This window comes from Callithrix jacchus, chromosome X (assembly GCF_049354715.1).
Source record: "Callithrix jacchus isolate 240 chromosome X, calJac240_pri, whole genome shotgun sequence".
Classification (NCBI taxonomy): Eukaryota; Metazoa; Chordata; class Mammalia; order Primates; family Cebidae; genus Callithrix; species Callithrix jacchus.
Window position 1 is genome coordinate 61828550 of NC_133524.1, and position 1153433 is coordinate 62981982.

Consider the following 1153433-nt stretch of genomic DNA (forward strand, 5'->3'; position numbering starts at 1 on the left):
CACCTGACAAATATAATGTTTATGATAAGGAATTGTGTATGAATTAGTTTGTAGCTATGTATGTGTGTGTGTGGTGGTGGTGGAGATTTATAAAGACAAGAGCCCAGAACTAACCCTAGCAGAGACAGATAGGTGTTGGGTAGAATCTGTGGGGAGAGGACCTGGCAGAGTGAGTCAGGAAACAGAAGAACAGAAATTAGGGGTTACTGAAAGAACAGGTCAAGACTGTTATTACTGTGCATTCTACTGTGAAATAAATCTCCAAAACATGTAACATTTGAGCTGGAAACAAATCAAGAGGTTATCTTCTGAAACTCCCCGTTTTATAGGTTTTGAAAATGAATTTCAATAAGCATTATAGATCTTATAATATGCTAAAAATATTTTCAGCTTTAATATTAACAATTGGCCGGGCACGGTATTAATCCCAGCACTTTGGGAGGCCGAGGCTGGCAGATCATCTGAGGTCGGGAGTTTGAGACCAGCCTGACCAACATGGAGAAACCCTGTTTATATTAAAAATGCAAAATTATCCAGGCATGGTGGCGTATGCCTGTAATCCCAGCTACTTGGGAGACTGAGGCAGGAGAATCGCTTGAACCCAGGAGGCAGAGGTTACAGTGAGCTGAGAGTGCACCATTGCACTCCAGCCTGGGCAACAACAGTGAAACTCTGTCTCAATAAATAAATAAATAAAATATTAATAATTGAGTACCCAGCTATTCCCATATGAACACATGTACACCCCTCTAGCCTGCACTGGTGGGAGTAAGGGTAGGCAGCCAGCAAACGTACAGAGGGAGAAGGCATGGAAAGTGGGCAGAAACCCAACCTCTCAGCTGTTGGCTAGAGGCAGCAGGTGGCTGGGGCAAAGATGGGGGTGGGGCAGAAGCAGAGAGCAGGATGAGTAGGTCAGGACTCTCATGAAGGAGCCACCTGAGACCTGCCCTGTGCTTCCAAGCAAGACAAGCTGTGGCTAATCGATGGCTGAGCAGTGCTGTGCAATCAGAGCCACATGTGTGGAAAGGTGTCTAGGCCTTGTTATGGGGAAGGCTCAGTGGTCAGATTTGAGGCTGCTATTCCAGGCCAGTGCCCTGTTGCTGGCTATGCCCAGAGATGCCAGGGCTCAAGGTGAGTTCTGTTATTGCTGGATGGCTAGTACACGGCTATGGCATGGAGGCTTCCAGTGCCCAGAGGGATACGATAGGCCCAACGCACTTTCTGCTGTGGGACCCGTTCTCTGTGCTACTGCTCCACACTCCAGGCTAGGCTAGATCAGGGACAGTGCCCAGAGGATGCACCTTGGAACTCTGTCCCTCACAGACCCAATCTTTTCCAGAATGTGCCCTCATTTCTCTTACTCTGCCACCTTTATTCCTTTTGCCTGGAACTGCCATTACCTCTGTCTGTTGTCTCAAGAGTCAATAGAGCACAGCAATTAAGAATGTACTCCGGAAGGTAATCCTGGGGTTGATGTGGATAGCAGAGGGGAGCTAAGACTGGTAGGGGAGGGATATGTCTTCTTTCCACTGGGTTCAAGCATCTGTGCCAGGGGAATTCAAAGTAGATGGCATGGTAGATGGAGGGTCAGATGACCTATGTTGGAACTCCAATTCCACATCATCCTAACTGTGTGAGTTAAGGTCAGGCATTTTGCTTCTCAGAAGCTGGTTCCTCAATAGCCTTCTAATTATATCAGGTTGGGATGGGGCTGTGAGGAATCAGATGATTTCTATGAATTACCAAAGTCCTATTACAACTGAGAAGAAAGTGCTTCAGGATGGTCTTGAACCCAGCAAACTTGGTCTTGGGAATCAGACCCCAAGACCCTTTGCCTCATAATTTTTCTTTCAAATGTAAGTGTTTGTCAGGCAGGGGTTTGGAATTTCCACTGTCCACCTTCACCTGAGCTCTTTGGGAAAGCTGGGACTCCCTGGCTAATGAGAAGCAGTTACTCATCAAATCCCCCTCACCCACTAAGGTGTGTACCTGATTGGTCTCAGCTTGAGATAAAATATTGTGTATTTGCTTATTATTGAGCACCTACCCTGTACCAGACAGCAGAGACCCCATGCTGAAAAGTATTGCCTTTGCTTTCCCCTCCCTTTGAGAATGTGTCAGGGCAGGAAAGTTTGTGAGAATTGTGACAGGAACAGGACTTCGATAAGGCTTGCTTGACTCTTCTCCCTGCAGAGCTCTTTAAAAATCATTTTTCTTGATTGGACAATATTTTCGTGCTCCTGAGCCCACCTTGGGGCTCTCTCCCTGCCCTCCTCATTCCTGTTTGTCTTCCCTGTGCCCAAATAGCCTGGAAGTCCTAGGACTCTAGCAAGCCAGTTCTCCCAGTCTGCAACCCCAAGGCTACCCTAGAAACTCTGCATTCCTTTGAGCCTAGGATGGCCTTAGCCAGAAAAGTTAATGCCAATTGAGACCTCAGGGGGCTTAGTATCAGATTTCCTCCAGCCCAATATGTCCTCTGTATGGTGTCTTCACTACTCAAGTCCCTAGATCTTAGGGCTTAGGGCATCCCAAAGTATTGGAAAGGGCCAGCAGGCCCAGGGAGAACCTGGCCCACAGCCGTGTGTGGCCTTGTGTAAAACAGGTCTAACCCCTGCTTTACAGGATGGCTGAGGACTAAAGGAGATTATACACGTAGCATTGTGCCTGGCACATACATATTTTAAATATATGATAATGTCTACACTGTCTATGGTGTCCCCTGAGGTTCTACTATAAACTGCCTGTCTGGCTGGCTGAGCTCCTTTTCCAGGGTCACTTCTGAATTGAAGAAAGATCCCTCCTGTAACCCACAAAGCAGAGCAGAGGTGCTCATTTAGATGCCTGAAGAGCCTGCCCCATTGCTCCTATGCAGAAGTACCAAGAAGTACTTCCTATTTTCCCTCACAGACCCCATCTCTTCCAGATTGTACAATCATTTCTCTTACTCTGCCACCTTGATCCCTTTTGCCTGAAACTTCCATTAGCTCTGTCTGTTGTTTCAAGAGTCAATAGAGCACAGCAATTAAGAAGTATTAAGAATCAGTTGCCATTGTTCAAGTCTGTAATCCTGGCACTTTGTCAGGCTATCATGGGAGGATCACTTAAACTCAGGAATTCAAGACCAGCCTAGCCAACATAGTGGGACCCTTGTCTCTACAAAAAACATAAAATAACTGCATGTGGTGTTGTGTGCCTGTAGTTCCAGCTCTTTGGGAGGCTGAGGTGGGAGGATCACCAGAGGTCATGGTGGCAGTGAGCCATTATGGCACTACTGAGCTCCAGCCTGGGTAACAGAGTGAGACCCTGTCTTAAAAAATAATAATAATAATTAAATAAAAAAGAAACAATTGAAATCTGAAATCAGAAAGAGGTGGATTTAAATCTGGCCTCCTTCTGTTTAGCAACTGGTTCACCTTGGGTAAATTACTTTATCTTTGAGCCTTAGTTTTCTCATTTGTAAAATAAGGTTGTTGTGAGGATTAAATAAATGCATGCAAAACGCTTAGCATAGAATCTGGCATACAATAAGTGCTAAATAAATGGTACTACATTTCCTTGAAACAGCATCTGGCATACAATAGTGCTTTTTCTTCAAATTCCTGATCCAATTCCAGCTCTTCCAAGAAGCCAGAATAAAATTCTCCCTTCTCACCAACTCCCAAACTTCTGTTACAGTGTTTGTCAGTTAACCTTTCTAGTAGACATACTTCTTGACCTGTCTGTACTAGACTACAGCAGAGATAGTATCTTATTCATGTTTGCATTCCCTACAATGGGGAGGAGCACAGTGCCTGGCACTTACATACTCAGGAAATACTACTGATCAAATTCGTTTTGGCCTCCCATTAAAAGGCATTCCCCTGTTCCATTTCTCCATGGCCTTACTCTAAATTGTCATAACTTTCTATGATGATGTGAGGTATTTCTCTCCAATGTTTAAATATTTACTGGTAGCATTCAGGAACAATGGTAGGGAATATAAATAAGATTGCTTTGGGGAAGGAGGCCTGTTGGTACCACTCAGATAATACTTCATAAATAGCTGCCATTTCTTAAAAATAGTTCTGTCTTGGAGTCCCTTCTACAGACACACTTAGCTCTGCCTTGGCTTCTACAGACACGTTTAGAGATTTGAAGAAGGTATATAGCCATTGTTCTTGAAATTTGGAGCTGAAAAATTCACCTCATATGAAGATGTGCAACTTAGTTTCTATAGAAATTTTATAATACCTAGTTCACATTGTCCTCCCTGTTAGAGACGAGCGGTGCTGCCTCAGAAAACCCCCTCCGCACAGGCTAACCCCACCCTCCTCTGATTGCTCTGCAGCTGCATTCCTGAACCCCTACCTAGACTTCACATCAAGGCTGTCAGACAGCTTCAATTAAGCAAAGCTGAATTACAGCTATCTGGGCAGCAACGGCAACTTGAGAGAGGGCAGGGAAAATATGTGTTGGTTATCCATACTCGTAAATTCCTGTTTGACACATATCTGTAAAAAATCCTGGTTATGGCCTTTTTTTTAAAGACTACCGCCACAAAAGTCACAGGATAATGTATTACAGGTCTGTTGCAACTTAACGAACTACTCTGTGCCTGTTACCTAAAACCCCGTTATGCCTCCTCTGAGCAGCCCAGCAGGTTGATAAACTTTCTTGCCTGACTTTGGGTCTATTCTCCTTTCTCCTGGCTACCCTTACACTCACATTTGTTGGTAACTAGTAGACCTAATATTTTTTTGATAATGAGTATATCTCTTAGTTTGGTAGTGTCTCACTCCCTGACAGCTGCCACAGGGTTCGGGAATTTTTTTACAGAATTAGGATTTTTTTGTTGTTGTTGTTAAGACAGGGTCTCACTGTTACCCAGGGCCTCAATCCTTTTACAGGCTGGAGTACAGTTGCATGATCACTGCTCACTAGAGCCTGTGGGCTCAGGTGATCCTCTCATCTCAGCCTCCCAAGTAGCGGGATACAGGCATCCATTATCACGCCCAGCTAAATATTTTTTTTGTATTTTTTGTAGAGACAGGGTTTTGCCATGTTACCCAGGCTGCTTTTGAACTCCTGGGCTCAAGCAACACATGTGCCTCAGCCTCCCAAAGTGCTGGGATTAGAAGCAGGGCATTTTATTAAAGACATTTTATTTGGCCGGGTGTGGTGGCTCACACCTATAATCCCAGCACTTTGGGAGGCCAAGGCAGGTGGATTACGAGGTCAAGAGATCAAGACCATCCTGTCAACAAGGTGAAACCCCGTCTCTACTAAAAATACAAAAACTTAGCTGGGCATGGTGGTGCACACCTGTAGTCCCAGCTACTCGGGAGGCTGAGGCAGGAGAATTCCTTGAACCCAGGAGGCAGAGGTTGTGGTGAGCCGAGATCTTGCCATTATACTCCAGTCTGGGTAACAGCAAAACTCCATCTCAAAAAAAAAAAAAAGACATTTTATTTGTACTTCTGCTCTGTTCAATATGCTTTGCTGGTTTTATGATCCAGTAAACATATCTAATTCAAAGCTTTCCAATTCGGTCTCCAAACGAACCAGTTTAGGTTTGTTACTACTAATAACAGGTAGGAACCATCAGCATTTCATTTGTTCTCTCTGAATTTCAGATTTTTCACTTATAGTATAGTATAATCATAGTATCTGGGTTGCTGAAGGAATTTGGAGATGATGGGAAAAAATTAGAAATAAACTAAGTGCTATCAGTAGTGTATAGGTTACATTATGGTACAGAAACAATGGCATACTCTAAAGCCAACAAGAAAGATTGAAGAAGTTCTCTATAAACTGATAATGAAAAGATTTCCAGAACATATCATTTGGTAGAAAAAAAAAGCAAGGTGCAAAACAGTATGTGTTTTGCTACCTTTTGTGGAGGGGATCGGGTGCGAGAATACAGATTTGAATTTTCCTGTGTTATCATGCAGGAACACTGGAGGGATACAAAGGACATTAATAAAAGAGGTAACCCTTCAAGGATGGTACTAGTACTATACGAACAGGGATTGAGGTGGGGAAAAGATTTCTCAATTGAATGCAATTGTTTATGATTTTGACTTTTGAACCATGTGAATGCATTTTCTACAAAAATACTTTGAAAATGGTAAACATTGTGCTAGGCATAGCAAGTTATTTGTAGCTGCCTAAAGTAATTATGCTGTTTTATATTGTACTTTATATATTTTGTTCCATTTGTTTTAATGTTCCTCACTTTCTTGTCCACCTTGAAGATTCCTAAATAGTAATTCCTCAAAATTCAGCTCTAGACAGAGGGTTGACATACAATAATTTAGCAATATCCCCCAAATCTCACTTTCTGCACCATCTCTTGGGACAAGATTACTTCAAGTTGACCACATCTCCACAAATGTTTATCAATAACCAATCTTTTAGTGGTTCTAAGTGAATATTTTCTGAGTGTGGGACGTTCCAATGCTCTACATTCTCCAAATGTGCACCAAGCTTGAAGATTTCAATTCCTCTTTATTCTAACCCTCCTTCTCTATTGTTTTGCCCCCTCCTTCTCTATTGGTTGGCAAAATTTCATATGGACCAGACTCTGGCTCACCCATGCCAGGTACACTACTCCAGGATGCCTTATTGTATCCTGAAGCCCATTGTTGAGGGCAGCACCAAGCAAATGGGAAACCAAAGCTCAAACCCAGCCCTGGATCTTAGAGGTGATTTTCCGTTTTCTAAAAATAAATAAATCAATAAATTTCTCTTCAGATGAACAAGAGTCTCTTCTGCCTGGTTTTTATTAACAGTACACTGTGGCTGCTGTCATTGCTTTCTCATAAAGGCGAGAGGCTTCACTTGCAAACAGTATGATTTAGCTGGTGAGTTGGGGAAATTATCTCTATAGTGGGAATATTCTCATCAGTTCCAAGGTGGTCTTAAGGTTTCTTAGCACATTAAAAAGTGCATCCCATGATTATACGCTGAGGGAAACTGATAAGAAGGCAGTATTTCACCTGTGCTGGTAAATATTTAATCCAGCATTAGCCATTTATATATATATATATTTATTTATTTTTATTGCATTTTAGGTTTTGGGGTATGTTTGAAGGACATGCAAGATTGTTGCATAGGTACACACATGGCAGTGTGATTTGCTGCATTCCTCCCCATCACGTATATCTGGCAATTCTCCCCATGCTATCTCTCCCCAACTCCCCACCCCCTGCTGTCCCTCCCCTATTTCCCCCCAACAGACCCCAGTATATGATGCTCCACTCCCTGTGTCCATGTGTTCTCATTGTTCAACACCCATCTATGAGTGAGAACATGTGGTGTGTGGTTTTCTGTTCTTGTGTCAGTTTGCTGAGAATGATGGTTTCCAGGATGATCCATGTCCCTACAAAGGACATGAATTCATTGTTTTTGATGGCCGCATAACATTCTGTGGCGTATATGTGCCACATTTTCCCTGTCCAGTCTATCATCGATGGGCATTTGGGTTGTTTCCAGGTCTTTGCTATTGTAAACAGTGCTGCAATGAACATTCACATGCATGTGTCCTTATAGTAGAATGATTTATAATCTTTTGGATATATACAGAGTAATGAGATTGCTGGGTCAAATGGAATTTCTATTTCTGGGTCGTTGAGGAATCACCACTCTGTCTTCCACAATGGTTGAACTAATTTACCCTCCCACCAACAGTGTAAAAGTGTTCCTATTTCTCCACATCCTCTCCAGCATCTGGTGTCTCCAGATTTTTTAATAATCGCCATTCTAACTGGCGTGAGATGGTATCTCAATGTAGTTTTGATTTGCATTTCTCTAATGACCAGTGATGATGAGCATTTTTTCATGTTTGCTGACCCTCATGTATGCCTTCTTTTGTAAAGTGTCTGTTCACTTTTGAATGGGCTTGTTTGTTTTTTTCTTGTAAATCTGTTTTAGTTCTTTGTAGATTCTGGATATTAGCCCTTTGTCAGATGGGTAGACTGCAAACATTTTTTTCCCATTCTGTTAGTCACCGATTCACTCTAGTGACTGTTTCTTTTGCCGTGCAGAAGCTGTAGAGTTTCATTAGGTCCCATTTGTCTATTTTGTCTTTTGTTGCCAATGCTTTTCGTGTTTTCGTCATGAAGTCCTTCCCTACGCCTATGTCCTGAATGGTTTTGCCTAGGTTTTCTTCTAAGGATTTTATGGTGTTAGGTCTTATGTTTAAGTCCTTAATTCATCTGGAGTTAATTTTAGTGTAAGGTGTCAGGAAGGGGTCCGGTTCCTGCTTTCTGCACATGGCTAGCCAGTTTTCCCAATACCATTTATTAAACAGGGAATCCTTTCCCCATTGCCTGTTTTTGTCAGGTTTGTCAAAGTGTGGATGGTTGCAGATGTGTGTGTTGCCTCCGAGGCCTCTGTTCTGTTTCATTGGTCTATATCTCTGTTTTGGTACCATTACCATGCTGTTTTGATTACTGTAGCCTTGTAGTATAGTTCAAAGTCCGGTAGTGTGATGCCTCCTGCTTTGTTCTTTCTGCTTAGAATCGACTTGGCTATGTGGGCTCTCTTGGTTCCATATGAAGTTTAAGGTGTTTTTTTCCGGTTCTGTGAAGAAGGTCATTGGTAGCTTGATGGGGATAGTGTTGAGTCTGTAAATTACTTTGGGCAGTATGGCCATTTTCCTGATATTGATTCTTCCTAACCATGAACATGGAATGTTTCTCCATCTGTTTGTGTCCTCTCTTATTTCATTGAGCAGTGGTTTGTAGTTCTCCATGAGGAAGTCCTTTACATTCCTTGTTAGTTGTATTCATAGTATTTTATTCTCTTAGTAGCAATTGTGAATGGCAGTTCATTCTTGATTTGGCTCTCTTTCAGTCTGTTATTGGTGTATAGGAATGCTTGTGATTTTTGCACATTGATTTTGTATCCTGAGACTTTGCTAAAGTTGCTTATCAGTTTCAGGAGATTTTGGGCTGAGATGATGGGGTCTTCTAGATATACAATCATGTCGTCTACAAATACAGACAATTTGACTTCCTCCTTTCCTATTTGAATAATCTTTATTTCTTTTTCTTGCCAGATTGCTCTGGCTAGAACTTCCAATACTATATTGAATAGGAGTGGTGAGAGAGGGCATTCTTGTTTAATGCCAGATTTCAAAGGGAATGCTTCCAGTTTTTGCCCATTCAGTATGATATTGGCTGTTGGTTTCTTGTAAATAGCTTTTGTTATTTTGAGATACGTTTCATCAATACCTAGTTTGTTGAGAGTTTTTAGCATAAAGGGCTGTTGAACTTTGTCAAAGGCCTTCTCTGCATCAATTGAGATAATCATGTGGTTTTTGTCTTTGGTTCTGTTTATGTGGTGAATTACATTTATAGACTTGCGTATGTTGAACCAGCCTTGCATCCCCGGGATGAAGCCTACTTGATCATGGTGGATAAGCTTTTTGATGTGCTGTTGCAATCGGCCTGCCAGTATTTTATTGAAGATTTTTGCATCTATGTCCATCATGGATATTGGCCTGAAGTTTTCTTTTCTTGTTGAGTCTCTGCCGCATTTTGGTATCAGGATGATGTTGGTCTCATAAAATGATTTGGGAAGGATTTTCTCTCTTAGGATTGTTTGGAATAGTTTTAGATGGAATGGTACCAGCTCCTTTTGTATGTTTGGTAGAATTTGGCTGTGAACCCATCTGGACCTGGGCTTTTTTTGTGTGGTAGGCTCTTAATTGCTGCCTCAACTTCAGATCTTGTCATTTGTGTATTCAGGGTTTCGACTTCCTCCTGGTTTAGGCTTGAGAGGATGCAAGTGTCCAGGAATTTATCCATTTCTTCCAGGTTTACTAGTTTATATGCATAGAGTTGTTTGTAATAATCTCTGATGATGGTTTGTATTTCTGTGGAATCTGTGGTGACATCTCCTTTATAGTTTTTTATTGCATCTATTTGGTTATTCTCTTTTCTTTTTTATTAATCTGGCTAGTGGTCTATTTTGTTGATCTTTTCGAAAAAGCAGCTCCTGGATTTATTGATTTTTTGAAGGGTTTTTGTGTCTCTACCTCCATCAATTCTGCTCTTATCTTAGTTATTTCTTGTTGTCTGCTAAGTTTTGAGTTTTTTTTATCCTGCTCCTCTAGCTCTTTCAATTTTGATGATATGGTGTCGATTTTAGATCTCTCCTTGTTTCTCATTTGGGCATTTATTTCTATATATTTTCCTCTAGAGACTGCTTTAAATGTGTCCCAGAGATTCTGGTATGTTGTGTGTTCATTCTTGTTTATTTCAAAGAACATTTTTATTTCTGCCTTCATTTCATTGTTTATCCAGTCAACATTCAAGAGCCAGTTGTTCTGTTTCCATGAAGCTGTGCAGTTCTGAGTTAGTTTCTGAATTCTGAGTTCTAACTTGATTACACTGTGGTCTGAGTGACTGTTTGTTATGATTTCCGTTCTTTTGCATTTGCTGAGAAGTGATTTACTTCCAATTATGTGGTCAGTTTTAGAGTAGGTGTGATGTGGTGCTGAGAAGAATGTATATTCTGTGGATTTGGGATGGAGAGTTGTGTAAATGTCTATTAGGTTTGCTTGTTCCAGGTCTGAGTTCAAGTCCTAGATATCCTTGTTAATTTTCTGTCTGGTTGATCTGTCTAATATTGACAATGGGGTGTTAAAGTCTCCCACTATTATTGTGTGGAAGTGTAAGTCTCTTTGTAAGTCATTAAGAACTTGCCTTATATATCTGGGTGCTCCTGTATTGTGTGTGTATATATTTAGGATCATCAGCTCTTCTTGTTGCATTGATTCTTTTACCATTATGTAATGTCCTTCTTTGTCTCTTCTGGTCTTTGTTGCTTTAATGTCTATTTTATCAGAGACAAGAATTGCAACTCCTGCTTTTTTTTGCTCTCCATTTGCTTGGTAAATCTTCCTCCATCCCTTTATTTTGAGCCTCTGTGTATCCTTGCATGTGAGATGGGTTTTCTGGGTACATCACACTGATGGATTTTGGCTTTTTATCCAATTTGCCAGTCTGTGTCTTTTGATTGTCGCATTTAGCCCATTTACATTTAAGGTTAATATTGTTATGTGCGAATTTTATCCTGCCATTTTGATACGAGCTGGCTGTTTTGCCCATTAGTTGATGCAGTTTCTTTATTGTGTTGATGTTCTTTACCATTTGGTATGTTTATAGAGTGGCTGGTACTAGTTGTTACTTTCTTTGTATAGTGCCTTTTTCAGTAGCTCTTGTAAAGCCGGCCTGGTGGTGATGAAATCTCTGAGTACTTGCTTGTTCACCAAGGATTTTAGTTTTTCTTCACTTATGAAGGTTACTTTGGCTGGATATGAAATTCTGGTTTGAAAGTTCTTTTCTTTAAGGATGTTGAATATTGGGCCCCACTCTCTTCTGGCTTGTAGGGTTTCTGCTGAGAGATTTGCTGTGAGTCTGATGGGCTTTCCTTTGTGGGTAACCCGACCTTTCTCTCTGGCTGTCCTTAGCATTTTCTCCTTCATTTCATCCCTGGTGAATATGATAATTATGTGCCTTGAGGTTGCTCTTCTTGAGGAATATCTTTGTGGTGTTCTCTGTATTTCCTGGACTTGAATATTGTCCTGTCTTGCAAGGTTGTAAACTTTTCCTGGAAAATATCCTGAAGAGTATTTTCCAGCGTGGATTCATTCTCTCTATCATGTTCAGGTACACCTATCAAACGTAGATTAGGTCTTTTCACATAGTCCCATATTTCTTAGAGACTTTGTTCATTCCTTTTTAGCCTTTTTTCTCTAATATTGCCTTCTCTTTTTATTTTATTGAGTTGATCTTTGACCTCTGATATCTTTCTTCTGCTTGGTCAATTCGGCTGTTGAAACTTGTGTATGCTTTGCAAAGTTCTCGTGTTGTGTTTTTCAGCTCCATCAATTCATTTATATTTCTCTCTAAGTTGTTTATTCACATTAGCATTTAATCAAATCTTTTTTCAAGGTTCTTAATTCCTTTGCATTGGGTTAGAACATGTTCTTTTAGCTCACAGAAATTTCTTATTACCCACATTCTGAAGCCTGATTCTGTCAATTCATCACACTCACTCTCCATCCAGCCTTGTTCCCTTGCTGGTGAGGAGTTGTGATCCCTTGTAGGAGGATCCTTTTTGGTGTTTTCATCCTTTTTGTGCTGGTTTATTCCCATCTTTGTGTATTTATCCACCTGTCATCTTTGCAGTTGTTGACTTTCAGATTGGGTCTCTGAGTGGATGTCCAGTTTGTTGATGATGAAGTTATTTTTTTCTGTTTCTTAGTTTACCTTCTAACAGTCTGGCCCCTCTGCTCTAGGACTGCTGAGGTCCCCTCCAGGGCCTGCCTGCCTGGGGATCCCCTGCAGTGGCTGCAGAACAGTAAGGGTTGCTGCTAGTTTCTTCTTCTGCTATCTTTGTCTCAGAAGGATACCTGCCAGATATCAGTCTGAGCTCTCCTTTATAAGGTGACTCTGGATATACAGGGGTCAGCGAGCTGCTTGAGGAGACAGTCTGTCCTTTATAGGAACTCAAATGCTGAGCTGTGAGCTCTGTTGTTCATTCAGAGCTGCTGGGCAGGTATGTTTAAGTCTGCTGCAGCAGAATTCATAAACCCCTTTTTAAATTTTTTCCCCAGGTGCTCTGTCCTGGGGAGTTAGGGCTTTATATATGAGTTTCTGTTGTGCTGCTGACTTTTTTCAGGACTGCCCTGCTCAGTGAGGAGGCAGCCTAGTCACTTTCTGCCTGCAGAGGCTTTCCTGAGCTGCTGTGGGCTCCGCCCAGCTGCCCTGTTAACTTCCCTGCAGTCCTGTTTATACCGGTGTAGGTAGAACTGCCTCAGCAATGACAGCCCACCTCTATAATGGTGGACTCTCTGTGTAATGGTGGGCTGCCTCGGCAATGGTGGGCAGCCTCAGCAATGGCAAACTACCTCCATAGTGGTGGACTGTCTCGGTAATGGCAGACACTCCTCCCACACAGGGCTGGACTGTCCCATGTTCAGCTGCGCTTGCTGTGAAACTCTCAATCCAGAGCATTTCCTATTGCTTTTTTTTGTGGGGGTGGGACCAGCTGAGCCTGATCACCTGGTTCCCTGCCTCAGAGACCTTTTTCTGTTTTTGGTTGAACATTCGTCTCTGTCTCCTAGGTGAAAAGGCGCCAGTATCTGTGTGATTTCCCCTGTGGTGACCCACTGCACTGCTTGAAACAGCCACACTGAGACTCGTGGAGCTTTTTTGCCCAGGAATCTCCTGGCCTGGCTCCCTGTTTCACTTCCCTTTTTAATCAGTTAAATGGGTGACTCTGTCTGCCAGGAGCTCCAATCACTGGCTAAAACAGTGCCCGGACCCATGTATTTTGTATGGAGAACCGCTGCTCCTGGGTGCCAGCAAATCAGCCATGACAGCAAAAACAGCTGTGCCCGCCAAACAGCCACACTGGCCAAACCAGCCATGCTGGCTCCTTCACCTGGGAATCTCCTGGTCTGTGGGCAATAAAAATCGATCTGGAAATGCGGCATCCATTCGCCCTCCAGGCTTTCACTGGAAGCTGCAATCCTGAGGTGCTCCTTATCAGCCACCTTGGATCCCTCCCCCCAGGATTAGCCATTTATTCTCCCATTTTGAGTCCGGCTTCCTATAATATAGATGAGGAAGTTTGGGGATTTGGCTCACTCTGATAACTGTGGGACATTTTTCATTTGTGAGATGGAGTCTCTGCACTGAGACTGTAGTGCAATGGCACAATCTCAGCTCACTTCAACCTCTAACACCCAGGTTCAAGTGATTCTCCTGCCTCATCCTCCTGAGTAGCTGGGACTACAGGCGCATGCCATTACACCTGGCTAATTTTTGTATTTTTAGTAGAGATAGGGTTTCACCATTTCGGCCAGACTGATCTCTAACTCCTGACCTCAAATGATCTGCTTGTCTCGGCCATCCAAAATGCTGTGATGAGCCATTGTGCCTGGCCAACAGCAGGACTTCAACTGACAGCATAAAATACACACACCCACACACACACACACGCATGCATATATGTGCATACTTTTTTTTCAGAGCAATATTGAATGGAGAACTTTAAAGGCAACTAGAGATCAATGGAGACTGCACCTGTACTTCACAAGATAAAGTAGGATTTCTAGACAAAGACTGCAAGGTTGTAAATTTTAAAGGAAGTAGATAATGACTTATTGTTCTTTTCTTAATGGCTGAAACGCTGCTGCTAATACATGGCTTGACCTCTGAGATATAACTAATGCAAAATATTTTTCAAAGTGGTAAACATGCAAAACTTCCCCAGAGTAATCTAAATGGTTTAAATTACAAGTGTTTAAGCTTACAGTTGCAAATCAATAACTTTCTCCAGCACCAGACAATTGGGTATGGAGAGTTGTTCATAATTTACTCATGAATAGTTTCTTCTGGACCTGGAGCCAACGAAGCCTGAATTAGAGACCTCAGGGTCGCAGAGGTGATTACTGCTTTAGTGTATATCAGATCTGTAGAAGAATAAGAAGAATAAGAAAGGCCACCACAGATACTGAATTTAAGGGAAAAAAAATACCCATCCCATTCACTTCCCTTCATGTTGATTTACTTGCTTATTACCGGTTTAGTGATTTTGTCAATAATGCTCACACATGCTGATTAGACACTTTCTCGTTGTAGGCTTGGCTGTCAATTTTCAGCGTGATCTTGGGCAAGTCACTTCACCCCTTGGGCCTCAGTTTCTCCTCCTGTCAAAATAAGACAATGAACTAGATAGTTGTCCTACTTTCCAGCTCTATCTATAACAGTGGTTACTTCTGACTGCACATTAGAATCAACTAGGAACTTGGAAAAAGTACAGATGGGTACGTACCCCAGACCAGCTACCTCTGAATGGGCTGGGGTTGGGCACAGATATTAATTTTAAAAAATGATTCTCACACATAGGCAAGTGATGAACAATGAGATTACATGGACACAGTGAGGGGGACATCACATACAGGGGTATGTTTGGGGGGTGGGGGGTAGGAGAGGGACAGCTGGGGAGGGGCAGTTGAGGATGGAGAGGTTGGGGAGGGATAACACTGGAAGAAATCCTTGAGGTAGGTGACGGGGTGATGGAGACAGCAAACCACTATGGCATGTGTGTACCTATGCAACAATCCTGCAAGATCTGCACATGTACCCCAGAATTTAAAGTACAATTTTAAAAAGTTGGAAAAAAATAAATAATTAATTAAAAATTTTTTAAAAATTAAAAAATGATTTCTATGTGATGTATTATGCAGCTAGTACTGAAAACCATGGATTTCTGTTCTGTGCCTTTCTATCTTGGGCTAAATCTGATCCAACTTATAAGCAATTGCAAGGTAAGTGTCTTTGTTTCCTATTGCTGCTGTAACTAATTACTACAAATGTACTGGCTTAAAATAATACAAATTTATTATCTGATATTTCTGGAGGTCAGAAGTCCAAAATTAGTTTCATTGCACTAAAGTCAAGGTGTGTCACGAGGACTGGTCCCTCTGGAGGCTGTGGGGTTGAGGTGGGGGAAAGGAGAATCCATTTTCTTGCCTATTTCAGCTTCTAGTGGCTACCTGTATTCACTGGCTTGTGATCCTTTCCTCCGTCTTCAAGTGCATCACTCTATCATATGCTTCTGTAATCACATAACTTATTCCTTTGGCTCTGAATCCTCCTGACTTCTTTTTATAAGGACCATTGTCATTATATTGGGCCCATCCAGATGGTCCAGGATGGTAGCCCCATCACAAGATCCTTAATTTAATCACATCTGAAAATTATCTTTGCCATATAAGGTAACATTCACAGGTCTCAAAGATTTGAACATGGACTTATATATGGGGGGACATTATTCAGCTTACTACAGTAATCTTTCACTTTTCCTACTGTATACACTGGGTGATTTAAGAGACAGATAAAATGTTTGATTATAGCTGACATTTTCTCAGTAAGAGAAGCAGAAAGTGTCTCAGAATGGAATAAAAATAATACCTTGCATTTGTGCAATGATTCACCTTCACATCCATTACCTTCTTTGATCCTTAGAGTCAGCTTGGGAGGATGCTGGGGTTAGCTGAGGCTGCAGGGAATGAAGTAAGTTGTCCAAAGTAAGTGATTGGGTAGGACTTGGTATAGGGTTGCCAAAATTAGTAAAGAATAATGCAGATATTCAATTAAAATTTAAATTTAGATAAACCACATATTTGTTTTAGTATATACATGACCCATGTAATATTTGGAGCACTCTACAAAAGTATTCATTGTTTCTCTGCATTTTAAATTTAATTTGACATGTTGTATTTTATCTGGCATCTCTACTTTGATATGTTCACTCCATTATACTCCAGTTGTCTCTTGGTATTCCATGGTCCCATGCTCCTGCTCCTACCATTATCAGTAATATTTTAAAACTTTTTATTACATATAATTTTATAGTTTATGAAGCTCTTTGACATATTATTAACTTCCCTCCTCAAAATAAAGCTTCTCTTCCAGAGACAAAGCAGAGCACATATTGTGAATTTTCATTTCACAGATAGAAATCAAACCCAAGAAAGATCACTGACTTGCCTACTATGAACTGAATCCTGGATCCTTTGCTCTTTCATCTTATGCTAGACTTGCTCCCCTGTGATGTTTCACGTTCATCCACAGGACCTCAGTTCTTTCCCTCTTTCCCAGCTCCTTTAATTCATCCCTTCAACACTTTGAACTCATATGGACCTTGCTGCCATGTCTATAAGATGAGCCCTTTTTGGTCTCAACTGCTTCAACCTGGTCTCCCAGGGTGAGGATGTTCTCATCCTATAGTCTTCTTCATGCAATATTCAGGTTCCTGTGTGGTACTCTAGCTTTGCTGATTCCATGAACCACTATCTGCCTCTCACTTATGGAGATGGAAAAGTAGTGTGCCTGAGAAGTGACTTGGTTCATTCATTCCTGCACACAGTGTGACATGAATTTAAGGAGACAAGTGAAGTAAAGTGCTAAAAATTGAAGGAAGATAATTTGGAAGACAGAACCAAACCTCAAAGCTGGGAATCATGCAAGGGTTACCAGAATTTCTACTTTTTCTCCAGAAGATTCTATGCATGGGCTGTGATGGGATTGGCCATAAGCTCTAGGTAGACTGGACAGCAGAGTTACACCTTCCTTTTACAGATAAAGAAGCAGGCCCAGGGAGGAAAGAGTCATAATGTGTGTGCTACAGCACTGGAGCTAGATCTCAGTTTTTTTAAATTTCTTGTGTAGTTTAGTTTCCACCCACAAAGATGGGAAATTATTTAGTATTTTTTAGTAGCAATCCCTTGCTTGAAAAATAGTTCTTGACCCTCTAAAGACACACTCTTCTCATTATCTTAGTCTTCTTTGTAGAAGGATTAGTCTGAGGCCCACTTCTAGTAGAGGTACCAGCAAGCTAGGCTTGTATGCAACTCTGTCTGACTCTTAATTTTTTTTTAGATGGAGTTTTGCTCTTGTGGCCCAGGCTGGAGTTCAGTGGTGTGATCTCAGCTCATTGCAACCTCTACCTTTCAGGTTCAAGCAATTCTCCTGCCTCAGCCTCCTCAGTAGCTGGGACTACAGGCATATGCTACTATGCTTGGCTAATTTTGTATTTTGAGTAGCGATGGGGTTTCACTGTGTTGGCCAGACTAGTATCTAACTCCTGACCTCAGGTGTTCTACCCACCTTGGCCTCCCAAAGTGTTGGGATTACAGGCATTAGCCACCACCCCTGGCCTGCCTCCTACTTTAAACTGAAAATAGTTCAGTGGCTCACTCTCTTCCTTCCCAACTGGCTGCCCCACCAGCCCCTCCTTCTCTACCCAGAAGAAAGCAGAAAAGACTCAGGAAGGCTGGATAGGCCACCAACTTGTTGGCATTAATTGATCCTGGCTTGACACATTTTTATGCTATGATACCTTCCTCCTTTGTGTTTTTCTCTATCCAAATGTAAGGAACAGCACTTAGCCAAGCTGGATGGATCACTGAATTCCTATTGTACTGAGGTGCTTAAGTATGAGGCCTTTTTCTTTTACTCTCTACCCATTTCTACTCTCAGTCAAGAAATAATGAAGGGCCTTTCATTGGCACCTCTGCTAATAATTGAGGCCTCTGAGTCCAGGATTCTAATCTCAGTTAAATAATGAACAAAGCAATGGTTTTGGAATTACATGCAAGAGCCAATCAGGGTATATAAGACAGGGTTTGATAAAGTGCTACATTGTATAGTACAGGCTATGAATGCATTGGAGATAGCCAGAATTGCTAAGGAAAAAATTATTCTGACAGTTAAAACGGTAAGAAAACTTTAGGACCATTATCAATAGATGTCAAGACTATCACAGTATGGGAGAGATCAGGCTTACTCCAAATGCAGCAGGGACAAGTGGGGATTTATAGCCAACAAGCTGAATGAGGTTCTGCTTGTTGGGATGGAACAAGTGGATGGAAAGTTACTAAAAAAACACATCAAGTGTAGGGAGTTTTTTGCTAAACTAATCTAACAGAATTCTTGCTGATGGCAGTCCAGGGTGATCAGATGTCAAGGGTGAGAGATTCTTTCTAAAATGACTTAGAAGGATTCTTTCTACCACTGGACTGGAGGTGCCAAAGAGCTGAAGGACAAAGCCTAGTCAAAAAGAAGGCTCAGAGGAGCCTAAATAAAGTTTTATCAAGAAGATGGTCTTTGTTGGAATCCCACTGGTTCCAGGAGAACAGCAGCGAACTGACTATAGCACTCAATATGGGGTCTGCAGGTGCTTGACGGTAATTGATTGATTAGGTTCACATGACTGCTAGTCTTTACCAAGTTCTAAATCCTGGGGGGTAGAGGTCTTAGTGTTCTGTAAAAATCTGCAAATACCTTGGCAATAGTAATAATGTCCTATGCTGCTCAGTGTATTCTAATGTCCTCTTTCTACAAGTATACAATCTCTTGGACTTAGAAAATTTCAGAAGTGATGTGCCCTTGTGAGGCACATTTAGTGTAATAACTATAATTATGGTACTAGCCGATAAGATTTTTTAAAGGCTTACTCCAACCTGGGCACTGCATTAAGGAGCATTACATGCAGTATCTCATTGAATCCTTACAACAAACCTACAAAATGAGTACTATTATACCATTTCACAGATGAAAAAACAGATTCAAAGAGATTGATCAATTAGCCCAAGATCACAATTAGTAACTGACCAAGCTAGGATTTGAACTCAGATTTGTCTGAAATTAAAGTTTAAGATCTTAGCCATTACTTTTACTTTGCAGGACAGAGGACTTGAGTCCTAGGGATAGGAAGTGACTTTTCAAAATCACAGAGCAAATTGGGTGATTAGGTAAGGACTGTAACCCAGAAATCTTGGTTCATAGTTCAGTGCCTCTATAGTATCTATCCTGTCTCACCAGTTTGCTGACAGCAAGGTAGACTGAAAAGCATGGCAGATTAAATCCTGACTGTCTCACCTACTGGATATGTGTGACCTTGGGTTACTTAACTTGGCTTTACTTCAATTTCCTCTTTTCTAAAACAGAAGCCAGAATTTCTACTCTGACCTTCAAAGCTGTTACAAGAATCAAATGAGATATGGGTATGAAAATGCTTTGTAAATAACAAAAGACTGTATACTTTAGAGGGCAATTTTTCAGTCCAGAGCACCCAGTGAACTCTTGATGTCATCTATTATCAGTAAGTCCTCACTGGAGAACCATTGACCAGCAATAAAAACTGAAACCCGAGTCCTGATTTCAGCCCCAGTAAAGGGAACAACAATTGCTGGCTATCCATAACTTTCCAGGGGTTTAAAAGATTAATTTGAAAGAACATTGCTTTAAAGGAGGATAGACAGAATGAAATGATTTAAGATCTATAAATTGGAAGACATTCCCCCAGAGAGAAGTGGTAGAACCAATGCAAACTACTATTGCTGAGACAACCCCAATGAGAAATTACAGTACCTGCAAGTCTTACTTGGTACATGCAGTTGGGGTGAATCAATTTGCTAAACTGGAAACCAAATCTGAATTGAATTCAGTGACTAGAGATTAAGTTTCTTCAGCTGTTTGCATTCTTAAAGTTTCTACTAGCACGCAGAAAACAGCTTGCATGCTAAATCCCCTTTCCTTCTCAAGAAAGTGAATATTTACGGTCAATACTGGAGAGAGAGAGAGCCCTTAATCTCTATGTGTTCACTTTATCCCAACAAGAGTTTAACAGGAAGAAGAGTAGAAACCGTAGGGAGGTTTGCAAAAACACATTACAATGATTTTCAGATGCAGCCTCTTAAAGATGGTGCCAGTAAAATTTCCCCTTGTTAAGGACAAAAAAGATAGAAAAGACTATCTGTTGCTACAAATAAACACAGTCCTGAAAAACTTCAGGCCCAATTTTTGATTAAGAGACAATAAACCTAGTTTCCTTAACTTTCTGCCTTATTTCCCAAATTGTCTCTGCTTTCCAAACTTGTCTCTGATCAGAGACTGCATTTGCACAACTCCCAGACCACAGTGCTGAAAAAACTGTTAGAATCAGTCAAGTCCCAAGAAATTAGATGTGGGGCTTCTGTCAAAAGAATTCCTCGTGTGCTTTAGGGGCACTTAGTTAACAAACTATTTTCACTTGAACTTTTCTCTTTTGATCCTCCTTAAACTCCAGAGAAGTTGGGCCAGACAGGTATTATACGTATTCCATAAATAAGGATGTAGGTCCAGGAGAGTGATTTGTCTAGCAGCTCAGAGTGATTAAGAGGCAAAGACAGTCTAGGTGTTATGACTCTCAGATAAGGACTTTCCAGGAAATACTCGAGCTTTCTTATCCAACCCTCCTTACTGCCCCAGGATTCTCAGAACTCTCAAGCATTCTCTCTCCCTTTTCCCCTATTAAATAAGGAGAGGAGGTGGTGGTAGTCACTTGCTGTGAAATATATTTTGTTTTTCTGGGGACAATGCCTCACCTCAAAGGAATCAGTTGAATTGCAAATTTCAGATTATTTGTAGCCATGTGAGAGTGGAATCTGAGGAGTAGAGAACTTTTTGGCTCCTGAAAAGGTCCCACCATGTGGGCCCAGGTAAGATCAACCATGTTTATGGTAGGAAATAATAGACTCTGCAACCTCTAGCCTGGCTTTTGTATGCTTAGAAATCACGAGGTCAAGAGATCGATATCATCCTGGCCAACATGGTGAAACCCCGTCTCTACTAAAAATACAAAAAATATTAGCTGGATGTGGTGGCATGCACCTGTAGTCCCAGCTACCCGGGAGGCTGAGGCAGGAGAATTGCCTGAACCTGGGAGGGGGAGTTTGCAGTGAGCTGAGATTGCAACTGCACTCCAGCCTGGTGCCTGGTGACAGAGCAAGACTCTGCCTCAAAAAAAAAAAAAAAGGAAGATTGGAGAGTATTCTGAGCAGGACATCAAGGTTCCATTCTTACTCCCAGTGATGATTCACTTTGGTTTATTCTGTTCTGCAATGGTTTCATCAAGCAGAAGGCCTCAGAGGCCATTTCCCAGGGCCAGTGATCTGGAAAAGTCCTCAGAGATCTTTGGCTCTGTCTCCCTTCATTGTATGGGTGGCAAAAAAGAGAAGCCCACTCAGGGCACAGGCTTAGGGTGCTGAGGTGACAAAAGGAATGTGAAGGTTAGAAATAAGGTTCCCTATATCTGGTAAAAGAGGAATAGGGAGAGTGAGTGCCTGTTATTCAACTTTGTTTGTAATAGCAAAAACAGTGGGTAAGCGCAGAATTGAGTCCCTAAGAGCACTGAAGAATGTTTAAGACATGTATTACTGATGATTTTCTCTATCTATAAAGGGTAGCAATGTTTATTTAATGCTTAATATATGGTTACCAAGTGCATGAATAGGTGCACAGTAGGTGCTCAATACAGATTGGTTGATACAAATAGAGGTGGGGATACCTAGCAACACACTTTAGTTGCTCCTAGACTGTTAAGAGCCAGAAATAGTCCTAGAAATCATCCAATCATCTTTCTATCTTCTGTTTTAAAATGAGGCATAAAAAGAGGTAATGATTTGCCTACAATCATATAACTAGTTTGTGGTAGAGCTAGTACTCCAGTCTTCTGACTACCAAACCAACACTTTCCTCACCATATCACATCATTTTACAAAGTTATGGAGAAGGAAAGTGTCCTGCCCAAAGCCACACAGCTACTCAGTCACACGGCATTACTAAAGCCAGGACTATATAAATATTTCGTGTTCTTTCTTTGTGTGTGGGTTTTTTTTTTTTTTTTTTGAGACAAGGTCTTGCTCTGTTTCTCAGGCGGGAGTGCAATGGTGTGATCACAGCACACTGAAGCCTTCATCTCCTGGGCTCAAATGATCCTCCCACATCAGTCTCCCAAGTATCTGGGACTACAGGTGGACACTACCATGTCTGGCTTTTTTTGTTTTTTTTAGATATACTAAAAGTACATTTTATTTTATTTTATTATTTTTTTAATTGCATTTTAGGTTTTGGGGTACATGTGCAGAGCATGCAATACAGTTGCATAGGTACACACATGGCAGTGTGTTCTGTTTGCTTTCACCCCTTCATCCACATTTGGCGTTTCTCCCCAGGCTATCCCTCCCCACCTCCCCCTCCCTCTGGCCCTCCCCTTTTCCCTCCAATAGACCCCAGTGTTTAGTACTCCCCTTTCTGTGTCAATCTGTTCTCATTTTTCATCACCCGCCTATGAGTGAGAATATGCGGTGTTTCATTTTCTGTTCTTGTGTCAGTTTGCTGAGAATGATGTTCTCCAGATTCATCCATGTCCCTACAAACGACACGATCACATCATTTCTGATTGCTGCATAATATTCCATGGTGTATATGTGCCACATTTTCCCAATCCAGTCTATCATCAATGGGCATTTGGGTTGAATCCAGGTCTTTGCTATTGTAAAAAGTGCTGCAATGAACATTCGTGTACATGTGTCCTTATAGTAGAATGATTTATAGACCTTTGGGTATATACCCAGTAATGGGATTGCTGGGTCAAATGGAATTTCTATTTCTAAGGCCTTGAGGAATCGCCACACCGTCTTCCACAATGGTTGGACTAATTTACACTCCCACCAACAGTGTAAAAGTGTTCCTTTTTCTCCACATCCTCTCCAGCATCTGTTGTTTCCAGATTTTTTAATGATCGCCATTCTACCTGGCGTGAGATGGTATCTCAATGTGGTTTTGATTTGCATCTCTCTGATGACCAGTGACGATGAGCATTTTTTCATATGATTGTTGGCCTCATATATGTCTTCTTTCATAAAGTGTCTGTTCATATCCTTTGCCCAATTTTGAATGGGCTTGTTTGTTTTTTTCCTGTAAATCTGTTTGAGTTCTTTGTAAATTCTGGATATCAGCCCTTTGTCAGATGGGTAAACTGCAAAAATTTTCTCCCATTCTGCTGGTTGCCGATTCACTCTAGTGACTGTTTCTTTTGCCGTGCAGAAGCTGTGGAGTTTCATTAGGTCCCATTTGTCTATTTTGGCTTTTGTTGCCAATGCTTTTGGTGTTTTGTTCATGAAGTCCTTGCCTACTCCTATGTCCTGAATGGATTTGCCTAGATTTCCCTCTAGGGTTTTTATGGTGCCAGGTCTTATGTTTAAGTCTTTAATCCATCTGGAGTTAATTTTAGTGTAAGGTGTCAGGAAGGGGTCCAGTTTCTGCTTTCTGCACTTGGCTAGCCAGTTTTCCCAACACCATTTGTTAAACAGGGAATCCTTTCCCCATTGCTTGTTTTTGTCAGGTTTATCAAAGATTGTATAGTTGTAGATATGTTGTGCTGCCTCCGGTGCCTCTGTTTTGTTCCATTGGTCTATATCTCTGTTTTGGTACCAGTACCATGCTGTTTTGATTACTGTAGCCTTGTAGTATAGTTTGAAATCCGGTAGTGTGATGCCCCCCGCTGTGTTCTTTTTGCTTAGAATTGACTTGGCTATGCGGGCTCTCTTTTGGTTCCATATGACGTTCATGGTGGTTTTTTTCCAGTTCTGTGAAGAAAGTCAATGGTAGCTTGATGGGGATAGCATTGATTCTCTAAATTACTTTGGGCAGTATAGCCATTTTCACGATATTAATTCTTCCTAACCATACACATGGAATGTTTCTCCATCTGTTTGTGTTCTCTCTGATTTCGTTGAGCAGTGGTTTGTAGTTCTCCTTGAAGAGGTCTCTTATGTTCCTTGTGAGTTGTATTCCAAAATATTTTATTCTTTTTGTAGCAATTGTGAATGGCAGTTCGTTCTTGATTTGGATCTCTTTCGGTCTGTTATTGGTGTAGACGAATGCTTGTGATTTTTGCACATTGATTTTATATCCTGAGACTTTGCTGAAGTTGCTTATCAGTTTCTGGAGTTTTTGGGCTGAGGCGATGGGGTCTTCTAGGTATACTATCATGTCGTCTGCAAATAGAGACAATTTGGCTTCCACCTTTCCTATTTGAATACCCTTTATTTCTTTTTCTTGCTTGATTGCTCTGGCTAGAACTTCCAGTACTATATTGAATAGGAGTAATGAGAGAGGGCATCCTTGTTTAGTGCCGGATTTCAAAGGGAATGCTTCCAGTTTTTGCCCATTCAGTATGATATTGGCTGTTGGTTTGTCATAAATAGCTGTTATTACTTTGAGATACGTTCCATCAATACCGAGTTTATTGAGGGTTTTTAGCATAAAGGGCTGTTTGTATTTTGTCAGATGCCTTCTCTGCATGAATTGAGATAATCATGTGGTTTTTGTTTTTAGTTCTGTTTATGTGGTAAATTACGTTTATAGACTTGCTTATGTTGAACCAGCCTTGCATCCCCGGGATGAATCCTACTTGATCGTGATGAATAAGTTTTTTGATTTGCTGTTGCAATCGGCTTGCCAATATTTTATTGAAGATTTTTGCATCTATGTTCATCATGGATATTGGCCTGAAGTTTTCTTTTCTTGTTGGGTCTCTGCCGGATTTTGGTATCAGGATGATGTTGGTCTCATAAAATGATTTGAGAAGGATTCCCTCTTTTTGGATTATTGGGAATAGTTTTAGAAGGAAAGGTACCAGCTCCTCTTTGTGTGTCTCGTAGAATTTGGCTGTGAACCCTTCTGGACCTGGGCTTTTTTTGTGTGGTAGGCTCTTAATTGCTGCCTCTACTTCTGCCCTTGTTATTGGTCTATTCATAGTTTCAGCTTCCTCCTGGTTTAGGCTTGGGAGGACAGAGGAGTCCAGGAATTTATCCATTTCTTCCAGGTTTACTAGTTTATGTGCATAGAGTTCTTTCTAATATTCTCTGATGATGGTTTGAATTTCTGTGGCGTCTGTGGTGATTTTCCCTTTATCATTTTTTATTGCAACTATTTGGTTGTTCTCTCTTTTATTTTCAATCAATCTGGCTAGTGGTCTGTCTATTTTGTTGATCTTTTCAAAAAACCAGCTCTTGGATTTATTGATTTTTTGAAGGGTTTTTTGTGTCTCAATCTCCTTCAGTTCAGCTCTGATCTTAGTTATTTCTTGTCTTCTGCTGGGTTTTGAGTTTTTTTGATCTTTCTCCTCTAGCTCTTTCTATTTTGACGATACGGTGTCAATTTTGGATCTCTCCATTCTCCTCATATGGGCACTTATTGCTATATACTTTCCTCTAGAGACTGCTTTAAATGTGTCCCAGAGATTCTGGCATGTTGTGTCTTCATTCTCATTGGTTTCAAAGAACTTCTTTATTTCTGCCTTCATTTCATTGTTTACCCAGTCAACATTCAAGAGCCAGTTGTTCAGTTTCCATAAAGCTGTGTGGTTCTGGGTTGGTTTCTGAATTCTGAGTTCTAACTTGATTGCACTATGGTCTGACAGGCTGTTTGTTATGATTTCAGTTGTTTTGCATTTGGTGAGCAGTGCTTTACTTCCAATTATATGGTCAATTTTAGAGTAGGTGTGATGTGGTGCTGAGAAGAATGTATATTCTTTGTATTTGGCGTGGAGAGTTCTGTAAATGTCTATCAGGTTTGCTTGCTCCAGGTTTGAGTTCAAGCCCTGGATGTCCGGGTTGATTTTCTGTCTGGTTGATCTGTCTAATATTGACAGTGGAGTGTTAATGTCTCCCACTATTATTGTGTGGGAGTCTAAGTCTCTTTGTAATTCATTAAGAACTTGCCTTATGTATCAGGGTGCTCCTGTATTGGGTCCATATATGTTTAGGATCGTTAGCTCTTCTTGTTGTATTGATCCTTTTACCATTATGTAATGGCCTTCTTTGTCTCTTTTGATCTTTGTTGCTTTAAAGTCTATTTTATCAGAGATGAGAATTGCAACTCCTGCTTTTTTTTGCTCTCCATATGCTTGGTAAATCTTCCTCCATCCCTTTATTTTGAGTCTTTGTGTATCCTTGCATGTGAGATGGGTTTCCTGAATACAGCACACTGATAGGTTTTGGATTTTTATCCAATTTGCCAGTCTGTGTCTTTTGATTGGTGCATTTAGTCCATTTACATTTATGGTTAATATTGTTATGTGTGAATTTGATACTGCCATTTTGATGCTAAGTGGCTGTTTTGCCCATTAGTTGTTGTAGATTCTTTATTATGTTGATGCTCTTTAGCATTTAGTGTGATTTTGGAATGGCTGGTATTGGTTGTTCCTTTCTATATGTAGTGCCTCTTTCAGGAGCTCTTGTAAAGCAGGCCTGGTGGTGACAAAATCTCTGAGTACTTGCTTTTTCGCAAAGGATTTTATTTTTCCTTCACTCATGAAGCTCAGTTTGGCTGGATATGAAATTCTGGGTTGAAAGTTCTTTTCTTTAAGAATGTTGAATATTGGCCCCCACTCTCTTCTGGCTAGTGTTTCTGCCGAGAGATCTGCTGTGGGTCTGATGGGCTTCCCTTTGTGGGTGACCTGACCTTTCTCTCTGGCTGCCCTTAGTATTTTCTCCTTTATTTCAACCTTGTTGAATCTGACGATTATGTGCCTTGGGGTTGCTCTTCTTGCGGAATATCTTTGTGGTGTTCTCTGTATTTCCTGCATTTGAGTGTTGACCTGTCTTGCTAGGTAGGGGAAATTTTCCTGGATGATGTTCTGAAGAGTATTTTCCAGCTTGAATTCTTTCTCTTCGTCCCCTTCTGGTACACATATCAAACGTATGTTAGGTCTTTTCACATAGTCCCACATTTTTTGGAGACTTTGTTCATTCCTTTTTGTGCTTTTTTCTCTGATCTTGGTTTCTCATTTTATTTCATTGAGTTGATCTTCAACTTCAGACATTCTTTCTTCTGCTTGGTCAATTCAGCTATTGAAACTTGTGCATGCTTCGCGTAGTTCTTGTATTGTGTTTTTCAGCTCCTTTAGTTCATTTACATTCCTAAGTTATCCATTGTTGTCATCATTTCATCAAATCTTTTTTCAAGGTTCTTAGTTTCTTTGCATTGATTTAGAACATGTTCTTTTAGCTCATGGAAGTTTCTCATTATCCATATTCTGAAGTCTAAGTCCGTCATTTCATCATGGTCATTCTTTGTCCAGCTTTGTTCCCTTGCTGGTGAGGAGTTTTGGTCCTTTCTAGGAGGTGAGGTGTTCTGGTTTCGGGTGTTTTCCTCCTTTTTTCGCTGGTTTCTTCCCATCTTTGTGGATTTATCTGCTTGTTGTCTGTGTAGTTGCTGACTTTTCGATTGGGTCTCTTAGTGGACACCCAGATTTTTGGTGATGAAGTATTTCTGTTACTTGGTTTTCCTTCTACCAGTCTAGCCCCTTTGCTGTACGACTGCTGAGGTCCACTCCAGGCCCTGCTTGTCTGGGGTACATCTATAGCAGCTGTGGAACAGTGAGGGATGCTACCAGTTTCTTTTTCTGCTATCTTTGTCTCAGGATGATGCCTGCCAAATGTCCGTCTTTTGGATATAGAGTGGTCAGGGAGCTGCTTGAGGAGACAGTCTGTAGTTTATAGGAGCTCAATTGCTGAGCTGTGAGCTCTGTTGTTCATTCAGGGCTGTTAGGCTGCTATGTTTGATTCTGCTGCAACAGAGCTCATTAAAAAAACCCCTTTTTTTCTCAAATGCTCTGTCTTGGGGGGTTGGGGCTTTGTTTTTGGATATCTGTTGAGGTGTCCTGCCCAGCTAGGAGGCGGTCTAATCACTATTTGACTGCTGAGGCTCCACCCTGCTGTTGTGAGGCTCGCCCTGTTGCTGCAGGCTCTTGCTCTTCTGCTGCGTTCTCCACCATGGGCTATGCTCTGCAGCCGAGTCTCTCTGTTGTAGCGGCTTGCCTCGTCAACGGCAGGCTGCATCAGCAGTGGGCGTGTATCTCAGTAGGGGCGGGTTGCCTCGGCAACTGCAGGCTGCGTCAGCAGTGGGCGTGTGTCTCAGTCGGGGCGGGTTGCCTCCTTAATGGGGATGCCCCTCCTCCACGGAGCGCCTCAGGGACGGTCTCCACGTCGAGCATTTCGAATCTCAGTTTTGTCTGTCCCACTACGCTATCCCACACGCTGTGTCCCTGCAATCCCCTGGGCTGGCCCACTGCCCAAGTCCCTTTCAGTCTCGAGTTCAGCCCTCTCAAGTCTCAGGTTGCCGTTTCAACAGGGCACCCAGAGAAGCGTGCCCTGTAGGGATCACTGGGTAGGGCCGGCCACCGCCACCCCAGCTGGCAGCTTCTCCAGGCAGAGCCTCTGCCTGGTGTCCCACGTTTGCTTTATACTTGGGAATTTCCCCGTTCTGTGGGCAACAAAGATCAGTCTGAAAATGCAGCTTTGACTCACCTCTCCGCGGATTAACCGAGAGCTTAAATCCTGGGTTGTTGTCACAGCGCCATCTTGAGTTCCTCCCTCATGTCTGGCTTTTTATTTTATTTTATTTTTAATAGAAGTAAGGTGTTACTTTGTTGCCCAGGCTGGTCTCGAACTCCTGGGCTCAAGTGATAATTCTACCTCACCCTTTTGAAGTGCTGGGAACACAGATATAAGCCACTACTTGTGGCCTTATTATCTATCTAAATCTTTGAAACAACCTGTGAGGTAAACAGTATTATAGCCACAATTTTATAGATTAAAAAAATTGTAATTCTGAGAGGCTAATTTGTCTGAAGCCCAGCTGAGATTCATACTCATATCTGACTCCAAAGCCTGTTTTCAAGCACTGTACTCTCAATAGATATTAGGTAAATCAAGCCAGAGAATTTCGTTCTAATGACCGCAGTGGGGCTCTAAAATAAGTATGTGAATTTGCAGAATTAGGAATGTTAAAATAATTCTTTTGAATGGATATAAAAGTACTTCGTTTGTGGTAGTGGGCGCCTGTACTCCCAGCCCCTTGGGAAGCTGAGGCAGGAAAATCACTTGAATTAGGGAGGTGGAGGTTGTAGTCAGCCAAGATTGCACCACTGCACTCCAGCCTGGGTGATAGATCAAGACTCCATCTCAAAAAAAAAAAAAAATGCCTAATTTTGTGTCATGTAAATTTACCTCGGTTAAACAAAAAAAAATTCAAGTGATGGCTGGGTGCAGTGGCTCATACCTGTAACTTCAGCACTTTAAGAGGCTGAGGAGAGTGGATCACTTGAGCCCAGGAGTTCAAAAAAGAAAAAAAAAACGAAAATTTGGAATATACTAAAAAGTGTAAAAAAATTACCATATTATACCACCCAGACTCAGTATGCTGGTATGTTTTTTTCCCCAGTCTTCTGATAGAATTAAACTTTGGATAACCTTAATTCTATGATTCCAAAGAAATCTGTGGTCAAACTGTACATTCTTTAAACTAGAAGAATCTTCCCCAATACATTTCAAAAGTTGGCCAATCTCCAAATTGCCCATCTATCCAACAAGTTCCCATGGAAGTCCTTATACATTGCTATTTTCAAATCATTAAGCATTTGTTTATCAACTGCAAGCAATCTTACCATGTGTTATCCATGGAATGGAAGTCTTCTAAGATACTCTAGGGGGAAAGAGTCCTGTGGTTGAATAAGATTTGGAAATACTACATACTAGGCTCCTTCCCTGATATTTGTGATGCTCAAAGTTCTTCAGGAAAGAGTCATGTTTAGGCAGAATTTTTCAGGTTTCTTTCATCTTAGAACCCCCTTTTCTACAAAAAAAAATTAGTATTTTGAAAAAGGCTAATCTAGTTAAGATGACCAACCATTCAGTTTGTTAGGGAGTTCCCAGGATGTGGGACTTATGGTTTTAAAACCATGAAAGTCCTGGGTAAACAAGGACAAATTAGCATAGATTTTTATCTAAACTTCCTCTCCTTATCTCCCATTTTTCAGATAAAGAAATTATGATCCAGAGAGGAAAAAGTAATTTTATACACCCATCCAATGTCAAAACTTCAATTCAAACCCAGAATTCATGGATCCCAAGGGCAGTAATCCTTCTATACAAGGATGACATTTATGGAAGAATAACATTAAGGCATCTAAGAATCTAATATGCTAATTCATGACTATCTCTTACAGATAATAATCCTACTAAACTTGAATCAGGCATTAGGACCTAAAAGATGGATATCTTATGCACTAGGCTTTTACTGAGTTCTTGACTGGAGGAAAATAAGGCTCCCCAGGGTCCAAGTATGAGGGTGATATAAAGGTAGGTAGAAGTAGTCTTTCCTTTCTGGTCTTCACTGGAATTTGGTCAAAGAGCCAGGAGTTTTAAGCTTGACTCCTACTTTTGCCTGGCAATTGTAAAATGTTTTTTAGTAGGCTGACCTTTCTCTTTTCTGAGATTACAGAACTTTCCCTTTACTCAAACTTCCTGAAAATTCTTCACCCCCCCTCCCTTTCAGCTGATAATCTTGCTTCATACTTGATTGCGGAAATACAAGTCATGTAAAGCAAACTCTTCTCTCCCTCCCGCCACAGCTTACTACTGCCTGTTTAGCCACACTCTCTGCCTTCCTTTATGTCACAACATGAGAAGTCATTCTGCTCTTAGATAAGACCACTTGTGTTCTGGCTCCTATCTCCTATTAATCACTTTTGTAACCCAAGCACACAATACACAGTGCTAGACACATAGCCATCATGCAATAGATATTTGACAGATAAGTGAATATGTGAATGGATGAGTAAGGCATTTCTCTCTCTGAGTTTCAGTTTCTCTAGCTATAAATGGAGTTCCAGAGAACTTGGGCTGAGTGAGAGGGCTTTCCCTACTGCTTCAGAATAGCTCTGATTTTTATCTGTTTTACACATCAAGTTTCATATAAGGCTTCCTTGTGAAGAAAGGGTTTTGTGGACTCATCTCCTAAAAAGACTTTGAAAACCACTAGTTAGGTTAATTCAAAGGATTCTTCTGGTTTCAAATGATGGATCTTGAAATCTGATCCATCTGATTTCTGATTCTTTCAATCAGTCAAACAACATTTATCAAGCCCCTTTGAGTATAAAATGTTAAGATAAATATATGGCAGAGGCCCTTCAGCCTCGTTTCCAAGCCCTACACTGCCAAACCCAGACTTCTAAAGCATAAATATAAATTAAAACAATATATGCTCATGTTATTTTATTTAAAAGGTTTGTCACTTTACAAAAGGATTGACAGCACTTTTAAATGATAAGGCTACTATTGCACTTCAAATAGAAATTAACATAAAATACTTTTTACCCTATGTTTAGTTACCTGATTATAGCTGACCGAGATCTACTTCTATCCTTTAAGATATTTGATCCCCTTGGCTTTCAAATGTCTCTGCAAATTATGAAATGTTTTTTTATTTCACTATTACTATAAATAGCACTTAGCAAGTTACGATGCACAAGGATATGCCCATTGAAGATGTGATCATTAATTTCCCCATCTTCAATCTTGTGTCACCTCTGGTATGATTGGTATCCATTATATAGATAGTGTAGAAAGTCTTACAAATATGCATTTGTAAGACTGGCTTTGTTAACAAGATAATCTCGTCTTTTTGGAATGATGCTTTCTTGGCTTCTCTTTTTCATTTCTCTTTGTTCCTCCTGTTTTGAAGGGCAATTACCTGCTCTAGAGATTTGTTTCATCAGAAGAGGTATGCATACAAGTTATATTGTATTTCTGTCTATTTAGAGTTTCCTTGGTTTGGCGTTTATGACTGCCTCCCACATCATTTATCAAGAATGAGGACTCTGTCCATTGAGTTACAAAATATGGGAAGGTGTGTGTGTGTGTGTGTGTGTGTGTTATGGAGTAATTGTGTTCTCCCAAAACTCGTATGTTGAAACCCTAACCCCCAATGTGATAGCATTAGGAAATGGGGCCTTTGGTCAGTGATTAGGTCATAAGAACAGAGCCCTCATGAATGGAATTAGTGCCCTTATAAAGCCACCCTGAAGAGCTCCTACAGCCCTTCTCCCTTCTGTTCTGTGAGGACACAGCAAGGAGATGCCCATCTATGAAAAAAGTGGGCCCTCACAAGACACTGAATCTACTGGCACCTTGACCTAGGACTTCTATCCTCCAGAAATGTGAGAAATAAATGTTTGTTGTTTAAGCCACCCTGTCTGTGGTATTTTTGTTATACCAGCCCAAATGCATGAAATGTGTGTATGTGTGGGTGTGCCTGTATGTGTGGGTGTGCATGTATGAAAGAAGCTATGTATGTGAGAGTGGTGAAAATTATGGAGAAGGAAAATTCTCTCTCTCTCTCAACTTAGCTAAGGAAAGGACGTTTTCACCACACCTGATCTGCATTATTTATTCCTCCAACAAACACTTCATAGAGAAATGTACACACACACACACACACACACACACACACACACACACACACAAACATTACACTTTCCCTAACATTAAGTCTTTGATTATACTGTTCTAGGTATCTGGAAGGCCTTTCCTCTTCAACTCCTGTCCACTGGGCAATATCTTACTCATCATTTAAGGTTAGGTTTAAACACCATTTTTCTGAAGTGCTTCGTGAGAAGCTCTTTCTGTTTTTACCCCAAGCAGAATTAATTATTCTCTTATCTAGAGTCTTACAATAATTTAAAAACGCTTCTCCGACGGTACCTACTGCATTGCATTATTTTTTTTTCTTTTTTAAATTTTGTGTTGCATTTTAGGTTGTGGGGTACATGTGCAGAACATGCAAGATAGTTGCATAGGTACACACATGGCAGTGTGTTTTGCTTCTTTTCTCCCCTTCACCCACATTTGGCATTTCTCCCCAGGCTATCCCTCCCCAGCTCCCCCAACCACTGGCCCTCCCCCTTTCCCCCCAATAGACCCCAGCGTTTAGTACTCCCCTCCCTGTGTCTACGTGTTCTCATTTTTCATCACCCGCCTATGAGTAAGAAGATGTAATATTTCATTTTCTGTTCTTGTGTCAGTTTGCTGAGAATGATGTCCTACAGATTCATCCATGTCCCTATAAACACGAACTCATCATTTCTGATTGCTGCATAATATTCCATGGTGTATATGTGCCATATTTTCCCAATCCAGTCTATCATCAATGGGCATTTGCGTTGGTTCCAGGTCTTTGCTATTGTAAACACAGCTTCAATGAACATTCATCTACATGTCTCCTTATACTACAAGGATTTATAGTCCTTTGGATATATACCCAGTAATGGGATTGCTTGGTCAAATGGCATTTTTATTTCTAAAGCCTTGAGGAATTGCCACACTGTCTTCCACAATGGTTGAACTAATTTACACTCCCACCAACAGTGTAAAAGTGTTCCTATTTCTCCACATCCTCTCCACCATCTGTTGTCTCCAGATTTTTTAATGATCGCCATTCTAACTGGCGTGAGATGGTATCTCAATGTGGTTTTGGTTTGCATCTCTCTAATGACCAGTGATGATGAGCATTTTTTCATATGACTGTTGGCCTCATATATGTCTTCTTTCGTAAAGTGTCTGTTCATATCCTTTGCCCATTTTTGATTGGGCTTGTTTTGTTCCTGTAAATCTGTTTGAGTTCTTTGTAAATTCTGGATATCAGCCCTTTGTCAGATGGGTAAACTGCAAAAATTTTCTCCCATTCTGTTGGTTGCCGATTCACACTAGTGACTGTTTCTTTTGCCGTGCAGAAGCTGTGGAGTTTGATTAGGTCCCATTTGTCTATTTTGGCTTTTGTTGCCAATGCTTTTGGTGTTTTGTTCATGAAGTCCTTGCCTACTCCTATGTCCTGGATGGTTTTGCCTAGATTTTCTTCTAGGGTTGTTATGGTGCCACGTCTTATGTTTAAGTCTTTAATCCATCTGGAGTTAATTTTAGTGTACGGTGTCAGGAAGGGGTCCAGTTTCTGCTTTCTGCACATGGCTAGCCAGTTTTCCCAACACCATTTATTAAAAAGGGGATCCTTTCCCCATTGCTTGTTTTCGTCAGGTTTATCAAAGATTTAATGGTTGTGGATGTGTTGTGTTGCCTCCGATACCTCTGTTTTGTTCCATTGGTCTATATCTCTGTTTTGGTACCAGTACCATGCTGTTTTGATTACTGTAGCCTTGTAGTATAGTTTGAAATCCGGTAGTGTGATGCCCCCCGCTGTGTTCTTTTTGCTTAGAATTGACTTGGCTATGCAGGCTCTCTTTTGGTTCCATATGAAGTTCATGGTGGTTTTTTCCAGTTCTGTGAAGAAAGTCAATGGTAGCTTGATGGGGATAGCATTGATTCTGTAAATTACTTTGGGCAGTATAGCCATTTTCACAATACTATTTCTTCCTAACCATGAACATGGAATGTTTCTCCATCTGTTTGTGTCCTCTCTTATTTCTTTTAGCAGTGGTTTGTAGTTCTCCTTGAAGAGGTCCCTTATGTTCCTTGTGAGTTGTATTCCTAGGTATTTTATTCTTTTTGTAGCAATTGTGAATGGCAGTTCGTTCTTGATTTGGCTTTCTTTAAGTCTGTTATTGGTGTAGAGGAATGCTTGAGATTTTTCACATTGATTTTATACCCTGAGACTTTGCTGAAGTTGCTTATCAGTTTCTGGAGTTTTTGGGCTGAGGTGATGGGGTCTTCTAGGTATACTATCATGTCGTCTGCAAATAGAGACAATTTGGCTTCCACCTTTCCTATTTGAATACCCTTTATTTCTTTTTCTTGCCTGATTGCTCTGGCTAGAACTTCCAGTACTATATTGAATAGGAGTGGTGACAGAGGGCATCCTTGTCTAGTGCCAGATTTCAAAGGGAATGCTTCCAGTTTTTGCCCATTCAATATGATATTGGCTGTTGGTTTGTCATAAATAGCTTTTATTACTTTGAGATACGTTCCATCGATACTGAGTTTATTGAGGGTTTTTAGCATAAAGGGCTGTTGAATTTTGTCAAATGCCTTCTCTGCGTCAATTGAGATAATCATGCGTTTTTTTGTTTTTGGTTCTGTTTATGTGGTGAATTGCGTTTATAGACTTGCGTATGTTGAACCAGTCTTGCATCCCCGGGATGAATCCTACTTGATCGTGATGAATAAGTTTTTTGATTTGCTGTTTCAATCGGCTTGCCAATATTTTATTCAAGATTTTTGCATCTATGTTCATCATGGATATTGGCCGGAAGTTCTTTTTTCTTGTTGGATCTCTGCCGGGTTTTGGTATCAGGATGATGTTGGTCTTATAAAATGATTTGGGAAGGATTCCCTCTTTTTGGATTATTTGGAATAGTTTCAGAAGGAATGGTACCAGCTCCTCTTTGTGTGTCTGGTAGAATTCGGCTGTGAACCCATCCGGACCTGGGCTTTTGTTCTGTGGTAGGCTCTTAATTGCTGCCTCGATTTCTGCCCTTGTTATTGGTCTATTCATAGTTTCAGCTTCCTCCTGGTTTAGGCTTCGGAGGACACAGGAGTCCAGGAATTTATCCATTTCTTCCAGGTTTACTAGTTTATGTGCATAGAATTGTTTGTAATATTCTCTGATGATGGTTTGAATTTCTTTGAAATCTGTGGTGATTTCACCTTTATCATTTTTTATTCCATCTATTTGGTTGTTCTCTCTTTTCTTTTTTATCAATCTGGCTAGTGGTCTGTCTATTTTGTTGATCATTTCAAAAAACCAGCTCTTGGATTTATTGATTTTTTGAAGAGTTTTGTGTCTCTATCTCCTTCAGGTGTGCTGTGATCATAGTTATTTCTTGTCTTCTGCTAGGTTTTGAATTTTTTTGATCTTGCTCCTCTAGCTCTTTCAATTTTGATGATAGGGCATCAATTTTGGATCTCTCCATTCTCCTCATATGGGCACTTATTGCTATATATTTTCCTCGAGAGACTGCTTTAAATGTGTCCCAGAGATTCTGGCATGTTGTGTCTTCGTTCTCATTGGTTTCAAAGAACTTCTTTATTTCTGCCTTCATTTCATTGTTTATCCAGTCAACATTCAAGAGCCAGTTGTTCAGTTTCCATGAAGCTGTGCGGTTTATGGTTTGGTTTCTGAATTCCGAGTTCTACCTTGATTGCACCATGGTCTGAGAGACTGTTTGTTATGATTTCAGTTGTTTTGCATTTGCTGAGCAGTGCTTTACTTCGAATTATGTGGTCAATTTTAGAGTAGGTGTGATGTGGTGCTGAGAAGAATGTATATTCTGTGAATTTGGGGTGGAGAGTTCTGTAAATGTCTATCAGATTTGCCTGTTCCAGGTTTGAGTTCAAGCCCTGGATATCCTTGTTGATTTTCTGTCGGGTTGATCTGTCTAATATTGACAGTGGAGTGCTAAAGTCTCCCACTATTATTGTATGGGAGTCTAAGTCTCTTTGTAATTCATTAAGAACTTGCCTTATGTATCTGGGTGCTCCTGTATTGGGTCCACACATGTTTAGGATCGTTAGCTCTTCTTTTTGTATCGATCCTTTTACCATTATGTAATGGCCTTCTTTGTCTCTTTTGATCTTTGTTGCTTTAAAGTCTATTTTATCAGAGATGAGAATTGCAACTCCTGCTTTTTTTTGCTCTTCATTTGCTTGGTAAATCTTCCTCCGTTCCTTTATTTTGAGCCTTTGTGTATCCTTGCATGTGAGATGGGTTTCCTGGAGACAGCACACTGATGGGTTTTGGATTTTTATCCAATTTGCCAGTTTGTGCCTTTTGATTGGTGCATTTAACCCATTTACATTTAGGGTTAATATTGTTATGTGTGAATCTGATACTGCCATTTTGATGCTAGCTGGCCGTTTTGCCCGTTAGTTGTTGTAGATTCTTCATTATGGTGATGCTCTTTAGCATTTAGTGTGATTTTGGAATGGCTGATACTGGTTGTTCCTTTCTATGTGTAGTGCCTCTTTTAGGAGCTCTTGTAAAGCAGGCCTGGTGGTGACACAGTTTCTGAGTACTTGCTTTTTCTCAAAGGATTTTATTTATCCTTCACTCATGAAGCTCAGTTTGGCTGGATATGAAATTCTGGGTTGAAAGTTCTTTTCTTTAAGGATGTTGAATATTGGCCCCCCACTCTCTTCTGGCTTGTAGTGTTTCTGCTGAGAGATCTGCTGTGAGTCTGATGGGCTTCCCTTTGTGGGTGACCCAACCTTTCTTTCTGGCTACCCTTAGTATTTTCCCCTTTATTTCAACCTTGTTGAATCTGATGATTATGTGCCTTGGGGTTGCTCTTCTTGCGGAATATCTTTGTGGTGTTCTCTGTATTTCCTGCATTTGAGTGTTGGCCTGTCTTGCTAGGTGAGTGAAATTTTCTTAAATAATGTCCTGAAGAGTATTTTCCAGCTTGGATTCATTCTCTTTGTCACATTCTGTTACACCTATCAAACGTCGGTTAGGTCTCTTCACATAGTCCCACATTTCTTGGAGACTTTGTTCATTCCTTTTTGCGCTTTTTTGTCTGATCTTGGTTTCTCATTTTCTTTCATTGAGTTGATCTTTGACTTCTGATATCCTTTCTTCTGCTTGGTCAATTCGGCTGTTGAAACTTGTGCATGCTTCGCGAAGTTCTCGTATTGTGTTTTTCAGCTCCTTTAATTCGTTTATATCCTCTCTAAGGTACCCATTCTTTTTATCATTTCCTCGAATCTTTTTTCAAATCTTCTTTAAAGGTTCTTAGTTTCTTTGCATTGATTTAAAACATGTTCTTCTAGCTCACAAAAGTTTCTCATTACCCACCTTCTTAAGTCTAATTTTGTCATTTCGTCACAGTCATTCTTCGTACAGTTTTGTTCCCTTGCTGGTGAGGAGTTTTGTTCCTTTCTAGGAGGCGAGGTGCTCTGGTTTCAGGTGTTTTCCTCCTTTTTGCGCTGGTTTCTTTCCATCTTTGTGGATTTATCCACCTGTCGTCTGTGTAGTTGCTGACTTTTCGATTGGGTCTCTGAGTGGATGCCCAGATTGTTGATGATGAAGTATTTCTGTTACTTGGTTTTCCTTCTAGCAGTCTAGCCCCTCCACTGTATGACTGCTGAGGTCCACTCCAGGCCCTGCTTCTTTGTTGTGCACCTATAGCAGCTGCGGAACAGTGAGGGATGCTACCAGTTTTTTTTCTGCTACCTTTGTCCCAGAATGATGCCCGCCAAATGTCAGTCTTCTGGATATAGAGGGGTCAGGGAGTTGCTTGAGGAGACAGTCTGTACTTTATAGGAGCTCAAGTGCTGAGTTGTGAACTCTGTTGTTCATTCAGCGGTGTTAGGCTGCTACGTTTAATTCTGCTGCAACAGAACACATAACAAAACCCTTTTTTTCTCAGATGCTCTGTCTCGGGGGGTTTGGGCTTTCCTTGTGAGTGTCCATTGTGCTGTCCTGCCCAGCTAGGAGGCAGTCTAGTCACTATTTGCCTGCCAAGGCTCTGCCCTGCTAGTGTGAGGTTTGCCCTGTTGCTGCAGGCTCTGCCCTTCTGCTGTGGTCTCCGCCCTGCTGCCACAGGCTACGCCCTGCAGCGGTGTCTCTCTGTTGTAGTGGGTTGCCTCGGCAACAGCAGGCTGCATCAGCAATGTGCATGTACCTCAGTAGGTGTGGATTGCCTCGGTAATGGTGGACGCCCCTTCCCCACGGAGCTGCATTATACTGGGTTCAGCTGTGCCCTAAGGGAACCTCTCCACTGGGAGCATTTGAAATCTTTGTTTTGTTTGTCCCACTGCGCTACCCCAAATGCTGTTTTCCTGGAATTTCCTGGGCTGGCTCACTGTTCAAGTCCCATTCAGTCTCAAGTTCAGCCCTCTCTAGTCTCAGGGTGCCAGTTCAATGGGGCACCCGGACCAGTGCGCTTTGTGCACAGCACTGTGTAGCACCACTGCACTACAGCACTAGCTGCTGGCCGCACTGGCTGCTGGCTGCACCAGCCAAAACCTCTGCCTGGCGTTTTGCATCTCTTTTATACCTGGGAATTTCCCCGTTCTGTGGGCCACAAAGATCCTTGTGGAGATGCATCCCTGACTCACCCTCTTCACGCATTCACCGAGAGCTTCAATCCTGGGTTGTTCTCACTGCGCCATCTTGAGTCCTCCACAGTAATTTCTTAATATCATCAAATATCCACTTAGTGTTCACATTTCTTTGATTTTCTTATATTTACAGTTAGTTTGTTTGAATTGCGATCCAATCCAAAATCTAGAGATAATATTGGGTTGATTTGTATGTTAACTCTTTTTCAACCTGTAAATTACCAGTGGTGGGCAGAATAATGACCCTCCCTTCAAAAATTCCTACATTCTAATATCTGAAAGCTGTGAATATGTCAGATCACATGGCAAAGAGAAATTAAGGTTAAAGATAGAATTAAGGTTCCTAATCAGCTGGTATTAAGGACATTACCCTGGGTTATCTGAGTAGGCAAGATGTCATCATAAGACTTCTGAAAATTGGAAAAAGGAATCAGAAGAGAATGATATCCTGGAATGGTCACCCAAAAACTGCCTCCAGCACCTTCTGGTTCAGAGTCCAGGATCATAGCTCTTGTGAGAAAAATCACACACACATACACACGTGTGTGCACACATACACACACACACACACACACAAACATATACAAACGTAAGTAATATAGAGTTCATAATAGTTTCCAAAAGCACTTTACTCTGCCCTAAGCCATTGATCCTCCCTGAAACCCTGGGACATGTGATGAGTAAAGACTATTATTTTCATTTTGCACATGAGCATCAGAGAGGCTTAGAGAGGTAAATTGGCTTACCCCAAGTCACAAAGATATCAGATCTGCCTGACCCCAGACTTTTTGCATTTTTTTCGGTATTCCACCCATGTCTTTCCTATGCCTCTTGTGTGCCCAAATACAGGCCCAAGCCCACCCCAATTACTGAGCCAATCTCCATCAGGACAGTAACTCAGTCAGTGGCTTTTGCCCACTGAGAAATCAGACTTGAAATGAAAATATATTGCCAATCAAAGTGCTGCCCAGAGTACTAGAAAATAACAGCCACCACTTATTGAATGCCTGCCAAAATGTTTTTCTAAGAACTTAGATAGATTCCTTACAGCACTACATTTTACAGTTTACAGAAGGAAATGAGGTTTAAAAGATTATTTACTTGCCTAAGGTCACACAACAAATATGTGGAAGATCCAAGTTTCAAACTCAGATCAGCATAACTGCAAACTGTTCTTCACCTATACCTCCTATGCTGCCTTAACACATGTTACTTGTCAAAAAGAGTCACAGCTCTCAGTTTTCTTCACTAGAGGATCAGGGGAGAAAGGTGACTAACAGCTAACTGGAAAATGCTAGACATCTAGATGGGTTTGGGGACCATGAATGCTAAGTGGGGCCAGGCAACATAAGGCTGGGAAGTGATTCTAGCAGCACTGACTTCCCAGGACAACAGCAGCAGTGATCCTCGCCTTGGGTTTCTCTGGGAAGCATAGAGAAAGGATAGGGACAAGGAGGGCTGATGGTATTGCCAAGTGAAATGTTGAAGAAATGGACCAGGGAGTCCAAGCTGTGAAAAAAAGTCAGGATGGGATGGATGGACCAGGAGAGGGTCCCTGACCTGAAGTCTCTGTGAGGTCCAGGAGAAGGTGGGAAGGAGAAACTGACGGAGAGAAGAATAAGACTAGAAAATGGGACAGGGGTCTGTTAGGCAGAGAAGAGACATTAAATTGTAATATTTCAGAGGAAGAACCCTTTTGGGTGTGGACTTATCTGGGTATTAGGGGTTGAAATGGAACAGAGGTGAAGTTTCAACAGGCTTTTATTTGGAACGGAGGCAACCAAAGCTTTATGTTAAGAGATGAGTTTTGGCCAGTGAAGACCATCCTGTCCTTGAGTGATTCAGTCTCAGTCTTCTTAGCTAGCATATGGTGCTGAATCTTTCCCAAAACAAGGTTGACCTGAACTCCTTTATGCCAAACTCTCTACCACAGTAAATTGGCATGTGAGTCCCGTACATGGTATGGCATGCAGCAACAATGGCCAGACGCTCTCTTTGATCATGTTGTGGACAGGATGCCCCCAGAAAAGTAAGGAGCCAATAGGTAGGCCAATAGATTTATCTGTCTATTTAGATGAATCAAAACATAGGTAGTGTAAAGACTTGGAATAAAATGGAACTCAGAAGGAGACCTCAGTTCTAGCCCTGCCTTGGTAATAGATTGATTTGTTACCTTGTGCTAGTCCCTTCTGCCTGGGTTTAATATTCCCATTCATACCAGGATGAATTGATGAAATTACTCTAAGTACCTTTCCAGGTCTAAATTCCTACGTCCTAACAGGGTCAGCTGAGACGTTGGTCACTACTTGCAGAAGTCTGACCTGCAAACCTCGACACAATGATGGATAAATGAATGCACTCTAACACCATTACAGTGATACAAGTGGTCTAGGGATGACCATTGACTGCTTTCAGAGGGTGAAATGCAACCAATAAACCAAGAATCTCTGTCCATCCACATATTTATTCATAACAGAGGTTCTAAGTCAACACACTGTGGATAATTAGCATGGCTGAAAGAGTGGATATACAAATGATAAAAGCTTTAGGTTCCAGGCCCAGAGTAAACACTATTTTTTTTTTAAAGGTCTCACATATTTATTACTGAACCCAGCCAACCAAAGCCTTCTTTTCCTTTATTTTTTAACATGAATAATGGAAGCATTGAGGGTTATACCAACTAAATGCCTTCATAACATATCCAGAGAGGAAACTCTGTTCAAACTTTTCCAGATAGTGGTGATATTTTTCAGCTTGATTTGGTAACATGATTGTGACCTTCAGACAGCACAAATATGTGTGCCATTCTCATGTGTAATTTCTTATACACCCAGCTTGGTTCTTCTCCAATGTCTTATTTTGGAGTTGCACCTGATTTTATTACCAGTTTTCATCTGAATCCACTGGGGAATGGGATCATTTTGCTTTTGTTTCTTGGTCAGAAGTCACTTAATCCTGAAAGTCTTGTGAGAAGACATGGCAAGAAATGGAGTAAAGCACACACCACAGTGGTGGAGAAAAAAAGAGCGGAGAGCAGTAAACACTATTAATATGTAATTCCCCTTCGATCCTCTCCAGAGAGGGCCACCCAACACAAAATTAACATGAGTAAACAGAGTAGATACAAAGGAATATGGGGTAAACAGACTTAAACTGGGAAAAACCTCTTATTGTCCCCTCTCTTCTCCCTAACTTAATGGACCAGCTGGCTGCCTTTGGCCTGCCCCAATAAAACCTTTCAGCCTTCCCAAAGGTTTGAGACTATATAATCTATAACTTTTCCTAGTATATCTTTAATATGTGCCAGCCACCCCAAGTGAATATCAACAGCCAACTGTATAAGAAATGGGTTCTAATCTCTGGCAAGTTATTGAAGAGATTTGAACAGAATCACACAGGGATTATTCACTTTATTTTTGAAGCTGTAGTGTTTATTGTAGCTCATTTCTCTGGTTTGCAGGGAATCGCTGCTGAGTTTCTTCATATATGTTGAACAACCTGGTTGAATAATATATTGGAGACTTCTAAGAGCCCTAGGTTGGTTAAACAGCCATCATATTCTCAGGCTTACAGGAAAAACTGAGACTACTTTTCCTCCCTGCCTCCATCTTCCAACCCTGAACTTCAGCAAAAGAAAGATGAATGTGTGTAAATAGACATTTAGAAGGTGGATTAAATAGATGAATCAGAAAACCTCATCAATCTTCCAGTAATTTACCCTTCATCTAGAATTCCAGCATAGCCTTAGGTCCTCCTATCCCAGTCAATACTGCCCCTATGCTGTGGCTGATCATAACCCATCTTGCATAATGCTTCTGTGGAAATTAAAAAATGAATTTAGAGAATCTCTGGGGCTTCCTACTAGTGTATAGGAGAAAAAATTATCAAAGGCAGGACCTGGAATTAAGCTGAATGCTTGCCAGTTCCTATGGCCCTGCCAGTAACTACTAAAGCATAGAGTAAGAGAAGGGAAAGATTGAGAGCCATAGGAATTTTCAGCCACAGTTGTACCACTATTTGGCTGTTGCAGTGCTTGGCATGGTGTGGTTTGTGAGGTAGGGTAGGAGAAGAGGAAAGGAACTGTGTCTGATTGCATCTCTCCCATGAGGTAGAGTCAGAGCAGTCCTGAACAGTCTAGAAAGCCTAGTAACTGATGTCAACAATGTAATCAGAGAGACTGCAACCAGAACACAAAGCACCAAGGCAGCATGCCGGGGGTAAACCTGGGTCTTAGCTGAGGTTTACCTTAGGTAACCTCAATCACTGTAAACCTTAGGGTCTAAGGAGGATCAGTGGGAGAATGGAGATCAAGATTGCAGAGTCTCATCATCGCTGGTCATTAGAGAAATAAAAATCAAAACCACATTGACATAGAATCTCACTCCAGTTAGAATAGCGATCATTAAAAAATCTGGAGACAACAGATGCTGGAGAGGATGTGGAGAAATAGGAACACTTTTACACTGTTGGGAGTGTAAATTAGTTCAACCATTGTGAAAGACAGTGTGGCACTTCCTCAAGGACCTAGAAATAGAAATTCCATTTGACCCAGTGATGCCATTACTGGGTATATACCCAAAGGATTATAAATCATTCTATTATAAAGACACATGCACATATATGTTCATTGAAGCACTGCTTACAATAGCAAAGACCTGGAGCCAACCCAAATGCCCATCAATGATAGACTGAATAAAGAAAATGTGGCACATATACACCATGGAATACTATGCAGCCATAGAAAAGGATGAGTTTATGTCCTTTGCAGGGACATGGATGAATCTGGAAACCATCATTCTCAGCAAACTGACACAAGAACAGAAAACCAAACACCACATGTTCTCACTCATAGGTGGGTGTTGAACAATGGGAACACATGGACACGGGGAAGGGAACATCACATACTGGGGTGTGTTGGGGGTGGGGGGCTAGGGGAGGGCTAGCGGGGGGTAGGGAGGTTCAGGAGGGATAATGTTGGGAGAAATGCCTCATGTAGGTGACGGGAGGATGGAGGCAGCAAGCCACCATGGCATGTGTGTACCTAAGCAACAATCCTGCAAGATCTGCACATGTACTCCAGAACATAAAGTATAGTAATAATTTTTTTAAAAAGATTGTGGAGCCTATAATGTGCATCCCAAAAGGATACAATTTGAGAAAATGTAAATTAGAAACAAAGATTGGAATGCTCTGAGGACATGTCATAAATAGCCTTGAGATATTTATGAGGCATCAGATGCCTAATGTGTGCATCTCTTAGTTGGTTTAAATGGCCAGAGCAAAAATGGAGTACTTCCTATTACCAACATATGTATGCTTTTCTCTAGTAGTGAATGCCTCTGGACTTCTTTTTTGATTTGTTGGATTTCTTGAATCTAACGTGTCCTTGAGTGTTCTTGAGATGAAAGGTGATATTTCACAAGCTTTCTTCTGGCCCCTATTTTTTTATTGCACCAGATATTGGAGCTGGCTATGGTACTAGTGGAAATCCAGAATTCTTCCATTCTGCTCTCCAATTCTGCATTTCAGTTACCTGGAGCTAATCACAGGGCTAAAAGATGGTCATGGGCTCTAAGTAAACCAGGCAGTGCAGCCCTAAGTGGCAGGTAAGTTAATCTGTATAGACAATGACAGTTGGAAACAAAATGTCATAGGATTTGTTTCAAAAGCTGTTATTCGACTGTAATCCCAGCACTTGGGGAAGCCAAGGTGGGAGGATGACTTGAAACCAGGAGTTTGAGATAAGCCTGAGAACATAGTTAGACTCTTCTCTTTACAAACAACAAAAAAGTTAGCTGGTCATGGTGTCTTGCCTGTCTTCCCAGGTAGGTACTCAGGCAGGAAGGTCATTTGAGCCAGGAGATGAAGGCTGCAGTGAGCCATGATCACTCTACTGCACTCTAGCCTGGGTGACAGACCAAGACCTTGTCTCTAAATACATGAATCACTTTTATATTTTGTCTCTTTCTGATCTTTCTTCATCACACCTTGCCCCACCAACACACCATTTCCCTGTGTATCACAGAGGGAAATATGTTAGAAGGCATTAGTCCAAATGCAGAGCCATCATATATATATATATATATATATATCTTTTTTTGAGATGGAGTCTTACTCTGTTGCCCAGACTGTAGTGCAGTGGTGTGATCTTGGCTCACTGCAACCTCTACCTCCGGGGTTCAAGCAATTCTCCTGCCTCAGCATCCCTAGTAGCTGGGACTACATGTGTGCATCACCATGCCCAGCTAATGTTCTATTTTTTTTTTTTTTAGTAGAAACGGGGTTTCATCATGTTGGCCAGGCTAGTTTTGAATTCCTGACCTCAGATGATCCACCCATCTTGGCCTCCCAAAGTGCTGGCATTACAGACATGAACCAGTGTGCCTGGCCTGGATGTTTTTTCTTTCTTTCTCTTCTCTGATTGCTTTGGCTAGGACCTCAGTGCTATTTTAATAGAGGTCATGAAACTGGGCATTCTTGTCTGGTTCCAGTTCTCAGAGGGAATGATTTCAAGTTTTCCCCATTAAGTATAATGTTGGCTCCGAGTTTGTCATAGATGGTTTTTATTACCTTGAGGTATGTCCTTTCTATGCCAATATTGCTGGGGGTTTTAATCATAAAGGGATGCTGGATTTTGTCAAATGGGCTTTGTCTGCATCTATTGATATGATTATATAATTTTTGTTTATACTTCTGTTTATGTGATGTATCACATTTATTGACTTGCATATGTTAGACCATCACTGCATCACTGGGATAAAACCTACTTGATTGGGGCGTATTATCTTTTTGATATATTGTCGAATTCGGTTACCTAGTATTTTGTTGAGAATTTTTAAATCTTTGTTCATCAGGGATATTGCTTGTAGTTTTCCTAGTTTTGATATTAGAGTGATACTGGTTTCATAGAATAATTTACAGAGACTTTCTTCTTTCTTTATCTTTTGGAATATTGAAAGTGTTCCCCAAAAATGCCCTGGACTTTTTTTGTTGTTGACAATTTTTTAACTACTGTTTTAATCTGGCTATTTGTTATTGGCCTGTTTAGAGTTTCTTTTTGATTTAATCTAGGAGGGTTGTATGTTTTCAGAAATGTGTCCATCTCCTCTAGATTTTCTGGTTTGTATGTGTAAAGGTGTTCATAGTAGCCTTGAATAATTTTTTGTATTTCTGTGATATTAGTTGTAATGTCTTTCATTTCATTTCTAATTGAGCTTACTTGGATCTTCTCTTTTCTTGGTTAATCTCACTGATGGCCTATCAACTTTGTTTATCTTTTCAAAAAAAAAAAAAAAGCAGCTTCTGTTTTATTTATCTTTTGAATTTTTTGCTTATTTCTTCCAATTTCATTGAATCTGCTCCGATCTTTGTTATTTATTTTCGTCTGCTGGGGATGGTTTTGGTTTGTTCTTGTTTTTCTAGTTCCTTGAGGTGTGACATTGGGTTGCCCATTTGTACTCTTCCAAATTTTTTGGTGTAGGCATTTAATGCTATGAACTTCCCTCTTAGCATCACTTTTGCTGAATGCCAGAGATTTTGATAGATTATGTCAATGCTATCATTCAGCTCAAATAATTTTTAAATTTCCATCTTGATTTCATTGTTGACTCAAAGTTCATTCAAGAGCAGATTATTTAATTTCCATGTAATTTTATACTTTTTATAGTTCCTTTTGTAGTTAATTTTCAGTTTTATTTCACTGTAATCCAATAGGATACTTGATAGTTTATACAATTTTTAAAAATTTATTGAGCCTTGTCTTCTGACCCATTATATGGTCTATCTTGGAGAGTCTTCTATGTGTTGAAGAAAATCATGTATATTCCTTAGTTGTTAGATAAAATGTTCCATTAATATCTGCTAAGTCTATTTGTTCTAGGGTTTAGCTTAAGTTCATTGTTTCTTTTTTTATTTTTTTTGGTTTGTTTGTTTGTTTTCTGACTTTCTGTCTTGATAACCTGTCTAGTGCTGTCAGTGGAGTATTGAAGTCCCTGCTCTTATTGTGTTGCCAACTATCTCATTTCTTACTTCTAATAGGAATCGTCTTATAAATTTGGGAGCTCCAGTGTTAGGTGAATATAAATTAGGATTGTGATATTTTCCTGTTGGACTAATCCTTTTATCATTATTTACTGTCATTGTTTGTCTTTTTTTTTCCGGTTGTCACTTCAAAGTCTTTTTTGTCTGGTATGTAAATAGCTACTCCTGCTCACTATTGGTTTCCATTTGCATAGAATATCTTTTTCTACCACTTTACCTTAAGTTTATGAGTCTTTATGTGTTACATGAGTCTCTTGAAGACAGTAGATACTTGGTTGGTGGATTTTTATCCTTTGGCATTCTGTATCTTTTAAGTGGAAAATTTAGGCCATTTACATTCTACATAAGTATAGAGATGTGAGGGTCTGTTCTATTCATCATGCTAGATGTTACCTTAATAATTTGGTTTATCTTGCATTCTGATATTGCTTTGTAGGCCCTGTGGGATTTGTGCTTTAAGAAGGTTCTATTTTGGTGTATATCAAGCTTTTGTTTCAACATTTAGGATTTTTTTTTAGCATTTCTTGTAGTACTGGCTTAGTAATGATGACTCTCTCAGCATTTCTTGGTCTGAAAAAGACTTTATCTCTTCTTCTTGTATGAAGCTTAGTTTTGCTGGATACAAAATTATTGGTTGACAATGATTTTGTTTCAGGAGGCTAAAAGTTAGACCCTAATCTCTTCTGGCTTGTAAGGTTTCTGCTGAGAAATCTGCTGTTAAACTGATAGGTTTTGCTTTATGGGTTATTTGATGCTTTTGTCTCACAGCTCTTAAGATTCTTACCTTTGTCTTGACTTTAGATAATCTGATGACTATGTGCCTAGGTGATAATCTTTTTTGCAATGAATTTCCCAGGAGTTCTTTCCATTTCTTGTATTTGATGTCTAGGTCTCTAGCAAGGCCAAGGAAATTTTCCTCAATTATTCTTGCAAATAAGTTTTCAAAACTTTTAGATTTCTCTTCTTCCTCAGGAATGTCAGTTATTGTTAGGTGTGGCCATTTTACATAATCCCAAATTTCTTAGATAATTTGTTCACTTTTTAATTTGTCTTTGTCTGTTTGTTTGGGTTAATTCAAAAGCCTTGTCTTTGAGCTCTGAGGGTCTTTATTATACTTGTTCTAGTCTATTGTTAAAACTTGCACTGCCTTTTGTTTTTATTTATGTATGTCTTTCATTTCCAGAAGCTCTGATTGTTTTTTCTTCATGATATCTGTTTATCTGGAAACTTGTAAAAATCCATATCCTGTTTTTTAAATTTCTTTAACTTTATTTTCACTTTTCTGTGGTATCACTTTGAGTAGTTTAATAATCAACCTTCTGAATTCTTTATCTGGCAATTCAGAGATTTACTTTTGGTTTGAAGCAATTGTTGGGGAACTGGTGTAGCCTTTTGGGAGTATTACAGAACCCTGTTTTGTCATGTTACCAAAATTACTTTTCTGGTTTATTCTCATTTGGTAAACTATTTCAGTTGAGAGGTCTGAAATTCAAGGTCATTTGCACAGATTCTCCTGTCCTATAAGGTTATTCCTTGATGTGGTGCTCTCCCCCTTCCCCTAGAGATGATCCTTTCTGAGAACCAGACTGCAGTGAATATCATTGCTCTTCTGGGTCTAGCCACCTAGTAGGGATTCCTGGCTCCAGGCTGGTGCTGGGTAATATCTGCAAAGAGTCCTGTGATGTGATCCATCTTCAAGTCTCTCAGCTGTGGATATTAGCACGTGATCTGGTAGAGCTGGCAGAGAAGTGAAGTTAGACCCTGTAAGAGTCCTTGGTTGTAGATATGTCAGTGTGCTGACTATCTCAAATGCTGGTTATGCCAGCAGTGAAGTTGTTCTCTGAACATACCCAGAACCTCTGGTTAGCCAGAATGCTGCAGGTAGTAGAATTACGTATTGTTTTATATTTCCTAGGATCAAGGTTATCCTATCATGAGTTGCTGTAATGACCTGAGTTTGTTTGCCTCCATCCAGGCAGTGGTGCTTTCAAGAGAGCACCAGAGTTTCTATCTTTTGTGTTTGGCTATCAGGGTGGGCAGAGAAATACCAACAGGTGGGGGCAGGGTTAGGTGGGTTTGAGCTCAGACTTTCCTTTGGCAGGGCTTCCCATGGCCACTGTGGAGGATATGGGAGGTGGTTCTTGGGCCCAATGGGTTTATGTTCCAGAGATCTTGGCCACCTCTGCTGTGCCATATAGTTTGCCAGAGAAGTAGGAAACAAACAGTAGGAAGAGGCCTTACCCACCTCCCATGAAGTTGGTAAGACTGGTCTCACTCCCTCAGTACCCTGCTCAGACCTTGCCCCAGGCCATAAGCTTCCCTGCTGGGAAAGCAAGTCTGGACCTAGCCCCTCCTCATCTGCCCACTCTGTTGGCAGAGACTCTGGTGCTCCTGCACTCATATCTGCATCAGCTCCCACTCATCTCCCAGAATTCACTCAAGAAAATGTATGTCTAGTTATAACCACTACCAATTTTAATTTGAAGATTTCTTCACCCTATGACCCTTCCTGAATTCTGCTGGCTGCCTTCCCCAAGGGACCCTGTGAGATATAGTCAGGGATGGCCTCCCTAGACTTGAGCTGGAGACTGTAAGTGCCTCCAAGGCACTTCCCACAGCTACTTCTACTTTTATATTTCATATGACTCCCTAATCCATTTCAACTCTAGGTAAGTTTAAATCCTTCTCCTATAGTCTGGATTTTCAGACTCCCCTGTAGGAATGTGTTTTCAGAGGCAGATTTCTCCCACTGAAACTTTGGAAACTCACAGTTTTCCAGAATTTGCAGTGGTGTGGTGCTTCTTTCAAAGGATTTTTGAATTCTCTGTTTTCCTGGTATGTTCCTGATATGTTTCCTGGTATGTTATAGCAGCAAAAGATTGTGGTATGAGTTTCCACATTCTGTTCTGTCCTTCCAAGTGGGAGCTGCGTGTTAGCCCTATCTCCTATCTGCCATCATGTCTCTGAGTGTCTTATCCATTCTTTTATTGATGGACACCTGAGCTGTTTTTAGATTGGAGCTGCTAAGGATAAAACTTCTATGTACATTCCCATATAAGATTTTAATGGACTTTTTTTAGTTCTCTTAAGTACATATCTAGTAGCGCTATGTACTACTGGGATATATTGCTGGGTTATAATGCTGGTTACTATTCATTTTAAAAGAAACTTTCAGGTCTTTTTCCAAAGTGATTGATTTTGAGATTTTACATTCTCTCCAGCAGGTGTATGAGAGTATTGGTTGCTCCACAACCTCTTCAACATTTGATGTCATCAGTCTTTAATACTATATTAGCCATTCTAATGGGTATGTAGTTGTATGCATGATCTGGTTTCATTAAAATAGTCAAACATACTTATTAAAAAAACAATTCAGAAATACCAAGTATAGTAAAAGTTTCTCAGCTAAATTCTCACCACCTATCACCAACCTCCATCCCACAGCCATATGGGACCCTAGGGAAGTGTTGGGTCCTCATTCCTCCAAGTTTTTCTCTAAAGGTACGTCCCTGTCCTAGCATCAGGGAGCTACCAGAGTTGTGTGGGGAATATATCTCTCTCTCCATGCCTCAGCCAGGCCTGGGCTTCCCTCCCTTACACTGGCCAATTTAACCAACTTCCATGTGAGGTGATTTCTAGGGAGAAAAACTCTAGCTCCTAGCAACTGATTATATTGTGGAAGTTATAGTTTCTGAATTAGACCTTCTCTCTCATAGTGGCAATAGTTTGTCTTTTTTTTTTCTTCCTTCCCCCAGGATCCCTTTTCCTCCCTTCTGAATTTTGACTTAATCTGTTCCTCTCACACAATCTCCAATGTGTTGTCTTAGTTAAGACACTTTTGCCATTAGCCTGAACCATTCCAATAGCCACCTAGATAATCTCTCTGCCTTTGTCTCTCCCTCACATCCACCTTCCATGTTGCTATGTATATTTGGACTCTGAACAAAAGGCCAAACTGTTTTGCCCAGCATGAGAACTGTATGTTTTTCTGCACCTCTGCCTTTGGGTTTTATTGTTCCCTTAGCTTGGAAAACCCTTTCTTCTCTGGTTCCACCCATCCAAATTTTCCCTAGCTTTCACAGTGCTTTCTGCATGAATTTATCTTTAATATCCAAGTTTTTTTGCAAAAGCTGGAATAGAACTCTTTATGTGAAATATTATCTGTACCATTCTCCTGGGAAATCATGGAATTATTTCCTACCTAGTAGTAAAGTGGTTAATAACAAAAACCCTGAGGTTGAACAGATTCAAATTTAAATCCTAATTCTACCACTTATTAGCTGTTGTACTAGGTAAATTAATTAAGAAATTGAGCTTCACTTTCCTTAATAATTAAAATGGGGAGGATAACAAAAGTAATTCCTATCTCCATAAAGTGTTTGTGAAGATTCCGTGGGAAAATATGTGTAAAATACTAAGCACAGTTTCTGGCATGCTGCAAGTGCTCAATAAATGCCCATTGTCATTATTCTCCTATTTGTCTAGAGCTCAGGTGGAAAATCTGCATACAGATATGCAGGTGATTGTTGAAAAAGGGCTGTTGAAATCAAGAGGTGGATGATATCTCTCAAAAAATTTGTTGTAAAATGCAAAAAAAAGAGAGCTGAGTTTGGCACCTCAAAGAAGATCAGCTTCCAGAAAGCAGGCAGAGGTACAAAAATCTACAAAGAATAATACAAAAGAGTCACCATGGTAGGAGAAAGAACCTGTACAGAGCATTATAAGAAGACTGAGAGTGTCATCAGTGGAAGAAGAGTTAACTACACAGCAGACAATGAAAGATCAAGTAGGATCAACTCATGTCCATTGACTTTCACAATGTGAAAGTCGTTTGAGATTTCTCAGAGGTTCTTCATGGATTAAAAACAGTTAACTATAATGATGGAGATGTGTATAAAGAAGTGGAGATACAATAGCAAAGACATGGAACCAACACAAGTGCCCATCAATGATAGACTGGATAAAGAAAATGTGGCACATATACACCATGGAATACTATGCTGCCATAAAGAAGGATGAGTTCATGTCCTTTGCAGGGACATGGATGATGCTGGAAACCATCTTTCTCAGAAAACTAACACAAGAACAGAAAACCAAACACCACATGTTCTCACTCATAATTGGGAGTTAAACAGTGAGAACTCATGGGCACAGGGAGGGAAACATCACACACCAGGGCCTGTACAGAGATGGGGGGATAAGGGAGGGATAGCATTAGGAGAATTACCTAATGTAGGTGACAGGGTGATGGATGCAGTAAAGCACCATGGCATGTGTATAACTATGTAACAAACCTGCATGTTCTGCACATGTAACCCAGAACTTAAATATAAAAAAAAGGTGGAGACAGTCATCACAGACTATCTAGAAGTCTATGTAAAAGTTTGAATAAAATACAGAAGAAGAGAGGATGGGATGTGAGAAACCTAAAGTCTTAAGAGGGGTGCCTTTCTTCTTTCTTTCTTTCTTTCCTTTTTTCTAAAAGATGAGCCTAATTGAGCTTGTTCATAATCCAGGGTAGAGTTTGTTCATAATCCAGGGCAAAGGTGGGGATTAGGGAAACAGGATGAATAAATGATGGAATTAGTAGGGCTTGGGTAAGCAGAAAAGGTGGGTCCACACAAAGATGGGCTTTGGCTTGTTCAGAGATGAGATGTAAGAGTATGTACAGATACAGGAAAATACTTCTCATATGTCTTTGACTCTGCAAAACATAGCAGGGCAGAGTGATATGTACTTGACATGCAGTAGACCTCTAGGAAATGGCAGAGTGACAAAGTACTAAGAAAAGTTGTGGGGAGACAAGCTGCAGGGATAGGAACTTTTTTAATCACATGAATTCCCCAATGCACAGATGATGAAGCCTGATACTGGGGCTGAGGAATGAGGGACATGAAGGGGCAAAAAGCCAGAGGGTGAAGAGAGTTGTGTGTGGTATGCATGTTTATACATGTGTCAGAATTAGCCATGCATTGGAATGCCATTTACTGCAACCTGAAAAACAGTAATTAAATTGAATTAAGGTTAGTCATCCTCTCCTGAAAAGACAACTCTTTCTTGTCATTGCTTAGTACCTAGGCAGCTGGAAGGAAGGAAGTCTGGTATTGAACAATTAATGTCACCCCTTCCTACTGCCCCCTGTGTACTGTCCTGTACACTTGTAACCTAATTTAGGTAAAATCTGCCTGCTGATGTCCTAGGGAAAGCAGTGGTTGGATGACCTGTGCCAGTTCTCACTTTTCTGTCTCCAGCTTCAATTAGAGACCCAAACTGAGAGACAGATGAGAAACTATTTTTTAGGAATAAAGGAGCTTGTCTGTAATATGTGTCTGAAAGACTGTGTTCTCAGTTTCAGCAGCTCAGTACCTGCTGGTAGAGAAGAGTGGTCTAGGCAGTTGGGGATACCGGATCTGTCCTCTCAGAGCTCAGCTTTTAGTGGAGAATGAAGGCGGACAAGCAGGGGAATCACTAAATATGTGCCTGTCAAGAGCACAAAGGCTAGCTTAAACTCAAGCAGGGAGGAATAAGCCCCAGTGGCTTCTTATTGTAATGTGACTTTGTCTCTCTATTGGTTTCCCTCCTCTCCTCATTGGCTGTGAGCTTGGACAAGATCCAACCCTTCAAACTCCAAGTCTAGAGGAAGGAAATGAAATGTTATTGAGGACCTACTTGGTATCAGGTACTCTTCCAGGCACTTTTGGGATACAGTAGGATCAGGCAGCCCCAAATGTAAATACACTTGACTTCTTCCAACCTCAATTTTCTTGTCTCTAAATTGGCAACACTGAGTGTTGGCAGGAATATTTGATTTGTTTAGTTATTTATCAAACACTCAAATAATGCTTTTTATGTTCACTTTATAAATGTTAACTTAGTTATTCTCCATAACAATACAATAAGGTAGATTTTACTATTTGTTAAAACACGTGTTGAATGAAGAAACCCCCCAAACAGGCTTTGTGTGAGCAACATGGCTGTTTATTCACCTGGGTGCAGGTGGGCTGAGGCCAAAAAGGACATCAGTGAAGGGTGGTGGGATAAGCGTTGGTTTTATAGGTTGGGATAAATCTTTTGGGGAGGGGGCAGGGATGTTACAGAGTAAGATCAGTTACAGTGGTGAGGGTAGGGTCAAGGAGTATACATTACCAGAAGTTCAGTTACAATGGCAGGTGGAGTAAGGCATAAGAGTAGTTAATATGGCACGGTGAGGTGAGGAATATTCACATTATTACAATAACAGTTAAGATGGCAGGGTGGGGTGAGGAGTATTCACATTATCCTAAGAACAGTTAAGAAGACAGGGTGGGTTGAGAAATTTGTCAGGGGAAGCTTTGCTGGGTGATCAGGGATAATGGCAAATGCAGGTGGGGGGTGGGAGGTGATCAGCCGAGGCAGGCAGGACTTCAGACTTTCTGAGTCCCGGTACATGGAGGCCTGACATTCCTGTCTTTTTATATATAGAAAGAATTAGAGAAGAGGGGGTGATAAGTTTCGAGGGGTAGGGGATGAAGTTTCTCAAGGCTTCTTTGAGTGGGATTGGGGGCAGTGCAGAAACCTCAAAGTGGGAACGAATTCAGTCTGCTGAGAGATTTCAGGGAAAGGGGTGATAATGTGGGGTTGTTAGAAGGAGCATTCGTTGTATTGACTGATATGATTTTGTAGGAATCGAGAAATTAACTGGAAAAACACAGGGTCCAAATAAGAGGAGAAATATCAGAGGACTAATGATTGGAAGAAGCCATGAGTCCCAGTTAGAGTGACCAGCCACTCCAAGCAGGTCCAGAATAACCATTTGCCTGATTAGTGAGCTTTTGGGCTCTGTCTTTTAATTTACTGATGGCATTATATACGAGACCAGTCTGCATTTACATAAAAGCAACATTTTTCATTTGAGAATAGGCAAAGATCTTTTTTTAGTAGTCAGTAAATTAAGACCTCTGCAGTTTTGGAGGACAACTGCAGCTAGGGAATGTACTTGAGGTTGAAGGAGGGATAATGATTGAGTTAATTCTCCAATGCTAGCAGAGAAATCATTAGAGAGGCTACAAAAGGTGCCAATTGAAGTGGTAAGGCCTGTGCTGAGTGTAGTAGTAATTTCTAACCCTACAAGTAAGGGGATCAATGGAATGACCCGCTTGTGTTGTGTCAGGACTACAAGGGGAACAGGGAGGCTTTCATCCATGTTGGCAAACTGAATTTTGGGAGTAAGGAAAACTAAGGTACAGGTGCCTGTTCAGTTGGTAGGAAGATGTAAAAAGAAGAACCACAGAGGGAAAAATGGTTCTTGGCTTAGACAGAACTGGAAGTGTAAACTGAAAAGGTGAGAAAGTGTTCTGAGGGGGCTGGAGCTTTGGACCCAAATGCCAAAGGAACTAGCAAGGGCTGCGGCTGTTAAAGGTTGTAGTGGGGCTTGGTAGGGTAACTGTGTGGAGGGAGAGCTTTTGTTTTCATGGTGTATGAAGAAACGTGTGGTATTTATAAGCAACCACTTATGTTTATTAACAAGATTGGGTCTGAGCAGAGAATGGGAGCCAGATTAAGAGTGAAATATCAGCTGTAATTGCCTGGAGGAAAAGTGTAAACTGGCAACTTAAACAAAAGCAGGGCGTGTACAAGTAAATGAGTACAGTGAATTTCAGCAGTTAGACAGAAAATCTTAGAAACAGGCTTTTTGAGGTGTGGTTTAAGTAGTAGGGGCAACTACATAAAGCTGGAGAAGAGGTCCTTGAAAAGAAGGCAGCATGGGGTGGATGGCCATTAAGAAGGGGATGGACTTACCCTCCACCGTAAGAGTTACCCAAAGTTTGGCATCCATGATGGTCCAGGGGGCTTCCGAGGTGCTCGGGCAGCAATAGTCTTTAGCCACAAAGCCGAGGATTGGAGCTTCAGGAGCTCTGGGAGCAGCAATGTGAGCCGGGCAGTCAACCTTCTGTGGGGGCCCTTGCACATATGGGGCAGGGCTTAGGAGGAATTCCAGGCTGTGGGCATTCCTTGGCCCAGTGGCCAAGTTTACGACACTTGAAGCAAGGTCTGGGAGAGGTGGCCGAATGAGCTGCAGTGTGGGCACTTGGAAGTTTTTGTGAGCTGGTGGTATGGCTGGGGTTTGTTTTACAGAAGAGGCAAGCATTTCTAGTTCTGAGATGCACTGCCTCCGGGCAAATTTTTCCCTATTATTGAACACCCTGTAGGTGAGGTTGCTTAATTCCTAACAGGAATTCCTAGTAAGGCCAGATTCTAATTTCTGTAACTTTTTGTAATGTTAGGGGCTGATTGGGTAATAAAATGCATATTAAGCATTCTTCAAGGGTTAGATTAGATGTAAGGAGGACATTTAAGTCACTCCAAGTGAGATTATGGGACTGGGTTAAATATTGGAGGATCTGATAAAAAGGAGCCTAATGGGTGGCCAATTTGGGAAAGGTTGGATAAAGGGAAAGGAACGTGCACCCTAACTATGCCTTTGGCTCCAGCCACCTTGTGGAGGGGGAATTGTTGGGTAGGAGCAAAGGAGGTATCTGAGGGAATAAACTGTAAACTGGGCTGCATATGAGGTGGGGAGGTGACAGGAGGGGCATAAGGAGGTGGGTTGTGGGCAGAGGAAGAGGAGGACAGCTCTGGGGTGGAGTTAGGTCCTGGATTAGGGCCTGGTTTGGACAGGCAGGGAGGAGGAAGGTCAGAAGGGTTGATAGACAAGGAGGATTCAGGGTTACCAGCAGAGGAAGGAGGGGTGGACAGAAGGAAAGAGAATGAGTAGAGATTAGTGAGGGATTGTGTGCAAGAAAATGACCATTTGTCCATGTTGTGACAAAAGTTGTCTAAATTTTGTAAAATAGAGGGATCAAAAGCGCCATATTTTGGCCAATTGGAGCTGTATTGTGGCCATGCAGTGTTACAGAAGATAAGACATTTGGGTTTTAGGTTAAGAGGCAGTTGAAGAGGCTTGAGTGTTCTACCTCCTCATTGGTGAGCGGCCAAAGAGAGTTTCCTCTACATTGACCTGCCACCAATATTGGCCATGAGCCTGGTTGAATGACTAGGGTGAATGTCTCCACAATAGTCAAATCCCTGGGGAAAGCTGGGTCCCTGGATCCATGACCTACATAGGAATTTTTCCAGTCCTGAACCACACGGAAGAACCTGGTTTACCTGATTTTCCTTGCCTTTGAGGTGGAAAAAGGATGAAACAGAAAGGGGGAGGAAGTGGAAAGGAAAAGACCAAAGGATGGGAAAGCCAAACAGAGATGGCTTACCAAAATAGCCAGTGGTGTGCTATTTTGGGCCGGTCTGATGACCCCAGGTTGGTAGGTAGATCTCTTCATGGAGGGAGCACAAGAACAGGGACAGGGGTTTGGTCTCCCATAGGAGTTCCCCTGTCCCAGATTTTGGCACCAATATTAAAAACATGTGCGTTGAATGAAGAGACTCCCCAAACAGGCTTTGTGTGAGCAATATGGCTGTTTATTCACCTGGGTGCAGGTGGGCTAAGGCCAAAAAGGGCATTAGTGAAGGGTGGTGGGATAGGAGTTGGTTTTATATGTTGGGACAAATCTTTTGGGGGGGGCATGGGTGTTATGGAGTAAGATCAGTTACAGTGGTGGGGGTAGGGGCAAGGAGTATACATTTCCATAAGTTCAGTTACAGTGGTGGGTGGGGTAAGGAATAAGAGTTGTTAAGATGGTAGGGTGGGGTGGAGGCATATTCACAGAGCAAGAACAGTTAAGACGGCAGGGTGGGGTGAGGAGTATTCACATTATCATAAGAACAGTTAAGATGACAGGGTGGATTGAGAAGCTTAATGTCTGGGGGAAGCTCCACTGGGGGGAGATCAGGGATAATGGCAAATGCAGGTAGGGGGTGAGGTGTGATCAGCCAAGGCAGGCAGGACTTCAGACTTTCTGGGTCTGGGCTTGCACGTGGAGGCCTGACACTATGTCTCCATTGTACAGATTGGGGTACTGAGATTTCAGGAAGTTAGTGAGTTCTCCAAAGCTCACATAGTTAGCATATGGCATTGCTGAGATTTGAATCCAGACTATCTGGCTTTAGTATCCACGCTCTTAGCCATTATACTAAGCTGCCTCCCATATGTAATAAAGTATGTGAAAGCACTTAGCACAAAATCCACCACATAGGTATCCAATGAAAGATGACTCTCTTCATCACTCTTAAAATTTCACTGCAACTCCACACAGCAGGTATTATCTAAATTTTACAGATGAGAAAAACTGGATATCAGAGAAGTTTAATAACTTGCTCAAGACTGCACTGCTACTAAATAGAAGATCCAGGATTTAAACACAGAAACAGTTGGCTCCTGAGTCAGTGCCATTTCCCTGCACTGTGCAATATGGAAACCACTGAAGTACATGAGGGCCTAGACCACTGATGGGGGAGTACTTGTTTAAGGATGGTCTTCCCTTCCTAGCCACAAGCAGAACAGAATGTAGTGAAAAAAGGTAATTTTACTTAGCATTCAGGAAGGGCCTGTGTCCTTTACAACCATTAAACAGGCTAAATGGCTGGGGGCAGCTGAGCCTCAGAGTCTTCTCAATCTTCAGGAAAGGCACCATAACTCCTAGCTGTCTGCTTGCCCTATATGGGAGGCCCTATACAAGGACAACCCCTTACTTATTGAACCCCCTGACCCTTGCACATTTGGAATTCTGAGTAAGTCATCATGATCATCATCATCTTTGGCTTCTCAGGAAGCTAATCACCATTACCAACATCTTCCTCATAACTACCACTAATTGAACGTTTTTCAGGTGCTCTTCTAGGTGCTTAACATGTATTAGCTCACTGAATCTTCATGACAATGCCATAAGAAAAGGACTCCTTGAGGCCTGGATAGGTTAAGTAACTAACCTAACAGTACATGGCCTTGAGTTAATAGCCTTCCCCATGTTCAGCTTGGGATATGCTGATCATCGTAAAGATGCTGTTAGTTGCTTTGGGAAGGCTGAGGGCATAATGATAACAGGCAACTGGACTTTAAGAGCAAGACCGTTAAAATCACCTGACCTCTCCCTGTGGAGTGAGCTCCTACCTTTAGTGTAAAACTCAGCAAACTCTGGCATAAAACATGCATACAATTAATCCCTGCTGTGTGAAGCATATAGAGAATGCTATAGCCTAGGTGATTCTCAGTTTGGAAGGCCTAGGTTCTACTTATGGCTTTGCTCATAACTTGCTACATAATCTTTGTTGGGCAAGTAGGTTCCTTTATCTGGGCCACATCTGTAAAATGTGGATGTTAATAATACATTCTCTACCAACAAAACAAGGTTATTAATGTGAGCATGAAATGGAAATGTTGAAGAAAGTGCTTTAATATAAATATAAATATAAAATATAAAATATAAATATAAAATATAAAGTGCTTTAAATGTAAAGCAAATATAAAGGATACCTTGCCTTACTTTTGTTAATTTCCTCACTCACCCTCCTCTTTCTTATTCTTATTCTCTTTCTATTTCTTATTCTTATTCTATTTCTTATTCTCTTTCTTCCAACCCTCTTGTCTTCTTTTTCACTATATTTTTTGTTCCTTCTCTTTCTTTCTTTCTTTACTCTCCCTTAACCAGGTCTTGAGTTCGCCTACAGCACTGCACTTAAGCAAAAGATTCACAGACTTTCGAGGTAGGCAGACTTGAGTCTGCCTTGACTTTGCCCCTTCCTAGTTGTTTCTTAAGCAACCACTTCACCCTTTCTGAGCCACGGTTTTATCATCTGTAAAAAGGGACACATATTAGGTTGGTATCGAAGTAATTGTTGTGTCTGCCATTGAAACTAATAGCAAAAACCACAACAACTTTTGCACCAATCTAATAACACCTTCCTTAGAACACTGTTGTCAGAAAATGTGGTAGATGGAGTGTAAATATGGCTGGCAACAATTCTTCCCATCTCTGACATCCATGCAGCTCCTCCTATCAAGAGATGGAGTATATTTTCCTCACTCCTTAAATATGAGCTGGCCCTGTGACTCACTCCGACCAATAAAGTGCAGAGGCAGTATTGCTAAATGACTTCTGGTTTTATGCCACAAAAGATCTTGCTGTTTATATGTGTTATATGGGTCCAATTTTACAGATGATAAAAATGAGGCTCAAAAAGGGTAAAGTAATTGCCCAACAAACAGGTAGGAAGGGGCAAAGCCAGGTCAGACTCAAGTCTGTCTACCTCAAAAGTCTTTGTGTTTCTTTTGCCTAAGTGCAGTGCAGCAGGTGAACCCAAGTCTTGCTTAAGTGAGAATAAAGCAAAGAAGAGACCCAAAACAGAGATATAGACCAATGGAACAAAACAGAGGCATCGGAGGCAACACAACATAGCTACAACTATACAATCTTTGATAAACCTGACAAAAACAAGCAATGGGGAAAGGATTCCCTGTTCAATACATGGTGTTGGGAAAACTGGCTAGCCATGTGCAGAAAGCAGAAACTGGACCCCTTCCTGACACCTTACACTAAAATTAACTCCAGATGGATTAAAGACTTAAACATAAGACCTGGCACCATAAAAACCCTAGAAGAAAATCTAGGCAAAACCATCCAGGACGTAGAAGTAGGCAAGGACTTCATGACCAAAACACCAAAAGCATTGGCAACAAAAGCCAAAATAGACAAATGGGACCTAATCAAACTCCACAGCTTCTGCACGGCAAAAGAAACAGTCACTAGAGTGAATTGGCAACCAACAGAATGGGAAAAAATTTTTGCAGTTTACCCATCTGACAAAGGGCTGATATCCAGAATTTACAAAGAACTCAAACAGATTTACAGGAAAAGAACAAACAAGCACATTCAAAAATGGGCAAAGGATATGAACAGACACTTTACAAAAGAAGACATATATGAGGCCAACAATCATATGAAAAAATGCTCATCGTCACTGGTCATGAGAGAGATGCAAATCAAAACCACATTGAGATACCATCTCACGCCAGTTAGAATGGCGATCATTAAAAAATCTGGAGACAACAGATGCTGGAGAGGATGTGGAGAAAAAGGAACACTTTTACACTGTTGGTGGGAGTGTAAATTAGTTCAACCATTGTGGAAGACGGTGTGGCGATTCCTCAAGGCCTTAGAAATAGAAATTCCATTTGACCCAGCAATCCCATTACTGGGTATATATCCAAAGGACTACAAATCATTCTACTATAAGGACACATGCACACGAATGTTCATTGCAGCACTGTTTACAATAGCAAAGACCTGGAACCAACCCAAATGCCCATCGATGATAGATTGGACAGGGAAAATGTGGCACATATACACCATGGAATATTATGCAGCAATCAGAAATGATGAGTTCCTGTCGTTTGTAGGGACATGGATGAATCTGGAGGACATCATTCTCAGCGAAGTGACACAAGAACAGAAAATGAAATACCGCATATTCTCACTCATAGGCGGGTGATGAAAAATGAGAACACATGGACACAGGGAGGGGAGTACTAAACACTGGGGTCTATTGGGAGGAAAAGGGGAGGGCCAGTGGGGGGGAGCTGGGGAGGGATAGCCTGGGGAAAAATGACAAATGTGGGTGAAGGGGAGAAAGGAAGCAAAACACACTGCCATGTGTGTACCTATGCAACTGTCTTGCACATTCTGCACATGTAACCCAAAACCTAAAATGCAATAAAAAATTAAAAAAAAAGAAAACAAAAAGAAGAGAAAGAACAAACATATAGTGAAAAAAAAATAATACAAGGGAGTTAGGAGAGACAGAGAAGAAGGAAGAGAAGGATAAGTCATTCTGCTTTGGTTTTCGCCCTCTTGGATGCCAGCTGCCAGGTATTGAAGAATAATGCCAAATGGAGAGACGCCCTGGAGGATGAAAGTCTACAAAGTTTGGGGTACGGATTGGAACATTCAGCCCACTCTTGTTCCAGCCACCCCAGGTGAGGTGCCAGATGAGAGTGCAGCCATCTTGGAATTTACAGCCTTAGCCAGCTGTCTGAGGCAACACCACATAGAACAGAAATTAGCCATCCCCAGCAAGTTCTGCTCAAACTGCAGTCATGAGCAAATAAATGGTGGTTTTTTTAAGCCATTAAGTTTTGTGTGGTTTGTTTCACTGCAATAGATAAATGAACCAGCAAGACTACATGAGATAGTAGAGCCCTGCCAAATGGCTGGCAGGTGTAGATGCTCAACACATGATTATACTCTTCTACTTCAGAAGTATCCTTAGGAACTGGCTTGCCTGGCTGGTGGTGCTCAGAGTTCAAAATCTGTTATCTTCACTACAACATAATTGATAGACCTGACCTCCATTGTGCCAAGGATGCAGAGCTATGGCCATGCCTCTTGTACTTTAAGGCATATACAGGTTAAGGTGTACTCCAAGGTGCACAGATAAGTGTCCTCCCTTTGCCCAGAGTGAGCCTGAGCCACTTCAAAAGCAGACCTGTAGGTATACAAAACCTGGGGTGGTGGAGTAATGTCAGGAAAGAGGAGTAGTATAATTTTTGACTGGTGTTCCAAGCTACCTAAACACAGAGGTACAGTGGATAAAAGGATGTTAATACTTATGAGTGTTTACTATGTGCCTCACATTGCTCACAACCCCATGAAATAGGTGCTAATATTTTCCCCATTTTCTAGATAAGAACACTGGGGCGCAGGGAGGTTTTATTTAGCTGTTGAATTCCCTGACAAGCACAGAGACAAATTAGTGTACAGGATATTAGTTAGGGAGTACTTGGGATCAACACTTGTCTAAGGGAAGGAGAGGTAAAGAAACAGGATTAGACAAAGCAAGGTGCTGATCTGTGATGCAGTCTTAATGGCAAACTCAGCGGCTGGGATATCCCTTCAAAGTTGTTCCCTATTGTATCCCTATAGGAAACAAGGCCTTTATATCCCTGCGTCAATCATTGGATACCTAGTTCTTGATTTCAGGTCCAAAGTTATTTCAACCACTCTCATCATCAAGCCATTCCAAAAGGGAGAAAGTTTTCTTAAAAATGATTACAGAGAAGAAGTAGAAAAAAATGAGCTCTGTAGTTGGACAAAGCTGGCTTCAAATCCTGAAATTTTCTCTCACTAGCTGTTTAACTCTTAAAAAGTTCTTTAACTTTTTGGAGGTTCAGTATCTTTTTTGTTTGTTTGTTTTGGAAAATGGTGATAAGAATACTTAGCTTGTAAGATGTTTTGCAAATCAAATACAATCATTTATATAAAGCAACTTGCATAGGGACCTGGCATGGAGTAGGTGCTAAATAAATAGAAATTATTTTGATAATTAGGTAAATTATTGCCCTTGGTGCCTGGCTTTCTCATTTGAAAAGTAGAATGAATAAGAGCAAAGAAGAGCTACCCAGAAAGTAAATAACATTACATCTTTTGTATTATCCAATACACAGTAGTCAGAATTTACATCAATGAACACATGTTAAAAGGATTTGTACAGATATAACACTCTCACTTTCAAAGAGCAGAGGAATATTTTATATTATGAACACATACATACTGTGGCAATGTAAGACTACTTAAAGAAGGAAAGAAAAATATCCCCCCTCCCCAGCCAGGGACTGAGATCTGGGGCTAAAATTTTTTGTCAGTCAGCCCTCATCTCCATCCCTTATGTTTGAGTGACATTACCAGAAAACCTGGCTTTGGTGGAAAGGAGAGCTGAGAAAACATTGGGGAGCCTGATGTCTTTTCTTTTGGGTGGAAAGGTCACCTGTATAATCCACAGGACAGGAGTGGCTAGCAGTTGTACTTAGCGGAGGCTACAGAAGAGGTCAGATCCAAGAGAGCAAGGGAAGAATGGAAGGAAAATCCCCACCTACCTTCATGTGTGGAGTGATTGGCATTTACTTGAATCTAAATCTACTTCTGTCCTCCCCTGCAATATACTATTGATTGTGTGCCAGAATAATGGTTTTGAACAAAAGCCAACACAGATGTCAGCCTGGGGGGGCCTTCTCAGCCTAAGGCAGCCCCTATAGCCAAGCCCTCAGCACTAATGACTTAGAGAGTAGGTTAGGCAGGACATGCAGAGTTGGTCTGGCTCCCTGATTTTGCTGTGGAAATCTACTAGAATTTGTGAAGACTTGATATTGGGGAAAGGCCCATTGATCTTAAGATTCCCAGACACACAGCCTGGTACCTAAAAATTTTAGTTTATCCGGGAGACTGAAGTGAAGCAAGCTAAAGAATAACAGCCAGCCCTCCCAAATGTTTATGAAAAGGAGGGCTTGTCCAAGCCACCTCTGGGCCTTAAAGATGAGATGAGGGTGAGAGTAGGGAGATACATGCACCCAGCCTGTTGGAGAATCCAACATGAAGACTATTGTCCCTTCAGAACCTAAGGCAAAAGTACAAGGAGAGGAAACACTGGGTCCTTTACCTGAAACAAGATATGGTCCTCCCCTGCCCCTCAGACCCTACAGCTCCTTAGGCTCCAAGCATCAGGCACAAGAGACACAGAATCATATCTGAGCCTTTTGCCCTTCCATAGCTCCAAACAAGGGCGGGGGTTGAAATGTGAGTGGGAGAGATGGGATCATCAGACACACTGTCATTAGCACCTGAACCACATCTCTTCCTAAACCAAAAATCCCAAGAGCAGAAAGAAATAGGAGCAAAGTGAGAGAGGGGCTGTGCTTCCATCACATTAAATAGGAGACTTCATAGGGTTTGGCAAGGGTTGTTTCACATCAGGACATCAATCACTGTGGTCAAGGTGAGGGGTTATAATTAGCAAAGCTTCATGTGCTCTCCCTTTCTTTATTCATCCTGCTTCCGTTTTGGCTTTTTGGGGTTCCGGGACCGACTCTTGGCTTTGCACAGAGGGCATATAGGTGCATTCCGGTGAATTTGCTGGTGACATGACAAGCAGGCCTAGTGGGGGGCACAGGAAAAAGAAAGTTAGTGGTCAGATTCTCCAGGCCACAGCTTAGATTTCTGATTCCCAGGGTCCTAGAAAGCAAAGTGATTTCCCATCAGAAGGAATCAATAATCAATGAGTAAGACTCAAGTACTCCTGGGAGTCATAGAAGATGGAAACAAAGGATGTAACCAAATTCAGGGAAGGGTGTTGAGAAAAAGTATACAAAACTAGAAAGTAAGGCAAAATGAGAACTACACATCTATTCATCATTATACTGAAGCATTGTCTAAAATGCCCAGTTAAGAACTACTTAATTTTCTAGAATAGGGGTCAACAAACATTTTCTGTAAAGGCCAAGAGAGCAAATACTTTAGACTTTTTACATCATACATTCTTTGCTGCAATTAATCCACTCTGTTTTACATGAAAGAAGTGATAGACAATAGCTTGCATGCATGTTGCTTACAATCGCTTGCAAACACAGACATGCATGTGGGCCAAGAAAACTTTAACAAAAGCAGGGAACAGATAAGATTTGACTTGTAGGCTGTAGTTTGATGATCCCTGCTCCAGAAGAATGTCTCTTTGTTTGACTATTTACTAATTGATTAGGACCCAGACACTGTGATATTACAACGACTTTTGCCCAGTTGAGATGCGAATTACTTCTGTTTGGAAGAAAAAGTAACTATAAAGGTTAAGATTTTATTGCCCTGAAGGATATAAACCAGTTTTGTACCTATCTTTGCAAATTCGTTTTGGCTTTCCTCTCCTTTCTTGACTACATAGATATCTTTTCCTCAAATGCTTCTGGAACCAGCTTTATAATCCTGCTGGCTCCCTCATGTATGATACATGCTCATTACATATTTGTGTAAGAGTCATTTCTAACTTTTAGAATTGTACTTTAGCAGGGCCTGAAAATCTCCCTGCATTCTAACACTTCTGGGAACATGGGGCAACAAACCCTGTGGGTCCAACACAGGACACTCATGTCACCCCTTCCTCTGTGTCACAAGCAAAGGCTATTAAAAGAAGGCCCAACATAAATAAGGCCAAAGATCCTGACCTAGCCTTCCATGGCCCTTCCATGGGAGGATACTTTGCTTTCTCCACAGCCCTTACCCAGCTCACTCACCTTCATAGGTGGGGGCTGCTGTCGGAAGGTGGCCGTCTGCCGAGTGTCCTGCTTCCTAGCCACTTGGAGCTGCTGGGCAGCAGCGGCTGCAGCGGCCAGGGACTCAGGGATGGGGGGCTCCTGAGGTTCCGTCTGCCATTCTGCTTTCTGCTTCTCAAAGTAACTTTGGAGATGAGAGACATTGGCTGGATCATTCTGAAAGCAAGGAGAACCTTTCCCCTCTTCAAGACTCCATGCCATATAACCAAGGGTTGAGCTGTGTGTGGCTCATTCTAGAAGGTCCCCACACCTTCCCAAGCACAAGGCTATTTCCCTTGGTACTAGGCCCAATGTCTGATGAGAAAGATAATTCTCTTTGTCCTTAGCTCTGATAGACCAAGAAGACCAAGAAATCTGAGGACTGGCAAGGTCCTTAAAGGGCATTTAGCCCCATCCACCATCCCGTGCTGTTTTGAGTATTCCTATTAAGTGTCCTAAGGCCTCTGCTGACATGCCTCTAGGAATAGGGAGCTCACCAATTCCGCAGACACCTTGCTCTACCTTTAGGAAAGGGTTTCCTCTATTAAGCCAAATTCTGTCTCTGTAAGGTAAGCCTAGTTCTTAACTCTTTTTCTGGAGATGAAGTCCCAGGCTAGCCCGTGAAGACCGTGAAAGCTCAGTCTTTTGTATTTTTAAATGTTTCTAGGTACCCCCTTCTAGACCCTAACTTGGGAAATGATCTCTTAAGAATTACAGACATAGTCTTGTCAATATCACACAATGAATTTTAAAAGCCATCTAGTAGTTGTTCTAATTCATATAGCAATTCATCTAGTTTAATAATCCTCCTCTGTTTTAACAAGCTGGCACAGAGACTTGCCTGAGGTCACACAATGAGTCAGCCACTGAAAAGCCTGGTACTAAAACTAGGTACTCTGACTTTCAGGCTAGACTTCGTGCATGTATACATGCCTGTGTGTGTAGGTATGTAGGTATGCATGTGTATCAAAGGTTGGGTATATTGTAGGGACTAGGGGCAGGTAGCTTACTCCAAGGAAAGCTTCTCCTCTTCTTCACACAAGTCAGGGAGCCTCTGTAGGCCCAGAGTCATGCGCAGGGCATCCACATGTTCCTTCAGTGGCTTATACTCATCATGCAGCCTCCGTGTAGACTCTAGCAGCTTGTTTAGGTCATTCTCAGACTGTTTGATAGTGTTTTCCATCTGGAACATAGAGTGGGATAGGCATAGAGAAAAGATCCTAAAGTTCTCAGAGAGGTTTTATAGCTGAGTGAATAATATCACAAGCTCAAGCGCTTGTTCAGTCTGTGTTCAAGTCCTTGATCTTCCATGTCCTCTCTATGTAACCCTGCTCAAGCCTCAGTTTCTTCATCTGTATAATGGTGATAATCTAGCGCTTACCTCATGCAATCTTGGTGAAGATTTAAGGATATAATTCACATAAAGCACTCAGTAAAAGTACTAACTTTAGTATTTACTACTAAATAAATAGTAGTTAGGAGTTGTTCAAATATAGTATCTTAGAGCTGGAATGTCCTTCAGAGCTCATTTAGTCCACCTTCGTACCATTTTACAGGTAAGAAAACTGAAGCTCAGAGATAAGGGACTCTCCTGGGGATATACTTCTTAGCAGCAAAGCCTGCATAAAGACTTAGGTCTTCTGCCTCCTATGCCAACACTCTTTCTCCTGGATCAGTGTTTCTCAAAATGTGGCCAAGGGATCAGCAGCATCAGTTTCACCTGGGAACTCAGACATGCATATTCTTAGGCTCCACCTCAGACCTATAGAGTCAGAAAATGAAGGGTGGAGTCCAACAATATGTGTCTTAGGCTCTCAAAGTGACTCTGATGCATGCTCAAGTTTGAGATCCATTGGCCTATATTCTCAGCCCTTCTGTCAAATATCTGCCTCATTTAACTGGCCCTGTATTATTGGTTAGCTGGCAGCAAAACTGTCAACACTTTATGAGATCTAGAATTCTGTGGTCTCTAACACAGAAAATCCCAATTGCCTATTGTCCAAACCTCATTCATATTTCCCTTAAGATTCTACATCTGACAATGTCAGAAAATGAGTATTGCCACAGAAATGAGTTTCCCAGAAATACAAACTTATTTCCTTCAAAGGTAAATTTAACAAATATACTCCTCATTATTATATGAGATAAGGGTTTGAAAGGACCTTACTGGTCAGCACCACCAACCTCTTTCCTGGTGAAGGAATCATCAGTAAAGTAGCTCATACAAGTAACCATTAAGATGCTGCTTGAATAACTCCAAAAGAGGGGAGTTTACCACCTTAGCAGACAGTTCATATTCCATGTTTCAAGGGTTTCCAAATGAGATACCAACGCAGAAGACCCACTTTGATAGGTAGGCAGAAATGATTTGTTTGGCTGATGGAAAGCTTGGAGTGCTTTAAGCTACATTCCAGAGGCAGCTGCCTGCTCTTCTTTTCCCTAAGACTAGCTGTCAACTCGCAGAATCCCAGAATGAGAACACATCAAATCAGTACTCTTGCAGGGTACTGAGTCCCTGTTACCGTGCAGAGGCCCAGAGAGAAGGGACTTGTCCAGTGACATACAGTGAGTAACAGAGCCAGGGCTGGATCTCAGAACTTCTGGATTTTTCCACTCCACAGCCTGCACTGATTCCTGCTCCCCAAGGTTGACCAAGGCCACATCTTAAGGAGAGGCCCTATTATTCATCACTACCTTTTTTCATGGGCTTTAGAGATAGGCTACAGGCAGCCACGTACCACATTGATGTCAGCATGGATCAGTCGGAGTTCCTCCACATGGGCCATCTTCTCCTGTAGCAGAAGGTCCATCTCCTGCTTGTATTCCTTTAGGTGCCTTTCCTCTGACTCAAGTGCCTCAAATTCAGCCTTCAAACGAGCCTTGATCTTCTCCATCTGCAGGGTCTTGTTCCTGCAATTTGCAAAAAGCAGAAAACAGGCCAGCAGAAGAAGGGAGAAAATAGAAATGGAGCTAGAACTTTCTTTCTAAGCCATCTTTCTGAGCTTTCCCCTCTCCAGGCAGAGCCAACCCAAAGCCACCTCAAAAAAGGGGGCCAGGTACAATGGCTCATGCCTGTAATCTCGGCAGTTTGGGAGACAGAGGCAGGAGGATCACTTGAGCCCAGGAGTTTTGAAACCAGCGTGGGCAACATAGTGAGACCTCATCTCCACAAAAAAAAAAAGACCAGGCATGGTGGTACATGCCAGTAGTCTCTGCTACTCAGGAGGCTAAGGCAGGAGGTTTGCTAGAGCTATAATTGAACTACTACACCCTAGCCTAGGTGACAGAGCAAGACCTTATCTCAAGAAAGAATTAGAAGATGTTTTCCTCTAAGATAAAAGCTCAGTAGGTGTCAAATGGGGTTAAATTTGTTCCCTTATGGAGCATTTTTGCAAATATGGAGTGTGTTTTGGTTGTTACATTGACTCAAGGAAAAGTGTTACTGGCATTTAGTGGACATGGTCCAGAGATGCTAAATAGCCTCTCAATGCACAGAAAAGTCCCAAACAAAAAGAACTCCCACCCAAGATACTAAAAATGACCTCTTGAGAAACTCTAGGGAAGCACTGTCTAACAAACTTACCACAGTGATGGAAATGTTTTGTATCTGTGCTGCCCAGTATAGTAGCCACTAGGCACATGTGGCTAATGAGCACTTGTAATGTGGCCAGTGCAATTGAGAAACTGTTTTGAATTTTATGTAATTGTAATTAATCAAACTTAAAATTTAAACAGCCACATGTGGCTAGTGGCTGTCATATTAGACAGCACAACTCTAGAGGGTGTGTTCATCAGTTTCAGAAAGGAAGGGGAAAGGATACTGTGGGTCACTTCTTTCTTAGAAAAACAAAAACCTGGTTTTGGTCATTGAATCTCAATTGAGTCACACCCTGTGGCTCAGGAATCCTATACTTGGGAATTTATTTTAAGGAGGTAATTCAAGGAAGCAAAAAGTTAATTCACAGAGATGCACTTTCTGGGCTTTCCGCAAAATTAGAATATTTGACAGCCACTGATGACTTGTGACATAAAAAATGTTGAAGGTAAGATACTAACTGAAAAAGTGTACACACTAAAATTACAGTTTCAAAGTATACACACATGTGACTAAATGAGAAAAAGATCTGGAAGAAGCACAGTTTCAAGGGTTCTTAATAAGACTATTTAGAGCTCGCCTATGGGAAAGGGCTACAAAGTTTTGAAAGGGGTCCTCTCTATGGTATGTTGTTGTCTGCCCACTGGCTCCCTACCATGGTTCTCAGGATCTGCTTAGCCATTATCCCCTTATTCAGATTTGGAGTCTCCTTTTTCTGCCTCAGTGACCTTCCCCTCTGCCCCAGTCTATCCTATGGGTGCTCTAATTCCACATACTGGACTCTGTCCTCTGACATCAGCCTGCTTGTCTTCAGTCTCCTTTTTCTCAACATTGCCTGTGCCTCTTGCCTCAAGAGGTAGCCTTCAATGGCACAGAACTACAGAAAGAACTATTAGGTGGGCAGTATGGTAGAAGAAGTTTCTCTTTCTATACTAAAAAACATCTTTTCATGTTATTATATATATATTTTTAACCTTAGAAATGGGTTAAACAGTGGGTGTTATCCCATTTGTAGAGAAGGGAACTGAGTGAGGTTCAGGGTGGTAACTTGTCCAGTACCACAGAGCTAGTAAATTGGATGTTGGGATTTAAACCCAGGGCTCTCCAACAGCAAAGCCTACATACCATCCACTACTACATTGCATTTGAACGGTGTTACCAGACTGAAGGGCATAAAAACATCAAGGGTTCTTGTTATAGCTCATCAATTATCTTGCAGAGGAATGATACTGATTTGTATTGGTTAATTACATCTATCTAGACTTCTATTGTCCTTTTCTTTGCTTTCTTTTTTTTTTTTTTTTTTTTTAGAGACAGGGTTTCACTATGTTGGCCAGGCTGGTCATCCTGACCTCAGGTTATCCACCCGCCTTGGCCTCACAAAGTGCTGGGATTACAGGTGTGAGCCACCGCACTCGACCCTCTATTGTCCTTTTCTAGGTTATATGAAGAGAAATCTGAACTTTGCCTACTCCCATGCTCATTTTACGGATGGGAAAACTGAAATTCAGAGTAGTATAATGTCTCATACAACCAGTTAGGGCAGTGCTGGGTCAAGAACCTATTTCTGCAGAGTCATATCATAAAAGAAGCTTGTACTTTAGAGTCAGGCTTGAGTATAAATCCTGGTTCTGCCTCTGATTAACTATTTGCTTTTGGACAATAATAACAACAACTGTATTTTAACTATATTTATTGAGCCCTTACTATGTACCAATTATAGAAGGTTTCAATATACATTCACTCAATAATTATTTATTGAATACTTGTCATGTGCTAGGCAAGGGATAGAGCAGAGAACAGGACAGTAAATAGACAACGTTTCATCTAATGAAGAAAGTAGATCCTGAACACAGGGTTACATGTAAAATCATATTAATGGTAGGGAGGCTATACAGAATATCATAGAGGAATACAACAAAGTGACCTAACATAGTCTGAGGGACGCTATAGAGTATAGGTGGCAGTCAGGGGATATTTCCCTGAGAACTGAGGACATGAAATCTAAGCTGTGACCTGAAGAATGAATAGGAGTTAGCTGGTGACTGCAGGTGGGCACACAGGAAAACAGCCCAGACAAAAAGAATAGCATGAGTAATGGTGCCACAGAAGAAGAATATGGCACATTAAAGGAACTGAGTAAAGAGCAGTGTGGCTGGAATGCCAACTACAAGAGGGAGAGGGGCCTAGATAAAACTGCTGAGGTTGACAGGGGCTAAAACACAACTTGGAGACTAGGATGAGTTAGGATATTATCCTCAGGGGAAGGTAGATTTTTAGAATTTTAAACAGCAGGAGAGTGACATTATCTGATCATCTCACTTCACTTCTCTCATTCCTCATCAGTAACACAAGAATAACAATAGCAACTACTTTATACATCATGTGATGAGGATTAACGAGCTAAGACACGTATAGTCACCAAGCAGAGTATGTGGCACATGGACGGCAGTCAACACATAAATAGTGCCCTTCTTTCTCCACTCTGTCCAACTCTTCCACCATGGTTATCTCTTTCACCTTAGTGGTTTGCACTACAGCAAAAAGCGTTCATGTGTGTGCACATGCATGAGTGGCCAGATATATTGCTGGTTACTGAGATTAAAATATAATCATTAGTGGGAGAATGGGAAAAGAATAAGGGTTGAAAAGTTACCTATTGGGTACAATGTTTGCTATTTGGGTGATGGGTACACTGGAAGCTCAAACCTCACCATTATGCAATATATCCACATAACAAATCTACACATGTAGCCTCTGAATCTAAAATTTAAAAATATATATATTAGCTGAAGCCACATCATAATGTCTACATAAATAACAGTATTTTATGAAACTGACCCAAACCTTCCAATTTGCAATCAATTCAATTAACATGAAAGTAACTACCACTAACTGAAATCAGAGGTGAGAGGGTCTCTCCCACTGCCACTTAATAGAAATAAGCATAGTGCAGCTAGTCCTGCTTGAATGAATGTCTTTTATCTAATCCTCCCTCCTCCCGCCATGCCTACTTCTGTTTACAGAAACCCATGTTGTTGGGCAAGAGATATTAATTCCAGAATAAACCAAAGATTTTTCACTTGATGTGTCCGGGGTCACAGTTAAGTGCTGATGACATGGAAAATCAAAGGCACAAAGCCTTCCTCAGAGCACCAGTGGTATTTCCTCTCTCTGGGGTGGAGGGCTGCCACCAGCAAGATGGCAGTTTAATCTTTGGGTACAAGGTACATAGCCACAATATCTGCCTCCACTCAAGATGGTTGGGAGCCTTTGTCTATCGCCCACTATGGCAAGAAATACCAAGGACCAAGACCCTGACTAAAAGGCAGAAGGGCCAAGCCTCCTGGATAGGGGAGGAAAATACATTTACAAATATAGGTTTCAGAAATATCCTCTATTTGCTATTTGTAAAGTCAGTTTCTCTGCGGGAAGCCTGGCCTATGCTTTAGTGGAGGGACAGCAATGTCACTGCAGGCTTTGATGGTGCCACTAACATCTTTTAGTAGTGGTGCATCAAAGGCAGGGCAGTAAGAACAGTCTACCTTGGGGTGAAGACAATAAGGGGGTGTGCTGTGTGTAGAAAATAAAAACATAAAAATAAAACCAGTTGAAGTTGGTCTACTCTTTATTACCATCTTGCAATGGCAATCTCAAAAAATGTCTATTGAAGGACATCTGGACTGACTCTAATTTTTGGTAATCATGAATAAAGCCAATATGAATATCCATGTATGAGTTTTAGGGTAACCATTTTCATCCAAGATTACAATTGCTGGGTTGTATGGTAATTGGACATTTAGCTTTTCAAATAAACTACCCAAATGTTCCAGAGTGTCTGTAACATTTCACATGCCTATCAGCAAAATGTGAGTGATCTAGTCCCTCCACCTGGTCAGCTATTTTAACTATCATAATAGATATGTAGTATTACTTCAAAGTGATCTTAATTTGCATTTCCCTAATGCCTATTGATGTTGAACACCTTTCCACATACTTACTTGTCATCCGTATATCCTTTTCTATGAAATGTCTGCTCAAGTCTTTGGCTCACTTTCTAATTGGATTACCATTGATCCTTGAACAACATGGGTTTGAACTGCATAGATTCACTTATACATGGATTTTATTCGACAAAATATGGATTAAAAATACAGTATTTGCAGGATGCAAAACCTGCATATATGGAGGGCTGACTTTTTGTATACTAAAGGCTGACTTGCATATGCATATGTGCAAATTTTGGTGCAGGTAGGGGTCTATAACCAATCCCCTATACACACTGAGGGGTAACTGTGTTTGTTTTAACATTGTTGAGTTTTAATAATTCTTTATGTATTCTAGATATACATCCTTTGGCAGACATGTGGTTTGAAAATATTTTCTCCCACTCAGTAGCTTGCCTTTTTGTCTCCTTGAAAGGGTCTTTGGAAAAGTATTAAAAAAACTTTTTTTCAAGTTCAATTTATTGAGTTTTTAAATTATTATTATATTTGTTTTGAAAAAATTTTTTTCTCTCATCTATGAATTGTTTATAAGTTCCAGTATACATGTGCAGAAAGTGCAGGTTTGTTATGTAGGTATACACGTGCCATGGTGGTTTGCTGCATCCATCAACCTGTCATCTCCATTAGGTATTTCTCCTAATATTATCCCTCCCCTAGTCCCCTACCCACAAAAAGGCTGCAGTATGTGATGTTCCCCTCCTTGTGTCTGTGTGTTCTCTTTGTTCAACTTCCACTTATGAGCGAGAACATACAGTGTTTGGTTTTCTGTTCCTGTGTTAGTTTGCTGAGAATGATGGTTTCCAGCTTCATTCGTGTCCCTGCAAAAGACAAGAACTCAATTTTTTTCTGGCTGCATGGGATTCCATGGTATACGTGTGCCAAATTACCTTTATCCAGTCTATCCCTGATGGACATCTAGGTTGATTCTAAGTCTTTCCTTTGTGAACAGTTCTGCATTAAGCATATGTGTGTATGTGTCTTTATAGTAGAATGATTTATAATTCTTTGGTTATATACCTAGTAATGGGACTGCTGAGTCAAATGGTATTTCTGGTTCTAGATCATTGAAGAATTGCCACACTCTCTTCCACGTGAACTAGTTTACACTCCCACCAACAGTGTAAAATAGTTTTTTTTTCCCTTCCACATCCTCTCCAGCATCTGTTGTTTCCTGAGTTTTTAATGATTGCCATTCTAACTGGTGAGAGATGGTATCTCAACGTGGTTTTAATTTGCATTTCTCTAGTGACCACTGATGATGAGCTTTTTTTGTTTTTCACGTTTGTTGGCTGCATAAATGTCTTCTTTTGATAAGTGTCTGTTTTCATATCCTTTGCCCACCTTTTGTTGGGGTTATATTTTTCTTGTAAATTTGTTTAAGTTCCTTGTAGATTCTGGATATTAGTTGTTTGTCAGATGGAGAGATTGCAAATTTTTTCTCCCATTCTGTAGGCTGCCAGTTAACTCTGATGATAGATTCTTCTGCTATGCAGAAGCTCTTTAGTTTAATTAGATCCCATTTGTCAATTTGGCTTTTGTTGCCATCGCTTTTGGTGTTTTAGTCATGAAGTCTTTGCCCATGCCTATGTCCTGAATGGTATTCCTAGGTTTTCTTCTAGGGATTTTATGGTGTTAGGTCTTATGTTTAAATCTTTAATCCACCTTGAGGTAATTATTTTTATTGCATTTTAGGTTTTGGGGTACATGTGAAGAACATGCAAGATCATTGCATAGGTACACACATGGCAGTGTAATTTGCTGCTTTCCTCCCCATCACCTATATCTGGCCTTTCTCCCCATGCTATCTCTCCCCAACTCCCTATCCCTCACTGTACCTCCCCTATTTCCCCCTGACAGACCCCAGTGTGTGATGCTCCCCTCCCTGTGTCCATGTGTTCTCATTGTTCAACACCCACTTATGAGTGAGAACATGCAGTGTTTGGTTTTCTGTTCTTGTGTCAGTTTGCTGAGAATGATGGTTTCCAGCTTCATCCATGTCCCTGCAAAGGACATGAACCCATCCTTTTTTATGGCTGCATAGTATCCCATGGTGTATATGTGCCACTTTTCTTTATCTAGTCTATCATGGATGGGCATTTGGGTTGGTTCCAAGTCTGTCCTATTGTGAACAGTGCTGCAATAAACATACGTATGTATGTGTCTTCATAGTAGAATGATTTATAATCCTTTTGGTATATACCCAGTAATGGGATTGCTGGGTCAAATGGTATTTCTAGTTTTAGATCCTTGAGGAATTGTCACACTGTCTTCCACAATGGTTGAATTAATTTACACTCCCACCAACAGCGTAAAAGCGTTCCTTTTTCTCCACATCCTCTCCAGGATCTGTTGTCTCCAGATTTTTTAATGATTGCCATTCTAACTGGCATGAAATGGTATCTCAATGTAGTTTTGATTTGCATTTCTCTAATAATCAGTGATGATGAGCATTTTTTCATATGTTTGTTGGCCTCATGTATGTCTTCTTTTGTAAAGTGTCTGTTCATATCCTTTGCCCACTTTTGAATGGGCTTTTTTGTTTTTTTCTTGTAAATCTGTTTTAGTTCTTTGTAGATTCTGGATATCAGCCCCTTGTCAGATGGGTAGACTGCAAAAATTTTTTCCCATTCTGTTGGTTGCCAATTCACTCTAATGACTGTTTCTTTTGCTGTGCAGAAGCTGTGGAGTTTGATTAGGTCCCATTTGTCTATTTTGGCTTTTGTTGCCAATGCTTTTGGTGTTTTGGTCATGAAGTCCTTGCCTATGCCTATGTCCTGAATGGTTTTGCCTAGATTTTCTTCTAGGGTTTTTATGGTGTTAGGTCTTATGATTAAGTCTTTAATCCATCTGGAATTAATTTTAATGTAGGTGTCAGGAAGGGGTCCTAGTGTAAGGTGTCAGGAAGGGATCCAGTTTCTGTTTTCTGCACATGGCTGGGCAGTTTTCCCAACACCATTTATTAAATAGGGAATCTTTTCCCCATTGCTTGTTTTTGTCAGGTTTGTCAAAGATCAGATTGTTGTAGATGTTTGGCATTACTTCCAAGGCCTCTGTTCTGTTCCACTGTTCTACATATCTGTTTTGGTACCAGTACCATGCTGTTTTGGTTACTGTAGGCTTGTAGTATAGTTTGAAGTCAGGTAGCATGATGCCTCCAACTTTGTCCTTTCTGCTTAGGATTGTCTTAGCTATACGGGCTCTTTTTTGATTCCATATAAAATTTAAAATAGTTTTTATTTCTAATTCTGTGAAGAAAGTCAATGGTAGCCTGATGGGAATAGCATTGAATCTATAAATTACTTTGGGCAGTATGGCCATTTTCATATCGATTTTTCCTATTCATGGACATGGAATGCTTTTCCATTTGTTTGTGTCCTCTTAGTTTTTTGAGCAGTGGTTCTTAGGTCTCCTTGAAGAGGTCCTTCACATCTCTTTTAAGTTGTATTCCTAGGTATTTTATTCTCTGTAGCAATTGAGAATTGGAGTTGACTCATGATTATTAAATTTTACCTTATGAATCATGCTTTGGTGTCATGACTAGGACTCTACATCAAGGTTTGGATTCTGAAGATTTTCTATGCAGTCTATTAAAAGTGTTATGGTGAAGTTTGCATCTGCCATCCATTCTGAATCAATTTTTATAAAAGGTGTCAAGTTTAGATGGATTTTTTTGTCCCATGCCTATCCAGTTGCTATAGCACCATTTGTTGTGAAGACTATTATTCCTCCACTGAATTACTTCTGCACCTCTGTTAAAAAAATTAGTTGGCCATACTAGTGTGAGTTAATTTATAGATTCCCAATTTTATTCCATGGAATTGTGTGACCCTCCCTTCCCCAATACTGCACAATCTTGATTATTATGGCATATAATAATTTGAAATCAGGAAGCATGATGCCTCCCACTTCATTTCTTTTTTTCAAAATTGTACTACCTATTTAATTCTTGTGCTTCACCATAGAAATTTTAGTGTAATCTTTTGTATATCTGCCAAAAGATTTTGGAGATTTTAATGGAAATTTCATTAAATATATGTATCAATTTGATAGGATTGACATCTTTGTTATACTGAGCCTTCCAAAGCATGAATATGGTGTGCCTTTTTACTTAGATCTTTGATTTCTTTAATTAGCATTTTTTAGTTTTCAGCATAAAACTCCTGTACCTGTTTTATTAAATCTTTGTTACTCCTAAATATTTTACAAATTTAAGTGCTTGTAAATGGTTTTGTATTTTTAATTGTGGTTTCCATATGCCTACTGTTAGTATATAGTTATTTTTATATGTTGAGCTTGTATCCTGAAATCTTGCTAAACTCAATTACTAGATCTAAGAGGAATTTTTTTATTATACTTTAAGTTCTGGGGTACATGTGCAGATCGTGCAGGTTTGTTACATAGGTATATATGTGCCATGGTGGTGGTTTGCTGCATCCATCGCTCCATCATCTACATTAAGTATTCTTCCTATGCTATCCCTCCCCAAACCCCCCACCCCTTGCTATTCCTCCCCTAGCTACCCACCCCCAAGGCCCACGTGTGTGATATTCCCCTCCTGTGTCCATGTGTCCTCATTGTTCAACACCCACTTATGAGTGAGAACATGCAGTGTTTGGTTTTCTGTTCTTGTGTCAGTTTGCTGAGAATGATGGTTTCCAGCTTCATCCATGTCCCTGCAAAGGACATGAACCCATCCTTTTTTATGGCTGCATAGTATCCCATGGTGTATATGTGCCACATTTTCTTTATCTAGTCTATCATGGATGGGCATTTGGGTTGGTTCCAAGTCTTTGCTATTGTGAACAGTGCTGCAATAAACATACATATGTATGTGTCTTCATAGTAGAATGATTTATAATCCTTTTGGTATATACCCAGTAATGGGATTGCTGGGTCAAATGGTATTTCTAGTTTTAGATCCTTGAGGAATTGTCACACTGTCTTCCACAATGGTTGAATTAATTTACACTCCCACCAACAGTGTAAAAGCGTTCCTTTTTCTCCACATCCTCTCCAGGATCTGTTTTCTCCAGATTTTTTAATGATCACCATTCTAACTGGCATGAGGTGGTATCTCAGTGTGTTTTCTATTTGCATTTCTCTAATGACCAGTGATGAAGAGGTTTTGTTCATATGTTTGCTGACTGCATAAATGTCTTCTTTTGAAAAGTGTCTATTCATTTCCCTTATCCACTTTTTGATAGGGTTTTTTTTTTCTTGTAAATTTGTTTAAGTTCTCTGTAAATTCTGGGTATTTGTCCTTTGTCAGATGGGTAGATTGTAAAAAAATTTTCCCATTCTGTTGGTTGCTGCTTCACTGTATTGAAAGACTTTCTTCACAGAACTGGAAAAAACCCACCTTAATCATCATATGGAACCAAAAACGAGCTGGCATAGCCAAAATAATCCTAAGCAAAAAAAAAATCAAAGCTGGAGGCATCAGACTACCTGACTTCAAACTACATTACAAAGCTACTGTAATCAAAACAGCATGATACTGGTACCAAAACAGAGATATAGACCAATGGAACAGAACAGAAGCCTCAGAAAGAATGCCACACAACTACAACCATCTGATCTTTGACAAACCTGACAAAAACAAGCAATGGGGAAAGGATTCCCTATTTAATAAATGGTGTTGGGAAAACTGCCCAACCATATGTAGAAAGCTGAAACTGGATACCTTCCTTATACCTTATGCAAAATTTAACTCTAGGTAGATTAAAGATTTAAACATTATGCCTAATACCATAAAAACTCTAAAAGAAAACCTAGGCAATACCATTCAGGACATAGGTATGGGCAAGGACCTCATGACTAAAACACCAAAAGCAATGGCAACAAAAGCCAAAATAGACAAATGAGATCTAATTAAACTTAAGAGCATCTGCATAGCAAAAGAAACTAAGAGAAATTTTTAAAAATTTGTTTTTGCTTTTTAGATTTCTTGGGATTTCCTACAAAGACAATCATGGCATCTGCAAATGACAGTTTTATTTCTTCAGTTCCATCTGTATGCCATTTTTAAATTTCTTGAACAATTGTCTTGCCTAGAACTTCTAGCATTGCATTTAGTAGCAGTGCTAAAAGTGGACATTCTTGTCTTCTTGTTGACCTTAGGGGAACAGCATTCATTTTTTCACAATTAAGTGTAATATTAGCTGTAGGGTATTTATAGATGCCATTTATCAAGTTGAGGAAGTTCCCCTGCATTCTTGTTTTGCAAAGACATTTTATCATAAATATGAATTTTGTAGTGTTTTACCTACAACAATTAACATGATCATGTTATTTCTCTTTTTAGTCTTAATATAAGTGACATTTGTTTATTTTCACTTTTATTTCAATAGTTTTGGGGTACAGGTGGTTTTAATTACATGGATGAGTTTTTCAGTGGTGATTTCTGAAATTATGGTGTGTCTGTCACCTGAGCAGTGTAAACTGTACTCACTATGTAGTCTTTTATCCTTCTCCTCACTCCTACCCTTCCCACTGAGTCTTCAAAGTCCATTATATCATTCTTATACATTTACATCCTCATAGGATAGCTCCCACTTATAAATGAAAACATACAATATTTGAGTTTCCATTCCTGAGTTACTTCACTTTGAATAATGTCTTCCAACTCTGTCCAAGTTGCTGCAAAGGCCATTATTTTATTCCATTTTATAGCTCAGTAGTATTTAATGTTGTATATATATATACCACATTTGTTTTATCCATTCATTGGTTGATGGGCATTTTTGTTGGTTCTACATTTTTGCAACTGTGAATTGTGCTGCTATAAATATGCATGTACATGTGTGTCTGTTTTATACAATGAGTTCTTTCCCTTTGGGTAGACACCCAGTAGTGGAAGTTTTATTTCAAGAGTTTTTGGGTTACAGGTGGTTTTGTTACATGAATGAGTTCTTTAGATGTGATTTCTGAAACTGTGGTGGACTTGTCACCTGAGCAGTGTACACTGTACCCAATATATAGTCTTTTATCCCTCACTCCAATCCCAAAGTCTATTGTATCATTCTTATGCTCTACATCCTCATAGCTTAGCTCCCACTTATAAGTGAGAACATTCGATATTATGCTGCTATAAACATTTACGTGCCTGTGTCTGTTTTATACAATGACTTCTTTCCCTTTGGGTAAATACCCAGTAGTAAAGTTGCTGGATAGGATGGTATTTCTACTTTCAGTTTTTAAAGGAATCTCCAGACTGTTTTCCACAGTGGATGAACTAGTTTACATTCCCATCAACAATGTAAAAGAATTCTGTTTTAAACAGATCCACACCAACATCTGCTATTTTTTCACTTTTTCTTTATGGTCATTCTTACTAGAGTAAGGTAGTATCTCACTGTGGTTTTAATATGCATTTTCCTGATGATTAGTGATGTTGAGCAAGTTTGTCATATGCTTATTGACCATTTGTATATTTTCTTTTAAGAATTGCCTATTCATGTCTACTGCCTGATTTCTTTTTGGCAGAGTCTCACTCTGTCAGTAGAGTGTCTCAATCTTTGCTCACTGCAACCTCCACCTCTCAGGCTCAAGCAATTCTCTTGCCTCAGCCTCCTGAATAGCTAAGACTACAGGTGTGAGCCACCCCACCCAGCTAATTTTTGTATTTTCTTTTTAATAGAGACAAGGTTTCACCATATTGGTCAGCCTGGTCTAAACCTCCTGGCCCCAAGTGATCTGCCTGCCTTGGTCTCCCAAAGTGGCAGAATTACAGGTGTGAGCCACTGTGCCTGCCCCTTTGCACACTTTTTAATATAATTTTTTTTCTTATTTGAGTTCTTTGTAGATTCTGGATATTAGTCCTTTGTCAGAGGCATAGTTTGCAAATATTTTCTCCCACTTTATGGGCTGTCTGTTTATTCTGCTGATTATTTCACTGTACAGAAGAGTTTTAATTTAAGTAGGTCCCATTTGTTTATTTTTTAGTTGCGTTTGCTTTTGGAGTCTTAGTCATGAATTCTTTGCCTAAGCCAATGTCCAGAAAAGTTTCTCAATGCTGTCTTCTAGTACTTTTTTGCTTTCAGTTCTTAGATTTAAGTCTCTGATCCATCTTGAGTTGATTTTTGTATAAGGTGATCGGTGAGGATCTAGTTTCATTCTTCTACATGTGACATGCCAGTTTCCCCAGCATAATTTACTGAATAGGATGTCATTTCCTCACTTTATGTTTTTGTATGCTTTATTCCCCCACACAAACTCATTTTTATTGACTTTATAAATATAATTTAATCTTCTTTTTTCTTTCTTTTTTTTTTAAGAGAGAATTATAAAAGGTTCTTTTATTTTTTTTTATTTTATTTATTTTTTCTTCTTCTTTTTTTTTATTGCATTTTAGGTTTTGGGTACATGTGCAGAGCATGCAATACAGTTGCATAGGTACACACAGGGCAGTGTGTTTTGTTTGCTTTCTCCCCTTCACCCACATTTGGTATTTCTCCCCTGGCAATCCCTCCCCACCTCCCCCTCCCACTGGCCCTCCCCTTTTCCCCCTATAGACCCCAGTGTTTACTACTCCCCTCTCTGTGTCCATGTGTCCTCATTTTTCATCATCCTTAAAGAAAAGAACTTTCAACCCAGAATTTCATATCCAGCCAAACTGAGCTTCAGAAGTGAAGGAAAAATAAAATCCTTTGCGAACAAGCAAGCACTCAGAGATTTTGTCACCACCAGCCCTGCTTTACTTTTTTTTTTTTTTAACCCAAAATTCAATAAGCACTATCCCTGCAAAACACCACAAGAAGTTTGACTCAAAAAATAAATTAAGGGCTTGTTTTAATGCACCTCTAGTGGGCTTTCAATTCTTTTTTTTTTTTTTTTTTTTTTTTTTTTTAGGGAAAAAGAGAAAAAGAAGGGAAAAAAAAGAAAAAGAGGGAAAAAGGAATATTACTTCATTCCTAAAATGGGTTTCAATAATGGCCGATCAGTATTTTGAGTGTTTAAAGTGGTTAATGCATATTTTATGTGTTTAAAATGGAGACCTCTATTGTGTTTATTTGTTCTGGCTCTGAGTTCAAATCCTGGATATCGTTATCAATTTGTTGTCTCGTTGAATCTAAATCTCACTATGTGTCTTATGTATCTGGGTGTTAAGATCTCTTATTGTTACATTAATCCTTTTACCCTTGTATCCTTATAGCTTTGAAATCTATTTTGTCAAATGTGAAAATTGCAACTCCTGCTTTTTATTTATTTATTTTTGCTCTCCATTTGGTTGGTACATTTTTTTTTTCCCAACCCTTTATTTTGAGTCTATGTATATCTTTGGATATACCGTTGGATTTTGTCTGTATCTTTTGATTGGGAGATTTGGTTGATTTAACTTTAGGGTTGCTGCCATTTGATATTAACTGGCTATTTTGTCCTTTTGTTGATAAAAATTCTTCTTTATGTTAATGCTCTTTACTTTTTGGTGTATTTTTAGAAAGGATCATACTGGTTGTTCCTTTCTGTGTATAATGCTTCTTTTAGAAGTTCTTGTAAAGCAGGCCTGGTGGTAATAAAATCTCTGAGTACTTGCTTGTTCCTAAAAGATTTTATTTTTCCTTCAAATGTAAAGCTTAAATTGGCAGGATATGAAATTCTGGGCTGAAAGTTTTGTTCTTTAAGTATATTGAATATTGGCCCCCACTCTCTTCTAGCTTGTAGGGTTTCCGTTGAGAGATCTGCTGTAAGCCTAATAGGCTTACCTTTATGGGTAACTTGATCTTTCTCTCTGGCTTCCCTTAATATTTTCTCCTTCGTTTCGATCTTGGTGAATCTAACGATTATGTGCCTTGGGGTTGGTCTTCTTGAGGAATATCTTTGTGGTGTTCTCTGTATTGCCTGGGGTTGAATAGTGTTCTGCTTTGCTAAATTAGGAAAATTTTCCTGGATAATGTCCTGGAGAGTATTTTCCAGCTTGACTTCATTCTCTCCGTCACATTCAGGTACACCAATCAAGCGTATATTAGGTCTTTTCACATAGTCCCATATTTCTTGGAGACTTTGCTCATTCCTTTTTATCTTTTTTTCTCTATTCTTGTCTTCTCGTTTTGTTTCATTAAGTTGGTCTTCGACCTCTAATACCCTTTCTTCTGCTTGATCCATTCGGCTGTTTAAGCTTGTACATATTTCCCTAAGTTCTCGTGTTGTATTTTTCAACTCCATAAGTTCATTTGTATTCCTCTCTATATTGTCTATTCTTTTCAACATTTCATCGAACCTTTTTTCCAAGTTCTTAGTTTCTTTACATTGGGTTAGAACAAGTTCCTTTAACTCCCAGAAGTTTCTTATCATCCACCTTTTAAAGCCTACTTCAGATAATGGAACACAGTCCTTTTCCATCAGGGCTTGTTCCATTACTGATGAGTCCTTTTCCATCAGGGCTTGTTCGGTTGCTGATGAGTCCTTTTCCATCAGGGCTTGTTCCGTTGCTGATGGGTTCTGATTTTGAGTATACTCGGCCTTCTTAGGCTGTTTTTTTCCCTTCATTATAGATGAACCGCCTTTCTAATTAGTTTTCTGAGTCAACGTCCGACTTACTGATTCCCAGTGCTGGGATCCGAGCCACCCACTGTGGCAGCCTAAATAGCAGCGATAAAACTGATGGTGCTCTTCTGCCCGGGAATCTCTGGTCTGGCTTCCCTCTCAAGTCCGCAACAAGCGGCTCTGACTTCCCCGAGCTCCAAACTCTGGTCAGTAGGGGAAGAAGTCCCGTTGGCTCTGCGTGAAGAGCTGCTGCGCCGAGACGCTGGCAAAACCGCTGCGGCGGCCACAAGAGTCATGCTGGCGACCCGTGGGGCTCCTCCACTGGGAATCGGCTAATCGGTGAGTGACGAAAATTCCTCTAAAGATGTGGCGTCGTCTCGTTCTCTGAGCTTTCACTGGGAGCTACAATCCTGAGCTGTTAGTGGTCGGCCATCTTGAATCGTGAGCATGTCCAGCCCTGCTTTACAAGAGCTCCTGAAAGAGGCACTACACATAGAAAGGAACAACCAGTACCAGCCATTCCAAAATCACACTAAATGCTAAAGAGCATCAACATAATGAAGAATCTACAACAACTAACGGGCAAAACAGCCAGCTAGCATCAAAATGGCAGTGTCAAACTCACACATAACAATATTAACCCTAAATGTAAATGGACTAAATGCACCAATCAAAAGACACAGACTGGCAAATTGGATAAAAAGCCAAAACCCAGCAGTGTGCTGTATCCAGTAAACCCATCTCACATGCAAGGATACACAAAGGCTCAAAATAAAGGGATGGAGGAAGATTTACCAAGCAAATGGAGAGCAAAAGAAAGCAGGAGTTGCAATCCTCATCTCTGATAAAGTAGACTTTAAAGCAACAAAGATCAAAAGAGACAAAGAAGGTCTTTTTTTTTTTAAATTGTACTTTAGGTTCTGGGGTACATGTACAGATCATGCAGCACTGTTGCATAAGTATATATATGGCAACGCGGTTTTGCTGCCTCCATACACCTTGTCACCTATATCTGGTATTTCTTCCCATGTTATCCCTCCCCAACCTCTCCACATCCCACTGTCCCTCCTCTAGTCTGTGTGCTCTCATTGTTCAACAACTACTTATGAATGAGAACACGTGGTGTTTGACTTTCTGTTCTTGTGTCAGTTTGCTGAGAATGATGGTTTCCAGATTCATCCATATCCCTACAAAGGACACAAACTCATCCTTTTTAATGGCTGCAGAGTATTCCATGGTGTATATGTGCCACATTTTCCTTGTTCAGTCTGTCATCAATGGGCATTTGGGTTGGTTCCATTTTGTCAGTACTTACAGAAGGCTGTAAGCATTTGGCCTTATTTCTGGGTTTCTATTATCTTTCATTGTTCTTTATGCCTATTTTTATACCACCACAATGCTGTTTTGGTAGCTTACAGCCTTGTAGTATAATTTGATGTTGGGAAATGTGATGCCTTTTTTGATTCCATATGAATTTTAGGATTTTTTTTCTAGTTCTGTGAAGAATAATGATAGTATTTTGATGAGAATTGCATTGAATCTGTGGGTTACTTTGGGCAGTATAATCATTTTCATATTACTGATTCTACCTCTCCATGAGCATGGAATATGTTTCCATTTGTTTGTATCATCTATGATTTCTTTTAGCAGTGTTTTGTAGTTTTCCTTGTAGAGATATTTCACCTCCTTGGTTAAGCATATTTCTAAATATTTTATTATTTTTGCAGCTGTTGTAAAATGGGTTGACTTGCTGATTTGATTCTCAGCTTAGTTGTTGTTGGTGTATAGCAGTGCTACTGATTTGTGTACATTGATGTTGCATCCTGAGACTTTACTGAATTTGTTTATCAGGCCAAGGAGTTTTTGGATGAGTCTTTAGGGTATTCTAGGCATATGATCATATCACTGGCAAGCAGTGACAGTCTGACTTCCACTTTTCCAATTTGGATGCTTCTTACTTCTTTCTCTTGTCTGATTATTCTGGTTACGACTTCCAGTACTATGTTGTATAGAAGTGGTGAAAATGGGCATCCTTGTCTTGTTCCAGTTCTCAGGGGGAATGTTTTAAACTTTTCCCCATTTAGTGTGATGTTGCCTGTAGGTTTGTCATAGATGGCTTTTATTACCTTGAGGTATGTCCCTTCTATGCCAGTTTTATTGAGTGTTTTCTTATCAAAAAGAAATGTACAATTTTATCAAATGCCTTTTCTGCATCTATTGAGATAAATGTATTATTTTTGTTTTTAATTCTGTCTATGTGATGTATCACATTTATTGACTTGTGTATGTTAAACCATACCTGCTACCCTAGGATAAAACTGACTTGATCATGGTGTATTATCTTTTTGATAATGCTGTTGGATTTGCTTAGCTAGTATTTTACTGAGAATTTTTAAATCTATGTTCACCAGGGTATTGATGTGTAGTTTTTTGGTTGTGTTCTTTCTTGGTTTTTGGTATTGAGGTAACACTGGATTCATGGAATGATTTAATTAGTATTTCCTCTTTTTTCTGTCTTTTGGAATGGTTTCAGTAGGATTGGTACTAATTCTTATTTGGATGTCTGATAAAATTCAGCTGTGAATCCATCTGGTTCTGAATATTTTTTGTTGGCAGTTTTTAAATTGCAGTTTCAATCTCACTTTTTGATATTGGTCTTTTCAGGGTTTCCATGTCTTTCTGATTTAATCTAGGAGGGTTATTTATTTCCAGGAACTTGTCCATCTCATCTATACTTTCTAGTGTGTGTGTAAAAAGGTGTTCATGGTACACTTGAATAATGTTTTGATTTCTGTGATATCAGTTGTAATATCTGCAGTCTCATTTCTGATTGAGTTCATTTGGATCTTTTCTTGGTTAATCTCCCTAACAGTCTATCAATTTTGTTTATCTTTTCAAAGAATCAGCTTTCTGGTTCATTTCTCTTTTGTATGTTTTTTGTTTGCTCCACTTTCATTGAGTTTTGCTCTTTGTTTTTTTTTTTTTTCTTCTGCTGGGTTTGAGTTTAGTTTGTTCTTGTTTCCCTAGTTTCTTGAGGTGTGACATTGAGTTGTCCATTTGTGCTCTTTTAGACTTTTTGATTTAGGCATTTAACACTGTGAATTTTCCTCTTAGCACCACATTTGCTGTATCCCAGAAGTTTTGGTAAGCTGTGTAACTATTATCATTTATTTCACAAAATTTTTCAATTTCTATCTTTATTTCATTGTTAACCCAAAGCCCATTCAAGAGCAAAGTATTTACTTTCCATTATTTCTATAGTTTTGAGGGTTGTTTTTGAAGTTGATTTCCAATTTTATTCCCCTGTGGTCTGGGAAAATGCTTGATAAGGTTTTGATTTTCTTAAATTTATAGAGACTCGTTTTGTGGCCTATGATATGGTCTATCTTGGAGAATATTCCATATACTGAAGAAAAGAATATATGTTCTGTAGTTGTTGGAAATAATGCTCTATAAATATCTGTTAAATCTATTTGTTCTAGGGTATAGTTAAAGTCCATTGTTTCTTTGATTTTCCATCTCAATGATCTGTCTAGTGCCATAAGTATATTATCGAAGTCCTCCAATATTATTGTGTTGTTGTCCATCTCATTTCTTAGGTCTAGCAGTAATTGTTTTATAAATTTGAGTCCTCCAGTGTTAGGTGCATATATATTTAAAATTGTGATATTTTCCTGTTGGGTTAATCATTTTATCATTATATAATGTCCTTGCTTGTCTTTTTTTAAGAAACCATTGTTGCTTTAAAGTCTGTTTTTTCTGATGTAAGAATAGCTACTCCTGCTTGCTTTTGATTTCCATTTGTATGTAATATCTTTTGCCACCCCTTTATCTTAAGCTTACATGAGTCCTTATGCATTAGGAGTTTTTGAAGACATCTATGTTAGTATTGAGATATGAGGTACTGTTTCATTCTTCATGAAGTTGTTGCCTAAATATTTTGGATCTTTTTCACAGTGTTGTTTTATAGGCCTTGAGAGATTTAAGCTTTAAGGAGGTTCTATTTTGGTGTATATCAAGGTTTTTTCCCCAACATTTCGAACTTCTTTTAGCATTTATTTAGTGCTGATTTGGTGGTGGCAAATTCTATCAGGATTTTTTTTTTTGAAAAAGGCTATCTTTCTTTCTAAAGCTTAGTTTTGCTAGATAGAAAATTCTAGGGTGACCATTATTTTGTTTCAGGAGGCTAAAGATAAGACTCCAATCCCTTTTGGCTTGTAAGATTTCTGTTGAGAAATCTGCTGTTCATTTTATAGGGTTTGCTTTATAGGTTGTCTTTTATTTCACAGCCCTTAAAATTGTTTGTTTTCATCTTGACATTAGGTAACCTGATGACTATGTGCTTTCATGATTTTTTTTGCAATGATTTTCCAAGTTCTTTTGATTTCTTATATTTGAATGTCAAGACCTCCAGCAAGGCCAGGAAGGGTTTCCTCAATTATTCCCTGAACTAAGTTTTCCAAACTTTTAGATTTCTGTTTTCCCTTAGGATCACCAATTATTCTTAGGTTTGGTCATTTTACATAATCCCATATTTCTTGAAGACTTTGTTCATTTATTTTATTTTTTAAATTTGTATTTGTCTGTTTTGGTTATTTTGAAAGCCTTGTCTTCAAGTTCTGAAATTCTTCTACTTGTTCTAGTTTATTGTTAACATTTTCCATGGAATTTTATATTTCCCTAAGTATGTCTCTCATTTCCAGTAGCTCTCATTGTCTTTTCCTTTATAACATCTATTGTTCTAAAATATTTTAATTCATGGAAGACTCTCCAAGATGGCTAAATAGACACAACTCCAGTGCACAACACCCAGTGAGAGATGCAGAAATCCAGAAATCTCCTACCTCCAACCAAGATACCAGGTGCATTTCAACAGTGAGCAAAGCCCATGAATGGCAGATCTAGGTGGGGTGAGGTGCTGCTTAACCCAGAAAGTGCATCTGACCAGCAAGTCAGAGGCTCCCCCTATGACACTCCAGTCCAGATACAGCACTTCCCACAAAGCCTCAGCAATACACAGAACAGGGGATCTTTGCCAGTCAAGCATTGGGAATTAAAAGCACAGAGTTGAATAATAATCCAGGATGGTGTCCTGGTTTGGCACACAGACCGAAACAGACGCATAAGACCAAAAGGCAGCTGGGAGAGTCTGTGGACTGAGCTATCACCCCCTCCCCTCTCCTGGAGAGGGAGCTATAAGTGGGAGCCACTGGGCTGGTCCCTACCCAATGACTGGAGAGAGAGGAAGCTGAAAGGAGAAGATGGCCATGTGCGGATGGACGGGTCCCTACCATCCCCCACAAACCCCAGGGGGCTGAAGCTCTGACTCTAGCAGGTTGCAAAGCCAGTGCCACAGTCTCAGCTGAACCATGAATGATCCAGCCCATTGGAGGAAGGGCACAACCCACCACTAGAGGGGTGGGACTGGGCTACATGTTTTAACAAAAAAAGCACAGGAAGGCTATGTGGCAATGGGACTGCATTCTTGATCACCCAGCAGCATGGCCAGGTCAGTGGAGGAGGTGGGCCTAAACACCCAGTGTAAAAAAATATATATACAGGAAGCTTCCCTAGTAAACTGAAGGAGTCCCTAGAAACCCAGTAGTGCCTTGACAGACAAGCGACCTCATCAAGCAGCTCCTTGAGACCACAGCCAGGTAAATCCACAAAGATGGGAAAAAACAGCACAAAAAAGATGAAACCATCAAATACCAGAACACCTCTTCTCCTTCAAGGGATCACAACTCCTCAACAACATGGGAACATAACATGACTGAGAAGGAGTGTGACAAATTGACAGAAACAGGCTTCAGAAGGTGGATAATAACAAACTTTTCTGAGCTAAAGGAACACGTTCTAACTTGATGCAAAGAAACAAAAAACCTTGAAAAAAGATTAGACGAAATGCTAACTGGAATGACCAGCTTAGAGAAGAACATAAACGACTTGATGGAGTTGAAAAACACAGCACAAGAACTACGTGAAGCAAACACACATTTTAATAGCCAAATTGATCAAGCAGAAGAAAGGATATTAGAGACTGAAGATCAACTCAATGAAATAAAAAGAGAAAGCAAGACAAGAGAAAATAGAGTGAGAAGAAACGAACAAAACCTCCAAGAAATATGGGATTATGTGAAAAGACATAATTGATGTACCTGAATATGATGGGCAGAATGAATCCAAGCTGGAAAATATGCTCCAAGATATTATCCAGTAGAACTTGCCAAGCCTAGCAAGGCAGTTCAACATTCAAATTCAAGAAATACAGAGAATTCCACAAAGATATTCCTCAAGAAGAGCAATCCCAAGGCACATAATCATCAGATTCACCAGGGTTGAAATGAAGGAAAAAATGCTAAGGGCAGTCAGAGAGAAAGGTCAGTTTACCCACAGAGGGAAGCCAGTCAGACTCACAGCCAATCTCTCGGCAGAAATCCTACAAGGCAGAAGAGAGTGGGGGCCAATATTTAACATCTTTGAAGAAAAGAACTTACAACCCAGAATGTCATATCCAGCCAAACTAAGCTTCATAAGTGAAGGAGAAATAAAATCCCTTATGGACGTACAATTACTGAGAGATTTTGTCACCACAAGACCTGCCCTACAAGAGCTCCTGAAAGAAACACTAAGCACAGAAAGGAACAAGTACCAGTCACTGCAAAAGCAAACCAGTTGGCAAAGACCAAAAATGCAATGAAGACAATAAGTCAACTAACCAGAAAGAAAACTAGCCAGTAACAAAATGGCAGGATCAAATTCACACATAACAATATTAACATTGACTGTAAATGGCCTAAACACCCCAATCAGACACAGACTGGAAAACCAGATAAAAAGTCAAGATCCATCAGTGTGCTGTATTCAGGAAACCCATCTCACATACAAAGACACAAACATACTCAATATAAAGGGATGGAAGAAGATTTACCAAGCAAATGGAGAACAAAGAAAAGCAGGGGTTGCAATCCTAATCTCTGTTAAAATTTTTATCAAACCAACAAAGATCAAAAGATACAAAGAAGGACACTACATAATGGTAAAAGGATCAATCCAACAAGAAGAGCTAACTATCCTAAATATATACACACCCAACACAGAGCACCCAGATGCATAAAGCAAGTTCTTAATGACCTAAAATGAGATTTAGACTCCCACACAATAATAGTGGGAAACTTCAATACTCCACTGCCAATATTAGACAGATCAATGAGACAGAAAATTAATGAGGACACCAGGACTTGAATGCAGAGCTGGACCAAGTGGCCCCAATAGACATATACAGAATGCTCCACCCCAAACCCACAGAATACACATTTTTTCTCAGCACCACACTGCACTTACTCTAAAATTGACCACATCATTGGAAGCAAATAACTCCTCAGCAAATGCAAAAGAATGAAATTCATAAGTCTATCAGACCACAGCACAATCAGACTAGAACTCAGTATTAAGAATCACACTCAAACCCACACAACCACTTGAAAACTGAAAACTTGCTTCTGAGTGTCAACTGGATAAACAATGAAATGAAGGCAGAAGTAAATATGTTTTTAGAAACCAATCAGAATGAAGACACAACTTACCAGAATCTCTGGGACACTTTTAAAGCAGTGTCTAGAGGGAAATTTATAGCAATAAATGCCCACATGAGAAACAAGGAAAGATCTAAAATTGACATCCTATCATCAAAATTGAAAGAGCTAGAGGAGGAAGATAAAAACTCAAAAGAGCAGAAGACAAGAAATAACTAAGATCAGAGCAGAACTGAAGGAGATAGAGACACAAAAAACCCTTCAAAAAAATCAATAAATCCAGGAGCTGTGTTTCTGAAAAGATTAACAAAATAAACCACTAGCCAGATTAATAAAAAAAAAATGGGAGAAGAATCAAATAGATGCAATAAAAATGATAAAGGGGATATAACCACTGATCCCACAGAAATACAAACTACCATCAACGATTATGCACATAAACCAGCAAACCAGGAAGAAATGTATAAATTCCTAGACACTTGTACTGTTCCAAGACTAAACCAGCAATGGTCACATGGTATTTCTGGTTCTAGATCCTTGAAGAATCACCACATATCTTCCACAATGGTTGAACTAACTTACACTCCCACAAACAGTGTAAAAGCACTCCTATTTCTCTATATCCCCTCCAGCATCTATTGTTTCCTGACTTTTTAATGATCATCATTCTAACTGGCATGAGATGGTATCTCACTGTGGTTTTGATTTGAATTTCTCTAATGACCTGTGATGATGAGCTTTCTTTCATGTTTGTTGGTGGCATAAATGTTATCTTTTGAGAAGTGTCTATTCATATCCTTTGCCCACTTTTTAATGTTTTTTTTCTTGTAAATTTGTTTAAGTTCTTTGTAGATTCTGGATATTAGACCTTTGTCAGATGGATAGATTGCAAAATTTTTTCCCTGTAGGTTGCCTATTCACTCTGATGATAGTTTCTTTGACTGCACATAATCTGTTTAGTTTAAATAGATTCCATTTGCCAATTTTGGCTTTTGTTGCCATTGCTTTTGGTGTTTCAGTCCTGAAGTCTTTGCCCATGCCTATGTCCCGAATGGTATTGCCTAGATTTTCTTCTAGGGTTTTTATGATTTTAGGTCTTACATTTAAGACTTTAATCCATTTTGAGTTAATTTTTTATAAGGTGTAGGAAAGGGGTCCAGTTTCAGTTTTCTGCATATGACCAGCCAGTTTTCCCAAAACCATTTATTAAATAGAGAATCCTTTCCCCATTGCTTGGATTTGTCAGTTTTGTCAAAGATCAGATAGTTGTAGATGTGTGGTATTATTTCTGAGGTCTCTGTTCTGTTGCATTTTCTATATATCCATTTTGGTACCAGTACCATGCTGTTTCAGTTACTGTAGACTTGTAGTATAGTTTGAAGTCAGGTAGCATGATGTCTCCAGCTTTGTTCTTTTTGCTTAGGTTTGTCTTGGCTATACAAGCTCTTTTTTGGTTCCATATGAAATTTAAATTAGTTGTTCCTAATTCTGTAAAGAAAGTTAATGGTGGTTTGATGAGAATAGCATTGAGTCAATAAATTACTTTGGGCAGCATGGCCATTTTCATGATATTGATTCTTCCTATCAGTGAGTATAAAATGTTTTTCCAATTGTTTGTGTCCTCTCATTTCTTTGAGCAGTGGTTTGTAGTTCTTCTTGAAGAGATCCTTCATGTCCCTTTTATGTTGTATTCCTTGGTATTTTATTCTCTTTGTAGCAATTGTGAATGGGAGTTCACTTATGATCTGGCTCTCTCTTTGTCTGTTACTGGTGTATAGAAATGCTTTTGATTCTAGCACATTGATTTTTGTATTCTGATATTTTGCTGAAGTTGCTTATCAAATTAAGGAGCTTTTGGGATGAGAAAATAGGGGTTTCTAAATATGTAATAATGTCATCTGCAAAAAGAGACAACTTGATTTCCTCTCTTCATGTTTGAATACCCTTTATTTCCTTCTCTTGCCTGATTGCCTTGGTTGGAACTTCCAATACTATGTTGAATAGAGTGGTGACAGAGGGCATTCTTGTCTTGGGCTAGTTTTCAAAGGAAATGCTCTCAGCTTTTGCCCATTCAGTATGATATTGGCTATGGGTTTGTCACAAATAGCTCTTACTATTTTGAGATATATTCCATCAATACCTAGTTTATTGAGTATATTTAGCCTGAAGGGGTTTTGAATTTTATTTAAGGTTTTGCATCTATTGAGATAATAATGAAGTTTTTGTCATTGTTTCTGTTAATGGGATGGATTATGTTTATTGATTTGTGTATGTTGAACCAGCCTTGCATCCCAGGGATCAAGGTAACTTGATTGTGGTGGATAAGCTTTTTGATGTGCTGCTGGATTCAGTTTGCCAATAGTTTATTGAAGATTTTAGCATCAATGGTAATCAGCAATATTGGGCTGAATTTTATTGTTGTTGTTTTTGTATCTCTGTCAGGTTTTGGTATCAGGATTAGCTGGCCTCACAAAATAAGTTAGGGAGAGTCCCTCCTTTTCTGTTGTGGGTATAGTGTCAGAATGTCAGAAGGAATTGTACCAGCTCTTCTTTTTACCTCTGGTAAAATTTGGCCGTGAATCCATCTAGTCTTAGGTTTTTTTTTTTTTTTTTTTTTTTTTTGGTTGGTAGGTTATTAACTACTGCCTCAATTTCAGAACTTATTATTGGTCTATTCAGGGATTTAACTTCTTTCTGGTTCAGTCTGGAAGTGTACATGTCCAGAAATTTATCAATTTCTTCTAGATGTTCTAGTTTATTTGCATAGAGGTGTTTATACTATTATCTGATGCTAGTCTGTATTTCTTGGGAGTCAGTGGTAATATCACTTTATCATTTTTTATTGTGTCTTTTTTATTCTTCTCCCATTTCTTTATTAGTTTGGCAGGCAGTCTATCTATTCTGTTACCCTTTTCAAAAATCCAGCTACTGAATTCATTGATTTTTTAAATTATACTTTAATTTCTGGGATACATGTGCAGAATGTGCAGATTTGTTACATAGGTATACATGTCCCAAGGAGGTTTGCTGCACCCATCAACCCATTAGATATTTCTCCTAATGCAATCCTTCCCCTTAACCCTCACCCCATGACAGGCCTCAGTGTGTGATGTTCCCCTCCCAGTGCCCATGTGTTCTTATTGTTCAACTCCCACTTATAAGTGAGAACACATGGTGTTTGTTTTCTGTTCCTGTGTTAGTTTGCTAAGAATGATGGTTTCCTGCTTCATCCACGTCCCTGCAAAGGACAAGAACTCATACTTCTTTATGGCAGCACAGTATTCCATGATGCATATGTGCCACATTTTTAAATCCAGTCTAAAACTGATAAGCATTTGGGTTGCTTCCAGGTCTTTGCTACTGTGAATAGTGCTGCAATAAGCATATGTGTGCATGTCTCTTTATAGTAGAATGATTTACAATTCTTTGGGTGTATATACATTATGGAATTCCTAGGTCAAATGGTATTTCTAATTCTAGATCCTTGAGGAGTCACCACACTGTCTTCCACAATGGTTGAACTAATTTACACTCCCATCAACGGTGTAAGAGTGTTTCTATTTCTCCACATCCTTTCCAGCATCTGTTGTTTTCTGACTTTTTAATGATCACCATTCTAACTGACATGAGATGGTATCTCATTGTAGTTTTGATTTGCATATCTCTAACAACCAGTGACAATGAGCTTTTAAAAATATGTTGTTGGCTGTATAAATGTCTTCTTTTAAAGTTGTGTGTTTTTGAGTGAGTTTCTTAATCCTGAATTCTATTTTGATTGCACTGTGATCTGAGGGACTCTTTTTTTATGATTTCCATTCCTTTGCATTTACTGAGAAGTGTTTTACTTCCAATTATGTGGCTGATTTTAGAAAAGTGCTGAGAAGAATGTGTGTTCTGTTGATTTAGTGTGGAGAGTTATGTAGATGTCTATTATGTCCACTTGTTCCAGAGCTGATTTCAAGTGCTGAATATCCTTGTTATTCTTCTGTCTCATTGATCTGTCTAACATTGACTGTGGGGTGTTAAAGTCTCCCACTATTACTGTATGGGAGTTTAATTATCTTTGTAGGCCTCTAAGAACTTGCTTTATGAAGCTGGATGCACCTGTATTGGGCGGATATATATTTAGGATAGTTAGCTCTTGTTGCATTCTTCCCTTTAACATCATGTTATACCCTTCTTTATCTTTCTTTTGGTCTTTGTTGGTTTAAAGTCTGTTTTATCGGACACTAGGACACTAGGATTGCAAACTCTACTTTTTTTTGTTTTTTGCTTTCTACTTGCTTAGTAAATATTCCTCCATCCCTTTATTTTGTGCCTCTGTGTGTCTTTACACGAGATGAGTTTCCTGAATACAGCACACCAATGGGTCTTGATGCTTTTTATCTAATTTGCCAGTCTGTGTCTCTTAATTGGGGCATTTAGCCCATTTACATTTAAGGTTAATATTGTTATGTATGAATATGATCCTGTCATCATGATGCTAGCTGGTTATTTCACACATTAGTTTATGAGTTTCTTCATAGTGTCATTGGGTTTTACATTTTGGTATATTTTTGCAGTGGCTGGTACCATTTTTTTTTTCTTTTGCCATATTTAGTGCTTCCACTTTTGTACGGCAGGCCTGGTGGTGACAAAATCCCTCAGCATTTGCTTGTCTGGAAAGGATTTTATTTCTCTTTTGCTTATGAAGCTTATTTTGGCTGAAATGAAATTCTGGATTGAAAATTATTTTCCTTAACAATGTTGAATATTGGTCCTCACTCTTCTGGCTTGTAGGGTTTCTGCAGAGAACCAATGTTAGTCTGATTGGGCTTCTTTTTGTTGGTAACCTAACCTTTTTCTCTGGCTGCCCTTAACATTTTTCCTTTGATTCAACCTTGGTACTCTTCTCGAGTAGTATCTTAGTGGTGTACTCTGTAGTTCCTGAATTTGAATGTTGGCCTGTCTTGCTAGGTTAGGGAAGTTCTCCTGGATAATATCTTGAGGTGTTTTTGTCAACTTGGTTCCATTCTTCCCATCATTTCAGGTACACCAATCAATCATACATTTGGTCTTTTCACATAGTCCCATCTTTCTTGGAGACTTTCTTCTTTCCTTTTTATTTTTTTCTCGAATCTTGTCTTCCCTCTTTATTTCTTTGAGTTCATCTTCAATCTGTGATAGTCTTTCTTCTGCTTGATCGATTCAGCTATTGATTCTTGTGCATGCTTCATGAAGTTCTTGTGCTGTGTTTTAAAGCTCCATGAATTCATTTATGGTCTCTAAACTGGTTATTCTAGTTTAGCAGTTCTTGTAACCTTTTATAAAGGTTCTTAGCTTTTTTTGCATTGGGTTACAACATGCTCCTTTAGCTCAGAGGAGTTTGTGATTACCCACCTTCCGAGGCCTACTTGTGCCAATTCATCAAACTCATTGTCCATCCAGTTTTGTGCTCTTATTGGTAAAGAGATGTGATTTTTTGGAGAAAAGGCATTCTGGTTTTTGAAATTTTCAGCATTTTTGTTCTGTTTTTTCCTAATCTTTGTGGATTTAACTTTGATCTTAGATGCTGATGACCTTTAAATGGGGTTTCTGTGTGGGCATTTTTTTGTTGATGTTGATATTATTGCTTTCTTTTTGTTAGTTATCCTTCTATCAGTCAGACCCCTCAACTGCAGGTCTGCTGGAGTTTGATGGAGATACACTCCAGACCCTGTTAGCTTGGGCATTACCACTGGAGGCTGCAGAACAGCAAAGACTGCTGCCTGCTTCTTCCTCTGGAAGCTTCATCCCAGAGTGGCACCTGCCAGATGCCAGCCTGACCTCTTCTGTATGAGATGTCTGTCAACCCCTGCTGGGAGGTATCTCTCAGTCAAGAGGCATGGGTGGGGGGGGTCAGGGAACCACTTGATGAGGCAGTCAGTCCTTTAGCAGAGCTTGAGCACTGTGCTGGGAGATCCACTGCTGTCTTCAGAGCCAGTGGGCAGGAACGTTTAAGTCTGCTGAAGCTGTGCCCATAGCCACCCCTTCCTGCAGGTGCTCTGTCCCAGGGAGATGGGAGTTTTATCTATAAGCACTTGACTGGGGCTGCTGCCTTTCTTTCAGAGATGTCCTGCCCAGTGAAGAAAAATCTATAGAGGCAGTCTGGCCACAGCCTCTTTGCCATGCTACAGTGTTTTTCACTATATCCGAAATTCCTGGTGGCTTTCATTTACACTGTGAGGGGAAAACTGTCTACTCAACCCTCAATAATGATAGATGCCCCTCCTCCCAGCAAGCTTGAGTATCCCAGGTTGACTTCAGTCTGCTATGCTGGCATTAAGAATTTCAACCCCGTGGATCTTAGCTTGCTGGGCTCTGTTGGGGTGGAACCCACTGAGCGAGACCACTTTGCTTTCTGGCTTCAGCTCCCTTTCCAGAGGAGTGAATGGTTCTGCATTTCTGGGGTTCCAAGCACCACTGGGGTCCAACAACAACAACAAAAACTCCTGCAGCTAGCTCAGTGTCTGCCCAAACAGCTGCCCAGTTTTGTACTTGAAACCCAGAACCCTGGTGGTGTAAGCACACAAAGGAAGCTCCTAGTCTGCAGGTTGCAAAAAACATGAAAAAAGCATAATATCTGGGCTAGATATCCCTCATGTTGGAAAAACCTCCTAGTTGTTTTAAACACACACACACACACACACACACACACACGTGTATATTTAAATTTACATTTCACTCTTGTTAGATTCCTGGTTGTTTTAAATATATTAAATGTGTATGTTTCAGATAGATAGAAACATAGATACATAGATGATAGATAGGTAAAACAAGGAATTTATCCCAGGAGTATAATTTCAGGGACACAGGTAATGTGCATATGTGCATAAAATGTGTATATGTTGTTTTAAATATATAAATGTTTTATTCATTTCTTTGTTGCTTTTCTATTCTCAATTTCATTGATTTCTGCTCTTACCTTTATTAGTGTCTGCTTTTTGCTTGCCTTCATCTTATTTTTTTCTTCTTCTTCAAGTTTCTTGAGGTGGGAGCTTAGATTATTGATTTAAGGCATTTCTTCTGTTATAACATAAGCATTTAGTGCTGTTAATTTTTTTATTACTGCTTTTACTGCATCTCACAATCTTTGATATTTTCCAGTTCACTCAGTTCAGTGTATTTTTATTTCTCTTGAGACTCTCTATGAAATATACATATTTAGATATATGTTGTTTAGTGTTCAAGTGTGTGCAGATTTTTCTTGTACTTTTTTCCGAACTACTGATTTTTTCTTTGATTTTATTAATGTCAGAAAACACACTTCTGTATTTCTATTCTTTTAAATTTGTTGGGGATTATTTTACATCTCAGGAAATGGTCTATCTATTCTGGTATGTGTTCCATGAGCACTTGCAAAGAATGTGTATCATGTGGCTAGGTAAAGTGTTCTATAAATGTCAGCAAGATCCTGCTGCTTGATGATGTTTCTGTATCCTTGCTGATTTCTGGCTGGTTTTATCAAATGTTGAAAGAGGTGTGTTGAAGACTCCAACTATAGTTGGACTGTACACTTAGGCTAAATTTATCTTTAAAATGTCTTTCTTCCATAATAAATTAAACAGGTTATTGTAACATTCTTACTTTACAAAGTTTAAATTTTAAAAAACATTTTGACTCTGTTAAAGTGAACTAAATATGACTGTGAAAGACTCTGTACTTATATATTTGAGTCCTCGTGGATGAACCATAACCTAACTTAATAAGTAGACAAGACTGAAACCTAACTTAAGAGTATGTGCCTGTAACAACAGCTGAGCTTTGGCCAATTCCAGAAGCCATAATTCAACCACTCATACACTGCTGAGTGTTCAAACTGTGAATAATGCAAACATTGAGCTGTGACTGATCCAGTTGTTTCTGTACCTCATTTCCAATTTCTGTACATCACTGCCCTTTTTTTGTCTATAAATATTTTTCCACCAAGTGGCTGTGCTGGTCTCTATGAATCTGCTGTGATTCTGATGGCTACTTAATTCAAGAATTGCTCATTACTAATGAAACTCCTTTAAATTTAATTTGGCTGATTTTTTAAAAAGCAGTGTCAGAAGTGGTATCTGAAATAGAACTTCTAACAACCCCCAGTAGCAATGAGTGAATAAGCAAGGTACCTGCAAGGACCCACTTGTGTCACTTGATCTCTCAGAGGAGCTGGAGATCTTGGTAAGTTCTCTCTCATGTTTCAGAGCTCCATGGATTTGTGTTTTGAGCTCTTTAAGTTTCTGTGGGTGAATTTCTCATCCAATCTTGGCTTTGTAAGTCACTACAGAAATTAGACTGGAATCAGGATTGGATTTATCCAGTAATCAACTGGCTCGGATCCAGTTAGAGGACTCTTAGACCTGACTGGGTCAGAAATAAACTAGCAGTACATGGTAATATTGTAGAAATTAGAAAATTTAGCTTTAGGAAATTCATGGGGTTTTCTTTGTGTTCTACCCCGTTGTTTCTTTTTTTGCACATCTAGGTAGGAAAAATCATTGGCTAAGTTCATCAGGGGAACATGAGAGCAAAGCCAATAGTTTAAGTAAAGAAACGGAATTCTTAATTTCTGAAATTGTTTAGGTATACAATTTGAATAAACCCCATGGTCTAAGTGAAATGACCTATGATAACCCACTAGTTATCAATGCTATGCACCTAATTGGGAAAAATAACTGGTAGTCAAGAAGAAATAGGTCTAATGTTAATAAAACATGGACTAATGGAGAAGCAAGACAGCCACTTTGTCTCTCCTAAGTCCTTAGAGCTCTTGTTATTAAAAGTTTTGTATTCCATGGCTCATCATGCAAAATATAAAATGATCAAAATTAAGTATATATTGATGTGGTGACTTCTAGATTGCTAAAATAGTTTATGACCAATATATGTTTTTTCAAACCCATATTCCTGGAAAAACAATCAAAGCTTCAGGTGCATTTGGTTACCTGATGGGCCATTTAAACATTTTATAAAGAAATTTCATTCAACTGTCATTTCAATGCATTTTTTTCTGGTTGTATAAAAGTTTTCCTGTGCAAGAGGGTTGCTGTTATAACAATAGATTACTATGCTACAGAGTATTTTCACCACGTAAAGAAAGTTTTCTATGGTTCACTAACTGAGGACAATCAACCCCTTCACAATCTAGAACCCAAAGATTGGATCTTCTGAGAACATCAGAGAAAGGCTGTATTTGCCAGCTACACTTCAGGACCTTGAATTTTGGGTTCATAATTTCACAACTGAGAAGGGTACCTCCACACTCTTGGAACTGTACACCCAGTGAAACCCTTAAAGTAAAGATAACCAGGAAAATTTTTCCACAGAAGAAGATGGCATCCTTGATGTGAAAAACTTTTCCCAAGATCACGGATAAAGACGTCTCTACTATCATGAGATTCTTGTCTAAATATTTTTTCCTTGCTTATGCCTCTATGAACAATAGGAGTGAAAAGAGGATCTGTCATGTGCACTTATGAAGTATACTTTTATGTGTGAAGAATTTTGCAGCCAGTCTCATACATGGATAACCTTATACTTTGGAAGATAAAAGATGAAGTCTCAATGTAGATAAGAAACTTTAATGGTACACATGTTGCTTCATGATCAGTCAGAAAGAGAACATTGGTTCACTCCTCTTAACCCACATCATGGGTTAAAGCAAGCATTACGAGGAGGCTTTCAGTCTTCTAGAGGGCATAATTTGTTAGATCCTTTTTCTGTGGTTTGGAGTAAAAGAAGCAATGATTAAAAATGTATCCTTCATAATAGGCTCTAGAGCAGATTCTACTGTAAAGGCTATGGTTAATCAACAGACTTTAATTTATCTTGTGAAAGTTATGCTAAATAATATAATTGGCTAAACAGAAAAGTATCTGTGCAGCTGCTGGTGCTTGTAATCTATGGAGAAATACATCAAATGTAGAGTATAAAAACTCAGTTGTAGGTGACTGAAAGAAAGACTGCTTAGTTAAGTGAGTAGATGCTTTATCTAGCTCATTCTTTAATCTATTTAATTTTAGGTGGTTTGATTTATGGGAACCTGGGTAAGGACAATATTACAAACTCTTGGTATTATCCTCCTAACAGTCATAATAGTAGTCTCCCTTGTGTGCTGTATTCTCTCAAAGGTTTTAAATGTTTGCATACAGCCATCTGTAGAATATCAAATGGTCTCTTTTCAGCTGGAATGATAAGAGCTGAAAAAAATATGTGACCATGAAGACACAGTAACTTATGAATGACATGCTGACACCAGAAACCCAAAACGATTGTAAATGAGAGTGGGACTAAGACCCTAAGTTTTGGTCACACACTCACCTAAGTGAGAACCTGACCCAAAAAGGGGAATTTTAAACAAAATTATGGGAGGTCATTTTTTTGAACTGAGCTCTTGCATTAGGCCCTAACAGACCAAACCAAACGAACATCGAGTCACTCAAACTAAATAGGACATAATCAAACTAAGACTTTAAGGAAACCCATAGATCCTAGAACAGACCAGATTTTGTTTTTCTCCTGCAAACAGGACGTTCCAGCATAAGGAGGTACCTTCTACTTCGTCCTTGTTCTCACCTTGCAAAACCCACTGTTCTATTTTCCAGTGGGTTTCAAGACAAATAAGTACATTTATGATGGTGATAGTGACATCAATGACTAAGATTTTGGTCATCATTTCAAAATTGAGAAAGTAACCAAAAGAGAGGAATTATTAAAGGGAACTAAATATGGACTGGGAAGGACTCTGTACTTCTATATTTGAGTCCTTGAGGACAAACTGTAACCTAATTTAGTAGGTAGACAAGATTGAAAATCTAAACTAGGAGTATGCACTTGTAACAATAGCTGAGTCTTGGCCAGTCCTAGCAGCCCTACTTCAACCACTCATACACTGCTGAGGGTTCCAACTGTGTTCAAATAGTACAAACACTGAGCTGTAACCAATCCAGTTGTTTCTGTACCTCACTTCCAATTTCTGTATGTCACTTCCCTTTTTTTGTCTATAAATCTTCTTCCACTGCATGGCTGTGCTGGAGTCTCTCTGCATCTGCTGTGATTCTAAGGGCTGCCCAATTCATGTATCATTCATTGCTCAGTTAAACTCCTTTAAATTTACTCTGGCTAAAGTTTTTCTTTTAATAACTCTTTTGCAATAACACTTAGCTTGACACAAAGACACACTGAACAGCTATACAAAAATATTTTATTTCTTTATATTCTTATTTCATAAGCTTCTTTTTCCAATGTTTGAATTTATTTACTTATTTTTACTTTTTGGACTTTTTTTTGTTAAAGATACAGGCTGGGCACAGTGGCTCAAGCCTGTAACCCCAGCATTTTGGGAGGCCAAAGCAGGAGGATTGCTTACGGCCAGGAGTTTCAGGCCAGCCTGGGCAACATAGGGAGACCCCATCTCTATAAAATAAAATTAAAATTAGCCAGGTGTGGTGGTGCATGCCTCTGGCCCTAGCTACTTGGGAGGCTGAGGTGCATTGTTTTAGCCTGGGAGGTCAAGGTTGCAGTGAGCCGTGATCGTGCCACTGCACTCCAGCCTGGGTGAGAGAGTAAGACTGGGTCTCAAAAATAAAATAAATAAATAAAAACAGAAACACACATATTAGCCTAGGTCTACACAGGATTAGGATTAGCAATATCACTGTCTCCGAACTCCACATCTCATTCTCACTGGAAAGTCTTCAAGGGCAGTAACAGGCATAGAGCTATTACCTACTATGAAAACAATGCCTTCTTCTGGAATACTTCCTGAAGGTCCTGCCTGAACCTGTTTTACAGTTTTTTTTTTAAGTAAGAGGAGTACATTCTAAAATAACAATAAAAAGTATAGTATAGTAAATGCATAAATCAGTAACGTAGTCATTTGTTATTATCAAATATCACATACTATAGAAAATTGTATGTGCTAGACTTTTATAAGACTGGAAGGGCAGTATCATCACAAACATGTGAGTAATACATTGTACTATTATGTTACAGTGAGTACGTCACTAGGTGATAGGAGTTTTTCAGCTCCACTGTAATCTTATGGGACCACACTATGGTATATGTGGTCCATTGTTGACTGAAACATCATTATACGGCACATGCCTGTATGTATATATACATATACATATATATATATATATATACATATATATATATGTGTGTGTGTGTGACTATGTATATATATATATATATATATATATATATATATGAGTGTGTGTATATATATGTACATATATGTGTATATATAAATTGTTATATTGGCCAATTTACAAAATATGGTTTTTACATAGCATTCTTAAGACCCAGAATTCCTTGCTTCTATATATGGTTATCAACCACATTTTATCTGTTGACTCTTTCAGGGACAGACTTCCACTTTGCTTCCATTTCCCCACCTCCAAAACAACATTTAAATGAATATCCTTCTATCTGTCACAGCAATTTATTTTCGGTGGTGGGAAGAGGGGAATTTATCCCAGGAGTGGGATTTCAGAGGCCCAGGTAATGTGCATTCTTATTTTGACTAAGCAGTGTAAATTTGCTCAGCAGGATGGTTGTAACAGTTCCCATTCTTACCAGCAGTGTATAAGGGCTCTGGTATCTGTGTTTGCATTCAGAAAGCTGGAGAATTAAGAAAGTACTGGGGGTGGCACCCAGTTGGAGACCTGTAGCAGAATATACCCTGAGCTAATCTTATTTCTCTCTTAAACAACACAAATACTTCCTGCTTCCCCAAATTCATTCTCCCCTCTTTCCATAATAACAGACCCTCTGATTTTCAGCTGGGCATGTAGATATCTGGAATAAGAAGTATATTACCCATCACTTTTACAGCTATTTGGGACCATATTTCAACTTTCTGGACAATTTTATGGAAGCAGAAGTGATGTATACAACTTTGAGATTGTGACTATAAATGGAGGAACCATGCCCATTGCTGTTTTCCTATTGGATAAAATGTGTATACAGAAGCAGGCAATCTTGAGTCATATAGATGAGGGCAACACCCTGTATACAGTGAAGCAACAATATGAAAATAGCCTGGGTCCCTAACACCAAACACCACCATAAACCACAGATACCTTGTTCCCAGATCAATAATGTGAAGGAGAATTAAAACTGCCATATTTTAAACACTGTTACTTTAGGACTTTCTTGGATTAGCATTACTAACATCCTGGCTAATCAGTTATTTTATTTAATTGAATCTAGGGTGCCCTTGAATGTAAGGTATACATTATTTTGTAAACTACTTAAAAAATGCTACCAATTACATTATAACAAAGTGTTTTCTTATAATTCAAAATTTACATTTCATACAGATTGAAAGACCTAATGTAGACTTATTTAATAGATTATTTTTATCAGACTTTTCTGTTCTGGGTTCTTCTTCATACAAAATAGCTTTCTACTTCGATGGATAATCATGGTAAAATCTTTTCAAAGACATTTTAAATGACAATTAACCTCAATACATGATGGCAACCATGGACAGTGCATGTTGCCAACCATGGACATAATTCAATTTAAGAGAAGACACTATGAATAGTCATGGCAAATTTCACATATGCTCAGATATTGACACCACCAGCAGAACTGCATCTTGTCCAACAGCAGATACATGTTTAAGCATGATTAAAACATCAATGGATTTTAAGAAACACTCTGACTTTAGATTTTTAAATGTAAAATATGTGTCTTACATGACAACATCTGATCTTTTGAAACCATATTTGAGACTAATCTTGACTTTCACTTCTAGTCAAGATAGGGTAACAGGGACCAGATTTACCCTCCAAGTCATAACTAAAAAAAGAAAAAAACAGACAAAATATATTTAAAAACAGCACTTAACTCACTGTACTTCAGCTAAGTAAGGTCAGTGATCTCTAAAAGATGAAAAGGCCTAGATGAGCCCTAAGACTGCCATATCTTCACGCCTAGAGAAATATTCTAGGCCGCAGGGCAGGGAAGGGAAACTCAGTCAGAGTCTGGTAGTCTCCTTCAATTGAAAAAATGGAGCCATGACTCTGGGGAAGCCAAGGTATCAGAAATTTTTGGAAAAAGAGTTTTGGAGAGTATAGACCTATGTAGAAAGAGAATTATATTGCAATAGCACTGTTCTCATTTTTAAAAAAATGACAAGAAAAAGAGAACTCTCTCAATATTCAGAGGATCCATCCCCACCAATTATTCAGTCAAATATTAATTGACACATGTATATAAGAAAACTAGGAAAATAACCACCCAAAGGGGACCGTGATCAGAGCCCACATGGACCTAGGAAGAGTGACTATTTCCAACAGCTAAGGCAGAAGAACTTCACGATTCATAAAACATTAGTTAAAAGAGGGGTTTGCATTAGTACTGGGGAAAATGAATTCTAGACAAAACACTACTTTGGTTCCACTTTATGCGAAACAGCAAGACTCAGAAGGATAAAACCGATACTAAGTATAGGAATACAAATACTAAGTATAGGAATGCAGCAACCAACAAGATAAAAATCACTATTTCTGGCATCCAATCACACTTTACTATTACCAGATGTGCAAATAAGCAGAAAAAAATATAACCCTTAACATGGGTATTTGTAAATTTTTCAGTTTTCCTTCTACTGTTGAATTTCACTGTGGTCAGAAAAGATACTTAGTAGGATTTTGATCTTCTTACATTTGTTAAGATGTGCTTACTGTCCTAAAGCGATCTATTCTGGAGAATGTTCTGTGTACCGTCAGGAAGACTGTCTATTCTGTTGCTCTTGGGTTTAATGTTTTATATGTCTGTGAGGTCCATTTGGTCTGTAGTGTTACTCAAGCCTGCTGTTTTTTATTTATTTTCTGTCTGACTGTTCCTTCCATTATTAAAAGTGTGGTATTGAAATACCTTACTATTATTGTCCTTCTATCTATTTTTCCCTTCAGTTTGTCATTGTTTCCTTATATATTTCAGTGTTCTGATATTGAGTGTACATATATTTATAATTGTTATATGTTTCTGGTGAATTGACTATTTTATCATTATATACTGTTCTTCTTTGCTTTTAATGACAGTTACCTGTAATTTTGGCCAAATGAAGTTGTCCTACAATTTGCTGACACTGTTTATTTTTAAGAATCTTTAACTCTATGCATTTTGTTTGGGATAATTTCTATTACTACTTCTTGAAGTTCACTAATCTTTGCTCCCTCTTTGTCCAAACCAAGAATTTTTAAATCTTAGATATAGTAGTTTTCATCTGTAGACTTTTTATTTGCATCTTTTTTATCTCTACCATGTCTCTATTTTGTCAGTTTCTCCTCAAGGTTTTTGAACATATGAAATGTATTCATAATAACTTTTAATGTCATTAGCTAATAATTCTATTAATCATGTGATTTCTTGGTCAGTTTTGAAGAAAAGAATGAAGGAGAGCAGAAATAAGCCAAATAAAATTAAAAAATTTTTTAATTAATTAAACTAAGAGTTGTTTTAAAAAAATAAACAAAATTAATGAATCTTTAGCTAGACTAAGAGAAAATAGAAAATAATCAACGAATTGAAATCTGAGATGAAGGAAGACACACTACAAGTGATGTCAAAGAAGTAGAAAGGAACATAAGAGACTACTATGAAGAATCACATATCAACTAATTGGGTAACATACAAAATGGATAAATTCCTGGAAACATACAATCTGGCAAGTCTGAGTCCTGAATAAATAGAAAATCTGAATAGAGCTTTAATTAAAGGAGATTGAATCAGTAATTAAAAACTTCCCAAGAAAGAAAAGACCAGGACCAGATGGCTTTGCTGGTGGCTTCCGACACATTTAAAGAAGAGTTAATGCCAATCCTTTCAAACTTTTTCAAAAAAGTGAAGAGGTGACAATTCCAAATTAATTTTATGAGCCTAGCACTACCCCAATAATAAAGATAGATGAAGGTACCACAAAAAAAAGAAAACTAAGGGACACTATCTCTGATGAATATATATGTAAAAATCTTCAACAAAAGACTAGCAAACAGATTTAACAGCACATTAAAAGTATCATACAACATGACCAGTGAAATTTATCCCTGGAATACGAGGATAGATCAGCATACAAAAATCAATTAATGTACTATATCACATCAACAGAATGAAAGATAACAGCCACATAATCATCTCAATAAATGCAGAAAAAGCCTTTGAAAAAATTCAACACCCTTTCATGATAGAAACTCTCAACAACTAAAAATAGATAGAAATTACCTCAAGATAATAAAAGCCATATAGGAAAAGCCAACAGCTAACTCACACTTAATGGTAAGACACTGAAAGATCAGGAAAAAGACAAGGATGTCCACTCTTGCCATTTCTATTCAACATAGTCCTAAAGACCTAGCCAGAGCAATCAGATGAGAAAACGAAATAAAAGTCACCAAAATTGGGAAGAAAATGGTAAGATGATTGCCGTTTTCAGGTAACATAATCTTATTTGTAGAAAACTCAAAAAATTCCCAAAAATTGTTAGAACTAATAAATGAATTCAGTAAAGTTACAAGATGCTAAATCAACATACAAAATCAGTTGTGTTTTTATACACTATCAACAAACTATCTGAAAAGGAAATTCGGACACAATCCCACTTACAATAGTACCAAAAAGAACAAAATACTTAGCAATAAATGAAACTATAACATAATGATGAAAGAAATTAAAGTAGACACAAACATATGGGGAGAATCCATGTTCATGGATTGGAAGACTTAACCATTCAAGGCAATCTACAGATTCAATACAATCCTTATAAAAATCCCAATGGCATTTTTTTTACAGCAATAGATAAAACAATTCTAACATTCATGTAAACTTCAAATAGCCAGAAAAATTTTATTCCCTGATTTTTTTTTTCCAAGACGGAGTTTCGCTCTTGTTACCCAGGCTGGAGAGCAATGGCATGATCTTGGCTCACCACAACCTCTGCCTTTTGGGTTCAGGCAATTCTCCTGCCTCAGCCTCCTGAATAGCTGGGATTACAGGCATGCACCACCACACCCAGCTAATTTTTTGTATTTTTAGTAGAGACAGGGTTTTACCACGTTGACCAGGGTGGTCTTGATCTCTTGACCTCATGATCCACCTGCCTCGGCCTCCCAAAGTGCTGGGATTACAGGCGTGAGCCACCATGCCTGGCCTATTCCCTGATTTTATAATATATTACAAAGCTATAGTAATTAACACAGTATGGTACTGCCATAAAAACAGACATAGAGGCCATGGGAAAAAAACAGAGAGCTGAGAAATAAATCCACCCACATATGGTCATTTGATCTTTGACAAAGTTTACAAGAATACACAATACAAGAAATGACACTCACTTCAATAAATGCTATTGGAAAAACTATGTCCACATGCAAAAGTATAAAATTGAACCCTTATCTTATATCATGCATAGAAATTAACTAAAAATGTATTAAACACTGACCATAACTTCTGAAAATACAAAACTCCTAAAAGAAGCCATAAGAGAAAAGCTTCAAGACTTTGTTTGTGGCAGTGATTTAATGGATATGACACCAAAAACATAGGCAACTAAAGCAAAAATGACCAAGTAGGATCACATGAAATTAAAATATTTCTACACAGCAAAGGAAACAATCAACAGAGTAAAAGGGAAACCTGCATAAAGAATGAAATATTAGCAAATCATATATCTGATAATGGATAAATTTGTACAAAATATAAGAAAATCCTACAACTCAGTAGTACAAACACTATTAACCCAATTGAACATTGGGCAAAGGAGTTCAATAAACATTGTTCCAAAGACAATAAAAATAGCCAACAATAAAGGGATGCTCAATGTTGCTTATCATCAGGGAAATATAAATCAAAACTATAATGAAATATCACATTGTATTGGCTAGAATAGTTATTTTTTTAAAAAAGGATGTTGCCAAAAATGACAAGAAATTGAAACCTTGTTCATTGTTGGTGGGAATGCAAAATGGTGCAGCCACTATGGAAAATAGTCTGACTGCTACTCAAACAATTAAAATACAACTACCATATGATCCAGCACTCCTACTTCTGGGTATTTCTCTGAAAGAATTGAAATCAGGATCTCAAAGAGATATATGCACTCATTTTTATCACAGAATTATTCACAATAGCCAAGATATGAAAATAACCTAAATGTCCATCAATAGATTAATGGATTAAAAATGTAGCATAGTTATATAATGGAATATTATTAAGCATTAAAAAAGAAGGAATTTCTACAATATGAGATAATATGGACATAATCCTAAGTGAAATAAGCTAATAACAGAAGGAGAAATACTGCATGATTCCACTTATATGAGGTATTTAAAGTAGTCAAATTCATAGAAGCAGAGAGTAGAATGGCAGTGGCCAGGGATTGAAGGAGGGGGAAATGTAGAGCTACTATTCATTATACATGAAGTTTCAGTTGTGCAAGATGATAACTGCAAGAGATCTGCAGTACAACATTGTGCTTCTAGTTAACAATACTGTATTGGAAATATAAAAATTTGTTAAGGATAGATCTCAAGTGTTCTTACCACAGTAAAATTTAATTTAATTTAATTATTAAATTAAAAATAATTTAATTATTAAATTAAAAATAATTTAATTAATTAATCAATTAAATTAAAAATACAGGTAACTGAAGACCAAGAAGAGGAGGATAAAAACAATCTTGCAAGTTCCTCACATGTACCCCAAAACCTAAAATGCAATAAAAAATTTGAATAAATGGCCAAAAGTCTTTCAAATTAGATAAAAGCTATACATCCAATAAATGATCCAGTAAATTCATCAAACTCCAAGCATAGGATCCATAAAGAAAGTGATACCAAGTTATATCATAATCAAATTGCTCAAAACCAGCGACAAAAAGAAAATCTTAGAGCAGTAAGATAAAAAATGACACATTACACAAAGAGGACCAAAGAATGACGGAAGAAAGATGACAGTGGTGTATCACTTTTAAAGTACTGACAAAATCCATGCCAATATAGAATTATTTACCCAGGAAAGATAACTTTGAAAACAAAGGTAAAATGATAATTTTTCACACATAGAAAAGCTAAAACGCTACATTATCAGCAAACTTGAACTACAAGAAGTGTTAAAGGGAGTCCTTCAAGCAGAAGGAAAATGACAGCAGAGGGAAATGTATCAAAATAAAGGAATACAGGGCAGTGAAAATGGTACCTACATAGAAAAAATAACATGATTATTTTCCCCCTTAATTAAGTTACTTAAAAATATAATCAACAGTTTAAACCAAAAAGTACAACAATGCAGTAGTACAGAGGCCAGAAAATGAGAAATGTAGTGTTATAAATTTCTTACCTTATATGTGCAGTATTATGAGCTCAATTGAAGGTAGGTTGTGATAAGTTAAGTATGTATATTATAAACCCTAAAGCAGCCACTGAAATAATAAAACAGCATTCTAGCTAATAAGTCATAAAAGAAGTTCAATGAAATCACAAAAATGCACTGCGGTATCTTGGATTAGATCTTAGAACAGAAATCGTACATTATTTCATTTCACACAAATCTAACAAACTATAGATTCAACAAAATCCTATTAAAATTCCAGCATGGTTTTTGGTAGAAATTGACACGTGGAATCTAAAACTCATAGAAATTCAAAGTACCTACAATAGCTAAAATTATTTCTGAGGAAGAATAATGAAGTTGAAGAATGTATGTGACCTGATTTATAGTAATCAAATCAGCAAACTATTGGCATAAAGATAGACAAAGCAATGAAGCAGATAGGGTAAAAATAAAACCACAGATACAAGGACAAGTGACCTTTCTTTGACAAAGGAACAAAGGGAATGCTATAGAGAAATTAGTCTTTCAAATAAATGACGTAAAACAACCGAACATCCAAATGCAAACAAAAATCTTTAACCCCTACCTTGCCTCATACAAAAAAATTAAGTGAATATGTATCATAGACCTAAACATGACACCTAAAAACAAAATTTCTGGAAGAAAATATAGGAGAAAATCTTTATGAATATGGCTTAAGCAAACATTTTTCCTAAATGGCACAAGAACTCACAATTCATAAAAAATACTGATAAATTGGATTTCTTTATCAATGTTAAAAATTTCTGGCCGGGTGTGGTGTCTCACACCTGTAATCATAATAGTTTGAGAAGCCAGGGTGGGAGGATCACTTGAGCCCAAGAGTTCAAGACCAACCTGGGCAAATTGGCAAGACCCTGTCTCTACCAAAAAATTAAGAAAAATTAGCTGGGCATGGCGGCACATGCCTGTAGTCCCAGTTAATGTGGAAGTCGAGGTGGCAGAACTGCTGGAACCTAGGAAGTCAAGACTTCAGTGAGCTGTGGTAGGACGGCTGAACTCCAGCCTGAGTGACAGAGGGATATCCTGTCTCAAACAAACAAGCAAAAAAAAAAAAAAAAGTGTGTCTGTAATTTAAAAGACATGTTAAGAGAATGAAAAGGTAAGCCCCAGATTGAGAGAACATATTTGTACATCAAGTGTCTGGTAAAATGTGTTTCCAGAAAATTTAAAGAACATTCAAAACTCACAATCAGTAAATGAACAGCCCAATTGAAAAATGAAAAAAAGGTTTGAATAAACACTTCACAGAAGAGGATATATGGGTGGCAAATAAACTCATGAAGAGATACTCAACAAGATTGGTCGTTAGGAAAATGCAAGTTAAAACTACAGCTACCACATCACATCACTAGGATGGCTATAATGTCTTTTTGAGGCAGACACTAACAAGTATTGTTGAGGATGTAGGGAAACTGGGACCCTCATACACTCCCTCTTGGGATGGAAACTGGGGCAACCACTTTCAGAAACACGTGTATCTTAAAAAGTTATACATATACTTACAATATGAAACAGAAATCTCACTCCTGAGGATCTAAGCAGTAGAAATGAAAATACATTTCCACACAAAGACTTGTACACAAATGTGCAGAGCAGCATTATTCATAAGAGCCAAAAGGGTAGAAATAACTGAAATGCTCCTAACTTGTGAGTGAACAACCAAAATGTGGGATATTTATGCAATGGGATATTATTTGTCAACAAAAAGAAATGAAATACTGTTACACATTACAATGTGAATGAATCTCAAAAACGATAAGTTAAATGACTGAAGACAGACCCAAAAGACCGTATTTATATAAATATCTATATGCAGCACCAAGAAAAAGCCACTCTATATAGACAGAAAGTATATTACAGGTTTCCTGGGGCTGTGGATAAGAACGAAGATTGACTGAAACTGAACAAAGAGCTCATTTTGGAATGATGGAAATTTTCTAAAATATTATGGTAATGATTGTATAACTCTAAATTTATTAAAAGTTGTTAAATTGTACACTTGAAATGAATGTTTCCAATGTTATATAAAATGTAACTCAAATTATCCTGTAATGACCTCTTACTGTGCCCAGAATGAAATCTAAACCCACAATTCACACTAAACATAACTTCTAAGCATAAGCGTGTTTTCTCAGAAAAAATAAACGACTTGTCTAAAGGCTTATGTAAAGGAAATGGATTTTTAAAAAAGCTGGTTGATTAAGGCAGCCAGGAGGAATGAGAAGGAGCATAAAGGCTAAATAAATAAATAAGGACTTGTTGCATTTGAGGTATATTGCCTTTACTATGCTCTTCAGGCTTTGCATCTAATTCCCAGCCTTCCATTCTCTGTCCAGCAATTGAGAAGTCTGAGCTAAGATTAAAACTACATAAAAGTCCCTTCAGCTCTCTAATCTACACATAGAGCACCATGCCAGTCACTGCTTAGATGTACTCACAATACCAAATTCCCTCTCTTTACAAACTTCCATTAATCAAGCAGACTTAAAGATTGTATTAAGCAAGTACCATTTATCCAGAAGTGTACTGGTTCCTGTGGATGAATAAGATCCCTTCCTTCAAATAAAATAACTGATTGAGATCCAACATAGAAAACAGAACAAATCACAACTGTTCTGGTTGAAGTCGAAGTGGGACCCCCCTGAGTCATCAATCTGTCCTCAAATTCAACCATCACCTGACTCTATCACAGTGGCCCCTTATAACCCTCCCTGGAATTCCTTCGGCTCATCAGAACATTATTTGAAAGTCACCCATCAAATCTATCCTCTTTATTTCACAGGTGAATAAATAAAGGTCCAGAATGGAAAAGGGAGTAGCCCAAAGCACACAGTCATGGTCCTCTGGGTCCTCTAAAAAGTACAGATTTAGGCATGAAGCAACTTGAAATCAGAATAATCATATACACAAGAGCTTTCTAGACACTGGCACTATACCATATTTCTCTCTTTAACCTCCGTATCACCTATCATTCTGCTTTGGCCATAAGCAGGACTTAATCATTACATTTGGAATGAAAAAATACAGAACGCAAATAGATGGTAAACCTAGTGGAGTGATTACAGCATCAGTAGCCTCAGAGAAGAAAAAACATTACCATGGGTGGCAAGGGTTTCAATCATTCAGTCCACATTTATTAAGAATCTGTAAGTGCCAAGAACTGAAAGTAACCGTCTGTTAAGAAAGGCTTTATTTAATCACAATAGTTATTATTTTTGTGTTGTCTACTCTGCTCCAGAAACTGTATTAGGCACTTTTTATGATATCAAAACTTAATCTTCATCAGAACCATACCAGCAGGTATGTTTAGCTTTATTTTTACATATGAAGAATTTGAGGCCAAAAGAAGTAAAGTGACTTGCCCAAGAAGATAAATTCAGGAAGTGGAAAATCCAGTGTTGTAAATCTGATCGTCTTTGCATCACACCAAGGAATTTTCATCATATGATGGATTTTATAGCATAGAAACCAGGCCAATAGGGTGAATTATTCTCCTGACTCAGTCATCAATTTTCAGGGTGAAATAGTGCACTTCATTGAACCTCTTGGCACCTTGGGAATTCTACCTGGAAAGTAGGACTCAGTGTAGCCTTGCATGGAATTGTTGGATGATTCGATGAGATTAAATCGGTGGAATGTTTGGCCCTACAAGTGAGGAAGGCATCGAGATTATTAAAAATGCAATTATATATATATAATTTCCTAATGAGATTCTTCCAAGAGGCTAAGGCACAGCTAATATGACTTGTGAACTGCAGGAAAACCACAGGGTACTTTAAGGTTTCCACAGTCACCAGGATGACAGTCTTAGGTAACTTTTGGACCAGTATTCCTGAGCACCTGTCTTAGTCAGTTTATGCTTCTGTAACACAATACCATAGATTTGGTAATTTGTAAAGAAGAGAAATTTATTTTTCACAGGTCTGAAGGCTAGGAAGTTTAAGATCAATGTGCCAACAGGTTTGGTGTCTGGTAAGGGGCTTGGTCTCTCCTTTGAAAATGGCACCTTGTTGCTGCATTTTCAGGAGGGAATGAAGGATGTGTCCTCATATAGTGGAATCACAGAAGTAACAAAAGGGTCTAAACTGGTTCCAAGTCCTCTTCTAAGGGACTAATGCATTCATGATGGTGGAGGCTTTATGACTTAATTACTTCCCAAAAGGTCTCTACTCTTAATACCATCAAAATTGTAGGATTATGTTTCAACACATAACATTTTAGGTACATTCAAATCATAGCAGATTGCTAGGCCACAGTTTCTCCAGACAGACTCCTTAGTCAAGACTAAAACATTCAACTGGATACCTTCTTTCCAATGATTTCTTGCTGGCTAATGTGGAAGAGGACAGTTGCAAAGAAGGAGAAGTTCTAGGGCCATGGATCATCCATTCCTAGGACTTATTTGGCAGGCTTATCTGTCACCCAGCTTCAGAGGTGACTCAGCCCCAGTGCTCACTCAAAAAGCAGGGTGGGACAGCTGGGATCTGTAGGCCTCAAAGACAGGAAAATTAAGTGAAAAGATATTGGTTACTGGAGATGGATGGAAAGGTGCTTGTATTTGTTAGTAAGCTGAGGGGTTGATGAGAAGTGGACAATTCCAGATTATATTGTATAGGTATAACTGGCCAGTTCTTACTAATGCAGTTGTTCTCCACATGTAGTCCCTACACCAGCAGCAGCAGCATTGCCTGGGAACTTGTTAGAAATGCTAATTCTCAGGTCCCACTCCAGATCTACTGAATCAGAGACTCTGGAAAATGGGGCTCAGCAATCAATGATTTAACAGCTCTTTAGGTGGAGTCTCCTGCACTGTCAAGTTTAGCAACCATTATGCTAATGGTATGAATGGAGGGGGTCACATAAAAAGAGGAAGAAAGAATGGCTCCAGATTTCAGCATAGTTAGGCATTTACTGAGATGGGGAAGAATGAGAAAAGAAAATGTTTAGGGGTGGGGCTAGAGTTGAGGGTCTGTTTGAGATCTCAGTGATACATGCAAGGGTGTAAGTTAAATGGGCAGTTTAATATGTGAGTCTGCAACTCAAGGGTGAGATCAGAGCTATTGACTTTGATTAGAAGATCCTTCAGATGGGTCTAATTTATCCTAAGTAATGGGCCACCAGAGGATAGCCCACCCCTGATTATGGCCCAGAACAGGTGCTCAGCAAATGTCAGTGAATGAACACAAAGGAGCCAGCTTTTCCTGTTTACTCCAGTCCGGTGAGAATATTGCTTAAGTCTCAAGAGTTCTTCCATGTAATATTTGCTCAACTGGAAACAAAGCTACTGTCAGCAAAGCAGGTTTCTTAAAGCAGTGCATTCTGAAAACTTTCTTACATCTCAATACCAAATCAATCCTTCCTTCTTTCCTTCCTTCCTTCCTTCCTTCCTTCCTTCCTTCCTTCCTTCCTTCCTTCCTTCCCTCCTTCCTTCCTTTCGCTCTTGTTACCCAGGCTGGAGTGCAATGGCCCGATATCAGCTCACCACAACCTCCGCCTCCTGGGTTCAGGCAATTCTCCTGCCTCAGCCTCCTGAGTAGCTGGGATTACAGGCGTGCGCCACCATGCCCAGCTAATTTTTTGTATTTTTAGTAGAGACGGGGTTTCACCATGTTGACCAGGATGGTCTCGATCTCTTGACCTTGTGATCCACCTGCCTTTGCCTCCCAAAGTGCTGGGATTACAGGCTTGAGCCACCGCGCCTGGCCCTTTTCACTCTCTCTCCTGTGGCCAGCATTATTTGGCTTAACTTGCCCATCCACAAGTCCCAGAGGTTCCAGCTCTCCTGTGCCTTGCTCTTGAGTGAGCACTGGTTCTGAGTCAATCCCCAATCCAGGTAACAGAGGAGCAGGCCGAAGAAGGGAGGCAGGGAGGAAGGGAGGAAGAGAGGAAGGGAGGAAGGGAGAGAGGGGGGAGGAAGGAAGGAAAGAAGGAAGGAAGGAAGGAAAGAAGGAAGGAGATACATATCAATTCTAAATTGCCTCATGAGATGGGATAACTTGAGTGCTATAAATAAATCTCCCTGTGGAGTCTAGGGTGGGGGTATTGTAATTCATTTTGACTGGGAAATTGGAGAAGGTTTTGGAGAAGAGGAGGTATTTTATCTGGGTCTTCCTTGAAAAATGAGTAGGTTTTAGATGTTTGGTTAGAGAAAGTGGCATTCTAGAATGAGGAATCTGCAGAGGCAAAGACCTAGAAGAATGGAAATATATAAAACAGTAAGAACTTCTATATGGCTAAAGGATAAGGTCAGAATGGTGGGTATGGGCCAATGATAGGCAAATATGTGTTCAACAGAGACACAGTAAGAAATGACAAGTGAGAAATGAATTTCACCTCATGACACAATATACACATACACATATTTAAAAATAAACAAAAACTTCCCCAAAGTATACCTACTACTTCATATGCAATGTATGTTGATAACTTCCTTTTTAATTTTTAAAAAAGGTTTTTTTTAAAGTGCTGCTAGCAACCAACTAAATTCTTTTTATGAGCTAATAATAGAATGCAGCCTGTATTTTTCAAAAAAATTGCAATACACATTGAAAAGTTAGTGAAGATGTTTGAGGAATAAAATAACACCCATGCTTTAGGAAGGTAGTTCTCATAGCAATATGGATGACATGGCAGATAGAGGAGAGTCTGTCGACAGGGAAGTAATTCTTCAGATGGGCCAGATACCACATTACAAATATCCATGCCAGTCATAATGAGGCCTGGAATGGAGCAGTGAGTTGGGAGGTGGAGAGGAGGGCAGGTATTGAGTAAGATATTCAGGGTAGAAATAGTAGTATTTGCTAAGAGATTGCAGGTAAGTCATAAAAGAGAAAGGGGAGTCAATGTTGACTTTCAGATTGCCACCTGAGGTAACCATGCAGGGAAGGGTGGCATTAAACCAAAGGTTTAGTGGGAGGAGTTTGATTGCTGTAGGAAGAGACAAAGATATAAAGCCGAAATTTATCTGTGAAACTTCCAGGCGGACAAGCCCAGTAGACTGTCATATGTATGGGATAAAGCATAAATGTGGGTGGGATATACAGGTTGGAGATTTGGAAGATAAGATTTGAAGCCATGGGAGTACAGGAATTTATTCCAAAGAATGTGTAGAAAGAAAAAAAGAAAAGAAGGACCAAGTCCAGAAACACTCATTTAAGAGGATTTACTGAACACCACCACATCTCCTTCCAAAATGAGTTTTTCTTTTTTTCAAGTGAGGAAAGCTCTTTGTGTATGGATATGTGTACATTAGGATCTGAGTGTATGCAATATACATGAATGGATGGCATGTGCATTTTAAGGAAATACTGTTATGTACTTGGGGAGCTGGTGAAGGGCTCTGGTTCATATAATGGTGCCTGTACTCACTGTCTCAGTTTCATTACTGCTATCCTCCCTTTCCCTCTTTTCTCTCTCCTTTCTTTTGTTCCATTCTTCTCTCCCTTTTTCCAGATATCCACATGCTCCTTCATCACCATTTAAAAGTCCAAGGAAAACATGGGCAAAATAGATCCATGTGGGATTTGGAGGCTGAGGTCTGGAACATAATGTGGGAGTGTGATTGGGATTGGGAGGAAAGACAGGGGTGGGCATGTGGGAGAGGATGTGGAGAAAAAGGAACACTTTTACACTGTTGGTGGGAGTGTAAATTAGTTCAACCATTGTGGAAGACGGTGTGGCGATTCCTCAAGGCCTTAGAAATAGAAAATTCCATTTGACCCAGCAATCCCATTACTGGGTATATATCCAAAAGTCTGTAAATCGATCTACTATAAGGACACATGTACACGAATGTTCATTGCAGCACTGTTTACAATAGCAAAGACCTGGAATCAACCCAAATGCCCATTGATAATAGACTGGATTGGAAAAATGTGGCACATATACACCATGGAATATTATGCAGCAATCAGAAATGATGAGTTTGTGTCGTTTGTAGGGACATGGATGAATCTGGAGAACATCATCCTCAGCAAACTGACACAAGAACAGAAAATGAAACACCGCATATTCTCACTCATAGGTGGGTGATGAAAAATGAGAACACATGGACACAGAAAGGGGAGTACTAAACACTGGGGTCTATTGGGGGGAAAAGGGGAGGGCCAGTGGGAGGGGGAGGTGGGGAGGGATAGCCTGGGGAGAAAAGCCAAATGTGCGTGAAGGGGAGAAGAAAAGAAAGCACACTGCCATGTGTGTACCTACGCAACTGTCTTGCATGCTCTGCTCATGTACCCCAAAACCTATAATCCAATAAAAAATTAAAAAAAAAAAGAAAATGGTCTGTGGAGGGAGAATCCACTTCTGATGTTATTCCCACTACAAATTTTGCCATTGGTGTGAGTGATGGGTAGGAATGTGTATATTTCTAGGCTTGTGTCTGAATGTGTAAGGCTCTTAGCTTGACTTCATTAGGTCATTACATGATGCTGCCATCATCATTCATGCTTCCACCCAGCAAACATTATTATTTTTTTAACAGAAATATGCTGCTCTGCTTATACTTCAGGAGATTTAGGATTAGAGCAGTTGAAGAATTGTGAATAATGGTTAATCAGGTAATCAGCATTTGTAAGGGTGGTTAATAACATTGAAATGCACATGCCATGTGAATAGGAGGATATGTTATTTCTTTCTTTACTAGCTGTGTAAGCATGGGAAGGTTGCCTAACCTATCTGATCCTCAATGTCCTCATCCATAAAATGGAGGTAATAATTCCTATCCCAGATTTCCTTTGGGAAGACTAAAAAGTAAATGAGCCAAGAGCTTTTAAATTAAAAGGTAATTGACAAATGTTAGCTCCTTTCGTCAGTTCCTTTGACCCTTTGCTTCTTCCTTCTTTCTACCTCCCATACTTTTACCTGTCCATATGTGAACATCAACTATATATTTGTAGTACTTTCCCCCATTTTAAATTCTTAAACTAAGTGGTTTAACCTTTGGGTATTACTGTAAAACTGTCAAAGCAGTTTAGTTTAAGTTACTTTTGGAGCACACATATTTAGAATTGTTATGTCTTCTTGGCAGATTGACAGTTTTTCATTATGTAATATCCATCTCTGTCCCCAGGAATTTTCTTTGCTCTGAAGTCTGTTTTATTTGATATAAGATGGGCATACCTACTTTCTTTTGATTAATGTTTGCATGGTATTTAGAGCATTTCTTGTTAATATAATTATTGATACATTAAGGCTAAATCTGCCTTTTAATTTTTTTGTTTTCTGTTCATTCTCTGTGATTTTAGTTTCTCCATTTTCTTTGCCCTGCCTTCTTGTGGGTGACTTGAGAGTATTTTAGAAATCATTTTGATTTATTTATAATGTTTTGAACACATTTCTTTGTATAGCATTTTCACTGTTTTCTCTCAGTAATATATTACATATACATAATTTATTCAAGTCTTCTGACATCGCCACTTTACATGCTTCAATGAAGTGTAGAAACATGTCTTCTGCTTCACATCTCTTTACATTCCCCAGTTTACAATATAAATGTTTTAAATATTTCCTCTCCATACATTGAGACCACATTAGATAACATTATAAATTTAGCTTCAATTGTCAAACATAAGAAACCTCAAGAAGAAAGAGAAACTCTACTGTATTAACCATGTTTTTGCTTATTGTTTATTGTTTCTTTTCTGTTTTAAGAGCTTACAGTTATCTTTTTTAGTGTATATCTAAATTCTCTTAGTTTTTCTTCATTAGAGAATGTCTTAATTATCCATTCAATACTGAAGGATATTATTACTGGACATAGATTTCTGGGTAGTCACTTCTTTTCCTTCAACATTTAAAAAATGCTAGGGCATCATCAGTTTCTCATGATAAATCTGCCATTGCAATTTTTTTTTCCTTTGTAGAATTGTTTCTCTTTGGATGCTTTGAAGAAGTTTTCTTTTTCTTTCATTTTTAGAAGATTGAGTACAATGAGTCTTGTAGTGTATATCTTTGTGTCGATCCTGTTGGTGTTTGCTCCTCTTATTGAATCTAAAGGTTCATGTCTTTTGCACCATTTTGTAAGTTTTTGGTCATTATTTTTCCAGATACTTTTCCAATCCTATCCTCTTTCTCCTGGGAATCTATTGGCATGAATTTTGAAGCTTTTGTTATAGTTCCACAGTGATTTCTACTGTTTTATGTTTTTAAACATTTTTTTTCCTCTGTCTTCTCCATCTTACTGTCGAACATATCCATTTAGTTTTTAGAAATTTTTATGTTACCGTATTTTTCAGTGCTAAAAATTTCACTTTGTTCTTCTTTATGTTTTATATTTCTTTGTCGAGACTATTTATTTATTGAGATTTTCTACATTATCATTTGTTTCAAGTGTATTGTAAACTGACCATTGAAATATTCTTTATGGCAGGTGCTTTAAAATCCTTATCAGATAATTTGAACATGGTGTCATCTCAGTGTTGGTATCTGTTTATTTTATCTTACCGTTCAAGTTGATATCTTAATATGGCAAGTAATTTTTTATTAAAAGTTGGATACTTGGAGGGAGGACTCAAGATGGCACTGTGAGAACAACCCAGGATTGAAGCTCTCGCTGGATGCGTGGACAGGGTGAGTCGGGGACGCATTTCCAGATGGATCTTAGTTGCCCACAGAACGGGGAAATTCCCAGGTATAAAAGAGATGCGGGACGCCAGGCAGAGGTCTCGGCTGGTGTAGCCGGCAGCCGGTGCGGCTCCAGCCCGTGGCGGAGCGCAGAGGCGCTCCACAGCACTCCATACAAAAGTGCACTGTTACAGGTGCCCCATTGAACCGGCAAACTGAGACCTGGGAGGGCTAAACTTGAGACTGAACGGGACTTGGGCAGTGAGCCAGCCCAGGAAATCCCAGGGACAAAGCGTTTGGGCTAGCGCAGTGTGACAAACAAAATGGCGATTCCAAACCCTCCCTGTGAGGAGGTTTTCTTAAAGCACAGCTCCGTGGGGGAGGGGTGTCCGCCATTACCGAGGCAATCAGCCCCCACTGAGGTACACGCCCATTGCTGACGTAGCCTGCCATTGCTGAAGCAACCCGGTACAACAGAGAGACTCAGCTACAGGGCGTAGCTTGTGGCAACAGGGTGGAGACGGTGGCAACAAGGCAGAGCCCGCAGCAAAAGGGCAGAACCTGCAGCAACAAGGCGAACCTCACACCAGCAGGGCGGAGCCTCGGCAGGCAAATAGTGATTTGACTGCCTCCTAGCTGGGCAGGACAGCGAGGTAGACACTCACAAGGAAAGCCTCAACCCACCCCCAGACAGAGCATCTGAGAAAAAAAGGTTTATTTTCAGCCTATCAGCCCTGAATGAACAACAGAGCTCACAGCTAAGCAATTGAGCTCCTACAAAGTACAGACTGTCTCTTCAAGCAGCTCCCTGACCCCTCTATATCCAAAAGACTGACATTTGGCAGGCATCATTCTGGGACAAAGATAGCAGAAAAAGAAACTGGTAGCATCCCTCGCTTTTCCACAGCTGCTATAGGGGCACCCCAGAAAAGCAGGGCCTGGACTGGACCTCAGCAGTCGTACAGCGAAGGGGCTAGACTGGTAGAAGGAAAACCAAGTAACAGAAATACTTCATCACCAACAATCTGGGTGTCCACTCAGAGACCCAATCAAAAAGTCAGCAACAACGCAGACGACAAGTAGATAAATCCACAAAGATGGGAAGAAACCAGCACAAAAAGGAGGAAAACACCCGAAACCAGAACACCTCGCCTCCTAGAAAGGACCAAAACTCCTCACCAGCAAGGGAACAAAGCTGGACGGAGAATGACTGTGATGAAATGACAGAATTAGACTTCAGAAAATGGATAATGAGAAACTTTTGTGAGCTAAAAGATCATGTATTAAATCAATGCAAAGAAACTAAGAACCTTGAAAAAAGATATAAAAAAAGATTTGAGGAAATGATAACAAGAATGGATAACTTAGAGAAGAATATGAATGAATTAAAGGAGCTGAAAAACGCAATACGAGAACTTCGCGAAGCATGCACAAGTTTCAACAGCCGAATTGACCAAGCAGAAGAAAGAATATCTGAAGTCGAAGATCAACTCAATAAAATAAAACGAGAAACCAAGATCAGAGAAAAAAGTACAAAAAGGAATGAACAAAGTCTCCAGGAAATGTGGGACTATGTGAAAAGACCTAACCTACGTTTGATAGGTGTACCAGAAGGGGACGAAGAGAATGAAACCAAGCTGGAAAATACTCTTCAGGACATCATCCAGGAAAATTTCCCCCACATAGCAAGACAGGCCAACACTCAAATGCAGGAAATACAGAGAACACCACAAAGATATTCCACAAGAAGAGCAACCCCAAGGCACATAATCGTCAGATTCAACAAGGTTGAAATAAAGGAGAAAATACTAAGGGCAGCCAGAGAGAAAGGTCGAGTCACCCACAAAGGGAAGCCCATCAGACTCACAGCAGATCTCTCGGCAGAAACACTACAAGCCAGAAGAGAGTGGGGGCCAATATTCAACATTCTTAAAGAAAAAAACTTTCAACCCAGAATTTCATATCCAGCCAAACTGAGCTTCAGAAGTGAAGGAAAAATAAAATCCTTTGCGAACAAGCAAGTACTCAGAGATTTTGTCACCACCACGCCTGCTTTACAAGAGCTCCTGAAAGAGGCACTACACAAAGAAAGGAACAACAAGCAGTAGCCATTCCAAAATCACACTAAATGCTAAAGAGCATCAACATAATGAAGAATCTACAACAACTAAAGGGCAAAACAGCCACTTAGCATCAAAATGGCAGTATCAAATTCACACATAACAATATTAACCCTAAATGTAAATGGACTAAATGCCCCAATCAAAAGACACAGACTGGCAAATTGGATAAAAATCCAAAACCCATCAGTGTGCTGTATCCAGGAAACCCATCTCACATGCAGGATACACAAAGGCTCAAAATAAAGGGATGGAGGAAGATTTACCAAGCAAATGGAGAGCAAAATAAAGCAGGAATTGCAATTCTCGTCTCTGATAAAATAGACTTTAAAGCAACAAAGATCAAAAGAGACAAAGAAGGCCATTACATAATGCTACAAGGATCGATACCACAAGAAGAGCTAATGATCCTAAACATATATGGGCCCAATGTAGGAGCACCCAGATACATAAGGCAAGTTCTTAATTACTTACAAAGAGACTTAGACTCCCACACAATAATAGTGGGAGACTTTAACACTGTCAATATTAGACAGATCAACCAGACAGAAAATCAACAAGGATATCCAGGGCTTGAACTCAGACCTGGAGAAAGCAAACCTGATAGACATTTACAGAACTCTCCACCCCAAATTCACAGAATATACATTCTTCTCAGCACCACATCACACCTACTCTAAAATTGACCACATAATTGGAAGTAAAGCACTGCTCAGCAAATGCAAAACAACTGAAATCCTAACAAACAGCCTCTCAGACCACAGTGCAATCAAGTTAGAACTCAGAATTCAGAAACCAACCCAGAACCGCACAGCTTCATGGAAACTGCACAACTGGCTCTTGAACGTTGACTGGATAAACAATGAAATGAAGGCAGAAATAAAGAAGTTCTTCGAAACCAATGAGAATGAAGACACAACATGCCAGAATCTCTGGGACACATTTAAAGCAGTCTCTAGAGGAAAGTATATAGCAATAAGTGCCCATATAAGGAGAATGGAGAGATCCAAAATTGACACCCTATCGTCAAAATTGAAAGAGCTGGAGGAGCAAGATCAAAAAAACTCAAAACCCAGCAGAAGACAAGAAATAACTAAGATCAGAGCTGAACTGAAGGAGATTGAGACACGAAAAACCCTTCAAAAAATCAATAAATCCAAGAGCTGGTTTTTTGAAAAGATCAACAAAATAGACAGACCACTAGCCAGACTGATTATAAAGAAAAGAGAGCACAACCAAATAGATGCAATAAAAAATGATAAAGGGGAAATCACCACAGATTCCACAGAAATTCAAACCATCATCAGAGAATATTACAAACAACTCTATGTACATAAACTAGTAAACCTGGAAGAAATGGATAAATTCCTGGACTTCTGTGTCCTCCCAAGCCTAAACCAGGAGGAAGCTGAAACTAGGAATAGACCAATAACAAAGTCAGAAGTCGAGGAAGCAATTAAGAGCCTACCACACACAAAAAAGCCCAAGTCCAGACAAGTTCACAGCCGAATTCTACCAGACATACACAGAGGAGCTGGTACCATTCCTTCTAAAACTATTCCAAATAATACAAAAAGAGGGAATCCTTCCCAAATCATTTTATGAGACCAACATCATCCTGATACCAAAACCCAGCAGAGACCCAACAAGAAAAGAAAACTTCAGGCCAATATCCATGATGAACATAGATGCAAAAATCTTCAATAAAATATTGGCAAGCCGATTGCAACAGCAAATCAAAAAACTTATTCATCAGGTTCAACTAGGATTCATCCCAGGGATGCAAGGCTGGTTCAACATATGCAAGTATATAAACGTAATTCACCGCATAAGCAGAACCAAAAACAAAAACCACATGATTATCTCAATTGATGCAGAGAAGGCATTTGACAAAATTCAACAGCCCTTTATGCTAAAAACCCTCAATAAACTCGGTATTGATGGAACATATCTCAAAGTAATAAAAGCTATTTATGACAAACCAACAGCCAATATCATACTGAATGGGCAAAAACTGGAAGCATTCCCTTTGAAATCCGGCACTAGACAAGGATGCCCTCTTTCACCACTCCTATTCAATATCGTACTGGAAGTTCTAGCCAGAGCAATCAGGCAAGAAAAAGAAATAAAGGGTATTCAAATAGGAAAGGTGGAAGCCAAATTGTCTCTATTTGCAGACGACATAAGAGTATACCTAGAAGACCCCATCGCCTCAGCCCAAAAACTCCAGAAACTGATAAGCAACTTCAGCAAAGTCTCAGGATATAAAATCAACGTGCAAAAATCACAAGCATTCCTCTACACCAATAACAGACTTAAAGAAAGCCAAATCAAGGACGAACTGCCATTCACAATTGCTACAAAAAGAATAAAATACCTTGGAATATAACTCACAAGGAACGTAAGGGACCTCTTCAAGGAGAATTACAAACCACTGCTCAACGAAATCAGAGAGGACATAAACAGATGGAGAAACATTCCATGTTCATGGTTAGGAAGAATCAATATCATGAAAATGGCTATACTGCCCAAAGTAATTTACAGAATCAACGCTATCCCCATCAAGCTACCATTGACTTTCTTCACAGAACTGGAAAAAACCACCATGATCTTCATATGGAACCAAAAGAGAGCCCGCATAGCCAAGTCAATTCTAAGCAAAAAGAACACAGCGGGGGGCATCCCACTACCGGATTTCAAACTATACTACAAGGCTACAGTAATCAAAACAGCATGGTACTGGTACCAAAACAGAGATATAGACCAGTGGAACAAAACAGAGGCACCGGAGGCAACACAACATATCTACAACTATACAATCTTTGATAAACCTGACAAAAACAAGCAATGGGGAAAGGATTCCCTGTTTAACAAATGGTGTTGGTGTTGGGAAAACTGGCTAGCCATGTGCAGAAAGCAGAAACTGGACCCCTTCCTGACACCTTACACTAAAATTAACTCCAGATGGATTAAAGACTTAAACATAAGACCTGGCACGATAAAAACCCTAGAAGGAAATCTAGGCAAAACTATCCAGGACATAGGAGCAGGCAAGGACTTCATGAACAAAACACCAAAAGCATTGGCAACAAAAGCCAAAATAGACAAATGGGACCTAATGAAACTCCACAGCTTCTGCACGGCAAAAGAAACAGTCACTAGAGTGGATCGGCAACCAACAGAATGGGAAAAAATTTTTGCAGTTTACCCATCTGACAAAGGGCTGATATCCAGAATTTACAAAGAACTCAGACAGATTTACAGGAAAAAAACAAACAAGCCCATTCAAAAGTGGGCAAAGGATATGAACAGACACTTTACAAAAGAAGACATATATGAGGCCAACAATCATATGAAAAAATGCTCATCGTCACTGGTCATCAGAGAGATGCAAATCAAAACCACGTTGAGATACCATCTCACGCCAGTTAGAATGGCGATCTTTAAAAAATCTGGAGACAACAGATGCTGGAGAGGATGTGGAGAAAAAGGAACACTTTTACACTGTTGGTGGGAGTGTAAATTAGTCCAACCATTGTGGAAGACTGTGTGGCGATTCCTCAAGGCCTTAGAAATAGAAATCCCATTTGACCCAGCAATACCATTACTGGGTATATATCCAAAGGACTATAAATCATTCTACTATAAGGACACATGTACACGAATGTTCATTGCAGCACTGTTTACAATAGCAAAGACCTGGAATCAACCCAAAAGCCCATTGATGATAGACTGGATTGGGAAAATGTGGCACATATACACCATGGAATATTATGAAGCAATCAGAAATGATGAGTTTGTGTCGTTTGTAGGGACATGGATGAATCTGGAGAACATCATTCTCAGCAAACTGACACAAGAACAGAAAATGAAACACTGCATATTTTGACTCATAGGCGGGTGATGAAAAATGAGAACACATGGACACAGGGAGGGGAGTACTAAACACTGGGGTCTATTGGGGGGAAAAGGGGAGGGCCAGTGGTAGGGGAAGTGGAGAGGGATAGCCTGGGGAGAAATGCCAAATGTGGGTGAAGGGGAGAAAGGAAGCAAAACACACCGCCATGTGTGTACCTACGCAACTGTCTTGCACGTTCTGCTCATGTACCCCAAAACCTAAAATGCAATAAAAAATTAAAAAAAAGAAAAGTTGGATACTTTGGATCTTATTTAAATCTTTTGTTTTAGCAGTCGTCTGACACTATCCTGGATAAAAGAGGGACCGTAGAATTCCAGTTTCTCCACTGTCTCTTAACATCCAGGTTGGAGAGGGACTGTTTGTTACTGCTGGTTAGAGGTGAAAGTTTGGCCTTCTCTCTAGGCCTCTGCTGATTCCGTCCTAGCTGGTTGGCGTAGAAATTCCTAGTTACCACTGGTTAGGGTATATGTCATGGTTCTCCATGTGGTATTCACTGGAAGAGGTCTATTTTCACTGGTGATTAAAGTTGTTGCTCACAACTGATCCTTCTCTGGGCATAGGGTGCTGGTTCCTTTAAAGCTTGGTGAGAGTGGAAATCTAGGCTTTCCAATTGCAGGCCTAAGCTTCTGATTAGCTTCATTGTTATTATGACAGCTATACCAAGGTGTCTCACTTTCTAGCTAGCTCCTAATCTTTTGCAAAAAAAAAATGCAACATATCCCCTCCTCCTTTTCAGACTTTGCCTGGGACATAGTGGGAAAAGAAGGATCTCTGCAGGCAGACCAACAAAATGTGGTACGTTTCCAACAAAATGTGGTATTTTCAAGCTTGTGTGGCTGTGGGAAAATCACTCAAATTCTCTGGGCCTCTATTTTCCCAGTTGTACTGGGAGGAGTAGAAAGCTCACAGGACTCTTGCTGAATGAGTGAAAGTAGGTCTAAGGACCTGGCACAGAGCGGCAGGAGGGGGCTCAATAAATGATAGTTCCCTTCCTTTACTTCCCCTGTAGAAGGAGAGATGCAACCCCTCCACAAGGAAGAAGGAACCAAGGTGCTTTCCTACCACCAGTAATCATAATGTGTAGGTCTCATCCAGCACTCTAGGGGTTAAATCTGATGATCAAAGTCTTATTTCTTAAAGAAACACACTTGACAACGTCCACCTTAGGTTCTCAGAAAACACTACAGGGAGACAGCTTGACTCAGGTCACTCTCAGAGTGAGAGCAAAAGCCAAAGCAGGGGCTTACGCAGAGAAGGTGAGGTGAAGAAATACCTTGTGCCAGCCCATACAGTTAGCCCGCCTGGTGCTATTGTGTTCTGAGCATGGACAATATCATAGCTTTGCCAAAGCTGCTCCAGGAGCAGCCGGGTGGTGAACTCCACTCCCGCAACTCCCACTATGCAAGCCCTCCTGTCACCTCCAGCTCCTCGGAGCAGCTGTCGCGATCCCACCATCAGCGCAGTGATCGCGTCCCCAATCCCCATTGCTCCCATCCCCCTCCCAAACGCGGGATAGGAAGGAAGAAAGTGACGAGTGAGTGAAAGGAAAACGAGCGCCCGCCATTCTCCCAGCTCCGCCCGCTGGGATTCCTCTGCAGCCCCCACTTGGCAGTCCCCGGCAGCCGCCAACAGCCCCGAAGCGCTAGACTTGGCTCTCAAAAGGCTCTCCCGAATTCCTGGTTCTGAAGTTGAACAAGAGACTGGAAAAAAAAAAAAAAAATCTAGACTCCTAAAGAGCAAGGAGCCAAAGACACCTTGGGACACACAAGTACTTTTTAAAAATGTGTCCATGAATTCAGTGCCCCGACCCCCAGCTCGAGAAGAATAAATCTGTCTCGGGACCAACCCCGTATTTCTTCATCTTTGTTTTCTCAGCCACATCTGGCAAGAGCGTTCTCTCGCTCTGGCGCGCTCGCTCTCTCTCTCTCTCTCTCTCTCTCTCTCTCCCTCCCTCTCTCTCTCTCTCTCTCTCTCTCTCTCTCTCTCTCTCTCTCTCCTCTCTCTCTTTCTCTCTCTCTCTCCCTCTCCCTCTCCCTCTCTCTCTCCTCTTTCCTCTCTCTCTCTCTCACAGTCTCGGTTTCAACTCTCCTCAGCACCCCTCCCATCCTCATCTCTCCTTCAAGCCTGTGGTGAATGGGCCCCTTTCCAGCTCCCCTAGGCAGGCAGCCCAACAATAGATAATTAGCTCTCTCCCGCAAGGAGGTATTGGATGGAGAGGGACAGGGGGTGGAGGAGAGCAACGTGCCGCTTACCTGATTTCTTTAATGCTTTCCAATTTGCACATGATTTCTTGCTCATCTGCCATACTTTTCACTGTCAATTTCACGTCCCGAGAGATGTACAAATACACCAGCCAAGATACAATAGACACAATGTAGCCACCTCCTCCGGGCTTGGGGCTACGAGCCTGTGCGGTAGGGGCTTGGAGAGGCCTGGGAGCTGTAGTCCGCAGCTTCAGAGCCAGCCAAGCAGCCTGGGGGCCTGTAAGACTACAACTCCCAGAAGGCCAAGCGACACAAGCCTGTTTCCCTTCCTGCAGTAGCACTTTAAATCAATTTGTCATAGATAATTATGTCAAAGGTTGTTGAGAGTGCAAAGGAATGGGGATATTCGTCTGGCCCGTGTGTAAGAAAATGGGGAAAAATACTCCTGAAGGCGATTGGAAAGATGAGAGACATATTCATTCACCCCTCTTTCGGGGGCCCTCACACCTACCTCATCCGAAAAAGGTTAACGGTAGTCGCTAATTACGCCTTGGGGATGGAAAGAAACCTTGCAGGGAAATTAACTTTGGAGATGTTGAATGTGCTAGCTGCGGTCTGGGGACAAGTAACTTTGGCATTCAAATTAGGGTGTGGCGGGGGTGGGGAAGAGGAGGATGGGAGGAGGGAGACGCTGCAAAAGCTGGCGGAAAAGAGAGTGGGGAGGAGAACGTCGTTAATTACAGCTACTTACTTACCCATTCAACAAACAATTACTAAGCTCGGACTTTGCCAGTCAATGGAAGAAGTACTGTAAGAGTCACTGGGTGAGGTAGATAAATAAAAGCAAATCCTCGCCTTTGAGGAACAGAAGAGGCTGGAAATTTACCTGTTAATTACATCATACTGTGGTGTCAAAATACAGGAATAGATAAGGTGTAACCCTGGGGAGAAGTGGAGGATGTCTATGAGATGTGTGGAAAGCAATTTATGAACAGCCTTTGAGATTTTAAAACTAATGTCTCTCTTTTTCCACTATCCCTCTCACCCTAAGAATCCTCATCACTGACTGTGTTCACATGTCTGGTAAAAGTCTGGATGTGGCTCTGTATCTGTTTCAATTAAATATGTGAATGGGTTTAAAGTCTGATTTGGTAGTAATTGTCTTTCAAGCCTCACTGAAATTCTAGTTTACAGATGAGGAAACTGAGACGAAGAGAGGCAAAGGACTTGTCCAACGTCACCCAACCTGGCTGAAAGAGAACCAGGACTCCTGACTCATGGGCTTGTGCTCTTCCTATGGCCCCACGCGGCCTGTATCAACCTGCTGCTGCTACCATGGGGTCTGAATGCATCTATTACGTTTCAGCTAGATGGTGCACTCCAATATAGGGTGTCTGCAGAGGGCCAAGTATGTCCCATGTTTTCAATCCATGGATAGACATTAAAGGGGAATAGCAGTTAATCTAGGAAAAGAGGCCTTGGGAACACTTGGAGCTTGGAAGAAGGTTTGTCCTATTTATAACAATTAAAATATCCATATAAATAAAGGGTAATATGCCTCTTAGCTTCTGCTGGTTTGCTTTTGGCTCCTTGCCCTCTTTGAGAACAGATGTCACACCTGTTCCTTGCTGAGTTTTAAGAATCTAAGCTAGCAATGAGAGGAAGGAAAATGTTGTAGAGAAAGAGGAGGGAAGAGAAGGAAACCATAGCTTTCTGCCCCTTGTTCCGAAGCAGCACTTAAAACAGTATCTGGAAGCTAAGCTGGTTATTTTTCCATAGTAATTGTTCAGTAGCTCTCACTTAATCAGATTTTGCAATGTCTGAAACAATATTTAGGATATGGGTCAGCAGTGAGTTCGAATGCATGATTTTATTTAAAGAACTGATTGATTTGAGGTGCTAGAAATAAAAAAATTTTTAGTTTTATCAGGGCCAATATCATTTATTTTGCTAAGAAACAGGTAAGGCAGGCAGGGTATGTTGGGGTAAATACCGTTAAAATGCAAGAAATTAGCAAAAGAGAAGCCAGTCACTCTCTTGTTAACGTGATTATGCTTTTAGGGTATAGATCAAGATTTTAAAAATGGAGGCCAGAATATTGAATTCACAAATCTTTCTTTGTATGTCAACAGTGAACTAAACTATGAGGAGGCAGAGATGCAACAACAGCCTTGGTTCTGAATTGCCTTTCAAAAAGTTGTACAAATTACTTATTAAAATTTTTCATCATGTTTTTAAATCAACATTTCTAAGAGAAAAATGAGCCAAAAGTTTTCAGCCCAAAAATATTTATTGTGTAATTATTATGTGTCAGGAACCATTGAGGTTTCAGTGAAGATTTTATACTAGACACGACGGACATGGGCCCTGCCCTCACCGAGCTTACCATTTAGTGAGAGAGGCTAGCTATTACAAAGATCACACATACATATATAGCCATACCTTGCAATCAGGGCTTGAAAGAAGTCTAACTTCTGTGAACACACACATAAGTGGAGAACCAACTTAGTCCTGAAAAGTGAGCAAGGGGTCAGGGAAAAGCTTCCTGGACAAAACTAGGCAGGAAGGGAGAGAAAGGGAGGAAAAAAGCAGAAGGCATTGAGGATTCATTCATGCAAACAGCTAACAAATATTTACTGGACACTTACGACATGCAAGACACTCTTCTACATTCCAGGGATATATAGTACTTTGCATGTATTAAGTTAGTTTAATCCTTACAAAAACTTCACAGGAAGTATATATTTACTATCATCCTTATTTTACAGAATAGGAAGCTGAGGCACTGAGAAGTTAAGTAACTTGCCCAGAGTCACAGAGCTCGTAAGTGGCAGAACTGAGATTCAAATTTAGGTAGTCTGCATCCAGAAGCCATGCTCTCACCTACTATGTTCTATTACTTATCTAAAATCCCAGTTCTCAGAAAGTATATATTCTAGTAGGAGGAGCCAGATAATAATGACAGAAAAGGAAAAAAAAAAAACAAACAAACATAATAATATTAGGGTGAGATAAGTCCATAAGAGACTAATTGAGGATAATAGGATAGAATGGTGGCAGGAGGAAGAATGTTTTAGTTACGATGATCAGGGGAGGCTGCTGTTCAGAGATGATATTGTATTGGAGACCTACGGAGTTGTCCATACAATGATCTGGGGGAAGAGTGCTCCGGGCAGAAAGAATAGCCAGTGCAATGTTCCTGAGTCTGAAAATACTTAGCCTGTGAAAAAAAAATACGTAAGGCTCTGGCTGATTAAGGAAAGCAGAATTAGACTGAGGAGACAGGCAGGAAAAAACAGGGTCTTGTAAACCATGGTGATGAGTTTGGGTTTTATTCTAATAACAACAGGCAGACATTGAAGGTTTTAAGCAGGGGAGCAACATGATCTAGTTTTTGAACATCACTAACTGCTGTGAGAACAGATTTTACTGGGGCAAAAGTGGAAACCAGAAAACCAGTGAGAAAACTATTACAGTTTTCCAGGAAAGAAATGATGGTGGCTTGAATTATAGTAGTAATAGCAGACATGAAGAAAAATGGGCTGATTGGAAATATATTATAGAACACAAAACTGATATGATTAGCTCATGGATGGGATGGAGAGATACAGAGGGAGAGATAGGGCATCTAAAATGACTCCTGGATTTTTGGGTTCCATAAAAAGGTCAGTGCCATTCACTGAGACAGGAAAGACTGGAAGAGAACCAGAGGATGTTAGAACTGGAAGGCACTCACATGTGGTACACAGAAAACAAAAGAACAGAAAGGGTAATTTACCTCCCTGGGTTAGGGAGGTAGGAGCTGAGGTAGGTAATCTTGTTCTTCACACTTCTTCAGAAAATTTTCATGTTTTCTATTGCTTCAGTCCTTCAGCTGGGATGTTGAGGGGTGTGGTTGAAGCCTTAACTTTGAAGATTCTCCCAGGAGATGGGAGTGGTCGGCGATTAGCTAGAATTGTATGTTTCAGCTGAGATTCTTGCTGTTTTTGATGGTTTTATGTTATTGAACTTTCACTCCTCTATTCTTTGTCACCTATCCAATGTCACTGACCTAGATCCCCCAAATGCAAAGTTCAGGGAACAAAGAAGATCTGGCAGTGGGAGTAGGGGAGTTCCACTTTTCCCCTCTCCAAGTTTGTAAACCCTAGTGTAAAAAATCCTATCATACAAGCAGTCTAGTGTACATCTACTGAGTTTTCTAAGTAAACTTTCACCCACTTCCTCCAGCACTCAAGGGAGGTGAAGACATACTGACTGGTGAATCCAAGACCTTGGATTCAAATTCTAGCTCTGATATCACTTCCCTACGTGTCCTTGGGCAAGTCGCTTCCCCTACTAGGCCTCAGTCTTCCCATCTGTAAAATCATAGGATGGAACTCTCTAATGCCCCCTGGAATATAAAAGAAAATAACTAGCAAAGGACCTATGGTTAAAAACCATTTCTGTAAGCCAAACAATATGTGAACCTAGAGTCCTCTCTGTTTTGTTTCCCCATGTTATTCATCCCCCCAACTCCCTAGTAGGTATGGGTCATTCAACCCATTGGCCCTTGTCCTTTTCTATTTATCCTGTTTTGAAGGATGCAGTGATTTTCTAATTTCCTTGAACTTTCTCATTATGTGCTTGTTCCCACAGCACTTGGATTCTGATCAGGGGAGGCAAGAAATTGTTTGAACCACTGTTTTTGTTGCATTTATTCTTTAAATAAATACATACAGGTTTTCTAAATCTGAACGTGCTTTTATGGATCTGCCTCCAAGAATAGGCAGGCTAAGGAAGCAGGAGAGCTGTGTTCAGAGATTTGTTGCAGCCTCGCTGGACCTCAGTTCTCTCATCTACAAACTAATAATACATTGAGTGATGAACTCTTAACCCTGCTCTAGAGTTGAAATTCCATGATTCCATTTTTCACCAGGTATGCTTTTAAAAATTAATCAACTTACTGGGAACATTTGCCACCAATTCTTTCCTCATTCGTTTCTCATTTACTCAGAATCACTCAACTGGAAGGAAGACACAGGAGACTGGGTTCTCTGACTTGCTTTGCCATTAACTCCCTGTGTGACTTTGTGCAGGTCTTTTCACTTCTCTGGGCTTCTGTTATCCCATCTTTAACATGAAGGAGTTGGACTAGCTCTGATATTCTAACTCTGTCATTTGGGGATCCTATGATGTTGCGATTGGGTATCCTTTAGGATTACTGGGCAGCCAAAGGAGCTAAACAACTATGGTTATAATTTCCTTGATTCCTTAGATATTCCCCTCCCCATAAACACAGAAGCTAATAGTGGTCAGAAGGATTTTCCAAGACTTTGTGTGTTCTGCTGTGTGTGAATATGTTCGCTGCCATATCAAATGCTTTCATGTATGTTTCATTTTTGCTGCAACCTCATTGGCATTTATGGTAGCAGAGCAACAACAGGCTGGCTGCCAGCCTCAGTCTGTGCTGCTGTCAAGGGAGACGGTCAGAGCCATGTTCCCAGGGTGACAACACAGAGAGATAGGGTTGTTTCCCTTGGCTTTTACGCCATAGCACTGCCCTCACTGCTTTCTTTTCTAAGTGCCTTTCTCCTTGTTTAGCTCATTTTACTTTCTTTTCTGTCTCCTGACCCCAAAACAGAAGCAATCTCTAAGTCACTGACTTGGAATTTCTTTTCTTTTGCTTTTTCCCTCAGATAACTGACAGCATACCCTCCCCTCTCCTTCAATTCCTACCTCTTTAAGAGTGACCAAAACTGATTGTCTAGCTCCAGTGATCTTCCATTTCTAACGGCCTATTTTATATCACCAGAACTAAGTATGGAATTGGGTTTCCAAAAGGACGTAGTCTTACCAGGTTCCCTGCACATCTTTCCCAGGCTGGGCTACTTTAGAACTACTCATAGGGTCCTTGTCCCCCTCATAGAGCTGTTTAATGATTAAATGACAAGAGATAAGGTATAAAAAAGCACGTAGCACATTGGTTGAAATATAATATTCAACCAAATAATAATTGGTTGAAATGCCTATTATATTGTGGGAACATTTTATTTTATATTGTGGGAAGTATTATAGTGCTGTGGGAACATGCACATAACAAGTACAGGTTAATAACAAGCTTCATCCTTCTCACCACTCCCCCTAATTCTCAGAATCATTTTGAGAACCCCAATTTGGAGATAATTTGGTGAATAGAAACAGGAGTAGAGCATGAAAAGGTATAAATAAGTTGTCTTGATTTAGACTTGAGAAGACAATGACAGAGGCTTCATTTAGAGATCTCAAAATGGACAGGGCAGAATTTGATGTGAAGGTTGTAGCCATTGTTTCCCCTGAGTCTGGGCAAAAATGGCTTCAATTATAGTAAAGGCTTTAGAGGGTTAATAACTTGTAAAGCCACGATGACAGATAAACAACCCCAAAGGAAAAGATGGACAGATTCAACTGTATAAAGATTGAAAATATACGATGAAAAGTGATACCCATAAAATAAAAATGAAACAGACTGGGAAAGAAAAATAACGGATAAATCTTAATACTGCTCCACCCATGGGTTGGTTGCATTGTAAACAATATACCAAACCTTTTACCTATGAATGAAGATGTGGTATCTGCAAGTAAATGGACTGAGAGAGAAGTGGGAAGGCAGATGTCCTTCTGGGCCTTCAAAATCCCCTTGAATAGGTCACATATAATTGCTCAGCTTGACTACCCAGATAGCCCTTCTTTTCCTAGCACAGGTAGCAGTATACATAGTGGTGAGGCACCCAGACTCTTCAGAAAGGCAGCCTGAGTTCACCTCTGGTCTCTACTATTTTTAGCTATCTGACTCAAGGGCAAATAACTTCCCCTCCATGTGTTTTGGTCTTCTCATATGGAAAATGGAAATGATAGTAATTGTAACTAACTCAGGGTTGTGATTAAATCGAGTTAATATATGGAACTGACTAAAATGGCATAATAAATACTATAGAAATGTCTGCTATTGTTAAGATGGATATTCTTCAATAAACTTTCTTGTTATCTTCTTGTTTTCCATCATTGGCAGCCTAGCTCCCTTACCAGACAGGTTCCCATTATCTTCTAAATCATAAGACTTGAAAAGGATTGTGCTTATGTACTTGGGAAGGAAAATCCTAAATAAATGGGTTATAGATATGGCTTATCTGTCATAAAATTGAGAATATAACAAATGTAAACATCTGACATTATTTAAAAATAGGAAAATCATGTTCCCAGTACTGCAAAATGACCATAAAGGATGAGAATGGAGGGGAGATCCAAGATGGCCAAATAGGAACAGCTCTGGAGAGCAGTTCCCGGCGAGAACAATGCAGAGGGTGAGTGATCACTGCATTTCCAAATGAGTTTTTACTGTCCACAGACCAGGAGATCTGGGCCGAAAAGTGCCATGAGTTTCCAGCATGGCTCTTTCAGCAGGCACTGCGGGTTTCCACACAAAAACTCACACAAATCTAGGTGACCATTTCAACTGGTACCTGGAATGCCTGGGAGGCAGAGCCGCCCATTCAACTGAAAAAGAGGGGGCTGAAACAAGGAGCCAGGTGATCTGGCTCAGCAGGTCCCACCCCAACAAAGACCAGCAATCTGAAACACTCTGGAGTCAGAGTTTCACAGCAAGTGCAACTGGACCCAGGATGGTCCAGCTCAGTAGGGGGAAGGGTGTCCGCCATTACTGAAGCAATCTGCCATTACTGAGGAAGTCTGCCATAACAGAGGCAGACTTCCAATACTGAGGCAGACTGCCATTACTGAGTTCTAACTGTACCTCTGTAAACAAAACCACAAGGAAGTTTACACAACAGCTGGGCAGGGCCCGTGGTAGCTCAGCAATGCCTTTGCTGACAGACTGTGACTAGACTATCTCCTTGCTGGGCAGGGCATCTCTGAAAAAAGGCAGTAGTACATCAGGAACTTATAAATAAAGCCCCACCTTCCCAGGACAGAGCACCTGGGAAAAGAGGCAGTTATGAATTTTGCTACACCAGACATAAACGTACCTGCCCAGCAGCTCTAAATGGAACAACAGAGCTCCCAGCACAGTGCTTGAGCTCCTATAAGGGAAAAGACTGTCTCCTTAAGCAGCTCCCCAACCCTCATATATACAAAGAGACACCTCATAAAGGAGAGCTCAGGCTGACATCTGGTGGGTACCCTTCTGAGATGAAGACAAGAGAAGAAGAAACTGGCAGCAACCCTAACTATTCTGCAGCCCCCATGGGTGATCCCAAGGTAAGCAGGACCTGGAGGGGACCTCCAGCAGTCCTGCAGCAGAGGGCCCTGACTGTTAAAAGGAAACAAAAAATAGAAAGAAATAGCTTGAACAACAACAAAAAGGATGTCCACTCAGTGACTCCATCCAAAAATGATGAACTACAAAGACCACAGGTAGATAAAGCCACACAGATGGAAATAAACCAGCACAAAAAAGGATGAAAATACCAAAAACCAGAATGCCACTCCTCCTCCAAGGGATCACAACTCCTCATCAGCTAGGGAACAAAGATAGATGGAGAATGAATCTGATGAATTGACAGAAACAGGCTTCAGAAGGTGGGTAATGACAAACTTCTCTGGGCCAAAACAACGTGTTCTAACCCAATGCAAAGAAACTAAGAACCTTGAAAAAAAGCTAGATGAAACACTAAGTAGAATAAACAGCTTAGGGAAGAATATGAACGACTTGATGGAGCTGAAAAACATAGCATGAGAACTTTGTGAAGCTACATAAGTTTCAATAGCCAAATCGACCAAGCAGAAGAAAGGATGTCAGATTGAAGATCAACTCAATGAAATAAAATGAGAAGGCAAGATGAGAGAAAAAAGAGTAAAAAGAAATGAACAAACCCTCCAAGAAATATGGGATTATGGGAAAAGACCTAATCTACGTTTGATAGGTGTACCTGAATGTGATGGAGAGAATGCATCCAAACTGGAAAGCACTATTGAGGATAGTATCCAGGAGAACTTCCCAACCTAGCAAGGCAGGCCAATGTTCAAGTCCAGGAAATACAGAGAACACCACAAAGATATTCCTCAAGAAGGGCACCCCAAGGCACATAATCATCTGATTCACCAGGGTTGAAATGAAAAAAAATTGCTAAAGGCAGCCAGAGAGAAAGGGGGGGTTACTCACAAAGGGAAGCTCATCAGACTCACAGCATATCTCTTGGCAGAAACCCTACAAGCCAGAAGAGGGTGGGGGCCAATACTCAACATCCTTAAAGAAAGGAACTTTCAACCTAGAATTTCATATCCAGCCAAACTAAGCTTCATAAGCGAAGGACAAATAAAATTCTTTACAGACAAGCAATTGCTGAGACATTTTGTCACCACGAGGCCTGCCTTACAAGAGCTCCTGAAGGAAGCACTAAACATAGAAATGAAAAACCAGTACCAGCCACTCCAAAAACATAGCAAGTGGTAAAGACCATCGACACAATAAATAAACTGCATCAACTAATGAGCAAAACAACCAGCTAGCATCAAAATGGCAGGATCAAATTCACACATGACAATATCGACCTTACATGTAAATGGGCTAAATGCCCCAACCAAAAGACATAGACTGGCAAGTTGGATAAAAAATGAAGACCCATCAGTGTGCTGTATCCAGGAGACCCATCTCACATTCAACGACACACATAGACTCAAAATAAAGGGATGGAGGAAAATTTATAAAGCAAATGGAGAGCAAAAAAAGCAGGGGTTGCAATCCTAGTCTCTGATAAAATGGACATTAAATCAACAAAGATCAAGAGACAAAGAAGGACATAACATAATGGTAAAACGATCAATGCAAAAAGAAGAGTTAACAATCCTAAATATATACACACCCAATACAGGAGCACCCAGATACATAAAACAAGTTCTTAATGACCTACAAAGAGACTTAGACTCCCATACAATAATAGTGGGAACCTTTAACACTCCACTGTCAATATTAGACAAGATCAATGAGACAGAAAATTAACAAGGATATCCAGGACTTGAACTCAGATCTGGACCAAGCAGACATAATAGACATCTACAGAACTCTCCACTGCAAATCCACAGAATATGCATTCTTCTCAGCACGACATTGCACCTACTCTAAAATTGACCACATAATTGGAAGTAAATCACTCCTCAGTGAATGAAAAAGAATAGAAATCATAACAAACAGTCTCTCATACCACAGTGCAATCAAATTAGAACTCAGGATTAAGAAACTAACTCAAAACTGCCCAACTTCAAGGAAACTGAACAACTGGCTCTTGAATGTTGACTGGATAAACAATGAAATGAAGACAGAAGTAAAGATGTTCTTTGAAACCAATGAGAAAGAAGACACAACATACCAGAATCTCTGGGACACATTTTAAGCACTGTCTAGAGGGAAATTTACAGCAATAAATGCCCACATGAGAAGTGAGGAAAGATCTAAAATCAACATCCTGTCATCAAAATGGAAAGAGCTAGAGGAGCAAGATCAAAAAAACTCAAACGCCAACAGAAGACAAGAAATAACTAAGATCAGAGAAGAACTGAACGAGATAGAGAAAAAAAAAAAACAACTTCAAAAATCAATAAATCCAGGAGCTGGTTTTGAAAAGATCAACAAAATAGACCACTAGCCAGATTAATAAAAAAGAAAAGAGAGAAGAGTCAAATAGATGCAATAAAAAATGGTAAATGGAATATCACCATCAATTCCACAGAAATACAAACTACCATCAGAGATTACTATAAACAACTCTATGCACATAAAGAAGTAAACCTGGAAGAAATGGATAAATTCCTGAACAATTGCAACCTCTGAAGCCTAAACCAGGAAGAGTTGAAACCCTGGACAAACCAATAACAAGGGCTGAAGTTAAGGCAGGAATTAATAATGAGATCTAATTAAAGTCCAGAGTTTCTGTACAGCAAAGGAAACAATCATTAGAATGAACCAGCAGCTAACAGAATGGGAAACATGTTTGCAATCTACCCATCTGACAAAGGGCTGATATCCAGAATCTACAAAGAACTAAAACAGATTTACAAGAAACAAACAAACAAACCCATTCAAAAGTGGGCGAAGGATATGAACAAACACTTTACAAAAGAAGACATCAATGAGGCCAACAAAATCATGAAAAAATGCTCATCATCACTGGTCATTAGAGAAATGCAAATCAAAACCCCATTGAGATACAATCTCACGCCAGTTAGAATGGCGATCATTAAAAAATCTGGAGACAACAGATGCTAGAAAGGATTTGGAGAAATAGGAACATTTTTACACTGTTTGTGGGAGTGTAAATTAGTTCAACCATTGTGGAAGACAATGTGGCTATTCCTCAAAGACCTAGAAACCAAAATACCATTTGACCTAGCAATTCCTATACCCAAAGAAATGTAAATTGTCCTATTATAAAGACACATGCACATGTATGTTCATTGTGGCACTGTTTACAATAGCAAAGACCTGGAACCAACCCAAATGTCCATCATCGATAGACTGGAGACAGAAAATGTGGCACATATATACCATGGAATACTACACAGCCATAAAAATGATGTGTTCATGTCTTTCATAGGGACATGGATGAATCTGGAAACCATCATTCTCAGCAAACTGACACAAGAACAGAAAACCAAACACTGTATGTTATCACTCATAGGCAGGTGTTGAACAATTAGAACAGGTGGATGCAGGGAAGGGAGCATCACACACTGCTACAGGAGGGACAGCTGGGTGGGGAGGGATAATGAGGGGAGAAATGCCAGATGTAAGTGATGGGGGGATGAAGGCAGCAAACCACCTCGCCATGTGTGTACCTATGTAACAATTCTACATGATCTGCACATGTACCCCAGAACCTAAATTACAGTAAATATATATATATAGCTTAGACACTTTTAACTCTTTCCAGGTATTTATTTTGGCCTGGCAAGAAATACTCTTCCATTCTCCTTCATGGAGGGCAAAAAAAAAAAACTGGGTCTGCTCACATCCCTGTTTTGAAGACCCCACACTCTTGCTTCTGCAATTAATTTCATAGTTGTCAAGGCTAAACAAATTGTCCTTTTTAATATTTCTCTTTTTTGCTGTCCCAGTTTGCACCCTTCCTCTTTACAACCTGCTGAAAGTGAAATATCTCCAGTTTTCTTTTGATTAATTCCTCAGCAAACCACCAACTATTATGTCTTTTTTTTCCAGAACAACTTATTTTGTAACTATGATGATATGCATTTATGTTCTCTACCTGTATATTTGTTAGATGCACTAAAAACCTCGACTCGTATGGTGCTCTGTACCCTATGGGTGCTAAATAAAGGCTTGCTACTGGCAAATGGAAGAAAAAAACACAACAACCCTATGAATCAGGATCTATTATTATTCTCATTTTAAAGTGGCAGAAACAGAGTCACAGAGAGGTAATGTAACTAGTATAGCTCACCTAGTTAATAAGTCACACAACAAAGGTCAAACCCTGGCAGTCTGAATATAGAGCTCATGTATTGACCATTATGCACTATTTTATATAAATAAGTTAATAAAATGGTATAGGACCTAGAAATAGAAATTCCATTTGACCCAGGAATCCCATTACTGGGTATATATCCAAAGGACTATAAATCATTCTACTATAAGGACACATGCACACGAATGTTCATTGCAGCACTTTTTACAATAGCAAAGACCTGGAACCAACCCAAATGCCCATCGATGATAGACTGGACTGGGAAAATGTGTCACATATACACCATGGAATATTATGCAGCAATCAAAAATGATGAGTTCGTGTCCTTTGTAGAGACATGGATGAATCTGGAGAACATCATTCTCAGCAAACTGACACAAGAACAGAAAATGAAAAACCGCATATTCTCACTCACAGGCGGGTGATGAACAGTGAGAACACAAGGACACAGGTAGGGGAGCACTACACACTGGGCTCTATTGGGGGAATAGGGGAGGGATAGTGGGGGGGAGCTGGGGAGGGATAGCAGGGGGAGAAATGCCAGATGTGGGTGAAGAAGAGGAAGACAGCAAATCACACTACCATGTGTGTACCTATGCAACTATCTTGCATGTCCTGCACAAGTACCCCACAACTTAAAATGCAATAAAAAGGAAAAAAATAAAAAATGGTATTATATCTGTGTTGTTCAAATTAGAATATTCTTATGGATCCATGAAAAGTTTTGCTATATATTATTCAAGTTTCAGAAACTCTGCAGTGTTTTTTTACTTCCAATTTGTTCTACTTATCTTTATCATTTTCAGCCTATGAACTTCATGGTTGAAAGGTAGGTTCAGGAATTCACTTCAAATCATGAATTATTATCTGTGATATGCTTTTTTGCTCTGCTTGGCTTTTTTATTTACTGAAGCAGTGTTGTGTTATTAAAGCAATAGAATTTTAACAGATACTTATGGTAGATTAAAGTTTAAAGGTGGCCCAGGAGTAGGTGAAAATATTAGAATCTTAATCCTGTTCCCTTATTTGTCTCTCACCTTCCTCCACAAAAAGAATTTCAAGCAGTTTACACAGATATACACATTGCAAAACAAACGAACTAAAAACAAAGAAAATGAAAGAGGAAATAGGGACAAATTGGAAATAAAAGCATAAAGTAGGCAAAATACAGAAGTAGAACTAGAAAACAAAATCTTATCTAACTGATAGTAGTAACCAAAAACCTATCTCAGAGCTTCTTAATAACAAAAGGTGGAAGGAAATTACAAAATCAGTCATGATTTTCTAGGATTCATGAGGAAAAAAACGAATCAGTTTCTCAGGATTCCCTTGTCATTTAAAATAAATGGACTTACTAGGTAATATCAGGAAAATGGCAGAGTAACCAGCCCCATTCCCATTCCTCTACAGGAACATTAAAATAACAAGTAGAAACTGTCAGAGTCAACTTTATCAGGCTCTCAAAAACAATGTTTTATAGTAACTGAAAACATGTCAAATCAAGAAAAATGCAACTTTAAAATGGTATGATATCTTGTGGTGTTTTTACCTGCCTTTGCATCATTCCCTCTCAAGCTTAGTAGTGGTGTTTGATTTGTTTGTTTTGTTTTGTTTTGTTTTGTTGAGATGTCATCTCACTCTGTCACCCAGGCTGGAGTGCAGTCTATGCCTCACTGCAGCCTATGCCTCCTGGGCTAAAGTGATCTTCCCACCTCAGCTTCCCAAGTAGCTGGAACCACAGGCACGTGCCACCATGCCTGGCTAATTTTTGTAGAGATGGGGTTTCACCATGTTGCCCAGACTGGTCTCGAACTCCTGAGCTCAAGCCATCCACTTGCCTTGGCCTTGCAAAGTGCTGGGATTATAGGCGTGAGCCACCGTATCAACTATACTTAGCTATACTTAGCTACATCCTGAAGATGGCAGCTACACTCTCAGAGTGGAACACTGGTTCCTGGTTCTGGAAGAATCATAGCAGCTCTCACGTGAAAACTATTGTGTAGGTCTGTTTTAACTGTCTGAGGCTACCTGAAGGAATGATGCAAGGTGCTCTTTTCTGTTTTACCTACCTTGGAGTCCACTAAGGCCAGAAAACTCATGAGCATTGCTTAAAAATATTTTAAAGCAAGGCAAACAACATGAAGATAGATGCTTGGGGCAAAATATTACCAATAGGTCTGGGGGAAAATTCTGGGGGAATTTTCTGGGGAAATCAGGGCATTCAAAGTATCTGTGTACATGAAATAATTTAGAGAGCCACACTTATGCCTAGAACAATATATATATATCAGAAAAGACCTGCTGAGAGCATAGATTTCCACCTTGGGCTGATCCCTAGGCTCAGTGTTTAAAGGCTAACATCAGGCTAAGTGTTGAAGGAGGGGCAAATGGAGAAAATTTGCAAAGACAGAAAAAGGTGAATTTTTTGTTTGTTTATTTTAGCTCCTGGCATTCAAGGAAAAATGTCAAAACAATAGGTGAACACAAACTAAGAAACAGAAACTTCAGTAACCACAAACAAGAAATACAGTATCTGTAAAATAGAAAAAGCCATGAAAAAGACTACAACAATATAAAAAAAACAGCAAACTCTGAGAAAGAGAATCAGATTTCCAGAGTTATCACATTGTAATATTCAAATGTCCAGTTTTCAACAAAAACAAATGAGGCATAAAAATAAACAGAATAAGGGTTATTCAAAAAGAAAATACACAGATCAAAATGCTGGTGACTCATGCCTGTAATCCAGCATTTTGGGAGGCTGAGGTGGGTAGATCATGAGATCAGGAGTTTGAGACCAGCCTGGCCAATATAGTGAAACCTCATTTCTACTAAAAAATACAAAAATTAGCCAGGTGTTGTAATGTGCACCTGCACTCCCAGCTACTCAGAATGCTGAGGCAGAAGAATTGCATGAACCCAGGAGGCAGAGGTTGCAGTAATCCAAGATAGTGCCACTGCACTCCAGCCTGGGTGAGAAAGCGTAACACAGTCTCTGAAAAAAAAAAATCCCTGATGAAGACCAGATATTGAGCTTACCAACAAAGACTTTAACACAGCTGTCATAAATATGCTAAAAGTGCTAAAGGAAACCATAAGCAATGAACTAAAGGAAATCAGTAAACAATGTACAAACAAAATGAAAATATTCATATAGGAATATTAATTTTAAAAAGGAATGAATCAGATTTTTGAGCTGAAAAGTACAATAACTTAAATTAAAAAAAATTCACACAAGCATTCAGTAGCAAATTTCAGAAGGCAGAAGGCAGAATCAGCAAATCTGTAGATAGGACAACTAGAGGTATCCAGAACTAACAACTACAAAGAGAATAGAGTCTAAGGGACCTGTGGTACACCATCAAGTGGACCAACACACAATTTTGGGAATCCCAGAATAAGAGAAGAAAGAGAGAAATGGCAGAAATAAGATTTCAAGAAATAATGACTGAATACTTCCTAAATTTGATGAAAGGCATGATTGTATACATCCCATCAGCTCAACAAATTCCAAGTATGATAAATTCAAAGTGATCCAAACAGACACATACTATAACCAGTTTGTTTAAAGACAAAGGGATAATCTTGAAAGCAATAAGAGAAAAGTAACTCATTCTTTATAGGGGATCTTCAATAAAATTAACACCTGATTCTTATTTTTTGTATGCTATTAAAGTTAAATTACTATCAATTCAAACTAAATTGTTATAAATTTAGGGTAATAAATGTAATCCACATGGTAACCATAAGAAATCTAAGCATATAAACAAGAGAGAATGAGAAAGCAACAGAAACAGGGCACTTGAAAAAGTCAACTAAATACACAGAAAAGGCAGCAATTGAGGAAATGAGGGACAAAAACGATATAAGACATACAGAAAGCAAATAGCAAAATGGCAAAAGTAAAGTCATTACTTATCAGTAATTACAGAAAATATAAATAAATTAAACTCTCAATGAAAAGGCAGAAATTGGTAGTACGTATTTGCAAACATGATTAAATTATATGCTGTCTACAAGAGAATTCTTTTAGATCCAAAGGTGAAATCACACTGAAAATGAAAAAATGAAAAATAGATTCCATTCAAATAATATGTAAAAGAGAGCTGGTGTGGCTATAATGTCAGACAAAATAGGCAAAAATACTTCTATTATAAGAGTAAAACTAGGACATTATGCATTGAGAAAAAGGTCAGAAAGATATTCCACTTATAAACATGTACACACTAAACAATAGGTCCTCAAAATATATGAAGCAAACACTGGCAGACTGGCTTAATTTGTGGCCTAACATATCATCTAGCCTCAAAATGTCTCACATGCACTTGAGAAAAATGTGTATACTATTGATGTGTAGTGTTCTGCATGTGTTAGATATAGTTTATTATGTTGTTTAAGCCCTCTATTTCCTTACTTCTGTCTGGATGTTCTATCAATTATTGAAGGTGGAATGTTAAAATCGCCAACTATTATGATAGAACTATCTGTTTTCTTCCTTCAATTTTATCAGTTTTTACTTCACATATCTTAATGATCCATCACTAAGTGTATAAATTTTATAATTTTATATTAGGTTTATTAAACCATTTGTTAACATATAATATTTTCATTTATCTCTTATAATCATGTTTGATTCAGAATCTATTTTTTTCTAATATTAGTACAACCACCCCTGATCCCTTTGAGTTACTATTGCATTGAATATAGTCTTCTATCCTTTCGTTTTCTATTTGTCTTGGGATTGAAAATTGGTCTCTTATAGACAGCATATAATTGGATTATGTGGGGTTTTTTTTAAATCCATTCTTCCAATCTTTGTCCTTTGATTAAAGAATCTGTTTGCATTTAAAGTAATTACTGGGGTCACTGGTAAGATGGCTGAATAAAAACAGCTTTGGTCTGCAGCTCCCAGTGAGATCAAGGCAGAAGGCAGGTTATTTCTGCATTTCCAGCTGAGGTGCCCAGCTCTTCTCATTGGGAATGGTTAGACAGTGGGTGCAGCCCATTTGGCAAGGCAAAGCAGGGTGGGGCATTGCCTTATCTGGGAAGTGCAAGTTGGAGAACTCCCTCCCCTAGCCAAGGGAAGCTGTGAGGAACTGTGCCAGGAGGAACGGTGCACTGCAGCCCAGATACTATACTTCGCCTATGGTCTTTGCAACCAGCAGACAAGGAGATTCCCTAGTCTGCGTACGCCACCAGGGCCCTGGGTTTCAAGCACATAACTGGGTGGCCATTTGGCCAGACACCAAGCTAGCTGCAGCAGTTTTCTTTTTTTTTTCCATACCCCAGTGACTCCTGGAACTTAAGTGAGACAAAACTGTTCATTCCCCAGGAAAGGGGGCTGAAGCCAGGAAGCCAAGTGGTCTAGTGTGCTGGAAACCACCTCTAAAAAGCCCAGCAAGCTAAGATTCACTGGCTTGAAATTCTTGCTGGCAGCACAGCAGTCTGAAGTTGACCTGGGACTCTCAAGCTTGGTGAGTGGAGGGGCATTTGCATCACTGAAGCTGGAGTAGGCAGTATTCAGCTTACAGTGTAAACAAAGCCACCTAGGAAGTTCAAATTGGGTGGAGCCCACAGCAGCTCCACAAAGCCTCTGTAGCCAGACTGCTTCTCTAGATTCCTCCTCTCTGGGCAGGGAATCTCTGAAAAAAAGGCAACAGCCCCATTGAGGAACTTATAGATAAAACTCCCATCTCCCTGGGACAGAGCACCTGGGGTAAGGGGTGGTTGTGGGAGCAGCTTCAGCAGACTTAAACATTCCTGCCTGCCAGCTCTGAAGAGAGCAGTGGATCTCCGAGCACAACACTTGAGCTCTGCTAAGGGACAGACTGACCGAGCATCCCGACTGGGAGACACCTCCCAGCAGGAGCTGACAGACACCTCATACAGGAGAGCTCCGGCTGGCATCTGGTAGGTGCCCCTCTGCAACAAAACTTCCATAGGAAGGAATAGGCAGCAATCTTTGCTGCTCTGCAGCCTCTACTGGTGATACCCAGACAAACAGTGCCTGGAGTGGACCTCCAGTAAACTCTAGCAGACCTGCAGCAGAGGGGCGGAAAAAACGAACAGAAAGGGATAGCATAAACATCAACAAAAAGGATGTCCACACAGAAACCTCATAAGAAGGTCAGCAACATCAAAGACCAAAGGTAGATAAAGCCACGAGATGAGGAAAAACCAGTGCAAAAGGCTGAAATACCAAAAATCAAAATGCCTCTTCTGTTTCAAAGGATCACAATTCCTTGCAAGAAAGGGAACAAGGATAGATAATGAGTTTGATGAACTGACATAACTAGGCTTCAGAAGGTGAGTAATAATAAATTCCTCCAAGCTAAAGAAGCATGTTCTAACTCAATGCAAGAAAGCTAAGAACCTTGAAAAAAGGTTAGAGGAATTGCTAATTAGAATAACCAGTTTAAAGAATATAAATCACCTGATGGAGCTGAAAAACACAGCATGAGAACTTCATGAAGCAAACACAAGTATCAATAGCTGAATCAATCAAGTAGAAGAAAGGATATCAGAGACTGAAGATCAACTTAATAAAATAAAATGTGAAGATAAAATTAGATAAAAAAGAATGAAAAGGAATGAATAAAGCCTCCAAGAAATATGGAAATATTTGAAAAGACCAAAACTATGTTTGATTAATGTACCTGAAAGTGATGAGGAGAATGGAACCAAGTTGGAAAACAATCTTCAGAATATTATCCAGGAGAACTTCCCCAACCTAGCAAGAAAGGCCAACGTTCAAATTCAGTAAATACAGAGAGCACCACAAAGATAGCGACCCCAGGACACATAATCCTCAGATTCTCCAAGGTTGAAATGAAGGAAAAAACACTAAGATCAGCAAGAGAGAAAGCTCAGGTTACCAAAGAAGGGAAGTTCATCAGACCAATAACAGATCTCTGTGAAGAAACCCTGCAGGCCAGAAAAAAGTGGGGACCAGTATTCAACATTCTTAAAGAAAATAATTTTCAACCCAGAATTTTATATCCAGTCAAACTAAGCTTCATAATTGAAGGAGAAAACCCTTTACAGACAAGCAAATGCTGAGAGATTTTGTCACCACCAGACCTGCCTTACAAGAGCTTCTGAAGGAAGCCCTAAATATGGAAAGGAAAACTGTTACCAATCAATGCAAAAATATATCAAACTATTAAGACCATTAACAGTATGAAGAAACTTAATCAACTAATGGACAAAATAACCAGCTAGCATCATAATGACAGAATCAAATTCACACATAACAATATTAATCTTAAATGTAAACAGGCAAAATGCCTCAATTAAAAGACAAAGACTGGCAAATTGCATAAAAAGTCAAGAACCATCAGTGTGCTGTATTCAGGAGACCCATCTCATGTTGAAAGACACACATAGGCTCAAAACAAAGGGGTGGAGAAATATTTACCAAGCAAATGGAAAGAAAAAAAAAAGCAGGGGTTGCAATCCTAATATCTGATAAAACAGAACTCAAATCCAACAAAGATCAAAAAAGACAAAGAAGGGCATTGCATAATGGTAAATGGATCAATGAATATAGAAGAGCTAACTATACTAAATGTATGTGCACCCAATATAGGAGCACCTAGATTCATGAAGCAAGTTCTTAGACATCTAAAACGAGACTTAGACTCCCACACAATAATAGTGGAAAACTTCAAACACCCACTGTGAATATTAGACAGATTAGTGAGACAGAAAACCAACAATGATATTCAGGACTTGAACTTGACTCTAAATCAAGCAGATGTAATAGACATCTAAGGAACTCTCCACCCCAAATCAACAGAATATACATTCCTCTCAGCACCACATCCCACTTTAAAACTAACCACATAGTTGGAAGTAAAACACTCCTCAGAAAATGCGAAAGAATGGAAATCATAACAAACAGTCTCTCAGACCACAGTGCAATCAAATTAGAACTCAGGATTAAGAACCTCACTCAAAACTACACAACTACATAGAAACTGAACAACCTGCTACTGAATGACTACTGGGTAAATAATAAAATTAAGGCAGAAAAAAATAAGTTATTTGAAACCAATGAGAATAAAGACAGAACATACCAGAATTTCTGGGACACAGCTAAAGTAGTGTTTAGAGAGAAATTTACAGCACCAAATGCCCACATCAGAAAGTGGGAAAGATCTAAAATAAACACCCTAACATCACAATTAAAAGAACTAGGGAAGCAAAAGCAAACAAATTTGAAAGCTAGTAGAAGACAAGAAATAACTAAGAAGAGAGCAGAACTAAAGGAGATAGAGACAAGAAAAACCCTTCAAAAAATCAGTGATTTCAGCAGATGTTTTTTGAAAAGATTAATGAGATTGATAGACCAGTAGGCAGACTAATGAAGAAGAAAAGAGAGGAGAAGCAAATAGACATGATAAAAAAAGAGGATATCATCACTGATCCCACAGAAATACAAACTAACATCAGAGAATACTATAAACACCTCTATGTAAATGAACTAGAAAATCTAGAAGAAATGGATACATTTCTGGACTCATATACCTTCCCAAGGCTAAACCAAGAAGGATTCGAATCCCTGAGTAGACAAATAACAAGTTCTGAAATTGAGGCAGTAATTAATAGACTACCAACCAGAAAATGTCCAGGACCAGGTAGAATCACAGCCAACTTCTACCAGAGGTAAAAAGAGGAGCTGGTACCATTCCTTCTGAAATGATTTCAAACAGTAGAAAGAGAGCGATTCCTCTCTAACTCGTTTTATGAGGCCGGCATCATCCTGATATCAAAACCTGTAAGAGAAACAAAAAAAAAAAGAAAATTTCAGGCCAATATCCCTGATGAACATAGATCAAAATTCCTCAGTAAAATATTGGCTAACCAAATCCAGCAGCAAATCAAAAAGATTATCCTCCACATTCAAGTCAGCTTCATTCCTGGCATGCAAGGCTGGTTCAACACATGCAAATCAATAAACATAATTCATCACATAAACAGAACCAATGACAAAAACAACATAATTATCTCAATAGATAAAGAAAAGGCCTTCAATAAAATTTAACACCCCTTATGCTAAAAACTCTAAATGAACTATGTATTGATGGAAAGTATCTCAAAATAATAAGGGCTATTTATGACAAACCCACAGGCAATATCATACTGAATGGGCAAAAGCTGGAAGCATTCCCTTTGAAAACCAGCATAAGGCAAGGGTGTCCTCTCTCACCACTCCTATACAACATATTATTGGAAGTTCTGTGCAAGGCAATCAGGCAAGAGAAAGCTATAAAGGTATTCAAATAGGAAAAGAAAATGAGCTATGTATTGATGGAAAGTATCTCAAAATAATAAGGGCTATTTATGACAAACCCACAGGCAATATCATACTGAATGGGCAAAAGCTGGAAGCATTCCCTTTGAAAACCAGCATAAGGCAAGGGTGTCCTCTCCCACCACTCCTATACAACATATTATTGGAAGTTCTGTGCAAGGCAATCAGGCAAGAGAAAGCTATAAAGGTATTCAAATAGGAAAAGAAACAGTCAAATTGTCTCTCTTTGCAAATGACATGATCGTATATTTAAAAAACCCCATTGTCGAGTACTAAACACTGGGGTCTATTGGGGGGAAAAGGGGAGGGCCAGTGGGAGGGGGAGGTGGGGAGGGATAGCCTGGGGAGAAATGCCAAATGTGGGTGAAGGGGAGAAGAAAAGCAAAGCACACTGCCATGTGTGTACCTACGCAACTGTCTTGCATGCTCTGCTCATGTACCCCAAAACCTATAATCCAATAAAAAATAAAAAAAAAATAAAAAAAAAAACCCATTGTCTCAGCCCAAAATCTCCTTAAGCTGATAAGCAGCATCAGCAAAATTTCAGGATACAAAATCAATGTGAAAAAATCGCAAGTATTCTTATACAACAATAATAGACAAATAGAGAGCAAAATCATGAGTGAACTTCCATTCACAATTGCTACAAAGGGAATTAAATACCTAGGAATACAACTTACAAGGAATGTAAAGGAACTCTTCAAAGAGAACTACAAACCACAACTCAAGGAAATAAAAAAGGATACAAACAAATGAAAATATATTTCATACTCATTGATAAAAAGAATCAATATTGTGCAAATGGCCATATTGCCCAAAGTAATTTAGAAATTCAGTGCTATCCTCATCAAGCAACCACTGACTTTCTTCATGAAATTAGAAAAGACTACTTTAAATTTCATATGGAACCAAAAAAGTGCCCACATAGCCAAGAGAATCCTGAGGAAAAACAAACAAACAAATCTGGAGGCATCACGCTACCTGACTTCAAACTATACGGTTTCAGTAACTAAAACAGCATGATACTATTACCAAAGCAGATATATAGACCAATGGAACCAAAAAGAAGCCTCAGAAATAATGCCACACATCTACAACCATCTGACCTTTTACAAACCTGACAAAAACAAGCAATGGGGAAAGGATTCCCTATTTAATAAATGGTGAAAACTGGCTAGCCATATGCGGAAAACTAAAACTGACCCCATCCTTATACCTTATAGAAAAATTAACTCAGGATGTATTAAAGACTTAAATGTAAGACTTAAAACCATGAAAATCACTGAAGAAAACCTAGGCAATACCATTAAAGACATAGTCATGGGCAATAACTTCATGACTAAAACACCAAAAGCAATGGAATAAAAACCCAAAAGTGAGAAATGGGATCTAATTAAACTAAAGAGCTTCTGCACTGCAAAGGAAACTATCATCAGAGTGCACAGACAATCTACAGAATGGAACACAATTTTTGCAATCTATCTATCGGACAAAGGGCTAATATCTAGAATCTACAAGGAACTTCAAGAATTTACAAGAAAAAAACATAAAAAACTGGGCAAAGGATATGAACAGACACTACTCAAAAGAAGACATTTATGCAGCCAACAAACATATGAAGAAAAGCTCACCAAGGGGACGGATTCAAGATGGCCAATTAGGAGCAGCTCAGGATTGCAGTTCCCAGTGAAAGCGTGGAGGGAGAGTGGATGCCGCTTTTCCAGATGGATTTTAATTGCCCACAGACTAGGAGATTCCCAGGCAGAGGAGCCCACAGATCACCACTGTGGCTGTTTCGGCCTGCACAGCCGTTTTGGTTGGCATCCTGGTGTGGCTGTTATGGCCGGCATGGCTGTTTTGGCTGCTGCTCTGGTGCAGCGGTTCTCTGTACAAAATACATGGGTCCAAGCACTGTTTTAGCTGGTGATTGGAGCTCCAGGAAGACAGAGTCGCCCATTCAACTGATAGAAAAGGGGACTGAAACAGGGAGCCAGGCCAGGAGATTCCTGGGCAAAAAAGCGCCACAAATCTCAGCATGGCTGTTTCAGCTGGTGCAGGTGCAGTGGGTCACTGCAAGGGAAATGACACAGATCCCGGCGCCTTTTGAACAGGCAACTGGAACACCTGGGAGACAGTCAACTGTTCAATTACAAAAAAAAAAGGCTCTGAGGCAGGGAGCCAGGTGATCAGGCTCGGCTGGTCCCACCCCCATAAAAAAAACAGCAATTGAAAATGCTCTGGATTGAGAGTTTCACAGCAAGCACAGCTGAACCTGGGAAGGTCCAGCTCTGTGGGGGAGGGGCATCTGCCATTTCCGAGGTACTCCACCACTACGAAGGTAGTCTGCCATTGCTGAGGCAGCCCACCATTGCTGAGGCCGCCCACTATTACAGATAGAGTCTGCCACTACAGAGGTGGGCTGCCATTGCCAAGGCAGTTCTAACTATACTGTGTAAACAGGACTGCAGGTAAGTTCACACAGCAGCTGGGCAGAGCCCACAGCAGCTCAGAAAAGCCTCTGCAGGCAGACAGTGACTAGGCTGCTTCCTCACTGGGCAGGGCAGCCCTGAAAAGAAGGCAGCAGTACAACAGAAATTCATAAATAAAGCCCTAACTCCCTGAAACAAAACACCCAGGGAAAAAAAGGAGGCTTATGAGTTCTGCTGCAGCAGACTTAAACTTACTTGCCCAGCAGCTCTGAATGAACAATGGAGCTCACAGCTCAGCACTTGAGTTCCTATAAGGGACAGACTGCCTCCTCAAGCAGCTCCCTGACCCCCATATATACAAAGAGTCACCTCATAAAGGAGAACTCAGACTGACATCAGACGGGTATCCTTCATGGACAAATATAGCAGAAGAAGAAACTGACAGCAACTCTTACTGTTTTGCAGCTGCTGCAGGGGATCCCCAGGCAAACAGGGCCTGGAGGGGACCTCAGCAGTCCTACAGCATAGGGGCCTGACTGTTAGAAGGAAAACTAAGAAACAGAAAGAAATAACTTCATCATCAACAAACTGGACGTCCACTCAGAAGACCCAATCTGGAAGTCAACAACTACAAAGACAACAGGTAGATAAATACACAAAGATGGGAAGAAATCAATGCAAAAAAAATTAAAACACCTGAAACTAGAATGACTCTCCTCCTACGAGGGACCACAGCTCCTCACCAGCAAGGGGACAAGGCTGGACGGAGAACGAGTTTGATAAATTGACAGAATAAGGCTTCAGAAAGCGGGTAATAAGAAACTTCGGTGAGCTAAAAGAACATGTTCTAATGCTATGTAAAGAAACTAAGAACCTTGAAAAAAGATTTGATGAAATGCTAATGAGAATGGACAACTAAGAGAGGAGTATAAGTGAATTGATGGAGCTGAAAAACACAACACGAAAACTTTGTGAAGCATACACGAGTTTCAACAGCCGAATTGACCAAGCAGAAGAAAAGATATCAGAGGTCGAAGATCAACTCAGTGATATAAAACAATAAGACAAGATTAGAGAAAAAAGGATAAAAAGGAATGAATAAAGTCTCCAAGAAATATGGGACTATGTGAAAAGACCAAATCTACATTTGGTAGACCTGAATGTGATGGAGAGAATGAATGCAAACTGGAAAATACTCCTCAGGATATTAACCAGGAAACTTCCCCAACCGAGCAAGGCAGGCCAATATTCAAGTCTAGGAAATACAGACAACACCACAAAGATATTCCTCAAGAAGAGCAACCCCAAGGCACCTAATTGTCAGATTCACCAGGGTTGAAATGAAGGAGAAAATGCTAAGGGCAGCCAGAGAGAAAGGTCGATCACCCACAAAGGGAAGCCCATCAGACTCACAGCAGATCTCTTGGCAGAAACCCCATAACCCAGAAGAGAGTTGGGCCAATATTCAACATCCATAAAGAAAAGAACTTTCAACCCAGAATTTCATATCCAGCCAAAGTAACCTTCAAAAGTGAAGGAAAAACAAAATCCTTTGCGAACAAGCAAGTACTCAGAGATTTTGTCACCACCAGGCCTGCTTCACAAGAGCTCCTGAAAGAGACACTACACATAGAAACGAACAACCAGTACCAGCCATTCCAAAGACATACCAAATGATAAAAAGCATAAACACAATGAGAAACTGCATCAACTAATCGACAAAACAGCCAGCTAGCATCAAAATGGCAGGAATGAATTCACATATAACACTATTAACCCTAAATGTAAATGGGCTAAATGCCCCAATCAAAAGACACAGACTGGCAAATTGGATAAAAAGCCAAAACTCATTGGTGAGCTGTATCCAGGAAACCAATCTGACATGCAAGGATACACAAAGCCTGAAAATAAAGGGATGGAGGAAGATTTACCAAGCAAACGGAGAGCAAAAAAACAAAACAAAACAAACAAACAAAAAAAACCTGAAGTTGCAATTCTCATCTCAGATAAAAAAGGCTTTAAAGCAACAAAGATCAAAAGAGACAAAGAAGGACATAATGCTAAAAGGATCAATGCAACAAGAAGAGCTAACGATCCTAAATATATATACACCCAATACAGGAGCACCCAGATACATAAAGCAAGTTCTTAATGACTTACAAAGAGACTTAGACTCCCACACAATTATTGTGGGAGAATTTAACACCCCATTGTCAATATTAGACAGCTCAATGAGACAGAAAATTAACAAGGATATCCAGGAATTGAACTCAGACCCGGACCAAGCAAACATAATAGACATTTACAGAACTCTCCACCCCAAATCCACAGAACACACATTATTCTCAGCAACACATCACACCTATTCTAAAACTGACCACGTAATTGGAAGTAAATCACTCCTCAGCAAATGCAAAAAAACAGAAATCATAACAAACAGCCTCTCAGACCACAGTGCAATCAAGTTAGAATTCAGAATTCAGAAACTAACTCGGAACCACACAGCTTCATGAAAACTGAACAACTGGCTCTTGAATGTTGACTGGATAAAGAATGAAATGAATACAGAAATAAAGATGTTCTTCAACACCAACAAGAATGAAGACACAACATACCAGAATCTCTGGGACACATTAAAAGCAGTCTGTAGAGGAAAATATATAGCAATAAATGCCCACATGAGAAGCAAGGAAAGATCTAATATTGACACCATATCATCAAAATTGAAAGAGCTAGAGGAGTAAGATCAAAAAAACTCAAAACCTATCAGAAGGCAAGACATAACTAAGATCAGAGCAGAACTGAAGGAGATAGAAACACAAAAAACCCTTCAAAAAATCAATAAATCCAGGAGCTAGTTTTTTGAAGATGAACAAAATAGACAGACCACTAGCCAGATTAATAAAAAAGAAAAGAGAATAATCAAATAGATGCAATATAGAATGATAAAGGGGATTTCATCACAGATTCCACAGACATACAAACCATCACCAGATATTATTACAAACATCTCTGTGCACATAAACTAGTAAACTTGGAGGAAATGGATAAATTTCTGGTCACTTGCATTGCCCAAACCTAAACCAGGACGAAGCTGAATCCCTGAATAGACCAATAACAAGGTATGAAGTTGAGGCAGCAATTAAGAGCCTACCACACAAAAAAAGCTCTGGTTCAGATGGATTCACAGCCGAATTCTACCAGACATAGAATGAGGAGCTGGTACCATTCTTTCCAAAACTATTCCAAACAATCCAAAAAGAGGGAATCCTTCCCAAATCATTTTATGAGACCGACACCAAGCTGATATCAAAACCCGGAAGAGACTCAGCAAAAAAAGAAAACTTCAGGCCAATATCCATGATGAACATACATGCAAAAATCTTCAAAAAATACTGGCAAACCAATTGCAACAGCACATCAAAAAGCTTATCTACCACGATCAAGTAGGCTTCATCCTGGGGATGCAAGGCTGGTTCAACATACACAAGTCTATAAACATAATTCGCCACATAAACAGAACCAAAGACAAAAACCACATGATTATCTCCACTGATGCAGGGAAGGCCTTTGACAAAATTCAACAGCCCTTTATGCTAAAAACCCTCAATAAACTAGGTATTGATGGAACATATCTTGAAATAATAAAAGCTCTTTATGACAAACCAAAAGCCAAAATCATACTGAATGGGCAAAAGCTGGAAGCATTCCCTGTGAAATCTGGCACTAGACAAGGATGACCTCTCTCACCACTCCTATTCAATATATTATTGGAAGTTCTAGCCAAAGCAATCAGGGAAGAAAAAGAAATAAAGTGTATTCAAATAGAAAAGGAGGATGTCAAATTGTCTCTATTTGCAGACGACATGATTGTATATCTAGAAGACACCATCATCTCAGCCCAAAATCTCCTGAAATTGATAAGCAACTTTAGCAAAGTCTCAAAATACAAAATCAATGTGCAAAAATCACAAGCATTCCTATAAACCAATAACAGACTAAAAGAGAGCCAAATCAAGAATGAACTGCCATTCACAATTGCTACAAAGAGAATAAAATACCTAGGAATACAACTGACAAAGGAGGTGAAGGACCTCTTCAAGGAGAACTACAAACTACTGTTCAATGAAATAAGAGAGGACACAAACAGATGGAGAAACATTTCATGTTCATGGTTAGGAAGAATCAATATCGTGAAAATGGCCATACTGCCCAAAGTAAGTTACAAATTCAACATTATCCCCATCAAGCTACCAATGACCTTCTTCACAGAACTGGAAAAAAACCACCTTAAACTTCATACGGAGCCAAAAGAGAGCCTGCATAGCCATCAATTCTAATCAAAAAGAACAAAGCCAGAGACATCACACTACCAGACTTCAAACTATACTACAAGGCTACAGCAATCAAAACAGCATGATACGGGTACAAAATCAAAGATATAGACCAATGGAACAGAACACAGGCCTCGGACGCAACACCACACATCTACAACCATCCGATCTTTGACAAACCTGACAAAAACAAGCAATGGGGAAAGAAGTCCCTGTTTATTAAATGGTATTGGGAAAACTGGCTAGCCATGTGCAGAAAGCAGAAACTGGACCCCTTCCTGACACCTTACACTAAAATTAACTCCAGATGGATTAAAGACTTAAACATAAGACCTAACACCATAAATACCCTAGGAGAAAACCTAGGCAAAACCATTCAGGACACAGGCGTAGGCAAAAACTTCATGACCAAAACACCAAAAGCATTGGCAGCAATGGCCAAAATAGACAAATGGGACAGAATCAAACTCCACAGCTTCTGCATAGCAAAAGAAACAGTCATTAGAGTGAATCGCCAACCAATAGAATGGGAAATAATTTTTGCAATCTACCCACCAGAGAAGGGCTTATATCCAGAATCTACAAAGAACTCAGAGATTTACTGGAAAAAACAAACAAGCCCATTCAAAAGTGGGCAAAGGACATGAACAGACACTTTACAAATGGAGACATACATGAGGCCAACAAACATATGAAAAAATGCTCATCATCACTGGTCATTAGAGAAATGCAAGTCAAAACCACATTGAGATACCATCTCACACCAGTTAGAATGGCGATCATCAAAAATCTGCAGACAGTAGATGCTGGAGAGGATGTGGAGAAATAGGAATACTTTTACACTGTTGGTGGGAGTGTAAATTATTTCAACCATTGTGGAAAACAGAGTGGCAATTCCTCAAGGACCTAGAAATAGAAATTCCATTTGACCCAGCAATCCCACTACTGGGTATATATCCAAAGGAATGTAAATCATTCTAGTATAAGGACACATGCACACGAATGTTCATTGCAGCACTGTTTACAATAGCAAAGACTTGGAAACAACCCAAATGCCCATCGAAGATAGACTGGACAGGGAAAATGTGTCACATATACACCATGGAATACTATACAGCCATCAAAAATGATGAGTTCATGTTCTTTGTAGGGACATGGATGAACCTGGAAACCATCATCCTCAGCAAACTGACACAAGAACAGAAAATCAAACACCACATCTTTTCACTCATAGGCGGGTGTTGAACAATGAGAACACATGGACACAGGGAGGTGAGCATCACACACTGTGGTCTGTCAGTTGGAAATAGAGGAGGGACAGTGGCGGATGGGGAGTTGGGGAGAGATAGCATGGGGAGAAATGTCAGATATAGTTGATGGGGAGGAAGGCAGCAAATCATACTGCCATGTGTGCACCTATGCAACAATCTTGCATGTTTTTCACATATACTCCAAAACCTAAAATGCAATTAAAAAAAGATCTCTGCCCTTGACACAATTAATTCTATAGAATGGCTAATAATACAACCAGTAGACTGCCACATAAGACTTTCCCGCATCCTAATGAGGGCCCAAAAGAAAACACATAAAAAGGATGCCATGGTTGGAATGTGGAGTATTTAGGATTAATCCTAGACATTCCTCCGCTGCTTTAGCACTACAGCAATTGTGTACTCTTGCTTAAATAACGTTGCCTTTTGCTCTACTAGGTTTTCTACTACTGGTTTCCTAAAGTTGTTCACCTCTGGGTAGACATCCCCTCCCTTCCTCCTTTGGATCAGCAACAAGTTTTAACCAATTCTTGTATTAAACACTCCCTGTTTGGAACAAAAAAAAGCTCACCATCACTGGTCATTACAGAAATGCAAATTAAAACCACAATGATGCACATCAGTTAGAATGGTGATTATTTAAGTCAGGAAACAACAGATGCTGGTGAGGATGTGGAGAAATTCGTAAGCTTTTACATGGTTTTGGGAGTGTAAATTAGTTCAACCATTGTAGAAGACAGTGTGGCAATTCATCAAGGATCTAGAACTAGAAATACCATTTGACCCAGGAATCCCATTACTGAGTATATACCCAAAAGATTATAAATCATTCTACTATAGACACATGGACAAGTATGTTTATTGCAGCACTAATCACAATAGCAAAGACTTGGAACGAACCCAAATGCACATCAATGATAGACTGGATAAAGAAAATGTGGCACATATATACCATGAAATAGTATGCAAAAAATAAACTAGTAATACTATTGCATGTATTACTCTTTTAAATTGTGTGGAAAACAAAATGTTGAATTACAAAGCAAAGAATGAAATGCTAGCTTTTAAATTGATAATCATTTTTCTGTTTTATCCATTAAAACATTAGAAAACAAAAGCAGAGTTATAACATGCTACAGTAATATTTGCTTTTAAAATTGCCCATGCATTTACTTTTATTTTTTATATTGCTTCAAGTTCCTGTCTATGGTCATTTCATTCTACTGTGAAGGACTCCATTGAACATCTATTGAAGGGCAGGTCTAGCGGTAATGAACTCCCTCAGCTTTTGTTTATCTGCAAATGTCTCAATTTCTTTCTCACTTTTTAAAGAAAGTTTTGCCAGATATAAGATTTTTGTTTTTTTTTTCTTTTGATCCTTTAAATTTATCAGTTCACTATCTTCTGGACTTCAATATTTCTGATAAGTAATCTGCTGTAATCTCATTGAGGATCCCATGTATGTGACCAGTTGCTTCTCTCTTGCTGCATTCAAGATTCTCTCTTTTTCAAAATTTTTGTTATTATAATATGTATTGCTGTGAATCTCTCTGGGTTCATCTTTCTTGGAATTCACTGACATTTTTGGATGTTTATATTCATGTTTTTCATCAAATTTGGGAAGTTTTCTACCGCTATTTCTATATTCTCTCTGCCCATTTTTCTCTTTTCTCCTTCTTGTATTCCCACAGTGCATATAATGGAGAGCTTGATCGTTGATGTCCCATAGGTCCCTTAGGCTCTGTTCATTTTTTTTCAATCTTTTTGTCTCTGTTAATCAGACTTAATAATTTCTATTGCCTTATTAATGTTTGTCAATTCTTTCCTCTGCCTTTGAATTTCTCTAGTGAATTTTTCATTTCAGTTGTACTTTACAACTTCAGAATTTCTTTGATTTCTGTTTTAGATTTTCTCTCTTTATAGATATTTCTATTTTGTTCAAACATTGTTTTATTGTTTTTCTCCGCATCTTCCTTTATTCTTGGAGTATCATTAAGACCACTGTTTAAGTCTTTCTCTGATATATCTGCAACCAGATCTTTCTGAAGAACAGTTTCTAGTTATTTATTTGTTTCCTTTAAAAGGGCCATACTTTTCTCTTTCTTTGCATGCTTTTTGATTTATCATTTAAAACTGGACATTTGAATCTAGCCATGTGGTGACTCTGAAAACCAGATTCCCTCCTTTACCCAGGGTTTTCTATTTTTTGTTACTGTTTTTATTTATTGCTTTGAATTTGTCATTTTTGTAGACTGTCTCTATGCCCAAGTAACAGCCTGGAGTGTAAATTTAAGGTCTTGGGTAATTTCTGAGCCTTTCCCAGGGCAGGCACAATCACTTTTTAATTTTCCCCATATATGCAGTTATTTTTAAATGCCCCAGTCTTTAACATCTGGCTCTGAAGAGGGGAAAAAGAGAAAAGTAAAAGGGGAAAATAAAAAGGGTGCCAGCCCTTCAAACTTCTTGGAAGACACTTCAGCTAAAGGATAAGGGACTTATAACAACTGAAGAAGTACAACAATAATGTCTTCTGGCTTCTTTCTATGTCTATGATCAGAAAAATCAATCCTTCTTCAAATAAATGGTGCTGGAAAATGGGATATCCACATGCAGAAGAATGAAACTCGACCCCTATCTCTCACCATATACAAAAATCAAAATCAAATTAAACAGAATTAAATATTTAAATGTAAGATGTGAAACTATGAAAATTCTAGAAGCAAACCATGGAGAAACACTCCAGAACATGGGTTTTGGCAACTTTTCTTGAGTAAAGCCCCGAAAGCTCAGGTGACCAAAACAAAAATAGATAAATGGGATCACATCAAGCTAAAAAGCTTCTGCATAGCAATGGAAACAATCAACACAGTGAATAGACAATAGATAGAATGGGAGAAAATATTTGCAGAGTATCCATCTGATAGGGATTAATAACCAGAATATGTGAGGACTTCAAAAAACTTAATAGGAAAACAACAACAAATAATCTGATTAAAAGACAGGCAAAATAAGCAAAAAAAAATTTTCAGAAGACATGAGCAGCCAAGAGATATACAAAAAATGCTCAAATCACTATTTATCAGAGGAAAATGCAAATCAAAACCACAGTGAGATATTGTCTCACCCTGGTTAAAATGGCTTTTATCAAAAAGACAGGCAATAATGGATGCTGATGAGGATGTAAAGAAAGGAGAACCCCTGTACACAATTGGTAGAAATGTAAATTAGTACGACCACTATGGAGAACAACGTGCAAGTTCCTCAACAAACTAAAAATAGAACTACCATATGATCAGGCAATATCCAATACAAAGGAAAGCCATATAGCAAAGAGACAGCTTCACTCCCGTGTTTACAGGAGCACTATTTACAATAGCCGAGCTATGGACTCAACCTAAGTGTCTATCAACAGATGATTGGATAAAGAAAATGCAGTACATACACACAATGAAATATTATTCAACCATAAAAAAGAATAACATCATATCATTTGCAACAACCTGGATGGAACTGGGGGCCATTAGGTTAAGTGAAGTAAGTCAGGCATGGAATGACAAATATCACATTTTCTCACTAATATGTGGGAGGTAAAAAAAATTTGAACTCATGGAGATACAGAGTAGAATGATGGTTACCAGAGGCTTGGAAGTGCCATGGGGAGGTTGAGATAAAGATAAGATTGTTAATGAGTACAAAAACACAGCTAAACAGAAGGAGTAAGATCTAGTGTTTGATAGCACATTAGGGTGACTATTGTTAACAATAATTTCTTGTAAATTTCAATATAACTAAAAAAAGTAGAAATAGACTGTTCCTAAAACAGAGAGATGATAAATGTTTGAGGTGATGGACACTGCAAGTATCCTGATTTGACCATTACACATTTTACAATAGTATTAAAACATCACTTAAAATATTTTATTATTTTTTTAAAAAGTAATTAGCAATACAAGCAAAGTTCTCCAGTATTTGGAAGACATGGTCCTTTTTGTGCCCCACAGATTCCCACAAGCTCTTTGCAAGCTACTTCAGGAATACAGGGCACAGCTGCCTGCCACAGGGATGAGTGCAGGGAGAATGGGTAGCTGCTACTGTGCTAAGAGCTGAAATTTACCCAAACTAACTGCACCTTACTGTCCAAGCCTTCCCTCAGAAGTTGCAAGCCTTCAGTAGACTCTGGAATTTGAAAATAGTTACTATCAGGCCAACTTTGCCAGTGCAATTGCTGTCTAGGTGAGGAGACAGATTCTTGATGCTTTCTACTCCACTATCATCCCCAAATCCTCTATCCTGTGCCAACTATCTTTTCAGGGATGTTTCTATAGCAAACAGTCTTGGAAAATAGCACCTTCATTCAGAGCACAGCAGGTTTGCTTAATCTTCAGTATAATAAAGGTAATGTTTCCCTGCAAAGCAAAAGTCAGGCAGGTTTGTTTACTGTGTATTATGAAAGATTCTGGTTCGCTAAGTTCAGTGTTCCTCAGTATGACACAAATCCACTCCATGTGCAAGCATACACCTTGGCCCTTTTAAATTACTCCTGTGAGACTTGAGTGGTAAGGGGAACCAACATAAATGTGATGTTTATGGTACTTGCTGTATTGTAAGTAATAAAGTCCATTGTCTTTGACCCAGGTGCGTCATGTCTTCAGTCAGCACCTATGAAACTATGTCAGCCTAAATTGTTATCTTGCAAATAGGATAAAATCTATTCTTCAGAGTTCTTGACACCATAAAACCTAGGTAGGAATGCCTGGAGCAGTCACATTTAATGCCAGAATTTGTGAAGACAAAGGAATATATTGAGAATTATTGAACTTACATTCTTGAACAAAGACAATATGACTTTTTACTATCTATTAGCCTAAACTAATGTATAAAACAACCATAAAAAGGATGCATCAACTTCCAAGTACCCATCACTCAAAAATTAAGATAAACCTTTAGTTTTTCTTTTGGTCTTTTCTAAATTTCTTTTTGCTCTGGTTCTGTGGTTTCCACAATGGAATTGCTTGTCTTCTTACTTCAAGGTCCTTATTATCTGTGTCTCTGCTCATCTTATTTTCAATCTGCATGCTCAGATGTGCAAAAATTATAACTTTACTTACAATAAAACTTAGTACTACTTTAAGTCCCCTTCCTGACCAGGGACAGAAAACTTAAACTAGTAATGTCCAGAAATATTAAGTCACATTAGGGCCTTTCTTAGTTATACTCAAATAATTCAGGACTTTCAAATCACTTTTTCTTTAGGATTGACTTAAATTCCCATACGGAATATTTCCAGTCTTTCTTGGGGTTCTACTCCTATGGAAGCTATCCCATAGTAGGGGAAAGTATGGGTTAGGGGATGGGGTACTTTATAAGAGAGTCACAAATTAGTTTGTATTCCTCCCCAAATCTCTCCTCTTACTGGAGCTAAGAGGAGCTTTATCTTTTAGACAGGGTATGTCAGTAAGAATTTTTCCAAATAATTTCATAAGCCACATAAAATACTTTAATTGGGGAAAATATCACATGTTCCTTTATTGACGTATTTTAGAATATGCATTTCTTTGGATATATTCAGCAAAACATAACTTAAAGCCAATACGATGAACTTATTGTTGATAGGACATGGAGAAATTATTTTATATAAATACAGAATTTATTTTCATAGTTGCTATTTTCAAACTATTAATTATTAAAAGTAGTATTTGATTATACCTGTATAAGCTCAGAACAATTAAAAAATTTAGATAACCTTTCTGGTGAATTAGTTTTTTTTAGCTTAAAGTGCTGAGGCTTTCAGAATAAATGAGATTTCAGTTCTGTGAGAGAATTAGCTGGATTTAGAGAGGCCCTGGGTGAAGGAGAAGTCTGGAACCCAATTTAATATATTTGTATAAGGTATGGTGGCAGTGAAGTTCTTCTCCCAGAATTCAATTTACAGTCTTTTTTGACAATCAGATTATGGTGGTAAACCAAAAAACTTACAACCCTATAGATCTGGGACACAAACTGAAATGAATATCAGTGAATATTTTGTGGAGGTGAACGAGTTCCCTATTAAGTCAATCTGCAGTGACTGGGGCCAATAATGGTCAGATGCAGGGGATAAAGTATGCCATCTTTGAATGGCCTACAGTAATGTGGCTCTTTTGTATACTTCGGTCTAGGTAGCTCTACAGCTATGAAAGCCATAAAGAAATTTAGTACATTAGCCTGTAATCCTAGCTACTCGGGAGGCTGAGACAGGAGAATCGCTTGAACCTGGGAGGTGGAGGTTGCAGTGCCAAGATTGTGACACTGCACTCCAGCCTAGGTGACAGAGGAAGACCCCATCTCATAAAAAAAAAGAAAAAAAGAAAGAAATCTAGTACATTAGACTTATTGCAATCTTTAAATCACATGCTTTGAAAAAAATCTCAAATATTAATGCAAGGCATATTTGGTTGTTGTTACAGAAATTAGCTCAAGTAATTGGGGGTTATTGTAACGATACAGTAGAGAATCTTGAGTAATCAATTTAAAATAACTCAGTGATGTCTCAGGAAACTGGAAAACCTTTCCTTCTCTTGCACTCATTCACTCCCTCGTACTACATAATCTTACCTCTTTTTCTCTCAAAACATCTGCACAATAATCATAGTTTTAAATGTATCCTCTGCTACTATCTGAGTGTGCTTAGCTAATCATAGCTGTCCAAACATGCAAGTCCCAGTTCTCCAACTACAGTGGCTCAAAGAAGGGTTTTTCTCATTCAACGAGTATAGATATAGGGGGTTATTAATGCTGATAGAATAACTCAATGATAGCAGGGCCAACATTTCAGACCACTGTGCCTTGGTCCATTGATTTGGGAACTCAAGATGAGATGATTTAAGGCTTTTGCATACTTAGATTCCCTGGAGCTATGGTTCCCATGGTGTCATTGCAAGAACAGCAGGGTCAGCATAACCTAGGCACTTTTAGAATGCAAACTCTCAGCCTTCCCTTAAACCTAGTAAATCAGCAACTATGGGAGTGAGGCCCAGCAATTCATATTTCACCAATCTCTACGGAAAAAACTGGGTTTAAATCTTCATATCTGCATTTTTGGCTGTCATCTGTGGGAAAGTCACTTTGCCTCTCAGTAACTTAGTTATATCATCCATAAAATTGGCTAAATAAACTATCTTTAAAAATTAATGATATAGGGCCAGGTGCAGTGGCTCAAGCCTGTAATCCCAGCACTTTGGGAGGCCGAGGCGGGTGGATCACTAAGTCAAGAGATTGAGATCATCCTGGTCAACATGGTGAAACCCCATCTCTACTAAAAATACAAAAAATTAGCCGGGCATGGTGGCGCGTGCCTGTAGTCCCAGCTACTCGGGAGGCTGAGGCAGGAGAATTGTTTGAACTCAGGAAGTGGAGGTTGCAGTGAGCCGAGATTGCGCCATTGCACTCCAGCCTGGGTAACAAGAGCGAAACTCCGCCTCAAAAAAAAAAAAATTAATGATATATTTATAAAGTGTTTAGTGTAGTGATCAACACATAATAGTTATTCAGTCAATGTTTGTTCTAGTCCTATCAAAAAAAATGAACTGAATTTATTTTAAAGAGCATTTATGAACACATTCAGTAGCTTGAAAATTGTACAAAATGATACAGGAAGCAAAAATCACCTACAATTTCATATAATTTTCAACATTATGTGTCTATCATTCCAGTCTTGTTTCTGTACCCAGCTATACTTAGAATAAATAAACTGCCTAAACAACTTCTAATTGTGAGTAATGGCTGTACACTGCCAATTCTTGATTATTCATTTGAGTGATCATTGGTGGCAAATTAAAATCCCAAACTGGTTTCCCTCTGCCACACAGCATGTATCTGTGCTGCATTCCCCTGCCATCAATTAACATTTGCTTGAGAATAAAAATTCATTTTTATATCAGCTAAGGGAAACAAAATGCCAAGAAATCAGAGCGAGTATTCCAGAGCATGCTAGAAATAGGACTCAGATTACCTGGAACTTTCCATGAAAGCGGGGCTTTGAAAATTGGCCGTTTAAGCACCTACTATCTTTTAGGCATCTCGTTTAATAAATAATAAAAAAAACGGAATCAGACACACTCTTAATTGACAGTCCAATTTACTAGGGGAGTTAAAAAAGGTATAATGAGAATTTCAATACGTCAGGTCTATTAAATTTAATTCAAGAAGTATTTATAGATTATCTAATATGTTCCATGCAATGATAAGTATGATGCCATCTTGCTCTTCAAGGGGATCACCACTTGATAAGGCCAAGAAACACATATAATCCAAATGTTGGCTGGGTTAGCCTTACCTTTCAGAGATCTTGAAATAATTGGTTTAGGCCTCTCTCATTCCATTATATGTGAACTCCTGAATCTCCTCATGATTCTATGATAATGGAGGGCTTATACCCTCTTTCTTTCCTTAAGGTTCTTTTCTCTGCCTCCCGCATCTGCACATGCTATATATATTTTATTCTAATACGACATAGAGATGGACCTCAAGTCTTCACTAGTTTACACAAGAAATCTATCCACAATAATACTTACATGACTTCTAGACTTTGTTAAAGATTTGGAGGTAAAGAGAAAGTTCAGAGCAGGAACCATATGTCTTTCTATCATATTCTTTCCCCTCTTCTCATCTCTTCTCTTAGTCGTCTCCTTCCAAGATTGCTCTCATAGTTCTAAACACATTCCCCTCTATTATGCAGAACACTTTTATCCTCTTCAATTCCTCCCTACTAGCTCACTTACCCCAACCCATAAAAATATATAGCCAAAAAAGTTCATTTTTAAAATGAATTATTCTCCTTGCAAGACAGCTAGGTTTATATTTAGCAAATTTATTTTTACATTATATCTACAAATAAATATACTAGCAAGGCAGACCCTGTTAATTGCCTTCCTAATACCCATTCCCCTTTTATTCCTTGCCAAGAGAGCCTTAAATTTGTTTTGAGCATCAATGTGGCCAGCTTCAGGTGAGAAGCTGAAACTTTTCCAGCTTCCTTCAAGTCAAAGTGGCCATGCACCCAGTTTCAATCAATGATCATAAGGGGGAATCAGCTGGGAAAGGTTATGGAAAAGTTTTTGCTCTTCTGAAAAAAGAGACAGAAGCAGCTGATAGTGCTTCTTTACCCTAGGGAAAGTTCTGATTGGCCTGCCTGAAGTAATGTACTTATCCTCTAGTTTAATTAACTATGGTTAGGAAGTAAGATCATGATGTAACAATATAACAACTCTCATTGCAACCATGTAGGTTGTAGGATGGACAAAAAAAGATGAGAGTGGATTTATAGAGAGAGTTTTAGAGTAGATAATCCCACAAGTACTTGCTAGAACAAAGTTAGAAGATGAATAGTATTGGGAATGTAAAGAGATTTTGTTGGTTTTGGATAGAATAACCAAGAATGTCCAGATTCTGCCTTACTCTTCCTTTTCAACTGTTTCCTGAGAACAGAACAACTAAAAAATTGGAAACAGAGTATCATGTTATTATTAGTTGGACTAGGGCTCAATATGTCTAATACGGAGTTCTGGGAAACCTGATATGAAGTACATACCTAGAGTTCTAAGAGAGTCCAGTATTTCTGTAACTCAGGATGAATAAAAATATTACCTTTCTATCAGGTACACATAGCTAAAAGAAAGAACTTTGATGATCCCAGCAAAATGGAAGAAGGAACGGCTGAGACCAAGGCTTTGCCCAGCTGCCTGGTCTGTGTTCCGGAGTTCCCATTCTTCAGCCTACAAGTAAATGTGATCCAGGCATGTCTCACGTTCTGATTGATTGGTTTGATGTTACCTTTTGTTTAGAAAGAGGGAAAAAATAATAGGAAAATATGTGGGAACCATCTGATAGAGTTATTTCTGATGTGAGAAGAGGCATTGGGACTCCTCTCCCCTTAGATTATTCTGCATTTTTTTCTCTTATCTCTTTGGGCTTAATAGCAAGATGACAGTCAGCCATAACCATCTCCCTTGTGAGGGAAGACCCGTGGACTATCAGAGAAGTTCTGCCCCTCCTTTTCTAACAGTCTCCCTAACAACACTCATTAATTATTTTGGTTATCCTCCCAGGACCAAAGCTGCATAGCAGTTCAAACATTTACCTGTTATTTTAGTTCACATACCAAATTATGCATATCTATAATTGTCCAACCTGGTTCAATGAGTACTGCATGGTAGCATAGTCCAAATAATGCAACATTAGCCCAGCAATATCAGAATGTCTACATTTGAGCAATATGAAACCACTCTAAGTATTATGTTTTTGCAAATCTAAAGTTACATGCTGAAATCTATTTACTATGTAGAAATTCAATTTCCAAAGAAATTAAAGCCCAAAATGACTTTCTCTTCAATTTGTTATTTTGCTTTATCTCAGCAAGAGGAGGTTTCACCCAGATTCCTGGGTGGAGTCTGATTTCCTTAAGCAGATACATGCTTGGCTATATTTCACTAGGGTTGTAACTCTTCTAGCATTTCTGAAGTTGGAATGATACAAATTTAAGTCTCCCTTGGATACCGCTTTTCTCAAGTTTTAGTTCCATACTCATAAAATGCAGGATCAAGTGCTTACAGCAATCTTAAGCAAAAATAACATTATCCTATTGCTGTTACCAGCCCTACTGTTCAGATAACAAAAATAGAGGGTGAAACAGAAAAAAAAATTGGGGTTTTAACTTCATCTGTATGCCTATCAATTTGTGCTAAGTGTGCAGTGTCTACAACCCATAAAATAAAATTCAACTGAGAATTCTACCACTGAACCACCAATGCAAGTATCTAAAGAGCTTCTGCATAGCAAAGGAAAACATCAATAAACAGACAGCTCACAGAATGGGATAAAATATTCAGAAACTATGCATCTGACAAGGGTATAATATCCAGAATCTATAAGGAACTTAAATCAACAAGCAAAAACTAAATAATTCCATTAAAAAGTGGGCAAAAAACATAAACAGACCCTTCTCAAAAGACGACATACGGGCCGCCAACAAACATGAAAAGTTGTTCATCGCCACTAGTCATCAGAGAAATGCAAATCAAAACCATCATGAGATACCATGTCATACCAGTCAGAATGGCTATTATTAAAAAGTCAAGAAACAACAGATGCTGGTGAGGATGCAGAGAAAAGGGAACACTTATACACTGTTGGTGGGAATATAAATTATTAATAGTTCAGCCTCTGTGGAGATGTCTCAAAGAACTTAAAGAAGAGCTACCATTTGACCCAATAATCACGTTACTGGGTATTTACCCAAAAGAATATAGATCACTATACCAAAAAAAAAAAAACCCCACAAACCATATGCACTTGTATGTTAATCACCACACTATTCACAATGGCTACACAGCCATAAAATACAATGATATCATTTCTTCTGCAGCAACATGGATGGAGTTAGAGGCCACAATCCTAAGTGAATTAATGTAGAAACATAAAACCAAATACCACATATTCTCACTTGTAAGTGGGAGCTAAACACTGAGTAGACATAAACATAATCCTGAGAATAACAGACACTGTGACCTGCTGGAAAGGGGAGAAAAGGAGAGGTGCTTGGGTCGAAGAACCACCTATTGAGTATTATGCTCATTACTTGGATCCAATATATCAATATAAAAATCCTACATATGTACCACCTGTATCTAAAACATAAGCTGAAAATAAAGTAAAATAAAATTCAACTGAGATAAATTGTCTGTGAAGAAAGCAGTTGAGCTGCCATATTCATTCTCTAAAAGCTTCATAAAATCCCAAATTCATTTTTTGTTTTTTTTCTTTTTGAGTCAGGATCTCACTCTGTCACCCAAGCTGTAGTGCAGTGGCACAATTACAGCTCATGGCAGCCTCCACCTCCTAGACTCAAGCCATCCTCCCACTGCAGCCTCCCAAGTAGCTGGGACCACAGGTGATCACCACCATGCCTGGTTAGTTTTTAAAAATATTTGGTAGAGATGAGGTCTCAATATGGTGCCCAAGCCCCAAATCTTTACTAGCTCTGTGCTGCTACTATTGGCACTTATCAAACATCCTTCAGATTTTGAATTCCCCAGACTTTGATTATCTAAATGGCAACATAAACATTTCTCCTACTATTTAAATTCCTGCCACAACAAGATGTGATCAGTCTGAAGAAATATACTACTCCTTAGCTGTGAGTGAGAGAGTAGGATTGAAGAAAGCAAGATGCAATCCCTCCAACCAATGCCCCAAAATATGTAAACCAAAATCCTTTTTTTATCCATAGAGGGAGTTTCCTAGATGGCCATAAGGAGAATTTTGCTTTCTCCATGTCGAACTCTGTCTTCCAATCTAGCTTAAGTGCAGCTGCCTCTTCAGTCCACATTCACCCAGGATTTCCTACTTCATGAGAGAATCTCTATTCCTCCAACTACCAGCTGCAACTCTGATTACTAAACATAAGATTCTGCAGAAAATATTTTCTGTGTAGAGCTATGGGAAACTGTGATTAAAAAGTGGCTCACCTGAAGCCTTAATGAGGTTCCCTAATGGAATTCCTGTCCCCAAGCTCAAATCCAAATGTTACTGTTCTCTGAACCAGCCACATATTCTTAGGGGGAGAAAGAGAGAGAGAGAGAGAGAGAGAGAGAGAGAGAGAGAGAGAGAGAGAGAGAGAGAGAGAGAGAGAGAGAGAGAGAAAGAGAGAGAGAGAGGAACATTGCTAAAACTGCCTCTAGGTAGGCCCTGGACCTCTTACAGGGGCAGAGGAGGAATAGGAATGGAAGGACCATGAATGGGCATGAGACCTATTTGCAATATCAATCCCACCCTTTATTAAATCTGACCCAATCAGCATCATGCCAAGTGACCTACAATATAAATATTTCCCTTTTGGGATGATTTAAGGGATGAAATAAGGGCAGAGTAGAAAGATAGGTACCTTCCTGATACAGGTAAAAGTCCATTACAAATAGGAATTAGGCAAAACGGTTGTGGAAAGAACTACTGTTTTTCAGGCAAAGGGAAAAGAATAAGCAAAGATACAAAAGAGCTAACCAAGCAGTTTGATATGGGAGAGAAGAATGTTTGTACAGCTATTCAATTCAAACTAGCTTAAGCAACAAAAGGAATTTAGCACAAGGATAGAGGAATGTCTTATGGAACCCAAAAAGAAGAAGGCAGGTAGGCTTCAAGGAATAAGCTGCAGCTAGGAACTCAACTGCTATCTGGACTCTCTCTCCCTCTCCTATTGCTGCATCTCTCTGTGTTTCTGCTTAATCTTTTATAGCAGGCCAGCATTTTTTTTCCCCCAGACCATATGGTAGAAAAATGGCTGCTGCCAACAGCTATGAAGTTTATACTGCTTATCATAAGAAAGCAACCAGACCAGGATGAAATCTGTTAGTCTAGATTCCAGATTCCCAAGGAAGGACTATGATAATTCCACCAGATTGGTTAACTGTGGCCAACGGGTCACATAACATAAAATCTTCTACAGTAACATTATGATGGAGGTGATGGAAAGAGAAACTCTCAGAAGGGTGATGCTCAGCCCAGGAGAATTAAAAGTTAGATTCCTGGGCATGAAGTGGAATGCAGAGAACAGTAGGGGACACGACTGGAAAAGAGACAGATTATGAAAAGCAACGTGGAGCCTGAAGTGTAATCAATAAGGAATGGGGACTAGATCTGTAATTTTTTTTAAAGAGGGAGAGAATATGGTAAGGTTTGTATTTTTAGATAACTTATTCAACAGGCAGTGCAGAAGATGGTTTGGAAGAGAGGTAAGAGTAAAGGTAAGGAGCTTGATTAGGAAGTTCCTGAAATACTCCTGAAAAAAATCATGAGGGACTAAATAAATTAATGCAAATTGGTGGTGGTACAAATGTAAAGGAAAAATAAATGAATATAGAGGTATTTAGGAGATAGAATCAGCAGGGCTTATTAACTTAATTACATGTAGGTTAGAAGAGAGAGTCTGAGGTGACATTTACGTTTTTGGTTTGGGAGACAGGATAAAATACACCTACCCAGAAAGGGACTATAGGATTGTTGGGGACCTACCAAACTTGGAAGTTCATCCAGTCTTGGGATTAGATCATACTTTGCTTTGTTTGGTCTCAATGAGACAGAAATTTCAGCACACCAAGAGACAGAGCTCAGGCAAAGGGTTTCACCTCACCTTTATTCACTATTGAATGTAATGCCAAAGGAGGTCCAGATCAACCTTCTGTTGGAAGTGGGCATGTTCGGTTGCCTGAATTGTCTTGATTCCAGAAGACAACATTTCTCATACAAAAATTGAAGGCATACTACAGAGGAGTTTTTCCTAAAGCAGAGATCTGAGCATCTGGAAGAGCTGAAGAACTACCAAATGGCTATTACAAGAGGCAGATAAAGTGTTTTTATCCCTCCTTCCCTCTTTTTTCTTTACTTTCAATAGGCAGAAATCTGGGTGAAGTGCAGTTATAATTTCCTTTTGTCCTATTTCAGACACGAAAAGATACATATCTCCCTAATCTGTGGATATATATTTACATCTATCTGTATCTATCTAGCCAACTAGCCCACTAGCTAGCTAGCTGCTACAATCTGGTGGAATTCCCAAAGGGCCTTTAAGAAGAGGATATACAAATTCATCCATTCATTTATTTGACAAAGATTTATTGAGAGCCTACTATGTGGCGGGTACTATTCTAAGCATTAGAGATATGGCAGCGAACAAAGGAGACAAGAATCCCTGTCTTCATGAAGCTTCAATTCTAGTGATTCAACTTATTCTTCCCTGGTGCATATATGCAGCTTATTTTTCAGGAAAAGGTACAGAAGTCTTAGCTTGACTCACATAAAACAATCATAATCTAGTCATTTCATCTGTTTTTCTGAGAAGGTGAAATCATTATTTGACAATACCAGGGTCTCCTATTGGGGATTTTTTTTTCTGGCTGGAGTGCACCCAGGTTGGAGTGCAGTGGCACCATCCTGGCTCACTGCAACCTCTGCCTCCCAGGTTCAAGTGATTCTCATGCCTCAGTCTCCCAAGTAGCTGGGACCACAGATGTGAGCCACTCCTAGCTACTTTTTGTATTTTTAGTAGAGTCAGGGTTTCACCATGTTGGTCAGGCTGGTCTCAAACTCCTGATCCATTCCCCTCATCCTTGCAAAGTGCTGAGATTACAAGTGTAAGCCACTTCACCGGGCCTCCCTTTGGGGAAATTGTTTTAGAAATCTACCCCCAAAAAGAAAAATAACCATTAGCATGGGAAAATACATTCAAGCATGGACAGGTTGAATCTGAACTGCTTGGGTGGCATCCAAGTGAGGATGTCGAGGGGACAGTTGGATCTGTTTAGCTAGATCTCAGGATGGAGAGGTCTGAGCTAGTAATACAGATTTTAAAGTCATCCATGTGCAGGTAATAAGAGCATGGAGAGTAGAACAAAACAAATAGGCCAAGAGTATAACTATGGGTGGGTGGGGAACTAACATTTTAGGGGTAGATTGAAAGAGAAGAGACCATGAAACTTACATAAATAAAAAAGATAGAGGAAGAAAAAGAACAAAGAGAATGTATGTCTGGAATCAAGTGAAGCAGAAAATTTCAAGCAGTCCAAAGTGATCAATGCTATCATATGCAGCAGTGAGGTCCAATAACAAATGTACTGAAAAGTGTCCATTGCATAGGGAAATTTGTCAGTAACTGGTGTTGTTAAAAAAATAGGTTTTAGTGGAGTGGTGGAGGTAAAATACCTATTACAATGGTTCGAAGGTAAACGGAAAGAGAATAAATAGAGGTCGTGAATGTAAGATAATCACTTTGAGACCTTTGAGTGAGAAGAAAATGTGATAGGGTAACAGGAGACACTTCTAGGAAACTGAAGAATGCTCCAGGATCAAAGGAAAATATGTCTTTTAGGAATAGAAGAGTCTTGAATATTCTTACAGGTTAAGGAGAATGATGTAGTTGAGGGAGAGTTTTAAGGTACATGAGATAGAAAGAAAAAGTGGGTAAGACCTCTAAGGGCTAGATGAGACAAAGATCAGGAACTCAAATAGAAGATTTAGTCTATGTTAGACTGGAGGAATAAAGGTATAATATGGGAGCAGATGCAGATTGTGGGTGAGAAAAATTCTTGTTACCTGCAATTTTTTTTTAAGGAACACAGGTAATAAAGTCACCAGTTGGGTATTGGGTTTGCTGAGTGAAGGATGAGGTTTAGAATAGTAGCTGAGGAGAATTGGAGAAGGACTGATGAAGAAAAAGAATTGCCAAGTAGTTCTGAGATGAAAAACTAAATCTGTGGCAATATCAGTTTGCATTAAAAGGTCATAGTGATTTTCTTCAGAGGAGCTTGAATGGAAACAGTTAACAAAGGATGAAGATCTATAGCATATAGACACAAAGGGTTGAAGTATTGAAATTCTAGGAATTACTTCAATTCTGGAGACTCTGTTTTTTTCTTTTTTGAGACAGGGTCTGGCTCTGTTGCCCAGGCTTGAGTGCAGTGGTGTGATCGTAGTTCACTGCAACCTCTGTCTCCTGGGCTTAAGTCATCCTCCCACCTCAGCTTTGCAAGTAGCTGGGACTACAGGCACATGCCACAACACCAAGCCAATTTTTGTAGAGACAGAGTTTCGCCATGTTGCCTAGGCTGGAGCAGCCACTTACAGTGGCTTACAGGAGTGAGCCACTGTGCCCGGCTGACCCTTTATATTATATGTTAAGATGAAATTATCCAAAGAGCTTTCTCGGAAATGTTACTTAAAGTCTATTTCCAATCTTATACCCTCCCCCTCAAATACATCTGTCAGTTTATGATTTCATTTATGTAAATTATGTATTAACTTGTCTTCTTGCATCATTAGATTATACACTCTTTGGGGCTGGGGCACTGTCTAATATTTGTGCTAGACCCCTAAACAAGTAATAGACCACTAAACAAGTAATTTGCCTTTGACAAAGACTCTCTCCTTGAACAAATTTGAGTCCGGCTCTTCTGAGGTTTCTTCTCGACTAAGCCCTGACCACGGGGTTTGTCCTCAGTTTGCTTAGTTCAGTTTTAGCAAGAATCCTGCTGAGTCCGTTTAGTGGAAATCCCCTACCCTTTGTATCTGATCATTCTGGATATATGATTACATTCCTCATCCTGATACATCCACTCCTGATATTGTATTGCCCTGGTCTGCCTTTAGCAAGATTCCCATCATGCTGGTTTAGCAAGAATTCCCCTAGACTTAATGTTTCCTCTTAGTAGTTTTCCATTAACTGATGCCCTCATCCTGCTCCTTGGTTATAAATTCCCACTTAAAAATGTTACTCCCCCACCTTGTTGGAGTCAGAGTTGAGCCTCATCTCTCTCCCCTACGGTAAAACTCCATAACAATAATCCTTCTTGAATTAAGTCTTTCTTACCATCTTTAACAAATATCATGAAAAATTTTTCTTTAACACCATATTTGGCCATCAGATATAGACCTTTCCAAACTTTGGATTGCCATACAAGGCATTTCATAATCTCTGCTCAACCTACTTCTCTATATTCAACTCCATTATACCTTTACACTTCCCAGCTTATAAATACAGATAATATGTGTAAGTCAAACTTGTCTACTTTTGCTGAACACATCATGCATTTTCAAATTTTCTGGGCATTTGAATATACTTTTTTACTTGCATGGAATATTTTTATTCCCTTCTGGCAAATTCCCACTCATCTGTTGACACCTTCTATGACTTTATTTATTTAAGAAAGGTCTACTCTTGGTTTACGAGGTGCATCTACTGTGCCAGCACAGAGTTCTGTTTTTGAAGAACTCACTGATTTGTAATTGTAAAGGTAAATGAAGGTGAATAAGGAAAACAAAATAAAAAGAAAAGAAAGTGAATAAGGTGAAAGAGACTATTTTCTCCCCCTTAGATTCTTAGTGTATCTCTTTGGGGGACAGAGTGAACCTTTATCCTTTCTCTAACTTTCGGAATGTAGATAAATCTCTCCAGAGGTTACAGTCTCAGTCTCCAGTTTTATAATGTACACATATTTCCAAGGTCAAGGTATATTTCTCTTTGAAATGTAAAGACATGTCTTAAAAGTTGTTGTAGGAGCCCATCTCAAGGTGTAACCATTTGTCTTTCAGGAGGACTAGAGGTATCTTTGGGAAGGTAAGAAAAGTTTTACTATTCCATTGGAAGAATTCAATTAACTAAACAAAGAGCTATCTCAATTCTCAAGTGGACTTGTTATCTTTTTAATATATAAGTTGTGTAGAATTTTATTTTGAATTTGCAGTCTGTTGAAGCCTACTTATGTGCATGTACTCTGTTGTGCTTACTCAATAATAAATGAGACTTCTTTTATTACATATTGATATGGAGAAGTCTGTTTGTTGTAGGAGTTTTTACCTTTCCATCATAGTAAAGGTAGATGCACTGATGTGGGCAAAGGAGCTCAGATTTTTATCTTGAAACTCCAAGAAAGATAAAGAAGGAGTTTAAGTACAGCAGTGACACAGTTCTCTATCTAGAAAGAAACACAGAAGAATTAAAGATGACTAGCAGCATTTTATATATGTATCCCTCCATTCACTGTTAAAAAATATATGTGACAGAATGTCATTAGTTCAATAAGTAAACAGAGAATATAACTTTTATGTGGCAAAATACAGGTTTTAGAAGATATAAGCAAGTTTTGTCAAAAGTCTATCCCTGTGAGTTACTGATGGTCATTGGAAAAGGCTGAATACCAGGGAATTGTTTTCCTCTGAACCTGAACAGTATGCCTGTTCCATATGGAAGGAAAGGTATGAGCTGTGTCAGAACTCTATCCAAGCTTATTGCCACATTCACATTTGTAATATGTATTTCCTATGTTATGGTCTTCCACATTGGTTACAGCTTGTTTATGATCTCTACTCTGATATTTCCATTTAATTAGTTCCACAGTGATTCACTCTTTTTTGCCTTTCTAATTTTTCCCCTCTTTCTTCAGTATTTTTTGGCCGGTCCATATAAAATTTCATCTCAGTTTTACAGTTCATTTGAGCTCTCCTCTAATGTTTCTTTTCTTTTCTTTGAGATAGAGTCTCACTCTGTCACCCAGGATAGAGTGCAATGGTGTATCTGGGCTTGCTGCAACCTCCGCCTCCTAGGTTCAAGCGATTCTCCTGCCTCAGCCTCCTGAGTAGCTGTGAATAGAGGCATGTGCCAACGTGCCTGGCTAAGTTTTGTATTTTTAGTAGAGGAGAGGTTTTGCCATGTTGGCCAGGCTGATCTTGAACTCCTGGCCTCAGGTGATCCACCCACCTCATCCTCCCAAAGTGCTAGGATTACAGGTGTGAACCACCACACCTGGCCCTCCGCTAATGTTTCATTGGCACTTATTCTAAGGTTTCTTAGAGTTCTTACACATGGCACAGCTATTATTTTTACACTTTCTAAAATGTTTAAATCTTTTATTAAATAAGCATCCAGCAGAGTACATTTTGTAAATATGTTTATACATTGTATTAAGTTTAATAAAGAAACTCTAAGCCTAATTTCAAAAAGATCAAGTAAATAAGCCCCCTAGAAAATCACACAACTTTGTACATAGTCATTGCCTACATGTCATTCTCAGTTTCAATATTTTAAAATTAAAATGTGTAGTTTTGGAAGAATCACTGGATATTTACATAATCATTAACTGGAGGGTTTATGCAGATATCTTACCCAGGTAAACCTTTTGGAAATATGTCTAAGTACTTTATAGATCTAGATGTATCTCAGAAAAGGTTAAAAACTGGTTTGTGGCTGGGTGTCTAAGGGGGAGTGGAAGGAACTGGGGTTAGAAAAAAATAGAGGCAAGATCTTAGAGTACTTTGAATGTTAAGCTAGGGAATCTCTCTATTACAGATAATGCATCTATTGAAAAATAACTCCCAAGTTTTACTAAGTGCTTAATCTGAGTCACAGTTTAAGTTATATATGTTAAGTGCTTTACATTCACTCTTCCATTTAATCCTAATAGCTACTCTATAGGTACTATAATTATCACCATTTTACTGATAAGGAAATTGATTCAGACAGGTTAAGAATCTTAGCTCAGGCGGGCTTTGTGGCTCACGCCTGTAATCCCAGCACTTTGGGAGGCGGAGGCAGGCAGATCACTTGAGGTCAGGAGTTCCAGACCAGCCTGGCCAACATGGTGAAACCCTGTCTCTACTAAAAATACAAAAAATTAGCTGAGTGTGTGACTCGCGCCTGTAGTCCTAGCTACTCAGGAGGCTGAGGCAGGAGAATCTCTTGAACTCGGGAGGTGGAGGTTGCAGTGAGCGGAGATGGCACCACTGCACTTCAGCCTGGGCGACAGAATGAGACTCTGTCTCAAAAATCAGAGCTTCGTGGTGGAGCAGAAATTCATATTTGCCTGTAATTCCAAAGCCCATTCTATAAACCAGAGGAAAGTGAGATTAGAGTTTCATTTGATCACTGGTAGAGGCATGAGAACAAATTGCAGGAAGACAAGTCTAAAGTCAAGGAAACCAGAGAGGATGCTGTTGCAGTAGTCAAGACTGTTAGGCCCTATTAAGGGAGATGACCCTTAACCACCTGAGTTATGCAGACGAATGACATGGTCAGAGAAGTTATTTAGAAAATTAACCCTGGCAGCCCTTGTGAAGGTTGAATTGGATGAGGCAAGACAATTAGGTAGGCAAATAGAATAAAAGGCAAAAAAAAAACCAAACAAAACAAATAAAAGACAACTAAAAGGCAGTGAGACAAATAAGTAGTGAAGTTGTTGGGACTGTCACTCTTAACTGCAGAAGTGCCTGTTGAGGAGCTGGGAGACGGTCGTATCCCAAGTCCTCGGGCCTTTCGAATTGCAGAGCATCCTGGACCTCTCCTCACCCAATCTTACCTTCACATCGCTCCTTCTAGGCCTTAGGAAGTGGGGTTTTGCGCACTTTCTAGGTCGCAGGCCTGCTGGTTTGAGCTCCGACAGTGGCGCCAGCGGTGGCAGCAGTCGCCGACAGGGGTGGGGCGCATGCGCACGGTTGCTAGGCAACGGCGGTCGGGCGCCGCGGCGGTAACCGAGCCGGGGCTGTGTGTGTAGGCAGCGGCGCCAGAGGAGGAGGAGCAGGAGGATGCAGCTGCGACCGCGGCCCCAAGAGGGAGCCGCCGCTGCTCTGTGGCCAGGGGGGCCGAGGGACGGGAATCAGGCCTGGGGGTCGCGTCGTTGAGGGGACTGGGGACAGCAGTCCCGCCAGAGACTAAGGCCTAGTACCCCAGGAGGGTCCGGGCCGCTGGGCAAGCGCTTGTCCTCCATCGCCTCCCCTTGTCCCTCTACGTCGATGGTGGTGAAGTTGGCGGCGCCACGGAGCGCAAGGCACCAAGCTGCCTCCCTTGCACCCAGCTCCTCTCTGGCCCCGGCTCTTGGACACCTGCGCCGCCGCCTTCTCTCGCCCGCCGAACCCACCCCCGGCGGCGGGCGGGGGAGGGGCTCCCCCCTGCAGGGGCTGCGTCGAGCAGGGCAACGACGGGGACCCTAGAAGAGTAGGGGTGAGTAGTGGCACCGCACTCGCTCGGTGCTAGGGTGCCTTTCCGGCCTCCGGGGCCCTGGGAGGCGAGGGAAGCGTTGCTTTCTCCTGCAAAAGCTTCTGACGCCTCTCCCACATCTGCGCGCGGCTCTCTATTCCCTTCGAGGTAGTTTTCCTTCTCAGAGCCATCACTTTTTGGCCTCAACCCTGGCGTCCAGGAATGCGGGGTGGGTGCCTAAGGCCTGGCTTTGCTTCTTAGATGCCATAGATGCTGATAATTCTACGTACAGTCACGCAGCCTGGTTCCTGATTCGTGGACAGACTCTTCCAGTGCCGTGATCGTCCTTTCCCCTTGCTCTGCTTCTGGCTCTTGCTCTCGCTCTCAGGAGGCTCAGCCTGACAGCGGGCTTTTCAGCAGCCCATTCCCCCAGCTGCTGTCTCTCCATGCCTCAAGGCTTGAACAGATAGCTGGAGTGGCCCCTTACTTTTCAGTGTTGTTGCTCCTTGTTTGCTGAGAGCTCCCGAAAGCCTTGTGCCTGGGTTCTGACTCCTGACATGTAAGTTAGGAAGATAGTACTTATATTAAATAATAAAAATAATACAACAAACACATACTCCACTTTTAAAGTACCATCAAACTTGAGAAGTAGGCAGAATGGCTGATTGATAGTAGGGGAAACTGGTTTTACAAACTACTCTTCATCCAGAATGGCATACTTCTTTTTTATTATAAATATCCCAAATAAAAGCGAGGATGGGTTGTGATTGATATATATATGTATCTGTTTTTCCTGAGGTAGCCTGCAGTTGAAGATAGTCACTTCCAGAAAACATTGGCATGAGGCACCTGAAGTGATATTCTGGACAAGGTGATTAGATGAGGTTCTAAACTTGTGAGGAGCTTTTTTAAAAATTAGCAACATTATCTTTGATGAATGAGGTTGTTTCCTTAAAAGTAAATGGTTGAAAAAAATTACAGTTCAATTGACACCTATCAAAACTGTACTGAATTTAGACTAGTAATTTTGATTGTAAGATAGTTCTGTGAGCAGACAATAAAAGATGGGTTCTTTTCCCTCCCTATTGGTTTTTAAGCCATTTCAGGTTTCTTTTATCTGATGCGACATCACGAGAAAGAAGTGTAATAATGGAAAACCTAAATTTACTTTTTTTGTAAACCTTTTTGAGCTAAAGTTTTTTTAAAAGATATATACATGCCATTTATGATTAGATACATTTATTGGGTGAATCTGTCAAGACTGGAAACTTTGATAGTTTGGGATAAAATGCTTTGCTTTGGCAGCTTTCATGTTGTTTGAGGTTCTTTGGGGTATGGTTTAAGGCACAATATAATTCTAGTACCACTGCAAAAGAATCTTGGACCTCAGAGAGTATTGTTTGTTTTGTGCATTAGCAAGTTGACATGCTTCTAGTCGTTAGATTCCAAAGGTAAATTTTTGTTGTTTTTTAGGAAAAGCTTTTGATGAATTCAAGTCTGAATTATTTGAAATAATAGTGTATCATATGAATACTTGCTCTTTATCTTCACATAGTTTGAGAACCTGGCAGTAATTTGAATCCAATCTAGTGTTCCATTGAAATGAGTATGGCTATGAAGGTGCCACATACTCTAAGAGCATTTACCTAGGGTGTCATAACCATGTTATAAAATAAAATTGATGGCTTATTTTGCAAATGCTATCAAGGCACTTGATCAGTGAACTCTAGAATGAAGTTTTTTTTTAAATTGACTTTAAACAAGTTTTTATTTTGTAGTTTCTAATGAATCCCTACTACTATACTAGGTTTTGTGAAGAATAGAACAGAAACATTAGTTTACTAGTTGGTTAAATTGCTTACTCATTGGTAAATTACCAATGGGTAAATTGCTTACCAGTTGGAAAAAGGAAAATATGTATTGGAACATAGAGTCATATTGAATAAGGACTAAAATAGTTAAGAACAAAGCAAGATTACCATAGGCTGGATTTGTCTGAGAAAGGTTTGTAGAGAAAGTCATATTTGATTTGGCTTTTAATAGAAGTAAAAGCTTTCTTAGAAGGAGGAAGAGTTAAGCATAACATGAGGTAAGGCACTTGATTTTCTAATCTTTATACACTATTCTCCTAGATTAACCTAAAGGAGGAGAGGACTATCAGTGGCAATTAACTTCTTTGTACTGGACATAATTTTCTATGATAAACTATATGCTAAATTAACATATTAAATATAAACAATCTCAAAGATTACGTGCTATAGAAGTCAGGCTTTCAAATAATCATTCCATATTCTGAGGCAAGTGAGACTGTAAGTTCACATGTTTCTGTAACCTGTACATTTTTGTACTGTTTACTAAGAGACAGTTATATTCTGAATGTTTCATACAACACTGGTCTGATTAGTACAACCTTAGATTATTAATATGCCCTAAATTAGGGAAATTTTATAAGCAACATTCACTTCGATTCATTAGCATATGATAAGTTAATTTTTAGTACCACATTTAGTACTACTATTGCTATCATTTTCTGAAAACAAAGGGAGGGGTATGTCAGAGTTCCACAAATTGATATCTGTCAAAGTTCTAATATCATGTTATTAAGAATGTATGTATTAATAATTGGCAACTAACATCAATATTTACACTGCAATTACAAACCTCTGCAAAGCTTATTTTGGTACATTTCTAACAACCTTCTGCTATATTGAAAATTAGTCAGATGACTAATTGTCTCCTAGGTTTTACTCAACTTTGTAAATTGATATTTACACATAGAAAAATAACAAGATATGGAGTTATTACATCCATAGAGAGGTATGTCTCCTAACAGAAATTCACATATTAGAATTCCAAATATACAGAATTCACAGATTTACTCTCAGGAACAATATACTCAAACTTGAAATTTTTGAGGCTTCTATATACTTTCTGTACCTTTTATTTGATACCTTTTGCTGCCAGCAGTAGTCTTTGATTAAAGTTAACTTTAATTCACAGTAGCTAATAGTTTCTAGGATCAACAAATATAATTGTTATTTTGAACATTCTCTACTTAGAACATCAGCTATTAGTTAAATAAACAAGTTATTAGAGAACAGAATGGCCTATACTGATACAGTCAGCAAATAGTTATTATTATTGTTGGAAATTAACCAGTTAACAGATAATAAAATATATGCAGAAGGCATTGTAGTAAATCATTTTTGCTAAGTAAGTATTGTACATTTCGGGTATTAACTGCTTATGCCAGTATCAAAGGGATTATATTTGGAAAGAGGAGGGAAACTGCCAAGAAAATTAAGATTACCTTGTATGTCAAATCATAAGTAGTACGGTGATTTAAGGCAGGTACATATGTTAGTTAAATTGCTAAACCTCAGTGGTGGCAGCATGTAAAAAACGGTAAAGAACTGTCATTTTCTGTTAAGTAAAATAGAGTCATTCTCAATATTTTTACCTAATGACTGATTCTGGAAGTAGAACAATATTGCACTGAGTACCAATGATTCATCTATAAGTTATAATTTTCATTAAATGTGTAGTTTAAAAATAATTATTATATTCTAAAGTATGATCTTTGTTGTATCAATGTACTAAAACTTTTCCCAGCTAAGTACACATCTCTCAATCGTATGATGGAAGTTTATGAGACAAATGACATTTTCCTGGCAATTCTTTTTAAGAGCAAGTTTTCCTGGTACATAATGGTTTTCACTAAGCAAAAGATACCAATAGCCAATTCAGTGTAGGAAAAAAAAAGTGGAGACTAGAATTCTTTCTTAAAGTGTGGTATCCACAAAGAAAATAAAACAAAAACCCTCGTATACAAGCTGTAAACAAATATCCACAGGAACTGTCTCATACACAGTTATTCTCTCAATATCATATCTTATGAATTGTTAATTCCCTTTAGACTATTGGTATTCAAAGTTCCCTTGTAATCTGACTCATTCTTATTTTCCTATTGACAAGTGCACCACTGGGATTTGATAGGGAGATTAACTTTGTTATTAATAGTATTCTACTGTAAGAAGTTTTTTTGTAACAGTTTTTAAAATGCAATAAATATTAACGGAAACCTGATATTGAATTTTAACATGATTAATAATGAGAAAAATGGATATATTTAAAAGAAATATGCACTTAAAGCCATTGTACAGTAAGTGTTAGTATCTCTATAACCTTTCACAGCCTTGAATTACATAGCTCCTCATTATGGTCACTTTCTATACCTCGCTTCTAATTTTCTTAACTACTGTGGTTTGTTCTCACTGTCACTCTTGAGCTACTAACTTTGGTCCTTAAATGGGTTTCACAAAAGATATCTATCTTTTTATAAAGTTATTTAGGAAATATTTTCTGTGATTGTCTAAAAAACCAAACCCATAATGGAAAAACTGCATTTAAAACTGGGTGATTTGACTGGAAGTAGTATTGATAGGAAGAATTCTCCAGGTTCTTTTAAAATACTGTGGCTAAGTCAGATAATTTTTGAATCACTAGGTTTCTATTTCAAAATAATTTATTTTCTTTACCCTGGGAAGTAAAAAATCAGAAGGGGCTGGGTCCTTCTGGCATAAAAGTAGGGATCCTTTCATTTGGATTCTTTCAGGTTTCCTCATTGCGTTTTACCATCTAAACTTTATGTAGTTATACTTAGGATCTTTTTCATTTTAAAATAAAGAGGAATATCTTATATATTCTTCCAGGCTGTCATATTACTACTGCTTTGTATTTATATAGTATCTTTCATCAGATGAATTCAAATAGTTATTTTTATATTATGTGACTTTTTTTTACCATCTATTTGGAACTAATTTTATTTTTCTTTCAAAGTGAGTACTAGTTGACATATGAGGGTGTGACATAAGTAATAAATTTGACTCCACAAGTCCTATATAAACCAGTCTCATTACTTTTAAGTTGCTCTTTGCCCTTTTCAGGGCTGGGTATATATTATGTACTAATACATGTAATACTTATTGCTGAGTTTAATCTCTAAATGTACAAATAGATCCTTATATATGTTTCAAATATTTCTTAATTTGCAACAAGTTAGGGAGAACAAGTCTAAAATGGGTGAAGTTTTGAATTTTAGAATATTTTTAATGAACTGCAGTTTTCATGGTTTTCTTGTACATGTATTAACCAGGATTAGGACAAGATTACCTAAGGTATCTTGTTTGAATAAGATCTTATGTAAGATATATGAGAATGATTTGTTGTTAGTGTATCAATGGATTATATATAAAGACATTTCTAAAGTACTTAAAGGTGCTTAGAAGCATGGTTTAGTTTTTTTTGGGGGGGTGGGGGGAAGAGTTTCAGACAGGGTCTTACTCTGTTGCCCAGGCTGGAGTGCAGTGGCGCAATCTCAGCTCACTGCAACTTTTGCCTCCCAGGCTCAAGCGATCTTACCACTTCAGCTTCGTGAGTAGTTAGAACTACAGGTGTGCACCACTATGCCTGGCTACTTTTTCTATTTTCAGCAGAGACCAGGTTTTACCATGCGGCCTAGGCTGGCCTTGAACTCCTGAGTTCAAGTGATCAGCCCAGCTTGGCCTTCCAAAGTGCTAGGATTACAGGCGTGAGCACCCCGCCCAGTCACATTTGTTCTTTTAAGTAGTTTTAATATCCTTTCTACTATCTTGTTTTAAAATTTGTTTAGCAAACTATTTATGCAAAAATAACCCTAAAGTCATTTTAATTTCAGCTTTTTTCTGATTTATTACAAATTCTGAATCAGTGGGGTCCAAATTACAGTACAACAAAATTTTATTAATTCAGGGCCCACTAATCAAGAACTTGTTATAGGCTAGATATAAATAGTAGTCATGCTAAAAATGAATTACACTGTGCAGGAGAAGCAGCCAGAGTCCTACCAGAGGTTAGGCATTATTGGAGCTTCTTTACTGGGTACCTGCATACTGATACTGAATAAAAATAGGTTCTAAGATGGATGACGGCAGAAACATCTAGGTTTTGTGTATTTAAAAACATCTCTTAAGTGCTCTATTACTGATTATAACCATTAATTATATTGGGCTGTTTACAAGAAAAGGGATTTGAACGTCACCTAATGTAAGCAAAATCGAGGCAGGTTATAGTAAACTGCTTTCATATGTTTTAAAAACTGCAGTAGCAATATTATCTGCATGTAAATTCTGTGCATTTACAAACTCTTCCTATCAATTCATCAGAATAAGAAAGTAAAGTGTGCATTAAAAGTTACACTTAGTAGTCTTTATATGTTGATGATGTTGCTGCAGCTGTAAAAATAGTAAAACTTCAGAACCTTCTTCCCCAATTCTGAAATAATAATCACATAATGAGTGCATGCATATTGGTAATGATTAATTCTATTTATGTTATGATGCAAGAAGCACTAAAATCCAGCATTTCTTATGCTCTGAGATGAAATTCTGACAATAAACTGGAACTTCCAGTCTGGTTAACTTGTTTAAGTTACAGGTTCAACTTGTTAAAAGATTTGACCTAGGGTGAGGCTGTCCATAGAGCACATCTACACCTAATGCTAGGGTTGCTAAAGGCATGTTATTTACTACTCATGATCTTTTAGGAGGGGAAAAAGCTAGTTCTTTACTTCCCGCCTTTCACAGTAATGATAATGTGCCTCTATTGTGTAACTCATTGCTCTTTACTTACAGATTTTAGATCTTAAAAATAAGAGCAAGGGAAGGAATAACACAGAAGTTATTGGATAAACTAGAATAAAAACCTAGCTGTTTGGAAAACTAATTATAATTTTTCTCCATCTCCCACCCCCTTTTCCATTCCTATGACATGTGTGAAAAAACTTGACACTGTGTATTTATGGATGAGAGGAAGAGAGACTGAGTTTTCATGTAACAGTCTTCTCATAGCTGAACACTGAATGCAGAGTAGGAATTACTGAAATCAAATGATTCTTAGTAATCTGTGGTAATGGGACTATGAGCTTAGAAAAAAAATTAAAATCTTTTGATTTTGAAAGATAATTTTGTATTTACATTTGAATATAAATGTTTCTAATCTAGATAGTCTTAGAGACTCGGTTAAATAAAGGCTATGGAATACAGTATCTTGGCTAATGAATTTTCTAATTACTAAGGATTAATTCAAGTCTGTAATGACACTGAGGCAGGGATGCTTTGCATAAGATGCCCAGAGTTTTAGGTTGTACATAATTGTTTGTGGACCACTGACCCAGTTTTGTGTGTCTTGATTAAAGATTTTTAGTTGCAAATAATAAAGGTCTACTTCAAACTAGCTTAAAGAAAAAAAGAGTTTATGTTAAGTATAAGAGCAAAAAGAAAGAGCAGAAAGTATAGTCTAGGTACATGAGAGACTTGAACTAGGTTGAAGAGCTGTCCATAGCTAAGGGCATTTTTCTCCCTCTTTCTCTTTTCCTTCACCACGCCTGGGGCTGTGGGGTCCTCTGTTTATCTCTGTATCTTTCAGTGTGTCTACTTCATTTTTCTCACTCCCTCAGCACACAGCCAAACCTGGTTTTTCTAAGAGATTCCAAGTTTACACATTGTAAATTCAGGCAATCAGAAGAGACTGACTCAGTAGTTCTGAATTTCAGTTCCCAATTCTGATTAACACAGTTTGGGCTATATGTCCAGCCAGGATCTGACTATCCATGGCTAGAGGGGCAAGATCTAAGTGAGGGGACATACAGTTCCCAGAGAAGGGATGATTGTGGGCTAAACAGAATCTCAAATAGTACCTACCGTTAAGTATAAACTGTGGTGCAGGGAGTAAACTATATAAAGACACATGTATGTTTCTTAAAAAACAAAAATCAATCTACAGCTCATTTGCCATCTACTTATCTTCATTCATAGAACAATAAAGAATATTAGAGGTCGTATTATCTACCCTCCTTATTTTAAGGAGAAGCAAATTGAGGCCCAGAGATAATAATAAAAATATAAAAACGTATCCAAGGTTTATGTACATAAATTTGTATAATTTTATCATTTTATTAATTTTATAAATTAACACAAAATATTAATTAAAAAGCTGTGACTACAATCTGAACCTTGTGGTTTCTAGTTTTGACTGGATACTAGCATCCCATTAACCAGAGTATCTGATAAAATATTAACATACTTTAAAAGAAGTCTCATAAAATATGCAATAATGTTCGATAGATATTTTTATCTAAGCAAAGTAAATAAAGAGGAAAAGCAAAACCATTTCCCCATGTCATTATGGTGAAACTGAAATAATATCAGAAGTCCAAAGGTAATATCTGATTTTTTCAAAAACAAAATTTTTAAAGATATATAAAAACAAAAGATTTGAAGAACAAATAATTATTTTGATTATATAGTATAAAGTTGCTACAGTTAAAGAAGCAATGATACAAATATGATATATATGCTACTGGGAAACCTATATTGTAACCAAATCAGCTTCTCCCTTTTGATCTATATATTCATTCAACATTTATTGAGTGTTGCTACGTGCACAGCCCTGTTTTAGGCATTAGGGATATAGTGGTAAACAGAACAAAATCCCTACACTCATGAAGTTAGCAATCTAAAGGATGATACACACAGTGAATACACAAATAATATGTAATATATAACATCAGACAATGATAAGAGCTATAAGACTGATAAAACAAGGTAAGGGGATAAGGAGCAATAGATGATGCTATTTTAGATACAGTGGTCAAGAAAGGATATCTGATGGGGTGACATTAAGCAAAGACCTGAATGAAGCAAGGGGGTAGGACATGCGAATATCTGGAGGAAGAACATTTCAGGCAAAAGGAATAGAATATGCAAAGGCCCTGAGGTTGGAGCCTGCTTGGTATACTCATTGAATAGCAAGGAGGTTAATGTATCCAGAATATAGAGAGTGAGGGAAACAGTGGGAGAAAATAAGGTCAGAGATGTATTTAGAGGCCAAATCTTATAGACTTTTGTAGGACAAAATAGGAATTTGGGATTTTACTCTATGTGATGGAAAGGCATTGAAAAATTGAGAGAGTCATGATTTTATCTGATTTATATGTAAAGAGAGAATCTTAACTTGGTTTGATTTATATGTAAAGAGAATAATCTGGTTTCCATATTGAAAAAGCAAGAGAATAAGCAGGGAGACAAATTAAAAAGGATGTTATGGTAACCCACGGGATAGAAAATAGTTGGACTAGGGTAGCAGTAGTGGGGAAAGTGAAAATTAGTCAGATTATGAAGATATAGACACACACACACAAATACATATACACAGTCACACCTCACAGATATTGCACACTCAGTTCCGGACTATCACAATAAAGGGAATATCACAATAAAGGGAGTCATATACATTTTTGGTTTCCTAGTACATATAAAAGTTATGTTTATGGCCAGGAGTGGTGGCTCGCGCCTGTAATCTCAGCACTTTGGGAGGCCAAGCTGGGGGGATTACTTGAGCTCAGGAGTTTGATACTAGGCTGGGCAACATAGCAAGGTCTCCATCCCTACTAAAAAAAAAAAAGTTATGTTTATACTGTACATCAGTCTCTTAAGTGTGCAACAGCACTATGTCAAAAAAAATCTTAACTCTTTTCATTAAGAAATACATTATTAGTAAATAAAATGCTAAGAATCACTTGAACTGTCAGTGAGTTATAATCCTTTTGCTGGTGGAGGATTGTTCCTTGATGTATATAGCTACTGACTGATAAGGGTGATGGTTTCTGAAGGTGGGAGTGGCAACATCATTTTCTTAAAATGAGACAAAAAAGGAACTTTGTTGCATCAATAGAGTTTTTCTTTAACAAGAGGTTTTTCTGTATCATGTGTTGCTGCTTGACAACATGTTACCCACTGTAGAATTTCTTTCAAATTAGAGTCAGTCCTCTCAAACCCTACTGATACTTTATCAACTAAGTTTATGTAGTATTCTAAATTCTTTGAAGTTGTTTCCACAGTGTTCCTAGGATTTTCTCCAGGAGTAGATTCCATCTCAAGAAATCATGTTCTTTGCTCATTCGTAAGAGGCAACTCCTCATCCATTATCATTTTATCATGAGATTGAAACAATTCAATTACACCTCTGTCTCCACTTCTTATTCTATTTCTTTTGTTGTTACTACCAAATCTAGTTACTTATTCTGGTGAAGTCTTGCACCTGTCAAAATAATCAATGACCATTGGAATCCACTTCTTTCAAATTCCTGTTAATGTTGATATTTTGAACTTTTTCCATGAAGCAAAATGTTCTTAACATTTGCTTCTAAAATGATGGATCATTTCCAGAAGGTTTTCAAGATCCAGCAGAGGAATTGTTATCTCTGGCAGCCATTGATTTATGAAATATATTTCTTAGATAATAAGACTTGAAAGTCCAAATTAGTCCTTGATTCATGGACTGCAGAAGGGATGTCATGTTAGCAAGCATGAAAACAACATTAATCTCTTTGTACACATTCATAGAGCGCTTGGATAACTAGGTGTATTTTCAGTGAGCAATAATATCTTGAGAGGAATTTTTTTCAGAGCAATAGGTCTCAACAGCAGGCTTAAATTATTCAGTGAACCATGCTATAAACCGATGTGCTGTCATCCAGGCTTTATTGTTTCATTTGTAAATCACAGGCAGAGTAGATTTAACATAATTATTATGGGCCTATATCTGAGTTCAAATCCTGGATGTCCTTGTTAATTTTCTGTCTTGTTGATCTGTCTAATATTGATAGTGGGGTGTTAAAGTTTCCCACTATTATTGTGTGGGAGTCCATTCTCTTTGTAGGTCTTTAAGAACTTGCTTTATGTATCTGGGTGCTCCTGTATTGGGTGCATATATATTTAGGATAGTTAGCTGTTGTTGCATTGATTCCTTTACCATTATGTAATGCCCTTCTTTGTCTCTTTTGATCTTTGTTGGTATAAAGTTTGTTTTATCAGAGACTAGGATTGCCACCCTGCTTTTTTTGGTTTTCATTTGCTTGTTGAATCTTCTTCCATCCCTTTATTTTGAGCCTATGTGTGTCTTTGCATGTGAGATGGGTTTCTTGAATATAGCACACCAAAGGATCTTGACTCTTTATCCAATTTGCCAGTCTGTGTCTTCTAATTGGGGCATTTAGCCCATTTACATGTAAGGTTAATATTATGTGTAAATTTGATTCTGGCATTTTGATCCTAGCTGGTTGTTTTGCCCATTAGTTGATGTAGTTTCTTCATAGTGTCAATGGTCATTACAATTTGGTATGTTTTTGCAGTGGCTGGTACTGGTTGTTCCTTTCCATGTTTAGTGCTTCCTTCAGGAGCTCCTGTAAGGCAGGCCTGGTGGTAACAGTCTCTCAGCAGTTGCTTGTTCCTAAAGGATTTTATTTCTCCTTCACTTATGAAGCTTAGTTTGATTGGATATGAAATTCTGGGTTGAAAATTCTTTTATTTAAAGATGTTGAATATTGGCCCCTACTCTCTTCTGGCTTGTAGGGTTTCTGCCGAGAGATGCATTGTGAGACTGGGGACTTCCCTTTGTGAGTAACCTAACCTTTCTCTCTGGCTGCCCTTAATATATTTTCCTTCATTTCAACCCTGGTGAATCTGTTGATTATGTGTCTTGGGGTTGCTCTTCTCTAGGAGTATCTTTGAGGTGGTCTCTGTATCGCCTGAGTTTGAATGTTGGCCTGCTTGCTAGGTTGGAGAAATTCTCCTGGATAATATCCTGAAGAGTGTTTTCCAACTTGGTTTCATTCTTCCTGACTTTCAGATACACAGATCAAATGTAGATTTGGTCTTTTCACATAATCCCATATTTTTTGGAGACTTTGTTCATTTCTTTTCACTCTTTTTTCTCTAATCTTGTCTGCTGACTTTATTTCATTGAGTTGATCTTCAGTCTCTGATATCCTTTCTTCTGCTTAATTGATTCAGCTATTGAAACTTGTGTATGCTTCACGAAGTTCTCATGCTATGTTTTTCAGCTCATCAGGTCATTTATGTTCTTCTCTGTGGTGGTTATTCTAGTTAACATTTTGTCTAACTTTTTTGCAAGGTTCTTAGCATCCTTGCTTTGGGGTAGGACATGCTCCTTTAGCTCAGAGAAGTTTGTTATTACCCACCTTCTGAAGCCTGCTTCTATCAGTTTGTCAAACTCATTTTCTGTCCAGTTTTGTTTCCATGCTGGTGAGAAGTTGTGATCCCTTGGAGAAGAGGCGTTCTAGTTTTTGGAATTTTCAGCCTTCTTTTGCGCTGGTTTATTTCCATCTTCATGGATTTATCTACCTTTGGTCTTTGAAGTTGGTAACCTTTGGATGGGGTCTCTGAGTGAATGTCCTTTCTATTGACGTTGAAACTATTTCTTTCTGTTTTTTGGAATAGTAAATGAACATTAGCTTCAGTTTAAAATCACCATCTACATTAGCCCCTAACAGAAGATTCAGCCTGTCCTTTGAAGCTTTGAAGCCAGACATTGACTTCTCTCTATTAAAGTCCCAGATAGCATCTTCTTCTGATAGAAGGCTCTTTTATCTTCATTGTTAATCTGTTGTTTAATGTAGCTACTTTCATCCATTATCTTAATTAGATCTTCTGGATAACTTGCTGCAACTTCTTTAGCAGCACTTGATGCCTCATCTTGCACTTTTATGTTATGGATACAGCTTGTTTTCCAAAACCTCACGAATCAAATTCTGCTAGCTTCCAACTTTTCTATTACAGCTTCTTCACCTCCCCCAGCCTTCACAGAATTAAAGAGTTAGGGCCTTTCTCCGTATTAAGCTTTGGTTCAAGAAAATGTTGTGGATGGTTTGGTTTTCCATCCAGACCACTAAAACTGTCTTATTAACAACCATAGGCTGTTTTGCTTTTTTATTATTCATGTGTTCACTGGAGTAACACTGTTACTCTTTTTTACATTCACAGTTTGGGTAGCTGTTTGGCAGAAGAGACCTAGTTTTTGGTCTATCCTAGCTTTTGATATGCCTTCTTCACTAAGTGTAATCATTTCTGGCCTTTGATTTAAAGTGAGGGATGTGCTAGTCTTACTTTCACTTGAACACTTAAAAGGCCATTGTAGAGCTATTAATTATCCTAATTTCAATCTTGTTATGTCCAGCAGAATAGGGATACCCAAGAAGAGGGAGAGAGATAAGGGCATGGCCAATCAGTTTAGCATTCAGAACACGTACAAGATTTATTATGTTTGCCATCTTATATGGGCACTGTTCGTAGCACCCCCAAACCATGACAATAGTAACATCAAAGATCACTGATTACAGATCACCACAACAGGTATAATTATAATGAAAAAGTTTGAAATATTGTGGGAATTAACAAAATGTAAGAGAGACATGAAGTGAGCACATGTTTTTGGAAAAATTTGCCAATAAACTTGCTTAATGCAGGGTTGCCATAAAACTTCAATTTGTTAAACACACACACACACACAGTATCTGCAAGTTGCAATAAAATCAGGTGTGCCTGCATATTAGTTTTGAAATGAAGATTCATAGAAAGTTGCAATAAATGTACAGGGAGATCCTGTTCATAGTTCACCCAGCCCACTTCAATGTTATGTTGCATAACTACAGTATAATATAGAAACCAGGAAACTGATGCTTATCTTAATCAGTTTTCCTTACTTTTGTAAGCACTCGGTGAATGTGTGTGTGTACAGCTTTACTCACTTTCTCACATATGTAGTTTCTTTTTTAAATTTTTTATGGTACTTTAGATTCTAGGGTACATGTGTAGATCATGCAGGATTGTTGCATAGGTACACACACACGGCAATGTGGTTTGCTGCCTCCATCCCTCTGTTATCTACATCTGGCATTTCTCCCCATGTTATCCCTCCCTACCCTACCCACTCCCCCTGCTGTTACTCCCTTGCCCCCCCACAACAGACCCCAGTATGTGATGTTCCCCTCCCTGTGTCCATGTGTTCTCATTGTTCAACACCCAGCTATGAGTGAGAACATGTGGTGTTTGATTTTCTGTTCTTGTGTCAGTTTGCTAAGAATGATGGTTTCCAGATTCATCCATGTCCCTACAAAGGACACAAACTCATGATTTTTAAGGCTGCATAATATTCCATGGTGTATATCTGCCGCATTTTCCTTGTCCAGCCTATCATGGATGGGCATTTGGGTTGGTTCCAGGTCTTTGCTATTGTAAACAGTGCTGCAATGAACATATGTGCATGTGTCTTTATAACAGAATGATTTATAATCCCTTGAGTATATACTCAGTAATGGGATTGCTGGGTCAAAGGGAATTTCTCTTTCTAGGTCCTTGAGGAAGTGCCACACAGTCTTCCACAATGGTTGAACTAATTTACACTCCCACCAACAGTGTAAAAGTGTTCCTATTTCTTCACATCCTCTCCATCTTCTGTTGTATCACATGCATAGTTTCATCACTACTCCAAGATGTTTAATTATGCCATCACTATTAGGCTCTTTCATGCTAACAGTTTATAAAGACATGCTCACCACCTTTTCCTCCTTCTCAAATATCTGATCAATAATTTGTTCTGTCTCTCTCTGTAATTATGTTATTTCATGAATATTATATAATGTCCCTCTTTCTCCTTAGCAATTTTCTTAACTCTGAAGTCTTCTTTATCTGATATTAGTATATGCAGTGGTGCCTTTAAAACATCATATTTCAATGATATATCTTTTTCCATCTATTTACTTTCAACTTCTCATTTTGTTATATTTGAAGTGGATTTCTTGTAGACTGCATATAGCTGGACTAAGCTTTTTAAAAAATTTATTCTACCAGTCTCTATCTTCTAATTGGTACATTTAGACAAGTTTATATTAAAATAATTATTGCTATGTTAGGGCTGAGTCTTCAATTTTTAAAATTGTGGTAAAAATAAGATGATATCTACCCTCTTAACAAAATTTTGAGTGTACAGAACTGTATTGTAGATTATATGCATATTAATGTCCAGAAGATATCTAAAACTTTGTATCTTGCTATTTAAAACTCTATGCTCATTGACCAGCATTTCCACATTTTCCCTTATCTTTGCCTTCTATCGATTTGATTAGTTTAAGTACCTCCTATAAATGAAATAATGTAGTATTTGTCCTTCTGTGACTAGTTTATTTCAGTTAGCATAGTGTCTTCAGGGTCCATTCATGTCGTATGCCTGGATTGTGTGACTGGATATGACAGGATTTTCTTCTTTTGAAAAGCTGAGTAATATTATATTATGTGCATATGCCATATTTTCTTCTTATTATTATTATAATACTTTAAGTTCTGAGATACATGTGCAGAATGTGCAGGGTTGTTCATAGGTGTACACATGCCATGGTGGTTTGCTGTACCCATCAACCCGTCATCTACATTAGATATTTTTCCTGATGCTATTCCTCCCCTAGCCTCCCACCCCACACCAGGTCCCAGTGTGTGATGTTCCTTTTCCTGTGTCCATATGTTCTCATTGTTCAACTCCCACTTATTAGTGAGAACATGTGGTGTTTGGTTTTCTGTTCTCTTGTGTTAGTTTGCTGAGAATGATGGTTTCCAGCTTCATTCATGCCACTGGAAAGGACATGAACTCATCCTTTTTTGTGGCTACATAGTATTCCGTGGTGTATATGTACCACATTTTTTTTATATAGTCTGTCATTGATGGGCATTTGGATTGGTTCCAAGTCTCTGCTATTGTGAACAGTGCTATAATAAACATACACATACATGTGCATTTACTGTAGAATGATTTATAATCTTTTGGGTATATACCCCAGTAATGGGATTGCTGGGTCAAATGGTATTTCTGGTTCTAGATCCCCAAGGATTTGCCACACTGTCTTCCACAATAGTTGAACGGATTTACACTCCCACCAACAATGTAAAAGTGTTCTTATTTCTACACATCCTCTCCAGCATCTGTTGTTTCCTAACATTTTAAGGATCACCATTCCAACTGGTATGAAATGGTATCTCATTGTGGTTTTGATTGGTATTTCTCTAATCATCAGTCACGATGAGCTTTTTTCATATGTTTGTTGGCCACATAAATGTCTTCTTTTGAGGAGTGTCTGTTTATATCCTTCACCCAGTTTTTGATGGAGTTGTTTGTTTTTTTCTTGTAAATTTGTTTAAGTTCTTTGTAGAGTCTAGATATTAGCCCTTTGTCAGATGGGAAGATTGCAAAATTTTTCTCCCATTCTGTAGGTTGCCTGTTGAATCTGATGATAGTTTCTTTTGCTATGCATAAGGTCTTTAGTTTAATTAAATCCCATTTGTCAATTTTGGCTTTTGTTGCCATTGCTTTTGGTATTTTAGTCATGAATTCTTTGCCCATGCCTTGTTCTGAATGGTATTGCCTTGGTTTTCTTCAAGGGTTTTTATGGTTTTAAATCTTACATTTAGGTCTTTAATTCATCTTGAGTTAATTTTTGTATAAGGTGTAAGAAAGGGGTCCAGTTAAGTTTTCTGCATATGGCTAGCCAGTTTTCCCAACACTGTTTATTAAATAGGGAATCCTTTCCCCATTGGTTGTTTTTGTCAGGTTTGTCAAAGATCAGATGGATATAGATGTGGGTTGTTATTTCTGCAGCCTCTGTTCTATTCCATTGGTCTCTATATCTGTTTTGGTACCAGTACCATGCTGTTTTGGTTACTGCAGCCTTCTAGTATAGTTTGATGTCAGGTAGTGTGATGCCTCCAGCTTTGTTTTTTTGCTTAGGATTGTCTTGGCTATATGGACTCTTTTTTGGTTTTATATGAATTTAAAATAGTTGTTTTCTAATATCTGTGAAGAAAGTCAATGGTAGGATGGCATTGAATCTATAAATTACTTTGGGCAGTATGGCCATTTTCACAATATTGATTCTACCTATTCATGATCATAGAATGTTTTTCCATTTGTATGTATTGTCTCTTATTTCCTAGAGCAGTGGTTTGTGGTTCTCCTTGAAGAGGTCCTTCATTTCCCTTTTAAGTTGTATTTCTAGGTATTTAATTCTCTTTGCAGCAATTGTGAATGGGAGTTTCCTCATGATTTGTCTCTCTGTTTCTCTCTTATAAGTGTATATGAATGCTTGTGATTTTTGCACATTGATTTTGTATCCTGGGACTTTGCTGAAGTTGCTTATAAGCTTAAGGAGATTTTGGGCTGAGACACCAGGGTTTTGTAAATATACAATTATATCATCTGCAAACAGAGACAATTCGACTTCCTCTCTTTCTATTTGAATGCCTTTTATTTCTTTCTCTTTCCTGATTGCCCTGGCCAGAACTTCCAATACATTGTTGAATAGAAGTGGTGAGAGAGTGCATCCTTCTCTTCTGCTGGTTTTTAGAGGGAATGCTTCCAGCTTTAACCCATTCAGTGTGATATTGCATGTGACACATTTTCTATATTTGTTCCTCCATTGATGGACATTTAGTTTGCTTACATGTCCTGGCTATTGTGAATAATGCTACAATGGAGATAGGAGTGCAAATATCACTTCTGTATACTGTTTTCAATTCTTTTGGATAAATACTCAGCAGTGGGGTTGGTAGATCATATGGTAGTTCCATTTTTAATTTTTTGAGGAACCTTCATATTGTTTTCCAAAGTGGCTACACCATTATGTAGTCCCAGCAACAGTTTTTCAATCATACTTGTTTTCTTTTTAAAGTAAACTTTATTATGCATATTTGAGGTATACATATATAATGATATTGTGAGGTACACATATATAGGAAAAATATTACTATAGTGAAACAAATCATCATATTGGCCATCTCACATAGTTACCTATTTTTCTCCTGTGGCAAGAGCTGCCACAGGATAAATGAGCAGGTATCTGCTCATTTAGCAAATACCATGAATACCATACACTACTATTCACTATAGTTGTCATGTTGTAAGATCTAATGTACAACACTTGTAATTTTCTGGTTTTTGTTTTGTTTTGTTTTAATCATGGTCATTTTAATAGGTATAAGTTGATAACTCGTTGTGGTTTTGTTTTGCATTTCTCTGATGATTAGTGATGTTGAGCATCTTTTCATATACTTATTAGCTATTTTTATGTCTTCTTTGGAGAAATGTCTATTAAAGTCCTTTGCTCATATTACAATCAGTTCTTTTTTCTATCAAGTTTTATGAGTTTCTTCTATAGTTTGCATATTAACTCTTTATCAGTTGTGTAGGTTTTCAAATGTTTTCTCCCATTCTGTGAGTTTCCTTTAACTTTATTGATGTGTTCCTTTGCTGAGCAGCAGCTTTTTAGTTTGATTTGGTCTCACTTGTCTATTTTTTTTTTAATTAAGATGGAGTTTTGTTCTTATTACCCAGGCTGGAGTGCAATGGCGTGATCTCGGCTCACTGTAACCTCTGCCTCCTGGGTTCAGGCAATTCTCCTGCCTCAGCCTCCTGAGCAGCTGGGATTACAGGCACGCGCCACCATGCCCAGCTAATTTTTTGTATTTTTAATAGAGACGGGGTTTCACCATGTTGACCAGGATGGTCTCGATCTCTTGACCTCGTGATCCACCCACCTTGGTCTCCCAAAGTGCTGGGATTACAGGCATGAGCCACCACGCCTGGCCCTCACTTGTCTATTTTTATTTTTGTTGCCTGTGCTTTTAGTGTCCCATCTATCTAAAAAATCACTCCCAAGACTGATGTTATGAAGCTATTTCGTCATGTTTTCTTCTAGAATTTTTACAGTTTCAGGTATTACAGTTAAGTCTTTAATCCATACTGAGTTGGTTTTTGTATATTGTATAAGATAAGGGTCCAAGATCATTTTTTTGCATATTCATATACAGTTTTTTCAGCACTGTCTGTTAAAGAGATTATTATTTTTCTATTATGTAGTTTTGTCACCATTGTTGTATGCCATTTGACTACATGTGCATGTGTTTATTTTCAAGCTCACTATTCTTTTCCAACTTGGTTTATGTTTGCCTTTATGTCAGTTTCATACTGTTTTGATTACTGTAGCTTTGTAATATGTCTTAAAATCTTGGAGTATGAGGTCTTCAGCTTTGTTGCTCTTTCTCAATATTATTTCAACTGTTGGGAGATTTTTGTGGCTCTATGTGAATTTTAGGATTGTTTTTTATTTTTATAAAAAAACGCCATTGGGATTTTGATGGGGGTCACATTGAATCTGTAGATCACTTTGGGTAGTATGAACATTTTCACATTATTAAGTTTTCCAATGCATTAATACAAGATGTCTTCCAACTTATTTGTGTCTTCTTTAATTTCTTCCATCAGCATTTTGTAGTTTTGTAGATGTAAACTTGGGTTGTTAATTCAGATCTTTCTCTTTTTTCATATAGGTTTTTATCTCTATAAAATTCCCTGTTTGTACTGCTTTTGCTGCATTTCATAAGCTTTGGTATGTTGTGTTTTTATTTTTGTTTGTCTGAAGATATTTCAAAATTTTCATTAAGATTTCCTGTTTGATGTATTGGTTATTCAAAAGTGTTTTGTCTAGTGTACATATTTTTAATTTTCCAACTTTCTTTAAGCTATTATAAAAGTCCTTCATCACGTTGGTTAATTTTATTTCTAAGTATTTTTTGATGCCATTGAAAATACAATTGTTTTCTTAATTTTTTGGATTGTTCTTTGCTACTCTGTGGAAGTGCAACTCCTTTTTATTTGTTGATTTTGTATTCTTCAACTTTATTGAATTTATTTATTAATTCTAACAGGTAGTTTTGTGGAGTCTTTAGGATTTTTTATATATGAGATCACTTCATCTGTGAAAAGAGATAATTTTTCTGCTTTTTTATTGGATGATTTTATTTCTTTTTCTTAGTTATTTGTTCTGGAGAGGATTTCCAATGCTACGTTGAATAGAAGTGGTGACAGTGGGCATCCTTGCCTTGTTCCTGATCTTAAAGGAAAGGCTTTCTGTTTTTAACATGAAGTATGATGTTAGGTGTGGACTTTTCATGTATGCTTTTGCTCACCAGATATGATTTGTTGAAAATTGTTGAGACAATTTTCTTTTGCTCTTAACTTGTTGAGAGTTTTTGTCATGCAACAGTATTGAATTTTGTCAAATGATATTTTGTATCTGTTGAAATGGCCATGTAATATTTATTCTTCACTTTCATAATATGATGTATCAAGTGATTTTTCATATTGTCAGCCATCCTGGCATCATGAGGATAAATCTCACTTGGCCATGATTTATATTTTTAAGAGTCTGTTGAATTTGACTTGCTGGTATTTTGTTGAAGATTTTTGCATCTATGCTTATCAAATATATTGGTTTATTGATTTTGATTTCTTTTCTTGTGGTGTCTTTGTCTGGCTTTGTTAATAGGGTAATGCTGTCTTCATAAAAGGAGTTTAGAAGTATGCCTTCCACTTCAATTTTTTGGAAGACTTTAAGAAGGATTGTCATTATTTTTTTAAATTTTTTTTAAAGAGAATTACCAGTAAAGCCATCTGGTCATGAATTTTTTTTGGTCGGGGTTTGGGGGGTGATTAACTGATTTAATCTTCTTACTAATTATAGGTATGTTCAGATTTTCTCTTTCTTCATGATTCAGTGTTGGTAGGTCATAGATTTATAGGAATTTATCTATTTCTTCCAGGTTATTCAATTTATAGGCAAACAGTTGGTCATTTTGTTTCTTTTAAACCTGTTAATTTCTGTGGCATCAATTTTTATGTTTCCTCTTTTATTTCTGATTGATTTGAGTCTTCTCTTTTTTCTTAGTCTATCTAAAGATTGTCAATAACTTTTATCTTTTCAAAAAGCAGCTTTTAATTGTATTGATCTTTTCTATTTTTTTCCTTCTCTATTTATTTCTGCTCTGGTTTATATCATTTCTTTCCTTCTGCTCACTTTAGTCTTAGTTTGCTCTTCTTTTTCTAGTGACTTCAGATGTAAAGTTAAGTTTTTAATTGAGATCTTTCTTTCTTTTTTAGGTTGAAGAAATATGGATATGCTGTATTCTGTTTGAAAGGATTCATCATGAACCAGAAAAAAAAATCAATGAAAAGGGACATTTCACCTAGATTTAAATTTGCAATTTTCAAAAAGCATATAAGAAAAGAAAATATCCTTCAAACATCCAAATAAGGAAGAATATATTACCTAACAACAGGAACTAATACAAAATGATTGAGTCAGCCTCAGATATCTTTTTTTTTTTTCCAGCAAAGAAGTAGTTTAATAATTGCAGGACCAGCCAAGTAAAGAGAAAGGGAAAAAAGCTTCTCAAACCCATCTCTCTGAGAATTTGGAGGCTACGGTTTTTTGAGGACTCTGGCAGGCAGGGGATAGGAAACTTAAAAAAAAATGATTGGGGATGAAATCACAGGGATGCCTAAAGCTGTCTTGGCTTAGCTGCGTCAGTTCCTGGGAGAGGGGTCTCAGGATCAGGTAGCATCTCTTGGTCGGCTCTTGGTTCGCTGCTAAATCTGAAAAATACCTCAAAGACCAGTTTTTTTTTCAAGTATCATAGTAGTGATGTTATCTATAGGAGTAGTTGGAGAAGTGTAAAACTTGTGACCCCCGGTTATATGATTTGGTAGCTATAAGCAACTTATAGAAAAACACATAAAGCAATGGCAGGTAAATATTTAACTGTGTCTATTATTTAGCAAATTTCAAGGCCTCACCATAATTATTTCTCTAATTATTAATATTTTTAAAAAGTTTTGTGGGTACATAGTAGGTGTTTTTATATATGGGGTACATGATGTTTTGATACAGACATCCAATGTGAAAAAAGCGCATCATGGAGAATAGTGTATCTATCTCCTCAAGAATTTATCCTTTGAGTTATAAACAATGCAATTCCACTCTTTAAGTTATTTTAAAATGTACAATTAAGTTATTATCGATTATAGTCACCCTTTTGTGCTATCAAGTAGATTTTCATTCTTTTTTTTTCACACCCGTTAATCATCCCACCTCCCCTCAGCACCGTACTTCCCAGCCTCCAGTAATCATTTCTACTCTCTATGTCCATGAGTTCAATTGTTTTGATTTTCAGGTCTCACAAATAAGTGAGAAAATGTGACGTTTGTCTCTCCATGCCTGGCTTTTTCTCGTAACATAACAATCTCCAGTTTCATCTATGTCATTGCAGATGACTGACTGGATCTTATTTTTTTTTAATGTTTGAATAGTACTCCATTGTGTATATGTGCCACATTTTCTTTATCCATTCATCTGTTGATGGACACATAGGTTGCTTCCAAATCTTAGCTATTGTTAACAGTGCTGCAACCACCATAGAAGTGCAGATATCTTTTTTACATATAATTTCATTTCTTTTGTGTGTATACTTGACAATAGAATTGCTGTTTTATTTGCTATCTCAATTTTTAGTTTTTTGAGGAACCTTCAAATTGTTCTTCATAGTGGTTGTTAATTTACTTTCTTACCAACAGTGTATAAGGGTTCACTTTTTTCTACATCCTCGCCAGCATTTGTTATCACCTTTGTTTTGAATATAAGCCATTTTAACTGGAGTAAGATGATGTTTCTTAATAGATTTGATTTGCACTTCTCTGGTGATCGATGATGTTGAGCACCATTTCACAGTTTAGAAGTATTCCCTCCTGCACTATTTTTCAAATGCTTGTTTGCCATTTGTGTGTCTTATTTTGAGAAATGTCTATTAAAATTTTTGCCCATTTTTTGATCAGATTATTAGATTTTATTCTATAGAGTTGTTTGAGCTCCTTATATATTCTGCTTATTAATCTCTTGTCAGATGCGTGCCTTGCAAATATTTTATCCCATCCTGTGGATTGTCTCTTTTCTTTGTTGTTGTATCCTTTGCTGTACAGAAGCTTTTTTAACTTGATGTTGTGCAGAAACTTTTTAACTTGATGTGATCCCATTTGTTCATTTTTGCTCTGGCTGCCTGCGCTTGTGGGGTATTGCTCAACAAATCTTTGCCCAGACCAATATCCTGCAGATTTTCCTCAATTTTTCTTGTAGTAGTTTAATATTTTATGGTCTTAGATTTAAGTCCTTCATCCATTTCAATTTGATTTTTGAATATGGTGAGAGCAGGAGTCTAGTTTCATTTTTCTGCATATAGATAGCCAGTTTTCCCAACACCGTTTATGGAAGAAACTGTCATTTCCCCAGTGCATGTTCTTAGCACCTCCGTTGAAAATGAGTTTACTGTAGGATTGTGGATTTGATTCTGTGTTCCCTATTCTGTTCCATAGGTATGTGTGTCTGCTTATATGCCAGTACTGTGGTGTTTTGATTACTATTGCTCTGTAGTATGATATCATTTGAAGTCAGGTAATGTGATTCCTCCAGTTTTCTGCTTTTTACATAGAATAACTTCACGTATTCTGGGGTCTTTGTCATGACATAAACTTTAGAATTGGTTTTTTCTATGTATGTGAAGAATGTCACTGGTATTTTGATAGGGATTGCATTGAATATGTAGACTACTGTGAGTAGTATGAACATTTTAACAATATTGATTCTTCCAATCCATGAGCATGGAATATTTTTCCATTTTTTGGTGTCCTCTTCAATTTCTTTCATCAGTATTTTATAGTTTTCATTATAGCGGTCTTTCACTTCTTTGGTTAATTCTAGGCATTTAATTTTTTGTGTGGCTATTGTAAATAGTATTACTTTCTCAATTTCTTGTTCAGAGTTTCACTGTTGGCATATAGAAATGCTACTGAATGTTGTTATGTTGATTTTTTATCCTGCAACTTTACTGAATTTGTTTATTATTTCTAATAGTTTTCTTGTGGAATTTTACAGATTTTCCAAATATAAGATTATATCATCTGCAAACAAGGATGATTTAACTTCTTCCATTCTAATTTGGATGCACTTTAGATCTTTCTCCTGTCTTATTGCTGCAGCTAGGAATTCGAGTATTGTGTTGAATAACAGTGATGACAGTGGGCATTCCTGTTGTGTTTCGGATCTTAGAGAAAAGGCTTTCAGTGTTTCCCCATTCAGTATGACACTAGCTATAGGTCTGCTGTTTCTGCTTTTAATTATGTTGAGGTTTTATGTTCCTTCTATCCCCAGTTTTTTTTAGGGTTTTCAACATGAAGCACTGTTGAATTTTATCACATGCTTTTTCCACATCAATTGAAATGATCATATGATTTTTATACTTCTTTCTGTTGATATGATGTATTGCATTGATTGATTTGCATATGTTGAACCATCCTTGCATCCCAGGGATAAATCCCACTTGGTTATGATGAATATTCTTTCTAATGTATTGTTGATTTCATTTTGCTAGTATTTTGTTGAGGATTATTGCATCAATATTCATCAGGTATATTCACTGTGGTTTTCTTTTTCTGCTCTGGCTTTGTCTGGCTTTGGCATCAGGGTTAATACTGGCCTCATAAAATTAGTTTGGAAGTCTTTGCTCTGCTATTTTTGGAATAGTTTGTGTAGGATTGGTTATTTGTTCTTTTTTAAATGTTTGGTAGAATTTAATAGTGAAGCTATCAGGTCCCAGGTATTTCTTTACTGGTAGACTGGTCGGTTCAGGTTTTAGCTTTCTTCCAGGATCAATCTTGATAGGTTGTATGCATCTAGGAGTTTGTTCATTTATTCCAGATTTTTCAATTTTTCGGCATGTAATTGCTCTTTGTAGCCACTAATGACCCTTTGAATTTTTGCAATATCAGTTGCAATGTCTCCTTTTTCATTTCCGATTTATTTTTATTTTTTATTATACTTTAAATTCTGGGATACAAGTACAGAACATGCACATTTGTTACATAGGTATATACGTGCCATGGTGGTTTGCTGCACTTACCAATCCGTGATCTAGATTTTAAGCACCACATCCATTAGGTATTTCTCCTAGTGCTCTCCCTCCCCTTGTCCCCCATCCCCTGACAGGCCCTGATGTGTATTCTCCTCCCTGTATTTATGTGTTCTCATTGTTCAACTCCCACTTATTAGTGAGAACATGCAATGCGTGGTTTTCTGTTCCTGTGTCAGTTTGCTGAGAATGATGGCTTCCAGCTTCATCCATGTCTCTGCAAAGAGACATGATTTCATGTTCAACATAAAATCATCCTTTTTTTTTTGAGGTGGAGTTTTGCTCTTGTTGCCCAGGCTGGAGTGCAGTGGCACGATCTTGGCTCACTACAAACTCTGCCTCCCAGGTTCAAGTGATTCTCCTGCCCCAGCCTCCCAAGTAGCTGGGATTACAGGCATGCACCACCATGCCTGGCTAATTCTGTATTTTTAGTAGAGATGGGGTTTTGCCATGTTGGACAGGCTGGTTTCAAACTCCTGATCTCAAGTGATCCACCCATCTCGGCCTATCAAAGTGCTGGGATTACAGGCATGAGACACCATGCCCAGCCGACATCATCCTTTTTTATGGTGGCATAGTATTTCATGATGTATATGTGCTGCATTTCTTTATCCAGTCTGTCACTGATGGGCATTTGGGTTGGTTCCAAGTCTTTGCTATTGTAAATAGTGCTGCAATAAACACATATGTGCATGTGTCTTTATAGGAGAATGATTTATCATCCTTTGGGTATATCTACGGTAATGGAATTGCTGGGTCAAATGGTATTTTTGGTTCTAGATCCTTGAGGAATTACCACGCTGTGTTCAACAATGGTTGAAATAATTTACACTCCAAAAACAGTATAAAAGTGTTTCTGTTTCTCCACATTCTCACCAGCATCTGTTGTTTCCTGACATTTTAATGATTTCCATTCTAACTGGCATGAGATGGTATTTTATTGTGGTTTTGATTATATTTCTCTAATGACCAGTGTTGATGATCTTTTGTTCATACGGTTGTCAGTTGCATAAATGTCTTCTTTTAAGAAGTGTCTGTTCATATCTTTTGCCCACTTTTTGATGGGATTATTTTTTTTTCTTGTAAATTTGTTTAAGTTTTTTGGAGATTCTGGATATTAGACCTTTGTCAGATGAATAGGTTACAAAAACTTTCCCCCATTCTTTAGGTTGCCTGTTCACTCTGATGATATTTATTTATTTATTTATTGCTGTGCAGAAGGTCTTTAGTTTAATTAGATCCAATTTGTCAATTTTGGCTTTCTTTGCCATTGCTTTTGGTCTTTTACTCATGAGTTTTTGGCTATGCCTATGTCCTGAATGGTATTACCTAGGTTTTTTTCTAAGTTTTTTATGGTTTTGGTCTTACATTTAGGTCTTTAATTCATCTTGAGTTAATTTTTGTATAAGGTGTAAGGAAGGGGTCCAGTTTCAGTTTTTTGCATATGCCTAGCCAGTTTTCCCAGCACCATTTATTAAATAGGGAATTCTTTCCCCATCACTTGTTTTTGTCAGTTTTATCAATGATCAGTTAGTTGCAGATGTGTGGTGCTGTTTCTGAGGCCTCTGTTCTATACCATTAGTCTATATATCTGTTTTGGTACCAGTATCATGCTGTTTTAGTTACTGCAGCCTTGTAGTATTATTTGAAGTCAAGTAGCATGATACCTCCAGCTTTGGTCTTTTTGCTTAGGATTGTCTTGGCTATACAGGATCTTTTTTTGGGTCCATGTGTAATTTAAAGTAGTTTTTGCCATTCTCTGAAGAAAGTCAATTGTGGCTTGATGGGAACAGTATTAAATCTATAAATTACATTGGGCAGTGTGGCCATTTTCATGATATTGATTCTTCCTATCCATTAGCATGGACTGTTTTTCCATTTGTTTGTGTCCCCTCTTATGTCCTTGAGGGGGACACAAGGTTTGTAGTTCTCCTTGAATAGTTCCTTCACATCTCTTATAAATTGTATTCCTAGGTATTTTATTCTCTTTGTAGCAGTTCTCAATGGGAGTTCACTCATAATTTGGCTCTCTGTTTGTCTATTTGCATATAGGAATGCTTGTGATTTTTGCACATTAATTTTGTATCCTGAAACTTTGCTGAAGTTGCTTATCAGCTTAAACAGTTTTTGGACTGAGTTCAAAGGGTTTTCCTTCTTTTTTCTCTTTTAAACTGAACCAAAGTTTATTTTTCCAGTATAGGAATAGGTCAGCTTTTCATAACTATAATCGCTGACCTATTTTTTTAAATATATATTTTGTTGTGTTTTAGGTTTTGGGGTACATGTGAAGAACATGCAAGATTGTTGCATAAGTACATACATGGCAATGTGATTTGCTGCCTTCCTCCCCATCACCTATATCTGACATTTCTCCCCATGTTATCTCTCCCCACCCCCTGCTGTCCCTCCTCTAGTTCCCCCCAACAGACCCCATTGTGTGATGCTCCCTTCCCTGTGTCCATGTGTTCTCATTGTTCAACACTGGCCTATGAGTGAGAACATGCGGTGTTTGATTTTCTGTTCTTGTGTCAGTTTGCTGAGAATGATGGTTTCCAGGTTTTTCCACGTCCCTACAAAGGACATGAACTCATCATTTTTTATGGCTGCATAGTATTCCATGGTGTATATGTGACACATTCCCTGTCCAGTCTATCATCGGTGGGCATTTGGGTTGGTTCCAGGTCTTTACTACTGTAAACAGTGCTGCAATGAATATTCATGTGCATGTGTCCGTATAGTAAAATGATTTATAATTTTTTGGATATATACCCAGTAGTGAGATTGCTGGGTCAAATGGAATTTCTATTTCTAGGTCCTTGAGGAATTGCTGCACTTTCTTCCACAATGGTTGAACTAATCTACACTCCCACCAACAGCGTAAAAGTGTTCCTATTTCTCCACATCCTCTCCAGCATCTGTTGTCTCTGGATTTTTTAATGATCGCCATTCTAACTGGCATGAGATTGTATCTCAATGTAGTTTTGATGTTGTCTGCAAACAGAGACAATTTGACTTCCTCTTTTCCTAATTGAATACCCTTTATTTCTTTCTCTTCTGTGATTGCCTTGACCAGAACTTCCAATACTATGTTGAATAGGTGTGGTGAGAGAGGGCATCCTTATCTTGTGCCAGTTTTCAAAGGGAATGCTTTCAGCTTTGGCTCATTCAGGATGATATGGGTTTGTCATAAATAGCTCTTATTATTTTGAGATATGTTTCATCAATGCCTAGTATATTGAGTGTTTTGAGCATGAAGGGGTGTTGAATTTTATTGAAGGCTTTTTCTGTATTTATTGAGATAATAATGAGGTTTTTGTCATTGGTTCTGTTTATGTGATAGATTACATTTATTGATTTGTGTATGTTGAACCAGCCTTGCGTCTTAGGGATGAAGCCAACTTGATCATGGTGGATAAACTTTTTGTTTTACTGCTGAATTTGATTTGTCAGTAATTTATTGAAGATTTTCTCATTGATGTTTATCTGAGATATTGGCCTGAACATTTTTTGTTTGTTTGTCTGCCAGGTTTTGGTATCAGGATGATGCTGGCCTCATACAATGAGTTAGGGAGAAGCCTCTCTTTCTCTATTGTTTGGAATAGTTTCAGAAGGAATGGTATCAGCTCCTCTTTGTACCTCTGGTAGAATTTGGCTGTGAATCTACCCGGTCCTGGGCTTTTTTTGATTGGTAGGCTATTAATTACTGCCTCATTTTTATAACTTGTTATTGGTCTATTCACGGATTTAACTTTTTCCTGGTTTAGTCTTGGGAGGGTGTATGTGTTCAGGAATTTATCCATTTTTCTAAATATTTTAGCGTTTTGCATAGAGGTATTTATAGTATTCTCTGATGATAATTAGTATTTCTGTGGGGTCAGTGTTGATATCCTCTTTACCATTTTTATTATGTCTATTTGATTCTTCTTTATTTTCCTCTTTATTAGTCTTACTAGTGTTCTATCTATTTTGTTTATCCATTCCAAAAACTAGGTCCTGAATTCATTGATTTTTTTGAAGGCTCTTCCGTGTCTCTATTTCCTTGAGTTCTGCTCTGATCTTAGTTATTTCTTGTCTTCTGCTGGGTTCTGAATTTGTTTACTCTTTCTTCTCTAGTTCTTTTAATTGTAATGTTAGGGTGTAATTTTTGATTTTTCTGCTTTCTGATGTGGGCATTTAGTGCTGCACATTTCCCTCTAAACACTGCTTTAGGTATGTCTCAGAGATTCTGGTATGTTGTGTTTTTGTTCTCATTGGTTTCAAAGAACTTATTTATTTCCACCATAATTCTGTTATTTCCCCAGTAGTTATTGAGAAGCAGGTTGTTCAGTTCCCATGTAGTTGTGTAGTCTTGACTGAGCTTTTTAATCCTGAGTTCTAATTTGATTGCACTGTGGTCTGAGAGACATTTTGTTATGTTTTCCATTCTTTTGCATTTGCTGAGGAGTGTTTTACTTCTAACAATGTGGTCAGTTTTAGAATAAGTGCTGTGTGGTGCTGAGAATAATGTATATTCTGTTGATTTGAGTTGGAGAGATCTGAAGATGTCTATTAGGTCTGCTTGGTCCAGAGCTGAGTTTAAGTCTGGAGTATCCTTGTTAATTTCCTGAGTTGTTGACCTGTCTAATACTGAAAGTGGTGTGTTAAAGTCTCCCACTGTTGTTGTTTGGGAGTCTAAGTCTCTTTGTAGGTCTCTAATAACTTCCTTTATGAATCTGGGTGCTTTTGTATTGGGTGCATCTATATTTAGGATAGTTAGCTCTTCTTGTTGCATTTATCACTTTTTTATTATGTAGTGCCCTTCTTTGTCTTTCTTGATCTTTGTTGGTTTAAAGTCTGCTTTGTCAGAGACTAGGATTGCAACCTCTGCTTTTTTTTCTTTCCATTTGTTTGGTAAATCATCCTCCATCCCTTTATTTTGAGCCTATATGTGTCTTTGCATGTCAGATGGGTCTCCTGAATACTGCACATTAATGGGTTCTGACTCTTTTTCTAATCCACCCGTCTGTATCTTCTCATTGGGGTATTTAGCTCATTTACATTTAAGATTAATATTGTTATATGTGAATTTCATCTTGTTATTTTGCACATTAGTTGATGCAGTTTTTTCATAGTGCTGTTGGTCCTTATATTTTGGTATGTTTTTGCAGTGCCTGGTACTGGCTTTTCCTTTCTATATTGGGTGCTTCCTTCAGGAACTTCTGTAAGGTAGGCAGGGTGGTGACAGAATCTTTCAGCATTTGCTTGTCTGGAAGGGATTTTATTTCTTTATTTCTTATGAAGCTCAGTTTGGCTGGATATGAAATTCTGAGTTGAAAATTCTTTTCTTAAGGATGTTGAATATTGACCTTCACTCTCTTCTGGCTTGTACGGTTTCTGCAAAGAGATCCACTGTTTAGTCTGATTGGCTTCCCTTAGTAGCTTTCCTGACCTGTCTCTCTGGCTCCCCTTAACATTTTTTCCTTTGTTTTAACCTTGTTGAATCTGAGGATTATGCGTCTTGGGGTTGCTCTTCTTGAGGAGTATCTTAGTGGTGTTCTCTGTATTTCCTGAATTTAATGTTGGCCTGTCTTGCTAGGTTGGGGAAGTTCTCCTTGATAATATCCTGAAGTGTGTTTTCCAACTTGGTCCTATTCTCCTTATCAGTTTCAGGTACACCAATTAATCATAGGTTTGGTGTTTTTACATAATTCCATATATCTAGGAGCCTTTTTTTTCTAATATTTTCTTCACGCTTGATTTCATAAGTTGATTTTCAATCGCTGATACTTTTTCTCCTTGGTCCATTTGGCTATTGATACTTGTGTATGCTTCATGAAGCTCTTGTGCTGTGTTTTTTCTGTCCATCAGGTCATTTATGTTCTCTAAACTGGTTATTCTAGTTAGCAGCTCCTGTAACCTTTTATCAACATTCTGAACGTGTTTGCATTGGGTTGGAACATGCTCCTTAGCTCAGAGGAGTTTGTTATTACCCACCTTCTGAAGCCTACTTCTCTCAATTCTTCAAAGTAATTCTCCATCCAGTTTTGTTCCCTTGCTGACAAGGAGTTGTGATTTTTTGGAGGAGAAGGGGCATTCTGGCTTTTGGAATTTTTAGCATTTTTGTGCTGGTTTTCCACATCTCTGTGGATTTATCTATCTTTGATCTTTGATGCTGATGACCTCTCAATGGGTTATTTTGTGGGTGTCCTTATTATTAATGTTGATGTAATTGCTTTCTATTTGTTAGTTTTTCTTCTAACAGTCGGGCTTCTCTTCTGCAGTTGTGCTGGAGTTTGCTGGAGGGCTGCTCCAGACCCTGTTTGCCTGGGTATCACCAGCAGAGGCATAGAACAGAAAAGATTGCTGCCTACTTCTTTCTCTGGAAACTTCATTCCAGAGAGGTACCCAACAGATGCCAGTCTAATCTCTTCTGTATGAGGTGTCTGTCGACCCCTACTGGTAGGTGTCTCCCAGTCAGGAGGCACAGAGGTCAGGGACCCTCTTGAGGAGGCATTGTGTCCCTTAGGAGAGCTGGAGGGCTGTTTTGGGAGATCTGCTGCTGTCCTCAGAGCCAGCAGGCAGTCTGCTGAAGCTGTGCCCACAGTTATTCCTTTCCCCTGGTGCTCTATCCCAGGGTGATGGGTGTTTTATATATAAGCTCCTGACTTGGGCTGCTGCCTTTGAGAGATGATGTGCCCAGTAAGGAGAAATGTAAAGAGGCATTCTGGCTATAGCAGCTTTGTTGTTCTGTGGTGGGCTCTGCCCAGTCTGAACTTCCTGGTGGCTTTGTTTACACTGTGACGGGAAACCACCTACTCAACACTCAGTAATTGGAGACATCCATCCCCCAATGAAGCTTGATTGTCCCAGGTTGACTTCAGACTTCTGTGCTGGCAGCAAGAATTTCAAGCCAGCGGATCTTTGATTTCTGGGCTCCATGGCAGTGGGATCCACGAGCAATACCACTTGGCTCCCTGGCTTCAGCCCTTTCTGCAGGGGAATGAATGGTTCTGTCAAGCTGGGATTCTAGGTGCCACTGGGGTACAACAAAATAAACCCCTGCAGCTGGCTCAGTGTCTGCCCAAACAGCCATCCAGTCTTGTGCTTGAATTCCAGGGTTCTGGTAATATAGAGACCTGAGGCAATCTCCTGGTCTGCAGGTTGCAAAAACCATGGGAAAAGTGTAGTATCTGGGCCAGATAGCACCATCCATCACATCACAGTGTCTCATGACCTCCCATTCCTAGGGGAGGCAGTTCACTAGCTCCTTGCACTTCTTTGATGTACCAATGCCCTACCTTGCTTCTGCTTGTTTTCTGTGGGCTGCACCAACTGTCTAACCAGTCCCATGAGATGAACTGGATACCTAAGTTGGAAATGCAAAAATTACCCACCTTCTGCATTGGTCTCACTGGGAGGTGCAGACCAGATCTGTTCCTATTCATCCATCTTGCCAGATCCCTATCTGATTTTATTTATTTGTATTTTTCCTTTTTTTTTTCTTAGTCTGCCTAAAGGTTTCTAAAATGTTGTTTAACTTAAAAAAAAATCATTCCCTGTTTAATAAATGGTGTTGGGAAAACTGGCTAGCCATGTGCAGAAAGCAGAAACTGGACCCCTTCCTGACACCTTACAATAAAATTAACTCCAGATGGATTAAAGACTTAGACATAAGACCTAACACCATAAAAACCCTGGAAGAAAATTGAGGCAAAACCATTCAGGACATAGGAGTAGGCAAGGACTTCATGAACAAAACACCAAAAGCATTGGCAACAAAAGCAAAAATAGACAAATGTGACCTAACCAAACTCCACAGCTTCTGCACAGCAAAAGAAACAGTCACTAGAGTGAATCTGCAACCAACAGAATGGGAAAAATTTTTGCAGTTTACCCATCTGACAAAGGGCTGATATCCAGAATCTACAAAGAACTAAAACAGATTTACAAGAAAAAAAAACAAGCCCATTCAAAAGTGGGCGAAGGATATGAACAAACACTTTACAAAAGAAAACATACATGAGGCCAACAAACATATGAAAATATGCTCATCATCACTGGCCATCAGAGAAATGCAAATCAAAACTACATTGAGATACCATCTCACGCCAGTTAGAATGGTGATCATTTAAAAATCTGGAGACAGCAGATGCTGGAGAGGATGTGAAGAAATAGGAATACTTTTACATTGTTGATGGGAGTGTAAATTAGTTCAACCATTGTGGGAGACAGTGTGGCGATTCCTCAAGGACCTAGAAATAGAAATTCCATTTGACCTAGCAATCCCATTACTGGGTATATATCTAAAGGACTATAAATCGTTCTACTATGAGGACACATGCACACGAATGTTCATTGCAGCACTGTTTACAATAGCAAAGACCTGGAAATAACCCAAATGCCCATCAATGATAGACTGGAAAGGAAAAATGTGGCACATATACACCATGGAATATTATGAAGCCATCAAAAATGATGAGTTTGTGTCCTTTGTAGGGACATGGATGAACCTGCAGAACATCATTCTCAGCACACTGACACAAGAAAATGAAATACTGCATGTTCTCAGTCATAGGCGGGTGTTGAACAATGAGAACACATGGACACAGGGAGGGGAGCACTACACACTGGGGTCTGTTGGGGGATTAAGGGAGGGACAGCAGGGGGTATGGAGTTGGGGACAGAGAGCATGGGGAGAAATGCCAGATATAGGTGAAGGTGAGGAAGGCAGCCAATCACACTGCCAAGTGTGTACCTATGCAATTATCTTGCATGTTCTTCACATGTACCCCAAAACCTAAAATGCAATCAAAAAATAAAAAATTTCGTTTTAAATTTTAAAAAATCAATATTTTGTTTCATTGATTTTTTTATTTTTTAATTTCAATTGCATTTATTTCTCTTCTGATCTTATTTCTAATCTTCTAATTTGAGTGTGATTTGCACTTGCTTTTGCAGTTTTTTATGATGCATCAGTGGCGTGTTCATTTGAAGTTTATTCTCTTTTTGATGTAGATACTTGTACTTTGAACTTCCCTCTTGGTATTGCCTTTTTTGTATTGCTTAAATTTTGTATGTTATGTTCCATTATCATTTGCTCCAAGACATTTTGAAATTTTTTTCTTGATTTATTCATTGACCGCTAGTCATTCAGTGGCATTGTTTAATTTCCATCTATTTGTGTAACTTCTAAAATTTCTTTTGTTATTTATTTCTAGTTTTCCATTGTGGTCAGAGAAGATGCTTGATATTACTCTGTGTGTCTGTGTGTGCGCGCGCGCGCGTGTGTGTGTGTGTGTATGTTTTAAGACTTGTTTTGTGACCTAGTGTTTCTTCTTGACAACAGATCAATGTGTCTTGTTTTTCTATGCTTTCAGCTTCGTTATTTCTTTTGATTGGAGAGTTTTGTGCCTTTAGATTCAGTGTTATTACTGATAAGTAAGAACTCCTGCCATTTTGTTTTATTCTGGTTGTTTTATGTTCTTCCCTTCCTTCTTTGCTTCCTTTCTTCCTTTAGTGAAGGTTCTTTTCTCTGGTGATATGATTTACATTGTTGCTTTTTATTTTTTGTGTATCCATTGTATGATTTTTGGTATAAGGTTACCATGAGGCTTGGAAATATTGTCTTTTAACTCAATATTTTAAGCTTATAACTTGTTATCACTCTGCATAAAGAAAAAAGCAAACAGGAAACTAACAAAAACTATGCCTTAACTTTGTCCGCCTGCTTTTTAACTTTATACTATTTCTGTTGGTATCTTATTGTGCTGTCTGTGTCTTAAAAGTTGTTGTAGTTATTATTTTTGATTGGTTCATTGTTCATTCTTCCTACTTAGTATAAGAGCAGTTTACACACCACAGTGTCAGTCTTGCAATGTTCTGTGTTTTTCTGTATACTTACTATTACCAGTGAATTTTTTACCTTATTTGCTTATTGCTCATTAGCATCTTTTTCTTTCTAGTTGAAGTATGCCCTTTAGCATTTCTTGTAGAATGTCTTGTATTGATAAAATCTCTCATCTTTTGTTTTTCTGGGAAAGTCTTTTTTTCTCCTTTATGCTTGAAGGACATTTTTGCCAGATATACTATTTTAGGGTAAAAGTTGTTTTTTTTCCTTAAGCATTTTAAATATATCATACCATTCTCTACTATCCTGTAAGGTTTCCTGTGACAAGTCTGCTGTCGGATATATTGGAGCTCCATTGTATGTTATTTGTTTCTTTTCTCTTGCTGCTTTTAGGGTTTTCTCTTTATCCTTGACCTTTGAGAGTTTGATTATTAAATGCCTTCAGGTAGTCTTCCTTGGGTTACATCTACTTGGTATTGTATGAACTTCTTGTATTTGGATAATGATATTTTCTCTTGGTTTAGGAAGTTCTCTGTTGTTATCCCTATGAATAAATATCTACCCCTGTCTTTTGCTCTACCTCCTCTTTAATGCCAATAACTCTTAGATTTGCCTCTTTGAGGATATTTTCTAAATCTTGTAGGCATGCTTCATCGTTTTTTGTTCTTTTTTCTTTTGTCTCCTCTGAATGTATATTTTCAAATAACCTGTATTCAAGCATACTATTTCTTTCTTCTACTCATTAATCCTTCAGTTCTGCGACTGAAGGACTTTGATGCATTCTTCAGTATGCCAATTGCATTTTACACCTCCAGAATTTCCGCTTGATTATCTTTAACTATTTTAATCTCTGTTAAATATATCTGATAGAATTCTGAATTCTTTCTCTGTTATCTTGAAGTTCTTTGAGTTTCCTCAAGGTCCTGAGGCTCTGAAGTCAACAGGTGACAAAGCAAGCCTAGCCTGTATCCTCCTTTGTTGAGAGTTTTTAACTTGAAGGAATGTTGAATTTTATTAAAAGTCTTTTCATCATCTATTAAGATAATCATGTGATGTTTGTCTTTAGTTCTTTTATGTGATGAATTGCATTAATTTATTTTCATGTGTTGAACCAAACTTGAATCCTAGGAATGAAGTCTAATTGATCATGATGGTTTCACTTTTTGATCTGCTGCTGGATTCAGTTTTCCTGTATGTTGTTGAAGATTTTTGCATCTAAGTTCATCAAGGATATTGGCCTGAAGTTTTATTTTTTGTGTCTGTTCAAGGCTTTGGTATCACGACGATGCTGGCCTCATATAAGCAATTGGGGATGAGTCTTGCTTCCTTAATTTTTGGAACAGCTTTTTTTGGAGTAGTACCATATTTTCTTTGTATATATAATAGAAGCTGTCTGTGAATTATTCTGGTCCTGGCCTTTTTGATTATTTGGTTGTAGGATATTTATTACTAATTAATTTTCAGAGATCATTATTGGTCTTTCAGGGATTCAATTTCTTCCTTTTTCAGTCTTGTGAGGATGTATGTGTTGAGTAATTTATCTCTTGCTTCTAGAGTTTCTAGTTTTTGTGCATATAGTTATTCATGGTAGCCATGATTGTCATTATTATTTCTGTGGGGTCAGTGGTAATTTTCTGTTTGTCATTTCTGATTTTATTTATTAAGATCTTGTTTCTTTTTTTCTTTATAAATGTAGCTACTGGTCTAATTTTTCAACTCTTGAAGTTATTGATGTTTTGTATATTTTTTGGTGTGTCTCCATCTCCTTTATTTTATCTTTGATTTTGTTTACTTTTTGTCTTCTGCTGGCTTTGGGATTGGTTTTCTCTTGCTCGTGTAATTCTTGTAATTGTGATGTCAGATTGTTGAGATCTTCTTAACTTTTTTATGTGGTTATTAGTGCTATAAATTTCCCTCCTAACACTGCCTTAGCTGTGTCCCGAAGATACTGGTTTGTTGTGTCTTTGTTCTCATCAGTTTCAAGGAACTTCTTCATGTCTTCTTTAATTTGATTATTATCCAAGAGTGGTTCAGGAACCATTTGCCTAATTTCTATATAGTTGTATGATTTTCAGCAATTTCCTTAGCCTTGATTTCTATTTTTATTTTTTTATTGCATTTTAGATTTTGGGGTACATGTGAAGAACATGCAAGATAGTTGCATAGGTACACATGTGGTCGTGTGATTTGCTGCCTTCCTTCCCTTCTTCTCTATCTGGCATTTCTCCCCATGCTATCTCTCCCCAACTCCCCAACACCTGCTGTCCCTCCCCTATTCCCCCCAACAGACCCCAGTGTGTAGTGCTCCCCTCCCTGTGTCCATGTGTTCTCATTGTTCAAAACCCACCTATGAGTGAGAATATGCGGTATTTCATTTTCTGTTCTTGTGTCAGTGTGCTGAGAATGATGTTCTCCAGGTTCATCCATGTCCCTACAAAGGACACAAACTCATCGTTTTTGATGGCTGCATAGAATTCCATGGTGTATATGTGCCATATTTTCCCTTTCCAGTCTATCATAGATGGGCATTTGGGTTGGTTCCAGGTCTTTGCTATTGTAAACAGTGCTGCAATGAACATTCGTGTGCATGTGTCCTTATAGTAGAATGATTTATAGTCCCTGGATATATACCTAGTAATGGGATTGCTGGGTCAAATGTAATTCCTTTTTAGGTCCTTGAGGAATTGCCACACTATCTTCCACAATGGTTGGACTAATTTACACTCCCACCAGCAGTGTAAAAGTGTTCCTATTTCTCCACATCCTCTCCAGCATCTGCTGTCTGCAGATTTTTTAACGATCGCCATTCTAACTGGCGTGAAATGGTATCTCAATGTAGTTTTGATTTGCATTTCTCTGATGGCCAGTGATGATGAGCATATTTTCATATGTTTGTTGGCCTCATGTATGTCTTCTTTTGTAAAGTGTTTGTTCATATCCTTTGCCCACTTTTGAATGGGCTTGTTTTTTTTGAATGGGCTTGTTTGTTTTTTTCTTGTGCATCTATTTTAGTTCTTTGTAAATTCTGGATATCAGTCCTTTGTCAGATGGGTAAACTGCAAAAATTTTTTCCCATTCTGTTGGTTGCCAATTCACTCTAGTGACTGTTTCTTTTGCCATGCAGAAGCTGTGGAGTTTGATTAGGTCCCATTTGTCTATTTTTGCTTTTGTTGCCAATGCTTTTGGTGTTTTGTTCATGAAGTCCTTGCCTACTCCTATGTCCTGAACAGTTTTGTCTAGATTTTCTTCTAGGGTTTTCATGGTGTTAGGGCTTATGTTTAAGTCTTTAATTTATCTGGAGTTAATTTTATTGTAAGGTGTCAGGAAGGGGTCTAGTTTCTGCTTTCTGCACATGGCTAGCCAGTTTTCTCAACACCATGTATTAAACAGGGAATCCTTTCCCCATTGCTTGTTTTTGTCAAATTTATCCAAGATTGTATGGTTGCAGATATGTTGTGTTGCCTTCAATGCCTCTGTTCTGTTCCATTGGTCTATATCTCTGTTTTGGTACCAGTACCATGCTGTTTTGATTACTGTAGCCTTGTAGTATAGTTTGAAGTCTGGTAGTGTGATGCCTCCTGCTGTGTTCTTTTTACTTAGAATTGACTTGGCTATGCGGGCTCTCTTTTGGTTCCATATGAAGTTTAAGGTGTTTTTTTCCCATTCTGTGAAGGCCGTTGGTAGCCTGATGGGGATAGCCTTGAATCTGTAAATTACTTTTGAGAGTGGGGCCATTTTCACGATATTGTTTCTTCCTAACCATGAACACGGAATATTTCTCCATCTGTTTGTGTCCTCTCTTATTTTGTTGAGCAGTGGTTTAAGAGGTTCTTTACATTTCTTGTTAGTTGTATTCCTAGGTATTTTATTCTCTTTGTAGCAATTGTGAATGTCAGTTCGTTCTTGATTTGGCTCTCTTTAAGTCTGTTATTGGTGTATAGGAGTGCTTGTGATTTTTGCACGTTGATTTTGTATCCTGAGACTTTGCTGAAGTTGCTTATCAGTTTCAGAAGTTTTTGGGCTGAGACGATGGGATCTCCTAGATATACTATCATGTTGTCTGCAAATAGAGACAACTTGGCTTCCTCCTTTCCTATTTGAATACCCTTTATTATTATTTTTTTTTTTGCTTGCCTGATTGCTCTGGCTAGAACTTCCAGTACTATATTGAATAGGAGTGGTGAGAGAGGGCATTCTTGTCTAGTGCTCGATTTCAAAGGGAATGCTTCCAGTTTTTGCTCATTCAGTATGATATTGGCTGTTGGTTTGTCATAAATAGCTTTTATTATTTTGAGATACGTTCCATCAATACCGAGCTTCTCAAAGGTTTTCAGCATAAAGTGCTGTTGAATTTTGTGAAAGGCCTTTTCTGCATCAATTTAGATAATCACGTGGTTTTTGTTTTTGGTTCTGTTTATGTGGTGAAATATGTTTATAGACTTGCATATGTTGAAGCAGCCTTGCATCCCTGGGATGAATCCTACTTGATCATGGTGGATAAGCTTTTGATGTGCTGTTGCAATCGGCTTCCCAGCATGTTATTGAAGATTTTTGCATCTATGTTCATCATGGATATTGGCCTTAAGTTTTCTTTTCTTGTTGAGTCTCTGCCGGGTTTTCGTATCAGGATGATGTTGGTCTCATAAAATGATTTGGGAAGGATTCCCTCTTTTTGGATTATTTGGAATAGTTTCAGAATGAATGGTACCAGTTCCTCTTTGTGTGTCTGGTAGAATTCAGCTGTGAACCCATCTGGACCTGGGCTTTTTTTATGTGGTAAGCTCTTAATTGCTGCCTCAACTTTAGACCTTGTTATTGGTCTAGTCATAGTTTCGACTTCTTCCTGGTTTAGGCTTGGGAGGACACAAGTATGCAGGAATTCATCCATTTCTTTCAGGTTTACTAGTTTATGTGTATAGAGTTGATTGTAATATTGTCTGATGATGGTTTGAATTTCTATGGAATCTGTGGTGATTTCCCCTTTATGGTTTTTATTGCATCTATTTGGTTATTATGTCTTTTCTTTTTTATTAATCTGGCTAGTGGTCTGTCTATTTTGTTGATCTTTTCGAAAAACCAGCTCTTGGATTTATTGATTTTTTGAAGGGTTTTTCGTGTCTCTATCTCCTTCAGTTCTTCTCTGATCTTAGTTTTTTCTTGTCTTCTGCTAGGTTGTGAGTTTTTTTGATCTTGCTCCTCTAGCTTTTTCAATTTTGATGATAGGATGTCAATTTTGGATCTCTCCACCCTTCTCATGTGGGCAATTATAGCTATATATTTTCCTCTAGAGATTGCTCTAAATGTGTCCCAACGATTCTGATATGTTGTGTCTTTGTTCTCTTTGGTTTCAAAGAACTTCTTTTTTTCTGCCTTCATTTCATTGTTTATCCGGTCAACATTCAAGAGCCAGTTGTTCAGTTTCCATGAAGCTGTGCAGTTCTGAGTTAGTTTCTGAATTCTGGGTTGTAACTTGATTGCACTGTTGTCTGAGAGTCTGTTTGTTATGATTTCCATTGCTTTGCATTTGCTGAGAAGTGACTTACTTCCAATTATGTGGTCAATTTTAGAGTAGGTGTGATGTGGTGCTGAGAAGAATGTATATCCTGTGGACTTGCGGTGGAGAGTTCTATAAATGTATATCAGGTTTGCCTGTTTCAGGTCTGAGTTGAAGTCCTGGATATTCTTGTTAATTTTCTGTCTGGTTGATCTGTCTAATATTGACAGTGGAGTATTAAAGTCTCCCACTATTATTGTATGGGAGTCTAAGTCTCTTTGTAATTTATTAAGAACTTGCCTTATGTATCTGGATTTTTCTGCATTGTGTTTGTTTATATTTAGGATCATTAACTCTTCTTGTTTTAACGATCCATACACCATTATGTAATGTCCTTCTTTGTCTCTTTTGAGCTTTGTTGCTTTAAAGTCTCTTTTATCGGAGAGGAGAATTGCAACTCCTGTTTTGTTTTTGTTTTTGTTTTTTTTTTTTTTTTTTGCTCTCCATTTTCTTGGTAAATCTTCCTCCGTTCCTTTATTTTGAGCCTTTGTGCATCCTTGCATGTGAGATGGGTTTCCTGGATACAGCACACCGATGGGTTTTGGCTTTTTATCCAATTTGCCAGTCTGTGTCTTTTGATTGGTGCATTTAGCCCATTTGTATTTAGGGTTAATATTGTTATGTGTGAATTTGATACTTCCATTTTGGTGCTAGCTGGCTGATTTGCCCATTAGTTGATGCAGATTCTTCATTTTCTTGATGCTCTTTACCATTTGGTATGTTTTTGGAGTGGCTGGTACTGGTTGTTGCTTTCAATGTGTAGTGCCTCTTTCAGGATCTCTTGTAAAGCTGGCCTGGTGGTGAGAAAATCTCTGAGTACTTGCTTGTTGGCAAAGGATTTTATTTTTCCTTCACTTATGAAGCTTAGTTTGGCTGGATATGAAATTCTGGGTTGAAAGTTCTTTTCTTTAAGGATTTTGAATATAAACCCCCACTCTCTTCTGGCTTGTAGGGTTTCTGGCGAGAGATCTACTGTGAGTCTGATGGGATTTTCTTTGTGGGTGACCCGACCTTTCTCTCTGGCTGCCTTTAGCATTTTCTCCTTCATTTCAACCCTGGTGAATCTGTCAATTATGTTCCTTGGGGTTGCTCTTCTTGTGGAATATCTTTGTGGTGTTCTCTGTATTTCCTGGACTTGAATATTGGCCTTCCTTGCTGGGTTGGGGAGGTTTTCCTGGATAACATCCTGAAGAGTATTTTCCACCTTGGATTCATTCTCTTCGTCACATTTAGGTACACCTATCAAACATAGATTAGGTCTCTTCACATAGTCCCACATTTCCTGGAGACTTTGTTCATTCCTTTTTGCACTTTTTTCTCTAATCTTGTCTTCTCGTTTTATTTCATTGAGTTGATCTTCGACCTCTGATATCCTTTCTTTGGCTTGGTCAATTCAGCTGTTTAAACTTGGGCATGCTTCATGAAGTTCTCATGTTGTGTTTTTCAGCTCCATCAATTCACTCATATTCCTCTCTAAGTTGTCCATTCTTGTTATCATTTCATCTAATCTTTTTTCAAGGTTCTTAGTTTCTTTGCATTAAGTTGGAACATTTTCTTTTAGCTTGCGGAAGTTTCTCATTACCCACCTTCTGAATTCTGATTCTGTAATTTCATCACAGTCATTCTCCATCCAGCTTTGTTCCCTTGCTGGTGAGGAGTTGTGATTTCTTGTAGGAGGAGAGGTATTATTGTTTCGGGTGTTTTCCTCCTTTTTGCACTGGTTTCTTCCCATCTTTGTGGATTTATCCACCTGTCGTCTGTGTAGTTGCTGATTTTCAGTTTGGGTTTGTGAGTGGATGTCCAGGTTGTTGATGATAAAGTTATTTCTGTTTCTTAGTTTTCCTTCTAGCAGTCTGGCCCCTCTTCTGTAGGACTGCTGAGGTCCACTCCAGTCCCTGCTTGCCTGGGGATTACCTGCAGCAGCTGCAGAACAGTAAGGGTTGCTACCAGTTTCTTCTTCTGCTATCTTTGTTCCAGATTGATGCCCGCCAAATGTCAGTCTGATCAGTCCATTGTGAAGTGACTCTTTGGATACACGGGGGTCAGGGAGCTGCTTGAAGAGACAGTCTGTTCTTTATAGGAGCTCAAGTGCTGAGCTGTGAGCTCCATTGTTCATTCAGAGGTGCTAGGCAGGTACATTTAAGTCTGCTGCAGCAGAACTTCTAAAGGCCCTTTTTTTTTCCCAGGTGCTCTGTCCTGGGGAGTTAGGGTTTTATTTATGAGTATTTGTTGTGCTGCTGCCTTTTTTTTTCAGGGCTGCCCTGCCCAGCACAGAGGCAGCCTAGTCACTGTCTGCCTGCGGAGGCTTTGTGTAGCTGCTGTGAGCTCTGCGCTGCTGCCACGTGAACTTCCCTGCAATCCTGTTTATATGGGTGGGGTTAGAACTGCCTTGGCAGTGGTGGCTTGCCTCTGTAATGGCGGACTCTCTCTGTTATGGCCTCAGCAATGGCAGGCTGCCTCAGCAATGGCGGACTACCTCTGTTGGTGGAGTGCCTCGGTAATGGTGGATGTTCCTCCCCCACAGAGCTGGACTATTTTGGGTTCAGCTGTGCTTGCCATGAAACTCTCAACTTCGAGCATTTCCAATTGTTTTTTTTTCTTTTTGTGGGGGTGGGACCCACCAAGCCTGATCACCTGGCTTCCTGCCTCAGAGCCTTTTTTTTTTAAAGTTGAACTGTTGACTCAGTCCCAGACATTCCAGTCACCTGCTGAAAGGGTGCTGGGATCTGTGTGAGTTCCCATGTGGCGGCCCACTGCGCCAGCTGAAACAAGGGCACTGCCCAGGAATCTCCTTGCCTGGCTCCCTGTTTCAGACCCCTGTTTAATCAGATGAATGGGCAAATCTGTCTTCTCAGAGCTCCAATTGCCAGCTTAAAAGGGCAACCAGACCAGTGTGTTTTGTATGGAGAGCCGCTGTGCCGGGGCACTGGCAAAACAGCCGTGCCAGCTGAAACAGCCACGCTTGCCAAAACAGCTGTGCTGGTGACTCTTGTGTCTCCTCTGCCTGGGAATCTCCTGGTCTATGGGCAATAAAGTCTGTCTGGAAATGCGGCATCCTCTCACCCTCTGTGCTTTCACTGAGAGCTGCAATCCTGAGCTGCTCCTAAAGGACCATCTTGGATCTTCTTCAATTTATATTTTTAATTACACTGTAGTTCAAAAGTGTGGTTGTTATGATTTGCGGTGTTTTTTTTTTTTTTGAGTTTCCTGAGGGTTATGTCCAATTGCATGGTTGATTTTATAGTATATACCATGTGGCAATGAAAATAGTATATACTCTGTTGTATTTTTATGGAGAGTTCTGTAAATGTGTATTAGGTCCATTTGGTTGAGTATTTAGTTCAGGTTCTGATTTTCTTTGTTTTTTTTGTTTGTTTGTTTGAACCTTAGTGATTTTTTTCACATTGGCAGTGGGGTGTTAAAGTCTGTCACTATTATTTATATATTTTTTATTTTCTTACTATTATGTGTGAAGAAAAGGCTCTTCACAGATCTCAAGGAACTTGCTTTAGGAATGTGAGTGCACCTGTGTTGGGTGCATATGGATTTTGGATAGTTAGGTCTTCTTGTTAAATTGAACTCTTTACCATTATATAATGCCTTTTTTTGTCCTTTTTGATCATTGGTGGTTTAGAATCTGTTTTCTCTGAAACTAGGATTGTAACCCCTGCTTTTTTTCTGTTTTCCATTTGCTTGGTAGATTTTTCTCCATCCCTTTATTCTGGGCCTATGGGTGTCATTGCATATGAGATGGGCCTTGCTTCTTTATCTAGGCTGCCTGTCTGTGCCTTTTAATTGGGGAGTTTAGCCCATTTCCATTCGAGGTTGGTATTGATATGTTTGGATTTTATTCTGTCATTATATTAACTACTTATTATACAGACTTGTTCTTGTGGTTTGCTTTTTATTGTCACTGGTCTCTGTGTTTAAGTGTGTTCTTGTAGTGGCTTGTAATGATCTTTCTTTTTGGTATTTAGTGTTTCCTTCAGGAGCTTTTATAAGGCAGGCCTGGTGGTAATGAATTTTCTAAGCATTTGCTTTCCTGGAAAGGATTTTTGTTTGCTTATGAAGTTTAGTTTTGCTGGATATGAAAATTTTAATTACATATCTTTTTGTATTGCATTTTAGGTTTTGGGGTACATGTTAAGAACATGCAAGATTGTTGCATAGGCACAAACGTGGCAGTGTGATTTGCTGCGTTCCTCCCCTTCAGCTATATCTGGCATTTCTCCCCATGCTATTTCTCCCCAACTCCTCACCCCTTGTTTTCCCTCCCCTATTCCCCCCAACAGACCCAGTGTGTAGTGCTCTCCTCCCTGTGTCCATGTGTTCTCATCATTCAACACCCACCTATGAGTGAGAACATGTGGTATTTCATTTTCTGTTCTTGTGTCAGTGTGCTGAGAATGATGTTCTCCAGGTTCATCCATGTCCCTACAAAGGACACAAACTCATTGTTTTTGATGGCTGCATAATATTCCATGGTGTATATGTGCCACATTTTCCCTGTTCAGTCTATCATCAGTGGGCATTTGGGTTGTTTCCAGGTCTTTGCTATTGTAAACAGTGCTGCAATGAACATTCGTGTGCACGTGTCCTTATAGTAGAACAATTTATAATCTTTTGGCTATATACTCAGTAATGGGATTTCTGGGTCAAATGGAACTTCTATTTCTAGATCCTTCTGGGACACATTTTAGGCAGTCTCTATAGGAAAATTTATAGAAATAAGTGCCCACATGGGAAGAAAGGAGAGATCCAAAATTTATACCCTATCATCAAAATTGAAAGAGCTAGAGGAGCAAGAACAAAAAAAACTCAAAACCTAGCAGAAGACAAGAAATAATTAAGATCAGAGCAGAACTGAAGGAGATAGAGGCACGAAAAACCCTTAAAAAAATCAATAAATCCAGGAGCTGGTTTTTTGAACAGAACAAAATAGACAGACCACTAGCCAGATTAATAAAAAAGAAAAGAGAGAATAACCAAATAGATGCAATAAAAAACGATAAAGGGGAACTCACCACAGATTCCACAGAATTTCAAACCATCATTAGAGATTATTACAAACAACTCTATGCACATAAACTAGTAAACCTGGAAGAAATGGATAAATTCCTGGACACTTGCCTCCTCCCAAGCCTAAACCAGGAAGAAGTCGAAACCCTGAATAGACCAAGAACAAGATCTGAAGTTGAGGCAGCAATTAAGAGCCTACCACCCCAAAAAAGCCCAGTTCCAGATGTATTCACAGCCTAATTCTACCAGACACACAAAGAGGAGCTTGTACCATTTCTTCTGAAACTATTCCAAATAATCCAAAAAAAAGGAATCCTTCCCAAATCATTTTATGAGACATTTCTTTTTTTTAAGAATGTTGAATATTGGCTCCCAATCTCTTCTGACTTGTATGATTCCTGCTGAGAGGTCCACTGTTGGTCTGATGGGCTTCTCTTTGTATGTGGCCTGACCTTTCTCTCTAGCTGCTTTAACATTTTTTCTTTCATTTTGACCTTGAAGAATATTTCGATTATGTGTCTTTACAATGATATTCCTATAAATTACCTTGTGTGGGTCCTTTGCATTTCCTGAAATTGAATATTGGCCTCTCTAGCTAAGTTTGGAAAGTCCTCATGGATGATATCTTGAAATATAATTTCCAACATGCTTCCATTCTTCTCATCTCTTTTAGGGACATCAGTGAATCGTGGATTTGGTCTCTTTACATAATCTCATATTTTTCAGAGGTTTTGTTTATTCTTTTTCATTTTTTTTTCTTATTTTTGTCTGAATGTCTTATTTCAGAAAGGCAGTCTTCAAGCTCTCAGATTATTTCTTCCTCTTGGTCCATTCTGCTATTAATCGTTGTGATAGTATAATGAAATTTTTGTAGCATGTCTTTTCTGTTCTATCAGGTTAGTTATGGTCTTTTTCTGTACTTTAAGGTTTGGGGTACATGTGCAATTCTTGCAGGATTGTTGCATAGGTACACACCTGTGGTGGTGGTTTGCATCTTCCATCCCCCCATCACCTACCTCAGGAATCTCTCCCAATGTTATCCCTCCCCAATCCCCCACTCACTGCTGTCCCTCCCCTAGGCCCCCACCACCCAACACACCCCAGTGTTTGACGTTCCCCTTCCTGTGCCCATGTGTTCTCATTGTTCAACACCCACCTATTAGTGACAAGATGCAGTGTTTGGCTTTCTGTTCTTGTATCAGTTTGCCAAGAATGATAGTTTCCAGATTCATCCATGCCCCTAGAAAGGACATGAACCCATCATTTTTTTATGGCTACATAGTGTTTTGTGGTGTATATGTGCCACATTTTCTTTGTCCAGTTTGTCATTGATGGGCATTTGAATTGGTTCCAGGTCTTTGCTATTGTAAACAATGCCACAATAAACATGCGTATGCATGTGTTTTTATAATAGAATGATTTATAATTCTTTGGGTGTATACCTAGTAATGGGATTGCTGGGTCAAATCAGATTTCTATTTCTACATCCTTGAGGAATGGCCACACTGTTACATACCCACTAACACTGTAAAAGCATTCCTGTTTATCCACATCCTCTCCAGCATGTTGCCTCTAATTTTTTTTAATTGTTATCATTCTAACTGGCATGAGTTGGTATCTCAATGTGGTTTTGATTTTCATTTCTCTAATGACCACTAATGATGAGCATTTTTTATGTTTCTTGGCCTCATAAATGTCTTCTTTTGAGAGTGTTTGTTTATATTCTTCTCCCATTTTTAATGGGTTTTCTTTTTCTTGTAAATCTGCTTTAGTTATTTATAGATTCTGGATATTAGCCCTTTCTATTGGTTACTGGTTCACTCTAATGATTGTTTCTTTGGCTGTGCAGAAACTCTCAAGTTTAATTAGACCCCATTTATCTATTTTGACTTTTGTTGCCATTGCAACAGCATAAAGGGCTGTGAATTTTGTTGAAAGTCTTCTTTGCATCCATTAAGTTGATACTGTGGTTTTTGCCTTTGGTTCTGTTTATGTGATGGATTACATTTATAGATTTGTGTATGTTGAACCAGCCTTGCAAACCTGGATGAAGCCTACTTGTTTGTGATGGAGAAGCTTTTTGATGTGCTGTTGGATTCAGTTTGCCATCATTTTAGTGAAGATTTTTGCATCAATGTTCATCATGGATGTTGGTCTGAAGTTTTCTTTTTTAGTTGTATCTCTACCAGGTTTTGGTATTAGAATGATGTTGATCTCATAAAGTGAGTTAGGGAGAATTCCCTCCTTTTGTATTGTTTGAAATAGTTTCAGAAGGAATGGTACCACCTCCTCTTTCTATGTCTGGTATAATTTGGCTGTTAACCTGTCCTGACCTGGAATTTTTTTGCTTGGTGGGCTATTAATTGCTGCTTCAACTTCAGACTGTGTTGTGGGTTTATTCAGGGATTCAACTTCTTCCTGTTTTAATCTTGGGAGGGTGTCAGTATCCAGGAATGTATCCATTTCTTCCAGGTTTACCGCTTTATGTGCATAGAGTTGTTTCTATTAATATGTGATGGTAGTTTGTATTTCTGTGGAATCGATGGTGATATCCCCTTTATCATTTTTATTGACTCTATCTGATTCTTTTCTCTGTTTTTTTAATTAGTCTGGCCAGAAGTCTATTTTCTTGATTTTTTCAAAATACCAGGTCCTGAATTTATTGATTTTTTGAAGGGACTTTTGTGTCTCTGTCTCCTTTAGTTCTGCTCTGATCTTAGTTATTTCTTGTCTTCTGATAGCTTTTGAATTTTTTTAATCTTGCTCCTCTAGCTCTTTCAATTTTGATGATGGGTTGTCAATTTTAGATCTTTCCATACTTCCCTTGTGGTCATTTATTGCTATAAATTTCCCTCTAGACACTGCTTTAAATGTGTGCTAGAAATTCTGGTATGTTGTGTCTTTGTTCTCATTGGTTTCAAAGAACATCTTTATTTCTGCCTTTATTTCATTGTTTATCCATTCGTCATTCAGGAGACAGTTATTCAGTTTTCAGGTAGTTGTGTGGTTTGGAGTGAGTTTCTTAATCCCTAGTTCTAATGTGATTCTACTGTGGTCTGAGAGACTGTTTGTTATGATTTCTGTTCTTTTCCATTTGCTGAGGAGTGGTTTACTTCCAATTATGTGGTCAATTTTAAAGTAAGTGTGAGGTGGTGCTGAGAAGAATGTATATTCTTTGGATTTGGGGTGGAGAGTTCTGTAGATATCTATTAGATCTGCTTGATCCAGATCTGCCTTCAAGTTCTGGATGTACTTATTGATTTTCTGTCTGGTTGATCTGTCTAATATTGACAATAGAGTGTTAAAGTCTCCCACTATTATTGTGTGGGAGTCTAAGTCTCTTTGTAAGTCATTAAGAACTTGCTTTATGTATCTGGGTGCTCCTTTATTGGGTGCATATATATGTAGGATAGTTAGCTCTTTTTGTTGCATTGATCCTTTTACCATTATGTAATGGCCTTCTTTGTCTCTTTTGGTCTTTGTTGGTTTAAAGTCCATTTTATTAGCGACTAGGTTTGTGACACCTGTTTTTTTTCTCTCCATTTCCTTGGTAAATCTTCCATCCCTTTATTTTGAGTCTATGTTTGTCTTTGCTCATGAGATCGGTCTCCTGAGTACAGCACACCGATGGGTTTTGACTTTTTTCCAATTTGCCAGTCTGTGTCTTTTGATTGGGGCATTTGGGCCATTTATATTTAATGTTAATATTGTTATGTGTGAGTTTGATCCTGCCATTTTGTTACTGACTGGTTGTTTTGCGCTTTGTTTGATGTAGTTTCTTCATTGCATCCTTGGTCTTTACCATTTGGTACATTTTTGCAGTGTTTGGTACTGGTTGTTCCTTTTCATGTTTATTGTTTTCTTCAAAAGCTCTTGTAAGGCAGGCCTGGTGGTGACAAAATCTCTCAGCAATTGCCTATCTGTAAAGGATTTTGTTTCTTCATCACTTATGAAGCTTAGTTTGGCTGGATATGAAATTCTGGGTTGAAAATTCTTTATGGGTGTTGAATATTGGCCCCCACTCTCTTTTGGCTTGCAGGATTTCTGCTGAGAGATCTGCTGTGACTCTGATGGGCTTCCCTTTGTGGGTGACCCAACCTTTCTTTCTGGCTCCCCTTAGCATTTTTTCCTTCATTTAAACCCTGGTGAATCTCATGATTATATGTTCTGGTGTTGCTCTTCCTTTTTTTTTCTTCCTTTTTTTAAATTTAATTTTGGACTCTGTTGTACATGTGTATATCTTGCATCCTAAGGATTCTTTCATAGGTACATACATGCCATGGTGGTTTGCTGTCTCCCATCTCCTGACCCCTCGATCACCTTCATCACACATTTCTCCTGGTTATATCCCTCTCCATCATACTCCCTACCCCTGCTTTCCCTCCTCTCCACCCTCATATTCAGCCAAGTGAGTGTTGTTCTCTTCTCTGTGTGCGAGTGTGCTCATTGTTCATCACCCGCCTATGAGAGAAAACATATGGTGTTTGGTTTTCTGTTCTTGTGTCAGTTTGGTGAGAATGCTGGTTTCTAGATTCATCCATGTCTCTACGAGGACACGAACTCATCATTTTTAATGACTGCATAGGATTCCATGTTGTGTATATGCCACATTTCTTTGTCTAGTTCTATCACTGATAGGAATTTGGATTGGTTACAGGTCTTTGGTATTGTAAACAGTGCTGCAACAAACTTATGCATGCATATGTCTTTATAATAGAGTGATTCATAATCCTTTGGGTATATACCCAGTAATGGGATTGCTGGGTCAAATGGAATTTCTATTTCTAGATCCTTGAGTAATCTCCACACTGTCTTCCATAATGGTTTAACTAACTTACACTCCCACCAACCGTGTAAAAGTGTTCCTCTTCCTCCATATTCTCTCCAGCATCTGTTGTCTTCAGATTTTTTTAATGATTGCCTTTCTAACCAGTGTGAGATGGTATCCCAATGTGGTTTTGATTTGCATTTCCCTAATGACCAATAATGATGAACATGTTTTCATATGTTTGTTGGCCACATAAGTGTCTTCTTTTGAAAAGTGTCTGTTCATATCCTTCACTCAGTTTTGAATGTTTTTTTTTTTCTTGTAAATCTATTTTAGTTCTTTGTAGATTCTGGATATTAGGCCTTTGTCTGATGGGTAGATTGCAAAAATTTTTTTCTCATTCTGTTGCTTGCTGGTTCACTCTAATGATTATTCATTTTGCTGTGCATAAAATCTTAAGTTTAATTAGATCCTATTTGTTTATTTTGACTTTTGTTGTCATTGCTTTTGATGTTTTAATCATGAAGTCCTTGCCTGTGCCTATGTCATGGATGGTGTCATGGATGGTGTTGCCTAGGTTTTCTTCTAGGGTTTTTATGGTGCTCTTATGTTTAAATCTTTAATCCATCTGGAGTTAATTTTTGTATAAGGTGTAAGGAAATGGTCCAGTTTCAGCTTCCTACATATGGATAGCCAGTTTTCCCAACACCGTTTATTAAACAGGGAATCCTTTCCCCATTGCTTTTGTCTAGTTCGTCAAAGATCAGATGGTTGTAGATGTGTGGCATTGTTTCCAAAGCCTCTGTTCTGTTCCATTAGTTTATATCTCTGTTTTGATACCAGTACCATGCTGTTTTGATTACTGTAACCTTATAGTATAGTTTGAAGTCCCAGTTGCTCTTCTTGAGGAATATCTTTATGGTGTTCTCTGTATGTCCTAAATTTGAATGTTGGCTTGCCTTGCTATGTTGGGGAAGTTCTCCTGGATAATATCCTGACGAGTGTTTTTGAGCTTGGATTCATCCTTCCCAGCACATTCAGGTACACGAATCAAACATATAGATTCAGCCTTTTCACATAATTCCATATTTCTTGGAGGTGTTGTTCATTTACTTTCACTCTTTTTTCTCTAATCTTGTCTTTTCATTTTATTTCATTGAGTTGATGTTCAATCTTTGATATCATTTCTTCTGCTTGATCAATTTGGCTATTGAAACTTGTGTGCTTTTTGAGGTTCTCTTGCTGTGTTTTTCAGCTATGCTAAGTTGTTTATGTTCTTCTCTAAGCTGGTTATTCGAGTTAGCATTTCATCTACCCCTTTTTCAAGGTTTTTAGTTTCTTTATATTGGATTAGAACATATTCTTTTAGCTCAGAGAAGTTTGTTATGAGCCACCTTCTGAAGCCTGCTTCTGTTAATTTGTCAAACTCATTCTCCATCCTGTGTTGTTCCCTTGCTGGTAAAGAGTTGTGATCTTTCAAGGGTGAAAGAGGAGAGGCATTCTGGTCTTTGATGGTTTCATCTTTTTGTGCTGGTTTCTTCCCACTGTTGTGGATTTATCTACTTTTGATCTTTGAAGTTTGTTGATTTTGGATGGCTTCTTTAAGTGGACGTTCTTTCTGTTGATGTTGAAGCTATTTCTTTTTGATTTTTAGTTTTCCTTCTAACAGTCAGGTTCCTCTGCCATAGGATATCTGGTGGTCTACTCCAGACCTTGCCGTAGGATATCTGGTGGTCTACTCCAGACCTTGCTTGCCTGGGAATCATCCTTGGAGGTTGCAGAAGAGCAGGGATTGCTGCCTGATCTTTCCTCTGGTAGGTTCATCCCAGAAGGGCACCCACCGGGTTTTAGCCAGAGCTCTTTTGTATGAGGCATCTTTTTGGTTATGCAGGGGTCAGGGGGCCACTTGAGGAGGCAGTGTGTCCCTTGTCTGCCTGCAGAGGTCTTGCTGGGCTGTCACAGACTCAGTCCAGCTGCTGTGTAATCTTCCTCTCGCTTTTGTTTACACTGGTAACTTTAGACCCACCTCAGCAATGGTGGACGCCCTTCCCCACACTGAGCTCAATCATCCCAGGTGGAGCTCGACCTGATGTCCTGGCTGTGAAACTCTCAAGTAAGAGGGCTTCAGTTTGCTTGTATTTTTGGGAGTGGGACCCTCCCAGCCATATCACCTATCTCCCTGCTTTCAGCTTGCCCTCTTTCTGGGGATTGGGTAGCTCCATCCCATAGGTGCTCTTGACGCTAATCAAAACATACATCCTGTTCCGTGCTGACAACCCATGGCACTGGCCCTAGCTGCCACTCAGATCTGTGCTGGTAACTCATGGGGCTTTTCGGCCCAGTTGGGATCTCCTGTTCTATGGGTTGCAGAGGCTGTGGGAGAAGTGCGGTATAGAACCAGAGTGCTGGGGCCTGGGGGACGTTCCTGATCCTATAATCAATTGCACTTTCTGGTTGAGGTAGTGCTCCACCCTGCCTTAGTTTGCCCTCCTGGGGCTACACCCAGTGTCCAACCAGTCCCATTGAAATGAACCTGGTACCTAGGTTGGAAATGTGGAGATCACTCACCTTCTACATCTCTCTCTCTGGGAACTGCGCTCTGGAGCTGTTCCTATTCAGCCATCTTGGCAGAATACCCTATATTCTTTTCTATACAAGATATTTTGCCTGTCAGCTCCTGTAACGTTTCAGTCCACATTCTTAATGTTGTTTCTGTAATTTCAACCATCTCAGCCTAGTTCAGAACCCTTGCTAGAGGGCTAGTGTGATCATTTGTAGAGAAGAATGCACTCTGGCTTTTTAAGCTATCAGATTTCTTATGCTGGTTCTTTCTCATCTTTGTGGGCTAATTTTTTTTAGTCTTTGAGGTTGCTGTCCTATGGATGATTTTTTTTCTTTTGTTTGATGACCTTGATAGTTTGATTGTGGTATTTGGTGGGTACAGTCAATTTGCTTTGTTTCTGGAAGATATTAGGGGGGCAGGGCTCACTCTGATGGGGGTGGCAGCTAAAGCATTTCATAGGGCTGTGGCAGTGGGATCTGTTCTTGTTCACATGACCTACCAGCAGTGACAGCAGCAACATTGTGGGGTGCATGCTTGTTGGTTACCACAGTATATTAGCAGATGCCAGATTGCAGTCCTCCATATGGGTGTTTGCAGGAGCAGAGGAGGTAGCATTGCTTGGAGAGTTGGGGAACCCTAACTTGTTACTGTGTTCCTGGTCATGCCAGTGTTGGTGTCAGCACAGGGGTGGGTGTTGGCAGGAGCAGTACTGTGTATGCCCCTGTGCACATTGACACAGCTGGACGTGGCCTCTCAGGGTGGCAGAGGATCTTCTGTTTTCTGAGCCTCGTTTCACTCCAGTAGCAATATTGGCACAGAGGCTCATGGGGCAGTGCTGATAGGCCCTTTGCCCATAAAGACTCTGACTGCAATGTCGGTACATTTGGGGAATGGGAGGAAGAATGCAGTCACACTGGCAGCAGTGGCAATGCAAGGTGCACATCCACATGTGCACACACACTGGTGGGACAGAGAAGGCAAGGTCTATCAATGCACAGTCATAGTAACCAAGCAACATGGGGTGTGTTCATATGCTTTTGGGAAGCTGCAGTGCAGTGTGGGAGGGGACAGGCTGTTATGTATCTGTGGGGGACCCTCTGCTGGAACTCTTTTCTGGTCAGGTATGGTTCACCATTGCAAGATCTACAATGTAGGCCCCCAGGGCACCAGAAGCCACACTTCAAGCATGTCCATTCAGGCTGGAGCCGTGGGAGAGGCCAGGAGATCAAGGGGTATTCAGGTTGGACTATCAAGGGGTGTTCAGGTTGGACTGGTTTTGTGTAATAGACCAGAAAATTCTGTAGAGTTTAGGTCTGACAGTTCCCCTAGTGCCAAAGTTTCCTATGGGAGCAAATTGAGCCTAAGAAGGTGGCCATTCATGGCTGTGCTCCACTATAGACATTTCCACATCAAACCCTCTGGGCTCTCTACACCAGCTGGAGTGCTGTCCCTACCACTTCTCTAAATAACTTTCCCTGCCAAATCAAGTGTCCGTGGTAGGGGAGGGGTCTCCTGTCAGAATTCCAGAAGCCCATTGTAGAGCATGTTGCTCCTTGCCAGTTCAACTCACTCATTCCCCCAGAGTTGTTGGAGGCCAAGAACAAGTTCTGGTGCACTGTAGCCCTGTGCATTGCCCTCAGCTTTCTCCTCCTTCAGCCAAGCTTCTATGTCTTCCTTCTGTCCACTCTTAGTGCCATACCTCTGAAGATCTGTTAGGAGTGTACCAGTTGCCCTGGTCCCTCCACTGAGGTTCACCTGGCTGCATCTAGCCAGTCATCTTGCCCAGCTTCTCCAGTATTACAACATATTGTTTTGTGTATATGTTTACTTTTGGCATTGGAGGTTATACTTTCATTTGTCTTTGTGCTGTTTTCTATTTATATCAACTTTTATGTCAACTTCAAAGGACTCACTTTAGCATTTTTCACCACATCTATTGGTGATAAACTCTTGCTTTTGTTTATATGGGAAATTATTTCCTTTTTATTTAGAAAGACAGTTTTTCTGGATATATTGTTGGTTAAGATTTTTTTTATTACTTCAAATCTATCATATAATTCCTTTCTGCCCTGAAAGATTTCTGCTGATAAATCTACTGATAGTTTTATGGGACTCTCTTGTATGAGTCACATCTTCTTTCACAATTTTTACTTTGTCTTTGACATTTGACAATTTAGTCGTAATGTAGTCAGTTTGAAGTCCTTTGGGTTCCTCTTAGTTGGGTTCTGTTGGGCTTCTTGAGTTTGGATGTCCATATTCTTTCTGGAATATTTAGGCTATTATTTCTTTAAATAATTGTTCTGTCTCCTTATCTCTCTTTCTTTTAATATCATATTGCATATATTGGTCCACTTGATTTTGTCCCTTAAGTCCTTTTAGACTTTCTGCACTTCCTTTTATTCTTTTTGTTCCTCTGACTAATAATTTCAAATTACCTGGATTCAAATTTGCTGCTTCTTTCTTCTGGTTGATTAAGTGTGCCGTTGAAACTGTCTAGTGAATTTTTCAGTTTTTTAAATTGTATTATGTAGCTTAAAATTTTCTGTTTGGCTCCTTTTATGTTTTAAGTTGATTTGTAGTTTTCATTTTATTCATGTATTATATTTTCCTGAGCTTGTTGAGCATCTTTATGATGGATATTTGAATTATTTGTCAGATATATATGTCAGATAACTCATATACCTCCTTTACTTTAGGGTCAGTTCCTGGAGACTTATTTTGTTGTTTTGGCTTTGTGCCATGTTTCCTTGTTTCTTTGTTTGCTTTGTACCTTTGTGTTGGATCCATGCATTTAAGAAAATAGCCACTTCGCCAAGTCTTTATAAATTGGCTTTGTACAAGCAAAGACCTTCACAAATCAGCCTAATTAGAGATTCTGGGGTCCTCTTAGATATTTTCTGTGTATATTTCTTCTCTGAGTTTGTGTATGCAAATTTTTAATTAAGCAGATTTGTTTGTTCACATCTCATTTAGTTCTTAGTGTCCCCGAAGCTTCTAGAGTATACTGAACCATATCAGTATTTTTAATCTAGTAAAATAGATTAAAGTCTGTTTTAAAGTAAAACAAGTTTCTTGGTCAGACCCCAAAAAGCTATAACATTGAACACACACTTTACTCTTCTCTCTCCCCTCCCAGATGGAGAAACCGTTGAGCTATGTTAACCTCCATCTTCTTTACTGCACCTCCTGCGGAATAGCAGCAAATCACTCACATCTCTTTTGTTTTCAGCATTCCTCAGACATCTAGAGTATGACAGCCCTGTCAGCCTTCTGAGAAAGATGAGACACAAACCTATTTCTCTAGCAGTTCCCCCAAAAAGACAGAATGTGGGACATAGGCCACAACTTTTTCCCTTTCTAGAGAGAAGCTGAGACTTGGGAGTTTTCACCCTCTCATTCTATGCCAAGCTGGGAGGAGGGATTATGGTGAGTGAGTGCTTTTTGTCTAAACTTTCACCCTTGTTCTCAGTAACCTTAAACCTAGCACACTTTTTCACGAGTGTCCAGATACAGGAAAGACAGAAATTATTTCCTCAGCTTTCCCCCAAAAAAATCTTCATGTTGGACATATGTTTCAGCCTTCTTCTTTTCCTCTCTAGGAAGAAGCCAAGAATTGGGAGTTTTCTTCTGATCATACTATGCTGAGTTGGGCAGAGAGACCATGGCAAGTGAGTACCATGAATTTTCCTACCAGCTTCAGTGTGGCTGGTTTTTAGCTTGTCTGTGATGCAGGAGCCTTCTAACTAGTTTCTGGATTTCTCTTTAAGGGAGTTGATCTGTGTATTTTTGCTTGTTGCATTGGTGCCCCTTGGGGGAAGGAAGTTCTCTGACTTTCTTTCTATTCTTTCCACCATCTTGCTGACATTACCAGTCTCTATTTTATTATTTGTTTTATTTCTTCTCTTTCTTCTTCCTTTTTTTTTTTTTGAGACAGGGTCTTGTTTTATTACCTAGGTTGCTGGAGTGCACTGGTGCAATCGGATCATTGCAGCCCTGAACTCCTGGGCTCAAGTGACCCTGTAGCTAAGACTACGGGCATATGCCACCATACCTGGCTTTTTGTTTCATTGTTGTAGAGATCATATCTCACCATGTTACCCAGGCTGGTCTCGAACTCCTGGCTGCAAACAGTCCTTCTATCTTAGTCTTCCAAAGCACTGGGATTACAGGAATGAGCTACCATGCCTGGCTTGTTGCCTCTGTTTCTTGTTATTCTTCAAATACTAGTTCAGCCCCACATTCTTTCTCATCTCCAGCTGGGATTCTGATGATAACATTTAATTGTCCTATCTTTTGTTATTGTTCCACAGATCCCTGAGGCGCTCGCTCGCTCGCTCTCTCTCTCTCTCTCTCTCTCTCTCTCTCTCTCTCTCTTTTTAATACTATTTTTTCTGTTTGCATTGAGTAAGTTTTGTTGATATATGTTTAACTTAACTGATTCTGTTGTTTCTCACCTCTAATCTACTATTGAATCCATCTGGTGAGTTTTTAATTCAATTTTGGCTGTTGTAATTTTTAATTCTATAATTTACATTTGATTAAAAAATATCCTATATCTTTGTTTGCATTTGTTTAAAGATATTTTTAATTACTTGTTGAAGCACTTTTATGACAGCAGTTTTAGCACCTTTATCAGATGATTCCAACTTCAGAGTAATCTTCGTTTTAGTGTCAGTTAATTATATTTTCTCAGTCAAATTGTCATTTTCCTAGTTCTTTGCATAAGGAGTGATTTTCCATTTCACCATGGATATTTTGGTTACTGTTTTAGGAATCTCTTGATCCTGTTTAAATCTTCTGTTTTAGCAAGCAATGATCCTTTTTAGGTTTAGAATATAGGTTCTGGCCTACTATTGTGGGGTTTAAACTAATGACAAATTAGTTTTCAGAGCCATTTTAATGCCATTATAATGTGTTTTGTCGTTCTGATGCTGCTGCAGCTCCCATTCATTCCCTATTAGTGCCATCTGCCATAGCACAAAGTACTCTCCTGGACCACCTGGTTTCATTGAGTCACAAGCTACTGGAACTAGGTCTTCTTGTGCCAGTTAATAGAGGACTAGAAAATGGTGGTGTCATCCTGGGTTTGGAATGGAAATTCGGTGGGACCAGCCTTTCTTTGCTTCCACTGTGAGTAAACCTGCCTGCAAGTGCTACAGGTGTTGAACCAGGCTTGAGCTGAACTGCTGGAAGTTCTCTGCTACTTCTGTGAGCTATCAGTGTTCTAGGTGTGGATCAGGAGTTAAGATGGCACATCAGGGTTTGGAAGCTACTTATGTGAGCAAATCAGCCCACATGCTGATTTTCTTGTTTTGGGTGGAAGTTGGATCTTCCAGGACCTTTGCAGCTGCCTCTGTGCAAATCAGGTTATCTTTGGGAAACTTGGTTATAGAACAGGAGTTGGGGCTCTCCACTAAGGTTCCTGTTGGACTTTTTACCAGAATGTAGGCCAGAGAAAGCAGGGTTAAATTTCTTTTTGTTTTTGTTATTGTAATTGTTGTTGTTTATGCCTGTTGGCAGTTCTGTATCACAGGTCTCCCCACTGCCTAATTTGGGATATTTAGGAAGTAACAAGAAAACTCAGGGAACTCATAGCACTCTTATTCCTCAAATCTTTAGGTTGCTAATTCATACACTTTCTTACCACATTTTAGAGTCATTTTATTATTTCTGTTCAGTAATTTTCAGAGTTTTTAGTTGAATTTAGAGGATGGTAGCATGGAAAAGTAAGTCTACACCATCTTGTTCCAGAGACTCTGGACATAATTTAATGGTAAAATTAACAAGATTTGGTGATAGATTGCATTTTGGGTGTGAGAGAAAAAGATTCAACGGTTGTTTTAAGGATTTTATTCTAAGCAACAAAGTTAGTGGTGGCACCATCTACCAAGAAGGGAAACACTGGAGGAAAACCAGGTCTGGTGGGATTAGGGCTGGGAATTAAGAGTTTGTTACGTTTGAGGTATGTAAGTGATAATGTCTAATACAAAGTTGGATTTACCAATATGTATTTCAAGGATGGAGATATAAGTTTGAAAGTCATCAGATTATAAATTGTAAATGCAGTTACGAGAGTAAGTACAATAACTTAGTGAATGAGTATAGAGAAGAGAATAAGTCCAAGGACCTACTCTGGCACATTCCTACATTTATAGTTCAGGGAGTAAAAGAATCTAATGAAACAGATGAGAATGAGTAGCTGGTAAGGTAGGAGGAACATAAGAACAAATTATTGTCATGAAATCCAAGTGAAGTAGATGTTTCCAGAATGAGGGCATAACCAATTGTCACAAATAGTGCTGAGAGATCAAGCTAGATGTAGTTTGAGGATTGAATATAGGATTTGGCAATATGGAGATTATCAGTGATCTTAGTAAGAGAGATTTCAGTGGAGCCTTGAAATCAAAGTGATTGAAGTATTTTCAGGAGAGTGATAATACATGGTATGGAGACAGGGAGAACAGACAGCTCTCTTGAGGAATTTTTTTTGTTTTATTTTTTTGGGTACATGGTAGGTGTATATAGTAATTGGGTACATGAGACATTTTGATATAGGCATGTAACACATAGCAATCACATTGTAGAAAATGAGTCATCCATACCCTCAAGCATTTATACTTTGTGTTAGAACAATCCAATTATACTTTTTAAGTTAAGTTAAAATGTACAATTAAATTATTGTTTGCTATAGTCACCATTTTTTGCTATCAAATATTAGATCTCATTCATTCATTCTTTCTAATTTTTGTACCCATTGTACCCATTAGTTATCCCCATTTTCCCCAAAGCCCCCCAATACCCTTCTCAGCCTCTGGTAACCATCCTTCTACTCTCTATCTCCACAAGTTCAATTGTAGATTCCACAAATGAGTGAAAACATGTGATGTTTCTCTTTCTGCACCTGGCTTATTTCACTTTACATAATGAGTGAGTGCCAACTGAGTGGCAGTACAAGAGAACACTAGGTAGACTTGTAAGGTTTTTGACTTCAGTCTCTAACACTTGGATGGCACCTCTGGACCCACCTGGGACCTGAGGGACCTCACTGTCCTGAAGGAAAAAATACAGGCCTGGTCTGGCTTGCTTTGCCACCTTCTGATTAAGGAGCCCCAAGGCCTAGAGTGAACATAGGCAGTAGCCAAGGGGTGGTTACATCAGTCCTTGGGCAAGACCTAGTGCTGTACTGGATTCAGATCTGACCCAGCACAGTCATAATGGTGGTGGCCAGAGGGGTGCTTATGTCATTCCACCCCTACTATAGGTTGCTCAGAGTGCAGAAAGAGACTGTGTGGGAGAAAGAAAGGGAAGAGTGCAAACATACGCCTGGTAATTTGAAGAATTTTTCTGAATTTTGTCCAAGACTATCAAGGCAGTACCTCTATAAATCTGCAAGAACCACTGTGTTACTGGACTGAGGTTACACACAAAAGGAGATACAGATTAGAACACAACATGGAAATACTTTTAAATATCTGAAAAGCCTTCCTGAGAAGGAAAAGTACAAACAAGCTCAGACAGTGGACTACAATAAATCCTTAGCTCTTGAATACCCAAACACTAAAGGAAATATACTGACATCAACACTACCCAGGGAAACATGACCTCACCAAGTGAATTAATTAAGCCACCAGGGGCTAATCCCAATAAACAGAGATAGATGATCTTTCAGACAGATAATTCAAAATAACTGGGTTGAGGAAACTCATAGAAGTTCAAGATAACACAGAGTTGGAATTCAGATTTCTCTCATATATATTTAACAAAGATATTAAAATAATTTTTAAAAATTAAGCAGAAATTCTGCTGCTGAAAAATTCAGTTGACATATTGAAGACTGCATTGGAGTCTCTCAACAGCATAATTGACCAAACAGAAAAAAGAGTAATGAGCTCGAAGACAGACTTTTTGAAAATACAGTTTGAGGAAACAAAAGAAAAAAGAATAAAATCAATGAAGCACATATATAAAATCTAGAAAATATCCTCAAAGGGGCAAATCTAAGAGTTACTGACCTTAAATAAGAAGTAGAGAAAGAAAGAGATGGGGTAGAAAGTTTATTCAGAGATAATAACATAGAAGTCCCAAACCTAGAAAAAAGATATTATAAGAAGTTTATAGATCACCAAGCATATTTAACTGAAAGAAGACTACCTCAAGGCATTTAATAATCCAACTCCCAAATGTCTAGGATAAAGAAAAAATTCTAAAAGCAGCAAGAGAAAAGAAAGAATTAACATACAGTGGAATGTCCAAATATCTAGCAGTAGATATTTCAGTAGAAACCTTACAGGCTAGGAGAGAGGGCATGATATATTAGAAGTGCTAAAGAAAAACAACAAAAAAAAATAAAACTCTCACTCTATAATAGTATATCTGGTGAAAATATCCTTCAAACATGAAGGAGAAATAAAGGCTTTTGAGCAGTGCAGCTATGGTGGTGGCAGCAGTGGCAGTGGTTGCAATTTGGAGCCATTGAGATGCCTCTGTGGCAGCTTGTGGCACAAGTGGCTTGCATGGATGTGGGTATAGGTGTCCGCCAGTAACCTCAACCTTGGCATCCACGGCCCCAGCATGTGTGTCCAGAAGCCTCAAGGCGTCCTCCGCCACCCACTGGCCTAGGAGCATGGCTTGTGTCCGCCGCCCGCGTTCCCATGCTGCTGCATCTCCGCACCACCTCCCGGGCTTTGGATCCCCAGCTGCGCCCCTGAAACATGACTAGTGATTTCAAATCTGTAGACCTCATCTTCACCAAGATGAAAGGTTGTCCCCATTGACCAGCTCGAGTAGATGAAGTTTATGATGGAGCTATAAAGCCAACTACAAACAAACTACCCATTTTCTTTTTTGGAACCCATGAGACTGCTTTTTTAGGACCAAAGGATATATTTCCTTACTTCAAAAATAAGGAAGAGCATAACAAACCAAATAAAAGAAAAGGTTTTAATGAAGATTTATGGGAGACAGATAACAATACAAAAGTGAAATTTTCAAGTCGACAGGCAGCAACTGAACAATCAAATGCATCATCTGATGTTGAAGTTGAAGAAAAGGAAACCAGTGTTTCAAAGGAAGATACCATGAAGTAAAGGCCAGACATGAGGATGTGACTAAAGCAGTTGACATAACTAGTCCGAAAGCTGCCAGAGGAGAAAGAGAAAGACAGAAAAACAAGTAGAAACTGAGAGTGCAGGAGTAGTGACAACAGCAACAGCATCTGTTAATCTAAAAGTGAGTCCTAAAAGAGGATGACCTGCAGCTACAGAAGTCAAGATTCCAAAACCAAGAGGCAGACCCAAAGTGGTTAAACAGTTCTGTCCTTCAGATAGTGACATTGTTACTGAAGAGGACAAAAGAAAAAGGGTTAAGAGGAAAAACAACCTAAAAAGCAGCTTAATAAGGAGGAAGAGGGCCAGAAGGAAGAAGATAAGCCAAGAAAATAGCCAGAGAAAAAAGAGAGGAAGAAAGAAGTTGAATCAAAAAGGAAAAATTTAGCTAAAACAGGGGTATGTCAACCTCTGATTCTGAAGAAGAAGGATATGATCAAGAAGGTGAAAAGAAGAGAAAAGGTGGGAGGAACTTTCAGACAACTCACAGAAGGAATATGCTGAAAGGCCAACATGAGACAGAAGTGGCAGATCGAAAATGCAAGTGAGAGGAACAAGTGGAAACTGAGCAGTGGAATAAAGATGAAGGAAAGAAGCCAGAAGATAAGAAAGTGGAGAAGTGAGAAACATCAATGGATTCTCGACTTCAAAGGGTACATGCTGAGATTAATAATTCACTCAAAATTGATAATCTTGATGTGTACAGATGCATCTGGAGACCTCATCTTCACCAAGGTGAAAAAATACAGTGATTCAAAGTTAGGTTATCATGAAAATCTACAATGTTGTATAACAGGTTTAAGAAACATGTTTTTGGTTGGTGAAGGCAATTCTGTGATCACACAAATGCTGAATAAATCTCTTGCTGAACAACAACAGCATGAGGAAGTGAATAAAACCAAAGATCAAGGGAAGAAAGGGCCAAACAAAAAGCTAGAAAGGGAACAAACAGGGTCAAAGTCTCTAAATCGGGGATCTGGTGCTCAAGACAGCCACAACATAACGGGGAGAGCAATGAAGAGAGCTAAGATAACCATGAAGCCAGCATGAAGAAAAAACCATCCAGTGAAGAGAGAGAGACTGAAATATCTCTGAAGGATTCTACACTAGATAACTAAGTTGACATACCTAGAATATAGAGAATACTTGAGAATTTTGTAATGGTTTTTATTTGAAATAGACTGATGGAAGTTTTAAATTTTTACAAGAATAGGTTTTCATGTTGAAAACTTGTTTTGAGGGAGAAAAATTCCTTTATCTTTGTTTTAAAGTAACTAAACATTATCTCTAAGTGTACTTGTGCAGTATTAAGAGCTACATTATACAGTAAATGTGAGGTAAAATCCATTTAGAAAATGTTAAACTGCTTTTCCAGATGTGGTTGTAGCATATTTTCAATTAGTATGAGTATTTTATTGTGTAATAGATAGTAGAACAAAGTTACATTTTTAAAACTGCTGCTTGTATAAACCTTTCCTCCTTTTCCAAATACCATGGGTTTTGTGCATAGTTTTACAAACCTTGGATTTACCAGACTGTCTTTTCTCTGTTTGTGCGTTTTGTAGAAGCTGAGCATTTTTATTGTAGATAAAATGTTACTTTATAAAAGTACTCCCCTTTTATCAAAAGTTAATTTTAATCTCACAGTTTACGTTGTGCTACATTATCTGACTTCTTTGGAACAATGTGTAGTCTGTATGTTTTTTTTTTTGGGGGATGACAACTGGTTAACCAACTGACATTGAATTGATTGAGAATTCTACAAATTATAAAACTTACATTAATATTTGAAGGTGATTTTGTTTTGTGGCTGGGCATTCAGTGAAGTCTTATGACTTTTCTGCAGATAACAGACTGGGTATATATAGGAATGAATCTGGCTTTAGTGTTAAATCATTTAAGGTCCTTTTACAGGCAGGCACTAGTAACTAAAACTAAAAACTAAACAAGTTTATTTTTGAAAATGGCTCAAGCTTCTATGTTGTTAAAAATGTCTTTAAGAAGTCACTAAATCATTTTTAATTGGAAGAAAAAAGTCCATGATGCTTGTATAAGCATCATGTATAAATACAATAAATGCTATATAAGGAAACTTATTGGAAGTTTTATTTTCATTTCTAGATTCCAATAATACAAACATTGGTTGTTTCAACATAGTACTTTGATAGTCTATACATTGACGTGTATGGACTAAATCAGGATGAAATCAATGTTACAAAATTTAAGAGTATGTTAACTAAAGGATGGCATTTCTAAATATTTTGAATATTAGGTCATTTGACATTTTTCAATAAGTAGGCTACTTCTCATGTTTTGAAACTACATGGATATGCAAGAAATAGCTTAAGACCAGCATCTGTTTATGACATTGTATGGTTAACCCTCTGGGGTAACTGTTTTTATTTACAGAATTGAACTTTTGTTTTTAAGAAGTCTTACGGTGGAACTAGGGATCACTGTTTTGAGAGAACCTGCATATATAACAGTCATTATTTGTTTGGTCCTTATACAGTTTTACCTTCGATTTATTCTAGTTAAGCCATAAGTTTCAACATTTAAACTTGTTTTGATTGAAGAATTTTTCCATCAAACTTTACTAATAAATTACTTTCTTGCTATTTACAAGAGTAAGTGATGGAATGCTGGGTTTTCTGCCAAGGAAATAATTTCTTAGTTAACTGGTCACAGAGGCTGTGTTCTTTTGGGAAACAGGGAAACTAAACAGTACACTTCAGATGATAAAAATAAAGGAAATATTATTTAGAATAGTATATCTGGTGAAAGTATCCTTCAAATGTGAAGGGGAAATAAAGACTTTCCCAGACAAATAAAAGCTAAGGGATTTCACTGGTAACAGACCCATCCTACAAGAAATGCTAAAGGGAGTACTTCAACTAGTAAGAAAAAGATGTTAATAAGCAATAAGTAATCACCTGAAAGTACAAAACTCATTGGTAATAGTAAGTATACAGAAAAACAGACTATTATAACACATTGGGGTGTGTAAACTACTCATATCTTAAGTAGAAAGACTAAATGAGGAATCAATAAAAAATAATAACTACAACAACTTTTTAAGACATAGTACAGTAAGATATTAGTAGAAACATTAAAAAGTTAAAAGCTGGAAACCATCATTCTCAGCAAACTGACACAAGAATAGAAAACCAAACACCACATGTTCTCACTCATAAGTGGGTATTGAACAGTGCGAACACATGGACGCAGGGAGGGGAACATCACACACTGGGGCCTGTTGGGGGATGGAGGACTAGGGAATGGATAGCAGGGTGTGGGGGAATAGGGGAGGGATACTATTGTACATTAGGAAATACTTAATGTAGATGATGGGGTGATGGGTGCAGCAAACCACCATGGCACAAGTATGCCTATGTAACAAATCTGCATGTTGTGCACATGTACCACAGAACTTAAGCATAATAAAAAATATAGAAGTTCTAAAAAGTTAAAAAGCAAGAAGATAAAGTTAGTTCTTAGACTTTCTATTAATTTTCTTTTTGCTTTTTTTTAAATACAAAGACTATTATGTAGTTATCAGGTTAGAATAATGGGTTATAAGATAGTTTTGCAAGCTTTAAAACTAGGGTAAACCCCAAGCCAAAAAACATACAGATACATAAAAAATAAAAATAAATAAATAAAATAAGTTATATCACCAGAGAAAGTCACCTTCAGTAAAGAAAGACATCAAGAAAAGAAAGAAGAAAGTGAATATCACAGGACACCCAGAAAACAAATATCAAACTGGCATGTGTGAGTTCTTGTTTATCAATAATAACATCAAATGTAAATTGAATAAACTTCTCCATCAAAACATATAGAGTAGCTGATTGGATGAAAAAAGAAGACCAATTGATCAGTTGCCTACATGAAACACACATTACCTGTAAAGACACACAGTCTGAAAATGATGAGATGGAAAAAGATATTCAATGCCAATGGAAACCAAAAAACAGCAGGAATAGCTATAATCATATCAGACAAAATAGATTTCAATATTAAAACTATAAGAAGAAATCCAGATCACTATAAAATGATAAAGAGGTCAAATCAACAAGATGATGTAACAATTTAAAGCATATATGGACCCAACAATGGAACATCCAGGTATATAATGCAAATATTATTAGTGCTAAAGAGAGAGAGAGACCTCAATATAGTAATAGCTAGAGACTTCAACACACCACTTCCAGCAGTGGATAGATTTTTCCAGACAGAAAGTCAACAAAACATAATCAGGCTTAATCTAAACTGTAGACCAAATGGATCTAATAGATATTTACAGAACTTATCATCCATTGGCTGCAGAATACACACTTTTCTCAGCACATGGAGTATTCTCAAGGATAGACCATAAATTACATCACACAACAAGTCTCAACAAATTGAAATAATATCAAATATCTTCTCTGGCCACAATGGAATAAAACTAGTTACTAATAACAAGAGGAATTTGGGAAACTACACAGATACACGGAAATTTAAAAATGTGCTTCTGAATGACCAGTAGTCAATGAAGAAATTAAGAAGGAAATTGAAAAATGTGTTAAAACAAATCAAAATGGAAACACAACATACCAAAACTTATGTGATACAGCAAAAGCAGTCTTAAGAGGGGAGTATATATGTACAAGTGTCTACATCAAAAAGAGGAAAACTTTGAAATAAATAATTTGGCAATTTATCTTAAAGGGCTAGCAAAGCAAGTACAAAGCAAACGCAAAGTTAGTAGAATAACATTAATAAAAAAGATCAGAGTAGCAATGAATGAAATTAAATGAAGAAAACAATACAAAAGATCTAAGAAACAAAAAGTTACTGTTTTGAAAAGGTAAGCAAAATTTACAAACGTTTAGCCAAACTAAGAAAAAGTAGAGAAGATACAATAAAATCAGAAGTGAAAAAGGAGACATTACAACTGATGCTACAGAATTTCAAAGAATCATTAGTGGCTATGATGAGCAACTATGGTAATGAAATGGAAAATTTAGGAGAAATGGACAATTTCCTAGACACATACAACTTATTTAGTTTGAACCAGAAAGAAATCCAAAACCTGAGCAGACTAATAACAAGCAATGATATTGAAGCTGCAATAACAAGTCTACCAATAAATAAAAGACTGAGACCTGATGGCTTCACTGATGAATTCTACCCAACTTTTAAAGATGCAATACCAGTCCTACTCAAACTATTCAAAAAATTAGAGGAAGTGTGGAGACTTCCACCGTCATTCTATGAAGTCAGTACTACCCTATGAAAACCAGACAAAAACATATAAAAAAAAAAGAAAACTACAGGTTAATATTGTTGATGAACATTGGTGTAAAAATCCGCAACAAACTCTACTAATCCAAATTCAACAATATATTAGAAAGATAATTCATCATGACCAACTCAGATTTATCTTTGGGATGCAAGAATGGTTCAAAATACATATATCTATCAATGATTTACATTATATCAACAGAATGAAGGATTTTAAAAAATGGCCATTTCAATTGATGTGGAAAGGCATGTGATAAAATTTAACATCCCTTCATAATAGAAACCTGTAAAGAACAGGTGATAGAAGCAACTTACCTGAAAATAATAAAAGCTATATATGACAGACCCAAAGCTGGTTTCATACTAAATGGAGAAAAACTGAAAGCTTTTGCTTTAGGCTCTGGAACACAACAAGGATGCCCACTGCCACCACTGTTATTCAACACAGTATTGGAATTCCTAGCTGGGGCAATGAGACAAGAGAAAGATATAAAGGGCATTTACATTTGAATGGAAGAAATCAAATTATCCTTGTTTGCAGATGATATGGTCTTATATTTTTCTAAATAAACCTTAAATTAAAACCTTAAACCTTAAAATTCCACAAGAAAACTACTAGAAATGATGAAAAAGTCAGCAAAGTTGCAGGATACAAAATTGACATAACAACACCCAGGAGCATTTCTATATGTCAGCAGTGAACAATATGAAAAAGAAATTGCAAAATATTTCCATTTTCAATAGCCACACATAAAATTAAACCCCTTCAATTAACCATAGAAGTGAAAGATTTCTATAATGAAAACTATAAAACACTGATGAAAGAATTTAAAGTCTGCACCAAAAAGTGAAAAAAATATTTCATACTCATGGATTAGAAGAATCAATATTGTTAAAATGTTCACACTGCTCACAGTACTCTGCATAGTCAATGCGATCCCTATCAAAATACAAAGACATTCTTCACATAATTAGAAAAAACAATCCTAAAGTTTATAAGGCATTACAAAAGACCCAGAATACGCAAAGCTATTCTAAGCAAAAAGCAAAAAACTGGAGGAATTGCACTACCTCACTTCAAATAATATTCCACTACAGAGCCATAGTAACCAAAACACCATGATACTGGCATAAAAACAGGCACACAGACCAATGGAACAGAACAGAGGATCCAGAATTAAATCCATAATCTTACACTGAACTCATTTTCAACAAAGGTGCTAAGAACGTATACAGGGAAAAACACAGTCTCTCATTAATGATGCTGGGAAAACTGGATAACCATATGCAGAAGGATGAAACTAAACCCCTACTCTTGTCATACACAAAAATTAAATTGAAATTGATGAAAGACTTAAATCTAAGACCTCAAAATATGAAAGAAACTACTACCAGAAAACATTGGGGAAAATCTGCAGGACATTTGTCTGAGCAAAGATTTTTTGAGAAGTACCATACAAGCACAGGCAGCCAAAGCAAAAAATGAACAAATGGGAACACATCAGGTTAAAAAGCTTCTGCACTGCAAAGGCTACAACTAACAAACTGAAGAGACAATCCACAGCATCCAAGAAAATATTTGCAAAGTATGACTCTGGCAGGGGATTAATAAGCAGAATATATAAGGGACTCAAACAACTCTATAGAAAAAAATCTAATAATTTGATCAAAAAATGGGCTAAATATTTTAGTAGACATTTCTCAAAGGAAGACATACAAATGGCAAACAGGCATATGAGAAGGTGCCCAACATCATTGATCATCAGAGAAATACAAATAAAAACTACAATGAGATATCATCCCACCCCAGCTAAAATGGCTTACATTTAAAGGACAGACAATAATAAATGGCCATGAGGATGTGAAGAAAAGGGAAAACTTGTATTCTGTGGGTGGGAATGTAAGTTATTACAACCACTATGCAGAATAGTTTGGAGGCTCCTCAGAAAACTAAAAGTTGAGCTACCAGATGACCCAGCAGTCCCATTGTTGGGTATATACCCCGACCCCATCATCTCAGCCCAAAACCTCCTTAAGCTGATAAGCAGCTTCAGCAGAGTCTCAAGATACTAAATTAATGTTTAGCAATCACAAGCATTCCTACACATGAATAACAGATGAAAAGCCAAATCCTGAGTGAACTTCCATTCACAATTGCTACAAAGAGAATAAAATACCTAGGAATACAACTAACAAAGGATGTAAAAGACCTCTTCAAGGAGAACTACAAACCACTGCTCAAGGAAATAAGAGAAGACACAAATAGATAGAAAAACATTTCATGCTCATGGTCAGGGAGAATCATCATGAAAATGGCCATACTGCCCAAAGTAATGTCTAGATTCAATGCTATCCACATCAAGCTACCATTGACCTTCTTCACAGAACTGGAAAAAACTGCTTTAAACTTCACATGGAACCCAAAGGGAGCCCACATAGCCAAGACAATCCTAAGCAAACAGAACAAAGTTGGAGGCATCATGCTACCTGACTTCAAACTATACTACAAGGCTACAGTAATCAAAACAGCATGGTACTGGTACCAAAACAGACATATAGACCAATGGAATAGAACAGAGGCCTTGGAAGCAACACCACACATCTACAACCATCTGATCTTTGGTAAACTGGACAAAAACAAGCAATGGGGAAAGGGCTCCCTGTTTAATAACTGGTGTTGGGAAAACTTCTAGCCATGTGCAGAAAGCTGAAACTGGACCCATTCCTCACACCTTATACAAAAATTAACTCCAGATGGATTAAAGACTTAAACATAAGACCTAACACCATAAAAACCCTAGAACACCTAGGCAAAACCATTTAGGACATAGGCATAAGCAAGGTCTTCATGACTAAAACTCCAAAAGCAATGACAACAAAAGCCAAAATAGACAAATGGGATCTAATTAAACTTAAGAGTTTCTGCACAGCAAAAGAAATTATTATTAGAGTTAACTGGCAACCATCAGAATGGGAAAAAAGCTTTGCAAACTACCCATCTGACAAATGATTAATATCCAGAATCTACAAAGAACTAAAGCAGATTTACAAGAAAACCAAACAAACCCAATCAAAAGTGGGCAAAGAATATGAACAGAAACTTTTCAAAAGAAGACATTTATGTGGCCAAGAAACACATGAAAATGTGCTCCTCATTACTGGTCATTAGAGAAATGCAAATTAAAATCACATTGAGATACCATCTCACACCAGTTGGCATGGTGATTATTTAAAAATCTGGAGCCAACAGATGCTGGACAGGATGTTGAGAAAAAGGAGCACTTTTACACAGTTGGTGGGAGTGTAAATTAGTTCAACCATTATGGAAGATAGTGTGGAGATTCCTCAAGGATCTAGAAATAGAATTCCATTTGACCCAGCCGTCCAATTAATGGGTATATACCCAAAGGATTGTAAATTGTTTTGTTATAAAGCCATGCACACGTATGTTCGTTGTGGCACTGTTTACAATAGCAAAGACCTGGAACCAACCCAAATGCCCACTAATGGTAAGCTGGACAAAGAAAATTTGGCACATATACACCATAGAATACTATGCAGCCATAAAAAACAACGAGTTGGTGTGCTTTGTAGGGACATGGATGAATCTGGAAACCATCATTCTCAGCAAACTGACAGAAGAACTGAAAACCAACCACTGCATGTTTTCACTCATAGACAGATGATAAACAATGAGAACATATGGGCACAGGGAGGGGAACATCTCACACTGGGGTTGATTAGGAGGTGGGGGGCCAGGGGATAGGAGTGATAGCAGGGGCAGGAGGTTGGGGAGGGATAACACTGGGACAAATGCCTGATGTAGGCAACTGGGGGATGGAGACAGCAAACCACCATGGCATATGTGTACCTAATGCAGCAATCCTACAGCATGAGCCCATGTACCCCAGAGCTTAAAGTAAAATTTTTAAAAAAAAGAATGGAAGTCTGTATACTTAAGTGATACTTGCACTCTCATATTTCTTTCAGCACTTTTCACATAACTAAGAGTTGGAAGCAACCTAAGTGTCCATCAACTGATAAATGGATAAAGAAAGCATGGTACTTATACACAATGACATATTATTCAGCCATAAAAAATAATGAGGTCTTTTTATTTGCAACAAGGTAGATGTTGCAAACTAGAGATCATTATGTTAAATGAAATAAGTCAGACACAAGATGACAAACATCACATATGCTCACTTGTTTGTGTGATCTAAAAATTGAAACAGTGGAACTCATTGACATAGTTGAAGGATGGTTGCCAGAGACTTGGAGAGGTAGCGAGGGGATGTGGGTGGGGAGGTGGAAACAATTGATTGATACAAAAAATAATTAGAAAGAATGAATAAGACCTATTTGCAAGCACAACATGGTGATTGTAGTGAATAATAAGTGTACATTTAAAAATAACTTAAAGAGTGTAATTGGATTGTTTGTAATACAAAGAATAAATACTTGAGGAGTTGGACTTCCTATTCTCTTTGATGTGATTATTTTTCATTGCACGCCTGTTTCAAAACATCTCATGTACCCCATATAAACTTACTTTGTACCCACAAAAATTAAAAACAAAGAAAATTTAAAAATGTGGTTTTGCGGTGTTTTGTTTTTTCTTAAGATTTACAGACTGAGTGTAATGGCTCATTACTATATTACCCCAGTTTGTGTGGCTGAGGCTGAAGGAATACTTGAGGCCAAAGGTTGAAGACCAGCCTGGACAACATGGTGAGACCTCATGTCTACAAGAGAGAAAAAAAAATCAGCTGGGCATAGTTTGAAGCACTTGTAGTCCCAGCTACTTGGAAGTATGAGATGATCACTTGGGCCCAAGTGTTTGAGGTTACAGCGGGCTATGATTGTACCATTGCAGTTCAGAATGGGCCATGCCCTGTCTCAAAAAAAGGAAAAAAAAAGATTTTGAAAGAATCACATATTTAGAGAAATGTTGGACATCTAATACAAAGAACTTTTTAAAACTACCATTTAAGAGTAAGTTTCTGACCTAATTATCACCCTTGACTATTTTAGTGCGTATTTGCCACAAACAACTACATTCTCCTATATCTCCACACAGATACAATTTTCACTGCTGTTGTTTGAATGTTATTGCCCCCACCCTGAAAGTCATATGCTGAAACCTAATCACTGATGTGAGGCTGTTAGGAGTTGGAGCCTTTAGGAGGTTATTAGGTTGTAAGCACAGAGTTTTCATGAATGGTATTAGTTATTGCCCTTATAAAAGATCCAAGAGAACTTCTTTGCTCCTTCTGCTATACAAGGTTACCGAGAAAAGCTTGTTTGTGAGCCAGGAAGTGGCTATCATCGGGCATTGAATTGTTGATGCCTTGATCTTGAACGTCCTTGTCTCTAGAACTGTGAGAAATAAATGTATGTTGTTTATAAACTACTCAATTTATGGTATTTTGTTATAGCAACCCAAACAGACTAATACATTCTTCATGCTTTGACTCTGACAACCCATGCCAGGCTTTGCCTCTACAGGGATAGGCTGCTAACCTTGTTTTGGCTCTGATACCCAATGCTGGGCTGGCCTCCAATGTGAACACCCACTTTACTCTGCTTGAGCTCTAATATCCCATGCCAGAGCACCCCAAGCATGGATACCTCCCTTATCCTTATTGGGTTCTGATGCTCTGGCTGTCCCTTTAAGTGGACACACTCTCTAACAAACCCAGGCTCTGCGTCTTTTCTTTAGGTCTCCTTTCTGAGTCTAACGGATGCCTTCATCATTACATTTAGCTCCAATACAGACAACAAGTGCCTTCCCCTCATCATCTATGCCCTTCTCAATTCCCTTGGGTTCTGGTATATCAGGATGCCTTCTAAGTGAATGCCCTCCTCATCCTGTCAGGGCATTGACACCCCATACCAAGCCAACACAGCTACATCCCCTGCTTTGGACATCTTTCTTGCTTTTGCTTTATTCAATGTAATGGCTTTAGTACTGAATTGTTTGAGAAAGGAGCAGGGTTAATTGAATTTAACTAGAGTTGGCAATTTTCCAAGGAAATACAACAAAAGCAAAGACTGGCCATGGAGTTGAAGATATATAGAAGGGTTAATTATGATGACAGAATTTAGAATCTACACTGAATAAAGACATGAGAGGACATAGGGGTGATTGAGAGTCAAAGGTGTCAAGGTGAATGGATTAGATGTGCAATAAAATAATTTTAGGAGTGCTCATACTCTAGAGAGCCAGTAAAGGTAAGGGTGATAGAAAGTAGTATGCATGAAAATGAGACTTTGGAAGTGGTATCATTAAATTAAAGGTTTAGGATCTGACATAGGACAGGGTAGCTCAGCTAAGGTGGAGGAAGATTAGGTGAAGGTCATTAAAGGAACTGAGAGTACAGAAAACTGTTGTTTGTGTCAGTAGAAAACTTCAGAAATACTTGGAAAGCAACAGGTAAATACTACTCTTAGCTCAAAATATTTCATATCATGAGATGAAACCCATTGGTCAGAGTCATGCAATCAATTTCATGTGTTATGATCAGGAATTTTTAAAAGTTGAAATAGGAATAGAAAATATCAGAGTGCATTGGGACATAGTAAGGAGAAGTACTATTTAGGAAACACTTTTGCACTTAGTAATGATGTAAAATGTATTAGCTATTATGGATCATTTAAAAAAATATTTGGAGCCCATTGTCTTAATATAATCTGTGGACTCCAGATATATCATTGGGATGGTGATGGTGATAATGTTTACATTAGCCCATGTAAGGTTTCCAGCCTGCTGGCTAAAATTAATGTTCATAAAATCTTTCAAGTTACTGCTGAATCCTATGATCTCTCTTAAAATCATCCATGATAGTGACTCTCAAAAGGGAGATAAGAAGACCTCCCTTTCAGGTGATAGTAAAAGTGTTCCTCTTGGGAGACTTTTGCAAACTACACAGACCTCTTTCCACCATGGTTGCAATAGTGTGGTTTTCTTTAGTGTTAGCAGTGATTTGTATTCAGAACTCAATCTAGATACTAGAACATTTTCAGCAGTGGATGGATACCCTTACATTCACTTGCCACTCACTCATTGACACTCAGAGCAACTTCTAGTCATGATAAACATGCTGTATAAAAGGTTAAAAATTGTACTTCTCTGTAGGATATTTACCATATATTCTTTTTCAGTTTCTGCTTAATCATTTCTGTTAATGGGAGACACATGACCTCACAAAGTAGATTCAGAATGACCTACTGAACTTCAAATTGGTAATTTTCAGCCCTTAGTCTTGGTCTTGCTTTCTGTAATGAAATAGACTAATTTTAATCCCTCTTCTACCTATTAATCTTTCAGTTATTTAAGGACAGTTTTTTTCCCTGCCTTCTGAAATTGCTCTTTTATTTCCTGGTGCCTTAGTGAAGCAATATAGCTAAGTTGTGGGTTCCAGAACTGGATTGCCTGGATTTGAACCTGGCCTTGAAGTTTACTATTGTATGTGTTTCTGAGCAAGTTACTTAATTTGTTCCTTGGTTCTTTTGAAAAATGGGAACGATTAACACATAGTATCTTTATCATAGAGTTATTAAAATAATTAAATTAGCTGATACAAGTAATACATTTAAAAGTGTTTGACATATATACCATAAATATTAATTCTTATGGAACAAACTTTTAAATTCTTTCATCATCATAGTTATTTCTCTCTAGAAATGCATCAGTTTTTTACTGTTTCTTTTTAAATTGTGGAAACAAACTACTGTCTTGTGTTGCTTAATGTGGGCAATATATTCTGAGAAAAGCATTATTAGACAATTTTGTCATTGTGTGAGCATCATAGAGTATACTTACACAAACTTATACACACCTAGGCTATATGGTATAGCCTATTGCTCCTAGGCTACAAACCTGTACTGCATGTTACTCTTCTGAACACTACAGGAAGTTGTAACATAGAAACATAGAAAAGGGACAATAAAACATAGAAAAGGGGCATAAAATTTGTTTATCTATACATAGAAAAGGGACAATAAAAATATGGTATAAAACATTAAAAATGGTACTCCTCTATGGGATACTTACCATAAATGGAGCTTGCAAGACTAGAAGTGGATCTAGGTGAGTCAATGAGTGAATGGTGAGTGAATGTGAAGGCCTGCAGCATTACTGTACACTACTGTAGGGTTTTAAAACACTGTACACTTAAGCTATACTAAATTTATTAAAAATGTTTTTCTTTCTTCAATAAGAATTAACCTTAGCTTAGTATAACATTTTTATTTTATAAACTTTTACTCTTTTTTAAACTTTTGACTCTTTTGTGATAACATTTAGCTTGAAATAAAAGCACATGTACAGCAGTACAAAATATTTTCTTTTTATTTTCTTATTCTATAAGCTTTTAAAATTATTTATTTATATTTTACTTTTTAAGCTTGTTTGTAAAAACTCAGATACAAACACATACATTAGCCTAGGCGTATTCAGGGTTAAGATAATCAGTTTCACCTTCTCCCCCCTCTACATCTTTTCTCACTGGAAGGTCTTCAGGGACAACACCACACATGAAACTGTCATCTCCTATGATAACAATGCTTTCTTGTGGAATAGCTTCTGAAAGACCTGCCTGAGGCTGTTTTTTTACAGTTAAGTTTTAAAAATAATTAGATGGGTACACTATAAATCATTGATAAAAAGTATAATATAATAAGTACATAAAATAATAACAGTCACTTATCAACTGTCACGTACTATCTGTGATTATATGTGCTATATACTTTTATATGAGTGGCAGTACAGTAGTTTTGTTTACACCAGCATTACCACAAACATGTAATACATTGTGCTACAGTGTTGCAGTGACAATGATATCACTAGGGGATAGGAATTTTTCACCTCTATTATAATTTTATAGAACCACCTTTGTGTATGTGGGCCATCATTTACTGAAACATTGTTATGTTGTACATGGTTGTATAATATTGTAAGTGTGATATAGCTAGGCCTGTTGTCTAATGTTCTGCACCCTCTACTTCTTTTGGTAAATACACTGGGTTTTTTTTGTAACCAAGTCACACCAGTGATCATATTGATTGCATCTACTAATCTTGTTTTTAAATAAGCTGCTCTTTATCTATGTTTCTTCCCTACTCTCAACTTCAAGCAGTTTATTTATTTTTGAAACAGTTTATATTTTAACCCAGATGGTAACTTTACATTTATGCCGTGCAGTTGGCTCCGAAATATATTCAGCCCTACTCCCTGGAACCTGTGAATATTGCCTTGTATAGTAGAAGCGACTCTGTAGGAGAGCCTTATAAATTAAGGATCTTGAGATTGGGAGATTATCCTAGACAACCTGAGTGAGCCCTGATGTAATTTGGATATGTATCCTCACCTATATCTCATACCAAATTGTAACCCCCATTATTGGAAGTGGGGCCTGGTGGAAGTGATTGGTTCATGAGAGTGGATTTGTCATGAATGTTTTAGCACTATCCCTTTGTTGCTGTCCTTGCATTAGTGAGTTCTCATGAGAGCTGGTTGATTAAAAAGTTTGTGGCATCTCTTTGCCTCTCTCTCTTGCTCCTGCTTTTGCCTTGGATGTGGCTTCTCCCACTTCATGCCATGATTATAAGCCTTCTGATGCTTTCCCAGAATCAGATGCCTCTTTGCTTCTTGTACAACCTACACAACTGTGAACCAATGAAACTTTTTCTTTATAAATTGTCCAGTCTCAGGTGTTTCTTTATAGCAATGCAAGAATGGACGAATACAGCTATAATGGTGTCATAAATGTCCTTACAAGAGGGAGACAGAAGGAAGTGTGTGACCAGAGAAGAAGGCAATGTGGTGACTAAAACACTTTATGATACTGATGGCTTTGAAGATGGGGGAAGGGGCAAAGGAATGCAGCTCTAGAAGCCAGAAAAGGCAAGAGTTTCTGCAAAGAGTGTGGCCCTATTGACACATTAATTTTGGTCAAGTGACATTGATTTTCAATTTCTAACTTCCAGAACAGTAGAATAAGTGTTTGTTGTTTGAAGCCATCAAGTTTGTGGTAATTTGTTTCAGAGGCCATAGTAAACTAATACATACCTTTTATGCTTCCTTTTGTTATTTTAAGCCTATTATTCTAGCCAAGCAAAATTATTTTTTTAATTTTTATTTTTTTATTGTACTTTAAGTTCTGGGGTACATGTGCAGAACATGCAGGTTTGTAAAATTGGTGTACATGTGCCGTGGTGGTTGGCTGCATCCCTCACATTAGGTATTTCTCCTAATGCTGTCACTTCACTAGCTCTTTATCCCCCAACAGTAACTGGTGTATGATGTTCCCCTCCCTGTGTTAATGTGTTCTCATTGTTCAACTCCCACTTATGAGTGAGAACATGCAGTACTTGTTTTTCAGGCTAACGATCTATTTAGTTGAGTTTTTTTTTAAAAATCAACTCCTTGATTCATTGATTTTATTGAGTCTCTATCTGCTTTAATTCTGCTTTAATCTTAGTTATTTCTTGTCTTCTGCTAGCTTTTGAATTTGTTTGTTTTCGCTTCTCTAGTTCTTTTAATTGTGATGTTAAATTGTTGTTTTTAGATATTTCCTGCTTTCTCCTTTGGGCATTTAACGCTCTAAATTTCCCTCTAGACACTGCTTTAAATGTGTCCCAGAGATTCTGGTATGTTGTATCTTCATTCTTATTGGTTTCAAAGAACATCTTCATTTCTGCCTTCTTTTCATTATTTATCCAGTATTCATTTAGGAGCAGCTTGTTGAGTTTCCATGTAGGTGTGCAGTTTTGAGTGAGTTTCTTAATCCTGAATTCTAATTTGATTGCACTGTGGTCTGAGAGACTGTTTCTTATGATTTCCATTCTTTTGCATTTGCTGAGGAGTGTTTTACTTCCAATTATGTGGTCAATTTTAGAATAGGTGCAATGTGGTGCTGAGAAAAATGTATATTCAGTTGATTTGGGGTGGAGGAGGGTTCTGTAGATGTCTATTAGGTTTGCTTTGTCCAGATCTGAATTGAAGTCCTTGATATCCTTGTTAATGTTCTGTTTTGTTGATCTGTCTAATATTGACAGTGGGGTGTTAATGTCTCCCAATATTATTGTATGGAGTCTTAAGTCTCTTTGTAGGTCTCTAAGAACTTGCTTTATGAATCTGGGTGCTCCTGCATGGAGTGCATATATATTTTAGATAGTTAGCTCTTCTTATTGCATTGATCCTTTACTATTATGTAATACCTTTTTTTGTCTCTTTTGATCTTTGATGATTTAAAGACAGTTTTATCAGAGTCTAGAATTGCAACCCCTGCTTCTTTTGGTTTTCTATTTGCTTGATAAATCTTTTTTCATCCCCTTATTTTGAGGATGTGTGTTTTTGCACATGAGCTGAGTCTCCTGAAAATAGCACTTTCATGGGTCTTGACTCTATCCAATTTGCCAGACTGTGTCATTTAATTGGGACATTTAGTCTATTTACATTTTTTTACTGGGTTGAAGAGAATATTTATTTGTAATTTTGATACAAATGGCTTTATATTTATACATTCAATTTTCTTTTAAACCAGTTTTTCTGTTATAATTTTTTTTATACTTTAAGTTCTGGAATACATGTGCAGAGATTGCAGGATTGTTGCATAGGTACACACCTGCCATGGTGGTTTTCTTCTTCAATTTCTCCATCACCTTCCTCTCAGGTGTTTCTTCTTATGTTATTTGTCCCCAACCTCTCCACACCCTGCTATCTCTCCCCTAGCCCCTCACTCCCCAACAGACCCCAGTGTGTGATGCTTCCCTCCCTGTGTCTATGTGTTCTTATTGTTCAACACTCACCTACAGGTGAGAACATATGGTGTTTGGTTGTCTGTTCTTATGTCAGTTTGCTGAGAATGATGGTTTCCAGACTCATCCATATGCCTACAAAGGACATAAACTCATATTTTTTATGGTTGCATAGTATTCCATGGTGTATATATGCCACATTTTCTTTATCCAGTCTATCATTGATGGGCATTTGGGTTGGTTACAGTCTTTGCTATTGTAAACAGTTCTAAAATGAACATATGTTTGCATGCGTCTTTATAATATAACAATTTATAATCCTTTGTGTATATACCCAGTAATGGGATTGCTGGATCAAATGGTATTTCTATTTCTAGATCCTTGAGCAATCGCCCCACTGCCTTCCATTAGTTGAACTAATTTACACTCCCACCAACAGTGTAAAACTCTTCCTTAAAAAAAAAAGTGTTTCTATTTCTCCACATCCTCTCCAACATCTGTTGTTTCCAGATTTTTAAATGATTGCCATTCTAACTGGTGTGAGATGGTATCTCAATGTGGGTTTGATTTGCATTTTTCTAATGACCAGTGATGATGAGCATTTATTTTTATTATTTATTTATTTATTTATTTATTTATTTATTTATTTTCGAGACATAGTCTCACTCTGTCACCAGGCTCCAGGCTGGAGGGCAGTGGTGTGACCTTGGCTTACTGCAACCTCCACCTCCTGGGTTCAAGCAATTCACCTGCCTCAGCCTTCCGAGCATCAGGGACTACAGGCGTGCACCACCATGCCCAGCTTATCTTTTTTTATATTTTTAGTAGAGATGGGGTTTCACCATGTTGGTCAGGATGATCTCGATCTCTTGACCTCATGATCTGTCTGCCTCGGCCTCCCAAAGTGCTGGGATTACAGGCATGAGCCATCACGCCTGGTCTGAGCATTTTTTTATATGTTTGTTGGCTGCATAAATGTCTTCTTTTGAAAAGTGTCTATTCATATCATTTGCCCACTTTTGGATGGGGTTTTTTGTTTTTTTTTGGTGTAAATCTGCTTTAGTTCCTTATAGATTCTGGATATTAATCCTTTGTTAGATGAGTAGCTTGCAAAAATATTTTCCCATTCTGTTGGTTGCCAGTGCACTCTAATGATTGTTTCTTTTGCTGTGCAGAAACTCTTAAGTTTAATTAGATTCCATTGTCTATTTTGGCTTTTGTTGCCATTGCTTTTGGTGTTTTAGTCGTGATGTCTTGCCTGTGCCTATGTCCTGAATGGTTTTGCCTAGGTGTTCTTCTAGGGTTTTTATGGTGTTACATCTTATGTTTTAATCTTTGATCCATCTTGAGTTGATTTTAGTGTAAGGTGTAAGGAAGGGGTCCAGTTTCAGCTTTCTGCACATGGCTAGCCAGTTTGCCCAACACCATTTATTAAACAGGGAATTCTTTTCCAATTTCTTGTTTTTGTCAGTTTTGTCAAAGATCAGATGGTTGTAGATGTCTGGCGTTGCTTCTGACACCTCTGTTCTATTCCATTGGTCTATATCTCTGTTTTGGTACCAGTGCCATTCTGTTTTGATTACTGTAGCCTTGTCATATAGTTTGAAGTCAGGTGGCATGATGCCTCCAGCTTTATTCTCCAAGACAATCCAGCTCAGGATTGACTTGGCTATGTGGACTCTCTTTTGGTTCCATATAAAGTTTAAAGTGTTTATTTTTTCCTGTTCTGTGAAGAAGGTCAATGGTAGCTTGATGAGGATACATTGAATCTATAAATTACTTTGGGCAGTATGGCCATTTTCATGCTACTGATTCTTTTTAACCATAAGCATGTAATGTTTTTCTCCATCTGTTTGTATCCTCTCTTATTTCCTTGAGCAGTGATTTGCAGTTCAACTTGAAGAGGTCCTTCACATCCTTTGTTAGTTGTATTCCTTGGTATTTAATTCTCTGTGGCAATTGCGAATGAGAGTTTGCTCATTATTTGGCTCTCTGTTAGTCTGTTATTGGTGTATAGGAATGCTTGTGATTTTTGCACATAGATTTTGTATCCTGAGACTTTGCTGAAGTTGCTTATCAGCTTAAGGAGATTTTGAGCTGAGATGATGGGGTCTTCTAAATACACAGTCATATCATCTGCAAATAGAGGCAATTTGACTTTCTCTTTTCCTATTCGAATATTTCTTTTTCTTGCCTGATTGCTCTGGCTAGAACTTCCAATACTATGTTGAATAGGAATGGTGAGAGAGAGCACCCTTTTCTCATGCCAGATTTCAGAGGGAATGCTTCCAGTTTTTGCCATTCAGTATGATATTGGCTGTGGGTTTGTCATAAATAGCTTTAATTATTTTGAGATACATTCCATTGATACCTAGTTTATTGAGAGTTTTTAGCATAAAGGGCTATTGAATTTTGTCAAAGGCCTTCTCTGCATCTATTGAGATGATCGTGTGGTTTTTGCCTTTGATTCTGTTTATGTGATGGATTACATTTATAGATTTGCATATGTTGAACCAGCCTTACATCCCCAGGATGACCCCTAGTTGATTGTGATGGATAAGCTCTTTGATGTGCCATTGCATTTGGTTTGCCAGTATTTTATTGAACATTTTTTCCTCTATGTTCATCATGGATATTGGCCTGAAGTTTTCTTTTTTAGTCGTGTCTCTGCCAGGTTTTGGTATCAGGATGATGTTGGTCTCAGAAAATGAGTTAGGGAGGATTCCCTCTTTTTGTATTGTTTGGAATAGTTTCAGAAGAAATGGTACCAGATCCTTTTTGTACATCTCATAGAATTTGGCTGTGACCCTGTCTGGACCTGGACTTTTTTTGATTGATAGGCTATTAATTGCTGCCTCAATTTCAGAATGTGTTATTGATTTATTCAGGGATTCAACTTCTTCCTGTTGTAGTCTTGGGAGAATGTAAATATCCAGGAATTTATCCATTTTTTCTAGATTTACTGGTTTAGATGCATAGAGTTGCTTGTAGTAATTTCTGATGTAGAGTTGCTTGTAGATGGTAGTTTGTATTTCTGTGGAATCAGTGGTGATATCCCCTTTATCATTTTTTATTGCATCTATTTGATTTTTCTCTCTCTTTTTTTTATTAGTCTGGCTAGTGGTGTGTCTATTCTGTGATCTTTTAAAAAACCCAGCTCCAGGATTTACTGATTTTTTTGAAGGGTTATCTGTGTCTTTATCACCTTCAATTCTGCTCTGATCTTAGTTTTTTCTTGGCTTCTGCTAGCTTTTGAATTTTTTTTATCTTGTTCCTCTAGCTCTTTCAATTTTGATGACAGTGTGTCGATTTTATATCTTTCCTTACTTCTCATGTAGGCATTTATTGTTATAAATTTTTCTCTAAACACTGCTTTAAATATGTCCCATAGATTATGGTACATTGTGTCTTCATTGGTTTAGAAGAACACTTTTATTTCTGCCTTCATTTCATTGTTTATCCAGTCATCATTCAGGAACAGGCTATTCAGTTTCCATGTAGTTGTGCAGTTTTGATTGAGTTTTTTAATCCTTATTTCCAATTTGATTGCACTGTGGTCTGAGAGACTGTTTGTTATGATTCCCATTCTTTTACATTTGCTGAGGAGTGATTTAATTCGAATTATGTGGTCAATTTTAGAGTAAGTGTGATGTGGTTCTGAGAAGAATATATATTCTGTGGATTTGGATGGAGAATTCTGTGTATGTCTATTAGGTTCACTTGGTCCAGACCTGCATTCAAGTCCTGGATATCCTTGTCAATTTTCTATATTGTTGATATGTCTAATATTGACAGTGGAGTGTTAACATCTGCCACTATTATTGTGTGGGAGTCTAAGTCTTTTTGTAGGTCGTTAAGAACTTGCTTTATATATCTGGGTGCTCCTATACCAGTGCATATGTATTTCGGATAGTTAGCTCTTCTTGTTGCATTGATGTTTTTATCATTACGTGATGTCCTTCTTTGTCTCTTTTGATCTTTGTTTGTTTAAAGTCTTCTTTTATCAGAGATTAGGATTGCAACCTCTGATTTTTGTTTTGTTTCCATTTGCTTGGTAAATCTTCTTCCATTTCTTTATTTTGAATCTATGTGTGTCTTTGCATGAGAGAGGGTCTCCTAAATACAGCACACCAATGGGTCTTGACTTTTTAACCAATTTGCCAGTTTGTGTCTCTTGATTGGGTCATTGATGCTGTTTACTTTTAATGTTAATATTGTTATATGTGAATTTGATCCTTCCATTTTGATACTAGCTGGTTGATTTTACCATTTATTGAAGGATTTTTAAAATTGTGTTGATAGTCTTTACCATTTGTACGTTTTTGCAGTGGCTGGTACTGGTTGTTCCTTTCCATGATTAGTGCTTCTTCAGGAGTTCTTTTAAGTCAGGCCTGGCATTGATGAAATCTTTCAGTAATTGCTTATCCATAAAGGATTTTATTTGTCCTTCACTTATGAAGCCTAATTTGGCTGATATGAAATTCTGGGTTGAAAGTTATTTTCTTTAAGGATGTTGAATAGTGGCCCCCACTCTCTTCTGGCTTGTAAGGTTTCTATCGAGAGATCCACTGTGAGTCTGATGTGCTTCCCTTTGTGGGTAACTTGAACTTTCTTTCCGGCTTCCCTCAGCATTTTTTCCTTCATTTCAACCCTGGTGAATCTGATGGTTATATGCCTTTGGTGCTCTTCTTGAGGAATATCTTTGTGGTGTTCTCTGTATTTCCTGGATTTGAATGTTGGCCTGCCTTGCTAGATTGGGGAAGTTCTCCTGGATAATATCCTGAAGAGTGTTTTCCAGCTTGGATTCATTCTCCCTGTCACATTCAGGTATGTCAACCAAACATAGTTTAGGTTTTTCCACATAATCCCATATTTCTTGGAGGCCTTGTTCACTTCTTTTCACTCTTTTTTCTTTAATCTTGCCTTCTCGTTTTATTTCATTGAGTTGATCTTCAATCTCTGATATACTTTCTGCTGCTTGATTGATTTGGTATTAAAACTTGTTTGTGCTGTGTGAAGTTCTCATGCTGTGTTTTTTTAGCTCCATCAAGTCATTTATGTTCTTTTCTAAGCTGGATATTCTAGTTAACATTTTATCTAACCTCTTTTTCAAGGTTTTTAGTTTCTTTGCATTGGGTTAGAACATGTTCCTTTAGCTCAGAGAAGTTTGTTATTACCCACCTTCTGAAGCCTGCTTTTGTTAATTTGTCAAACTCATTCTCTGTCCTGTTTTGTTTGCTTGCTGTTGAGGAGTTGTGATCCCTTGAAGGAGAAGAGGCATTCTGGTCTTTGTTTATTTAATCCTTTTTACACTGATTTCTTCCCATCTTTGTGGACTTATCTACCTTTGGCTTTTGAAGTTGTTGATTTTGGATAGGGTCTCTGAGTGGACAGTTTTTCTGTTGACGTTGAAGCTCTTTCTTTTTGGCTTTTAGTTTTCCTTCTAACAGTCAGGTCCCTCTGCAGTAGGACATCTGGAGGTCCACTCCAGATTTTGTTTGCCTGGTAATCACCTGTGGGTGTTGCAGAACAGCAAGGATAGCTGCCTGTTCTTTCTCTGGTAGCTTCATCCCATAAGGGTACCTGTCAGACGACAGCCAGAGCTCTCCTGTATGAGGCGTCTTTTTGGTTATACGCCTGTCAAGGAGCTGCTTGAGGAAGCAGTTTGTCTGTTATCGGAGCTCAAGTGCTATCCTGGGAACTTCCCTTTAGGGAAGTTGTTTCCTTTAGGGCTGCTGGGCAGGGATGCTTAAGTCTGCTGAAGCGGAACTCATAATTTCCCCTTTTCCCAGGTGCTCTGTCCCAGGAAAGTGTGTTTTATTTATAAGTCCCTGGCATGCTGCTGCCTTTTCTTCAGAGATGCCCTGGCCAGCAAGAAGGGAATCTAGTCACAGTCTGCCTGCAGAGGTGCTGCTGGGCTGCCACAGGCTCAGTTTAGCTGCTGTGTAAGCTTCCTCTGGCTTTTGTTTGTGCAGGTAAGATTAGAACTCTCTAGGCAATGGCAGACACACTTCCACCCACCAAACTCTATCATCTTGAGTGGAGCTTGAACTGATGTGCTGATTGTGATATTCTAAAACCAGAGGTTTCCAGTTTGTTGCTCTTTGTGGGGGTGGTACCCACCAAGCCATATCTTTTGGCTTTCTGCTTTCAGCTCCCTCTCTTTCTGGGGAGTGAGAAGCTCTGTCTTGCAGGTGCTCCAGGCGCCAGCTGAATCACCCACCCAGATTTGCACTGACAGTTGGCCTCACTGGCCGGAGCATCCACTCATATCTGTGCTGGTAACTTGCAGTGCTTGTCAGCCTGGCAGGGATCTCCTGGTCTGTGGATAGTAAAGAACTTGGGAGAAGCGCAGTAGCAGAACCAGAGTGCTGGATGGTAAAAGACCTTGATGGCCTCTGTTCTGTAGGAGGGGAGTCTTTTGGCCAGTTGCACTTCTGGGTGAGGCAATGCCCTGCCCTGCCTCGGTTTGCCCTCTTTGGGCTACACCCACTGTTCAACCAATTGCATTGAGATGAACCTTGTAGCTTGGTTGGAAGTGTGGAGATCACTCACCTTCTACATCACTCTTGCTGTGAACTGTGCTCCGAAGCTGTTCCTATTCAGCCATCTTGGCCGAAGTTCCCTAGCCCATTTACATTTAAGGTTAATATTGTTATCTGTGAATTTGATTCTGCCATTATGATGCTAGCTGGTTATTTCACCGGTTAGTTGATGCAGTTTCTTCCTGGCATTGATGGTCTTTACAATTTGGTATGTTTTTGCAGTGGCTGGTACTGGTTATTCCTTTTTATGTTTAGTGCTTTCTTCAGGAGCTCTTGTAGGGTGGATCTGATAGTGACAATATCTCTCAGCATTTGCTTGTCTGTAAAGATTTTTATTTCTCCTTTGCATATGAAGCTTAGTTTGGCTAGACATGAAATTTTGAGTTGAAAATTCTTTCATTTAAGAATGTTGAATATTGGCCCTCACTCTCTTCTGGCTGGTAGGATTTCTGCTGAGAGATCTGCTGTTTGTCTGATGGACTTTCCTTTGTGAGTAACCTGACTTTTCTCTCTTGGTGCCCTTAGCATTTTTTTCCCTTTATTTCAACCTTGGTGAATATGACAATTATGTGTCTTGGGGTTGCTCTTCTCGAGGAGTATCTTTGTGGTGTTTCCTGTATTTCCTGAATTTGCATGTTGGCCTGCCTTGCTATGTTAGGGAAGTTCTCCTGGATAATATCTTGAAGAGTGTTCTCTAACTTGGTTTCATTCTCCCCTTCACTGTCAGGTACACCGATCAAATGTGTATTTGGTCTTTTCACATAATTCCATATTTCTTGGAGGCTTTGTTCTTTTCACTCTTTTTTTAAATCTCGTTTTCTCACTTTATTTCATTGAGTTGTTCTTCAGTCTCTGATATCCTATTGTTCATTCAGTTGATTCACCTATTGAAACTTGTGTATGCTTCACTAAGTTCTCCACTGTGCTTTTCAGCTCCATCAGGTTATTAATGTTCGTCTCTAAACTGGTTTTTCTAGTTAGCATTCTGTCTATTTTTTTTCAAGCTTCTTAGCTTCTTTTTATTGGGTTAGATTATGTTCCTTTAGCTCAGAGAAGTTTGTTATTACCCACCTTCTGAAGGTGCTTCTGTTAATTTGTCAAACTCATTTTCTCTCCAGTTTTGTTCCCTTGATGGCAAGGAGCTGTGATTCCTTAAAGGAGAAGAAGCAATCAGGTTTTTGAAATTTTCAGCATTTTTCCACTGATTTCTTCCCATCTTCATGGATTTGTCTTCCTTTCATCTTTGAGGCTGGTGATCTTTGGGTGGGGTCTCTGATTGGATGTTCTTTTTTTCTTTTTCTTTTTTTGGTGTTGAAACTACTTCTTTCTATTTGTTAGTTTTTTTCTCTAACCGTCAGCCCCCTCTGCTGCAAGTCTGCTGGGGTTTACTGGAGGTACACTCTAGACCCTGCTTGCCTGGGACTCACCAGCAGAGACTGCAGAACAGCAAAGATTGCTATTATTTCTTCCTCTGGTAGCTTTATCCCAGAAGGATACCAACCAGATGCCAACCAGAGCTCTCTTATATGAGGTGTTTGTTGGCCTCTACTGGAAGATGTCTCCCATTTAGGATACACAGGGGTCAGAGAGCCACTTGAAGAGGCAATGCGTCACTTACCAGAGCTCGCTCTGTGTTGGGAAATTGGCTGCTCTCTTCAGAGCTGCTAGGCAGGGACATTAAGGTCTGCTGAAGCTGTACCCAATACTGCCCTTTTTCCAAGGTGTTTTGTCATAGGAAGGTGGGGCTTTATTTTTAAGTCCCTGATGGGCTGTTGCCTTTTTTCAGAGATTCTCTGCCAAGTGAGGACATCTAGTGAGACAGTGCTTGCACCTGCTATGCTGCATTGGGCTCTGCCAAGTTTGGATTTCCTGGCAGCTTTGCTTACACTGGGGGTTGAAACTGCCTACTTGAGCCTCAGCAATGGCAGACACCTCTCCACCCACAAAGCTTGAATGACCCAGGTCAACTTCAGACTGCTGTGCTGCCTGTGAAAATTTCAAGCCAGTGGATCTTAGCTTGCTGGTCTCTGTGGTGGTGGGACCCACTGAGCCAGACCACTTGGCTGCTTGGCTTTAGCCCCCTTTTTTGGGGAGTGAACAGTCCTGTCCTGCTGGCATCCCAAGCACCACTGGGGTTTGAAAATAATACTGCCATGGCTAGCCTGGTTTCTGCACAAATGGCCACCTAGTTTTACCCTGGAAACCCAGGGCCCTGGTGGTTGTGTAGGTTCCAGAGGGAATCTCCTGGTCTGTGGGTTGTGAAGACCATGGGACAGGTATGGTATCTGGGCCAGAGTGCAGGAAAAAAGTCCCTAATGTCTTTTCTATGCCAGGAGAGGAATTTCCCTGGCTCCTTTCACTTCCCAGGTAGTGCAATTTCCCACCCTGCTTTGGCTCATTCTCCTTGGTATGCATCTATTGTCCAACAAGTCCCAATGAGATGAACCAGGCACCTCAGTTGGAAACATGGAAATCATCCACCTTCTGCATCAATCTTGCTTGGAGGTGTGCACCAGAACTATTCTTATTTGGCCATCTTACCCTTTCTCATTTGGTTGTTTTTTAAATAAAACTTTTGTATTTTTAGAGTTTGAGTACTAGCAAAGACCAGCTATGATATTACTTAGAGTATCTCTACTCTTTTTGATGATACTTTATGTCAATATTATTAACTCTACTCTTTTTGATGATACTTTATGTCAATATTATTAACCTCATTAACCACAGAGACCAGCAAGCTTACTCTGAAACTGAGATTCAGAGTACGTTGTTTGTCTTACTCTGAATATCTTAGAAGTCTTACAAATAAACATACAAAGAACATCTTAGAAGTCTTCAAATACCGTTTTGTAGTTAAGAAGATTGTGCATGTGTGAAGACAAGGGTTATATGGGAATTATCTGTACTTTCTGCTCTAGTTTGCTATGAACCTAAAACTGCTCAAAAATTCAAATTAATTAGCTAAAACAAAACAAAACAGAGTGATGTGGCTTGTATCTGTGTCCCCACCCAAATCTAATGTTCAAATATAGTCTCCAATGTTGGAAATGGGTTCTGGTGGGAGGTGATTAGGTCATATGGGTGAATCCTTTATTATTGGTTCAGCCTCATCCCTTTGGTGCCATTATCATGATAGAGCTTTCATGAGATGTTCTTTAAAAGTATGTAGCACCTCACCTCTTACTATCTATCCTGCTCTGTCCTTTTGAGATTCCAGCTCAGCTCCTCCTTTCCTTCCATCATGATTGTAAGTTTTCTGAGGCTTCCTGAGATGCAAGAAGCTGCCAGCATTATGCTTCCTGTACAGCCTGCAGAATCATGAACTAATTAAATATATTTTCTTTATAAATTAATCAGTTTCAGGCATTTCTTTATAGCAATGAGATAATGTACTAATACAGAAAATTGGTACAGAGAAGTGGGGCATTGTTATAGAGATACCTGAAAATGTGGATGCTATTGTGGGACTTGGTAATCAGCAAAGGTTTGAAGAGTGTGGACGGCATGGAAAAATTCAGGAAGATGGGGGAAATTTTGGAAATCCCTAGAGATGGGTTAAATGATTGTATTCACTATGCTGACTGTGAAGGCCAGGCTCAAGACATCTCAGATAGAAATGAGGAACTTATTGGAAACTGAAGCAAAGATCACTTTTTTATGTGTTAGCAAAGAGGTGGTCTGCATTATACCCCTGCTCTAGGGATCTGTGGAACTTTGAGCTTGAAAAGGATTATTTAAGGTATCTGGCAGATGGAATTTCTTAATAGCAAGACATTTAAAATGTTGACAGGCTGCTACTAACAGCCTATGCTCATATGTGTGAGAAAACAAATGACATAAAACTGGAACTTATATTTAAAAGGGAAGCAGAGTGTAAAAGTTGGGAAAATGTGCAACCTGACCATGTGATAAGAAAGAAAAACACATTTTTGGCGAGAAATTCATTCCGGCTGCAGAAATTTGCATACGTAAAAAGGAGGCAAGTGCTGATAACCAAGACAATGGGGTAAAAGCCTCCAAGGCATTTCAGAGACCTTTGTGGCAGCCCCTCCCATCATAGGCCCGGAGACTTAGGAGGGAAGAATGGTTTCATGAGCCAGGACTGGTGTTCCTCTGCCCTTTGCAGTCTTGGAATACTGCTCTTTGCATCCTAGCATCTTCAGCTCCCACTGTGGCTCAAAAGGTTACAGGTACAGTTCAAGTCACTGCTTCAGAAGGTGTAAGCTGTAATTCTTGGTGGCCTTTATGTGATGTTAAACCTGTGGGTGCACAGAATCTAAGAGTTGAAGCTTGGAAGCCTCCACCTAGATTTCTGAGGTTGTATGGAAAAGCCTGGATGTTCAGGCACAAACCTGATGCAGGAGCAGAGCCCTCATGGAGAACCTCTGTTAGGGCAGTGCAGAGGGGAAATGTGGGGTTGGAGCACCCATGCATAGTTCACACTGGGTCACTGCCTATTGAAACTGTGAGAAGAGAGCCACTGTCTTCTAGACTGCAAAACAGTAGATTCACCAACAGGTTGCAGCTTGTGCCTTGAAAGGCTGCAGACACTCCACACCAGCTGTTTAGAGCAGCCATGTGGACTCAAACCCTGCAAAGCCACAGGGCAGGGCTGTGCAAGGCCTTGAGAGCCCTCGTTTTGCAACAGCATGCCCTGAATGTGAGACATGGAATCAAAGTAGACTATTTTGGAGCTTTACAATTTAATGGCTACCCTGCTGGGTTTTGGACTTGCATGTGGCTGTAGATCCTTAGTTGTGTGTGTGTGTGTGTGTGTGTGTGTGTGTGTGTGTGTGTGTTTGGCTGATTTCTTTTCTTGGAAAAGGAGTATTTACCCAATGCTTGTTCCCCCATTGTATCTTTAAAGTAACTAACTTGCTTTTGATTTTACAGACTCATAGGTGGAACGGACTAGCCTTGTTTCAGATGAGACTTTGGATTTTGGACTTTTGAGTTAATGCTTGAATGAGTTAAGACTTTAGTGACCTCTGATAAGGGATGATTGTGTTTTGCAATGTGAGCACAGGAGATTTTGGAGGGACCAGGGGTGGAATGGTATGGTTTGGACCTGTATCCCCACCTATGTTGAATTGTAATCCCCAGTTTTGGAACTGGGGCCTGGTGGGAGGTGACTGGATCATGGGAGTGGATTCTTCACAAATGGCTTAACACCATTCCTTTGGCACAGTTCTCATGATAAAGTTCTCATGAGATCTGATTGTGTAAAAATACATGATGTCTCCCCTCTTACTTTTTCTCCTGCTCCAGCCATGAGAGTTGCCCACTCTACCTTAGCATTCCACCATGACTGTAACTTTACTAAGCCTCCCAAGGATCTTAGGAGATAGCAGCATTATGCTTCCTGTACAGCCTATGGAATCATAAGCCAATTAAAGCATTTTTTTTATAAATTACCAAGTTTCAGGCATTTCTTTATAGCAATTTGAGTACTAACTAGTACACTGATGATGACGATAATGAAAAATGAAACAAGCTGGTTCAACTGCAAAGCCTATAGAGGAATCAGAGGTTGACTGCAAATTTGTATGATTACAAAACCCATTATTCTTTTCAGTGTACCAATGGCTCTCAGAGTATGGTCCAGGGACCTCCAGTAGTTCATGAGACTTCCAGGGGTCCCATGAAGTCAAAACTATTTTCAATATATGACCTACAAAACTATAATTTGGATTTTTAAAAAATATTTTGGTATTTCTACTCTTGGGCAAAAGTAACTATATTTGAGCACGAATTATGGCAGTGGTACTAAACTATACTAGTAGTTACTGTATTCTTCAATTCTACACACTCACATCAAAATTTAAAAGTCAGTTCCCATTAGAAATGTTCTTGATTAAACAATTAAAATTATTGTAATTGTATTATATCTTGACCTAGAGTACAGAGTCGTTTAATGTTCTTTTTAACAAAATGGGAAATACACATAAAGCATGTCTGCAGCATGAAGAAGTGTATGGTGATTGTCTTGAGGGAAAAACACTTGTGTGTTTAACTTGCAAGCCAATCTAGTCATTTTTATTATGGAATTGAACCTAAAGGAACAATTAACAGAAAAATTAGTTATTCAGACTTAGACATTTTATAGACTTTTTTTTTCAAAAATGAATTAAGTGAGGTTGTCATGTCAAGACAAACTGAAAATATTTATTACCAGTGATAAAATTTGAGCTTTCAAATGAAAATTATAGTTTTGGAAAGCTTCTATCACTGTGATCTTGACAGCTTCTAAATACTTAAAAGCTGTTCTGATGAAATTGTTGGTGATATTAAGTCAAGTGATTGTTTTTTTAGATCTGTGCAGCTCATTGAATCAGTACGGATGTCCAAAACATGATGTTGCAGAATCATGTTAAAATATGCATTCAAAATGTAAGACAGAGACTTCTGACACATGACCTGGTATGTAAAGAGCTTGGAAGTTTCAATTCCATCCTGACAGCAGATAAAAAGCTGAACAGACTTGAAAACAACAATCTTTCATAGATCTGTCAGATAATTGAGGTCATGAGACAAATTGCTGACCCCAAATTGGAGAGACAGAGAGTCAAATTCAGAGAATCATGTCTTACCAGTATGGAAACCCACAAGCAGAAACTTCTGTAGGAACCACTACTGGGTGAGGAAAACAGGAACAAAGAACTGTGCTTGGTTCTCACAATGAAGATTGAAGAGAAATACCTTCTAGCAATGGGAGGAGGAAAGTAGCTAGCCCTTTGGAAATATGTCAGAGGATTCTGTTATTCTTACGAATGTTCTGAAAAGAAACCATTTTACTATATTTTACCTATTGGGGTTTGATGAATCTAACTGGCTGGAGGGAAGGAAAGTACCCAATTCCAGTGCCTTCTAGCCATCCTGTTTCACCTATGGGGAGGATAAAACTGTGTAGCATTTGTAAAGTTGACAATGCAGGGGGACATGCTCATTAAAATATTGAGCTGTTATCATAGGACTGTAGAACGCTTCCCCTTCCCCTACAACTTACAACCACATCACTAAAGACCTATTTACTGCAGTTTCTTTTAAACTGTGCATTATGTCCACCTTTCAACAAAAGATTACAAGGCATATTGCAAGACACAAAAAATACAGTTTGAAGAGGCAAAGCAAGCATCAGCACCATAGTTAGATATGGCAGAAATGATGGAATTCTCAGATGAGCAATTACAAATAACTATGATGGTGAATACTGTTGCAATGAACATACACGTGCATGTATCTTTGTAATAGAATCATTTATATTACATGTTCACAGGGAGGGAAAGGACACACACTGGGGCCTGTTGGGAGGTGGGGTGGAGGTAGGGAGAGCATTAGAAAAGTAGTTAATGCATAGTGGGCTCAATACTTAGGCAATAGGTTGATAGATACAGCTAACCACTATGGCATACATTTACCTATGTAACAAACCTGCACATCCTGCTCATGAATCCCAGAACTAAAAGTTTAAAAAATGAAATTAAAAAACTGTGATTAGTATGCTAAGGGTTCTAATGGAAAAATAGACAACATATAACATTAGGTGAGTAATGTAAGCAGAGATATGGAAGTTCTAAGAATCAAAAAGAAATGCTGGAGAGAAAACAATATTGTAACAAATGAAGAATGCTTTTAATGGGCCTATTAATAGACTGGGTATGGTTTAAAAGAGACATTCTGAGCTTGAGGATATGTCAGTAGAAAACTGCAAAACTTAAAGGCAAAGAGAAGAAAGACTGAAGAAAATGGAGCAGAGAATCACTTTTTGGCCTTTTGCCTAAGGAAGATCAAGTGAAAATGGAGCAGAATGTCTAAGAATTTTGCAGCAACCACAGAAGCAAGACATTGAAGAGATTTGAAAAAGTATAAAACAGTATCACTTTTCTCATTAAATTTTGTGTGAAGGATAATCATTTTTTATATTAACATATAATGGGTTTATTATTGTTATTGAAAGTATATTAATAACTAAAAATTGATCTAATATAGTTACTATAAATAGAATTTACATAAACAAAAGTTCTTTGGAGTCCTGTAGATTTTCAAGAGTGTAAAGGGATTCTGAGAATAAAAAGACTGAGAACCATTATACTATACCATGTTACCTTATGCATCCTACTAGCCATCTAACTAAGATTTAGCAATTATGCCTCTTTTGTTCATAAGTTGTTAAAATTTTTGAAAAGGACAAAATGGAGCCTTTACTGGTATGTTCCTAGATACATTTCTCCAAGTTGACATGAATTTATTAATCTTACCCTTTCTTTGTAATCTACTAGTTAAAAATTCATCTAACTTTTGGTTATCTTAAAAATATGTTAAATATTTAACTGAACAAGACATAGCATATCTCTGGCGTGTGATAACTCTTTCACTCTAATCAACCAAAAGATGTTAACTTGGCATTACTAGTTTTGTTCAGTTCCTGCTGGCTACTACCAGTTTCTTTTCTAGGTTTTTCATGAACCATCTATAATAGTAATTTATTCTAGAATTTTTATGGGCTTTCATGTTACTTTTGACATTCTATAGTTTATATATAGTTGTTGGTTTTTCCCTTTCCTCCATTTTGGAAAAGCCAGAACATGTTATATACAGTGTTAAGGTAACATTTCTATTTTCTTTTTTTGTTTTTTTTTTTTTTATTTTTTATTGGATTATAGGTTTTGGGGTACATGAGCAGAGCATGCAAGACAGTTGCGTAGGTACACACATGGCAGTGTGCTTTGCTTTTCTTCTCCCCTTCACCCACATTTGGCATTTCTCCCCAGGCTATCCCTCCCCACCTCCCCCTCCCACTGGCCCTCCCCTTTTCCCCCCAATAGACCCCACTGTTTAGTACTCCCCTTTCTGTGTCCATGTGTTCTCATTTTTCATCACCCACCTATGAGTGAGAATATGCAGTGTTTCATTTTCTGTTCTTGTGTCAGTTTGCTGAGGATGATGTTCTCCAGATTCATTCATGTCCCTACAAACGACACGAACTCATCATTTCTGATTGCTGCATAATATTCCATTGTGTATATGTGCCACATTTTCCCAATCCAGTCTATTATTAATGGGCATTTGGGTTGGTTCCAGGTCTTTGCTATTGTAAACAGTGCTGCAATGAACATTCGTGTGCATGTGTCCTTATAGTAGAACGATTTATAGTCCTTTGGATATATACCCAGTAATGGGATTGCTGGGTCAAATGGAATTTTTATTTCTATAGCCTTGAGGAATCGCCACACCGTCTTCCACAATGGTTGAACTAATTTACACTCCCACCAACAGTGTAAAAGTGTTCCTTTTTCTCCACATCCTCTCCAGCATCTGTTGTCTCCAGATTTTTTAATGATCGCCATTCTGACTGGCGTGAGATGGTATCTCAATGTGGTTTTGATTTGCATCTCTCTGATGACCAGTGACGATGAGCATTTTTTCATATGATTGTTGGCCTCATATATGTCTTCTTTCGTAAAGTGCCTGTTCATATCCTTTGCCCACTTTTGAATGGGCTTGTTTGTTTTTTCCTGTAAATCTGTTTCAGTTCTTTGTAAATTCTGGATATCAGCCCTTTGTCAGATGGGTAAACTGCAAAAATTTTCTCCCATTCTGTTGGTTGCCGATTCACTCTAGTGACTGTTTCTTTTGCCATGCAGAAGCTGTGGAGTTTGATTAGGTCCCATTTGTCTATTTTGGCTTTTGTTGCCAATGCTTTTGGTGTTTTGTTCATGAAGTCCTCGCCTACTCCTATGTCCTGGTTGGTTTTGCCTAGATTTTCTTCTAGGATTTTTATGGTGCCAGGTCTTATGTTTAAGTCTTTAATCCATCTGGAGTTAATTTTAGTGTAAGGTGTCAGGAAGGGGTCCAGTTTCTGGTTTCTGCACATGGCTACCCAGTTTTCCTAACACCATTTGTTAAACAGGGAATCCTTTCCCCATTGCTTGTTTTTGTCAGGTTTATCAAAGATTGTATGGTTGTAGATATGTTGTGCTGCCTCCGATGCCTCTGTTTTGTTCCATTGGTCTATATCTCTGTTTTGGTACCAGTACCATGCTGATTTGATTACTGTAGCATTGTAGTATAGTTTGAAATCCGGTAGTGTGATGCCCCCCGCTGTGTTCTTTTTGCTTAGAATTGACTTCGCTATACGGACTCTCCTTTGGTTCCATATGAAGTTCATGGTGGTTTTTTCCAGTTCTGCTAAGAAAGTGAATGGTAGCATGATGGGGATAGCGTTGATTCTGTAAATTACTTTGGGCAGTATAGCCATTTTCACGATATTAATTCTTCTTAACCATGAGCATGGAATGTTTCTCCATCTGCTTGTGTCCTCTCTGATTTCGTTGAGCTGTGGTTTGTAGTTTTCCTTGAAAGTTCCCTTACGTTCCTTGTGAGTTGTATTCCAAGGTATTTTATTCTCTTTGTAGCAATTGTGAATGGCAGTTCGTTCTTGATTTGGCTTTCTTAAAGTCTGTTATTGGTGTAGAGGAATGCTTGTGATTTTTGCGCATTGATTTTATATCCTGAGACTTTGCTGAAGTTGCTTATCAGTTTCAGGAGTTTTTGGGCTGAGGCGATGGGGTCTTCTAGGTATACTATCATGTCATCTGAAAATAGAGACAATTTGGTTTCCACCTTTCCTATTTGAATACCCTTTATTTCTTTTTCTTGCCTGATTGTTCTGGCTAGAACTTCCAGCATAAAGGGCTGTTGAAGTTTGTCAAATGCCTTCTCTGCATCAATTGAGATAATCATGTGGTTTTTGTTTTTGGTTCTGTTTATGTGGTGAATTACGTTTATAGACATGCGTATGTTGAACCAGCCTTGCATCCCCGGGATGAATCCTACTTGATCGTGATGAATAAGTTTTTTGATTTGCTGTTGCAATCGGCTTGCCAATATTTTATTGAAGATTTTTGCATCTATGTTCATCATGGATATTGGCCTGAAGTTTTCTTTTCTTGTTGGGTCTCTGCCGGATTTCAGTATCAGGATGATGTTGGTCTCATAAAATGATTTGGGAAGGATTCCCTCTTTTGGATTATTTGGAATAGTTTCAGAAGGAATGGTATCAGCTCCTCTTTGTGTGTCTGGTAGAATTCGGCTGTGAACCCGTCTGGACCTGGGCTTTTTTTGTGTGGTAGGCTCTTAATTGCTGCCTCGGCTTCTGACCTTGTTATTGGTCTATTCATAGTTTCAGCTTCCTCCTGGTTTAGGCTTGGGAGGACACAGGAGTCCAGGAATCTGTCCATTTCTTCCAGGTTTACTAGTTTATTTGTATAACGTTGTGTGTAAAATTCTCTGATGATGGTTTGAATTTCTGTGGAATCTGTAGTGATTTCCCCTTTATCATTTTTTATTGCACCTATTTGGTTGTTCTCTCTTTTCTTTTTAATCAATCTGGCTAGTGGTCTGTCTATTTTGTTGATCTTTTCAAAAAATCAGCTCTTGGATTTATTGATTTTTTGAAGGGTTTTTCATGTCTCAATCTCCTTCAGTTCAGCTCTGATCTTAGTTATTTCTTGTCTTCTGCTGGGTTTTGAGATTTTTTGATCTTGCTCCTCTAGCTCTTTCAATTTTGACGATAGGGTGTCAATTTTAGATCTCTCCATTCTCCTCATATGGGCGCTTATTGCTATATACTTTCCTCTAGAGACTGCTTTAAATGTGTCCCAGAGATTCTGGCATGTTGTGTCTTCGTTCTCATTGGTTTCGAACAACTTCTAAATTTCTGCCTTCATTTCATTGTTTATCCAGTCAACATTCAAGAGCCAGTTGTTCAGTTTCCATGAAGCTGTGTGGTTCTGGGTTGGTTTCTGTATTCTGAGTTCTAACTTGATTGCACTATGGTCTGAGAGGCTGTTTGTTATGATTTCAGTTGTTTTGCATTTGCTGAGCAGTGCTTTACTTCCAATTATGTGGTCAATTTTTGAGTAGGTGTGATGTTGTGCTGAGAAGAATGTATATTCTGTGGATTTGGGGTGGATAGTTCTGTAAATGTCTATCACGTTTGCTTGCTCCAGGTCTGAGTTCAAGCCCTGGATATCCTTGTTGATTTTCTGTCTGGTTGATCTGTCTAATATTGACAGTGGACTGTTAAAGTCTCCCACTCTTATTGTGTGGGAGTCTAAGTCTCTTTGTAAGTCATTAAGAACTTGCCTTATGTATCTGGGTGCTTCTGCACTGGGTCCATATATGTTCAGGATCGCTAACTCTTCTTGTTGTATCGATCCTTTTACCATTATGTAATGGCCTTCTTTTTCTCTTTTGATCTTTGTTGCTTTAAAGTCTATTTTATCTGAGGTGAGAATTGCAGGTCCTGCTTTTTTTTGCTCTCCATTTGCTTGGTAAATCTTCCTCCATGTCTTTATTTTGAGCTTTTGTGTATCCTTGCATGTGAGATGGGTTTCCTGGATACAGCACACTGATGGGTTTTGGATTTTTATCCAATTTTCCAGTCTGTGTCTTTTGATTGGTGCATTTAGTCCATTTACATTTAGGGTTAATATAATATGTGTGAATTTGATACTGCCATTTTGATGCTAAGTGGATGTTTTGCATGTTAGTTGTTGTAGATTCTTCATTATGTTGATGCTCTTTAGCATTTAGTGTGATTTTGGAATGGTTGGTACTGGTTGTTTCTTTCTATGTGTAGTGCCTCTTTTAGGAGCTCTTGTAAAGCAGGCCTGGTGGTGACAAAATCTTTTAGTACTTGCTTGTTCGCAAAGGATTTTATTTTTCCTTCACTTCTGAAGCTCAGTTTGGCTGGATATGAAATTCTGGGTTGAAAGTTCTTTTCTTTAAGAATGTTGAATATTGGCCCCCACTCTCTTCTGGCTTGTAGTGTTTCTGCCGAGAGATCTGCTGTGAGTCTGATGGAATTTTCTTTGTTCGTTACCCGACCTTTCTCTCTAGCTGCCCTTAGTATTTTCTCCTTTATTTCGACCTTGTTGAATCTGACGATTATGTGCCTTGGGGTTGCTCTTCTTGCGGAATATCTTTGTGGTGTTCTCTGTATTTCCTGCATTTGAGTGTTGGCCTGTCTTGCTAGGTGGGGGAAATTTTCCTGGATAATGTCCTGAAGAGTATTTTCCAGCTGTGATTCATTCTTTTCATCACATTCTGGTACACCTATCAAAGTTAGGTTAGGTCTCTTCACATAGTCCCACATTTCTTGGAGACTTTGTTCATTCCTTTTTGCACTTTTTTCTCTGATCTTGGTATCTCGTTTTATTTCATTGAGTTGATCTTCGACTTCTGATATTCTTTTTTCTGCTTGGTCAATTCAGCTATTGAAACTTGTGCATGCTTTGCGAAGTTCTCGTATTGTGTTTTTCAGCTCCTTTAATTCATTCATATTCCTCTCTAAATTATCCATTCTTGTTATCATTTCATCGAATCTTTTTTCATATCTTTTTTCAAGGTTCTTAGTTTTTTTGCATTGATTTAAAACATGTTCTTTTAGCTCACAAATGTTTCTCATTATTCCCGTTCTGAAGTCTAATTCCGTCATTTCGTCACAGTCATTCTTTGTCCAGCTTTGTTCTCTTGCTGGTGAGGAGTTTTGGTCCTTTCTAGGAGGTGAGGTGTTCTGGTTTCGGGTGTTTTCCTCCTCTTTGTGCTGGTTTCTTCCCATCTTTGTGGATTTATCCACCTGTCGTCTGTGTAGTTGCTGACTTTTCGATTGGGTCTGTGAATGGACACCCAGATTGTTGATGATGAGGTATTTCTGTTACTTGGTTTTTTTTCTACCAGTCTAGCCCCTTCGCTGTACGACTGCTGAGGTACACTCCAGGCCCTGCTTGTCTTGGGTGCACCTATTGCAGCTGCGGAACAGTGAGGGATGCTACCAGTTTCTTTTTCTGCTCTTTTTGTCCCAGAATGATGCCTTCCAAATGTCAGACTTTTGGATATAGAGGGGTCAGAGAGCTGCTTGAGGAGACAGTCTGTACTTTATAGCAGCTCAATTGCTGAGCTTGAGCTCTGTTGTTCATTCAGGGCTGTTAGGCTGCTATGTTTAATTGTGCTGCAACAGAACTCATAAAAAATCGTTTTTTTTTCTCAGATGCTCTGTCTGGGGGGGTTGGGGCTTTATTTTTGAGTGTCCGTTTTGCTGTCCTGCCCAGGTAGGAGGCAGTCTAGTCACTATTTGCCTGCCGAGGCTTCGCCCTACTGGTGTGAGCTTCGCCCTGTTGCTGCAGGCTCTGCCCTTCTACTGCAGTCTCCGCCCTGCTGCCACAGGCTACACCCTGTGGTGGAGTCTCTCTGTTGTAGTGGGTTACCTCGGCAATGGCAGGCTGCGTCAGCAATGGGTGTGTACCTCAGTAGGGGCGGATTGCCTTGGTAATGGCGGACGCCCCTCCCACACGGAGCTGCACCCTCAGGGAACCTCTTCACCGGGAGCTTTTGGAATCGCCATTTTGTTTGTCCCACTGTGCTTCCCCAAATGCTGTGTCCCTGGAATCTCCTGGGCTGGCTCACTGTCCAAGTCTGGTTCAGTCTCAAGTTCAGCCCTCCCAAGTCTCAGGTTGCTGGTTCAACAGGGCCCGCGGACCAGTGCGCTTTGTGCGGAGCGCTGTGTAGCACCGCTGTGCTACAGCTCGGGCCACTGCCACACTGGCTGCCAGCTGCCAGCTGCACCAGCCAGAACCTCTGCCTGGCGTCCCAAGTCTCTTTTATATTTGGGAATTTTCCCGTCCTGTGGGCAACAAGGATCCCTCTGGAAATGAGGCCCTGACTCAACCTCTCTGTGCATTAACTGAGAGCTTCAATCCTGGATTGTTCTCACAGTGCCATCTTGAGTCCTCCTCACCAACACCATTTTGTTTCTTATCAGGATCCTTTAAAATTATTTTGTAAAATTTTGCTTTTGAAAAGTGCCTTTCTTAAACCTGCTCTTTGAACATGTGTTCATCTCATTTATTAAGTACCTGTTATGAATGAGGGAGAAATTTCAAACTTTTAAACTGTGACCCATAGTTAGAAATTTATTTTACAATTGTGTGCTAGTACACACACACAAGAAAAAAAAAAAAAGAAAAGAAAACTGGAACAGAAGTCTAGAAAATAATTTTATTGTGTCGGTCAAAGACCAATCAAGAGATATTAGTAGAAACTGCAAAGTAATTTGAACAGGGAAAGTTAGTATAAAGAATTACCAACTATAGCAAAAGATTGGAGTAGTGGGAGACTGACTAATAAGAGATAAAGAGAACTCTAAAGAATACAGGAATATGGGGATCTGGCAAAGTGGTTGAATAGGAGCAGCTGCAGTCTGCAGCTTCCTGTGAAAACAATGCAGAAGGCAGGTGATTTCAGCATTTTTAACTGAGGTACACTGTTCCTCTCATTGGGACCTGTTAGGTAGTGGATGCCGCCCACAGAGCATGAGCAGAAATGGAGTGGGGCGTTGCCTCACCTGGGAAGTGCAAGGGACTGGAGACCTCCCTCCCCCAGCCAAGGGAAACCATAAGGGACTGTGCTATCAGGCCCAGATGCTACACTTCTCTCACAGTTTTTGTAAGCCACAGAACAGTAGATTTCCTCATGCCTACACCACCAGGGCCCTGGGTTTCAAGCATAAAACTGGGCAGCTGTTTAGGCAGACACAGAGCTAGCTTCAGCAATGTTTCTTTTTCTTTTGTACCCCAGTGGCACCTGGAACTCTAGCAAAACAGAATTGTTCACTCCCCTGGAATGGGGGCTGAAACCAGAGAGTCAAGTGGTTTTGCTCAGTGAGTCCCACTCCCACAGAGTTCAGCAAGCTAAAAACCACTAGCTTGAAATACTCACTGTCAGCCCAGCTGTCTGAAGTTTACCTGGTATTATTGAGCATGGTGGGGGGAGAGTCATCTGTCATTACTGAGTCTTGAGTAGGCGACTTTCTGCTGACCCTGCTGAGCACTGGGCAGAACTAAATACAGAGAGACAAAGTGACTATAGCCATACTGCCTTACTACATTCCTTTTCACTGGTCAAGGCATCTCTGAAAGAAAGGCAGAAGCCCCAGTAAGGGGCTTATAAATAAAACTCCCATCTCCCTGGAACAGAGCATCTGGGGGGAGGGGTGCCTGTGCACATACCTTCAGGAGACTTAAGTGTGCCTGCTTGCTGGCTCTGAAGACAGCAGCAGATCCTGACAAGGAAGGTTCTTTCATTATAGTGCTTGAACTCTGCTAATGGACAGACTACCTCCTCAAGTGGGTCCCTGACCCCCATGCCTTTCAACTGGGAGAAACCTCCCTATGGTTTGAAAGATACCTCATACAGGAGACCTCCAGCTGGCATCGTGCCAGTTCCACTGTTGGATAAAGCTTCCAGAGGAAGGAGCAGGCAGCAATCTTTGCTGTTCTGCAGCTTCTGCTGGTGATACCCAGGCAAATATGGTCTGGAGTGGCCCTCCAGCATATGGCAGTAGACCTGCAGAAGAGGATCTTGACTGTTGGAAGAAATACTAACAAACAAAAATCAATAACTTCAATATCAACAAAAAGGACCCCCTCACACACAGAAATCTTATCCAAAGATCATCAGCCTCAAAGATGCAAGGTAGATAAATCCACGAAGATAAGGAAAAACCACAGCACAACAATGCTGAAAATTTCAAAAGCTAGAATGCCTCTTCTCCTCCAAATGATTTCAACTCATCTCCAGCAAGGGCACAAAACCGGACAAAGAATTAGTTTGACAAATTGACAAAAGAATGCTTCAGAAAGTGGATAATCATGAACTCCTCTGAGCAAAAGGAGCATGTTCTAACACAATACAGGGAAGCTAAGAACCTTCATAAAATGTTACAGGAACTACAAACTAGAATGACCAGTTTAGAGAATAACATAAATTGCGTGATGGCGATTTATGTGAAAAACACAGCATGAGAAGTGCATGAAGTATACACAAGTATCAATAGCCAAATCAGTCAGGTGGAAGAAACGATATCAGAGGTTGAAGATCAGCTTAATGAAATAAAGCATGAAGAGAAGATTAGAGAAAAAAGAATTAAATTGAATGAACATAGCCTCCAAGAAATATTGGACTATGTGAAAAGACCAAACCTATGATTGATTGGTATCCCTGAAAGTGATGGGAAAAATGGAACTAAGTTGGAAAAACACTTCAGGATATTATTTGGGAGAAATTCTCCAACCTAGCAAGCCAAGGAGGCATTCGAATTCAGAAAATACAGAAAACACCACTAAGATACTCCTTTAGAAGCGCTAATTGCCCCGATTAAAATCACAGAGTGGCAAGTTGGATAACGAGTCAGGAACCATCAGTGTGCTGTATTTAGGAGTCCCATCTCACATGCAAAGACACGCATAGGCCCAAAATAAAGGGAAGAAAGAATATTTACCAAGAAAATGGAAAAAAAAGCAGACGTTGCAATTCTAGTCTTTGATAAAGCAGACTTTAACAAAGATTAAAAAAGACAAAGAAGGACATTACATAATGGTAAAGGGATCAATGCAACAAGAAGAGCTAACTATTGTAAATACATATGCACCAAACACAGGAACATCCAGATTTATAAAACAAGTTCTTTGAAACCTACAAAGAGACTTAGACTTTCACACAATAATAGTGGGAGATTTTAACACTTCACTGTCAATATTAGATAGATCAGCAAGGCAGAGAATTAAGAAGAACATTCAGGACTTTAACTCAGCTATGGACAAAGCAGACCTAATAAACATCTATAGGACTCTCCAGCCCAAATCAACAGAATATATATTTTCCTCCGCACCATACAGCACTTACTCTAAAATGAACCACACATAATTGGAAGTAAAATACTTCTCAGCAAATGCAGAAGAATGGAAATCATAGCAGTCTCTCAGACCACAGTGCAATCAAATTAGAACTCAGGATTAAGAAACTCACTCAAAACTGAACATCTCTGTGATACCTGAATGTCTTGCTTCAGAATGACTACTGGATAAATAACAAAATTAAGGCAGAAATAAGTCATTTGAAACCAGTGAGAGCACAGAGATGATATACTAGAATCTCTGAGACACAGCTAAAGCAGTGTTTAGGGAGAAATTTACAGCACTAAATGCCCAAAAGAGAAAGCAGGCAATCTCTAAATTTGACACCCTGACATCACATTAAAAGAACTAGAGAAACAAGAGCAAACAAATTCAAAAGCTAGCAGAAGACAAGAAATAATATCAGAGAAGAACTGAAGAAGCTAGAGGCACAAGAAAACATTCAAAATATTCATGAATCCAGGAGCTAGTTTTGTGAAAATATTAACAAACTAGATAGACCAATAGCCAAAATGATGAAAGGGACATTACCACTGATCCCACAGAAATACAAACTACCATCAGAGAATACTATAAACATCTCTATGCAAATAAACTAGAAAATCTATAAGAAATGGATAAATTCCTGGGCACATACACTCTCCCAAAACTAAACCAAAAAGAAGTTGAATCCCTGAATAGACCAGTAACAAGTACTGAAATTGAGGCAGTAATTAACAGCCTACCAACCAGAAACGCACAGGACTAGATAGATTCACACTCGAATTTTTTCAGAGGTACTAAGAGGAGCTGATACCATTTCTTCTGAAACTATTTCCAATAGAAAAAGAGGGAGTTTTCCCTAAGTCATTTCGTGAGGCTGGTATCATCCTGATACTAAAACCTGGCAGAGACATACAAGAAAAGAAAGTTTTAGGCCAATATTCCTGATGAACATTGATGTGAAAATCCTCAGTAAAATACTGCCAAACTCAACCCAGCAGTACATCAAAAATTTTCTCCACCACAATCAAGTCAGTTTCATTCCTGGGATGTAAGTCTGGTTCAACATATACAAATCAATAAATGTAATCCATCACATAAACAACCAATGACAAAAAACACTTGATTATCTCAATAAGTGCAAAAAAGCCCTTCAATAAAATTCAACACCCCTTCATGCTAAAAACTCTAAATGAACTAGGTATTGATGGGGTGTATCTCAAAACAATGTGCTATTTATGACAAACTCATAGTCAATATCATACTGAATGGGCAAAAGCTGGAAGCATTCCCTTTGAAAGTGGGCACAGGACAAGGATCTCCTTTCTCAGCACTTTTGTTTAACACAGTATTGGAAGTTCTGGTCAATCGGAAAAGAGAAAGAAATAGAGGATATTCAAATAGGAAGAGAGGAAGTCAAATTGTCTCTTCAGACATGTTTGTATATTTAGAAAAGCCCACTGGCTTAGCCCCAAAACTCTTTAATTTGTTAAGCGACTTCAGCAAAATCTCAGGATAAAAAATCGATGGGCAAAAGTCACAAACATTATTATACACCAATAATAGACAAGCAGAGAGCCAAGTCATTAGTGAACTCCCATTGACAATTGCTACAAAGCAAATAAAATACCTAGAAATAGGGCTTACAAGAGACCTGAAGGATACCTTCAAGGAGAACTATGAACCACTGCTCAAGGAAATAAGAGAGTACATATACAAATGGAAAAACATTCCATGTTCATGAATAGGAAGAATCAGTATTGTGAAAATGGCCATACTGCCCAAAGTATTTATAGATTCATTACTATTTTCATTAAGCTACTATTGACTTTCTTCATAGAATTAGAAAAAGAAAAACTACTTTAAATTTTATATGAAACCAAAAAAAGAACTCGTATAACAACATCAATCCTAAGCAAAAAAGAACAATGCAGGAAACATCATGCTACCTGACTAAAAACTATACTACAGGCTACAGTAAATAAAACAGCATGGCACTGGTGCAAAAACAGATATACAGGCCAATAGAACAGAACAAACGCCTCAGAAATAACACCACATGTCTACAATTATCTGATTTTTGACAAACCTGACAAAAGCAATGGGGAAAGGATTTCCTATTTAATAAATAATGCTGGGTAAACTTGCTATCCATAAGCAGAAAACTGAAACTGGACCCTTTCCTTAGACCTTATACAAAAAGTAACAATATGGATTACAGACTTAAATATAAAACCTAAAACCATAAAAACTTTAGAAAAAAACTTAAGCAATAGCATTCAGGACATAGGCATGTTCAAAGACTTTATGACTAAAACATCAAAAGCAACTGCAACAAGAGTGAAAATTGACAAATGGGATCTCATTAAACTAAAGAGTTTCTGCTCAGCAAAAGAAATTATTATCAGAGTGAACAGACAACCTTTAGAATGGGAAAAAAATTTTGAAATCTATCTGACAAAAGTCTAATATCCTGAATCTACAATGAATTTAAAAGTATTTACCAAAAAAAAATACAACCCTATCAAAAAGTGGGTGAAGGATATGAACAGACACTTCTCAAAAGAAGACATTTACGTGTATAACAAACTTATAAAAAAGCCCATTATCTCTGGTCATTAGATAAATGCAAGTTAAAACCACAATGAGTTACCATCTCATGCCAGTTAGAATGGTGATTATTAAAAAGTTTGGAAATAACATATGCTGGTGAAGATGCAGAGTAATCGGAGTACTTTTACACTGTTGGTGGGAGTGTAAATTAGTTCAACATTGTAGAAAAGAGTGGGGTGATATCTCAGGGATCTAGAAATAGAAATACCATTTCATCCAGCAGTTTTATTACTGGGTGTCTACCCAAAGGATTAGAAATCCTTCTACTGTAAAAACACATGCACACGTATATTTATTGCAGCACTATTTACAATAGCAAAGACTTGGAGCCAACCCAAATGCTCATCAATAATAGACTGGATAAAGAAAATGTGGCACTGTGGAAAACTATGCAACCATAAAGAAGGAGTTCATTTCCTTTGCGAAGACTTGGATGAACTTGGAAACCATCATCCTCAGCAAACAAACACAGGAACAGAAAACCAACCACCACAAGTTCTCACTCATAGGTAGGAGTTGAACAATGAGAACACATGGACACAAGGAGGGGAACATCATACACTGGGGCTTGTCAGGGGGTAGGGGTCAAGGGGAGGGAGACCATTAAAAAATACATAATACATGCCCAGCTTAAAACCTTGATGGTTGATTGATAGGTGCAGCAAACCCCCATGGCACGTGTATGCCTATGTATTCAACCTGTGCATTCAGCACATAGGTCCCAGAACTTATAGTAAATTTTTTTAAAAAATTAGAAAATGAGTGTAGGAATAGCAGACATAGGAAGCAGCTACTACTCTTAGTGCTGGGATAGAGTGCCCATGGAAGGAATAAACCTAGAAGACCATCTTTCTCCCTGCCTGAACTGAGATCTGGACTTTGTTGGAAAGGTCATGGTCATGACTCACTGGTTGGTAGAGAAGTTAGCTGAGATGTTACACTGAAATGACTCACAGAGAATCTGGGGAAATTGCTTTCTGGAATGCTAAGGGGAATCATTCCTGAAGAGGTACCCTTCTTTGGAGCCTACTTCAAAGCTGCCTGAGGAGGTACTAGGGGAAGCTATTTATGGGGAGGTGCCATGCGAGCAACTTTTTTTGGGAAACCACCTGGGTTTTGATAGAGAAGTTTATGGGAAGAAGCTGCACTGATGGCACTCTATGCCTAAAGGGTTGCCAGAGAGAAGCTTCCCATGGGGAGATGCTGCATGCTGCTTTTCACCATTTGTTGGACAAGGGTGCTGAGATCTCCTGGAATTGAAGGCAATAAACTGATAACTGGCATTTTATCCTTCTTATGTGCAGTGCTCTTTGATATCTTTTATTCTATTTCATTTTTTAAAACAAAGTGTGATGCTCTTAATTGATTTAACTGGTTTTGGCATGTAGTTTAGAAAATATTGAGGTAAAATATATAGAGAGATATAAGCAATGGTTCTAGACTTTGGGGAGTATAAAACTCAATATTCCAAGAGAATATATTCATAAAGAAATGAAATGCAAGTAATACAGATCGACGGCTGCACAAATACTATGGTAGGTTTTATGTGCATCCACTAATCAACAGCTTTGAAGGGTATAAATTAGGTAAGTAGATAAATTGGTAGATATACTAATGAATTAGATAAGTAAAGAGGTTTGTGGAGGGCATTGTGCTTAAGCAAGTGTATGAATTGCCATTACAGAATTGTAAATATGGACATGACTTGGTCAGACTTGCATTCTATTTATTTGTTTTAATTTACTTTTTATGTACATTGTTCTGTGGGTAGTTTCGAGGATGGATTTGAAGAAGACAAGATCAGAGGATGGGAGATTGTGTAGGAGGTATTATAGTTCTTAAAGGAGATGAATGCCTAAAATTGAGTATAGGTAATCGTGATAGAGAGGGAAGAAAGCACTTAGGATAAAATGGGTAAAACCATTAGCTATTGGTTCTTGATTTAACAAGAAGAAAAGGATTGAGGTAGTTTTAAGAGCCCCAAGTTTTTGCTTTTGGAGACTGGAGAAATAATGAGCAAAGAACACATTGGAAGGACCAAGTAAGACAGGAAGATGATACATTTAGGTTGGTGAATAATAGTAATTGTAATTTGAGCTAACATGAACTGAGCACTTACCACACTGCAGTGATGTCTTAAGCAATTTATGTGTATTAATTAATTTAAACCTCATAACAGTCTTATAAGGTAGTTAAAATTATTAGTATTTCCATTTTCATATAAGATTATGTAACTTTTTCAGGGTCACACAGCACAAGTTGAAGCCGAGATTCAAACTCAGTCTGGTTCCAGAGCCTGTGAAGTGCCTATGGAAGACATTCACGTGGAGATGGATACTCATATGAATGTAGGTTGAGATTGGAGATCTAGACATGGAAGCCATTAGTAACTTAGTTGATAGTTTAAAAAAGAAGAGGTGAATGAGATCACCTGGGGAGTATATTAAAGAGTTCAAAAAGTTAGGAGGTGGCCAGATTAGGAAGGACCTTGATTGAAAAACTTTGCATGTTTAGCTCTTGATAGTGGAATGCTACTAGAACTTTTTAACTCACAAGGAGATGATGTGCAAATGTAGGTTAAAGCTTTGTGGGGCAGAGAATAAAAGGAAAAAGACCAATTATTTAATCTTGGTCATCAATTATGAGATAGTAAGGACCTAGGTCAGTGTTAACAAAGAAGATATGGAAAAAGGGGTCTCTAGTCATAAGGTGAAGCTTTTGAGTACAGCCATGTATCACTTAACTATAGGGATTCTTTCTGAGAAATGGATTGTTAGGCAATTTTGTCATTATAGAAATATCATAGAGTATACTTACACAAACCTAGATGGTGTAATCTTGATATGGTTTGGCTCTGTGTCCCCAGCTAAATCTCACCTTGAATTCTAGTTCCCATAATCCCCATGTGTCATGGGATGGACTTGATAGGAAGTAATGTAATTATGGGAGAATTACTCTCATGCTGTTCTCGTGATAGTGAGTGAGTTCTCACAAGATCTGATGGTTTTATAAGGGGCTTTCCCACTACTGCTTGGCACTTTTCCCTTTTGCTGCCATGTGAAGAAGGACATGTTAGCTTCCCCTTGTATCACACTTGTAAGTTTCCTGAGGCCTCCCCTGGCCCTGTGGAACTGTGAGTCAAACCTCCTTTCTAGTCTTGGGCAGTTCTTTATAGCAGCATTAGAATGGACGGATACAAGTCTATTACACAGCTAGACTATATGGTATAGCCTCTTACTCTTCGGCTACAAATTTCTCCAGCTGTGACTATAGTAAATACTGCAGGCAATTGTAACCCAAAGATAAGTGTTTGTATATCTAAACATAGAAAAGAGACAGTAAAAATATGGTATAAAAGATTAAAAATAGTACACCTGTATTCAACACTTATGGTGAATGGAGGTTGCAAAACTAGAAGTTGTTCAGGATGAGTCAGTGAGTGAGAGTGATTGAATGTGAAAACCTAGGACATTGCTATACATACTGTAAACTTTATAAACACCATATGCTTAGGCTACAGTAAATTTATATTTAAAATTTTCTTTAATAATAAATGAATCTTAGCTTACTATAACTTATAACTCCCTGAACTGTAGAAATGTTTTAATGTTTTGAATTGTTTATAATAACACTTAGCTGAAAACACAAACACATTGTGTAGCTATATAAAATATATATTCTTTATATCCTTATTCTGTAAGCTCTTATATTTTAATTTTTTTTTACTTTTAAAACTTTTTGTTAAAAGTAAGACAGAATTACACATTAACATAGGTCAACAAAGGGCCAGGATTATCAATATTATTCTCTCCTACTTCCACATCTTGTCCCACTAGGAGAGCTTCAGGGGCAATTTCATGCATGAAGCTGTCACCTACTATGGTAACAATGCCTTCTTCTGGAATACCCCTGGAGGGCCTGTCTGAGGCTGTTTTACAGTTAACATTTTAAAAAAAACAAGTAGAAGGAGTCCACTCTAAAAATAACAATAAAAGTGTAGTGAAGGAAATACATAAACCAGTAACTTTTTTATTATTATTGTCAAGTATTATGTACTGTATATAACTGCATATGCTCTACATTTGTATGACTGGCAGCATAGTAAGTTTACACCAGCATCACCACAAACATTATGAGTAATGCCTTATGCTACAATGTTATAATGGTTGCAGAGTCACTAGGTAATGGGAATTTTTCAGCTCTATCATAATCTTATGGGACCACCATCATATATGTGATCCATTATTGACCAAAATGTAATTATGTGATGCCGAGTATACATATAGTCAAGGTTTTCAGGGTTTGCCCCAGCTTTTGCCTGCAACTTCCAGTTTCACCATGGTGCTAGTACTTAGGGGTTAATTCAACTACTAGTACGATTCAAGATAAACTACCTCCTTCAGCATATTCCTAGAGTACATAGACTAAAATACTAATTAGTCACCAGGTTATTGTTGCCTTCATTATATTTTACTTTGAGGACAGCTTTACTGAGATATAATTTATATATCATAAAATACACCTGCTTAAATTATACAATTTTGTGGCTTTTAATATATTTGGAGTTATGATTTCATCATGAAAATCTATGTTAGAACATTTTCATTACCCCAAAAAGCACTTCTGCATTTTCTAGCCATCATCTCCCAATTAACCCATTCCCTCCAGCCCAAGGCAACCACTAATCTACTTTCTGTTTTAACAAATTTGTCTATTCTGAACATTTCATCTAAATGTAATCATAAAATTTGTGGTCTTTTGTGACTAGTTTCTTCTAATTTATATGATTTTTAGGTCTATGCATGTGGTAGCCTGTATCAGTACTTCATTAATTTTAATGCCTAAACAATATTCCATTTATAGATATACTACATTTCATTTTCCCTTTATTAGTTAAGGAACATTTGGGTTGTTTCTGTCTTTTGGTTGTTATAAATAATGCTGCTATGAACATTTTTTACAAGGCTTTTTGTTGACAAATGGTTTCAGTTCTCATGAGTATATACCCAGGGAATGGAATTGCTGGGTCATGTGCTAACTTTTTATTTAACTTACTGAGAAACTATCAGACTGTTTTGCAAAGTAGATATACCATTTTATATTTCTTCCAGCAAATGTATAAAGTTTCTAATTTTTTCACATCTTCATCAACACTTATTATTATTGTTAATAGCCATCTTAGTGGGAATGAAGTGTATCTCATGACATTTCCCTGATGAGTAATGATGCTGGGCATCTTTTGTTGTGCTTATTGGACTACTCTGTATTTTAGCACATCTCATAGGTGTACAGTGATATCTCATTTGTGTTTTTCATTTGCATTTTCTTTTTTTTTTTAATTTTTATTGGATTTTAGGTTTTGGGGTACATGAGCAGAGCATGCAAGACAGTTGCGTAGGAACACACATGACAGTGTGCTTTTCTTTCCTTCTCCCCTTCACCCACATTTGGCATTTCTCCCCAGGCTATCCCTCCCCACCTCCCCCTCCCACTGGCCCTCCCCTTTTCCCCCCAATAGACCCCAGTGTTTAGTACTCCCCTTTCTGTGTCCATGTGTTCTCATTTTTCATCACCCGCCTATGAGTGAGAATATGCGGTGTTTCATTTTCTGTTCTTGTGTCAGTTTGCTGAGGATGACGTTCTCCAGATTCATCCATGTGCCTACAAACGACACAAACTCATCATTTCTGATTGCTGCATAATATTCCATGGTGTATATGTGCCACATTTTTCCATGGCACATTTGCATTTTCTTAGTGGCTAGTGTTGTTGATCATCTTTTTACGTGTGTATTTGCCATCTGTATATCCTTTTTTTGCTAAAATGCATTTCCATGCCTTTTACTTTCTAATTTGATTTATTTTTACTCCTGAGTTTTGAGAGTACATTCTAGATACTGGTCCTTTACTTGATATGCAGTTAAATATTTTCTCCTAGGTTATAGTTTGTCTTTCATCTTCTTAACAGGGTATTTTGCAGAACAAAAGTTTTACATTTTGATAAAATTTAGTTTATCGATTTTTCTTTTATGGATTGTGCTTTTGGTGTCACGTCTAAACATCTGCCTAGCCCTGGATCCTATGTATTTTTTTCTGCTTTTTTTTCTCCTAGAAGATTTATAGTTTCTTTTTTTACATTTAAGTCTTCGATCCATTTTGTGTGACTTTATTATAAGACATGAAAATTAGGTAGAGGTTTATTACCTATGGATGCCCAATTGCTACAGCATTCCATTTTTGGAACAACAACTTGAATTTTCTCCTCTGCCAAAAATTAGGCATAGTCATGTGGATCTATTTCAGTTCCACTTGCCTGTCTCTTCCAGCATTAATTTCACACAATCTTGATTACTGTGACTATATAACTGTTCAAATCAGGAAGAATGTTTCTTCCCACTTTCTTCTTTTCAAAATTGTTTTAACTGTTTGTTTCTTTACCTTTCTGTATACATTTTATAGCCATCTTGTCTATATCTATCAAACGTTTTGCTATGGTTTCTGTTGGAATTTTCTTAACTCTGTATATTTATTTAGGGAAAATTGACATATTTCTAAGTATTGCAATCCATAAATTTATGCCTCTCCATCTATTTAGATTTTTCCTAATATGTTTTCATCAGCATTATGTAGTTTTCATCATACAGATCCTCTCTATGTTTTGTTAGATTTATACCTAAGTATTTCAGCCTTTTGGCCAAACATAAATTGTAAATGATATTGCATTTTCAATTTTCTTGTTCATACGGTCACTGCTAGTATTAGAAGTACATTTTATTTTATGTTGATGTTGTGTCCTGAGACCTTGCTGAATTCACTTATTAGTTCTTGGAATGTTTTGTAGGTGCCTTGGGATTTTCCACATAGACAAGTGTATCATCTGCTAATAGGGATACTATTATTTTTTTTCCAATTTGTATACTGTTTATTTTTATCTTGCCTTATTGCACTGCCTGGAATTTAGAACGATTTCAATTAGGAGTAGTAGGAGCATATATCCTTGCCTTGTTCCGAATTGTAGTGAGAAAACTTTCAGCTTTTCACTATCAAGTATAATGCTAGCTGTAGGCATTTTGTAGATTTTCTTTATCAAGTTGAGGAAGTTCCCATGTATTCCTGGTTTTCAGATAGTTTTCATTATGTACATATGTTGATTTTTGGCAAATGCTTTGCCAAAATAAGAAAAATATATATACTTTGTCTTTTTTTGCTTCCCTTTATTGCCATTTGCAACTGTTGCTTTTTTTTTTTTTTTTTACAAATTGAAGAATTTTTGCAACTCTATGTCAAGCAAGTCTATGGGTGCCATTTTTCCAACAGCATTTGTCACATTTTGGTAATTCTCACATTTTTCCCTTTTTCATTGTCATTATATCTATTACGGTGATTTGTGATCAGTAATTTTTCATGCTATATTCTAATTTTTTTGAGGTGCCACAAACCGTGCCCATATAAGATGGCAAACTAGATTAATAAATATTTGTATTCTCAAAGTCAGGAGATCGAGACCGTCCTGGCTAACATAGTGAAACCCTGTCTCTACTAAAAATACAAAAAAATAAATTAATTAGCTGGGCATGATGGCACATGCCTGTAATCCCAGCTACTCGGGAGGCTGAGGCAGGAGAATCACTTGAATCTGGGAGGCAGAGGTTGTAGTGAGCTGAGATTGTGTCACTGCACTCCACGCTGGGCAACAGAGTGAGACTCCTTTTCAAAAAAACATAAATCAAATTAAAAAAATTAAAAACAATAAATAAATGTTTGTGTTCTGATTACTGCATGGACTGGCCATTAACCCACTTCTCCTCCCATTTCCTGCCTCTCTCCTTCTCCTCTTGTCTCCTTTCTGAGACACAATGGCCTCTAAGTGTTCGAGTGAAAGGAAGAGTAGCATATCTTTCATTTTAGATCAAAGGCCAGAAGATATTACACTTAGTGAACAGGGCATTTTGAAAGCCAAGATAGTCTAAAAGCACGATGCTTGCACCAAACAACCAAGTTGTGTAAAGGAAAACTTCTTCAATTCAAAGTGCTACTTTAGTAAACACATAAATTACATGAAAGCAAAACAGTCTTATTGATGATAGGAAGAAACTTTTAGTGGTCTAGACAGAAGATCAAAGAAGCCACAAAATTCCCTTTGGTCATACCCTAATTCAGAGCAACCCCCAACTGTCTTCAATTATATGAGGGCTAAGATTGGTGAAGAAGCTGCAGAATAAAAACTGGAAGCTACCTGAAATTGGTTTATGAGATTTAAGGAATCAAGCTGTCTCCATAACATAAAAATACAAGGTGAAGCAGCAAGTACTGATGGAAAAGCTGCAGCAAGTACTTCACAAGAACTAGCTAAGATAGGTGAGGAAGGTGGTTACAACAGACAACAGATTTTGAATGCAGTTAAAATACCATTCTATTGGAAGGAGCTGACATCTAGAAGTCAATGTCTGGCTTCAAAGCTCAGGCTGACACTTTTGTTAGGGGCTAATGCAGATGGTGATTTTAAGTTGAAGCCAATGCTCATTTATCATTCTAAAATTTTAGGAACATTAAAAATAATGCTTAATCTACTCAGTCTAAGCTCTATAGATGGAACTATAAAGCTTGAATGACAGCACACCTGCTTACAGCATGGTTTACTGAGTATTTTAAGCCTACTATTGAGACATACTGCTCAGAAGGACTCCTCTTAAAATATTACCACTTATTGACAATGCATCTAGTCTCCCAAGAGCTCTGATAGAGATGTACAAGGAGATTAATGTTGTTTTCAGGCTTGGTAACAGAATATCCCTTCTGCAGCCTGTGGATCAATTAATAATTTTGGCTTTCAAGTCTTATTTAACAAATACATTTTATAAGGCTCTAGCTGCCAGAGATTCCTCAGATGGATCTTGGAAAAATAAATTGGAAACCTTCTGAGAATGATTCACTTTTAGAGATGCCATTAAGGACATTTGTACTCCAGGGGAGGAAGTAAAAACATCAACATTAACAGTAATTTTGAATATGTTTATACTAACCCTTATGGATGACATTGAGGGGTTAAGCACTTCTGTGGAGGAAGCCACTGCTGATGTGATGGAGACAGCGAGACAACTAGAATTGCAAGTGGAGCCTGACAATGTGACTGAATGGCTGCAATTTTGTGATAAAACTATGACGGATGAAGAGTTACTTCTTATGGCTGAGCAAAGATAGCGGTTTCTTGAGATGAATCTACTCCTGGTGGAGATGCTATGAATATTGTTTAAATGACAACAAAAGACTTAGAATATTACATAAACTTAAGTGATTAAGTAGTGGCAGCATTTGAGAGGATTGACTTCAGTTTTGAGAGAAGTTCTACGTGGGTAGAATTCTATTAGGCCAGGTGTGTTGGCTTATGCCTGTAATCCCAGAAATTTGGGAAGCCAAGGTGGGAGGATCACTAGAGACTAGGAGTTTGAGGTTGCAGTGAGCCATTATTACACCACTGCACCCCAGCCTGGGTGACAGAATGAGACCTTGTCTTCAAAAAAAAAAGTTCTACTGAACAGCATTGCATGGTACAGAGAAATCTTGCATGAGATTTCATTGATTTGGTGTTGTCTTATTTTAAGAAAACACCACAGCACTCCAACCTTCAGGAACCACCACCCTGATCAGTCAGCAGCCATCAACATCGAGGAAAGACCCTCCACTACCAAAAACATTCCAACTCAATGAAGGCTCAGATAGCATTTTTAACAATGAACTATTTTTAAATTAAGGTATGTACATTTCTTTAGATATAATGCCATTGCACACTTAAGAGACTGAAGTGTAGTATAAACAGAACTTTTATATGCACTGGGAAACTGAAAAATTTAACTGTCTTAGTTTATTGCTGTGGAACTGAAACCCCAATCTTTAAGATATGACTGTATGTATATTTTCTCATCTTTAGCCTGGTAATATCATGAAACACATTGATTTCTTTATGTTTGAATATTAAGCAAGTCTTATACCACGAGAATGAATCCAATTTGGTCATGATACATATTAAAATTTTCTGCCGAATTTTATTTGCTGGTATTGTGTTAAATATTTTTCTATTTATGTTCATGAGGGATATTAGTCTGCAATTTTTTCTACCTTTTTTTCTATATTTGATATCAGTGAGATAGTAGCTTTATAAAATTAATTGGAAAGAGTTTTTACATTCTGGAAAATATTATAAAGAATTCGTTTTAATTATTTAAATACCTGGGAGACTTAGTTGTTGAAACCGTCTGTGATTCGAGATTCCTTCTTGGGAGTTTGAAAATTATGAATTCAATTTTCTCTAGAGTTCTAGAGCTATTTTAATTATATATTCCATATTGAATTGATTGTGAGAGTTTGTATTTAAAAAAAACAGTTTATTTTACCTAAGTTGTCAAGATTTCTGTGTGAAGAGCTCATCATAGTAATACAATATTGTTCTTTTCATGTCTGCAGAGTTTATAGTCACATACCTGTTTTATTCTTAATACTAATAAGTTGCTTTTTTTAAAAATTTTTATTGGATTTTAGGTGTTGGGGTACATGAGCAGAGCATGCAAGGCAGTTGCATAGGTACGCACATGGCAGTGTGCTTTGTTTGCTTCTCCCCTTCACCCATATTTGGCATTTCTCCCCAGGCTATCCCTCCCCACCTGCCCCTCCCACTGGCCCTCCCCTTTTCCCCCCAAAAGACCCCAGTGTTTAGTACTCCCTTTCTGTGTCCATGTGTTCTCATTTTTCATCACCCGCCTATGAGTGAGAATATGCGGTGTTTCATTTTCTGTTCTTGTGTCAGTTTGCTGAGGATGATGTTCTCCAGATTCATCCATGTCCCTACAAACGACACAAACTCATCATTTCTGATTGCTGCATAATATTCCATGGTGTATATGTGCCACATTTTTCCAATCCAGTCTATTATCAATGGGCATTTGGGTTGATTCCAGGTCTTTGCTAATGTAAACAGTGCTGCAATGAACATTCGTGTACATGTGTCATTATAGTAGAACGATTTATAGTCTTTAGGATATATACCCAGTAATGGGATTGCTGGGTCAAATGGAATTTCTATTTCTAAGGCCTTGAGGAATCGCCACACCGTCTTCCACAATGGTTGAACTAATTTACACTCCCACCAACAGTGTAAAAGTGTTCCTTTTTCTCCACATCCTCTCCAGCATCTGTTGTCTCCAGATTTTTTAATGATCGCCATTCTAACAGGCGTGAGATGGTATCTCAATGTGGTTTTGATTTGCATCTCTCTGATGACCGGTGACGATGAGCATTTTTTCATATGATTGTTGGCCTCATATATGTCTTCTTTCGTAAAGTGTCTGTTCATATCCTTTGCCCACTTTTGAATGGGCTTGTTTGTTTTTTTCCTGTAAATCTGTTTGAGTTCTTTGTAAATTCTGGATATCAGCCCTTTGTCAGATGGGTAAACTGCAAAAATTTTTTGCCATTCTGTTGGTTGCCGATCCACTCTAGTGACTGTTTCTTTTGCCATGCAGAAGCTGTGGAGTTTCATTAGGTCCCATTTGTCTATTTTGAGTTTGTTGCCAATGCTTTTGGTGTTTTTTTCATGAAGTCCTCGCCTACTCCTATGTCCTGGATAGTTTTGCCTAGATTTCCTTCTAGGGTTTTTATGGTGCCAGGTCTTATGTTTAAGTCTTTAATCCATCTGGAGTTAATTTTAGTGTAAGGTGTCAGGAAGGGGTCCAGTTTCTGCTTTCTGCACATGGCTAGCCAGTTTTCCCAACACCATTTGTTAAATAGGGAATCCTTTCCCCATTGCTTGTTTTTGTCAGGTTTATCAAATATTGTATAGTTGTAGATATGTTGTGTTGCCTCTGGTGTCTCTGTTTTTTTCCATTGGTCTATGTCTCTGTTTGGTACCAGTACCATGCTGTTTTGTTTACTGTAGCCTTGTAGTATAGTTTGAAATCCGGTAGTGTGATGCCCCCTGCTGTGTTCTTTTTGCTTAGAATTGACTTGGCTATGCGGGCTCTCTCTTGGTTCCATATGAAGTTCATGGTCGTTTTTTCCAGTTCTGTGAAGAAAGTCAATGGTAACTTGATGGGGATAGCATTGATTCTGTAAATTACTTTGGGCAGTATAGCCATTTTCACAATATTAATTCTTCCTAACCATGAACATGGAATGTTTCTCCATCTGTTTGTGTCCTCTCTGATTTCGTTGAGCAGTGGTTTGTAGTTCTCCTTGAAGAGGTCCCTTACGTTCCTTGTGAGTTGTATTCCAAGGTATTTTATTCTTTTTGTAGCAATTGTGAATGGCAGTTGGTTCTTGATTTGGCTTTCTTTAAGTCTGTTATTGGTGTAGACGAATGCTTGTGATTTTTGCACATTGATTTTATATCCTGAGAATTTGCTGAAGCTGCTTATCAGTTTCAGGAGTTTTTGGGCTGAGGCAATGGGGTCTTCTAGGTATAATATCATGTCGTCTTCAAATAGAGACAATTTGGCTTCCACCTTTCGTATTTGAATACGCTTTATTTCTTTTTCTTGCCTGATTGCTCTGGCTAGAATTTCCAGTACTATATTGAATAGGAGTGGTGACAGAGGGCATCCTTGTCTAGTGCCGGATTTCAAAGGGAATGCTTCCACTTTCTGCCCATTAAGTATGATATTGGCTGTTGGTTTGTCGTAAGTAGCTTTTATTAGTTTGAGATACGTTCCATCGATACCGAGTTTATTGAGGGTTTTAGCATAAAGGGCTGTTGAATTTTGTCAAATGCCTTCTCTGCGTCAATTGAGATAATCATGTGGTTTTTGTATTTGGTTCTGTTTATGTGGTGAATTACGTTGATAGACTTGCGTATGTTGAACCAGACTTGCATCCCCGGGATGAATTCTACTTGATCATGGTGAATAAGTTTTTTGATTTGCTGTTGCAATTGGCCTGCCAATATTTTATTGAAGATTTTTTCATCTATGTTCAACATGGATATTGGCCTGAAGTTTTCTTTTCTTCTTGGGTCTCTGCTGGGTTTTGGTATCAGAATGATGTTGGTCTCGTAAAATGATTTGGGAAGGCTTCCCTCTTTTTGGATTGTTTGAAATAGTTTTAGAAGGAATGGTACCAGCTCCTCTTTGTGTGTCTGGTAGATTTCGGCTGTGAATCCGTCTGGACCTGGGCTTTTTTTGAGTGGTAGGCTCTTAATTGCTGCCTCGATTTATGCCCTTGTTATTGGTCTATTCATAGTTTCAGCTTCCTCCTGGTTTAGGCTTGGGAGGACACAGGAGTCCAGGAATTTACCCATTTCTTCCAGGTTTACTAGTTTATGTGCATAGAGTTGTTTATAATATTCTCTGATGATGGTTTGAATTTCTGTGTAGTCTGTGGTGATTTCCCCTTTATCATTTTTTATTGCATCTATTTGGTTGTTCTCTCTTTTCTTTTTAATCAATCTGGCTAGTGGTCTGTCTATTTTGTTGATCTTTTCAAAAAACCAGCTCTTGGATTTATTGATTTTTTGAAGGGTTTTTCGTGTCTCAATCTCCTTCAGTTCAGCTCTGATCTTAGTTTTTTCTTGTCTTCTGCTGGGTTTTGAATTTTGTTGATCTTGCTCATCTAGCTCTTTCAATTTTGACGATAGGGTGTCAATTTTGGATCTCTCCATTCTCTTCATATGGGCACTTATTGCTATATACTTTCCTCTAGAGACTGCTTTAAATGTGTCCCAGAGATTCTGGCATGTTGTGTCTTCGTTCTCATTGGTTTCGAACAACTTCTTTATTTCTGTCTTTATTTCATTGTTTACCCAGTCAACGTTCAAGAGCCAGTTGTTCAGTTTCCATGAAGCTGTGTGGTTCTGGGTTGGTTTCTGTATTCTGAGTTCTAACTTGATTGCACTATGGTCTGAGAGGCTGTTTGTTATGATTTCAGTTGTTTTGCATTTGCTGAGCAGTGCTTTACTTCCAATTATGTGGTCAATTTTTGAGTAGGTGTGATGTTGTGCTGAGAAGAATGTATATTCTGTGGATTTGGGGTGGATAGTTCTGTAAATGTCTATCACGTTTGCTTGCTCCAGGTCTGAGTTCAAGCCCTGGATATCCTTGTTGATTTTCTGTCTGGTTGATCTGTCTAATATTGACAGTGGACTGTTAAAGTCTCCCACTCTTATTGTGTGGGAGTCTAAGTCTCTTTGTAAGTCATTAAGAACTTGCCTTATGTATCTGGGTGCTTCTGCACTGGGTCCATATATGTTCAGGATCGCTAGCTCTTCTTGTTGTATTGATCCTTTTACCATTATGTAATGGCCTTCTTTGTCTCTTTTGATCTTTGTTGCTTTAAAGTCTATTTTATCAGAGATGAGAATTGCAACTCCTGCTTTTTCTTCCTCTCCATTTGCTTGGTAAATCTTCCTCCATGTCTTTATTTTGCGCTTTTGTGTATCCTTGCATGTGAGATGGGTTTCCTGGATACAGCACACTGATGGGTTTTGGATTTTTATCCAATTTGCCAGTCTGTTTCTTTTCATTGGTGCATTTCGTCGATTTATATTTAGGGTTAATATTGTTATGTGTGAATTTGATACTGCCATTTTGATGCTAAGTGGCTTTTTGCCTGTTAGTTGTTGTAGATTCTTCATTATGTTGATGCTCTTTAGCATTTAATGTGATTTTGTAATGGTTGGTACTGGTTGTTTCTTTCTATGTGTAGTGCCTCTTTTAGGAGCTCTTGTAAAGCAGGCCTGGTGGTGACAAAATCTCTGAGTACTTGCTTGTTCGCAAAGGATTTTATTTTTCCTTCACTTCTGAAGCTCACTTTGGCTGGATATGGAATTCTGGGTTGAAAGTTCTTTTCTTTAAGAATGTTGAATATTGGCCCCCACTCTCTTCTGGCTTGTAGTATTTCTGCTGAGAGATCTGCTGTGAGTCTGATGGGCTTTCCTTTGTGGGTGACCCGACCTTTCTCTCTGGCTGCCTTTAGTGTTTTCTCCTTTATTTCAACCTTGTTGAATCTGACGATTATGTGCCTTGGGGTTGCTCTTCTTGCAGAATATCTTTGTGGTGTTCTCTGTATTTCCTGTATTTGAGTGTTGGCCTATCTTGCTAGGTGGGGGAAATTTTCCTGGATGATGTCCTGAAGAGTATTTTCCACCTTGGATTCATTCTCTTCGTCCTCTTCTGGTACACCTATCAAACGTAGGTTAGGACTTTTCACATAGTCCCACATTTCTTGGAGACTTTGTTCATTCCTTTTTGCGCTTTTTTCTCTAATCTTGGTTTCTCGTTTTATTTCATTGAGTTGGTCTTTGACTTCAGATATTCTTTCTTCTGTTTTGTCAATTCGGCTATTGAAACTTGTGCATGCTTCGCGAAGTTCTCGTATTGTGTTTTTCAGCTCCTTTAATTCATTCATATTCCTCTCTAAGTTATCCATTCTTGTTATCATTTCCTCATATCTTTTTTCACGTTTCTTAGTTTCTTTGCATTGATTTAATACATGTTCTTTTAGCTCACAAAAGTTTCTCACTATCCACCTTCTGAAGTCTAATTCCGTCATTTTGTCACAGTCATTCTCCATCCAGCTTTGTTCCCTTGCTGGTTAGGAGTTTTGATCCTTTCTAGGAGGCGAGCTCTTCTGGTTTCGGGTGTTTTCCTCCTTTTTGCGCTGGTTTCTTTCCATCTTTGTGGATTTATTCGCTTGTCGTCTGCGTAGTTGCTGACTTTTCGATTGGGTCTCTGAGTGGACACCCAGATTGTTGATGATGAAGTATTTCTTTTACTTTGTATTCCTTCTACCAGTCTAGCCCCTTCGCTGTACGACTGCTGAGGTCCACTCCAGGCCCTGCTTGTCTGGGGTGAACCTGTAGCAGCTGTGGCACAGTGAGGGGTGCTACCTGTTTCTTTTTATGCTATCTTTGTCCCAGAATGATGCCTGCCAAATGTCAGTCTTTTGGATATAGAGGGGTCAGGGAGCTGCTTGAGGAGACAGTCTGTACTTTATAGGAGCTCAATTGCTGAGCTGTGATCTCTGTTGTTCATTCAGGGCTGTTAGGCTGCTATGTTTGATTCTGCTGCAACAGAGCTCATTAAAAAACCCTTTTTTTCTCATATGCTCTGTGTTGGGGGCTTCGGGCTTTATTTTTGGTTGTTCGTTGAGGTGTCCTGCCCAGCTAGGAGGCAGACTAGCCACTGTTTGCCTGCCGAGGCTGCGCCCTGCTATTGTGAGGCTCGCATTGTTAGGGCAGGCTCTGCTATTCTGCTGTGGTCTCCGCCACACCCTGATGCAGAGTCTCTCTGTTGTAGCGGGTTGCCTCGGCAACAGCAGGCTGCGTCAGCAGTGGGCGTGTATCTCAGTAGGGACGGGTTGCCTCGGCAATGGCTGGCTGCCTCAGCAGTGGGCGTGTATCTCAGTTGGGGCAGGTTGCCTCGGTAATGGTGGACGCCTCTCCCCCACAGAGTGTCTCAGACCGACTGCACGGGGATCGCTTGAAATTGCGGTCTTGTTCGTCCCACTGGGCTAGCCCAAACGCTCTGTCCCTGTAATCCCCTGGGTCAGCCCACTGTCCAAGTCTCGCTCAGTCTCAAGTTTTGCCCTCTCAAGTCTCAGGTTGCCGGCTCAACAGGGCACCCGGACAAGCGCGCCCTGTGGGGAGTGATGGGCAGGGCCGGCCGCCACCAACCCGGCTGCCGGCTTCACCAGGCAGAGGCACTGCCAGGTGTCCAGCGTCTCCCCTATACTTGGGAATCTCCCCGCTCCGTGGGCAACAAAGATCAGTCTGGAAATGCAGCTCCGACTCACCTCTCCGCGGACTCAAAGAGAGCTCCAATCCTGGGTTGTTCTCACAGCACCATCTTGAGTCCTCCCCCCAAGTTGTGTTTTTATTTTTTCCTTTGTCCAACTTGATTGAGACCTACTAATTTTATTGATTTTTCAGAGATCCAGATATTTGTTTCATTGATTTGTTCTCTAATATTAAAACAATTTCAAGTTTATTGGTGTATCTGATTATATTTACTGTTCCTTTTCTTTCACTTGCTTTGGGATTATGTTCTGTTTCTAGATTCTTGAGGTGGGAGCTCAGATTATGGACTTGTGACTCTTTCATTAATTTATATATATGTATACATATATTTTATTGTAAGACTTGTGACTTTTCATAGTGATTTCTGTGGTTGTTGTGTACCGTTCACCTGAGCCGGGTACAGTATACCCAGTGTATAGTTTTTTTTTTTTTTTTAGACCGACTCTTGCTCTGTTGCCAGGCGCCAGGCTGGAGTGTAGTGGCAACATCTCGGCTCACTGCAACCTTCGCCTCCCAAGTTCAAGCAATTCTCCTGCCTCATACTCCCGAGTAGCTGGGACTACAGGCATGTGCCACCACGCCCAGCTAATTTTTGTATTTTTTGTAGAGATGGCGTTTCACCATGTTGGCAAGGATGGTCTCGATCTCTTGACCTCCTGATCCCCCCGCCTCGGCCTCGTGATCCCCCCACATCATGTGCTGTGATTACAGACATGAGCCATTGAGCCCAGCCAGTGTGTAGTCTTTTATTCCTCACCACCCCAACCCTTTTTCCCAAGTCTTCAAAGTCCAATGTATCATTCTTAAGCTTTTTCATCTTCATAGCTTAGCTCCCACATATGAGTAAAAACATAACGATATTTGGTTTTTCATTCTGGAGTTACTTCACTTAGAATAATTGTCTCCACTTTCATGCAGGTTGCTACAAATGCCATTGTTTCATTTTTATTGCTGAGTAATATTCCATGGTATATATTTGCCCCGTTTTCTTTATCCCCTCGTTGATCAATGGGCATTTGGGCTGGTTTAATATTTTTGCAATTGCAAATTTTGCTGCCATAAACATGCATGTGCAAATATCTTTTTGTATAATGCGTTGTTTTCCTCTGGGTAGATATCTAATCATGGGATTCCTGGATCAAACAGTAGATCTACTTTTAGTTCTTTAAGAAATCTCTTCACTATTTTTCATAGTGATTGTCCCAGTTTACATTTCCACCCACAATATAAAAAGTGTTCCCTTTTCACTGCATCCATGCCAACATCTATTTTTTTTTAATTTTTGGATTATGGCTTTTCCCACAGGAGTGAGGTGGTATCACATTGTGATTTCTATTTGGATCATTAGTAGTGTTGAGCATTTTTCTGTATGCTTGTTGGCCATTTGTATATCTTCTTTAGAGAATTGTCTCTTCATGCCTTTTGCCTGCTTTTTTGTTGAGATTGTTTTTTTTCTGATTTGTTTGAGTTCCTTTTAGATTCTTGATATTAATCCTTTTTCAGATGTATCGGTTGTGAAGATTTTCTCCCACTCTGTGGGTTATCTATCAATTCTGCTGATTATTTCTTTTACTGTGCAGAAGTTTTTTTAGTTTAAGTGAGTCCCATCTATTTATTTTTTGTTGTTGTTGTTGCAGATTCTTTTAGGTTCTTGGTCATGAAATCTTTGCTTAAGCCAATTTCTAGAAGGTTTTTTCTCATGTTGTCTTCTAGAATCTTTATGGTTTCAGATCTTAGATTTAAGTCTTTGATCGATCTTGAGTTGATTTTTATATGAAGTGAGAGATGGAGACTGAGTCTCATTTTTTAACATATAACTTGCCAATTATCTCAGCACCATTTGTTAAATAGGGTGTCTTTCTTCATTTTATGTTTTTGTTTGATTTGTTGAAGATAAGTTGGATCTAAGTATTTGGGTTTATTTCTGGGTTTTCTATTCTGTGCTGTTGGTGTATGTGCCCCCGCTTTTAATTGCTATCCCTCCCCAATTTCTCCACCCTCTTCTATTCCACCCCTAGTCCCCCACCCGCTAGGTCCCAGTGTCTGCTGTCCCCCTCCCTGTGTCCATGTGCTCTTATTGTTCAACAACCACTTATGAATGAGAACATGTGGTGTTTGGTTTTCAGTTCTTGTGTCAGTTTGCTGAGAATGATGGTTTCCAGTTTCATCCATGTCCCTGTAAAGGACATGAACTCATTCTTTCTTATGGCTCCATAGTATTCCATGGTGTATTTATGCCACATTTTCTTTATACAGTCTATCATTGATGGGCATTTGGGTTGGTTGTAAGTCTTTGTTGTTGTGAACAGTGCTGCTATAAACATACATGTGCATGTGTCTTTATAATAGATTGGTTTATAATCCTTTGGGTATATAGCCAGTAATGGGATTGCTGGATCAAATGGCATTTCTATTTTTAGATCCTTAAGGAATCATTACAGTCTTTCACAATGTTTGAATTAATTTTTGTGCCTATTTTTATACTAGGACTATCCTGTTTTGTGACTATTGCCTGATAGTATAGTTTGAAGTTGGATAATGTGTTGCCTCCAGATTGGTTCTTCTTGCTTAGTGTTCCTTTGCTATAGTTCTCTGATGAATGATGGTGGTATTTTGATTGGAGTGGCATTGAATTAGTAGAATGATTTTGGCAATATGGTCATTTTCACAATATTGATTCTACCAATCAATGAGCATAGGATGTTTTTATTTGTTTGTGTCATCTATGATTTCTTTCAGCAGTGTAGTATAGTTTTCCTGGTAGAGGTCTTTCGTGTTCTTAATTAGGCATATTCCTAAATATTTTCTTTTGCAACTATTGGGAAAGGGGTTGAGTTTTAGGTTTGAATTTAGCTTCTTCACTGTTGGTGTATAGCAGAGCTAATGATTTGTGTAAATTAATTTTTTATTCTGAATATTTGCTGAATTCATTCACCTGTTCTAGGAGCTTTTTGGATGAGCCTTTAGGGTTTTCTATGTATATGATTATATCATCAGCAAGCAGTGATAGTTTGACTTTCTTTTTACTTATTTGGATGCCCTTTATTTTTTTCTCTTGTCTAATTTTTCTGTCTAGACTTCCACTACTATGTTGAATAGAAGGTAAAAGTGTGCATCATGTCTTGTTCCAGTTCTCAGTGGGAATCCTATCAGCTTTTTCCTATTTAGCATAATGCTGGCTGTGGGGTTGTCATAGATGGCTTTTATTACTTTAAGGTATGTCCATTCTATGCCAATTTTGCTGTAAGTTTATATTTTAGAGGGATGCTGGATTTTTAAAAATACATTCTTTGTGTCTATTGAGAGGATCATGTGATTTCTGATTTTAATTCTAGTTATGTGGTGTATCACATTTATTGACTTATATATGTTAAACCATCCCTGCATCCCTTGTATGAAACCTACTTGAATATGGTAGATTATCTTTTTCATATGATGTTTGATTTAGTTCACTAGTATTTTGTTGATGATTCTGCATCTGTGTTCATCAGAGATATTAGTCTGTAGTGTTTTTTTTATTATATTCTTTCCTGGTTTTGATATTAGGGTGGTACTGGCTTTCTAGAATAATATGGGGAGGATTCCCTTTTTCTCTATGTTTTGGAATAGTGTCAATAGGATTATCATTTCTTCATTGAATATCTCATAATTCAGCTATGGATTCTTCTGGTCCTGAACTTTTTTTGTTGGTATTTTAAAAAATTACCATTTTAATCCTGCTGCTACTTATTGGCCTGTTTAGAGATTCTATATATTCCTGGTTTAATCTAGGAGGGTTGTATATTTTCAGGAATTTTTTTGTATCCTCTAGGTTTTCTAGTATATGCATGTAAATGTGTTCATAGTAGCCCTGAATAATATTTTGTATTTTTGTGGCATCATTATCTCTCATTTCATTTCCTTTTGAGCTTATTTGGACCTTCTTTTTTCTTTTTTGAGTTAATCTCACTAATGGTCTATCAATTTTATTTATCTTATCAAAAAACCTTTCATTTCGTTTATTTTTGTAAATTTTTTTGTTATAATTTTATTTAGTTCTTCTGTGGTTTTCATTTTTTTTTTCTGCTGCTAGCTTTGGGTTTGGATTTTTGTTTCTCCAGTTTTTTGAGGTTTATTTTAGATTGTCTATTTGTACTCTTTTAGACTTTTTGATGTAGGCATTTAATGCTGTGAAATTTCCTCATAGCTCCACTTTTGCTGTAACCCAGAGGTTTTGATAAGTTATGTCACCATTATAATTCAGTTCAAAGAAGTTTTTAATTTTCATATTGATTTCATTGTTAACCCAATGATTGTTCAGGATCATTTTATTTAATTTCCATATAGTTGCATATTTTTGAAGTTTCCTTTTGGAGATGATTTCCAATTTTATTCCACTGTTGTCTGAGAGAGTTCTTGATATAATTTTGATTTTATTAATGTAGTGAGTCTTGTTTATGTCCTATCATTTTTTATATTTTGGAGAATGTTCCATGTGCTGATGAATAGAATGTAAATTCTGCAGTTTTGGGGTCGAATGTTCTGTAATAATCTGTTAAGTCCATTTGTTGTAGGGTACACTTTAAATACATTGTTTTTTTTTGTTGACTTGCTGTTTTGATGACCTGTCTAGTGCTGTCAGTGGAGTACTGAAGTTTCCTACTGTTACTGTGCTGCCATCTATCTCATTTCTTAGGTCTAGTAGTAATTGTTTTATATATTTTGGAGCTTCAGTGTTAAATACATACATATTTAGAATTTTCCTGTTGGACTAGATCTTTGTATCATTATATAATTTTTTTCTTTGTCTTATTAAACTTCTGTTGCTTTAAAGTTTGTTTTGTATGATATAAGAATAGATACACCTGCTCATTTTTGGTGTCCAGTTGCATGGAATATTATTTTCCATTCCTTAACCTTATCTGTGTGAGTTCTTATGTGTTAGATGAGTTTCCTGAAAACAGCAGAAACTTGGCTGGTGAATTTTAATCTATGCTGCCATTCTGTATCAATTAAGTGGAGCATTTAGGTCATTTACATTCAATGTTAGTATTGAGATGTGAGGTTCTCATAGCTATTCATTGTGCTATTTGTTGCCTGAATACCTTTTTTTAATTGTATTAGTATTATATAGATCCTGTGAGATTTATCTTTAAGGAGGTTCTATTTTGGTGTATTTTGAGGATTTATTTCAAGACTTAGAGTTTCTTTTAGCAATTCTTGTAGTTCTGGCTTGGTAGTGGCATATTCTCTCAACATTTGTGTGTCTAGAAAATACTGTATCTTTTCTTTATTTGTGAGGTTTGGTTTGGCTGGTTATCAAATTCTTGGTTGATCATTGTTTTGTTTTAGGAGAATAAAGATACGACCCAAATCCTTTCTAGTTTGTACAATTTCTGCTGCGAAATCTGCTACTAATCTGATAGTTTTTTTTAATTGTACTTTAAGTTCTGAGGTACATGTGCAGAACATGCAGGTTTGTTACATTGGTACACATGTGCCGTGGTGGTTGACTGCATACATCACTCTGTCATCTACATTAGGTATTTCTTCTAATGCTATCACTCTCTGAGTCCCTCAACCCCCAAAAGGCCCCTGTGTGGGATGTTCCCTTCCCTGTATCCACATGTTCTTACTATTCAACTCCCACTTATGAGTGAGAACATGCAGTGTTTAGTTTTCTGTTCTTGTGTTAGTTTCCTGAGAATGATGGTTTCCAGCTTGGTCCATGTCCCTGCAAAGGACATGAACTCATCCTTTTTTACGGCTGCATAGTATTTCATCGTGTATATGTGCCACATTTTCTTTATACAGTCTATCATTGATGGGCATTTGGGTCTTGATTCCAAGCCTTTGCTATTGTGAGCAGTGCCGCAATAAACATACATGTGCATGTGTCATTATAACAGCGTGATTTTTAATCCTTTTTATATACACCTAGTAATGGGATTGCTGGGTCAAATGGTATTTCTGATTCTAGATCCTTGAGGAATCGTCACACTGTTTTCCACAACGGTTGAACTAATTTACACTCCCACCATCAGTGTAAAAGCATTTCTATTATTCCACATCCTCTCCAATATCTGTTGTCTCCTGACTTCTTAATGATTGCCATTCTAACTGGCGTGAGATGTTATCTTACTATGGTTTTGATTTGCATTTCTCTAATGAGCAGTGATGAGCTTTTTTCATGTTTATTGGCTGCATAAATATCTTCTTTTGAAAAGTATTTTCATTATTTGCCCACTTTTTAATGGGGTTGTTTTTTCCTTCTAAATTTATGGTTTTTTGTAGATTCTGGATATTAACCCTTTGTCAGATGGATAGATTGCAAAAATTTCTCCCATTTTATAGGTTTTCTGTTCACTCTTATTATAGTTCTTTAGTTTAATTAGACCCATTTGCCAATTTTTACTTTTGTTGCCATTGCTTTTGGTGTTATATTCATGAAGTCTTTTTCCACACCTCTTTACTGAATGGTATTGCCTAAGTTTTCTTATAAACTTTTTATGGTTTTAGGTCATACGTTTAAGTCTTTAATTTATTTTGAGTTAATTTTTGTATAAGGTGTAAGAAAGGAGTCCAGTTTCAGTTTTTTGCATATGGCTAGCCAGTTTTTCTAACACCATTTATTTAATAAAAAATCTTTTCCTCATTGTTTGTTTTTAGTCAGGTTTATTAAAAATCTGGTGGCTATAGATGTGGGTTCTTATTTCGGAGGCCTCTATTCTGTTCTATATATCTGTTTTGGTACCAGTACCATGCTGTTTTGGCTCCTGTAGCCTTGTAGTATAGTTTGAAGTCAGGTAGTTTGATGCCTCTAGCCTTGTTCTTTTTGTTTGTTTGTTTCATATAAAATTAAAAGTAGTTTTGTTTTTAATTCCGTGAAGAAAGTCAATGATAACTTAATGGAGATAGCATTGAATCTATTAATTACTTTGGACAGTATGACCATTTTCACAATATTGATTCTTCCTGTCCATGATCATGGAATATTTTTCCATTTGTTTGTGTCCTCTCTCATTTCCTTGAGCAGTGGTTTGTGTTTTTTCTTGAAGAGATCCTTTACTTCTATTGTCAGTTGTTTTCCGAGGTATTCATTGCTCTTTGTATCAATCGTGAATGGGAGTTCACTCATTATTTTGCTCTCTGTTTGTCTCTTATCGGTGTATAGGAATGCTTGTGATTTTTGAACATTGATTTTGTATCCTGAGACTTTGCTGAAGTTGCTTATTAGCTTTAGGAGATTTTGGACTGAGACCATGGGGTTTTCTAAATGTGCAATCATGTCATCTGCAAACAGAGACAATTTGACTTCCTTTTTGTTTCTTTCTCTTTCCTGATTGCCATGGCCAGAACTTCCAATACTATATTAAATATCAGAGTGGTAAGAGGGGGCATTCTTCTCTTGTGCTGGTTTTTAGAGGGAATGCTTCCAGTTTTTGTTCATTCAATATGATATTAACTATTGGTTTGTCATAAGTAGCCCTTATTATTTTGAGATACGTTCCATCAATAGCTAGTTTATCAAGAATTTTGTCATAAAGGTATATTAAATTTTGTTGAAGGCCTTTTATGCATCTGAGATAATCATATGGTTATTGTGATTTGTTCTGTTTATGTGATGGATTATGTTTATTGATTTGGATATGTTGAACCAGCCTTGCATCACAGGGATGAAGGTGACTTAATTGTGGTTGTATAAGCTTTTTGATGTGCTGCTGAATTTGGTTTGCCAGTATTTTATTGAAGATTTTTTTGTTGATGTTCATTAGGGATAATGGCCTTAAATTTTCTTTTGTTGTTCTTTCTCTGCTAGGTTTTTGTAGCAGGATGATGCTGGCCTCATAAAATGAGTTATGGAGGATTTCTTATTTGTCTGTTGCTTGTAATAGTTTTAGAAGGAATAGTATCAGCTCTTCTTTGTACCTCTGGTAGTATTCAACTCTGGACTGGACTTTTTTGGGTTGGTAGGCTATTAGTTACTGCCTCAATTTCAGAGCTTGTTAGCAGGCTTTTTAAAATTCTACTTTAAGTTCTGAGATACATGTGCTGAACATTGTTGTTTGTTACATAGGTATATGTGTGCTGTGGTGCTTTGTGGCACCTATTGATTCATTTTCAAAGTTTTCTCCTCTTGCCCTCCACCCCACAACCAGGCCCTGGTGTCTGTTGTTTCTTTTTCTGTGTCCATGTATTCTCATTGTTTAACTCCCACTTATGAGAGAGAACATGCTGTGTTTGGTTTTCTGTTTCTGTGTTAGTTTGTTGAGGATGATGGCTTCCAGCTTTATCCATGTCTGTACGAAATAGATGGTCTCCTTTGATTTTATGGCTACATAGTCTGAATATTTTAGTTTCATTAAATGTGACTAGTAATTATAGAACCACACAAAATTTTCTATTTTTTAGATCCAGTGCTGTTTGTCTTACCTTTCTGCTTTCCATTTCTTCTTTGCAGATGAGATTTGGCTTGACTGGTTTTACTAATGAAACCTATTACTACTCTGTCTGTCTTTCAGCATTCTAGTCTTTATAAAACTGGCTGAAAATTGGCTATGTACTCTCTACTGAATCTTAGTTCTTTTCAATGACAAGTACACAATCACATTTTATTATTGGTTTTTTTTTATGATCAATCTGGGGAGAGACAAAGAATTTCAAAATAACAAGTATACTGCAGATTTTATTTTTTTAACCATTTCAAGATGTAAATTCATTTGTTCAAGCACTTGTTATTGAATATTTTTTGACATCAAAATGTAGTCCCTTATAATTTTATTTCTATAAATATAAAAAAATTAAATTATGCAATTATTTTTTTCTTTTTTATTTCATTTTAGATTTTGGGGTTCATGTGCATAACATGCAAGACAGTTGCATAGGTACACACATGGCAGTGTGTTTTGCTGCCGTCCTCCCCTTCACCTACATTTGGCATTTCTCCCCAGGCTATCCCTCCGCAGCTTCCCCTTCCCACTGTCCCTCCCGTATTCCCCCCAAAAGACCCCAGTGTTTCGGACTCCCTTCCCTGTGTCCATGTGTTCTTCTTTTTCATCACTCACCTATGAGTGAGAATATGTGGTATTTCATTGTCTGTTCTTGTGTCAGTTTGCTGAGAATGATATTCTCCAGATCCATTCATATCCCTACAAACGACACGAACTCATCGTTTTTGATTGCTGCATAATATTCCATGGTGTACATGTGCACATTTTCCCAATCTAGTCTATCATCGATGGGCATTTGGGTTGATTCCAGGTCTTTGCTATTGTAAACAGTGCTGCAATGAACATTCGTGTACATGTGTCCTTATAGTAGAACGATTTATAGTCCTTTGGATATGTACCCAGTAATGGGATTGCTGGGTCAAATGGAATTTCTATTTCTAAGGCCTTGAGGAATCGCCACACTGTCTTCCACAATGGTTGAACTAATTTAAACTCCCACCAACAGTGTAAAAGTGTTCCTTTTTCTCCACATCCTCTCCAGCATCTGTTATCTCCAGATTTTATAATGATCGCCATTCTAAATGGCGTGAGATGGTACCTCAATGTGGTTTAGATTTCCATCTCTCTAATGACCAGTGATGATGAGCATTTTTTCATGATTGTTGGCTTCATATATGTCTTCTTTCATAAAGTGTCGGTTCATATCCTTTGCCCAATTTTGAATGGGCTTGTTTGTTTTCTTCCTGTAAATCCGTTTGAGTTCTTTGTAAATTCTGGATATCAGCCCTTTGTCAGATGGGTAAACTGCAAAAATTTTTTCCCATTCTGTTGGTTGCCGATTCACTCTAGTGACTGTTTCTTATGCCGTGCAGAAGCTGTGGGGTTTGATTAGGTCCCATTTGTCTATTTTGGCTTTTGTTGCCAATACTTTTGGTGTTTTGTTTATGAAGTCGTCGTCTACTCCTATGTCCTGGATGGTTTTGCCTAGATTTCCTTTTGGGTTTTTATGGTGCCAGGTCTTATGTTTAAGTCTTTAATCCATCTGGAGTTAATTTTAGTGTAAGGTGTCAGGAAGGGGTCCAGTTTCTGCTTTCTACACATGGCTAGCCAATTTTCCCAACACCATTTGTTAAACAGGGAATCCTTTCCCCATTGCTTGTTTTTGTCAGATTTATCAAAGACTGTATGGTTGTAGATATGTTGTGTTGCCTCTGGTGTCTCTGTTTTGTTCCATTGGTCTATATCTCTGTTTTGGTACCAGTACCATGCTGTTTTGATTACTGTAGCCTTGTAGTATAGTTTGACGTCCGGTAGTGTGATGCCCCCCGCTGTGTTCTTTTTGCTTAGAATTGACTTGGCTATGCGGGCTCTCTTTTGGTTCCATATGAAGTTCATGGTGGTTTTTTTTAGTTCTGCTAAGAAAGTCAATGGTAGCTTGATGGGGATAGCATTGATTCTGTAAATTACTTTGGGCAGTATAGCCATTTTCATGGTATTCATTCTTCCTAACCATGAACATGGAATGTTTTTCCATCTGTTTGTGTTCTTATTTCGTTGAGCAGTGGTTTGTAGTTTTCCTTGAAGAGGTCCCCTACGTTTCTTGTGAGATGTATTCCCAGGTATTTTATTTTTTTTGTAGCGATTGTGAATGGCAGTTCATTCTTGATTTGGCTTTCTTTAAGTCTGCTATTGGTGTAGAGGAATGCTTGTGATTTTTGCACATTGATGTTATATCTTGAGTCTTTGTTGAAGTTGTTTATCAGTTTCAGGAGTTTTTGGGCTGAGGCGATGGGGTCTTCTAGGTATACTATCATGTTGTCTCCAAATAGAGACAATTTGGCTTCCACCTTTTGTATTTGAGTACCCTTTATTTCTTTTTCTTGCCTGATTGCTCTGGCTAGAACTTTCAGTACTATACTGAATAGGAGTGGTGAAAGAGGGCATCCTTGTCTAGTGCCAGATTTCAAAGGGAATGCTTCCAGTTTTTGCCCATTCAGTATGATATTGGCTGTTGGTTTGTCATAAATAACTTTTATTACTTTGAGATACGTTCCATCGATACCGAGTTTATTCAGGGATTTTAGCATAAAGGGCTGTTGAATTTTTTCGAATGCCTTCTCTGCGTCAATTGAGAAAATCATGTGGTTTTTGTTTTTGGTTCTGTTTATGTGGTGAATTACGTTTATAGACTTGCTTATGTTGAACCAGCCTTGCATCCTTGGGATAAATCCTACTTGATCGTGATGGATACATTCTTTGATTTGCTGTTGCAATCGGCTTGCCAATATTTTATTGAAGATTTTTGCATCTATGTTCATCATGGATGTTGGCCTGAAGTTTTTTTTTTTTGTTTGGTCTCTGCCGTGTTTTGATATCAGGATGATATTGGTCTCATAAAATGATTTGGGAAGGATTCCCTCTTTTTGGATTATTTGGAATAGTTTCAGAAGGAATGGTACCAGCTCCTCTTTGTGTGTCTGTTAGAATTCGGCTGTGATCCCCTCTGGACCTGGGCTTTTTTTGTATGGTAGGCTCTTAATTGCTGCCTCGACTTCTGACCTTGTTATTAGTCTATTCATAGTTTCAGCTTCCTCCTGGTTTAGGCTTGGGAGGACACAGGAGTCCACGAATTTATCCATTTCTTTCAGGTTTACTAGTTTATGTGCATAGAGTTGTTTGTAATATTCTCTGATGATGGTTTGAATTTCTGTGGAATCTGTGGTGATTTCCCCTTTATCATTTTTTATTGCATCTATTTGGTTGTTCTCTCTTTTCTTTTTAATCATTCTGGCTAGTGGTCTGTCTATTTTGATGATCTTTTCAAAAAACCAGCTCTTGGAATTATTGATTTTCTGAAGGGTTTTTCGTGTCTCTATCTCCCTCAGTTCAGCTCTGATCTTAATTATTTCTTGTCTTTCTCTAGGTTTTGAGTTGTTTTGATCTTGCTCCTTTAGCTCTTTCAATTTTGATGATAGGGTGTCAGTTTTGGATCTCCCCATTCTCCTCATATGGGCACTTATTGCTATATATTTTTCTCTAGAGACTGCTTTAAATGTGTCCCAGAGATTCTGGCATGTTTTGTCTTTTTTCTCATTGGTTTCTAAGAACTTCTTTATTTCTGCCTTCATTTCATTGTTTATCCAGTCAACATTCAAGAGCCAGTTGTTCAGTTTCCATGAAGCTCTGCGATTCTGGGTTGGTTTCTGTTTTCTGAGTTCTAACTTGATTTCACTATGGTCTGAGACTGTTTGTTATGATTTCAGTTGTTTTGCATTTGCTGAGGAGTGCTTTATTTCCAATTATGTGGTCAATTTTAGAGTATGTGTGATGTGGTGCTGAGTAGAATGTGTATTTTGTGGATTTGGGGTGGAGAGTTCTGTAAATTTCTATCAGACTTGCTTCCTCCAGGTCTGAGTTCAAGCCCCCGATATCCTTGTTGATTTTCTGTCTGGTTGATCTGTCTAATATTGACAATGGAGTGTTAAAGTCTCCTGCTATTATTGTGTGGGAGTCTAAGTCTCTTTGTAAGTCATTAAGAACTTGCCTTATGTATCTGGGTGCTCCTGTGTTTGGTCCATATATGTTTAGGATCGTTAGCTCTTTTTGTTGTATCCATCCTTTTACCATTATGTAATGGCCTTCTTTGTCTCTTTTGATCTTTGTTGCTTTAAAGTCTATTTTATCAGAGATGAGAATTGCAACTCCTGCTTTTTTTTGCTCTCCATTTGCTTGGTAAATCTTCCTCCATCCCTTTATTTTGAGCCTTTGTTTATTTTTGCATGTGAGATGGGTTTCCTGGATACAGCACACTGATGGGTTTTTGATTTTTATCCAATTTGCCAGTCTATGTCTTTTGATTGGTGCATTTAGTCCATTTATTTACCTTTAGGGTTAATATTGTTATGTGTGAATTTGTTACTGCCATTTTGATGCTAGATGGCTGATTTGCTTGTTAGTTGTAGATTTTTCATTACGTTGATACTCTTTAGCATTTAGTGTGATTTTGGAATGGCTGGTACTGGTTGTTCCTTTCTATGTGTAGTGCCTCTTTTAGGAACTCTTGTAAAGCAGGCATGGTGGTGACAAAATCTCTGAGTACTTGCTTGTTTGCAAAGGATTTTATTTTTCCTTCACTTATGAAGCTCAGTGTGGCTGGATATGGAATTCTGGGTTGAAAGTTCTTTTCTTTAAGGATGTTGGATATTGGCCCCCACTCTTTTCTGGCTTGTAGTGTTTCTGCCGAGAGTTCTGCTGTGAGTCTGATGGGTTTCCCTTTGTGGGTTACCCGACCTTTCTCTCTGGCTGCCCTTAGTATTTTCTCCTTTGTTTCAACCTTGCTGAATCTAACGATTATGTGCCTTGGGGTTGCTCTTCTTGCCGAATATTTGTGTGGTGTTCTCTGTATTTTCTGCTTTTGAGTGTTGGCTTGTCTTGCTAGGTGGGGGAAATTTTCCTGGATAATGTCCTGAAGAGTATTTTCCAGTTTGGATTCATTCTCTTCATCACATTCTGGTACACCTATTAAAGTTAGGTTAGGTCTCTTCACATAGTCCCACATTTCTTGGAGACTTTGTTCATTCCTTTTTGTGCTTTTTACTCTGATCTTGGTTTCTTGTCAAATTTCATTGAGTTGATCTTCGACTTCTGATATTCTTTCTTCTGCTTGGTCAGTTCGGCTGTTGAAACTTGTGCATGCTTCACGAAGTTCTCGTATTGTGTTTTTCAGCTCCTTTAATTCATTCATATTTCTCTCTAAGTTATCCATTCTTGTTATCATTTTCTCGAATGTTTTTTCAAGGTTTTAATTTATTTTCATTGATTTAAAACATGTTCTTTTCACTCACAAAAGTTTCTCATTATCCACCTCCTGAAGTCTAATTCCATCATTTCCTCACAGTCATTCTCCGTCCAGTTTTGTTTCCTTGCTGGTGAGGAGTTTTGGTCCTTTCTAGGAGGTAAGGTATTCTGGTTTCGGATGCTTTTCTTTTTTTTTTGCTCTTGTTTGTTCCCGTCTTTGTGGACTTATCCACCTGTTGTTTGTATAGTTGCTGACTCTTCGATTGGGTCTTTGAGTGGACGCCCAGATTGTTGATGAAGTATTTTTGTTACTTGGTTTTTCTTCTCCCCATCTAGCCCCTTTACTGTACGACTGCTGAGGTCCACTCCAGGCCCTTTTTGTCTGGGGTGCACCTGTAGGAACTGCGGAACAGTGGGGGATGCTACCAGTTTCTTTTTCTGCTATCTTTGTCCCAGAATGATGCCTGCCAAATGTCAGTTTTCTGGATATAGAGGGGTCAGGGAGCTGCTTGAGGAGACAGTCTGTACTTTGTAGGAGCTCAAGTGCTGAGCTGTGAGCTCTGTTTTTCATTCAGGGCTGTTAGGCTGCTACGTTTAACTCTCCTGCAGCAGAACTTATAAAAAACACCTTTTTTTCTCAGATGCTTTGTCTTGGGGGGGGTTGGGGCTTTTTTTGTGAGTGTCCGTTGTTTTGTCCTGCCCAGCTTGGAGGCAGTCTAGTCACTATTTGCCTTCCGAGGCTCTGCCCTGCTGGTGTGAGGTTCGCCCTGTTTCTGCATGCTCTGCTTTGCTGCTGCGGTCTTTGTTCTGCTGCCATGGGCTACACCCTGCAGCAGAGTCTCTCTGTTGTAGCGGGTTGCCTCGGCAACAGCAGGCTGCATCAGCAATGGGCATGTACCTCAGTAGGGACTGATTGCCTCGGTAATGGCAGATGCCACTCCTTCACGGAGCTGCACCGTCCTGGGTTCAGCTGTGCCCTCAGGGAACCTCTCCACCCAGAGCATTTGTAATCGCCATTTTGTTTGTCCCACTGTGCTACCCCAAATGCTGTTTCCCTGAAATTTCCTAGCCTGGCTCACTGTCCAAGTCCCGTTCAGTCTCAAGTTCAGCCCTTTCAAGTCTCAGATTGCTCGTTTAACAGGGCACCCGGACCAATATGCTTTGTGCAGAATGCTGTGTTGCGCCGCTGTGCTACAGCGCTGGCCGCCTGCTGCACCGGCTGCTGGCTGCACCATCCAAAGCCTCTGACTGGCTTCCCGTGTCTCTTTTATACCTGAGAATTTCCCAGTTCTGTGGGCAACAAAGATTCGTCTGGAAATGCGGCCCTGACTCACCCTCTCCACACATTCACCGAGAGCTTCAATCCTGGGTTGTTCTCACCACACCATCTTGAGTCCCCTCCTTTTTTTTTTTTTTTTTTTTTTTACATAGAATGGTTGACTCTTTTTCAGGTATTTCAGTCAGCTGCTTTTAGGGCACTGGGACCTGTGTTATTTCCCATGCAGGGATCCACTGCGCTGGTTCAAACACCGCTTAACAGGAATCTCCTTGTCTGGCTCACTGTCCAAGTCCCATTTAATCAGATGGATATGCTAATCTTTCCTACCAAGTCTCAGATTGCCGGTTTAACAGGGCACCTGGACCAGTTTGTTTTGTGCGGTGTGTTGTGGAGGGCTGCTGTGCTGCAGCACCGGCTGAAGCGGTCTCACCAGCCAAAACAGCTGCGCTGGCATCTCATGTTTCTTCTACACCTGGGAATTTTCCCGTTCTGTGTGCAACAAAGATCCGTCTGGAAATGCGGCTTTGACTCTTTCTCTGCGCGTTTACTGAGAGCTGCAATCCTGGGTTGTTCTTACCGTGCCATCTTGAATCTCTCGAATGTCTGCAATTATCTTTAGTGTTATTTAAATTGATGTATATTACAACCCTATCTATAATAAATTTTGTTTAAGATTTCTGTTTTTTGTAGATGCAACATCTTAACAGACTTACTTTTCAGTAGAATATGTCAAAATGATGGTTACATTTATCCCTACAAATACAATCACAAACCAAGAAATGAATTTTTCCATAAAAAATCTTAATGCAATTTTAAAATTCATAGAAGTACAAATAAAGACTTAAAACATTTGTTTGACTAAAAATATCTTTCACTCGAAAATATGGAGACTTCCTTGTTAATAATGTTTTTGGAGTAAACCAAGTTTAGGGAAGAAGTTGACCACAATGTAGTGTATGTTTATTTAGTCAAAATTAACTGTAAGTGACAACATCAAATTGTTATATTCACTAGTAGCAAGAAATAAGTGTGTTTAATGAAAAGAAAGCTATTTCTATACATTTTAAATTTTTGAATATTAAATTACCAATGAATCTAGCACTTTCACTAATCCTTAAAGGTGTCACTTCATATGTGAACTCATAAGTGATATAACTGTATTTTTATTTCTTCAATTCATCAACAATGAATATCAAGGGCACAATGGCCTTTTTCACAAAGCTTTGTGCTTGGAAACCTGAGGAGGAGATGGAGAATAATATCCTAGCCTCAACTGGGTATTTTTTCCATCTCTGAGAACCTTTGGATGAGTTAATACTCATCTCTTGAGACCTCTACTATTCCCAAGATTACTATTTTCTGAATGTTTACTCACACTAAGTTATTTTCTCAAGTATAAAAAAATTAATAAATTAATAATGATCCAATATACTGCAGATTTTATTTTTTTAACCATTTCAGGAATTATTTATCTTTCTTTGAAAACCTAAAAGTACACTAATTTCATGAGGGCAGCATCATTCTGATACCAAACCTTGGCAGACACGCAACAAAAAAAGAAAATTTGAGGCCAATATTTTTGATGAACATTGATGCAAAAATTTTCAATAAAATACTGACAAACTGAATTCAGCAGCACATCAAAAGGCTTATCCACCACAATCAAATCAGCTTTATCCTTGGGATGCAAGTATGGTTTAACATATACACATCAATAAACATAATTCATCTCATAAACAGAACCAATGATAAAACCACATGATTATCTCAATAGATGCAGAAAAAGCCTTCAATAAAATTCACCCCTTTATTCTAAAAACTCTCAATAAACTAGGTATTGATGGAACGTATCTTAAAATATTAATAAATATTTATGACAGACTCACAGCCAATATTATACAGAACAGACAAACGTTGGAAGCATTTTCTTTGAAAACTGACACAAGACAAGGATGCCCTCTCTAACCACTTCTATTTAACATAGTATTGGAAGTCCTGGCCAGGGAAATCAGGAAAGTTAAAGAAATAAATGGTATTCAAATAGGAAGAGAGAGAGGAAGTCAAATTGTCTTTTTGCAGATGACATGATTGTATATTTAGAAAATAGGCATTGTCTCAGCCCAAAATATTTTACAACTAAGTATGGGCAAAGACTTCTTGACTAAAACACGAAAAGCAATGGCAGAAAAAGCCGAAATTGACAAATCAGATCTTATTAAACTAAAGAGCTTCTGCACCACAAAAGCAACTATCATCAGAGTTAACAGGCAACCCACAGAATAGAAGAAAATATTTTCAATCTTTCCATCTGAGTAAAGGCTAATATTCAGAATCTACAAGGAACTTAAACATATTTGCAGTACTAAAACAACCTTATCAAAAATTGGGTAAAGGATATGAACAGACACTTCTCAAAGGAAGACATTTATGCATCCAACAAACATGAAAAAAATGCTCATCATCACTCGTCATTAGAGAAATGCAAATCAAAACTACAATGAGATATCATGTCACACCAGTTAGAATGATGATCATTAAAAAATCTGGAGACAACAGATGCTGGAGAGGATGTGGAGAAATAGGAACAATTTCACATTGTTGATGGGAGTGTAAATTAGTTCAACCATTGTGGAAGACAGTGTGGCAATTTCCCAAAGGTCTAGAACCAGAAATACCATTTAATTCAGCAATCCAATTGCTGGGTGTATACCCAAAGGCTTATAAGTTATTCTACTATAAAGACACATGCAGACGTGTGTTTATTGCAGCATTATTTACGATGGCAAGGACTTTGAACCAACTTAAATGCCTATCAATGATAGACTGGATAGAGTAAATTTGACACATATACACCATGAAATACTATGCAGCCATAAAAAGAATGAGTTCATGTTTTTTACAGGGACATGGATAAAGTTGGAAACCATCATTTTCCGCAAACTAACACAGGAGCAGAAAACCAAACACAGCATGTTCTCACTCTTAAGTGGGAGTTGAACGATGAGAACACATGGGCAGAGGGAAGGGAACATCACACACCAAGGCCTGTTAGGGTGTGGGTGGTTAGTGCAGGGAAAGCATTAAATGAAATACCTAATGTAGATGATGGTTTGATTGGTTCAGCAAGCCACCGTGGCACGTGTATACCTATGTAACAAACCTGCATGTTCTCAACATGTATTCAAAAACTTAAAGTATGATTTTTTAAAAGTTGATAATTATTACAAATAAAATTAGAATGACTACTAGCAAAAAATACAGTCAAACATTTTTTATGCAAATGATTGTTTAAAAACATATAAAGTTGCCTTAGACTATGTGGTTAATGTGTACATGAACTACAAATAAATTTTGTGTTCCATTCCCAAGATATCTCTTTCTCTATATGCAAATATTCTATAATATGAAAAAATCTGAAACACTTCTGGTCTCAAACATTTTAGGTAAAGGAGGGTCAAACTGTACTATGATTTACTTCATTTTGTCCTTCTTGTTAGACGCTAAGACTGCTCATTTTTTATTTCGCTATTGTAATTAAACCTGTGATAAGCATTGTAGGGCATAAATCTTGGCATTTTTCATTCTTTGAGTTTATTTAAATTTGTGTTATCCGTCATTGACTTGCTTAAAGTATTGTTTGAGTTTATACTCTCAACAATAATGTATGTAAGACTGAATATTTTTCAAATTCTTATCAGGTATTTATAATTTCTATTTCGTGAAGTTTGTGATCTTTGCTCACTTTTTATTTCAATAGATGTTGGGATACAGATTTTTTTTTATTTTCATGAATGATTTTCTTAGTGGTGTTTTCTGAGATTTTAGTGCACCAGTCACCTGAGCAGTATATACTGTACTTACAGTGTAGTCTTTTTTCTCTCACCCTGTCTTAACCTCCCCCCTTCAGAGTTCCTAGAGTCCGCTATGTCCTTATGTGTTTGTGTCTTTATCACCTAGCTTCTACTTATATGTGATAACATCCAATATTTGGTTTTTATTTCCAAGTTATTTCACTTAGAATAATGGTTTTCAGCTTCATCCAAGTGGCTGCAAAAAAAAATCCAATTTTTTTATGACTGAGTAGTATTTCATTGTGTGTATGTGTGTATATATATACACATACACACACACACGTATGTATATATATATGTATATATGTATGTATATACACACAATTTTTTAATCTACTCATTGGTTCATGGACACTTCAGTCTGTTCCATATCTTTGGAATCGCAAATTGTGCTGCTAAAAAGATGTTTGTGCATTTTTTTTTTCATATAATGACCTTTTTCCCCCTTTGGGTAGACACCCAGTAGTGGGATTGATGTATTGAATGGTAATTCTACTTTTAGTTTTCTAAGGATTCTTCATATCATTTTATGTAGTGATTGTACTGACTTACATTCCCATCAACAGTTTTTCTGATGTTATCTTCTAGAAAATTTATGGTTTTAGGCCTTAGATTTAAGTCTTTGATCCTTGAGCCATCCTGAGTCAACTTTTGTGTAAGGTGAGAGGTGAGGATCCAGTTTTATTCTTCTACACGTGGCTTGCCAATTATTCCAACATTATTTGTTGAATAGCATGTCCATTTTCTACTTTATATTTTTGTTTGCCTTTCCAAAGATCAGTTGGCCTTATTTGGCTTTATTTCTGCATTCTGGATTTTGTTCCGTTGGTCTGTTTGCTTATTTTTATACCAGCATAAAATGCTGTTTTGGTAACTATGGCCTAGTAGTATAATTTGAAGTCAGGTAATTTGATACCTTTAGGTTTGATATTTTTTCTTAGTCTTGCTTTGGCTGTGCAGGCTCTTTTTGGTTGTTTTTGTTCCATATGAATTTTAGAATTCTTTTTCTGCTACAAAACATGATTATCGTGGTTTAATAGGAATTGCATTAAATTTGTACATTGCTTTGGCCAGTGTGCTCATTTTCACAATATTGCTTCTATCCATCTATGAGCATAGAATGTGTTTACATTTGTGTCATCTATGATTTCTTTCAGCAGTAATTTATAATTTTATTTGTAGCTATCTTTCATCTTAGTTAAGTGTGTTACTAGGTATTTTATTTTTGCAACTGTCATAAAAGCAATGAGTTCTTGATTTGATTGGTCATTGTTGGTCTATAGCTATTGTACTGATATGGTGTATTAATTTTATAGCCTAAGACCATACTTAATTTATTTTTCAGATCTAGGAGCTTTGCATGTGTGTCTTTAGGGTTTTCTAGGTATATGATCATATTATTAGCGAATAGTGACAGCTTGACTTTCTCTTTTCTAATTTCAGTGCCCGTTATTTCTTTCTCTATTTTGATTGTTCTGGCTAGAACTTCCAGTACTTCGTTGAATAAAAGTGGCAAAGATTGGCATTGTTGTTTGGTTCCTTTTCTCAGGGAGAATGCTTTCATCTTTTCCCCATTAAATATGATGTTGGCTATAAGTCTGTCATCGTTGCCTTTCATTACTTTCAGGTAAGTCTCTTCTATGCTTTTTTTGAGGATTTGTATGATAAAAGGATACTGGATTTTATCAAGTGATTTTTCTGTATCTACTGAGATGATCATGTGATTTTTCTTTTTAATTCTGTTCATGTGATATATTACATGTATAGACTTTCGTATGTTAAGCTATCTCTGTATCCGTGGGATAAAACCAACTTGATCATGGTATATTATCTTTATGTTATGCTGTTAGCTTTTGTTAGCTAGTATTTTGTTGAAAATGTTTGCATTTGCATTTTTAACGGATATTGGTTTGTAGTTTTGTTGTTATTGTTGTTAATTTTTTTCCTGGTTTGGATATTAAGATAATACTGGCTTCATAGAATGATTTAGGGAGTATACCCTCTTTCTTCATCTTTTAGAATAGTTTCAGTAAGATTGGTACCCACTCCTCTTTGAAGGTCTGGCAGAATTCAGCTGTGATTCCATCTGGTCCCGGAGTTATTTCATTGTCTTTTTTTTATGACTCAATGTTGTTACTTGTTATTGGTCTGTTCAATGTTTCTATTTTTTCCTGGTTTAATCTAGGATGGTTGTATATTTCTAGGAATTTATCCATTTTCTCTAGATTTTCTAGTTTTTTTTTACATAAAGGTGTTCGTAGTCCCTTGAATAATTTTTTTGTAATTCTTTAGTATTAGTTGTAATATCTCTACCTTTATTTTTAATTTAGCTTATTTGGAGCTTATCTTTTCTTTATCTTTTGAATAATCTATCAACTGTGTTTATCTTTTCAAAGAATCAGATTTTTTTTTTTACTTTTGTATTTTGCTTTTTTTGAATTTCACTTAGGTCATTTCTAATCTTTACTATTTATTTTTTCTTTTATATTTGAGTTTGGTGTGCACATGTTTCTCTAGCTTTTTGAAATGTTACCAGAGATTGTTCATTTCTGCTCTTTCAGACTTTTTGATGTAGGCATATAATGTTATGGACTTTCCTCTTAGCACCATTTTTTTGCTGTATCCCAGAGGTTTTGATAAGTTGTTTCACTATCATTCATTTCAAAGAATTTTTAAATTTCCATTTCAATGTCATTGTTAACCCCCCCAAAAATCACTCAAGAGCATATTATCTAACTTCCATGGATCTGTATACTTTTAAGGTTTCCTTTAGGAGTTGATTTCTAGTTTAATTCTACTATGGTTTGCAAAGATACTTGAAATGATTTTGATTTTCTTAAATTTATTGAGACCTGGTTTTTGGCCTATCATATTGTGTATCTTGGAGAATGTCTTATATGCTTATGAGGAGAATGTATTTTCTGTTTTTGGGAATAATATTCTATAAATATCTAAGTCACTTTTTTTCAGGGTATAGGTTAAGTTCACCCTTCTAGACTTATATTTTAAGTCCAGAAAGTTTCTATGTCTTGATGATCTGTTTAGTGCTGTCTGTGGTTCTGAAGTTCCCCACTATTATTTTGTATCTTTCTTTTTTCTTAGGTCTACTAGTAATTGTTCTATAAATCTAAAAGCACTAGTGTTGGTTGCATATTTACCTATGTAAATATGAATAAGTATTTATGATTGTAATATCTTCTTGTTAGACTGTTTATTATTATATAATGTCTTTATTTGTATTTTTTGTTTGTTTTACTGTTGTTGCTTTAAAGTCTATTTTGTCTGATATAAGAATAGCTACTCCTGCTTACTTTTTCTTTTTACTTGTGTATAACATGTTTTGTTTCACTTTTTTACCTTGAGTTTATAGGAGTCTTTATGTGTTAGGTGAGTCTCTTGGTTGGTGATTTTTTTATCCATTCTGCCATTCAGTACTTTTTAAGTGCAGCATTTAATCAATTTCCTTCTAATGTTAATTTTGAAATCTGAGATACTGCTTTATTTGTTACATTAGTTGTTACCCATATACTTTTAAAAAATTGTTTATATGATTCGTATTTGTGTCCCTACTAAATCTCATGTCAAATTGCAATTTCCAATGTTGAAGGTGGGAGTTGATTGAATCATTAGGGTGGATTTCCCCTTTGGTACTATTCCCAGGATAGTAAGTTCTCATATGATCTGGTTATTTAAAAAGTGTGTGGCACCTCCTCTTATATCTCTCTTGCTCTTCTTTTGCCCTGTAAGAGTGCCTGCTTTTTTCTGCTTTTTACCATGATTGAAAGTTTACACTAGGCCTCCCCAGAAGCTGAGCAGATGCCAACATCATGCTTCCTATACAGCTTGTGGAAATGTTATCCAATTAATTGTCTTTTCATATTTAGTCTGAGGTTTTTTTATAGCAATGTTAGAAAATTCTACCACATTGTGTTGTTTCATAGACCCTGTGAGATTTATGCTTTAAGGAGGTTCTGTCTTAGCCTATATCAAACATTTCTTTTAAGATTTAGAACTCCTTTTGGCATTTCTTGTGGTATTGATTTGGTAGTGAAAATTACCTCGCATTTGTTTGTATGACAAAGACTTTATCTCTCCTTCAATTTTAAAGCTTGATTTTGTTAGATACAAAATTCTTGGCTTTAATCTAAGGATTACAATAAAATTATACAAGGGCTGATAGATGAAATGGTAATTAAAATAAAGAAAGAACAAATTGATTTGGCAGAGCTGAAAAACACACTATATGAATTTGATTAAAAAATCACAAGAATTAACAGCAGAATCAACCAGGCAGAGAAAAGAATCTCATAGTATGTAGATAAGCCCTTAAAAATAAATCAGTTAAACAATAATAAAGAAAAAAGCAGTAAAGAATGAACATATCTGAGAAATATGAGATTATGTAAAGAAACCGAATCTATGAGCCATTGGCATCTCTGAAAGAGAGGGAAATAAGCCAAGCAACTTTCAACACATATTTCAGGATATAACCCATGAAAATTTTTATACCTCACTATAGAAGCCAACATTTAAATTCAGAAAGGGAAGATAACACCTGAGAAATACTACACAAGAAATTAACTTCAAGACACATAGTCTTCAGATTCTTCAAGCCTGAAATGGAAGAAAAAGGCAAAGGCTGCTACAGAGAAGGGGAAGATTACCAGTGAAGGGAACCTCATCAGCGTAACAAAAGACCTATCATCAAAAGTCTTACATACTTGAAGAGATTTGGGCCTATATTCAGCATTCATAAAAGAATTTTTAAGCAAGAATTTTTTATCTAGGCAAACCAAGCCTCATAAGTGATAGAGAAATAAGATCCTTTTCAGACGAGAAAATGCTAAGGGACTTTGTTTCCCTTACCAAATGTACCTTACAAGAGGTTTTGAAAGTTGTGCTAAATATGCAAAGGGAGGTCCATTATCAGCCACTGCAGAAAAGTTCATAGACCAATGACAATATAAAATGACCACACAAACAAATCTGAAAAATAACCAGCTAACAACATGATTACAGACTCAAATCTGAGCATATCAATACTAACCTTGAATGTAAATGAGCTTAATGCCCCAATTAAAATGCACACAGTGTCGTTAGATAAAGAAGCAAATTCCAACAATAAGACACCTAGATTCTTATCTAACTTGCCATTGTGTGCCTTTTATGACATCTATAATTTTAAAGTAAAGGGATGGAGAAAAGTCTACCAAGCCAGTGGAAAATAGAAAAAAGCAATTTCAGATAAAACAGACTTTAAACCAAGAAAGATCAAAAAAGAGAAAGAAGGGCATTTTATAAGAGTAAAAGCCCCAATTTAACAAGAAGACCTAACCACCATAAATTTATACATACTCAACATCAAGAGCATTCACCTTGATAAACCAAGTTCTAAGAGACCCACAAAAAGACTTCAATAAGCACAAAATAATGGTGAGAGACATTAACACCCCACTGACAGTATTAGACAGCTCATCAAGGCAGAAAACTAATAAAGATATTTGACACTTGAATGTAACACTTCACCAAATAAGTAGACCTAATAAACATCTACAGAACTCTTCACCTAGAAACAACAAAATATATAATCTTCTAATTGTCATATGGCACATACTCTAAAAACAGTCATACATTCTGGCATAAAACAATCCTCAACAAAATTTTTAAAAAAGCAAAACTATACCAACCACACTCTCAGACCACAGCATAATGAAAATAGAAATCAGTGTTAAAAATTATCCAAAGCTGTACAGTTACATGGAAATTAAACAACCTGCTTTGTGTCTTCTGGGTAAGCAATTAAATTAAGGCAGAAATTAAGAAATTATTTGACACTAATGAGAAAAAAGATACAACATACTGGAATCTCTGAGACACAGCCAAAGCAGCGTTAGGTGGGAAGGTAAGAAATATTTCGAGTTAACAACCAAACATCACAACTAGAGAAACGAGAGTAAACCAGTTGCATTGCTAGTAGAAGACAAGAAAGAACCAAAATCAAAGCTGAATGAAAGAAATTTTGAAGCACAAGCAATACAACAGGTTAATAAATCCAGGAACCTCTTTTTTACAAGAATTAATCAGATAGATAGATGGCTAGCTAGACTAATAAAAAAGATCCAAATAAACACACAGATATGACAAGGGGGGCGTTACCACTGACACCACAGAAACACAAAAAACTCTCTGAGAAATACTAAGAACACTTCTATGCACACAAACTAGAAAATTCAGAAAAATTAATAAATTTCTGGAGACATACAACCTCTCAAGATTGAACCAGGAAGAGATAGAATCAGTGAATATACCAATAAAAAGTTCTAAAATTGAATCAATAAGAAAAATCCTACCAATTAGAAAAAGCCCAGGACCAGATGGACTCACAGCTGAAGTCTACCATACATATAAAGAAACGCTGATACCATTCCTACTGACACTATTCTAACAATTTGCAGAGGAGAGACTCCTCCCTAAATCATTCTTTAAGGCTGTAATCAACTTGATACCAAAACCTGTTAGAGACATAACAAACAAAAAAACTTTAGACCAATGTTCTTGATAAATATAGATGTAAAAGTCTTCAACAAAATACTAACAAACAAAATCCAGCAGCGTGTTAAAAAAGTAATCTACCACAATCAAGTGTGCTTTATCCCAGGGAAACAAGGTTGTTTCAATATATGCATATCAAAAATGTGACTCATCATATAAACATAACTAAAAACAAAAACCATATGATAATCTCAATATATACAGAAAAGACTTTCAATAAAATCTAACATCCTTTCACTTAAAAAAATAAACCTAAACGAACTAAGCATTGAAGTTACACATTTCAATAAAAACCCATCTATGACAAATTCATGGGCAACATGATACTGAATGGGCAAAAGCTGGAAGCATTTTTTTTGAAAACCAGAATAAGATAAGTATGCTGTCTCTCATCACTCCTAGTCAACATAATACTTGAATTCCTGGCCAAAGCAAGCAAGAGAAATAAACAAACAGCATCCAAATAGGAAGAGAGTCGAACCATTTCTCTTTAGAGACAATATGATTTTTTTACCTAAACACACACACACACACACACACACACACACACACACACACACACACACAGTCTCTGCCCCAAAGCTCCTAGATCTTATAAACAACTTCGACATGGTTTTGGGATACACAATTAATATACAAAATTAATAGCTTTTCTATATTCCAGCAACAATTAAGCTGAGCCACAAATCAAGAACGTAATCCCATTCACAATAGTCACAAAAGATTAAAATACCTAGTGATACAACTAACAAGGGAGGTGAAAGACTGCCACAATGAGAATTATAAAACACTACTTAAAGAAATCAGAGATGACACAAAAAAGTGGAAAAACATTTTATGCTTATGGATACTGAGAATTCTAAGAGTTAGAGGAAAGAAACATGAAAAGTGTCTCAACAGTCACGTTTATTTTTGAGAACAAACCTGATAGAGGCTTCTAATTAATTTCAGTCAGGAGAATTCTCTCGACTAAGAATATTTAAGGGTCCAAGGCCAGAGAACTTATCATAGGCTTGGAATGTTTCTGTGTGAGGGAGAATTTTATTTGTTTTGTTTTGTTTTCTGTGATGGAGTTTTGCTTTTGTTACCCAGGTTGGAGTGCAATGGCATGAGCTTGGCTCATCGCAACCTCCGCCTCCTGGTTTCAAGTGATTCTTTTGCCTCAGCCTCTCAAGTAGCTGGGACTACAGGCACATGCCACCATGCCCAGCTAATTTTTGTATTTTTAGTAGAGATGGGGTTTCGCCATGTTGACCAGGATGGTCTCAATCTCTTGACCTCATGATCCACCCATTTCGGCCTCCCAAAGTGCTGGGATTATAGGCATGAGTTACTGTGCCTGGCCGAGGGAGAATTTTATTACAGGGTTGGAATGTCTCTGGTTAGAAGGAAGGTTATTTTGACACATTCTTTTCTCTGGAGGGGAGTTTATCTCAGAACTGGCGTGTCTCTGGTAAGGGAGTGGTTTATCTTATGGTTGAAATGTTTCTGGTCAGAGATGTCGTTTGTAGTTTATGGTCATGTTGACCTTAGCCATTAAGTTGATGCCCTTTGGATTTAGGCAGTTTTTGATCTAGGTGAACTTTAAAATGGCTGATTTAAACTTTAAAATGGTGCTTTTCCGAAGTGGCAATTCTCCTGCTCTGTTAATCCAGACCTTATAGTTATAAAAAGGATGAGGGGTGGTGTGTTCTTTCTGGTTACTTCTCGCTGACATGGGAACAGGGAGTTTTCTGGTCTTGGATTGACTGCAGGAATAAAACTGCTTGTAGATATTTTTGGGTGGTTGTCTATGAAATGGCCAGTATCCTTTCAGTAAAAAATCTTTGAAAAGATTAATTAGGGATGGTAGGAACATTAGTCCTAGTCATATTATTAGGAGAGGGCCCAGGAATGGGATGAAGCATGCTACAACTTTATTCCCAAAATGGAGAATCTATTTGGTTGTTTTGGTATTCCCTTAGAAGTCACCCACTGAACTTTAGCCAATATGTTTATTCACAGAATTTCCTTTACAATTAACCTTCCAAAACTTGCTAAAACCTTCAAAACAATTTTTTAACTTTATAACCTAGGTAAAATCCACATTCTCATTCCTCCTTATTATCTTTTTACCAAAAGTATATGTAAATAGTTTTTTTTTTCTTTTTTGTTGTTTCGCAATAACATTTTTATTTTATTGTACTTTAAGTTCTGGGGTACATGTGCAGATCTTGCAGGATTGTTGCATAGGTACACACATCCCATGGTGTGTCACTGTCTCCACCCCCACACCTACATCAGGCATTTCTCCCTATGTTATCCCTCCTCAACCTCTCCACCCCCCACTGTCCTGCCCCTAGCCCCTCATATCCCAGCAGAACCCAGTGTGTGATGTTCCCCTCCCTGTGCCCCTGTGTTCTTATTTTTCAACACCCACCTATGAGTGAGAACATGTAGTGTTTGGTTTTTTTGTTCTTGTGTCAGTATAATGAGGATTATGGTTTCCAGATTAATCCATATCTCTACAAAGGACATGAACTCACACACTCACACACACACACACACATATATAATTGCACTTTAGATTATGGGGTACATGTGCAGAACATGCAGGATTGTTGCATAGGTACATACATTGCAATGTGGTTTGCCGCTTCCATCCCCCTGTCACCTATATCTGGTATTTCTCCCCATGTTATCCCTTGGTAATCTTTCAACCCTCTGCTGTCCCTCCCCTATTCCCCCCAACAGACACCAGTGTGTGATGCTGTCCTCCCTGTGGCCATGAGTTCTCAAGTTCAACACCTGCCTATGAATGAGAACATGTGGTGTTTGATTTTCTGTTCTTGTGTCAGTTTGCTGAGAATGACGGTTCCCAGATTTATCCATGTTCCAACAAAGGACATGAACTCATCATTTTTTGTGGCTGCATAGTATTCCGTGGTGTATATGTGCCAGGTTTTCCTTATCCAGTCTATCATCGATGGGCATTTGGGTTGGTTCCAGGTCTTTGCTATTGTACACAGTGCCACGATGAACATGCGTGTGCTTGTGTCTTTATAACAGAATGACTTATGGTCCTTTGAGTATATACTCAGTAATGGGATTGCTGGGTCAAATGGAATTTCTATTTCTAGATCCTTAAGGAATCGCCACACTGTCTTTCACAATGGTTGAACTAATGTACACTCCCACCAACAGTGTGAATGTGTTCCTTTTCTTCACATCCTCTCCAGTGTCTGTTGTCTCCAGATATTTTAATGATCACCATTCTAACTCGCATGAGATTGTATCTCAATGTGGTTTGATTTGCATTTCTCTTATGACCAGTGATGATAAGCATGTTTTCATATGTTTGTTGACCTCATATATGTCTTATTTTGAAAAGTGTCTGTTCATGTCCTTTGCCCACTTTTGAATGGGTTTGTTTGTTTTTTTTCTCGTAAATCTGCTTTTGTTCTTTGTAAATTCTGGATATTAGCCCTTTGTCAGATGGGTAGATTGCAAATTTTTTTCCCCATTCTATTGCTTGCCAGTTAACTCTAATGATTGTTTCTTTTGCTGTACAGAAACTCTGGAGTTTAATTCGATCCTATTTGTCTATTTTGGCTTTTGTTGCTAATGTTTTTGGTGTTTTAGTCATGAAGTCCTCGCCTATGCCTATGTCCTGGATGGTTTTGCCTAGGTTTTCTTCTAGGGTTTTTAAGGTTTTAGGTCTTATGTTTAAGTTCTTATCCATGTTGGGTTAATTTTAGTGAAATGTGTCAGGAAGGGACCCAATTTCTGTATTCTGCACATGGCTAGCCAATTTTCCCAACATCACTTATTTAACAGGGGATCCTTTTTCCATTGCTTGTTTTTGTTAGGTTTGTCAAGGAGAAGATGGTTGTAGATGTGTAGTGTTGCTCTGGAGGCCTCTGTTCTGTTCCATTGGTCTATGTCTCTGCTTTGATACGAGTACCATGCTGTTTTGATTACTGTTGCCTTGTAGTATAGCTTGAAGTCTGGCAGCATAATGCCTCCAGCTTCTTTCTTTTTGCTTAGGATTGTCTTGGCTATGTTAGTCTTTTTTGGTTCCATATGAAGTTTAATGTGTTTTTTTCTAATTTTGTGAAGAAGGTCATTTGTAGTTTGATGGGGATTGCATTAAATCTGTAAATTACTTTGGGCAGTATGACCATTTTCACAATATTTATTCTTCTTAACCATGAGCATGGTTTGTGTCTTCTCTTATTTCCTTGAGCAGTGGTTTATAGTTCTCCTTTAAGAGGTCCTTTACATTTTCTCTTAGTTGTATTCCTAGGTATTATTCTCTTTGCAGTAATTGTGAATGGGAGTTTTTTCTTAATTTTCTCTTTTTGTCTGTTATTGACGTATAGGAATGCATGTGATTTCTGCACATTTATTTTGTATCCTGAGACTTTGCTTAAATAGCTTTTCAGCTTAAGGAGAGTTTTGGCTGAGACGATGGGGTCTTCTAAATATACAATCATGTCGTCTGCAAATACAATTTTACTTCCTCCTTTCCTAATTGAATACCCTTTATTTCTTTTTATTGCCTGATTGCTTTGGCTAGAATTTCTAATACTCTATTGAATAGGAGTGGTGAGAGAGGGCGTCCTTGTCTAGTGCCAGATTTCAAAGGGAATGCTTCCATTTTTTGCCCATTCTGTGTGATATTGGCAGTGGGTTTGTCATAAATAGCTTTTATTATTTTGAGATATGTTCCATTGATACCTAGTTTATTGAGAGTTTTTAGCATAAAAGGCCTAGTGTATAGTTGAGCTTTGAAACAAAGATGATATCAATTCTTTCCTAGAGCAAACTTGCTTCATGTCTGTGGACTAGCCTGCCTAATGTCACAAGAATATAAGTTAGGGTATTTTACCAAATAGTTCAAGATGTCGCTATCTTTATTAAACCAATATTAATGTTTTATTTAAAAATTACACAAACAAATATAATTGTGTTTGAGATAATTTACACTTTTGTAGCCTCTATGCCAAATTTTGACACCTTATAGTATTTGGCAGATATAAGTATGAAATTGCTGGATCAATAAATGCAAACAAAAATTTATCCTGGCAACTCTTAAGACATGTCTAATCCTACTGTATCAGTAAGTTTTAAATATTAAAGCCATATGAACTGAAAAGTCACACCGCTTTTACTTTTTCCTTAAAAATATTTTATTTAAGCACTTATTTTGCTTAGGCCAATTAATAAGAGCTTTCTTTTTTTTTTTTTTTTTTTTGCCAATCAGTTTGAGCTAATGAGGTTGCTCAGGTTAGCCTTGAACTGATGACCTCGCCTTCGCGAGTGCCATGAGCTCCGGCGGGAGCCACTTTGGACCCCAATAAGAGCTTTCTTAATAGACGTTGCACATATAACACATATATAGCCACACAGACAACCAGAAGAAGATTCCGTAATTATAAGATTTTGTTGTTGTTGTTGTTTTGCTAATTTCCCAATTGTATTATTGACCTTTGTGTAAGGGCCTTTAAGAACAGGGTTAGGAAAACAATTTTGAGGGCATAATAAACATGTATAGCTGGAAGAAAAAGATTTTGAGAGGTACTTATTTACCTCTAATTCCAGGGTTTCCATAAGGAAGAGATTTTTTTCAAAATGTGATTTGTGGAGTTTTTCTGTTTTCCCAAGGAGTCTTATGCCACTAGAAATCATTTTAGGATCTTTTATATGTGCACCAAGAGTGGCAAGAGAGACTGGAGGAAATTAATTCAGTAGACTGAGACAAAACCTTTTTTAGGAAAACAAAATTTATGAATAAAAAAACATAAAGGCCTTTGGTATATACTTATAGCTTGGATGTTTTTTAAATTAAGCTGAGTGCTCTTTTTCATCAGGGGTGAGGGTGGAGGTTAGAATTATATAAATGTCATGCCAAGTTAAATTAAAAGATTGATTCGTCTTCAGGAATTTCCTAAGCTAATAAGAGGGATTTCCAGAGGAAGATCCCACTGTTTGATCTGCGACAAATCAGACATGGAGAAAGGGACATGGGCGTGAGCAACGCCTTCAACCCTACTCACTTCTTGGAGAGGGAGAATTGCAGAGGTGGTTTGATTGGTTGGAGTAGTTTCTAATGGGTAACAGGTGGAGAAGGAGGAGGAGCATGGCTTGGGGCTGAAGGCTCAGGGGCAGGAGGGGCCACCAGTGCAAAGGTTTTGGATGGGCAGATGCAGGGAGATAAGTATATGGGGGGGGCTCATCTGCAGGGTCGAAACGGATTTTGGAGGAAGGGGTTATGAAGGAGGACTTTAGGAGGAAGAGGAGATCTGAGGAGGGTTTTCATTAAGAAAAAGAATTTCATGAGGGGTGAAAGCTTGACACAGGGAGGGTCAGGATCTAATGTAGATGAAAGCCTGAATAGAGAGAACCTCTCGGTATTTGCTATTCCTGGTTGTAAAGTTGTCAAGGACCCTGAGAATTTCAGTCCAAGGTGCTATTTTTGGGTCATTGGCTGTCATTATCTAATTTGTATTGGGGCCAGGCTGTGTTGCAATAAAATACTAAGTGCTTTGTTTTTATGCTTCCTGTAAGCCAAGTTTGGTGAGGTTGTGAAGGAGATAACCCAATGGAGAAGAAGTAGGAATCTGGGTTTGTTTGGCATCCATATGGACTGGTAAGGGGAAGCCAAGGTGTCTGTTTTTGTTCTAGATGTCTCCAGACAAAATACAGAAACCCAGAATCCTCTTTATAAAGAGGACAGTCAAGCTGTGAAGAATCTGGGCATCCCCAAGATTTCTTCTAGCTTAGTCTTGCTGGTCCTCCAAAGACTGGGACGGCAGACCTGACTTTCCCAGATACCATGAGAAAGCCAGGGGAGGGCAGATCTTACCAGTCAGCTGGATTAGTGTCTGATGTTAGGTCACTTGGAATCAGCAAATGGCCTCTTGGCCTGGGGGGAGAGAGAGAGACAGAGACAGAGACATTCCTGAGACCTGAGGGTTTTGAGTGCACTGTCCCCGGGGTTAGTTTTCCTTCTCCCCTTCACACAAATCGCTTGAAAAGTGAAGTGACAGACAAGATGGGGCAGGATGCTCAGGATCCAGCAGGATGAGCTGCTGCTGCCCACTGCTTCCTGTGTTGCAAGAGAGCCTCCACACACAACACTTGTCCTGGGTTTCAGGACCAAATGTAAGAGTTAAAGTGGAAAGAAGCATGAAAAGTGGCTCAACAATCAAATACAGGTTTATTTTAGAGAATAAACAGGAGAGGGGCATTTGGCCAATTTTGGTCAGGAGCACTCTCTTACAGATGAAGAGTATTTAAGGGTTCAGGGTGAGAGAACTTATTGCAGGCTTGGAATGTTTCTGTGTGAGAGAGAACTTTATTTCAGGGTTGGAATATGTCTGGTTAGAGGGGAGGTTATCTTGGGGCTGACATCTCTCCAGCCAGTTGGGAGATTATCTCAGGGTTGGCATGTGTCTGGTCATGGAGGGTTTATTTTATGGTTGGAATGTTTCTTCTCAGAGATGTCATTTATGGTTTATGGTCATGATGACCTTAGACATTAAGCTGATACCCTTTAGATTTAGGCAGTTTTTGATTAAAGTAAACTTTAAAATGGTGGTGCTGGGAGGGAAAAAGATGGCTGAATAGGAACAGCTCTGGTCTGCATCACCCAATGTAACCAACACAGCAGGTGGGTGATTTATGCATTTTCAACTAACATACCCAGTTCATGTCAGTATGTATAATCACGAAGGGCAAGCAGAAGCAAGATGGGGTGTTGCTTCATTCATGAAGGGTGAGGATCTATGAAACATTCCTCTCCTAGCCAAGAGAAGCTGAGAGGCACTCTGATACCCAGCCCAGATTCCACACTTTTCCCAGCGTTTTTGCAATCTGCAGATGAGGAGATTCCCTGTGTGCCTACACCACAAGGGCCCTGGGAAGTTGTTTGGGCAAACACTGAGCTAGTTGCAGGACATTTTTTGTTTTTTGTTCTTCCCCCTGTAGCACTTGGGACCCCAGTGAGACAGAACAGTTTACTCCCTGAAAAGGGAGCTAAAGAGAGGGAGCCTAGTGGTTTCACTCAGTGAGTCCCACTCCCACAGAGCCCAACAAGCTAAGAACCACTGGCTTGAAATTCTCATTGCCAGCACAGCAGTCTGAAGTCGACCTGGGATGATTGAGCTTGGTGGGGATAGGGGCATCACCATTACTGAGTTTAGCAGCCCAGGCTCTACCCTGACAGTGCTAAGGAGACTGGAAAGTTTTGATTGGGCAGAATTCACCACAGCACAGCAAAGTGGCTGTGGCCAGACTGCTTCTCTAGATTTCTCCTCATTGGGCAAGGCATCTCTGAAGGAAGGTAACAGGCTCAGTCAGGGGCTTACAGATAAATCTCTTATCTCCCTGGCACAGAGCACCTGTGGGAAGGCACAGCTGTGGGTGCACCTGCAGTGTATTTAATCCTTTGTACCTACTGGCTTTGTAAACATCAGCTGCTCCTGACAAGTCGGATTCTCTAAGCACAGCACACAAACTCTGCTAAGAGACAGACTGCCTCTTCAAGTGAGTCTCTGACCACTGTGATTCCTATCTGGTAGAGACCTCCTAACAAGGGTCAACCGACACCTCATATAGGAGAGCTCTGGCTGGCAACATGCTGGTGCCCCTCTGGGAAGAAGATTCTTGAGGAAGGAACAAGCAGCAATCTTTGCTGTTCTGCAACCTCACTGGTTATGTCCAGGTGAACAGGGTCTCGATTGGATTTCCAGCAGACTGCAGCAGACCTGCAGAAGAGGGGCCTGTTAGAAGAAAAACTAACTAACACAATACAACAACATCATCATCATCAACAACAAAAAACTTAAAGAAAAACCCCATTCACAGTTCACCAGCCTCAAAAATCAAATGTAGATAAATCCATGAAGATGAGGAAAAGCCAGTGCAAAAATGCTGAAAATTTCAAAAACCAGAATGCTTCTTCTCCAAATGATCACAGCTTCTTTCCAGCAAGGGCACAAAGATGGATGGAGAATGAGATTAACAAACTGATAGAAGCAGGCTTCAGAAGGTAAAAATAACAAACTGCTCTGAGCTAAAGGAACATGTAACCCACTGCAAAAAAGCTAAGAACCTTAGTTAAATAGTTACAGAAACTGCTAACTAGAATAAACAGTATAGAGACTAAAATAAATGACCTGATGGAGCTGAAAACTACAGCAGGAGAATTTCATGAAGCATACACAAGTATCTATAGCCAAATTGATCAAGATGAATGGAGGATATCAGAGATTGAAGACCAACTTACTGAAAAAAAAAGCATGAGTTTGTATTCAGATTAGAGAAAATGGAATGAAAAAGAGTGAATAAAGTCTCCAAGAAATCTGGGACTAAGTGAAAAGATCAAACCTACAATTGATTGGTTTACCTGAAAGTGATGGGAAGAGTGGAACCACGTTGGAAAACACATTCCAGTATATTATATGGGAGAAACTTTTCAACCTAGCAAGACAAGTCAACATTCAAATTCAGGAAACAGAGAACACCATAAAGATATGCATCAATAGAAGCAACCCCAACACATTTAAGTATCAGATTCTCCAAAGGTAAAACAAAGGAAAAAATGTTAAGGACAGCCAGAGAGAGAGGTCAGGTTACCTACAAAAGGAAGCCCATCAGACTAACAGAAACCCTATGAGCCAGAAGAGAGTGGATCTAATATTCAACATTCCTAAAGAAAAGAATTTTCAACCCAGAATTTCATATCCAGTCAAACTAAGCTTCATCAGCAAAGGAGAAATACAGTCCTTTCTAGGCAAGCAAATGCTGAGGGATTTTGTCACCAATTAGCCTACCTTACAAGAGCTCCTGAAAGAAGCACTAAATCTGGAACGGGAAAACCAATACCAACCACAGCAAAAACACACCCAAGTATAACAACGTACAACATTATAAAGAAAGTGCATGAACTAATGTGCAAAATGACAAGCTAGCATCAAAATGACAGGATTAAATCAACACATAACAATAATAACCTTAAATGTAAATATGCTAAATGTCCCAATTAAAAGACACAGACTGGCAAATTGGATAAAGAGTCAAGACCCATCCATGTGCTGTATTCCTGAGACCCATCTAACATGCAAAAACACACATAGGCTTAAAATAAGGGGTTGGAGAAAACAAGCAAATAGAAAGCAAAAAAAAAAAGTAGGGGTTGCAATTCTAGTCTCTGATAAAACAGACTTTAAATTAACAAAGATTGAGAAGACAAAGAAGGGCATTATGTAATGATGAAGGAATCAAAGAATCAAGAAGAGCTAACTATCCTAAATATATATGTTCCCAATGCTAGAATATCCAGATTTATTAAGCAAGTTTTTAGAGACTTACAAAGAGACTTAGACTCCCACGAAATAATGATGGGAGACTTTAACACACTGCTATTAATATTAGATCAGCGAGACAGGAAATTAGCAAGGATATTCACTACTTGAACTCAGCTCTGGACCAAGTGGACCAAATAAAAATCTACAGAACTTTCCACCCCAAATCAACAGAATATGCATTCTTCTCAGCACCACCTCACACTTATTCTAAAATTGGCCACATAATTGGTAGTGAAACACTCCTCAGCAAATGCAAAAGTACGAAAATCATAACATTCTCTCAGACCACAGTGTAATCAAATCAGGGCTCAGGTTTAAGAAACTCATTCAGAACTACACAACTGCATGGAAACCAGATAACCTGCTTCTGAATGACTACTGGGTTAATAAGAAAATTAAGGCAGAAATAAGTGTTCTGAAACCAATGAGAACAAAGACACAACATACAAGAATCTGTGGACACAGCTAAAGCAGTGTTTACAGGGGACTCTATAGCACTACATGCCCACAGGAGAAAGCAGGAAAGATCTAAAATTGAAACCCTAACATCACAATTGAAAGAACTAGAGAAGAAAGAACAAACCAATTCCAACACTAACAAAAGACAAGAAATAACTATGATCAGAGAAGAACTGAAGGAGATAGTGACACAAAAATCCCTTCAAAAAATCAGTGAATTCAGGAGTTGATTTTTTGACGAGATTAACAAAATGGATAGACCACAAGCCAGACTAATATAGAAGAAAAGAGAGAAGAATCAAATAGATACAATAAAATATAATCAAGGGGATAGCACCACATATTACAGAAATCCAAACTACCATCAAAGAATACTATATAAACACCTCTACACAAATAAATTTTTAAAAATTGAGAAGAAATGGATAAATAACTGGACAAATACACCCTCTCAAGATTAAACCCAGAAGAAGGTAAATCCTTGAATAGACCAATACAAGTTCTTAAACTGAGGCAGTAATTAACAGCCTGCCAACAACAACAAAAAAAAACGGCCAGGACAAGATGGTTTCACAAATTCTACCCGTTACAAAGAGGAGCTGGTACTATTCCTTCTGAAATTATTACAAACAATAGAAAAAGAGGCACTCTTTTCTAACTCATTTTATAAGGCCAGAATCATCCTGATACCAAAACCTAGCAGAGACACAAGAGAAGAAAATTTCAGACCACTATCCCTGATGAACATCAATTAAGAAATTTCTCAACAAAATACTGGCAGGCTGAATCCAGCAGCACATCAAAAAGCTTATCCACTACAACCAAGTCAGCTTTATTCCTGGCATGTAAGGCTGGTTCAACAAATGTAAATCAACAAATGTAATACATCACATAAACAGAACCAATAACAAAAAAATGCATGATTATCTCACACATGGAGAAAAAGGTGTTTGATATAATTTAACACCCCTTTATGCTAAAAACTTTCAATAAACTAGGTGTTGATGGAACGTATCTTAAAATATTAAGAGCTATTTATGACAAACCCATAGCCAGTATCATACTGAATTGGCAAAAGCTTAAAGCATTCCCTTTGAAAACTAGTACAAGACAAGGATGCCCTCTCTCACCACTCCTATTCAACATAGTATTGAACGTTCTGGCCAGGTCAATCAGGAAAGACAAATAAATAAATGGTATTCAAATAGAAAGAGAGGAAGTCGAATAAATGGTCTCTGTTTGCAGGTAACATGATTGTATTTTTTGAAAACCCAATCATCTCAGCTCAAAATTACCTACAGCTGATAAGCAACTTCAGCAAAGTCTCAGGATACAAAATCAACGTGCAAAAATTACAAGCATTCCTATATGCTAATAATAGAGAAGAGCTAACTATCCTAAATATATATGTTCCCAATGCTAGAATACCCAGATTTATTAAACAAGTTTTTAGAGACTTACAAAGAGACTTAGACTCCCACAAAATAATGATGGGAGACTTTAACACGCTGCTATTAATAGAAATAATAGCCAAATCATGAGTGAAATTCCATTCACAATTGCTACAAAAAAGAATAAAATACATAAAAATATGAGCAAAAAGAACATGAAGGACCTCTTCAAAGATAACTACAAACCACTGCTCAAGGAAATAAGAAAGGACACAAACAAATGAAAAAACATTCCATGATCATGGATAGGAAGAATCAATATTGTGAAAATGGCCATACTACCCAAAGTAATTTATATATTTAATGCTGTCTTCATCAAGCTACCACAGATTTTCTTCACAGATTTAGAAAAAACTACTTTAAGTTTCATATGGAACCACAAAAGATCCTGTATATCTAAGACAATTCTAGGCAAAAAAAACAAAGTTGGAGGCATCATGCTACCTGATTTTAAACTATACTACAAGGCCACAGTAACAAAAACAGCATGGTACTGGTAGCAAAATGGATATATAGAACAGAGGCCTCAGAAATAACTCCACCCATCTTCATCCATTTTATCTTTGACAAACCTGACAAAAACATGCAATGGGGAAAAAATTCTCTATTTAATAAATGGTGTGGAGAAAACTGGCTAACCATATGTGGAAAACTGAAACTGGATTTCTTCCTTACACAAAAATCAACTCACGATGGACTAAAGACTTAAACATAAGATATAAAACCATAAAAACCCTAGAAAAACTTTAGGCAGTACCATCCAGCATGTAGGCATGGGTAAAGGCTTTATGACTAAAACACCAAAAGAAATGTCAGCAAAAGCCAAAATAGACAAATGGTATCTAATTAAACTTAAGGGTTTCTGCACAGCAAAAGAAACAATCATTAGAGTGAACCAGCAACCAACAGAATGGGAAAAAATTTTTTACAATCTACCCATCTGACAAAGTGCTAATATCCAGAATCTACAATGAACTAAAACAAATTTACAACAACAAAAAAAACACATTAAAGATTGGGCAAAGGTTATGAACAGATACTTTTCAAAAGAAGACATTTATGCAGCCAACAAACACATGAAAAACTGCTCATCATCACTGGTCATTAGAGAAATGCACATCAAAACCACATTGAGATACCATCTCTCACCAGTTAGAATGGTGATCTTTAAAACATCTGGAGACAATAGATGCTGGAGAGGATGTGGAGAAATAGGAACACTTACACTGTTGGTGGTAGTGTACATTAGTTCAACCATTGTGGAAGACAGTGTGACAATTCCTCAAGGGTCTAGAACTAGAAATATCATTTGACCCAGCAATCCCATTACTGGGTATATACCCAAAGGATTATAAATGGTTCTATTATAAAGACACATGCACATGTATGTTTATTGTGGCACTGTTTACAATAGAAAAGACTCAGAACCAACCCAAATGCCCATCAATGATAGAGTGGATAAAGAAAGTGTGGCACATATGCATCATGGAATAATATGCAGCCATAAAAAAGAATGAGTTCATGTCCTTTGCAGGGACATGGATGGAAATCATTATTCTCAGCAGACTTACACAAGAACAGAAAACCAAACACCACATGTTCTCACTCATAAGTGGGTGTTGAACAATGAGAACCTATGGACACAGGGAAGGGAACATCACACACTGGGGTCTTTTGGGGTGTGGGGGACTAGGGGAGGGATAGCAGGGTGTGGGCAATTCAGGAGGAATAACATTAAGAGAACTACCTAATGTAGGTGATGGGGGGATGGATACAGCAAACCCCCATGGCATGTGTATACTTGTGTAATGATCTTGCATGATCTGCACATGTACCCAAGAACTTAAAGTACAATAAAAAAATCAAGTAGGAAAACAATTAAAATTGCCTACAATTAAAGTGGCCAGAGATTAAAAAATAAATAAATAAAATAAAAAGTAGAATTGCTACAATGAGGATAAAATGCCCATGAATACAGCTTAGAAGTTACGTGAAGGACCTCCTCAAGGAGAACAACAAATCACTGTTCAAGGAATAAGAGAGAACACAAACAAATTGAAAACAGTTTTATGGGTAGAAAGAATCAATATTGTGAAAATGGCCATATTACCCAAAGTAATTTATAGATGCTATTCCCAATGCTTTTCCCATCAAGCTACAATTTGGTTTCTTCACAGAATTACTAAAAACTAGTTCAAATTTTATATGGACCCAAAAAGAACCTGTAGAGTCGAGACATCCAATAGCAAAGCCTTTGAGTCAACCCAAATGCCCATCAATGATAAACTGGATAATAAAAATGTGGCACATATGCACCATGAAACACTATGCAGTCATAAAGAAGAATGAGTTTATGTCCTTTGCAGGGACATGGATGAAGCTGGAAACCATCATTCTCAGCAAATTAATACAGGAACAGAAAACCAAACACTGCCTGTTCTTACTCATAAGTGGGAGTTGAAATATGAGAACATATGGACATAGTGGGGAGAACATTGCACACTGGGACCTGTCGAGGGGTGGGGGGCAAGGGGAGGGACATTATTAGAAAAAATACTTAATGCATGTGGAGCTTAAAATCTAGATGACAGGTTTCTGGGTGCAGGAAACAAGCATGACACATGTATACCCATGTGAAAATCTTGCTCATTCTGCACATGTATCCCAGAAATTAAAGTACAATAAAATGTTTTTAAGAAATCACAGTGAGATACCATCTCCTGCCAGTTAGAATGGCAATTATGAAAAAGTCAGGAAACAACAGATGCTGGTGAGGCTGTGGAGAAATAGGAACGCTTTTACACTGTTGTGGGAGTGTAAATTTGCTCAACCATTGTGGAAGACAGTGTGGGAATTTCTCAAGGTTCTAGTACCAGAAATACTATTTGACCCAGCAATCTCATTACTGGGTGTATACCCAAAGGATTATAAATCATTCTACTATAAAGACATATGTGCATGTATGTTTATTGCAGCACTATTTACTATAGCAAAGACTTAGAACCAATCTGCATGCCAATCAATGATAGACTGGATAAGGAAATGTGGCACATATATTACATGGAATACTATACAGTTATCAAAATGAATCAGTTCATTTCCTTTTTCAGGGACATGGATGAAGCTGGAAGCCATCATTCTCAGCAAAGTAAAACAGGAACAGAAAACCAAACACTGCATGTTCTCACTCATGAGTGGGAGTTGAACAATGCGAATCCTTGGACACAGAGAGGGGAACATCACATACTAGTGCCCATCAGGGTGTGGGGAGCAGGAGGAGGGAAAGCATTAGGAGAAATACCTAATGCTTGTGGGGCTTAAAACCTAGACGATGGTTGATATGTGTAGCAAACTACCATGGCACATGTGAAGCTATGTAACAGATCTGCACATTCTGCACCTGTATCCCAGAACTTAAAATGAATTAATAAAAAAGAAAAAAATTATAAATAAGTACAAATAAAATGGCAGGGCTTGTCCAAAACAACGATGCTCCTATTCTGCCAGTACCATTTTGTATATAGGCCATGACAAAGATTTCATGATGACACCAAAAGCAATCGCAACAAAAACAAAAATTAAATATGACCTAATTAAACGAAAGAGCTTCTTCACAGCAAAGAATCCATTAACAAACAACTTACAGATTTGAAGAAACTATTTGCAATCTGCACATTTACAAGTGTCTAATATCTGAAATCTTTATCAGTGTCGGAAGCAAAAATAAATCCAATTTAAAAGTTTGCAAATGACATGCACAGACACCTTTTCAAAGGAGACATAAATACAGCTAACAAGCATATGAAAAATTGCTCAATATTACTAATTATTATAGAAATGCAAATCAAAAGCACAATGAAATGTTACTCATACCAGTCAGAATGACTATTTTTAAAAAGTGAAAATGAACACTTGCTGGCTAGGTTGTGAAGAAAAGGGAACACTTATACACTGCTGATGGGAATGTGAATTAGTTGAGCCATTGTGACAAGTAGTTTGGCAATTTCTCAAAGAACTTAAAACAGAATTACTATTTGCCCCAGAGATTCCATTACTGTGTTTGTACCCAAAGGAATGTAAATCATTCTACTCTAAAGAAATGCACACATATGTTCATCTGAGTATTATTCACAGTAGCAAAGCCATATAATCAATCTAGATGCCTATCAATGGTAAGTGGGATAAAGAAAATGTGGCACACATATGCCAGTGAATTCTATGCAGCCATAAAAAAACGAAATCATGTTTTCTTTATCAACATGAATGAAGTTGGGTGCCATTATCCTAACCAAACTAACACAGGAACAGAAAACCAAATATCACATGTTCTAAGTGGAAACTAAACATTGAGCACATATGGACACAAAGAAGAGAACAGACACCGAGGCACATTTGAAGTTGGAGGGTCGAAGGAAGTTAAGGATTGAAAAACAACTTATTGGTTACTAGACTCATTATCTGAGTACACCAAACCCCAGTTACATGCAATTTACCTACATAACAAGCATACACATGTACCTTTGATCCTGAAATAAAAGTTTAGAAAATTATACATCAATGAAGAAAACAGTCTTATGGGTGTGGAATCAAAGTTGCACTTCGAGAAATTTAGACTTATTTGTGAGATACCACTTCCTGATAGAAATATATATATATATTTTTATATATGTTTATAATTGCAGGTTTGGTTGTTTATTATCTGTCTTCTCAAATAGAATATATAAGGAATTTATTCCTATTCTTCATTTTTGAATGCTTAGTGTCTCGATTATACCTATCTACAGAAAATGTGTATTTTTTGGTTCAATGAATATTTTTAGATTAGGTGGCAATTAGAAAGGAAATAATTTTGGGGAAGTTATTGCCTGATGCCTTTTATTATGTTTGTAAAGTGAAAAAGAGGCATTCTGTGGGTGAGGGTGGTGTGTAGTATAGTTTTAAAGTAAACTCTGAAAAGAATCAAAATAGGAAGTAAATGGATTGTCCAGCATATTTGGAATTCCAGATGAGGTTAAACTTTTCCAGTTTTGAACTCCTATTGATATTATATATGTAAAGCATAAAACAAATTAGCACATAGTAAGTCTTAGGTGTATGTTAGTGGCCTTCCTCTACCTTTTCCTGATACCATGAGGCATTTTAGCATTTGACTTGTTTAAGGTATGTTATCTCACTATTTCTACATTGTGTATGTCTTGATAGCAGAGACCATGTCTTATATTATTTTGTATTCTCAACCCTTTTTTCTCTTTTGACAGAATAATGATGACAGTAGCAATATTGGAAGACTCAAGTATAGTATACCATGCTGTATTTTACAAAGTTTTTTTGCAAATCATCTCATTTGATCTTTAGAGCAACATTGCTGTAGGTTTCACAGCAAACAGATGGATAAGCAGAACTTCACATCCTGCTAGGTAATCGATTTTGACACATACTCATACTGAATCTGTGAGATATTGCAGAAGGTGGATTTTTTGATGCATGGAATTTGTAAACTAGTGAAGAGGGCCGTCAGAGATGGGTAGATACTAGCACCTTTTAAACAGTAATGTGTAAATTGTGAACAGAAATCTTTGGGAAGGGAGTTAATTTGTTCAAGTGACAGTATATCCTATGTCTTTTTAGACAAGATACATAGCTGGTAATTCAGTAGTTCTGAAAACCTTTATGGGGTGTGGGAAAACTCTTGTTTTTAAACAAGTTCAGTTTATTTCCATTATCAGTGAAATAGGAAATAGTCTGCAAATCTCTGTAAATATTTCAAGACCAATGTGATGCAGAAGATAAAGTAAAGTAGGAAGAATTTGCTTAACAGCATCTAATAGTGGAGTTGAATTTTTATATACAACAAAAGTTTGAAAGTGTCCAGATAAAATTATATAAATAACTGCATGCTAAATATGATACATGAGGAACTGCAAGCAGAATTAATAAAATAACTATTGCACCATTCTTGATAACCAAATCTTGAAATATTTCCTAAAGCTCATGTAGCTTATTTACTGATATGTGAATGGTGAGATGCCAATAGGGCAATGAATGTTATTCATGTACCACAGCTTTAGTCTATTATGATTTCCCAAAATCTGTATTAGGAAGTGCACCTAAACAAATTAATATTCAACCGTACTACAATCAGAGAAAGGCATGCATTTTGGAAGCAAACCAGTCTGGATTATATTGTTTATGAAGGGTTGTTTTTTCATAGAAAATAGTTTTCTAGCACCTTAGGTAGCTAGGAGTTGGAGTATCAAATGATTACTCATTGTGTCTTTCACAGTGACGTCAACAGAACAATTTACAAAGCCCTAGTTGCTATGGTTTTCCTGTGATAGAAAAATAGCAGGTGCCAGGTGCCTGTAATCACAGCACTTTGGAAGGCTGAGGTGGGCAGATCACTTGAGGTTAGGAGTTCAGTACCAGCCTGGCCAACATGGTGAAACCCTGTCTCTACAAAAAATACAAAATTAGCCAGGAGGCAGAGGGAGGAGAATCCCTTGAACCTGGGATGCTGAGGTTGCAGTGAGCCAACATCTCACTATTGTACCTTATCCAGGGCCACAGGGTGAGATTCTGTCTCAAAAAAAAAAAAAGTGGCAGGAAAAGAGCTTATATTTCTTCCTTTCTTCTTTATTTCAATAGGTTTTGTGGAATAGCTGATGTGCTGTTTAGTTACATGAATAAGTTCTTTAGTAGTGATTTCTGAGATTTTGGTGCACCCATTACCTGAGCATTGTACACTGTACCCAATGTATTGTCCTTTATTCCTCACCACCCTCCATCCTTTTTTTCTGAGTCCCCAAAGTCCAGTGAATTATTCTTATGCCTTTGCTTCCTCATAGCTTAGCTCCCACATGTGAATGAGAACAATGTTTGGTTTTCCATTTCTGAATTACTTCACTCAGAATAAAAGTCTCTAATTCCATGCAGGTTTCTGCAAATGATTTTATCCCTTTTTATTGCTGAGTACTATTCCATCAGGTGTGTGTGTGTGTGTGTGTGTGTGTGTGTGTGTGTGTGTGTGTACCACATTTTATTTATTGATGTTGGATTTATTATCCACATTGATTGATGGGCACTTGGGCTGGTTCCATATTTTTGCAATTGCAAATTGCACTGCTATAAACATACATGCAAGTTATCTTTTTCGTATAATGCCTTCTTTTTCTCTGGGTAGATACCTAGTAGTGGGATTGCTGGATCAAACAGTAGATCCCCTTGTAGTTCTTTAAGGAATCTCCCCACTGTTTTTCATTTTTTAACAACCCACTTATCTTTATCTTTCCTTGGTTTTATATTAACTTTGTATACACTACTGTATTATTTCTCTTCTTTTTCTTTGTTCTTGTACCTGTTAATGTGGACAGCTGGTGAACTGGCCTTCACATTGTTGGATGTGTTGTTATACCATTGGGAAAAAGTTAGAAGATAGTGTGGATCTAGCTCAGGTTCTATGAGTAACATAATCACGGCTTACAGACCTCAGGTCAGCACTTTCTGGATAACTGAAAAAATTATACTATAAAGGCCTTCAGAGCTAGTCTTTTGATTTTCTAATGATGTATGGAAAATGATAAGAGACTCTACCATTCTATGTTGGAATAATACATACATTTCTAATTTAAGAGAAGATTACTGAAGAGAGAAAAATATCTACCAAATGGGGAAAAATGATTTGGACAAGTCTATGGTAGAAAGAATTTAAAATTATCAATGGCAAAAACCACAATTACTTTTGTGCCAACCTAAATATTTTTATTGATTTTATTTTAAAATTTTTTTGTGGTACATAGTAGGTGTATATACATGGAATACATGAGATGTTTTGATACAGGCATACAATGCATAATAACCACATTAAAGTAAATGGGGTATCTATGATCTCAAGCATTTATTTTTTCTTTGTGTTATAAACCATCTAATTATACTTCTAGTTATTTAAAAATATATAATAAACTATTGTTGACTATAGTCACCCTGTTGTGCTATTCAATACTAGATGTTACTCATTTTATATAGTTATAATTTTGCATGCATTAATTATCCCCACCCCTACTTTCCATCCACTATCTTTCTCAGTCTTTGGTAAGTATCATTCTACTCTTGATCTCCATGAGTTCAATTGTTTTAATGTTTAGCTCTCAAAAATCTGTGAGAACATCCATAGTTCTGTTTTTTAGTACCTGGCTTTTTTCATTTAACATAATAACCTCCAGTTCCAGACATATTCTTGCAAATTATAAGATTTCATTTATTTTTATGGTTGAATATTATTTCATTGTATATATAAACCACATTTTAAAAAATCTATTCATCTGTTGATGGACACTTAGGTTACTTCCAGTTTTGGCTATTGTGAATAGTATTGCAATAAACACGGGAGTGCAGCTATCTTTTCAATATATTGATTTCCTTTCTTTGGGCTATATACCTAGCACTTTGAAATTGCGGAGTCATGTGGTTGCTCTATTTTGTTTTCTTGAGGAGTCTTCAAACTGTTATTCATAGTGGTTTTACTAATTTACATTCTCACTAACAGTGTACAACCTTTCACTTTCCTTCACATTGTTGCTGGTATTTGTTATTGATTGTCTTTTGGATGTAAGCCATTTTAACTCGGGTGAGATGATGTTTCATTAGAGTTTTGATTTGCATTTCTCTGATGATCAGTAATATTGAGCACCTTTTCAAATGCCTGTTTGCTATTTGCCTGTCTTCTTCTGAGAAATGTCAGTTACATTTATTCTTAGTTATTTTATTTGTAGCTACTGTAAATGAGATTATTTCTTGTTTTCTTTTTTAAATTGCTCATTGTTGGCATGTGGATATAATGCTGATTTTTGTATGCTTATTTTATATGCTGTAATGTTGCTGACTTTTTTATTAGTTCTAAAAGTCTTTAAGTTTTTTCAAATATAAGATTATATCAAACAAAGATAATATGGCCTCTTGCATTCCAATTTGTATGCCCTTTATTTCTTTTTGTTGTCTGATTGCTGTTACTGGGACATTCAATATCACACTGAATAACAGTGATGTAAGTGGGAATATTTGTCATATTTTAGATCTTAGATTAAAGACATTCAGTTTTTCCTCGGTATGATAGTAGCTGTGGATCAGTGGAATATGACTTTAACTGTGTTCAGGTATATTTTTTATATACCCAGTTTTTGGTAGTTTTATTCAGGAGGGATGTTGAATATTACCAAATTCTTTATCAGCATCAGTTGAATTTATCATATGATTTTTATCATATGATTTTTGTCCTACATTCTGTTGATACAATATATTACATTGGCTGATTTGCATATGTTGAACCATTCCTGCATCCCTGGGATAAATCTCACTTGGTCATGATGAATGATCTTTTTAATGTGTTGTTGAATTCATTTTGCTAGTATTATGTTGAGGATTTTTTTTTATTATTTTGTTTTCTTTTGTTTTGTTTGAGAAGGAATCTTGCTCTATCACCAGGCTGGAGTACAGTGGCATGGTCTCAGCTCAGTTCAAGCAATTCTCCAACCTCAGCCTCCCGAGTAGCTGGGACTACAGGTGTGCACCACCAGACCCAGCTAATTTTTGTATGTTTAGTGGAGACAGTGTTTCACCATGTTGGCCAGGATGATCTGGAGCTTTTGACCCAACGATCCACCCACCTCAGCCTCCCAATGTGCTGGGATTACAAGCCACTGCACGTGGCCTTTTGCATCAATATTAATCAGTGATGTTGGCCTGAAGTTTTTTTTTAATATGTCTTTGTCTGGTTTTGTTATCAGAGTAATTCTGGCCTCGTAGCATGAGTATGGAAGTCTTCCTTCCTCAATAATTTTTTGGAATAGTTTTAGGAGGGATGACATTATTTCTTCAACTGTTTGCTAAGATTCAGCAGTGAAGCCAGTTTGCTGGGAGATGTTTTATCTTGTCTTCATTCTCATTGCCTTTTATTGGTCCGTTCAGGTTTTATATTTTTTCATGGTTCAATCTTAGTAGGTTGTATTTGTCTAGGAATTTGTTCATTTCTTCTAAATTTTCCAATTTATTGGCATATAGTTGCTCATTGTAGCCTCTAATAATTCTTTTTCTTTCTGCAGTATTGGTTGTAATGTTTCCTTTTTATCTATAATTTTATTTATTTGGATTTTCTCTTTTTTTCTTATTATAGCTAAAGGTATATCAATTTCATTGGTCTTTTTGAAAAATAAACTTTTTCTTTCATCAATCTTTTGTGTTTTTAACATTAATTTTATTTATTTCTGCTCTGATTTTTATTATCCTGCTAATTTGAAGTTTAGATTGTTCTTGCTTTTGTAGCTTTTTAATATGCATCATTAAGTGGTTTTATGTGAAATATTTTTATTTTTTTATGCAGGAACTTATACTTATCAATGTTCTTCCTAGTGTTGCTTTCTGTATATCTTATTGTATTAGTCTGCTCTTACATTGCTATAAAGAAATACCTGAGAATGGGACTTATATAATGAAGTTTATAGTTGGCTCATGGTTAGTATTGGAAGTTCTGGTCTGGGCAATCAGGAAAGAAAAAAAATAAAGGGTATTCAATTAAGAAAACAAGAAGTCAAATTGTCTCTATTTGCAAACAACATGATTGTATATTTAGAAGACCCCATCTTCTCAGCCCAGAATCTTCTTAAGCTGATAAGCAGCTTTAGCAAGTTCTCAGGATACAAAATCAAAATGCAGAAATCACAAGCATTCCTATATGCTAAGCACAGACAAAGAGCTAAATCATGAGTGAAGTCCCATTCACAATTGTTGCAAAGAGAATAAAATACCTGGGAATACAGCTAACAAGGGATGTGAAGGACCTTTTCAAGGAGAACTACTACTCAAGGAAATAAGAGAGAACACAAACAGATGGAAAAACATTTTGTGCTGATGGTTAGAGTCAATATCGTGAAAATTGCCATACTGCCAAAGGAATTTATAGTACTTTCAATGCTATCCCCATCAAGCTACCATTGATCTTCTTCACAGAATTGGAGAAAAACACCTTACACTTTATATGGAAACAAGATCCCACATAGCCAAGACAAGTCTAAGCAAAAAAAAGAAAACCTGGAAGCATCACACAACCTGACTTCAAACTATACTACAAGGCTATTGTAACCAAAGAGCATGGTACTGGTACCAAAACAGAGATTTAGACCAATGGGATGGGACAGAGGCCTCAGAAATAACACCACACATCTACAACCATCTGATGTTTCACAAACCTGACAAAAACAAGCAATGGGGAAAGGATTTTCTATTTAATAAATGGTGTAGTAAAACTGGCTATCCATATGCAGAAAACTGAAACCGGATCCCTTTCTTACACCTTATACAAAAATTAACCCTAGATGGATTAAATATTTGAACATGAAGCCTAACGCCATAAAAACTCTAGAAGAAAACCTAGGAAATACCATCCAGGACATAGTCATGAGCAAGGACTTCATGACTAAGATGCCAAAAGCAATGGCAACAAAAGCCAACATAGACAAATGGGATCTAATTAAACTAAAGAGCTTCTGCACAGCAAAAGAAACCATCATTAGAGTGAGCCAGCAACCAACAGAATGGGGAAACAAATTTGCAATCTACCCATCTGACAAAGGGCTAATATACAGGCTGAAGAGGAAGCATAGTGGCTTCTGCTTCTGAAGAGGACTCGGAGCTTTCAGTCATAGCAAAGGGGGAACCAACACTTCAAATGGCTGGAGCAGGAGAAAGAGGGCCAGAGGTTTCACATATTTTTAAACAACCAGATCTCACAAGAGCAGCCACACTGTGGTAATACGTCTCCATGATTCTATCCACTCCCATCAGGCTCTACCTCCAACACTGGGAATTACAATTTGACATGAGATTTGGGAAGGGACAGAGATCCAAATCATATCACCCATGGGTTTTGATATGTCACATTTCCATTATAATTTTTTACAAGAATTTTTTTTAATTCTTAATTTCTTTATTGACTCATTGGTCATTCAGGGCAATAGTGCCTAATTTCTGTGTTTGTGGAGTTTCCAAATTCCTCTTGTAACTGATTTCTAGTTTTATTCTTTTGTGGTCACAGAAGATAGTTGACGGAATTTCAAATTTTTTGAATGTTTTAAGACTTGGTGTTTACCTAATATATGGTGTACCTTTAAGAATGATCCATGTGCTGAGGAGAATAAAGTGTATTCTGCAGCCTTTGGATGAAATGTTCTGTAAATATTTGTTACATCTTTTTGGTCAATAGTGCAGATTAACTCCAGTTTTTTGTTGATTTTTTGTCTGAGTCATCTGACAAGTGCTGAATTTTACTTGTTGAAGTATCCAGCTATTATTGTATTGTGGTCTGTCAATTTAGCTCTAATAATTGCTTTTTATGTCTGGGTACACCACTGTTGCATGAATATATATTTAAAATTGTGATATCTTCTTGCTCAATTGACTTCATCATTATATACTGACTTTCTTTATCTTTTTATAGGTTTTGTCTTGAAATCTATCTTGTCTGCAATAATTGTAGCTACTCTTGCTCTTTTTAAAAAATTTAGCATTATAATTTAAGTTCTTAAATGCATGTGCAGAATGTGCAGGTTTGTAACATAGGAATGCATGTAAGATGGTGGTTTGCTGCACTCATCAACTCATCATCTATGTCAGGTATTTCCCCTAGTGCTATCTCTCCCCTAGCCTCCCACACCCTGACGGGCCCTGTTGTCTGATGGTCCCCTCCCTGGGTCCATGTGTTCTCATTGTTCAACTCCCACTTATGAGTGAGAACATGTGGTGTTTGCTTTTCTGTTCTTGTGTTAGTTTGCTGAGAATGGTGGTTTCTAGCTTCATCCATGTCCCTGCAAAGGACACGAGCTCATCCTTTTGTATGGTTGCATAGCATACCATGGTGTATATGTGCCACATTTTCTTTATTCACTCTATTAATGATGGGCATTTGGGTTGGTTCCAAGTCCTTGCTATTGGGAACAGTGCTGAAGTAAACACACGTGTGCATGTGTCTTTAAGGTAGCATGATTTATAATTCTTTGGATATATACCCGGTAATGGGATTGCTGGTTTTAATGGTATTTCTAGTTCTAGATCCTTGAGGAATTGCTACACTGTCTTCCACAATGGTTGAGCTAATTTACACTCCCACCCAACAGAGTAAAAGTGTTCTTATTTCTCCACATCCTCTCCAGCGTCTGTTGTTTTCTGACTTTTTATTATTTTAATTTCTGGGGTCCATATGCAGATCTTGCAGGATTGTTACATAGGTATACACTTGCCTTGGTGGTTTGCTGCCTCCATCCCCCATCCCCTACTTTAGGTATTTCTACCAATGTTATCCCTCCCCAATCTTCCAACCCCCATTCCTCACCTAGCTCCCCATCCCCCAACACACCCCAGTGTATGATGTTCCCCTTCCTGTGTCCACGTGTTTTCATTGTTCAACACCCATGTATGAGTGAGAACATGCATGTTTCATTTTCTGTCCTTGCATCACTTTGCTGAAAATGATGATGTCCAGATTCATCCATATTCCTGCAAAGGATATGAACTCATCTTTTTTTATGGCTTCATAGTATTCCATGGTGTATATGTGCCACATTTTTTTTTATCCAGTCTATCATTGATTGGCATTTGGGTTGGTTCAATGTATTTGCTATTGTGAACAGTGCCACAGTGAACATACATGTGCATGTGTCTTTATAATAGAACAATTTTCTGACTTTTTAATGATTGCCATTCTAACTGGCATGAGATGGTATCTCATTGTGGTTTTGATTTGCATTTCTTTAACGACCATTGATGGTAAGCTTTTTTTAAATGTGTTCATTGGGTGCATAAATGACTTTTTTTGAGGATTGCCTGTTCATAATCTTCACACTTTTGATGGCTGTTTTTCTTGTAAATTTGTTTAAGTTCTTTGTAGATAATGGATATTAGCCCTTTGTCAAATGGGTAGACTGTAGAAATTTTCTTCCATTCTGTAGGTCGCCTGTTCACTCTGGTGATAGTTTCTTTTGCTGTGCAGAAGCTCTTTAGTTTAATTAGATCCCATTTGTCAATTTTGGCTTATGTTGCCATTGCTTTTTGTGTTTTAGTCGTGAAGCCTTTGCCCATGCCTATGTCCTGAGCGATATTGCCTAGGTTTTCTTCTAGGGTTTTTATGGTTTTAGGTACTATGTTTGAGTCTTTAATCAATCTTGAGTTAATTTTTGTTTAAGGTGTAAGAAAGGGATCCAGTTTCAGTTTTCTGATATGGCTAGCCAGTTTTCCCAACACAATTTTTAAATAGGGAATCCTTTTCCCCTTGCTTGCTTTTGTCAGGTTTCTCAAAGATCAGAGGGTTGTTGATGTGTGGTGTTATTTCTGAGGCTTCTGTTCTGTTTTATTGGTTTGTATATCTGTTTTTATACCAGTACCATGCTGTTTTGATTACTGTAGCCTTGTAGAATAGTTTGAAGTCAGGTAGTGTGATCCCTCCAGCTTTGTTCTTTTTGGTTAGTATTGTCTTGGCTATGCAGGCTTTTTAAAATTATTATTTCTTATGAAATTTAAAGTAGTTTTTTTCTAATTCTGTGAAGAAAGTCAATGGTAGCTTAATGGGAATAGCATTGAATCTATAAATTACTTTGGGCAGCATGGCACTTTTATGATATTCTTCCATTGATACTTTATCTTCAACCCTTTCCTTTAAGAGGCAAATGAATGCAACAGGTGAATCATGCTTGGTTCTGAGGCAGTGAAAGAATTTTTCTATTATTTAAATATATTTACATAACCAGTTGTATAAATCTAAATATAAAACCGATATCCAGTAAGTTTTAAGATGCCACTTGCCAACTCTATGAAAAGTTTAACATTACTAATAAAGTTTAATCATATCTTTAGAAGGTGTGAACAGTGATAGTACTAAATTGGAATTACTTTTAAAATTCAAAAACTGAATATATTCATTTAACCACCAACGAGTCTTAGTTTTAAATCAGGACTGCCCAACAAGATATGCTGTCAGTCATTCATGATCTGAATTCTGGTGTATGAGATCTATTAAAGTAAGGTACACATAAAAAAGTCATGAGACATTTGTTTTGTAATAAATAAGTCAGTGGCCAAGTCTGCTGTTTCTGTCTTCTTAATGCTGGCAAGTATTAATTTTTGTTCCAGAGTTGTACTTCTTGAGATGCTCCAAATAGTACCTCAGTGTATCTTCTCCCCAGGTGATGCCCCCTTTTTTTTATTTGCATCTGTCTGAGAGAATCCAATGGTCTTACCTGTCTTCCACCTGAAGAGACCACTGAGATTTGGCCCAGTCTTGTGCTTGCCCTTCTTTTCCACAGTGTGGCACTAAGCACACTTCTGAACAAAGTCTTCTTGCCTTTCTCAATATCACTCATATTTAATTCTCTTTTACATTGCTGGTGCAATGAAATTTTCCTCTCTGAAGCCAAATGTCCCACTCTCTCTCTCTCTCTCTTTAGGAAAAAAAAGAGGGAGTCTATTTCTTCGTTCTGAGCTTCCCGGAGCTTGGGCAGGTGTGATACAAGCACTCCTGTGGCCACTACTGCTGAGACTGCACTGGGTCAGACCTGAAGCCACGACAGCATTGTATCTCACCTAAGGCCTGTGGTTTCCACTTCTCAGCTACCACCTACGTTCATGAAGGATCTAGGACTCCACAATCAGAAGTTGGTTAAGCCAGCTAGCCTTGTGTTCTTCCTTCCAGGTGCCAAGTTTCCCCCAGTCCTGGGAAGTTCTAGACCTGTAGTCCAGGAGCCTGGACTACATAGCCAAGTCACAAAACAAAGTCCTTTCCATTCTCTCCTTTTTTTCAATAAGAGAAGTCTCTGTGGCCACCACTGCCCCAGGCTCAAGAAACGTTTTTCCTGGCTACTGCCAATGTTCACTCAAGGCCCTAGTGCTCTTCAGTCAGCTTATGTTGAATGCTATGAAGCTGGAACTGTCCCTTCAGGGCAGGGAGCTCCCTGCTGTCCCAGGTCATATCCAGAAATGTCATACAGGAGCCAAGACTTGAAACTGAGGACTCCAGGAGCTGCTTAGAGCTCTTCTGCATCTGGCTAAGCTGGTACCTAAAGTGCGAGACAAAGTCCCCTTTACTCTTTCCTCTCCTTTTCTAAAACAGAAAGAGTCATTAAAAAAAAAAAAGAAAGATCACTACAGCTCAGAATGTGTTGTTTCACCTGAAGCCAGCATACCTTAAGTCTCAACCAAGGCCCATGCAAGTACTGCCTATTACTGCTGATCACTCAGGGTCCAAGGGCTTGTTAGACAACAGATAATGGATTCTTCCAGGACTGGGTAATTTTCTTCAATGTAGTACATTTTCTTCTGGCCCAGAGTGTGTCTAGAAGTGTCATCTAGGAGTCAGAGCCTGGAATGGGGTCCTCAAGACTACCTGCTGCCCTATCTGACTGTAGCTGAGCTGGTATCCAAGTTGCAAGACAAAGTCCTCTTTACTGTCCCTTCTCTCCTCAAGCAGAAGGAATTATTTTGTCCTGGAGCTGCAAACTGCACTGCCTGGAGCTGTGGGATTGGTATGGCAAGCACTTTCTGGGTCACCTGGCTGGTGTTTTACTAGGTCACATGCCCTGCAAGTGTGCTGGTGCTGAGCCCATCACAGCACCTGGACTTTCCCGGGGATTCCAGTCCTTGTGGCCTAGGCTGCCTTTCATGTGTTTTGAGGACTACAAAGCACTGTAGCCTGTAATGGTGGGGCTTTCCTGAATTGAGATTCCAAATGCTGGGATGAGTGACTCTCCTCTAGCTAAGGATGTTCTAAATGGTCCCTCCATGGGTTCTAGCTTTGTTATGTCTCGTGTTGCTTTCCACTGACTGTTACAGAACAGCACTGAGTTTTAATGCAGTGTCCCACAATCATTGTATTGTCTCTCCCTCAGTGCACATTCTCTCTGTAACTCCTGTGTCTTCTGCCAGTATATGGAGGAATGTGTTGTCAATTCAAAATTGAATTTTCTTTTTCTTTTCTATTTTTTCATTGTACTTTAAGTTCTGAGGTACATGTGCAGATCTTGCAGGATTGTTGCATAGGTACACACATGCCATGGTGGTTTGCTGCCTCCATCCCCTTGTCACCTACATCAGGTATTTCTCCCAATGTTATCCCTCCCCAAACTACCTACCTTCTGCTGTCTCTTCCCTAGCCCCCCACCCCCAACACACCCAGTGTGTGATGTTCCCCTCTCTGTGTCCATCCATGTGTTTTCATTGTTCAACACCCACCTATGAATGAGAACATGCAGTGTTTGGTTTTCTGTTCTTGTGTCAGTTTGATGAGAATAATCATTTCCAGATTTATCCATATCCCTACAAAGGACATGAACTCATCTGTTTTTATGGCTGCATAGTATTCCATGGTGTATATGTGCCACATTTTCTTTATCAAGTCTATCATTGATGGGCACTCAGGTTGGTTCCAGGTCTTTCCTATTGTAAACAGTGCCACAGTGAACATATGTGTGCGTGTGTCTTTATAGTAGAATGATTTATAATTTTGGGGGTATATACCCAGTAATGGGATTGCTGGGTCAAATGGAATTTCTATTTCTAGATCTATGAGTAATCGCCACACTGTCTTCCACAATGGTTAAACTAATTTACACTCCCATCAACAGTGTAAAAGTGTTCCTATTTCTCCACATCCTCACCAACATCTGTTGCCTCCAGATTTTTTAATGATCACCATTCTAACTGGTGTGAGGTGGTATCTCAATGTGGTTTTGATTTGCATTTCTCTAATGACCAGTGATGATGAGCATTTTTTCATTTTTTTTTTCTGCCTCATGTATGTTTTCTTTTGAAAAGTGTCTGTTCATATCCTTCACCCACTTTTGAATGGGTTTTTTTGTTTTCTGGTAAATCTGCTTTAGTTCTTTTTCGATTCTCTGTATTAGCCCTTTGTCAGGTTGGTAGATTGCAAAAATTTTTTCCCATTCTGTTGGTTGCCAGTTCACTCTAATGATTGTTTCTTTTGCTGTGCAGAAACTCTTAAGTTTAATTTGATTCATTTTTCTATTTTGGCTTTTGTTGCCATTGCTTTTGGTGTTTTAGCCATGAAGTCCTTGCCTATGCCTATGTCCTGAATGGTTTTTCCTAGGTTATCTTCTAGGGTTTTTATGGTGTTAGGTCTTATGTTTAAATCTTTAATTTATCTGGAGTTGACTTAAGTGTAAGGTGTAAGGAAGGGTTCCAGTTTCTGCTTTCTGCACATGGCTAGCTAGTTTTCCCAATACCATTTATTAAACAGGGAATCTTTTCCCCACTGCTTGTTTTTGTCAGATTTGTCAAAGATCAGATGGTTGTAGATGTGTGGCATTACATCTGAGGTCTCTGTTCTGTTCCATTGGTGTATATCTCTGTTTTGGTACCAGTACCATGCTGTATTGATTACAGTAGCCTTGTAGTATAGTTTGAAGTCAGGTAGCATGATGCCTCCTGGCTTTGTTCTTTTTACTTAGAATTGCCTTGGCTATGCGGGCTCTCTTTTGGTTTCATATGAAGTTTAAAGTGGTTTTTTTCCAGTTCTGTCAAGAAGGTCAATGATAGCTTCATGGGGATAGCATTGCATCTTTAAATTACTTTGGGTATAATGGCCATTTTCATGATATTGATTCTTTTTAACCATGAGCATGGAATGTTTTTTTATCTGTTTCTGTTTTCTCTTATTTCCTTGAGCAGTGGTTTGCATTTCTCCTTGAAGAGGTCCTTCACATCCTTTGTTAGTTTGTATTCCTAGGTATTTTATTCTCTCTTTTTTAAAGTTTATTTTACGTTAGGTGCATACTATAGCTGGCATTTCTCCCCATGTTATCCCTCCCCACCCTCTCCTCCTTTTCCACCACCCTCTGTCTCTCCTCTACCTTTCCCAACTGTCTCATGTGTGTGAGGCTCCTCTCCCTGAATCCACCTGTTCTTGTTGTTCAACACCCAGCTATGATTGCTAACATATGGTGCTTGGTTTTCTGTTCTTGGGTCAGTTTGCTGAGAATGATGGTTTCCAGAGGCATTTAAGTCCCTAGAAAGGACACGAACTCATCGTTTTTATATGGCTGCATAGTATTCTATGGTGTATATGTACCATATTTTCTTTGTCCAGTCTATCATGGAAGGGCATTTGGGTTGGTTCCAGGTCTTTGCTATTGTACACAGGCTGCAATGAACATACATGTGCATGTGTCTTAATAGTAGAACGGTTTATAGTTCTTTGGGTATATACCCAATAGTGGGATTGCTGGGTCAAGTGGAATTTTTATTTCTATATCCCTGAGGAATCACCACACTGTCTGCCACAATGGTTGAACTAATTTACACTCCCAACTGTGTAAGAGTGTTCCTATTTCTCCACATCCTCTCCAGCATCTGTTGTCTCCAGATTTTTTAATGATCGCCATTCTAACTGGCATGAGAATATCTCAGATGTGGTACATATACACCATAGAATACTATGCAGCCATATAAAAACGATGAGTTCGTGTCCTTTCTAGGGACTTAAATGAATTTGATTTGTTATTTTATTCTCTTTGTAGCAATTTTGAATGGTAGTTTACTCTTGATTTGGCTCTCCTTAAGTCTGTTATTGGTGTATGGGAATGCTTGTGATTTCTGCACATTGATTTTGTATCCTGAGACTTTGCTGAAGTTGCTTATCAGCTTGAGGAGATTTTGGCTGAGAGGATGGATTCTTCTAAATATACAATCATGTTGTCTGCAAATAGAGACAATTTGACTTCCTCTTTTCTTTTTTTTTTTTAATTTTTTATTGGATTTTAGGTTTTGAGGTACATGAGCAGAGCATGCAAGACAGTTGCGTAGGAACACACATGGCAATGTGCTTTTCTTTCCTTCTCCCCTTCACCCACATTTGGCATTTCTCCCCAGGCTATCCCTCCCCACCTCCCCCTCCCACTGGCCCTCCCCTTTTCCCCCCAATAGACCCCAGTGTTTAGTACTCCCCTTTCTGTGTCAATGTGTTCTCATTTTTCATCACCCGCCTATGAGTGAGAATATGCGGTGTTTCATTTTCTGTTCTTGTGTCAGTTTGCTGAGAATGACGTTCTCCAGATTCATCCATGTCCCCACAAACGACACGAACTCATCATTTCTGATTGCTGCATAATATTCCATGGTGTATATGTGCCACATTTTTCCAATCCAGTCTATTATCAATGGGCATTTTGGTTGATTCCAGGTCTTTGCTATTGTAAACAGTGCTGCAATGAACATTTGTGTACATGTGTCCTTGTAGTAGAACGACTTATAGTCTTTTGGATATATACCCAGTAATGGGATTGCTGGGTCAAATGGAATTTCTATTTCTAAGGCCTTGAGGAATCGCCACACTGTCTTCCACAATGGTTGGACTAATTTACACTCCCACCAACAGTGTAAAAGTGTTCCTTAATCTCCACATCCTCTCCAGCATCTGTTGTCTCCAGATTTTTTAATGATCGCCATTCTAACTGGCGTGAGATGGTATCTCAACGTGGTTTTGATTTGCATCTCTCTGATGACCAGTGACGATGAGCATTTTTTCATATGATTGTTGGCCTCATATATGTCTTCTTTCGTAAAGTGTCTGTTCATATCCTTTGCCCACTTTTGAATGGGCTTGTTTGTTTTTTTCCTGTAAATCCGTTTGAGTTCTTTGTAAATTCTGGATATCAGCCCTTTGTCAGATGGGTAAACTGCAAAAATTTTTTGCCATTCTGTTGGTTGCCGATCCACTCTAGTGACTGTTTCTTTTGCCGTGCAGAAGCTGTGGAGTTTCATTAGGTCCCATTTGTCTATTTTGGCTTTTGTTGCCAATGCTTTTTGTGTTTTGTTCATGAAGTTCTTGCCTACTCCTATGTCCTGGATAGTTTTGCCTAGATTTCCTTCTAGGGTTTTTATGGTGCCAGGTCTTATGTTTAAGTCTTTAATCCATCTGGAGTTAATTTCAGTGTAAGGTGTCAGGAAGGGGTCCAGTTTCTGCTTTCTGCACATGGCTAGCCAGTTTTCCCAACACCATTTGTTAAACAGGGAATCCTTTCCCCATTGCTTGTTTTTGTCAGGTTGATCAAAGATTGTATAGTTGTAGATATGTTGTGTTTCCTCCGGTGCCTCTGTTTTGTTCCATTGATCTATATCTCTGTTTTGGTACCAGTACCATGCTGTTTTGATTACTGTAGCCTTGTAGTATAGTTTGAATTCCGGTACTGTGATGCCCCCCGCTGTGTTCTTTTTGCTTAGAATTGACTTGGCTATATGGTCTCTCTTTTGGTTCCATATGAAGTTCATGGTGGTTTTTTCCAGTTCTGTGAAGAAAGTCAATGGTAGCTTGATGGGGATAGCGTTGATTCTGTAAATTACTTTGGGCAGTATAGCCATTTTCACGATATTAATTCTTCCTAACCATGAACATGGAATGTTTCTCCATCTGTTTGTGTCCCCTCTGATTTCGTGGAGCAGTGGTTTGTAGTCCTCCTTGAAGAGGTCCCTTACGTTCTTTGTGAGTTGTATTCCAAGGTATTTTATTCTTTTTGTAGCAATTGCGAATGGCAGTTCGTTCTTGATTTGGCTTTCTTTAAGTCTGTTATTGGTGTAGACGAATGCTTGTGATTTCTGCACACTGATTTTATATCCTGAGACTTTGCTGAAGTTGCTTATCAGTTTCAGGAGTTTTTGGGCTGAGGTGATGGGGTCTTCTAGGTATACTATCATGTCGTCTGCAAATAGAGACAATTTGGCTTCCACCTTTCCTATTTGAATACCCTTTATTTCTTTTTTTTGCCTGATTGCTCTGGCTAGAACTTCCAGAACTATATTGAATAGGAGTGGTGAAAGAGGGCATCCTTGTCTAGTGCCAGATTTCAAAGGGAATGCTTCCAGTTATTGCCCATTCAGTATGATATTGGCTGTTGGTTTGTCATAAATAGCTTTTATTACTTTGACATATGTTCCATCGATACCGAGTTTATTGAGGGTTTTTAGCATAAAGGGCTGTTGAATTTTGTCAAATGCCTTCTCAGCGTCAATTGAGATAATCATGTGGTTTTTGTTTTTGGTTCTTTTTATGTGGTGAATTACGTTGATAGACTTGCGTATGTTGAACCAGCCTTGCATCCCCGGGATGAATCCTACTTGATCATGATGAATAAGTTTTTTGATTTGCTGTTGCTTTCGGCTTGCCGATATTTTATTGAAGATTTTTGCATCTAAGTACAGACTGTCTCCTCAAGCAGCTCCCTGACCCCTCTGTATCCAAAAGACTGACATTTGGCTGGCATCATCCTGGCACAAAGATAGCAGAAAAAGAAACTGGTAGCATCCCTCACTGTGCCACAGCTGCTAGAGGTGCACCCCAGACAAGCAGGGCCTGGAGTGGACCTCAGCAGTCATACAGCGAAGGGGCTATGCTGGTAGAAGGAAAACAAAGTAACAGAAATACTTCATAATCAACAATCTGGGTGTCCACTCAGAGACCCAATTGAAAAGTCAGCAACTACACAGACGAGAAGTGGATAAACCCACAAAGATGGGAAGAAACCAGTGAAAAAAGGAGGAAAACACCCGAAACCAGAACACCTCGCCTCCTAGAAAGGACCAAAACTCCTCACCAGCAAGGGAACAAAGCTGGACGGAGAATGACTGTGACAAAATGACAGAATTAGGCTTCAGAAGGTGGATAATGAGAAACTTTTGTGAACTAAAAGAACATGTATTAAATCAATGCAAAGAAACTAAGGAACTTAAGAAAAGATATGAGGAAATGATAACAAGAATGGATAACTCAGAGAGGAATATGAACGAATTAAGGGAGCTGAAAAACACAATACGAGAACTTCGCGAAGCATGCACAAGTTTCAATAGCCCAATTGACCCAGCAGAAGAAAGAATATCTGAAGTCGAAGACCAACTCAATGAAATAAAACGAGAAACCAAGATTAGAGAAAAAAAGCACAAAAAGGAATGAACAAAGTCTCCAAGAAATGTGGTACAGAAGCATTTTAATTTAATTGGGTCCCATTTATTTATTTTGTTTTCATTGCATTTGCTTTTTAAGTTTTAATCATGCATTCTTCATCTGGGTGCAAAAGAGTTTTTCTAGGTTATCCTTTTGAATTTTTATGGTTTCAGGTCATAGATTTAAGTCTATGGTCCATCTTGACTTGATTTTTTGTATAAGGTGAGATATACAGACCCAGTTTTATTCCCCTATAGTTTATTACATAAAATATCCTTTCTCTAATTTATGTGTTTGTGTGCTTTGTCAAATATCTATTGGTTGTAAGCATTTGGCTTTGTTCCTGGGTTCTTTACTTTACTCCACTGGTCTTTCTGTTTACTTCGATATCAATACCATGTTGTTTTGTTAACTGTAGCCTTGTAGTGTAAGTTGAAGTCTAGCAATGTAATGTTTCAAGATTTGTTTGTTTTTCTTGAAATTGCCTTTGCTATCTGGGCTATTTATTGATCCCATATTAATTTTGTGATTTGTTTTCTAATTTTGTGGAAAATGATATTGGTATATTAATAAGAATTGCATTGAATCCATACATTGATTTGGGAATTATGATCGTTTTCACAGTATTGATTCATCCAGTCCAAGAGTGTGAGATGTGTTTCCATTTGTTTTTTATCATTTTTCATTTTTTAAGCAGTGTTTGCAGCTCTCCTTATAGAGGTTTTTTATACCTTCTTGCTTAAGTATATTCCTAGGTATTTTATTTCTTTTCTTTGCAACGATTTTAAGAGAGACTGCATTTTTGATTTGATACTTAGCTTAGTCATTGTTGCTGCTTCTGATGTACACTGATTTGTGTACACTAATTTTGTAACCTGAGACCTTAATGGATTTGTTTATCTAATCTATGAATCTTTTGGAAGAGTCTTTAGGGTTTTGTATTCATAATCATACCATTGGCAAACAGCAATAGTTTGACTTCCTCTTTTCCAATCTGAATGTCTTTTATTTCCTTCTCTTGACTCCTCTGGGTAGGATTACCTCAAAATAACAAAGAGCCATATAAGATAAACTCATAGCCGGTATCATACTAAATGGAGAAATATTGATAGCATTCTCCTGGAGAACTAGAACAAGACAAGGATGTCCACTTTCACCATTCCTATTCAACATAGCACTAAATCAACTGTTTTAAATGTACACAAACAGCTAAAGGAAGCCATGGAAAAAGAAGAAAAGAAAACCAGGAAAATGATATATGGCCAAATGAGAATAACAATGTTAAGGTAAAAGTTATAAAAAGGAGGTGGGTGGAAGTAAAGTAAGATAGCCAAATATAAAACTCCAGTGAGCATTTTCCTTATAGGAACACCTAAGTGAACAACTATCTATACGAGAAAGCACCTTTATAGGAACCAAAAATTAGGTGAGCAATCACAGTAACAGCTTTTAACATCTCAAAGAAGGAGGCACTGAAGAGGGAGGGAATGACAGTCTTTAATTTCTTACACCACCCCTTCCTCATCCTTTGGGAGCACCTCAGTGGTGCAGAGTGGGAATCTATGTGCTTGAAGGAGAGAGAGTGCATGATGGTATGATTTTGCATTAGAACACAGTGCTGCCTTTTCATTTTAGGAAGAAAGACCAGGCAGAATTCAGCTGTTGCTTAAGCTGGGAGCATTTAGAGCAGCCCTAAGCAGAGGGGAATGCCCTGTCTTATCAGTAAAAGCCTGAGTTTTGGCAAGTACTTCTACTGTGGGCTAAGGTGCTCTGGTGTCCTGCATACACTTGAAAGGCAGTCTGGGCCACAAGAACTGCAATTCTTGACAAGAATTCCTACTGTGCTTCACTTGAAGCCAGTGGTCATGTAGTTCATGTGACCTAGTGTAACATCAGTCAAGGTTGCCAAAGGAGTGCTATGTCAATCCTTTCCCAACCCGAGACAATGCATCTCGCAGCAACAGGAGACAATACTTCCTCCCACTTGAGGAGAAAAGATGGGAGGGTAAAGAGAACTTTGACTTGCAACTTACATACTAGCTCAGATATAGTAGGATAAGGCAGCAGTAGAGTCCTCAGGCCAGAAGAGTGCATGACAACTCTGAGTGACTAAGACACCATTTATTGGGAGGCAGGATACTGCTTCAACTTAGGCACCAGGAAGGCATGACTACTCTAGGCGACCAAAATACTGTTATCTCAGAAGCCAGGGTGCCACTTCAACTCAGGCAGACATGCATGACTTCTCTTAGCAGCTGAGACAACATTTCTGCGTGATTACTTACTTTGTTTCAGCTCTGACAAAGTGGATATGGGTTCAGTGAACAACTGGGAGGGATTTATAGAGCAGCTCTGTTGAAACATCATTTCCTCAGGAGGCAGTGTGCAGCTTCAACCCAGGCTCCCAGGGGCAGATTGCAGCAGCACAAGGAAAGAGTTATGGAGTGACTCTACTGAGATATTGCTTCACTGGGGAAGACTGTGCAGGTTTTGTTTAGGCCCTGAAGGTCAGGGTGCAACAGGGACTAGAAGAGGTGAATGAAAGAGCTCCATTTCAACAGCATTTCTCCAGGAGACAGTATGCAGCTTCAGATCCTCCCAAGGGCACATGGCACAGCTATGACTGGGAGAGGTAGATGGAGTGGTGCTGACGAACCACTTCTTTTTTGTATGTAGTATATTTGTGTGTGTGTGTGTGTGTGTGTGTGTGTGTGTGTGTGTTATGTTTTTAAGTTCTGGGTACGTGTGTAGAACGAGCAGGTTTGTTACATAGGTATACACATGACATGGTGGTTGGTTATGTCTATCACCCCATCATCTACATTAGATATTTCTCCTAATGCTATTCATCCTCTGGCCTCCCACCCAGTGACATGCCCTGGTGTGTGATGTTCCTGTCTCTGTGTCTGTGTGTTCTCATTGTTTAACTCCCACTTATGAGTAAGAACATGCAGTGTTTGGTTTTCTGTTCGTGTGCTAGTTTGCTGAGAATGATGGAGTAACTACTTTTGACCAAGGAGGGAGGGTGCAGCTTTAGCCCTGGTCCCCCATTAAAGAAAACACTACAGCAGTATACAAAACTTTTACTATGCAATACTGATGTTGTTAACATTTTTAAATTATTATTCAGTTTCCTAAGAGATTTCTCATGTACTATTTTTATTATAATAAAATATGCATAAAAATTGACCTTTTTTCAGGAGGTTGAGGCAGGAGAATTTCCTGAACCCAGGAGGCAGAAGTTGTGGTGAGCTGAGATCACGCCATTGCACTCCAGCCTGGGTAACAAGAGCGAAACTCAGTTTCAAAAAAAAAAAAAATAAACCTTTTTGCTGTTTCTCCAAAATTTTATTTTAATTTAAATCACAGCGCCAGCCATATATTTTGATAAAAATTTCACTTTTCCTCATGAGAAAGAAAATGCTTTCATGGCATTGTTAATAAATGTATACATCTCCACTTTTATAAGCATTAAAAATCACATTAAGTAACTGCCTTATGTAAAATTAAACCTTAAAAATTGACCATTTAAACGATTTTAAGTGTACAGGTTAGTGGTATTAAGTATATTTACATTCTTGTGAAACCATCGAAACTATCCATTTCCAGAACATTTTCATCATCCCATATTGAAACTCTGTACCCATGAATTAATACTTCACCCTTTCTGTCTTCCAAGTAAAGCAAGGTAACCACTTTTCTACTGTCTGTCTCTATGAATTTGAGTATTCTAGGTACCTTATATAAGTGGAATCATATACTGTCCTTTTGTGTCTGGCTTGTTCACTTAATACAATGTCTTCAAAGTTCATCCATGTTGTAGTATGTCAGGATTTTATTTTTTTTTTTTAAGGCTGGATAATATTTTATTGTACGTATATATCATATTTTGTTTATCCATTCACCCATCAATGAATACTTGGATTTCTTCCTCCTCTAGTGTGATTAATGGTGCTATGAACACTGGTATAGAAGTATGCATTTTATCTCTAGCTTTTAATTATTCTGAGTATATATTTAGAGCTGTAATTGTTGAATAATGTAGTAATTCTAAGTTTAACTTTGGGGGGAGCCACCACAGCATTTCCACAATGAGTACACTATTTCACAGTCCAATCGGTAATGCATAAGGGTTTCAATTTCTCCGCATTCTTGCCAACACTTGTTTTATATCTTTTTCCTAATAATAGCTATCCGAATGGGTGTGATGTGGTATCCCATTGTGGGTTCGGTTTAGATTTTCCTAATAACTAAGGATGTTGAGCATCTTTCCATGTTATTATTGGCCATTTTTTTTTATTGGATTTTAGGTTTTGGGGTACATGAGCAGAGCATGCAAGACAGTTGTGTAGGTACACACATGGCAGTGTGCTTTGCTTTCCTTTTCACCTTCACCCACATTTGGCATTTCTCCCCAGGCTATCCCTCCCCACCTCCCTCTCCCACTGGCCCTCCCCTTTTCCCCCCAATTGACCCCAGTGTTTAGTACTCCCCTCTCTGTGTCCATGTGTGCTCATTTTTCATCACCCGCCTATGAGTGAGGATATGCGGTGTTTCATTTTCTGTTTTTGTGTCAGTTTGCTGAGAATTATGTTCTCCAGATTCATCCATGTCCCTACAAACGACACGAACTCATCATTTCTGATTGCTGCATAGTATTCCATGGTGTATATGTGCCACATTTTTCCAATCCAGTCTATCATCAATGGGCATTTGGGTTGATTCCAGGTCTTTGCTATTGTAAACAGTGCTGCAATGAACATTCGTGTGCATGTGTCCTTATAGTAGAATGATTTATAGTCCTTTGGGTATATACCCAGAAATGGGATTGCTGGGTCAAATGGAATTTCTATTTCTAAGGCCTTGAGGAATCGCCACACTGTCTTCCACAATGGTTGGACTAATTTACACTCCCACCAACAGTGTAAAAGTGTTCCTTTTTCTCCACATCCTCTCCAGCATCTGTTGTCTCCAGATTTTTTAATGATCGCCATTCTAACTGGCGTGAGATGGTATCTCAATGTGGTTTTGATTTGCATCTCTCTGATGACCAGTGACGATGAGCATTTTTTCATATGATTGTTGGCCTCATATATGTCTTCTTTTGTAAAGTGTCTGTTCATATCCTTTGCCCACTTTTGAATGGGCTTGTTTGTTTTTTTCCTGTAAATCCGTTTGAGTTCTTTGTAAATTCTGGATATCAGCCCTTTGTCAGATGGGTAAACTGCAAAAATTTTTTCCCATTCTGTTGGTTGCCGATCCACTCTAGTGACTGTTTCTTTTGCCGTGCAGAAGCTGTGGAGTTTCATTAGGTCCCATTTGTCTATTTTGGCTTTTGTTGCCAATGCTTTTGGTGTTTTGTTCATGAAGTCCTTGCCTACTCCTATGTCCTGGATAGTTTTGGCTAGATTTCCTTCTAGGGTTTTTATGGTGCCAGGTCTTATGTTTAAGTCTTGAATCCATCTGGCGTTAATTTTAGTGTAAGGTGTCAGGAAGGGGTCCAGTTTCTGCTTTCTGCACATGGCTAGCCAGTTTTCCCAACACCATTTGTTAAACAGGGAATCCTTTCCCCATTGCTTGTTTTTGTCAGGTTGATCAAAGATTGTATAGTTGTAGATATGTTGTGTTGCCTCCGGTGACTCTGTTTTGTTCCATTGGTCTATATCTCTGTTTTGGTACCAGTACCATGCTGTTTTGATTACTGTAGCCTTGTAGTATGGTTTGAAATCCGTAGTGTGATGCCCCCCGCTGTGTTCTTTTTGCTTAGAATTGACTTGGCTATGCGGGCTCTCTTTTGGTTCCATATGAAGTTCATGGTGGTTTTTTCCAGTTCTGTGAAGAAAGTTGATGGTAGCTTGATGGGGATAGCATTGATTCTGTAAATTACTTTGGGCAGTATAGCCATTTTCACGATATTAATTCTTCCTAACCATGAACATGGAATGTTTCTCCATCTGTTTGTGTCCTCTCTGATTTCGTTGAGCAGTGGTTTGTAGTTCTCCTTGAAGAGGTCCCTTACGTTCCTTGTGAGTTGTATTCCAAGGTATTTTATTCTTTTTGTAGCAATTGTGAATGGCAGTTCGTTCTTGATTTGGCTTTCTTTAAGTCTGTTATTGGTGTAGACGAATGCTTGTGATTTTTTCACATTGATTTTATATCCTGAGACTTTGCTGAAGTTGCTTATCAGTTTCAGGAGTTTTTGGGCATTTGTATATGTTCCTTGAAAATAAGTCTACTCAGTATTTTTTGGATACATTTCACTTAAATGAAATGAAAGTGAGTTAGAGGTTCTTAAGTGTGGGAAAACAGTGAGTGAGAAATTGTAAATGACTCACATTCTGACTGCAGATGCTCACAACCTTAGCCCCTTCAGAGGGAGAACTTACGTTCTGTCCTACACACTCACCGAGACTTAAGCACCTGCACCATGGGGCCATGTTGAAAACCCAGGCCTTACCAGACTGCATCCTACCCTGTGGCCCAGGAACATCTGCATCTACATAACAGTAATGTGAAAATTGCAAGAACCTTTTTTTTTTTTTTTTTTTTAATTTTTCCTTGGATTATAGGTTTTGGGGTACATGAGCAGAGCATGCAAGACAGTTGCGTAGGTACACACGTGGCAGTGTGCTTGGCTTTTCTTCTCCCCTTCACCCACATTTGGCATTTCTCCCCAGGCTATCCCTCCCCACCTCCCCCTCCCACTGGCCCTCCCCTTTTCCCCCCAATAGACCCCAGTGTTTAGTACTCCCCTTTCTGTGTCCATGTGTTCTCATTTTTCATCACCCACCTATGAGTGAGAATATGCGGTGTTTCATTTTCTGTTCTTGTGTCAGTTTGCTGAGGATGATGTTTTCCAGATTCATCCATGTCCCTACAAACGACACGAACTCATCATTTCTGATTGCTGCATAATATTCCATGGTGTATATGTGCCACATTTTTCCAATCCAGTCTATTATCAATGGGCATTTGGGTTGATTCCAGGTCTTTGCTATTGTAAACAGTGCTGCAGTGAACATTCGTGTACATGTGTCCTTATAGTAGAACGATTTATACTCTTTTGGATATATACCCAGTAATGGGATTGCTGGGTCAAATGGAATTTCTATTTCTAAGGCCTTGAGGAATCGCCACACAGTCTTCCACAATGGTTGAATTAATTTACACTCCCACCAACAGTGTAAAAGTGTTCCTTTTTCTCCACATCCTCTCCAGCATCTGTTGTCTCCAGGTTTTTTAATGATCGCCATTCTAACTGGCGTGAGATGGTATCTCAATGTGGTTTTGATTTGCATCTCTCTGATGACCAGTGACGATGAGCATTTTTTCATATGATTGTTGGCCTCATATATGTCTTCTTTCGTAAAATATCTGTTCATATCCTTTGCCCACTTTTGAATGGGCTTGTTTGTTTTTTTCCTGTAAATCTGCTTGAGTTCTTTGTAAATTCTGGATATCAGCCCTTTGTCAGATGGGTAGACTGCGAAAATTTTTTCCCATTCTGTTGGTTGCCGATCCACTCTAGTGAGTGTTTCTTTTGCCGTGCAGAAGCTGTGGAGTCTCATTAGGTCCCATTTGTCTATTTTGGCTTTTGTTGCCAATGCTCTTGGTGTTTTGTTCATGAAGTCCTTGCCTACTCCTATGTCCTGGATAGTTTTGCCTAGATTTCCTTCTAGGGTTTTTATGGTGCCTGGTCTTATGTTTAAGTCTTTAATCCATCTGGAGTTAATTTTAGTGTAAGGTGTCAGGAAGGGGTCCAGTTTCTGCTTTCTGCACATGGCTAGCCAGTTTTCCCAACACCATTTGTTAAACATGGAATCCTTGCCCCATTGCTTGTTTTTGTCAGGTTTATCAAAGATTGTATAGTTGTATGTATGTTGTGTTGCCTCCGGTGCCTCTGTTTTATTCCATTGGTCTATATCTCTGTTTTGGTACCAGTACCATGCTGTTTTGATTACTGTAGCCTTGTAGTATAGTTTGAAATCCGGTAGTGTGATGCCCCCCGCTGTGTTCTTTTTGCTTAGAATTGACTTGGCTATGCGGGCTCTCTTTTGGTTCCATATGAAGTTCATGGTGGTTTTTTCCAGTTCTGTGAAGAAAGTCAATGGTAGCTTGATGGGGATAGCGTTGATTCTGTAAATTACTTTGGGCAGTATAGCCATTTTCATGATATTAATTCTTCCTAACCATGAACATGGAATGTTTCTCCATCTGTTTGTGTCCTCTCTGATTTCGTTGAGCAGTGGTTTGTAGTTCTCCTTGAAGAGGTCCCTTACGTTCCTTGTGAGTTGTATTCCAAGGTATTTTATTCTTTTTGTAGCAATTGCGAATGGCAGTTCGCTCTTGATTTTGCTTTCTTTAAGTCTGTTATTGGTGTAGACGAATGCTTGTGATTTTTGCACATTGATTTTATATCCTGAGACTTTGCTGAAGTTGTTTATCAGTTTCAGGAGTTTTTGGGCTGAGGCGATGGGGTCTTCTAGGTATACTATCATGTCGTCTGCAAATAGAGACAATTTGGCTTCCACCTTTCCAATTTGAATACCCTTTATTTCTTTTTCTTGCCTGATTGCTCTGGCTAGAACTTCCAGTACTATATTGAATAGGAGTGGTGAGAGAGGGCATCCTTGTCTAGTACCAGATTTCAAAGGGAATGCTTCCAGTTTTTGCCCATTCAGTATGATATTGGCTGTTGGTTTGTCATAAATAGCTTTTATTACTTTGAGATACGTTCCATCGATACCGAGTTTATTGAGGGTTTTTAGCATTAAGGGCTATTGAATTTTGTCAAATGCCTTCTCTGCGTCAATTGAGATAATCATGTGGTTTTTGTTTTTGGTTCTGTTTATGTGGTGAATTACGTTGATAGACTTGCGTATGTTGAACCAGCCTTGCATCCCTGGGATGAATCCTACTTGATCATGATGAATAAGTTTTTTGATTTGCTGTTGCAATCGGCTTGCCAATATTTTATTGAAGATTTTTGCATCTATGTTCATCATGGATATTGGCCTGAAGTTTTCTTTTCTCTTTGGGTCTCTGCCGCGTTTTGGTATCAGGGTGATGTTGGTCTCATAAAATGATTTGGGAAGGATTCCCTCTTTTTGGATTGTTTGAAATAGTTTTAGAAGGAATGGTACCAGCTCCTCCTTGTGTGTCTGGTAGAATTCGGCTGTGAACCCATCTGGACCTGGGCTTTTTTTGTGAGGTAGGCTCTTAATTGCTGCCTCAACTTCAGACCTTGTTATTGGTCTATTCATAGTTTCAGTTTCCTCCTGGTTTAGGCTTGGGAGGACACAGGAGTCCAGGAATTTATCCATTTCTTCCAGGTTTACTAGTTTATGTGCAGAGTTGTTTGTAATATTCTCTGATGATGGTTTGAATTTCTGTGGAATCTGTGGTGATTTCCCCTTTATCATTTTTTATTGCATCTATTTGGTTGTTCTCTCTTTTATTTTTAATCAATCTGGCTAGTGGTCTGTCTATTTTGTTGATCTTTTCAAAAAACCAGCTCTTGGATTTATTGATTTTTTGAAGGGTTTTTCGTGTCTCAATCTCTTTCAGCTCAGCTCTGATCTTAGTAATTTCTTGTCTTCTGCTGGGTTTTGAGTTTTTTTGATCTTGCTCCTCTAGCTCTTTCAATTTTGACGATAGGGTGTCAATTTTGGATCTCTCCATTCTCCTCATATGGGCACTTATTGCTATATACTTTCCTCTAGAGACTGCTTTAAATGTGTCCCAGAGGTTCTGGCACGTTTTGTCTTCATTCTCATTGGTTTCGAAGAACTTCTTTATTTCTGCCTTCATTTCGTCCTTTACCCAGTCAACATTCAAGAGCCAATTGTTCAGTTTCCATGAAGCTGTGCGGTTCTGGGTCAGTTTCTGAATTCTGAGTTCTAACTTGATTGCACTATGGTCTGAGAGGCTGTTTGTTATGATTTCAGTTGTTTTGCATTTGTTGAGCAGTGCTTTACTTCCAATTATGTGGTCAATTTTAGAGTAGGTGTGATGTGGTGCTGAGAAGAATGTATATTCTGTGGATTTGGGGTGGAGAGTTCTGTAAATGTCCACCAGGTTTGCTTGCTCCAGGTCTGAGTTCAAGCCCTGGGTATCATTGTTGATTTTCTGTCTGGTTGATCTCTCTAGTATTGACAGTGGAGTGTTAAAGTCTCCCACTATTATTGTGTGGGAGTCTAAGTCCTTCTTTAAGTCATTAAGAACTTGCCTTATGTATCTGGGTGCTCCTGTGTTGAGTCCATATATGTTTAGGATCGTTAGCTCTTCTTGTTGTATCGATCCTTTTACCATTATGTAATGGCCTTCTTTGTCTCTTTTGATCTTTGTTGCTTTAAAGTCTATTTTATCAGAGATGAGAATTGCAACTCCTGCTTTTTTTTGCTTTCCATTAGCTTGGTAAATCTTCCTCCATCCCTTTATTTTGAGCCTTTGTGTATCCTTGCATGTGAGATGGGTTTCCTGGATACAGCACACTGATGGGTTTTGGATTTTTATCCAATTTTCCAGTCTGTGTCTTTTGATTGGTGCATTTAGTCCATTTACATTTAGGGTTAATATTGTTATGTGTGAATTTGATACTGCCATTTTGATTCTAAGTGGCTGTTTTGCCTGTTATTTGTTGTAGATTCTTCATTATGTTGAAGCTCTTTAGCATTCAGTGTGATTTTTGAATGGCTGGTACTGATTGATCCTTTCTATGTGTAGTGCCTCTTTTAGGAGCTCTTGTAAAGCAGGCCTGGTCGTGACAAAATCTCTGAGTACTTGCTTGTTCGCAAAGGATTTTATTCTTCCTTCACTTCTGAAGCTCAGTTTGGCTGGATATGAAATTCTGGGTTGAAAGTTCTTTTCTTTAAGAATGTTGAATATTGGCCCCCAGTCTCTTCTGGCTTGTAGTGTTTCTGCCGAGAGATCTGCTGTGAGTCTGATGGGCTTCCCTTTGTGGGTGACCTGACCTTTCTCTCTGGCTGCCCTTAGTATTGTCTTTTTTATTTCAACCCTGTTGAATCTGACGATTATGTGCCTTGAGGTTGCTCTTCTTGCGGAATATCTTTGTGGTGTTCTCTGTATTTCCTGCAATTGAGTGTTGGCTTGTCTTGTTAGGTGGGGGAAATTTTCCTGGATGATGTCCTGAAGAGTATTTTCCAGCTGGGATTCATTCTCTTCGTCCCCTTCTGGTACACCTATCAAACGTAGGTTAGGTCTTTTCACATAGTCCCACATTTCTTGGAGACTTTGTTCATTCCTTTTTGTGCTTTTTTCTCTGATCTTGGTTTCTCGTTTTATTTCATTGAGTTGGTCTTCGACTTCAGATATTCTTTCTTCTGCTTGGTCAATTCGGCTATTGAAACTTGCGTTTGCTTCGCGAAGTTCTCGTATTGTGTTTTTCAGCTCCTTTAATTCATTCATATTCCTCTCTAAGGTATCCATTCTTGTTATCATTTCCTCGAATCTTTTTTCAAATCTTTTTTCAAGGTTCTTAGTTTCTTTGCATTGATTTAATACATGATCTTTTAGCTCACAAAAGTTTCTCATTATCCATCTTCTGAAGTCTAATTCCGTCATTTCGTCGCAGTCATTCTCCGTCCAGCTTTGTTCCCTTGCTGGTGAGGAGTTTTGGTCCTTTCTAGGAGGCGAGGTGTTCTGGTTTCGGGTGTTTTCCTCCTTTTTGCGCTGGTTTCTTCCCATCTTTGTGGATTTGTCCGCTGGTCGTCTGCGTAGTTGCTGACTTTTCGTTTGGGTCTCTGAGTGGACACCCAGAATGTTGATGATGAAGTATTTCTGTTGCTTGGTTTTCCTTCTACCAGTCTAGCCCCTTCGCTGTACGACTGTTGAGGTCCGCTCCAGACCCTGCTTGTCTGGGGTGCACCTCTAGTAGCCGTGGCACAGCGAGGGATGCTACCAGTTTCTTTTTCTGCTCTCTTTGTCCCAGGATGATGCCTGCCTAATGACAGTCTTTTGGATATAGAGGGGTCAGGGAGCTGCTTGAGGAGACAGTTTGTACTTTATAGGGGTTTAATTGCTGAGCTGTGCACTCTGTTGTTCATTCAGGGCTGTTAGGCTGCTATGTTTGATTCTGCTGCAACACAGCTCATTAAACAACCCTTTTTTTTTCTCAAATGCTCTGTGTTGAGGGGTTTGGGCTTTATTTTTGGATGTCCGATTAGGTGTCCTGCCCAGCTCAAAGGCAGACTAGCCACTGTTTGGCTGCCGAGGCTCCGCCCTGCTGTTGTGTGATTCGCGCTGTTCCTGCTGGCTCTGCTGTGGTCTCCACCACGCCCTGCGGCGGAGTCTCTTCGTTGTAGCTTGTTGCCTCAGCAACGGCAGGCTGCGTCAGCAGTGGGCGTGTATCTCAGTAGGGACGGGTTGCCTCGGCAACGGCTGGCTGCGTCAGCAGTGGGCGTGTATCTCAGTTGGGGCGGGTTGCCTCGGCAATGGCTGGCTGCCTCAGCAGTGGGCGTGTATATCAGTTGGGGCAGGTTGCCTCCGTAGTGGTGGACGCCCCTCCCCCACAGAGCGCCTCGGACTGTCTGCCCGGGATAGTTTGAAATCGCGGTTTTGTTCGTCCCACTGGGTATCCCAAACGATCTGTCCCTGCAATCCCCTGGGCTGGGCTACTGTGCAAGTCTCGTTCAGTCTCAAGTCCAGCCCTCTCAAGTCTCAGGTTGCTGGTTCAACAAGGCACCCGGACAAGCACGCCCTGTGGGGATTGCTGGGTAGGGCCGGCCGCCACCGCCCCAGCTGCTGGCTTCGCCAGGCAGACCTACTGCCTGGCGTCCTGTGTCTTTTTATACTTGGGAGTTTCCCCGTTCTGTGGGCAACAAAGATCAGTCTGGAAATGCAGCACTGACTCACCGTTTGCGAATTCAACGCGGGCTCCAATCCTGGGTTGTTCTCACAGCGCCATCTTGAGTCCCCCCTCCGAAAATTGCAAGAACCTTTAAAGGCCATCTAACTCAGCATTATGATTTTGCAGACAGAAAAATTGAGTCACAGAGAAATAAAATTTCTTGTTGAATTTCTTTCATGTATTATATTATCTGACAGAGCTAGAAAAAACAGCAGATTTCTAAAACCTAAGTATACTGCTCTGTTAACTAATTTCTACCCTTCCTGGTTCAAGATAATTTTTAAATCCATTCTATTTCTTCTCCAAATTCAACCTATTCTTTAAACACAGGTCCAAGTCTTACTTGAAAGAAGAGACCCAGAGAAAGCCCAAAAATTTCCATAAGGGAATATATGCTTGGTTGATCTTAATAATTCATCAGTATTTATGCAAGCATGCAGACAGATGGGATTAGAAATGTGTATAAGTGAATGTCTATACAGGAAGTAGTATTTGAAAAAAAAAAAGACCTGTGGGTTGAAACTACATCATAAATTTTGGCAAGTATAAACACCTTGATATGATTGAAACAATGGGCCACACTAAGAAGTTTTGATTTTTTGTATGCAGGAAATGATGACTCAATGAAGCATAGGAAAAACTCAGTCAGATTTTTATGGATGTCAGCAAGATGACAGAATACAGGTTTTTATATTCCCACAAAAACATTGCTTTTGATAATCACCTATCAATAAGAATACCTTTGTGGGGCCCAAAAGTCTAGCAGAGAGGTCTCAGCACATTGTTGGAGCAAAAAAATCTGAAAAAATACATGTTTAAGAGAGTAATAAGAACAGTTTCACCTTACAAAGAGCACCCTCTCACAAAGTAGCAAAGCTTGGTGCTAAGATAGACCTCCTCAGCTCACAGTTTCTTCCATGGGGTGGGATGTAAGAATGTAGTGAATGCCCAGCTTGTCCAGCCATGTGAAGAGGCCCACTACTTTTGTAACCCAGCCAGGCCACTGATAGTATCAGCATGGCTGAACACTTTGGAGACAGCTAGTTGCAGGGAAAAGGAGGAGGACTCGCAGAAACAAGGGGATGAAACTCAACACAGAGCCACCAATAAGCTCAAAGAGACTTTTAAATGTCATAGCATACATCATCTGTCCATATTCCCAACTGGCCCAGGCATGTCATCAATATTTCATGTGCCTTTTTTCCCATAGCTGGTGTCCCACATGTGACCCCAATATGGTACATATGAGCCTCTTTAAATCATTCATGTGCACACATGAAGAAGCAGCCTGAATCTACTATCCAGGAAAAGCATGCTTTATATTTAACACATCAGGGCATTGCCCTAGGGAAAACAAATAAGAGGATGTCATCACCAGAATGGTTGTATGGGTTTAGGAGAAGACATACAACTTTAAGACATCCCACACCAATAAAGAACAAGAGGAATGAAGCGGTTGCATTCATAGAAACGGCCTGAGAGACCTTACAGAATCCCTAGCCAGAGTGACTGGCGAAGATCTCTCTCTCTCTCTCTCTCTCTCCCAAAGCCAGCCAGTAAAGTCTAGGATATAATGGCTTCTTGAAATGTGAAGATAGCAATGAAAGAATGTTTTAAAAGTCAAAGAAATATGATACCACCAAAGGAAGAAAATAATCTTTAATAACTAACCTCAAAAAATAGAAATCTCTAAATTGCCTAACAAATAATTCAAAATAATTGTTAAGGAAGCTCAGTGAGCTACAAGAGAACACAGAGAGACAGCCCAAGAAATTTAGGAAAACAATACATGAGAAAAACAAAAAAGCAACAATTTCAGCAAAAGGATAGAAATTACCAGAAAATAACCAAACAAATTCTGCTGCTGATGAATACAATGAATAAATTGAAAAGAGCAATAGTGACTTTCCACAAAAGACTTGATGAACCAGAAGAAAGAGTCTGTGCATTCAAGGATGGATGATTTTACATTAACCAGTCAAAGGACAAACAACAAAAGCAATGAAAAGGGGGTGAAGAAAATCTATGAAATATGTGGGACCCCATCAAGTGAGAAAAAGCTTATTTAAAGGAATAATGGCTGAAAATGTTTCAAATTTGGGGAGGAATATGGACATTCAGGTTCATGAAGCCTAAAATCTTAAAACATGAACAATCCAAAGATTATACTAAGATACAGTATAATCAAATAACAAAAGTAGAAGGCAGTTAGAGAACTTTAAAAATGAGCAAGAGGAAACTGACTCTTCACATGTGTATTAGTTTATTTTCATAGTGCTACAAAGATATAAACAAGATTGGGTAATTTATAAAGCAAAAAGTAAATGGACTCACAGTTCCACATGGTGGTAGAGGCCTCACATTCATGGTGGAAAGTGAAAAAGGACCAAAGGCACATTTTAGCATATGTGCTTGGGATCTGCCTTTTTTTCTTTTTCCATTTATTTATTTTTTTTTTTTTTGAGACAGAGTCTCACTCTGTGCCAGGCTAGAGTGTGGTGGCGTGATCTCATCTCACTGAAACCTCTGCCTCCCAGGATCAAGTGATTTTCCTGCCTCAGCCTCCTGAGTAGCTGGGATTACAGTCACATGCCACCACACCCAGCTAATTTTTGTATTTTTAGTAGAATCAGGGTTTCACCATGTTGGACATGATGGTCGTGATCTTCTGAGCTCATGATTCTCCCACCTCGGCCTCCCAAAGTGCTGAGATTACAGGTGTGAGCCACTGCACCTGGCCAGAACTGCCCTTTATAGAGACTTATTCACTATCAAGAAAACAGCACAGGAAAATCTGCCCCCAAGACTCAGTTACCTTCCACCAGGTTTCTCCCATAACATGTGAGGATTATGGGAGCTACAATTCAAGATGAGATTTGGGTGAGGACACAGCAAAACCATATCAACATACAAGGGAAGTCTCATAAGGCTGCCAGTATATTTCTCAGCAGAAATCTTTGCAGATGAAGAGACAGTAGGGTGATGGATTTAATATGCTGAAAGAGCAAAAACTTTCAACCAAGACTACTATATATAGCAAAAATTTCAGAAATAAAGAGTTAAATACTTCCCCCACCCAAAAAAAAAATACTGAGAATGTCATCACCACTAGGCCTACATTACAAGAAATACTGAGGAATGTTCTTCAAGTTGAAACAAAAAGATGCTAATCAGTAACACAGAAACATGTCAAAATATAAAACTCACTGATAAAATTAAGCACATAGTCAAATGCAGAACACTAATACTGTAATGGTGGTGTGTCCATCACTTTTAACTCTGGCATGAATGTTAAGAGACAAAGATATAAATATAAGCATAGTTTCTTTTTTTTTAAATTTTTTATGGATTATACGTTTTGGAGTACATGAGCAGAGCATGCAAGACAGTTGCATAGGTACACACATGGCAGTGTGCTTTGCTTTTCTTCTACCCTGCACCCACATTTGGCATTTCTCCCCAGGCTATCCCTCCCCACCTCCCCCTCCCACTGGCCCTCCCCTTTTCCCCCAATAGACCCCACTGTTTAGTACTCCCCTTTCTGTGTCCATGTGTTCTCATTTTTCATCACCCACCTATGAGTGAGAATATGCGGTGTTTCATTTTCTGTTCTTGTGTCAGTTTGCTGAGGATGATGTTTTCCAGATTCATCCATGTCCCTACAAACGACACAAACTCATCATTTCTGATTGCTGCATAATATTTCATGGTGTATATGTGCCACATTTTTCCAATCCAGTCTATCATCAATGGGCATTTGGGTTGAATCCAGGTCTTTGCTATTGTAAACAGTGCTGCAATGAACATTCGTGTACATGTGTCCGTATAGTAGAAGGATTTATAGTCTTTTGGATATATACCCAGTAATGGGATTGCTGGGTCAAATGGAATTTCTATTTCTAAGGCCTTGAGGAATCGCCACACTGTCTTCCACAATGGTTGAACTAATTTACACTCCCACCTTTTTCTCCACATCCACTCCAGCATCTGTTGTCTCCAGATTTTTTAATGATCACCATTCTAACTGGCGTGAGATGGTATCTCAATGTGGTTTTGATTTGCATCTCTCTGATGACCAGTGATGATTAGCATTTTTTCATATGATTGTTGGCCTCATATATGTCTTCTTTTGTAAAGTGTCTGTTCATATCCTTTGCCCATTTTTTAATGTGCTTGTTTGTTTTTTTCCTGTAAATCTGTTTGAGTTCTGTGTAAATTCTGGATATCAGCTTTTTGTCAGATGGGTAGACTGCAAAAATTTTTTCCCATTCTCTTGGTTGCCGATACACTCTAGTGACTGTTTCTTTTGCCGTGCAGAAGCTACGGAGTTTCATTAGGTCCCATTTGTCTATTTTGGCTTTTGTTGCCAATGCTTTTGGTGTTTTGTTCATGAAGTCCTTGCCTACTCCTATGTCCTGGATAGTTTTGCCTAGATTTCCTTCTAGGGCTTTTATCGTGCCAGGTCTTATGTTTAAGTCTTTAATCCATCTGGAGTTAATTTTAGTGTAAGGTGTCAGGAAGGGGTCCAGTTTCTGCTTTCTGCACATGGCTAGCCAGTTTTCCCAACACCATTTGTTAAACAGGGAATCCTTTCCCCATTGCTTGTTTTTGTCAGGTTTATCAAAGATTGTATAGTTGTAGATATGTTGTGTTTCCTCCGGTGCCTCTGTTTTGTTCCATTGGTCTATATCTCTGTTTTGGTACCAGTACCATGCTGTTTTGATTACTGTAGCCTTGTAGTATAGTTTGAAATCCGGTAGTGTGGTGTCCCCTGCTGTGTTCTTTTTGCTTAGAATTGACTTGGCTATGCGGGCTCTCTTTTGGTTCCATATGAAGTTCATGGTAGTTTTTACCAGTTCTGTGAAGAAAGTCAATGGTTGCTTGATGGGGATAGCATTGATTCTGTAAATTACTTTGGGCAGTATAGCCATTTTCACGATATTAATTCTTCCTAGCCATGAACATGGAATATTTCTGCATTTATTTGTGTTTTCTCTTATTTCATTAAGCAGTGGTTTGTAGTTCTTCTTGAGGATGTCCCTTACGTTCTTTGTGAGTTGTATTTCTAGGTATTTTATTCTTTTTGTAGCAATTGTGAATGGCAGTTCGTTCTTGATTTGGCTTTCTTTAAGTCTGTTATTGGTGTAGAGGAATGCTTGTGATTTTTGCACATTGATTTTATATCCTGAGACTTTGCTGAAGTTGCTTATCAGTTTCAGGAGTTTTTGGGCTGAGATGATGGGGTCTTCAAGGTATACTATTATGTCGTCTGCAAATAAAGACAATTTGGCTTCCACCTTTCCTATTTGAATACCCTTTATTTCTTTTTCTTGCCTAATTGCTCTGGCTAGAACTTTCTATACTATATTGAATAGGAGTGGTGAAAGAGGGCATTCTTGTCTAGTGCCGGATTTCAAAGGGAATGGGTCCAGTTTTTGTTCATTAATATAATATTGGCTGTTGGTTTGTCATAAATAGCTTTTATTACTTTGAGATATATTCCATCGATACCGAGTTTATTGAGGGTTTTTAGCATAAAAGGCTGTTGAATTTTGTCCAATGCCTTCTCTGCGTCAATTGAGATAATCATGTGGTTTTTGTTTTTGGTTCTGTTTATGTGGTGAATTACATTTATAGACTTGCGTATGTTGAACCAGCCTTGCATCCCCAGGATGAATCCTACTTGATTATGATGGACAAGTTTTTTCATGTGCTGTTGCAGTCGGATTGCCAATATTTTATTGAAGATTTTTGCATCTATGTTCATCATGGATATTCGCCTGAAGTTTTCTTTTCTTGTTGGATCTCTGCCGGGTTTTGGTATCAAGATGATATTGGTCTCATAAAATGATTTGGGAAGGATTCCCTCTCTTTTGATTATTTGAAATACTTTCAGAAGGAATGGTACCAGCTCCTCTTTGTGTGTCTGGTAGAATTCGGCTGTGAACCCATCTGGACCTGGGCTTTGTTTGTGTGGTAGGCTCTTAATTCCTGCCCCGACTTCTGACCTTGTTATTGGTCTATTCATAGTTTCAGTTTCCTCCTGGTTTAGGCTTGGGAGGACACAGGAGTCGAGGAATTTATGCATTTCTTCCAGGTTTACTAGTTTATGTGCATAGAGTTGTTTGTAATATTCTCTGATGATGGTTTGAATATCTGTGGAATCTGTGTTGATTTCCCCTTTATCATTTTTTATTTCATCTATTTCGTTGTTCTCTCTTTTCTTTTTTATCAATCTGGCTAGTGGACTATTTTGTTGATCTTTTCAAAAAACCAGCTCTTGGATTTATTGATTTTTTGAAGAGTTTATCGTGTCTCTATCTCCTTCAGTTCAGCTTTGATCTTAGTTATTTCTTGTCTTCTGCTGGGTTTTGAGTTTTTTTTATTTTGCTTCTTAGCTCTTTCAATTTTGACGATAGGATGTCAATTTTGGATCTCTCCGTTCTTCTCATATGGGCAGTTATTGCTATATATTTTTCTCTAGAGACTGCTTTAAATGTGTCCCAGAGATTATGGCATGTTGTGTATTTGTTCTCGTTGGTTTTCAAGAACTTCTTTAGTTCAGTTTCCATGAAGCTGTGTGGTTCCAGGTTGGTTTCTGAATTCTGAGTTCTAACTTAATTGCACTATGGTCTGATAGACTGTTTGTTATGATTTCAGTTGTTTTGCATTTTCTGAGGAGTGCTTTACTTCCAATTATGTGGTCAATTTTTGACTAGGTGTGATGTGGTGCTGAGACGAATGTATATTCTGTGGATTATTGGGTGGAGAGTTCTGTAAATGTCTATCAGGTTTGCTTGTTCCAGGTCTGTGTTCAAACCCTGGATTTTCTTGTTGATTTTCTGTCTGGTTAATATGTCTAATATTGACAGTGGAATGTTAAAGTCTCCCACTATTATTGTGTGGTAGTCTAAGTCTCTTTGTAAGTCATTAAGAACTTGCCTTATGTATCTGGGTGGTCCTGTATTGGGTTCATATATGTTTAGGAGTGTTATCTCTTCTTGTTGTATCGATCCTTTTACCATTATGTAATGGCCTTCTTTGTCTCTTTTGATCTTTGTGCCTTAACGTCTATTTTATCAGAGATGAGAATTGCAACTTCTTTTTTTTTTTTTTGCTCTACATTTTGTCGTTAAATCTTCCTTTATATTTTTATTTTGAGCCTTTGTGTATCCTTCCATGTGAGATGGGTTTTCTGTATACAGCACACTGATGAGTTTTGGATTTTTATCCAATTTGCCAGTCTGTCTTTTGATTGGTGCATTTAGTCCATTTACATTAAGGGTTAATATTGTTATGTGTGAATTTGATACTGCCATTATGATGCTAGCTCGCTGTTTTGCCTGTTAGTTGTTGTAGATTCTTCATTATGTTGATGCTCTTTAGCATTTAGTTTGATTTTGGAATGGCTGGTACTGGTTGTTCCTTTCTATGTGTAGTTCCTCTTTCAGGAGCTCTTGTAAAGCAGGCCTGGTGGTGACATAATTTGTGAGTACTTGCTTGTTCGCAAAGGATTTTATTCTTCCTTCACTTATGAAGCTCAGTTTGGCTGGATATGAAATTCTGGGTTGAAAGTTCTTTTTTTTAAGGATGTTGAATATTGGCTTCACTCTCTTCTGGCTTGTGGTGTTTCTGCTGAGAGATCTGCTGTGAGTCTGATGGGCTTCCTCTTGTGAGTGACCCGACCTTTCTCTCTGGCTGCCCTTAGTATTTTCTTTTTCATTTCAACCTTGTTGAATCTGACGATTTTGTGTTTTGGGGTTGCTCTTCTAGCAAAATTTTTTGTGGTGTTCTTTGTATTTCGTTCAATTGAGTGTTGGCCTGTCTTGGTAGGTGGGGGAAATTTTCCTGGATAATGTCCTGAAGAGTATTTTCCAGCTTGGATTCATTCTCTTCATCACATTCTGATACACCTATCAAACGTAGGTTAAGTCTCTTCACATAGTCCCACATTTCTTGTAGACTTTGTTCATTTCTTTTTGCACTTTTTTTTCTCTGATCTTGGTTTCTCGTTTTATTTCATTGAGTTGACCTTCGACTTCTGATATTCTTTTTTCTGCTTGGTCAATTCGGCTGTTGAAACTTGTGCATGCTTCGTGAAGTTCTCCTATTGTGTTATTCAGCTCCTTTAATTCATTCATATTCTTCTCTAAGTTATCCATTCTTGTTATCTTTTTCTCGAATCTTTTTTCAAGGTTCTTAGTTTCTTTGCATTGATTTAAAACATGTTCTTTTAGCTCACAAAAGGTTCTCATTATCCACCTTCTGAGGTCTAATTTTGTCATTTCATCACAGTCATTTTCAGTCCAGCTTTGTTTTCTTGCTGGTGGGGAGTTTTGTTTTTTCTAGGAAGCAAGGTGTTCTGGTTTCGGGTTTTTTCCTTCTTTTTGTGCTGGTTTCTTCCCATCTTTGTGGATTTATCCACCTGTCGTCTGAATAGTTGCTGACTTTTTGATTGGGTCTCTTAGTGGACGCGATATTGTTGATGATGAAGTATTTCTGTTACTTGGTTTTTTTTATACCAGTCTAGCCCCTCCATTGTACAGCTGCTGAGGTCCACTCCAGGCTTTGCTTGTCTGGGGTGCACCTATAGCAGCTGTGGAACAGTGAGGGATGCTACCAGTTTCTATTTCTGGTATCTTTGTTTCAGAATGATGCCTGCCAAATGTCAGTCTTTTGGATATAGAGGAGTCAGGGAGCTGCTTGAGGAGACAGTCTGTACTTTATAGGAGCTCAAGTGCTAAGCTGTAAGCTCTGTTGTTCATTCAGGGCTGTTAGGCTGCTACGTTTACTTCTGCTGCAGCAGAACTCATTAAAAAACCCTTTTTTTCTCAGATGGTCTGTCTCGGTGGTTTGGGGCTTTCTTTGTGAGTGTCCATTGCGCTTTCCTACCCAGTTAGGAGGCAGTCTAGTCACTATTTGCCTGCCGAGGCTCCGCCCTTCTTGTGTTTAGTTCTCCCTGTTTCTGCATGTTTTGTTCTGCTGCTGCAGTCTCCGCCCTACTGCCATGGGCTACGCCCTGTGGTGGAGTCTCTCTGTTGTGGTGGGTTGCCTCGGCAATGGCAGGCTGCATCAGCAATGGGTGTGTACCTCAGTAAAGGCAGATTGCCTCTGTAATGGCAGATGCTTCTCCCCCACCTAGCTTCACCGTCCTGCGTTCTGCTGTGCCTGCAGTGAATCTCTCCACCCAGAGCGTTTGGAATCTCCGTTTTGTTTGTTTCACTGCGCTACCCCAAACGCCATTTCCCTGGAATCTCCTGGCCTGGCTCACTGTCCAAGTCCCGTTCAGTCAGATAGATATGCCAATCTGCCCTCTCAAGTCTCAGATTGCCGGTTTAACATGGCACCCGACCAGTGCACTTTGTGTGGTGTGCTGTGGAGCGCCACCATGCTACAGCACTGAGCGCCTTCTGCACCAGCTGCCAGCTGCACCAGCCAAAACCTCTGCCTGGCATCCCATGTTTCTTTTATACCTGGGAATTTTCCCGTTCTGTGGGCAACAAAGATCCATTTGGAAATGTGGCCCTGACTCACCCTCTGCACCTTCACCGAGAGCTTCAATTCTGGGTTGTTCTCACCACACCATCTTGAGTTCCTCCTCCCATGAATGTACTTTTTGTAGTGCTTGCCCAGCCATACTCACACTGAATTCAGCTGGGACACCGTCTCTGAGCTCTTTCAAAACTTGGTATCCAGGCTTTGTTCTTCAGCTGATAAACGGCCAGGCCTGCAGCTTTCACAGTGGCCTCTGAGCCCATGGCACCTACTGCTGGCCCTGGGCTGCTGCCACTGCCCACTGCTGCAGCCATCATTATGATCCATCATCCCCACTGCCTGGCCCACCCCATTTCTCATGGTGCTTCCCTCTTGTTTTTACCAAAATAAGTATAGTTTTATTAATTCGTTAATGGATATCAATGATAAAGATGTAAATTGAGATAACAATAACAAAATGAGGGGAAAGTGGAGAGTAAAAGCATAGTTTTTATATGTAACATGTCAAATTTTTATCAGCTTAAAATACAGAATTATAATTATAAGATGTGTTATGTGAGCCTTGTGCTAAGCAGAAAGAAAAAACAGAACTCTAGTAAACAGAAGGAAAAGGGACCAAAGCATCCCACTGCAAAAAAATTATCAAATCATTTAAAAATACAGCAGGATCGGAAGAAGAAAAAAGAAACTACACATCTGTCACAAAACACTGAAAGGAAATGAAATAATTCTAATAAATATTTCTTTGTCAATAATATTTTAAATGTAAATGGGTTAAATTCTCCAAAAAGAAAGACACAGAATGACAAGATGCATAAAAAACAGAATCCAACAATATGCTACCAACAAGATAAACACTTTAGCTTTAAGCACATAAATAGGCTGAAAGCAAAGGGGCAGAAAAATGTTTTATGCAAGTTGTAATGAAGGAGAGCAGACATGGCTATTCTTACATAAGATAAAATGGGCTTAAAGTAAAAAAAAAATTGTAACAACAAACAAGGTAATTATACGATGACAAAGGGTTTAATTAATCATGAGGATATAACAACATTACATATATATGTGCCTAACATCAGAGTACCTAAATATATGAAGCAAATATTAATAGATATGAATGGAGAAATAGAGAGCAATGAAAAATAGTAGGAAACTTGAATACCCCATCTTCAACATGAGGTACATCATCCAAAAAGAAAATCAATAAGGAATCATTGGACTTGAAATGCAGACTAAGCCAAATGGACCTATTAGAGATATAGAGAACATCCTATCCAACAGCAGCAGCATAATGTGCATTCTTCTCAAGGCCATATGGAACATTCTCTATGATAGATCACATGTTAGGCACCAAAAGTAGTTCAAAAAATTTAAGAACATTGAAATTACATTAAATATCTTTTCTGACCACAATGATATGAAAGTAAAAATCAATGGCAGGATGAAAATTGGAAAATTCCCATGTATGTAACAGTGAAACAGCACACCGTTGAACAAACAGTGGTTCAAAATAGAAATCAAAGGTACATCAAAAAATACCTTTAGACAAATAAACAGAGAAATGCAACACATGAAACATATGAGATGCAGCAAAAGATGTTCTAAGAGAAAAGTTTATAGCATTAAATTCCTAGGTTCAGATAGAGAACAGGCTCAAATAGACAATCTAATCACACACCTAAGGAAACTATTTCTAAAAATGTAAAAGAAAATCTAGCAAATGGAAGAAAATTGTTGAGAATGAAACAGCAATAAATTATGTAGATGCTAGAAAAACACTAGAAAATATCCATAAATCTAAGAACGTTTTTTACAACAATAAACAAAATTGGCAAATCTTTACCTAGATTTATCAAGAAAAAAGGAGAAAACTCAAGTAAAATTATGATTGAAAGAGGAGAAATTACAATTGACACTGCAGATATACAAAAGATCATAAGAGACTGCTATGACCAATTATATGACCATAAATTGGATAATCTAGAAGAATGGGATAAATTCCTACAAGAATAAAAACTGTAGACTGAATGAAGAACTAGAAAATCTGAACAGACCAGTAATAAATAAGGGCATGTAATCAGTAATCAGAAAAACCTTCCCACAAGGAAAGCCCAGGACCGTCTTATTTCACTGGTGAATTCTGGCATACCTTTGAAGAAGAGTTAATGTCAATCCATCTCAACTTTTCCAAAAACTTGAAGGGGTGAAACACTTTCAAATTTATTTTATGAGACCAGCAATCATACCAAAGGGACACAAGGACACTATGAGTAAATAAAACTATAGGCCAGTGTCTCCAATGAACATAAATGCAAATATTTTCAACAAAATACTCACCAACCAAATATGACAGCAACTTAAAAGAATGATACATTATGACCACATAGAATTTATACTGGCTTTGCAAGGATGGTTCAAACTACAAAAATTAGTAAATCTGGTTTATGAAACTAGCAGAACAAAAAAGAAAAAAACGAATAATTATCTCAATAGGTGTAAGAAAATCATTGGAAAAAAATTCTATATTTTTTCATAATAAAAACTCTAAACAATTAGGTGTAGAAGGAACAGGGCCACATAACAAAAGCCCATGACTATCATTATGCTTGAGGGTGAAAAGTTGAAAGACCTTCCTCTCAGCTCAGGAAAAGACAGGGATGCCTACTCTCACTGCTTTGATTCAATCTAGTACTGGAAGTTTCAGCTAGAGAAATTGGGCAATAAATTGAAATAAAAGACCTCCTCCTCCCCGCCCCCCACAATGAAAAAAAAGTAAAATTGCCTTTGTTTGCAGACAGCATAATCTTATATATAAAAATGCTCCATAAAGACTTCAAAAACACTGTTACAACTAATAAACAAATTCAAGTAAAGTTTCAGGATACAAAATTAGTATCATAAATGGCAGTGTTTCTATATACTAACAATACTGTAACTTTGTCATCAATTCAAAATAATGTATATAAGATGTTATTTGCAAGCCTCTTGGTAACTTCAAAAAAACCATAGAGAGAAACAGTATGATGGCAAAATGGAAGGCTCAATCAATCGTTCTCCATGCAAAGAAATGAACTCAGCAATTATCTACACGAAAAAAGCACCTTCATAAGAACTAAAATTTAGGTAAGCACTCACTAGCTGGTTTTAACTTTATATCACTTCAGTTCTTTGAAGAAGGTCAGTGGTTACTTGATGGGGATAGTGTTGAATCTATAAATTACTTTGGCCAGTATGACCATTTTCACAATACTGATTTTTTCTAACTATGAGCATGGAATATTTCTCCATCGGTTTGTGTCCTCTCTTATTTCCTTGAGCAGTGGTTTGTAGTTCTCCTTAAAGAGGTTCTTTACATCCTTTGTTAGTTGTATTCCTAGGTATTTTACTCTCTTTGTAGCAATTGTAAATGGAATTTCACGCATGATTTGGCTCTCTGTTTGTCTGTTGTTGATGTGCAGGAATGCTTGTGATTTTTGTATATTGATTTTGTATCCTGAGACTTTGCTGAAGTTGCTTATCAGCTTGAGGAGATTTTGGGCTGAGATGATGGGGTCTTCTAAATATACAATTATGTCGTCTGCAAATAGAGACAATTTGACTTTTTCTTTTCCTAATTGAATGCCCTTGATTTCTTTTTCTTTCCTGATGGTTCTGGCTAAAACTTCCAATACTGTATTGGATAGGAGTGGTGAGAGAGGGCATCCTTGTTTAGTGCCAGTTTTTAAAGGGAATGCTTCTAGTTTTTGCCCATTCAATATGATACTGGCTGTGGGTTTGTCATAAATAGCTTTTATTATTTTGAGATACGTTTCATAGATACCTAGTTTATTGAGAGTTTCTAGCATAAAGAGCTGCTGAATTTTGTCAAAGTCCTTCTCTGCATCTATTGAGATAATATGTGGTTTTTTTCTTTGATTCTGTTTATGTGGTGGATTCCATTTATAGACTTGCGTATGTTGAACCAGCCTTGCATCTCCAGGATGAAGCCTACTTGATCATGGTCGATAAGCTTTTTTATGTGCTGTTGGATTGGGGTTGCCAGTATTTTATTGAAGATTTTTGCATCTATGATCATCATAGAGATTATCCTGTATATCACTCAAAGAGGCACTGGCAGAGGTTAGGAAAGACATTCTTGAAATGCCAATGCCACCCTCCCTTTATCCACCAGCAGCAGCCAGGTGGTATCCAGAGAGAATCTGTGCACTTGGGAGAGGGCAAGTATAGGGATTGTCAGACATTGCATCAAGCTCAGTGCTACCATGTCAAAGGAGAAAGGAAAACTGGATTGAATTCAGCTGACATCCATTCACAGAGGGTGTATTTAAATCAACCCTACTCAGAGAGGAGTCACCTATTCCAGCAGTTGGAACTCAAGTTTCGGCAAGCCTCCCCACTGTGAGTTAAAGTGTTCTGTTTCTGTAAGTAAACAAAAGACAATCTAGGCCATAAGGACTACAATTTCTAGGTGAGTCCTACTGCTGAACTGGGCTCAGTGCTAGTGGACTTTAAAGGCATGTGACCTAAGCAAAGGAAGTTAATGAGCAATCAGAAATCATCTGAAGGTATAAACCCCACTGGTAATACTAAGTACACAGAAAAACATTATAACACTGCAATAGTGGTGTGTAAACTACTTTTAAGTAGAAAAATAAAATTATGAACCAATCACAAATAATAACTAAAATAACCTTTCAAGAAATTGACAATATAATTAGACATAAAAAGAAATTTAAAAAAAGTTAAAAAGCAGGAGGGAGGATTAGATGAAGTTAAAGAGTAGAGTTTTCATAAGTTCCTTTTTTGCTTTTTCAATAGTTTACTTTTTCATTTTCACAATCAGTGTTAATTTGTCAGCCATTTAAAATAACAGGTTACAAGATGTTATTTGCAAACCTCATGGTAACCTCAAATAAAAAGTCCATAACATACACGCACAAAACAAAAAGCAAGAAGTTAAAACATACCACAAGAGAACACCACCTTCACAAAAAGGAAGACAAGAAGGAAAGAAGGAAGGAATGAAGGAGGATAAGACCATAAAACAACCAGAAAAAAATGCAGAATAAAATTCTTAATAATCAATAATAACATTGAATGTAAATTGACTCAGTTCCTAAATCAAAAAACATACAGTCTGAAAGGATTGAAAAATAAAAGACCGAGGAGGGGAAGGAAGATGGCTCTGTTAGGAGCAGCTCAGGATTGCAGCTACCAGTGAACGCACAAAGGGTGAGTGGATGTCGTATTTCCAGGTGGGTCTTTATTGCCCAGAGACCAGGAGATTTCCAGGTGGAGGAGACCCACGGGTTGCCAGAGTGGCTGTTTTGGCCAGCGTGGCCATTTTGGCCGGTGCCACAGTGCAGCGGCTCTCTGTACAAAATACACTGGTCTGGTTGCACTGTTAAACTGGCAATTCAATATCTGGGAAGGCAGATTATCCCATACGTCTGATTAAACGGGACTCAAACATAAAGCAGGCCAGGAGATTCCCAGGCAGCCACGTTGTTTCAGCTGGCACAATGGGTCGATGCATGGGAAATCACACAGATCCCAGAGCTTTTTCAACAGGCAACTGGCACACCTGGGAGAGAGTCAAAGATTCAACTTAAAAAAAAGGGGGGGCTCTGAGGCAGGGAGCCAGGTGATCAGGCTGGGTGGGTCCCACGCTCACAGAAACAAACAGCAATTGGAAATGCTCGGGGTTGAGAGTTTCATGGCAAGCACAGCTAAAACCAGGATGACCCAGCTCTGTGGGGGAGAGGCGTCAGCCATTACCGAGGCACTCCACCCCTATGGAGGTAGTCTGCCATTGCTGATGTGGCCTGCCATTGCCGAGGCAACCCGCCATAACAGAGAAAGTCTGCCATTACAGAGGTGGGCCAATATTACCATGGCAGTTCTAACCACACTCATATAAGCAAGACTGCAGGGAGATACAAATGACAGCAGGGCAGAGCCAGCAGCAGGGTGGAGCTCACACAAGAGGCTCAGCAAAATTTCTACAGGCAGTGACTAGGCTGTCCCCTCGCTGGGCAGGAGAGCCCGGGAGGGGGGAAAAAAAGGCAGTAATGCAACGAATACCATAAATAAAGTTCTAACCCCCCGGGACAGAGCACCTGGGGAAAAAAAGGGGGTTTATGAGTCCTGCTGCAGCAGACTTAAACGTACCTGCATAGCAGCTCTGAATGAACAATGGAGCTCAGAGCTCAGCACTTGAGCTTCTATAAAGAACAGACTGTCTCCTCAAGCAGCTCCCTGACCCACGTATATCCAAAGAGTCACCTCACAAAGGACTGATCAGACTGACATTTGGCAGGCATCATTCTGGGACAAAGATAGCAGAAGAAGAAACTGGTAGCAACCCTTACAGTTCTGCAGCTGCTGCAAGTGACTTCCAGTCAAGCAGGGCATGGAGTGGACCTCAGCAGTCCTAAAGCAGAGGGGCCAGTCTGTTAGAAGGAAAACTAAGAAACAGAAATAACTTAATCATCAACAATCTGGACATCCACTTGGAGACCCAATCTGAAAATCAGAAACTACAGAGAAGACAGGTGGATAAACCCACAAAGATGGGAAGAAACCAGCGCAAAAAGATGAAAACTCCCGAAACCAGAGCACCTCACCTCCTACAAGGGATCACAGCTCCTCACCAGCAAGGGAACAAAGCTGGACAAAGAATAAGTGTGATGAAATGACGGAATCAGACTTCAGAAGGTGGGTAATGAGAAACTTCCGTGAGCTAAAAGAACATGTTCTAAGTCAACGCAAAGAAACTAAGAACGTTGAAAAAAGATTTGATGAAAAGATAAAAAGAACGGACAACTTAAAGAGGAATATGAGTGAACTGATGCAGCTGTAAAACACGAAAACTTCACGAACCATGCATGAGTTTCAACAGCTGAATTCACCAAGCAGAAGGAAGCATATCAGAGGTCAAAGATCAACTCAACGAAATAAAATGAGAAGGCAAGATTAGAGGAAAAAGCGCAAAAAGGAATGAACAAAGTCTCCAAGAAATGTGGGACTATGTGAAGACACCTAATCTACGTTTGATAGGTGTACCTGAAGGTGACAAAGAGAATGAATCCAAGCTGGAAAACACTTTTGAGGATATTATCGAGGAAAACTTTCCCAAAATGGCAAGGCAAACTAATATTCAAATCTAGAAAATACAAAGAACACCACAAAGATATTTCTCAAAAAGAGAAACCCCAAGGCACATAATCGAAAGATTCACCAGGGTTGAAAGGAAGGACAAAATGCTATGAGAAGTCACAGAGAAAGGTCGGGAAACCCACAAAGGAAAGCCCATCAGACTCACAGCAGATATCTCGGCAGAAACCCTACAAGCCAGAAGAGAGTGGGGGCCAATATTCAACATTTTTAAAGGAAAGAACTTTCAACCCAGAATTTCATATCCAGACAAACTGAGCTTCATGAATGAAGGAAAAATAAAATGGTTTGCCAACAAGCAACTACTCAGAGATTTTGTCTGCACCAGGCCTTCCTTACAAGAGCTCCTGAAAGAGGGACTACACATAGAAAAAAAGAACCAGTACCAGCTCCAAATACATACCAAAAGCTAAAGAGCATCAACAAAATTAAGAATCTGGATCAACTAATGAGCAAAACAGCAACCTAGCATCAAAATGGCAGTATCAAATTCACACATAACAATATTAACCCTAAATGTAAATGGGCTAAATGCACCAATCAAAAGACACAGACTGGCCAATTGGATAAAAGCCAAAACCCATTTGTGTGTGGTATCCAGGAAACCCATATCACATGCAAGGATACACAAAGGCTCAAAATAAAGGGATGGAGGAAGATTTACCAACAAAATGGAGAGCAAAAAAAAGCAGGAGTTCCAATTCTCGTGTCTGATAAAATAGATTTTAAAGCAACAAATATCAAAAGAGACAAAGAAGGACATTACATAATGGTGAAAGGATCGATACAACAAGAAGAGCTAATGATCCTAAATATATGGACCCAATACAGGAGCACCCAGATATATAAGGCAAGTTCTTAATGACTTACAAAGAGACTTAGACTCCCGCAAAAAAATAGTGGGAGACTTTAACAGTCCACTGTCAATACTAGACAGATCAACCAGACAGAAAATTAACAAGGATATCCAGGACTTGAAGTCAGACCTGGAACAAGCAACCCTGATAGGCATTTACAGAACTCTCCACCCAAAATCTGCAGAATATACATTCTTCTCAGCACCACATCACACCTACTCTAAAATTGACCACATAATTGGAAGTTAATGACTCCTCAGCAAATGCAAAAGAACGGAAATCATAACAGTCTCTCTGACCACATTGCAATCAAGTTAGAACTCAGAATTCAGAAACTAACTCAGAACAGCACAGCTTCATGGAAACTGAACAACTGTCTCTTGAATGACGACTGGATAAATAATGAAATGAAGGCAGAAATAAAGAACTTCTTCGAAACCAAGGAGAAAAAAGACACAACATACCAGAATCTCTGGGACACATTTAAAGCAGTCTATAGAGGAAAATATAAAGCAATAAGTGCCCACATGAGAAGAATATAGAGATCCAAAATTGTCACCCTATCATCAAAATAGAAAGAGCTAGAGGAGCAAGATCAAAAAACTCAAAACCTAGCAGATGACAAGAAATAACTAATATCAGAGCAGAAATGAAGGAGATAGACACACGAAAACCCCTTCAAATAATCAATAAATCCAAGAGCTGGTTTTTCGAAAACATCAACAAAATAGACAGACCACTAGCCGGACTGATGAAAAAGAAAAGGGAGAATAACCAAATATAGATGCAATAAAAAACGATAAAGGGGAAATCACCACAGATTCCACAGAAATTCAAACATCATCAGAGAATATTACAAACAACTTTATGCATACAAACTAGTAAACCTGGAAGAAATGGATAAAATTTTGGACACTTCTGTCCTCCCAAGCCTAAAGCAGGAAGAATTCGGAAATATGAAGAGACCAATAACAAGATCTGAAGTTGAGGCAGCAATTTAGAGCCTACCACACACAAAAATCCCAGGTCCAAATGGGTTCACAGCCGAATTCTACCAGACACACAAAGAGGAACTGTTACCATTTCTCCTGAAAGTACTCCAAATAATCCAAAAAGAGGGAATTTTTCCTAAATCATTTTATAAAACCAACATCATCCTGATACCAAAACCCGGCAGAAACTTAACAAGAAAAGAAAACTTCAGGCCAATATCCATGATGAACATAGAAGCAAAAATCTTCAATAAAATACTGGCAAGCCAATTGCAACAGCACATCAAAAAGCTTATGCAATATGATCAAGTAGAATTCATCCTGGGGATGCAAGGCTGGTTCAACATATGCAAGTCTATAACAGTAATTCACCACATAAACAGAACGAATAAGGAAAATCACAGAATTATCTCAATCGACCCAGGGAAATCCTTTGACAAAATTCAACAGCCCTATATGCTAAAAACCCTCAATAAACTTGGTATCAATGGAACGTATCTCAAAATAACAAAAGTTATTTATGACAAACCAACAGCCAGTATCATACTGAATGGGCAAAAACTGGAAGCATTCCCTTTGAAATCTGGCACTAGACAAGGATGCCCTCTCTCACGACTCCTATTCAATATAGTACTCGAAGTTCTAGTTAGAGCAGTCAGTGAAGAAAAAGAAATAAAGGATATTCAAATAGGAAAGGAGGAAGCCAAATTGTCTCTGTTTGCAGACGACATATTATATCTAGAACACTCCACCGTCTCAGCTCAAAATCTCCTGAAACTAATAAGCAACTTCAGCAAAGTTTCAGGATACAAAATCAATGTGCAAAAAATCACAAGCATTCCTATAAATCAATAACAGACTCAAAGAAAGCCAAATCAAGAATGAACTGCCATTCACAATTGCTACAAAGAGAATAAAATACCTAGGAATACAACTAACAAGGAATGTTAGGGACCTCTTCAAGGAGAACTACAAACCACTGCTCAATGAAATAAGAGAGGACACAAACAGATGGAGAAATATTCCATGTTCATGGTTAGGAAGAATCAATATTGTGAAAATGGCCATACTGCCCAAAGTAATTTACAGATTCAATGCTATCCCCATCAAGCTACCATTGACTTTCTTCACAGAACTGGAAAAAACCACCATGAACTTCATATGGAACCAAAAGAGAGCCCACATAACCAAGTCGATTCTAAGAAAGAACTCAGCAGGAGGCATCACACTACCGGACTTCAAACTATACTACAAGGCTACAGTTATCAAAACAGCATGGTACTTTTTACCAAAACAAAGATATAGACCAATGGAACAGAACAGAGGCATCAGAGGCAACACAACATATCTACAACCATACAATCTTGGATAAACCTGACAAAAACAAGCAATGGGGAAAGGATTCCCTGTTTAATAAATGGTGTTGGGAAAACTGGCTAGCCATATGCAGAAAGCAGAAACTGGACCCCTTCCTGACACCTTATGCTAAAATTAACTCCAGATGGATTAAAGACTTAACCATAAGACGTGGCTTCATAAAAACCTTAGAAGAAAATCTAGGCAAAACCATTCAGTACATACGAGTAGGCAAGGACTTCATGACCAAAACACCAAAAGTACTGGCAACAAAAGCCAAAATAGACAAATGGGGCCTAATCAAACTCCACAGCTTCAGTGCGGCAAAAGAAACAGTCACTAGAGTGAATCAACAACCAACAGAATGGGAAAAAATTTTTGCAGTTTACCCATCTGACAAAGGATGATATCCAGAATTTACAAAGAACTCAAACAGATTTACAAGAAAAAACAAGCCCATTCAAAAATGGGCAAAGGATATGAACTGACCCTTTACAAAAGAAGACATATATGAGGCCAACAAACATATGAAAAAATGCTCATCATCATTGGTCGTCAGAGAAATGCAAGTCAAAACTACATTGAGATACCATCTCACGCCAGTTAGAATGGCGATCATTAAAATATCTGGAGACAACAGATGCTGGGGAGGATGTGGCAAAATAGGAACACTTTTACACTGCTGGTTGGAGTGTAAATTAGTTCAACCATTGTGGAAGACAGTGTGGCGATTCCTCAAGGACCTAGAAATAGAAATTCTATTTGACCCAGCAATACCATTACTGGGTATATGTCCAAAGGACTATAAATTGTTCTACTATAAGGACACATGCACACGAATGTTTATTGCAGCACTGTTTACAATAACAAAGACCTGGAACCAACCCAAATGCCCATCGATGATAGACTGGACTGGCAAAATTTGGCAAGTATACACCATATAATATGCAGCAATCAAAAATGATGAGTTTGTGTCCTTTTTAGGGACATGGATGAATCTGGAGAACGTCATTCTCAGCAAACTGACACAAGAACAGAAAATGAAATACCGCATATTCTTACTCATTTGTGGGTAATGAACTATGAGAACAAATGGACACAGGGAAGGTAGCACTACACATTGGGGTCTATTGGGGGAATAGGGGAGGGACAGCAGGGGGGGACCTGGGGAGGGATAGCATGGGGAGAAATGCCAGATTTGGGTGAAGGGAAGACAGCAAATCACACTGCCACATGTGTACCTATGCAGCTATCTTGCATGGTCTGCACATGTACCCCAAAACCTAAAATGCAATTTAAAAAAAAATTAAGCCTTTCTTCATAAACTTGGGAAAAAAAAGAAAACACAAAACAGAAAAACTTCAAAGAAACAACCTAATGATATATCTTAAGGAACTATAAAAGCAACAGCAAGCAAAAGTAAAAAATTATTAGAATAAAGTAAATAATTCAAGCAGATCAGAAATTAATCAAATTGACCAAATGATGAAAAGATTATGAAAACAAAAAGTTGGTTTTTTTGAAAAGGTAAACTAAATTCACAGCCCTGTAGCCAGACTATGAAAACAATAGGAAAGATGCAAATAAATAAAATTAGAGATAGAAAAAGAAATATTACTATTGATAATGCAGAAATTTCAGGAATTATTAGTGCTTACTATTAGCATACATATGCCAGTAAATTGGAAAATGTTGGAAGGATATATATTTCTAAACACATACAACCTACCAAAATTGGCTCATAAATAAATCTAATATTTTAAATGGTGTTATGGTTTGGCTGTGTTCTCACTCAAATCTCATCTTGAATTGTAGCTCCCACAAAATTTTCACAACTTATGGGAGGAACCCAGTGGGAGGTGACTGAATAATTGGGGTATGTCTTTCCCATGCTGCTGTCATGATAGTGTGTAAGTCTCATGAGATCTGATGGTTTTTTAAAGAGATGTTTCCTTGTACAAGCTTTCTCTTTTTGCCTGCTGCCGTCCATGTAAGACATAACTGTTCCTTCTTGCCTTTTGCCCTAATTTTGAGGCCTCCACAGCCATGTACAACTGTGAGTTCATTAAACCTTTTTCATTTATAAATTATTCACTCTCATGTATGTTCCTATTAGCAGTGTGAGAAAAGTTTAATACAGTAATTTGGTACTGTTAGCGTGGGGTGCTGCTGTAAAGATACCTGAATATGTGGAAGCAAATTTGGAACTAGGTAGAAGGTTGAGGTTGAAACAATTTGGAGCGCTCAGAAAAAGACAGGAAAATGTGGGAAGTTTGGAACTTCCTAGAGACTTTTTGGATAGCTTTGACCAAAATGCTGATGATGATATGTACAAAGAAATCTAGGTTAAGATGCTCTCAGATTGAGAGGAGGAACTTGTTGGGAACTGGAGTAAAGGTGATTCTCAGTATGTTTTAGCAAAGAGACTGGTGGAATTTTACCCCTGCCTTAGAGATTTATGGAACTTTGAACTTGAGGGATTTGATTTATGGTATCTGGTGGAAGAAATTTATAAGCAGCAAAGCATTCAAGAAATGACTTTAATGCCATTAAAAATTATTCCATATTTAAAGGGAGACAGAGCATAAAAGAAAATTTGCAACCTGATGATACAATAGAAAAGAAAAACCCGTTTTCTGAGAGAAATATGATCTGCCTTCAGAAATTTGCATAAGTAACGAGGAGCCAAATGGTAATCACCAAGAAAATGGGGAACTGTCTCCAGGGCATGTCAATGGTCTTCACAGCAGCCTCTCTCATTACAGTCCTGGAGGCCTAGGACGAAAATATGGTATCATGGGCTGGGCCCAAGGCCCCTCTACTTTGTGCAGCCTAGGGACCTGCTGCCCTGTTTCCCAGCTGCTCCAGTTGTGGCTAAGAGGAGCTAATGTACAGCTTGGGTTGTTGCTTCAGAGGGTGCAAGTCCCAAGCTTTGGCAGCTTCCATGTGGGGTTGAGTCTATGGGTAAACAGAAGTTAAGAATTGAGGTTTGAAAACCTTCAGCTATATTTCAGAGTGTGTATGGAAATGCCTGAATACTGAGGCAGAAGTTTGCTGCAGGGGTGGATCCTCATGGAGAACCTCTGCTAGGGGAGTGCAAAAGGGAAATGTATGTTGTGAGCCACCACACAGTGTTTCTACTGTGTTACTTTCTTGTGGAGCTGTGAAAAGAGGGCCACCATTCTTCAGACCCTAGAATGGTAGATCCACTGACCCTAGAATGGTAGATCCAGGTGCCCCAGCACCTGAAAAAGCTGCAGACATTGCCATCCCACAAAAGCAGCCAGGAGGGGTCTATATCTTGCAAAGCCACTGGGGTAGAGTTCCCAGATGCCATGGGGGGAGCCTACCTTTTGCATTAGCATGACCTGGATGTGAGACATGGAGTCAAAAAAGATCATTTTGGAGCATTGAGATTTTACTGCCTCATTGAATTTTGGACTTGCATGGGGCCTTTAGCCCCTTTGTTTTAGCCCATTCTCCCACTTGGAATGCATGTATTTATCTAATGCCTGCACTTCCATTCTATCTAGAAAGCAACTAACTTGCTTTTGATTTTACAGAATTATAGGCAGAAGAGGCTTGTCTCAGATCATACTTTGGACCATGGACTTTTGAGTTTATGCTGAAATGAGTTAAGACTTTAGGGAACCACTGGGAAGGCGTGATAGGTTTTGAAATGTGAGAACATGAGATTTAGGATGGGCCAGGGTCAGAATGATATGGTTTGGCTGTGTCCCCACCCAAATTTCATTTTGAATTTTAGCCCCCATAATTCCCATGTGTTGTGGGATGGAACTGATGAGAGATAATTGAGTCATGGGGGCAGTTTCCATTATACTGTTCTGGTGTTATTGAATATATCTCACAAGATCTGTTAGTTTTATAAGGGGAAACCCCTTTTCACTTGGTTCTCATTCTCTTTGTCTGCTGCCACATAAGATGTGATTTTTCACCTACCACCATGATTGTGATGCCTCCCCAGACACATGAAAGTGTGAGCCCATTAAGCTTTTTTTGCTTTAAAAATTACCCAGTCTCAGGTATGTCTTTACCAGAAGCATGAAAAGAGACTAATATAAATGACAACAAGTAACAAATCTGGAGACAACAGATGGTAGAGAGGATGTGGAGAAATAGGAACACTTTTATACTGTTGGTAGGAGTATAAATTAGTTCAACCATTGTGGAAGACAGTGTGGAGATACCTTAAAGACCTGGAAATAGAAATTTCATTTGACCCAGCAATTTCATTACTGGGTATATATCCAAAGGGTTATAAATCATTTTATTATAAAGACATATGCATATATGTGTTCATTGCTGCACTGTTTACAATAGCAAAGGCCTGTAACCAACCCAAATGCCCATCAATGATACACTGGACAAGAAAAATGTGGCACATATACACCATGGAATACTAAGCAGCCATAAAAAATGATGATTTAGTGTCCTTTGTAGGGACATGGATGAATCTGGAAACCATCATGCTCAGCAAACTGACACAAGAACAGAAAATCAAACATCACATGTTCTCACTCATAGGCAGGTGTTGAACAATAAGAACACATGGACACAGGGAGGGGAGCTTCACACACTGGGGTTTGTTGAGGGAGACAAGGGGAGGAAACGCAAGGAGTAGGGAGGTTGGGGAGGGTTAACATGGGGAGAAATGGCAGATATAGGTGACAGGGGGATGGAGGCAGCAAACCACATTGCCATGTATGTACCTGTGCAACAATTCTGCATGATCTGCACATGTACCCCAGAACCTAAGGTGCAATAAAATATAGTTTAAAAAAAATGCTGCAAGAAAATCTTCAAGCAAAAAAAAGCCTGAGACCTTATGGATACACTGCTGAATTCTACCAAACTTTTAAAGAAGTAATATTAATTATATTCAGTAGATATTAAAAAATGGACAAACAAGGAATACTTCAGAACCATTCTACCAGTCCACTGTTGCCCTGATAACAAATCCATATAAATACTTTACAAAAACAAAACTATAGGACAATATTATTGGTCAATATTGATGCAAAAATTCTCAACAAAATACTATCACCGAATTTAACAACAAATAAAAAGATATAACAAAGGAATGAAAGATTAAAAAAACAATTATAAATGACAAAAGGGATATTACCAATGACCCCACTGAAATACAAAAACACTTCATTGACTACGGTTAACACATTTGTCTGCACAAACTGAAAAATCTAGAAGAAATAGATATATTCATGGACATATACCCCCATCCAAGTTTGAAACAAAAAGAAAGTGAATGGAACAGATTACTAAGGGGCTCTGAAATTGACTCAGTAACAAATAACCTACCAAAAAAAAGGCCAGGGCTAGAAGGTTTCACAGCCAAATTCTTCCAGATATACAAAGAGGAACTGGCACTATTTCTGCTGAAACTATTTTGTGAAATTGAGTCAGAGAGACTCTTCCTCTATTTAATATATGAAGCCAGCAGAATTCTGATACCAAAACCTTCCAGAAACACACACAAAAAAAATAGAAAACATTAGGCCAGCATATTTGAACATTGATGCCAAAATCCTCAGCATAATACAAGCAAATTAAATCCAACAGCACATCAAAAAGCTAATCCACCATGATCAGGTAGGCTTTATCCCTGGGATGAAAGGTGCCTCAACATACACCAATAAATAAATGTGATTTATGTGATAAATTACATAAACAAATCTAAAGACAAAAAACGCATGATTTTCTCAATAGATACAGAAAAGTCTTTTGATAAAATTCAACATAGCTTCATGTTAGAAACTCTCAACAAACAAAATATTGAAGAAGCATACCTAAAGATAATAAGAGCAATCCATGACAAACCCTTAGCAAACATCAATCTGAATAGGTAAAAGCTGGAAACAGCACAAGACAAGGATGCCCTCTCTCAACACTCTATTCAACACAGTATTGGAAGTAATGGCCAGAACAATCAGGCAAGTGAAAGAAATGAAAGTCATTCAAATATAAAGAGAGGAAGTCAAACTCTTCTTGTTTACAGCTGACATAATTCTATGTCTACGAAATACCAATAGTCTCAGCATAGAAGCTCCTTAAGCTTATATCTTCAGCAATGTTTCAGAATACAAGTGATGTACGAAAATCACCAGCATTTTTATACGTCAACAACAGTGAAGCTGAGTCAAGTCCAAAACGTAATTACATTCACAATTGCAACCCAAAATTAAAATGAAATAACTAAGAATACATGTAACCAGGGAGGTGGAATATCTCTACAATGAGAATTACAACACACAGCTCAGGAAAATCAAAGATGACACAAAGAAAAAGCATTCCATGGTAATTGATAGAAAGAATCAATATCATTAAAACGGCTATACTACTACCTAAAGCAATTTACAGATCCAATGTTATTCCTATCAAACTACCAATGACATTCTTCACAGAACTAGAAAAAATATTTTAAAATTCATTTGGAACCAAAATATAACCCAAATAGCCAAGTCAATCCTAAACAAAAAGAACAAAGTGGGAAGCATCATGTTATTGGACTTTACATTATACTGAGGGCAACTGTAACCAAAACAGCCTGGTACTGGTACAAAAAAAGACACATAAACCAATGAAACAGTATACACAGCCAGGAAATAAGGCCACACACATACAGCCATCTGATTTTTGACATAACTGACAAAAACAAGCAATAGAGAGAGGACTTTGTATTAAATAAATGGTGGTGGGATAATGGGCTACCCATATGCAGAAGACTGAATCTGGACCCCAACATAGCACCATATACAAAAATCAACTCAATATGGATTAAAGATTTAAATGTAAAACCAAAAATTGTAAAAACCCTGGAAGCCGACCTAGCCAATACCGTCCTGAACATAAGAACAGGCAAAGAGTTCATGGCAAAGACACAAAAAGCAATTACAACAAAAGCAAAAATTGACAAGTGGGATCTAATTAAACTTAAGAGATTCTGCACAGCAAAAGAAACTATCAACAGAGTAAACAGACAACCTACAGAAAGGAAGAAAGTATTTGCAAGCTCTTCATCTCACAAAGATTTAATATTCAGGACCTATAAGAAACTTAACCAAATTTACAAGAAAATAAAAGAACCCCATTAAAAAGTGAAAAAAAAAACAGACATGAAGAGACACGTTTCAAAAGAAGACATACATGTGGCCAATCATATGAAGAAAAGTTCAATATTATTGATTATTAGACAAATGCAAATGAAAGCCAAAGTGAGATACCATGTCACATCAGTGAGAATGGCTATTATTAAAGTCCAAAAATAACAGATGCTGGTGAGGTTGTGGGGAAAATTGAACACATATACACTGTTTGTGGGAGTGTAAGTTAGCTTGACATTTGTGAAAAGCATAGTGGCGATTCTTGAAAGAGCTATAAACAGGATTACCATTCAATCCAGCAATCCCATTAGTGGGTATATAACCAATGGAATTTAAATTTTTCTATTATAGGGACATACAAATGTATGTTCATTGCAGTACTATTCACTATTCAATCTAAATATCATGAAGATAGAGAGTATAAGGATGGTTACCAAAGGATAGGAAGAATAGTGGGGAGTGATGTTGGTGGGAAGTGGGCATTATTTCTGGTTATGAAAAAAAAGCGTGAATAAGACCTAGTATTTGATAGCACAACAGGGTGACTGTAGTCAAAAATGACTTAATTGTACATTTAAAAATAACTAAAAGAGTATAATTAGATTGTCTGTAACACAAAGGATGAATTCTTGAGGTGGTAGATACCTTATTTACCATGATGTGATTATTATGCATTGCATGCATGTATCATAATATCTCATGTACCCCATAAATATATATATATCTACTATGTCCCCATGAAGTAAAAAGTAAAAAGTAAAACTACAGTAAGAGTAATTATAAAAAGAAACTAAACGTAAATTCTGATGCTCGCAAGAACAGTAACTAAAAGAAAAAATATTTAGCAGATTTAATCAATGATTTGGGGAGACAGATGACCTATACAATTAATTAGAAATTAGGAAAATTGAGATAATCCAATTTTAGGAGCAGAATCAGAAAACAATAAAAGAACATTAACAGGCCTATGAGGGCAGCCTGGGCAACAGAGCAAGACTCTGCCTCAAAAACGAAAAAAGTGGAGGAGGAAAAAGAAGATGGCGCAGTAGGAGCAACTCAGGATTGCAGCTCTCAGTGAAGATGCAGGGGGTGAGTAAAAGCCGCATTTCCAGATGGATCTTTGTTGCCCACAGAACGGGGAAATCCCCAGGTGTCAAAGAGACACAGGACGCCAGCACAGCTGTTTCGGTTGGCACGGCCGATTCGGCGGGCACCGCAGCACAGTGGCACTCCGCTCAAAACGCACTGGTCTGGGTGCCTTGTTAACCGGCAATCTGAGATTTGGGAGGGCAGATTAGCACATCCATCTGATTAAATGGGACTTGGACACTGAGCAAGACCAGAAGATTCCTGGGAAATGACGTTTGAGCCGGCGCAGTGTGTCGCTGCACGGGAAATCACACAGATCCCAATGCCCTATCATCAGGCGACTGAAACACGTGGAAGAGAGTCAACCGTTCAACATAAAAAAAGAAAAAAAAAGGGGGGCTCTGAGGCAGGGAGCCAGGTGATCAGGCTCAGCAGTTCTCACCCCCACAAAGACAAACAAAATGGCAATTCACAACACTCGGGATTGAGAGTTTCACTCTGGGCACAACTGAACCCAGGATGGTGCAGCTCGGTGGGGGAGGAGCGTCCACCATTACCGAGGCATTCCACCCCAACTGAGGTACACTGCTATTGCTGACGCAACCTGCAATTGCCGAGGCAACCCGCCATAACAGAGAGACTCTGCCAACAGGGCGGAGCCCATGGCAACACGGTGAAGCCCACAACAGTAGGGCAGAGCCCACGGCAACAGGGTGGAACCCACGACAGCAGGGCAGAGCCCATGGCAGCGGGGAGGAGCCCACAGCAGCAGGGCAAAGCCCACGGCAACAGGCGGATCCCACGGCAACAGGGCAGAGCCTCAGCGGGCAAATAGTGACTAGACTGCCTCCTAGCTGGGAAGCATAGTGCAACGAATACTCAAAAAGAAAGCCCTAACTCCCCAAAACAGAGCAACTGAGAAAAAAAGAGTTTTTAAGAGTTCTGCCACAGCAGACTTAAACTTACGTGCCTAACAGCCGTGAATGATCAACAGAGTTCTCAGATCAGCACTTGAGCTCCTATAAAGTACAGACTGCCTCCTCAAGCACCTCCCTGACCTTTGTATATCCAAAGAGTCACCTCAGAAAGGACTGATCTGACTGACATTCGGCAGGCATCATTCTGGGACAAAGATAGCAGAAGAAGAAACGGGTAGCATCCCTCACTGTTGTGCAGCTGCTACAGGTACACCCCAGACAAGCAGTACCTGGAGTGAACCTCAGCAGTCATACAGCAGAGGGGCTAGACAGTTAGAAGAAAAACTAAGAAACAAAAATACTTCATCATCAACAATCTGGGCGTCCACTCAGAGACCCAATCGAAAAGTCAGCAGATTCTAAGACGGCAGGTGGACAAACCCACAAAGATGGGAAGAAACCAGTGCAAAACAGAGGAAAACACCCAAAACCAAAACACCTCGCCTCCTACAAGGGACCAAAATTCCTCACCAGAAGGGAAAGAAAGCTGGACAAAGAATGAGTGTGATGAAATGACGGAATTAGACTTCAGAAAGTGGGTAATGAGAAACTTCCGTGAGCTAAAAGACAATGTTCTAAATCAATGCAAAGAAATTAAGAACCTTGAAAAAAGATTTTAGAAAAAATTCTAGAAAAGGATAACAAGAATGGACAACTTAGGAATATGAATGAATTGAAGGAGCTGAAAAACACAACATGAGAACTTCACGAAGCATTCACAAGTCTCAACAGCCAAATTGACCAAGCAGAAGAAAGAATATCAGAAGTCGAAGACCAACTCAATGAAATAAAACAAGAAACCAAGATTAGAGAAAAAAGCGCAAAAAAGAATGAACAAAGTCTTCAAGAAATGTGGGACTATGTGAAGAGACCTAACCTATGTTTGATAGGTGTACCTAAATGTGATGAAGAGAATGAATCCAAGCTTGAAAATACTCTTCAGGATATTATCCAGGAAAATTTCCTTAACCTAGCAAGGGAGGCCAATATTCAAGTCCAGGAAATACAGAGAACACCACAAAGATATTCCGCAAGAAGAGCAACACTAAGGCACATACTCGTCAGATTCACCAGGGTTGAAATAAAGGAGAAAATGCTAAGGGCAACCAGAGAGAATGGTCGGGTCACTTACAAATGGAAGCCCATCAGACTCACAGCAGATCTCTCGGGAGAAACTCTACAAGCCAGAAAAGAGTGGGGACCAATATCAACATCCTTAAAGAAAAGAACATTCAACCCAGAATTTTATATCCAGGCAAACTGAGCTTCATAAGTGAAGGAAAAATAAAATCCTTTACGAACAAGCAAGTACTCAGAGATTTTGTCACCACCAGCCTGCTTTAGAAGATCTCCTGAAAGAGGCTACACATAGAAAGGAAAACCAGTACCAGCCATTCCGGAAACATACCAAATGCTAAAGAGCATCAACAAAATGAAGAATCTTCATCAACTAATGGGCAAAACAGCCACCTAGCATCAAAATGGCAGTGTCAAATTTACACATAACAGTATTATCTCTAAATGTAAATGGGCTAAATACACCAATCAAAAGACACAGACTGTTAAATTAAATAAAAACCAAAATCCATCGGAGTACTGTATCCAGAAAACCCATCTCACATGCAAGGATACACAAAGGCTGAAAATAAAGGAATGGAGGAAGAGTTACCAAGCAAATGCACATAAAAAAAAAGCAGGAGTTGCAATTCTCATCTCTGATAAAATAGACTTTAAAGCAACAAAGATCAAAAGAGACAACAAAGGTCAGTACATAATGGTAAAAGGATCGATACAACAAGAAGAGCAAACGATCCTAAATATATATGGAGCTAATACAGGAGCACCCAGATATATAAGGCAAGTTCTTAATGACTTACAAAGAGACTTAGACTCCCGCAAAATAATAGTGGGAGACTTTAACACTCCACTTTCAATATTAGACAGATCAACTAGAAAGAATATTAACAAGGATATCTAGGGCTTGAACTCAGACCTGGAACAAGTAAACCTGATAGACATTTACAGAACTCTCCACCCCAAATCCACAGAATATACAATCTTCTCAGCACCACATCACACCCACTCTGAAATTGACCACATAATTAGAAGTAAACCACTCCACAGCAAATGCAAAACAACTGACATAGTAACAAACAGTCTCTCAGACCTTAGTGAAATCAAGTTAGAACTCAGAATTCAGAAACTAACTCAGAACCACACAGCATTATGGAAACTGAACAACTGACTCTTGAATGTTGACTGGATAAACAATGAAATGAAGGCAGAAATAAGTAAACCAATGAGAACGAAGACACAACATACCAGAATCTCTGGGAAACATTTAAAGCAGTCTCTAGAGGAAAATATATAGCAATAAGTGCCCACATGAGAAGAGCGGAGAGATCCCAAATTGACACCCTATTGTCAAAATTGAAAGAGCTGGAGGAGCAAGATTAAAAAAACTCAAAACTTAGCAGAAGACGAGAAATGACTATGATCAAGCAGAACTGAAGGAGATAGAGACACGAAAATCCCTTCAAAAAATCAATAAATCCAAGAGCTGGTTTTTTGAAAAGATCAACAAAAGAGACAGACCACTAGCCAGACAGATAAAAAAGAAAAGAGAGAATAACCAAATAGATGCAATAAAAAACAATAAAGGGAAATCACCACAGATTCCACAGAAATTCAAACCATTATCAGAGAATATGACAAACAACTCTATGCACATAAACTAGTAAACCAGGAAGAAATGGATAAATTCCTGGACCCTGTGTCCTTTCAAGCCTAAACAAGGAGGAAGTCAAAACTATGAAAAAACCAATAACAAGGTCTGAAGTTGAGGAAGCAATTAAGAGCCTACCACACAAAAAAAGCCCAGGTCCAGATGGGTTCACAGCCACGTTCTACCAGACACAGAAGAGGTGGTACCAGTTTTCTGAAACCATTCCAAAAAAACCAAAAACAGGGAATTCTTCCCAATTCATTTTATGAGACCAGCATCATCCTGATGCCAAACCCGGCAGAGACTCAAAAATAAAAAAGAAAACTTCGGGCCAATTTCCATGATGAACATAGATGCAAAAATCTTCAATAAAATATTGGCAAGCCGATTGCAACAGCAAATCAAAAAACTTATTCATCATGATCAAGTAGGATTCATCTCGGGAATGGAAGGCTGGTTCAGCATACACAAGTCTATAAACGTAGTTCACCACATAAACAGAACCAGAAACAAAAACCACATGATTATCTCGATTGATGCAGAAAAGGCATTCGACAACATTCGACAGCCCTTTATGCCAAAAACCCTTAATAAACTCGGTATTGATGGAACGTATCTCAAAGTAATAAAAGCTATTTACGACAAACCAACAGCCAATATCATACTGTAAGGGCAAAAACTGGAAGCATTCCCTTTGAAATCCGGCACTAGACAAGGATGCCCTCTTTTACCCCTCCTATTCAATATACTACTGGAAATTCTACTCAGAGCAATCCGTCAAGAAAAAGAAATAAAGGGTATTCAAATAGGAAAGGTGGAAGCCAAATTGTCTCTATTTGCAGATGACATGATAGTATACCTAGAAGACCCCATCGCCTCAGCCCAAAAACTCCTGAAACTGATAAGCAACTTCAGCAAAGTCTCAGGAAATAAAATCAATGTGCAAAACTCACAAGCATTCCTATACACCAATAACAGGCTTAAAGAGTGCAAAATCAAGAATGAACTGCCATTGACAATTGCTACAAAAAGAATAAAATACCTAGGAATACAACTTACAAGGAACGTAAGGGACCTCTTTAAGGAGAACTACAAACAACTGCTGAATGAAATAAGAGAAAACACAAACAGATGAAGAAATATTTCATGTTCATGGTTAGGAAGAATCAATATCGTGAAAATGGCTATACTGCCCAAAATAACTTGCAGAATCAACGCTATCCCCATCAAGCTACCATTGACTTTCTTCACAGAACTGGAAAAAACCACCATTAATTTTATATGGAACCAATAGAGAGCCCACATAGCCAACTCAATTCTAAGCAAAAAGAAAACAGCGAGAGGCATCACACTACCGGCTTTCAAACTATACTACAAGGCTACAGTAATCAAAACAGCATGGTACTGGTACCAAAACAGAGATATAGACCAATGGAACAGAACAGAGGCATCAGACACAACACAACATATCTACAACCATACAATCTTTGATAAACCTGACAAAAACAAGCAACGGGTAAAGGATTTTCTGTTTAATAAATGGTGTTGGGAAAACTGGCTAGCCATGTGCAGAAAGCAGAAACTGGACCCCTTCCTGACACCTTACACTAAAATTAACTCCAGATGGATTAAAGACTTAAACATAAGACCTGGCACGATAAAAACCCTAGAAGGAAATCCAGGCAAAACTATCCAGGACATAGGAGCAGGCAAGGACTTCATGAACAAAACACCAAAAGCATTGGCAACAAAAGCCAAAATAGACAAATGGGACCTAATCAAACTCCACAGCTTCTGCACGGCAAAAGAAACAGTCACTAGAGTGGATCGGCAACCAACAGAATGGGAAAAAACTTTTGCAGTTTACCCATCTGACAAAGGGCTGATATCCAGAATTTACAAAGAACTCAAACAGATTTACAAGAAAAAAAACAAACAAGCTTATTCAAAAATGGGCAAAGGATATGAACAGACACTTTACAAAAGAAGACATACATGAGTCCAACAAACTTATGAAAAGTGCTCATCATCACTGGTTATTAGAGAGATGCAAATCAAAACCACATTGAGATACCATCTCATGCCAGTTAGAATTGCAATCATTAAAAAATGTGGAGACAGATGCTGGAGAGGATGTGGAGAAATAGGAACACTTTTAAAGTGCTGGTGGGAGTGTAAACTAGTTCACCCATTGTGGAAGACAGTGTGACGATTCCTCAAGGCCTTAGAAATAGAAATTCCATTTAACCCAGCAATCCCATTACTGGGTATATATCCAAAGGACTAGAAATCGTTCTACTATAAGGACACATGCACACGAATGTTCATTGCAGCACTGTTTACAATAGCAAATACCTGGAACCAACACAAATGCTCATCGATGATAGACTGGACTGGAAAAATGTGGCGCATATACAACATGGAATATTATGCAGCAATCAAAAATGATGAGTTCGTGTCGTTTGTAGGGACATGGATGAATCTGGAGAACATCATTCTCAGCAAACTGACACAAAAATAGAACATGAAATACCACATATTCTCACTCATAGGCGGGTGATGAAAAATGAGAACACATGGACAAAGGGAAGGGAGTACTACACACTGGGGTCTATTGGGGGGAATAGAGGAGTAACAGCTGGGGGGTACCTGGGAGGGATAGCCTGGCGAGAAATGCCAAATGTGGGTGAAGGGGAGGAAGGCAGCAAAACACACTGCCGTGTGTGTGCCTATGCAACTATCTGTCATGTTCTGCACATGCACCCCAAAACCTAAAATGCAATAAAACTGACCTATGAGACCTGAACTGCATAAAATATGCCACTTTATGATAATTATAGTCTCAGAATAAAAGGATAGAAAGAAACAAGAATATTTGAATAAATTGTTATCCATTTTTGTAAAGTTTAATGGAAGACACAAATGTACATTCAAGATGCTTAAATAATTCTTAGCAGGATAAACTCAATGAAATCTACTGCAGTAACATAACTTTAAACATCAAGAATCTAGAAATGGAAGTGCAAGGTAAATACACAACTTAAAGAAAAAAGCAAATAATAAATATTAGAATAGTAACCAATGAAATTGAGAAATGGAAAACAAAAGAGAATCAATGAAACAAATATTTTGTTATTTACATTGTTCGGCAAAGGTGGATATTACTACAAATTTCACAGGTATAAAAATAGTTATAAAAATTGCATAAACTTACGGATTTAATAACTTAGATAATATGCACAAATTTTTAGTAACACGAACTACCAAAACTGACTCAAAAAGAAGTAGAAAATGTGAACAGATCTATAACAAGTGAAAAGGTGAACCAGCGATAAGAAACCTAATTACATACTAATTACCAGGACCATTTGTTTTTATCATTAAAGTTTCAAAATAGTGGCATTTACTCTAGGAGTGCTAAGGTGGTTAAAATTCTTTTAAGTCAATCATCATAATACACCAGAATATAAAAATGCTTGCTCCAAAACAAAAAGACAAACAACTCAATTAAAAAACAAGAAAATACGTAGATAGTTGTCCAAAGACGATATGTGAATGACCAACAAGCATTTGAATAGATGCTAAACGTTACTAATGAGCACAGAAATGCAAACGAAAATCTTAGTGATGTATCACTTGACATGCACTAGGATGGCTATAATAATTTTTTAAACTATAAATAAACATGTTGGTAAGAATGAAGAGAAATTGTAATCTTCCATTCACTGGTGGAAATGTAAAATGGTGCATTCGTTTTTGAAAACAGTTCTGAGAGTTTTTAAGAAAGACAAACATAAATTTACCCATATGAACAGCAATGCAACTCTTAGGTGTGGAATCTTCAAAAATAATTGAAAACAGATGTATATATATATATATATATATATATATATATACACATCTATATATAATGTAGATGGAAATACCCAAATCTCAATCAACTGATAAATGGTTAAATAAACTGTGTTATATCCATACAATGAAATGCTACTCAATAATTAAAAGTAATAAACTACTGATACATGCTATGTTACTGAATGCTGAAAATGTCATGCTAAATAAAAAATGACAGACACCAAAAGGTCAAATATTGTATTGGTGCATTTATAAAAAATATTTATGGCAGCAAAATCCATGCAAATACAATGATTAATAGCTGACACATGCTTGGAGAAGTAGGAAATTAGGGCTGTCTGCTTAGTGTATTCAGCCGTGTGTGTGTGTGTGTGTGTGTGTGTGTGTGTGTGTGTGTGTGGTGAAGATGTATGGCACTAGATGCAAATTATGTTTGGATAACATTTGGAATGTACTACATACAACTAAACTGTACACATTAAAACGGTTCATTTAATGTCATGTGAATTTCACCTCAAAATTTTTAAAGTACTGCTCTATTGTTTTTGTATTTTTAAGCTAACATATAAAAATTGTATATTTTATACTGTACACCATGTTTTGACATATGTACACATTTTGGAGTGGCTACATCAATTTAATTAAAATATCCATTACCTCACATATTTATTTTTTTTGCGATGAAAACACTTAAAATCTTTCTTAGCACTTTTCAAATATAAAATTAATTTTTATTAACTGTAGTCATTATGTAGTGCAATAGATCCCTTAAACTTATTTCTCCTGTGTAATTGTTTTTATTGCATTTTAGGTTTGGGGGTACATGTAATTGTTTTTATTGCATTTTAGGTCTTGGGAACATGCAAGATAGTTGCATAGGTACACACGTGGCAGTGTGATTTGCTGTCTTCCTTCCCTTCACCCACATCTGGCATTTCTCCTCATGCTACCCCTCCCCAGCAACCCCCACTACTGTCTCTCCTATATTCCCCCCAATAGACCCCAGTGTGTAGTGCTGACCTCCCTGTGTCCATGTGTTTTCATTGTTCATCACCCATATATGAGTGAGAATATGCAGTATTTTATGTTCTGTTCTTGTGTCAGTTTGCTGAGAATGATGTTCTCCAGATTCGACCATGTCCCTACAAACGACACGAACTCATCGTTTTTGATTGCTGCCTAATATTTTATGGCGTATATATGCCACATTTTCCCAGTCCAGTCTATCATCAATGGGCATTTGTGTTGGTTCAAGGTCTTTGCTATTGTAAACAGTGCTGCAATGAACATTCGTGTGCATGTGTCCTTATAGTAGAAAAATTTATAGTCATTTGGATATATACCAAGTAATGGGATTGCTGGGTCAAATGAAATTTCTATTGCTAGGTCCTTGAGGAATCGCCAAACTGTCTTCCACAATGGTTGAACTAACTTACACTCTCACTAGCACTTTAAAAGTGTTTCTATTTCTCCACATCCTCTCCAGCATCTGTTGTCTCCAGATTTTATAATAATCGCCATTCTAACTGGTGTGAGATGCTATCTCACGTAGTTTTGATTTGCATTTCTCTGATGACCAATGATGATGAGCATTTTTTCATATGTTTGTTGGCCTCGCATATGTCTTCTTTTGTAAAGTGTCTGTTCATATTTTTTGCCCATTTTTGAATGGGGTTGTTTTTTTTCTTGTAAATCTGTTTTGCTTCTTTGTAAATTCTGGATATCAGCCCTATGTCAGATGTGTTAACTGCAAAAATTTTTTCCCATTCTGTTGGTTGCCGATTCACTCTAGTGACTGTTTCTTTTGCCGTGCCGAGGCTATGGAGTTTGATTAGGCCCCATTTGTCTATTTTTGCTTTTGTTGCCAATGCTTTTGGTGTTTTGGTCATGAAGTCCTTGCCTACTTGTATGTCCTGAATGGTTTTGCCTAGATTTTCTTCTAGGGTTTTTATGGTGCCAGGTCTTATGTTTAAGTATTTAATCCATCTGGAGTTAATTTTAGTGTAAGGTGTTAGGAAGGGGTCCAGTTTCCACTTTCTGCACATGGCTAGCCAGTTTTTCCAATACAATTTATTAAACAGGGAATTCTTTTTTCATTGCTTGTTTTTGTCAGGTTTATCGAAGATTGCATGGTTGTAGATATGTTGTGTTGTCTCTGATGGCTCTGTTCTGTTCCATTGGTCTATATCTCTTTTTCAGTACCAGTATCATGCTGTTTTGATTACTGTAGTCTTGTAGTATAGTTTGGAGTCCGGTAGTGTGATGCCTCCCGCTGTGTTCTTTTTGCTAAGAATTGAGTTGGCTATGCGGGCTCTTTTTTGGTTCCATATGAATTTCAAGGTTGTTTTATCCAGTCCTGTGAAGATAATCAATGGTAGCTTGATGGGGATAGCGTTGATTCTGTAAATTACTTTGGGCAGTATGGTCATTTTCACGATATTGATTCTTCCTAATCATGAACATGGAATGTTTCTTCATCTGTTTGTGTCCTCTCTGATTTCGTTGAGCTGTGGTTTGTAGTTCTCCTTGAAGAGGTCGTTTACGTTCCTCGTTAGTTGTATTCCTAGGTATTTTATTCTCTTTGTAGCAATTGTGAACGGCATTTTGTTCTTGATTAGGTTCTCTTTCAGTTTGTTATTGGTGTATAAGAATGCTTGTGATTTTTGCACATTGATTTTATATCCTGAGACTTTGCTGACGTTGCTTATGAGTTTCAGGTTTTTTTGGGCTGAGACGATGGGGTCTCCAAGATATACCATCATGTTGTGTGCAAATAAAGACAATTTGGCTTCCTCCTTTTTTATTTGAATACCTTTTATTTCTTTTTCTTGCCTGATTGCTCTGGCTAGAACTTCCAGTACTATATAGAATAGGAGTGGTGAGAGAGGGCATTTTTGTCTAGTGCAAGATTTCAAAAGAAATGCTTCCAGTTTTTGCCCATTCAGTATGATATTGGCTGTTGGTTTGTCGTAAATTGTTTTTATAACTTTGAGATACGTTCCATCAATACCGTGTTTATTGAGGGTTTTTAGCACAAAGGGCCGTTTAATTTTGTCAAAGGTTTTCTCTTCATCCATTTAAATAATCACGTGGTTTTTGTTTTTGGTTCTGTTTATGTGGTTAATTACATAGACTTGCGTATGTTGAACCAGCCTTCCATCCCCGGGATGAATCCTACTCGATAATGGTGAATAAGCTTTTTGATTTGGTGTTGCAATCAGCTTGCCAGTATTTTATTGAAGATTTTTGCATTTATGTTCATCATGGATATTGGTCTGAAGTTTTCTTTTCTTGTTGAGTCTCTGCCGGGTTTGGTATCAGGATGATGATGGTCTCATAAAATGATTTGGGAAGGATTTCCTCTTTTTGGATTATTTGGAATAGTTTCAGAAGGAATGCTAACAGTTCCTCTTTGTGTACCTTGTAGAATTCTGCAGTGAACCCATCTGGACCTGGGCTTTTTTTGTGTGGTATGCTTTAAATTGCTGCCTCAACTTTAGACCTTGTTATTGGTCTATTCATAGTTTCGACTTTCTCCTTGTTTAGGCTTGGGAGGACACAGGTGTCCAGGAATTTATCCATTTCTTCCAGGTTTATTAATTTATGTTCATGGAGTTGTTTGTAATATTCTCTTATGATGGTTTGAATTTCTGTGGAATCTGTGGTGATTTCACCTTTATCGTGTTTTATTGCATCTATTTAGTTGTTCTCTCTTTTCTTTTTTATCTGTCTGGCTAGTGGTCTGTCTATTTTGTTGGTCTTTTCAAAAAAACAGCTCTTGGATTTATTGATTTTTTGAAGGGTTTTTTGTTTCTCTGTCTCCTTCAGTTCAGCTCTGATCTTAGTTATTTCTTGGCTTCTGCTAGGTTTTGAGATTTTTTTTATCTTGCTCCTCCAGCTCTTTCAATTTTGACGATAGGGTGTCAATTTGGGATCTCTCGACTTTTCTCATGTGGGCACTTATTGCTATATATTTTCCTCTAGAGACTGCTTTAAATGTCCCAGAGATTTTAGTATGTTGTGCTTTCGTTCTCTTTGGTTTCAACCAACTTCTTTATTTCTGCCTTCATGGCATTGTTTATCCAGTCAACATTCAAGAGCCAGTTGTTCAGTTTTCATGGTGCTGTGTGGTTCTGAGTTAGTTTCTGAATTTTGTGTTCTAACTTGATTGCACTGTTGTCAGAGAGACTGTTTGTTATGATTTCCGTTGTTTTGCATTTGCTGAGGAGTGCTTTACTTCCAATTATGTGGTCAATTTTAGGGTAGGTGTGATGTGGTGCTGAGAAGAGTGTATATTCTGTGGATTTTGGTTGGAGAGTTCTGTAAATGTCTATCACGTTTGCTTGTTCCAGGTCTGAGTTCAAGTCCTTTATATCCTTGTTAATTTTCTTTCTGGTTGATCTGTCTAGTGTTGACAGTGTCATGTTAAAGCCTTCCACTATTATTGTGTGGGAGTCTAAGTCTTTTTGTAAGTCATTAAGAACTTGCTTTATATATCTGGGTGCTCCTGTATTGGGTCCACATATATTTAGGATTGTTAGCTCTTTTTGGTGTATTGATTCTTTTACAATTATGTAATGTCCTTGGTTGTTTCTTTTGATCTTTGTTGCTTTAAAGTCTATTTTATCAGCGATGAGAATTGCAACTCCTGCTGTTGTTTTGCTCTCCATTTGCTTGGTAAATCTTCCTCCATCTCTTTATTTTGAGCCTTTGCATATCCTTGCATGTGAGATGGGTTTCCTGGATACAGCACACCAATGGGTTTTGGCTTTTTATCCAATTTGCCAGTCTGTGTCTTTTGATTAGTGCATTTAGCCCATTTACATTTAGGGTTAATATTGTTATGTGTGAATTTGAAACTGCCATTTTGATGCTAGCTGACTGTTTTTCTCATTAGTTGATGCAGATTCTTCATTTTGTTGATGCTCTTTAGCATTTGTTCTTTTTTTGGAATGGCTTGTACTGGTTGTTCCTTTCTATGTGTAGTGCCTCTTTCAGGAGCTCTTGTAAAGCAGGCCTTGTGGTGACAAAATCTCTGAGTACTTGCTTGTTTACAAATGATTTTATTTTTCCTTCACTTATGAAGCTCAATTTATCTGGATATGAAATTCTGGGTTGAAAGTTCTTTTCTTTAAGGATGTTGAATATTGGTCCACACTTTCTTCTGGCTTATAGGGTTTCTGCCGAGAGATCTTCTGTGAATCTGATGGGCTTTCCTTTGTGGGTGACCTGACCTTTCTGGCTGCCCTTAGCATATTCTTCTTCATTCAACCCTCGTGAATCTGAGGATTATTTGCCTTGGTGTTGCTCTTCTTGCAATGTATCTTTGTGGTGTTCTCTATATTTCCTGGACTTGGATACTGGCCTGCCTTGTTAGATTGGGGAAATTTTCCTGGATAATATTTTGAAGAGTATTTTCCAGCTTGGATTCATTCTTTTTGTCATATTCAGGTACACCTATCAAACGTAGATTAGGTCTCCTCACATAGCCCCATATTTCTTGGAGAGTTTTTTAATTTTTTTATGCTTTTTTTCTCTAATCTTGGCTTCTCGTTTTATTTCATTAAGTTGATCTTCAACTTTTGATATCCTTTCTTCTCCTGGGACAATTCGGCTGTTGAGACTTGTGCATGCTTCACGAAGTTCTTGTGTTGTGTTTTTCAGCTCCTTCAATTCACTTATATTTCTCTCTAAGTTGACCATTCTTGTTATCATTTTCTCAAATCTGTTTTCAAGGTTCTTGGTTTCTTTACATTTAGTTAGAACATGTTCTTTTAGCTCACGGAAGTTTCTCATTATCCACCTTCTGAAGTCTGATTCTGTCATTTCATCACACTCATTCTTCGTCCAGCTTTTTTTTTTTTTTTTTTTTTTTTTTTTGATGGTGAAGAGTTGTGGTCTCTTGTAGGAGGCGAGGTTTCTGGTTTTGAGTGTTTTCCTCCTTTTTGCACTGGTTTCTTCTTGTCATAGTGGATTTATCCACCTGTCATCTGAGTAGTGGCTGATTTTCCGATTGGTCTCTGAGTGGACGTCCGGATTGTTGATGATAAAGTATTTCTGTTTCTTAGTTTTCTTTCTAACAGTCTGGCCCCTCTGCTGTTGGACTGCTGAGGTCCACTCCAGGCCACTCCAGGCCTGCTTGCCTGGCGTACACCTGTAGCAGCTGCAGAACAGTAAGGGGTGCTACCAGTTTCTTCTTCTGCTCTCTTTGTCCCTGAATGATGCTCACCAAATGTCAGTCTGATGAGTTCTTTGTGAGGTGACTCTGGATATATAAGGGTCAGTGAGCTGCTTGAGGAGACTGTCTGTTCTTTATACTTGAGGAGACAGTTTGTACTTTATAGGAGCTCAAGTGCTGAGCTGTGAGCTCCTTTGTTCATTCCAGGCTGCTAGGCAGGTACGTTTAAGTCTGCTGCAGCAGAACTCAAATAGCCCTTTTTTTTCCCCCGTGGAGTTAGGGCTTTATTTATGCATATCCATTGCACTGTCCTGCCCAGCAAGGAGGCAGTCTAATCACTGCCTTCCTGTAGTGGCTATGCTGAGCTGCTATGGACTCTGCCATGTTGGCCATGGGTTCTGCCCTGTTGCCATAGTTTCTGCCCTGTTGCCATGGGCTCTGCCCTGTTGTCATGGGCTCCAGCCTGCTGCTGTGGGCTCCACCCTGCTGTCGTGGGCTCTGCCATGCTGCCATGTGAAATTTTATTTTGTCCTGTTTATATGGGTGTGGTTAGAACTGATGTGGTGATGGTAGTTCACCTCTGTAGTTGCGGACTCTCTCTGTTACGGTGGGTTGCCTCAGCAATGGCAGCCTGCATCAGCAATGGAAGAGTACCTCTGTAGGGGTCGAGTGCCTCAGTAATGGTGGGCGCCCCTCCCACACTGAGCTGCCTTTTCCTGGGTTCAGCTGTGCCTGCCATGAAACTCTCAACCGTGAGCATTTCCAATTGCTGTTTTGTTTGTTTTGTGGTGGGACTCACCTGGCTCAGTGCCTCAGAGCCTTTTTTTTTTTAAGTTGAATGGTCTACTCGCCCCCAGGTGTTCCAGTTGCCTGCTGAAAGGGCGCTGGGATCTGTGTGATTTCCCATGCAGTGACCCACTGCACCAGCAGAAACAACATTGCTGCCTGGGAGTCTCCTGGCCTGGCTTTCTGTTTAAGTCCCATTTAATCAGATGAATGTGCTAATCTGCCTACTGAAATCTCCAATTGCCAGTTTAACAGGGCAACCAAACCAGTGTATTTTGTAACGAGTGCTGCTGTGCTGTGGCCCCAGCCCAAACAGCCGCACTGGCCCAAACAGCTGTGCTGGCGGCCAATGGGGCTCCTTCAACTGGGAATCTCCTGCTCTGTGGGCAATAAAGATCCGTCTGGAAATGTGGCATCCACTCACCCTCTGCTGTTTCACTGGGAGCTGCAATCCTGAGTTGGTCCTACAGTGCCGTCTTCTCCCTCTCCTGTGTAATTAAAATTTCGTATTATTTCACCAATATCTCCCAATCTTGTTACTAATCTTAGGAAAAAAGTTTTCAAATTTTCACCATTGAATATAATGTAAGCAGTGAACTTTTGATATATGGCCTTTATTGTGTTGAGGTACATTTTTTCTATACCTAATTTTTATAGATTTTCAAAGGATGTTGAATTTCTTTCAAAACTTTTTTTGCATCTATTGAAATCTAAATTCCAATGACATTTTTTGCAGAACTGGGGGAAAAAAATCTTATATTTGATATGGAGCCACAAAAACCCTGAATTATGAAAGCAATCTTGAGCAAAAAGAACAAAGCCAGAGGCAGAGAAATAAATTTACACATTCATATTCATTTGATTTCCAACAAAGATGCCAAACTCACACAATGGAGAAAGAATAGGCCCTTGAACAAATAGTGTTGGGAAAGCTATGTTCACAAGCAAAATCGTGAAATTGGACCTTTATCTTATACTACACACAAAAGTCAATTCAAAATACTTTAAAAGTTTAAATAGAAAACCAGAACCTCTAAAACTCTTACACGAAAAGATAGGAGGAGCATTGATTGGGGCAATTTTTTTTTTATGTATATGATACTAAAAGCACAGACAACAAAAGCAAAAATAGTTAAATGGGATTGTGTCAAACTAAAAAGCTTTTTCACAGCAAAAAATCAATCGACAGTTGAGGGGCAACTTATGAAATGGAAATAAAAGTTGTGAACTTGTGAATCAGATAATGAGTTAATATTCAAAATGTATAAAATTTCCCTACAAGTAAATAGAAACAAAGCAAATGATCTGGCTAAAAATAGGTAAAGGACTTGAATACACGCTTCTCCAAAGAAAGCATAGAGATGGCCAATATGTATATGAAAAGATGCCTAATATCACAAATTATAAAGAAGATTTAAATCAAAACTATAATGACATATTACAACATACTTGTTAGTATAGCTATTATATGAAAAAAGAAAATAGCAAGTGAGTATGTGGAGAAAAGAGAATTCTTTTTCACTGTTGCTGGAAATAAAAATCGTGAAGTTGCTATGGAATACAGTATAGATGTTCCTCAGAAAATTTTAAAAATAATCTGATTCAGCAGTCCCACTTGTAGTTATTTATCTAAAGAATGGAAACTAAATGTAAAAGATAGCTCTGCACTCTCATGTTTATTGCAGCATTGTTCACAATAGCCAAGTGGTGGGCACAATATTGATGTCCATCAATAGAAAAACGGATGAAGAAAATGCAAGGTATACATATAATGGAATATTGTTCATCTATAAAAAGAAGAAAATCCTGTCATATGCTACAACATGAATCAACCTTGGGAACATAATGCTAAATTTAAGAAGCCAGTTTTAAAGGCACAAAAAGTATATAGTTATAGTTATAGTTATATAAGCTACTTAGAGTAGTCAAAGTAATAAAAACACTCACCACGTTTTCAAATAGGTTTTCACTGCCCACCGACCAGGAGATTTTCAGTATGAAAAGTGCCATGAGTTTTCAGTGCCACAGTGTCAGCCAGTGCTGCATCAGCTCACAGAAACTCACGCAAGTCTGGGTGGCCGATTCAACTGGCACCTGGAATGCCTGGAAGACAGAGCTGCCCATTCAACTGAAAGGGAGGGGGCTGAGACAGAGAGCCAGGCGATCTGGCTTGGCGGGTACCACCCCCCAAATAATGCAATCTGAAATGCTCTTGATGGAGAGTTTCACAGCAAGTGCAGCTGGACCCAGGATGGTCCAACTAAATGGGGGGAAGGGCGTCTCCCACTACCAATGCAGTCCACCACTACCAAGGTAGTTTACACAGCAGCTGGGCAGAACCTGTGGCAGCTCAGCAACACCTCTGCTGACAGACTGTGACGAGACTACTTTGTGCGAGGCAGGGCATCTATGAAAAAAGGCAGCAGAATGACAGGAAATTATAAATAAAGCTGACCTTCTTAGGACAGAGCACCTGGGAAAAGAGGCGGTCATGAGTTTAGCTGCAGCACACTTAAAGGTACCTTCCCAGCAGGTCTGAATGGAACAGTGGAGCTCCTGGCACAGCACTTGAGCTCCTTTAAGGGACATACTGTCTCCTTGAGCAACACCCTGACCCTTTTATACCCAAAGAGAAAATTTATAAAGGAGAGCTCAGGCCAATATCTGGTGGATAGCCTTCTGGGACAAGGACAGCAGAGGAAGAAATGGGTGCAACCCTTGCTGTTCTGCAGTCATCGTGGGAGATCCCCAGGCTAGTGGGGTCTGGAGTGGACCTCCAGAAGTCCTGCAGCAGAGGGGCCTGAACGTTAGAAGGAAAAGAAGCAGAAAAAAATATCTTCAACCAAAAGGATGTTTACTCAGAGACCCCATCCAAAAGTTGCCAACTACAAAGACCACAGAGAAGCCAGAAGAGAGTGGGAGCCAATATTTACTACTAAGATGGTAAGAAACCAGTGCAAAAAGGATGAAAACACCAAAAACCAGAATGCCTCTCTTCCTCCAAGAGATCACAACTCCTCACCAGCTAGGGATCAAAGGTAGATGGAGAATGAATCTGATGAATTTTCAGAAATAGGCTTCAGAAGGTGGGGAATAACAAACTTCTCTGAGCTATAAGAACATGTGCTAACCCAATGCAAAGAAACTAACAACCTAGAAAAAAGGTTAGAGGAGATGCTAACTAGAATAAACAGCTTAGAGAAGAATATAAATGAATTAATGGAGCTGAAAAACACAGCTCTAGAACTTCACAAAGCATACACAAGTTTCAATAGCCAAATCAACCAAGCAGAAGAAAGGATATGAGAGATTGAAGATCAACTCAATGAAATAAAACGAGAGGGCAAGAATAGAGAAAAAAGAGTGAAAGGAAATAAATAAAGCCTCCAATAAATATGGGATTATGTGAAAAGACCTAATCTACGTTTGATAGGTGTACCTGAATGCGACAGAGAGAATAAATCTAAGCTTAAACACTTCAGGATATTATCCAGGAGAACGTCCCCAACCTAACAAGGCAGTCCAACATTCAAGTCCACGAAATACAGAGAACACCACAAAGATATTTCTCGAGAAGGGCAACCCCAAGGCACATAATTGTTAGATTCAGCAGGGTTTAAATGAAGGAAAAAATGCTAAGGGCAGCAAGAGAGAAAGGTCGGGTTACCCACAAAGGGAAGCCCATCAGACTCACAGTGGAACTCTCAGCAGAAATTCTACAAGCCAGAAGAGAGTGGGAGCCAATATTTAACATTCTTAAAGAAAAGAAATTTCAACCTAGAATTTCATATCCAGTCAAACAGCTTCATAAGAGAAGGAGAACGAAAGTCCTTTGTGGACAAGCAATTGCTCAGAAATTTTGTCACCATCAGGCCTGCCTTACAAGAACTCCTGAAAGAAGCACTAAAGATAGAAAGGAACAACAAATACCAGCCACTCCAGTAACGTACCAAATGGTAAAGACCATCAATACAATTAAGAAAATGTATTGATTAAGAAAGTGTAAACTAATGGGCAAAACATCCAGCTAGCATCAAAATGGCAGGATCAAATTAACACATAACAATATTGATTTTAAATGGAATTGGACTAAATGCCCCAATCAAAAGACAGATTTGCAAATTGGATAAAAATTCAAAACCTATCAGTGTGCTGTGTTCAGGAAACCGATCTCATGTTCAAGGACACACATAGGCTAAAAATAAAGGGAAGGAAGAAGGTTTATCACGCAAATGGAGAGCAAAAATAAAGCAAGAGTTGCAATCCTAGTCTCTGATAAAAATTTACCTTAAACAACAAAGATCAAAAGTGACAAAGAAATGCATTACATAATGGTTAAAGGATCAATGCATCAAGAAGAGCTAATGATTCTAAATATATATGCAACCAATACAGGAGAACCCAGGTACATAAAGCAAGTTTTTAACGACCTACAAAGAGACTTAGACTCCCACACAATAATAGTGGAAGACTTTAACACTGCACTGTCAATATTAGACAGATCAACGAGACAGAAAATTAACAAGAATATCCGGGACTTGAACTCAGATTTGGACCAAGCGGACCTAATAGACATCTACAGAATCTCCACTGCAAATTCACAGAATGTACATTCTTCTCAGCAAAGCACGGCACCTACTTTAAAACTGATCACATAATTCTAAGTAAATCACTTCTCAGCAAATGCAAAAGAACAGAAATCATAACAAACAGTCTCTCAGACCACAGTGCAATCAAATTAAAACTCAGAATTAAGAAACTAACTAACAACTGCACAACCTCATGGAAACTGAAGAACTGGCTCCTGAATGTCGACTAGATAAACAATGAAATAAAGGGAGAAATATACATGTTCTTCAAAACCAATGAGAATGAAGACACAAGATGCCAGAATCCCTGGGACCCAGTAGTGTTTAGAGGAAAATTTGTAGCAATAAATGCCCACCAGAGATGCAAGGAAAGATCTGAAATTAACACCCTGTCAACAAAATTGAAAGAGCAAAAAAAGAAAGAAACACTCAAAATATAGCAGAAGACCAGAAATAACTAAAATCAGAGCAGAACTAAAGCAGAGACACCAAAGTTTTTCAAAAGAAAATCAATACATCCAGGAGCTTGTTTTTTGAAAAGATCAACAAAATAGACAGACTGCTAGCCAGAATTATAAAAAAGAAAAGGGAGAAGAATCAAATAGATAAAATAAACTATAAAGGGGATATCACCACTGACTTCAAACGATAAAGGGGTTATCACCACTGACTTCACAGAAATAAAATTTATAATCAGAGATTACTACAAACAGTTCTATGCACATAAACCAGTCAATCTGGAAGAAATGTATAAATTCCTGGACACTTGCAACCTTCAAAGCCTAAAACGGGAAGAATTTGAAACCTTGAACAGACCAATAACAAAAGCTGAAGTTGAGGCTGTATTTAATAGCCTACCAACCAAAAAAAAGTCCAGGTCCAGACGGGTTCTCAGCTGAATTCTACTAGACTTACAAATAGGAGTTGGTACCATTCCTTCTAAAACTATTCCAAACAATATAAAGAGAGGGAATCCTTCCCAAATTATTTTATAAGATCAACATCATCCTGATACCAAAACATGGCAGAGATGCAGCAAAAAAAAAAAAACAAAAAAACTTCAAGCCAATATCCATGATGAACATAGATGCAAAAATCTTCAATAAAATACTGGCAAACTGACTGCAACAGCACATCAAAAAGCTTATCCATCATGATCAAGTAGGCTTCATCCTGGGGATGCAAGGCTGGTTCAACCTATGCAAGTCTATAAACGTAATCCACCACATAAATAGAACCAAAGACAGAAGCCACATGTTTATCTCAATTGATGCAGAGAAGGACTTCAACAAAATTCTGCAGCCCTATATGCTAAAATCTCCCATTAAACTATGTATCAAAGTAACATATCTCAAAATAATAAAAGCTATTTTGACAAACCTACAGCCAATATCATACTGAATGGGCAAAAACTGGAAGCATTCCCTTTGAAATCTGGCAGTAGACAAGGATACCCTCTGTCACCCCTCCTATTCAGTATAGTATTGGAAGTTCAGAGCAATCAGGCAAGAAAAAGAAATAAAGGAAATTCATTTAGGAAAGAAAAAGTCAAATGGTCTCTATCTGCAGACAACATAATTGTATATTTAGAAGACCCTATCATCTAAGCCCCAAATCTCCTTAAACTAATAAGCAACTTTGGAATACAAAATTAATGTGCAGAAATCACAAGCATTTCTATACACCAATAATTGACTAACAGAGAGCCAAATCACAAGTGAACTCCCATTCAGAATTGCTACAAAGAGTATAAAATACCTAGGAATGCAACTAACAAAGGATGTAAAGGACCTCTTCAAGGAGAACTACAAACCACTGCTCAAGAAAATAAGAGAGAACACAAACAGAGAAACGTTTCATGCTTATAGTTAGGAAGAATCACTATCATAAAAATGGTCATACTGCCCAAAATAATTTATATATTCAATGCTACCCCCATCAAGCAATGACTTTCTTTACGGAGCTGGAAAAAACCACTGTAAACTTTATATGAAACCAAAAGAGAACCCACATAGCCAAGACAATCCTAAGCAAAAAGAACAAAGCCAGAGGCATAATGCTACCTGATTTCAAAAATACTACAAAGCCACAGTAATCAAAACAGCATGGCACTGGTACCAAAACAGAGATATAGACCAGTGGAACACAACAGAGACCTTGGTGGCAATACCATATGCCTACAACCATCTGATCTTTGACAATCCTGATAAAAACAAGCACTGGGGAAATCATTTCCTGTTTAATAAATGGTGTTAGGACAACTGGCTAGCAATGTGCAGAAAGCAGAAACTGGACCCCTTCCTGACATCTTACATTAAAATTAACTCCTTATGGATTAAAGACTTAAACATAAGAGCTAACACCATAAAAACCCTAGGAGAAAACCTAAGCAAAACCATTCAGGACATAGGCATAGGCAAGGACTTCATGACTAAAACACCAAAAGCATTGGTAACAAAAGCCAAAATAGACAAGTGGGACCTAATTAAACTCCAGAGCTTGTGTACAACAAAAGGAACAATCAATCATTAGAGTGAACCAGCAACCAACAGAATGGGAAAAATTTTTGCAATCTGCCCATCCGACAAAGGGCTGATATCCAGAATTTACAAAGAACTAAAACAGATTTACAAAAACAAACAAACAAAAAACCCATCTAAAAGTGGGCAAAAGATATGAACAGATACATTTCAAAAGAAGACATGTGAGGACAGCAAATATATTAAAAAATGATCATCATCACTGATTATTAGAGAAATGCAAATCAAAACCACATTGAGATACCACTTCATGCCAGTTAGAATGGCCATCATTAAAAAATCTGGAGACAACCGATGCTGAAGAGGATGTGGAGAAGTAGGAACAATTTTATACTGTTGATGGGAGTGTAAACTAGTTCAACCATTGCGGAAGACAGTGTGGAGCTTTCTCAAGAACCTAGAAATAGAAATTTCATTTTTCCCAGAAATCCCATTACTGGGTATAAAAATAAAGGATTATAAATCATTCTATTATAAAGACACATGCACATGTATGTTCATAGTGGCACTGTTTACAATAGCAAAGATTTGGAACCAACCCAAATTTCCATCAACGATAGACTGGACAAAGAAAATGTGGCATACATACACCGTGGAATATTATGCAGCCACAAAAAATAATGAGTTCATGTCCTTTTTAGGGACATGGATGAATCTGGTTACCATCGTTCTCAGCAAACTGACGCAAGAACAGAAAATCAAACACCACATCTTCTCACTCCTATGTGAATGTTGAACAATCAGAACACATGGACACTGGGAGTGGAGCATCACACAATGGAGTTTGTTTGGGGACAAGGGAGGGACAGTGTGAGGGTGGGGAAGTCGTGGAGTGATAACATGGGGATAAATGCCAGATGTATGTGATGGGGGATGGGGGCAGTAAACCACATTGCCATGTGTGTATCTATGCAACAATCCTGCATGATCGGCACATATATCTCAGAACCTAAAGTACAATAAAATAGAGGGTATATCTCTTATTTTGTGTTTTTTCTTAACCACAATAAAAACAGAACCAAAAGGGTGAATGAGAACAGCCTTGTATCATTTCAAACTACTTAAGTACCAACTTTTTTCAATGCCTTGTGTATCATACATATATATATATTCAACATATTATACAACATATTTAACACAATGTAATTTGCCATCAAAGAGATCATAATATAATAGGGAAGATAGACAGACAAGCAAGTATTTAGAGTATTAAGTAGTATAGTAAAGGCAAGGAAGATGTGTCATGGAAAACCAGAGGAAAAAACTTTTAAATCTACTAAGATGTAGAGAAGTAAGGATATTTTGTCAGAAAATGTAGCATTTGAGGTTTTTAAAAGATGACTAGGTGAAGTGGGAGGATAGTTGTGAGGAGAAAATGGGCATTTCAGGAATAAATGAAATTGTGCAAAGATAAGGAGTCAATAAATATAATGACACTTTGAAAGAGTTGTATGTAGTTTGGCATGACTGAAGAACATAGTAGGGGTGGGGTAATAGGAGAGATGACGCTGTAAAAATAGTCAAGGGCAAGATAATAAGTGTCTGGAACTTTATAAAGTTTCTACTTCTTACCCACTAGTAGAGAATAAGTCAGGCAAATAAAGCTTGGCCAGGGCAGAAATACCAGTAATTGGATAAAGAGAAGAATTTAGAAATTATTGTGAATATAAATGAGGTAGCAACATGAATATTTCAAAAATGAAATTAGGTAAACAACTCCTGGAAAAATACAAATTTTGTGGAGAAAATGAGGTAAACTTTGAGCACGTTGCATTTTCTGTGTTTCTGGGACTTCTAGATTGGTGTACCTCAGGGTTTCTCAGTTTCTGCATCATTGATCATTTTGGGCTGGATAATTATGCTGTGTGGTACTCTACTGTGCATTGTGAAATATTTGGCAGCATCCTTGGCCTCTACTCACTAGATGGTATTATACCCCCACCTGTTGTGACATCAAAAAATATATCCAGATATTTCCAATGTTCTCTGGGTTTAGGTGGGGGGAATAGCCCCTGAGTGAGAACAACTTGTTCATATAGAGTAAATGGCTGGATATACTAGAGTGCATATCAGGAGATAAGTCACAACATGATATTCAGAATTCATTGGCCTACATTTTGTAGCTGAAACTATAGACAAAGATGTAATCACCTACAGTGTGCATTGAGAGAATAAAGCAGAAGGCAGAACACTCTGGAAGACAAATATTTGTTTCTCCTCTAACTGTATTTTTAGTTATTACATTACAATGAGCTCCGGGTTTTGTTTTTTTTTTTTTTTTTTTTTGTAAGCAGGAACTGGTTGTTCTCTTGAAAGTGAAGAAGTTAATGCGTTTCACTAGCAGCTGGAACACCGCCCCTCTAGATAGTTCATTCAGGAAGGTGGAGAAAAAACATCTTTATGGAGACGGTTCTGCCCCACAAGGAGGAACCCTTCTACATTGGCAAATTCAGCTAGTAGGAAATTTAGAGGAGTTTAAAGTAGTCCATGTGGAATGTCATCCTGTTTGACACAAAGCCTAGTCCAAGAAATAAAGAACCTTCTCATAGCTAGAATGGTGGTTGATGAGGAAAGAAGACAGTTTCAGAGAGAATATCCATGTGTCTTCATCTCACTCAACATTCACATCCGTGTAGGGTCGTTCCTAAATACCTTTTCAAGGATTCAAAATGAGTACAGGTCCTGGAATCAGACAGTGTGAGGTTATATCCCTGCTCCTATGACCTAATGGCTGTGTGACCTTGACAAATGTATTAAGTTTTCTTTTTTTAAAATGTTTTTATTGAATTTTAGGTTTGGGGGAACATGTGAAGAACATGCAAGATTGTTGCCTAGGTACACACGTGGCAGTGTGATTTGCTGCCTTCCTCCCCATCACCTATATTTGGCATTTCTCCCCATGCTATCTCTCCCCAACTCCCCACCTCCCACTGTCCCTCTCCTATTTACCCCCAACAGACTTCAGTGTGTGGTGCTCCCCTTCCTGTGTCCATGTGTTCTCATTGTTCAACACCCACCTATGAGTGAGAACATGTGGTGTTTTTCTGTTCTTGTGTCAGTTTGCTGAGAATGATGTTCACCAGATTCATCCATGTCTCTACAAAGGACAGGAACTCATCGTTCTTAATGGCTGCATAATATTCCATGGTGTATAGGTGCCACATTTTTCCTGTCCAGTCTATCATCGATGGGCATTTGGGTTGGTTCCAGGTCTTTGTTATTGTAAACTGTGCTGCAGTGAACATTTGTGTGCCTGTGTCCTTAGAGTAGAATGATTTATAATCCTTTGGATATATACCCAGTAATGGGATTGCTGGGTCAAATGCAATTTTCATTTCTAGGTCCTTGAGGAATAGCCACACTGTCTTCCACAACGGTTGAACTAATTTACACTCCCACAAACAGTGTAAAAGTGTTCCTATTTCTCCACATCCTCTCCAGCACCTGTCTCCTCCAGATTTTTTAGTGATTGCCATTCTGACTAGCGTGGTATCTCAATGTAGTTTTTATTTGCATTTCTCTAATGACCAGTGATGATGAGCATTTTTTCATATGTTTTTTGGCCTCGTGTATGTCTTCTTTTGTAAAATGTCCGTTTACATCTTTCACCCACTTTTGATTGGGCTTGTTTATTCTTGTAAATCTGTTTTAGTTCTTTGTACATTTTGGATATCAGCCCTTTGTCAGATGGGTAAACTGCAAATATTTTTTCCCATTCTGTTGGTTGGCGATTCACTCTAATGACTGTTGCTTTTGCCATGCAGAAGCTGTGGGGTTTAATTATGTCCCATTTGTCTATTTTGTCTTTTGTTGCCAATGCTTTTCGTGTTTTGGTCATGAAGTCCTTTCCTACGCCTATGTCCTGAATGGTTTTGCCTAGATCTTCTTCTAGGGTTTTCATGGTGTTAGGTCTTATGTTTAAGTCTCTAATCCATCTGGAGTTAATTTTAATGTAAGGTGTCAGGAAGGGGTCCAGTTTCCGCTTTCTGCACATGGCTAGCCAGTTTTCCCAACAGCATTTATTAAACAGGGAATCCTTTCCCCGTTGCTTGTTTTTGTCAGTTTTGTCAAAGATCAGATAGTTGTCGATATGTTGTGTTGCCTCTAATGCCTCTGTTCTGTTCCATTGGTCTATATCTCTGTTGTGGTACCAGTACCATGCTGTTTGATTACTGTAGCCTTGTAGTATAATTAGAAGTCAGGTAGTGTGATGCCTCCCACTTTGTTCTTTTTGCTTAGAATTGACTTGGCTATGTGGGCTCTCTTTTGGTTTCATATGAAGTTTAAGGTGGCTTTTTCCAGTTCTGTGAAGAAGGTCATTGGTAGCTTGATGGGGATAGCATTGATTCTGTAAATTACTTTGGGCAGTATGACCATTTTCACGATATTGATTCTTCGTAACCATGAACATGGAATGTTCCTCCATCTGTTTGTGTCCTCTCTTATTTCATTGAGCAGTGGTTTGTAGTTCTCCTTGAAGAGTTCCCAGTATTTTATGATAGTTACCATGAGAGACATAGTGGTAGACATATTTCTATAGAAAGTAAGGCTACTAATAAAAGGTCTGAGAATTTGACTATATCTAATTAGATTCCTTTGTTATTCCTTGCCCAACTTTTACTTATGCTTTGCTTCCTCCACAAATTCTAATGCCCTTTGATCTTCTCTATCAGCTCAAATACATCTCTTCCAAACACATTTTTCTTAAAACTCATCTGTCAACCAACCTCATTCACTACATTCATTCTTTCCCTTCAAGTCCTTTGTTCATCATAATTTATTCAACATTACCTTGTACTAGTTGAAATAATGTACCTAACTAAACTTTTTATTACTATTATTATACTTTGAATTTTGGGGTATATGGGCAGAATGTGCAGGTTTGCTACGTAAGTATACACATGCCATGGTGGCTTGCTGCACCCATCAATCTCTCATCTACATTAGGTATTTCTCCTAATGCTATCCTTCCCCTAGTATCCCACTCCCTACAGGCCCTGGTTTCTGATGGTCCCCTCCCTGGGTCCATGTGTTCTCATTGTTCAACTCCCACTTATAAGTGAGGAAATGTGATGTTTGGTTTTTCTTTCCTTTGTTAGTTTCCTGAGAATGATGGTTTCTGGCTTCATCCATGTCCCTTCAAAGGACATGAGCTCATCTATTTTTATGACTGTATAGTATTCCATGGTGTATATGTACCACATTTTCTTTATTCCTTCTATCAATGTTGGGCATTTTGGTTGTTCCAAGTGTTTGCTATTGTGAAAAATGCTGCAATAAACATATGTGTGCATGTGTCTTTATAATAGAATGATTTACAATTTGGGGTGTATATACCCAGTAATGAGATTGCTGGGTCAAATGGTATTTGACCAGAATTTTCTCGTTATAACTATTGGAGTAATCTGAGCTCTATCTTTAAAATATAACTTTCTGTGTCAAATGGTATTTCTGATTCTAGATCCTTGAGAAATTGCCACACTATCTTCCACAATGATTGAACTAATTTACACTCCCACCAACAGTAGAAAACCATTTCTATTTCTCCACAGCCTCACCAGCATCTATTATTTCCTGACTTTTAAATTATCTCCATTCTAACTGGCACGAGATGGCATCTCATTATGGTTTTGATTTGCATTTCTTTAATGACCAGTCATGATGAGCTTTTTTCATATGTTCTTTGGACACATAAATGTCTTCTTTGAGAAGTGCCCAGTCATATCCTTTAGCCAATTTTTTATGGGGTTGCTTTCTTTATTATTTTTTTAATTGCATTTTAGGTTTTGGGGTACATATGCAGAGCATGCAATACAGTTGCATAGGTACACACATGGCAGTGTATTTTGTTTGCTTTCTCTCCTTAATCCACATTTGGCATTTCTCCCCAGGCTATCCCTCCCCACCACCCCCTCCCACTGGCCCTCCCCTTTTCCCCCCTATAGACCCCAGTGTTTGGTACTCCCCTCTCTGTGTCCATGTGTTCACATTTTTCATCACCCGCCTATGAGTGAGAATATGCAGTGTTTCATTTTTCTGTTCTTGTGTCAGTTTGCTGAGAATGAAGTTCTCCAGATTCATCCATGTCCCTACAAACGACACGAACTCATCATTTCTGATTGCTGCATAATATTCCATGGTGTATATGTGCCACATTTCCCCAATCCAGTCTATCATCGATGGGCATTTGGGTTGATTCCAGGTCTTTGCTATTGTAAACAGTGCTGCAATGAACATTTGTGTACATGTGTCCTTGTAGTAGAACGATTTATAGTCCTTTGGATATATACCCAATAATGGGATTGCTGGGTCAAATGGAATTTCTATTTCTAAGGCCTTGGGGAATCGCCACACCGTCTTCCACAATGGTTGAACTAATTTACACTCCCACCAACAGTGTAAAAGTGTTCCTTTTTCTCCACATCCTCTCCAGCATCTGTTGTCTCCAGACTTTTTAATGATCGCCATTCTAACTGGCGTGAGATGGTATCTCAATGTGGTTTTGATTTGCATCTCTCTGATGACCAGTGACGATGAGCATTTTTTCATATGATTGTTGGCCTCATATATGTCTTCTTTCATAAAGTGTCTGTTCATATCCTTTGCCCACTTTTGAATGGGCTTGTTTGTTTATTTCTTGTAAATCTGTTTGAGTTCTTTGTAAATTCTGGATATCAGCCCTTTGTCAGATGGGTAAACTGCAAAAATGTTTTCCCATTCTTTTGGTTGCTGATTCACACTAGAGACTGTTTCTTTTGCTGTGCAGAAGCTGTGGAGTTTCATTAGGTCCCATTTGTCTATTTTGGCTTTTGTTGCCAATGCTTTTGGTGTTTTGTTCATGAAGTCCTTGCCTACTTCTATGTCCTATGGTTTTGCCTAGATTTCCTTCGAGGGTTTTTATCGTGCCAGGTCTTATGTTTAAGTCTTTAATCCATCTGGAGTTAATTTTAGTGTAAGGTGTCAGGAAGGGGTCCAGTTTCTGCTTTCTACACATGGCTAGCCAATTTTCCCAGCTCCATTTGTTGAACAGGGAATGCTTTCCCATTGCTTGTTTTTGTCAGGTTTATCAAAGATTGTATGGTTGTAGCTATGTTGTGTTACCTCTGATGCCTCTGTTTTGTTCCATTGGTCTATATCTCTGTTTTGGTACCATTACCATGCTGTTTTGATTACTGTAGCCTTGTAGTATAGTTTGAAATCCGGTAGTGTGATGCCCCCCACTGTGTTCTTTCTGCTTAGAATTGACTTGGCTATGCGGGCTCTCTTTTGGTTCCATATGAAGTTCATGGTGGTTTTTTCCAGTTCTGTGAAGAAAGTCAATGGTAGCTTGATGAGGATAGCATTGATTCTGTAAATTACTTTGGGCAGTATAGCCATTTTCACGATGTTAATTCTTCCTAACCATGAACATGGAATGTTTCTCCATCTGTTTGTGTCCTCTCTGATTTCATTGAGCAGTGGTTTGTAGTTTTCCCTGAAGAGGTTCCTTACGTTCCTTGTGAGTTGTATTCCAAAGTATTTTATTCTTTTTGTAGCAATTGTGAATGGCAGTTCGTTCTTGATTTGGCTCTCTTTAAGTCTGTTATTGGTCTAGAGGAAGGCTTGTGATTTTTGCACATTGATTTTATATCCTGAGAATTTGCTGAAGTTGCTTATCAGTTTCAGGATTTTTTGGGCTGAGGCACTGGGGTCTTCTAGGTATACTATCATGTCGTCTGCAAATAGAGACAATTTGGCTTCCACCTTTCCTATTTGAATACCCTTTATTTCTTTTTCTTGCCTGATTGCTCTGGCTAGAACTTCCAGTACTATATTGAATAGGAGTGGTGAGAGAGGGCATCCTTGTCTAGTGCCAGATTTCAAAGGGAATGCTTCCAGTTTTTGCCCATTCAGTATGATATTGGCTGTTGGTTTGTCATAAATAGCTTTTATTACTTTGAGATACGTTCCATCGATACCGAGTTTATTGAGGGTTTTTAGCATAAAGGGCTGTTGAATTTTGTCAAATGCCTTCTCTGCATCAATTGAGATAATCATGTGGTTTTTATTTTTGGTTCTGTTTATGTGGTGAATTACGTTTATATGCTTTCTTTTTTTTGTAAATTTGTTCAAGCTTCTGGTTGATTCTGGATATTAGACCTTTGTCAAATTGGTACCTTACAAAAATTTTCTCCCATTCTGTAGGTTGCCTGTTCACTCTGAAGATAGTTTCTTTTGCTGTGCAGAAGCTCTTTATTTTGATTATGTCCCATTTGTCAATTTGGACTTTTGTTTCAATTGCTTTTGGTGTTTTAGTAATGAAATCTTTTCCCATACTTATGTCCTGAATGGTATTGCCTAGGATTTCTTCTAGGGTTTTTATGGTTTTGGGTTTTATATTTAAGTCTTTAATCCATTTTGAGTTAATTTTTGTATAATGTGTAATGAAGACTTCCAGTTTCAGTTTTCTGCAAATGGCTAGCCAGTTTTCCCAGCACCATTTATTAAATAGGAAATCCTTCCCCATTTCTTGTTTTTGTCAGCTTTGCCGAAGATCAGATGGTTGCAGATGTGCGGTGTTATTTTTGAGGTCTCTGTTCTGTTCCTTTGTTCTATGTATCTGTTTTGGTATTACTGCCATGCTATTTTGGTTTCTATAGCCTTGTAGTATAGTTTAAAGTCAGGTAGAGTGATGTCTCCAGCTTTGATCTTCTTGCTTAGGATTGTCTTAGCTATTAGGCTATTTTTGTTCCATATGAAATTTAAAGTAGTTTTTTTTTTTTAAGTCTATGGAGAAAGTCAAAGTTAGCTTGTTGGGAATAGCATTGAATTGATAAATTACTTACAGATAACCAAACACTGGATATTATCACTCATAAGAGGGAGCTGAAAAATGCGAACACAGAGACATAGGGAGGGGGACATCACACTCCAGGAATGGTCAGGGAGTGAAGGCAAGAGTAGGGAGAGTATCAGGACAAATACCTAATGCATGCAGGGCTTAAAGCCTAGATGATGGGTTGATAAGTGCAGCAAACCACCATGGCACATTATACCAATGTAACAATCCTGCACATTCTGCACATGTATCCTAGAACTTAAAATAAAGTAATAATAATAATTTTATTGGCAACTGGGTTATGTTAAATACTAAAAATATTATATGATAGCTCTTTGAATTCAATGAAGTTATTGGGTTATTTCTAGTGAAATAAAAATTAATTGTGTACTTCATCTTATTATGTGTGCAAAATTATATAAATAGCCTGCCTAACATGACATCTATTTCATTCTAGTAAGTAATGTTGAAGAACTTCACGTCCACAGATTAAAAGGAAATAAAAATAGCAGTATCCTAAAAACTATCTGGACTAGGAAGCAGGAGGTTGGACTGTATCGATATGATCTTTAATAAATTACAAATCTTTACTGAGCCTCAGTTTCTTCAACTACAACATAAAGTAGCTAGGCCAAGTCAGTAGTCTCAATCCTGTCTACATATTCAAATCACTTGAGTCACATTTAAAAATATTCATCCCCATCCCAGACCAGTTAAATTGAATTATCTAGCCCATGGGTTCCCAACCCCTGGGTCAGGGACCTGTACCAGTCCACAGCAGGATGTGAGCAGCTGGGAAGCAAGTGAAGCTGAGTTCCACCTCCTGTCAGAGCAGCGGAGGCATTAGATTCTCATAGGAGCACAAACCCTATTGTGAACTATGCATGTGAGGGATCTAGATTTTGTGCTCCTTATGAGAATCTAATAATAAATGTCATGTACTTGAGTCATCCTGAAACCATCCCTACCACTTGCAATCTGTGGAAAAATTGTCTTCCATAAAATGGGTCAATGGTGCCAAAAAGGTTGGGGACTGCTGTTACAGGTAGTGTTTTTTATTTTCCTCCTAGAGATTGGAAAATACATCTGCTATTTTCTTAATGTTTCTTACATGTTTCTATGATACTGCTAATACATAGCAAAGGTTGAGCACTACTGCAGTTTATGATATTTAAACTACCTGATTCTGTGTGTGTGTCTGTGTGTGTGCCAAAGTCTTTTGTTGTAACATAAGTTAATTGATAATATCTCAATATGCAATATCATTTTATATTTAATTTCCCAAGAATATAGAAAGTGCCAAAGTATTATATTAAATATATAATATATAACTAGTATTATGTTATCATATACTGAATTTCACATATCTTTGCAATGAAATGTATAGAAAATATGAATTCTTCTTTTTGAGCTAGATTATAAATAGGCTCATTCTATTTGGTTTTTAGAATCCCCCATAACAATCATATAAGTTCTCTGCTTGTGTTAGATTTTAAATAGTTATTTATTGAAACTAAGTTGAACACACTAGAACTTTTTTATCCATGGTTTTGCTTTCTATGGTTTCAGTTACCCATGGCCAATGGCAGTCCAAAAATAGGTGGCTAAAATACAGTACAATAAGGTATTTTGAGAGAGAAAACACACATTTACATAATTTTTATTACAGTATAGTTATAATTGTTCTATTGTTTTTAATCTCTTATTGTACCTAATTTATAAATTAAAATTTATCATAGGTATGTATGCAATGGAAAAAACAGTGTGTATATACGTGTGTGTGTGTGTGTGTGTGTATATATATATATATATATATACTATCCAGTTTCAGGCATCCACTTGGGGATCTTGGAACACATCTTTTTTTTTTTTTTTAATTTTTTATTGGATTATAGGTTTTGGGGTACATGAGCAGAGCATGCAAGACAGTTGCGTAGGTACACACATGGCAGTGTGCTTTCTTTTCTTCTCCCCTTCACCCACATTTGGCTTTTCTCCCCAGGCTATCCCTCCCCACCTCCCCCTCCCACTGGCCCTCCCCTTTTCCCCCCAATAGACCCCAGTGTTTAGTACTCCCCTTTCTGTGTCCATGTGTTCTCATTTTTCATCACCCGCCTATGAGTGAGAATATGCGGTGTTTCATTTTCGGAACACATCTTTTATAGATAAGTGGGGAGTACGGCAGTGCAATGCTTTGTGTTAACAAATTGCACCATGCTTATTACTGATGTCATAATCTTGACTTCCTTAATGAGTGAACATTATGCTCTAAATAGCTAAATTTAAATAATCATATACTTGAAGCTACATTTCATGCTTTATCTTCCTTAGGAATCTGTTGTTTTGGTTGCATTGGGCAACCAAACATTGTCTATTATAGAGAACTGAAAATTTTCATGTGGCTTTGGTAGAGCTTACCTCACTGTTCTATCTGCACAAAGAGTTGATATTTGATCCAACTGTCTTATTAGAATGCTCCATTCCCTTGGCCACAATGATTGGTTTAGTAGCAGGCATGCAACGTAGGCTGAGCGAAGTAAAAGCATGCACAGAATGTGAAATAATGAGCAAATAAACCTTCGCTGTAAGGAAACATTGTCTGAAAACTACTGCTTAACCCAAAGTGCCATGAATTATTTTAGGAATATCTTAAAGTGAGGTTGAAATGGAGTAAGGACTATACTATGTTATGTTGAAGACCAAGCAAAATATGCTGTAAAATAAGAATAAATTTACATTATATTAACTTTAACTGTTTCACAGCATGTGGAAGAGTTAAATAAGATTGTTGCAAACAGCAGCAAAAACGCATGATATTTGTGTCCTTTATGAATAGAAATTGTTCACAGCCATTTTACTGTGAAATTTTGACCTCACAGATTATCTAAGTAGAGCTTTATTTTTAGACGTGAAGAAAACATTAGACAGTTTCCTAGTAATGTTTCTTTACATGTTGAAAAAATTTTAAATCGTATTTATGTCTATTATCAACCAATTTGATTTTTTGCAGAAAATAGCTTTAATATAAAAATATTGGATTTCAAAGAAAATAAACTTTTAAAGAAAACTATGAAAAATTATTCTCTATAAGTCCCAAACAATACTCAAATTCTTTTATTCCAGTATTAAATATCCTCTACAATTCAACTCCCAAACACTTTTCTAATCTCTCTCATTATTCTTTTAGTTTACATGAACCCTCCACTACCCTTAACAAACACTGCGTCCTTGTTCATATCATGCTTCTTATCTTAAATATTCACTCTGTTTTCTTAATATTATTTTGTGCAGTGAGAATCTATGTTCCCCCTTCTGCCTGCTCACAGTTTCCCCTATTATTAATATATTGTGATAGTGTGGTACATTTCCTACAATATGTTATTATTAACAAAAATCCAGAGATAATACTAGGGTTCACCCTGTGTTGTGCATTCTGTGAGTTTTGAAATGTATGTACATGTTTCTACTAGTATAGCACCATACAACATAGATCCCTAAAAATACCCTATCCTCTACCTATTCATTCCTCTCTCTCATATAGTCCCTGGAAACTGCTGATTTTTTACTCTTTCCATAGTTTTGCCTTCTTCAGAATGTTATATAGTTGGAATTATATAGCACATAGCCTTTAAAGATTGAATTCTTGCACTTACCAATCTACATTAAAGGCTCATCCAGTATTTTCCAGCTTGGTAGCTCATTTCCTTTTATTGCCAAATAATATTCCACAGTATGAACGTAGTACATTGGTTTATCCATTCACTTGTTGAATGATATCTTGGGTGCTTCCAAGTTTGTGCAATTATGAATAAAGCTTCTGGAAACATTTATGTGTAGATTTTGTGTAAACATAAGTCTTTAACTCATTTGGGTAAATATCAAGGAGTGCAATTGCTGGATCATATGGTAAGCCTATGTTTGACATTTTAAGAAACTGCCAAACTTTTCCAAAGTGTCCATAAAATTTTAAATTCCACCCAACAGGGAATGAGAGTTTCTGTTGCTCCACAGTGTTATCAACACTGGATCTTAGTATTTTAGATTTTTATCATTTTACTAGAAATATAGTAGTAGTTTCATTTTTAAAAAATTAAACTTAATGTATTTATTTGTTTATTTCAATTGCCAAATAATTGTACATATTATGACATAAAATATGTTTTATATGTGTGTATTATGGAATGGCTACATCAAGTAATTAACATATGCACTATCTCACATACTGTCTTAGTTCATTTGTGCTAATATAAAGAAATACCTGAAGCTGAGTAATTATAAAGAAGAGATATTTATTTGGTTTACTGTTCTGCAGGCTGTACAAGAAGCATGATACCAACATCTACATTTGGTTATGCCTTCAGCCTGCTTCTCATGATGGAAGGGAATGGGCAGCTGGCATGTACAGAAGTCATATGGTGAGAGCAGAGGCAAGGGAGAAAGAAAGAGCTGCCAGGCTCTATCAACAACTAATTGTTACTGAAACTAAGAGTGAGAGCTCACAACAGCAAGAATAGTACCAAATCATTCATGTGGGATCCTCCCACATTATCAAAACACCTCCCAGCAAGTCCCGCTTCCAAAATTGGGGATCACATATCACTACCTTGACAAGTATTAATCCAAGTACAATAATTTTATAGTAGCATTTCAAAGCAAAATAAAAAGATAATGCCACCAGTACTAAAGAGTGTTTCCTTTGCTTTTATTCATTGTATCTAACTATTGAAAAATGTCAGATGTCATGAAGGTTTGGGTTGACATATTTTTGAAACTTTGAATCTATTCTTCATGTAATTGGGTTGTATTTAGTTTACTGTAATAATGATAATAGGATATATATATACACTCATATATATATGTATATGTATCCTATATATATATATACATATATATATGAGAGTTTCTGTTGCTCTGCAGTGTTATCAACACTGGATCTTAGTATTTCAGATTTTTATCATTTGACTAGAGTGATATATATACATATACTATATGATATATATATATATATATATATATATATATATATATATATATATATATCTTGTTGAATGTCGATACATATAATATATATATATATATCTGCTATGGGCCAGGCACACTATTCTAAGCATTTTATTTGTATTAAAAAATTAATACACACAAAATCTCTATGATGTAAATGCTGTTACTATCCCCTTTTTACAGATGGGGAAACAAAAGCACAGAAAACTTAAGTGAATTTCCAAAGGGCAAATATCAGGCAAGTGGTAGAGCTGCATGGTGAACTCAGACAGCCTGTTTCTGGAGTTTGCCCTTGTCTCTATTATAACCTTTCACCTCTCCATTTAGCCTGTCAATATAATACCAGTCAATTTTTAAATTGGCCATTAACATTGATCTAATACTGATCTTTTTTGTGGCTTTTTTCCTCATTATTGTTCTGTCAGTGATTAAAATACACTGTAGCATTATGTGTATGTTTTAGGGTAAATTTCAGAAAAGCACTGTGAGTATATAATTATTTACATAAGTTTCCATGGTAAATTTCCTAAAGAATAAAAAAATTATATTGTGGTTAATATTATTCTTCCATTAGACCTTATTTGCTTTTCCTTTAAGTTATACTATTTTGGGATTATGTTAGAATTTAGGTGTACATGTAGAGCAGCAATAAATTAGTCAATTGATTCAGAAATTTAAGTTTTTGAAGGAAGAAACAACTGAAGTGTTTATTGTAGCCAATTTATCCCCTCACATAAAAGTAAAATTCATTCTCCAGAGAAGTAGTCTGACTAAACAGAGCCCAGAGGACATCTGCCACCAAGGGATCAGGACATTGGGAAGGCTGGTGAACTCAAACCAGATCTTCAAAAAGAAGTCATTGGGAATGGAGAGAGGGAGAACACAGATGCAGGGCTGAAGAAGGAAGCAGGGATCCCTGCATGAAGCTCTCATGCACCAGGATTCATTTCTGATCCCCAACAACTCCTGGGGAATGAATAAGTTGAGCCAGCAGGAAGCAACCCTCTTTCACCATGGACCTCTAGGATACTGGCAGTAGGAGAACCCACGACCCCCACAGACACTTAAGTGGCAAGAAAAGCTGCTTAGAGATGTGATGGGGCAGGACTCCAACTGGTGAAGAGCCTAGAGGTCTTGGTGTAGGAACATCCATGGTAAAGTACAAGCAGGGACTCCCATATGCCCGAGGCTTGCTATGCTCCCTTAGGACACTTTAGCATTAGGGAAACTGTCTTACCTGAACAGAACAGGGCAATCTTCCCCATGAGGTGTGACCCCTTCTAGCTGATGGCCCATCTGTCTGCTGGCCTCTTATGGTGTCCCAGCCTGGCCACTCCTGCTTGCAGTGCAGTCTTTGATGCCCATATGGGCTGCCTGCCAAGGGCCCAAATCATAGCTTCTGTGCTGGCAGACCATGCCAGACCATGAAAGAGCTCCATCAGCGTGGCCCACACAGATATGCACCAGCACACTGGCTTCTTTCCCCCATTGCAGCCTTTCCCAAGCTGTTTTGATGGCACACACCCACAGCCAGTCCCCAGATTATATTGGCAGTGCACTGTGAGCAGGGGTGGACATTGACTCCCCTCTCTCACCAGCTCAGGTCTTTATGTGCACCCCACCATGCCTTTTCTGATAGTGTGAGTCCACCCTGCCTGACACCACCTCACCCTGCTGCACCATCAGTGCCTGTGTAAATGCTCACAAGGAGACCAGTGGCCCTAGCCCCACCCTGAAATGCCATTGCCACCAGTGTGAACACATGAATGAAGGTCTCCATCTCAGTGCCTGACAACACCCCACCCCTCACTGACATTACTGCCAGCACAAATGTGTGCACGGTCACCAGTGGCTCCATGCTACTACCCAACTACCACCGCTGGAAACACCTGAATGGAGGCTGACACCCTTGCTCCTGCTAGTATCCCACCCCAGGTGACAAGCATGTACCCTACCTAGCCATGCTGGTGCTGCTGCAACTACATGCTAACAACCATGGATCCCACTGCAGCCACTCAATGGAGCATGTTGCCTATCTCCACCCATTGCAGTCTTCTGGCCAGTGGTCTGGCAACATATTAACCCTTTCATCACAGCAGGTTTCTAATCTCAAGGGGCCAGAGAACTAAGTTGGGGGCCAACACTAGCCTCGCAGAATTACAGCATGCAGCACAACAGCCTTGAGCTGAGCCTTGATCTGCTAAACTCTTCCAAAAACCAAGCCAGTCAACTGAACCCACCTTATAATACAATAAAACCCCCAAGGACATCAAAGAAGATAAAAAAAAAAGAAAAAACACATTTAAAAAATGGAAAGTTCAAAGATTGATTTTAATTAATTGATGAAGGAAGCTAAAAAAAAAAAAAAAGAAAAGATTGAAGGAACATCAGCCCATAAAGAGAAAGAGCAGAAGAACTCTAATAACTAAAAAAGTCCGACTGTATTTACACTTCCAAAACAATGCACATGCTCCTGAAGAATGATTCTTAACCAGGCTAAAATGGCTGAAATGACAAAAATCTAATTCAGAATATGAATAGGAATGAAAATAACCAAGATTCTAGAAAAACTCAAAGTCCAATCCAGGAATTCTAAGAAATAAAATATACAGGAGATAAAAGATGAAATGACCATTTTAAGAAAGAACAAAACCTACCTGATAGAGCAGAAAAAAACTCACTTCAAGTATTTCAGAATGCAATCACGAGTATTAACAACAGAATCAGCCTATCTGAGGAAAGAATCTCAGCTTAAAGAAAAATTTTCTGACATATTTCAGACAAACAATTTAAAAAATAAAGAAGATCTGGGGTACATGTGCAGATCGTGCAGAATTATTACATAGGTATACACATGTCATGGTGGTTCACTGCAAAAAAGTAAATATAAATTAATAAATAGATAATAACAAAAAACACCTATGAGAAATATGGAATTATGTAAATCGACCAAATCTGTGATTGATAATTGTCCCTGAAAGAGAGGGAGAGAAATCAAGCAACTTGGAAGGCATATTTCAGGATATCATCTAATAAAATTTTCCAACTTCACAAAAGAGGCCAACATTAAAACTCAGGAAATGGAGAAAAACCCTGTGAAATACTGTACAAGATGACTATTCCCAAGACACATAGTCATCAGCTTTGCCCAGGTCAAATTGAAAGAAAAAAATGTAAAATTCAGATAGAAGAGGCTGGTCACCAATAAAGGGGAAACTATCAGGCTGACAGCAGAAACTTCAACAAGATCCCTGCAAGCCAGAAGAGACTGAGGGCCTATAAGCAATATTTGTAAAGAAAAGAATTCATATCCTTTCACACTAAGTTTCATAAGTGAAGAAATAATTTTCTTTTGAGAAAAGCAAATACTAATGAATTTGTTACCACCTCGAATGCCTTAAATAAAGTCTTTAAGGGAGTGCTATACATGGAAATGAAAGACTGTTACCAGCCACCACAAAAATACACTTACGAATGTAGACCAGTAACAATATAAAGGAACTACACAAGAAGTCTGCATAATAACCAACTGGCAACATAACAGAGTCACATCCATACCAGTCAGTACTTACTTTAGAATGCAAACAGGCTAAATGTCACAATTAAATGGCACAGAGTGGAAAGCGGGATAGAGAAGCAAGACTCAATTGTATGCTGTCTTAAAGAGACCCATTTTACATGCAATAGCACACACCAGTTGTAAGTAAAGGGATGGAGAAAAATCTATGAAATAAATAAAAAACAGAAAAAAGCAGGGGTTGCTATTCTAATTTCAGGCAAAACTGACTTTAAACCAACAAAGGTCAAAAAAGTCAAAGAAGGGCAATTCATATTAGTAAAGGGCACATTTTAACAAGATGACCTCATTATCCTAAATATATATGTGCCCAACACAGGAGCACACAATTTATGAAACAAGTTTTCAGAAACATATTTAACCACACAATACTAGTGGGAGACTTCAACACCACATTGACAATATTAGACAGATAATTCAGGCAGAAAAATAACAAAGATATTTGGAACCTGATCTCAATGCATAAACAAATGGGCCTGACAGACATCTACAGAACTCTCACCCCAAAAACAAGATATACATTTTCCTCATCTGAACATGGCACATAGTAAAAAATTAACTACAAGGCTGGACATAAAACAATATCCAGCAAACTAAAAACAAAACTGTAATTATACCAAATGCCTTCTAGGACCACTGTGCAATAAAAATAGAAATCAATACTAAGAAATTCAATCAAAGTCATACAATTACGTTGACATTAGACAACCTGCTCCTGAATGACTTTCGGGTAAATAGTGAAATCAAGGTGGAAAAGAAGAAATTATTTGAAACTAATTGGAGCAAAGATACAACAAACCAGAATCTTTGGGACACAAGTAAAGCAGTGCTAAGGGGGAAGTTTATAGCTTTAAATGTCCACATTAAAAACTTAGAAACATCTCAAATTAACAACATAACATTATACCTCGAGGACTTAGAGAAACAAGAGCCAACCAACCCTCAAGCTAACAGAATACAAAAAATAACTAACATCAAAGCTGAAATAAAGGCTACTAAGACATGAAAAAACATACAAAAGAGTCCAGGAATTGGTTTGTTGAAAGAATTAATAACATAAACTACCAACTAGACTAATAAATAAAAAATAGAGAAGATTGAAATAATCATAAATGACTAAGGGGATGTTACCACTGACCCCACAGTAATACAGAAAAAAAAAAAGAAGAAACCTCAGAGGCTACTAAAACATCCTTATGCATACAAATTAGAAAACCTAGAAGAAATGAGTAAGTTTCTGGAAACATACAATCACTCAAATTTGAACCAAGAAGAGATCGAAACCCTGAACAGACTAATAATGAGTTCTAAAATTGAATTAGTAATAAAAAGGCTGCCAACTGGATGAAGCCCAACACCAGGCAGATTCACAGCTGAATTCTGCCAGATCTATATAGAAAAAACGTTGGTACCATTTCTACTTGAAACTATTCCAAAAATTTGAGAAGGAGGAAATCCTCCCTAACTCATTTTATGAGGCTAACATCATGCTGCTGCTACCGAAACCTGGCAGAGACATTAAACAACCTGCTCCTGAATGACACAAAAAAAGAAAACTTCAGGCCAATTTCCATGATGAATGTAGATGCAAAAATCCTCAATAAAATATTAGCAAACCAAATCCATCAGCACATTGAAAAGTTAATCCACCACAATCAAGCACATCAAAAGCTAATTCACCACAGTTAAGCAGGATTTGTGTCCCTGAGATGCAAGGTTGGTTTGATATGCTCAATTCAGTAAATGATTCATCACATAAACATAACTGAAAGCATAAATCATGATTATCTCAATAGATGTAAAAAAGGTTTTTAATAAAATTGAACATTCCTTCACATTGAAAACCCTCAACAAACTAGACATTAAAGAAACATACTTCAAAATAATAAGAGCCACCTATGACAAATCCACAGACAACATCATGTTAAATGGGCAAAAGCTGTAAGCATTCTCCTTGAAAACTGAAACAAGACAAGGATGTGCTCTCCCAACACTCCTTTCCACATAGTACTGAAAGTCTTAGCCAGAGCAATCATTCAAGAGATAGAAATAAAGGGCATTTAAATAGGAAGAGAGGAAGTCAAACTATTTCTGCTTGCAGACTGTATGGTTCTATACTAAGAAAAAACTCATAGTCTCTTTTCTATAGCTCCTCAATCTTATAAACAAAGTTTATAAGATACAAAATCAATGTACAAAAATTATTAGCATTCGTATAGCAATATACACCAACAATATGCAAGATGAGAATCAAATTAAGAACACAATCTTATTCACAATAGCCACAAAAAGAATAGAATACCTAGGAATACAGCTAACCAGGGAGGTGAAAGAACTCTACAAGGAAAATTACCAACCATTGTTCAAAGAGACCAGAGATAACACAAATCATGGAGAAACATTCCATGCTTATGAATGGGAAGAATTAATATCATTAAAATGCCCACACTGCTCAAAGCAATTTACAGATTCAATATTATTCCTATCAAACTACTGATGACATTCTTAACAGAATTAAAGAAAGAATTCATGTGGAACCAAAACGAAGCTGGATAGTTAAGGCAATCCTAAGCAGAAAGAACAAAACTGGGGGCATCACAGTGCCCAATGTCAAACTATGCTACAAGGCAACAATAGTCAAAACATCATAGTACTAATACAAAAACAAACACATAAACTAATCAGAATAGAGGCTGCAGAAATAGTACTGCACACCTACAACCATTGAATTTTCTATAAAGTCAATAAAAATAAGCAATGAGGAAAAGATTCTCTATTCAATAATTGTGCTGGGATAACTGTGTAGCCATATGCAGAAAATTGAAACTTGATTTCCTCTTTACAGCTTATGTGAAAATCAACTCAAGATGGATTAAAGACTTAAATGTAAAACCTAAAACTATAAAAGCCCTGGAAGATAACATAGGAAATACCATTCTGGATATAGGACCTGCCAAAGATTTTATGATGGAGATGCCAACAACAACAAAAAAGTGCAAGATAAACAAAATTGACAAATGAGACCTAATTAAACAGAAGGGCTTCTGCATAGCAATAGAAACACTTTTACAGTGTTGACAGGAATGTAAAGTTGTACAACCACTATGGGAAACAGTGTAGACATTCCTTAAAGAATTAAAAGTAGATCTCTTTGTTCTACCAGTCCCACTACCAGATATCTACCCAGAGGAAAAGAAGTCATATGAAAAATATATTTGCACATGTGTGTTTATAGCAGCACAATTTGCAATTGCAAAAACATACAACCAGCCCAAAAGCCCATTAGTCAATGAGTGGAAAAAGAAAATGTCATATATATACACCATGGAATACCGCTCAGCCATAAAAAGAAACAAAATAATGGTATTTGAAGCAACCTGGATGGAATCAGAGACCATTATTCTAAATGAAGTAACTTGGGAATGGAAAACTAAATATCATATGTTCTCACTCATATATAGGAGTTAAGCTATGAGGATGCAAAGGCATAAGAATGATACATTGGTCTTTGGGAACTCAAGAGAAAGGGTAGGGGGTAGTGAGGGATAAAAAAAAAAAACTACACATTGGGTACACTGTGCATGACTCAGGTGATCAGTGCACCAAAATCTCAGAAATCACCACTAACGAACTTGTTCATGTAATCAAACACAACCTGTTCCCAAAAACCTATTGAAATAAAAAATAATTAGAAAGTAGTAGCATTTCTATACACCAATAGTGTGCAGGATGACAACCAAATAACATAATAGTCACAGAAAGAATAAAATATCCGGGAATACAGCTAACCAGGAAGGTGAAAGAACTCTACAATGAAAATTAGAATGGGATTGTGTTCTTAATTAGTAGACACTAGTGACTACTTGAGGGTGTAGGGTGAGAGGAAGGTTGAGGATCAAAAAACTCTCTATCAATTACTATGCTTATTACCCAGCTTTCAAAATAACCTGCACATCAAATCTTTATTACATGCAATCTGCCTATATAGTAAACCTGTACATGGACCCTGACCCTAAAATAAATGTTTAAAAAAACCATAAGGAATAGTAGATATTGGTGAGGGTGTAAAGAGAATGCTCATACACTGTTTTTGGAAATATAAATTAGTGCAGCATCCATAGACCACTGTAAGAAGATTTTTTAAAATGAAATAAAAGTACATTTTCTTCTCTTTAAATAATGTTGTTGATGTTCTTCCTTTTCACATGGAGGTTAGTATAATATAATGAAAAGAACTTCACCTTTACATTCAGAGACTGGGATAAATTCACAACTGTGTTACTTATTAACTGACTGGGCAAATTAGAAAATTACCTGAATCTCATATTGCTTATCTATAAAGTTAAGAAAATAGTATATGCCTTGTAGAATTATTAAGCAGTGAATGAGATAACCAATGTAAAGCCATAGCACAGTGCTTGTTATATATTATAAACATTTAATATTTTCTTTCTCTACTTTTCATCACTTTTTCTTTTTTTTTTTTAATTTTTTATTGGATTATAGGTTTTGGGGTACATGAGCAGAGCATGCAAGACAGTTGCGTAGGTACACACATGGCAGTGTGCTTTCTTATAAAAATGTTTTTAAGTGCTTAAAACATATAAAGTAAATTTCATTAAATAAAATTAAACTAATCACATTATGCTAACCACAGAGATTAATATAGTTGTTAAAACTGAGCATCGGAGGTGTTGTAAAGCTTCTTAGCAATCAAAGTAGAAAGGAATGTATAGTAACAGAAGTTTCACTGTGAAAAGGGCAGAGATAACGAAGTGTTTTCTGACACTAAATTTGAAAGCAAAGTTTTTATTTCGGACCTTGCTGAGATATTAAAAAAGATAATCAGCAATGTCTGTAACCCTTTCACAGCAATTTTAATTTGTATGTCTAGTCATTTTATATCATTATTTCTAGAAATAGCCCTCCATAGTGTTATGGCAGAATAGCATTAAAGTACACCTTCCAATGATGATTCTGTAAGATATTGACTAAATACAGGCAAAGTATATAGACTTTCAGTGATCTCACTTAATCTGAGGCAGTGTTTCCAAAGTATGGTGTATCTGTATACCACTGCTGGCACCTGAGATGATTTGAAGTACTACTTCAATGGATTTATTTTATTTTACCTGTAATAGTTATGTGTTTATTTAATATTCATTAGAGAAAGTTATCGACTCATCATATCAAACCCATAATTTCATGAATGAAATTAACAAAAGGCTAAGTAAAATATTTAAGGAAAGTAATTTAAGGAAGTCTTAAGAAAAGGTTAAATAAAAGTGAGTCACTCCCAAAAAAATAAATCATAATACATGTAGTACCCACATATTATAATGCAGGTTAGTCAATATTTATATATGTCAAAACTTGTGAAGGTGTTTTGAAAAAAACTGAAATGTAGGAATCATTTGCCTAAAAAGAAAAGTGCCTAAATTTGACGATGCTTAGCACATATCTTAGGTTTCATGCCCTAAATGTAATTTAGTATAGCTCATTTCTTTGTTCTGTCACTCTTTGAAGAGTTCGTGTACCGTTAGTAGATTTTATAGTATTCATTTCTACTGGCACCCTCTTTTATTATAGGCTTCTTTTTTTTTTTTTTTTTAATTTTTTATTGGATTATAGGTTTGGGGGTACATGAGCAGAGCATGCAAGACAGTTGCGTAGGTACACACATGGCTTCTTTTTATAGGCTCTTTAAAGTCTGTGGTTAGAAGTAGATTATTTGAAAGAAAGTATTTTCCCGTTATCTCTTTCCCAAATATAACCTACTATATAATCAATTTTGTATTTTAATTGTTTTAAAACACAAAGTTTTCTGATAACCAGGAAAGTAACTCAATTTTTTGAGTCCTTCATTTGACCAAAATTATATAAATTTGGTGCTCACCTGTAGATCTTAATTGATATTAAGTTAGGTTACTCAGCTGAGCAAAAAATATTCTTCAGTAGTGACCATCTGAAAGAAAGTCAGTATTGTCTTCTGAGGCATCATTCATGTTCCCAAATAAGCAAGCAGATTCTGGCAGCAGCAGCCTCTGGCAGACTAGTTATGACTTCAGTGGTTCTCTATTTTCTGTGGTCTGCAATGTTTGAAATTTAATCATTTTGGTCAATTTGAGTGATGTGTAACTTGTTTGATAGTGTTATAGTGGTGGGGATAAAAACATAATAAATTTTATCTCCCTACTATAAAAACAAATTCCTGTCAATACCATGATAGAGAATAGAAAAATGAACTATGTAGGTTTTTTAATTATTTTATGTAATTCTCACAACATTGTAATGTAAATAGTAGCTATATTTTAAGACCTGAAGACACAAGATCCAAGTGGTGAAACAATGTGTCTAATACCACAGTGCTAGTAAAATAACATCATTTTATACCTCATTAAATAGTCTATTGTATTTATTAATTCTTATGCATTGATATTTTCATTCAGTCAGTAAATATATTAAATATCTGCTGTTTGCCAGATTCTCTATCTCACCCTCTCCACCCCCTCTTGTTCTCCCTGCCTCACTCCCTTCCCTCCTTATAGTATATATTATAGAGATACAATTAAGACATGGTCTACAGAGTTTGTAAAATAATCCATAGTGGTTTTTGAAGTAGCACAAACCTGAGTTCATGTCCTAAAGCTTACTAATTATAAGACTTTGGGCAAATTTGTTAGCTTCACTAAGCTTTAGTTCTCTCACCTTTAAAAATGGGAATAATATTCTTTCTCAAAAGACTTTTATGTGCCTAAAAATAAACAATATGAATAAGGTTTATTTGTACAATGGTTGGCAGATAATCACTTGATAATTGTCATGCTATTATCACTAAAAAATATTTTGGAGCAATTCACAGACTAATAGAAGCAACATATATATAATTATAATATATTGTGATAGTTCTATTATGTATAATTTATATTTTTTATGTATTATGTAATATATATGAGACTGAGTCTTGTTCTGTCTCCAGGCTGGAGTGCAGTGGTGCTATCCTGGCTCACTGCAACCTCCACCTCCTGGGTTAAAGCAGTTCTCCTGCCTCAGCCTCCCGAATAGCTGAAATTACAGGCATGTGCCACCACACCCAGCTAAATTTTGTATTTTCAGTAGAGACGGGGTTTCACCATGTTGGCCAGAATGGTCTGGATCTCCTGACCTCGTGATCCACCCACCTCAGCCTCCCAAAGTGCTAGGATTACAGGCATGAGCCACTGCGCCCGGACAATAGATATATTTTTAAAACTACTTTGGGATTATAAAAGAGGGGTGGTTAATTGTGCTTAGTAGGGATAGTGAATGTCTCATAGAGGAATTACATATTATCTGGGACTTAATGGATGAGTGGGCAGGCAAAAGAGCATTCTAGGTAGAGCAAACAGCATGAGAAAAGGTGCCAAATTATAAAAATACATTGCTGAGTTAATGGAATGATGGTTACATGGAGAAATATTCCAGGAAGCCAGAGGTCTCTGTAATGTAAAAGAGTAATTGTAGTGAGGGAACTAAAAGGATAAGAGATTATGGTCTGAAAATGAAATATAAGATAGTAATATCAAAATATCAAGATTTTTAATATGTAGGTAATCTGAGTGATATCAAGATATCACAGGGATATGGCCTTAAAAGTGAATCCTGCTGTTGGAAATGTAAGTTAGTACAACTTCTATAGAAAACAGTGTGTAGATTTCTTAAAGAACTTAAAGTAGATCTATTATTCAATCCAGAAATCTTACTACTAGCTATCTACCAAAGGAAAATAAATCAATATATCAAAAGGATACCTGCACACATATGTTTATCACAGCATAATTTACAATTTTAAAGATACATAATCAACCAAAGTGCCCATCATCCAATAAGTAGATAAAGAAAAATTGCTATACATAAACCATGGAATACTATCAGGCCATAAACAAAATAAAATAATGTATTTTGCAGCAACTTGGATGCAGCTGGGAGGCCATTATTCTAAGTGAAGAATATCAGGAAGGGAAAACCAAATACCTTCTTACTTATAAGTGGGAGCTAAGCTATGGATACTCAAAGGAATCCAGAGTAGTATAATGAACATTGGAGATTCAGAAGCTGAGAGAGTGGAATGAAAGTGAAAAAAAATGACATATTAGGTACAATGTCTGCTTCTCAAGTGATGAATGCACTAAAATTTCAGACTTCACCGCTATACAGTTAATTTATGTAACCAAAAAGCACTTGTACCCCAAAAGCTATTGAAGTAAAGAAAATTGTGGGTGTTTTCTGTGTAATGGAAATGAAGACAAGTGCATACAGTTCATTCAGTCGATTTCAAGTTTAAATTTTATTTTGGTTACTGAGAATTTGTCATTTCTTTAAATTTTTACACAAAAAGTATATATTCAGTTTGTTAATTATCTTGTTTTGATCTATATATTAATTGACCCATATCTCATTTCCACACCAGAAGGGAAATGGCAGAAATAGGTAACAAAAATAGTTTATTTTAAATAGCCAATAATATTTATTAAACATCTTATAGCTCATTGAATATGTTTATATTCATTGTATCATTTGGTCCTTCCAACTACTTTGTGAAGAAGACAGAGATTATTATTATTTTCATTTTATAGATGAAAAAACTGAAGTCCAGAAAAGTGACACTTGCTGGAGGTCATACAGTTTTAAATAGTAAAAGCAAGTATTGTGCCCACATTCTCGAAGTCAAAATATCTGTGTACTTTCCACTATAGTACATTTCTGCTGATAGAAGTAATTGTGATCAGATTAGGATCATTGTCAGGTATATAAATGTTTCTTCTCATTCATATCAGTCAAGGAGGCCCACAAGTAAATGAAATCATAGACTGTACAAGGTGAATACAGTATGAGATTAGAGAAGAGAAATAGTCACACAGCAAAACAGTGGTAGAACCAAGACCAGAATCCAGGGCTGCAGCCTTCCTCTCTGCTACTAAATCTACGTTAGGCAAAACCTTCCTTAGGCATAAAAATTATTATCACTCACATATTTAATGTCAAGTGCTATGCTAACCATTTTATGCAGGTAAGTACATTTTATCGTCTGAAGTAAGTAATATTACATACTTCCCTTTTCAGAGAAACCTGATGCTCAGAGAAATTAATTAGCTTGCACAAAAATAACATTAAGTAAACAGATAATCAAGGTTTAAACATAGACAGCCTAATTCCAAATTTACAGGCTAGTGAAATGACAAATACCTGATACAGTGGGACTAAAAATATAGGGATTGTGGGAACTGGAGTTTGCATGGTTTACGAAAAGACATTGAAATTCAAGTTTTAAAATTAGTGTACTGGTCAAACAAAATCAATTACTGGGCCATATCTAGCCTACTGGCAGCCAGGTGGCAGTCTTTATACTGCTTCTCACTTGGTAGGAATTTTAGTGAAAATTAAATGTCTGAATTACAGCAATTCACTGTAATTCACTGCCATTAGAGTTCCCATCTCGGTGAGCAAAGGAAAGGTTTGCAAGCATTTCCTAATGTATGAAAGTAGGTTTATAGACCACTTACATCATTGCCACCTTTCCAGATACTGTAGCTGTATTCCTGCTGGGTTTTTTAACCTTCTGAAGTCCTAATCCATTTAAGTCATTTTAATGTCAAAGATATTAAGTGAGCACATCATTTGTTGTGGTTGTTGTTAGTGTTGCAGTTGTTTGTAACTTTCTGCTTCTGGCCATCACAAAGTAATTGGAATTCAACTTGCCTTGTTGGCATAAATAATAAATAAACCAGCATGGAGGAGGGAATAAATCAAACCTGTTATCAGATATTGGACAACCAACAGCGTAAGATCATAATCCCTGAAAAAATGAAAACAAATCAGGTGAGCACAATGTTCACCTCAATTTTTTACATGAATGCAGTTTTCAGACTGTGGCATAGTGAGTGGTAATACAACTAGAGCACAGTGGTGTCCCTGAATTGAGAAGCTAGATCAGAATTTGGGGGGACTGAAATGGCTGAAAATTTTGCAGCAGAATATTAAAGAGGCCATAACTAAAGGGAGAAAGAGCTCCAGAAAATTGGTTAAAAAGTCTCCTGAGTATTTGGCAAAATAAAAAGCTGCATATGCATATGGTGAAATTCAGCAATGCCAAGTAAAGACAACTAGCAGGGACTGTAATCTATTTCTCAGAAATCATACAGAGCTATAAGGAACTAAAATTCCAATTATACAGAGGAGAAATATCCTTGCTACATTCTCACGCATTCAGGAGAGTGAGATTCCTGAATCTCCTCAGGAGAGTCAAATCTTTACTGTAGTACCAAACTATTCCTAGAATGAAAGTCACTCCATATCTGCCCTGGAAAAGCTTTAAAACAAACAGAAGGAACAGATATTACTTGAAATAGCAAATTAGGAAACCCCAGGGCTCTATTCCTTCACAAAATCAACTAATGGGCTGAAGATAACCATAAGAATCAACTTTTGCAATATTGAAGAATTTATCAAAAAACTTAAAACAACCAGAAAGAGGCTTGAATAAATAAGATGTTTTGTAGTAAAGGAGTGCTATGCAATGTTTAATTGGTGACTACCATACTCCACAGCTCAGATTAGTGGTAGCCATGACAGCAAAAGCTTATGTTTCTGATGCAAGTTGCTAGTGCCAGAGGGAGCACAACAAACCCTTTCTCAGAGAACTGTGTTTTTGGCTTTTCCACCTCTGTGGGAACTACCTGACCAGTGCAAGAGCTTACCTTTATTTCCACTTAATCAGAATTTTAATAATTTGGGTGACTTCATGTGCAGCTTTTGTTAAAAGCATTTAAAGCCACAAGTATTGGTCATCGCATACCAGAGCAAAGGACAATAGTGAAAACAAGCAATAGATAGACTGAACAAACATGAAAAAAAAGCTCATCATCACTGGTAATTATAGAAATGCAAATTAAAACCACAATGAGATACCATCTCATGCCAGTTAGAATGGTGATCTTTAGAAAGTCAGGAAACAACAGATGCTGGGGAGGATGTGGAGAAATAAGAACGCTTTTACACTGTTGATTGGAGTGTAAATTAATTTAACCATTGTGGAAGATAGTGTGGTGATTCCTCAAGGATTTGGAACCAGAAATACCATTTTACCCAGCAATCCCATTACTAGGTATATACCCAAAGAATTATGAATCATTCTATTATAAAGACACATGCCCACGTATGTTTATTGCAGCACTGTTCACAATAGCAAAGACATGGAACCAATGCAAATGACCATCAATGATAGAATGTATAAAGAAAATGTGACACATATACACCATGGAATACTATGCAGCCATCAAAAAAGATGAGTTCATGTTTTTTGCAGGGACATGGATGAAACTGGAAACCATCATTCTCAGCAAACTAATGCAAGAACAGAAAACCAAACACCACATGTTCTGACTCATAAGTGGGAGTTGAACAATGAGGATACATGGACACAGAATGGGGAACATCACACACCGGGGACTGTCAGAGGTTGGGGGAAAGGGGAGCTATAGCATTAGGAGAAATGCCTAATGTAGATGATGGGTGATGAATGCAGCCAACCACCATCACACATGTATACTTATGTAACAAACCTGCATGTTCTGCACATGTACCCCAGAACTTAAAGTACAATTAAAAAACGAAAGAAAGAGAACTATGTTAAAACACTAGCTGGATGCTAAACTAACAAAACACAGAATTCACTGGTTACATAAAAAAAAATTCAGAATTTACAAACATAGTTTAGAAAAGTCACTAAGCAAGCTAATACCAACCCACAAAAATCAGCAACAACAAACTCTATAGAAGGGCATTAATCTGAGTTCCAGGGTTATCACATTACAATATTCATAAAGTTCAGGTTTCAACTAAAAATGAAGAAGTATGCAAAAAAGGAAAGAAAAGAAAATATGGTCTATACACAGGAAATAAAGGGAAAACAAGTGTCCATAAGAAAGTTCAGGTATTGGACTCATTCAACAAATTATAAATTATCTGTGTTAAATATGCCAAAAGATCTGAAAGGAACAGTACACAAAAATCTAAATGTAACCATAAAAGCAATGTCTCACTAAATAGAGAAGCTCTCTCCTGTAAAACCAGGGAGTCAAAGAAGAAATCAAATGGGGAATTTTTAAATATCTTGAGAAAAATGACAATGGAAACACAACATATCAAAACTTATGTGATTCAAGAAAAGCAGTTCTAAGAAAGAAGGTTGTAGTAATATCATAAATAAATAAGCTACTATTATATCTCAAGGAGAAAGGAAAAGAAGAACAAACTAAACCTAAAGTTAGCAGAAGGAAGGAAATAATAAATAGCAGAAGACAACAAATAATCAAATAGAAGAAAAACCATAGGAAAAAAATAATTTTCCTCTGAGTTGGTTTTTTGAAAAACTAAAATTGATAAAGCCGTAGCTAGACTAGCAAAGAAAAAAGACATGAGACTCAAGTAAATAAAACCAGAGATGAAAATGGAAACGTTACAACAGACATCTCAGAAATAAAAAGGAATATAAGTGAGTATTATGAATAATTATATTTCAATGAATTGAGTAACCTAGAGGAAATGAATAACTTTCTAAAAAAAATAACCTACACAGATTAAATCAGGAAGAAATAAAAAGCTTGAATATATCAATAACAAATAAACAGATTGAAGAAGTAATTTTAAACCTTTCAAATGAAAGCCCAGGGGCATATTATTTTATGGCTGAATTCTACCAAATATTCAAAGAAAAATTGTTACCAATGATAATTTTTAAACTCTTTTAAACAAAGAGAACTACAGGAAACACATTTAAACATGTTTTATGAGTCCAACATCACCTTGATACCTAAACCAAAAAAAAACACCAAAAGAAAAAAAAATTACAAGCCAATATATGTAATGAACTTTGATGCAAAAATCCTCAATTAAATATAGTAAACCAAATTAAACAACATATAAAAAAGATTATGCATTGTGAGAATATGAGGGCAGAAAGTTGATGCTGCAGTAAATCATAATTATACCACTGCACTCCAGAAATACTACCATCCAAGGCTGCAGTAACATATGCAAATCAATTAATGTGATACATTACATTTACAAAGTGAAATATTAAAAACCACATTATCATTTCAATTGATGCAGAAAATAATTTGACAAAGTTCGGCATTCTTTCTTGACAAAAACTTTTGACAATTTAGATATAGAAGGAAAGTCCTTTAACATAATAAAGGCCATATATGAAAAACTTATCATAATGAATGGGGAACAACTGAAAAGTTTTTCACTAATATCTAATTCTAGGCAAAAATGCACACTCTCAAGCATCACACACTGGGGGGAGTTGGTGAGGGTAGGGGAGAGACAGCGGGGGGTGAGGAAGGGGACATGGGGAGAAATGCCAGATATACTATTCACCTAAAGTAAAATAAATAAATAAATAATGCACACTCACTGCTTTCATTCATCATAGTATTAGTAAGAGCAATCAGACAAGAAAAAGCAAAAAGGCATTCAATTTAGAAAGAAATAAATGTATGTCTGTTTGCAGATTACATGACTTTAAATTTAGAAAATCATAAAGATTAAAAACCTGTTAGAATTAATAAATAAATTCAGTGGCATTGCAGATACAAAATCAACATAGATAAATCAGTATTATCTCTATATGCAAATAACAGCTTAGCAGAAAAATGAATCAAGAATATCATTTTATTTACAATAGCATCAAAAAATTTAAATACTGAGGAATAAATTTTATTTTTATTATTATTAGCTTTTTTTTTTAGACAGGATCTTACTCTATCACCCAGGCTGGAGTGCATTGGTGTAATTATGACTAACTGCAGCCTCAACTTTCTGGGCTAGAGCAATCCTCCTGCTTCAGCCTCATGAGTAGGTGGGACTACAGTCATGCACCACCACACCTGATTTTTTTTTCTCTTGTAGAGACAGGGTTTTTCTATATTGCCCAGGCTGGTCTTGAACTCCTGGTCTCAAGCAATTCTGTCTCAGCCTTCCAAAGGGCTGGGCTTAAAGGAATAAGCCACCATAACTAGCATAGGATTAATTTTTTAAAAGGAAGGGAAAGATTTATACACCCAAAACTATAAAACTAATACAGATTAAATAAAATAAAGAAGACATGAATAAATGGAAAGATATCTCATGTTCATGGATAGTAAGAATGAATATTATTAAAATGCTCATATTACCCAAATCAATATGTAGATTTAAGGTAGTTTCTATCAAATCTCCAATGTTGTTTTTCATAGAATTAGAACAAAATTCTAAAATTTTCATATAAACACAGAAATGCCCAAATAGCCAAAGGAATTCTGAGAAAGATAATCTAAGTAGAAGGCATCATAATTCCTGATTTAAAATTATATTACAAAATTGTAGTAACTAAAATAGTACGGCACTGGCATACAAATTAAATATAGACCAAGTGAAATAGAATGGAGGTCCCAGAAATAAATCCAAACACATATGATCAACTAATTTTTGTTAAGAGCACCAAGAGGCCACAATGTCAAAAAAAGAGCCTCTCCAATAAATGGTGTTGGGAAAACTAGATTTCCACATGCAAAAGCAAGAAATTGGACCTTTATCTTACACCATACACAAAAATGACTCAAAATGCCTAAAAGTCCTAAATGTAAGGCCTGAAATTATAAAATTTCTAGAAGAGAACATAAGGGAATTGTTCTTGACATTGGCATTGGTAATCATATTTTGGATATTATACCAAAAGCTCAGACTTCTGGTGCAAAAATAAATAATTAGGACTACAACAAACTAAAAAGTTTCTGCATAGCAAAGAGAATAATCAATACAATAAAAAGCCAACCTAACAGCTGGGAAAAATATATTTCCAAACCACATAACTGAAAGAAGGTTAAAACTGTACAACTCAATAGGGGAAAAAATGCATGAACAAAGTAAGAATTTTAACAAGGAGAGAAAATATTTTTTAAAAACACAAAACATTCTCTTCTTGGCATTGGCACTGTCTTCTGGAAAAGTCATGAAAGCAATAGAGTTATATCATTATTTTATGCCTGGCTGGAATCCATGTTCATCGTTTCCAAGCCCTTGCAGACCCAGCCAAGTTTGTCATGCCTGAGAACATGGCATCCTGGAGCACCAACCCCACCAGGAATGCTGGAGGCTACAGGAAGTGTTTCTATAAAAAGTGAAAAGTCATCTCAGATCAATTTAGGAAATATCTACATGGCAAAAGAGGTTGCTAATGCTCTTAGAACAAGCTTTGAACCAATAGGAAAGGATAATAAAGCAAAAATAGAAAAGGTGATATGACCATTACATATGATGCTGCCACCATTCTGAAACAAATATAAGGGTTACATGCGGCAGCCAGAACGTTGGTGGTGTTGTCTAGGGCTCCAGATATAGAAGCTGGAGATGACCCCACGTCAATGATCATTATTGCTGGATCTCTCTTATATTCCTATAATAAGTTTCTTCAGAAAGGGATGCATCTAGCCATCATTTCTGAGTCTTTGTAGTAGACTTTGGAAATGATATTAAAATTAAAACTGACATGTCTTAACCTATAGAACTAAATAACAAAGAAACATTTTAAAATAGTACAACTTTATTGAACTCAATGGTTGTTTTTCAGCATCGCAGTCTACTGTCTCTAATGAGTGTAAATATAGTGATTAAAGCACTTGATCTAGCCACAGCTACCATTGTAGATCTTAGGGATATTAAAACAGCTAAGTAACTTGGTAGGACAATTGATTGCAGTGAGTTAGTGGAAGGGATTATCACCAAAAGGTGGAATATTTGTTATAGCCAGAGTTGAAAGGCTAAAATAGGGCTTATTCAGTTTGCTTCTCTGCTCCCAAAACAAATGAATAATCAGATAGTTTCTGACTTACCCACCTGGATGAAGTGCTGTGAAAAGAAAGAGCCTACACACTAATTTTAGTATAAAAAATAAAAATAATAACAAAATAGGAGATAATGTTCTTCTCACATAGAAGTTTCTTCTACTTGGTTCTCTTAGTGACCTTGAATTACATTTTCGAAGTAAAATCAAGATTATGGTGATTACGGATATTGAAAAAGAAGACATTGAATTAATTTATAAGACAACTGGAAACAAGGCAGTTGCTTATATTAACCAATTGACTACTAACATGCTGGGTTCTTCTTCTTTATCCAAGAAGGTTAATTTCAATTGTTCTAGCAAATTGCTCAAGACAGCAGGCTCTGCAGGCCCTGGAAAAAAAGCAGTTACAGTTATTGTTCATGATTGTTTTTTTTAATTGCATTTTAGGTTTCGGGGTATATGTGAAGAACATGCAAGATAGTTGCATAGGTACATACGTGGCAGTGTGATATGCTGCCTTACTTCCCCTCACCCACATCTAGCATTTCTCTCCATGCTATCTTTCCCCAGCTGCCCCCCATGCTGTCCCTCCCCTATTCCTCCCAATAGACCCCAGTGTATAGTGCTTCCCCCCAACGTGTCAATGTGTTCTCATTGTTCATCACCCGTCTATGAGTGGGAACATGCGGTATATTTCATTTTCTCTTCTTGTGTCAGTTTGCTGAGGATGATGTTTTCCAGATTTATCGATGTCCCTACAAACGACACAAATTCATTGTTTTTGATTACTGCATAATATTTCATGGTGTATATATGCCACATTTTCCGAGTCCAGTCTATCATCAATGGGCATTTGGGTTGGTTCCAGGTCTTTGCTATTGTAAACAGCGCTGCAATGAACATTCGTGTGCATGTGTCCTTATAGTAGAACAATTTATAGTCCTTTACATATATACCCAGTAATGGGATTGCTGGGTAAAATGGAATTTCTATTTCTAGGTCCTTGAGGAATCGCAACACTGTCTTCCACAATTTACACTCCCATCAACCATGTAAAAGTGTTCCTATTTCTCCACATCCTCTCCAGCATCTGTTGTCTCCAGACTTTTTAATGATCGCCATTCTAACTGGCATGAGATGATATCTCAATGTAGTTTTGATTTGCATTTATCTAATGACCAGTGATGATGAGCATTTTTTATATGTTTGTTGGCCTCATGTATGTCTTCTTTTGTAAAGTGTCTGCTCATATCATTTGCCCATTTATGAATGGGCTTGTTTGTTTTTTTCCTGTAAATCTGTTTGAGTTCTTTGTAAAATCTGGATATCAGCCCTTTGTCAGATGGGTAAACTGCAAAAATTTTTTCCCATTCTGTTGGTTGCCGATCCACTCTAGTGACTGTTTCTTTTGCCGTGCAGAAGCTGTGGAGTTTGATTAGGTTTCATTTGTTTATTTTGGCTTTTGTTGCCAATGCTTTTGGTGTTTTGGTCATGAACTCCTTGCCTACTCATATATTCTGAATAGTTTTGCCTAGATATTCATCTAGGGTTTTTTATGGTGCCAGGCCTTATGTTTAAGTCTTTAATTCTTCTGGAGTTAATGTTAGTGTAAGATATCAGGAAGGGGTCCAGCTTCTGCTTTCTGCACATGGCTAGCCAGTTTTCCCAACACCATTTATTAAACAGGGAATCCTTTCCCCATTGCTTGTTTTTGTCAGGTTTATCAAAGATTGTATGGTTGGAGATATGTTGTGTTGCCTCTGATGCCTCTGTTCTGTTCCATTGGTCCATATCTCTGTTTTGGTACCAGTACCATGCTGTTCTGATTAGTGTACCCTTGTAGTATAGTTTGAAGTTCGGTAGTGTGATGCCTCCTGCTGTGTTCTTTTTGCTTAGAATTGACTTGGCTATGCGGGCTCTCTTTTGGTTCCATATGAAGTTTAAGGTGGTTTTTTCCAGTTCTGTGAAGAAGGTCATTGGTAGCTTGATGGGGATAGCATTGAGTCTGTAAATTACTTTGGGCAGTGTGGCCATTTTTACCATATTGATTCTTCCTAACCATGAACATGAAATGTATTTCCATCTGTTTGTGTCCTCTCTTATTTCATTAAGCAGTGGTTTGTAGTTCTCCTTGAAGAGGTCCCTTACATTCCTTTTTAATTGTATTCCTAGGTATTTTATTATCTTTGTAGCAATTGTGAATGGTAGTCTATTCTTGATTTGGCTCTCTTTAAGTCTATTATTGGTGTATAGGAATGCTTGTGATTTTTGCACATTGATTTTGTATTCTGAGACTTTGCTAATTTGCTTACCAGTTTCAGGAGTTTTTGGGCTGAGACGATGGGGTCTTCTAGATATACTATCATGTCATCTGCCAATAGAGACAATTTGGCTTCCTCCTTTCCTATTTGAATATCCTTTATTTTTTTTTCTTCCCTGATTGCTCTGGGTAGAACTTCCAGTACTATACTGAATAGGAGTGGTGAGAGAGGGCATCCTTGTCTAGTGCCAGATTTCAAAGGGAATGCTTCCAGTTTTTGCCCATTCAGTATGATATTGGCTGTTGGTTTGTCGTAAATAGCTTTTATTATTTTCAGATACGTTCCATCGTACTGAGTTTATTGAGAATTTTTAGTATAAAGGGCTGTTGAATTTTGTCGAATGCCTTCTCTGTGTCAATTGAGATAATCATGTGGTTTTTGTTTTTGGTTCTGTTTATGTGGTGAATTATGTTTATAGACTTGCGTATGTTGAACCAGCCTTGCATACCCTGGATGAATCCTGCTTGATCATGGTGGACAAACTTTTTGATGTGCTGTTGCAATCGACTTGCCAGTATTTTATTGAAGATTTTTGCATCTATGTTCATCATGGATATTGGCCTGAAGTTTTCTTTTCTTGGTGAGTCTCTGCCGGGTTTTGGTATCAGGATGATGTTGGTCTCATAAAATGATTTGGGAGGGATTCCCTCTTTTTGGATTATTTGGAATAGTTTCAGAATGAATGGTACCAGTTTCTCTTTGTGTGTCTTGTAGAATTCGACTGTGAACCCATCTGGATCTGGACCTGGGCTTTCAGTGTGTGGTAGGCTCTTAATTGCTGCCTCACCTTCAGACCTTGTTATTGGTATATTCATATTTTCGGCTTCCTCCTGGTTTAGGCTTGGGAGGACAGAAGTGTCCAGGCATTTATCCATTTCTTCCAGGTTTACTAGTTTATGTGCATAGAGTTGTTTGTAGTATTCTCTGATGATGGTATGAATTTCTGTGGAATCTGTGGTGATTCCCCCTTTATCATTTTTTATTGCATCTATATGGTTATTCTCTTTTTTTTTATTAATCTGGCTAGTGGTCTGTCTATTTTGTTGATCTTTTCAAAACACCAGCTCTTGAATTTATTGATTTTGTGAAGGATTTTTCGTGTCTCTATCTCCTTCAGTCCTGCTGTGATCATAGTTATTTCTTGTCTTTTAGGTTTTGAGTTTTTTTGATCTTGCTTTTCCAGCTCTTTCAATTTTCATTATAGGGTGTCAATTTTAGATCTCTACACTCTTCTCACGTGGGCACTTATTGCCATATATTTTCCTCTAGAGACTGCTTTTAATGTGTCCCAGAGATTCTGGTCTGTTGTGTCTTTGTTCTCATTGGTTTTGAAGAACTTCTTTATTTATGCCTTCATTTCATTGTTTATCCAGTCAACATTCAAGAGCCAGTTGTTCAGTTTCCATGAAGCTGTGCGGTTCTGAGTTGTTTTTTGAAATCTGAGTTCTAATTTGATTGCACTATGGTTTGAGAGACTGTTATTATTTCTGTTTTTTTGCATTTGCTGAGGAGTTATTTGCTTCCAATTGTGTTGTCAATTTTAGAGTAGGTGTGATGTGGTGCTAAGAAGAATGCATATTCTGTGGATTTGGGGTGGAGAGTTCTGTAAATGTCTCTCAGGTTTGCTTGTTCCAGGTCTGAGTTCAAGTCCCGGATATTCTTGTTAATTTTCTTTCTGGCTGATCTGTCTAATATTAACAGTGGAGTGTTAAAGTCTCCCACTATTATTGTGTGTGAGTCTAAGTCTCTTTGTAACTCATTAAGAACTTGCCTTATATATCTGGGTACTTCTGTATTGGGTCCATATATATTTAGGATCATTAGCTCTTCTTGTTGCATTGATCGTTTGACCATAATTTATTGTTCTTCTTTGACTCTTTTGATCTTTGTTGTTTTAAAGTCTATTTTATCAGAGATGAGAATTGCAGCTTCTGCTTCTTTTTGCTGTCCATTTGCTTGATAAATCTTCCTCCATCCCTTTATTTTAAGCCTTTTTGTGTCCTTGCATGTGAGATGGGTTTCCTGGATACAGCACACTGATGGCTTTTGGATTTTTATCCAATTTGCCAGTCTGTGTCTTTTGATTGGTGCATTTAGCCCATTTACATTTAGGGTTAATATTGCTTTGTGTGAATTTGATGCTGCCATTTTGATGCTAGCTGGCTGTTTTGCCCATTAGTTGATGCAGGTTTTTCATTTTGTTGATGCTCTTTAGCATTTGGTATGTTTTTGGAATGGCTGGTACTGGTTGTTTCTTTCTATGTGTAGTGCCTCTTTCAGGAGCTCTTGTAAAGCAGGCCTGGTTGTGACAAAATCTCTGTGTACTTGCTTGTTGGCAAATGATTTTATTTTTTTTTTCACTTATGAAGCTCAGTTTTGCTGGATATGAAATTCTGGGTTGAAAGTTTTTTTTCTTTGAGGATGTTGAATATTGGCCCCCACTCTTTTCTGGCCTGTAGGGTTTCTGCCAAGAGATCTGCTGTGAGTCCGATGGGCTTTCTTTTGTAGGTGACCTGACCTTTCTCTCTTGCTGCCCTTAGCATTTTCTCTTTCATTTCAACCCTGGTGAATCTGACAATTATGTGCCTTGGGGTTGCTCTTCTTGCAGAATATCTTTGTGGTGTTCTCTGTATTTCCTGGACTTTAATATTTGCCTGCCTTGCTAGATTGGGGAAATTTTCCTGGATAATATTCTGAGGAGTATCTTCCAGCTTGAATTCATTCTCTTCATCACATTCAGGTACACCTATCAAACGTAGATTAGGTCTTTTCACATAGTTCCACATTTCTTGGAGACTTTGTTCATTCCTTTTTGTACTTTATTCTTTATTCTTGCCTTCTTCTTTTATTTCATTTAGTTGATCTTCGACCTCTGATATCCTCTCTTCTGCTTGGTCAATTCAGCTGTTGAGACTTGTGCATGATTTGTGAAGTCCTCGCGTTGTGTTTTTCAGCTCCTTCAATTCACTCATATTCCTCTCTAAGTTGTCCGTTCTTGTTATCATTTCCTCAAATCTTAGTTGCTTTGCATTGAATTAGAACGTGTTCTTTTAGCTCACGGAAATTTCTCATTTCCCACCTTCTGAAGTCTGATTCTGTCATTTCATCACACTCATTCTCCATACAGCTTTGTTCTTTTGCTGGTGAGGGGTTTTGGTCCCTTGTAGGAGGTGAGGTGTTCTGGTTTAGGGTGTTTTCCTCCTTTTGGCGCTGGTTTCTTCCCATCTTTGTGGATTTATCCACCTGTCATTTGAGTAGTTGCTGACTTTCCGATTGGATCTCTGAGTGGATGTCCAGATTGTTGATGATGAAGTATTTTTGTTTCTTAGTTTTTCTTCTAACAGTCTAGTTCATCTGCTGTAGGACTTCTGAGGTCCACTCCAGGTCCTGCTTGCCTGGGGAACACCTGTAGCAGCTGTGGATCAGTGAGGGATGCTACCAGTTTCTTCTTCTGCTATCTTTGTCCCAGAATGATGCCTGCCAAATGTCAGTCTGATCAGTCCTTTGTGAGGTGACTCTTTGGATATACAGGTTCAGGGAGCTGCTTGAGGAGACAGTCTGTACTTTACAGGAGCTCAAGTGCTGAGCTGTGAGCTCTGTTGTTCATTCAGGGCTGCTAAGCAGGTACGTTTAAGTCTGCTGCAGCAGAACATACAAAGCCCCTTTTTTACCTCAGCTGCTCTGTCCTGGGGAGTTAGGGCTTTATTTATGAGTATTTCTTGCACTGTCCTGTTCAGCAAGGAGGCAGTATAGTCACTGCCTGACTCCCGAGGCTATGCTGAGTCGCTCTGGGCTTTGCCCTGCTGCTGTATGTAAATCCCTGCAATCCTGTTTATATGGGTATGGTTAAAACTGCCGTGGCAATGGTGGCTTGCCTCTATAATGGCATACTCTCTCTGTTATGGCTGGTTGCCTCGGCAATGGCAGGTTGCCTTGGCACTGACAGGCTGCATCACCAATGGCAGAGTACTTCTATAGGGGTGGAGTGCCTTGGTAATGGAGGATTCCCCTCCCTCACCAAGCTGCATCGTTCTCAGTTTGGCTATGCTTGCCATGAAACTCTCAACCTCAAGTGTTTCCAATTGCTGTTTTGTTTGTTTTTGTGGGGGTGGGACCCGCCGAACCTGATCACCTGGTTCCCTGCCTCAGAGCCCCCTTTTTTTAATTTTTAAGTTGAACGGTTGACTCTTTCTTAGGTATTCCAGTTGCCTGCTGAAAGGGCACCAAGATCCGTGTGATTTCCCATGCAGTGACCCACTGCGCTGGCTTAAACAACGTTGCTGCTCAGGAATCTCCTTGCCTGGCTTACTGTTTAAGTCCCGTTTAATCAGATCAATGTGCTAATCTGCCTTTCCAAATTTCAGATTGCTGGTTTAACAGGGCAACCAAACCAGTGTATTTTGTACAGGGTACCACTGCTCTGTGGCGCTGTCCAAAACAGCTGTGCTGGCCAAAATTATTGCACTGGTAGCCCATGGGGCTCCTACACCTGGGAATCTTCTGGTCTGTGGGCAATAAAGATCCATCTGGAAATGCACTCCACTCACTCTCTGAGATTTCACTGGGAGCTGCAATCCTGAGTTGCTCCTATAGCGCCATCTTCACCCAGTGTTTCTGTTGTTCATGATTCTAATGAACTGATTGGAAAGCTGAATTTTTTATTGATGATACCCTATTTTATTTTCTGTTTAGCGAAGGATAGAGCTCTTAGTACAAGCGATGGTGCTTCTGAAATCAGAGTTAGCTAAAAATTACACACTGTTAGTGGCCATAACAGAACAGTCATCCAGTATTATCCAGAATGTTAAGTGTTTACCATATCATCCAGTTTCAGAATGCTTCAGAGACTTTCAGTAACTAAAATCAGGAAGCTCAAACAACCTCAAATAGATTCAATCCAGACAGGTCCTCTCCAATACACATTAGAATCAAATTGTCAAACATTAAAGAAAAAGGAAGAATTCAAAAAACAACAAGAGAAAAGCATCAAGTAATGTATAAGGGAATCTCCATTAAAATAACAGAAAATTTCTCATCAGAAACTATACAGGCCAGGATATAATGAGATGATATATTTAAAGTGTCTGACATAAAAAACTATAAGACAAAAAACTGATTTCCAGAAAAGCTACCCTTTGGAAATGAAGGAGAAATAAACATTCCACAAAAAATCAAAAACTAAGGAAATGCATCACCACTAGACTGGTTTTAGAAGAAACTCTCAAGTGAGTCTTACATCTGGAAACTGTAAAACTCACTGGTAGAGCTGACATAACAAAGGAGAAAGGAAAAGAAATCAAACTTTATAGAAATCAAACTATAGAAAGCAACTGAACTTGAAAAATCAAAAGTGAGTAAAGAACAAAAGATGAACACACAATCAATAAAATGACAAGAACGACTCCTCACCTATCAATAATAACGTTGAATGTACATTTCTCATTGAAAAGATATATATTGGCTGAATGGATGAAAAAAGAAGACCCATCTATATTTTGACAAGAAACTCATCATCTGTAAAGACACACATAGTCTGAAAGGGAAGAAATGGAAAAAGATACTACATGCAAACAAAAACAAAAATGAGCAGAGTACCTATAATTATATTAGACAAAACAGATGTCAAGAAGCTTTGAAATAAAGACCAAAAATAAGTTATATAGTAATAAAGAGATCAATTCAGAAAGAGAATATAACACTTGTAAATATATGTGTATCAACACTGGAGCACTTAAGTATATAAAGCAAATATTACTAAATCTAAAGAGAGAGATACACTATAATACAGTAATATTTGGGGAGTTCACCACCTTAATGTGGTGGAGAGACCATCTAAACAGAAAATCAACTAAGATACATCAGATTTAAACTGCACTATAGACCAAGTGGACCTAACAGACATTAGCAGAATATTTCACGCAATTGCTGCAGAATACACATTCCTTTTTTTTTTTTAATTTTTTATTGGATTATAGGTTTTGGGGTACATGAGCAGAGCATGCAAGACAGTTGCGTAGGTACACACATGGCAGTGTGCTTTCTTTTCTTCTCCCCTTCACCCACATTTGGCTTTTCTCCCCAGGCTATCCCTCCCCACCTCCCCCTCCCACTGGCCCTCCCCTTTTCCCCCCAATAGACCCCAGTGTTTAGTACTCCCCTTTCTGTGTCCATGTGTTCTCATTTTTCATCACCCACCTATGAGTGAGAATATGCGGTGTTTCATTTTCTGTTCTTGTGTCAGTTTGCTGAGGATGATGTTCTCCAGATTCATCCATGTCCCTACAGACGACACGAACTCATCATTTCTGATTGCTGCATAATATTCCATGGTGTATATGTGCCACATTTTTCCAATCCAGTCTATTATCAATGGGCATTTGGGTTGATTCCAGGTCTTTGCTATTGTAAACAGTGCTGCAATGAACATTCGTGTACATGTGTCCTTATAGTAGAAGAATTTATAGTCTTATGGATATATAGCCAGTAATGGGATTGCTGGGTCAAATGGAATTTCTATTTCTAAGGCCTTGAGGAATCGCCACACCATCTTCCACAATGGTTGAACTAATTTACACTCCCACCAACAGTGTAAAAGTGTTCCTTTTTCTCCACATCCTCTCCAGCATCTGTTGTCTCCAGATTTTTTAATGATCGCCATTCTAACTGGCGTGAGATGGTATCTCAATGTGGTTTTGATTTGCATCTCTCTGATGATCAGTGACGATGAGCATTTTTTCATATGATTGTCGGCCTCATATATGTCTTCTTTCATAAAGTATCTGTTCATATCCTTTGCCCACTTTTGAATGGGCTTGTTTGTTTTTTTCCTGTAAATCTGTTTGAGTTCTTTGTAAATTCTGGATATCAGCCCTTTGTCAGATGGGTAAACTGCAAAAATTTTTTCCCATTCTGTTGGTTGCCGATCCACTCTAGTGACTGTTTCTTTTGCCGTGCAGAAGCTGTGGAGTTTCATTAGGTCCCATTTGTCTATTTTGGCTTTTGTTGCCAATGCTTTTGGTGCTTTGTTCATGAAGTCCTTGCCTACTCCTATGTCCTGGATGGTTTTGCCTAGATTTCCTTCTAGGGTTTTTATGGTGCCAGGTCTTATGTTTAAGTCTTTAATCCATCTGGAGTTAATTTTAGTGTAAGGTGTCAGGAAGGGGTCCAGTTTCTGCTTTCTGCACATGGCTAGCCAGTTTTCCCAACACCATTTCTTAAACATGGAATCCTTTCCCCATTGCTTGTTTTTGTCAGGTTTGTCAAAGATTGTATAGTTGTATGTATGTTGTGTTGCCTCCGGTGCTTCTGTTTTGTTCCATTGGTCTATATCTCTGTTTTGGTACCAGTACCATGCTGTTTTGATTACTGTAGCCTTGTAGTATAGTTTGAAATCCGGTAGTGTGATGCCCCCTGCTGTGTTCTTTTTGCTTAGAATTGACGTGGCTATGCGGGCTCTCTTTTGGTTCCATATGAAGTTCAAGGTGGTTTTTTCCAGTTCTGTGAAGAAAGTCAATGGTAGCTTGATGGGGATAGCGTTGATTCTGTAAATTACTTTGGGCAGTATAGCCATTTTCACGATATTAATTCTTCCTAACCATGAACATGGAATGTTTCTCCATCTGTTTGTGTCCTCTCTGATTTCGTTGAGCAGTGGATTGTAGTTCTCCTTGAAGAGGTCTCTTAGGTTCCTTGTGAGTTGTATTCCAAGGTATTTTATTCTTTTTGTAGCAATTGCGAATGGCAGTTCGCTCTTGATTTGGCTTTCTTTAAGTCTGTTATTGGTGTAGACGAATGCTTGTGATTTTTGCACATTGATTTTATATCCTGAGACTTTGCTGAAGTTGCTTATCAGTTTCAGGAGTTTTTGGGCTGAGGCGATGGGGTCTTCTAGGTATACTATCATGTCGTCTGCAAATAGAGACAATTTGGCTTCCACCTTGCCTATTTGAATACCCTTTATTTCTTTTTCTTGCCTGATTGCTCTGGCTAGAACTTCCAGTACTATATTGAATAGGAGTGGTGAAAGAGGGCATCCTTGTCTAGTGCCAGATTTCAAAGGGAATGCTTCCAGTTTTTGCCCATTCAGTATGATATTGGCTGTTGGTTTGTCATAAATAGCTTTTATTACTTTGAGATACGTTCCATCGATACCGAGTTTATTGAGGGTTTTTAGCATAAAGGGCTGTTGAATTTTGTCAAATGCCTTCTCTGCGTCAATTGAGATAATCATGTGGTTTTTGGTTTTGGTTCTGTTTATGTGGTGAATTACATTTATAGACTTGCGTATGTTGAACCAGCCTTGCATCCCCGGGATGAATCCTACTTGATCATGATGAATAAGTTTTTTGATTTGCTGTTGCAATCGGCTTGCCAATATTTTATTGAAGATTTTTGCATCTATGTTCATCATGGATATTGGCCTGAAGTTTTCTTTTCTCGTTGGGTCTCTGCCGGGTTTTGGTATCAGAATGATGTTGGTCTCATAAAATGATTTGGGAAGGATTCCCTCTTTTTGGATTGTTTGAAATAGTTTTAGAAGAAATGGTGCCAGCTCTTCCTTGTCTGTCTGGTAGAATTCGGCTGTGCACCCGTCTGGACCTGGGCTTTTTTTGTGTGGTAGGCTCTTAATTGCTGCCTCAACTTCAGACCTTGTTATTGGTCTATTCATAGTTTCAGCTTCCTCCTGGTTTAGGTTTGGGAGGACACAGGAATCCAGGAATTTTTCCATTTCTTCCAGGTTTACTAGTTTATGCACATAGAGTTGTTTGTAATATTCTCTGATGATGGTTTGAATTTCTGTGGAATCTGTGGTGATTTCCCCTTTATCATTTTTTATTGCATCTATTTGGTTGTTCTCTCTTTTCTTTTTAATCAATCTGGCTAGTGGTCTGTCTATTTTGTTGATCTTTTCAAAAAACCAGCTCTTGGATTTATTGATTTTTTGAAGGGATTTTCGTGTCTCAATCTCCTTCAGCTCAGCTCTGATTTTAGTTATTTCTTGTCTTCTGCTGGGTTTTGAGTTTTTTTGGTCTTGGTCCTCTAGCTCTTTCAATTTTGACGATAGGGTGTCAATTTTGGATCTCTCCATTCTCCTCATATGGGCACTTATTGCTATATACTTTCCTCTAGAGACTGCTTTAAATGTGTCCCAGAGGTTCTGGCACGTTGTGTCTTCGTTCTCGTTGGTTTCAAAGAACTTCTTTATTTCTGCCTTCATTTCGTTGTTTACCCAGTCAACATTCAAGAGCCAGTTGTTCAGTTTCCATGAAGCTGTGCGGCTCTGGGTCTGTTTCTGAATTCTGAGTTCTAACTTGATTGCACTATGGTCTGAGAGGCTGTTTGTTATGATTTCAGTTGTTTTGCATTTCCTGAGGAGTGCTTTACTTCCAATTATGTGGTCAATTTTAGAGTAGGTGTGATGTGGTGCTGAGAAGAATGTGTATTCTGTGGATTTGGGGTGGAGAGTTCTATAAATGTCTATCAGGTTTGCTTGCTCCAGGTCTGAGTTCAAGCCCTGGATATCCTTGTTGATTTTTTGTCTGGTAGATCTGTCTAGTATTGACAGTGGAGTGTTAAAGTCTCCCACTATTATTGTGTGGGAGTCTAAGTCCTTTTGTAAGTCCTTAAGAACTTGTCTTATGTATCTGGGTGCTCCTGCATTGGGTCCATATATGTTTAGGATCGTTAGCTCTTCTTGATGTATTGATCCTTTTACCATTATGTAATGGCCTTCTTTGTCTCTTTTGATCTTTGTTGCTTTAAAGTCTATTTTATCGGAGATGAGAATTGCAACTCCTGCTTTTTTTTGCTTTCCATTTGCTTGGTAAATCTTCCTCCATCCCTTTATTTTGAGCCTTTGTGTATCCTTGCATGTGAGATGGGTTTCCTGGATACAGCACACTGATGGGTTTTGGCTTTTTACCCAATTTGCCAGTCTGTGTCTTTTGATTGGTGCGTTTAGTCCATTTACATTTAGGGTTAATATTGTTATGTGTGAATTTGATACTGCCATTTTGATGCTAAGTGGCTGTTTTGCCTGTTAGTTGTTGTAGATTCTTCATTATGTTGATGCTCTTTAGCATTCAGTGTGATTTTGGAATGGCTGGTACTGGTTGATCCTTTCTATGTGTAGTGCCTCTTTTAGGAGCACTTGTAAAGCAGGCCTGGTGGTGACAAAATCTCTGAGTACTTGCTTGTTCGCAAAGGATTTTATTTTTCCTTCACTTCTGAAGCTCAGTTTGGCTGGATATGAAATTCTGGGTTGAAAGTTCTTTTCTTTAAGAATGTTGAATATTGGCCCCCACTCTCTTCTGGCTTGTAGTGATTCTGCCGAGAGATCTGCTGTGAGTCTGATGGGCTTCCCTTTGTGGGTGACCCGACCTTTGTCTCTGGCTGCCCTTAGTATTCTCTCCTTTATTTCAACCCTATTGAATCTGACGATTATGTGCCTTGGGGTTGCTCTTCTTGCGGAATATCTTTGTGGTGTTCTCTGAATTTCCTGCAATTGAGTGATGGCCTGTCTTGCTAGGTGGGGGAAATTTTCCTGGATGATGTCCTGAAGAGTATTTTCCAGCTGGGATTCATTCTCTTCGTCCCCTTCTGGTACACCTATCAAACGTAGGTTAGGTCTTTTCACATAGTCCCACATTTCTTGGAGACTTTGTTCATTCCTTTTTGCGTTTTTTTCTCTGATCTTGGTTTCTCATTTTATTTCATTGAGTTGGTCTTCGACTTCAGATATTCTTTCTTCTGCTTGGTCAATTCGGCTATTGAAACTTGTGCATGCTTCGCGAAGTTCTCGTATTGTGTTTCTCAGCTCCTTTAATTCATTCATATTCCTCTCTAAGTTATCCATTCTTGTTATCATTTCCTCAAATCTTTTTTCAAATCTTTTCTCAAGGTTCTTAGTTTCTTTGCATTGATTTAATACATGATCTTTTAGCTCACCAAAGTTTCTCATTATCCATCTTCTGAAGTCTAATTCCGTCATTTCGTCACAGTCATTCTCCGTCCAGCTTTGCTCCCTTGCTGGTGAGGAGTTTTGGTCCTTTTTAGGAGGCGAGGTGTTCTGGTTTCGGGTGTTTTCCTCCTTTTTGTGCTGGTTTCTTCCCATCTTTGCGGATTTGTCCGCTGGTCGTCTGCGTAGTTGCTGACTTTTCGATTGGGTCTCTGAGTGGACACCCTGAATGTTGATGATGAAGTATTTATGTTGCTTGGTTTTTCTTCTACCAGTCTAGCCCCTTCGCTGTACGAGTGCTGAGGTCCGCTCCAGACCCTGCTTGTCCGGGGTGCACCTCTAGCAGCTGTGGCACAGCGAGGGATGCTACCAGTTTCTTTTTCTTCTATCTTTGTCCCAGGATGGTGCCTGCCTAATGTCAGTCTTTTGGATATAGAGGGGTCAGGGAGCTGCTTGAGGAGACAGTTTGTACTTTATAGGGGTTTAATTGCTGAGCTGTGAGCTGTGTTGTTAATTCAGGGCTGTTAGGCTGCTATGTTTGATTCTGCTGCAACAGAGCTCATTAAAAAAACCCTTTTTTTCTCAAATGCTGTGTTGAGGGGTTTGGGCTTTATTTTTGGATGTCCGTTGAGGTCCTGCCCAGCTAGGATGCAGACTAGCCGCTGTTTGCCTGCCGAGGCTCCGCCCTGCTGTAGTGAGGCTTGCCCTGGCTCCGCTGTTCTGCTGTTCTCCGCCACGCCCTGCGGCGGAGTCTCTCTGTTGTAGCGGGTTGCCTCGGCGACGGCAGGCTGCATCAGCAGTGGGCGTGTATCTCAGTAGGGATGGGTTGCCTCAGCAACGGCTGGCTGCGTTAGCAGTGGGCGTGTATCTCAGTAGGGACGGGTTGCCTTGGCAGCGGCTGGCTGCGTCAGCAATGGGCGTGTATCTCAGTTGGGGCGGGTTACCTCGGTAATGGTGGCCGCCCCTCCCCCTCAGAGCATCTCGGGCCGTCTGCACGGGGCTTGTTTGAAATCGCGGTTTTGTTCGTCCCACTGGGCCAATCCTAACGCTCTGTTCCTGCAATCCCCTGGGCTGGCCCACTGTTCAAGTCTAGCTCAGTCTCAAGTCCAGCCCTCTCACGTCTCCAGTTGCCAGTTCAACAGGGCACCCAGACAAGTGCGCCCTGTGGGGAGCGCTGGGTAGGGCCAGCCGCCGCCACCCCGGCTGCTGGCTTCGCCAGGCGGAATATCTGCCTGGCGTCCCGCGTCTCCTCTTCACTTGGGAATTTCCCCATTCCGTGAGCAACAAAGATCAGTCTGGAAATGCAGCTCAGACTCACCTCTCCGCAGACACAACGAGAACTCCAATCCTGGGTTGTTCTCACAGCCATACACATTCCTTTAATCAGCACTTGGAACATTCTACAGGGTTGGTCATATGTAAGGACAGAATCAAGTCTCAAAAAAATTTTAAAAACTCAAAATTATGTCAAATAACTTACATAATGACAATAAAATAAAACCAGTCATCAATAACAAGAGGAACATGTGAAATGATACAAGTGCATGCCAATTGAACAACATGCTTTTCAATAACCAATGAGTGAAGAAATAAATTAAGAGTGAAATATAAAAATTTCTTGCAGCAAATGAAAATACAAACAGAAGATACTTAAACCTATGAAAAACAGTAAAAGCAATATTAAGAGACAAGTTTATGGCAATACATTTTCACATCAAAAAACTAGAAAGATTTCAAAAGAACAACTTAATAATACACTTCCAGTAAATAGAAAATCAAAAATAAACCAAATCCAAAATTAATAGAAGGAAGAAGAAAATAAAGATTACAGCAGAAGTAAATAAAAATGGCAATGGGGGGCAAAAAGACAAAAAATTCAAAAAATGACAATAATGAATATAACAGATCGAGAAAAGGAAAAGTTGGTATTTGGAAAAGATAAAATTGACATACAATTAGCTAGAATAAATAAGAAAAAAATAAATGAAAACTAAATAAAATCACAAATTAAAAGAAGGAATCACAATGGATAACATGAAAATAGAAAAGATTGTTAAAGACTGCTATAAACAAATGCATGCCAATAAATTAAAAAACCCAGAGGAATGGATAAATTCCCGGACACAACCTATTGAGTGACCTCTGGTTGTTCTCCTGGCTCATTATATCCTAATATAATGTATTCGCATGCTAAAAGACACTTCCACCTGTGCAAATACAGTTTACAAATACCATGGCAATGTCAAGAAGTTACCCTTTATGATCTAAAAAGAGCAGGATCTTCAGTTCCAAAAATTTTACACTCCCTTCTTAGAAAACTCATGAATAATCTCCCTGTTTAGCATATAGTCAAGAAATAACAATAAGTATCTTTAGTTGAGAAGCTCAAGCCTTTGCTCTGCCTATGGAATCGCCATTTTTTATTCCTTTACTTTTTTAGTAAACTTGCTTTTACTTAAAAAATAATTGAACTAAGAAGAAATAGAAAACCTAAACAGACAACAAAAAGAAAAATTGAATCAGGTAATATAGTCTTTCAATAAGTAAAGACCAGGATGATATGGCTTTTATATTAACTTTTACTTTAGGTTTAGGGATACATGTGAAAGTTTGTTACATAGATAAACAGGTGTCACATGTTTGTGCAGATTATTTTATCACCCAGGGTTTAAGCCCAGTACTCAATAGTTTTCTTTTCTGCTCCTCTACTGCTTCCTACACTTCATCCTCAACTAAACCCCAGTGTCTATTTTTTTTTTCTTTGTGGCCATAAATTCTTATTGTTTAGCTCCTACTTATAAGTGAGAACATTCAGTATTTGGGTTTCTTTCTCTGCATTAGTTTGCTAAGAATAATCCTGCAAAAGACATGATCTTGTTCTTTTTAATGACTGCATAATATTCTATCATGTGTACGTACCACATTTTTTATTTAATTTGTCATTGATGGGCATTTAGATTCGTTCCATACATTTTCTATTTTGAATAGTGTTACAGTAAACATTTGTGTGTGGACGTCTTATGGTAGAATGATTTCTATTTATCTGCATATATACTAAGTAATGGGCTTGTTTTGTCAAAGGGTAGTTCTGCTTTTAGCTCTTTAAGAAATTGACAAACTGCTTTCCACAGTAGTTTAAAACTAATTTACACTTCTACCAACAGTGTTTAGTGTCCCTTTCTCTCTGCAACCTTACCAGCATATTTGTTTTGTTTTATTTTTTACTTTTTAACAATAGCCATTTTAACAATAGCCAAATGAGATGGTATCTCATTTTGGGTTTCATTTGCATTTCTCTAATAAATGGTGTTACTGAGCTCTTTTACACATGCTTATTGGCCACGTATATGTCTTTGACAAAGCTGACAAAAATAAGCAATTGGGAAAAGACTCTATTCAATAAATGTTGTTGAAATAACCAGCTAGCCACATGCAACAGATTTAAGCTAAACCCCTTTCTTACACCATATCAAAAATCTATTCAAGATAGATTAAAGAATTAAATGTAAAATCCAAAACTATGAAAACTCTGGAAGACAACCTAACCAATACCATTCTGGACATAGGAACAGGAAAATATTTTATGACAAAGACACCAAAAGCAATTGCAACAAAAGCAAAAATAGACAAGCAGGATCTAATTGAACTTGAGTGCTTCTGCACAGCAAAAGAAACTATCAACAGATTAAACAGTCAACCTACAGAATGAGAGAAAATATTTGCAAACTATGCATCTTACAAAGGTCTACTATTCAGCATCTATAAATAACTTATAAAATTTTACAAGAGAAAAACAACCCCAAAAAATTGGGCAAATGACATGAACAGACACTTTTTTTAAAAAATTGTATGGCTTAACTGCTGAATTCTACCAAATATTTAACAAAGAATTCCAGTTGTTCTGAAACTATTCTAAAAAATTAAAGCAGAGAGAATTCTTTTTAACTCATTTCATGAAGCCAGCATAACTCTGAAACCAAAAGCAAGCAAGGACACAACAAAAAAAGGAAAACCACAGACCAATACCACTGACAAATGCAGACACAAAAGTCCTCAAAAAATTACTATGAAACTGTATTTAACCACACATCAGAGAGTACACCATCACCAAATGGGATTTATTGCAGGACTACAAGTATGGTTTAAAATATGCAAATTAATGAACATCATGAATCACAGCAATAGAAGTATAAACAAAAACCATATGATCATCTCAATAGATGCATTAAAAGCCTTTGGTAAAATTCATAATCACTTTATGATAAAAACTTTCAGTAAATTAGGCACAGAAGGAAAATGTTGCAACATAATGAAGATTATATATGACAAATCCACAGCTTCCATCTTTCTGAATTGGGAAAACCTGAAAGCTTTTTATCTAAGAACTAGGAAAAGACAAAAATGTCCACTCTCACCATTTTTATTCAACATAATACTGAAAGCTCATTAGGCAACTAAAAGCATTAAAGGATATCCAAAGTGTAAAGATGGTAGTCAAATTGCCCTGTTTGCAGACAACATGGTCACATAAATAGAAAAACCTAAAGACTACCAAAAAACATTTAGAACTAATAAACAAGTTCAGGAAATTTGTAAGTTAGAAAGTTAATAGACACAAATCAGTGGCATTGCTATACACGAACAAAAAACTAGGTGAAAAAGAAATCAAAAAGGCAATATCACTTACAATAGTTCTCAAAAATAAAATAAAATAAAATATCTAGGAATAAATTTAACCAAGAAGGTGAAAGACTACAAGGACAACTATAAAATGCAGATGAAAGAAATCAAAGATGATACAAACAAAAGGAAAGACATTTCATGTTCATGGACCTGAAAAATATTGTTAAAATGGCAATACCACCGAATTTAATGCAGTATCCATAAAAATATGGAGACATTCCTTACAAAATACAGAAAAAGTAATTGCAAAATTTGTATGGAACTGTAAATAGCCAAAGTAATTTTGATTAAAAAGAACAAAGCTAAGGTATCACATTACCAGACCTCAAAATATACTAAAAGAGCTGTAGTAACCAAAATAACATGGTACTGGCATAAAAACAGACATATAAAAAAATGAAATAGTATGAAGAACCCAGAAATTAATCCATATATACATTGCCTAGTGTTTTTTTTTCTTGATTCCGTGCTTTGCTCTGTCACCCTGGCTAGAGTGCAAAAAAGCGATCTCAGCTCACTGCAGCCTTCACCTCCCAAGTTCAAGTGATTCTCGCCTCAGCCTCCTGAGTAGCTGGGATTACAGTCATACATCACAATCCCTGGCTGATTTTTGTACTTTTAGTAGAGACCAGATTATGCCATGTAAGCCAGTCTGGCTTGGTTTTGAACCACTGGCCTCAAGGAATCCACCTGCCTTGGCTTTCCAAAGTGCTGGACTACAGGCATGAGCCACTGCATCCAACTCTATAGCCAACTGGTTCTTGACAAATGTTTCAAGAACACTTATTAGGGAAAGGACACTGTCTTCCATAAATGATGCTGGGAAAACTATACATTTATATGCAGTAGAATGAACGAGACTCCCATCTCTTAATGTTATATAAAAATTAAATCAAAATTGATTAAAGATATAAATGTCAAAGCTGAAATGTAAAACTACTAGAAAGAAACACAGGATAAACAATTTAGGATATTATTCTGGGAAAATATTTGACAGATAAGATCTTAAAAACACAGACAACAAAAGCAAAGATGAACAATCAGGATAATATAAACTAAGAAGCTTCTGCACAGCAAAGGAGACAATCAGCAGAGTGAAAAGATAACCTACAGAATGTTGAGAAAGTTCAACAAGCAAATGATATTTACCCCTAGTATGTAAAAATTTCTCAACATAGGGAAATCAATAAATGTAATATATCACATTAAAAAAAAGAACGATTAAAAATATACTGTCTCAATAGATGCAAAAAAGCTTTTTTTTTTTAAAGAAAACTCAACACTGTCATAATTCAAAAAAAACCTCGTAACAAAGAAGGAAATTAACAATAAAGGCTGTAATTGAAAAGATCACAATTAACATTATACTCAGTAGTAAGAAAGCAAAATCATGGCTAGGCACAGTGGTTTACACAAGTAATCTCAATGGTTTTGGAAGCTGAGGTGGGATGATTGCTTCAGTTCGGTAATTCAAGGCCAGCCTGGGCAAAAGAGTAAGACCACATCTCTCAAAAAACAATTAATTAATTAATTAGGTGAAATCTCTAAAATCATAAAGATGGAAAAAATTTCCAGTTATGTCACTTGAATTTAACAATACTGGAAGTTCTAGCCAGAGCAATAAGGCAAGGTAGAAAAATAAAATGGATCTATGTCAAAAAGGAAGAAGTAAAATTATCTCTTTTTGGAACTTATAATCTTATATGCAGAAAACCTTAAACATTTCACACAAAAAAATCCGTTAGAAAAAATAAATTAATTCAGTAAAATTGCAGGATAAAAGGCAGATATAAAAAAGTTTTGTGGGAGGACTCAAGATGGCGCTGTGTGAACAACCCAGGATTGGAGCTCACGCTGAATCCGCAAAGAGGTGAGTCGGAGCTGCATTTCCAGACTGACCTTTGTTGCCCACAGAACGGGGAAACTCCCAAGTATAAAAAAGACACAGGACGCCAGGCAGTAGGTCTGCCTGGCGAAGCCGGCAGCCAGGGCGGCGGCGGCCGACCCTACCCAGCAATCCCCACAAGGCGCGCTTGTCCGGGTGCCCGGTTGAACCGCCAACCTGAGACTTGAAAGGGCTGGACTTGAGACTGAACGAGACTTGGACAGTAGGCCAGCCCAGGGGATTGCAGGGACAGAGCGTTTGGGGGACCCAGTGGGACGAACAAAACCGCGATATCAAACTATCCTGAGCAGACGGTCCGAGACGCTCTGGGGGGAGGGGCATCCACCACTACCGAGGGAACCCGCCCCAACTGAGATACACGCCCACTGCTGAGGGAGCCAGCTGTTGCCGAGGCAACAGATCCCTACTGAGATACACGCCCACTGCTGACGCAGCCTGCCGTTGCTGAGGCAACATGCTACAACGAAGAGACTCCGCCGCAGGGCGTGGCGGAGACCACAGCAGAGCCTGCAGGAACAGGGCGAATCACACAAAAGCAGGGCGGAGCCTTGGTAGCCAAACAGTGGCTAGTCTGCCTTCTAGCTGGGCAGGACACCTCAATGGACATAGAAAAATAAAGCCAGAACGCCCCAACACAGAGCATTTGAGAAAAAAAGGGTTTTTTTAATGAGCTCTGTTGCAGCAGAATCAAACATAGCAGCCTAACAGCCCTGAATGAACAACAGAGCTCACAGCCCAGCAATTGAGCTCCTATAAAGTACAGACTGTCTTCTCAAGCAGTTCCCTGACCCCTCTATATCCAAAAGACTGATATTTGGCAGGCATCATCCTGGGACAAAGATAGCAGAAAAAAAAACGGGTAGCATCCCTCACTGTGCCACAGCTGCTAGAGGTGCACCCCAGACAAGCAGGGCCTGGAGCAGACCTCAGCAGTCGTACAGCAAAGGAGCTAGGCTAATAGAAGGAAAACTAAGTAACAGAAATACTTCATCATCAACAATCTGGGTGTCCACTCAGAGACCCAATCGAAAAGTCAGCAACTACACAGACGACAAGCGGATAAACCCACAAAGATGGGAAGAAACCAGCAAAAAAAGGAGGAAAACACCCAAAACCAGAACACCTCGCCTCCTAGAAAGGACCAAAACTCCTCACCAGCAAGGGAGCAAAGCTGGACGGAGAATGACTGTGACGAAATGACGGAATTAGACTTCAGAAGGTGGATAATGAGAAAATATTGTGAGCTAAAAGAACATGTATTAAATCAATGCAAAGAAACTAAGGAACTTAAAAAAAGGTAAGAGGAAATGATAACAAGAATGGATAACTTAGAGAGGAATATGAATGAATTAAAGGAGCTGAAAAACACAATACGAGAACTTTGCAAAGCATGCAAAAGTTTCAATAGCCGAATTGACCAAGCAGAAGAAAGAATATCTGAAGTCGAAGACCAACTCAATGAAATAAAACGAGAAACCAAGATTAGAGAAAAAAGCGCAAAAAGGAATGAACAAAGTCTCCAAGAAATGTGGGACTAAGTGAAAAGACCTAACCTACATTTGATAGATGTACAGAAGGGGACGAAGAGAATGAATCCAAGCTGGAAAATACTCTTCAGGACATCATCGAGGAAAACTTTCCCCACCTAGCAAGACAGGCCAACACTCAAATGCAGGAAATACAGAGAACACCACAAAGATATTCTGCAAGAAGAGCAACCCCAAGGCACATAATCGTCAGATTCAACAAGGTTGAAATAAAGGAGAAAATACTAAGGGCAGCCAGAGAGAAAGGTCAAGTTACCCACAAAGGGAAGCCCATCAGACTCACAGCAGATCTCTCGGCAGAAACACTACAAGCCAGAAGAGAGTGGGGGCCAATATTCAACATTCTTAAAGAAAAGAAATTTCAACCCAGAATTTCATATCCAGCCAAACTGAGCTTCAGAAGTGAAGGAAAAATAAAATCCTTTGCGAACAAGCAAGTACTCAGAGATTTTTGTCACCACCAGGCCTGCTTTACAAGAGCTCCTAAAAGAGGCACTACACATAGAAAGAAACAACCAGTACCAACCATTCCAAAATCACACTAAATGCTAAAGAGCATCAACATAATGAAGAATCTACAAAAACTAACAGGCAAAACAGCCACTTAGCATCAAAATGGCAGTATCAAATTCACACATAACAATATTAACCCTAAATGTAAATGGACTAAATGCACCAATCAAAAGACACAGACTGGCAAATTGGATAAAAATCCAAAACCCATCAGTGTGCTGTATCCAGGAAACCCATCTCACATGCAAGGATACACAAAGGCTCAAAATAAAGGGATGGAGGAAGATTTACCAATAAAATGGAGAGGAAAAAAGCAGGATTTGCATTTCTCATCTCTGATAAAATAGACTTTAAAGCAACAAAGATCAAAAGAGACAAAGAAGGCCATTACATAATGGTAAAAGAATCGATACAACAAGAAGAGCTAATGATCCTAAACATATAAAGACCCAATGCAGGAGCACCCAGATACATAAGGCAAGTTCTTAATGACTTGCAAAGAGACTTAGACTCCCAAACAATAATAGTGGGAGACTTTCACACTCCACTGTCAATATTAGACAGATCAACCAGACAGAAAATCAACAAGGTTATCCAGGGCTTGAACTCAGACCTGGAGCAAGCAAACCTGATAGACATTTACAGAACTCTCCACCCCAAATCCACAGGATATACATTCTTCTCAGCACCACATCACACCTACTCAAAAATTGACCACATAATTGGAAGTAAAGCACTGCTCAACAAATGCAAAACAACTGAAATTATAACAAACAGCCTCTCAGACCATAGTGCAATCAAGTAAGAACTCAGAATACAGAAACCAACCCAGAACCGCACAGCTTCATGGAGACTGAACAACTGGCTCTTGAATGTTGACTGGGTAAACAATGAAATGAAGTCAGAAATAACGAAGTTCTACGAAACCAACGAGAACGAAGCCACAACATGCCAGAACTTCTGGGACACATTGAAAGCAGTCTCCACAGGAAAGTATACAGCAATAAGTGCCCATATGAGGAGAATGGAGAGATCCAAAATTGACACCCTATCGTCAAAATTGAAAGAGCTAGAGGAGCAAGATCAAAAAAACTCAAAACCCAGCAGAAGACAAGAAAAAACTAAGATCAGAGCTGAACTGAAGGAGATTGAGACACGAAAAACCTTTCAAAAAATCAATAATTCCAAGAGCTGGTTTTTTGAAAAGATCAACAAAATAGACAGACCACTAGCCAGATTGATTAAAAATAAAAGAGAGAACAACAAAATAGACGCAATAAAAAATGATAAAGGGGAAATCACCACAGATTCCACAGAAATTCAAACCATCATTAGAGAATATTACAAACAACTCTATGCACATAAACTAGTAAACCTGGAAGAAATGGATAAATTCCTGGACTCCTGTGTCCTCCCAAGCCTAAACCAGGAGGAAGCTGAAACTATGAATAGACCAATAACAAGGTCAGAAGTTGAGGCAGCGATTAAGAGACTACCACACAAAAAAGCCCAGGTCCAGATGGGTTCACAGCCTAATTCTACCAGACACACAAAGAGGAGCTGGTACCATTCCTTCTAAAACTATTTCAAACAATCCAAAAAGAGGGAATACTTCCCAAATCATTTTACGAGACCAACATCATTCTGATACCAAAACCCGGCAGAGAACCAACAAGAAAAGAAAACTTCAGGCCAATATCCATGATGAACATACATGCAAAAATCTTCAATAAAATATTGGCAAGCCGAATGCAACAGCAAATCAAAAAACTTATTCACCTTGATCAAGTAGGATTCATCCCGGGGATGCAAGGCTGGTTCAACATATGCAAGTCTATCAATGTAATTCACCACATAAACAGAACCAAAAACAAAAATCACATGATTATCTCAATTGACGCAGAGAAGGCATTTGACAAAATTCAACAGCCCTTTATGCTAAAAACCCTCAATAAACTCGGTATCGATGGAACGTATCTCAAAGTAATAAAAGCTATTTATGACAAACCAACAGCCAATATCATACTGAATGGGCAAAAACTGGAAGCATTCCCTTTGAAATCTGGCACTAGACAAGGATGCCCTCTTTCACCACTCCTATTCAATACAGTTCTGGAAGTTCTAGCCAGAGCAATCAGGCAAGAAAAAGAAATAAAGCGTATTCAAATAGGAAAGGTGGAAGCCAAACTGTCTCTATTTGCAGACGACATGATAGTATACCTAGAAGACCCCATCACCTCAGCCCAAAAACTCCAGAAACTGATAAGCAACTTCAGCAAACTCTCAGGATATAAAATCAATGTGCAAAAATCACAAGCATTCGTCTACACCAATAACAGACTTAAAGAAAGCCAAATCAAGAACGAACTGCCATTCACAATTGCTACAAAAAGAATAAAATACCTTGGAATACAACTCACAAGGAACGTAAGAGACCTCTTCAAGGAGAACTACAAACCACTGCTCAACGAAATCAGAGAGGACACAAACAGATGGAGAAACATTCCATGTTCATGGTTAGGAAGAATTAATATCGTGAAAATGGCTATACTGCCCAAAGTAATTTACAGAATCAACGCTATCCCCATCAAGCTACCATTGACTTTCTTCACAGAACTGGAAAAAACCACCATGAACTTTATATGGAACCAAAAGAGAGCCCGCATAGCCAAGTCAATTCTAAGCAAAAAGAACACAGCGGGGGACATCACACTACCGGATTTCAAACTATACTACAAGGCTACAGTAATCAAAACAGCATGAGACTGGTACCAAAACAGAGATATAGACCAATGGAACAAAACAGAGGCACCGGAGGCAACACAACATATCTACAACTATACAATCTTTGATAAACCTGACAAAAACAAGCAATGGGGAAAGGATTCCCTGTTCAACAAATGGTGTTGGGAAAACTGGCTAGCCATGTGCAGAAAGCAGAAACTGGACCCCTTCCTGACACCTTACACTAAAATTAACTCCAGATGGATTCAAGACTTAAACATAAGACCTGGCACGATAAAAGCCCTAGAAGGAAATCTAGGCAAAACTATCCAGGACATAGGAGTAGGCAAGGACTTCATGAACAAAACACCAAAAGCATTGGCAACAAAAGCCAAAATAGACAAATGGGACCTAATCGAACTCCACAGCTTCTGCACGACAAAAGAAACAGTCACTAGAGTGGATTGGCAACCAACAGATTGGGAAAAAATTTTTGCAGTTTACCCATCTGACAAAGGGCTGATATCCAGAATTTACAAAGAACTCAAACGGATTTACAGGAAAAAAACAAATAAGCCCATTCAAAAGTGGGCAAAGGATATGAACAGACACTTTACGAAAGAAGACATATATGAGGCCAATAGTCATATGAAAAAATGCTCATCGTCACTGGTCATCAGACAGATGCAAATCAAAACCACATTGAGATACCATCTCACGCCAGTTAGAATGGCGATCATTAAAAAATCTGGAGACAACAGATGCTGGAGAGGATGTGGAGAAAAAGGAACACTTTTACACTGTTGGTGGGAGTGTAAATTTGTTCAACCATTGTGGAAGACGGTGTGGCGATACCTCAAGGCCTTAGAAATAGAAATTCCATTTGATCCAGCAATCCCATTATTGGGTATGTATCCAAAAGACTATAAATCGTTCTACTATAAGGACACATGTACACGAATGTTCATTGCAGCACTGTTTACAATAGCAAAGACCTGGAATCAACCCAAATGCCCATTGATAATAGACTGGATTGGAAAAATGTGGCACATATACACCATGGAATATTATGCAGCAATCAGAAATGATGAGTTCGTGTAGTTTGTAGGGACATGGATGAATCTGGAGAACGTCATCCTCAGCAAACTGACACAAGAACAGAAAATGAAACACCGCATATTCTCACTCATAGGCGGGTGATGAAAAATGAGAACACATGGACACAGAAAGGGGAGTACTAAACACTGGGGTCTATTGGGGGGAAAAGGGGAGGGCCAGTGGGAGGGGGAGGTGGGGAGGGATAGCCTGGGGAGAATTGCCAAATGTGGGTGAAGGGGAGAAGGAAAGAAAAGCACACTGCCATGTGTTTTCCTACGCAACTGTCTTGCATGCTCTGCTCATGTACCCGAAAACCTAAAATCCAATAAAAAATTAAAAAAAAAGAAAAAAAGTTTTGTTTCTATATACTAAAAAATAGAGTGTCTGAAAAGATAATTAATGAAACAACCCTGTTTACAAAAGAATCAAAAAATAAAACACTTAGGAATAGACATAACTAAGGAGGTGAAAGATTTCTATCCTAAGAAAACATAAAACACTAACGAAAGAAATTAAGAACATAGGTAAGTGTAAATATATTCTATGTTTATTTTCTAGAAGATTTAATAGTGTTTACTCAAAGCATTTTTCAGATACAATGGAACTCCTATCAAAATCACAATGGCATTTTTTACAGTAATACAAAAATAATAATGAAACTTATATGGACACCAAGCACTTCAAATCGTTAAAGCAATTTCAGCAGTAAGAACAAAGCTGGAGGCCAGGCGTGATGGCTCATGCCTGTAATCCAAGCACTTTAGGAGGCGAAGGTGGGCAGATCACTTGAGGTCAAGAGTTCAAAATCAGCCTGACCAACATGGTGAAACCTGGTTTTCTCTAAACATACAAAAATGTGCTGGGCACGGTTGCACATGCCTGTAGTCTCAGCTACTCAGGAAGTTGAGGCAGGAGAATTGCTTGAACTTGGGAAGTGCAGATTTCAGTGAGTTGCAATCACACCATTAAACTCCAGCCTAAGCAAAAAAGAGTGAAACTGCATCTCAAAGGAAAAAAAAGAAAAGATAAAGAAAAAGAAAAAAAAAAGAAGACCAAATCTGAAGGCTTCACATCTTTTGGTTTTCAAATATATTTTGAAACCACGATAATCCAAACAGTATGGTAATGAGAAAAAGATATATGCACCATTGGAACAGACTAGAAAGCCCAGAAGTCAATGCATGCATATACACTCAATTTGTATTAACAAGGGTGACGATAGCACACAATAGGGAAATAATCTTTTCTACAAATGGTATGGTAAAAACTGGATATCCACATGTATTACTTAAATTGAATATCTACGTGTAAAAAATTATTTAAATTTTATCTTGCTCCATACACAAAAATTAACTCAAAATGGACTAATAACTTAAATATAAGGGTTGAAACTAAAATTCCTAGGAGTAAATATAAGGGGAAACTTAATGACATTGGTTTTAGTAATGATTTATTGGATGTGATACCAAAAGCACAGTCAAAGGGCAAAATAGACAAGTGGGATTGCATCAAATAAAAAAAATCTCTGCACAGCAAATGAAGTACACAGTTAACAAAGTAAAGAAGTTACTTGTGTAATGGGAGGAAAATATTTGCAAACCATATGTGCGATAAAAGTTAATATTCGAAACGTAACAAACTCCTATAACTCTATAGAAAAAATAAAATAACCCAGTTTAAAATGAGTAAAAGACTTGAATAGACATTTCTCCAAAGAACACATACAAATGGCTAAAAGGTACATGAAAAAATGTTCAACATTACTAATCAACAGAGAAGTGCATTCAAGATGACTTACTAGAAGCATTTAATGCCTGCCTTCTTTACTTAGAGGAACCAGAGTAGTGTATAGATAGTCACACTTGAGTACATTATTCAAAACGGAATGCTGGAATTCAACAAAGAATTGACAGTGTATGCCAAAAGAAGGCAATTAGGGAGAGTGGCGACCTTTCTTACTGGATTAACTGGAAGGCAGAACTGACTTTCCAATGCAAGCAAGTGATAAAGAGACTTTGAGTGGCCCACAGCTGAACCATGGAATTATGTATTCTTGGCCTCAGGAGAACCCCTTGTCCTTCCCAACCCCTGAAGCTAACTTAGGAAGCTTCTGGGAGACCATCAAAGGGAACTGCTCTAGGCAGGGGTTTCATGCTGGGTTTCAAACCCATTCTGGAACCTACGTGGCTAAGCAAGGAACCATATTGTAAACTAGCCTCTGGAAAACTACGCAATGTCCTGGGACCTGTCAGCACCAGTACTACAGTGTTATAGAAACTTGGGCTATCACAACTGGGACAGGGACGTTATCTGGAAGTGCTCTCGTATCTGGGGCATGAAAGTGAGCATGGCATGGGTTCAAACCCTGAAATTAACATTGGGAGCCGCTGGGAGGCCTTGGCACAGAACTCCTCCAGGAAGCGTGCTGGAACTAGATCCCACACCCTTTCTGACACCTAAGTAGCTAAAGAAAGGTGCCATTTTCAAAAGTACCCAGTGGCAACTGTACACTGTCAAGATACCCAGTGGCACTAGGACTGGAGCATTATAAAAACATGGGCTGTTGCTAGTAGGATGGGGAGAGAACTGGGAGCAATCCTACAGCTAGGGTAAGGAAGTAGGTGAAGCCTGGGAAGCAGTGCCCAATGTCAATAACTGAGCACTGCCTTGCTGAGATTTGAGACAAGAATGTGGGTGGGGTTTAAGTTACTACTTAGACTTGGTTCTGAGTTGAGTGTGGGCTTTCAGCCAGGATGGTGGATCAATCCCAAGCAGGACTGAGGAGTGAGGGTGATGTGCACTTTTCATCTTACAGCCAAAGAAATTATGCAGAGAGTATGCTGTTATTTGTACCCAAAATCAAAGGCAAAGTACCCAACCCAGCCATTACCATAGATATATCTTCATAATAGTCCTCTATGAAAGTAAATTCAAAAATGGAAAGTGACTATTTTACCAGATGCACATATATCAATGTAAGGACACACACACACACACACACACACACACACACACATAGACACCATGAAAAAGCAAGGAAATATGAAACCTTCAAAAGAGTGTAACAATTCTCCAGTAATAGATCTTAATAAAAAGAAAGTTTTGAAATCTCAGATAAATAATTTAAAAGACTGGTTTTAAAGAAGCTCAGTGAGATAGAGGAAATTCATTTTTTATATTTATTTATTTATTTGATATTTTTATTGCATATTAGGTTTTGGAGTACATGTGAGGAACATGCAAGATTGTTGCATAGGTACACACATGAGTGTGATTTGCTGCCTTTCTCCCCATCACCTATAGCTGGCATTTCTTTCCATGCTATCTCTCCCCAACTCCCCACCCCTCGCTGTCGCTCCCCTATTTCCTCCTGACAGACCCCATTGTGTGAGGTTCCCCTCCCTGTGTCCATGTGTTCTCATTGTTCAACACCCACCTATGAGTGAGAACATGTGGTGTTTGATTTTCTGTTCAGTAAGTTTGCTGAGAATTCTAAAACAATATACAAAGAAATCAGAAAAAAAATTTCAGGATATGAATAAGAAATTTATTAGAGACAAGGTTGAGCACATGGTGGCTCCTTCTTGTAATATCAGCACTTTTGGAGGCCGAGGTGGGTGGATCACCTGAGGTCAGGAGTTCGACACCTGCCTGGCCAACATGGTGAACACACGTCTCTGCTAAAAATACAAAATTAGCTAGGTGCGGTGGCGTGTGCCTGTAATCCCAGCAATTTGGGAGGTTGAGGTAAGAGAATCACTTGAACCCGGGAGGGAGAGGTTGCAGTGAGCTGAGATCACACCATTGCACTCCAGCCTGGGCAAAAAGAGTGAAATTTCTTCATAAAAGAAGAGGAGAGGAGGGGAAGAAAGGGGAGGAGAGGGGAGGGAAAGAGAAATTGACTAGAGACAGATTTTTTTTAAGAACCAAATAGAAATTATGAAACTGCAGATCTCAATGAAAGAAATAACTATATTTGAAAGCTACAATAATAGAAGAAACCATGTAGAAGAAAGAATCTTAGAACTTGAAAGTCTTTTGAAATATTCCAATTAGATAAAAATAAATTTTAAAGAATGAGCAAATCTTTTATGACGTTTGGGGAAACATACAGTGACCAACTTTACAAATTATTGGCATCCCCTAGGTCAAAGAAAGAAAGAATTAGAGGAAAACTTTCTAAGTCTAGCAAGAGATTTATTATTATTATTATTATTATTACTTCAATAGTTTTGGGGAAATTGGTGGTGTTTGCTTATATGGATAAGTTCTTTTATGGTGATTTCTAAGATTTTGATGCACCCATCACTTTAATAGTTTACACTAAACTATTCAATGACTAAACAGTACCTAATGTATAGTCTTTTATCCCTTACGCTTCTCCCAACCTTTTTCTTGAGTAGTCAAAATCTATCGTATCATTCTCATGTCTTCTACCAAGAGATTGAGACATTCAGATAAGAGAGCCTCAATGAACCCCACGCATTAAACTTCAAGTGCATAAAAGTCTTCCCCACACCATGTAATAATCAAGCTGTCTAAAGTCAAAGTTAAAAAGCAAATTCTAGAAACAGCGAGATAAAAGTGTCTAGTCTCTTAAAATGTAAACTCCATCAGACTAACAGTGGATTTTTCAGCAGGAACCTTATAGGCCAGAAGATAATGTGATGATATATTCAAAGTGCTGACAAAACAAATACTGCCACCCAGCAGCAAAATTATTCTTCAGAAATGAAAGAAAACTAAAGCATTTCCAAGTAACAAATGCTGAGGAAATTTGTTACCACTAGGCTAGTACTACAACAAATGTTCAAGGGAGTCTTAAACCTAAAAGCAATAGGACAACATTTACCATTATGTAATCACACAAAGTATAAAATTCACTGGGAAAGCAATCAAGCAAAGAAAAAACAGAAAGAACCCAAATGGTACCACTATGGAAATTTACCAATTCACAATGAAAATAAAAGAAACAAAGAACATATAAAACAACCAAAAACATTAACAATAAGACGGAAACAAAGTCTCACATATTAATAACAACCTTGAATGTAAATGGGTTAAATTTTTTGTTTAAAAGACCACTATGGAAAGCAGTTTGGAGAGTACTCAAATAACTTAAAACAGAACTATCACTCAATCCTGAAATCTCATTATTTGGTATATACCCAAAGGAAAATACATCATCCTATCAGAAAGACACAGGCACTCATATGTTTAACACATGAATATTCACAAGAGGAAAGGCATAAAATAAACCTATATGCCCTTTAACAAAGGACTGAAAGAAGAAAGTAGGGTACATATAAACCATGGAATAATTTGTAGCCATAAAAATTATAATTTTGTTCTTTGCAGCAACATGGATGCAGCATGTGAGTAAAGTAACACAGAAGCAGAAAACCAAATACCACATGTTCTCAGTGATAATTGGGTGCTAAACATTGGGTACACATGGACATAAAGATGGGAACAACAGACACTGGAGAATACGAGGGAAAGGAATTTGGAGGGGAGGAAGGGTTGAAAACTACAAATCAAGTACTATGCTTACTACCTGTATGATGGGATTATTTATATAGCAAACATCAATGATGCTCAATTTACCCATGTAACAAACCTGAACATATTTAAATTGTTTAAACTTTTATTTTAGGTTCAGTGAGTACATGATATATATTATTAGGTATATATTTTATATTATATAATTATAAATATTTTTATATTCATAATATTTATATTGATAGTATATATATATATGTGCTATTGTAACCAAAACAGCATGATATTGGTATAAAAATAGAGACACTGACTAGGTGGAACAGAAAAGAGAATCAAGAAATTAAAGTCATACAGCCAAGTATTCTTAAACAAAGCTGATAAGAATTTGCATTAGAGAAAAGAAAACTCTTCAATAAATGGTGCTGGGAATATTGGAAAGTCATATGCAGATGAATGAAACTTGATTTCTATCTCTCGCTATGTTCAAAAATCAACACAAAATGTATTTAAGTCTTAAACATAACACCCAAAACTATACTACTAGAAGAAAATATGAAAAAAACTGTTCTGGACATTCTTCTAAGCAAGGGATTTATTATCCATCCTCAAGAGCATAGGCAACAAAAACAAAAATAGAGAAATGGGGCTTAAACTAAGAAGCTTCTACACAGTAAAAATAAATAAATAAATAAATAATAACAAAGTGAAGAGACAACCTGTTGAATGGCAGAAAATATTCCTAACCTATTTATCTGACATGGAACCAATATCCAGAATAATAAATAAACTCAAACAAATCATCAGGAAAACAAATAATTTCATTAAATGTGGGCAAAGGACATGAATAGATATTTCTTAAAAGGTGATATGCAAATGGATAACAGGTATATAAAAAATTCTGAACATCACTAATCACCAGAAAAATGAGTATTAAACCCAGTATAATGTTATTTTTTTTTCTTTTTTTTTTTAAATTTTTTATTTGATTATAGGTTTTGGGGTACATGAGCAGAGCGTGCGAGATATTTGCGTAGGTACACACATGGCAGTGTGCTTTGCTTTTCTTTTTTTTTTTTTTTTTATTTTTTATTTTTTATTTTATTTTATTTTTTTTATTTTTTTTTCATGGCTTCTCAATACCTGTTTTGCATTTTTATTTTATTTTATTTTTTTAATTTTTTATTGGATTATAGGTTTTGGGGTACATGAGCAGAGCATGCAAGACAGTTGCATAGGTACACACATGGCAGTGTGCTTTGCTTTTCTTCTCCCCTTCACCCACATTTGGCATTTCTCCCCAGGCTATCCCTCCCCACCTCCCCCTCCCACTGGCCCTCCCCTTTTCCCCCCAATAGACCCCAGTGTTTAGTACTCCCCTTTCTGTGTCCATGTGTTCTCATTTTTCATCACCCACCTATGAGTGAGAATATGCGGTGTTTCATTTTCTGTTCTTGTGTCAGTTTGCTGAGGATGATGTTTTCCAGATTCATCCATGTCCCTACAAACGACACGAACTCATCATTTCTGATTGCTGCATAATATTCCATGGTGTATATGTGCCACATTTTTCCAATCCAGTCTATTATCAATGGGCATTTGGGTTGATTCCAGGTCTTTGCTATTGTAAACAGTGCTGCAATGAACATTCGTGTACATGTGTCCTTATAGTAGAACGATTTATAGTCTTTTGGATATATACCCAGTAATGGGATTGCTGGGTCAAATGGAATTTCTATTTCTAAGGCCTTGAGGAATCGCCACTCTGTCTTCCACAATGGTTGAACTAATTTACACTCCCACCAACAGTGTAAAAGTGTTCCTTTTTCTCCACATCCTCTCCAGCATCTGTTGTCTCCAGATTTTTTAATGATCGCCATTCTAACTGGCGTGAGATGGTATCTCAATGTGGTTTTGATTTGCATCTCTCTGATGACCAGTGACGATGAGCATTTTTTCATATGATTGTTGGCCTCATATATGTCTTCTTTCGTAAAGTATCTGTTCATATCCTTTGCCCACTTTTGAATGGGCTTGTTTGTTTTTTTCCTGTAAATCTGCTTGAGTTGTTTGTAAATTCTGGATATCAGCCCTTTGTCAGATGGGTAGACTGCAAAAATTTTTTCCCATTCTGTTGGTTGCCGATCCACTCTAGTGACTGTTTCTTTTGCCGTGCAGAAGCTGTGGAGTTTCATTAGGTCCCATTTGTCTATTTTGGCTTTTGTTGCCAATGCTTTTGGTGTTTTGTTCATGAAGTCCTTGCCTACTCCTATGTCCTGGATAGTTTTGCCTAGATTTCCTTCTAGGGTTTTTATGGTGCCAGGTCTTATGTTTAAGTCTTTAATCCATCTGGAGTTAATTTTAGTGTAAGGTGTCAGGAAGGGGTCCAGTTTCTGCTTTCTGCACATGGCTAGCCAGTTTTCCCAACACCATTTGTTAAACATGGAATCCTTGCCCCATTGCTTGTTTTTGTCAGGTTTATCAAAGATTGTATAGTTGTATGTATGTTGTGTTGCCTCCGGTGCCTCTGTTTTGTTCCATTGCTCTATATCTCTGTTTTGGTACCAGTACCATGCTGTTTTGATTACTGTAGCCTTGTAGTATAGTTTGAAATCCGGTAGTGTGATGCCCCCCGCTGTGTTCTTTTTGCTTAGAATTGACTTGGCTATGCGGGCTCTCTTTTGGTTTCATATGAAGTTCATGGTGGTTTTTTCCAGTTCTGTGAAGAAAGTCAATGGTAGCTTGATGGGGATAGCGTTGATTCTGTAAATTACTTTGGGCAGTATAGCCATTTTCACTATATTAATTCTTCCTAACCATGAACATGGAATGTTTCTCCATCTGTTTGTGTCCTCTCTGATTTCATTGAGCAGTGGTTTGTAGTTCTCCTTGAAGAGGTCCCTTACGTTCCTTGTGAGTTGTATTCCAAGGTATTTTATTCTTTTTGTAGCAATTGCGAATGGCAGTTCGCTCTTGATTTGGCTTTCTTTAAGTCTGTTATTGGTGTAGATGAATGCTTGTGATTTTTGCACATTGATTTTATATCCTGAGACTTTGCTGAAGTTGTTTATCAGTTTCAGGAGTTTTTGGGCTGAGGCGATGGGGTCTTCTAGGTATACTATCATGTCGTCTGCAAATAGAGACAATTTGGCTTCCACCTTTCCTATTTGAATACCCTTTATTTCTTTTTCTTGCCTGATTGCTCTGGCTAGAACTTCCAGTACTATATTGAATAGGAGTGGTGAGAGAGGGCATCCTTGTCTAGTACCAGATTTCAAAGGGAATGCTTCCAGTTTTTGCCCATTCAGTATGATATTGGCTGTTGGTTTGTCATAAATAGCTTTTATTACTTTGAGATACGTTCCACCGATACCGAGTTTATTGAGGGTTTTTAGCATAAAGGGCTGTTGAATTTTGTCAAATGCCTTCTCTGCGTCAATTGAGATAATCATGTGGTTTTTGTTTTTGGTTCTGTTTATGTGGTGAATTATGTTGATAGACTTGCGTATGTTGAACCAGCCTTGCATCCCTGGGATGAATCCTACTTGATCATGATGAATAAGTTTTTTGATTTGCTGTTGCAATCGGCTTGCCAATATTTTATTGAAGATTTTTGCATCTATGTTCATCATGGATATTGGCATGAAGTTTTCTTTTCTCGTTGGGTCTCTGCCGGGTTTTGGTATCAGGATGATGTTGGTCTCATAAAATGATTTGGGAAGGATTCCCTCTTTTTGGATTGTTTGAAATAGTTTTAGAAGGAATTGTACCAGCTCCTCCTTGTGTGTCTGGTAGAATTCGGCTGTGAACCCATCTGGACCTGGGCTTTTTTTGTGAGGTAGGCTCTTAATTGCTGCCTCAACTTCAGACCTTGTTATTGGTCTATTCATAGTTTCAGCTTCCTCCTGGTTTAGGCTTGGGAGGACACAGGAGTCCAGGAATTTATCCATTTCTTCCAGGTTTACTAGTTTATGTGCATAGAGTTGTTTGTAATATTCTCTGATGATGGTTTGAATTTCTGTGGAATCTGTGGTGATTTCCCCTTTATCATTTTTTATTGCATCTATTTGGTTGTTCTCTCTTTTCTTTTTAATCAATCTGGCTAGTGGTCTGTCTATTTTGTTGATCTTTTCAAAAAACCAGCTCTTGGATTTATTGATTTTTTGAAGGGTTTTTCGTGTCTCAATCTCCTTCAGCTCAGCTCTGATCTTAGTTATTTCTTGTCTTCTGCTGGGTTTTGAGTTTTTTTGATCTTGCTCCTCTAGCTCTTTCAATTTTGACGATAGGGTGTCCATTTTGGATCTCTCCATTCTCCTCATATGGGCACTTATTGCTATATACTTTCCTCTAGAGACTGCTTTAAATGTGTCCCAGAGGTTCTGGCACGTTGTGTCTTCATTCTCATTGGTTTCGAAGAACTTCTTTATTTCTGCCTTCATTTCGTTGTTTACCCAGTCAACATTCAAGAGCCAGTTGTTCAGTTTCCATGAAGCTGTGCGGTTCTGGGTCGGTTTCTGAATTCTGAGTTCTAACTTGATTGCACTATGGTCTGAGAGGCTGTTTGTTATGATTTCAGTTGTTTTGCATTTGTTGAGCAGTGCTTTACTTCCAATTATGTGGTCAATTTTAGAGTAGGTGTGATGTGGTGCTGAGAAGAATGTGTATTCTGTGGATTTGGGGTGGAGAGTTCTGTAAATGTCCACCAGGTTTGCTTGCTCCAGGTCTGAGTTCAAGCCCTGGGTATCCTTGTTGATTTTCTGTCTGGTTGATCTGTCTAGTATTGACAGTGGAGTGTTAAAGTCTCCCACTATTATTGTGTGGGAGTCTAAGTCCTTCTGTAAGTCATTAAGAACTTGCCTTATGTATCTGGGTGCTCCTGTGTTGGGTCCATATATGTTTAGGATCGTTAGCTCTTCTTGTTGTATCGATCCTTTTACCATTATGTAATGGCCTTCTTTGTCTCTTTTGATCTTTGTTGCTTTAAAGTCTATTTTATCAGAGATGAGAATTGCAACTCCTGCTTTTTTTTGCTCTCCATTTGCTTGGTAAATCTTCCTCCATCCCTTTATTTTGAGCCTTTGTGTATCCTTGCATGTGAGATGGGTTTCCTGGATACAGCACACTGATGGGTTTTGGATTTTTATCCAATTTGCCAGTCTGTGTCTTTTGATTGGTGGATTTAGTCCATTTACATTTAGGGTTAATATTGTTATGTGTGTATTTGATACTGCCATTTTGATTCTAAGTGGCTGTTTTGCCTGTTAGTTGTTGTAGATTCTTCATTATGTTGAAGCTCTTTAGCATTCAGTGTGATTTTGGAATGGCTGGTACTGATTGATCCTTTCTATGTGTAGTGCCTCTTTTAGGAGCTCTTGTAAAGCAGGCCTGGTGGTGACAAAATCTGAGTACTTGCTTGTTCGCAAAGGATTTTATTCTTCCTTCACTTCTGAAGCTCAGTTTGGCTGGATATGAAATTCTGGGTTGAAAGTTCTTTTCTTTAAGAATGTTGAATATTGGCCCCCACTCTCTTCTGGCTTGTAGTGTTTCTGCTGAGAGATCTGCTGTGAGTCTGATGGGCTTCCCTTTGTGGGTGACCCGACCTTTCTCTCTGGCTGCCCTTAGCATTCTCTCCTTTATTTCAACCCTGTTGAATCTGACGATTATGTGCCTTGGGGTTGCTCTTCTTGCGGAATATCTTTGTGGTGTTCTCTGTATTTCCTGCAATTGAGTGTTGGCTTGTCTTGCTAGGTGGGGGAAATTTTCCTGGATGATGTCCTGAAGAGTATTTTCCAGCTGGGATTCATTCTCTTCGTCCCCTTCTGGTACACCTATCAAACGTAGGTTAGGTCTTTTCACATAGTCCCACATTTCTTGGAGACTTTGTTCATTCCTTTTTGCGCTTTTTTCTCTGATCTTGGTTTCTCGTTTTATTTCATTGAGTTGGTCTTCGACTTCAGATATTCTTTCTTCTGCTTGGTCAATTCGGCTATTGAAACTTGCGTTTGCTTCGCGAAGTTCTCGTATTGTGTTTTTCAGCTCCTTTAATTCATTCATATTCCTCTCTAAGGTATCCATTCTTGTTATCATTTCCTCGAATCTTTTTTCAAATCTTTTTTCAAGGTTCTTAGTTTCTTTGCATTGATTTAATACATGATCTTTTAGCTCACAAAAGTTTCTCATTATCCATCTTCTGAAGTCTAATTCCGTCATTTCGTCACAGTCATTCTCCGTCCAGCTTTGTTCCCTTGCTGGTGAGGAGTGTTGGTCCTTTCTAGGAGGCGATGTGTTCTGGTTTCGGGTGTTTTCCTCCTTTTTGCGCTGGTTTCTTCCCATCTTTGTGGATTTGTCCGCTGGTCGTCTGCGTAGTTGCTGACTTTTCGTTTGGGTCTCTGAGTGGACACCCAGAATGTTGATGATGCAGTATTTCTGTTGCTTGGTTTTCCTTCTACCAGTCTAGCCCCTTCGCTGTACGACTGTTGAGGTCCGCTCCAGACCCTGCTTGTCTGGGGTGCACCTCTAGTAGCCGTGGCACAGCGAGGGATGCTACCAGTTTCTTTTTCTGCTCTCTTTGTCCCAGGATGATGCCTGCCCAATGACAGTCTTTTGGATATAGAGGGATCAGGGAGCTGCTTGAGGAGACAGTTTGTACTTTATAGGGGTTTAATTGCTGAGCTGTGCACTCTGTTGTTCATTCAGGGCTGTTAGGCTGCTATGTTTGATTCTGCTGCAACACAGCTCATTAAACAACCCTTTTTTTTTTTCTCAAATGCTCTGTGTTGAGGGGTTTGGGCTTTATTTTTGGATGTCCGATCAGGTGTCCTGCCCAGCTCAAAGGCAGACTAGCCACTGTTTGGCTGCCGAGGCTCCGCCCTGCTGTTGTGTGATTCGCGCTGTTCCTGCCGGCTCTGCTGTGGTCTCCACGCCCTGCGGCGGAGTCTCTTCGTTGTAGCGTGTTGCCTCAGCAACGGCAGGCTGCGTCAGCAGTGGGCGTGTATCTCAGTAGGGACGGGTTGCCTCGGCAACGGCTGGCTGCGTCAGCAGTGGGCGTGTATCTCAGTTGGGGTGGGTTGCCTCGGCAACGGCTGGCTGCCTCAGCAGTGGGCGTGTATATCAGTTGGGGCAGGTTGCCTCCGTAGTGGTGGACGCCCCTCCCCCACAGAGCGTCTCAGACCGTCTGCCCGGGATAGTTTGAAATCGCGGTTTTGTTCGTCCCACTGGGTATCCCAAACGATCTATCCCTGCAATCCCCTGGGCTGGGCTACTGTGCAAGTCTCGTTCAGTCTCAAGTCCAGCCCTCTCAAGTCTCAGGTTGCCGGTTCAACAAGGCACCCGGACAAGCGCGCCCTGTGGGGATTGCTGGGTAGGGCCGGCCGCCGCCGCCCCGGCTGCCGGCTTCGCCAGGCAGACCTACTGCCTGGCGTCCCGTGTCTTTTTATACTTGGGAGTTTCCCCGTTCTGTGGGCAACAAAGATCAGTCTGGAAATGCAGCACTGACTCACCGTTTGCGAATTCAACGCGGGCTCCAATCCTGGGTTGTTCTCACAGCGCCATCTTGAGACCCCTCCCCAGTATAATGTTATTTTATGCCAGGCAGAGTGACTATTTTTTAAAATACAAATAAATAAATAAATAAATACCACACATTCTGGCAAAAAGGTTAGAAAAAAATGTCATATATATTGTTAAAGGAAAAGCAAACTAATACAAACACTATGGAAAACAGTGTGGAAAGTTACAACAAGTAAACAAAAAAAAAAAAAAACCTAAATGTAGAATTACCATTCACCCTACTACTGGGTATCTACCCAAAAGAAAACAAATCAGTATATCAAAGGAATACCTGTACTCATATGTTAACTTGGGCACACTATTTGCAATACCAAAGATACAGATTGAATCCAAGTATCCCCCAATGGATGAATGGGCAAAGAAAATGCACATATACAAAACGAAATAGTTTTATTCATTAAAAAAAATGAAATCACATTATTTGCAGCAACATGGATGGAACTGGAGGTCATCATCTTAGTAAAATAAGCTGAGCACAAAAAGACAAATGCCACATCTTCTCATTTATATGTATGAGCTAAAAAATTTAACACAAGGAGGTAGAATATGAAAAATATATAATATAGTCTGGAAAGGTGAGTGAGGGGATATGGGAGGATGAAGAGAAGTGGGATAAAGGGTACAAACATAAAGTAAGATAGAAGGAACAAATTCAATGTTTGATAGCAGAGTAGAATGACTATAAAGAATATATTTGATTTCGGTAGTGGGCATTTGCTAAATACCCTGACTTGATCATTATGCATTATATACATATATAAAAATTCTCATGTATCTCTAAATTTGAACAAATAAAAATAAAATATAAATAAGAAAAAACAAAATGACATATCACTTCACATCTTTTGTGATGGCCATTGTAAGGCAAACACACAAAAATAAATGTTGGCTAGGATGTGGAAAATTGAGTCCCTGTACAGTATTAATTGGACTGTAAATTTGTGCAACCACTATGTAAACAGTATGAAAATTCCCCAACATAGTAAAATAGAAATTTTAAGATATACTTTGTGATCAAAACTTTTATGTGTTGATATTTATTTAAAAGAATTAAAATGGTGATCTTAAAGGGATATTTTCACTATCATGTGAATTGCAGTACTATTGAAAATACCAAGATGTAGACATCTTTAATGTCCATCAGTGGATGTATAGATAAACAAAATATAGTATGTACACACAATGGAATATTATTCAATTTTTAAAAAGTAGAAATGCTGCCATATGTAACAACATAAATGAACCATGAGGAAATTATTCCAGGTGAAATAGTCCACTCACAGAATGATAATTACTGTATGCTTCTATTTCCATAAGGCATGTAAAATATTGAAACACATAGAAACAGACTGTCAAATAGTGGTTGCTAAAGAGTGGGTGCTGGTGAAAATGGGTACTTGTTATTCTATGAGTATAATTTTTTATTTAGGGATGATAATTAAATTCTAGGTATCTAAAACATTGTGCCTCTATTTAATACTGTGTCATATACTTTAAAATTTGTTAAAGGGTAGATTTCAAGTTAAGTATTTTTATCAAAATAATAGTTTTTAAACAACAGATGGAGAAATATGTACAATGCTAACACTAAAAAATGTTAGAGTACCTGTATTAATTTCAGACATAGCAGATTTTCCAGTAAGGGAAATTATCAGGGATAAAAGGGGGCATTACATAATAATGAAGGGATTAATTCTCTAAAGACATAACAATCCTGTATGTGGGAGAGAAAGATCCAAGATGGCCGATTAGCAGCAGCTCAGGATTGTAGCTCCCAGTGAAAGCGCAGAGAGTGAGTGGATGCCACACTTCCAGATGAATTTTTGTTGCCTACACATCAGGAGATTCCCAGCTGTGGAGCCCCATTGGTCACCAGTGTGACTCTTTTGGCTGGTGTGGCTGTTTTGCTGGCACCCTGGCACAGCGGTTCTCAGTACAGAGTATAGGGGACTGGGTGCTTTTTTAGTTGGCATTTGGAGCTCTGGGAAGGCAGAGTCGCCCATTCAGCTGATTAAAGAGGGGAATGAAGCAGGGAGCCAGACTGGGAGATTCCCGGGCAGAAAAGCACCATAAACCTCCATGCTGCTGTTTCACCCAGTGCAGTGCCCCCACAAAAAAACAGCAATTGGAAGCACTAAAGATTCAGAGTTTCACAGCAAGCACAGCTGAACCTGGGAAGGTCCAGTTCTGTGGGGGAGGGGCGTCAACCGAAGGAAAACTAAGAAACAGAAAAAAACTTCATCACCAACAAGCTGGACGTCCACTCAGAGACCCAATCTGAAAGTCAGCAATTACAAAGACGACAGGTGGGTAAACCCACAAAGATGGGGGGAAAAGCAGCATAAAAAGGCTGAAAATACCTAAAATCAGAATGTCTCTCCTCCTACAGGGGATTGCACCTCCTCATCAGTTATGGAACAAGGCCTGATGGAGAATGAGTGTGATGAATTGACAGAATCAGGCTTCAGAAGGTAGATAATGAGAAACTTCTGTGAGCTAAAAGAACATGTTACAACCCAATGCAAAGCCATTAAGAACCTTGAAAAAAGGTTTGACGAAATGCTAACGAGAATAGACAATTTAGAGAGGCATATAAGTAAATTAATAGAGCTGAAAAACACAATACGAGAACTTTGCAATGTATGCACAAGTTTTAACAGTCGAATTGATCAAGCAGAAGAAAGGATATCAAAGGTCAAAGACCAACTTAATGAAATGAAAGGAGAAGACAAAGTTAGAGAAAAAAGGCTAAGCAGGAATGAGCAAAGTCTCCAAGAAATATGGGACTATGTGAAAACACCTAATCTACATTTGATAAGTGTGCCTGAATGTGACGAAGAGAATGAATTCAAGCTGGAAAATATTCTTCAGGATATTATCCAGGAAAACTTTCCCAACCTAGCAAGGCAGGAAAATACTCAACTCCAGGTAATACAGAGAACACCACAAAGATATTCCTCAAGTAGAGCAACCCCAAGGCACATAATCGTTAGATTCACCAGGGTTGAAATAAAAAAGAAAATACTAAGGGCAGCCAGAGAAAAATCTCAGGTTACCCACAAAGGGAAGCCTATCAGACTCACAGTAGATCTCTCATCAGAAACCCTACAAGCCGGAAGAGAGTGGCGTCCAATATTCAACATCCTTAAAGAAAAGAACTTTCAACCCAGAATTTTATATCCAGCCAAACTAAGCTTCATAAGTGAAGGAAAAATAAAATTTTTTGTGAACAAGCAAATACTCAGAGATTTCATCACCACCAGGCCTGCTTTACAAGAGCTTCTGAAAGAAGCACTGTACACAGAAAGGAACAGCCAGTATCAGTCATATAAAAAATATACCAAAAGGTAAAGAGCATCACCATAATGAAGAATTTAGATCACCTAATGGGCAAAACATTCAGCTAGTATTAAATGGCAGTATTAAACTAATATATATCAATATCAATCCCAAATTTAAATGGACTAAATGCCCCAATCAAAAGACACAGACAACCAAATTGGATAAAAAGCCAAAACTTATTGTTATGCTGAATCCAGACCCATCTCACAAGAATACACAAAGACTCAAAACAAAGGGATGGAGGAAGATTTACCAACCAAATGGGGAGAAAAAAAAAGAGCAGAAGTTGCAATTCTCATCTCTTATAAAATAGACTTTAAAGCAACAAAGACCAAAAGAGACAAAGAAGGATATTACATACTAATAAAAGGATCAATGCAACAAGAAGAGCTAATGATCCTAAATATATATTTACCCAATACAGGAGCACCCAGATACATAAGGCAAGTTCTTAATGACTTACAAAGAGACTTAGACTCATATATAATAATAGTGGGAGACGTTAACACTACATTGTCAATATTAGACAGATCAATAAGACAGAAAATTAACAAGGATATCCAGGACTTGAACTCAGACCTGAAATAAGTAAACTTATTAAACATTTACAGAACTCTCCACCCCAAATTCACAAAATATACAATTTTCTCAGTATCACATCACACCTATTCTAAAAGTGACCACTAAATTGGAAGTAAATAATTACTCAGCAATTGCATAGCATTTCATAGGTTTAAATGAAATATTGGTTGGCTGTTTTTTATTTTCCTCCCTTATTCCTTCCTGTCTCCATTTTTAAGCACATTTATTGGCATAAAAAAGGTATTTAATACTCATTTTTAGACTGAATTCAAGCCTGAGTGATAGAGCAAGATTCCCATTCTCTCTCCCTCTTTCTCTTCCTCTTTCTCTCTTTTTTCTTTCTTTCTGTCTCTTTTTCTTTCTTCTTTTCTTTCTTTTTTTCTCTAAAAAAATCCTGTATGTATATGAAACTAACAAAAGCATGTCAAAATATGTGAAGTGACAAGTTATTGTGAGAAATACAATAAGAAACAGGTAAATCTACTATTATATGTGAAGACTTCAATACTTATTTATTAAAAATTGAAAGATGAGGCAGAAAATTGGTAAGAACAGAATTTAACTGAACTGCAAAATCAATCGGATTGATGTAATTAACATCTGTGAACTACTAGTGACAACAGAACAAAATTCTTCATTTCACGTGGAAAATTCACCAAGAAAACTCACATTCGTTGCCATAAAACACATTAAATAGTTTAAAAGAATAAAGAGCATGCAAAAAAAAATGAGATCATGTCTTTTGCAGGGACATGGATGGAGCTGAAAGCCAGTATCCTTAAGAAACTAAGACAGGAAAAGAAAACCAAATACAGCATTTTCTTACTATCAGTGGGAGCTAAATAATGAGAACACAGAGATAGATAGAGGAAAACAACACACACTTTGACTTATTGGAAAATGGAGAGTTGGAGGAGAGAGCATGTAATGAATGCTGGGCTTAATACTTGGGTGATGGGATAATCTGCACAGCAAGCAAACTACCATGCACACATTTATTTATGTTACAAACCTTCACATGTACCCCTGAACGTAAAATAGAAGGTTTTTTAAAAAGCATACAATATATGTTCTCAGTTTAATATTGAGATTAACTGGAAATCCATAATGGAAAGAGGCCAGGCATGGTGGCTAATGCCTGCTATTCCAGAACTTTCAGATGGCAAAGAAAGTGGATTGACTGAGCCCAGGAGCTTGAGACCAACCTGGGGAAGGTAGCAAGACTTTGTCTCTGCAGATAATAATAATTTAAAAAGATTAGCTGAGCATAGTGGTACTTGCCTGCTGCCTTTTTTTTTATTATTATTGCATTTTAGGTTTTGGGGTACATGTGCAGAACATGCAAGACAGTTGCATAGGTACACACATGGCAGTCTGTTTTGCTTCCTTTCTCCCCTTGACCCACATTTGGCATTTCTCCCCCAGGCTATCCCTCCCCAGCTCCTTCCCCCTGCTGGCCCTCCCCTTTTCCCCGCAATAGACCCCAGTGTTTAGTACTCCTCTCCCTGTGTCCATGTGTTCCCATTTTTCATCACCCGCCTATGAGTGAGAATATGCGGTATTTCATTTTCTGTTCTTGTGTCAGTTTGCTGAGAATGATGTTCTCCGGATTGATCCATGTCCCTACAAACAAAACGAATTCATCATTTCTGATTGCTGCATAATATTCCATGGTGTATATGTGCCACATTTTCCCAATCCAGTCTATCATCAATGGGCATTTGGGTTGATTCCAGGTGTTTGCTATTGTAAACAGTGCTGCAATGAACATTCGTGTGCATGTGTTTTTATAGTAGAACAATTTATACTCCTTTGGATATATACCTAGTAAAGGGATTGCTGGTCATGTGGAATTTCTATTTCTAAGGCCTTGAGGAATTGCCACACTGTCTTCCACAATGGTTGAACTAATTTACACTCCCACGAACAGTATAAAAGTGTTCCTTTCTCTCCACATCCTCTCCAGCATCTGTTGTCTCCAGATTTTTAATGATCGCCATTCTAACTGGCATGAGATGGTATCTCAATGTGGTTTTGATTTGAATCTCTCTGATGACCAGTAATGATGAGCATCTTTTCATATGATTTTTGGCCTCATATATGTCTTCTTTTGTAAAGTGTCTGTTCATATCCTTTGCCCATTTTTCAATGGGCTTATTTGTTTTTTTTTCTGTAAATCTGTTTGAGTTCTTTGTAAATTCTGGATATCAACGAGTTGTCAGATGGGTAAACTGCAAAAATTTTTTCCCATCCTGTTGGTTGCTGATTCACTCTAGTGACCGTTTCTTTTGCAATGCAGAAGCTGTGCAGTTTGATTAGGTCCAATTTGTCTATTTTTGCTTTTGTTGCCAATGCTTTTGGTGTTTTGTTCATGAAGTCCTTGCCTACTCCTATGTCCTGGATAGTTTTGCCTAGATTTCCTTCTAGGGTTTTTATGGTGCCAGGTCTTATGTTTAAGTCTTTAATCCATCTGGAGTTAATTTTAGTGTAAGGTGTCAGGAAGGGGTCCAGTTTCTGCTTTCTGCACATGGCTAGCCAGTTTTCCCAACACCATGTATTAAACAGGGAATCCTTTCCCCATTGCTTGTTTTTGTCAGGTTTATCAATGATTGTATGGTTGTAGATATGTTCTGTTGCCTCCAAGGCCTGCTTTGTTCCATTGGTCTATATCTCTGTTTTGGTACCACTACCATGCTGTTTTGATTACTGTAAGCTTGTAGTATAGTTTGAAATCCGGTAGTGTGGTGCTCACCGCTGTGTTCTTTTTGCTTAGAATTGACTTGGCTATGCGGGCTCTCTTTTGGTTCCATATGAAGTTCATGGTGGTTTTTTCCAGTTCTTTGAAGAAAGTCAATGGTAGCTTGATGGGGATAGCGTTGATTCTGTAAATTACTTTGGGCAATATAGCCATTTTCACGATATTAATTCTTCCTAACCATGAACATGGAATGTTTCTCCATCTGTTTGTGTCCTCTATTTCGTTGAGCAGTGGTTTGTACTTCTCCATGAAGAGGTCCGTTACGTTTCTTGTGAGTTGTATTCCAAGGTATTTTATTCTTTTTGTAGCAATTGTGAATGGCAGTTGGTTCTTGATTTGGCTTTCTTTAAGTCTGTTATTGGTGTAGACGAATGCTTGTGATTTTTGCACATTGATTTTATATCCTAAGACTTTGCTGAAGTTGCTTATCAGTTTCAGGAGTTTTTGGGCTGAGGCGATGGGGTCTTCTAGGTATACTATCATGTCGTCTGCAAATAGAGAAAATTTGGCTTCCTCCTTTCCTATTTGAATACCCTTTATTTCTTTTTCTTGCCTTATTGCTCTGGCTAGAACTTCCAGTAATATATTGAATAGGAGTGGTGAAAGAGGGCATCCTTGTCTAGTGCCAGATTTCAAAGGGAATGCTTCCAGTTTTTGCCCATTCAGTATGATATTGGCTGTTGGTTTGTCATAAATAGCTTTTATTACTTTGAGATACGTTCCATCGATACCGAGTTTATTGAGTGTTTTTAGCATAAAGGACTGTTGAATTTTGTCAAATGCCTTCTCTGCGTCAATTGAGATAATCATGTGGTTTTTGTTTTTGGTTCTGTTTATGTGGTGAATTACGTTTATAGACTTGCGTATGTTGAACCAGCCTTGCATCCCTGGGATGAATCCTACTTGATCATGGTAAATAAGCTATTTGATTTGCTGTTGCATTCGGCTTGCCAATATTTTATTGAAGATTTTTGCATGTATGTTCATCATGGATATTGGCCTGAAGTTTTCTTTTCTCGTTGGGTCTCTGCCGGGTTTTGGTATCAGAATGATGTTGGTCTCGTAAAATGATTTGGGAAGGATTCCCTCTTTATGGATTGTTTGAAATAGTTTTAGAAGGAATGGTACCATCTCCTCTTTGTGTGTCTGGTAGAATTCTGCTGTGAACCCCTCTCAACCTGGGCTTTTTTGTGTGGTAGGCTCTTAATTGCTGCCTCAACTTCAGACCTTGTTATTGGTCTATTCATAGTTTCAGCTTCCTCCTGGTTTAGGTTTGGGAGGACACAGGAGTCCAGGAATTTATCCATTTCTTCCAGGTTTACTAGTTTATGTGCATAGAGTTGTTTGTAATATTCTCTGATGATGGTTTGAATTTCTGTGGAATCTGTGGTGATTTCCCCTTTATGATTTTTATTGCATCTATTTGGTTGTTCTCTCTTTAATTTTTAATCAATCTGGCTAGTGGTCTGTCTATTTTGTTGATCTTTTCAAAAAACCAGCTCTTGGAATTATTGATTTTTTGAAGGGTTTTTCGTGTCTCAATCTCCTTTAGCTCAGCTCTGATCTTAGTTATTTCTTGTCTTCTGCTGGGTTTTGAGTTTTTTTGATCTTGCTCCTCTAGCTCTTTCAATTTTGATGATAGGGTGTCAATTTTGGATCCCTCCATTCTCCTCATATGGGCACTTATTGCTGTATACTTTCCTCTAGAGACTGCTTTAAATGTGTCCCAGAAGTTCTGGCATGTTGTGGCTTCGTTCTGCTTGGTTTCGAAGAACTTCTTTATGTCTGACTTCATTTCATTGTTTACCCAGTCAACATTCAAGAGCCAGTTGTTCAGTTTCCATGAAGCTGTGTGGTTCTGGGTAGGTTTCTGTATTCTGAGTTCTAACTTGATTGCACTATGGTCTGAGAGGCTGTTTGTTATGAATTCAGTTGTTTTGCATTTGTTGAGCAGTGCTTTACTTCCAATTATGTGGTCAATTTTTGAGTAGGTGTGATGTGGTGCTGAGAAGAATGTATATCTTGTGGATTTGGGGTGGAGAGTTCTGTAAATGTCTATCAGGTTTGCTTGCTCCAGGTCTGAGTTCAAGCCCTGGATATCCTTATTGATTTTCTGTCTGGTTGATCTGTCTAATATTGACAGTGGAGTGTTAAAGTCTCCCACTATTATTGTGTGGGAGTCTAAGTCTCTTTGTAAGTCATTAAGAACTTGCCTTATGTATCTGGGTGCTCCTGCATTGGGTCCATACATGTTTAGGATCTTTAGCTCTTCTTGTGGTTTCGATCCTTTTACCATTATGTAATGGCCTTCTTTGTTGCTTTAAAATCTATTTTATCAGAGATGAGAATTGCAACTCCTGCTTTTTTTTTGCTCTCCATTTGCTTGGTAAATCTTCCTCCATCGCTTTATTTTGAGCCTTTGTGTATCCTTGCATGTGAGATGGGTTTCCTGGATACAGCACACTGATGGGTTTTGGATTTTTATCCAATTTGCCAGTCTGTGTCTTTTGATAGGTGCATTTAGTCCATTTACATTTAGGGTTAATATTGTTATGTGTGAATTTGATACTGCCATTTTGATGCTAGCTGGCTGTTTTGCCCGTTAGTTGTTGTAGATTCTTCATTATGTTGATGCTCGTTAGCATTTAGTGTGATTTTGGAATGGCTGGTACTGGTTGTTCCTTTCTATGTGTAGTGCCTCTTTTAGGAGCTCTTGTAAAGCAGGCCTGGTGGTGACAAAATCTCTGAGTAGTTGCTTGTTCGCAAAGGATTTTATTTTTTCTTCACTTCTGAAGCTCAGTTTGGCTGGATATGAAATTCTGGGTTGAAAGTTCTTTTCTTTAAGAATGTTGAATATTGGCCCCCACTCTCTTCTGGCTTGTAGTGTTTCTGCCGAGAGATCTGCTGTGAGTCTGATGGGCTTCCCTTTGTGGGTAACTCGACCTTTCTCTCTGGCTGCCCTTAGTATTTTCTCCTTTATTTCAACCTTGTTGAATCTGACGATTATGTGCCTTGGGGTTACTTTTCTTGCGTAATATCTTTGTGGTGTTCTCTGTATTTTCTGCAATTGAGTGTTGGCCTGTCTTGCTAGGTGGGGGAAATTTTCGTGGATAATGTCCTGAAGAGTATTTTCCAGCTTGGATTCATTCTCTTCGTCACATTCTGGTACACCTATCAAACGTAGGTTAGGTCTCTTCACATAGTCCGACATTTCTTGGAGACTTTGTTCATTTCTTTTTTCACTCTTTTCTCTGATCTTGGTTTCTCATTTTATTTCATTGAGTTGATCTTCGACTTCTGATATCCTTTCTTCTGCTTGGTCAATTCGGCTGTTGAAACTTCTGCATTCTTCGTGAAGTTCTCATATTGTGATTTTCGGCTCTTTTAATTCATTCATATTTCTCTCTAAGTTATCCTTTCTTGTTATCATTTCCTCGAATCTTTTTTCAAAGCTTTTTTCAAAGTTCTTAGTTTCTTTGCATTGATTTAAAACATGTTCTTTTAGCTCACAAAAGTTTCTCATTATCTACCTTCTGATGTCTAATTCTCTCATTTCATCACAGTCATTCTCCATACAGCTTTGTTCCCTTGCTGGTGAGGAGTTTTGGTCCTTTCTGGGAGGCGAGGTGTTCTGGTTTCATTTGTTTCTCTCTATTTTGTGCTGGTTTCTTCCCATCTTTGTGGATTTATCCACCTGTTGTCTGTGTAGTTGCTGACTTTTCAATTGGATCTCTGAGTGGATGCCCAGATTGTTGATGATGAAGTATTTCTGTTACTTGGTTTTCCTTATACCAGTCTAGCCCCTCCACTGTATACCTGCTGAGGTCCACTCCAGGCCCTGCTTGTCTGGGGTGCACCTATAGCAGCTGTGGAACAGCTGTTTCTTTTCCTTTTATCTTTGTCCCCGAATGATGCCTGCCAAATGTCAGTCTTTTGGATATAGATGGGTCAGGGAGCTGCTTGAGGAGACAGTCTGTACTTTATAGGAGCTCAAGTGCTGAGCTGTGAGCTCTGTTGTTCATTCAGGGTTTTTAGGCTTCTACGTTTAATTCTGCTGCAGCAGAACTCATAAAAAAACTTTTTTTGTCTTAGATGCTTTCTCTCGGGGGGTTGTGGCTTTATTTGTGAGTGTTTGTTGTGCTGTCCTGCCCAGCTGGGAGGCAGTCTAGTTTTTTTTTTTTTTTGCCTGCTGAGGCTCCGCCTTGCTGGTGTGAGGTTCACCCTGTTGCTGCAGGCTCTGCCCTGCTTCTGTGGTCTTTGCCCTGCTGCCATGGCCTAAGCCCCACAGCAGAGTCTCTCTGTTGTGGTGGGTTGCCTCGGCAATGGCAGGCTGCGTCAGCAATGGGCGTGTACCTCAGTAGGGACGGGTTGCGTCAGTAATGGCAAACGCCCCACCCCCACGGAGCTGCATTGTCCTGGTTTCAGCTCTGCCCACAGTGAACCTCTCCAGCCAGAGCTTTTAGAATCGCTGTTTTGTTTGTCCCACTGCACTACCTCAAACGCTGTTTTCCTAGAATCTCCTGGCCTGGCTCACTGTCCAAGTCCCGTTCAGTCTCAAGTTTAGCTTTCTCAAGTCTTAGATTGCCAGTTCAACAGGGCACCCGGACCAGTGCACTTTGTGTGGAGCACTGTAGCGTGCCGCTGTGTTACAGTGCCGGCCGCCGGCTGCACCAGCTGCCGGTTGCACCAGCCTATACCTCTGCCTAGCATCCTGCATCTCTTTTATACCTGGGAATTTCCCCGTTCTGTGGGCAACAAATATCCATCTGGAAATGAGGCCCTGACTCACCCTCCGCACATTCATTGACAGCTTCAATCCTGGGTTGTTCTCACCACGCCATCTTGAGTCCATCCTTGCCTGCTGTCTTTACTACTCAGTGGGCTGAGGCTTCAGGGTTAGTTGAACTTTTACAGTCAAGACTTCAATAAGCCATGACTGTGCCACTGCACTCAAGCATGGACAATGGAGAGAAACCATATCTCAAAAAAATTCAATAAAATGACAAAAAGTTAGCTGAAACATCATTCAAATACTGTGATATTAAGCAACCTCTCTCTAAATGATTCATATGTCAAAGAAGAATTCTAAAGAGAAATTACATGATCATCTCAATAGGCACAGAAAAAGCAGGTGATGGTATCCACAGCTGAGAGAGCTGAAGATGGATCACACCTCAAGACTCTTTGCAGATACTCTGCAGTACCAAGAGAAAGAGCACTATATCAAGAGAGCACCCCATGGGACAAAAAAATCTGAGCAACAGCTCTTTAGCCCCAGATCTTCACTCTGACATAGTCTGACCAAATGAAAAGGAACCAGAGAATAATTCTGGCAATGTGGCAAAACAAGTGTCTTTACCACCCCCAGGAGATCACAGTAGATCACCAGCAATGGATCCAATCCTAGAATAAATTTCTGAATTGTCAGAGAAAGAATTCAGGTCAATTACCAAGCTACCCAAGGAGGGAAAAGAGAAACATGAATACCAACTTAAAATAATAATAGTAATAATTTTTATTTTATATATATATATAAATATTAAATTTTTTTCTGGAAAAAAAATCCAGAAAAATAAATAGCATAAAAAAATTACGAATTCTGGAAATCAAGGACACACTTAATAAAATGCAAAGTACACTGGAAAGTCTCAGCAATAAAATCAAACAAGTAGAAGAAAGAACATGAGAGCTCAAAGACAAGGCTTTTGAATTAACCCAATCGAAAAAAGACAAAGGAGAAAGAATTTTAAAAATGAAGAAAGCCTCCAAGAAGATTGAAATTATGTTGAACAACCAAGCTTAAGAACAGTTGGTGTTCTCCATCATTCTCAGCAAACTGACACAAGAACAGAAAATGAAATACCACATATTCTCACTCATAGGCGGGTGGTGAAAAATGAGAACACATGGACACAGAAAAGGGAGTACTACACACTGGATCTATTGGGGGAATAGGGGAGGGACAGCAGGGAAGGGAGCTGGGGAGGGATAGCCTGGGGAGAAGTGCCAAATGTGGGTGAAGGGGAGGAAGGCAGTGGAACACACTTCCATGTGTGTACCTATCCAACTATCTTGCATGTTCCGCACATGTACCCCAAAATCTAAAATGCAATAAAAAAACCAACTGGAAAAGAAAAATAAAAAGAATAATTGGTGTTCTCAAGAAAAAAAGAGAAATATAACAGTTTGGAAAGCATATTTGAAGAAACAATTGAGGAAAACTTCCCTGATCTTGCTAGGGATCTAGACATCTAAGTACAAGAAGCTCAAAGAACACCCAGAAAATTTATTGCCAGGAGATTATCACCTAACCACATAGTCATGAGATTCTCTAAAGTCAAGATGAAGGAAACAATCTTAAGAGCCATGAGGGAAAAACATAACATAACCTATAAAGAAAAACCTATCAGATAAACAGCAGATTTTTCAGCAGAAGTTTTACAAGCTAGAAAATATTGAGGTACTATCTTTAGCCTCCATAAACAAGAAAATTGCCAGCCAAGAATTTTGTATTCAGTGAAACTAAATTACATGAATAAAGGAAAGATAAAATCCTTTTCAGAAAACAAATGCTGAAAGAATTCACCACTACCAAGCCAGCACTACAAGACGTGATAAAAGGAGCTCTAGATTGTGAATAAAACCCTTGAAATACATCAAAGTAGAATCTCCTAAAAGCATAAAACTTACTGGACCTATAAAACAATAACATAATATCAAAAAAGAACAAGGTATTCAGGCAACAACTAAAACAATGAATAGAATAGTACCTCACTTCTCAATACTAACTTTAAATGCTCTAAATACTCCACCTAAAAGAAACAGAATGAAGAAATGGAGAAGAATTTACCAACCAGATATCTGCTATCTTCAGGAGACTCAGCTAAAACATAAGGACTCACTTAAACTTATGGTAAAGTGGTGGAAAAATATATTCCATGCAAATGAACACCAAAAGCGAGCAGTGGTAGCTATTTTTATATCAGACAATACAGAATTTAGAGCAACCACAGTTAAAAAGAACAAAAGGGGACATTATAAAATGATAAAAAAGGAGTTGTTCAGGAAAATATTACATTTCTGAATATATATGCACCTAACACTGGAGCTTTCAAGTCTACAAAACAATTAGTACTAGACCTTAGAAATGAGATAGACAGCAACACAATGATAGTGGGGAACTTTAATACTCGGCGGACAGCATTAGACATGTCATAAAGACAGAAAGTCAACAAAGAAACAATGGACTTAACCTATATCTTAAAAAATGGACAACAGATATTTACAAAACGTTCTACGTGAAAGCTGCAGAATATACATTCTATTTATCAGCACATGAAAATTTCTACAAGATAGATTATAGGTTAGGCCACAAAACAAGTCTGAATAAATTTAAGACAATTGAAATTATATTAAGTACACTCAGACTTAAGTCTTAGAATAAAACTTAAGAAAATTGAAATTGTATTCTGTACTCTTAGACTACAGTGGAATAAAATTGGAAATCAACTTTAAAATGAACCTTCAACATTATGAAAATACATGAAAATTAAATAAACTGCTACTTAGTCATCACTAGATCAAAAATAAAATCAAGGTGAAAATTTAAAAATTCTTTGAACTAAATGCTAATATTGACACAACTTAAAACCACTGAAACACAGAAAAAGCAGTGCTAAGAGAAAAATTCAGAGCATTATCTACATCAAAAAGTCTGGAAAAAAAACAATCTAAGGTCTCACCTCAAGGAACTAGAGAAATTGGAACAAATCAAATTCAAACTCCACAGAAGAGTAATAACAAATATCAGAGCAGTTAAATGACATTAAAACAACCAAACAAAAAAGGACAGAAATACATAAAACTTTAGGTCTTTGAAAAGATAAACAAAATTGATAAATGTTAGTGAGATTAACTACGAAAAGAAGAGAGAAGATACAAATAAGGTAAATTAGAAATGAAATGAGAGATACTACCACCAAAGCCACAGAAACACAAAAGATTATTTAGGGCTACTATAAACATCTTTACACGTACAAACTAGAAATCTAGCAGAGATGGACAAATTCCTGAAAATACACAATTCTCCTACATTGTACCAGGAAAAAATAGAATCTTTGCACAGACCAATAACAAGCAGCAAGATTGAAACAGTAATAAAAAATTTCCAACAACAACAGAAAAGTCCAGAAATGTATGGAGATCTATTTAAAAACTAAAAGAAGATCTATTGTTTGATCCAGCAATCCTGCTACTAGCTATCTTCCCAGAGGAAAAGAAGTCATGATATGAAAAATATACCTGCACATGCATGTTTACAGCAGCACAATTTGGAATTAAAAAAATAAACCAAATCTACTGTCCATCAATAAACAAATAGATAAATAAATATGGCATTCATTTTTATGTCTGGTATACACCACATGGAATGCTACTCAGACATAAAAATGAATGAAATAATGGCATTTGCAGCAACCTGGATATAATTGGAGACTATTATTCTAAGTGATGTAACCCAGGAATGGAAAACCAAATATCATATGTTCTCATGCAGCTGTGGGAACTAAGCTATGAGGAAGCAAAGGCATAAGAACAGAGTCTCGTGAGGTTAGAACACTACACTTTGGGTACAGTGTACACTGCTCAGGTGATTGGTGCACCAAAATCTCAAATACCACTAAAGAATTATTATTGTAACCAAATACCACCTGTTTCCCAAAAAAACCTTACTGAAATTAATAATAATGATGGTAATCACACACACACATGTCCAGGAACAGACAGATTCACACATGAATTTTATTAGACATTCAAATGAAAATTGATACCAATTATATTGACACTATTCCAAAAGATAAAGAAAGAATCCTACGTAATTCTATGAAGTCAGTATCACTCTAATACCAAAGCCAGGGAAGGACAGAATAATAATTAAAAAAAAGAAAAATACAGGCCTGTGTCCCTGATGAAGATAGATGTAAAAAGTCTCAACAAAATACTAGTGTATTAATAGCATATTAAAAAGATAATCCACAATGACCAAGTAGGTTTTATACCAGAGATCCAGGGAAGTTTTACCATACGCAGGTCAATAAATGTGATACACCACATAAACAGAATTAAAAACAAAAATTACATGACTGTCTCAGTAGTTGCAGAAAAAGACTTAGGCAAAATCGAACATCCTTTATGAGCAAAACCCTAAGCAAAATAATCATAGAAGGGACATACTTTAAGGTAATAAAACCCATCTATGACAAAGCAACAGGCAACATTGTACCAAATGGCAAAAAATTGAGAGCATTCCACCTGAAAACTGCAACAAGACAAGGATGTTCACTTTCACCAATTCTATTCAACATAGCACTGGAAGTCATAGCCAAAGAAATCAGACAAGAGATAGGAATAAGAGTCATCTAAATCAGTAAAGAGAAGGTTAAACTGTCACTGTTTGCTAATAATATAATCATAATATAATAATATAATATAATATAGAAAACCCTAAAGACTCATCCAAAAAGCTCATAGAACTTTTTTTTTGAATATTTTATTAAAGGTCCCAAATAAAAACTTAAACTTGACAGAATTAAATCAGTGAAAGTATGAAAGTCTTGTTCTAAAGTAAATAGTTACATAAATATAATTTTATTTTATTTATTATTTTTTTTTAATTTTTTATTGCATTTTAGGTTTGGAGGTACATGTGCAGAACATGCAAGACAGTTGCATAGGTACACACATGGCAGTGTGTTTTGCTTTCTTTCTCCCCTTCACCCACATTTGGCATTTCTCCCCAGGCTATCCCTCCCCACCTCCCCTTCCCAAGAACTTATAAATGAATTCAGTAAATTTTCAAGATACAAAATCAATGTACATGAATCAGTAGCATTGCTATACACCAATGGTGAACAAGAGGAATCACATCAAGAATTCAATTCCTTTTACAAGAGCTGCAAAATAAAATAAAATACTTAGAAATATAGCTAACCAAGGAGGTAAAATACCTCTACAAGGAAAACTACAGAACACTAATGAAAGAAATTATAGATGAAACAAACAAACATCCATGCTCATGGATGGCTAGAATTAATATTGTGAAAATGACCATACTACCAAAAGCAATCTACAAATATAATGCAATTCTCATCAAAATACCACCATTATTCCTCACAGAACTAGAAAAAAATATCCTAAAATTTACATGGAACCAAAAAAGACTCCACAAATCCAATGCAAGACTAAACAAAAGGAATAAATCTGAAGCATCACATGACCTGACTTCAAACTGTACTATAGGCCATAGTCACCTAAACAGCATGGTAGTGGCATAAAAATAGGCACATAGATAAATGGAACAGAAAAGATAACCCAGAAATAAGCCCAAATACCTACAGACAACTGATCTGCAACAAAGCAAACAAAAACTTAAAGTGGGGAAATGAAACTCTATTCAACAAATGGTGCTGGGATAATTGGCAAACCACATGTAGAGAATAAATATGAATCCTCATCTCTCACCTTATACAAAAATCAACTCAAGGTGGATCAAAGATTTAAATCTTCTAAGACCCACAACCATAAATATTCTAGGAGACAACATGGGAAAAATCCTTCTAGACATTGGCTTAGGCAAAAACTTTATGACCAAAACCCCAAAGCAAATGCAACAAAAACAAAGATAAAGGGGTGGAACTTAACTAAACACAGAATTAAACTAAAAAGCTTCTGCACAACAAAAGAAACAACCAGCAAAGTAAACAGCCCACAGAGTAGGAGAAAATCTTCTAAATCTATGTATCTGACAAAGAACTAATATCCAGAATGTACAAGGAACACAAACAAATTGGCAAGAAAAAATAGAAAAACAATCTTATCAAGAGAACTTTTTCAAATGATTTCAGCTAGAAAAAAATGAAAATACTAATTATGAAAATTTATGGGATTCAGTGAAAGAAATGCTTAGAGGGATATTCATAGCATTGAATTCATATATTATACAACAATGAAGATCTTAAACAGAATCTGTGCTTCTTCTACTGGAGGATACTAGGAAGAGACTAGCAAATTAAATTCAAGTTATTATGGAAAATAGTATAGAGGTTTCTCAATATGTTAAAAATGGAACTACCACATGACCCAGAAATTCCTCTTCTGGGTATGTACCCAAAGGAAATGAAATCAACACCTCACAGAGAAATCTGCACTCCTATGGTTATTGTTCATTTATAATATCCAAAATAAGAAAACAATCTATAATTTTTTGACAGGTGAATTAGTTCATTTTTATACTTCTATAAAAATACTGCCTGAGACTGGGTAATTTAAAAAGAAAGAGGTTTACTTGAGTCACAGTTCAGCATAGCTGTAAAAACCTCAGAAAAATTACAAGCATGGTGGAAAGCAAAGAGAAAGCAAGGAACCTTCTTCACAAGGCATCAGGAAGCAGATGTGCCAAGCAAAGGGGAAATATCCCCATATAAAACCATCAGATCTTATGAGAACTCACTCACTATCACAAGAATAGCTTGGGGGAAGCTGCCCCCATGATTCAATTACCTCCACCTGGTCTCTCCCATGACACATGAGGATAATAAAGATTATGGGGATTACAATTCAAAATGAGATTTGGGTGGGGATGCAGAGCCTTACCATATCAATCAGTGACTATAAATGAATAGTGATATACAGTCATGAACTACATAATGCCATTTCAAAATAGAAAGCATGATGCTTATGTGAGTTGACTGGTGAATTTTCTCAGACATTTAAAGAAGAAATTGTGTGAATTCTCTACCGTGTTTTTTAGATTTTGCAAGAAAAATAAATACTTTTTAATTCATTTTGTAAGGTCATCATTACTATAAGGCCTACACCACAGAAAAACATAGTAAAAGAAAACTATTGACCAATTTCTTTCATAAAAAGATGTAAAAATTCTCGACAGAATACTAGCAGCTGATGTCCAACCATGTATAAAAATAATTATTCACCACAAGTAAGTGATATTTATTCCAGGCATACAAAGCAGATTTGACATTCAAAAGTCATTAATGTGAGATTACAAAAGAACTGGAAAGCCTGAATGAACAGAAAGACGGTAGGTTCCTGAACTGAGCAATCCTAAGCATCAAAGATGTAATGCCCTAGGTCCAAGAGCTCAAATTCTGCATTTAAATTAAATGTTAGGAGAAAAATGGCAGCTAATAGGCAGGACTAAATTGCAGCTTCCACTTAGACAGACAGAGTATTGTATGGAGCCTCACAGCATAAGCTTTTGCTCCAAGAACTACTTCAGGAACATACAAGGAAAGTAGAGAGAATCCACAGACCTCTTAAAGAAAGCAACTTGTTGCTAAAGGCTCCGTGAGAGAGCTAAAAAACTGTGAGTGCCCAAAATGTGAGAGGGGGAAAGTCTGCTCCCAAACACACATCCTTACTGGGGAACCTGAGGATCCAGATTATGGGAGAAGGATTTCACCTTACGTAGAGCTGAGATAAATTTAGAGGTGCAAGTGAAATATACAGTTAGAGGAAAGCAGCAGGAAGAACTCTGTGGGCACTCTTGGTCTGCAGGGAAGCTATTTCTGACTTTGTCTCACAGGGGTGTTTTTGGTAGGGCTGCCAATAGAATTGAAGAAAGACCACAGGGAGAAGAAAACTTCCAGGAAAACTTTGTAACAGTTTCAACTGGCCACCAAGTTTCCTGGACAGAATTTGGGGAGGGGTAAATGGGGAGTGCAGATACCAGCCCAGAAAGCAAGGCAGGAGGCCAGTTGAGAAACCTGAAAGCCCTGCTTGCTTTCTCAGCTGGGGGCCTTGTAGCCTGGGGTAAGTTCCCAGGTCCATCAGCTGTCTATATGTAAACTTAGTGCTGTTGGGAGTAAGTACAGTGGGAGTAAGACTTGCCTTTTTGGCTGCATGGGAGTAGGGTGAGGCCTCTCACTCTTACCTTTCCCTCACTTATCTGATGACCTGTATGACATAACAGAGATAGCCATAGCCCTTCCAGGAATGTAACTTTATCAGCCTCAGAAACAGACCCCCATCCCCCACAGCAGCTAAAGCAAGCACTGTCCAAGGAGAGTCTGAGCTCAGACAGCCTACCATTTCCCCAACCTGGTGGTCTTTCTCTACCCACCCTGGTAGCCAATGATAAATGACATAATGTCTTGGAAAAACTGTGGCCCCACCCATCACATGAGGAACCCGAATTCTTATCCAGGTGCTCCTAGGGCAAGCTTTTATCTACGGCAGCTGACGCTGTTTTGAAAGCACCATCTGCTGACTAAACCAACACAAAACCAGCAAAGGCCAACCAACACAAAACCACCAAACTAAACAAAACTACAGCCAAACCATCACAGAGTCCACTTCACTTCCTTGCTACTTTTTTGATTAAACTAAATAGCTTCTTCATCATGAAAGAAATAATCAGCAGAATAAACAGACAACCTACAGAATGGGAGAAAACTTTGCAAACCATGCATCCAACAAGGGACTAATATCCAGAATCTACAAGGAACTCAAACAAATCAGCAAGAACAAAACTAACAATCCCATCCAAAACTGGGCTAAAATCATGAATAGATAATTCTCTAAAGAAAATATTAAAATGGCCAACAAACATATTTAAAAATGCTCAACATCACTAATGATCAGGGAAATGCAAATCAAAACCACAATGCAACACCTCCTTGCTCCTTCAAAAATAGCCATAAATGAATAGCAAAATGAAAAATACACAAAGAGTATATGTTGGTGTTGATATAGTGAAAAGGGAACATTTTTACACTTCTGGTGGGAATGTAAACTAGTACAATGACTATGGAAAGTTGTATGGAGATTTAGTAAGGAACTAAAAGTAGATCTACTATTTCATATAGCAATCCCACTACTGGGTATTTACCCAGAGGAAAAGAAGTCATACAAAAAATATACTTGCACATTCATGTTTATAGCAGCACAATTTGCAATTGCAGAAATCTGGAACCAGCTCAAATACCCATCAATTAATGAATAGATAAAGAAAATTATATATATATATGTATGCACAGGTACATATACATACACATACACACCCATGTATACATACATACCATGGAATACTATTCAGCCATAAAAAGGAATGAAATAATGGCATTCACAGAAACATGGAATAGTATTGTAGACAATTATTCTAAGTGAAGTAACTCAGGAATAATAACAGAACATCATATGTTCTCACTCATGAGTTGAAGCTAAGCTATGAGGATGCAAGGGTATAAGAATGATACAATGGACTTGAGAAACTTGTAAAAAGTGGGAGAGGTGAAGGGAAAAGACTACACATTGTGTACAATGTGCATTGCTCTGGTGATGGATGCTCTGAAACCTCAAAAATTACCATTAAAGAAATTTTTCATTTTACCAAATGCCATCTGTTCACCCAAAACCTATTGAAATAACAAATTTTTTAAAAATTATTAATCATTAATGTAACCTATTACATTAACAGACTGAAAAAGAGAAATGTCATATTTATGTAAATAGCTATTTTAAAAACATTTCTCAAAATCCACATTGCATTTACAATTAAGAAAAAAAAACCTTTTAGCAAACCAGGAATAGAGAGATTCCTCAACTTGCTTTCTGAAAAATGTAAAAGAAACCTAAACCTAACATTATACTTAACGGGAAGAAACTAGAAGCTCTTTTGCTAACATGAGTAATAAGACAAGAATGTCCTTTCTAACCACCACTTTTCAATGTTATGCTAAATGTCTTAGCTTATTCAATATGACATAAAAAATAGATTATATACATATTGGGAAGAAAAAATAAAACTGCTTTATTTAAATGGGTGACATAATTGTCTATACAGAAAGTTTGAGTTGACCAAAAAAACTTTTTGAACCAAAAAACAATTATAGCAAATTTTCAGGATACAAGATTAATATACAAAAGTCAATTGCTTTCCTACATTCCATTAATATGTGGAATTCTCAATAATACAGTTCCACTTACATTAGCACCCAAGAAATAAAACGTTTGGGTATAAATAAAATATGTACATGATATAGGAGTAAAACTACAAAACTCTGATAAAAAAAGAACTAAATGAATGGGAAGATATTTTATATTCATGGATAGTAAGACAATATTTTCAAGATCTTATTTTATTACAAATTTATCTGTAGGTTTAATGCAATTTCAATAAAAATTCCAAGAAGTCATTTTATAAATATTGACAAACTGATTCTGAAATTTATACGAGAAGGCAAAAGACTCAGAATAGCCAACTTAGAATTGAGGAACAAGAACCTCAGAGGTTCGACATTACCTGCGTTCAAGATTTCCTATAAAGCTACAGTAATCAAGGCAGTATGATACTGGCTAGAAAAAACACAAATACATCTGTGGAACAGAATGGAAAACCTGAAAATAAACTTACATAAAAATAATAACCTGATCCTTGACAAAGGAGCAAAAGGTAATACTATGCTTTAAACAAATAGTGCTAGAACTACAGGATCTCTGCACACAACACAAAAAATTTAAACAGAGATCTCACACTATTTACAAAAATACATTTAAAATGGATCATAAACCTAAACATTAAATAAGAAGGTATAAAACTCCTAAAAATAACATTGAAAAAAATCGAAGTTACTTTGAATAGTTTAAGTGTTTTAGAAATACCAAGGACACAGGCTATGAAAGAAGTAATTGATAACCTGGAATTCATTTAAATTAAAAAATTATCTGAAAAGACACTATCAAGGCAATAAGAAAACAAGGCAAACACTGGGAAAAATACTTGCAAAATTATATCTGATAAAGAACTATGATCTAATAAATCCGAAACCTCAACAATAACAAAATGGAAACATAATTTTAAAGTAGAAAAAAATCCTGTACATATATTTCAACAGTGATGATATACATATGGCAAATAAACATATGCAAAGATGTTCAGCGACATATATCATAAGACAATTGTAAATTAAAACAACAATGACCCCAACCTAGCAAGGCAGGCCAATATTAACGTCCAGGAAAAAAATAAAAATAAAAAAATAAAGTCCAGGAAATACAGAGAACACCACAAAGATATTCTGCAAGAAGAGCAACCCAAGGCACATAATCGTCAGATTCACCGGGGTGAAATGAAGGAGAAAATGCTAAGGGCAGCCAGAGAGAAAGGTCGGGATACCCAAAAAGGGAAGCCCATCGGACACACAGCAGACCTCTTGGCAGACACCCTATAAGCCAGAAGACAGTGGGGGCCAATATTCAACATCCTTAGAGAAAAGAACTTTCAACCCAGAATTTCATATCCAGCCAAACTGAGCTTCATAAGTGAAGGAAAAATAAAACACTTCACGAACAAGCAAGTACTCAGAGATGTCGTCACCACCAGGCCTGCTTTAAAAGAGCTCCTGAAAGAGGCACGACACATAGAAAGGAAGAACCAGTACCAGCCACTCCAAAAACACACCAAACGCTAAAGAGCATCAACAAAATGAAGAATCTGCATCAATTAACGAGCAAAACAGCCAGCTACAATCAAAATGGAAGTATCAAATTCACACATAACAATATTAACCCTAAATATAAATAGGCTAAATCCACCAAAGAAAAGACACAGACTGGTAAATTGGATGAAAAGCCAAAACCCATCAGTGTGCTGTATCCAGAAAACCCATCTCACATGCAAGGATACACAAAGGCTCAAAATAAAGGGATTGAGGAAGATATATCAAGCAAATGGTGAGCAAAAATAGAAGGAGTTGCTATTCTCGTCTCTGATAAAAGAGACGTTAAAGAAACAAAGATCAAAAGAGACAAAAAAGGACATTAAAAAATGGTAAAAGGATCGATACAACAAGAAGAGCTAATGGTCCTAAATATATATGGACCCAACACAGGAACAATCAAATATATAAGGCAAGTTCTTAATGACTTACAAATAGACCTAGACATCCACACAATAATAGTGGGAGATATTAACACTCCACTGTCAATATTAGACAGATCAACCAGAGAAAAAATTAACAAGGATATCCAGGACTTGAACTCAGACCTGGAACAAGCAAACCTGATAGATATTTACAGAACTCTCCACCCCAAATCCACAGAATATACACTCTTCTCAGCACCACATTACACCTACTCTAAAATTGACCACATAATTGGAAGTAAATCACTCCTCAGCAAATGCAAAACAACTGAAATTATAACAAACAGTCTCTCAGACCATAGTGCAATCAAGTTAGAACTCAGAATTCAAAAACTAACTCAGAACCACACAGCTTCATGGAAACTGAACAACTGGCTCTTGAATGTTGACTGAATAAACAGTGAAATGAAGGCAGAAACAAAGAAGTTCTTTGAAACCAAAGAGAACAAAGACACAACATACCAGAATCTCTGGGACACATTTAAAACAGTCTCTAGAGAAATATATATAGCAATAAGTGCCCACATGAGAAAAGGGGAGAGATCCAAAATTGACATCCTATCATCAAAATTGAAAGAGCTAGAGGAGCAAGATCAAAAAAACTCAAAACCTAGCAGAAGACAAGAAATAACTAAGATCAGAGCAGAACTGAAGGAGATAGAGACACAAAAAACCCTTCAAAAAATCAATAAATCCAAGAGCTGGTTTTTTGAAAAGATCAACAAGATAGACAGACCACTAGCCAGATTAATAAAAAATAAAAGAGAGAATAACCAAATAGATGCAATAGAAAACGATAAAGGGGAAATCACCACAGATTCCACAGAAATTCAAACCATCATCAGAGAATATTACAAACGACTCTATGCACATAAACTAGCAAACCTGGAAGAAATGGGTAAATTCCTGGACAATTGCATCCTCCCAAGCCTAAACCAGGCAGAAGTTGAAACCATGAATAGATGAATAAGAAGATCTGAAGTTGAGGCAGCAATTAAGAGTCCACCACACAAAAAACGCCCAGGTCCAGATGGGTTCACAGCCGAATTTTACCTGACACACATAGAGGAACTGGTACCATTCCTTCTGAAGCTATTCCAAATAATCCAAAAAGAGGGAATCCTTCCCAAATCATTTTATGAGACCAACATCATCCTGACACCAAAGCCCAGCAGAGACTCAACAAGAAAACAAAACTTCAGACCAATATCTATGATGAACATAGATGCAAAAATCTTCAATAAAATACTGACAAGCCAATTGCAACAGCACATCAAAAAGCTTATCCACCATGACCAAGTAGGATTCATCCTGGGGATGCAAGGCTGGTTCAACATACACAAGTCTATAAACATAATTCACCACATAAAGAGAACCAAAAACAAAAATGGCATGATTATCTCAATTGATGCAGAGAAGGCCTTTGAAAAAAATCAACAGCACTTTATGCTAAAAACCCTCAATAAACTCGGTATTGATGGAACGTATCTCAAAATAATAAAAGCTATTTACGACAAACCAACAGCCAATATTATACTGAATGGGCAAAAACTGGAAGCATTCCCTTTGAAATCAGGCACTAGACAAGGATGCCCTCTCTCACCACTACTATTCAATATAGTACTGGAAATTCTAGCCAGATCAATCCGGCAAGAGAAAGAAATAAAGTGTATTCAAATAGGAAAGGAGGTAGCCAACTGGTCTCTATTTTCAGACGACATGATAGTATATATAGAAGACCACATTATCTTAGCCCAAAAACTCCTGAAACTGATAAGCAACTTCAGCAGTCTCAGGATGCAAAATCAATGTGCAAAAATCACAAGCAGTCCTATATACCAATAACAGACTTAAAGAAAGCCAAATCAAGAATGAACTGCCATTCACAATTGCTACTAAGAGAATAAAATACCCAGGAATAACACTAACAAGGAACCTAAAGGACCTCTTCAAGGATAACTACAAACCACTGCTCAATGAAATAGGAGAGGACACAAACAGATGGAGAAACATTCCATGTTCATGGTTAGGAGGAATCAATATGGTGAAAACGGCCATACTGCCCAAAGTAATTAACAGACTCAACGCTATTCCCACCAAGCTACCAATGACCTTCTTCACAGAACTGGAAAAAACCACCTGAAACTTCATATGGAACCAAAAGAGAGCCCGCATAGCCAAATCAATTCTAAGTAAAAAGAACACAGCAGGAGGCATCACACTACCGGACTTCAAACTATACTACAAGGCTACAGTAATCAAAACAGCATGGTACTGGTACCAAAACAGAGATATAGACCAATGGAACAGAACAGAGGAATCGGAGGCAACACAATATATCTTCAACCATACAGTCTTTTATAAACCTGACAAAAACAAGCAATGGGGAAAAGATTTCCTGTTTAATAAATGGTATTAAGAAAACTGGCTAGCCACGTGCAGAAAGCAGAAACTAGACCCCTTCCTGACACCTTACACCAAAATTAATTCCAGATGGATTAAAGACTTAAACATAAGACCCAACACCATAAAAACCCTAGAAGAAAATCTAGGCAGAACCATTCAGCACATAGGAGTAGGCAAGGACTTCATGACCAAAACACCAAAAGCATTGGCAACAAAAGCAAAAATAAACAAATGTGACCTAATCAAACTCCACAGCCTCTGCATGGCAAAAGAAACAGTCATTAGAGTGAACTGGCAACCAACGAAATGGGAAAAAAATTTTGCAGTTTATGCATCTGACAAAGGGCTGATATCCAGAATTTACAAAGAACTCAAACAGATTTACAAGAAAAAAACAACCAAGCCCATTTAAAATGGGCAAAGGATATGAACAAACACTTTACAAAAGAAGACATACATGAGGCCAACAAACATATGAAAAATGCTCATCATCACTGGTTATTAGAGAAAAGCAAATCAAAACTACATTGAGATACCATCTCATGCCAGTTAGAATGGTGATCATTAAAAATCTGGAGACAGCAGATGCTGGAGCGGATGTGGAGCAATAGGAACACTTTTATACTGCTGGTGGGAGTGTAAATTAGTTCAACCATTGTGGAAGACAGTGTGGCGATTCCTCAAGGACCTAGAAATAGAAATTCCATTTGACCCAGCAATCCCATTACTGGGTATATATCCAAAGGACTATAAATTGTTCTACTATAAGGACACATGCACACAAATGTTCATTGCAGCACTGTTTGCAATAGCAAAGACCCAGAACCAACCCTAATGCCCTTCGGTGATAGACTGGACTGGGAAAATGTGGCACATATACACCATGGAATATTATGCAGCAATCAAAAATGATGAGTTCGTGTCGTTTGTAGGGACATGGATGAACCTGTAGAACATCATTCTCAGCACACTGACACAAGAACAGAAGATGAAATACTGCATGTTCTCACTCATAGGCGGGTGATGAACAACGAGAACACATAGACACTGGGAATGGAGCACTACACACTGGGGTCTATTGGGGGGAATAGGGGAAGGACAGTGGGGGGAGAGTTGGGGAGAGATAGCATGGGGAGAAATGCCAGATATAGGTGAAGGGGAGGAAGGCAGCAACTCACACTCTCACGTGTGTACCTATGCAACTATCTTGCATGTTCTTCACATGTACCCCAAAACCTCAAATGCAATTAAAAAACAACAACAATGAGATGTCACTACCCAACTACTATAATGGCCAAAATCTAAAACACTGACAAACTAAGTATTAATGAGAATGTAGTGCAAAAGGGACTTTTATTTATTTGTGGCATGGAAGCAAAATAGCACTTCACTTTGGAAGAAAGTTTGGCAGTTTCTTGCAAAACTAAACACGCTCCTATCATATAATGCTCCTTGGTATGTAAATGAGTTGACACAAAAACCTGCAAATCGATATTTATAGCAGCTATACTTATAATTGCCAAATCTTGGAGGCAAGCAAGAATCCCTTCAGTAGGTGAATGAAAAAATTAACTGTGATACATCTAGATATCGGAATATTCAGCTCCAAAAAATACACTATCAAGCAATGATAATATGTGGAGGAGCCATAAGTGTATATTACTAAGTGTAAGAATCCTGTCTGAGAAGACTACTGTACAATTCCAATTACATGTCAATCTTGAAATCATAAAGCTCTGAAGATTATTAGAAAGCCACTGTCTTTCAATGGCCAGAGGAATGGGAGTGATTAAAAACAGTACAAAGATAATTTTTTTAGGTAGTAGAACTATTCTATATAATAATATAATCATAAATACATGTTATTTTATGTTTTCCAAGACGCACAGATTACACAACACCAAGAGTGAATTCTCATGTAAACTATAAACCTTCAGTGATATTGTGCATCAATGTAAGTTTACTGATTTTAACTAATGTGTCACTCTGATGGAGACTGTTGATAGCCTGGAAAGTTATGCATGTATGAGGGAAAATGGTATATTGGTACTCTCTGTCCTGTCCACTCAATATTGCTGTGCACCTAAAATTTTATTTTAAAAAATAGTCTCAAATCAGAAACATAATTTCACTCATAAGCACCACAAAAAGAATAAAATATTTAGGAATACAGCTAACCAGGGAAGTGAATGATCCCTAAAATGAAAATCAAAAATTACTGCTCAAAAATCTCAGAGATGACACAAACAAAAAAATGTTCCATGCTCATGGATAGGAGGAATCAATCTCATTACAATGGCCATACTGCCAAAAGCAATTTGCCGATTCAGTGCTATTTCTATTAAACTACCAATGACATTCTTCAAAGAATTAGAAAAACATGGTTTCAAATGTATATGGGTTGGGCATGGTGGCTCATGCCTGTAATTCCAGCACTTTAGGAGCCTGACATGGGTGGATCACGAGGTTATGAGTTCAAGACCAGATGGACCAGCATGATGAAACCCCATCTCTACTAAAACTACAAAAATCAGCCAAGTGCAATGGCAGGTGCTTGTAATCCCAGCTACTCAGGAGGCTGAGACAGGAGAGTCACTTGAAGCCAGGTGGCAGAGGTTGCAGTCAGCCAAGATCACACCACTACCCTGCAGCCTGGGCAACAGAGTGACACTCTATCTCAAAAAAAAAAAAAATTATATGGAGTCTAAAGAAAAGCCCAAATAACGAAGGCAATTCTAAGCAAAAAAGAACAAAGCTGGGAGCATCTTGCTACCTGAATCCAAACTATATTACAGAGCTACAGTCACCAAAACAGAATGGTACTGGTACAAAAAGAGAGTTGTACACAAATGGAAAAACATAGAGCACCAAAATAAATATGCACACCTAAAACCATGTGATCTTTGATAAAGCTGACAAAAACAATGTGGTAAAGGAATCTAGTCAATAAATCATACTTGAATATCTGGTAGCCATATGCAGAAGATTGAAACTGGACCCCCTCCTTACACCAGATACAAAAATTAATTCAAGATGGATTAAAGAACTAAATGTAAATCCCAAAACTGGAACAACCCTGGAAGACAACCTAGGCAATACCAATTCTGGACAGAGGAATGGGCAAATATTTCATGTTTAATACACCAAAAGCAATTGCAACCAAAAAATTGACAAATGGGATCTAATTAAACTAAAGGGCTTCTCCATGGCAAAATAAACTATCAACAGAGTAATCAGAAAACTTACAGAATGGGAGAAATTTTTTTGCAAGCTATGCATTTGACAAAGGTCTAATGTCCAGCATCTATAAGGAATTTAAAGAAATTTAAAAGCAAAAACAAACAACCTCATTAAAAAGTGGGCAAAGGATATGAACAGACACCTTTAAAAAGAAAACATAAGTGCAGCCAACAAGCATATAAAAAAAGGTCCACGTCACTGCTTATTAGAGAAATGCAAATTAAAACCATAACAAGATACCATCTCAAATCAGTCAGAATGATTACTATTCTGAAAAGTCAAAAAATAAGACTTTTCTTATTGTTGGTGAGACTTTAGTTTAAATAGTGTGGAAAGTGATGTGACAATTCATCAAAGATATAAATATGATTCAACTCAGCAATCCCATTAATGGGTATATACTCAAAGGAATATAAATAATTCTATCTTAAAAACATATTCATGTGTATGTTCATTGCAGCATTATTCACAATAGAAAAGACATTGAATCAGTCTGAATGCCCATATTCAGTAGACTGGATAAAGAAAATGTGGTACATATACACCATGGAGTACTATGCAGCCACAAAAAGAAAAATATCGTGTCTTTTGCAAGAACATGGATGCAGCTGGACACCATCAGCAGCAGCAAACTAATGCAGGGTTGGAAAACCAAATACTGCATGTTCTCACTTATAAGTGGGAGCTAGATCGTGAGAACACATGGATACATAGAGGGAAACAACAGACCTTGGGTCCTACTGGGTGGTAGAGAATGGGAGGTGAGAAGGATCAGAAAAACAACTATTGGATACTAGGCTTAATGCCTGGGTGATGAAATAATCTGTACAACAAACACCCAAGGCATGAGTTTATCTACATAGCAAACCTTCCTTTGTACTCCTAAATTATGAATAAATGTTTAAGAAGAAAAAAAAAATTTTAAGTAAAATACAGTGTATTTATAAATCTTATATAGAAAACTCCAAGCCCAGATTGCTTCAGTGCTGACTTCTACCAAACATTTTTTAAAGAAATAAAAAATCTCAAAAACTCTTCCCAGATATAAAAGAGTAGCACATATCTCCCAACTCACTGTGTTGGGATAGCATTATTCTGATATGGAGAGAGAAAGGCCTTATAATGCAGCTATAAAAAAAATTCTTCTTTATCATGAATGTAAAAATTTCTTATAGAAATTTATGAAATTAAATTCAAAAGCATATGAAGTGATACTACATCATGTCTAAGTGAAGTTTTTTCCAAGGATTAAAGTCAGTTTACATTAGGGCCTGCTTGAGGGTAAAGGATGGGAGGAGGGAGAGGAGCAGAAAGAACTATTGAGTATCAGGCTTAGCACCTGGACGATAAAATAATCTGTACAACAAAACCCCATGACACAAATTTAGCTATGTAACAAACCTGCATGTGTACTGCTGAATCTAAAAGAAAAGTTTTTTAACTAATAGGTTAACATTTGAAAAATCAAACAATATTATTTGCTATATTAACAGATTAAAGAAAAACCATCTGATTATTTCAATAGTTGCAGAAAATACATTTGACAAAATCCATCACCAATTTTTAATAAAATATCTCAGTAATCTAGGCATAGAAGAAAACTTCCTTTACTTCCTTTGAAAACTATACAGCTAGTATAAAACTTAATGTTGGAAGACTGAATGCTTTCCTACTTAGGTCTGCAACAAAATAAGAATTCCACTCGAACATTTTATTTAACATTTAACTGTAACTTCTAGTCAACAAATTTATACAATTAAACATAAAAGTTTTAAGGACACTAAGTGAATACAAAAATTAAACATATGTCTGTAAACCAGCAATAAACCATGAGAATTTTAAAAGTCAATACTGTTTGCAGTAGCACACAAAACACCAAATACATAGAGATGAATCTGATAAAAAATGAGCAAGACCCGTACATTGAAAATGATGAAATATTGCTGACAGTAATTAAAAGCCGCATAAAATAGATCTACAATACTCTTCTATTAGAAGGCTCAATTTTGTTCAAGTGCCAATTTTACCCAAAATGAGATATAGATTGAATTCAATCTAAATTAAACTTTCAAACAGGTTTTAAAAAGAAATTCACAGCTGGGCATGGTGGCTCACACCTGTAATTTCAGCAGTTTGGGGGGCCAAGGTGAGTGGATCACAAGGTCAGGAAATCGAGACCATCCTGGCTAACACGGTGAAACCTTGTCTCTACTATAAATACAAAAAAAACTAGCCAGGCATGGTCTCAGATACTCAGTAGGCCGAGGCAGGAGAATCACTTGAACCCAAGAGGCAGAGGTTATATCCGTCTCAAAAAAAAAAGAAAAGAAAAAGAAATTCACAAACCAATTTTAAAATTCATTTGAAATTACAAAATATATAGAAGGGCCAAAGTGTTATGAGGAAAACAGTGTAAAGTGATAGGACTTACAATGTCTTAAAAGCTTAGAAATCTAATTTGTTTAAAACAGTGTGTTACTGACAATATAGATGAATAAATCAAAAGAACAATATAGTGAGTCCAGAAATGAGCTTACATACATATAGTTTATCAATTTTCAACCAAACCTAAAATTTCACGGAGAAAGTATGGTTTCTTTAACTAATGGTGGTAGAATAATTGAATAACCATATGCAAAAAGCAAAAACAACAAAAAAAACCCACTTATCTATATCTCAGTGTACAGTAAGTTAATCAAACACAGTCATAAACCTAAACGTATAACCAAAATTAAAAACTAAACTTTTAGAAGAAAAATGGGGAATAATTTTTGTGTTATTAAGTTAGAAGAAAATTTATTAGGTGTGATGTCACTGAATAATCAATAAAATAAATAAATAAATTGGACTTCTCAAAATTAATTTTTCTGCTATTTGAAAGATATTTAAAAAATATTGTAAAGACAAGCTACAGACTTGAGGAAAACATTTCTGATGTACAAATGAAATAAATATTTTAATCTCAATAAGAAGTAATCAATAAACCAAATAAATAATGGACACCTGCTTTTAAATTTTTTATGTTATTATTATACTTTAATTTCTGAGATACATATGCAAAATGTGCAGATTTTTAACATAAGTATACACGTGTCATGGTGGTTTGCTGTAACCATAAACTCATGTTTTGTATTGCCTAAGTTTTTTTCTAGAGTATTTTTCATTTTTGGTCTTACATTTAAGTCTTTAATCCATCTTGAGTTCATTTTTGTATAAGGTGTAAGGAAGGGGTCCACTTTCAGTTTTCTGCATATGTCTAGCCAGTTTTCTCAACATCATTTATTAAATAGGGAATCCTTTCCCTATTGTTTGTTTCTGTCAGGTTTGTCAAAGATCAGCTTGTTGTAGATGTGTGGAGTTACTTCTGAAGCCTCTGTTCTGTTCCATTGGTCTATATATCTATTTTGGTACCAGTGCCATGCTGTTTTGGTTACTGTAGCCTTGTAGTATAGTTTAAAGTTAGGTAGTGTGATGCTTCCAGCTTTGTTCTTTTTGCTTAGAATTGTCTTGGCTTATGGTCTCTTTTTTGGTTTCATATGAAATTTAAAGTAGTTTTTTCTAGTTCTGTGAAGAAAGTCAATGGTAGCTTGATGGGAATGGCATTGAATCATAAATTACTTTGGGAGCTGGACTTGGTGGCTCACACCTGTAATCCCAACACTTTGAGAGGTTGAGGTGCGTGGATCACAAAGTCAGGAGTTTGAGACCAGCCTGACCAACACAGCGAAATCCTATCCGTACTAAAAATACAAAAATTGGCTGGGTGTGGTGGTACATGCCTATAGTCCTTACTACTTGGGAGGCTGAGGCAGAAGAATCACTTGAACCTGGGAGGCAGAGGTTGCAGTGAGCCAAGATTGTGCCACTGCACTTCAGCCTGGACAGCAAAGCAAGACTCCATCTCAAAAAAAAAAAACCAAAATTACTTTGGGCAGTATGGTCGTTTTCACGATGTTGATTCTTCCTATCCATGAGCATGGAATGTTATTCCATTTGTTTGGGGCACAAGCTTTGAACACATATTTTATTAGTGAAAATATGGAGATGGCAAATAAACACAAGAAGCAATGTTAAGTATTATTTCTCACTAAAGAAATGCAATTAAAGTCACAATGATATATCACCACACATTAATCACATTGTCTTAACTAAAAAAGATTGATTATACTTTAAGTTCTGGGATACATAATAATTCTAGGGATTTTAGTTCAACTTTAAATCTCAGAGAAATGAGTAACTAAAATTTGATCACCAAACTCCATACAAATATTAAACAGAGCAAAAATTCAACTCCAGGTCTGTCTCACTTCACAATCCTTTCCCAATCTGTCACATTAAAAAGAAAAAGAAGGGCCGGGTGTTGTGGCTCATGCCTGTAATTCCAGCAATTTGGGAAGCTATGGTGGGCAGATCACGAGGTCAAGAGATCAGGACCATCCTGGCCAACATGGTGAAACCACATCTCTACTAAAGAAATACAAAAATTAGCCAGGCATGGTGGCACGTGCCTGTGGTCCCAGCTACTTGGGAGGCTGAGGTGGAAGAATTGCTTAAACCCAGAAAGTGGAGGTTGCAGTGAGCCGAGATTGCACCACTCACCACTGCACTCCAGCCTGGTGACAGAGCAAGACTCAGTCTCAAGAAACGAAAAAAAAAGAAAGAAAAAGAAGAAGAAAATAATACCACTCACTTAATATATTAGAGGTAGCAAAGAAGTTGAAACTAAGCAAATAGTGTTTTTATATTTATTTAGTGTTGGAAATCAGACTCTTCAAAAAAAAAGGTAACAATCTAGCAGTCTAAAGTATCCCTTGGGATCGTTAGTTACTTGGTAACACTATCAAGGTTTCCCATGCAGTACCTTTGCCTGTGTATTTTCTTATCTGGAAAGCCTTTCTTCCCTTCTCTGCCTGATAAACTCTCACTCTTCTTTTTCCTTTCCTCATTCTTTATTTTAATCCTTTGAATAATTCATTGCTCCTATTTTGGCTTCTTTGCAGCTTGTATCTATTACAATTTGTTATGTTATTGTTCATTATTTAAATGTTCATTTTCCCCATTGGATTTTGAGTTGTTTGAGTAACTCCTCAGTGCTCTTCACACTTGTTGCTCACAGTCAGTGGGTGAATAAATTGGTGATAAATATCTCTCATTTATGCAGATTAAAAAGATAGTGTGTTATAATGGGGAGAACACTATAATTGCATGAGTCATTTAATGAGACCTCTATTTTCTCTTCTGTAAATGGTGGGTGTTGAGCTAGAGGGAGTAGTACACACTGCTTCCAATATTATTTCTAAATCTACTTGTCTGATTTACCCAAGTGCTGTTTTTACTGTCGGTAGAAAGCATACATAGAAATCACTTAGAAATGACCTTTTGCTATATTTATTTTTTTTCTATTTCTACTATGCCAAGCAATAAAAGAACTCACACCTTCTCTATCATGATAAAAAGCAAATGTCTACAGATGTAGCATAAGAAAAAAGTCATTTTCTGCATGCAGTTCTGATTTTCTTTTCTTTTCCCTGTGATAATTGCAAATCCATAAATAGAAATAAACTGCGTTACAAATATTTTTTAAAAGTTGATTATAAGAAATTTTGGCAAGACTGTGGAACAACTAGAGCTCTCTTACACTGGTAGTGGGATTGTAAATTGTCCAAAATTTGGGGGACAAGTTTGGCATTACTACAATGTTAAATGTACACTGATCTGTCTCCCAGGCTGGAGCGCAGTGGTGCAATCTCAGCTGACTGCAACCTCCACCTCCTGGGCTCCAGCAGTTATCCTGTCTCAGCCTCCCCAGTAGCTGGGACTACAGGCACACACAACCACACCCGGCTAATTTTTTGTATTTTAGTAGAGACAGGGTTTCACTGTATTGCCCAGCTTGTCTCAAACTCCTGAACTCAGGCAATACACCCAGTTCAGCCTCCCAAAATGCTAGGATTACAGGCATAAGCCACCACACCAACTACACTCTTCGGTATTTAAACAAGAGAAATAAAACATATGTGCATACAAAGATTGTTACACACATATTTATAGCAGCTCTAAAATGGGAGATAACTCAAAAGTCTATTTAAAGATGAGTGAATAAGAAAGTTGTTTTATATTCCTATAGTAGAATACCACTCAGCAATAAAAAAGAATTAGTACATGCCACAAGTTGAATAAATCTCAAATAATTATGCTGAGTAAAAGAGCCCAACAAATTAGTGCTGGAACAAGACAAAAATGCCCAGTTTCACCACTTCTATTCAACATAGTACTTGAAGTCCCAGCCAGAGCAATCAGACAAGAGAAAGCAATAAAGGGCATCCAAATCAGTAAAGAGGAAGTCAAACTGTCACTGTTTGCTGATGATATGATTGTATACTTAGAAAACCCGATAGACTCATCCAGAAAGCTCCTAGAACTGGTAAATGAATTCAGCAAAGTTTCCGGATACAAAATTAATATACACAAATCAATAGATCTGTTATACACTAACAGCAACAAAGCTGAAAATCAAATCAAGAATTCAACCTCCTTCACAGTAGCTGAAAAAAAGGGTAATATATCTAACCAAAAAAGTAAAAGACCTCTTCAAGGAAAAGTACAAAACACTGATGAAAGAAATCATAGACAACACAAACAAATGCAAACACATCCCATGCTCATGGATGAGTAGAATCAATATTGTAAAAATTAACATGCTGCCAAAAACAATCCAAATTCAACACAATACCCATAAAAGTACCTCCATCATTCTTCACAGAACTAGAAAAAAATAATCCTAAAATTCAAATGGAACCAAAAAAGAAACTGCATAGCCAAAGTAGGAATAAGCCAAAAAAAAAAAAAAAAAAATCTGGAGGCATCACATTACCTAACTTCAAACAATATTATAAGCCATAGTCACCAAAACAGCATGGTACTGACATTAAAATAGGCACGTAGTCCAGGGGAACAGAATGGAGAACCCAGAAATAAATCCAAATACTTACAGCCAACTGATCTTCAACAAAGCAAACAAAAAAATAAAGTGAGGAAAGGAGACCCTATTTAACGAATAGTGCTGGAATAATTAGCAAGCCTCATGCAAAGAGTAAAGCTGGATCCTCTTCTCTCATCTTATATAATTATCAACTCAAGATGGATCAAATACTTAAATCTACGTCCTGAAACCATAAAGATTCTTGAAGATAGCATAAGAAAATACTTTCTAGACGTTGGCTAAGGCAAAGACTTCATGACAAAGAACCTAAAAGCAAATGCAGCAAAAACAAAGATAAATAGGTGGGACTTAATTAAACTCAAAATCATCTGCACAGCAAAAGAAATAGTCAGCAGAGTTAACAGACAATCCACAGAGTGGGGAAAAAATCTTAACCATCTATACATCTGACAAAAGACTAATATTCAAAATCTACGAATAAGTCAAACAAATCAGTAAGAAAAAAAACAGTCCCTTTAAAAAGTAGGGTAAGAATGTGAATAGACAAGCTTCAAAAGAAAGTATACAAATGGCAAATCAAAACCACATTTAGATTCCATCTCATGCCAGTTAGGATGGCGATCATTAAAAAATCTGGAGACAGCAGATGCTGGAGAGGATGTGGAGAAATAGGAACACTTTTACACTGTTGGTGGGAGTGTACATTAGTTCAACCATTATAGAAGACAGTGTGGTGATTTCTCAAGGATCTAGAAATAGAAATTCCAATTGACCCAGCAATCCCATTACTAGGTATATACCAAAAGGATGATAAATCATTCTATTATAAAGACACATGCACACATACATTTCTACCACTGAAAACAGTGTAGAGAGTCTCTAAAGAACTAAAAGTAGATCTACTGTTTGACCTAACAATCCTACTACTAGGTATGTACCCAGAGGAAAAAAAGTCATTATAAAAAAAAAGGTACTTGCACATGCATGTTTATAGCAGCACAATTTGCAATTGCAAAAACATGGAACCAGCCCAAATGCCCATCAATCAATGAGTGGATGAAGAAAATGTGGCATATATTTACCATGGATACTACCCAGCTATTAAAAAATAAAATAAAATAATGACATTTGCAGCAACCTGGATGGAATTGGAGACCATTATTCTAAGTGAAGTAACTCGGGAATGGAAAAACCAAACATTGTATGTTCTCAGTCATATTTGGGAGGTAAAATATGAGAATGCAAAATCATAAAAATAATACATTAAACTTTGGGAACCTGGGGAAGAGTGGGGGTTGTCAAGGGATAAAAGACTACACATTAAGTACAGTGTACACTGTTCAGGTGGTGCACGCACCAAAATCTCAGAAATCACCACTAAAGAACTTTTGCATGTAACCAAACACCATGTGTTTTCCAAAAACCTATTGAATTAAAACATTTTAAATTATATTTTAAATGTAAAAATTATATTGTAGTTACATAGAATAATGCCTCTTTTCCTGGGATATAAATATGAAGTACTTTGGGTAAAGGATTATGATGCTAGCAACTAACTCTCAAGTGATTCAGCAATAAATAAACACCTATGTACACATGCATGCATAGAGAGAAAGAAAGAAAATACTACAAAGCATTAATATTGGTGAATCTAGGTGAAAGTTATAGAATATACTATTTTTGCAACATTTTGAAGCTTTTAAATTTTTCCAAATAAAAAGTTAAAGTTTATAACACCAAGCAAAAAGAAAATTAAAAAAATAGAAATAACTTCATAAGATTTTCATCCATAACAAAAATATTGGTTGGGAACCTTGGATTTATACAAAGTAATGGAGAGTGCAAGAAATGGTAATTGTGTGGATAAATATACAATTATTTCTGGGTTTAGTTTTTTATATCCTTGAGAAACAATTGAGACTTTCAGTGCTAGAGAAATATAGACTAAACCCACTTCAGCTTATCCCTCCCAATAATTAAAACTACAATTTCTGATCAAAATACAATTGAACTATTTAATGCCTGTGAGAACTAACTAAGAGCTGGCATATTGGAGAGTGAAGTAAAGCTTGAAAAACAACCAATGCAGTAGCAGTAGTGGGTTTCTTGGTTTTCTTTTTCTTCTATACCAGAAATTTAATCTAAAGACAGGCTGGAATGGTGAATTGCGTAAAGGGAACAGACCATACCCCTGGGAAAAAAACAAAAACATTTTTTTGGTCAGAGCATTGAGAAAAGTGGCCTCTGTGGGGTGGATAGTGTGAAATAAATCACTATGGTTGTATTTTTTTCGGCCCTACTTCAATGCCTTCCATAGTAATGAATCTGCACCTCTCTGCTGGCAGCACAGGCACCAAAAACTGTGAAGAAAAATCCATCTCTTTAGCTAAAGGAACAACAACAACAGAAAAATGGGAATCCTTGTGAAAAGGTTGAGAAATTGCCATTATTATTTGTCTTAGCCCTCTTAGGCTGCTATAAGAAAGTACCATAAACTAGGCAGTTAATAAAGAATAAAAATGTATCTCACAGTTCTGGAGGATGGGATGTCCAAGGTTAAGGTGCCAGTAGATTCGTTATACGGTGAGGGCTTATTTCCCAGTTTAAAATGGTGTCTTCACTCTGTGTCCTCACCCAGTGGAAGGGAAAAGCAACTCTCTGGGACAACTTTTGTAAGGACATTTATCCCACTCATGAGAGCACCACCCCCATGAGCTAGTCACCTCTCACATTGCTTATTAAGTTATTTATTGTACTTTCTGATTGTTTGTTTATTTTGTTTGTTGGTTTTGTTTTGAGACAATGTCTCACTCTGTGGCCCAGGCTGGAGAGTAGTGGTGCAACCTTGGCTCACCCCAACTTCCAACCCTAGGTTCAAGTGATTCTCCTGCCTCGGCCTTCCAAGAAGCTGAGATTGCAGATACATGTCACCACGCCTGGATAATTTTTTTTTTTTTTGTATTTTTGGTAGAGATGGGGTTTCACCATGCTAGCTGGGCTGGTCTTGAACTCCTGATCTCAAGTGATCCACCTTCCTCGGCCTCCCAAAGTGCTGGGATTAAAGGCATTAGCCACCATGCCCTGCCTGGTTCTTAAGTTTTTAATATGAATTTTGAGGGGGACACAAACATCCAACCCATATAATTATTCTTCTGTATTTTTTTTTTACTACATTACCCTAATGATGGTTTTTATATTATGGGACAATTTTATTTTTTTAGTCATATATTAGAAACATGGCTCTTGCTATTTACATAATTTGAGGGAAATTCTGGAGAAGAGAGAGCTGAAGAATTGACCTTTTAATTTTGTGTGTGAACCTATACAACTTCAGGCTCATCTTCAATTTGTGAGTGCACAGAATATACCCAAAGAAGCATATCAAAGGCTTTAAAAACTGAACTATGATGTAAACTGATGCCTGAGTCCCAGACAAACCCATGATTCACACTTTAAAAGGTCAGATTAAAACAGCTTATCAAAGGTTTTAAAACTGAAATGACATTGTAACAAGCACAGAAAGTGAGACAGAATTTGTGATCTGAATATAACCTGGTTAATTGCCTGCTAAAACAAATACAAATCAAGTTTTTCAGAACTTTTAAACCATATTTAACTGTATAATATTCAAATTTTTCAAAATACTGTCCAAAATTATTTTGCATGTGAAGAACAAGGAAAATTTGCCAAGCTCTCAAGTGAAACAACAATCAACAGATGCCAACTTTGAAATGACTCAGATGATGGAATTAAAAGACAAAAATTTTAAATCAGATATCATAACCATGCTCTATGAGACCAAGGTCAATTCTCTTGAAATGAGTGGAAACAGCAGTCCTAAGCTAAGAAATAAAAACTATTTCTAAAAGGTGAGACTCTTAAAACTTAAGAAATACAGGATTTGATTTTTTAGAAAAACTACTGGATGAAATCAATAGCAGAGCTGGAATGATAGAAGGAACTGTTTTGGATTTTGAAAATAGAGTAGAACTTATGCATTCAGAAGAACATAGAGAAAAAAAGGTTTTTGAAATCCAGATTCTTGGGGACCCGTGGGAAGATATCACAAGGTCTAATGTGTATATTAATTGAGTTCCTGGCAGAAAGAAGAAGAGGAGTCTAAAAAATTTTTAATAAACTAAAGGCTGAAATTTACCACAAATTGGTAAATACATAAATTTACACATTTGAGAAGCTTAGGAGAAATACAGAGAAAACCAATCCCAGGCACGGTACAATCAAACTGCTGGAATATCATAAATAAATAAAACATGTGGAAGGCAGACAGGAAAATGACACATTAAATATAGTGGACAGTGATTTAAATTACTACTGATTTTCCACCAGAAATCATAAAGATTAGAAGATGGAAACAACATTGTTAAAGTGCTGAATAAATGAACTATTCATTTAGAATTTTATATCCAGAGAAAATATTCTTCAGGATTGAAAGTGAAATCTAAAACATTCTCAGAGAAAGTAAAAATAAGAGAATTTGTTTTCAGCATATCTTCCATAAAAATATGCCAAAAATAATTTTTTTAAGTTGAAGAAAAATGACACCAAAAGAAAACATATAATTCAGAAATGAAGAGCAACAGAAATTGTAAATTTCTGGGTAAACCTTGTAGATTAAAAACTCCTTAAGATATATATAACTGTCTACTGAAAATAAAACATAATTTGGGAAAAGTTTTGTGTATGTAGACAGAAGATACATATCAACTTGAATATAAAAGAGCAAATAAAGAAAACTATATGATAATAAGACCTCTATCTTATATTTTAGGTGGTAAAATACTAACTCTAAATTAACTGTAAAGAGTTAGATATGTGTATTATAGTCTTGAAAACAATCATTAAAATGATAGAGATATAGCAAAAAAAATCTAATGAATTAAAATAGAATACTAAAATTTATTTTATTTTATTTTTTTTTTAAATTTTTTATTTGATTATAGGTTTTGGGGTACATGAGCAGAGCATGCGAGACAGTTGCATAGGTACACACATGGCAGTGTGCTTTGCTTTTCTTCTCCCCTTCACCCATATTTGGCATTTCTTCCCAGGCTATCCCTCCCCACCTCCCCCTCCTACTGGCCCTCCCCTTTTCCCCCCAATAGACCCCAGTGTTTAGTACTCCCCTTTCTGTGCCCATGTGTTCTCATTTTTCATCACCCACCTGTGAGTGAGAATATGCGGTGTTTCATTTTCTGTTCTTGTGTCAGTTTGCTGAGGATGATGTTCTCCAGATTCATCCATGTCCCTACAGACGACACAAACTCATCATTTCTGATTGCTGCATAATATTCCATGGTGTATATGTGCCACATTTTTCCAATCCAGTCTATTATCAATGGGCATTTGGGTGGATTCCAGGTCTTTGCTATTGTAAACAGTGCTGCAATGAACATTCGTATACATGTGTCCTTATAGTAGAACGATTTATAGTCTTTTGGATATATACCCAGTAATGGAATTGCTGGGTCAAATGGAATTTCTATTTCTAAGGCCTTGAGGAATCGCCACACTGTCTTCCACAATGGTTGAACTAATTTACACTCCCACCAACAGTGTAAAAGTGTTCCTTTTTCTCCACATCCTCTCCAGCATTTGTTGTCTCCAGATTTTTTAATGATCGCCATTCTAACTGGCGTGAGATGGTATCTCAATGTGGTTTTGATTTGCATCTCCCTGATGACCAGTGACGATGAGCATTTTTTCATATGATTGTTGGCCTCATATATGTCTTCTTTCGTAAAGTATCTGTTCATATCCTTTGCCCACTTTTGAATGGGCTTGTTTGTTTTTTTCCTGTAAATCTGCTTGAGTTCTTTGTAAATTCTGGATATCAGCCCTTTGTCAGATGGGTAGACTGTGAAAATTTTTTCCCATTCTGTTGGTTGCCGATGCACTCTAGTGACTGTTTCTTTTGCCGTGCAGAAGCTGTGGAGTTTCATTAGGTCCCATTTGTCTATTTTGGCTTTTGTTGCCAATGCTTTTGGTGTTTTGTTCATGAAGTCCTTGCCTACTCCTATGTCCTGGATAGTTTTGCCTAGATTTCCTTCTAGGGTTTTTATGGTGCCAGGTCTTATGTTTAAGTCTTTAATCCATCTGGAGTTAATTTTAGTGTAAGGTGTCAGGAAGGGGTCCAGTTTCTGCTTTCTGCACATGGCTAGCCAGGTTTCCCAACACCATTTGTTAAACATGGAATCCTTGCCCCATTGCTTGTTTTTGTCAGGTTTATCAAAGATTGTATAGTTGTATGTATGTTGTGTTGCCTCCGGTGCCTCTGTTTTGTTCCATTGGTCTATATCTCTGTTTTGGTACCAGTACCATGCTGTTTTGATGACTGTAGCCTTGTAGTATAGTTTGAAATCCGGTAGTGTGATGCCCCCCCGCTGTGTTCTTTTTGCTTAGAATTGACTTGGCTATGCGGGCTCTCTTTTGGTTCCATATGAAGTTCATGGTGGTTTTTTCCAGTTCTGTGAAGAAAGTCAATGGTAGCTTGATGGGGATAGCGTTGATTCTGTAAATTACTTTGTGCAGTATAGCCATTTTCACGATATTAGTTCTTCCTAACCATGAACATGGAATGTTTCTCCATCTGTTTGTGTCCTCTCTGATTTCGTTGAGCAGTGGTTTGTAGTTCTCCATGAAGAGGTCCCTTACGTTCCTTGTGAGTTGTATTCCAAGGTATTTTATTCTTTTTGTAGCAATTGCGATGGCAGTTCGCTCTTGATATGGCTTTCTTTAAGTCTGTTATTGGTGTAGACGAATGCTTGTGATTTTTGCACATTGATTTTATATCCTGAGACTTTGCTGAAGTTGTTTATCAGTTTCAGGAGTTTTTGGGCTGAGGCAATGGGGTCTTCTAGGTATACTAACATGTCGTCTGCAAATAGACACAGTTTGGCTTCCACCTTTCCTATTTGAATACCCTTTATTTCTTTTTCTTGCCTGATTGCTCTGGCTAGAACTTCCAGTACTATATTGAATAGGAGTGGTGACAGAGGGCATCCTTGTCTAGTGCCAGATTTCAAAGGGAATGCTTCCAGTTTTTGCCCATTCAGTATGATATTGGCTGTTGGTTTGTCATAAATAGCTTTTATTACTTTGAGATACGTTCCATCGATACCGAGTTTATTGAGGGTTTTTAGCATAAAGGGCTGTTGAATTTTGTCAAATGCCTTCTCTGCATCAATTGAGATAATCATGTGGTTTTTGTTTTTGGTTCTGTTTATGTGGTGAATTATGTTGATAGACTTGCATATGTTGAACCAGCCTTGCATCCCCGGGATGAATCCTACTTGATCATGATGAATAAGTTTTTTGATTTGCTGTTGCAATCTGCTGGCCAATATTTTATTGAAGATTTTTGCATCTATGTTCATCATGGATATTGGCCTGAAGTTTTCTTTTCTCGTTGGGTCTCTGCCGGGTTTTGGTATCAGGATGATGTTGGTCTCATAAAATGATTTGGGAAGGATTCCCTCTTTTTGGATTGTTTGAAATAGTTTTAGAAGGAATGGTACCAGCTCCTCCTTGTGTCTCTGGTAGAATTCGGCTGTGAACCCGTCTGGACCTGGGCTTTTATTGTGAGGTAGGCTCTTAATTGCTGCCTCGACTTCAGACCTTGTTATTGGTCCATTCATAGTTTCAGCTTCCTCCTGGTTTAGGCTTGGGAGGACACAGGAGTCCAGGAATTTATCCATTTCTTCCAGGTTTACTAGTTTATGCGCATATAGTTGTTTGTAATATTCTCTGATGATGGTTTGAATTTCTGTGGAATCTGTGGTGATTTCCCCTTTATCATTTTTTATTGCATCTATTTGGTTGTTCTCTCTTTTCTTTTTAATCAATCTGGCTAGTGGTCTGTCTATTTTGTTGATCTTTTCAAAAAACCAGCTCTTGGATTTATTGATTTTTTGAAGGGTTTTTCGTGTCTCAATCTCCTTCAGCTCAGCTCTGATCTTAGTAATTTCTTGTCTTCTGCTGGGTTTTGAGTTTTCTTGATCTTGCTCCTCTAGCTCTTTCAATTTTGACGATAGGGTGTCAATTTTGGATCTCTCCATTCTCCTCATATGGGCACTTATTGCTATATACTTTCCTCTAGAGACTGCTTTAAATGTGTCCCAGAGGTTCTGGCACGTTGTGTCTTCGTTCTCATTGGTTTTGAAGAACTTCTTTATTTCTGCCTTCATTTCGTTGTTTACCCAGTCAACATTCAAGAGCCAGTTGTTCAGTTTCCATGAATCTGTGCAGTTCTGGGTCGGTTTCTGAATTCTGAGTTCTAACTTGATTGCACTATGGTCTGAGAGGCTGTTTGTTATGATTTCAGTTGTTTTGCATTTGTTGAGCAGTGCTTTACTTCCAATTATGTGGTCAATTTTAGAGTAGGTGTGATGTGGTGCTGAGAAGAATGTGTATTCTGTGGATTTGGGGTGGAGAGTTCTGTAAATGTCCACCAGGTTTGCTTGCTCCAGGTCTGAGTTCAAGCCCTGAATATCCTTGTTGATTTTCTGTCTGGTTGATCTGTCTAGTATTGACAGTGGAGTGTTAAAGTCTCCCACTATTATTGTGTGGGAGTCTAAGTCCTTTTGTAAGTCATTAAGAACTTGCCTTATGTATCTGGGTGCTCCTGTGTTGGGTCTATATATGTTTAGGATCGTTAGCTCTTCTTGTTGTATCGATCCTTTTACCATTATGTAATGGCCTTCTTTGTCTCTTTTGATCTTTGTTGCTTTAAAGTCTATTTTATCAGAGATGAGAATTGCAACTCCTGCTTTTTTTTGCTTTCCATTAGCTTGGTAAATCTTCCTCCATCCCTTTATTTTGAGCCTTTGTGTATCCTTGCATGTGAAATGGGTTTCCTGGATACAGCACACTGATGGGTTTTGGATTTTTATCCAATTTGCCAGTCTGTGTCTTTTGATTGGTGCATTTAGTCCATTTACATTTAGGGTTAATATCGTTATGTGTGAATTTGATACTGCCATTTTGATGCTAAGTGGCTGTTTTGCCTGTTAGTTGTTGTAGATTCTTCATTATGTTGAAGGTCTTTAGCATTCAGTGTGATTTTGGAATGACTGGTAGTGGTTGATCCTTTCTATGTGTAGTGCCTCTTTTAGGAGCTCTTGTAAAGCAGGCCTGGTGGTGACAAAATCTCTGAGTACTTGCTTGTTCACAAAGGATTTTTTTCTTCCTTCACTTCTGAAGCTCAGTTTGGCTGGATATGAAATTCTGGGTTGAAATTTCTTTTCTTTAAGAATGTTGAATATTGGCCCCCACTCTCTTCTGGCTTGTAGTGTTTCTGCCGAGAGATCTGCTGTGAGTCTGATGGGCTTCCCTTTGTGGGTGACCCGACCTTTCTCTCTGGCTGCCCTTAGTATTCTCTCCTTTATTTCAACCCTGTTGAATCTGACAATTATGTGCCTTGGGGTTGCTCTTCTTGCAGAATATCTTTGTGGTGTTCTCTGTATTTCCTGCAATTGAGTGTTGGCTTGTCTTGCTAGGTGGGGGAAATTTTCCTGGATGATGCCCTGAAGAATATTTTCCAGCTTGGATTCATTCTCTTCGTCCCCTTCTGGTACACCTATCAAACGTAGGTTAGGTCTTTTCACATAGTCCCACATTTCTTGGAGACTTTGTTCATTCCTTTTCACGCTTTTTTCTCTGATCTTGGTTTCTCGTTTTATTTCATTGAGTTGGTCTTCGACTTCAGATATTCTTTCTTCTGCTTGGTCAATTCGGCTATTGAAACTTGTGTTTGCTTCGCGAAGTTCTCGTATTGTGTTTTTCAGCTTCTTTAATTCATTCATATTCCTCTCTAAGGTATCCATTCTTGTTATCATTTCCTCGAATCTTTTTTCAAATCTTTTTTCAGGGTTCTTAGTTTCTTTGCATTGATTTAATACATGATCTTTTAGCTCACAAAAGTTTCTCATTATCCATCTTCTGAAGTCTAATTCCGTCATTTCGTCACAGTCATTCTCCGTCCAGCTTTGCTCCCTTGCTGGTGAGGAGTTTTGGTCCTTTCTAGGAGGCGAGGTGTTCTTGTTTTGGGTGTTTTCCTCCTTTTTGCGCTGGTTTCTTCCCATCTTTGTGGATTTGTCCGCTGGTCGTCTGCGTAGTTGCTGACTTTTCGTTTGGGTCTCTGAGTGGACACCCAGAATGTTGATGATGAAGCATTTCTGTTGCTTGGTTTTCCTTCTACCAGTCTAGCCCCTTCGCTGTACGACTGCTGAGGTCCGCTCCAGACCCTGCTTGTCTGGGGTGCATCTCTAGTAGCTGTGGCACAGCGAGGGATGCTACCAGTTTCTTTTTCTGCTCTCTTTGTCCCAGGATGATGCCTGCCTAATGTCAGTCTTTTGGATATAGAGGGGTCAGGGAGCTGCTTGAGGAGACAGTTTGTACTTTATAGGGGCTTAATTCCTGAGCTGTGCGCTCTGTTGTTCATTCAGGGCTGTTATGCTGCTATGTTTGATTCTGCTGCAACAGAGCTCATTAAAAAACCCTTTTTTTTTCTCAAATGCTCTGTGTTGAGGGGTTTGGGCTTTATTTTTGGATGTCCGATCAGGTGTCCTGCCCAGCTAGAAGGCAGACTAGCCACTGTTTGGCTGCCGAGGCTCCGCCCTGCTGTTGTGTGATTCGCGCTGTTCCTGCCGGCTCTGCTGTGGTCTCTGCCACGCCCTGCGGCGGAGTCTCTTTGTTGTAGCGTGTTGCCTCAGCAACGGCAGGCTGCGTCAGCAGTGGGCGTGTATCTCAGTAGGGACGGGTTGCCTCGGCAACAGGTGGCTGCGTCAGCAGTGGGCGTGTATCTCAGTTGGGGCGGGTTGCCTCGGTAGTGGTGGACGCCCCTCCCCCACAGAGCGTCTCGGACCGTCGTTTGCAGATTCAACGAGAAGAGCTCCAATTCCGGGTTGTTCTCACAGCGCCATCTTGAGTCCTCCCCTAAAATTTATTTTAAAATCCAAAATAAGTTCTTAAAACAGGGAGTAGAGGAACAAATAACACAAGGAGAAAACATAAATATAATAAATGGCATCCATAAATCCAGATACAATTAATTTTTATTAAATTGTACAATTAAATGTCTCAACCATATGATATATAAAGTAAACTCACATTAAATATTATGATATGGATTGATTAAAATTAGAAGCATGAGCAAATAACTGATTTTTATAAATAAGAAAAAAAGTATAAAACATTTTATGATTTTTACCTTCTGTAGAAGTAAAATATATGACAACAGCACAGAATGGTGGGAGAAGAAAAATGAAAGTATACGGTTTTAGGTTTCTTGCATTATGTTTGAAATGATAAAGTACTATTTGGAAATACGTTTGAGAATATAAAGAAGAATACTGTAAACCATGCAGCAATCACTAAAAAATAAAAGAAAAAGGGATAGCTGATAAAACAATAGAGATTAAATGGAATACCATATTCCATTTTATAGTGTCTTAGTCAATTCTGTGCTGTTACAACAGAACACCTGACACGGGAGTTTATTAAAAACATAAATTTCTTTCTCACAGCTCTGGAAGATAGGAAATCTAAAATCAAAGTGCCAGCATCTGGTACAGACTTTCTTGCTGCATTCTTATGTGGTAGAATGCAGAAGGGCAGGAGGGGACAAATACTGTGCCCTCACAGAGCAGAAGAGGGTAAACCTACTTTTCTAAAATCTTTTTATAGTAGAATGTATACATACATGAGGCCAGAGTCCTCATAGCCTAAATACCTTTCAGAAGACCCAGCCTACAAATATTATTTCATTGAGAATTAAGTTTCCAACATATAGATTTTGGAGGATACATTTGGACCTTAACACATCATAAGATCACTTCTCAACAACTAAAATGCCTAAACTTCAAAAGTCTGAAAATATCAAGTCTTGGAAAGAATGTAAAATAAAAGAAATTCTCATGTATATCTGGGAAGAAAGCTGTGAAATGATAAAACCACATTTAAAAAAACACAGCGGGGGGCATCACACTACCGGATTTCAAACTATACTATGAGGCTACAGTAATCAAAACAGCATGGTACTGGTACCAAAACAGAGATATAGAACAATCGAACAAAACAGAGGCATCGAAGGCAACACAACATACCAAAAACCATACAATCTTTGATAAATCTGACAAAAACAAGCAATGGGGAAAGAATTCCCTTTTTAATAAGTGGTGTTGGGAAAACTGGCTAACCATGTGCATAAAGCAGAAACTGGACCCCTTCTGATACCTTACACCAAAATTAACTCCAGATGGATTAAAGACTTAAACATAAGACCTGGCACCATAAAAACCCTAGAAGAATATCTGGGCAAAACCATCCAGGACATAGGAGTAGGCAAGGACTTCATGACCAAAACACCAAAAACATTGGCAACAAAAGCCAAAATAGACAAATGGGACCTAATCAAACTCCACAGCTTCTGTATGGCAAAAGAAACAGTCACTAGAGTGAATCGGCAACCAACAGAATGGCAAAAAATTTTCGCAGTTTACCCATCTGACAAAGGGCTGATATCCAGAATTTACACAGAACTCAAACAGATTTACAGAAAACAAACAAACAAGCCCATTCAAAATTGGGCAAAGGATATGAACAGACACTTTACAAAAGAAGGCATATATGAGGCCAACAAACATATGAGAAAATGCTCGTCATCACTGGTCGTTAGAGAGATGCAAATCAAAACCACATTGAGATACCATCTCACGCCAGTTAGAATGGCGATTATTAAAAAATCTGGAGACAACAGATGCTGGAGAGGATGTGGAGAAAAAGGAACACTTTTACACTGTTGGTGGGAGTGTAAATTAGTTCAACCATTGTGGAAGACAGTGTGGTGATTCCTCAAGGCCTTAGAAATAGAAATTCCATTTGACCCAGCAATCCCATTACTGGGTATATATCCAAAGGACTATAAATCGTTCTACTATAAGGACACATGCACACGAATGTTCATTGCAGCACTGTTTGCAATAGCAAAGACCTGGAACCAACCCAAATGCCCATCAATGATAGACTGGATTGCAAAAATGTGGCACAAATACACCATGGAATATTATGCAGCAATCAGAAATGATGAGTTCGTGTCATTTGTAGGGACATGGATGAATCTGGAGAACATCATTCTCAGCAAAGTGACACAAGAACAGAAAATGAAAAACCGCATATTCTCACTCATAGGCGGGTGATGATAAATGAGAACACATGGACACAGGGAGGGGAGGACTAAACACTGGGGTCTATCGGGGGGAAAAGGGGAGGGCCAGCGGGGGGGAGCTGGGGAGGGATAGCCTGGGGAGAGGTGCCAAATGTGGGTGAAGGGGAGAAAGTAAGCAAAACACACTGCCATGTGTGTACCTATGCAACTGTCTTGCATGTTCTGCACGTGTACCCCAAAACCTAAAATGCAATAAAAATTTAAAAAAAAAAGGAAAAAAATACCACATTGGAAAACTCTTCATTAGCATGATATAAAGTAAGAAATATTTTCTACCTTATGACCCAGCATTACATTTTTAGCTATTTATATAAGATGAGTGAAAATATTTTTGCAAAAATATTTTTTACAAATAGTCACAACAGCTGTGTTTGTAATAGCCCCAAATTAAAATAATGCAATGGCCATCAACAAATGAATAAACTAAATGTGTTGCAGCCATATAATGGAATAAATTCACAAATGCAAAAGAATGAACTACTGATACATGTAAAAACATGGATGAATCTCAGAGACATTTCAATTTTGTGGGAAATTTACTCTTTTTCTATGTTCTAGGACAGTTTATAAACAAAGGGATAATAATTAAAGTTTGGAATGACTCTTATTAAACCGAAGTGTTATTTTTAGTTTTTTTATATCATTTGGTTTTTTATTTATAAATTGGAAAACTATAGTAGTGTATATTTGTGGGGTAAAAGTGATGTTATGATTTACGAATTCAGTGTGAAATAATAAAATCAAGCTTGTATATACATCACTTGAAATATGTATCCTTATTGGTTGTGAGAATATTTTATATTTTCTCTCTTAGTGATTTTGAAATGAACAGTACATTATTATTTACTATAAGCACGATGTTATGTGATATATTTCAAAGAAAAAAGGTATTTTTTTACCTCACATTGTACCCTTGGATCATTGTCACCACATTTTCCGCAATTCTCCAGGCTCTGGAAACCATCATTCTACTCTGTTTCTTTGAGTTCAATTGTTTTAGATTCCACATAAAACTAAGAACACTCAATATTTGTCTATCTGTGCATGGCTTACTTGACGTAGATTAATGTTCTTCAATTTCACCCATGTTGTTGCAAATGGAAACAGGTCTTTCTATTAAAACGCTGAATAGTATTCCATTGTGTATACATACCACATTTTCTTTATACATTAATTCATATATGGACAAATTTTGATTCCATAACTTCACTATTGTGAATAGTGTTGCAATCACAGGAGTGCGAACATCTCATTAACATACATATTTCAAATCTTTAGGTAAATATCCAGAAAAGGGACTACCTGATTATATAGCACTTCTACTTTTCTTTTGAACCTCCATGTTTTCCAATTCAAGCTGTACAAATTCACATTCCAATCAAGAGCATACAAGTATTTCCTTGTCTCTACATCATCATCAACACTGTTTTCTTTTCTATTTTTAATTTTTTTATTGCATTTTAGGTTTTGGGTTACATGAGCAGAACATGCAAGACAGTTGCGTAGGTACACACATGGTAGTGTGTTTTGCTTCCTTTCTCCCCTTCACCCACATTTGGCATTTCTCGCCAGGCTATCCCTCCCCACCTCCCCCTCTCACTGGCCCTCCCCTTTCCCCCTCAATAGACCCCAGTGTTTAGTACTCCCCTCCCTGTGTCCATGTGTTCTCATTTATCATCACCCGCCTATGAGTGAGAATATGCAGTGTTTCATTTTCTGTTCTTGTGTCAGTTTGCTGAGGATGACGTTCTCCAGATTCATCCATGTCCCTACAAACGACACAAACTCATCATTTCTGATTGCTGCATAATATTCCATGGTGTATATGTGCCACATTTTTCCAATCCAGTCTATTATCAATGGGCATTTGGGTTGATTCCAGGTCTTTGCTATTGTAAACAGTGCTGCAATGAACATTCGTGTACATGTGTCCTTATAGTAGAACGATTTATAGTCCTTTGGATATATACCCAGTAATGGGATTGCTGGGTCAAATGGGATTTCTATTTCTAAGGCCTTGAGGAATCGCCACACTGTCTTCCACAATGGTTGAACTAATTTACACTCCCACCAACAGTGTAAAAGTGTTCCTTTTTCTCCACATTTTCTCCAGCATCTGTGGTCTCCAGATTTTTTAATGATCGCCATTTTAACTGGCATGAGATGGTATCTCAATGTGCTTTTGATTTGCATCTCTCTGATGAACAGTGACAATGAGCATTTTTGCATATGATTGTTGGCCTCATATAGGTCCTCTTTCATAAAGTGTCTGTTCATATCCTTTGTCCACTTTTGAATGGGCTTGTTTGTTTTTTTCCTGTAAATCTGTTTTTGTTCTTTGTAAATTCTGGATATCAGCCCTTTGTCAGATGGGTAAACTGTAAAAATTTTTTGCCATTCTGTTGGTTGCCGATTCACTCTAGTGACTGTTTCTTTTGCCATGCAGAAGCTGTGGAGTTTCATTAGGTCCCATTTGTTTATTTTTGCTTTTGTTGCCAACGCTTTTGGTGTTTTGTTCATGAAGTCCTTGCCTACTCCTATGTCCTGGATGGTTTTGCCCAGAATTCCTTTTAGGGTTTTTGTCGTGCCAGGTCTTATGTTTAAGTCTTTAATCCATCTAGAGTTAATTTTCGTGTAAGGTGTCAGGAAGGGGTCCAGTTTCTGCTTTCTGCACATGGCTAGCCAGTTTTCCCAACACCATTTGTTAAACAGGGAATCCTTTCCCCCTTGCTTGTTTTTGTCAGCTTTATAAAAGACTGTATAGTTGTAGATATGTTGTGTTGCCTCCGGTGCCTCTGTTTTGTTCCATTGGTCTATATCTCTGTTTTGGTACCAGTACCATGCTGTTTTGATTACTGTAGCATTGTAGTATAGTTTGAAATCCGGTAGTGTGATGCCCCCCACTGTGTTCTTTTTGCTTAGAATTGACTTGGCTATGCGGGCTCTCTTTTGGTTCCGTATGAAGTTCATGGTGGTTTTTCCAGTTCTGTGAAGAAAGTCAATGGTAGCTTGATGGGGATAGCGTTGATTCTGTAAATTACTTTGGGCAGTATAGCCATTTTCACGATATTAGTTCTTCCTAACCATGAACATGGAATGTTTCTCCATGTGTTTGTGTCCTCTCTGATTTCGTTGAGCAGTGGTTTGTAGTTCTCCTTGAAGATGTCCCTTACGTTCCTATTCAGTTGTATTCCAAGGTATTTTATTTTTTTTGTAGCAATTGTGAATGGCAGTTCGTTCTTGATTTGGCTTTCTTTAAGTCTGTTATTGGTATAGAGGAAGGCTTGTGATTTTTGCACATTGATTTTATATTCTGAGACTTTGCTGACGTTGCTTATCAGTTTCAGGAGTTTTAGGGCTGAGGTGATAGGGTCTTCTAGGTATACTATCATGTCGTCTGCAAATAGAGACAATTTGGCTTCCACCTTTCCTATTTGAATACCCTTTATTTCTTTTTCTTGCCTGATTGCTCTGGCTAGAACCCCCAGTACTATATGGAATAGGAGTGGTGAAAGAGGGCATCCTTGTCTAGTGCCAGATTTCAAAGGGAATGCTTCCAGTTTTTGCCCATTCAGTATGATATTGGCTGTTGGTTTGTCATAAATAGCTTTTATTACTTTGAGATACGTTCCATCGATACCGAGTTTATTGAGGGTTTTTAGCATAAAGGGCTGCTGAATTTTGTCAAATGCCTTCTCTGCGTCAATTGAGATAATCATGTGGTTTTTGTTTTTGGTTCTGTTTATGTGGTGAATTACGTTTATAGACTTGCGTATGTTGAAACAGCCTTGCATCCCTGGGATAAATCCTACTTGATCATGATGAATAAGTTTTTTGATTTGCTGCTGCAGTCTGCTGGCCAATATTTTATTGAAGATTTTTGCATCTATGTTCATCATGGATATTGGCCTGATGTTTTCTTTTCTTGTTGGGTCTCTGCCGGGTTTTGGTATCAGGATGATGTTGGTCTCATAAAATGATTTGCGAAGGATTCCCTCTTTTTGGATTATTTGGAATAGTTTTAGAAGGAATGGTACCAGCTTCTCTTTGTGTGTCTGGTAGAATTCGGCTGTGAACCAATCTGAACCTGGGCTTTTTTTGTGTGGTAGGGTCTTATTTGCTGCCTCGACTTCTGACCTTGTTATTGGTCTATTCATCGTTTCAGCTTCCTCCTGGGTTAGGCTTGGGAGGACACAGGAGTCCAGAAATTTATCCATTTCTTTCAGGTTTACTAGTTTATGTGCATAGAGTTGTTTGTAATATTCTCTGATAATGGTTTGAATTTCTGTGGAATCTGTGGTGATTTCCCCTTTATCATTTTTTATTGCATCTATTTGGTTGTTCTCTCTTTTCTTTTTAATCAATCTGGCTAGTGGTCTGTCTATTTTGTCGATCTTTTCAAAAAACTAGCTCTTGGATTTATTGATTTTTTTTAAGGGTTTTTCGTGTCTCAATCTCCTTCAGTTCAGCTCTGATCTAAGTTATTTCTTGTCTTCTGCTGGGTTTTGAGTTTTTTTGATCTTGCTCCTCTACCACTTTCAATGTTGATGATAGGGTGTCAATTTTGGATCTCTCCATTCTCCTCATGTGGGCACTTATTGCTATATACTTTCCTCTAGAGACTGCTTTAAATGTGTCCCAGAGATTCTGGCATGTCGTGTCTTCGTTCTCATTGGTTTTGAAGAACTTCTTTATTTCTGCCTTCATTTCATTGTTTACCCAGTCAACATTCAAGAGCCAGTTGTTCAGTTTCCATGAAGCTGTGTGATTCTGGGTTAATTTCTGAATTCTGAGTTCTAAGTTGATTGCACTATGGTCTGAGAGGCTGTTTGTTATGATTTCAGTTGTTTGTCATTTGCTGAGCTGTGCTTTACTTCCAATTATGTGGTCAATTTTTGAGTCGGTGTGATGTGGTGCTGAGAAGAATGTATATTCTGTGGATTTGAGGTGGAGAGTTCTGTAACTGTCTATCAGGTTTGCTTGCTCCAGGTCTGAGTTTAAGTCCTGGATATCCTTGTTGATTTTCTGTCTGGTTGATCTGTCTAATATTGACAGTGGAGTGTTAAAGTCTCCCACTATTATTGTGTGGGAGTCTACGTCTCTTTGTAAGTCATTAAAAACTTGCCTTATGTATCTGGGTGCTCCTGCATTGGGTCCATATATATTTAGAATCGTTAGCTCTTCTTTTTGTATCGATTCTTTTACCATTATGTAATGGCCTTCTTTGTCTCTTTTGATCTTTGTTGCTTTAAAGTCTATTTTATCAGAGATGAGAATTGCAACTCCTGCTTTTTTTTTTGCTCTCCATTTGTTTGGTAAATCTTCCTCCACCCCTTTATTTTGAGCCTTTGTGTATCCTTGCATGTGAGATGGGTTTCCTGGATACAGCACACTGATGGGTTTTGGATTTTTATCCAATTTGCCTGTCTGTGTCTTTTGATTGGTGCATTTAGTCCATTTACATTTAGGGTTAATATTGTTATGTGTGAATTTGATACTGCCATTTTGATGCTAAGTGGCTGTTTTGCCCGTTAGTTGATGTAGATTCTTCATTATGTTGATGCTCTTTAGCATTTAGTGTGATTTTGGAATGGCTGGTACTGGTTGTTCCTTTCTATGTGTAGTGCCTCTTTTAGGAGCTCTTGTAAATCAGGCCTGGTGGTGACAAAATCTCTGAGTAGTTGCTTGCTCGCAAAGGATTTTATTTTTCCTTCACTTCTGAAGCTCAGTTTGGCTGGATATGAAATTCTGGGTTGAAAGTTCTTTTCTTTAAGAATGTTGAATAAAACACTGTTTTCTTTCTTCTATTTAATAATAGCCATTCTGACAGAAATAAAGTAATATGTCATTTTAGTGCACATTTGAATTTTTCTAATAATTAGTGATGCTAAGCAGTTTTTAATGTGCCTATTGGCCATTTGCCTGTCTTCTTTTGAGAAATATATCTTTAAGTTTCTTTGCCCATTTTTAAATTGGGTTATTGGTTCTCTTACTATTGAGTTGTTTGAGTGTTTCTGTGTTTTTGGTATCAATCCTTTATCAGATGTATCTTTTGTAAATATTTTCTCCCATTCTATAGGTTGTCTGTCCAGTTTGTTAATTCTTTTCTTTTGTTATCTAGAAGATTTTTAGTCTGATGAGATTCCATATATCTATTTTTTCTTTCAATGCCTGCCTACTTGTGTCATATTAAAAAAAATTATTGTAAGATTAATGCTCAGGTTTTTCTCTGTGTTTTCTTCTAAGAGTTATACAGAGTTTGTTCCTATATTTAAGTATTTAACTCATTTTGAATTGTCTTAGTCCACTTGTGTTGCTATAAAGGAATGCCTGAGACTCGGTAATTTATAAATAAAAAAGTTTAGTAGGCTCATGGCTCTACAATCTATACAAGAAGCATGCCCCTCTCAGCCAAGATGGCCAACTAGATGCAGCCAGAAGGAACATCTGCCACTAAGAAACCAGGACATTGGGAACACTGGCAGACACTGAGTGGAACTTCAGAGCAAAGAAATTGAAAGTGGATAGAGAGAGGTTGCGGATGTTGGGCTGGAGGGGGAGTAAGCTGGTAACCCAGCAAAGGCTACTAAGCACAGAGACTGATTCCTGGCCCACAGTGACTCCTGAACAATGTATGAGTGAAACAGGTGAGGAGCACCTTGCTCCCACCATGGACCTCTAGAATCAAAGCTGCAGGAAACTCCACAGCCCCCATGGACATTTGAGCTGGCAGAGAAAGCTTCTTAGAAAAGTGGAAGGAGCAGGACTCCAGCCTGTTCAGAACCTGAAGAGTTTGGTGTGGGAGCATGTACAGTGGAGTACAGCCAGGGACACCCATTCCTCAAGGCTTGTCATGTTTCTCTAGTAGAATTTGGCCATAAGGTGACTGTTAGAACTAGAAAAACCAGGACAGTTTTGCCCATGAAGCAGTACCAATCCGATCTGAGCGTCCCTTATCTCCTGGCCCTTCCTGGGGCTCCAGCCTGACCAGGCAGTCCAATATCAGATGCCCAACTAGGGTGCTTCCTGGAAAAACCTCATCATAGCTCCTTCACCAGCAACCACGTCTGACCATCAGAGTTCCAGCAGCGCTGCCGTCACTACTATGTACCAGCCTACTTGCACCTTCCCTCTATGGCAGCCTCAGTTTGATGCAGGTGGGTTGGCACACATTCAACAGCCATTTCCCTCCCCACTTCAACTGCAGGAAACTCCACAGCCCCCACACACCACTTTGCCAGTGCATGTGCATGAGCTGACTCTGCTTCCCATACCCTACTGCCACACATGTGTATGCACATACCACCCATGCTGGCATTATTGCAACCCACTTCCCTGCACCACTAATGTGTGAACACTCAGTTCCACCCATTTCCAGCACAAATATGCACACACATACCAGCAACTCCGTGCTCTGCCACTGCCACCACTGTAAATGAATACATGGATGCCGGTGCTGCTGGTAACATAATCACTGGTGCAAACCCACACAAGGAAGTTGGCAACTCTGACCCCTACAAGCACTGCCAGCAACTTTGCTGCAAATGTGGTCACAGGCACCAGCAGCCAGGACTGCCAACATCACAACTTCTGATACTGTGAACATATACATACTTTGGCAATCCTGGCTAGCACCATGCCACTACCACCGACCATATGGACTCAAGCACAGACTAGCAGCCCTGCTCCAGACAGCACTTCACTCTAGCTGCTGCCAACAAGTACAGACACCAGCAACCTTGCCCATGCCTTTGCCCCATCACCAGCACAAGTGCAAACAGGAATATCATAGTTCTGTTTCTGTGGTACCCTGTCCAGCCAACATGTGCACACCACCATGCTTCTGCAGCTGCTGGCACTCAAGAGCAAGAACCGACCTGCTACCACCACCTTGATGATGTGCTTTGGCTGGCAGTACTCATCCAAGTGTTGTGTCTGGTAGAGTGAGAATGGCCCCTCCCAGCACAGCAGGTTCCTAACCTCCAGGAGCCAAAGAAAAGGGAATGGGGCCCAATATCAGCCCCTCAGTGCTTGAGCACACAAATCAGGAGTGCTCAGCTTAGCCTTGGCCCCCTAAAATCTTCCAGAAATGAAACCAGTTGAATGAACCTACCTTATATCACAGTCAAACCCCAAAGATATAAAAAAGGTAAAAAAAGGATTCATCCAAAAGAAAGCAACTTCAAAGATTGAAGGAATATAAGCCCACACAGATTAAAAAAAAAAAAAAACCAGCACAAGAACGTTGGCAACTCAAACAACCTGAGTGTCTTTTTACCTCCAAACAACAACACCAGTTCCACAGCAATGGTTCTTAACAAAGTTGAAATGGCTGAAATGACAGAAGTGGAATTCTTAATATAGATAGGAATGAAGATCATCCACATCCAAAAAAAATTCCAGACCCCATCCAAAGAACTTAAGGAATAAAATAAGATCATACAGGAGCTGAAAAACTGTATGGTCATTTTAAGAGAAAAAACAAACTAATCTGACAGAACTGAAAAACTCACTTCAAGAATTTCATAATATAATTGCAAGTAATAGCAGCAGAATTGATCAAGCTGAGGAAAGAATCTCAGAGCTTGAAGACCAATACTCTGAAATGACTCCAGTCAGGCAAAAAAAAAAGCAATAAAGAAGAATGGACAAGGCCTTTAAAAAAGATGGGATTATGTAAACAGACCAAAGCTATAACTTACCAGCACCCCTGTAACAGAGAGAGATAAACCAAGCAACTTGAAAAATTTGTTTGAGAATAGGGTACATGAAAACTTTCCCAATCTCACTAAAGAGGCCAAAATTTAAAATCAGGAAAGGAAAAGAACCCCTATGAGGTACTATACAAGATGACAATCCCAAAGACACATAGTCATCAGATTCTCCAAGGTTGAGATGAAAACAAAATGTTAAAGGCAGCTAGAGGGATGGTAAACGTGACCCAAAAGGTAACAGCATTAAGCTAAAAGTGGATTTTCAGCAGAAACCCAATAAGCCAGATGAGATTGGAGCTTATATTAAGCATTTGTAAAGAAAAAAATTTCAACTAAGAATTTTGTATCCAGCCAAACTAAGATTCATAAGTGAGGGTAAATATTCTTTTGATAAAAGCATATGCGAATGGAATTCATAACCACCAGTACTGCCTTAAATAAGGTTCTTGAGAGTGCTAAACATGAAAACAAAAGACCGTTACCAACTACCACAAAAATACACTTAAGTACATAGACCATTGATGCTATGAAGCAACTACCAAATGAAGTCTGCATGGCAATCAGCTAACAACACAATGACAGAATCAAACTCACACATAACAATGATAACCTCAAAGTAAAAGGGCTAAATAGCTCAATTAAAAGGTAGCATGGCAAGTAACATAAAGAAGCAAGACCCAGGCCGGGCGTGGTGGCTCACGCCTATAATCCCAGCACTTTGGGAGGCCGAGACGGGTGGATCACGAGATCAAGAGATCGAGACCATCCTGGTCAACAAGATGAAACCCCGTCTCTACTAAAAATACAAAAATTAGCTGGGCATGGTGGTTCACGACTGTAGTCCCAGCTACTCAGGAGGCTGAGGCAGGAGAATTGCTTGAATGCAGGAGGTGGAGCTTGCGGTGAGCCGAGATCGTGCCATTGCACTCCAGTCTGGGTAACAACAGAGAAACTCTGTCTCCAAAAAAAAAAGCAAGACCCAATGTTATATTGTCTTCAAGAGATCCATCTCAAATGCAATGAAACCTAGGCTCAAAGTAATGGGATGGAGAATAACCTACAGAGCAAATAGAAAACAAAAAAATGCAGAAATTGCTATTCTGAGTTCAGACAAAGCAGATTTTAAACCAACAACAATAAAAAAGACAAAGAATGGCATTATATAATGATAAGGAAATAAATTAACAAAACCCACTAACTATCCTAAATATATGTACCCAACACAGGAGCATCCAGATTTATATAGCAAGTTCCTAGAGACATACGGACTTACATAGCCACAAAATAATAGTAGACTTCAACACCCCACTCACAGTGTAAGACAGATTATTGAGGCAGGAACCCAAACAGGTATTTGGAACCTTATTTTTACATTTGACCAAGTTAGCTTGACAGACATATACAGAATTCTCCACCCAAAAACAATAGAATATACATTATTCTCATCGACACATGGCATATACTCTAAAATTTTGCCCAAAATTCAGACATCAAACAATCCTCAACCAATTTTTTAAAAAATCATAGAAACCAGTCTTGGACAGGAGTGCAATAAAAATTGAAATCAATACTAAGAAAATTGCTGAACCGCATACAATTACATGGAAACTAAACAACCTACTCTTTTTTAAAAAAAAATTATTGCCATAGATTTTGGGTGAACAGGTGGTCTTTAATTACATGAGTAAGTTCTTTAGCAGTGTTTTGTGAGATTTTGGTGCACCCATCACAGGAGCAGTAGACACTGAACCCAATTTGTAGTCTTTTATACCACACACCATTCCCACTCTTTCTCTCTGAGACCTCGAAGTTTATTGTATCATTCTTTTGCTGTTGCATCCTCATATTTTAGCTCCCACTTATGAGTGAGAACATACGATGCTTAGCTTTCCATTCCTGAGTTATTTTATTTAGAATAACAATCTCCAATCCCATCCAGGTTGCTGCCAATGTTATTATTTCATTCCCTTTTGTAGTTGAATGGTATTTAATTGTATATATGTAGCACAGTTTCTTTATCCACTTGTTGATTGATTGTCATTTGGACTGGTTCCTCATTTTTGCAATTGTGAATTGTGAATTGTGCTGCTATAAACATGCATGTGCAAGTATGTTTTTTGTATAATGACTTATTCTCCTCTGGGTAGATATCCAGTAGTGGGATTGCTGTATCAAATGGTAGCTCTACTTCTGGCTCTTTAAGAAATCTGCACACTGTTCCCATAGTAATTTGACTAGTTTACATTCCCACCAGCAGAGTAGAAGTATTCCCTTTTAATTGCATCCACACCGACACCAACATATATCTTTTTTTTATTATGGCCATTCTTGAAAAAATAAGATGGTATTGCATTGTGGTTTTGATTTGCATATCCTTGATAGTTTGTGATATTGAGCACTTTTTTAATATGTTTGCTGGCCATTTTTATATCTTCCATTCTTTTTTTTGAGATGGAGTTTAAGTCTTGTTACCCAGGCTGGAGTGTAGTGGTGTGATCTCAACTCACTGCAACCTCTGCCTCCTAGGTTCAAGCGATTCTCCTGCCTCTGCCTCCTGAGTAGCTGGGAATACTGGCACGTGCCACCACACCCAGCTAATTTTTGTATAGAGACAGGGTTTCACTATGTTGGCCAGGCTGGCCTCAAACTCCTAACCTCAGGTGATCCACCTACCTCACCCACCCAAATGCTGAGATTTGAGAAGCATGAGCCACTGTGTCCAGCCCATTTTTATATCTTCTTTTGAGAATTGTCTATTCATGTCCTTAGCCCACTTTTTGGTGAAATTTTTTTTTCTTGCTAATTTAAACAACCTACTCTTGGATGACTTCTGGGTGAACAATGAAATGAAGGCAGAAATTAAGAAATTATTTTCAGCTAATGAGAACAAAAAGACAACATACCAGAATACTCTGGAATACTCTGGAACACAGCTAAAGTAGTGTTAAGATAGAAGAGTATAGCATTAAATGCTGGCAAAGAAAAGTTAAAACTATATCAAATGAACAGCCTAACATTACACCTAGAGGATCCAGAGAAATAAGAGAAAACCTGCCCCAGAGTTAGCAGGGGAGAAGACAAGATATAACAAAAATCAGAGTGAAACTGAAGAAAATTGAGTTGTGAAAAACCACACAAAGATCAAAGAATACTTGAGTAGGTTCTTTGAAAAAATTAGTAAGTTAGAAAAACTGCTAGCTAGAGTAATAAAGTAAAAAAAGGAAGACTGACATAAACACAATCACAAATTAAGAAGGAGATATTACCACTGAATCCACAAAAATACAAAAAATTATCAGAGATTATCATGAACACCTCTATGCACACTAATTAGAAAACCTAGAGGCCAGGCGCAGTGGCTCAAGCCTGTAATCCCAGCACTTTGGGAGGCCGAGGCTGGTGGATCACGAGGTCAAGAGATCGAGACTATCCTGGTCAACATGGTGAAACCCCATCTCTACTAAAAATACAAAAAATTAGCTGGGCATGGTGGCACGTGCCTGTAATCCCAGCTACTCAGGAGGCTGAGGCAGGAGAATTGCCTGAACCCAGGAGGCGGAGAATCCGGTGAGCCAAGATCACGCCATTGCACTCCAGCCTGGGTAACAAGAGCGAAACTCCATCTCAAAAAAAAAAGGAAAAAAAAAAGAAAACCTACAGAAAATAGATAAATTTATGGAAATATACCTCTGCCCAAGATTGGGCCAAAAAGAGACTGGATTCTTGAACAGACAAATAAAGAGTTTCAAAATTAAATTGGTAATAAAAGCCTCTTATCCAGAAAAAGAACAGGCCTAGATGGGTTAACAGCCAAATTTTACCAGATATATAAAGAAGACCTGGTACCATTTCTCCAGAAATTATTCCTAAAACTTGAGGAGTGAATCCCCCTTAACTCATTCTGTAAAGCCAGCATCATCCTGATACCAAAGCATGGCAGAGACACACACAAAAAAGAAAACATCAGTCCAATATCCTAGATAAACAGGGATGCAGAAATCCTCAACATAATACTAGTAAACTGAATCTACCAGCACATCAAAAAACTAATCCACCTTGATCAAGAATGCCTTATCCCAAGGATACAAATTAGGAACAACCTACACAAATCAATATATGTAATTCATTATATAAACAGATATAGAAACAAAAGCCAGATGATTATATTAGATGTAGAAAGAGCTTTTAATAAAATTTAACATCTCTTTTTGTTTTTTTCTTTGTTTGTTTGTTTTTGTTTTGTTTTGTTTTAATTTTTTATTGAATTTTAGGTTTTGGGGTACATGAGCAGAGCATGCAAGACAGTTGCGTAGGAACACACATGGCAGTGTGCTTTTCTTTCCTTCTCCCATTCACCCACATTTGGCATTTCTCCCCAGGCTATCCCTCCCCACCTCCCCCTCCCACTGGCCCTCCTCTTTTCCCCCCAATGGACCCCAGTGTTTTTGGTTTTTTTCTTGTTTTTTTTTTTTTTTACTTAAGGAGGTTTTATTGCATAAAGTACCATCCTTACTTGACACACAAGTAGATTTATCTTTTTTTTTTTTTAATTTTTTATTGGATTATAGGTTTTGGGGTACATGAGCAGAGCATGCAAGACAGTTGCGTAGGTACACACCTGGCAGTGTGCTTTGCTTTTCTTCTCCCCTTCACCCACATTTGGCATTTCTCCCCAGGCTATCCCTCCCCACCTCCCCCTCCCACTGGCCCTCCCCTTTTCCCCCCAATAGACCCCAGTGTTTAGTACTCCCCTTTCTGTGTCCATGTGTTCTCATTTTTCATCACCCACCTATGAGTGAGAATATGTGGTGTTTCATTTTCTGTTCTTGTGTCACTTTGCTGAGGATGACGTTCTCCAGATTCATCCATGTCCCTACAAACGACACGAACTCATCATTTCTGATTGCTGCATAATATTCCATGGTGTATATGTGCCACATTTTTCCAATCCAGTCTATTATCAATGGGCATTTGGGTTGATTCCAGGTCTTTGCTATTGTAAACAGTGCTGCAATGAACATTCGTGTACATGTGTCCTTATAGTAGAACGATTTATAGTCTTTTGGATATATACCCAGTAATGGGATTGCTGGGTCAAATGGAATTTCTATTTCTAAGGCCTTGAGGAATCGCCACACCGTCTTCCACAATGGTTGAACTAATTTACACTCCCACCAACAGTGTAAAAGTGTTCCTTTTTCTCCACATCCTCTCCAGCATCTGTTGTCTCCAGATATTTAATGATCGCCATTCTAACTGGCGTGAGATGGTATCTCAATGTAGTTTTGATTTGCATCTTTCTAATGACCAGGGATGATGAGCATTTTTTCATATGATTGTTGGCCTCATATATGTCTTCTTTCGTAAAGTGTCTGTTCATATCCTTTGCTCAATTTTGAATGGGCTTGTTTGTTTTTTTCCTGTAAATCTGTTTGAGTTCCTTGTAAATTCTGGATATCAGCCCTTTGTCAGATGGGTGAACTGCAAAAATTTTTTCCCAATCTGTTGGTTGCCGATCCACTCTAGTGACTGTTTCTTTTGCCGTGCAGAAGCTGTGGAGTTTCATTAGGTCCCATTTGTCTATTTTGGCTTTTGTTGCCAATGCTTTTGGTGTTTTGCTCATGAAGTCCTTGCCTACTCCTATGTCCTGGATGGTTTTGCCTAGATTTCCTTCGAGGGTTTTTATCGTGCCAGGTCTTATGTTTAAGTCTTTAATCCATCTGGAGTTAATTTTAGTGTAAGGTGTAAGGAACGGGTCCAGTTTCTGCTTTCTGCACATGGCTAGCCAGTTTTCCCAACACCATTTGTTAAACAGGGAATCCTTTCCCCCTTGCCTGTTTTTGTCAGGTTTATCAAAGACTGTATGGTTGTAGATATGTTGTGTTGCCTCTGGTGCCTCTGTTTTGTTCCATTGGTCTATATCTCTGTTTTGTTACCAGTACCATGCTGTTTTGATTACTGTAGCCTTGTAGTATAGTTTGAAATCCGGTAGTGTGATGCCCCCCGCTGTGTTCTTCTTGCTTAGAATTGACTTGGCTATACAGGCTCTCTTTTGGTTCCATATAAAGTTCATAGTGGTTTTTCCCAGTTCTGTGAAGAAAGTCAATTTTAGCTTGACGGGGATAGCGTTGATTCTGTAAATTACGTTCGGCAGTATAGACATTTTCACGATATTAATTCTTCCTAACCATGAACATGGAATGTTTCTCCATCTGTTTGTGTCCTCTCTGATTTCGTTGAGCAGTGGTTTGTAGTTCTCCTTGAAGAGATCCCTTACGTTCCTTGTGAATTGTATTCCAAGGTATTTTATTCTTTTTGTAGCGATTGTGAATGGTAGTTCGTTCTTGATTTGGCTTTCTTTAAGTCTGTTATTGGTATTGGTGTAGACGAATGCTTGTGATTTTTGCACATTGATTTTATATCCTGAGACTTTGCTGACGCTGCTTATCAGTTTCAGGAGTTTTTGGGCTGAGGTGATGGGGTCTTCTAGGTATACTATCATGTCGTCTGCAAATAGAGACAATTTGGCTTCCACCTTTCCTATTTGAATACTCTTTATTTCTTTTTCTTGCCTGATTGCTCTGGCTAGAACTTCCAGAACTATATTGAATAGGAGTGTTGAAAGAGGGCATCCTTGCCTAGTGCCAGATTCCAAAGGGAATGCTTCCAGTTTTTGCCCATTCAGTATGATATTGGCTGTTGGTTTGTCATAAATAGCTTTTATTACTTTGAGATACGTTCCATCGATACCGAGTTTATTGAGGGTTTTTAGCATAAAGGGCTGTTGAATTTTGTCAAATGCCTTCTCTGCATCAATTGAGATAATCATGTGGTTTTGTTTTTGTTCTGTTTATGTGGTGAATTACGTTGATAAACTTGCATATGTTGAACCAGCCTTGCATCCCCGGGATGAATCCTACTTGATCATGATGAATAAGTTTTTTGATTTGCTGTTGCATTCGGCTTGCCAATATTTTATTGAAGATTTTTGCATCTATGTTCATCATGGATATTGGCCTGAAGTTTTATTTTCTTGTTGGGTCTCTGCCGGGTTTTGGTTTCAGAATGATGTTGGTCTCGTAAAATGATTTGGGAAGTATTCCCTGTTTTTGGATTGTTTGAAATAGTTTTAGAAGGAATGGTACCAGCTCCTCTTTGTGTGTCTGGTAGAATTAGGCTGTGAACCCGTCTGGACCTGGGCTTTTTTTGTGTGGTAGGCTCTTAATTGCTGCCTCGACTTCTGATCTTGTTATTGGTCTATTCATAATTTCAGCTTCCTCCTGGTTTAGGCTTGGGAGGACACAGGAGTCCAGGAATTTATCCATTTCTTCCAGGTTTACTAGTTTATGTGCATAGAGTTGTTTGTAATATTCTCTGATGATGGTTTGGATTTCTGTGGAATCTGTGGTGATTTCCCCTTTATCATTTTTTATTGCATCTATTTGGTTGTTCTCTCTTTTATTTTTAATCAATCTGGCTAGTGGTCTGTCTATTTTGTTGATCTTTTCAAAAAACCAGCTCTTGGATTTATTGATTTTTTCAAGGGTTTTTCGTATCTCAATCTCCTTCAGTTCAGCTCTGATCTTAGTTATTTCTTGTCTTCTGCTGGGTTTTGAGTTTTTTGATCTTGCTCCTCTAGCTCTTTCAATGTTGATGATAGGGTGTCAATTTTGGATCTCTCCATTCTTCTCATATGGGCACTTATTGCTATATACTTTCCTCTAGAGACTGCTTTAAATGTGTCCCAGAGGTTCTGGCATGTTGTGTCTTCGTTCTCATTGATTTCGAAGAACTTCTTTATTTCTGAGTTCATTTCATTGTTTACCCAGTCAACATTCAAGAGCCAGTTGTTCAGTTTCCATGAAGCTGTGCGGTTCTGGGTTGGTTTCTGTATTCTGAGTTCTATCTTGATTGCACTATGGTCTGAGAGGCTGTTTGTTATGATTTCAGTTGTTTTGCATTTGTTGAGGAGTGCTTTACTTCCAATTATGTGGTCAGTTTTTGAGTAGGTGTGATGTGGTGCTGAGAAGAATGTATATTCTGTGGATTTGGGGTGGAGAGTTCTATAAATGTCTATCACGTTTGCTTGCTGCAGGTCTGAGTTCAAGCCCTGGATATCCTTGTTGATTTTCTGTCTGGTTGAACTCTCTAATATTGACAGTGGAGTGTTAAAGTCTCCCACTATTATTGTGTGGGAGTCTAAGTCTCTCTGTAAGTCATTAAGAACTTGCCTTATGTATCTGGGTGCTCCTGCATTGGGTCCATATATGTTTAGGGTCGTTAGCTCTTCTTGTTGTATTGATTCTTTTACCATTATGTAATGGCCTTCTTTGTCTCTTTTGATCTTTGTTGCTTTAAAGTCTATTTTATCAGAGATGAGCATTGCAACTCCTGCTTGTTTTTGCTCTCCATTTACTTGGTAAATCTTCCTCCATCCCTTTATTTTGAGCCTTTGTGTATCCTTGCATGTGAGATGGGTTTCCTGGATACAGCACACTGAGGGGTTTTGGATTTTTATCCAATTTGCCAGTCTGTGTCTTTTGATAGGTGCATTTAGTCCATTTACATTTAGGGTTAATATTGTTATGTGTGAATTTGATACTGCCATTTTGATGCTAAGTGACTGTTTTGCCTGTTAGTTGTTGTAGATTCTTTATTATGTTGATGCTCTTTAGCATTTAGTGTGATTTTGGAATGGCTGGTACTGGTTGTTCCTTTCTATGTGTAGTGCCTCTTTTACGAGCTCTTGTAAAGCAGGCCTGGTGGTGACAAAATCTCTGAGTACTTGCTTGTTCACAAAGGATTTTATTTTTCATTCACTTCTGAAGCTCAGTTTGGCTGGATATGAAATTCTGGGTTGAAAGTTCTTTTCTTTAAGAATGTTGAATATTGGCCCCCACTCTCTTCTGGCTTGTAGTGTTTCTGCCGAGAGGTCTGCTGTGAGTCTGATGGGCTTCCCTTTGTGGGTGACCCGACCTTTCTCTGTGGCTGCCCTTAGTATTTTCTCCTTTATTTCAACCCTGTTGAATCTGACGATTATGTGCCTTGGGGTTGCTCTTCTTGCAGAATATCTTTGTGGTGTTCTCTGTATTTCCTGCAATTGAGTGTTGGCCTGTCTTGCTAGGTGGGGGAAGTTTTCCTGGATGATATCCTGAAAAGTATTTTCCAGCTTGGATTCCTTCTCTTCGTCCCCTTCTGGTACACCTATCAAACGTAGGTTAGGTCTTTTCACATAGTCCCACATTTCTTGGAGATTTTGTTCATTCCTTTTTGCGCTTTTTTCTCTAATCTTGGTTTCTCATTTAATTTCATTGAGTTGGTCTTCGACTTCAGATAGTCTTTCTTCTGCTTGGTCAATTCGGCTATTGAAACTTGTGCATGCTTCGCGAAGTTCTCGTATTGTGTTTTTCAGCTCCTTTAATTCATTCATATTCCTCTCTAATTTATCCATTCTTGTTATCATTTCCTCATACCTTTTTTTAAGTTCCTTAGTTTCTTTGCATTGATTTAATACATGTTCTTTTAGCTCACAAAATTTTCTCATTATCCACCTTCTGAAGTCTAATTCTGTCATTTCGTCACAGTCATTCTCCGTCCAGCTTTGTTCCCTTGCTGGTGAGGAGTTTTGGTCCTTTCTAGGAGGTGAGGTGTTCTGGTTTCAGGTGTTTTCCTCCTTTTTTCGCTGGTTTCTACCCATCTTTGTGGGTTTATCCACTTGTCGTCTGCGTAGTTGCTGACTTTTCGATTGGGTCTCTGAGTGGACACCCAGATTGTTGATGGTGAAGTATTTCTGTTACTTGGTTTTTTTTCTACCAACCTAGCCCCTTCGCTGAACGACTGCTGAGGTCCATTCCAGGCCCTGCTTGTCTGGGGTGCACCTCTAGCAGCTGTGGCACAGTGAGGGATTCTACTCGTTTCTTTTTCTGCTATCTTTGTCCCAGAATGATGCCTGCCAAATGTCAGTCTTTTGGATATAGAGGGGTCAGGGAGCTGCTTGAGGAGACAGTCTGTACTTTTTTACTTTTTAGGAGCTCAATCGCTGAGCTGTGAGCTCTGTTGTTCATTCAGGGCTTTTAGGCTGCTATGTTTGATTCTGCTGCAACAGAGCTCATTTAAAAAACCCTTTTTTTCTCAAATGCTCTGTGTTGGGGGGTTCGTGCTTTATTTTTCGATGTCTGTTGAGGTGTCCTGCCCAGCTAGGAGGCAGACTAGCCACTGTTTGGCTGCCGAGGCTCTGCCCTGCTTTTGTGTGATTCGCCCTGTTCCTGCAGGCTCTGCTGTGGTCTCCACCATGCCCTGCGGTGGAGTCTCTTTGTTGTAGCGCATTGCCTCGGCAACGGCAGGCTGCGTCAGCAGTGGGCGTGTATCTCAGTAGGGACGGGTTGCCTCGGCAATGGCTGGTTGCATCAGCAGTGGGCGTGTATCTCATTTGGGGCGGGTTGCCTCGGTAGTGGTGGACGCCCCTCCCCCACAGAGCGTCTCAGACCGTCTGCTCGAGATAGTTTGAAATCGCGGTTTTTTTGTCCCACTGGGTACCCCGATCGCTCTGTCCCTGCAATCCCCTGGGCTGGCCTACTGTCCAAGTCTCTTTCAGTCTCAAGTCCAGCCCTCTCAAGTCTCAGGTTGCCGGTTCAACAGGGCACCCAGACAAGTGCGCCCTGTGGGGATTGCTGGGTATGGCCGGCCGCCACCGCCCCGGCTGCTGGCTTCGCCAGGCAGACCTACTGCCTGGCGTCCCGTGTCTTTTTTATACTTGGGAGTTTCCCCGTTCTGTGGGCAACAAAGATCAGTCTGGAAATGCAGCTCCGACTCACCTGTTTGCGGATTCAATGAGAGCTCCAATCCTGGGTTGTTCTCACAGCGCCATCTTGAGTCCTCACATCTCTTTTTGTTAAATAAAAACCCTCAATAAACTAGGCATTGAAGAAAATAACTCAAAATAATAAGACCCCTCTATGACAAACCCACAGCCAATATCATACTGAATGGACAAAACTGGAAGCATTCCCCTTGAAAACTGGCACAAGACAGGGTGCCCTCTCTCACCACTCCTATTCAACATGGTATTGGAAATCCTGCCCAGAGCAATCAGGCAGAGAAAGAAATAACATTCACATAAGAAAAGAGGAAATTAAACTACTCCTGTTGGCAGACATGTTCCTATGTGTAAGAAACCCAACAGTCTTGCCCCAAGAGCTCCTTAAGCTGATAAAACAATATCAGAAAGGTTTCTGGATACAAAAATCAGTGTACAAAAATTAGTAGCATTTCATTACACCAACAACAGTCAAGCCAAGAACCAAATCAGCAACACAGTCCCATTCACAATGTTCACAAAAAGATTTAAAAACCTAGGAATACAGCTAATCAGGAAGGTTAAAAATCTATACAATGAGAAATACAAAACACTGCTCAAAGGAATCAGAGATGACACAAATCAATGGAGAAACATTCCATGCTCATGAAGAGGGAGAATCGATATCATTACAATGGCCATACTGCCAAAAACAATTTGTGGTTTCAATGCTATTCCAATTAAACTAACAATAATATTCTCCAAAGAATAAGGGGAAAGAAACTATTTCAAGATTCATATGGAATCAAAAAAGAGCCCGAATAGCCAAGGCAGTTTTAAGCAAAAAGAACAAAGCTGGAAGCATCATGCTACCTGTCTTCAAACTATACTATAGCACTACAATAATAAAAACAGCATGACAGCAGTACAAAAATAGACACATAGACCAATAGAACAGAATAGAGAGCCCAGAAATAAGACTGCACACCTACAACTATCTGATCTTTGACAAAGCAAACAAAACCAACAAAACCAAGAAATGGGTAAAGGAGTTTCTTTTCAATAAATGGTGCTAGAATAACTGGTGAACCATATACAGAACTATTAAAGACTTAAATGTAAAACCAAAAACTATGAAAACTCTAGAAGACAACTTAGGCAATACCATTTTGAACATAGAACTCTGCAACAATTTTATGACAAAGATGCAAAAGCACATTTGACAAAAGAAAAAATTGAGGAATAGAATCTAATTAAACTAAAGAGCTTCTGCACCACCAAAGAAACTATCAATAGAGTACACAGACAACCTGCAGAATGGAAAAAAGAATTTGCATACTATGCATATGACAATGCTCTAATAACCAGCATCTATAAAAAAACTTAAACAGATACACAGGAAAAAAAAACAACTCCATGAAAAAGTGGACAGAAGACATGACAGACACTGAAAAAAGAAAAACAAACAAACAAAAAAAAGACTCATATGTGGCCAAGAAACATATGGAAAAAAAAGCTCAGCATTGCTGATAATTAGAGAAATGCAAATCAAAACCACAATGAAATACTGTCTTAAACCAGTTAGACTGGCTATTATATAAAAGTCAAAATTAACAGGTGCTGCCAAGGTTACAGAGGAAAAGAAATGCTTGTACACTGTTGGTGTGAGTGTAAATTAATTCAGCCATTGTGGCAAACAGTGTGGCGAGTTCTCAAAGACCTATAAACAAACCTATCATTTGACCCAGCAATCTTATTACTGGGTATACGTCCCCCAAAATATAAATCATTTTATTATAAAGACACATGTATATCCATTGCAGAACTTTTCATAATAGCAAAGACATGGAATCAACCTAAATGCTCATCAGTGGAAGACGGGATAAAGAAAACAGTACATATACACCATGCAGCCATAGAAAAGAGTGAGAGCATGTCCTTTGCAAGAACATGGATGGAGCTGTATGCCATTATCCTTAGAAACTAATGCAGGAACAGAAATTCAAATGTCTCTTGTTCTTACTCATAAGTGGGAGTTAATGATGAGAATACATGGACACAAAGAAGGAAGCAATATCACCTGAGCCTACTTGAGGGTGTAGGGAGGGAGGAGGGAGATGGTTGAAAAATTATTTATCAGGTATTATGTTTATTAACTGGGTGATTAGACAATTTATACAACAAACTTTCATGACATGCTAGTTTCCTATATAACAAACCTGCACAGATACACATAAACCTAACATGAAAGTTAAAAACAGCAATAACAAAAAACATCTCACCAACATCTTTCTTGTGAGGACTTCAGGCTGTTTCCAGTCATGTTCGAACATAAAGGGAATTTGTCATGCAAGGATAAACATGGTGAGAGAACAAGCAATAGAGATGGGAGGGAGGTGCCAGCTTCTTTTTAACAACCAGCTCTCACAGGAGCTAATACAGCAAGAACTCACCCACCATCCCCCACCTTTTGAAAATGGCATTAATCTATTCATTAGGAATCTGCTCCCATGAGGAGAACAGCTTCCATTAGGCCTCAACTCCAACACTGGAAATTAAATTTCCACATGAGTTTTGAGGAGTCAAACAGACCAAACTACAGCAAGTTGGGGTTTGTGTGTCGTATGATACAAGAGACTAATTTCATTCTTCTGCATATGGGGATGTTTACATTTCTAAGCAATATTGATTGGGGGGACTGCTCACTTTTCATTTTGTGTTCTTGGCATCTTTGTTGAAAATCAATTAACCATAAATGTATGGATTTACTTCTGGGTTTTAGATTCTTTTCCATTTGTCCATGTGTCTGATTTTATGCCAGTATCATGTTGTCTAGATTACTATACTTTTGTAATAAATATTGAAATCAGGTAATGTGATTTCACCAGCTTTGTTCTTTTCACTCAAGATTGCTTTGGCTATTTAGGGTTATTCCTGGTTCCATGCAAAAGTTTAGAATTTTTTTTCTGTTTGCAAATATTGAAATTTTGATCAGAACAGCATTGAATATGTAGGTTTCTTTAAGCTGTATGAACATTTGAATATAAATTCTTCCAATCCATAAACATGGAATAATTTTTTCAATTATTTTTGACTCCTTCAATTTTTATTACTGTTTTATGGTTTTCAGTGTTTATTTCTAGGTATTTTATGTTTTGTGCTAGTGATTTTAATAGGATTATTCTGTCAATATTTTTTTTTAATTTTTTATTGGATTATAGGTTTTGGGGTACATGAGCAGAGCATGCAAGACAGTTGCGTAGGTACACACATGGCAGTGTGCTTTCTTTTCTTTTTCCCTTCACCCACATTTGGCTTTTCTCCTCAGGCTATCCCTCCCCACCTCCCCCTCCCACTGGCCCTCCCCTTTTCCCCCCAATAGACCCCAGTGTTTAGTACTCCCCTTTCTGTGTCCATGTGTTCTCATTTTTCATCACCCACCTATGAGTGAGAATATGCGGTGTTTCATTTTCTGTTCTTGTGTCAGTTTGCTGAGGATTATATGTTGACAACAACCAGCAACTATGTAACTTCTTTTTTTTCATATATGAATACCTTTTTTTAAATTTGTTTTTAATTTTTTTATTTTTTATTGCATTTTAGGTTTTGGGGTACATGTGCAGAACGTAAAAAAATAGTTGCATAGGTACACATATGGCAGTGTGTTTTGCTGCCTTCCTGCCCTTCACCCACATTTGGTATTTCTCCCCAGGCTATCCCTCCCCAGCTCCACGCCCTGCTGTCCCTCCCCATTGCCCCCAATAGACCACGATGTGTAGTACTCCCTTCCCTGTGTCCAAGTGTTTTCATTTTTTCTCATCCGCCTATGAGTGAGAATATGTGGTATTTCATTTTCTGCTCTTGTGTCAGTTTGCTAAGGATGATGTTCTCCAGATTCGTCGATGTCCTTACAAAGGACACGAACTCATCGTTTTTGATTGTTGCATAGTAGTCCATGGTGTATATGTGCCACATTATCCCAGTACAGTCTATCATCAATGGGCATTTTGGTTGGTTCCAGGTCTTTGCTATTGTAAACAGTGCTGCAATGAACATTCGTGTGCATATGTCCTTATAATGGAACGATTTATAGTCCTTTGGATATATACCCACTAATGGGATTGCTGGGTCAAATGGAATTTCTATTTCTAAGGCCTTGAGGAATTGCCACACTGTCTTCCACAATGGTTGAACTAATTTACACTCCCACCAACAGTGTAAAACTGTTCCTATTTCTCCACATCCTCTCCAGCATCTGTTGTCTCCAGGTTTTATAATGATCGCCATTCTAACTGGCGTGAGATGGTATCTCAATGTGGTTTTGATTTGCATCTCTCTAATGACCAGTGATGATGAGCATTTTCTCATATGTTTGTTGGCCTCATGTATGTCTTCTTTTTTAAAGTGTCTGTTCATATACTTTGCCCACTTTTGAATGGGCTTCTTTGATTTTCTTCTTGTAAAGCCGTTTGAGTTCTTTGTAAATTCTGGATATCAGCTATTTGTCAGATGGGTAAACTGCAAATTTTTTTTCCCATTCTGTTGGTTGCCAATAGACTCTAGTGACTGTTTCTTTTGCCGTGCAGAAGCTGTGGAGTTTGATTAGGTCCCGTTTGTTTATTTTGGCTTTTGTTGCGAATGCTTTCGGTGTTTTGGTCATGAAGTCCTTGCCTACTCCTATGTCCTGGATGGTTTTGCCTAGATTTCCTTCTAGGGTTATTATGGTGCCAGGTCTTATGTTTAAGTCTTTAATCCATCTGGAGTTAATTTTAGTGTAAGGTGTCAGGAAGGGGTCCAGTTTTTGCTTTTTGCACATGGCTAGCCAGTCTCCCAACACCATTTATTAAACAAGGAATCCTTTCCCCATTGCTTGTTTTTGTCAGGTTTATCAAAGATTGTATGATTGTAGATATGTTTTGTTGCCTCCAATGCCTCTGTTTTGTTCCATTGTTCTATATCTCTGTTTTGGTACCAGTACCATGCTGTTTTGATTACTGTAGCCTTGTAGTATAGTTTGAAGGCCAGCAGTGTGATGCCTCCTGCTGTGTTCTTTTTGCTTAGAATTGACTTGGCTATGCGGGCTCTCTTTTGGTTCCATATGAAGTTCATGGTGGATTTTTCCAGTTCTGTGAAGAAAGTCAGTGTAGCTTGATGGGGATAGCGTTGATTCTGTAAATTACTTTGGGCAGTATAGCCATATTCACAATATTGATTCTTCCTAACCATGAACACTGAATATTTCTTCATCTGATTGTGTCCTCTCTTATTTCATTGAGCAGTGGTTTGTAGTTTTCCTTGAAGAGAATCCTTACATTCTTTGTAAGTTGTATTCCTAAGTATTTTATTCTTTTTGTAGCAATTGTGAATGGCAGTTCGTTCTTGATTTGGCTCTCTTTAAGTCTGTTATTGGTGTATAGGAATACTTGTGATTTTTGCACATTGATTTTATATCCTGAGACTTTGCTGAAGTTGCTTATCAGTTTCAGGCGTTTTTGGGCTGAGACAATGGGGTCTTCTAGGTATACTATCATGTCATCTGCAAATAGAGACAATTTGGCTTCCACCTTTCCTATTTGAATACCCTTTATTTCTTTTTCTTGCCTGATTGCTCTGGCTAGAACTTTTAGTACTACATTTAATAGGAGTGGTGAGAGAAGGCATCCTGGTCTAGTGCTGGATTTGAAAGGGAATGCTTCCAGTTTTTGTCCATTCAGTATGACATAGGCTGTTGGTTTGTCGTAAATATTTTTTATTACTTTGAGATACGTTCCATCGGTATAGAGTTTATTGAGGGTTTATAGCATAAAGGGCTGTTGAATTTTGTCAAAAGCTTTCTCTGCATCAATTGAGATAATCATGTGGTTTTTGTTTTTGGTTCTGTTTATGTGGTGAACCAGCCTTCCATCCCCGGGATGAATCCTACTTGATCATGATGAATAAGTTTTTTGATTTGCTGTTTCAATCGGTTTGCCAGTATTGTATTGAAGATTTTTACATCTATGTTCATCATGGATATTGGCCTGAAGTTTTCTTTTCTTGTTGAGTCTCTGCCGGGTTTTGGTATCAGGATAATGTTGGTCTCATAAAATGATTTGGGAAGTATTCCTTCTTTTTGGATTATTTGGAATAGTTTCAGAAGGAATGGTACCAGTTTTTTTTGTGTGTGTCTGGTAGAATTCAGCTGTGAACCCATCTGGACCTGGGCTTTTATTTTGTGGTAGGCTCTTAATTGCTGCCTCGACTTCAGACCTTGTTATTGGTCTATTCATAGTTTTGGCTTCCTCCTGCTTTATACTTGGGAGGACACAGATGTCCAGGAATTTATCCATTTTTTCCAGGTTTACCAGTTTATGTGCATAGAGTTTTCTGTAGTATTGTCTGATGATGGTTTGAATTTCTGTGGTGACTTCCTGTTTATCATTTTTATTGCATCTATTTGGTTGTTCTCTCTTTTCTTTTTTATCAGTCTGGCTAGTGGTCTGTCTATTTTGTTGATCTTTTCAAAAAACCAGCTCTTGGATTTATTGATTTTTTGAAGGGTTTTTTGTGTCTCAATCTCCTTCAGTTCAGCTCTGATCTTAATTATTTCTTGTATTCTGCTATGTATTGAGTTTTTTGATCTTGCTCCTCTAGCTCTTTCAATGTTGACGATAGGGTGCCAATATTGGATCTCTCCACTCTTCTTATGTGGGCACTTATTGCTATATATTTTCCTCTAGAGACTGCTTTAAATCTGTCCCAGAGATTCTGGTATGTTGTGTCTTTGTTCTCGTTGGTTTTGAAGAACTTCTTTATTTCTTCCTTCATTTCATTGTTTATCCAATCAACATTCAAGAGCCAGTTGTTCAGTTTCCATAACGCTGTGCGGTTCTGAGTTAATTTCTGAATTCTGAGTTCTAACTGGATTGCACTATGGTCTGAGAGACTGTTTTAATTTCAGTTGATTTGCATTTGCTGAGGAGTGCTTTACTTCCAATTTTGTGGTCAATTTTAGAGTAAGTGTGATGTGGGGCTGAGAAGATTGTATAGTCTGTGGTTTTTGAGTGGAGAGTTCTGTAAATGTCTATCATGTTTGCTTGTTCCAGGTCTGAGTTCAAGCCCTGGATATCCTTGTTAATTTTCTGTCTGGTTGATCTGTCTAATATTGACAGTGGAGTGTTAAAGTCTCCCACTATTATTGTGTCGGAGTCTAAATCTCTTTGTAAGTCATTAAGAACTTGCCTTATATATCTGGGTGCTCCTGTATTGGGTCCATATATATTTAGGATCGTTAGCTCTTCTTGTATCGATCCTTTTACCATTATGTAATGACCTTCGTTGTCTCTTTTGATCTTTGTTGCTTTAAAGTCTATTTTATCACAGTCAAGAATTGCAACTCCTGCTTTTTTTTTTTTTTTTTTTTTTTTTTTTTTTGCTCTCCATTTACTTGGTAAATCTTCCTCCATCCCTTTAGTTTGAGCCTTTGTGTATCCTTGCATGTGAGATGGGTTTTTTGGATACAGAATACTGATGGGTTTTGGTTTTTTATCCAATTTGCCAGTCTGTGTCTTTTGATTGGTGCATTTAGTCCATTTACATTTAGGGTTAATATTATTATGTGTGAATTTGATACTGCCATTTTGATGCTAGCTTGCTGTTTTCCCTGTTAGTTGATGCAGATTCTTTTTTTTGTTGATGCTCTTTAGCATTTGGTATGTTTTTAGAATGGCTGGTACTGGGTGTTCCTTTTTATGTATAGTGCCTCTTTCAGGAGCTCTTGTAAAGCAGGCCTGGTGGTGACAAAATCTCTGAGTACTTCCTTGTTTGCAAAGGATTTTATTTTTTCTTCACTTATGAAGCTCTGTTTGGCTGGATATGAAATTCTGGGTTGAAATTTCTTTTCTTTAAGTATGTTGAATATTGGCCCCCACTCTCTTCTGGCTTGTAGAGTTTCTGCCAAGAGATCTGCTCTGAGTCTGATGGGCTTTTCTTTGTGGGTGACCCGACCTTTCTCTCTGGCTGCCCTTAGTAATTTCTCCTTCATTTCAACCCTGGTGAATCTGACGATTATGTGCCTTGGGGTTGCTCTTTTTGCGGAATATCTCTGTGGTGTTCTCTGTATTTCCTGGACTTTAATATTGGCCTGCCTTGCTAGGTTGGGGAAATATCCTGAAGAGTATTTTTCAGCTTGGATTCATTCTTTTCGTCACATTCTGGTACACCTATCAAACGTAGGTTAGGTCTCTTCACATAGTCTCACATTTCTTGGAGCCTTGGTCTTTTTTTTTTGCACTTTTTTCTCTAATCTTGGTTTCTCATTTAATTTCATTGAGTTGATCTTTGACTTCTGATATTCTTTCTTCTGCTTGGTCAATTTGGCTGTTGAAACTTGTGCATGCTTCGCGAAATTTTCGTGTTGTGTTTTTCAGCTCCTTCAATTCATTCATATTCCTCTCTAAGTTGTCCATTCTGGTTATCATTTCCTCGAATCTTTTTTCAAGGTTCTTAGTTTCTTTGCACTGATTTAAAACATGTTCTTTTAGCTCACAGAAGTTTCTCATTATCCACCTTCTGAAGTCTGATTCCATCATTTCATCACACTCATTCTCTGTCCAGCTTTGTTAACTTGCTGGTGAGGAGTTTTGGTCCTTTGTAGGAGGCGAGGTGTTCTGGTTTCGGGTGTTTTCCTCCTTTTTGCACTGGTTTCTTTCCATCTTTGTGGATTTATCCACCTGTTGTCTGAGTAGTTGCTGGCTTTTCGATTGGGTCTCTGAGTGTATGCCCAGATTGTTGATTCTGAAGTATTTCTTTTACTTAGTTTACCTTCTAACAGTCTAGCCCCTCTGCTGTATTACTGCTGAGGTCCACTCCAGTCCCTGCTGTTGTGTGCTTCGCCCTGCTGCTGTGGACTCTGTCCTGCCATCCTGGGCTCTGCCCTGTTGCCTGTGGGCTCTGCCCTGCTGTTGTGGGCTCTGCCCTTTTGGTGTTGTCTCTCTGTTGTGGCAGGTTGCCTTGGCAATGGCAGTCTGCATCAGCAATGGGCGTGTACATCATTAGGAACAGAATGCCTCAGTAGTGGCGGACACCCCTTCCCCACGGAGCTGCACCATCCTGAATTCAGCTGTGCCAGCAGTGAAACTCTCAACCCCGAGCATTTCCAATCGCCGTTTTGTTTGTCCCTGTGGGGGTGGGACCTGACGAGCCTGATTACCTGGCTCCCTTCCTCAGAGCCCTTTCTCCCTCTTATTTTTTTTTTTTAAGTTGAACGGTTGACTCTCTCCCAGGTGTTTTAGTCGCCTGCTGGTAGCGCACTGGGATCTGTGTGATTTTCGTGCAGGGGCACACTGCACCAGCTTAAATGTCACTTCCCGGGAATCTCCTTGTCTGGCTCACTGTCCAAGTTCTGTTTAATCAGATGGATATGCTAATCTGCCCTCCCAAATCTCAGATTTCTGGTTTAAAAGGGCACTCAGATCAGCACGTTTTGTGCGGGGTGCCGCTGCACTGCGGCTCCGGCTGAAAAGGTGCCCGCTAGCCAGGAGGGCTGTGCTGGCTTCCCGTGTCTCTCCTACACCTGGGAATTTTCCCGTTCTGTGGGCAACAAAGATCCATCTGGAAATGCGGCTAGGACTCACCCTCTGCACCTTCACTGAGAGCTGCAATCCCGAGTTGTTTCTACCATGCCATCTTGGAAAACTTCCCTTGTGGATACCTTTTATTTCTTTCTGTTGCCTGATTGCTCAGGCAAGGACTTCCAATACCATGTTGAATTTAAGTGGTGAGAATGGGCATCCCTGTGTTTTTCTGGATCTTAGATAAAAGGGTTTTTATTTTTTACCACTGAATATAATGTTGTTGGCTTATAGTATACAGTTTTTATTGTGTTGAGGAACATTTCTTCTATACCTAATTTGTTGAATTTTAATTGCAAAAGATTTTGAAATTTGTCAAATGCTTTTAATGAGATGATTATATGGTTTTTGTCTTTCATTCTAATAATGTGATGTATCACATCTATTGACCTGATGTGTTGAAGCATTGTTGCAACCCAGGAATAAACTGCTTTATAATGTATGATCCTTTTAATGGGTTGTTGAATTTTCTTTTCTATAATTTTGATGAGGATTTTTCTATCTGTGTTTATTAATGATGTTGAAATGTACATTTTCATGTAGTATCCTTGTCTGACTTTGGTGTTAGAGTAACATTGGCCTCATAAAATTAGTTCAAAAGTATTTCCTCTTCTTATGGTTTTTTTCAGAAGTTTGATAAGAATTATTATTAGTTTTTCTTTATACAACTGGTAGAATTCGCTGATGAAGCCACTAGGTCTTGGGCTTTTGTTTGATTACATGCTGTTAATTACTTATCCAATCTTATCACTCGTTTTTCTGCAGATTGTCTATATCCTGTGTGATTCAGTTTAGGTAGATTTTACATATGTAGAAATTTATTAATTTCTACTTAGTTGTCTTTTTATTAGCCTATAATTATAGTCTCATAATTCTTTAAAAAATTTTTTAAATATGTTTTTTATTGTACTTTAGGTTCTTGGGTACATATGCAGATCATACAGGATTGGCTCATAGGTACATACATGGCAATGTGATTGCTGACTCCATCCACCCTTCACCTATATCTGACATTTCTCCCCATGTTATACCTCCCCTACCTCTCTACAATCTCATCCCTGCCCTAGTTCCCCCCAACAGACCCCAGTTGTAGTGCTCCCCTCCCTGTGTCCATATGTTCTCATTGTTCAACACGCACCTATGAGTGAGAACGTAAGGTGTTTGATTTTCTGTTCTTGCGTCAGTTTGCTGAGAATGATAGTTTCCAGATTCATCCATGTCCCTACAAAAAACACAAACTCATCATTTTTTATGGCTGCATAGTATTCCATGGTGTATATATGCCACATTTTCCTTGTCCAGTCTGTTGTCAATGAGCATTTGGGTTGGTTCCAGGTCTTTGCTATTGTAAACGGTGCTGCAGTGAACATACCTGTGCATGTGTTATTATAGTAAAACGATTTATAATCCTTTGGATATGTACCTGGTAATGGGATTATTGAGTCAAATCATATTCCTAGTTCTAGATCCTTGAGGAATCTCCACACTGACTTCCACAATGGTTGAACTAATTTACACTCCCAACAGTGTAAAAGTGTTCCTGTTTCTCCACATCCTCTCCAGCATCTGTTGTCTCCAGCTATTATAATGATTTCCATTCTAACTAGTGTGAGATGGTATCTCAATGTGGTTTTGATTTGCATTTCTCGAATGACCGGTGATGATGAGCATTTTTTCATATGTTTGTTGGCCTCATATATGTCTTTTTCTGAAGTGTCTGTTCATGTCCTTTGCCCACTTTTGAAAGGGTTTGTTTGTTTGTTTTCTAGTAAATTTGTTTTAGTTCTCTGTAGATTCTGGATATTAGTTCTTTGTCAGATGGGTAGACTGCAAAATTTTTCTCCCATTCTGTTGATTGCTGGGTTACTCTAATGATTGTTTTTTTTCTGTAGAGAAGCTCTGGAGTTTAATTAGATCCTATTTGTCTATTTAGGGTTTTGTTGCCATTGCTTTTGGTGTTTTAGTCATGAAGTCCTTGCCTATGCCTATGTCCTGAGTGATTTTGCCTAGGTTTTCTTCCAGGGTTTTTATTGTGTTAGGTCTTATGTTTAAGTCTTTAATTTATCTGGAGTTAATTTCTGTTTTCTGCACATGACTAGACAGTTATCCCAAAACCATTTATTAAACAGGGTATCCTTTCCCCATTGCTTGTTTTTGTCAGGTTTGTCAAAGATCAGAGGGTTGTAGACATGTGGCATTGTCTCCGAGGCCTCTGTTCTGTTCCATTGGTCTATGTCTTTGTTTTGGTACCAGTACCAGGCTGTTTTGATTACTGTAGCCCTGTAGTATAGTTTGAAGTCAGGGAGCATAATGCCTCCTGCTTTGTTCTTTTTGCTTAGTATAGTCTTGGCTATGTGGGCTCTCTTTTGGTTCTATATAAAGTTTAAGGTAATTTTTCCAGTTCTGTGAAGAGGGTCATAGGTAGCATAATGGAAATAGCTTTGGATTGATAAATTACTTTGGGCAGTATGGCCATTTTCACAATATTGACTCTTCCTAACCATGAGCATTAAAGGTTTCTCCATCTGTTGATGTCCTCTCTTATTTCCTTGAGCAGTAGTTGATAGTTCTCCTTGAAAAACTTTTTTACATTCTTTGTTAGTTGTATTCCTAGGTATTTTACTCTCTTTGTAGCAATTATGAATGGCAGTTCATCCTTGATTTGGCTTTCTTTTAGTCTGTTATTGGTCTAAAAGAATGCTAGTAATTTCTGCATATTGATTTTGTATCCTGAGACTTTGCTGAAGTTGCTTATCAGTTTCAGGAGATTTGGGGCTAAGACAATGGGGTCTTCTAAATATACAGTCATGACATCTGCAAATATAGACAATTTGACTTTCTCCTTTCCTAATTGAATACACTTCATTTCTTTTTCTTGCCTGATTGCTCTGGCTACAACTTCCAGTACTATATTGAATAGGAGTGGTGAGAGAGGGCATCCTTGTGTAGTGCCAGATTTCAAAGGGAATGTTCATTCAGTAAGATATTGGCTGTGGGTTTGTCACAAATAGCTTTTATTATTTTGAGATACATTCCATCAATACCTAGTTTATTGAGAGTTTTTAGTATAAATGCTGTTGAATTTTTTCAAAGGCCTTCTCAACATCTATTGAGATAATCATGTGGTTTTTGTCTTTGATTCTGTTTATATGGTGGATTATGTTTATAGACTTGTGTATGTTGAACCAGCGTTGCATTGCCAGGATGAAGCCTACTTGATTGTGATAGGTAAGCTATTTGATGTGCTGTTGCAATCCGTTTGCCAGTATTTTATTGAAGATTTTTGCATCTATGTTCGTCATGAATATTGTCTGAAGTTTTTCTTTTTGTCGAGTCTCTGCTGGGTTTTGGTATCAGGATGATATTGGTCTCATAAAATGATTTGGGATGGATTCCTTATTTTTGCATTGTTTGGAATGGTTTCAGAAGGAGTGGTACCAGATCCTCTTTGTAAGTCTGGTAGAATTCTGCTCTGAACTCATCTGGACGTGGGCTTTTTTTGATTGGTAGGCTATTAATTCCTGCCTCAAAGTCAACCCTTGTTATTGGTCTATTCAGGGTTTCAACTTCTTCCTGGTTTAGGCTTAGGAGAGTGCAAGTGTCCAGGAATTTATTGATTTCTTCCTGGTTTACTGGTTTATGTGCATAGAATTGCTTGTAGTAATCTCTGATGGTAATTTGTATTTCTGTGGAATCAGTGGTGATATCCCCTTTATCATTTCTTATTGCATCTATTTGATTATTCTCTCTCTTTTTTTATTAATCTGGCTAGTGGTCTATTTTGTTTATCTTTTCAAAAATACAGCTCCTGGTTTTATTAATTTGTTGAAGGGTGTTTTGTTCTCTATTTTCTCAGTTCTGCTGTGATCTTAGTTACTTCTTGTCTTCTGCTAGCTTTTTAGTTTTTTGATCTTGCTCCTCTAGCTCTTTCAATTTTAATGATAAGGTGTGGATTCTAGATCTGTCCTCGCTTCTCATATGGGCATTTATTGCAATAAATTTCCCTCTAGACATTACTTTAAATGTGTCCCAGAGATTCTGGTACGTTGTGTCTTTGTTCTCGTTGGTTTCAAAAAACATCTTTATTTCTGCCATTATTTCATTTTTTATCCCGTCTACATTTATCCAGTCTACATTCAGGAATGAGTTGTTCAATTTCCATGAAGTTGTGCATTTTTGGGTTAGTTTCTTAATCCTGAATTCTAATTTGATTGCACTGTTGTGTGAGAGACCGTTCGTTATGATTTCCATTCTTTTGCATTTGCGAGGAATAATTTACTTCCGATTATGTGGTCGATTTTAGAGTAAGTGTGATGTGGTGCTGAGAACAATGTATATTTTGTGCATTTGGGGTTAAGTGTTCTGTAAATGTCTATTAAGTTCGCTTTGTCCAGATCTACATTCAAGTCCTGAATTTCATTGTTGATTTTCTGTCCCGTTGATCTGTCTAATACTGACAGTGGAGTGTTAAAGTCTCCCACTATTATTGTGCAGAAGTCTAAGTCTCTTTGTAGGTCATTATAGGTCATTAAGGACTTGCCTCATGTACCTAGGTGCTCCTGTATTGGGTGTGTATATATGTAGAATCATTAGCTCTTCTTGTTGTATTGATCCTTTTACCATTATGTAATGTCCTTCTTTGTCTCTTATGATTTTTGTTGATTTAAAGTCCGTTTTATCAGAGACTTGGATTGCCACCCCTGCTTTTTATTGCTCTCCATTTGCTTGGTAAATCTTCTTCCATCCCTTTATTTTGAGTCTATGTGTGTCCTTGCACATAAGATGGGTTTCCTGAATTCAGCACACTGATGATTCTTGACTTTTTATTCAATTTGCCATTCTGTGTCTTTTGATTGGGGCATTTAATCTGTTTACATTTAATGTTAATATTGTTAAGTGCGAATTTGATCCTGCCATTTTATTACTGGTTGGTTGTTTTTCCCTTTAGTTGGCATAATTTCTTCACTGCATCATTGGTCTTTACCATTTGGTTTTTTTTGCAGTGGCTGGTACTGGTTTTTTCTTTCTGTGTTTAGTGCTTCCTTCAGGAGCTCTTGCAGAGCAGGTCTGGTAGTGACAAAATCCCTCAGCAATTTTCTATCCATAAAGAATTTCATTTTTCTTTCTCTTATGAAGCTTAGTTTGGCTGGATATAAAATTTAGGTTGAAAGTTCTTTTCTTTAAGGATGTTGAATATTGGCCCCACTCTCTTCTGGCTTGTAGGGTTTCTGCCAAGAGAGCCATTGTGAGTCTGTTGTGTGTCCCTTCACGGGTGACCTGACATTTCTCTCTGGCTGCTGTTAGTATTTTTTTCTTCATCTCAGTCATGGTGAACCTGAGGATTATGTGCCTTGTGGTTGCTCTTTTAGAGGAGTATAATTATGGTGTTTTCTGTATTTCCTGTATTTGAATGTTGGCCTGCCTTGCTAGATTGAGAAAGTTCTCCTGGATAATATCCTGGACAGTGTTTTCCAGTCAGGATTCATTCTCCGCATCATCTTGTGGTACACTAATCAGGCATAGATTAGGTCTTCTCACATAATCTCATATCTCTTGAAGGATTTGTTTATTTCTTTTATTCTTTGCTCTCTTTTCTTGCCTTCTTCTTTTATTTCATTGATTTGATCTTCAATCTCTGATATTCTTTCTTCTGCTTGATCTATTCCCCTATTGAAACTTGTGTATGCTTCATGAAGTTCTTGTGCTGTTTTTCAGCTCCATCAAGTTGTTTATGCTCTTTGCTAAGCTGGTTAAGCTAGTTGACATTTTATCTACCCTTTTCTCAAGGTTTTTAGTTTCTTTGCATTGAGATAGAACATGTTCCTTTAACTCAGAGAAGTCTGTTATTACCCACCTTCTGAAGAATGCTTCTGTCAATTTGTCAAATACATTATCTGTCCTGATTTGTTCCCTTGCTGGTGGAGAGTCGTGAACTTGTGGTTGGGGAGAGACGTTCTGGTTTTTTATGGTTTCATTCTTCTTGTGCTCGTTTAACTTCATCTCTTAAATTTTTATAATTTTCATCTCAGTTGGTTGCTTGGGGAGGTAGTCTTTCCTTTGCCTGCCTGCAGAGGCACTGCTGGGCTTCCACAGATTCAGGGGAGCTGCTGCATCTTTTATTTACTCAGAAAAATTAGGCCGGTTTCTATAATGGTGGCTTCCTTTCTGCCAAAAGAGCTGGAGTGTTCCTGGTTGCTCTCTAACTGATGCTCTGGGTGCCTAACTCTTTAGGGAGAGTTTTCTGGCTTGCTGGGCTTTGTGCAGTGGCAGGGGAACCTGTCCCACTGTTTGTTTTCCTGTGTTCCATTCCTTTTCTTGCTGGTGGGTGGGTAGCTCCATCCCACCGGCTTTTTGGCTTTCTCACCATCAGCCAGTGCTTCCACCTATATCTATGCTGACAGCCCGAAGGCCAAAGTTGCCCTGTTCAGGCAGCTCACTAAGGCTTTTCAGCCCAGTGAAGATCTTCTGTTCTGTGGGTTGTAGAGGACTTGGGTAGAGTGCTGAATCCAAACTGAAGTCCCAGAGGGGGGATTCCCCAGTCCTCTGGTCAGTTGCACCCTCCTCCTGGGTGGGGCAGTGCTCCAGCTTGCTGCAACTTGCCCTATTTGGTTTATACCCACTGTCTGACCAGACCCACAAAATAAACCTGGTACCTCATTTGGAATTGTGGAGACCATTCGGCTTCTGCCTCTCTCTCTCTCTCTCTCTCTCTCTCTCTCTCTCTCTCTCTCTCAGAGCCACTTTTCAGAGCTGCCTCTTATTCAGCCATCTTGGGAGATCTTTCTTTTTTATATGTGAGCATTTATTATAATACACTTCTCTCTTAGAACTGCTGTTGCTACATTCCATAAGAATGGTATAAAATGTTTTTATTTTTGTCTCAAGATGTTTTCAATTTCTCTTTTAATTGTTTTATTGACTCCCTGTTTGTTCAGGAGCATGTTTAATTTTCTTGTATTTGTGAATTTTAAAAAATTTCTTCCATTATTGATTCTGGTTTTACATCATTGTCATCTGAAATGTTACTTTATTTTATTTTACTTATCTTAAAATTTCTATGACTTCTTTTGTGGCTTAACCTATGGTCTATCCTGGATAGTGTTTCATGTACTTGGGAAAAGTGGGTATTTTATTCCTGCTTGATGGGACATTCTGTGTATGTCTTTTGTGTACATTTGATCCAAAATGTTGTTTGTCTTCTGTTTTTTATTAATTTTTAGTTTGAATAACTCATAATTATTGAAAGTGGGGTATTTAAGTACCCTACTCTTATTGCATTACAATCTATCTCTTCAGATTCTTTAGTATTTGCTTTTAATATTTAGGTGCTCCAATATTGGCTGCATGTGTATTTACAATTTTGTACATATTCTTTTGACATACTGACTTTTTGTTATTATATGTTTCTTTGTCTTTTTTGCAGTTTATTTTTACATGAAGTTTATTTTATCTTATATAAATATTTCTACCTCAAATCTCTTTTGGTTTACATTGCATGGAATCCCTTATTCTATTTTTTCACTTTCATTCTATGTGTATCCTAAATCTAGAATAATACAAAAATGTCCACTTTTGCCACAGCCACTCAACGTAGCATTGAAAGTCCTTGTCAGAGAAATAAAGCTACAGTGGAAGTAAAAAGCATCTGAATGAGAAAGAAAGATGTAAAATTGTTGCTATCTGCAGATGCTATTATTTTATATGGAAAAAATTATAAATAGTTCACTGAAAAACTAAAACTGGTAAACAAAGTTAGTAAAGTGTCAGGATACAAAATCAGCAACAAGGAGAAATCCAAGATAGCCTTTTAGGAGCAGCTCAGGATTGCAGCTCCCAGTGAAAGCACAGAGGGTCAGTGGATGCTGCATTTCCAGATGGATCTTTATTGCCCACAGACCAAAAGATTCCCAGGGGGAGGAGCCCCATGGGTTGCCAGCACAGCTGTTTTGGCTGGTGCAGCTGTTTCGGCTGGTGCAGCTGTTTCAGCTGGTGCAACTGTTTCAGCCAGCATGACCGTTTTGCTGGTACCCTGCCGTGGTGGCGCTCCATACAAAATACACTGGTCTGGTTGCCCTTTTAAGTTGGCAATTGGAGCTCCATGAAGGCAGATTAGCCCATTCATCTAATTAAATGAGACTGAAACAAAGAGACAGGCTAGGAGATTCCCAGGCAGCACCATTGTTTCAGCCAGTACTGTGAGTCACCACATGGGAAATCATACAGATCCTAGCACCCTTTCAGCAGGCGACTGGAACACCTGGGAGAGAGTCAACTGTTAAACTTAAAAAAAAGTCTCTGAGGCAGAAAGCCAGGTAATCAGCCTCAGCAGGTACCACCCCCACAAAAAGAAAAACAAAAAAACAGCAATTGGAAATGCTCAGGGTTGAGAGTTTTATGGCAAGCACACCTGAAACCAGGATGGTGCAGCTTGGTGGAAAAAAAGCGTCTGCTATTACTGAAGCATTCCACCCCTACGGAGGTAGTACTGCCACTGCTGAGGCACCCTGCCATTGCTGAATCAACCTGCCATTGCTGAGGCAACCTGCCATAACAGAGAGAGTCTGCCATTACAGAAACGGGCCACCATTGCTGAGGCAGTTCTAACCACACCTATATAAACAGGACTGCAGAGAAGCTTACAAGGCAGCAGGGTGGAGCTGGCAGCAGGGCAGAGCTGGCAGCAGGGTGGAGCCAGCAGCAGGGCGGAGCCAGCATCAGAACAGAGCCCACACCAGCTCAGCAAAGCTTCTACAGGCAGAGAGTGACTAGGCTGCCTCCTTGCTAGGCAGGGCAGCCCTGAAAAAAAAAGGCAGTGGCACAACGGATACTCATAAATAAAGCCCTAACTCCCTGGGACAGAGCACCTGGGGGAAAAAAGGGGGGTTTATGAGTTCTGCTGCAGCAGAATTAAACATACCCGCCTAGCAGCTCCAAATGAACAACGGAGCTCACAGCTCAGCACTTGAGCTCCTATAGAGAACAGACTGCCTCCTCAAGCAGCGCCCTACCTCTGTATATCCAAAGAGTCACCTCACAAAGAACTGATCAGACAGACATTTGGCCGGCACCATTCTGGGACAAAGATAGCAGAAGAAAAACTGGTAGTAATCCCTAATGTTCTGCAGCTGCTGAAGGTAATACCCAGGCAAGCAGGGACTGGAGGAAACCTCAGCAGTCCTACAGCAGAGGGGCCAGTTCCTTAGAAAAAAACTAAGAAACAGAAAAATCTTCATCATCAACAATCTGGATATCCACTCAGAGACCCATTATGAAAATCAGCAATTACACAGACGAAAGGTGAATAAATCCTCAAAGATGGGAAGAAACCAGTGCAAGAAGAAGGAAAACACCCAAAACCAGAACATCTCTCCTCCTACAAGGGATCACAACTCCTAACCACACCTATATAAACAGCTTGCAGAGAAGCTTACAAGGCAGCAGGGTGGAGCCAGCAGCAGGGCATTAGCAAGGGAACAAAGCTGGATGGAAGATGACTGTGATGAAATGACAGAATCAGATTTCAGAAGGTGGGTAATGAGAAACTTCCGTGAGCTAAAAACAACATGTTCAAACTCAATGCAAAGAAACTAAGAACCTTGAAAAAAGATTTGATGAAATGATATCAAGAATGGACAACTTAGAGAGGAATATGAGTGAATTGATAAAGCTGAAAAACACAACATGAGAACTTCACGAAGCATGCACAAGTTTCAACAGCCGAATTGACCAAGCAGAAGAAAGGATATTAGAGGTTGAAGATCAACTCAATGAAATAAAACGAGAAGGCAAGATTAAAGAAAAAAGCACAAAAAGGAATGAACAAAGTCTCCAAAAAATGTGGGACTATGTGAGGACACTTAATCTAAGTTTGACAGGTGTAACTGAATATGATGAAGAGAATGAATCCAAGCTGGAAAATACTCTTCATGATTTTATCCTATTATCCAGGAAAACTTCCACAACCTAACAAAGCAAGCCAATATTCAAGTCCAGGAAATACAGAGAACACCACCAAGATATTCCTCAAGAAGAGAAACCCCAAGGCACATAATCATCAGATTCATCAGGCTTGAAATGAAGGAGAAAATGCTAAGGGCAGCCAGAGACAAAGGTCGGGTTACCACAAAAGGAAGCCTATCAGACTCACAGAAGATCTCTCAGCAGAAACTGTACAAGCCAGAAGAGAGTGGGGGCCAATATTCAACATCCTTAAAGAAAAGAAATTTCAACCCAGAATTTCATATCCAGCCAAACTAAGCTTCATAAGTGAAGGTGAAATAAAACCCTTTGCAAACAAGCAAGTACTCAGAGATTTTGTCACCACCAGGCCTGCTTTGCAAGAGCTCCTGAAAGAGGCAATACACATAGAAAAAAACAACCAGTACCAGCCACCCCAAAAACAAACCAAATGGTAAAGAGCATCAACAAAATGAAAAATCTGCATCAACTAATGAACAAAACATCCAGCTAGCATCAAAATGGCAGTATCAAATTCACCCATAACAATATTAACCCTAAATGTAAATGGGCTAAATGCACCAATCGAAAGACACAGATTGGAAAATTGGATAAAAAGCCAAAACCCATTGGTGTGCTATATCCAGGAAACCCATCTCACATGCAAGGATACACAAAGGTTCAAAATAAAGGGATGGGGGAATATTTACCAAGCAAATGGAGAGCATAAAAAAGCAGGAGTTGCAATTCTCATCTCTGATAAAATAGACTTTAATGCAACAAAGATGAAAAGAGACAAAGAAGGCCATTACATAATGATAAAAGAATCGATACAACAAAAAGAGCTAACTATCCTAAATATATATGGACCCAATACAGGAGCACCCAGATATATAAGGCAAGTTCTTAATGATATACAAAGAGACTTGGACTCGACGCAATAATAGTGGGAGACTTTAACACTCCACTGTAAATATTAGACAGATCAACCAGACAGAAAATTAACAAGGATATCCAGGACTTGAACTCAGACCTGGAACAAGCAAACCTGATAGACATTTACAGAACTCTCCACCGCAAATTCACAAAGTATACATCCTTCTCATTATCACATTACACCTACTCTAAAATTGACCACATGATTGGAAGTAAAACACTCCTCAGAAAGTGCAAAACAACTGAAATTATAACAAACAGTCTCTTAGAAAACAGTACAATCAAGTTAAAACTCAGAATTCAGAAACTAACTCAGAACCGCACATGTTCATGGAAGCTGAACAACTGGCTCTTGAATGTTGATTGGATAAACAATGAAATGAAGGCAGAAATACAGAAGTTCTTCAAAACCAACAAGAACGAATACACAACATACCAGAATCTCTGGGACCCATTTAAAGCAGTCTCTAGAGGAAAATATGTAGCAATAAGGGCCCACATAAGAAGAGTAAAGATATTCAAAATTGACACCATTACATCAAAATTGAAAGAACTAAAGGAGTAAGATCAAAAAAACTCAAAACCTAGCAGAAGACAAGAAATAACTACGATCAGAGTTGAACTGAGAAAGACAGAGACACAAAAAACCCTTCAAAAAGTCAATAAATCCAGGAGCTGGTTTTTCGAAAATATAAAAAAAAAATAGACAGACCACTAGCCAGATTAATTAAAAAAAAGGGAATAATAAAATAGACGCAATAGAAAATGATAAAGGGAAAATAGCCACAGATTCCACAAAAATTCAAACCATCATCAGAGAATATTACAAACAACTCTATGCACATAAACTAGTAAACCTGGAAGAAATGGATAAATTCCTGGACACTTGCATCCTCCCAAGCCTAAACCAGGAGGAAGTCAAAACCCTGAATACACCAATAACAAGATCTGAAGTAGAGGCAGCAATTAAGAGCCTACCACACAAAAAAAAGCCCAGGTCCATATGGGTTCACAGCCAAATTCTCTCAGACACAGTGTTACCGTTCTTTCTGAAACTATTCCAAATAATCAAAAAGGAGAAAATCCTTCCCAGGTCATTTTATGAGACCAACATCATCCTGATACCAAAACCTGGCAGAGACTCAACAAGAAAAGAAAACTTCAGGCCAATATCCATGATGAACATAGACGCAAAAATCTTCAATAACATACTGGCAAGCCAACTGCAACAGCACATCAAAAAACTTATCCATCATGATCAAGTAGGATTCATCCCGGGGATGCAAGGCTGGTTCAACATACGCAAGTCTATCAACGTAATTCACCACATAAACAGAACCAAAAACAAAAACCACATGATTATCTCAATTGATGCAGAGAAGGCTTATGACAAAATTCAACAGCACTTTATGTTAAAAACAATCAATAAACTCGGTATTGATAGAACGTATCTCAAAATAATAAAAGCTATTTATGATAATCCAACAGCCAATAGCATACTAAACGGGCACAAACTGGAAGCATTCCCTTTGAAATCTGACACTAGACAATGATGCCCTCTCCTACCATTCCTATTCAATGTGGTATAGAAGTTCTAGCCTGAGTGATCAGGCAAAAAATAGAAATAATGGGTATTCAATTAGGAAAGAAGGAAGTCAAATTGTCTCTATTTGCAGGTGACATAATTGTATATGTAGAAGACCCCATCATCTCAGCCCAAAATGTCCCGAAACTGATAAGCAACTTAAGCAAAGTCGCAGAATACAAAATAAATGTGCAGAAATCACAAGCATTCCTATACACCAATAACAGACTTAAAGAGAGCCAAATCAAAAACTAACTGCTATTCACAATTGCTACAAAAAGAATAAAACACTTCGGAATACAACTAACAAAAAATTTAAAGGACCTCTTCAAGGACAACTACAAACCACTGCTCAATGAAATAAGAGGAAACAAACAGATGGAGAAACATTCAATGTTCATGGTTAGGAAGAATCAATATCGTGAAAATGGCCACACTGCCCAAAGTAATTTACAAATTCAATGCTGTCCCCATTAAGCTATGAATGACCTTCCTCAAAGAACTGAAAAAAACCACCTTAAACTTTATATGAAACCAAATGAGAGCATGCATAGCCGAGTCAATTCTAAGTAAAAAGAACACAGTGGGAGGCATCACACTACCGGACTTCAAAATATACTACAAGGCTACAGTAATCAAAACAGCATGGTACTGGTACCCAAACAGAGATATAGACCAATGGAACAAAACAGAGGCATTGGAGGCAACACAACATATCTACAACCATACAATCTTTGATAAACCTGACAAAAACAAGCAATGGGGAAAGGATTCCCTGTTTAATAAATGGTGTTGAAAAAACTGTCTAGCTCCATGCAGAAAGCAAAAACTTGACCCGTTCCTGACACCTTACACTAAAATTAACTCCAGATGAATTAAAGACTTAACCATAAGATCTAACACCATAAAAACCCTAAAAGAAAATATAGGCAAAACAATTCAGGACATAGGAGTAGGCAAGAATTTCATGACCAAAACACCAAAAGCATTGGCAACAAAAGCAAAAATAGACAAATGGGACCTAATCAATCTCCACAGCTTCTGCACAGCAAAAGAAACAGTCACTAGAGTGAATCAGCAACCAATAAAAAAGAAAAAATTTTGCAGTTTACCCATCTGACAAAGGGCTGATATCCAGAATTTACAAAGAAATCAAACAGCTTTACAAGAAAAAATCAAAGAAGCCCATTCAAAAGTGGGCGAAGGATATGAACAGACACTTTACAAAAGAAGACATACAAAAGGCCAACAAACATATGAAAAAATGCTCATCACCACTGGTCATTAGAGAAATGCAAATCAAAACTATATTGAGATACCATCTCACGCCAGTTAGAATGGCAATCATAAAAAATCTGGAGACAGCAGATGCTGAAGAGGATGTGAATAAAAAGGAACACTTTTACACTGTTGGTGAGAGTATAAATTAGTTCAACCATTGTGGAAGAAAGTGTGGCGATTCCTCAAGGACCTAGAAACAGAAATTCCATTTGACCCAGCAATCCCATTACTGGGTATATATCCAAAGGACTATAAATCGTTCTACTATAAGGACACATGCACCTGAATGTTCATTGCAGCACTGTTTACAATAGCAAAGACCTGGAACCAACCCAAATGCCCATCGATGATAGACTGGACTGGGAAAATGTGGCATATGTACACCATAGAATATTATGCAGAAATCAAAAATGATGAGTTCGTGTCGTTTGTAGGGACATGGATGAACCTGGAGGACATCATTCTCAGCAAAGTGTCACAAAAAGAGAAAATGAAATACCGCATGTTCTCACTCATAGGCGGATGTTGAACAATGAGAATACATGGACACAGGGAGGGAAGCAGTACACACTGGGGTCTATTGGGGGAAATAGGGGAGGGACAACAGGAATGGGTAGGTGGAAAAAGATAGCATGGGGAGAAATGCCAGATATAGCTGAAGGGGAAAAAGGCAGCAAATCACACTGCCACATATGTACCTATGCATCTATTCTGCATGTTCTTCACATGTACCAAAAACCGAAAATGAAATTAAGAAAATAAAAGTAAATAAACTGGTGAATAAATTCTCAGTTCCTAAAAACCTAACAAACAAAAATAAGTAGAATTTTTTACATTAACAATGACCTATCCAAAAAATTATTCAAAAGTGAAATTTTATTTACAATAACTACTTCAAGAACATAAATTAATAAATTACATAAGAATAAATTTAATAGAAGCAAATGATCTGATTATCAAACCATTAAAATGTTTATGAAAGAAATTGCAAAATAAGTAAATAAAAAGTTAGCCTAGGTTTATGGATCAAAATCATTATTTTTTTTCTTTTTTATTACATTTCAGGTTTTGGGGTACATGTGCAGAACGTGCAAAATAGTTGCATAGGTACACACATGGCAGTGTGTTTCCTGCCTTCCTGCCCCTCACCAACATTTTTCATTTCTCCCAGGCTATCCCTTCCCAGCTCCCCACCTCTGCTTTTTCTCCCCATTCCCCCCAATAGACCCTGATGTTTAGTACTCCCTTCCCTGTGTCCATGTGTTCTCATTTTTCCTCACCCGCCTATGAGTGAGAATATGCAGTATTTCCTTTTCTGTTCTTGTGTCAGCTTGCTGAGAATGACGTTCTCCAGATTCATCCATGTCCCTAAAATCGACACGAACTCATCATTTCTGATTTCTGCATAATATTCCATGGTGTATATGTGCCACAATTTCCCAATCCAGTCTATCATCAATGGGCATTTGGGTTGCTTCCAGGTCTTTGCTATTGTAAACAGTGCTGCAATAAACATTCGTGTGCATGTGTCCTTATAGTAGAAGGAGTTATAGTCCTTTGGATATATACCCAGTAATGGGATTGCTGGGTCAAATGGAATTTCTATTTCTAAGGCCTTGAGGAATCGCCACACTGTCTTTCACAATGGTTGAACTAATTTACACTCCCACGAACAGTGTAAAAGTGTTCCTTTTTCTCCACATCCTCTCCAGCATCTGTTGTCTCCAGATTTTTTAATGATCGCCATTCTAACTGGCGTGAGATGGTATCTCAATGTGGTTTTGATTTGAATCTCTCTGATGACCAGTGATGATGAGCATTTTTTCATATGATTGTTGGCGTCATATATGTCTTCTTTCGTAAAGTGTCTGTTCATATCCTTTGCCCATTGTTGAATGGGTTTGTTTGGTTTTTTATCTGTAAATCTGTTTGAGTTCTTTGTAAATTCTGGATATCAGCCCTTTGTCAGATGCGTAAACTACAAAATTTTTTCACATTCTGTTGGTTGCCGATTCACTCTAGTAACTGTTTCTTTTGCCATGCAGAAGCTGTGGAGTTTCATTAGGTTCCATTTGTCTATTTTGGCTTTTGTTGCCAATGCTTTTGGTGCTTTGGTCATAAAGTCCTTGCCTACTCCTATGTCCTGGATGGTTTTGCCTAGATTTCCTTCTAGGGTTTTTATGGTGCCAGGTCTTATGTTTAAGTCTTTAATCCATCTGGAGTTAATTTTAGTGTAAGGTGTAAGGAACGGGTCCAGATTCTGCTTTCTGCACATTGCTAGCCAGTTTTCCCAACACCATTTATTAAACAGGGAATCCTTTCCCCATTGCTTGTTTTTGTCAGGTTTATCAAAGATTGTATGGTAGTAGATAGGTTGTGTTCCCTACGATGCCTCTGTTCTGTTCCATTGTTCTATATCTCTGTTTTGGTACCAGTACCATGCTGTTTTGATTACTGTAGCCTTGTAGTATAGTTTGAAATCAGGTAGTGTGATGCCCCCCGCTGTGTTCTTTTTTCTTAGAATTGACTTGGCTATGCGGGCTCTCTTTTGGTTCCATATGAAGTTCATGGTGGTTTTCTCCAGTTCTGTGAAGATAGTCAATGGTAGCTTGATGGGGATATAGTTGATTCTGTAAATTACTTTGGGCAGTATAGCAAGTTTCACAATATTAATTCTTCCTAACCATGAACATGGAATGTTTCTCCATCTGTTTGTGTCCTCTCTTATTTCGTTGAGCAGTGGTTTGTAGTTTTTCTTGAAGAGGTCCCTTACGTTCCTTGTGAGTTGTATTTCTAGGTATTTTATTCTTTTTGTAGCAATTATGAATGGCAGTTCGTTCTTGATTTGGCTTTCTTTAAGTCTGTTATTGGTGTAGAGGAATGCTTGTGATTTTTCCACTGAAGTTGCTTATCAGTTTCAGGAGTTTTTGGGCTGACGCGATGGGGTCTTCTAGGTATACTATCATGTCGTCTGCAAATAGAGACAATTTGGCTTCCACCTTTCCTATTTGAATACCCTTTATTTCTTTTTCTTCCCTGATTGCTCTGGCTAGAACTTCCAGTACTATATTGAATAGGAGTGGTGAAAGAGGGCATCCTTGTCTAGTGCCGGAATTCAAATGGAATGCTTCCAGTTTTTGCCCATTCAGTATGATATTGGCTGTTGGTTTGTCATAAATAGCTTTTATTACTTTGAGATATGTTCCATCGATACCGAGTTTATTGAGGGTTTTTAGCATACAGGGCTGTTGAATTTTGTCAAATGACTTCTCTGCGTCAATTGAGATAATCATGTGGTTTTTGCTTTTGGTTCTGTGTATGTGGTGAATTACGTTTATAGACTTGCCTATGTTGAACCAGCCTTGCCTCCCCGGGATAAATCCTATTAATTGTGATGGAAAAGTTTTTTGAATCGCTGTTGCAATCGGCTGACCAACATTTTATTGAAGATTTTTGCATCTATGTTCATCATGGATATTCGCCTGAAGTTTTCTTTTCTTGTTGAGTCTCTGCCAGATTTTGGTATCAGAATGATGTTGGTCTCATAAAATGATATGGGAAGAATTCCCTCTTTTGGATTATTTGGAATAGTTTTAGAAGGAATGGTACCAGCTCCTCTTTGTGTGTCTGGTAGAATTCGGCTGTGAACCTGTCTGGACCTGGGCTTTTGTTGTGTGGTAGGCTCTTAATTGCTGCCTCGACTTCAGATTTCCTTATTGGTCTTTTCAGTGGCAGCTTCCTTCTGGTTTAGGCTTGGGAGGACACAGGAATCCAGGGATTTATCCATTTCTTCCAGGTTTACTAGTTTATGTGCATAGAGTTGTTTGTATTATTCTCTGATGATGGTTTGAATTTCTGTGGAATCTGTGGTGATTTCCCCTTTATCATTTTTTATTGCGTCTATTTGGTTGTTTTCTCTTTTCTTTTTAATCTATCTGGCTAGTTGTTTGTCTATTTTGTTGATCTTTTCAAAAAACCAGCTCCTGGATTTATTGACATTTTGAAGAAATTTTTGTGTCTGTATCTCCGTCAGTTCTGCTCTGATCTTAGTTATTTCTTGTCTTCTGCTGGGTTTTGAGTTTTTTTGATTTTGCTCCTGTAGCTCTTTCAATTTTGATGACAGGGTGTCAATTTTGGATCTCTCCATTCTCCTCATATGGGCACTTATTGCCATATACTTTCCTTTAGAGACTGCTTTAAATGTGTCCCAGAGATTCTGGCATGTTGTGTCTTCATTCTCATTGGTTTCGTAGAACTTCTTTATTTCTGCCTTCATTTCGTTGTTTTTCCAGTAAACATTCAAGAGCCAGTTGTTCAGTTTCCATGAAGCTGTGCGGTTCTGGCTTGGTTTCTGAATTCTGAGTTCTAACTTGATTACACTGTGGTCTGAGAGACTGTTTGTTATGATTTCTGTTGTTTTGCATTTGCTGAGGAGTGCTTTACTTCGAATTATGCGGTCAATTTTAAAGTAGGTGTAATGTGGTGCTAAGAAGAATGTATATTCTTTGGATTTGGTGTGGAGAGTTCTGTAAATGTCTATCAGGTTTGCTTGCTCCAGGTCTGAGTTCAAGCCCTGGATATCCTTGTTGATTTTCTGTTTGGTTGATCTGTCTAATATTGACAGCGGAGTGTTAAAGTCTCCCACTATTATTGTGTGGGAGTCTAAGTCTCTTTGTAAGTCATTAAGAACTCGCCTTATTTATCTGGGTGCTCCTGGATTGGGTCCATATATGTTTAGAATCATTAGCTCTTCTTGTTGTATCGATCCTTTTACCATTACGTAATGGCCTTCTTTGTCTCTTTTGATCTTTGTTGCTTTAAGGTCTATTTTATCAGAGATGAGAATTGCAACTCCTGCTTTTTCTTTTTGCTCTCCATTTGCTTGGTAAATCTTCCTCCATCCCTTTATTTTGAGCCTTTTTGTATTTTTGCATGTGAGATGGGTTTCCTGGATACAGCACACTGATGGGTTTTGGATTTTTATCCAATTTGCCAGTCTGTGTCTTTTGATTGGTGCATTTAGTTCATTTACATTTAGGGTTAATATTGTTATGTGTGGATTTGATACTGCCATTTCAATGCTAGCTGGCTGTTTGGCCCATCAGTTGTTGTTTTATATTCTTTATTATGTTGATGCTCTTTAGCATTTAGTTTAATTTTGGAATGGCTAGTACTGGTTGTTCCTTTCTATGTGTAGTGCCTCTTTCAGGAGCTCTTGTAAAGCAGGCCTGGTGGTGACAAAATCTCTGAGTACTTGCTTGTTTGCAAAGGATTTTATTTTTCCTTCACTTCTGAAGCTCAATTTGGCTGGATATGAAATTCTGGGTTGAAAGTTCTTTTTTTTAAGGATGTTGAATATTGGCCCCCACTCTCTTCTGGCTTGTAGTGTTTCTGCTGAGAGATCTGCTGTGAGTCTGATGTGCTTCCCTTTGTGGGTGACCCGACCTTTTTCTCTGGCTGCCCTTAGTATTTTTTTCCTTCATTTCAACCTTGTTGAATCTGATAATTATGTGCCTTGGGGTTGCTCTTCTTGCGGAATATCTTTGTTGTTTTATTTGTATTTCCTCCATTTCAGTGTTGGCCTGTCTTGCTAGGTAGGTGAAATTTTCCTGGATAATGTCCTGAAGAGTATTTTCCAGCTTGGATTCATTCTCTTCGTCACATTCTGGTACACCTATCAAACATAGGTTAGGTCTCTTCACATAGTCCCACGTTTCTTGAAGACTTTGTTCATTCCTTTTTGCGCTTTTTTCTCTGATCTGGGTTTCTCGTTTTAATTCATTGAGTTGATATTCGACTTCTGATATTCTTTCTTCTGCTTGGTCCATTCGTCTGTTAAAACTTGTGCATGCTTCGCGAAGTTCTCGTATTGTGTTTTTCAGCTCCTTCAATTCGTTCATATTTCTCTCTAAGTTATCCATTATTGTTGTCATTTCCTCGAATCTTTTTTCAAATCTTTTTTCAAGTTTCCTCGTTTCTTTGCATTAATTTAAAACATGTTCTTCTAGCTCTCAAAAGTTTCTCATTATCCAGCTTCTGAAGTCTAATTACGTCATTTCGTCACAGTCATTCTCCATCCAGCTTTGTTTTCTTGCTGGTGAGGAGTTTTTGGTTCTTTCTAGGAGGGGAGGTGTTCTGGTTTCGGGTGTTTTTCTCTTTTTGCGCTGGTTTCTTCCCATCTTTGTGGATTTATCCACCTGTCATCTGAGTAGTTGCTGACTTTTTGATTGGGACTCTGATTGGGACTCTGATTGGACACCCAGATTGTTGATGATGAAATACTTCTGTTACTTGGTTTTTTTTCTACCAGTCTAGTCCCTCCACTGTACGACTGCTGAGGTTCACCCCAGGCCCTGCTTGTCTGGGGTGCACCTATAGCAGCTGCGGAACAGTGAGGGATGCTACCAGTTTCTTTTTCTGCTATCTTTGTACCAGAATGATGCCTGCCAAATATCAGTCTTTTGGATATAGAGGGGTCAGGGAGCTTTTTGAGGAGACAGTCTGTACTTCATAGGAGCTGAAATGCTGAGCTGTGAGCTGTGTTGTTCGTTTAGGGCTGTTAGGCTGCTATGTTTAATTCTGCTGCAGCAGTACTCATTAAAAAAAAACTTTTTTTCTCAGATGCTGTGTCTCATGGGGTTGGGGCTTTCCTTGTGAGTGTCCGTTGCACTGTCCTGCCCAGCTAGGAGGCAGTCTAGTCACTATTTGCCTGCCGAGGCTCCACTCTGCTGGTGTGAGGTTTGCCCTGTTGCTGCAGGCTCTGCTTTGCTGCCATGGGCTATGCTTTGTGGTGGAGTCTCTCTGTTATGGCGGGTTGCCTCAGCAATGGCAGGCTGCGTCAGCAATGGACGTTTACCTCAGTAGGGGCAGACTGCCTCGGTAATGGCGAACGCCCCTCCCCCACCGAGCTGCACCATCCTTGGTTCAGCTGTGCCCGCAGTGAAACTCTCCACCTGGAGCGTTTGGAATTGCCGTTTTGTTTTTTCAACTGCACTACCCCAAATGCCATTTCCCTGGATCTCTGGGCCTGGCTCACTGTCCAAGTCCCATTCAGTCAGATAGATATGCCAATCTGCCCTCTCAAGTCTCAGATTGCCGGTTCAACAGGGCACCTGGACCAGTGTGCTTTGTGCGGATCACTGTGGAGTGCTGCTGCACTATAGCACCAGCCAAAACCTCTGTTTGGCGTCCCGTGTCTCTTTTATACCTGGGAATTTCCTCGTTCCGTGGTCAACAAAGATTTGTTTGGATATGCAGCCCTGACTCACCCTCCACGCATTCACTGAGAGCTTCAATCCTGGGTTGTTCTCACCTCACCATCTTGAGTCTCATCGGGTATCGGTTTCTTTTTGGAGTGATAAAATCTTTTTGGTATTAAACAGTGGTATTAGTTGTACAACTCTGAATATACTAAAACTCACTAAGCTTTATACATACATATCTGTTTTTACTATGCTTCACTTTATTATGTTTCCAAGATACTGCATTTTATTTTATTTTATTTTTTTACAAATTGAAGGTTAGTAACAATCCTGTGTTGAGCAAGTTTATTGGCACAATTTTTCTAACAATGTTTGCTCACTTCATATCTCTGTGTCACATTTTGATTATTCTCACAGTATTTGAAATTTTTTTATTATCATTTTATCTATTATGGTGATATTTGATAAGTGATATTTGTTTTTGTTTTTGTTTTCTGAGATAAGGTCTTGCTCTCTCACCCAGGCTGGAGTGCAGCAGCATGATCATGGCTCACTGCAGCCTCGACCTCCTGGGCTCAATTGATCCTCCTACCTCAGCTTGACAAGTAGCTGGGACTACAGGTGCATGCCACCATGCCAAGCTAATTTTGTTATTGTTGTCATATGGATGGAATTTTGCCATGTTGCCCAGGGTGTTCTCAAACTCCTGGGCTCAAGCTGTTTGCACCCCTTGGCCTTTTTCATAGTGCTCAGATTACAGGCATGAGCCACCACGTGTGGGCAATAAGTGATCTTTGATGATACATTTGCTATCCTTTTGGGATGTCATGGACTGTACCCATAAAAGACATGGTACTTAATTAATAAATGTTGTATGTATTCTGAAACACACAATAAAAACAAAAACAAAGATCACTTGTTCCACTAACGAACTGTTCCCTCATGTCTCCTCCCTCTTTTTGGACATCCCTATTCTCTGAGACAAAACAACATTCAAATTAGGTCAATTTATAATTCTATGATTAATATTCAAGTGAAAAGAAGAGTCCAATGTCACTCCCTTCAAACCAAACGCTAGAAATCATTAAACTTAATGAGAAGGGCATGCTGACAATCAAGATAGCAAGGCCTCTTGCACCAAACAGTCAGCCAAATTATAAATTTAGAAAGGAAAAGTTTTTGGATAAAATTAAAACTGGTAGTTTTCTTCATACCCCAGTGGCACCTGGAGTGCCAGTTAGACAGAACCGTTCACTCCCTTGGAAAGGGGGTTGAAGCCAGGGAGCCAAGTGGTCTAGCTCAGCAGATGCCATGCCCATGGAGCCCAGCAAACTAATATCCACTGGCTAAAAATTCTTGCTGCCAGCAAAGCAGTCTGAAGTTGGCCTGGGATGCTCCAGCTTGGTGGGGGAAGAGGCTTCTGCTATTACTGATTCTTGAGTAGGTGATTTTCCCCTCACAGTATAAACAAAGCCACCAGGAAGTTCAAACTGGGCAGAGTTCACCACAGCTCCACAGAGCTGCTGTAGCCAGACTGCCTCTCTAGATTCCTCCTCTATGGGCAGGGCATCTTTGAAAAAAGGCAGGAGCCCCTGTCAAGGGCTTATAGATAAAATTCCTATCTTTCTAGGAAAGAACACCTGGGGGAAGGGGCAGCTGTGGGTACAGCTTCAGCAGACAAAAACATTCCTGCCTGCCACCTCTGAAGAGAGCAGTGGCTCTCCCAGGACAGCACTCAAACTCTGCTAAGGAACAGACTGCCTCCTCAAGTGGGTCCCTGACTCCTGTGCCTCTTGACAGGGAGAGACCTCCCAGCAGGGGTCCACAGACACCTCATTCAGGAGAGCTCCAGCTGGCATCTGGCAGGTGCTCTTCTGGCACGAAGCTTCCAGAAGAAGAAACAGGCAGCAATCCTTGCTGTTCTGCAGCCTCTGCTGGTGATAGCCAGGCAAGCAGGATATGAAGTGAATCTCTAGCAAATTCCAACAAACCTGCAGCTGAGGGGGCTGACTGTTAGCAGGAAAACTAACAAACAGAAAGGAATAGCATCAATATCAACAAAAAGAACATCCACTCAGAGACCCCATCCGAAGCTCACCAACATCAAAGACCAAAGGTAGATAAATCCACGAAGATGAAAAAAAAACCCGTGCAAAAAGGCAGAGATTTCCAAAAACCCAGAATTTCTCTTTTTTTCCAAGGGATCTCAACTCCTCACCAGCAAGGAAAGAAAATTGAATTTAGAATGAATTTGATGAATTGACAGAAGTAGGCTACAGAAGGTGGATAATAGCAAATTTTTCCAAACTAAAGGAGCATGTTCTAACCCAATGCAAGGAGGCTGAGAACCTTGATAAAAGGCTAGAGGAATTGCTAAATAGAATAACGGGTTTTGAGAAGAGCCGATGAAGTGACCTGATGAAGGTGAAAAACACAGAACGACAACTTTATGAAGCATACAAAAATGTCCATACCTGAATCGATCAAGTGGAAGAAAGGATATCAGAAATTGAAGATTGAGAGGAGGACTCAAGATGGTGCTGTGAGAATAACCCAGGATTGGAGCTCTCGTTGAATCCGCGGAGAGGTGAGTCAGAGCTGCATTTCCAGGCTGATCTTTGTTGCACACGGAACGGGGAAACTCCCAAGTATAAAGGAGATGCGGGACGCCAGACAGTACTTCTGCCTGGCAAAGCCGGCAGCCGGGGTGGCGGCAGCCGGCCCACCCCAGCGCTCCCCACAGGGCGCTCTCGTCCAGGTGCCCTGTTGAACCAGCAACCTGAGACTTGAGAGGGCTGGACTTGAGACTGAACGAGACGTGGACAGGGGGCCATCCCAGGGGATTGCAGGGACAGAGCGTTTGGGGTACCCCAGTGGGACAAAGAAAACCGCGATTTCAAACAATCCCCGGGCAGACGGTCTGAGACGCTCTATGGGGGAAAGGCGTCCACCATTACCGAGGCAACCCGCCCCGACTGAGATACACGCCCACTGCTGACGCAGCCAGCCGTTGCCAAGGCAACCCGACCCTACTGAGACACACGCCCACTGCTGACGCAGCCTGCCTTGCTGAGGCAACCCGCTACAATAAAGAGACTCCACCGCAGGGCGTGGTGGAGACCAGAGCAGAACAGCAGAGCCTGCAGCTACAGGGCGAAACACACAACAGCAGGGCGGAGTCTCGGCAGGCAAACAGTGGCTAGTCTGCCTCCTAGGTGGGCAGGACACCTCAGCGGACATCCAAAAATAAAGCCTGAACCCCCCAACACAAAGCATTTGAGAAAAAAAGGGTTTTTTAATGAGCTCTGTTGCAGCAGAATCAAACATAGCAGCCTAACAGCGCTGAATGAACAACAGAGCTCACAGCTCTGCAATTGAGCTCCTATAAAGTACAGACTGTCTCCTCAAGCAGCTCCCTGACCCCTCTATATCTAAAAAACTGACATTTGGCAGGCATCATCCTGGGACAAAGATAGCAGAAAAAGAAACGGGTAGCATCCCTCACTGTGCCACAGCTGCTAGAGGTGCACCCCAGACAAGCAGGGCCTGGAGTGGACCTCAGCAGTTGTATAGTGAAGGGATTAGACTGGTAGAAGAAAAACCAAGTAACAGAAATACTTCATCATAAACAATCTGGGTGTCCACTCAGAGACCCAATCAAAAAGTCAGCAACTACACAGACGACAAGCGGATAAATCCACAAAGATGGGAAGAAACCAGCGAAAAAAGGAGGAAAACACCCGAAACCAGAACACCTCGCTTCCTAGAAAGGACCAAAACTCCTCACCAGCAAGGGAACAAAGCTGGATGGAGAATGACTGTGACGAAATGAGGGAATTAGACTTCAGAAGGTGGATAATGAGAAATTTTCTGAGCTAAAAAAACATGTATAAAATCAATGCAAAGAAACTAAGGAACTTGAAAAAAGATATGAGGAAATGATAACAAGAATGGATAACTTAGAGAGGAATATGAATGAATTAAAGGAGCTGAAAAACACAGTACAAGAACTTCGCGAAGCATGCACAAGTTTCAATAGCCAAATTGACCAAGCAGAAGAAAGAATATCTGAAGTCGAAGACCAAGTCAATGAAATAAAATGAGAAACCAAGATTAGAGAAAAAGCGCAAAAAGGAATGAACAAAGTCTCCAAGAAATGTGGGACTATGTGAAAAGACCTAACCTACGTTTGATAGGTGTACCAGAAGGGGACGAAGAGAATGAATCCAAGCTAAAAAATACCCTTCAGGACATCATCCAGGAAAATTTCCCCCACCTGGCAAGACAGGCCAACACTCAAATGCAGGAAATACAGAGAACACCACAAAGATATTCCACAAGAAGAGCAACCCCAAGGCACATAATCATTAGATTCAACAAGGTAAAAATAAAGGAAAAAATACTAAGCACAGCCAGAGAGAAAGGTTGGGTCACCCACAAAGGGAAGCCCATCAGACGCACAGCAGATCTCTCAGCAGAAACTCTACAAGCCAGAAGAGAGTGGGGGCCAATATTCAACATTCTTAAAGAAAAGAACTTTCAACCCAGAATTTCATATCCATCCAAACTGAGCTTCAGAAGTGAAGGAAAAATAAAATCCTTTGTGAACAAGCAAGTACTCAGAGATTTTTTCACCACCAGGCCTGCTTTACAGGAGCTTCTAAAAGAGGCACTACACATAGAAAGGTAAAACCAGTACCAACCGTTCCAAAATCACACTAAATGCTAAAGAGCATCAACATAATGAAGAATCTACAACAACTAACAGGCAAAACAGCCACTTAGCATCAAAATGGCAGTATCAAATTCACACATAACAATATTAACCATAAATGTAAATGGACTAAATGCACCAATCAAAAGACACAGACTGGCAAATTGGATAAAAATGCAAAACCCATCAGTGTGCTGTATCCAGGAAACCCATCTCACATGCAAGGATACACAAAGGCTCAAAATAAAGGAATGGAGGAAGATTTACCAAGCAAATGGAGAGCAAAAACAAGCAGGAGTTGCAATTCTCATCTCCGATAAAATAAACTTTTATGACTTTATTTATGACCACATAATTGGAAGTAAAGCACTCCTCAACAAATGCAAAACAACTGAAATCATAACAAAGAACCTGTCAGACCATAGTGCAATCAAGTTAGAACTCAGAATTCAGAAACCAACCTAGAACCGCACAGCTTCATGGAAACTGAACAACTGGCTCTTGGATGTTGACTGGGTAAAAATGCAATGAAGACAGAAATAAAGAAGTTCTTCGAAACCAATGAGAACAAAGACACAACATGCCAGAACCTCTGGGACACATTTAAAGCAGTCTCTAGAGGAAAGCATATAGCAATAAGTGCCCATATGAGGAGAATGGAGAGATCCAAAATTGACACCCTATCGTCAAAATTGAAAGAGCTAGCGGAGCACTATCAAAAAAACTCAAAACCCAGCAGAAGACAAGAAATAACTAAGATCAGAGCTGAACTGAAAAAGATTGAGACACGAAAAACCCTTCAAAAAATCAATAAATCCAAGAGCTGGTTTTTTGAAAAGATCAACAAAATAGACAGACCACTAGCCAGATTGATTAAAAAAAAGAGAGAGAACAACCAAATAGATGCAATAAAAAATGATAAAGGGGAAATCACCAGAGATTCCATAGAAATTCAAACCATCATCAGAGAATATTACAAAAAACTCTATGCACATGAACTAGTAAGCCTGGAAGAAATGGATAAATTCCTGGACCCCTGTGTCCTCCCAAGCCTAAACTAGGAGGAAGCTGAAACTATGAATAGACCAATAACAAGGTCAGAAGTCGAGGCAGCAATTAAGAGCCTAACACTCAAGAAAAGCCCAGGTCCAGACGGGTTCACAGCCGAATTCTACCAGACACACAAGGAGGAGCTGGTACCATTCCTTCTAAAACTATTTCAAACAATCCAAAAAGAGGGAATCCTTCCCAAATCATTTTATGAGACCAACATCATCCTGATACCAAAACCCAGCAGAGACCCAACAAGAAAAGAAAACTTCAGACCAATATTAATGATGAACATAGATGCAAAAATCTTCAATAAAATATCGGCAAGACGATTGCAACAGCAAATCAAAAAACTTATTCACCATGATCAAGTAGGATTCATCCCGGGGATGCAAGGCTGGTTCAACATACGCAAGTCTATAAATGTAATTCACCACATAAACAGAACCAAAAACAAAAACCACAGAATTATCTCAATCAACACAGAGAAGGCATTTGAAAAAATTCAACAACCCTTTATGCTAAAAACCCTCAATAAACTCGGTATCGATGGAACCTATCTCAAAGTAATAAAAGCTATTTATGACAAACCAACAGCCATTATCATACTGAATGCGCAAAAAGTGGAAGCATTCTTTTTGAAATCTGGCACTAGACAAGGATGCCCTCTTTCATCACTCCTATTCAATATAGTACTGGAAGTTCTAGCCAGAGCAATCAGGCAAGAAAAAGAAATAAAGGGTATTCAAATAGAAAAGGTGGAAGCCAAATTGTCTCTATTTGCAGACGACATGATAGTATACCTAGAAGACCCCATCGCCTCACCCTAAAAACTCCTGAAACTGATAAGCAACTTCAGCAAAGTCTCAGGATATAAAATCAATGCACAAAAATCACAAGCATTCGTCTACACCAATAACAGACTTAAAGAAAGCCAAATCAAGAGCGAACTGCCATTCACAATTGCTACAAAAAGAATAAAATACCTTGGAATACAACTCACAAGGAACGTAAGGGAACTCTTCAAGGAGAACTACAAACCACTGCTCAACGAAATCAGAGAGGACACAAACAGATGAAGAAAGATTCCATGTTCATGGTTAGGAAGAATTAATATCGTGAAAATGGCTATACTGCCCAAAGTAATTTACAGAATCAACGCTATCCCCATCAAGCTACCATTGACTTTCTTCACAGAACTGGAAAAAAACACCATGAACTTCATATGGAACCAAAAGAGAGCCCGCATAGCCAAGTCAATTCTAAGCAAAAAGAACACAGCGGGGGGCATCACACTACCGGATTTCAAACTATACTACAAGGCTACAGTAATCAAAACAGCATGGTACTGGTACCAAAACAGAGATACAGACCAATGGAACAGAACAGAGGCACCGGAGGCAACACAACATATCTACAACTATACAATCTTTGATAAACCTGACAAAAACAAGCAATGGGGAAAGGATTCCCTGTTTAACAAATGGTGTTGGGAAAACTGGCTAGCCATGTGCAGAAAGCAGAAACTGGACCCCTTCCTGACACCTTACACTAAAATTAACTCCAGATGGATTCAAGACTTAAACATAAGACCTGGCACCATAAAAACCCTAGGAGGAAATCTCGGCAAAACTATCCAGGACATAGGAGTAGGCAAGGACTTCATGAACAAAACACCAAAAGCATTGGCAACAAAAGCCAAAATAGACAAATGGGACCTAATCAAACTCCACAGCTTCTGCACAGCAAAAGAAACAATCACTAGAGTGAATTGGCAACCAACAGAATGGGAAAAAGTTTTTGCAGTTTACCCATCTGACAAAGGGCTGATATCCAGAATTTACAAAGAACTCAAACAGATTTACAGAAAAAAAACAAACAAGTCCATTCAAAAGTGGGCAAAGGATATGAACAGACAATTTACGAAAGAAGACATATATGAGGGCAACAATCATATGAAAAAATGCTCATCGTCACTGGTCATCAGAGAGATGCAAATCAAAACCACATTGAGATACCATCTCACGCCAGTTAGAATGGCGATCATTAAAAAATCTGGAGACATCAGATGCTGGAGAGAATGTGGAGAAAAAGGAACACTTTTACACTGTTGGTGGGAGTGTAAATTAGTTCAACCATTGTGGAAGACAGTGTGGCGATTCCTCAAGGCCTTAGAAATAGAAATTCCATTTGACCCAGCAATCCCTTTACTGGGTATATATCCAAAAGACTCAAACAGATTTTTCGTTCTACTATAAAGACACATGTACACGAATGTTCATTGCAGCACTGTTTACAATAGCAAAGACCTGGAATCAACCCAAAAGCCCATTGATGATAGACTGGATTGGAAAAATGTAGCACATATACACCATGGAATATTATGCAGCAATCAGAAATGATGAGTTTGTGTCGTTTGTAGGGACATGGATGAATCTGGAGAACATCATCCTCAGCAAACTGACACAAGAACAGAAAATGAAACACCGCATATTCTCACTCATAGGCGGGTGATGAAAAGTGAGAACACATGGACACAGAAAGGGGAGTACTAAACACTGGGGTCTATTGGGGGGAAAAGGGGAGGGCCAGTGGGAGGGGGAGGTGGGGAGGGATAGCCTGGGGAGAAATGCCAAATGTGGGTGAAGGGGAGAAGCAAAGCAAAGCACACTGCCATGTGCGTACCTACGCAACTGTCTTGCATGCTCTGCTCATGTACTTCAATCCTAAAATCCAATAAAAATTTCAAAAAAAAAAAAGAAATTGAAGATCAACTTAGCAAAATAAAGCATGAAGACAAGATTAGAGAAAAAAAGAATAAAAAGAAAAAATGAACAAAGACTTTAAGAAATATTGGAATATGCGAAAAGACCAAACCTAGGTTTGATTAATGTAACTGAAAGTGATGGGGAAAATGGAACCATGTTGGAAAACAGTCTTTAAGATATTATTCAGGAGAATTTCCCCAACCTAGCAAGGGAGGCCAACATTCAAATTTAGAAAATACAGAGGACAATACAAAGATACTCCTCAAGAAGAGCAACCCCAAGATATATAATTGTCAGATTCACCAAGGTTGAAATGAAAGAAAAAATATTAAGGGCAGCCAGAGAGAAAGGTCAGATTACCCACAAAGGGAGGCCCATAAGACTAACAGCAAATCTCTCTGCAGAAATCTTGCAAGCCACAAGAGAGTGGGGGTCAATATTCAACACTTATTTTCTTTTGTAATTTTAAATAATAAATTTCATTTTTATTGAATAAAAGCATAATTATACAAGCAGGAAAATATATTCAAATATTTTAATACATTAAATTTTTTTGTAACTTTATATTCTTTATATAAAAGTATTGAGGTCAAAGCAGTATTATACTTGCTAATAATTACCAAAATTCTGATTTTGCTATACTTTTCATCAGGATTTCTGGGATACTTCCCAACTAAACAGATTAAGATTCTAGAAAAATAAAAGATGACAACAGTCTTCAAAATAAGAGTAATTTGGGGGTGATAAATAGTAGTTTCTAGGAATGCACAACTAAACCATAGTGTACCTTTAAGTTACAAAGTTTTTAAAAATTTAAACAATTCTTGACTGGGCATGGTGGCTCATGCCTGTAATTCTAGAACTTTGGGAGACTGAGGCAGGAGTTCAAGGCCAGCCTGGCCAACATGACGAAACCCTGTCTCTACTAAAAATACAAGTTAGCCAGTGTGGTGATGGACACCTGTAATCCCAGCTACTTGGGAGGCTGAGGCAGAAGAATCACTTGAACCCAGGAGACGATAGTTGCAGTGAGCTGAGATTGTGCACACCCTGGGCAACAGAGCAAGACTTCATTTCAAAAAAGAATAAATTCTTATAGTTCCCTTTTAAAAAGCACACTAATTATATTTTAAATACGTATCTTACATATATAAAACAAATTTATTCTCCATAGCTCCCACAGTCCCCAAAAATTCTAGTGAAATGGATAGCAAGAAAGTAGTGAGAAGGTTCTATGGACACTGGCTATATGTGAGATGTTTGGATTGCCACACTTCCTCTGAGTAAAGCAATTAGGATGAAAATGTGGACTGCAGCTTATATAATTTTCACTTCTGTGATATCATGTTTAAAGACCTTTTCCTGGCCCCACAAAATTAATCATGCTCATTATAGAATAGTCAGGAAATACAGAAGAGTACAGAAAAAAATAATAACACAGTAATCTTAACACAGAGATACCTAGTGGCAACATTTTGGTGTTTATTTTCTGTCTTTTCCATAAGCATACATAAATACAAACATATACATATAAAAATGCTGTTATATTGTCGACAGAATTTGATATTTTGCTTTTTTCACTGAATACAATGGTCTTGTGGTTGTCCCTTCCTTTTATATATTCTTCATCAGAATTTATATTAATTGTCAAAAAACCTTTCAAGACTGAATATACCATAACGTAAAATACTTTAAATTTATTTTTGATTTTATAGCTTTTAAAGTTATATTTTGTGTATTTATTTTTGTTATTTTGTATAAGATTTTAAAAGCTATAAAATGGAAGTATGTATTACATTTTTGACAGCCGATGCTTCTCAGCATGCAGTTCAACTGGTTCAAGGCCTTTTTATGCTTCCCTAAGTTCTCAAAGGCTGGGAAGGGACAGTAAGTTGGACACTGCACAAGGATATTACACTCCAGCATTGAAGGTCACATACCAGAAGGTCCAGTTGAAAGTGACTGATTTCATGTTAAGTCATACATGGGTAACTGAAGGTGTGTTTGTAAAGTTCAAATGCTGAATTCCTACAAGCTGTAAAACAGAGTTGATAGGTTTGTGATCCAACCTATTCCTATAACAGTGTATAAAATGAATGTTGTTACATGGACCTAAAATGAGAGTTCCACCTTGCTGAAATGGGTCTCCTTGAAAATCAAAGAGTTCCAGTTACTGCCTATTACAGGTTCTGAAGGCTTCTGAGAGTAGATTTGAATTTATGTGGGGACTCTGTCCTGAAAAAGCAATTTCTCCACCTCTTTTCATTCCCAATCTTATATAAATTTCCCTCTTAAAATCGACATACATTTTATGAGAATATCCAGTCAATTTGCAAAAAAGGCTCTATATGATGATAAGATGACTGTCTAATCACTATGAGGGTGACATTTGCTTTTTGTAAAAAACTCTTGGGGATTTTGGCCAAATCCTCTACATATTCCTTGCAGATGTAACAGAGGAAATGCCGCACTACCACCACCATGGCTCAGCACTCCGGAACAGTGGGTGGAACAGCACCCTCTGCCTGTGAGTGTCCAGCACCAGCAGCTCACCACCAGTGGCCACCAAGGGCAGCCCATCCTCGGGGCTGCTTGGGGCTGGGACCAAGAAGCAGAGGCAGTCCTGCCACTAAACTTCAACATTTGTAAAGAAAAGAATTTTCAACCCAGAATTAGAATTTCATATCCAGCCTAGTTTAGCTTTATAAGCGGAGAATTAAAATATTTTACAGACAAGCAAATGCTCAGAGATTTTGTCACCACCAGGCCTGGCTTACAAGAGCTCCTGAAGGAAGCACTTAATACAGAAAGGAAAAACCCGTACCAGCCACTGCAAAAACATACCAAATTGTAAAGACCATTGACACTATGAAGAAACTGCATTAACTAATGGGCAAAATAGCCAGCCAACGTCATAGTGACAAGATCGAATTCAAACATAATAATATTAACCTTAAAGGTAAGCGAACTAAGTACCCCAATTAGAAGACGCAGACTGGCAAATTGGATGAAGAGTTAAGACCCATCAGTGTGCTGTATTCAGGAGCCCCATCTCACATGCAAAGACACATATAAGCTCAAAATAAAGGGATGAAGAAATATTTACCAAGCAAAAGGAGAGTGAAAAAAAAGCAAGGGTTGCAAGCCTAGACTCTAATAAAATAGACTTTAAAGCAACAAAGATAAAAAAAGACAAAGATTCCTTTACCATTACATAATGGTAAAGGGATCAATACAACAAGAAGAGCTAACTTTTCTATATATACCTGCACCAAATACGAGAACATTCAGATTTACAATGCAAGTTCATAGAGACTTACAAAGAGAGTTAGATTCCCACACAATATTAATGGGAGAATTTAACACACCACTGTGTCAATATTAGACAGATTAATGAGAAAGAAGGTTAACAAGGATATTCACGACTTGAACTAAGCTCTGGACCAAGCAGACCTAATAGACATCTACAGAACCCTCCAACCCAAATAAACAGAATATACATTCTTCTCAGCACTACATCACACTTATTCTAAAATTGGCCACATAAGTGAAAGTAAAACATTTCTCAGCAAATGTGAAAGAATAAAAATTATAACAAAGAGTCTCTCAGACCACAATGCAATCAAATTAGAACTCAGGATTAAGAAACTCATTCAAAACTACACAACTACACAGAAACTGAACAACCTGCTCCTTAATGACTACTGGGTGAACAATGAAATGAAGGCAGAAATAAAAAAGTTCTTTGAAACCAATGAGAGCAAAGACACAGCTTACCAGAATTTCTGAGATACAGCTAAAGCAGTGTTTAGAGGGAAATTTATATGATGAAATGCCTAAAGGAAAAAGCAGGAAATATCTAAAATAGGCACCCTAACATCACAATTAAAAGAACTAGAGAAGCAAGAGCAAATTCAAAAACTATCAGAGGACAAAAATAACTAAGATCAGAGCAGAACTGAAGAAGACAGAGACACGAAAAACCCTTCCAAAAAATCAATGAATCCAGGAGCTGGTTTTTTTGAAAAGATTAAAAAAATAGATACACCACTAACCAGTCTAATAAAGAATAAAACAGAAAAGAATCAAATAGACACATTAAAAAATAATAAAGGGGATAGCACCACTGATCCCACAGATATACAAACTACCATCAGAGAATATTATAAACACCTCTATGCAAATAAACCATAAAATCTAGAAGAAATCAATAAATTCCTGGATACATACACCCTTCCAAGACTAAACCAGGAAGAAGTCAAATCCCAGAATAGACCGATAACAATTTCTGAAAATGAGGCATGAATTAAAAGCTTATCAACAAAAAAAAAGCCCAGGACCAGAAGGCCAGGACCAGATGGATTGACAGCCGAATTCTACCAGAGGTACAAAGAGGAGCTGGTACCATTCCTTCTAAAACTATTCCAAATAACAAAAAAATAGGAACTCCTCCCTAACTCATTTTATGAGGCCAGCATAATCCTGATACCAACACACAAAAAATAAATTTCACACCAATATCCCTGATGAACATCAATGTGACAATCCTCAATAAAATAATGGCAAGCCAAATCTGGTAGCACATCAAAAAGCTGATCCACCATGATCAAGTTGGCTTCACTGCTGGAATTCAAGGCTAATTCAACATATGCAAATCAATAAAAGTAATTCATGACATAAACAGAACCAATGACAAAAACCACATGATTATTTCAATACATGCAGAAATAACCTTCAATAAAATTTAACACCCATTCTTGCTAAAAACTCTCAATAAACTAGGTACTGATGGAATATATCTCAAAATAATAAGAGCTCTTTATGGCAAACCCACAGCCTATTGGTTTTGAAATATTGGTATGATATTTTATACTGAATGGGCAAAAACTAGAAGCATTCCTTTGAAAACCAGCACAAGACAAATACGCCTTTCCTCACCACTCCTACTCAACATAGTATTGGAAGTTCTTGCCAGAGCAATCACTCAAGAAAAATAAATAAAAGGTATTCAAATGAGAAGGAATCAAATTGTCTCAGTTTGCAGACGACATAATTGTATATTTAGAAAACCCCAGTGTCTCAGCCCAAAATCTCCTTAAGTTGATAAGCAACTTCAGCAAAGTCTCAGGATACAAAATCAATGTGCAAAAATTACAAGCATTCCTACACACCAATAATAGAGAGCCAAATCATGAGTGAGCTCCCATTCACAATTGCTACAAAAAGAATAGAATACCTAGGAATACAACTTACAAGGGATGTGTAGGACCTCTTCAAGGAGAACTACAAACCACTGCTCAAGGAAATAAGAGGGGACACAAACAGATGGAAAAACATTCCATGCTAATGGATAGAAAGCATCAATATTGTGAAAATGGCCATACTACCCAAAGTAATTTATAGATTCAATGCTATCCCCATCAAGCTATCATTGACTTTCTTCACAGAATTAAAAAAAATACTTTTAATTTCATATGGAACTTAAAAAGAGTCCATATAGCCAAGACAATCCTAAGCAAAAAGAACAAAGCTAGAGGCATAAGGCTACCTGACATCAAACTATAGTACAAGGCTAGTATAGTTTGGTAACCAACATAGCATGGTACTAGTAACAAAACAGATATACAGACCAATGGAATAGAACAGAGGCCTCATAAATAACACCCCACATCTACAACCATGTGATCTTTGACAAACCTGACAAAAACAAGCAATGGGGAGAGGATTCCCTATTTAATAAATTGTGTGAGGAAAACTGGCTACCCATACGTAGAAAACAGAAACTGCACTCCTTCCTTACACATTATACAAAAATTAACTCAAGATAGTTTAAAGACTGAAATGTAAAACCTAAAACCATAAAAACCCCAGAAGAAAACCTAGGCAATATCATTCAGTACATAGGCATGGGCAAAGGCTTAAAGACTGAAACACCAAAAGCAATGACAACAAAAGCCAAAATTGACAAATGAGATCTAATTACTAAAGAGCTTCTGCACAGCAAAAGAAACTATCATCAGAGTGAACAGGCAACCTAAAGAATGGGAGAAAATTTTTGCAATCTATCCATATGACAAAGGGCTAATATCCCAAATCTACAAGGAACTTAAACAAATTTACAAAATCAAGCAAACAAACAACCCCATCAAAAAGTGGGTAAAGGATATGAACAGACACTTCTCAAAAGCCGACATTTATGCAGCCAGCAAATATATGGAAAAAAAAAACTCATAATCTCTAGTCGTTAGGGGAATGCAGACCAAAACCACAAAGATATACCATCTCATGCCAGTTAGAAAGTCAGGAATCAACAGATGCTGGAGAGGATGTGGAGAAATAGGAATGCTTTTATACTGTTGGTGGGAGGGTAAATTAGTTCAATCATTGTGGAAGACAGTGCAGTGATTCCTTAAGGATCTAGAACCAGAAATACCATTTGACCCTGCAATTTGATTACTGGGTATATACCCAAAAGTTTATAAATCATTCTACTATAAAGACATGTGCACACATATGTTTATTGCAGCACTATTAACAAAAGGAAAGACTTGGAACCAACCCAAATGCCCATCAATGATAGACTGGATAAAGAAAATGTGGCACATATTCACCATGGAATAGCACGCAGCCTTAAAAAAGAATGAGTTCATGTTATTTGCAGGGACATAGATAAAACCAGAAACCATCATTCTCAGCAAACTAGCATAGGAACAAAAAAACCATACAGCGCATATTCTCACTTGTAAGTGGGAGTTGAACAATAAAAACACATGGACACAGGGAGGGGAACACCATACACCAGGGCCTGTCAGAGATTTAGGGGCTAGTGCATACCTAATAGGAGAAATACCTAATGCAGATGACAGGTTGATGGGTGAAACAAACCACCATGGCACATGTATACCTATGTAACAATCCTGCGCATTCTGCACATGTATCCAAGAACATAAAGTATAGTAATAAAAAAATAAATCAGATAAAGTTATATCATCCAGTTTTTAAGTTTCCTTAACAACAATAAAATTAAATAGATGTTGAACACACAAAAAAAATTAAAACTGCTATTCCAGTGGACACATGAATGATAAGAAAGCAAAACAACCTTACTGCTTTTAGGGAGAAAGTTTTAGTGTTCTGGATATAAGAACAAACCAGCCAAATATTTTCTTAAGCTAAAGTCTAATCCAGAGCAAGCCCCAACTTCTCCCAATTCTACAGAGCTGAGAGAGGTGAGGAAGCTGCAGGAAAAAAGTTGTAAGCTGGCAGACTTTGGTTCATGATGTTTAAGGAAAGAAGCAAGCTTCTTTTTTTATATAAACATGTTTTATATAAAACACAAAAGTGCAAGGTGAGACAGCAAGCCCTAATATAGAAGCTGCAGCAAGTTACTTGGAAGATCTAGCTAAGATAATTGATGAAGGGGCTACAATAAACAACAGATTTTCAATGTAGACAAAACAGCCTTGTACTGAAAGAAGCTGCCACCTATGACTTCCATATCTAGACAGAAGTCAATGCCTGGTTTTGAAGCTTCAAAAAACAGGCTGATTTCTTTGTTAGGGGATAATGCAGCTGGTGACTTTAAGCCAATGCTCATTTTCCATTTTGAAAATTCTAGTGCCCTTAAGAATTATGCCAACAAAAACATATGAAAAAAATGCTCATCATCACTGGTCATTAGAGAGATGCAAATCAAAACTACATTGAGATACCATCTCACGCCAGTTAGAATAGCGATCATTAAAAAATCTGGAGACAACGATGCTGGAGAGGATGTGGAGAAATAGGAACACTTTTACACTGCTGGTGGGAGTGTCAATTAATTCAACCATTGTGGAAGACAGTGTGGCGATTCCTCAAGGACCTAGAAATAGAAATTCTATTTGACCCTGCAATCCCATTACTGGGTATATATCCAAAGGACTATAAATTGTTCTATTATAAGGACACATGCACACGAATGTTCATTGCAGCACTGTTTACAATAGCAAAGACCTGGAACCAACCCAAATGCCCATTGATGATAGACTGGACTGGGAAAATGTGGCACATATACACCATGGAATATTATGCAGTAATCAAAAATGATGAGTTTGTGTCCTTTGTAGGGACATGGATGAATCTGGAGAACATCATTCTCAGCAAACTGACACAAGAACAGAAAATGAAATACTGCATGTTCCCACTCATAGATGGGTGATGAACAATGAACACATGGACACAGGGAGGGGAGCACTACACACTGGGGTCTATTTGGGGGAATAGGGGAGGGACAGCTGGGGGGGAGCTGGGGAGGGATAGCAGTGGGAGAAATGCCAGATCTGGGTGAAGGGGAGGAAGACAGCATATCACACAGCCACGTGTGTACCTATGCAACTATCTTGCATGTCCTGCACATGTGCCCCAAAACTTAAAATGCAATAAAAAGGGGGAAAAAAAGAATTATGCCAAATCTACTCTGCTTATTTTCTATAAATGGAAAAACAAGGCCCATGTAACAATACATCTGTTTACAGCTCTACAGCATGCTTTACTGAATATGTTAGGCCTACTCTTGAGACTATATCAGAAATAAAAGATGCTTTTGAAGTACTACTTTTTATTGAAAATGCATCTAGTCACACAAGAACTCTGATGGATATGTATAAGAAGATTGATGTTGTTTTCTATCCTGCTAATACAACATCCATCCTGCAGCCTAAAGATCAAAATGTAATATTGATTTCAAGTCCTATTATTTAAGAAATACATTTTATAAGGCCATGGTTGCCAGAGATAGTGATTCCTCTGATTTATCTGGGATAAGTAAATTAAAAACCTTCTGGAAATGATTCACCATTCTTGATGCCATTAAGAATATTTGTACTTCATGGGAGGAGGTCAAAATATCAACATTAACAGGAGTTTGGAATAACTTGATTCCAACCCCATGACTGTCTTCGAGGGTTTAAGACTTTACTGGAAAAAATAACTGCATATTTGGTGAAAACAGTAAGAAAACTAGAATTAGAAGCAGAGCTGGAAGATGTAACAGAATTGTTGCAGTCTCATGATAAAACTTTTTAATAGATGAGGAGATGCTTCTTATGTATAAGCAAAGAAAGTGGTTTGTTGGAATGGAATCTACTGGTGAAGATATTGTGAACACTCTTGAAAGGACAGCAAAAGATTTAGAATATTATATAACCTTATTTGATAAAGCAGTGGTGGGGTTTGAGAGGATAGACTTTAATTTTAAAAGAAATGCTGCTGTGAATAAAATATGATCAACCAGAATCACATGCTGTAGAGAAATGTTATGAAAGAAAGAGTCAATGAATTTGGCAAATTTCATTGTTTTCTAAATTTAAGAAATTTCCACACCTACCTGATTCTTCAGGAGCCACCAGCCTCATCATTCAGCAGCCATAAATTTACAACTCACTGATGGTTTAGATGATTGTTAGCATTTGGGGGCATGCAATAAAATATTTTCAATTTAAAAATGTGCAGTTTTTAGACATAATGCTATTGCACAGTTAATAGACTACAGTATATTATAAACATAACTTTTATATGAAATAGGAAACTAAAAAGTTCATGTGACTCACTTTATTGTGATATTTACTTTGTTACAATATTTGCTTTCCTGTAGTGGCCTAGAACTGAACTTACAATACTTCCAAGGTATTCTCGTACTTTAACTGGATAAATTGTATGTTATATAAATTAAACCTCAACAAACCTGTTTTGTGAAAATTTAATGATAAGAAAACAATTTTTAAAACACGCACAAAATATTTGAATAGACACTTCACCATGAAAAAGATAGCAGTAGTAAATAAACACAGAAAAAGAAGCTCAATATTATTAGTTATTAGGGAAACGCAAATCAAAACCACAATGGGTTACAACCAGGTACCTAATACAATGGCTTAAAAAATGGACCATATACGGCAATGTCTCTCTCACTGCCTGATTTTCTTCCTTCCCTTCTCTCCCTCCCTCCTTCCCTCCCTCCCTCTCTTCCTTCCTCCCTCCCTCCCTTCCTCCTTTCCTCCCTTCCTCCCTTCCAAAAATAAAGGACCATATAAAATGATAGCAAGGATGTAGAGCAATTAGAACTCATACATACACTGAAGATGAAAATGTAAATTAATACAACTACTTTGAAAAACAGTTTGGCAGCTTCTTAAGTTAACCATACAACTACCATAAAAATTAGTCATTTCATTCTTAGATATCTAACCAAGGCACATGAAAGCTATATCTACACAAAGGTTTGCACACAAATAATTATAGCAACTTAATTTGTAAAACTTGAAATAACTCAAAGGTTCATCACAGTTGAAGAAATAAACACATTGTAGTATATACATTCTAGCAGGCAGAAGAAAGTGTACTAGAGATCAGAATATGTGTATTCCAGTTCTGGAGTTTCATGACTTAGAATGAGTACAAAAACATTAAAATTTTTCACTGTTCTCATTTAGATAATGAAGGTAATAATATTTCCCTTTTTATGTGTTTGTTCTAAATTCAAATGAGGTAAATATATGAGGTTATTTGGTAAGCTTTAATTTTATGACATTTTATTGGTTTTTAACTCCTTGATTTTTTCTGATTGCATCTATGAATTACATTTTCTGAAATTCTAATTTTTCTTTCTTCTGATGTTTTATCACATTAAAGAAGGCTATAGCCTTAGAACTTTTTCTTTAAGTCTTTAGCTAATAAATGATACATTCTGACATTCTTGGAAGGTTCATTTGTGATTGATAATTTACTTCCTGTGAAACACAGAAGGCTAGTATAAGGGGTGAAAAGGATATCATCATGACTGATCATTGAGGTTTTAGCACATTAACAAAGATTCATACTCAGTCTTTGAATTCTATGTTTTGGCTTCTTGCCACAATAAAAGATTTTGGGCACTCAAATATCCAGTTCATTTTTTACTCTTGCATGGCGAAACTTAAATAAGGCATTTTAATTGGAACATATCTTTATTGTTGGAAAATATGATTACTAATAACACATGTAAGTTAGTCTCCAAAGTTCTGCACGTTTCTTCTCTTCTGTTTACTGTCCCTCTTAAAAACATTTTTTGTGTAAAAACATAAAGCTGAGTGAAGCTAATTTCACCAAGAATATATATATATTTAAGTAAGTTAAGCATTGGACTCTTACACAGCATTAGGCTACTTAATGGTCTCAACTTGGCTTTTATTGACTTAAACTACATCGATGATTTACTATACATGAATTGTCTATTGCAGCAATATATTTCTTGGTAAATATGGACTGAAATAAATTGCCCAAGCAGAAGAGAGGTAGATTTTCCCATCAGGGGAAATATGGTTTCTGGTTTTTCAGTTCTACAGAGGATGGTGCTTTTTTCCAAGTGGTGGAAGTAGGCTTATTTGGCTTCTTTTTATTTTATTTTATTTTTTTATCTTGCCTTTATGTGTAGGCTCATTATACCCTCAAAGCATAATTTAGGCTCTTTGTACTTAAGTATTTGAGTCATTTGCCTTTTATTCAGTCAAATTCTTTATAGAAAATATTTTATTTTTTGGACATGAAAAAATGTTTACAATTGAGGGGAGAAAAGCACCTTACAGAAAGAACGTTATGCATGAAACCATTTCAGTTTTGTCATAGATAAATACATATGTAATCATTTTTAAAAGTCTGAGAACAGATACCAACTTTCTGAGTGGTGAGATCCATAATGCACTTTTGTAATCCAATCAGGAAAAATATTTTTTTAAACAGAAGTTTGTTTCTTCTTCATGATAGTCATCTGTCCTGACAGCCCTTTAACTTGCTTATGAATTTTAGAAAATTCTTGGGATCGAAGATGACTGATTACTAGCAGCTCAGGATTGCAGCTCCCAGTGAAAGTGCAAAGAACGAGAGGACACCACACTTTCGGACAAATTTTTGTAGCTCACGGACCAGGAGATTCCCAGCAGATGAACCCCACAGGTCACCAGTGTGACTCTTGTGGCTGGCACATCAGTTTTGCCAGCGCCCCGGTGTGGCAGTTCTTGGTGCAGAGTAAACGGGACTGGGTCCCCTTTTGGTCGATGTTTGGAGCTCTGGGAAGGCAGAGTCACCTATTCAGCTGATTGAAAGAGGGACTCAAGAAGGAAGCCAGACTGGAGATTCCCAGGCAAAAAAGCACCATGAATCTTAATTCCACTGTTTTAGCTGGCACAGTGAGTTGCTCAGATTCCAGCACTGGGAATCAACAGGTTTGATGTCCACTAAGAGACCTAATTTGAAAGTCGGTAATTACAAAGACGACAGGTGGATAAATTTCCAATGATGGAAAGAAACCAGCGCAAAAAGGCTGAGAATACCCAAAATCAGAATGCCTCTCCCTCTACAGGGGATCGCAGTTTCTCATCAACAAGGGAACAAGGCCTGATGGAGAACAAGTGCATTCCATTAACAGAACCAAGCTTCAAAAGGTGGATAATAAGAAACTTCTGTGAGTTAAAAGAACATGTTCTAGCCCAATGTAAAGAAACTAAGAAACTTGAAAAAAGGTTTGACAAAATTCTAATGAAAAATAGACAATTTAGAGAGAAATATAAGTGAATTAATGAAACTGAAGAATACAATATGAGAACTCCACGAAGTATGCACAGGTTTTAATAGTTGAATTGATCAAGCAGAAGAGAGGCTATCAGAGGTCAAAGACCAATTTAATGAAATGAAACGCGAAGACAAGATTAGAGAAGAGTAAAAAGGAATGAGCAAAGTCTCCAAGAAATATGGAACTGTGTGAAAAGACCTAATTTACATTTGATAGGTGTACCTGAATGTCATGAAGAGAATGGATCCAAGCTGGAAAATATTCTTCAGGATATTATTCAGGAAAACTTTTCTAACCTAGTAAGGCTGGACAATACTCAATTGCAGGTAATACAGAGAACACTACAAATATATTCCTCAAATAGAGCAACCCCAAGACACATAACCATTAGATTCACCAGGGTTGAAATAAAGGAAATTCTAAGGGCAGCTAGAGAGAAAGGTCAGGTTACCCATGAAGGGAAGCCTATAAGACTCACAGCAGATCTCTCAGCAGAAACCCTACAAATTAGAAGAGAGTGGGGGTTAATATTCAATATCCTCAAAGAAAAGAATTTTCAACCCAGAACCTCATAGCCAGCCAAACTAAGTTTCATAAATGAAGAAAAAATAAAATTATTCATGAACAAGAAAGCACTCAGAGATTTCATCACCACCAGGCCTGCTTTACAAGAGCTTCTGAAAGAAGCACTATACACAGAAAGGAACAACCAGTATCAGTCATCCCAAAAACTTATCAAAAGGTAAAGAGTATCTCAATAATGAAGAAGCTATATCAACTAATGGGCAAAATAGCCAGCTAGCACTAAATGACAATATTAAACTCACAAATATCAATATTAATCTTAAATTTAAATGGATTAAATGCCCCAATCAAAGACACAGACAGGCAAATTGAATAAAAAGTTAAAACCCATCGGTATGCTGTATCCAGATCCATCTTATAAGCAAGGATACACAGACTCAAAACAAAGGGTTGGTGGAAGACTTATCAATCAAATGGAGAGAAAAAAAAAAAACAGGAGTTGTAACTTTTGTCTCTGACAAAATAGACTTTAATAGTAATGAAGACTAAAAGAAACAAAGAAGGACATTACATAACGGTAAAAGGATCAATGCAGCAACAGGAGTCAATGGTCATAAATATATATGCACCCAATACAGGAACACCCAGATACATAAGACAAGTTCTCAATGACTTATAAAGAGACTTGGACTCCCCCACAATAATAGCGGGAAATTTTGACACCACATTGTTAATATTCGATGGATCAACGAGATAGAAAATTAACAGGAACATCTATGATTTGAACTCAGACCTGGAACAAGTAAACTCAGCGAATATTTATAGAATTCTTCACCCCAGGTCTACAGAACATACATTTGCCTCAGTATCACATTACACCTATTTTGAAAGTGACCACATAATTGGAAGTAAATCACTCTTCAGCATTTGTATAGTATTTCACAAAATTAAATGAAATATTGGTTGGCTATTTGTTATTTTCTTCCCTTATTCCTTCCTATCTCTGCTGTTAAGTACAATTATCAGCATAAAAGAGGTTTTTAATACCTATTTTTAGATTGCATTCCAGCTTGGGCAATAGAACAAGACTCCTATTCTCTCTCCCCTTTTCTCTTTCTCTTTCTTTCTTTCAAAAAAAAAAAACAAATACATATTATTGCTTCCAGCCCTTTAAGAATTCTGCAAGGTAGGGTCTTTGGTTACCTCTATTTGACACATGAGGAAAACAGGCACAGGGCAGTCAAGTAATTGGGTCAGTGTCACACTGGGAGGGTTGGCATTTGAACCCATGACTCCAGAACCACGTCCCACTCCACTGTGCCAGTTCTTCCCCAGGCGGGGTGCTGGGGGAGGTATGGTGTGAGGCGTAAGGTTTCAGAGGCTGCAGGATGCTGGGGGGTGGGGCAATAGAGGGACAGGCCCTCCAAGGTGCAGAAAAAAAGAAAAAAAAAGAAAATTCTTGGGATCAGGTTGTGTTTGTATATGTATTTGTTCTTTGTTATTGCTATGCCATGTTTATTTTAGTTTGCCTCCCTCTCTGTCTAGTCAATCATGAGGATTAATTTCTAAAAAGCTAGCAAAGACTAATATTCTTTTTTAATTCTCTTCACTATGTCTGTCTTCTATAACGATTTAACTCTGAGGGGGTTATGTAATTAACAGTCACCGATTCTGCTTTTTTACCCCTTTGCAAGGAAATAGACGAAACAGCCAACTTGCAAGATATCACTGCTTCTTTTAAGAATGATGGGTTTCCAAGGTGATACATGAAACAAGAGATAATGACCACCTATCTCCTTCATCCTGGTCACACAGGAAGGTAGGTGAGTAGCAGCTTCTCTAGGATACATATTTACATTTGCAGTTATGTGTCTGACATTTTCTGCTGCTTCAAAACATTGCTTCTTATTTTGTTTGTCTATGCAATGATAGCCAACTCACTAAAATAGCTGCCATTCAGTGATGAGTACAAATAAAAAACTTGGAAGGTGAGAAAAATGCTTTTTCCTTGAGAACCTTATAAACTATTTAGCAGATATTTGTTAAGCATCTACTATAAGTAAGGCTTAGCACAGGGCCTCAGAGATGAATAACACTCACCCTGTCCTCATGAAGCTCAGTATAGCAGAATGAAAGCTAGTTAGAACCTTCTTAGTGTCCTTCTTGGCTTTGGAGTCAACTTGTAACCCTCTTCTTGGCTACCCACAAAGACAGTATTATTGCATCTATAAATCATTAAAACTAAAATCAGAAGGGGACATCTCAGGAGCAGATGTAGGTACAAAAGACTGACTCTTTCATCATGATAGCTGTGGCAACAAGGAGCTGCAAATAACATGTCTGGTAGCATGGTCATCTCAAATCTCAGTGCCTCATGGGAATAAATCTCCCCACAGCTTGGTAATACCATGTTGGACAGTAACTCTAAGATCCCTACAATATTAATTCCAGAATAGTACCTCACTCTTGAACATGTCACACATCTAATAGAGAGTTATGAGTATATTTGCATAAAGTTGCATAAATTTTTCAAAATTTGCTTATGTCTAAATGAACTGTGGAATATACTTTCTAATAATTTCAGATTAAATAAGATTTCCAGTTTCTTCTAGATTTTTAACTGATTTTTTTTACCTATCCAGTAACCTTGACTTAGATGTTTTATTCACACAGTAATCAAAATTTCCAAGGCATTCTTAATTTCAAACATTCTTTTTCATTATCTTTCCAAATCTTCAAAATATCCAAAAAAGTCTAATTTTTTTCTTTTGTTTTACCTATTTTTTTCCTTCACACACTCTCAGGAGGTCCTAATAACATGAGCTCTAAAATTCTAATTTTTTGATATCTAAATCACACTTCCTAGAATGCACCTGGCACCAAAAAACAACACAAAACCCTCAAGTGTCAAAACTTATGGCCTGATTTGGAGTTTGGAAAATACAGTCACTATACTACTAAAAGTAATATTTAAGGAATAGAAAAATTTCCAAAGCTGGGGAGTGGGAAGAATAATAAAACCCTTCATAGAAGCCTTTGTTAGGCTACACTTAGCTTTTGAACCATAGTTTAATAATCTGACTTCTAGATGGAAAACATTTTTTGAACCACCTAAAGTTATACAATGTCAACTGGTTATTACTGTAATTATGAACATTTTAATTTCAATGTTCTCAAAATGACTTCTTCTTTTATTTTGGAGTCAGGTAGAAAGAGACGGCCATTCTTCTTCAAGTGTTTTTTGCTTTGTATGTTTCTGTCAACTTTGTAAAGTGCACATACAACTTTTTATTTAATCAGATAAGAAAAGTCCCCTCAGGGTGAAATTCTGTTGTATTTCAAGTGGTTAGGAATTCATGTTTATTCTAAATTGTGGTGTTCTGAGATTTAATCTTACTTTGTTTTACATAAAAGATCAACAGGAGGAAGTAGTCATACCTAATCTGTAAATTGTGGATAGGGTCTATATAAAAACATTTTGATACTTAATACAATTTAGGTAATAGTTATTAAATTCACTGTTCATCCATGGATCCCTTTTTTAAAAAAATTCTTTTATTTATAGTTTATGTAAATATAATTCAAAATTATACATGTAGTTCAGATATTATTCTTTTAGACTGAATCTTATAGTCACAAAATATGTTTTCATAGGCCTGCAGAATATTCTTAGGGTCAATCGATATAAAAGACTAAAAAAGCTGGGTGTGGCAGCTCACGCCTATAAACCCAGCACTTTGGGAGGCTGAGGCAGGCAGATCATGAGGTTAGGAGATAGAGACCATCCTGGCCATGGTGAAACCCCATCTCTACTAAAATACAAAAATTAGCCAGGCATGGGGATGCATGCCTGTCATCCCAGCTACTCAGGAGGATGAGGCAGGAGAATCACTTGAACCCGGGAGGTGGAGGTTGTAGTGAGTCGTGATCGTGCCCCTGCACTGCAGTCCAAGCAACAAAGTGAGACTTCGTCTCAAAAAAACAAAACAAAAAAAAGTCTAAAAAAGTGCTACATCAGGCAGGAGCGGTGGCTCACACCTGTAATCCTAGCACTTTTGGAGGCTGAGGCAGGCGGATCATGAGGTTAAGTGATCTAGACCATCTTCACCAACATTGTGAAACTCCATCTCTACTAAAAATACAAAAATTCGCTGGGAGTGGTGGCACGTGCCTGTAGTCCCAGCTACTTGGGAGGCTGAGGCAGGAGAATCACTTGAACCCAGGAGGCAGAGGTTGCAGTGAGCCAAAATAGTGCCACTTCACTCCATCCTGGCAACTGAGAGAGACTCCACCTAAAAAAAAAAAAAGTGCTACATCTGGGATTAATACAATTATTGAATAATTAGTGCAATTATCTCAGCCTTTGAAATCCAAATATCTTTCTGTCCTAATTATAATACTGAACTTTAAATGGGTAAAAGGTGTTTCAGTGGTCGATTTATCAAATTCTCATCAGAGGTTTGCCATTTTTCTAATTAAATCTATTTTACCCAAGGCTATGGACTCCTTTTGACATTTCTGCCTCAGCAGCAGAGGATAAAAGCCAAGCTGTGATGGATAAATCACAAAAGTAAGAAATACAGACGTCAACTACAGGCCTCTGAAGAACTGAGCGTGCTGAGGATTTATGCCAGACATTGGACATTTTTGAGGTGTTAGGAGGTGAGTATTTTTGTGGTTGTTGTTATTGTCATTGTTTTGTGTTTGAAAGGGTAAACACAAAGATAAAATTTACCTTTTTGTGTTTGAAAAAGTAAATAGTAAGATGACCTGTGTAATATGAAAAGTTAAGGCATTTTATTTATAAGAAAGTGAAGCTTTCTTCCAGTAAGGTTGAGGCATCAAAGCAGTGGTGAAAATCTGAACAAGACAGCTAATTAAATTATCTTGTTAGGCTGAAAATATGTAGGCTTTTGGAGTTAACAGGAAATCATCACAGAAGTGGATGAGAGGAAAGAGATTATTATTTATTGAACTTTACAAATCAAGTACCAAGAGGTTTACATGTGTTACCACATTTAATCCGCATAGCAATCCTATGATGTTGGTATTATCATCTCCATTTTGCAAATAAAAAAACTATCTTAAGCAGGTTATTTAACTTGCCTAAGATCATGTAGCTATAAATTTTAGGGTTGTGTTTTATATCCACATCTCTCTGACTTCTAACACTGTGCTTAAAAAGAACTAAATATCTAAGAATGAATTATGATTATACCACTTCATGCTTTTCTTATGAATAACTCTACCTGTACTTTGTTATGCTTCTACTTCATTTAGTTTTTGGAGTAAAGTTTGTCATGGGGTATATTCAAAAAAACTTCACAACCACACTACATGCAGTTTTTAAAAAAATAGCACTAGAGAAAGAAGTAACCATTTTCAGTAATAAAGCATTTGTGTTTTTTTCTTTTTCCTTCTGCATTTTCCCATGAATTATTAATATGTAAATACATAAATAAGAACCAAAATTTCCAGAATAAGTGTATCCTTTGTAAGTGGAGAATTGAAGCCTTCCAACTTTTGAGATCTGTTTGTTTAGCTAAATCAGCAATGCAAGGTTAATTCTGATTGCTTTTAGACTTGTGTTGCATACTTTTGGATGCTTGATCAGTCTAAGGAATTGAAACCTCTTCCATTTTTTATTAAATTGGAAAAACATTATTTTATTGGCATAAGTCAATGGAGTACAGAGAACATATCTTGGGAGGGTAAAATATTACATAAGAAATTTAGTTGCTTTTTGTATCTAAAATTAACAACTCAAGTTTTTTTTTGCACTGCTCTACATGATACCATCATATATACTAAAATGAAAACTGATAAATGCTTATAAATATATAGATGAACTTTAAATTATTTAAACTAAAATAAATGGTTTCCCCCAACTCATTCCCTGGAGAAAAAGAAAAAGAAAAAAAAAAAGCTTTGTTTTCTAGAATGTGGCAGAAACTATTCTTCAGCTAATCCAACAGTCAACCCCAAGCTCTTGGTTTGCCAGTTCAATTACAGATGCTCAAAGGAGCTAAATACTAGGTTTCTGAGCCTCTATTCCAACTATGGGTGATCTAACAGCAGAGAACTGAAGGGGAGAAAAAACATTTTTTCCTCAACCCTCATAAGTATGTACTTAACACAGACTTCTATAAAAGAAGGCAGATTAACAAGAGAAAAACAGATAGGTTTATTAATGTGTGCAGTGTATATCACACAGGAAAAGCTCTCAGTGAAAGGTAACTCAAGGCAGTGGTTTACGAATCTGGCTTATACAGCATACCAACAAAGAAAAATAAATTTTGAGAAGTGACAAGGCAAAGGAAAGCAGTCCCAGACTTCAAGAGGTGGGAAACCGTGGAAAGGTAAATATATGGAAGGTTCTAATGGAGTAAAATCAGCTTGCAGATTCCTCTGGTGCTGTCTCTGAAATGATAAATGGTTTTTTTCCAGTAAAGGAGAATTTACATCCTGTCTGTAGGGGAAAAAGCGGGGAGGGAGGACAGCAAGACCTTTTTTCTCTGTAAATCTGTGTCCTGCTTTTAGGCAGAAAGATCTACTAGCATCTTAACTGTCTTCAGCTCAAGAATCCTTCATATTTTGGGGAGGCACATTCTGGTTTCCTACAGTACTAAACTTTATACCTTCACAGAATACTATAATTGCCTGCCTACTTGCATGTACCCCTTATTACAGTGTAAGCTCCCTTAAGTTAGGGACAGTTTACTCTCTAACTCTCTGAATGAACTATCAAATACTTTGAGAATAATCAAACACATGCATCAGTTTAATTTGGTTTAGAGAGACATCTTCCCTGGAGTTTCCACTTTCCTGCTCCAATCTGTACTAGTCATCTCTAGGCCTGCTACTCAGCTGTCATCATGGACTTTTGTTCACCATCATCTGGCAAATTTCCCCTCTCTCTCCAGTGTTACATTTCCCATTTTCCTGGATTTCATGCCCTCCTTCACATACTTAATAGCTTCCTGTGTGAAGATATGTAGGAGACAAATTTTTTGGTATCTTGCATGTTAAAAAATATTTTCAGACTATCCTCATAATTGATTGACTATTTGGTTGGAATTAGAAATCTATGTTTGTCATAATTTTCTCAGAACATTGAAGGTATTGCTTCCTTGTCTACTAGCTCCCAATGTTACTTTAAAGGTAAGATGGATACTCCACTAATCCCTATTCCTTTCCTTGTGATTTGTTTTTACTCTCTGGCACTCTAAAATGTCCTCACAATAGGTCTTTTATCCCCCTCATTAATGGTGCTGAGCACTTTCAATTTAGAAACAGAGGTCGTTCAGTTCTGGAAATTTTTCTTACATGGTTCCACTGATAATTATTTCCCTCCCATTTTCTTTGGTCTGTCTCTCTGAAAGTCTTTTTAGAAAGGAGGTGGGCCTCCTGACTAGATTTTCTATTGTTTTTAATATTTCTGTAATATTTTCACATCTCTTTGGCTTTTATGTTCTGGGAGATTTCTTCAACCTTATCTTCCCATTCATCATTTTAAAATTTTCTTCTATCATATTATGTGAGCTCTTTTTCCCTGAATATCTCCCTTTTGCAATCTCTTATTCTTTTTTCATATAGCAATATGTTCTCTGATCTCACAGAGATAATTATGTCAGATACTGTGTTCAGTGATTTACAATCACCATATTTGATCATCACAACCATCCTATGTGTAGATGTCATTATCCCTATTAGAATGCCTAACAGACATCTCAAACTCAATATATATAGGACTGAATCCTGATCATCCCCCTAAAATTTGCTCTGTCCACAGTGTTCCTCTTGTCAGTTGATAACAGTCCCATCCATTCAGTTCCTAAGCCATAAACATAGGCTCCTTTTTGTGTCACACAACATATTCAAATCATCAGGAATTTCTGTTGTCTCAATCTCAAAAATATATACAAAATTCAATCATTCCTCACCATTTTCAATGATACTACTCTTTATCATCACCTTTGATATAGTTTGAATATTCTCCCACCCAAATATCCTGTTGAATATTAATCCCTAATGTGGGAAATGGGGCCCAGTCCAAGGTGTTTGGGTTGCAGGGGCAGATCCCTCATGGCTTGGTGCTGTGTTCACGCTAGTGAGTGAGTTCTCAAGAGATCTGGTGGTTCAAAAATGTTGGGGACTTCACCTTCTACTCTTTCTCTTGCTCTTGTCATGTGATGGGACTGCTCCTGCTTCCCTGTCCACCATAAGTAAAAGCTCCCCTGAGGCATCCACAGAAGTTGAGTAGATGCTGGCGCCATACTTCCTATACAGCCGGTACTGAAAACTCCTCAGCCAAATACTTCAAGGAAGATGCTTCTCTTGCCAAGAATTTGTTTCTTTCTTTGAGATTGCCTGGAAGTTGTGTATCAAACTCTTTATTGACCACAGAAGCAAGAGAGTCAATAATCACAAGTTTAATTCCTTTTGAGATAATTTCTTCTTCCAAAGATTCAATCCTTTGTAAAACTTCATCATAGGTGAGCTCCTGATAAAGATGAACTTTACTACTTGCCAAAACTAATTTTTCTTCAGTGTTAAAATATCTGGGAAAATGGGATTCTGCTATCTCAACCAGTCTTTCAGCACTAAATGCTGACTCTGTGTCAATGTACACCACAGCTCCTTCTAATCCTCCCATATTGGTGGATAATGTAGCTAAAATGCTCATCATTATACAAAACTGAGTTTTTCCACAACCTGGTGGACCTGTAATCTCTGTGAGGGATCCACAAGCCACACCTGCATGCAGGGCTTCATCCAAAGCAGAAAGGGTAGTAGAAAAGAATGCTGGTGAGAAATCAGCAGACCTCTGTGCTTTTATCCCGTAAGCCAGGTCTGCAGCATCCAAATTTTAAGTTTCCCCACTCATTACACAGTTTCCCCTTGGAAAGCCAAGCCTCTTCTTATAATTTAGGAGTATTTAGGTAGTTAGCCAAGCATGGTAGCTGTCTGGGCATGGTGGCTCATGTCTGCAATCTCAGCATTTTGGGAGGCCAAAGAGAGAGGATCACTTAAGCTCAGAGTTTGAGACCAGCCTGGGCGACATAGTGAGACCTCATTGGTATAAAAGAAAAAGAAGAAGAGGAAGAAGAAGTATTTAGATAGTTTCAAAGAAAGGTTGAGATATAAGTCTATTTTTGTTTAGTTACAATCATTATAACTTCTTCCAAATGTTAACTCTTAGTCACATCTTTAGTAATAGTTTTCAGTATTCATTAAGTATGGCAAAAATCATAGGCCATTACGGTACAGTGGAAAGATCCCTTCATTAGAGGTCAGAGAATCTAGGTTGTAATCTCAGCTCTCTTGTCTTCTTTGTAGAGTTTTGCTATTAATTTACTCTCTCAGAGCCTCAGTTTTCTCATCTTTAATATGAAAACAATCCTTACGTCATATACTTGTTGGGAAAAAAACTTGAAATTAAAAAACAACAATAAGATTTTATCATAATGTGAGGATAAAGGGAATAAAATAAACACTAAAGGAATATTTACCATATGTTAGTCATTATTTTCTATTTGTTGCTCCTAGCAAGACCAATATCTGTATATCCCTAAGGAAAAATAGCATGACCACCAGCCTTGGGTCACATTTTCTTATTGTGCTACCTATTGTTTCAGTAGCCATGCAATAGTTTACAACCTAGTGGCTGGAAGATAAAACGTGTGGAAGGATTGCCTTGTAGGTCATTCTCTTTGTGAAAAGCGATTCCCCACAAAGGAGAAGTTTGCTTAACAGTTCATATTAAAATCTTGGTTCAAAGCAGTGAATGAAAAGTTGCAGATAAGTTTTATAGTTTTATAACAAAGCACCAACAGAACCATTTAGGTAAGACATTGTAGTAGAATAGGAAAGGCCCTGAATGGGAAGAAATGGAACCAGAGTTCTAATCCTGATTTTGCCACTGCCTAATTTTATAACCTATAAAAATTTGTTTCCTCTTGACCTCAAAGTCCTCTTTTATACAGTAATGTGGGATGTACTGGATTATCTCTAAGGCCTATTCCAACATTGATATTCTAATATCCTATTCTTAATTTTAATAGAAAGATTTAAATCATATATATATATATATATATATATATATATATATATATATATGAGTTTGAAGATGCTATTTGACACCTCAAAAGGAAAAAGAAAAAAACGTACAAATTATTTCTGTGTTGTGAATTATAATAAACATTCACTTACATTAATAGCTTTATTGGGGTAGAATTAGCATAATCATTTACATTCTCAAAGTATTTTAAAGATCCAGTATCTCATTTGAGACTCATAATAATGACAATATTTTGGCCAGGCGTGGTGGCTCACACCTGTAATCCCAGCACTTTGGGAGGCTGAGCTGGGTGGATCACGAGGGCAAGAGATCGAGATCATCCTGGGTCCCTGTCTCTACTAAAAACACAAAAAAATTAGTTGGACATGGTGGTGTGCACCTGTAATACCAGCTACCTTGGAGGCTAAGGCAGCTGGTATTACAGGTATTGCTTGAACCCAGGATACGGAGGTTGCAGTGAGCCAAGATCCCACCACTGCACTCCAGCCTGGTGAAATCAAATAAAATAAAATAAATTTTAAAAGGACAATATTTTGCTATTTATCCTTACATAGTAAATTAAGTAATTCAGTCTCAAGGATGTTTAAGGTTTGCACAAAATCACATAGCCAGTACTTGATGGATTCAGAAATTCAGCTGTAGTCTACTTCTCAACCCAGTTTTTCTCCCACTACCTCAAGCTGGAGATGATTTTATCCAGACTTAGAATAAGTATAACTCATCTGGAAAATAAATTAAAAAGGGAAGAGTCACTGTGTTTTACGTATGTTAAAAGTATGAACAGGTAAGAATACTTAAGAATAAGGACAATGCTTTATATTCTTTTAAAAAATTCTTCAGACTTGAGACTGAAGCTCTGAACAAGATGAAAGCAAATATACAAACGAAATATAAATGTATCTTTCAGAGCACTAGACATTATGAAAGATTAAAGAAACAGTATTTGTAAAGCACTTCAGTATCATTTGACTAAAGTTGCTATTTAAATATAATATTTAGAGGTATAACCCTCAGGCATACAACAGAAAAAGAAAGAATAAAGAATGGGATATAAGAAGATGTTAATTTTTATAGGGATTGACTATCACAGTCCTTGTATTAGTTTAGACTTTTTAGAGACTGCTGAAGAAGTGTACCTCACACTTCTTCCACTAACCTCCAACCAAAAGTAATTGAAAACTTTAAAGAGTTTAAAGTGAATTAGTTATCTCTGCCAATGAGGGTAGTGACTGCTAGACATTGGTGTCATAGCAACAACAGAAGCCACCAATGGAGAGTTTGTGTTTAAAATTGTTATTAATAATGACTTCAGAAAATGTGTAGTCTCTGGAGAAACCCATTCATTTGAATCAAAATGATATTTCTCTTTTTGACAAATAAATGATTTGTAAAATAAAAGCCATTAACTTGTGTATTCACATGCTGAAGTTTTAATTAAATCCAGCAAAAGTATTAAGAGAATTGAGTATATTAGATTCAAAGGCTCTGGAAGGTGAGCTTAGGTGATGAGACTATACTTAGAAGCCTAGTACTCCAAAAGTATGCATTCCAAATCTTTCCATTCCAAGTAAATGTAGATGTCAAATATTATGAATCCAACTCTGTTGGGAAAGCAACAGAGGTTTAAGATATGTGCACTGACATCATAGGGCTTTCAGCCTGATTGCAGACATATTTTAAGAAATGAAGGCAGGGAAGAAGAGAGGAAAGGAGAGAGGAAAGGGGAAGGAAGGAAGGAAGGAAGGAAGGAAGGAAGGAAGGAAGGAAGGAAGGAAGGAAGGAAGGAAGGAAGGAAGGAAACTTTGTATCAATTTTCTTATTTGATAAACCAAATGAGATTGTTAGGTAAAGATTGTTATCCTCATTTCACAGGTAAGGAAACCGAGGTTTGTAGAACTAGATAACCTGTATAAAATCACACAATAAATATGCATCAAAGTCAGTCAAAATTCAAATTCATTAATTGTGAAATTTATGCTTACCTTTTTACATTACTAAATTACAATATGACAGGAAAAGATTAAAAAAGAAAAAACATCACTTTAGCAGTAGACTACATAAAACTGAATTTAATTACAATAAGAATTCAGAGAAGGGTGAACTGAATTCAAGCTGGATGTTAATCAGTCCATCTTTTTCTTGTGAAGAATATAGTTCCAATGGTGGGCCTTGTAGATTGTCTAAATAGAGATAAAGGAGAAAAGAATAATGTCTCTGAGTCTGTTTCTTCATCTATACAACAGGAATTATGCCATTCACTTTTGTTAGGATTGAAAGAGACAGCATATGTAAAACCATTTTGTAAATTACAAAGCATTAATTGATTAGGTATGGAGTAAAATGGCCAAATAGAAAGTTCCACTGAGCATCCCTCCCACAGGAACACCAAATTTAATAACTATCTGAACAAAAATAGCACCTTCATAAGAAGAAAAATCAGGTGAGCATTCATAGTCCTTGGTTTTAAATTCCTATCACTGAAATATACACTGTATTAGTCCCTACTTATACTGCTATAAAGAACTGCTGGAGACTGGGTAATTTAGAAAGAAAAGAGGTTTAATTGACTTATAGGTCTGCAGAGCTGGGGAGGCCACAGGAAACTTACAATCATGATGGAAGCAATCACGTCCTTTCTTCACATGAAAGTAGCAAGGAGAAGTGCCCAGAAAAAGGGGGAAAAGCCCCTTATAAAACCATCGGATCTCATGAAAACTCACTCACTATCATGAGAAAAACATGAGGGTAAGTGCCCCCATGATCCAATTACCTCCTTCCCATAACACATGGGGTTTATGGGAATTACAGTTCAAGACATTTGAGTGGAGACACAGCCAAACAATATCAGGCACTGTAGTGGGTAGGAAAGACAGCCTTGAATCTCTAATGTCACCGCCTAGCCAAACAATATCAGGCACTGTAGTGGATAGGAAAGACAGCCTTGAATCTCTAATGTCACCGCCTCTCCACTATCCTCTAGCAGTAGACATGTGGTGTAAGAAAAGAATCTGTGCTCTTGGGAAAGGAAGGGCACGACATGTGTGAAACCTTGCATTTAACTCAAGTTCCACAGTGAAACTTGAGTTTTGCTGCTCTGTCACAGCAAAAGGCAAAACAAGATGGAACTCAGCTGATGCCCACCAATGGAGGAAGCATTCAGATCAGCCCTATCCACAGGAAACTTACCCATTCTCAGCAGTTGGAATTTGAGTTCACTGCAAGCTAAAGTGTTTTGGGGTTCTAAATAAACTTTAAAGGCAGTGTAGGTCACAGGGACTGCCACTCCTAGCTGAGTCCTAGTGCTATGCTGGGCAAAGAGCCAGTGCACATCTATGCTGGGCAAAGAACCAGTATACATCGACCTACTGAGACACCAGCCATAGGGCTAAGGGAGTGTGTGCCATATCACCTCCAACCCTTGGCAGCACAGCTCATGGCACCAAAAGAGACACCTTCCTTCCACTTGTGGAGATGAGAGGAAAGGCAAAAAGGAATTTTTCTTGCACCTTGAATACCAGCTCAGCCACAGTATGATGGAGTGCTGATCAAGGTTTTGAGTCCTCCATTGTAGGCCTTAGCTCCTGGATGACATGTATAGACACACACTGAGCCAGGAGGGAACCCACTACCTTGAAGGAAAGAACCCAGTCCAGGCAGGACCCATCACCTGCTTCCTAAAGACACATTGGCCCCTGAATAACCCACAGCAATGCCCAGGTAGTATGCCATAGGCCTTGGGTGAGACTGAGACATGCTGGCTTCAGGTGAGATCCAGCACAGTTCCAGCTGTAGTAGCTACAGTAAGAGACCCCTTCTACTTGAGAAAAGCAGAGGAAAAAGTAAAGGGGACTTTACTGTATTTTAAGTACTAGCTTGGCCACAGGAGAATAGAGTACCAAGTGGGCTCTTGGGGTCTCTGATTCCAGACCTCAGCTCTTAGACAAAATTTCTGTACATGCCTTGGGCCAAAAGGGAGCCCACTTCCCTAAAGGGTGAGTCTCAGGCCTGCCAGCATTCACTACATACTAAAGATCCATTGGGCATTAAGTGAACATCAGTGGTAGCTTAAAAATACTTCCAGTGAGCCTGTGGTGGTGGTGGTTACATGCTGAGGCTCTGCTTCCTGTGGAGAATGTACAGACAGCATCTCATTGTTTGAGCACCAACTCAGCCACAGTACAATAGCACAGGCAGATTTCTAAGGTTTTTGACTCCAGTCTTTGGTGCCTGAGCAGAATTTCTGGACCTGCCCTGGGGAAATTTTGCTGCCCTGAAGGGCAAGGTGCAACCCTGGCTGGCTTCATGACCTGCTGATTGTAGTGCCCTAGAACCTTGGGTGAAAATAGGTGGTAGTCAGAAAGTGGTTACAATGGCCTTTGGGTGAAACCCAGTGTTGTGCTGGCCTCAGCTATGACCCAGCACATATCCAGTGGTGGCACTCACAGGGCAGCTTAAGTCACCCCACACCTAGTTTCAGGAGCTCAGCAAAGAGAGATATTCTGTTTGTTTGGGAAAAGTAAGAGGAGAAAACAAGTGTTTCTGCCTTAACACAGCGAATTCTTCCAGATCTTATCCAAGACCACCAAAGTGGTACTTCTATGAGTCTGCAAGAACCACAGTATCACTGGGCTTGTGCTGCACTCTAATGCAGGTACAGGTAAGATCACAAAACCCAAGTCCTTTTATATACCCAGAAAGGTTTCTCAAGATGAATTGAGTACAAACGAACCCAGATTGTGAAGACTATGATAAATACATAACTTTTCAATGCCCAGACACCAAAGAATATCTGAAAGCATCAAGACATATAGGAAAACATGACTTCACCAAACTTAAAAAGGCACCAGGAGCCAATCCCAGAGAAACAGAGATATGTGACCTTTCAGATAGAGAATTCAAGATAGCTGTTTTGAGAAAATGGAGAAGTTCAAGATATCACAGAAAAGGAATTCAAAATTCTATCAGATGAATTTAATTAAAAGACTGAAATAATTAAAAAGAATTGGCCAGGTGTGGTGGCTCATGCTTGTAATCCCAGCACTTTGGAGGCCAAGGTGGGTGAATCACCTGAGGTCAGGAGTTTCAGATCAGCCTGACCAATATGGTGAAACCTTGTCTCTACTAAAAATACAAAAATTAGCCAGGCATGCTGGTGTGCACCTGTAATTCCATCTAATTGGAGGTTGAGACAGAGAATTGCTTGATCCTGGGAGGCAGAAGTTGCAGTGAGCTGAGATCACATCATTGCACTCCAAACTGGGCAACAGAGCGAAGATTCAATTTCCAAAAAAAAAAAAAAAGAATTAAGTAGAAATTCTGGAGCTGAAAAAATGCAATTGGCATGCTGAATAATGCATCAAAGTCTTTTAATAGCAGAATTGATCAAGCAGAAGAAGAAATTAGTGGATTTGAAAGCAGGCTATTTGAAAACACAGTCAGAAGAGACAAAAAGGAATGAAAAACAATGAAGCACACTTAGAATAGCTAGAAAATGGCCTCAAAAGAGCAAATCTGAGAGTTATTGTCCTTAAAAAGGAGGTAGAGAAAGAGATAAAAGTAGAGAGATTATTCAAGAGAATGGTAACACAGAACTTACCAAGTCTGGAGAAAAATACTGATATCTAAATAAAGAATAGAATCCCAAGCAGATTTAACCCAAAGAAGACTACCCCAAAGCACTTAATCAAAGTCCTAAAGGTCAGTTCTAAAGAAAGAATTCTAAAAGCATCAAGAGAAAAGAAACAAATAATATACAGTGCAGCTTCAGTAAATCTGCCCCCCAGACTTTTCAGTGAACACCTTACAAGCAACAAAAGAGTGACATGACATGTGTAAAGGGCTTTGGGAAAAAACTGTTACCAAATCAAAAATATTCTTCAAAAATTATAAGAAAATAAAGATTTTCCCAGACAAAAGCTGAGGAATTTTATCAACACCAGACTTAACACTATGCAAAATGCTAAAGGAAGAACTTCAATCAGAATGAAAGGATGTTAATGGGCAATAAGAAATCTCTGAACTGACAACACTCACCGGTAATAATAAGCACACAGGAAAATTGAAAATATTGTAACACTATAACTGTGGCATGTAAACTCCCCCATCTTAAATAGAAGGACTAAAAGATGAACCAATCAAAAATAACTACAACTTTTCTTATTTTATATAAATTTATTGATTATACTTTAAGGTCTAGGGTACATGTGCAGATCATGCACATGTACCTTTTGTGCTTTAATGAACATGATTAAGAAAGTGAAAAGGCAACCCATAGAATGAGAGAAATCATTTGCAAATTATGTCTGATAAGAGACTAGTATCCAGAATATATTTTTAAATGTTTAAAACTCAACAACAAAGGACAGACTGATTTATAAAAAAAAATGGGCAAAGTATTTGAAATAGATATGGCAAACAAGCACATGAAAAGGTGCTCAACATTAGAAATTTTTTTTAATGTAGCATTGAATTCGGTTTTGCCAGTATTTTGTTGAGGATTTTTGCATCAATATTCATCAGAGATATTGGATTGTAGTTTTGTTTTTTTCATGTGTCTGTCTGATTTTGGTTTCAGAGTAATGCTGACTTCATATAAGGAATTTAGAAGTATTGCCTTCTCTTCTATTTTTTGCAATAGTTTTAGTAGGATTGGTATTAGTTCTTTAAATGTTTGTAGAAATCAGCAGTGAAGCTATTGGGTCCCTGTTTTTTCTTTGCTGAGAGAGTTTTTAATATGGCTTTGATCTTATTGCTTGCAATTGGCCTGTTCAGGTTTTGGATTTCTTTCTGGTTCAATCTTGATAGGTTGTATGAATCTAGAAATTTGTCTATTTCTTCTAGATTTTCCAACTTATTGGCATATAGCTGCTCATCGTAGCCACTAATGATCTTTGAATTTCTGCAGTATTAGTTGTAACATCTCCTTTTTCATTTCTAATGTTTTTATTTGAATCTTTTCTCTATTTCTTACTAAGTTTGGCTAAAGGTTTGTCAATTTTGTTTTACTTTTCAAAAAACCAACTTTTTGTTTCATTGATCTTTTGTATTGTTTTCCTCATTTTAAATTTATTTATTTCTGTTCTAATCTTTATTAGATTTTTTTGAGATGGAGTCTTCCTCTGTTGCTCAGGCAGGAGCTGCCATCTTGGTGCACTGCAGCCTGTGTCTCCCGGGATTGAGCAATTCTCTTGCCTCAGCCTCCCTAGTAGTTGGGATTACAGGTGCCTGCTACCATGCCTGTCTAATTTTTGTATTTTTTGTAGGGACGGGGTTTCACCATGTTGGCCAGGCTGGTCTCAAAGACCTGACCTCGAGTGATCTGCCCTCCTTGGCCTCCCAAACTGCTGGGATTACAGGTTTGAGCCACCACACCCAACCTCTTAGTTCTTTTCTCCTACTAATTTTAGGTTTGGTTTGCTTTTGCTTTTCTAGTTCTTTAAGACTTATTGTTAGATTGTTTATTTGAAGTTATTTCTTTTTTTTGATGTAGGGAATTATAGCTATAAGATTCCCTCTTAGTACTGCTTTTGCTGTATCCCATAGGTTTCAGTGTGTTGTATTTCCATTGTCTTTTGTTTCAAGAACTTTACAAAAATGGTTTCATTTATCCACTTGTCATTCAGGAGCATATTGTTTAACTTCCATGTGTTGGTATAGTTTCCCAAATTTATCTTGTTATTAATTTCTAATTTTATTCTATATATTGTGGTCAGAGAAGATGCTTGATGTTATCTCAACTTTGTTGAATGTTTTAGACTTTTTTTGACCTATCATACAGTCTGTTGTTAAGAATAATCCATGACCCCCAGTAGCAAGGTGTGAGAGAACTCAAGTTCAGACTGCCAGGTTAGGCAATTCCCCTCTGGCTAACGCTGTTTTAAAGATTCCCAACATTGGCTGGGCATGCATCAGGTGAGTTTGGTCTGGATTTCCTCTGCTGTAAAAGGATAGCACTGGGATTAATGCCTCACAATTGCCATATGCTGAAGAAAAGAATGTGTATTCTGCAGCTGTTGGGTGAAATGTTCTATAAATATCTATTAGATTCATTTGATCTATACTGCAAATTAAGTCTGATGTTTCTTTGTTGATTTTCTTTCTTGAAGAATGGTCCAATGCTTAAAGTATGGTGTTGAAGTCTCCAGATATTGTTGTATTGGGACCTATCTCTCTCTTTAGCTCTAATAATATTTTATTTATTTATCTGGGTGCTCCAGTGTTGGGTGTATATATATTTAAAATTGATATATTCTCTTACTGAATTTACCCCTTCATCATTATATAGTAACTTTCTTTGTCTCTTCTTACAGTTTTTGTCTTGAAATCTATTTTGTTTGATATAAGTATGCTACTCCTGATCCTTTTTTATTTCCATTGGTGTGGAATGTCTTTTCCATCACTTTTTATTTAACCTATTTGTGTCTTTATAGGTAAAGTGTGTTTCTAGCAGGCAAGAGATTAATGAATCTTGATTTTAATACACTCAATCACTCTGTCTTTTGATTGTAGACTTTAGTTCATTTACAGTCAATGTTAATATTGATAAGTAAAGACTTACTCCTGCCATTTTGTTATTTCTTTTCTGGTTGTTTTGTGGTGTTATTTCTTTATTTTCTTCCTTTTCCTTCCTTTGGTGAAAGTGATTTTCCCCGGTGATATAATTTATCTTGCTTTTTGTTTTTCTGTTTTCATTGTATTTTTTGTTTGTTTGCTTCAGGTTACCATGAAGCTTGCACATGCTATCTTATAATCTGATAACTACTTAACTCTTTTTTTTAATAAACAAATAAGAAACAAAAAGAAAACTAATATAAATTGTATGTCATAACTTTATTTTCAAGTCTTTTAACTTTTTCTTCCTATTTAGATCTTATTGTACTGTCTATGTCTTAAGAAATTGTTGTTGTTATTATTTTTGTTTTGTTCATCATTTATTTTAGTTAGCATTTTAGTTTATTACATATCTCAGTTGCAGCATTATAACACTGCAGTATTCTGGTTTTTTTCTGTGCACTTACTATTACCCATGAGTTTTGTGCCTCCAGATGATTTCTTATTGCTCGCTGCTGTTCTTTTCTTTCTATTTTTTAAATTATACTTTAAGTTCTGGGGTACATAGGCAGATTGTGCAGGTTTGTTATATAGGTATACATGTGCCATGATGGTGGTTTGTTGCATACATTGCCCTGTCATCTTCATTAAGTATTTCTCCTAATGCTATTCCTCCCCAATCATCCCACCCCCGCTATTCCTTCCCTAGTCCCCAAATCACCAGGCCCCAGTGTGTGATATTCCCTTTCCTGTGTCCATGTGTTCTCATTGTCCAACATCCGCTTATAAGTGAGAACATGTGGTGTTTGGTTTTCTGTTCTTGTGTCAGTTTGCTAAGAATGATGGTTTCCAGATTCATCCATGTCTCTGCAAAGGTACTGTCCTTTTCTTTATGATTGATGTAATTCCTTAAACATTTCCCATCGGACAGGTCTCATATAAATGAAATTCCTCAGCTTTTGTTAGTCTAATGGAAGTCTTTATTTCTCCTTCATATTTAAAGGAAATTTTTGCCAGGTATACTATTCTAGGATAACAGTTGTTTCCCTTCAACAGTTTAAATATGTCATGCCACACTCTCTTGGCCTGTAAGGTTTACAGTGAAAAGTCTGTGTTCAGACATATTGCAGCTTCATTGTATTTGTGTCTTTTTCTTGCTGCTTTTAGGATCCTTCGTTAATCCTTGGTCTTTGAAAGTTTGATTATTAAATGCCTTGAGGTAGTATTCTTTGAGATAAATGTGCTTGGAATTATATGACCTTCTTGTATCTGGATTTTATTAACTTTCTCTAGATTTGAAAAGATCTCTGGTTTTATCCCATTGAATAAACTTTTTACCCCTATCTATTTCTCTATCTCCTTATTAAAGCCAATAACTCTTAAATTTGCCCATTTTGAAGCTGTTTTCTAGATCCTGAAGGCATGCTTTATTGTTTTCTATTCTTTTTTCTTTTGTCTCCCCTGACTGTATTTTCAAATAGTCTGTCATCAAGCTCACTCTTTCTTCCTCTTGATCAATTCTGCTATCAAGAAACTTTCATTCATTCTTCAGTATGCCAATTGAACTTTTCAGATCCAGAATTTCTGCTTGATTTTTAAAATTATTTCAATCTCTTTGAAAAATTAAACTGATAAAATTCTGAATTCTTTCTCTGTGTTATCTTGAATTTCTTTGTGATTCCTCAACACAGCTATTTTGAATTCCCTGTCTGAAAGGTCACATATCTCTGTTTCTCCAAGATTGGTTCCTGGTGCCTTATTTAGTTCATTTGGCAAGGTCATGTTTTCCTGGGTGGTGTTGATGCTAGTAAATTTTCTTTGATGTCTGGACATTGAAGTGATTGATATTTATTTTAGTTTTCACAATCTGAACTTGTTTACACCTGTCCTTCTTAGAAAAGCTTTCTAGAAATTAAAAAGAACTTGGGTGTTTTGATCTAAGCCGTGTCTGCTTTAGGGAACACTCAAATCCCAGTAACATTGCTGTTCTTGCAGACTTATAGAGGTTGCACCTTGATCGTCATAAACAAGAGTTTCTTTATTACCAGCAGAGACTCTGTTCTTTCCCTTTATTTTCTCCTAAACATATAGAGTCTCTTTCTCTGTTCTGAGCCACTTAAACCTGAGGTTGGATGTACACAAGCATCTCTGTAGCCACCACCGCTAGAACTTTGTTGGGTCAGATCTGAAGCCAGCACAGCACTGGGTCTCACTCAAGGCCTATTGTAACCACTCCCTGGCTACTGCCTATGTTCATTCAAGGCCCTGGGCCTCTACAATCAGCAGGCAGCAAAGCCAGCCAGGCCTGTGTCCTCCCCTTCTGGGCAGTGAATTCTCCCACGTCCCAGGTGGGTTTATAGGTGTCATCTTGGAGTCAAGAAACAGAGTGACAAACCTAAGAAGTCTACCTGTGTTCTATTGTATTGTGGCTGAGCTGGCAACACAACCATGACACACAGTCTTTTTCAACTCTTCCTTTCCCTTCACAAAGAAAGGGAACATTCCCTCCACAAAGGAAGGGAACATTCCCTCTGTAGCAACCATCACCTTAGGCCATGAGGAGTTCTGCCAGACTACCACCAACATTCCCTTAAGGCCCTAGAGCTCTGACATCAGCTTGTGGTGAATGCTGCCTGGCCTGGATTTTTTCCTTCAGGAATGACAGCTCCCCTCTGGCCCAGGGCAAATCCAGAGATTCCATCCAAGAGTCAAGTAATGAAATTGAGGACCCAAAAAGCCCACTTGGTGTTATAGTCTCCTGCAGTCATGCTGATACCTGAAGCCAGCAAGTCTCAGAGGCTTGCTCAAGCCCCTTGATGTAACTCAGGGCCCAAAATCTCTTCAGTTATCAGGTGATAAATGCTGCCAAGCCTGGGTTGTTCCCTTCAAGGTAGTACATTCCTTCTGTCTCAGGGTGTGTCTTGAGATGTCATCAGGAAGCTAGATACTGAAATGGGGGCCTCATGACTCTGGTCATTGCCCTATCGTGCTGTTGCTGAGCTGGTATCCAAGATGCAAGACAAAGTCCTCCCCGCTCTTCCCATTACTCTCCTAAAACAGAAGGAAGGGATCTGTTTTGGAGCTTCAACCTGTGCAGCCAGGGGTTAGAAATGTGGTGATGCCAGCACTTCTGTAGCTTCCCTTGCTGGTGTTTTAGTAGATCACATGGCCCCACAGTCAACTGTCTCTGGGCTTAGATTAGCCCTAAGACTTTCCTAAGAGTTGCAATCCTGATGACCCAGAATGCTTTTCAAGTTTACTTAGAGATGCAGAGCACTTTGGCCCCCAGTAGTGAGGTGTGAAGGACGTCAAGTTCAGATCACCAGGCTAGGCAATTCCTCTCTGGCTAAGGCTGCTTTAAATGCTCCCACCAGGAGGGGCGTCTGCTATTACCGAGACAATCCTCCCCTACTGAGGTACACTCTCACTGCTGACGCAGCCTGCTGTTGCCGAGGAAACCAGCCATAACAGAGAGACTCTGCTGCAGGGCAGAGCCTGTGGCAGCAGGGCAGAGCCTGCAGCAACAGGGCAGACCCCACATCAGCAGGGCGGAGCCTCGGTAGGCAAATAGTGACTAGACTGCCTCCTAGCTGGGATAGTGCAACACACACTCATAAAAAAAAGCCCCAACTCCCCAAGACAGAGCATCTAAAAAAAGGGGGTTTTATGAGTTCTGCTGCAGCAGACATAAACGTAGCAGCCTAACAGACCTGAATAAACAATGGAGCTCACAGCTCAGCACTTGAGCATCTATAAAGTACAGACCATCTCCTCAAGCAGCTCCCTGATGCCTGTATATTTAGAATCACTTCAAAAGGACTGATCAGACTGACATTAGGCAGGCATCATTCTGGGACAATGATAGCAGAAGAAGACACTGGTAACATCCCTCACTGTTCTGCAGCTGCTACAGGTATAACCCAGAGAAGCAGAGCCTGGAGTGAACCTCAACAGTCATACAGCAGAGGGGCTAAACTGGTAGAAGGAAAACCAAGTAACAGAAATACCTCAGCATCAACAATCTGGGCTTCCACTCAGAGAACCAATCGAAAAGTCAGCAACTACTCAGACGACAGGTGGATAAATCCACAAAGATGGGAAGAAGAAAGCGCAAAAAGGAGAAAAACACCCAAAACCAGAACACCTCGCCTCCTACAAAGGACCAAAACTCCTCACCAGCAAGGAAACAAAGATGGACGGAGAATGACTGTGAGGAAATGACGGAATTAGACTTCAAAAGGTGGGTAATGAGAAACTTCTGTGAGCTAAAAGAACAAGTTCTAACTCAATGCAAAGAAACTAAGAACCTTGAAAAAAGATTCGAGGAAATGATAACCAGAATGGACAACTTAGAGAGGAATATGAATGAATTGAAGGAGCTGAAAAACACAACACAAGAACTTCACGAAGCATGCACAAGTTTAAACAGCCAAATTGACCAAGCAGAAGAAAGAATATCTGAAGTCGAAGATCAACTCAATGAAATAAAATGAGAAACCAAGGTTAGAGAAAAAAACGCAAAAAGAAATGAACAGTCTCCAAGAAATGTGGAACTATGCGAAGAGACCTAACCTATGTTTGATAGGTGTACCAGAATGTGACGAAGAGAATGAATTCAAGCTGGGAAATACTCTTCAGGATATTATCCAGGAAAATTTCCCCCACCTAGCAAGACAGGCCAACACTCAAATGCAGGAAATACAGAGAACACCACAAAGATACTCCGCAAGAAAAGCAACCCCAAGGCACATAATCGTTACATTCACCAGGGTTGAAATGAAGGAGAAAATACTAAGGGCAGCCAGAGAGAAAGGTCGGGTCACCCAAAAAGGGAAGCCAATCACACTCACAGCAGATCTCTTGGCAGAAACTCTACAGGCAAGAAGAAAAGAACTTTCAACCCAGAATTTCATATCCAGCCAAACTGAGCTTCAGAAGTGAAGGAAAAATAAAATCCTTTGCGAACAACCAAGTACTCAGAGATTTTGTCACCACCAGGCCTGCTTTACAAGAGCTCCTGAAAGAGGCACTACACATAGAAAGGAACAACCAGTACCAGCCATTCCAAAAACACAATAAATGCTAAAGAGCATCAACAAAATGAAGAATCTTCATCAACTAATGGGCAAAACAGCAAGCTAGCATCAAAATGGCAGTATCAAATTCACACATAACAATATTAACCCTAAATGTAAATGGGCTAAATGCACCAATCAAAACACACAGACTGGCAAATTGGATAAAAACCAAAATCCATCGGAGTACTGTATCCAGGAAACCCATCTCACATGCAAGGATACGCAAAGGCTGAAAATAAAGAAATGGAGAAAGATTTACCAAGCAAATGAAGAGCAAAAAAAAGCAGGAGCTGCAATTCTCATCTCTGATAAAATAGACTTTAAAGAAACAAAAATCAAAAGAGACAATGAAGGTCATTACATAATGTTAAAAGGATTGATACAACAAGAAGAGCTAACAATTCTAAGTGTATGTGGACCCATTACAGGAGCACTCAGATATGTAAGGCAAGTTCTTAACGACTTACAAAGAGACTTGCACTCCCACACAATAATAGTGGGAGACTTTAACACTCCACTGTCAATATTAGACAGATCAACCAGACAGAAAATTAACAAGGATATCCAGGGCTTGAACTCAGACCTGGAACAAGCAAACCTGATAGACATTTACAGAACTCTACATCCCAAATCCACAGAATATACACTCTTCTCAGAACCACATCACACCTACTCTGAAATTGGCCACATAATTGGAAGTAAAGCACTCCTCAGCAATGCAAAACAACTGAAATTATAATAAACAGTCTGTTAGACCATAGTGCAACCAAGTTAGAACTCAGAATTAAGAAACTAACCAAAAATCGCCCAGCTTTATAAAAACTGAAAAACTGGCTCTTGAATGTTGACTGGATAAACAATGAAATGAAGGCAGAAATATAGAAGTTCTTTGAAACCAATGAGAACGAAGACACAACATACCAGAATCTCTGGGACACATTTAAAGCAGTCTCTAGAGAAAAATATATAACAATAAGTGCCCATATGAGAAGAGTGGAGAAATCCAAAATTGACACCCTATCATCAAAATTGAAAGAGCTAGAGGAGCAAGATCAAAAAAAACTCAAAACCTAGCAGAAGACAAGAAATAACTAATATCAGAGCAGAACTGAAGGAGATAGAGAATCGAAAATCCCTTCAAAAAATCAATAAATCCAAGAGCTGGTTTTTTTAAAAGATCAACAAAAGAGACAGACCACTAGCCAGACTGATAAAAAAGAAAAGAGAGAACAACCAAATAGGTGCAATAAAAAATGACAAAGGGGAAATCACCACAGATTCCACAGAAATTCAAACCATCATCAGAGAATATTACAAACAACTCTATGCACATAAACTAGTGAACCTGGAAGAAATGGATAAATTCCTGGACTCCTGTGTCCTCCCAAGCCTAAACCAGGAGGAAGCTGAAACTATGAATAGACCAATAACAAGCTCAGAAGTCGAGGCAGCAATTAAGAGCCTACCACACAAAAAAACTCCAGATCCAGATGGGTTCATAGCCTAATTCTACCAGACACACAAACAGGAACTGGTACCATTCCTTCTGAAACTATTCCAAATAATCCAAAATGAGGGAATCCTTCCCAAATCATTTTATAAGCCCGAAATCATCCTGTTACCAAAACCCGGCAGAGACCCAACAAGAAAAGAAAACTTCAGGCCAATATCCATGATGAACATAGATGTAAAAATCTTCAATAAAATACTGGCAAGCCGACTGCAACAGCACATGAAAAAACTTATCCATCATGATCAAGTAGGATTCATCCCGGGAATGCAAGGCTGGTACAACATACGCAAGTCTATAAACGTAATTCACCACATAACCAAAACCAAAAACAAAAACCACATGATTATCTCAATTGATGCAGAGAAAGCATTTGACAAAATTCAACAGCCCTTTATGCTAAATACCCTCAATAAACTCGGTATCAGTGAAACGTATCTCAAAGTAATAAAAGCTATTTACGACAAACCAACAGCCAATATCATACTGAATGGGCAAAACCTGAAAGCATTCCTTTGAAATCCGGCACTAGACAAGGATGCCCTCTTTCACCACTCCTATTCAATATAGTACTGGAAGTTCTAGCCAGAGCAATCAGGCAAATAAAAGAAATAAAGGGTATTCAAATAGGAATGGTGGAAGCCCAATTGTCACTATTTGCAGATGACATGATGATATACCTAGAAGACCTTATCGCCTCAGCTCAAAAACTCCTGAAACTGATAAGCAACTTCAGCAAAGTCTTAGGATACAAAATCAATGTGCAAAAATCACAAGCATTCCTCTACACCAATAACAGACTTAAAGAAAGCCAAATCAAGAACGAACTGCCATTCACAATTGCTACAAAAAGAATAAAATACCTTGGAATACAACTCACAAGGAACTTAAGGGACCTCTTCAAGGAAAACTACAAACCACTGCTCAACAAAATAAGAGAGGACACAAACAGATGGAGAAACATTCCATGTTCATGGTTAGGAAGAAATAATATCGTGAATATGGCTATACTGCCCAAAGTAATTTACAGAATCAACTATATCCCCATCAAGCTACCATTGACTTTCTTCACAGAACTGGAAAAAACCACCATGAACTTCATATGGAACCAAAAGAGAGCCCGCATAGCCAAGTCAATTCTAAGCAAAAAGAACACAGCGAAGGGCATCACACTACCGGATTTCTAACTATGCTACAAGGCTACAGTAATGAAAACAGCATGGCACTGGTACCAAAACAGAGATATAGACCAATGGAACAAAACAGAGGCATCGGAGGCAACACAACATATCTACAACCATACAGTCTTTGATAAGCCTGACAAAAAACAATGGGAAAAGGATTTCCTGTTTAATAAATCGTGTTCGGAAAAACTGGCTAGCCATGTGCAGAAAGCAGAAACTGGACCCCTTCCTGACACCTTACACTAAAATTAACTCCAGATGAATTAAAAACTTAAACATAAGACCTGGCACCATAAAAACCCTAGAAGAATATCTAAGCAAACCCATTCAGGACATAGGAGTAGGCAAGGACTTTATGACCAAAACACCAAAAGCATTGGCAACAAAAGCCAAAATAGACAAATGGGACCTAATCAAACTCCACAGCTTCTGCACTGCAAAAGCAACAGGCATTAGAGTGAATCAGTAACCAACAGAATGGGAAAAAAATTTTGCAGTTTACCCATCTGACAAAGGGCTGATATCCAGATATTACAAAGAACTCAAACAGATTTACAAGAAAAATACAAACAAGCCTATTCAAAAATGGGCAAATGATATGAACAGACACTTTACAAAAGAAGACATACATGAAGCCAACAAATATATGAAAAAATGCTCATCATCACTGGTCATTAGAGAAATGCAAATCAAAACTACATTGAGATACCATCTCACACCAGTTTGAATGATGATCATTAAAAAATCTGGAGACAACATATGCTGGAGAGGATGTGGAGAAATAGGAACACTTTTACACTGCTGGTGGGAGTGTAAATTAGTTCAAGCATTGTGGAAGACAGTGTGGCAATTTCTCAAGGACCTAGAAATAGAAATTCTATTTGACCCAGCAATCCCATTACTGGATATATATCCAAAGGACTATAAATTGTTCTACTATAAGGACACATGCACACGAATGTTCACAGCAGCACTGTTTACAATAGCGAAGACCTGGAAGCAACCCAAATGCCCATTGATGATAGACTGGACTGGGAAAATGTGGCACATATACACCATGGAATATTATGCAGCAATCAAAAACGATGAGTTTTTGTTCTTTGTAAGGATGTGGATGAATCTGGAGAACATCATTCTCAGCAAACTGACACCAGAACAGAAAATGTAATGCCGCATGTTGTCACTCATAGGTGGGTGATGAACAATGAGAACACATGGACACAGGTAGGGGATAACTACACACTGGGGTCTATTAGGGGGAATAGGGGAGGGACAGCTGGGGGGGCAGTTGGGGAGGAATAGCATGGGGAGAAATGCCAGATGCAGGTGAAGTGGAGGAAGGCAGCAAATCACAGTGTCATGTGTGTACCTATGCAACTATTTTGCACCTTCTGCACGTGTACCCCAAAACCTAAAATGCAATAAAAAAAGAGTCCAGACCCATTGGTATGCTGTATTCACTAGACTCATCTCACATGCAGAGACACGCATAAGTTCAAAATAAAGGAATGGAGGGACATTTACAAAGCAAATGGAAAGAAAAAAATCAGAGGTTGTAAAAGAGTCTTTAAACCAACAAAGATCAAAAAACACAAAAAAGGGGATTACATAATGCAAAAGGGATCAATGTATCAATACAGTGAACTGGGAGCCAACAGAATTGGAAAAACATTTTGCAATCTACCCATCTGACAAAGGGTTAATATACAGAATCTATGGAGAACTTACACAAATTTTCAAGAAAATAAACAGACAACCCAATAAAAAAAGTGGGTGAAGGATATGAACAGACACTTTTCAAAAAAAGACCTTTATGCAGCCAGCAAACATTTTAAAAAAATGTCTTCATCACTGGTCATTAGAGAAATGCAAATCAGAACTACATTGAGATACCACCTCACACCAGTTAGAATGGCAATCATTAAAAAATCAGGAGACAACAAATGCTGGAGAGAATGTGGAGAAATAGGTACTCTTTTACACGGTTGGTAGGAGTGTAAATTAATTTAACCATTTTTGAAGACAATGGTTAATTGTCTAGTTCTAAACAAATAGAACCAGAACTAGAAATACCATTTGACCCAGCAATCCCATTAATGGGTATATACCCAAAAGATTATAAATTATTCTATTATAAAGATGCATGTGCTTGTATGTTTATTACAGCACTGTTCACAATATCAAAGACTTGGAACCAATCCAAATACCCATCAGTGATAGACTCAATAAAGAAAATGTGGCACATATGTAGCAGAATACTATGCAGCTATAAAAAAGGATGAGTTCATGTACTTTGCAGGAACATGGATGAAACTGGTAACCATCATTTTCAGCAAACTGACACAAGAACAGAAAACCAAACACCACATATTCTCACTCATAAGGGGTGTTGAACAATGAGAACACATGGATACAGGGAGGGGAACCCCACACACTGCCGTCTGGGTGGTGGGGGGCTAGGAGAGGAATAGTAGGAGGTGGAGGGAGTGGGGAGGGATAGCATTAGGAGAAATACATAATGTAGATGATGGGGTGATGGATGCAGCAAACCACCACCATGGCATGTGTATACCTATATAACAAACCTGCATGATCTGCACATGTACCCCAGAACTTAAATATAATAAATAATTTTTTTAATTCATAAGAAAAAAAGCCCCATCAAAAAGTGGGCAAAGATTATTAATAGACACTTCTCAAAAGAAGACATTTATGCAGCCAACAAAAATACAAAAAAAAGCTAATCATCTCTAGTCATTAGAAAAATGCAAATCAAAAGCACAATGAGACATCATCTCACACCAGTTAGAATGGAGATCATTAAAAGTCCGGAAACAACAGATGCTGGAGAGGATGCAGAGAAATAGGAATGCTTTTAACACTATTGGTGTTAGTGTAGATTATCTCAACCATTATGTTAGATAGTGTGGTGATTCCTCAAGGATTTAGAACAAGAAATACCACTTAACCCAGTATTCCCATTACTTCACATATACCCAAAGAATTATAAATCATTCTACTATAAAGACACATGCACACATGTGTTTATTGCATATATGGCACATATACACCATGAAATACTATGCAGCCATAAAAAGAATGAGTTCATATCCTTTGTAGAGATATGGATGAAGCTGGAAAACATTATTCTCAGCAAACTTACACAGGAACAGTAAACCAAACACCGCATGTTCTCACTTATAAGTGAGAGTTGAACAATAAGAACACATAGACAAAGGGCGGGGACATCACACACTGGGGCTTCTCGGGGTATTGTGGGCAATGGAAGGAAGATCATCAGGACAAATACCTAATGCATGCAGGGCTTAAAACCTAGATAATGGGTTGATAGGTGTAGCAAACCACCATTGCACATGTATACTTATGTAACAAACCTGCATGTGAAGCACATGTATATCAGAAATTAAAGTAAAATAAAATTGAACTTATTTTAAAAAGCAGGGATGTTGAATTTTACATCAGTTGCAGGATACAGTCCAGCCATGTCCATGGAGCAACTACTTTGTTCTGTACTAGCCCCATACCTAGAGCCCAGTTTCTCCAGGCCAAAGAGACCAGCTAACCATTGCTCTCCATTCTGTTGGGCCCTATATACTTGCCTCACAGCTTCAGTCACCAAGAGACCTGAATTCCTTGGAAGAGCATGGTAATGAAGCACCACCTGAGGAGAAGCCACTCTGTGATGCAAGCTTGCATGAATTATCAAAGTATAATTCAACATAATTTGCATAACCACACCATTGTTATACATCAAAATCTGCCCAAAAAAGAGAGATATTAGTTTTCTCAAAATCAAAGAACCTCTTATAAACGACACAGCTGCTGAATAATCAACTGGTGAAACTGAGATGTTTCTAGAATGGAACAATAAATGTGCCTGTAATAACTTAAATTTTTTATAACTTGGAAAACTATATTTGTCTTTATCTTTTTTACACACAGTATATAAAACAAAATTAAATAAGGTGTAGAGTTTGTAACCTTTTTATGTGTAAAAAGCCATGAAGTAGGTAGACAAGACAGATATTCTGTTAATTGAAGGGGGATATACGACACGTCTGAAAAGGTACAAAGTCCTAGGATGGGCTTAGAAAATTCACTGTGTCAATAAATCTTACTTTTACCCCTGTTTTCTTCTAGGAGATTTATGATTTTCAGGACATATAAGTCACTGAACCATTTAAGTTATTTTTGTTTGCGGTGTGAAGTGGAGGTCATACTTTTCCATGTTCTTATCCAGTTGTCCTAACAGTATTTGTTAAAGCAATTGTTTTTACCCTTCAAATAGTCTTGGCACCTGTGTCAAACATCAATTGACTATGAATTTATGAGTTTATTCCTGTACTCCCAATTCTGTTACTTTGCTCAATATGCTTAGTTTTATATGATATCATGTTGTTATGAATATTTCAACTTTGTAGTAAAGTTTGAAATCAGGAAGTTTGAGTCCTCCAATTTTTTCTTAATTTTTAAGAAAAAAAAGTCCTCCAACTTTTTTCTTTTTTTTTTTTTTTAATTTTTTATTGGATTATAGGTTTTGGGGTACATGAGCAGAGCATGCAAGACAGTTGCGTAGGTACACACATGGCAGTGTGCTTTCCTTTTCTTCTCCACTTCACCCACATTTGGAATTTCTCCCCAGGCTATCCCTCCCCACCTCCCCCTCCCACTGGCCCTCTCCTTTTCCCCCAATAGACCCCAGTGTTTAGTACTCCCCTTTCGGTGTCCATGTGTTCTCATTTTTCATCACCCACCTATGAGTGAGAATATGCGGTGTTTCATTTTCTGTTCTTGTGTCAGTTTGCTGAGGATGATGTTCTCCAGATTCATCCATGTCCCTACAAACGACACAAACTCATCATTTCTGATTGCTGCATAATATTCCATGGTGTATATGTGCCACATTTTTCCAATCCAGTCTATTATCAATAGGCATTTGGGTTGATTCCAGGTCTTTGCTATTGTAAACAGTGCTGCAATGAACATTCGTGTACATGTGTCCTTATAGTAGAACGATTTATAGTCTTTTGGATATATACCCAGTAATGGGATTGCTGGGTCAAATGGAATTTCTATTTCTAAGGCCTTGAGGTATCGCCACACTGTCTTCCACAATGGTTGAACTAATTTACACTCCCACCAACAGTGTAAAAGTGTTCCTTTTTCTCCACATCCTCTCCAGCATCTGTTGTCTCCAGATTTTTTAATGATCGCCATTCTAACTGGCGTGAGATGGTATCTCAATGTGGCTTTGATTTGCATCTCTCTGATGACCAGTGATGATGAGCATTTTTTCATATGATTGTTGGCCTCATATATGTCTTCTTTCGTAAAGTATCTGTTCATATCCTTTGCCCACTTTTGAATGGGCTTGTTTGTTTTTTTCCTGTAAATCTGCTTGAGTTCTTTGTAAATTCTGGATATCAGCCCTTTGTCAGATGGGTAGACTACGAAAATTCTTTCCCATTCTGTTGGTTGCCGATCCACTCTAGTGACTGTTTCTTTTGCTGTGCAGAAGCTGTGGAGTTTGATTAGGTCCCATTTGTCTATTTTGGCTTTTGTTGCCAATGCTTTTGGTGTTTTGTTCATGAAGTCCTTGCCTACTCCTATGTCCTGGATAGTTTTGCCTAGATTTTCTTCTAGGGTTTTTATCGTGCCAGGTCTTATGTTTAAGTCTTTAATCCATCTGGAGTTAATTTTAGTGTAAGGTGTCAGGAAGGGGTCCAGTTTCTGATTTCTGCACATGGCTAGCCAGTTTTCCCAACACCATTTGTTAAACATGGAATTTTTTCCCCATTGCTTGTTTTTGTCAGGTTTATCAAAGATTGTATACTTGTATGTATGTTGTGTTGCCTCCGGTGCCTCTGTTTTGTGCCATTGGTCTATATCTCTGTTTTGGTACCAGTACCATGCTGTTTTGATTACTGTAGCCTTGTAGTATAGTTTGAAATCCGGTAGTGTGATGCCCCCGCTGTGTTCTTTTTGCTTAGAATTGACTTGGCTATGCGGGCTCTCTTTTGGTTCCATATGAAGATCATGGTGGTTTTTTCCAGTTCTGTGAAGAAAGTCAATGGTAGCTTGATGGGGATAGCGTTGATTCTGTAAATTACTTTGGGCAGTATAGCCATTTTAATGATATTAATTCTTCCTAACCATGAACATGGAATGTTTCTCCATCTTTTTGTGTCCTCTCTGATTTCGTTGAGCAGTGGTTTGTAGTTCTCCTTGAAGACGTCTCTTACGTTCCTTCTGAGTTATATTCCTAGGTATTTTATTCTTTTTGTAGCAATTGGGAATGGCAGTTCGCTCTTGATTTGGCTTTCTTTAAGTGTGTTATTGGTGTAGACGAATGCTTGTGATTTTTGCACATTGATTTTATATCCTGAGACTTTGCTGAAGTTGCTTATCAGTTTCAGGAGTTTTTGGGCTGAGGCAATGGGGTCTTCTAGGTATACTATCATGTCGTCTGCAAATAGAGACAATTTGGCTTTCACCTTTCCTATTTGAATACCCTTTATTTCTTTTTCTTGCCTGATTGCTGTGGCTAGAACTTCCAGTAATATATTGAATAGGAGTGGTGAAAGAGGGCATCCTTGTCTAGTGCCGGATTTCAAAGGGAATGCTTCCAGTTTTTGCCCATTCAGTATGATATTGGCTGTTGGTTTGTCATAAATAGCTTTTATTACTTTGAGATACGTTCCATCAATACCAAGTTTATTGAGGGTTTTTAGCATAAAGGGCTGTTGAATTTTGTCAAATGCCTTCTCTGCGTCAATTGAGATAATCATGTGGTTTTTGTTTTTGGTTCTGTTTATGTGGTGAATTACGTTGATAGACTTGCGTATGTTGAACCAGCCTTGCATCCCCGGGATGAATCCTACTTGATCATGAAGAATAAGTTTTTTGATTTGCTGTTGCAATCGGCTTGCCAATATTTTATCAAAGATTTTTGCATCTATGTTCATCATGGATATTGGCCTGAAGTTTTCTTTTCTTGTTGGGTCTCTGCCGGGTTTTGGTATCAGAATGATGTTGGTCTCCTAAAATGATTTGGGAAGGATTCCCTCTTTTTGGATTGTTTGAAATAGTTTTAGAAGAAATGGTACCAGCTCTTCCTTGTGTGTCTGGTAGAATTCGGCTGTGAACCCGTTTGGAACTGGGCTTTTTTTGTGTGGTAGGCTCTTAATTGCTGCCTCAACTTCAGACCTTGTTATTGGTCTATTCATAGTTTCAGCTTCCTCCTGGTTTAGGCTTGGGAGGACACAGGAATCCAGGAATTTATCCATTTCTACCAGGTTTACTAGTTTATGCGCATAGAGTTGTTTGTAATATTCTCTGATGATGGTTTGAATTTTTGTGGAATCTGTGGTGATTTCCCCTTTATCATTTTTTATTGCATCTATTTGGTTGTTCTCTCTTTTATTTTTAATCAATCTGGCTAGTGGTCTGTCTATTTTGTTGATCTTTTCAAAAAACCAGCTCTTGGATTTATTAATTTTTTGAAGGGTTTTTCATGTCTCAATCTCCTTCAGCTCAGCTCTGATTTTAGTTATTTCTTGTCTTCTGCTGGGTTTTGAGTTTTTTTGATCTTGCTCCTCTAGCTCTTTCAATTTTGATGATAGGGTGTCAATTTTGGATCTCTCCATTCTCCTTATATGGGCACTTATTGCTATATACTTTCCTCTAGAGACTGCTTTAAATGTGTCCCAGAGGTTCTGGCACGTTGTGTCTTCGTTCTCATTGGTTTCGAAGAACTTCTTTATTTCTGCCTTCATTTCATTGTTTACCCAGTCAACATTCAAGAGCCAGTTGTTCAGTTTCCATGAAGCTGTACGGTTCTGGGTCTGTTTCTGAATTCTGCGTTCTAACTTGATTGCACTATGGTCTGAGAGGCTGTTTGTTATGATTTCAGTTGTTTTGCATTTGTTGAGCAGTGCTTTACTTCCAATTATGTGGTCAATTTTAGAGTAGATGTGATGTGGTGCTGAGAAGAATGTGTATTCTGTGGATTTGGGGTGGAGAGTTCTGTAAATGTTTATCAGGTTTGCTTGCTCCAGGTCTGAGTTCAAGCCCTGAATATCCTTGTTGATTTTTTGTCTGGTTGATCTGTCTAGTATTGACAGTGGAGTGTTAAAGTCTCCCACTATTATTGTGTGGGAGTCTAAGTCCTTTTGTAAGTCATTAAGAACTTGCCTTACGTATCTGGGTGCTCCTGCATTGGGTCCATATATGTTTAGGATCGTTAGCTCTTCTTGTTGTATCAATCCTTTTACCATTATGTAATGGCCTTCTTTGTCTCTTTTGATCTTTGTTGCTTTAAAGTCTATTTTATCAGAGATGAGAATTGCAACTCCTGCTTGTTTTTGCTCTCCATTTGCTTGGTAAATCTTCCTCCATCCCTTTATTTTGAGCCTTTGTGTATCCTTGCATGTGAGATGGGTTTCCTGGATACAGCACACTGATGGGTTTGGGCTTTTTATCCAATTTGCCAGTCTGTGTCTTTTGATTGGTGCATTTAGTCCATTTACATTTAGGGTTAACATTGTTATGTGTGAATTTGATACTGCCATTTTGATGCTAAGTGGCTGTTTTGCCTGTTAGTTGTTGTAGATTCTTCATTATGTTGATGCTCTTTAGCATTCAGTGTGATTTTGGAATGGCTGGTAGTGGTTGATCCTTTCTATGTGTAGTGCCTCTTTGAGGAGCTCTTGTAAAGCAGGCCTGGTGGTGACAAAATCTCTGAGTACTTGCTTGTTCGCAAAGGATTTTATTTTTTCTTCACTTCTGAAGCTCAGTGTGGCTGGATATGAAATTCTGGGTTGAAAGTTCTTTTCTTTAAGAATGTTGAATATTGGCCCCCACTCTCTTCTGGCTTGTAGTGTTTCTGCCGAGAGATCTGCTGTGAGTCTGATGTGCTTCCCTTTGTGGGTGACCTGACCTTTCTCTCTGGCTGCCCTTAGTATTCTCTCTTTTATTTCAACCCTATTGAATCTGACGATTATGTGCCTTGGGGTTGCTCTTCTTGCGGAATATCTTTGCGGTGTTGTCTGTATTTCCTGCAATTGAGTGTTGGCCTGCCTTGCTAGGTGGGGGAAATTTTCCTGGATGATGTCCTGAAGAGTATTTTCCAGCTTGGATTCATTCTCTTCATCCCCTTCTGGTACACCTATCAAACGTAGGTTAGGTCTTTTCACATAGTCCCACATTTCTTGGAGACTTTGTTCATTCCTTTTTGCGCTTTTTTCTCTAAGCTTGGTTTTTCGTTTTATTTCATTGAGTTGGTCTTCGACTTCAGATATTCTTTCTTCTGCTTGGTCAATTCGGCTATTAAAACTTGTGCATGCTTTGCGAAATTCTCGTATTGTGTTTTTCAGCTCCTTTAATTCATTCATTTTCCTCTCTAAGTTATCCATTCTTGTTATCATTTCTTCGAATCTTTTTCAAATCTTTTTTCAAGGTTCTTAGTTTCTTTGCATTGATTTAATACATGATCTTTTAGATCACAAAAGTTTCTCATTATCCATCTTCTGAAGTCTAATTCTGTCATTTCGTCACAGTCATTCTCCGTCCAGCTTTGTTTTCTTGCTGGTGAGGAGTTTTGGTCCTTTCTAGGAGGCGAGGTGTTCTGGTTTTGGGTGTTTTCCTCCTTTTTGCGCTGGTCTCTTCCCATCTTTGTGGATTTGTCTGCTGGTCATCTGCGTAGTTGCTGACTTTTCGATTGGGTCTCTGAGTGGACACCCTCTCCGCAGACACAACAAGAACTCCAATCCTGGGTTGTTCTCACAGAGCCATCTTGAGTCCTCCTCCAACTTTTTTCTTACTTTTTAAAGTGTGTGTGTGTGTGTGTGTGTGTGTGTGTGTGTGTGTGTGTATGTGTGCGTGTATGTCTATTTAAGGCCACTTGTGATTCCATATGAACTTGACGTTCAGCTTTTCCACATCACAGAAAGCATCACTGGAAATTTGGTAAATATTCCATTGAATCTGAAGATCACTTTAGGTGGGTATTGTTACCATCTTAACAGCATTAATTCTTCCATTTTATAAACATAGTATGTCCTTTCATTTATTTTGGTCTTCTTTAATTACCGGTTTTTAGTTTACAAGTCTTTTACCTCCTTGGTTACATTTATTTCTAGGTATTTTATTCATTTTTGGATGCTATTGTAAATTGAATTATTTTATTCATTTCTTTTTCAGATGTTCATTGCTGGACTGTTATCCTTTTATTATGCTATTGGATTTGATTTTCTAGAATTTTGATGAGGAATTTTTCATCCAAAGAAACAAGGAATATTGGTGTTTACTTTTCTTGTGATGTGAGCAAGCTTTGGAATCATGATAATGCTGGCCTCATAGAATACACTGGAAAGTGTTTGCTCTTCTTTTGTTTTGGGGAGAATGGTTTGAGAAGTATTGGTATTAATTATCCTTTAATGTTTGTTACATCTCCCCAGTGAAGTCATCTGGTTCTGAGCTTTTCTTTGCTGAAAGTGTTCTATGATTTTCTATTAGGTTTATAGTTAGTGTATAGTGTTGCTCAAGTTCTCTATTGCCTTCTTGATTTTTATCTAATTTGTATGTTTGTTATAGAGTGTAGAATATAGAACTATCTATTTCTATTGATTCTGTAAAGGTGAAGTAGGAGGAAGATGTATTGTAAGTTATGGCACACAGAAATATTAGGGGAGTTCTTATGGTTTATTTGTCGGTCATTCCTCTGTAAGAGAAAAAATGCTCGTGTTAATACATTTTGGATGTCTGTCTTACAGGAAGCTCTACAAGGAGTTTGGCCTTCAGAGAGTTTTCTATGTATCCAGATTCTCTGCCTTAGCTTTTTTTTTTTTTTTTTTTTTCACTTTAAAGAAAGAAGAATGGCATAGAGATGGATTCAGATAGATCTAAATTGAAATCTGGGACCTGCCATAAGTTAGCTGGTGATGTGATCTTCAGCAACATAGTAGGTGTATATATGTATGGTGTACATAAGCAATCTGTTGACAAAAAGAGTCAAACTTGTAAAATATTTGAAGAGACTTATTTTGAGCCAAAAATGAGTGGTCAATGGCCTGTGATGCAGCCCCAGGAAAAACTGCAAACTTGTGCCCAACGTGGTCAGGCTACAGCTTGTTTTCTGTATTTTAGAAAGAAATAAGACATCAATTAGTATGTGTAGATGTACATTGGTTTGTTCCAGAAAAGTGAGTTAACTGGAAGTGGGGGCTTTCTGGTTATGTGTGGATTCAAATATTTTTCTGATTGGCAATTGGTTAAAATAGTTATTATAGAAAGATCTGAAATCAATAAAAAGGAATGTCTAGGTGAAGATAAGGGGTTGTGAAGATAAAGGTTTTATCATTCAGATGAAAGTTCCAGGTAGCAGGCTTCAGAGCTCTTAGCAGACCTAAAAAGTTACCCAGATTTATTCTCTCCTGGATGGGGGAAAATACATAGAAGGAAATGGAGATTCTCTACAGAATGTAGACTTTCTCCACAAGAGACAGCTTTGCACTGCCATTTCAAAATATGCCAAAGAAATATATTTTGGGGTAATGTACTTCTATTTCTTTCAGGGCCTGCTATTTATCATGTGATGCTATAATAATATTAGGTTGGAATTTGGTGTCTTATTGCTAGAAAAAATCTGTTTCATCCATCTTAAGATCTCTGTTTTAATGTTAATGCTGGTCAGCTGTGCCTTAATTCCAAAGGGAGTAGGGTATAATGAAGGATGTCTGATCCTGACTACCCATCATGGCCTGAACTAGAGTTTCAGGTTAATAATGAAATGCCCTTGGCTAAGAGGAGGGGTCCATTCAGTTGGTTGAGGGGCTTAGAATTTTGCTTTTGTTTTACAAATTTAACTCACTTCTCTGAATCTTAGTTTAAATATTTATCCTCTATGAAATGATGATATGTGTTTCAAAGCATTACTGTGGATATTACATGAAAAAAATTAACTTGCTTTTAAAATTTCAGATATTTTTATTACTGTCTTTAGATAACTCAAGCTTCAGTTTCAAGTAGTCCTCATTTATCATGCATCATTTGAAATTGCATGGTTCCAAAAATAAATTTTTCAGATAATTTAAAAATCAGTGTTTAAAAATTGACCCTTGGTCTGGGCACAGTGGCTCATGCCTATAATCCCAGCACTCTGGGAGGCTAAGGTGGGTAGATCACAAGGTCAAGAGATCGACACTATCCTGGCCAACATGGTGAAACCCCATCTCTACTAAAAATACAAAAATTAGCTGGGCGTTGTGGCATGTGCCTGTAGTCGCAGATACTCAGCAGGCTGAGACAGAATCACTTGAACCCAAGAAGCAGAAGTTGCAATGAACTGAGATTGCACCACTGCACTCCAGCCTGGAAACAGAGCAAGACTCTGTACATATATATAAAAATTTACCTTTGATGAAAATATTTCTAAAATATATTGTACAATTTTGTACCTGCTTAATCAGTAATCTGAAAAGAATTAATCCCCTTCATGATGACTGGGATTCAATATTAATTAACACCCATGATCACACATTTCTATTATATAAGATACAGTGTTAGCTCTCAAGGACTGAAAGACTGGCAGTCATAGGAGAGGGGCAGGATTGAGACATAGAAGATTATTTGCATTTACATTCAATAACCTCAGAAAAATGTTCATTTCTTAGGTCTTTTTTTTTATACTTTCTGTTTTTCACCCTCATTCTCAGGCTGTCTGAAGTTGCTTCTTGCTGTTACTGGTATGCCTGCCTCTGGCTACTCCACTTCTAATTATTCCTGTTAATATAGACTTGGAAACCCAGATAACCAAACTTATGAAAATTATGTCTAACGCAGTGGTTCTCCTGTTATGATCTCCAGAACAGTAGCATCAACATCACCAAGAAACTTATTAGAAATGCAAAGCCTTAGGCCCCACTCCAGACTTACTGAACCAGAGAACTAACTCTGGGGTAGAACTCCCCAATCTGTTAACAATCCTTTCAATAGATTCAGATTATGATCAAGTTTGAGATTTATTGCCCTACTACACTTTTTTTACTGCAAACTCTTAGGGCTCATCCCAAGAGATATGATTTAATATATCTTTGGTAGAACTTAAGAGCCTTGATTTTTTAACCCATCCCCCAGATTATCCTGATGAAATTATTCAAAAGGCACACTTGGAGAATTATTTCCCAAGTGTAGAGATTGGTCAGAGTGGTAGGAGAAACTATAGAAAAAAAAGCAGGCCTTCTGAAAGGTCAGAAGACTCTGCAAAGCTTTGGGGAGAATAGCTGAAGACAGCTGTTCTATAACCCTGAGGCAGAGAACAAGGAGTAGGTACAAGGGAGTGTAGGGGAATTTATTTTAAAACAGGCTTGATTGCTTATGTCGACCAAGAACTGACCTTCAATCATCAGCATGCATGACTGCTTCCTGAAAGGAGGAACAATAAATGTTAATTATCCGAAGATTGTGTTTGCTCAAGGCTTTCTGCACTGTGTCATTATGCACTGAATAAAAATAAGCAACTCCAGGTTCTTTGTGGGACAGATCAGGCACACAAGCCTAGACCATTGCTTCTCAAACATACCTGGGGATTTTTCTAAAATGAATATTCTGTTTGAATAGGTCTGGGGTTCAGCATTGTAATGAGCTCCCAGGTAATACCTATGTACAGGTTGGTTAACCACACTCTGAGTAGTAAATTTCTAGAACTTTATATAGTAGGTATTTTATAAGTGTTTTTACTTTCTTTTGTTTTAGAATGTCTTCTTATGCAGAATCTTTCCTATCAGTAAAAACAGTATCAGCCTATTTTGATATTGTAAAAGATGTCATTTTCTCCAAAACGTGTTTGTTGGTTTATATTTTTAAATATAAAAAATTGAAATAAAAAGTAATTATTTATTATGAGTTAGTTGACTTTATATGCAGAGTGAAGGAGCTGTTCTGTGAGTAAAAGTGTATGAGCTTTGTTTCCTAGACTCAATTATTTTAGGCTTCTCAGAGGCCTTTTATCTTGTCCTTCTAGATTTTAAGTGCACCTTCAGTAGGAAATAGGTAGGAAAGCTGTACCAAAAGGGTCCACATTCTATGGCAGACTAAATTATCCTCTCTGGAGCTAATTGATTTCTGGTCTTTCTCTGGTCTAACCACTCCTGTCAGCCTTTATCTTCTCCCCTAAGGGAGTTGATCAGTAATCCCTGCCTTTTTGCATGGGCAAAGCCATTTGATCCCTCCAAATGAGCATCCAGAGTATTTCATTCTTTAAGGAGAGAACGTTACTCTGAGACAGGCCTTGGTAAATAGTACTGTACCATATTATTACCCAACCAACATTATTTTCTTTTTAAAATTTATTTATTATGCTTTAAGTTATGGGGCAGATCATGTAGGTTTGTTACATAGGTATACATGTGCCATGGTGGGGGTTTGCTACATCCACCGCCCAGTCATCTACATTAGGTATTTCTCCTAATGCTATCACTCCCCAATTTCCACACCCCCTGCTATTCCTCCCCTAGCTCCCCACCCCCCAGGCCCTGGTGTGATGTTTCCCTCCCTGTTTCTGTGTGTTCTCATTGTTCAACACCCAATTATGAGTGAGATCATGCAGTGTTTAGTTTTCTGTTCTTGTGTCAGTTTGCTGAGAATGATGGTTTCCAGTTTCATCCATGTCCCTGCAATGGACATGAACTCATCCTTTTTTAAGGCTGCATAGAATTCCATGGTGTATATGTGCCACATTTTCTTTATCCAGTCCATCATTGATGGGCATTTGGGTTGGCTCCAAGATTTTGCTATTGTGAACAGTGCCACAATAAACATACATGTACATGTGTCTTTATAATAGAATGATTTAAAATCTTTTGAGTATATATCCAGTAATGGGATTGCTGAGTCAAATGGTATTTCTAGGTCTAGATCCCTGAGGAATCACACACTGTCTTCCACAATGGTTGAATTAATTTAAACTCCCAGCAACAGTGTAAAAGTTTTCCTATTTCTCCACATCCTCTCCAGCATCTGTTGTCCCTTGGTTTTTTAATAATTGCCATTCTAGCTGGCATGAGGTGGTATCTCAGTGTAATTTTGATTTGCATTTCTCTAATGACCAGTGATGATGAGCATTTTCACATATGTTTGCTGGCTGCATAAATGTCTTTTTTTGAAAAAAGTGTCTGTTTATATCCTTTGCCCACTTTTTGATAAAGTTGTTTGTTTTTTTCTTGTAAACTTGTGTCAGTTCTCAATAGATTCTGGATATTTGCCCTTTGCTGGATGGGTATATTGCAAAATCCTTTTTCCCATTCCGTTGGTTGCCAGTTCACCATACTGATAGTTTGTTTTGCTGTGTAGAAGCTCTTAAGTTTTAATTAGATCCCATTTGCCTAGTTTGGCTTTTGTTGCCATTCCTTTTGGTGATTCAGTGATGAGGTTTTGCCCATGCCTATGTCCTGGATGGTATTGCCTAGGTTTCCTTCTAGAGTTTTTTTTTCTTTTTTATTGCGTTTTAGGATTTGGGGTACATGTGCAGAACGTGCAAAATAGTTGCATAGGTACACACATGGCAGTGTGTTTTGCTGCCTTCCTGCCCTTCACCACTTTTGGCATTTCTCCCCAGGCTATCCCTACCCAGCTCCCCCCCCGCTTTCCCTCCCCTATTCCCCCCAATAGACTCCAGTGGATAGTACTCCCTTCCTTGTGTCCATGTGTTATTGTTCATCACCCGCTTATGAGTGAGAATATGCAGTGTTTCATTTTCCGTTCTTGTGTCAGTTTGCTGAGAATGATGTTCTCCAGATTCATCCATGTCCCCACAAAGGACACAAACTCATCGTTTTTGATTGCTGCATAGTATTCCATGGTGTATATGTGCCACATTTTCCCAATCCAGTCTATCATCGATGAGCATTTGGGTTTGTTCCAGGTCTTTGCTATTGTAAATAGTGCTGCAATAAACATTCGTGTGCATGTGTCCTTATAGTAGAATCATTTATAGTCCTTTGGATATATACCCAGTAATGGGATTGCTGGGTCAAATGGAATTTCTATTTCTAAGGCCTTGAGGAATTGCCACACTTCCTTCCACAATGGTTGAACTAATTTACACTCCCACCAACAGTGTAAAAGTGTTCCTTTTTCTCCACATCCTCTCCAGCATCTGTTGTCTCCAGATTTTTTAATGATCGCCATTCTAACTGGCGTGAGATGGTATCTCAAAGTGGTTTTGATGTGCATCTCTATAATGACCAGTGGTGATGAGCATGTTTTCATATGATTGTTGGCCTCATATATGTCTTCTTTCATAAAGTGTCTGTTCATATCCTTTGCCCAATTTTGAATGGGCTTGTTTGTTTTTTTCCTGTAAATCTGTTTGAGTTCTTTGTAAATTCTGGATATCAGCCCTTTGTCAGATGGGTAAACTGCAAACATTTTTTCCCATTCTGTTGGTTGCCGATTCACTCTAGTGACTGTTTATTTTGCCATGCAGAAGCTGTGGAGTTTGATTAGCTCCCTTTGTCTATTTTGGCTTTCGTTGCCAATGCTTTTGGTGTTTTGGTCATGAAGTCCTTGCCTATTCTATGTCCTGGATGGTTTTTACCTAGATTTTCTTCTAGGATTTTTATGGTGCCAGGTCTTATGTTTAAGTCTTTAATCCATCTGGAGTTAATTTTAGTGTAAGGTGTCAGGAAGGAGTCCAGATTCTACTTTCTGCACATGGCTAGCCAGTTTTCCCAACACCATTTGTTAAACAGGGAATCCTTTCCCCATTGCTTGTTTTTGTCATGTTTATCAAAAATTGTATGGTTGTAAATATGTTGTGCTGCCTCCGATGCCTCTGTTTTGTTCCATTGGTCGATATCTCTGTTTTGGTACCAGTACCATGCTGTTTTGATTACTGTAGCCTTGTAGCATAGTTTGAAATTCGATACTGTGATGCCCACCGCTGTGTTCTTTTTGCTTAGAATTGACTTGGCTATGTGGGCTCTCTTTTGGTGCCATATGAAGTTCATGGTGGTTTTTTCCAGTTCTGTGAAGAAAGTCAATGGTAGCTTGATGGGTATAGTGTTGATTCTGTAAATTACTTTGGACAGTATAGCCATTTTCACAATATTAACTCTTCCTAACCATGAACATGGAATGTTTCTCCATCTGTTTGTGTCCTCTCTGATTTCATTGAGCAGTGGTTTGTAGTTTTCCTTGAAGAGGTCCCGTAAGTTCCTTGTGAGTTGTATTCCAAGGTATTTTATTCTTTTTGTAGCAATTGTGAATGGCAGTTCAATCTTAATGTGGCTCTCTTTAATTATGTTATTGGTATAGAGGAATGCTTGTGATTTTTTCACATTGATTTTATATCCTGAGACTTTGCTGAACTTGCTCATCAGTTTCAGGAGTTTTTGGGCTGAGGCGATGGGGTCTTCTATGTACACTATTATGACATCTGCAAATAGAGACAATTTGGCTTCCACCTTTCCTGTTTGAATACCCTTTATTTCTTTTTCTTGCCTGATTTCTCTGGCTAGAACTTCCAGTACTATATTGAATAGGAGTGGTGAAAGAGGGCATCTTTGTCTAGTGCCAGATTTCAAAGGGAATGCTTCCAGTTTTTGCCCATTCAGTATGATATTAGCTGTTGGTTTGTCATAAATAGATTTTATTACTTTGAGATTCGTTCCATCGATACCGAGTTTATTGAGGGTTTTTAGCATAAAGGGCTGTTGAATTTTGTCAAATGCCTTCTCTGCATCAATTGAGATAATCATGTGATTTTTGTTTTTGGTTCTGTTTATGTGGTGAATTACGTTTATAGACTTGCATATGTTGAACCAGCCTTGCCTCCCCAGGATAAATCCTATTGATCGTGATGGAAAAGTTCTTTGGATCGCTATTGCAATCGGCTTGCCAATATTTTATTGAAGATTTTTGCATCTATGTTCGTCATGGATATTGGTCTGAAGTTTTTTTTTCTTGTTGGATCTCTGCCGGGTTTTGGTTTCAGGATGATATTGGTCTCATAAAATGATTTGAGAAGGATTCCCTCTTTTTGAATTATTTGGAATAGTTTCAGAAGGAATGGTACCAGCTCCTCCTTGTGTGTCTGGTAGAATTCGGCTGTGAACCCGTCTGGACCTGGGCTTTTTCTGTGTGGTAGACTCTTAATTGCTGCCTCGACTTCTGACCTTGTTATTGGTCTATTCATAGTTTCAGCTTCCTCCTGGTTTAGGCTTGGGAGGACACAGGAGTCCAGGAATTTATCCATTTCTTCCAGGTTTACTAGTTTATGTGCAGAGAGTTGTTTGTAATATTCTCTGATGATGGTTTGAATTTCTGTGGAATCTGTGGTGATTTCCCCTTTATCATTTTTTATTGCATCTATTTGGTTGTTCTCTCTTTTATTTTTAATCAATCTGGCTAGTGGTCTGTCTATTTTGTTGATCTTTTCAAAAAACCAGCTCTTGGATTTATTGATTTTTTGAAGGGTTTTTTGTGTCTCTGTCTCCTTCTGTTCAGCTGTGATCTTAGTTATTTCTTGTCTTCTGCTGGGGTTTGAGTTTTTTGATCTTGCTTCTCTAGCTCTTTCAGTTTTGATGATAGGGTGTCAATTTCGGATCTCCCCATTCTCCTTATATGGGCACTTATTGCCATATATTTTCCTCTAGAGACTGCTTTAAATGTGTCCCAGAGATTCTGGCGTGTTGTGTCTTCATTCTCATTGGTTTCAAAGAACTTCTTTATTTCTGCCTTCATTTCATTGTTTATCCAGTCAACATTCAAGAGCCAGTTGTTCAGATTTTATGAAGCTGTGCGATTTGGGGTTGGTTTCTGTATTCTGAATTCTAACTTGATTGCACTATGGTCTGAGAGACTGTTTGTTATGATTTCAGTTGTTTTGCAATTGCTGAGAAGTGCTTTACTTCCAATTACGTGGTCAATTTTTGAGTAGGTGTGATGTGGTGCTGAGAAGAATGTATATTCTGTGGATTTGGGGTGGAGAGTTCTGTAAATGTCTATCAGGTTTGCTTGCTTCAGGTCTGAGTTCAAGCCCTGGATATCCTTGTTGATTTTTTGTCTGGTTGATCTGTCTAATATTGACAGTGGAGTGTTAAAGTCTCCCACTATTATTATGTGGGAGTCTAAGTCTCTTTGTAAGTCATTAAGAACTTGCCTTATGTATCTGGGTGCTCCTGTATTGGGTTCATATAAGTTTAGGATCGTTAGCTCTTTTTGTTGTATCGATCCTTTTACCATTATGTAATGGCCTTCTTTGTCTCTTTTGATCTTGTTGCTTTAAAGTCTATTTTATCAGAGCTGAGAATTGCAGCTCCTGCTTTTTTTTTGCTCTTCATTTGCTTGGTAAATCTTCCTCCATCCCTTTATTTTGAGCCTTTGTTTATCCTTGCATGTGAGATGGATTTCCTGGATACAGCACACTGATGGGTTTTGAATTTTTATCCAATTTGCCAATCTGTGTCTTTTGATTGGTGCATTTCTTACATTTACGTTTAGGGTTAATATTGTTATGTGTGAATTTGATACTGCCATTTTTATGCTAGCTGGCTGTTTTGCCCGTTAGTTGTTGTAGATTCTTCATTATGGTGATGCTCTTTAGCATTTAGTGTGATTTTGGAATGGTTGGTACTGGTTGTTCCTTTCTATGTGTAGTTCCTCTTTCAGGAGCTCTTGTAAAGCAAGCCTGGTGGTGACAAAATCTCTGAGTACTTGCTTGTTTGCAAAGGATTTTATTTTTCCTTCACTTATGAAGCTCAGTTTGGCTGGATATGAAATTCTGGGTTGAAAGTTCTTTTCTTTAAGGATGTTGAATATTGGCCCCCACTCTCTTCTGGCTTGTAGAGTTTCTGCCGAGAGATCTGCTGTGAGTCTGTTGGGCTTCCCTTTGTGGGTGACCCGACCTTTCTCTCTTGCTGCCCTTAGTATTTTCTCCTTCATTTCAACCCTGGTGACTTTGACTTGGGGTTGCTCTTTTTGCAGAATATCTTTGTGGTGTTCTCTGTATTTCTTGGACTTCAATATTGGCCTGCTATGCTAGGTTGGGGAAATCTTCCTGGATAATATCCTGAAGTGTATTTTCCAGCTTGGATTCATTCTCTTCGTCACATTCTGGTACACCTATCAAACGTAGGTTAGGTTTCTCCACATAGTCCCACATTTCTTGGAGACTTTGCTCATTTCTTTTTGCACTTTATTCTCTAATCTTGGTTTCTCGTTCAATTTCATTAAGTTGATCTTCGACTTCTGATATTCTTTTTCCGCTTGGTCAATTCAGCTGTTGAAACTTGTGCATGCTTCGCAACGTTCTCGTGTTGTGTTTTTCAGCTCCTTCAATTCATTCATATTCCTCTCTACGTTGTCCATTCTTGTTATCATTTCCTTGAATCTTTTTTCAAATCTTTTTTCAAGGTTCTTAGTTTCTTTGCATTGATTTAGAACATGTTCTTTTAGCTCACAGAAGTTTCTCATTATCCACCTTCTGAAGTCTGATTCCATCATTTCATCACACTCATTCTCCGTCCACCTTTGTTTTCTTGCTGGTGAGGAGTTTTGGTTCTTTGTAGAAGGTGAGTTGTTTTGGTTTCGGGTGTTTTCCTTTTTTTTTGCTCTGTTTCTTCCCATCTTTGTGGATTTATCCACCTTTCGTCTGAGTAGGGGTGGTGATTCCCACCACATCCCAATTCAGTTTGCCTGAATCTTGGAGAATGACATTGGATTCACACTTGTGGTCAGCAAGATGGTGTAATGGGGTATTTCAGTGATTGTCCTTTTGAAGAAACAAGGTAAGTCTAGGTGAATGTTTACAGCACTTGGAAATCCTTGGTTTCGTTCTCCCTTTCAGTTTCAGGTACAGCAATCAAACGTAGGTTTGGTCTTTTTATATAATCTCATATTTCTTGGAGGCTGTGTTCATTTCTTTTCACTCTTTTTTCTCTAATCTTGTCTTCTATATTTATTTCATTGAGTTGATCTTCAATCTCTGATACCCTTTCTTCTGCGTGATCAATTCAGCTATTGAAACTTGTGTATGCTTCACGAAGTTCTTGTGCTGTGTTTTTCTGCTCCATCAGGTCATTTATGTTCTTCTCTACAGTGGTTATTCCAGTTAGCATTTTATCTAACCTATTTTCAAGGTTCTTCGATTCCTTACATTGGGTTAGAACATGCTCTTTTAGCTTGGAGAAGTTTGTTATTACATGCCTTCTGAAGCCTGCTTCTGTCAATTCATCAAACTCATTCTCCGTTCAGTTTTGTTCCCTTGCTGGTGAGGAGTTGTGATCTCTTGGAGGAGAAGAGGCATTCTGGTTTTTGGAATTTTCAGCCTTTTTGGGCTGGTTTATTCCCATCTTTATGGATTTATCTACATTTGGTCTTTGAAGTTGGTGATCTTTGTATGGGGTCTCTGAGTGGATGTCCTTTTTGTTGATGTTGAAACTATTTCTGTTTGTTAGTTTTCCTTCTAACAGTCAGTCCCCTCTGCTGCAGGTCTGCTGGAGTTTGCTGGAGGTCAACTCCAGACCCCGTTTACCAAGAAATTACCAGCAGGGGCTACAGAGCACAAGGATTACTACCTGTTTCTTCCTCTCATAGCTTCATCCCAGAATGGTACCTACCAGATTCCAGCCAGAGCTCTCCTGTTTGAGGTTTCTGTTGGGAGACCTGCTGGGAGGTTTCTTTCAGTCAGGATACACGGGGGTCAGAGAGCCACTAGAGGAGGCAGTCTTTCCCTTATCAGAGCTCAAAAGCTGTTCTGGGAGATCTGCTGCTCTCTTTAGAGCTACCAGGCAGGAACGCTTAAGTCTGCTGAAGCTGTACCCACACCTCACCTTTTCCTAGGTGCTCTGTCTCAGGAAGGTGGGGGCTTTATTTATAAGTCCATGATGATTCCCAGCAACTTTGTTTACACAGGTGAGGTTAAAACAGCCCACTTGAACCTCAGCAATGGCAGACGCCCCTTCCCACACCAAGCTCAAATGTCCCAGGTTGAGCCAAGACTGCTGTGCCAGTGGATCTTAGCTTGCTGGTCTTTGTGGTGGTGGGACAAACTGAGCCAGATCACTTGGCTCCCTGGCTTTAGCTCCTTTTTTCAGGGGAGTGAACGGTTCTGTCTTGCTGGGGTTCCAGGTGCCACTACTGTATGAAAAAGAAAAAATTGCTACAGCTAGCTCAGTGTCTTCCCAAATGGCCACCCAGTTTTGTGCCAAAAACCCAGGGCCCTGGTGTTGTAGGTATTGGAGGGAATCTCCTGGTCTGCAGGTTGTGAAGTATCTGGGCTGGAGTGCCAGGAACAGTCCCTAATGGCTTCCCTTGGCTAAAAGAGGGAGTTCCCCAGCCCCTTGTGCTTCCTGGGTGAGGTGATGCCCCACCCTACTTTAATTCGCCCACCTTGGGCTGTAGCCACTGTCTAACCAGTCACAATGAGATGAACCTGGTACTTTAGTTGGAAATGCAGACATCATCCACCTTCTGTGTCACTCTCGCTGGGAGCTGTGCACCAGAGCTGTTTCTATTTTGCCATCTTGCCAGCCTGTTTTGCCCATTTTTTAATGAGGTTGTTTGCTACATTCTTGTAATATTTTTAAGTTTCTTGTATATGCTAGATGTTAAACCTTTTGAGATAAATAGGTTGCAAAATATTTATCCTGCTCTGTAGCTTGTCTGCTCACTCTGATGATAGCTTCTTTTGCTGTGCAGAAGCTCTTTAGTTTAATTAGATTCCATTTGTCGATCTTTGCTTTTGTTGCAATTACTTTTGATGTCTTTGTCATGAAATCTTTTCTCGTGCTTATATTCTGAATAGTATTGCCCAGATTTTCTTGTAGGGTTTTTATGGTTTTGGGTGTTGCATTTATGTTTTTAATCTATATTGAGTTGATTTTTGTATATGGTGTAAAGAGAATGTCCTGTTTCTATTTTCTGCATATGGCTAGCCAATTCTCCCTGAACAATTTATTGAATAGGGAATCCTTTCCCTATTGCTTGTTTTTGTCAGGCTTGTCAAAGATAGGATGGGTGTACATGTGTTGTCTTATTTCTGGGTTCTCTATTCTGTTTCATTGTTCTATGTTTCTGTTCTTCTACCTGTACCATGCTGTTTTGGTTACTGTAGTCTTGTAGCACAGTTTGAAGTCAGGTAGTGTGAGGCCTCCAGCTTTTTTTTTTTTTTCTCTTTTATAATTGTCTTGGCTATTTGGGCTATTTTTTGGTTCCATATGAATTTTAAAATACTTTTTTTTAATTCTGTGAAGAAGTCAATGGTGGCTTAATGGAAATAGCACTGAATCTATAAAATTCTTTGGGCAGTATGGCCATTTTTGTAATATTGATTCTTCCTATTCATGAGCACAGAATGTTTTCCCATTTGTTTCTGTCATCTCTGATTTCTTTGAGCAGTGGTTTGTATCTCTCCTTGAACAGATTCTTCTCTTCCTTTGTTAGCTCTATTCATAGGTATTTTTGCACATTGGTTTTATATCATGAGACTTTGCTGAAGTTGCTTCTCAGCTTAAGAAGCTTTTGCACTGTGACTATAGGTTTTCTTTTTTAGATATATTGTTATGTCGTCTGCCAACAAAGACAATTTGGCATCCTCTATTCCTATTTGAATACACTTTTTTTTCTATTACCTGATTGCCCTGGCCAGAATTTCCAATACTATATTGAATAAGAGTAGCAAAAAGGGCATTCTTGTCTTGTGCTGGTTTTCAAGGAGAATGCTTCCAGTTCTTGTTATTCAATATGATATTGACTGTGGTTTTGCCATAAATAGCTCTTATTATTTTGATGTATATTTTTTCTTTTGTTTTATTGCGTTTTAGGTTTTGGGGTACATGTGCAGAGCATGCAATACAGTTGCATAGGTACACACATGGCAGTGTGTTTTGTTTGCTTTCTCCCTTCACCCACATTTGGTATTTCTCCCCAGGCAATCCCTCCCCACCTCCCCCTCCCACTGGCCCTCCCCTTTCCCCCCTATAGACCCCAGTGTTTAGTACTCCCCTCTCTGTGTCCATGTGTTCTCATTTTTCATCACCCGCCTACGAGTGAGAATATGCGGTGTTTCATTTTCTGTTCTTGAGTCAGTTTGCTGAGGATGATGTTCTCCAGATTCATCCATGTCCCTACAAACGACACGAACTCATCATTTCTGATTGCTGCATAATATTTCATGGTGTATATTTGCCACATATTCCCAATCCAGTCTATCATCGATGGGCATTTGGGTTGATTCCAGGTCTTTGCTATTGTAAACAGTGCTGCAATGAACATTTGTGTGCATGTGTCCTTGTAGTAGAACGATTTATAGTCCTTTGGATATATACCCAGTAATGGGATTGCTGGGTCAAATGGGATTTCTATTTCTAAGGCCTTGAGGAATCGCAACACCGTCTTCCACAATGGTTGGACTAATTTACACTCCCACCAACAGTGTAAAAGTGTTCCTTTTTCTCCACATCCTCTCCAGCATCTGTTGTCTCCAGATTTTTTAATGATCGCCATTCTAACTGGAATGAGATGGTATCTCAATGTGGTTTTGATTTGCATCTCTCTGATGACCAGTGACGATGAGCATTTTTTCATATGATTGTTGGCCTCATATATGTCTTCTTTCGTAAAGTGTCTGTTCATATCCTTTGCCCACTTTTGAATGGGCTTGTTTGTTTTTTTCCTGTAAATCTGTTTGAGTTCTTTGTAAATTCTGGATATCAGCCCTTTGTCAGATGGGTAAACTGCAAAAATTTTTTCCCATTCTGTTGGTTGCCAATTCACACTAGAGATTGTTTCTTTTGCTGTGCAGAAGCTGTGGAGTTTCATTATGTCCCATTTGTCTATTTTGGCTTTTGTTGCCAATGCTTTTGGTGTTTTGTTCATGAAGTCCTTGCCTACTCCTATGTCCTGGATGCTTTTGCCTAGATTTCCTTCTAGGGTTTTTATCATGCCAGGTCTTATGTTTAAGTCTTTAATCCATCTGGAGTTAATTTTGGTGTAAGGTGTCAGGAAGGGGTCCAGTTTCTGCTTTCTACACATAGCTAGCCAGTTTCCCCAGCACCATTTGTTGAACAGGGAATCCTTTCCCCATTGCTTGTTTTTGTCAGGTTTATCAAAGATTGTATGGTTGTAGCTATGTTGTGTTGCCTCCGATGCCTCTGTTCTGTTCCATTGATCTATATCTCTGTTTTGGTACCAGTACCATGCTGTTTTGATTACTGTAGCCTTGTAGTATAGTTTGAAATCCGGTAGTGTGATGCCCCCCGCTGTGTTCTTTTTGCTTAGAATTGACTTGGCTATGCAGGCTCTCTTTTGGTTCCATATGAAGTTCATGGTGGGTTTTTCCAGTTCTGTGAAGAAAGTCAATGGTAGCTTGATGAGGATGGCATTGATTCTGTAAATTACTTTGGGCAGTATAGCCATTTTCACGATATTAATTCTTCCTAACCATGAACATGAAATGTTTCTCCATCTGTTTGTGTCCTCTCTGATTTCATTGAGCAGTGGTTTGTAGTTTTCCCTGAAGAGGTCCCTTACATTCCTTGTGAGTTGTATTCCAAGGTATTTTATTCTTTTTGTAGCAATTGTGAATGGCAGTTCATTCTTGATTTGGCTCTCTTTAAGTCTGTTATTGGTGTAGAGGAAGGCTTGTGATTTTTGCACATTGATTTCATATCCTGAGACTTTGCTGAAGTTGCTTATCAGTTTCAGGAGTTTTTGGGCTGAGGCAATGGGTTCTTCTAGGTATACTATTATGTCGTCTGCAAATAGAGACAATTTGGCTTCCACCTTTCCTATTTGAATACCCTATATTTCTTTTTCTTACCTGAATGCTGTGGCTAGAACTTCCAGTACTATATTGAATAGGAGTGGTGACAGAGGGCATCCGTATATTCTTTCAATACCTAATTTATTGAGAGTTTTTAACATAAAGAAATGTTGAATTTTATCAAAGGCTTTTCTGCATCTATTGAGCTAATCATGTGTTTTTTGTCTTTAGTTGTGTTTATGTTATGAATCACATTTATTGATTTGTGTATGTTGAACAAAACTTGCATCCTGTGGATGAAGCCAACTTGGTCATGGTGGATAAGTTTTCTGATGTGCTGCTGTATTTGATTTGCCAGTATTTTACTAAGGATTTTTGCATTGTTGTTCATCAAGGATATTGGCCTTAAGTTTCCTTTTATTGTTGTATCTCTGCCAGGTTTGGTGTCAGGATGATGTTGGTCTCATAGAATAAGTTAGATAGAAGTCCCCTCATTTTAATTTTTTGGAATAGTGTCAGTACAAATGATACCATCTCTTTTTTGTACCTCTGGTAGGATTCAGCTGTGAATATGTCTGATCCTGGGCTTTTTTTGCTTGGTAGGATATTTATTGCTGCCTCGATTTCAGAACTCATTATTGTTCTGTTCTGGGATTCAATTCCTTCCTGGTTCAGTATTGAGAGGCTGTATGTGTTCAGGAATTTAATAATTTCTTCTATATTTTCTAGTTCATGTACCTAAAGGTGTTTATAGTATTCTCTGATGGTTGTTTGCATTTCTGTGGTGTCAGTGATGCTATCTCCCTTATCCTTTCTCTTTATTTGATTCTTCTCTCTTTTCTTCTTTATTATTCTAGATAGCAGTCTATCTGTATTATTAATTATTTCAAAAGAAAACATAGCTCTTGGATTTACTGATTTTTGGAAACGTTTTCTGTGTCACTATCCCTTTCAACTCAGCTCTGATCTTGGTTATTTTTTGTCTTCTGATGTCTTTGGAGTTTATTTTCTCTTGGTTCTCTGGTTCCTTTAATTGCGATGTTAGGTTGTTAATGAGATCTTTCTAATTTCGTGATATGTACATTTTGTGCTTTAAATTTTCCTCTTAACACTGCTTTAGATACATCTCAGAGATTCTGGTATGTTGTATCTTTGTTCTCATTTGTTTCAAAGAACTTCTTGATTGCTGTCTTAATTTCATTCTTTACTGGAGTCATTCAGTAGAAGGTTGCTCAACTTTCACGTAGTTGTTTGGTTTGACTGAATTTCTTAATCTTGAGTTTTAATTTGATTGTACTGTGGTCTGAGAGACTGTTATTATCTCAGTTACTTTGCATTTGCTAAGAATTCTTTTACTTCCAATATGTGATCAATTTTAGAGGAAGTGCCATGAGGCAATAAGAAAAATATATATTCTGTTGCTTTTGAGTGGAGAGTTCTGTAGATATCTATCAGGTCTACTTGATTCAGAGCTAAGTTCAGGTCCTGAGTATCTTGGTTAATTTTCTGTCTCGATGATCTGTTTAATATTGTCACTGTGGTGTTAAAGTCTTCCACTATTACTGTGTGGGGGTCTAAGTCTCTTTGAAGGTCTTTAAGAACTTGCTTTATGAATCTGTACTCCTTATTGGGTGCATATATATTTAGGATAGATAGCTCTTCTTCTTGAATTGAACTTTTTACCATTATGAAATGCCCTTCTTTGTATTTTTTTCTCTTCTTTTCTTTTCTTTCTTTTTTCTGAGACGGAGTTTTGCTCTTATTACCCAGGCTGGAGTGCAGTGGTGCAATCTCAGTTCACTGCAACCTCATCTCCTGGGTTCAAGCAATTCTCCTACCTCAGTCTCCTGAGTAGCTGGGACTACAGGCTGCGCCATAATGCCCAGCTAAGTTTTGTATTTTTAGAAGAGACGGGGTTTCACCATATTGACCAGGATGGTCTCAATCTTTTGACATAGTGACCCACCCACCTCGGCCTCCCAAAGAGCTGGGATTACAGGCATGAGCCACCGTGCTCAGCCTGTATTTTTTTCTTACTGCATTTTAGGTTTGGGGGTACATGTGAAGAACATGCAAGATTGTTGTATAGGTACACACATGGCAGTGTGATTCACTGCCATCCTCCCCATCACCCATATCTGGCATTTCTCCCCATGCTATCTCTCCCCAACTACCTACCCCTCATTGCCCCTCCCCTATCTCCCACCGACAGACCCCAGTGTGTGATGCTCCCTTCTCTGTGTCCATATATTCTCATTGTTCAACACCCACCAATAAGTGAGAACATGCAGTGTTTGATTTTCTGTTTTAGTGTCAGTTTGCTGAGAATGATGGTTTCCAGTTCTTCCATGTTCCTACAAAGTACATGAACTTATCGTTTTTTATGGCTGCATAGTATTCCATGGTGTATATGTGCCACATTTTCACTGTCCAGTCTATCACTGATGGGCATTTGGATTGGCTCCAGGTCTTTGCTATTGTAAACAGTGCTGCAATGAACATTCATGTGCATGTGTCCTCAGAATAGAAAGATTTACAATCTTTTGGATATATACCCAGTAATGGGATTGCTGGGTCAAATGGAATTTCTATTTCTAGGTCCTTGAGGAATCACCACACTGTCTTCCACAATGTTTGAACTAATTTACACTCCCACCAACAGTGTAAAAGTGTTCCTATTTCTCCACATCCTCTCCAGCATCTGTTGTCTCTAGATTTTTTGATGATCATTATTCTAACTGGCATAAAATGGTATCTCAGTGTAGATTTGGTTTGCATTTCTCTAATGACCAGTGATGATGAGCATTTTTTCATATGTTTGCTGCTCTCATATATATCTTCTTTTTCAAAGTGTCTGTTCATATCTTTGCCCATGTTTGAATGGGCTTATTTTTTTTCTTGTAAATCTGTTTTAGTTCTTTGCAGATTCTGGATATTAGCCCATTGCCTGATAGGTAGATTGCAAAAAAAAATTTTTCCCATTTTGTTGGTTGCTGATTCACTCTAATGACTGTTTCTTTTGCTGTGCAGAAGCTGTGGAGTTTGATTAAGTCCCATTTGTCTATTTTGGTTTTTGTTGCCAATGCTTTTTCTGTTTTGGTCATGAAGTCCTTGCCTATGCTTATGTCCTGAATGGTTTTGCCTAGATTTTCTTCTAGGGTTTTATGGTGTTAGGTCTTATGTTTAAGTCTTTAATCCATCTGGAGTTAATTTTAGTGTAAGGTGTCAGGAAGGGGTCCAGCTTCTGCTTTCTGCACATGGCTAGTCAGTTTTCCCAACACAATTTATTAAACAAGAAATCCTTTCCCCATTGCCTGTTTGTGTCAGGTGTGTCAAGATAATAGGGAACATGATAAGACCAGTGAAAAGAAGTATATAAGCATGAGCTTATTACCATACTTCTTTTGTTGTGAAGTTGACTAGGTTCTTTGGTCAGAAGCAGTGCTGTGTGGATACCATGATGGTGATTAAGGCATTCTGTAAGTCCATGGATGGTAGTTCTGGCAGAAACATTAAATGTATGGAAAGCAAATCCACATCCAGTGTAAGTGTCTATTACAGTAAGGATGAAATACTGTTTCTTCCATAATAGAAGCAGTCAAGTGTAATCAACTTGCCAACAAGTAGATGCCTGATTACTCTGGAAATGTTATTATATCAGAGGTATTTGTTTTTGTTGCTGACAGACTGGGGACTCAGTGGTGGCCTTAGCCAAGTCGGCCTTGGTGAGCTGCATTCCGTATTGCTGACCTAATGCATAATCTTCATCCTTTTCACCAACACCAACATTGTTTATGAGCCCATGAGGCAATGATAGGAGTGGCTGGAGATAGATGCTTATGGGTATTTAAAAATGAGTCATTCTATCTACTTGATTACTGAAATTATCCTCTAATGAGATCACACTTTTGTAAGCATTCATATGGGCCTCATCCTCACATTCTTTGCCAATTTTGAGAGATTTATCCATGTACTTATTCCCCACATTTCTTTGTCAGCAATTTCTCAATTATATACCTTACAAGTTCTCGATTATCTCACCAAACCATTGACTATAGCCCATTAATTGCTATGTAATTACACATCTGGCCATTTATCCTTTCGAGCAAAGTTAACAACCAAATACAATGCTGTGTTCAAGTTTCTGCCCACTGGGAAGATTTTTTTTTTACCATTGTCTTTCAGGAATGTCCCAGAAAGGGGCTGTTATGCTCCAGCTGTTCACTTTTGAATGGCGCATGTGTGTCATGAAGAACCATCTGTAATCTAGGCCTGAGTCTTCTCTTCTTTTGTCAACTAATCCTAGGGTACTCCCATGAGGCCACAGGTATAAACTGAGAGAGAGAAGACAGCACAGCAGGAGTAGAAACCATGGTATTAGCTCCACTTTTTTATATAACTTACTTGTGCTTCCAGAACATGTTAGCAGCTGATCACAAATATACCACTTCCATTTTATGGTGGAATGCTGCTGTGCATGTTCAACTCTAGGGCTCGGTGGGTAAGACAATACTCCATTGATGATAGGCAGCCCAGGTCACATAGTAACTTGGTGACTTATGATTGAGCATTTAGTTTCTCTTCAGACCCAGTAGAGGCCAATAGTAATCTCCCAAAGGAGAGTAGTTATTTGTGGATTATGGCACTGCCTTGCTCCAAAATTCTGAAGGCCTGCACTGAAAATTATGTATAACAGCCTGCCACCTAATCCAAATATCATTTCTGGTTTTATTTTTCTGTTTATTGTTGGACAACATTGTTTCACACATACATCAAACAGGCCAAAAAACATAAACAGCATCTTCATAGATAAAAAAAGGAAGGAAAGGAAACCTTTTAATCTTTGGCCTTTTAACCATCTTATACAAACCACCAATTTATAGTACAGCTAAGTACATACACAACAAAGGTACTGGAATGCTCAGAATACCGTTGTTTTTCTGTTGTTTTTGCTTTTTTTTTTTTTGCAAGGTTTTTATTCTCCTTTGAGATTATAATGAACATGGTCACACCACAAGTAAAGTCAGAAGTAGGACAGAGAACACTCCGAAGGCTGGTTTGGTCATCCAAGATCATTAAAAATGGCTGACCCTAACAATATGTACAAAAATATAAAATGTAAATAAAAAATACAAACAAATTTCCTTTTTAAACTACTTTTAAGAAAAAAAACAGGGCCTTGGAAGTTTTGGTTCTTTATTCCTTTCCTGTTGCAAATTCTCATGGTTTGGGTTGAGTAGTGGAGAGCACGTCGTGTCATCTGTGCACCGCCCGCGGAGGGTGGGCAGACCAGCCAAGCTCTCTACTCAAAGGTGACCATGTTTAGATTCTGAGACGGGAAGTGGAGGGTGAATAGGTCACGGCAGCCTTTTTTGTTGTTGTTGTTGTTTTTAGTTTAACGTTTCCTTTTTTGCTGTCTAATCATCCTCGTCAGTCTTCTGTTGCTTGGTATCGACATTGTCATCCTCATCATCTTCAGCTGCCCGCTTGCCCATAGCAGACTCAGCTTCTTCATCTTCATCTCCATCCTCCTCCTCACCATCACCTTCTTCTTCCTCTCCACCTTCTTCCTCTTCTTCACCTACCTCATTGTCAGCCTCCTGCTCCCCATTTTCCTCATTCTCATTCCCATTAGCAGGGACGTCTCTTCCATTTTCCGCCTCTTCCACAACTTCCTTCTTATCCTTCAAGTCCTTGGTGGTGATTTCGGAGATGGTGTCTACCACTGCGTCTGACATGGTGGGGCACTCCAGTGATCTGATTTGGGGGATTAAAAAGAAAGCTAGAGGGGCCGGGCGTGGTGGTTCATTCCTGTAATCCCAGCACTTTAGGAGGCTGAGGTGGGCTGATCACGAGGTCAAGAGATGGAGGCCATCCTGGCCATGGTGAAACCCCATCTCTACTAAAAACACAAAAATTAGCCAGGCATGGTGGCACACGCCTGTGGTCCCAGCTACTCGGGAGGCTGAGGCAGAAGAATCGCTTGAACAGGAGGCGGACGTTGCAGTGAGCTGAGACTGCGCCACTGCACTCCAGCCTAGTGACAGAGCAAGACTCAATCTCAAAAAAAAAAAAAAAAAAAGGAAACGAGAGTTCAGGGACTCTGGTGATAAAGCTACCGTTCTCCGCAATGGCGAAGGAGGCACGCAGCAGAGTCAGCTGCAACAAGCAAGGAGTGGGATGAAGAACAATGCAAACATGGCTTTTCAGAGCAGCCAGTGGGGGCTCCAAATATAATTTCTATCTGCTACTGACACCTCAGACACCATTGCATCTGCTGTATATTATAACTCATGTGGAAGAGCAATTTGGAGGGCAGCCTGATGACATTGGAGAACCTTCTCCTGTTCTGGGGACCACTCAAAACTAGCATGTATTTAGGTCACTAGTAGGTTTTTGGGTCACTCCATAAATGAGCCAGAATAATAAAACCAAATTTGGAATTTGTAACTTCTAAAATCCAAATAATCCCACTAGAAGTTATGCTTCTTTCTCAGTTGCAGGATGGGCCAGATGCAACAATGTATCCTTTACCTTAGAAGAAATATCTTGACATGCCTTGCACCACTGAATCCCAAGAAATTTGACTTGGGTAGAAGGAAAAATTCATTTCCTACCCTCTTCATGCAAATGTCTTACCAGTAAGTCTAGAGTCATTGCTACTTTTTGCTCCTATGTCCAATCAGTGTAAGATCGTGAGTGTAATGGATCAGTGTGGTATCTTGTGGAAAAAAAAAAGAAATCAAGGTCTCTGCAAACTAAATTAGGACAGAGGACTAGGGAGTTGATACACTCCTGAAGTAGAACAGTAAAGTTATATTGCTGGCCTTGCCAGCTGAAAGAAAGCTGCTTCTTGTGGGTCTTATGGAGATATATGGAGAAAAAGGCATTTGCCAAGTTATTAGCTGCATACCAGGTACCAGGATATGTGTTTGTTTGCTCTTGCAATAAAACCATATTTGGTACAGAAGCATGAATTTGACTTACCACTTGTTTAAAGTGTACCAATTCACTGTATTAGTCCATTGTCATGGTGCTGGTAAAGACATACCCAAGACAGGGCAATTTACAGAAGAAAGAGGTTTAATGGACTTACAGTTCCATGTGGCTGGGCAGGAGCCACAATCATGCTAGAAGGTGAAAGCCATGTCTCACATGGTGGCAGACAAGAGAAGAAAGAATTTGTTCAGGAAAATGCCCATTTTTAAAACCATCAGATCTCATGAGACTTATTCACTATAATGAGAACAGCATGGGACAGACCTGCCCCCATGATTCAATTACCTCCCACCAGGTTCCTCTCATGAAAATGTGAAAGTGACTTTGGAACTGGGTAACAGGCAGAGATTGGAACAGTTTGAAGAGCTCAGAAGAAGACAGGAAAATGTGGAAAAGTTTGGAACTTCCTAGAGACTGAATAAACTCTATGCTGATCTCTCTCCCTATCACCTCTTTAAGGCAAATAACTTAGATTTACCCTTTTGCAGCTATCTTCTATATCTTGTTGCCATACTTTATTCTTTTTTTATTATTTTTTCTTTTATCTCCTCTGACTGTGTATACTCAGCTTGTTGTCTTCGAGTTTACTAATTCTTTTTTTCTGCTTTATCAGTTCTGCTGTTGAGAGATTGATGCATTCTTCAGTATGCCAATTGAATTTTTCAGCTCCAGGATTTTTTCTTAGTTTTTTTAAATTTTTCAATTCTTTTTTTGGGGGGGAGGGGAGGAAGGCAGGAAGGAAGGGAATAAGGACGGTAGGGAGGAAGGAAGGGATGAAGGAAGGAAGGAAGGGAGGAAGCAGGGAGGGAGGGAGGGAGGGAGGGAAGGAAGGGAAGAAAGGAAATCAAGCAATGAAAGAGACATTGCCGACCTGGATCTAGAGGTTTACAAGTTGATTTCTTTTTTTTTTGAGAGAAGGAAAGAAAAAAAAGAATAAGTAAAGGAGAGGAAGAAAGAGGAAGAGAAAGAGGGAGAGTAAATGGAAATATTGCTTTATTTTGAAAAAAAATTGGGTATTAATAATGGCCAATCAATGTTTCATTTAAACTTATGGGTAGGTGTGATGTGGTATTGACAAGAATGTATATTTTGTGTATTTGAAGTGGAGCGCTCTATAAATATTTATTAAGTTTACTTGTTCTGGATCTGAGTTCGAGTCCTTGATATCCTTATTAATTTTCTGTCTCATTGAATCTAAGTCTCCTATCTGGGTGTTAGGATCGTTACCTCTTGTTGTTGTATTGATCCTTTTACCACTATATCTTTGTTGCTTTAAAATCTATTTTATCCGATACGAGAATTGCAACTCCTGCTTTTTATTTATTTATTATTTGTTTTTGCTCTCCATTTGGTTGGTAAATCTTTCTCCATCCCTTTGTTTTGAGTCTTTGTGTATCCTTGCATGTGAAACAGGTCTGGATGTAACATGCCGTTGGGTTTTGGCTGTGTCTTTTGATTGGGAATTCAGTCAATTTAAATTTAGGGTTACTGCCATTTGATGTTGACTGGCTGTTTTATCCATTTGTTGGTGTAAATTCTTCTTTATGTTGGTGCTCTTTACTTTTTGGTGTATTTTTAGAAAGGCTAATACTGGTTGTTTCTTTCCGTGTGTAATGCTTCCAGAAGCTCTTGTAAAGCAGGCCTGGTGGTAATAAAATCTCTGAGTTCTTGCTTGTTCATAAAAGATTTTATTTTTCCTTCAGTTGTGAAGCTTAGTTTGGCTGGATATGAAATTCTGGGCTTAAGGTTCTGTTCTTTGAGGATGTTGAATATTGGCCCCCACTCTCTTCTGGCCTGTAGAGTTTCTGCCGAGAGATCTGCTGTAAGTCTGATAGGCTTGCCTTTGTGGGTAATCTGACCTTTCTCTCTGGCTGCCCTTAGTATCCTCTCCTTCGTTTCAACCCTGGTGAATCTAACGATTATGTGCCTTGGGGTTGCTCTTCTTGAGGAATATCTTTGTGGTGTTCTCTGTATTACCTGGGGTTGAATGTTGACCTGCTTTGCTAGTTTAGGAAAATTTTCCTGAATAATATCCTGAAGGGTATTTTCCAGCTTGGATTCATTCTCTCCGTCACATTCAGGTACACCTATCAAACGTAAATTTGGTCTTTTCACATAGTCCCACATTTCTTGGAGACTTTGCTCATTCCTTTTTATCCTTTTTTTTCTAATCTTTTCTTCACGTTTTATTTCATTAAGTTGGACTTTGACCTCTGATATCCCTTCTTCTGCTTGAACAATTCGAGTGTTTAAACCTGTGCATACTTCTCGGAGTTCCTGTATTGTATTCGTCAGTTCCATTAATTCACTCATACTCCTCTCTAAGTTGTCTATTCTCAATAGGATTTCATCAAACCTTTTTTCAAAGTTCCTAGTTTCTTTACGTTGGGCTACAACATGTTCTTTTAACTCACCGAAGTTTGTTATTATCCATTCCTTGAAGAGTGATTCTGTCATCAGGAGGCGCTCGTTCTCCATCAAGCCTTGTTCCATTGTTGATGTGGAACTGTGATCACCTTTAGAGGGAGAGGCGTTCTGACTTTGAGTATTCTCAGCTTTTTTACGCTGGTTTCTTCCCATCATTGTAAATTTATCCTCCTGTCGTCTTTGAAATTACCAACTTTCAGATTAGGTCTCTTGAGTGGACGTCCAGGTTGTTAGTTCCCAGGGCCAGAGCAGCAGCGTTAAAACTGATGGTGCTTTTCTGCCCAGGATTCTCCTGTCTGGCTTCCTTCTTGTTTCCGTAGTAGGCGACTCTGCCTTCCCGGGGCTCCAAACCTCGGTCAGAAGGGGAACCGGTCCCGTTTACTCTGCGCCGAGCGCTGCCACGTCGAGGTGCCGGCGGAACCGCTGCGCCGACCACGAGAGTCGCGCTGGCGACTCGTGTGTTTCCACCACTGGGGGATCTTCTGCTCCGTGAGCGACCAGACTTTGTCTGAAAGTGTGGCGTCCTCTAGTTCTCCGTGCCTTCCCTGAGAGCTGCAATCCTGGGATGTTAGCAATTGGCCATCTTGGTTCGTTCTCCAATTTTTCAATTCTTTGTTAAATTTAACTGATAGAATTCTGAATTCCTTCTCTGTGTTATTTGTAATTTCATCAAGCTTCCTCAAAATAAGTATTTTGAATACTCTTTCTGAAAGATCACATGTCTGTGTCTCTGAAATTGGTTGCTGGTGCCTTATTTAGGTCATTGGTGAATTCATATTTTCCTGGATTGTCTTGATGCTTGAGGATGTTCTTTGATGTCTGGGCATTGAAGACTTAGGTATTTATTGTAATCTTCAGTTTTGGTTTATTTATACTTATCCTTCTTGAGAAGGTTTTCAGGTATTCAAAGGAATTGAATGTTGTGATCCGAGTCTTTTGTCACTGTAGCCTTGGTTGTCTCATGTAAGAGTCAAGAGAATTCCCTGGATTATCAGGCAGAGTCTCTTGTTCACTTCCTTTATTTTCCCCCAAACAAAATTAAGTATCTCTTTCCATACTGAGCTGCCTGGAGTTAGAGGTAGATTTACATAAACACTTCTAATTCCACTACCACTGAGACTGAGCTGGGTCAGACCTGAAGCAGGCACAATATTGGGTCTCACCCATGTCCTCTGGCAACTCTTGCCTGGCTACATCTGATTTTGATTCAAGGCACAGGGGTCTTCAGTCAGCAGGTGGTGAATCCAGCCAGGTTCATGTCTTTTCCTTCTGGATGGCATGTTCTGTTAATGGCCCAGAGTGGGTCTAGAAATGCTATCTGAGAGCTAGGGCCAGGAGTCAGGAATTTTAGAAATCTGCTTGTTGCTTTATTTTACTGTTGCTAAGCTCATACCCAAGTTGCAAGGTAAAGTACTTTTTACTTTTTACTTTTCTTTCCTAGGGCAGAGTGTTTTCCTATTGCTAATACAGCTGGGACTGTGCTGGGTCACACCTGAAGCTGTCACAGTGCCAGGTTTCACCCAAGGCCCATGGTCAGTACTGCCTGGCTACTGCTTTTTATTCAAGGTCCAAAGGTTCTTTAGACTGCAGGTGATGAATCCTGCCAGGACTGGTTTCTTCCCTTCAAAGCAGCAAGTTCCCTTCTGCCTAGGTTGTGTCTAGCAATGTCATCTTTGAGCTGGGACCTGGAATGAGGACCTGAGGACACTGCTTGGTGTTTTATTTTACTGTGGCTGAGCTGACATTCAAGTTGCAAGACATAGTCCTCTTTACTTTTTTCTCTGCTTTCCTCAAGTGAAAGAAGTTTCTTCCAGAGCTGCAAGCTGAACTGCCTGGGGTTAGAAGAGAGGTAACACAAGCACTATCTCAGCTATTCTGGCTGGTATCTCACTGGGTTATGTGCATCCAAAATCCACTGGTTCTAAGCCCAGCATAGCACCAGGACTTCTCCGGGAATTCCAATCCTGGTAGCCTGAATTGCCTTTCAAATCTATTTAGGACCCTAGAGCACCTTAATGCTAGGTGGTGGGGCTAGCAAGAACTCAGGTTCCAATGGCTGGGGTAGACAATTCCCTTCAGGCTAGGGCTGGTCTAAATGCTTCCTTCTTGGGCACTGGACAAATTTTGTCCTGTATTGCTTTCTACTGTGACAGGATAACGCTGAGTTCCAATGCACAGTCCCATAATCACTGTATTCTCCCTGTCAAACACACAGTTTCATTATCTGTGCCTCAGAGACACTGTGGAAGGATGCAGAAGGGGTGGTGTCAGCAACTCAAAATTTTCTTTCTTATCCTCTGCAGTGCCCCTTTCCTTCATATGATGTTAAAACCAGGTACTGTGACCATTCACCTGATTAGAGGTTCTTATGAAAGTGCTTTCTTGTATCAATAGTTGTTCAGATTGGTGTTCCTGTGGTGTGGAGACAATGAGGGGAGGGTTCTATTCAGCCATTGTAATCCATCTTCTGCCTTTCCCTTTTGACAATTAGATTATAATGCTTTTCAATGTGGACTTCCTTAGGACAATTTTTATTGGAGTCCTTTGAGCGTCTTAATTTAGATGTCTATTTGCTTCTTCAAATTTGAGATGTTTCAGCTATCGTTTCTTCAAATAAGCTTGCTTCCCAATTGAATCTCCCTCTTCTCCTTCTTGCACTTCTATAACATGTATATTAACCCACTTGATGGTGGCTCATAAATTCTGTAGACTGTCTTCACTCTTTTTCTTTTCTTTTCTTTTTTTTCCTGTCTGGATAATGTCAAATGACCTGTCTTTTAAACTTGACATTATTTTTCTGTTTCATCAAGTCTATTGTTTGTCTTTGTGATTTTTTTTAATTTAATAATTCAAGGACACCCCATTTTATAAAAGATGCTGGCAAAACTGGATAGACACATGTAGAAGAATGAAACTGGATCTCTCTCTCTCAACATCTACAAATATCAACTCAAGATAAATCAAAGACTTAAATTTAAGATATAAAACTATAAAAATTCTAGGAGAAAACCTAGAAAAATTCTTATAAACATTAGCTTAAGCAAAGAAGTTATAGCTAATACCCCAAAAGCAAATCGAACTATAACAAAAATAAATAAATGAGACCTAATTAAACTAATAAGCTTCTTCACAGCAAAAGAAAGAATCATTAGAGTAAACATACAACCCACAGAATGGGAGAAAATATTTGCAAACTATGCATCTGATGATGGACTATTATCCAGAACTACAAGAAACTCACACAAATCAGCAAGAGAAAAAAATATATCTAATCATATTAAGTAGACAAATGACATGAATAGACATTTATCAAAAGAAGATGTACAAATGGTAAAGAAACATATCAAAAATTCCCGACATCACTAATCATGATGGAAATGCAAATTAAAACCACAATGAAATACCACCTTATTCTAGCCAGAATAGCCAATATTAAAAAGTTTAAAAAAAAAAAAAGATCCTGGCATGAATGTGGTGAAAAGGCAAAGTTTATACACTGCTGATGGGAATGCAAATTATTATAATTTCTATGGAAAACAGTATGGATATGTCTTAAATGATTAAAAGTAGATCTATCATTCAATCCAGCAATTCCACTACAAGGTATCTACCCCCTTAAAGAAAAATAAGTCATGTCAAAAAGACACCTGCATGTGTATGTTTATCACAGCACAATTAACAATTGCAAAGACATAGAACCAACCTAAGTGCTCATAAACCAATGAGTGGATAAAGAAGATGTGAAACTGGCCACTGTGGCTCATGCCTGTAATCTCAGTACTTTGGGAAGCTGAGGCAGGTGGATCACTTGAGGTCAGGATTTCAAGCCCAGCCTGGGCAACATGGTGAAACCCCATATCTACTAAAAACACAAAAATTAGCTGGACGTGGTGGCACATGCCTGTAATTCCAGCTGTTCAAGAGGCTGAGGCAGGAGAATTGCTTGAACCCAGGAGGTGGTGGTTGCAGTGAGCTGAGATTCATGCCACTGCACTCCAGCCTGAGTGACAGAGTGAGACAAAAAGAAAGGAGGGAAGGAAGAAAGGAAGGAAGGAAGGCAGGGAGGGAGGGAGGGAGAGGGAGGGGAAAAAAGAAAGAAAGCAGAAAGAAAGGAAAGAAATAAAAAGAAAGAAAGGAAACAGAGAAAGAAGAAAGAAAGGAAAAGAAGAAAGAGAAAGAAAGAAGGAAAAGAAAAAGAAAGAGAAAGAAAGAAAGAGGGAGGGAGGAAAGGAGGGAAAAGCAGGAAGGAAGGAGAGAGGGAAGGAAGGAAGGAAGGAAGGAAGAGCATCAGGAAGAATAGCTAATGGATGCTAAGCTTAATACCTGGAATGGGATGATTTGTGCAGCAAATCACCATGGCACATGTTTATCTATGTAACAAACCTGCACATCCTGCACATATACCCCTGAACTTAAAATAAATATTGAAGAAAAAAAATGTGGGCTAGGCACGGTGGCTCATGCCTGTAATCCTAGCACTTTGGGAGGCCAAGGTGAGCAGATGACCTGAGGTCAGTGGTTCGAGACCAGCCTGGCCAACACGGCAAAACCTTGTCTCTGGTAATAATGCATAAATTAGCCAGGCATGGTGGCACATGCCTATAGTCCCAGCAACCCAGGAGACTGAGGCAGGAGAATCCCTCGAACCCAGGAGGTGGAGGTTGCAGTGAACCTAGATCATGCCACTCCCCTTTAGCCTGGGTGACAGAGTGAGACTATCTCAAAAGAATTTTTTTTAATGTGGTACATATACACAATGGAATACTACTCTGCCATAAATGAAAATGAAATAACGTCTTTTGCAGCACCTTGGGTGCAGCTGGAGGCCATTATTCTAAGAGAAGTAACTCAAGAATGAAAAGCCAAATACTGTATGTTCTCACTTGTAAGTGGGAGCTAAGCCATGCATACACAAAGGCATACAGAGTGACATGATAGACTTTGGAGACTCAGAAGCATGAGGGTGAGAGGGGGCTAACAGATAAAAAAACTACATTAGTTTTATTTTATACTACTCAGGTGATCAGTGTGCTAAAATCTCAGATTTCATCACCATACAATTCATTCATGTAACCAAAATCCACTTGTACCCAAAAGCTATTGAAATTTTAAAAAATACAGATTTTTAGACTGGGTATGGTAGTTCACACCTGTAATCCCAGCACTTTTGGAGGTTGAGGAGGGTAGATTATTACAACAGACGAGCCTGGCCAAGATGCTGAAACCTCATCTCTACTAAAAATACAAAAATTAGTCAGGCATGGTGTTGGGCACCCGTAATCCCAGCTACTCAGTAGGCTGAGGCAGGCGAATCACTTGAACCAGGAGGCAGAGGTTGCAGTAAGATGAGATCATGACACTGCCTTCTGGGGTGGGCAACAGAGCAAGACTCCATCTTAAATAATAGTAATTATTATTATATATATATGTATGCAAGTAAAAAGTAATAGTAATAATTCAATTCTTCAACTCTGGAATTTGTTTTGTTTTGTTCTCCCAGACTGGAGTACAGTGGTGGGATTGTGGCTCACTACGAGCTCCACCTCCTGAGTTCAAGCGACCTTCTGCCTCAGCTTACCAAGCAACTATTACTACAGGCACATGCCACCATGCCTGGCTAATTTTTTTTGTACTTCTAGTAGAAATGAGGTTTCACCATGTTGGCCAGGCTGATCTTGAACTTCTGACCCAAAGTGATTCAACCTCCCAAATTTCTGGGATTTCAGGTGTGAGCCACCACACTTGGCCTCATTTTTTTGTTGTTGTTGAATAATTTCTATTTCTTTGTTGATATTCCTGATTTGTTCCTTATCATTTAGTTGTGTGTGTTCTCAAATAATGTAGGGAACTTCTTTTAGATGATTACTTTGAATTCTTTGTCAGATAATGCATAAGTCTTCATTTCTTTTAGGATCAGTGTCTAGAGATTTATATTGTTATTTTGATTGAGTCATATTTCTCTTTTCCTTCATGTTCCTTTTTATTTTTTCTTTTTCTTTATTTTGTTTTTATTTTATGTAGATAGGGAGGTATTGTTATGGTGCCCAGGCTGGTTTTGAACTCTTAGCCTTAAGTAATCCTTCTGTCTTAGCCTTCCGAAGTGCATGTATTACAGGCAAGAGCCACTGTGCTCAGCCTTTTCTTCTCATTGTTGTATATGAAAAAGCATATACCTCTTCAACTATTTATGGAATGTCTTTGTACAATGGCAAGATATTTACCAGCTCAGCCTAGTTAGAGATTTTGGGGGCTTCTCACATTTTTAGAAACGATACATCTCTAAGTTTGTGCATTTAACTTCCTTATTAGTCAACCTTGTCAGTTTCTTTTTCAGGAACTTGTATCATCTTCCTCCCTCTAGTGTTCCACTGGAGTACTGTAGGTTCTCTGTCAGTTCAGCAACCCATTGAACTGCTATTTTTTTCTTTTTTTTAATTCATTTATTTTACTTTAGGTGCATACTATATCTGTCATTTCTCCCCTTGTTATCCCTTCACACCTTCCCCTCCCTCCCCACCTTCCCATTGTCTCTCCCCTATCCCCCCAAATGCCCCCAGTGTGTGACTCTCCTCTCCCTGAGTCCACATGTTCTCATCGTTCGATACCCACCTATGAGTGAGAACATGCTGTGTTTGGCTTTCTGTTCTTGTGTAAGTTAGCTGAGCATGATGGTTTCCAGATTCAGCCAAGTCCCTACAAAGGACACAAACTCATCATTTTTTATGGCTGCATAGTATTCCATGGTGTATATGTACCAATTTTCTTTGTCCAGTCTATTGTTGATGGGCATTTGAGTTGGTTCCAGGTCTTTGCTATTGTACACAGGGCTGCAATGAACATACATGTGCATGTGTCTTTATAGTAGAATGATTTATAGTTCTTTGGGTATATACTCAGTAATGGGATTGCTGGGTCAAATGAAATTTCTATTTCTAGATCCTTGAGATATTGCCACACTGTCTTCCACAATGATTGAATTAATTTACGCTCCCACCAACTGTGTAAGAGTGTTCCCGTTTCTCCACATCCTCTCCAGCATCTGCTGTCTCCAGATTTTTTAATGATCACCATTCTAACTGGCATGAGATGGTATCTCAATGTAGTTTTGATCTGCATTTCTCTAATGACCAGTGATGATGAGCATTTTTTCCATATGTTTGTTGGTCTCATATATGTCTTCTTTTGAAAAGTGTCTGTTCATATCCTTTGCCCACTTTTGAATGGGGTTGTTTGTTTTCTTCTTGTATATCTGTTTTAGTTCTTTGTAGATTCTGGATATTAGCCCTTTGTTGGGTGGATAGATGACAAAATTTTTCTCCCATTCTGTTGTTTGCCTAGTTACGGTAATGATTGTTTCTTTTGCTGTGCAGAAGCTCTGAATTTTAATTAGATACCATTTGTCTATCTTGGCTTTTATTGTCATTGCTTTGGATGTTTTAGTCATGAAGTCCTTGCCTATGCCTATGTCCTGAATGGTTTTGCATAGGTTTTCTTCTAGTGTTTTTATGGTGTTAGGTTTCATGTTTAAATCTTTAATCCATCTGGAATTAATTTTAGTGTAAGGTGACAGGTAGGGGTCCAGTTTCTGCTTTCTGCACATGGCTAGCCAGTTTTCCCAACACTATTTATTAAACATAAAGTCCTTTCCCCATTGATTGTTTTTGCCAGGTTTGTCAAAGATCAGATGGCTGCAGATGTGTGGTGATTCTTCTGGAGCCTCTGTTCTGTTCCATTGGTCTACGTCTCTGTTTTGGTACCAGTACCATGCTATTTTGATTACTGTAGGTTTGTAGTATAGTTTGAAGTCCAGCAGTGTGATGCCTCTGACTTTGTTCTTTTGCTTAGGATTATCTTGGCTATGTGGGCTCTCTGCTGATCCCGCATGAAGTTTAAAGTGTTTTTTTCCAGTTCTGTGAAGAAGGTCATTGGTAGCTTGATGGGGATGGCATTGAATCTATAGATTACTTTGGGCAGTATGGCCATTTTCATGATATTAATTCTTCCCAACCATGGGCATGGAATGTTTTACCATCTGTTTGTGTCCTCTCTTATTTCATTGAGCAGTGGTTTGTAGTTCTCCTTGAAGAGGTCTTTACATCCTTTGTTGGTTGTATTCCTAGCTATTTTATTCTTTTTATAGCAATTGTGAATGGGAGTTCACTCTTGATTTGGCTCTCTGTTTGTCTGTTATTGGTATATAGGAATGCCTGTGATTTTTGCACATTGATTTTGTATCCTGAGACTTTGCTGAAGTTGCTTATCACGTTTTTTTTCTTTATGGAGAGACTTTATTGATTTGGACATATAGGTGACATCATAGTTTCAGGGTTGATGGTCAGAGCTAGGTTGAAATGAGATTTCAAAGTAAATCTTGAAGAGCCAGTTTTGGGTATTTTATAAGGATAAATTGTATCATACTAATGGGATTTCTATTCCCCCTGAGAACTGGAACACCACAAGGATGACCACTCTCACCACTTCTATTCAGTATAGTACTGGGATTCCTAGCCAGAACAACCAGACAAGAGGAAAAATAAAGGGCATCCACATCAGTAGATGAAGTCAAACCATCACTGTTTGCTGATAGCATAATTGTATACCTAGAAAACCCTAAAGACACCTCCAAAAAGCAGCTAGAACTGATAAATGAATTCAGCAAAGTTTCAGGATAAAAAACTAATGTACGCAAATCATTAGCTATGCTATACACCATCACCAACTAAGCCAAGAATCAAATCAAGGACTCAACGACTTCTACAATAACTGCAAAAAAACAAACAAAAGGTCAGGTGCAGTGGCTCATGCCTGTAATATCAGCACTTTGGGAGGCAGAAGTGGGTGGATCACAAGGTCAGGGGTTCATGACCAGCCTGGCCAACATAGCAAAACCCTGTCTCTACTAAAAATGCAAAAATTAGCTGGGCATGGTATCAAGTACCTGTAATACCAGCTACTTGGGAGGCTGAGACAGGAGAATCACTCGAACCCAGGAGGCAGAGGTTGCAGTGAGCAGAGATCCCTCCACTGCACTCCAGCTTAGACAACAGGGTGAGACTTCATATAAAAAAAATCTTGGGAATATGCCTAACCAAAGATGTTATAGACCTCTACAAGGAAAACTAGAGAACACTGCTGAAAGAAATCATAGGAAACACAAATAAATGAAAACACACCCCAGCTCGGCATGGTGGCTCACACCTGTAATCCCAACATTTTGGGAAGCTGAGGTGGGTCGATAACCTGAGGTCAGAAGCTCAAGAGCAGTTCAAGATGGTGAAACCTCATCTTTACTAAAAATACAAAAATTCGGGAAGGACTCAAGATGGCGCTGTGAGAACAACCCAGGATTGGAGTTCGTGTTGAATCCGTAAATGGTGAGTCTGAGCTGCATTTCCAGACTGATCTTTGTTGCCCACAGAACGGGAAAACTCCCAAGTATAAAAAAGACATGGGACGCCAGGCAGTAGGTCTGCCTGGAGAAGCGGGCAGCCAGGGCGGCGGCGGCCGGCCCTACCCAGCAATCCCCACAGGGCGCGCTTGTCCGGGTACCTTGTTGAACTGGCAACCTGAGACTTGAGAGGGCTGGACTTGAGACTGAACGAGACTTGGACAGAAGCCCAGCCCAGGGGATTGTAGGGACAGATCGTTTGGGATACCCAGTGGGACGAACAAAACCGCGTTTTCAAACTATCCCGAGCAGACGGCCTGAGACGCTCTGTGGGGGAGGGGCGTCCACCACTACCGAGGCAACCCGCCCCAACTGAGATACACGCCCACTGCTGACGCAGCCACCTGTTGCCGAGGCAACCCGTCCTTACTGAGATACACGCCCACTGCTGATGCAGCCTGCCGTTGCTGAGGCAACATGCTACAATGAAGAGACTCCGCCGCAGGGCCTGGCGGAGACCACAGCAGAGCCTGTAAAAACAGGGCGAATCACACAACAGCAGGGCGGAGCCTCGGCAGCCAAACAGTGGCTAGTCTGCCTTCTAGCTGAGCAGGACACCTCATTGAACATCCAAAAATAAAGCCCAAACCCCTCAACACAGAGCATTTGAGGGAAAAAAAAGGGGGGTTTTTTAATGAGCTCTGTTGCAGCAGAATCAAACATAGCAGCCTAACAGCCCTGAAGGAACAACAGAGTGCACAGCTCAGCAATTAAACCCCTATAAAGTACAAACTGTCTCCTCAAGCAGCTCCCTGACCCCTCTATATCCAAAAGACTGACATTAGGCAGGCATCATCCTGGGACAAAGATAGCAGAAAAAGAAACTGGTAGCATCCCTCACTGTGCCACAGCTGCTAGAGGTGCACCCCAGACAAGCACGGTCTGGAGCGGACCTCAGCAGTCGTACAGAGAAGGGACTAGACGGGTAGAAGGAAAATCAAGCAACAGAAATACTTCATCATCAACATTCTGGGTGTCCACTCAGAGACCCAATCGAAAAGTCAGCAACTACGCAGACGACCAGCGGAAAAATCCACAAAGATGGGAAGAAACCAGCGCAAAAAGGAGGAAAACACCCGAAACCAGAACACCTCGCCTCCTAGAAAGGACCAAAACTCCTCACCAGCAAGGGAACAAAGCTGGATGGAGAATGACTGTGACGAAATGACGGAATTAGACTTCAGAAGATGGATAATGAGAAACTTTTGTGAGCTAAAAGATCATGTATTAAATCAATGCAAAGAAACTAAGAACCTTGAAAAAAGATTTGAAAAAACAGTCGAGGAAATGATAACAAGAATGGATACCTTAGAGAGGAATATGAATGAATTAAAGGAGCTGAAAAACACAATACGAGAACTTCGCGAAGCAAACACAAGTTTCAATAGCCGAATTGACCAAGCAGAGGAAAGAATATCTGAAGTAGAAGACCAACTCAATGAAATAAAACGAGAAACCAAGATCAGAGAAAAAACTGCAAAAAGGAATGAACAAAGTCTCCAAGAAATGTGGGACTATGTGAAAAGACCTAACCTATGTTTGATAGGTATAACAGAAGGGGACGAAGAGAATGAATCCAAGCTGGAAAATACTCTTCAGGACATCATCCAGGAAAATTTCCCCCACCTAGCAAGACAGGCCAACACTCAATTGCAGGAAATACAGAGAACACCACAAAGATATTCTGCAAGAAGAGCAACCCCAAGGCACATAATCGTCAGATTCAACAGGGTTGAAATAAAGGAGAAAATACTAAGGGCAGCCAGAGAGAAAGGTCGAGTTACCCACAAAGGGAAGCCCATCAGACTCACAGCAGATCTCTCGGCAGAAACACTACAAGCCAGAAGAGAGTGGGGGCCAATATTCAACATTGTTAAAGAAAAGAACTTTCAACCCAGAATTTCATATCCAGCCAAACTGAGCTTCATGAGTGAAGGAAAAATAAAATCCTTTGCAAACAAGCAAGTACTCAGAGATTTTGTCACCACCAGGCCTGCTTTACAAGAGCTCTTAAAAGAGGCACTACACATAGAAAGGATCAACCACTACCAGCCATTCCAAAATCACACTGAATGCTAAAGAGCTTCAACATAATGAAGAATCTACAACAAATAACAGGCAAAACAGCCACTTAGCATCAAAATGGCAGTATCAAATTCACACATGACAATATTAACCCTAAATGTAAATGGACTAAATGCACCAATCAAAAGACACAGACTGGCAAATTGGATAAAAATGCAAAACCCATCAGTGTGCTGTATCCAGGAAACCCATCTCACATGCAAGGATACACAAAGGCTCAAAATAAAGGGATGGAGGAAGATTTATCAAGCTAATGGAGAGCAAAAAAAAGCAGGAGTTGCAATTCTCATCTCTGATGAAATAGACTTTAAAGCAACAAAGATCAAAAGAGACAAAGAAGGCCATTACATAATGGTAAAAGGATCAATACAACAAGAAGAGCTAACGATCCTAAACATATATGGACCCAATGCAGGAGCACCCAGATACATAAGGCAAGTTCTTAATGACTTACAAAAGGACTTAGACTCCCACACAATAATAGTGGGAGACTTTAACACTCCACTGTCAATATTAGACAGATCAACCAGACAAAAAATCAACAAGCATATCCAGGGCTTGAACTCAGACCTGGAGCAAGCAAACCTGATAGACAGTTACAAAACTCTCCACCCCAAATCCACAGAATACACATTTTTCTCAGCACCACATCACACCTACTCTAAAATTGACCACATAATTGGAAGTAAAGCACTGCTCAACAAATGCAAAACAACTGAAATCATAACAAACAGCCTCTCAGATCATAGTGCAATCAATTTAGAACTCAGAATTCAGGAACCGACCCAGAACCACACAGCTTCATGGAAACTGAATAACTGGCTCTTGAATGCTGACTGGGTAAACAACGAAATGAAGGCAGAAATAAAGAAGTTCTTCGAAACCAATGAGAACGAAGACACAACGTGCCAGAACCTCTGGGACACATTTAAAGCAGTCTCTAGGGGAAAGTATATAGCAATAAGTGCCCATATGAGGAGAATGGAGAGATCCTAAATTGACACCCTATCCTCAAAATTGAAAGAGCTAGAGGACCAAGACCAAAAAACTCAAAACCCAGCAGAAGACAAGAAATAACTAAGATCAGAGCTGAGCTGAAGGAGATTGAGACACGAAAAACCCTTCAAAAAATCAATAAATCAAAGAGCTGGTTTTTTGAAAAGATCAACAAAATAGACAGACCACTAGCCAGATTGATTAAAAATAAAAGAGAGAACAACCAAATAGATGCAATAAAAAATGATAAAGGGGAAATCACCACAGATTCCACAGAAATTCAAACCATCATCAGAGAATATTACAAACAACTCTATGCGCATAAACTAGTAAACCTGGAAGAAATGGATAAATTCCTGGACTCCTGTGCCCTCCCAAGCCTAAACCTGAAGAAAGCTGAAACTATGAATAGACCAATAACAAGGTCTGAAGTTGAGGCAGCAATTAAGAGCCTACCACACAAAAAAAGCCCAGGTCCAGACGGGTTCACAGCCGAATTCTAACAGACACACAAGGAGGAGCTGGTACCATTCCTTCTAAAACTATTTCAAACAATCCAAAAAGAGGGAATCCTTCCCAAATCATTTTATGAGACCAACATCATTCTGATACCAAAACCCGGCAGAGACCCAACGAGAAAAGAAAACTTCAGGCCAATATCCATGATGAACATAGATGCAAAAATCTTCAATAAAATATTGGCAAGCAGATTGCAACAGCAAATCAAAAAACTTATTCATCATGATCAAGTAGGATTCATCCCAGGGATGCAAGGCTGGTTCAACATACGCAAGTCTATCAACGTAATTCACCACATAAACAGAACCAAAAACAAAAACCACATGATTATCTCAATTGATGCAGAGAAGGCATTTGACAAAATTCAACAGCCCTTTATGCTAAAAACCCTCAATAAACTCGGTATCGATGGCACGTATCTCAAAGTAATAAAAGCTATTTATGACAAACCAACAGCCAATATCATACTGAATGGGCAAAAACTGGAAGCATTCCCTTTAAAATCTGGCACTAGACAAGGATGCCCTCTCTCACCACTCCTATTCAATATAGTACTGGAAGTTCTAGCCAGAGCAATCAGGCAAGAAAAAGAAATAAAGGGTATTCAAATAGGAAAGGTGGAAGCCAAATTGTCTCTATTTGCAGACGACATGATAGTATACCTAGAAGACCCCATCGCCTCAGCCCAAAAACTCCTGAAACTGATAAGCAAATTCAGCAAAGTCTCAGGATATAAAATCAATGCACATAAATCACAAGCATTCGTCTACACCAATAACAGACTTAAAGAAAGCCAAATCAAGAGCGAACTGCCATTCACAATTGCTACAAAAAGAATAAAATACCTTGGAATACAACTCACAAGGAACGTAAGAGACCTCTTCAAGGAGAACTACAAACCACTGCTCAACGAAATCAGAGAGGACACAAACAGATGGAGAAACATTCCATGTTCATGGTTAGGAAGAATTAATATCGTGAAAATGGCTATACTGCCCAAAGTAATTTACAGAATCAACGCTATCCCCATCAAGCTACCATTGACTTTCTTCACAGAACTAAAAAAAACCACCATGAACTTCATATGGAACCAAAAGAGAGCCCGCATAGCCAAGTCAATTCTAAGCAAAAAGAACACAGCGGGGGGCATCACACTACCGGATTTCAAACTATACTACAAGGCTACAGTAATCAAAACAGCATGGTACTGGTACCAAAACAGAGATATAGACCAATGGCACAAAACAGAGGCACCTGAGGCAACACAACATACATACAACTATACAATCTTTGATAAACCTGACAAAAACAAGTAATGGGGCAAGGATTCCCTGTTTAACAAATGGTGTTGGGAAAACTGGCTAGCCATGTGCAGAAAGCAGAAACTGGACCCCTTCCTGACACCTTACACTAAAATTAACTCCAGATGGATTAAAGACTTAAACATAAGACCTGGCACGATAAAAACCCTAGAAGGAAATCTAGGCAAAAGCATCCAGGACATAGGAGTAGGCAAGGACTTCATGAACAAAACACCAAAAGCATTGGCAACAAAAGCCAAAATAGACAAATGGGACCTAATGAAACTCCACAGCTTCTGCACAGCAAAAGAAACAGTCACTAGAGTGGATCAGCAACCAACAGAATGGGAAAAAATTTTCGCAGTTTACCCATCTGACAAAGGGCTGATATCCAGAATTTACAAAGAACTCAAACAGATTTACAGGAAAAAAACAAACAAGCCCATTCAAAAGTGGGTAAACGATATGAACAGATACTTTACGAAAGAAGACATATATGAGGCCAACAATCATATGAAAAAATGCTCATCGTCACTGGTCATCAGAGAGATGCAAATCAAAACCACATTGAGATACCATCTCACGCCAGTTAGAATGGCGATCATTAGAAAATCTGGAGACAACTGATGCTGGAGAGGATGTGGAGAAAAAGGAACACTTTTACACTGTTGGTGGGAGTGTAAATTAGTTCAACCATTGTGGAAGACAGTGTGGCGATTCCTCAAGGCCTTAGAAATAGAAATTCCATTTGACCCAGCAATCCCATTACTGGGTATATATCCAAAGGACTATAAATCGTTCTACTATAAGGACACATGTACACGAATGTTCATTGCAGCACTGTTTACAATAGCAAAGACCTGGAATCAACCCAAATGCCCATTGATAATAGACTGGATTGGAAAAATGTGGCACATATACACCATGGAATATTATGCAGCAATCAGAAATGATGAGTTTGTGTCGTTTGTAGGGACATGCATGAATCTGGAAAACATCATGCTCAGCAAACTGACTCAAGAACAGAAAATGAAACACTGCATATCCTCACTCATAGGTGGGTGATGAAAAATGAGAACACATGGACACAGAAAGGGGAGTACTAAACACTAGGGTCTATTGGGGGGAAAAGGGGAGGGCCAGCGGGAGGGGGAGGTGGGGAGGGATAGCCTGGGGAGAAATGCCAAATGTGGGTGAAGGGGAGAAGAAAAGCAAAGCACACTGCCATGTGTGTACCTACGCAACTGTCTTGCATGCTCTGCTCATGTACCCCAAAACCTAAAATCCAATAAAAAATTAAAAAAAAATACAAAAATACAAAAATTCACTGGGCATGGTGGTGGGTGCCTGTAATCCTAGCTACTTGGGAGGCTGAGGCAGGAGAATTGCTTGAACCTGCATGGCAGCAGTTGCAGTGTTCCAACACAGTGCCATTGCACTCTAGCCTGGACAACAGGGTAAGACTTCCTCTCAAAAAAAAAAAAAAGATTGTGAAAATTAAACATACTGCCAAAAGCAATCTACAAATTCAATGCAATTCCTATCAAAATGCCACCATCAGTCACACAACTAGAAAAAACAATCCTAAAATTTATATGAAATATAAAAAGAGCCTGCATAGCCAAAGCGAGATGAAGCAAAAAGATCAAATCTGGAGGCATCACATTATCTGACTTCAAATGATGCTATAAAGGTGTTGTCACCAAAACAGCATGGTACTGGCATAAAAATAGGCATATAGACCAATGGAACAGAATAGAGAACCCAGAAATAAAGCCAAATACTTACAGCCAACTGATCTTTGACAAAGCAAACAAAAACATAAAGTGGGGAAATGACACCATATTCAACAAATGGTGCTGAGATAATTGGCAAGCCAATGTAGAAGAATGAAACTGGATCCTCATGTCTTACCCTATACTAAAGTCAACTCAGGATGGATCAAAGAATCAAAGACTTAATTAAGACCTGAAACCATTAAGATTATAGAATACCATCAGAAAAACCCTTCTAGGCATTGGCTTTGGCAAAGACTTTATAATCAGGAACCCAAAAGCAACAAAAGCAAAGATAAGTAGATGGGACTTAATTAAACTAAGAACCTTCTGCACAGTAAAATAAACAATCAGCAGAGTAAATAGACAAGCCACAGAGTTGAAGAAAATCTTTGATCTAGAATATACAAGGAACTCAAACAACTCAGCAAGAAAGAAACAAACAATCCCATCAGAAAGTAGGATAAGTTTATGAATAGAAAATATACAAATGGCCAATAAACATATGAGAAAATGCTCAGCATCTCTAATGATTATGAAAATGCAAATCAAAACCACAATGCAATATCATCATACTCCTGCAAGAATGACCACAATCAAAAATCAAAAAATAATAGATGTTGGCATGGATGTGGTGAAAAGAGAAAACTTTTACACCCCTGATGGGATTGTAAACTAGTACAACCACTATGGAAAACAGTGTGCTGATTTCTTAAAGAACTAAAAGTAGAACTACCATTTGATCCAGCAATCCCACTACTCAGTATGTACCCAGAGGAAAAGAAGTCATTATATGAAAAAGATACTTACATGCACGTTTATAGCAGCACAATTTGCAATTGCAACAATATGAAACTAGCCCAAATGCATATATATATATAAAATGGAATACAACTCAGCCATGAAAAGGAACAAGGCCAGGCATGGTTGCCCATAATCCCAGCACTTTGGGAGGTCGAGGCAGGTGGATCACTTGAGATCAGGAATTCAAGACTAGCCTGGCCAACATGGTAAAATCCTGTCTCTACAAAAACTACAAAAATTAGTTGGGTGTAGTCCCAGCTACTGGGGAGACTAAGGTGGGGTAATTGTTTGAACCCAGAAGGCAGAGATGCAGTGAGCCAAGATCATGCCACTTCACTCCAGACTGGGTGACAGAGCAAGACCTTGTCTCAAAAAAAAAAATGGAATAAAATAATGGCATTTGCAGCAATCTGGATGGAATTAGACACCATTATTTTAAGTGAAGTAACTCAGGAATATAGAACCAAATGCCTTATGTTCTTACTCATAAGTGGGAGCTAAGCTATGAGGATGCAAAGGCATAAGAATGATACAATGGACATTGAGGACTTGAGGGAAAGGATGGGGGTGGTGAGAGATAAAAGACTACACATTCAGTACAGTGCACACTGCTTGGGTGATGAGTGCATGAAAATCTAAAAAATAACCACTAAAAAATTTAGTCATGTAATCCAACACTATCTGTTTTCCAAAGACCTATGAAATAAAAATAAATAAAATATTTAAAAACTCTACCTTAAAAAAATTAAATGAATGATGTGGTTAATTATAGCACTAAAGGAAAAAACAAAGATGAGAAGAATTTGGCTATTTTTTCAATTGGCCATAATAAATATGATTTAATTGCCTTTGAAAAATATAATAAAATCCCACCAAGGGCATATTCAGATGCCTATTTCTTCACCCTATTATGCACTGAGTGTTACAACATTTTTAAAAACTTCAAGGTCAGGCGCAGTGATTCACACCTGTAATCTCAGCACTTTGGAAGGCCAAGGCAGGAGGATTACCTGAGGTCAGGAGTTCGAGAGAAGCCTGGCCAACATGACAAAACCCCATCTCTACCAGAAAATACAAAAATTAGCAGGGTGTAGTGGCTGTTGCCTGTCATCCTATCATCTCAGGAGGCTGAGGCATGAGAATAGCTTAAACCTGGGAGGCAGAGGTTGCAGTGAGCTGAGATCATGCCATGGCACTCCAACCTAAGGGACAAAGTGAGACTCCATCTTAAAAACTAAAATTAAATTAAATTAAAAACTTCACTAATCATATAGATGAACAGTAATGTTTTATTTGCTCAGAAAATTTAAAAGATATGCCTTAACTAAAGGATTACTGGCAAGATGGCCAAATAGGAACAGCTTTGGTCTGCAGCTCCCAGCAAGGTCAACCCAGAAGGCTGGTGATTTCTGCATTTCCGACTGAGGTACCCAGTTTGTCTCATTTGGACTGGTTGGACAGTGGATGCAGCACAAAAAGGGTGAGCCAAAGCAGGGTGGGGCATCACTTCACCTGGGAAGCACAAGGGGTCAATAAACTCCCTCTCCTAAAACGAAGCCCTTAGGAATTGTGCTGTGAGGTAGGGTACACTCTGGCCCAGAGACTGTGCTTTTCCCATGGTCTTCACAACTTGCAGACCAGGAGATTCCCTCTGGTGCCTATGCTAACAGGGCCCTGGATGTCCAGCACAAAACTAGGCAGCCATTTGGGCAGACAGTGAGCTAGCTGCAAAAAATTTTTTTCATACCCCAGTGGCACCTGGAACACCAGCAAAACAGAACCATTTACTCTCCTGGAAAGGGGACTGAAGCCAAAGAGGTGTTGGTTAGTGGATCCCACCACCACAGAGCTCAGCGAGCTAAGATCCACTAGCTTGAAATTCTCACTGCCAGCACAGCAGTCTGAGCTCGACCTGGGATGCTCAAGCTTGGTGCAGGGAGAGGCATCCATCATTGCTGAGGATTGAGTAGGCAGTTTTACCCTCACAGTGTGAACAAAGTTGTCCAGAAGATCAAACTGGGTGGAGCCCACCACAGCTCAGCAAGGCAGCTGTGGCCAGGCTGCCTCTCTAGGTTCCTCCTCTCTGGGCAGGGCTTCTCAAAAAAAAAAAAAGCAGCAGCTCAAGTCAGGGGCTTATAGGTAAAACCCCCATCTCCCTGGGACAGAACACCTAGGGGAAGGGACAACTGTGAGCACAGCTTCAGCGGATTTATATGTCCCTGCCTGACTGCTCTTAAGAGAGCAGCAGATCCCCCAGCATAGTGTTCAAGCTCTGTTAAGAGTCAAACTGCCTCCTCAAGTGGATCTCTGACCCCTGTGTCTCCCAATTGGGAGACACATCCCAGTAGGGATCTGAAGCCTTCACTGGTAATACCCATACAGAGTCTGGAGTGGACCTACAGCAAACTCCAGCAGCAGAGGGGATTGGCTGTTAGAATGGAAGCTAACAAACAGAAAGGAATAACATCAACATCAACAGAAAGGGTGTCCACCCAGAGACCCCATCCAAAGGTCACCAACATCAAAGACCAAAGAGAGATAAATCCACAAGAAGCATGTTCTAACCTAATGCAAGGAAGCTGAGAACCTTGAAAAAAAAGGTTAGATGAATTGCTAACTAGAACCAGTTTAGTCAAGAATATAAATGACCTGATGGAGCTGAATAATACAACATGAGAACTTTGTGAAACATACACAAGTATCAATAGGCAAATAAATCAAACAGAAGAAAGGATATGAGAAATTAAAGATCAATTTAATGAAATGAGAAGAAAAGATTAGAGAAAAAAGAATGAAAAGTGATGAACATAGCCTCCATGAAATATGGAACTATATGAAAAGACCAAATCTACATTTGATTGGTGTACCTGAAAGTGATGGGGAGAATGAAACCAAGTTGGAAAACACTTTTCAGAATATTATGCAGGAGAACTTCTTCAACCTAGCAAGACAGACCAACATTCAAATTCAGAAAATACAGAGACCACCACAAAGATTCACCTCGTGAAAAGCAACCCCAAGACATAAAATTGTCAGATTCTCCAAGGTTGAAATGAAGGAGAAAATGCTAAGGGCAGCCAGAGAGAAAGGTCAGGTTGCCTACAAAGGGAAGCCTATCAGACCCACAGCAGATCTCTTGGCAGAAACCCTACAAGGCAGAAGAGAGTAGGGGCCAATATTCAACATTCTGAAATAAAAGAATTTTCAACCCAGAATTTCATATCCAGCCAAACTAAGCTTCATAAGCAAAAGAGAAATAAAATCCTTTACAGACAAGCAAATTCTGAGAGATTTTGAAACCACCAAGCCTGCCTTACAAGAGCTCCTGAAGGAAACACTAAACATGGAAAGGAGCAACTGGTACCAGACACTGCAAAAACATATCAAATTGTAAAGGCCATTGATGCTATAAAGAAACTGCTCAACTAATGGGCACAATAACCAGCTAGCATCATAATGACAGGATCAAATTTACACACAACACTATTAACCTTAAATGTAAATGGACTATGTGCCCTAATTTAAAGACACATACTGGCAAATTGGATAAAGAATCAAGAGCCATTGGTGTGCTGTATTTAGGAGACCCATGTCACATGCAAAAAACACACATACACTCAAAATAAAGGAATGGAGAAATATTTACCAAGGAAATGGAAAGAAAAAAAAAGCTGAGGTTGCAATCCTAGTCTCTGATAAAACAGACTTTAAACCAACAAAGATTAAAAGAGACATGAACATTACATAATGGTATAGGGGTCAAAGCAACAAGAAGAGCTAACAATAAATATATATGTGCCTGATACAGGACCACCCAGATTCGTAAAGCAAATAGAAACCTACAAAGAGACTTAGACTCCCACACAATAATAGTGGGAGACTTCAACACTCCACTGGCAGTATTAGACAGATCAATGAGACAGAAAATTAGCAAGAATATTAACAATTTGAACTCAGCTCTGGCCCAAGCAGATCTAATAGACATCTACAGAATCCTCCACCCCAAATCAACAGAATTTATATTCTCCTCAGCACCACATCACACTTATTCTAAAATTGACCACATCATTGGAAGTAAAACACTCCTCAGCAAATGCAAAAGAATGGAAATCACAACAAACAGTCTCTTAGACCATAGTGCAATCAAATTAGAACTCAGGATTAAGAAACTCATTCAAAACCACATGACTACATGGAAACTGAGCAACTTGCTCCTGAATGACTACTGGCTAAATAACGAAATTAAGGCAGAGATAAAGAAGTTCTTTGAAACCAGTGAGAACAAAGACAAAACATACCAGAATTTCTGGGATGCATTTAAAGCAATGTCTAGAGGGAAATTTATAGCACTAAATGCCCACAGGACAAAGCAGGAAAGATCTAAAATCAACACCCTAACATCACAATTAAAAGAACTAGAGAAGCAACAGCAAACAAATTTAAAAGCTACCAGAAGACAAGCAATAACTAAGATCAGAGCAGAACTGAAGGAGATAGAGACACGAAAAGCCCTTCAAAAAAAAAATAAATCAATGAATCCAGGAGCCAGTTTTTTTGAAAAGATCAACAAAATAGATCTGTAGCCAGAGTAATAAAGAAAAGATCAAATAGACACAATAAAATAGACATCAAATAGACACAATAAAAAATAATAAAGAAGATATCACCACTGATCCCAGAGAAATACAAACTATGATCAGAGAATACTATAAAGACTTCTATGCAAATACACTAGAAAATCAAGAAGAAACAGATAAATTCCTGGACACATACACCCTCCGATGTCTAAACCAGAAAAAAGTTGAGTTTCTGAATAGACCAATAACAAGTTCTGAATATGAAGCAGTAGTTAATAGCCGACCAACAAAAAAAGTTCAGGACCAGATGGATTCACAGCCAAATTCTACCAGAGGTACAAAGAAGAGCTGATACCATTCCTTCTGAAACTATTCCAAACAACAGAAAATGAGGGAATCCTCCCTATTTCATTTTATGATGCCAGCATCATGCTGATACCAAAACCTACCAGAGATACAGAAAAAAAAAAAAAATTAGGCCAATATCCCTAATAGACATTGATGCGAAAATCCTCAATAAAATACTGACAATCAGAATCCAGCAGAACATCAAAAACTTATCCATCATGATCAAGTCAACTTCATCCCTGGGATGCAAGGATAATTGAACATACTCAAATCAGTAAACATAATTCATCACATAAATAGAACTAATGACAAAAACCACAAGATTGTCTCAATAGATACAGAAAAGGCCTTCCACAAAATCCAACACCCTTTCATGCTAAAAACTGTCAATAAACTAGGTATTGATAGAATGTATCTCAAATTTATGACAAACCCACAGCCGTTATCATACTGAATAGGCAAAAACTGGAAGCATTCCCTTTGAAAACCAGCACAAGAAAAGGATATCTTCTCTCACTACTCCTAACAAACATACTATTGAAAATTCTGACCAGGGCAATTAAGCAAGAGAAATAAATAAAGGGTATTCAAATAGGAAACAAGAATGTCAAATTGTCTCTGTTTGCAGATGACATGATTGTATATTTAGAAAATCCTATCTTCTCAGCTGAAAATCTCCTAAAGCTGATAAGCAACTTCAGCAAAGTCTCAGGATACAAAATCAATGTGCAAAAATTGCAAGCATTCCTGCACACCAATAATAGACAATAGAGAGCCAAATCATGAGTGAACTCCCATTCACAATTGCTACAAAGGGAATAAAACACCTAGGAATACAACTAACAAGGGACAGGAAGGATCTCTTCAAGAAGAACTACAAACCACTGCTCAAGGAAATAAGAGAGGACACAAACAAATTGAAAAACATTCCATGCTCATGGTTAGAAAGCATTAATATCGTAAAAATGGCCATTCTGCCCAAAGTAATTTATAGATTCAATGCTGTCCACATAAAGTTACCATTGACTTTCTTCACAGAATTGGAAAAAACAACCTTAAACTTCATATGGAACTGATAAAGAGCACACATAGTCAAGACAATTCTAAGCAAAAAGAACAAAGCTGATGGCATCATGCTACCTGAATTCAAACTATACTGCAAGTTTACAGTAACCAAAAAAAGATACATAGACCAATGGAAACAGAGACCTCAGAAATAATGCCACACATCTACAACCATCTGATGTTTCACAAACCTGACAAAGTAAGCAATGGGGAAAGAATTCCCTATTTAATAAATGGTGTTGGGAAAACTGGCTAGCCATATGCAGAAAACTGAAACTGGACCCCTTCCTTACACATTTTACAAAAATTAACTTGAGAGGGATTAAAGACTTTAACTTAAAACCTAAAACCATAAAAATCCTAGACAAAACCTAGGCGGAATACCATTCAGGATATAGGCATAGGCAAACATTTAATGACTAAAACACAAAAAACAATGACAACAAAAGCCAAAATTGACAAATTAGATCTAATTAAACTAAAGAGCTTCTGCACAGCAAAAGAAACTATCATCAGAGTGAACAGGCAACCTACAGAATGGGAGAAGAGTTTTGCAATCTCTCCATCTAACAAGGGGCTAATATCCAGTATCTACAAAGAACTTAAACAAATTTATAAGAAAAAAACAAAGAACTTCATCAAAAAGTAGGTGAAGGATATGAACAGACGCTTCTTAAAAAAGACATTTATGCTTCCAACAAACAAACGAAAAAAAGCTTATTATCACTGGTCATTAGAGAAATGCAAATTAAAACCACAATGAGATACCATCTCATGCCAGTTAGAATGGCAACCATTCATAAGTCAGAAGACAACAGATGCTGGAGAGGATGTGGAGAAATTAGGAATGCTTTTACACTGTTGGTGGGAGTGTAAATTAGTTCAATCATTAGGAAGACAGTGTGGCAATTCCTCCAGGATCTACAACCAGAAATACCATTTGACTCAGCAATCCCATTACTGGGTATATACCCTAAGGATTATAAAATATTCTGCTATAAAGATACACGCACATGTTTGTTTACTGCAGCTATTCACAATAGCAAAGACTTGAAACCAACCCAAATGCCCGTCAATGATAGACTGGATTATAAAAAATGTGGTACATATACACCATGGAATACTATGCAGCCATAAAAAAGAATGACTTCATGTACTTTGCAGGGGTATGGATGAAGTTGAATACCATTCTCAGCAAACTAACACAAGAACAGAAAACTAAACACCACAGGTTCTCACGCATAAGTGGGAGTTGAACAATGAGAGCACATGGACACAGGGAGGGGGACATCACACAATGGGACCTGTTTTGGCGGTTCGGGGGCTAGGGGAGGTATACCATTAGGAAAAATACCTAAGGTAGATGATAGGTTGATGAGTGCCACAAACTACCATGGCACCTGTATACCTACATAACAAACCTGCACGTTCTGCACATGTACCCCAGCACTTAAAGTATAATTAATAAATTAATAAAATTGTAAAAAGACATCTCTGAAGTTGTGTAGCTTGTAATAAGCAAAGCTTGCCCTTAAAAGGCAAGCTCTTGCTTACACACTGTTGGTCGGAATGTAAATTAGTTCAGCCACTGTGGAAAGCAGTTTGGAGATTTCTCAAACAACTTAAAAAGGAATTAACATTTGACCCAGCAATCCCATTACTGGGTATATATCCAAAAGAAAACAAATCATTCTACCAAAAAGACACATGAACTCGCATGTTCATTGCAGCACTATTTACAATAGGAAAGGCATTGAATCAACCTAGGTGCCCATCAGTTGTTGATTGGATAAAGAACATGTGGTTTATATACAACATGGAATACTACACAGCCATAAAAATGAACAAAATTATTTCATTTGCAGCAATATGGATACTGCTAGAGGCCATTATCCTAAGTGAATTAATGCAGGAACAGAAACCAAAGAGTGCATGTTCTTACTTATAAGTGGGAGCTAAACATTGAGTACTCATGGACATAAAGATGGGAACAACAAGCACTGGGGACTTCTAGAGGAGAGAGGAAGAAATGCAGGGAAGGATTGAAAAACTAACTCTTGAATACTATGCTCACTACCTGGGTGATGGGATCAAACATATCCCAAACCACAGCATAATGTAATATACTCATGTAACAAAGCTGCACATGTACCCCTTGAATCTAAAATAAAAGGTGAAGAATGAAGGTGGTATTTTAATGGGAATTACATTGGATGTGTAGATTGCTTTTGGCAGTATGGTCATTTTCATAATACTGATTATATCCACCCCTGAGCATGGGATGTTTTTCATTTGTTTATGTCATCTATGATTTCTTTTCAAAAATAAATAAATTAGTGGGCTCTCAGAAAATTTCTTATTTTTGTGTCCTGAGGTTCCTGTAAAAACTGGGTCAATAGAAATTAATTTTCTCACAATTCTGGAGGCCAAAAGTCTGAAATCTAGGTGTTGGCAGGGCTTCACTCTTTCCAGAGTTTATAAGAGAGAATCTATTTCTTGCCTCTCCCTCTTTTGCTGACTGTTGGCATTCCTGGGCTTGTGACCTCTCTCCCTATTCTCTTTTGTATATGTGTCTTCCACTGAACATTCTTTTGTTTTAAAAGCCTCCCAGACATTCAAAATACGCTAGTTTCTTGTCACCACTCTAAGTTAGGCAAGACAGAAACTAGTATTTTAGGCAACTCCCAGAAAAGCCAGAACTTTGAATACACATTTCCCTTTTCTCTCCTCCCACTTATGAAGCCATGAGCTAGTTGCTTTTTCACAGTTTTGCCAAGCTGTGTCAGCTTCTGTCTGTGTTGTTACAATTTGTTTATTGTTGTCACAGCTGCTGGAGGCTCTTTTCTCTTAGTGGCTCCTAACCATTCAAATTATTCCTGTTTCTCATAAGTTGTTTGAGTCAGGTGAGACAAAAACAACAGCTTTCCAAACAGTCAGAATGTTACATGCATGCTCTATTATTTTCTTACTGTCTCAAAGAATTAAATATATGTTGGACTCTTGCTCCCAATGGGAGATATCCTAACTTGAGATAGTGGCAGATACAGATAAAATTAAAAGAATTTTCATACCCATTTCAATGCCGCTGTTCTTACCTTTGAGCTTGCCTAGGGTACTTTGACTTCCTAAATGGGTTCTTATGTTTCTTTTTATTATGAATTCAATCTCCTTACTTATTATAGAACTGTTTAGATTTCAGATTATTTCCCGAGTCCATTTTGGTGTTGCGTCTTTCTAGGAATTAAAACATTTTATCTAAATTATATAATTGTTTGGAATACAAGTGTTCAAACCATAACATTGTTCTATAATAATTTTTATTGCTGTAAATTCAGCAGTAATATACCCTTTTATTCCTAATTTTAGTAATTTGTGTCTTCTCTTTTTTTTTTTAATTTTTTATTGGATTTTAGGTTTTGGGGTACATGAGCAGAGCATGCAAGACAGTTGCGTAGCTACACACATGGCAGTGTGCTTTGCTTTCCTTCTCCCCTTCACCCATATTTGGCATTTCTCACCAGGCTATCCCTCCCCAAATCCCCCTCCCACTGGCCCTCCCCTTTTCCCCCCAATAGACCCCCGTGTAAAGTACACCACTTTCTGTGTCCATGTGTTCTCATTTTTCATCACCCGCCTATGAGAGAGAATATGCGGTGTTTCATTTTCTGTTCTTGTGTCAGTTTGCTGAGGATGACGTTCTCCAGATTCATCCATGTCCCTACAAACGACACAAACTCATCATTTCTGATTGCTGCATAATATTCCATGGTGTATATGTACCACATTTTTCCAATCCAGTCTATTATCAATGGGCATTTTGGTTGATTCCAGGTCTTTGCTATTGTAAACAGTGCTGCAATGAACATTCGTGTACATGTGTCCTTATAGTAGAACGATTTATAGTCTTTTGGATATATACCCAGTAATAGGATTGCTGGATCAAATGGAATTTCTATTTCTAAGGCCTTGAGGAATCGCCACACCGTCTTCCACAATGGTTGAACTAATTTACACTCCCACCAAAAGTGTAAAAGTGTTCCTTTTTCTCCACATCCTCTCCAGCATCTGTTGTCTCCAGATTTTTTAATGATCGCCATTCTAACTGGCGTGAGATGGTATCTCAATGTGGTTTTGATTTGAATCTCTCTGATGACCGGTGACGATGAGCATTTTTTCATATGATTTTTGGCCTCATATATATCTTCTTTCGTAAAGTGTCTGTTCATATCCTTTGCCCACTTTTGAATGGGCTTGTTTGTTTTTTTTCCTGTAAATCCATTTGAGTTCTTTGTAAATTCTGGATATCAGCCCTTTGTCAGATGGGTAAACTGCAAAATTTTTTTCCCATTCTGTTGGTTGCCGATCCACTCTAGTGACTGTTTCTTTTGCTGTGCAGAAGCTGTGGAGTTTGATTAGGTCCCATTTGTCTATTTTGGCTTTTGTTGCCAATGCTTTTGGTGTTTTGTTCATGAAGTCCTTGCCTACTCCTATGTCCTGGATAGTTTTGCCTAGATTTCCTTCTAGGATTTTTATGGTGCCAGGTCTTATGTTTAAGTCTTTAATCCATCTGGAGTTAATTTTAGTGTAAGGTGTCAGGAAGGGGTCCAGTTTCTGCTTTCTGCACATGGCTAGCCAGTTTTCCCAACACCATTTGTTAAACAGGGAATCCTTTCCCCATTGCTTGTTTTTGTCAGGTTTATCAAAGATTGTATAGTTGTAGATACGTTGTGTTGCCTCCGGTGCCTCTGTTTTGTGCCATTGGTCTATATCTCTGTTTTGGTACCAGTACCATGCTGTTTTGATTACTGTAGCCTTGTAGTATAGTTTGAAATCCGGTAGTGTGATGCCCCCCGCTGTGTTCTTTTTGCTTAGAATTGACTTGGCTATGCGGGCTCTCTTTTGGTTCCATATGAAGTTCATGGTGGTTTTTTCCAGTTCTGTGAAGAAAGTCAATGGTAGCTTGATGGGGATAGCGTTGATTCTGTAAATTACTTTGGGCAGTATAGACATTTTCACGATATGAATTCTTCCTAACCATGAACATGGAATGTTTCTCCATCTGTTTGTGTCCTCTCTGATTTCGTTGAGCAGTGGTTTGTAGTTCTCCTTGAAGAGGTCTCTTACGTTCCTTGTGAGTTGTATTCCAAGGTATTTTATTCTTTTTGAAGCAATTGTGAATGGCAGTTCGTTCTTGATTTGGCTTTCTTTAAGTCTGTTATTGGTGTAGACGAATGCTTGTGATTTATGTGCATTGATTTTATATCCTGAGACTTTGCTGAAGTTGCTTATCAGTTTCAGGAGTTTTTGGGCTGAGGCGATGGGGTCTTCTAGGTATACTATCATGTCGTCTGCAAATAGAGACAATTTGGCTTCCACCTTTCCTATTTGAATACCCTTTATTTCTTTTTCTTGCCTGATTGCTCTGGCTAGAACTTCCAGTACTATATTGAATAGGAGTGGTGAAAGAGGGCATCCTTGTCTAGTGCCGGATTTCAAAAGGAATGCTTCCAGTTTTTGCCCATTCAGTATGATATTGGCTGTTGGTTTGTCATAAATAGCTTTTATTACTTTGAGATACGTTCCATCAATACCGAGTTTATTGAGGGTTTTTAGCATAAAGGGCTGCTGAATTTTGTCAAATGCCTTCTCTGCGTCAATTGAGATAATCATGTGGTTTTTGTTTTTTGTTCTGTTTATGTGGTGAATTACGTTGATAGACTTGCGTATGTTGAACCAGCCTTGCATCCCTGGGATGAATCCTACTTGATCATGATGAATAAGTTTTTTGATTTGCTGTTGCAATCTGCTTGCCAATATTTTATTGAAGATTTTTGCATCTATGTTCATCATGGATATTGGCCTGAAGTTTTCTTTTCTCGTTGGGTCTCTGCCGGGTTTTGGTATCAGGATGATGTCGGTCTCATAAAATGATTTGGGAAGGATTCCCTCTTTTTGGATTGTTTGAAATAGTTTTAGAAGGAATGGTACCAGCTCCTCCTTGTGTGTCTGGTAGAATTCGGCTGTGAACCCGTCTGGACCTGGGCTTTTTTTGTGTGGTAGGCTCTTAATTGCTGCCTCAACTTCAGACCTTGTTATTGGTCTATTCATAGTTTCAGCTTCCTCCAGGTTTAGGCTTGGGAGGACACAGGAGTCCAGGAATTTATCCATTTCTTCCAGGTTTACTAGTTTATGCGCATAGAGTTGTTTGTAATATTCTCTGATGATGGTTTGAATTTCTGTGGAATCTGTGGTGATTTCCCCTTTATCATTTTTTATTGCATCTATTTGGTTGTTCTCTCTTTTCTTTTTAATCAGTCTGGCTAGTGGTCTGTCTATTTTGTTGATCTTTTCAAAAAACCAGCTCTTTGATTTATTGATTTTTTGAAGGGTTTTTCGTGTCTCAATCTCCTTCAGCTCAGCTCTGATCTTAGTTATTTCTTGTCTTCTGCTGGGTTTTGAGTTTTTTGGTCTTGGTCCTCTAGCTCTTTCAATTTTGACGATAGGGTGTCAATTTAGGATCTCTCCATTCTCCTCATATGGGCACTTATTGCTATATACTTTCCCCTAGAGACTGCTTTAAATGTGTCCCAGAGGTTCTGGCACGTTGTGTCTTCGTTCTCATTGGTTTTGAAGAACTTCTTTATTTCTGCCTTCATTTCGTTGTTTACCCAGTCAGCATTCAAGAGCCAGTTATTCAGTTTCCATGAAGCTGTGCGGTTCTGGGTCGGTTTCTGAATTCTGAGTTCTAACTTGATTGCACTATGGTCTGAGAGGCTGTTTGTTATGATTTCAGTTGTTTTGCATTTGTTGAGCAGTGCTTTACTTCCAATTATGTGGTCAATTTTAGAGTAGGTGTGATGTGGTGCTGAGAAGAATGTGTATTCTGTGGATTTGGGGTGGAGAGTTCTGTAACTGTCTATCAGGTTTGCTTGCTCCAGGTCTGAGTTCAAGCCCTGGATATCCTTGTTGATTTTTTGTCTGGTTGATCTGTCTAATATTGAAAGTGGGGTGTGAAAGTCTCCCACTATTATTGTTTGGGAGTCTAAGTCTCTTTGTAAGTCATTAAGAACTTGCCTTATGTATCTGGGTGCTCCTGTGTTGGGTCCATATATGTTTAGGATCGTTAGCTCTTCTTGTTGTATTGATCCTTTTACCATTATGTAATGGCCTTCTTTGTCTCTTTTGATCTTTGTTGCTTTAAAGTCTATTTTATCAGAGATGAGAATTGCAACTCCTGCTTGTTTTTGCTCTCCATTTGCTTGGTAAATCTTCCTCCATCCCTTTATTTTGAGCCTTTGTGTATCCTTGCATGTGAGATGCGTTTCCAGGATACAGCACACTGATGGGTTTTGGATTTTTATCCAATTTGCCAGTCTGTGTCTTTTGATTGGTGCATTTAGTCCATTTACATTTAGGGTTAATATTGTTATGTGTGAATTTGATACTGCCATTTTGATGCTAGCTGGCTGTTTTGCCTGTTAGTTGTTGTAGATTCTTCATTATGTTGATGCTCTTTAGCATTTAGTGTGATTTTGGAACGGCTGGTACTGGTTGTTCCTTTCTATGTGTAGTGCCTCTTTCAGGAGCTCTTGTAAAGCAGGCCTGGTGGTGACAAAATCTCTGAATACTTGCTTGTTCGCAAAGGATTTTATCTTTCCTTCACTTCTGAAGCTCAGTTTGGCTGGATATAAAATTCTGGGTTGAAAGTTCTTTTCTTTAACAATGTTGAATATTGGCCCCCACTCTCTTCTGGCTTGTAGTGTTTCTGCCGAGAGATCTGCTGTGAGTCTGATGGGCTTCCCTTTGTGGGTAACTCGACCTTTCTCTCTGGCTGCCCTTAATATTTTCTCCTTTATTTCAACCTTGTTGAATATGACGATTATGTGCCTTGGGGTTGCTCTTCTTGCAGAATATCTTTGTGGTGTTCTCTGTATTTCCTGCATTTGAGTGTTGGCCTGTCTTGCTAGGTGGGGGAAGTTTTCCTGGATGATGTCCTGAAGAGTATTTTCCAGCCTGGATTCATTCTCTTCGTCCCCTTCTGGTACACCTATCAAACGTAGGTTAGGACTTTTCACATTGTCCTACATTTCTTAAAGACTTTGTTCATTCCTTTTTGCACTTTTTTCTCTAATCTTGGATTCTCGTTTCACAGTCATTCTTTATCCAGCTTAGTTCCCTTGCCAGTGTGGAGTTTTGGTCCTTTCTAGGAGGCGAGGTGTTCTGGTTTCAGGTGTTTTCCTCCTTTTTTCGCTGGTTTCTTTCCATCCATCTTTGTGGGTTTATCCGCTTGTCGTCTGCGTAGTTGCTGACTTTTCAATTGGGTCTCTGAGTGGACACCCAAATTGTTGATGATGAAGTATTTCTGTTACTTGGTTTTCCTTCTACCAGCCTAGCCCCTTCGCTGTATGACTGCTGAGGTCCACACCAGGCCCTGCTTGTCTGGGGTGCACCTCTAGCAGCTGTGGCACAGTGAGGGATGCTACCCGTTTCTTTTTCTGCTATCTTTGTCCCAGGATGATGCCTGCCAAATGTCAGTCTTTTGGATATAGAGGGGTCAGGGAGCTGCTTGAGGAGACAGTCTGTTCTTTTTAGGAGCTCAATTTCTGAGCTGTGAGCTCTGTTGTTCATTCAGGGCTGTTAGGCTGCTATGTTTGATTCTGCTGCAACAGAGCTCATTAAAAAAACCCTTTTTTTCTCCAATGCTCTGTGTTGGGGGGTTCGGGCTTTATTATTCGATGTCCATTGAGGTGTCCTGCCCAGCTAGGAGGCAGACTAGCCACTGTTTGCCTGCTGAGTCTCCGCCCTGCTGTTGTGTGATTCGCCCTGTTCCTGCAGGCTCTGCTGTGGTCTCCGCCATGCCCTGCGGCGGAGTCTCTTCATTGTAGCGTGTTGCCTCGGCAATGGCAGGGTGCGTCAGCAGTGGGCGTGTATCTCAGTAGGGACGGGTTGCCTCGGCAACGGGAGGCTGCGTCCGCAGTGGGCGTGTATCTCAGTAGGGACGGGTTGCCTCGGCAACGGCTGGCTGCGTCAGCAGTGGGCGTGTATCTCAGTTGGGGCGGGTTGCCTCGGTGGTGGTGGACGCCCCTCCCCCACAGAGCGTCTCGGACCGTCTGCTCGGGTTAGTTTGAAATCGCGGTTTTGTTCGTCCCACTGGGTACCCCGAACACTCTGCCCCTGCAATCCCCTGGGCTGGCCTACTGTCCAAGTCTCGTTCAGTCTCAAGTCCAGCCCTCTCAAGTCTCAGGTTGCCGGTTCAACAGGGCACCCGGACAAGCGTTCCCTGTGGGGATTGCTGGGTAGGGCTGGCCCCCGCCACCCCGGCTGCCGGCTTCGCCAGGCAGACTTACTGCCTGGCGTCCTGTGTCTCTTTTATACTTGGGAGTTTCCCCATTCTGTTGGCAACAAAGATCAGTCTGGAAATGCAGCTCTGACTAACCTCTTTGCAGATTCAACGAGAGCTCCAATCCTGGGTTGTTCTCACAGCGCCATCTTGAGTCCTCTTCGTGTCTTCTCTTTTTTAATCTGTTGGTCTAGCCAAGATCTTGTCAAATGAACTTTTTATTGAGTTATTCTGTTTTATTATAGTTATTTATTTATGTTCTAATATTTATTATTTTCTTTCTTCCTCAGTTTAGTTTCTGTTGTTGTTTTGTTTGTTTCTTAAGGTGAGTGGTTAGGTTATTGATTTGAATTTTTTATTCTTTTTTGTTAAATATATATTTTATTGCGTTTTAAGTTTTGGGGTACACATGAAGAATATGCAAGATTGTTGCATATGTACATACATGGCAATGTGGTTTGCTGCCTTCCTCCCCATAACCTATGTCTGGCATTTCTCCCCATATTATCCCTCCCCAACTCCCCACCCCTCACTGTCCCTCCCCTAATTCCCCCCACAGACCCCAATATGTGATGCTACCCTCCCTGTGTAATGTAGGTTTCTATAGATAGAAAAGTTTTCTTTAAGCACTGTTTTTGCTACATTTGCTCAATTTTAATATGATATGGTTTGGTTTTGATTAATCCCAAAGTATTTTCTAATCTCCTTTGTGGTTTCTGTGGTTTCTTTGAGTCATTGATTATTTAGAATCATTTAACTTATTTGCATGTATTTTCAAATTTTACAAATTTCCTTTTATTATTAATTTTATATTTCATTTCATTTTATACAGAACATAATTCATAATTTATATGACTTTAATCTTTTTAACTGTATTGAGGTATATGTATGCCCTAACATATTACCATATGTATTTAAGGAGAAAAGGCATTCTGCAGCTGTCAGGTGTAATGCACTGTAGATTCCTCTTGTGGTTAGTTGGTTTGTAGCGATGTTGAAATCATCTATTTTATTATTAATCTTCTGCTTAGTTGATCTTTCCATTATTGAAAGAGAGTATTAAAGACCTCAAATATTACTGTTGAATTCTTGATTTCTCCTTTCAGTTCTGTCTGGTTTTGTTTTATGTATTTTGGAGCTGTGTTACCAGGTGCATATATATTTATAATTGCATTGTCTTCTTGACTGGCTGACCCATATATGATTATAAATTGGCACTTTTTGTCTCTAGTAACATTTTTTTTTCTCAAAGTATATTTTGCTTTGTACTAGTATAGCCATTCCAGCTCTTTCGTGCCTACTATTTGTGTGACATATCTTTTTTTATTCTTTTACTTCCACCCTATTTGTGCCTTTAAACCTATAGTGTGTCTCTTGTAGACAACATTTATTTGAATCATGTTTTTTAATCCATTCTTCCAATTCATGCCTTTTAATTGGAGAGTTTAATTCATTTACATTTAATGTAATTACTGATTTTGAAAGACTTCTGCTGTTATGCTTTTTATTTTCTATATGTATTATGCTTATTTGCATTACTCTTTTCCTCCAATACTGCCTTATTTTTTATTGAATAGGGATTATCTAGTGTAACATTTTAATCTCTTGTTATCTCTTTTATCATATTTTTGCATTATTTTCAGAGATTATTCTGCAGGTTATATTAACATCTTTTTTTCCAATTTTATTGAGGCATATTTAACAATTTTAAGTTATGAACATTTAAGGCATACAAATTCATGAATATATGTATATATATATACACACCTTGTAAAATATTCACCAAAAAACTAATTAACATATCCATCACCTCACATAGTTAACATTTTTATGTGTGGCGAGCATACTTGAGATCTTCCCTTCTGAGCAAATTTCAAGTATAAGATACAATATTGTTAACTATAGAGACATTGTTGTACATTAGATTACCAGAACCTATTTATCTTGCATTACTAAAATTTTATACCCCTTGACAAACATCCTCCCACATCTTAGTCTCTCCAGCCCCATGTAACCACTCTTCTATTCTCGGTTTCTGTGAGTTTGACATTTTTAGATTCTATATATAAGTGACATCATGAGGTATATGTTTTTCTTCATCTGGCTTATTTAACTTAGAATAATGCCATCCAGGTTCAACCAAGTTGCCACAAAGAGCATGATTTTTTTCTTTCATGGGACTAAATAATATTCCATTTTATATCTCACATCTCTCACATTGTATATATATACATATATTATATTAGATTGATAAATAGATCTCACATTATCATTATCCTTTTATCTATCAGTGAACATTAAGGGTTTCTCTATATCTCAACTATTGTGAATAATGCTCAAATAAACATGGGAATGCAGATATCTTTCCAAGATACTGATTTTAGTTCTTTAGCCTATGTACTCAAAAATGAGATTGCTGGATTATAAGGTAATTCTATTTTTAATTTTGAAATGAAGCTCCATAGTATTTTTTATAAAGCATACCAATTTCCCTTTCTCTAATCAGTATATAAGACTTATCTTTTCTTCACTTCCTGCCCAAAACTTGTTGTAGTTCATCTTACTGATAATAGTCTTTGTAGGAGGGAGGCCTCAAGATGGCACCGTGAGAACAACCCAGGATTGGAGCTCTCGTTGAATCCGCGGGGAGGTGAGTCAGAGCTGCATTTCCAGACTGATCATTGTTGCCCACAGAATGGGGAAATTCCCAAGTATAAAGGAGACGCAGGACGCCAGGCAGTACTTCTGCCTGGCGAAGCCGGCAGCCGGGGTGGCGGCGGCTGGCTGTACCCAGCGCTCCCCTCAGGGCGCACTTGTCCGGGTGCCCTGTTGAACTGGCAACCTGAGACTTGAGAGGGCTGGACTTGAGACTGAATGAGACTTGGACAGTGGGCCATCCCAGGGGATTACAGGAACACAGCGTTTGGAGTAGCCCAGTGGGACAAACAAAACCGCGATTTCAAATGATCCCCATGCAGACGGTCGGAGATACTCGGTGGGAGAGGGGCGTCCACCATTACCGAGGCAACCCGCCCCAACTGAGATACACGCCCACTGCTGATGCAGCCAGCCATTGCCGAGGCAACCCGTCCCTCCTGAGATACATGCCCACTGCTGACGCAGCCTGCTGTTGCCGAGGCAACCCGCTAAAATGAAGAGACTCTGCCGCAGGGTGTGGCGGAGACCACATCAGAACAGCAGAGCCTGCAGCATCAGGGCGAACCACACAACAGAAGGGCAGAGCCTCGGAGCCAAACAGTGGCTAGTCTGCCTCTTAGCTGGGCAGGACACCTCACATCCAAAAATAAAGCCTGAACCCCCCAACAGAGAGCATTTGAGAAAAAAAGGGTTTTTTTAATGAGCTCTGTTGCAGCAGAATCAAACATAGCAGCCTAACAGCGCTGAATGAACAGCAGAGCTCACAGCTCAGCAATTGAGCTCCTATAAAGTACAGACTGTCTCCTCAAGCAGCTCCCTGACCCCTCTATATCCAAAAGACTGACATTTGGCAGGCATCATCCTGGGACAAAGATAGCAAAAAAAGAAACTGGTAGAATCCCTCGCTGTGCCACAGCTGCTAGAGGTGCACCCCAGACAAGCAGGGCCTGGAGTGAACCTCAGCAGCCGTACAGTGAAGGAACTAGACTGGTAGAAGGAAACCCAAATAACAGAAATACTTCATCATCAACAATTTGGGTGTCCACTCAGAGACCCAATTGAAAAATCAGCAACTACGCAGACGACAAGTGGATAAATCCACAAAGATGGGAAGAAACCAGCGAAAAAAGGAGGAAAACACCCGAAACCAGAACCCCTCGCCTCCTAGAAAGGACCAAAACTCCTCACCAGCAAGGGAACAAACCTGGACAGAGAATGACTGTGACGAAATGACGGAATTAGACTTCAGAAGGTGAATAATGAGAAACTTTTGTAAGCTAAAAGAACATGTATTAAATCAATGCAAAGAAACTAAGGAACTTGAAAAAAGATATGAGGATCAATGCAAAGAAACTAAGGAACTTGAAAAAAGATATGAGGAAATGATAACAAGAATGGATAACTTAGAGAGGAATATGAATTAATTAAAGGAGCTGAAAAAAACAATACGAGAACTTCACGAAGCATGCACAAGTTTCAATAGCCGAATTGACCAAGCAGAAGAAAGAATATCTGAAGCCGAAGATCAACTCAATGAAATAAAATGAGAAACCAAGATTAGAGAAAAAAGCGCAAAAAAAATGAACAAAGTCTCCAAGAAATGTGGGACTATGTGAAAAGACCTAACCTATGTTTGATAGGTGTACCAGAAGGGGACGAAGAGAATGAATCCAAGCTGGAAAATACTCATCAGGACATCATCCAGGAAAATTTCCCCCACCTGGCAAGACAGGCCAACACTCAAATGCAGGAAATACAGAGAACACCACAAAGATATTCCGCAAGAAGAGCAACCCCAAGGCACATAATCGTCAGATTCAACAAGGTTGAAATAAAGGAGAAAATACTAAGGGCAGCCAGAGAGAAAGGTCGGGTCACCCACAAAGGGAAGCACATCAGACTCACAGCAGATCTCTCGGCAGAAACACTACAAGCCAGAAGAGAGTGGGGGCCAATATTCAACATTCTTAAAGAAAAGAACCTTCAACCCAGAATTTCATATCCAGCCAAACTGAGCTTCAGAAGTGAAGGAAAAATAAAATCCTTTGCGAATAAGCAAGTACTCAGAGATTTTGTCACCACCAGGCCTGCTTTACAAGAGCTCCTGAAAGAGGCACTACACATAGAAAGGAACAAGCAGTACCAGCCATTCCAAAATCAAACTAAATGCTAAAGAGCATCAACATAATGAAGAATCTACAACAACTAACAGGAAAAACATCCACTTAGCATCAAAATGGCAGTATCAAATTCACACATAACAATATTAACCCTAAATGTAAATGGACTAAATGCACCAATCAAAAGACACAGACTGGCAAATTGGATAAAAATGCAAAACCCATCAGTGTGCTGTATCCAGGAAACCCATCTCACATGCAAGGATACAAAAAGGCTCAAAATAAAGCGATGGAGGAAGATTTACCAAGCAAATGGAGAGCAAAAACAATCAGGAGTTGCAATTCTCATCTCTGATAAAATAGACTTAGAGCAACAAAGATCAAAAGAGACAAAGAAGGCCATTACATAATGCTAAAAGGATCGATACAACAAGAAGAGCTAACGATCCTGAACATATATGGACCCAATGCAGGAGTACACAGATACATAAGGCAAGTTCTTAATGACTTACAAAGAGACTTAGACTCCCACACAATAATAGTGGGAGACTTTAACACTCCACTGTCAATATTAGACAGATCAACCAGACAGAAAATCAACAAGGATATCCAGGGCTTGAACTCAGACCTGGAGCAAGCAAACCTGATAGACAGTTACAGAACTCTCCACCCCAAATCCACAGAATACACATTCTTCTCAGCACCACATCACACCTACTCTAAAATTGACCACATAATTGGAAGTAAAGCACTGTTCAACAAATGCAAAACAACTGAAATCATAACAAACAGCCTCTCAGACCAGAGAGCAAACAAGTTAGAACTCAGAATACAGAAACTAACCCAGAACCACACAGCTTTATGGAAACTGAACAACTGGCTCTTGAATGTTGACTGGGTAAACAATGAAATGAAGACAGAAATAAAAAAGTTCTTCAAAACCAATGAGAATGAAGACACAACATGCCAGAACCTCTCGGACACATTTAAAGCAGTCTCTAGAGGAAAACATATAGCAATAAGTGCCCATATGAGGAGAATGGAGAGATCCAAAATTGACACCCTATCGTCAAAATTGAAAGAGCTAGAGGAGCAAGATCAAAAATACTCAAAACCCAGCAGAAGACAAGAAATAACTAAGATCAGAGCTGAACTGAAGGAGATTGAGACACGAAAAACCCTTCAAAAAATCAATAAATCAAAGAGCTGGTTTTTTGAAATGATCAACAAAATAGACAGACCACTAGCCAGATTGATTAAAAATAAAAGAGAGAACAACCAAATAGATGCAATAAAAAATGATAAGGGGGAAATCACCACAGATTCCACAGAAATTCAAACCATCATCAGAGAATATTACAAACAACTCTATGCACATAAACTAGTAAATCTGGCAGAAATAAATAAATTCCTGGACTCCTGTGTCCTCCCAAGCCTAAACCAGGAGGAAGCTGAAACTATGAATAGACCAATAACAAGGTCAGAAGTCAAGGCAGCAATTAACAGCCTACCATTCAAAAAAAGCCCAGGTCCATATGGGTTCACAGCCGAATTCTACCAGACACACAAAGAGGAGCTGGTACCATTCCTTCTGAAACTATTTCAAACAATCCATAAAGAGGGAATCCTTCCCAAATCATTTTACGAGACCAACATCATTCTGATACCAAAACCCGGCAGAGACCCAACAAGAAAAGAAAACTTCAGGCCAATATCCATGATGAACATAGATGCAAAAATCTTCAATAAAATATTCGCAAACCAATTTCAACAGCAAATCAAAAAACTTATTCATCATGATCAAGTAGGATTCATCCCCGGGATGCAAGGCTGGTTCAACATATGCAAGTCTATCAACGTAACTCACCACATAAACAGAACCAAAGACAAAAACCACATGATTATCTCAATTGACGCAGAGAAGGCATTTGACAAAATTCAACAGCCCTTTATGCTAAAAACCCTCAATAAACTCGGTATCGATGTTACGTATCTCAAAGTAATAAAAGCTATTTATGACAAACCAACAGCCAATATCATACTGAATGGGCAAAAACGGGAAGCATTCCCTTAGAAATCTGGCACTACACAAGGATGCCCTCTGTCACCACTCCTATTCAATATAGTACTGGAAGTTCTAGCCAGAGCAATCAGGCAAGAAAAAGAAATAAAGGGTATTCAAATAGGTAAGGTGGGAGCCAAATTGTCTTTATTTGCAGACGACATGATAGTATACCTAGAAGACCCCATTGCCTCAGCCCAAAAACTCCTGAAACTGATAAGCAACTTCAGCAAAGTCTCAGGATATAAAATCAATGTGCAAAAATCACAAGCATTCGTCTACACCAATAACAGACTTAAAGAAAGCCAAATCAAGAACGAACTGCCATTCACAATTGCTACAAAAAGAATAAAATACCTTGGAGTACAACTCACAAGGAACGTAAGGGACCTCTTCAAGGAGAACTACAAACCACTGCTCAGCGAAATCAGAGAGGACACAAACAGATAGAGAAACATTCCATGTTCATGGTTAGGAAGAATTAATATCATGAAAATGGCTATACTTCCCAAAGTAATTTACAGAATCAACGCTATCCCCATCAAGCTACCATTGACTTTCTTCACAGAACTGGAAAAAATCACCATGAACTTCATATGGAACCAAAAGAGAGCCCGCATAGCCAAGTCAATTCTAAGCAAAAAGAACACAGCGGGGGGCATCACACTACCGGATTTCAAACTATACTACAAGGCTAAAGTAATCAAAACAGCATGGTACTGGTACCAAAACAGAGATACAGACCAATGGAACAGAACGGAGGCACCGGAGGCAACACAACATATCTACAACTATATAATCGTTGATAAACCTGACAAAAACAAGCAATGGGGAAAGGATTCCCTGTTCAACAAATGGTGTTGGGAAAACTGGCTAGCCATGTGCAGAAAGCAGAAACTGGACCCCTTCCTGACACCTTAAACCAAAATTAACTCCAGATGGATTAAAGACTTAAACATAAGACCTGGCACCATAAAAACCCTAGAAGGAAATCTAGGCAAAACTATCCAGGACATAGGAGTAGGCAAGGACTTCATGAACAAAACACCAAAAGCATTGGCAACAAAAGCCAAAATAGACAAATGGGACCTAATGAAACTCCACAGCTTCTGCACGACAAAAGAAACAGTCACTAGAGTGAATCGGCAACCAACAGAATGGGAAAAAATGTTTGCAGTTTACCCATCTGACAAAGGGCTGATATCCAGAATTTACAAAGAACTCAAACAGATTTACAGGAAAAAAAAACAAACAAGCCCATTCAAAAGTGGGCAAAGGATATGAACAGACACTTTACGAAAGAAGACATATATGAGGCCAACAATCACATGAAAAAATGCTCATCGTCACTGGTCATCAGAGAGATGCAAATCAAAACCACATTGAGATACCATCTCACGCCAGTTAGAATGGCGATCATTAAAAAATCTGGAAACAACAGATGCTGGAGAGCATGTGGAGAAAAAGGAACACTTTTGCACTGTTGGTGGGAGTGTAAATTAGTTCAACCTTTGTGGAAGACGGTGTGGCGATTCCTCAAGGCCTTAGAAATAGAAATTCCATTTGACCCAGCAATCCCATTACTGGGTATATATCCAAAGGGCTATAAATCGTTCTACTATAAGGACACATGTACACGAATGTTCATTGCAGCTCTGTTTACAATAGCAAAGACCTGGAATCAACCCAAATGCCCATTGATGATAGACTGGATTGGAAAAATGTGGCACATATACACATGATATATTATGCAGCAATCAGAAATGATGAGTTTGTGTCGTTTGTAGGGACATGGATGAATCTGGAGAACATCATCCTCAGCAAACTGACACAAGAACAGAAAATGAAACACCGCATATTCTCACTCATAGGTGGGTGATGAAAAATGAGAACACATGGACACAGAAAGGGGAGTACTAAACATTGGGGTCTATTGGGTGGAAAGGGGAGGGCCAGTGGGAGGGGGAGTTGGGGAGGGATAGCCTGGTGAGAAATGCCAAATATGGGTGAAGGGGAGAAGGAAAGCAAAGCACACTGCCATGTGTGTAGCTACGCAACTGTCTTGCATGCTCTGCTCATGTACCCCAAAACCTAAAATCCAATAAAAAATTAAAAAAATTAAAAAATAGTCTCTGTAACAGGTGTGAGGTAATATCTCATTGTGCTTTTGATTTGCATTTTCCTGATTAATAATTTTGAGCACTATTTCTTATACTTCTTGGCCATTTGTATTTTTTTAATTTTGTTATGTATAATATCTTTATATATATATATATATAAAGCAATAATTACACATATAATATATATATAAATATACATAGTTTTCGAGGTACAAGTGTTTTTAGGTTACATGGATGAATTGTACCATGGTGAAGTTTGAGATTTTAGTGTATGCATCACTAGAGTATGGACATTGTATCCAATAATAGTTTCTCATCTGAACCACCCTAAAATCTACCCCATTTTGAGACTCCAATGTGCATTATACAACTCTGTATGCCTCTGCGTACCCATGGCTTAGCTCCCACTTATAAGTGAGAACATATGGTATTTGGTTTTCCATTCCTGAGTTACTTTTAGAATAATGGCCTCCAGCTGCATCCAAGTTTCTGTAAAAGACATTCTTTATTTCTTTTTTTATGTCTAAGTAGTATTCCATGGTATACATGTCCCACATTTTCTTTATCCACTCATTTGTTGATGGCCATTTAGGTTGGTTCTATATCTTTGCCATTGTGAATTGTGCTGTGATAAACATACATGGCAGGTATATTTATGATATAATGACTTATTTTCCTTTGGGTAGATACCCAGTAGAGGGATTGCTGGATTAAATTGTAGATCTACTTTTAGTTCTTTGAGAAATCACTGTACTATTTTTCAAAGAGATTGTACTAATTTACATTATCACCAGCAGTGTACAAGCATTCTCTTTTTGCCACATCCAGGCCAACATCTATTTGCTTTTTGACTTTAATAATGGCCATTCTAGCTAGGGTAAGGTGATATCCCATTGTTATTTTATTTTATTTTATTTTATTTTGAGATGGAGTTTCGCTCCTGTTACCCAGGCTGGAGTGCAATGGCACGATCTGGTTCACCGCAACCTCTGCCTCCTGGGTTCAGGCAATTCTCCTGCCTCAGCCTCCTGAGTAGCTGGGATTACAGGCACGTGCCACCATGCCCAGCTAATTTTTGTATTTTTAGTAGAGACGGGGTTTCACCTTGTTGACCAGGATGGTCTCGATCTCTTGACCTCGTGATCCACCCATCTCGGCCTCCCAAAGTGCTCGGATTACAGGCGTGAGCCACTGCACCCTGCCCTCATTGTTATTTTAATTTAAATTTCCCTGCCAGTTAGTGACATTGGGCATTCTTTCATGTTTGTTGGTCATTTTTATATCTCCTTTTGAGAAATGTCTACTCATGTAACTTGCCCACTTTTTGATGGCATTTTTTATTTGTCTGTTTATTTATTTTTGCTGATTTGTTTGAGTTCCTTATAGTTCTGGATATTAGTCCTTTGTCAGATGAATAGTTTCAAAATATTTTCTCCCATTCTGTGGGTTGTCTGCTTATTCTAATAATTTTTTCTTTTGCTGTACAGAAGCTTTTTAGTTTAATTAGGTCCCATTTGTTTATTTTTGTTATACTTGCATTTGCTTTTGGGGTCTTAGTCATAACCTCTTTGCCTAGACCAATGTCTAGAAGTGTTTTTCCTATGTTTTCTTCTAGAATTTTTATGGTTTCCAGTATTAGATTTACATCTCTGATCATCTTGAGTTTACTTTTGTAGAAGGTTAGAGATAGAGATCCAGTTTTTTTCTTCTACGTGTATCTATCTAGTTTTTTCAACACCCAGATATTGAATAGAATCTTTTCCCAATTTATGTTTTCATGTGATTTGTTGAAGATCAGTTAGTTGTAAGTATTTGGCTTCATTTCTGGGTTATCTATTCTTTTTCTTTGGTCTATGTATCTACTTTTATACCATTACCATGCTGTTTTGATTACTATAGTCTTGTAGAATAATTTGAAGTCAGATAATGTCATGTTTCCAGATTTGTTCTTTTTGCTTAGGATTGCCTTGATTATTCAGGTTTGTTTTTGATTCCACATGATTTTAGGATTATTTTTTCTAACTCTGTGAAAAATGATGTTAGTATTTTGATAGGAATTGCATTGAATCCTTGGATTGCTTTGTGCAGTATGACAATTTTCTTTTTCTTTTTTCTTATTGTTTTAGATTCATCTTTTTAACATTCTAAAACTCAGAGTAGTGAACCAGTGGGGACTTTGGGCTCAGCAGCTAAGTTGGAGGGACTCTCTACTCCCCGCTAAGGCAGGTCATTCTGAGAAGGCACTTATGAGGGGGACATCAAGCCCCTCTTGTATTTCCTCATATGACCAGCAGTTTGGCAGATTCTATGACATCAATAAAAACTTCGTTCTTTAAGGAGCTGGAGGAGGAGAGCATGCAGGACAACTTTGTCATCACCTAGGAGTTACTGGACAAGTTCACTGACTTAGACTTCTGGCAGACCACCAACAGCAAGATCCTGCAGGAATACATCACACAACAGAGCAACAAGCTGGAGAGCGGGCAAGTCACAGGTGCCACTCACCATCAACAATGCTGTGTCCAAGGTGTTCAGCAACGTCATAGAGTCTGCCAACCTGCTGGTCAATATCAATGGCAGCATTTTGCTGAGTGAGATCTTTGGCACCATCAAGCTCAAGGTATTTCTTCTATAGGGAATGCCAGAGCTGGAGCTGGGCCTCAATGACTGCATGCTCTTCGAGCTCACTGACTGTCACAAGAACAAATAGGTAGAGCTGGAGGATCTAAAATTCTGCCAGTGTGTATTGCTCTCCTGCTTTGACAATGACCACACCATCCTGCCCAGTGATGACTTTGAGCTCATGTACTACAGCCTCAGCACCCAGGTCTAGCCACTGAACTGGATTGACTCTGTCACTGAGAAGTTCTCTCACAGCCCTGTGGAGATCACTGTCAAGACTGAGGGCAGGCTGGCATGGAGGCTCACATCTGTAAACCCAGCACTTTGGGAGGCTGAGGCAAGTGGATCACCTGAGGTCAGGAGTTCAAGTCCAGCCTGGCCAAAACAGTGAAGCCCCATCTCTATGAAAAATACAAAAATTATCTGGGCATGGTGGCAGGCACCTGTAATCCCAGCTGCTTGGGAGGCTGAGGCAGCAGAATCGCTTGACTGGGAGATGGAGGTTGCAGTGAACCGAGATCATGCCACTGCACTTCAGCCTGGGTGACAGAGCTAGACTCCATCTCAAAAAAAAATAGCATGAAGACATTTGTACCTGTACCTAGTGTTGCTGACCCCACACTTGAAGACCAGCATGGGCAGTGCCAAGTATATGCTGGAGAAAAACGTTGTTATTTGGAGTATTAAGTCATTTGGGGGAGGGGGGAGGTCAAGGAGTGCCTGATGTGAGCCTAAATTGGCCTCCCTAGCATGGAGAAAAAGGAGATGAGGGCCAGCTCCTCATTGGGATAAAGTTTGAGATCTGCTAATTCCATGGTCTCTGGGATCCAGATCTGATATACAAAGATCATTAAGAAAAGCTGTTACCAGGCCCTGCCCTAGCTTCACTACATCATAGCAGAGTGGCAATTATAAACTTCCTACCAATAGGAAGGGAAAAGAGATGGGGGCTGGAACACCGGGCCCCCATATAGTCCCAGATGAAGATTGTAGAGGGAGGAAAGGCGGGTGTGTATGTTTGTGTGAAGATGGGCCCTGGATTTAGAAGTTTATTGCTCTCAGCACCCACCCCCTCCTCACCTCTTCCTTAATCCATAGGCTAGAAGGTAGTCTCCCTGCCTTACTCACCCTTGTGGCTTTCTCTTGTCCCCCTGATTTTATCCAAAGAAATACAAGAGGGGCTTGAAGTACCCCCTCCTGAGTGCCTTCTATAAATGACCTGCTTAGGGAGTGTTGGGGGTCCCTCCTTCATAGCTGCTGAGCCCAAAGGCCCTGCTGGCCCACTGCTCTGAGTTTTAGGATGTCATTTACATCTTTATTTCATTTTTAACCCAAAAATCATTCAGGAGCAAATTGTTTAATTTTCACTTGTTTGTATAATTTTGAGGATTCCTTTTGGAATTGATTTCTAGTTTTATTCTACTGTGGTGTGAGAAGTTACTTGATATGATTTTGATTTTTTAAAATGTATTGAGACTTGTGTTATGGCCTATCATATGGTCTATACTGAAGAATATTCTATGTACTGATGAGAAGAATGTATATTCTGCAGTTTTGGGGTAGAATGTTCTGTAAATACCTCTTAGGTCCATTTGCTCTAGAATACAATTTAAGTCCAGTGTTTCTTTGTTTACTTTCTGCCTCAATGAGATGTCTAATGCTGTCAGTGGAGTGTTGAAGTTCCCTAATATTATTATATTGCTTTCTCTTTTCTTAAGTCTAGTCATTGATTTATAAATCTGGGGACTTTAGAGCTAGGTACCTTTATATTTAGGATTGTAATATCTTCTTGCTGGATGGATTATTTTATCATTATACAATGACCTTCTTTGTCTTTTTTTTTTTTTTACTGTTGTTGCTTTAAAGTCCATTCTATGTGATATAAGAATAGTTACTCCTGCTTGCTTTTAATTTCTATTTGCATGGAATATCTTATTCTACCAGTTTATCTTGAGTCAAAAGAATCCTTACCTGTTAAGTGAGTCACCTGAAACAGTGGATATTTGGTTTGGGATTTTTTTTTTGAGATGGAGTTTCACTTTGTCACCCAGGCTGGAGTGCCGTGGCACAGTCTTGGCTCACTGCAACCTCTCTCTCCCAGATTCAAGCAATTTTCCTGCCTCAGCCTTCCGAGTAGCTGGGATTACAGGTGTGCACCACCACACCTAGCTAATTTTTGTATTTTTAGTAGAGACAAGGTTTCACCATGTTGATCAGGCTGGTTTCAAACTCCTGACCTCAGGTGGTCTTCCCACCTTCCCCGCACAAAGTGCTGGGATTACAGGTGTAAGCCACAACACCCAGCTGGTTTGTGATTTTTAATATATTTTTCCAATCAGTGTCCTTTAAGTGGAGCATTTTGAGCATTTATATTCAATGGGGTTTTTTGTTGCTGTTTTGTTTTTTGTTTTTTTTTTTTTCCACAAAGAGTCTTGCTCTATCACCCAGGCTGGAGTGCAGTGACACAATCTTGGCTCACTGCAACCTCTGCCTCCAAGGTTCAAGCAATTCTCCTGCCTCAGCCTCCCAAGTAGCTAGGATTACAGGCACATGCCACCACACCCAGCTTATTTTTTTGTATTTTTAGTAGAGATGGAGAGGCTATTGGCCTCCATGTTGGCCAGGCTGGTCTTGAACTCCTGACCTCAGGTGATCCACCTACCTCAGCCTCCCACAGTGCTGGGATTGCAAGCATGAGCCACTGCACCCAGCCTGTAATAAATTTTTAATATAAGATATGTATAATACCTTCATCATTGTTCCTCTTGCCCTAAATTTCTTTGTCTATTCAGGGTCTTTCATTGTTTCATATGAATTACAGAGTATTTTCCTTTTCTGTAAAGAATATCATTGGATTTTGGTAGAGATTACATTTACTTTATAGCTCACTTTGGGTAGTATGGATATTTTAACAATATTAATTCTTTCAATGAAAAAATATGGACTGTCTTTTCATTTATCTGTGTCTTATTTAATTTCCATCACCAGTGTTTTATTATTTACAGTGTATAAGTCTTTCACCTACAGAGATTATTTAACATCTTCCTTTGTGATTGGGGTGCCTCTTATTTCTTTCTGTTGCCTAATTGTTCTGGCTAGGACTTCAAGTACCATGTTGAGTAAAAGTGGTGATAATTGTCATCCTTTCCTTTCATCCTTTTCTTATTTCCCATAGAATATATATTTCTATATATATGCATACATATATATACGAGATATATAATATAATTTTTTTACTGTGTTGAGGTAAGTTTCTTCTATATGTACTTTGTTGAAAAGTTCAACTTGTTGGCATATAATTTTTCATAATAGTCTCTTATGTTCCTTTGTATTTCTGTGTTGTCAATTATAATGTATCCTATTTTATTTTTTATTCTATTTATTTGAGTCCTTTCCATTTTTTTCTTGGTCTAGCTAAAGGTTTGTCTATTTTATGTTTTCCTAAAAACCACCTTAGATTTGTTGTTTTTTATTGCTTTTAAATATTATCTATTTGATTAATTTATATTCTAATTTTTATGATTTCTTTAATTCTGTTAACTCTGAGCTTGGTTTGTTTTTCTTTTTCTAATTCCTGGAAGTGTAAAATTAAGTTGATTGAGATTTTTTCTCTTTATAATTTAAACATTTATCACTATAACATTTCCTTTTAGTATTGCTTTTGATGCATTCATAGTTTTTAGTATGCTGTGTTTTCATTTTGATTTGCTTGGGATACATTTTTAATTTCCCTTTGATTTTCTTAACCCAATAATTGTTCAACAGTATGTTGTTTAGCTTCCACATATTTGTGATTTTTTTTTTTGTTTTTGTTCCTGGCTGTTATGCTTTCTAGTTTTTCTTCTTTCATTATGATTGGAAAATATACCTGGAATGACGTTGATCCTGTTAAATTTGTTAAGGCTTGTTTTGTGACCTAACATGTGATCTGTTTAGAGAATGTTCCCTGTGTACTTGAGAAAAATGTGTATTCTTCTGCTGTTGGGTGGAAAGTCCCATATATGTCTATTAGTTTCATTTGTTTTGTAATGTTCTTCAAGCCAGATGTTTCCTCATTTATTTTCTGTCTGGATGCTGTATCTGATATTTTGAATGAGGTACTAAAGTCCTCTTCCATTGTAGCAGGAGCAGCAGGGAACAAACCTCTCAAACACCAAACTGAGGAAGGATGTGGATATTTTTTTGGCCTGGAGCTGTGGGGTGCTACAGCCTCATTCACCGAGCTCCCCAAGCTGCAGCTTCTTTCCCCTTTTATAAGCTTACAACCCTAAAGGGGAAACTGAGGTGGAACTATGTCATTGTCCATTTGCTGGATGTCCAACCTTACAATCTTTTGGCTTCACTGATTTGCTAATTCATATGCAGCGTGAGCAGGGACCACCAGGCAAGGGGGGCTTATAGAGACAAGACAAAAGCAACAAGCTGTTTGTTGGCAGAGGTGTTTCCAGCAGGGAGTCTGGTCCATGGAGACGTAAGGGTGTGAACCAGTGCCATGCTCCAGCCAGCAGAGAGAACGTGCATTTTCAGCTCTTTGAAGGTTAACAGATAGCAGAGGCACTGGGAACTAAAGAGGGTGTCATTTTCCCAGCTCTTCGGCATTTTATTTCATTTTTTCTTCTTCACCTTCCTTCCCATCTGGAAGAGGGGAGGGAGGAGATGAAATTGAAGTAGGTAAGGGGGTCTCTCATCCCTCAATTTGAGAATCTCACCTTTTTTTTTTTTTTTTTTTTTTTTTTAGTGAGAATTCTCACTCTTACCTTCAGCCTCACTGTTGGGGTTTTCTGGTGAGACAGATTAGTAGTGGTGCAGATAAATGACAGAAAAATACTGGCCAACAATTTTTTACTATTATTGTATTGTCAATTTCTGTCTTCAGATCTGTTGATATTTGCTTTATATATATAGGTTCTCAAATGTTGGGTGTGTATATATTTATAATTGTTTTATTCTCCTGCAGAATTGACCCTTTTATCATTACATAGTTAGCCTTCTTTGTCTCTAGAGTTTCATACATAAAATGTATTTTGTCTGATATAAGTATAGCCACTCCTGCTTTCTTTTGGTGACCATTTGCATGTAATATTTATTACACCCCTCCATTTTCAGCTTATTTGTGCCCTTAAATCTAAAGTGACTGTCTTGTTGACAGCATATTACTAGATCCTGTTTTTTAAAGTCTACTTATTAGCAAGCAATGGTTTTGTATAATAAAGAAGAAAAATTTATTCAGCCATTCTCTGCCTTTGTTTAGTGAGTGTGTGTGTGTGTGTCTGTGTGTGTGTGTGGTATGTGTGTGTGTTGGTACACTTGATGATATATCACAGGTCTCTTAGGCTCTGATTATTTTTCTTTATTTTCTCTTTCTGCCCTTCAGACTAGGTAATCTCAGTTAACCTGTCAACATCAAGTTTGATGCTTCTTTCTATAGCCAGCTGAAATCTGCTGTTGAGCTCTCCAGTAGACTTTTTATTTCAGTTATTATCCATTTCAACTTCAGAATTTCCATTAATAGCCTCTGTGGAATAAGACATCTTATATTCCTTTTGTTCTGTGACATGTTTTTTTTTTTCCATTTTAATGTTTACAACTTAATAAATCTCTTGATGATTGCAGACATATATGGCTGATCGGTAGTATTCAGAAACATTACAGTAATGGCAGTTTTTTCAACTGGTGTGTAGTCCTCAATAATCATATATGAAATTGCTTTCAAACCAGTAAGACTGCATTTATGCATCCATCATTTTCAGGACTGTTGGTAACCTGGGTATATTTCTGCAAATAACTTTGCCTCCTTGTGTCACAAGGCCCAATTCACTCACATTTATCTCAGTGACAGTACCTTTGGTAATAACACCCAAAGTTGTATACAGTGGGGATGAGGAATTCTTCTTTACACCAAGTATTGGTAGGCAAAAGGTGGCTTTCAGTTCAGGATGTGTCACATGGCCTTTCTTGAACTGCAAGCCCATTGGCCTGATGAATCTTTCATGTTTATGTGGTTTTCCTGTAAAGCCATCTCCAACAAAGCAGACTTTGGGCATGTACTTTAGGCAGTGGGACTTCCCATTTTCCCACCTTCTCTTTTCATTTCCGTTTAATCATATTGTAAAGTACTTTAGCTCGAGATGGTCCCTCTTTATCCAGCAGATAGGCGGGTACTGCTCCCTGTGGAGTCTTTTCATCATTCTTTTGTTTGGTGTTTCTCTTTTCATGCATCTTGATAGTCTTTTTCATTTGAATATTCTCAGCAGGGCACTGTTTATGGTAAAGCTTAGACTTCAGACCATTTTCTTTGCCTTTAAACATTCATGAGCCTCTCAACTTTACTTCTTTCTCTTTTTCTCATGGTAATCCAAACAGTATCCGTAGTGTTTACGGTGTAATTCACTGTATTCATTCTGTGGCATGGTGACGGCTGCAGAGCTGCCAGGAGCAGCCCCTGGGGTGCAAAAACACCCTCGATTTTCAGGTCTCAGAGATCCATGAGTGGCTGCACAGAACGCGACAGGAAAGGCTGTTCCTTGACATATTTTCTTGTAATCTGTAAGCATAAATCTTTGTCAAATAAGCCTGACATCTGGGCTTGCACAGGGACAGTATTTTTAAATAGTTTTTAAAGAAACGGGGTCTGACTTTATTGCCCAGGCTAGATTTGAGCTCCTTGACTCAAGCAATACTTTCACCTTAGCCTCTCAATTAGCTAGACTTGAGGGACTCATGCCACTATGCCCAACTCAGGAAGGACGGTTTTTCTTTACTTTTTCTTTCCCTGTATTTAGGCCATACATTTTAGTTTCTTTGTATGCCTCATAATTTTTTGTGGAAGACTGAACATTTTAAATAATATAATTGGCAACCTTGGAAATCAGATTCTCTCTTCTTCCTAAGGTTTGTTGTTGTAATTGTTGTTTAGTGACTTGTGAAGTAATTCTTTAAAGTCTGTATTATTTATTGTGTGGCCACTGTCATCTCTTCTTGGAATAGCTTTATTGTCGGCTATTGGTTCAAAAAGAAATTTCTTAAATGCCTTGAACCATTAACTCTTCCTCCAAAGAGGCTTTGCATCCATATTGGGGCACAGTCTCAACACCTAGAAAGCATTTGACATCTTTCCTTTAGCCTTCACTTCCTGATTACATAGAACCACAATGGCAAACAAAGGTGAGGTATAATCTCACGCCAGTTAGAATGGCGATCATTAAAAAATCTGGAGACAACAGATGCTGGAGAGGATGTGGAGAAAAAGGAACACTTTTACACTGTTGGTGGGAGTGTAAATTAGTCCAACCATTGCAGAAGACGGTGTGGCGATTCCTCAAGGCCTTAGAAATAGAAATCCCATTTGACCCAGCAATCCCATTACTGGGCATATATCCAAAGGTCTATAAATCGTTCTACTACAAGGACACATGCACACGAATGTTCATTGCAGCACTGTTTACAATAGCAAAGACCTGGAATCAACCCAAATGCCCATCGATGATAGACTGGATTGGGAAAATGTGGCACATATACACCATGGAATATTATGCAGCAATCAGAAATGATGAGTTCGTGTCGTTTGTAGGGACATGGATGAATCTGGAGAACATCATTCTCAGCAAACTGACACAAGAACAGAAAATGAAACACCGCATATTCTCACTCATAGGCGAGTGATGAAAAATGAGAACACATGGACACAGAGAGGGGAGTGCTAAACACTGGGGTCTATAGGGGGGAAATGGGAGGGCCAGTGGGAGGGGGAGGTGGGGAGGGATTGCCAGGGGAGAAATACCAAATATGGGTGAAGGGGAGAAAGCAAACAAAACACACTGCAATGTGTGTACCTATGCAACTGTATTGCATGCTCTGCACATGTACCCCAAAACCTAAAATGCAATTAAAAAAAAAAAAAAAAAGGTGAGGTATAAGGGACTTTTCAGGTCTTCCATGAACACATGCACAACCCTACACAAGCATGTGTCCTTCTAGATCCCCAGGAATACGTGGAAGCTTTTCAAAGCCCCTTCTGGACATCTGATTCACAGCTTTTCCTTTAAAGTTTTTTGGTCAGCTTCATGTTTGCTGTAGCTGTTATTACCCCCCTCAGGCAGCTGTGATCTTTTTTTTTTAAAGTGTCTCTAATTGTTTTCAACAAACATCCCTGAGGAAAAAGCTGTTCGTTGTTTGTGAGCTCTAAGTTACATCAAATAAACACAAGTCCTTGAAAAAGCTGGGTTTTTCAATGAACTTTCAGACAGGTCAGATAATGATAATTCTATCGAGATGGGACTTTGGAGAAGTTCTAAATTTGTTCAGTTTCCTCTGTTAGCTTTTAGGCTGCTAATTCTCATGGCTACTGTGGTTGTGAGGCTGTTGGCTTTCAAGATCACCATGGCTCTGGGAAGAGGAGATGGGGCTAGAGCACATTCAGAACAATTTTTCCTGTTCTTACCAAGGTTTAGCCAGGCTTTTTCATTTTTGTTTCATTTGGTTTAAATAAACACTATTTGTCTTTTTTTTTTTTTTTTTTTGGAAACAGAGTTTTGTTCTTGTTGCCCAGGCTGGAGTGCAATGGCACAGTCTTGGCTCATTGCAACCTCCACCTCCTGGGTTCAAGCAATTCTCCTGCATCAGCCTCCCAAGTAGCTGGGATTACAGGCACCTGCCACCATGCCCAGATAATTTTTGTATTTTTAGTAGAGACAGGGTTTTATCATGTTGGCCAGGATGGTCTCGAACTCCTGACCTCAGGCAATCCACATGCCTTGGCATCTCAAAGTGCTGGCATTACAGGTGTGAGTCATAGCATCTGGCTAAATAAATACTGCTTAGATTATTGCAAACCTCTCATTAATTTCCAGATGCCACCAGTGAAGGATGTCCAGGTTCTTGGTGTCTTGAACAAATAATTGAACAAAATGCACAAACAAAGCAAGGAAGGAATGAAGGGATTTATTGAAAATGAAAATACACTCCACAGTGTGGGAGCACACCAGAGCATAGGGGCTCGAGAGCCCCGTTACATAATTTTAGAGAGTTTACCCGCTAGAGGATTCCATTGGTAACTTGGGGTACACCTTATGTAAATGAAGACGATGAAGTAAAGTTACAAAGTTATCTACTTGGCCTACACCCTATGGAGATGATATTTCCCATCATAGCTGAAGTATAAATTGGCCTTATGTTCCCTACCTCCAGATCCTACTTTCCTGCCTCAGAGAGTTCTGGAAAAGTTAATTTTAATAATTTGCCTGTGTTGTCATTGCTTTTACTGATAAGCAGATTTTTTAAGGTCCCTTCGCTGTCATTTCCACTGACATCATCCATTAGTATATTTGAATTTAGGTAGCTATCAAAACATTTCATGGCATACATGTAATTACATGAACTTTTAAACATTTGGAGGGTTGTTACTGTACATTGTTTTCTCTATTTTTAATTTCTACTGTGGGAAAAGAAGTGCTTTCTAAACAAGCTGATATTAATGTTAACTGAAATACAAAGTCACTCATAGACAGATTTTAATGACATCTTTCCTGGATAATCAATGACTCACAAGAAATCATTTTAACCCAACTTATTATTATTTGAGTAAAAGCCAAGGCTATGTATAACTAGTCTAATGTCAAACAGTCTTCATAATTTTTATCAGCTGAACTTGGTTTCAGGCTTCTGTGAATATGTCAGAGGCTGTAAGAGTACAAGGATGGGCCAGGCACAGTGGCTCACTCCTTTAATCCCAGCACTTTGGGAGGCCGAGGCAGGCAGATCACCTGAGGTTGGGAGTTCATGATCGGCCTGACCAACGTGCTGAAACTGCATCTGTACTAAAAATACAAAATTAGCTGGCCATGGTGGCAGATGCCTGTAATCCCAGCTACTCAGGAGGCGAAAGCAGGAGAATCGCTTGAACCCAGGAGGCAGAGGTTGCAGTGAGCCAAGATCATAACATTGCACTCCAACCTGGGCAACAAGAATGAAATTCTGTCTCAAAAAAAAAAGAGTACTACAAGGATGAAATATTTATAAAATATTCATTGAACACGTATCACATACATAAAGGTATCTAGGTGTTGGGATTGGGGAAAGCAGAGATACAAACATGAATGTGGACAGATCTTGCTTTTAGTATAGTTCACAGCCTAGTGGAGAGAAACAAACTTGTTACAACTAGCAGGAGTTAAGTGGGTGAAGACGAGGGGAGAACACTGAGTGTGGAGAGCACTACTCATTAATCTTGACCCCACGATTGTCTTTCATACCTCCATGCCCTTTCATATACTATTCCATCTGCCTAGCATGTCCTCCCCAATTTCCTTTCCTCCTCCCTGATAAAATCAGCTCAAATTTTACCTCTCTTGCCTCAGACAACAGAATTATTTACCCCTCCTTGGCTTTCCCCTAGCATTTATAAACAAACTTATGAGAACATATTATATGTCCATGGTTATTTGTTTACATGTTTATCCCGCCTACCAGAATGTGAGCACTTCACAGAGACTGCATCTTATTTCTTGTAGAATTCCCAGCACCTAGAGCAGTGCTAAGTACTTAGTATGTAGGATGGGAATGAAAAATTAGCGGTAGAGGGAATATTTGAACCCATATACCCTGACTCCAGCTCCAAATGCAGAAGGCGTCTCACTATACTAAGACATCTCTTACCATTCCTGCAGGGAGCCTTCAAGGATTACCAGCATCCTAAACTCACGGGGTGGCCAGGAGTGTACTGTACCTATGTCATTATATGGTTGACATATTTAATATAACAAGAATGCATTTGCATCATCAAGCATTCCTTGTTCTGGAAGCTTCTGAAATACTTTTAAAACTGTGTTTGTTATGTACTTCGCTGGCCACAGAAGTACTCCTGCAGCTGAGATAAAACAGAGCAGCTCTTGAAAAAAGCAATACATAACCGTTTGAGGAAGGAAGTGTTAACAAACAAACAGCATGTTACTTTGAAATAAGAACAATTAAAATTTGTAACCTCTATGATCCTTCTATTCCCTCTTTTCCCCCTACTCTATTTGCCACCAAATATATCTCGAATTTCATCTGGAAGATTTTGGAAACTAACTAGACTTCATCTGATGACGTCATGCATTGTGTCGTCTCTCACTTTAGCTAATGACTTAATTATAAAGACAGAAAACAGAATGTACTCCATTCCATACATTTAACAAAGGAGTTAAATTGGAGAGAATCAAGAAAGATCAAGCCCAGTGTTGTTAACTGAATGAGATGCTCAAGATACATTTATCACTATTAAAGTCATAAGAAAGGCACTCTTTTTTTCCAATTTACTATAAGTTGTAGAATGACATAGCCATATTTCCCTATAGCTTTTGACTAAGGGTCTTGGGATGTGGATAGGTAGCACAGAAAGAAAAAGAGATGGAGGAGAGAAAGAAGAGAGAAGAGGAGAGAGAGAGAAAAAAAAACTTCACCAATGAATCATAGGAGTGTTTTCTGAAGAAGCCACTTTCATAACAGCTCCTCAGCTGTCATTAATGCCCAGAGAACACATATTCGCTGAACACTTACTCTAGCAGAGACCATTTCCTGTAGCATATGATGCAGCTTCCCTGCATGAATTTCAAATGATCTTTCCCTAGACCTTCCTTATATAGAGAGAAGAAAATAGTAAGTATATAACCTACAGTTTTCTTGTCCTTCTGGAGTGTCAAGCACTAGAAATGTTTTTGTGTGGGGAAGATTGAATCCAGTATAAATTGAGGTTACATTTATCAGTGTGGTTTTAATTAGTTTGGAAAACAGAATGTGTGTAGTACAAAATGTTTTAGATATGCTGGAGACATAGGTCCTTCCTAATGGAACATGGGATAGTGGAAGGTAGCAGAAAAATGAGTCCCTGTTCAAAACCTGGGAATAATGGGTCTTCAAATCAAATCACTGTGTGTCTACTTTGCCTGAAGTCCTGAAAAAATGAATGAGTTGTGAAAATCAACAGACTGTTACTTTCCTGTAAACATTTTGTCTAAAGCTTCAACATTTGGTGTGGGAGTGGGAGGGCAAGAATCTACATCGTTTAATGATACAAAGCTTTTGGGTCTCCTTTGAAATAAAATCCTAAATTTTGAATAAGCTCAATTGTTTTTAGCTCTGGCTATGACAGTTTTTGCTGTGATATGTATCATTTTGAGAATGCATTGAAGATAAAAAATAAAAGCCAATTTTTTGGGAGGGTAATGTAAAACCAGATAGGCTGACAAGGGTGCTCTTATTGCTAGAGGGAAATCCTATTTTTACAAACCACAGAAAATATGCTATTTCTTAGACTTATTTATTTGCTAAGTGTTACTACCTATAAACTATTCAAGAGCACACAAACAGATGGGTATAATTAGAGGTTAAGAAACAATCTTTACCTCATTTATGATATAATTGCTCTATGTGATTTATTTATTATAAATAAAATGGAAAAATTTAAATTTTGGATTTTCTCAGAGTGGTTTTAAGTGAACATTTTCATTTTGAGAATAGAAAATTTTTCAAAACCTTTTGCCTCTAGAGTATCTGAGAAACCCTTTACTTTATAGTTCTCTCTGGAATTTCTGTAACTTCTTTAGCTGATGTGCTTGACATGGGATGGAGATAGGCTACATTAGTCATAACATGTCAGAACTGGATTGTGTAGGTAATGATGTGGCTCTATTGATAGCATATATGTGAATGCACTTAGGCAACTCTAAGATGTGATGTAAATGTAAATGATTGCTCATATGTTATTACTGTTATTGAAGTTTTAGAACTTATTTTGTTTGCCATTAGGTAAAATGTGATGGTTTGTTTGATATAATACAGATTTGAATTTGTTCTCTTAAAAGCTAATTATCGGCCGGGCGCGGTGGCTCACGCCTATAATCCCAGCACTTTGGGAGGCCGAGGCGGGTGGATCACGAGGTCAAGACCATCCTGGTCAACATGGTGAAACCCCGTCTCTACTAAAAATACAAAAATTAGCTGGGCATGGTGGTGCGCGCCTGTAGTCCCAGCTACTCGGGAGGCTGAGGCAGAATTGCTTGAACCCAGAAGGCGGAGGTTGCGGTGAGCCGAGATCGTGCCATTGCACTCCAGTCTGGGTAACAACAGCGAAATGCCGTCTCAAAAAAAAAAAAAAAAAAAAAAAGCTAATTATATGTGTTCTCATCCTTTAGGTACCACTCATTAAGTGAGAACATGCAATATTTGCTTTTCTGTTCCTGTGTTAGTTTGCTAAGGATAATGCCCTCCAGTTCCATTCATGTCCGTACAAAGGACATGATCTCATTCTTTTTATGGCTGCATAGAATTCTATGGTGTATATGTACCACATTTTCTTTTTTTTTTTTTCTTTTTGAGACGGAGTTTTGCTCTTGTTACCCAGGCTGTAGTGCAATGGGGCGATCTCGGTTCACTGCAACCTCCACCTCCTGGGTTCAGGCAATTCTCCTGCCTCAGCCTCCTGAGTAGCTGGGATTACAGGCACATGCCACCATGCCCAGCTCATTTTTTTTATTTTTAGTAGAGACAGGGTTTCACCATGTTGACCAGGATGGTCTCAATCTGTTGACCTCGTGATCCACCCACCTCCGCCCCTCAAAGTGCTGGAATTACAGGCTTGAGTCACCGCTCCCGTCCTGTACCACATTTTCTTTATCCAGTCTAGCACTGATGGGCATTTAGGTTGAATGTTTTTGCTATTGTGAATAGTGCTGCAATGAACATACATATGCCAGTGTCTTTATAATATAATGATTTCTATCCTTTATGTATATACACAGTAAGGGGATTGCTGGGTCAAATGGTATTTCTGTCTTTAGGTCTTTGAGGACATATAGATGGGAACAACAAACACTGGGGCCTAACAGAGGGAGGAGAATGGGAGGAGGAAGAGGATCAGGAAAAATTACTAATGAGTACTGGGCCTAACACCTGGGTAATGAAATAATCTGTACAACAAATCCCCATGACACAAATTTACCTATGTAACAAATCTGCACATGTACCCCTGAACTTAAAAGTTAAAAAAAGTAATTCTAGAAACTGTGGTCCAGTTCAGAGAAGAAACAAAGGAAAAAAAAGCTTAGTATTTTTTTTTTTTTTTTTGAGACGGAGTTTCGCTCTTGTTACCCAGGCTGGAGTGCAATGGCGCGATCTCGGCTCACCGCAACCTCCGCAGGATGGCCTCCATCTCTTGACCTCGTGATCCACCCACCTCAGCCTCCCAAAGTGCTGGGATTACAGGCTTGAGCCACCAGGCCCGGCAAGCTTAGTATTCTTATGATGATTGAACTATAGTCATTTCTCAATTATTTGGGCCCCACCAGAAATCCTACACAGCAGATAATTTTTGATATGTATATTTTCTTTAAGGATATCTTTTATGAAAAACAAAATTGCTAGAAGTCGATGGGAAGAGCAGCTGTCTTAGTAGGTATCCCATAGTCTCTATCAAAGCATGCATTCACAAAACTCAATAACAAGCGGCTTGGTCACCTGCAGATAATTGAGAATTTATTATTTTATTATTGACATGATTACTGCTGGGTAAATCTGTTCTATGTGGTTAATGGGCTTTCTTGAACATTTCCAAAGTTTTGACTTGGTGGAAATGGCCAGATGTTTCTGTCTCTATCTAGGATGTCATTTGGCAGATTCTGGAAAAGATGAAGTAAAGTTTATAGAAGAACCTGAGACTAATCTTGGAAAATTTCTCTGTGCAAATGCAAACAGAATAAATTGTATTTCATAATAAAAATATTAGTGGGAGAGAGAAGAAAGTAGAAGACTTTGATCTTTTTTTCTTGGTGGAAATTCCTCCTTGAGGTCACTTGTAGCAGATTTTGGCTGTATATGTTTCTCTGCTTTTTTAAAATTCGGATGCAAGTTTGCAATCATTTGCTTAATCATATTCTTAAACAAGTTATAGGCAAACTCTGAATCTTCAACACGTGGCTATCTGGTGACAAACCTCTTAGTTTCTTAAAACAAATTACATCCAGTTCTATAATTTCATCTGAGTAATGTGATTTTCCAAAGTATGCCAGTCTTTAAAGCATTCGTCTGTGGATTTTTTCAAACAGTAACAATAAAAGATAACGACTCTATTTTTTTGTTGTCATTTTTAAGACAGGGTCTGGCTCTGTCACCCAGGCTGGAGTGCAGTGATGCCCTCTTTGCTTATTGCAACCTCTGCCTCCAGGGCTCAAGCCATTCTCCCACCTCAGCCTCCAGAGTAGCTGGGACTACAGGCCTACACCACCATGCCTGACTAATTTTTGTATTTTTTGTAGAGATGAGGTTTCAGCACATGTTGCCCAGGCTGGTCTCAAATCCTGGGTTCAAGCGATCCTCCTGCCTTGGCCTTCCAAAGCGCTGAGATTATAGACATGAACCACCGTGCCCAGCCAACAACTCCTTTCAACACATGTCATAAGCTAAAACATCATCTTTGAAACTTTTCTCCCCACTCACCTTCCTTTTTTGAGCAAATGTGACTATTTGCTTTCACCATCTTCAATGCTTTCATTTATCACTCCTTGCCAATAATATTAGGCATGAGGTGTTGACTAAGGCACTGTATCATATTAATCTTCATATACTTGTAATTTGAAAAACTCTTCCCTGCCCAGCAAATTTTAACTCTTTCCTTTAAGGCTCAACTCATAGCTCCCTATACTTTTTAATGCTTAATCATTTACCCAGTTTATAATTATGAATTACATGATTATTTGATTATTGTCTGTCTCCCCATTCCTCACCACATTGTTATAAGCTCCTTGAGATTAGAGTCCTCATCTTATTTTACATCCTCAGCCTCTAACATGTTGCGTGGTGCATAGTTGGCACTAAATAAATATTTTGGAATGAATTAATTAATAAAGTAATGTCAGCAGATGACTACATATTATATGCTTCTTGAATTCTTTCCTAATCTCTTCAACCACCACACCTACCTCCCACTCTACTGACAAGAGTTGAGTATTTCCTCTTCTGTATGTCAATGGAAATTTGCAAGCAACCTGGGTGACCAATCATATACCCAGGTTTACCTGGGACATCCCCAATTTATGCCTATTGTTCGTGCATAACTATCAGTAAACACTCCCTTCATTCACAAAAGTATCCCAGCTTAATTGAAATGTTCTTAACTGTAATTGAAATGTTCATCCTCTATAGAAGTACATTTCAGCACTTTCTAGTGTCACTTCTAGCCAACTTTTTATTAGTTGGTTGAGTTCTTTTTTTTTTTTTGAGACAGAGTTTCGCTCCTTACCCGGGCTGGAGTGTGCAATGGCACGATCTCGGCTCACCGCAACCTCTGCCTCCTGGGTTCAGGCAATTCTCCTGCTTCAGCCTCCCAAGTAGCTGGGATTACAGGCACACGCCACCTTGCCCAGCTAATTTTTTGTGTTTTTAGTAGAGACGGGGTTTCACCACCTTGACCAGGATGGTCTCGATCTCTTGACCTTGTGATCCACCCACCTCGGCCTCCCAAAGTGCTGGGATTACAGGCTTGAGCCACCGTGCCCGGCCTAGTTGGTTGAGTTCTTTAAGGACAGGCTTAGTTCTGGTTTCTCTTTCTAACTCTGGGGCTTAGCACAATTTCTGGCACTCGGGGACTGTTCTTTTGAATAAAAATACATTCTTGCTATCTTGACCCAAGAAGGTTTGCATTATAAAAGAGACACATGCATATAGACAAACACATGACACCTTCACACTTACACAGGTTTTAGAAAATATCATCAACATTTTTCTTAAGATATTCTTGCTTTAGGTTTTGAAAGAGAAATCCAGGTTTATTTCTGCTAAGCTATTTCCCTTCTACTTTGGATTACTGAGTAGGAAACTTCCACAATAATAACAAGTAATTTCAATGAGGGTTTCCTATGTTTGTGAGATTTTCCCTGAATTTAAATTTGCTATTATATGTCTACCTAAGCATGGTGAAAGTATATATACCAATAACAATTTGGACAGAACTAAATATTTGATATTATGAAATAAACATTCTATGGTCCACTAGCTAAACTTATCTTTTACAGGTACCTCTCATTTGCCAAAAAAATATACATTAAACAGTTAGGGGTTTTGTTTTGTTTTGTTTTGTTTTCAAGACAGAATATTGCTCTGTCGCCCAGGCTGGAGTACAGCGCTTGGATCTCGGCTCACTCTAACCTGCTCCTCTTGAGTTTAAGCAATTCTCCTGCCTCAGCCTCCTAAGTAGCTAGGACTACAGGCACACGCCACCACACCTGGCTAATTTTTTGTATTTTTAGTAGAGATGGGGTTTCACCATGCTGGCCAAGCTGGTCTCAAACTCTTTACCTCGTGATCCACCCACCTTGGCCTTCCAAAAATGCGGGGATTACAGGCATGAGCCACCGCACCCAGCCAGTTTTTTGTTTGTTTTTTGTTTTTGTTTTGAAACAGAGTCTCGCCCTGTCTCCCAGGCTAGAGTGCAATGGCACAATCTCGGCTCACTGCAACCTCCACCTCCTGGGTTCAAGTGATTCTCCTCTCCTCAGCCTCCTGAGTAGCTGAGATTACAGGTGTGTGCCACCATGCATGGCTAATTTTTGTATTTTTAGTAGAGACGGGGTTTCACCATGTTGGTCCGGCTGGTCTTGAACTCCTGACCTCATGATCTACATGCCTCGGTCTCCCAACGTTCTGGGATTACAGGCATGAACCACTGCACTTGGCCATAAACAGTTGGTTTTAAGTGACTTTGAAGCTTTGAATAAATCTAGGGGAAATATTTCAATATCCTGTATACACTAGGAATTATTTCAAAGAAAATAAACTGTAAGTCAGATAGTAAACGTGGAACTTATAAGAAAATGGGTGTCTTTGGGTTGACTAATTCACTGAGGGAAATTTTTAATGTCGTAAGTGGTAATTTAATCATTCCAGGGGTCGTTATATGCTGCTTGAATGTCGTTTCTGAGATGTTATGTTTGGCTCTGTTTCCAAATGTGACTCCTAAAGTAAGCATACAGTTATTCATAGCATTCTTCAAACCATTAGAGGTTTTTCTTGTTTGTAGAAACAGAATTGAGGCAGGGTGTGGTGGCTCATGCCTGTAATCCCAGCACTTTGAGAGGCTGAGGTGGGTGGATCACCTGAGGTCAAGAGTTCGAGACCAGTCTGGCCAACATGGTGAAACCTCGTCTCTACTAAAAATACAAAATTAGCCGGGCATGGTGGTGAATGCCTGTAGTCCCGGCTACTTGAGAGGCTGAGGCAGGAGAATTGCTTGAACTCAGTGTGAGCCGAGATCACACCACTGTACTACAACCTGGGCAACAAGAGCTGGGCAACAAGAGGGAAACTCTCTCTCTCTCTCTCTCTCTCTCTCTCTCTCACACACACACACACACACACACACACAGAACTGAGATGTAACTAGAAATCTCTGGCATACTGGTCACATAAGTAGCCTGTTATTTAATTATTTATTTATTTTGAGACAGAGTCTCACTCTGTCATCCATGCTGGAGTGCAGTGCTGTGATCTCACCTCACTGCAACCTCCACCTCCCAGGTTCAAGCGATTTTCCTGCCTCAGCCTCCTGAGTAGCTGAGATTACAGGCACCAGCCACCACACCCAGCTAATTTTTGTATTTTAAGTAGAGAGGGGTTTCGCCTTGTTGGCCAGGCTGGTCTTGAACTCCTGACCTCAAGTGATCCACCTGCCTCGGCCCAAAGTGCCAGGATTACAGGCATGAGCCATGGTGCCCAGTCAGTAGCCTATTTTTAGATGAGTCAGCACAGCTTCTGCCTGAAGTGCTCATCAGTGCTCACAGGTCCATAGCCTTACCTCACTGTCAGTTTTCTTTAAAAAATAAAACCAAATCCATGGTGGTATCATTACCCCCTTTAAGTATATTGAGACCCTACTGTGTTATCTTCACTTTTCTAAGCACTTTCCTAATATATATTATGCAATCCTTACAATTACCCTGTAAGGTAGCTGTCAATATCCTCATTTTACATATGAGGAAATTGAGGCTCAAAGAAAAGGACACACAGGCCAGGTTAGAACTGAAACCTGCTGGGACAGATGAGGTAGGTTAGAGAAGGAGTTTAGAAATATAATTGTCCCTAATTCTCTCCTGTAATTAATACTCTTCTTATTGTGTTCTAGTTTCTCTTGCAAGTTGAGTTGCTTTTTCTCCTTTTCTCCTTTTCTTTATCAATTACAATTAAAAAAGGGACTTCAGACACATTCAGGAAAGTACACATACATACCCTTTCTTATCTGAAACATACCTCTCTGTTTATTACCCTTACAGCCTGCTTCAGTTGTCTGAGCAATTTTAATGTTTTTCTAGTCTCCTTAGTAAATGAGGTTCCTGATATTTTGCAAAGGGTAACGCAGGAGAACATGTGCTCTTCAGGAGTGGATTTTAGCCTTAGCAAGAAGGATGTGGTATGGGATCTGGAAATGTTTCCTGGCAGAAAGGAAGAAAGAGAGTCTTTCCAAGGAAATATATATATATGGAGAGAGAGAGAGAGACATTCTTTCCAAGGAAACATATGTATTATATATATATAATTGCATCTTGTTGAAATGTGATGTTTCTCTTTCTCAAAATTGTTGTGATAAGCAGATAACTTTAGCTGTTGCTTTTTGTGTATATCGGGAGTAAATAACAGCATTATTACCATCACTGAAATTTTTATGTCTAGAATTATTTTATTTTTTTGGTTTTTTTTTTTTTTTTTTTGAGATGGAGTTTCACTCTTGTTACCCAGGCTGGAGTGCAATGGTGCAATCTGGGCTCACTGCAACCTCCACCTCCAGGGTTCAGGCAATTCTCCTGCCTCAGCCTCCTGAGTAACTAGGATTACAGGCACGCACCACCATGCCCAGCTAATTTTTTGTATTTTTAGTATAGACGCGGTTTCACCATGTTGACCAGGATGGTCTCGATCTCTTAACCTCGTGATCCACCTGACTCAGCCTCCCAAAATGCTGGGATTACAGGCTTGAGCCACCGTGCCCGGCCCTATGTCTAGAATTATTATAGAATTAGGGACTCTTTAATGTAAGTTGAGTCCCATCATTGTAAGCAGAAAAATCAAATGCCAAAAACCTGTAGTTTCTTAAGAAGAAACCTCTGAATTCTAAAATTATTTTCCTAAACTTTACTAAACATGATGTGGTATATGTGTTTATTTATAGGGACTGGTAACATCTGAACATACCAAACCAAACAGGCTAACTCTTCCACCATCACTATCACGACATTTTACCACAAAAGCATGCCACTCCATGTGGATTCCAAGCAGGCTAAAAAGAAAAAGAACTGATTAGACCTCAGAAGACCCACTGAACGGGATGACGGCCACAGCTGAGGTAGAGACACCAAAAATGGAGAAGAGTGCCTCCAAGGAAGAGAAGCAGCAGCCTAAACAGAACAGCACAGAGCAGGGCAATGCTGATTCTGAAGAGTGGATGAGCTCTGAGAGTGACCCTGAACAGATAAGCCTTAAGAGTATTGACAACAGCAAGAGCTGCCACCCTAGGGATGGTCAGTTGAAGAAAAAGGAGATGCCCTCCAAGCCACACCGCCAGCTCTGTCGATCACCCTGCCTAGATCATCCAAGCTTCTCCCAGAGCAGCATTTTACAGGATGGTAAACTTGACTTGGAGAAGGAATACCAAGCTAAGGTGGAGTTTGCTCTAAAGCTAGGCTATGCAGAGGAACAGATTCAATCAGTGCTAAACAAGCTGGGACCAGAATCACTTATTAATGATGTATTGGCAGAGCTTGTCAGACTTGGGAACAAAGGTGATTCAGAAGGGCAGATCAACTTGAGTCTGTTAGTGCCTCGTGGGCCCAGCTCTAGAGAGATTGCAAGTCCTGAATTGTCTCTTGAAGATGAAATAGACAACAGTGACAATTTGAGGCCAGTTGTCATTGATGGAAGTAATGTGGCAATGAGGTAAGCCTGGTATGTTTTTTCTCTCTTTTTAAAAAACTGCCCTGAGCTCATAAAAATTTTCTTCCTTTGGAAATGAGAACACATGGACACAGAAAGGGGAGTACTAAACACTGGGGTCTATTGGGGGGAAAAGGGGAGGGCCAGTGGGAGGGGGAGGTGGGGAGGGATAGCCTGGGGAGAAATGCCAAATGTGGGTGAAGGGGAGAAGAAAAGCAAAGCACACTGCCATGTGTGTACCTACGCAACTGTCTTCATGCTCTGCTCATGTACCCCAAAACCTATAATCCAATAAAAAATTTAAAAAAAAAAAAAAAAAAAAGAGGTACATGGTTAGTGACTGTGGCTTGTGTTTCTTTTTTTTTTTTTTTTGAGACGGAGTTTCGCTCTTGTTACTCAGGCTGGAGTGCAAGAGTGCGATCTCAGCTCACTGCAACCTCCGCCTCCTGGGTTCAAGCAATTCTCCTGCCTCAGCCTCCTGAGTAGCTGGGACTACAGGGGCGCACCACCATGCCCAGCTAATTTTTTGTATTTTTAGTAGAGACGGGGTTTCACCATGTTGACTAGCATGATCTCGATCTCTTGACCTCGTGATCCACCCACCTCGGCCTCCCAAAGTGCTGAGATTATAGGCGTGAGCCACCGTGTGGCTTGTGTTTCTGAAGGTGACCAGAAACTAAAATTATCCTGCCCTTGCCTTTTCTATCTCCACTCAAGGTGCTGCCAATGTGCGTTCAGGTGTTCGGAAGGCAGCTTCAACAACAGTGATGATGCTTCAAAGGAGACGTAGCCATTCAGCTTTGTTCCTTTTGGGGTCAGCTGTCCCACCCCTAGACTAATCATCCTGAAAACGCTGCTTTTATAAAGTCACTTTGGGGTTTACTTAGGAACTTTCAGTAACTCTCAACTGTTATTATACTGAATTTTTATCCTTTTCCCTGGCTTTAAGGCTCTTTGTGATCTGGCCTTTCCCTCCTCCCATTTAATTGCATCTCTCATGCTTATGGCATTTACATCTCTCTCTTTAATGATCTTTATGTAAATTATGCTGATTTCTATTCCCACTACCTGTGTTCATGTAATTTCCCAATTTAGAAGTGGCCTCCTTTTTATCTTCGTAGCCTTGAAAATGCACCACCTTCATAAAGACACTCTTAATTTTTCTGATTCCAATGATGACCTCTGAGCTACAATATCTGTGGTAGGCTGAATGATAGCCCCCTAGAGATGCCCACATTTTAATCCCTGGAAGCCCTGAACACATTATCTCATATGGTAAAAGGGACTTTGCAGATGTTATTAAGGTTCTTGAGATGGGAAAGATTACCCTGGATTATCAAGGTGGGCCTAATGTAATCCTAAGAGTCATTATTAGAGGGAGGCAGCAAGATCAGAACAGGGAGAAGAAGATGCAATGGCAGAAATAAGAAGCTGGAGTGACATAAGAAAGAGACTATGAACCAAAGAATGTGGGTGGTTTTTCTGACCCATTGGACTGTTTCAGAAACAAACAACAAAAAAGAGGATGGGTGGCCTCTAGAAAGCTGAAAAGGGGAAGGAAACAGATTCTCTCCTTAAGCTTGCAGAAAGAACACAGCTTTGCTAACACCTTGATTTTAGATTTCTGACCTCTTGAACTTGTAAGAGAATAAATTGGTGCTATTTTACGTCATTAAATGTGTGGTAATTTGTTATAGCAGCAGTGGGAGACTAGCATAGTACCTACAGTGCCTTCATAATTTAGTCCATAGTCTCTCATATCGTTTTTAAATTTTGTGTCAGAGAGCCATAGGAATCCCTCCTTCTATTTCTCAAATGAATTGTTATCCTGCCTTGGTTGAAAAAAACCCAGTAATCAGCATCCTATTTCCTCCTGAGTCCATCATTGCGTGATTGGGTACTCCCACAGAGACATGAGACAGTGGGGATCGTAGAAAGTCATGAACCATACCATTGCTGTATACAGGAAATGCTTAGCAGGCTACCTGGAAGTACATTTTAGTATATAGTCCTGTTTAATCCTCACAGCAACTTTATCTTACAGATGAAAAAATAAAGCTCAGCAAAGTTAAGTAACTTCCTTGAGTTTACATAGCTAGTAAGTAGTAAAGTGACAACTTAAACTTAAGTCCTCTGACTTCAAATGAATGAAATGAAACAAACTAACATTTATGAATACAGATTCTGTGCCAGGTTCTTTCATATTTGTGAATTAATCCCCATTGGAAACCCTATAAGAATAAACTAATTTGATTCATTTTTGCAGGTGAAGAGATTCAGGTTCAGAGAATTTGAGTAACTACCCAAGGTTACCCAAGGTTACAAAACTTAGATTAAAACACTAACCTGACCCCAATTCTCTTTTCACAATATCACACAGTATTATGTGGCTATTCATGTCATTAAGAATATTTGGGCCAGGCACAGTGGCTCACACCTATAACCCAGCACACTGGGAGGCCAAGGTGGGAGGATTGCTTGAGCCCAGGAGTTCAAGACCAGCTTGGGCAACATGGTGAAATCCTGTCTCTATGAAAAATATAAAAAACTATCTGGGCATAGTGGCACATGCCTGAAGTTCCAGCTACTCAGGAGGCTGAGGTGGGAAGATCTCTTGAGCCCGGGAGGTCAAGGCTACAGCGAGCAGTGATCTCACCAATGCCCTCCAGACTGAGTGATGGAGTGAGACCCTATATATAAAAAAAGAAAAGAAAAAAGAATATTTGGCATATTTGCTAGTAGCAGAGAATACATTTACAGATTTCCTTTTTCAAAGTTTTTAAACTACGACAGCATAATCATCATAAGAGTAAACCAGGCTAGATAACTCCTTTGTTTTAATGAGGGGAAACCAAAAGCACAGTAACAAGAAAGTAAAATGGCCTGCACACAATATTACAGCAATCAGAATGATGCAGTGGGCCAGTGAAAAGCAAAGGATGACGCCTGTGTTCCAAAGCCCAGAGGTATCTCTGCTGCCCTCCGAACAGGCATAAGAAAGAGTGATTCTTGAGTGGAAGAAGTTTGGGATGTGCCCAACTCAATTCGTCACCAAACCAGACCACCTGAAATACCCTAGATTGGACATGTTTCCCAAGGCCTACCCTTTTATTTTTCAGTCTGGTCTGGTTTTGTGTTTCGGAGTTGAGGATGACAAGAGCCTAACTTGGGGATTTTGGCTTCATGGTAATGCATAACTTTCTTCTCTCTGGACTTCTATTCAAGAATTGCTGATCATGAAGGACACTCTTTTGCTTTTTAAGGAATAATGCAGAGATTAAACACTTGGATAATTAGTTTCAACATATCTGGTCTATGTCAGTAGCAAACTATTATACTGACAGGAAAATCAACTTTTATCTCCTGTACAAGTTACTTCACTAAATTAATGGCATCTTGCATGATTTAAATAAAGCAAAAAACAATAGCATGCAACCTTATTATTAAGAGCATATTAAAATAGTGCAGAGTAGACCACGTGATTTAAAAAAAATTACCAGTTGAGTCCTTGTTAGCATCTTCTTTTTTGTCTGAGTAGTAAATTACTGATGAGTCCCATTTATTCTGCAATCACATTTCACATGCTCAAAGTTCAGCACTATACTCTACTTATGGATTTATTATTACAGTTAATCTAAATTTGGTTTGTCTTCCTCATTAGTTAGCTGTAAGTTTATGGTGAGATTGGTATTTTTCTTAGATGAACTACACGTTAATGTCTGTTGTTTCTCAGCCTGTTGGATGAGCCTGCATTAAAATTATGATGCTGGTCAGGCACAGTGGTTCACATCAGTAATCCTAGCACTTTGGGAGGCCAAAGGCAGGCAGACTGCTTGAGCCCAGGAGTTCAAGACCATCTTGGGCAACATGACGAAAACCCATCTCTACTAAAAGTACCCGGCATGGTGGTGTGTGCCTCTTGTCCCAGCTACTTGGGAAGGTGAGGGAGGAGAATCACTTGAGCCCAGGGAAATTGAGGCTGTAGTGAACCAGGATCATGCCACTGCACCCAACCTGGGTGACGGAGAGAGACCCTGTCTCCAAAAATAAAATAAAAGTATGGGCCAGGTCTGGTGCCTCACCTCTGTAATCCCAGCACTTTGGAAAGCCTAGGCAGGAGGGTCATTTGAGGTCAGGAGTTCAAGACTAGCCTGGCCAACAAGGCAAACCCCATCTCTACTAAAAATACAATGCTTTGTTTGCCATTAGCAGCATTTGGTTAAAATTTGCAGTAGTAGTGTACCTGTGGTCCACATACTGATTATCCTAAAGGGTACATTCATTCTGAGAGCTGTCTCCTTTGGGAGGAGAAATCCATTTCAGAGGAATTAAGGCTTTGAAATGTAAATGTAACCATATTCTTGTTAAGTCTAGGAGAAGCCCAAACATTTGAACCCTAGAGAAAGCAGTTGCACAGCGAGGGGCCAGTGACCTCTCTGCTAAGCTGAATTTGGCTTGGGAACCTGGATCATGATGGGTTCCTAAGCCAGTTTACAAGACCAAGTGAGCTGTAGTGTCACCAAGATACTCTGTGACTTGCAGGTCCTAGGGTTTTTAGCTTTTTTAGATCGGAAAAGGACATTTTATGGGTTTAAGCAAAAACAAGCCACTTGCAAGCATTACTTTATTTTCCACTTTTTAAAAAAATTATTCATTCTTTAAATGTTTTGGGGGCAATAAACTTTGCATACTTGGCTGTTGTGTAGGTCTTCATTGCCACCTTGATAAATGTTGAAAGTACCTTCTGATTCTTATTGGACATTTGGTGTGCCTCATGAAATGCTTCAATGACATACTTTTATTATATTTTAATGGGATGCTTTAGGTATCTTATTTTTTTTATTAACATAATTCTCAGTATGTTAGGAAATCTCAGAATACAAATATATCAAAATATTAAGTGTTTGTCTCTAGATGGTAGTAAAACAGTCAGATTTTGAAGTTTTTTTCTTTATACTTTATGTATTTTCCACATTTTATACTATAATTATATATCACCTTTTTAGTCATGAAATATATACAGATATATATTTCTCACTCTGTTGCCCAGGTTGAAAATATATATATATATTTAAAGATGGGGTTTCACCATGTTGGCCAGGCTGGTCTCGAACTCCTGACCTCAAGCAATCCACCCGCCTCGGTCTCCCAAAGCGCTGGGATTACAGGTGTGAGCCACCGTGCCTGGCTGAAAAAATATATTTTTTTAAACAAACAATTTGGCAGTATAAAATATAAAGTTGCAGTATCTAACAGCAAATGGTACTCTTATATTTATGTCTGACTTAGACTGTTTGGGAGAAGATCATAACACTGCAGAGCCAACTGAAATTCCATCCCTTTCCTTCAAATCCCCCCTCTATTGGCAATTCTGATAATTTTCCCAAGTTCTGTTTTTCTTTATGCTTACCAGCACTGTAGCAGTGGGAAGATTCACAACTGGACATCTCTTCCTGACTGTTTCACGCTGAGTTCATCTAATATTAACCCTTTAAGCACCGTGGCCTTGCATGATTTCCGCATTGTTCAACTTTTTAGGAGTCAGTGGTAGTTATCTCTAAGCCTTGGAGTATATTGACAGCTAAATATATTTTCCTTTTGTTTCTTAAGTGCTTTCAACTTTCAGTTGAGTAGTATAATTGCTTTATGGTACTCATTAGGGACCTTTAAACATGATTAACATATGCTTGGAAATGTTAATAAAAGCATTTAATGAATTTTTGCAATTTGCCCCAAGAGTGATAAGGCAGTGAGAAGATTTCCAGTACAAGAATTAATGAAGCCCCTGATATTATATATGAATTCATCCAAAAGGAACACTATATTGGAGTTAATTTCTGTAGTAGTTGAGTGAGCTAGTGCCGGTGAAAAGGTAAGGAATCCAAAGCCAGAAGCCTCATCACATCACCTTAATTGGCCTTCTCACAAAACAATTCTTTTCTTCTCATCAGTCCTAAAAGACAATAGCCACTTGATTGTAGTAGAATTGGTACATGTACACCCATTTGTTACCATCCACGCTGTTTAACAAACTATAATTTAGTGTGATTTATATATACATTAGAGCACTAGATACCATGCTAAGAGATCATCTGGTTTTGTATAATTTTTGTATAATTTTCACAGCCACGCTAGGCCCAAATCTAGTGCATCTTTTCCCAATTTATCTGCAAATTTTCTCTCGTCCAATTTCTGTTTAAATGATTTCTGTTTGGCTTTTTAAGTTTTCACAATGTTAATCCTACAAGTAATTCTGATAGAATTTTTTCTCTTTCATATCATGTTCCGGTTATAAAAAGAATACTTGAATTTCTTTTTTCTTTTTAATAAGGATAGATTCTTGCTATGTTGCCGAGGCTGGTTGCAAATTCCTGGGCTCAAATGATTGTCCCACCTCGGACTCCCAATGTGCTGGGATTACAGGCCTGAGCCATCATGCCCAGCCAGAAATATTTGATTTTTTGAGGATATTTTGGAATTAGAGAGAGAAAATAGATCATATAGAACAACAATAATTATTAATATTTTCATGTATTTATTTCTCGTATTTTTTCTAAGCTCATACATAGATTTTCTTCTACAAAATTGAGATTACATTATATGTAGTCTCTAGTTTTTCTTTTCTCTTTCAAAATTATGAGCATTTCCTACATCTTAAAATTTTCATGAATATGATTTTTGTTGGTGCATTATATTTAATTAAATGGATATATGTAATAAGCATTTTCAGCGAGCATTGATGTGCATATCTTTTTCACTGTTGATGTTATTTTTGAAGCTTAATATATATGTGCTTAAGACTTATCTCCTGGCCGGGTGCAGTGGCTCATGCTTATAATCCTAGCACTTTGGGAGGCTGTGGTGGGTGGATCATGAGTTCAGGAGTTCAAGACCAGCCTGGCCAACACAGTGAAACCCCATCTCTAAAAAAAATAAAAAATACAAAAAGCAAAAGACTTATCTCCAATTAATACTCTATATAAACTTTAAAGCTTTGGTAATACCTTTATATTTTTTATCTTTTGTGAAAATCTCAATCCTTGAAAAGAAAGTGGTAGCAGAAACAGAAAGAGAAGAGAGAAAATGGAACTAGTGATAGGAGATAGCTACCAGGGCTACAATAAATTGAGAGTTATTACTAACCATCTATGGCCCTGAATGAAGTTTGTAATAGTAATGGCAAATTTGTAACAATTAAAAAGAACTTGATTTGTTCTTTAAAAAGCATATTACTTGACATTATCAAGAATGTAAATGTCATGGCTGGCCGCAGTGGCTCACAATTGCTATTCTAGCATTTTGGGAAGCTGAGGCAGGCGGATCACCTGTGGTCAGGAATTCGAGACCAGTCTGGCCAACAAGGCAAAACTCGGTCTCTACTGAAAATACAAAAATTAGACAGGCCTGGTGGTGCGCGCCTGTAGTCCCAGCTATTCAGGAAGTTGAAACAGGAGAATCATTTGAATCCAGGAGGCAGAGGTTGTAGTGAGCCGAGATCATGCCGCTGCAGTCCAGCCTGGGGGACAAAGTGAGACTCCATCAAAAAAAAAGAAAGAAAAAGAAAGAGAGAAAGAGAGGAAGGAAGGAAGGAGAAAAGAAAAGAAAGAAAAAAAGAAAGAAAAGTCTATTATTAATACCTTGGTACTAAGAAAAAGCCTGCTTCAGGTATTTCTTTGCTACGTATTATCAATCTTCTCTCCTCTTATTCTCTGTCTTCCTAAAGTCATGGGAATAAAGAAGAATTTTCCTGCAGAGGAATACAACTTGCTGTGGACTGGTTTCTAGATAAAGGCCATAAAGATATTACTGTATTTGTGCCTGCATGGAGAAAGGAGCAATCCCGCCCTGATGCACCAATTTCCGGTACTGTGTCAAATAAGACATTTCTTGTCATCTAGCGACAAATCTGGAAAGATAGTCTGGGGAGAGATTGATGGTTCCAATGTAGATATTTATTTTTCAAAGTTGTTAAGTATATTTCAAGTATTTTTATTAAGTGTATATTTGAAAAGATTTCCAAATAAAGCCATCATTATTTTGTGGCATCTGACAGTTAAATAAAGAAAACTTCAATTCAGCAAAAGATAAAACACAAAAGTCTGGTACCTAGGGCCAATGATATTGTTAAGGGCCATGAAAATGTCTTAATTTTATTTTCTTCTCACATCAGAAGAAAAAATTGAATATAATAGCAATGCATGTATAATGATGTATCTAGCTGGGTTATCCTTGGCTTTATACCAAAGCAATTGAAAATGAAATTTTTAATATTTATTATTTCTCTTTTTTGTGAGACAGGGTGTCATTCTGTCACTTAGGCTGGAATGCCATGGTGTGATCATGGCTCACTGCAGCCTCTACCTCCCTGAGGTGATTCTACCACCTCAGCCTCCTGACTGGCTGGGACTACAAGCATGTCCCACTGAGCCTGGCTAATTTTTTATTTTTAGCAGAGACGGAGTTTTGCCGTGTTGCCCAAGGTGGTCTTGAACTCCTGGGCTCAAGCTGTCTGCCCGCCTCAGCCTCCCAAAGTGCTAGGATAACAGGTATGAGCCACCATGCCCAGCCAATATTTAACATTTCTTATAGAGGAAGGGGCCCAGGAAGGCAAAAATGCCTAAGGTGCTCAAAAGTCATGATGCAGTCCTAATGGCAGAAGTGTCTCTACATTCATTTACAACTGTCTTCTGAGCATCAGCTATTGCCGGATATGCCTAATGAGAAAGTCCAGTGAATGGCTGTCTCAGCTGTGTGAAGCTATTTGCCATCTGCTTAACAGGCTCTTGAGCCTCAGTCAGAATAGATTCTAGCCCTGCTCAAGCCCAGTCAGCAAACTTTTTTGCCTCAGCAATTAGGAGACCAAAAGGAAAGGGGGTCAGCACTCAGATGCTATATAGCTTGATGTTTCACCCTAGTTTTGGTCTTCCCTCAGGCAGAAGCCAAAAATGTAAGTCCCTAGGAGAGATGCTTTAGTTTCCTCCTGACAGACACACCTTAGTACTTCCCCGTTAGAAATCAACAACCAAAAAGCTGGTGCTTTGGCCAAAGGACAAAAGGACAAAACAAGCATCAAGAATGCTAAGATATCAATGTCCCTCTCACTCTTCTTGGCAGTTTTTAAAACTTAGATGTCATTGAATTCAGTTCCTTCATTTTATCAAAAAGAAGACAGAAGTCCAAAGGGGAAGATGACTTGCCTAAGGTCATACTCCAAATTGATATCATAAGCCAGGAACAGGGCCTACTTTCCCTGTAAGGGCACATAACATGGTCATCCAGTACCAACTTTTGCATTTTTAATATTGAGGTAATACTGTTAATTTCCAAAGATGATTTCTGCTCTGTGGCATATTTTGACAGATCAAGATATTCTAAGAAAACTGGAGAAAGAAAAGATTCTCGTCTTCACACCATCCCGAAGAGTCCAAGGCAGGAGGGTTGTCTGCTATGATGACCGGTTCATAGTCAAACTGGCTTTTGACTCTGATGGCATCATTGTGTCCAATGATAACTACCGAGACCTTCAAGTTGAAAAGCCAGAATGGAAGAAGTTTATAGAGGAGCGGTTGCTGATGTATTCTTTTGTGAATGACAAGTGCGTTTCTTTCCACTAGGCCTATATCAAAGTTATCAGTAGGAATAGACTTCATTTCATTTTAATAAACATTTACCGAACACTTATTGTGTATCATACATTTTGCTGGTTGCCATAGAGATAAAAGGATGAATAAGGAAAAGGACTAACCCTTAAGGGGCTCAAAGTGTAGTAGAGGAGCGAAAGAGACAACCACAATGTGTTGCTGTAAGAGCTATAGTTAAAAGTTGTTTCTTAAAGTTGCTTTGTCTATATGAAGTAATAGAAAAAGGCATCTGAGAGGAGACATTTCAGATCAAGTTTATAGACGGAGGAAAGGGGGCTGATAGGCATGACAGGTGAGGGGGATATCATGAATAAAGTTATGAAGGCATGAAAATGGGTGGCATATTGGGGGAACCAGCAGACATGCCAGCATGGCTCAAACATATAGTTCACGGAAGAATGATGAACAGGGAAAATCGTCCTTTCTATGTGATAAAGTGGCAACAAAGGGAAGAACTGCTATATTAGCAAAGGATAGACTCGAGGCAGGGAGGGCAATTAGAAAGTTGTGACAGCAGTACAGGCACAAAAGTCTGAATGTCTAGTAAGGAGTAGGGGACAGAAAGGAATACAGTAACCTCTTGCTTACTTCCTTTCAGATTTATGCCTCCAGATGATCCTTTAGGACGACATGGCCCAAGCCTTGAAAATTTCTTAAGAAAGAGACCCATTGTTCCTGAGCATAAGAAGCAGCCATGTCCTTATGGTGAGTACCTATGTGCAAAACTAAGTTCTGTACCACAAAAAACATAAGGATTCTGTGAACACTTTTCTCTTCCAGGTTTCCCTTTCAAATGGGAAATCCTGGTTTGTCCACTGTCTATGAGTTAAAGTTTGTGTCTTCATGTACACTGTTAGGTAACTAAAGAAAAATCTTAGAAACTGAATGAGGAAAAGGTAGCTAGAATTGAAGGGAAGATTAGTTGTCACTTGTGACAATAGCACATGTGCTCTAGCTGCCTACGTCCTGCCTATGTTGCTGTGAGCAGGGAAATACAGAAACCTATATGGCTTGTGGAAGCAGAAAGGGCAATACCAAACTGAGTTTGGCCCAAAGATGAACATGTGTCTCAGGCAGGTGACTGGACCCTCTGTCAATTGATACTGATCTTTTCTTTAGATCTGCCCCTTCCAATTTTTGTCTGTTGTTTGTTTTAAGCAAAGTCTCGCTCTGTCACCTAGGCTGCAGTGCAGTGGCACAGTCTTGGCTCACTTCAACCTCTGCCTCCTGGGTTCAAGCGATTCTCCTGCCTCAGCTTCCCCAGTAGCTAGGACTACAGGTGCGTGATGCCACGCCTAGCTGATTTTTGTATTTTTAGTAGAGGCAGCATTTCACCATGTTGGCCAAGCTGGTCTCAAACTCCTGACCTCAAGTGATCCACCTGCCTCGGCCTCTGAAAATGCTGAGATTACAGGCATGAGCCACTGCACCCAGCCCAAGTTTTTTTGTTTTGTTTTGTTTTTTTAAATAAATATAGTTTTCTAGTGTTTTCATGCTCTTACCCAAGTCCCTCTGGCACAAGGTTTGTGCGACATGGGCTGCTTGATCTGAGGTTACTTTGGACGTCTGTCCTTTTTGGATGATCATTTGTTTTGTAGGGTGTTTTGGTTTTTGTCCTCAACATTTAAGTCACAGAGTACTTTCATGTTCGTTATCTCATTTAATCTATACAATAACCCTATAATATAGGCATGATGATCAGCCTTGTTTACAGAAGAGGAAAATGAGGCTCACAAAATATAGTCACTTACCAAGATCACACAGCTAATAAGGGACATAGTTGGAATTGAAATTCAGATCTGACTGGACTCCAAACCTGTGCTCTTTGCACTGCATTATGCTGCTTTCAGTTACTCTGTGCTGCTTCAGCATGCAGATTATGCCTAGGCAAAGTTGTGTGTTATCGAAAAATTAAAGCTTCTCAACTGCTCAGCTTTAGCTTTTTTTTTTTTTTTTTAAGGCAGGGTCTTGCTCTATCACCTGTGCTGGAGGGCAGTGGCATGATCATGGCTCACTGCAGCCTTGACCTACCAGGCTCAAGAGATTCTCCCACCTCAGCCTCCTGAGTAGCTGAAACTACAGACGTGCACCACCGTGCCCAGCTAATTTTGTTTGCATTTTTCTTTACAGATGGGGTTTCACCATGTTGCCCAAGCTGGTCTCGAACTCCTGGGCTGAAGTGATCCACCCACCTCAGCCTCCAAATTGCTAGGACTACATACATGAGCCACGGCATCCAGCCAGCTCTTAGCTTTTATGCTGCAATTTTCTCCATAGCTTTCCACTTTCTCTCTTCCCTCACAGTGTGTGATGCCTCCTTGGTGTTGTCTGTCTCTCATCTTTGTGGACAGCTAATTTTCTGCCTTTACCCCAAACAGTAAAACCCTAACCTGAGTGACCAGATTGTTACAACAGTTTCTGGCATGGAGGGTTACATCACTGAGAGAGAGTCTTACCCCAAGGCATTATTTTTCAGGCAAAAAATGCACCTACGGCCACAAGTGCAAATACTACCATCCGGAGCGGGCCAACCAACCCCAGCGTTCGGTGGCTGATGAGCTCCGCATCAGTGCCAAACTGTCCACAGTGAAAACTATGAGTGAAGGCACCCTGGCCAAGTGTGGCACAGGGATGTCTAGTGCCAAAGGTGAGATAACCTCAGAGGTCAAACGTGTGGCCCCCAAGCGCCAATCAGATCCCAGCATCCGGTCTGTGGCTGTGGAGCCTGAGGAATGGCTGTCTATTGCCCGTAAGCCTGAGGCTAGTTCTGTCCCCTCTCTTGTGACTGCCCTAAGTGTCCCCACAATCCCACCCCCTAAAAGCCATGCAGTGGGTGCACTCAACACCCGTTCGGCCAGCAGCCCAGTGCCAGGATCTTCCCATTTCCCCCACCAGAAGGCCTCTTTGGAGCATATGGCCAGCATGCAGTATCCTCCCATCCTGGTTACCAACAGCCATGGGACCCCTATTAGCTATGCTGAGCAATATCCAAAATTTGAATCCATGGGGGACCATGGCTACTATTCAATGTTAGGCGACTTCTCCAAACTGAACATCAACAGCATGCATAATCGAGAATATTACATGGCTGAAGCAGACCGGGGGGTGTATGCCCGGAATCCTAACCTCTGTCCTGACAGCCGTGTGAGCCATACCAGGAATGACAACTATTCCTCTTACAACAACGTGTATTTGGCTGTAGCTGATACCCATCCTGAAGGCAATTTGAAGCTGCACCGCTCAGCATCCCAGAACCGACTTCAGCCTTTTCCTCATGGTTACCATGAAGCCTTAACACGAGTGCAGAGCTATGGCCCAGAGGATTCTAAGCAAGGACCTCACAAACAGTCAGTCCCCCACTTAGCTCTGCATGCCCAGCACCCAGCAACTGGAGCACGTTCCAGCTGTCCTGCAGACTACCCCATGCCTCCCAATATCCATCCTGGGGCAGCACCCCAGCCAGGCCGTGCCCTGGTGATGACTCGGATGGATAGCATTTCTGACTCCCGCCTCTATGAGAGCAACCCTGTGAGGCAAAGACGACCTCCCCTGTGCCGGGAACAGCATGCCAGCTGGGACCCACTGCCCTGTGCAACTGACTCCTATGGCTACCACTCCTATCCCTTGAGTAACAACCTCATGCAACCATGTTATGAGCCAGTCATGGTACGGAGCGTGCCTGAAAAGATGGAGCAGCTTTGGAGGAATCCTTGGGTTGGAATGTGCAATGATTCCAGGGAGCATATGATTCCAGAGCACCAGTATCAGACCTACAAGAACCTCTGCAATATTTTCCCTTCTAACATCGTCCTTGCAGTGATGGAGAAGAATCCCCACACAGCAGATGCCCAACAACTGGCAGCCTTGATTGTTGCTAAGCTTAGGGCTGCACGTTGATATGACATAGTACTTATTTCTTTACACAAATATGAATATTAATACTAATAATACACAAATACGATTATAGTAACTAATAATTTGTGTTGCGCTTTACAAGTTAGAGTGTTTACATCATTTGAGCGCATAACAACCCTGTGAGGTAGGTCTTAATAACATCCTCTTTTATAGAGAAGGAAGCTGAAGCTCAGTGAAATTAAGTGGCTAGCCAGGGTCACACTGCTAGCAAATGACCAAGTCAAGACACACACCCAAGTCCTCTAATTCCAAGTCCCATGCCCTGTTGCACTGCACCATGCAGGTAATGGAGGACAAAACCCAGGGGGAGAGGTCTAGACGCAAGAAACCCCAGAGGATTTTTTTTTTTTTTGAGACAGTCTCACTCTGTTACATAGGTTGGAGTGCAGTGGTGTGATCTCTGCTCACTGCAACCTCCGCCTCCAGGGTTCAAGCGATTCTAGGGCTTCAGCCTCCCGGGTAGCTGGGATTACAGGGGTGCACCACCATGCCCGGCTAATTTTTGTATTTTTAGTAGAGACGGAGATTCACCATATTGGCCAGGTTGTTCTCAAACTCCTGGTCTCAAGTGATCCGCCACCTCAGCCTCCTAAAGTGCTGGGATTATAGGTGTGAGCCACCACGCCCAGCCTACCAGAGTTTTCAGTGACATATTCTATATTACAAAGTATGGATGATATATCCAATTTAGAGAGCAAAAGCATTAGGATCAGATCATATGTTGAATTAACCTTTTAGGTTTTTTCTAATAGAAATATTTAAAGCTATTTAAAAGTAAATGCATACTTTATTGCATGGATCATTCAGTTTTTCTTAACCAAGCTATAGGGTCACATTGAAGCTTCTAGAACTATATTTTAAACCTATTATTAGCAATTATATTGCATGTATGAATGTATATATTTGGTTTGAGATGTGTACGTATCTCTGTATAACCTTTCATATAGTGATAATGAGAGGGTAGGCTCTACGCAGTCCTTAGTCTATAGCTGTATAGGTCACTAATCTGACTTGATGATTTTAAGTCACATTTCATAGTTTCAACTAGTTTTGAGAGTGAAATTATATGGCAATATTTGAACATTGCTTTCTTAGGCACCAGAGCAAAGCAGCTCTATTTCCTTCGCACATTTTACTTGCCAACATTTATTAACAGTTCTTAGCTTCCAAGTCTCTTCACCTTAGCAAATTAGGGATCAGGTTGCACTCTTTTGCCGAGGAACTGATGGTTAAGCTCACACAAGCTCAGAAGAGTTTGACAAGGACCAGGGGACTTACCAACACAGTCCACTTCCCTTATCCCAGGAGAGACGGCCAAACCCATGTGGCATTAAATGGTGAATAAAAAAGTTTCACTCAAGGAGGGATTATTGGATGCTCTTTGGACTTCCGACCTATGCAGTATTCAACATCCCAGGATGAGATGTAATGGAGGACAGTGCATAGCCATGTAATCCACTTTCCCTTGCTGTCCACCCTTTGGGTAATAAGGTCAAAAATCATTGGTGGAACAGAATTTCTTTAGGAAACAAACCCAGGGAATTTGCTAGATGGAAAAAGGCAGTTTCCAAAAGGGGATACTGCATCTTTGCTAGTAGCTGGCTCAGTTATGCACTTTAAGTCCACGCAAAGAGAGTGCATTTGCTGTTAAATAATTGTTAGTTATTAGAAGGCAGGACTTTTGGTTTAGGCAACACCATTTGCGCAACTTGTACCTTGCTCAGGGTGGAAAACTTTGTAGCTAAATGCCTCTAGAAGAGGTGTTTGTTTGTTTTTTAAGCTGCACAAAGGAATTCCCTTTTTGAATCCATTGTATATTTCAATATTTCGAACCATGACCAGCTCACTATTTCCTGAGCTGATCATAAAACTTCTATGATCGTTTTTTCATGAAAGTTGAGAAGGCCGGGCCTTGGCCTTTTGTTTCTTCATGAGAAGGTATGACACTGCCTATAAATGTTTCTTACTGTGAAACACTCTGAATGTGAGGCTGTAGTCAGGGTTGTTTCTGGTGGTTTGATAATGGCTTGCATGCTGCTTTCTGGCTTTCTGTCTTTGTCCAAGTTGATCAATACTGCATCTTAACCAATGTTTCACTTCAGTTAACCAGAGCTTTATATTCTATCTCCTATCCTCTGATCTTCATATACCCCAGCATATTGAAAAATGTACAAGTATTTTCTATCAGGTAGGTCCATAGAGTGACAGTTGCCACTGCAGTGCTTGCTATTTCACACAAACACCATTTCATACGTTCAACTTCTTGGACTTTCTAAATCGGCCCCGTGTCTAAATCAGGGTATTTGACAATCTCAGATGATGCTACTGCCTATGTGTGCCAGTTAGTTCATCTTCCTACCAAAATCATCCATGGCACCACAGTATCCACTAGCTGTACAATTTATAGGGAAGCACAAGATTAATCTTGTCACCTGCAATCATCTTGAACATGTTCATATTTAGTACTCAAAAAATTTGTAAGCTCCTCCCAATATAGGAAATATTTTTTAAGGCAGCGTATGTATATCTGATTTACTAAAAACAATGTCATTCTCCTCTCATTCTTCTTTTTGGTATGAACCAAAAGCGGCTAGGAGCAATGCCTCAAATAACCAGAAATGACCTTTTGTTGATACAAATTGTATCTCTTTTTTTCCTGATTGTATAGAAACAAATGTACAAAACTCACCTTAAGCTAGGTTTGGCACTGAATTTTCACCATGATGTTTGTGGCACTGTGTGTCACAGGGAAGTAGCTCAGGGGTTGTGAGGGAGCTTTTATTTCTAAAGGTCAGTAGTAATTTATAGACAAAGACAATTTTTCAAGGCCTCTTTATTACCAGTGCACAGCTATCATGTGTACAATTTCAAGCATTATATTGTGTAAGTTCTCTTTAGCCTATTAAATTTAATATGTCCTTGCAAAGGGATTTTGTGTAAAAAGTGTCAGTGTTAGTGAATCATCTGCAAGAATCTATAAATGGAGCTATATAATTGAATACATAAATACAGCATGGTTCTTAGTTATTAGAGAAAGATTTTCTTTATATTGAGGTCTACACACTTCTTGACTTTCGATTTTGTCTGTAATTATAAAACAGCAAAGAATAAGGAAGCATTGGGACCCCCTCGGATGCCTTGATAATAAAATCAAGCTTCCTTCATGGGGCTAAGCATGTGTCTTTCAGAATACTTACTTCTAAGAACTCAGCAGGGGTTACTACAAAGTGTTTTGTGTGGTTTTCAACAAGCAGTATATTTTGCAAGAGATGCTTTGTAATTTTAATTATTTCACTGATTTTCTGACCTCATAGAAAGTCTGTTCCTGTTGAGGCCTTCAACTTTGTAGCTTTTCTGAATTTTTTTCTTCTTTTTGTGATTTTGTTGTTGTTTTCATTTTGATCTAAAGGAGAAGTGTGACCCCGGAGTGGCATGGTCAATCCAGGGCACCCTTTCTGTAAGACAACTCAAAGGAAAAGAAGCCTTTTCAAAGGTAATATCGAGCCATTGCACTGTCTCTTAAGGTGCCAGGTATGGAAGGGAGAATGACAGATGACTTATGGAAATGGTCTACAAAATTTTTCTTCTAAGTAATAAAATAGATAGCATGATTTTTTTTCTCTCTCTCTCTCTCTCTCTCTGTCCACCCCCTGCTAGATTCCAGAATACTTCACTTCTCTAAAATTCACTTTTTCTACTTTGGAATAAATTATCTTTATACAGTAATTCAAACACTGATTTATTTCCATTAACCTTTGGCCCTGAGTTTTCTTCGAATATAGAAGAGTTCATTTTGAGAGGCACTCAGTTACCATTCTATCTGTGCTGTACGTGTGGGACTTTGTACGAATGCCTTTTGAGGGCCCAAAATTTCAATACACTTTGTTCTACTTTGTGAATCAGGTCTGGATCTGCACAGAGAAAGTAATGCTGAGCTGTCCAAAGAGCCCGCTCAGGTCTCTCTCCTAACCCTTTTCTGCCTTTCCCTAGTTTGCTTATCCTCAGGTCTGACACTGAGGAGTGCACAGTCTTCAACTGAAATGGCACTACAGTTACTTCTCATTGGAAATAAGTGTATTTCTGGAACCTGCATGTCTAAAATAGTCAATGCCTTTGTAAAGACTCAGTATATTCAATATCTATTGTATGGTAGCTAGCTATATACATAGATTGACTATTTTTAGTCCTGGTTTGTGTATTGTTGAGCTATAGTAGTTTGCTTTATCCATTGTGGGATTAAACAATACTGTTTAATGGTTGTAAACTTTTATAAAATCTCTTTGGGTTTTTTGTTTGACCCAAACATAATGTAAGTCTCAATGACAAAATACACAAAGTTAACAAGAGGTGAGTGAAAATATAGCCCTTCGCCCAGTTTTGTCTGCCCCTATAATGCACGTGCATTGCTTTGTATATGCTCTCACTAGCATGAATGTGCTATGACTACTTCATGAGGTTTTAATTTGTTTCACCTACAGTTGTGATGGAAAATGCTGTATCACTGACAACAATGAACTGTAACCACAGTTATTTACTGTATAAACTATTTGTCTAACTACTCATGGCTCTGTTTCTTTAAGAACACCAACAACAATGGGCCAGGCATGGTGGTTCACACCTGTAATTCCAACACTTTGGGAGGCCAAGGCAGATGGATCACCTGAGGTCAGGAGTTCGAGACCAGCCTGGCTAACATGGCAAAACCTTGTCTCTACTAAAAATAAAAAAATTAGCTGGGCGCGGTGGCACGCGCCTGTAATCCCAGCTACTCAGGAGGCTGAGGCAGGAGAATCACCTGAACCTGGGAGCTGGAGATTACAGTGAGCTGAGATCATGACACTGCACTCCAGCCTGGGCAAGAGTGACTCTGTCTCAAAAAAAAAACAAAAAAACAAAACAAAAAACACCAACAACAAAGGCCATATCAAACATACATACATATATTCCAGCAGTATGCTCCTAAGTATTAAATGTATATCCTTGCGACTTATATTTTGAGATAAATGATAAAGGCAGGGATCTCCCCAAATGTGTCCATCTGAATTTTAACCCAGTAAGCGTATGTCCTCAAATTTTTGAAGACTAATGGTTCCTAGTGCTAATCAAACTGGTGTTCCCTGCAGGGCAGGGCTCAACCACCAGTCAGAACCAGGTGGGGGGCCCAGGGCCCAGACTTAATTTTTGTGCACAGCCTATAGTTTCTCCCCTGAATAGCCTCAGGGCCACAGAGACATCATCTGCTGACTCAGCCAGAATATCAGAGCCAAAAGGAGCCTAGCATCCTACGATTCACACTCAGAGGGTGCTCAGCTGCATCAACCACGTCAGGGGATAGTGAACTGAGGCTCCAAGACTGCTGAAGAGTTTTGACCAAGGCCAAACAGAATTAGGGGCAAATGCAGGACTGGAAGCCCAGACCTCATGACTCCCAGGCTGGTAAGCCCTTTATTATAGTGGAGTTGGTTCTTCCCTCTCTGAAGCCACCTACCCACCCTCCACCGCATTCCAGGCCAGTCTCATTCTAAAGGTAGAGGTGGCCATCATGGCTGCAGCAAAGCCCAGCTTGCGAGCCTTTGGAAGAGACTATTTGTGAATCTCAGAATCTTTTTTTGTTAACATCCTCTATGGGACTAAAAATGCTCATCTCTCCTCACCTGCTTCCTCTTCTGTCTCTTACTCTTCCTGTCACATTCCTTGGACATACATGTATCAGATTGCTACGGAGTACCAAATAGGGGTCTGGCCTATACTAAGCTAGGCAGACAGAAGAGGAACAGTCCATCTTGGAGAACTTGCACTCTAGTGGGGGAATGAAGCACACTCAGAGAATAAACTAAGACATTAACACTTCCTTGGAGGGCAGTGACAGCATGAGGGTAAGGAGAGAGTGGCAAGAACAACTAGAATTCCAAGAAGGAAGAATCAACAAACATCCAGTGCTTCTGCCCTAATCTCAGATGGAAAATAGTCTGGTCATATTCCTCTCCACCTCCCCTCTGGCCTCATGGATTACCAAGTCCTTCACATCACCGTGTTCTAATTATCTATCCTGTACCCTGCACTGGTGCCCCTAGCCACGCTTTCTCAACCTCTCCAGACTTTGCCTTCCCTCTACTTCTTGTTCTGACTAGTAGCTTTGCCTTTGAAGATCCAGTGCTAATGTTACCTCCTCTATCAAGCTGTCCAACCTCCAGGTCAAGCCATTGTTAGTCCCTCCCCACAGTGGGCCTAGCATGAATATTGAGCAATACCTCTTAGCCCTTGTCACTCACTTTGGCACACAGTCTCTATCACAAAACAGGGAGTTCCTTGGGTGCAGGAATCATACTCTTTGCCACTGATGAATTATCTATCAGAGGGGAATCTCTGAATTACTCTTGTTGAATAATAATATAATCTATGCTCCCTTTCCTTGACCCCTATCCCTGTTTCCTAGTTAAATGTGTGCATTTCAGGCTGGGCACAGTGGCTCACACCTATAATCCCAGAACTTTGGAGGCTGAGGTGGGAAAATCGCTTGAGGCCAGGAATTTGAGACCAGCCTGAGCAACATAGGAAGACCCCCATCTCCACAAAAAATTAAAAAATTAACCAGGTATGGTGGTACGCACCTGTCATCCCAGCTACTCAGGAGGCTGAGATGGGAGGATCGCTTGAGCTTAGGAATTAGAGGCTGCAGTGGCCCATGACAGTGCCACTGTACTCAAGCCTGTAAAACAGAGCAAGACCTTGTCAAAAAAAAAAAAAATGGAAATGGTGTGCAGTTCAGACTTTCTAATCAGTCTCTGATCTCTAATCAAAAAGAAAAGGTCCATGGGCACTAGGCCAAGTAAGGTTGTTTCCTGACAGCTCCACTCCCCACCCACCAACTCCTGCCATCTGAAGCCCTTCAACATGGCCTCAGAAATCCTAGGTTCCAGAAGGACCCAGACTAGAAATGAGCTCATGTAGTCTGCTTCTCATCTTTGTATCAGTCTTTGAGGGCCAGGGGAGAGCATGACAATGGGTTTTTATACAGAGACCTGAGTCCTGACTTCAATGCTTACCAACCCTGGCATGAACCCACACCATTCACACATACAAAGTATGATATGTTTTAGACAACACTTTCCCATCCATTGTCTGTTTTGATCCTCTAAAGCATATGAGGCAAATATTATCTCCCTGTAGGTGAAAAAAACTGTGGCATGATTTGCCCAAAGTTGCTCCCCTTAAGTGGTGGAGCTTGCCTGGAACCCAGGTCTTTGGTGAGCTTTTTCCTGTATACCAGTCAGTGCATCTGAAACTTCAGTGTGCATCAGTCACTTTAAGGGCTTGCTAAACCATAGATTGCTGTCCACTCTCTTCTGATTCAGGTCAGGAGTGGGATCCATTAATTTGCAGTTCTGAGTACCCAGGTGATGTTGATGTTGCTAGAAAACATTGATCTATACCAACCCATTAACTTGCTCTGTGGCCTTGGGCAAATCCCTTTTTTTTTCTGCCTCACTGTCTGAATGCATACAATGATGGGGTTAGACTAGATCTGTGACTTCCAGACCTTATTTATTTATTTATTTATTTAGCAGCAAAACCCATCTTCCTGGCCGGGTGCAGTGATCTGAAATCCCAGCACTTTGGGAGGGCGAGGCGGTTGGATCTCCTGAGGTCAGGAATTTGAGACCAGCCTGGCCAACATGGCAAAACCCCATCTCTACTAAAACTATAAAAAAATTAGCCAGGTGTGGTGGTGGGTGCCTGTAATCCCAGATGCTTGGGAGGCTGAGGCAGGAGAATTGCTTGAACCCGGGAGGCAGAGGTTGCAATGAGCTGAGATCGCACCATTGCACTCCAGCCTGGGTGACAGAATGAGGCTGTCTCAAAAAAAAAAAAAAAATCTTTCAAAAGAAATCATATGTGATTCCAATACATAAGAATCTGATGAAGTGATGGAGGGAACCCAGAGCTTATGGCACCTATTCCCCCTACAGAGCAGGCACTAGAGTACCTTCCAGAGTACACATTTGCAAGTCCCTTCACTAGATGTGGCCTAGATGTTCTTTGCGGACTCTTCCAGCTCTGACATTCCAAGATGCCAACAGACTTCTAGCGTTTGTCATTGTGAGGGGAGAGGGAAGAGTTGGAAGGAAACTGATATTGCATTAACCAGTGCACAAGACTGCTTTGCGCATGCCTAATGCTTGGATCATATACAGGAAAGATCTTTAACACTGCTGGGCTGTTGGGTTAATGGATCACTTTGACAACTTGATAAAAGCTGTGGACCAGCCCCCTAGAAAAATGATTATACACATACCCACAGTGATACTTAGTGTATCCTTTCAAGTGCTGTAGACACTCTAGGGGGTCCTAATCCAAGTTAAAACTCTTGACTGGGCTCTGGCAAAGCATTTTTACCAAATTCCTCTAGCATTTTCTTAGCATAAGCTCTCTCCATCATTTCCTGGTGCAGCCATTTACAGAAATACCTTAAGGCACCTTAGCAGAGGCATCAGGTTATCATTTGGTGACTTTGTCCTTCCTCACCAGGCTGAAGGCTCTAAGGAATGAAAGCATGGTTTATCCATCCCTATCTCTTGGTAGCTCAGGGCTGACATGAGGTAGGCACTCTAAGGTGAGGTGAGTTTCTGAGAGGACTGATGATCATGGAGAAGGGGCTCTGGATCAGTCCCCAAGATATTTCTGTGGCTCTAATGCACACCACAAGGAAACCCACTCTTATCTTTTCTAGGCCAAAGAGTACAGAAGTGACAAAGAAAAGCTTCTCTCTGCTTTCAACTGCTGTTTAGTGCATAGTGAGGGAAGCTGTGGAGAACAGCAGGAAGCCTACTGGGTAGCAGCAAGAAGGCCTGGCTTTTCCCGCTGTCAAGGAGGAGGCTCTAAGCACACCACCTGGCCACTCGCTAGGCTCTGTAGCCAGTAATGCCTCTGGGGCCCGATGCTTCCAAGTGAGCTGGCCTCATACTACAGCTGAGAACAGAAATGGTCTGAGGAGTAAGGAATAAGATATGGGTGGAGCCTGGTTATGGAAGCAATCAGAGCCAGAGGCCCAAAGGGCCTCAGGACCTAGCTCCTGCTCAAAGCCTTGTCTGGAGCCTCCACAGTAAAGGGAAAACTATACTGGCCAGTCCCAGCACCCACCCCCTTCATCTCACAAACACCGAAACTACAGTTGCCTGTTTATTATTTTTCAAACAAACAAAAACAGAAGACATTCAAAATTCCCCTATGGTGGACAACTGAGTTGATGTGGCTGATCCAGGCTGTCTCCCAGGTTGTCTCAGGGAGCATCAGTTGTACTAGGGGGTGGGCTGTTGCCCTGGCAGGGCTGGATGAACACTTGCACCAGGGATGGCCATCAGAAGAGCTGCAGGCCACTTTTGAGCCCATGCAACTGCCCCTGGCTCCAGAGAAGGCCCTCGAAGTTGCTGCTGCTGTTGCCGCAGTTGCCACTTCCCAAGGTGCTGAGGAGAGAGTGGGAGGTCAGTCAGGGAAGGAGGCAACTTTAGGCTCTGGAGGAGCCAAGAGTGCTTGACATGTGTGTGTCTGTGGGACGGGCCCACTCTCCTGCCTGACCTTACAAAGAGACTGGAGCAAATCCGAGAAGCAACTTCATGAGGGCCCCAGGGGTGGTTTGGCCCTCTCCTCAGCTGAGGAAGGGAGGGAAGGAGGCAAGGAACTTTTCAAACAAAGCTTTATGCAGAGCCCTAGTACATAAACTAGATGAAAGCAAAGCTGTTTGGGTTGAGGGAGGGGAGGGGCCCCACACCACCCCACTCCCAAGACAGTGAAAGTAGCTGCCTTAACAGGGCCTCCTTTCAAAGCCCTAGAGCTTGGGGGCCAGGAAACTCCACGCTGGATTCCTCCCACACCCAATAGCTAGTTAAGGGTCCCAAGGCCAGGACTGAGCTATAAGCCTAGGCCCATGATTGCAAGATTGCTTTAGGGAGGGTGGCTCTGCCCTCCTTCTCCCTGGCCCTGCTAATAACACTCTTGCTTCCCCTGCTTCCTGCAGGTCAAGGTCCTTGCAGCTGGGTGAGAGTGACAGCTGAGAGCAACGCCATCATTCTTCCCTCAGGCAGATCCATGGTTACACTACTGCAGCTAAAAAAAAACTCTTACAGATGATCTTGTCCCACCACCTCCCATTACCCACAATCTTACAGACAAGTCAACTGAGGCCCAGAGATGGGAATGGATTTGCCCACGGCCACATAGCCAAGTCAGGGGTGGAGCTGAGACAAGGAGTCGGGGTGGGCATGCCCCTCCCCAGCAGAGGAAACCTCCATACTATAGAGGGTATGGGAGGTGGGCTGAATCTGCTTCCTTCCTGGTCCTCAATGAGCCACCCTTACCCAGGGCCAGGTTGGTTGGGAAGGAGGGGAAAGGGGACCTCTCTCTCAGACATGAGAATCCCATTCCCAACTACAGATCTGGTTTCCCCAGCTGCTGCCTCTTCTCTCCAAGAGGCCTGCTGGCCATGGCCTTGGACAGAATCCATGGCATTGCCTCTGATCTGGCCTGTTTCTGGGGCCCCTGGGATCTAAGAGGGGCTCATCTCCCTGGGAGTGGGCAGGCAGCAAAGGGAAAGACTTAGTTTCAGGGGCCTGTAGGGGTTCTTCTCTGGCACTCACAAGGAGTCTCATAGTCAGAATGGCCCAGCATTCTGGAATGTACAGGCCCTCTGGATGGGCTCCTTTGTTACCAGCATAGCCACTCAGCAAGGGCTGCTTGATTCCTGGCTCCCTGGTGACCCAAGGGCTCCCACACCTGTGATCCAGAGGTGAGTTTTGAGGGAGAGCACAGAGCCCTATACAGGCCTTGCTACCAAGGGGCCTGGACAATGCGGGGAGGCCTACTGATTACTCTGTGCACCTTTGGACAAATCCCTTCCCTTTTCTGGGACTCAGTTTTCTCCTCAGTAACATGAAAAAGCTGGATGACAGCATCTATTCTTGACCTTTTAGAAGTGGTAGACCAGTTAAGAGAATCGGCTGAAAGCTATGGACTCTCCTCCTCCAAAATGAGTGCACGTGTATGTGCACGCATACATACACACACACACGTCCATCCACAAGCACAAACTGAATGGAATCTGAGAAGGATGCCAAGCCAGCTGTGTGTGGCTACTTCACTGGCTCCCCACACTAGGGACAGGGAGAGCTGGTGGCCAGCCACCTCCCCCACCCTCTCACAGGTGGCAGAGAAAAGGGGGTGAGAAATCCTGTTGCCATGGGCACTCACTCAGTCTTGTATGTTGAGGGTTCCAGCCGCTGCTCTAGCACAGGCTGGTCCAAAAGATACATGGTGTCATAATTCTCCAGCATGAGCTCTGCTGGGTCCTCGGTCTGACCTGGCATTCGGCCTAGGGGAAATGTGTCCCATCGTACGTCTTCTGTGGAGCAAAGGGAAGTGGCAAGACTGGGCTGATGAGCTGGTTCTCCAACTGATGCACAGGCCTGCTCACCCTGTCTATCCACCCACCCCACTTAGCACGGGTGGGCTCTCTAAGGATCTCCAGCTTCACTGCTCTTGGTATCATTTCTCATGAGTCCTTCTCCACCAGAGTGCTTCAACACACATTCTTTATGGTCCTTCTTGCCCTGTGTGTTTATATATAGTATACAACTACAGACATTTTTGTTCCTCTTTGCTCTTTTCCTACTTCCCCAGGCATGTTCCCACACAGACACAAACAATATCTTCAGACCTGGTCGTATCACTCTTCAACTTCTCATCCTCACCCCTATTTCCCTGCCTGTACACGTACATGCACACACACACACACATCATGGAGGGTCTGGATGTCCCTGAATTCCCACAGCACCCTCCGCTAAACCCACAAATAACTCAAAGTATCTGAATGCCCTAGATTTCCTACACATCTACACACATACTCCATTGCCTGTTTGAATACCACGTATTTTCTTAATGCAGAGATACACACACCCCACCATGCCCATCTCGGTGGACTCCGAGATAATGTTCCCCGACCCCCTGCAGTTCTTGTCCCAAGATGCAAAAGGTATACCCGTTTTCTAGTGAAGGGCTGTCTCACTACACATCCTACCCCTCACAGCCACCCAAGTATGTATACAGAAGCACACATATATATGCCCTTCACTCAGTGACTGTCCCTCCCATTCACTCCCTCCCTCCCACACCTCTCATTCACTGGCATACAACCAGGAATCTTCCTGACCCTACCTCCCCACACATGGGTACACACAGAAGAAGCAATGGCAAAGGAGAGGAAAAGACTCAACGTTCTAGACTTTCTACATTCACAACTCACATCCCCCCCACATACAGATGCTCCCCTTTAGGATGGGGAGGCTGGGCATCCCCCTTCACCCCTTTCCTATCACTGAGACACCTACCACACATTATTATATTAAATCTCCCTCCCCATCCTTCCACAAATACATTCAGCGTTTTCTTTTTCTTTTTTTTTTTTTTTGAGATGGAGTTTCGCTCTTGTTACCCAGGCTAGCGTGCAATGGCGCGATCTTGGCTCACCGCAACCTCTGCCTCCTGGGTTCAGACAATTCTCCTGCCTCAGCCTCCTGAGTAGCTGGGATTACAGGCACGTGCTACCATGCCCAGGTAATTTTTTGTATTTTTAGTAGAGACGGGGTTTCACCATGTTGACCAGGATGGTCTCGATATCCTGACCTTGTGATCCACCCGCCTCGGCCTCCCAAAGTGCTGGGATTACAGGCTTGAGCCACTGCGCCCGGCCGCATTCAGCGTTTTCAAATGAAGCTTTCACTAGTGCATTCCACAAAGATTCTGTTTCTGGTCTTCTGCATCTTCCTGGTACTCAAAGATAATGCCCCTGGCATTCTGTAACGTGTCAACCTTGGACCAACTTTTTATGTAACTCAGAGTTCCTCAGGAAGGACTGTTCTACTTGCCCATCCACCTCCCCTGGCTCTCTAACTGAAAGTTGTGCCTGTCGTAATGTCCTGCATTACTCCATGATACAGAGAAACCTTTGTGCACATGGGCCACTACCTACATAGGCTCTGTTGCTGACCTGATCATCCCTGTCATCACTAACATCCCCAATGCTGTCTATATCACTGACCCTGCCTCTTTAGCCTGATACCTTTGTACATGTTCCCAGTGACAGAGCAAACATACAGGCCACCTCTGAATGGCTATATCTCAATGCTTGTTCCCACTACCCCTCCATAGACGCCAACCTCAATGCTATCACTTCTCTTACACAAATACCTTAGCCCTCTTGGATCTCAGCCACTCTGCCTCCTCTTCACAAAGCTGCATGACAGCCTACTTGGCCATGACTTCTACTTTAACTGCCCCTACTTTTCCCTTTTTCCTACACACACACACACACAAACACACACACACACACTCTGCTGATGTCAATGCCCCACCCTTTCAATATTTGCAAAGGTGTCCCAACACAGCCCTCCTTGTCCTAAGTTATTTGTCACTGGGCCATGGTTTGACCAGCAGCTAGCTACAGGCACATGCACATACACACACAGAGAGAGACAGACTTTATGCTCCAGCCCTTCCACCCCTTCCATACGAGGGCAAACAAAGGCCATAGTTTCTTTCGCCATAATCTCATTTACTGCCTCTCCTCTCACTCTCTGCCACTGCCCACCCCACATCACACAGGCCCAGCTGTTCTCCCTCCCTCCCCAGGCTTCAGCACACATACACCACACTGTTCTGTCATTCATTCTGGATCTAAGGCCTTGGAGGTTCCTGCTCATTAACCTAAGCAAGTAACTCAAAATGAAGAGCAGATCCCTATCACTAACCCTCCCTGCGGCAGCCTCTTGGCTTTGGTTTCGCTAATTTGTATGCTCACCTAAAAACCACAGCACTCCTTATTCTCTCTTGTGATCTCACTTCCTATTTCTCTGACTTAACGCCGTAGTCTCCATCTTTCTAATATACACAGCAAAATCTTATCTCACCACCAGCCAGCCTCCAGGCACACACACACATACACAGAAAGCACTCTCACTGCACATGAAAAACATGTGCAGAACCATATACACACTCCCTACTTGCTATCTTCTGCCTCTATGTTACTGCCCAGGGCTCACTCCTATCTCATCCTCTCAGAATGTGCTCTTTATATGAGGTAGCCAGCAGCCTGACAGTGGTCCCTGGCACTCACAGGCTCCATCCTAAGAGGGGGAAGAAGCCAGCTGTCATCTATACACCAGGCTGCCTTCCAGGCTTGCCTCACATTGGCTATCGCCTGCTACTTTTCATCTCTTCCTAGGGTAGAATGAAGCCTCAAGAGCCAGCCATAGAGAAAAAAAAGTTCGTGTGGGGACAAAGTAGTTCTTACCTGAGCTAACCTGCCACGCAGAGCCCTGCAAAGCTCCCCTTTTCTGGGCCAGAAGCCTAGCATTCTCGGCAGTGGGGGACTCTTGCCCTGTGGAGAAAGGCCCCACCTCCATTCTCTCTTCTTCTTCATCGTTGTCTTCATCGTCATCTTCATCCTCTTTTTCTTCCTGGTCATCATTTTCTTTCTTCTCCTCTACCTGGTCTGGCAAGACCTCTTTCTCCTCCTTTTCTTCTTCCTTGACATCATTAACACTGCCCTGCTCCTCCTGCTGCTGGCCCTTTCCTTCAGACCCGAAGCTGGAGCTGGCTGTCCAACACAGGCTGTCTAGTGTATATGGAGATTTCCCAATGGGGGAGGCCTCAGGGCCCTCCTGCACCAGGCTGTTTTCTCCACTCTGGGTATAAATGGAACAGATGCGCAGCAGCTTCTCCTGCTCCTCCTCTGGCAGGCCCTGCCCCATGGCTTTGAAGATGCTGAGCAAAGGGAGGGATGGGGTAGGAAAGATTCAAAATCTCAAGTCACTTCATACCCCAACACTCCAGGGTTTAAACTTGGTCTCTGAACTTCCAGACCTGCCTCTGAAAGGCAGTGCAGTAGAGCAGACAGAACATAGAAACAACAGGACCATGGACCCCGAACAAGCTCTGTGGTTCATCTCTGTGCCTCACTTCCATTCTCAGGTAAAATGAGGACAATAATGATACCTAATGTATAGGATTGTTGGGAGAAGTAAATAAGAAAGCTCACATAGAATGCCTGGCACAGTGCCTGGCACATAGTGGGCATGCAATAAATGATAGCTATTAGTCTGCACTTAAAAGCTACATAAATACACGAAACAGCCAACAGGCCTGCAGGGCTGGAAATGAGCAGATCCCTCTCTTCTCTGGCCTAGCTGAACAACCTGTCTTGAGCTCCAAGGATATGCCTGGAAGTGTTCTGGGCTCCTTCTGCGTGGAACACAAAGTGTGATCCTTTTATGGGAGCAGCTACAGCCCAGCCTGGAATGGAGGAAAAGAAAAAAAAAGCAGCAGCTGACAAGACAAAGCAGGATGTGGGAGGGAGGCCAGATGAGCACTGCAAACCTACTGTAGGCACTGCGGGGCTGAGGGAGACAGAGAGCATGAGGAGGGCAGGAAAGACCAAGGGAGGGCATCGTGCAGGAGGTAGGGCCCAGGAAGCCCAGAGACAAGAGCAAGCACACGGTGCTGCTGCGTGCAGTGAGAGCAGCCCAGCTAGAGGTCAGAGCCTGTGCTGAGGAGCCGTGGGAGGAAGAGAGGGCTGGGAAGGTAATTGTGTGCACTGGTGTGTGTGTGAGGGGTCTCCTGCCAATTCTGAGTACACGTGAAGGCTACGTTTCTGAAGATCACCATGGTGACCATGTGGAGGCTGGCCATGTGGGAGCTGGCCTGGACAGGCAGCCTGGAGGCAGGGAGACCAGGGAGGAGCCTGCTCTGACAGTTCAGGCCAGAGTCAGGAAGGGCTGACCTAGGGCACTGGCAGTGGAGATGGGAGGGAGTGGAGCTGTGAAGGACACACAGACAGACAGAGAGCAGGGCTTGGTGACTGATGGCAGGGGTCAGGCAGAGTTAAAGATGATGACACTGTGCACACAAAAGACGGCGCTAACAGCAAAACCACCAACAGATACAGAGCTGCTGGGAAGGGGAGCTCGAGGGGAGAAGAGGGTGAGCACCCCTCGCAGAGCCTCACATAAAACTGGGCACCTAACAGGCACCCAGGCACGGATGGATGCGGATGGTTCACAGATGGGCCATATGCTCAGCAGGCTGTTTTCTCTCTGGGCACATGCAGACTGGTCACATATGCATAGTCACTGGTCGGTGGGGGCAGGGCTGGGGGGCTGATGACTTGACTGGGAGATCCTGTCTACGGACCCAATTTCATATTCCTAGAGGATAGTGGCTCAAATTAAATTGATATTGACAGGCTGGGGAAAGAGCTTGAAAAGCTTCCAACTCCATCAGAGGAAAAGCCAGAGAGAAACTTTGTCCTCTCATGGTGGTCCATTAGTATGATTAATAAATATCTCCAGGCACTTGATAGTGGCAAAATGCCTTATCAGCCGTGGTTATGATTACCCACTGCTATCTCGAGCTCTCTAGTCTGACCACTAAGATGCAGGGGTGATGCGAATCTTAAAATACACCCCCTTCCTCAGGTATGCCTGGTCATAGCTCAGGGCTGATAAAGTCACAGGTTCAGGCTGATGGAATGAAGGTGGACTTTGGGCTCACACCACCTGGGCCAAGATCCCTGTCCCACCATCAACAAATGTGTTAGGTAAGTCCCATCACTCCTTAGAGCCTCAATGTCTCATCTGTCAAATAGGGTATACTATATAATACTTCCACCTCCCAAGACTGCTGTGTCAAAGTAAATGAAATTAACCTCTACAAAAAAACACAGCACCATGCCTGACACTTAATTTCCAATAGTTTCTTTTATTTTTTCTCTGGGGAAAACAACAGCCAAGTTCTGTGTTTAAAAGATGCTTTCTGCAATAATACAATCTAGTGGAGTATTACAGAAGAGCATGGGTCTAAGGAGAGGCTATCTGGATTCTGGCCCCAGCTCTGACTTGCAGCATAATACCTGGGCAAACCCCTCTATTTCCCGCTCTGTGTAATGGGGTGATTAGGACTAGATTCACTGCTTATCTGGGAAAGGCAGGATCTGAGCACAAGGAATCGTACCCAAGTGAGCCGCTGTTACTGCTGGCATGTGTCGCATCCCTCTGGTATGCTTGGGTTGGGAGAAGATCTCTGTGGTCCAGACTTCTCCGAGACCAGCAGCTTCCACTCTGCAGGCACTTAGGATTGGAAAGTACCTTGAAGGCCACCTATCCAAACCTCTCCATGCTGCTCTTGTCACTCCCTCCCTCCCATTACATACACATGCCATGTTCCTTCTGGACTTTGAAACTCCCTTTATTCTTTCTCCTGCTTGAATTGTTCAAATGCCTCCTCTCTGAAACTCTTTATGACTCCTCTAGGCCCTTTTGGTTCTCCTCCCAATTTCCCACCCATCCAGGTCACTTCTAGTCTAGAGCACACACATCTGGCAATGTGGCTGTTCAGTCCCATCTCCTGGAAGTCTTGCCTTGACTGACTTCGTCTACAAAGCCACTTTGTAAATCTTACAAATACCTCTGTGTCCCAAATGCCATCAGGGTTAAAGAAAGACTTTTGGACTCAATAGGGGGATCAGGGACTAAGAGAGTCTTGGCATCCAGACTCCCACTTCATTCATTCCCCCAGGCACTGGGTCAGCTCCCACCAAGGACAGCACTGCTGGGAATGAGAGAGCAGAGCACGGTTCAATTCAATGACATTTACTGAGGCCTGTTCGGTGCCTAGACTTGTGTGGTGTGCTGGGGCACAGACAGCTGATGCAGAGTCCTTGCCCTTGTAAAGCTTAGTCTGATAGAGGGAAGGAGACACTAGGGGAAGTAGACACGGCAACACAAAACCTCAGATTTGGAAGTATTCGAGAGTTAACAGGACAGGGGAGATGGTGCTGCCACCAAGTGAGATAGGGAACAGAGGAGGAAGATCACTTTAGAGTTGAGATGAAGACTAAGATGACCAATTCTCTTTTGGTCACAGTAAGGCGCCTGTGGGCCATCCAAGGGGAGATGTCTGACGTGCAGTTGAGTACAGGAGGCTAAATCTTGGGGGAAGGGCCAGGGCTAGACAGAGATTTGGGCCTCAGCACTTTACAGGAACTAGTAATAAGCACAGGCATTTGTCAAGGAGGGGGTGGTAAACAGCATCAATGCAGCAGGCACAGAGACTGACAAGGGTCCACTGATTTGGTAATTAGGAGGTCAAAGCAACTCGGGGGGTAAATGCCAAATTGCAGCAGGTTGAGGAGTAAGAGGGTAGTGAGGAAATGGAGAATGCTGTGTGTAGACTACTGTTCTGAGATGTTTTGATGGGAAGGGAGGGAATGACAAGCTGATGATAACCCAACAGAGGGATGCAGGGTCAAAGGAGATTTTGCTTGTGTTGCTGCTATTGTTGTTGTTTTGTTTTAAGATGAAAAAAGCTCAGGCACGTTCCTAGGTTGAAGAGCAAGAGCCAGCAGAGCAAGGTAGAGGCTGGGGTGAGGCCCCAGCGATGCTGGCAGAGGTGGCTCCAGAGCACAGGTGGAGGAGCAGGCTTTGAGGTGGGGCTAGGCCACCTCATCCTGAGACTCGCGAGGTTGAGTGCAGCCGCAGATCAGTTCACGAGGGCTGGACCTCAGGTCGAGGGGGCCCTGCCGGATGCCTCCATGTGCTCGAGGAAGCTAGGGTGAAATGGGAGAAGGGGTGGGGCTTGAGGTGAGCGGTAAGGGTTTAGAATAGTAAGGAAATGGGAGAGAAAGTGGTCAGAAAACAAGTACAAGTTCAGACAAGCAGAACTGAGGCCTCGCCCGAGATTAAAAATCCTACCTCTGCAGTGGCAGCAATCCGCAGGGCTATGTGGTTTTCTCCAGCAGAGCTCAGCTACCCGGGCTGAGGAGCAGGGGAAGCAGAATGGGGAGGATCAATTCCAGCTCAGGGGTTTGCAAGTCAGATATGGCCAAAGGATGGGCAGAGCTGAACGTGCTGATGATGAGTGGCTGAACTGAGCAACCACAGACAGGATAGAGGGGAAGCAAGGTCAAGGGATGCAGGAAATGGAGGGATGGAGATCTGGATGCAGGCAAAGAGCAGATGTCATGGGATGTAAAGGTGAGAACTAGAAGGACGAGAAGTGGTGGTCATCGAGTGGGATGCTGGGATGTCAGCTTTCAGAGGTGGAACAGCTCCGAATGATGGAAATGAATTGCTGAGTGTAGTGGAGAATGAAAGTCACTGGAGTTGAGGAGCTGCAGAGTGTCAGATGAGTCATTCAAATGAAATAGATATTGCTTCAGAAAGCAAGAAGGGAATCAGGTGCTAAAGGCTTCCATGATTATGAAGGAAGTGGCTCAGGGTCAGAAAATGACGGAGGAAAGGAAAGGGAGACAACCACAGGTATTTACCAGAGCAATATTCAGTTTGACCACAGAACCCAGGGTGGATGGGGTAAAGGAGACTCACAGGAGGTATGGCTACCATGGTAAGTTGGGCCAGAATCAGAAAGATCTTTGAATGTCAGGCTAAGAAGCCTAGACTTAACAGGAAGGCAATAGGGAGCAACTGAAGGTTGCTAAGCAACTATCAGAGGTATACTTTGGAAAGATAATAGAGGAAACGGCACTGGGCATGGAGTCAGAAGACCTGGGTTCAATAATAAACAGCAGCTACCATTTATTGTGCACTTACTCTGTGCAGGCCACTGTGCTAAGCACTCTAGGGGGATTGTCTTATCCATTCCCACACTGGACTCAGTTTAGTCAGGTCTTAAGCTGTATGATCTTAGGGAAGAAAACCCTACCCCTCCCCTCTCTGGACTCAGTGCTCCCATCTGTCAGTGGGAGTGAGACTGGGCTAGATTGTCCCCAAAGGGCCCTTCCAACTCAGTCATTCTAGGGTTGTGTGGCCCTGAGGCTTTCAAAGCCTCACCCTCTTACCGGATGGAATTCAAGAGACTTACAGCCGAAGGAGTTGGGGGCTGGCCCAGCAAGGTGAGCCCAAGCAGGACTCAACCATCCGGGGCCAGTCAAGGGAGGCAGAGAAGGTGAACAGCCTCCAGCCCCTTCTTGCTTCCCACTGGCCTGCAGAAAATCGGCGAGCATTCCGTCCTGAGAGAGAAAAGAGGACCTAAGGAGAAGGAAGCAGTGAGCCCCCCCACCCAATATTTCACCTCAGAAAGTTTGGCTCTGTCCCTCCCCATCCCCCCAGACTCCCCACCTATACCTCCCAACTGCTCAAAGCATTCAGCCCAGTTTAGTTGGCTCTGAGAAGAAAAGGAAAAGGGAGATTTGTCCACTGCTGCTGCAGGACCCTCTTGGGCAAAGCTAAACCTTTAACACAGGAGGTGTTTGCCTGGTGCTTCTTAGCAGAGCTGAGGACAGTGGCAGCGGCTCCTGCCTGGGCTGCCTTAGGCCCTACAGCTAGGGCTAGTCTCCCTCACCAGTCTTGGTGTTGGCCACGATCAGTTCAACGGTCCATCTGAGGATGTAGGTAGGTCGGATCCCGCTGATCCCCAAAGCTGGCAGTTCAGAGAGCATCCTCTCCAACAGGGCCTGCGTGAAGTTCTGGGAGTGCAGGCCCCTGAGCAGGGGCTGCCAGAACTGAGAGAACGGCTTTGGCACCATGACGTCATTCAAGTCCACGTTTTCTGGTTTGTAAGGGACACCCATTTGGGGGGGGGCAATAGGAGGGAGAGAGCAAGAGAGCACGAAAGAGAGAGCAAGAGACAGCAAGAGAAAGGAAGTGAGAGTGAGAGCAAGAGAATGTGTGCGCGCGCATGAGCCAAGCCCCCCACCGACAACAGAGTTGCCACCGCAGAACAAAGAAAAGAGGAGAGTAGAACAGCAGGGAGAGAGAAACCAGTTAGTATCTGGCAACCAACAACTGACTCAAAATAAAGTATAAACAAAACAGAGCTCTGGTTCTAGCTTCAGCTTTGTCAATAACTCACTGTGTGACTTTGGGTCAGTACCTTCCCCTCTCTGGACCTCAGTCTGACCATCTGTAACATGAGGATGTTAGACTAGATGACCTCACAAGGCCCCTCCAATTCTGCTGTTCTAGCTCTCTAGCTAGCAGCTAAATCACAAGGAACATGGCACAACAATGTGATTAAGACTCCCCCACCCCACCCCATCCCACCCCTTCCCATTCCAGACCACTTAAGGACAGCCCCACAACTGCCAGTGGGGCTACCTGTTCTGCTCAGCCAGGTAGGGTGAGGGGCTTCCAGAGGCCATAGAGAAACAGCCTTCACACCCCAGTCCAGGGCCCCCAGCCCACCCCAGGTGTTCACACCCAGAAAACAGAACCCTAAGGCTGCAGTGAGCCCCCAGAACCCTACCTTCATACTCTATCTGCAAAGCTGCCAACTGTTCAAATGTGGGGACAAGGAAGCCATCGTCCAGAAAAGCATCCAGCACAGCCTCCCTGGAACAAGAGAACACTAGCTTAGCAGAGTAATGCTGGCAGAAGACCTCCTACTCCTCTACCCACCCCCAAAGTAGCTAATGCATCTGGCTCAAGGAGCCAAAGCAGCATAGGGAGAAAGGTGGTGGGTGGGTAGGAGCGGTGAGGAAGGGAGTTGACAACTGGATCTTAGGCTTCAGCCTCCTTGGGCAGGGGCTGGCTACAGGCTGGGATCAGTGGGTTTTGAACAAGTGTTTACCAAGCACTAATGCCGATCTATATCCCATAATGAGGGAAGTAGTGTCCAAATACACTTCAACACACAAATAGAAAAAAGTTTCACATCCACAGAGGAAGGAATTCAATGCCTGGGATCATGAGGTCAAGGACTTTTAGACTCAGTTCTTGCAGTCTGTTTCTCTTGATGATTCTCCAGTACCCTACCCCATCTCTCCTCCTTGGCTACCTTCTTTTAGATCCTAGAAGCAGAAACCTTGGGGACCCAACTGCTAGACCAAATATGGTCCATATACCTTATTACTAGTGGATTTAAAAACCTAGAACAAAGTAAGAGATGTTGCAGGAGTAGGCTATAGGGGTAATCTCTCATTCCTATCTATTAGCCCATTTATGCCTAGTGTTCCATTATTGGAATGCTAAGACTGTGAGAGTTATCCTATTGCTTAAGGTCTTTACCAAAGTGTGATCTTTCACACACAAAACAATGTGCAACCTCCAGCATAAATGGGTTACTAGCTCAAACCTACACCAGCAACAGCAAGTGATTCCTCCAGAATCAGTGGCTTCCCAAGAGGCTCTCTGCTACAGTTTGGATGTTTATCCACTCCAAATCTCATGTTGAAATTTGATCCCCAATGTTGACCATGGTGCCTGTAGAAGGGGTTTGGGTCATTGGGTCAGATCCCTCATGAATGACTTGGTGCTGTTCCCACAGTATCAGGTTCTTGTTCTATCAGATTCTGCAAAACCTGGTTGTTAAAAAGAGCCTGACATCTCCCCTTCCACCTTGCCATTTGATCACTGCACACGTGGGCTCCCCTTTGCCTTCTGCCATGAGCGGAAGCAGCAGCCTGAAGCTCTCACCAGAAGTACATGCTGGCATCATGCTTCTCGTACAAGATACAGAAGCATGAGTCAAACAAACCTCTTTTCTTCATAAATCAACCAGCCTCGGGCATTTCTTTATAGCAACACTAAACAGACACAGACATTCTCCTAGCTGACCAAGCCTAGATGCAGAAAAAAGAGCTCCCAAGGTGTCCTAATGCCTGTAAAGTTGACATACTTAGATCCCTCCCTCCAGCATTACCAGGCAAACACTACTATGTTAGGGGCATAGTTTTTCCAGCTGCTAATGAAGCCACCACCCACCCCTTTGCTGAAGGGTGGAGCCAAGAAACCTAGGCTAGGCAAACACTGATAAAATACTTTTGGAACTAGTATCCCGGACATGAAAAGAAGACTCCAGAGGCAATCACAGCCTACACTGCAGGTTGCCACCCAGGCTTACTCTGCCACCTACCACCTACCTACACTCTCCAGCTTCTCTCTAGCTGAGGTTTACCACTGCCTCCATAGGTTCTTAGTGGAAAGTCTCCCAAAGCCCTTTTTAGTTAGAAAGCCCTCAAGAGCTGTGGAGAAAAGAAGAATGGGCAGACATACTATGTGCCCACTCTGGACTGAGCTGAGCACTTTGTTTTGGAAAAAAGGCCACAACCATACTTGAGAGAGTAAGAACTTAGTCTCTAGGAGCCAGACTCTGAGAAGGTCCCGCCTCTGTTCCCATAACCATGACTATCCAAGGGATGCAAATACCTTCCCAATGGCAGATGAAAAGAAAACATCAGGCCAAGCATGGTAGCTCACGCCTGTATTCTCAGCACTCTGGGAGCCCAAGGCAGGCAGATCACCTGAGGCCAGGAGTTCCAGACCAGCCTGGCCAATGTGGCAAAACCCCATCTCTACTAAAAATATAAAAATTAGCTGGGCATGGTGGTGTGTGCCTGTAGTCCCAGCTTCTCGAGAGGCCAAGGCAGGAGAATTGCTTGAACTCAGGAGGCAGAGTTACAGTGAGCCAAGATTGCACCACTGCACTGCACTGCAAGGTGACAGCGAAACTCCATCTCAAAAAAAAAAAAAAAAAAAAAAAAAGACCAGGTGTGGTGGCTCATGCCTGTAATCCCAGCATTTTAGGAGGCCAAGAGGCGGGTGGATCACAAGATCAGGAGTTCAAGACCAGCCTGGCCAACGTGGAGAAACCCCCATCTCTACCAAAAATACAAAATTAGGCCGGGCGTATCGCCTGAGGTAGGGAGTTCAACATCAGCCTGACCAACATGGTAAAACCCCGTCTTAAAAAAAAAAAAAAATACAAAATAGCCAGGTGTGGTGGTACACGCCTGTAATCCCACCTACTTGGGAGGCTGAGGCAGGAGAATTGTTTGGACCTAGGAGGCGGAGATTGCAGTAAGCTGAGATCGCGCCACTGCACTCCAGCCTGGCTGACAGAGCAAGACTCCATCTCAAGAAAAAGAAGAAAAAAAAAAGACCAGGCTGGCTGCAGTGGCTTATACCTGTGATCCTAGCACTTTGGGCAGCCAAGGCAGGACAATCTCTTGAACCCAAAAACTCGAAACCAGCCTGGGCAACATAATTGAGACCCCAACTCTACAAAAAATTTAAAAATTAGAGCCGGGCGCGGTGACTCACGCCTCTAATCCCAGCACTTTGGGAGGCCGAGGCAGGTGGATCACGAGGTAAGAGATCAAGACCATCCTGGTCAATATGGTGAAACCTGTCTCTACTAAAAAGACAAAACTTAGCTGGGCATGGTGGCGCGCGCCTGTAGTCCCAGCTACTCGGGAGGCTGAGGCAGGAGAATTGGGTAACACTCCAGCCTGGGTAACAAGAGCGAAACTCCATCTCAAAAAAAAAAGCTGGATGTGGTAGTGCATGCCTGTTGGTCCTAGCTACTCAGGAGGCTGAGGTGGGAGGATCTCTTGAGCCCACGAGGTTGAGGCTGTGGTAAGGTATGTTTGCACCACTGTACTCCAGTCTGGGAGACAGAACAAGACCCTACTGTTAAAAAAAGAGAAAAGGTCAGGTGCAGTGGCTCATGCCTGTAATCCCAGCGCTTTCAGAGGCCCAGAGGGGCAGATTACTTGAGGCCAGGAGTTCGAGATCAGCCTGGCCAACATGGTGAAACCCTGTCTTCACTGAAAATATATAAATAGCTGGGTGTGGTGGCTCATGTCTGTAGTCCCAGCTACTCTTGTGGCTAAGGCAGAAGAATCGTTTGAACCTGGGAGGTAGAGGTGGCAGTGAGCTGAGACTGCTCCACTGCACTTCAACCTGGGCAACAGAGCAAGACTGTTTTTTTTTTCAAAAAAAAAAAAGGCAAGACTAGCAGTGCCCACCATTATCTTTTACCTCAAACTTGGACAAGGGCTAGGCAGTGTAATTATCAAGGGATTTTTCTAGTTTTCAAGAGCTCCATATGCCACCTGACAGGAAAACAGCTGGCCAGAAGATGAATAATAGTGGGCATTCCTGCCTTTTGCCATTCTAGTATAGGCAACCCTCACCTGGAAGTTGGCAGGGTTGAGGGCAGATGGTTCCACCAAATGTGGGGTCACTGTGGAGGGAAATCAGGATTACCCCTGGGATTCTATACAGGAGAATGGCAAGCTAGGATATGGAAACCGATTTCAAAGAGGGTGCTACCCTCTATCCTAGAGAATACGCAGCTCCCAGTTACCTAGTTACACACCTGTTCTCGCATGTAACGCCCTTGAGCTCTGCCAGGACACATTCTACACGTGGGGACGGGTTATTCCACGCCTTAATGGCCTTAGGTAAATACCTAAATTTCTCCAGCACCTGCCAGCAAAGAGGGTCCCATCAGAAGGCTGGTTCAGCCAAGCAACGCACCTCCACCCCTCCAGGATCCCTTCCCATAGGACCTCTCAGCACTACCCTGCAGGGGACAGGACAGGGCATGCAGGGGTAACTCCCTTATTGGTCTTGCTACTAAAAATAGCCTGACTCTCAAATGCAAGACTTTCTCCTCCTTTTCCCTCCCTTCCCTCTTCCCCCTCCCCCAGGTGAATTTCCTGTGGGTAAATACTGAGATGTTCAGTGGAGGAATTGGGCTAGAGATAGAGACTCTTGGGCCATAGGGCCAAGGATGAGGGGAGGTAATGAGTTACAGAAGATAACTGAGAGATCCAAGTTCTAATCCTGATTCTATCATTAACTGTATGTGACTCCCTCCACTCATCCATGGCTTCAACTTCTTAATCTGTGAAAAGGGAGAGCTGAGCTAAATGGTTTCTGAACTACCTCCTTTTCTACTAAAAACAGCACCCCTCCAGCTCACCCAATTTAAGGAAGCTCCTGGGCCCCATCTAATGGTCAGCTGCAGAATTGCAGGGCTGTGCAACTACCCATTCCAGTTGTTCCCTACCACCCAGTAGGGCAGATTATCCGCAAACTTCAACTGCTCCCTTCCATCGGTGTGGAGGATCAGCCAATTGGACTCTGCTCCTCTTGCCTCCTTCCTAGTTCCCCCCTCTCTCTTTCCGAGAAGTTCCCTCACGCTTTGTCACTTTTCTTTCAAATTCCTTCTCAAGACTTCTCTCAGGTAGCTGGCAAGAGGGAAGAAATGGCTGGGGCAGATAAGAGCACACACCAGGTCCAGGGCACTTTCTTACCGTAAACTGCTCCTCTTCGTATGATACCAGCAGTTCTCGGGCTCTTTCTGAAAACAGAAGGGGGAGACAGATAGGACTGCCAGCCCATACCCCTGTTCCAGCTGGGATTCTGAGCCTCTCTCACCTCATTTCTTTTTTGTTGTTTTGTTTTATTTTGAGATGAAGTTTCGTTATTGTTGCCCAGGCTGGAGTGCAATGGCACGATCTCAGCTCACCGCAACCTCCGCCTCCCGGGTTCAAGTGATTCTCCTGCCTCAGCCTCCCAAGTAGCTGGGATTACAGGCGTACACCACCATGCCCAGCTAATTTTGTATTTTTAGTAGAGACGGGGCTTCTCCATGCTGGTCAGGGTGGTCTCAAACTCCTCACCTCAGGTGATCTGCCCGCCCTGGCCTCCCAAAGTGCTGGGATTTTAGGTGTGAGTCACTGCACCTAGCTTCACCTCATTTCTTGAGTTATAACTGGGAAACTAGAATTCCTTCTCCACCTACTTCACAGGGCTCAAGGAAGATGGTTTGTGAGGTGAATGTGTCACTATACTACGAAAACAAGCCAGGAAGATGGTTTGTGACAGTAACTGTTTAAGCTAAGACTCACCACAGGCCCCAGAGGAAATGCTGAGCCAGGGAAATACACAGTGTTAACTCTAAGCCTGAGCCTTCTGGGCTCATGGGCCCCTTTCTGCCCTCCAAAACACCTACCATATAGCTCTTTATGACTCAGGGCCTTTTTGCAATGAGAATCCATCTCTTCGCTGCCTTTGCTGTCTCCGTCGGCCTTTACATTTGACTCCACACTTTTCCCATTGTCCTGAAGTTCTGGTTTCTGTTCTGTGATGTCATCGACAATAATGTTCTTATCTTCCTCTTGGTCCTCATCCTCTATCCCTTCCCTGAACTCCTCCAACTCCCAGGTCTCTCTCAGGCTGCTCTCCAGTTGGCGGCACCAATAGGTCTTCTGGAGCCAATCCAGGACAAAGTAGCAGCCTAGAAGAGGGAAGGCAGGCAGTGCCACAGGATCAGGCAGGCAGCTAGCAGGCCTCCAGCCTCATCTTGTGGGCATTATAGGAAGGCCCCAGGAAAAGGTTCGGCTCCAAAGTTCAAATCTCAAATATCCAGAAGCAGCCTCTTTAACACTGGGTTATCCCCCGTTCTTTGCTTTCTCCTGTTCACCAGCATTTTTCCTAGAAAGGAACTAATATTGCACTTAGAGATGGGATGTCAAAAACAGCAAGGAGCTGGTAAGTGCGAGAAGTAGGAATCAGCCCCAATAGCTAGTTACATGTCCTTGGCTAAGTCTCCCCTTTTGTAGATCTGTTTTCCCATCACAAACGGTGAGGCTAAATCCAGGATTCTTAACTGGGATGGGGTGGATGTCCAAGGATCTCCTGGGTTCATGACACTTCTGATGACTCATGCCTGGCAATCTCCCCACCTCCAGTACGGTGAGGTATGTGAAGCTAATGAGGCACTACCTCAGAAACAAAATTTAAGGGGAGTGGCCAGGCACTGTGGCTCACATCTATAATCCCAGCACTTTGGGAAGCCAAGGTGAGCAGGTCACTTTAGGTCAGGAGTTTGAGACCAGCCTGGCAAACATGATGAAGCTCCATCTCTACTAAAAAAAAATACAGCCTGGCATGGTAGCTCACACCTGTAATCCCAGCACTTTGGGAGGTCGAGGTGGGTAGATCATGAGGTTAGGAGTAAGAGACCAGCCTGACCAACATGGTGAAACTCTATCTCTACTAAACATTAAAAAAAAAAATTAGCCAGGTGTGGTCTATAATCCCAGCTACTCAGGAGGCTGAGGCAGGAGAATCACTTGAACCCGGGAGGTGGAGGTTGCAGTGAGCCGAGATCGTACCACTGCACTCCAGCCTGGGAAACAGGGTAAGACTCGTCTCAAAAAAAACACCAAAAACAAAAAACTTAAGGGCAGGCGAAAAACCTCTGTAGTCAAAAGTATCAAAACAGTGCCTTGCCAAGTCATGCTGGAAGCTGAAACAAAAGGAGAAATCAGTAATACTAACCCTATTTTATTTAAAGTATTGATATTGTGTTTATCATAAATTTTTCTAAACGAATATGTCATTTATCTTGATTATGGAACTTTTGACTTCTTCCCACCTTAAATGTTGTGCCCAAGGCGGGGCCTTACTTCTTTCAACCTAGTCCCAGCCCTGACTCCAGGTGGAGACCCTCCTGCCTATTCCTCTACCCTCAATGCCACCAAGCCCAGGCCCCTGGGCTTAACTGTGATAGGTATACCCTCTGAGGACTCACCTCTACGGCAGTCATTTATATGGGGCATTTTCTTGTGGGTCAACTCATGGCGAAGGTCAACAATCCAATCCGGAATGTTTACCTGATTATAGGAGAAGGTGTGAGTACAGAAATGAGAAAAGATTAAAGTTGGAAGGGAGCCAGAATGAATTATCCTGACCACCCCCTGCCCCATTTTATAACTAGAGAAACTGAGGTCCTGAAAGAAGATTCCAATCATAGTGACAGAGCCAAGATCAAAAACCAGCTCTCCTGATTATTTTTTTACTGCTCTATGGAGGAGGTCTTGAAAATAAGAAAAGCGGGCTGAGCACAGTGGCTCATGCCTGTAATCCCAGCACTTTGGGAGCCCAAGGCGGGCGGATCATTTGAGGCCAGGAGTTGGAGACCAGCCTGGCCAAGATGGTGAAACCCCGTCTCTACTAAAAATACAAATGTAATCCCAGCTACTTGGGTGGCTGAGGCACGAGAATCGCTTGAACCTGGGAGGCGGAGATTGTGGTGAGCCAAGATCACGCCACTGCACTCCAGCTTGGGCAACAGAGCAAAACTCTGTCTCAAAAAAAGAAAAGAAAATCAGAAACAGAAAAGGCACACACCTCCCCTAATCACCAACCACCCTTCTACAACAAAGAAATCCCTGTGAATGAGCATTAACAATCATGTTCTCCAGTCTCCCTCTCCCCTGTCCTTCTCCCTGAATATCCTTTACCCCTGCTTCCCTCACACACCTCCTCCAAGAAGCGCTAATGACTGAAAACATGCTTGCCCTGTGAGCCTCTGTATACTTCACATATTGACTCAAGGCAAGAATGTCTGAGTTATGGAAGTGGGAGACATGCGATGGGAATTCCTGACTTACAAAGTGATTCATAGTGGCTGGGCTGTCTCCTCCTTTCAGACTGTCACCTCCCTGAGGGCAGGCACTGTGACTGTCACCTCTTTCCTATCCCCACCCAATGCTACATTTGGGATCCTCCCAGCAAGCTGGGCAGGCTAAGCCCTCTGAGATACCAGTCATGAGCAAGGGAGCAACTGCATTTCCCTCAAGCTGGAAGATGAGGAAATTCTTGCTGGGCTTGGCTGGTAATGATGGGATAAGCTAGTCTGACTGTGTGCCCACATTACTCCACACCCCATTTGGTGAACCCTCTCGGAGAGAGAATTGAGCAAGGCCACTGTATGATACGTACCTCTTGAGCCAGACACTTGAGGGGGAGCTTAGCAAACTTTGTCTTCCTCTCTGAGATAAGATTCACAAACCTGGAGTTGAGGGAGAAATGAGTCGCGCAGCCCAAGGAACTGTTTTATTCTAAACACTTTGCTGAGTTACTGACACCCTGCATTTATTTCCACAACTTTTCCACTGACTGTCCTGTCCTATTCTTACATTCACTGAGATTGCCCTATAACGAAGCCATACAGGTGAATAAGACACTGCTCTAGCCTTGAACAGTTCAGTCTGGGATAAATAATCCTGACATAATGTAACATATCACACTAGAACATAATATGTTATAAATGTTGCAAAGGACTACATCAAAGGACAATGGGGAGCACAGTTAACCAATGGAGAAAGTAAGAAGAGAAAGGGAGGCTCTCAAGGCAAACAAAAGGAACAATAGATAAAGACTTTGACAGATACAAAAACTCAGTAGCAACCTTTTTTCCAGTTTGTATACAGCTAGAACCATGAGCCACTTTGTAAGTCAGGAATTCCCAGCCCATGTCTCTACTTCCACAACTCAGCAACCTTTCAGTGTTCATGGGGTGGAGAAGGGGAAAAGGGTGGTGCTAGGAATAGACAGGAACAGGGTTGGAAAGTCTACATTAAATCACGGCAGAGAACATCACATCATTCAGACAAATATCCTCTGATATTTTTTCAAAAGTAAGAAAAAATATCAGACCATCAAGAGATCCACACAGATCACGAGGTCTGAATTCCTTCCTCCACATTCCAAGAGAAAAGAAAAATGGAAGAGAAGGCTTTCAGGAAAAAGGGAAAGAGGAATGTGTTGACAAGGGTACCAAAAGCTGTTAAGTCAAGCAATAATCACAGGCTGACCCACACTGAGGTACACATTAGAGTTTTGCTTCAGGTAACACCTGAAACCAAGTTTTGCTTATCACATGCCTCCCCCGCCTCCTGTCCCCAAAGCCCACCTCTACCCTTACCCCATGCAGGTCTTACCTGACCAATGCCATGCCATAGAGCAGTCTAAGTTCATCAGTGCCCAAGCCACCAGTTACATCCAAGAGCTTACAGCGTACCAGGTCAGCAGTAGAAGCCACTGCCAGGGGGAGTTCGTTGCCTGACCTAAAGGGTCACAGTCCAGCACCATCATAAAGAGCCCTTACATGGTCCACCCTCCACCTCAGAACCTAGGTTGTTGCAGGCTACACCCATCATATTCTGGTTCAAGAGCATGAACAGACACAAAACAAGAAGGTGAGAGGAGACAGGGTAATGTCTGCGGGATCCAACAGTATATAGGGCACGAGGGGCTGGCTAGGCCATATACAGGACACCTAACTGGTAGACTGTCAATTAACAGTATGGACACACCCCTTTCTTTCACTCCTAAATTAACTCACTGAGCTAGAGAAGCCCCTTACCCCTTGTTAGTCAGCTCCCAACTCAATCTTACCAACCGGAATGAGGCGCTTCACTCAAACATGGTTTTGCAGGCAAGACTTCCTCCCTGTTCTCCCCAACTGGAATCGGAAATCCACCCTAGGGTACTAAACTACTCCTTAAGCCCTGGCGCAGGCCTCACTAGTCCCTCTGGCATCCTCTCCAAGTTGGGAGAAGGTCACTTTCTGGAGGTAATGGGTAAACCTCACAGTTATAACAACTGTTGAGGCACAACCCCTTACTTTCCATCCACAAACGGGATTTCCACAAGATATGGTCGCGGCGTTCCCCCAGGTATTTAGGAGAGGAGCAACATTAGGCGACTTAGGGGAAGACTGGAGACAGGGCCTTATAGAAACGACAAAGGGAGGTGCAGCGCCACCAGCACGCAGGCAAAACGGCCGAGCCCGCCACCTTACCTGCTCCTCCACACCGTGATGCGGTTAAGCGCGTACCGCTGCAACTTATGGTCGTCACAGAACAGATAAACCGTCACCTGGTCCCACTCGGCTCTGCTGACCCAGGCGACCACGACACCGTGGGCCCAAAGTGGCAACAACTCTTTCTCTTTGATGCACTTTCCGTACCACGAACTCCACACGAGATCCATCCCCTGGGAACCCAGACCGGGCCCGGCCTCGGATTCCCACCACATACTGAGCTCAAAACCAGGCTCGGTGCCGCGGCGCTCCGCACAACCCTCAGCTGAACGTGCTACCCTCTCTCCGAACCGCCGCCGCGCCAGAAACCAATGGGAGAGCGTAACCTCATACGCAAGCCCGCCTTTCAGCGTCAGCGTAGCCAATCGGAACGTGAGAGTTGGGCGCCGACCTAATGACTGCGGGGGTTAAAAACCCGCAGGCCGGAAGTGTTCTTTTCACAAAGCAAGCCCTCCGGGTGCAATCGTTCAGCCTCCAGGTTCCGCCAACTTCCTGGTTGCTAACCGGCTTCCGTACCAGACCGGAAACAGTATCTTCTCTGCAAGACGAATTTTATTTTGCGCCGTTCGGCGGGCGGTGGCATGATTGTAGTCATCCAGTGAATTGAAAATGCGATTTTAAGTACGTTTTAATTGCCATGAATCAAGACTTAAGCTAGTAAAACACTGGACACTGAAGCAGGGCTACAGAGGAAATATCTCTTATCTAAATAGCTACAGTTGAGTTGGAAAAATCTGTTTTTGTGGCAGGTAACCAGCGGCCCTGCCTTTTAAATTAGTACTAGCAAGGACGGGCGTGGTGGCTCACGCTTGTAATCTTAGCACTTTGGGAGGCCCAGGCGGGCGTCTCACTTGAGGTCAGGAGTTCCAGACCAGCCTGGCCAACATAGTAAAATGCTGTCTCTGCTAAAAACACAAAAGTTATATAAAACCAGCAGATCGAAAAAGAAAAAAAAATTAGCTGAGCATGGTGGCACACGCCTGTAATCCTGGCTACTCGTGAGGCTGAGGCACAAGAATCTCTTGAACCCAGGAGGTGGAGGCTGCAGCAAGCCAAGATCACGCCATTGCACTCCAGTCTGGGCAACAGAGCGAGACTTTGTCTCAAAACTAATAAATAAGTACTAGCCTAGAGACCTGGGTTTTACTCTTAATTTTGCCACTAACTGTGTGAATTTAGACTAGTGTCAGTTTTCCCATCTGTACAGTGAGGATTGTAGATTGGTATCTAGGTTTTCTGTCATAGCCGAAAATTGTAGGATTTTGCTCTGCCAACATTCCACTGCTATGTTGATTTCAATATCCACAATGGTATACTTAGTTTTTCTGCAAAATTCCTTGGTATTTTGGAATTCTGGGAGAAAAGCAATATTGTGAAGTTCTGATTTAACAGGTTGGCTAAAATGTTTAGGACTATGTCCCAATCCTTGCAAAAGTTATTTTCCAACACTTGAGAGAGAGCAAGAACTGTTGCTATCTTAACAGCATTGCTGTGAGTGGCACTATTACGCTTTACAGCAACAAATTCCAATTCATTCTGTATATGTGCTTCTTTCTCCACCCTTTTCCTAAGATGCAGTCTGCCCATGGTTCTTTTTTTTTTTTTTTTTTCTTTTTTGAGATGGAGTCTGGCTGTATTACCCAGGCTGGAGTGCAGTGGCATGATTCTCAGCTCACTGCAACCTCCGCCTCCCGGGTTCAAGTGATTCTTTTGCCTCACCCTCCCGAGTAGCTGGCATCACAGGCACCTGCCACTATGCCTGGCTAATTTTTGTATTTTGTATTTTGTAATTTTAGTAGGGATTAGGTTTCACCATGTTGACCAGGCTGGTCTGGCACTCCAGACCTCAAGTGATCTGCCCGCCTGGGCCTCCCAAAGTGCTGGGATTACAGGCATGATGCACTGTGCCTAGCCTGTCTGTGGTTCTTAACTGACAGTTATTCTGTCCCAAATAGACATGCCAACCAGTTGGCCAAGTGTCTGCCAGACACCCCTTTTCCTTTGGGATCATTACTGTGTGCAGGCAAAGAAGTCAGGGGAGTGGTTTCTGACTCCTCAAGATATAGTCCAGTCAGATGAGTTGCCAGATCTGTGGCAATCAACACAAATTTTGGGATTTATAGGCTAATAATGTTTCATAGCACTTTTCAGGAAAAGACCCCTATTTACCCCCTTTTCGTCCACATAGAGCTTAAGTTCTCTCTATTACATTAAGAGACGGGGTTTCAGCATATTGACCAGGCTGGTCTCCAACTCTTGATCTCAGGCAGTCTTCCCGCCTCAGCCTCCCAAAGTGCTAGAATTACAGGTGTCAGCCACCACACCCGGCCTATTGCATGTGTTCTAAGAAAACATGACCAAAGCATGCAACAAGAGCATTATGTCTAATATGTGGCAAATGGGGCCTGAGACCTATTGAGAATTAGGGGATGGTGGACAAAGTGTGTTAAATAGTGGTAATTTTCAATGAGCACTGTGTTAGTTTCCTACTGTTGGTGTAGCAAATTACCACAAACTTGGTGGTTTAAAACAACACACATTTATTCTCTCATAGTTCTGGAGGCCAGAAGTCTGATAACAGTATCACTGAACTAAATCAGTGTACTGGTAGGTTCATGATTCCTCCAGCTGCTCTAGGGGAGAATCCATTCCTTGTCTTTTCTAGTGGCTACTGGCATTCCTTGGCTTGGAGTACATTAGTCCAGTCTTCAAGACCAGCATCTTCAAATCTCTCTCTGCTTCATCTTCCCCTCTGTGTTTGTAAAATCTTCCCCAGCCTACATTTTAAAAGGATACATGTGGTGGCAGACTCCACCCAGATAATGCAGGCTAATTTCCACATCTCAGTATCTTTAATTACAATGAAGTCCAAAGGTTTTCTTTTTTTTTTTCTTTTTTTTTTACCCACATAAAGTAACATTCATAGGTTGTAGGGATTAGAATGTGAATATCTTTTGGGAGCAATTTTTTCAGCTTACCACACGCACTATGGATCTGTCCTGGCACATGCTCAAGAATCCTAAGAATCCCTAGGTTTGTGGTGATGTAGAACACTTCTAGCAGTGCCAGTGGGCATGAATTTAATGAAATCTCCAAGTCCAAGGCATTGTCTATGAAATCCTGAAGTTAATCAAATTTGTCTTCAAGCTACTGCTTCCCCTTCCTTATTTCACCATATCCCTCCCTCTCACTTCACCCCTCCACTTTTGTGTATCTCGTTCACCTAGAGCACTCGTGTGGCCCCGGCTAAGCAAACATCTATATGTTGATGTTCTTCAACTCTGTAGCTACAGTTTTCTTTTGCACTCCAGACACATTTAATCAACTGCTGCACTTACGTGATCCCAGAGGCAAACCAGTATCAACCTGTCTAAAACTAAAATACTTTCCCCCAAAATCTGTTCCTCCTCCTATATCATTCAATACATTGCAACACTATCCACACACTCATCTACACCTCAGTGACTGCAGTCAGGTAGCTTGAACTGTGGCTTCACCACTTAATATTTGAAACCTTGAGCGAGTTACTTAACTTTTCTATGCCTCGTTTACTTCATCTGTAGATGGAAATAACAAGAGTATTTATTAATAGTGCTTGCATAATAGTCTCAAAGGACTGGTATGTGGATTAAAAGAGGTAAGCATTGGTCAGTCATGGTGGCTCTTGCCTATAATTCCAGCACTTTGGGAGGCTGAGGAGGGTGGATCACTTGAGGCTAGGAGTTCGAGACCAGTCTGGCCAATGTGGTGAAACTCTGTCACTACTAAAATTACAAAAATTAGTGGGGTGTGGTGGCACTCCTGTAATCCCTGCTATTCTGAGGCATGAAAATCTCTTGAACCCAGGAATCAGAGGTTGCAGTGAAGCCCTTTTGATTTTACACGTGGGCTAAAATAAGTTTAGGACTATGTACCGAGATCATGCCACTGTTCTTCAGCCTGGGCGGCAGAGTGCAGAGTGATACTGTCTCAAAGAGGATAGGGGAGGGGAGGGGAGCTCTTAGAAGAGTGCATGACACACTGTAAGCAATTATAGCTATTAGCCTATATATATATGTATATAGGCTAATACATATATATATATATATATATATATATATATATATAGGCTAGTAGCTATAATTATACATATATAAAATATGTATATATAGGCTAATAGCTATAATTATATATATATATATATTTTTTTTTTTTTTTGAGACGGAGTCTCACTCTGTCACTGAGGCTGGAGTGCAGTGGCGCGATCTTGGCTCATTCACCTCCCAGGTTCAAGCAATTCTCTTCCCTCAGCTTCTTGAGTAGCTGAGACTATAGGCTTGCACCACTATGCCTGACTAATTTTTGTATTTTTATTAGAGAAGAGGTTTCACCATGTTGGCCAGGCTGGTCTCAAACTCCTGACCTCAGGTGACCCATCCTCCTCAGTCTCCCAAAGTGCTGGGATTACAGGCTTGAGCCACAGCACCCAGGCTAGCCTATATATTGTCAGAGACATGTGAACCAGAGCAACTCCATCTTGAATAGGGACTGGGTAAAATAAGGCTGAGACCTACTGGGCTACATTCCCAGACAGTTAAGGCATTCTAAGTCACAGGATGAGTTAGGAGGTCAGCACAAAATACAGGTCCTAAAGACCTTGCTGATAAAACAGCTTGCAGTAAAGAAGCTAGCTAAAACCCACCAAAACTAAGATGGCCACTAGAATGACCTTCAGTCATCCTCACTGCTACACTCCCACCAGCTCTGTGACAGTTTACAAATGCCATGGCAATGTCAGAAGTTACCCCATATGGTCTAGAAAAAGGAGGCGTGAATCCATCCCTTGTTTAACATATAATCAAGAAATAACTAGTCTGGGCGCAATGGCTCACACCTGTAATCCTAACACTTTGGGAAGCTGAGGCTACTGGATTGCCTGAGCTCAAGAGTTTGAGACCAGCCTGGGAAACACGATGAAACCCCATCTCTACTAAAACACACAAAACAAAAAACAATTAGCCGAGCGTGGCTGTGTGTGACTGTAGCCCCAGCTACTCAGGAGGCTGAAGCAGGAGAATTGCTTGAACCCAGGAGGCAGAGGTTGCAGTGAGCCAAGATCATGCCACTGCACTCCAGCCTGGGCAACAGAGCAAGACTCCATTTAAAAAAAAAAACGTAAAAATGGGCAACCAGCAGTCCTCGGGGCTTCTCTGTCTCTGAAGTAGCCATTCTGTTTTCTTTTACTTTCTCTTTTTTGAGATGTGATCTTGGCTCATGGCAACTTCCGCCTCCTGGGTTCAAGCAATTCTCCTGCCTCAGCCTTCCCAGTAGCTGGGACTACGGGCGTCCACCACTATGCCTGGCTAATTTTTCTATTTTTAGTAGACGGGGTTTCACTATGTTGGCCAGGATGGTCTTGATATCCTGACCTCATGATTTGCCTGCCTTGGACTCCCAAAGTGCTGTGGTTACAGGCATAGGCCACCATGCCTAGCCTTCCTTTACATTCTTTTTTTTTTTTTTTTGAGATGGAGTTTTGCTGTTGTTACCCAGACTGGAGTGCAATGGCACGATCTCGGCTCACCGCAACCTCCACCTCCTGGGTTCAAGCAATTCTCCTGCCTCAGCCTCCCAAGTAGCTGGGACTACAGCGGCGCACCACCATGCCCAGCTAATTTTTGTATTTTTAGTAGAGACGGGGTTTCACCCTGTTGACCAGGATGGTCTCGATCTCTTGACCTCGTGATCCACCCACCTAGGCCTCCCAAAGCCTTTACATTCTTAATAAACTTGCTGTCACTTTACTTTATGGACTCACCCTGAATTCTGTCTTGTGCAAGATACAGGAACCCTCTCTTGGGGTCTGGATCTGAACCCCTTTCCTGTAACATCTTTCTGACAAACCCCAAAGGGACTATAGTGAGGAAACTCTCTACCCAAAGGCTAACTTTGGGTAACTGGTGGGGTTCTGTGACAGTGTTATCATACTTCACCACTTCACCTCCTCACTCACTTCCACTGTTCCATCTTCTCACTCACTCTTTGTGCCACCCTCCTCCAAAACTACATAATCAACCCACTACCTTTTCAGTCAGTCCTCTTCTTTTCATCTCCATGACCACTGTTCTAATTCAGGCTTGGTTTTCTTTGGATCACCGTACTACCTTCCTAACTGGTCTCTGCTTCCCTCCCTTACATAGAAGAGAAGGGGTCTTATAAACTAGAAACCCATCTTGTTAGAATAATAAATCCCTAGACTGTTTTCCTGAAATAGTAGGCATTAAAGAGCTCTTCAAGGTTTGCTTTTTGGTCTAGCGAGGTGGCTCATGCCTGTAATCCCAGCACTTCGGGAGGCTGAGGTGGGTGGATCACTTCAGGTCAGGAGTTCAAGAGCAGCCTGGCCAACATGGTGAAACCTTGTCTCTACTAAAAATACAAAAATTATCCAGGCATGGTGGTGTGAGCCTGTAATCCCAGCTACTTGGGAGGCTGAGGCACAAGAATTGTGCTTGGACCCAGGAGGCGGAGGTTGCAATGAACCGAGATGGCACCACTGCACTCCAACCCGGGCAACAGAGCAAGACTCTGTCTCGAACAAAACAAAACAAAAAAGTTTTTTTTGTTGTTTGCTTTTGTTAAAACACAAGTGCGGAATGAAGAGACTCCCCCCACCAAACATGGTTTGTGTGAGCAACATGGCTGTTTATTCACCTGGGCGCAGGTGGGCTGAGGCTGAAAAGGGCATCAGTTAAGGGCAGTGGGATAGGAGTTGGTTTTATAGGTTGTGAGGAAGGCATTGGAAAATTACAAAAGTTAAGTTTTGGGCGTTTTTTGCAAGCTGGGAGCGGGGTCGTAGGATGTGAGATCATGAGTTTGGCCAAGCTGGGAGGGGGTCGTGGGGTGTGGCGTCCCAAGGTTGGCCAAGCTGGGAGGGGATCTTAGGGTGTGGCATCACCAGGTTGGCCAAGGTTGATTACAAAGTCCAATGGCCTTGGCAATTGAGGCCAGAATAAGAAAACAATAGAAGAATGTCTCAAGTTAGGCGCTGCAAGTGTTGATCGCTTCTTCCAGGAACTCATCTGGGGTGTAGGTGCAGGTCACAGAGATTACCATGCCATGAATGTAATGTAACCACTGTCAGACCTTACATTCCTATCTTTTTATATTAGCAATATAAAGGAAAAGGAAGTGAAGAGTGGAGTGCAGTGGAATATTAGGAAGGCCGGCACAGAGGGGTGATGGGGCGATGTTTCTCAGAGCTTCCTCGAGCAGAATTGGGGGTGGCACGGAAACCTAAAAATGGGAAAGAATTTAGACTGCTGGGAGATCTCGGGGCAAGGAGTGATACTGTGGGGTTGCTAGAAGGAGCATTTGTCATAGTGACTGATTGGTTATCCCTTGGATATGATTTTGTAGGAATTGAGAGATTAATCAGAAAACACAGGGTCCAAATAAGAGAAGGAGAAAGATAGATAACAGAGGACTAAGGATTGGAAGAAGCCATGAGTCCCAGTTAGAGTGTCCAGCCAGTCCAGCCAGGTCCCGAATAACCATTTGCCTGATTAGCGAGCGTTTGGGCTCTGTCTTTTAATTTATTGATGGCATCATATGCAAGGCCGGACTGGTTTACATAAAAACAACATTCTTCATTTAGGAATAGGCAAAGACCTGCTTTTTCAGCAGTCAGTAAATCAAGAGCTCTGTGGTTTTGCAGGACAGCTGCAGCTAGGGAATTTACTAGAAGAAGGGGTAGTGATGGAGTTAATTCTGCAATGCTAGCAGAGGAATCATTAGAGAGGCTACCAATTGAAGTGGTAAGGCCTGCTATGCCTGTGCCGCGTGCAGTAGTAATTCCTAACCCTACAAGAAAGGGGATCAATGGAATGCTCTGACTGTGTCATGTCAGGACCAGGGAGAGTTTCACCTCCATTGGCAAACTGAATTTTGGGAGTAAGGAAAACTAGGGTACAAGTCCCAGTCGAGATGGTGGGAAGGCAGATGTAAAGAAGAACAACCAGGGAGAGAAAAAAGTCCTTCACTTAGACAGAACTGGAAGTGCAAACTGACAGGGTGAGAAAGTGTTTTGAGGGGGCTGGGGCTTTGAACCCAGATTCCACAGCAAGGGCTGTGGCTATTAAAGGTTGTAGTGGGGTTTGGTAGGGTAAATGAGAAGAGGGAGAGCTTTTGTTTTCATGGTGTGATATTTATAAGTAACCACTCAGTTTTATTAACAAGGTTAGGTAGGAGCAGGCAAGTAGAGGGGTTTAGAGGAGAGTCTGATGAACAAGGGGAGAGCAGCCAAGGGTAGAGTCAGAGACAGGGTAAATGCCTACCTGGGAAAAACTTGTTTATTTGCCAACCTTGTGTAGGGGAAAATTTGAGGGACTGATGTGTGGGAAAAAGGGGGGGTTTGAGAAAGCCCTGAGGAGTAGTAGAGTAACAGAACACTTTGATGTGATTGTTTTGAGGATGGACTTCCATGATGGAAAAGAAATAAGGGGTTCTAAAAGACAAGCCAGGGGCTTGTATTCTACATGGAAGCGGTCATGAAAGGATGAGAGGATAAAGTGGGCTTGTGAGGCCGGCAGGAGGAAATTCCTGTGGTCTAAGAACCATTAGCCTTGTGTAGGAACCATTTGCTTGGTACAGCGAGTTTTTGGAGGGAGAATAGGTAGAGAAGATAGGTGAGAAGGAAAAGTATTGGCCTTGTGGGGGAGATACTGGGGTGTCCACTGCTCCTTTGGCTGTTTTGTCAAGTAAGGCATTTCCTTGGGCAATAGAATCTGACCATTTTTGGTGTCCTCTGCAGTGGATAACTCTGGCCTTGGCTGGGAGGACAGTGGCCTTAAGGAGGACCTTTATTAAGGGGGCAATGATAATAAAAGACCCCTGTGTAAAAAACGTCTTTCTGCCCATATGGCAGCATGATGATGTAGGATGTGGATGGCGTATTTAGAGTCAGTATAGATGTTAACATGTAGTCCTCTGGCAAGAGTAAAAGCACGGATTAAAGAAATCAGTTCAGCTTACTGAGAAGTGGTGGAAGAGGGGTGTGTGGCAGCCTCAACACTAGATGAGTGGGATACAAAAGCATAGCCAGTTTTGGCCAGTGCCAACTGACTGGGCTTGGAGGAACTGCATTAATAAACCACATGTGGTTTGGGTCTGGAATAGGAAAAAGAAATATGGGGAACTGGGAAGGTTGCTATATGGATTAGTAAAGTGTGAAGAGGAAACTAAACGTTGGAGGTTGTGAGAGCTATAGAGGGTAAGTGGGGCATAGCCTGTGATTTTAAGGGATTCTAAGAGTATCAGGGCAGCAGCTGCTGCTGTCTGTAGGCCTGAGGGCCAGCCCAGGACGGTGAGGTTAAGTTGCTTGGATAAAAAGGCTACAGGCTGTGGGCCTGGCTCCTGGGTAAGAATTCTGAGGGCACAGCCTTTTATTTCTGCTGTGAGAGAGTAGGGTTGAGAGGAGTTGGGAGTGCTAAAGTAGGAGCAGTCTCTAAGGCCTTTTTTAGAGAACAGAAGGAAGAATGGGGGAAGGACTTTTGATCTATGGGGTCAGCTAAGTTTCCTTTCGCAGGTTTAGAAAGTGGTTTGGTTAGGGGGGAAAAACCTGAGGTGAAAGTATCCAGAGGCGAAAGTATCCTACAACACCTAGGAAGGAGAGAAACTGTTGTTTAGTAGGTGGGGTTGGGATTTAGGAAATTAACTGGATACAGTTGTCAGGGAGAGCATGTATATGCTGGTGAAGAATTATATCAAGAAAGGTAACAGATGAGGAAGAAATTAGGGCTTTAGAAAAAAGCATTTTTGAGGTCAAGAACAGAGTAGTGAGTTATGGAAGGGGATGTGGAAAATTGGAGGGTATAAGGATTTGGTACAACCAGGTGGATGGGAAGTACAATGTGATTTATGAGGCAGAGATAGTAGACTAGTCTGTACAATTTGTCTGGTTTTTGAACAGGTAGAATAGGAGAACTGTAAGGAGCGTTTGTAGGAATTAAAAGGCCATGTTGTAATAGATGGGTGATAACAGGCTTTAGGTCTTTTAAAGCCTGTTGTGGTATGGGGTACTGGTGCTGGGCAGGGTACGGGTGGTTAGGTTTTAAGGGGATGATGAGGGCTGAGTGACTTGCAGCAATGGATGGGGAGACATTGTCCCCCACCCTAGAGTTAAGGTAGGGGGAACATAAGGGGAGCTGTTGAAGGAGGTACCGGTTTGGGGAGGAGGGCAGCAATGAGGTGTGGCTGTAGCCCAGGAATAGTTAAGGAGGTGGGCAATTTTGCTAGGATATCTCGGCCTAACAGGGGAACTGGACAAGTGGGGATGATTAGGAAAGAATGTGGAAAGGAAGTCTGGGTGCAGTGGCTCAGGCTTGTAATCCCAGCACTTTGGGAGGCCGAGGCATTTGGATCATCTGAGGTCTGAAGTTCGAGACCAGCCTGACCAACATGGAGAAACCCCATCTCTACTAAAAATACAAAATTAGCGGGACATGTGGCACATGCCTGTAATCCCAGCTACTCGGGAGGCTGAGGCAGGAGAATTGCTTGAACCTGGGAGGCGAGGTTGTGGTGAGCTGAAATCACACCATTGCACTCCAACCTGGGCAACAAGAGGAAATCTCCGTCTCAAGAAAAATGAAATAAAAAAATTAAAAAAAAAAAAGAATGTGGAAAGGAATGCTGGCCTAATTGACTTGGGGAGTTTTGAGAGGCCTGGAGGCCTTGCCATCAATTCCTACAACAGTTATAGAGGCCAAGGAGACAGGTCCTTGAAAAGAAGGCAGCATGGGGTAAGTGGCCCCGACCTGATTAAGGGGATGGACTTACCCTCCACCGTAAGAATTACCCAAAGTTCAGCATCCATGATGGTCCAGGGGGCCTCCCAGATGTTTGGGCAGCGTCAGTCTTCAGCAACCAAGCTGATTCAGTCTGGGAGCTTTGGGTTAGAGCTCCAGGAGTTCTGGAAGCAGTGACATGAGTCGAACGGTCCAACTTTCCATGGGGGCCAGGCACAGATGGGGCAGGGCTTAGAAGGAATCCTGGGCTGTGGGCATTCCTTGGCCCAGTGGCTAGGTTTCCGACACTTGAAGTAAGGTCCAGGAGGGGTGGCTGGACACTGCAGTCTGTGCACTTTGAAGTCTTTGTGAGCCGGTGGTGTGGCTGAGGTTTGTCTTACAGCAGAGGCAAGCATCTGTAGTTATGACCGGACAGGATCTCCCCTATTATTGAACATCTTAAAGGCAAGGATGATTAGTTCCTGTTGTGGGGTTTGAGGGCCAGATTTTAGTTTCTGTAGCTTTTTTAATGTCAGGGCTGATTGGGTGATAAAATGCATATTGAGCGTTCTTCAGGGGCGAGAATAGAAGTAAGGAAACATTAAAGTCACTCCAGGTGAGATTATAGGACTGGGTTAAGTATCGGAACTCTTGTATATATTTAGTAGGATTTGATGAAAAAAGCCTAACCATTTGCAGATTTGGGAAAGGTCAGATAAAGGGAAAGACATGCACCCTAACTATGCCTTTGGCTCCAGCCGCATCTTGAAGGGGAATTGTTGGGAAGGGGTGGAGGAGTTAGCTGTGGAACTAAATTGTAAGCTGGGTAGTGTATGAGGTGGGGAGGTGACAGGAGGGGCATAAGGAGGTGGGTTGTGGGCAGAGGAAGAGGAGGGAGGCTCTAGGGGGAGGTTTGGGCCTGGACTGGGGCCGCTTTGGACTGGCAGGGAGGAGAAATGTTGGAAGGGTCAATGGACAAGGAGGATTCTCGGTTACTGGCAGAGGCAGGAGGGGCAGACAGAAGGGAAAGAAGGGACTGAGATTAGAGAGGGATTGGAGTGTAAAAAAAAATGCCTGGACGCCTGGCACCCTAGACCATTTTCCCATTTGTTGACAAAAATTGTTTAGGTCTCGAAGAATAAAAAAATGGAAAGTGCCATTTTCTGGCCATTTGGAATCATTGTCTAATTTGTATTGAGGTCAGGCCATGTTACAGATAAAAGAAGATGCTTAGGTTTCAGATCAGGTGACAGTGTAAGAGGTTTTAGGTTTTTTTAAGATGCAGGCTAGAGGTGAAAACGTGGAATAGAGGGTGGAATATTGCCCCTGGTGAAATAGGTAAGTTTAAAGGAAAGGAACAGAGTAGAGACTAGGAGAAGGAGTGAGCATCTACCAGGGTTTTCAGTAGGCATCCCTGACTGATTCCTTGGCTGTAACTTGGATGAGTGATCAAGGTAGTCATCCCCACAATTGACCAGACACCAAGGGAAGAGTCTTGTCTTCCTGAGTCCGTGACCAACGTTGGAGTTTTTGAGCAAGAGGGAGAGACTTGTCTCCTCCAGCTCCACAAGGATAAAGTGTCTTTTCATCTCTTCTAGAAGGAGAAAGATTTAAAGGAAAAGAGAGAGAAAGAGGGAGAGACTTGTCTCCTTGAGATTTGAAGGAAAAGGGGGAGGAAGAGACTTGTCTCCCCTCCTTTAAAGAGAGAGAGATGAGGAGAGACTTGTCTCCCTTTCTCTAAAGGAAAAGAGAAAGAGGGGGAGACTGCTTACTTGATCTGAAAGTGGCAGGGGAGCTATTTGGCATACTAAGCGTGAGCTGCTGGCATGATCTGTTTGTTGTGTTGAGGTCTCAGGTGGGTCTTTTCCCAGACTGGGAGCCACGTCAGGGGGCTGGTCTACCCAAAGGAGTACCCCTGTTCTGGGTTTCTGGCACCAAATGTTAAAACATGCATGCTGAATGAAGACACCCCCCCAAACAGGCTTTGTGTGAGCAAGAGGGCTGTTTATTCACCTGGGCATAGGCAGGCTGAGGCCAAAAAGGGTGTCAGCGCAGGGCAGTGGGATAGGAGTTGGTTTTATAGCTTGTGGGGAAGGCAGTCGAAAGTTACAAAAGTTACGTTTAGGGCAGTTTTTTGCAAGCTGGGGGGGGTCGTAGATTTGCAAGCTGGGAGGGGATCTTAGGGTGTGGAGTCATAAAGTTGGCCAAGCTGGGAGGTGGTCATAGGGTGTGGCATCGCAAGGTCACAAGGTTGGCCAAGGTCAGTTACAAAGTCCAAAGGGCTTGTCAATTGAGGCCAGAATAAGAAACAATAGAAGAATGTCTCAAGTTAGGCGCTGCAGGGGTCGATCGCTTCTTCTAGGAACTCATCTGGGGTGTACGTGCAAGTCACAGAGATTACCATGCTGTTCAGAGCGTGGTCAGAATTTACAGTTTTGTTTCATTGAGACAGAATCTCACTTTGTGACTAATGCTAGACTGCAGTGATGCCACATCACACCTCACTACAACCTCAAATTCCTGGGCTTTAGAGATCTTTCTGTCTCAGCCTCCCAAATAGCTAGGACTACTGGTGTATGCCACCACACACAGCTAATTTTATATACATATATAAATATTTAGAGATAGGGTCTTGCTCTGCTGCCCAGGCTGTTCTCAATTTCTGGCCACAAACCTAGGCCTCCAAATTACTGGGATTACAGGTGTAAGTTACTGAGCCCAGCCTTTTTTTTTTTTTTTTTTTTTTTTTTTCTGAGGCAGGGTCTTATTCTGTCATCCAGGCTAGAGTATAGTGGTGCTAAAAGCACCTTGGGAAAAATTATAACACTGACAAAATTATGACAGTGAAAATAAAAGAGGTCTGACTTAACCCATTCCATCTTGCCTTTAACCTACAAACTGCTCTTGATCATTCCTGGGTGTGAGCTGAGCTAACTTTGGGAGAAATTTACTTTATAGTTTAAATGATAATAGCCCTTCTCAAAACTAAACTACCTTTGTAAAACTAATGAAAGACCGCCAAGTTAAGAGGATGAGAGGACCTGAATTCCATTAAGATGAAGGCATAATTAAATGATTACCAACCATTATTCTGGAGGTCACAAGATTTGTAACTTCCCCAATTACTCTTGTAAATAACATCACTATTGTGGAACCTAAGATTGGCCTTTTGAGGTGTCTTTCAGGCTTTTGCATTTGTTTTATTTTATTTTCATTTTTGAGGCAGGGCTGGAGTGCTGTGCTGCCTTTTCAGCTCACTGCAACCTCTGCTTCATGGGCTCAAGTGATCCTCCCTGCTCAGCCTCCAGAGTAGTTAGGACCACAGGCATGCAGCACCACACCAGACTAATCTTTTGTGTTTTGGGTAGAGACAGGGTTTCACCATGTTGCCTAGGCTGCTTTCAAATTCCGGAGCTCAAGCGATTTTCTGGCCCCAGCTTCACAAAGTGTCAGGATTACAGGTGTGAGCCCCTGCCCCGAACCCACTTTGGCATTTCTGACAGCTGGATAGCCCCAGTTGGACTAGCAACTCCTCTGTGATCCCCCACCCAGAAGTGGACTCCATGTACAAGGTCCATTTTCCACAGTTCTATGATTGCATCTCCAACCAATCAGCAGTACTCTTAGTCTAACCCTCTGCCTGCCAAACTATCTTTTAAAAAAAACTTAGCCTCGGCTGGGCACTGTGGCTCACGCCTGTAATCCCAGCACTTTGGGAGGCTGAGGCAGGCAGATCACAAGGTCAAGAGATCTAGACCATCTTGGCCAACATGGTGAAGCCCCATGTTTACTAAAAAAAATATGAAAATTAGCCGGGCATGGTGGCGTGTGCCTGTAGTCCCAGCTACTAGGGAGGCTAAGGCAGGAGAATTGCTTGAACCCAGGAGGCAGAGATTGCAGTGAGCTGAGATTGTGCCACTGTACTCCAGCCTGGCGCCTGGTGACAGAGGAAGACTCTGTCTCAAAACAAACAAACAAACAAACAACAAAAAAAAAAACCTTAGCTTCCAAATTTTCCGGGAGGTGGATTTGAGTAATAATAAAACTCAAGTCGGGGAGAACGATCCAAGATGGCTGCTCGCTAACATCACGGGATTGCAGCTCCCAGTGAAAGCTCAGAGAACGAGAGGATGCCACACATTCAGACAAATTTTTGTCGCTCACGGAGCAGAAGATTCCCAGTAGAGGAGCCGCACGGGTCGCCAGCGTGACTCTTGTGGCCGGCGCAGCGGTTTTGCCAGGACCTCGGCGCAGCAGCTCTTGGTGCAGAGTAAACAGGACTGGTTCCCCTTCTGACCGACGTTTGGAGCTCCGGGAAGGCAGAGTCACCTATTACGGACTCAACAAGGAAGCCAGACTGGAGATTCCTGGGCAGAAAAGCACCATCAGTCTTAATGCTGCTGTTTTGGCCAGCGCAGTGGGTTGCTCATATTTCGGCCCTGGGAATTAACAACTTGGATGTCCACTCAGAGACCTAATTTGAAAGTTGGTAATTACAAAGATGACAGGTGGATAAATTTACAATGATGGGAAGAAACCAGCATAAAAAGGCTGAGAATACTCAAAACGAGAATGCCTCTCCCCCTAAAGAGGATCACAGTTCCTCATCAACAAGGGAACAAGGCTTGATGGAGAACGAGTGCATTCCATTAACAGAATCAGGCTTCAGAAGATGGATAATAAGAAACTTCTGTGAGTTAAAAGAACATGTTGTAGCCCAATGTAGTAAAGAAACTAAGAACTTTGAGAAAAGGTTTTATTAAATCCTAATGAGAATAGATAACTTACAGAGGAATATAAGTGAATTAATGGAACTGAAGAATACAATACGGGAACTCCGAGAAGCAGGCTCAGGTTTAAACACTCGAATTGTTCAAGCAGAAGAAAGGATATCAGAGGTCAAAGTCCAACTTAATGAAATAAAATGAGAAGACAAGATTAGAGAAAAAAGGATAAAAAGGAATGAGCAAAGTCTCTAAGAAATGTGGGACTATGTGAAAAGACCAAATTTACATTTTATAGGTGTACCTGAATGCAACGGAGAGAATGAATCCAAGCTGGAAAATATTCTTCAGGGAATTATTCAGAAAAATTTTCCGAAACTAGCAAAGCAGGACACTATTCAACCCCAGGTAATACAGAGAACACCACAAAGATATTCCTCAAGAAGAGCAACCCCAAGGCACATAATTGTTAGATTCACCAGGGTTGAAATGAAGGCAGCCAGAGAGAAAGGTCAGGTTACCCACAAAGGGAAGCCTATCAGACTTACAGCAGATCTCTCAGCAGAAACTCTACAAGCCAGAAGAGAGTGGGGGCCAAATATTCAACATCCTTGAAGAACAGAACTTTCAGTCCAGAATTTCATAGCCAGCCAAACTAAGCTTCCAACTGAAGGAAAAATAAAATCTTTTATGAACAAGCAAGTACTCGGAGATTTTATTACCACCAGGCCTGCTTTACAAGAGCTTCTGAAAGGAGCATTACACATAGAAAGAAACAACCAGTATTAGCTTTTCTAAAAGTACACCAAAAAGTAAAGAACATCAACATAAAGAAGAATTTACAACAACAAATGGATAAAACAGCCAGTTAACATCAAATGGCGGTAATCCTAAATTTAAATTGACTAAATCCCCCAATCAGAAGATACAGCCAAAACCCAACAGTATGCTACATCCAGACCCATTTCACATGCAAGGATACACAAAGACTCAAAACAAAGGGATGGAGAAAGATTTACCAACCAAATGGAGAGCAAAAATAAATTAATTAATTAAAAGCAGGAGTTGCAATTCTCGTATCTGATAAAATAGATTTTAAAGCAACAAAGATATAGTGGTAAAAGGATCAATGCAACAATAAGAGCTAACGATCCTAACACCCACATACATAGAGACTTAGACTCAATGAGACAGAAAATTAATAAGGATATCCAGGACTCGAACTCAGATCCAGAACAAGTAAACTTAATAAATATTTATAGAGCTCTCCACTTTAAATACACAAAATATACATTCTTGTCAATACCACATCACACCTACTTATAGGTTTAAATAAAATATTGATTGGCCATTATTAATACCCATTTTTTTTAGAATAAAGCAACATTTCCATTCTCTCTCCCTCTTTTTCTTCCTCTTTCTTCCTCTCCTTCACTCCTTTTTTTTCTTTCTTTCTTTCAAAAAAAAAAAATAGAAATCAACTTGTAGACCTCTAGATCCAGGTCAGCAATGTCTCTCTCACTGCCTGATTTCCTTCCTTCCCTTCTCTCCCTCCCTTCCTCCCTTCCTTCCTCCCTCCCTCCCTTCCTCCTTTCCTCCCTTCCTGCCTTCCTGCCTTCCTCCCTTCCTACAAAAAAAAAGACTAAGAAAAAAAAAACCTCAAGTCTCCCTTTTAGCTAATTCTATGTGTATTGAATTTCTTCTCTGTTGCAATTCTCCTATCTTGATAGAATGGCTCAATCTGGTCAGAAGGCAATTAGAACCCATTGGGCAGTTACAGTGTGATCACAGCTTACTATAGCCTTGACCTCTTGGGCTCAAGTGATCCGCCAACCTTGGCCTCCCAAAATGCTGGAATTACAGGTGTGAGTCACCATACCTGGCCAAGCCACCTCCCATTCTGTTCAAAGTCATCCCTCTGCTCACTGAGATAAATGCATATCTGATTGCCTCCTTTGGAAAGACTAATTAGAAATTTTAAAAAATGTAACCATTTGTCTCTTACCTACCTATGACCTGGAAGCCCCCTCCTTGCTTCCAGTTGTCCCACCCTTCTGGACAGAACCATTGTTCATCTTACATATATTGATTAATGTCTCATGTCTCCCTAAAGTGTATAAAACCAACCTGGGCTCCAATCACCTCAGGCACATGTCATCAGGACCTCCTGAGGCTGTTTCACTGTTGCCTGTGTCCTTAACCTTGGAAAAATAAACTTTGTAAATTGACTGGGACCAGTCTCAGATATTCAGGGTTCACAGGTTTTACAATAGTGATGTTATTGCTCCCCTAGAGCAATTTGGGGAGGGGTCACAATCTTATAACCTCTAGGTGCATGACTCCTAAACCATAATTTCTTTATTTCTCTTTTTTTTTTTTTTGAGACAGAGTTTCGCTGTTATTACCCAGACTAGAATGCAATGGCACAATCTAGGCTCACCACAACCTCTGCCTTCTGGGTTCAAGCAATTCTCCTGTCTCAGCCTCCTGAGTAGCTGGAACTACAGGTGCACACCACTATGCCCAGCTAATTTTTGTATTTTTAGTAGAGACGGGATTTCACCTTGTTGACCAGGATGGTCTCGATCTCCTGACCTCGTGATCCACCCACCTCGGCCTCCCAAAGTGCTGGGATTATAGGCATGAGCCACCACGCCCAGCCTCTTTCTTTCTTTTTTTAATGAGACAGAGACTTGCTTTGTTGCCCAGGCTGGGGTGCAGTGGCAGGATCTTGGCTCACTGTAACCTCTCATGCCTCAGCCTACTGAGTAGCTGGATTACAGGCAGGTGCCACCATACCCAGCTAGTTTTTTGTATTTTTAGTAGAGACAAGGTTTCACCATGTTGTCCAGGCTGGTCTCTAACTCCTGACCTCAAGTCATCCACCTGCCTTAGTGCTCAGATTACAGATGTGAGCCACTGTGCCTGGCCCTAAATAGTAATTTCTAATCTTGTGGCTAATTTCTTAGTCCTTTAAAAACAGTCTAGTTCCCAGGCAGGAAGGGGGTTTGTTTTGGGAAAGGGCAGTTATCTTTGTTTCAAAGTTAAACTATAAACTAAGTTTCTTCCAAAGTTAGCTCCACCTATGCCCAGGAATGAACAAGGACTGTTGAGAGGTTAAAGGAAGATGGAGTTGGTTAGTTCAGATCTCTTTCACTGTAACAATTTTCTTCTATAATTTTGCACTGGTGGTTTCAACATAGGGTCTCCCTATGTTTCCCAGTCTAGCCTCAAACTCCTGGACTCAAGTGATCTTCCTGCCTTGACCTCCCAAAGTGCTGGGGTTACAGGTATGAGCCACTGTGCCAGGCCATCTCCAGCTTAACTAATGATATAAGAGGCAACATGGTATTGGAAAAGGAGCTGTCATTTCTTCTCTACTACAGGCTGGATGCTTTACATAACTCTTTCTTATTTATATTTTCTTATCTTTCCCGTGTGTGTGTGTGTGTGTGTGTGTGTGTGTGTGTGTGTTTGTTTTTTGAGACAGTCTTGCTGTGTCACGCGGGCTGGAGTGCAGTGACATGATCTAGGCTCACTGCAACCTCCGCCTTCTGGGTTCAAGTTAGTCTCCTGCCTCAGCCTCCTGAGTAGCTGGGAGTAAAGGCATCTGCCATCATGGTCAGTTAATTTTTGTATTTTTACTACAGATAGAGTTTCACCATGTTGGCCAGGTTGGTCTCAGACTCCTGACCTCAAGTGTTACACCCACCTAGGACTCCCAAAGTGCTGGGATTACAAGCCTGAGCAACTGTGACTGGCCAAGATAAGGACTCTTTTATTTTTATTTTTTTGAAGCAGAGTCTCACTCCTTCACCTAAGCTGGAGTGCAATGGCGTGATCTCAGCTCACTGCAACCTCTGCCTTCCTGTTTCAAGCAATTCCCCTGCCTCAACCTCCCAAGTAGCTGGGATTACAGGCGCCTGCCACCATGCCCAGCTAATTTTTTTGTTTTGTATTTTCAGTCAGGCTGGTCTTGAACTACTGACCTCAGGTGATCCACCCACCTTGGCCTCCAAAGTGCTTGGATTATAGGTGTGAGCCACCATGCCCAGCCCGCCTTTGTCTTTACATAGTGTTCTCCTTGTGTGTCTTTGTATTTCTTCTCTTCTTCTTCTTCTTTTTTTTTTTTTAATAGAGAAGGGGTTTCACCATGTTGGCCAGGATGGTCTCGATCGCCTGACCTCGTGATCCGCCTGCCTCGGCTTCCCAAAGTGCTGGGATTACAGGCGTGAGCCACCACTCCCAGCCTCTTCTCCTCTTCTTATAAAGACATCAGCCATATTAGATCAAGGGCCCACTCTACTCCAGTATGTTTTATCTTAACCTAACTAATTATATTAGCAGTGATCCTATTTCAAAGTAAGGTCACATCCTGAGATTTGGGGAAGGACTTGAATGGGGGTGAAGGGGTGGTACTATCCAACTCAACAGTGCCTTTGTTAGAAGGGACTGGTTCAAAGAACAGAGTGACCCTGGGTTATGGCTGCCATATCTTTCTGCCCACTGGTTGTACTGTCCTATTAAAAGCTTCCTTTTAAAATTTTATTTTATGTAATCCAAGCCTGTAATCCCAGCACTTTGGGAGGCTGAGATGGGTGGATCACAAGGTCAAGAGATAAAGACCATCCTGGTCAACATGGTGAAACCCCGTCTCTACTAAAAACACAAAAAATTAGCTGGGCATGGTGGCGTGTGCCTATAATCCCAGCTACTCAGGAGGCTGAGGTGGGAGAATTGCCTGAACCCAGGAGGTGGAGGTTGCGGTGAGCCGAGATCACGCCATTGCACTCCAGCCTGAGTAACAAGAGCAAAACTCAGTCTCAAAAAAATAAAATAAAATAAAATTTTAAACTTTTTATTATGGAAAATTTTTAATATATACAAGATAGAGAGAATAATATAATGGATGGACCATCATGTATCAACCATCCAGTTTCAATAATTTTCAACTAATGGTTTCATCTATAACCCCTCCCCAATGGATTATTCCACACTTTATATTATTTCATCTATAAATACTTCAGTATGTATTTCTATTTTTTTCTAATTTTTTCTTCTTCTCTGCCTTCTTGTCCTTTTTTCTACTTGTCTACCTCTCTTCAGTATGTATTTCTAAAAGATAAGCACTCTTTCTTTTTTTTGTTTTGAGACGGAGTTTCACTCTTGTTACCCAGGCTGGAGTGCAATGGCGTGATCTCAGCTCACCACAGTCTCCACCTCCTGGGTTCAAGCAATTCTCCTGCCTCAGCCTCCTGAGTAGCTGGGATTACAGGCACGCGCCACCATGCCCAGCTAATTTTTGTGTTTTTAATAGAGACGGGGTTTTACCTCGTTGACCAGGATGGTCTCGATCTCTTGACCTCGTGATCCACCCGCCTTGGCCCCCCAAAGTGCTGGGATTATAAGCGTGAGCCACCGTGCCCGGCCAGGAATTCACTTTTCTGAAGCTTCAAGAAGCCTGGACAAACTTTGTTAGCACCATAACTTTCAGCCATGGCATTTGTCTCATACGTAACCCGGTACCAAGAGGGCCTGGGAATACCGCCCCCTGATCTGAGGAAGTAGATAGGGAGTAGCAGTTCATTCAATTACCAGATGCAGGGAGTCATTGAGCACTGTTCAATGGAGTGGAGAAAGGGAGGAGCGGGAAAAGAGAGGAAATCCTGATGGTCAGCCTCTGTATCCTGGCTGTAACCCCAGGATCCATGAGAAAGATTCAAGGGAGCTGGCTGAAGAGTCAGTTCTTTGCTATAGTCCTCTATTCATTTCTCCTGTGGATCCTGAAAGCCACCTCCCACTCCTATTAATTGAAGGAGAGACAACCTGGCTGTTTTCTCTCTCCTCTTGGTGTCCATGGACAAGATGGAGGTAGCACGAGGACCTGATAATCCTGTATCTTAGATGTGAAGAAACAAAGGGATGTGATGTCCCCAGGGTCTACCCTAGGGAAACAATGGCATTCAACTTTTCACTCCTTGAAATTGGAAGACAGAGTAAAGGTTGGGTCACAGGCAGAACCCTAGCCATTAGCAGCCATTCTTGGGCTCTGCTTGGCTCAGAAAGGGAGCCAGCAGGGGCCTCGGTCTAGGAGTTTGGGGTCAAATCTGAGAACCCTGAGCTTCTCTATAGAAAAAAAAAGCAGGCTCCCAATTCCCTCCCCAAAAGCTCCTGCGAGAGTTCCTTAGGCTGCCCCAGTCCCCAGGCCAGATTCAGCTGTGGAGACAGTGTACCTGCCTTCCTAAATGCTGGTTGTGATACTGATCTTATGGCTCAAGATTCTCTGTTTCACAGCCATGGTGGAGTTCTGCTGTCTCCAGATTCCAGGAATTCTTTTGTATTCCATCATCATGTACCAGACTGCGGATGAGTCACGGAATTGCAGCCACGGTCTTCTTCACCAAGGTAAGAACTACCTCCACCCCACAGAAGCCAGGACCTGGCCTGGGACAGACATGTATATCTTCCTCTAAATCTAACTTGCTTTTGTGCCGGAGTTTGGTTAGGGTCTGGATTGTTATACAACTCTAACCAGCCATTGACTCTGGACCTTGGTATGGTCATCTGCAAAATGAGGGGTTCAGATTAGAGAATATGAAATCTGTAGTATTTAGGGCAAGAAGGTTCCTTGGGAGATCCCATAGAAGTTTTCTTGCCCTCCTGAAACCTTTATCTCCTTGAAGAGAACAGACACCAAGCCTCTGTTCCCACTCTGGTAGGGGCAGACTTAGGATGACCCAGGTTATGGTTAGCAGGTGCAAGTCTTATCTAGTTCCTTTAGTTCACTAGCATGTAGTTCTAGTGGTCATTTCGCCTCTGAGGTCAGGGTGGTAGTCGGGTGGTAATGGGCACTGAGGGCAGAAGTGCCTCTTGCTTTGGAGTGGACTCATCTCAGCTGGCAGAATATGAGCTGGAAAGTTTCAGGGCCCAACAACCTCAGGGACTGACTCTTCCGGCTTTTTGAAGCCCTCTGGTGTCCACGTTGTGGCTTTGAGACTCGTTTCTGAGCTGCCTGTGTAAAGGCATCTCTGATGGGAGCATGATGGTGAGGCTATGAGTCTGCATGGCTTCAACAAGATCTTCCACATCCTGGGTATATTGGGTGCACAGGGCCAAATGTGGGGTACGAGTCTGAGCAAAGGGAAGAAAGGAGGAATGTTCTCAGGTCCCCCCATTAGCAAAGGCCATCCTCTAGGAATGGGGAAGCTAGGGTGGGTGGATTTTCTCATCACCCTCATCCCCTTGCTGGGAAAGCATTAGTGTACTCCATGATAGGCAGCGTGGATTAGTGGAAAGACCCCTGGCCTTTCTGTTAAGTCCTGGGTGATCTTAGGCCTCCCTCTGGGCACTCGAGTTAGATGCTTAACACTTGAAAGAACCCTGGTCTGGGATTCAGCCACCCTGGATTCTCACCACAATTCTGTTCCTAACAAGAAGTGTGACCCTGGGAAAATCTCTTCATTTCCCTGGAACTTATTTTTCCCACCTGTCAAAGGTTTGTACTATTCAGCCGGGCGCAGTGGCTCACACCTGTAATGCCAGCACGTTGGAAGGCTGAGGTGGGTGGATCCCCTGAGGTCAGGAGTTCCAAACCAGCCTAATCAAAATGGAGAAACCCTGTCTCTACTAAAAATACATAATTAGCCAGGCATGGTGCCACATGCCTGTAATCCCAGCTATTCGGGAGGCTGAGGCAGGAGAATCGCTTGAACCTGGGAGGCAGAGGTTGCGGTGAGTCGAGATCACACCATTGCACTCCAGCCTGGGCAACAAGAGCGAAACTCCATCTCAAAAAAATAAAAAAGGTTTGTACTATTCATAGATTGCTAGCACTTTGTTTCAAGAGTCAGGACACCTAAGTTCTGGTCTCAGTTTCAATTTGCTACCAATTTGTTGTGTGACCTTGTTCAAATCACTCTGGGCTTTATGTAAGTGGAGAGGGATGCATTTGGATCCAAGGATCTCTGAGGTGACTTCCTGATCTAACATTCCATGTGTCTGTGCTTGATGGCCTAGAGTAGTTTCCATCAGGTCCAGCTGCCAGCCCTTCTGAATGTATTCTTTGAGACCAAGGAGTAGGTGATTTTGGCCAGCATGGGTGTCCTGTTAGATGTATTCTACCCATTGGGTAAGTAACGCATGGGAACCTGGGCCTTGACATCCCTTTTGGCTCAAGGTCCTTCTGTGATGATGCAAAATGTGAAAAGGGAATGACTGCACGTGTATTTGGGGGTGCATGGGGCTCTGGAAATGTGTTCTGTGGAGGTTGTAGGTGGGTGAACCTAGTATACAGAGCATGGGTACAATGGAGAGATGAAGACTTATGCTCTGCCTCAGAGACCCAGGTCCACATGCCACTCTGGGAGGCATTGCATGACCCTCACCACTACCACTTTCCCTCCAAGGCAAAATCAAATTCACTCCCAGAGTCTTTTCCCCAGCCCTCTAATGCAGGAGTCATCAAAAACATCTTCTGTAAAAGGCCAGATAATAAATATTTTCATCTTTGCGGGTTACATGGTCTGTATGACAACAGCTCAACTCTGCCATTGCAACCACAAACAACATTGAATTGTTGAACAGGTGTGGCTGTGTGCCAATAAAACTTTATTTCTCATAACAGGCTGGACAAGGTGGCTCGCACCTGTAATCCCAGCACTTTGGGTGGCCAAGGCAGACAGATCACTTGAGGCTAGGAGTTTGAGACCAGCCTGCCCAACATGGCAAAACCTTGTCTTTATTAAAACTACAAAAATTAGCCAGGCATGGTGGTGCATGCCTGTGATCCCAACCACTTGGGAGGCTGAGGTTGAACCCGGGAGGTGGGGGTTGCAGTAAGCCAAGACTGTGGCCCTGTACTCCAGCCTGGGTGACAGAGCGAGATTCTGTCTCCAAAAAAAGAAAAGAAAAATAAAAAGAAAACTTCATTTCCCAGCTAGATTTGGCCCTCAGCCTATAATCTGCCAACCCGGTTCTACCATAATACTGAGCCTTATGAATTATGGGCATTTTGTGTTCACATGTGTTTCCTCTGCTGCACCAAGAGCAGGGATAGTGACTTAATCATCATTTCTTTAACCTCAGAGGCCAGCCCAGGGACTGGAAATCTTCCTTTTTTCTTTTCTTTCCTTTTTTTTTTTTTTGAGACAGAGTCTTGCTTTCTCCAGGCTGGTTGTGGCTCGGTCTTGGCTCACTGCAACCTCTGCCTCCTGGGTTCAAGCGATTTTCCTGCCTCAGCCTCCCAAATATCTGGGACTACAGGCATGCACCACCACACCCAGCCAATTTTTGTATTTTTAGAAGAGACGGGGTGGGATTTCAACATGTTGGCCAATATGGTCTCGATCTCTTGACCTCATGATCCGCCCACCTCAGCCTCCCAAAGTGCTCGGATTACAGGTGTGAGCCACCATGCCCAGCCAAGGGACTGGAAATTTTCAACTCAACTAACATTTATTAAATACCTACTATGTCTTCTACTCCCCTCCGCCACCCATCTATGTCCCAATATCATACACATGCTGAGAATTGGCACACGGGAAATGTCTGTTGAATTGTTTAACTTAAACACTTATAAATAATTTTTGAAGCTGGGTGATGGGTTCATGTGTGATCAATTTTACTATTCTCACTACTTCTATAGAGTTTTGAAAACTTTCATATAGAAAAGCTTTTTAAAAAAATAGAAAAAAACAAGACAAGGAGCCAGAAGAAAGGATATCACATAGACCTAGGAGAACTTGCAAAGCAGTATAAAGCATTAGTACTTGCAAACCAATCTGCTGAGTACATGTAGGGAGTACTGGTTGTGCATAGGTAAGCACAGAGGGTGAGAATCTGTATGAATGGGTGTGGTTGTGTGTCTCTGTGTCTGTATATCATTATGTGAGTGTGTAAAGAAACATAGTTGTGTATGTTTGCAAAGGAGGCTTCGGTGTGATAGACTTATGTCCAAAGGAGATAAATATGAATGTTCTGAGCATGGCTAGATGTATACGTACAGGTTTAGTTGAGTGTATACATATGTAGTGTGTGAGAGTATGTATGTCCAGTTCAGGTATGTGTACTTGTGGATATTTTATGATTGTGTGTGTGTGCGTCATACACACATACATCTTGGGGGGTGGTAGGTACTGTGTTTCTGAACAATGAGCAAGTTGCATCAGAGTATGTAATGGTAAACTTTGGTGATTCAATGTGTGTGTGTGTGTGTGTGTGTGTGTGTGTGTGTGTGCGTGCCAGAGGAGAAACTTACTCAGGGCTGTGAATCTGAGTGTACTATGTCCTGTACCACTTGCCTAGGGAATGGAGGTTGAGTGCAACAGAAATAGGCTGTCATGGCTGGGCTGGGGCTCAGTCGCACAAGGCCCTAGACACTTAGCCTTAATTTGCACAGGAGGAAGGCTGTGTCTGCGCAAGAACTGTCATCATGTTTGGAAACTTGGTGGGTAGCCTGGAGGACAAAAGGAATGTGACCTTCCTTCCTTCATGATCAGATTTGCCACAGGTTCATTCCCCTGCTCTTTCTTCCACCTCATAGACAAGAATAAGGCAGTGATGAAGATGAACTCAGAACCCTCAGCTAATTTCTCCCTATCCCTGTCCGCTTCATCCGCTTGCAGCACCCCCAGTGTATATGAACAGCAAGCTCCAAGTTGGCCTCTAGAGTCACTGGATGCTCTGTTCTCTGTGGTTGTCTTAGACCTGTGTCCGTAAGCAAGGATGCCTGGGCAAAGACCACCTCTACTCCTGGGGCTCAGCTCACCGAAAACCTAAGTTGGTTGATGCCTGCCCAACTGCCTTATCACATCTCTCCTCCAGGAACCAAAAATCTCTTTTCCTATCCTATCCCTTTTCCTCTCTCCACTTCTTATTTCCCCTGGTTAGGACTGGGCTAGAGGCCCACTAACTCAGTCTGTTTTGCGTTTCTATAAAGGAATACCTAAGGTTGGTAATTTATAAAGAAAAAAGGTTCTGCAGAGTGTGCAAGAAGCATGGTGCTGGCATCTGCCTCTGGTAAAGACCTCAGGACACTTTCAATCATGGCAGAAGGCAAAGGGGGAGCAAATGTGTCACATGATGAGAGAGGGAGGAAGAAGAGAGGGAGAGATGCCAGGCTCTTTTAAACAACTAGCTTCCACGTGAACTAATAGAGAGATAACTCAATTATTATCATGAGGATGACACCAAGCCGTCCATGAGGGATCCGCCTCCATGATTCAGACACTTCCTATTGGGTCCTAACTCCACACTGGGGATCAAATTTCAACATGAGATTTGGAGGTGACAAATAGCCAAACTATATCACCCTCCTTATCCCCTCCTCCCAGAAAACAGAAAAAGAGGTCAGTGCATGTCTAGAGGGAGAGGAATTGTTGGAGCCTGGGGCCAGAGAAACTGCCTGCCTCCCTCACGTCAGTTCCCTTTTCTTGCTCCACAGACCATGACAGGGCACCCAGAGTGACTGACGTAGCCCAAAGATAACTGTGTTTCTGATCGAGGAGCAAGTTGCATGTAAGTATGTAATGATAAACTTTGGTGACTCAATGTGTGTGTGTGTGTGCCAGAGGAGTAATTTAGGGCTGTGAATCTGAATGTACTATGTCCTGAACCACTTGCCTAGGGAACGGAGGTTGAGTGCAGTGGAAATAGGCTGTCATGGCTGGGCCTTTGTCCTGAGTCCAAGCCTATTTTTGTCTCCTCTATATAGGCAGAAAATGATGTTCATGTTCTGCAAAGTTGACATTTTTCCTCTATTAGGCCATCAGATATATCCATTGCAAGCAGCTGATTTAGGCAGAGCTGCAGGCAGTCTGTATGTTGGCACACAGACTTCCTCTTTCATATTACCTCCACCTTTCAGTTCCTGACACCCACAAGGCACCTTCCTCTATTCTTTGGGCTGTTTACAAGCCTTGGATGGTTTCCTTCTCTCTAGCCTCTACCCTACAAGTGAAAATACAGGAATAGAAAACTGGCTTAGGATTTTGGAAAACGTAGGTTTCATCCTTCCCAATTCTGCCACCTGTTGCAAATCTCTTTGCTGCTCTAGCCTCAGTTTCCTTCAGCTATAACATGGATTCGTTGTAACTTGCCCTGCCCACTTCTCAGGGCAGTTGGAGAACAGTCTTTGAAGGTTGTGTATAGATGTGTCAGCATGCAAAATAAGCTAGATGACAAGTAGGCCTGGTTTCCTAGAGAAACCAGATTGTGGGCATCAGAGCAATGAACAATGTATCTGGAAGGTGAACATGCTTGCAGAACAACATGCAAATGATTTTTCTGGTCTTGAGCTTGACAACACAGTTGATTTTTTTTTTTTTTTTTTTTTTTGAGATGGAGTCTCGCTCTGTCACCCAGGCTGGAGTGCAGTGGTGTGATCTCAGCTCACTGCAACCTCCACCTCCCAGGCACAAGCAATTCTCTGCCTCAAGCTTCCCAATTAACTGGGATTACAGGTGCCCACCACCACACCCAGCTAATGTTTTTGTATTTTTAGTAGAGACGAGGTTTCACCATATTGGCCAGGCTGGTCTTGATCTCCTGACCTCATGTTCCATCCGCCTCAGCCTCGCGAAGTGCTGGAATTATAGGGGTGAGCCACTGCACCCAGCCAGCACAACTGATTTTTGAAATATTCTATACAGCCCTGCTCATAGCCCATTGCCTCTTTAGGAAGATTTCTACTTCCAACCTGAAACCCCTTCTCAATTTGTTACTGCATTCTTCTAGGGTTTTGAGGCTGGCTCTGGTTGCTCAAGCAACATTTGGGAACCTCTGACTTGGAGGAAAATGACTAGTGAAGATGCTTCCTTAACCTCTTCATTCTCTGTTGTTGTTGAGATAGTCTCGCTCTGTCGCTCAGGCTGGAGTGTAGTGGTGTGATCTCAGCTCACTGCAACCTCCACCTCCTAGGTTCAAGCAACTCTTCTGCCTCAGACTCCCAAGTAGCTGGGATTACAGGCACCCACCACCATGCCTGGGTAATTTTTGTATTTTTAGTGGAGACGAGGTTTCACTATGTTGGGCAGGGTGGTCTTGAACTCCTGACCTGAAGTGATCCACCCTCCTCAGACTCCCAAAGTGCTGGGATATCAGGCGTGAGCCACTGTGCCTCGTCCATTCATTGCTTTTTGATCCTTTCAGGATATACTGTCAACTTGCTGTCTTATGCTGTTTCCAGGGTTCTGGATAAAAAGGGGTGTGGCCCTCCTGTTTGAAGGTGAGGCCTGAACAGTGGGTTGATCTGGATTGCTAGGATGAGAACAAGAGGGCAGAGGGTATAAAGAGTCCTCACGTGCTTTTTCGGGGCCCAGAATTGGGGTTCTATACCCTAAAGCTACCTAGTCTGGTGTCCTTTAACATGGTTAGAGGAGTATTTATGGGTTCTATCTCCAAATGTGAGATATAGCTGTGGCTGACTTGCTGAAGCAACTTCCCTTTAGGCTTCTTCACCTTCAAGTCAGTGATGTTGTAGAGTAGAGAGGAGCATTGACCTAGATGGGCCCCGAAATTATCCAGGGATAAGTGTCTATATTGTGAATGCATACTTTAGCAGGGCCTATTCATTAGGTATCTTCTTGGTGGAGTGTTTTTATGGAAGTTAGAAAGGAGCCTTCGCACTTTGGCCTCCTGCTTACTGAGGAGGCAGGACCTATATATCCAGATGTTGAGATACTATCCTCTAGTTAGACTAGATGGCAGCAGCACCACATGGGGTGAGGGGTTGTAGGGGTAGACCGAGGCTGAGAGTTCAGCTCCATGCCTTTTTTTTGGGGGGGGGGAGGAAGGCAGGAAGGAAGGGAATAAGGACAGTAGGGAGGAAGGAAGGGATGAAGGAAGGAAGGAAGGAAGGGAGGAAGCGGGGAGAGAGGGAGGGAGGGAGGGAGGGAAGGGAAGAAAGGAAATCAAGCAATGAAAGAGACATTGCTGACCTGGATCTAGAGGTTTACAAGTTGATTTCTTTTTTTTTGAGAGAAGGAAAGAAAAAAAAGAATAAGTAAAGGAGAGGAAGAAAAAGGAAGAGAAAGAGGGAGAGTAAATGGAAATATTGCTTTATTTTGAAAAAAATTGGGTATTAATAATGGCCAATCAATGTTTCATTTAAACTAATGGGTAGGTGTGATGTGGTATTGACAAGAATGTATATTTTGTGTATTTGAAGTGGAGCGCTCTATAAATATTTATTAAGTTTACTTGTTCTGGATCTGAGTTCGAGTCCTTGATATCCTTATTAATTTTCTGTCTCATTGAATCTAAGTCTCCTATCTGGGTGTTAGGATCGTTAGCTCTTGTTGTTGCATTGATCCTTTTACCACTATATCTTTGTTGCTTTAAAATCTATTTTATCCGATACGAGAATTGCAACTCCTGCTTTTTATTTATTTATTATTTGTTTTTGCTCTCCATTTGGTTGGTAAATCTTTCTCCATCCCTTTGTTTTGAGTCTTTGTGTATCCTTGCATGTGAAACAGGTCTGGATGTAACATGCCGTTGGGTTTTGGCTGTGTCTTTTGATTGGGAATTCAGTCAATTTAAATTTAGGGTTACTGCCATTTGATGTTGACTGGCTGTTTTATCCATTTGTTGGTGTAAATTCTTCTTTATGTTGGTGCTCTTTACTTTTTGGTGTATTTTTAGAAAGGCTAATACTGGTTGTTTCTTTCCGTGTGTAATGCTTCTTTCAGAAGCTCTTGTAAAGCAGGCCTGGTGGTAATAAAATCTCTGAGTTCTTGCTTGTTCATAAAAGATTTTATTTTTCCTTCAGTTGTGAAGCTTAGTTTGGCTGGATATGAAATTCTGGGCTTAAGGTTCTGTTCTTTGAGGATGTTGAATATTGGCCCCCACTCTCTTCTGGCCTGTAGAGTTTCTGCCGAGAGATCTGCTGTAAGTCTGATAGGCTTGCCTTTGTGGGTAATCTGACCTTTCTCTCTGGCTGCCCTTAGTATCCTCTCCTTCATTTCAACCCTGGTGAATCTAATGATTATGTGCCTTGGGGTTGCTCTTCTTGAGGAATATCTTTGTGGTGTTCTCTGTATTACCTGGGGTTGAATGTTGACCTGCTTTGCTAGTTTAGGAAAATTTTCCTGAATAATATCCTGAAGGGTATTTTCCAGCTTGGATTCATTCTCTCCGTCACATTCAGGTACACCTATCAAACGTAAATTTGGTCTTTTCACATAGTCCCACATTTCTTGGAGACTTTGCTCATTCCTTTTTATCCTTTTTTCCCTAATCTTTTCTTCACGTTTTATTTCATTAAGTTGGACTTTGACCTCTGATATCCCTTCTTCTGCTTGAACAATTCGAGTGTTTAAACCTGTGCATACTTCTCAGAGTTCCTGTATTGTATTCGTCAGTTCCATTAATTCACTCATACTCCTCTCTAAGTTGTCTATTCTCAATAGGATTTCATCAAACCTTTTTTCAAAGTTCCTAGTTTCTTTACGTTGGGCTACAACATGTTCTTTTAACTCACCGAAGTTTGTTATTATCCATTCCTTGAAGAGTGATTCTGTCATCAGGAGGCGCTCGTTCTCCATCAAGCCTTGTTCCATTGTTGATGTGGAACTGTGATCACCTTTAGAGGGAGAGGCGTTCTGACTTTGAGTATTCTCAGCTTTTTTACGCTGGTTTCTTCCCGTCATTGTAAATTTATCCTCCTGTCGTCTTTGAAATTACCAACTTTCAGATTAGGTCTCTTGAGTGGACGTCCAGGTTGTTAGTTCCCAGGGCCAGAGCAGCAGCGTTAAAACTGATGGTGCTTTTCTGCCCAGGATTCTCCTGTCTGGCTTCCTTCTTGTTTCCGTAGTAGGCGACTCTGCCTTCCCGGGGCTCCAAACCTCGGTCAGAAGGGGAACCGGTCCCGTTTACTCTGCGCCGAGCGCTGCCACGTCGAGGTGCCGGCGGAACCGCTGCACCGACCACGAGAGTCACGCTGGCAACTCGTGTGTTTCCACCACTGGGGGATCTTCTGCTCCGTGAGCGACCAGACTTTGTCTGAAAGTGTGGCGTCCTCTAGTTCTCCGCGCCTTCCCTGAGAGCTGCAATCCCGGGATGTTAGCCATCGGCCATCTTGGATCGTTCCTCCATGCCTTTTTTAAAGCTCCCTCTGTACAACCTTCTTCCCCACCCTCAATTCCAAAACAGCTGCTCAGAGCTAGAAAAGAGCTGCATTCCTCTTTTTTTTTTTTGAAACAGAGTCTCACCCTGTTGCCCAGGCTGGAGTACAGTGGTATGATCTTGGCTCACTACAACCTCCACCTCTTGAATTCAAGTGATTCTCGTGCTTCAGCCTCTCCAGTAGCTAGAATGACAGGTACCCACCACTACGGCCAGCTAATGTTTGTATTTTTAGTAGAGATGGGGTTTCACCATGTTAGCCAGGTTGATCTTGAACTCCTGATCTCAGGTGATCCAACCATCTCGGTCTCCCAAAGTGCTGGGATTATGGGAGTGAGCCAACCACACCCAGGTATGCATTCTTCTTTTTAAAATTTCATTCTTTGACATTCCAGTGAAGGATGAGTAGTTCATCTACAACATGGCAGCAGTTAACCTCGAAGGTCTGCACAAAGTAGTCCAAATGGAGTAGCACTCTAGTTGGGATCAGACCCCAAAGCTGCCTCCTCTTACCAGCATGCAAACTTCTATTTCTAGGCTGGCTGGATATCCTTCAAATCTGGGTTCCATGGACTTGGTTAGACTTTCTCTTTCCCTCCCACCCCAGTCCTACTCCAACTCTCCCAAGCTTAACTTGCCCCAGACACTTTTCTAGGATAATGTCTTATTTTCAGTACTCTAAGGTTTGTTATCACTTCTTTTTCTGAGACAATTTTGCCTCCTACCACCTGGAGTCTTGATTTGGCTACAACATAAGAGGATGTCTGATGCAAGCCAGCTAAAACCATGTAAAAGCTCCAACTTAGGAAACAGTAAACACCCCAAAGTCAGGTTCCAGCTTCTCTCTAAAGCCCTGGGTTCCTAGTTCAAGCCCCATACCTAATAGGCTATGGACTAAGGACAGAGCTTGCCTTAGAGCATAGTGATTTCCAAGTTGTGGCAGATGTTTAAGTACCCAGTCACTGGAAATGGGCATTGTGGGGTAGAAGGAGTTGGGACTTGAGTATGAAAATGTGATTTTGACTAGAATGATCTATCAAGCACTGAGAGTCTGCATCTAATCAGCTTCATCTCCGTGAGCCTCAATTTCCTTATTTGCAAAATAGAGACAACTCAGCTGGGTGCAGTAGCTCACACCTGTAATCCCAGCACTTTGGGAGGCAGGAGGATCACTTGAGCTCAGGAGTTCAAGAGTTCAAGACCAACCTGGGCAACATAGACTCCATCTCTATTAGATAGATAGATAGAGAGAGAGAGAGAGAGAGAGAGCTCTCCACATCCTGCCAACCTCACAGAGCTATGGGGGAGGGGAGCTAATTAGATGGCCATCCAGGTGGTAACCTGTTATGGCCAGATTGCCCTGGTATTCTAATTGTTAGATGATGAAATGTAGCTGAAGTATATGGAATACTCCATGAACGTAAAAAGCTTAGATAATGAGTATTAGAATCATCCCAGGTCCAGAATCAGCACCCCTTTGTGGTGAGGGGACAACTCCAGGGGACAATGGCATTGTATGCTCTGGGCCTGAAGAGGGGAATGGATGGAAGAGAAACTTGTGGTCTGAGCCCTTGGTATGGGGCAAGTTGTCTTGCTTTACTCCTAGAAGTTCCAAGCCAACCAGGAAACTGATTTCTAAGATCACTTCATTTAAACATCATTTGGTTGCATAAGTTCCATCCCAGCCCACAAAATATGCTTTGACCCTGCCTAAGCTCCTGTTATCTCCCCACTGCTCACCATTTTCCATCTATTTATTATCCTTTCCTCCCCTCACCCAGTTTTCTAAGCACCAAAACCAGCTTGCCAGCAGCCAGCTCACTCAGGGACGCATCCTTTGGACAAATTCTTGGAACTCACAACCGAGATGGGAGAAGAACGAAGATTCACTTACCCCAGGACTATTGCTTGATTTGTTGCTGAGCATCTGCCTGATTTTCAGTCTTCAGCCCCCAATTTTATTCCCAGAGCCAGCTAGGGCCAAGACTCTTTTTCCTGGGGGGCCAATTCCTCCCCCATTTTTCTTCTATCCAGGCATCAAGCCATAAGCCAAATGGGGGTCAAGCAGGTGGCCCTGGCCTAGGTTCAGCCATAGGGAGCTTCTTGTTTTCTCTTGAACTTCAAAGAATCTCCATTACCAGATGAGGCATGCTGTCAGATCTTGGCATATGACACAAACATGTCCCACTTTAGCTTTTCTGCCTGAGTCTAAATGTCCCTTTTCCTCTGACCTACAATGTAGAAGATTCTTGCTAAGAACTGGATGAGGAAGGCTTGAGGGTTGGGACATCAACTAGAGTGCAGCTGTATGTGTAAAGAGGAAAAAGCCCAGCTCCTGAACCTCTAAGATAGCTTGTTTAAAATTTCTATTGAAATAATCTAGGGGTATTTGTCTCTCAGCTCTGGGCCCTGAGTCTTAAGATCTGCATATTTTGGGTAGAGGGGCCTGTGTCAGGCTGTGAAGCCAGTTCCTGGCAGGCCATATGTGGCAAAGAACCATTCAGTAAAGCAGCCAGCCCAGAAACACGGGCCCAGGAAAGAGTCGTCAGAGCTGGTTCAGTAGTGGAAGGTCTGAGACCCCTCTTCCAAGCCCCTTTAGGAAACCTGACTCTCTGGCTTCCAAGCTGCCTGCTGTCCCCAATCCCCTCCCTTTCTGGTGAAGACACTGAACAACACAGTTGCGTTTTACTTCCTGCCTGCAGCAGCTGGGGCTATGTGGATATCCTGCGGAAGTATTCCTGAAAGGTGACCTCCCTGTATCCTCATCTTTCAGTCAAAGGGAAAGCAGACTGTGGCTGGGAATTCTACTTTTAAGGAACAGGATCATCAGGTGAAGCTAAGCCTCTGAGCCACTATGTGGCGCCATTTACCCATTCTTCTGTGAAAGGCTGGTGAGCGGTGGCTACACGCAAAGCAAACCAAATTTCAAGACTTGAGAACTTCTCAGGGATCTAGCTCTGACTAGGCTCCTAATACGATGAGGGTACTTGGGAAAATCTCTTGACTTCTAGGAGCCTCAGTTTCTCATTTTGTGAAATGGGAGGCAGCTAGGGGTCCCTGAAGTCCCTTCCGGCTTCATAATTTTGCAACCATGTGAGTTCCCAGTGATCATCCAAGTGATGCAATTTTGGGTTTTTGGGTCACACAAAGGGTGGGTACAGAAAAAAAGCACAGGGGCCTAGGCATGGGCTTGGGGGTGAGGGTGAAAAGGAAATGGACATGGAAGCAGGGATCCTCTACAACACATGGGCCAGGATTTTTCTTGAGCCTTCCATAGTGCTAGGGAAAAGATAAGGGAGCCACTCATTTGCTTAGTAAACATTAACTGACCACAAACTAACAAACTAGATGCCAGGCACTGTGTGATAGAGGCAAGGCTGACTTGGTAGGTGTGAGAGAAGTAAATGGTGGGTGGTACACCAAGTTGAGTAAATCCCAAAGGTGTTTATCAGCCAGTGGGGAATAGATGAGTAAACAAATAATCAGTACACAGGGGAGAATGAAGTCTGTGCTAAATAGAACTATAAACTGCTCGGGATGACAGAGAAAAAAGGAGGGATAAATTCTGACCAGATAAGAAAGGTCTCACAGAGGAGGAGCCATTTAAACTGGGCTTTGAAAGATGAACAGATGTGTGTGTGTGGTGAGGGAAGGGTTTGCAGAAAGGGAGAGCAGGAGGGAGAGGGAAAGGCAGGCATTCTAGTCAGAGTGAATGGCTTAAGGAAAGACAGAGGGAGGGGTGCATGATGCTGTTTGAGGGAATAGGGAATAGTCTGAGGTGGCAGGAGAAATGGAGTGGGAAAAGAGTTCACAAAAATGGTTTGGGGCCAGATTCTGGATTTACAGAGCCTTTTCACTTGGCCAGACAGGTACAGAGTGTATGGAACAGGCTCCCAAGATGTGGACAGAGTTCTAGCCCTCCAGTATGGAGAGGGCAAGACCCAGTACCTCACACGTGTACAAGGCTACCAAGGGCTGGAGTGCAATGGTGCAATTCAGCTCACTACAACCTCAGCCTCCTGAGTAGCTGCGATTATAGGCGCCCACCACCGTGTCCAGCTAATTTTTGTATTTTTAGTAGAGACAAGTTTTCGCCATGTTAGCCAGGCTGATCTGGAATTCCCAACCTCAGGTGATCCACCTGCCTCAGCCTCCCAAGATGTTGGTATTATAGCCGTAAGCCACTGCACGTGGTTTATTTAACTTTTATTTTAGGTTCAGGGTACATGTGCAGGTTTGTGATATAGGTAAATTGAATGTCATGGGGGTTTGATGTGCAGATTATTTAGTCACCCAGGTAATAAGCACAGTACCCAACAGGTAGTTTTTGAATCCTCTCTCTCCCTCCAACCTTCATCCTCAAGTAGGCCCTGGTGTCTGTTGTTTCCCTCTCATTAGTTCACTTCGGATAGTAAACCTCCAGTTCCATTCATGTTGCTGCAAGGGACATGATCTTGCCCCTTTTAAAGACTCTGTAGTATTTTTTTTTTTTTTTTTGAGACAGGTTCTTGCTCTGTTGCCCAGGCTGGAGTGCAGTGGCGTGATCTCAGCTCACTGCAGCCTCCACCTCCTGGGCTCAAGGGATTCTCATGCTTCAGCCTCTTGAGTAGCTGGGATTACAGATGTGTACCACCATGGCCGGCTAATTTTTGTGTTTTTAGTAGAGATAGAGTTTTGCCATGTTGCCCAGGCTTGTCTCGAACCCCTGGCCTCAAGTGATTCACCTGCCTTGGCCTCCCAAAGTGTTGGGATTTACAGGCGTGAGCCACTCACTGCATGAGGGCTTTTTATGTCTATGTGGTATTCTACGTTTATATGTGCCACAGTTTTATTATTATTATTATTATTATTATTATTACTGAGACAGGGTCTGGCTCGGTCATCCAGGCTGGAGTGCAGTGGCATGATCTCAGCTCACTGCAACCTCTGCTTCCTGGACTCAAGTAATTCTCCTCTCTCAGCCTCCCGAGTAGCTGGGACTACAGGTACACACCACCACACCTGGCTAATTTTTGTATTTTTAGTAGAGATAGGGTTTCACCATGTTTCCCAGGCTGGTCCTGAACTCCTGGGCTCAAGCAATCCTCCTGCCTTGGCCTACCAAAGTGCTGGGATTACAGGCATGAACCACTGCAGCTGGCCCCACATTTTTTTTATCCAGTTTATCGTTGATGGTCATTTAGGTTTATTCCACGTCTTTGCTATTGTGAATAGTGCTGCAATGAACATAGGTGTGCATATGTCTTCATAATGGAACAATTTATATTCCTTTGGTTGGGCATATACTCAGCAATGCCAATTGCTAGGTCGAATGGTAATTCTATTTTGAGTTCTTTGAGAAACTACCACACTGCATTTATTTATTTATTTAGAGGCAGGGTCTCTATTACCCAGGCTGGCGTGTAGTGGCATGATCATAGTTCACTACACCCCCAAACTTCTGGGCTCAAGTGAGTGATCCTCTCACCTCAGCCTCCCAAATGGTTAGGATTACAGGGGCTTGCCACCATGCCTGGCTAATAGTATTATCATTTCTATTTTATAGAGACAGGGTTTTGCTATGTTGCCCAGGCTGGTCTCAAACTCCTTGTCTCAAGTGATCATCCCGGCTTGGCCTCCCAAAGTGCTGGAATTACATGCCTGGCCCTACCCTGCTTTCCACAATAGCTGAACTAATTTACATTCCCACCAGCAGTGTGTTAGCATTCCCTTTTTTCCACAGCCTTGCCAACATGTTTTTTGTTTTTGTTTTTGGCTTTTTGATACTAGTTATTCTGACTGGTGTGAGATAGTATCTCATTGTGGTTTTGATTTGCATTTCTCTGATGAGTGATGTTGAGTGTTTTTTCATACGCTTGTTGGCTGCATGCGTGTCTTCTTTTGAAAAGGGTCTGTTCATGTCCTTTTCCCACTTTTTAATGTGGTTGTGAATTTTTGCTTGTTAATTTAAGTTTCTTATAGATTGTGGATATTAGACCTTTGTTGGATGTATAGTATGCAAATATTTTCTCCCATTCTGTAGATTATGCTTACTTTGTTGATAGTTTATTTTTCTGTCCCAGAAGCTCTTTAACTAGGTCTCATTTGTCAATTTTTTATTTCTTTTCTTTTCTTTTTTGAGACAGAGTTTCTCTCTTGTTCCCCAGGCTGGAGTGCAATGGTGCGATCTTGGCTCACTGCAGCCTCCACCTCCTGGGTTCAGGCAATTCTCCTCCCTCAGCCTCCTGAGTAGCTGGGACTACAGGCACACGCCACCATGCCCAGCTAATTTTTGTATTTTTAGTAGAGATGGGGTTTCACCATGTTGACCAGGATGGTCACGATCTCTTGACCTCGTGATCCACCCGCCTCGGCCTCCCAAAGTGCTGGGATTACAGGTGTGAGCCACTGCGCCTGCCCCTATTTATTTATTTTCTATTTCTATTTTATTTATTTATTTATTTATTTATTTTTGAGACAGAATTTCGCTCTGTCACCCAAGCTGGAGTGCAGTGGCACGATCTCGGGTCACTGCAACCTCTGCCTCCCGAATTCAAGTGATTCTCCTGGCTCAGCTTCCCTAGTAGCTGGGATTATAGGCGCCCTCCACCACGCCTGGCTACTTTTTGTATTTTTAGTAGATACGGGTTTCACCATGTTGGCCAGGCTGGTCTCACACTCCTGACCTCAAGTAATCCACCCGCCATGGCCTCCCACAGTGCTGGGATTGCAGGCAATTTTAATTTTTGTTTTTGCGTTGCTTTTGGCATCTTGGTAGAAGCTTTAATGACCTGACCTATGAAAAACAAGAAGAGGCCATGCTTCAAGGATGGAAGAATTATTCCAGGAGACCTGGCAAACTGCTTCTGCTGTGGCTGCATTTGCAAGACTAGTCACCAGTTTGTCTTTAGTTAGACCTCACCAGCCAGCAGCAAATAGGAAAAAGCCGAGGCATTGTGGGAGCTGGCATCAGTCTAATTAGGATAACAAAGCAGGTGGGATTTAGGTTAGAATTAAGGAAAGCAGAAGACTATTCTGAAAAGTGAGAGATCTGCTAATCACAAGCGGTTACAACTTGTGTTTGTTCGGTAGCTGATGAGTGCCCACTCAATGCCAGGAGCATGGCTGGAGGGAGGAGTATGAAGAGTATTCTAGGAAAAAAATCCTAAAGCAGGTTATGAGAATGCAGAGGACAGGACCCTATCTTGGAGGAAACGCATCAAAAAAGGCTCCCAGAAAGTAGTGAGGCATTAGAGAGAGATACGGAAGAAGTCGTTGATATACAGCTGGAGAGGATACAGCAGTATCCTGAAGAAAAGCACCATGCATGAAAGAGATGGGCAGATTTAGGGAAGCAAGAAGTAAATGTGCTGGAGTGGATGAGGGGTAGCACAGGTGAGGGGAAGGGAAAAGGGGTGGGCAGAGAGAGGAAGCTGCTGCTTCTAACCTCCCCACTCTGAAAATCCCCAAGCGCCCAAGTTCTTATCTGCCATTTTTTGAGAGGTTAAGAATCCAGCTCTGTAGAGCTGAACTCAGGGGTCCCTGTATACCTTTGTGTTTGTCACCACTTCCCTCCTCTCTCACTGTCGCCATGAAGTCCACTGAGGAAACCACTCCTCTCCATCAGCCCGACAGCAAGTCAGAAATGAAGAGGGAAGAGGAGCCAGTATCCCCCTCCCTTGTCTTGAAACTCTCCATTCAGCTCAGCCCTAACTCTGAGAGAGGAATGGGCTGAAATGGGCGAGTTAGGAAGGTTGTTGGATTGTGGTAGTTATTTTTATTCCTCATAGAAATTTCTGGTCTGGTGAAGGGAGAGAGGCCTGGAGGCTGGGCCAAAGGGTGGGGGCTACCTTGGAATTTAGATTCATCTGGGTGCTCCATTGGCAAACTCTCATCATTAGCAAAATAAAAGACTGGCTCAATCCCCAGGGAGGGGGTCCTGGGGGCCGGAGTAGGGGAAGAGCGGGAGGAGGGGCTATGGCTTGTCTCAAAGGGGCTGGGGTGTCTGCCAGTTCTGGCACAGGCTAGAGGCAAGCAGGATTCTCTCTTGTTCCCCTGCCCCTCCCCTTCTCCAATCTCTAGCCTTGGCATGAGGGCCTTTAGAGAAAAGAAAATAAAAATGAGTGGGCAGAAGCAGCTGGATACAGTCAGGAGCGCATCTGCTCTCCGAGGCTGTCTCCTGGTACTTGTTTTGTCCCTCCCCCCACACCCCTTCCTCCTCTGCAGGCTTCTGATAGGAGGACTGCAGCAGAGCTGGGGGAAGGGTAGGGAATTAGAGTGGGGCTGGGTGGCGGGGGGGAGAAAGTTGTTCCAAATATTATCTGGTCTTGTGAGGTGTCCACTTGGCTGGAGCCTGACCCCTAAACTTACTGTTTTTCCTCCAGCTGCCTCCTCCTTTCCCTCTGCTCCAGGCTGGAACTAAGGCAAGGGGGCGTGGTGGGAGGGAGGAAGGAGGAGCAGCAAAGTTGGCTAGGATCCCTTGTCTGATTCGCTGCTGGCTGGGGGCCGGGACTGCCTCCCTAAACAAACAGGCAGGGGCACCGACAGCCCGGGGTTGAGCTGTTGTGCTTACTCCTCATGCCACAGCAGGAACAAGAGGCGCCCGGAAAGCCCTAGCTCTTCTCTGTCTCTTCCGTGAGCACACTTTGGCCCTGGGGCCGGAGAGCTCTCGATGCAGGCGCAGACCCGAACTCCAGAACTCCGGAGGTAGCAGCAAGGCTGGCCACACCACCCACCCCACCATCTCTGGCCCCACAACTCAACCAGCCATCAGTCCCTTCACTGCCAGTGTTCACGGACCATGCAAACAACCAAGTGAGTGAGCAGGGGCTGGCCGGGGTTGGGAGAGGTTCCTGGACTGGGAATGCCAGCCTGTGCCCTCTTTTTTTGTCCTCAGGGACAAACATGGGAGGCCCAGACAAACTCTTCTCAGGGGGTAGGAGACACTGAAATGTTGGTCTCTGAAGGTGTTTTGACCTTCCTCCCCCCCCAAACATTTGCTCTTCTGTGTTCCTCTTGCTCTCTCTCTCTCTCTCTCTTTCTCTCTCTCTATTTCCCCGCCTCCCTCCTCCCAGTCCCCACTCTGTTCTTACCCCTTTCTATTCCCAGGCAAAGAACTCATTAAGCCCAAAGCAATTTTAGAAAGACCCACAGAGGCTGCTAGTGCCAATGCTGCTGGTGCTGCTGCTGAGGAGTGCCCAGGACTGGGCGCCAGGGTAGTTGGAGTCAATAACCATCACTGTCAGATCTGCCGACCCCCAAGCCAGTTTCTCCAATCAGGTACCTCCTGCTCCCTGTGGAGGCCTGGGGATCTCTAAGGCCCTCCAGCTTCCGTGTCACTCCCATTTTCACTCTACTCTCTATCCCCTGCACTTAGCCTGCCTTGATGGCTCTTCCTTTTACTCCTTTCCCCATTCCACCCACCCCAGTCCCAAGTTTTCAAAGTGATAACAGAAGATTAAGAGACCCCTTCCCTATCCTGGCCATTTAGTCTGCAGTTGCCTGTCTGTAACTTCCCCTGCTGTATACCATGGCACAACTATTCTCTCAAAGCCACCAGACACCTCCCAAGAGTCCCTGAAAGACATTTGTTTCCAGGTTAGGCTGGTTTTTCTCTTGGAACTGCTGGGCCCAGGAGAGACTGGCCAGTCACTGTGACCATACTTGAGAGCTTGCTGTCCTGATTCCTGAGAACCCAGGAGGAAAAGGCACCCCGGCTCCCTGCCCAAGATAGCCTCCCTTGGGTGCCTGGGCTGTCACATCCCTTTTATAGCTCTCGGCCCTCTCCCTACCCTGACCAAACCTAGGAGGCAGAAGAAGGCAGGACCCCGTCCTAACCGCTGTCATCCACCCTCTTGCCAGCAGATCTGAGCCAGCAGACAAGCAGGTTCACAGTTTTCCATTGAAGGCTTAGGTAATAAACTGATCCTGAATGTTGGGGGTATATGCCATGAGACCTACATCAGCACCATGAGGGCCTTTCCATGTGCCCGCCTCTACAAGCTGACTGAGCCATCCCTGCCTGGCACCCCAGCTGCTCAGGGCCCACTGGTCCAAGAGTTTTTCTTTTCTTTTATTTTATTTCTTATTTCTTTCTTTTTCTCTTTATGTCTTTCTTTCTGTTTGTGTTTCTGTCTTTTCTTTAGTTTTTTTTGTTTTTCATTTTTTTTTTTTTGACCAGGTTTTGCTCTTCTTGCCCAGGCTGGAGTGCAATGGCGCAATCTTGGCTCACTGCAACCCCTGCCACCCAGGTTCAAGTGATTTTCTTGCCTCAGCCTCCCAAGCAGCTGGGATTACAGGTATATGTTACCACTAGTGTATTTAGTAGAGATAGGGTTTCACCATGTTGGTCAGGCTGGTCTGGAACTCCTGACCTCAGGCGATCCACCGGCCTTGGCCTCCCAATGTGCTGAGATTACAGGCATGAGCCACCACTCTCAACTGAGAGTTTTTCTTTGACCGCAATCCTGAGCTGGGCTACTACCATAGTCAGCAGCTGCACTGCCCTGCCAATGTTTGTCAGGATGTCCTAGAGGAGGAGTTGGCTTATTGGAGCCTGATGGAAGCACCCCTGACACTTTGCTGCTAGTGCAAGCTGAGTGGCAAGGAGACCCGTACCCAGGACTTTCTGTCCTGGGAGGCCTGTGAGAATGCCTGCATGGATGAACACCTTCTGCTGAACCCCATCGAAGGCCAGGGACTGGGGGATATTTGGAAACCGTAGCTATATGTGCTTCTTGACCAACCTCAGTCTTCCTTAGGGGCCAAGGTAACTCATTAACAGTGTGTGACACCATGCTAGACACTCCTACCTTCAAAGAATCCTCCCAAGTTGCCATAATTGCTATACACTTGGTATGGTGCTGGGGACTCAACTCTAAACACTGCCAGGACAATTTGAGGGCATCCCTCAAAAAGGGAAGCCAAAAAGGGTGGAAGTATGGTTAGAGAGGTGGGGATGCTGGCAAATGGGATTTCTGACATGCATCATTTTCCCCAGTGCCTTTCCCTGATCTCCACACTCTTTGCCGTGTGTGCCCTGGTCATCCTCTTCCAGGAGATGGAGGTCCAGCTGGATTACTTCCCTGGCAACTTCACTACTATGGAACATGCAATGGGTGTTGGAGAAAACCAGCAGCAGCAGTAAGAGCAGAACAATGGTCTTGTATACCATCGTGCCCCTGACCTGCTATACCTGGAGCTGCTCTATGCCCTTTGATTTGGAACTGAGCTCTTTGCCCAGGCCATTTTCTGCCCTGATAATGTGCGCTTCCTGTGTAGCCCTCTCAATCTAGCTGATATCTTCTGTTCACCGTGTTGGTAGAATTGGTGGTAGGTGACAAGGCTGTAGGGCAACCCTATCTTATCTTAACCCTTGGGGCCATTCGTTCTTTCTATGTCATCAAGCTGGTTCCTCTCCTGGGCTTCCTTGAAAAGTCCTTGGCCCTGAGAGTCCTCGTTCATACCCTCCATTCTTCCTGGAAAGAGGTGTGTGCCTTTCTCTTATTTTGGGTGGCTGAAATCTTATTCTTTGGCTTGCTTTTCCTCTTGGGTATGTCCATTTTAGGTCAAAGTGAGCCCCACTTTGGAGACATCTTTACATGTCTCTGGTGGACTGCCATAACTCTCACCACTGTCAGCTATGGAGATGTCTACTCCCTCTCTGCTCTGGGCCGGCTCACTGTTGCTGTCACAGCCACTGTGGGCACGTGCACTGGTGTCTTGCTGGTTCCTGTGCTCCTGGTCCACTTCCAGTGCTATTATGCTGTAGCCCTGGCTCACCAGAAACTAAGGCCCAGTGGGACCCTGTAATAGGCCCATTGATCAGGAGTAATGGGCCCCAACTTCCTTTCTTTCCTTTTGCGTTTCTGGTGACAGATAATAATTTTTGGCTTTGGCAAAGAATCTTTGAGGAGGAGCCCCAGATCTTGGCAATTTCTGCTTGTCAGTATCAGCTAACCATGGACTGCAGGTCAGACTTTTCCAAGTCATCAAGGGGACACCCTGAAGGAAGGGGCCTAGGGGCAAGGCTAGCTAGGCTTCAGCTTTCCCCTGCCCCACCCTAGGCATTTTTCTTAACCCTGGAATGACCAGGAATGATAGAAAGTAGTTCTTCGTGGATTGGTGCTATATCTCCCTCTCAACCAGTTCTCCCCTCCCATCTCCTCATCACTGCTCCTGCCATCTAGACTAGGGTCCAGATGAGAGACTTCTGAGTGATAGTAGCCATAGCATAGCAACATCGATTACCTATGAATATCAATGGGGATTGTCTGTGGGTATTGATAGTAATTGTGTGTACCTGACATCAACTGGTTATTGGTATTGATGACAATTCGTACCTTCAGTGCCCAGCATAGCCAGATTATAGCATTGATCCCTATTGCTCCCAGGACAAATGCTCCTTAGAGCCATAAGTCCTTTGGAGGTTCTCAGAGACTCCCTGTTCGGTAGAAAGTCCCGCCCCCCCCCGCCCCCCCACTTCCCGCTGCCCGGAAGAAAACCCTCAGGCGCTGCTCTGTTCTGCCCGGCAAGAGCAAGCAGCCAATCATCACAGCAGAAAAGCCCGCCAAGCCTCGGCCTATCCTGAACCGACACATAACCCTCTGAGCTACCTCAGCAGTCTGCCCAGAGACGGACAGCCTATCCTAAGCTCCCACGACACCCCACCAGCCCTGTGTCCACGCCCCGTCCGCCCTCCTATAAAACCCTCCTACCCCAGCTGCGCAGTTGCAGCCAGCCCCGATCTCCTTCCTTTCCTGGCCTGCCCGCTGGTCCCGATAAACCTGAACTCGGCTTCCAACTCTCGAGCTGTTACTTGGGATCGGGTACCGGGCAGGGGTCTACAAGGGGGTCGCACATATGGTGCCGAAACCCGGGAGCGAGGGTCGCTAGCCCCCCTAGCGACCCCCTCCCTCCAGCGACCTCTCCAGCCCTCCTCCAATTCGGCCTCAGCACTCCGGACCAGGTAAGTCCTGTTTCTTACCTTTTCCTTCCGTGGTGCGTGTGGCAAAGACCCTTCCTCTCAGTCCCACTCCACGGATCCCTCACCAAGCGCCAGCCGGCCTGAGCAGGATCCCCCAACCAGGCTCCAGGAGCCTTGGGTCGGCAGACAAGGGATGCCTTCTCTGACCCACCCAATCCAAAACCATTAAATAGGAACAATCAGACAGGGGACGCCTTCTCTGGTCTTTCCTATCCACCTTCCTCTGGGGAAGCTGGTGGGTTGGAGGGACGCCTCCCCCACACTACCCCAGCCCACTCAGATACTGTTCCGAGCTCGGATACTGTTCCGAGACTGCCCTCGGCTGGCAGGAACCCTTTGCCGCATGCATCATGGGGAACGTGGAGTCCAAAATTCCTAAAAACGCCCCACTAGGTTGTTTACTTCTCGACTTTACCCGCTTGGGCTACTCCCAAAACCCTTAGGTGAAAGAAGCTTATCTTCCTCTCCCAGGTGGCCTGGCCCCAGTACCAGCTCGATAACAGGTCGCATTGACCCCCCACCGGCACTTTCAATTTAAATGTGCTCCGCGACCTAGATAACTTCTGCCGCCAAACTGGCAAAGATAAGGAAGTGCCTTACGTTCAGGCTTTTTGGGACCTGTGTTCCCATCCTGACCTCTGCTCTTCTTGCTCCACTCACCAAGTTCTTTTAGCCCGAACTCCCCCACCGCAGCCTCCTACCTCCCCAACCAAGCCACCTCCCTATACTCTACAGGAAGAGATGCCTGACCATTTGTCTTCCCCCTTTGTTCCCACTCCGGAAGTCCACTACCTCTCCCCCTCCCTACTCCTCACCGGAGGATCTGCCTGAACATCTATCCTCTCCTGCCAATCTCAGCAACCAGTCACCATCAACGGCACGCTCTTCCTCTGCTCCCTCTGCACCTCCTACCTCAGAGGCCATGCCTCACTCTCCCTCTACTCCCTCCGAGCCCCCTCCCTCAGAGGCCGCACTTCCTCTTGCCTCTCCGGTGGCGGCCCACACCCGCTCCCACCAGCCAGCTATCCTGGCCCCACTGCGAGAAGTAGCAGGCGCAGAAGGTTTAATCAGGGTCCATGTTCCTTTCTCACTCCAAGACCTGTCCCAAATTGAGAAACGTTTAGGATCCTTCTCAGCCGACCCGTCCACCTATATTAAGGAATTCCAATACCTCACTTAAGCATAAGAAGCCCTAGTCCGGTATACTCGACTAGATCCAACCCCCCAAAACGGGGCCACTGTATTATCCTCCCATTTTATCTCCCAATCAGCGCCCCGACATAAAAAAGAAACTAAAGAAAGCAGAAGAGGGGCCAGAGACTCCCATCCAAGACCTGGTAAAAATGGCCTTTAAAGTATTCAATGCCAGGGAAGATGGGGCTGAGGCTGCCCGCCAAACTCGCATGAAGCAGAAGGCTGCCCTCCAGACCCAAGCCCTAGTGGCGGCTCTAAGGCCGGCAGGGAACCAGAAGCCCAAGGCCGAAATCCATGCCCCTCCGGGAGCATGTTTCAAATGTGGAAAGGAAGGACACTGGTCCCGAGCCTGTCCACAACCATGGCCACCAACTAAGCCTTGCCCTATTTGCCACCTCCTGGGACACTGGAAGTCAAACTGCCCCAGCTTCCCCAGGGTGCCGGTTCCTCAAAACAGACACACTGGCATTATGCAGCCGGCAGTCACCCTCAGTAGGGAGGAGCCTGCTTGCCAGGAGCCGACCTCCAAGGGAGCTCCGTTCCCCAGTCTACTAGGGCTGCTAGACGACTAGCGGGGCCCTGGCTTTCCGACTCCGGTTACCCTCGCCGAGCCTAGGGTCACAAGACATGGGGGCTACCTACTCCGCACTTCCTTCTTATTCTGGCCATCTCACCCCTTCCCAGGTCTTAGTCATGGGACTCTATGGGACCCCGAGTATCCCCTACCAAACCCCACCACTCATGTGCTCATATAACTCTACTCCATTTACCCACTCTTTTTAGTAATCCCCACCTGCCCAGTTCCCCTTCTGGGGCGAGACATCCTTTCAAAGCTGAAGGCCGTCATAACCTTCCCCTCCGCCAACCCACACAGTCTCTTTCTCCTAGCCCTCACCTCAGACACTGAACCCCAAAAAGGCCTGTCAGAACTACTCCCCGGAGTCCACCCTCAGGTCTGGGACATTAACAACCTGTCTGTAGCTACCCACCACTAGCCAGTTCAGGTCCGCCTTAAAGACTCCTCGCCTCATTTTCTCTGCCGCCCTCAATTTCCCATCTCTAAAGCCCACCGTATGGGTATCCGACCCATCATAGAGAAACTAAAAGGTCAAGGCCGCCTAATTCCCATTAACTCCCCATGTAATACCCCCATCCTCCCAGTACGAAAACCCTCAGGACAATATAGACTAATCCAGGACTTGCGCTTAGTCAATGAAGCTGTAATTCCCATACATCCAGTTGTCCCCAACCCATACACCATTCTCTCTAACATTCCCCCAGAGACCACCTGTTTCTCAGTCTTAGACCTAAAGGATGCCTTCTTTACTATACCTCTACACCCCAACTCCTACTTTATCTTTGCCTTCACTGGGGATGACCCCCTCACGAACATGTCCCAACAACTGGCCTGGACAGTCCTTCTACAGGGCTTCTGAGATAGCCCGCACCTATTCGGCCAGGCACTTGCCACTGACCTACTTCACTGCAACCTCAAGCCCTCCCACCTCCTCCAGCAGGATCGAAGCTTTTCCCACCACTTCGGAGTCCACCGACACTGTCGCTGCCCATCTCATCCAGGACATCATCCCTCGGTTTGGGCTTCCAGCCACTATTCAGTCAGACAACAGCCCAGCCTTTGTCTCCAAAGTTACTAACGCTGTCTGTGCTTCTTTAGGGATTCAGTGGAAGCTGCATGCGGCCTACCACCCCCAGTCATCGGGTAAGGTAGAACGGGCTAACAGACTCATCAAGGATCAGCTTACCAAACTCTCTCTTGAGCTTAGGTGGGAAGGGCCCTATACTGTCACTTTAGCTACCCCAACGGCCATCAAAGTTGCTCAGATTCCATCTTGGGTCCATCTCTCAAGAGTAAAAAAGTATCCTGATGGCCCTTCCAGTTCCCGTTGGGAGTGTGTTCCTACTGGTCCTCTATCACTTAAGCTCTTTAAGCCCTGAATTGTCCTTAGCTAACCCACAGTATGTCTGGAGATTTTTTCTCACTGAAAATCATACCAAAACTACTGGGATTTGCTCGACCCCTCCTTACTCCCATAACCACCTCCTGACCAAGTCAGATTGCCCCACCACAGGATGTGCATTCCCCATCCAACTCAACTTCTCCACCTTTAGCAACATCCGCAGTACTCACCCATTGCTATGCTTTAACTATAAACAGACAGGTGCTTGTAAGACCTCCAGTTGGCACTCTTGTATGGGATGTGTCTGGGGCCCCTGTCAGCGTGAGCCCACAGCTAACGAATGGGAGCAGGATGGCCAATTCCCTTCCCTCCTTAAGAGGACCACAAAATTCGACTCAGAAGGCAATCCCAGCAAAGAGCGCCAACTTACTCTAACCATCCCAGATCCCTGGGACGATAGATGGCAAGCACCCCAAAAGGCCTCAGTCTACGAGACCAGTTCCACAAGTTATCTGTCCTCACACTTATATATCTGGCGGGCATATGTCCTCACCTCTCCAGAAATCCACAACACGATCCAAGTGCAGAAAACTACATTAAAGACTCAGCCCCTTTCTCGTGGTTAACCCTCATGAGAGAAGGCCTAAAGCTCGCCAACCAGACAGGGTTAACCAATCTGACCTCTTGCCTCCTGTATGCTACTCTTGGACAAACTCCTCTAGTTGCAGTTCCAACTATGTTCCCTACACATCACACCAACGGGACAGGCCGACACCCCCCAATTCCAGACGTCCCACTCTCCTGCCTCAACACTTCACCCTTTCCGGCCTGTTACTCTTCTCAGGGCTCAGACCCCACATGCAACAGGACTCAACAACTCACAACTAATCTAACAGCTCCCCGAGGTTTTTACTTTTGGTGCAACGGTACCCTTTCCAAACTACTAACCCAGTCCGACCTTAGAGGACATTCCCGCTGTCTCCCTGTCACCTTAGTCCCACGCCTCACTGTCTATTCACCGGCTGAGCTTCTTATGATGCATACTAGCATGTCTTCCGCACGCCCCAGCCCCCATCATCAACGAAGAGCTGCCTTTCTTCCCATAGCTATCGGGCTCTCCCTCGCAGGATCCACAGCTGCTCTAGGCCTAGGAAGCGGGGCCCTGATTAACACTCACCAGGCCCTAGCCCGCCTTTCCTCACAGCTGCAAACTGCAATTGATGACTCTGCTGCCTCCCTAGCATCTCTCCAACGACAGGTCACTTCGGTTGCCCAAGTAGCCCTACAAAACCGAAGGGCTCTGGACCTGCTTACGGCTGAGCGAGGAGGGACCTGCATCTTCTTACAGGAAGAATGTTGCTACTACATCAATGAATCTGGAATAGTAGAAACCCGCATCGAAAATCTCCAGAAGATCAAGACGGAGCTACAAAGTTACCAGTTTACCACTAAAGCCACCGCATGGTGGTCGTCATCCATGTACACCCTCCTATCCCCACTGATAGGGCCTCTGCTTATCATCTGTCTTTTCTTACTTGTCGCCCTTTGTTTCTTTCAGTTCTTGCAGCGCCGCTTCCAGGAGCTCACCCGGATCACTATCAACCAGATGCTGCTACAACCAGTCCTCATCCATCCAGATTGCGCATATACCCCCCTACCGACCTCCCAGGCTCCGTAAAAACCCCACTCCGCCCCTGTCCGGCAGGAAGTAGCCAGATCGATTCCGCCGCCCTTTTTCCTTTTTAAGGAGTTGGGAATGTTCGGTAGAAAGTCCCGCCCCCCTCCGCCCCCCTCTGCCCCCCCCTTCCCGCCGCCTGGAAGAAAACCCTCAGGCGCTGCTCTGTTCTGCCCAGCAACAGCAAGCAGCCAATCATCACAGCAGAAAAGCCCGCCAAGCCTCGGCCTATCCTGAACCGACACATAACCCTCTGAGCTACCTCAGCAGTCTGCCCAGAGACAGACAGCCTATCCTAAGCTCCCACGACACCCCGCCAGCCCTGTGTCCACGCCCCGTCTGCCCCCCTATAAAACCCTCCTACCCTAGCTGCACAGTTGCAGCCAGCCCTGATCTCCTTCCTTTCCTGGCCTGCCTGCTGGTCCCGATAAACCTGAACTCGGCTTCCAACTCTCGGGCTGTTACTTGGGATCGGGTACCGGGCGGGGGTCTACAAGGGGGTCGCACACTCCCAGCAGATGCGGGTCAGCTAGGTCTGAACCAAAGCACTCTAACTCTGTGACATCCTCTTCATCACATTTTTTAAAATTTTTTTGAAAGGGCTGGGCGCGGTGGCTCACGCCTGTAATCCCAGCACTTTGGGAGGCTGAGGCGGGTGGATCACGAGGTCAAGAGATCGAGACCATCCTGGTCAACATGGTGAAACCCCATCTCTACAAAAAATACAAAAAAATTAGCTGGGCATGGTGGCGCATGCCTGTAATCCCAGCTACTTAGGAGGCTGAGGCAGGAGAATTGCCTGAACCCAGGAGGTGGAGGTTGCAGTGAGCTGAGATCGTGCCATTGCACTCCAGTCTGGGTAACAAGAGCAAAACTCCGTCTCAAAAAAAAAAAAAATTTTTTTTGAGATGGAGTCTCACTCTGTCGCCAGGCTGGAGTGAAGTGGTGCAATCTCGGCTCACTCTTAATTTGGGTGGCTGAAATCTTATTCTTTGGCTTGCTTTGGCTCCACCTCCTAGGTCCGAGTGATTCTCTTGCCTCAGCCTTCTGAGTAGCTGGGACTACAGGTGTGCACCACCACACCCAGGTAATTTTTTATTTTTAGTAGAGATGGGGTTTCACCATGTTGGCAAGGATGGTCTCAATCTCTTGACCTCGTGATCCTCCTGCCTCAGCCTCTCAAAGTGCTGGATTATAAGCATGAGCCACAGCGCCCAGCCTCTCTTCATCCCATTTTGTCCTTGCCCACTCCTCCCCATCTTTGCAACCTTTTCATAATATTTTAGATATAGTATTAGCCATCATTAGTCACAATATATTAGTTAATATTAGTCACAATATGTCAGCCATAACAGTATGTAATCACCTATAGATATGAAATGTTATCGTTGCACATTGCATGGACAAGAATGAAGGAACTGGGATTGTTGGCAACAATAGGCAAGTGATTTCCTCTTCCAGATTAAAAAAACAATTTTGAGTCAGGCACAGTGGCTCACACCTATAATCCCAGAACATTGGGAGGCTGAGGTGGGTGGATCACTTGGGCTCAGGAGTTCAAGACCAGCCTGACCAAATGGTAAAACCCCATCTCTACTAAAAATATAAAAATTAGCCTGGCATGGTGGTGCATGCCTGTAGTCCCTCTGTACTCAGGAGGCAGAGGTAGGGGAATTGCTTGAACCCAGAAGGCAGAGGTTGCAATGAGCCTGGATTGCACCACTGCACTCCAGCCTGAGGGACAGAGGGACTACATCTCAAAACAAGACCAATTTTGATTTTGCTCATTTATTAATCCTTTACTATTTTTTCCAGACACTTTTCAGTACCTGTAATGGGTCTACCCCAATCTTCACTGCTACCTTCCCACCCCTATTTTTTTTTTTTTTTTTTTTTTGCTACCTTCATGCTCTTTCCTCCCTGCTTTTCTTGTGGTGCTTCCCACCATACACATCATTTGGAAATGGCTTCTAGAAGGAAGAGAAGGGACCACCTCATGTCTGACTTCAAATCAAGCAACTGGGTTGTCTGAGGAAGTACCCCAAGCAACTAGTCTGAACCGGGAGGTTGAATTGAGCCCCTGCTGTTGCTGAAGCTGTGAAAATAATTCTGTTTATAAAACTTTTAAATAAAATATTCTTCAAAGTCTTTGTCCCAGTGTCTGTCTGTGTTTTTTCTGGGAGAGGCTTTTGGGCATCAGCAGTGGTAGGGGTGCTGCAATGACCTAATGACAAGACCATATAGGCAAATTATTTTATTTTATTTTATTTTATTGAGAGGGAGTCTTGCTCTGTTGCCCAGGCTGGAGTGCAATGGCATGATCTTGGCTCACTGCAACCTCTGCCTTCCTCCCAGGTTCAAGCAATTCTCCTGCCTCAGCCTCTTGATTAGCTGGGATTACAGGTGCACACCACCATGCCCAGCTAATTTTTGTATTTTTAGTAGAGATGGGGTTTCACCATGTTGGCCAGGCTGGTCTCAAACTCCTGACCTCAGGTGATCCTCCTGCCTTGGCCTCCCAAAATGCTGGGATTATAGGCATGAGCCACCATGCCTTGCAGGCAAATTGATAGGGTAAAAAGCAGTTTGTTATCTTCATTGAGTCTGTGCCTCACAATAAACATTATCGCTCACAGACACCTTGATTGGGAGAGAAAAACTTTTTGCTTGGGAACAGGTTGAGGAAGGGAAGGAGACAAGTCTAGGAGTTTCTGGTGGAAACTGTGGGTAATTATCAGAGGTGGGAGATTGTAGGCAGAGAGGTTTCCATCTAAGGAGCACTGAGAGAGGATCAGAATTATGACAAAACATCAAAGACAATCTCGAGCTTCTCATTGCCTAGAAGTGCAAGGTGTTGGAGCTATTTGCTGCTTTCAGAGACCATTCTAGTCCACTGCCCTTAAGTTACAGTTAGGAAAAAGTGAAGTTTAGAGAAATGGGGAAATTTCCCCAAGGGCACAAAGGGGAGTAGTGGCAGAACTGAGAGTTCTGTCACCTCAGAGCAATATTATATCAATCTTTGTTAACTCACCAGCATCAGAGGTAGGTTGTTAGAATTTCCAAACAAAAGTCGAGAAGACTGTGCCCTGTTGTAGGCAGCAGCAATGGTAGTGGTGGCATGAGGGGATGGTGATGGGATGAAGTGGTGGCTATATGGGACTAGGATGTAATGGAAAGCCTTGGCAGCTTGAGTGAGTAGGCTTGGATGTTAGGGTTGAAAGGACCTTTAGGAATTGGTGGGCCCTACCTGGGTAGGGGCAGAGAAGCATAGAATACCAGAGAACGTTATAAAAGAACCAGATGGAATGTCAAGGCTGGGAGAAACCTGGAAGCTCACTGAGTTCAACTCACTCCTGTTTCAGGTGGGGAAACTGAGGCCCAGAGAGAGGCTGAAACTTGACCTGGTTTCTACAGTGAATCAGGAGAGAAGTAGGGCTGCAACCATTGCTGTCACACAGGAGAAACACTGGCTGCCTTTGTTGTTACTCTTGCATCTGGGTTGAATGGTCAGACCCTATAACCAAGAGAGATGGGGAAAAGGGAGCCCAGTGTTTCATGGCCTGCTTAGTAGTACTTATATAATAAAACATTGTAGAATGACACTGGTGAACGCCTTAGTATGCACCCATTTCTGTAACATAACCCTATATCTGAACCCATCCTACACCTTCAGCATGTAATGTCTTGCAATACTGAGTCCAAAGAGCCCATCAAGTTTAGTGATACCCCAAGATTGAGCCCACAGATCCCCTAGACAGTAGAGCCTTCCCTGAATACCAAGCACTCCCCATTCTTTCTCATGATTAGGTTCTCTCTCCCACACTAAGATTACTTCTTTTTTCTGTCCAGGTATAAATTTTATCTTCTCTGAGGAGGGAAGGGAGTAGATGGGGATACTAAAAAGCACTTTAATTTGAGCAGTTCTTGCCATATCTTTGCCCCACATGTGAAAACTTGTCAGCCATGGAACTAACTTGTTCCTATACCCACTCTCACAGCGCAGTCACACTCCACCCCCATTGATCCATACCCCTGACATTTACTCACTTTGCCCATGGCAGAGACCCTACTGGCCATGCTCTTGGCACAGCCCTGGAAAGCCTCTTGTTCTGGTCACTAGGTGAGAAGGTCCAGTCTTCCAGTACACACTTCTTATCTGGATCTCTCTCATTATGGGGGAGACTTGGAGGTCTATAGACCAATCCCAGCATAATTCTGGCCCTATCTTGTGAAGTACTCAGTGATCTCTTGCGCCCCACTCTGGCCTCAGCTCTTTAGCAGTTGCCACAGCAAGTGGTCTAGTTGGGCCTGCACTTCCAGGTCAGACCCATAGAGGGCAACCACTTGCCAGTTTATGAGAAATTACTCTGGGTGTGGCCTGTCCCTTTCTTCACTTCCTTTTCAGTGCCTGTAAAATTCTAGAACCACAGGCTGTCAGAATCAGAGGGTGTGTTTAGATAACTTACATTTGAATACCCTCATGATAAAGATAGAGAAACAGGACCAGAGAAGAGATGAGACCAGTCTAAACTCAGACAGTGATTCACTCTGTGGCAGTTGGGGCTAGAATCCACATTTCCAGAATGCCAGTTCAGAACTATTGAAACACACTGTCAAACATCTAACCCAAATGCCTTATTTTATAGTTGTGAAAACTGAGGCGCAGGAAAGAAGTTGACTAAGGTCGTACAGTCGTTGTGATAGAGCTGGGACTCAGATCCATGTCTTCTGAATCCCAGTCTAGATTTAGAAACATAATGTTAGGCATCTAGTTCATCCTTTTGATATTTTTTTCTTTACAAATGAAAAGAGCTCAGAGAGGGAATGTCATTTACGTGAAGCCACAGAGTAAATTAGTGACACTCAAACTGGAGCCCATGGCTGGCTGTAGAACTGGGACTGAATGGAAATTGGGAACTCTGACTTCTAGTCTCCAAGAAACCTCAATAACTTTGGGACCCCATGTCTCAGAATTAAATAGCAGAGGTAGGGGTGCAGTCCTTGCTTATGCTGACTATGAATCCTCAGGAGGCTGGAATTTAGGGCATAGTGTGGATGTATGTGTGTTGAGAAGGATGGGTCTGCTTTGGTCCCCTCTAAAAATCTCTTAACAAATGGCTCACCTCATTTCTCCTCTTTCAAGACCTTTCGCTTTGAGAGTGAGAAAATGACTCACTCGTTGTGCACAGTTGCCGCCGAGAACATAATTGCTAGCTGGGACATCACCATAGCACCCAGCCATCACATTTGCAGAGTAGTGTTTTGTTTTTGTCAAAGCTCTTTCCTATTTTTCTTTTTTCATTTCAGCTTCCTCAAGCCCCACGGAGCCAGATGAGGCAGATACCATTACCTCTTTTATATATATATATATATATATAAAAGAAACTCATTTATGGAGGGGTGAGGGGAATGAGAAGGGAACTGAACCGGTGTTGAACAGACTGAGACTAAATCCCCAGTCCTTTGATTTCCAGCTTTCTGGAGTGTTCTGCATAGATACCCAGAGTCCCAGAGGAGGCATCAGTGACCCTCAAATGCCTGATGACAGCTCCCTCCCTCATTTATTAATCACTGAGCTGGGGCCAGATACTCTATTGGGCTTTCACTGGAGACAAAGGTGACCCAGACCATGCCTTTAAGTGTTCACAATCTGCATACTGATTAGGTCATCACTCTGCCCATTTCAATCCTCAGCTTTCTCTTCTTATTATTATTTATATATTTATTTGAGATAGGGTCTCACTCTGTTCCCCAGGCTGCAGTGCAGCACTTGATCACAGTTCACTGAAACCTCAACCTCCTGGGCTCAAGTGATTCTCTCACTTCAGCCTCTTCTGCATAGCTAGGACCACCATGCTTGGCTTTTTTATTATAATAATAATAATAATTATTATTATTTTTGTAAAGACAGAATCACACCATGTTGCCCAGCCTGGGCTCAAACTCCAGGACTCCAGAGATCCTCCCACCTTGGCCTCCCAAAGCACTGGGAATATATGTGACCCACCTGGTCCAGCCTTATTTTATTATTTATGAGACAGAATCCGGCCTTATCCCTCAGGCTGGAGCACAATGGTGTGACCATGGTTCACTGCAGCCTCAACCTTCTGGGCTCAAGTGATTCTCCCACCTTGGCCTCCATAGTAGTTGGGACCACAGGCATGCAGCATCATGCCCAGCTAATTTTTAAAATTTTTGTAGAGTTCAGGCACAGTGGCTCATGCCTGTGATTCTGGCACTTTGGGAGGCTGAGGTGGGCAGATCACCTGAGGTTGAGAGTTCGAGACCAACCTAACCAACATGGAGAAACCCCGTCTCTACTAAAAATATAAAATTAGCCAGGCCTGGTGGTGCATGCCTGTAATCCCAGCTACTCAGTAGTCTGAGGCAGGAGAATCACTTGAACCCGGGAAGTGGAGGTTGTGGTGAGCCAAGATCACGCCATTGCACTCCAGCTTGGGCAACAAGAGCGAAACTCCATCTCAAGAGTGAAATATATGTGTGTGTGTGTGTGTGTGTGTGTGTGTGCGTGTGCGTGTGTGTGTATTTGTATAGATGGGGTCTTTCTATGTGCCCTAGACTGGTCTTAAATTCCTAGCCTCAAGTGATCCTCCCACCTCGGCCTCCCAAAGTGTTGGGAATACAGGTGTGAGCCACCATGCCCAGTCCAATAGTGCTTTTTGACTGCTAACATAGAATTAATTTTATAACCTTTTCAGAGCACTTGATTAGGAGTCAGAACACCAGCATTCTAGTTCCAGTTCTTCTGCTACTTCACTGTGTAATAGTGAGCCAGTCCTTTCCTATGTGTGGGTTTCAGTTTTCACACCTGCAAAAATGATGTGGTGTGAGGTGTGGTCAGGAGAGAGTAGGAATACGGTTTCTAAGAACGTCTGGCTCAGATCATTTAGGAGATGAAGACCCTTTGTAACCTGTGGGCAATGTTGTTTCTTTGGGTGAAAGACTGGAGGGTAGGAGCCAGCTGGCCCTGTTATGAGACCTTTCATCCTGCTGCCTTCCTCCTTAGCTTTGTGAGATACCCTTCCCCAGCAGCAGGGAACTTGAGCTTTCTGAAAACCTCAGAGGGATCCCATTTCTACCTCTCCTCAACAACAGCACTCAGGAAGCACCAGAACTATTTTGGATTGGAAGTTATTCAGCCAGATTCTGAGATTGAGGTTCGTGAAACAGAGAGAGAATCAGAGGAGAAGAGAGAGGCATAACGGAAGAGACAGAGAGAAGGAAGAAAGAAGTTGGGTAGAACGAGGGAAAGACTAAGAGCAAAAAAAGGAGGAGAGAGAAAAAGAGAGTGGGAGTTAGAGATGGACAGAAACAGAGACAGAAAGAGAAAGAGACAGAGACAGAGAAACAGAAGAAAGAGGGAAACAGAGAAGGGAAGAGGAGAGAGGAGAGAAAAATGTGAAAAAAGAAACAGGGAGAGAGAGAGAGAGAATATGAATGAATATGATAATATGATAGTGGACATACCTAGTCCTAGGCTGCTGCATGAGAGAAGCTGCATAAAATCCTGTGTCTTGAATAGAATCTAGAAGCAAAAGAACCCTTGAAAAAATTGAGGCCAGAGAGCAGTTGAGCTTTATTCATAGTCACACAGCAAGCTGGTGGCAGTGCCAGGACTCAAACCCATGACTAGGATAGAGTAGCTCAGAACAGACTGGCCCGAGAGTCTAGTGGCCTTGAGGTTTGTCAGTGTGTCTTTGAGGGATTGAGGGCAGTGCAGTAACACAGGAGGAATGCCGGCACATTGTCTGCTGTAGAGGCGGCACTGGCATCGGGGAGTTTTCCCCTCTTCCCCCATCAGCTATCCTCTGAGGACAGAGACATACAACATACACGCATGCCTATGAAGGCTGACTGGGATAAGTTTGGTTCTATAACATAGTACTTTTGGGAGATTAGAGGCGGACTTCACGGAGAAGGTAACTTTTGGGTTGGGGATTGACGGGTGACAGCACCAACCAAAATTTTAATTGTGGCCTGGCGTGCTGGCTCATACCTGTAATATCAGCACTTTGGGAGACTGAGGTTGGTGGATTACCTGAGGTCAGGAGTTCAAGATCAGCCTGGTCAACGTGGCAAAATCTCTATTACATATTAAAAACGAAAAAAACACCGGGCACAGTGGCTCAAGCCTGTAATCCCAGCACCTTGGGAGGCCGAAGCGGGTGGATCACGAGGTCAAGAGATCGAGACCATCCTGGTCAACATGGTGAAACCCCGTCTCTACTAAAAATGCAAAAAATTAGCTGGGTATGGTGGTGCGTGCCTGTAATCCCAGCTACTCAGGAGGCTGAGGTAGGAGAATTGCCTGAACCCAGGAGGCGGAGGTTGCGGTGAGCCGAGATCGCGCCATTGCACTCCAACCTGGGTAACAAGAGCAAAACTCCGTCTCAAATAAATAAATAAATAATAAAAACAAACAAACAAACAAAAAAAAAAACTAGCCAGGCATGGTAGCACATGCCTGTAGTCCAGCTACTGGGGAGGCTGAGGCAGGAGAATCGCTTGAACCCGGGAGTCGGAGGTTGCAGTGAGCTGAGATTGCGCCACTGCCCAATCTCAGCCTGGTGACAAGAGCAAAACTCCATCTCAAAAAAAAAAAATTACAAAGATGTACTTATTCTTTAAAAAAAAAATTCAAAGTACGTAGGATTTTGATAGGTGCAGAAGGAGGTGGTTCTAGTTCAAGAAGATAGCACAGAGGGTAGGAGAACTTGAGGAGGACATGAATAGGCAACTGAGCAAGATGTCATCTGTCTTCCGGAGGGCAGAGAGCATGAAAAAGGGGTCACAGGTTTTGGTCACCCCATGAATAATAGGTGTCTGGGTTAGCTTGTGATGACAGTGGGGAGGAAAGAAAGGCTTTTGAGCAGGGATTCAGTAAGAACAGGGTTGAGTTCTAGGAAGATTCCCTCTGACAGGCAGCTCTATGGAGGATGAATTGGAGAAAAGATACTGGCACCAGGGAGCCTTGATAGAAGATCTTTGCTGTAGTCCGGGTGACATAGGTAATAAAAATCTGATGCGGTATGGTGGGGGTGGGTATAGTTGCAGTAGTTTTGGGGATGGCCTTCTAAGACTCCTTTAGAGAAAACATAGGATCTGAACTAGGACCGTTGTGGAAGGAGCAAGGAGAGAGATGAGCAGAAGGCCAGAAAGCAACCACCCCAAACTCCAGACAGGTAGCTGTCTTTTCCTAGTTTATGGTTGGAGTGTGTGCATGTCTTTTTTAAAAAATTTGTGTTGGCTGCTCTGAGAGTTTGTGTGTCTCCTAATGTGCATGAGCAACCTCCTGCATGTGCATCTGTGTATGGATGTGCATCTCCAGGCATCTAAATGCGTCTGTACCTTGCTCTGTGCATGTTTCACCTAATCCATGCTGTGGTTAAACTGATTGGCTAGAGGAATGACTTCACATTGCTTCATGCGTCTTAGAGTGCAGCAATAAGCATCTTTGCTCCCAAACGTGCTTCTTAATTCTGTTTGCTAAGTTAGGCTGTGGTGGTTTTGATTGGCTAAAAGAGCTATTCCGAATTGCCTGTGCTCCGTGGCATAGCTACAGCTTGAAATCCTATTACTGCTGGCTGCAGAAATTACCATAATGTGTTTGGCTTGATTTTCCAGACAGTAATTTAGGACCATACCACCTCTCTATGCATATCTACCCGGTTAAATGAGAAGCAGAACTGGGAATCATTTTTGCAAACAAAAGTCTGACCCATTAAGAACTCTCTGCTGCTTTGCTAAGGGAATAGAGGGGAATGCAACCTTAAAGGACCCCACAACCCTGATTATGGTTTGATTCTGCCCGGAGACGGAAGTAGAGTCCACACAGGCTTCAGGCATCTTATAGAATTTAGACCAATTCTTTCAATTTTTTTCCATTTCAGTCTGTGAAATGGGAGTGTTCAAATCATGCTTTCTTCTCATTCTCAAGAGGTGTCAGCTCTATCAAGCACAGTAGGCTCTCAATAAGTATTTATTGCCTTGAAATTGAATTATGGCTATCTAAGCCAAAGTCCAGAGAGAAGGAAAAATTTATTCAAGATCTCACAGAGGAATCTGAACTTGAATCCTGGTTTCTGGCTTTCCTGGTAAGAACACTTACAACAATGTCATCCTGCCTTGGGATAGCTCAGGTTCAGAACTCTGGCAGTGGAGGAGTTATATACTGCTCTGACCAATGTGTGATGGTCCAGTCTCTTTACTCCTCTGGGCCTCAGTGCTCTCATCTGCACCATGGGAAGATTAGGCTACAAGGTACTAAGCGGGCCTTTCTAGTTCTGTTCCTAGGAATCTGTGACCAACACTGAGAACATAAACCTGTGGGCCCTTGGGTGGGGTGAAGAGGGGAGGAAGCAGTTGGGGCCTGTCTCTGAAGCTGTGTGTCACACCTTCCTCCCTCTCCCTTGACTGCAAATCTCCATTAAAAGAAGTAGAATAACTTTTCCGGTTTGGGAATTCTCTGACCCAAAAGCCATTGGGCCTCTGGTAAGTGGGACAGCATGTCCAGCCTATGGCCTCCAAATGCCTTATAGGGCTAGAAAGGCCAAAGTGGCTGGCTGGGCAGGTGGGAAATCGTTGGCTTGGAGAAGTTCCCCATTTTTGGAGGATCTAATCCTGGTGGGGAAGGGAGGTGACTGACACTCAGCCCTGGCAGGTTGACAGGCTGGGCTGAACCAGTGTGTTCTGGAAAGGCCAGGAATGATGTCATGGGACACTTTGGGCTGCAACAACAGGAAACCACTGAGTGTTTACATTGGCTCTCAGAGCTCAGGCAGCCTGTTTTTTCTACACTTCCTCAGTCTATCTGTTTCCTCTGATTCAAATACTATGAAGAGGGACTCATTGCCCATGCTAGGGAAAGTGGAAAGGAGGCCCAAGAAGAAAGAGCCTCCTTGCCAGCCCAGAAGACCAGATGCTTGGGAGGGAAGGCAAGCTTTACCCTAGTTGAGCTCCCGCTAAGAACAGATTTTAGGGTAGGGAAGCAAGACAGTTAGGGCCTAAGTCTTGATGAATTCCAGTGCTCTACAGCTCCATGGAAAGCAACTTCAAAATTCTTCCAAAGACCCAGGTTCTAAACCTGGAAGCCCTCTTGTATCTCCTTCTGATCTAATCAGTTATGAAATCTCATTAATTAAATCTAATTGAATCAATTTTAACCAACAGTGGATTTGTGTGCAAAGTGCTGTGTTGTGCTGTCTGTGTCTGTGTTGGGGAGACAACACAGGTAGTGGGTAGGATGAAAAGATAAAAAAACGTTCTTGCCCTCAAGGAATTAATGATGGAGTGACAGAGTAACAGTAGGATGTCCTCCATCTGTTTCTGTCTGTTTGTCCCCAAGGCTGCTGCCCCAGTTCAGGAATACCCATCATTTCCCATTTGCATGCAACAGTCTTTGAATGGGTCTCCCTGTTTCCAGTCTTTTCCCCTCCCATGCTTTCTCCATAATTATATTGAAGTGACTGATATAATTATGGAGGAAGCCTCTCCATCTCCACATTCTCTCATCAAGCCTCCTAGATGGTGTGGCAGGGTGGCTCCAAGTTTAGTCTTGGTGTTAGGCAGACCTGGGTTTGATTGGGTACCTTATCATTCACTATTGGCTGTGTGACAGTGGGCAGTGGCTTTGCTTTTCCAAACCCCTGTTTCTCTAGCTGTAGCTTCTTCATTAGCAAACTGAAGATAAGTACTACCTCATGGGGGCGTTGTGAGAATTAAATGAAATAATGTATGTATGGTGCCCAGTACAGAGTTAGCACTTGGTAAATGGCAGCTCTAATTACCATGCCTCAGATGTGTCGTGTTCATTTCTATTTCAGCTCCTTTACACCTTCTGAAACAGGCTCCTTTCTCTTAAAGACTACTGCAACTTGGAGGGACCTTAGAGACCATATAGAGGAGTCCTATCACCACCACTGAGGCCAGGGAGGAGAAACGATGTGCTCACATTTACACAGAAAATGAATTCCAGGCCAGGCACTGTGGCTTACACCTGTAATCTCAGCACTTTGGGAGGTCGAGGTGGGTGGATCCCCTAAGGTCAGAAGTTCGAGACCAGCCTGGCCAACATGGTGAAACCTTGTCTCTACTAAAAATACAAAAATTAGTTGGGCATGGTGGAGGACACCTGTAATCCCAGCTACTCAGGAGTCTGAGGCAAGAGAATCACTTGAAACTGGGATGTGGAAGTTGCAGTGAGCTGAGATCATGACACTGCACTCCAGCCTAGGGTGACAAGAGCAAAACTCCATCTCAAAAAAAAAAAGAAATCAACATAAATTGCAGAACCTCAACTAAAACACTTTTCAAATGTTAACTCATTTTATCCTTACTGCAGCCCTGTAAGGTCGGTAGTAGGGGTACCTACTATTATAAGATCCTTTTAATAGATGAAAGGACAGGCTCAGATAGGTTAGGTAACTTGCCTAAGTTCGCACATCTGGAAATGACAGATCCAAGACATGAATCTAAGTAGTCTGACATCAAGCAGCTGAGCACTAGAAATGTGATTAGTGTTACTAAAGAATTTAATTTCTAATAATAGTTTATTTTAATAAATCTAAAGTTAAAGTTTAGTAGCAACTTGAAGCTAATGGCTACCATGTCAGACAGGATGGTTCTAGGCTACTATAGTGCTTCTTCAGACTCCAGAAGGACAACAACCATAGCTAATAAACTTTTATGTTATTACATTGCCCAGCACTGTGCATGGCACATCTACCATTATGTTCAAATTCAGCTATGTTAGCAGGTTCTTGTGAACCAGGCAAAAAGGGAGCCTACAATACAATATGGTAGTCACATTCAAGAGGGACAGAGGGGACATATTTGAAAGATTATCATTATTACTATCATCATCATCATCATTATCATAGTAAAATTAATAGGTAATTAAGTACTTATGTGCCAGCCAACTGTTTTAAGTGCTTTACATAAATTAATTCATTTGATTCTTACAACAACTTCATAAAGTAGGCTTAGGTACTATTACCATCATTCCCTTTGCAGGCAAGGGAAGGAGGCATAGAAAGGTGAATTGACAAGTAAGTTGCAGAGTCAGAATATAAGCCAAGGCAGGCTGGTTTTAGAACCCAGTGTCTTAACAACTACTCTATATCATGCACTGGAGCAGAGGACAGATGTCCGGGGAGCAATATGAAAGCTTCAGTTTGATTCATGGTAGGGTTGTGGTGCATGTGGGATGTCCAGAGGAAAACAGCCAGTAGATGGTTGGCCATGTGGGTTTTGAGCTCAGAGAAGAGTGCAGGATTAGAGATAGAATATTGGAAATGATCAGCATAAAGATGGCAGTTGAAGCCACAGTAGTACATGTCATACCACAGGGAAAGTGTGCAGTGTTAACACTATGCATCAGATGGAGGAACTCAAGATGGTGCTGTGAGAACAACCCAGGATTGAAGCTCTCGGTTAATCTGCGGAGAGGTGAGTCAAAGCTGCATTTTCAGACTGATCTTTGTTGCCCAAAGAACAGGGAAATTCCCAAGTATAAAGGAGACGCGGGACACCAGGCAGAGGCTCTGCCTGGAGAAGCTGGCAGCCGGGATGTCGGCGGCCGGCCCTACCCAGTGATCCCCACAGGGCGCGCTTGTCTGGGTGTCCTGTTGAAACAGCAACCTGAGAATTGAGAGGGCTGAACTTGAGACTGAAAGGGACTTGGGCAGTGGGCCAGCCCAGGGGATTGCAGGGACACAGCATGCAGGATAGCGCAGTGGGACAGACAAAACGGCGATTCCAAACGCTCGCCATGGAGACGGTCCCTGAGGCGCTCAGTGGGGGAGGGGCGTCCACTATTACCGAGGCAACCCGCCCCGACTGAGACACACACCCACTGCTGACGCAGCCTGCAGTTGCCGAGGCAACCCGCCCCTACTGAGATACACACCCACTGCTGATGCAGCCTGCCATTGCCGAGGCAACCTGCTACAACAGAGAGACTCCACTGCAGGGCATAGCCCGAGACGGAGAACACAGAAGAAGAGCAAGAGCCTGCAGCAACAGGGCGAGCCTCACAACAGCAGGGCAGAGCCTCGGCAGTCAAATAATGATTAGACTGCCTCCTAGCTGGGCAGGACACCTCAACAGACATCCAAAAACAAAGCCCCAACCCCCCAAGACACAGCATTTGAGAAAAAAAGGGGTTTTTTAATGAGCTCTGTTGCAGCAGAATCAAACATAGCAGCCTAACAGCCCTGAATGAACAACAAAGCTCACAGTTCAGCAATTGAGCTCCTATAAAGTATAGACTGTCTCCTCAAGCAGCTCCCTGACCCCTCTATATCCAAAAGACTGACATTTGGCAGGCATCATCCTGGGACAAAGATAGCAGAAAAAGAAACGAGTAGAATCCCTCACTGTTCCGCAGCTGCTACAGGTGCACCCCAGACAAGCAGGGCCTGGAGTGGACCTCAGCAGTCGTACAGCAAAGGGGCTAGACTGGTAGAAGGAAAACCAAGTAACAGAAATACTTCATCACCAACAATCTGGGTGTCCACTAAGAGAACCAACTGAAAAGTCAGCAACTACGCAGACGACAAGTGGATAAATCCACAAAGATGGGAAGAAACCAGCGCGAAAAGGAGGAAAACACCCGAAACCAGAACACCTCGCCTCCTAGAAAGGATCAAAACTCCTCACCAGCAAGGGAACAAAGCTGGACGGAGAATGACTGTGATGAAATGACGGAATTAGACTTCAGAAGGTAGATAATGAGAAACTTTTGTGAGCTAAAAGAACATGTATTAAATCAATGCAAAGAAACTAAGAACCTTGAAAAAAGATATAAAAAAAGATTTGAGGAAATGATGACAAGAATGGATAACTTAGAGAGAAATATGAATGAACTAAAGGAGCTGAAAAACACAATATGAGAACTTCGCGAAGCATGCACAAGTTTCAATAGCCGAATTGACCAAGCAGAAGAAAGAATATCAGAAGTCGAAGATCAACTCAATGAAATAAGTTGATCAGAGAAAAAAGCGCAAAAAGGAATGAACAAAGTCTCCAAGAAATGTGGGACTATGTGAAAAGACCTAACCTACGTCTGATAGGTGTACCAGAAGGGGACGAAGAGAATGAATCCAAGCTGGAAAATACTCTTCAGGACATCATCCAGGGAAACTTCCCCCACCTAGCAAGACAGGTCAACACTCAAATGCAGGAAATCCAGAGAACACCACAAAGATATTCCACAAGAAGAGCAACCCCAAGGCACATAATCGTCAGATTCAACAAGGTTGAAATGAAGGAGAAAATACTAAGGGCAGCCAGAGAGAAAGATCGGGTCACCCACAAAGGGAAGCCCATCAGACTCACAGCAGATCTCTCGGCAGAAACACTACAAGCCAGAAGAGAGTGAGAGCCAATATTCAACATTCTTAAAGAAAAGAACTTTCAACCCAGAATTTCATATCCAGCCAAACTGAGCTTCAGAAGTGAAGGAAAAATAAAATCCTTTGCGAATAAGCAAGTACTCAGAGATTTTGTCACCAACAGGCCTGCTTTACAAGAGCTCCTGAAAGAGGCACTACACATAGATAGGAACAACCAGTACCAGCCATTCCAAAATCACACTAAATGCTAAAGAGCATCAGCATAATGAAGAACCTACAATTAACGGGCAAAAAGGCCACTTAGCATCAAAATGGCAGTATCAAATTCACACATAACAATATTAACCCTAAATGTAAATGGACTAAATGCACCAATCAAAAGACACAGACTGGCAAATTGGATAAAAATCCAAAACCCATCAGTGTGCTGTATTCAGGAAACCCATCTCACATGCAAGGATACACAAAGACTCAAAATAAAGGGAAGGAGGAAGATTTACCAAGCAAATGGAGAGCAAAAAAAAGCAGGAGTTGCAATTCTCATCTCTGATAAAATAGACTTTAAAGCAACAAAGATCAAAAGAGACAAAGAAGGCCATTACATAATGGTAAAAGGATCAATACAACAAGAAGAGCTAACGATCCTAAACATATATGGACCCAATGCAGGAGCACCCAGATACATAAGACAACTTCTTAATGACTTACAAAGAGACTTAGACTCCCACACAATAATAGTGGGAGACTTTAACGCTCCACTGTCAATATTAGACAGATCAACCAGACAGAAAATGAACAAGGACATCCAGGGCTTGAACTCAGACCTGGAGCAAGCAAACCTGATAGACATTTACAGAACTCTCCACCCCAAATCCACAGAATATACATTCTTCTCAGCACCACATCGCACCTACTCTAAAATTGACCACATAATTGGAAGTAAAGCAGTGCTCAGCAAATGCAAAACAACTGAAATCATAACAAACAGTCTCTCAGACCATAGTGCAATCAAGTTAGAACTCAGAATTTAGTAACCAACCCAGAATCGCACACTTCATGGAAACTGAAAAACTGGCTCTTGAATGTTGACTGGGTAAACAATGAAATGAAGGCAGTAATAAAGAAGTTCTTAGAAACCAATGAGAACGAAGACACAACATGCCAGAATCTCTGGGACACATTTAAAGCAGTCTCTAGAGAAAACTATATAGCAATAAGTGCCCATATGAGGAGAATGGAGAGATCCAAAATGGACACCCTATCGTCAAAATTGAAAGAGCTAGAGGAGCAAGATCAAAAAAACTCAAAACCCAGCAGAAGACAAGAAATAACTAAGATCAGAGCTGAACTGAAGGAGATAGAGACACGAAAAACCCTTCAAAAAATCAATAAATCCAAGAGCTGGTTTTTTGAAAAGATCAACAAAATAGACAGACCACTAGCCAGACTGATTAAAAATAAAAGAGAGAACAACCAAATAGATGCAATAAAAAATGATAAAGGGGAAATCACCACAGACTCCACAGAAATTCAAACCATCATCAGAGAATATTACAATCAACTCTGTGCACATAAACTAGTAAACCTGGAAGAAATGGATAAATTTCTGGACTCCTGTGTCCTCCCAAGCCTAAACCAGGATGAAGCTGAAACTATGAATAGACCAATAACAAGGTCAGAAGTCGAGGCAGCAATTAAGAGCCTACCACACAAAAAAAGCCCAGGTCCAGATGAGTTCACAGCCGAATTCTACCAGACACACAAAGAGGAGCTGGTATCATTTCTTCTAAAACTATTCCAAATAATCCAAAAAGAGGGAATCCTTCCCAATTCATTTTATGAGACCAACATCATCCTGATACCAAAACTTGGCAGAGACCCAACAAGAAAAGAAAACTTCAGGCCAATAACCATAATGAACATAGATGCAAAAATCTTCAATAAAATATTGGCAAGCCGATTGCAACAGCAAATCAAAAAACTTATTCATCATGATCAAGTAGGATTCATCCCGGGGATGCAAGGCTGGTTCAACATACGCAAGTCCATAAATGTAATTCACCGCATAAACAGAACCAGAAACAAAAACCACATGATTATCTCAATTGACGCAGAGAAGGCATTTGACAAAATTCAACAGCCCTTTATGCTAAAAACCCTCAATAAATTCGGTATCGATGGAACGTATCTCAAAGTAATAAAAGCTATTTATGACAAACCAACAGCCAATGTCATACTGAATGGGCAAAAACTGGAAGCATTCCCTTTGAAATCTGGCACTAGACAAGGATGCCCTCTCTCACCACTCCTATTCAATATAGTACTGGAAGTTCTAGCCACAGCAATCAGGCAAGAAAAAGAAATAAAGGGTATTCAAATAGGAAAGGTGGAAGCCAAATTGTCTCTATTTGCAGACGACATGATAGTATACCTAGAAGACCCCTTCGCCTCAGCCCAAAAACTCCTGAAACTGATAAGCAACTTCAGCAAAGTCTCAGGATATAAAATCAATGTGCAAAAATCACAAGCATTCGTCTACACCAATAACAGACTTAAAGAAAGCCAAATCAAGAACGAACTGCCATTCACAATTGCTACAAAAACAATAAAATACCTTGGAATACAACTCACAAGGAACATAAGAGACCTCTTCAAGGAGAACTACAAACCACTGCTCAACGAAATCAGAGAGGACACAAACAGATGGAGAAACATTCCATGTTCATGGTTAAGAAGAATTAATATCGTGAAAATGGCTATACTGCCCAAAGTAATTTACAGAATCAACGCTATCCCCATCAAGCTACCATTGACTTTCTTCACAGAACTAGAAAAAACCACCATGAACTTCATATGGAACCAAAAGAGAGCCCGCATAGCCAAATCAATTCTAAGCAAAAAAAAAAAAAAAAAAAAAAAAAAGAACACAGCGGGGGGCATCCCACTACCGGATTTCAAACTATACTACAAGGGTACAGTAATCAAAACAGCATGGTACTGGTACCAAAACAGAGGTATAGATCAATGGAACAAAACAGAGGCACCGGAGGCAACACAACATATCTACAACTATACAATCTTTGATAAACCTGACAAAAACAAGCAATGGGGAAAGGATTCCGTATTTAACAAATGGTGTTGGGAAAACTGGCTAGCCATGTGCAGAAAGCAGAAACTGGATCCCTTCCTGACACCTTACACTAAAATTAACTCCAGATGGATTAAAGACTTAAACATAAGACCTGGCACCATAAAAACCCTAGAAGGAAATCTAGGCAAAAGTATCCAGGACATAGGAGTAGGCAAGGACTTCATGAACAAGACACCAAAAGCATTGGCAACAAAAGCCAAAATAGACAAATGGGACCTAATGAAACTCCACAGCTTCTGCACGGCAAAAGAAACAGTCACTAGAGTGGATCGGCAACCAACAGAATGGGAAAACATTTTTGCAGTTTACCCATCTGACAAAGGGCTGATATCCAGAATTTTCAAAGAACTCAAACAGATTTACAGGAAAAAAACAAACAAGCCCATTCAAAATTGGGCAAAGGATATGAACAGACACTTTATGAAAGAAGACATATATGAGGCCAACAATCATATGAAAAAATGCTCATCGTCACTGGTCATCAGAGAGATGCAAATCAAAACCACATTGAGATACCATCTCACGCCAGTTAGAATGGCGATCATTAAAAAATCTGGAGACAACAGATGCTGGAGAGGATGTGGAGAAAAAGGAACATTTTTACACTGTTGGTGGGAGTGTAAATTAGTTCAACCATTGTGGAAGACAGTGTGGCGATTCCTCAAGGCCTTAGAAATAGAAATTCCATTTGAACCAGCAATCCCATTACTGGGTATATACCCAAAGGACTATAAATCATTCTACTATAAGGACACATGTACACGAATGTTTTTTTTTGTTTGTTTGTTTGTTTGTTTTTTAATTGCATTTTAGGTTTTGGGGTACATGTGCAGAGCATGCAATACAGTTGCATAGGTACACACAGGGCAGTGTGTTTTGTTTGCTTTCTCCCCTTCACCCACATTTGGTATTTCTCCCCTGGCAATCCCTCCCCACCTCCCCCTCCCACTGGCCCTCCCCTTTTTCCCCTATAGACCCCAGTGTTTAGTACTCCCCTCTCTGTGTCCATGTGTTCTCATTTTTCATCACCCGCCTATGAGTGAGAATATGCGGTGTTTCATTTTCTGTTCTTGTGTACATGAATGTTTATTGCAGCACTGTTTACAATAGCAAAGACCTGGAATCAACCCAAATGCCCATTGATGATAGACTGGATTGGGAACATGTGGCACATATACACCATGGTATATTATGCAGCAATCAGAAATGATGAGTTCGTGTCATTTGTAGGGACATGGATGAATCTGGAGAACATCATTCTCAGCAAACTGACACAAGAACAGAAAATGAAACACCGCATATTCTCACTCATAGGCGGGTGATGAAAAATGAGAACACATGGACACAGAGAGGGGAGTCCTAAACACTGGGGTCTATTGGGGGTAAAAGGGGAGTGCCAGTGGGAGGGGGAGGTGGGGAGGGATAGCTTGGGGAGAAACGTCAAATGTGGGTGAAGGAGTGAAAGCAAACAAAACACACTGCCATGTGTGTACCTATGCAACTGTATTGCATGCTCTGCACATGTACCCCAAAACATAAAATGCAATAAAAAAAAATAATAATAATAAAAAAACCCTATGCATCAACATAAAGGAGGGATTCTCTGATAGTGGATTTGAAGTAGAATGAATAGGCTCCTTTTGAAGGTGGCAGCAGATCAGAAATAAGTAAAGGCAGCAAGAAAGAGAAAGGTATTGAACTAAACATCTTTCCCCCAAACCTGCTCTTCTTGAGTGGTCTCTACCTCAGTGAATGGCTCCACCATCAATATAATTAGACAAACCCAGAACCTGGGGATCACCTCTAACTCCTCCATCTCCTTCACCTCTCATATTCAATCTGTTGTCAAGGTCCATCAGCTCTTTTCTCAAAATTTATCCTGAACCTAACCTCTTCTGCCCACCTCCACCACCACTACCCTAGTCTAAGCTACCATCACACTTCACCTCTATGACTGTAGGAGCCTCCTTCCTGGTCTCCTTGCTTCCATCATTACCTCTCTGCAGTCAGTGCTCAACCCAGCATTCAGAGTGATCATGTTAAAAACAGGTTGGTTTATATCACTCCTCTGTTCACAACTAGCCCATGGCTCCTCCAGCACACTCAGGACTTATAATCCTATTAAAGATGCCTCAGCCTCTGTCCTGGGCTCCAGATTAATGTTTGACATCTCCATTTGGATGTCTCACTGGTAAATTAAAGACAGCCAAAACAGAACATTGCCACTCCAAAGCTTGTTCCTACACAATCTTTCCACCAAAAAAACATGGCACCACCATCCACCCAGGTAGCAAACCAAAAATCTAAGAGTTAGCTTTGCCTTCTCTTTCTCTATTACCCCTAAGCATTCAGCCTATCAGCAAATCCTACTGCACTCAGAACTACACTCAGAATATATCCCTAACACATCCACCTCTCTCCTCATTTACTTCCCATCAGTCCGGTCCAAGTCCCTACCATGTGTCACCTGGATGACTTTCCCTAGCCTCCTTACAGGTCTCCCAGCTTCCACCCTTGCCCCCTACAACCCATTATTTACAGGAAATACTAAAGAATCATTGAAAAACATAGATCATGCCAATGCCCTGCATGAAACTCTCCAGTGTCTTTCCATCACATGAGGACCACAAGCCAAATTCTTTGCCATAGTCCACAAGGCTACATAATCTAGTCTCTGCAAATTTCTCCAGCTCCTCCTACTACTCACTCCTTTTCTCACAATTCAGCCACTCTGATCATTTTTCTGCTATTTGAGCAGCTCAAACCCATCACCACCTCCTCTCCTTACTTATCATTTGATTCACTCCTTCTTCAAGCATCAGCTCACATAGTCACTTGTTCTGAGAGACTCTTTTCCATATCTCAGACTAGGAAATTCCTTCTGTGTGTCACTCTCACAGCATCCTGCCCTTCCCCTTCACAGCATTAAGCCTAGGTTAAATCGTTAATTTAATTAATTATTCAAGAGACAGGTTCTTGCTCTGTCACCCCCACTGGAATGCAGCGGCATGATTACAACTCACTGCAGCTTTGACCTCCCAGGCTCAAGTGATCCTCCCACTTCAGCTTCCCCAGTGACTGAGTCTATAGGTATGCACCACCATACTGAGTTGTTTTTCATTTTTTTATGTTTTGAGACAGAGCCTCACTGTCCTCCAGACTGGAGTGCAGTGGTGCACTCTCGACTCACTGCAGTCTCCACCTTCCAGGCTCAAGCAATTCTCCTGCCTCAGCCTCCTGAGTAGCTGGGACTACAGGCATGTGCCACTATGCCCAGTTAAGTCTTATATTTTCAGTAGACAGGGTTTTGCCATGTTCTCAAACTCCTGGGCTCAAACAGTTTTCCTGCCTTGGCCTCCCAAAGTCCTGGGATTATATGAGCCCCTGCGCCCAGCCTGATTGTCAGTTTAATTACTGGATTGTAACCTCCATGAGAACGGGGATGGTCTGTGGTAGAATTCTATCCCATATGACTAACACAGTGGGTGCAATATAGTATTAATTCATTTGCTCATTCATTCATTCAAAAATATTTATTAGACACTCACTATTGGCCAGTTACTGTTCTAGGAGCTTGAGGTACAAAGCAGGAATAAATGACTTGCTTTCATGGAGTTTACATTCCAGTGGGACACACACTGAGTAGTAGGTATAATATTTGATATTTATTGGATCTGTGATCTTGAGCCTGAGCAGAACTGTATTACTTAGTTTATTCATTTCTTCAACAAACATCTATTGAATATTTTCAATGGACCAGATACTTTATACATCCTTTTATTTAATCTGTAAAACAACCCTATGAGAGAAATATCATTAGCCCCATTTCTAAGAAAGAAAAATTGAGGTCAGAGAGGTTTAGCAACTTGCCTTAGGTTAAGTGCAAGTAGTCAAGTGCAGGTAGTTTGACCACAAAGCCTGCTAGCTTACTCATCACACTACAACATACTGCTTTTGACAAGTCAGGTCTGGTCCTAAAATGATACAAAGCAAACCCTGTAGGGCCCCAACCCAGAGGGAGATCTTGAGAAAATGAATCCATGGAGAAAGCTCCCAGCCTACATCAGGCCTGATATACCAATGCACTCTCCATTCCTTATGGTGATAGAGTAGTCCTCATAACTGGTTTTTCTTTGACAGATGGGGAAAACAGAGACAGGGTCAGGATAGAAGTCACAGAAAGGCACATTGGCAGTGAAGAAAGACCCTGGCACCCTTGTATTCAAGATATCATAGAATAAGGCACTGAGAGTTAACTTCAGGAAGGAGGGGGCCAATGGTGGTGGCTACAGAACAAGTACCCAATTGTTAATCTTAAACCTGAGTTCGTGGGTAAGGTCCTGCCTCCATGCCTTTATGTGAACCCTGGAGGTCTTTGCTCTTTCAGACCATTCCCTGCCCTCACCTCCAATTCCTCCCTATCCTGAGCCAAATGTTTGAAAGGCAGGTGGCAGGGGACATGGTTCTGGGACTCAACCTCTCCCACCATAAAGGCGAATATAAGAAAAATCACTGGTTGTGGTGACATGTGCTTGTAATTGTTGCTACTCAGGAGGTTGAGGCAGGAGGATCACTTGAGCCCAGGAGTTCAAGACTCTCTCTCAATTAAAATTAAAAAATAAAAAGATATCAGGAAACGTCTTCAACACTGAAAGGGAGGCAGGGTGCAAGGGCAGGTGAAAAGGGACATAGCCCTACCAGACTGCCCTTCCCTGAGGTGTAGGGGAAAGCTCAGTCTGTGTAGTCACCTCTGTGAAGTGATTCCAAATGCCAGAGTGTGGGGGAGACAAACAAGGAGGGGAGTGGGAGGCATTTACAATCATTGGATATGAGCTGGGCTGAGCCTGGCAGTGGGTATGAGACTGTGTGTGAGTTAAATGAAGACAGTTTTGCATGGAGACAGGGCAGGCCCAGGAGAAGAGGAGAAGGGGAGGAGTATGAGGCATGGTGAGTGAAGAGTCTCTGTACCCAGTGTTGTTGCTAGAACACCGTTATGGCTGTGTATTCCTAAGAGATGTGTTCATACCTGAATGGGTGTGTGGAAGGTAGGGTTTATTATATGAAAGGCCCATGCAGGAATATTTGTATGTCAGGTGTGTGTGTGTGTGTGTTTGTGTGTGTGTGAAGTGTTAGGGGAGGGAAGGTTGTGGGTGTCGGTGTCCTTGTAAAGTCAGTCTGGATGTGCATTTGTTTTTGTGTGGAATGCAACAAACACAAGATATAGGGAGTGTGTTTCAGGGAGATTTTATATGTGAGATATGTAAACAGGAAAATGGGGTTAAGCATGCGGTGTGTGCTGAGGGTTATGGGGGAACACTGGCAGAGTACATGCCATGCTGTCTGTGTGGAGTAAACAAGAGCTTTCGAATGGTCTAAGTGTACCAGGCATTCTCAGTAACCTCAGCCATGTCTCTCTGAATCTCAACTTCTCTGCTGAAAAGGGGATAGAACTCACCCACATACAGGGTTGTATGAAAAATCAGTGACTTAATCCATTAGATTTGTCCTGCTCTCAATAGGTGATCAAGAAGTGATTACTACTATGATTCTGGTTGTGAAGTTGCCAATACCTGAGACAGAGCTCATTAAATGTTTGCCAAACTGAAGAATAAATGATTGTTGTTTTGATTTTGCCTGCTTAACACCAAATACTCAATTGATAACTGGGGCTTGAATTAGCTCATTATTTCTTATTCATTTATATTTTGCTTTTTATTCTACCTATAGCTCCAGAGCTCTCTCATTATGTTGAGAGAGCTCTGGAGCTATAGATGCAAACTCCCTGAAGGGGTTAGTGGGGAGTAGGGAAGGGAAGAGATGGTTGGAAAGTCAGTCAGACAGGCCTGGGCAAAAAACAGGGGAAGGTGCCAAGAGCTCTCTATGCACTCAATGAATTGAGTCAAGGAGAAGCAAAGGCTGGTGAGGTCTTCAGGATGCAAGGGAATATAGTGAAGGGTAAGAAACATCTAGGATTCCCATGCCTACCCTGAGATCCATTATTCCAAGGCAGCTCTTGAGTTTAAGGCTCAGGCCTGCCCAGAACAAGGCAAAATTGACCTCCTAAAGAGCAGAGGAAAGGGAGGGGCAGAGACTGCTTGTACAGGAAATGCTCATTGCTGTGAACTTGAGCACATATAAAGCTCATAGCTCTACAACCTAGTCTCTAGGGCTTGACCCAAGCCAGGGCTCAGCAAGTGGTCATGGAGATCAGAAGTCCCAGGGACATAACAGTATTAAGGCTAAAGACTAGATTTCCTGCCCTGACGTGGTGGCTCATGCTTGTAATCCTAGCACTTTGGGAGGCTGAGGTGGGTGGAACACGAGGTCAGGAGATCGAGACCATTATGGCTAACACAGTGAAACCCCATCTCTACTAAATATACAAAAAATTAGCCAGGTGTGGCAGCACGCACCTGTAGTCCCAGCTACTCAGGAGGCTGAGGTAGGAGAATCGCTTGAACCTGGGAGGCGGAGGTTGCAGTGAGCCAAGATCGCACAACTGCCCTCCAGCCTGGGCGACAGAGTGAGACTCCGCCTGAAAACGTAAATAAATAAAAAGAAGATACGTGCACGTGTATGTTTATTGCACCACTGTTCACAATAGCAAAGAGTTGGAACCAACCCAAATGCCCATCGACGATAGACTGGATAAAGAAAATGTGGCACATATACACCATGGAATACTATGCAGCCATAAAAAAGAATGACTTCATGCCCTTTGTAGGGACATGGATGAATCTGGAAGCCTTCATTCTCCGGAAACTGACACAAGAACAGAAAATCAAACACTGCATGTTTCCACTCATAAGTGGGAGTTGAAAGATGAAAACACATGGACACAGGGAGGGGAACATCACACATTGGGGTCTGTTGGGAAATGGGGGGCTAGGGGAGGGATAGCATTAGGAGAAATACCTAAAGTAGACGATGAGGTGATGGATGCAGCAACCCACCATGGCACGTGTATACCTATGTAACAAACCTGCACCTTCTGCACATGTACCCCAGAACTTAAAGTACAATTTAAAAAAAAACCAGTAGATTTCTTGACTCCTAATTTGTGTGTATATTGTCTGTCTCCTCTCAGTAGAATGTTCTTCACTACTATTTTCCTGGTACCTAGACCTAGCATGGAGTACGTATTTCATAAATGGTTAAAATAGATTATAGCCATAGGAGTACTATTTATTGCAGCTGTTATTACCATCTTTTTCTTTTTGGTGGTTTTTAAAATTGTGGCAAAATACGTATCACAAAATTTTCCGACTTGACCATTTTCAAGTGTTCAATTCAGTTTCTTTAATTACATTCACAGTGTTGTGCAACCATCACCACTTATCTATTTCTGAAACTTTTTCATCATCTCAAATGGAAACTCTGTAACCATTAAGCAATGACTTCCTACTCCCCACCTTCCTCCTGTCCCTGGTAACCTCTAGTCTACTTTTGGTCTCTATGAATTTGTCTATTTTGAATATTTCATGTAAGTGTCTTTATACAATATTTGTCTTTTTGATTTTGGCTTATTTCATTAACAATGTTTTCAAGGCTCATCCATATTACAGCCTATATAAGAACTTCATTCCTTTTAACAACTGAGTAATATTCCATTTATGTATATACCATATTTTATGTATCCATTGATCTGTGGATGGACATACGCATTGTTTCCACATTTTGGCTATTGTGAATAATGCTGCAATGAACACTGGCATGCAAGTAAGTATCTGTTTGAATACCCGTTTTAAATTCTCTGAGGTATATACCTAGGAGTGGAATTGATGAGTCATATGGTAATTCTATGTGTAGCTTTTTGAGGAATTCCCAAACTGCTTCCCATAGTATCTGCACCATTTTACATTCTCACCAACAATGTATGAAAGTTAGAATTTCCCCACAACTTTTCAACATTTACTTTCTATTCTTTTTGAAAGCTTTTAATACTTTTTAAATTTTATTTTTAACTGTAGCAAAGTACACATAACTGCACTCCAGGCTGGGTAACAGAGTGAGACTCCTCAAAAAAATACACATAACATTTATGATTTTAATAATTTGTAGATTTATAGTCCAGTAGTGTTAAGCATATTCACGTTGTTGTGTAACCAATCTCCAGAACTCTTCTAATTTTGCAAATTTGAAACTCTGTACCCATTAAACAAGAACTCCTTATTTTGCCCTTTCACCAGCCCTAGGGAAACCATAATTTTTCTTTCTGTCTCAATGAACCAGACTACTTCAGGTACCTCATATAAGTTAAATCATACAGTATCAGTATTTGTTTCCCTTTTTTTTTGAGATGGAGTCTCACTGTCTCATCTAGGCTGGAGTGCAGCCATGCAATCTTGGCTCACTGTAACTTCTGCCTCCCAGGTTCAAGTGATTCTCCTGTCTTAGCCTCCCAAGTAGCTGGAATTACAGGTGTATGCCACCACACCCAGCGAATTTTTGTATTTTTAGTAGGGACGGGGTTTCACCATGTGGCCAGGCTGGTCTCAAACTCCTGACCTCAGGTGATCCACCCACCTAGGCCTCCCAAAGTGTGGTGATTACAGGCATGAGCCACCACGCATGGCCAGTATCAGTATTTCTGTGACTGGTTTATTTCACTTAGCATAATGTCTTCAAATTTCATCCATGTTGTAGCTTGTGTCAGAATTTCCTTCCCTTTTAAGGCTGAATAGTATTCCACTGTGTGTTTATACCACATTTAGTGTATTCATTTATCCTTTGATGGACACTTGGGTTGCTTCTACCTTTCAGCTATTGTGAACAATGCTGTTATGAACATGGGCGTATAAATATCTATTTGAGACCCTGTTTTCAATTACTTTGAGTATATACCCAGGATTGAAATTTCCAGATCACATGGTAATTTGGTTTTTAATTTTTTGAGGAATTGTCATACTGTTTTCCAAAGTGCCTGTACCATTTAATATTCCCACCAACAGTTCACAGAAGCTCCAATTTCTCTATATCCTCACCAATACTCCACTCTTTCTGGGTTATAGCCATCCTAATAGTTGCGAAGTGGTAGTTCATTGTGGTTTCATTTACATCTTCCTAATTACTAAAAATGTTGAGCATATTTTATGTGCTTATTTGATATTGTATATCTTCTTTGAAGAAATGTTTTCAAGTACTTTGTTCATTTTTTAAATTGGGCTGTGCTATACGGTTTGAATGTATCCCTCCAAAAGTATGTTGGAAACTTACTCCCCAAAGCAAAAATTGGGGGGTAGGGGGTGGGGTCTAATGAGAGGTAATTAGGTAATTACCCCATTATGTAATGCCTTCTTTGTCTCTTTTGATCTTTGTTGGTTTAAAGTCCATTTTATCAGGGACTAGGATTGCAATCCCTGCTGGTTTTTTTTTTTTTTTTTTCGGCTCTTCATTTTCTTGGTAAATCTTCTTCCATCCCTTTATTTTTAGTGTATCTGTGTCTTTGTATGTGAGATGGGTCTCCTGAATACAGCACGCTGATAGGTCTTGGCTTTTTACCTAGTTTGTCAGTCTATGTCTTTTGATTGGAGTATTTAGTCCATTTACATTTATAGTTAATATTGTTATATATGAATTTGATCCTGCCATTTTGTTACTGGTTGTTTTGCCTGTTGGTTGATGCAGTTTCCTCATTGTTTCATTGGTCTTCACCATTTGGTTCATTTTTGTAGTGTCTGGTACTGGATGTTTTTTTCCGTGTTAGTGCTTCCTTTAGGAGCTCTTGTAAGGCAGGTCTGGTGGTGATGAAATCTCCCAGTAATTGCTTGTCCATAAAGGATTTTATTTCTTCTTCACTTATGAAGCTTAGTTTGGCTGGATATGAAACTCTGGGTTGGAAGTTCTTTTCTTTAAGGATGTTGAATACTGGCCCCCACTCTATTCTGGCTTGTAGGGTTTCTGTTGAGAGATGTGCTGTGAGTCTGATAGGCTTTCCTTTGTGGGTGACCCGACCTTTCTCTCTGGCTGCACTTAGCATTTTTTCCTTCAGTTCAACTCTGGTGAATCTGATGATTATATGCCTTGGGGTTGCTTTTCTTGAGCAGTATCTTTGTGGCATTCTTTGTATTTCCTGTATTTAAATGTTGGCCTGCTTTGCTAGGTTAGGGAAGTTCTCCTGGATAATATCCAGAAGAGTGTTTTCCAGCTTGGATTCATTTTCCCTGTCTCTTCAGGTACACCAATCAAGTGTAGATTAGGTCTTTTCACATAATCCCATATTTCTTGGAGGCTTTGCTCATTTCTTTTTACTATTTTTTCTCTTTTCATGCCTTCTCTTTTTATTTCATTGAGTCGATCTTCAATCTCTAATATCATTTCTTCTGCTTGATTGATTCAGCTATTGAAAATTATGTATGCTTCATGAAGTTCTTGTGCTGTGTTTTTCAGCTCCATCAAGTCGTTTTTGCTCTTCTCTAGACTGGTTATTTTCGTTAGCATTTAATCTAATCTTTTTTTAAAGGTTCTTAGTTTCTTTACATTGGGTTAGAACATGTTCTTTTAGCTCAGAGAAGTTTGTTATTACCCATCTTCTGAAGCCTGCTTCTGTCAGCTTGTCAAAATGATTCTCTGACCTGCTTTGTTCCCTTGCTGGTGAGGCGTTGTGATGTCTCTGGGGAGGAGAGGCATTCTGGGCCTTTTTGCACTGGTTTCTTCCCATTTTCATGGATTTGTCTATCTTCGATCTTTGAGATTGGTGATTTCGGGTGGGATCTCTGAGTGGATATCCTTTCTGTTAAAGTTGGGGTTATTTCTCCTGTATAAGGCTTTTTTTTTTTTTTTTTAATGCAGGTGTCAGTGTGCTGCTTAAGACAGTCTGTCCATTGTCTGCCTGTGGAGGTGCTGTTGGGCTGCCTCAGTCTCAGCCAGGCTGCTGTTTATTCTTCTCCTGGTTTCTGCTTATGCTGGTGGGATTAGCCCCACCTTCCCAATAGTGGGCTTCTTTCCCTCTGTTGAGCCCGCTGCTTCTGGATGGAACTCCGTCTGATGTGTTATCCTGGGAGAGGGATTTCATTTGCTGGATCTTGTGGTGGTGGGACCTGTCTGGTCGTATCCCCCTCCCTGCTTTCAACTTTCCCTTCTTCTATGGGATGGGCATTTCCTTCTCACAAGCCTTCTCATTGTTAGTTCAAGTCTCTGCCCTGGTCTGCACTTACAAGGCACTGGTTTGGCTGTGGCTGCCAGCCTGTGCTGTTGCCCAGGTCTGCAACATAGGGCGGTTCTCAGCCAGGTGGCATTTTCCTGGGCTGTGTGCTGCTGAAGTCAGGGAGTGAAGTCCTGTATCTGAATCAGAGTACCAAGAAGGTGAGGCCCCCCTCCCTGGATACTCCATGCCAGATACACTTCCCAGGTTGGGTAGTTCCCTGCCTTGCCTCAGCTCGCCCCCTTTGGGCTGCTTTTGCCACATTTTTGGGGGTTAATCCCACTGATCAAGCAGTCCCTTTGGAACAAACCCAGTACCTAGTTTGGAGAAGTAGATGTTGCTCTGGTTCTGGGTCTCACTCACTGGGAGCTGCACTCCAGAGAAGCTCCCTTTTGGCCATCTTGGTCCCCCTCCCCTTGATTCATTTTTCTAAAATCATTTTTTAATTTAAATTGTAAATGTGCAAATAAGGTTGATACATTTTGACTTGATTTTTGTACATGGTGTCAGATAAGGGTCCAACTTTATTCTTTTTGTGTAGAAGTTCAATTGTCCTAGCATAGTTGAAAAGACTGTTTTTTCTCCCAATGAATTGTTTTAACATCCTTATCAAAATCAATTAGCCCCAGATGGTTGCATTTATTTCTGGCTTTTCAATTTTATTTCATTCATCTATATGTCTATACTTATGCCAGTACCACACTATTTTGATCTTTGTACCTTTATAGTAAGTTTAGAAATTGAGAAAAATGTCCTCCAACTCTCTTCATCTTTTTCAAGATTGTGTTAGCTATTTAGGGCTCCTTGTAATTTCATGTAAATTTGAAGATTAGCCTTCCCATTTTTGCAAGAAAAAAACTGTTGGAATTTGATACGGATTGCACTAAATCTGTAGATTATTTGAAATAGTACTGTGTTTTAAAAAATGTTAAGCCTTCATATTAATTAACATGGAATACTTTCCATATATTTAGGTTTTCTTAAATGTATTTCAGCAAGGTTTCCTAGTTTTCAGTGTCCAAGTTTTTCACCTCCTTGGTTAAATTTATTTTTAGGTATTTTATTCTTTTAGCTGCCATTTTAGTGGAATTTCTTTCTTAATCGCCTTTCTGGATTCTGTTGAATAGAAATACAAGTGATTTTGTGTGTTGACATTTTCCCCCACAATTTGGCTGAGTTTGATTATTAGCTCTAATAGTTTTTTTTTAATGGATTATTTGTGATTTTTAAATATATGAGATCATGCCATCTGTTAATTAAAGTAGTTTTATTTCTTCTTCTTCTTTCTTTTCTTTCTTCCTTCCTTCCTTCCTTCCTTCCTTCCTTCCTTCCTTCCTTCCTTCCTTCCTTCCTTTCTTTCTTTCTTTCCTCCTTCCTTTCTTTCTTTCTTTCCTCTTTCTTTCTCTTTCTTTCCTTCTCTCTCTCTCTCTCTCTCTCTCTCTCTCTATCTCTATCTCTTTCTCTCTCTCTCTCTTTCTCTCTCTCTCCCTCTCTCTCTCTCTCTCTCTCTCTTTCTTTCTTTCTTTCTTTCTGAGATGGATTCTCACTCTGTTGTCCAGGCTGGAGTGCAGTGGATCCATCATGGCTCACTGAAACCTCCGCCTCCCAGGTTCAAGCAATTCTCTTGCTTCAGCTGGGCATGATGGCTCACATCCCAGTTCTCTGGGAGGCCAAGGCAGGAGGATCACCTGAGCCCAGGAGCCCAGCCTGGGCAACATAGGAAGACCCCATCTCTAAAAAAAAGAAATTTTTTTTTTGAGACAGAGCCTTGCTCTGTTGCCCAGGCTGGAGTGCAGTAGTGTGATCTTGGCTCACTGAAACCTCCACCTCCCAGATTCAAGTGATTCTCCTGCCTCAGCCTCCTGAGTAGTTGGGATTACAGGCACCTGCCACCACATCCCATTAATTTTTATATTCTTTTAGTAGAAATGGGGTTTCACCGTGTTGATCAGGCTAATCTTAGCTCCCGGCCTCAAGTGATCCACCTGCCTCAACCTCCTAAAGTGCTGGGATTACAGGTGTGAGCCATCATGACTGGCCTTATTTCTTCTTTTCAATTCTGATGTTTTAATTTACTTGTCTTACCACTATAGCCAGAACTTCTAGTACAATTTTGAATAGCAGTGATGAAGTTAGGCATCTTTGTCTTTTTTTTTTTTTTTTTTGAGACAGAGTTTCACTCTTCCACCCAGGACGAAGTGCAGTGGCATGATCTCTGCTAACTGAAACCTCTGATTCCTGGGTTCAAATGATTCTCCTGCCTCAGCCTCTGGAGTAACTGGGACTACAGGTGCACACTGCCATACCCAGCTAATTTTTGTATTTTTAGTGGAGACAGGGTTTTGCTATTTTGGCTAGGCTGGTCTTGAACTCCTGACCTCAAGTGATCCACCTGTCTCGGACTCCCAAAGTGCTGGGATTATAGGCGTGAGCCACTGCCCGTGGCTGGCATGTTTGTCTTGTACTTGATCTTAAAGGGGAAAAACTTTCAGTTTTTCACAATTGAGGATAATGTTAGCTGTGAGTTTTCCATAAATGTCCTTTTCCATGTTGAGAAAGTTTTCTTCTATTCCTAGTTTTCTGAGTGTTTTTATCGCCAAAAGGTATAGATTTTGTCAAATACTGTTTCAATCTCAATTGAGAAGACCATGTGGGCTTTTCATCTTTCTTCTTATAAATGTAGTGTATTACATTGATTGGCTTTTCTTATGTTGAATGTTCCTTCAATTCATGTGATAAATCCCACATGATTATGATGTATAATCCTTTTAATATGCTACTAGATTTGCTTTGTTAGTATTTAATTGAGGACCTTTGCATCTAAATTTATAAATGATGTTAGTCTGTAATTATTTTATTTACATTGTATATCTTCATCTGGCTTTAGTATCAGGTTAATTCTGGCCTCAAAGAATGAGTTTAAAAGTATTCCCCATTCTTCTATTTTTTGAAAGAGTTTGAAAATATTTGGCATTAATTCTTCTTTAAATATTTGGCAGAATTTGGCTGGGTGCAGTAGCTCACCCCTGTAATCCCAGCACTTTGGGAGGCTGAGACAGGTGGATCACTTGAGGTCAGGAGTTCCAGACCAGCCTGGCCAACATGGTGGGTGTCTGTAATCCCATCTCTACTAAAAGTACAAAAATCAGCCTGGCATCATGGTGGGTGTCTGTAATCCCAGCTACTCAGGAGGCTGAGGCAGGAGAATTGTTTGAACCCAGGAGGTGGACGTTGCAGTGAGCCAAGATCATGCCATTGGACTTCAGCCTGGGAAACAAGAGAGAAACACCATCTCAAAAAAAAAAAAAAGAAAGAAAGAAAGATAAAAGAAAAAAATGGTAGAATTTATAAGTGAAATCATGTGGCTCTGGTCTTTCCGTTGTTGGGAGGGTTTTCACCACTGATGCAGTCTTTACTTGTTATATATAGGTTAAGACTTTCTATTTCTTCTTGAGTTGCTTTAGGTAATTTTTGTGTTTCTAGAAATTTGTCCACTTAATCTACTTTATTCACAAACAATTGTTTATAGTATTCTTTTGTAATCATTTTTATTTTTGCAAGATTGTTTGAAATAACTCTATTTTCATTTATTATTTTACTTACATGCATATTCTGTCTTTCTTTTTTTGTCATTCTGGGCAAAAGTTTTGTTGATTTTAAAAAATGAACCAAGTTTGGGTTTTATTGATTCTCTCTACTCTTTTTCTATTCTCCATTTTGTTTATCTTCACTCTAATATTTATTATTTCCTCCCTTCTGCTAGTTTTGTGTTTAGCGTGCTCTTTTTTTAAAAAAAATTATTTCTCAAAAGGTAGAGCTAGGTTGTTGACTTGAGCTCCCTCTTTTTTATTTTTTAACATAGGCATTTAAAACTATAAATTTCGAGTCCCAGCTACTTGGGAGGCTGAGGCACGAGAATTGCTTGAACACCTGCAGTGAGCTGACATCACACCACTGCATTCCAGCCTGGGTGAAAGAGTAAGACTCCATCTAAAAAAAAAGAAAAGAAAAGAAAAGAAAAACTATAAACTTCTCTCTAATTGGTGTCTTCACTTAATCCCCTAATTTTTGGTATGCTGTGCTTTCATCTTCATTCATCTCTAAGTATACTTTAATTTCCTTTGTAATTTCTTATTTGACTCATTGGTTGCTTAATATCATGTCATTTAACTTCCAGATATTTGCAAAATTTCCAGTTTTCCTTTAGTTATTGACTTCTAGCATCACTGCATGTGGTTGAGGAAGATACTTTGTGTGATGTCAATGTTTAAAAAATTTACTGGGACTTGTTTTATGACCTAACATATGATCTATTCTGAAGAATGTTTTATGTGCACTTGAGAAGCATGTGTGTATTCTGAGAAGAATATTATGCTCCTGTTGAGTGGAGTATTCTATATATATTTGTTGGTCTAGCTGTTTTATAGTGCTGTTCAAATCCTCCACTTTCTTATTCATCTTCTGTCTATCAATTATCTAAAATACAGTATAGTGTCTTCCACTATTATTTTAGAACTGTGTATTTTTTCCTTCATTTCTTTCAGTTTGTTTCATATTTTGAAATTTTAACTGCTTGTTGCACATGTTTATAATAATTATACTTTCTTAATGAATTGACTCTTTTGTCAATATATAATTGCTTTCTTTCTTTCTTGTAATAGTCTGTTTTGTCTGATATAAATATTGCCTCCCAGCTATCTTTTGGTTACTATTTCCATGGAGTATCTTTTCCCATTCTTTTATGTTCAACTTATTTGTGTCTTTGAATATAAATCAAGACTCTTGAAGACAGACAACATATAGTTGGATCATGTTTTTTTTTTCTTTTTTTTTGTTCCAATATATTTATTCTTTTTTTTATTGCATTTTAGGTTTTGGGGTACATGTGCAGAATATGCAAGACAGTTGCATAGGTACACACATGGCAGTGTGTTTTGCTTCCTTTCTCCCCTTCACCCACATTTGGCATTTTTCCCCAGGCTATCCCTCCCCAGCTCCCCCCCACCGCTGGCCCTCCCCTTTTCCCCCCAATAGACCCCAGTGTTTAGGACTCCCCTCCCTGTGTCCATGTGCTCTCATTTTTCATCACCCGCCTATGAGTGAGAATATGCGGTATTTCATTTTCTGTTCTTGTGTCAACTTGCTGAGAATGATGTTCTCCAGATTCATCCATGTCCCTACAAACGACAGAAACTCATCATTTCTGATTGCTGCATAATATTGCATGGTGTATTTGTGCCACATTTTCCCAATCCAATCTATCATCAATGGGCATTTGGGTTGATTCCAGGTCTTTGCTATTGTAAACAGTGCTGCAATGAACATTCGTGTGCATGTGTCCTTATAGTAGAACGATTTATAGTCCTTTGTATATATACCCAGTTATGGGATTGCTGGGTCAAATGGAATTTCTATTTCTAAGGCCTTGAGGAATCGCCACACTGTCTTCCACAATGGTTGAACTAATTTACACTCCCACCAACAGTGTAAAAGTGTTCCTTTTTCTCCACATCCTCTCCAGCATCTGTTGTCTCCAAATTTTTTAATGATCGCCATTCTAACTGGCGTGAGATGGTATCTCAATGTGGTTTTGATTTGCATCTCTCTAATGACCAGTGACGATGAGCATTTTTTCATATGATTGTTGGCCTCATATATGTCTTCTTTCATAAAGTGTCTGTTCATATGCTTTGCCCAATTTTGAATGTGCTTGTTTGTTTTTTTCCTGTAAATCTGTTTGAGTTCTTTGTAAATTCTGGATATCAGCCGTTTGTCAAATGGGAAAACTGCAAACATTTTTTCCCATTCTGTTGGTTGCTGATTCACTCTAGTGACTGTTTCTTTTGCCATGCAGAAGCTGTGGAGTTTGATTAGGTCCCATTTGTCTATTTTGGCTTTTGTTGCCAATGCTTTTGGTGTCTTGTTCATGAAGTCCTTGCCTACTGCTAAGTCCTGGATAGTTTTGCCTGGATTTCCTTCTAGGGTTTTTATGGTGCCAGGTCTTATGTTTAAGTCTTTAATCCATCTGGAGTTAATTTTAGTGTAAGGTATCAGGAAGGGGTCCAGTTTCTGCTTTGTGCACATGGCTAGCCAGTTTTCCCAACACCATTTGTTAAACAGGGAATCCTTTCCCCATTGCTTGTTTTTGTCAGGTTTATCAAAGATTGTATAGTTGTAGATATGTTGTGTTGCCTCCAATGCCTCTGTTTTGTTCCATTGGTCTATGTCTCTGTTTTGGTACCAGTACCATGCTGTTTTGATTACTGTAGCCTTGTAGCATAGTTTGAAATCTGGTAGTGTGATGCCCCCCACTGTGTTCTTTTTGTTTAGAATTGACTTGGCTATGTGGGCTCTCTTTTGGTTCCATATGAAGTTCATGGTGGTTTTTTCCAGTTCTGTGAAGAAAGTCAATGGTAGCTTGATGGGGATAGCGTTGAATCTGTAAATTACTTTGGGCAATATGGCCATTTTCATGATATTAATTCTTCCAAATCATGAACATGGAATGTTTCTCCCTCTGCTTGTGTCCTCTCTTATTTTGTTGAGCAGTGGTTTGTAGTTTTCCTTGAAGAGATCCCTTACGTTCCTTGTGAGTTGTATTCCTAGGTATTTTATTCATTTTGTAGCAATTGTGAATGCCAGTTCATTCTTGATTTGGCTTTCTTTAAGTCTGTTATTGGTGTAGAGGAATGCTTGTGATTTTTGCACATTTATTTTATATCCTGAGGCTTTGCTGAAGTTGCTTATCAGTTTCAGGAGTTTTTGGGCAGAGGCGATGGGGTCTTCTAGGTATACTATCATGTCGTCTGCAAATAGAGACAACTTGGCTTCCACCTTTCCTATCTGAATACCCTTTATTTCTTTTTCTTGCCTGATTGCTCTGGCTAGAACTTCCAGTACTACATTGAATAGGAGTGGTGAAAGAGGGCATCCTTGTCTAATGCTGGATTTCAAATGGAATGTTTCCAGTTTTTGCCCATTCAGTATGATATTGGCTATTGGTTTCTCATAATTAGCTTTTATTACTTTGAGATACGTTCCATCGATACCGAGTTTATTGAGAGTTTTCAGCATAAAGGGCTGTTGAATTTTGTCGAATGCCTTCTCTGCGTCAATTGAGATAATCATGTGGTTTTTGTTTTTGGTTCTGTTTATGTGGTGAATTACGTTTATAGACTTGCGTATGTTGAACCAGCCTTGCATCCCTGGGATAAATCCTACTTGATCATGATGGATAAGTTTTTTGATTTGCTGTTGCAATTGGCTTGCCAATATTTTATTGATGATTTTTGTGTCTATGTTCATCATGGATATTGGCCTGGAAGTTTTCTTTTCTTGTTGGGTCTCTGCCGGGTTTTGGTATCAGGATGATGTTTGTCTCATAAAATGATTTGGGGAGGATTCCCTCTTTTTGGATTATTTGGAATAGTTTCAGAAGGAATGGTATCAGCTCCTCTTTATGTGTCTGGTAGAATTCGGCTGTGAACCCATCTGGACCTGGGCTTTTTTTGTGTGGTAGGCTCTTAATTGCTGCCTCGACTTCTGACCTTGTTATTGGCCTATTCATAGTTTCAGCTTCCTCCTGGTGTAGGCTTGGGAGGACACAGGTGTCCAGGAATTTATCCATTTCTTCCAGGTTTACTAGTTTATGTGCATAGAGTGTTTGTAATATTCTCTGATGATGGTTTGAATTTCTGTGGTATCTGTAGTGATTTCCCTTTTATCATTTTTTATTGCATCTATTTGGTTGTTCTCTTTTATTTTTAATCAGTCTGGCTAGTGGTCTGTCTATTTTGTTGATCTTTTCAAAAAACCAGCTCTTGGATTTATTGATTTTTTGAAGGGTTTTTCGTGTCTCTATCTCCTTCAGTTCAGCTCTGATCTTAGTAATTTCTTGTCTTCTGCTGGGTTTTGAGTTTTTTTGATCTTGCTCCTCTAGCGTTTTCAATTTTGATGATAGGGTGTCAATTTTGGATCTCTCCATTCTCCTCATGTGGGCACTTATTGCTATATACTTTCCTCTAGAGACTGCTTTAAATGTGTCCCAGAGATTCTGGCATGTTGTGTCTTCGTTCTCATTGGTTTCTAAGAACTTCTTTATTTCTGACTTCATTTCATTGTTCATCCAGTCAACATTCAAGAGCCAGTTGTTCAGTTTCCATGAAGCTGTGTGGTTCTGGGTTGGTTTCTGAATTCTGAGTTCTAACTTGATTGCACTATGGTCTGAGAGACTGTTTGTTATGATTTCCGTTGTTTTGCATTTGCTGAGGAGGCTTTACTTCCAATTATGTGGTCAATTTTAGAGTAGGTGTGATGTGGTGCTGAGAAGAATGTATATTCTGTGGATTTGGGGTGGAGAGTTCTCTAAATGTCTATCAGGTTTGCTTGTTTCAGGTCTGAATTCAAGCCCTGGATATCCTTGTTGATTTTCTGTCTGGTTGATCTGTCTAATATTGACAGGGAGTGTTAAAGTCTCCCACTATTATTGTGTGGGAGTCTAAGTCGCTTTGTAAGTCATTAAGAACTTGCCTTATGTATCTGGGTGCTCCTGTATTGGGTCCATATATGTTTAGGATCATTATCTCTTCTTGTTGTATCGATCCTTTTACCATTATGTAATGGCCTTCTTTGTTTCTTTTGATCTTTGTTGCTTAAAGTCTATTTTATCAGAGATGAGAATTGCAACTCCTGCTTTTTTTTGCTCTCCATTTGCTTGGTAAATCTTCCTCCATCCCTTTATTTTGTGCCTTTGTGTATCCTTGCATGTGAGATGGGTTTCCTGGATACAGTACACTGATGGGTTTTGGATTTTTATCCGATGTGCCAGTCTGTGTCTTTTGATTGGTGCATTTAGTCCATTTACATTTAGGGATAATATTGTTATGTGTGAATTTGACACTGCCATTTTGATGCTAGCTAGCTGTTTTGCCCGTTAGTTGTTGTAGATTCTTCATTATGTTGATGCTCTTTAGCATTTAGTGTGATTTTGGAATGGCTGGTACTGCTTGTTCCTTTCTATGTGTAGTGCCTCTTTCAGGAGCTCTTGTAAAGCAGACCTGGTGGTGACAACATCTCTGAGTACTTGCTTGTTTGCAAAGGAGTTTATTTTTCCTTCACTTATGAAGCTCAGTTTGGCTGGATATGAAATTCTGGATTGAAAGTTCTTTTCTTTAAGGATGTTGAATATTGGCCCCCACTCTCTTCTGGCTTGTAGTGTTTTTGCCGAGAGATCTGCTGTGAGTCTGATGGGCTTCCCTTTGTGGGTGACCCAACCTTTCTCTCTGGCTGCCCTTAGTATTTTCTCCTTTATTTCAACCTGTTGAATCTGACGATTATGTGTCTTGGGGTTGCTCTTCTTGCGGAATATCTTTGTGGTGTTCTCTGTATTTCCTGCATTTGAGTGTTGGCCTGTCTTGCTAGGTGGGGGAAATTTTCCTGGATGATGTCCTGAAGAGTATTTTCCAGCTTGGATTCATTCTCTTCGTCACATTCTGGTACACCTGTCAAACGTAGGTTAGGTCTTTTCACATAGTCCCACATTTCTTGGAGACTTTGTTCATTCCTTTTTGCGCTTTTTTCTCTGATCTTGGTTTCTCGTTTTATTTCATTGAGTTGATCTTCGACTTCTGATATTCTTTCTTCTGCTTGGTTAATTCGGCTGTTGAAACTTGTGCATGCTTCGCGAAGTTCTCGTATTGTGTTTTTCAGCTCCTATAATTCATTCATATTCCTCTCTAAGTTATCCATTCTTGTTATCATTTCCTTCAATCTTTTTTCATATCTTTTTTCAACGTTCTTGGTTTCCTCTCCATGCATTCACCGAGAGCTTCAATCCTGGGTTGTTCTCACCGTGCCATCTTGAGTCCCCTGGGTCATGTTTTTAACTGTCCTGCCCATTTCTGCCTTTTCATTGGATGATTTAATCAATTTACATTTAAAGTGATTACTGATATGGAAGAACTTACTTCCACATTTTTGCTATTTGTTTTTTGTATTCCTTTTTTTCTTTTAAATAATTTTTATCTCTTTACTGATATTAAAAAATTAAAATATATGTGTTTCCTGATTTTCTTCAGTAATTTGTCCACGTTTTCCCTTAGCTCTTTGAATATATTTAGTACAGCTCTTTTAAAGTCTTTGTCTAGCAAGTTCAATGTCTGGGCTTCCTTGAAGATGGCTTCTATCAATTTATTTTGCTACTTTCCCATTTTGTTGTATGCCTTGTTTTTTGATGTTGTTGAAAACTGTTCATTGAAATATTATAGTGTGGTAACGGTGGAAATTAGAACCTCCTCTTTTTTCAGGGTTTGCTGTTTTGTTGATTGTTGAAGGCTGTTGTAGTCTGTATGCTTAGTGACATTTCCAGTCTATTTTTGCAAAAGCTGTATCCCTTGTCACATATGGTCACTGACGTTTCTGTTTTTTTAAAGCTTATGTTGTGGTTCATGCCTATAATCTCAGCACTTTGGGAAGCCAAGGTGGGTGGATCACTGGAGGTCAGGAGTTCAAAACCAGCCTGGCCAACGTGGTGAAACCCCATCTCTACTAAAAATACAAAAATTAGCTGGGCGTAGGGGCGGGTGCCTGTAATCCCAGCTACTCAGAAGGCTGAGGCAGAAGAATTGTTTGAACCGGTGAGGTGGAGGTTGTGGTGAGCCAAAATCATGCCATTTCACTCCAGCCTGGGTGAAAAAGCAAGACTCCACCTCAAAAAAAAAAAAAGCCCATAGTAATTTATAAATTTAATGCTATCCCCATCAAACTACCATTGACCTTCACAGAACTGGAAAAAACCACCTTAAACTTCATATGGAACCAAAGAAGAGCCTGCATAGCCAAGACAAGCCTAAGCAAAAAGAACAAAGCTGGAGGCATCATGCTACCTGACTTCAAACTATACTACAAGGCTACAATAATCAAAACAGCATTGTGCTGGTACCAAAGCAGAGATACAGACCAATGGAACAGAACAGAGGCCTTGGAAATAATGCTACACATCTACAACCATCTGATTGTTGACAAACTGGACAAAAACAAGCAATGGGGAAAGGATCCCCTGTTTAATAAATGATGTTGGGAAAACTGGCTAGCAATGTGCAGAAAGCTGAAACTGGACCCCTTCCTTACACTTTATATAAAAATTAACTCGAGATGAATTAAAGATTTAAACATAAGACCTAACACCATAAAAACCCTAGAAGAAAACCTAGGCAATACCATTTAGGACATAGGCATAGGCAAGGACTTTATGACTAAAACACCAAAAGCAATGGCAGCAAAAGCCAAAATAGACAAATGGAATCTAATTAAACTTAAGAGCTTCTACACAGCAAAAGAAACAATCATTAGCATGAACCAGCAACCAAGAGAATGGGAAAAAATTTTTGCAGTTTACCCATCTGAAAAAGGGCTAATATCCAGAATGTACAAAGAACTAAAACAAATATACAAGAAACAAACAATCCCATCAAAAAGTGGGCAAAAGATATGAACAGACACTTTTCAAAAGAAGACATTTATGCAGTCAATAAACATGAAAAAATGCTGATCATCACTGGTCATTAGAGAAATGCAAGTCAAAACCACATTGAGATACCATCTCACACCAGTTAGAATGGCAATCATTAAAAAATCTGGAGACAACAGATGCTGGAGAGGATGTGGAGAAATAGGAACACTTACACTGTTGGTGGGAGTGTAAATTAGTTTAACCATTGTGGAAGACAATGTAGTGATTCCTCAAGGATCTAGAAATAGAAATACCATTTGACCCAGCAATCACATTACTGGGTATATACCCAAAGGATTATAAATCATTCCATTATAAAGACACATGAACATGTATGTTCACTGCAGAACTGTTTACAATAGCAAAGACCTGGAACCAACCCAAATGCCCATCAAAGATATATTGGATAAAGAAAATGTGGCAAATATACACCATGGAATGCTATGCAGCCATAAAAAACAATGAGTTTGTGTCTTTTGCAGGGACATGGATGAACCTGGAAACCGTAATTCTCAGCAAACTGACAGAAGAGCAGAAAACCAAACACTGCATGTTCTCACTTATAAGTGGGTGTTGAACAATGAGAACACATGGACACAGGGAGGGGAACGTCACACACCGGGGTCTGTTGGGGAGTGGGGGCCTAGGGGAGGGATATCAGGGGGTGTGGAGATTGGAGAGGGATAACATTAGGAGAAATACCTAATGTAGGTGATGTGGGGCTGGGGGCAGCAAACTACCATGGCATGTGTATACCTATGTGACAATCCTGGAAGATCTGCACATGTACCCCAGAACTTAAAGTAAAATTTAAAAAAAAGAGAAGAAAAAAGAAGCTTATGTTCAGTTAGTGAGATATTATATATATATATCAGTGAGATATAGAGATTTCCTTGAATTCCAGGAGCTAGAAACAAAAACAAACAGTAAACAACAACAAAACAAAGCAACCTCCTTCACCCATTGAAAAACCGAAAATGAAAACCAAACACCTCTCCCAGTCTTTGCAGATTGTCTCTGTGCTAAGACAATCCAACACTTAGCCAGGCTTATACTGAGCCCGAAGTGAATGCTTAGTATGGCCTAAGTTCTGAGTTAAAATAAACAGACAAGTGCCTTTTGTTAGTCTTTTAGAAAGTCCCCAGAGAGGTTAGAATGAACATACACTATAATTTGTGAATAATGTCTGCTATGTTCTTCCTGGAACCGGGAATCAGGGGCCCACACTGGGGACACTGGATGTCACTGCTTTAAGACTGACACTAACCCAGAAGGAGATGGGACAAGGACAAGTAAATACACCACATAATTCACTTGCCGTTTTCAGCTGACTTTTTTTCTGGATTTACTTGGTTGCTATAAACATTTTGACTGTTTTCCAGAGTTCTGACAAAGTTGGTTCTGACAGTTTCTGCTTGTTTTTTGATATCACTGTGGAGTGATGAAAAGTGAAACTGTCTATGCTGCCATTTTCCTGCATGGTCTATAATTTTTAAATTATATACCAGTTTTATTGAGATGTAATTGGCATACCATATGTATTAGTCTTTTTTCTCGCCGCTGATAAAGACATATTCAAGACTGAAAAAAAAACAGGTTTAATTGGACTTACAGTTCCACGTGGCTGGGGAGGTCTCAGAATCATGGCAGGAGGTGAAAGACACTTCTTACATGACAGTGGAAAGAGAAAATGAGAAGCAAAAGTGAAAACCCGTGATAAACACATCAGATCTCATGAGACTTACTCACTATCCTGAGAATAGCACAGGAACGACTGGCCCCCATGATTCCATTACCTCCCCCTGGGTCCCTTTCACAACAGATGGGAATTCTAGGAGATACAATTCAAGTTGAAATTTGGGTGGGGACACAGACAAACCATATCATTCCACTCCGACCCCTCCAAATCTCATGTTCTCAGATTTCAAAACCAATCACGCCTTCCCAACAGTCCCCCAAAGTCTTAACTCATTTCAGCATTAACCCAAATGTACACAGTCCAATATCCCATCTGAGACAAGGCAAGTCCCTTTATAAGCCTGCAGGATCAAAAGCAGGCTAGTTACTTCCTAGATACAATGGTATTGGGTAAATACAGCTGTTTCAAATAGGAGAAATTGGCCAACACAAGGGGGTTAACAGGGCTCATGCAAGTCTGAAGTCCAGTAGGGCAGTCAAATTTTAAAGCTCCAAAATGATCTCCTTTGACTCCAGGTCTCACATCTAGTTCACACCGATATAAGAGGTGGATTCCTGTGGTCTTGGGCAGCTCTGCCTCTGTGGCTTTGCAGGGTTCAGCCTCCCTCCTGGCTGCTTTCACAGGTTGGAATTGAATGTTTGTGGCTTTTCCCGGTGCACGATGCAAGCTGTTGGTGGAGCTACCATTCTGGGGTCTAGCCCTCTTCTCACAGCTCCACTAGGCAGTGCCCCAGCAGAGACTCTGTGTGGAGGCTCCAACCCCATATTTCCCTTCTGCACTGCCCTAGCAGAGGTTCTCCATGAGGACCCCACCCCAGCAGCAAAATTTTGCCTGGGAATCCAGGCATTGCCATAAATCTTTTAAAATCTAGGCAGAGGTTTCCAAGCCTCAATTCTTGACTTCTGTGCACCCACAGGCTCAACACCACATGGAAGCTGCCAGGGCTTTGGGCTTCCACCCTCTGAAGCCACAGCCTGAGCTCTATATTGACCCCTTTCAGCCATGACTAGAGTGGTTGGGACACAGGGCACCAAGTCCATAGGCCGCATCCAGCTCAGGAACCCTGAGCCTGGCTCATGAAACCACTTTTTCCTCCTAGACCTCCAGGCCTATAATGGGGTGGGCTGCTGTGGAGACCTCTGACACGGCCTGGAGAATTTTCCTCATGGTTTCGGGGATTAATATTAGGCTCCTTTCTACTTGTGCAAATTTTGGCAGCAAGCTTGAATTTCTCCTCAAGAAAATGGGTTTTTCTTTTCTACTGCATCACCGGGCTGCAAATTTTCTGAATTTTTATGCTGTTTCCCTTTTAAAACGAAATGCTTTTGGCTGGGTGCAGTGGCTTATGCCTATAATCCCAGCACTTTGGGAGGCTGAGGCAGGTGAATCACCTGAGGTCAGGAGTTCAAGACCAGCGTGGCCAACCCATCTTTAGTAAAAATACAAAAAATTATCTGGGCATGGTGGCAGTTGCCTGTGATCTAAGCTACTCCGAGTGAGACTCCATCTCAAAAAAACAAACAAAAAATGGCATGTTTTTAACAGTATCCCAGTCACCTATTGAATGCTTTGCTGCTTAGAAATTTCTTCTACCTTAAATCATCTCTCTCAAGTTCAAAGTTCCACAAATCTCTAGGGCAGGGGCGAAATGCCACCAGTCTCTTTGCTAAAACATAGCAAGAGTCACTTTTGCTCCAATTCCCAACAAGTTCCTCATCTCCATCTGAGACCATCTCAGCCTGGATCTTATTGTTCATATCACTCTCAGCATTTTTGTCAAAGCCATTCAACAGGTCTCTGGGAAGTTCCAAACTTTCCCACATTTTCCTGTCTTCTGAGCCTTCCAAACTGTTCCAACCTCTGTCTGTTACCCAAGTCACTTCCACATTTTTGGGTATCCTTTCAGCAGCGCCTCACTCTACTGGTATCAATTTACTGTATTATTCTGTTTTCAGACTGCTGATAAACACATACCTGAGACTGGGAAGAAAAAAAGGTTTAATTGGACTTACAGTTCCACATGGCTGGGGAGGCCTCAGAACCATGGCAAGAGGTGAAAGGGGCTTTTTTTTTTTTTTTGAGATGGAGTCTCATTCTGTTGCCCAGGCTGGAGTGCAGTAACACAGTCTCAGCTCACTGCAACCTCCAGGTTCAAGTGATTCTCCTGCCTCAGCCTCCCGAGTAGCTGGGACTACAGGCACATGCCACAATGCCTGACTAATTTTTGTATATTTGGTAGAGATGGCGTTTCACTATGTTGGCCAGGCTGGTCTTGAACTCCTGACCTCATGATCCACCTATTTTGGCCTCCCAAAATGTTGGAATTACAGGAGTGAGCCACTATGCCCACCTGAAAGGCACTTCTTATGTGGTGGTGGCAAGAGAAAAATGAGGAAGGAGCAAAAGCAGAAACCCCAGATAAATCCATCAGATCTTGTGAGACTTATTCATTATCATGATAATAGCATGGGAAAGACTCAATCCCATGATTAAATTACCTCCCTCTGAGTTCCCTCCACAACATGTTGAAATTCTGGGACATACAATTCAAGTTGAGATTTGGATGGGGACACAGCCAAACCATATCACCATAAAATTCATTCTTTTAAAGTGTACAGTTTACCCGGGCATGTTGGCTCACGCCTGTAATCCTAGTACTTTGGGAGTTTGAGACGGGCAGATCATTTGGGGTCAGGAGTTTGATACCAGCCTGGCCAACATGGTAAAACCCTGTCTCTACAAAAAATAAAAAATTAGTTGAGAGTGGTGGCAGGCACCTATAATCCCAGCTACTCAGGAAGCTGAGGTCTGATAATCGCTTGAACCTGGGAGGTGGTGGCTGCAGTGTACCAAGATTGCATTCCAGTCTGGGCAACAGAGCGAGACTCTGACTCAAAAAAAAAAAAAGTGTACAATTCAATGGCTTTTAGTATCCTCACAGAGTTGTGTAATCATCACCACTATCAAAATGTAAAACCTTATCACCCAAAAAAGAAACCCTAAAGTCTGGGTGTGGTGACTCACATTTCTAATCCCAGCATTTTGGGAGGCTCAGGCAGGAGGACTGCTTGAGCTCAGGGCTTTAAAACCAGCCTAGGCAACATAGTGACACCCCATTTATATATATTTTGAGGCGGAGTTTCGCTGTTATTACCCAGACTGGAGTGCAATGGCACGATCTCAGCTCACCGCAACCTCCGCCTCCTGGGTTCAAGCCATTCTCCTGCCTCAGCCTCCCGAGTAGCTGGGACTACAGGGACGCACAATTATGTTTTTAGTAGAGACGGGGTTTCATCTTGTTGACAAGGATGGTCTCGATCTCCTGACCTCGTGATCCACCCGTCTTGGCCTCACAAAGTGCTGGGATTATAGGCGTGAGCCACCGCGCCCAGCCTGACACCCCATTTCTTAAAAAATAAAAAAGAAAATATCAGCTGGGTATGGTAGTATGTGCCTATAATAATCCAGGCTACTGAAGAGGCTGAGGTGGGAAGATCACTTGAGTCCAGGAGGTGGAGGATGCAGTGAACTGTGATTGTGCCACTGCGTTCCAGCCTGGGTGACAGAATGACCCTCGTGTCAAAAAAAAAAAAAAAAAAAAAAACCTCTCAAAAACCCTGGACCTTTTACCAGTGACTCCCATTCCTATCACCCTCTCTACCCCACCTCTAGGCAACTACTAGTCTACTTTCTATCTCTATGAATTTGCATTTTCTGAATATGTTATATAAATGGAATTATATATTACGTGTTTTTTTGTTACTCATTTCTTTCGCTTGGTATAATTTTGCATGGTTCATATCATATCATGTGTCAATACTTCCTTTCAAGAATTTTTTGAAATCTTAATTTTGAGATAATGGTAGATTTACATACAGTTGAAAGAAATACTATAGTCCTCTGCATTTTTCCTCAGTTACCTGCACTTATAAAATCTTGCATAACTATTGTGTAATATCACAACCAGGACATTGACATTGATATAGTCAAGATACACAACAATTTTCACTACTACAAAGATCCCTCATGTTGTCCTATTATAGTCACACCTACCTCCCATCTACTCCTACATCCTTCGTCTTTTTTTTTTTTTTTTCCTGAGACAGAGTCTCGCTCTGTTGCCAGGGGTGGAGTACAATGGCGCCATCTCTGCTCATTGCAACCTATGCCTTCCAGGCTCAAGCAATTCTTCCTCAGCCTCCCTAGCAGCTGGGGTTACAAGCGCCCACCACCATGCCCTGCTAATTTTTGTGTTTTTAATAAAGATGGGGTTTCACCGTGTTGTCCAGTTTTGTCCACCGGTTTTGAACTCCTGACCCCAAATGATCTGCCCACATCAGCCTCCCAAAGTGGTGGGATTACAGGCATAAACCACCACACCCAGCCCCTTACATCCTTCTTAACTACCGACAACCACTATTCTGTTTTCCATGCATTTAATTTTGTCATTTTAAAAATGTTATATGAATGGACTCTTACATGTGTAACTTCTGATATTGACTTTTTTTCAGTCAGTATGATTCTTTCCAAATTGTCACCTATATCAATAGTTAATTCCTTTTTACTGCTGAATAGTATTCCATTTTATTGTTAAACCACAGCTTATCCATCCACCCACTGAAGGACATTTGGGCAGTTTCTAGTTTGGGTCTATTATTATTATTATTATTATTATTTTGAAACAGGGTCTCACTCTGTCGCCCAGGTTGGAGTGCAGTGGCATAATCATGGCTCTCTGCAGCCTCAATCTTCTGCACTCAAGTGATCTTCTCACCTCAGCCTCTCAAGTAGCTGGGACCACAAGCATGTGCTGCTATACCTGGTTGATTTTTTCATTTTTATATGTTGTAGACATGGAATCAAACTAAAGACCTAGGCTTGTGTCAGACTCCTGGGCTCAAGCAATCTTCTTGCCTCAGCCTCCCAAAATGTTGGGAATATAGGCATGACCCCTCCACCCCTGCCCAGCCTGAGCTATTATTAATAAAACAGTTATGAGCATTCCTGTATGGGTTTTCATGTGCACAGAAATGTTTACTTCTCTGGGATAAATGCCTAAGAGTGCAATTACTGTGCTGTGGTTTGAATGTGTTCCCCAAAAAGCATGTAGTGGAAACCTAAACCCTAATGCAACAGCATTGGAATGTGGGGCCTAGTAATATCTTGTTAATCCATGAGGCTGAAGTGAATGGATTAATGCTGTTATCTTGGGACTGGGCTCATTGTAAAAGGGGACGTTTGGCCCCCTTTTACTGTCTCTTTCTTACCCTTTCTTTGCTCTTATGCCAAGGAATGATGCAGCAAGAAGGACTTTGCTAGATGCTATCCTCTTAATTTTGGACTTTTTAGCCTCCAGAAACTATGAGTCAATAAATTTCTGTTCATTATAAATGATTCAGTCTGTCATCTGCTTTTATAGTAGAACGAAATGGACTACAACATGCTGGGTCACATTGCAGCTGCATTTCTAGTTTTATGAGAAACTACCAAACTGTTTTTCATAATGACCGTATTATTTTACCTTCCCAACAAAAATGTTTGAGTGATTCAGTTTCTTCACATCCTTCACTGATTCAGTTCCTTAAATTTCTTCACATCGTTGGTGTTGTCACTGCTCTTTTAACTTTAGTCATTCTGATAGCTGTGTAGTGATGTCTCATTATTTGACTTGGGCATATATTACCTACCTCAGTGGGACTCACGTGAAGGTTCATGTGTACAAAGTGTCTGGCACAGCTAGATAAATGTTAGCTATAATTATTATCACATACATAGAGATGACACCATCCCTGCCATCAAAATAGTTATTATCTCATGGAAGACAAAGACGTAGAAACAAATAATGTTAATCCAGATTGCCAAATGGTGGAGTCATGATCCCAAAATTACGGGACTCCAGACTGGAGATGAGGGATGGTCAGGGAAGATGTCTCAGGAGAAGTAATCCTCAGCTAAGCCTCCAAGGAAAAGTTAGCTAAGCAACAGGAGGGCTGGCATGGATGCATTTCAGGCAGAGAGGACAGAAAGGGCATATGATGGGAGCCACAGATTTAATATGGCTGTAGGTTAGGGAGGTAGTAGTGGGAATAAGCCTGGGATGTAGCTGGGGAGGACATTGTGAGGGATCAAGCAAGGACTTACTTGGTACAAAAAAAGAGTCTAGACTTTATCCGCTAGTTGTTGGAGAGCCACAGAATCCCCAAGAGTGATATTTGACGAAGGTGGAGACATTTTTTGAACCCCTTTTCTTCTAGAGATTTCTGCCCAGATGCCCACTGGAAAGGAGTTGACTTCTTCATGGGACCCTTGGTAGGCTAGCATGCTCCCTTTTCCAGGGCTTCTGTTACAAAAAGCTCTTTATGTCTTAGGTATATTTACAATGCCTCTCTAACCTACCACCAAACAAAGCACAAACATGGCTATAAACAATTAATCACATCTCAGTTCTTATTAAGACACTAAACCCAGATTTCCATTCTTTAACTCACTGCCCCCTCCCCACACCTGTATTTCCCCAGGCCTTTCACAGGCTTTCTTGCTCTCTCCTTCTTCCCTGCTCTAGTGAAATTCAGAAAGATTTGCCCTGATAAGGAAACCTGCATTCTAGGACTGGTCTGCCACTAATTGGCTGTGTTGCCTTGGGCCAGTCTCTTCTTCCTCTGAGCCTTAATTGCCTCATCTATATCAGGAAGTATGTTACCCTTTAATGGTCTAACACTCTCTAAAGGTATTTGTAATAATAGGAAGGAATTCTTCTTACACTTGTAGTTTTGGATAGTTCATTCTCACACAAATGCCATGAGAACTCTAACATGATAGGTATTAGTCTCATTTTATTAAGAAAGAGGCTGTGTTTCAGAAGAATGCTCATGTGTCCAATGTCACACAGCAGTTCAAGAGCAGAGTTTGGCCTTAAACTTATTCAGTCCAATGTCCTTAAACTTACTCAGTCCAATGTATTACCACCAGACCACACCCCTTTCTTCATTTTTTTTTTTTTTTTGGTTAAACAAGGGTTATTTGTAAATTTAGTCAACATACATAATTGACCTAAAAACTTCAATAGAAGGATAAATTTTAAAACCACTTGGAAGGCCATCCGATAAAAGTGATTTTCCCAGGAAAGTAACCAGATGTAACCTAACCCAACACCATCTTAACTGGCAGAGGTTCAGCAGGCTGGAGCTTTGTGCTCCTCCTCACACCAAGTTTTTATAATACAAATGCCACAAAGAAAGAACTTCCGTATTGTTTCTTCTTAGTAGAGGAGAAAAAACTCAACCTAGTTATGAGACCAACCACAACACAATGAAAACCTGCACTAACTAGTTCAGAATATCAGTTAACAGATGCTGCCGGTGTGAATAACTCATATATTATTCTAGAGCTCTTATAAATAAAATCCCCCCATTAGTGTTTGCATTATCAACTAGAGGGTCAGTTAACATGTTGTAGAATGAGGACTTATGCAAGGTATAAATGCGCATAGCATTTTGCTACTATGAAAACAAGTGCAGCCAGAAGAAAACCAACTGGACTCTAAATTACACACATTTAATGACAAGACTCCCTAACACTTGTGAATGTAAAACATTTAATTTAGAAATGTTGACACTACAGTATATTAAATAGCTATTATAAATGCACATGGTGTATTCTATAGCTGCCAGGTTTACTTTTTTTTTTTTTTTTAAAGGAAATTATAAGTTACTTTGTGGTTAAGACTTGTATCTTCACCCTTGAAAAAGCCCACATTCTATCAAAGTGATGTACGGTCAGACTTAACAGTCCCAATTGTTAAACACTTGGATCAAGTCATAACCAGTTTTATTGCAAAAGGACCCTGTACACATTTATCAATTCTAGTACCTTAATAGCTATGCAGCATGTCATTAACATACAGAAACATGCATCATGAGAGGCAAGAAATACCACCCATCCCTTCAGCATATTAGCAACTTGTTACTCCTAAGCAACAGTGCTCACCTCACTGAGGTCTATGAACAGTGACTTTTCACATTCATCCTGAGTGAAAGATGGAATGACTTAAGTGCAAATGCAACATATTATAAACATTTTATTACAAAAAAAGTCACAAATTAAACCAAAGTATTTTACAGAATTTACTACAAAACGCCAAAACTGCCTTCACTTAACGTCTCTCTCCAAGTATCTGGCGAGACAACTGGATGTCTTTGGATATGATGGTGACTCTCTCAGCGTGGATAGCACGGGTTAGTATCTTCGAACAGACCCACCAAGTACGCTTTGCTAGCCTCCTGCAGCGCACGGATGGCAGCGCTCTGAAACCTCAGGTCGGTTTTGAAATCCTGCGTGATCTCCCTCACCAACCTCTGGAAAGGCAGTTTCCAGATGAGCAGCAAGGTCGACTTCGGGTAACGACGAATCTCTCAAAGCGCCACGGTACCAGGCCCCTAGCTATGAGGCTTCTTCACCCGGCCGGTAGAGGGGGCGCTTTTCCTGGCGACTTTCGTGGCCAGCTGTTTGCGGGGGGCGGGGGAGTGGGCGCTTTCCCACCGGTGGATTTACGAGCAGTCTGCTTGGTTCAGGCCCTTTTCTTCTACCCAACACGGAAGTTTTAGGCCACCGCACCACTTCCACTGCCCAAGGGAGAGCCGCAGTTGCCAAGCAAAGAAACGACGCTACCCCAAAGAACTACCAAAAGGCTCTGCGCTCTTCTTCACCTTCTTTATCAATTCCTTTTACTCTTCTCCTTGTTTCCTCTAACTACCTCCCATGACCACATCACAAAGGAGAATTTTATGCTAAAAAGAATCTATTGCTGCCCAAGGGACACAATAATCCTTGGCCTGGCAAAGAGGACTGAGACGAACAGCCAGAGAGGCATTTAAACATGCCCAGGAGGGGAGCATGTCCTTCCCATCACCCTACACTGCAAGCCAAAGCCATGGTGGCAGGGCCAGATGAAGGCTTTAGAGGTCTAGATGATTAACAGATTGTGACGCACCTGTCCATATGTAATGCAAAAGAAAAACTATAATAAGCCATTGAAGGCCAGGTGAGGTGGCTCACACCTGCAATCCCAGCACTTTGGGAGGCCGAGGCTGGTGGATCACCTGAGGTCAGGAGTTCGAGACCGGCCTGACCAACATGGTGAAACCTCGTCTTACTAAAAATACAAAAATTATTGGGGCGCAGTGGTGCATGCCTGTAATCTCAGCTACTTGGGACGCTGAGGCAGGAGAATCACTTGAACCCAGGAGGCAGAGGTTGCAGTGAGCTGAGATTACATTGCTGCACTCTGGCTTAGGCAATAGAGTAAGACTTGGTCTCAAAAAAAAAAAGCTGTTGAAATCAGTATGAGGAAGTTTATTAATATTGTGATCACCCTCACCATGACTAGTTTAAAATGTTTTTAAATACCAAATAGGAAAGTATTCTCATTTGGGGGGCTAGTTTTTTGTGCACTTGCTTTGAGGGCGGTGATCTACACATCTGCAACGCATGGTGGATATGAGTGCCTGATCTGCTTGGGCTCACTTACCTTGGGCCATCTGTCTGTTATGGCTCCTGGGAGCCCTGTCAGTACCCCTCGAGCATTGGACTCCACAGGAACCACTCCCAGGGCTCAGCCCAAGCCTCCAGACTGGATTGTTGGCCTGATGCAAGGGTTTAGGGCAGGACAAATAACTGAGGCTCCTTTTCTATTCTGTCTTTATGGCTCTTACTCTTCCTTTTTCTCTGCCTATCTCTGACTCTGTAAACTTTTTCCTATCTATTTTTTCTTGTCCACTGTATTCCTTTCTATTGCTGAGTCTTTCTCCTTCTTTGCCCCAGTCTCTTGGACTCTCTCCTTTTGTCTTATCCTTTCTGTCACTCTGTCTCTTGTCTTTTCTTCTCTCTCTTCCCCATACTCCAGTCTCTCCTTTTTTTTCTCTCCTTTTGTTTTTTGACATCTATGGGTGTATTTCTCAGTTTCAACCTCTCCCTGTCTTTGTCTGTCTCATTTTCTTTCCCATTCCAGAATCCACAGGGACCTTTAGAGAGGATAAGCTGTTATAACCAGAGCTCTCTCTCCAGACGAGATAGAAACGGTGACTTAGGGCTAAATTTGAACTTTTCAGGCTTGGGTGGGGGCACTCCAGCAGAAAGTTAAGGAAAAAGGAGGGAAAGCTAGTTTATTCAGTCAGGAGACAGAGCCTGGGGTGGGAACTTGGCAAAGATTGTGAGTTCCAATGCTGTCCTGGCCCTATACTCTCTGACTGAGGCCTTGAGGCTATTTTTGGAAGCTTTCAAAATATCCCAGAAGGCTACCTGCTCCATTCAGTCTGGGATGCCAGAGGATTCATTGAAGATAGCATAGTGAAGCCTGTCCTGTATTCTTCCACCAGCTACTGACAAAACAACAGTAACGCTGCCCCCAGGTTGGAACATCATGAAAGAGAGGAGAGTAGTGGCAGCAGATGAGGAGCTACACAGAGAGTGGGAAGAGATGAATAACACGTGCCTCAATTCCCAAGACCCTGAAGTATCCAAACTAGAAGGAATCCTAGAGGTCAGCTACTATTGCCCCTTTGATATTTATATGTGAAGACCAGATAGGGCGCTATTAATATCTGTGAAGAGGGAAGGGAGAGCCAAACACAGTGGCTGACACCTGTAATCCCAGTACTTTGGGGGGCCAAGGTGGGCAGATCATCTGAGGTCGGGAGTTTGAGACCAGACTGACCAACATGGAAAAACCCCATCTCTACTAAAAATACAAAATTAGCCGTGCATGGTGGCATAGGCTTATAATCCCAGCTACTGGGGAGGCTGAGGCAGGAGAATTGCTTAAACCCTGGAGGTGGAGGTTGCAGTGAGCTGAGATCGTGCCATTGCACACCAAGCTGGGCAACAAGAGCGAAATTCCATCTCAAAAAAAAAAAAAAAAAAGAAGAGGAAAAAAATCTCTTAAATCAATTCCTTTCATCTCTGCCCTAGTTTAGTCTCTCTGGCATGGATTGTGGCAACAGCTTGGTTTCTCAGCCTCTGGTCTCTCCTAGGGCAATCTATCTTCTATACTGGCCAGAGAGATTTATCATATTTTCAGGTGGGGTGCGGGGGAGAGGCAGCCCTGACTGTGTCACTTCTACTTCAAGTCTTTGCTAGTTCCCCACTACCTACTGGATAAAACCCAAAACCCCTTGCCTGAAACATAAGCCTGTTTGTGATTTAGCCCCAACTCACCTTTTCAAACTCCTTTCTTAACTTGCTGTGTTTTCCCTTTGGAACCTTTCAAACTCTCTACCATTCTCAAAAACTGACATTATTTCCCCCTTTGTCTCTTTCTCTGTCACATACCTGCAGGTAGAAATTCAAACAGCATATGCCGGGTGCGGTGGCTCAAGCCTGTAATCCCAGCACTTTGGGAGGTGGAGGCAGGTGGATCACGAGGTCAAGAGATCGAGACTATCCTGGTCAACATGGTGAAACCCCATCTCTACTAAAAATACAAAAAATTAGCTGGGCATGGTGGCACGTGCCTGTAATCCCAGCTACTCAGGAGGCTGAGGCAGGAGAATTGCCTAAACCCAGGAGGTGGAGGTTGCGGTGAGCTGAGATCACACCATTGCACTCCAGCCTGGGTAACAAAAGCGAAACTCCGTCTCAAAAAAAAAAAGAAAGAAAGAAAGAAAGAAAGAAATTCTTACAGCATAGAAAAATGAAAAGTAGGCTGGGCATGATGGCTCACACCTGTAATCCCAGCACTTTGGGAGGCTGAGGTGGTTGGATTGCCTGGGGTCAGGAGTTCTAGACCAGCCAGGGCAACATGGTGAAACTTCGTCTCTACTAAAAACACAAAAAATTAGCTGGGCATGGTGGCACATGCCTGTAATCCCAGCTACTTAGGAGACTGAGGCAGGAGAATTGCTTGAACCTGAGAGGCAGAGGTTGTAGTGAGCCGAGATCGGACCATTACACCCCAGCCTGGGCAATAAAAGCGAAACTCCATCTCAAAAAAAAAAAAAAAAAAAAAAAGAAAAGAAAAAAGAAAAAGTAAAACTCTTTAAGCTTTCCACACCCTAATTCTATCCAAAGATAGACCTTCCCAACTCTCTGATTGAATCTCCTACTATTCTTTGAACCCAACCCCCACCCCACAGTGATCCAGTCATAAAGAGCCTCCTTGCTATTCCTAGAACATATGAGCTTAACCTTAGGAACTTTGTCCTTGTTAACTTCTCTATCTAGAATTCTCTTTTACCAGATATCTTGCTTCTCCCCTCAGTTCCTTCATGTCTCTATTTATTTATTTATTTATTTATTTATTTTTAAATAGAGACGGGGTCTCACTACATTACCCAGGCTGGTCTTGGACTCCTGGGCTCAAGTAATCCTCCCACCATGGCCTCCTAAAGAGGCCTATGCTGCTGTTGAATTGTAACCTTTCAGTAAGGCATTCGCTGACCTCCCTTGTCTACATTTGCAACACCCCACACACCTTCTTCCCTGCTTTGTTATTTAGCACTGATTGCTATCTAACATACTATACATTAGACTGATTTACTTGTTTATTGCCCATTTTCCCCCAGTAGAATGTAAGTTCCATGATGGTACTGAGTTTTCAGCATGGCTATCTCCCAAGTATATGATAGAGTACCTGCTAGATCATAGGTGTTCAATAAAAACATTCATTGAACAAAATTCAACAGGTGATAACCATAAATTATGTTACATATTTCAGATTGCTTCTAGATTGTATTCTATTTCATTGATTTGTTTGTTCTTTCTTTGGTAGAACAGTATTTTGTACTTGATGTATGCTGTCTTACTTCTGGCTTCTGTACATGCTAGTCCCTCTGCCTAGCATGACTTTCCCTCTCCTTGATCTATGTGAACTCCTGTTCACTCTTTTTTTTGTTGTTGAGACAAAAGTTTTGCTCTTGTTGCCCAGGCTGTAGTGCAATGGCGCAATCTCGGCTCACCACAACCTCTGCCTCCCGGATTCAACAGATTCTCCTACCTCAGCCTCCCGAGTAGCTGTGATTACAGGCATGTGCCACCCCGCCCAGCTAATTTTATATTTTTAGTAGAGATGGGATTTCTCCATGGTGGTCAGGCTGGTCTCAAACTCCCAACCTCAAGTGATCCGCCAGCGTTGGTCTCCCAAAGTGCTAGGATTACAAGCATGAGCCACCATGCCTGGCCTCCTGCTCACTCTTTAAGACTTTGCTTAAGCTCCAACTTTTTGTGGTCCCTTTCCACTCTCCCATAGCATTTCTATTTTCTGCCATGGTATTTATCACTCTGTGCCTTGATAGTCTATTTATACATCTGCTTCCCTTACTAAACTGTAAGTACCTTGAAGAACCAGGAATTATTGATGGTGACATCCACAGTGTTTAGCATAGTAGGCATGTTTGGCATTTAGGAGGAGCAGCTGTAATCAGAAATACCTGGATTTTTCTTTTGAGGCAGAGTCATCCAGACTGAAGTGGAGTGGCACGAAATCAGCTCACTGCAACCTCCAACTCCTGGATTCAAGTGATCCTCCCACCTCAGCCTCCCAAGTAACTGGGATTATAAGCATGTGCCCATGCCAGGCTAATTTTTTGTAGGTTTAGAAGAGACAGTGTTTCACCAAATTGACCAGGTTGCTCTCAAACTCCTGATCTCAAGTGATCCACCCACCTCAGCCTCCCAAAGTGCTGAGATTACAGGTGTAAGCCACCACACCTGCCCAGAAAGACCTGGATTTGAATCCAGCTCTGACATTTTCTAGCATGATATTCAGCAAGTCACTTCACTTCCTGTGTCTCAGTTACATGCCCTGTAATACAGGCCTCATGATACTTACTGCAAGATGTTATGGTAAAAATGCAATTAAATAACTCTCTATGCTAGAACAAATTTGTGGACCTTTACTTATCTCACTTGCTCCTCCTGAGGGAAATAAGGCAAGTATTATTTATTCATTTATTTATTTTTAATTGCATTTTAGGTTTTGGGGTACATGTGAAGAATATGCAAGATAGTTGCATAGGTATACACGTGGCAGTGTGATTTCCTGCCTTCCTCCCCTTCACCTATATCTGGCATTTCTCCCCATGCTATCTCTCCCCAACTCCCCACACCCCGCTGTCCCTCCCTATTCCCCCCAACAGACCCCAATGTGTAGTGCTCCCTTCCCTGTGTCCATGCGTTCTCATTGTTCAACACCCTCCTATGAGTGAGAACATGCAGTATTTCATTTTCTGTTCTCGTATCAATTTGCTGAGAATGATGGTCTCCAGGTTCATCCATGTCCCTACAAAGGACACAAACTCCTCGTTTTTGATAACTGCATAATATTCCATGGTGTATATGTGCCACATTTTCCCTGTCCAGTCTATCATTGATGGGCATTTGGGTTGGTTCCAGGTCTTTGCTATTGTAAACAGTGCTGCAATGAACATTCGTGTGCATGTGTCCTTATAGTAAAACGATTTATAAGCCTTTGGATATATACCCAGTAATGGGATTGCTGGGTCAAATGGAATTTCTATTTCTAGGTCCTTGAGGAATCGCCACACTGTCTTCCACAATGGTTGAACTAATTGACACTCCCACCAGCAGTGTAAAAGTGTTCCTATTTCTCCACATCCTCTCCAGCATCTGTTGTCTCCAGATTTTTTAATGATCGCCATTCTAACTGGCGTGAGATGGTATCTCAATGTACTTTTGATTTGCATCTCTCTAACGACCAGTGACGATGAGCATTTTTTCATATGTTTATTGGCCTCATGTATGTCTTCTTTTGTAAAGTGTCTGTCCATATCCTTTGCCCATTTTTGAATGGGCTTGTTTGTTTTTTTCTTGTAAATCTGTGTTCTTTGTAAATTCTGGATATCAGCCCTTTGTCAGATGGGTAAACTGCAAAAATTTTTTCCCATTCTGTTGGTTGCCGATTCACTCTAATGACTGTTTCTTTTGCTGTGCAGAAGCTGTGGAGTTTGATTAGGTCCCAATTGTCTATTTTGGCTTTTGTTGCCAATGCTTTTGATGTTTTGGTCATGAAGTCCTTGAGTAGGGCAAGTATTATAAGGTTCATTTTTTAGAAGAATCAGTAGAGGTCCAGAAAAGTGGAAGTTCATTTTCTTTTTTTTTTTTTTTCTTTTTTGAGACAGACTTTCACTCTTGTTGCCCAGGTTGGAGTGCAATGGCATGATCTTGGCTCACTGCAACTTCCGCTTCCCAGGATCAGGCAATTCTCCTGCCTCAGCCTCCTGAGTAGCTGGGATTACATGTGCATGCCATCATGCCCAACTAATTTTTTGCATTTTTAGTAGATACGGGGTTTCACCATGTTGCCTAGGCTGGTCTTGAACTCCTGACCTCTGGTGATCCAGCCGCCTCAGCCTCCCAAAGTTCTGGGATTACAAGTGTGAGCCACCATGCTTGGCCTGAAAGTTCATTTTCTAAGGTTGCAAGGTAAATAAGCGAAAGAGCCAGGACCCAAATATGAATCTCCCAAGTTGGAGGTTTGCTGTCTGCCAGGGAAGTGGGAAGAGCATGGACTCTAGGACTCCTGGCTTCTAAGCCAGCATGTGGGTATTGTTTGGTGCTCTTGGAGAAGACTGGCACCGCCTGGACAGCAAGACCTGCCCCACCAAGGGAAACAGAGTGAAGTCTTTGACTCCAGATCCTCCTTAGTACAGGGGTTCTTGGTTACCTCAACAGCTTGATTGGGAAACAGAAGGCAGTCCCCTAACTGTTTGATGTTGGAGGAAGTAGAAATGTAAGAGCTTTCTTTCATGAGAGGTAGCTGAAGGCTAGGCATGATCTGGGAGGATTCTGAGAAGGAAGGTAAGCACGGGACTCACTGTACATAGAACCTACTGTTTGCCAGCTACTTTCTCACATGTCCATTAATTCAGATTATAAACATTTAGTGAGCACCTACTATCTGCCTGGTGCTCTAGATGCTAGGGGTTCCCTAGTGAAAGAGACCAGAAAGGAAGGACACTCATGGCAAACAAGTAACAACCATAAAGAACACATAGTAGGCTGGGCTCGGTGGCTCACACCTATAATCCCAGCACTCTGGGAGGCCGAGGCAGGCAGATCTCAAGGTCAGGAGATCAAGATCATCCTGGCCAACATGAAGAAACCCCATCTCTACTAAAAATACAGAAAAATTAGCCAGGCGTGGTGGTGCACACCTATAATCCCAGCAACTCGGGAGGCTGAGGCAGGAGAATTGCTTGAACCCAGGAGGTGGAGGTTGCAGTGAGCTGAGATCACACCACTGCCCTGCAGCCTGGGCAACAGTGGGAGACTCCATATCAAAACAAAGAAAAAAAAAAAGAACACATAGTAGTCTTCTTATTTTATGGATAAAGAAACTGGATCTTAGGAAGGGAAATAAATTGCCAACATCACACAGCTAATGTGGGGACTCAAGATGCAGATTTGTTCATTTTGAAACTTGATACTCTTTCTATTAAACCATCCCACTTCCCTGAATCTGTTGCCTCCAAATAATTTCCCTCACATACCTGTTTCCGCACTCCAAATGTCACCATTAGAGAGATACCCCTGTGGGATAACAGTTGCTTCTCCAATAATTCCCTATTAAAATATCAGGACAGCATACCCTGTGGCCTGATATTAGCATGTCTCAGTTTATCAGCTTTAATCTATGAGTCACCTAGCAGGAAGCAGAGGGGGGTGGGTAGCAGATGGTGAGTTCTGATGGAGGGAAGAGAAAAGAGGAGGAAAGGTATGGTAGCCTAAATGTACTAGAAAGAAATATGGATTAGTAATTTTATTTTTTATTTTTTTTCAGAGACGGGGTCTCTCTGTGTTGCCCAGGCTGGAGTGCAGTGGCTATTCACAGGCACAATCCCACTACTGATCAGCTTGGGAGTTCTGACCTGCTCCGTTTCCGACCTGGGCCGGTTCACCCCTCCTTAGGCAACCTGGTGGTCCCCTGCTCCTGGGAGTTTACCATACTGATGCCGAACTTAGTGCGGACACCCAATCAGCATAGCGCACTACAGCCCAGAACTCCTGGGCTCAAGAGATCCTCCCACCTCAGCCTCCCAAGTAGCTGGGATGTGCCACCCTGCCCAGCAATTAGTAATTTTATAATCTTGGCACAGGGTTGGGCACAGTGGCTCACATCTGTAATCCCAGAACTTTGAGAGGCTAAGGTGGGCAGATTGCTTTAGGTCAGGAGTTCCAGACCAGCTTGGTCAACATGGCAAAACTCCGTCTCTACTAAGAATACAAAAATTAGCTGGGTGTGGTGGCTCATGCCTGTAATCTTAGCTTCTTGGGAGGCTAAGGATTGAGAATTGCTTAAACCTGGGAGGCAGAGATTGCAGTGAGCCAAGGTCACGCCATCGCATTCCAGTGTAGGTGACAGAGCAAGAATCTGTCTTAAACAGAAAAACTTATCATAAGTCAGAAATAATAAGTATTATTTTATTGATAGAGTTGACTACATAAAAATAAATTATTTTGTGTGGCAAAAGTTAAATTAAAGCAAATTCAAAAGAAATGATAAGCCAGGTATGGTGGCTCATGCCTGTAATCCCAGCACTTTGGGAGGCCAAGGCAGGCAGATCAGTTGAGGCCAGGAGTTTGAGATCAGCCTAGCAAAAATGGCGAAACCCCATCTCTACTAAAAATACAAAAATTAGCCGGGCATGGCAGTGTGTGCCTGTAATCCCAGCTACTTGGGAGGCTGAGGCAGGAGAATCACTTGAACCTGAAAGGCAGAAGTTGCAGTGAGCCAAGATCATACCACTGCACTCCAGCCTGGGTGGCAGAGTGAGACTTGGTCTCAAAAAAAAAGGGGAGGGGGAAGGGTATTTTTTTTAGCATATTGACAGAGATTGACTGATGATACCAAGTGTTGATGAGCATGTGGGGATAATAGCTCTTGTATCCATTTCTCACTGAAATGGAAGCTAGAAAACTCTCTCTGGAGACTGACAACATGTATCAAAATTTAAAATTTGTTTACTGAGGAATAAATGTAGCTAAGTGTATAGAAATGTATGCCTAAGGTTATTTATCACAAAATTGTTTAATAGTGCAAAATTGAAAACAACCCAGTGTCCTTTGATAGCAGAATAAACTATGATACATCCATGCTATGAAACACTATGAAGCCACATAAAACGGTGAAATAGACCTATATTAGTTGTCATGCAAAGATGCTCAAGAATACTGTTGAGTGAAAAATGGCAGGTTACAAACTAGAATGTAGAGCACACATTTTGGGGTGTGTGTGTGTATGTGTGTTATCCTGGATTATATTAATAAATATATTCTTTTTAGAAGAAAGAGGTAATAGTTCATTTGTACATTGGGCAGAGTCCTCCAGGGTCTAGGTTTGGGCATGGCATATCACACAAAGTGGCATAAGTACAGACAAGTCATACAGACAAGTGACAAACTAGAGTCTGTCCAGAGGGAAACAAATAGGCTGACAGGGAGTGGAACTCAAGTCAGGGAAACAGTTGAAGGATCTGGGTCAGAGAGAATATATATCTCAGCGAAACTGATTTTGACTTAAATAAATGCAGCTCTTTGAATCCCCAGCTCTCCTGTGATTGAGTAGGCTGTCTAGCTAAGGATGGGGAGTGAGCCTCTCATCACTGAAGATGTGTTTGGAGATGGTCAGGGAGTTAGACGACCTCTGAGTACATTCTTTTCTAGTTTTTGAGACACTCAGACTTGACAAATGTGGATGTGCATGGCCTGCCTGAGGCTGATGAGAAAGGTAAGGGCAGGGGCCTCAGGGAAAAAAGACCAATGGGACCTGCAGGGAATTAGAGCAAAGGCCAGTCAGTTTAGCTTCCCATCCCTATTTCCTCAGTGAGATCTCCCCTCCCTAGCTACCCCACCCCACAAGCTTCTCCCTTAACTCAGAGCATCTGGCCTGTGGAAACTCCAGGACTTCTAGCCCTTAGATTAGAACTCCTCCCTCCTCTTCCTTTCTGAGTCAGAGAGTTTAAACTGGCTCCGCTATTAGGCTAAATAGGTAGGTGGTTACCTAGGTGGTGTGATTCCCGAGGACAATAGACCTATTCCCTTGTTTCAAGATACCTCCCCAATGTCTGATTTTTCATTAGTGCCATGTACTTTGAATCTTGAATGCTTTCCAAAATTCCTTTGCAAAAATGCTAATAATTCTGGGAAGGGGGTCACCTTAAGCTTCCAGGAAAGGAGAGGGGTGGGGAAGGGCCTCTGTATACTGCACAGGACTGTTTCTGAGTGTCTAGAGGAAGTTTTGTATGCTGGGAGGCTGAGCAAGGCAAGAGCGGGAAGAGAACTTTGGGGAGGGATTTTTCTATTCAAGGGCCCAAGTACTCTGGTTAAAGCTTAGAACAGCTAGACTCCATAGTTCCTAGGCCCAGCTACACATTAGAATCATCCAGAGAGCTTTTAAAAATATTGATGGTAGAAAGTTCTAGCAACTTTACTAAGGCTAGAAAGTTCTAATTTAATTGGCCTGCGATGGGGTCCAGATATAGTTGTTTTTATAAAACTTCCCAAGTGATTCTAAAGTGCAGCCAAGGTTATGAATCACTAAACCAAGAGAAGCCTAGTCAGATGTAATCTAGTTTGAGGTAGAAGAAAAGGGGGCTGGATTAGCTTCTTGGTCCCCTGTAAGGTGGGACCCACTGGGAAGGTATGGTACTACTACACTGCTCCCCAGCTATGGCCCCTTGTCTCAAGGGTGATTGAGGGCTGGAAAGCTAATTACCTATGTAAGGTGACACAACTTTCTGGTTTACCTGGGACTTTCCTGGTTTTGAAACTGAAAGTTCTGCATTCACAGAAAACTGGAAATGCTGGTCACCCTACACAGGGTGACTGCAAGTATTTAAATCTTAAGTGACTTGAGCACTTATTGGGACAACTACTTGTTTCTCTCCCTCAGTTTTCTCTTCTGTAAAATGGGGCCAGCCTTTAAATGCTTGTTCTGCCTCACTCACTGGCTGCTGCAAAATGGAATAACATTAGCAAAAGGGCTCAGTGATCTGTATGGCAGTTCTGGATGGAATGTTATAATTAATAAGCAGTACCCGCCAGGCTGAAAAGGTCACACACAGGATGCTTGCCAATTAAATCTGTAACATCCATTCTGGTGGTAGACTGGCTTTCATATATTCTTTTCTTCTCTCCCATGAGTTCCTTTACCTCTTCCCCTAAATCCTAGACTATCAGAGCTGGAAGGGACCAAAGACACCTCTTAGTCCTAGACTACCATCAAACAGATAGAAAGATGGAGGCCTACAGAGGTAAAATAACGGATTCAAGATCATACAGCTCATTAGTGGCAGAGCTGGGGTTCAAACTTAACACATCATGAAGTCCACCTCCTTCATCTCAGAACTGCATATCAACCCAACCACATCTCTGACCCCCATAATCCCTTATGTCCTTTTTAGAGACTGTTTTATTTCTCCCACAAACACTCTTTGGGTACAGAGAGAAAAGGAAGCTCAAGGGACTGTGGCAGCTTAGGGCAGGGGAAATCAAATTCAGACTGAGGAAGCAGCTATGGTCAGGGACTTCTCAGATGAGATGAGCTGAGACTAGAATAAAAGTATTAGTTCTCCAGGTAGGTGGGGGAAGCCATTAGGGGAAGGACATACTAGGCAGTGGAAACAACATGTCCAATGACCCAGAGGAGGCAGAAAACATGGCCCTTTCAGTCCAGTCCAGGGCTTGGGATGACTGGAGAGCTGGGTGATTGGACAGCAGATGAGGCTGATCATATATGCCTTGTTAAGGAATTTGGACTTTCCCCTGTAGGTGTCAGAAGGATTTAAATAGCCACTCATAACTCCAGGCAAACAGAGAGGGATTTTTAAAACAATGGAAAAGTTACAGAGTTACCCCAAATCTCAGAACAGAGCTAACACTAACTCTTCTAGCACAAACTGCTAAGTACTGGAGCTGATGCCAAGCTCTGAGTCATCCCTAGGCTACTGGGCTGGGAGGAGGCCGAGCCCCACCCTCCCCTGTCTGGGCTTGGTTTAGGCTGAGCCTTGTAGACTCCAGGCCCAGGCTGGCAGGCCTTCAGGCTATCCTTCCCGAAGTGTGCTTCCCAGGCTGCTCTGAGCCTGGAGCTATCAGGACCCTCCTGGCCTCTGATAGCTGATTAGCTACTGGCCTCTGACAATACATCCTCCAAGGTCTCTGCTTTGATTTGTCGTCTCATCTGCAACAGTGGAGTTTTTCCTACCTCTCTAATGAGTCTTCCTACTCCTAGATCCAGGTAGCACAGAGTTTTCTTTCTTTCTATCCCCATGGATTTTCCCTAAAGCATGTTTGTGGGGGAGTTGAGTGTCCAAAGCACTGTGGGGGCACAGAGAAGAAAGGGAATTTTTCTTTGGAGAATGGGGGTGAGGGCGACAGCTTTTCAGAGAAAATGACATTTGACTTGTGTTGTGAAGGGTGAGTATGAGTTGGTCAGGTGGAAAAAGATTATAAAACTGAAGAACAACAGAAGGCTCAAAGACACAGATCTTTGAACCTACGTGGAAATGCTTAGGTGTGGCTCCAACATAGAGGAAATGCATGGTGAGGTGATGGAGAGCAGGGATGAAGGAGGAAATACTGAGATGAAACTGCTTAGCTGCCTCCACCTTGATGGTTCATGGGTACTTCAAATGCACCATGTCCAAAAACACATCCTCTTTCTTCTGCTCCACAAGTTGGTACTCTTATAGGGATTCTAATCACTAATTCCTATCTGTTCCCTAATAAGTCTTTAATCTCTCAATTTTATTCTCTTACCTCAATTTCTAATATAGGTCTAGTATCCCTGATCCAAAAAGCCAGCACTCAAAAAATTTCAGATTTTTTAGCCTTTTGAATTCTGAATTTTTGTATTATAGATGCTTAATTGGTATAATGAAAATATTCCAAAATTTGGAAAAATCCTAGTTTGAAAACACTTCTAGTCCCAAGCATATTGGATAAGGGATATTCAACCTCTACTACCATCCAAGGCCAGAACTGAAGAATGAGTATGTCTTTTCCTTTTCTGCAATAAAAACTGGGTGTACCTTTTCACAGCTCAGTTGCCTGTGCCCTAGGCTTCCATGTCTGTACTTTATTCTTAATAATTTCTCCTCTTTCCTTATCCCCCTCAACAGATTTCCTCAGTTTTGACTTCCTGATCTTGGCTTCTCTCATCCTGATTTTAAAGTTGTATTTATTTAATTTTACAATTTTATTGCTTTCTTGTGGTGAGTTCCCTCAAATCATTTGTGGAATGAGTTGAGAGATGAACGAGTTGAGAGATGGATGGCCTGCAGAAAATAACATAGCTCAGATCTTCATTATTTTTTGCCTGAACTATTACAATGGCTTCCAAACTGAGTTCTATATCCCACATCTCATCTCATCCCCTCAATTCTGTCTTCATTTGGCATATGACATTATCTTTTCTAAAAACAAAAACCTGATCAAGTCACTTCCATGCTTTAAAACTATAAGCAGTTTTGGCTGGGCGTGGTGGCTCATGCCTGTAATCCCATCACTTTGGGAGGCCGAGGCGGGTGGATCACTTGAGGTCAGGAGTTCGAAACTAGCCTGTTCAACATGACGAAACCCCTTCTCTACTAAAAATACAAAATTAGCCCTGCATGGTGATGCATGTCTGTAATCCCAGCTACTCAGGAGGCTAAGGCAGGAGAATCACTTGAACCTGGGAGGTGGAGGTTGCAGTGAGCCAAGATGGTGTCACTGCACTCCAGCCTGGGCAACAAGAGCAAAACTCCATCTCAAAAAAAAACCAAAATCTATAAGCAGTTTCTCATTACCCTGAAGGTAGCTTTTAAGACCCCAGTATGAGGTACAAGGTCCTTTATGAATTTACCACCTCTCATTCACTCTTACTTATCGTAGACACTGGTGTTCAATAGTGATAAAAAGCCAACACTGTTGCTGTCTTCATGGAATTTATGTCGTACTTGGGGAGACAGACATTAATCAACTCAAGATTCAATTAATTGTATATTTGCAAATTGTAGTAAGTTCTCTGGAAGAAGGGGGGTTAGTTCTCTAAGGACATATGGTAGGGATCCTGACATATGGTAGATTTTTTTTTTTTAAAGTCAGGGTTTCACCATGTTGTTCAGGCTGGTCTTGAACTCCCGACCTCAGGTGATCCGCCTGCCTTGGCCTCCAAAGTGCTTGGATTACAGGTGTGAGCCATCATACCCAGCTATGGTGGGTTTTAGAGAGTTCCACAAGAAGTGATATTTGATGTAAAGGAGGGATTGAATTGGTGTTAACTAGGTAAATGGTGAAGGTGAGGAAACATGTGCTCCCCTATAGAATAAATAGTATGCAAAGACCTTCATGTGGGATGGATTGTAGGAAGCATAACACATTTTAGAGATGGAAAAATGTCTAGTGTGGTTGGAATGCAAGCACTGACAGGGAGAGTTGATAGAAGGAGGCTAGAGAAATAGGTAGGAGCCATACTACCAATGCCTTTATAAGGCCACACAAAGATTCTTTTCTTCATAAAAGCACAGGGGAGAAGCTTTTGAAGGTTTTTAAGCTGGAGAATGACATAATTTTGCAATTGAAAAAAATTCTCTGGCTTCTTTGTGAACAATGGATGGAGGAGAGCCAAAAAGGCTGTGGGGAAATCAGTTAGGAACCCACTGCAGTTGTCCATTTGACTGGGCTGGGACCAAGGTAGTGGCAATGGATATAGAGACAAGCAGAGAGATATGAAAGTTTTTAGAATGGCTTATTGATAGAACTTGGTAATGGGTTGAAGTAGGGGTGGAGGTCAGGAAGAAGATGTTAAAGATGACTCATAGAGCTCTAGAAAGGGACAAGTTTGAGGAGAGGAATGATCAGAAGGGTTTTGAGGCCTGGCATGATCACTCATGCATATAATCCCAGCACTTTGGGAGGCTGAGGTGGGAGGATTGCTTGAGCTCAGGAGTATGAGACAAGCCTGGGCAACATAGAGAGACCTCCATCTCTACAAAAAATAAAAAAAAATTATCATGGTGTGGTGACATGCACCTGTAGTCCCAGCTATTCTGGAGGCTGAACGCAGGAGTTTAAGGCTGCACTGAGCCATGATTCAGCCACTATACCCCAGCCTGAGTGACAGATACCCTGCTTCTATTCCTTTTTTTTCTTTTTCTTTTTTCGGGGTAGCCTCTTAAATCAGAGTAGACTCAGAGAGGCTCTCGAATTTCTAAAAAGAAAGGAAAGAAGAAAGAAGAAAGAAAGAAAGAAAGAAAGAAAGAAAGAAAGAAAGAAAGAAAGAAAGAAAGAAAGAAAGAAAGATGGAACGAAGGAAGGAAGGAAAGAAGGAAGGAAGGAGGGAAGGAATGAAGAAGGGAAGGAAGGAAGGGAGGGAGGGAGCAAGGGATAGAAAGAAAGAAGGAAAGAAAGAAAGAGGAAGAAAGAAAGAGAAGGAGGAAGGAAGGAAATAGAAAGAAAGAAAGGAAGAAAGAAAGAAAGAAAGAAAGAAAGAAAGAAAGAAAGAAAGAAAAGAAAAGAAAGAAAGGAAAGAAAAAGAAACAACAAGTTTTTGGAAATGTTGAGGTGGAGGCATCTGTGAGTTGGTGCCTATTTGCCACAGAAACCTACTGCTCATCCTCATCAATCTTTTGTGGATCTCTACATTTCCATGATATCTCTTGCTTTCTTAGCTACCTTAATTAGCTACCTTAATTCCATCTGCAACCTTAATTTCCCTTTGTAATATAACATAACATGTTAGTAGGTTTTGAAAATTAGAGGCCGGGAGCAGTGACTCATGTCTGTAATTCCAGCACTTTGGGAGGCTGAGGTGGGCAGATCACTTGAGGTCAAGAGTTCGAGACCAGCCTGGCCAACATGGTAAAGCCCTGTCTCTACTGAAAATACAAAGATTAGCTGTGTGTGGTGGTGCATGCCTGTAGTCTCAGTTACTTGGGAGGTAGGAGAATAGCTTGAACCTGGGAGACGGAGATCACAACACTGCACTCCAGCCTGGATGACAGAGTGAGACTCCATCAAAAAAGAAAAAAAGAAAAAAAATTAGGATGTGGATATGTTGAGGGTGCCATATTCTGCCTACTGCAGGGAGGTAGATATTAAACAAGGAAATACATAGATAAAATACATTATTTCAAACTATAAGTGGGTGGCATGAGGCACCATGCTCAGCCTTATTTTTATTTTTATTTATTGATTTTATGTTCATGTTTATTTATTTATTTTAATATATATTTTATTGCACTTTAGGGTCTGAGGTACATGTGAAGAACATGCAGGATTGTTGCATAGGTACATATATGGCAATGTGGTTTGCTGCCTCCATCCCCATTACCTACATCTGGCATTTCTCCTCATATTATCCCTCCCCAACTCCCTACCCCCACTGTCCCTCCCCTAGTCTCCCCCAACAGACCCCAGTGTGTGATGCTCCCCTCCCTGTGTCCATGTGTTCTCATTGTTCAACACCCACCTATGAGTGAGAACATGCGGTGTTTGATTTTCTGGTCTTGTGTCAGTTTGCTTAGAATGATGGTTTCCAGGTTCATCCATGTCCCTACAAAGGACACAGACTCATCGTTTTTGATGGCTGCAGAATATTCCATGGTGTATATGTGCCACATTTTTCCTGTCCAGTCTATCATCAATGGGCATTTGGGTTGGTTCCAGGTCTTTGCTATTGTTAACAGTGCTGCAATGAACATATGTGTGCATGTGTCTTTATAATTGAACCATTTATTATTTTATTTTCATGTTTATTTATTTATTTTTATTTTTTGACATGGAGTTTCACTCTTGTTGCCCAGACTGGAGTGCAATGTTGAGATCTTGGGTCACAGCAATCTCCACCTCCCAGGTTCAAGTGATTCTCCTGCCTCAGCCTCCCAAGTAGCTAGGGTTACAGGCTTGCGTCACTACGCCCGGCTAATTTTGCATTTTTTGTAGAGAAGGGGTTTCATGGTGTTGGTCATGCTGATCTCGAACTCCTGACCTCAGGTGATCCACCTGTCTCTGCCTCCCAAAGTGCTAAAATTATAGGCGTGAGCCACTGCACCCAGCCATAGTATTTAAACTGAGACCCGAAGGAAGGGAAAGAGTAGCCATGCAAAAAGTCAAAGGATGTTCATGGAAGAGTGTATCAGGCAGAAGAAACAGCATCTGCTAGGACTCTAAGGTGGAAAAGGTATAGCATGGAACAGGAAGTGGATGCAACCCAAGACCAGCCTTGCCAAGGAAATGAGAGAGCTCAGGTAGCAGAAAACTTTGCCAGAGTAAACGAGGTGACAGATGAGTAAATGTGATGAGCTGAAGGGATTTCGTTACCTTTACTTTCATCTCCTGTGCAGTCTATGAGGTCAGAGCCCTGAGGATGAGAAGCAAACTCCCTAGGCCAGCAGGCAAGCCCACGACCCTTGGGATGTGCTGTGCTAATCCAGCCCCCTGGAAGATGGGGGCATCTAGAATGTGGAGAACAGAAAGGTGGGTGCACTTGCAGTTCAGTGATGCAGCCAGTCAGACGGTTAATCAAGACAGTGATCTTTGCCCACTGAGCCAGGATGATTTCATCTCTATGGCAAGCATCCTCAATCAGGAAGCCTGAAGCTGAGCAAATTTCTGGGAGATGAAAAGAGAATGCAAGCCACAATCCTTGCCTTCAGGAGCTTTTGTTGGAGATCCAGAACCCACGTCACAGGGAGAGTAAGACCTCTCCAGTTTCCAGGTCAGCTGCTGAACAAGAGAAGCAGCTGGGTCTCAGGTCTGGCCCCAAGCCATGGTAGGTACTTGGTGCAGGTCTGCTCTCAGCAGAGAGACCCACCAACAAGCCCCTGTAATTTTTTCTCCCTCCCTAAGAACTTCTCAGCGTCTATTTTCAGATGACCCCAAGCAATAGGAGTGTATGTGTTTTATTAACTTACTTGATTATTATTGCTCTTGAGTCTGGGGATCCAGGGGAAAGAACCCTAGCCTAGGAGTCAGGAGAACTAAGCTTTTCCCTGAGCAAGTACATTCACTTCTCTTGGCCTTAGTTTTCTCACTTGTAAAATTGGAACATGTACGCTAGATGATATTAAAGGTGTAATAGTTTAAGATTGTGATTTCTGTTTCTACTCTTTCACAAGGCTATGGGAGAGGTGGATTTAGGCAGTAATGAAGGACCATGCTCTAAGATTCAGAGGTTCTATGAGTTAAAACAGGGCTCTCTCTCTTCTCCCAAACATTCTGATACTCAGAATAAATGGCTGGATGTCTTTGGACCCAGTCATCTGGCAGCATATTTAGGACTTTGTTGGTCTGCAGAAAGTAGAACCAGACCTCTTGGCCCCCAATCCCAAAATCTTAGAGAAGTGGAGGCTGGGGAGTTTGGAGTGGTGCATGTGCAACAGGAAACTGGAGAATAGCTTCTCCTCTTCCCCTGTGGCATTATTTTGCCAACACCACATCCTCTGGAGCCACTGTAGAGGCCCAAGAACACATGATGTGGATGGTTTGAAGGGGCACTTCAAACCCGGGGGAGGGCCCTGCAATTTCCCAACTGAGACCCAGCCACATATGGGCTCACATCTGCACGTAAACACATGGCTAGGCTGAATATAAACCAATGTCTTTGGTTCAGTGTGAAGTAGGGGGAAGTCTCTTAAGAAATAGTTAGGAATGTTTGAGGCCTGTGTTTCTCAGAAAAAAAGAATGTTAAAATGTGTTCTGGTCTGAGACTAGGGGTAAAGAATGAGAAAAAGTGTTTTAGGAAGGTAAGTGATGGGAGGAAGGGGCTTCCTCTTATATTAGACTGACTTGGAAATACATATTAGGCCCAACAACACACATAGAAGCAAATGGGCACAAAAACAGGCAAGCATGGGAGCCTGTTTGCATGGATAACACACACATGGCCTAACAAAGGCACATCTTGGCCCAGGAAGACTTCAGAACCTACATTTATATACCAAATATACATAGCTATGATCACCTTTCTCATATGTGCAAGCATTTTTTGGTTTGCAAAGACGCATCTCATATCCAACCTTATATATCATCCTGACAATCCTAGGAGGTAGCTGTTATTATTATCTCAATTTTTACAGGAAACTGAGGCTTGGGTTAATCAATTGATTTACCTAAAGTTGCTGAACTAGTTATTGGAAAAACAGACTAAAACCAGGTCTTTTGTTTCCAAATTCACTGTTTTCATGGTGGCACTTTCTATCTCCCTCTTTCCCTCAAACATATACAAAAAACAAAAAACAGAAATAAAACATGCAACTATTTTGCTATATATACATAAAGGCATATATGTATGAATAAAGCATATATTCCACCAGTGGCCAGCAGGAGTTTTTGGGTTGTGCTCTCATGGAGGCCTTAGTAAGAGGAGAGGGGTCTGCTCAAAACCCTAGCCATCCTCCTTTCTGTTCCTTGTCCAGTCACTTACGGCTGTTTTATCAGAGCCTTGTAGGTGGGGGCTTTTTATGCTGGACTAATAGTTTTTATCCGCCCTGCTGAGACGAAGTCTTTGATCCCCATACTTCAACGCTTAGGATGTGGGGAGTGGTGAAAAGAATATATTATATTCCTCTTTCTTTGTCTCCGTCACTAGGTTGCAAGCCTTGTGAGGGTAGAAACATTTGCTTTTTCATGTCTGTATACAAAGAGCCTAGTACAGTTCCTTTTGTATAGTAAGCATACACACTCAAAATTGTAGAATGAATGAGTGGATGAGAAATAAAGTGAAATAGGCTTGTTTCAAGACCCTACTTATAGTGGGATCTTGGCCAAGTGACCTTACTTCTTTGAGCCTCAGTTACCTTATCTGTCAATTAGGGATTGACACTTAACTCTGATTACCTAAGATGTTCTTGGTAGTGAATGACATAATGATTTGAAAATGGCTCTGTTTTTATTTGAGGGCTTTTAACATAATGATTTTATAGACCCTTAGGGCATAGACATTTTCTCTTCAACCTTCCACAATATTGGGTCATCTAACTTTTATTCACACACTTTCAATGATGAGGACCTCAGTACATTTTGAATGACTCTCTCCAGTTTTGGACAGCTGTGACTATAAGAACTTTCTCCCTTGTGTCTCACTGTGGCTTTCTCCCACTGGTTCCAGTTCTGCCTCTTGGCATTCAGAAGAAGACATAGACATCTTCCTGAATCTTCTCAAAGTCAAACAAACACAGATGCTTCAACTGTTCCTCATGTGTCCTGGATGCCAGCCCCCTCTCTAGCCAGCTCACTCCCCTGTGGAAAGACCCTAGTGTGTGTGTGTCCCACTTAAAGTAGGGGCCACAGCAGGATACAGTTCCTCAAATGGGGTGTGACTAGGGAAGAAGAAGATAGCACTGTTCCCTTTTTCCTAGACACTAGACTTCTGGGTTTGAATGAACTCTCTTGGCAGCCACACCTTATTGCTAACATTTATTATCGAGTAAAAACTTCACAGATCTTTATAGCTATGCTGCTACTAAGCCACATCTTCCCTACCTTTTTCTCCATGAAGTTGAATATTTGGACTCAAGTACAATTCTTCCCTTTGTTCTGCTTTTCAGCTTTACTATTATTTGGGCTTGTCTTAAATTTGGATCCAGATTCTGTTGCCCAACCTATCTACATTCTCTCTGAGATCCATCCTATTTTTCTCCTTTCTTCTCTTCTTCCTCCTTTTCTTCCTCTTTTTGTTTCTCCTCTTCATTTTTTTTACTGTTTTATATAATTACAAAAGTAATTCAGGCTCATTAAAAAATAAAAGAATATGAAAATATATAAAAATATTTACATTAAGAAGTAAAAATTCTCTCTTCACTCTCTTCTCTGATCCTGGTCTTCTCTTCAGAGATAAACCAGCTATCAGTTTGCTGTGCATCTGTCTCCTTTTCTAGGGACCTATACACATATGTGTAAGAGTATGAATATTTTAATGCATAAATGGGATCACACTATACATATTGTTCTGTGACCCAGTAATAGCTCTAATAGATCAAAAACCTCTTTTCAGGCCAGGCGCGGTGGCTCATGCCTATAATCCCAGCACTTTGGGAGGCTGAGGCGGGTGGATAACGTGGTCAAGAGATCGAGACCATCCTGGTCAACAAGGTGAAACCCCGTCTCTACTAAAAATACAAAAATTAGCTGGGCATGGTGGTGCGCGCCTGTAGTCCCAGCTACTCGGGAGGCTGAGGTAGGAGAATTGCTTGAACCCAGGAGGCGGAGGTTGCGGTGAGCCGAGATCACGCCATTGCACTCCAGCCTGGGTAACAAGAGTGAAACTCCATCTCAAAAAAACAAAACAAAACAAAAAACAAATCTCTTTTCATGATAGCTTGTGTTTTTATTTTTGTTCATTTGTTTGGTTTTTGAAACAGAGTCTTGCTTTTGTGGCCCAGGCTGGAGTGCAGTGGTGCGACCTCGGCTCACTGCAACCTCCACCTCCCGGGTTCAAGTGATTCTCCTTCCTTTACCTCCCAAATAGCTGGGACTATAGGCTCCCGCCACCACTCCTGGCTAATTTTTGTATTTTTAGTAGAGACAGGCATTCACAATGTTATCCATGCTGGTCTCAGGCTCCTGATCTCAGGTGATCCACCACCTCAGCTTCCCAAAGTGCTGGGATTGCAGGCATGGGCCACCGTGCCTGGCCAATAGCTGATGTTTTCAAAGGTCAAATTGTTGTATAGATATATTTAATTAGTGATCTAGTGATGGATATTTATGTTGTTTCCCTTGATTATTATAGTATTGCAGTGAATGTCTTTGTAAATGCCTCTTTGTACACTGTAGAGTATTTCTCTAAGGCAGACTGGGAGCAGAGCTGAAACGATGTGTGTGTGTGTGTGTGTGTGTGTGTGTGTGTGTGTGCGTGCGCATGTTGTTGTTGTGAGGTGGGAGAGAGGAAGTGATGAGGCTATGTTCCATTGGTCTTGTTTCCTAATAGGATAACTTGACGCAATGGGAAGAGGAATGTGTGCCCTTAGAGAAACTGAACATAATAAAAGTTGATAGGCATGCGGGGCTGGAAATGAGCAGATGCCTCTCTTCTCTGGCTTAGCTGAGCAACCTGTCCTGAGCTCCAAGGATATGCCTGGAAGTGTTCTGGGCTCCTTCTGCGTGGAACACAAAGTGTGATCCCTTTATGGGAGCAGCTACACTACAGTCAGTCTGGAATAAAGAAAAATTAAAATAAAAAAAGCAGTGGCTAACAAGACAAAGCAGGATGTGGGAGGGAGGCCAGAACTTGCAAACCTACTGCAGGCACTGTGGGACTGAGGGAGACAGAGAGCATGAGGAGGGCAGGAAAGACCAAGGGAGGGCATCGTGCAGGAGGTAGGGCCCAGGAAGCCCAGAGACAAGAGCAAGTACATGGTGCTGCTGTGTGCAGTGAGAGCAGCCCAGAGCCTGTGCTGAGGAGCCGTGGGAGGAAGAGAGGGCTGGGAAGGTAAGTGTGTGCACTGGTGTGTGTGTGAGGGGTCTCCTGCCAATTCTGAGTACACGTGAAGGCTATGTTTCTGAAGATCACCATGGTGACCATGTGGAGGCTGGCCATGTGGGAGCTGGCCTGGACAGGCAGCCTGGAGGCAGGGAGACCAGGGAGGAGCCTGCTCTGACAGTTCAGGCCAGAGTCAGGAAGGGCTGACCTAGGGCACTGGCAGTGGAGATGGGAGGGAGTGGAGCTGTGAAGGACACACAGACAGACAGAGAGCAGGGCTTGGTGACTGATGGCAGGGGTCAGGCAGAGTTAAAGATGATGACACTGTGCACACAAAAGATGGCGCTAACAGCAAAACCACCAACAGATACAGAGCTCCTGGGAAGGGGAGCTCGAGGGGAGAAGAGGGTGAGCACCCCTTGCAGAGCCTCACATAAAACTGGGCACCTAACAGGCACCCAGGCACGGATGGATGCGGATGGTTCACAGACGGGACATAAGCTCAGCAGGCTGTTTTCTCTCTGGGCACATGCAGACTGGTCACATATGCATAGTCACTGGTAGGTGGGGGCAGGGCTGGGGGGCTGATGACTTGACTGGGACATCCTGTCTACGGACCCAATTTCATATTCCTAGAGGATAGTGGCTCAAATTAAATTGATATTGACAGGCTGGGGAAAGAGCTTGAAAAGCTTCCAGCTCCATCAGAGGAAAAGCCAGAGAGAAACTTTGTCCTCTCATGGTGGTCCATTAGTGTGATTAATAATAAATATCTCCAGGCACTTGATAGTGGCAAAATGCCTTATCAGCCCTGGTTGTGATTACCCATCTGCTATCTCGAGCTGTCTAGTCTGACCACTAAGGTGCAAGGGTGATGCAAATCTTAAAATACACCCCCTTCCTCAGGTATGCCTGGTCATAGCTCAGGGCTGAGAAAGTTACAGGTTCAGGCTGATGGAATGAAGGTGGACTTTGGGGTCACACCACCTGGGCCAAGATCCCTGTCCCACCATCAACAAATCAACAAACATATGACATTTGAATAAGTCACATCACTCCTCAGAGCCTCAGTGTCCTCAGTTCTACCAATGTAACTGTTATTTCTTGTGAGGGTTACATTGAAGTTAGATACTGAAATGGTCTCCCTAATACTCAGCACATAATTGGTACCTTGTTTAATATTATCTTCTCTCCTTTTTCCCAAATTCCAGCTTTTTTTCCTAAGAAGTAGTTGGAAGACTGAGGATGGCTTAAAGCACGATTTTCCTACTACTGCAGTTTGTATTCTCAGCCACTTTGTGTTGTGAGAGGGTCTTTTGCCTTGCGGGAGACAAGAGTATGTGCTTTAGCTTACTCTCTTTTTTGTGTAATTGGCAGAAGTAATCAAGTGTTTGTGCTACTGACCCAGGGGAAGAAAAGGAGAGAGAGAAGGCCTCAGAGTGTGGGGCCCCAAGCTGATTTTTTTTTCCATCTGTCTCTGACACATTTCTCTTCTGTGAATGAAGCTAGAAGAGCAACCTTGGGGGCTTAGTTAATTCTTCCTTCGAGGATAACCCAAGAGCAAATGTGCTGAGTGAAGCAGAAGGACTTCCCAATAATGATAAAAATGGAAAGCAGCCCTCAGAAAGTTTTGAGTGATAGGGAACTTTCAATTGCTACCATTCTATAAATTGTTGGGGTGGGGGACTCTTTTTGCAAAGTATCCCTAGGATTTAAGACTGCTCCCCATCCAGTTTGTCTCTGGTATTACCTCTTCTGCACTGCACTGCATCCCCTGAAGGAGAAATGCCACCTGAAATGCAGAAGCTTCTTTATTGCAGTGAACTTACATCTAGAATGGGAACAAAATATGTGCAGATAATTAAATGTCCAATTTCATTTCTCTCTTGAGCTTGGACATAGACTTTCATATAAATCAGCTTGATTTTTCTTTTCTTTTCCTTCTTTTCCTTTTTTTGAGATAGAATCTTACTCTGTTGCCTAGGCTGGAGTGCAATGGTGTGATCTTGGCTCACTGTAACCTCTGCCTCCCAGGTTCAAGCGATCCTCTTGCCTCATCCTCCCTAGTAGCTGGGACCACAGCTGTGCACCACCACGTCCGACTAACTTTTTGTATTTTTAGTAGAGATGAGGTTCACCATGTTGGCCAGGCTGGTCTTGAACTCCTGGCCTCAACTGATCCGCCCACCTTGGCTTCCCAAAGTGTTGTGATTACAGTCATGTGCCACCACTCCCAGCATCACATAAATCAGCTTCATGCAGTTCTTGCTTGCCGTTCCCTTGACTTTGATGTCTAGACTTGGTGCAGCTCCAGAACATTCCCAGCCCTCAAGGAATCCTGAGCCTTTCCAACTGGACCCCAAGTCTGACCCTAAAGCCCTGATCAAGTCTTCTTTTGCGTCTCCTGCCCACTGATTCAGATGCCCCCAGTTTCCTTGGACTCCAGCTCCAGAATGTCCCTGTACCACCTCTGCTCATATTGGCCCTCATTAGCTGTACTGCTTGAAAAAGACTTGCCTGTCTCTCTTAGAACTTTCTGAATTTAGCTTGTTTAAAAACCCAAATCTCTTCATACTCCTTACTTTCCTCTCACAGAGTAACCAACCTATGTGTGAATATATAGCACTTATTTCTATGTCTTCTCTCTGGAAACACTGACATAAATTTCATCAGATCTAAACCTACTCATGGATATTACTCTGGTCCCAGGATGACTGATCTAACTCTCAGTACAAATAGAATCACAGTAGCGGGTAGGGTAGGGGGAATTTCAGAAGTTTGGGCAATATAGGCATGAAGTAGTTTACAAAGAGGTAAAAAACAAAGCTGTTTCAGTGCCATTTGAAGAACAAGATAGCACCTCAGCTGCCTCTGCTCTGCTCTGGAGACAGGGGCATTAACTGAGATAAGTCCCTCCTAGCCAAAAGCCCCCAAACAATGTCTAGCTATTGACCACAATCACCATAACCAGCTTCTGTTTGGTGAAGTGGGGAGGAAGGCATGAATTCTCTTGTTCTAGCCCTCAAAATGTATTGCTTTATTGATTTGACTCTCAGCCTGAACATTATTGATGCATAGAAATGTTACTGATTTTGTACATTGATTTTGTATTCTGCAACTTTGCTGAAGCTGTTTATCAGATCTAGGAGCCTTTGGGCAGCAATTATGTGGTTTTCTAGGTATAGAATCATATCATCAGCAAAGAGAGATAGCTTGACTTCTTCTTTTCCTATTTGGATGCCTTTTATTTCTTTCTCTTGCCTGATTGCTCTGGCCAGGACTTCCAGTACTATGTTGAATAGGAGTGGTGAGACTGGGCATCCTTGTCTTGTTCCAGTTCGTTAGGGCAAAGGCTTTCAGCTTTTCAGTATGATGTTAGCTGTGGGTTTGTGATAGATGGCTCGATTTTTTTTTTTTTAGATGAAGTATTGCTCTGTCGCCCAGGCTGGAGTGCAGTGGTGTGATCTCAGCTCACTGCAAACTCTGCTTCTTGAGTTGAAGTGATTCTCTTGCCTCAGCCTTCCAAGTAGTTGGGATTACAGGTGCCTGCCATCACACCTGGCTTATTTTTGTATTTTTAATACAGATATAGTTTCACCATGTTGGCCAGGCTGGTCTCGAACTCCTGACTTCAATGATCTGACTGCCTTGGCTTCTCAAAGTGCTGGGATTGCAGGTTTGAGTAATCTATAATTGGCTCTTATTATTTTGTGGTATATTCTTTTGATGTCCAATTTGTTGAGGATTTTTATCATAACGGGGAACTGGATTTTACTGAAAACTTTTTCTGTATCTATTGAGGTGATCATATTTTTTTTAATTCTGTGTATGTGGTGAATCACATTTATTGATTTGTATATGTCGAACCAGCCTTACACTCTAGGAATGAAGCCGATTGATCATGGCATATTAACTTCTGGATTCGTCTGCACTGTTTTGTTAAGAATTTTTGCATCTATGCTCATCAGGGATATTGGCCTGGAGTTTTCTTTTTTTTGTGGTGTCTCTGCCAGATTTTGGTATTAGGCTGATGCTGGCTTCACATAATGAGTTAACGAGGAGCTCCACTTCCTCAAATTTTTTTTTAGATCGAGTCTCACTGTGTCACCAAGCTGGAGTGCAGTGGCGTGATCTTGGCTCACTGCGACCTCTGCCTCCTGGGTTCAAGGGATCCTACTGTCTCAGTCTCCTGAGTAGCTGGGACTGCAGGCATGCACCACCACGCCCAGCTAATATTTTGTATTTTTATTAGAGATGGGGTTTCACCATGTCGGCCAGGATGGTCTCAATCTCTTGACCTTGTGATCTGCTTGCCTCAGCCTCCCAAAGTGCTGGGATTATAGGCATGAGCCACCGCACCCAGCCATCTTCAATTTTTTTTAAGAATAGTTTCAGTAGGACTGGTACCAGTCTTTCTCAAGAACACAACTGCATTTACAATAACCACAAAGAGGACAGGTGTGGTGGCTCATGCCTGTAATCCCAGCACTTTGGGAGGTCAAGGCGGGTGGATCACGTGATGTCAGGAGTTTGAGACCAGCCTAACCAGCATGGAGAAACCCCATCTCCACACACACAAAAAAAAGTTAGCATGGCATGGTGCGACATGCCTCTAATCCCAGCTATTCGGGGGGTTGAGGCAGGAGAATCACTTGAACCTGGGAGGCAGAGGTTGTGGTGAGCCGAAATTGCGCCATTGCACTCCAGCCTGGGCAACAAGAGTGAAACTCTGTCTCATAAAAAAAAAAAAGAAAAAAGAAAAGAATAAAAGAATAAAATCATGTCCTTAGTAGCAACATGGATGGAACAGGAGGCTGTAATCCTAAGTGAATTAGTGCAGGAACAGAAAGCCTAATATCACATGTTCTCATTTATAAGTGGGAGCTTTACACTGAGCACCTACAGACGTAAACATGGGCATAGTAGACACTGAAAACTACTAGAGGTGGAAGGGAGGAGGACATGGGTTGCAAAACTTCCTATTGAGTACTATGCTCACTACCAGAGTGCAATATAACCATGTAACAAACATGTACATGTACTCCCTGTATTGAAAATAAATCTTGAGAAAAAAAATTTAAAAATTTCTTGCTTGTACTATTGTCAGAGTTTCTGAACTGAGCTCTTTGTCTTCTCTACATTAGCTGTCTGGCCTTGGGTAAGTCCTTTCCTCTTTCTGATCCCCAATTCCCCTGACCTGGAGTGAGGGCTGGACTAGCTAGTCTCTGATTTAGTCTCTCCCTCTGTTTCCCATCCTCTCCTCCCCAGAGGTCCAGCCTCATCTTCCTCCTTCAGCTCCTCTTTCCCCCTATTTCCTTAGCTCCCCCAGCCTCTGATACCCCCTAACCCTGCTTGGACTTCTATGCCACCTTTCTTTTTTTTTTTTAAACGGAGTCTCACTGGTCACCCTGGCTGGAGTCCAGTGGCATGCTCTCTGTGCTCACTGCAGCCTCTGGCTCCTGGGTTCAAGGGAATCTCCTGCCACAGTCTCTCGAGTACCTGGGATTACAGGCCCAAGTCACCACACCCAGCTGATTTTTGTATTTTTAGTAGAAATGGGGTTTTACCATGTTGGCCAGACTGGTCTTGAACTCCTGACCTCAAGTGATCCATCTGCCTCGGCTTCCCAAAGTGCTGGGATTACAGGTGTGAGCCACAACACCCCATTTCTCTTTCAGTAATGTGTTCAGCTGCTTGAAACTCTTTACCCAACTCTCCCCTGTGTATGTGTGTTGTGGGGAGTAGTTGGCATGGGAGGTGGGGAATGAAACAGAGTTTCCACTTTCCAGAAAGTTGGAGTCAACAACCAACTTCTTTGTTTTTAGGCATTTAGCTTTGTGCCAGGTCCCAGTGGGGGCTAGGTGAACATGAGTGAAGGAATCAGTTGAGTTCCTTGAACTTCTGGTAAAAAAGGACCTATGGCAGTATTAAGGAATGTGATGAGCTGCCATTGCTCATCCAGCAGCTGCCTGCTGCTGAAGCTTTCTGATCAGTTCTGCTCTTCCTTGGGGACAACTGCTCATGGAGACTGTTTGGGCTTTCCGATGAGTGCTGCTGCTCTTTGAACAAATACTTAGCTCAAGGAAATGGTCTTGGCAGGGAACTTTGTTTACCCTAGCATACATCAATGAATCTTGTCAGCAGTGAGAGAAACTGAGGCACATTGAATCGTGGACACTTTTGGGCTAGGAAAGCAGAGGAGGAGGGAATAAGACTACTGGTTCCTGAGTGCAAATGCAAGACCAGCCCATATGCAATCCTGTTAGGCTCATCTATTGTCCTAGGGAATCAACTTCCTTTCTCATCCTTTCGTAATGTCAGAGTGGGAAAGGACCTTGGAAGCCCAGGAGTCCAGTCCTTTCTTGCTACAGAAATGGAAACTCAAGCCCAGAGAGGGGAAGGGAATTACCCAAGGCCACATAGTGGTCACACGATGAGTTAATGGCAGAACTATGAGTAGAAGCCAGGTTTCCTGACCTCTCAAATGTCCTCTCTGTTGTCTCAAACCAGCTTACCATCTGTGTTGCTTTACCTCGCAAAGAATACTCAGACCATGCCCTCACATGGTTGCCAGTGGAGAGGAGAAAAAAAGGACTATGTCGAGCCACTTTCAAACTAAAACTCAGACTTATTTTATTTTACTTTTTTTGGAGATGGGAGTCTTGCACTGCTGCCCAGGCTGGAGTGCAGTGGTCCAATCTTGGCTCACTGCAGTCTCTGCCTCCTGGAAGCGATTCTCCTGCCTCATCTTCCCTAGTAGCTGGGACTATAGGTGTGCGCCATCACCTCTGGCTAATTTTTTTTTCTTTTTTGTATTTTTAGTAGAGATGGGGTTTCACCACATTGAGCAGGCTGGTCTCGAACTGTTGACCTCAAGTGATCTGCAGGCCTTGGCCTCCCAAAGTGCTGGGATTACAGGTGAGAGCCACTGCGCTCAGCCTCACTTATTTTGCTTTTACATGTACAGATACAGGAGAGGGTCTTGATATGTTCCCCAGGCTGGTCTTGAATTCCTGGGCTCAAGTGATCCTCCTGCATGAGCCTCTCAAAGTGTTGAGATTACAGTCATGAGCCACTGCACTCAGCCTAAAACTCAAACTTGACCAGACGACTGCAGCAGTCTAGAATACTGCCATCCTGGGATTCTGTGATCCTGACAAAAAGGAGAAAGGGAGCTGGCAGACAAATGTCAAGGGTATGCATTAGGGAGGTCACATCTAAACTGAGGGAATTAATAGCCAGATTCATCAGAATATCAGAACGTGAATGTACTGGGGGAGGACCTAAAGGATCAGGGCACTGATTTGAGGAAGGTGGAGATTGGGATTTAGAGGAAGCAAAGAGTAGAGAACAGATATGGGGAGAAGGAGGTCAAGTCTGTTGAAATGAGAACTGAGCAAGGATGGGGAGTAAATACGATGGGGAGAGTCCTACATAAGAGAATAGATGAAGTGTTGGAAGAGGTGAGACAGTTTAGCCAAAAGAAGCGTAGTTTCCTGTGGACCTGAGATCTTCAGGCCTTTGAGGAGCTGTTAGGGACAGCAGGGATCTGTGTGGCCTCAGGGAGCAGAGCTGAGATCCAAGCATGGAAGCCATAGAGAAAAGGAGTTCCGACATGCAAGAACTTTTTAAGAGTCAGGGTTGTTTTAAGAAGGAAAAGATAGCTGTGATAGGTAGTGAGCTCCCCATCGGTGGAAAGTTGCAGTCAGGGGTAATCATCTGTCAGGGTGCGGCCCAGGGTCTGGGCCCTGAGTGGGGGTGGGGCTGGAAGGCCGGGACGTGGAAGGCTAGGGGGTGTGAGGGGGGTGGGAGAGGAGCGGGGTGAGTCTGGGTCGGGAGTGGTAGCTCTGCTAGGTCCGCCTGGGCCCAGTCGGGCCCCCCACGTGGCCGCTGTGGCCTGGCTGCGCCGGGCTGGGCCAGGCTGGGCTGGGCGGGGCAAGGCCAGCGGTCGGCGGGGAGGCGGGCGCGAGGGCGGGGAGCGGCGCGGAAGCCCGGCCACATAAAGGAGCGGGCGGTGCGACGGGGGCGGCTCTTTCCTGGGTGGGGTTTGTGAAGTCGTGGCCCGTTAGCAGGAAGCCGAATAGTCGCCCCAACGCTACTGAGGACCCAATCTGAGTCCCCGGCCACCCGAATCCAATCCGTGTGTACTGCGTGCTCAGCACTGCCCGACAGTCCTAGCTAAACTTCGCTAACTCCGCTGCCTTTGCCGCCACCATGCCCAAAACGGTGAGTGCGGGGGTGGGCGCTGTCGACCCCAAGGGCTCCCGCTGAGCCTCATAGCCCTTTGCTGATGGCTGAGGGCTTGGCCAGCCACCGGCCAGCCTGGGACACCGCGCCCTCCGCCATAGCCTAGGGTAGGGAGGGGACCGGAGTGGGAATCCTGGTCTGGTGCGTCCTCAGGGGTTGAGGGGGTGTCTAGGCTGGAAGTTTGGACAGGGCGAGGCCTGCCTCTTTCTCAGGTTCCAGTTCCCTGTGTCTGAGATGCAAGAGTGAGGATGGCTTCGTTGGGGCTTGGGGATTCCCCTTTCCCCTGACGGGCCATGGGCACAGAGGAGAGGATTCTGGTCCAGAAGACAACGCTTCCCCCAACTCAGGAATTGGCACCTTTCAGGGGCAAGGCTGCCAATGTTCAAGAGGGGCCTTGGGAACACAGAAGCAGGGAGGAAGGAGGGAGCCGCTGGGGCGGATCCCACACCCCCACTCACCTTTTCCACAGCCTCACCGGGTGGCTCCAGCTGTTTTCCACTAGGAGGTAAGGAGAGAGATGTGAGGAAATCGTCATCGAGGCTGCACCCGAGAGCACCAACACTTCATTAGGCACCAGACTGAGGAGAGGCCTACCCTATCTCCTGGGAGAGAGGACCGGTTTCTCCCTCCTCTCCACCCGCAAATCCCTGCCTCTCCCATTGCTTAATGCCTCTCTATCTCCTCCTATACCCGCAGGACTATTTTGTGTGGTGTGGGTTCTCTCGTCGGGCCACACCTTTCTAGAGTGGTGGTTGATTTGGGGATGCGTCTCCACCCCAGTGGCTGTTATGAGAGGAACAGAAGCCTTCTGGGAGTGGGGTTAGGGGGGCCGGATGCCCAGGAGGGAGGAGGGAGGAGGGGTGTGCCTGACTAATGAGCTCTGCTTGCTTTTGTGCAAGTCATGCCAAATGGCTGCTGGGGCCATTCCCTTGCTCAGAAAGGCCTGGTGACTACCCTGGCTTGAGTCCCTTAGGCCAAACAGCTTGTTGGGCTGGCCTAGGCAATGCAATGCTCCCAGACATGTCTCCCCAAGACTACTTGAGCCTTGTAGAGGTGAGATAGTGACTAGTAGCCTTGGAAAGGGCTGAAGGCCCCTGGGATGAGAGGAGGCGAGTTGGGGGCCTAGCCTTTTGGGTTTGTGATGAGCTTTGGGTGCCACATTACTATATACCAGCCTCACTGCCAAGTCATTCTTGCCTTTCCAGAACGTTGTCCTTCAGAAACACCAAGTTTTAAAAAAATGTGTGCTTTCACTGTCTATCTCCTTTAGATTACTTGTGGTTTTAGGACATGAGGCTTTTACACACTTTCTTTCCAGCTCCCCTGCCCCCAAGGAGAGAGTAATGGTTTTGGAGACAGGGGAAAATACCCCATTGTCTGTCAAAACAGGATTATAAAGATCCTGTCAGGAGCGGCTTTTTGGGTCTCTCTCTATGGTTGACTCCTGACTCCTCTTAAGGTGTGGGTTTGCCTGAACAGTTGGGTGGATCTCTGGGAATAGACATTGCTCCTGGCCTTTCTTCTGTAGTGGCATATCTCATCCTCAATTCTGCCATATCCCACCTTGAAACACAACTTCATGGGCCTGGAAGTTGCCTCAAACTTGCATAAATCATCTCATCTCATTCAAAGTGGCAAAGAAGACAAGACAGTGTGTTTATTGTTTTCCTGAGAATGGAGAGAGATTGGAGTATAAGCTGTAGTCAGGCCTGGAGTAATGAAGGTGTCTAAATACTGAAGGCATTTTTATGCAGATTAACTGAAACCTGAATTAAATCAGAAGGAGATGGCTGAATTTTGATAGACTGGAAGCATTAGAGAATTTTCTATGCTTCGACTCGAGGAATGGTCAACTTTTAGAAAAAACAACTATATGTCTGTTAAGGCCATAGAATCTTAACCTGAAAGCGACCTTGGAGACTATCTATTTAGTACAACTCTCTTTAAAAACAAATAACAACAACAACAACAAAACTAATGAGGATACCGAGGCCTACAGAAAAAGACCTACCTAAGGGCATATGGTGACTGAGCCAAGATTGGGGTACAGGCTTTCTGATGCTCTTCTGATTGACCCTCTATTCTGACCCAATGATTGAGTTCTTCACATTTGAGTTCTCTTTCTTGCTCCAAGCAAATTGCCCCCTGTTCTCAGAACTTTATGGTCCTCAGATAAAACGAAATGAGTAATTTGAGCAAAGTGGCCAAGGTTGGCATTTGTGTCATCTGGTAAGGTTCAGCAGTGTCACCAGGTGCCTCCTGTTACTTTTCTTATTCCTCATCCCGAAGTCGAGCTGTTCAGGGACGCATCCTAGTTCACTAAATACCACCCAGTAACTTTAATGAAAAAAGGTAAAATATTTCCCTTTCCCTGCTCCCTTTTCATTGATGTGCTTTAAGCTATTTCTAGCATATGACAGATAGAGAAGGGTAGTGGAAAATGAAACTCGTTCATTCATATGAAGCGTGTCTACAGCCCATCTAGGGTCGGTTTCATTTTTATAGTCAATTGTCCCGCCTAGTCAGCCCAACCTCCCCTACATCTGTTAAAACATGCTGGCTGGGTGCAGTGGCTCATGCCTGTAATCCAAACACTTTGGGAAGCTGAGGCTGGTCGATCATGAGGTCAGGAGTTTGAGATCAACCTGACCAATATAGTGAAACCCCATCTCTACTAAAAACACAAAAATTAGCCGGGCATGGTGGCACATGCCTGTAATCCCAGCTACTCAGGAGTCTGAGGCTGGAGAATTGCTTGAACCTGAGAGGCAGAGGTTGCAGTAAGCCAAGATTGCGCCATTGCACCCCAGCCTGGACGACAGAGCGAGACTCCTGTCTCAAAAAAAAAAACAAAAAAACAACTCACTACTCGCCACCGCCCTTGCCTTCTTGCCATTCCTTGGACTCTGCTTCTGGTTGCCAGTTTCCTGAATCTGCTTTAGTAGCCAGAATGGAAAAGCTTATTAATTGCCATGTATATCTTCTGATGATGATGACAGTTATATATATTTAAAAAGGCCTTTCCCCTCACTACCTTCTTTAATTTTTTTTCTTTTAAGATCACAAAGGCTGTAAGGCTCTCTTGGATTTCCTAAAAAAAAAAAAAGAGGGTGTTGTGAATTTTCAAGATGTCCTTGAGTTTCTGGTTTCCTTTTTTGGGATTTATTAAATTTAGCATTGAAAAGGCTCTCCACAACTATAAAGTCCGATTCCTATCATTGTATAGATGATGAAACTGAAGTCCATGTTATGGGGAGACTAACCTAGAGTGATGCAGTATGCCAGTTGCAAAACTAGGACTTGAATCTAGGTCTTAGAGCGTCAGTCTTGGTGAAACACCTCTTTGATCTGCTGGGGTTTTAGCCACAGATAACAGATCAAGGGAAAGGTAATCAACTGTCATTTGATGGGACCATCAATGTGAGCAGACATAGAGCCTAGCTTCTTGAAGTATTTGAAGGTGTCTAGGTCAGCATTCAGCTAAACTTTAACAGGGGCTATGTGGATTGTTTATTCTCCTGCCATTCCTAGCATTGCTTGAGCCACTCGAGTGGCACTAAAGTGGTACTTGGTAAATAGGAGCCAGAACCTCAGTCTTTTAACCCTTGAACCAGCCATGCCTGCAGACTTCAGGGTGGGAAAAAGGATCAGGAATAGAGGTTGTGTGAGAGAGGATTCTGCCATCTTCTCACTTTGATTCTGAAGTTCACTTGGCCCTTTGTGAAAGTGTAGACGATACAGACAGAGCAGGAACCATCTTGGGAATTTCCTTTAGGCTTTACTTTGAATAGCCCTCTGGGTAGGCAGGGGGCTGGTGGGGCAGGAAGGCCTTTGTGGGACCCACACCAACTAATCTAATACTCTCTCGTGTTAGGCTTGGAGAGGGAAAGATTGCTCTTTGAGTCAGTGATAGAAGTAGTATTGACCACTAATCTAACTTTCCATTCTCTAGCTGCCTGCAAACAGTAGCTTGTTTTAGGGTGGTGTTCTTTCTTTCCTCTTACCTCCTCCTCCAATGGAACTGCTTTACTGAATGATGTAGCCGGAAAGGATATTTGGAAGTCATCTAGTCTATTCCCCTGCCTCCAAATCTAATTCTCTCTGGATGAGATAATATGACAGCTACAATTATTCTGAACTCTGTTCTAGTGTTGCATGGCAACAGCCTGTCTTAGGTCCCTTTGTATCTTTCTGAGAGTTTCCCCCACTGGAATTTCTAGACTCACGGTCCCAGAGGGGAGAAGATCTGGCGACCAACACTACCAGAGTTAGGCTTTTCATAACCATAGCTGCTGGAAATTTGGCATTGTTACAGATTGGAAACAGTCTTGTCTCTGATCTTTCAAAGATAGACTTGAATTTATCATGTGCCTCTTTCCTAACTCACAATCTTTTTTTTCCCCTGCCACCTGCTCTATTACTTTGCTTGCAAAGGGGAAAAAACAGGGTCCAAATGTGGTCGTCTTTGGGGTAGTCTATTGGTTCAAGTGAATGGGGTGGTCTTTTCAGGATTTACTGGCTTTCTGTCTGTCCCTCCTCCCATTTCATGCTTTATAGAGCTGAAAAACTTTTCAAGTCTAGGTTCTAATTTGTGGTGTAGAAGTTGTCGCTTTGGAGGGTTAGCTCAGGATTCCATGAATTTGGAAAGTGGGTGCTGGGAAATGGTAAGCAACACTGAACTGAGAATTTTTCTTCTCTTTCCATGTAAGAAGAATATCTCTCCTGTCCTCAGTAAAGTGAGTAAAATGAAGTGGGTCTTTAGGCTAGTCCTTTTATCAGACCTTCTGTCTCTCTAGCTTGTCGTGATGGAGCTGTACCAGTGATGGGTAAACTCTAGGAACCCCTCCAGTACTGATGTTTTTGAGAATCTTGATATTATAGCATTGAGTCTCTTATTTGTATGTTTATTCCTTCAGACATTACTTCTTCAATATTTGCGCACCTTCTATGTGCGAGGCAGTACTGGAAATAAAAATTGAACAGCACTTTTAAAAATGTATCCTCTTGGCCGGGTGCAGTGGCTCATGCCTATAATCCCAGCACTTTGGGAGGCCGAGGCGGGTGGATCACGAGGTCAAGAGATCGAGACCATCCTGGTCAACAAGGTGAAACCCCATCTCTACTAAAAATACAAAAATTAGCTGGGCATGGTGGTGCGTACCTGTAGTCCCAGCTACTCGGGAGGCTGAGGCAAGAGAATTGCTTGAACCCGGGAGGCGGAGGTTGCGGTGAGCCTAGATCGCGCCACTGTACTCCAGCCTGGGTAACGAGCAAAACCCCGACTGAAAAAAAATGTATCCTCTTTTCACATTATACTTCTGGAGTGCTGTTTCTACTTCAGTGCTGAGTTCGGAATGGATTGTTTCTCACATGGAGTTAGTTTGTTTCATTAGTAGATCCAAGAAGAATACTGGCTTGAGTACTCTTAGCCATTTCTTCCTGAGTCTATGGAAGAGAGAGGGCTTGTCTTTCCTTACTGCGGAAAGAAATAAACCAAGTGAGATTATATTATGAAGGCTCTGAGTTGACTGAAAAGCTCTGGACAACACCAGAAGCTTCATAGATTTCCCTGCCATTCTTCCCACATTTTCCAGTGTCTGCCTGCCTGATAGTAGAATAGTCCCTTTTATTTCTGCTGAAAGGCTCGGAAGCTACTAGATTATGTTTTAGATTTTCTTCTAACATGATGAGTGTGGTAGTTAGATATATTGGTAGATATTGAGGCCTTCCTAAGGGCTTCTAAACAAGCCTCCTAAAGTATCTTCTACCAGCGAATTGAGGACTAGCTATTGTGCAGTACAGCATTTCAAAGGCATTTGCACTTAGGGCAACCCAGAGCTTCCCTAGCCTTAAGCTTTCCTTTAGCTGCTGGATGGGCTGAGTTTCTTACAGGAGTGCTTTGAACCACAGAACAACTGAGCTGGCCTTAAACCTTCTGCCTCAGCCTTTATCTTCTTGATGGGGGCACTAAAGTCCAGAAAAGGAAAAGGATTATGAGTGAACTGGTTATAGGGCCACGACTAAAACCCAACTTGCTTGGCCCCAATGTAGGAGAAAGACTTTGAATGGCTACCTTCTAAATGGCACTCACTGCGAGGTGTTCAGTGTCTTCTCCCTTTTTGCTTGTGGTTACTTGACCATGGAGTTATGGTCATGGGAAGAGCAAGTTCTTCTGAATGTGTAGAGCTGACTTCAGGTGCTTCTTTATTTGGAAATGGTTCAGCCTCTGACCTTGTATCAGGAACTCTATGTAGCACTTCCCAGGAAGGTAACTGTTTTGCTTTGGCTTGTGAAGGGTGGTGGAAGGCAGATAGGTAGGCTGAAGGGAGGTAGAGAGAGGACACTAGTCACATTTTTCTGCTTGAAACTAGGTCTTACTGTTCTAATAAACTTTAGGGAGTAGACTAATTTTTTTCTTCATATTCATAGCCAGGGAGGTTAGGCAGCTTGTTCCAGGTCACATAAAGTTGGTAATAGTATTGAAAGGAGGACTTGGATTTCCTAATTCTGAAGTATGTGGTCTTCCACTGGACTTGGCTGCCTTGGAAGAATGACTCTTTCTACCCAGATAGCACAGACTTCCAGAGAATTGGCTCTGTGGGGATTATGTTAACAAGATAGCTACAATGGAGTTCCCCTAAAATGATTTTGCTATAGCAGGTTTTTCTGGGATCTCCAATGACTATCTTCTCTTCCTGCCTACCTCTCACCCCCGTTCCCTGCTTTCTCTTTGCCCTATTTAATTTTGAGCTCTGACCTCTTTGAATTCTGACTCAGTGCTCCAGCTTGACCTGCCTTTTGAGTTAGGAGAACATCATAGCACTTTTTTCCAATTTAGTGACAATATTTGCTGCTGTAGCAAATTGAATGCAGACTGGAATCTCCTGGCTTCAACCCTCACCACTCACTCACCTCTTGGTGCTTATAGGCCAAGTCTGGGGCATGTAGCTAAAAAAAGACCTTCCAAGCCTCCATGGAAAGAAAGCATAGATTAGTGTTGAAAAACAGACTCTGGAACTAGACTGTTTGGACTTAAATCCCAGTTCTGTGACCGATTAGTTATATAGCCTTGGACAAGTTATTTAACTTTTGCACCTCATTTTCCTCAACTGTAAATAATAGTAGCACTTACAGGGTTGTTGTGAGGATTACATGAGGTAATTTACGTAAAGGACTTAGAACTGTGCCTAGAATCTAACAAGTGATACACAAATGTTACAATTATTTATTGAATTACTATATGCCTAACTTTGTGCTAGATCAGATGGATAAGAAAGAAGACAGGAAGTTGAATTCTAACTATTTAATGAGTGGTTACTATGTACTATTTACCATAGGGATAGAAATAAATGAAGGGATGATACAATTGCTGCCTTCAAAGATCTCCTATCTCCTATTTAATTGGGGATTTAGGGCCAACTCACTTAAAAACGGTTTGATTTCTACAGATTTTTGAGGAGAAAGAGTTTGCTGGGACATGAACAGGGCCTTAAAGGGTATGTACACTTGGGAGCAGTGGCTTTTCTAGGTGGGAAAGTGATGTGTTTTTGGTATGTGGGTGTAAACCAGATGGCCCTAGGCTGATGCTCCTTTGAAAGTGAATTTCTCTGAAGTGATGGAAGGCTGAGGTGCTGCTGACTGATTCAAGGGGTCCACAGAGACATAGATATAAGCATAGATGAAACTGCTCTTTCTAGGGTCATTTGGAGCCAACAGTCCTTTCTTAATTGGCAAACAAGAGCCTGTGGGGGAGACTATACCTTTGGTTTTCCAGAATTGGGAAAATTAATTTTTAAAAATGTTACTTTTGTTGACCAAGTAGGTATGTGAGAGGGTCTTTTCTTCATGCTTCCACATGAACTAAACCAAAGAATAGAGCTTGGCGGTAACTCTTTATGTCAGCACCCTAGAAACAGCTTTTAGTTCTCCCAGTGACTTTGCTATAAAATCAGGTATTTGGGAAATGGTGGAGATGGTGGGGAGGATTTCTCAGTGTGTGGTTGTTAGAGATGGAGGAGTGTGATGTTTTCTGGCCAGTGCACAGCTGCAGCATCTGGGTCTTGAATTTGGAGAAAAGGCCTTTTGGGCAACTTTCGAAGCACAGCCCTTTGTCTGTGCCCAATGGCACAGATACTAGATCTGATACTCCTTTCAATGGAGTTGTTGTGGCATAAAGTTAAGTGTTGACATAGCTCCTAGGCCACTGGTATGACAAATGGCTCTGTGCTTGTGTAGTAGAACTGTTTTGCCAGTTATCTTCTGTGACTGGTGACTTCAAAGATTGAACTTTCTTCCCATTCCTTCTACCTTATAGGAATTTGATAAGATACTTTGTGCATCCAGGGGTCAGATCCTAATGAGAGAAGAGTTGAGATGTGACAGTTTGGTGGTACAAAACAAGATACAATCCTGAACATTTTTTTCTTGGGTATATATTTGGGAAGTGACTGGGGCCAAGGCCTAGGAGGGGGAACAAGACGTACCTACCAGGCATGATCAATATTTCCTTCCCTCTCTTTGGTATTGACCTTCCTTAAATCCTGAGAAGGATCAAGTCTTATTTTTCTCAAATCCTGTGTTTAGATAAGGTTCCTGATGTTACTTTCTTGATCCAATCTGCCTTCCTTCCACCCATGATTTCTTTTTTTCTTTCTTCCTTCCTTTTTTCTTTTTTTTTTTTGGAGCCTCTGTTGCCCAGGCTGGAGTGCAGTGGCATGATTTCGGCTCACTGCAACCTCCGTCTCCTGGATTCAAGAGATTCTCCTGCCTCAGCCTCCAGAGTAGTTGGGACTACAGGTATGTGCCACCATGCCCTGCTCATTTTTGTATTTTTTTTAGTTGAGATGAGGTTTCACCATGTTGGCCAGGCTGGTCTTGAACTCCACCCACCTTGGACCCCAAAGTGCTGGGATTAGAGGTGTGAGCCACTGCACCTGGCCAATCCATTTCTTTTTCCAGAATCTCAACCTGGATGTTTGATAAAGTGCAGCAGGAGCCTCTTTTTTATCTGTTGTAATTTTGAACTGAGGTTGACTAATCTATGGTATGGAGTTGAAGGGTGAGGGTCAAGGTACTAGTCAATCTGGGTATCATTAGTTAAGTTGTACAAATCTTTGCTATTTTCAAGGGTTACTCCTCTCCAAACATTCTTGTAGATACTTGTGGGAGACCAACTAATTCCTTTACAAAGAAGAAAAGTCACATAACTTTTTTGCCTTTTATTTTCTTTTTTTCCAGCATGAAAATATCAGCAGTATTAAAAATAGGCAAATGGAGGCCAAACTTGGTGGCTCATGCCTGTAATCCCGGCATTTTGAGAGGCCGAGATGGGTCAATCATTTGGTCAGGAATTCGAGATCAGCCTGGACAATATGGTGAAACCCTGTCTCTACTAAAAATAGTAAAAATAGCTGGGTGTGGTGGCAGGCGCCTGTAAGTCCAGCTACTCAGGAGGCTGAGGCAGGATAATCACTTGAACCCAGGAGGCAGAGGTTACAGTGAGCCGAGATCACGCCGTTGCACTCCAGCCTTGGTGACAAAGCGAGACTCTGTCTCAAAAGTCTCAAAAAAAAAAAAAAAGAAATATGTAAATGGAAAAGAGCAAAACCCCCTCCCAGGTTCGTTATTCCCCTTGGTGCCTGGACCATTGTATGTCTAGCATACGCTTGGTGGGAACATCTGCCATTTGCTTTAGGGTAAAACTACATCTTTCTGCTTCGAGTACTTGAAGAGCTGCTCCAGCAGGGCCTGATGAAAATCTAGCCTAGTTGCCTTTCTGTCTGCCATAGCCTGGGCATTTTCCTAAGGTTGGGAGTTTTCCTCCTGGCCTTAGGCCAGTTGCCAGAGGAAACTGATGACTAAAGGCTTCCTCCCTGCGACGTCAACTTCTGGAACCTTTCCTGATGATTCCTACCAGTGAAGTCTGCCTTATTTGGTGATTTTCTCCCCCCTCAAGTTACTCCCTCTCCTTGCCACCCCACCTCAACTAGTCCCCTGTTCTCCTTTGGTACAGGGAGTGCCTTCTTCAAGTTTATACAATACAACCTGCAAACTTCTTTTCTCCTTGTTTAGAGTACTAATATGGGGGAGGAGTGGGGAATAAGAGAGGAAGATGAGAGAGCTTTGGAATGACTGTGATTTCTCCACCCTGCTTTCTTATCTCCTCTTATCCCCTTGATACTGCCTGGACACTCCTTTCCAGCTTCTTACCTAGGTCTCTTACAGCCTAGGAGTGGTCTCGATTGGCCTAAAGAGGTTCAGAGTGTGGGGGTGGGATGGGGCTAGGGCTTTCAACATTTGAAACTATTTCTTTGGAGCAGGTGAAGCCTTCCAGTTGGTAAATCTAGTTCTTTATGTATGCCTGTGGTATGCCTAGCCTTCTCACTTGGCTTTCCTGGGTGGGCTGAGTCAAGATCCCTCCTCTACCTCCCCTTCCCAGTCCTTAGCTATCTAACTTTAGGTTAGAAGAGCTGAGCTTTTATTTTATTTTTTTCTTTTTGTTTTCTTGAGCTGAGCTTCTGACACTTATAGCTTGGGACACTTGTCTGGGTATCTTTTAAAAAAATGCCTTATAGTAAAAATGGTACAATGGAAAGAAGAGTGAGATATTTGGCTTTAGTCTCTGCTTGTGTGACCTTGGGCAAGTCACTTTTATGAGCCTTAATTTTCTTATCTACAAAATAAAGACATTAACTTTTTCTGACCTTCTGACTATGTGTGCCCAGTCTTTAAGAAGCTAGGAAAGAATTCTTATAAAGCGTGTAACAGAGTGGTGACTTTTTGGAGAAGCTTGCTTCTCCCATTTAGAATGGCATTGAGTGTGTAATTTTCTCCTCCAGCTATCAATATGTAAGCAACTGCCTGTATTTCAGTGAGCTCTGCTCTGGATCTACCTACCACAGAGCTCACTGTGGAGATCCTGGCTTGGAGAGACAACTCTTGTCTGCATGCTTTGGGTGTGGCCTTGGAGTCTAGCCTGCAGACTACAGTTACTGGCTATTTTTGGTCATCTGTGACTCAGGAAGAATAGAAGACCCTTGGATTTGTCATTGTTCCATCAGGGAAAGGGAAGACCAAGCAACAAACCAAAACTGAGCGCATATGAGATTTGACTTCCTTTACTCCCTCCCCCACAACATCCCTCTTTGTAGGGCTATGACATTGCTTTTGAGTGAGTCTTAAATTGCTAAGCTCCCTTTCCCCTTCCTCCATCTGAGTCATTGTTGACTATGTTGCCCTTGGATGGGGATAGCTAGGTGATGTGGGCTTGGGTGGGGCAAAAGGGAGAATTTCTAGTCAGAAAGATTGCTACACACCTAGTATTGGGCTTTCAGCTGATCCTGTATTTTGCAAATATCGTTTCCTTTGGTGTTAGTCCTGGAGATTAAAGGAGAGGGATTTCTGAATTTTCTGTGAGGGCCTACAAGGCTGGCAGGGAATAAGCAAGTTTCTGGGAATGGTGTATCCTTGACTGGATCTGTTTTGACCCATCCTCTACTGCTTCCTCCTTTTCTTCCTTCTCACTGACATTTTATCCAGTGCTTGCTTGTGAAACAAGGATCCCACACTGGATCTCAGCCACCTAAGAGAGGGCCATGATCATAAACCTTACCTTCTCTGAGCCCCCTGGAGGAAGGGCAAGAAGTCATGGCATCTGTTTTCTTTCCTTTAGAAACAAATTTCTTGAGCATCCTTGGGCAGTTTAACCAGATAACCCTTAGTTGGGTAGTGCTGGGCAGTGCTGTTAGGGGGAAGATTCTTCTCCTGTGTTGAGCTGGAATGGCCTTTGGGCTATGCAGGAGCTTGCTGCTGTAAACAGCTGCCTTGCTGAAAGCTTCTTATTCTTCCTAGGTGCCTCACATGGGTTGTTAGTAATGCTAGTTGCAGGTGGCAGATCCAAATGACTTTTGGTTCGGGAAGGTAGGCAAGCAGGTGGAGGAAGAAGGAATGTGGAGTCGAATGGAACAAGAGTGGTTTTTTTATTTTCATATTTCCCCTTTTTGTAAAACTCAGCATGGTATATGACAAGGTTTAGAGAGAGAGAATTTGTGTATAAATTCATTTTAACATGGCAATAACTATTTGTATTTCTTGTCACATCTCACATATGTACTTTGATGGTGCAATCATAGTATACATAAAAAAGTTACACTTCTGTAGGGCGCAGTGGCTCACGCCTGTAATCCCAGCACTTTGGGAGGTGGAGGTGGGCGGATCACAAGGTCAAGAGATCGAGACCAGCCTGGCTAACCTGCTGAAACCCCATCTGTACTAAAAATACAAAAATTAGCTGGGAGTGGTGGCATGCGCCTGTGGTCCCAGATATTTGGGAGGCTGAGGCAGAAGAATCCCTTGAACCCAGGAGGCGGAGGTTGCAGTGAGCCAGGATTGCGCCACTGCACTCCAGCCTGGCGACAGAACAAGATTCTGTCTCAAAAAAAAAGAAAAAGTTATACTTCTTCCCCCCACTTAACACGTCACTAAAAACTTAGATAAATACTATTTAATTTTAAGAAATGAACATTCTAATGGCCTTGTAAAATTTCATTCAATGGCTATGCCATAATTTAAAACCATTCTCCTTTTGGGACAGCATTTAGATTACTCCCAGCATTTGCTAGTATATATGACATTGCCATGATGTGAAAAGAGAAAATCGAAACCTCTCAGCATGGCATATACAGTGGGCCCTTTGGTATGTCGCCCCATCCTAGCTTCCTCTCCCGTCTCAGCTCCCATTTATTCTCACATGTATGCTATATGGTAGCTTTGTGGGATCAAGGTTTCCCAAGTAAGCTGGCAAGTCTTTTTTTTTTCTCTTTTTTTAAAACATCTTTCTCAGGTTGAATTTTTGTTTTGTTTTGTTTTGTTCTTTTTGAGACAGTCTCACTCTTTTGCCCAGGCTGGAGTCCAGTGGCCCAATCTTGGCTCACTGCAACCTCCGCCTCCTGGGTTTGAGCGATTCTTGTGTCTTGGCCTCCTGAGTATCTGGGATTATAGCCATATGTCACCACACCTGGCTAACTTTTGTATCTTTTTGGTATAGACAGGGTTTCACCATGTTGGCTAGGTTGGTCTTGAACTCCGGGCCTAAAGTGATCCGCCTGCCTCAGCCTCCCAAAGTGCTGGGATTACAGGCATGAGCCATCGTGCCTGGCCATGAATTTTTTTTAACTGTAGAAAGAAATGCCATACCTCTTCTTTCTACTTTAGCCTATGTTCTTTCCTTCAGCTTGAAATTTCAGGTGCCTCTTCTTCATCTTCCCCCTACTCCATGTCACTTCCATTGGAAACTTACTTTATTACTTCCAGGTAGTATCAGTTTTACTATCTTCTGTGTGCCCATTGTACTTTGTAAGAACTTCTGTTATGTTATTTACCATGTGAAATTGCAGCCATCTGGACTCCTAGGCTTATTCCTTCATTAAACTCATGCATTTGGAAGCTTATAGCTCTTCCTGCCTCAAGAAGGAGCCAGGTGGAGGTGGTTAGGAATGGACAAACCTTTGAGGAGCATTTGGTCAGTAATATATATGTTGAGGGAGAAGTAGTAGCAATGAATACAAGGGATTCAAGGGATCCAACAGTGTTGGATCAGCACCTGGTAGGGCATACTAGGCACCAGTAATAAAGAAAATATGCCTTGGAGAAAGGACAGGTTTATTAGCACCTATAGGGAAGAGAGGCCTGCGGGTAAGTACAGAGAAAGCCTAGCTGGCCTTGAGTCACCAATGCAAACTCTAAAATCATTCCAGACTTTAGTTCCCCATTTGTGGAATGGAAAGAGTAATAGCACCCTACTTCTTAGGGTTATGGTGAGGATTCATTCAGTGCACTCATGCGTCTGCAAGTACTCTGTGATGTGTGAGGCACAAAGGAAGGTAGGCCCAGGACACTCCAGTATTTTCGTTCCAGTTGGCCTCTTAAAGTTCTATCCTATATATGATTCCAGTCAAGCCTCCGAACTCAGAATGCCAGATGCTGCAGTTTCTCTGAGCCTCCTATAAGTGCCCCTACAGCCTGGTTTTTTGAAGTAGTAGGTATGCAGGGAAATACCATCTCCCCATTTATTTGAGCAGCATGACTCCAACTGGCCCTAGCACAGCCCTACTCATGAATGACCACAGTGCCTGGGGAGGGAGGTACCACCTTCACCTTAGCTCTTTAGTATCAAATAAGTGGTATAAAGGGTTTCCTAACATCCCTTTAGCTGTAGGTAGAAGTATAGGAGCTGCAGTGAAACTGAGCACCTTTCAGGTCTTCTAGTCCAAAGCCTGCTATGCACTGTGGGAAGGACGGATCTTCATGTCTGTCCCTAATTGTATACTCTTCAGAGGCTTGCCCATCTTATCTGTCTTAGGAAGACAGCTCATGAGGAACCATCTAAGCAAAATTCAAGGTCTTTGAGTGGATAATCTCAATTAACTGCTTTTTGTTTTCACGGCATACTACCCATGGCTTCTGTTGTTGTTGTTGTGACCCATGGCTTCCTGTTGCTGCTGCCTTAGCCATTTGCATACCCCCAGTCCACCCAAGGATTTTATGTTTCGTAAGGAAGCAAATGACCTGAGCCAGTGAAAGATCTATTGGTCAACTTTAAATCAACATGAAGAAGGGACTTACTCAAGATCACATAGTGAGGCAGAAGCAGAAACTGGTATCGAAGGCAAGACTCTCAGGAGTGTGTTCTTTTCATTATATCAGTCTAGCCCACTAGAGTAAGCTTTATGAGAACAGAGACAGTTTCCCACCATCCACTGTATCCCCAGTACCTAACACAAGGTGGGCATAGAGTAGATTCTCAACAAATATTTATTGAATAGATATGTTAATGGCTACTATTTTCATGTTGGAACTGTCTTCTTTAGACTCCTTTAGCTAGATCTCCTGGACAGCCAAACAACAATTCCATTGGTCCACTGGAAAATACCTAATGTGGACCCAAGTGAGTCCTGGCAGAATGGAGCAGGGTAGTACCAGGGAATGGGAAGGCATTGCCTCTCTTGTGCACCTTGGAGAAACTGTTTATCTGTGAGTGGCCAGCTTGTTCATAGCCATTTCTGCTCCCTTTTCCCACATCTTCACATAATACAGTAGTGTTCATGTCGAGTGGGAATATTCAAATCAAAGCTTTTTGTGAATTCTAACAGGCAGCCATGCAAGCGTTTCTGTCCACCTTTGTGAAGTAGCCCAAAGTTTCGCTGTAGAGGACATATTTGAGACATCAATCAGTTTTTTTTATTTTTGTGTGTGTGTGTGCTGCTCCTTATGGCATGGCCAGCAGGCAGGGCTGCATTGTATAATTTAATCCTGAGAGGTTTGTGCACCTGAGGTTTAGGGGTTGGGTTGGCCCCTGTACTGAGGCATAGGAAAAGACAAGCATAGATCAGGGAGGATAGCAAGGAAGTCATGGAGATCATAATGTTGGGGCACCTGTTAGCTATCCACTCTTGCTATTTCTACTGTTGCCACCACCACCACCACCACTCAGGCTGCTTTAGATGCCAGAGCTACGTATCTTTGCAGATTTGGTATGTTCTGGCCAAGGTAGGCTAATTTTGTAGGCAGTAGGAGATATTTTCCTCCCATCAACTCCAGAGAGAGGGGTAAGGCCAGCATTTGAGAGGTGTAGGTTTATGCTTACTAGGTAAGGTTGGCTGTCCTAAAATAGAGAGAGTTTCTGAAGGTCATGTAGTCTTTAAAGGACTTTATCCATCTTTCTTTTTAGTACTGAGCTAGACACCACATAAGGAAAGTTAACAAACACACTCTCTGCTGTGTGGTAGGACAGATTTAAATAAAGACAGGCTTTGTTTTACAATTTTGGATTAATTTTTTATTATGAAACTAATACATATTTGTTGTAAGAAATGAAAGAGCATTGAAAAATATAAAGCCTCCTGTCTTCTGCCCCTGACTGTATTCTCCAGAGACAACCATTAACCAGTTAGTTATGTGAACATAGACTCTTTTTTCTTTTTTAAATTTTTTGAGATAGGGTCTTACTCTGTTGCCCAGGCTGGAGTGCAGTGGTGCAGTCTTGGCTCACTGAAGCCTCCACCCTCTGGGTTTAAGTGAGTCTCATGCCTCAGCCTCCCAAGTAGCGGGGATTACAGGTGCCTACCACCACGTCTGGCTATTTTTTTCTATTTTTAGTGGAGTTGTGGTCTCGCCATCTTGACCAGCCTGCTCTTGAACTCATGACCTCAGGTGATCACCTGTCCTGGCCTCCCAAAGTGCTGAGATTACAGGCATGAGTCACTGCTCCCAATCCATAGACTCTTTTTTCATGCATTTGTACATATATGCCTTTAAACGCACAGATAGTACAAATCCATATTGTTCTACTTTTTAAACTTAGTGCTGGCCATATTTTAATGTCAAATTTGATTTTAAAGTCTACAGGGGCTCATTAATAAAAAGTAGGTAGAACACTTTTAAACATTATTATTTTGTTTTTGAGACAGAGGTTCACTCTTTTTGCCCAGGCTGGAGTGCAGTGGCACCATCTCGGTTCACTGCAACCTACACCTTCCAGGTGCAGACACTTCTCCTGCCTCAGCCTCCTGAGTAACTTGGATTACAGGCACGCACCACCATGCCCGGCTAATTTTGTATTTTTAGTAGCCATGGGGTTTCACCATGTTGGCCAGGCTGGTCTTGAACTCCTAACCTCCAGTAATCCACTGGCCTTGGCCTCCCAAAGTGCTGAGATTATAGATGTGAGCCACTGCACTCACCCTCCCTGCAAATTTTTTTTTATAGAGACAGGATCTCACTCTGTCACCCAGGCTGAAGTACAATGGTGTGATCATAGCACACTGTAACCTCCAACTCCTGGGCCCAAGCAATCCTCCTGTCTCAGCCTCCTGAGTGGCTAAGTCTACAGGTACGTGACCAGTTATTTTATTTTTTTATTTTTTTTTGTACAGACAAGGTCTTGCTTTGTTGCCTTGGCTAGCCTTGAGCTTTTGGGCTCAAGCAATCCTCTCACCTCAGCCTCCCAAAGTGTTGGGATTTCAGGCATGAGCTACCAATGCCTGGATAAATGGGTGGAACAGTTAAAATCTACACAAATAAAGGGGCCATACTCTGCATTAAGTGGAAAATAAAGAGGAAGTAGTTAGGATTTTTCTGTCTGAGAGGGAAGGCTTTTTGAAGAAGATGTGATATGTGGACCCTTCTGTTGGGATGAAAAATGATGGTAGCTGCTCTCCTTTCTGAGCTCAGTAGGCCCCACCTATAGAGATTGCTTTAGATCCTGTGTATAAATGATCTCAGTGGAGTGACTAGCAGTAGGATAAACTTGTTTTCTGCTCTTAGCATGGTCCCCTTCCTGTTCTGTGGTTTTGCCACCTTGGGGTGGTTTGATTCCAGATAATACCTGACTGAGAACCCTGTGCCTCAGAAGACCACTGGCTGTTGGAACTGTCTGAGGTGAAGGAAAGAAACTTTGTGAGTGTACATATGTGTGTGTTTATGGTAGGCACACATGCTTTTCTAATCTTCTCCAAAGAAGAGTAGTGGAGGCTGATCCTGTGGTAGTGGGTTATCAGATGGTAGTTATCAGATGGTTATAAGATGGCAGTGGGTTATCAGAACTTATTAACATTGGTATCACTAAAGTTTTTTTTTCTATTTTCTGAGACAGAATCTTGCTGTGTTGTCCAGGTTGGAGTTTAGTGGCATGATCTTAGCTCACTGCAACCTCCACTTTCCAGGTTGAAGCAATTCTCATGCCTCAGCCTCCCAAGTATAGGCATGCACCACTGTGCCTGGCCAATTTAAATATTTTTAGTAGAGCCAAGGTTTTGCCATGTTGGCCAGGATGGTCTCGAACTCCTGGCCTCAAGCAATCTGCCTTCCTTGACCTCCCAAAGTGTTGGGATTGCAGGCGTGAGCCACCACACCCCAGTCAGTAAAGTTGGTATACAACTTCCCATTGCTAAATTTGACTGGCTTAAAAAAAATCAAAGAAGAGCTGTGGAAGGGCCTGTTAATTATCAGAGAAGCTGGATTAGAATCCGCTTCCCAACAACATACACATCAGAGATTTTGTTCAGGCGGCAGAAAAGTAGAATTTTGCAGAGCACTCAGCTGTAGCTGATCCAGCAGTTGAATAATTGAGGAAGATAGTGATTTGTGAAATACAAATAAACATTATATATTTTGAAAGAAAAATTATAGCCTAGTGGTCACTGGTCCTGGTCTTAAAAGCTTGCTAGCTTGAGGGTATTGATCATGTTGAAGGAGCCAGGCCAGTAGAGGAGAAGCAGAATTACCAGATGTGCTGGCTCTATTCTGCCCACTCATGGCAGGCCCCACCTTTCTCTTGTCTTTTGATTCCCAGACTTCCACAGTGGGTGTGGCAGAGTTCTGCTTGCCCAGCCTTTAATCCTGGAACCTCTGCTACTGACTGGGCTAGGCCTACAGGCCACTTACAGGCATTATATTCCCTTCCCCTTCAGACAAACAGGAAGCTAGCTGCCTGCACACTCTTAGTGATTGACACTTTCCTAAGCTTTGTGGGGCAGGGAGAGCAAAACTTTGAGATCAGGCTCCAAACGGAAAAGGAAATGACATTTTAAATAATTTCCTGGGTTACTTCAGAAGGTGTGGATCCACAGTATCTCCAGGCATTTATTGTAGGCCAGGCTTGTAGGAATATTTGTGTTTCCATAGTTGGTGTTTTGACTTTGGGGGGAAGTCCATTAACCTCCCTGAGCCTCCCCTTCTCACATTGGTAAAGTGGGAATGATAATGTGTTAATCTTAGAATTGGTGGTGGGAAACTTGGATAAGTTAACATTGGAAGGCTCTGAAATTTTAGCTCTGTAGAAAATCAAGTGTACAGGATTCAGGTGCTCAAAGAAGTTTAAATCATGTTTTAATAGTCTCTGTTGACAAAAGTAGTTGAGTATGTCAGTAGATGAAAGACTTTTAGCTCACCATTAAGAAAGGTTAAGATTCTTAAAAGGGCGAGGCTCAGTTATCAGAAAAAGTCCTCTTCTGTGGAACAGCTCGTTTATAGACTGTTTAGGACCAATGAGGCATTGCCACATAATCATCTCTTAACTATCCATAATAAAACTCTTTTCAGCTACCTGTGGACTGCCTATTCTAAATAAGGTGAGCTCAGGGAATACCAGCTCTTCTGATAGTCTAAATAACATATAATTAGTCATGCAAACCTGTCCCAAAAGTTCCCAGGGCGAAGTGGTTAGGTTGCTATTGATGAGTAATCCATAGAGTTTACTCTTATGTTGATGTGGGTAACTGACCTTCACTATAAGGAAAATGGTTAACTTTGCACTCTGGAGCAAGGAAAATGATAGGCTTCTATTTCTCAGGTCATTTGTGATCTCACTGACCATCCCTGCAGCTGTGAAGTCAGAGGCAACACATTTATGAGAATGGGATTGGAAAGGAGGCAATCCTTCAAAGATTGGAGGTTGAGAAGACATGTTGAGTGTGCCCTGCATAGAATTTTATTCCAGGGAGAGTTGAGTAGTTCTCCCTTCACTACACTCTACTGGGATTGTCCTTTGGCAAGAAGAGCCAAACTTAAAGAAAATCGTAAAAGAGCTATTAAGGATCTCTTGGGACAAGTTCTTATGGAACCTCTAGCGGTTTAACAACCCAGAAAAGGAAATTCTAGGGTTAGGAGGCTGGAAAGGAGTTATAAGTTTAGGGGATAGCTGCCCATTTTCCAAATAGTTTTCTGTTTAAAATAGCCAAGTCAGATGCGACTTGAAGGAATCTCTTCACAGGTTGGCTGGCATTGCCCTGTAATACTCTTACAGTGTCCAGCTAATGATAATTCTCTACATGTGTAATAAGTTTCATAGTTGTAAAACTCTTACTATTACTATGTCATTTGGTATTCATCAACTCTCTTCAGTTGGCAGGTTAGGAATTATTATTACTATTTTTTAATTTTTAAAAATACAGACACGATTTCACTGTGTTGACCAGGCTAGTCTCAAGCTCCTGGGCTCAAGTGATCAGCCCACTTAAGCCTCCCAAAGTGTTGGAATTACAGGTGTGAGCCACCACACCCAGCCAGGAATTATTATCTTTACTTTTACATAAGGGAGAACCGAGGCTCAGAGACTTTAAGTGACTGCAAAAATTACTCAGCTAATGAGTAATGGAGACAAGGCTTGATTGGGAGACAGAAGACTTTGGTTTTCGACTATGCATGGAGTGGAGTGTGGGAAGGGAAGGCAGTGTTGTTTCATAAAGGCCTGGACTTAAGCTCTGGTCATGGTTAAGTCAGAGTTCTGAATCTAGAAAGGAAGTTTCAGCTTTAAACATTTGGCCCTTCCCCCATTCCAATGGCTGCCCAACCTCTCTTCAGTTTCTCTTCTAAAAGATCCTAAGTCAATACTAATGTTTAGAGATAATTCTAGCACTTGGGGGCTGTGTGGGGATGGCCACCTGTTATGTTTGTGTTCTGCCTGCTTGGGGCCTAGCCTGACTCAGATTTTGCAACTGGCTTCCTGTGTAACCCATTCTTGGTAGTGTCAGACCACTGCCTTCAAAGCTAGTTGTGCTTTCCACCTGGTTGAGCCAATAACTTACTTTTGCCATGCTCCTGGACATATAGGAGTTGCTTGTTAGTATGGGAGAATTGTTTGGGGGCTGCTTAGACCTAGCTAATGTAGAGACTTGTTTGTACCTTGGTAGGACCAAGAGCATCGATCCAACTTTTTGTTGAGAGGAGGAGGTATTAGAGAATCATGGAAAGGGCACTTTTTTTTTGAGACAGAGTTTCGCTCTTGTTACCCAGGCTGGAGTGCAGTGGCGCGATCTCGGCTCACTGCAACCTCCGCCTCCTGGGTTCAGGCAGTTCTCCTGCCTCAGCCTCCTGAGTAGCTGGGATTACAGGCATGCGCCACCATGCCCAGCTAATTTTTTTTTTTTTTTTTTGTATTTTTAGTAGAGACGGGGTTTCACCATGTTGACCAGGATGGTCTCAATCTCTCGTGATCCACCTGCCTCGGCCTCCCAAAGTGCTGGGATTACAGGCTTGAGCCACCACGCCCGGCCGGAAAGGGCATGTTTTTTAGTTGAAGAGCTGTTGTTTATTCTGGGCCCTGCTGTTAGCTTTCCAGAGCAATCTTGACCAAGATCTTGCTCCTTTTTGGGCCTTAGCCTGTTCCACAAGAGGTTGGTCTGGCTAATCTCTGAGGGCTATTTCCTGCTCTGAAACTCTGATTGATTCAGAAATGTTACACTCCACTAGCAAAGGAGACTGGTCTGTCCCACCATGGGTACAGGCATGGTGGCACACATCTCAGAAATGGTTTTGTTCCATGGGGAACTGAGCCAAATGGACAACTTTACTAGCTCTGAAAGGTTAGAAGTGGTCAGCTATGTCCGAATTTTGTAAGGCAGCATAACTGGGTGGAGGGGTGGGCAGGCAAAGGTGGCAGGCATCAGAGGACAGATGAAGAGGTTCTTAGTTTCTTTGACTTGGGTTAGTATATGTTCTTTTAGTTCTGAGAAGTTTGTTATTATCCACCTTCTGAAGCCTGTTTCTGTCAATTCATCAGATTCATTCTCCATCCGTCTTTGATCCCTAGCTGGTGAGGAGTCTTTGATCCCCTTGGAGGAGGAGGGTGCTCTGGTTTTTGGTGTTTTCTTCCTTTTCACGCTGGTTTCTTCCCATCTTAATGGCTTTATCTACCTGTGGTCTTTGTAGTTGGTGACTTTTGGATGGGGGTCTCTGAGTGGACGTCCTTTTTGTTGATGTTGAAACTATTTCTTTCTGCTTCTTAGTTTTCCTTCTAACAGGCCCCTCTGCTGCCGGACTGCTGGCAGTCCACTCTAGACCCCACTCTCCTGGGGATCACCCACGGGGGCTGCAGAACAGTATGGGTTGCCGCCGGTTTCTTCCTCTGCTATCCTTGTCCCAGAAGGGTACCCACCCAATGTCGGCCTGAGCTCCCCTTTATGATATGTCTCTTTAGGTATAGGGGGTTGGGGAGTTGCTTGAGGAGACAGTCTGTCCCTTATAGGAGCTCAAGTGCTATGCTGGGAGCTCTGTTGTTCCATGCAGAGCTACTGGGCAGGTACATTTAAGTCTGCTGCAGCTGAACTCATAACCGCCTCTTTTCCCAAGTCCTCTGTCCTAGGAAGGTTGGCTTTATTTATAATTTCCTGTCATGCTGCTGCCTTTTTTCATAGATGCTCTGCCCCGCATGGGGTAGTCTAGTGAAACAGTCTGTTAGTAGAGGTATTGCCGAGCTGCTGCAGGCTCTGCCCAGCTGCTGTGTGAACTGCCTTGGTAGTGGTGGTCACCCTTCCCTCCACTGAGCTGGACCATTCTGGGTCCCGGTGCACTTGCTGGGAACTGTCAATCCAGAGCGTTTCAGATTGCCTGTTTCGTGGAGATGTACCTGCCGAGCCAGGTCACCTGTCTCCCTGTCTCTGCCCCCTCCCTTTCAGTCGAATGGGTGGCTCTGTCTCCCAGACGTTCCAGGCAACAGTCGAAACAGCCACCCAGACTTGTGTGAGTTTCTGTGTGCCGTCCCAGCACCGGCTGAAACCACTGGGCTGAAAACTCATGGCACTTTTCGGTCCGGGAATCTCCTGGTCTGTGGGCAGTGACAACTTGTTTGGAAATGTGGTGGGCACCCACCCTCTATGCTGTTCTCACTGAGAACTGCACTCCGGAGCTGTTCCTATTCGGCCATCTTGGATCCTCCTCCTTATTTTTTTTTCTTGTGGACTTGAAGCAAGCTTTGGTAAAAGGGGGAAATTTGAACTCATAACCCTAGGAGACCAGAATGAAGCTGAATGTTGACTGTTAGAGCTGCCCTTCCTATAGTAGGGGGATGAGTTTTGCATGGAGTCATCTAGGCTCCTTGCCTTCTGATCCACCTTGGCCAGGGTGTGCCTGGGGAAGTCTCGCTTGCCTGTGGAATTGATCTTGACCAGTTTATAGGAGCATGTGTAGACTCTGATTAATTGTTCTGGGTTAAGGCTTTAGGAATCATTATTTTCTAAGCACTCCCACAGGGAATTCTAACATTGGGCAAAATTGCTTACTGCATCTCTAATAGAAACCTCTCCTTGCTACATGTGACAAAACTGAACCAGAGAAAGGGGAGGCCTGTGCTTATGCTAATATGGCATGGATACAGATTCTCTGAGCTCTGAGCTAATGCTTTGTCCCGGTTCTTTGAACTCTTCTAACAACTCAATTGGGCATTCTATAAACTTGGTCAGAGGTCCAGGAGGAGATAGTTGTTACTGCCCCCAACCCACAAGTGCTGGAGGAAGGGGTGGGGTTAACTAAGTGCACCCAAGGGAGGTGAGCAGCCCTTTTTAGAGAGTGAGTTCACTGTCTGGGCATGTGCAGACCAGTGGTTGGGGGAAAGGGGAAGCAAGAACAGGATAGGAGGTGAGTCATGCTGTGGGCATCAAGACATTTAGTTAGTGGGAACATCACAAGGAGTTGGTGAGCTTAAGGACCTGGTGACTTCGCTCCTCATATCCATGTGTACTTGCAGGGCTGGGGCCCTGTCTCAGTGTCCAAGATTTGTGTCTTGTGCTTGGGAACTGAGGACTGCTTGTTGTCTGCTTCCTGCTTCAGCTGGATGGCCTTTACACTTTATTAGGGAGTGAGCCCAACCATAGAGCAGCCTCTCCTTAGCCCCAGCCCCTACTGCTCCTATCCTTTCAGAGTGCGTCAAGCTCTCCCACATGTCTGGGCACGCCATATCACAGTGTGGTCTTCGATTATTTTTCCTCTATTTTACATGTAATATTCTGATTGAGAATGAGCTCCTTCTATAGTAGGAAAGGGGGCTTTGTTCCAAGTCCTTCCTAGGGGTATGGGAAGGTGCTTAATGGAGAAAAGCAAGCAGATGAGTAGACACTTAGGGTTCCTTTTCTCTCACCAGTGTCAAAAGGAACTTTTCTTAGGAGAGAAAAGTGACTGGGAGATTTAGGGTGGCTCTAGTACACACTTCATTCTGTGGGGTCCAAGAATTGTGTCTTTTTCCTACTGGATGGGAACCCCTTGAAGTAGTACTTGTCATAGTCTCTGTATTCCCAGTGCAAAGTAAAATAACCCCACACTTTGCAGGGTAAGGACATTTTTTTCTCTTATCCTCTCCCTTGAGTCAGACTAGATTCCCTAGAAGCCCTCTATCTCCTGGCTGAAGACTGCAGAAGCTAATGGGGGAGGAAAGGAAGGTTGCATCTATGGGTTGGCTGTCTATGGCACCCCTTGTATCCAGAATTCCACCCATAGTTCTTCGTAGTAGTTAACTTCTAAGGTGTATACAGTTTCACATGTTGATGTTCTTTCTTTTTTTTTTGAGATGGAGTTTTGCTCTTATTGCCAAGGCTGGAGTGCAATGGTGCCATCTCGGCCATCTCAGCTCACTGCAGCCTCCACCTCCCAGGTTCAAGTGATTCTCCTGCCTCAGCCTTCCAAGTAGCTGAGATTACAGGTGCCGGCCACCACGCCTGGCTAAGTTTTTGTATTTTTAGTAGGGATTCACCATGCTGGCCAGGCTCATCTCAAATGCCTGACCTTAGGTAATCCACGCTCCTCGGCCTCCCAAAGTGCTGGGATTACAGGCATGAGCCACTGCACCTGGCTCTTCTTTTTCTATAGGAGGAACAAGTGTGAAGAGCCAAGGTGGGAGGTTAGAAGGTGGGCATTCCTGAATGGTTGTTTTCTCCTACCACATTTGAGAGAAGGGTCAACAGGATCATGAGCATCCTAGACCTAGCCAGAGGAGAAAGGCCTTAGTACAGTCGTTAGCCTTGGAGCTCTGTGGTGGCCTACTTTCATTCTTAGCCTCTCACCTCCATTGAGTTTGGCATCTCTAGCTTGATTTCCTTTTATTCTCCAAACATTTTCTGAGGGAATAGGGAGAGAAGCAAGCCACACATGTCCCTTTGCTTCTTGAGCCCTTAATTGACTAGCTGGGAGGTATTCCCTTCTTGCTTCTTTATTTCTTCTTCATGAATGCCTCTTGCTCTCTAAGGTTAGGAGTTTGAGCCAGAGGCCCAGGAATCAGGTAGTTTATGACTCAGCCCCTGGCCTGGGGCCTCCTATTGTGGGGATCAGCTTGGCCCAGGGCCTTTCTAATGTGTGAATGAACTTTTGGGGAAGATGGTTAGTGGTCTAAGCTTATTATCTATTTTCTTCTGCCAATGTCTTTGCATAGGAAGGGAGTAGGTGACTATGTATGATTAATTGGTATGTGGGCCAGTTATCTTTGGCTCGCTTTTAGATAAAACCCTTGCTGCCCATCTTTTATGGAAAGTAGAATGTGAAAAGAGATATTTATCCAGGGTTGAGGCCTCGCAGAGAGTTAGTGGAGTTTTCAGGTACTAATATTTAGTTTAGAAATTGGTGAACTTGCCTGTGGGACCAGTTTTTGTATATATTGTAAGAATAGATTTAATGTTTTTAGGAGCATTTTTTTGTTTTGTTTTGTTTTGTTTTGTTTGAGATGGAGTTTCACTCTCGTTGCCCCGGCTGGAGTGCAATGATGCAATCTCGGCTCATTGCAACTTCCTCCTCCCAGATTCAAGTGATTCTCCTGCCTCAGCCTCCTGAGTTACAGGCACCTGCCACCACACCCAGCTAATTTTTTTATCTTTAGTAGGGACGAGGTTTCCCCATGTTGGCCAGGTTGGTCTTGAACTCCTAATCTCAGGTGATCTGCCTGCCTCAGCCAGCATTTTTTTTTTAAAGAAAAAAGAATGTATAACAGAGACCATATGTGGCTTACACATATAGTTTGCCAATCTCTACTAGTCTAGGCCTTAGAATGCAAATTTATTGTATACCTATTTCCTAGATACTCATGAGTTCTTTATTGTCACCTTTTTCCTGAGCCTTACACACTGCAGGCCTCTGAATCCTGCTTCTTGTAGCCAATCCTAAATACCTTCCATGCTGGTTACTAACTAATATGTGGTTATTAACCAAACTATTTTGTCTTGTTTCATGTACACTTGGGGTCTGTGGTCACCTAGGGTAAGAATTAAAATTGTATCCTTGGAATGGAAAGAACTTGATAGATGATGCTTTCCTCTAGTTCACTGTAACTTTGTAAAACTTAGCTTTTCATTGCAGATAGCCCCAAATCTAGAAAGTACACAGCTCCTATTGATAGTAATTAGGGAGATTCAAAAACGCAAACACAAAAATCCAAAGCTGTACTCAACAGGAGATTTCTGAGCTGGGGCCAGCTCTTTCTGTTCCTTCCCTCATATTTCATCCCTGGTTTTGTTGAGCCTCCTAAAATTAAATCTGGCTTTTTGAGAACATGTGTTTGTGTTCTTGTGGGACCATACCTGGACAGAGGGAACCTTAGCTACTTTTGGAGCAAGACACTGAAACTGGAGTTGTAAGAGTGATACTAGTATACTTCTAATGATAGGCTTACCCAGACAGGGAGGCATTCCTGGCTTTATCTGTGGCCCATACACCCTTTGTACTATGTTAGCTTTTGCATATTTATGAGGATGCATGCCTATTTGAGCACCCATACCCATTCATGCCAGGTCTTTGGGAATCCTGGAGTGGAAGGAATATGGTGCCAGGGCTAAGTCACTCTTCTGGAAAGGTCAGGATTCTAATAGGAGTTACCTCAATGGAATGCCTTTTCTTCTCCCTGCTGCTGTGCCTGCCTTCCTCAAACACACCTAGGATTGTAGATGTCCACCCAGCTCCAGGCTACTAGGCCTGGGAGACTCAACCACTATGTTCTCTCTACCTAGAACACCATGAAGCTCCTTTTCCCTTTAATCTTTTTCCTGTGACAGTCTCCTTTTTCCTTTAGGAGAGTTCAGTTCTATCTCAAGAAACCTTCTGCTTTCTCAACTCTCCTTATCTCTTTACCTTTCCCATTATGGCCTAGATGCCTCTTGCTTGTGTTTCCACAGTTCACTTTGATTACCTCTATCTCTGCTCTTGCTGTATAGAATGGTAATTTCTCATTCATTTATCTGTATATTGCCTCCATCTGATAAATAATGTTCTCAGATGCTTGCTCATTTTCACACACAAACACACACACACACAAAATTTCAAAGCCCAGTCTGATCCATATTGGGTGTCTGATAACGTGGTGGTGTATGGAACCTGTATGTGTATGCATATGTCTGTGTTAGTGATATGGGTTCTTTATGAAATACCTGTGGTAGGTAAGAGGTAGTCTTACTCGTTTTTCCAGATCTTACTAGAATTGTAGGTTTTTAGGGTTTGCTTTGGATTATGGAACAATGTATGTTGCATTGGCCATTAGGGAGGCTTCTGGGTAATTTCCATAGATATTCTGGTTGGCCTCTTTACTGTTGTCTGATAAAAACTAGACAAAACATTGGGGGCTAGGGGTATGATTCTTATTCTCTCCAAAGAACTGAAATGAATATCTGTGTGGGAGGTTAGGTGGGTTCATGCTTGCTCACCTCAGCATTGAGTGGTGTGATGATTAAATGTTTGTGGGGATAGGGGTGGTAAAAACCCTTGTATTATTGCAGGATAGGTTAAATCGTTTTTACTGGTCTCAGTAAATTGTTAGCCGAGCTTGTGGTTTGGAGAGAAAGATGTGGCTTTATCAACTAGAAAAAACAAAGCCAGCTTTTAGAGAAGTTATCTCAAGCTACATAGGGACCAAAACTAATAAGCTGGATGCCATGTGGTCTCTTATCAACCCTTGCCACCAAGGGACTTTTCCAAAACAATCGTAGATCCATAGATCCCAAGAGCATTCTTTTGAGTTCTCTGTACCTCTGCTTCCAGGAAGGTGGTCATGACAAAAATGAAGCCTGTGAGCTATTGGCTCTAAACAAATACACTTGTTGCAGGTTATGAGGCCACCTTTCAACCTTCAACACATTCACTAGAGGTAGGTATTTTTGATAGTAGGTATTTTCTTAAGGCCTACGTGATAAACCTTGTTCCCTAATGTGGATGAGAATTGGACGAGGCTGTAAGATTAGATGTAGGGGAACAGCAGGCTGGGTGGGATTGAGGACATCCTGCTTAAGGGTAGCCAGCCAAAGTCCCCCATACAAGCCCAACCAAGGATCATGCTGCACTGAAGGTCTGCACTTAGTAGTGAGGCAGTGCTGTGAAATGACATTTTCTCACACTGGATGAGTAAGGAGGCCCTCCCTGAATATTCACATGGATGTTCAGCCACATTCTTTGCTATATTTACAGGGTGGGAAGGGAAGACAAGGGGGAGCCAGGGAGTCTGAGCTAGTTAGAGAGGAGTGAAGGAAGTTTCAACAATGAATAGGTTCAAGCTGTGATACCTCCTGGCTGCCTCTTCCTCTTTGAGTTTGTCAGGGGACCTTCCTATGGGCCTGAGACCATTTTCTTTTTCAAAGTGGCCAAAACCACTCTAGGCCCATTTAAATCAGGGTGCTTTAACAGAAATACCAATGCTGGCATTTAGAACTCATGTGCAGTGAGACTTGAGTGACACTTGGGACCTTTTTAAAAATACGATTTTATTGTATTTTTGCATTTCTTGTTTCATTAATCAAGGAAGAACATCGGCATGTCATTTTCCAGTCTCCAGAGGTAAGAAAAATTGTCAATTTGTGTTTTTCCAGAAAATTTATTTTTCCAGAAGTGCTTTTGTAGGCATGGATCCTCCAATTTAGAAGGTGCTCCTAGTGTTGCCTAGTACCCTTCCTGTCCCATTCTATAAAACTGGGATATTTACTGTAGATTATTCAGTCTGGTTAGACAGAAAAGTCCAGCTCCCTTCCCAGTCAACCAAAGCCTCCGGTATAGAGGGGAAGTATGGTAATGACATTATCTTTCCCTGGGCAGCCACGTGTTCTCTGAGAACAGGATGTGGGGAGGGCTGGGCCCCAGTCACAGGGTGTGGGGGCGGGCACCGGAAAATGGGCTGATGGTAAGGCCATGAGGATTAGTGCTTGCCTCCTTGGCTTTAAGAGGCATGAAGATCTCCTGTATTCTTGATTGTTCAATCATGTGTATACCTTACCCTCGCCCATGGCATGTCTGTGTTCTTACCCTAAGAAAGACTGTACCTGAGAAACACCTTGTGTAAGAGGCCCAGTTCTTTGGTCTGTAGAAACTCAGTGAGGTGGAGTGAGTGGGCCCAGGATGCTCACCATACCAACCCATACCTTGTGATTCTTTATGACAGCCTGTGGCTTCAGGATACTTTGGCTAAGCTTTGTTGGGGAGCTGGGCCCCAGTAGATAATGGGCAGCTTTTCTGCTCTTTCTCAAGGCCCCAGTTATTTCCCTTCCCACAGATGGCTCCTTAGCTGAGGTGATTTGCATTTTCAGCTTCCTTTCAGGCCCCATCCTTCTCTTCTCCCTGCCCCCACTGCTTCTGCTGGGGACCTTTGGTGATGTACTGCCTGGGGTGGGGAAAAGAGGATGTAGCTAGCTTCCTGTGCAAAAGAGGGTGGGGCGCCGGCCTTCCTGCCTGTCTGCCCACCCACCCAGCTACCCACCCAGTGCTTGAGGAATTGCCTGAAGAGTTCAGTTCAGAGTCACCAGAGGCTGAAGGTCTTTTTTCAGAGTAGAGATGGAACTTTGCTCATGCTGGTCTCTCTCCACAGTGTTCTACTGTGGGAATAGTTGGACACTCTTTTCCTGAAATCACAATGCTGAAAGGACCTTGAGAAGCCAGCTAGTCCAACTACTTCACATTATGGGTGGGGAAACTGAAGCCCAGAAAATCATATGAGTCTTATAAGGAATCAGTGGTAAAGCTAGGATGAGTAGAATTCTAGGTCAGACCTAGAGCTCTCTCCCTCACCTCAAGCTGCTAATCCAGAGGGTTACAAATTGTTTGGCTGGGCTACCTGTTGAGCTGCAGCCTCCCTTCAATCACAAGAGCTCTACTTTTATGTACTTCATATTTTGAAGTTTTGTGTGATTTTCTGTTTGGGAGTTTGAGGAGTCAGGAAGCTGTTAAAAATGTAATACAGTTGACCGGGCACGGTGGCTCACACCTGTAATCCCAGCACTTTGGGAGGCCAAGGTGGGCGGATCACCTGAGGTTGGGAGTTTGAGACCAGCCTGACCAACATGGAGAAACCCCATCTCTAAAAATACAAAATTAGTCAGGCGTGATGGTGCATGCCTGTAATCCCAGATACTCAGGATGCTGAGGCAGGAGAAGAATCACTTGAATCTGGGAGGCGGAGGTTGCAATGAGCTGAGATCACACCATTGTACTCCAGCCTGAGCAACAAGAGCGAAACTCCGTCTCAAAAAAGAAAAAAGTAATACTCTAAAGTCAAAACCACTGAGCAAAACCCAGCCATTACAGTTGGGAACAATCAGACCTACAGGGGGAAGGGAGTATCCCAAGTTTACTGGGACCAGACTCAGACCCAATCTGTGAACCACCATTCATGGCTGGTTGCTCTGAGGTAATGATGTAGCTCCTTCTACCACAAGGACTGTTCCCTCCCTGTGTACCAATGTTCTTCTGCTGTCCCAAAGAGAGCCTTTTTTGTAGCACCCTGAGACAGAGGTGAAGTCCAGAGGCTGCTCAATTTATTGGATGAAACAAATGATAATAGGCAAGCCTTTGGAAGGACCTTTGTGTAGCCTTAAATAAGAGAAACTTGGAAAGGTAAAGACCAGAATACTAGTAGTTGGGGAGATTAAGGTTCTAGTTCTAACTCTTTCACACTTGAGCATGTTGCTTCTTACAGCACTGAACCACCATTTCTCCCTTATTTAAAATGGTGCTTGTCTTGGCTCTGTCTTTTTCTTACAGGGTTTAGTTCAGTGAGAGAATGCGTATGGGTAAGCATCTTTTAAATTGTAGAGTACTGTGCACATGGGGCTAGGATTATTATTGTATACAAATAAGCCAGAGGCCCTGGAAGAGTCTGCGTTGGATAGGATTGCAGGAGAAAGGAACTAAAATTTATTAAACATCTACTATATGCCAGGTACCAAGCCAGGTGCTTTTCTATTAGTAAAGGATAAAATGTCACCCTTGCACCACTCTGGTGAGGTAGGCATTATTACTCTCATTTTACCTGTAGGAAAACCGAGGCTTTAAGAGGTCTAGGGACTTGTAATGCTCCAGAGACTACCTCTAGAGCCAAGGGTCTCTGTCAGCCATTTTGAAGAGACCTTAGGAATGTCCTGTGGTTTCTACTGGGGTTTTCTAGCCCACTCCCTCACTTCTGCCTCTCTCCTCTGGTCGGGATGCGACTGTCTCTTGTTGGCTTCATGTCTCAGTCCCGAACTCTTAATCCTCATTTTCCTTGGTGGTGCACTAGGCACAATTAGGTGCCCTAGTTTGGCCTTTAGTTGATGGGGAGCCCTTTGGATCAACTACCTTTTGTCTGTTAGTAAGGACGTCCTGCTACTCTGGGTTTCTGGTAATGAGAGCCAGGGATTTGTAGCTAGCCAGACAGACTTGGCTCTGGGTCAAGGTCATGTCGCTAGAAAATAGCAGTTGGTTCCTTTCTTTGAGACTGAGTTTCCTCATCCATAAAATGGGTTTAATAATGCTCAACTCTAATATGTCTCTTGTCCAGTGTGCTGGTAAATGTTTAACAATCAACTCTTTGACAAATCAGTGATTTTTACTGTTTGCCAATTTCCATGGTGTAAATACTTCCACCATGGCTGATTTGAGGCTACCAATATGCAGTCCTTGATAGAGGAGTTGGGAAGAGATGGGTATGATCAGCTCTAGTGCAAGCTGGTTCTACTGCGCCATTGCTAGTCACACCTCTCTTAGACTCCTACCCTCACCCTCCAACCTACTCACATCTGTATACAAATTCAGCATCCTCTCAACTATGCCTCTTCTGTTCTTCGAGTTCCCAGAGCATCAAGAAAAGGGAGAGCTTCATTTAAGGTCTGCTCCTTGCCTGAAAGTTTTTCCAGGAAAGAGTGAATGTGGAGTGTGTAAGAGGCAGAGAACTCCAGAGGGCTTTGACTGGGACCCTAATTAGAGCATTTTGATTAGCATGCTTTGACTGCTGAAGTATATGAACTGTTTGTTTTCTCCCACTGTTTGATTCTTAGCTAGATGGGAGGATGGTTGAAGATTCTGGACAATGGCCTGAGGGTGTGGTGCACTTAGCATTCTGGTTGTAATTTCAAAGTCTTCTCCTCTTCCTGCCTGCAGAACATATTTTGCTGGGTGCTAACCTCAAGGTCTCTGTCATAGGGCTCTCTGGGCCAGAAAGTATTTTGGAGGACCAAACCCCTGCTCCTATTCTCTCATTTCAATAGCTTCTGTGCCATGTGATATTTCTTTGAACTTTTCAGATGGAAAGGATCACCTGAAGCATTTGTTAAAATGCTAATTCCCAAGTATCTCCTCTGTAGAGTCTATTTCAGTAAGCTTGGGGTAGTGTCTAGAAATCTGGACTTTTTGACCAGTTCCACAATCTTATGATAAACCAAGTTGGGGATATACCTCATTAAGTACTGCATAGCACTCCTGTCATCGTGAGGCCATTATGCCCATGTTACAAGTTGAAATATAAGAATTCATGACTGATTATTGGTAGACCTGGATCTTGAGGTCAGGTTTTCAGAATACAAAGCTATGTTCCTCTTACTACAGAGACATTACTGTAGTGAATAATAGTGTATGGTGGTGGGTAGTGATGATTCTGGGTAGGGAGGAGCAGGCATAATCCCTGCACTACTTTACAAATAGGGAAGCCAAGGTGCAGAGGAATTTGAGGGCAGTAGCAGAACAGACCGCATCCTTGATCTTTTGTAGAGGTGCACTGTATTCGACCCTGGAGAGCCATTTACCAGTCCCAGCAGCCTAGATGTCTCTGCAGTTGCCCCCTACCCAACCTTTTTTTTGAGACAGAGTCTTGTTCTGTTGCCCAGGGTGGAGCGCAGCGGCATGATCTCAGCTTACTGCAACCTCTGCCTCTTGGGTTCAAGCTGGGACTACAGGAATGCGCCACTACACCCAGCAATTTTTTGTATTTTTAGTAGAGACAGGGTTTTACCATGTTGGCCAGGCTGGTCCTGATTCCTGGCCTCAACTGATCTGCCTACCTTTGCCTCCCAAAGTGCTGGGAATACAGGCAGGAGCCACTGCACCTGGCCTTTCAGTTGCTCTTTACCTGCAGTGTTTCCCTTCTATCAGACATCCCTTTAGTCATATTAACACCATCCCAGGCCAGGCATGGTCCAAGAAGCAGATGGAACTCTTGTGTTTCAAGATGGAAATCCCCATCCCTCTTAAGAGATAAAGTTATCAAAAATAATGCAGGAATATGTGTGTATTTAACTGTTGTTGTGCATGGTTTCACATTGTCTCGCCAACTAGAAACATAATCACCTTTTAGTTTTCCCCCAAAGTGAGAGCCCTTTATGCTAGAAGGGCTCTTTAGAGATCTTCTTGGGCAGCCCCCAGCCCTCTGTACTGAAACAGGTTTTGGTTTTAAATCATTCCTGACAGGTAGGATACTTGTCATAGTATGGGTAAAAGGGGAGGTGTTAGTAATCACATTCTACTTACAGTGTGTCAGGTACTTTCGTGTCTATTATTGTATTATTATTATTATTACTGTTCAATTATTTTCTTCCTCCAGTATCAAACAAGTCTATTATTTTAACTTAAATCTCCCAATAACCCTGTAGTGAGGTTCAATAGTATTAGACCCATTTTATAGATTAGGAAACTGAGTTTTAGAAAGAGGACAGTTAAAAAGGCTCCAAAGTTCAAAATGCTGAGACAATTATTTCCAGGACAAGGGATCCAGTTTTGTGGGTTCCCCAGATACTAGGTTTGGTTCTTAGCTTTCCAGCAAGGTAGGTAGGAAGCCAACCTTAGCCTAGCCCTGGGGTTAAAAACAGAGCTTTTTTTTTTTTTTTGACAGAGAGAGCTCTGTCGCACAGGATGGAGGGCGGTGGTGCTATTTCGGCTCACTGCAACCTCTGCCTGCTGTGTTCAAGCAAATGATTCTCATGCCTCAGCCTCCTGAGCATTAGTAGCTGTGACTATAGACGTGCACCATGATGCTCAGCTAATTTTTGTACATTTGTAGAGACAGAATTTCACCATTTTGCCTAGGCTGGTCTTCAACCGGGCTCAAGCTATCTCCCTGACGCGTCTTCCCAAAGTGCTGGGATTACGGGCATGAACCACCATGCTCAGCTGGAAGTGGAGCTTTTTGATTAGGCCCAGAAGCCTCCCTATGCAACTGCATATTTGACTAATCCTGGCTTCAGCAATTTTAACATCCCATGAGCAGTAGATGGAAACCAAGTTTGGGTTTGGATCAGCTCCAGTGTGCTTCAGAAGTATGATGCTGGAGATTGCTATAGTCTGTTCCTAGGCAGAGGGAATAGAGCCCTCTTCTGGCACCCTGGGCAGAGCTGGCATCTTCAGGCAGCCAAAAATGGTCAGTTTCCAGTCTACAAATACTTCCTGTGAAACTTGCTGGCAGGAAGCTGGGTCAAGCAGGAAACTGATGCTAAAGAGTGAAGCCTAGCTAGGTGTGGCCCTGGATAGGGGCTTTGCCCATTTGGAGACTTACTTTATTAATGATGGATGTGCACTCCTTTTACTTCAGCAGCTTTGAAGGTTTATGGGAGTTGAAGGAATCTGTTGTTCTTGGCTGCCTGGATATGAACCCATTACTCAAATTCCCTGCCTCTTTCTCTGCTTGGTGCCCTCCTCAATCCCCAGCTTGAGTCTTGGGTGTGCCTGTTACTGGGGGCCTTCTCAACCAGTTGCTATTCAAGTTTTTGCAAAGGAAACTGTTCTGGAAACAGGGCTTGCTGAGTTTTCCTTCTATGGTGTTATAAAATATTTAGTCTCCCTAGAATGGGTGGTGGTGATTGTCTCATAGCCTGAAAGTTAGGCTTGCCCTCTGTTTAAAGCTAAACTTCCAAGCAATGCCAGCTTGGAGATTTTCATGGAAACTAATTGTTCCAGCCTCCTCCACATAGTTTTTTTTTTTTTTAGATCAATAATAATATACTTGAAGTATCTGTTTTCTAAATGCCAAGCTGGCACTATGGCTTACTAAATAGGCTAGTAGATCAAAAGCCAGTTTGATGGAGTCTCACTCTGGCCCCCAGGCTGCAGTGCAGTGGCGCAATCTCAGCTCACTGCAACCTCCACCTCTCGGGTTCAAGCAGTTCTCTTATCTCAGCCTCCCTAGTAGCTGGGACTACAGGCACATGCCACCACACCTGGCTAATTTTTTGTATTTTTAGTAGAGACAGAGTTTCACCATATTGGTCAGACTGGTCTTGAACTCCTGACCTCAGGTGATCCACCCACCTCAGCCTCCCAAAGTTTTGGGATTACAGGCGTGAGCCACCAAGCCCGGACTCAAAAGCCAGGTTTTTAATCTTCCTCCCACACTGCCTAGCAGCTTTATAGCTCTGGGCCAGTGCCACTCTTTCTTTGGACCTCAGTTTCCCCAGCCATATGTTGCAAGGTTTGAATCTAATGATCTCTGAGGTCTCTTTCAGGTCTGACAGTTTGGGATTCTGCACTGTTTATTTTCTTAAAGGACAAGGAGAAGTTCAGAAGGGAGAAGCCACGTGAGATTCTAGGATGTATGTTTGAAATAATGAGGAAGTGTAAAAAGAGGAATGACCATGCTAAAGAGCTGGTGGGACAGCCCATGAGTTGGGCTGGAGAGTATTTGCCCTGGGGGTATGGTTTGGCTAAGCTGATTTTGAAAGTAGGTCCTGGAGTTAGGTTCAGACATTAAACAGCTAGTTTTCTTCCTGACTTTTACATGTAGAGAGAAAAACAAGAGTGCTCTACCTGTACCTGAGGTTTAACAAAAGGCCATGCAATTAAGGCTGGATTAATGAAGAAAGTAACTGGCTAAGGTGACATCACTGTTTCTGATTTTTCTTTCAGTTTTGGCCTCTGCCCTGAGCTCTCCTCCTACAAGGTGGTTATATTTCCATTGCTAACCCCCATACATACGGTAATTTGAGTGGTAACACCCAGTCTCCAGTATGTCCTTGTCTTCCAGTTGAAATGCTTCTTGAGGAGCTTTGGATGACAGGGCTGGGTCAAAACAAATGAAAGGGAACCCTTGTCTCCCATTGCCTCTGGAGCAGTTGGAGTGGTTGAAGAACTACTGCTAACCCATTAAGGTGTGAGTGAGGTTGGTGTTGTTCTCCTTTCTAGAAGCTACTGGGAAAAGGCACAGGCATAGGAAAGGTTAACTCCAGGCAAGTCTTATGAGCTGGAGATGAGCAGGAAGAGGTCAGAGCAGATTACTGTACTAGTTACCACTTCCAAGTCAATAGGAAGGGGCTGACTTGCTGGGAAGTGAGTGAGTCAGTGAAGGAGGAGGAGGAGGAGGAGCAGAATGGCCCCTAGGCTAAATATTCAAAGCAAACCTTGTTTTCCCCTTTATGGAAAATAGCTGCTTGAGGCAGTGCTGTCATCCACAGAGGCAAGCCAGACCAGGACCTGCCCTGCCTTGCCTTGGCCCCACTCTAAGTAGCAGAAATGGTGGGAACTGGAGCCTAAACAATGGAGTTTAGCCTCCAATCTGATGAAGGCAGTGTGGGTGACGCTGTGATGACTATTCTCTGGCCAGGGAAGATACTAGAGTTCTGGGACTGCCTTGGTAGGGCTCATGCTTCCTCTGTGTCCCCTGTCCCACTTATACTTGCCTTCTTCTCTACACCAGCAGCCCCGCTGAAAGCCCAGCGGGGGTGGCCCCTGGAGGGGAACGGGGAGGTGGCAGGTGGGAGATGAGGCCATTAAGCTCAGACCCAACTGGACTGACTCACAAGCTGTGCCCCAGTGAGACAAGAGGACCTTCCCAAGCAGTGCTTCCCAGATGTGCCCAGGCTTCCTATACCAGAATGTTTGAGTCTTAGCCAAAATAGTTGCCAAGGCAATGTCTGAAGACAACATGACAGGAGAGGTGGGTGGAGTTGTGGAAAGAGCTCCAGGAATGTCCGGAAGACCCGCCTCCACTACTTGTTGGCTGAGTAAATGTGATCTCGGTGATGTTAAGTGAGACTGTGTGTGATGAGGCTGGCACATTGTTGGCATTCAGTAAGTGTTCACTTCCATCCTTCTGTCACCTGCCTCTGTGCACTTCAGTTTTCTCATCTATGAAGTGGGATTAGTAACGTCCATTTCCTCAGCTTGGAGGTCCATGCTCCAGGCAAGTTACTTGTAATTATTTGACTTATTCTCTGCATTTCTTTCTGACTCTTCCAAACTTCTTTCTAGGAAGGAGCCATTTTATAGTTCAGTGACATGAGGTGGGTGAGGGGAAACCATTGCCAATCCCTTTTGCTGTAGCTGGGCTACTGCTCCCCTGAGTGCTCCTGACAACAAAGAGAAAGTCACTGATTTGAAACTGGCAGGCCCAGAGACCAAAGTACCCCAGCTGCTGGTGCCACGGCAGAGGTATTTTCTGGCCTGGTTACTTTTGTGTCTCAGGTCAGGTAACTGGGGACACAAGAAAGATCCAGGTTTGTTGAAGGCTTTGGACAGTGGACCACCGAGATGGGTTTGTTTGTGCTTAGCGAAGTGCTTGGTGTGGGAAGTGTCTGTGTTGAATTGCTCAGTAACAGTGGACTTATTGTTCTTGGGCAACGGGTGGGAGGGCCAGTGTATGTGAGAGGATGACACTCCCCCTTCCCCAAACACACATGCAGACATTTTGTTATTGTTCCTTCAATCCTTAATGTTCTTCTGAGACACAGTCTTTGACCTCATGCTGTGCCTAGATCCTCAGGGCCTGGCTTAGGCAAGGATTTAGCTGTATAAATAGTTCTCTGCTGGGGACTACACTCGAAATGCTGCCCCACCCAGGTCAGCTCCTGTATTCCTGTTAAACTGCTGACTTTGGAAGCTTCATTTTCAGGTTCGTTCCTCCCACACTAGACCACTGTCTTCTCTTTGGGGAGAGAGCAGAGTCTAGGCCCAAAAAGAAGACCGTGGGTACTCACTAAGGGTGAGCATCCAGTGGGCCCTCTGTGGCAGTGGGTCTGGACCTGCAACTCATCTTGCACTCTTGGGTCCCAGATTAATCTAAGAGAGAACAAAGGGACTTTCTTTGATCAGGACTTCTATCTATGACCTTCAGGCCCCGGCTGTTACTACCCTTACTCCCTGCTACCTCTGACACATACAGAGAAAACAGGAGAGCATAAACCCATGGCCCTGTCACCATGACTTACATTTTAAAAAATTTTAATTTTAAAATTTTTATTATTTTTTAATAGAGATGGTCTTACTATATTGCCCAGGCTGATCTCGAGCTCCTGGCCTCAAGCTATCCTCCTGCCTTGGCCTCCCTAAGTGTTGGGATTTACAGGTGTGAGCCTAATTTTGATTTTTTAAACTTGATACATAATGATAAACGCATACATAATTTGTACATATTTATGGGGTACATAGCAGTACATACAATATATAGTGATCAGATCAGGGTAATTAGCATACTCATAATCTCAAACATTAATAATTTTTAAAAATTTTTTTTGAGACAGGGTCTCATTCTGTTGCCCAGGCTCTCTGCAAACTCTGCCTCCCAGAGTTTAAGCGATTCTCTTGCCTCAGCCTCCTGAGTAGCTTGAATTACAGGTGTGTGCCATGACACCCAGCTAATTTTTGTATTTTTAGTAGAGATGGGGTTTTGTCATGTTGGCCAGACTGGTCTCAAACTCCTGACCTCAGGTGATCTGCTCACCTTGGCCTCTCAAAAGTGCTGTGATTACAAGCATGAGCCACCGTGCCTGGCTGGGTGTCTAACTTTCTGTGCCTGGCTTATTTCATTTAACATAATGTCCTTCAGGCTTATCCACATTGCTGCAAATGACAGGACTTCCTTTTCTTTTCTTTTCTTTTTTTTTTTTTTGAGCTGGGGGTCTCACTTTGTTGCCCAGGCTAGAGTGCAGTGGCACGATTTTGGTTCACTGCAGCCTCTGCCCCCTGGGTTCAAGTGATTCTCCTGCCTCAGCCTCCCGAGTAGCTGGGATTACAGGCACATGCCACTACATTCAGCTAATTTTTGTATTTTTAGTAGAGACGGTGTTTCACCAAGTTAGCCAGGCTGGTCTTGAACTCCTGACCACAGGTGATCCACCCACCTCAGCCTCCCAAAGTGCTGGGATTACACACATGAGCCACCATGCCTGACCAGAATTTCATTTTTTTATGGCTGAATAATATTCCATTGTGTATATATGCCACATTTTCTTTATCCATTCATCTGGTTTTGGACATTTGGGTTGATTCCATATCTTGGCTATTGTGTTGTAGTGATGCAATAAACATGAGGGTGCAGATATCTTTTTGATATACTGATTTTTTTTTCCTTTGGATCAATGCCTAGTAGCAGGATTGCTGGATCATATGGTAGTCATATTTTTAGTTTTTTGAAGAACCTCCATAATGTTGCCCATAGCGGTTGTACTAGTTTACATTTCTGCTAACAGGACTCACATTTTCTTCTGAGTTAAGTGGAGGCAAGAATGGGAATTCTTTTGTGTTTGTTTTTCTTTCCAAATTTTACAAAACCTAAAATTGTTTATCTCCACAGTGAAATTCAGGAAACCTCAGGCTGCTATCCCTGGGGAAGCAGCCACAGTGGAATGGCAGAGACCCTGAGTAGGAATTCAGGACAAACAGGTTCTGGTTGGGTTTCAGCTCACATCTTCAGATTTTAGGAGAGCCCTTGTACCAGGGTGATCCTCTAAGAGGGAGGAAGCATGGCCAACTCTAGCCTCTCTGACATGCTTATTCCTCACCCAGGATGGGCCCTCTTTACCAATTGATTTATTTAAGAAATAATTTCTTTAAAAAATATTTGATTACGTACTTTGGGCCAGCACTGGGCTCCACCCTTGATCGGTGCCCTGAAGATGCTGGATTGGCATGACCTACAATTGACATGATCTGCACAAAACACTGGCTTCCTTCCTTCGAAAATTATTTCCAACATTGTGAATTAAAGGGAACTCCTAAGCTTTGGAATATGTCCCTGGAATCCCACCCCTTCCCCTTTACTAACTTACCTTACTGGGTGTTTTTTTCCAAAAAGCCCAGTACTGATCCCCTGCCTAGAACCTCTAGGCTATCTGGCCACTGCCAACAGGATAAAGGCCCAGCCTTCTAGCATAGCACAGCCTTCAGTGTCCTCCACCTACCTTCCTAGACTGTGCCCTCTCTTCACTTTGCAGGCCTCATTCACCCTGGAGTAGGTTTACATATTGACTTCTAAAGGGGCCATCTTGCATCCCTGCCTCTTTCTGGGCCATCCACACATGGTCTTTTCTCTACCTGGGACATTTGAGTGCTCTTCTCCCTACCTGCACAGTCGTTCTTTTCCACAATCCAACTTATCCTTTGGAAATCAGTGGAAACACCACTTTGAACTGTGGTTCCTAATTTCCACAAAAGATTTCCTCTGTTTTTCTATTATGGCACTGCTCAGGGTCTCTCTTGTACATTTTAGTTTTTCTGTTTTTCGGTGCCTTGAGAACAGGGCCTGGTTCTACTGCTCTGTTCCAACCATAGTTCCTTAAACATTGTATTCCATTAATACTGGGTGAATTGAATGAATTTTATATGAAGCTCCTTAATCTGGAGTCTTATGAGTTCCATGGATAGAATTTGAAGTGGGAAGGATATATGAACTTGGAAAATACTTATTTGTTTTTTACCAGCCTTTCGTTTGTAATTTAGCCTTTTGTTCAATTATGAATGTAGGCAAATAAAATAAAATAAAGGCAGCAGTAATAGCAGCACCCATGACTTTGTTACCAACTCTTAGGCTGTGGAGTGTTTTCCTGGATTCCACCGTTTTCTTTAGTTTTCTTAACTAACTCATAGAAGTTTATATAGAAACTATCTAATATACATTTTTTTTTTAGATGAAGTCTTGCTGTCACCCAGGCTGGAGTGCAGTGGCGTGATCTTGGCTCACTGTAACTTCTGCCTCCTGGGTTCAAGTGAACTCGAGTAGCTGGGACTAAAGATGTGCACCACCACGCTTGGCTAATTTTTGTATTTTTAGTTGAGATGGGGTTTCACCATTTTGGCCAGGCTTGTCTTGAACTCTTGACCTCAAGTAATTTGTCCACCTCAGCATCCCAAAGTGCTGGAATTACAGGCATGAGCCAGCACACCTGGTCCCTAATGTACAAATTTTTTATATCACGATTATTGTGTATTTCTCAAAATATTATTTATGCTCAATAGACATTTGAAATTACAGTGGTAATAACCAACTAATAAGACCTAGTGCTAAGTAATTACTTAATATGATAAGAAGCACATATTAAATTTTGATAACTATTTCAATATGATTTTGTCTTATTGTATCTACGTTATTTCATACATTTACAAATATTCTGAGAAGGGGTCCATAGGCTTCACTAGACAGGCAAGAATGATTCATGGCACAAAAAAACGTCAAGATGTCAAATGTCCCCATCTTTGTATGTATATACTATGCTATCTCTATCTCTGATATCCCTTTGTTTCGTACCCATTCGTTTAGCCAACATCTTGTGTGAGTACCCAGTGAGCCTTGAGAACTGGAGAGAGAATTCTAAGTAAGAGGTAAACTTTGAGGTGAGATTGAGGTCTATTCTTCTAAAAAACCCACTGCCCTCTTTCTATTCTCTCCTGTCCCTTCAGTCATTGGTGTTTTGAAGTTACCCTGACCAAGCTCAAGGGTGATTTGAAGCTGGATATAGCATGGTGCCCCTCAAATTCCAGCCTACCTGGCCCCATGTTACTTTATGAGGGCCCATTTTATAGGGGTCACTGACTTGGCAGAAAGCCTAGGGTAGTACCAAATCAAAGTGGCTAACCTTGCCTTACTCCCACTGGGGTACTTGCCTTACTTGTTCCTGCCTTCAGGGCCTTTCCTGTCCCATTGTCAATCCTAAAATAGATTTCCTCCTTGGCTCCCTAGTGAGATTTATTTACAAAGTAGTTTTCTGGGCCTGATCCTCATCATAATTGTTTATATGGCAAAATGGCTGCCTGACCCCCTCTTCCCTGCTGCCTGGCCCCTGTGTTCAGGAAAGTCCTAGAGGTTCAAAGACTGATAAGGTTTAATGTCTTACTCACTCCATGGGAATTTGCATCTTTGGCAAAGATGCAATACTATATATCTAGTGCTTTCCCTCAATACTATAAGTAGTATGTGACCACCTTAGAAAATGTATATTAGATGGGTTTTTTTTTGTTTTGTAGTTTAAAGGGGAGAAAGCACATATAAGATCACCACCCCAAAACCAAGCCTTACTAATACTTGGACATGATTCCAATCATCCCTTGATGTATACATTTTACAAAGTTGAGCTCATGGGCTGTATGAAATATTGTTTACATTTCCTCACTTAATATTACTAAGTGTCTTCCCTGGGCATGAAATCGTCTTCATAAAGGTTTTGTACAACAAGCCATCTTGTGGCTGTACCATATATATGATTTAATCAAAATGTCTAATAACTAAAAATCAATCTTTGATTTCTTTAATGGGAGACTTTTGTACTCTGTAAGAGGAATTTAGCACATTAGTTCACACTGTGAGGTTTGGATTTAGACCTGCATTGAAACCCTGTGTCCCCTACTTAATCGCAGTGTGACTTTACACAAATACCTATTTCTTTATCCCCAATGTGAAGATAATACTCTTCTTTACAGGGTAATTATTGATATTACAGGGCTACTACATATGAAGTGCCTGGTGAGTAGCAAGTCTTAATACAGGAAAGCTGCTGCCTGTTACTGTTACTACTGCTCCCATCACTACTGAGTTTTCAGCCAAAGGGACAAATCTCTAATTATGACATTTCAGCTGTCATTGACCTAGGCTAGTGGATCTATTTGTAAAGGTGGTGGGTATTTTTTCTAGTTCCCATGAAATCATGTGTGTTACTGTCTCTTTTTTTGGTCTGGGCCTGTTTCTGGACTTTTGTTCCCCCATTGACTTGGTTTTGGTAGGACCTCTATGCTGCCCAGACCCACCTCTGCTGAGGCCCCTTTCCCCTCTTGTGCCTAGGAAAGCCAATGAGACATAAATACAGGAATCATTAACAATGCAAGGCAGCCTATAGGACTACAGACATCAGCACTGAAATGGTCCTTGGACTATTTACCTAGTTTAATTGGCTGCCTTCCATCCCATTCCTGCCTTTGCATAGGTGAGGGAAACTAAGGCCCAGGAAAAGGACAGGAGTTATCCAAGGCTATAGATTTGACCAGTTACATGTGAGGCTTGGAATCCAGTGTTCTTCTTTGTTTTCAATTTTTATTTTAAGTTCAGGGCTACATGTGCAAGTTTGTCATTCAGGTAAACTTGGGTGATGGGGTTTTGTTGTACAGATCATTTTATCACCCAGGTATTAAGCCTAGTACCTGTTAGTTATTAATGTTTTTTCCTGATCCTTTGCTGCCTCCCACCCTCTACTTTCTAGGTGTCCATGTGTTCTCATCATTTAACTCACACTTGTAAATGAGAACACAGGGTGTTCTGCAACCTCTTCCTCCCGGGTTAAAGCAATTCTCATGCCTCAACCACCAAAGTAGCTGGGATTACAGGTGTGCACCACCTTGCCTGGCTAATTTCTGTATTTTTAGTAGAGACGGGGTTTCATTATATTGTCCAGGTTGGTCTTGAACTCCTGGCCTCAGAGGTGCATCCCCTTGGCCTCCCAAAGTGCTGGGATTACAAGTGTGAGCCACCGTGCCCAGCCTGGCATTGGATTTTCTGTTCCTGCATTAGTTTGCTAAGGATGATGACCTCCAGCTCCATTCATGTTCCTGCAAAGAACATGATCTTGTTTTCTATTGCTGCATAGCATCATACATTTTCTTTATCCATTCTACCATTCATTGGCATTTAGGTTGATTCCATGTCATTGCTATTGTGAATAGTCCTGCAATGCACATGTGCATGCATGTGTCTTTATAATAGAACGATTTCTATTCCTTTGGGTATGTACCCAGTAATGAAATTGCTGGGTTGAATGGTAGTTTTGTTTCCAGGTCTTTGAGAAATTGCCACACTATTTTCTACCATGGTTGAACTAATTTACACTCCCACCAACAGTGTATAAACGTTCCTTTTTCTTTGAAATCTCACCAGCACCTGTTTTTTTTTTTTTTTAACTTTTTAATAATCATTCTGACTTGTGTGAGATGGTATCTCATAGTGGTTTTGATTTGCATTTCTCTAATGATGTTAATTTTTTTTTTAATATGCTGCTTGGCCACATGTGTGTCTTCTTTTGAAAGCATCTGTTCATGTCATTTGCACACATTTTAATGGGGTTGTTTGTTTTTTTCTTGTAAATTTGTTAAAATTCCTTATAGATGCTAAATATTAGACCTTTGTAAATTGCATAGTTTGCAAATATTTTCTCTTGTTGTGTAGGTTGCCTGTTTACTCTGTTGATAGTTTCTTTTGCTGTTCAGAAGCTCTTTAGTTTAGTTAGATCCCATTTCTCTAATAAATCATAAAAATAATAAGATTCCAAGGAATACAGCTAACTAGGGAGTTATTTTTGGCATTTTATTGTTTTTGCTTTTGTTGCAGTTGCTTTTGGCGTCTTTGTCATGAAATCTTTGTCCATTCCTATGTCCAGAATGGTATTGCCTAGGTTTTCTTTGAGAATTTTTATAATTTTGAGTTTTACATGACATTTACATTTAAGTCTTTAATCCATCTATAGTTGATTTTTATATATGGTAGAAGGATGGGGTTCAGTTTCAATCTTCTGCATATGGCTAGCCAGTTATCCCAGCACCATTGATTGAATAGGGAGTCCTTTTTCCATTGCTTGTTTTTGTCGACTTTGTCAAAGATCAGATGGTTGTAGGTGTGCGGCTTTATTTCTGGGCTCTCTATTCTGCTCCATTGGTCTCTGTGTCTGTTTTTGTACCACTACAATGCTGTTTTGGTTACCATAGGCCTTTAATATTTGAAATTGCTAGCATGATGCCTCCAGCTTTGTTCTTCTTGCTTTGGATTGCCTTGGTTATTCCAGCTGTTTTTTTTTTTCATTTCCACATGAATTTTCAAATAGTTTTTTCTAGTTCTGTGAAGAATGTCATTAGTAGTTTAATAGAAATAGCATGGAATCTATTCTATAAATTGCTTTGGTCAGTATCACCATTTTAAACTTTTTGATTCTTTCTATTCATGAGCGTGGACTGTTTCTCCATTTGTTTGTGTCAATCTCTTATTTCTTTGAGCAGTTGCTTATAGTCCTCCTTGTAGAGATCTTTCACCTCCCTAGTTAGCTGTATTCCTAGGCATCTTACTCTTTTTGTGACAGTTGTGAATGGGATTGCCTCCCTGATTTGGCTCTTGGCTTGACTGTTGTTGGTATACACGAATGCTAGTGACTTTTGTATGTTGATTTTCGTATACTGAGACTTTGCTGAAATTGTTTATCAGATTAAGGAGCTTTTGTGCTGAGACTATTGGGTTTTCTAGATATAGGATCATGCCATCTAGAAACAGGGATAGTTTGACCTCCTCTCCTCCTGCTTGGTTGCTCTTTATTTCTTCTCTCTCTTGTCTGGTTGCTCTGGCCAGGATTTCCAATATAATCAACATGAGTGGTGAGAGAGGGCATTCTTGTCTTGTGTTGGTTTTAAAAGGGAATGCTTCCAGCTTTTGCCCATTCAGTATGATGTTGGCTGTGGGTTTGTCAGATGGCTTTTTTATTATTTTGAGGTATTTTCTTTCAATACCTAGTTAACTGAGAACTTTTAACATGAAGGGGTGTTGGATTTTATTGAAAGTTTTCGTGCCTTTTTTCAGATTATCATGTGGAACCCAGTGCTCTTTATCCTGCTATTAATTTGCCTATGTAATTGTTTACCAGTGTTGTAGATAATCCAGGTTGTAAATCAGAGGTGAGAAGAGAACCCTGTGAGCTGAAACTGGCTAGTATAGATGGAGAGGCTTTCCTGGAAGAAGTACAGTTATCATTTGCTTGCTCTTAGTTGTAGGCTGATATGCATTTCTTAAAAAAATTTGAGACAAAGTCTCACTTTGTTGCCCAGGTTGGAGTGCAGTGGTGCGATCTCGGCTCACTGCAACCTCTACTTTCTGGGTTCCAGCAATTCTTATGTCCCAACCTCCCAAATAGCTGGAATTACAGGTGCACATCACCATGCCCAGCTAATTTTTGTATTTTTAGTAGAGATGGGGTTTTGCCATGTTGCCCAGTCTCATCTCGAGCTCCTGGCCTCAAGCAATCCACCCACCTCAACCTCCCAAAGCTCTGGAATTACAGACATGAGGCACTGTGCACGGCCTACATTCTTGTCTGCTCCTTGGTAAGTATTGCTTCATGGCTGTATGGTTTGGTCTTCAATAAGCTGCTTGGGAGCAGGGGTTGTGTTGGGTCAATATTCTTCCCTCTTCTCCATCAATATCTAAGTTGCTCTGGCTCTTAGCATCCTAGTTCCCTCTTCTGTGAATGAGCAGAGACACTTACCCCAGGCTCTATTGAACACAGAGCCAGATGACTAACCTGCCTTCTTTGATCTCATCTTAGATCAGTGTGCGTGTGACCACCATGGATGCAGAGCTGGAGTTTGCCATTCAGCCCAATACCACTGGCAAGCAGCTATTTGACCAGGTAAGAGGGAGACTCCTAGCTTCCTCCCCTTCTCCCAGTAGCTTCTACCACAATGCTGACCATCCATGCTTTTTGCCTCTTGTCAGAGAATCTCTCCTTCTGTTCACTCCAAGATAGGTCAAAATGAAGGCTGATTCCAGCCTTAATATAAAAGGAGACAAAGTTTAACTTTGAATAAATGTTAACTCTCATCTGTATTAGCTACAGACAATAATTTTCCCACTCTATGTAAATAAGAACTCAAAAGGCATCCCCAAGCTGTCCTCAGATTTCTAGCCCTCTCCTACCCCTGTCTCCATTCTACTCTTGTCTTTTCTCTCACCCATCAGGAGTGTTCACAGGAATAGAATTACTCATTTGAACACAGCCTCCTTTCTTTCGTCCTCTTCCCAACCCTGGGGAAGTTCTCACACAGTAGAAGGACACAGAGAGCAAAGAAGAAAGGGAAGCAAGAGTACTTGGAAAATCCATCAGGGTGACATGCAGCCTCAACATTCTGGACAGTAACTCACACCTCCACCTCATCAGAGGCGGGTGGAGAAATGGGATAATTGCCTGTCTGGTGAGGTCCCAGTCTCTGTAAATGGGAGCCTCATTTTTACTCCTAGAAGTCTGGCCAGAGATGGCACATTCCCTTGAATGCTTTAAGTGTCTGTAGCTCCCATCTCTTTATTACAACATGCAGTACATACTTTCTGACAATAATGATTCACAATGAAAGGATACCCCTTGGTTTGGAGATGAGAATGACCTCTTCACTATGGCGAGTAAGCAGTTATCTTCATGGCATCCATGAATACTGTATGCTAAGTATTGTGGTAAGCATTTGACTTCCACAAAGCTCTGTGAGTGCATGAATTAGCACTGACACATTTTACAGATAAGGACACAAAATCCTCATTTTCCTAGTTAGACCTTGGGAAATTATTGAACTCTGTGGGTTGGTATCCCCATCCAAAAAAAAAAAAGTCTATTACTTACCTCACAGGATTTTTGTGAGTGTATTATGTTTTCTATCTTACCTGTTACTCAAAAAACTGATTATAGGGGCATATAAGGATGCCTAATCCAAAAGATAAATTAGAAATAGATGAGAAAGATAAGAAAACACAAATAGGGAAGAAAGCATCCAGTATATAGTAGAGAAGTAGTAAATGATAGATCCCTTTCTAATATTATGATGCTTCTTATATTATTAATTGAGCTGGAATTAGCCTGATGTAGTGGCTCATGCCTGTAATCCTAACACTGAGATGAGAGGATCGCTTGAGCCCAGGGGTTTGAGACTAGCCTGGGTAACATAGCAAGACCCTATCTCTACAAAAAATTTAAAAATTAGCCTGGCATAGTGGTGCACACCTATAGTCCCAGCTACTCAGGAGTTTGAGGCAGGAGGGTTGCTCAAGCCCAGGAGTTCGAGGTTACTGGGAGTTATGATTGTGCCACTGTGCTTCAGCCTAGGTGACAGAACAAGACTCTTTCTCTAGAAGAAAAAGAAAAGAAAAGAAACAAAATAGTAAAGAAAAATAATGTAGAATTGAGAGAGTCAGGAGATGTGCTTAATGATCCTCAGAATATCTAACTTTATGTTTACGTGGAACTTACTTCTCTGGAGTTTGTTTTGTGTTTGTTTTACTTTGAATGGCAAAGTATAATGATTGCTACTTAATTTCTGAAACTACAAATTAGTCTGAGGAATATTTAAATACAAGTTTATTACAATTAAAGTGATATACTTGCATTCACATAGCTCACAAGTGATTACAGTGCTAGTCTGGAATGACTAAATGCATTCTAATTATAATTGTGTTTTGCATTTTCCCTTCACATGCAGGTTATATTAGAGAACTTTTAAAGGGACAGCCTAGTGAAATCAAAAGGGCCTGGATAGAAAGTCATGAATCTTGGGCCCCAGGGCTGAGTCTGTCACTAACTCTCTGTGATACAAACATTTCCTTTCTTTGGGTCTCAGTTTCTCATCTGTGCAATGCCTAAGTTGTTTCTCAAATCTGTTATCTCTCAAAAAAATTATCTCTAGCATTTATTTGTGTATTCTATATCTCTTTCTCTCCCATTTCCGTTCCCAGTATTGGGAATTCAGACAATCCTTTTCTGTAAAAAGGAGAGAAATGCATCACTTGAGTATGACCAGCTGCTGGCATATGTGAGGGGGTAGGACTAGTTGTTAGGGGGATCATCTATGCCTTGACAGGCTTTTTTCTGTCTCTAAGACAAAAGGAGGGAGGTATCCATAGAACACATAGGCTTTTGGGCCCTTTGCTTTAGACAGCAGTATCATTCTGGATAGCAGCTATTTGAGGGGGATGGGGTCAGTCAGTGCAGATTTTATGGACCAGCTGGGAGCCAGAGGCTCCTTTGACATTTACCTATACTCCTTCCAAGAGCCCTGATTCTACTCATTCCCCCTCCCAAACCAGATGATGCTATCTCCTACCCTCAACACTGGGGCTTTGTACATTTGCATTGCAGGGGGATGGCTGTGTAGGGTGAGAAAGGCGTGATTTGGAGCCTGGGGCAGAAACATTCTTGAACAAAGAGGTTTATTAACTTCAAAAAGCCTCAGTGCCTGGTAGTGTTTTGTTGGTGTTGGTTTGGTTTGTGTGCTGTGGGTGTGGTTTTGAGGGAAGCCCAGAGACTAGGGAACCCTGGCCAGATTTGTATGTTAGTTCTGAATGCTATTGCTTCCCAAACAAAGCCTTTGAGAGACTTGGAAACCAAGAAGTCTATGACTTCCCATCAGTGTTATCTTGAGAAGAATTATTTGTTGAGCACATGCTATGGACTATCCTTGGCTAGGTGCTTTAATCCTCACAATGATCCTGCCTCTGTGAGGTGAAAGAACATACCCTAGTCATGTAGTTAGTAAGTTGTGATACAGAATTTGAAATACAACTCTGATCACAAAACTGTACTTTTCCTGCACTGCACTACTCAGTTTGGGATGATTGAGAGTATTTAGCTTAGAGAATACTCAAGGAAGATATGCTTTCTGTCTTCAGACCTCTGAAGGATTGTCATAAGAAGGAAGGGGACAGTCACGTTCTGTGGGTCAGAGGGACAGAAGTGGACCCCATAGGTGAAAAAATACAGGGAAAAAGATTTGAACTCAAGGAAATGAGCATTTGGCCCTCTTGAAGCCAAGGCAGGTCAGCCCAGGAATCAGTAGATGTAGTAGATGTATATGTTCATAGGCAGTTGGGGAATGTGAGCTCTTCTCTCTCTAACTTGATGAGGAATAAGGGAGGAAGTCCGTTCTGTCTGGCCCTTGGGACCCATCATTAAAGGAGGCCCTCCTGGTGGAGCCTGGCCTGGGAGGAATGAGCTAGACTCTTTGAGTGGAATTGGCAAAAGCTCTACAGCCATCCTAGAACCCAGCAGTCATTTGGCCGATGACCACATAGGAAGCCAACCAGAGAGGGAGTACTCCTTGGCGCAAGCAATAAATAATAGGCAACAATGGGATACCATAGCATGAAGAGGTCCAGGGCCTGGTGGGAAAGGAAAGTAGGGCTCACAGTTTCTCTCATTCACCTCTCTTCTTTTGAGTGTGCTTTCAGCTAGAGGAGAGAGAGAACATGGTTTGCTACAGTGATTCTTTCACTTGCTTGGACTTCTAAAGCTTTTGGTCTTTGATTACCTAGGTGCCACTAAGGCAGTGCCCAAAGATAGAGGTGAAATCTCAAAGCATCAATTCATTCATCTGTTCACTGATTCATTCAACATTGACTGAAGGTTTACTCTGTCAAACACCATCCCTGTTCTTCAGGAACTGGGAGTTCCTTACCTATAAAGGCATAGAAAGGAACATGCAACTCTCCACACACAAGGAACGAAATAAACTGCATTGAGGCTCAGATCATATGGGGTGGTATATAAAGCATAGGTTTTAGAATCAGCCTTGAGTTTGAATTCTGTCCTGTTACTTAGCTGTGTGACCTTGGATGGCTCATTTAGCCTCTCAGGACTTTCCTTTCCTTAGTAAAATGATAATTATGCTAATCTCAGAGATTTTGTGATTTAATCCCCAAATAAGTAAAGTGCCTGGTGCATACCAAGCACTCTAATATTGGTGATTCTTATTAAGGACTAAATAAGTAGGTGGCATTGCCCTGAGAGTTCAGATGAGGGAGCTATGAAGTCAGGAATTTTTCTGGCTCAGTGAAGTACTTAGGACTTGAATACTGTTCATTGAGGACAGCAAACTTTTTTTTTCTTTTTCTTTTTTTTATTTTATGAAATAACTAATCTCTATTATTATAGTAGGAGGACCTCCATCTTGTAGATGAGGAACTGAAGCTTACAGAGGTGAAATTATCTGTTTAAGGTCATATAGCTAGGAAGTGGTATAGCCGGGGCTTAAACCAGGGCACATAGCATTTCCAGCTTTCCCAGTGCTTTTTGTCAGCTGTCCTCTGGAACCTTCTTCCACTTAACCTGCTTCCAAAACTTAGAACCCTTGCTAGTTTGGGCATGCTGGCTCATGCCTGTAATCCCAGTGCTTTGTGAGGCCAAGGTGAGAGGATCACTTGAGGCTAGGAGTTTGAGACCAGCCTGGGCAACATAGTGAAAATCCATCCCTACAAAAACTTAAAAACTAGCTGGGCATGGTGGTGCATGCCTGTAGTCCTAGTTACTTGAGTGGTGGAGGCTGGAGGATCACTTGAGTCCAGGAGTTCAAGGTTACAGTGAGCTGTGATTGTGCCACTGCACTCCATCTTGGGTAACAGCAAGACCCTATTAAAAAAAAAAGATAGAAAGAATCTTAGAACCTCAGCTGAGTATGTTCTCTGCTATAGAATAGGCGGGCACTTGACTACAGGCAATGTGAAATAACAGAAACAGCAATAGTGGTAGCCCATCTTGGTGCTTTCCAGTGGTGCAACGATTTGCTTTCAGGTGGGTGGCTCATATAGATGCTGCAAAACCTGTAATGGTATCTCGAGGGCCTCAGGTGTTTGGGCATTGATGCAGTTTTGCATTGTTTCTCACACAGTTCTTTTCTTGTGACTCCAGCATTACTTCTTCATTCTCCTCTAGGGGTGTGTGTGTGTATGTGTGTGTTTCTTTTTGGGAGAGACGGGGTCCACTTTGTCACCCAGGCTGGAGTGTAGTCATGTGATCTCACTGCAACCGTCACCCCCCGCCCCCACCCCCAGTCTCAAGTGATCCTCTCACTTCAGCCTCCTGAGTATCTGGGCGACAGGTGCCCACACCAGCTATCTTTTTGTATTTTTAGTGGAAATGGGGTCTCACCATGTTGCCTAGGCTGGTCTTAAACTCCTGCGCTCAAAGGATCTGCCTGCCTCAGCCTCTCAAAATACTGGGATTACAGGCATGGGCCACTGCACCTGGTCATGCTCTGGGAGATTCAAGAAGAGAATCTCTGAGCTCCTAAGCTGACCTGATCTCCCCTCCACTCTACAGACCTCAGATATATGTTTCCTTCACATGCCAAAAGGAGGTAAAGGGTTTTTTTTTCTTACTTCCAGAAGCTTCTGATAATTAATGAAAGTTTACTCAGAGGCAGATCTTTTCTTTTCACTGGACCTCAGTTTTCCAGTTTATGTTGCTTGAATCCTGTAACTCTACACAGTCATGGAGCTGAGTAGAATACACAGCCTCCAGTTTCTTAAGCTAGTGTCTTAAAAACTGAAGTCCTAGTTTCTTTAGGTGTATGTGGCAGGTTCCAGGAGGGACACAAAGCTGTGAGGTGAATGTGATCTAGTATTCTAGAGCATTAACTTTATTTGTAATAATTTTAAAAAAATTCATTATTTATGGAGTAGAATATAAAATTTACACAAATAATGAAGACTAATCCTGAGGCTTCAAATAAATTATAGCTGGCTTTCAGCCATCTACCTATTATCTCCCCCTGCCTCTCTGTGTCCTTTGGGTATATCCATTCATTATTTTCTGCTGCTTCAGGATTTTTTCCATGGCAGCTTTGAGAAATACTGGCTAAGATCAGATAAGCTGGCTGTCAGGTCAAAAGGAGCCAATAAAGAATTTTCTTTTTCCTCAGGGATAGAGCCATTTCTTGGAGTGGAATGATAAGGACCCTAGTCACTGGAGCCACAGAGGTTATTCCTGGAACTGGAAGCTAGATGCTAAGCTCTCACTTGAAAATAAGGTTTCTCTTTCCTCTGGAATGGAGGTCTCAACTAGAAGCAAAGCTGAAAGCAAGAAAAACTTGGCTTGGAAAAGGGGTTTAGAGTTGCCTGATAAAATGGTTCACAGCACCCTCATGGGCCTTAGAGATTTCCTTGCAGCCTGGAGTCAGGAGTCATCCATTTTTGTTCTTTGTTCTTTTTCAGTTTCAACTCTGATTTCAGACCATATTTCCTTCCTGCCATATCCTCAGTTTCTCACTTTGGGACTTCAGTGCAGGCTGAGAGGTATTACTCATCTCTTTAAGCCCTAGAGCTTAAGGAAGTGGAAAATTTATCTTTCTGGTTTCTTTATGTTCACAAAGGAAGAGACAGTGCTCAAAGAGATCAAAACCCCCCACTGAGCCTGAATTCTGTGTTTGTTTGTTTTTTTGACACTGCTTTAGGTTTTACTTTGTCCAACTTCTCAGAGTTACTCTGGATCTCAGAAATACTTTAGTCACCATGATCCTCCTTCTCTTATCACAACCCTACCCCCACCCAATAGTGAAACAGACAATGTGTTGCAAAAAGAGGCTAAGGGGCTCACTCCTGGGATTCTGGGACTGGCTGCATAGTCTGTGCCTACCTCACTTCCTTTCAGTGTTGGAGTCTCTGAGCCTCTACAATTAGTCTGTTAATACAGGCAAAGCCCAGTTGCTGCTTGCCTGAGACCATTTTATGTTCTTACAACAAGACCTGGGGCTACATACTTTATAAAGAAAAGAGGTTTATTTGTCTCATAATTGTGGTGGCTGGAAAGTCCAAGAGCATGGCACTAGCACCTGCTCAGCCTCTGGTGAGGGCCTTTGTGCTGCTTCATAATGTAACAAAAGGTCAAGTAATTCACAGGGACAGGGTCCCCATAACCGAAACACCTCTCATTACACACCACCTCTTAATGATTCAACCTCCCAGCACTGCCACTTACAATGAAGCATCAGCATGAGTTTTGGTGGTGACAAACCACATCCAAACCATAGCACTGCTCTGCTACTTCTGTTCCCAGTCCGTTCTCCCCCACATGACCTAATATCCTGGCCCTTATGGTCCAGCTTCTCTTCAGCATCTTTAGTGGGTCTTCTCTCTCTCTCTCTCTCTCTCTCTCTCTCTCTCTCTCTCTCTCTCTCTCGGCTACAGTGTTTCTTGGATATTGCCTCTTCCCATCAATTGCATCTGGACACAGTATTCTTCTGCAACCCTGTGGAAAATGATTAGAACTGTTAATTAGGCCTTAGGCCCTATTTAGGATCTAGGATGAGACAAGAGGTGCTTTAAAAAACATTTTCTATTCACAACCACCCACTACCTCTATCCTCTGGAAAAAGCCAATATTACATTTCAACATAAACATTCATATTTCTCCATCTGGAACTTTCTGACAGTTCCTGCCGCCTATTGACTTAGAGTCAGGAACTCACCTGGCCATTGAATTCTGTCAGGCTTTTGAACTTTCCCCATTACCTCCCACCCCCACTGATCTTTTCTAAACATGTTCCTAATTATCCAAATCAACAAAAGGTAGTTGTGAAATGGGATTGTTTTTATTAACCATTTGCAAAATAACCTTGTAACTTAATCAGTAATCAGTACAATGATAGAACGTAAGAGAAGAAAGAGATCATTGAAGCCATACCCCCATTTTGGATAGATAAGGAAGCTGAGGCCCAGAGAGGAAATGTGCTACCTTAATATCACATAGCTAATTGAAGACAGAAGTGAACATTTTGCCCAGGTTTTCTGATAATTGATCCAAGCTACGAAAGGGAAGGGTGACCTGCTGAGCAATGAAGGTTGATGAGTTGGGGGACATGGCTTCTCCCCAAAGTGGTTGTTGCTTTGGTCTAGTGGGAATGCCAGGAAGAATATCTCGATGCAGAAGTGATCAAAGTTTATTATCTGGATAGTATATTTGGGCCGAAAGAGAGACAAGGCAATTAATCACTTGAGAAGCCCAGGAGTTCTAAGCTCATATGAGCACTCGGCATTAGGAGATAGTATGCTAGAGAAGAAAAGGTATAAGCTTTAGAGTCAGACACATCAGGGTTCTATATGGCTCTGTAATTTTGTTATTTTAGATGCATTACCTCTCTAAGCCTTAGTTCCTCATCTATAATATGGGTATAATTGCTCTCTCACAGGGTTGTTTACTGTTCAGTGCCTGACACATTTTTGGTGCTTAGTAAATATGAGCTACTTTTTCCCTCGGGGCCTCTGAGCTCTTGATTGTAAACTCTGGGTGTGACTGTGGGTCCTGACTTTAGATGCATAATAGAAACTTTGCAGATACAGTGTTGGTGTGTATATGTGTATCTTTGAGAGAGAGAGAGAGAGGGAGAGTGTGTGTGTTTTGAAGGGAGATATTAATTTGCTCGTAAAGGAAGGACATCAGCAACACTGGGTCCTTGTTCCCTGCTTCCATCTCCAGGTATATTTCTATGATTCTTTACTCAACTTACCCTAACCTTCCACTTGCATCCTTCCCCTAAAAAACAAAATAAAGAAGACTGCTTAATACCAGTCTGACCTCATTAGGATGTGGCTCAGCTTCACCGCTGCCATCGACAGTGGTGGGTATGCTGGGGTTGAGCTGACAGCCAGACCATTAACATGCTAATGTCAGGGACTAGAGAACAGAGCTCATCTGTCTTCTCTTGGCAAGCCTCCCTTTCCTGCCCACTGTTTAGCTAGGAGGCTCGGGACAATAGGGGATGCCTCAGCTACTACACTGAGAGACTTACCCTATTTCTACCCTAATTTCCACCCTAAACCTGTGTAAGAGTAATCATGACTGGACTCTTATCAGAGTTGAAAAGAATCTTTTCAGAACCCAGGCACGCCACGGTTTCAGGATCCTTCACAGTCTCTACTTTGTCTTCTCAAACATTCTTTATTTGGGGTATTGTAAATGGAACTCAGTCTGAAGGGTGTGGGTATTAACCCCAGTTGCTAAGGATAAAGGACAATATATGGGAGCAACCCAAGAGAACAAGATGTAGGAGTTAATCCAACCATCTTCACCTTCAGTCTTTAATCCATCATGGAAGTGGGAACTGGCACGACATTTTAGAGGGAGGGAGGAGGTGGCAGAAATTACTGGATATGCATTGATTTGGGGTCAAACAGATCTGGTTTGAACCCTAATTCTGTCACTCACAACCTGAACATTTGGCAAATTATTTTATGTCTTTGAACCTCATTTTTGTTATCTATAAAATGGACCTAACTGTAAGTCTATCATAGGGCTATTGTGAAAATTAAAGGAGATGATGGATGTAGGGTTCTTGGTATGTGTCAGTGCTCATAAGTAATGATTCCTTTCCTACCTCAGCAGTACTTTGTGCAGAGAGGTGCCAACATCAGTTCTTCATTGCTGCTTGAGTGTATTTTCTTGCCAGACCCTGAGCACCTTAAACCCTTTAATAGCAGAGATCATATTGGCTTCAAAATTTGTGTACTCTGTGCCTTGCACGGGGAGGTATTCAATCAATGATTGGTTGTTTTGGTTTTCTCTTCTAGGTGGTGAAAACTATTGGCTTGAGGGAAGTTTGGTTCTTTGGTCTGCAGTACCAGGACACTAAAGGGTTCTCCACCTGGCTGAAACTCAATAAGAAGGTAACTGCTTATTCCTCATTCCTCTGTTGGATTTAGAATTATTTTCTTTTCCAGAACTTTCCTGGGAGGGTACCATGTGCTAATTGGCAAATCCTGGATACCTAGGACTGTGTTCATGACTGGGTGGTCTGCTGACCACCTGGATCAGAATAAAGACAGAGGATTCAGCCAAAGCAAAGCTCTTGCTCTGTCTCCATTTTGACTTCTAACAATGAGAATGGTCAGCATTCAAAGAAGAAGAGACTCTTCCCTTTCTACTGGGAACTCTAACTTGAACTTCATTTTGTTTTGGATCAAATCCATTTGTGGCTCCTCAAGAGTGGATTGGTATTCCGTTCATCTCTTCCAACTCAATGGCTTTAGGATATTTGTTAAAAAGAGCCACAGATTCTTGAACTAGAAAAAAAAAACTGAAAGATTTCACAGTCTTATGCTGCCCCTACTCCAGCAGTCAACTGATGCCTGAACCTCATACAGATGTTTCCCTCTTTCTTGATCTTTACCTCAACTGTACCCCAAATGGGGTCCATGCAAGCTCTCCACCACTCCAAGCAGCATCTCCACAGAAACTTGGTAGCCTTCCATCTTTGTGTCCACAAACTGGCTGGCCTTGTCCTAAGAAGTCTCCATACTGTCCTGAAGTTTGCTTCTCTGATTATGTCTAGGAGTAGGTACCCCACCTTCTGCTGGTAGAGTCTTATTTTCCTAGAGTTGAGTCTTTTTCTGGACAAGTGTGGAGCCAATCTAGTAGTCCATTTCAGGCTTTAAAAGATGATCTAATTTGTGCTCTTGTCTAGCCAATTCTCAAGCCTCAGTCATACATCCTAGTCCTTACTTTGCTAATTTATGAAGTTGGAGGAGACTTATAAGACGAGCTTAAAAGAAGAGCTTATGCCTACCCTCAGAATTTGGGGTAGTTGGATATAGTCAGATAAAAGTGGTTTGAAGACTTGTGATCATCAGTTGGTATTAAGGTAATTTCAGGAAGAAATTCCCAACTGAAAGTGATTACAGACATGGAATTCAGTCCCCAATGAAAGTGATGTATTGTTTTTCTTAATTTCCAGGAGGGTTCCCATCCAGCTCTTTAAGATTATGCAAATTGATGATTTTCAGTGTTTCTCCTCAACCTATAGCTACTCCATCACCCTTAAAACCTATTTTTTGAGATCTCATAACCCTTACTGTTCCCAGGTGACTGCCCAGGATGTGCGGAAGGAAAGTCCCCTGCTCTTTAAGTTCCGTGCCAAGTTCTACCCTGAGGATGTGTCCGAGGAATTGATCCAGGACATCACTCAGCGCCTGTTCTTTCTGCAAGTGAAAGAGGGCATTCTCAATGATGATATTTACTGCCCACCTGAGACTGCTGTGCTGTTGGCCTCGTATGCCGTCCAGTCTAAGTATGGTGACTTCAATAAGGAAGTGCATAAGTCTGGCTACCTGGCCGGAGACAAGTTGCTACCGCAGAGGTGAGGTGGTTCTCTGCCCTCCTTTGCCTTGGCCAGAAGGGGCTGCAGCCCGCAGATGACCAATTTCTGTCCCACAGGGCATGCCAGATCTGTTCCTCTTCATTAAGGTCTGTCTGAAGACTGTGTTATGCTGCTCACGAAACATTTGCATATAGTGTCACACTCTGTTGTTGTTTTTCTGCCTTTCCAAAGAAAAAGCCTTTTCCCTCCTCTGTCTACCTGATTACAGAACTTTATTACCCCGGAGGCAGGTGCTTATATAGAACCAGAGGTTCAGTAATTTCTTTCACCTCTCCCTGGTTCTGTTTTCTCAGTACTTTTGACTGAGAAAGTTTATATGAGAAGTTCACAGGGGAGAGAGAGAAATACACAAACCAGGGACAAGGGGAACTCAGTCTTTTAATATTGACAACTAGTGTACAGAGCTTTCTTGCTTTGTAAACTTCAAAGGTGAAAGCTCTGAAACACTCATTTTTGTTTTTGCATCACAATAACACACAAAATGAACAAAGCAGGTATTGTCTTTATTTCCCAGCTGCGGACATAGAGGTGCAGAGGTACTCACACTGACTTTCCACATCTGCTGCAGTTCATCTGAGGCAGAGCCAGAGCCAGACCTGGAACCTTAGCATCTTAATATTTTAACACTGACTTTTTTCCTACTATACCCAATAGCCATTTCCATAGTCTTTTGGATTAGAAGGAAAAGCTTTGCTTCATTCTGGGAGCCACAGTCCCATTGGAGCTATAGTATATATGCACAACATGCGTAAGATATTAGGGATAGTGGTTGTACCCTGGGGACTCTACCAGAGTCATTGCTATGATATCTGAGAGGGCATGTTTAAAGCAAACCTTTTTTATAATCTGGTAGGTCTGGGAGGTTGGACCTGTTGGTTTTTCTCAAAGCCATCAAGACTCAATTCTTTGCTCTGTAGCCAAAGGCCATCCTTTCATCTCTGAGCACTATTGTTATAAACATAAGCTGTTTGTCCCAAGAGGATCTAGGAGAGAGTGTACCTGGCTCCATGAGGTCCATCCCTACTGTTAGCCTCTAAAGTCAGCACAAACTTCTGATACATTACTGCTATGCTTAGGGACTACAGCACATCATTTAATTTTGTGGATAAAGGTACAAAGGAAGATGTTCCTTTTGTTTTTGATCATCCAGTGTTGTAGCTCTCTTACCTTTCAGGCAATTCTTTATGTCTAGTTTTATACATTCTTGCTATAATTTCAGTCCACTTCCAGTGTGATCTCAATTGGTTGACTCTGCATCCTCTTTGCATCAAACCTGTAGAAAGCTAAATGGGCTTCCCTTCTCTCCTGCACAGGGGCTTTGTGTTTTTAACTACTCATCACTTATTGTCTTTCCAGAGTCCTGGAACAGCACAAACTCAACAAGGACCAGTGGGAGGAGCGGATCCAGGTGTGGCATGAGGAACACCGCGGCATGCTCAGGTAAGCTTGCCCCAGCAGTGGTGGGCCTCACTTCCCTTACAGGGAGAATGATAATGCATTCTGAGAAGAAGAGACGGATGACAAGGGACATTGGTGGATGTGGGAGAAAGAGGAAACAGGGACAATAGAAGTCAAACTAGGACCATTACAGGGCTGTTTTTTGTTTGCTTGTTTTGTCGAATGGTAGTAACTGGTAGCCCAAACAGTTTTGACTATCAAGAAATGGAGGGGACCTCAGGATGTCCAGGAAGCTGCTGGGCCACCAAGGACTACCCCGCTCCTCACCAGAAGGAAATGAGGAAGGAGCTCTTAAACATGACAAAGCATTTTTGAGGGTTGTCTAGTTGCAGAACAAATATCATTTTGCCATCACTACACTCTGAGCCCTGCTAAAAATGTACCTGTATAAGAGGCTGTCATAATGAATGAGAGAAGGAAAATTGCTCCTATGGCAGCCAACATGCCAGAGGCCAGCAAGGGTCAGTCCATCTTTATTCCCTTTGGGAGCATAGACCCTAGGTTTTTGCTAGGAGATTTTGCTTTGCAAAACTCATGTTGTGCTCTGTTCTCTATCATCTACTTGCTTTTTATCCACTTTCCCACTCCTAACAGCAAAATCCTTGTCAGAAGTACAGCGCAAGCAGGCTTTCTCTCTCTGGGTCTGACTCCCAGGCTTCGTTTTTGACCCGCAACTCTGTGTCATTTAGGGAGGATGCTGTCCTGGAATATCTGAAGATTGCTCAAGATCTGGAGATGTATGGTGTGAACTATTTCAGCATCAAGAACAAGAAAGGCTCAGAGCTGTGGCTGGGGGTGGATGCCCTGGGTCTCAACATCTATGAGCAGAATGACAGGTATATCTCAGATCTCTTTTAGTTTGTTTAGGTCACTTTTACATCTAGGTTTCACCTTTCACCAAGGAGCATGGCCATACCTCTTGGGTCTCACCTCAGTTCTTTTGTCTACCTAATTTAGTCCAGCCCAGATGATTTCACAACTTCCCTTAGGCCTCTAAATCCTGTCTTGACTAGACTCACACTGTCAACTATAATAGTCACCAGCCACATGGGGGCTATTCAACACTTGAAGTGTGGCTACTTTGAATTGAGATGTGCTGTAAGTGTAAACTACACACTGGACTTTGAAGATTTAGTGTAAAAAACAGAATGTGAAATGTCTCAATATTTTAAAAAATATTTATTTACATGTTCAAATGATAATATTTTAGATATATTAGGTTATTTAAACTTACTATAATTTTATTACATCTATTTCTTTTTACTTATTTTCATATGGCTACTAGAAAACTTAAAATTATATATGTGGCTGGGTGTGGTGGCTCATACCTGTAATCCCAGCACTTTGGGAGGCTGAGGAGGGTAGATCACCTGAGATCGGGAGTTTGAGACCAGCCTGACCAACATGGAGAAACCCTGCCTCTACTGAAAATACAAAATTAACCGAGCGTGGTGGCACTTGCCTGTAATCCCAGTTACTCAGGAGGCTGAGGCAGGAGAATTGTTTGAACCCAGGAGGCGGAAGTTGTAGTGAGCCGACATCGTGCCATTGCACTCCAGCCTGGACAACAGGAGCAAAACTCTGTCTAAAAAAAAAATTACATATGAGACATTCATTATGTTTTTATCAGATCACGCGGGCCTAGTTTATTTTATTGGGATATGTAATTGGTCTCATATGATGATTATGTGTTTGACCTATAATCCACTCACTGTAGTCTTATCTCACTTGCCTATATTTTTCACTTCATGTGCTCTTGGTGAGGATGGAGATCAATAGATTATTGTTCCATATAACTCCTGAATCTTGGAGTTCATTATTTACCTTCTCTCTAACTTTTGTAAGCTTGGTAGAAGAGACTCAGTTAAATAGAGCTGGGGATTCCCTTGAGGAACTGTTACAAGTTCCGTGCCTCAAACAAAAACATAACAAAACAAACTTGAGATGAGGAATCATATGTTAGTTGTATCAGGAGATCCTTTAGTAAACTCTCAGTGCTGGCAACTGGCCTGGTGGCATGTGATGACACTGGCTGAGCTGGCACTGAGTCTGTCTCCCCCAGAGAGAAGTGTTTGTTTGGCCAGGCTCAATGGCTCATGCCTGTAATCCCAGCACTTTGGGAGACTGAGGCAGGAGGATTGCTTGAGCCCAAGAGTTCAAGACCAGCCTGGGTAACATAGTAAGACCTCATCTCTATATATTTAAAAAAAGAGATAGAAACACAGAGGCTTGGGTGTGACAGTGAGGGCAAGCCACCAGTACTCTATGTCCTTCTTGTCTGGCCCTTGTCCTGATGTTATTGGTTTCCATTTCTACAGACTGACTCCCAAGATAGGCTTCCCCTGGAGTGAAATCAGGAACATCTCTTTCAATGATAAGAAATTTGTCATCAAGCCCATTGACAAAAAAGCCCCGGTGAGTGATTCCTCTTTCTGATCAAGACTGGTATTTGCCAAGGCCTGCATAATGAACAATCATGCTATTCTATTTTTGTCTTCCTTTTCTGAAGGGTGTGTGTGTGTGTGCACGCACGCATGTGTGCACGTGCATGAACAAGAAACATGAATAGAGATTGGGAATGGAGGGGGATGTTGAAGCCAAGAAATGGCCAGCAGACATTCTGTACCTGTTACCACTCTGCTGCCTGTTTCCCTCACTGTGGACGAGGGAGAGCCACAGGCAGTCTTAAGCACTGCTTCTTAGCTATTGTCTCTGCTGCATTGAGGTTCTGGGGTGGAAACAGAATGCATCTCATATTTCCAAGCCCCTGAGTCCCAAAAGTGGACACTGTTCACATATTTGATTGTTTTTTTTAAGATGGACTATTGCTCTGTCGCCCAGGCTGGGGTGTGGTGGCATGATCTGGACTCATTGCAACCTCGGCCTCTCAAGTAGCTAGGATTACAGGCATGTGCCACCATGCCTGGCTGATTTTTGTAGTTTTAGTAAAGACAGGGCTTTTTTGTTGGCCTGGCTGGTCTTGAACTCCTGACCTCAGGTGATCCGCTCACCTTGGCCTCCCAAAGTGCTGGGATTACAGGCATGAGCCACCGCCCCCAGCCTTTGATTTCTTTTTTATTGTGGAGAAAGGGCTCTGGCCAGAGAAGTCCAAATCCAAAGATTATCCTCCAAACTTCTTGGTAGAACTTTACTGCTGCCCTCTCAGACTTTTCTCCAGAGCAACCCAAGACCAAGAAAGTGCTTTAAGATCACTCATTTCTCTAACAAACACACTTGCCACACTTCTTACCCACTTAGTTGCCTGCAGCTGACAAGACCAGACAGCTAGTGATTGTGGGTAGGGTGGAAAACTGAGCTGAGGATCTCCTCTTCTGGGATACCTCATGTCTAACAAGGCCCAATGACCATGCTGAGCCTGACACTTTTAATGAAGGCTCAACCATTCTTCTCTAGCCCTGAGGTGTCTGAACTCCTGCTATGGACTTAACACATATTGTCTCCTCAAACCCTCAGCAACATGGTCAAGTAATTAGTAAATAGCATACTAATTTTATGGCTGACAAAACTGAGGTTAGAGAGATCTAGTGATTTGCCCAAGATCACACCACTAAAAATGGTAGAGCTGGGATTTATACCTAGGTTATTTGACTTTGAGAGCCTGTGCTCCCTCCACTGTACCCCAAGCTAGAGACAGTAGCAATGTGTGGTCATTGGCAGAAGATGCGATAGCCAGCCCATCAGCTGGTGACTTTGGTCCAGAGATATTTGTAGTAACAGACTCAAACACACTGGATTTTCTTGTGTGTTTTCTTTTATTGCTTCTGTGCTCAACTTTTATCAGAAAAGTTAAGTAACCATGCCAGCTGAGATCAAGGGCTCACTTTAAAAACAACAACCAGGACAAGCAGTGATCAGATTTATGTGTTTATATATGTATTTGCAGCCTACCTGTTCCAAAAAGGATATAAGGGGCTGAGTGTAGGATTTGCTTTTAGGAGATTATAGAAACCGTCCAGCCACCCATACCGCACCCACCAATGTATTAATCAGGGATCATTTGGCTTCCAAAAGAGGTTACCTGAGACCCAGCATGTTCCCTAATTAGCAGAGAAAGTTTGCATCCTTCAACTTGATTAAGACTAATTTAGGATGCTTTTCATAAGAAAAGATAGAAATAAATTGTGATTTAGTGGGAAGAACACAGGTTTCAGAGTTAAGAAACCTGGGTTTCTAGTCTTGGGTCTGCCTGCTATCTGATCCTGGGCAAGTCACTTCACCACTCTGATTATTAGTCTTCCCATCTGTAGGGCAGGAGATAAGATTAAATATTCTTTCCAGTGCTTTTGGATTTAGCTTTTCAGAAAGCAGAAGATCACCTTCACCTGTCCCTTCAAATTCTTTCCGATTGCTAATTTCCCACCAGGACTTCATCTTCTATGCTCCCCGGCTGCGGATTAACAAGCGTATCTTGGCCTTGTGCATGGGGAACCATGAACTATACATGCGCCGTCGCAAGCCTGACACCATTGAGGTGCAACAGATGAAGGCACAGGCCCGGGAGGAGAAGCACCAGAAGCAGATGGAGCGGTAGGTGCTGCACACTGATGTGGGGGACCGGGGCCAGAGCAAGAAAGCTTCTCAAAGGTGCTAAGTCAGGACATGAGGCCAACCTAGGACTTCGTATATGAGAGGTTAGATACCAATATTCACATTTATTCAGAAAAAATTTACCAAGTTTGAGGGGTAGCTTTTACAGAGCTGGATCTGGCAGGAACCTGCCCTGTAGGACCTCACAGTCTAATAGCAGAGAGAGGAAAAACAAAATAACCATAACTCAAGGTACAAAGGTCCTGTCACTCATTCACTTAATAAATATTTATTGAGCAGTGAATAAGAAAAGACCAAAAATCTTTGCTTTTGTGAAGCTAGCATTCTAGTGGGGAGGAGACAGACATAATAAATAAGCAAAGTATGTGGTACATAAGATGGTTAAGAAGTGCTATAGAGAAAAAAATACAGAAGAGGGATGGGAAGAAGGGTAAGTCAAGTATTTTGAGGGCTCAAATGGAGAATATTTCCTGGAAGAGGTGCTAGGGCAAGAAAAAGCAAATACTTATTCCAGATTTGTAACAAACTCTGGGAAAAAGAAGCCTAGAGCTGGGCTTTATGTCAGGCAGAATTATACCTTAGGATTGATGCCCTAGCCATAGAGATTACTAGACTTGAAGCACTTCATTCCAGCACGGAGCCAAAACTTGTCTCCCTACAAGGTAGATAGGGCAGATCTTATTGGACCGTTTTGTACATAGGGGAACAAAAGCAAAGCAGTGACATAGCTAAGGACACCCAGTGAGTTTGTGGGAGATCTAGGATTCCTCACTCGGGAACATTGACAGAGCCCCGTGTACACCGCCCTATGTGGGGCTATGATATAAAGACAATGGTATAGAGCTAAGGGAGGGTGGCCCAAACTCACAATCTCTGAGTGTGTTGGAAATGTGGGGCTGAGAGACCCAGAGGCAGCAAGCCTTGGAATTTCCCAGGCTTTTTTTTTTTGAGAAGAAGTCTTGCTCTGTCACCTAAGCCAGAGTGCAGTGGTGCCATCTAGGCTCACTGCGACAGCCTCCCAGGTTCAAGCAATTCTCCTGCATCAGCCTCCCAAGTAGCTGGGACTATCATGGCACCACCATGCCTGGCTAATTTTTGTATTTTTAGTAGAGACAGGGTTTCACTATGTTGGCCAAGCTGGTCTTGAACTCCTGACCTCGTGATCTGCCTGCCTCAGACTCCCAAAATGCTGGGATTACAGGTGTGAGCCACTGTGTCCAGCCTCCCCAGGTTTTTATAGAGCTTTGCTATCCTGTTCTATCCGTTTTATCTCCTTCCCTAGTGCTATGCTGGAAAATGAGAAGAAGAAGCGTGAAATGGCAGAAAAGGAGAAAGAGAAGATTGAACGGGAGAAGGAGGAGCTGATGGAGAAGCTGAAGCAGATCGAGGAACAGACTAAGAAGGCTCAGCAAGGTGAGGCTTAGAGTCACCTTGGAGATTGTTTTTTTTTTTTTTTTCATGCCTAACTCTGAGCTGGAGACCCTTTTGCCTGACTCAGACAATGTAGTTCAGGTGTGGCTACAGACTAGAAGAAGGATGCACAAGAATAGAGCTCAGAACTTTCTGCCAGCTTTGTCCTGGGGTGGGGCATTTCCAGGAGGAAAGCGAGAGTGTCTTTATCTCTGTGCTCTTCACTGCCTTCTCCCCTCCTTTTCTGTCCAGAACTGGAAGAACAGACCCGTAGGGCTCTGGAACTTGAGCAGGAACGGAAGCGTGCCCAGAGTGAGGCTGAAAAGCTGGCCAAGGAGCGTCAAGAAGCTGAAGAGGCCAAGGAGGCCTTGCTGCAGGCCTCCCGGGACCAGAAAAAGACTCAGGAACAGCTGGTAAAGCTGGAGGATGGGCTGGGATTGTGGGACCTGAGCTTTCTTCCTTGTCTGCCTACTTACTAATAGCTACTTTTGGTTACAAGGTGGCTCTTTAGAGCAGGCTACCACTCCATGGGCCCCCAGCAAATAATTAGTTCAGAAAAAAGCTGATAAGTCACTAGTGTGACCCAGAGATTTTTGCAGTCTTCTCTAACCCTTAGGTTTTGTTCACTTTTTTAACCCTTGGGTATCTGAGCTGATTGACCTGACAAAGGAAAGGGAAGGAGGAAGGAACAAAAGGGACTCATACTTAAGTTCCTACTGTATGTTGCTGTGTTGGCAATATTTCCCTTCTCCTTACTTATTTCTTCTTCCCAGTAACCGTATGGGATTAACCTCATATGAGGTAATATGACTAGATAAGGAAATTAGAGCTCAGAGAAGAGATTCACCAAAGGTCACACAGTTGTGGCTAAATAAGGATTAGAACCCATTTCTGCCTCTATTTGAAAGCTTTGCTCCATGAAATCATATGCAAAACTGTGTGTCTATGCATTTTTTGGGGAATTTGGCATCCATACTTTCATCACAGTTTCCAAGGATTCTGTGACTCAGAATTTAAGAACCTGCGGTCCAAACTCCTTGACATACACCCTTCACCTGTACTGTCAGAGGTGGGAGTAGAGGGAGCCAAGATCTGTCTCTCAGGAGGAAGCTGTCATGGGAGATTTACCAAAGGTGTGCATAAGCTTTTCTTCCTTGTTCAAATCACCTTGTGACACTTGAGTGTCTTTCCTGTACTTGTCCTGGGAAGAATCTTGGTGGAATCCTGAACATTCTAGGATATCAGGAAAGGATCTACCACTTCAGGAAGTGACCCAGTGATGGCCAAAGCTTTACTGAGGCCCCTACTGCATACTTGGCAAGAGGGGGAGGGGTAATGATAATGAGGAAGGGACAGAGATGGCATGTTGTTTGTCTTCAGGAGGCCTACTGTCTAGGTAGGGGAGCTCTGACTTATAAGGAAGTGGTGGTCAGGGAAGATGGGACTGGAATGAAGTGGTCTGGTAAAAGACTCTCTGAGGCAGCAAGCAAGTGGAACGGTAGGTTCCTTACTAGTACCCCAGGGGAGCTGGAGTTGAGGACACCTGGGCCCAGAGGACCAGAAGGCCCAGGTCTCACAGGCTTCCAATTTATCCATAGGCTTTGGAAATGGCGGAGCTGACAGCTCGAATCTCCCAGCTGGAGATGGCCCGACAGAAGAAGGAGAGTGAGGCTGTGGAGTGGCAGCAGAAGGTAAGATACAGGGCCTAGAGCAAAGCATTGAGGGAATGGGTACCATATGCATAGGTTACAGCTCCTTAGATTCCCTATGGTTTGGGCTCCCTCCCTCTTTCATAATTCCCACTGCAGGCAGCATGGGAAAAGGCACTCGTGGTTTACTCAGATACTTACTGGAGTTCTCCAGTGCCTCCAGGAAGTTGATGTAATTGCTCCTGTTTTATGGCTGAAGAAACTAAGGATCAGGCAGATGAAGTGACTTGTCCTACTCGGTGTCTGGCTCTTGCCAGACTATTCTAGGCATATATAGGCTGCCATAGTTTAAGTGGTCTGAGGGTTTTTGTCTCCCATCACTGGACAGGCCCAGATGGTACAGGAAGACTTGGAGAAGACCCGTGCTGAGCTGAAGACGGCCATGAGTACACCTCATGTGGCAGAGCCTGCTGAGAATGAGCAGGATGAGCAGGATGAGAATGGGGCAGAGGCTAGTGCTGACCTACGGGCTGATGCTATGGCCAAGGACCGCAGTGAGGAGGAACGTACCACTGAGGCGGAGAAGAATGAGCGTGTGCAGAAGCACCTGAAGGTATCCAAGTAGGGTCAAGGAAACTATATACATTGATTTAATAGTCCATGGCATTCCCTAGACCATCATGGGGGATAGGTACAAGATGTTGTCCCAGTGCTGTATGGGAGCCCAAGTCTTTCTTAAGTGAAAGCTTTAAGGATAGGCACCTCTCACTTATTAATCAGATCTTGGGCTATCTCTTCCTTTTTGAGATTTTCTCTCTGCCCCACCTCCCACTCACTCCATTCACCTCTTACATTAAGAAAATATCTAGCTGACAAAATTCTCACCTGAATCTTTGGTATGTTGTTCTACTCTTAAAGGATACCAATTATCAACTGGTCCCCTAAGTTTGTGTGATTTTTTTTTTTAATTTTTGCCCCACTGCAGTTCTAGCAGAATTAGAAATGACTTATATATATGTGTATATATACATACATGTATATACATATACATACATGAATATATACATATATACACATATGTATATACATACATGTATGTATATGTATATATATAGAGAGAGAAGGTGAGTAAGAAAGAAGGAAACAAAAGAGAAGGGAAGTCTGGTCAAATAACGGGAGGTAAAACGAGAGAAAGCCATTATCTCCGTGTTCCTGTGCATCCTCACAGGCCCTCACTTCGGAGCTGGCCAATGCCCGAGATGAGTCCAAGAAGACTGCCAATGACATGATCCATGCTGAGAACATGCGACTGGGCCGAGACAAATACAAGACCCTGCGCCAGATCCGGCAGGGCAACACCAAGCAGCGCATTGATGAATTTGAGTCCATGTAATGGGCACCCAGCCTCTAGGGACCCCTCCTCCCTTTTTCCTTGTCCCCACACTCCTACACCTAACTCACCTAACTCATACTGTGCTGGAGCCACTAACTAGAGCAGTCCTGGAGTCATGCCAAGCATTTAGTGTAGCCATGGGACCAAACCTAGCCTCTCAGCCCCCACCCACTTCCCTGAGCAAGTGAATGGCTCACTATGGTGCCAATGGAACCTCCTTTCTCTTCTCTGTTCCATTTAATCTATCTTGCTAGAATATCCCACTTCCCCAGCCCAGAGGTACTGGCCACTTGAGTTTGCAAACATCCTTACACTTACTGTTGTCCTATGGGAGTCAAGTGTGGAGTAGGCTGAAAGCTAGCTCCCCTCCCCTCCCCTACCACTGCCTTCTTCAGGGTCCTGAGATTTACAGGGTTGGAGTATTACAGGGTTTAGGGAATGAAACAGGACCTTGACTATCTGCTCTAGTATGTCAACTGACCTAGAATTTGGCCTCCCAATGCCCATCCCTTTTAGAGTTATTTGGGTTTTGTAATGATTGGAGGATAAAGAGATGTTCAGTCATTTTTGTTTCTACCTCCCAGATTGGGCCTGTTAAAAACTCAGCTTCAATAAGCCTTGCCATTGACTTTAGGGACTCAGTTTCTCCCCAGGGTGGATGGGGTAAATGGTGCCTTCAAGAGGCTTCACCAAACATACTAGAAGGATATTGGTCATTCTAGTCTGGCAAGCCTCAGTAGAAGATCCTACCCCAACTTCTTAGAGGAGTATAGGCCTGTCTAAAGTGAACTTTATGGGCAGAGCTACCCCTTACTTACTATTCCAGATCTGTGGTCACTTTGTGGGATCTGCCCCTCCCAGCTTCAATACCTAAATCCTCTCCAGTTAGAACAGTAGGGATGAGTACTCAAAAGCCCAGCCAGCCCCATCAGGACTCTTGTGAAAAGAGAGGATATGTTCACACCTGGCTTCAGTATTTTCCCTGCCAGGGGTTTTAGGTCACTTCCCCTCTCAGAGTTACTTGGGCCACAGCTCCTGCTCCTGCTCCACAGCCATTCTGGCCTTGGCATCTAGAGCTTGATGCCAGTAGGCTCAACTAGGGAGTGAGTGGAAGAAGCTGAGTATGGTGAGAGAAGCCTGTGCCCCTGATCCCAGTTTACTCAACCCTCTCAAATCCCCCAAATCCCCTTCTCGTCACTCCACTACAGAGTGGTGACTGGGCCCTGTTTGACAAACCTCTAACCCAGGTCTTGACACCAGATGTTCTGCCTCTTGGAGGTGTAAACCAGAGAGTTGCTGGGGATTCTGGCCTAGTCCCTTCCCCACCCTCATCCCTTGCTCTCAACCCAGGAGCATCCACCTCTTTCTCTCATGTGTGCTCTTCTACTTTCTACAGTATTATGTACTCCAGTGATATCTAAATATTGATTTCTGCCTTCCTTGCTAATGCACCATTAGAAGAGATTAGTTTCGGGGCAGGATCATTTTGGCCTCATTCCTTTACTACCCCCACACCAGGAAAGCATATATTATATTACAAAATGACATTTTGCCAAAAATATTAATATAAGAAGCTTTCAGTATTAGTGAGTCGTCTGTCACTATAGGTCATACAATCCATTCTTAAAGTACTTGTTATTTGTTTTTATTGTTCCTGTTTGTCTTCTCCCCAGGGTTCAGTCCCCAAGGGGCCATCCTGTCCCACCATGCAGTGCCCCTAGCTTACAGCCTCCCTCAATTCCCCCTGCCCACCACCCCCACTCTGTGCCTGACCTTGTGGAGTCTTGTGTGCATTGCTGTGAATTATATTGACACTTACTTGGTGATATGCCCTATATTGGCTAAATTCAAACCTGGAATTGTGGGGCAATCTATTAATAGCTGCCTTAAGGTCAGTAACTTACCCTTAGGGAGGCTGGGGAGAAAGGTTAGATTTTGTATTCAGGGTTTTTTTGTGTACTTTTTGGGTTTTTTAAAAATTGTTTTTGGAGGGGTTTATGCTCAATCCATGTTCTATTTCAATGCCAATAAAATGTAGGAAGACTTCACAGTGACTCAGTCTTTCTTTGTAGTATGAATGGGTATCTGTAAGATATTTCACTGCAATTTTTATTTACTCTATAGATTACCTTCTTATCCTTGGTCTCATTTCGTCTATACCTCAGTTCTATGGAGAGGGATGATAATGACTATCCCCATTTTATACAGGAGAGAATGGGCTCAAAAGAGTAGAATAACTTCCCAAGGTCACAGAACTGTTTAACTTAATAGCCTGTGCCCTTTCTGTAGTTCCATGCCAACTTTTCTAGTGTAGATGTGGATCCTGCATTGACCATGTGATGCTACTAGACTTGCTTGGCATTGGGACCTAAGAGGTACTTATTTGTATTTGATTTCTCTTGGGGTGGTCAGGCCCTGTCCTGCCTCCTTGTCAGGAAGGCCTTCAGGCTTTTCCCACCTCCTACTATCCTCACATATTGTAGTTTCAATAAAGGTCAGGGAAGCTACCTTGGGACCTGTTGCAGAAGGCAGTGGGGAATGGAGTGTGAAATGAGGATGGAGAGTGTATGTATGTACAAAAGCTATTGGGTAGTACTTAATAGTTTATAAAACATGTATATTTTAATTATTTTGATTAACCTTTTTTGCTTTTGCACTCTAGCCTGAGCATAAAAAACATGTATAAAACATTTTGTAGCCTAGATACAGTTAGTCTCATTTTGCAGATGAGGAAATTGAGGCCAGACCTTTTAAACTGTCCTGGACCTGGTACTCTCACCAGTTTTTTTCGTGGTGAGTCAACACTTGCAAGGAAAAGCAAGTTATCGTATGTTATTTTCTTCTTTCTTTTTTTTTGAGATGGAGTCTCTCTCTGTTGCCCAGTCTGGAGTGGAGTAGTGCAGTCCCAGCTTGTTGCAACCTTCAAATGATTCTCCTCCTGCCTCAGCCTCCCGAGGAGCTGGGTCTACAGGCACGCACCATCACACCTGGCTAATTTTTGTGTTTTTAGTAGAGATGGGGTTTCCCCATGTTGGACAGGCTGGTCTCCATCTGCCGGCCTCACGTGATCCATCCGCCTCGCCCTCCCAAAGTGCTGGGATTACAGGTATGAGCCCATGAGGCCTGGCCCAGCTATCATATGTTTTGTGAGCTTTTAATCCTCACCACAACCCTTTGAGACAGTGGCTCCAAAACTTGTCTTCACGTTAGAGTCCTTTAAAGATTCCAAAGCCCAGACCACATCCTCAAATCAAATTATAATCTCCAGTATTGGGATCCAGGCACCAGTATATTTGATGAGTCCTATGTATCGTCTTGGGGGTGGGCAGACATATACTAGGAAGAGAAATCATTTGCACAGCTTCAATTCTAAGGTAGCATATATAGTTCTAAGTCCCTAGAACATCAACCAGAGGTTGTCTGTTTTTGGATATTGGGATGTCTGTGTGTAAATGATTTATTTATTTGTTTATTTTAAATGGAAAACAGGTAGACCTCTGGGAAGATGGATGTGGCAGGCAAGATAACTGCCCTCTAAAGATGTCCATGCTCTAATCCATGGGACCTATAAATATGTTACCTTACATGCCAAGATGTCATTGGGTTAAGGATTTTAAGATAGGGAAAGGGTGCTGTATTATCCAGGCAGGCCCAATGTAATCACAAGAGCTGTTAAAAATGGAAGATGGTCAGATTCAGAGAGATTTGAATATGTTATGTTGCTGATACTAAAGAAGGATGAAGGGGCCATGAACCAATGAATGCAGGTAGCTTCTGTAAAATGGAAGAGTCAAGAAAATGGATTCTCCTCTAGAGCCTCCAGAAGAAATGCGGCTTTATGGACACCTTAGTTTTAGGGCAGTTTTAGCCCATTTTGGACTTTCATCTTGTTACTGAAAAGGGGTTCAACCCAGACACCAAAAGAAGGTTCTTGGACCTCACATAAAAAAAGAATTTGAGGCGGGTTCATAGATTAAAGTGAAAGCAAGTTTATTAAGAAAGTAAAAGAATGGTTACTCCATAGGCAGAACAGCTGTATGGGCTGCTCAATTGAGTATACTCATAGTTATTCTTGATTATATGCTAAACAAGCAGTGGATTGTTTATGAATATTCTTCATAAGGGGAGGTATTTCCCCAGAACGGAGGGTCTCTCCCCTTTTTACACTATATAGAGTGATTTCCAAACATTGCCATGGCATTTGTAAACTGTCATAGTGCTGGTAGGAGTATCTTTTAGCATGCTAATGGATTACAATTAGCATATAATAAGCTGTGAAGACACCTAGATGTCACTTTGATTGCCATGTTGGTTTTGGTGGGTTTTTGCTGCCTTCTTTACCGCATCCTGTTTTATCAGCAGGGTCTTTGTGACCTGTATCTTCTGCTGACCTCCTATCTTATCCCGTGAACTAAAAATGCCTAATCTTCTGGCAATGCAACCCAGTAGGTCTCAGCCTTTTTTTACCCAGACCCTATTCTAGATGAAGTTGCTCTGGTTCAAATGCCTCTGACATTCTGACCTCCAGAATTATAAGGTAATAAATTTGTTCTGTTTGAAGCCACTATAGCATTGTTCTCCATTTCCCTATTTCTTGAAATTCCTTATTCTTGAAATGACAATATTAATAGAAATGGAGAAGGAAACAAATTAGTGGTTGCCTGCAGTTAAAGAATAAAGCAGGGGATGAAGCAAATGTGAGAAATGGATATGGCTATCAGACAGCAACAGGAGGGATCTTTGTAATACCTAGTGTCTTGACTATATCAATGTTAAAATCTTGATTGTGATATTGAAGGATAATTTACAATATGATACCACTGGGAGAACATGAGTAAATCATACATGAGATCTCTCTGTATTATTTCTTACAACTGTATGTGAATCTACAAAGATTTCAAAAAGAAATTTAATTTAAAAAATATGTGTAGAGGTGTTGGGTATATATCAAAGAGCAATGAGTGCTTATTTCCACCAAAAGGCATAGCAATACTGTTTAGTGCCAGTCTGAAAACTAGCTAGACTTTCATCGACAAGAGAATTAACAAAACAATGGTATATCCATAAATGCGGTATTGCTCAGCAATAAAAATAAATGAACTACTGTCATATTGTGAAATATATATATTTGGTCTTTCTCCCATTTCCTGGCATAGCACTCCTAAAATCCTTGAGAGGGAAGAGGGGCTTAAGGTCAAGTTGACAGCCAATGGCTAATGGTTTAATCAATCATGCCTACATAATGAAGTCTCCATAAAAATCTATTAGGTTGGTGCAAAAGTTATTGTGGTTTTTGCCATTAAAATTAATGGGAAAATGTGTGTTGGTGCACACCTGTAGCACCAGCTACTCCTTGAAAGGCTGAGGCATGAGAATTGCTTGAGCACAGAATGTGAAAGTTGCAGCGAGCATAGATGGCTCCACTGCACTCCAGCCTGGGTGACCGAGCAAAACTCTGTGACAAAACAAAAAGCAAACAAACAAAAAAGCAAAACAAAAAACCCCCCAAACGCCTCCTTACAGGGAAGCCAAAATTCCTTAGCCTAGTGGCTCTTCACTATTTGACTTATCTTCCACTATCTGTCATCATTTAACTCCCCCCAGCACGTTGCATCCCAGGCATACTAGACCTGGCATCCCTCAAAATTCTAGACTTGCTCATAAGGATATTTCATTGTAATAATAATTGTAATTAGCATTTATTTATTCTTACTCTACGGTAGACACTGCTCAGCCTACTTTACAGTTCCTGCCACATGTCTTCACAGTATCTCTGAGGCAAGGTCAATTATTACAGATAAGGAAACTAAGGCACAGAAAGGATAAGTAACTTGCTCAAAGTCACATAGCTTGGAGTGACAGAGGCAAGATTTAAATGTTTCCTGGAGCTTCAAAATCAGAATAGCAGATAAATTATTTTTATTCTTATTCCACTCTGGTCATCTTATGTCCCTCTGTCACTTGGTGGCGCCACTATCCACTCCTTTTCCCAGAATAAGAACTTGGATATTTTTTCTTGACAATTTTATTTCCCTAGCCTGGTCCCTGTGCCCAATCTCCTGCCTTTCATTCTGCAAATAGCTTTTTAATGCCACATCTGCTTTTCTTCTGCTGCTGGGACTGTTGCCTCTAATTAGTGGTCTCCTCACTAGATCTCCAGTCAGCTTTCTATCCTCTGCTGCTAGTATCTTGTCAGAAACTTACATTCTTCCCTCCCCTTCTTTGCTCAGATTCTCCATTCCTACCTGAGGTGGTCTTACATTCTCTGCAAGGCACAAGTGATTGCACCCAGTTCAGTGACTAATTATAGCCTATGTACTCATGACTCCCATGTTTCTCTCTCTAGTCCCTAACTCTCTAAGTTCAATTTGGACAGCTAGCTGCTCTCTTGAAACCTCCACCTGTATATCTAATAGGGTTCTTAAAGTTTACTCAGTCAAAACAGAACTCTTGGTTTTTCTTCTCAAATCCTTTCCTCCCTCCATCTTCCTCACCTGACTAAATGACACCACCATTTACCCAGTTGCTCAGGCCCCCAAATCAGGCACTATCATTTCTCTTTTCTCACTCCTACAACCAGTCCATCAGTAGTAAGGCCTGTCCAGTCTACTTTCTTTCTTTTTTTTTTTTCCCATATAGATTCTCATGTAGCTAGGACTACAGGCACGCACCAGTACTCTTGGCTAATTTTTGTATTTTTAGTAGAGTCAGGGTTTTGCCATGTCGTCCAGCCTGGTTTTGAACTCCTCACCTCAAGTGATGCATCTGCCTTGGCCTCCCAAAGTGCTGTGATTACAGGTGTGAGCCACTGATCCCAGCCTATCCAGTCTACTTTCAAATATGATTTTAAACACAACTATTTTTTACTTCCTCCAATTCGTCACTTAATCTGACGTCAGGACTATTGAAATGACTTCCCAACAGGTCTCTCTGCCTCCACTTTTGCTCTCCTACAGTCCGTTCTTCACACAGTAGCCAGAGAGACCTTTTACAAGTGTAAATTAGTTTACATCGTTCCCTTGCTTTAAATCTCCCATGGGTTCTTTTTTTTAATCACACTCAGAATGAAATTCAAATCTGTACTATTACTTTCCAACTTCTGTGTAATCTGGCCCTTGCTCAAGACTGATTTCATTTTACCTCTGAGCACCCTTCCTTGGTTTACTACTCCAGCCACATTGTCTTTATTTCTTTTCGATTAATAGCTCAAGCCCATCCAAGTATCAGCCCTTTAACTGCCCCATTGTCTGGAATGTTCTTGCCAGAGAATCAGGTCCCAGCTTACAGAGGTACCCCTTTATCACTCTATCTAAATTAGTCCCCACTTCCCAACTCACATACACACCTAATAATAGCTAATATATATGGCTTACAATGTGCCACATAGCGTTCTAATCCCTTTTACATCAATTAAATCACCCTTTCTATGCTCCTGCAAGATAGCGATATTGTCCTATATTATAGATGAGGAAGGACACTAAGACAAAAAAGTTAAACACCATTTCTAAAGTTATACAGCTAATAAGGGGGCAAACCATGACTTGAATTCATTCCCTATTTCAATGTCCTGTTTATTTTTTCATAATATTTTTTACTAACTGAAATGATCTAATTTATCTATTTCTTATTGCTTAGTTTATTACACATCTGTCCATCTAGAATATAACCTTCACAAAGGCAGGAATTCTTTTGTTCACAGCTGTATTCACCAACATTACCTGGACACTGTAAGTACGTAGTGTTTATTGAGTGACTTAATGGCTCCTCCCTAGGAAAGTGCGGCTTTCTCTAGTTGGGATGATCTCCCTCTTTCTTTCTGAATTCCAGCATATAATCTTTTTTTAAAAATTATTTTTGATTGTTTTTAACTTATTTCCATAGGTTTTTGGGGAACAGGTGGTGTTTGGTTACATGAGTAAGCTCTTTAGTGGTGATTTGTGGGATTTTGGTGCATCCATCTCCCAAGCATAGTATATACTGAACACAATTTGTGGTCGTTTATCCCTCACCCCCTTCCCACTCTTTCCCCCTAAGTCCCCAAAGTCCCAACATCTAATCTTTGAGGACCAGCTTCAGTGTTGCTTTCTCTCAGAAACCTCCTGCCCATCCTCCTCTCCTCACTAATGCACCATATTGTCTGCTCCTCCCCTGGCTTCAGCTCATGAATGAAATGACACTGAGTGGCCCTCTTCATGTGTGACTCTACATTCTGTCATCTCAACCTGACTATAAATTTTTCCGAAGAGGGGCAGTGCATTTTTCATCACAGAATGTTCCACTGCCAAACCAAGCTTAGTACATAGATTCTATATAAATACTTGCTGTATGAATAGAAACTCAGTTTCACTAAATGCCCCTGGCTCTTCAGATCGTTTATAACCATGTGAAATTGCAGACGTGTCCTGTAGTAGAATTTGCTGTCAAAAGACATTGTTATTTTGGCCTTTTGTTTTCTGTCCCCCAGTCAGTTTACCCACCCATAGCTGAAAGTCTTCCAATCCCAGAATAACTTAATTTTTCTCACAGCCCTTGTTTTCTATCTTGTCAGAGGGGTTTAGAAAGTGTCAGTTCCACCCCCTATTTTTACATATCCATTGACATCTCCAGGAAATCTTCTAGTTTAGCCTGAGCCTTGTCTTGCCTTTCTGTCAGTACAAGCTTCTTCCTCATCCTCTTTGGTCTAAGGGTATCTTTGGTGGGTTTTGGGTCTATGTAAATAGAAAAACTTGGCAGCAGGGTGGTTCAGCTGCCACATAACTTACTGTTTTTCTGGAAAAGTGAAAAACTGTTCAAAGCTGGTTTACATTTCTGAGAAGGTAAGTTAAGGGTCTTATTACCAGTGGTAGAAGTTAGTCTCACCCAAATAGAAATGGGCTTGTGGCAAAATATCCAAAATAAAGGCAGCTCCATAAACTGCTCCTTGCGAATGCAGTATCTTTGCAAAGTAAAGATAATGTCCAAGTACTGTCTGTTAGGGATTTGCTGAGCTATGTGATTTTTTTTGCAATCAATGCAGACCCAAAGAGTCTTTGCCAAAATCCACTCTTGAAACTTGAAAATCCATAATTATTTCTTCTGATCTTGGAGCCCATGTTTTGTTCCTCTGTTTCTCCTTAATTGCTTTCTTTTGTAGTAAGTAATTCCTAATGTAACACTTTAATTTATTTAGTGTTTTCTGCTTTTTTTTTTTTTTTTTTAGTTATTTCATTAACTAGGCTTACCATATACATCTTAACTTGTGAGAATAACCTTCAATTTATACAAACTTAATTCTGGTGAGATAAACAAACTCTTGCATGGCTCTATTAATTATCTCCCCCTTTTGTGCTATTTTATATATATATATATATATATATATATATATATAAATTATCTCCCCCTTTTGTGCTATTTTATATATATACACACACACACAACATATATGTCACAAATGTAATAATATATTGTTATAATCATTACTTCATACAATTTCAAGTCTACTAAAGAAATGGAGAGAAAAAGGAAAGCAAGTATATATTTATGGATTTTGTTATATTTTCTTCCTTTAATATAACTTTGCTCTCATCTACTTCCTTTAGGCTACTACTGTGAAATATATTACATTTCTATATGGTATATTCACAACAGTATACATATTGTTTTATACAATTGTTTTTTAAATCAGTTAAGGAGAACAGAGAAGAAATACGAATTTATACTGTTTTATTCTATAAACAACTTCACTACTGCTCTTTGTTTCTATGTGTAGATTTGAATTGCTGTCTGGAGTCACTTTCAGTATGAAGAACTTTTCTTAACCCTAGATTTCCATTTGGTTTTTAAAAAAATAATTTATACCTTTTTATTAATATTCTCTATTTGATAAATTTTATAGCACCTTTTACTTTCTTAATTGTAATTTTAAAATATTGAGATGAAATCATATACTACAAATTCCACACTTTCAAGTGTATAATTCAGTGGATTTCAGTCTATTCATAAAGTTATAGGCCAAGTGTGGTGATTCACGCCTGTAGTTCTAGCACTTTGAGAGGCTGAGATGGGCGGATCACCTGAGGTCAGGAGTTTGAGACCAGCTTGGCCAACATTGTGAAACCCCATATCTACTAAAAATACAAGAATTTACTGGGTGTGGTGACAGGTGCCTGTAATCCCAGCGACTTGGGAGGCTGAGACAGTAGAATTGCTTGAATCCAGGAGGTGGAGGTTTCAGTGAGCTGAGATCACCAGGAGGTGGAGGTTTCAGTGAGCTGAGATCACACAATTGCACTCCAGCCTGTATGACAAGAGTGAAACTACATCTCAAAAAAAAGTTATGCAAATACCACCATTATCTAATTTCTGGGCATCTTTATCATCCCTAAAAGGAACCTGATATTCATTAGCAGTCACTTGCTACTACCCTCTTCTCCTTACCACAAGCCCCTGGTAACTTTGGGGCCCTAATAAATCAGTAAGTTAACAGGAACCAGGGAAGAGCCAAGCTGGCAGAAGAGGGACCTAACCCGGTTTGCAGGGTCCACCTCTTTGTGTGAAAAACCACACTCAGTATCTTGCAATACCAGAAACAGAAAGCATGTGGGTTGCAAGACAGCTAAAAGCAGCATAGTGTTTCCCTTGGTCACCTACATAGGAAAGACCTGGCAGTTAAAAATTACCATACAGCACAAATTCACTTGGACATAGTCCCCTCCAGCACGACCTTATAAAACTTCTGTCCATCCCTTGCCTCTTTGCTGGCAACCTCTTCTCTGTGGCACTGCCCATTGCTTTCTTGCAACATGTCTTTGTACTTTCTCTAATAAATTCGTTTTTCTTTACCCACAACTGTCTTGATAAATTTCTTTACTGCTCACAATATCGGCCCCAGCTAGATACACCCACAACATTTTGGTGGCCCGTATTGGGAGTGCATGGGACTGATCAGGGAATGCTCTGAGACTGCTCGAAGAATGTTCGGGAACTGCTTAAGAACCTCTCTCCTGGTCTCTCCCTTTTATCTTCCCCAACTCCAATCTCTTGGTGAACAGTGTCCAAGCCTGGAGATAATTGGTGGTCCTGGCCAAGGCCACTCCACGGAAGACCAGAAGGTCCTGATAGGCATCTGACCATTCTAGACATTGGCTTAAGCAAAGACTTCATGACCAAGAAGCCCAAGGCAAATGCAACAAAAACAGAGATGAAATAGATGGGATTTAATTAAACTAAAAAGCTTCTGCACAGCAAGAGAAATAGTCAGCAGAGTAAACAAACAACCCACCAAGTGGGAGAAAACCTATGCATCCAACAAAGGAGTAATCTCCATAATCTACCAGAAACTCAAACAAATCAGTGAGAAAAAGAAATTATCCCATCAAAATCTGGGCAAAGGCTATAGACAGACAATTCTCAAAAGAAGATATACAAATGGCCAACAAATATATGAAAAAAAGCTCAACATCCCTATCAGGGAAATACAAATGAAAACCACAATGCAATACTACCCTATTCCTGCAAAAATGGCCATAATTAAATATAAAAAAAATAATGTTGGCATGGATGTGAAAGGGACTACTTTTACACTGCTATTGGGAATGTAAACTAGTACAACTAATGTGAAAAACAGTATGAAGATTCCTCAGAAAACTGAAAGTAGAACTACCATTTGTTTGAGCTGGAGAATGTATCTTCCATTTTTTGGAAGGCTTTGTGAATGATTGGTTTCAATTCTTTAAATGTTTGGTACAATTCACCACTGCAACCATCTGGTCCTGGGCTTTTCTTTGTGATCAGCTTTCTGAAGACAAATCCAATCTCTTTACTTCTTATAAGGCTATTCAAATTTCCATTTCTTTTCTAGTCACTTTCAGTAATATGTATTTTTCTAGGAATTTATCTAGGTTATCTAATTTTGGCATACAAATTTTCATGGTATCCTCTTACAATCCTTTCTATTTCTGTATGCTTCATATTAACACATTTCCTTTCAGTTCTGATTTTAGTCATCTGAATTTTCCTTTTACTTTGTCAATTTTGTTGATCATTTCAAAAATCCAACTTTGATTTTGATGATTTTCTTTATTGTTTGTTGAGCCTATTCTTATTTCTGCTCTAATAATTGCCTTTCCATTCTTTCTGCTTGTCTTGTGTTTATTTTTCTTTTTTTCCAGTTTCTTAAGGTGGGACACTAGGTTATTAATTTAATATCATTCTTTTTAATATAGGCATTTATAGCTGTAAAATTCCCTCTAAGCAGTGCTTTAGCTGCTTCCCATAAGTTTTTCTAAGATACTCTTTTGTTTCCACTCATCTCAAATTATTTTCTATTTTTTCTTGTAATTTCTTCTTTGATCGCCTGGTTGTTAAGGCATGTGTTGTTTAACTAACACATATTTGTATACATTTTCAAAATTTTAGTTTTATTGATTTTTAATTTTATCCCGTTGTTGCCAGAGAACATATTTTGTGTGATTTTAATCCTTTTAAATTCTTTTTCTTTTAAAATGTAGGTAAATAGATATAGATAGATAGTATGCTGGAATGAGGTATTCCTCCTCCCCAGGGTTTGTTCTTATTTCTATTTGTTTATTTCATGAATTGAATTTTCACTACTAATTCTGCAAAGTCTTTTTTTTTTCTCATGTGTAGCCATTGAAGCCTCTGCTTGCTTATCATAGTGGTCAGCTAGTAATTAGACAAATATTAACGTAAATGCCTAGAACCAGTAAGCCTACCAGTCTTCACTGAGGGGCTCTATGTACATGTTGAAACATGATTTCAACCATCAGCCAGGCAGTCACTTTAACCTTTACTTCCTGCTTGTGCAGAGCCTTAATGACAGCCAGAGGTGAGCACTTAGGGCCTTCTCAAATCTTTTGTGAGCATGTGCCCAGCCCTGACCATGGATACAACCCTAAACATGTGAATAGCCCTCTACATTTCCAGGAATATGTAGGAGATTATCAAAGCCCCTATGTATGTCCCATTTTTCATGTATATTATTTTTTATTTTAAACTTTTTGGTTAGTTTAGTGTTTGTACCAACTCTTATCCACACCTCAGATAGTGTATCAGTAAAACAGTTGCCTTTGTTTCTGACAAACCCCCTGGGAAAAGTCTTTTTGTATTCAGAGTCGGGTCCTCCAGGGAACAACCAAAGAAGTCATATAATAACAAATTTTTCTCTGAATGAGGCTTTGCAGCATCTCAGTCCTGTTTTGCCCAATTTAGTTGTTACCACATTGCTAATTTTCATCATGATAGTGGGCTGTTGGTTTTCAAAACTACCATGGAACTGGAAAAGAGGAGATGGGAACACTAAAGATAAAAGTGCCATAAGACTTGTGGCTTGCTGTGCTTAGTAAGATTCAGCCATTTTTAAAAAAATGAATGGTCTCCAGACTGCTGTAAAACTTTAGTTAATGTCTATGTCCAAAAGAGTTGATTCTGACAATTTTTAAAACCAGTTTTCTTATTGCATTTATGGAGGATAGAGTATGTAGATGTTCTTACTCCTTCATTTTTACTCCTTCCTTTTTTTATTTAAGAATGGTTTCTGGCCATGCGTGGTAGCTCACTCCTGTCATCCCAGCACTTTGGGAGGCCAAGGCAGGTGGATCACGACAGGAGATCGAGACCATCCTGGCTAACACGGTGAAACCCGTCTCTACTAAAAATACAAAAAATTGGCTGTGTGCCTGTAGTCCCAGCTACTTGGGAGGCTGAGGCAGAAGAATCACTTGAACCCAGAAGGCGGAGGTTGCAGTGAGCTGACATAGTGCCACTGCACTCCAGCCTAAAAGACAGAGCAAGAATCCTTCTCAAAAAAAAAAAAGCCTAAAAGACAGAGCAAGAATCCTTCTCAAAAAAAAAAAGAATAGTTTCGTTTAGTTCTTTTGAACATTGCTTTTTAAATGTACTTTATTTCTACAGCAATTTTATGTTCACAGCAAAATGAAATGCAAATATAGAGTTCCTATATACTTTGCCCCCACACATGCATAACCTTCTACTCTATCAACATCTCACAACAGAGTGGTGTATCTGGTGCATATTTTTATACAAGTGCCATGCTGCTTTGGTGACTATGACCTTATAGTATAGTTCAAAGTCAGGTAATGTGATGCCTCCAGCTTTGTTTTGTTTGCTTAGTCTTGTTTGGCTATGCAGGCTCTTTTTTGGTTCTATATAAATATTAGGACTCTTTTCCAGTTCTGTGAAGAATGATGGTGATATTTTGACGGGAATTTTATTCAATTTGTAGATTGCTTTTCGCAGTGTGGTCATTTTCTTTTCTTTTTTTTTTTTTGAGATGGAGTCTCGCTCTGTTGCCCAGGCTGGAATGCAGTGGCACAATCTCGGCTTACTGCAACCTCTGTGTCCCAGGTTCAAGCAATTCTCCTGCCTCAGCCTCCCCAGTAGCTGGGCCTATAAGCACGCACTACTATGCTCAGCTAATTTTTGTAGTTTTAGTAGAGACAAGGTTTCACCATGTTGGCCAGGCTGGTCTTGAGCATTCCTGACCTCAAGTAATCTGTTCACCTCAGCATCCCATAGTGCTGGGATTACAGGCATGAAGCACCACACCCAACTAAGGATGGTCATTTTCACAACGTTGATTCTACCCATTTGTGAGCAAGGGATGTGTTTCCATTTTGTGTTTGTGTCATTTGCAATTTCTTTCAGCAGTGTTTGTAGTTTTCCTTGTAGAGGTCTTTCACCTTCTTGGTTAGGTATATTCCTAAGTATTTGATTTGTTTTGCAGCTATTGTAAAAGGGATTGATTTCTCGATTTGATTCTCTGCTTGGTTGCTGTTGGTGTATAGAAAAGCTAGTAATTTGTATACATTAGTTCTGCATCCAGAAACTTTGCTGAATCATTTTATCATTTCTAGGAGCGTTCTGGAAAAGTCTTTAGGGTTTTCTAGGTAAATAATCATATCATCAGCAAACATCAAGAGTTTGACTTCTTCTTTACTGATTTGGATGCCATTTATTTCTTTCTCTTGTCTGATTGCTCTGGCTAGCTATCAGACTTCCAGTACTATGTTCAAGAGGAGTAGTGAGAGTGGGCATCCTTGTGCTGTTCCAGTTCTCAAAGGGAATGCTTTCAACATTTCCCCATCATCATTATGTTGTCTGTGGGCTTGTTATTGATGGCTTTTACTACATTTTGCTGAGAGTTTTTAACCATAAAGGGATGCCGGATTTTTCATTTTCTGCATTTATTGAGATAATCTTGTGATTTTTGTTTTTGATTCTTTTTATTTGGTGTATCACATTTGTTGGCTTGTGTATGTTAAACCATCCCTGAATCCCTTGTATGAAACCCACTTGAACATGATGGATTATTTTTTTGATATGTTGTTGTATTCAGTTAGCTAGAATTTTGTGAAGAATTTTTGCATCTATGTTCATCAGGGATATTGATCTGTGGTTTTCTTTTTTGGTTATGCCCTTTTCTGGTTTTGGTATTAGGGTAATACTGGCTTCATAGAATGATTTATGAAGGGTTCCCTCTTTCTCTATATTGTGGAATAATGTCAAAAGCATTGGAACTAAGTCTTCTTTGAATGTCTGGTAGAATTCTGCTGTGAATCCGTCTGGTCCTGGATGTCTTTTTGTTGGTAATTGTTTTTATTACTATTTCAATTTTGCTGCTTGTTATTGGTCTGTTCAGGGTATGTAATTCTTCCTGATTTGAGCTAAGAAGGTTGTATCTTTCCAGGAATTTATTCATCTCCTCTAGGTTTTCTAGTTTATGTGCATAAAGGTGTTCATAGTAGCCTTGAATAATCTTTTGTATTTCCGTGGTGTCAGTTGTAATATCTCCCATTTTGTTTCTTATTGAAGTTATTTGGATTTTACCTCTTCTTTTCTTGGTTAATCTTGCTAACACTTTATGAGTTTTATTTATCTTTTCAAAGGACGAGGTTTTGTTTCATTTATCTTTTGTATGTTTCTTTGTTTCAATTTTGTTTAGTTCTGATCTGATCTTGCTTATTTTCTTTCTTCTGCTGGGTTTGGGTTTGGTTTGTCCTTGTTTCTCTAGTTCCCTGAGGTGTGACCTTACAATGTCTCTTTATGCTCTTTCAAATTTTTTGATGGAGGCATTTAAGACTATAGACTTTCAGATACAATATGCACCTAAAGTAAAATAAAAAATAAAAATAAAAGACTATAGACTTTCCTCTTATCATTGCCTTTGCTGTATCCCAGAGGTAAAAAACTAATTTTAAATCCAATACTTACTGATGTGCATTTAAGCTTTTCCCCCCAACTTTTTGCTGTCAGAATTTACATTTCAATGGACTTTCTGGTATGTACATATATACACCTTCATACATTTCTCACATTATTTTCTTAGGATAAATACCTAGAAGAAAAATTGCTGGGTACAGATTGCATTTTATTTTAAGGTTGTGCCAATTCAGATTATTCTCTAAGTTCCACTGACCTAGCTCTTTTTCTTGAGTCTAAAAAAGCTCCATTTCTCAGGTTGATCACAAGCAGCCTGTCAAGAGTCTCCTCTTCTGCATGCTGCTCTCTTTAAGATGCTCTCCTAGTTTCACCTTCCAAAACTCCCCATCTTTCCTTGCAAATTCAGAATGCACATTCTACCCTCAGCTTGCCTGGAGGGAAGTTCAACTCATGAAAAAATTGATTTGAGTGTATAATCTGGAGTTAGGCAGCAGATGTTCATATTACATCTTGGATACTGATTAACTAGGGGATAGAACATTTTAATATTTTGATGCACCACTTTCTTTAATCCCAAAAGTAAAGATGATATCTACCTTATAAACAAATTGGGAAGATTATATCAGCCAATGAACCTATGTAGAAGGAGCATTGACTACTGGCCTGGGCAACAGAGACCTCCATCTCCACCAAAAAGAAAAAAAAAAATAGTTGGGTGTGGTGGTGTGTATCTCAGACCAAGTAGTCCCAGATACTTGAGAGGCTAGGGTAGGATAATCACTTGAGGTCAGGAGTGTGAGGCTTCAGTGAGCCATAATCATGCCACTGTACTCCAGCCTGGATGACAGAGCAAGACTCTGTCTCAAACAAACAAACAAACAAACAAACAAACAAACAAACAAACAAAAAACAAATAAGAGAAGAAGAAATATTGTCTGGTTCATAGTGAATGTTTAATAACTGATATTAGTTATATTTCCGCTTAATGAATGGCTAGATTGGTTAATATTCCAGAAGATATTTTTTTTAAGATTATAGAATAACTTTGATATGAATGTAGAGGCAAAAATTCCAAAAATTAATCCACAAGTTTAATCCAGGGCTGTAAATAACAACAAGATCAAGTGGAGTTTATTTCAGGAATACAAATCGACAAAATGAGATTCATCAACGTAATTCCAAATTAAAAGCGCAACATTACATGGTTAAATAGATGCTGAAGGGGCAGCTGATGAAAGTTAGCAGTCATACTTAATAGACACCCTAAGTAAAATAGGAACAAATGGAAACTGCTTAGCCATAATAAAAACTGCATCAGAAAACTGCAGCAGGACTCAGCAAACTATTGCTTGTGGTCCAAATCCAGCCCACTGCCTATTTGTATAATGCAGTTTCATTGAAATTCAACTACACTCATCCATTTACATATTTTCTGCTTTTATTCAGAGTTTCATGGGAGAGTTGAGCAACCGTGACACAGACTATATAGACCACGAAGCCTGATATATTTATGATATGACCTTCTATATGCAAAGTTTGTTGATCCATGCTCTAAAAAGTTAAATCATGAAGTTATTTCCGTGAAAAGGTAGAAGCAATTCAGGGATGTATCTCATCCTAAATATTATTAATTCTTTCTTTCATTTAGCAGTAAAGGTGATCTTCCAGAAGACATTTCTATGTTTTAGGGAGACTGATGTCCCAGTCTGAGGGAAGTTTGTCTCATTTCACCTGAATAGTAGCTAAAGCATTATCTATAGTGTGTTTTCCTTGTTGTTTTGGTCTTGCTCAGATGTTAGGGAAATCTTGGAATAAAGTAAATTATGAAACCAATTCCTTTAGGATCACTATTGCTGGTTACACATGGGCCTTATCCCATTGAACTTTCAGCAAGTTTACATGTAGCATTAGCACTTTTCTGTGAGTTCTCTAACAAATGGACTTTCAATTAGCATTTCATTGTCAGTTTGAGCTCAGTCTTATGTAACACAATCCTTTTGACATTTTATCATCAGTAACAGGAGCACAATATAAAACAGAAAACATCAGCTAAAAATTAAAACAATTGAACTCATGGAGATATCAAGTAGAATGATGGCTATCAGAACTGGGAAGGGTAGTGGGGACGAGGGATTGGGGTTAATGTATACAAAAATATAGTTAGATAGAACAAATGACATCTAGTATTTTATAGCACAACAAGGTGACTACAGTCAACAACAGTTTATCGTACATTTAAAAATAACTAAAAAATACAGTTGAAATGTTTGTAACACAAAGATTAATTATAAGTGCTTGAGGTGATGGATACCCCATTTACTTTGATGTGATTATTACACTTGTATGCCTGTATCAATATATTTCAGGTATTCCATAAATATATACACCTACTATGTACTCATAGGAAAAATAAAAAACAATGTTGGGAATATACTTGAATAGAAATTTCTATGCAGCTGTTTCCATATACACATTCGGATCAAATTGTATACAAATTGTACCAAATTGTATACTTAATTTTTACTCCCATTTAGTATCTGTTTTCCTATATTCATCCAAACCCAGGGTATTAGCATTTATAAATTCTTTACTAACTTAACAGTCTCTGTCTCTAAATGATAGATCACTTTAATTTGTACTTTTTGGATACTAACATTTTTTAAGTTGTTTAACAACATGGCTCATGCTTGCAATCCCAGCTTTTTGAGAGGCCTAGGAGGGAGGATTGCTTGAGCCAGGGACTTGAGGCCAGCCTGGGCAACATAGTGAGACCCTATCTCTACAAAAAATTATAAAAAACAGCTGGGCATGGTGGCATGCACATGTAGTTTAGCAACTCAGGAGACTGGGGCAGGAGGATCACTTGAGCCCAGGAGCTCAAGGCTGTAGTGAGCTATGCCTGTGCACTGCGCACCAGTCTGGGCAACAGAACAAGACCCTGTTTCTTTAAAAAAAAAAAAGTGAATCTCAACACAAATAATGTCAGGATTTGCACTCAGGTACTGAAAACTGACTGAAGAAGAGGCTACTTTAGATGTGGCTGTAAAGCAGCTTATGCAAAAACGTCCCAGGGTTTTGGTTGACAGTCAATATAAGCCAACAGTGTAATATGGTTGCCAATAAAGCTAATTTAAATTTAGGAGGGCATTAATAAAAGTTTAGCATCTTGGACAAAAGAGGCTACAGTCTTCCTTTATTTCTCTTAAATTAGCCTGCAGCTGGGACACAGCCCACACAAGCTGTGGGTCCAGACCATTAGTTGTGGCTCAAACACTTCAATGTATATCTGGAACAGAAAAAGCAGTCTTGAGAAAGAAGAAGAAATGTAACCTATGAAGCGTGGCTGAATTATCTTAGAAGAAAAGAAGACTGAGGGAACTATGACCTCTGTTTTCAGAGCTTGGAGTAGTTATAGGGCAGAGCAAGTCAGTACATTTTGGGTCGTGACTGGGTGCAAAGCAGGACACAAGGGTAAATACCAAGGGAAGAATAATCTCAGCTCAACACAAAGAATCCCATTCTAAAAGGGATCTTGGAAAGGGCAGCCTGGAGTAATAGTGAATTTCTCATCATCAGAGTTATTTCATCGATAGCTGGATGACTACTCAGCAGGACTTTCTTTGAGAACTTCAAATAAGAGACAGAGGCTTGCACTAGATGCTTTTAACCTCCATCTCAGTCCTGATGTTCTAGGTCTCCGTAAATGCTACTGCTCCTAATCAACTTAGTCAGAGCCATAGGTCCAACAGCTTTGTTGGAGAAGGAGAAGACTTGTAAAGCAGTGTTTCTCAAATTTAAAATGAATGGTAAATACTTGTTAAAAAGTAGGTTATGATTCAGTAGGTCTGGAATGGAGCCTGAGATTCTGCATTTCTATCAAATTCCAAGTGAAGGTAATGAGTTGTTAGCATGAATTTTAAATTGGTTTGATATAGTCTCCCCAAAAAGTAAAAATTTACTCTTGGCCTGGGGATGGGGAACTCTTAGCTATTACACTGGTCTATGGACTTCCAAAGGGCTACAGTATATAAACAGATATATATTAAATGTGTGATATTAACATTTTATGGGTGAGATATTTGGAAAAAAAAAGAAACAATAAGAAAGGTCAAGAAACATTGTATTAGAGAGTCTAGAGCAATGGCTTTCAACTTTGACTCAGCATTGGAATCACTTGGAGAGTTTTAATATTTTGGATTCCTGGATTCCCCCCTACAGATTCCATCTTAATTGGGCTGGGGTACGCCTTGGACTCTGGTTTTTGTTAAAGCTTCCTAGATGATTCTAATGTGTGACTAAGCCAAGAACCACTGGTCTAGAACGAGGGCAAGAGGGTAATATGCAGAGATGACAGAAAAGGTATGAGACATGTGGGAGCTGAGGATGGGATATGGATTACTGAAAAAATGGAAGACCCTCTAGAATATTCAGCAGGCACCATTTCATGTTAAGAGCCTCAGGAAAGTGTCAGAATGTCCCTTGTCCTGTTTTTGGGTGGGAAAAAAACCCCATAAAAATCAATGAACCAAAGCAGAAAGAGGACAAGAATGCTGCATGGAGTGGCAATTTATAAAGAATAAATCGCTATATTCTTTACAGCTATTTTAGGAAAGTTAACGTCTCTTGGCATTATTTTCTTCATCCATTAACTCCCATCTTTCCTTCAGGGTAGTTTTGAAGCTTTTTGAAAAGTAGTGAGTCCTTTTTGTTGTTGTTGTTGTTTTAGTTTTTTTTTTCTCTTTTTTTTAATTATACTTTAAGTTCTGGGGTACATGTGCAGAACAAAAGTAGTAAGTCCTTTCTAAGCATAAAGTATGGAAGTCTCACATACTGAGCATGCAGATATCATCATCTATTTAATGAGTGTTACTGTATGCCTGTGCATCAAAGTGAGGTAGCTGTCTCCTAGGTGAGCAGGAGAAATTAACAAAATGTAGGAAGCTTAAAATTTTAGAGGTTGATGCTAACACCGCAGAGGCATCCACTATTCCCTCCTTCAACTAAAAAAGCTGTAAAAGCTTGAATATTCCTTGATGAATGGTAGTGGCACCATATGCCTGGGCTCCAAGGGCAACTATGTTCAATTATTTTGAATCCTCACAAGTCAACCATTCTGCTCCTACTTGAACACCACCAGGATTGGAGAATTCATTTTCTTTCTGAGCAGCCTGTTAGTTCTTTATTTAGGGGACTCCGATTTTAGAAAGTTCTACCTTATACGGAACTTGAATCTGCTTTCACTGGTCTGGTCCACCTGATCCCTTCATAAGTCTGAAGACAGAAACCCATTCTCCTGTGGCTTTTCGGCTTCAGGATAAGTAGTCCCTTCTCCTCAGACCCTTTTACTTGAGACCTGGATTCCAGCCTCCAGTTGAGATTCTAGGTATTTCTTAGAATTCAAATGCACAGGGCCAGACCCAATCCTCTGATGCTTCCAATACCCATGACTGAGGAAGCAGTACATCACCTGGTTTTCTTGTGGAGTCCAAAACCTAACTGTGGTAGAAGTGACTCTGAAACCAGAGAGCGGCATGCATATGTTATGTGCCTTTTGCCTACCTCCTTCCCACAGGGCCAGCCTCTCGAAAAAGTTTAAGTGACGGCGGCATCGTGCACGCGTCGATCGCAGAGCCCCCCCGATGTGCCGATGTACCGTGGCATCACCTCCTCGATTAGCAGCGTTTCCTGGTTAGGTCCGAGGGGCCCTGAGGCTTCCACAGGGCTACAGTGTCTTTCTTGTCTGCGGGGAGGGAGGGGCTGTATCTGAGCACCCGGCCAGCAGCTGAGTGCTATGCCCCCGGGGTGGGCTCACCCATAGTGGGTGGATCCCCGCCTCTTCCTCCCCATTGAATCCTGTTAGCTTAGCGCCTCTCCTTCCGTATTGTTGTACCTCTTGCAGTATTGTCATGTTAAAAAAGAGAAGGAGGAGAGTTAGGGAAGCAACTCTGCTTTTGAGAAAGCTCAGAATCATCTGGTTTGAATGGGATAAGTGCAGGAGGCAGCTCTAAGTCAGGGAGAAACAATTATACATTGGCCTCTGTAGTTTCCCTGCTTGAGTTGTTCCACCAGCCACAAACATTTATGGAGCACATAAAACAAGAGAGAGATAAGGAAGACTTGATTTCTTCTTTCAAACATTTCATAGCAAAGGATAGAGGAACTGAGGGAATAACAGATATACACACTAATCAATTAGAATACAGTATAATCAATCTTTTTAAAGTTGGATTAACTGCATTTAGAAGAAAGCAGTTAATTTACCCTGGGAAAACACTTAAGATAATATTTGCAGTGGGTTTTAATATTGAGCTTGCCAAGCATAGAAATAGGGATACAGCATGCTTGAATACTGAGGGAACATCATGTGCAAAGAGACAGATGAATGAAACGACATAGCAAATTGACAGTAATTTGTAATTGCTTCAGATTAGGGCATGTATCAAAGGGAAGAAGGAACAGGATATAATGAATGAGAATAGATAGGAAGTTTGAGATCTAATTTTGATGCTACACTGAGAAGTTGGTCTTATCCTGTTGATGATATGGAATTGTTAAATTTTTATCAGAAAAGTGACATGAACAGAAACGTAGAGGATTAAGAGGAAGTTGAAGTTGAAATTGGGAAAGGAAATTTTATTAAAAATTAAACAAAGAAACAAAAAAAGAAATAAGTATATAAATTATAAATACATGAAAACAGATAAATGAGAAGAGTAGAGAATGTCTAAAAAACTAAATTATAAACATGGATTGCTTTGGTTGCTTGCTCTAACCCCTGGCTGTGTAGTCCCTGAGCAGGTGGTAGAAGTGGCTTTTTTGATTCAAACAATCAACACACATTGAGAAACTATTTTATACCTGGTGACATGCTATGCAATTTTATATACATTAGATTATTTCCATTTGGTTTCTGAATGTCAGATTTGATTGTTCCATTATAAAAAGTTAATAGTCATCTCTTTTCTGCACCTTTGGCCCCAACCTGAATGTAGTAAGTGAAGTACTAGACCAAGAATCAGAAGGCCTATGATCTAGTCCCAGTTATTCATCTCATCTTCTGTGTGACCCTGGGCAATTCCTGTTCCCCTTTTTGGGCCCAACTTTTCCTTGCCAATACAAGTAAGGGTTTGGATTAATCTCCAAGGACACTTACCTCCCTGTTATACGATTTCCTGAAGAACGGATACAGATGCAGGTGAGTGCTACATAGATTCTAAGCAGGAGAAGAATCCTATGGGCTGGGATGGTCAAGAAAGGCTTCTTGAAGTAGGTGAAACATGAACAGAACTTGGTAGAAAGCCAGGTATGTCTTTCATATGTTATTTTCCATTTCCTAGAGCTGAGCGCAGGGACAGTTGCAATAAAAGTATACTGTACTGGTAAAAACATAGATTTGAAGTTGGGCCTGGAGAGAAATACTGGCTCTGCCACTATTATGTGACTTTTCAGATTATTTTCTGTAAAAGCAGTATAGTAGTAATAACTCCTTGATAGTGCTTAACATAACACCTAGAGTAGATGTCCCATATATGGCTTTTCTCTTCCTTGCCCCTTTCCTGTGCTTCTCTCCTCCATGGTTTAGGCTCATACAGGGGACACCCAGTAGGCTCTCTGTCAACACTGGTTTGTTCATAGTTCAGTTTGATGACTGAGTCTGCAGTCAAGCCTAGGGAGGTACCTAAAATTTTTCGAACTACTAAGTGGGTGTGTGGTTCAGAGTGTAAATGTTCTCCAAGTGCCATAACGTTAATTCATCAAATTAATCAATTCATCATGTAAACAAGGTCCCTGTTCTTTCTCATGGCTTAGCAGGGACTGGGAGTTCTTGCTATCAGGAGGAGGATGATCGTAACAACGACTAATTGAAATACATATAACCTGGAAAACTACAACCCTTTGTGATATTTTCTAAATAATGGTAAAAATTTCATACAATTACAACACTCCACTGAGAATGGGGTATGACCCTGTGGCTATGTTTTGCTTTCTGAGCTGCTGCATTCAAAAGGAGCTGTGCTGGAAAAAACAAATAGCAACAGCAATAATCACACATGTAGGTTTTCTACTCTTTGAGTATAAATAGTTGCAAGGTTGAAGTCGTGTAGCATGCTGGGGGACATGAGGCACTGTGGCAGAAATTTCGTGTAATATAGGGGTTCACACCCAACCACATATGTGCACAATCCTCTTCTTCACCTCAACGGACAGACAAGTATGTATGCACATATGCACTGGCCTATTTCAAAGAAATAGATGTGTGCATAGATGTAGATGACAGAAAGCAGGGACATTGCCACTGCACAAGAGAGGGAAACTGATTGGCTGAAACATCCCGATCCTGGTGCCAATGTGCACCATCATCTGATTCTTCTCATTCCTGTCTCTGAACCAGAACAGATGATAAACCGGAAGGGTCTCTAAATGGTTGACTACAAGCCTCTCATTGTACATATGCGGAAACTGGAGTCCAGAGAGGGAAAGGGATTTGGCTAAGGAAACAGAGAATCAGTGACAGGGCCAAGAAAGGAAGAATTCAATCCCTGACTACTATATGTAGCCCAACCGTGATTCCCAAATTGTTGTACCAGCATCACTGGTCTATAATATGAAAGACAGTTTTATGTGGAAAATGGATGACTTTTTAAATTTTAATAGTTATGTATATCTATGTGTACTATAGTAAGAAAAAATTACTAGCACAACAGAGCAATGAATTTATAGATAGTATTATTTAAGATATGGTAGAAATCATGAAGTAGTATACCAGTAGCTGTGGTTGGTAAAACACTGTGGTGATGTAAAGGGTCTTGGGGCCAGCAAGGCCTGGGTTTGAATCTAACTCAGATGCTTCCTACTATCATGGATTCTTGGTCAAGTTTTCTTCTCTCTCTAAGCTTCCAATTCCTCATCTATAAAATAGAGATACTGATAGCTACCTCCAAGGTAACTGTGAGGATTGAGAATAAACATGTATAAATATCTACTAAAGCTAAATATACATGTGATCTATGACCCAGAGATTCTAATCCTGGGGATGCACTCAATAAAAGTGAGTGTTTATAGCCCCATTGTTAACAAATTTTCAACAGGCAGCAGGAAACTGAGGCCCTCAGTCAGCAGCCTGCATGTAACTGAATGTTGCCATTAACCAGGTAAGTTTGGAAGTGAATATTTTCTCGTTCCCATTTGAGACCATAGCTCTTGCCAATAACTTGATTTCAGGTTTATGATATTCTGAAGCAGAAGACCCAGCTAAGCCATGTACAGACTCCTAATCCACAGAAACCATGAGATGGTAGATGTCTGTTATTTTAATGTGCTATGTTTGTGGTAATATTGTTACACAGAAATAGATGACTAATACAATGGAATAGTATGAATGGATTTCAAAAACATGCTCAGTGAAGGAGACCAGACCCAAAAGTACACATATTGTGTGATTACATTTATATGAAGTTCAGGCATTATATGTTCATATGAACATCAGGTAAAAGTAATCTATGGTGATAGAACACAGAAAAAGGATTATCTCTAGAAAGTTATTGAATAGAAAGGCATCAAGGGAGCATCTGGGAATGATAGAAATGTTCTATATATTGATCTGGGTGTTGACTATCCAGGTGTATATTTTAATCAAAACTCATCAAATATACAGTTGAAATTAATGCAGTTTACTTACCATATAGGTATTTTAGAACTTCAGAACAAAATAAACAAAATGCTCTTTTTAGGGGTTAGAATTCAAATAAAAATGCAAGCATGCTCTTTAAGTGGCAAGCAGATTATAGGTTTTTGTTTTTTCAAATTAAAAATACTTTATTGCTAAAAAATGCTAACAATCATCAGAGCCTTTAGCAAGTTACAATCTTTTTTTTTTTTTTTTAATTTTTTATTTGATTATAGGTTTTGGGGTACATGAGCAGAGCATGCGAGACAGTTGCATAGGTACACACATGGCAGTGTGCTTTGCTTTTCTTCTCCCCTTCACCCACATTTGGCATTTCTCCCAAGGCTATCCCTTCCTACCTCCCCCTCCCACTGGCCCTCCCCTTTTCCCCCCAATAGACCCCAGTGTTTAGTACTCCCCTTTCTGTGTCCATGTGTTCTCATTTTTCATCACCCACCTATGAGTGAGAATATGCGGTGTTTCATTTTCTGTTCTTGTGTCAGTTTGCTGAGGATGATGTTCTCCAGATTCATCCATGTCCCTACAAACGACACAAACTCATCATTTCTGATTGCTGCATAATATTCCATGGTGTATATGTGCCACATTTTTCCAATCCAGTCTATTATCAATGGGCATTTGGGTTGATTCCAGGTCTTTGCTATTGTAAACAGTGCTGCAATGAACATTCGTGTACATGTGTCCTTATAGTAGAACGATTTATAGTCTTTTGGATATATACCCAGTAATGGGATTGCTGGGTCAAATGGAATTTCTATTTCTAAGGCCTTGAGGAATCGCCACACTGTCTTCCACAATGGTTGAACTAATTTACACTCCCACCAACAATGTAAAAGTGTTCCTTTTTCTCCACATCCTCTCCAGCATCTGTTGTCTCCAGATTTTTTAATGATCGCCATTCTAACTGGCGTGAGATGGTATCTCAATGTGGTTTTGATTTGCATCTCTCTGATGACCAGTGACGATGAGCATTTTTTCATATTTTTGTTGGCCTCATATATGTCTTCTTTCGTAAAGTATCTGTTCATATCCTTTGCCCACTTTTGAATGGGCTTGTTTGTTTTTTTCCTGTAAATCTGCTTGAGTTCTTTGTAAATTCTGGATATCAGCCCTTTGTCAGATGGGTAGACTGCGAAAATTTTTTCCCATTCTGTTGGTTGCCGATCCACTCTAGTGACTGTTTCTTTTGCCGTGCAGAGGCTGTGGAGTTTCATTAGGTCCCATTTGTCTATTTTGGCTTTTGTTGCCAATGCTTTTGGTGTTTTGTTCATGAAGTCCTTGCCTACTCCTATGTCCTGGATAGTTTTGCCTAGATTTCCTTCTAGGGTTTTTATGGTGCCAGGTCTTATGTTTAAGTCTTTAATCCATCTGGAGTTAATTTTAGTGTAAGGTTTCAGGAAGGGGTCCAGTTTCTGATTTCTGCACATGGCTAGCCAGTTTTCCCAACACCATTTGTTAAACATGGAATCCTTGCCCCATTGCTTGTTTTTGTCAGGTTTATCAAAGATTGTATAGTTGTATGTATGTTGTGTTGCCTCCGGTGCCTCTGTTTTGTTCCATTGGTCTATATCTCTGTTTTGGTACCAGTACCATGCTGTTTTGATGACTGTAGCCTTGTAGTATAGTTTGAAATCCGGTAGTGTGATGCCCCCCGCTGTGTTCTTTTTGCTTAGAATTTACTTGGCTATGCGGGCTCTCTTTTGGTTCCATATGAAGTTCATGGTGGTTTTTTCCAGTTCTGTGAAGAAAGTCAATGGTAGCTTGATGGGGATAGCGTTGATTCTGTAAATTACTTTGGGCAGTATAGCCATTTTCACGATATTAATTCTTCCTAACCATGAACATGGAATGTTTCTCCATCTGTTTGTGTCCTCTCTGATTTCGTTGAGCAGTGGTTTGTAGTTCTCCTTGAAGAGGTCCCTTACGTTCCTTGTGAGTTGTATTCCAAGGTATTTTATTCTTTTTGTAGCAATTGCGAATGGCAGTTCACTCTTGATTTGGCTTTCTTTAAGTCTGTTATTGGTGTAGACGAATGCTTGTGATTTTTGCACATTGATTTTATATCCTGAGACTTTGCTGAAGTTGCTTATCAGTTTCAGGAGTTTTTGGGCTGAGGCGATGGCGTCTTCTAGGTATACTATCATGTCGTCTGCAAATAGAGACAATTTGGCTTCCACCTTTCCTATTTGAATACCCTTTATTTCTTTTTCTTGCCTGATTGCTCTGGCTAGAACTTCCAGTACTATATTGAATAGGAGTGGTGAGAGAGGGCATCCTTGTCTAGTGCCAGATTTCAAAGGGAATGCTTCCCGTTTTTGCCCATTCAGTATGATATTGGCTGTTGGTTTGTCGTAAATAGCTTTTATTACTTTGAGATACGTTCCATCGATACCGAGTTTATTGAGGGTTTTTAGCATAAAGGGCTGTTGAATTTTGTCAAATGCCTTCTCTGCGTCAATTGAGATAATCATGTGGTTTTTGTTTTTGGTTCTGTTTATGTGGTGAATTACGTTGATAGACTTGCGTATGTTGAACCAGCCTTGCATCCCTGGGATGAATCCTACTTGATCATGATGAATAAGTTTTTTGATTTGCTGTTGCAATCGGCTTGCCAATATTTTATTGAAGATTTTTGCATCTATGTTCATCATGGATATTGGCCTGAAGTTTTCTTTTCTCTTTGGGTCTCTGCCGGGTTTTGGTATCAGGATGATGTTGGTCTCATAAAATGATTTGGGAAGGATTCCCTCTTTTTGGATTGTTTGAAATAGTTTCAGAAGGAATGGTACCAGCTCCTCCGTGTGTGTCTGGTAGAATTCGGCTGTGAACCCGTCTGGACCTGGGCTTTTTTTGTGAGGTAGGCTCTTAATTGCTGCCTCGACTTCAGACCTTGTTATTGGTCTATTCATAGTTTCAGCTTCCTCCTGGTTTAGGCTTGGGAGGACACAGGAGTCCAGGAATTTATCCATTTCTTCCAGGTTTACTAGTTTATGTGCATAGAGTTGTTTGTAATATTCTCTGATGATGGTTTGAATTTCTGTGGAATCTGTGGTGATTTCCCCTTTATCATTTTTTATTGCATCTATTTGGTTGTTCTCTCTCTTTTTTTTAATCAATCTGGCTAGTGGTCTATTTTGTTGATCTTTTCAAAAAACCAGCTCTTGGATTTATTGATTTTTGAAGGGTTTTTCGTGTCTCAATCTCCTTCAGCTCAGCTCTGATCTTAGTAATTTCTTGTCTTCTGCTGGGTTTTGAGTATTTTTGATCTTGCTCCTCTAGCTCTTTCAATTTTGATGATAGGGTGTCAATTTTGGATCTCTCCATTCTCCTCATATGGGCACTTATTGCTATATACTTTCCTCTAGAGACTGCGTTAAATGTGTCCCAGAGGTTCTGGCACGTTGTGTCTTCGTTCTCATTGGTTTCGAAGAACTTCTTTATTTCTGCCTTCATTTCGTTGTTTACCCAGTCAACATTCAAGAGCCAGTTGTTCAGTTTCCATGAAGCTGTGCGGTTCTGGGTCGGTTTCTGAATTCTGAGTTCTAACTTGATTGCACTATGGTCTGAGAGGTTGTTTGTTATGATTTCAGTTGTTTTGCATTTGTTGAGCAGTGCTTTACTTCCAATTATGTGGTCAATTTTAGAGTAGGTGTGATGTGGTGCTGAGAAGAATGTGTATTCTGTGGATTTGGGGTGGAGAGTTCTGTAAATGTCCACCAGGTTTGCTTGCTCCAGGTCTGAGTTCAAGCCCTGGATATCCTTGTTGATTTTCTGTCTGGTTGATCTGTCTAGTATTGACAGTGGAGTGTTAAAGTCTCCCACTATTATTGTGTGGGAGTCTAAGTCCTTTTGTAAGTCATTAAGAACTTGCCTTATGTATCTGGGTGCTCCTGTGTTGGGTCCATATATGTTTAGGATCGTTAGCTCTTCTTGTTGTATTGATCCTTTTACCATTATGTAATGGCCTTCTTTGTCTCTTTTGATCTTTGTTGCTTTAAAGTCTATTTTATCAGAGATGAGAATTGCAACTCCTGCTTTTTTTTGCTTTCCATTAGCTTGGTAAATCTTCCTCCATCCCTTTATTTTGAACCTTTGTGTATCCTTGCATGTGAGATGGGTTTCCTGGATACAGCACACTGATGGGTTTTGGATTTTTATCCAATTTGCCAGTCTGTGTCTTTTGATTGGTGCATTTAGTCCATTTACATTTAGGGTTAATATTGTTATGTGTGAATTTGATACTGCCATTTTGATGCTAAGTGGCTGTTTTGCCTGTTAGTTGTTGTACATTCTTCATTATGTTGAAGCTCTTTAGCATTCAGTGTGATTTTGGAATGGCTGGTACTGATTGATCCTTTCTATGTGTAGTGCCTCTTTTAGGAGCTCTTGTAAAGCAGGCCTGGTGGTGACAAAATCTCTGAGTACTTGCTTGTTCACAAAGGATTTTATTCTTCCTTCACTTCTGAAGCTCAGTTTGGCTAGATATGAAATTCTGGGTTGAAAGTTCTTTTCTTTAAGAATGTTAAATATTGGCCCCCACTCTCTTCTGGCTTGTAGTGTTTCTGCCGAGAGATCTGCTGTGAGTCTGATGGGCTTCCCTTTGTGGGTGACCCGACCTTTCTCTCTGGCTGCCCTTAGTATTCTCTCCTTTATTTCAACCCTGTTGAATCTGACGATTATGTGCCTTGGGGTTGCTCTTATTGCGGAATATCTTTGTGGTGTTCTCTGTATTTCCTGCAATTGAGTGTTGGCTTGTCTTGCTAGGTGGGGGAAATTTTCCTGGATGATGTCCTGAAGAGTATTTTCCAGCTTGGATTCATTCTCTTCGTCCCCTTCTGGTACACCTATCAAACGTAGGTTAGGTCTTTTCACATAGTCCCACATTTCTTGGAGACTTTGTTCATTCCTTTTTGCGCTTTTTTCTCTCATCTTGGTTTCTCGTTTTATTTCATTGAGTTGGTCTTCGACTTCTGATATTCTTTCTTCTGCTTGGTCAATTCGGCTATTGAAACTTGTGTTTGCTTCGCGAAGTTCTCGTATTGTGTTTTTCAGCTCCTTTAATTCATTCATATTCCTCTCTAAGGTATCCATTCTTGTTATCATTTCCTCGAATCTTTTTTCAAATCTTTTTTCAAGGTTCTTAGTTTCTTTGCATTGATTTAATACATGATCTTTTAGCTCACAAAAGTTTCTCATTATCCATCTTCTGAAGTCTAATTCCGTCATTTCGTCACAGTCATTCTCCGTCCAGCTTTGCTCCCTTGCTGGTGAGGAGTTTTGGTCCTTTCTAGGAGGCGAGGTGTTCTGGTTTTGGGTGTTTTCCTCCTTTTTGCGCTGGTTTCTTGCCATCTTTGTGGATTTGTTCGCTGGTCGTCTGCGTAGTTGCTGACTTTTCGTTTGGGTCTCTGAGTGGACGCCCAGAATGTTGATGATGAAGTATTTCTGTTGCTTGGTTTTCCTTCTACCAGTCTAGCCCCTTCACTGTACGACTGCTGAGGTCCGCTCCAGACCCTGCTTGTCTGGGGTGCACCTCTAGTAGCTGTGGCACAGCGAGGGATGCTACCAGTTTTTTTCTGCTCTCTTAGTCCCAGGATGATGCCTGCCTAATGTCAGTCTTTTGGATATAGAGGGGTCAGGGAGCTGCTTGTGGAGACAGTTTGTACTTTATAGGGGTTTAATTGCTGAGCTGTGCACTCTGTTGTTCATTCAGGGCTGTTAGGCTGCTATGTTTGATTCTGCTGCAACAGAGCTCATTAAAACCCCCGTTTTTTTTTTTTTCTCAAATGCTCTGTATTGAGGGGTTTGGGCTTTATTTTTGGATGTCTGATCAGGTGTCCTGCCCAGCTAGAAGGCAGACTAGCCACTGTTTGGCTGCCGAGGCTCCACCCTGCTGTTGTGTGATTCGCGCTGTTCCTGTGGGCTCTGCTGTGGTCTCCGCCACGCCCTGCGGCGGAGTCTCTTCGTTGTAGCGTGTTGCCTCAGCAACGGCAGGTTGCGTCAGCAGTGGGCGTGTATCTCAGTAGGGACGGGTTGCCTCGGCAACGGCTGGCTGCGTCAGTAATGGGCGTGTATCTCAGTTGGGGCGGGTTGCCTCGGCAACGGCTGGCTGCGTCAGCAGTGGGCGTGTATCTCAGGTGGGGCGGGTTGCCTCGGCAACGGCTGGCTGCGTCAGCAGTGGGCGTGTATCTCAGTTGGGGCGGGTTGCCTAGGTAGTGGTGGACGCCCCTCCCCCACAGAGTGTCTCGGACCGTCTGCTCGGGATAGTTTGAAATTGCGGTTTTGTTCGTCCCACTGGGTATCCCAATCCCTGCAATCCCCTGGGCTGGCCTATTGTCCAAGTCTCGTTCAGTCTCAAGTCCAGCCCTCTCAAGTCTCAGGTTGCCGGTTCAACAGGGCACCCGGACAAGCGCGCCCTGTGGGGATTGCTGGGTAGGGCCGGCCGCCGCCCCGGCTGCCGGCTTCGCCAGGCAGACCTACTGCCTGGCGTCCCGTGTCTTTTTTATATTTGGGAGTTTCCCCGTTCTGTGGGCAACAAAGATCAGTCTGGAAATGCCGCTCTGACTCACCGTTTGCGGATTCAACGAGAAGAACTCCAATCCTGGGTTGTTCTCACAGCGCCATCTTGAGTCCTCTCAAGTTACAATCTTTTTGCTCATGGAGGGCCTTGCCTCGATGTTTTTAAGTTCAGGAGTACACGCATAGATGTATTATACAGGTAAACTTGTGTTATGGGTTTGTTGTACAGATTATTTAATCACCTAGGTATTAAGCCTATTACCCATTAGTTATTTTTCCTGATCCTCTCCCTCCTCCCACCTTCCAACCTCTAATAGGCCCGAGTTTGTGTTGTTTCCCTCTATGTGTCAATGTGTTCTCATCAATTATCTTCCACTTATAGGTGAGAACATGCAGTATTTGGTTTTCTGTTCCTTCATTAGTTTGCTGAGAGTAATGACCTCCAGCTCCATACACGTCCCTGAAAAGGACACGATCTTGTTCTTTTTCACGGCTGTGTAGTATTTCACAGTGTACATGTACTACTTTTTTAAAAATCCAGTCTATCATTGATGGGCATTTAGATTGATTCCATGTCTTTGCTACTGTAAATAGTGTGGCAATAAACATAAGGGTGCATGTATTATTATAATAGAATGATTTATATGTCTTTCTATATAAACTGAGTAATGGGATTGCTGGGTTGAGTGGCATTTCTGTTTTAGGTCTTTATGGAATTGCCACCTTGTCTTCCACAATGGCTAAACTAATTTACATTCGCACCAACAGTGTATAAGCCTTTCTTTTTCTCCATAACTTCGCCAGCATCTGCTATTTTTTAGGCTTTTTATTATTTTTATTTTTTTTATCGCATTTTAGGTTTTGGGGTACATGTGCAGAACATGTAAGACAGTTGCATAGGTACACACATGGCAGTGTGTTTCATTGCCTTCCTCCCCTTCACCCACATTTGGCATTTCTCCCCAGGCTATCCCTCCCCAGCTCCCCCCCGCTGTCCCTCCCCTCTTCCCCACAATAGACCCCACTGTTTGGTACTCCCTTCCCTGTGTCCATGTGTTCTCATTTTTCATCACCCACCTATGAGTGAGAATATGCGGTATTTCATTTTCTGTTCTTGTTTCAGTTTGCTGAGAATGATGTTCTCCAGATTCATCCCTGTCCCTACAAACGACATGAACTCATCATTTCTGATTGCTGCATAATATTCCACCGTGTATATGTGCCACATTTTCCCAATCCAGTCTATCATCAGTGGACATTTGGGTTGGTTCCAGGTCTTTGCTAATGTAAACAGTGCTTCAATGAACATTCGTGTGCATATGTCCTTATAGTAGAACGATTTATAGTCCTTTGGATATATACCCAGTAATGGGATTGCTGGGTCAATTGGAATTTCTATTTCTAAGGCCTTGAGGAATCGCCACACTGTCTTCCACAATGGTTGAACTAGTTTACACTCCCACCAACAGTGTAAAAGTGTTCCTTTTTCTCCACATCCTCTCCAGCATCTGTTGTCTCCAGATTTTTTAATGATCGCCATTTTAACTGGCGTGAGATGGTATCTCAATGTGGTTTTGATTTGCATCTCTCTAATGACCAGTGATGATGAGCATTTTTTCATATGTTTGTTGGCCTCATGTATGTCTTCTTTTGTTAAGTGTCTGTTCATATCCTTTGCCCATTTTTGAATGGGCTTGTTTGTTTTTTTCCTGTAAATCTGTTTGAGTTCTTTGTAAATTCTAGATATCAGCCCTTTGTCAGTTGGGTAGACTGCAAAAATTTTTTCCCATTCTGTTGGTTGCCGATCCACTCTAGTGACTGTTTCTTTTGCCGTGCAGAAGCTGTGGAGTTTCATTAGGTCCCATTTGTCTATTTTGGCTTTTGTTGCCAATGCTTTTGGTGTCTTGTTCATGAAGTTCTTGCCTGCTCCTATGTCCTGAATGGTTTTGCCTCGATTTTCTTCTAGGGTTTTTATGGTGTTAGGTCTTATGTTTAAGTCTTTAATCCATCTGGAGTTAATTTTAGTGTAAGATATCAGGAAGGGGTCCAGTTTCTTCTTTCTGCACATGGCTAGCCAGTTTTCCCAACACCATTTTTAAACAGGGAATCCTTTCCCCATTGCTTGTTTTTGTCAGGTTTATCAAAAATTGCATGGTTGAAGATATGTTGTGTTGCCTCCGATGCCTCTGTTCTGTTCCATTGGTCTATATCTCTGTTTTGGCACCAGTATCATGCAGTTTTGATTACTGTAGCCTTGTAGTATAGTTTGAAATCCGGTAGTGTGATGCCCCCTGCTGTGTTCTTTTTGCTTAGAATTGACTTGGCTATGCGGGCCCCCTTTTGGTTCCATATGAAGTTCATGGTGGTTTTTTCCAGTTCTGTGAAGAAAGTCAATGGTAGCTCCATGGGGATAGCGTTGATTCTGTAAATTACTTTGGGCAGTATAGCCATTTTCACGATATTAATTCTTCTTAACCATGAACATGGAATGTTTCTCCATCTGCTTGTGACCTCTCTTATTTCACTGAGCAGTGGTTTGTAGTTCTACTTGACGAGGTCCCTTACGTTCCTTGTGAGTTGTATTCCTAGGTATTTTATTCTTTTTGTAGCAATTGTGAATGGCAGTTCGTTCTTGTTTGGCTCTCTTTAAGTCTGTTATTGGTGTAGACGAATGCTTGTGATTTTTGCACATTGATTTTATATCCTGAGACTTTGCTGAAGTTGCTTATCAGTTTCAGGAGTTTTTGGGCTGAGGCGATGGGGTCTTCTAGGTATACTATCATGTCTTCTGCAAATAGTGACAATTTGGCTTCCACCATTCCTATTTGAATACCCTTTATTTCTTTTTCTTGCCTGATTGCTCTGGCTAGAACTTCCAATACTATATTGAATAGGAGTGGTGACAGAGGGCATCCTTGTCTAGTGCCGGATTTCAAAGGGAATGCTTCCAGTTTTTGCCCATTCAGTATGATATTGGCTGTTGGTTTGTCATAAATAGCATTTATTACTTTGAGATACGTTCTACCGATACCGAGTTTATTGAGGGTTTTTAGCATAAAGGGCTGTCGAATTTTGTCAAATGCCTTCTCTGCGTCAATTGAGATAATCATGTGGTTTTTGTTTTTGGTTCTGTTTATGTGGTGAATTACGTTGATAGACTTGCGTATGTTGAACCAGCCTTGCATCCCCGGGATGATTCCTACTTGATCATGATGGATAAGTTTTTTGATTTGCTGTTGCAATTGGTTTGCCAGTATTTTATTGAAGATTTTTGCATCTATGTTCATTATGGATATTGGCCTGAAGTTTTATTTTCTTGTTGGGTCTCTGCCGGGTTTTGGTAACAGGATGACATTGGTCTCATAAAATGATTCCGGTAGGATTCCCTCTTTTTGGATTATTTGGAATAGTTTCAGAAGGAATGGTACCAGCTCCTCTTTGTGTGTCTGGTAGAATTCGGCTGTGAACCCGTCTGGACCTGGGCTTTTTTTGTTTGGTATGCTCTTAATTGCTGCCTCGACTTCTGACCTTGTTATTGGTCTATTCATAGTTTCGGCTTCCTCCTGGTTTAGGCTTGGGAGGACACAGGAGTCCAGGAATTTATCCATTTCTTCCAGGTTTACTAGTTTATGTGCATAGAGTTGTTTGTAATATTCTCTGATGATGGTTTGAATTTCTGTGGAATCTGTGGTGATTTCCCCTTTATCATTTTTTATTGCATCTATTTGGTTGTTCTCTCTTTTATTTTTAATCAGTCTGGCTAGTGGTCTGTCTATTTTGTTGATCTTTTCAAAAAACCAGCTCCTGGATTTATTGATTTTTTGAAGGGTTTTTTGTGTCTCTATCTCCTTCAGTTCTGCTCTGATCTTAGTTATTTCTTGTCTTCTGCTGGGTGTTGAGTTTTTTTGATCTTGCTCCTCTAGCTCTTTCAATTTTGACGATAGGGTGTCAATTTTGGATCTCTCCACTCTTCTCATATGGGCACTTATTGCTATATATTTTCCTCTGGAGACTGCTTTAAATGTGTCCCAGAGGTTCTGGCATGTTGTGTCTTCGTTCTCGTTGGTTTCGAAGAACTTCTTTATTACTGCCTTCATTTCATTGTTTATCCAGTCAACATTCAAGAGCCAGTTGTTCAGTTTCCATGAAGCTGTGCGGTTCTGGGTCGGTTTCTGTATTCTGAGTTCTAACTTGATTGCACTATGGTCTGAGAGGCTGTTTGTTATGATTTCATTTGTTTTGCATTTGCTGATCAGTGCTTTACTTCCAATTATGTGGTCAATTTTAGAGTAGATGTGATGTGGTGCTGAGAAGAATGTATATTCTGTGGATTTGGGGTGGAGAGTTCTCTAAATGTCTGTCAGGTTTGCCTGAGTTCAAGCCCTGGATATCCTTGTTAATTTTCTGTCTGGTTGATCTGTCTAATATTGACAGTGGAGTGTTAAAGTTTCCCACTATTATTGTGTGGGAGTTTAAGTCTTTTTGTAAGTCATTAAGAACATGCCTTATATATCTCGGTGCTCCTGTATTGGGTCCATATATATTTAGGATTGTTAGCTCTTCTTGTTGTATCGATCCTTTTAGCATTATGTAATGACCTTCTTTGTCTCTTTTGATCTTTGTTGCTTTAAAGTCTATTTTATCAGAGATGAGAATTGCAACTCCTGCTTTTTTTTTTTGCTCTCCATTTGCTTGGTAAATCTTCCTCCATCCCTTTATTTTGAGCCTTTGTTTATCCTTGCATGTGAGATGGGTTTCCTGGATACAGCACACTGATGGGTTTTGATTTTTTATCCAATTTTCCAGTCTGTGTCTTTTGATTGGTGCATTTAGCCCATTTACATTTAGGGTTAATATTGTTATGTGTGAATTTGATACTGCCATTTTGATGCTAGCTGGCTGTTTTGCTCGTTAGTTGATGACGATTCTTCATTTTGTTGATGCTCTTTAGCATTTACTGTGTTTTTGGAATGGCTCGTACTGGTTGTTCCTTTCTATGTGTAGTGCCTCTTTCAGGAGCTCTTGTAAAGCAGGCCTGGTGGTGACAAAATCTCTGAGTACTTGCTTGTTTGCAAAGGATTTTATTTTTTCTTCACTTCTGAAGCTCAGTTTGGCTGGATATGAAATTCTGGGTTGAAAGTTCTTTTCTTTAAAGATGTTGAATGTTGGCTCTCACTCTCTTCTGGCCTGTAGAGTTTCTGCCGAGAGATCTGCTGTGAGTCTGATGGGCTTCCCTTTGTGGGTGACCCGACCTTTCTCTGGCTGCCCTTAGTATTTTCTCCTTCATTTCAACCCTGGTGAATCTAACGATTATGTGCCTTGGGGTTGCTCTTCTTGCAGAGTATCTTTTTCGTGTTCTCTGTATTTCCTGCATTTGAGTGTTGGCCTGCCTTGCTAGGTTGGGGAAATTTTCCTGGATAATATCCTGAAGACTATTTTCCAGCTTGAATTCGTTCTCTTCGTCCCCTTCTGGTACACCTATCAAACGTAGGTTAGGTCTCTTCACATATTCCCACATTTCTTGGAGACTTTGTTCATTCCTTTTTGCATTTTTTTCTCTAATCTTGGTTTCTTGTTTTATTTCATTGAGTTAATCTTCGACTTCTGATATTCTTTTTTCTGCTTGGTCAATTCGGCTGTTGAAACTTGTGCATGCTTTGCGAAGTTCTAGTGTTGTGTTTTTTAGCTCCTTCAATTCATTCATATTCCTCTCTAAGTTATCCATTCTTGTTATCATTTGCTCGAATCTTTTTTCAAATCTTTTTTCAAGGTTCTTAGTTTCTTTGCATTGATTTAGAGCATGTTCTTTTAGCTCACGGAAGTTTCTCATTACCCACCTTCTAAAGTCTGATTCCATCATTTCATCACAGTCATTCTCCATCCAGCTTTGTTCCCTGGCTGGTGAGGAGCTTTGGTCCTTTGTAGGAGGCGAGGTGTTCTGGTTTTGGGTGTTTTCCTCCTTTTTTCACTGGTTTCTTCCCATCTTTGTGGATTTATCCATCTGTCATCTGAGTAGTTCCTGACTTTTTGATTGAGTCTCTGAGTGGACGCCCAGATTGTTGATGATGAGGTATTTCTGTTACTTGTTTTTCCTTCTACCAGTCTAGCCCCTCCGCTGTACGGCTGCTGAGGTCCACTCCAGGCGCTGCTTGCCTGGGGTACACCTGTAGCAGCTGCAGAACAGCGAGGGATGCTACCAGTTTCTTCTTCTGCTATCTTTGTCCCAGAATGATGCCTTCCAAATGTCAGTCTGATCAGTTTTTTTTGAGGTGACTCTGGATATACAGTGGCCAGGGAGCTGCTTGAGGAGACGGTCTGTACTTTATAGGAGCTCAAGTGCTGAGCTGTGAGCTCCGTTGTTCATTCAGGGCTGTTAGGCTGCTACATTTATGTCTGCTGCAGCAGAACTCTTAAAACCCCTTTTTTTCCTCAGATGCTCTGTCTCGGGGAGTTGGGGCTTTCTTGATGAGTGTCTGTTGCACTATCCTGCCCAGCTAGGAGGCAGTCTAGTCACGATTTGCCTGCCGAGGCTCCGCCCTGCTGATGTGGGGTCCGCCCTGTTGCTGTGGGCTCTGCCCTGCAGCTGCGGGCCCCGCCGTGGGCTCTGCCCTGCTGCCACAGTCTCCGCCCTGCAGCGGAGTCTCTCTGTTATGGCAGGTTGCCTCAGCAACAGCCGGCTGCGTCGGCAATGGGAGTGTACCTCAGTAGGGGCGGATTGCCTCGGTAATGACGGACGTCCCTCCCCCACCAAGTTGCACCGTCCTGGGTTCAGCTGTGCCCACAGTGAAACTCTCCACCCGGAGTGTTTCGAATTGCCATTTTGTTTGTCCCTGTGGGGGTGAAACCCACAGAGCCTGCTCGCCTGGCTCCCTGCCTCAGAGAGCTTTTTTTTTTTTTTTAAGTTGAACGGATGGCTCTCTCCCAAGTGTTTCAGTCACCTGCTGTTAGGGCGCTGGGATCTGTGTGATTTCCCATTCAGCGAGCCACTGTGCTGGCTCAAACGCCACTTCCCAGGAATCTCCTGGTCTGACTCACTGTCCAAGTCCTGTTTAATCAGATGGATATGCTAATCTGCCCTCCCAAATCTCAGATTGCCGGTTTAGCAGGGCACCCGGGCCAGTGTGTTTTGTGCGGATTGTTGCGGAGTGCCGCTGTGGCGCGGCACCGGCCAAAGCGGTTGCAACAACCAAAACAGCTGCCCTTGCATCCCGTGTCTTTCCTACACCTGGGAATTTCCCTGTTCTGTGGGCAACAAAGAGCCATCTGGAAATGCGGCTTTGACTCACCCTCTGAGCATTCACTGAGAGCTGCGATCCTGAGTTGTTCTTACCATGCCATCTTGAATCCCCCTACTTTTAGGCTTTTTAATAGTATCTATTCTGACTGGTGCAAGATAGTATCTCATTGATTTTGATTTGTATTTCTGTAATGGTAATTGATGTTGAGCTTGTTGGCTGTATGTACGTCTTCTGAAAAGTGTGTTCATGTCCTTTGCCCACTTTTTAATGTGATTGTTTTTTTTCTTGTAAATCTGCTTAAGTTCATTATAGATGCTGGATATTAGAATTTTGTCGGATGCATATTTGCAAAAATTTTCTTCCATGCTGTATGTTGTCTGTTTACTCTGTTGACAGTTTTTTTTTCCTGTGCAGAAGCTCTTTATTTTAATTAGATCCCATTTGTCAACTTTTGCTTTTCTTACAATTGCTTTTCGTATCTTCATGATGAAATCGTTGCCTGTGTCTATGTCCTGAATGATATAGCCTGGGTTGTCTTCTAGAATTTTCATATTTTTGGGTTTTACATTTAAGTCTTTAATCCATTTTGAGTTAATTTATATATATTGGTATAAGGAAGGGGTCTAGTTTCAATCTTCTGGATATGGCTAGTCAGTTATCAAAGCAGCATTTATTGAATAGGGAATCATTTCTGTATTGATTTTGTCAGGTTTGTGGAAGATCAGATGGTTGTAGGTGTGTGGTTTTATTTCTGGGTTGTCTATTCTGCTCCATTGGTCTATGTGTCTATTTTTGTTCCAGTAACATGCTGTTTTGGTTATTGTAGCCCTGTAGTATACTTTGAAGTTGGGTAGCATGGTACCTCCAGTTTTGTTCTTTTTGCTTAGGATTGCCTTGGGTATTTGGGTTCTTTTTTGGTTCCATAAGAATTTTAAAATAGTTTTTCCTAGTTCTGTGAAGAATCTCAATGTTAGTTTAATAGGAATAGCATTGAATCTATAAATGACTTTGGGCAGTATGGCCAAAGATATTGATTCTTTCTATCCATGAGCAAGGAATGTTTTTCCATTTGTTTGTGTCACCTGATTCCTTTGAGCAGTGGTTTGTAGGTCTCCTTGCAGAGATCTTTCACCTCCCTTGTTAGCTGTATTTCTAGATATTTTATTCTTTTATGGCCCTTGTGAATGGGAGATAGTTCCTGATTTGGCTCTCTGTTTGACTATTGTTGGTAAAAATATGGGCTTTTGATACATGCCTTGGTCTCTCCTTACCCAGGGCTCATTTTACTACTTCAAGCTGTTTTCTATCTCTTCCTCAAATGTTTGAGTGGTAGTGGACCAGATGGGATAACCTATGGATAATTAATCTGGAGAGACCTTACTATTTTTGGTTGGAGTTTCAGGCCACTCAGAGGTGTTTCTGCCATCCTGCCTCCCTGTTTGTTTTTACAGCTCTGAAGACTACCTGCACTCTCACTCTGGGTAATGAGTGACTGAAAGATGTGCTGAACACAGCAAGGTGAAGTATCTGGAGTTGAAAAACCTCAGACCAGTGGAGCCAAGTATATCAACCCTCTACACCACTTAGCCTGGCTGGCCTCACACTCAGCTACATATGGAGGCAGAACTCTGACATTACACACACACACACACACACACACACACACACACATGCATGCACACTTGCCCAGTCAAATTCCTTTGGGTATTGATATAAATCAACAGAATAAATCTTTCTTTTTGGAGTTGCCTGATGCTCAACTCTGTATAAGGATCAATGGGGAACTTCAAACCTCACTTTTGTCACACTCATCTTTAAGCATTGTTGGAAAATCCTTTGAGATAATAGTTGAGATAACACCTCAAAAACTGGGATATGAGATGGAAAGACATGTGAACAGCAAATCCGTGTGCATATTAAGTGCTTGAGTAAGTTTTATTCAAACCAAAAATAACCGAGAACTGGTTTCTCTGGCCTGTTTTTTTGTGAAATACTTGGTAATGATGCTTTATTTCTGTTCTGCCACCTTCTGAGTGTAACTCCAGCTGAGTTTCAAGCCAACATTTAAGTTAATTCCTCCACAGTGATATTGTCCAGCTGTTAAATCACCTCCAGTCTTAGAGCCCTTCAAATTCTCAAGACATTGTGAAACAGAGACAAGCCATATCTACTTTACCCTATTCCAATTCTTTGCCCACAGAAACCATGAACATGATAAAATGGTTGCTTTATATCTTTCTAGTTTTGAGGTGGTTTGTTAAGCGGCAATAGATAACTACCTTCTCCACTAACCTGAGGGCTCCTTGTATTCAGTGACTGTCAACTCTGTAACTTTGGTGCCTAGTGAAAGGCTGGCATGCATTCATAGTTGGTAATGTTTGATGAACTAATTTGGATTGAAATGGTGTTAAATGGATAAATAAAAGGATGAGGTAATGAATGAAGAAAACCATGCCAAGGGAGAGGTGAGCAGCATAGCATAAGCAAAGCTCGTGATAGGGAGAGGCAGGACATATGAGAGATATTTAGAAGTGCCCAGTCTCCTAGGGAAAGACAGTTCTGAGAAATAGAGTAAGGGTCAGACTGCCACAATAATTAAGTGGTGCTGAATTAGGTTTGGGCAAGCACTTATGATGGGTGAGAGTAATAAGATAAGGTTGCATTGAGTATCCTACTAGAACTAGCACACTTTAGGCCAAAAAATTCTGCAATGGCTGGAATGTCTCTGTATAGAGATGGGGCAAAAGGCTGGTCCTTATTTGCTGAGACCTACGCTGAGATTCTGATGGAACCTCATCTGGGTACCAGACAGGGCTCAGGGAACAAAGCAAATTCAAAGAGAGGCTCATATTATCTCAATGAGATGTTAATATAAATTGTGTGCTGCTGCCTCTTACACAACTCTGCTCTTCCTGCTATACAAAGATGATATATATGATTCTACCTCTGTGTCTTTCATCACGATCCCCCCAATCCAACCCCAGTGCCACTGCTGTTCAGATTTTTATCTTCTCTGACCTAGCCTATTATTATAGAAACTGCATTTTCCTAATTGAAAATCTGCCTATCCACAGAATCTGACATGGAGGCTAACACTTGAACCGAAAAAAATACAAAATGTACAAAATTAGGATTGCTCTGGAAAATTCAGACTACATGAGGACATTCAATGTTTATATATATATCCTTAGCCAACACAGTATCCACCTTTCTTTATTTATTTGAATATTTGTTTATTCATTTATTCAACATAGATTTATTGATCATCTATTAACTTTCATGAACTGTAATAGTAACTGGATGAGAAAGAATGAAGAAACAAAAAAGGAAAAAGCTGTAGGCTTTACGGAACTGATAATTTCTCAGTGAGCATAGACTTTTAAACATATGGTCTTTTTCACATTTTAGTCTTGGTGAGTTATTCAAGTGCAGATAACCAATAGATATTTGGAAATAGAGAAGAGACTCTGGAGTAATACAGGACTAAAGGAAGAGAAGTGGGACTCTTTGAAAAGAAGTAAAAATTAATACTGTAGGAATAATAGGAGGGCCAAGAAGAGAGTTTAGAGAAAAGACAGGGGCGAAGAAGAGAACTTTGAGGTGTGCCTACATTTTCAAAAAGGAAATGAACTAGTAAAAGATAAAAGGTGCGGTCAGGAAAATTGGTGAATAAGGAGATGGTAATGAACATTTATTGAGAATCTATCATGTACTTGGGAGTTTGTTCTTTAAAAAAAATAATAATGCTATGAGACAGGGCTTTATCTGCCCCATTTTAGACATAAGGAAACTGACGTTCAGAGAGCCTTAGTGACTTGCCTGAAATCACAGAATAAACAGTAGGGATTTAATACCCCTCTGTCTATTCTTAGAACTTACCTAGCTTTTAGCCTGCTGTTAGAAGGAAGCTCACCTTTCTGGATTCAAAACCTTGATATGATATCCCCAAAACTTCATTAATTTGCTATCATACTTATTTCATTCTCTCTGGCTTTCTTGGCCAAGCACTAAGAGGCTTACGAGTCAGGCGTACTTATCTATATGTTAGTGAAATAACAGATTTAGGACCTAAATTTTATCTGGGGACCATAGGATCCAATTTTGTCTTTGAAAATGACCCTAGAAACCATCTTTCAGATCACCACACATATAATTGTGTGTGTGTGTGTGTGTGTGTGTGTGTGTGTGTGTGTGTGCATGCATCTACATTTGTTTATGGTGGGAGAAGTCAAGGAAGTCACCAAGATTGTCATCTGCACCAGACAAACATGGAAATCTGGAAGAAGAGAGAGAGAAACAAGAGAAATGTGCTAGAATAAGGGATCTACAGACCTACAAGTATTTCCTTACCCGGAAGGCTTAGGGAAGAAGCAAGACCGTTGAACAGCATTTGGTGTCATGGAAGGAGCATTCAACTTGGAATCAAAATTCAAATATTTGTATCTTCTCCGTAATAAACTAATGAACTGGGGTACATCTTGTCACTACCCTGACCTTCAGTTTTCTCCCTATAAAATGGGGGCAGGACAATTGATCTCCAGGGTTCCATATAAAGAAGACCCAGTTTAAAAATTTTGCTCACATTTGTATGGGTTCCAGGTTCAGGAACCATAGGGAATTTTCAGCTTGTCTGGAATACCTCAGCTTCTTATGCTCTTGTTAAACTGTGAAGAGAATTTGGCTTAGATTTGCCTAAAAAACAAGAACATAACTGTCAGTTCAGACCCTTGCATAGTACCTGGCAGCCCCAATCCTCTCTACTACTGCTCTCCCAAACAGTTCCATTTCTACTCCAAACCAATGTCTTAACATCAAGGCCTGGTAGGATCTGGTGCCCAGCTGCTCTTCCTCTGCCCAGCTTAGCCTCAATGTCCTCCAATCTCAGAGCTTCTGAAAGATGGTCTTTCAACTTCCACAAAGAAAACTACCGTCCCAGGTTCAAGAGATTCTCCTGCCTCAGCCTCCTGAGTAGCTGGGATGGATAGGCGAGCCACCACTCCCAGCTAATTTTTTGTATTTACTAAACATACAAAAAGATGGGGTTTCACCATGTTGGTCAGGATGGTCTCGATCTCTTGACCTTGTGATCCACCCGCTTTGGCCTCCCAAAGTGCTGGGGTTACAAGTGTGAGCCACTGCGCCAGGCCATAAATATAACTTGCATGTTAACTGGGAAACAAAAAAAAATTGTGAGTCACTTTATTGCAATATTGCTTTATGGTGGTGGTCTGGAACTAAACCTAGAGTTTCTCTGAAGTATGCCTGTATCTCCAATTCTAATCTATTATCTGAATGACATGGGTCATTCAGTCTTCTTTCTTGTCTGTTCCTTTCCATTCCAAGAGTAAAAAATCTGGGAATCTACTACTTTTCACCTCAGAAAGTTACAAATGTAAAAGGAGAAATAAGTTTGTTTTGAGAGGAAATCACTTATCTAAATAACCATGTTATTTTGTTTTGTTCATAAGATCAAAGGCTTTATAAATAAAGGACTTTAAAGCAAAACCAAATTCACTCAGATTTAAAGTGAGCTAAATCTTTGCTTGCAACACTTTTCACTTTATGTCACACAAAGAAAAACAGTACTGTTTGTACAGCCCACTGAGATAAAATGGAAAAGGTTGCTCATTGGTGGAGGTGATGGTCAAGGGACTTGGGAATCTGTCCGGAATGCTCAGAGACCAACATCTCCACTGACATGCAGCTATTCACATCATCAGCGAAGTACTGAACTAAAGCAACAAGGCTCTAACAACTCCAGGGAATTTCTGGAATTGCATATCATATACTATTTCTGAACTATAAAAAGTAACATAAGGTCTGAGGTTAAAAAAAAAAGGATCACAATACATATCAATTGCTAAGCAGTGTAAAGGGTTCACTTTTGCAGTGGTCTGGAACCAAACCCACAATACCTTTGAGTAGCCTATATACTAAAAACCATCAGATTTCCTCTTTAAATGGATGTGAATTATAACTCAATAAAGCTGTTACCCAAAAAAAAAAATGAAAGAAAATAAACAACCTCATCAAAAAATGGGCAAAGGACATGAACAGACACTTCTCAAAAGAAGATATTTATGCAGCCAACAAATGTGAAAAAAAGGTCGACATCACTGTAATTAGAGAAATGCAAATCAAAACCTCAACAAGATACCATCTCACACCAGTCAGAATCATGGAATCATGATTATTGAAAAGTCCAGAAACAACAGATGCTGGTGAGGCTGTGGAGAAATAAGAATGCTTTTACACTGTTGGTAAGAATGTAAATTAGTTCAACCATTGTGGAAGACTGTGTGACAATTCCTCAAGGATTTTAAACCAGAAATACCATTTGGCTCAACAATCCCATTACTGGGTATATACCAAAAGGAACAGAAATCATTCCATTTTAAAGATACAGGCACACATAAGTTTATTGCAGTACTATTCACAAAAGCAAAGACATGGAATCAACCCAAATGCCCATCAATGGTAGCCTGGATAAAGAAAATGGGGTACATATATAATATGAAATACCATTCAGCCATTGAAAAAACATGAGATAATGTCCTTTGCAGGGACATGAATGAAACTGAAATCCATCATCCTCAGCAAACCCACCCAGTAAAAGAAAACCAAATACCGCATGTTCTCACTCATAAGTGGGAGCTGAACAATGAGAACACATGCACAGAGGGAGGGAAACAACACACACTGGGGCCTGTTGGGAGGGTGAGGGAGAGAGAGCATCAGGGTAAATAGCTAATACATGCTGGGCTTAATACTTAGGTGATGGGTTGATAGATGCAGCAAACTACCATGGCACATGTTTATCTATGAAACAAACCTGCACGTTCTGCACATGTATCCCGGAATTTAAAATATAATAAACTTTTTTTTTAAAAAAAGAAAAGCTGGATGATTGAAGAAAAAAAATAACTTTATTTCTCCTAGTTTTCATTTCTTCATTTGTAGAACAAAGACTAGATAATTCTTAAAGTCTCTTCCAACCTAGAATCTCTACAAATGCATAAACTTCCAATAAAAAAGGCCCTGTTTCAGGTGACATGGGGTCATAATTAAATAAGACACAATTCTTGCTCCCAAGCAACTTCACATGTAGTAGGGAAAATAGTCGTGTATTGTAATTGCCCCTCTTATCTCCTCTGGAATCCTTGGCCCAATTCACAAATCCTTGGCCCACTCTCCAATTCAAAAATCCCTGGCCCACTCTCCAATTCAAAAATCCCTTATAATGCTGCGTATTCTACTGGATTGAGTCAATACTTATTGACATGCTAAGTATTTGATAGAGCAATTATCTGAAGGTATAAGAAGACACTGTCTGTCTTCTTATATTAACTCTCTTTTTTTGGCATTCCAGTATGGCTCCAATCTAGCTTCCTCAATCTTTTTTTGTGCCTTTGTTGTCACATAACATGTGCACAACCAATGTGGTCTTATATATCTGTCATTCTCTAGTTTGACACTTAGATCCTGGAGAGCCAGAATTAAGTATTGGCCATTTATGAGACCTTGACATGGGAATTGATATAAAATAAACAACCAGTATATGCTAAGCAAAATAATAAATAAGTAAATAAGTGAAACAAATTTAACATAAGGTACAAAGTGATCAATGCCATAAGTGAAAAGCACAGATAACGTACAGAAGAGTCTCAAGCATCTGATAATTTGTGACTAGAGGAATTAGGAAAGCTTCTATGGAAACAATGTTGGGTGACGAAGTCATTAAAAACTATCAAGGTTTCATCTCATGGAAAATTCTAATGGAGGGAGCCAAGTCAAGTCAAGAGAACTATGCAGGGGGATATGTTCAGAGACTGGGGAACAGTCCAGCCTGGCTGCTCCAGGGAGGTTGATGAAAGGGAAAAGGGGTACACTGGTAAAGTTTGTTGGGACCAGATTATAACAAACCTTTAGAACCAGGCTGAAGGTTTTGAATTTTCTTTAGGAGTCAATAAAGAGCACTAGGTGGCTTCTGAGCTGGCAAGCACTGTCATCCCAGGTGTGCTTGATGGAAAGAAGTAAAAACGTGGTGCCCAGGAGGGCCTTAAAGTTTGTGTAGTGACACAAGACAGCCTGACAGGCAAGAAGACAGATTCCAGACTCTGCTGTGGGATGGAAGGAGTATGACATTCCAGCATGCTTATGAGAACTCAAACACATTGTAACTTAGTGATAGATGCTAACAATCTCATGAAGAGCAGCCTTATTCTAACAAAAATGAATCACTCTTACCATTTATGAACGCTAGGCAGCTGTGGCTCATATATATATGTCAGTCATCTGGGGTGTGACATACCAAACCTAACAGGGGACTCACAGTTCCAACTGAGCACCATCAGGACTGGCTCCTGTGTGACCTGGCCCATCCAGTTGTGGGCTGTTCCCTTTGCTACTGGGGAACATTTCCCTTTGCTACTGGGGAACATTTCCCTGGGTAACATTGCCCTCTAGTGGTTTTTGTTTCCCACAGTCCGAGGTACACTTAACCCCAACCTTAAACATTCCCTTTCTCAGGATTGCAGTTTTCTTTTCTGTCTCTGTTTCCTGTTTCATCTCTACTTTCTCTTCTTTCTACCTCCCTTATTCCATGGTGGAGTAGAGGGAGTGAAGCAGACAGGCCTAGAGAGAATTAGCCCAATGTCACAGATAGGGAAACAGGCTTAGAAATGTGAAGTTAATTTGCTCTACACATTCAGCTACAAAGCCTCTTAACTACAAAGTGACTGGATTTGAATTCAAACCATATGTCTTCACTTGGAATTCTGGGTTTTTTTCCAATTCACTTTGCTCCCTCCTTCCTTTCTGCTCTCTTTTTCCGTCTCTCCCTTTTCATTCACCCTCCCTTCCATAAATGCCAGTTGACCATTCTGTGCCAGGAATAGTGTTAAGACATAAAAATAAATAAATACTGTCTTAGAGGGAGTGCCCAGTCTCTTATGACAGGCAGACAAAAATAATTATAACCCAATGTGATTATATTGTTGATAGAGTTATGTTGGGTGTGCTGAGTCATTAAGGATATAAGGGTAATTGACCTGTCAGAGAAAAGGGAGAAGGGAAGGTGATTTCAGGCCAAGGGACCAGTCAGCACTAAGTCTGGGGAAAACAATAAGGCACTTTCAGAAAAAGAGTAAGGGGGTAAAAGAGGTGGGAGATTGTGGCCTTGATTGCGGCAGCCTTTGTGTTCCTGGCAGAGTACTCTGGACTTTAACCTCTTTCTCTTTTTTTGCACAATTTCTGAAGCTTATAAGTAAATACATTTTCTAGGCTATTGCCACACCCCCACACCCTAAGTCGTTTAGTTTATTTGTTAAGCATGCCAAAAAATAACAAAGTATAATGTGAGCCCAGGATCCAACGCGAACCAAACCCTGGTTTCCTGCCTTCTAGGCCTTCAGATGATAAAAATGAGAAGCGGGGAAATGTGGAGAAATTAACTGAAAAATAATGGAACAGATTCCAGACATCTGGATCAGCCTCAAACAAATCAATATGCAAACTATGTCCTGTTTGCTCTGGCTTTCTCTTTACCTACTGACCTAGAGATTGGGTGGGAAGCAAATGTTTGTTTATCAAAGTATATTTATCCGCTGACCTCCAGAATGTTTTCAGGGATGGTTGTTGTTCCATTAAAAACATACAGGTCACAATACATTGGCTTCAAACCACACAGGAATTCTCATAATATTTCCAAATAGTGCTCCTTCTTTCCCCACATCTTATTTGGGTGTGTGTGTTAATAATTATCAACCTTCTAATTTCACTTCCTCTCATGTATAAGGCTTCCCTTGAACAACGCCCTCTCACAAGCACTGGGTTCTTCAGCAACCCTAGGAGAGAAGTAAAGAGGTAAATTCAAGTCTTCATTTTTCAGAAGAGGAAACAAAGGTTCGGAAATGACATTGCCCCCAACTAGGGGAAGGAGACAGAGCAATATTCCAAGTTCAGTGCTTTTGCTACTCATCCAGATCCTGTTAGGAAATGTGTTTAAAGAAGCACTAAAGCCACAAGCTTAGTGAAGGCTCATTGACAACACTTTAATTAACATACCTCACGATAAATTTCCATTTAATCTGACTAGTTCCCTAGTCAGTTACCTTAGGGAACTAGATTTATTCCATTCCTTATCCCTTTGCTTAAGCTGCAACCCCACCCTGCCCACATTCTTTTTCTACTTCTCTGCACCTTTACAGCTATTTGGAGGTTTAATTCTGAGTTCTCCACAATGTCTTTTCTGTATACTCCAGAACACCTGACAGTTTGATCATGGTTAGCATGGAACGTTAGAATGCCTTTTCATTTTCTCTTGTTATTCAGGGATAAATATCTTTTCAATTATATTTTCATTGTTTCAAGAGCAGAGGGACTTCTTTGGTGGCACTCACATAGCTTTAATCTTTAATACAATACCTAGGCACATATTTCTAATGAATCCATTTTCCAAATGTAAGTAAATACTGGTTTGACAACAGGTCAGATGACCTGAATCTGGAATAAATGATCCCAATCCACAGGGTAGACTTTGGCTTGTGTAACAAACACTGGCTCAATTAAATAATTATTTGTCATATCAGTTAATCACCTCAAGCTTACCAGAATGTTATCAGCATATTGAACTACAGTATTAAGTACTTACTACGTGCCAAGCACTGTCCTGGGCAATAGTAACAATCCTTTTTATCAAACCCTCACACCATCCCTGAGAATGAATTCCCACTTACAAAATTAGATAGTTCTTATGACTTGCATGCAAAAGCACTGTTACATGTCAGGACACTTTCCATGGGAAAGGCTCTCACCAGGGTCAATCTTTGACTGGAGGTCTCTAAAGCAGGAGAGTTGAATTCTCTTAGTATGGAAGGGCAAGAGTTCTATGCTTATGTCCTTCTAAACAGTCGCAGGCTAAGTTGGTGCCTTATTATAAATTAGGACTAAGGTTGGAAGAGGACTGTTAGCAGAATCATTCAAGTAGTAAAAGGGTCTGAGGTTTTTTGTGTGTTTGCTTTAGAGAGAGAGGGATAAAGAGAAGAATAGATAGAAAGGTGTAATTTAACTTATTTAAAGACTCTTTTAAAGGAAATTATTTAGGAATCATATCTAGACAGATAGGTAAATGATAGATAGATGATAGACAGGTAGATAGAGATATTTTAATGGATCACATTAAATGTTCTGATGAGCAGCTAAGTGTGGTATAACTGTAAGAGATATTATGCAGACATTAAAAGTCATGGTTTCAAAGAATATTTAGAAACACATGGACATGTCCATTTTATGGTATTAAGCGAATAAAGGAGAACACAAAATAGTATGAAAAGTGTGATCTCAATTAGGATGAAACAAAATACACACACACTCAGGAAAAGGTCTAAAAGGAAAGCATCAAAAATATTAACTGTGATTACCTCTGTGATACAGGATTATGATGGATTGTTTTCCTTTACATATATTATGCTCCCTATCCTTTCAAAGTTTTCTGCTCCCAGGAAGTTTTAATTCTGTAATAGCAAGGGAAAAGAAAATTATTTTTTATAAAAGGAAGGTTTGTGTGACGTTTGCCTGTGAGTAAGGGTAGAAAAATACCAATGGTGAATAAAGAAAATAGGATGGTTCCTGGGGCTAGGAAACAGGGAATGGAAGAGAAGGAGTAGGTTAGAGTAGCTCACTGAAAGCTAGAAGTAGGTATTTATAAGACTCAGGGCTTCTTTGTTGCTTTTCAGAGGAATTTAGAATCTGTAATGAGTGTATTGGAAATTATGTTTCTGTGTTTACATGTTCTGTTAACAGTGGGGTTGAGGAGAGAGGGAATGGGTATCTGGGTAAGGTGATTGTAGTGTGAAGTACACTGAAGGAGCCTCAAGCACAAGTTCAACTTTAGGGCAGGGATTTGGATGTAGTCCTGCCGCTCCCACTCCAACCTCCATGCTCTCTACAGGACCTGACAAAATAAGCTGTTTGGTGTTCGTTGACCAGAACTTTGAGTGGCACAGAGACAAAGGCCCTTCTCCCTGGAAGTTTCCATCTAGCCATGTAGGATTTCCTCTGCTTCACTTTGTGTGTGTGATGGGGTGGTGGTGGTGCTGTTTCCTTATTTATGCAAACTCAGTGACAATCATGCTTTTTACCTTGTTATAATTTTTATTATAAAGATATTACATATTTATTACAGAAAAATGCAAAAATACAGGTAAGTAAACAAACAAAAAAAATTATCTACAATTCTACCATCACAACCAAAGATAACCCTATAAACATTTTGGTGTACATTCCTTCAGACATTTTTCAGTGAGTATATTTATTCTTTTTTAGAAAAATTTTCTACCAAGAAGTTTTTACTCTTGAAATGTGTATATTTATTTCTCTAATATGATCACGCTGTTTTGTAACCTATTTCTTTTCCTTAGCAATTTAATATAAACATCTTTCTTGGTTATTTAATGTTTTAATTTTTTGGTCTTTTTGAAGTCATTGTTAGTACTCAAATAATACATTATCCTTGTAAAACTTGAAATATAGAAAACTTACGGATAAGATTAATGTCATTTTTAATCACCTGTCATACTCCTATTTCAATCCTAGTCCCCTCCCCTTTTCTGAGAAATAACCATTATTATCATCTGTCATGTATTCTTATATGTTGTTCTCTAAAGGTTTCCATACACATATATGTATTCACAGGAGATCTATGACATTATTTTGGGTGGTAGGTATGGTGTTTATTTTCTATACAGATGGTATCATACTGTACATATTAACCTGAAACTTGTTTTTTCTATTCAATAACATGAATATCTAGACATATCTCATTCTATTTAACCAATACATAGCATTGTGTAGTACAGATAAATCATTATCATGTCACTATTGTTGTAGATTTAAGTCATATCCAATTTTTCACTATTACAAATAGCGTTGGAATAAATATTCTTGTCATGACTTCTTGATATGAATGGGAATGTTCCTTTAGTATAGACATTAAGGAGAAAAATTAGTAGGTCATAGGTTGTATATTTTTTATTATATTGCTTTAAAAATCTTTAATTATGTATTTTATTTAAACCAACATATTCAAAATACCATTTCAACTGATAATTAATATAAGAAATGAAATACATTTTTGTATTAATTGTAGAAAATTTCAAATATAAGTTTTAAAAGTACGAAATTTTATAATGAACCCAGATGTGTACTAAAAATCAGCTTCAATAATTATCAACACATAGCCAGTCTTGTTTCATTTATACTCCATTTACACTCCCTTCAGAACATATTGAATTACCCTGAAGCAAGTCATATTATTTGGATGCACATTTTAAAATTTGGTATATCCAAAATGGTTGTGCCAATTTATACTTTCATCATCAGTGTTTCAGATTACCTATTTTTCATACCTTTGCCAAACTTAAAACTATCAAACTAATTTTTTGGTAATCAGAAAGAGTATTTTATATTTTCTTTTTTTTTAAATTTTTTATTGGATTTTAGGTTTTGGGGTACATGAGCAGAGCATGCAAGACAGTTGTGTAGGTACACACATGGCAGTGTGCTTTGCTTTCCTTTTCTGCTTCACCCATATTTGGCATTTCTACCCAGGCTATCCCTCCCCACCTCCCTCTCCCACTGGCCCTCCCCTTTTCCCCCCAATAGACCCCAATGTTTAGTACTCCCCTTTCTGTGTCCATGTGTTCTCATTTTTCATCACCCGCCTATGAGTGAGAATATGCGGTGTTTCATTTTCTGTTCTTGTGCCAGTTTGCTGAGGATGATGTTCTCCAGATTCATCCATGTCCCTACAAACGACACAAACTCATCATTTCTGATTGCTGCATAATATTCCATGGTGTATATGTGCCACATTTTTCCAATCCAGTCTATTATCAATGGGAATTTGGGTTGATTCCAGGTCTTTGCTATTGTAAACAGTGCTGCAATGAACATTCGTGTACATGTGTCCTTATAGTAGAACGATTTATAGTCTTTTGGATATATACCCAGTAATGGGATTGATGGGTCAAATGGAATTTCTATTTCTAAGGCCTTGAGGAATCGCCACACTGTCTTCCACAATGGTTGAACTAATTTACACTCCCACCAACAATGTAAAAGTGTTCCTTTTTCTCCACATCCTCTCCAGCATCTGTTGTCTCCAAATTTTTTAATGATCGCCATTCTAACTGGTGTGAGATGGTATCTCAATGTGGTTTTGATTTGCATCTCTCTGATGACCGGTGACGATGAGCATTTTTTCATATGATTGTTGGCCTCATATATGTCTTCTTTTGTAAAGTATCTGTTCATATCCTTTGCCCACTTTTGAATGGGCTTGTTTGTTTTTTTCCTGTAACTCTGTTTGAGTTCTTTGTAAATTCTGGATATCAGCCCTTTGTCAGATGGGTAGACTGCGAAAATTTTTTCCCATTCTGTTGGTTGCCGATCCACTCTAGTGACTGTTTCTTTTGCCGTGCAGAAGCTGTGGAGTTTGATTAGGTCCCATTTGTCTATTTTGGCTTTTGTTGCCAATGCTTTTGGTGTTTTGTTCATGAAGTCCTTGCCTACTCCTATGACCTGGATGGTTTTGCCTAGATTTTCTTCTAGGGTTTTTATGGTGCCAGGTCTTATGTTTAAGTCTTTAATCCATCTGGAGTTAATTTTAGTGTAAGGTGTCAGGAAGGGGTCCAGTTTCTGCTTTCTGCACATGGCTAGCCAGTTTTCCCAACACCATTTGTTAAACAGGGAATTCTTTCCCCATTGCTTGTTTTTGTCAGGTTTATCAAAGATTGTATAGTTGTATGTATGTTGTGTTGCCTCAGGTGCCTCTGTTTTGTTCCATTGGTCTATATCTCTGTTTTGGTACCAGTACCATGCTGTTTTGATTACTGTAGCCTTGTAGTATAGTTTGAAATCCGGTAGTGTGATGCCCCCCGCTGTGTTCTTTTTGCTTAGAATTGACTTGGTTATGCGGGCTCTCTTTTGGTTCCATATGAAGTTCATGGTGTTTTTTTCCAGTTCTGTGAAGAAAGTCAATGGTAGCTTGATGGGGATAGTGTTGATTCTGTAAATTACTTTGGGAAGTATAGCCATTTTCACGATATTAATTCTTCCTAACCATGAACATGGAATGTTTCTCCATCTGTTTGTGTCCTCTCTGATTTCGTTGAGCAGTTGTTTGTAGTTCTACTTGAAGAGGTCCCTTACGTTCCTTGTGAGTTGTATTCCAAGGAATTTTATTCATTTTGTAGCAATTGTGAATGGCAGTTCGTTCTTTATTTGGCTTTCTTTAAGTCTGTTATTGGTGTAGACGAATGCTTGTGATTTTTGCACATTGATTTTATATCCTAACACTTTGCTGAAGTTGCTTATCAGTTTCAGGAGTTTTTGGGCTGAGGCGATGGGGTCTTCTAGGTATACTATCGTGTCATCTGCAAATAGAGACAATTTGGCTTCCACCTTTCCTGTTTGAATACCCTTTATTTCTTTTTCTTGCCTGATTGCTCTGGCGAGAACTTCCAGTACTATATTGAATAGGAGTGGTGAAAGAGGGCATCCTTGTCTAGTGCCAGATTTCAAAGGGAATGCTTCCAGTTTTTGCCCATTCAGTATGATATTGGCTGTTGGTTTGTCATAAATAGCTTTTATTACTTTGAGATACGTTCCATCAATACCAAGTTTAGTGAGGGTTTTTAGCATAAAGGGCTGTTGAATTTTGTCAAATGCCTTCTCTGCGTCAATTGAGATAATCATGTGGTTTTTGTTTTTGGTTCTGTTTATGTGGTGAATTACGTTGATAGACTTGCGTATGTTGAACCAGCCTTGCATCCCCGGGATGAATCCTACTTGATCATGATGAATAAGTTTTTTGATATGCTGTTGCAATCGGCTTGCCAATATTTTATTGAAGATTTTTGCATCTATGTTCATCATAGATATTGGCCTGAAGTTTTCTTTTCTTGTTGGGTCTCTGCCGGGTTTTGGTATCAGAATGATGTTGATCTCGTAAAATGATTTGGGAAGGATTCCCTCTTTTTGGATTGTTTGAAATAGTTTCAGAAAGAATGGTACCAGCTCCTCTTTGTGTGTCTGGTAGAATTCGGCTGTGAACCCATCTGGACCTGGGCTTTTTTTGAGTGGTAGGCTCTTAATTGCTGCCTCGACTTCTGATATTTTTATTGGTCTATTCATAGTTTCAGCTTCCTCCTGGTTTAGGCTTGGGAGGACAGAGGAGTCCAGGAATTTATCCATTTCTTCCAGGTTTACTAGTTTATGTGCATAGAGTTGTTTGTAATATTCTCTGATGATGGTTTGAATTTCTGTGGAATCTGTGGTGATTTCCCCTTTAACGTTCTTTATTGCATCTATTTGGTTGTTCTCTCTTTTAGTTTTAATCAATCTGGCTAGTGGTCTGTCTATTTTGTTGATCTTTTTAAAAAACCAGCTCTTGGATTTATTGATTTTTTGAAGGGTTTTTCGTGTCTCAATCTCCTTCAGTTCAGCTCTGATCTTAGTTATTTCTTGTCTTCCGCTGAGTTTTGAGTTTTTTTGATCTTGCTCCTCTAGCTCTTTCAATTTTGACGATAGGGTGTCAATTTTGGATCTCTCCATTCTTCTCATATGGGCACTTATTGCTATATACTTTCCTCTAGAGACTGCTTTAAATGTGTCCCAGAAGTTCTGGCATGTTGTGTCTTTGTTCTCATTGGTTTCGAAGAACTTCTTTATTTCTGTCTTCATTTCATTGTTTACCCAGTCAACATTCAAGAGCCAGTTGTTCAGTTTCCATGAAGCTGTGCAGTTCTGGGTTGGTTTCTGTATTCTGAGTTCTAACTTGATTGCACTATGGTCTGGGAGACTGTTTGTTATGATTTCAGTTGTTTTGCATTTGTTGAGCAGTGCTTTACTTCCAATTATGTGGTCAATTTTTGAGTAGGTGTGATGTGGTGCTGAGAAGAATGTGTATTCTGTGGATTTGGGGTGGAGAGTTCTGTAAATGTCTATCAGGTTTGCTTGCTCCAGGTCTGATTTCAAGCCCTGGATATCCTTGTTGATTTTCTGTCTGGTTGATCTGTCTAATATTGACAGTGGAGTGTTAAAGTTTCCCACTATTATTGTGTGGGAGTCTAAGTCTCTTTGTAAGTCGTTAAGAACTTGCCTTATGTATCTGGGTGCTCCTGCATTGGGTCCATATATATTCAGGATCGTTAGCTCTTCTTGTTGTATTGATCCTTTTACCATTATGTAATGGCCTTCTTTGTCTCTTTTGATCTTTGTTGCTTTAAAGTCTATTTTATCAGAGATGAGAATTGCAGCTCCTGCTTTTTTTTTGCTCTCCGTTTGCTTGGTAAATCTTCCTCCATCCCTTTATTTTGAGCCTTTGTGTATCCTTGCATGTGAGATGGGTTTCCTGGATACAGCACACTGATGGGTTTTGGATTTTTAACCAATTTGCCAGTCTGTGTCTTTTGATTGGTGCATTTAGTCCATTTACATTTAGGGTTAATATTGTTATGTGTAAATTTGATACTGCCATTTTGATGCTAAGTGGCTGTTTTGCCTGTTAGTTGCTGTAGATTCTTTATTATGTTGATGCTCTTTAGCATTCAGTGTGATTTTGGAATGGCTGGTACTGGTTGTTCCTTTCTATGTGTAGTGCCTCTTTCAGGAGCTCTTGTAAAGCAGGCCTGGTGGTGACAAAATCTCTGAGTACTTGCTTGTTTGCAAAGGATTTTATTTTTCCTTCACCTCTGAAGCTCAGTTTGGCTGGATATGAAATTCTTGGTTGAAAGTTCTTTCTTTAGGAATGTTGAATATTGGCCCCCACTCTCTTCTGGCTTTTAGTGTTTCTGCCGAGAGATCTGCTGTGAGTCTGATGGGCTTCCCTTTGTGGGTGACCCGACCTTTCTCTCTGGCTGCCCTTAGTATTCTCTCCTTTATTTCAACCCTGTTGAATCTGACGATTATGTGCCTTGGGGTTGCTCTTCTTGCAGAATATCTCTGTGGTGTTCTCTGTATTTCCTGCATTTGAGTGTTGGCCTGTCTTGCTAGGTGGGGCAAATTTTCCTGGATGATGTCCTGAAGAGTATTTTCCAGCTTGGATTCATTCTCTTCGTCCCCTTCTGGTACACCTATCAAACGTAAGTTAGGTCTTTTCACATAGTCCCACATTTCTTGGAGACTTTGTTCATTCCTTTTTGTGCTTTTTTCTCTGATCTTGGTTTCTCGTTTTATTTCATTGAGTTGGTCTTTGACTTCAGATATTCTTTCTTCTGCTTGGTCAATTCGGCTATTGAAACTTTTGCATGCTTCGCGATGTTCTTGTATTGTGTTTTTCAGCTCCTTTAATTCATTCATATTCCTCTCTAAGTTATCCATTCTTGTTATCATTTTCTCAAATCTTTTTTCAAATCTTTTTTCAAGGTTCTTAGTTTCTTTGCATTGATTTAATACATGTTCTTTTAGCTCACAGAATTTTCTCATTATCCACCTTCTGAAGTCTAATTCCATCATTTTGTCACAGTCATTCTCCGTCCAGCTTTGTTCCCTTGCTGGTGAGGAGTTTTGGTCCTTTCTAGGAGGCGAGGTGTTCTGGTTTCGGGTGTTTTCCTCCTTTTTTCGCTGGTTTCTTCCCATCTTTGTGGATTTATCTGCTTGTCGTCTGCGTAGTTGCTGACTTTTCATTTGGGTCTCTGAGTGGACACCCAGATTGTTGATGATGAAGTTTTTCTGTTACTTGGTTTCCCTTCTACCAGCCTAGCCCCTTCACTGTACGACTAATGAGGTCCACTCCAGGCCCTGCTTGTCTGGGGTGCACCTCTAGCAGCTGTGGCACAGTGAGGGATGCTACCAGTTTCTTTTTCTGCTATATTTGTCCCAGGATGATGCCTGCCAAATGTCAGTCTTTTGGATATAAAGGGGTCAGGGAGCTGCTTGAGGAGACAGTCTATACTTTATAGGAGCTCAATTGCTGAGCTGTGAGCTGTGTTGTTCATTCAGGGCTGTTAGCCTGCTATGTTTGATTCTGCTGCAACAGAGCTCATTAAAAAAACCCCTTTTTTTCTCAAATGCTCTGTGTTCGGGGGTTCGGGCTTTATTTTTGGCTGTTCGTTGAGGTGTCCTGCCCAGCTAGGAGGCAGACTAGCCACTGTTTGCCTGCCAAGGCTCCGCCCTGCTGTTGTGTGGTTCACCCTGTTGCTGCTGGCTCTGCTGTTCTGCTGTGGTCTCCGCCGCGCCCTGTGGCGGAGTCTCTTTGTTTTAGCGGGTTGCCTTGGAAATGGCAGGCTGCGTCAGCAGTGGGCATGTATCTCAGTTGGGGCGGGTTTCCTCGGTAATGGTGGACGCCCCTCCCCCACAGAGCGTCTCGGACCCTCTGCGCGGGGATTGTTTGAAATCGCGGTTTTGTTCATCCCACTGGGCTACCCCAAACGCTCTGTCCCTGCAATCCCCTGGGCTGGCCCACTGTCCAAGTCTCATTCAGTCTCAAGTCCAGCCCTCTCAAGTCTCAGGTTGCCGGTTCAATAGGGCACCTGGACAAGCGTGCCCTGTGGGGAGCGCTGGGTGGGGCCGGCCGCCGCCACCCCGGCTGCTGGCTTCGCCAGGCAGAGGTACTGCCTGGCGTCCCGCGTCTCCTTTATACTTGGGAGTTTCCCCGCTCTGTGGGCAACAAAGATCAGTCTGGAAATGCAGCTCCAACTCACCTCTCTGTGGATTCAAAGAGAGCTCCAATCCTGGGTTGTTCTCACAGCGCCATCTTGAGTCCTCTCCCTAGTATTTTATTTTTTCAGTTTGCATTTCTCCAACTACTGGTGAAATTGGGCATCTTTTTATATCCTTAACAACTATTTGTATTTCCACTTCTGTAAACTGCCTGTTCAAATCCTTTGCCCATTTTTCCACTTTGGTTATCTTTATTGCCCATTTTTCTACCTTGTTGTTGTTTTAAATCACATTAGATGTTTATAAATGAAATGCCGCTAAGTAAATAGGCACAGTGTTAGCTTGTGTTAATATTCTGAATGTTATTAAGAAACTGGGCCTTACTTAGCAGCCACTTTATTTATATATTTGTTGAGTACCTGGTACCCCGCAAAACTCCTGAGAATACAATATTGAGCAAAAGAGAGATAGTTCCTGTCCCATTGAAACTGATAATCAGTCAAGTCAGGAAGATGAACATTAATTGAACAATCACACATATAAATACATAATTACAAATAGTTATAAGTGTTGTAAAACAAAGGTACCTTGATCAAAAACCTTGAGGTAGCCAGGTTGCTGGATTATTGTGCACTGGAATAGAGAAAGGGTGAGTAACAGATGCTTTTATTCAAAGGGCCATAGCCAGTAAGAAAGGCTCTCATCTACTAAGGATACTCCTTCCCTAAGGAATATTAGCTTTAGGATCACAATCTGCTTGTAAGATAATATTTTATGAAATGGAGTAAGCTATAAAAACACTGGCCAAACTTTTCAATATTAATCTCTGGCCAAAAATGCAGAGGTAGAGACTATCTTCTGTATGTTCAATGGCTCACAAGCCCAGTGCCAGAATTCCTCTGAGAAAGCCACAAGAAATGTGATGGATAGGCCGAGTGTCTTCTAAAGAAACATGGAAAGCTATGACTTGGGCAAATCTAGTGGGACTGCGTACTTCATTAGAGCACTATCAACACCAGCAAGAGCAGCAAAAGCAACATTAGCAACATTAAAACCAGAGCAATGGCAAGAATATCAAGGTCCAGAAGAACAAAAGCAACAACATAAACAAGAATGAGAATAACATCAACCACATCAACAGGCAGTATCAGAAGAGAGAATAATACAGACAACACCTCAGACTTTTTGTACCTACTCTTTCAATAAGAGAGTAGCACCATGCTCAAGAATGCTCACCACCTCAGAATTCTCCAGAAACCACCTCCAACCTCAAGAGATGTATTAATAGAATAAAGTGTGGTCTTAGACTGTCATCTCTCATATTCTAATTGATTCACTGGAGAGACATCACCCACCATGAAAAATACCACAATACTGAGCAAGAACTGCTTCAAATAATTATATAAGGACATATCCACATAATTTAAGGAAGTGGTCCAGTTAATCTATTTTATAACCCCACGTTTCCACCTTTTCCATGATCGACTATGAGATCTCCATCTAGGTTTGGAAACTAGAAAATCCTTACTAAGTCCAAAAAGGGTTTGGGCTGCAAATTGCTACCTACAATGCTTTATTACTAAACAGAATGGCCTTTACTTGGATTGACTAATTATTTTAAGATCCCAAAGCTAGAGAGGCATGAGAACACAAGATCCAGAGCTCATGGCTCCTGATATGGCTTAAGACTGGGTGACAAACAGGGTTGAGCTGTGATGACCCTGGAGGCTAGGGCTGCTCCAGAAGGAGGTTTGAACACACAGCCACCTCTAGGGAAATGTGGGGGCTGGGGCTGTCTCACTTTATCAGTATTCTTGTCAGAGTGTTTCCTATAAGGGAAAGCATCCTATCTGTGATCTGACCAATGTTAAGTAGAACAGGTTTGTTAATTCCCTGGTTCTGAACACTGCATTTTTAAGATTACTGTTAAAGATAGCATTAGGTTTTGGCCACCCTACCTCATAACTGACATATATTGAGCTCACTGTCCTCCAAAATCCCTAGGCTGTACTACATTTACTGATTCTAAGCCACATCTTCTCCATTGTGTGTGTGTGTGTGTATGTGTGTGAGTGTCTGTATGTGTGTGCGTGCATGCATGCCTGTGTGTGTGTGTAGCAACTTTGGGGAATAAAGAAGGAGAGAACCAGGAAGAATTCAGAACTGAGCAAGAATTTCTGATCCATAGGGATTCCAGCAAATTAGTCGAGTGTTTTTTGCCAAGAGATAATTACAGGTAGGGAGTAGCCCTCAGAGGGAGATCACCATAATTTCAAGGTCTAAATTCAACTTGATGAGACCAGAAAGTTCATTATCACCTCATCTAGAGTTGGTCAGGCACAGGAACACTAATTTCCATTCTCCAGAAACAAAGTTGAATTTCCCACACCTGCTATTCATCCAAGCTGCCCCGTCCTAGCGTGAGTTTGCTCAGATGTCAGACTTGAGAGCATAGGGGTGTTTGAGGAACAGAAGAGTAAGGCAAAATGGCTTGGATGGCATTCTGTAACATTTTCTTAAAGCTGGGGTAGCTAGATGAATTAACTTTCAGGGGACTTCAGTCTACGTGAAGCAGGTTGATCACTCAGTGGTCCCTCTCTTTGGCTAGTGTCAGTACCATATTAACATATTATTTTGCTTTTGATTCCTCTTTCTCTAACCTCCATGGAGACACCTCCACCCACCAGCCAGCCAACCACTCTTCTGTTATGACAACACAACAGTAACCTCTGCCAAGTTACAACATAATTGAGTAGGTTACTGTTTTCTGTCCACCAAATTCCATTCCTCCTATGTCTTACTAAAGATTGGACTTGGGACATAACCTGGTACCTTAATGGAGACTTGAGACACATCCAATTCCCATCACGTTAGTAATAAGCATCCAAATTATTTCTAAGGCTCAACTCTTTCTGCAAAGGACTGAGCTCATAGGTTCCTTGTTTATTTTGTTTTGGTCAGTTTCCAAGAGCAATTTGGTCTAACTCAGCCTTTCCATGAGAAAGTAGAGGAGCTGGGTTTGTATGGAGGGTGTGCCCCTTGTGAAATCTGGCACATAATCACAATAACTATCCAGTGCTCAACTCCCACAGAACTGAAAATAATCAGCTCTTACATATCACTTCACATAGTCTCCGTATCAGGGACATATATATATATAGTTATCTTGTTCATGAATAATAATAAAACCAATGTTCACAGAGAGAAAGGATCTTGTTTAAGAGTTACATGACTAATTATGAGCAGAGCTGAATCCAGGTCTCTTGATTACAAATCCAGAAATTTTCTGCATTTTCCTGTGTCTTTACCTAAAAGTTGGTAGGAACTCCCACCAATGCTTCTACTGCCAGTGCTTTCCTGTTTCTGACCATTTCTGGGGACCTCACAGAAGGGAAAAACCTGCCAGTTCCAAAATCACTTGCCAGCTTTTTCAGACATAAAGTAGAAGTCATAGGAAGCTGGCTTCACTGCTCAAGCTCTGCTTCCCATGAAGTGACCTGGTCATAGTGGTTAAAGAGAAGGAGAGAGACCATACTAGACTACTAAGATGATCTTCCTTGACCAAGAACCCAAGATGTTCTGAAAGGAGCATCAGTAAACAGTGAACTTAAAACATTGTCTTTGTGTGTATTACTTTGCTAGGGCTACAATGACAAAATGCCACACTCCGGGTGGCTTAAATAGCAGAAATTTATTTTCTCACAGTTCTGCAGGGCAGATGTCCAAGATTAGGTGTCAGTAAGTTTGTTTTTTTCTGAGACCTCTCTCCTTGACTTACAGATGGCTGCCTTCTTGCTGTGTTCTCAAATGGTCTGCTTTGTGCCTGTGTGTCCTTGGCCTCTTTTTGTGTCCGAATTTTCCCTTGTTATAAAGATAATAGTCACATTGCATTAGAGACTACCTTAACAACTTCATATTAACTTAATAACCTCTTTAAAGGGCATGTCTCCAAATATAGTGACATTCTGATGTACCGGGGATTAAGGATTCAACATATGAATTTGGGCAGGGGAACACTGCCCTTTGTTTCTTAGCACATGGGCTGAAATTAATTAACCTTTTAGGCTTAAATAAATACAGAACAGCTGGATAAAGCCGCAAATAAATAAGATACTTTTTTTGCGATGAAGGTGATTGAATATAATATTAATTGCAGTCTAGTACTTGCATCTCTTCTCTATCCACACCCCAGATTGTGTCAGCTCCCTCATCCCTGGCAGGTCTGGAATTTTATGGTTTCTTGGTAAACACCCATTGTCTGCTAAACTGGAACTTTTTATCTTTTTGGCTACTATCTGTTCTCTTTAGAAAAGTTTGGGCTCTTGACATTCTAGAGACAAGCATGCAAAACACAAATTTTGACTATATCTACAGATCTTTGATCCAAAAATGGACAAGTTTTGTCTTTGAACAGTGGCAGCAATAAATATGGTGAATGTAGATATCAGATTTCCCTGCCTAGTCCAGGTTCAAATATTTGGTCTCATTGCTTCTGTAACTACATGCACATTTGTTAGACTGCTTGTTCTAATGTGGGTCCAGAAAATATACTTTGGGGTGTGCTGAATGGGTTTAAGTGTTCCCATCAATAACTTTCCATTGTTTTGGAGACAAATTCTAAACTCACCGTAGAATTCAAAGTCCTCAGTAATGCAGACTTCCACATCTACACAGCTTCATCTCCTACCACTATTCTAGATAAGTCATGTACTCAAACCACTCAGAATTTTAGTCATTAAACTTGCCTGTCTGTTTTATATATTCATGCTTTTGCACATGCTATGATGGGCCACTCTTCTAGAATACCTATGATGCTCTTTCCACTGTTACTTGTAAACTGCCTGCTATAATGTTTTTTATTCTTCAAGTCTCAGTTCACATCTCCTCTGTGAAGCTGTTCCTGACCTCTGTAGAAAGTCAATCACTCCTTCTGTTTTGCCACTGCAGTTTATACATATTATATTACGTATTATACTTGAACATGTTATAACATTGAACACATTGGGCTAGCTGGAACACTGTTTTACTTGGCTATCTTCCCCAGTACATAGGGACCTGACTTACCGTAAGTACCCATGTGTTTGTTAAATGAATGAAAGAAAGAATAGGAAAGGGCATTGACAAGGATGAGCATCTACATCTCTCCATGTTTCAAGATAATTAACGTAATTTCTTTTTTTTTTTTTTTTTTTTTTTTTTTTTAGGCAGCATTTTACTCTGTTGTCCAGGCCACAGTTGTGTGATCTTGGCTCACTGAAGCCTTGACCTCCCAGGCTCCAGTGATCCATCCTTTCACTTCAGCCTCCTGAATAGCTGGGATTATAGACATGCACCACCATGTCTCACTAATTTTTGCATTTTTTGTAGAGATGAGGTTTCACCCTGTTGCCCAAGGTGAAATTTCTTATGATTAAGATGATGAGATGGGAGCGAGGTTGCTCATCTGGTTTATATAGCTCAGTAGGGTTCTAGCTTGTTTACTGATTATGGGACCTGATCTGGTCTAACCAAATTTCCAGTGCTGGGGCCCAAAAAGATCAATCCCACTTGTCAGATTAACCTAAACCTTCAAAGGTATAACCAGTTGTGGGAGGGCAGGATGACCTGACAGACATGTTCCTGGCAGACCAGTTATCATGTCGAGGTGCCTAAAGAACCTGGTTCCTCCCACTCCTGTAACCACCCTAGGGTCCCTGAGGAAACTATGGGAGACCAGAACATTGCCACATTGATGGAGAAATGTCAGCCTGGAAATTGCCACACAGAGACTTTGGGGAGGCAGTATGGGAGTGGGGTAGGGTACACTCTGTATCATAGAATGGTACAGAGAAGGTGATGCAAAACCAACTGTCATTCTTGAGCAACTGAGGAGGTATGGGCTAGAAGTCCAGACTGTTGCTGCTGGCACTTCCCTTTCACAATGACTCTGCAGTCCAGAAGCTGGGGAGGCAGTTACAGAGGCCATCTCAGGCCGAGCCTGGGGTAGGGGTGGTGGCAGATAAGCCACCCACCCATGAGTTCCCTTCCCATTCTACGTTCCTTTTTCACATCTTTCCTACATCAGATCTGACAATAGCCCCATGATATAGACAGGACAAAGATTATGACCTCTATTTTACACTTGAGTATGTTAAATTTCAGAAAAGTGAGCCACGAGGCAGCCTCTTTCCAGAGTCAACTGCTCAATTGTCTTTACTTCGTGGCCCCTTGATGTACAGAGTCTGAGCCTTGCCCTAACTAGAGTCTCATATTCATTCAACTTAATACCTCCTCACCTTTTCCATGCGTTCAGCTTCTCAATTTCAACTCAATTATAATATTGACCTAGTGATGATGCCAACTCCTGCTATCCTAACTTTTGTTGTGTCAGAGGCACCATTTACTCACTGAATATTATTTAATATCTACTATCACGTGCCAAGTACTAAGCTAAGCAATATCCAATACAGCAGTGAACAAAACAGTCTCTGTTTATCTCACAGAGCTCCCAATCACAAAAATACAGGGTTTAGAGCCAGAAAGATGATCAGCGGTAAACATGTAAATTGATTAAAAAACTCAATTATTCCAAATGGTAGATTGTGGTATGAAGAAAATCAGTAGGGTTCCAAGCATATGAGGGAAAAGGAGTCAGGAGAACTATTTTAGCTTTGTTTGGTAGGGATGCATTCCATAGAGAGAATATTTTAAGCTAAGGCCTGAAGAATGGGACGGAGTCAGTCATGGGTCGAAGAGAATTTCAAAGACCCTGAGACGAGAAAGAGCCAATGGTGCACCTAGTCAAGCCAACTGGGATTCACAGCCATCTTGAGACAGTGTGGTATATAGAAAGGCACTGGATGCAACCTTAGGAATTCCCCCCTTTTTTTTGACTCATCACTGCTAAGAGATCAGAAGGGAACTGGCATGTGTTGTGTGTCTTTTTTTTTTCCTTGTAGGTTCTTACTCCATTGTCTAGGCTAAAGTGCAGTGGCATTGTCACGGCCCACTGTAGCCTTGACCTCCCATGCTCAAGAGATTCTACCACCTCAGCCTCCCAAGTAGCTGGGACTACAGGTGCACACTACCATCCCAGAAAAATTTTCATACTTTTTGTAGAGACAGGGTTTTGCCATGTTGCCCAGGCTAGTCTTGAACTCCTGGGCTCAAGTAATCCTCCCACTTCAGGCTCCTGAAGTACTGGGATTGCAGCCACTGTGCCCAGCCTCCTATGTATGATGCCAGACACAAGCTAGTCCCTTTCTCACATGGATTTTTTTAAAAAAATTCCTTGATCCTCAGCATTCTCATAGATGTAACAAGGAAGTGAGACTGTTTGACCTCTAAGGGCTTTTATAACTTGGAGAGTTTAGTTGATCTAATCTTTGATCCCATCCTCCAGTTAGGAGGCTGAGGTCCTGGAGGATAAAGTGCTTTTATCTCAGATTGCCCGATAGATAAGTACATTTCTGTTTAACTCTATGTCTGATTGACCAGAGTAAAGCTCTGGTCTCATCTAAACTATAACCCAAGTGGGTAAGCACTGCCCAGGAAGAATGTATGGATTGGAAGGACTCTTTCTTGAATGCAGAAGATAAAAGTTATCTGGGAACCCTTTGATGATATGGTTGTGCCTTTGAACACCAGCAAAGCTTTTCTTAGCTGCAGATATTTTCAGGAAAAACAGAAACTGCAGCACAGTGTTTTGGGTAGATAAGGGTTAGCCTAGTAGGGAGAGAGGCCCTGGAAGGGAGTTAATCCAAAATCGTTATGCTTTCCTGGGAGGGAACTTGGTGTTTTAAATCCATTTTTAGAAAATGTTTTAGCATGGGAAGAACTACAGAGAGATCAAATCCCTTTTCATTTGTTTCCAATAGCTTTTTTTTTTTTTTGCTGCTACTGCTGCTTCTGCTGATGTTTATTCTGTTCTTCCTCCTCTCTCTCTTCCTTCTCTTTTTCTTCTGGCTTTTGAAACTTAGAATGCACATGGTGGCCAGATATAATTATAACCCCAGTTTCAGGTTCAGGCTCTTCCTAGCACTGGTTCTAATATCTATTCCAGAGTATCTTGGAGAAGATAAGAGAAAGTGAAGAAGGGAAGGGGAGAAAAAAACAGAGAAGAAAAAAGGAAGAGAAGGTAGGAGAGGGACAAGTAGAAGAAGGAAAGGAGTGGAAAGAAAAAGCAAGGAAAAAAGATAACCTGCCCTCTTTGACTAGTAGGCTCACCAACTCTTCTTTACCATGGAAGGGATTTCTCTAGGACCCAAGGCTTTTCCCATGAATTAATATTTTATCTTGATGAGAACCTAGCACATTGGTTACCAAGCTCCTTAAATTGATTCCCTCAAAAGGAAGAAAGTGTATCTGCAAATCCTCTAAAACTTCCAGAGTCCCCCAAGCCCAATGCCATTCCTACCAGGGGAGAAGGCAGAGCTCTTTTATATAGGGGTAGGTGCAAAGTAAGATTATCCTCCCCTTTTCCCCATAACCCAAAGCAAAAGTTTGTCCTGAGATTTCAACCAGTAAAATCACCATATTAACAGAATAGCCATCCAGAGAAGTTCTTAATGGAATGGGAGCTCTCATTAATCAAAGCAGGAAAGAACAGGGCCTTGAAGAAATTGGAAATCTAATTAAGGTGGAATCTCAAGAGATCTGACTGCATGCTAAAGAAATTGTAGAAGCCTCATCAAAAGGATTAACTCAGCTGCAAAAACAATGCAGAAGTGCGGGTGGGGATTCTGCATGAAGACTGGAAAAAAACAGTGCCAAGAACTGAAATTGGTCGTTGTGTTCATGGTAGTGTCTAAGGGACAGATAAAAGAAAGAGGTGACCCTGACCCCTTCTTTCATCCCATCTTAGTTGATGAGTTTTGGGGAAAAGAAGAATTTGTTAAGCTCATTTAATCCATTTTGTCTTGTTCATGTTTTCATCAAGCAACTTTCTGATTAATTTGGCTCAAGCAATACAGTACAGAGATTGCTGTTCAGCCAACATGAGTATTCTCAGCTATTTGGGGGTTATATTAGCTCTGGAGTTAAAACAAAACAAAAAACCTCTCTGTGTTACATCTGCTTTCTGTGAGTTTGACTTGTTTGAGTCACTTCATGTAGTATAGTCAGGTCAACTCCAGGTGTCTTCTCAAAATTGAACTGTAGGTGTTTTGTAAAACTGAATCCATAGTGAGAGGTCTCTGCTTGAGAAGTAAGCCACATCTTTGAAGAACATTTCTATGTCACTCTTTTTGTTATGTAATGAAGTTTACTCCTTTCTTTTGTACATGGACACACTGAAGCCCAGAGAAGGGAAGAAACTTGCCTAATTTTCCACAGTGGATCGGTGGTAAAGCCAGGATCTAAGTGTAGGTCATAACCTCGTCCTACACAGGCTCTTGTCCTACAACATTCTATGTCTAGATTTTTGTAGGCTCTTTCTTAGCCCCTGTGATATAAATGTGGTGTGTGTGTGTGTGTGTGTGTGTGTGTGTGTGTGTAGGTTTTCGTCCACAGTTCCTTAGTTCCTTTAGGCCTCAGAAGCAGGTCTCAGAAAACAGAATCTCTTTCTCTCTTTCTGATGTTCTCCTGCTCTCCTTTCACTTGTCCCAAGTCAGTACTCTAATCTGATTGTGGATCCTAAGACCCACATTCCATAGAGTGTCTTGCCTCATACCCTGGAGGAAAGAATCTTATGTAGAGAGGCCAAGAGGGATCTGAATAGACAAACCTTTCTGGCTTCCCCAACCCAGTCGGTTAGTATGAGATAATACCCTTTTTGTCCAATCACATTTATACACGAGTGTCAATCATGCTTATGTAATGAAGCCTCCATGAAAACCCGAAAGGACAGAGTTTGGAGAGCTTCTGCATAGCTGAACATGTGAAGGTTTCTGGAGAGTGATGTGCCCAGACAGAGTGTGGAAACTCCACACCCCTTCCTCCATACCTCACCATAAGCATCTTTTCATCTGTATCCTTTGTAATATCCTCTATAGTAAACCTGTAAGTGTAAGTGTGTTTCCCTGAGTTCTGTGAGATGGTCTAGCAAATTAATTGAACTCAAGAGAGGGTTGTGGAAACCCCAACTTGAAACTGCCCAGTCAAAAGTTCTGGAGGCCTGGACTTAGGTCTGGTGTCTTTTGTGAAGGGAAGTCTTGGAAAATAAGCCCTCAACTTGTGAGACCTGAGGCTATCTTTAGGTAGATGGTGTTGGAATTGAATTAGAGGACACTCACCTGGTGTCTGCTTCTTGTGTGTGGGAGAAAATGTCCCACACATTTGACTACAGAAATCTTCTGTGTTGATTATTGTCTTGGTATGAAAGCAGAGGAAAGCATGATTTGGGGTTTTCCCCAAACAACCCTCAATTCAGGATCATAAGATTTATGAAATCTTTGAAAAGCAATCTGTAAATCAATTGAACTTAACTTCCCTAGTAATTCTCCAAAAAACTGAGGCTTATTATCAGCTTTGCCTTTTGACATTATACAACAGATTTCCTCCCTCCAGCCCACCCAGTTTTGTCCTCTCTGATTTTCATTTCCTCTTCTTCCTTACCTGAAGTGACAGGAATGCAACTCTGAAACTGTGTTCTTCTCTTTCCAAATTTTGTCTCATCATGTCCATAGAAAGAAAATACAAGTTTAGAAGACATTACTGGGAAGGTGCAGTGGCTCACGCCTGTAATCCCAGCACTTTGAGAGGATGAGGCAGGCAGATCATGAGATCAGGAGTTCAAGACCAGCCTGGCCAACATGGTGAAACTCTGTCTCTACTAAAAATACAAAAGTTAGGTGGATATGGTGGCACACACCTATAATCCCAGCTACTGGGGAGGCTGAGGTGGGAGAATCACTTGAACCCAGGAGACAGAGATTGCAGTGAACCAAAATTGAGGCATTGCACTCCAGCCTGGGCAACAGAGTGACACCCATTTAAAAAAAAAAAAGAAGACCTTACTCATCAACTCAATTGCTGTGGTGCCCTGTATTCACCTCCAGACAGATCTTGATTCCAAATCTTTCACTAAAAGCCTACTGTGTTCTCGGTATAGAGCCTAACAAAATATGTATCCCTGTCACCTGAAGAGATTTTTAACTCAGGCAGAATTGGAGTTGTGGACTAAGCATGTATGGAAAGGATCCATAAGCCAAGATGGAGTCAGACTGTATAAGACAAATATTAAGATTTATTTTAGTAGGGATTATAGACATATTTAACCAATATTTGCAGAAAATCCACATAATGGTAGAACTTAACCTAGGCTGTGGGGATCCAAAACTTATTAAGTGAAAGCCAGTGCCTGGTAGAGCACACTTTGTAACCATATAAACAGATAATTTAAATGAAATGTAATCAGGCTGTAATTTAGGTGCATACAAAATAGAGAAAAATTTGTCTAGGACAATCAAAAGAAGTTTCTCAGAGGAGATGATAATTGAGCTGCGTCTGAAGAACAAACACAAGGTCTCTTGTCAAAATAGTGTCAGAATAGGTGTGAAGGGACCAGGAAGCTTTCCAGGTCCACAGAGAGGCATGTGTAAAGGCTGGAGGTATACTAGAATATAGGGCATGTAATAGTTGGAATATAGGATGGGAAGAGAACAGTGAAGACATAAGTTATATACAGACTGTGAAAGATCCTGATCACCTGGGTTGACAAATTTTGAACTTTAAACTTAAAGCAATGAAGAGCCAGTCATCTTTTTTTAAACAGTGCAATAACATGGTTAAAGTTTTGTTGTTAAGAGATCATCTAGGCAACAAATATCAAACTCATGTTCATCTCTCTCTTTTTTTTACTATATTCTTCTTCATCATTAGGAACAACATCATTCTCTTCCTCAAATAGAGGCATTCTGGGAGCTGACTTAATCTCCCTTTATGAATTCAGCTAACAATTCTTAACACTAAGGCCCCTTACTATGTGCCAAACACTGGTGATACAGAAATCAATTTAAACAGAGGTACTTTTTCTTGAGGGAACTACAGGCTACTCATGAGAAAAAGGCATGGACAAAAAATATCACAGTATAAGGTACTAAGTGTTATAATCAGAGTATTAGTAAAAATATATAATGGTGGTCAAAAATGACTGATATTTCTATCTTGGATTTTCTCTATAGAGATAAGAAACACAGTATTATGACCAAGTTTGTTTGAGGTGTAGAGTCTAAGACATGAGGACTTAGACATTCTGGGAGATATCTTCAATATTACATTGAATCTGCTGATCTGGAGGCAGGGAAGATAGAGAGTAAGCAAGCATGTAGAGACACAACAAAAAGACAAAATTACAGAGTATTTGCAAACACTTACATGCAATAAAGAACAGGAAAGAAAGAGACGTCATTAAGGGAAGCAAAGAGAATGGTTAGGAAGATAGGTGAATCAGAAGAGTACAGGTAAACTTAACAATTCTCACTGAGCACTAACTTGGATCAAGTGCTTTGCTAGGTAACAGGAGCACAAATGGAGAAAACAGTCCCTATAATTAGCTATGATCTTCCAGTATGAATTTCATCTCTACATCTCATCTGGAACATACTTCTGTGGCTTCTGGTGTAAGGGAGAGCATCCTCTAAACCATTTGATGACAGGTTTCAGGAAAGAAGAAATGGCCGACAGTCATCTGCTGCAGAGGTGTGGAAGCAGGTGAGGGCTAGAAGAGAGGCTTTTGGCTTTGTTGATTAGGAATTCATGGTAATTTGGTGACAATATTACCATGGGTAATTTTGGTAACAGGGTTAGTGCAGAAATGTAAATAAAGGACAAAAAGCTAAATTATGGTAGATTAGGAGGTTAAACAGTGAGGTAATCTATGGAAACTACTTTTTTAAGTGATCTGAAGAATGATGTGGTGATCACTAGAAAGAGATTTTTTAAAAAGTTCGTGGTGACATGAGTATGTTCACAGGCTCAGAGATCAACAAATGAGGGACAAAATAAGACAATGTCTGAGAAGAGGCTACTGGGTTGATGAACTCTGTGAGAACAGAGCCGATGGAGTAGTAAGAAGCAAATGAAGTGGGAGTAGTAGATTTCAGTTCTAAAACTCCTCTGCTTAGCTTAGGGCTCAAAATGTGAGGTTTCTGAGAGGTTTCAGGCTGCAGCTTGCAGTTCAGAGAAGAATGTTCACAAGAAAAGTAGGATAAAGGAAGAGGAAGTTGACTTAAACCACAATAGGCCTGGCTCAGATTAGATGGGAGGCTCAACTTCCTGCCAGAGGAGCACCAGTTCATGTGAAGAGAAGTGAGAAAATCTCCTTATTTGTGATCCCCCAAAACTTAGAAATAATTCTCCTGCTTTGGAGTAAAAATTGATATGATCCAGCCTGAAGGCATCAAAAGACTAAAATGAAGCTTTCAAGTGGCATGCAGATGGAAGAAAAATTGGTTTGAACTCCAGCTCAGCTGATTACTTGAAGTAAGTCATTTGAGCACTCTGAAGTTTAATTTCCTTATCAGTGAAAGATATGATAACAACTCTCACCTTATAGAGTTGTTATGGAGATTACATAAAAGGATGTGCATAAAAAAATTAGCTTGGGGAAGAGTAGCCATTCTTCAACTGTTGTCTCTCTTCTCCCATTTCCTCTGGTTCCCTAGTCCTAGCAACACAGTGTGCTGGAGTCTCCAGCCCTGCTATCCCTCTATCCGACCCCTGCTGCACTCTTGCCACCTTTCTTTCTTCTCTTTATTATTAATAGATAATGAGAAGATGGAAAAGCCTGTGTATGCTGAGAATTTATGCCACAATGTCCAAGAACTGACCATCTTCTGGATAGTGTCAAAGTTGCTAGAAAGACCCACAGAGCTTCTTACCCTTTCTTCTCTGCCTCCATTGCCAAGACTTGCAGATAAGCCAGGCAGCTTCTAATATGTCTTATATCACTAGTGGCTTAGACAAATGAGCCTATTATATGATAAGAGGTACTTCTAGGCTCCAAAATATATCTTTCCTAGTCAGAGATCGATGATATCTACTTTGTACTCATAAGTGCACCATCAGGTCACCCTACAAATCCCATGGGGACTCAGATTCAGGTTCAGGTCCAGTCCCAAAGGAATCTTCACTGAGGTCCACCCACAGAGGTCCAAAACAGGTCTAGAGAAATTCCCAAATGAGAAAATTCATCCCTCGCAGTTGTATTATCACTTTGCAGTTTAGAAAGTTTTTTTCATATATGTTAGGTATTTATATGTATATGTATATATTTAATATAATATCAATAATGTTTATATCATTATAAATTACAATGAACAATCATATTCACTGTAATAATAAAAAATTAACAGGTATCTAGTACTACAACTGTAGTATAATTAATGTTAATATTATATATGTACACATATACACAAGGCCCAGAGAACTTTACTTAGTCTACATCATCCTTTAGGTCTTAAACATTTTTTGAAGAAAGAATTTTCTAAACTCTCTTACCAGATTAGATTTATTATTATTTGCTCTCATAGTACCCTATATTTATTCTGTATAACACTTAAATTTTTATTCTGAGATACTTTGGCAAGTGCCTGTGTCCCTCATTTGAATGTGAGTTCCAGGAAGGCAGGCCCTTGGTCAGTCTTGCTATCTTTGGCACCCTTGTAACCTAGACCACTTGACCAATCTGTGAATGGGAGAGAGAAGAAAGCCCTTTAAAGACCACACAGTTCACCCTGTTTATAAATGGGAACTGATGAAGTGATTTAGTTTGAATATGTGTCCCCCACCCAAATCTCATGTTGAAATGTAATCCCCAATGTTGGAGATGTGGCCTGGTGGGAGGTAATTAGATCATGGGGATCATTTCTCATGATTGGTTAACTCCATCTCCCTTGGTACTGCTGTCACAATAATGAGTGAGTTCTCATGAGATCTGGTTGTTCAAAAGTGTGTAGCACCTCCCTCCTTTCTCCTTGATCTCTCTCACCATGGGATGTGCCTGCACCCCTTATTCTTCCACCATGATTGGAAGCTTCCTGAGACTTCCCCAGAAGCAGATGCTGCTATACTTCCTGTACAGCCTGCAGAACCATGAGCCAATTAAACTTTTAAAAAAATTATAAATTGCCCAGTCTCAGGTATTTCTTTATAGCAATGTGAGAATAAACTGATACAGGGAGACCAATACCGAAGGCAAAAAGGAAATTTCCCAAGGTGATATTATAAACCATGACACAGCTGGGCCTGGAACTCATGTCTCCTGACAGTCTGTCTAGAGCTATTCTCAATCAATCTTCAAACCTCATGGCTTTCAGGTATCACGCCGTCAGGAACCAGAGTTCAGAAAAGATCAAACCTTTCATTATTCAGATATCACCTCATTTTCTGGCCTTGCAGATCGGGAAGAGTATTTTCATCAACAAATATTTATTGAGCACCTACTGTATAAGCAAGGCAGCTCTAAGCACTGGGGATTGTTATGAATAAGATAAAATCACTACCCTCATGGAGCTTACACTCTAGTAGGGGACATAAACAGTAAACAAAACTATAAAATGCTAGAAACAGTCAGACAAAAGGCAAATGACAAACTAGTGGAGATAATGGCAATTCTCATTACATACAAAGGAGAAACTTCTCTTACATACAAAATACTCCCAAAATCATTTAAGAAAAAGAACTCAGCAGTCCAGTTGAAAACTGGGTATGACAGATGTGGTTCCTGCTTTCATGAAGCTTGTAACTGAGAGGAATAACCCTTCATTTCTTTAAGGCTAGGGGAAATAGCTAGGCTCCAGGGTTTGAGGGGGCTGAAGGATATGGTGAGTCATTGAGTAGCCTCTCTTATGCCATCTTAGGGATAAAAGTCTAAATATTAGAATTTGGAATTCTAAATTCTAACAAAATTATAAATCTCAATTCTGCCACTTAATAAATATGTGATGTTGAAGGAATCTGCTTAATTTCTTCAAGCTTCAATGCCTCCATTTGTGAAATAGAAATGATTCTTATCTTATAAGGTTATTGGGAGGAATAAGTGATATAATAGCGTGTGAGAGTAAATGGTACATAGTAAGCACTCAACAAAAGTGTTTTTCTTCCAATTTCCACTCCTTATTCTGCATAAGATTGAGAACAGAGAGCAGTGTCCCTTCTGATGTCAATATGAAGCTTTTTTGCTTCTTACCTTGCATTATCTGGCCTTTATCGGAGCTCTCAGGATCCTACTTGGAAAGCCTGTGAGGTACCAATTTATAAGGAATTGACTAATTCCTGAATCAGTGCCAAATCTAGTTCTAGCAAATGCTTAGCTGTGGTGAAAGCTCAAGGGTCTGGTCTAAATTTTGTTTTTGTTTCCCAAAAGGCACAATTATTGCCCTTCCTTTACTCAGAGAACAAACTAAGAAGATGAACATAGTTTGTGTGTGCCAAGTCAATGGTGTCGGGGCACCCGCCCTAGTTTGAATTAGAAAATATCTCTCCGCTGATATATAGATATATAGCTTTTATTGTAAATTTATAATTGTATTTGTGGAATACAAAGTGATGTTATGATTTATAAATACAATGAGGATTAATTAAATTTAATTAATATCGCCTCAAATACTTACAATTAGTTGAATAATTTGAAATATACTCTCTTAGCAATTCTGAAACATGTAATACATTATTATTAACTATATTCATCATGCTGTGCAATAGATATCAAGAAAATCCTATTCCTTCTGTCTGAGACTTTGTATTCTTTGAAACTTATCTCCCCATTCCACCTACCCCTAAGCCTTTGTAACCACCGTTCTACTCTCTGCTTTTATAACTTTCATTATCTTAGATTCCACATATAAGTGAGATCATGTGGCATTTGTCTTTTTTGTGCCTAGCTTTTTTCACTTCACAGAATCTCCAATTCCACTTATATTGTTGAAAATGACAGAATTTCCTCTTATTTATGTCGTTTTTTGAGACAGGGTCTTCCTATGTTGCCTAGGCTGGAGTGTGGTTGCTATTCATAGGTGATCATAGTGCACTACAGCCTTGAACTCCTGGGCTCCAGTGATCCTCCTGCCTCAGCCTCTCCAGTAGCTGGGACTACAGGTATGATATGAATAATGGTAGTCAGGGACAGACTGGAGTGAGAATATATATTTTAAATAAATACATGTTTGTTCCTTCCAAATATACTATTAACAGTAGGCTATTGAAAATTGATTCCTCATTCCTTTCTTTGCTGTCCGTTTAAAACTGTTACCAAGGGAGTGTATATTTAGGGCAACTTGAATCTATGCGCCCAAGCTGCAACCTTCAAACTTGGCCCAAAACTCTTTACTCATATTAAGAAAAAACCAAAACAAAACAACTGCTGCTTAGTAAAAACCTTTACGTAGACCATTGTAGGAAATAGATAAAAATGTTTGGTTAAGGTCACTTCAGTTATTTCTGCCACAGATGGAAGCTTCTGAAGGACTCTGACTAAGAGTTAGGTATGGGAAGTAAGCAGAACCAGTTTGATTTTCTGTCTTTAAACAACTCCCTGGAACTCCCATTTTATTTATTTTGTTTTCCTAAGCAGCTAAACAAAAGTCAGCTTCAGCTCAGACTTATCTAATTATCATAAATTGGAAAGTAATGAGGTTTTCCTGGAAAAAACTGCCCTTAAAAACTGAGATGATAACTGACTTGAATTTGACATTTCCTACCCAGAAACATATTACATATTTTTTGAAGATTGCTCCAAAATTTCTACCATTCATAAATTGTTGCATGATATTTAAATCCTACATCTGCCATTTACTAGCTAATTATGGTATCTCTCTCACAAGGTTGTTGTGAGGATTACATAAACTAACATATGTAAAGGGCTTGAAACAGTGCCTAGCACTTAGTAAGCTCACAATACTTGTTCATTACTATTACAGTACAAAATGGATCTCTTAGTAGGTCTAAACTCTGTGCCAGATTTCCTCCAGAATACATTTGGTATGTAGATACTCAAAAATACTAAAAATACTCTTAGGCTTATATTTGCCCTTTTGCTTCAGTAGTCTACCTATTCACACAAGCTCACCATATTCTTTCCCATCTCTGCACCTTTACTTGGGTCTTTCCTCTGCCTGGAACGCCTTTCTCTGATTATTAATCCAGTTATCCTTCAAGGCTCTTTTAAAATTCTGCCTCTTCTGTGAAATCTCTAATCCAAGCAGCTAGAATTAGCTTTTCTTTCCTCTTTGTTGCCATGGTATGGAACCCTAAAATTCTAGGCTTGAATACAGAAGGGTGCTGCATCACCTATACCCTTTCTGGCTTCTCTGTTTCAAATGCTCACCATAGCATACAAGGCTTTTCTTAGTCTGGCCTCTGCTTAACTCTTCTACTTGCTTTTTGCTATCTTTTTTCCTTTTCTCGCTCTTTTTCAAGCCATACCATCCTTTTATCTTGTTGCTTCTTCTGCTTGGAACTGTCTTGCACCCATTATCCACTTGGCTCACTACTTTTCATTTTTTCAGTCTCTCTTTAAAAGTTATTTCCTTTGAGAAATTTTCTTGACCTGTCCAAGCCTGGTGGGTTATGTCATCCTGTTATGTGTTCTCCCTGCTCTCTGGTCTTTCCCCTTTCTTGACATATTTTAACAATTTGTTTAATGGCTATTTTCCACCACACTGTATATGTCAGAAAGGCAGGCATTTTATATGTCCTTTTTACTTCTGCATCTTGAGCACCTTGCATCATGCCTGACACTTAGAAAACATTCAACCTATATTTGTTTCATGAATAAATTTAATCCAGACTTACTGTAGAAATGGAAATATGGAGGCCCAGAAAGGGAGAGGGATTTGCTCAAGGTCACACAGAGAATCAGTGGCAGAGAAAAGACTGTAGCCCAGATCTTTAGACTCTTATTGCAGTGCTCTTTTCTATATATGCACCTCCACTATTGTATTCATTCTTTGAACATGCTTATGTAGCATTCTGGTTTCTGGACTAGGCTGTGAATTCCTGGAGGGTTGGGACCATGTCTTATACCTGATCTGGTCAATACAGTAGCCACTAGCCACATATGACAATTTCACACTAGAAAGATGGCAAGTTCAAATTGAGATGTACTATTTGTATGCACACTGCATTTCAAATAATGTAAAATATCTTATTAATAAATGTTTACATTGTTTACAGGTTGAAATAACATTGTGGATGTGTTGAGCTAAATAAACTATATTATTAAAATTAGTTTCACTTATTTATTAAACACTTTTAAACGTGGTTCTTAGAATAATTGTGACTCACATTACATTTGCATTATATTGTTGCATATTTCTTTTCTGTTGCATGTTTATTTGATTCCCTTGATGCCAAGCATACAGCTTTGTAGCCGCTAGGTTCACAACACACCCTTGCTGCATATAGTTAAGCTGTAGTTAGCAGGTTAATTGCTGCCATTTATCTTGTCAATATCACTGTTTTGTGGTGAGCCTCACAGTGAAACCTTTGTCCCCAGGCCCAGGTATACAAAAAGTTATTTAGTTCTAGCCTGGGGATGCCCTACACATTGCATCAGCCTTTGAATTTCCTTTCGGAGGAAACCACCATGCAATCCTATGCATAGCAATCACCAGGGTTGAGGTGGTGTGTGTGGACACCAGCCGCTTGCACAGGAAGTGGCCTTAGCTTTGCAATTTTCCCTAGGGCCACTTCTTGAAAGTCTTCTGAAAGGAGGTGGGGGTGAGTGAACAGGAAGATAAACTCAAAACGAAGGGTGAAGGGCTTCTCACCTCCTTCATGGAGGTAGGGTAAGCTAAGCAATGTGGGAACATTGAGTCATGAGATCTCTTTGTTTTGCTTATGCATTGTATGCTTATACATTCACTTATTCACCTCACAGTTCTGGGATAACTAGTTTATTCCTAGGCCTAAGAAGACAGTAAAGATTAAGCATAGTTCCTACTTTGGGCAGTGCTTGGTCTTCTAGTAGAGACTGACATGTAAGTGCAGTGTGGGTGTTTTTCAAGAATAGAGTAGGGCAAGGTGGAAAGCAACTAATTTTGTAGGTGGTTGTCAGAGAAGACTTTCCAGAGACAGTGAGCATCATTTTTTCCTCCCTATCTTTTCAGATATAGCTAAAATCCTATTCTTCTGAGAACCTTTCTAATTACCATCACCTCCTCATCTTCTTCCCTGGGAGAATCTTATCTACATATCTGATGGCACTTCATGCTTTTGTCAAATTACTTATTACATTCTGTAGAGTGACATAGCTCCTGGGGTGCATGCCTGTCTTCCACTTCCCTTTAACCTGAGGATCCTTCAGTCTGATGTGGGGACTGAGGCTCAGAAAGGCTGTGTATGATTGTTCAAGGTCACATAGTTAATGAGTTACAGAGCTTTGTCTATAACCTAGGGTCTAAGATGCAGGGACTCTGATTCCATGTTCTTTCCATTCCAATACTGAGGAAATAAATGAGTATCTGCAGTGTGAGACTCCAGCACTCTCTGCTTGCTCCCCTTGTCAACTCTTTTCCCTTCTTTCTCATCTCCCTCCACAACCACAGGGAAGGCAATAATCATCCGAAATGGGAAAACTTTGTGACTTTTGGTTGCTCTGAGAAGAAGCCTGGACAACAGATCAAAAAGAAGAAGCCCTTTTCTGCTGTTATTGCAAACTTGGCCTTTCCCAGCATAGTTGGTGTTTGTGGGCTAAAGAGGAACTCTGAGCTCAGTTCCCTTTGCTCTCATTTGAGTCCTCTGCATAGATGGTAAGATTTTCAGAGCCTTCTAATGCTCTCTTTTATTGCCCTATTGTTGGGCTCAAAGTAGATACCATTAATTATTACTTTAAGCAAACACATTGTCTCCAGCAACCCCTGTTAGAAAGCTAGTAGAGTACCCTAATTGATAAGGGAGAAAAAAGATGTGTGCAACTAATCTTAATCTCTATTTTGTGAGTAGAAAGAAGGGGGTCCCTTTTTAGCAAAGTGCCCACAGGACCACCCTATTTCTGCTCCAAGCTTTAGTCAGAAACCAAAAAGAAACAGGAACTGAATCTTTCTAGAAGCTAGATCCAAGGTCTTGAGGCCTAAGCCAATAAATTATTCTGGTAGAAGGAAGTTTTCTACAGAGTAATGTTAGTGCAAGTGAATCCCTACCTTAGAATTCCATTGAGCCTCAGGTCCTTCAACAACGGGGAAGCTCACAGTGAGTACGGAAGAGCCACAAAGGAAACAGGGAATGTTTGAGTTGGAGTGGTCATCATGACCATTTAATCCAATCTCTGCTAGTTAAAGGAGAAACTAATGCCCAGGGAGGGATTAGAGTGGAGACTAGGGTGCAGGGCTCTTGGCTCACAGGATGTGGTCTTTCTTTTGAACCTGAATTTATAGGAATATATGTAGCTTGGAAAGGTTATTTACCATTGCTTGAGTACCACTCAGGGTCATACTTCCTCTACTGTAGACAAAGGACTGTGACTTGGGCACTGCAATCATTGAAAGCTATCCAAAATATACCCTGAAAGCATCGAAGGAATTGCCCCTCCCATCCTCTATGCCATCAGAATTCATGGTGGAGGGCACTGCATCATCGGAATTCATCATCTTACTGGCTGTTAATGGGGACTTCCTAGGGACTCTAAACATGAGGCACTAGGAAACCACTCACCCTCTTTTTACACCTTTCATGTCCCTCATTAGCCTAAAGGTCACAGTTTAACTTAGGGGTCTGGCACTGTCTTTCTTTCTCAAGGCCAACTACTTTCTTCCCCGCTTCCTTGTAGCCAATGTGGAAGAGTAGAAGAAAATCTCAACATTTGGACTTAGACCTGAGTGAAAAATCTGCCTTCTCTATTATTTTCTAGTTTTGTTTCCTTAGGCAAGTCACTTTATTTCTGTGTGCCTCAGCCTCCTCACCTATAAATAAGAGTAATGATAATACCATACCAGAGGGTTGTTGAATAAATTAGATAATACATGTAAAAGAACATCATAAGTACTCTAATAAATGTGAATTTTCTTATTTATTTCCTTCTACAAGCCCCAAGATGACAGAATGTGGCGTGTGGTCATAGCTGTGCCCCAGGGCCAGTTTCATAGGCATATGACCTCTACAGCTTCACAGGGCTCCATGCTTAGAAGAACTCCACACTTAGTTTAATGTTCTGTTGTTGTCAGCTTGATATTCTTAGTTTTTTTTAAATATCCAGCCCAGGCTGGAGTGCAGTGGCATGATCTCGGCTCATTGCAACCTTGCTCTCACATGTTCAAGTGATTCTCCAGCCTCAGCCTCCTGAGTATCTGGGACTACAGGCATCTGCCACCATACATGGCTGATTTTTTGTATCTTTAGTAGAGACTGGGTTTCACTGTGTTAGCCAGGATGGTCTCAATCTCTTGACCTCGTGATCTGCCTGCCTCGGCCTCCCAAAATGCTGAGATTACAGGCGTGAGCCACTGCGCCTGGCCTATTCTTAATTTTCAAATAAGCGGCCTATTATTTTCATTTTTTTACTGGGCCTTGCAAATTATGTAGAGAAGTTGGCAGTAAAATAGTATTCCAGGACCAGGAGTCATTCTCGCAGAGTGAAAGAACATGTGATTTGAAGACCATAGAGATGGGTTCAAATTTCAGCTTTGCCACTAATTTGCTTTGTGATACTGAGCATTTCCTTTTATCCCTCAGAGGCTCTGCTTCTCAATTTTGACAATGGGTTTTTTCATTAGATAATGACTCACTTCTGGCATTCCAGGTTTCCCTCAACTATTCTGGGAAAACCTCTTTGACCCACAGGCAGAGCCTAGGGCAGCCAAGTGCTTTCCGCTCTCTCTCTCTGCAGCTTGGAAAGTTAGTGTCTGTTGAAAGTCAGCTGGGAGTTGGTGGAGGCAGGGCAGTGTTCTGCTACTATTGCTGCAGTAGCAGACCCTTTCACAACAGCATTGTTTTGTCATTTCGCACCCAGATTTCCGTTGGCTAACCTCAGTCTTATCTTCCTCATTTCTGTTTCCTGTTGAAGACACCAAGGGCCCTTCAAAACACACAACCTTCTTGCTCACGGCATAAAGCCCAGTTCCATCTGGCCTCTGCAGGTTGGCTCAGCACTGGGGAACCAGTGTCCCCTCCATGACCAAGGCACCACTCCACTGACAGGTATGGTATCAATTTGCCCTCTCTTCTTGCATTCCCAAGCTAGGGCAGTGTCTATGGCAGCCAAGGGTGGCTTGGATCTGCCCATCCCATTTTCCTCAGCCCCTCCTCAGGGATCAATGTCAAAGGTGGGAGGAAGAAGGTTTCTATTGACCTTCCATCCTGGAAGGACTAGTAGTGGGGAAAAGGGGATAGGATATTTTCTATCCAATTAGGATGTTTAGGAGAAAGTCACATGGAAGTGAAATGTTCTTTGGACACAGGAGTCAGAAAATCTGAGTAGCATTCCTGGTTCTACCATTTATCCAGTGTGTATCTTTGGGAAAGTCCTTTCTCCAATCTAGGACTCAGTTTTTTTCACCCCTTTCGTAAAATAAATAAATCAATAAATAAGAAAAGAATGATCAGATAAGTGCTGTCTAGAGACTTTTAGTTATTAGATTCCATATTTTTATGATTGTCAGCCCTCTGTCAAGAAAAGATGAGAGTAATCTTTGCATATATAACTGTGGGTAGGGCTGAACAAATCCAAGAGGAGGGTAATCCATATAGCACTCTATGAGAGGCATGGCTCAAAGATGAAAGCCTCTTCTCTAGTCCAATTTTTGACTCCTGGAAGTTCAAAATTGCAAGGCTCTTAGAGACCAGGTACATGTGGAAAAAGCAACTGAGGTCCAGAAAGAGGAAGAAAGGGACTTGCCCAAGGTCATACAGAGAATCTGTAACAGAGCTGGGTCTGGACTCCCAGGCCAGTCCTCTTTTTGCTCTGTCCTTGGAGGACAGAGACATCAAGCAGCAGGACCTGTCCTGTAACTGACTCAGTTGGGCCTCCTCATAGTAGAGGCAGTCTGGATTTTTAAGGCATGGTCCTGAGGCCTTCTTCTTTTCTTCTATTCTTCTTTCAGATACTTGGCTCACTCTGAGTGTTCAGAGATTCCCAGACACCTACCTCTCCTACTTCTGGTCAGTTCCCTCCAATTCCCTCCATAAAAACTGACCCATCCTTTGTGTCAATAATAGTGGCTTTGTGAAGCTCTTTAATAGAGGATTTTGCATTTCTTATGGGAAAAAAATGATGTTATTCCAAGTAATGTAACAGACAAAGAAAAGAGCTTCCAAATTCCTTTAATATCATCCCACATAGACATTTGTCTCTTCTTTCTATGGGTCTGGCCAACATTTCTCAACTGAACCTAATTTTCTTATATATACTCCATTGGAGAGGCATGGACTACAACAGCAAGAGTGGAAATGAAGCCAGTCTAGTTTCAGCTCAGCCACCAACTTCTTCCATCAATATTAGAGCAATATTGTCTACAAGGATTTCAAAATTTTGAAGTACTAAGAATTTTCAGCCTTTTCAGCCTTTCATGCCTTCTTTCCAGGCTTTCTGGGGGTGAATAAAGTCAGAGTCAGAGAGGGCATTCAAAAGGTTGTGAACACCTCCATCTTATCTAGGTCTTCCTACTGGAGCTGGTAGGTAATGAGGGTAATGATACCAAAAAGGTAAAAATACATTTCTCTTTTTCCTGCCATCCCCAACTCAGACTCTGTTAATCAGCTTGCTTGGCTGGTCTCCAACCACAGGTCCGGGGGATGAGCCAAGGTCCTTTTGAGCTCCGGTATGGGAACCTCTGGAAAGCTTAGCAACACTTTCCAACAACTTTGCCAGGTAAGTCTTCTTGTCCTCATTTCCAGAGAAGACAACTGAAGCCCAAAGAAAGACTTGCCCAAGCCATGATTATCTAGTTGACGACCAAGACAGCATCAGAACACAAGTTTGTCTAATTTTTTCATACCATATCTGGTGACCATAACTGCTGCTTTTGCTGCTGGGTGACTTAGGCTGGATTGAGTAGGTAGAAAAGAGCCTTAGTTTTAAGGTTACTGATAGAACTTAAATTGAAGGGGTATGTTACCCTCTTACATTCAATTAAAAGAGTTGAACAAGAAAAAACATTGAGTATTTTCTTGCTGAAAGACAAGGCTGAATCCCTCTGTCTTGCCTTGGCTGGGACAGGGCTTTCTGGTCTCATGGGGGCAGTTTTCCATTTTTGGTAACCTTGAGATGTTTGCCACTTTTCAATTGACAGTATTTGATGTAGACCAGCTACCTGCTCACAGATAAACTGCCACAGCTGGTAAGGGCAGTAATTTGACCCCAGCAACCTGGCATTTTTAGCAACAAGTTCTGAGTGTTGCCAAGGGAATTCTCCCAGAAGTTTCAGACCTGACCCTTCTTCTTCCCTATTGCCCTGGTGGCTTGTGTGTTCAGTGATCCCAAATGCAGCATTGCAAAGGTACTGTCTGTTTTTTCCCTCTTTGTTGCTGTGTCTCCCCTTTCCTAGAGGGATATACAGAGAAGGGAGGCAAAAAAAAAACAAAAACAAAAACAAAAAAAACGAGGGAAGCTGTGTAAGGCATAGTGCTGAACACTGTAGAAAACTTATTGTATAAACTTTATGAGTCTCCTCCCCAACATGAGCCTTCGTTCTCTCATTTATAACCTAAGCGAGTGAGACTAGATGATCTTTAAAGGCACTTTAATAACTGCCATTCTTGAGTCCCTATGGGACAAGAGGATCATGTTAGGCAAGGCTGAGACCACGAGAAATCAATGTCACACCTGTCCAGATTCTGCTAAATCAATTGCCAATAGCTCTTGCTTTCATTTTGGTGTTACAATCACTATTTTTTTAAGTATTTGTTATGTATTGAATACTGAACCAAAGGCTTTATGTGCATTTTCTCCTATCATTCTCACAATAACCTTATGAGGTGGGTATTATGCTTACATACATTTTGTGGGTGTAGCAAACTTGTGCTCAGAGAAGTGAAATGATTTATCCAAGGCTCCCTGACTAGCTAATGGAAGAGCTAGGATTTAAGCTCATGTTTAACCTCAAAGCCTATGTGTATAACCACAACACTGTGAAAACACAGCTTGGGGGAACTGAGAAGACGGAGCAAACATGCTGACTCTGGGGTCTGGTACTTTCCCCAAGTCAGAGAGTCAGGATGACGACCAAATTTTCCCCTCTTTGCTTCATAGAGGAACCCACTGAAGCTTGGGACACCTAGAAATGCCATAGCTACAGGACTCAGGTCTGAGGAGCTTTCAGCTGAGCACTGGGTGTCAATCAGGCCTTCCCCACTTATCCTTAGGATCTCTCTTCTGGTTAGGAACCTTATGCCTATTCCGCTCAATTCCCTATTCCGGTGCTTTGGCTGGTCCTTTCAGCAAGTTCTCTGGGGCTAAGAGTATTACGTTATCACTTCTTTCTCTCTTTTTCCCTCCAGGGTCACATCTCCCAGGAAGAACTCACTTTCCCGCAGAAGCCCCTGGCCTGGCCTCCTGCAGTGCCACGCTCCGTGTATTTGACAAGCTGAGTTAGACACTCCGTGTGGTAGAGTGTCAGTTTGTCAAATACCCCAAGTGTGACACATGCTTAGCAGCTCCAGACCAGGGCAGATGGGATATAACAGATGAACTGCCAGCTGCATACAAGGATGCTCACCAAACACCAAGTTCTCATGAGTTATTTTATGTGACTTTGCAGGAACTGATGCATTGTATCTGAGGACACCAGGGGAGAAGTGTGGCATCTGTGGGCAATACAGCCCTGGGCTTCGTCTACATACATCACGAGAGTGCTGATGGGGGCACAATAGTCTCAAAAATGTATAAAAGGTCCAGGAATAGAAGTGATCTTTGATACATTATTATTTTCTTCCTTCACATTCTCCTCCCAGAGTCTCCCATCTAGGACACCAGAATTCTCACACAATCATCATAGCTTATGTGAGAAAGCAGGGCTTAGAAATTCACTTTCTTGACACTCAGTCTTGGCTTCTAAACACTCCTTGACCTTGCCTACCTCCTCCCTTTTCCACATGTCTTTTCATCTATGAATACTTTCCCCATTTATTTCTGCCTATTCAAGTCTTCCCCACATTTCCTGGCCTAGCCAAAGTCCAGTGTTTCCAGAGACTTTTAAAAGTCAATTTATACTTTTTCCTTCTTCACTCACAAAGCACTTCTTGCCCGGGCCCTGGTATATGCCTCTTCCTCTCTTACTAACAGCACCTCTTGAATTGTCAATTAACTTTTCTAGGGGGGTATTGTTGAATTCCCAACTAGATTGTGAGCTTCTAGAAGACAAGGCTATGTATCTTTGATTGCTGTCTCCCCTACCACAGCCCAGTAGTTTGGTTACAGAAAAAAATAAACCTTTATTGATTGATTGACTTTCCACTAGTCCACTAGCTTTAGGCTTTGGGGCCAAATTCTACCCTGGATTTTGAACATGAAATCGAAGTGCATACACCAAATGTTATAGAGCATATTAGGTAGTAGCCAACATGAAGGGTTTTTTCTTCCTGAGAAACAGTGTCAAGGGCTGGAAGAAAAGGACGAAAGAGTAGATTCATAGGGCAAATAAATTTTGGTATTACTTGGTTACACAAAGTTATACAGGTGTTTTACTACAGGATTTTTCAGAGCCTTTAATAGTCTAATGTTACATTGACAATCTCAAAGATGAAACCGTAGAATGAGGCATTTGCCACACTTAACTGATCATGAATTTTTTTCCCACAGGAAAAAAAACTTTTCCTATGTGTCAATGGCCCATTAAGCCAAATTTGGGAAAGTGTCCTAGAGAAACTTTACACCTTCTCTCTGTTCTGGAGATCTTTTCCTCTTTTCACTTGTCTACTTTCTCCACCCAGCCACCCACCTAAGAAAGGTCCCATGTTATCACCTCATTTTTGTTTAGCCTATCCTGCAGCTTTGAACTATCTCTATACATAGGAATTTTTTACTAGTTTGTCCTATATGAAAAAAATGCTCAGTTTTGAGACAAAGAAGATCCAGATGCTGCAATAAATATATGCACTGAAGAGTTCATGGGGCTGACTTTTGGTCTCTGCTCTACCACTGACTTGGTTGTTGTTCCTCTCCGAGCTTCATTTTCTCATCTCTAATATGGGAGTATTAGAATCAGTAATCTCTAGGCTCTTTAAGATGAATGATTTTGAGATATCCCTGGGAGTCCTTAGCTCTTAGGGAGAAGTGTGCCTGGATTTGTGGCTCGTTTAACCAGTGAAAATGCAACCAGGATTCTCTCCCCAACACCTGAAACTCATTTTTTGATGGGTAGCAGGGAAAGATAATGGGTATTTTCAAAGGCTGTAGGGGCTGGACACAGAGTTGTTTCATGAAGGAAGGTGAGGTTTCCACCGGGTGGAGACCCTATTTCAGAGGCTTGTAAGCACCATGGGAAAGAAAGAGTTGTTCCTTTCACCAACTAGGTGAAGCCAGCATCTGCAATGAGGAAAACGTTGAGGTTTTTACCGTGGATCAGGCATGTTAGTGAAGTGGTGGATTCCTTTTTGTTACTTTCGTGTACTATTTTGACATCTGTAATCATTGCAAAAGGGGAGCAGCTCCTTGTGAAACATGAGCTGTCCTTGGGGCTACATGGGAACCAGAAGCTGCAACATGGCAGCTTCTTTGAAGAGTGCGGAAGTTGATTTGACATTAATTACATGGGGAAAAGAAAGCTGTGTAGACCTGGGTCGGAACAGGTTCTCACAGAGGAGCCTTATTTAAAGGTGCAGGAACTTATGTGCACATACAAACTCACACACAAACACTCTCTCTCTTTCTCTCTCTCTCCCCTAACCCTATTCCTGCGGGAAGAGAAAGGCTTTCTTGCTCTTACCCCACCTTGCATTGTAAGAAATTGTGTAAAGAAGATAACCTGTGAAAAATGCAACTACCCCCAAGATTTTAAGATTCAAAGAGGTAAAATCCTTGGGAGTGGTGCATCCATGCTTTGGAAAGAAGGAAATTCCTTCATCTCTGCATTCATAGTGACCGGAGACAGAAGGACTTTTTCTTTTCCAGGCTTCCAGTTGATGTGGGAAGAATCATCCAGGTGGACCTGGCAGGATGATAAGTGGGGTAATGGAATCAGGGGAGTACTATGTAATCAAATATTCACTGTGTTCCAGCTGGGTTCACCAGTGGAGTAAAGTAGGAGTGGCATGTGTGGGAAGGGGAAAGACCAAAACAGCAAAAGTGACATCCATACTCTCAGGGGCCCCAACCATCGAGAGAAGAACAACACAACTGAGATTGCTGTTATGATTAGATATTTATTGAGCATTAAGAGTCAGAACATTAGATTTTCAGTGCAGGAGCAGTACTGAACCCTGGTCTGTGGTATAACAATCTCAATTAAAAGATGTCTGGCCCTGAAGAAAGAGAAATGATCCTGGATGCAGCTGGTCCTCTGAGCTGGCAGAGCTGAGTCTCCCGCTGGTCTTCTGGTGGCAAGATGCTAAAGTTGAATAGTGCCTGTAGGCATGATGATAAAGTCCTACTGCTACGGGTGTCGTCCCTCTGGTGTTTAGAGAGGAGTACCAGAAGCTCCAGGCAGAGATACTAGAAGGGCCCAAGGCCAAATCCAGCAGCTGACTTACGTGAAATGCATCTGGCAAATTCTAAAGCAAAGCCAGTGACTCCCAGGGGCCCCAGTATTGGCAGGGCAGAAATTTGAGGCTATTCATGAAGATAGGTAGCAGGGAAGGCGGCTATGCAGAAGGCTAGGACTGAACAGGCAATTATGTCAGCAGATCCTGGCCTACTGGGGCATTTTTAACAGACACTCTTGCCTCAGTGGCCAGAAACTCATAATACAGAGGAACTGCGTGCAGCTGTGTGTAGTCACCGTTGATCTGGGTGATGATCTGGTACTCCTGGCCTAGGCAGGGCTGATCAGAGTAGTTGTTGCCCAGATTCTGGGAAGTTGGCTCATCACTGGAGCAGACATTTGCGAAGATGGCCACCCTCATGGTTTCTCCAGAGTCGTTGGCCTCCCTGTCATGCACCCTATGGCCCAAGAGCCCACCACCCATAAGAAGGGGCTTCGGGCTGGGGTCCTGGTTTCCCACCCTTCTGCCTCAATTCTTGCCAGTTAATTCTCGGAATCCTGCCTCCCAAAGATTCTGGGAGCAGAAGACTGATGGATTTAAATTATCCTTTGTTTTCAGAGGGCCAAGACAACCTCAGGAGGTGCCTGAGAGAGGGGAGAAAGCTATGTCCTGACCCTGAAGGCCTCTGGCCTTAGGATTCAATTTGTGCCACACCCCCTTTCCTCTAGGTTTCCCAACAATAATAGAAATTGAGGGCAGGGAAGGGGCCAAAAATGGAAGAGGAGAGGCTTTCTTACCTAGCCGCTTCACAGACATGCTCTAGAAAAGAAGGAGGAATCATGTCAGAAGTTTTCATGGCAAGTGGACAAGGGTCAAGCATGGACCCTGGGTACCAGTCAAAAGACAAGGGAAGGGTATGGAGAAGGGGATTTTATGTCTCAGCTTTCCAACAACTTGGAGGTATGGGAGAGGTGAATTGAAACAATGATGCAGATTTATCAGGGAAAGGAAGGAAAAGCACAGCCTTTTTGTCATCTCTGACTCAGGATATTGGACTGGAGCAGTTTCTGGGTATGGGTTGGGGGAGGGCACTGGAACTGGTCCTGCTCTTTTCCCAGGAATCTCTCCCAAAGATCCCCAGAGAGTCCTTGCGGGAAACTTGACTGTCAGGCCAAGAGACCGGGAAGAAGTGGCTGGATTAGCCTTATGCCGATGACCATGACCCAAGCCATTCCCAAATGCAGTCACCACCACCATATACCCAGGAAAACCCATGGAATAGGTCACCATTGCCCCCTAGTGTCTGAAATAGTGTCCTATATTCCATACAGGCTCAAAGTCTTAGATTGGTACAAAGATACGTATTTCTTGGTACTGCCCTCTAGGTGCTTATAATTTTTCTGGGCTGCAACTGGAATTGCAAGCATTAAATGACAACAAAGTAAACAAGGCAAGCCACAGGACTTCTGCCTTGTGCTAGAGCCCTGCATTTCTGTGTCTCACCTTCTCCACTGGCCTATGAGCTCCTGTACTGCAAGGGTCCTGTCTTTTTCATGTTAATATGCCCAATGCGTGTCACACAATATATGCTCAGTAATTATATTAAGTTAAATTGAAGCCCTAAAGCTATCTTCCTTGTAAAGAAGTAGGAAAGAGAAAATTCTGGAAATGAGACTAGGCATAAAGAAATGATGGAAGTTAGAAAATTGGCTACAGCAAGATCACAGAGAGCATTGAATAGAATGCTACATTTTGACCTTTATTCCCTGGGCCATGGGAAGCCATGGTAAATTTTTGAGAGAGAAAAAATTTAATGTGGTTACTGTTTATGCCCAACCTCATCAAGACTATGAGAAATACTCTCCTTTTAGTGCCCCTGGGGTTTGTGGCCGTGTGAGGTATCTGTGCTATCACATTCAGCCTCATGGTGATAGCCATGCCAACTGGCCAAAGCCAGAGATTATACTTGAGATCTGAGAGAAGGAGATACTTGAAACTCCCTTCTGATGGTGAAAATCCATGAGACCCATGGTAGAAATCAGGCTGTTTGGGAGTAAGAGATACTACAGAAAATAACACAAACTAATGCTAGGGAAAATGACCAGTGCACTGGGTATTGAGAGACAGCTAGGGCTTTTTTTTTTCCTTTTAGAAGCAAACATCTCAATATTCTTTTTCCTCCCGTGTTGACTCACAGTTTTTAAATGACCCTGACAACCGTGCTGTCATGATGCCACTTCCATGCTTGAAAAATTTGGTGACTTTTAGTGCCCTTACAAGGCCTAGTGAAGAAAGTCCAAATTATTTAACCTGGCATTCAAGGCCTTCTATAATCAGGAATAAGCTTCCCTTTCCCACGGTACTTCCCTGTTGCCCATCTACAGAATTTTTTCTATTGATTACCCCACTCTCAGTTGTCTTTTAGGTCTTTACAACTTTGCTGATGTAGTTCTCGCTTCCTGAAATACTGTCCCCTTACGAATTATTTTCATCCTCTAAAATGTGGTCTAAGATATTCCTCTTTCTGGAATCCCTTGCTAATTGCTCAAGCCTTAAATGATTCTCTTCTCCTCTGCATCCCTTTATTATAGCTTTCTTCTCTAGGTTTTGAACTCATAGCCTTTATTGCTATGTGTTATTATTGATAAGTTCCATGTTTCTACCTTGAATCTCCTGAATAAATTGTAAGAAACTTGAAGGCAGGGATTGTGACTTTTCCTTCTCTTGTATCATTACAATGACTCATTAAAAGATGGTTATACTTGACTGAGTGCCAAAGACTAGTGCATTTAGTTCCATAAGTCTTATGCCATTGTTTGTCTGAACGTCTGTGTCTTTGCATTCTCCCTCACTCCTGAACTAGGCTGGGAGCTTCTTGAAGTGCCTAACACAATGCCTGATACAGAATTTAGGTTCAAATATACTGACAGAAAGAATAAATGAGCCAAAGCCACCTTCTCATATTCATCACTCACCTTGTTGGGACGTCTTCCGGCAGAGCATGATATAGGCCATGGTAAAAACCACCATACAGCACAAGGAGATGATGAGGACGATGGCAAAGACAGGCATGCTCTTTCCTAGGGGGTAAAACAAGATCAAGTGGTAACTGGTTGAAAATAAGGACAGAAACAAGAACTCTAAGGAACAGACCAGACTAGGCCAGACCTATTTTTTTCCTTTTTACATATTCTGCCAACCTTCTTAGCAAGCCAGAGAAACAAACTAAACTCCAGGTCCATGAGAAAGACTTGAGAAAGAGATGTCAGGTTCTTCCAGACTCACTGGTTGGCTGATTTGCCTGGGCATTTGAGCTAGTTCCCCATGCTTTCTATAGGGCCAAAATTGAGGATTTTCACTTTCCCTTAGAAAAAAGAAAATAGGACCAGGCGCAGTGGCTCACACCTGTAATTCCCACCAGTTTGGGAGGCTGAAGCGGGTGGATCACCTGAGGTCAGGAGTTCGAAACTAGCCTGACCAACGTGTAGAAACCCTGTATCTACTAAAAATACAAAATTGGCCGGGTATGGTGGCACATGCTTGTAATCCCAGCGACTTGGAAGCTAAGGCAGGAGAATCACTTGAACCTGGAAGGCAGAGGTTGCAGTGAGACGAGATTGTGCCATTGCACTCCAGCCTGGGTTACAAGAGCAAAACTGTCTCAAATAATAATAATAATATCCTGATTTTCCAGCCTCACCAAAAATGCTACATACCTTATTAAGATTCTGGTCAGTTACTTCTAGCCACAAAGATTCTTCCTATCATATTCTCTGGTCAAGTCCCCAGCTTCCTTCATTCTGAAAACATATTTCCACTGAGCCACTTGAGGTACATATTCCCATTATGCCTAAAAGCTGAAGGAATCAACTGGACTGGGCTGCCAGTCCTAGATCTGTTATTTACTTGCTGTATGACTGTTGTAGGCAGAATAATGTTCCTCTAAAATATTCACATCCAAATTCCTGCAACCTGTGAGTATGTTAGTTTACACAATAAAAAGAAACAGAGATTTGAGAATGCTACATTTTTAGTTTTGAAAATGGAGGAAGAAGGCCATGAGCCAAGGAATGTGGGTAGCTTCTAGAAGATGGAAAAGACAAGGAAATTAATTCTTCTCCAAAGCCTCCAAAAGGAACACAGCCTTTCTGACAGCCTTTCTGACTTTGATTTTAGTTCAGTGATAATTGTGTCAGACTTATCTCCAGAAGTGGAACATAATATATTTATGTTGCTTTAAGCTACTAGGTTTGGGGTAAGTTTATACAGCAGCCATGGAAAAATGAATACAGTGACCTTAGCCAAATCTTTGACTGTCACTAGGCCTTAGTTGCCCCATAAGTTCAATGAAAAGATTGGATGAGGTCTAATGCACTTTTAGCTATAATATTCTGAATCTAAGAAGCTAGATCGGGGATGGAGAAGCATATGGAAAGGAATCTCAGTGTACTTAGGATTTATTGCTGCAGCTGGCTTGTTTTCATGAGACCTGAAGATATTATGTCCTAGGAATGCAGTATTTGTGGTCTTCAGAGTGTCTTATTAGAACTAAGAGAATTCAAGTTATAAGCTGCTACAAATCAAAGAAATATTCCCTTTAAAAGAGAGTTAAGTACTGAAAAACTTGGTAGAGAAAACAGGGCACAGACCCAACATCTGAGAACTTAGACTTTGCACAGGATTGTTTTCTGATTTTCTAAATTAACTCTTCATGAGACATTTTCTAACTTCTCTTCTCCCAATAGATGTTCTTCTGGGAGAGGAATAGAGCTATGGAAGTCTTGAAGCCAAAGATGGCAATGCAAAGGTGGCACATAAAACAGGTTTGAGCTATGCCCAGAGATAGCCAAAAAGCTCTGCAAGCAGAAAAGGAGAGGTACAAACAGCATCTGGAAGTCCACTCTCAATTATACACAGCCAGAGAATGAGTACCAGGAGTGAGTTATCAAACTATTTAATTCCAACCAATCCCAACAGATGCCTGCTGTAGACCTGGAGTCTAAGAGATTCCTTAGTATACCTTTTGTTGCATGACCATCGGCGTGGTCTAGAGAGTTCTGAGTAATGGGCCAAGGCAGCCCAGGTGATAATGGAGGCCTCCGGGGTTAAGGAGAGCAGCTAATTATCAATTTGTGTGAGAGTGTTCTATTATTTCAACAGTCAGTGTAGTCATGTCCGTGCATACCAATTGACCATCAGATGCAGGTGAAACACAAAATATTTACTTGGGATTTGAATCTCTGAGACCCTGACTTGGGAATCTTTAAGGCCTTGGAGGAATCACAAAGCAGTTTTGAGCTGCTTGAAGAACCCTGGTTAAGAGCTCAAGTAATGAGACTCTGCCATTATCCTTACCTGGCTGAGGTCATGATGTCATAATGGCCCTATCCCTATTCTTGTTCACAATATTAGGAAAGTATATTACTATGGCAACTGAGAACTAAATAAAGGACACATTTACCACTGCCCTTAACCTCATTCTGAGTTTGCTTATCCCTGGATCTATATCTCTCCCTCTACCTCCCACCCACCTCACCCATCCTCAGGTCCTTGACCATTGCTTGATACATAGCAGGTAATGATTTGCAGAGTTCAGTGCTGTAGAACAGTGTTCATAATGGGAAGTTTTAGTCACAAAGCTTAGAGTCAAGAAGGAAAGATAGAAATCCTGACAGTGTTCTTACCTGGCCCAGCCCTGGTCTCTCTAAGGTAACCATCCATGTCAGTGGTCCAGTCCCACGGTTGCTTCACTGTAGATGTTGCTATGAATATAAAGAATAGGGTCCGAGATCTCTTTTCTATCAAAAAGCTGAGAGGTAGGAGATGATTGCAAAGGTTGGAGTCCTTCTCTAGCCATTTGTGCTGGACCTTCCAGAGTTCCTGGCCATATTATCAACCACTAGTACCATGAGATGAGACATCTTCATTTCTTACTGTTAGGGGTGGGAAGTGAGAAGAAGTCCCATCAAGGGGGGGATAATATACCCAAAGTCACACAGAAAGTCAAACTAGGAGCAGAATAGAATTCAGTGTTCTTTTTTCTCGTATTTCCAATGGGAGTATTCTAACTCTCTCCTTCCTTTTGCCTCAGAAGTTTCCAAAAAGAAGAGTATATATTCGGCATTGTTACCTTTCTTTTCTATCCATTCCTTTACTGCTATGTTCTCTCTGAGAAACCAAGTGACTGCTTATTAGCCATTCAATAGCATTGTGATTCCTTCCTTGGCTACATGACACTGTTTTGGACCTCTACGACTCCCTCAAACCCTAGTAAAACTCACCTTTCAAGGGATATCTCATGGTTGTAGGTGCCTCAGTATTGGTCTTGAGTAGCTCTGAAGAGTCTGCAAGGAAAAGGGAACCCATTCAAAGGATCTTGTACCCTTGGGTGAATAGCTTAATGCTCTAGGGGAATTGGGAAGTAAGTAAAGGCCAGTCAGGTCCATACTTGGACTTGTCTCAACATTTCTGTTATGATGCTGGTAAGTCCTGTGTTGCTTATCTTTCATACATCAATGTAGAAGATAATTTTTAAAACACAATTCATAGATCTCGAAGGAACCTGTAGCTAGAGTTCAGCAGGTTAGTCAACTTGTATGGGAAAATATATATTATTTTTACTAACTTCTAGCTAAGACTTAGTAATTTTCTTGAGAGAAACTTAGAAAGTATCACAAAGAAGGTGACAATGGGTTGCATCAGTGAAAATGGTGGCATAACCTCCAGAAATTTACCCTTTAACAAAATCAGTAAAATAATGCAAAATTTGACACAATCAACTTTTTTTTTCAGAATTTTGCAAATTAGCCAAAGGTTTGCAGCAACTTAGTGAGGACTTACGGAAGAAAGACACTGCAGTTTTGGTAAGAACAACAAGCTTTAAGTTGTTTTAACTTATTCTAGTCCCCTTGCCTTTTCTAGCTCAGAGGTAATCTTGAACATAGAACTAACCTTATTCCAGGTGCTGGAGTAAGCCCAACAAACTTCATTTTTGAACAATTGCCATTATTTGGCCTGTCTGGTGGTTCCCTGAAACATCTCACTCAAAAGAGTTTTTTTATTGGTCACTCAGTGCTAAGAGCCACTCCTCAGGGATGGGGTAACATTTATCACACAGCTGCCTGAGGCAATGCATAATAGGTGAGAGAAACAAAAAACGAACCAAAATAGCCTTAAAAGAGTTGAAGAATAAGATTGCCATAGGATTTTGAAAAGTTCTGACACAGTTCTGGGAAACTAGAAGGCCACACACAAGCATAGGGCTGTGTGCCTTCTCAGGAAAGACATGACAGAACCATAAGCTGCTCCCTCTGGCTAGCTTAGAAGTTCTGCATAAGCAGGAAGTGATGGCTGTGGCACAGTTGGAAACTGCCTGGTTTAGTATTGAAGACATGACTCAAAAAGCAATACAGCTTTTTGGTAAAGACTAGGAGATTTATTTGTTCTAGGCATTTAAATAAATCTCTATCCAGCCGGGCATGGTGGCTCACACCTGTAATCTCAGCCCTTTGGGAGGCTAAGGTGGGTGAATCATGAGGTCAAGATGTGAAGATCATCCTGGTCAACACAGTGAAACCCCATCTCTATTAAAAATACAAAAATTAGCTGGGCATGGTGGCGTGCACCTGTAGTTCCAGCTACTTGGGAGACTGAGACAGGAGAATCACTTGAACCCAGAGTCGGAGGTTTCAGTGAGCCAAGATCATGCCACTGCACTCCAGCCTGGTGACAGAGCAAGATTCCGTCTAAAAATAAATAAATAAATAAATCTCTATCCAATTATTATCTGACCACAAAGCTAACAAAGTAAAAACTTCAGTGTCCATCCATGACAAAGAAGATAGAAGACAACTAAACAGAAAAAGTTCAGAAAAGTTACTAAACGAAAAACTACTACAACAAAGAATGTCAACAACAAGCCCTGAGGAGAAAGTGAAACTGATTTTCACAGTTGCCACATTGTGTTGCTTAAAAATTCTAATATTTAACCAAAAATATATGAGACATGCAAAGAAACAAGAAAGCGTAGCCCATAAACAGGTAAAAAGTCAATCAATACAAACTGCCTCCAAGGAAGCACAGATGTTGTATTTAGTAGAAAAGGCAATTAAAATATGTTAAAAAATAAAGGAAAACATGTCTAAATAACAAAAAGAAAGAATGGAAATGATTCAAACAGAATAGATAATAATAAAGGGACGGATATTTTAAAAAGAAATCAAATAGAAAAACTGGAGTTGAAAAACAATAACTAAAAGGAAATCTTCACCAAAGGGTAGAAAAATTCACTAGATCGGATTTGAGCAAGCATAATAAAGCCAGTAAACTTGAAGATATGACTGTTAAAGATATTCAGTTAGAGTAATAGGAATGAAAATTCATGAACAAAGAAAAATGAACAGTACCTCAGAGACCTGTAGGATATACCATTAAGTTTACCAACATACATGTAATGAGAGTCATAGTAGACAATGATAAGAGAAAAAAACAGACTATTTGAGGAAATAATGTCAGAAAATATTTGAGTTCGATGAAAAACAATAATCTCAAAATCTAAGAAGCTCAACAAACTTTAAGCATGAAAAACTAAAAAATATCCACACCTGGACACATCATAATGGAAAGCCAAAGCCAAAGAGAGAATACTGAAAGGAGAAAGGGAGAAGCAACTCATCATGCATAGGGGATTCTTAATAAGATTAATAGATGATTTCTCCTTAGTAATAATGGAGATCAGAAGACAGTAGGATGAAATAGTTAAAGTATTGAAAGAGATGCCTTATAAATCAATAATTCTATATTCTTACTACCCTTCAAAAATGAGTGAAAAATAAGACAATTCCCAGATAAACAATAACTGAAAGAATTAATCATCAGCAGATCTGACCTATAGGAAATATTAAAGAGCATTCTTTAGGCTGAAATAAAAGGAAAGTAGATAGTAACTTGAATCAACATGAAAAAAAAAAATTAAAAGGCACCAGCAAAGGTAACTACAGAAATATATATAGAGTGTAGGTGTATTTTTTGTTTGTAACTTCTTTTTTTCCTGATTGACAAGACACCACATAAAGAAATAGTTATAAATCTATGTTGATGTGATTATAATATACAAAGATGTATTTTTTTCTAATAACAACATTGAAGAAGGAGAAATTAAACTATATAGAAACAATGTTTTTGTATACTATTGAAATCAAGTTATTATAAATCCAAATTAAATTGTAGACTAAGAATTAATGGCAATACCCAGAGAAATTACAAAAAATATTCAAAGTATGTAGTAAAGTAAACAACAAAGGAGTTACCTACTACACTAGAAATTATCTGCTTAACACTAAAGATAGCAGTAGTACAGGAATGGAAAAATAAGAGATACATAAGATACATAGAAAGCAAATAGCAAATACCAGGTATGAATAATATCTTATTAGTAGTTACATTAAATGTTAATGGATTAAATTCATATTTGAGGGCAGAGATTGGCATAGTGGTTTAAAAAACAATCTAACTATATGTTTTACACACTTAGCGTTCAAAGATATGAATGATTTGAAAGCAAAAGGACAGAAAAAGGACACAAACAGTTACCATAATAGAACTGCCTATGGTAATGTTTGGCAAAATAGACTTTAAGACAAAAATTGTTAGAAGAGACAAGAAATGACATTTTACAATGATAAAACAATCCATCATAAAGGCACTTTAACTACAAACAGAAATGCTTCTAACAGCACAACCCCAAAATACATAAAGCAAAAGCTGATATAATTGGAGGGAGAAATAGACAACTGAACAATAATAGCTTGAGATTTTAACACCCTACTTTTAATTACAGACAGAAAAACTAGGAAGAAGATCAGCAAGGGAGTTAAAGACTTGAACAACACTGTTAATCAACCAGACCTAACACACATATGCAGAATACACACAACAAACAGCAGAATACACATTATTTTCAAGTGCACATAGAACATTATCTAGAATAGACCATATGTTAGGTTCTAAAACAAATCTCAGTGAATTTGTATAAACCAAAATAATACAAAGTATATTTTCCAGCCACAACGAAAAGAAATTAGTAATAAATAACAAAAATTAATTTTTGAAGAAGAAATAAAAAACTTGAAAAGGCAGACTTTGAACAAGAAAAAAAATTGAATTGCTCACTGAACAACTACAAACAAAAAAAAAGGCCAGACACATATGGCTTCACTTGTGAATTTTATAAAATATTTAAATAAATATTAATGCTAAATCTTTACTAATTATTTCAAAAAATTAGTGAGATACTTCTCAACTCAGTATATGAGATCAATATTACTCTAATACAAAAGCAGAGCCATCAAAAAAAGAATAAAAGGGTAAAGGCACAATCATCACAATAGACACAGAAAAGGTATTTGACACAATCCTTATTTGATAAAATACCCTCACATGTTAAGAATATTCAACAAACTAGGAATAGAGAAAACTTTCTCAACCTGATAAAGGACATCTACAAAAAATCCATAGCTAACATCAAACTTAATTGTGAAAAATGTTTTTCTTGTATGACCAAGAACAAGACAAAAATGTTTATTCTTTCTATGTTTATTCCCCATTATACTGGAAGTACTAGCCAGATAAATGATTCAAGAAAAATAAATAAAAGTCATACAGACTGGGAAGGAAGAAATAAAACTATATCCATTTTCAGATGACGTAGTCATATATAGAAAATTCTTAAAAATCCACAAAATAATGACTAGAGCCAATCAATTAGTTCAGAAAAGTTGCAAGATGCAGGAAGAATGCACAAAAATCAGTTGTATTTCTCTACATTAACAATGAACAATCAAAAATAATATTAAAAAAATTCCACTACAATAGCATGAAAACTAATACCTAGAAACAAATTTAATCAATTGAGGGTCTAGAAATAAACTTACAAGTAATTAATCATTGATTTTCAACAAGGCTGCTAAGACTGTACGATGGGAAAGTACAATCTCTTCAGGTAATGGTGCTGGGACAACTGGATAGCCACATGGACAAGAGTGAAATTGGGCTCCTACTTCACACTAAATTCACTGAATATGGATCAAAGACACAAATGTAAGAGCTACAACTATAAAACTTATAAAATAAAACAAAGGGATAAATCTTCATGAACTTGAGTTTGGCAACAGATTATGACATATGACACCAAAAACACAAGTATCAAAAGAAAAAATAGATAAGTTGAACTTTATCAAAATTAAACACAGTACCTCCTCAAAGAACATTATCAAGAAACGGAAAATACAATATATAAAATCAGAAAATATTTGCAAAGGAAATAACTGATAAGGGTCTAGTATTCCAAATATATGAAGAACTCTTAGAACTCAAAAGCAGAAAAGCAAGCAACCCAGTTTTAAAATAAGTAAAGTATTTGAAAAGGTAGTTCTCCAATAATAACATAAAAAGCTGATCAACATTATTAGTCATCAGTGATGTGCAAATCACAACCACAGTGAGATAGCACTTCAAACCCAGTAGGATGACTATAATCTAAAAAATAAAGCAGAAAATAACAAGTGCTGGTAAGGATGTGGAGAAATTGCAACCCTCATATATTGCTCATGGAAAAGGAAAATTGGGCAGCCACATTGGGCAAGAGTTTGAAACTTCCTCAAAAAGTTAAACATGGAATTACTTTAGGGCCTAGGCATTCCAGTTGGTCGTATTTCTTAAGGGAATTAAAAACACATATGTCTACACAAAAACTTTTACAGGATTAATCATAACAGCATTATTTCCAATTGCCAAAAATGTAGATAAAACCCAAATGCCCATCAACTGAAGAATGGATAAATAACATGTGATATATCCATGCAATGGAATATTATTTACCAATGAGAAGGGTGAAGTACTGATACATGCTACATGAATGAACCTTGAAGACTTTATGCTAAGTGGAAGAAAATAGGAAACAAAGGTCATGTATTGTATGCTTCGATTTATATAAAATATTCATAATAGGTGAATCCTTAGAGACAGAAAGTAGATTAGTGTTTTTTAGGAGTTAAGGGATAGGGAAATAAAAGTGACTGCTTAATGAGTGCAGAGTTTTCTTTTAGGGTGATTGAAATGTTCTGGAATTAGGTAATGGTGACAGTTGCACAAACATATGAACCACCTAATTGTATACTTTAAATGTTGATTTTTTTAAAGAATGTGAGGTATATCTCAATGCAAAAAGAAGATATCAGTGACAGGTCAATAGAATTTCTTTAGGCTGAGAAGGAGGAGTAATACTGCAGACAGAGGAAACAGCATGCTATGTTTTAGATGTGGAGAGACATGTTAGTAGATAAGGCTGCATAGGTAGGCTGAAAACAGAGTGAAAGAGTTTGGGCTTTGTTCTTTGGTTGGAAGGATCCATGGGGTGTAACAGAAGGTTACACACCTTTTGAGAAAGGTTTACTTCCTTGAACAGAAGTGAAAATTGTTCAGTCTGTTTTTTTGGGAAATAATTCTGACAACAGGATGATAGGATTTTTGAAAGTGAGGGAGTAGCATATTTTGCCCATCCATTAATAAATACAGCATTCATCTGGTGTCTAGTGTCTTCTTGTGCCAAATACTTTAGTGGACTCTGGAGAACAGCCACGAAGTAGACAGGTAGAATTCTGCTCTCTTGAATTTTATAATCTAGTGACATAAAGTACGTACTCAATAAATATTGAATAAGTTGATAATTTCATAAGAATGTATTAACATGGAGACAGCATTTAGAAGATGATTGAAATTGTTTTTTAAAAAGGAATATGAGACCACAAGGGTATAGGAAGAGAAGAGAAGAGTCTAATAAAGGATCTGATTCAGTAGGTGAATTCCCAGTACTTGGTGATCTTGATGATTACTTGACCATGTGAGGTAAAGGAGAAGGTGGAGTCAAAGATACTGCTATGTTTTCTAATAGGTTTTAGGAACAGGTTTGGAGAGTAAAAGATACATTCAGTTTTGAACAGGCTGCGATTAGAAATGAAGCTTTCATGAAGGTAGCTAGACACTGTGATCTAGCAATCAGAAGACAAATTACAGGTAATATTATGGTTTGAGAGTCACCAGGCTGCAGGTGATATTTGAAGTCATAGAAGTAAATAAAATTTCCTGATAATATAGAAATACATGCAGAAGTGAATAAGAATTGAGTCTTTGAGAACATTTACAATTAAGGAGTGAATGAAGAAAGAGCCAGCAAAGTTGTCTAAGCAGGATCATTCAGAAAGGTCTTAGGAGAACCAAGATAAATTGATGTCATTGATAGCAGTAATTGGAATAATTTTGAGGAAGAAGAAATGGCCAACAGGATCCACTACTACAGAGATGTTGAGGAGGAAAAATATGAATGGAGAGGTCTTAAGATTTGGTGATATGGAGGTTAATGATGACCCCAGATTACAAAGTTATTTTGTGGTGAATGAATTCAGAGGTTCAGCTGCTGGAAGCTACCTTCTTGAGAAGGTTGGTAGTAACCGTAGGAGAGATAGGATGGCAGATGGGGTAAAGATGTTTTAAAAATTATATATATGTATATATATATACATATATATATGTATTTATTAGGCTTGCATACTGACATATATACATATATGATACATGCATATATTTGGCTTAGGCAGAGGATAAAGGGCATTGCAGGGCATTGGAGTAGTTGATGTTAAGAGTTCAAGAGACGGGGCTTGCTGTGGAGAGGAGCAAAGTATATCTTACTCTGAGCCAAGAGGAAATGGATAGGGAAATATCAAGGCAGAGAGGAAGGTATTTGATAAAATTCACAGCTGATCTTCTTACAGAAGAAGGAAGTTACTTTATCTTTTAGGAGCAGGGCTGGGGGCTTGAAATAAGGTGTAAATGTTCTGAAAAACTGCTACAAGAAATGAGACAAAGATGAGCAAATAGATCGACACACAGCATGGGGGCAGGCAGTGGATGTCACAGAGCATAAAATTAAAGTGGAGTCAGTTCATATCTGTGTTTTGTTTTGTTTGTCAGCAAAGCTCAGCAGTCCAAGAACATGGGAAAAGGCAGGGACTCCAGAACCATTCTAGAAATAAAGAACAGTGCAGAGTGAGGTGGAAGGGCAAAGGGCTGAGGGTTCTGTAGGGCAGAGGTGAAAAGGGGTCAGACTCATGGGACCAGGTTAGGGTGGACAGGGAGGCAGGTAGAAGTAGCCAGGAACAATTACCTTGGCTCACAGAGCAGGGCCAAGTGGAAGGCTGAGAGTAACTTCCCTGAGCCTCAGTTTTCTTATCTATCAGTAGGGGGCAATGACGAGCACTGCTTAACCATTGATAAGCATCGACTGTGAGAAGGAATAGACAGCCTGGTTTACTGTGAGCAAGTTCTTGCCTAGTTGGTCTGAGAAGAAGCAACTCACAGAAAGCCAAAAATGTTCAATTAGTCTCTTTATAAGGGATACGTTCTTGGGCTTTCTGGTCATTCCTTGCCCTCTCTGCTTGACCAGGCTATTGGCTCTTAGAGAACTATGACACTGTTTATATAAGGTTTCAGGGTAGACCACTCTTGTTTCTCCCAAAACTAACAAGCCAGGGTCTACAGCACACACATCCTCACTGTAGTTTAACTTTGGGAAACAAATCCCACACAGGTGTTTCAAATGAACGTCAGTCCTAGGCCAAATGGTGATAAGCCATTTGGGCTAGGTTTACGCACTCTCCTTATACAGATCTATCCTCAGAGGACAATAATTTTTGGATGGTTCTGAGGGCAATTGTCTAAAATCAGTTAGTTTCCAACATGTTTTGGGCCATGGTAGTCTTGTTGGGGTGTCTTTCTTTACAAGGAGATCTTTGTTGGACTCTTCATTTAAAACTCAGCCTACAATCATAGTTTGTAGTGCTCTCAGGACAGTGCTGTAAGAAATAGTCAAGTCTTGATTAACCAGAGCCCATCTTCAAGGATACTTCAACCAAAACTTCTATGTGGCTTTACAATGAAGTGGGGAAGGGAAGTTAAAAGAAAGCATGTAAATATATTAGATCAAGCCTAATCAAATAAGCAAAACAATAGCAAACAAACAGAACACACAAACAAACAAAAAACAACAGCTTTCAAACGGTGCCCAGGATCTGACATAGATTCAACCATGAGAAACAATCAGACACAGTAAAAAGAGCATGAAATCTGAGTGCAAATCCGCGTTTATACTTCTTTGCTGTGAGACCATGGGCAAGTAGATTCCCCTTTGTGATTCTGTGTCCTCTTCTATAAAATAAAAGTGATGATAACTACCTCATGGGACAGTCGTGGGGATTTAATTTGAAAATGTGTGTCAAGTTCTTGTACTTTGTGCTCTGGCAAATACAATATATTAGTAAATCGCACTCTTTCCTTTATCATCTTCATCTACTTAACCTATGGCATGACAGGCAATGTTTCTATGTCTGTTGTCCCCAGTCCCAAATTTTTTTCTTTGTGATTGTACAACCATTGCCTACTTGAGACCCTACCCTCCTAACTCTTCTTTTGCATAATGGCACATCTTGAGGTATCTTTGGTTCAAGTTGATCTGTTAAGATGCTCACCAGGAGAGAGGGCTGCTCACCTTTGACCACAAACTTCACAATGTCGCTGTGCTGCTCAGAGCCAACCTTGCCCTTGGCAGCACAGAAATAGGAGCCGGAGTCAGCTACCAACGCAGGCTTGAAGAGTAAGGTACTTAAGTTTCCTACTTTGATAGGTTCCTGGTTATTAGTCTGTTTCTTATACCAAATATAACTGATGGGAGGAGAACCCAGAGCCTGGCATTGAAGGCTAATCCTCATTCCCTGGGGCACCGTGAAGCCGTAACCACTGCCAGTTGTCACTGTGGGCTTGGAGACAGAGACTGCAAAGAAAAGACAAGACAGGAAACTCTGGGCAGTCATAAGGATATGGGACCGCAAGGCCAAATCATTCTTTTTGGGCATAAGGGCATGCATATATCTGCAACTGGAACTAAAGGGGGCTCCACTTTAGAGTAAATAGGAGGGAAAGTGCAATACAAATAAAATGACTTCCTTTTAAGGTAGGTACGTTTTGATATTATCTGGGGTTTTGGATTATTTGGAGGTAAAAAATCAACTGACTTTTAAAAATAATGTAGCTTTTTTTAGGGCTCAAGTAGAGATTTTGATTATCTGCAGTTTTGGATTATCAGGGCTGGACCTTTGTAAAATTGTCCAGCCAGCAAACTTATCCTGGCTAACCTCTCTGCCTCCTGTTCTCCAGAATTTCTCTATCAGCATCTATCTACAAATTAATTATACCAATATTTGAGTTGTAACCAGAGCCCAAGGAAGGTAACTAGGCTATGAATGCCGGCATTTCTGGGACAATTGAAGGGATAGAGATTTATTTACAGGTCAGGAAACCTTCCCAGCACTTCTTAAATTTGGAATACTGACCCTAAGAATCTTCTGCCTATCCACTTCGTTTGATAAGCACACACACCTGAAGAGAGCCTATGTATAGATAAACAAAGGCATCCGGGGTTTTCAAGAGTTTCTAGAATAACATCCTCTATTGATTCATTGGTTATCAGTGCTTTTCTACCCCCACAGTGACTCACGTTTCTGGACACGGAGCTCAGTAATCTTATCTCTCACCACTTGGTTGCCATCAGGGGTCTGCCAGGTGACTTCACACGTGTAGTGACTCCGGTCATCCATCTCCAGGGTACTTAGTTGGAGGGATACATCTCCCGGAACCTTGTGGCTCACATGTAGGCGGCCCTGGTACCTTGCTTGCTGGATATGGTCTCCAGAAGAGTCACGTAGGAAGATGGTGACAGGGTATGAGCCACGATGTACCAGCCACTTCACCAAGACTTGAGTGTAGCCTTGGAGGGGGCCATAGGTGCAAGGAATAGTCACATCCCCTTTCCAAGGTCCTGTTATGTTCTCTGGCACTTCCAGGATGGGACGGCCTGAAGAGGGAGAGCAGAGGAAAGAAGCAAACATACATGGCATACCTACCTGGCAACTATAGTGGCAGTGGAAGATCTCCAAAGGCTTTTGAGAAACACCACTCAACTTTTTTTCTGTCACACTTTTGTTTTCCTGTGCCTTTTTACTCTTTGACAGCGTTCTCATCATTCAGAACCAGTCTTCAGGATAAAAGCCCTTAACATTAACATCGTTCAGATCTTGTGAGTTTCAAGTCTTTTTAATATTACCATCTTGCTATGGAGGTGATCCTAGGTAAGTCATCTTCCTACCATGGAAGATCAATTTACTTCATACATAATATGGAGAGTTTGGACGGTATGCTCTCTAGACATTCTATCAATTCCATCATTCTGCAAATCCATGAAAAAAATTTCTTTTGACATTTTCCAAAAGAGATATGGAAGCAAAAATGCTAAGCAATTGGGTCTGGACTATTTTATTTTGTGTAAATATGCACATAGAGAAACATGGAGACTTTGGGGTTCAGCAACAAAGGGCTCTCTGCCCTATTATCTTCTCTTGTTCCCTTACAAATCCTCAGTGACTTGGGTCCCAACCCTAAGCTATTCTCTGGAAGACAGGGAAAAGGCAATACTGAGGTGGAACCTGGTGTGAGGAAGAAGTCTGGATATGCATTCCTGTTGAACAAAATCATTAGTTATTGTTAAGTTTGAGACATGCGGTTTGTAAGCCTGACTTTCTAATTTCTCTTTTATTTGTTTATTTTTCTTTTGGTTTGTCTTAGTTCTTAGCAAGGCTACACAGGCAAATTTCATTTTGAGGGGGAAATGATTTCATCCGTTCTTGGTCTGGAGAGGAAAAGGGTCTGAGTGAAATCCTGAAGCTGACTGTAGTGGAGATGATGATAGAAGCAATGGGAGATTGCTTCTTGCCGTGCTTGAGAGGGAAACCCTTAGAGGTGGGGGTGGGGCAAGGAGGTGGGGATGTTGAAACAGTCATTGCCTCCCATCAGAATTTTCCGTTCATAAGTTCTTATTCTGAAAGATTTTTGTGTTATTTAACTGGGACCAGGAGTGTGGGGTGGGTATATTTAGGCAATATATTCATGTATCTCCTAAGAGAGGTGGTTTCAAAGATCTAAAGTATTACTGAATAAAAGCCTTTGATTGAGCCTAGAATTCCCAGTATTCAGTCAAGCAGATGGAAGATGACATCTTTTGGATGGGTTGAGTGTATGCTTTCTAACTCCTAGAATGTACTGTCCAGCATTAGAACTTCTGTTAATAGAGACACTAAAGTCAAGCCTCTAACCTCTGCCCCCACCAGGGACTCTTAGAACATCAATAGCATATTTTAGCCAAGAAAAAGCCCTTGAGTAGAAAAGAATAAATAAACGTAAGTTCATGTTGCTAGATCCACTACATACTACCTGGAGAGTTTCAAGTTTGGCAGAGAGCAGAGTTCAGATGTACGAATGGGAATACAAGAGGGGCAGATTTTGGTTTGCCCTATTTTCCTAATTCTATTTATTTTTATATTACTCTTTTCTGCTTTCCATATCACAGAAGGGATGGTTTGCCTTAATATGCACTTTATGATTAATCAGAGCTGTCAATGGATGGATTAAGCTGACTGGGGAAATTTTAGGCTTTGTTTGGATTTTAGCATTGCTCTTTAAGGTCTCTCCTAATCTTAGGTGGTCCAGTGCTAAGAGACTATAATGGAAATAGAAGTTAAAAAATTATATATTCCAGCTGGTGGCGAATTTTTACCAGGTAGTGTGTTTCACTGTGCCTCCATGTGATTGCAGATACAGCTTTTCATTATCATGGACCATGGTCACATGTCCATACATATTTTTGGTCACATGCAAGCCAAGCATACCATTTTTAAAGCCCATGAAAACTATCTGAGTCTCTTGGTTTAATAGGCTATTTCCCATTAATGTTTCCCTGGACCTTCCCAATGTCCCTCCTCTTCTCTGAAAAGCATTCTCACATCCCCCTCTCAGGCAATAAAGCAGCATTCTGCTTTGAGGATATCTGGAACAGTTGAAAATGCCTTTGTCTATGTGTATGCATGTCTTCCTTCTGACCTTAGGAGAGCTGCAAGGCCTGGCTTGTATTCTCCTCTATGGGAATTTGCTGGAAATTGTCACAAAGCTCAGTTTGGTCTGTCAAGAGCATTGCTAGCTAGTCTCAACTTCTCAGTTTTGAACATCACTTCTGGAAGTAGGTGAGGCTTGACTCCTCTTTATTCTTTCCACACATTCTTTCATTATGCTTCTGTTCCTTTTTTTGTTCCTTCCCCTTTTTGTTGTTCTTCTCTCCTTCAGCTTCGTTTGTTGCATAGAGACTGGATTATAGGTACAGGGCATCACAAGAAAAAGGACATTGTACTATTCCTTGTGTTCTCCAATCTCTAAAGTGGGGTTAACCACAATAGCACTGACTTATACCTTCTACCTTTCCTTGTGGTGCCCCTAGAATCTAGTAGGAGCTTCTAATGAGAGCAGGAGGGCAGTGAAGGACTACATAGTGTAGTAGGAATAACACTGATCTAAGCCCAAGCTCTGCCTTACCACATATCTCTCTGCGTGACCTTGGGTAAATTACTAAACCTATCTGAATTTCAGGTCATTATCAGTAAAGTGGAAGTAATAATAAAGATTCCATGGCAGATAATTGTGAAAATTAAATGAGTTCATATATGTGAAAGCACCTAGCATATGGCTAGCATGCAGTGGGTGCTGGATAAATATCTCATGCCCTTAGTGCAACTTCTTATATTTGTCTTAAATTATTCCTATGCTATAGCAGTCTTCAATATGTCATCCCCTGGATAAACAGATTCATTAGATTCGAACATTGTCAGCTTTAATATTGACTTGAATCAGAAGTCATCACATGGTAAGGTAAGGAAACACTCTCCCCTGTCTGATATAATCTGCTGAGTTATGGGCAGGTACTAGGTTGTTTGTGGGTTGTAGGGCAGCTGGAGATGACACAGAACACCGTGCCTCCAATAACAGGTCTGTCTTGGCAGCCAATGTGAAATGTTGGCCAAATTAAGCAATACTCATGATTTTCCTGGAAGATTGGGTAGGAAAAATTCATTTCAGTAAAGCCCCATCTCTTGGCCTAGCACTGTACCCACTATGGATACCTCAAAACCACCACCTGGCAAGGTAGTTCGTATAACAGGGGTTGAGGTATCAAAGAGGATGAAATTTGTAGCCTTCTGGAATGACATAGATGGAAGATCTTTATAAATCACTTAGTTACATTCCCTCATGATACATATGGATAAGCTGAGGCCCAGAGATAGGCAGATGCTTACTCAAAGTCACATGGATAGCAAGGTCAAAGCTGGGCTTGGAGGCCTAGAATACAGGTTTTCAGAAGCTATCTGCTTTCTTACTTTCTTAATTTATTAAACCATCAGTCACGATTGAAACCAGAAACTCCTTACCTGGGCCTACCTGACACGGCTTCTAGATGTTATCCTAGGGTTATATATTATCCCATGATTGTCTGAAAAAATATGCTCCCATCTACCAGCTGCTTTCTGCAAAAACCTTTCTCACAGTTCTCAAGCCTTGCTCTCCTCCCTGAGGAAATTATTGGATTTCCTTCAAATATTGGCCTCTCTCAGGAGAAAGACCAGGGCTGGATATTGACTCAAGAAGCTTTGTGGAAGGAGAATCTGGCTTGACAAAGAGAGGATACTACTGAGCCTACTTATAAAAGCAAATGTCTGAGGCCTCTGTAATGATACTGAAGAAAAGGAAGGCTGAATTTACTATGTCTATGCTCCTTTATAAGACCCATTCTAGGTCTCTTTCTGAATATCCTTCTCCCATCATCACAAAGAGGGTGACATTTTCCATGTGTCTATCCTGTGCCCCAACATGACTGGCTTCTCTCACTTCCCCCATTCCTGGGGTGCCTCCTGGATAGAGGATTAGCTTATATAATAGATGCTTATAAAATGTTTAAAATGTTTATAAAATGCGAATATTAGAAATTTAAAATTTTTGATTATCTTGACATATTTCTTAGCCCCACAGTAAGAGGTTAGTAGCTGATTCTGGCCCTTACAGGCTTTTTAGCAGTGAAGCCTCAGTCCAGCAGAACTGTCCAGCTGTGAAATCCCTTTGATTCCAGTCAAGTCAACCTCCTCATTGTACAAATGGGCTGGGAACAATGAAGTCCAGGAAGAAGGAAGATACTATTTGCAGCTCAGCATATACTGAGCCTCAGGTCTATAGTGTAAGATCCTATATAAAAATGGAATATCTGCTTCCATGTCTGGAAATCTCACAGGCTGGGCAAAGAACAAGACACATAAATGCTCTCTCTCTCTCTCTCTCACACACACACACACACGCACACACACACGATTTAAATTTAACATTTCTAAAATCCTCAAGCCCCAGGCTTGAGCCCTAGCTCAAACCAACAGACTTGGAGAAGGTGGAGAGATAAATTATAAAACCCAGCAGAGAATGGAAATCTGGTAGTTACAGAATAAAAGAAAAATATTTTTCAGGAGCATTAACTCTGCCACTAATGCTCTTTGGCTTGGGGGCAAATTATTTTTTCTCTTGCATGACTTAATCTAGAGTGTTTTCTAGCTCTGAGATTTTATAGTCTGATGGGTCACAGAGTCTCAGGATAGGGTAACCTAATCAGAGTCAGCCATGGAAAGCTGGATTTACTGACTTCACAAGCGACATCAAACTGACACCCATCCATCCTTTTTCTCTAGGGAGAGTAGGGAAGCAGCAAAAACCTCCTTTACCCTATATTGGATCTCACTTAGCTGTTACACAGGTTTACCTTCCTGAAAATCCATCTCACTTCTCAGGAGTGTAAATGAGGATACAGCTTCCCAAACTCCAAGGAAATAATGTTACTATGGAATAGTCCATCCTCATTTGGGATTTCTGTTGAGCCCATAAACAGCCCAGACAAATTTAGCCATGCCTATAGGGAAGTGAGTTAGCCCAGGAGAGGGTAAGAAACCAAGTCCTATGAAGACAGTTGAAAAAGCTAGGGCTTTTCAGCTTGAAGGAGAGAAGAATCAAGGGGACACAGTATTTGTCCTCAGGCATTTGCAGGGCTGTCACAGGGCAAGCAAGCAGCTATGTTCTGTGTAGCTCCAAGAAGCAGAGCTGAGGCTTTTGGATGGAAGTCAGAGGGAACTGGATTTAGTTCAATACAAGTAAGAACTTTCTAACAGTTGGAGCTGCTGATAGACTAGATGGTCTGGGAAGGTAGTGAACAGTGAAATCTTAGTCACTACTGAATGTTTCTGAGCACTTGTTCATGACAATGTAGGGTGGTATAGGTTACTTCTGTATTCCTATCCAACTCTTAGAAAACATTCCTTCTTTGGGGTCTGTATATTTCGACAGAGACCAAAGCTTGAAAGCAGATGGGTTAAATCTAATGTTAGAATTTTAGATGAGGCAGCAGTTGGGTGAAAAATTCGAGTGTCATTGGGAGACTTCTTGATGCCCCTGAGATACAAGCCTTAGAAAATCATGCCAGTGTTTTCCAAGAGAGAATCCTTTTTCAAATTCTGCTGAGACTTGCCTCCTGGCTTCTTCAGCAGCCTTCAACTACCTCCATCCCTTTTGCTGAAGGCTGGGAGAACCTGCACAGTTTGGCTGAGAACACTCACCTGCCCAACAGGAACAGGCTTTCCTTAGTAGGCATTAAACACCACCCCTTGCCCCAGCCTTTGCCTAAACCAGCAGTGGCAGCCAGGACCCCACATTCTGCCTTACCATAAGTGTCCACTGTTAGGTGCCCCAGGAGTAGCAGTCCCAGTAAGATTCCCATCACAGCCAGAGCCACTTCAGTCCTTTCTTCCAGCCTCCTCCTACTACCAGAAAGGCTCAAACTTCTGGTGGCCACCAGTGTCTATGACTGCTTACTTCCCTTCCTTCCCTATATCTCTCACTCAAACTCCTAGTCCCATCATACATTCCCCTTCCTTCCCTATTTCTGCATAGGTCATGTGGGGTGCCCCCCTTCCCCCACCTCCCTGGGGTTGGAGGTTCCAGGGAGAGTGAAGCAATTCTTCCCCCTGCTAGGGTATTGACTTTACTTTCCCTGGAGCCATTGGGGCTCTCTGGTCTTTGATCTCCCAGGCTGTGTTTATCTTGGTTGGAGGGCAACCTACGGGATGAGTTCTCACTCCAGTATGGGGGTGTTTTTCTTTGTGGTGATCCCAGGGAGAAGAGATCAACTTTGCTGGCCTATGCAATTTTCATCAGTTGTACTGTTAACCCTTGCCTATGCAACCTAGGCAAATGGACAGGGTGTTGGGCTTGGGTGCCTTTGGGCTTAGGAGTACAAGAGCTTAGTGTATTAAAGGGCTTTCTACATATCAAAGCTTGAATAATTGGCAAGCCAATGGATAATGCTGATATGGGTGAATATGCCTCATATCTCATAGGGTGGAAGCTCTTTGAATCACTTTCTCCAATGGCTCCACCTCTTTGGTGGCAAGGGATAATTCATTTTCATTAAATGTTCTTCATGCTTTTTCATAAGGAACTTATTATTTACTTATTTTAAGGGAAAGTTAAGCCTAGCTTCCAGTTCACCAACTAGTGATATGCTCTAATAGATTGAATTTTTCATTGACTTCCAATGGGTACAGGCTCTTGACCTACAAGAGAGTGATATTATGCCTCCTAGCAAAGCTCAACTGCTCCAGAAATTGCTCCTCTTCACAGGTCCGCAGAGTGACTGTAATTCCATTAGCAGCCTAAGTAGGTTTGTCGCTGCCCTTTATATATGAAGCTTTGAAACTATAAGCACTTTCAAAAGCAGAAATACATCCAAAAAATTCATACCACACTGTAAGTAACATCTAAGCTTAGTTTACGTTTCAATTGGAGGGATAGGAAAGGCCTTGGTCAGGGGAGTGAGGAGTTTGTGCAGAGATGAGGAGTGGGAATATAAAGAAATATACTTGCCAAGGGGTGGCTGCATACAGATGGTTTGGAGCTGTGCATGGGCTAAGAAGACATTCCAGCATTTCAGAACCCATTATTACATGGAATGATATTAATCACCTCTTCCTCTAGGGTCCAATTCCCCTTGGCTGGTTGTACCTTGTTTTTTGAGTGCTGCACTCATTCCATCTTACTGGAACTTTTAGCCATTTTTTCTTATTGAGTCTTCACTCAGGAAACTCTGAACTTCGAAGAATATTCCTTTGGTATTTTCAACCAACACCCTATCACGACTACCACCACCACCACCACACACACACACACGCACACACACACACTCCTTTCCCATTAAAGAGCCCACACTGGACTGGTATCAATTTCTACCTGGCGTGGTGATTGTGTATGTTTTGAGGTGCCTCTTGAATTTTGTTAGGACCTCCTGGATCTGAAGATAGAATAAGGTCCTTGGGAACATGCACAATATTACTGCAAGGCTAGGAAGGACTTCCAGCTTTGCAGTAGGCTTAGTAGCCCTCTTGATTAGTAAAAGAATTGGTTGGGAAGTCAGAAACCTGGAGATAAGCCTGGCTGTGTGTCTACTTCATTCTGAGACTTTGGACAAGTCATATGTCTCTGAACCCCAGCATCCCTAATTGTAACATGAACATGATTAGATTTGATGCTTACATCTTCTCAGATTTAAAAAAATCAAACTATACTATATATGCAATAATAACTATATAATGATACTTGCTATTTTAAAATCTTTTACTCTTCCAGTCACTGAATTAAGCACATTGCATGGATTATTTCCCTTGTTTCTTTCAACCCCTCAGGTGGGTATTATCATACGGAGTCTTGTATCTCTCCCTACCACTCTATACTACCTTACACTACTTTTATTTTTCTTTGTAGAGCCTATCTTTACTTGACATATTGTATATTTATTGTCTTAGTTGTTTGTTTTCTGTCTCCAGAATGTAAGCCTGCAATGTAAGACTTCTGAAGGCAGGAATTTTTGTATGTCATGGTCACTGTTGCATTTTCAGTGCCTAAAACGGTGCCTAGCATATAAGACACTTAATAAATATTTGTTGAATGCATGAATTGAATATATCACCACTTTTACAAATGTGTCTAGGACCTAGAATAGTGAAATCATTTACTTGTATAGAGGGTGCCTAGACAAGATTCAAACTCCTATCTGTATGCCCCCAGAAATGATACTGTTAAGTAACATACTATTCTGCTTCATTCATACCTTTAATGATCACTTCTACAATAGTTACAGATCGTCTCTGGATGTTGTGAGGGAGAGAGAATAAATGTTGGCTATGTCCCTAAGTCATATTTTAGTGTAAAGGAAAGACAAACACATATGAACACACTAATACAAGGTGAATTATTAACTGAGCTTTAGAACTTGTGGTTTGAGCAGTATTTAATGAAGGCAATAGTAGTATGGGAAGGCTTCCCAGGGAAAGTGATACTAAAACTACCATTTGTAGAACTCCTGCTCTGTGCCATGAACATTATCCCTAGGCCTTAACTCACAGGGAAAGCATCATGAATATCCTTTTCTTATTGACACAACTGAGGTCTGGACATACCATGGAACCTGCCCATGGTCACACAACTGATAAATGACAGAAGTGTGATTTACCATCCAAGTTTGTGTTTCAAAAAATTGTACCTTTGATCCTCTATGCACCAGGGCATGAGCCAGAAAAGATGAGATGGTTGAAGAAGAGAGAGATGGATAGCTACTTCAATCCAGGGAATCCACCTTTTGCTTATATTCAAACTCAATGCTTCCTGAGATTATAGTATGAATGTGATAAGAGTTCACAGACTGTGGGTAAGCAGCATAGAAAATGACTCACACCCTTTCAGGCCCAGTATTCAGAGGTCACTGTGGCTCTGTATCTATTTCTACCCCCATAGCCCACCATTCTAGAAAAAGATTGAAAGTTCAGGTTGGAGAAATTTACAAATGTGTAAACATTATCCGAGACCTTCCAGTGGGTATGTGCACCTTGGGCTTACTGAGCTGGAAGAAAGCAGTGGTACAAAGAGGAAATCCACACAGGCCCTGCTCAAGGACACACACACACATATGTACAACTACCACAAATAAACATAAATGTACAGATACATATGGGCACATCCTCATATATAGCCATACATATGTATAACATGGCCTTAAGCATAAACATGAGCACACCGACACACAGTGTACAAAGTATACACACAGAAACATGTGAGCACATGGGACACAGGCACACAAAATATGCATGCAAACACATAAATACACAGAGCCTGTACATAGACATGAGAAAAACAAGCAATGAAACACAGATACATACACTCAAGCAAGACATAGGTAGATAATACATGCATATATGCTTATGAACACTTACATAAAAACACAGATATAACATACATATACAGAGAAAAACACATATAAACATCAACCCAAAGATACATAGAAAGAAAATCATGACAGTTTCGAAGAAAACTAACAATAAAAGGCCCACATATTAAGGGACAAAGGAATGGCAGAAACTCATTTGTGCAATGGGAGTCCAGAGGTGGTAGCAATCCCTACAGACTTCAGTGGTTTAGGAAGTCTTTCTAGAGGAGCAGGCATGTGGGCTGGGATGTGAGATTTTTTTTTTATCAATGGATAGGCAAAGAGGATGGGGAAAAAATTCCAGGTAAGTGGTAGAGAGAGAGCTGAAGTCCAGAGGCGATCAAAGGCAAGAATGATTCTGATGAACAGGGAGAGTCAGTTGGATTTCAACTATTGGTGCATATTTAGAAAGGGAGAAGAAGAAGAAACTCAACTAGATTATGGAGGGTTTTGAAAATAAGGCCAGGATGCCTAGACTTGATCTTAAAGACTTCTATGGGTGCTATAGAGGGGTCTATAGTGAAACAGGGGGCTAATGCTGTTGAAAGCAGTTTCTTAGAACGAAATCTATTTGTAGAATATCAATGAAATAGGATGAGAAAATTGGAAGCAGAAAAATGAGAGACTAACTTGGTTATCAGTTGTATAATGCAATGGAAAGAGCACTGGAATGGGTATTAGGAGACCTGGGTTCATTCACCTCTCTAGGTCTCAGTGTTCCCATCTATACTCTAAAGGTATCATACTTACCCATGGATTTTCAAGCTATGTTCTGCGGATCCCTAGGAGTCCTGTAGCGGGGAAGAGGAAGGGAAAGGGGAGAAATTTAGGTTACCGGATTTCAACCAATGGTGTACTAGAGCCAACTTAAATTCTAAGAGCTGATTATGTGAATTTATTCCTAACTCTGTGCTTAGTGACATTGTGTTGGTATCACATAATAGGTATTGAATAAATGCATATTATGCACTTTTGATGTTTCTGACACTGTTCTAGGTCCTGGGTATATAGTAGTAAAGAAACAGACATGAAGCTTAAATTTTAATGAAAAGAAATAATTTTAAAAACAACCAAAAAATATAAAAAGGAACATCAATAATTATATAATTATACATTAGGTGGTTCTGCCATGATGTATCAGTAACATAAACCCTGAATGTTGCTCTCACCACCAACATTGTCTGTATATTATTTATTAATAATACATTGGGGAATATGAAGACAGGAAATCTTCATATGTATATGTGCAGGACTTGGGACAACAGAGGTGAGGGAATGAACTCGAGCTAGATTCTCATCTATAAAAAGAATAACAATAACAATATGAGCATGTTATTCAGAGATATGAAGTCAACCCCTGGCCAAAAAAGCAGCTAACAAAGTTGAAAATAATTGTCTTGGAAAAGGGGAAATATTTTAACAAGCTTCATTGAAAGATTTGATTTTTAATGTCTATCTCACTAACAAATATGTGTATTGTATATGATATGTCAAATGATGATGAGTACCATGAAGCAAAATAAAGCATGGTTGTGGGATAGACAGTGTGAGAGTGTGGTAGGTAGAGTACTGAACCCCCGAAGATGTCCGTGTACTAATCCCCAGAACCTGTGAATAAGTTAGGTTACGTGGCAAAGGAGAATTAAATTTGTAGCTGGAGTTAACGTTGCAAATCAACTGATCTTAACATAGGGAGATTATTTTGGATTATCCAGGTGGGTTCACTGTAGTCACAAAAGTCCTTAAAAGCAGAAAAGGGAGGCAGGGGAGTCAGAGTTAGGCAGGGGGAAATGTGACTATGGGAGAAAGGCATAAGTAGGTGCAACATTGCTAGCTTTGGAGATGGAGGAAGGGAAACATGTGCCAAGGAACTAGGGTAGCCTCTAGAAGCTTGAGAGGGCAAAGAAATTGATTCTCCCCTAGTCACTACAGAAAGGAATGCAATCCTCTGACATATTAATTTTAGCTCTATGAGATTCATGGTAGACTTCTGACTTCCAGAACTGTATGATGGTTAATTTATGTTGCTTTATGCCAGCAAAGTTGTTCTAATTTGTTATGATAGTGATGTAACACTAATACAGAGAGTAATGAGATAGGATGTATTCTCAGAGGAAGTAATATCTGAGCAGACCTGAATGAAATATGAGAGTAGGCTTAGCAGATATCTGGAGAAAGGTAATTCCAGGCATGGAGGACTGCAAGTGCAAAGACCTTGAGAAAAGAACGTGCCTAGAATGTTCAAAGAGGTATGTTTTGAGCAGAGGGAATGAAGGAGAAAATTGAGAGACGATAAGGTGGGAATGAGAAAGGGTAAGGAAGAGTATATTATGCAGGATCTTGTAGGCCATTTAAATGACTTTAACTTTTATTATGAGATAAGGAACGATTGGTGGGATCTGAACAGGAGGATGACATAATCTTATTTGTGTTTTAAAAAGATTGCCCTTGCTTCTCTATTGTAGACTATAGATGACCAAGGGTGGAAGCAGGGAAATCAGTCTGTATTTGCAACAAATTAGTAAATGCAGGACAGTGACAGTGAAATCAGAGTAGAAGGGGTGGATGCCAAAGACTGTGGAAAGAAGAGTGGTTAGGTTTTGCTTATGTGTCCTAGTAAATCATGGCTAAGTGGAAAGCATAGATAATACTCATGTTGTAGATATGGTTGACCTGGGCAACAATAAGGCCATAAAGTGAGCTCAGATAGTGTTCAAGGGGAGGGGTTATTTTTAGCAGAAGACAGTTTGAGACTAGTCATGTGAAAGCAGAGGTGATGGGACTCCTGCAGTGAGATGTCCCCATAGGGTGAAGAAGGTAGGACTGAAGTTCAGGGGAGATTATGCTTAGAGGGAGAACTTTGACAATCATCAAAGACACGTGATGGTGACGCCATAAGAAGTTGTCATATCCCTTATTATAGGAGAGTGCAGAAAGAAGCAGGTATCTAAGGACGTAGAGCTAAGAGTTCTATGGGGCACCCAACTCTCTCCTTCACCACCAATTCTAGATCCATACTTATAATCACAGAAAGTCAGAGACTAGAGGACCCTTTGAGACCACAATGAGTTCTCCTCCATTGCCTTGGCTCTACAGGGGAAAAAAAATGAAGCCTAGTGATGGAATGGAATTTGTTTAATTATATACAAGGAAGGCTAGTGGCAGAGGCAGGACTAGAGCCCAGACTACCTTTATCTACATCACATTGCCAATCATGCTGCTACATGTTCTAATTCTGCAGGTTCTAAGAAATACCCTCAAAAAAGCATTTGGGAGAGGCTATTTCTAGACTGGACAGAGTGGAGCTGCTTTGTCCTTACTAAGCCCTAGTTGCTCTCTCTGAAGTGTAAAGCTAATAGCATTAATCAGTCAACTGAAACAACCAGGAATATGCTTGAAAATCAAGTCGGGATCCACTGATTACATGCATGAATGCAGAATGGGAAAAGAAGAAAAAATAAACTATATGCCACCAGCCCTTATTTTTGATTGAACATTAAGAACCAGTGTTTTTTGAGCTCCGGTTCTTAAGTTGACAGAAAAAGAGGAAGTGAGACATTTGTGGCTGTGAGTGGGTGAATGTGATACAAACACTGACAAAATTTTGTCCTTTTCCTAATTCCACCCACTCTACCCACTAACTAGGAGAGTTGAACAAAGAACAACCCAGGACGATCCCTGGTAGGCTAGGCCTGCAAGCCTTTTTTCTGGTTCCTCTTGAATAGACTTTCAGTTTAAATCTATTTAATTTCATCAAAAGACTTGAGTACTTACTGTGTGTGTCAGGCTTGTGTTAGGGCCCTTACAAAAATTTTCTCCTTTATTCCTTCATAGTAACTATGAGAAAGCTACTAATTTATTTGCAATTTACTAAGAGTATAAGACTCAAGGACTTGACTCCAAATCTAATTTGAAGCAGAACTGGGAATTCAACCTATACAGTTTGTGGATAGAGTCCATGTTCTGGTTACCACTATAAAATACTGACCCTTATACTATGAGTTTTATCTTTGTAACTCTAGGCCCAGCCAAAGACCTCATATGTGTCTGGTACTGTCTGTTAGATATAAGCAAATGGAATGCGGAAGTGCTACCCTAGGAGGTTTAAGTACTATAAAACTACAAGGAAATGAAGAGCCAAATTCCCCTCAGTCAGGAAAGGCTTTGAGGGGGAGATGGTGTTTGCAATATATTTTGAGGATAGGGTAGGTCTCTTTTCTATTCTGTTCTCTTTTCTTTTCTTTTTATATTTTTTGGGACAGAGTCTTCCTCCGTTGCCTATGCTGGAGTGCAGTGTCATGACCACAGCTCACTGCAGTCTCAAACTTCTAAGGCTCAGCAATCCTCCCCACTCAGCTTCCTGAGTACCCGGGACTATAGGTGCACACCACCAGGGTAGGTCTTTTATAGGATGAATTAAGGGCAAATGAGGAGGTTATTCCAAATTGAAGATCAGGGTAAATCAGGACAACTTTTTTACAGATGAGCAATTTCACTTTTAGCATCTCTAGACTTGACTAGTTTGCTAGACTGCAGACCCCAGATGTGAGCAGCTGTTTTGCTTCAGGACAGGATTTGACCTATGCTATACCCAAATGCGTGTAATACAAACCATGTAATAACACTTCTGCTGTATTAACCTCACATTTGCTTTCCCTGAGCACATATTGTCTGAAGGATTTCAAGGCATCCATACCCATATTAGTAAGTGGAAACAAATAAGCCAGCATTATAAAGTTCTTGAAAAAACAGGCAAATTACTAATGAGTCTTAAAGTAGGTTAACTGCTGCTTGGGGTTAGAGGAAATTGCTGCTTAGGGCCAATGGAAAAATGGGAAGTGACTGCCATGGATATAAGAATTCTTTCTGGGGTTGTAAAAATATTCTAAAAAACTGATTATGATGAAGGTTGCACATATCTGTGAATATACTGAAAACCACTGAATTGTACACTTTCAGTAGGTAAAGTTTATGCTCAATAAATTATATCTCAATAAAGCTGTTGAGAGGAACGATCCAAGATGGCCGATCGCTAACATCCCAGGATTGCAGCTCTCAGGGAAGGCACGGAGAACTAGAGGACGCCACACTTTCAGACAAATTCTGGTCGCTCACGGAGCAGGAGATCCCCCAGTGGAGGAAACACACGGGTGGCCAGTGCAACTCTCGTGGCTGATGCAGCGGTTCCGCCAGCACCTCGGCGCGGCAGCTCTCGGAGCAAAGTAAACAGGTTTAGAGGACCAGCCCGGGTCCCCAGCAGGACACCAGAGCCTGGCAGCGGCAGTGACAGCACCTCGGCGCGGGAGCGCTTGGCGCAGAGTAAACAGGACCGGTTTCCCTTCTGACCGAGGTTTGGAGCCCCAGGAAGGCAGAGTTGCCTACTACCGACACAAGAAGGAAGCCCGACAGGAGAACCCTGGGCAGAAAAGCACCATCAGTTTTAACGCTGCTGCTCTGGCCCTGGGAACTAACAACCTGGACGTCCACTCAAGAGACCTAATCTGAAAGTTGGTAATTTCAAAGAGACAGGAGGATAAATTTACAACGACGGGAAGAAACCAGCGTAAAAAAGCTGAGAATACTCAAAATCAGAACGCCTCTCCCTCTAAAGATGATCACAGTTCCACATCAACAATGGAACAAGGCTTGATGGAGAACGAGCGCCTCCTGATGACAGAATCACTCTTCAAGGAATGGATAATAAGAAACTTCGGTGAGTTAAAAGAACATGTTGTAGCCCAACGTAAAGAAACTAGGAACTTTGAAAAAAGGTTTGATGAAATCCTATTGAGAATAGACAACTTAGAGCGGAGTATGAGTGAATTAATGGAACTAAAGAATACAATACAGGAACTCCGAGAAGTATGCACAGGTTTAAACACTCGAATTGTTCAAGCAGAAGAAGGGATATCAGAGGTCAAAGTCCAACTTAATGAAATAAAACGTGAAGAAAAGATTAGAGAAAAAAGGATAAAAAGGAATGAGCAAAGTCTCCAAGAAATGTGGGACTATGTGAAAAGATCAAATTTACGTTTGATAGGTGTACCTGAATGCGGCGGAGAGAATGAATCCAAGCTGGAAAATACCCTTCAGGATATTATTCAGGAAAATTTTCCTAAACTAGCAAAGCAGGTCAAAATTCAACCCCAGGTAATACAGAGAACACCACAAAGATATTCCTCAAGAAGAGCAACCCCAAGGCACATAATTGTTAGATTCACCAGGGTTGAAACTAAGGAGAAAATACTAAGGGCAGCCAGAGAGAAAGGTCATGTTACCCACAAAGGCAAGCTTATCAGACTTACAGCAGATCTCTCGGCAGAAACTCTACAAGCCAGAAGAGAGTGGGGGCCAATATTCAACATTCTCAAAGAACAGAACCTTCAGCCCAGAATTTCATATCCAGCCAAACTAAGCTTCACAACTGAAGGAAAAATAAAATCTTTTATGAACAAGCAAGAACTCAGAGATTTTATTACCACCAGGCCTGCTTTACAAGAGCTTCTGAAAGAAGCATTACACACAGAAAGAAACAACCAATATTAGCCTTTCTAAAAATACACCAAAAAGTAGAGAGCACCAACATAAAGAAGAATTTACACCAACGAATGGATAAAACAGCCAGTCAACATCAAATAGCAGTAACCCTAAATTTAAATTGACTAAATCCCCCAATCAAAAGACACAGCCAAAACCCAACGGCATGTTACATCCAGACCTGTTTCACATGCAAGGATACACAAAGACTCAAAACAAAGGGATGGAGAAAGATTTACCAACCAAATGGAGAGCAAAAATAAATAATAAATAAATAAAAAGCAGGAGTTGCAATTCTCGTATCGGAGAAAATAGATTTTAAAGCAACAAAGATATAGTGGTAAAAGGATCAATGCAACAACAAGAGCTAACGATCCTAACACCCAGATAGGAGACTTAGATTCAATGAGACAGAAAATTAATAAGGATATCAAGGACTCGGACTCAGATCCAGAACAAGTAAACTTAGTAAATATTCATAGAGCTCTCCACTTCAAATACACAAAATATACATTCTTGTCAATACCACATCACACCTACCCATAAGTTTAAATGAAACATTGATTGGCCATTATTAATACTCAATTTTTTTCAAAATAAAGCAATATTTCCATTTACTCTCCCTCTTTCTCTTCCTCTTTCTTCCTCTCCTTTACTTATTTTTTTTTCTTTCCTTCTCTCAAAAAAAAAGAAATCAACTTGTAAACCTCTAGATCCAGGTCAGCAATGTCTCTTTCATTGCTTGATTTCCTTCCTTCCCTTCCCTTCCTCCCTCCCTCCCTCCCTCCCCGCTTCCTCCCTCCCTTCCTTCCTTCCTTCATCCCTTCCTTCCTCCCTCCCTACCGTCCTTCTTCCCTCCCTTCCTGCCTTCCTCCCCCCCCCAAAAAAAATAAATAAAGCTGTTGAAAAATTTATTACAGTTTTGGAAGAATTTTTAATGGCTTGGGAAAAAGTTTACAATATAATGTTAAGTAATAAAGAAGAATATGAAATTATATGTAAGCTATAATCCAAACTAGGTTAAAAGTATGATGGGCTTGTGGATGTTTAATTTTTTCTTTTAATTTTTTGTATTTTGAATTTTTCTAATGATTATGTATTTTCTTTAATAATTTATTTTTATAATTTTCTTCACATATGCATCAAATACATATTTTAATTGGTAGACCTAAAATAAGTTTTCTTTTGTGCTTTTTATTTTGTTCTGTTTTCAGATTTTCTACAATTAAAATGCAGTATTTTAATAGACAATATTAACACATTTGGAAATACCATAAAATATCCATCACACATTACTGCATCTACAAATAAGTAAGAATAATTTAAGTCAACTAATGAAACATTGAGCAATCAGGAAACAATTTGCACAAGAAGTCATATGTTTGGCTAGTAAACACATGGAAATATGCTAAACTCCACTTATAATAACCAAAGTATAAAAACAATTGATGCTACCCAATTTTGTTAAAGGTGTAGGGAAAAAGACCCTTTCATAAAGGGATGGCTGGATTGTCGACTGGTGCCACCACTCTAGAATGTAAGTTGACAAAACTATCAAGATAAAAAAATATTTACTGAGTAATTAATAGCTTAGGATTTTATTCAACAGAAATATTTACACAATGAAATACAAAGATATTTATTGCATCATTGATGGTAATACGAAAAAGTTAGAAGCAACTTAAATGTCTATTAATAAGAGATTGCTTAAATACATTTTAGTTCATCAATATACTGAAGACTACTATGAAGCTGTCAAAAGGAATGGGGGTAGTTTTATATGTACACATACAGAAAGATGCCTACAATGTATTATAGATGAAGAAAGAAAAATTATATTTAAAAAAACAAAAACAAGATAGAGGACTCAAGATGGCGCTGTGAGAACAACCCAGGAGTGGAGCTCGCGTTGAATCCGCAAACGGTGAGTCTGAGCTGCATTTCCAGACTGATCTTTGTTGCCCACAGAACGGGGAAACTCCCAAGTATAAAAAAGACACGGGACGCCAGGCAGTAGGTCTGCCTGGAGAAGCCGGCAGCCGGGGCGGCGGCAGCCGGCCCTACCCAGCAATCCCCACAGGGTGCGCTTGTCCCGGTGCCTTGTTGAACCGGCAACCTGAGACTTGAGAGGGCTGGACTTGAGACTGAACGAGACTTGGACAGAAGCCCAGCCCAGGGGATTGTAGGGACAGATCATTTGGGATACCCAGTGGGACGAAGAAAACCGCGATTTCAAACTATCCTGAGCAGACCACCCCAGACGCTCTGTGGGGGAGGGGCGTCCACCACTACCGAGGCAACCCGCCCCAACTGAGATACAAGCCCACTGCTGAAGCAGCCAGCCATTGCTGAGGCAACCCGTCCCTACTGAGATACACGCCCACTGCTGACGCAGCCTGCCGTTGCTGAGGCAACACGCTACAATAAAGAGACTCCACCGCAGGGCGTGGCGGAGACCACAGCAGAGCCTGTAGGAACAGGGCGAATCACACAACAGCAGGGCGGAGCCTCGGCAGCCAAACAGTGGCTAGTCTGCCTTCTAGCTGGGCAGGACACCTAATCGAACATCCAAAAATAAAGCCCAAACCCCTCAACACAGAGCATTTGAGGGGGAAAAAAAAAGGGTTTTTTAATGAGCTCTGTTGCAGCAGAATCAAACATAGCAGCCTAACAGCCCTGAAGGAACAACAGAGCGCACAGCTCAGCAATTAAACCCCTATAAAGTACAAACTGTCTCCTCAAGCAGCTCCCTGACCCCCCTATATCCAAAAGACTGACATTAGGCAGGCATCATCCTGGGACTAAGAGAGCAGAAAAAGAAACTGGTAGCATCCCTCGCTGTGCCACAGCTGCTAGAGGTGCACCCCAGACAAACAGGGTCTGGAGCGGACCTCAGCAGTCGTACAGCGAAGGGGCTAGACCGGTAGAAGGAAAATCAAGCAACAGAAATACTTCATCATCAACATTCTGGGTGTCCACTCAGAGACCCAATCGAAAAGTCAGCAACTACGCAGACGACCAGCGGAAAAAGCCAAAAAGATGGGAAGAAATCAGCGCAAAAAGGAGGAAAACACCCGAAACCAGAACACCTCGCCTCCTAGAAAGGACCAAAACTCCTCACCAGCAAGGGAACAAAGCTGGACGGAGAATGACTGCGACGAAATGACGGAATTAGACTTCAGAAGATGGATAATGAGAAACTTTTGTGAGCTAAAAGATGATGTATTAAATCAATGCAAAGAAACTAAGAACCTTGAATAAAGATTTGAAAAAAGATTCGAGGAAGTGATAACAAGAATGGATAACTTAGAGAGGAATATGAATGAATTAAAGGAGCTGAAAAACACAATACGAGAACTTCGCGAAGCAAACACAAGTTTCAATAGCCGAATTGACCAAGCAGAGGAAAGAATATCTGAAGTCGAAGACCAACTCAATGAAATAAAACGAGAAACCAAGATCAGAGAAAAAAGTGCAAAAAGGAATGAACAAAGTCTCCAAGAAATGTGGGACTATGTGAAAAGACCTAACCTACGTTTGATAGGTGTACCAGAAGGGGACGAATAGAATGAATCCAAGCTGGAAAATACTCTTCAGGACATCATCCAGGAAAATTTCCCCCACCTAGCAAGACAGGCCAACACTCAATTGCAGGAAATACAGAGAACACCACAAAGATATTCCGCAAGAAGAGCAACCCCAAGGCACATAATCGTCAGATTCAACAGGGTTGAAATAAAGGAGAGAATACTAACGGCAGCAAGAGAGAAAGGTTGGGTCACCCACAAAGGGAAGCCCATCAGACTCACAGCAGATCGCTCGGCAGAAACACTACAAGCCAGAAGAGAGTGGGGGCCAATATTCAACATTCTTAAAGAAAAGAACTTTCAACCCAGAATTTCATATCCAGCCAAACTGAGCTTCAGAAGTGAAGGAAAAATAAAATCCTTTGCGAACAAGCAAGTACTCAGAGATTTTGTCACCACCAGGCCTGCTTTACAAGAGCTCCTAAAAGAGGCACTACACATAGAAAGGAACAACCAGTACCAGCCATTCCAAAATCACACTGAATGCTAAAGAGCTTCAACATAATGAAGAATCTACAACAACTAACAGGCAAAACAGCCACTTAGCATCAAAATGGCAGTATCAAATTCACACATAACAATATTAACCCTAAATGTAAATGGACTAAATGCACCAATCAAAAGACACAGACTGGCAAATTGGATAAAAATCCAAAACCCATCAGTGTGCTGTATCCAGGAAACCCATCTCACATGCAAGGATACACAAAGGCTCAAAATAAAGGGATGGAGGAAGATTTACCAAGCTAATGGAAAGCAAAAAAAAGCAGGAGTTGCAATTCTCATCTCTGATAAAATAGACTTTAAAGCAACAAAGATCAAAAGAGACAAAGAAGGCCATTACATAATGGTAAAAGGATCAATACAACAAGAAGAGCTAACGATCCTAAACATATATGGACCCAATGCAGGCACACCCAGATACATAAGGCAAGTTCTTAATGACTTACAAAAGGACTTAGAATCCCACACAATAATAGTGGGAGACTTTAACACTCCACTGTCAGTATTAGACAGATCAACCAGACAGAAAATCAACAAGGATATCCAGGGCTTGAACACAGACCTGGAGCAAGCAAACCTGATAGACATTTACAGAACTCTCCACCCCAAATCCACAGAATACACATTCTTCTCAGCACCACATCACACCTACTCTAAAATTGACCACATAATTGGAAGTAAAGCACTGCTCAACAAATGCAAAACAACTGAAATCATAACAAACAGCCTCTCAGACCATAGTGCAATCAAGTTCGAACTCAGAATTCAGAAACCGACCCAGAACCGCACAGCTTCATGAAAACTGAACAACTGGCTCTTGAATGTTGACTGGGTAAACAACGAAATGAAGTCAGAAATAAGGAAGTTCTTCGAAACCAATGAGAACGAAGACACAACGTGCCAGAACCTCTGGGACACATTTAAAGCAGTGTCTAGAGGAAAGTATATAGCAATAAGTGCCCATATGAGGAGAATGGAGAGATCCAAAATTGACACCCTATCGTCAAAATTGAAAGAGCTAGAGGAGCAAGATCAAAAAAACTCAAAACCCAGCAGAAGACAAGAAATAACTAAGATCAGAGCTGAGCTGAAGGAGATTGAGACACGAAAAACCCTTCAAAAAATCAATAAATCCAAGAGCTGGTTTTTTGAAAAGATCAACAAAATAGACAGACCATTAGCCAGATTGATTAAAAATAAAAGAGAGAACAACCAAATAGATGCAATAAAAAATGATAAAGGGGAAATCACCACAGATTCCACAGAAATTCAAACCATCATCAGAGAATATTACAAACAACTCTATGCGCATAAACTAGTAAACCTGGAAGAAATGGATAAATTCCTGGACTCCTGTGTCCTCCCAAGCCTAACCAGGAGGAAGCTGAAACTATGAATAGACCAATAACAAGGTCTGAAGTTGAGGCAGCAATTAAGAGCCTACCACACAAAAAAAGCCCAGGTCCAGACGGGTTCACAGCCGAATTCTACCAGACACACAAGGAGGAGCTGGTACCATTCCTTCTAAAACTATTTCAAACAATCCAAAAAGAGGGAATCCTTCCCAAATCATTTTATGAGACCAACATCATCCTGATACCAAAACCCGGCAGAGACCCAACAAGAAAAGAAAACTTCAGGCCAATATCCATGATGAACATAGATGCAAAAATCTTCAATAAAATATTGGCAAGCCGATTGCAACAGCAAATCAAAAAACTTATTCATCATGATCAAGTAGGATTCATCCCAGGGATGCAAGGCTGGTTCAACATACGCAAGTCTATCAACGTAATTCACCACATAAACAGAACCAAAAACAAAAACCACATGATTATCTCAATTGACGCAGAGAAGATATTTGACAAAATTCAACAGCCCTTTATGCTAAAAACCCTCAATAAACTCGGTATTGATGGAACGTATCTCAAAGTAATAAAAGCTATTTACGACAAACCAACAGCCAATATCATACTGAATGGGCAAAAACTGGAAGCATTCCCTTTAAAATCTGGCACTAGACAAGGATGCCCTCTCTCACCACTCCTATTCAATATAGTACTGGAAGTTCTAGCCAGAGCAATCAGGCAAGAAAAAGAAATAAAGGGTATTCAAATAGGAAAGGTGGAAGCCAAATTGTCTCTATTTGCAGACGACATGATAGTATACCTAGAAGACCCCATCGCCTCAGCCCAAAAACTCCTGAAACTGATAAGCAACTTCAGCAAAGTCTCAGGATATAAAATCAATGTACAAAAATCACAAGCATTCGTGTACACCAATAACAGACTTAAGGAAAGCCAAATCAAGAGCGAACTGCCATTCGCAATTGCTACAAATAGAATAAAATACCTTGGAATACAACTCACAAGGAACGTAAGAGACCTATTCAAGGAGAACTACAAACCACTGCTCAACGAAATCAGAGAGGACACAAACAGTTGGAGAAACATTCCATGTTCATGGTTAGGAAGAATTAATATCGTGAAAATGGCTATACTGCCCAAAGTAATTTACAGAATCAACGCTATCCCCATCAAGCTACCATTGACTTTCTTCACAGAACTGGAAAAAACCACCATGAACTTCATATGGAACCAAAAGGGAGCCCGCATAGCCAAGTCAATTCTAAGCAAAAAGAACACAGCGGGGGGCATCACACTACCAGATTTCAAACTATACTACAAGGCTACAGTAATCAAAACAGCATGGTACTGGTACCAAAACAGAGATATAGACCAATGGAACAAAACAGAGGCACCGGAGGCAACACAACATACATACAACTATACAATCTTTGATAAACCTGACAAAAACAAGCAATGGGGCAAGGATTCCATGTTTAACAAATGGTGTTGGGAAAACTGGCTAGCCATGTGCAGAAAGCAGAAACTGGACCCCTTCCTGACACCTTACACTAAAATTAACTCCAGATGGATTAAAGACTTAAACGTAAGACCTGGCACCATAAAAACCCTAGAAGGAAATCTAGGCAAAACCATCCAGGACATAGGAGTAGGCAAGGACTTCATGAACAAAACACCAAAAGCATTGGCAACAAAAGCCAAAATAGACAAATGGGACCTAATCAAACTCCACAGCTTCTGCACGGCAAAAGAAACAGTAACTAGAGTGGATCGGCAACCAACAGAATGGGAAAAAATTTTCGCAGTCTACCCATCTGACAAAGGGCTGATATCCAGAATTTACAAAGAACTCAAACAGATTTATAGGAAAAAAACAAACAAGCCCATTCAAAAGTGGGCAAAGGATATGAACAGATACTTTACGAAAGAAGACATATATGAGGCCAACAATCATATGAAAAAATGCTCATCGTCACTGGTCATCAGAGAGATGCAAATCAAAACCACATTGAGATACCATCTCACGCCAGTTAGAATGGCGATCATTAAAAAATCTGGAGACAACAGATGCTGGAGAGGATGTGGAGAAAAGGGAACACTTTTCCACTGTTGGTGGGAGTGTAAATTAGTTCAACCATTGTGGAAGACAGTGTGGCGATTCCTCAAGGCCTTAAAAATAGAAATTCCATTTGACCCAGCAATCCCATTACTGGGTATATATCCAAAAGACTATAAATCTTTCTACTATAAGGACACATGTACACGAATGTTCATTGCAGCACTGTTTACAATAGCAAAGACCTGGAATCAACCCAAATGCCCATTGATAATAGACTGGATTGGAAAAATGTGGCACATATACACCATGGAATATTATGCAGCAATCAGAAATGATGAGTTTTTGTCATTTGTAGGGACATGGATGAATCTGGAGAACGTCATCCTCAGCAAACTGACACAAGAACAGAAAATGAAACAGCGCATATCCTCACTCATAGGGGGGTGATGAAAAATGAGAACACATGGACACAGAAAGGGGAGTTCTAAACACTGGGGTCTATTGGGGGGAAAAGGTGAGGGCCAGTGGGAGGGGGAGGTGGGGAGGGATAGCCTGGGGAGAAATGCCAAATGTGGGTGAAGGGAAGAAGAAAAGCAAAGCACACTGCCATGTGTGTACCTACGCAACTGTCTTGCATGCTCTGCTCATGTACCCCAAAACCTAAAATCCAATAAAAAATTTAAAAAATAAAAAAAAAAAAATAAAAATAAATAAAAAATAAAAAAACAAAAACAAAACAAAAAAATAAGGAAGTAAAATTTAAATGGGAATGTATAAGTCTATTGTTGGAAAATTTAGGTTAATATATGCATAGAAAAATTATGTAAAGGGCTGACAATAAATTGTTATTTGTGGGGTGGATTTATGGGGGATTTTCAGTTTCAACAAAGGAGGAAAACTGAGTTTTAATCTTAGATTTTCTACTTACTAAGGTATGAGGCCTTATATAAGTTAATTTCCATTTTCTCATATGTAATTGGGCAAAAAATTTTATGTTTTTCACAGAGCCACCTGGAAGATAACTAATGTAACTAATAAGTATCAGTTATTTAAAATGTAAGCAATAAGTATCAGTTATTTTGCTTTATACTACTCTAATTTTTAATAATTTTTACACATTGTTTTTAAAATCAGAAGAGAAGTTAAGAAGAAGATTGACAATCCACATTCAAATAATGGTTTGGTGACTTTGTCAGAGTAGCAAGTAATATCAGTAGAAATTGTATAAAACCTACCCATGAGGAGCAGAATATCTGGTAACCTACAAAGGAACTCCCCAGATGGGGAAAGCCTTAGACCTCTATTCTTAAAATTTATTGGAAGCAGAAGCATTTTTACATGCATTATCCAAAATCTGTCAGTTATCATTACAGACAAAGCAGAGGCTCTGAAGTTAAGTAACTTCCCCAAAGTCACACATCATGGAACCAGGAATCTTACTTACAATCTGTGTGACTCCAAATTTGTGCTCTTTCATATTGCTCAAGTGTTCAGATTAATTCAAGTGGAGACTGAACCTTTTCTGGTGCATATCTTAGTCTCTTGCACAGCCCTTGACTTTCACACACCCAGACTGTTTCTTTGCTTTAGGGACTGGAAAGTGGAAGTAGAACCCCCTATGTTCTGTCCTGGAATATTTCCAGCCTGAGCCAAGAGTAGCTGTGTGTCCTGCTAGGTCATGGACTTTCATTGACCACAGAGGTTGAGAACCCTTGAGCAAACTAAATTCTTATTATTTCACTGGTTTGGGAGCAAAGCAGAAGTGGCAAAAGCTGACAAAGCCCAGCTGGAGCAGGGATGTTGAAACGGACACAAATAAACATGCCCTGTAGACATGACCAATATAAATGTTCTAGATTTACTCCTGCTCCTATGGTTATACTTTCTATTACCTTGTACCGAAATTTGGAGGTACTAGGTACTCTTTCCTTCTCTTTTGCCTCCTCTTTCAGGTGCCTAATTGTGCTGTTCTCCTCTTCATCTTCATAGCCAAATTTCTCCTTGAGGGTCTGTGTAGCTCATAGCTGAATTACTACAAATATTTCTCATGGGCCTAGCTGTCTCAAATTTATGTTTAAATGTATCCCAAACACTCTATTTTGATTATTTTTTCTCAGTCCACAAAATGCTTCACAACTCCTCCTCATTATCTGGCTTTATTATCTGAGGACTTAAACCTGGATTTATGTAGTAGGTGGACAGATAAAAGTGGGGGAACATAAATGTAATTTACTTCTAATTTTTACTATCTGCTAGAATATAAGCTTTGTGAGGTGGAGATTTTGTGTACTTCATTTACTGATATGTCACAAGTGCCTAGAAACATGCTTGAAACCTTGGGTGCTCAATAAATATTTATTGAATGGGTGAATGTATCAACATTCTAAGATCTTTTAGTTAATTTTCTTCCTTTGTAGTACTCAAATAGGAATCAAATCTGTCGTGTAAAGTTTAGAGGTCATATATTCCAAGGAATAAGGCTCTACAAGTTTTCTTGAAAACACACTGTCCAGTTTACAAAACTGCTCAGTGCTGGGGAATGTATTCTTTTGTTCATGTTATTCATTCAGTTCCTGCATGTCTACTATATGCCTGACCTTGAGCTGGCACTGGAAGTATGAAAATGAGTACAACACATTACTGCTTTCAGGAAACCCAATATCCAGAGTGAAACACAGACACATAGCATCTAACTAGGATTTTAGGCCACACATAGTAAGTGCCATGTAATATGTACTAAATAGTCTAGGGGTTGAAAGGAGAGAGATCACTTTCAATTCTGGAATCAGAAAGGAAATCCCAGTGTAGGTCATCTTTCCTATGGCAACTAAGCTCGTTAAAGACTTAGCAGGTGCTAAATTAGGTGTTGTTTGGCATAGCTTCCAATATTACAGACTGTTTGCAAAGATATCCTTTCCCTGAGTATTCCCTCCCTATGTCTTTTTTTTTCTATGTAGTATATAATCCTAGTTCTAACAGTCATCTTTTACACATCACGGTCTTGTGACCCAGAACACTTTTTGAGAGTACTTATTAAGTTTTCTTCCTAAGGACTAACTATTCTAGTAAGCTGTGATAATCAACCCCATGACTGGGAGTTGGGAAATTCAAGCACTCCCTGAGGGTGTGCTGACTGAGATGGAAAAATGTCCTGGGTAACCCAATAATGAAATCAGGCCTACGCTCCCATGGAGCAATTAGAGTGGTGTAACAATGTGTTTAACTGTGGGACAGAGAGGACATTTGGCAATAAACAATCAAGACAGACTTAAAAGGAGTTACCAGAGTGCCCAGAGTCGCAGTAGTCACCACCACTTGCACATCTTTGATCGGCTTGGTCACTGTCACCTACATGAAGAGTGGTGACCTTTAATTTATTTACTATGAGTCTTGTGAGGCTGTTCCTGGCTGTCACTACTGAGGTTGTGCCAGCAGATCCAAACAGAAAGGCAGGTCTAAAGGCCGAGATACCTGTGGCAAAACTGGCTTAATGGAACGATACTGATGCTGAGCCATGTGAGGAGGCACAAAGTGTCCAACAGTAGATGATACTTTTTCAGTATTCATGAATCACTGAACTCAAATGCAGCTGTTGCCTGTCTCCATTTTGGAAGCTATTGCAAGGAAAAATTCAGTTAATTATATTTTCATCTGGCTGTCTCCCTTTGCTATAATCTCTTAAGTGAGAGTTACACATCACTGATATGTAAAAAATATCTATGTGGAATTTTCAAGAGCAGTTCATTTTTCCAAAGGTTTGATAAACACTTTATATCTTTCTGGTACTAGAAAGAAATGTATAATTCTCATGCTGTGTTGGGGCACATGTCCATGCTGTTGCTGGTTGATGGAGCTTTAAGGGTTGGTTTGGTTTCTACTACTTCAAGGTAAGTTCTCAAATTTATGGGTCCAAGCAGTCACCATTATCAATTCTGAGAGTATCAAAGTAATCAAAGCTGTGAAACAGTGTCTCTGTCTTGGCTACACTTTATTTATTATTATTCTTTTTACCAACAGGAGATGCAGTTTATTTACAACTGCAGCCATGGGGGCTGAGGGAATACACAACATTTACGAAATTAGCTACCTGTATATAATGAATTACTTATGCAAAAAGAAAAATCTCAAGACCATAGGATAACATGAGCTCCACCCCCCTCCCTCAATGACCCCAGCATGTGGTAATGCCAGGCAGGCGGCCCCAGGGTATGCAGGTGGGGGAGAATGATGCATGGAAGGAAAAGCCACTGGCCACTGAAATTAGTACAGAATCACCCCTCACACACCCTCAGACACATGATAGGATACAGACAAAGGTCAGATGACACCTAACTGATGTGGGAAGGATGGGAATTGAAGTCTACATAGCCTGATGTTAGAGGGAGGAGAGTGGGGAGCTCCTAGCTACTGTTCAACTACATGGTTGGGTCGGGGGACTCCCTCTTCAAAAAGAAAAGGGTTTGTTCCCTCAGGGTCCCTGCTGGGCCAAGCCCATCGGTTACCTAGCCTGGGCAGGGGACTCTGCCCTGAGGGTGGGCCGATGAACAATGGGGAAGTTTATTTGGACAAACAAGTTCCCAAACTACTTCCCATTTCTGACTCCTCTAACCAGAAGGGAAAAAGGGAGAGGCCAGAGAGAAAAGGGTGTATTAGGGCCTGACCTGCAGCTGCCTTTCCGAAGGGAGAGTGGGCTACAGCCTTCCTCCCTTCACCTTCAGCCTAATCCCAAGACTGCATATGGAAGGGTGCTGGAGGCCTGGTGAGATCCTCCTTTATGTCTGGCTTTCGCTTGGAGGTAGCAGACTATGGATGGCCAAGAACAGAGGGGCCCAGGCCCCAGGATTTATTCTAACTCCTGCCAAAATCTGCTTTTAAAAAAATAATTCTAATTTGTGGGTCAAAAAGCAACTTGTAGCCAGACAACATCTGTGATCAGAATCAACCTAAGGGGACAGTGGGATTCCAAACAGGGTACTGTAGCCCTATCTCTGTTGTTCCCTGAACCCTCTAGGGCCCCTAACTCGATCAGTCCAACCAATCCTGGGTACTAACTACCCACATGTAGGATGGCTCCTCTTGGGAAGAGGGTAGGGGACATGTCCAGCAAGTGCCAGAGAACTTGGCTCAGGATCACCTCCACTCATGTCAGTCAGCTCTGCTCTCAGTCCCGGCTGTGGTCCTCCGGCTCAGCTCCTTGGAGTAGCGGTGCCCAGATAGAGGGGGAACAGTACATCTCTTCACGATGCAGACCAGGCAGGTGGGCACATTGGCATTTGACAGTCCCACAGAAGGGCAATGATACCCCTTCCCCAGCACTGAAACCCATAGCACAGAGGCCACCTTCTCTTTCCACCTGACTCCTAGCAAATGGAGAAGAGGCACGAGATTAAGATTATCCTTAGAGTCCCAAACCACAAATAGAGAATACATAACTTAAAATCACTAAGGAAAGAAACTCGGGATGGTGGGTGGGGGGCTTTGGAGGCAGGAGCTCTGAGAGAGAAACAGAAGCCAATCAAGGTGAAGCAGGGTGGCAAGCAGCAGTTGGGAACTTGGGCTGCCCTGGTAGGGCAGGGAAGGAGGTATGAAAACATTTCAAATAGAGTAGCACAATTCCGTCCCACTTTGGGGCCCCACTCCCCACTAGCCCTGGGTCAGGGAGGAGAGTCATGGGGAGTAATTCTGATATAGCTCCCTCTTCATATGCTCCCTTTCCAATTCCTTGAAGCCATAGAGGCTGGAGGCCCTTTCTTGTCACCCAACAACAAAAGGACAGCTCCTGCTGCCAAGGAGACCCATGGGGACTAAATGAAAAGGGCTGGCCCTTCTCCCCTCTACCTCCAAGGGGAGGCCAGAGATAAAGGAGGATCTCACCAGAGAAGGTGGCAGCAATTCTGGACCCCCACCTCAGCAGACAGTAGAGGCAGACTGTGCCTGCCTACCACTGGGACTGGGGATATTTGATAGGATTCTTCTCACAGACAAGACATGCTTATCCTTGCCCCTCAGCTCCAAGTACTGGACCCATTCACATTACTGAGGGAAACCACGACAGGCCCCCTCCAGGCTCAGCTTCCAACTCAGCCTCCTGAGCCACCACATTGCGCCTCAGCAGGACTTAGTCCAGATCCTGGGGTGGGGGATAAGCAGTGCCCTGGCACAGTGCCCAGTTCAGGCCCCTGGCCTAGCTGGACATTGAGTAGCTCACAGTATAAATAGGAAAACCGCCTCACCACCAAACTTATGTCCAAAGCATAATATGTCCAGGTCTGAGTCCTTCATGCCAACGACCTTGACATAGTCCCACAGGGTACATAATCAGATCCTCTGCTTGCCTGGCCCACCAAAATTCCCAAGCCCCAACCCCCAGCAGCAGTCCATTTGCCAGGCTATGCACCTGGGTGGTGATCAGGAGACAGGGCTCTGCTCAGCCAAAGGTTATCTCTTGCACTGAAGTCAGTTGATGTTATCACAGGTGTTTGCCATTGGGGGTACCAGTGGCTTTGGCTTCTTCTTGAAGCCAAATCAGACAAGAGGCAGTCCCTGCCAGACTCAGATGGGATTTCTTTTTTTTGGTTTTCTGTCTCTCGGAGCTATTGGTACCTAGACCCCAACCCTAATTTTCACTCATCCTGGGGGAGCCTGAATCAGAGGGTGAGAGATCAGAGGACCAGTCCCACTGAAGATGGCTGATCAGGGCCTAGCGGTCAGTCATATCAAAGCTGTCATTATCCTGGGAGCTCTCCATCTCTGGAGGGACAGCTGAGGCCCTGAGGAAATAAATCTGCAAGGTTCACTTCTGCTCATCTGTGTGCTGGGACTTTGTGCATATCTTGGCGTCTTCAGAAACCACCCTACATAGCATGGTTAGAAGGTTATGAAGCTCCCTGGTCCCAGGTTTCATAGCTGATCCCAGTTGAGTTGCTACACGTAAAAAAAAATTCAAATAGCTAATTTTTGTGTTTAAAAATACCTATTTTTGTGTTTTAAAGACTCTGATCTTTGAGGGGTATTGCGATTCTTGTCTGATTTTCTCTTCTTGGCTTTCTTCTCTGAGCCATAAGACCAGTCGTTATTGATGTCATCATTTTCCTCTTGGTCACTCTCAGATTTGCTTATATTATTGCTACCGGTGATTCAGCTACTGTTTCCACCCATTCCTAGGCACATATCCTGATGGGGAGCAAAGTGGGAAAAGGAATGCTACAGCTGCAATTGGAGCAAACATATTCCTTGCTCTTTCACCAGTTGAAAACCAAAATCCTTCATGCTCTCAGGGTCAGTGTCATCCAGGAAGAAGTAGCCCCACCTGACAGCCTGGTGTACCTCAAAGCAGAATCTCAAACAAGAATCCTAGAACAGTCCTACTTATATCTCTTGAGCTATGGCCACTAGTTTGCTATTATCCAAGCCAGACAAAGATGTTTCCTCCACTTTCATTTGTAAACTCTTGTGGTGAAGGCGCTCTAACTGTTCATAGCACAGCAGGCTGGGAAGGGGGGAAGGGGGAAGGGGGAAGGGTGGAGGGGAGGGGCGAGTGGGAGGAGGGGTGGTTCACCAGTGTAGGCAGCCTCTCAGGGATGCATCCTCTGGGACCAGCTTCTCCAGAACCCCATGTCCGTCGGTCCATCCTCGCTTGTCCCAGGGCCCAAGGTCCAGGTCGGGGTCAGGCCTCCTTCCTGCCTCACCGCCTCATCTGGCGGCCATGGTCTCTTCCCCTCCCTTCTTGTCTAGTTGGTGCCTCCTCCTTCTCACCTCACTCTGTCCCCTTGCCGTCCTCTGTGCCATCTTGGCTACACTTGAGAGTCACCTGGAAAAGTTTTAAAGGTTCAAATATACAGATATTACCTCAGACAAATTAAATCAAAGTGTTTATTTAAGAGTAGGTCCCAGACATCAGTATTTTGTAGAGCTCTGAATTAGTCTGTTCTCATGCTACTAATAAAGACATACCTGAGACTGAGTAATTTATAAAGGAAAGAGATTTAATTGACTCACAGTTCCACATGAGTGGGGAGGCCCCACAATCATGATGGAAGGCAAAGGAGAAGCAAAGGCATGTCTGATGATAGACAAGGGGGCATATGCAGGGGAACTCTCTTTTATAAAACCATCAGACCTCATGAGACTTATTCCCTATCAGGAAGGCAGTACAGGAAAGACCTGCCCCCATGATTCAATTATTTCCCACTGGGTCCACCCCACAACACTTTGGGATTATTACAATTCAAGGTGAGATTTTAGTGGGGACACAGAGCCAAATCATATCAAGCCCCCCTTCTGATTTCAATGTGCAGCCAAGTTTAAGAACCACCACATTAGAGTAATCACTTTGTAAACCTAGATGCCATTTGAGTTACTGTAATGAGAGATATAACTATCAACATTTGCAGAAATTATCATGTCTTCTTCCTTCCCACTTTTTGGTATGGGCATATGTAATAAATATTGTTCTGGGAAATCAAGCTTAAATACTATTCTTGATGAGTATGTGATCAAAATGTACAGTCAAGGGTTCACCAGGTATAGGAAGAATTCTTATGATTTGAAATAGTGCCTAAATGGGATAAAAAGTAAGGAGAGAGCCTGAAATTAGATAATAGATACAAAATGCCCTCTCATCCCAGCAGACTCTATTACTTGGAAATAATACTATTCAGTATTCAAAAAGGTAACATTATATTACTTGATTCTTTGGTAAGTTTCCTAGCCTATGAATTTCCTCTGTTATTTATTTTTATTTATGGGAACCAATGTTACTTAAAGGCTTATTTTAATAAATTTAATATTATAGGCAACGGTGTTGAAATCTATATGTTTCATACAACAAGCAATCATTGTATTTATCAGGCTAAGATAAAAACATTAGAATAGAATACTTCTGGCAATATTCAGATTGAGTTTTCACTTTTGCAGGTCAGCACAGTAGTGTGCAACAAATATGTATATATATTTAAAGAAAGAAATTAGTATTGGAAGACAGGGAGAAAAATAATTTGAAATAGCTAATAGAATTTCAATTACAAAAACTAAGGTAGATTGTTTTGTCTAGCCTGTAGATGGCTTCCAAAATAAAATAGGTTCAATCTCTCCAAAAGGATAGGTTCAGGCTCTCCAGAAGTACAAAAGACTCTTGCTTTATTTGAAGCACTTGACTCAGGCATATTTCTTGGTACTAAGTGGAATAATCCAAACTGAGCCTCTGTCTTAGAAATTTCATTGATGGAGAAGCATCTCTTGGTCTCAAGATTTTGTAGCTGGCCAGGCGCAGTAGCTCACACCTGTAATCCCAGCACTTTGGGAGGCCGAGGCAGGTGGATCACCTGCGGTCAGGAGTTCAAGACCAGTCCAGCTAACATGGTGAAACCCTGACTCTACTAAAAATACAAAAATAAATATTTTGTAGTTTTATCCAAGCACTATGAAATATTTCCTTCTACTCAACAGATAGTTTCATTGATTGTTTATCCATTTTGTCATTCAAAAACCATGTATTGAGGGACTAACCACTATGTTCTAGGCACTGATATAAAAGGGAAGAACTTATGGTCTGGTTAAGAAAAACTGACAATGAACAAATAAATCTCCTGTTCCAATTCTTCTCTTTGCACTTAAAACAATTACATATTTGCGTTGACTCCCTTTAGAGACAAAAATTCATGAGGTATAGAACCCTGTTTCATTCACCACTGTATTTCCAGTTCTTGGTGCAGAGTAGGTACTCAGTAAATATTTGCTATATAAAAGAACTCAGAGCAATATAAAAGCAAATTGTGCTTGGTTACATTTTGAATTCGTGAATTTTACTACTTTCTTCATTTTACTCTGTCTTTGACAGTAGCACAACAGTCAGGCAGTCAGCAAAGACTAATCTTTGCCTAAAGATCTTGAGTCTTGGAAAGGGAACCGAGATCGTCCTCTATTATTCTAAAATCACATCTACCATTACTCATTTCTGAAGGGCAGTGCCATGAGCACAGGCAAAGTAAAATGATTTAAAGCATTTATTTGAAAGATTTTTATTTTATGAGATGAATTCTTTCATAATTTTGAATTCTAGGGCAGCTGTTAGTAGCTTCCTAGTCTTCATTGAGAAAGTTAGTTAATAATATATTTCATTATACATTTCAGAATGTACATGGTGTTTCTAATTGGGCTGTAACAGCCCACTCCATAACTGAGTTTTTATCCAATGTAACATTCTACTTTTTCTCAGGCATATGCCCTGATAAGAAGGTCCATGAAAGACATTGGTACTTGCCTGGCTTAGAAGAAGGGACCGTGACTCTTTAGAGAAGAAGAGAAGCAGGGCCTATGTTATTGAAATTTACGTAGTGATCTGGCACCAGGACAATTTACCCAGATTACTTTGTAGTGGTCATACTATTCAGCACAGTGATTGCTTTTCTTCTATAGGCTGTCTAAAGCAATGTAGTGATAGGATTAGGAAAAAAAATGTCTAAAACAAGGAGAAGCCCAGGTTTAATATTCACTTGGTAAACATTAAGACTCCTCAGTCATTTGGTTGGAGGTCAGTAACGAAGTATGGAGAGTATTTCATTACCTTTCTAGTATGGGCTGTAGGCCCTGGGAAAACACAAAACACGTGGTAGATGTTTGATTAAGCTAGCCAAACTAAATGTTTGATTAAACTATCCAAACTATCATCTGATTATTCATATAGCATGGCAATTTGATATCATTTTACTCCTCAGGTCTTCTTGGCTGCCTTCTACTGACACAGATCTGACTGTCCCAACAAACCCTGGAATGATATAACTCATTTACTATATTGAGTCTTCTTAAACTATGGAATTAGAGATACCAACTTAGTTGGCCCAATTCACCCACCTCTTTGATCCTATTTGTAGCTCCTGCTCTCACCTTTAGTTCTTTCTCTGTTATGTCTTTAAAACTCTCCACAGCTTTTTTTTTGTATCCAATATTTATTTATTTATTTATTTTTAACCAAATCAAGTACAATTAATTATTTGTCAGTTTCCAGTGGTTTGAAGCTTGAAGTCTACTTCTCTGGTTATCATAGAACTACCTATAAATCCAGATCACTTTTGCTCATGCCACTTTGTGATATATATGACTCTGTGATGTTTTTACCATAAAGCCAGAGGGCACTCAGCCTTGGAGAGTTTTCTGAAGTGCAAAAATTAATTAAAACAAAAATTCATCTATATGTTTGTTTTACACAGTCTCAATACCTACATGGACATGCGATCTATAAGCTATATTCCTTGTTTTCATAGTGTCCAGCCTACCCCAAAGAAGAGGACCCTATGAAATGCATACTAAGTTTTTTGTCAACTTTATGTAAAACGTTGGAACAACACTGTAGTGACAACATATTTTTTTCAATTTTTGAAGTACGCTAGGTTCATTCTTGCATATCAAAAACTCAGTCCTGAGTAAATCGAAGCCTGGACTTTCTTGAGAATTTTAAAGATTGTGTAAACATTATATTTAAGTGAATCTGCTTTTTATAAGATATACTGACTGAAAGCAGTGACAAAATCCTTCCTTTCCTTTGAAGTTAAGTTCATTGGAGAGGCTATGGAAGCACATGTAGAACTTCGTGAAATAAAAGGGGAATAAAATGAGTGAATATATAGGGGGAATTTAGCAAGTAGAAGCAAAAGAGTGGGGAAGCAGTAAAAACTGATCTCTTAAAAAATAGCTTGAAGTTTTTGTATTCATTTTATGTTTTATTATTTAATTTTAATTTTTCCCTTCTTTATGTTTTTCCGTAAGTTATTGGGGTGCAAATAGTATTTGGTTATATGAGTAAGTTCTTTAGTGACAATTTGTGAGATTTTGGTGCACCCATTACCCGAGAAGTATACATTGATCATGGTGGATTATCTTTTGGATATGTTGCTGGATTCAGTTAGCTAGTATTTTGTTAAGGATTTTAGCATCTATGTTCATCACAGATACTGGTCTGTAGTTTTCTTTTTTGGTTATGTCCTTTCCTGGTTTTGGTATTAGGGTGATACTGGCTTCATAGACTGAATTAGGGAGGGTTCCTTCTTTCTCTATCTTGTGAAATAGGGTCAAAAGATTGGTACCAATTCTTCTTTGACTGTCTGGTAGAATTCTGCTGTGCATCCATCTGGTCCTGGCCTTCTTTCTGTTGGTAATTTTAAAATTACCATTTCAATCTCGTTGCTTGTTATTGATCTGTTCAGGGTATCTAATTCTTCCTGATTTAAGCTAGGAGGGTTGTATTTTTACAGAAATTTATCTGCTTGTTCTGGATTTCTAGTTTATGTGCATAAAGGTGTTCTCAGTAGCCTTGAACAATCTTTTGTATTGTCAGCTATAATCTCTCCTGTTTCATTTCTTAATGAGGATATTTGGATTTTCTCTTTTATTTTTTTGGTTAATCGTGCTAATGGCCCATCAATTTTATACATCTTCACAAAGAACCAGCTTTTTGTTTCATTTGTTTTTGTATTTTTTGTATCATTTAATTCTGCTCTGATCTTTGTTATTTCCTTTCTTCTGCTGGGTTTGGGTTTGGTTTGTTCTCGTTTCTCTAGTTCCTTGAAGTGTGACCTTAGAAAGTCACTTTGTGCTCTATTGTTCTTTTTGATACAAGCGTTTAGGGCTATGAACTTTCCTCTTAGCACCACCTTTGCTGTGTCCCAGAAGTTTTGATAGGTTGTGTCGTTATTGTCATTCAGTTTGAAGAATTTTTAAATTTCCATCTTAGTTTTGTTTTTGACCCAATGCTCATTCAGGATCTGGTTATTTAATTTCCACAGTTTTGAAGGTTCCTTTTGGAGTTATTTACAGTTTTACTTTACTGTGATATGAGAGAATGCTTAATGTAACTTCAATTTTCTTAAATTCATTGAACCTTGTTTTATGGCCTATTATATGGTCTATCTTGGAGAAAGTTCTATGCACTGTTGAAAAGAATGTGTAATCTGTGGTTGTTGAATGAAATGTTCTCTATGTACTGTTAATTTTATTTGTTCCAAGGTTTAAATCCAAGTTTCTTTTGACTTTCTGTCTTGATGACCTGTTTAGTGCTGTCAGTGGAGTATTAAAGTCCCTGTGGCTGGGTTAAGGGAAGTGGGGTCAGACATAGGAAACCTACAGCTTCCTTGTATAAACATGAGGATGCCATCTCTGTTGACTGGATGGCCTGATGATTGACAATAGTATAAGGGCAGCAATCAATAATTTCATACAAAAATTATTCTTACTCCTTTTCTTTTTGTTCCCATTTATTCTTTTTTCTACTTTAAATATTAACATGTGATATCTGTGACTGTGGAAATTAAGTAACATATGCAAATTCTCAATAAATGTGAACACTTCCCTAAAGAAAAAAAAGTCCCTCATTATTGTGTTGCTGTCTTTCTCATTTCTTAGGTCTACTAGTAATTGTTTCATAAATTTGGGAGCTCCAGTGTTAGCTGCATATATGTTTAATACTGTAATATTTTTTCTTTTGGACAGGGCCTTTTTACCACTATGCAATGTCCCCCTTTGTCTAATTTAACTACTGTTGCTTTAAAGTTTGTTTTGTCTGATATAAGAATAGCTACCCCTGCTCTCTTTTGGTGTTCATTTGCATGAAATGCCTTTTTCTACTCCTTTATGTGAGTCCTTATGTGTTAGGTGAGTGTCTAGAAGCCAGCAGATAGTTGGCTGGTGAGTTCTTACCCGTTCTGAAGTTCTGTATTTTTCAGTTTTTAAGTGGAGCATTTAGGCCATTTACATTCAATGTTAGTATTGAGATGTGAGGTACCATTGCATTCATTGTGCTCTTTGTTGCCTGTGTACTTTGGTTTTTTGTGTGTTGATTTTGCTTTTTAACTTGTATCTTTGCTTTATAGGTCTTATGTGATTTATTCTTTAAAGAGATTCTGTTTCAATGTATTTCCAAGATTGGTTTCAAGATTTAGGTCTCCTTTTAAGAATTCTTGTAGTGGTGGCTTGGTATTGGCAATTTCTCTCAGCATTTGTTTGTCTGGAAAAGATTGTATCTTTCCTTCATATATGATGCTTAGTTTCACTGGATACGAAATTCTTGGCTGGTTATTGTTTTGTTTGAGGAGACTGAAGATAGAGCCCCTTCCTTCTAGCTTGTAGAAATCTGCTGTTAATCTGATAGGTTTTCCTTTGCAGGTTACCTGGTACTTCTGTCTCACAATCTTAGGTTCTTTCCTTCATCTTAACTTTAGCTAACCTGATGAAAATGTGCCTAGGTGATGATATTTTTGCAATGAGTTTTCCAGGGGTTCTTTCTGCTTCTTGTTTTTGGATGTTTGGTCTCTAGCAAGGCCAGGGAAGCTTTCCTCAATTGTTTCCCCAAATATGTTTTCCAAGCTTTTAGAATTTTCTTCTTACACAAGAACAATGATTGCTCTTAGTTTTGATCATTTAACATAATCCCAGACTTTTTGGAGACTTTGTTCATATTTTCTTATTCTTTTTTCTTTGTCTTTGTTGGACTGTGTTAATTTGAAGCCCTTGTCTTTGAGCTCTGAACTGCTTTCTTCTACTTGTTAGATTTTATTGTTGAGACTTTCCAGACCATTTTGCATTTCTGTTAGTGTGCTTCCAGAATTTTTGATTGTTTTTTCCTTAAGCTATTTCCTTGAACATTTCTCCCTTTAATTCTTGTGCTATTTTTTTGATTTCCTTGCATTGGACTTTGCCTTTCCCTGGCGCCTCTCTGATTAGCTTAATAACTAATCTCCTAGTTTTTTTTTTTGGTAAATCAGGGATTTCTTCTTGGTTTGGAGACATTGCTGGTGAACTAGTGTGATTTTTTGGGGGAGTGTTAGAGTCTTGTTTGATCACATTACCAGAGTTATTTTTCTGGTTCCTTCTCATTTGGGTGGACTGTCAGAGGAAAGGTCCATGGGTGAATGCTGTTGTTCAGATTCTTTTGTTCCATGGAGTGTGTTTTTAATGTAGTACTCTCCCCATTTTCCTGTAGATGTGACTTCCTGTGAGCCAAACTGCAGTGATTTCTGTCTGTCTTCGGACTCTTGCCACCCAGCAAATCTACCTGGCTCCAGGCTGGTACTGGGGGCTGTCTGCACAGAGTCCTGTGATGTGAACCATCTATGAGTCTCTCAGCCATGGATATCAGTGCCTGCTCTGGTGGAGGTGGCAGGGCAGTGCAATGAACTGCACGAGAGTTCCTAGGTTTAGTGGTTTAATCCTCTATTTTTGTGCTGGTTGGCCTCCTGCTGGGAGGTGGCACTTTCCAGAGAGCATCAGCTGTGTTGGTATGCAAGGGAACCAGCCGGGGTGGAGGGGTGGCCTAGAACTCCCAAGATTATATGCTGTTTGTCTTCAGCTACCAGGGTGGGTGGGGAAGGACCATTAGGTGGGGCAGGGCTAGGTATATCTGAGCTCAGACTCTCCTTGGGCTGGTCCTGCTTTGGCCACGTGGGGGATCAGGATGAGGTTCCCAGGTCAATGGAGTTCTGTACCTAGGAGGATTATGGTTGCTTCTGCCGAGTCATGCAAGTTGTCAGGGAAGTGGGGGATAGCTCGCAGTCACAGTTCTCACCCAGCTCCCATGCAAACCAAAGAGCTGGTTTCACTCCCACCGTGACCCCTCTAACGGTCCAGAATCTCTCTCCAGGTGGTGGGCAAGCAAGGCTTGAGAACTTGCCCCAGGCTACCCACCTCCCAGCTATTAAAGAAAAGGGTGTGGAGTCTACACACCAGATTCACACTCTTCCCTAAGTTTTCACCAGGAGGCTTCTCGCCCCATTCAAATTGTTAGAAAGTTCAGCTGGAGATTTCCTTCTCTCTGTTGTGTTTCCTCCACCATCCTGCCCTCCTCCTCTGGCCACCTTCCCAATGGATCCCTGTGGTGCCAGACAGGAATGGCCTGGTTGGGGACGCAGCAAACTCCTAGAGCCTTTCTGCTGCTTCCTCTACCCCTGTGTTTTGCTTGGCTCTCTAAATTGACCCAGCTCCAGGTAATGTCAGAAACTGATGCAAACAGACATTCAGTTTCTCCAGTGGGGATGTGTGTTTGGAAGAGGAGGTTTCCCCTTTTCTGCTTCCACATTTGGGACACTTGCAATATTTGGGTTGTCTCCTAGGTACTACAGGAACAGTCTGCTTTCTTCAGAGGATCTGTGGCTCCTCTTGGGATTGCTGGTTTGTTCTTGCAGTCGATGTGGAGCTAAAATTCACAATGTGAGCTTCCGCACACTGCTCTGTCTGACTGAGTCTGAGTGGCAATCTAGTCCTGCCTCCCATCTGCCATGATGATCTATACCTTGTATTCATTTTAAAAACTTAAAATCTTGCACATTTTAAAATTCTCCCTTGGCTGGGTGCGGTGGCTCATGCCTGTAATCTCAGCACTTTGGGAGGCCAAAGTGGGTGGATCACGAAGTCAGGAGCTCAAGACCAGCCTGGCCAAGATGGTGAAACTTCTTCTCTACTAAAAACACAAAAATTAGCTGGGCATGGTGGTGGGTGTGTGTAATCCCAGATACTCGGAGGCGGAGGCAGGAGAATTGCTTGAACCTGGGAGGCAGAATTTCCAGTGAGCCGAGATTGTGCCACTGCACTCCAGCTTGGGTGACAGAGTGAGACTCCATCTTAAAAAAATAAAAATAAAAATAAATAAAATTCTCCCTCCACTATATAAGTGTATTCTATGATGTTCAATGACAAAATAGCTTAAGAATGCATTTTTCAGAATGTATCCCTGTTGTTAAGTGACATGTGATGGTATCAACAAAAAAGCTTGTTTTTCTTTATTTCTTCTTCTTTTTTTGAGGTGGGGTATTCTTATATTGCCCAGCCTGGTCTTGAGCTCCTGGACTCAAGAGATTATCCTGCCTCAGCCTCCCAAGTAGCTTAGATTACAAGTGTGAGCCACTAAACATGGTTAAATATTGCTTTCCAAAAACAGATCTAACTGTCCCAAGAAACCTTAGAATGATATAACTCATTTCCTAGAAGCAAAACAAAACGATGTGGATTTGCTAATTATTTAGAAAACTGCTATAACACATGGTATTTAACAGAAATTTTGGTTCTAGACTCAAGGTATTGGAAGAATGTTGAATTAAAACTTTTAAAAAAATCCCCTTCAACTTTGATGTATTCCTAATCTTTTTTATATGGTCTGAATTTCATCCCAGGCTTGAAACCTTGTTTTGGTACCAGGGTCAATTTTAACTACAATTTTTAAAGGACAGAGACTAAGAGACAGGGGAAATATGCTAGACAGTCAAACGTAGTGTAGTGGAGTCCTGTGTATTTTTTAGAAGGAAACTGAATTGGGAGGAGGATCTGAAAATAAATTTAAACAGATGGGTGAATTTTAGTAGACTCTTCAATAGATTGGCAACAGGGTTGACAAGGAGTAAAGAGAATAGCTAGTTTCTCTGGATAATTGGGATTCGAATCTTTCAGTAGGATTTGCAACACCTCGTATTGAAAATGTTAGGTGACCATGATTATACAGGCTTAAATGTTTCTTCTTTTGGACAAGAAACATTTAGGCCTGTATAATCATGGTCACCTAAATCTGGTGAGACATCGGATGGGTTATTCAGATCATCCAAAAACGGTCATTAGAGTCTCAAAGTTTTTCTCCAGAGTTTCTTTTTAGCACCTCATTTAACAGGGAAAGCAGGGGAGTTTTTGTGTTTTCTACCATCTGCTTGTCTGTGGAGGCAGTGTTTTGTTATACATGATGTGGAAGGACAGAGAATAAGACAAGATACAACTCACAAGTATTACACTGCTGAATATGTCACAGCACAGGATTAGGGTTATCTTCTGACTCTTCTGCACACTCTCCAAATCAGTTATGGAGGAGCATTGGAGAATTTTTTTCTTTCTTTTTAAAGTTTCAGCTCTTTTTCATTCATTTTCTTTTCTTTTTAATTTATTTATTATACTTTAAGTTCTGGGGTACATGTGTAGATGTGCAGGCTTGTTACATAGGTATACATGTGCCATAGTGTTTTGCTGCATCCATCATCCTGTTACGTGCATTAGGTATTTCTCCTAATGCTATCCCTACCCAATAACCCCACCCCCTGCTATCCCTCCCCTAGCTCCCCACAGGCTGACAGGCCCTGGTGTGTGATGTTCCCCTCCCTGTGTCCATGTATTCTAATTGTCCAACATCCACTTATAAGTGAGAATATGTGGTGATTGGTTTTCTGTTCTTGTGTCAGTTTGCTGAGAATGACGGTTTCCAGCTTCATCCATGTCCCTGCAAAGGACATGAACTCATCCTTTTTTATGGCTGCATAGTATTCCATGGTATATATGTGCCACATTTTCTTTTTTTTTTTTTTTAAATTTTTTATTGGATTATAGGTTTTGGGGTACATGAGCAGAGCATGCAAGACAGTTGCGTAGGTACACACATGGCAGTGTGCTTTGCTTTTCTTCTCCCCTTCACCCACATTTGGCATTTCTCCCCAGGCTATCCCTCCCCACCTCCCCCTCCCACTGGCCCTCCCCTTTTCCCCCCAATAGACCCCAGTGTTTAGTACTCCCCTTTCTGTGTCCATGTGTTCTCATTTTTCATCACCCACCTATGAGTGAGAATATGCGGTGTTTCATTTTCTGTTCTTGTGTCAGTTTGCTGAGGATGATGTTTTCCAGATTCATCCATGTCCCTACAAACGACACGAACTCATCATTTCTGATTGCTGCATAATATTCCATGGTGTATATGTGCCACATTTTTCCAATCCAGTCTATTATCAATGGGCATTTGGGTTGATTTCAGGTCTTTGCTATTGTAAACAGTGCTGCAATAAACATTCGTGTACATGTGTCCTTATAGTAGAACGATTTATAGTCTTTTGGATATATACCCAGTAATGGGATTGCTGGGTCGAATGGAATTTCTATTTCTAAGGCCTTGAGGAATCGCCACACTGTCTTCCACAATGGTTGAACTAATTTACACTCCCACCAACAGTGTAAAAGTGTTCCTTTTTCTCCACATCCTCTCCAGCATCTGTTGTCTCCAGATTTTTTAATGATCGCCATTCTAACTGGCGTGAGATGGTATCTCAATGTGGTTTTGATTTGCATCTCTCTGATGACTAGTGACGATGAGCATTTTTTCATATGATTGTTGGCCTCATATATGTCTTCTTTCGTAAAGTATCTGTTCATATCCTTTGCCCACTTTTGAATGGGCTTGTTTGTTTTTTTCCTGTAAATCTGCTTGAGTTGTTTGTAAATTCTGGATATCAGCCCTTTGTCAGATGGGTAGACTGCGAAAATTTTTTCCCATTCTGTTGGTTGCCGATCCACTCTAGTGACTGTTTCTTTTGCCGTGCAGAAGCTGTGGAGTTTCATTAGGTCCCATTTGTCTATTTTGGCTTTTGTTGCCAATGCTCTTGGTGTTTTGTTCATGAAGTCCTTGCCTACTCCTATGTCCTGGATAGTTTTGCCTAGATTTCCTTCTAGGGTTTTTATGGTGCCAGGTCTTATGTTTAAGTCTTTAATCCATCTGGAGTTAATTTTAGTGTAAGGTGTCAGGAAGGGGTCCAGTTTCTGCTTTCTGCACATGGCTAGCCAGTTTTCCCAACACCATTTGTTAAACATGGAATCCTTGCCCCATTGCTTGTTTTTGTCAGGTTTATCAAAGATTGTATAGTTGTATGTATGTTGTGTTGCCTCCGGTGCCTCTGTTTTGTTCCATTGGTCTATATCTCTGTTTTGGTACCAGTACCATGCTGTTTTGATTACTGTAGCCTTGTAGTATAGTTTGAAATCCGGTAGTGTGATGCCCCCCGCTGTGTTCTTTTTTGCTTAGAATTGACTTGGCTATGCGGGCTCTCTTTTGGTTCCATATGAAGCTCATGGTGGTTTTTTCCAGTTCTGTGAAGAAAGTCAATGGTAGCTTGATGGGGATAGCGTTGATTCTGTAAATTACTTTGGGCAGTATAGCCATTTTCACGATATTAATTCTTCCTAACCATGAACATGGAATGTTTCTCCATCTGTTTGTGTCCTCTCTGATTTCGTTGAGCAGTGGTTTGTAGTTCTCCTTGAAGAGGTCCCTTACGTTCCTTGTGAGTTGTATTCCAAGGTATTTTATTCTTTTTGTAGCAATTGCGAATGGCAGTTCGCTCTTGATTTGGCTTTCTTTAAGTCTGTTATTGGTGTAGACGAATGCTTGTGATTTTTGCACATTGATTTTATATCCTGAGACTTTGCTGAAGTTGTTTATCAGTTTCAGGAGTTTTTGGGCTGAGGCGATGGGGTCTTCTAGGTATACTATCATGTCGTCTGCAAATAGAGACAATTTGGCTTCCACCTTTCCTATTTGAATACCCTTTATTTCTTTTTCTTGCCTGATTGCTCTGGCTAGAACTTCCAGTACTATATTGAATAGGAGTGGTGAGAGAGGGCATCCTTGTCTAGTACCAGATTTCAAAGGGAATGCTTCCAGTTTTTGCCCATTCAGTATGATATTGGCTGTTGGTTTGTCATAAATAGCTTTTATTACTTTGAGATACGTTCCATCAATACCGAGTTTATTGAGGGTTTTTAGCATAAAGGGCTGTTGAATTTTGTCAAATGCCTTCTCTGCGTCAATTGAGATAATCATGTGGTTTTTGTTTTTGGTTCTGTTTATGTGGTGAATTACGTTGATAGACTTGCGTATGTTGAACCAGCCTTGCATCCCTGGGATGAATCCTACTTGATCATGATGAATAAGTTTTTTGATTTGCTGTTGCAATCGGCTTGCCAATATTTTATTGAAGATTTTTGCATCTATGTTCATCATGGATATTGGCCTGAAGTTTTCTTTTCTCGTTGGGTCTCTGCCGGGTTTTGGTATCAGGATGATGTTGGTCTCATAAAATGATTTGAGAAGGATTCCCTCTTTTTGGATTGTTTGAAATAGTTTTAGAAGGAATGGTACCAGCTCCTCCTTGTGTGTCTGGTAGAATTTGGCTGTGAACCCATCTGGACCTGGGCTTTTTTTGTGAGGTAGGCTCTTAATTGCTGCCTCAACTTCAGACCTTGTTATTGGTCTATTCATAGTTTCAGCTTCCTCCTGGTTTAGGCTTGGGAGGACACAGGAGTCCAGGAATTTATCCATTTCTTCCAGGTTTACTAGTTTATGTGCATAGAGTTGTTTGTAATATTCTCTGATGATGGTTTGAATTTCTGTGGAATCTGTGGTGATTTCCCCTTTATCATTTTTTATTGCATCTATTTGGTTGTTCTGTCTTTTCTTTTTAATCAATCTGGCTAGTGGTCTGTCTATTTTGTTGATCTTTTCAAAAAACCAGCTCTTGGATTTATTGATTTTTTGAAGGGTTTTTCGTGTCTCAATCTCCTTCAGCTCAGCTCTGATCTTAGTAATTTCTTGTCTTCTGCTGGGTTTTGAGTTTTTTTGATCTTGCTCCTCTAGCTCTTTCAATTTTGACGATAGGGTGTCAATTTTGGATCTCTCCATTCTCCTCATATGGGCACTTATTGCTATATACTTTCCTCTAGAGACTGCTTTAAATGTGTCCCAGAGGTTCTGGCACGTTGTGTCTTCATTCTCATTGGTTTCGAAGAACTTCTTTATTTCTGCCTTCATTTCGTTGTTTACCCAGTCAACATTCAAGAGCCAGTTGTTCAGTTTCCATGAAGCTGTGCGGTTCTGGGTCTGTTTCTGAATTCTGAGTTCTAACTTGATTGCACTATGGTCTGAGAGGCTGTTTGTTATGATTTCAGTTGTTTTGCATTTGTTGAGCAGTGCTTTACTTCCAATTATGTGGTCAATTTTAGAGTAGGTGTGATGTGGTGCTGAGAAGAATGTATATTCTGTGGATTTGGGGTGGAGAGTTCTGTAAACGTCCACCAGGTTTGCTTGCTCCAGGTCTGAGTTCAAGCCCTGGGTATCCTTGTTGATTTTCTGTTTGGTTGATCTGTCTAGTATTGACAGTGGAGTGTTAAAGTCTCCCACTATTATTGTGTGGGAGTCTAAGTCCTTCTGTAAGTCATTAAGAACTTGCCTTATGTATCTGGGTGCTCCTGTGTTGGGTCCATATATGTTTAGGATCGTTAGCTGTTCTTGTTGTATCGATCCTTTTACCATTATGTAATGGCCTTGTTTGTCTCTTTTGATCTTTGTTGCTTTAAAGTCTATTTTATCAGAGATGAGAATTGCAACTCCTGCTTTTTTTTGCTTTCCATTAGCTTGGTAAATCTTCCTCCATCCCTTTATTTTGAGCCTTTGTGTATCCTTGCATGTGAGATGGGTTTCCTGGATACAGCACACTGATGGGTTTTGGATTTTTATCCAATTTGCCAGTCTGTGTCTTTTGATTGGTGCATTTAGTCCATTTACATTTAGGGTTAATATTGTTATGTGTGAATTTGATACTGCCATTTTGATTCTAAGTGGCTGTTTTGCCTGTTAGTTGTTGTAGATTCTTCATTATGTTGAAGCTCTTTAGCATTTAGTGTGATTTTGGAATGGCTGGTACTGATTGATCCTTTCTATGTGTAGTGCCTCTTTTAGGAGCTCTTGTAAAGCAGGCCTGGTGGTGACAGAATCTCTGAGTACTTGCTTGTTCGCAAAGGATTTTATTTTTCCTTCACTTCTGAAGCTCAGTTTGGCTGGATATGAAATTCTGGGTTGAAAGTTCTTTTCTTTAAGAATGTTGAATATTGGCCCCCACTCTCTTCTGGCTTGTAGTGTTTCTGCCGAGAGATCTGCTGTGAGTCTGATGGGCTTCCCTTTGTGGGTGACCCGACCTTTCTCTCTGGCTGCCCTTAGTATTCTCTCCTTTATTTCAACCCTGTTGAATCTGACGATTATGTGCCTTGGGGTTGCTCTTCTTGCGGAATATCTTAGTGGTGTTCTCTGTATTTCCTGCAATTGAGTGTTGGCCTGTCTTGCTAGGTGGGGGAAATTTTCCTGGATGATGTCCTGAAGAGTATTTTCCAGCTTGGATTCATTCTCTTCGTCCCCTTCTGGTACACCTATCAAACGTAGGTTAGGTCTTTTCACATAGTCCCACATTTCTTGGAGACTTTGTTCATTCCTTTTTGCGCTTTTTTCTCTGATCTTGGTTTCTCGTTCTATTTCATTGAGTTGGTCTTCGACTTCAGATATTCTTTCTTCTGCTTGGTCAATTCGGCTATTGAAACTTGCGTTTGCTTCGCGAAGTTCTCGTATTGTGTTTTTCAGCTCCTTTAATTCATTCATATTCCTCTCTAAGGTATCCATTCTTGTTATCATTTCCTCGAATCTTTTTTCAAATCTTTTATGAAGGTTCTTAGTTTCTTTGCATTGATTTAATACATGATCTTTTAGCTCACAAAAGTTTCTCATTATCCATCTTCTGAAGTCTAATTCCGTCATTTCGTCACAGCCATTCTCCATCCAGCTTTGTTCCCTTGCTGGTGAGGAGTCTTGGTCCTTTCTAGGAGGTGATGTGTTCTGGTTTCGGGTGTTTTCCTCCTTTTTGCGCTGGTTTCTTCCCATCTTTGTGGATTTGTCCGCTGGTCGTCTGCCTAGTTGCTGACTTTTCGTTTGGGTCTCTGAGTGGACACCCAGAATGTTGATGATGAAGTATTTCTGTTGCTTGGTTTTCCTTCTACGAGTCTAGCCCCTTCGCTGTATGACTGTTGAGGTCCGCTCCAGACCCTGCTTGTCTGGGGTGCACCTCTAGTAGCCGTGGCACAGCGAGGGATGCTACCAGTTTCTTTTTCTGCTCTCTTTGTCCCAGGATGATGCCTGCCTAATGACAGTCTTTTGGATATAGAGGGGTCAGGGAGCTGCTTGAGGAGACAGTTTGTACTTTATAGGGGTTTAATTGCTGAGCTGTGCACTCTGTTGTTCATTCAGGGCTGTTAGGCTGCTATGTTTGATTCTGCTGCAACACAGCTCATTAAACAACCCTTTTTTTTTCTCAAATGCTCTGTGTTGAGGGGTTTGGGCTTTATTTTTGGATGTCCGATCAGGTGTCCTGCCCAGCTCAAAGGCAGACTAGCCACTGTTTGGCTGCCGAGGCTCCGCCCTGCTGTTGTGTGATTCGCGCTGTTCCTGCCGGCTCTGCTGTGGTCTCCGCCACGCCCTGCGGCGGAGTCTCTTTGTTGTAGCGTGTTGCCTCAGCAACGGCAGGCTGCGTCAGCAGTGGGCGTGTATCTCAGTAGGGACGGTTTGCCTCGGCAACGGCTGGCTGCGTCAGCAGTGGGCGTGTATCTCAGTTGGGGCGGGTTGCCTCGGCAACTGCTGGCTGCCTCAGCAGTGGGCGTGTATATCAGTTGGGGCAGGTTGCCTCCGTAGTGGTGGACGCCCCTCCCCCACAGAGCGTCTCGGACCGTCTGCCCGGGATGGTTTGAAATCGCGGTTTTGTTCGTCCCACTGGGTATCCCAAACGATCTGTCCCTGCAATCCCCTGGGCTGGGCTACTGTGCAAGTCTCGTTCAGTCTCAAGTCCAGCCCTCTCAAGTCTCAGGTTGCAGGTTCAACAAGGCACCCGGACAAGCGCGCCCTGTGGGGATTGCTGGGTAGGGCCGGCCGCCGCCGCCCCGGCTGCCGGCTTCGCCAGGCAGACCTACTGCCTGGCGTCCCGTGTCTTTTTATACTTTGGAGTTTCCCCGTTCTGTGGGCAACAAAGATCAGTCTGGAAATGCAGCACTGACTCACCGTTTGCGAATTCAACGCGGGCTCCAATCCTGGGTTGTTCTCACAGCGCCATCTTGAGTCCCTCCTCCCGCCACATTTTCTTTATCCAGTCTATCGTTGATGGGCATTTGAGTTGGTTCCAAGCCTCTGCTATTGTGAACAATGCTGCAATAAACATACATGTTCATGTGTCTTTATAACAGAATGATTTATAATCCTTTGGGTATATACCCAGTAATGGGATTGCTGGGTCAAATGGAATTTCTATTTCTAGATCCTCGAGGAATCACCACACTGTCTTCCACAATGGTTGAACTAATTTACATTCCCACCAACAGTGTAAAAGCATGCCTATACCTCCACATCTTCTCCAGCATATGTTGTTTCCTGATTTTCTAATGATTGCCATTCTAACTGGCATGAGATAGTATCGCAATGTGGTTTTGATTTGCATTTCTCTAATGACCAGTGATGATGAGCTTTTTTCCATATGTTTGTTGGCTGCATAAATGCCTTCTTTTGAAAAGTGTCTGTTCACATCCTTCACTCACTTTTTGATGGGGTTGTTTTTTTTTTCTTGTAACTTTAAGTTCTTTGTCGATTCTGCATGTTAGCTGTCTGTCACATGGGTAGACTTCATAAATTTTTTCCGAGTCTATTGGTTGCCAGTTCACTCTAATGATAGTTTATTTTGCTGTGCAGAAACTCTTTAGTTTAATTAGATCCCATTTGTCTATTTTGTATTTTGTTTCCATTGCATTTTATGTTTTAGTCATGAAATCCTTGCCCATGCCTATGTCCTGAATGGTACTGCCTTAGTTTTCTTCTGGGGTTTTCATGATGTTAGGTCTTATGTTTAAATCTTTAATTCATCTGGAGTTAATTTTAGTGTAAGGTGTAAGGAAGAAATGTAGTTTCAGCTTTCTTCATATAGCTAGACAGTTTTCCCAACACCATTTATTAAATAAGGAATCCTTTTCCCATTCCTTGTTTTTGTCAGGGTTGTCAAAGTCCAGATACTTGTAGATGCATGGGGTTACTTCTGAGACCTCTGTTCTGTTCCATTGGCCTGTATCTCTGTTTTGGTGCCAGTACCATGCTGTTTTGGTTACTGTAGCTTTGTAGTATAGTTTGAAGTCAGATAATGTGATGCCTCCAGCTTTGTTTTTTCCTTAGGATTCTCTTGGTTATGTGGGCTCTTTTTTTGTTCCATACGAAGTTTAAGGTTTTTTTTTTTTTTTTTTTTTTTTTTCCAATTCTTTGAGGAAAGTCAACGGGGCCTTGATGGGGATAGTGTTGAATCTACAAATTACTTTGGGCAGTATGACCATTTTCATGATATTGATTCTTCATACCTATGAGCATGGAATATTTTCCCATCTGTTTGTGTCCTCTCTTATTTCGTTGAGCAGTGGTTTGTAGTTCTCCTTGCATAGGTCCCTCACATCCCTTTCTAGTTGTATTCCTAGGTTTTGTTTTCTCTTTGTAGCAATTGTGAATGGGAGTTTACTCATGATTTGGCTCTCTGTTTGTCTGTTATTGGTGTATAGAAATGCTTGCGATTTTTGCACACTGATTTTGTATTCTGAGACTTTGCTGAAGTTGCTTATCAGCTTAAAGAGATTTTGGGCTGAGACGGTGGGTCTTATAAATATACAGTCATATCATCTGCAGATAGAGATAATTTGACTTCATATTTTCCTAATGGAATATACTTTATTTCTTTTTTTTGCCTGGTTACTCTGGCCAGAACTTCCAATACTATGTTGAATAGGAGTGGTTAGAGAAGGCATCCTTGTCTTGTGCCAGTTTTCAAAGTGAATGCTTCTAGTTTTCACCCATTCAGTGTAATATTAGCTGTGGGTTTGTCATGAATAGCTCTTATTATTTTGAGATACTGTCCTTTGATGCCAGGGTTATTGAAAGTTCTTAGCATTAAGCATTGTTGAATTTTGTTGAAGGCCTTCTCAGCAGCTATTGAGGTAATCATGTGGCTTTTGTCTTTGGTTCTATTTATGTAATGGATTACATTCATAGATTTGCGTATGTTAGACCAGCCTTCTATCCCAGGGATGTAGCTGACTTGATCGTGATGGATAAGTTTTTGATGGGCTGTTGGATTCAGTTTGCCAGTGTATTATTGAGGAATTTCACGACGATGTTCCTCAAGGATGTTGGTCTGAAATTTTCTTTGTTGTGTCTCTGGCAGGTTTTGGTATCAGGATGATGCTGGCATCATAGAATAAGTTAGGGAAGAGCCTCTTTTTTTCTATTGTTTGGAATAGTTTCAGAAGGAATGGTACCAGCTTCTCTTTGTACCTCTGGTGGAATTTGGCTATAAACCTGTCTGGTCCTGCACTTTTTTTGGTTGGTAGGCTATTAATTGCTGCCTCAACTTCAAACCTTGATATTGTTCTATTCAGGGATTTGACTTCTTCCTGGTTTAGTCTTGTGAGGGTGTAGGTGTCCAGGAATGTATCCATTTCTTCTAGATTTACTGGTTTATTTGCATTGAGGTGTTTGTAGTAATCTCTGATGGTAGTTTGTATTACTGCAAGATCAGTGGTGATATCCCTTTTATCATTTTTTATTGCATCTATCTGATTCTTCCCTCTTTTTTTGTATTAGTCTGGTTAGCAGTCTATTTACTTTGTTGATCTTTTAAAAAAAACCAGCTCCTGGATTTCTTGATTTTTTGAAGGTTTTTTTTTTTTATGTGTCTCTATCTCTTTTTGTTCTGCTCGGATCTAAGTTATATCTTGTCTTCTGCTAGCTTTTGAATTTGTTTGATCTTGTCCCTCTAGTTCTTTTTTTTTTTAGTACTTTAAATATTCTGGGGTACCTGTGCAGGTCGTGTAGGTTTGTTACATAGGTATACACGTGCTATGGTGGTTTGCTGCAACAATCCCCCTGTCATCTATGATAGTTCTTTCTCCTAATGTTATCCCTCCCCAATTCCCCCACCCCCTGCTATCCCTCCCCTAGCTCTCCCACCACCCAGCGGGATCTGGTGCATGATGTTCCCCTCCCTGTGTCCATGTGTTCTCATTGTTCAACACCCACTTATGAGTGAGTACATGTGGTGTTTGGTTTTCTGTTCTTGTGTCAGTTTGTTGAGAATGATGGTTTCCAGCTTCCCTGTAAAGGACATGAACTCATTCTTTTTCATGCCTGCATAGTATTCCATGGTGTATATGTGCCACATTTTTTTTAACAGCTTTTTTTTTGGTGTGTGTTAATTTAATCATACAAATATTCATTTATACAATAAGAAAAAACCTAATCATCTTTATCTCCTCCTAGACACCATAAGGCCCCACCACAAACATTCACCCAGCTTGCTTTCTAGACACACCACTGTCCAGGTGGGAAGGGCAGCCACTGCTGCTCTTGCATTCACCCAAGTGAACAAAGGAAAGGTATGGCAAGGCAGGGTGTGGTGGGTAATCAGGTTGCACTTCTGAGCTCTGGCAACCCTACCATTCTCTACTGCTGGGCTCAGATTGAATTTGGGGAGGTATTTAGTCTCATGCCCATTTCCCACCATGGCCACCCTCAGGCTTGGGTTCTAAGAGGAGCAGGGACTATTGGGACTGAGAGGTAGCCACTGCCACCCAACTAGGCAGCGGAGCAGAGAGGGGCTCTAGGCATTGCTCTGAACCCATACCAGTGAGGGGAGAGAAAATGAATGATACTGATACCCTCCCTGGGCTGGGAAAGCCATGGACCCCTCTGCCTGAACTCCAAGACTTGCACTTGCTCTGGCCTCTGCAAGGAGTTCATCTTGCCTCCAAGGATATGCACAGAAAAGATTTGTTCTTGAGAAGGGGGACAAGGTACTTGAGACATTTAAATTGCCAAGTGAGGTTGCCTAGAGTAAGAGCAGGATGACTCTGGCAGGCACAGTCCCAGACCCATTGATGGGGGCCCATGAAGCCCCTGCTGGGGAACTGGGAAGGGTTACCCAGTGTGTTGGAGAGGTGAGGAAGTCAGGAAAGCAGGGGTTATAAAGAAAGCCTCTCATGAGCCTGCCAGGGACAGTGGAGATATGCTGCTTCAAGGCTACTAAGCAGTAAGAACAGCTGGGCATGCATGGGCTGCAGGGTGGCAGTGTCTCAGGAGACTGGTACCAACAGCAGCAGTCTTGGCCTAATGAGGCCCTCAGACAAAATGCCATCCTTAGGCATGTGGTGTGGGCACCTGGCAGAGACTTCGCTCTGCTCTGCTAGGAAATGGAGCACTCCCATGTGCACAGAAAGTAGATACTGAAAAGCAAGCTCTAATGAAGTCCCAGACCCAGATGCACTATGCTTCTCGGCAGGCTGGCTCCACCCACCTCCAGGTCTTCTCCAGTGGAATAAAGTTTATGCCCCCTTTTATTTTTTTGGGGGTGAGGAGTTGAAGAGGGAATTTCACACAAGCTTTTCTCCCACAATCAAGCTTTTAAAAAACAACAGTCTCAGAAGAGGATGAGGAGGAACAAACAACACACAATTTTTGGAACTCAGACACCCAGACAGAAACAGGCAGGCAGACCCTCACCCACACTCAAGCTATATGACTCCTTGCAGCCACTCATCACCTAGTCTCCCTGCCTGTCTCATACCTTCACCCACCACCCAGTTGGATAGGGGTGTGGTAACAGGCAGGTGACCCTGAAACAGCATCCTGGATCCATATCCTTGCCTCTCAAACCAACTAAGACTTGAGGGAAAGAGGGGGGTGAGAAGAGAAGAGGACTTTGTATATTGTTGTATCTTTGGCAGAAAGCTTTTCTAGCCTGGTTCAAGCTTCCCATGAGGAGATCCACATCTCAACCTGATCTCCAAGATCAGGTAGGCAGTGGTTGGTCCTTCCCATGATGAAATCCCCATCTGGGGCTGTATTTTCATACCTTAACAGCTCGGCCTCCACTAACAGACTGTGAAAATACCACAGAGGACAACTGAAGGGAAACAGGGAAAGGAGTTGTGTGACAACAGAGAAGCATGGGCCGCCTTCAAGCTTGCCTGCTGCACACCTGCTGACGAGTTGCACCAACACCTATGCATGCACACATGGTGCATACATATACCCAGCACTGAGGCACTGTTTCCAGAGCAAATGGGAAGCCACTGCATGAAGAATCCAAAAGAGCAGTAAGTATGATGGCATTTTTCTCTGCCAAGAGAAACATGGAAGAAAAGCAATTTGAATTGTTACAAGGCTGTGCAGAAGGATACATCTTGGGCTCAGAAAATCTTAGATGCTCCTATCAGCCTTCATCAATATATCTACTGTTTCAATCCTTTTGATGCTTCTATAGGAGAAGAATAAAAATCTGTGGCATAATTATGTCAAAATCTTGTTTTGGATTTAGGAATAGCATTAATGTCTTAGAATATAGATATTTGCAGGATGCACTTCTCATAAAAATCTAAAGCTGACTGTGGAGGACTAGACTTAGTAAAGAACAAAGATGCTACTTTCTGAGAAATAACTTATTTGAATATCGTGAAAACCCCAACGTCATTACAGTACATCTGTTTGATGATTTTATTTTTCTAAATTTTGTCATCTTAAAATCAGAGGCATGATAATATATTATCTTTTAAGTTTATAAGTAGTTTTCAAGCCTTTTCATATTCTACCTTATTTAATATTTGTGAGAGCTCACAAAGCAAGAAAAGCAGTTATTACCATCATTGGTTTACACAACAATAGATTTGGGTTCAGATAGTTTAGTGACTTGCCCATGGTCACCTGGATAGTAAACTCTGCAGTTGGGACTAAGACATAGGTCTTAGTCTTCTGATTTCTCCACAAATATGTTTTCATACTTCTTTTTCCTTTGGCTTCATGAGGAGTTATCTCTCCTTCATTTTTCTTTACACTTAGACTCTAGATAGGAAGAGAAAACACTGATGTCTTTAGCAGCCAATCATTCTTAGAGATGCAGTTAAACTCTTTAGGTAGAAAACCTGTATCTTTAGAGATTAACAACAAAATTGATTAAAGAATGTTTACACTTTTAAAAAATTTGTACAAGTGGTAGTTGTCTTTGCTAACTGATCTTTAGATGGGGCAGAAAATCAATTGCTAGTACAGTAAGAGGCAACTGTACAATGTGGATCCAGTTGTCATTTTGCTTGAACTAATACTGACCAATGTTTTCTGCCAAGACAGAAGCAAATGTAGTAAATACTGGATTTAAACATGAGTGTTTGAACCTGCATGATGTGACTCATCAAACATGCCTAGTCTGTCTGGCAGAAAGAAGATAACACTTCTTTCAAGTCATCTTGCCTAAGCAATTTAACAAGAATCAATGCTTAGCAGGGTCTAGTCCTATTTTTTGTCAATGACAAAAAAATGATTCCATCTGGAGATCTTTCATAGCAGGAGAAAACAGTTATCGGAAAGTAGAAGGGTTTTAGCATTTGTCTTAAGATAGCAACACCAATAATAATACCTCGCTAAGCTAAGAAATAGATTTGTAAGAACAATGTTAAAGACAATTATCCACTAGGAACTAGATTTCCTTGCTATTCACAGGAAGTTGAGGAAGAGCTTTAAAAAGACAATTTTACAAAGCAGATATCCTATATTTTTGGTCCTCTTACAATTTCCAGTCATAATTGTGGCTATTTACTGTCTGACTCTGTCCAGTCAGAATGCATGATTTCTTCAGACGGCTAAAATTTGGTTATGATTACCTATGGTTACCATATTTAACCAGTAGTATATTTAATGTTTAGACACTTATTCATATCACAGTCTAAAATGTACAGGTTCTCTGTTTATCAAATGTTTTCATTTAAATGTAACCCATAGCCATGAAATTATGGTATAAAAAGATGGTAAAAATTATAGCATAAAAGATACCCTAGGATATAAAGTAATATTAAAGAAAATCAAGCAGACAAATAATGTGGCAATGAATGATTAATCCATTCATACACACACACACACACACACACACACACACACACACACACATATACATATATATATTTATTTTTGTCCAACAAGTGTCTTAAAATACTTCCTTAAGTACTCTCCACAGTCTCCTTGGCTACAAATTTTAAGAAAGTTTTGTTTTTCAACATAGTAAATGAAGTAAAAGCCCAATGAGTCAGACATGTACTCCAGTTTGTGATCTTATAATTGGAGACAGAGTAAGATTCCTGTTTGTATAGTTTATAAAGAAAGCAACTGCCAAAAAACACAACAATTTACTTAAGAGAATATGTTAACTATTTTATCAGTAGCCATTTGCAAATGTGTGAACAAAGAATTTCTACTTCATCAAACAGTTCTCTGACATATCTTGTATGTATAGAGAAACAGTAAAATATTGAAAATTTTTTTTACTGAGACTAGACTTGGCCTTAATTAGTCAATATGAAGGCAGAGGAAAAGCATGAGTAAAGCAATAAGAAGATATGGATGGCATACCATAAGTCATCTCACTTCATTCACTTAACTGAAAAGTTTTCCTGCTATTAACCTCCTATTACCTCAATTTTCATTATACAGATACAATACAGGGCCTTACAACTAGGTGGTATATAAAAAGCAATAAAGAAGAGGAGAAAAATGGAGCTTACATCTATTTCTGCCATGACGTCCATACTGAGTAAAGTTTCAACTTCCTTTGTTATCAAACTTGGAAGTTTAGAACTGACTGGCTGAAAAGAAGAAAAAAGAGAAAGAATTATAAATAAACTCCTCTAAATACCATAACTTAAATTCTAAGCCTCAGGT

At 40.0% G+C, this 1153433-nt stretch overlaps 7 protein-coding genes, 2 long non-coding RNA genes and 5 pseudogenes across 33 annotated transcripts; 5 read left to right on the top strand and 9 right to left on the bottom strand.

The window, feature by feature from the left end:
* Positions 1-41492: 41492 nt before the first annotated feature.
* Positions 41493-44084, bottom strand: LOC108589817 (large ribosomal subunit protein eL39-like; annotated as a pseudogene).
* A 19544-nt stretch (positions 44085-63628) lies between these two features.
* On the bottom strand, positions 63629-180892 carry ZC4H2 (zinc finger C4H2-type containing). Of its 4 annotated transcripts, XM_017968435.4 has the most exons (6): positions 180780-180892; positions 151176-151333; positions 69029-69200; positions 67301-67473; positions 66273-66435; positions 63629-65145 (listed from the first exon to the last, which is right to left on the bottom strand). In XM_017968435.4, the coding sequence occupies exons 3-6, from the start codon at positions 69182-69184 to the stop codon at positions 65032-65034; spliced, it is 606 nt and encodes a 201-aa protein (XP_017823924.3). In that variant the 5' UTR covers positions 69185-69200; positions 151176-151333; positions 180780-180892; the 3' UTR covers positions 63629-65031. The 4 variants fall into 4 exon arrangements, with proteins under 4 accessions (XP_017823924.3, XP_035144796.3, XP_002762991.4 ...); XM_035288905.3 differs by lacking the exon at positions 151176-151333; XM_002762945.7 differs by lacking the exons at positions 151176-151333; positions 180780-180892 and adding an exon at positions 130153-130276.
* A 38-nt stretch (positions 180893-180930) lies between these two features.
* On the top strand, positions 180931-764738 carry ZC3H12B (zinc finger CCCH-type containing 12B). Of its 2 annotated transcripts, XM_078362809.1 has the most exons (9): positions 180931-181420; positions 237460-237528; positions 621918-622046; positions 624719-624885; positions 745864-746627; positions 754348-754487; positions 755985-756219; positions 756864-756970; positions 758742-764738. In XM_078362809.1, exons 5-9 carry the CDS (start codon positions 746020-746022, stop codon positions 760160-760162), a joined length of 2511 nt encoding a protein of 836 aa, XP_078218935.1. In that variant the 5' UTR covers positions 180931-181420; positions 237460-237528; positions 621918-622046; positions 624719-624885; positions 745864-746019; the 3' UTR covers positions 760163-764738. The 2 variants fall into 2 exon arrangements, with proteins under 2 accessions (XP_078218935.1, XP_078218936.1); XM_078362810.1 differs by lacking the exon at positions 237460-237528 and having other exon boundaries at positions 621918-622042.
* On the top strand, positions 242432-243715 carry LOC144581024 (PC4 and SFRS1-interacting protein pseudogene; annotated as a pseudogene).
* On the bottom strand, positions 609091-621513 carry LOC100396285 (peroxiredoxin-like 2C pseudogene; annotated as a pseudogene).
* Positions 628505-633662, bottom strand: LOC100396651 (DNA repair protein RAD51 homolog 2-like). Its single transcript, XM_054250944.1, has 2 exons — positions 633491-633662; positions 628505-629076 (listed from the first exon to the last, which is right to left on the bottom strand). Exons 1-2 carry the CDS (start codon positions 633660-633662, stop codon positions 628505-628507), a joined length of 744 nt encoding a protein of 247 aa, XP_054106919.1.
* Positions 731279-732279, bottom strand: LOC118150581 (ribosome biogenesis protein NSA2 homolog pseudogene; annotated as a pseudogene).
* On the bottom strand, positions 735511-791937 carry LAS1L (LAS1 like ribosome biogenesis factor). 15 transcript variants are annotated; one of them, XM_035288972.3, is made up of 16 exons: positions 791630-791937; positions 790767-790892; positions 789766-789835; positions 788573-788654; positions 786989-787273; positions 786288-786334; positions 785345-785454; positions 781490-781575; positions 781097-781147; positions 780587-780793; positions 780107-780254; positions 777239-777354; positions 775426-775522; positions 774522-774994; positions 771425-771575; positions 769348-769644 (listed from the first exon to the last, which is right to left on the bottom strand). In XM_035288972.3, exons 1-16 carry the CDS (start codon positions 791863-791865, stop codon positions 769539-769541), a joined length of 2391 nt encoding a protein of 796 aa, XP_035144863.3. In that variant the 5' UTR covers positions 791866-791937; the 3' UTR covers positions 769348-769538. The 15 variants fall into 15 exon arrangements, 9 of the variants coding, with proteins under 9 accessions (XP_078218942.1, XP_035144863.3, XP_078218937.1 ...); XR_013531514.1 differs by lacking the exon at positions 775426-775522; XM_078362811.1 differs by lacking the exon at positions 781097-781147.
* Positions 791938-813433: 21496 nt separating this feature from the next.
* On the top strand, positions 813434-841461 carry LOC118150474 (uncharacterized). Its single transcript, XM_054250946.1, has 7 exons — positions 813434-813542; positions 820321-820359; positions 831798-832052; positions 832347-832517; positions 833439-833536; positions 834238-834380; positions 840895-841461. Exons 1-7 carry the CDS (start codon positions 813434-813436, stop codon positions 841046-841048), a joined length of 969 nt encoding a protein of 322 aa, XP_054106921.1. The 3' UTR covers positions 841049-841461.
* An 80858-nt stretch (positions 841462-922319) lies between these two features.
* On the bottom strand, positions 922320-924358 carry LOC118150596 (uncharacterized). The gene is made up of 3 exons (XR_004738717.3): positions 924285-924358; positions 924007-924046; positions 922320-922454 (listed from the first exon to the last, which is right to left on the bottom strand). It is a non-coding gene; the product is annotated as an uncharacterized LOC118150596 (long non-coding RNA).
* On the top strand, positions 923329-993948 carry MSN (moesin). 2 transcript variants are annotated; one of them, XM_035288976.3, is made up of 14 exons: positions 923329-923527; positions 924018-924053; positions 970063-970146; positions 979836-979931; positions 981126-981400; positions 982778-982861; positions 983569-983715; positions 985198-985294; positions 987264-987427; positions 988731-988861; positions 989111-989271; positions 990457-990549; positions 990896-991120; positions 991736-993948. In XM_035288976.3, exons 3-14 carry the CDS (start codon positions 970084-970086, stop codon positions 991898-991900), a joined length of 1701 nt encoding a protein of 566 aa, XP_035144867.1. In that variant the 5' UTR covers positions 923329-923527; positions 924018-924053; positions 970063-970083; the 3' UTR covers positions 991901-993948. The 2 variants fall into 2 exon arrangements, with proteins under 2 accessions (XP_035144867.1, XP_035144866.1); XM_035288975.3 differs by lacking the exon at positions 924018-924053.
* Positions 993949-1074172: 80224 nt separating this feature from the next.
* LOC100894332 (uncharacterized) lies at positions 1074173-1079141 on the top strand. 2 transcript variants are annotated; one of them, XR_004738596.3, is made up of 3 exons: positions 1074173-1074235; positions 1075780-1075904; positions 1077533-1079141. It is a non-coding gene; the product is annotated as an uncharacterized LOC100894332 (long non-coding RNA). The 2 variants fall into 2 exon arrangements; XR_004738597.3 differs by having other exon boundaries at positions 1075820-1075904; positions 1077533-1078478.
* A 1233-nt stretch (positions 1079142-1080374) lies between these two features.
* On the bottom strand, positions 1080375-1103550 carry VSIG4 (V-set and immunoglobulin domain containing 4). 5 transcript variants are annotated; one of them, XM_008989413.3, is made up of 8 exons: positions 1103411-1103550; positions 1097277-1097633; positions 1096272-1096553; positions 1086955-1087017; positions 1086358-1086435; positions 1083649-1083753; positions 1081471-1081492; positions 1080375-1080565 (listed from the first exon to the last, which is right to left on the bottom strand). In XM_008989413.3, the coding sequence occupies exons 1-8, from the start codon at positions 1103463-1103465 to the stop codon at positions 1080412-1080414; spliced, it is 1116 nt and encodes a 371-aa protein (XP_008987661.1). In that variant the 5' UTR covers positions 1103466-1103550; the 3' UTR covers positions 1080375-1080411. The 5 variants fall into 5 exon arrangements, with proteins under 5 accessions (XP_008987661.1, XP_008987662.1, XP_002762996.2 ...); XM_008989414.5 differs by having other exon boundaries at positions 1080375-1080596; XM_002762950.5 differs by having other exon boundaries at positions 1080375-1081130.
* A 23962-nt stretch (positions 1103551-1127512) lies between these two features.
* LOC118150475 (ataxin-7-like protein 3 pseudogene) lies at positions 1127513-1128496 on the bottom strand (annotated as a pseudogene).
* Positions 1128497-1153433: the final 24937 nt, after the last annotated feature.

Excerpts from the sequence above, each read along its gene's own strand:
- ZC4H2 (XM_002762945.7), bottom strand. The coding sequence starts at position 130,205 with ATGGCAGATGAGCAAGAAATCATGTGCAAATTGGAAAGCATTAAAGAA. Across the intron at positions 69,201-130,152 it reads GAAAGCATTAAAGAAATCAG|GAACAAGACCCTGCAGATGG; the intron begins GTAAGCGGCACG and ends TGCAAATTGCAG. Across the intron at positions 67,474-69,028 it reads TCCATGCTGACATCAATGTG|ATGGAAAACACTATCAAACA; the intron begins GTACGTGGCTGC and ends TCTATGTTCCAG.
- LOC100396651 (XM_054250944.1), bottom strand. The coding sequence starts at position 633,662 with ATGTATACTGGTTCTTTGCCCAGCATAGATGTGCACTGGCTCTTTGCC. Across the intron at positions 629,077-633,490 it reads ATTCCAACTGCTGAGAATGG|ACCTGGCTTACGGGATAAAA; the intron begins GTAAGTTTCCTG and ends TGGATGCTGCAG.
- ZC3H12B (XM_078362809.1), top strand. The coding sequence starts at position 746,020 with ATGACGGCCACAGCTGAGGTAGAGACACCAAAAATGGAGAAGAGTGCC. Across the intron at positions 746,628-754,347 it reads GGAAGTAATGTGGCAATGAG|TCATGGGAATAAAGAAGAAT; the intron begins GTAAGCCTGGTA and ends GTCTTCCTAAAG. Across the intron at positions 756,971-758,741 it reads GAAGCAGCCATGTCCTTATG|GCAAAAAATGCACCTACGGC; the intron begins GTGAGTACCTAT and ends ATTATTTTTCAG.
- LAS1L (XM_035288972.3), bottom strand. The coding sequence starts at position 791,865 with ATGTGGTGGGAATCCGAGGCCGGGCCCGGTCTGGGTTCCCAGGGGATG. Across the intron at positions 790,893-791,629 it reads ATCACGGTGTGGAGGAGCAG|GTCAGGCAACGAACTCCCCC; the intron begins GTAAGGTGGCGG and ends GTGACCCTTTAG. Across the intron at positions 774,995-775,425 it reads ATCCTTGGAGCTCAAGACAG|CATCTTCAAAGCCATGGGGC; the intron begins GTTGTTCAGCTA and ends CCCTTTGCTCAG.
- LOC118150474 (XM_054250946.1), top strand. The coding sequence starts at position 813,434 with ATGGTGGAGTTCTGCTGTCTCCAGATTCCAGGAATTCTTTTGTATTCC. Across the intron at positions 813,543-820,320 it reads CCACGGTCTTCTTCACCAAG|GGTTCTGGATAAAAAGGGGT; the intron begins GTAAGAACTACC and ends TGCTGTTTCCAG. Across the intron at positions 832,518-833,438 it reads AAGCCAGTTTCTCCAATCAG|GCTGGAGTGCAATGGCGCAA; the intron begins GTACCTCCTGCT and ends CTTCTTGCCCAG.
- MSN (XM_035288975.3), top strand. Across the intron at positions 982,862-983,568 it reads GAACACCGCGGCATGCTCAG|GGAGGATGCTGTCCTGGAAT; the intron begins GTAAGCTTGCCC and ends TGTGTCATTTAG. Across the intron at positions 989,272-990,456 it reads AAAAGACTCAGGAACAGCTG|GCTTTGGAAATGGCGGAGCT; the intron begins GTAAAGCTGGAG and ends ATTTATCCATAG.
- VSIG4 (XM_002762950.5), bottom strand. The coding sequence starts at position 1,103,465 with ATGGGAATCTTACTGGGACTGCTACTCCTGGGGCACCTAACAGTGGAC. Across the intron at positions 1,097,634-1,103,410 it reads CCTAACAGTGGACACTTATG|GCCGTCCCATCCTGGAAGTG; the intron begins GTAAGGCAGAAT and ends CTCCCTCTTCAG. Across the intron at positions 1,081,131-1,081,470 it reads CATGTCTGTGAAGCGGCTAG|GGTGCATGACAGGGAGGCCA; the intron begins GTAAGAAAGCCT and ends CTTGGGCCATAG.